The sequence below is a fragment of the Urocitellus parryii genome, chromosome 2 (genome assembly GCF_045843805.1).
Source record: "Urocitellus parryii isolate mUroPar1 chromosome 2, mUroPar1.hap1, whole genome shotgun sequence".
Lineage (NCBI taxonomy): Eukaryota > Metazoa > Chordata > Mammalia > Rodentia > Sciuridae > Urocitellus > Urocitellus parryii.
In genome coordinates, this window is record NC_135532.1 from 30020480 (window position 1) to 30875549 (window position 855070).

An 855070-nucleotide genomic window follows, 5' to 3' on the forward strand; every position below is an offset into this window, starting at 1 on the left:
TACCTTGCTTTCCTGGCCATTTAACTTTGCCTTAATGAACAATGTAATTCCAGGAATCACCATTCTTGTGGTTCCTCTGTGTAACAGTACAGCACGTGACTCCTAACAGTATGTGCTGCTGGCACATACCCGACCGTCTTTCAGCCCTAATGTTTTGAATTGTGTACTCAGGTTAGAGATATTTGACCCTGCAGAAAGACTCTCCTTTGGATTTCCTCCCAAGACCCACTTGAAAGTTACTTCCCACTGCTCTTTCAGTCTCAAGTGGTGCCCAGATTGACAGCACTGTTCACCCCATTGGCTCTCACCTTTGTCCCTAAACCCATGAAAAGCCCTTGTTTCACTTCTGAAAAGTCAGGAACTAAAAAGAGAAAAGTAACTCTAGCGCCCTGGAGTAGAAATGCCTGTGTGATCATTTCTGAACATCAGTTGCAACTGAGGTCAATAAGAGCACATGAAGTCAAGTATTCTAACTCACAGATGAAGGAACACTTAATTTGCCTTCTCCCAGACCCCTCCTGCAAAACAAAACAAAATTCTTTCTTTAAAAAGAAAATCAGTGAGAGGCCAAAGACAAAAAGAAGCTGAGTCAAGAATATGATAATGTTCATAAATAGAGGATCATGATTATAAGAAGGACATCCCTATCTCCAACATAACCAACCTGCAGTCGGAACTCCCAGTTACACCCAACCTAGAATTGCTGTTGTGATATGCATGCAGGCTTTTAGTATTTGGATTGACACAAGTAAGAAGAGTTTGTGCAAGGCCTGGCAGGGGTTGTGGGGGAGGTACTTGGAAAAGACAAGCAAAAGCAAGAAATACAAGAGGACAGGATGGCATCTATTCCCATCCTACCTCTGAGCTAGGTCTAATCTTCCCCAGAAAGAGATGAGATAGGCTGATGAAGAAATGTGTGAGATTGCACATGAGCTTGAGAGTCTAAGGGACAGGATGCAACTTCACAGGGTGCAGAGTATGATCATGTACACAGATATGGAAAAGCAAGCCAGGGGCAGTCTAGTGTGGTGGTGGTGGGAGGCAGGGATCCTTCATCAATGGTAGCTGAAGAAATGAGTGTGTATGTGAAGGACACACCATTTGTTCTACAAAAACTGTGGTCTTGCCTTCATCATCTTCCTTATTGTCCTGCCATCACAGTCAGAATAATCACAATGTCAATGTATTACCTTTTTTAAAAAGCTGGGATAAAAATACTTTTGGAGAATCGCTGTTTGCCACAGCTTCAGGGCAACAGTAGTGTGGAGCTGTGGGATTAAGATGGACACCTCAAGGATGTTCAAGGACCACTGTCCCAGTGCAGCAAAGTTCTCAGTAGGTGTCAGCTGCTGAGTCTGCACCAGGTAACTCCCTCAGGTGGATTAACCACTGGGGTAGCCATATAGGAAATCAGAGGTCTGGATCAAGCACACAAGGGGGACAAAGTGTAGGTGACTTTAAGGAGAAACTTAGTCCAACCAAAGCACTCATAAGACCTCCTTGCTCATACTCAATGTTCCTTAAGATCACAAGCAACTGTTTTACCAGAGCATGAAACCTGAGTCAATGAAGTCTGAGATCAGATTTCCCAATCCCAGGAATGACATTGTTGCTAAATATTCAGAGTAATAAGCATAGAAAATAAAGCCATTTTTATATTTCAATCAGAATTTTTTATTTGAATGGCTATTTCAATATTTGTTTCATTATCATTTACCAGATGTGTTCATGAATATAACAATAAATATTTTTGAAAATTGAATCATATTTGAAATTATTCTGGGGAAGATCTGATTGAAAGGAATCTGTAATAACATTGCTGGTTAAAACATTATTAACTAAGTGCATCTGTTTTATAATATTTGATTTTCTTTAAATGAAACATAATATATATTAAAATCACCTTACTTCTATTAAGCATTTAATAGTGGGATGCTTTGAGCTAGGTCTGAGTACAAGTAAAAGATTTTGTAAAGTGAATTTCCTATAATTGTTTAAGAATATTCAATTCTGCTGTAGAATAACAGGAAAGAAACAGGATGAACTGAACTCCTGAAAACCGCTAGGCATAGATATCAAAAGTTATAAGAAATAAGCCAAATTCGGAAAACATGTTAATATAGATAAAGTAAGAAAGTAAGTTGTAAGACAAAGGTATAATTCGTGTGATATGGAGACAGTAAGCAATCTATAAGGCAAGTTAACATTTGATCAATAGAATAAACTAAAAATATGATGGAGCAAACGTGGGTATTGTCCAAAGATGGAAACAGATGGGAAGATGAATCATGCCACCTCTAGGATGACAGCTATGTCACCCTCATATTCAGTCACCAATTGTTTGGCACCCAGAATAGCCTCATTCCAGTTCATCTGTAGAGCAAGCATGAATCATTGTCCAAGGCTTCTGTCTATGGCCCCATAGCTCAAACATCAGCTGTGGTCCTCATAACCACACCATCAGCAGGGAAAAGAGAAACAGAGACAGATAATACAGATGAACATTATGATCCACAGGATCCAGATATTGTATCTCTTCCATCCACTTGCATCCTGCATTAACAATGTTAACTTCCTCTTGCTTCTCATTGTATGTTTTAAATTGATCCAATAAACTGTGTGATTCAACTATTTTAATTTGATCTATCAGCCTTTCTTTCCGCTCTGTGACCTCTGAGCTAGCATGTCTCATGCTATACTTGGAAGCTCCCATGGCCTCAAGGCAATTCCCTGCATGGCAGATCTAAGGTAGGGGATTATAATCATTTAGGTGATCTAGGGTCAAATAACCCAACTAGACCCCATAAGACAAAATTGAGCCTCTTCCTTTGCAAAAGTAGAAGTGACCTCTTCTGGTAGCTGTTTCTGAAACCTTACTATAAGCCTTTGACAGCAAAATTCATGCACTGTTTATCTTTGCATCTGTGTATCCAGCCTATTACCAGTAATAGTGAAGACACTCATTGTATTTTTGTTGAATAGAACAATAAATTTCTGTGCATTTTCATAATGTAGTTATTTACATACTAATATTTATATGCTGACTCTGAAAAAACTCATCAGCAGATCCAATAAGCAACTTTATTAAAAACTGTAGGGATTAGATCATTCATCCAGGCAGAGAATGTAATGGGAAGATATTGAATTCCTCCTGGACAAGATTGATAGAATGAAAATGACTTCAGGGCCTTGGCAGTTCAAGATCCCAGGACCAGTAAACCTCAACTTGGTTTTCAGCAGATCCTGACAAAGATCCCAAATCCTCTATTCATTGTTAAAGTAAATTGGCAAACAGACCAGATACTGGCGAATGTGGAAAAGCAAACTCACGTCATCAGGTTGTGTTTACTCGGGCATAGTAGAGCAGGGAAATAATGTGTTAGAGTGAGTGAGAGCCCCAAAGCATGAGAAAAACAGAGAGAGAGAGAGAAAGCAAAGTAAAAGTCTTTTTTGTATATTTATCTGGGATGAATGTTAAATAAGAGACATGTTAGGTAAGTTTTAGTTTGTTCATGATGAAAAACAACTTATGAATTGACATGGAACAATCTACCTGAAATATCATCAACCCCTACAAGGTGAGAAGTTTATACAGCATGCTAATATTTTGTGTTTAAAAAATGTGTAGATAATTTGTATGTGCATATTTGGGAAGGATACACAGTGCAACTGGGTATAGTGGGATGTAGTAGAAAGAAAACTTGTAATTTTGCTTTTGTATGTATTTTTATTTTTTATAATGTTTTATGCATTACGGTTCAAAAAGTAAAAATGGAAAATGAATAAAATAACTTTAAAATTTAGAGTTAATTTTTTTCTATGTAGAAAAATATGTAAGCTAAGTGCAGTAAATGATGTATTAACCATATTTATATCTACAGTATACTGTCCAGTGAAAGGTTTTTTATTTAATATCTGTTAAAACTCCCAATATAGGATAAGAAATGAGCTTCTGGTTATATTATTTTAGTAGTGCCCCTTTAACTAAGAGCACTTTTTTTCAAGTTAGTAAATATGTCACAGAGACTATTAACTTGCTAAATCCTATTCAGCTTAGTTCAGTTAATTTCTAATACAGTTTATTTCACAAATTCAAAAATTAAAGAAAACTTTTCTGCCCAGTAAGAAGAATTGCTTCCCAGGTGATCCCATGTAGTCACAAATTTAAATATGACTTTTCAGAAACAAGACAGAGAAGAAAATAAAAAATATGCACCTTCATTTTCTCATCTGTAAAACAGGAATAATAAGAGTAACTAGCCTGGTAATACATGCAAAATCCAAAATAAATTGTAGCTATAACTAATATGGTTTAATGGTCAATTGAATATACACTTGTTCTGTATAAATATTTATGCTCAAAAACCATACGCATATTGTTTTATTAAAATAAAACTACAAATGTCTAATGGTGCTTGGCTATGGCTCTCTGCCTCCTCTCACAGTTTGACAGACATCTCTCTCAAACATCTATGATTACCCCTTTGAATTGGGAATGGCTCATCTCCCAGAGTATTCACAACTGCTTCCAATGGCATTGGCAAACAAAAGAACCAAATTATCGTTCAAATTTCTTATGCAGTTGTAAAATTCATCTAAAATGGCTTCTAGAAATGTAAGGTTTTTAACAGAGAAAAGAGGCATATCATATATTGATCACTGAGTGATGAAGAACTTGAATCAAGATCATACAGAGAGTAAGAATCCCCATTTTGAAAGGCAAGAATTAAATTTATCTTCCTAAGAATTGATATAAAGATGAGTTTAAAAACAATCCATTCTGATTTGGTTAAATTGACCAGGTAATCACCCTGTAGTCTATTTTTTATTGCCTTTGTAAACACAGACAGGGCATCATTTATCTAGAACTTCAATGAAGAATCGTGTTGGTGTCTTAAACCTTGTAAAGAAGCTTATGTTTAAATGATTAGTCCTTGAGAATAAAGATAAACTAGACTAAATCACCTTTGGGTGTACATGCTGTCAACTAGCAATTATCAGATCAATTTTTTGGTTATGCCCACACACAAACTAATTACTTTGAAAATAAACAGACATGGTTGTTTTATGAACATCCTAATCCATTATCCTACCAGAGAGAGAAATCAGACCTAAAAGAGAACTGAAGACGCACATTTACAAGAAGGCAACATGTAGTTCTAATGCTATAGGATCAGTCATTGAAGAGCAGCTCAATAAGCTCAGATCTCTTCACAGACCCAGTGATGTTTATTCTCAACCAGACTCACTGCCAGAGAGAAAGGAACTAGCTGCAGCTTCTAGGGGCAGCTTATTACCCATCAGTGAGTATACACAAGTATACAGTAGTGCCCCCTTAACTAAAGTTTCATTTTCCTGTGGTCAATCGCAATCTAATAATACTAAATGGAAAATTCCAGAAATAAAACAAAATCATGTTTTTGAATAATTTTTATTACAGTACATTGTTTCAGTTGTTCCGTTTGATCATTGATTATTGTTAATCTCTTAACATACATAAATTACATATGTACATATGTGTATAACATATAAATTAAACTTCATCATAGGTATATTTGTGTAGTTTTTAAAAAGCATAGTATATAAAAAGTGTCAGTGATATCTAGGTTTCAGGCATCCACTAGGAGTTACACGTCTTAAAATATATCCTCTTGGATAAGGGGAGACTACTGTAGTGTGTGTGAGAGAGAGACAGAGAAAGACAGAGACAGAAAGAGAGAGAATCCCCATAGATGTCTCTGCGTCTCTATACTCAAAAGCGGAAACTAAAGGAAAAAGAGGGTGAGGATCAGACACTTCAAGGAGTCTAGATGAAGGACCAATTTTGGAGGAGACTCAGGATGCTTTTCAGATGCTATTATCTCTGAGCAGCTTCTTTTCAGTCTATTGAAATGGTATCACAGTGAAATGATAACACAAACACGCACTTAAGAAAAAAATAACGGAACCCCTGGCCATCTTATCTAGTCCTCTGGAGCCTAAAAAGCAAAGAGAAAGCATGTGAGTTTGGACTGAGAGGAATCAGCCACAGGTATCTGGGTCACCTAGGACACACTTCACTGGACACCATGGAGATTCCTGAAGTCCTCTCTATTGAACTGACATACTCTCTTGACCCAAGGAGGAGCAGCCCTGATTCCAAGGGCATGATAGAGGGAGGGCCTACCCTCCTTCAAGGAGAAACTCATGCCTCTAAAAAAGCTATTTTGATTTCTACCTACTGAGAAGTTATCTGGCTACTCACCACTGAAAGCAAAGGGTGCATTTTTAAGCTATTCTTACAGAGGGAAAAAAATTGACTTTTGAGCCTTAGTAAAGTAGTTTTAGGGCAGTAAAGGCCATTCTGCTTTAACAAAACAACCACATCAAACTATAACATTGGTGTTGAAGGGTGAAAAACATGCCAGGAATCACTACCATACATTAGAACTAAGGGAAAAAAAACCTGACAAAATGTTTAATCTCTTTCTTAACTCAGAAATTAATAAAATCCATAGTTTATTAGGAGAAAAGTAACAAAATAAGCAAAGTTTTCTCACAGGCAGAAAGAGTCTGAAATTTACTCTGATTTTAAATATAGCTGCTACACTAAATGAGGCCCTTTTATGCAGCTACTAATCATAAAAAGAGATGTTATTTGAAATTGGAAGGACCATTGTAACGTTTTTACTGATATGTGGAACTACAAGTCCAGGTATAAATCTTTGCAGTGCTGTCGAGTCTGGAAAGGGGAGAATTATGTAATGGAATACACAAGAGGAGGGCTGGAGGTCCTTATGCAGATGCAAGTTGATTAAAATTAGCACTTCATGAAATTGCTTCTTTTTTTTTTTTTAGATGAAAACTGATTGTAAGTGGGACACAGCTATAAAAGTAAAAAGTCCTCATTTTTCAATCTGTGCTAAAGGTTCTTTCCATGTGTGACCTTATTTGGTGCTTTAACATAAGATTATAATATGCAGGAACTTTTAAAATGGTTTTATTTCTTTTTCTCATATTGGTTGATATGAAGACCTATCATGAGTTTCTGGAGATTAAGCAATGAGGGTGGTAGAAAGAGAACTCAAAGCCCAAGTCTAGAACTCAGAAAAACCACATTATCTTTGTACAAACTGCTTAACTTTCCAGCCACAGATTCACCTTTAAGTTTCACTCATAAAGTTGCTGAGAGGAGAAAGTAAGAGAACACCCAACAGAATACCTTTGATAGTGTCTGGCAGTATACAGAGGGCACTCAATAGCATGTCTATCATTATCATTGTCCATAAATGGCTTCAGATTTAGTAGCAGTGCTATTATTGTAGGGAAAGAAGAAAATCTCTTCTTCCTCTACCCTTAGGTTTGTCCTCTGGGACCCTTCAAATTCAATAGACAAAAGACAGACTGAACAGAGAAGAACAAACAGAAGTTTATTAATAGCAACACAATGCATCCTCATGGGAACACTCAGCTACCAGTAGCTCAAGGGATGATCGGAACCTGGGCTTCTATAGCATCCTAACAAAAGAATAATATCTCTTAGGAAGGTAGTGAGACAACAGAAAGAACTTTTGAGTTCTCAGGACAGCAAATTGTGGAAAGATAGATGGATGGAGGAAATTAATGCAAGTTAAGAGCTAGTGAGTAAGGTCTGATATCCAGATCCTCTAGCATTACCTGTGGGCTGATGAATGCATAAAGATGTCTCCGGTGATTAACATCTGTCCTTCTTGGTAGAGGGTAGTGGGGAGGAACACCTATACAAATTTATATTCTTCTCTCTCTCTCTCTCTCTCTCTCTCTCTCTCTCTCTCTCTCTCTCTCTCTCTCTCTCTCTCTCTCTCCTCTCTGCCTTCATAGTCCTTATGCCCAAGAGGCAGATTTGGGGGTGATTCCCCTTCATTACTCAATTCAGCAAACTGGTCACACACCTATGTCGTGCTAGGTGCTGCACAGGTGCCTACAAGGACTTTATAATCTCATAAGCACACAAATAACTTGGATCCATTTGATTTGAAAACAGGGAAAGGGAAAGGAAAAAAGAGGTTAAGGTCAAGCAGGAATTTTTAATTGTGATTGAAATTCCCCTTGGCCTGCTGACTCAGATCCATTACTTCCATGACATTGCAGAGGCTGAGACCTGGTGCTTCAGAAAAATATTATATTTAAAGCTGTAAAGGGTGTGTTTTAAGCCTCCTTTGCTCCATTAATATTTCTGAGATAATAATATATTCTTCTGAGATATCTTCTTCATATTATCAAGCTAACTGGTGAACTGCCCTACCAACTTTGCCAATTATACCCAAGTGTCTTCCGTCATGTACTTGGGCTGTTTCTATTTAAGCCCTCTCCATTCCGCTGACTCACCAATCATCAAAGAAGTACACCCTGCCCATCACTGACATTTCTCAGACACACAAATTGGACGGAAGCACTGGCAATTAATATTTCTGCTCTTCTCTGCATAACATATACACTAAGTGATATTTTACTTGTGCAGAAATGAAATGAAGTTATGGAAAAAGAAGGAGATTTCAAGGCCAAAGTGCAGGTACATATTACTTCTAGACAGGCTTGTAAAGAAGACTAAAGTTTAATGTATTTGAGGTACATATTTTTATCACTTTTTGTTTTCCAAAAGATTTGGGGTAGAGGGTAGGATACCATCATGCCATTACATCACTTTAAAAATCCCTAAAAGAATCTGATGATTATTTTGTCACTAACACATTTGCATCATTTAAAATTAATGTAATAGATGAGTCAAAAATCATGTTCTGATGGGAGCCCCAAATCTCCTACAAGACAATCACATTCAAATCTTATCAGACTTCTTTAGAACCATAAACTCTGATGGTAGGAAAAAAAAAAAGAAAGAAAACCTCTTATTCCTCTACCTTTAGGTTGGTCCTCTGGGACCCAAGTCCCAAGTTCTGTCTCAAGCAGCATCCAACCTCACATTGGCTTTGAGGAGGTTCCATTTTTGATCCTTCCCAGCTGTGTCCAGAAGTTGGGAGTGGTCTGCAGGACAATTCCCGAACCTCCTTCCTGTGCCCATTCTGGTGCCTTTTCTGTCCTTGTGTCCTTTGGATCTCCACTCGAATGTCATTTTTGTGAGTACTTTCTAGGCCACCTTTTCTAATAATGTTAACACTCCAAAGTTCCCTTCCCTGCTAAACTCCCCCTAGGCACGTTCCATCATTTACCATATTATAGCACATCTTCTATAGCCTTTATTTGCATCTGTAAAGAAAGGCACCTTGCTTATCATCCTCCTCCCCTGGCTAGAATGTAAAGCCCACCAGATTCTTAAATGTTTGGTTCATTGCTATACCCTCAGTCCTAGTGCATTGCTTGGTACACAGTGCCAATATTTTTTATTGAATGTGTGAAAGAGACCTTGCGCTCCTCAACTTTTAACTCTAAATGTTCCTGGGGCCAATTACCAGAGTATCTTATATTAATACAATTAACAAAAACTTGGAAATATAAAAGGATGACTGCTTGCTCTATTCGATGTCACATTGAATCCATGTCTTATTCATCCATACAGAGATTGGAATCTCTGAAAATGGAAATGGCACCATTGCCATTTTTTCGGGCAGGAGAATGATTATTAGTTTGCTATGCAATATTATATATAATGTGGTTATATATTCAACTAACATAGTATAGCAAACTAAGATTTTGAACATATATATATTCATATTCATATATATTCATGAACATATATATTCATATATACATATTCATATATATATACATACATATATTCATATATATGAGTATATTTGGGGGATCAGTTAAAATGGTTCTAAGGGACCTATGGGTACCAAAATCCATGGATGCTCAAGTTCCTTATAGTAGCCTAATATTTGCATACAACCCATGTTCATCCTCCTATATACTTTAAATCATCTCTAGATGACCTAAAACAAAGTAAACAGTTGTTCTGCTATATTGTTTAGGGAATAATGACAAGAAAATGTCTGAACAGGTTTAGTACAGGCATATATTTTCTCCAGATATTTTCATTTCATGTTAGTTAAGTCCACAGATGGACTTAACTTGTACTTCAGGTACAGAAGTCTGACTACATACGTAAAACTTTGTTTCTTATAATAGGTTGCCATATGGCTATATTTTGAGGTCATGTTAAGCACACTTTCTCAACAGGGGTACCATTGCCATTTTGGATGAGGCAATCTTTGTTCTGGGGGCAGGGGTCTGTATAGAGCAGGGTGGACTATTAAACAGTATCTGTGCCCTTTACTCACTAGATGCCAATCAGCACTGACCCTCCCCCTGCCAGTGGTGACTATCAAATATTGACACATCGTCTCTGAACACAAATTGACACATGGTATGGGACAAAGGCATTCATCTTTGTCATGTAAGATGAACGCAGTGTAATGAAACGATTCTGTGACTACAGGGACACACCCTGGGTGTTCTCTACTTACTTTCAAGATGCTCAAATTTGGTTACTTGGCTCTCCCCTCTGTTCTCTCTGTTAAATAGAAGTTAGTTATTTGAGTTAAAAGTTAAAATCAATATGAGTGATTAAGACTACTAGAAACAAGAGTGGCATAGAAATATGAACGTGTGTAAAAGGTAATGGAGTGAAAAGAGAGAATTTTATATCAAAATTAAGTACCTTGTTTCAGAATGTGAGTAAAAATAATGAAGGTTAAAACTTAAATGAATATAGTACTACAGAAAGAAGGTGGAAAATGTTTTTTTTTTGCTTTTATTTATAACAGATACAAATAGTAAACCTAAAAACAAGTAATAGCATGGGTTAAAAATTTGTCAAAGTTGGTTCTGTTTTGGTGAGGGAATTTGTACATTAAAAAAAAAGAAGAAGAAGAAGAAGAAAGAATTCAGTGACTCCTTAATGGGCAAGTATGTGTTAGCACAAACTATATCTTCTTTCTATTAAAATTGATCTTAGAGTATCTAATCTGCTCTTGACAAAAGGTAAAAGAGGCTATTTATTTTCTGTATAATCTGACCAGGTCACAGATATTACATAAGCCACTAGAATAATTTTAATGCTCTGGATGCTTTTGTAATACCCTTGATTATTTTTCTTAAAAGCAACCTCACTAAAAAAGCTAAAGTCAGAACTTTTTCTGCATTTACTTTAATAAATTTCATTGTCACTTTGATTAATAAGTAGCCCAGCTAAAAGTACTCATGTACTCCAGCGTCTATAATTCTCTCTCAGTAATCTACCAAATTTCCTTGATGGCTCCTTTGATTTTTATCTTCTCAAGATCAGATTCTAAAATTGAGGGAAAGGGGGATTGTCATTATATCTCTTGTACCTAAACTATCTTTGGGATTTTCCAGAGAGGATCTGGGAAAACACTGAGACTTGTTTGTTAGTTGGTTCATTTAACTCATGTGTTAATTTTGTATTGCTATTATAACAAATCACCATAAATCTGGTAGCTTAAAATATAAATTTTATTCTCTTATAGTTCCAGAGGTCAGAAGTCTGAAATGAGTTTCAGGTTAAAAAATATCAGAAGGGCTTCCTGAGGCTCTAAAGGTAGGATTTATTTCCTTGCATTGATCAATTTCTACTGTCTGAATTCCTTGGCCCCTTCTCCCGTCTCCAAGGCATATTACTCCAGTCTCTGCTTCCATTATCACATCACCTTCTCCTCTCTTATTTCTTATATAATCCCTATGATTATACTGGTCCCATTCCAATAAACCACAGTAATCTCTCATTTCATAATTCTTGACTTAATCACATTTGCAAAATCCCTTTTGCTGTGAAAAGTAACAGTGCAGTGGTTAACCTATGTTGACAACTTGCTTAGATTGAAAGACACCTAGAAAATGGGCACAGTACCCTGCTGGGAGGATGTTTCCACAGACAATTGGCTTGCAGGACAGTGAACTGAGTGGGAAAGACCTGCTCTGAACGTGGGCAGCACCATGCAATAGGTTAGAGGCACCATCCAAAGCAGAAGGGGGAAGCTCCCATGCGCAGTTGTCTCGCCTCTCCTGAGTCAGCATGCTTTTGCTGGGGTCATTACCTGCAGGCATGGGACTCTAGATTCTTCAGCCCTTTGAGCATTATCTTATACCAGTGACTCTCTAGGGGACTTCCAGGCCTTTAGTCTCGGACTGGGGCTGCATTATGGGTCCCACTTCTTCTGAGGCTTCCGGCTTCTTGGACTAAGCAGCTACTGGTTTCCTGCAGATGACCACTGTGGGACTATTCATGTAGGTCAATCTAATAAATCCCCCCTTATATTTACAAGTGCATTCTGTCGGCTCTACGCCTCTGGCGAATCAGTGATTAGAACATCAAGACCTTTAGCGAACCTGTTGTTCAGCCTAGCACACCTTATAAAAAGAAGTATGTCAGAAATAATGAGGTTTTCTTGGTAAACTCCTATTTCCTAAGTAGTTCCACATCATTTTAAAAATCACAAAAAAAAAAGAAAGAAGAAACCCAGGCTTCCTTAGGTTAATTTTGTACAAGTAACACATTATTAATATGAATATATTTTATAGGTGGTATACTTTTGCAAGGAAGATTGAAAGACTTTGAGGATTTGTCGATGTAGTTACTATTCATAATATGTTCTTATGTTCTCATGTTCAAAAGCAGTATTGGTCAAATTCTTAGGAAAGAATTGTGGATTATACATGTCAAAATGTCAAAATTTAGTTACAGATCTCGTGGCTTTTTTCATGATTTATGAATCTGGGAAGCCTCCTTACAATAAAATAGAATGAAAGCTCCCACTGAGTTTTATAAGGTGGGAACAAGGAAACAGAATAGGAAAAAAGCTGCTAGATTAACATCAGTTTATGTCAATGTTACGGTTTAAATATGAGGTGTCCCCAAAAATCTCACGTGAGACAATGCAGGAACATTCTGAGGTGAAACAATTGGCTTATGAGAGGTGTAATCGGTGAATGAATCCTCTGGTGGATTAACAGCAGTAACTGTAGGCAGGTAGGGTGTGTTAGAGGTAGGGAGTCACTGGGAGTATGCTCTTGGAATATATTTTTTGTCCATGGTGAGCAGAGCTCTCTCTGCTTCCTTGTTGCCTGTCCTGGGCTGCTCTCCTCTGCCATGCCCTTACCCCATGACAAGCTGCCTCACCTCGGGCCAAGAGATATGGAGTCCGCCATCTACAGAATGAGACAGCTGAAACCATGAGCCAAGGTAAACTCTTCCTCTTCTGCATTGTTCTCATCAGGTCTTTTGATCACAGTGATGAAAGGCTAACTACAACATCCTTTCGGTAAAGGCTAAAACAGAGAGGACTTCCTTATCTGCCAGCTTAAGTGGCTTTTTTTAGATATTTGGCTAATAACTTTCTCTCCTTTGATTTCTCAGAAGATCAGATAAACAACTTAGTTGCAGCTGGAGCTTCAACATGAGTAACTCCATTTTGGTCTGGTCTATTGGGCCTAATGTAAGAGTTTAATCCAAACCAAGGGTCTCCTACAAATCCGATTTAACATACGCTAACAACGAATTTTGTTCTTCTTTATTCTGTTTATTGGTTACTGAAATAAATTAGTCACAGTTCTTTTATCATATCATCAGCAGGTGGTTTCTGCTTTTCTCTTTTCCTTGCTTTAAGGCTTATGATAAGCCTCAAGATAGAAATTAAAAATAGTCTCAGAGGCTGTGGAAAGAGTGAAAAGCAGGTACCCCTCACTACTGGTATTTCAAGATTCATGGGTACAGGGGCTGGGGATATGGCTCAAGTGGTAGCGTGCTCGCCTGGCATGCGTGCAGCCTGGGTTCGATCCTCAGCACCACAAACAAAAATGTTTTGTCCGCCGAAAACTAAAAAATAAATATTAAAATTCTCTCTCTCTCTCTCTTTCTCTCTCTCTCTCTCTAAAAAAAAAAAAAATTCATGGGTACAGACTTAGGAGTTTAACTCAACATTACTTACACAACCTTGACACTCTACTAGACAACTAAAAGGCACTTCTTAGTGCAGAAGCAACCATCTGCAGGAGAATGGTTCTGCTGACCCACAGGTCAGCAAACAAGACTATAGTGAAAGCCAGATGTTCTGAATTCATGAGGGAAATCTCATGTTGCATTTGGAAATGTATGGAAAAATTCTTGAAATTAATATTAATGCTCTATTGCTGCCTTATGCTTTAATGGTGATGATAAAGCCACAATTAAGATAGGACTGTCCTTTGTATATGGAACCAATGCTAACAGATCTTTCCCAGGAAACAGACTGGCACATGTTCTATGGCCCAACCTAATTTATAGGTTTTGCAGGTGACAGCTACCAAGGTAAATCTCTTAAGTTTGGTTTTCTAGTGTCAGGATACAGGATCAATAATCCTTTTGTTGTTGTTGTTGTTTAATCTTTGGAATAAAAGAAGGTATTAAAATGTCATCTGAAATTCCTTATGAAACTTCCAGACAGAAGTGAATTCTCTGGACTTGAATTGCTCAGCACCATCCAAGTCCAGATTTCCTTACCCACTCAAGCACCTATGTTTAATTAAGATATCTTGCTGAACCTGTGTAAATTAATTAGGCCAAAACACAAAATGCCTAGTTTCTGTTATGAATTGATAATAATCCTTGGGACAATATATGATTACCCTTGAAAATAGCCGCCACCTGTGTAAGGATACAACTAATAGTTGTAAATAACTCAAAGTCAATCAAAGGTAGAGATACCCAGAGGGCGTGTTAAATAGAATACTTGATCATTGTTTACTTGCTCCTTCATTTAGCCCATTTCTAAGTCCTTCACAATTTTTCCTAACACCCAACATCCCCCCTCTCAAATTTCTTTTTGTAGATGCTTCTAAACCCCTTCTGTGAAATTTGCATTTCTTGTCCTGGTTCCCTTAAAAAGAACATTTAAACCACATTAACACTAAGAAATCCCAATAGGAGTTCTTCATTCCCACTAATTTCTTTAAAACTACATACTGTTTCCCCAAGGACTGTTTCTGTAGCCTCATATACCCTTCCTGCAGGGTTCCAGTTTACTGGCTCCTTGAAGACAGAGAACCTCAAAAAGAAAGTATTGACGTGAAGGAACTGGTCCCTTAATCAGGTCTCCCATCGGGGAAACGAACTATCTCAGTGTGACTTTCATAACATGATCCCCTCCAAGGAGCTATGCAATCGACATGCACTCGGAGCTTTGGTGCCTGGTTTGCATGAGCTGTCAATAGATGAAGTTCTACTGCCAGAGACCTCTTCTCCAGGCTCTCCCCCCTAGGAGAAACCTTAACCCTGTGCCATATCACTACCCTAAAGCACTTCTTTTTGTTCTCTGTGATCTATTTTAAAAGCTACCTCCTACTTCAATGATGTTAGGCTCTGAAAGAAAGATTTGCAATAGGCTGAAGTCATCTTACATGCCTTAAACGCTTCACTTAGACATATGTAAATATATGCTAATAAGGCACACCACGGAGTAATTAAAATAAAATCTAGTAGCCTTAAATAGACACCAAATAATAGTCCTAGGAGATGCAATTAATTCTATTGTTTACAACCCCTCCCTTGGTTAGCTAATTTTTTTTTCCAGATGAAGAGGCAAATCATTTTCCTAGTTTCTCTGACAGAAAGACACAAGTAAACCACTGCATTTATTATCTGCCTCATTGTTATCTGCAAAAACATAGCCAAACAATTTTTATTAACAAGAGGAAAAATAATTCAGAAATGAGGCCACGGCTCATGAGGCATTTCAGCGTCTGGCCGCGGCTTACCCCTGCAGCCTGCCTCACTTCCTCGGCTAAGACCTTCCCAATTCTCAGCAGTTTCTATATTGGACTCCAAGAAGTCCCACAATCCTGTCAGCTCTGAGTTCCCTTTCAGGAGTGACAGGTGCTGTTACTTCTGCCAGAGTACAGAGGTACACACCCTAGTAGGGAAAAGCGATGATAAGCAGATAACGCCACAATTCAGGGACTCTGAATGCGATGACAGAATGCAAGTGGGGCATGAAGAGGGGCACCTAGGGCTGCAGGTGGAGTGGTCAGAGAAATCTGAAAGATGACACACTGCCAGCTGAGAATTACAGGAAGAATAGGAAGCCAGCACCCATGGAGAAAGACCTGAACTATGTAACTGTGTGGGTTGTATTTGAGAAATCTACTAGTGTAACAGGGAGTTAGAGAGACTGACTTTGCTAAAAGCAGTGACTCTTCATTTAGGGCTACAGATGCCCAATGGGGAACTAAAAGTAGAATAAAACTTGGCATCTCTGCCTTAGTTTTTGCACTTGTCTTCAGATCCCTGCTCATCTCTGCGCATAAGCATGCTAATCATTTAAGGAGTATTCCTCTAAAAACATAATATAAGGTTTACTTGGCCTAAATTTGCCTGACCCTATCTCATCTCTGTTCAAGACTAAAGGCAAGATTTGGAGCATCCTAATTCAGATCCTTGGAGTCTTCTGTTGTTGTCCTACCCCTTTTAGGAAGAGCTGGAGGCAGACACATCATCACCCCATGATGAGATTTCTGCCCCCTAAGAAGGAGCAAACACCTCATGGGAACTGAATTATCCCCGTCTCCTAGGATCACAGATCTGATGGGTAAACATCCTGAGCAGCAAGTGGAAATTGCCTGCTCACCTGAACAGGGCTTTTCCAAAGGCACCTCACAGAACCAGAATGGAGACCATGATCAACCGGACCATAGTTTGACCTAGTCTGCTTAATTGTGCACACCTCCCCGCTCCCTCAATTTTCCTCTGTTTAAACCCAGAACTCATGACAGTGCCCTGAGGATGGGTTGAGATGTTCAAGCTCACTTCATCTTCCCAATTTGGCCATATTAATTAAAGTATTTTTTTCCAAGGGGGGAGAGAGAGAGAGAGAGAGAGAGAGAGAGAGAGAGAGAGAAAATTTTAATATTTATTTTTTAGTTTTCGGCGGACACAACATCTTTGTTTGTATGTGGTGCTGAGGATCGAACCTGGGCCGCATGCATGCCAGGCGAGCGAGCTACCGCTTGAGCCACATCCCCAGCCCAAAAATTTTGGGGTTTTTTCCTGCTTGTCACCATTACATTTTCTCTTTGGTTTTGGGGGGGTCAAGTGGCGAGGCCTGGTTTCTTGGGACCCCCAGAGTCAGACCTCTAGCTTAGGACTCCAGTAACACTAAAAGTTATGGGTGTGAAACAAAGTGTGAGACCAAGAGGGACCAGGATGAGGCCCAAGATGCAGAGCACAGGAACCCGGAGGACAGGGTCTGCCATGCTAAAGAGCTTGCGTTTCATCCACAGGGGACAGAGCCACAGGTTAGAGATGGGGCACACTTTTCATCTAAGGTCAAATTCTTCCATCCCAGAAGAGGAAGAGAGGACAAAGACTGAAGGGACAGGCTTCTAGATGGGAGGCTACTGCAGTAAGACTTCAGAGGGACCATGGTGGCTTTGATGGAGGTAGTGGTAGTAAACAAAACAGGGGTACACACTTTAAAAATATTAATGATAAAGATAATTGACTGTAACAAATGGTAATTAAAATGGAAAAATTTCTGGAATAAAAATAAAATAGATTCAAAGTCAACTCTCACTACATTGACTGCATTGAGAAGTAATTTAATCTAGAATCTTCTCAAAGTTTATGCAAGAAATGCGTCAAAAGAATATTCCAACCCTCTCATTTTGTGGGAACAATGGAGAGATTTACTGACAAAGATTTTTTGCTTGATCAAACTTGAGCCAAGTTCCTGATCTTTTTTTTTTTTTTTTAGGTCCATCTGTGCACATACTTGTACAATTTTAGCAAAGAACCCTGATGAGTCAGTTTAACAAGAGCCCCCAACCTACACATCTGATCACCTTCAATATCTGATTGGGGTTCTCATCCTCCATCATCTCCATGGTGATATCTGATCACCTGGGCCAGTCTTCAGCCAGAATCCTATTAGATCGATTTCACCTGAGTTCCCTTACTAGATAATTCCTCTTAGTGCATCCGTGTCCACCTCTGACTCCCATCCCGCTCCTTGGCTATCAAGTCCCACTTGCCCAGGCTGTATTCAGAATTTAGCACAGTGCTAGACTGAGGTCTCTTTTCCCTTCTTGCAATAGTCCTAAATAAAATCTCTTCTTACCACTTTACTGTCAAGCCCTGGTTTTTCTTTGGCATTACCCAAGTCCCATCTAATTGATGGCAGAGCTAGAATTAGAATCCTTCTGCTTTTTAATGCTGTCCCCTTTCCACCACACCACACTGCTGCTGATCTCTCAACTTCACATTTACTTGTAAATATTTAAACAGCCCTCTACGGAACTACAAAACATCAGAGAAGCCACACTTTAAACAATCCATCCTTATCCCCAAAGGTACATTAGAGCTAAAAATCATAAAATTAATAGTTACTTACTTACCCAGGATCAATATGCTCCCTGACTGAGATGAGCAATTGCTTTTGGATATTACATAAAAGAGATTTGAAGGAGTAAGCACAACAAGGTGATGCTGACAAATGGAAGAATAAAAGGAGGGAGGGAGGGTGCCTGTCATGAAGCTCAGGGGGCAGATATCAGCTCCAGCCAGGCCAGACCTTGAAACCTGTGTCCAGTGGCCAAATGCCCCAGGGAGGAGTGGAGACACATTTTCTCCTTAGCCCTTGAGATTAAGAATCCTATGTTTGGGAAACTTTTCAGGAAACCTTGTCTCCTAGTCTGAGCCCTTGAATTCCAAGTGTCCTCTGATTTCAGACAAATTTTAATTGATTAGCTTTATGTAAATGTCCCAAGCACAGAATGGGAATCTACCCAAGAAAAATTGACAATCAAATGAAGGGTTGCTCATAGAATGCGGCTCTAGTTTTAGGAATAAAACCATATAATGTATAGAGGTTATAAAATCCCTAAAACATATCAGCTTTATTCAAATTATATTATCACAAAATGAAAAAAGAAATCTGAACAGTCAATAGTAATACAATGAATCTAGACTAAGATGCCATGTTCTTTATGAGCCACTTCCTCTTCTAAACTATGTCAAGAACAAATGTTCACTAAATGTATTCCTCTAGAAGCTTTTTCATTGTGGAAGTTAAATACCATATATGCTCACAATTCCCATGGTAACTCTTTTTTTTACTAAATGAAAATAGCATAATCAACACTTAAGAACTTCTGTTACCTAAAATATTCATCTTGTACGAATTTCAGTTTCATACACAAGTTACAAGTAGTGCCCTCTCCTTTTATTGTAATTATGTGTGCACACTTGTGTGTGTGTGTGTGTGTGTGTGTGTGTGTGTGTGTGTGTGTGTGTTACTGGGAATTAATCACAGGGCCTCATGCATGCTAGAATGCTAGGCAAGCACTCTACCACTGACCTACATCCCCAGCCCTTATTTAGTCTTTTAATTAAAATTAATTTCATTAAACTTGGTGGCTATGTAATGGGAAAATGACATGGTATTTTTGCTTCTCTATTGTTTATAAAATGTATTTCTTGAATTATTTGAATATTTTGATGTAATAACTGAGCATACCATTCTTCCTAACAGTATTGAGGATTCAGAGCTTTCAAAAAGATTGTTAAAGCAATATATGCTCCAGCAATCTAGCTGTGTATGGTAAACTCTAGAAATCTTTTTTTTTTTTTTTTTTTTTTTTTGGTGGTAGTACTAGTGATTTATTTAATCAGGGGTGTTCTTCCACTGAGCTACACCCACAGTCATTTTTTATTTTTGAGACAGGGTCCTGCTAAGTTTCTGAGGCTGGCCTCACACTTGCCATCCTCCTGCCTCAGCCTTCCAAGTTGCTGGAATTATAGGCAAATATTAATATTTTGTCTGTATTAAAAGTTAATTTTCAAAAGAAAAGGTAAAATCATCACTCACACAGATTAAAAAGTAAATGGTTAATTTTTAAAAATTTTTTTCTCATTATGAGGGACCTGGTGACAAAGACTCTCTTTGACCAAATTTTAGTCAGGCTTCTCCAAACCTCTTAACTAGGCCTCAACATGAGCTCCCACCCTTGCCAGGCCTGCATGGTCAATACTACCAAGAATCCTGGTAAGGCAGTGTAGAGGGCATCGGCTTTGATCTCTGATCACCCTGGCCTCCCTTCAGCAAGAATCCTGTTAAGTCCATTTAGCAAGAATCCTCACCCCCCTGCTCTTGATGTCTCCTTTTAGTGATTTTTCCATCCACCAAGCCTCTCACCACTCTTGGCCTTATAAATTCTGAGATGTCTTAGCCGTATTCAAAACTGAGCTTGATCCTTCTCCCCATTACAAAAGACTTGGTACCTATTGCAATGGGTCTGAATAAAATTCCATACCATTTTAAGAAGGGTTGGAATAATATTTTCTTTAACCGCAGGCAGATGTTATAACCAAGTCAAAGGAAAAGTCAAAAAGCACAGACTTTTAGAGAGTATAGGAATCAAATTGTAAATGAGGACCAAGCTGTTTTCTCCGAAGCAGGTAGGGAGAAGTCTTCTGGACAAGATAGAGTTGGCATGTCTATCAGTTACCTACAGTTTACAAACCCACACAAAATATCTCAGAAACAACAAGTCGTTTGTAGTTTGTGGAATTGGCTGTAGAGAGGCTGGAAGAGTGCACTACAGATTTATTGTTTTCCATCAAAGTACAATTTTTATTCTAGATGATAGCATGGTAACCACATACAGCATGAATCACTCTGAAAATTCCTTTACACATCAGCTTTGCAACCATGCTAACACAGAACCCTAAACCTGACTTCTCATCACTTGGGCTCAGAAACAGTTAGTTTTGACAAAGTAGAGAAAACAAAAGTTGACATTTAACTCTTGCAGGTCCTCAACACATGCACCATCTATACAACTTTGGAAACAATGATAATTGTCCATGGATAATTCTTACTTATAAGGCTGATTTTGTAAGATTAGTCAATAACGTTATAAAATAGGTTAGGATTCTCATTAACAAAGAAAACACGTTTTTGTTTTTTGGTTTTTTTTTTTTTGTTTGTTTGTTTGTTTTGTTTTTTAGGAATCTAGCCAAATTTAAAAAAGAAAGAGTTAGGGAGATTATTTTAAGAAGTTTTAAAATATTACTTCCGTGAAATAATTACATACTTTACATACTTATTGGATATACATTTTTGCATGTACTTTTCCCTACTCAATTCAGTAAAGGGAACTTGTTTAATGTCATCATCTCCTACACAGAACCTAGCACCTTTCATGTAATTCATGTAGGCTGAGTGGTTGAGCATCGAATGAAATCCAGTGCAGATTTCTGCCCTTCTTTAAATGCTTGCCCTTCCAAAACTCATGTTAAATGCAATTGTCATTATAACAGAATTAAGAGGTAGGAACTTTAAGAGGTCTTATGAAGGCTCTGCCCTCACAGGGATTAATCCCTGTGTAAACGAGGACGTTCAGCCCTTTTCCATTCTTTCTCTTCCACTGTATTCTGTCTTCTGCCATGTTTTGACACAGGAAGAAGGCCCTGACCAGATGTCAGCACCTCGATGGCCTCAAAAACTGTGATCCAATAAGTTTTTGTTCATTTTAAGTTAACCAGACTTGGGTGTTCTGCGGTAGCAGCCCAGAATGAACTAAGACAGCTTTCCTATGGTATAAGCAAAGTGTCAATTTCCAGATACGTTGCTCTTTGTTGCCCTGATTAGACTTAATAAGTCATTTTTAGGTAACATCACTATCTGTCATTTATTGAGTACTGATTATGTGCCAGACCCTGTGTTAAGTAGAGTTCTACACTCATTAATTCATTTAATTTCTATAACAGTCCTATGAGGTTTTTGTCCTCATTTACCAGAGATGGAATAGAAGTTGGTGTCACTACTCTACAGACCTACCCAGATATATACCTGCATCTTGTTTTCTGAATCATCAGCATCTTTCTGGGATTAAAGACAATCACTTCACCCAACATCTTGAGCCATTAAAAAGGGCTATCCACAGTTTGACTCAGGATGCTCCTTCTGCTGCAGGATCCCAGGAAATTCCACCCAGCTGCAGAAGGAGAGCCTCACCCCCATAAGGAGATAGATCAGCTGATGCCTCAGTACATTGTCGAGAGCCATCCTTGGACTACGTGTGGACCTTTTCAGCACTGAATAGGAAAATCTGGTATCTGGGAACTTCCAGTGGCAATCCCGCTGGTTAAGACCGCCCAGATTCATGTGAATTTCTATTCAGCTCTGCCAAAAAGGTTCCACACAGCACCAGAGATCGGGTGATCTGTGTAGCCACACAGCCTCTCAGAGATGGGTATGGCCTGCCAAGTTGCCAATCAACCTGTTCACTGCAAGACATCATGAAGCAAGACTCCACCCCTGAAACCTTATCACTGCCTTTGATGCACCCCCTTCAATGAACAACCCGAGCCATTTTCTAACTGTTGTTTTCCAGCTCCTTTAGGGACTGGAAGATCCTATCAGGCGCTCTGCTTTTAAAACCTATTCTTTGACTTTGTCTTTTATTTCTTCACTACGATTTCAGATTTTATTTTCTCAGGTGGCTTCTCCCCTCCTACACAGAAGTATTACCCTGGCAAGGCATTGGCTGCCTCATGATAGCTCATTCACTGTGCAGTGGCCATACCAGTCATAGGTGGTCTGCAGGCTCTGGCCAGTCATCACAGGTCTAAGAAGGAATGTGCTTCTTATGGTCACCAATATTCTCCTCTTTTATGTCCGCCATCCTAGTATAGCTTTGGGTCTTCCTTGGGGTAGGGCAAAATGAGTTGCTATCTCTTCCTCTGATAAACTGTTATGGAGTAAATTTCTTCCTTGATTTTTATGAGGCCTTTTCCCCACAAACTAAGGTCTTGCAAATAAAAAAGCCATGATTTTCTAAGCTAGTGTTTTTGATGTGGGCTTCAGGGCATTGTTTAGAATTTAAAAACTGAGCATTCTATCTTGCCAGATGCATTAGCAAAACAATCTTTCAAATTCTCCTGAGACCATTTGAAGGACTCTGAATAGCATGAATAGGCAAAAATTTTTGGTAAAATGTCAAAGAGTAAATATTTTAGGATTTGTAGGTTATAGTCAATATAATATAGTCACCTTTTTTATTTACAGCCTTTTACAAATAAAAAAAATTCTTAGCTCCAGAACTTTCCCAAGTCCACAGGGTTCACTTTGCTGATCTATGTTAGAAGAAGAGACAAGTTCAAGACATTTCCTTGTCTCTTTGTATTGAGCTCAAATCAATTAGGAATTTCATGCCAACTAGGATATAGATACCTAGCCTGGCAGGTTTTGCATTTCTGTATTTAAACTATGATTGAAATTTAAAGTTTAGGATATAAAAGGCTCTTTTTGAAACATATATTTTATATGTCTTTTCTGTATGTTTTTATCTATAATTCAGATAAGACTTTAAATATTATTTGCATAAATGTGTAACGCTTTCCTACCTACCTCAAAATGATAAATGAGATTATAACATCTCTTAAATTAAAGGAGTTCAATTCTGATATTCAGACATAAGTAAGATCTTTAGGTAATTTAAAGTCTTGGACCAATACTAAATTGAGTGAATTAATGGTTACTAATTTTCTACTTAGATCTTCTAAAATGGAAAGCATAATTTTAAGTTTATATATTGTTTTATCTCCTATTTTTATAGATATACAAAATATCTGCTTTTTGGACGTGTTAATGAATGTATTCATTTTGCCATTTTAGAAACTTATAAAATACAAGATATAGAAAATGCTTTCCTACTTACCGAAAGATGATAAGTAGAGTTCAAGATGAGGTCATCTTATTTCTCCTGGTCAGAGCTGGCTGTGGTTTGATGCGTTTATTTATAAGATTTTCAAAAAAGAGCTTTAGTATCAAATGTCATACTGATTTAAAATCCAGAATTTAGTTTTCTCTCTTAAAATTACAATTTTTTCTTGGGTTATTCATCAGGTCTTTGTAAGTATTTATAAAGGTTTATGTTTAACCTCATATGCAATCTTCCTAGAGGACAAATTCTCTGTCATGCATAATAACTTTCATACTTTATATTTTATTTTTTTCCTGATTATTTACGAAAATAAAGATTTTTTACTAGGGAGAAATAAATAAGATTCTTTATAATGGTATTACTTCCTATGTTCTTTGACATTCTCCAGAAAAACTAAACCAATAGAAATATATAGGAAGAGATTTATTGTGAGGAATTCCCACATGATCGTGAAGGCTGAGAAGTCCCACAATCAGCCATCTGTAAGCAGAAGTCCCAGAAAAAACAGAGGTCCAGTCCAAGCCTGAAGCCTGGGAAGCAGGCAAGCCAAGACATATGACCCAATTCCAGCTTAAGTCCAAAGGCCAGAAAACCAGGAGCTCCAATGCCCTAGAGCAGGAGGAGATGGATGTCCCAGCTCAAGCAGAGAACAACATGTTCATCTCCCTCCTTTTTGTTTTATCTAGGTCATCAAAAAATTGGATGGTACCCACCTACATTGGTAAAGGTGATCTTTACTCAATCTACCAATCCAACTACTAATGTCTTCTCACAAGCATGCCCAGAAATAATGTTTACCAGCTACCTGGGTATCCCTTAACCCAATCAAGATGATACATCAAATTCATCATACCTTCTATGTTTATTTTTATAATCCTTGTTGTCACTTGGGCTTAATAGGTACTTAGATCAAATAGATAGATATCCTGGTATCTCATGATCCCAAGTAGCCTGGTGTCCCTTGACCTCATCTTACGCATTCAAATCTCCCCACAACTTTTGATTTTTTTGCCTTTTCAAATCAAAACCTAATCTTATCTCCTATACCTTAAAACTATCTCTGTGAGTTCCCAAAGGCTTTCCCTTAGAAAATCAGAAAGAATTTGTTCTTTTGTTATGTGAAAAAAGAAGTACTACAATAATTGGTCCTATCTGAATATATTGATGAACTTCAAAGGCAGAACTGTCAAATTAGAAGAAATATTCAGCCTTTCCTTGATTAATTTTGTGTTAGTAAAAGTTTACGAATATAAATATTTCAGTAATTATATGTTGTATGGGAAGCTCCTCAGGAGTTGCCATGCCCTTGCTATTGAGGATACTTTTTTATTTATAGCATCTTGGTGCCACTTTACCTATTATTAGACAATAACACTATAATGTAATTAATCATAATTCCAGCCATTTTTTAAAATGTTAAGTGGCTCATGTCTTTATTTCTTTAAAGTGAATCTAACATCTTTGAGCCCAACTAAGATGTGCATCTCTTACATATGGTATTTTATTCACTTTATTTTCATTTTTTATTTTGGGGGGTACTGGAGATTGAACTCAGGGTCATGCGATCACTAAGCCACATCCCCACTCCTATTTTGTATTTTATTTAGAGACAGGGTCTCACTAAGTTGCTTAGTACCTCACTAAGTCCCTAAGGCTGGCTTTGCACTTGCCATCCTCTTGCCTCAGCCTCCCAGGCCACTGGGATTACAGGTGTGAGCCACCATACTCAGCTGGTATTTTGTTAATATACAGATGTTGACTTACTGAATCTCTTTATTTGATATTCTTGATAGATTCTTGGTACATTATCCTGTATTCTTAGTATAGTTATGGTATGTCAGGATTATTATATATCTCATTGTCTCTTCTCTGAAATTATTATGTTCACCAATTTTGTATAAATTAGATGTAGTCAAATTTTTATAAATTAGATGTAGCATTCATGGTTTTTGAAAATAGGACTAATAATTATGTTTATAAATATTTTTACCTGAAGCATTTTTAGATTAAAGAGGCTATCTTGTTCTGCATGCCACAGAAATAACCAAATTTCCTTGTCAGTTGAATTATTCTTGAAATGAACTCTCACTTTTGAAATTTATCAATAAGTTAATAAACAACTATTTTAAGCCTCTTTTCCTATATGGACAGTTTTCTGTGTTACTCTATTGCTTTCCTGAAATCAGAACCAGCTACATGTCAAAGCGCCTCATCTTCAGCAAGAAGGATCATCTGAGAGCCTGTGAAAAGAAATCTACCAGGTGCTTCAGGGAATAGGCTTTGAGGGCATCGTGTACCATTTGATACCATCATTAAGTGATACCATTGTTCCACTGATGCCATACCAGTGGAATAAGTCAGGATTTCCTGAACTGTAGTCCAGAGGCATATGGGTTCATAAGACTGTAAACCCAAGAGCTGGTAGAACAAGAATTAATTACTGAGGACAAGTGACTGATGAAGGATAATTTGGGGTTTTTGTCTGGAATGTGTGTCCTTTCCTAAATTTAAACTTTCCTTTCCCATTGAGTTAATTTTTCTTTATTTCTCTTACTTGGTTTTCTTTAAATCTCTGACTTGATCAAGGCACATTCTTCATCAACTTTGTAAAATGATTGTCTATCTAATTTCCCATTTTGTTATTTTTCTTTGGGACTTCTTCTACCCTAATGATCCCAATCTTCTAGTGTCAGTCTGCACTGGCTGCCATCTTGGTCTGCTGAAAAGCTGTCATTATGGGACTTCCCTCTCTTCCTAATTGGGATCTCATTTCCCTCTTTCTTACTTCCTTCTTATTTGCATGGAGCACATTCCACAGATTCTCCCTTTAAAAAAAGGCATGTGGAAGAACATTTTGTAAGACCCTCTGGTGAGATCTGTATTCTACTCCAACATTTAATTGACAACTTGAAGGGGTATGGGAATCTAGATCGGTGATCATTTTCTTTCATAATTTGGAAGGCAATGCTCTGTTGTTGTCTAATCCAGTTTTGCTGTTGAGAAATATCCTCCTGATTCCTGATCTTTGCCTGTGAACATTATAGGATCATCTCTTTATTCTTATTGTATCCTTAGTTTATGCAGTTGTGCCTTGGTAGTATTCCTTTTACAGGCATTTGAAAATTTTGTTCAATTTTGTTATTCATATCCATCAGTGTGGAAATTTTCTAAAATTATTCTTCTATTTTTTCCAGGCTCCCTATCTAATATCCTTATGATAGAGATACTAGAACATCAGAGTGACCCTCTTGTTTCCTTATATTTTCTTTCCTATTATCTAATCCCTTACCCTTTTTCCCAAATTTCCTCAATTTAAAAAAATTTAATACTTTGTATAAAAGAAAAAAACTCTGGCCTCAACTTCATTCTCCAATCCTTTCATTACATTTATTTTTGCTATATTTTCAGTATCCAAGAGCTCTCTTTTTTCCATAAATGTCCCTCCCTTTCTAGAAAGCTATTCAGTTATTGTTGGATTATCTCCATAATAGCATTAATGATATTTTATTTTAAATTTTTCTATTCTGCACCATCTTTTATGTTGTTTTATGTGTTGGTGGGAGGTTCTTTTCCAATACCATTGCTTCTTGGTCATCTATCCAGATGTCAAATAAGACAGCAACCTGGGACAAAGAAGTCATTGATTATAAGGCCCCACCATCCAGTGACTGAGATGGGTTGGCCATTTTGTAGGCAACCTCAAGATACTAAATCGGGTGTTGCCAGTCTTAGATGGAAGTGAAAAAAAGGAGGTAAAAGAGAGTTTATTGTTCGAATATAGAGTTCCGCTTAATCTCCCTCCTTATCCCATTGCCCATTTCCCACTCCCTCAGCTATGGCCAATATTCCCAAGGCTTTGTCTTCTATCCTTCAATGTCTTTAGAAATTCCTAGTAGAAAGAAGAAGGGAAGTCTCATAATCACACAATATGAGGAATTTATTTGGCCTGAGGATCTCTATTATATATTTTTTTTTAAGTTTAAACCAAACTGGTTTTCAGCTGGATTCATACTTCTGCCCTCTGAGTCATACAGGGATTCCAGTCCCTGTCTTTCTAGTGTTCAGCAGAATCAACTGTTCCTTCTCGTTTTTTCTATTGCAGTCAGGTACCAGCTCTTTCTGCTCCGTGAAGTCAATTCTCACCTGCTCATGTGCATTTTGACTCCCTAAATTTTGACTCCTTAAATGGATATGTCTAGTCATCAATTGTCTGCTTTCCTGTCCTTTTTGTCTCTCTGGGGTCTTTCTCTTTATATTCCTTTATTGTCATGAAGTGAAACTTTAAGAAGAAACAATGATAAACATTTACATTCAAGTCACCATCTTTAAATACTTTCTTATTTTGGGCCAGGACTCTTTATATTTTTAAGCTTTTATCTTTTTCCTGCCTTATGTTTTGCAATTTAGCCCTCAATTTGATACTTTCTAATGCTGAGAATACTATTTTCGGAAGTGTAGAACTTTTTTTAATGTGGGAAGACCTACCAGTCTCCTCATGGTAATACTTCAAAAAATTCCTCCACCTTAAACCCAGATAAACATTTGCCTAAAGAGACTTTTAGTTCACTTGAAGGTTGACTGGTTGGTTTTTTACTTAACTAGTGCAATGAGTCATAAGTACTGTAATTTTAAGTTGTTAGACACTATATTTTATACTTAAAGATCACTTTCAACCCAAATAACACTATCCCCTAAATATGGAAACCATGATGCTCACACCCCTGTTCTATCTCTGCTTTTCATTTTCTAAAGAAAATGCCAGACTATTGCCAGGTATAAAAGATTGCAATGAAGTTCTGTCTTGGGATGAACAGTTAAATTCTTTTTAATATTTATTTTTCAATTGTAGTTGAACACAATACCTTTATTTTATTTATTTATTTTTATGTGTTGCTGAGGATCAAACCCAGGGCACATGCTAGGCGAGCGCTCTACCGCTAAGATACAATTTTTAAAATCCAAAGTTGGCAACTTTAGATGCTTATTGTGAAGTGTACCTTTATGGTCTCAAAGGTCACTCTCATTTCAACAGAGATATCTAAGTTCCCAGGCCCATTACCCTTTGTAAGCCATTACCAGTGGAGTGGGCAATTCACAATTGCCAGACACACAGTTATGTCCCCCCAACTTTTAAAAAGGCAGGCCAAAAGAACATCTGAAGTCCATGATTAAACCTTTATTAGATGATCATATCCTCTCAATAGCTAATAGAATCTGAAACATTTAGTCGAAACAATTTCAAGAGGGACTATGAAAGCATAGGCCAGAGACAGCTTCAGATAAAGACAGTGGAGTTGCTTATTTACTCACAGATGAATGAAACAATCCGTTGAAATCTTTCCAAGAAGAAAAAGGAGTAAAAGTAACTAATAAATAATACTAGGACAGGAACAATCTTCAATTGGTCCTTTATTTTCAAAGATTTGATTAGGGAGTATTCAATCATCAGAGATGTGACAGGAAGCATACTTCACATCTATTTGAAACACCCTAGAGTTGTGCATGCACTCTGAAAATTTGATAGACAGTAAAATAAGTGAAAGACTAGAACAGCTGCCCAAGGGAAGTAAAGGGTTTGGTGTGTCTCTGGAATTATCTACAAGAGAATAAAAACAGAGTAGGGAAAATTACCAAAGATAAGAAAGAGATGTCGATTGATTCTATGACCTTGGTCTTTACAGTCACCAATTTACTCCTTGCACTAAAATCTAGCCATCAAATGATATAACTAGTAGGTCTTCCTAGTAGGAAGACCACAGAGAATTGACATGCAAATAAGCACTCCAGGCAACCTATGCTGCATGAATTCTGGGGATGAATATTTGGGGTGCTCATTTGCATGGCATGTTGGTGACAAAAAGTACATTCAGTTCACAGCCATTTTAAAGCACTCCTTGTCAGATCCTGGGAACAAACCGAAGTGTCTAAACAAAGATGACTAAGGCAATGATTTCTCCTCTGTAAATCCTAGGAAAACAATATGCCTTCTATTGAGAACATAAATATTCTTTTTAGATGTGTATCACGCAAGCAGAGCCGACCATCCAGAGTGAATACCTCTTGTTCAAGAAAAGATCTCTGACCACATTAGCCCCTTTCCTGACTTAATCTCTGGATTCCCATGTCTTGGAGCTTCCAATTGAGCTTCTCTTAGAGTAATATCTCATTCAGATGTTACTGCATTCGCTTCCTATTTATAAAGAGCACACTTTGAGAAAAGAAATGCTTCTTTCTTTAATCCGCAGCATATTTATTGCTGCAGGGGAATTCCAGTTTTGTCCTTTGGCAGGCTCACAGCTTTCAATTTAAACAGGCAGAGCAAATGCATTTTCTCTTCTTCATTGAAGAAGCCGGTGGTTAACAGAACTTTGTCTCTAGAAAGTACAGCCATTTCCATTATGTTAATATCAATAAAGAAATAAAAACAAACAAACAAAAGGTCAGCACATCTATTCCAGAAATTTCTTTCCTGCAGCATCATGCTAAATCAGCACATTTCTTCTTTTGTCATCATTGTCCTTTAAGTGCCTGTGCTGCTTGAGCTAGGCTAACGTTGCTTCAGAGCACCCTCCTCTGCCCTCTAGCCATCAACTCTTTCTGGGAATAAAAAAATAAATAAAATACAAAGAGGACCTTATATAATAATGTACATTAAACACCTCCTAAATTTCATAAATAGATACAATATTCTCCTTAAGGACACAATGCTAGGAAGAAGGTAGGTTATATGATGGTGAACAGAGATGCAATAAAAAAAATAACATGCTTATAAATAGGATGAAACAGGAGCAATGAGGACTTCTCTTTTCTTTGGGCTGAGGATGTTCTTTATTATAATGACCATTTTGCAATGAATACAAATGAACTGAGAGAGCCCCCAACTATTTCTGTCCCTTTGGTAGACACAAATCCAGTTCTTCAGAAATGTGTTCTTTAGAGTGGGATAATTATTTTAGATGTACTGGTGTAATGGACTTCATCAGTCTCATTCACAAAGCTCATTTCAGTGTGGATCTATTACCAACTACACTCTAAGAATCCCCTGGAGTTAAATTCTAGTCATTTTTACTAGTGACACTCAAAAGGCAATAATGATCTGGTTTCTCAATCTCACAATCAAAGACTATGCAGATAAAATATATAAAAGTAGCTCAATAGATCACATAATGGTTGTTTATGCACAATAAACTACAAATAGCCACCTCTTTAAGGAATACCTACTTGTGTTTCTATTGCTTTTAATATTGCCTGACTCCCTTTGTTCCCGCTCCATACAGGTACAATGCAAACATTTTTTAAAACACATAAACAATAGTAAATCACATCTTCCCCCACTTTTACAAGCCAGTGTAAATATTTCACATTTACCTCATGTTTCTTACTTTCAAAACACTTTCATTGAGAGAAAGAGATTTTAGTTTTTCTTAACTGTAACAAGAATCAAAATACAAGAAGAAATATAACTGATTACACAAAAGGTCTATATATGGCTGAAGCCTTAATTCATATTGTCTAAGGTACATTTCTCTCATCAGAGTAGATAGATATAGCACCCACAAGCGTCAACCAATAAAAGACTTAGATTGCATGTTGCCTACTAAGTACAAAGTGCATACTTTGTAATGTCTTATGAATACTTTTTTCCAGGAATCATTTCGGCCCCATCCATACAGGGCCTGGAGCCAGAATAGAATCACTTGTTCCTATATTCACTATCAAATGGACTGAATAAAATAATTAATGGCATAATTACTTAAGATCTTTGAAATCGTTGGAGAGAATCTGATGAATGCATTAAAAATTCTGTCCTTTTTATGAGTATCATTACTGTAATTTGGTTATAGGTAAGGTTTTTATTGAGCACTTGGTCCATTTTGTGCTACTATAATAGAATACTTAAAGGTAGGCAATTTATAATGAACAAACCTTTATTCCTCACAGCTATGAGGCTAGAAAGACCAAGATCAAGTTTCCAGCATCTGGTGAGGGTCTTTTTGCTAAGTCATCCCATGGCAGAATATGGAATGATAAGACAGGACAAGGGAGTCCAAACTCATCCTTTTAAAAGGAGTCCACTCATGAGAACAAAGTTCCCACAAACACAAAGCCACTCCTGGAATAAAGAATGCATTACCACCATAATGTCATTAATCAATTCATGAAGGCAATGTACCCCATGACCCAAACACCTCCCATTATACTCCACCTTCTAATACTTCCACATTGGGGATCAAGTTTTCAACCCATGAACTTGCAGGAACACATTCAAACTACAGCAGCACTATTTTAACATTCTTAAATATGAAGTCAGAAGATTAGACTTTTTTTTAAAGTTATCTCTTAATATTTCTCAGGTCACAGAAACATTTATCCTTTTAATATTGACAGTACTTAGAATAAGTAAATATTTGATCAATAGACCAAAAATTTACATAAAGATAATATTTGTAAAAACATTAATGACTAGCAACATTGATTATTTGAAATTATATTTCTTTGAGACTGTTTATCCAGGAGAGAGTCCTATTCAACTAATTTTGGTATGAAACTAATTCCTTTTTTAAAAGCAAACTCCTATTAAAAATGATAGTGAAGCTGGACATAGTAGTGCACACCTATAATCTCAGCTCCTCAGGAGGCTGAGGCAGGAGGTTCACAAGTTCAAAGCTAGCCTCAGCAACAGCAAGGTGCAAAGCAACCCAGTGAGACCCTGTCTCCAAATAAAATACAAAATAGAGCTGGGGACATGGCTTAGTGACCAAGTGCCCCTGAGTTCAATCCCTGGTACTAAAAAAAAAAAGAAAGAAAAGAAAAATTGATAGGGATTTCAAACTCTAAAGAGAAATCAATTTCAGTTTGAAAGCTGCACTGTTATACACAATCTTACTTTGTAAAAAATGCATCATTAGTTTTATATATTGACTGGAAAAATATGTATACAAAAGTCCTGGAGATAGTTGATGTGAGGAATGATGACTTGGCTCAGGATCTCTGATTGTCCGCAGCAGGAACCTGTACCTACATTGGGAACTTCCTGTGCAAAAGTTCAGGTCAAGATTGCCCAGCTGATATGGTGATGCCCTACTTAAAGAGGTATTATACAAGGCACAGGACTATCAGTCTTGACTCTGGGTTCAGACACCAGTTGCCAGGGGTAGAGAATTATGAGCACAAAAAAAAAAAAAATCATTATAATTGGCTGCCCAGTACTTTATCCTTCAGCCTATCTTCTCTGAAGAAACTATCTCACAGAAAACCCTTTTGATAATAAAACCTATATAATAAACATGCTGAGCTAGCTCTGGGTCATTGGTCTTTTACCAAAGGATGGTGTCCTACCTGGTCCCAGCTTTCTCTGTACAAGCACTCATTTGTCTTTTCTAATCCCCCATCACTCCTCCCCAGTTTCTGAATTAAGGGCCATTCAGGTTGCGGCAAGTTACTACACTCAAAAAGAAATAAAAAGATGAGTTTTTAATATCATTTATTGATAAAAAGAAGACCCTTGCTACCTTTTAGTTTCCCCACTTATAAAAATGTGAACACATTTCAGATCAACTTTGACTAAAATAACATAATCATTTTTCTCTCTTTGTATTTTGGTTTTCTTTCATAGCCAATATTCCCTGATGTTATGGTGTGGATGTTAGGTGTCCCTCAAAAGCTTCTATGTTAATGCAGGAATGTTCAGAGGTGACATGATTGGATTGTGAGAGCTATAAACTAATCAGCCCATTCTACTTTTAATGGATTAGATGGGTGGTAACTGTAGGCAGGTGGGGCATGGATGGACAAGGTGGGTAACTGGGGGCATGCCATTTTTCCTGAAGCCCCTTCCCCTTACTCTTCTTCCATGATGTTCTGCCTCACTTTGGGCCCAGAGCAATGGAGTTGGCTGGCTATGGGCTGAACCTCTGAAACTGTAAGCCAAAATAATGTTTCCTCCTAACTTGTTCTTGTTGGCTATTTTAGTTACAGCAACAAAAAACTAACACACCTGACTTTACAAGAAATAAGATTTTAAGGATAATTATAGAGGGATAAAATACATTAAATGGCTGCAAATCCCAGAGAAATGGACTAAGTTTTAATGGCATAAAGAGATTGGGATGGGAAAGAAAAACAGGAATAAGACAAATGGAAATGTATTAATCAGGCACATTTACAGAATTTATAAAACATAAATCCACTCCAGGTAGTTTAAATAAAGAGGATCTTACAGTCCCCAGGGAATGAAAATGAGGTACAGTGCCATCCACACAGGGCCTGAAGCCAGAACAGAAGGTTGCTCTCTACCTTTCACAGATACATGGCTTTCCTCAATTCTCCTTCTCTGCACTGGCTCTGTATTCCTAAATTTTTCTGCAAAATGTTGTTTCTTCTTCCCTGAATACTTAACAGGTAGATGGCTCTGGTTTGCCATGGTACTGGCTGATTCTCATCCAGATCTATAAAAAGGAGTTATTTCAATGTCAAACATTGGCTCCATTCTGACTGATTCAGCTTGAGTCATGCGACCACCCTGCTATGCTTTGGATAAGTGTCCCACAAAGGCCCATGTATTAACATCTGAATCTCCAAGGTGGCACTATTGAAAGGTAATGGAAACTTTAGGAATCTTATGCTATTAGGGGCTTGACCTCTTCCTCTCTTTTTGTTTCCTGGCCATAAGATAGGTAGTTTTGCTCTACCATGCACTTCCTGCCTTCAGGTGCTACCTGGAAAGGCAAGCCCAAAGCTAATGGGGCCAACTGATCACAGACTGGATTTTCCAAAACAGTAAGCCAAAATAAACCTTCTCTCTTTATAAGTTGATTATTTCAAGAATTTTGTTATAGAGATGAAAAGCTGGCTAATGTATACTTTCCAATCAGTTCTGGGAGGGGAGAATCATACAATAATGAGGTTACCCCTTATGGACTATGTGTGAGGCAAATTTTCTAAAATGGGGTTATGAGAAGACATTAAATGACCAGCATCCAAATACTCTGCAGTAGAATAAGCCCTGGAAATTTATATATAAACTGCCTTGTTTATCAAATTTAATCATTATATTGGAAGGCTAAGTTTGAGTGTGGGAAGTGAAGAATGAAAATGATGAGCCTGATGTTTAAAAATAATGATTTACGTTTTCTATAAGAAATCCAAAGCAAAAGTCTTTAAAGAATGTCCACAGTGACATAAAATGGAAAAAAAAAAACATTTTTGTTTAAAACAAAATATTAACCATAGTTTTGCTTCTTATATAATGGAAACGAATGCCAATAGGTGTGACTTGAAAACCATAATCTCAGTGTGCTTTGTTAAAGAGATTACTATTTATAAAATAGTGTATATAAACTAATAATATTTCTATTTATTAATTACCAAATAAAGGCAGAAATAAAGCTTTAATAAAGAATAGTCATAGGTCATAAAACAATCTGTTGTCAGGTATAAAAACAGAACTCCAAAGTGAAGCTGTAATTTCCTCTGGGTACTATACTTAGTGTACTTACAAAAATGAGTCAATCCTTCTTATATATTTGATGCATAATTCTTTAAATGTAAAACCAGAGAACTCTTTCTAAATAACAAAATTAGTAAAGCATGAGCATTTGGAACCTCTTTATTTAGTATACCAAATATTTATTTCCTAAACCAAGAATAACTTTACTTTCATGTTTTACCCAGCATTCATTCACAACTAAAATGTGTTAAATAATTCTCTTTACAATTTTAATAGTTTACAAAGTGCTTTAAGTAATAATAGAAAATTAATTTGAAATTGGTGTATTAATGAAAGATCTGACTGAAAGAAACTTTTTTTTTTTTGAGAGAGAGAATTTTTTAAATATTTTTTTTTTAAGTTATTGGCGGACACAACATCTTTGTTTGTATGTGGTGCTGAGGATCGAACCCGGGCTGCACGCATGCCAGGCGAGCGCGCTACCGCTTGAGCCACATCCCCAGCCCCAAGAAACTTTTTTTAGAACACTTTTTCCATATTTATGGCTCTGAAACTTCTTTGCCAATTTACATATTGTCCCAATATGTACATAAATAAGTCTATATATAAACATATGTAACATATTATTATATACATATATACAATATTACATTCAAATATATATGCAGATCTATGTGTGTGTGTATATATATATATATATATATATATATATATATATATATATATATACATGAGTACAAAACAATTTTACAAAACATTACTTACTTTTTCTATGATATGTTCACTTCTTTTCCTACCCTATCTATGCTTTTAAAAAATGCTGATCACAGACTGCTAAATTGATTCCACAAGCCACTAATGAGTTGCAATCTGTAGTTTGAAAAACACTGCTCTAGACCAATTAAATATTGTACTTTACTATGGGTTTCTTCAATTAATTGGATACACCTGGAGACACACTGTGTCATTTGGAAATGATAGCCAAGACCAATATATGACCATAAATGTTCTTCCTAGTAACCCATGCAGCCTTTTTCTCTAAATTACTACGGTTGGTGTCACTGTAAATCTTGGAGGCATTTCTTTTATCTGCAGAAAGTATCTACTTTCAAATGGATAAAAGAATCCCCACTGAAAAACAAACTAAACCACATAGTAAATCTAACAGAAAGTGATTAATGGGATTGGTTGTCAACAGAGCCCGGCTTTCCTCCCTTAAGAAGCATGAGTGGGACCTCAAATTCATCTTCCTTAATATGCTACCACTTAGTGAAGTGTTCTAGAGATACATTTGCTAGTTAATAATTAATCAGAAGGATCTCCACTCATAGCCACAGAAGAGAGAATGAATGGGTAGGATTTGCCCTGCATAGAGAAAGATTTCCGAACAATGACACCACAGCACAATGCCTTAAAGATTTAAGAACAATGGATTTTAAGATATCTGGAGAGTGTGTTAGATTTTTTTTTTTTAGATGTAATCCTCTTTACAAACACTTTACTACACTTAGAATGCTCCTGATTCAGAGCAGCACCTTCCTTTCTGGGCTGTACACTCCCTTTCCTATCATACAGTACCCAGGGATTGTCCATCAGAGTGCTCTTCTTGACCATAACTAATTATTCTACTATTAATTATTTTATTTCTGCTATCCCACTGGGACTGAAAGTCTGCTAATTTAATGTGGGATCCACAATGCCCACTAGCCCAGTGCCTGTAACAGCGGTGATACTCAGTAAATACTTGTTGAATGAATGAGTGAATGAATGGATGAAAGTGAATGACTATATGAAAATCAAGAGTACCACATGTTTTCAGCTCCCAATAGAAATACAGACTAAAAGCACTTCTGGCACACTTTATGCAGCCGCTGAGAGCACACTCACTTTCCTCCTATTCACCAAGCCAAGGACACTTTGGTTATGTTCAACTTTCTGCTCCCTATCTTCCCCCTTGTATCCCATTCAACTAATGTTTATTGAGTTCCTGCCACGGGCCAGCAACTACAATATTTCTCTAATCTATCTGTTCCTCTCCATTTCTCCTACCATAGCCTCACCATTTCTTCCTTAGATTACTGCAGTAGTCTCTTAAATCTTCCATACATTCTGCCTTTGATAGTACCCCCATACCAGTCTATTCTATCCTTGGATGCCTGAGTAATCTTTCTAAAATATATTCCATTCCCTATCTCAAAATATTCAGAGCCCAACTCTGAAGTCTGACACACAAGGCTCCTTTTCTCCTAGGTTCATCTCTCTGACATCAACTCCATACCCCGCTAATAAAGCAAAACCTTTCACTTTGCAAATGCACCATGCTACTGAATCACTTCATAACCTGAATGTTTTGCTCGTTCTTGACTATCCCTCCCACTTTTATCACATGAGAGACTCCTATTCATTTGTGAAGATCCAAATCAATTCATACATTTTCTGTGAAACCTTCCCTAGTCCAATTAGTTTCCAAGGTCATTGATCCTCTTCTGGGATCCTATTTCATTACAAGCCTGTAACTGTACCTTTTAAATTGTACTGTCATTGTTAATACATATGCCTGTTGCTGCCACTCTCCACAAGACATCACAGCTCTTTAGGATAAACATTAGCAAGCAAGCAAAAAGAATTAAGCTTAAATCCAATCTTGTATCTGTAGTATGGATGTTGGCCACAATAAATAAATAAATGCATCAAAATTCATAGTTTCTAGACAAATAATCCAATGTAGCAAGTTTATGCAAAAAGATAATTATCACAAGGTTGTAGCAGCTAATAAATTTCTGAAAAAGGTAAGTTGCAGAGTGTGGATGCTCCTCAACTAACTCTCAGCCAGTTGAACACTTAGGCACTATGATGAGCTGTTTTAGCTGAAATCTCATTCCTTCTGCCCCAGACCAATGACATCATGACCAACAATTGTCCCTTTATCAAAGCTTCCCCAGAAAAACCAAACATTATTACTTCTTCTTTGTCTTGCCCACACAGGAGTGCCATTCTGTTCAGCTTCAGAAGGTGCCATTCCAACATGCAGAGCTGAAGATATATGCTGAGGTGCTCTTTATACAGGTATATGTGCTTGAGGAAACATGGCTTACATGTGGCCCCTTAGCTGCAAAGGAGTCTGGGAAATGTAGTTTTAATCTTCCTTCAATAGTTCAGGGAGCTAGGCTAGAAGGGCCTGGGGTGGGTGAGAGAAGCACTTTTCTGTCCTCTAATAGAAAATCTAATATATGATGAGATACAAAGATGAACTGTAAAGGGCATAATTACCATTCAACTCTTCCATATTCTGCTATTTAAAATAAATTTAATAAGTAGTTAATAATTTAGCCTTTTGTTAACAAAATATGCCATACCCTTTTAAATATTATTTATATTCTTCTTTTCAGGTAACTATTTCTTTTGCTTTGGTCTTTAATATAACATCTGCATCTAAATTTTTCTAAGGCTCATTCTATATATTTTTTCTTCCATTATAACATATGATATGAAATATATTGCATTCTTTATTTGTAGAGGGAGGTGAACCCTCTAATTATAACACATTGATTTTAACAAAAGACTATTTAAAATGTGAGGTCATACTTGTAAGTTACTTGTATCTGAACAGAGAAATCAAACACAATTTGTATTTCTCCTGTACTTGGTAACTTTATAATACATTAATGACAACAAGAAAGATATTCTAGATATGTTAAATACAGAATCTTTGATAAAAATTCATAAGCCCAAATAAATTCATTTTTTAACCAATGTTTTAGTTCTTTTCTCCCAAAGGTCAAGCCCAAAATTAGCAATCTTCTAGTACATTTCCAACTCAAGTCATTTTAAATGCCAGGACAGATTTCTAAAGATAAAATTATGCATAGTGATAGGACTTACTCAATCTTAATTCAGCCACTGACTTACTGGGTGATTCAGCAGAGCTTTGTAAGATATAGTACTGTAACTACAGCAAATTCACTATAAGAAGTATTAAAAGTACAGAAAGATAAAACTCTGGTAGAGTCGAGCCAAGTAAAGATTTTGTTATAACAATAACAACATGACTTCATTTTTATATAATGTCTTAAATTTTTTAAAAAATGAGTTTCTCTTATTACCCGATTTCTGGGAAGCAATCAGCATCATCTCCATTTTCAAGATGAAGAAATTAAATTTGAATCAATAAAACAAATATGTTGAGCACCCACAATTTCAGGTCCTATGGTAGGTGCTGTAGTTGCCAGTCTAGTAGTAGAGAGAGTGTAATTAGTGTATAGTATCATGTTGAAGAGGATGAGGTAGAACAGAGTCCCCCACTAGGGTACAAGAGATGCCCAAAAGCAGCTCTTAGCCCAGACTTGTGAAGAATGTGAAAATAACATCTAAACAGGTATTTTTCAATCAGTGGTAATTTTGCCCCCCAGCTCTATCCTCAGGACCTTTCTCAATTTCCCAATGTCTGGGGGCATTTGTGATGTCACTTTTTTTTTTTTTTTTCCTTTTGGTGGCACGGGAAAGGGGATTGAATACAGAGCTTCACATACGTTAGGCCCAGCCATTGATTTTCACCATTCTGAAAGAGATTCTATGGCCTGTGGCTTCTAGTGAGCAGAAGCCAGGGACATACCCAGACTCTTTCTAAGACTCACCCATGGGACAGCCTCCCCCCCCCCCCCCCAAGCCCCACAACAACAACAAAAAATTCAGTCTAAAATGTCAATAGTACTGCCCTAAGCTAAGAACTGAGAAGGGGTTGATTAGGTAGAGGGATGAGAGGATGGCATGGCAGCGGTGGAGGAATAACAGAGAACAGTGTTCCGGGGGTTCTGCTAATATGAAGCAATGCCACACTGATTGATTCATTTACTGGTGTTTTTGCAAAAAAATACATAACATAAAATTTACCGTTTTAACCATCTTTGGGCGCTCAGTTCTGTGATTTTAAGTACATTCATATTGTTGTGCAATGATCACCAACACCCATCTCTAAAACCTCCTGTCTTCCTCCCTGAAATTATGTATCCATTAAACATTAACTTGCTCCCCCTTGATTCTAAAAATTACAACTCTACTTCCTGTCTCTATGAATTTGACTACCCTAGGAGCCTCATATAAATGTGATGATGCTGTCCTTTTATTTCTGGTTCATTTCACTTAGCTTAATATTTCCAAGGTCCACCCATGTTTTATTATATGACAGAGTCTCCCTTTTTAGGACTAAATACTATGTTGTTATAACAATATACTTCATTTTGTTCATCCATTCATCCATCAGTGGACACTTGGGTTGTTGGCACCTTTTGATTACTAAGAATAATGTTTCCAGGAGTATGGGTATACAAGTACCTGGTCAAGTCACTGCTTTAAAATATTTTGGGAATGTGTCAAAAAGTCATTCACCGATTATTTTTATGAACCAATTTAATTCCGTGGCATTGTTCTAGTGCTTGTTATATGGATCTCTTTATCATGGAACCTATATTCTGACAAAAAGAAACAAATTAAATGAATAAATAAAGAAAAATCATTTCAGAGACTGCTATAAAGAAAACAAACAGAGATGATATAGACAGAATAAGAGTAGAATAGGAGAACCAAGAAGAGAGTGGTAAGCAGAAAAGGTAGTCAAAGCCAGGACAAGACTCTATATTTTATTTTATGGGCAATGAAGAGTTTAGGGAAGTTAAATAAATTTTCCAAGGTCACACAGCTCATAAATTCTACAGAACAGGCTAGAACCCTGTATCATGGCCTATTATTATTTTATAGACTTTCAACTGAGCTGAAAGGTTGGATTAGGGTACATGTTTATCAAACACAGCAACCTGTGCCCTACTTCTCAGACATCTGATCTTTTCCATCTGCTTTCATGATGCTTTCCAGAATCAACACTCTGAATGACAAAAGGACATTTTAATGTTCTACTTACCCACACTCATTCCATACGCAGCCCTGCCACTGGTATTCCTGTTTACTTGTTTAAAGAGAATTTTCTACAAGAACAGGATAAAATGGTATTGATTCTAAAAAGAAATGTCATACTTCCTTATAGCCTAGCTTTAAAATAAACAACTTTTTATTCTGCTCAAAACAAAACACACATATGACCCGACTTAGTAATATCTGACAAAAAATAGAAGCATTCTGTCAAACAATAAGAACACTGTTTCTTCTAACCTTTTCTTTCATTCAAGGTCATGCACAGCTTACATAAATATTGCATGAAACCTGTTTTGCAAAGAATCACTGTCTAGGATGATTTATAAAGACAGAGGTCCATTGGCAAAGTCTACCTTTTTCAATACTGCAAGCTTTTGTTTTCTAGCAAGAGGAGGAAAACGGTACTTTCGTACTAGCTAAATGAGTATATCCTTTTATGTAGGATTAAGACCTTAGCACAGCTAATGTGTACAGTCAGATTTATCAAGCCTTCTTTATGTGTCAGGTGACAAGATGTGTTGTAATCCAGCTCAAAATGTAAACCTCATTGGTGAGATAAGCAAGAAATTCTCACTTAATCTTTTGCTTTAATGAGAACTGTTGTAGAATTAAATAGTGAATAGATACTCTTAGCCTCTAAAGTGTTTTATAAAAATTTGCCAATTTGGGCCTGGGGTTGTGGCTCAGTAGTAGACTGCTTGCCTAGCATGTGTGAGGCCCTGGGTTTGATCCTCAGTACCACATAAAAATAAATAAAGGTATTTAAAAAATTGGCCAATTTTGCTTACTATATTTGTTGCATCAACAAATAGTAGCTGAGAATCTAGAATCTAATACATAAAGCACTTTAATAGGTGCTATTAAAATTGTAATGTAACATTGTGAAATGAAACATTTTCCTACATATATTAGCTGATTGGTCTAGTATAATAAAAAATAATGTGAAAATATTTAACATATTTTAGAAAAGTTTTTAACTTATTAATGATCCCATAATTACTTCCAGGAGACCTCTTACGTTTATCATTTAGAATTGACCTTAAATATAGTACTTTATAAATATATTGCTTAATATAAGACTACAGGAAGTAAAAACGGGGGGGGGGCTCTTTTGATTTGCTGTGCATTTCACAGAATCTCTTTCTGCCTCTCTTATAATTCCTTGCCCTTCTTTTTAGTTATCTAATAATTAATGCATTTTTATTAGGTGTCAGGCACCATGCCTGACATTGAAGACACAAAAGTGAAGAATAAAGAAAAGGTTTGTGCTGTTTGAATTTTACAATGCAGTTGGGGAGATGAAGAAAGCAATAACATGAAGTCCACAAGCATCATCATGAGGAAAGTAGAGGTGACCTTGGAGGCACATAGCAGGAGCATCAAAATCTAGTCTCCAACATAGGTGGAGTTTTGGAAGGGAAAACAAGCAAGAGAAAAATCCCAGAGGAAGACTCATTTATCTCATCCCTCCAGGACTTCTCCATAGTCTCATCATTGCCAGGGGAAGACCCCAGATTCTGAACTACGTTTCCAAGATAGTTCTGATTCCTCTATGATATACTGCCGGGCACCCCATTACCTTACCCCAGCTGAGTTACTCTTTTTTTAAATTTGTTCTAATTAATTATATATGACAGTAGAATCCACTATGATACATCATACATGAATGGAGTATAATTTCTCATTCTTCTGGTTGTACATGATGTAGAATCTCACTGGTTATGCAGTCATATATGCACACAGGGCAATAATGTCTGATTCATTCTACTATCCTTCCTACGCACATAACCCTCGCCTCCCTTGTCTGCTCTCTACCTAATCTAAAATAACACTATTTTTCTCTAGCCTTCTACTCCATCTTATTGTGAGTTAGCATCCACATATCACATGTCTTTGGGTTTTGGGGATACTTAGCATGATATTCTCCAGTCCCATATATTTACCAGCAAATGTCATAATTTCATTCTTCTTTAAGGCTGACTAGTATTCCATTGTGTATATATACCACATCTTATTAATCCATTCATCTGTTGATGGACACCTAGGTTGGTTCCATAGTTCAGCTATTGTGAATTGAGCTGCTATAAACATTGATGTGGCTGCATCACTGTAATATGCTAATTTTAATTCCTTCAGGTAGATACTGAGGAATGGGATAGCTGGGTCAAATACTCAAGTTTTCCAAGGAATCTCCATACTGCTTTTCATAGTGGTTGCACCAATTTGCATTCCCACCAGCAATGAATGAATGTACCTTTTCCCCCACATCCTCGCCAACACTTATTGATAATTGCCATTTTTGACTGGAGTGAGATGAAATCTTAAAGTAGCTTTGATTTGCATTTCTTTAATTGCTAGAGATATTGAACATTTTTTCATATATTTTGTCAACCATTTGTATCTCTTCTGTGAAGTGTCTGTTCAATTCTTTAGTCCATTTATTGATTGGCTTATTTGGTTTTTTGGTGTTAAGTTTCTTGCTTCCTTATATCTATTACTTGATGAGTGTGAGGGGGCCCCAGGGACTGTGTCTCCAAGCAGTACTATTATTTTTAACACTCTCAATTTTTTGTTACCTTCAGGAGTAAGTTTCAATTTCTACAGAGATCTGTGCACTTTCCTAACTGTAAGTGTTTATGCAAGACCCAGATCTACTGCCTAATTCTTGCCAAATTCTCTGTTTCCTACCCCCACTACTTTCCCAGAAGTTAAAGAACCTGATTTCTGGTGACTTCTGCTGCAGGTTGGGCCCCTGCTCCAACAAAAGAATCGACTGTAATCTCGCCTTGAAATTGAATCTTCAGAAAATGAATACATTTCATGAGAAGGTAGCCACACTAAGAACACTGTGATATAGCAGGCACTGGGAGTTGACCTTCCTGTAGGGTGGGATGTATGTTAGCAAGGGTTTTCATTTGCAAATCATTTGGGACTTCTTCAGTGGAAGGAACACACACACACACACACACACACAGAGAGAGAGAGAGAGAGAGAAATTGAAAAGGTTCACAGGGCTAACAGAAAATCTAAAGAACTGAAGTTGAGAAGCCCCAAAATAAGAGCTGTCTCTAGGAACTAAAGCAGACAAATGAAGAGTCAGCCTCTCCAGAAGGTCACTATGGAGATGAGTCTACTTTGAACACATTTTCCAAGACACTAGTTCCACAAAGAGGATATCAGATTGGCCAGACTTAGGTCATGTGCCCACTCATTGGCCAGAGGAAGACAAGCACTGCTCTTTCACTCTATCCAGTAGAAGAGGGAGTCTGTCCAAAGGATAGCTGAGCTGCTGCTACCCAAAGAAGGGAGAATAGACCCTGTGCCACAAAAAATTAAAATGGCCATGATAGGATTTAATCTTTCTGCTGGGTAAGTTCTCAGAGTTCCAGTCCCAAAGATTCCTAGCCTTTCTCTACAATTGCCTGGATATAGTTTCAGCATGACATCTAACTGTGTCCCCATGGATTCCAAAGCTACCAACATAGAGCTCCAGAAGTCTTTGACTCTTGACCTTCAAATAAAAATATATAAAAAGTACAAAACATAAAATGAAGACTATATTTTTAAATAAAACTTTTGGGCTAATAATGTAAATAGCCCACTTAAAAAAAACCTCTTGTTATAAACATTTTAAAATCCCATATGTTCTTTTAAAATCCTATTGTTCTTTAGAGCAATCCTTGAAGTCATGTCCTGCGCCCATCTCAGCACTCAACAGTCAATCAAAATAGTAACCAATGATCCCTCTTCCTATTAAGCAGAACTTCTTTTTAGCTATTTTTCTACTTTAATTATTAGGATTTCTCTAAATAAATTGTCACGAAAGCAAAGCAAACTTATGTCTTTTCCATCAAGCTCTTGCCATTCACTACCATACAAGCAAACATGTCTTATGCCTTCAGTTTATTCTCTCTTCCTATTTCCTAAAAGAGTTTTTCATGAAGAAAAAAAAGTTCCTGCTTTTCCATTTTTTCATCCCTGAGTGCCTAAATGTTGGTCCCAGTGACAATATTTGAAGCAAATTTTTCAAGTCTTGACTATGGAAGGTCTGATGCTTATATCTATGACAAAGTTCAGTACGGATGATCTTAAAGAAGAAGAAGATGGGGCTGATATTAATAATAATACTAGTAGCCAAGATACATTACTGTTCACAGGCTTTGACCTGGGCACTATGTGTGCATCATGCTTTCATACTGTGGCGATGGAGTAGGAGAAGGGGTAGACAGAAGCAAGAGAAAGTAGGAATAATTACGGGAGCCAAGTCCCTGAGTAAATGGAAGGGCTGAGAAGGGGGGATCCAGAGCTTAAGTGTAGAAGTTGGATTTAAATAGGAATAAGTGATGCTATGGTTTGGATGTAATTTGTCCCCCAAAAGTTCATGTGTTTGAGGCGTGGCCCCCAGGGTGGCAGTATTAAAAAGCAACTGGAACCTTTAAAAGGTGGGGCCAAGTGGGAGGTGATTAGGTCATTGGGGGCACGCCCTTGGAAGGGATTAAAGTTGGTCTTGAAGAATGAGTTCTCTCAAGACTTGTAGTAACAGAAAAAGTTTGAAGCTCTCAGCTTCCTGTCTGACCATATGATTGTACTTGAAGTTGTTGCTACCATTGTAATGCCATCTGCCACAAGAGGCCAAATGATGAAACCAACTGATCTTGGACTTTCAGCCTCCAAAACTATGGGCTAAATAAGACTTTTTACTTTATAAAGTACTTAACCTCAGATATTTTTGTTATAGCAATAGAAAATGGACTACTACAAGGGCAAGTCCAATGTTATGACATTGCTAAGGGACTGGTACATGTGATTTCAGAAAAATGAGAGTTTTATGATGGCTTCTAGTTTCTCAGATAAATAAGAAGAAAACATGGGAGAGAGGAAGATGGGTATTTGTTGCAGGTAACAGGGCTGCTATTATCAACTTGAGCAAAAATAGAAGATCATATCGCTATAACAGGAGAAGGGAGGAAAACTTTAAATTTCATTTAAAACAGAGGCAATATAATCCCTGAGATTGTGCAGAGCCTTAGGAGATTACTGAGTTCTCAAAGAATAAAAATGGGCAGAAAAAAAGAAATTATTTTTGTGAATATTGTGGCCTACTTCTAAACCTCACCCCAGTCGATGGAACTTCAATCCTTCCTCATTCAATAGCTAAGGAAACAACACTGCATGATTCTTAAGATAAGGTTTACTGAGGTATCTATCTTCAGTGGGAGGCGCAATCCTCAAATGTAGGAGATGTTTGATAAATATTTTATGAGTGAATTGATGAAGAGGTAGATGGATACATAAGTAAGAAATTTGTACAATTTTATATTCTTTCTCATTCCTGGTTTTTCTCATACAACTCTGTATTATATATGTTAAAAGGTAGTGTCACATTTGGGTTTGGATCCAAGCTGCTACTCATTAATTTAAAAGAAATCTCAGAAGGATATTTTTACCAGGGACAAAAAAAATGGCATAAACATTGCATATCTGTAGGTCCTCATAGATACCTAAGGTTCTCCATTGTTCCACGATTAGTGTGCTTCCCTATGACTTGCTGGCTTAGTATGAGGTATATTTTAATAGTAAGTGCTTCCATGAGACATGAATCTGCTGGAGTAGTCACTGCAAGACATAGTCTACTCACTTTCCTCCAAGAAGTTATCTCAATGAAGTGTGAATTCAGAGAACATAACTACTCATGCCATTCTCTGCTTAGCTGGTTCAACACCTTCAACTAAGAGGGTTGGCAAAACAAAAAAAGAAAGAAAGAAAAGAAAAAAGGCCCATATTTCCTTCTCAATTTAACAAAAACCTTATCTGTTCAACCAGAAGCCACTATTGTGGCTACAAGATTTCCAGTTAGTGACATCCTCTTTTAATGGCCTACTGCCTGCCTTTCCAGATAATCATTGCACACAAAGAAACATCCTAAGGAGAAGCATTTGGGTCTCCTTTGATATTCTCAGCACTTAGCATGATGTCTGTTGAAGAAATGAACAAATGATTCCCTAATAAATACATACTGAATTTTCCTAATAAAGTGACAAACCTGGAATTCAATCTCTGCTCCATGCTTCAGGAGGAGCAGTTATGCTTCATGTTCATCTCAATGTCTGTCCTACCTTTCAAATATAGCATTAAGCATTCTTCCCCCTCACACCGCAAGAATTAGCAAGGCAGCACAGTTGTCCTCTTACCCCAATTTACTCCCACTGAGCACAAGAAATCAAATCATTTAGAGTATCTCATTGTTTGGTATTGACAGATTGTTCCCAACTAAGAGAAGGCAAAATACACTCACTGCTTCTCTCCAATTCCACAATCTCTAAAAGGCTGCTTCAATTTCCTTAGAGCTGTTCCTTACTAATAGCTTTATGGCATCTCCTATATATGATTCCTCTTCCCATCATTTTGTTTTTCTGTAGAGCCTACATTAAGTTTGAAATGCTTTTAACTAAGTGCCTAGGGAAAGCAGGTGGGACAAGCCCTGGAAATTGTGTCTAGCAGCTCATCCCAGCCATAGTTAAACAGAATTTTTTTTCTCTTTGTTAACTATCAAAATCAAACTTAGCATTACCTAGCCCTAAATTGTAAAATAATAAAATGATTAGACTTTTTTGTATTAGTCCAAATGAGGAGTAAATTCACTATCTTTCCTACAGAAGCAAAATACTAGAGGACCAGATTATAAATCAGAGAAGACCGATTCTGTTGTAATAGTCAATATACCTGGATCTTTGGCAAAGAAAACGTGTAACTTACCTCAGCTTTCTCTGTATATTAAGTGGAAAAAAAAACAAGCATTTTCTTCCAGAGAAAGAAATATGATGACCAGTAAGATGATAGTCATGAAGCACTTGTAGATCCTAATAATATTCAATATCAGTTTACTTAACTAGTTATCACTATTGAGCATCTCCCACACATGATTCTTCTTTCAAACATTTCATTCTGTAGAGTCTACATTAAGGATGAAAAGCTTTTAACTAAGTGCACAGAGAAGAAAGGCAGCCTTTTAAATCATTCATAGAAAGTAATTAATAACATTTTTAAAACGTCCATAATTAAAACAATTCATGCTCTAGGAAAAAAAAAAAAAAAAAACATTCCATTAGTCTCCCAGAGAGGGAAAGAAGCAGCCCACCAGTACTGAGCCAAGTTCAATGAGCCAGGCCTTCTCCTAGGCTCTATTCACCGCACTTTTTGTTTGAATTCTCACAACAGGCCTCTGACACAGTTTAATTAGCCCCACTTTATATAATGAGGCTAAATCTTGAAGACACCCTGCACAGCATTTTTAATAAAACACAAATAAATATCTTAATACTATCATTTTCCAATATAACATGAGTAAGATTCTGAATTTTCAGTAATCAGTACGGTAGCTTTTATTTCTGAATCGGATCTAATCTATGGTCCAAAGTTAGAGGGCAGGGGAGGTCCACCCAGAAGCAGCAGCTCTGATACAGAAACATCATGGTCAGAAAGGAAGAGGGGAGAAGCTCACCTGGAGTTGAAAAGGGGAAGGAGGAGATGAAAGGCAGGGAACAGTCATCTTCATGTCAGGGTCCCCCCACCCCCAACTTTCTGCTCATTTCTCTTCACTCCCTACCCTGGGAGCCCAGTGAGATCCTGAGGAGACAGACAAAAGCACCAAAATGAAGGGGAATCATGTGTAGGAGATACCAAAAAGCAGTAACTAGCTAGGTTAACTGCTACTTCATGTTATTAAGTGCTTCAAGATCATCATGGCAACAATCACAACTCTTTCTGCTGGGAAGAAAATGCCCAGTTTCCACTAATGTATGGAGAGAGCTGAGAGAAGTTATGTTCCCCCCCACCCAAGCTTCAGGAAAATTGAGCAAGAACAGAATCTGTCTTTGCTGATTTATAGCCAGGCCTGTGCACTTTGCTCATTATCTACCCCCTGTTACATTTGTTCTGTAGAAAGGGGACTACCTTTCCAGGTGCATCTCCCAGCCCATCTTCTGGGGGCATCCCCAGCAGATTTCTCTGATGTGGCTGTGCAGCATAGTTAAGCTGGAAGAATGTCCGAGTCTATGCCCCTGAGCTTTGCCTGCCTTCCCTGTAGTATGGAAAAGGCTCAGAAGTCCCTGCCTACCTCTTGGTTGTGAGCAAAGTGGTTAAGAATTGGACCCAAAATCTACCTAGAGGGAATAGCTACACCAAAGATAAATGATGTCATCAATGGAGAGGCTGATGAGGCCATGAACTCAGGTGGGGTCTACCAACAGGGAAGACCTTCTGATTGCCAAGAAGAGATGGGTCACTCACCAGCAGCAGATGCCCCAGGTTTAAGCAGTGCCCAAGTCAAAGGACTTGGTTTCATAAATGTTGGGGGATGTGAGGGCAGGAGAAGAGAGAGAGAAAAAAAGAGAGAGAGGGAGAAAAGAAAACAAAAATCACGAAAGAAAATTCAAGGATTGTTTCTGTTGGAGGTCAGTATCTTTCCTGCTTCCCTTCTCATCTAATAGGTGGGATGGTGAAGATTAATAGGGTGGGAAGGTTGGTCTTGAGGATGGAGCTCCTGGATGTGGGGTATAGCACTTTTCATGGATTAGGTTACTGAGGACTGCGATGTCTGAATAGTATATTACAGTTATGTTGTACATTATTTTATCTCCTATTTTTACATTTTTTTTAATTTTTATGTTTGTTTTTGTACTCTGTTGTCTTCCCACTTACTTGTCTCCCCAAAATCACTCACTCTCTGTTTTCTCCTGCTACTAGCCAACGACTTTTGATTCCTCTTTCATGCTTCCTAAGATCTTATAACTCTATATCCTCACCTCCTACCTCCTTAACATCTCATCCTATACCCCACCCCTGGTTCTCTCTTTGTCTGCCATCAGAAACTGTAGACCCTTTTGCAAACCTACTGTTTATATTGTAGATAATAACTGAATTCACCATTTCTATAAATTGTGACAAAACTGTAAATGTCTTAATAGGAGCTATTTGGTTTGTATTGGGATCTGTTAATGTTGATCTCCTCCTTTAAGGAGAGGCTTTGGAAATCTGCAGGGACACTATAAGCCTATAGGGTAAAAACTGTAACACCACCAATCCACGTGCTAGAAGGGAAGACACACAAACAAAATGGGAAAAAAAGGGAAGAAAGTGTTCCAAACAAACCAAGATACTACATTATTAGACTCCATGGCCAGCACAACAGAAGAAATTACAGAGAAGGAGTTCAGGGTGTAATGAGTAAAATGTTCTGTGATTAAAGGATGATATAAGACAGCATATACAGGCAACAAAAGATCATTTCAATAAAGAGAAAAAGCAAATACAGGAAGCAAAAGATTACTTCAATAAGGAAATAGAGATTCTTTTAAAAAAATCAAACAGAAATCCTTGAAATGAAGAAAACAATAAACCAAATTAAAAATGCAATAGAAAGTATCACCAACAGACTAGATCACTGAAAGACAGAACCTCAGACAATGAAGAAAGAATACATAATCTGTAAAATAAAGTTGATCACACTGTGAATATGGCAAGAAACTATGAGCAGAACATTCAAGAATTATAGGATAACATGAAAAGAACAAAATTAAAAATTATTGGGATAGAGGAAGGCATAGAGTTACAACCAAAGAAATGAACAATTTGTTAAAAGAAATATATTAGAAAGTTTTACAAACAAAAAGAATGAATTGGAAAATCAAATACAAGAGGCTTACAGGACACCAAACATATAAAATCACAACAGATTTACACCACAGCACATTATAATAAAAATACCTAACATACAGAATAAGGACAGAATTTTAAAAGCCACAAGAGAAAGGAATCAGATCACATATAGGGGGAAACCAATTATGATCTCTGCAGATTTCTCAACCCAGACCCTCAAAGCTAGAAGATCCTGGAACAATATATACCAAGCTCTGAAAGAAAATGGACGCCAACTAAGAATCTTTTGTTCAGCAAAATTAAGCTTTAGATTTGATGATGAAATGAAAACCTTCCATGATTAAAAAAAAAAGTTAAAAGAATTTACCACTAGAAAGCCTGCACTACAGAACATCCTTGGCAAAATATTCCATGAGAAGAAAATGAAAAACAACAATAGAAATCAGCAAAGGGAGATATTAAACTAAAGGAAAAACCAATCAAAGGAGAAACCAAGTCAAGTTTAAAATCAAAAATAAACAAAAATGACTGGGAATACAAATTATGTCTCAATAATAACCCTGAATATTAATGGCCTAAATTCATCAATCAAAAAACATAGACTGGAACATTGGATTTTTTTAAAAAAAAGACCCAACAATATACTGCCTTGCTGCCCTCAAGAAATTCATGTCATAGGAAAAGACATCCACAGATGAAGGTGAAATATTGGGGAAAAAAACATACTACTCACATGGACTGTGTAAGCAAGCAGAGGTTTCCACTCTTTAATCCTTTTGATTAAAAGAAAGAAGGATATTTCATACTGCTTGAGGGAAACATACATCAACAAGATGTAACAATTATAAATATATATGCTCCAAACAATGGAGCATCTATGTTCACCAAACTCTTCTCAATTTCAAGAGTCAAATAGACTACAACACAACAATACTGCATGACTTTAACACATATCTTTCACCACTGGATAGGTCTTCCAAACAAAAGCTAAACAAAGAAACTATAGAACTCAATAATACAATCAAAAACTTATATTTAACAGACATATATAGAATATTTTATCCTTCAAAGAGTTGAATACATGTTCTCAGCAACACATGGATCCTTCTCTAAAATAGACCATATATTATGCCACAAAGCAACTCTTAGCAAATACAACAAAGTAAAGATACTGCCCTGCATTCTATCAGATCCTAATGGAATGAAATTAGAAATCCATGGTAAAATAAAAAATAGAAGCTACTCCAATACCTGGAGACTAAATAATATGCTATTGAATGAACAATGGGTTGCAGAAGATATCAAAGAGGAAATTAAAATGTTCTTAGAGGTAAATGAGAACACTGATACAACATATGAAATTCTTTGGGACACTGTGAAGGCAGTACTAAGAGGAAACTTCATTGCATGGAGTTCACTCCTTAAAAGAAGAAAAAGTCAACCAAATAAATGACTTAACATTACATTTCAAAGCCCTAGAAAAAAAAAAAAAGAACAAATCAACACCAAAAGCAGTAGAAGACAGGAAATCATTAAAATCAGAGCTGAAATCTTTAAAATTGAAACAAAAGAAACAACTGAAAAAATTGACAAAACAAAACATAGGTTCTTTTAAAAAATTAATAAAATTGATAAACCCTTAGCTATGCTAACAAAGAGAAGGAGAGAGAAAACTCAAATTACTAAAATCAGTGATGAAAAACAAAACATTGGGTCTGGAGTTATATGGCTCAGTGGGAGAGCACTTGCCTCATATGGGTGAGGCACTGGGTTCAATTCTCAGCACCACATATAAATAAATAAAATAAAGGTCTAACAACTAAAAAATATTTTTAAAAAAGAAAATGACAGACTCTACGAAATACAGAAGATAATTAGAAATTATTTTGAAAATTTGTACTCCAATAAAATAGAAAATATTGAAGACATCAATAAATTTCTAGAGTCATATGATTTACTCAAACGAAACCACAACGATTTGCAAAAGTTAAACAGATCAATTTCAAACAATGAAATAGAAGACACCATCAAAAGCCTACCAACAAAGAAAAGCCTAAGACAAGATGAATTGACAGCTAAATTCTAAAGACCCTCAAATAATAACTAATACCAATACTCTTTAAATTATTCCATGAAATAGAAAAAGAGGAAACACTTCTAAACTCATTCTATGAAGCCAATATCACCTTGATTCCAAAACCAGACAAAGACACATCAAAAAAAGAAAACTTCAGACCAGTATCTCTAATGAACATAGCTGCAAAAATTCTCAATAAAATTCTATAATACAAAAAGATAATTAGAAGATAGTGTACCATGTTAACTGGGGTTCATCTCAGAGATGCAAGGTTGGTTCAACATATGGAAATCAATAAATGTAATTCATCACATCAATAGACTTAAAGATGATTATCATATGATCATCTCAATAGATAACAGAAAAAACATTCAACAAAATACAGCACCCCTTCATGTTCAAAACACTAGAAAAATTAAGGATAACAGGGACATATCTCAATATTGTAGAAGCTATCTATGCTGAGCCCCAGGCCAACATCATTCTAAATGGAGAAAAATTGAAAGCATTCCCTCTAAAAACTGGAACAAGACAAGAATGTCCTCTTTCACCACTTCTATTTAACGTAGTCCTTGAAACTCTAGCCAGAGCAATTAGATGAAAGAAATTAAAGGGATATGGGTAGGAAAAGAAGACATCAAACTATCACTATTTGATAATGACATGCTTCTATACTTAGAGGATCAAAAAAATTCTCCCAGAAAACTTCTAAAACTAATAAATTAATTCAGCAAAGTAGCAGGATATAAAATTAACAACCAAGGACTTAGGTTGTGGTTCAGCAGTAGAGCATTCTCCTAGCCCATGAGGCACTGGATTTGATCCTCAGCACCATATAAAAATAAATAAATAAAATAAAGGTACTATGTCCAACTACAACTAAAAAAAAGAGAGAGAGAGAGATTTAAAAAAATCAACACCCATAAATCGAATGCATTTCTGTACATCAGTAACAAATCCTCTGAAAGAGAAACTAGGAAAACTACCTCATTTACAATAGCCTCAAAAAAATAAAATAAAATACTTGGGAATCAACTTAACAAAAGAGGTGAAAGACCTCTACAATGAAAACTACAGAACACTAAAGAAAGAAATTAAAGAAGACCTTAAAAATTAAAGAAGATCTTATCCTCGTTCTTGGATAGGCAGAATTAATATTGTCAAAATGACTATACTATCAAAAGCATTATACAGATTTAATGAAATTCCAATCAAAATCCCAATGACATTCTTCAAAGAAATAGAAAAATCAATCATGAAATTGATCTGGAAAAATAAGAGACCCAGAATAGCAAAGTAATCCCTATCAAGAAGAGTAAAGCAGGTAGCATTACTATGCCAGGACTTATATTATATTACAGAGCAATATTAGCAAAAAGAGCATGGTATTGGCACCAAAATAAACTTGTAGACCAGTGGTACAGAATAGAGGACACAGAGACTTAACCCACATAATTACAGTTATCTTATATTAGACAAAGGCGCCAAAAATGTACATTACAGAAAAGCTAGCCTCTTCAACAAATGGTGCTAGGAAAACTGGAAATCCATATGCAATAAAATGAAATTAAACCCCTTTCACCATGCAGAAAATTCAACTCAAAGTGGATCAAGGACCTAGGAATTAAACCAGAAACACTGCACCTATTAGAAGAAAAAGTAGGACCAAATCTCCATCATGTCAGATTAGGCCCCGACTTCCTATGGCACAAGAATTAAAATCAAGAACCAATAAATGGGAAGGATTCAAACTAAAAAGCTTCTTCTTAGCAAAAGAAACAATCAGTGAGGTGACTAGAGAGCCTATATTTTGGGAGCAAATTTTTACCAAATGCACATCAGATAGAGCACTAATTTCTAGGATATATAAAGAACTCAAAAATCTTAAAACCAAAAAAAACCAAATAACCCAATCAATAAATGGGCCAAGTAACTGAACAGACACTTCTTAGAAGATGATATACAATCAGTCAACAAATACATGAAAAAAAATGTTCAACATCTCTCTCACTCCAGTCAGAATGGCAGCTCTCAAGAACAAAAAACAATAAGTGTTGGTGAGGATGTGGGGGAAAAGGCACACCCATACATTGCTGGTGGAATTGGAAATTGGAAAAATGGGAATGGAACCATGATTTGACGCAGCTATCTCACTCCTTGATGTGTACCCAAAGTACTTAAAAACAGCATACTACAGGGACACAGCCATATCAGTATTTACAACATCACAATTCACATTAACTAAACAGTGGAATCAACCTAGATGCCCTTCAGTAGATGAATAGATAAAGAAAATGTGGTATATATACACAATCCAGCATTAAAAGAGAATAAAATCATGGAATTTGCAGGTAAATGGATGGAGTTGGAGAATATAATGCTAAGTGAAGTTAGCCAATCCAAAAAAAATCAAATGCTGAATGTTTTCTCTGATATAAGGATGCTGATTCATAATGGGGTTGGTGGGGAGCATGGGAGGATTAGATGAACTCTAGACAGAGCTTAAGGGAGGGAAAGGAAGAGAGGAGGCATGGGGGTAGGAAAACAGTGGAATGAGATGAACATCATTACCCTAGGCACATGTATGAAGACATGAATGGTGTGATTCTACTTTGTGTATAACCAGAGAAATGAAAAATTGTGCTCCTTGTGTATACTATGAATTGAAATGCATTCTGCTATCATGTATAACAAATTAGAATAAACAAATAAATTTTCAAAAGAAAAAAAGAAGAAGAACTCATACAATGAAGCTTGAATACAGTAGGGGAAGTGTAGTAGAAGCCAAAGTAGAAAGTCATCAAGGATCAGTTCAAGTGACTCTTTGTAGTCCAAAGGAAGACAGTGGGTTATATTCTAAATGTGATGGGGAATCATTGGAAAGTCTGGAGGGAATAAAGGACTACATTGCAAAAGTATCATTCCAACTGCTATGTAGAAAACAGGTTGTAAATTTACAAGGCAGAAACAAGGAAATGTGCATTACTTCAGGAAAAAAAAAATATGATAGTCACTCAGGCCAAGGCAAAGCCAAAGTGGTGATTAAAAGCAGTCAGACATGTGATATATGTTTTAGATTAAGCCAACAGAACTTGCGAGTAAATTAATATTGGATATGGGAGAAAAAGAAATCCAGATTGATTCCCAGGATTTGACCAGAGCAAAAGAAAAATGGTGACTATTCACCAAACTGGAGAGTTCTGAGGAAAGGGCTAGTTGTGGTGATAGAAGAAAACTTTTGGATTTGCATTGTTGGACACATCTATTAGACCTCCTTAACTATTGGATAAGAGTGTGGAGTTCAAGAGGGTCTCTTTCTGAAGACAGAAATGAGTTATCAGTGTATGGGTCTGAATGAAACCACCGGAGAGTGAATGCAAATAGAAAAGAGAGAGGTTGGACTGGGGATATAGCTCAGTGGTAGAGCACTTGTCTAGTACATATGAGGCCCTGGGTTCAATCCCCAGAACTGTGAATAAAAAAGGAGACGAAATTAAAGGACTCAGTCCTGAGCTTTCCAAATTGACACATTAGGAAATGAGGAGGAATTGGTAAAATTATATTGAGACTATGCAACCAAACTATGAGAGGAAGAAGCTAAGTGAAGAAATTCTTTCAAAAAGGAAGGGATAATCATCGCTTCTGAGCATTTAAGTATGCTAAGGGTTGCAATTTAACCACTGAAATTGGCAACATGAAAGCTATTCATGACTGACAAAAAAATAGTTTCAGTGAAGGGAAATTAAGTGTGTCAATTTGAGATCAATACTAGAAATATTAGTTTGTGCATAAAAATTAGAGAGAACTACAACCATCCTTATATGAATAAAATAACTGTCCACATAGAAAATCAAAATAATATACAAAGAATTACAAGCAATAAGATATGCAACACTACCAGATATAAAATCAATAGGGTTACCATACACAAAAACAAAGCAAATTTTTTAAAATGTTTTTTTCAATAGTGATAAATATATAAGGCATTTTAAAATAAACTTGTAAAACACTATAAAAAGCCACTAAAGGCCTGAATAAATCAAGAGAAAAAACCATGTTCATGTATGGAAAATTAGTTTTGTGAGGATGTCCACTTTTCCCATATTAACTGGGTACTTCAATGCAATTGAAATCAAATTCTCATGGAATGTGATAAGCTGATTGTAGATTTATGTGAATATGCAGATGTAGAAGAGCCATAATGGTTTCAAAAAAGGAAAACAGATGGCAAGACTCATAAAACTGCAGTAATTTTTAAAAGGTGTGACAGTGGTGAAGGAATGGACAAATAGATTAATAAAACAAAATAAAGAGCCCATAAACAAACCCAACTATGTACAGAGATTTGACATATGGTGTCGCTGATCAAAAAGGAAAAATAAACGATTTACAATACAATGCTGAGTCAATCAGTTATTCAAATTGGGAGGGAAGTGAACTGGATTGTTATCCAACTACATGCAAAAATCAACTCAGAGCCAATAAAACCCACAAGTGAGGGGAAAATTATAAATCCTTTAGAATAAATAGTAGAGAAGGTACTTAATATATCTATGATTTGAAGATACAATAGGATTTTTAAAACAGAGAAGGGAAGATAGGAAGAGAGGGAGAAAAGAATGAACTATTTAACTATATTAAAAATTTTTAATTCTATGATTCAAATATATCAAAAGACACCTCATGCCCTGAAATAGTGCCTTTGAAATGAATATAACTGACAAAATGATAGCATCCATAATATTTAAAGAATTCCAGTAAGTAAATTAAAAAAAAAACCAACAAAATATAAAAAATAGGTTAAAACGTCAAAGAAGAGGACCTACAAAGTACCAATAAATAAAATGCTTTATCTCACTTATAATCAGGGACATGTACATGTTGAAATACTTCTTACCCATGTTAGCAAATATCAAAGAATCTAACACTACCAAGAAATGCCAAGAATGTAGAGAAACAAGAACATCTCATTCATTGCTGAGAATGAAAATTGGAGCAACCCCTTTGAAAAGCAATTTGCAGTATCTTCTCAAGTCAGAGGTTCACATAAACTATGACCCAGCATTTGCGTCCTGGTTATATATCCTGGAGAAACTCTGACAGGAATGTATACTGGAAAAAGATAAAGCAACATTGCTATAGCAAAAAAGTTCATACAATTATGTGCATGAACAGGAAAATGAGTAAATAAGATATATAGTATGTTTATAAAATGTATTCATTTAACAGTAAAAATGGATCATGAATTATATTTCAACATAGATAAATCTCAAATATCATTATGCAAAAACAGCAAGTTGCAGAAACCTATGTAAAATTTTAATAACATAAAACAATAATGAATACACAAAAAGAGACAGACTGACAGACATGAAAATAATAGACACACAAAATCAGGATGATGCTGGTGTTGATTTGTTTCTTCAAGAAGCAAACATCAAGATGGAATTAGATGTGCAGGAAAATGTCCATGAAAGATAAAGGGAATGAAGCAGAAGGAGGCAGAGAGAACCTTCACACCATAATGTGGGTCTGACATTTGTGAATGGAAAAAAGTGAAGAAAGAAGAATCAAGTAGGAGTCTCAACTGCAACAAGGGTCTTCGAAAGTGTGGCCAGGCTAATGAGAAGTCCTTGGGCCAAGGTCACTTCTATAGTTTGAGCATATTCTCAAAGTTGATGTGTAGGAGCCTTAGTTAGTGTTGGGAGCTGGGCTCTACTGGGAGGTGTTTGGATCATGGGAGTATAGCCTGCATGGAGGGATTAGTGACTTCCTCAGATGGATTGCCTAGCTGTCTCAGGAGTTTGACCCCCTTTTTCTATTTGCATGTTTCCACTTATATTTCTGCATTTTGCCATGAGTTAAAGCAACATGAGGTCCCTCACCAGAAGCCAAGCAATACCACTGTTACACTCTTGGATCTCCCAGTCTGCAGAATCGTGAGCCAAAACAAACCTCTTTTCTTTATCATCACTGTCTCAGATAGTCTGATAAAGCAACCGTTAAAGGACCAAGATAATCACCTATTAGGAAAGTTCTGCCTCTGACAGAAATAGGCTGAACTTGTATTCCTACCCTGCTCAGTCATTGCCTGGGAGAAGCAAACACAGTGGTAAATTCAGAGGGTCAGCTGGAGCCATCATCAACCTTGTTCCCTGTAGCAGGAAATCTAAGTGTCCCAGTTTTCATGGTGTCACATTAGCTCTCTCTGTGGTAGGGTGTCAGGAGGGATGGGGTGTGATCGGGGAGAGAGAGAAAAGAGCTCTAAATGTGTTTGGCAATATTTTACTTCTGAAGCTGAGTAGTGGAGATGTTTTAGTCAGCTTTTTCACTGCTGCAACTGAAAGACCCGACCAGAACAACTGCAGAGGAAGATAGGGTTATTTAGGGGTTTCAGAGCTCTCAGTCTACAAGTGGCTGGCTCCATTCCTCGGGGCTCAAGGTGAGGCAGGACATAATGGTGGAAGAGTGTGGCAGAGGGAAGCAGCTCACGTGATGATAAGGAAGCAGAGAGAGACTCTCCTGCCAAATACAAAATATATACCCCACAGCCATGCCCCCAATGAACCACTCCTGCAGTCACACCCCAGCTGCCTCCAGTTACCACTCAGTCAATCCATTAGGGCTTAATTCACTGATTGGGTTAGGGCTCTCACAACCCAGTCATTTCTTCTCTGAACTTTCTTGCATTATCTCACACCTAAGCTTTTGGGGAACACCTCACATCCAAACCACAACAGGAGACAAAATGTAAACTAAATTATTTTCTTTCTTTCCTTTCTTCCTTCCTTCTTTCTTTATTGAGTTAATAGAAGGTTAAGAAGTTGAAGCAAGGTTTTCATGGAATTTGGTTATAAAATGAAACCCAGCAATAGGATTAAGAAATAAAACCTGCTACAGTCTAGTTGATGCTGACCCAGTTTGTTGGGGAAATTCGACCTATGAGAAAGAATGAAATTTACAAGGCCAAATCCCTTGGGCGCTGGGAGAGGATGAGTCCCAGCACATAAATGCAAGCAACTGAACCTAAATAGGACCAGGTAAAGATTATCCACTCTCCAAAAGAGAAGGCTGAATTTAGGAGTAAAGGCAAAGGTAGAAGACTGGATTTGGCAGTGGGAAGATGAGTAAGTTCTGTAATGACTGTTGTTTTCTCAGTAAAATATGAAGTAAGCCACTCAGCTGAGAGTGAAGAAGAGGACAGTGGTTTTGGAGGTTTGAGAAAAATGGAATTGCCAGGGTCCCCAGGGCTCACTTGTGGTTTGTGGTGAGAGACTTAAAGTGATACCAGTCAGCATGATTATGTGCTTTCTATCAGCCATAAGCAAACGTGTAGTTGGCAGAAACGGAAACGTGGGTTTACCAAGGTGAGGCTTTTCCAAGAAAGTAAATGAAGGAAGATAATGGTGAGGCATTGAGGGTAAAGAAAAGGTAGTGTTATAAGGAAGCACTGTGGAAAGTAAGGATGGAATTGTAACAATGGTTGACAATAAGAAAAACAACTGGGAAGGTAAAGTGAGTGTCCCTAGCATTTGGGTCAAAGAACTATTGGAATGGGAACACTAGAAAGACAAGTGGTGGTCAGAGAATGTGACATTTAAAATTGTGATTCTGGAAGTAGTAAGGATCAAGGTTTAGGATGAGACAATGGGAGTAGGGGTTTGAGGTTGTCTGGAGGAAAGGAAGATCGTAAGTAAATGAAGAAACACAGAAGCCAGAAAAGCATATAGTTGCCTGTGGAATATTAAAGTCATCTTACCTACTAACAAGTGTAGTGGTGGAGAAAAAATTGTGAATTAGGTGCTAAAATATTCAATGAATATGTGGAAGTGATTAAAAGAACTATAGATAACTTCAACAACAAAGGGGAGTGGGTAGAATTCATTGGCAAGTATAAAGTGTTCTTCTGTGAGAACAATACTTTGTAGTAATTTATACTGCCTCTTTTGGAGATGTTTGAGAATAATTTCTTGGTTTGCATTTTATTATGAAAAACTTCGAGCAAAAAAAATCACTAGAGATTATAGTACCATGAACAATCAAGTACCCACTTCTTAGGCTGGCAAATTGCTAAATATTAGCATAGTTTTTTAATTTTTAAATTTTTAAAAATTTATCTCTTAATGGAGATAGTTAAGTAAACGTGATATTAAAATATCAAGCATTTTACCTCTAAATATTTCCATATGCCTTTCTAAAAACAAGAATGTTTTCCTATATAGCTATATATCATTATAATACCTACAGAGTTAACAATGATTTCTTAATGTCATCTAATGCCAATTTCATATTCAAATTTCTCCAGTTGCTCCAAAATATCTTGAACAGCTTGTTTGCTCAAAACAGGTTGCAATCAAGAAACACACATTGCTTTCAACTGCTATGTCTCTTATGTCTCTTTGTAAAGAACCCTCCTCCCAAAATATGCATCATTTTTTTCTTATGACATTGATGTGTTGTTTATAAAAGCCCAGGCCAGATCTCCTATAGAACAGCCCACTTTCTGGATTTATCTCATTGTTTTGTCAGAGTATCATTTAACTCTTGCCTTTCCCCAGTATTTTCTGTAAAGCTAGTCAAATATAAAAGCTTTATTTGTTTCAGCTAAGCATTTTGACCAGAATAGTACATAGGTGATGCTGTCAATTTGATATTGCATCCTATCAGGAGCTACAGAATGTCTGTTTATTCTATTATTTCTGATACTAAGATTTTTCTCCATGAGAACAATAAATGACTATGGCAATACCTCAAAAATATCCTATTTTGAAAATGGAAAGCTATTAATTTTGTCCAAAAACAAAAGTCCAGGGACCAAAAGCAGGAGGCAAACACAGCTTACATGCCAGAAGCAGCTTTCTAGTCAATGTCATTAGAAGTGCAGGACCTCCATGTGACTCAAATTGTGAAGAATAGGAGAACTATGCATTGTTTTATCTCCTTCCATTATTACCGTAAGCCTGCAACTAAAAGACTAGAATATAGAACCTCCTCCTCCCACCCCAAAAATAGAAAGAAAGGAAGGAAGGAAGGAAGGAAATTCCATGGACAAGGCTAAGTATCTTTTAAAATTTTTTTTATTTGTTCTAATAAGTTATACATGACAGCAGAATGCATTTCAATTCATTGTACACAAATGGAGCACAACTTTTCATTTCTCTGGCTGTACACAATGTAGAGTTGTACCACACGTGCAGTTATACATGTACCTAGGGTAATGATATTCTAAGTACCTTTTTGTAATTCTACATATGCTGGGAAAACAGCTAAGTCTTGAGTCACATCTTAAAAGTGACTCAAGTATTTGTTAAAGATTTTTGCTGTTTTTTTTTTTTTTTATAAAGCCTGGGAGGGCAAAGGCCAAAGAAAGAAACATAATTAAAATGCATTTTTATATAGTTAATTACGATTGGGAAATTACTATTGGGAAGTAGTAATGGTTCCTTAAATATGGAAAATTGTTTCAGCATTTACCAGGCTAGCATTCAGCAGAAATAAACTTGTGACATACATTTTCTGTCCTGAGATTTTTGCTATTAGAAAAGCAAATATCTATTTAATCGACATAGTGTAGCAGCTTTCTACTTGTTAGTAGCAATTACCTCCTATATGTTGACCACCTATTTTAGAAAGCACAAAGAAGGTTTTTTAATGCTAAGGAGTACTGATGATACCAGCCAGCAACAGTACCATTATCAACTGCCAGGCCAGAGAAACATTCAGAATCCCTTGCTGGGCCAATGCATGAGAGATGTCCATTGCAGTCCTCAACCAAAGAGCATGTTCAGAGATTGTCAAGAGTCTCCTATGGTTCACACCGGGGCCGGTTCTGTTCTGTACTCACTGTATCACACAATAGAACACAGACTGCATCTGAGCCTAGAGGAATCATTTCTCAACCCAAATCTATGAAGGTAGAAGGTTGGAAAGAATTGTTTGTATTAGTTGAACTCACCGATAAAGCATATCCCCTCAAAATATAGGATATTGGTTAACCCTCCTTTGTTTTCTCAACTGTAGGAACTCTAGCTAATTATATATTCAATTCCTGATCATATTAAATATTTAGAATTCCCAAGGAAGTTTTATACCACAACTTCTTTTCTTTAAATATAGAGCATTACTGATATATCTTAAATGGGAATTCTGTTATGCACAAATGAGCAGTCTGTAATTCACTAAAAGGGCAAGAAATATCACATCCTTTAAAAAATCATATTTTATATTTTACCTTTGCTGATCACTTTGATGATGGCACATCCTTTAAAATGCAACCTGTAGCTGAATTTATTCATTCCATCCCAATTTATTGACCTTCACTTTTAGTAGATAGTTTAGAACTTCAGCCTCAGGATGTCAATTAAATGTTTTCCCTTCCTTTTCCCCATCCTCCTTTCTACCTCTTTATCATCATCCTCCACTCCATGGATCAACCTTCTATTAGACCAAATTATGCTATGTACATATATAAATATATTACATTGAATTTCACCTTTCTATCTATAATGTACCAATTTTAAAAACCATAAATAAATAGACTAAAGACCAGTACAGAAGTGGAAATGGAAAGAGGGAGAGAGGAAGGGAGAAAAAGAAGTATGAGGGACTGAAGTGGAGCAAATCATATTACAGGAATATATGATTATGTCAAAATGAACCCCAATATCATCTATAACTATAATTCACTAATAAAAATATTTAAAGTTTTCCATTATATTTCTCTGTTTTAAGGTTTACTTAGCACTTGCATTATCATTTTTCATTAGTATTACCATTAACCATTAAGAGAGGTGATGTGTGGGTAGGTAGGTAGGTAGACTAGACAGATGACAGACAATTGACCATTTTTTTTCTTGAGAAAATATATATTTACCTTCTTTACCATATCATTAATATTTTCCAGTCAAAGTTTCATTTTTATTTTTGTTAATTTTCTGTCTCAAAATTTTTCTTCAGATAGTGTACACGAATGATATGCCTTCTATTTGTACTAACAGATGAACAGCATCTTAACAAGATACATGAATCTTAGATCACAGTCCATTTCCCTCCAAAGATTTAATTCCAGCTCAGTTGAGCAAATGAAATCTGATGCTCATCTTCTTTTCTTTGTTAGCAGCTTATTCTTTGAATCCAGAAATCCAAAAGATTTTCTGATGTTTTTTTTAATTCAGAAATTTCATCAGGATATATTTGAGTATGTGATTTTTATTATTATAATTATCATAATAATTATTATTAAGCTATACCATTCCGTAGACCCTTTCAACATATAATATAAGTCTCTTGTTCACTTTTTTTTTAAGTCTAGAGAATTTTTTTTCTAGAACATTTTTCTTTTTTCTTCCCAAGCCCCTCTCTGTATCTTCTCTTCCCTTTGGAAATCGTATTATGCAGAAATTAAGGTCCCCAAACAAATTCAAATATTTCTGTCCCAATTCTTTCCTGATTTCTATCTCTGCACTTTTTCTCAACACTATACAGTATTTATTTCATTTGTGTTCCAGAATTCTTGGCAATAGATTACCTCTTCTTCAGTCCATCTATGAATTTTTAATCTTGAAAATTATGGGATTTCTTTTTTTCATATCCAGAAGGGTTCTTCTTTGCATCTACTTGGAGGTTCTCATTATATTTTTGGTTAATTTTTTTCCCAGTCTTCCATTAGCTGCTTGTCACCAGAGCCACCTGCTGTGGTTACTGAGCTTGGATCTTGCCCCTCAGATCACCACAGCCTCTGAAGCAAGGTATGGTCTTTCCTTGCCTTCTCTATCTCCAGAATATACCCTAATTGCAACCACATCTCACAATCCCCATTGCTCACACCCTAGTCCAATGCACCATCATCTCCCCATGGATTTCAGTAGTAGCTTCTGAACTAGTCTCCACCATCAACATCATCCCCTGAGAGCAACAAAATGATCATTTTAGATATGAAATCAGATCATATTTCTCTTCTGCCCATTTTTCCTGCAAGGGCCTCTCATTTCTCTCAGAGTAAAAGTCAAAGCCCTTACAATGGCCTACAAAGTCTTTCATGGCCTAGCCTTGGTTATCTCACAGTTCTCCTGTTACTCTGCCCCAGTCTTCTGCTGCAAGTAGAAATGATACAGGACTATCATTTATCCTAAAGATTCAAGATGAGCTCCAATGTCAGGGTCTTTGACCTGGTTGTTCCACCTTCCTGGGAATCCTTTTCATCTTGACTGACTCCTCCTTATTCATGCCTTGCCATTACTAACTCTATTTGAAACTGTAATTCATTCTGCTTGTCCCCATATTTTTATCCCTTCTTTGTAAAATATAGAAAGCTATATTTTTATTTTTCCTCTTTTAAGTTGCTAAATTATATATTCACTATATTTATTATTTACTTATTGTCTGCCTCTCCTGCTGGAACATAAGTTTTATGAGGTGAAGATTTTTGTTTTCTTCATTGATGTATACCAAGTGTCTAAAACAGTGGTCATGAACACTTTGGATGTTCATCATACATTTGTTGAATGAAGATTAACTAAAAGATTTTTTTAAGAGAGAGAGAATTTTTTTAATATTTATTTTTTATTAGTTTTTGGTGGACAAAACATCTTTATTTTATTTCTTATGTGGTGCTGAGGATCGAACCATTCCAGGCGAGCTCGCTACTGCTTGAGCCACATCCCCAGCCCAAAAGATTTTTTAATTCTTCCTGTGCTGATTATTTTCCCAAATATCTGGCAATATCCATTCATATTTATAAGTGAAAGCAGCTGGGATGGGGTTCTTTGCAAGTACAAAGTTGTGTTTCATTTAATGGGAGGGCTGGATGCAAACAAGCATCACCCAGGTCCTCTGAGATAGAATAGACAATTACACTGGACCACACCTACATAGTCTCACTCACTAGGCCAAAATGATGAAGACAAGGTCATGGTGTGTCTCCATCTACATGATACCTCAATAGAGCAATTCATTTTTTTAAGTACAGTTCTGAATCTGTACTTAAAATTTCATCTGAGGGTGAACACAAAAAAATCAGAAACTCTGTGTTGTTGATGGAAGGATGAAGAAAGGAAAGATGGAAGAGGCTAGGGCATCTCTTTTGAGGATTTTCCTTTAAATGATCATCCAATGGGTGTCTCCTTGCAACTTTTGCTCGGTTTCCAGCTCTCTGAGTGAGAAACTATTCTTTCCCAAAAGGGATAATTCTCCACCTAAGACGTTTTGTGTGTTTGGGACAAAATGGCCTCCATTCTTGTTTCTTCCTCAATACAATTCCATCTGTTTTCAATCTTACAAAAATTCTCTACCAAATTGCCCGGTTACTGATGCTTCATCCTATACCACCTTGTTTTCAGAGTATAATGACTTTATTCCCTTTTATGTGTTTTACCTAGCATCACTATGGATTTAGTGAGAGGAATAAATAAAAGAATGTTTTGTCCTCTCTCTTAGCTAGAAGCCAAAAGAATCTTTGAGAAAACAGTAACACTTATTAAGAAAAAGAGAAAACATTCATCTTGTTTGTTTGTTTGTTCCCCAGAAAAAAAAACAAAGGCCAAATGTTTTCTCTGATAAGTGGATGCTGAAACATTTACCTTAAGTAAAGAAAATTTTAAGTTTCACTCAGTTTCTTTTTTTTTTCAACTGAAGTAAAATTATACTTAATGTACTGCATTTTAGCTCTATTATTTTAAATATTCAAGAAAAAAACTTCTTATGTGCACACTAGATAATGTAGTCATTGTGATTTCTAAGCCATGGTCACCATTCACATCATCTTAAAAACGATGGATGGAAAGGGGTGAGATGTGATTAAGACATTAGGATGATTCCACTCATACACAAAACTCTACCATCACATATTTGACAAATATGTCATACAAAATCACATATCTGGTTTACTATAGAATTCTTTAGATAGATTATATAAATCCTTTAGTTCAATACAATCTTTGTATTTATAATACCCAAAAGGCAATGGGAAAAATTGATTTTTATAACAAATTCCTCCAGTAAAAAATGCAATGTATTTTATCCTGGTGATAACCACAAAAATGATAAACTGACAGCTTTTAAATATATGTCAAATTTATTTTGTGATCAACAAATTGGAAATTATTTTTAGATGCATTCCCAGTGATAACTGACAGTGGCTTTGGTATTCTCAAACCTTTGATTCAAATATGTCAGAAATCTAAAGAAATACACTTCAGAATAAATTTCTTGAAGATGAAAAATTTCTTATAGATTTAATTCATTCTAGTGCTTTAACGATTCCTTGTTTCCCCAAGTTAATTGTAAAATAGAATAAACATGAACAGGATTACGTTTAAACAAAATGACCCGGGAACCCATGACGTTCTACATGAATACTAACTGCAGGAACCACCTCTGTAGGATAAGCACGGTGGTTGCAATGGAGATAGAGACCATTCTGGAAAGAGAAGGCAAAGTTCTCCAAGTGATAACTTACATTGTTTCTTTGATTGATCTAAATTATTACCTGAAAAACAAGAAATAGAAATATTCATTAACAAAGTAGAACTCTGTGGCTTAATTTGAAGGTTGTCGCAAATCCTCCCTTTGAATATAATACTGTAGTGCTTGGAATTCATGAAATGGGACCCATTCTTTCAGGAGGTTCCCAGTAAATACTGAGAAGTTTCTTTAGAGAAAAGATACAGCTTAGAGCTAGAAGAAATCTTAAAAATCACAAATGCCTGATTTGGGACACCAGTTATTAGGCATGGTTTCTCCAGCAAATTACATAACCTCTCTGTTCTATTTAAGTTCTTATATATTTTTTTTTAAAAAAGCCATCAAACTCTCTTAAGAAAAAAAGAGAGAGAATTTATTTTAAATTCAGGAAGACATCATAGGAAACTAAGAAAATACATTTCTGCCAAAGGTTGTACAGAATCCAAAGTAACTGTTAGGAATAGTCACTTTTGAATGCCCATCTCTCTCTGTACTTTTATGCTTTGCAGAACATTTGTCACTCTCCATTCTTGTTCAGCTTCTCTGTTTACATGACCATCATGACTGTCTCTTATTGGGTCTACAGATCTTTAATTTAGTGACTGCCTGCTGGATTTTTTTTCTTTTTTAAAAAATATTTAATTGATGAAGATATATCATGAAATGATTTGATATATCTACATATAATTTACAATTATTACCACAATTAAATGAAGTAATGCATCCATCACCTCTCATGCTTTACCTCAGGTCCCCAGAACTTGTTCATTTTGTAACCAAAAGTTTGGGTTCTTTTGCCAGCATCTCCCCATTTTCTCCTTTCTCCAGTCCCTGGCAACCATCATTTTACTCTACTTCTACAAGTTTGATTTTTTAGATTCCACATAAGTGAGATCCTACAGTATTTATCTTTCTGTCTCTAGCTTAATGTCCCTAATGTAGCCTAATGCCCTCCAGATTTATCTATGTTGTAACAAATGGTAGAATTTTAACCATTTTTATGGCCAAATAGTATTCAATTTACACACACACACACACAATACACATACATGCATACATATAAATACACCAAATTTTCTTTTTCCATTCATCCACTTAAGTAGTTTCCCTATCTTGTCTACCACAAATAATGTTGCAATGAACATGGAGGTGCATATTGACTTGTCTACCACAAATAATGTTGCAATGAACATGGAGGTGCAGATTGATGGATTTCTTGAATGTGTATCTAGAGCAAGAAAAAAATCATATTTTAGTTGCTTATCTTTTCAGGTCAGACCATTTACTTGAGTCCCAGGCCACTAGCAAACAATGAGCAGACCAATCCTGAGTCAGGTGTTCACCTTGGCCCAATACCTGTACCCCTGATTGAGCATGGTTATGAAGGCTAGTGGGTCCATCCTAAGGACTGAAGCAGCAATGAAACAACAGAAAACGTGAGTCTCTCATATACATTTTTAATCTCGTTTTCTCATCTGCCAAATATGGATAAGCAATCTATTTTATAATTTTTCCTTAGGATTGAGGTATTTTATTGACCTTCTATTTAAATAAACTTATAATGGCATATTGCCCTTCAGTGTTTTTTCAGCAAATGCCACTGACAATGCATTTAATGTAATTTATATTCCTAATGTTGTTTGGCTTCACATTTAATCTGCATTTCAATATTAGCATACATAACAGTTGGCTCCAACACATACAGACCTTGCCTAACCTCTCTACAAGGATTGCCTTATAGAGACTAGTTTATTTTAATGGATCTTATTTGTAAAACATTTTAGAGCCTACAAAATGGTCTAACATTGACACCATCATTCCATGTGACAATCAGTGGTGGCTGGGGAGGAGGTTGCATAGACTTCCTTCCAAAGCCCACTGTTCTTATTTCTGCTGAATCTCCATTGCCCTGAGGCCAGAGCTCTGCTCAGCTTGGGCCCCAGGTAAGCCAGAAATGCTTCTTCAAGATAGAAGGCTGCCAGATGCATGATTCATGATTTCATTTTTAAAATGATAAAAATAACTCCACAGACAATCCCTAGTGTTAACTGTTAAAGAAAAAAATACTCAATGATTCTTGCTAAAGCATAGTAAGGCAGACTTCATTCAACCATCACGACAGATGTAAGGATCATGACAATGGAATTTTGCAGTGGGGAAGAGAGACTAGACTCATCTCTGAATACAGTATTTATAGCCAAGGAACAGAATGAGTGGTAGAGGTGGTCAATGAATGGGAAAATATCAAGAGGAAACATCAGGGGAAAGAGGAATTCTGACTAAACCAACATAAAATAATTATTGGTGAAGCCATTCAGGATGACCAGATATCAACTAGGGATGGTGAAGGCTGAAGAACAACAGATGTTAGTGGTGATCAGATATCAAAAAATAGTGGATTGTTTTTAAACTGCCTTAGCAGAATTCCTGATAAAATTGTATTTCACAAGGAAGTGCATAGATGGACTTAGGAGAAGTTTCAGGAACCTTACTAAAGTTTGACCAGGCAAAGAATCTTTGCCATTACTCAAAGAGAATATTCAGGACAGTGATGGTCAGAAAAGTTGGAGGTTGGGGGGCTAAAAAGAAAGAAGCTGTATGCATTAACGTAGTTTAGAAATCATTCTCCTAATTATCCAAAGGAGAGCTCAAAGTAAGCTCTTGCTCTTTCTTATTTCAAGCCTCTTGATATGTTCCACTATTGTAAAAAAATCTTAGATAATTATTACTATATTTACATCACCTCAGAGGTTATATAAAAAACCTGTAGACTTCTGGGGTTGTGGCTCAGCAGTAGAGCACTTTCCTAGCTCATACAAGGCCCTGGGTTTAATCCTTAGCACCACATAAAAATAATTAAATTTAAAAAAAGGTATTGTGTCCAGCTATAACTAAAAAATAAATAAATATTTTTTTAAAAAAAGAACCAGATGCCCTGCAAAAGGTGAGCTCTTTAAAGACCCATCCCCATCTACAAAGTGTGTTATCCCTCTTCTGTGAGTGCCTCCTACTTAGAAAAATAACATCACATGTAATTGGACCCACCAATTCTATTCTGGATTCATTTTCAAATATGAATTTTAGGGAAATAGCACAAAAAAATATAATGGAAACTTGTGTTGGATTGTTTCTTATCAGCTTCTCAGTTTCCAAACTTATGAAATATTAAAGTTCTTAGAGAAAAAAATAAGTCTCCAATACCTGAAACATTTATTTGGAGCTACACTGAGAATATAAAGAAGAACAGGAAAGAAAATTAAGTCAATACAACCACAATGTCCTACTTCTCCCCAAATGTGTATTCTGAAGGATAAATACTGACAGACAATCAAATAGGGTCCTGCCTACTAGTGTCTTTTGTTCTTCAGCCCCTCAGACTACTCCTGCCCTATGCAAATTGAAGTAAGACTAAAATTACTGCCCACTGTTGAAAAAAATCACTATCTGGAAGCCAGAACTAATGAGAATCAAGGCTGGCACTGCCTCCACTCCCAAATCATTGTGACTTGTGTTGGTCATTCAATCTCAGTTTTTTTTTTTTAATGAGTGCATTTTAACTATACAGAAAAATGGGTTTTATTGTGGAATATTCATACACATACATAACATACTTTGATCACATACACACTTCCCTGTTACCCTCCCTTACCCTATGCTTTCTCCTCCCCCAATCTATTTTCTAACAGTCTCCCTTCTGCTTTTAAGTCATCTTTTCTCCCTAGTTTCTACATATGAGAGAAAACATGCAACAGTTGTCTTTCTGCACATGGCTTATTTTAGCATGAAGATCTCTAATTCCATCTATTTTCTTGAAAATGGCCTGATTTTGTTCTCTCATACTATTTTATTTATCCATTCATCCATTAATAGACTGATTCCATAACTTAGCTATTGTGAACTGTGCTTCAATAAACAAGTGTATATAGGTATCTCTGTGGCACACTGTCTTCAATTACTTTGAGTGTATACCAAAGAATGGTACATCTGGATCATATTGTTAGTTTTTTGAGGAACTTACATAGTGATTTCCGTAGTGGATGTACTAACTTTACATTCTCACCAACAGTGGAGTGGATCATATAGTGATGCCTAATCTATCTATATCAATAGGTTACTTAAGATATAAAGTAGGATCATATGTGAAAAATTATTTGGAAGAGTTAACAACTGCTCTGCAAAATCTGAAACTAAGTGAAGGTAGAATTTTTTTTCAGAATGGGAAGGATGCCATTTTTTCTGATCTTAGCCACTGCAGAGAAACTTCTAATCCAAGTAATTTTCTTTTCTTGGGTGTAAGCAGAATAGGAAAAAAATGGCTCTTCCATACCACCAGAGTTCTGCTTACACTTTTCTGGATGTACTAGAGAATTTTACTGGCATTACTCTCAAGGCCCTATTGACTTCTTATTGCTGCATAGTCCCCAAACCAAAATCACAAGTTTTAGGGTTTTATTACTATAGTACCCCACTTTTATTTACCAAAATCTTTTCTGATTATCTATTGCTGCATTAACATATCACTCTAAAATTTACTAGCTTCAAATAACATCAAACATTAATTTTGATCAAAAAGATGTGAAACTAAGGCAGGGATTAGGAGAGATAGTTCATTTTGTTCTACAAACAGCTTGACTAGAATCTGAAAGGTCCACTTCCATGATAGCTCACTCACACACCTGGCAAATTGGTGCTGGCCATTAGCTAGGAGCTCACCTGAGACTATGGAACTGTCCATGTGGACCTCACCACAGCCTATTAAGGCTTCTTCATTGCATAGTGACCAAGGGTGGCTATCCTGAGGCAGAAGGAGAAAGTAGCTTGTTTCCCAAATCTTGGGCCTGGAAACTGCCATATTGTCTTTTCCATCTTATTCTATTTTCTCTTGCCGTATTACATTGGCAGAACCACCAAGAACAATGATGTGTAATAATGATAATTGTAAAGATTCTTATATTTTTCTGACTTTTATGGCAATGCTAATGTTCCCAATGGAGTTGGCATTAGAATATGTTTATTTGGAGATGTCAAAGAAGCATTCATCTATTTCTAGTTCACAAAGAGGTTTTATCAGTAATAAGCGTAGAATTTTTTGCCAAATACTTTTTTAGTATCAGTGAAGATGATCATATATTTTTCTCTTTTAATATATTAAAATGATGAATTATATTAGAATATATTCAAATACTGAATTCTTCTAGTTTTTCTGGAATAACCCAACTTGGTAACAGTGACTTTTTTTAACATATCCTTATATTTATTTATATCAAATTTGAAGTGTCTGTCTTTCTCGTATGAAACTAAAAGGTCCTTGAGTTCAGAAGACACTTAGTATTTACTGTTTCTTGAAAGTTACTGGCACACAAGTAATTAGAAATATTTTCATAATTTATTAAATACATTACATATATTCAATAACTATTTTGAAGCGTTCTCTGCCCCATTTCCTGGAAAAACATTGCATTTGTGATTAACAAAGTCTCAATCTATCATTCACTTTTCTCGGTTGTGTACAATTCTCGATCAAGTTAATGTAGCTACAACCACAATGTCACAAACACAATGAACTAAATTCAAATTTTAAATATATCTGCCAGATTTCCAGTGTTTCCTTGGTTGACATTATGCTGATGAGCTCAAAAGTATCCTTAATCACAAACAATCCCATTAACCATTTCAGAAAGACTTTACCACTGTTATACTTTCAAAATTAATACTTTTAAAAAATATACATAGGCCTAATAAAAGCCAGCTAACCAAATCAAACCCTGAATCCAGACCCCTCATTCACAGACTGACACATTTAACACCATTGCAATTTACATTTCAAACAGACTATTTTTAAATGTCTAAAAAAATTCCAAATGCAGAACCAAAAGCCAGAAATTGAGGAATTAATAATACATGCTTACTAACAAAAAGTTGATCTGTAAATTTTAGTAGGATTCTTCAAAGAGCTCATTTAAATTATTATAAAATTTAAAGTTACTGTGCTAACTTATAAGTAAAAATAGACATTAAAACCTAACTAATCGGGCTGGGGATGTGGCTCAAGCGGTAGCGCGCTCGCCTGGCATGCGTGCGGCCCGGGTTCGATCCTCAGCACCACATACCAACAAAGATGTTGTGTCCGCCGAGAACTAAAAAAAAAAAAAATATTAAAAAAATTCTCTAAAAAAAAAAAAAAACCTAACTAATCATCTGAAAGAGTTAAAGACTCAACAAACAATATAATTTGTACATGGTAGACATATATAATTACATAATTCCAGAATGGAAATGGAAATGGAATGGAGACCCCATAAGAGTACCAAATGAGCCAGGTGCAGTGGCACATGCCTGTATCCAAGCAGCTTGGGAGGCTGAGACAGGAAGATTCCAAGTTCAAAGCCAGCCTCAGCAATGGCAAGGCACTAAGCAACTCAGTCAGATCCTATCTCTAAATAAAATACAAAGTAGTGCTGGGGATGTGGCTCAGTGGCTGAGTGTCCCTGAGTTCAATCCCTGTACCAAAAAAAAAAAAAAAAAAAGAGATAATATGGATGAAATGTATATCCAAGAGTCTAACACAGAAACTGGCATGTTGTAGGCACTGAAAAAAACATTACGATTGAATCTAATTCAGTTGCTTTTGGTTGAAAATAAATATTCAGATGAAATCTCTTCAAGAAAAATCACTTTTTCACCATAATTCAAAAACTACAGAAATACAAGTTATGTATATTGAATAAACAGTAATAGCATTTGATAAGACAGACAACAGCACTGGATTTAGAGTGAAGAAACCTGAATTCAGGTCCCAGTTCTCCCCCTTACCAGCTGTCTGGTGTTGAAAATTTTACTTAACTTGACTGAGCATCCATTTCTTACTTGTAAGAATGGAAATAACATCTTAAAACTTATTTCACAGGGTTATTGTGAACATAAAATCAAGTGATATAATCCGTTTGAAAGAACTATATAAATCAAAGATATCACAATCATTGTTGTTACTGTCCTAGTACAAGTTTACCCTACAAACACTGAAGAATAGCTCTGGAAAGAGACAAATAAATTCATCTGAGGTATTATAGGAATTTCAACAGGCATATGAAAATTAATACATGCTTGTAAAGTAGTTTCCCAAAGGTATTCTATTTTATAGAAATAATAAATCACTGCAAATGAGAAATAACAGATAAATGTTGCACTTAACTGAGTGATTAGGGCCCACGCAGTTTACATCAGAGAAGTTCATTTAACATTTATAAACAAACCGTATCGCAGCAGCAAGAAGAGAGCAATGAAACAGTGACCTTAAAACCATCCAGTGATTCACTAGAGAAGTTCCTCAATTCTGGGACAAATTTACAAACATTTAAAAATTACAGATAAATTGACGGAGATGTAAAATGTAAACTAATTTTGGGGAGGCTGACACAAGTACTTTTTTGAAGAAATTAAACATGTGTCATTACAAAATAACATTTAGAAAAATATGCAGAGGCTTTAAACATAGAAGGTAAATCAACATTGAGACCCCTTTGCAATAATTTAACATTTTATTTTTCATAATAAAATGCTAAACTATGAAGCATGGTTTCCTAGTAACAACAGTAATACTAGGTAAATAAAATAGAATTCAGCTTACAGCAATCTGCCACCATTTAGCATCCATCAAGAAGTTGAAATCACTTGGATGCTTGCTTTTTTCATTTACATTATTATAAAAATGAAAAAAAAAATGAAACTGACTTTCTAAATATAGAATATGTTTTCAAAATTTGGAGAAGACATTGAAGTGGTGCTCTGGAGGATACTGAAGTCGTGCTCCAAATTCTCCTGGAAGACATTGAAGTGGTGCCCCAACATTCCCCTGACAGTTCGGATCCTTCCCAGCAAGCACATGATGATCCTCAATAAGGTTATCCTTACCCAGACCATGAAGGAGGAGGCTTCCCACTGGTATCAATCCAGTGATGTCTGAAATTTCACATTTAGATGGAGTCTTTGCTTTTGTTTGTTTGGGGGCACTTGTTTGGTTTGTTCTTAATTTTAATGAAAACTTTTGTTCCTAGACTTTTAAAATGCAAATATTGTAGTATATCCTAAGAATAAGCCCTTTGACCAAATTAAAAGTTGGACACATATGAGAATTTTACTTAAAAAAAGAATAAGAAACTGTTAGAGATAGCATCTATAAATAATTCAGTAGTTACTACTACTGAAATCGAGTATATCCTGATTAGACTAGGCTCGCCATGATAATTTCTCGCCAGTGAGTAGCTTAGAAATGAGCATGGGGTATAATTTTGATCAATCAGACCCAGGACAGAAGTCTGGTGGAGAGCCTCCTTCACTGATTCAAAAAATGAACAAACACAAATAAAGATACCTTCTCCTAACAGACAGCATTTTCTGACTGTGATGCCTGGAACTACCACAGCTCTTTGTGGCCACAAGTAAAACTATCCTAAAGATGAGCCAGAGGATGGCAGAGGATAAAAAATGAAAAAACTCAGATCCCTGATGACACTGAACTATTAAATGAAGCAATCCTGAAGCTGCCCTACCTCTGGACTTCTTTTTATGTAGGATGATACATAATTTTACTATACAAACCAATTGAGTTGGAAGTTATCTATTATTTGCCATCAAAGGCTAACTACTACAGAGCATATGCTGAAAAAGATATGTGGACTGTAGGATAATTTAATTCCATAGGTTAATAGATGCTTAAATAATGCAAAGAAGTCTTTAGTGGTATATCTCAGAATTCTTTTTGACCTTAGCATCTCCAGCTGAATATTGTTAGACAATCTAAAATATGGATATGACTTTGCAAAAAGGGATAACTAATATGCTAGATAGTAGAACTAAAGGTCAAAATGTTCTTTCCCAAGAAAGATCAAGTGGTCAATGCCTCTACCCACTCCTAGGCACAGTTTAACACTCATAGACAATCTTACTCCAGACCTTAGTATCTGCCACTATCATAGCATTTGCCGCATCTTTACATTGTTGTTTACTTATCTTTATCTGTGAGCTCTGAGAAAACAGATATTATGCCCTGCTAATTTTTGTTCAGTTTGGTACTGTTGATGGAATAAACTCAGAAATAAATAACAGGTGAAGGCACAAATGAATGGATTGACTTAAAGCAATGGATTCATTCATTTGAGGCTAAAAGACAAGAAGAAAATCTGAGTTCAGATTTACCAAAATAAATGATTAAGGATCATTTCAGGAAGCCATGTGATCTACTGATCAAATCTTCCTCTCTTCACTTGCAGCCTATTCACTCATGTGACTGTGTGAATAGTCACCGTTTTTTACACTCTACAAGACCTTCTTTGTGAGTGCACCCAAGAATTTGTACTATGCTTTGAACAACAATCACTGTGTACTTACAGATATTATAGAATCTCTTTAAGCTGGACAGAATAATTTCATACTTCAGTCTCTCTGGAAAGTCCTTTGCTATGATGGTAGTGATGCAGAATACCTGGAATTAAAATCTAACCCCTATGTAATCTCCTCTTCCTTCAAGAAATTGCTAAAAATGTTTGCTTTGCAATGTGTCCCCCAGTGCCATTGCATGCTCTTTCCCTGCTCATGCACAAAAACATTAAAACCAGAAATGTGAGATCAACACTATCTTAACCCTATATAACCAAATGTCTATTATGTGGTTTCTAGAAAACTCAACAATTAAAAAGATAGTATACATGTTGAGAATTAAAGAGATATGGATAATCCAATTAATTTAAGGGCAAAATTGTTTTCAGATAACAGAAAGAATGCCAAAGGAATGCTAAACCAATACTTTGTTTGAACTCAAATTCCCATTAATTGGAAAATAAAAAAACAAAATATTAAGTCTATTGGCTAAGTGATTTAAAAAGCATAATATTAGAGTTTTATGTCATTATTGACACCAGGTTCTGGATTAACTTCTGTACATGGAGTGAGTCCTTGGTACATTCTTGAACCTTCTCATTTTAGATAGTGTTATAAAAGTAAACCAAGGGGCTAAGGATATAGCTCAGTTAGTAGAGTGCTTGCCTCACATGCACAAGGCCCTGGATTCAATCCCCAGCAACACATATATACACACACACAAAAAAAAAAAAAAAAAAAATTAAACTAAGAACTAGTATAAAAACTCATGTAGAAGACCAAGAGAAGACAAATTTAAATTGTTATTTATAATTCAGGAAATGCAGTTATAAAGCACTTGGGTAGTTATTTTCATCTAAACTTCAATGATTCAGTTGTGAAGTCACTAGCCACTAGTCTCTAGCACCATAATAACCACTGGGTGATTAGGCTCTGAGTGAAGTTTATTTATAGAAACACAGTGTTTGGAGGTATCCAGGATAACAGGTTCTCTTGTACTATTAGTACACTCTATGTACTATTATTTATTATATGCTATGTACTGATTTTTTAAAAGTCATATTTGTCAGTCATGCCCTTAAAAAGTTCTGTAATATCTTCTTAAAGGAAGTGGTTTTCAACTTATTTTCTACCACAAAAGTCAACACACACTATTAAATCACATTCCTATGGACCTTGGGTCTGAGCTTGATGCCAAATGCAATGAGACTTTTAGAGAGCTTAGAAATGAAGTCTGCATATGGGAGTTTGGCCAGAAGGCAGATCCAGAGGTTTTAAAATACTGCTCCAAACACTTTGGGGCAGGCTTGTGACTGTTTCAACCAATACATAGAATAACAGTGATGCTGGGTGACTTCTCAGTCTAGGTCAGAAAAGGCCACAAAATTTCCACCTGGTCCTCTTGGAATTCTTGCACTTTGGGTGTCTCCTTTAAGGATACTTCTAGTACACCAGACAATGTTCTGAGAAGCCCAAGACACAGGGAGAAGCCATGCATAGGTGCTCTGGTTGACAGCCTTGACTGAATCCTCCTTTTGAGTCATACCAGCTAAAGGCATATATCTGAAGGAAGAAGTCTCTAAATCAGTGGTTCTCAACTTTTAGCATGCATCAGAGTCAACTGGAGGGACATGGATTATTGAATCCCTCTGCTAGAGTTCCTTATTTAATAGATCTGGGCATGAGACCAGACAGTTAGCATTTGTAAAGTTTCCAGGTGACCATATTTTGAGAACCAGTGTTCTTCAAGAATCAAGCACCAACCTTGAGTGAGTCCCCAGTATCAAGGAGCAGGCCCACAACATCCATAAGCAGAAATATTCCATTTTTCCCATTCAAGAAGGTATATTAGAATGCAAATGATTAAAATGACATTATAGAACATTTTAAATTCTTCCAATTGATTTGGAATCATTTTTTTAAATATCTTTATTTTGTTTATTTAATTTTATGTGGTGCTGAGGATTGAACCAGTGTCTCACACATGCAAGGCAAGCGGTCTACTGCTGAGCCACAACCCCAGCCCCTCCAATTGATCTTTAAAAGTACAGAAGTCACAAACTTTTATGCTTTAATTATCTACTTTTATTATTTCATCTAATGCATCACGCCTCACAAAATATTTCTACTTACTCTCAACATCTTGGAGTCTTCTGCTTAAGAGCATGGGCTTTGGACTTAGATCTGGATTTGAATCCACTACTTAAAGGTTAACACAGCAATTAAAGGAACAGAAAAGGGACCGATGGAGTTCATACGCCTGGGTTAAAATTCCAGTTTCACCAACCTGTATCTGCCTCTGACCTGAAGCAAGATACCTAACCTTTCTAAGTCTTTATTGCTCTCTTCCTAAATTGCATGAGAAGATTCTTGTGGTCATTCAATGAGATAATGCCTTCAAGATAATGCATGGTGGCATTGAGAAGTCACTTCATAAATATTTTACAAAATAGTCTGTGCCCTTGTTTAGGTTTTTCCATTTCTGAGCATTAGAACGCAACTGCAAAACCAGAATAAAAATATTTTCTTCGTGGGTGATTATTAGGATTAAATAATAGCCAAGCAAAAAATGTTCTATTAATGGCTGCTAGCATTAGCTATGAAATAGGCACATTTCCTAATACAGAAAACATGAGTCAGCAAATTTGTTCCAAGAAAATGGAGCTCTCGCGGGTGTGGTAGGATGATATAGTGCAGTGTCTTAGCCTGGCATTGACCATAAGGAAGTAGGTGATATTTAAATTTCCATGACAGAATCAAAAGGGATTCCTGAAATTCTGCCCACATATATGCTGAAGCTGGAGCAAGCAACGCACTCAATCATTATAGATCCTGGCAACAATCCTGATGGTATCAGGTCCAAGCACTTGTGAATCAAAGCAGCACATACCTCTGCTGTTTCCCAGCCCCCAACATCTGTTCCTCTTTCTCCCCTTTGTACTCAAAGTACATGTTCCAAGTACCATTCCTACTAGACACCCCGCACTGATTGATTAGTAGATGTGTAGCGAATCCTTTGGGCTATTAATCAGTAATGAATATGTCAGCTACTAACTCTGAAATGACACTTTTTAGTAATGAAGAAGGACTTCAAAAAACAAAGAACCTCCAGGGTCCCACAGAATAAAATCTATAGTAACATAATGATGGGTGAAAAGATTGCCATTTTGAGGCAGGATTTTTTTTCGATACAGTTAAAGTACAGCACATAGGAAGCTACTTTCTCCCTACTCTGGCCTGTTACAAATTGGTCAAGGCAATTCTTATGCTCCCTTCTTATTATAGCTAGAAGAATGCTGGAAGGATATTTAGATAGTTTTCTTCTCTTTGGGTGAAGAAGAACTTTCTAAATATAAATAAATAAAAGGAATCACAATGTAAAAGATATATATAGTTGACGTCATAAAAATTTAATTCTTCTATATGTTAGAAGGCACTATAATACAAATAATTTGTACGAATCAATGAATAAAATTATAGTATCCCAGCACAAATATGGGCTAAAATGTAAGTAGAAATTTTCCCTTATTAGTTAAAAAAATTGCATATTTAAACTAGATAGCTTTTCCCCTCATAACAAATTAGCAAAAATTTGAAATAGGATAAATATTCATTAAAACTAGTATTATAGGGATGAGGATGTGGCTCAGCGGTACAGCGCTTGCCTAGCACGTGCAAGGCCCTGGGTTCAATCCTCAGCACCACATAAAAACAAATAAAGAAAATAAATGTATTGTGTCCAACTACAACTAAAAAATAAAACAACAACTAGCATTCTTATGTCTTTTCACAAAATTGTTTTCATTTTTTTGTAGGGGACTCAGTTGGTTAAATAAATTAAAAGTTACAAAAATGTTTTCAGTCCTTAATCCAATAAACCTACATCTAAGGAAACTTGGGAAATTTCCCTGGGAAATAATAAGAATTTCAGTTAAAATTTAAGTACAAAGATGTTAGCCACTGCTTTATTTATAACAGCACGATTTGTAGAAAAAAATATATATACTAAACTCTAAAGTTTAGAGTTTTGTATATTTACAGGAAAATTGTGCACTTTTATGATTTCAAAAATAATTTGGGAAAATAAATATTTTTAAAATGTCGGGGGGAAATCAGGATACAAAGCAGAATATACCAAGGATAGTTTTTGAAATATTTTTGCAGTGGCTATCTGGAATGCCACATTGAAGGTTATTCTGAAATACCATCTGGGCTCTGCAGGAAAGAAGTCTGTGATCTCTAAATATCTGCCATAGGCACCAAAGGTGGGGAGTCACAGCACACATGCACTCTCTGTGCCATTCCAAGTAGTGTACACAATATGGTTTCAATCTCTTATCAGCATACATGTGTGTGCAGAGTGGCTATATGTGTGAGTGTGTACAAATCACTACATTGTAATATCAGATAGTAGGCTTAGGGTGATTTGGTCTCCTTCTTCTCCTCCTTCATGTTCTGGTATTTTTCAAGTTTTTCTTTATTGGATTCAGGACATACTACCCCAGAACATGGCAATTTGGCCTACTATTTTGAACTGGGGGAATGTGAGGAAAAGCATGTATAGGAAGGACTCTCTGCCCTCCACGTATATCAGGTCCACAAGAACCTGATGTTGAGAGGAGCTCCTTCTATTCGGGTAAGAAAGGATCTTCTTAATCTTTGAACACAAAGGGATCACACAGTCCTTGTGAAGTTGGCCCCCAGTTTATTACACTTAACACATATTCTCTTTGTCCCTATTATATCTCTCCCTGAGTTTCCACTCTTCACCTAGTGCAAAAATACTCAGGTTTAACCACATCTTTGGGTCTTCCTTTCCTTACGATGATTCCTGTGTCACATAAAACTTATATTAAATAAATCTATATGCTTTTCTCGGTAATTTTTCCTTTCTTATAGGTACTTCAGCCAATGAATCTAAGATAAGTAGAAGGAAAAGATAGTTTCCCTCTGTCACACCTACATTAAACACATGTTGGTTTTATTTTAATTTTTTTAAACCTTCAAATTGTTCAATCATTATTTTTCTTTTTTTCCACATTTTTATTGGTGCATTATTGTTGTACATAATGATGGGATCTGTTGTTACATAGTCATACATACACACAATATAACAATATAATTTGGCCAACATCACTCCCCATCAAATGATGTTTTAACTAGAGTATTCACTCTGGGGAAGGCTACAGGCATGGAGAAATAAAAACACATGCAAATATAAATTTTAGAGAGATTTGGTATGTGCTTTCATTTCTTTTTCCAGAGGGAAATGTATTATTAGAGTTAGGAATATCTTTCCCAGTACAGGTTAGCTCTAAATCTCTTCAAATTTGGTTATGAATAAGAATGTGACCTTTTGTCTCCTATAGAAATCCAAGCACTTGAAAGAAGATTTCTGTGAATGAGCTAAAAAAAGAACCAATTTTTTTGTCAGTATAAATAGCCAAAGGACCTAGAACTAATAAGTTCCACATGTGAAAGTGCCAATCTTATGGTGAGTTTTTAAAATTTTAAAGCAATTAATGATGCTTTTATCTTCTTTTACTAATTTGTATACTGGTGAGTCATCTCTACACTTGAAGTTGATTTTGGTGTTTTCAAAGTTCAGATATTTTTGCAGAGAGTACCTACCAGGTAGAGAAACGAGCAAGCATGTTCTCATGGCAGAATTTCTTCCACCTTGTGAGATGCCTCAGAATTAGAAACCACAGGCTTCTGGGAGTCTGGGACAAAGGACCCAGATGCAGCTTTCCCTTTAATTAGCTCTGTGACATGAGACAAGTCATTTTCTCTGTTCTCTTTCAGATTTTCCACATTTGTAATAAGAAAATATACTGTTACTGCCCTCCAGGGCATAATATATGAGCATAAATTGAGTAAAAGATGTGAGATGCATAAGCCAGTGGGAGGTCATCTTGCCTACTGGGTCTCACCCCCAGATGACTGCATACAAATCCCTCCTAAGGTGTCAACTGATAATTAGGATGTTAATGAGCAGCCACGCAGACAGCAGTATTTGTGCTTCTAAAAGTAAATTAAGTGGGATTGCCATGAATTTCAGAAGTGGCCAGTATCAGCAAGATGCCCCGTGCTGACCCCAGGAAGCTTTGGGGAAGGAAGTCATCTACAGTTTCTCATAGCCTCCCACAGTTACCTTGAAACTAAAACCCATTAGAACAATATTACATTGTTTTCTGATAAGTCACATTCAGCCATGCTTGAGTTAGTTTCTCACCTGGTTCTCAGTTGATACTTGCCTTTCTCTGCTCCTTCAATATGCTCTCCGGGTCCTAGGAACACTTGAAAAAGTGCTAAGATTAACCACCAGTCCCTAGAGTGGGAATGAGTCTTTGAGAACTAGTTCTTGTATAGGGCCTATATAAAACTAATTATTGGCTAGAGTCTCTGTAACTTTAGCGTCTTTTTGAAAAACTTAAATATGCCAACATACCCAATACCCAAAGAGGAAAATATTGACAGATTTGACTAATTAAGTCTAAAGAATTTTTTTTTCCTATGGCAAAAACACTACAAAGATAAAAATACAACCGAAACTGAAAGTAGTTTCAACACATGACAAAGAAGTTACTATCCATAATTTATCAGCATACCCATAAATTAATAATTTAAATATACATTTTCTCAGAAATACCTTGACTTACCACCAGTGTGAACCAAGGCACTCCCATTACATCATCACATAGGCCCCTCTCTTTCTTTTCTCACACATATCTGGATCTCTGGCAGCGCTTAACAAATGCCTGCTCTGTTCAGGCACAATGCTATATATTACCTAGTCATGCACCGACAAAAGAGCCACATAACAATTGTTATCATAGGCTGCTTTACAACACTTTGGAAAGTATTCCTATTTCCTGATTATCCACTTTACTTTTTTAAAATGATCTAAACTCAAGTAACCCAAATCATGAACAGTCTTGCTTTTGACTTACTTAAATTTTTAGTGAAATATAGAAGCTAGGAAACTTTATATATAAAAATACTTTAATTACATTAAAACTATGTTCTATTCATCCTTCTTAGGTAGAAGAGTAGTATGATCTTTGGAGAGATTTTTTTCAATGTAATATAAAAGCCAATTAAAATGTACATATGTAATTAAGTATCTGATAAAAGCATGTAATGCAGCATTTTATGTAAAATTAAAGATATTGTTGAAACCTGAATCTGTTCCAAGGGTCACTGTTTCTGGGTGACTAACATTTAATAATATTACCATGGAGCATTGAAAAGAAAAAAGCTTATCCAAAGTAAAGAATCTTTTAAAATTTTTTAAATGTTGTCTACATAAAAAGAAAATAATTATTTCCACTACAACTGATTAGTGACAATCCATTGATTTGATGTTTTTCTTCATAGAAGTGGTATTTTTCTAGTTGTGTAGCTTCTAACTGTTGGTATCTAACAAATAGTAAAACTTGAATTGTCCCTGTTCTCTTGTTCTTTCCCTTAGCTCCTTAGTATTATTGTACTATGATTTCCTTGGGGAGGGGGGAGGGACAAATCTTGAATGATCTTAAGACCAAGTAATTCAGAAATTGTTTTATTCGCTTTACCCTTTTTTCATTTATACTATAGAATTCTGTCCAGCTTGCAACAAGTTAGGTGACCCTGTCATGAGGCCAACCAAGCAAGGGGTTAAACCCCTACCCCAGGTTGCCTGAAACTGCTGCCAACTAGACACCAATTAGCCTCAATGGAACAGCAGGAGCTCCTTACAGCCATGTGGATGAGCATAATTGGCAGCAGGGAAGGTGCAAGGGTACAAACTAGCAGAAGGGACATAAATGGGATAAACCAGAAGTGGAACAGGAAGGTTCAGGCAAGGGTGAAGCTGAATCTGGGCTTTGGTGTGCGTATTCTTTATGTGAATGGCTTGATCTGATAGGAACTTTCATCTCACCTTGGACTTCTCAGATGAAGTAGGGCAGTGTGCAGCACCCTGGTATACTGCATAAAGCCATCGGGATAGACTTTCTTTTTGTATGTGGTCAAATATTCACTCTTTAAAACAGGCCTCCTTTGTAGTAGACTTGGGACCCCAGAAAGGCAGATTGAAGGAATTATCTGAACAATTCAACCAAAGGCAAAAGCTCTCTCACTTGCTGACAGGTTCCCTCCCCTCTCCATTCTGCTTCTACTCAGATCAGGCCCGACTTTCCTGAATAAATATAAAGGCAGACTTAAGCATTATTAAAAATATCAGGCTGAATTTTAATTTAACAAATATGGAGAATATAGTCAATGATTTAGGAAGTAGGCTTCATGCAATTCTATTAGGACAGTACAAGAACCAGTCACACATTCTTCTTTGATTTATCCCATTTATCTAAAAACAGAATAATGGAACACTGAAAAGTATATCTTGCATATCTATATTCCTTTTAAAACAAGCATTTGTTGAGTATCTACATTATACTAGGTTCCACCCAAGTCCAAGTAGAAAATGTAGACATGTTAGTAGAAAAAAAAAATTATTCCATGGTGTGAGTCCAACCATAGAGATAATAACAAGATACAAGCAAGAACACAAAGAAAATAATGGTCAGATCTAACCCAGAGGTTTGCTGACCCATCTGTAGCTGGAACCATTAGATTTATCAGTCTTCTTTGCAGATGAAAGTGGAAGAGAACTCTGGGCAAAGGAACATCATGTCCAAAGATGCAGACAAATGAAGTAATCATGCTATTTTCAGTGTTAGTGTGCAGTGTGATGGGGAAAGGTAGTGGAAGAATTTGTTAGCCAACCTAAGCCTTTGGACTTCTTCCTGAAAGTGAAGGATAATTGCTGAGTGATTTAATGTGATTATACTAAGTGTGGTGGAGGCAAAGAGGAGGACAGGTTGGAGGGGATGTGGACTAGCTACAGGGAGGCCAGTTAAGAATGTGATTGTTAAAAATTCCTCTAAGAGATGTGGGGGGCCTGAGATGACCTTAGACTACAACAAGGTAATTTCAAAAGGACCTACACAGGATCCTGAAGTCCCAAAATTAGTTGTACTAAAGCTGAGTACGTAGTTGTACACAGTCCAGTGCTATGGCGTTCAGAGAAAGAGCAACAGACTCAAGAGGCTGAGATCCTGCCATCGCAAAGAGATGAGAGCCAAGTGGAGATGGAGGTGGGGGTACATATGCAGAGACATTTGTTGCACTGCATCTAATTGAAAATGATGGCTTTATTTGGAACTACATTAAAACCTGTTACCATGACTGGCATTGAAAATAAATGTAGCAATAAATTCAAATGTTGAAGAAAGAGAGGAAAAATTGAAAAAAAATAAAAAGCTCATTTTATCTAAGTTATCTTCCATCACTGGGGCTCAGGTTCTACTGCTGGGATAACAAGACTAAAAATTCTCTGCTCCCAGATCTCCTTATGCCACTCTTAGAGACAAGAGGGATTCAAACAACCTGTCTAGATTCCCCGTAATGCCACCTGGGAATCAGAATTAGTACAACTCCTTTAGAAATATGTTCACAATCTACCCTCCTTCAGGAACCCATCAACATCCTCCAGCAAAGATCTTTTCTGCTCAGATTTTTCCCACTTGGCTCCAGCCTTACACATCCTGTGTGAATGCTCTCCACCTGGACCTGAAAGAACCACGGGGCCCCAACCTTCTTGCCAGACCTATGTAAGATCTAAAGGTTAGGAAGGTCATTATGGATGCCAAGTGGAAAATGAATTGGAAAGAAACAAGAGTAGTAAGCAGGCAATGTTTGCCTGGTATAGATGGTGGCCAAAGCAATAAGGAGAAATGAATATATTTGAGAGTTATTTATAAGATTTAGAGAACTAACTGAAAATGTGTGCTGAGAGAGAGAAAAGAGTCAAGTAAATCACTTACACTTTTGATCTAAGCAATTGGTTAAGTGGCCGTTCCTTTTGTTCAGCTGGGGGATTTAGGACACAGGAAGTTCAAGTGTAAACCTTGTGAGGTTGAGACACCCATGAGACCTCTACATGGAGATGTTCAATAGGTCAGAATCATGTGTTTGCAAGGCAGGAGAAAAATCTAGACTGAATAAAATGTCCCTATTTAAATATTAGAGAAGAATAGAGTTGGAGAAGAGAAGGAAAAACTATACTGAAGAGGTAAGAAACAAAGCAGGAGAGTGAAATCCATAGAAATGTACAAGACGGAGAGCACCATTAACACTCCAAAATGCTGCTGAGAAATCAAAAAGAGATAATTACTGAAAGTGTTCATTAGTTTTAGGGACATGGAGGTTATGGTGTCCTTGCAGGGAGCAGTTTTAATGAGGTGGTAAGATCAGAAAACAAATTACAGAGTCTTGTGGAGAAAGAATGAAAAGAAGAAGTGGAGACAGCAGGTGTAGAAAATTTATTCACTAAGTTTGCCTATGAAGGAGGGGAGGGAGAAAGGGGAAGTGAAGGAGGACATGTAATGAAGTCAGGATGAGACAGAGAAGATGAGACACAGAGCAATAATAACCAAAGAGTGGTGCTAAGGCAGCCATGCACACAAATGTAGGCTGAACCAATGACTAGAGGGCACAGAGGGTAGCAGAGCAAGGGAGCAACCACTGAGAGCTTGGGTGACTGCAAAACAAATACTAATGCATTGAGGAAGAGAGCAGAGGTGAATTCGAATTTTTGCTCTAGCACTTACTAAATTTCCCCATCTGCAAAATGGGGATAACCCTTACTTTTTCGAGATCATCCTTATAAAAGTGCACTTGCCATCAAGTAAAAATTCACAACACATGAGGTTTTTTTTCCTTCCATAGGCTAAAACAAAGGGCAAGAAGATTATAGTACAAGAACATACATATGTAAAAATATATCTTTTTGTTTGAAGGGTTGTTTGTATTTTCATATTTAAATTTCATTATGTTCTATGATATTATCATGCTGTGCCATATATTTTACACCATTTAAAATTTATTCTGTTGTTTCATTTTTGTCTCACAACAACCCTGGAGCAAGTAGGGCAGGTATTCTTGTCCCTTGTTAAGATAAACTGGGGCATGCTAAAGTTAAGGAATCCATCCTCAGGAGTCCAACCTCTGTTGAGAGCAGTGGAGGCTGTTCTAGATAGACTCCCTGGAGTTCAGTGCTGTCTGTAGGAGCCTGTAATATACAGATAAAAACTTACTGCAGTATCAGTAGCACATCTAGAACAATAAGTGGGAAACTTTTTGCTTCCTGCTCTAAAATTTTCAGAAACAAATATAGGACATCACTTTAAGTATCTTTCAACCAAATTTCATCTCGTTTTCCTCACAATGACTAATTACCTGATTCCTTGTTGCCATGTTTCTGAGCTGCTTTCCTCCCCAATAACCTTCACCATGATGTTCTACCTCACTTAGGCCCACAGCAATGGAGTTGGCCATCTATGGACTAAGACCTCTGAAACTGTGAGCACCAAATAAACTTTTCCTCCTCTAAAATTGCTCTCATCGGGTTAATTGGTCACAGCAGTGAAAAAGATGACTAAGTTGTCATAACAAAATAACAATACACTGAGAAGCTTAAGCAACACACATTTATTTTCTCATAGTTGTGGAGACAGGAAGTCCAAATTGAGCTGTGGGTAAATTGGTTCTTGGTGATGGCCACGTTCTTGCTGTGTCCTCTTATAAGCTCCTCTGTGATGGGAGGAGAGAAGGAGCTCTGTTGTCTCTTCCTCTTCTCATAAGGACTCCAGCCCTAAAGGACCAGGGACCTGCCCTATATTCTCATTCAACCTTAGTTACCTCTACAAATATCATCTGTTGGTTAAGTTTTCAACACCTTAATTTTAGGAGGGTCACAATGCTGTCCATAATAGGAACTGAATTCTATGATTTTCAAAACAAAAACAATAATAATACCCAAATGAGTAATCTGGAAGAGCAAAAGAAAGAAATTTCTAAAAAGAAGAAAAAGGAAAAATTACACTGGGCTAGATATTATGAGAGGAAATATGAGACCAGGCAGACATATCCAGAAGACATAAGAATCACAAAGTTCTAGGGGAAAAAATTACAGATCAAAGAAGGCACCAATTGTGCACATAAATAAAAATAATGTCCCTGAGTTGATGGGGAAAAAATAGATTTAAAATTTTCACTGAGTTCCATTCTGTACGTGTAGGTAGCATATCCAGATAAGATTCCTAAACTAAGAATAAAAGAAAAAAAAAACTCTCACAAGATATTAAAAGGAAGAATATGTTAATATCAAAGTGAGATATCAAAAAGTCCTGGCTTCTCATCTTCATACCCCTAAAATGATGTTAACTGACCTAGGGAGAAAAGGAGAGCCATCCAAGAATCCTAAAAACATCCAAGATACCATATCCAAAAGAAATGAGATACCTGTATGCCCATGTTCACAAAAGGACTATTCACAATAGCTAAGATATGGAATCAAGCTAGCTGCTCATCAACAGATGAATGGATAAAGAAAATATTCTATACATATACAGTGGAATATTATTTGGCCATGTTGAAGAATGAAATTTCATCATTTGCAGGAAACTCAAAGACATTATGTTAAGAGGAATAAGCTACACTCAGAAAGACAAGTACTGCATATTTTCTCTTATATAAGAAATTTTAAAAATAAGTTGAGCTGGGTGTGGTGGCATGTGCCTATAATCCCAGTGACTCAGGAGGCTGATGCAAGAGGATTGCAAATTTGAGGACAGCCTCAGCAACTTAGCAAGGCCCTAAACAACTTAGGGAGACCCTATCTCAAAAAATAAAAAGGGCTATGGATGTGGTTCAGTGGTTAAGTGCCCTTGGTTTAAATTTCTGTTACAAAAATATATAAAATATAAAACTAAGTTGACATGGATGTATAATAGTGATTACTAGAGGGAAGGCTGTGGTTGGGGGATTAAGGGTAAATAAAGGGAAGCTAGATTTGATCAATGCACACTCTATGCATGTACTGAAATATCACACTGAATGCTATTGATATGTACAATTAATATATGTCAATTAAAATACATTTTTTAAAATCCAAGACACCATTTACCAATCAGGTTAAAGGTAAGATATTTGGCAAAAAGCAGAAATTCAGAGAACTCTTTTTATGACAGTACAGGAAGTATAACTACAACCAAATGGTAAATTAATAAGAAAATATAAAATTAAAAGGAAAGGACAGAATATTTAAACTTGCAAGGTGAATATTTAAATTTAAATGGATGATAACTGGAAATGCATAAAATATGTCCTAAACAAGTATTATTTCAATACAACAGCTATATGAGAAAGTTTATAATAGTTTCAAAAGTTAAAATATCATCTCAGTAATAAAAGGTGACATCCTACAGCCACACCAATGTTTATAGCAGCACAATTCACAATAGATAAACTGTGGAACCATCCTAGATGCCCTTCAGTAGAGGAAAGGATAAAGAAAATGTGGTATATATACACAATGGAACACTATTCAGCATTAAAAGAGAAAAAAAATCAAGGCATTTGCAATAAATGGATGGAGTTGGAGAATATAATGCTAAGTGAAGTTAGCCAATCCCAAAAAACCAAATTTCAAATGTTTTCTCTGATTTAAGGCTGCTGATTCATAATGTGGGACATGGGAGGATTAGATGAACTCTAGATAGGGCAAAGGGGAGGGAGGGAATGGGAGGGACACGGGGGTAGGAAAGACAGTGGAATGAGATGGACATCATTGCCCTAAGTACATGTATGAAGACATGAATGGTGTGACTCTACTTTTTATACAACCAGAGATATGAAAAATTGTGCTCTGAAGGTGCAATATGAATTGTAATGCATTCTACTGTCATATATAACAAATTAAATTTAAAAGATAAATAAAGTAATGAAAACTTTTTTTAAAAAAAAAGGTGACATCAAAAAAATAGTGAAAGTACAAATTGCCATAGCATTTTGGGAAAGCGATTGGTATGTGTATTAAAATCTAAAATATACATACCAGGAATAACACTTTTAGGAAACAAAAATTTCCAGTATATTTAGAGATGTGTCATTTATGCAACATTGTCTTAGTACAAATGTGAAAACCAAGGAAGACCCATCTATTCATGAATAGTTCAATAAACTGTGGTGTATCATGGGATAGATTGCAGTCATTAAAAGAATGAATTGATGGGCTAGGGTTGTAGCTCAGTGGTAGAGTACTCGCCTCATATATGGGAGGCACTGGGTTCAATCCTCAGCACCACATAAAAATAAAATAAATGTGGGGCTAGGGTTGTGGTTTAGTGGTAGAGTGCTTGTCTAGCACATGTGAGGCCCTGGGTTCGATCCTCACCACCACATAAAAATAAATAAAATAAAGGTAAATTTAAAAATACTTCAATTAAAAAAATAAAAAATAAAATAAAGGTATTGTGTCGATCTACAACTAAAATAAAATTTTTTTTTTAAAGAACAAATTCAGTTCTAGGAGTGGTGGCATATTCCTGTAGTACCAGGCAGCTCAGGAGGCTGAGGCAGGAGGATCACAAGTTCAAAACCAGCCTCAGCAAGTTAATGAGACCCTAAGACATTCAGTGAGATCCTGTCTCAAAATAAAAAACAAAAAGGGTTGGGGATGTGGCTCAGTGATTAAGAGCCCCTGGCTTCAACTTCCCAGTACAAAATACTACTACTACTACTACTACTAGTACTAGTACTACTACTACTACTACTACTACTAATAATAATAATAAATTGAATCCGTACCAATTGATTTGAAGGGATTTCCATGAAGTACAGATAAATGAGAAAGGCATCTAAGACCTATCTATATATAATAATTTTACATATATATTTTTTCCTAAAATTAAACTGATTAAGTAATACTTCTAAACTCTTACTTTTTACTATTTATATGTGTGTGTGTGTGTGTGTGTGTGTGTTCTTTCAGTTCCGTTAGGCCTTTGCATATGATATTCCCTTTCTTGTAATACTCTTTCCTCCAATTCTCTTCTTACACAGAGAAAAGTCCTTATCTTTCTTTCCAGGCTCAACCTACAGGCCACATTCTCAGGAATGTATTCCCTAGTGCCTTAGATGAAGTTCAGTCCCCTTCTTATTTGCATGCTCATAAGTTTTTCCCTCTATCACAGCTCTTATGTTATAATAACAATTTTAATTATACCTCTTTACAACTAAAGATAGTTTGGTATACTAAAGTATAGTTTGTGTAAACAGGGACTGTCTGTTTTGTTCAACCCCTTCCCCTCCAGCTTCTTGCATAGTTCCTAACATTAACTAGGGATCAGAGCTGTGTTACTGTTGATTGAATGAATGAGTGAGTGATTCCCTTTTAAGGATTTCAACATCAGCAACATACCTTAGTTCCTCTAAGTTATCCTCTCCCACTCCTAGAGAGTGTGCTTTAGACTCTTGCCTCAGCAGGAACTTGCTTACCGAATAAAAATGAGTAGATGATAAGAATTACCATAGTCACATACATGAAAGGTGAAACCATGTCCTATAGTAGATTTAAATAATATTTAGGATGCCAGGCCACTGGGTGGCATTTAAGGGAATGGAAGCAGTTAATTGGACCTATAGGGACTAAGATATACCCTACTGACATAAGTCTGATTTGAGATATATTGATGATATCACTTTTCCTCCATTGATCACTTGAGTGTTGAGGGACAAATACATTTTCATCTGGAGGCCCCACTGAAGATATGGGTTTCTGCAGCTCTGTATCCTTTGTGATTACAGAAGGCTACCCAGAACTTCAGCGGCTCAGATAAGCTATGGACACTTGACCCAAAGTGTGTCTGATTTTATTCTATCAAATTTGAAATTGGGAAACTAAGAGACTTTAGAGTTAAAAGAATATACAAAACCAGGACTTACTCTGTATCACGGCTGGACAAAGCCAAGGACAAGCATCCCTGGAGAGTACAGAGGCGCTTGTGCATAGCAAAAAAGAAGCAGATGATGAATGGAGAAGGCCTGCAGGGATGACAGATCGCCAAGTATCATGAGTGATGAAGACAGCAGTGCCACTTATCCATCCATCCATTCATCCACTCGAACGTTTGCTGAACCTATAGGATCCCTACATTACTACCGGTGCTAGTGATTCAACAGTAAATGGGACAATCAAAGTCCATGCGTTCATAGGACTTGAAGTTCTATAAAAAGGACAGACAGGAACTGGTTATGAGGAAGGGTTACAAATGTTGTGATACAGAACATTCAGAATGCTATGAGAACATCCAACAGGAAAGCCCAACCTGGGTCTAGCCTTCCTGCAGACTTCTCAGTTCCAATGCCTCTGTGGCCCATTGTATCTCATTTCCTGTCCTTCAATACCTATGAGATTCTTCTTCATCCTTTCCAAAATGAGTTATTTTTCACTTGAATCAGCATACTAGATAGCTGATGCAATTTATCTGCCCAGCACATTTTTGGGTTCTATCATGTTAGGAACTATCCTTTCTTTTCCTAGTGGGACTATTGATCACAGGGGCCACCTCTCTGTTGCTTAATTTAGCTCATCAAAACTCTCCAAGATCCAGCTATAGAGAATGGCTCAGATATTTGCTTAGGACCTGCTCTGAGTGACTCAGCATCCTTTGGTGGGGATGAGGGGAAAATTGATAAAAGTGTCTCTGCCAGATCTGAAACACATTTTGGGGTTTTGTTGTTGTTGTTGTTTTTAAGGTTGGAGCCGTTGGGGCATTAATGTCACTACTTGAAGAGAGCCTGAATCTTGAAGCAGGCAGTTCCTCACAACCATTTCCTATGGCTTTCCTGACATTTCTGTGATGTGGATATTATAATTCCCATTTGCAGAGTTGTTCTAAGGCCAATTAGCCACAAAGTGGTCAATTTGGAATGTGTTCTGGCCACATCTTTGGTTCCTGCTCCGCCTGAATCTAGTTGCTCCATGCTAAAGTGACTATATTCAGACCCCAGATCCACCTCTACTCCCTTGGCATGCCAGCTGAAAAAATGTTCACTGGAACATTATGAATCTATTTAATTATTTTTTTGAAGAATAAAAATCAACATAAATTTTATTACCCAACTAGAGTCTAATTTTCATATGCAAATTTTTAATACATTGAGAGTATAATGAGATTTTCAAGAACCTTAAATCATGTCAATTTTCTTTTTAGTGTAGTAGATAAATGCATTCTTTTGAAGCTTGGTAAAAATATCAGGAAATAGTTACAGCAACAATCAGACATAGGAATCCATAAGATGACAGAAAATTTCATCTTTATCCAAATTTCCTCTTCTCTTAAACCAACAACATTCCTGAGCTAAAAATAAAACACAGAAAACAACAAATTTATTTTTCTTGATGAAAAATTCCCTGTACTGCTATGAGATCTGTCCTTAAATCTGTGTTTGGGGGACAGAAATAATTTTTTGCTCCATTACCCTAAAGCATTCCAAAGAAATATTAAGTTTGGATTTCAAACATTTAAAATACTATTTATTTTTAAATCTCACTGATGATTAAATTGATATTAAAATAAATCACTACACTTTATTTTCTTGACAGTCTAATAAAACTAAACTCTCTCTTTCAAACTCCACTTTGTTTTTAGTACCTTAGAATTCCATTTGGATTTTATCTTGTTATTTTCGTGTCAGTCTTTGAAGAATGACGCTCACAGTTATGCAATAGCAACCCTACCATTAAGTCATCTGCTAAAATAAGCCAGAGACCTCACCACTCAGTACACTTTTATTTTGATGAACTACTAACTAGAGTTTTATATTAAAATATAAATATTGTTATTTTACAACAAAAGCTGAGACCATTTGTTAAGTCTTCATATTTGTGTCCATGAATTAATTTCAATAGAATATTACTTTATTTAACATACAAAGCAAGCAAGAAAGAAAAAAATACTTTGTCAAGTTCATTTGAAAATCCTCTCTTATTTAAGAATTTGAATTTATTTCCATCTCGCCTACATAAAGATTAAGCATGAAACAATATACACACACAGTAGACTCAATTCTGTGTAAGTAACTGTCTATGCTCTATGATTCTGGAGATTGTCTCAAAACTGAAATCCCTTCAGATTGAAAGCAAGGACCTTTCACCTCCTTGCACTATTGTGGTGAACTGCTAATGCATGGCCCTAGATTAACAAATCAGACTTCCTATTGGTGTGAACAGAGAAGCCATGAGTTTTGTGGAAAAGTAAAAGGGAAGCAAGAAAGAAAGGTCCAGAAGGAACACATGGAGTGCTAGACAGCCAGGGAGCCTCAGAAAAGCTCCGGACCAATAGACTGTTGGGAGCAGGGAAGGAACTCAATACGAGGTAGGGAATGTTAAAGGACCACAGGATTTCACCGGCTTCAAATTTCAGATAGCACTAATTCTATTTTAAAACATTTTCAAAATATACTATCAGGATCATGACATTGAAAACAGACTTTGAAACTAAGGAAGAAAATTATTCCCTTAATTAAGCTCACAGAAATAGTTGGCCAACTTCGGCAATGAAATTTAATTTATTCTTTTTTTTTTTCATTCTCTCATATGCACACTCTGCTACACCTTACTGAACAAGCTGAAAATTCAATAAATAAATGCATTCATTAATGATTTAGTAGAACCCAAAAGGAAAGGAAAGCTGCCGGAGCTACTCCATGGGTCACCTCCTTTGCCAAAAACGATTACAGTGGCATCAGAACTGATGATGTGAACCCAGCTGTGGGGGGCCAGGAATGCTGGGGAGGCCGCTGCTAATGCAGCTGTTGCTGTTACAGCCAAACTGAAGTCGCTGCCTCCCTGGCCTCAGAACCTGTAGACCCAGTGACAGAGAAATGGAAAATGTGAAGACGTTCATGTTAAGGGTTCTTCCTTCTTCCCCTTCATTATGCACTGAAGGATGTTCTAGTAAAATTGGAGACATCAGCATAGAATATGTTAATACTCATAAATTAAATTGCTCACAGAAGGTGATCAATTTTTAATGTTTACACTCAAGATGTTCTTTTTAATTAACACTTAGCTACATTTGTACTCTCTGTTCATTGCAGAAAATGTTTGAACTTGCAGAGAACTGCAATAAGTTGTAAGACATCAAACTGCAGTAATTTTCAAAGTTGCACCCTTCAAGTGAAAATAAAAAGGACTTTCAGTTTCAGTTTCAGAGGATTGACATCATAAAGAGGACTAGGTTACTCTAAGGTAGTGGAAAGTTACTTATATTCCTGATACAGAAAGTTGAAATCACTCATTTATCCATAATGCCTCTGATGTATTCTAAGACATATGTGAAAATTAAGTGTTTCCCAATTTAGCCAAAGTTTATTGATTTGTAATTAATGTTGCTTGTTAGTTATATAGAATTAGAAAAAAAAAGATTGTTTACTAGCTGTATGACCTTGAAAATTTGACCTAACTCCTCAGAATAAAAATAGGAATAATATGACAGTTTTTATGAGAGTTAAATAGGTATGTGAAGTGCTTCTCAGTGCGTCACATATATTAGATAGTAAATAATAAATATCAGTTTATTTCCCATATATTTTACTTTATTTGCTTTTCTTGTGCTTTTTGATGTTTTCTCACTAAAAATGGAAATGAGATTGTCAGAAAACATGTACACATCTCACTGTGTAGAATGTTGCTTCTGGTATAGTCTAGGGACCTGCTCCAAGATAGGAACAATTCAGGGAAGCAGACCAAAGACTTTGAAATAGTCTACAAAGGAAAATGTGTCATGTGTCAATGTTAGAGAAAAACTAGTCTCTGTAGAAAACAGATGTTCTTGGACCATGACGGGCAAAGTGGCTTTCATGTGGCATTATCAATCCTATAAAAAATGAGATTAGATGATAATAAAACAATAATCTTTAAAAACATAATGGATTATCCTCACCCTTATATTCTCTGAATTATTTGTCTTATGCTTTATTTTTTAATGATCTGTAAGAATATCTCTAGAGATTTCTAAGTTTTCTTAGTTTGATTATGGAGAATATTTGATGCTTAGATAAAGATAGAGACAAAGGAGAATTGGCACTAGTAAGGGGATTGGGGACAAGACAGATTTTGAGGACCAATTCAAGTCTGATTTTAGCAAAATTACTGGAAATCTTCATCCCTGCTAATGCTCAAACTAGCTCTGTGCTGGTAAAATATTAAATTTTAAATGTATAAATTTTATTAGTGATATACTTGCTTCCTAGGAAGATATCAAAAGTATCTTTGGGATTAAGTATCCTAAAATATGAATTTCTAGATCTATAAATAACTTCTACCTACATGAAATTCCAATAAGTCATATCAGGCTTGCCTTCAGATGTCTATGGAATGATGCACTAAACGAGACAATGAGAATATATGTATATCCTTGTAATACTGAAAATCAGAGTTGCAAGCAAGGTTCCTGGTCTATACTTCTGGGATATCCATTAAAATTTGCTACCTATGAAAATAGGAAGAATTATTTTTTTTTTAGCTAAACCAGATTTATTTTTCCTACATTTTACCCTATTTCCCAAATATTTTCCAAGTAATACAATGTGAACAAAGTTTCAAGACCAGATATACCTATATGGAATTTTATTTTCTGAAGTGGAGGATTCAAGAAAAAAAAAAGACTCAAATGACTTTTGTTAGTCTGACAATTAAGTTTGTTTTTAATCCGGATATTTGTGGAGGAAATGTTTATATTTTATAAATACAAAATTTGAACTCTCATCAGCAAGAATTCTTTTGGCCTAGAACTTTGAGAAGGCTAACCTTGTGTGAATTAATAGCCCCCCCCCCCCATTCCTTAAAACTTTTCTGGTTTTATTTTGTTAAGCTATTTCCTATTGACTTTCTATAGAATGGTCGAATCACTATAAGTCAAACTGGGTAGTTACATCATCTAACCTCTAGAATAGCAAATAGCTCAAGTGTAAAATAATATTTCTGATCCAGGGGCTGGGGCTGGGGCTCAGTGGCAGAGCACTTGCCTAGCATGCATGAGGTACTGGGTTCGATCCTCAGCACCACATAAAAACAAATAAATAAAATAAAGTTATTCTATCCATATACAACTACAAAAGTAATCTTAAAAAAATAATAATCCTGATCAATGCTTCTTGATCCTGATGTACATTAGACTTGGCTGAGTAACTTTTAAAAACATATAATGTCTGGGTCCCATGCATGCAGGTTGTATCCCGGTATTTTTAAAATCCTACCCAGTTGATTTTCATGTACAGCTGGGATTTAAAACAACTGTTTAAAATAAAGCCTTTTTTTTTTTTCTTTTAAAACACAGAAAAGAGCCCTGTAGGGCTCTGTCCATCACAACTCCCTGAATATGGAGAATGATCAATAAATGTTAGATCCTTAAGCATACAAATCCATCAGGAGTCAGCAAACTTTTTCTGTAATAGATGGGAAAGTAAATATCTTAGGCACTAAAGGTTATAAGGTCTCTGTTGCAACTACTCTACTCTGCTGGTCTTTGTTACAACTATACAGTTCTATTATTGTGGCACAAAAACAGCTATGGGCAATATGAACCAAATGAGCCTGGCTATCTTCCAAAAAAAAAATTACTTCCAAAAGCAGGTGACAAATTAAATTTGGCCCACTATTGTAGTTTGCCAATCCCTGCACTCTCACTTGAGCCTCCTGGAATCTTTCACCATTTTATTAATCATAACTTTATTTTATCGTTTAAAATACTATTTATTTCAAAAACTAAATAGATATTGTTTGTGATTATTAAAGAAATTGCATAAATAAGAATGACCAAAATAATAACCTCTGCACTTCTGAGGAGATGAACACTTCTAAAAATGTTGGTTATTAGTGAATTTCATTAAATTTTATCTAGCCTAGTTAATATGACTTTACAAATTATACCTATTGAGTATAAAGTAATGAAATAGAAATTCCCCAGTGCTACCACTGCTAGAAAACAGAAACTGTTTGATTGTTTCATAGGAAGTGTCATGGTCAACAGGGGAACATACTGGAGATAGATATCAATAGAGATATAGATATAGATCCACTTTCCTCTCCAGGAAAGAGATTGGCAGTCAATTCTAACTGAGCGTCAATGTGATCTCACAATATTTCTTAATATTGCCCCCAGACCGTCACTACAAATCAAAGTTAGCAGACCATATGAAATCTAGGTGATCTTAGCATCATAAGTGATGTGTTTTCAGCTCAGACAGCTGCAAGAAATTACTCCTCTCTCCAAAGGTACAAATGCCCTCTCCACCACTGCACCAATGAGTGTGCTGATCTTGCAGAGGGAACACAGCCATGTGTTCACTGTAGAGATGCAGAGAACTGCAGCAAGCCACATTTCCAAGGAAGGTAGTCAGCATTTTACACAGCATATTTGGGAGAAAGCAGATTACCAAATCAATTGATAAAAATTCTGTAGCTAGGGACAGTAACTTAAAGCTTATATAAAAGGAAATAGTAAAAACCTTTCTATAATTCATATAAAAATCAGAGATTTCAGGGTAGCTGGTATGAGACTAGAAAGATATGGGGCACACAAAATATTGTTCAAATTGGACCTGAACTTTTTCTTTAGCCAAGCTTTTCATGATTGATAATTGCACTGTTTTTTACCTAGGAAACCTCAGTTCTCCACATGCCTTCTCCTCTTCCAATATACTATACCAGCTTCCTTACATGGGTGGTGGTCTATTGGAACATTTTAAGAGAGTAAAGGCCAAAGGTAGGACTTTGAGGCCCCAGTTCCAGAAGGTATACAATATCACTTCAGCTATATAGGTCAAAGCAAGATGCCAGGGGTTGAAAGAGACTGCACCTCTTTGCAAGAGATGCTACTGAATGTCGGAGCCATATTTTTAAATCTGCCTCTCATGGTAGAGCTATAGTCTTATTTAACATATTCTCTATTTCTGCATAAAATCCTGAGCTAAGCCCTTCTGATTATTATGCGCGGTTAACAGAATCAGATAGGGTCTCTCTGATATCATCTGAAGATTCTGATACTCTGAGTAGCCACAGTGGATAAGCAGTGGACCTAAGTCAATTGTGTTAAAATGAAGCTTACTTCCATCTAAGAATGCTACATCTTGCCCTCCCTTTATATTTGATTTCATAGATTCAAAAGAAAGGACCTGAAATATAATCGATTCCATAGTAAGCAAGATTGACAATTTAGAGAGAAAATATGATTTTTTCTTCTTTAAAATAATAGATGGAGATCAATGGAGGAGATTATTATTATTATTATTATTTTTACAAATAAGTTACCTTCTCTACTGAATTGAACAATAGGGAATTTTTAGTTACTAAAGTCTAATATTCAGCTATGAATTAAGGTTAAAGACAGATAGCCAACATGATGAATTTCCTTTGAAACTTATAGATGAGAAACAAGGACAAGAAAACCAAGGGTCTTCCTTTGCTCAAGGTAAGAGAGCTACCTAATGGCAAAACTGATACTGCAGGACAATCCCTGCTGCCAAAAAAAGTGTTTTTTACCATTGATCTTATTAGAGAAGATTCAAGAAAAGACATATTAGTCCTTATTCTCTAGGCCTTACTCTCCTGGTAAAACCAGGTGTTGCAGACATTTTCCTGCAAAGGGTCAGATAATTATTTTAGACTTTGAAGGCCACAGAGTCTCTTGATATAACTATACAAGATAGTTATATCTGTTTGTCATTGTAGCACAAAAGCAGACATAAATGACACAATAAAAAATGACAATTCTTGTGGTCCAAGGAAACTTTATATATAAAATCAGGCCAGGTTTGGCCCATAGGCCACAGTTTCCCAACTCCTGTGCTTTATGGAAGTTTAAACTGTTAAGACACATAGCTCTTTCTTTACCCTTTTCTTCACCTATACCCTTTACCATGTCTTCATTATGGATACAGTTTATAATCCCCTTATTGGTGGCTTGACCATGTTTTCATGGTTGAATTATATTTTTCTCAAATGCACATATTGAAGTTCTGATCCCCAGTGCCCTAGAATATAAACTTTTTTGGATATAGGGGATTTACAGAATTGATTAAAATGAGGTCATTACAGTGAGCTCTAATCCAGTGTGATGAGTGTCTATATAGAACAGAGAAATTGAGAGACAAACACAGGTGGAAAAACACACATGGGAAAACACCATGAAGACAGCCATCCATGAGCCAAAGAGAGGAAGGTGGAACAGATCCATCCGTAGAGCCTTCAGAAGAAACTAAACCTGTCAACAGAACTGTGATCTTGGACTTTTAATCTCCAGAACTATGAGACAACACACTTCTGTTGCTTGTACCACCCATTCTGTGGAACTTTGTTATGATAGCAGCAGGGCACTAATATACCATGTGACTTGCTTTGTCCAATGACACATAGCTGGAAGTAGCAATCTGCTAGTCTCCAACGTAGGCTTTAAGAAACCTTGAATTTTTCCACCTTCTCTCTAATATGTCTCCTATCACTATGATAAAAATATACCCTAATGCTATCCTGGACTGATAAATATGAGACACACTTGAAGCAGAGCCACTCTATTCCAAGCCCAGATGATATGCAGATATTCAGCAATAATAAATCATTTTTGTGATGCCACTGAATTTTGGAATATATTCCTACAGAGCAATTGATAATTGATTCAAAAGTTAAGTGTAACATTAAACAAATTACCAAAATAGAGTGTTTATATCCATACAGATCTATGACACATTTTTTCCTGCATGAGCTTTGCTTTCTCCACTGCAAATTTAAGTCAATTACCAGAAACATTTTTTGCCCTCCTGCTCCCTGTTCCTTTCTTTCTTCTCCTAATGAAAATCGTAATGACTGATCATATAAATAGATTTAACTCAGGCTGGCAAAAATGCGATGTAATCCCACTCTCTTTGAAGTTGCAAAAATTTGCACAGCTTCCAGTAGCCTAGCTTTGTAAGTGAGGCTATTTCTTAAGAGATGTATCTGTAGAGAGTTATTTTATTGTTGTTGTTAACTAAATAATGCAATCAGTTGCAAACGCACAGAACTGTTAAATATTCTTTATATAGACACACAGTAGAGCCTTAATATCTTTGCTACTCTAAGTCTTCAGAAAGTTATCTAACCTTTTCATCTTAGTTTTCAATTGGCAGAATGAGATCAGAGTAATTGCTGTGACCTACAGTGGGGGCCCTGGGCCATGCTGGACCATTTTGACCTTGGGAAGGGCTGGAGATAGCAACTAAAGTCAATCGCTCATGTACTGCATGCCTACATAACCAATCCTCAATAAAAACCTAGGACATCAAGGATGGGTGAACTTTTCTGGTTGAAAATACTATGTGCATGCTTTCATATATAATTTCTGGAAAAATTAAGTGCTACTGATGTGATTCCAAAGGAAAAAGACAACTGGAAATTTGTACCTGATCTTTCTTGAACCTTCCTTACAATCCCTTTGTTTTTGCTGATCTTTTTTTTTCTGTAATAAGTCATATTGTGAAAACAAGACCTTTTCAGTATTTTGTGAGGTCATCTATCAAATCATTGAAACTGAGGATGGTCTTAGGACATAAAGACATGACTATTTATGCAAACATACATAAATGGAAAATACGAAGTTGTGATTAATGACTGTTCCATTGCTTATATGTGCAATGACTGTTCTCTACTCTGGTGTACATTGGTCTAGAGATAATGTGTGCATGAAAGTCTCCCAAGCACATGTGTAACTGGACAAGTCTTTGAAACTTGTGAGAGCCTGAGGTAGTCCCTCCATGTTGATAGGAGGATGTCAACACAACCTGTGTCTCATCTGATCTTTAGAGGACATGGATTTTTCCCTAACCAGTCACTCAGAAAACCTGTCCTCCAGGCCTTACAAAACCAACATTCACAATTCCAGCAGAACCGATTGCTATCTGTGAGACACTGAACAAATTCCATGAACTCTTCTGAACTTTGGCTTCTTGCTTATGAGCAGGAAAACAACAGCTAGTACACAAAATTATTGTGAAGTTTAACAAAGATGATGTGTGCATGATTGGGTAAATATTAGTAACAGGGTGGCTGTTAGCTGCTAACTTCCTTGCCAAAAAAGGATCTTGCCTTTCTCTCTCATTTTCTTCCACTTCTCCACCTTCCAAGGAGGATTTTCTTGCCACCTGGGTTATTAGGAATGTGATGATGTAGAATCTGAAAACAGGAAAGGACAGAAGGGGAAGAAATATATACCAAGGCTGTAGAGCAAGTTTTTGAGGGAGAATTTGAGTGAGATAAGTCTAGTAGCTCCTATAGTAGGAGAGAAAGTAGATGGACTGTAAAAGGAGGATTTTAAGAAGTGTGTTTCCTCTTCATAATATTTGAGGATCACAAATATAGACTTGAGTAACCTAAAACTAACTTATATAAAAATCCCAGTTGAGAGAAATACCACAGAAGAAGGCCTGAAGTATTGTTTTTCTTTTTCTCTATGGATTATGCCAGATCACAGAAAACTTCATATGCTTCTATTTCTCTTGCTTTCCAGAAATTCTTTCACTGAGTTTTCCTTAAACTCTATGTCTTATACTGAAGAAATAATAAAACTCATTAAAAAATGTATTTTATTTGGGGACTTTTTTTTTCAGTGTGATGCAACTCTCTAGAAATTTTATTCAGAATTTAATGCCAAAAGAAAATTATTTCCCTAAAGATCTAATATTTTTTTCCCTGATGTGTATTGATAAACATGTATTTTTTTTTTTTTTGGCTGCTGTTAAGATCAGACTCACATTTCTAGTCCAACTTTTGAAATGATACAAATTCTGACTTCTCTTTATTTGCATTCGAACTGCCTTCTCTCTTTCATACTGCCATGTCAGAACATTGGGAGTGGAGGAGGATAACACAGAAAGATTATGAACTAGCTGGGAGAGGATATGGATGTAACAGACTTCCTTTGTGTGGAGGTGGAAGAGGGTATCAGTGGAAGTAGATTTTAGACAAGTAAAAATAAATCAACCCAAATGGAGCTACAGTAAGCCAGCTACAATAAAGCAGTTTGATGAAACCTTAAGAGCCAAAACTAAATGAGAGAAGCTCCTTGTGTAACTTGACCCAGCTTAAAAGATCTTATGATGAAAACAAGTATAGTTTGCATTCTTCTATGCAAAGAATTCAGTTGTGATCAGGGAACTAGGAAGAATAGAGTTTCAATTTAAAAATACCAGGAGTTTGAACTTTGGAGCCCCACCAGAAGAGACTAAATATACTTAAGGATTATGTTTAGAAGTTTAGCCAGCGGGAGGTGAAACGGTTTGCAACTGAACAATCTAGATGGTTCTGTGAAGTACTGTGCCATGCAGAGTACCCATAACTTATCTCTGTGATTATGACATCCACTGTAGACCTTAATTTAACAAGAAGAAAACCCTTGAACCATTATTGCCACCAAAACGCAAAATAACAAAGCCTTCAATTTGAGGGACATTTGAGGTTTCATTAGCAAAATCTTACATGTCCATTTCTGTTCCTTAACTAACTAAACTTGAATTAAATCAGACATTTGAAGTTCACATCTGTAAACTAAAGATGAGGCACCTAACAAGAACCTTAGAAATCATCTAGCCCTTGCATTTTACAGGTTTGAAACAAAATTCACAATGTCAGAAACGCATGGCTCAGTGGCAAAGCATTTAGACCCTTGGGATCCCCTGTACAAGATCTCTGTTCTGTCAGAAAACCACAGAGTTACGGTACCCCAAACCACACTCAATGCAAGTTATAGAAATGATTTTGAAACTATTTCTGGTGCAAAGAAAAAAAAAAAAGGAAAAAGAAAAAGACCCACAGCCCTACAATTCCTTTTGCTATCCCGTAGTTCACATTTGCTTTTTATAACTTGAACTTTTTTTAGTTTTCAAATTCCTGTATAATTTGCATATTGCATAAAATTCCCAAGTGACTTTATTGAGCATATGCGTTAACAGTATAGGCAAATTTCATCTTAGGACTTGTTACTACATGTCTTTCTTTATAAATCTCCTCTGTGTTTTTTATGACTCGAGATTTTGGTTGAAAAATCTCCTCGGACCAATATTTCTATATTTCCCACTAAGGTTCAGTAAGTTGGTTTTTTTTTTTTTTAATTCAAAACTGTAATTTGCAGCCATAAATCTGTTCCTCAGCAGGATAAGCATGCTTTGCAGTTCTTTGGCAACCTACTTTTTCCTCCTTAGCTGCTTCTATTCTTGATTATTTACATTGTCTTTTTTTAACTGTTTTTTTTTTGTTTTGGTTTTTATCTTTATGCAGTACAGGGGATGGAACCCTCAAGCACATTAGAAAAGTATTCTGCCACTGAGCTACACCCCCAGTCCTACATTCTTTTCTGTCCTTATTTTCACTCCTGAAGTTACTGTTCTACCTATAAACCCTCTCAATTCAAGTTCAAGGAAAGACATAGAACAAAATCAAAGGTATGTAAAAGTATAACAGATACATTTTTATGTTCTTTATGAATTCTTGTTTTATTTACTTGATAAAGTTTGTGTAGCATTTTATTTTTCAATAACAATGTCTGTCCTCATTTTAAGATTATAGTTTCTACTTTTCTATTATATGATCTATTATTTCATCTTATTTTTTTAAAATGGTACTATTGATGTATATTGTGTAACAGAGAAACAAGTTCACAAGAGATGGTAAGTAGTTTTTGCAATAAGTTAATCAAAACAGTTAATGTTCTCAAACTCTAAAGCTATAGAGACATTTTGCAAGGATTAAATTCTGGAAATCTTAGATGAACTGTAAACTTTCAGCAGGTGCAGACAGAGCAGTAATAATGCAGAAAGACTCTTAGCCCTTCCATTAATTAGCCACTCTCCGTGAGATTTAATATAATATATGAAGCTATTAGACTTCATTTTGTTTTCCAATTCTCCTCTCTTCAAATCTGTCACCATTTAGAAATGACCAAAAGCTATAATTTAGATTATTGCTTTATTCCTTAAAAGTTTTTAAATCTGCTATACCCATAAAATCTCTTTGGAAGTATGTTGTTCCCTGAGAAAAGATCAAATTCATCATGAAGGACAATTTCAAGGGTATGAATTTTCAGCCATACCAAAACTTCTTCCCAGAGCATCTCAGGACATTTGCCTCAAGGAAGCATGATCTGAAGCCCAGCCAGCACAGCCCAGTCCAAACGATCCCAGAGCTATTTTAGTGCTCTGTGATATTTTCATTCCTATTATTTGACCTCTTTTTCTAAAAACATCACTTTTAGAATTCGTATCACTTTCATATATATTCATATACACACGTGAATTAAAAACCAGTGTATAACACTATTTTCATGTTACTCTATCCATCTGATTATTATTGCTCTACATCTATGCTTTTAAATTTTTGAATCTTATTTATTTAGCTAAATTCATACTTCAAAATTTAATTTGCATAATAGCAGTCAATGGATACACACACACGCACACATACATACTTTTGACAATCATTTACTGCTTATTTTTACTTGTGTTGAAACAAAATTTATTTTTTCCTGGTGGCACATCATTCAGAGATACAAGCTAATTCCTTCAAAGCTTCCCATCACCACACACAGTATTTCTCAAACTATGGGGAATCATATTTCATGGATATTTTGGAAGAGTTCTGCCCTAACCCCTTTCCTCTCCTTCCACTTTGGGTCTCTGGTATCTTAACTACACAAAAAGGGAAACTGCTACTACCCTTTAGGAAAATCAAAATTCTAAAATCTCTTTTTCCCCTTGACCATTTCTCACTTGGGCTCTGGATGTGCTTAACATCATATATAAACTTGGCATACATCTATTGTTAATAAGGTTTATCAGCTGTGACAAAATATCTATTATGAACCATATTTTCAGATACTGTTACTCTTAAACCACTCATTGAATTATATGTTTGTAAATATTGCCAAATGCATCTTTGTTGTCTTTGATGTTACTTTTAATAAATTCAGATGTGCTTACAGTTTAAGAAAAAAAAAGTGTTAAATTCTTCCTCAAATGAAATGTCCTACACCATTGAACTTTTAAATTTTTCTTATCATCTCATAATATTTTTTAATACATTTCCTCAACTATTTTCTAAGTCCTTTATTTTTTTTTTCATGTGTTGTAATTAGTTAGTGGTTTCATCCATGATGAGACAGCATGGTCTGGTCAGCTTTTCTTTAATTGCTTAGTTAATGTTCTTTATAGTTTACAGAGTATCTTTAGGGCATCTGTAGTATTAGCAGGTTTTAGGCTTGGTTTCCTCTCCAGGGGACTGTTTTCCCCTTCACTTTGTTCACTGGCTGTGGAGGCTGAGTCAGTGAATTCATTGGTTTTGGAGCTAAATTTATTCGATTCAGTTATTTTCCTTTTTTAGGAGAATATATGTAATTAATAATATAGTAATATATTATATATTACTATATAATATATTGTAATTATATAGTAATATATAGTAGTATATTATAATATAGTATAATAATATACTATATATAGTAATATATAATAATATATATAGTAATAACTTAGGAGAATATATATATATTCTCCTAAAAAAAGGAAAATAACTGAATCAGTCATATATATATATCTTATTAAAGAATCTATTTGAAAATAAGAGATACCTGATGCCATGATGTCACTTCCTCCAGGGTGTCCTCGTTCCTTGTTCCAGAATGTCATAGACTAGTGCCACCCAAAGCAGTCATTTGTCTTCATAGTCATGCTTGATTTTTCCTTGTTAACCTCTCGTGATGATCTCTACACAGTACATTAAAATGGATGAACGTATCATTTTTAAAGAAATTTTCAGCCCTCTAACAGGCTGTGCCTACTGCTTAAGGTTTGGACACTAAATGGTAATGACCTATAGTATAAAATAATTCATGTTCATAGTTCTCTCCAAGTAAAGTTTCCAAGAAAGTTAGAAGCAAACATTTTTCACCTAACAACTTTTCCTACCTATACCATGGGACAGCTTTCATCCTATGTCTTCATACTGGGCCGCAGTTACTGAAGGTACACTCATTCTCATTGCCCAACAAATTAAGAGTTCATCCTTTAACCTGACCGGAGAGGCCACTTCAACCCGCAGCTACCTGGATATGCAAGAAGGAAAGCTAAACATCTGTCACTGGCTCTCTTCTCCATTAAGCTATAGATGATTATAGAGTTGGAGTAATTATAAAATATAGATCCTTTTCCAAGTTTAATATGGTCCAACCCCATAATTTTATTTGTTTTTGTAGTAATATTTCATTTTGTCTTTTACCAAAAAAAAAAAAAAAAATGACTTCCTGCTTCCTTTTCCTCCAAGAAGAGAATATGTCAACTCTGCCTCTGACCACTGAGCCCTTTCACATTGTCTTTTGGTCCACTGCTGTATTTCAAGTGATCTTTTTTTTTTTTTTTTTTAACATTTGCATAGCTAAAAGGTGCCTATCTCCATAATAAAGAAATCATTTGTCTAGAATGTGTACTGGAATTTCTGCCTTTTGCTTGATTAAAAACTTCTTGCAGTTTTCAAACAATGAAAGTTGAGTATTGGAGATAACTCTGTCATCACCTGCCCTTACTTTTCATAAAATTCTTGGGGATCTGTGAAACCTGACAGAACTTATAGCCTCTGAGGCCTAACCATATGCATTGGCTGCATTCAAGCAATTTTCACCCCATTCAATGAATTGTTGAGTGCTTTCTCTGTCTGGGATACATGAATGAACAATGAAAACAAAAACTTCCCTCCTCCAGCTGCTGGAATATTCACCCAATCGGAATCCAATGAGGAAGTTAAACATACATTATATTAGAGAGCTTTAAGTGTTGTGAAGAAAAATAAAGGCAAAAAAGAAGATGGAGAGGAAGGGGATAGGAATAGTTCTGAATCAGTCTTGAAAGCACCTAAGAAGAAAAGGAACTACAGACCAAGGCAGGTACCCTGGAGACTGGAGGTTTAGAAGAACAGAAAGAAGGCCAAAGATAGCAACCCCAAAGCCACAACACTTAGATCTCCCATGATTAATATTTCTCTAAAGTCATGAAAAATATAAGATTAAAGTATAAGATTCTTAACTCAGTACGCCTGAGGTCATCGGCTGTCCAAGAGCTCCTTAGCCCACACAGGTCTGTAGACGTTTTTTCCCATGTTTCCTATAGCATGGGCCAGTTTATTTAAGAGCAACTATTTCATATCTGTTTATTCTAAATGGATAGACCCTAATAAAACACGTGGGGGATCTATTTTTGGTTTTTCTTACCCCAGGCTGTGTTCTTAATTGCTCAGCAAAGGCATCTCATTGACAGATGCAAGGCTGCTGACACCATGCCAGTCTGGCTGAAATGAAATTGTCTGGCACCTGAGGGGAACTTGGCCTTCTGGACTCTTCGATTCTTATTGAGAAATCCATCCGTGCCCTACTTTGATGGCCTGACCCCTGACAGGAAGACAGTAACTCACAGGAATTCCTGTTGCTTTCATTGTTCACCTCTGCTGCTGCCTCAGTACCACAAAGTGGGCCCACTCGTGAGCCCCAAAATTCTGTGAGACCAGACAGAGTGAAGGATCCATGGAGACTTAGCGACCAGGGATGGCTAGTTATTCAAATGTCTACAGAGACCTCACCCATCATGTAAATGACAAAGTTTGATGAAGGAGATCTATAGTAGATGTGTATGTCTTTAGGTCAGATCCAACCAGTCCCTGCAGTTTTAAAATAAAAGCCCAATGTTTCCAAACCTGATTTTCCAAGAAAGATCAATAAGAATGGCTCCTTACAAAAATACAGAAAATAACAAGTGGTAGTAAGGATGCAGAAAAGAGAACCCTTGTGCACTGTTGGTTGAGAATATAAATTAGTACAGCCACTATGGCAAAAAGCATAGAGATTCCTCAAAAAATTAAGAGTAGAACTACTATATGACCCAGCAATCCTACTACTAAATATATATCCAAAAGGAAATGAAATCAATATGTCAAAGAGACTTCTGTATTCCCATGTCCACTATAGCACCTTTCATAATAGGTAAAAGGCTGAAGCAATTGAAGTGTCCATCAACTGATGGATAAATTTCTAAAATGCAGTTCTTATACATTATGGAATACGATTCAATCATAAAAAAATGAAAACCCGTCATTTGTGACATCACAGATAGAAATGAAGATCATTATGTTGATCACAGAAAGACAAGTACCACAGGTTCTTACTCATATGTGGAATAAAGAAAAGTTCATCTCATAGAATCTGAGAGTAGAATGGTAGGCTAGGTAAGTAGTGGGGAGAGAGGGTCAGGGAAATAGTGAACAATGGGTACGGAGCTACAGTTAGGAGTAAGAAGCACTGGTAAGCTATTGCACAGTAAGGGGACCACAGACAGACAAAAATTACATACTATATATTTCAAAAATATAAAAAAAGATTTTTGAATATTTTGAACTTAAATATATGATGTTTGAGGAGATAAACACATTTAACCTGGTTTGCACATTGTACAATGTATATATGTATTGAAATATCCCATTACATGGAACTTGATTAATATGCACAATTTTTATATATCAGTTACAAAATATATTTAGTGAAAAATAAAAAACAAAAATTCTAATATTTGCATGAATTTCCCTGATATTTAAATGCTGGCAACTTGTAATTAAAAAAAAAAAACCAAACAAACAAAACCACTATTGATAAGTAATTAGGCCAATGAAGAGCTTTCTGCTCTTCTAGGTTCTGCCTGAGGGCTCCCATTCTGTGACTTTGATTAGGTCAGCCATCGCTTTTGGTGTTCACAGAAGACTCAATTTTAAAAAACAAGAGATGGATCAAGGAAGGCAAGTAAAATCCTTCCCTTCCTTCCCCTTTCTTTTCTTCCTTCCTCTTAGCAGGGAACAGGGGTAGTACTGGGGATCAAACCCAGGGTTTCTCACATACTAGGCAAACACCCTACCACTGAGCTACACTCCCAGCACCAAATAATTTCTAAATTGCATGTCATTTCTGACTTGCTAGTCACTACCCTCAGACTTGTATTTTGGATTCTCAGGCTATTGCTGAGTCAGCAGAACAGTACCATGTTAAATCATCAATGTTAAATAACAGTATCCAAGGTGTGTATTTGCAATTTCTTAGCCAAACTATCCCCATGATGGTTCCAGTTGGTGGTAAAATAGATGTTTTCAGTTGTTCCTATTTCCTTTGTTTTTCCATTTGAGTATTTCTCTCAAGTTCCCCAGAGCCTGAAAAAAAATGAAGCACTGCTTTTCAATGAATATAGGGGCCTTGACAACCATCAGTTGCCTTTGCTTATAACTCATGATGCACAAATCAAGCTAACAATGACAGCAGTGTGGAGGAGGGTAAGCAATCCAATCTATCACTCAGACACCTAAGATATAATTCACTTGGATTCCTTGTGATGTAAAAATATTTGGACTAAGTTTACTATCCTAAACCAATCAAGCTTCATTACAGAAATCAATTATTATTAAATAATCTCGTTTGATGTTTTAATATGCCAAAATGAATTTCACTTTAGAATAAAAATGCTCTTTAATACAAGACCAGATATTTTATTTTAAAAGGAAACAATAAAAAATAGCACCGGAAAGTAACCTAAAAGCTTCAATTATTTTGAATGTTTTAATTCCTGATAAGGAGATTGAGCCCAAGAAAGTAAATGGAAAATGTTATTCACCGGATATCTTAGAGGTAAGGTTGTCTGAGTGTTTAAATATGTATATGTGTATATATTTTTGTATATGTTGAACTCCAGAAGGAATTTCTTTATGAAAAATAGTAGCAAACAGGCAAGCTCTTTTCTATCAATTCATAGCTTTTCATCTAATACATCTTTTGCCAAAACTGTCTTCAAAATAAGGGAAACTCTACAAGTTCTCAGTTTATGTTAATTACTTACTTAGTAGTAAGATATCTATTTGAGTGAAGAGAATAGGTAGTAGATGGCCTGTATGTAATTTCAGACCTTACATCCTAGATGACTTGATATGAAAAAGGCTCTTCCCACAGTCCCCAAAACTTCTTTCCCATCAACACAATGTTGGGTGCCTGAAATTTACCAAACAGACTTTCTGGTTATTCCAATAGCACTTCATTCATTGGTAGTATTAAAATATCATTGTCTGTGCTTTAACAGAAAACTATGCCTTTGTCGATAGCGTGCTCTTCCATTTATTATACTCTGATTCTAGAGATTTCTTCCAATTCTCTAAGTTGTAGGCAACTTAGAATAATAATTCTTTTTATAGACAAGCAACTGAGCTCTCTCTGTTGGAGGGAGGAACACTTCTTCTTATAGAAAAGGTAATTTTGTCTCTAGTTATACATTTCATTTCATTAGTCCTGATCTAAAATGCATCTTTTTGTTTGTTTGTTTGTTTTTGGATTCTTTTTTGAATTGCCTACAATATCTTCCTGGTTCCATCATTGGTCAATGAGTTAAATAAAGTCTCCAAAACATCTTTTGTTTTATATATGAATGAAAGTCATGATTTTATCTCTTTTTTTGAAAAGTATCTTTCAGTTATTTCCTATTAGGACAATGTAAATTTAATTTTTGATAGGTACTATCAATATCTTACCCTCATTTATAAAAAAAAAAAATGAACCCTTTGAAAAAGTAAGAACCCTGAATAACATTTTTGTGATTTTATTTTATCTTACCAAAACTTAATTATTAATAAATTTGTTTCTAAAACGTTTCCCATCCTGTCTTAGCCTTAAAGTCTTATGTCACTTTATGGTATAGAAAAACGAATAAAGGAATATAAACAATTTATGAAAAAAAGCATTCAACAAATAAGTATTGAGCACTTGCTCTGTTTCAGGGATATTCATTTTTCAGACCAAAGACCCCAGCATGTGTGTGGTCTCACCCATAAAGAAAGTCACCTTGCCAGACTTCACCACCTGTCACAAAGAGCCAGAAAAAGCATATGTTCCAATCCTCAGTTTTTCCAACTGTCAATAAGTGACCAGCCTGTCATGCCTTGGATAAACTCATCTTCCTTTGTCCCTTCAAATTCAGCTGTGCCCCCAGGACAACCTTTCATTTGATTCTGTCCTGTCTTCCAGTGAGAAATGGAAGAGTAACTCCTGCTAACATAGAAGAGCAGGCTGATGACGTGGTGAAGAAAGTGGGAGAAGTGATGTGGGAGTGAAATTGGAGGTAAAGACCTTCCATGGAGGAGTCACAGAGCCACTGAAGTTCTCTGGAGTAAACCAAGAACAAAGGTGCTTAGGAAGACTTGGAGCCAGAGGCCAGAACACTCTCATGAATGTGGGAAAGCAACGGTTGATGCAGGAAATGGAAAAGGTGCTTTCACATGGATGCTGAACAGTCTAGAATCATCCATGGGAGCAAGATCATCAGGGTGATAAGCACTACTCTCCTGTCCTAGAGGAATTATAATCTTGTCAGGGAGGCTGACGAGAAAACAGGCAAATAAAATATTGTCTGATCCATCAACGATCTGGGCGCTCTAAGGAAGCTGTAGAACAGAGACCAGTCTGGGTAAGTAAGTGGATCCTGCCCTGAGATAGTACAGAGTATAAAGAGAAAGATTTCAAAAGTACTACACAGTGTTTATTCAGCATGAATCCAGAGAGAAATACTGAACATGGCAAGATGAACTTTCCAGTTATTGGAAAAGTATTTCCACAAGTAGAAGAGAAATGATTAATCAGGCCTTGCTACAGAGTAATGAAATTTCTCTCCCATGCATAGTAATTGACATTCTGATTATTAGTATATTTTTCTGGCTATCCTAGTCCCAGCAAAGGAATACCCTGCATGGGGGATACTGGCATTCCTGCAGCTAGAATTGAATATCTCACATTGTAAATTACCTTATCCTCTGGTGAGTAGATGGCCATGAGTCATCTTTCCTGAGGCTTTTCAGCTCTGAGATATTGACAGAGCTGAGGGCTAGACTTGGGGCCTTGCTAAATTCACCAAAGGTAATGTCACATATGAAACTTCCTGACAGACAGTTTTCAGCATTCTCCTGGGAACCCCCTAAACTTCTCTATGGACTCTTTGCAATTTTAACCGTGGGCATGGGGAATATGAGTTGAATGTCACCAATCAATTCTATCTATCAAAACATAAGCCTACTTTACTTTTATGATTATGCATATTTTTCTTTAACAAACCTTGTTACTGCACAGTACCAGAAGACCTAACTTTAGCCCAATCAGAAAACAGTCTAAGCCAGTAAATTTTCCAGTTGCTCCTAATTTAAAATCTAGCATCTCTCAGGTAAATATTCAATAAACATAGGTATTATCTGTCATTCTCTAGTCCAGTGCTGTCACTGACTGCAATCCTCCCTACCTGCCCCTCAAACTCTCAGGCCTCTGCTCTATTTATTCTATTCCCAAGTATAACCTGCTCATGGCCCCGCATGGAGTGCCATGTTGTCCTCCACTGGACTATGTGTTTATGTGACTAATAAACTGCTGTCACCTCTTCTGTCCAGTGCTAGATGTCATACATTCAGCTATTCTCATTATCCTAGAGCAGAAATCCTCCCTCAGGGGTGGATGAGCAGCAATTGCTCATCAGAGGTGATTAAAGCACCCAGAAACAGCAGTAGGCTAGAAATGGGTCCATGGGGGGTATAAGGAGGTTTTTTGAGCTCCATATGGCTGCAGAATGGCATCCAGTTTGGTCCTAGTTTGGTGCTGGTGCTCCAGTTCTTCCATTCTGTGGAATGGTTCATTAGATGGTGAATAGCAGCCCAGAAAGGTCTTGGATGGTTTCCTATATTGGGAAATCCTATAGGGTAAACCCTACATGTTGAATCCTATGAGAGCAATGCCCCAGGTTTATGTCGAGGCCTTGTCCCCACTAGGATATCTCTTGTGTTAGGTGGCTGACAAGCCAGTAAGGACATCAGCTACCTGGTTTCCTCAATGACTAAGACTCCAGGAAACCTCAGGGTTTCTCCCAAGCTGTGCTTGGCTCCAGGGGAAGCTGAAGGTGAACTTGGCCTTCTCCTGACCCACATTGCTACCTCATCAGGGTCCTTCATGCTCCATAGACAACAGAGGGCTCTGCAGATTCTGTTGCTCAGCAAACTAGAAATGTTGTGTCAGATTCTTACTGATTTGCTTACAGCTGCAAAACTAAAAAGGATGGTTTAGAATGTTTCCCCTGTGTAAACATGCGATCAGAATAAATCTTCTGCTCACTCAAATGACCTCTTTGCCTCCTTTGTGTGTCCTCTCCTGGCATCATCCCTTCATAGCCAAGCTTCAGGACTGATTCTGTGTTTACTTTCTCTACTTCCTCACATTGCTTTATTCATGATTGTAATCTGATTCCAGTCCCTGAAACTCCTTTCCAGAAGGTCATCGATGATCTTCAAATTGTCAAATGCAATGACAGTGTATGTCCTGGTCTTATTGGACCATAAGGTAGCATTTGACACTGCTGTCCATTGCCTCCTTAGAACTCTCACTTTAGTCAAGTGTAGTGGTGCACACCTGTCATCCCAGTGACTCCTAAGGCTGAGGCAGGAAGATCTCAAGTTCAAGGCTGGCCCCAGAGATTTAGTAAGATCCTACCTCGAAAATTAAAAAATAAATAAATAAATAAGAAAAGACCAAGGATATAGCCCAATTGTAGAGTACCCCTGGGTTAAATCCCCAGGACAAAACAAAACAAAGTAAAACAAAGGCCACATTTGTGTCACTCTTCTTGCCACTGTCATTATGTCCTTCTCTGATCATTTTCCTGTCTGCACATATGTTCTTCCAGTTGCCCTCAATGATGCTGTTGCTTGGGGCCTGATTCTTTCCTGTGTGCTCTTCCCTCCATGTATGTTCTCCTGGAGTGACCTTAGGTAAAGTTTCTGCTTTCCTTCAACTATTACTTATGAATGACCAGTGCCTGCAATTTCTTATATCCAACTAAGGCAGCACTACTGAGCTCTGGTTCTACAGAATATATTTTTATTTTCAGACATTTACACCTGAGACTTGCCTAGACACTTCATATTTAACATGAATTTTAACCTCTTCTTCCCTCTGTGTTCCACTGGTTGAAGGCACAATCTTTCACACAATGGTCTAGTTTTGCAATCCATCTACATTCTACCTCTTCTGATTTTATTGCGTAAAAGTATAATTTTACTTCCTCAATATCTTGGGACCCTTTTTCCCCCCTATTTCCCTGCCATGATCTTGGTCTAGATCATTGTTTTATGCCTGAATTATTGTTCTCTCAGCCTTTAGACTGCCCAAGCCCTTTCTCCTACCAAACCTCTATCAGAGTGATATTTCTAAAATGGTAGGTCTGCAGGCTAGAAATGTGTGGTTCAGTGGTAGAGTGCTTGCCTACGAGGGGTGAAGCCCTGGGTTCAAGCCCTAGTACTGGGGGAGGGGGTAAATCTACTTATGTCAGGTCACCTTGTTACTTAAAACCCTTCATGGTTCTGGGCGCAGTGGCTCACGACTGTAATCTCAGCAGCTCTAGAAGCTGAGGCAGAAGGATTGTGAGTTCAAAGCTAGCCTCAGCAAAAGCGAGGTGCTAAGCAACTCAGTGAGACCCTGTCTCTAAATAATATAAAAAATGAGGCTGGGCATGTGGCTCAGTGACCCAGTGCCCCTGAGTTCAATCCCTGGTACCAAAAAAAAAAAAAAAAAAAAAAAAAAAAAAACCAAGAAACCCTCATGGTTATCCTTTCAGGACAAATATCAAGTTTATCAGCCTAACTCACAAGGCCCATCATTACATTATTATATTCTGGCATCCACTCTACTTTCTATCTTTGGGACTATGGACAAAGTAGTTTTTCCATGACTAGGTTTCCTCCATTTAGAAATCAGACACAAATAACTCATATGTGATGAGATTATTGTAAGCATTGAATGAGACAGAGCATATGAAAAACTTATGCAGGGCCTAGAACACAGGAAGTGATCTGTTTTTGTTTTACACAGTGCCTGGTACCTGGGCAACGCTGTGTTACCATAGTTTTCAAAGTTTTAATCTCACTTCTCCTCTCTTCTTCTGGTCATACTTGTCTATTTGACATTTCTGAATACAGCCTGTGATTTCATTCTTCTGGGCTTCATTGTGGCATTGCTTCTTCTGCTTGTAATTGTTTTCATCTATGTACTTAGTTTTAAAGGCTCTTTTCACATTAGTTCCTCTGGGAAGCCTTCCCTGACCTTTCCTACTTTAGCTGCCCCTGTGCTTTCACAGCTGCTTGTCAATACATGTATCCCGACACCCAACACTCTGCAATAGGCATGGTTATATTACATGTCTGCTTCCCATACATGACTGGGGTTCCCTTAAAAGCAGGATACAGGTTTGTATTCTCAGTTCTAAGTAAATAACCCACTTGAATCAAAGTGTGAAATATGATATATCAAGAACTATGTAATGTTTTGAACAACCAACAATAAAAAAAAAAAAGAACTTGGTGATGTTTTAACTAGATGTTCAATAAATGATTGTGGGATGAATTAAAAACTAAACATTTCCCTTCATCAGGTGCTAGCAACTAACTCTCTGCTACCTTTCCTTTAGAAAAACACCTGACTTCAAAATTATTCATTTCTCATTTCTTCCTCTATTAAAATACCAGCCTCTAAATTGGGAAATTTAGCATTATTAACTGTCATTAGTGAAACTAACTTAGTTAACTGAAAATTAATTACAGATCAATATACTTTTAAGGGGTCCTGGTATTTTCAACCAAAGTACTTGTTAAGACAATGAGATGAATTTTCAATGATGAGATTTAAATAAGTATAGCAGGGAGATGGGGATGTAGTTCAAAAAGATGGGGAAATAAATTTTGTGGGGTACTTTATTAATATTCTTCAAATAACATTAAGTGGCTGTCCAGTCTTCATAGGTGAGCAAAACTATGGGCCTATTGTATGAGGGGATTCAACTGGGAATGCATCCAGAAGCTTTCCATAATCAAGCTAGTTACTGAAACACTGCAATAATGTCAGTAATGAAAAGGCAGCAAGGCCATAAAAAGGAATAAAATACTGATACATGCTACAATATGTTAAGTGAGAGTGAAAGATGCGAGACACAAAGAGCTGTATAGTATGTGACTCCATTTACATGAGCCTAACATAGGCAATTCCATAGCCACAGAAAGTAGATCTGGGTTGGGGCATAGGGAGTGACTTCTAGTGAATATGGGTTTCTTTGGGGGCTGATAAAAATGTTCTGAAAGTTGATAGTGGTAATGGGTTTACAACCTTGTGAATATACTAAAAATCACTGAATTGTATATTTTAGGAGGGTAATGCTCTAGCCTGTTTAATTACACAACAATAAAACTATATAGTAAACAAAGTGGTACAATAAAAAATATTAACAATAGACAAAAACAGGCTGAGTCATTTATCATTGCTGTTAGAGGATCTACAAATAAAATCACATTTTCAGAACATGAAGGATTATATAGCTAGCCATTTTAATAGCTCCTATAAAGCATTTTTACATTTCTTTCCCTCAAGTTTCCCAGCAGTCTTCTGCTATAGGTGCCACTCATTCATATGCTATAAAGACTACAGTTGTCAGTTAGTTGGTGTTTTGTTTCTGTTTTAAACCTTCAATTTTCTTTAAGTAATTTCTTTTAGTTTTATAATATTCTCAATTGAGCTCATTCAATAAAAATAAAAGCCACGCTATTTTCAGTTAAATTCAAATGTTCCTTTTGATGATTAATTCCACTCTTAAGATGGACATTTATAACTGTGCACGCTGATACCACTGATAGGCTGGAATTAATAACATTTTATGATTTTTTTCTTTATCATAGCGATATAACTTCCTATTATTGTTCACTATAAATGTCAAGTTGTACCGAGGCATAAATTGAAACATTCTTTGGATAATAGAAAAATATAGTGACACTATGCTTGTAATCTCTTTCCTAACGATAATACAAGCTGTGAGGTCATTGAATAAATGCTTATTGAAAGGCCACTATATAAACTATGGCTCTCAACCTTTTGGGGGTTTTGGGTGTATTTTGAAAAACAACTATTTTGAGTCCCAAAGTTGAAGAGATTAAATGTGTCACACAAGTCAGCAATAATTATGCTGCGATCCCAGAATCCAGTGTCTCACAGTGTCTATAAAAGTATCCACTATCCAACTGCTTGCACTTCCTCACTGAGGCCTTGATGAGGAGAGATGGTAATTTCCTTCCTGCTCTTTTACAGATTCAAAGGCAAGTGTTATTTTAGGTGAGAGTAAAGACACATAATCCAGATGTCTCCAAAATTGTCTAGAATTTTTATGTTATACTTTGATAATATCTAAATAAAATTGCTCTTCTTTCTTTACACACTTTGGAATGCCAATGCCAACCATCCATCTTTCACTTTGAGGAGGTGCACATTTCTTAGTTATTCTCATTGCAGAAGATTTCCCAAAGTGTTTGACTTTAACTCATTGTATATAACTTCTCTCTTGGTTTTTACCCAGTCAAAACAACAGAAACCAATCTAAGTTTCTGTATGAGTCAGCTTGGGCTACCATAAAATAGACTGGGTGACTTCAGCAACAGAAGAATTTATTTTCTCACAGTTGGGGGACTGGGGTTTTCAAGATCAAAATGCTGGCTAGTTGAGTGTGGCAAGAGCTCTCTTCTTAGCTCTGTCTGTGTCCTCACAAAGTAAAGAGAGAGCTCTGGTATCCCTCTTTCTTCTATAAGGGACTCAGTCCTATCAAATTAAGACCCCATCCTTGTGACCTTTTTGAACCATTATTGCTTCCTCGTGTACTCACATTGTGAGTAGGGCTCCAACAAATGAATTTTAAGAGTTTGATACAATCCAGTCTATAGCATTGCCCTTCTGGTCCTACAAATTTCATAACCTCCTCATATGCAAAATACATTCATCCTATACCAACAGTCCCAAAGATCTTAACTCATTCCACTATCATCTCCAAAGTCCAAAGTTTCATCTAAATATAAACTAAATCAGATATGAGTGAGAGTAGAGGTACAATTCATTCTGAAGCTAAATTCCTCTCCAATTGGGCATCTATAAAACCAGACAAGCTATGTGCTTTCAAAGTATATGTTCCCATTCTAAAGGGAAGAAATTGGAAAAAAAGGATAATAAATCTCAAGCAAGCACAAAACAGAAATTCCATTAGATATTTCTTTTTTGATAGTGCTGGGAATTGAACCCAGGACTTTGAGCATGTAAGCATGCCCCTTCCCAGCCCCTTCCATTAAATCACAAGACACAAAGATCCATATGCTATGTGACTCCATTTAAACTAAATACTTCATCTTCTTTGATGCCATGCTCTACCCTCCGAGCCCATTGGGATGGCAGTATTATCCCTATAGCTCTGTGAACAGCTCTGTTCCCTTGACTCTGGCCCCCAACCCTGAGGAACTGGGTGGAGGCATCCAGGTCTGCTGCAGTAGGAAACAGGGCTGTGGTAGGAGTGGGTGGCCCTAGGGTGGGATGATCTCTGATTGACTTTCTTTTTCTTGAAGGATAAAGAATGTTCACAGCCAAATACTTTCATCATCCTACACCACTAAGTCTAAGAAGACTGACAGTCTTCCTTCATTTTAGCTATAAGGTCTTTGCTTGGCCTATGAATGGCCAACTGTAACAGCGGGCATTTTAAGAAAAAAGTTTCACTTTCCTGCCTAAGGTCATTTCTGAGAAAGGCTCACCACTCCCTCATACCAACCCAACCCACAACATCAGTGTTAGGACCCAACTGGCCCGATTCCTGAGCCTGCTGGGTAAAAGTCCCAGAACCCAAGTGTGAGGACGGCCTTAGGCCTAAGCCTAAGCAACTCAATTTTAAAATTCCAGTTTGATACCTGCAGTCTCACCAGGCATGCCTACAGGAGCCCTCTAGTATGGCCCTCAGGCACAAACAAGTCACTTCTCCCCACCCTGACAAACTCAGAGTGAAGCCTTTGGCACGCTGTCCTCTCCCTGTTTGGGAGGAAAGGTGAAAAAATCAGAGTGAGACCACCAGACCAGATGTTTTAACCCCGGGGTATGACGAAACTGAAAGACCCAGGGGCAGCTGCTAAAGATTAAGGGGGGGGAGAGGTCAAAAGCCCCCAAATTTGGTATAAATAGTGGAGCAAATGATCAGACATTCAGCCAGCCCACATTGATGCACACAAGCTGGAGATCTTTTTTTTTTTTTTTTTTTTTTAAGAGAGAGAGACAGAGAGAGAGAGAGAGAGAGAGAGAGAGAATTTTAATATTTATTTTTTAATTCTCGGCGGACACAACATCTTTGTTTGTATGTGGTGCTGAGGATCGAACCCGGGCAGCACGCATGCCAGGCGAGCGCACTACCGCTTGAGCCACATCCCCAGCCCCAAGCTGGAGATCTTGACGAGGACCTGGGCTGATGTCCCATCACTCGTCACTGTTTTTGCTGATCTTCTGCATTTTTCTCACCACTCTCATCTTGACCCTGGTGGGAGCCATAACTTCTACCTAAGACCCTTTCCTCAACTGGCCACCAGCTCCACCCCAGGAAAAGCCTACCTTGTTTCCTGACCTGATCACCGCAGTCTGAGTGAGCGTGCATCTTCTGGTCTTAAAGCCTAAGGCTTGAGACTTTAGATCTGACTCTTGAACTTAGCATGCAGAGGGAATGTTTGTCATGAGCCGGTCATGATTAAGCATGTTTGCAGTGCTTAGAATTAATCTAGAATTGTTTGCTGTGAATTAATTAATCTAGAATTGTTTGCTGTGAATTGATTATGTCTATTGCAGTGCATTAAGGACTGTCATTTTCTTGATTGAGAACCTATAGAATGAAATTGTATTGAGTGATTTAAGTGAATAAAGTATTGACAAAGGCAAAAACGTGCAGACATTCTTTATTTCTCCTTCTTGACTGCATAAGTCTCACCGTTTGCCATTGCAACACCAAGCTTGTTTTTCCTCTCTCCGCTATAGAGAGATGGCCTTTATTCGTCAGCTCTGACAAATAAACTCTCGTGTGTGTGTGTGTGTGTGTGTGTGTGTGTGTGTGTGTGTGTGTATCTCCACCTGGTCTCCATCTTTCATTTCTGGCTTACCTGTCTCTCGTTTCTCACTTTCCTTTCATTAGCCCATCTTTGTCTCCTTCCTTTGGAATTGGCAGTGCTTCTTCCTGTATTAAGCCGCAAACTTGATAGTTTAGCCACATCCTTTATATTCTCTTTTGAATACACATTCTTATTTTTCTGGACCATGGACAGGCTGAGAATTTCCCAAATCTTCAGGTTCTGGAATCTTTCCCTCTCTCACATTTCACTTTTAAACAGAACCACCCACGTCATACCTTCCACATTTAGGTTAGATGTCTCCTCAGCTAAATATCCCATTCCATTTATTACAACTTCTACCTTCTACAAAATACTAAAACACAATTTAGCCAAGTTCTTTACCACTTCATCGTAAGGATTGCCTTTGCTCCAGTTTCCAATCAAGTGTTTCTCATTTCCATTTGACACCTAATCAGAATGATGCTTAATATCCACATTTCTACCAACATTCTAAAGCCAGAATTAGGCAGATAGGCAATGGTCAATCCAGAGAATGGAGGGATTGAAATGTTAATTCCATTAAAGCCCTTCCTCCACCCTTATCTAGATAGCCTGCCTTTGCTCCAACTGGTTGCTAAGGTAACCTGTCCCAGGGACTGTCCTTCCCTTCAGGGAGTTGTTAATTATACCCTCTTCCTGCCCAGATCTCTCCAGCCCATCTGCTTCTCAACTTTAGGCCATCCCACCAAGCATTTCCTAGGCCTAGTCCTGTAGGAAGGAGAGACACGGGAAAGGGAGCAGGAGAACAAAAGAAGCCTAGAACACATAAAAAGTCTCCTCTCACTTCTTGGAATACAGGATACCAGCCATGGCTTCCTTCTTCCTCCCTGGAGAAGTCTGTTACCCACTTTTTAAAATAAATAAATAAATAAAACCTGCTTTATATGCTTGCCCCGGCATGCTTCTCTAACGTTATACTTCACCAAGTGAGGAAGCAGAACTCGTCACCAGTAATGGGTGGAATCAGTTCTATTCCTGGGAATCTTTCTAACATGCATCTTTACCTTTTACCCATTTCCAAAGCTGCTTCCATATTTTAAGGTATTTGTGACAGCAGCTTCCCACTAATACAAAATATATATTAATCAGGGTTCTCCACATACCAGGGGTCCACTTTATGCTTTGACTGTCACCCTTGCTGCTCTGCCAGAGCAGGCAACTTATTCTTTAAGTGGTCCTGTTTCTTTCTCTTCCTCTGTCCCTGCTCCTCCCTAATCTTCCTCTCCTTCCCTAATCTCCAAGTAAACAGGATTATCTTCCCTCTCCTAGGCAGAGTTATCTGTCCTTGAGCTCACACCCATCACTGGAATGAAGTAATAATGCAGACTTTGTTACAGAAGATATCAGAAATGAGGGTTTCCCAAATGAACTAGTAAATTACAACTCCAGCAGAGAACTGTGGAATGTAGCCTTTGAATCACCTCTTCAAATGTCCCAGGTTCCTGCTGATGGGCAGAATCACAGATTCTGGGACAGAAGTCCTCTGTGTTTCTCCTTTACAAGCAAAGTAATAAAACTTCTTTTTCCTTTTTCTCAAAACTGTGTTCTCAGCCAGGCATGGTGGTGCACACCTGTAATTCCAGCAGCTCGGGAGGCTGAGGCAGGAGGAGTTTAAAGACAGCCTTGGCAAAAGTGAGGTGCTAAGCAACTCTGTGAGATCCTGTTTCTAAATAAAATACAAAATAAGGCTGGGGATGTGGCTCAGCGGTCGAGTGCCCCTGAGTTCAATACTCAGTACAAAAAAACAAAAACTGCCCTCGTTATTGGATTGGCATCAGGGACAAGGACAGAGCTTTCAGTAACATCCATAGAAATAAAATTGTTACAAAAAACATGGTCCTGATGCCCATTCAATAATGAGGACACAGTTTTGAGAAAAGAAAAAATAAAAAGTTGTATTTCTTTGCTAGCAACATAGAAACACAAGGGGCTCCAGTCCCAGAGGCTGTGATTCTGCCCAGCAGGGGGAACAAGGACTTCTAAAAGAGGTGATTCAAAGGCTACATTCTACATATTCTCTGTAGGAGTGGTAATTCACTTGTTAATTTGGGAAATAGTCATTTCTGAGATCTTCTTGTGCCATCCCCAAAGTCTAAATTACTTCATCCCTGTGGTAAGTGTGTGCTCAAAGACAGATAACTCCACCTGGAACGGAAAAGAAAGCAAGCCTGTTCCCCTGAGATTAGGGAGGGGGATACATTAGGGAGGGAAGGAAGCAAGAAAGAGCAAGAAACATGTCCATTTAAAAAATAAGTCACAGTGGCAGATCAGCAAGGACCATATTCAAAGCATAATGTGAACCGCTGTTAGACAACCAACCTGGTTGTTGGTATCTATCTATAATAGATAAATGTGATACGATAAAAAGGTAGATAAAATTATTTATATTAGGGAACTGGTTCATGAATGAAGACTGAGAAATTTCAAGATCGGCATCAAACTGGAGACCCAAGTGAGCTGAAGGTGTAGTCTGACTCTAATGACCTGAGAACAAGAAGAGTTGGTATTGAAAGTTCCTGTCTGGAGGTTCAAGAAGGAGGGGGGACAAAACTGATGTTACTGCTCATTCAGTCAGGCAGGAAGAGTTTCCTCTTTTTTGCAGGAAGGTCAGCCCTTTTGTTCTAATTAGGTCTTCAATGGATTGGACAAGTGCCAGACACACTGGGGAAGGTCATCTGCTTTACTCAATCTACAGATTCCAATGGTAATCCAAACAAACCTTCATGGACTTGCCTATCGAGAATAATGTTTGACTAAATATCTGGACTCCCTGTGATTCAGTCAAGTTGGCACATAAAATTAACCATCATTCTTTTTCAAATAGAGGGAGCATAACATAAGGAAAGTTAAAAAAAAATGTTGGCAGGGCTAAAAGAACAAAAATGGAAAGATGGTCACCCAGGGATAGAAACACGAAAGGGGAAATGACATTACCAAAAGTTCATGATCCTAGATTGCTGGGGTGTGGCTGTGGCTACTTCTGCCATTTAACTGTGCTGCTGCCACTTTGCAGAAAGCCAGGCACCTGCATTCCCACTGACACCACAGGAGCACAGAAAAGAAGATGCGCACCATCATTGCTGCTGCTGAAGCCAGAGCCCATAATTACTTTGCTGCTGATTTTATTGCTAACGCCACTGCCTGAGCAGGATCTCAGAAGCCTCAATTTGTCTGCTTGTTGCTGTTACTGTCCAGAAGTGTTGCCACAAGCAGGAAAAAGAAGGGCTTCTTTCCATTTCCTCTAATCTCCTACCCAGAGCCTCCCCCAGCCACAGGCAAGGCTTACCCATAAACTCTCAGACAAAGGAATCTAGGAAATACTATTTGCAGCCTTTCTACCTCCTGTGGGGAGCACCAGGGGATTGGAATGGGTTGAAATCCAACAGACACATAACCAGAACAGTCACAGTGTTGATCGTCATTCTATTGCCACTATCCTTTTTCCATGTGGTTTGTCCCACATGGAACGTCAGCTCTGCTTTTTTTATTCTTCAAGTCTTACTAAAAGTAAGCTAGCTGTTGTGTGCAGTGAAGTTCTTTTTTGGAAAGTTTTATATAATTTAGAATATAATAACATAGAAAAAATTTTAAAATTGGGTATTAATTATGCTTGTTCCCATAGCCAAAGGAAAACACTAAACACTGTCATCAGAAATCTCTCCTAGACAAACTCTAGGTTCCAGATTTTTCCTTTCTCAAAGTCCTTCTACCTCTCTCAGTCCTCTGTAGCTCCAACAGTTCCTCTTGTTTACCACTTTCCCCACCCCACAACTCACTTACTTTATCTCCTCAAGATTTCCAATCAATCTTTATTTGAAAATCCAATGTATCTCTCCTTGTTTTTTCAGACTTACCCATCAAGGTTCTTTTTAAAAGAAAATATCATCCACCTCAGATATGACTTTTGCCACGACCACAGAAGACAGATGCAGTCGCAGTCCTTTTGTGTCTTAAATGATCATTTTTTTTATCCCATTTTTATTGAGATCTTTCTTTGATGCAACTTTGAGAATGTCAAGCCTCTTGTTTGCATCAAATTATGCCTTGCCCTACACTGCAGTAACATCCACTCAACTTTGTTTCATCTGCAGACATTGCTGTAACAATGTGCATCCTTCATTATACCGTAAAATGAATTTTACACATCACTGGAAAGTTGGTGGCAAACCTGTGAACTGAGAAGCATGCCCACTGAGAAGCTCTGAGTAACAGAAAACTACAAGGATGGATGTAAATATATTGAAAAAGACATCAGTCCTTGTTTCAAGCAGTTTCCAATCCACCCTAGGGAAAATAAGACATATATACAAAAAACTATAAAATAAAGCAAAATGCTTCAAGATTCGTAAAGGGAATTAAAAAAAAAAAAAAAAAAAGCAAAAACCCATGGGGAGTTGCAAAGGGCTTCTGTAGGAAGTGATTGCCAAACTGAACCTTGGAGTATGGGCTGGGGCAGACAATGAGAGGGAGGGAGAGAAAGGTATAGGTGGAAGGATGCCACAGGATGGGCAGAGAAGAGAACAGCATGAAGAAATTGCTAGTAGTTATTATAAGAAATTCTTGAAATTCTAAATGACCTGAATGACCTTTTCTTTCTAGCTTTTGTACAATGTCTAAATAGGGCTCAAAATCACTGCTTAGCAATGAACCATGAACCTAGATGCATTTCTGTATTCTAAACTACCTCCTTCATATTCAAAGGTGGAAGATAAAAACACAAGTTTTCAGAACATAGAAAGCACTTGAAAAATGCCTGCTAAGTCCCCATGGGGGGAAAATAGAGTGGTAAAGCAGACAGGATGAGCCCATAGATCTGGGGCAGGATAAAGAGAAACAGCCTAAGAGTATTTTAGATGTTTCATTTATGTCTTGTTTTAAGTGGTTCATTTTACTCTGTTTGGACCTATAAATCTTCTCTGTCTTCCCCCTTCATTGGCTTTTGGTCTTTCTAAAAACTGGCTAATTTGACCCTGTTTTCCTGACTTTGTTTTTCTATTTGATAATTTGGTTGATGTTTTATATACTGATATACATGTTTCTAAATCTACCTAGAAGATTAAAATAGATTCATGATTGATTCCCTCTTCCAGCAGTTCACAAAGCTGGGATGGTACCACCACCATGGAAGGCATTCGGGAATGGGAATGAAAGTTTGGGCTTTCATGATGATTAAGAGATGCCACCAATGCTCAGGGGAGAGAGCCAAATGCTAATATTCTACAATTCTTAGGATCTTTTTACAAAATAACTTTCTCATCCAAAATACCAATAATTCTCTTCATGGTATAATATGGTTATTTGGATGTCTTTATTTGTAGTATTAATAAATAGACCCAAGAACTTCAACAGAAGGATCCAAAATTATTTCTCTTCACAGTCTAGTGTAGTGCTGTATATGTGTGTGTGTATATCTGTGTATCTACAGATTTTAATTAAGAATCAAGATGAATTTGCTGATATAATAATGGATGTATTTATGTGGCCTAGTGTCTTCCTCTGTTTTCTGCTGATCAACAGAACAGGGAATCTGGGTAATTTATAGAGAACATAGATTTATTTCTTATGGTTCCAGAGTCTAAGAAAAAAAAGAGCACAACAACAGCATCTGGAGAGGGCTTTCTTATAGTGTCATAACATGGTGGGGGGCATCATAGGGCAAGAGAGAACAAGATGATAAATCAGGTCTCTCTTCTCTTTCATACAAACCCACTAATGCCATTATGGGTTCCCTCCCTCCATGACCTTATCTAACCCTAATTATCTTTCAAAAGCCCTACTTCCAAATACCTTCAATGTATGAATTTGAGGAAAAAATTTCCAACACATGAACTTTTGGGTGCCAAATTCAAACCACAGCACCAGAAAAGAGAGAACCAGACAAAGACTCCCAGATTAATTAATGCCTTGTTCTCTTCTGCATACTTCTTCTCTTACAAGGGCTACACAGGCATTTTGAAAATTGTCTTTATCCATCATCAACCTGATTCCTTCCTGCCCTTGTGTTTTTCTTCTCATAAGGTTGCAGAAAGAGTTCTATATAGAAAAAAATATGGCAAAATGAGAAGAGAAATATCACTTTATTAATGATTAAACAAAGGTCTGATACAAGGAGAACCTTTCTAAGAAATTTGGATTGGAGCCTAAGGTTTATATTAGATGGCCTATTTTGAGCTTTCAACTCCTACTCAGCCTACTCCCTCACCACCCCTATATCTCCTCACATCCTCATAAACACAGAAACAACTTTCCAAGTAGCTAGAGTGAGGAAGAAAGTTAAAGAAAGAAGTATGACTAAGTCGCTACAGAGAGCCTCAGTTTAAATTATCAAGTAGATCTCATTTATCAGCCAAGAGACAAGTATAGAAGGAAACAGAAATGGAAAAAGAGTAATCTGACTGTGATCACCCAAAGATGCATGTCCTATCCAGTCTACATCTTAGCGACAGCTTAATCTAACCATAGTGTTTAGAGATTGGATCTTTGGGAAGAAATTAGGATTAGATAAAGTCATTAGGGTGGAGGCCCCATGATTGAATCCTGGTGGTTTTACAAGAAGAGGGAGAAAGACTTATACATACTCTTTGTCTCTTGACATATTATGGCAGGAACCTCCTCAGGACCCTGCCAGCAAGAAGGTCATCCCTAGATATGGCCTCTTGGTCTTGCACCTGAAGAACCACGAGACAAAAATAGACCTCTTTTTAAAGTTAATCTGCCTCAGGTATTTCATTACAATGATGAAAAGCTAATAAAGAAAATTAGTGATGTGGAGGGAATCATTTTTATAACTGTACCTAAAATGTGGAAGCAGCTTTGGAATTGGGTAACTTAGCAGAGGTTGGAAGATTTTAGAGGAGCAGGCTATGAATAGGCTGTGATGTTGTACGCAGAGCATTATGGGCAATTCTGGTGAAGGCTCAGAAGATGAGGACACTAGGAAAGAGCTAGCCATGACCAAAATGCTGAAATCAATGTGAACAGTAAAAGTCTTGCTGAGAATTGTTGAGATACAGAAGAAGGATATTCTATCAGAAATTCAAGTAAAGGCTGCCCTTGTCACACCATTATAAAACTATGTCCATCCCCTAGAGCTTGACAAAAGACTGAATTTTTAAATAATAAAGTTGGATATCTGGTGGAGGAAATATTTAAACAAGCTAGCATTTAAGCTGCTGTTTCGTTACTTTGCATACAGTAGGATTCAGGTGTAATAGTATTACCCAAAGGCAGAATGTATAACTAAAAGGGAAACAGAATGGAATGATTTGGAAAATTCACAGCCTGGCCAGGGAAGAAACAGAAAAAGTGTGTATGGGTATAGCAAAAATCTGCTTGTTACAGAGATTACAGATCAGATATTTTTACTTTGCAGTACAGTAATTGGAAAAGTACCTTAAGGGATCTGAGAAATCTTCAAGGCTGCTCCTTCTTTTCTAAGCCTTCCAGAGAATTTATATATATATATATATATATATATATATATATATATATATATATATATATATATAAATTCCCCCCCTTCCCACAGAACTCCAGGGTTTGCATTCTGGCTTTTTGGAAAACTATTCCAAAGTCCTTTGGTTCAAGCAGGCCCAGATGTGGCTCATGTTGGCAGTAAACCTTGGTAGCATCCACATGAAGCTGGTGTGTAAAATGCAAGTTATGGGGTCATAGTGTATTCCACCAGAATTTCAAAAAAAGGCTTAGGAGGCTAAGTAGAAGTTTGTCACAGGGTTGCAGCCTAGAATTTGATGGGTGATGTTTGGTGGAATTGTGAAGAATGTAGCTAAAGTGAAGACTCCAGAAAATTAGAAGTACCAGCAAATGGAATGCCTTCTCTGGAGAACCACCTATATCAATGTGCAGCCCAGGAGACCAGTCATGTGGTCTGTGACCAGCAAAGCTATGGGGCAAATCTGCCCAAAGCCTTGGGGACCTAGCCTCCATTGCTGCTTGCAAAAGATTCTGGAATGGAGCTTCAGAATTTAATATCCATCCTGCTGGGTTTAGCTTTTACTCTAGGTCAATTATTCCTTTCCATTTGCCTATTTCTCCCTTTTGGAATAAGGATGTTTATACTGTGCTTGTTCAGCCATTGTGTCTTATAAGTATGTAACTTGTTTTTTGATTATATAGGGACTCCCAGCTGAAAGAGTTTGCCTTGAGTCTCAGAGGATACTTTGGTTCTGAAATTATGAGCAATGCTAGTTGGTGCTTTGTGACTATGAGGATGGAATGAAAGTATTTTGTATTGTGAGAAGGATGTGACTGTTGAGGGGCCCTGGGCTTTAGATGTTGTTTGCTCCCCCAATGTTCATGCATTGGGAGCTCAGTAGCCAGGGGGTGGCACTGGGAGGCGATAAAGCTTTAAGAGTTGAAGCCTAGTGGGAGGTCCTAGGCCAATTAGGGTCATGCTCTTGAAAGAAATTAAGGTATTTGGGGGAGGGTCCTAGTTAATTCTCCTGAGAGGATTGTTATAAAAGTTTGAGCCTGGCCCCTCTCAGACTCTCTCTGACTTTCTCTTTGGAGATGTGACCCCTCACTGCCAGAGGTTCCCACCATCAGCCATGATGCCTTCCCATGCTGTTTGGATTTTGAGCCTCCAAAACTGTAAACTAAATAAGCTTTTTTTTTTTTTTTTCTTCATAAAGAGGCTACTTCAGGCAACTTGCTATGATTATGAAAATGTAAAACAGACTAATAGAAGAGGCAAGAGACGGAATGTATAAGAAGACAAAGTTGAGCTTCCCATCTCTAAGTATAGAACTTCCTAAGGTCATAGTGATTCTGCTCATTAGAAAACCTTGTCCTAGGGCTGGGGTTGTGCTCAGTGGTAGAGCACTTGCCTAGCATGTGTGAGGCATTGGGTTCAATTCTCAGTACCACATATAAATAAATAAAAATAAAGATCCATCAACAACTAAAAAAAAAATTTTAAAAGAACGAAAACTGTGTTCTAAACATTGACCTTATTTCCAACTCTCATTTCCTTTTCTCCTTCAGGGAGACGGATAACCAAGAACAAGGTCAACAGAAACAGGCCTTGGAAGATGAATGGAAGAACTCTCATTCGCTTCTTAAATCTTAAGTGCTTTTTGATTGAAAGTGACATTTGGTTTGTAGGTATGAGACAGATTTCAGAAAAAAAAGATGAAAACATATGTCAAAGTATGAGGGACAGGCATAGTGAAGAGGGGAAATTGACTAGCTATCTAAGGGTAGAATTGGCAATATTTGATGATGAAGCAGTTGTAGAAGCTGGGTGAAAGAGAATCAAGTTAATTACAGATATTTAGGCTGGATTTATTCACTAAAATGCAGGATATCTAATTCGGAACTTTCTGTATTCTGAGGGCAAAAAAATGTCTTTTTGACATCATGTTAAATCTTAATAAGGTGGGATATTCAGATGAAGATGCTCAGGAGGGAGCTCTCATATGGGTAAAATGTTTATTAAAGAAGTCTAGATCATTTATTTTTTTTTTGTCTGCCAGTAACTATTATTTATTCTTCATGGTCCAATTCAAAAATTTACTTTTACAGACCCAAACGGGCAGAGTTATACATAATTGTTGTTTCCAACACATTTATACTACAGTTAGTACCACGATCTAAAATGAGAGACAGTGTGCTATTTTATACTGATTCTCATTTTAGATCGTGGTACTAACTGTTCCCTCTGCCTGGATTTTTGTTGCCTCACATCTTTCTTTATTTTTATATGACCTCCTCAGAGAGGCAGTCCAATCTAAATGAATGCCATCCCATCAAGAACACTGTATCTTGAGCACTGTTGTGTGTGTGTGTGTGTGTGTGTGGTGCTGGAGATTGAACCCCGTGCCTTGTGCATGCTAGGCAAGCATCCTACCACTCTACTGAGCTTATCCCCAGTCCCTTAGCACTGTTTTGTTTACTTTGTTGCATCTATCACCCCCTGATTTACTTGATTATCATTCGTCTGCCCCCATACAATGTTAGGTCCATGAGAGCAGACAACTCCCGCCTCACATACTGTTAAATCTCTAGTGCCTAGAACAAGTAGGCCCTCAGTTCATTTATTCAAATGAAATAGGTCCTCTCCAAGAGAAAGAGAAGATGTTACCATGCATGAACAACACTTGCAAAAGAATCTTTGTAATCTTAATATTTAGATTTATATAGTGAGAAATATAATGTGGTGCTTTACCTAATCCTTGTGATTATTTTTTTCAACTGCAGTTTTCTCACTTACTTTAGTGAATCCTGAGGCTCAAGAATCCTGCCGTCCTTTATTTTCACAGCTGGGCTGCTGTGATTACAACTTCAATGACAACAGATTGGATTCTTTCTAAGATCTCTTTATTGGAGATTTTATCTTATACAATACTTCTCGTGAATATGAACAAAAAGTAAGGATGCCTTCATTGTGGGTTCAAGAATTTCCTCTATGACAGCAGGAAAACAAACAGAACATCTGAAGGAACCATGTGCAGTACAATTGCTGCTGCCTCAAGAAAGATGTGACCAAGACTCTGTAACACCCTGACTGCACAGTTTGTAAATTGCCTAGTTAAGTCTGGCCTCAAACTGTGTTACCCACTTTTAAACTGTGCTGAATTTCTTAGTACTTTATAGACTTGATAGGGTGAGCCCATTTACTGTGACAAAAGGATTACCTTTAAGTTGGTCTTTTACTTTAAGTAAGTCATATTTCTCCTTTAATGAGTCTAACAAAAGAGGGCTATAGTTTATTACCTATGGATGAGATTAAAGACAAAAAAGGACTTTGAAGCAAGAGGAATCCTCATGAATACAGCAGTCCTTCAGTATCTGTAGGGCATTAGCTCCAAGTACACTGCAGATATAATGTACAGATGTTCAAATCTCTTCTATAAAATAATCTAGTATTTGAATATAAACTATGAACATCCATCCATATAATTTAAATCATCTCTAGATTACTTATAATACTTAATGTAAGTACAATGAAAATAGCTACTATTCTGTATTGTTCAGAGAATTATGAGAAAAATGTCTTTACATGTCCAGTACGGTTATAATTCTGAAATGTTTTCAATCCACGACTGATCGAATTGGCAGGTACAAAACCTACAGACACAATGGGCCAACTGTACACGTACATCTAGCACATTGTAGGTGTTGGGAAGTTGTTTAGATAGATTAGGATGATAGAGCCTGGAGAACCAATTTTGAGTCACGAATACATATTCAAAAGTAGATTCAAACATTTAACAAACTTAACTTTAAAAATTGAAACATTTTCACATAATCTACATGAGCCTAAATACTTAATTTTAACAATTATAATTTTTAAACTAGTACTCATCAAAAGGGCTGGCAATCATGGAAGTAGCTATTAAAGATCAATGTTTAAAAAATTTAAAGCCTGTTTCTCTTCAAAGGGCAGTCACTTATTCATTTATACATCTGTAGAAGCCCTTCAGTATCTTTTCTTATTCTCTTTTGCAACAGAGTGCTAATATTCTCTTCTGTCATTTTTTTCCTTCACATGGTATTCCACTTCCACCTTCCTAGAAAAGTTAAGATCTATGCCAATAACCATTCTCTAAGTTTGTCTCCATTTTCACATAATTCTGCAAAGATCTCTTGAGATTATGGGCATGTATGTGCCACTTAATTTTACTGTACAATCTTTAATGAGTGGTTCAGTCCCAGTAGGCCCATCAAACCTCACATGTCTTCTTGACAAACAGACATTGGATTTTTCATTGATTTTGCTGTTCTCTTGGGAGGTGTGCTTCCTGAAGGCAGTACTTGATTTTCATTGAAAAAGGCAGTTAAGTGATACAAGAAAGGTGTTTCTGAAACTTAAGACTAACTCAAAATTGACAATGAGTCAGTTCTCTTTGTAGAAGAATCTGTTTTACTAACAAAATGATATTATTGTTCCTTATAATATCAGAGATAGTTTTGCTGTTTACATTGTTTACATTTAGTCCGATGTTCTCAATCAAATAATTAACTCTGGGAGAAGGGTATCTTGGCAATGAATTTATTGTATACCCTATGGACAGACACTGGGATTTCTCGGAGGCCCTCTAGTTTCATATCCCTAAGAACTAGGAGGGAAAAATAATAGGCAACTAACTTCAAAATAATTTTGTTCTTTTGAGTGTGTTTGTGTGTGTGTATGAATTCAAGTCACTTATAGTCTCTACCAACTCATCTCTATATTTTATTTCTAAATCAAACTTCCCCTCTCTAACCTTTCCACTGTGACTTCTAGAAACCATGTCATAAGACATGCACTCTATTTCTTTGTTTTAATAAAAACCCAGCGTTATATATGGGAATATTGCTTCCTTGAAACATACTCAGTAGGGTATCTTCCCAAAGGTGAGGTTATCAAAGGATTTAGAAGTGGGTTGGCAGGGGCTGGGGTTGTTCCTTAGTGGTTGTATACTTGTCTAGCATGCCTGAGGCATTGAGTTCGATCCTCAGCACCGTATATCGTGTCCACTTACAACTGAAAAAAAACATTTAAAAATAGAAGTGGGTTGGCATATTTTAAGCTTCTCATTGCCTATCCCAAACCATTGCTCCATGACTCTAATATAAAAACACCTTCTTGGGCTGGGGTTGTGACTCAGCAGTAGAGTGCTCGCCTAGCACATATGAGGCCCTGGGTTCGATCCTCAGCAACACATAAAAATAAATTAATAAAATAAAGGTATTGTGTACATCTACCACTAAAATATATATATTTTTTAAAAAACACCTTCTTTAAGAATCTATCCATGTAGCTATTACATCTTCTACTCACCACCAACAAACACATTTATCCCAGAAATTCCTCTCCTCCCAACTCCCATTCGTTGTCATTTGTCTTCCCTTCCACACCAAGCAATTGCTTCATGTAACACCTTACCTCATAGGTCCTTCATTCCTCAGTTCTGAGAGCTGTATTTTTTTCTTGAATTCAGCCTCTCACTGCCTGTACCCTACACATTTTTATGGTCTCAATTGTTCCATATAAAAAATCTTAAGTTTCAGTATCTTTAACTCAGATCCTTATGTTGAGCTTTCAAAATTTGTATTCCTTACTTCTACTTTATTTGTTCTCTGATCTCAGAGTGGTCTAGACCTCTTATCCATTTTCCAAAATGGATTAATTGTTCTTGCCTTAAATTTCTGATTTTCAATGAAATCACATGATAAGTGATATAGTATTACACAATATAATGCATCAATACTTTTGTCAACTTTTCCATTGCTCTAACCAAGTCACCAGAGAATAGCCAGCAACCAAGAAGTTGACTTACTACATGGTACACTGTCAGGTCTCAGTGGAATCCTCAGCAATGACAACAATCATGTGACACTACTCCACTTCCTCTCCTAGCTGCTGTTACTGGTTGATACTTTTAACACTGTTTAGAGCCCTATTTTACCACAAGCTCCTTTATTCTGAACAGAACACCTCTTTTACTATAGGGTAAAAAGTAGACCTCAGAAAAAAATGAAGCAAACAGATCACACAAACCTTTTTAGCTTTTTGCTACCAAGGAATGAATTAGGAACAGTGTGTATGAATATGAATGTTGTGTAGAATTCAGTATTATATAAGGAGTTTAGATAGGGCGATAGTAAGAAACTGAAATGCCAGAAATTATTTGAAACATTATAATACCTCTCAATTTTGCCTCAGAGAGGACATTGCACCCCCACCCCCATTTCTATAAACCTTGGGCTGCTTGCAAAAAAAAAAATACAAAAATAGACACAAAAAGGCAATTCTTATATTCCAAGTTCTTTATTTCTTAATTTACATGAGATTTAGACTGTAATATTGTCTCTTTTTTAAAATCAAGTTTGTTAAATGTACCTTTTTATAACCACATTCCTTTGAAAGAAGTCATATTTTATAAATTAGCCTTTATGCTGGGAAACAAATGATTTTCAGTTTTCTCATTTTATCCTAAGTCCAGAATAATATCTCACCCCTCATGGGAAACTTGGTATGCGAATGCTCTGCTTTGCAGAGACTTTCCAATGACTTCTACCACTTTTAATAGAACATTTAATTAAACCAATTGTATTAGTTAAGATATAGTTTGGCTGATGTGTTAAAAGTTTAAATTAAGAGAAAGGTCCCAAATGGAACTTTGTTTCTCTCCTACTTCACAGTCCAAGCTGGGATTGTGGTTCTGTCCCATAAAGTCACCATGTCCAAGCTTATTTCCTCTATGCCTCGGAGGTTGCCCTCAGGCATAGCCACCATCAGTGGGAAGGAGAAAAAGATGCTTTCAAGATATGCCTTGGAAGGTGAAGACTTCACTTCTGCCTTGACTGCTTGTGCTCTGGACACAATAATTGCAAAGAAGCTAAGCAGTGTAGTCTTCACTTTGAATTTCTAGGAGCCCATAAAAATTGCAGATTATATTACATAAAGAGAGAACAGATATTGAAAGACTTTAGCTGTCTTTCACATCACTTCTTTCGCCATCCAAACATCCATACCCAGCCTTCTCTCCACACACGGGTATGTTTATACCTTTTACAGTGCTATGTTGTCTCTCTATGAAGTCTAAAGACTCGGCTCCTTGTAATTCAAAGGACAAATTCCCAAATTTCTATTTCAATACAAATAAGATATCTGTAATAAAAGCTATACTTTGAGAGGAAAGATTAGCAAATATACAGATACCTTCAGGTTTAATTAAATATAAAATCCTGGAAATTATTAAATCCTCAAACTTCCTGTCCTGGAAATGGATTGGAGTTTCTTGTTTAGCTTCTGGATCTATTCTTTGGAGGAATTCACTCATCTATTTTCCTCCATGGTCAACATTTAGAGGTTCTCCCCAGTCCATTATTCATGGTGGCTACCTGGCAATGGGTGTAAGGAATAGTTCCTTCTGGGGTGAAGTTTTTATAGGTGCCTCCTGATAGTGCAACTTTGGAGTTCAGGATTTCCTTAGGAGTATAATTATCAATCTAGTTTTTGAAGGTAAGTTTGTCAATTTTGGGGGCAATATAATTCTTTCACAATTGAAGTAGATTCCCAATATATTTGCTTTTGATCAATTTAATAAGTTGACCCCACCAAAGATATTATTTAGATAAGACTAGGCCTGAGACCTTCCAGACTTTTACTTACTGGCTTTTGGGCTCCATCTCTGTCCCACATCATCGTACAATTTACAGCTTAAGGCCAGGTATCTTGGGTGTGAAGGCAGCACACTCATTCTGATTTTTACCAGTGAGTTGCACCTCACTGTTTGGCTGTCCTGGCTTGGATCCATAACTTTATCTCCTACTAATGCTGCCTCTTAAGATCCACCTCTTAAAGCTGGTTCTGTGTAGGAAAGAAGTTGATGGGGTTAATGTGCAATTGCTAGCAGACTCTTAACCAATTCAGATTTCAAACTATCTGCAGATAGGTTTCTTCATGTAGTTTCCATCCTTTCTTCCTCTGGGTCAACTAGTTCCAGCCTGAATTCCTCCCTCTGTTTGAGGCTTCATTAACAATATCAAGAAATAGGTACTTACACCAAAGATCTGAAATGTTCCTATCTACTTTCTTTGGAATTATAGGCTCAGGTGGTATGTTCTGCCTTCCATGATATCACAGATAATGGTTTTACCAAATATTTTCCCATAGCCTTTAGAAGGACTCAGAAACTGTATTGTTGTTACCTGTTGGAGAACTCTAAGCTAAGGATGTACTTTGTGTTACATACTTTGTGTTTCAGATTTGGTTGTTTGGTCCCTCTTCCAGTTACCAAATTTGTATTATAGTTAAATGTAGGCTTGGTGACTTTCATAGAGATTCAAATAAGAGTCATCTAAATAAGAAAAAAAAAAGAGTATTTTCCTGGCACACACAAAAAATTCTGGTATGGTGGCACATGGTTTTTAATATTCAGTCTCTTTGTTTTCTTTTATCCCATAACTGGGGTATGGCCCTTGGGATCCAAAAGGGATCACCACCACATCTGCATGCTAGCCAGAAAAAAAAGAAAAGAACCCACTTCATTGACATAGATCATTAACCATATTTATGCAGGTGATTACTGAGAAACTCCAGTGGCATCTGGGGAACAAATGCATTCTGGGTTATCGGAATTCAGAAGAGTGCAGTAACTACCAGTCTACCACACTCATCTACTGTGATATTGACAATTACTTGTGATAGTTTTTAATTTTCATTTTGAACTTATAATTATGTGGATTAGAATACTAAAAAAAGAAATACATGAAAACAGAAAGCATTTTTAAAAAACTCCATTCTTGTGATCCCAATCACATCTACCAGAGAGGCAGAAACCAGGAATATTTGGATTTGATATTACTTTCAAAATACTCTCCTAATAGCTGAATCCAAATGTTAGATAAAAAGTTAAATGTTATTTAATTCCTCCTGTATCTCTAGGCAGCCCTACATTTAAGATATTATGGATAATTTCCATTGAAAGACTTCCATGAAAAGATAGTTCACAAATTCTATTCAATTTAATGTCTCTCCATTTTCCAGCCCAAATGAATCCCTAAAGCTGTACATTTCCCTTACATAATCATCCACAATCCTGAAAAACAAATTATATACGGAACTGACATAATACTAGAATATAAACTCTTTGAGAACTGAGAATATGTATCTTTGTGTTAGTAGACAATTGCAATTGTTCTTTCAATTTAATGACTTCTTACATACTTTGAAAATTACTTGAGTGCATATTTTCTCATCTATTTCTGTCAGTGCATGTATCTGAGAAAGGATAATGGGTCTCTACTATCATAGAAGGGAGTGCAGATTATCAAGTTCAACATTTGACAGCCTGTCTTGGCCCAGCCCCAAATGCTAGAGAAGTAAAGATAGTATTTTCTGAATATTTTTAACCCCCTAGAACTGGAAAACAGGGAATACAGAAAAAGAAAACAAGAAGGAACAAAAAGGCTCACTTTTAACTTTGTACCAGGTTTATGATGCAAATGTAGTAGGTAGTTGCAAAAAGAGGAATAGAAAAATCTTATTGAAGAAGTCATGACAGGCAGCTGCATAAACATTTTGTTCCGGAATCCAAGGTCTTACTATCTGCACATAAGGTATTCTGAGGATCTGCTGTTTATTTTTAAAATAATACATATTTTAATGTATTTACATAGCTTATTTACATGAGATTATTTTTGGAAATCATGACCTATTTCAAACTGTCATATGGTTATCTATGGTTTAATTCCTGTGAAATGCAATTAAGTCTGTCTGGGCTCCAGATATGATAATTTTTTACATCTCCCACTTGTTCACACATTTAGAATCTTTATATCTTTCCACCTATGGTATCACCTAACAGTGATGGTTGGGTTCAGAAGTCCACCAATACTCAGTGGACTCTATCGAAATTTCTATTAAACAGGGATGAAGGAGGGATGATATAAATTGAAAGAAGTAGGGATGGAATATTCTCAATTCCACCTAAGTTATCTTCTTCAATTTCTAGTTTCATGTGTCAAAATTCTGGGGGACCTTTCCCTAGAACATTTCTTCTCCTAATCTTAAGTACCTACCACCAATACAACAGGCAATACCAGATCTTGAGAAAAATAAAAGAATGAGATAACATAAGATCCTCAGAAAAACTGCTTACACTTATTAGAAGATTTCAGATAGACAGATATTGCAAGACTATAAGACCATAAACTGATTTTAAAATCACATCATCTTTTTAAGCTATGTTGATCTGCAATCACTTGTTTTATTTACATAAAATTTGAGATATACAAAGAGATAATGTTGTCATTTTTTTTTTAATTAGAAGGAAAAAGTTTGGGATGTTATGGAAGGAAAGGAAAAAGTAGAGCCAGAGTTTCTCTTCTTTGCCACTTGTTATTTCTTAATTATGCTTTCTGGCTATAAAATGAACAAAAAGTATTCATTCAATTGTGTCACTAGGTATTAAAAATTCAGTTGTACATTCACTCATTTTACACATTTCCCTAGTGCCTACCAAGCCCCGAAGAACCAAAGATGAAAGGGGAAGCAATTCACAGGCTGGTGTGGAAAAGAATAATTACCAGTCAGGTACCAAGGGCTGCAACAGACAGAGGGTGGTGAGGGAGCTAAGGATTTACTATGATGCTCTAGTCATCGTGGCAGATGCATCTCATATGATTAACTCATTTCATCGTAGTAACAATTTCCCCCCAAAGGAACTATTAACCTAAAAAAAACCCCTAAAATTTGGAGATATTGACCTTCTACTACTCACAGAACCAATATGCAATAGAGTCATAAAAACAAATCAGGCCTGTCCCACATCACAACTGCTCTCTATCCACTATTCCACACAGCCTCCAGGAGCTTTGTAGGGTGCCATAGGTGTCATAACCATAACCCTACCCAGGACTGCAGCCAATTCCTGTGGGATGACGAAGAGTCCATGGGTTAAGAAATCTTTCTAGATGGTTGAGAGAGCATGTAAAAGATGTAGAGATTTGTGAGAAATGTCAGGTTTAGAGGTTTAGGAAACTGCAAGGACACTAGAATAGGAATGCAATTGTGGACTGTAGAGGCAGGCTGCCTAAATTCACGTCTCAGCTGCTACACTTCTCAACTTTCTAACTTTGACAAAAATTTAACTTCTTTTTTCTTTTCTATGTAATAGTTATATAATTATATAATCCTCAATAAAGGCATTGTGAATTAAATGATGAAATACATATAAAGTGTTTTTTTATTTTTTATTTGTAGATGGACACAATATCTTTATTTATTTTTATGCAGTACTGAGAATCAAACCCAGGGCCTGACACATGATAGGCAAGTGCTTTAGCATTCAGCCACAGCCTGTTGTTTTTTACTGTTGTAGGAACCCAGGAAGAGCTACATGAATATTACATATTATTATTGTGAAGTAGCTGGAATAGAATGATTAAAGGAGATAAGCTGGAGATGAGTTTGTATGGGAAGGTTGAGGCTATATTGTGTAGTACCTCCTATATCCTATTTTATATAATTGGTTTTCATTGAAGGATTTAAAGTGTCATGTATGTATATTTTATATAATCAGTTTTAGTTCATCATTTAAAAATATGTGATGTCAGTGTGAAGAACAGATAAGAAGTGAGACCTGAGTCAAGTGACTGACACTGTGATTATTTCAGTAATCCAGAGAAGTCCCACAAGGATCTGGACAGAGCTGAGTCAATTGTGATGGAGAGGTAGGACAGGGCTAAAAAATACTCCAGAAATTCCATCAATAGGACTTTGTTAACAGAACAGAGGCCGTTGAAGGAGTTGATGGTGCCAAATCCAGAGAAAGCAAATAGAGGGAGAGAAATAGCTTTACAAAATTTGTTTAGATAGTAAAATCACGTCCTATTAAAACAGTAAAAGAAATTAACATATCCAGTCACAAAATATAGGTACAATTATTTTTGAAAGACTTACCTAGAGGGGCTGGGCAGTGGCTCAGTGGTAGAGCACTTGCCTAGCATGTGTGAGGCACAGTGATCGATTCTCAGCGCCACATACCAACAAATAAATCAAATAATAATAAAAAAAGACTTACCTAGAGAATCTTGAAGTTTAAAGTTTAAAACAAATACATTTTCATTACCAGGTGTTTTCATCATAGAAAGAAACATTTAAATTAAAATTTTATCTAATAAAACTACTAAATGGTTCAATATAAATTACAGGAAATTTTTATATAATACACACAAATATATATATATATAACATAACATATAATTTTATATAATACACACAAATATATATATATATATAAAACATAACTTTCAGGTAAGGTATGAATTCATGGGAAGAGAGCACACACACAAAGGTTAGATTATATTAATATAAATGACTTTATTAATCAAGAATACATCAAGCAGGAGCAGGTGTTTCATATCCCAGCATAGGCTTCTCAGCTTTCAAAGTCTCAAAATGGGTATGTAAATTCAGATGACACTGTTAGAACAGGATAGGGTCTCACCAGATCTACAATGCTCTATTCTTACTATGAATATGTACATGGATTGCATCTGTTATATGGTGCCCATGGCTATTATTTACTCTGGACTTGCCTATACAAGGAGAACTTGATACCAACTGTTCATGAACTCCTATTTATGGAAATATTAAAAGTATAGCAAAATCTCCTAGATGTGATCTCAACTCAGGCTCCACAAAGCAATCCTTCTGGGGGAAGTCAATTTCCATATAATTTCTAAGTCATTATAAACACTGAATAAAAACTAACTACTTGTAATCAAGTGTGCTTTAATGCAGTTAGGTAATTAGATTTCAGGTATTTTTTAAAAACAAATCCTTTAATTCTGACACCTACATAAACGCTAGTCAACATGAACAGAGTCAACTATCTGGCTGGTGGTAATATTTTCACGTGTCTGGAACATTTATAAATTTCTTGATTTTTTGAGTAAAGTTTCTTGAACTATTATCTCCTAGAAACAAATTTCCAAGAATAAAATAAAAGCAGAATATTCAATATTGATCTCACATTAAGATATTAACATATAAAATTTAGTACTTTTTCTAAGAGATGTACATTTATTTGGTTCATAATTTCATTGCCAGGTTATATCTTGGAGAAACTTTTATTCTTGAACCACAAGGACTTTGCAGACCAGTTTCAGCACCAGGGATAGTAATTTTCCTAGATAATAGTGAATGCTACAATACAGATGAGACAATCCTGTGGGTCTAACTTCAAGTTAATTGCTAGGTTTATGTGAGTGAGTATAACTTATAGTTAAGAGCACAGGCACAAGGGACACATTCAGTAAACGCTTTTTGTCATAGTTCTTGCTGTAATTCCTGTTATACGTGAAACTGATGTAATAAAAAGATACATAAGATCCTTCTTATTCCCAGACACTCATTATATGTGGAAAACTATGACCCTAATTAAATATTGCTTGTTGTATACCTATTTATTTTAAATTTAGCACCATTGGCCATTATTTATCAATGTTAGAAGAGTACAAAAGAAGAAATATATAAAAATTATAAACTGAAGTTCTTCAATCAAACTTCAGTAATGCTTACTACAAAAATAGAAAAAGGAATAACACATTTTTTTTTATTTACTTATTTATTAGTTATTGGCGGACACAACATCTTTGTTGGTATGTGGTGCTGAGGATCGAACCCGGGCCGCACGCATGCCAGGCGAGCGCGCTACCGCTTGAGCCACATCCCCAGCCCAGGAATAACACATTTTTAAAGAAAAATTATCTTTCTAAAAAGCTAGATATACTTTGTGTGGCCATTTTTTTTTGTAGAAATTTTTACTGTTATACTTTTTTCTACATGTTTTGAAGAATGAAACAATGGTGAACTATTGATAATTGTAATCTATATTCTGCATATTTCTAAATGAGGGTAAAAAAAGATACCAAAACATTCAGGAAGTTAAACTTAAAATGTTATTAACTTACTGGGGCTGGAGCTGTAGCTCAGTGGTAGAGTGCCTGCCTTGCATATGTGAGGCGCTGGGTTTGATCTTCAGCACCACATAAAAAAATAAATAAAGATATTGTGTCCATCTAAAACTTAAAAAAAAAAAATTAATGCCATCAACTTACTGAAGTTACCAAAAAGTGTCAATGTCCATGCCAAGAATGACTGCAAATTTTGCATTAGAGAGTCCTTATATCTCTTTTTTTATAGAATTGTTTTGAAAAAATTGACTAGTTTGAAAAAAAATCCACTAACATTTAACTAAGTATATGTGAATACATATTACTCATTAGAAAGTAAGAAATCTGGGTTCCACACAATTTTGCCACTGGCCATTTATTTGTTTTTATGCAAGTAAAAAATATAAAGCCACTTACATTTTTAGTGGATGGAGCTATCTATACTAACATATCATGCCTGTTATACCAATTTTACATTTAACATATCTATGATGCTGAACCTGGGAAACTGGTACTTATAAACCCAATTACTAGGAATGCATTGCTAGATGGCCCAAATCAGGAAATATGCAGATAAATTTTCCAGTGGTCCATTAACCCAATAGCCTTATAGCAGGTCCTATGTACTGTGGGGAGCAAAGTTGTTTGGAGAAGAGGTGCACAATACTTATAGAAAAACAAAACAACAAACCTGCTGCTGAGATCTGAGGCCTTACTGGCATGCCACTTCTCCATCCTTAAGTGAACCCAGCCTGTGTTTTGCTGGTGATTACTACAAACATGTAGGTAGTAGCATTTAGTGGTCAGTTTTGAATTTGAAGATAAAAAACTATTACCTAGGGTAGTAAATTTGTCCGTATCCACAGGAGGGTTTTTGCCAAGTATTCACATGAACTTTACTCCAGTATAATTTATCTATTATCTAACTTTAACCAATAAATTAGTAACAAGAGTAGATTAAACTTTTTTTTTTTTTTTTTTTTTTTTTTTTTTTTTTGGTACTGGGGATTGAACTGAAGGGCCCTGGACCACTGAGTCACATCCCCAACCCTATTTTGAACTTCATTTAGAGACAGGGTCTCACTGAGTTGCTTAGCACCTCACTTTGAACTACCAGCCTCCTACCTCAGCCTCTGGAGCTGCTGGGTAGATTAAATATTTTTAATCCCAGTTGAAATCATACTTATAAATCACTGATTTCACTTTTTTTACTTTCAAAATATTTTGTAGCATCATGAAAACATACTGTAAATCCCAAGGGAAATTTTTCTTGAGATTCAACAAAAGCTTTACCTTGCAATCCAAATAGAAAATGGAGTTACTGGAAAGAGTCTTCTAAAAACCAGCTAAGTTATTTATTCCCAATATGTTCTTCGGACCGAAGCTGGCCGTTTGTCTCCACCTATAGTTCCCCATCTCAACCACATACACCAGAGCATCTGTCCTTCAGGGATGGATGCTTTTCTCTAAAAGAACCATATAAATATACTTGAACTGAGGCACAAAATTGCCTTGCAGCTTTTTAAGGATCTCAAATTTGGCATCTTGTTTACATTATCTTTCTTTTTGATCATCATGTTCTAGATTCTTGACTGTTTTCCCAATGTTAGATTACATTTCTTCTCTGTTTCTAAGGATTTATGGTTGCACAAATATGGTTTATATCACCAGTCTGGATTCCTGGCCATTTGATTCCTGACCACTAGCTCTGGGTACTAAACTTGCTTATCTCTCTTTTACTATCTCCCAACAACTTGTCATTTTATCAAAACCAGTTTCCTATTCTGAAACTACAGCTGTGACTTATTATTACCTGCGTTTCCAGATCCCTGCAATTACTGCCTCACTCCAGGTCCTGAAATGTCACTGCTTTCAATGTAATATTCAGTACTTTTCAAAGCATGATCACAATTTCTTACTTATGTTTATAATAACTCCATTCTATAACAAGAAATGCACATTCCCATTTTATTGGTGAGAAAAACAAGATTCAGAGAGGTTGAATAAGCTACTTAATACCAATACAATGATGATTCAATACTTCAAATCCTAGTTTTGAGCACTTTAACCCTCCTCAAAATTCTTGCTTAAGGAATTTAATAATCCTTTTCATGAATTATTTTATTTTGACTTAAAAACTCACTGTTTTTTTTTTAATAGTTGAGGTTGCCTTATATTGGAAGTCACTTGTATATAATTATTGAATTTATCAAGTTGTTAAATTTTCTACTTTTTGTCCTTCCCCCCCCCCTTAATTTATATATTTATTGAATTTTACCATGTTTGAGTCAATAAACGCAAGATGTTACTGAAAAGGAAGAAAGACTTGCCTTCAAGTAGCTGCCAATTGAATGAGGAAAAACACATTAAAAAACGACTACAACATAATATTACATTTATACATATATAAAAAGTACAAATAAAGTTATGACCCTTGAAATCATATTATTTACATAAAAATTTCTAGGTTATTATCCCTGTCCTTTATTAGAATGTGAGATCCCTAAGAACAGAGATTTTCTATTATTCACTGCTACATTTCCTTTACTTTGGAACTATCTGCAGTTGATATATTCAATAGATTCATGTGGTTAAGGAATAAAATTTTTATTATCTTTTGGACTTTAAAAAAAGCAATCATATTATGTTTCTAGTAAATAAAGACTACTTATTAGATACACAAATTCAATATCTTTGGTTCTTTTAAACTGAACTTCTTTTAAAGTTTCTCTAGCTTTATCATATAGACCATAAGTGTTATATTATTCAATTAACATATAATCTCTTATGTACAGAATTTCTTTCATTTATGTAACAATAAATATGTACTGTTGGAAATAGACAATGTCTCTTTAAATTCTTATTTCATGTTTCATTGCTTGATACTCCAGTATGCTCTCTGAAGAATCTATAATGGATGCTACAAAGTTGCTACTATGTAAAATATTAATTTGCTAGTCCATTGGTACATTTCATTTTAGGTTAATGCTTATTGAGTGGTAGATGGTCACAAAGCTCCAAGGGTTGATGTTTCAATTATATTGACTGTTTTATGTTATGGTTGCTGCATTCTAAATTCCATTGCATCTCTGCCTTTAATCGTGTTTGTTGTTTTATGCAATTATATTATATTTCTTGTGGCATTTTTCTTACTTAAATATCAGACAGATTAAGTTATACAATTCTAGAGAGCAGAAACCATATCTGTGCAGCTAGCTTTAAAAATAGTTAACCATATTTACATGCATAAAGCTAATACATGTCTTAAAACAATTCAATATAAGATGGTTGGTACTGCGAGTTTGTCTCAGCAGTAGAGCACTTGTCTAAGCATGCACAAGGCCCTAGGTTCTCTCACTAGCATTTGATGGTGGTGGTGGTGGGGTGGATGCTTCAGCATTAGACATGTTGTAACAACAAAAGACATTATGAATTTTATACATATTCCTGGATAGGAAAATTCCAAAGAACTAATGGAAAGAGAAAATAGAGGTATAAAAATATCTACAGTCATCTCATACTTTAAAGATTGGAAGATAGGGCTAGGGATGTAGCTCAAAGATAGAAAAATTGTCTACCATGTAAAAGGCCATGGGTTCAATTCCCAGTAGCAATAAATAATAATAATAACAATAATAATAATTTTAAAAGAAGACTAGAAAAAATCTGGCTAGGAAGCATATGGCCTATGAATGATGCTGTAGTATGTGGGCTCATCACAACAGTCAATGTCCAAATTCAATACACACCACTAAGAAATCATTTGGAAAATTTAATCCCATGAAATTCCACTGTCCCTTCAGAAAAGGAACTCAGAGATAACCTTCTTTCTTGGCATGCACTTAAAATACTGAACTTGTCTACAAAGAGCAACAACAAAAGATATTAATGAAAATGAGATGTAGAGATGCAGATATCGAAGCAAGGGAACAGAAGTCAGGCTTAAATTCTCAGAGACATTTTGGTAAGCTATTTACTTCTGTGGGTTAGTAAATTATAAAAGAGAATATTGTTGCTATTATTATTTGCTTACTCTTTTGTCTTTTTTTATTTTTATAAAGTCTCAGAAAGAAATGCTTAGTTCATAATATATCTTCTGTCCCTATGACCAGAAAAGGCAAAAAAATTGCATTGCTAATTGTTTTATTAGCAGACATAAACCATTTAAGTTCGAGATAGAAAGGGAAACCATTAAGACTATTGTAAAATAAACAAATATTGGATATAGAATGGGCTATGTCAAGAGCTTTGTAATGTTTTAAACAACCAATAATAATAATAATAAAAAACCAACAAGAAAGAAGAAGACAATGATATCTCATTTGCCTTTTAAAGATAGGGAATTCAAATCAACAGACCATCAAGAGAAAATAAGTGGAAATTAGTGTAATTTGAAAATTCCAAAACTCTACTAAGCCCTATTTTTATATCAATTAATGATCATAAATTTTATCATCTCTTGGATACTGATTACAGGCACTGTTCTAAAATCTTTATGTTTTATTTCTTCAAATTCTCCAATCACTACATATGAAATAATAATAAGTGCAGAAATATAGGCTCAAAATGGTTTGGTAGAATTTGAACCCAATTTAATTTCAAACCCATTCTTTCAGCAATTATACTTCAAAGGATTATTTTGGATTAAGATGGGGGTGGCAAAAAAGAGTGAACTATGTGGAACCCATCTTACTTTATCTTTCTATGCTTTGCTAAATGCAAATAACTGGAAACAGGCTATGTTATATATTTTTGCCACTGCAAAAGAAATGTATGTGGTGGAGCTTGTTTCATAGAAATAAAGTCATGATAAAACTGTTGTCAACACATGACATTGCATTTACTTCTCACAAGATTAGATCAGCCAAACAGAAGTGAAGTTTTATATACACATTCATGTATACTTAAGAGGTAACTAAATAACAAATAAGATTAAGTACCTTGAGTCCTTAGGGACACTTTTAGCCTCATGACAGTCTTTGTTATTTTAAAATTCATCTTTACACTAACAGCAAATAAACTCTATATAATGGAGAACTCAAAATGTGCAAGATTATAACTTCAGGAAGAAGAGATAATTCTGTTCTTTCTTTTCATCTCTTTTCTGATCCTTCCCCTTATGCCTGTTAAGTGAAAAGAGAGAAACTATAGCTCTGGGAAATGAAACCATAAGCCTCAGATTGTCTCCATGTAGCACCTGCTAATTGATCAGTGAACTCATGGTTTCATTTTGCCACCAGTTAATCCATGACTGCTGGCACCAGAGAAAGGTTCTAATCCAAAGCTCATGCACCAGTACTAGGCTTCAATTAATGATATGTTTTATTTCTCACATAGGGTGAACATTTCTTTTCATCTGGTAAAATTTTGGTAAAGATGTGGACTCCTTACTTGGAAGAGATTCTAATTATGAGATGATGATTCCAAAGGATCCTTGGATATTTCCTCATGGTAGCTCTCCTTCTGCTACACATGGTATGTGCGTTTTACTATAATTATATAAAAATGCAATGGTGAAACTTTTCAACAGGGACTAGGAGATTAATGATTAGACACACAACAAAATCATTGCCAGAAAGTCATAATAAGGAGTGATGTATTAATATGACTATGAAATTAAATTCTGGTTAATCTTAATGAATATAATTAAAAACAATTTGCTTATTCCATATGATTTTAGTCCAGAATTAAAATGTTTCCAGGAAACAAAAAGCCTAATGAAATTTTCTTTATTTTTATAGGCATAGAGATATATAAGATCAGTTTGATTATTTCTTAGTAGGCAACTTTCATCAAAACATAAAAACATAGATGACATAGTTCTTTTCAAATGAAGTTTTCCTGGTCTCATCAATATCTTTTGTCCGATAAATTTGGTATAAATTTAATTTTTTAAATATTTAATTTTTAGTTATAGCTGGACACAATACTTTTATTTATTTTTATGTGGTGTTGAGGATTGAACCCTGTACCTCGCACATGCTAGGTAAGCACTCTACCGCTAGCCACAACCCCAGCTCCCAAGGTAGGATTTTTGTGAGAGTGAATAGAGTTTAGACTTTGTTTAGACAAACCATAATTTTGTGACTTCAAGTCCAACCTCACACAATTGACAGAGGCCCATTTTATATTAGTTTCTTCATTTGAAAAATCTGGGCAATAATATCTTAATTGAACTTTATAGTGAGGTTAGAAATAACTCATGTAAAAATACATGGCAGGAGATGAATGAATCATGACAATTGTAATTGTTAATAGTCAGCCAGTAAAAAAACTACATAAACTCCTTTCTTTTTTTATTTTTATTTTTTAAAATATTTTTTTAGTTGTAGATGGACACCACATCTTTGTTTTATTTATTTATTTTTTATGTGGTGCTGAGGATTGAACCCAGTGCCTCACATATGCTAGGCAAGCACTCTACCACTGAGCCACAACCCCAGCCCATAAACTCCTTTCTTTAATATACTTTACTTTCTTTAGCACATGTATCCCCAAACCAATGGCAACTACAGTTCAACAGATGTCATTGTATAAAACAAAAAGAAATTTACTACTCAATGTTTGTTAGTGTGAGAACATTACATATTTTACATATATATATATATATATATATATATATATATATATCCTATACATTCTTAAAAAAATTTCAATGAAGGAGTTATGTTGACTACATATACTGGCATGTGATTTTCTTACACTTGGCAAATAAGCTAGATAAGATGGAAACTCTTAATTTATTTAAATGAATTTGCCAGCTTAAGCTAGCAAATTTTAAGAAAAGCCAGAATCATTTTTTTTTTTTGGAAAGGTGCAAATAGGTACAACATTTTGGATCAATTTCATCAGGTACAATCATGAACATGTGGCATTTACTCCAGCAGGAATTTCTGCAGGGGAAACCAGGACAGTGCTGTCAGGAGAAGGAAGAGCAGGAGAAAGGCACCAAGGGAAGAAATCAGAGTGTATTCATTTGGGAAGAGACAGTAGCTCAAGTTGACCACAGCTTTGTTTTCCAACTTGGGAAACCCAGAATTACTGAAAGTAGCTCATGGATACTTGTACATATCAGGTATTATTTCTGGACAGAATGAAATCAAACACATTTATGTTTGTATATAGTGTATTTGTTTCCTAGGGCTGCTGTAACAAAGTATCCACAAACTGGTGTGGGGTGTGGGATGTAGAAATTTGTTTTCTCATGGTTCTGGAAGCCCAAAGTCAAAGGTCAAGGTGTCAACAGGGTCATGCTGCATCTGAAGACCTTAGAAAAGAATATATCTTTGCTTCTGTGGTTGTTAGCAACCTGTTTCCCTTGGTTTGTGGCAGCTTAATTCCAATCTCTGCCTCTGACTTCACATGGCCAAGATATCTTCCCTGTGTCTCTTCTCTTATAAGGACACCAATCATATTCAGTTAAGGCCCACTCCATTCCAGTACCTTATCTGAAGGTGATTACATCTATGAGGAACTTATTTCTAAGTAAGAGCACATTCACAAGTACCAGAGGTAAGGATTTACACATATTTTTTGGAAGACAAAGTAATCTGACCCACAACAGTGTGTGTGTTAGTGTGTGTATGTGTGTATATTTCAAATTTATGTAGGTGTGTGATTTTTAAAAAGTCAAAACTAGTAATTATTAGGAATTATTGACTTGAAAATAGCTGTTTTTCACAGTGTATTTTCTCAATGGAAATTAAAAGATATTACAAAAATTAATCTCTAGGTATGAGAATAGGACTCAGCAAAATATTTCTAAGTGATAAGAAGAGCTGCACACACTCAAAAAGTTTGGGAGCCATGGGTATAGGATTCTTGTCAGGAACAGAAAGAAGTAAAAAAAGAAAGCAAAGTATGGAGGGCCTTTGGTATCAAGATATGGACTCTGGATTTACTTTGTTAGGCAAATAGAGTTACCAGTGACGTTTTAAGCAGATGACACATATGTATGCAGAAACTATAGTGATTAATAAAGTAAAACTTCAGGACCACTAATCTGTCCATCAAGGTAGAGCTTTAGGGAGATTATCCATGTGACATTAGAGAAGAATAATGAGTGTGTAGACAAGGAGATGAGATATGAAGTTTCTAACATCTGAATCAGAATGATGGAAGTGAATATGAAAAGAATGGGATGCATGCCAGACATTTCCAGGAAGAATGGGCAGAAGTACTGCAGATTAAATGGCAGATAGATATGTGCACGTGGTGTCTGAGGGAACATGTGTGCACTAGGGTGCTTAGTCCATCTCTATCTGAAATTTCAGAGTGCTCACTATTTTTATACCATTCATTTGACATTGACTTGCTGATTCTGTGTAAAAACATATTTCTCTAAATAGAAAATTTAAAAATCATCCATTTTAACTGGGCCATTTTTTCCCACATAGTAGGCATTTAAATATTGATTGGTTTGCATAACATTTTAGCCTTTCCAAAAGTGGGACAAAATAGGTAACAGATATTGAAATTCTACTTTGTGTATCTATATTCTCTGTTTAGGAGAAAAATTAGTAGAGCAAAGAGGTAGAGCAATAGTTATTGAAAGGAAAGTTTCAGTTTGATAAAGAAACTGTAAATATCCACCTATTTAGTCTAAATGACTTCATGTTCCCAAACCAGGACAAATTTTATCCATCTATCCTGAAAGAATCTGAAAGCCAGATCAGTGAACAATTCCCAGTGGTCTTGGAGGAATCATAGAGAACTAGAAGTGCCAGAGAACTGAAGTTCTGAAGCCAGAGGGAGGTAAATTCTTGAAAATTCACAGCAAGTTGCTTAATATCACACAATCTGATAATAATTAACTTTATATATTTTAATAAATAAATAGATTTATTTTGCTCCAGTACAGGGACAGTGTGCACCCAGACTCCAGCTAGGTAGTTATCAATGTCTCTTTGGGACAAATTAGAGAAATATGGTCTAGTTGTTGGCACAGAATGGTTGTTAATTAATAGTTGAAAGATTATACAAAACAGGTGCTTGACAACTTAAATCAGTAGTTTCCAAACTTTTGACTATGACTTGCAGTAAGAACTAAATTTTACATCATTATCCAGTAACCATACACACATATACACATATACACTATGTACATGTGTATGTATACACATAATTAAATCAACTCTCATAAAACAGTACCTACCCTTACCAAAGGATGCATCTTGACATTTCCCATTCTGTGTTTCTAGTCTATCTCATTTTTTAAAACCCTGCTGTTTGTAATCTCCTAAAATCAATGCTATGACTGTCTTAAAGTGAGTTGATCTCAACCAGAATATTGCTAGCAGTTACTAAGCTGTTTTTATCCTGTTAAACCAAATATTTGAATAAATATGGAAGGTATGTATGTCCTCAAATTTACAGAAGAATAAGGCAATAAATTATTTGGAAGATGTACTCAGGATTAAGAAACTTCTAGCAGATGAAATTTAAACAGAAAATTAAGTAGAAAATTTGAATAAAATAAAATTCAAATTTAAATAGACATACATGATTTTGTAGTTTGTATCTTAAAATCCACATGTAAGGATACATATTGGAGATAGGCTGACACTGAAAAGCAGCATGACTAGAATCAAAACAAAACCCAACCCAACAAAACAAAAAATCTTGCCTTTTCAACTTGATAATAATTTCAACATATGAGGGGAATGGAACTAAAATTATCTGAGAACCTATTACATGCCAAACATGAATCATTACTACATTACATGAATCATTACTACATTACATGAATCATTAGTGTCATGCTGTTGAAAAAAACCTAAACCAAACCAAACAAATCTAATTTGATTTGGGGTTGCATCAGTGGGAGTTGTATTTCTAAAGGTTAAGGCTGAGGGAAGAGTTTCCCTCTGTTTTACACTAGTCCCAACCTATGAAGAATTTGGAGTTTTCCATTCAGATAAAGTTTAGGGAAAAGTGAAAAACTTGATATTTAAAGAACAGGTAATGGGAATGGGAATAATTACTTTGAACTACTACTTTTACCCATTCATTTTTAGACACATTTATCAAATGCAAATTACGAACTGGGTATGTTAGATTCTGAAAACACAAAAATAATTATTACAGGGTCTGTTCCTACAGTCTGAAGGATGATTGTTTGGCAGTTGTTACATGTTAAGTACTTTTAGTGTATTAGCTGCTTTAAGACTAGTAAATATTATTATTATACCTGGATTGGTGTTTTAGTCAGCTTTTTTGCTGTTGTGACTAAACAACTGTAAAGGAGGAAAAGTTTATTTGAGGGCTCATGGTTTCAGAGGTCTTAGTCCATAGAAGGCCGGCTCCATTCTTCTAGGCTTGAGGTGAGGCCGATCATCTGGGCCAAAGAGTGTGGCAGAGGGAAGTGGCTCAGATGGTGATCACAAAGCAGAGAGACAGCCTCCACTCTCCAGATACAAAATATATATGCCACAGACCACGCCCCAAAAGTACCACTTCCTCTGGCCACATTCTACCTGCTTCCAGTTACCATTCAGTTAATCCCATCAGAAATTAATTCCCTGATTAAATTAAGATTACTTTCTAATCATTTCTCCTCCAAAACTTCTTGCATTGTTTTACATGTGAACTTTTAGGAGACACTTCACATACAAACCATAATAATTGGATAAACAGAGGCTTTGAAGCTCAGTCATTTGTTCAAAGTTGCACATAGATGTGGGTGGTGGAAGTAGAATCCAAACCCAGGTTCTGTTGCATCTGGAGCATGCATTTGTAATCACTGTGAAACAAACACTGCCTCTTAAAACTCACATTCATGGGCTTCTTATCTTTGAAGAGCTGTCCTTTGGAAGTATGTGTGTGAAAAAATGTACACAAAATTTAAAATCACCACATAACATGTTTTTAATCTAGAGATTTAAAAATGAACATTTGAGGTCACTCATTATTATGGAACTATCTTTTATTTTAAAATACTGTGAATGTAAATGCTAAGTTATTTGAACATTTTCAGGGAAATTGGCTTTGTAGGCAAAAAGGAAACAGACCTGCTGTCCTTATTAACAACTTTATGCTTTTGGAGATAGTACTGAAAACATATTAACTGTGAAATCTTAAAGATGTTGTTATTATTGTGTTTATAGGTCACTAAACACACATTGTGTCTGTATACTAAGGATATGAAGACACATTTAACTTCATGCTAACTGCTGAGTTGAAATTCTTTTACTGAATTCTCACTTTCCTATGGGATAGGTATTATCATCTCTGTTTAAGGAAAGAGTATACTGAAGTTCAAATATCTTGAGTAGACTGCACAGGTAGTAAATTATGGGTGTGATTCAAAGCCCCATGCACTTTCCACAGTTCCATTCTGCCTGTGAGGAACTGACAGTGTATGAGAGTACACTTTAATTGGTAAGTTTCTTTAAAAGTCTCTGAAATTGAATTTAATATGCAAAAGCAGTGAGTTTTTCCTACTTTGAAGTAGTGATATCGTCTTTATCCCATTTTTTATCTCCACTAAAGAAAAATGAACAAACAGGATAAACAACCTAAGTGCACATTTTGCCTAAGAAACAAAGCAGGGAAAATAAAACAAAAATGTTAAAATAATGTTGAGCTATTTATTCAGAAAGGAAATAGAAATTTCAAGCTGTCACTGTCAAAGCATTCATACAAGAAGTCTAAAAATAGCAAGAGGTAGAACCTGCTTCTCTATTTATCTATTACCTAGATGCACAGTGGGGCATAAAAACATAGTGTGATAACCTTTCAGTCTGGATATATATATATATATATATATATATATATATATATATACAAAATTTGTAAATGAAATACAGTTTTCATAGAAGTAGATGATACTTACCTGGGACAGATCAAAATGCTGTAGCTAGAATTGTTACAAGATTTTTCAAATCAAACTATCAAGACTAATCTTGTAAATTTCTCATACAGTTTCAACCATGCTAACATTTTAAATTCCATTGTCATTTAATTTAATTAAACAAGCTGATTACCACTTCTTTTAGAAATTTTGCTCAGCAATTTTAATAATTTGATTACTTCAGTGCAAATTTAAACAGTCATATCACCAGTAACTATAATCCTAAGCACTGTTTTTGAGAAACTTTGTATAACCTGTGGCACTTCGGAATTTTTCCATGTGCCCAGATCCAATTAAATATGATTAATAACAACTGGATTATGATGGATTTGTATATTGACTTTTTTTTTCATTTGAGATGACAATTAAAACTGATTTGAATAGACCTCAAGATACCTAATATTTCTTGCGACTTGTAATATGTTTTCATTGAAAAGGACAGTCATGAAATATTAAAGAATATTGCATTCTTCATTTCTGAGAAGAAACTAGCAGTCATGCTTATTTCGTTTTAATTCAATACCAGAAGCAAGATAACTGTGCATGTTAAGTTTTTTTTTTAAATTAAAAGTAATACCCTCCCCCCTTTTTTTGCTTCTGTGACGGTGCAGATACCGAAATCTACTTTTGTTCCGGATCAAGAATGGCAGCAAGAATTACTCATATTTTTAGATAATTTAAAAACTCCTCTGAACCATATACGCCCATGAAAAAGGGAGGCATCATTAATTGGCATCATACCTGAGGATCGTTAGGGAGTTTTAAAGTGTGGGGTGTGTTGCTCCCACCAAAGACCGCACCGTATCACAGAATGCCGCCTTTTTAGGCCCAGATATGAGTTCAAGAGCTGTTTGTTGTTTAGAGCTCTTTCCAGAGAGGATCACTGTTTGACAAGTTCTATTTTAAGTCGCGCCTGTGTGTGCAGGTGTCAGGCTCTTTCATGGCAGTAGAAAAAGACCCAATACACTCCATCTGTATCCTTCCCGCGGCAATGCAGGCTTGTCCCTCCCGGTGTGTTTGCTTCTGCTTTGCCAGCCACTTTTCCTTTAGGAAATTCCAGGGAGGGTAGGCGGACAGGACTGTGAGGAAGGGCAAAGAGGGGCAGAAAGAGGTCGTCTGCCACTCCCCTACCTTATAAGGCACGTGGCACTGGCAGTAGCAGCGGCTGGATGCAACAACGAAGAAGAAGAACCTCCTCCTTGCAAGAAGACAGAGGGAAAGAGGAGGTGGCAGTGAAGGCAAGACACGCACACTTTGTCCTTCCCCACAGGGAGAATCCACCCTCAGGGGAACAAACACAAGGAAGCCACCCGCCCCGCCTCTGCCGGCTGGCCCCAGGGTCTGGCAGCCGTCCCCATGCACCTGCTCACCTGTCTATCGGTTCTGGGAGGTTGGGGGAGGGATGAGGGGTGTCGGGGTGGGTGGGTGGGAAGCGAAGGAGGGCAGGGCAAAAGAGGGGGTGCAGCGAGGGCTCCGCCCCCGGAGGCTCTGCGCAGGCGCAGTGGCCGCTACCGCAGGCAGGGGGCGGCAACATGGCGGAGTGAGCGGCGGCGTCGGGGCTTCACAACAACAGTGGCGCTCGTAGCAGCGGCAGCAGCAGCGTCAATAACATCGGCCACAGCCTGAGCTTCAGCACCGGCCAGCGCCGAGACCAGCTGCTGGCGCCCCAGGGCTGTTTGGAGCGGCGGCAGCATCTCCGCGGGGGGCGGGCCGGGCCGGACTGACCGGGAGGGGGAGAGAGAGCAGGCAGCGGCGGCGGCAGCGGCACAGCTGCTGGGCGGGCACTGCCGCTCACCGGGCAGCGGTTTTAGCGGCGCCGCCACCACCGGGAATCAGGCTGAGAATCCCTCACCGCCTCCGCCGGGGAGGGCGCCGGAGCGGGCCGGGCTGAAGCACGGGCGGGGAGCGGGCCCGGCGCCGCGGCGCTGGTGGATGCTGGGGCTCCGAGGCGACGGCCGGGGGGCGGGGGCCGAGGCAGGTATAACGGTACCGGCGGAGGCAGCGCCGCTTCTCTGCTCTTCTCCCAAGGAGGGGGCCCAATGGCGAGCGAGAAGCCGGGCCCGGGCCCGGGGCTCGAGCCTCAGCCCGTGGGGCTCATCGCCGTCGGGGCCGGAGGCGGAGGCGGCGGGGGCAGCGGCGGTGGCGGCATCGCGGGCAGCGGGATGGGGGAGCTGAGAGGGGCGTCCGGCTCCGGCTCGGTGGTGCTCCCCGCGGGGATGATTAACCCCTCGGTGCCGATCCGCAACATCCGGATGAAATTCGCAGTGTTGATTGGACTCATACAGGTCGGAGAGGTCAGCAACAGGGACATCGTGGAGACGGTGCTCAACCTGGTAAGGGAAAAGGCGTGCTCTCGCTCTGCTCCCCAGCCCCCCATATCCTCGCTCCCCAGCGTCTCTGGCCCCCACCCCCCACCCCAGGTCATACACGCAGCGCGTCCCTGGGAGCAAAGCTCGTTCAGCCGGTATTGCCCAGCGGGTGACCTGCCTGCGTGCTGCCAAAGCCACGCCACCTCCCTTCTCTCTTTTGGTCCTCTCCTGCCACCTGAGCGCAGTGCCCAACTTAACACCGCTTCTTATCACTTCTCGTGACTATGAGTAAAAACCATCTCTTGCTGGGAAGGTTTTGGGTCGACTTCAGAGTTTAGTTAGGGTGTGAGGAGACCTCTGGTTCTCTGGGGTTCTTTCTCCCTCACTCTTTAATTGCCCATGGTGTCGCTCTCTGAGGATGACAGCCTTGCCCCTGGAGCCTAAATTCCCCGGTGCTACTGAAATGTGAGAAGCGCATTATCTCCAACTTGAGCAGCTGGGGTGTGATGTTTTCGAGGGAGGAGAAAAATGATGCAGTTTTGCATCTGTCTTTAAATATATTCCAAGGCAATGATGTAGTGTGTTGTAGCAGCATCTACCCCACCCCCATCTCTTAGGCAGTCTTCCCTTTTTTTGTAACATTGCCCTCAATATGCTGATCTCTTAGTATTTTGTGTGTGTGCACATAAGCTTTAAAATGTGAGGGCACCAAATCATACAGGTTGGTTTCTATGGTTGCCTTTAGGAGCGTGGCATGTGGATAAAGACTAAAGGAAAGATGTTAACGCAGGTTTTGGTTTCTCTCATGATAAGAAAGAGTTACTGCAGAACTGTGTATGACTTAATGTTTTGCGCTATGTACAGAAGAGGCTAAGAAGCCTTCAAGATGACAGAGAAGAAAGAGGAAGATATAAAGAGAGAAGAATCATTAATAGAGCATAATTAAGAGTTCATTTTCAGTGCTTTGTAAATGCAGTTTTTTTGCTGCAGCAAAGCTTTTAAAATAGTTTACCCTGCAATATCTCGTCTTTGACATACTGTAAGGTTGGGTTTTGGCAGGCAAGGTGTAAATCAGAAGCAATCATTTGAATATTGTATTTGGTGTGGAGTCACAGGAACACAAAAATATGCTTGCCAGGGGATTCTATAACAGCTTTGCACTATGATTTTTCCGCCAAGCAGTTATTTTTATTTGATGTACTGGAAAACTGAAAGAAAGATGCAGCTATGGCAGTGGTGCCCTGAGACATGGATTAGATAACGTCTGTGTTTTATGAACCTATTAAATTCACAGAAAAGTTGAAGCTGTTTTTTTTTTCTTTTTGCTAGTGTATGAAGTCAAAGATAGGCAATTATCTGTCTTTGTTATATTTATTGCTGTTTAAATAGAAAACATCTTTCTACTTTTGTATACCCTTCAGATAAATCACCTTAAAAAGTCGGTGTAAGTTTGGGAGAATGTCCTCCCATTGATATAACCAGTTCTTTTCAAAATAACTAATTGGTTTTCTTGGGATTTTCAGTTTAAATAAGTGCAAATAGGGGGTCAGTACTTTTTTTTTCTTTTTAAAAGAGATTAAGTTTCAAAAATATGGTAGTATGTTAGCTGGTTATCTGTTTATTTAAAGAAACATTTTAAGTTTTTTTCCCCCCACAGTTTTTGTCTAACCAATATTTCTACTTTAGATGATGTGATAATAGTATTTGTATTCTTACTTAGTACATTTTAATCTGATAAGAGGCAGTAGAGCTTTCATAAACTGGACACTGATTTGAATGTGTAACCAGTTGGGACTCTGCAGCAGTAGCCACGCATGCTAGATCTGATAGATCAGTATTTAACAGATGGGGTTCTTTAGATACATAGTAGACTATGAAAAGAAGTGAAATATTTCTCTTGAGGTAAAAAGAAATTTAACTCTTCAGTGCAATAACAATCTATGAATTATGTAAACATTATTTTAGAGATTAAGTTATCATTAAACCTAGAGTCCTTAGAAATATGGTAATACTGAAATGATATATTCCCCAATCCACTTAAGACCTGTAACTCATCGATTTTTGGAATAACAAAAGTTAGGTTTAAATTTTCTTTGTTTATATTTAAAGAATGCAATAACTTTTAAATGGAAACTTTTGGGACAAAGATTAAATAACAAAAGGAGTTGCTTATTATTGTTAATTATATTGATTATAGAATATGAATTAGTCATGTGAAGTATAATATTTCTTGAATGGTAGGTTTAGAAATTTATTGTTCCAAAACATTGTTGTAAATGTTATGTGAAAATTTAAGCTGACTAAAAAAAACTTGGAAATAATGGACATTTAAAAAATAATTATCAAAACTTAACTATTTCATAAGTAATACAGTTGATAAAATTTATTTAGGGTACTAAGTGGCTTGTTAATGATTGGAAGTCCCTATTTATGAAGTAAGTTTCAAAAATTTTTATTCTTAATTTAAATGTTAAAGAAAATTACACTGCTCTTTGTGACAGTAAAGAAATAAAGGAAGCTAAACTTCAAAACATTTTTTTTTTTACTTTAAACAATATTCTTGTCATAGTCACCTTTGTCAAAATATGTTTTTTTTTTCCCTATCCATTCTTCTTATATAGTATGAGACGTATGAGAGTACAACTGTTCATTTTTTGGGTAATATTTTACACTTGCCTTGCCCCCAAGGTTAAAAGTTTTGTAGAGTAAAGTTTAACTATGTAGTAAAATATAGGACTTCAACACAGTGGTGGTTGGAATTTTTCTGTTTTTGTTTGCCAAAGGTAGATATCCATTTGTACTACTCAAGTGGATTATGGGAGTTTGGTGACGAATCACAAATGTAATGAGAAATAAAATGAATGATTTCATTGTAGATACATACATTTTGTATAATGGTAGGATAGTGGACTTAAAACATTAATCTAAGTGATGGAGAGTATTAGGAATATGAGCAAATTAGTTTGTAAGTAATGTTACAATAAGAGTACATTGTCAAGGATTTTGTATTGTAGTTTTACCAGTGAAAGAACTAATTATTGACACACTTTGACTTCAGGAGGAATTATTACATGTGGTTTTATAAGAGAGTTAGATTGTATTAAAGAGATTTTTCTTGTTGGTTATTGTAAAGCAGGCACACTACTTAAATCTATTGCTTCCTTTGTAAACATACTTGACATATGTTTATATACAGTTTCTCCTTGAAGTAATGCTATGTAAATAGCATGTGTTATCTTTGTTTATAATGTGGAAGTTTGTTTTTATCACAGATTCTAATATGAATGTGATTTTAAAGAAAAGATTAAATAGAGGACTAATATTTACTTAATGAAAGAATTCACAGTAGGGTATTTTGAATAGTCATCTTATGCAATATAGTTTTATAATTATAGAATTTCATTTAATTCTATAATTATGGAATTTAACCATAGACTTGTAGTTTTTTCATGAATTGCTGAATTATTGAGGTTTTCATGAATTTTTAGATTTTTTCATGAATTACTGTGAGGTATATCATTGTGTATTTATTTGTAGAAAATGGTATTTCCTTTAATATTATTTTTGGCATTTTAAGTGTCATGCTGTTTACTATATTGAAAGCATAACAAGATGTTTTGATTTTGTGGCCTATTAAGTTCATTTACTCTTGGCATCTGGATCATGGTATTTTATCAAAAGGGAAATTTTAAGTTATGTTTTGTACTTGATGTGACAGTAACTCTTCTTCCTTAGAGTGGTTTCATTTGTACCTTGATACTCAGAATCATTTTTATTTTGATGATATTTAGAATTTCACGAAAAGTTATGTTTTGCATTTGAATTTATTTAAAAAATATATAGTTGAATTTTAGGTAAACTCAGGCCATCCTTGATACTTGAAACCACATTTATTTATATTAAAAGAATTTTCTGCATTTTAATTTGCTTTTCATATTAGCTTTTACATTTATTCTTGCTATTGAGTATGGAAAATTAAATACATAAGTATTGGAAGTTTAAATATAAAAAGTTTGGAGATTTTTCACAGAAATATTAACTTAATCATATGATGACACTGAAGCAGAAAATACTCTAAAGCCTGTTTGTGATTAAATTATATTAATGTTAAGTAAATATTGTCAGATTTTGGTATAGACTATGCTAATAATTAAAAGTAGTTCAAGGTTCTCTCTTCTTTTGCTATATTTTCCCAAGTGGTATAAAAAAATTCACAGCGTCTAGCAGACCCAGCCCCGTTTTGTATACTAGTATACATGTATTATATTCAATCATCTGCATTTTTACTGTTAAAATATTTTTATGCATCAGTCCCAAATGTTTTTCATTTTATGCCTGCAATTCTGATACTTCATGCACTATCAGTCTTCTCTTTTGTATTACACATCACTCTCTATTATTACAGTTATTTTTGTTCCTTTCTCATTCTAGCCTGTGAATTCCATGAGGGCAGAAGCTGATCTTTTATATTTTTTTTGTATTTCTGACCCTTGAGTAAGTAAGTTCAATCCATTTTGAGTATGCAGGGCAATAGTAATTAGGACCAATTTTTGAAAATTGTGTTCAAGAGTAGGGTCTGTGTTCTGGATTCTAAAATAAATTAGACTCATGTAAATTTAATGTATTATTTACCCCCAAACTAAGTATGTGTTGAATATGTATGTGTTATCTGATATACATATCTATTTAGGTATTACTTCATATGTAAATGTTATTTTTAATTGACATCTGTGAATAAGTAAAATTTTGATAAAAACTTTTTATTAAACTCATACGTATGATCAAATAGATGCATGTAACAAAGAGAATGTTATTAAAATATTTATAATATATTGACTAGAAATTAAAACAAACAAAAACATCATTGTCAGCTTGTCATATTACCAGAGCATTAACATCTCTTGTTTTTGTCAGTCTAGCCTACATTCTCCTTTTTTGTAATGGTACCTCATCTCCTGTTCTTAATTCAGCTGTGTGAGGTGGGTTGACTCTACTTTCAGTGGTGACCAAAATCAGTGATTGGTTTAGGGATTAACATTTAACCAGAGGTGCCCCAGAGTCAATCCAGGACTTGTGCTGGAACTCCACCTGTTGGGGATACTGAACAACATCCAGACTCAGTCTGTGGTTGTAGTGCCTGCCTTATAATTTGGGCAAGGACTGGGGATATAACTCAGTTGGTAGAGTGCTTACCTTGCATGGACAAGGCCCTGGGTTCCATCCTCTGCACTAAAAATAAATAAATAAATAATTAAATAAATAAATATTGTGCTGGCATGGTGGCACACCCCTGTAATTCCAGTGGCTCCAGAGGCTGAGGCAGGAGGATGGTAAGTTCGAAGCCAGCTTTAGCAAAAACGAGGTAACTCAGTGAGATACTGTCTTTAAATAAAATATGAAATAGGACTGGTGATGTGGATCAGTGGCTGAGTGTCCCCCTGAGTTCAGTTTCAGTACACACACACACACATTTATGTGTGTGTGTGTGTGTGTGTGTGTAATTGTTGTTAGCTAGTTTTAAATCATTTGAAGTTGGGTTGTTGTGACTTGTAAATGGAAAGAATCGCCACTAGCATAGAGTTAGTATCTAGAAATTAGACATTATAAGAAACAGCTTAAATGCTGAAATGGAGTCCAAGGTATTGAGAACTTTGCTATTCCCTCAGAGTTCATTTTCAGAAATATAGAGCAACTTTTTAAAATGTCAGCTATGTTATATTTGCTCATGGAACCACCACTGGGGATGGAATTTTAGTAATGGTGAAATCTTTGATAGTGTCTTATAGAAGAGAACTTTGGTTCAAGCTGGCATGCCTGAAAGCAGAGTAAGGAAAATGTAGTCTTTCAAGTAAGAGAGGCCCTTTCTGCCTATAGCTGCGTATCCAAATAGAAGACAATCAATATATCAAGAGGCTTAAAGGATGGCTAGTGTGGTGGCTTACTTCTCCTGAGGCTGAGGCAGGAGGATAGCAAGTTCAAAGCCACCCTCAGCAGCTTAGCGAGGGCCTAAGTAACTTAGTGAGACCCTGTCTCTAAATAAAAATATAAAAAAGGGCCTGGGGATGTTGCCCAGTGGTCAGGCACCTGGGTTCAATCTCTGGAACACCCCCCCCCCCAAAAAAAAAAAAGAAAGATTTGCAGATTGGAAACCCTAACCCTAACCCCCTGTCAAGGAGGAAATATTTAAATTTGGTAAAGTTCTGTTTTATAAGCTTCTCCCAAGCACCTCTCGGTCCCCAGATCAAAGTAACAATCTAATTGTAAAGAGCTCTAAACTAGGGTCCAAGTGATATGCTAGTTTTGCCTCCTCAACCAGCTTCTTGTTTCACATTGCTTCAAAGAAGATCATCAAGCTGAGATTTAAAAGTACTGGGAGAGGCCCGTTGCTGAGAGACTGAAACTTATAAGTTGAAACCCAAATTAATATACTGTATTTCAACAAGAACTCTTGTTTGCTAATTCAACTCACTGAAGTAGATTCAGCAAAAGCTTACTAAGGTTTTAGGGAAGCTGTACTTCCAGAAGAAACTTCAAACCTGGTAAAGAGAATTCTGACTTCTTGAGGCTTCATTAAGAGAAAGTATGCTGTTAAAACACTGTAGCCTCTGAAAATGAAATTTGTGGCCATGGAGGATAATGCAAAAGTGAGCTCATCTTTAGTAGGATTGAATGCTTCCAGAACTGGCTGACCATATAACTCCATTTACCAGAATTAGTGCTTTGAATTAGTGACCATAGTTTGATATACCTTCTCCACTCTTCTAAGTGGGAGTGATTATTATTGTCATAATTTGTGTTTTTCTCCTATCACTGTATGTTAGTTATAAGAGGGATAGTTAAATTTATTTTCTTGCTATATATTAGTATGAAGTACCACCAAGGAGAATGTACATTTGTATGTGATTAAGAATTATGTTCATAATACAGAAATTTCACACTTGTAGCTGGATACAATAATTTGACATTGTAATTTTTCCCCCCATCCCATGGTGAGTTGGTGAGTACTATTTTCTGTTGTGGCTAAGATGGTAATATTATTAAACATGAGTATTTAAAAATTATATATATGGAACGAAATGGATGTATGAGTTGAATGGCATCCCAGAGTTAGATGTTTCAGATATTAATTGTTAGACTTTCTAGCATTCATTCTTTCTGCTGTTAACAATTCTAGATTTTCTGAGACATGTCTGAGGGGTCTCTCTATTCATTTGTATAGTTCGAGACTTTCCTTGGTCAGACACAGAAATTTACCCTTTGCTCATCAGTAACAGATAATGGTTATAAAATTTAGCTATACTTTTTAGACAGCTTGATAACTTATTTCATTCTTCTGGAGAAGGAAGAAGGTGCTTTCACTGGGGTTGTTACAAAATGTTAGTATGTAAGTCAAGAGTTGACTGGCAGTCTGCCATGATGGAGGCAGCATCTGCTTGAGAGGCACCTAGAACCAAGGGATGGATTGTTGAGGGCATCTTTGGAACCCCTCCAGTCTATCTTCAGACTGAATTCCTATTTTATTTAAGCCAGTTTGAATCCTGTTCCTATTCATTGTACCTTAAAGATTTCTAATATTCTAACTCAAAAATTACAAAAAACCCATAGATATTCAGTATATAGGACACATCATAAAAAATTAACTTGTCAAAGGACTTCTTTCTTTCAAGAAAGAAGAAACATATATGTATGTATGTATATATGTCTCTCTCTCTCTCTGTCTCTCTGTCTCTCTGTCTCTCTCTCTCTCTCTCTCTCTCTCTCTCTCTATATATATATATATATATATATATATATATATATGGTTAATTTCAGATATTTACCTTCACTAAATAAGAACATAAGATAATAGTATGAAAAAGAAGTGATTAAAAGGAAATAATCATTGTTACATTGTTAGGTGGGGAATGCTAAAATAATCATAAATGCTGTTGTCGGGCATGTAAAATGTTAGTTATTCTGTTCAGCAGTTTAGCAGAATGTATCAAGAACTTTGAAGAAGTCCTCTCACTAATCTTTAGTTCTTGAGGCTAAGGAAAAATTACCTGTGGATAGGTATGAGAGTTAAATGTAGTTTTGTGATGAAAATAACTGACAACAACTTATATGTTCAACAAGAGTGAAAAGTTAAATAAATTGTTTTGCATCGTGTTACAGAATAGAATACAGCCATTAAAATTCTGTGCCCCAGTTGTCCTACTTATAAAATGGAGACATCTATCTTGTGAGGTGATGCTACAGATTGAATGAATAGGTGTGAAGTACTTGGTATATAGCTAACTTTATTTAGTACTTACTATTGTTATTTTTATTCTTAGTCCTGAGAATCATCTAATCATCGAAAAATTAATAATCTTACTAAATTATGAGGTGTCCTATGTTAGTTTAGAGTATTTGAGCCTGGTGAACCTGTTAGGGAGTGCATCTCAGATACTCACCTGTCATGATTTTCTGGGAAGCATGGAAGATCTGTTCTGAATCCCTTATAGTTTTTAGCAGTGCCTATGGTAGTTTTCGTTATTTCCTTCTTTGGGTGAGGAGTGTGGAAAACTAGATTCCTTTGCCTGGAATCTGCTGCATCTCCTCCTTCTCTCACGTGGGTGAATCTCACATATAGATGTATTAGGACCTGAATGGTGATTCTAAGCAAATAATTCCTCCCTCTGGGAGTATTTGCTTAAATATTTAGAAGACTACTTGGGTAACAACCCTGAGGGCAAGTTAGAAGATCAAACACTATTTCATAATCAGTTTGTGTTAGAAAATAATATTAGACTATATGTTTTTTTTCAGCAGTTTATTCACATTTTTTCCTTCTGCTTATTTTAATATGTACCACGTGTAAGTTAGAGGAGAGCTACGGTAAAAACTTTTACAATGACTGAAATCTTACTAGAAAATAATGTTAGACTATATTTTAATGGCTGTTAAGTATTTTCCATGCATTTCTGAAATTGAGCTGCATATCTAATCACAGAATAACCCCATTTTATAGATACCATTCCTTCATTACAGCTGGATTCAGAAACTTAAGGCTGGCTGTAGGGAATGTGAGGAAGTAGACAATACTATGCAGGTACTGACTAGCAGAACTGTGACTCATAACTTTCAGTTTTCAAAGCTAGGGTTCTTTCCCATTACTAAATAAAATATAGTTACTTAGATACTATCCTAAATGCAGCGTTGTGTGAAGAGATGACATTGGAAGGGGAGGAACCAGCCAGCCTCAGTGAGTTGATTCTGTAGTTGGGCGTGTTTCCTGTGTAGGACTTAGGACAAGCTGTTCAGATGAAATAAAAATGAATGCATGACAGTTGGATGGATTTGTACAGAAGTGACTGAGAAGGAACTATACTGTGAGCTTTTGAGATTTGGGGAAATAATTGACTATACAATATTATACATGGTAACTGGCTTTGAAATTTATACAATTTAGTGAGGAAAATGTTGAATCAGAATATATATTCTGATTATATTACAATATTACATAAATGATATAGTATTTAGGATATGATAACATTACACAAATTAATATTTTAACTTATGCATTAATGTATTACATAAAATAGATTTGGGTGATTTTCTTGTTCTATGGTAGAGCTAATTTTGTGAAACATCACATATATATGTGCTTGAATAAAATAAACAATAGGAGGTCTGGGTAATATAATTTCCAATAATTGTGATTCCTCTGAGTTTGTTAAATTAGAGCAAATATTAATTAGTATAACATTTTATGGGAGTATAAGTGTTTAGATATATCTCCCTTTAGTAAATACTTACATCTACTGAGAGAAATAACCTGCAGGTGAGATATAAGTAACTCTACTGTTACTTAAGATTTTTTCAAATCTGGAAGAGAATTGGCATTTATAGATTGGGCTTGGATTTATCTTTTATGTTTTGAATACCCTCTGCCAACTCCTTTGAAGTAAATGGGTATTTGCTTTAAAGTATGGTTGAGGTTAAGGGGCTTGTCTAATGTGCAGTGCTGTTTAGTTGTGGAGGAGACAGTCAGATTTTCCATTTCTATGTGTGTTGCTATTTAAAATATACCATTATATTGGGCTGGGGATGTGGCTCAAGCGGTAGCGCGATCGCCTGGCATGTGCGGGGCACTGGGTTCGATCCTCAGCACCATATAAAAATAAAAAAATAAAGATGTTGTGTCTACTGAAACCTTAAAAAATAAATATTAAAAAAATTCCCCCCCCCCCTAAAAAATATACAATTATAGAGGCTGGGGTTATAGCTCAGTGGTAGAGTACTTGACTCAACACCACCTAAAAATAAATAAAAAAATTAAGATATTGTGTCCAATTTAAAAAAAAAATCTTTAAAAAATAAGTAAAACATACCATTACTTTTGATGATGGTGCTGATGTAGTGTAATAGCAACTTTGAGTCATCAAATTCTTATGTTAGGCACTGTGTTAAGCATATGACATACATCATCTCATTCAAGCATCCTCTTTTTTTTTGTAAATATTTTTTTTCTTTGTTATTTTTAGTTATACATGACAATAGAATCTACTTTGATTTATTTATACAAACATGGAATGTCTTATTCTAATTAGGAACCCATTCTTGTGGATGTACATGATGTTGAGATTCACTGTGGTGTATTCATATGTGTATTCATATGTGTACACAGGAAAGTTATGTCAGATTCATTCCACTGTCTTTCCTATTCCTATTATTTAAGCCTATTGACCTGTGATATAAAATCTTCAGTGAACAATAAAATCATTGTCTTTCCAAGGTAACTGAAGTGTGCTATCTTAAAAGAGAAGTGTTTTCATTTCTAAACGTATACATATTTTGTTAAAAAATGTTATAGAAATATTTAACTTTGTTAAAAATGTTATAGAAATATTTAACTTAATTTGTACTAATTCTTTATAACTTGATCACCCTTTTATAATCCTTAAATTTAAGTATTCAACTATTATTTAGGAGTTAATGCAAAACTGTTTATTTTGTTGTAGTGTATTGAGTGTTACCTGCTAAATAATTACTACACTTCTTCAGTTATAATCTTTGATCTTTTGTCTAAAAAGTTCCTGCTCATTTCAAGACCTAGATCTTAACCTCAATTTAAAACAATCTTCCCTAGTATTCCCCTCCAAATTGTTCTTCCTTTCCTTTGCTTTCCCATACATTTTGTACATCTTGTTTATTTTTCACATTACTCTAGAGACACTGAATCTATTGAGGATAAGAATATTATTTTATTCACATTGTTATCATGAGTACTTAATATAGTACCTGGCATCTTGTGGTGCTTAGTGAACTTTTTCCTGTGTATATTTTTCACCTTTGATGGAGTAAGTTTGTTTTGGTCATATCTTGCTTGGGTTCAGATCTTTTTTTCCAGGTTATGTTGAATTTTCTAATTTCTGTTTGCTGCTTACTTTAGCATTTCAGTTTGTTATTTGGGGGTAGAGGAATGATAGAGATATATAGGTGTATGTATGCGTGGTTCATGTTTAGAAGAAAGTTTTCAAAATATTTGAAATGGGTAAGGAGTCATGATGTCCCCAGATCTGGTGAATGGTCCTACTCTTATTATTTGCATGGATGAGGACATTAAAAATGAGGCAGACTAAGATTCTACAGTTTTTCACAGACTAGAAATTAATATATAGATTTCCTGACCCAACTCATTCCAGTATTCTTTTTTTTTTGTGACTATAGTTCTACTTTGCTTCATCTTACTTGGGGTTCTGATTAATTATAATTTTAATATAATTTTTACTTGAGCAATATCAGAATACTAGAGTGATAGATAAATAATTTACCGAATAACCCTGTATTCTTTTGCCATAGACATGACTCTTCCTGGCTATCTAAAAAGAATTTTGTAATCCTTGCCTTCAAATAAAAGTTCAGCATAGGAAATAGAAGAATAAAGTAGTATAAAGTAATATTGCAGAGATATAAACAAAATGCTTTGGGAACATTCATGTTGTAGGGATTAACTTTGGAGGAGTCTGGGAAGGCTTTATTGAGTAGAGACTTGTGAACTAGGTCTTAAAGGACAAGTTCCTATTCTTTAGGATTAAAAAGGACAGGAATAGATCAACTTTTCGTGACTTAGATAGCTTGCATAAGGGCACAGGATAATGAGAAGTTTTCCATAGTTATTTCCTATAATACTAACTATAAATTGTAGTAAATGAGAACTTTATTTTTTCTTGCAGAAACTATATATATATATATATATATATATATATATATATATGTAGTTGTATCCATTGGTTTTAAATAATCACTTTTTAGTTTCTGCTTTAGTCTTCTCAAGCTTGCTCAGGTGATGTGGTAAGATTTATTAGGATCCAATTCACTAAATTATTTCAAAAGCTCTATTTGTGTAAGATATCTCATTTTGCAGTCTCAAGACTTCTGACATATTGGCTCAAACCAACAGATTTTATGTGTATAAATAAGAGGTTTACTATAAGAAATTGACTCACACAATATGGGTATTAGGAATTCCCAAGATTGGTAGTTTGGTGTGCAGGAAACTGGGGTGTACTGATGGTGAAGATTTGCTGCACGTTTAAAAGCCTGAGAACCAAGAGAGCCACTGGTATGAATTCTGACATCAAAGTTGGTAGGCACAAACTCAATAAGTGCTGCAGGAAAAAAAAGACTAATATCCCAACTGAAAATAATTAGGTGACAGAAGTTAGCTCTTAACTTGTGGAAAGATCAGATTTTTTTTTGTTGCATTTAGGTTTCAACTAATTGGATGAGACCTGCCTACATTAGGGAGGGTGGTCTACTTTACTCATTCCACTGATCAATATGTTAATCTCATCTCAAAGCACACTCATCGACATACTCAGAATAATGGTTAGCAAAATATCTGAACACCTGATGACCCAGTAAAGTTGACACATAATATTAAACATCATAAAGGGTACATATTTTCCCATCAACTCTCCTTTCCTTTGGGGGAATGCTGTTGAAAGATATATTTTGTTACACCATTGCAGAAAAATTATATACTTTACACATTTTTAAAATTAAATATTTATTTTTTGTAATTGGACACAACAACTTCATTTTATTTATTTATTTATTTTTGTGAGGTGCTGAAGATCGAACCCAGGGCCTTGCACGTGCAAGGCTAGTGCTCTACTGCTGAGCCAACCCCAGCCCCCATACTTGTACACATTTTAAACATCTAGTAAGTATTAACTGAATGAAGTATAAAAATATAAGAATCACACACTGGCAAAGAATAAGGTGATTATTATTTTGAGAATATCAAAATTCAGAAGAGAAGATTAATATGAGTAGCCTACCCTCTTGTGGTCACCATTCTATTTCCTGTCTCAGTGAATTTGACTACTTTTAAGTATCTCCTGTCAGTGGAATCATAAAATATTTGTTCTTTTGTGTCTGGCTTGTTTCACTTAGTATATAATATCTTCAGTCCAAACCAGCCTCTCCTAGCAATACAGGTGAGCTTTCTGAGCCTGCATTTGTGTAGATTACATTTGTAAATTCATTATCTACTGGGCCAGGCTCAGTGTGTGGGTAGGTCCAAAAAGAAAAAAAAAAACAATATCCAAACCAAAATACCACACAGTTCAATAAGCAAGAGTAATGTCTTTCAGACTCAGGTTCTTTCCTTCTTTTTCTTGTGTTTTTTATTGGTTTATTTTTTAATTGGTGCATAGTTACACATAAAAATAGAATTCATTGTGCTATGTTTGTACATGCACATAACATCTTTTGGTTAATTTTATTCTGCTCTTCCTCCCCTTTCCTATTCCTCCTCATCATGAGGACCTCCCTCCCCATTTTAATACCTTATTTCTCTCTAGCTTCCAGATATAAGAGAAAATATTTGACTCCTGATTTTCTGCATCTGGCCTAGTTCATTCAGCATGATGGTTCCATCCATTTGCCAGCAAATGAACATAATTTCATTCTTCTTGATGGCTGAGTAAAACTCAATTGTTTGTAATACTATATTTTCTTTATCCTGTTATGTACTGAGGGACACCAAAGCTGGTTCCACAACTTGACTGTTGTGAATTATACTCCTGTAAACATTGGTATGCATGTATCACTATAGTGTTCTGATTTTAATTCTTTTGAATAATAAATACCAATGAATGGGATAGCTGGTGATATTGGTTTTATTTTCTAGTCTTTAGAGGACTCTCCATACTGCTTTTCATAGTGGTTGTACTAATGTGCATACCCACCAACAATGTATAAGTGTATCTATTCCCCCAAACCTTCAGCATTTATTATTATTTATATTTTTGATGATTGCTATTTGAAGTGAAGTGATATGAAATCTCAGTGGTTTTTTTTTTTTTTTTTTTGATACTGAGGATGGAACCCTGAGGCACTCAACCATTGAGCCATACCCCCAGCCCTACTTTATATTTTATTTAGAGACAGGGTCTCACTGAGTTGTTTAGTGCTTCGCTTCTGCTGAGGCTGGCTTTGAACTCACCATCCTCCTGCCTCAGCCTCTTGAGCCACTGGGATTATAGGCATGCGCCACTGCGCCTGGCGTAGTTTTGATTTACATTTCCCTCACTGCTAAAGATGTTGAACATTTTTTCATATATTTTTTGGCTATTTGCATTTCTTCTTTGGGGAAATGTCTGTTTAGTTCATGTGTCCATTTATTGAAGGTGTCATTGTGTGTGTGTGTGTGTGTGTGTGTGTGTGTGTGTGTGTATTAATATCCTGTCAGAAAAGTAACATGGCAAAGATTGTCTCCCATTTTTTAGACCTCTCTTTATACTCTTAATTTATTTCTTTTCCTTGGAGAAGTTTAATTTGATACTATTCCACTTACTGAATCTTTGTTTTATTTCTTGAGCTTTAAGGAGTTTAATTAAGGAAGTCAGTGCCTCGGTCAATATGTTGGCGTATTTACCCTATGTTTTCTTCTAGAATATGCAGTGTTCCTGGCCTAATTCCTAGGTCTTTCATCCACTTTAAGTTGATTTTTTTGGAGAATGAGAGATAGGGATCTAAACATGGATATCCAGTTTTCCCAGCATCATTAGTTAAAAATGCTACCTTTTCTCCAGTGTATGTTTTTGGCACTTGTATCCAGGATTAGATGACTGGATCTATGTGGGTTTTTGTTTTTGTTTTTTTTTTTTTTTGGTGTGTGTGTGTGTCTTTATTCCATTGGTCCTGTCTGTTTTTATGCTAATACCATGATGTTTTCATAACTATGGCTTTGTAGAATAATTTGAGATCAGGTTTTGTGATGCTACCAGCATTAAACATTATGTGGAATAAAAAGATATGTGTCTATAGTAATATTTCCTTAAGTCTTTTTTTTTTTTTCCCCTTTCCCATTTGTTTTGTTCCCAGAGTGTAGCTGTTCTTGATTTTCTTGAAACTTTTCTGTAAAACTTCCCATCTAGGGCTGGGATTGTGGCTCAGTGGTAGAGTGCTCGCCTAGCATGGGCGGGACCGGGGTTCCATCCTCGGCACCACATAAAAATAAAGTCATTGTGTTGTTTCCATCTACACTTAAAAAATAAATATTTTTTTTTTTAAAAACAAACTTCCCATCCAGCCTTAACCTTCTATATTCCTTGTACTTCTCTTCCTTTGTACTTCTCTTCTTCTTTCTCTCTATAATACAAAATCTAAAATAATTAGACTGGCAAGACCATTTCAAAAAGTGGGAGGGGTAAAGAGACTCAGGAGGACAAGCTATAATTCTTTTGAGTAGATACAGGGGAAAGAAAGACCAAAAACACTCATACATTAATTATTTTTGTCTTGTCGCTTAAAAAACTATGGATGAAATAGCTAATGTTGAAGATGATTAGACCCAGTGATTCAGTTCCTTATTGAATATTGACACCCCCTTTCATCTACAGTGAAACACCAGTAATTCCTTTTTTAACTAAGGAACTGTTAATATCTTTCATTAAATAAACTGTTTTAAAATAAAAAAAACAAGAAAAAGCAAAAACTTCTATTTAATATTTATCTTCCTTCTTACTTGTCTAGTTGCAAGTTTTTAGGGAGCATGGCCCATATGTACTTGAATGCATTTTATATAACAAAGTGGTCATTTTAGTTCTAGTCCTTTACTTATGTATTTTTAAGAAGTAATAAATACAAAGAGATACAGTTTATCTCTTTTTGTTATACTATTGCAGTGTATCCCTATTTACCAGTGACAGCTATCTGTATGCACCTTTTGAGACTATTTATAGCTTCATTTGTCTCATTATGGGTCCATCTTTTATGTTTGCTTGCTTTTGTGTTTGTCTATAACTGTCCTATCCAGTGTGACTGTCCTATCCAGTCTCTATGTCTTGTGGCTATTGAACACTTGTGATGCAGACATTAAGAGTTGAAATATGCTTTTGGTATAAAATATACACCAAATTTCAGTGGCTTAGTTTACAACACAAAGTGAAATATCTCATCAATGATTTTTATGTTGATTACATGTCAAAATAGTAATTTTTTGGGATATATTGCTTCTAGTTATTTTATTACCAGTAAAATATGTTTATTAAAATTAATTTTACCTGTTTTCTATTTCTTTTAGACTATATTGATTTATAGCTAATTTAGTTATAGGTCTTGTATTTTGGAGGCTTTGGGAAGCAAATACATATTTTGTGTGGTTTTATAAACTTATCATGCAGTTACTTAACCTTTTATCTTTGGAGTAAAAAAGACTTGCTTTGGCTTGAAATGAAATTAGAGGATGTTCATCAGCAAGAAGGGAATGATAGATTGAAATCTTGTGATTGATAAGGGGAAGTGACAATGGGAAGATACTCCTGATGCTTAGTAAAGTGATGGGATTGTTACATGATAAGCATTCCATAAATATTAATTAAAAAAAAAGTACATCAGGATTTGAGGAGATAGTCATGAGAGGGTATGTGGCCCCTTGAGCAGCATTACAGTTGAAATATACAGGTGTTAAGTTTGGACCTTGGGGAGATTGGAGGTAATTTTGGTATTTTTCAGCACCTGTCCTTTAGCTTCATGTGAGTGTAGGATCTCGAACTTTAGGCATTTGTAATAAATGAATAAGAGAAAGGGGGAAAGGATAAAAGTAAGTAAATTGAGGGTGTAGGAAATTATTTTTAATTTGTTTTCATAAAATCAGAATTCTAAAAATTGTTCACATTTTATCAAATTAGAATTAATAGATTGTTAAAACCTAGAAGGAAATTCAAGCTGTTCAGTGGTCTATCAGAATCATTATGAATTAAGAATTTTTCCCTAGCTGGTTTGGTAAGATTATTGTTTTGTCAGCTTCCTCTGTGAAGAAATTCTGTCCCTTTATCACCTCTTAAAGGATGATTTTTCAAATCATAGTTTCAAATCATAGTTTTTCATTTACTTACTTTAAGAAATTGAAAATATATTATATATTAGAAGCCTGGGCAAATAATTTTATATGTAATAATGCAGCAACTAATTATAAAGTAGTGTATTTACTTGTTCTGATTTGTAGGAGTTGAGATTTAACTACTGATTTTTGCTGAAGTAGGTTTTTTCACATTGTAAAATTTTTTGGAGTATCTGTCCCTATGAATTAAACATCCTAAAATGTGGATTTTGTGTATTTTCTAGTTGTCATTTTGTTCCTCTTTGTTTCATTGCTATTATTGCCAAAGTCATCCACTGGGCAGATAGCAGGTCCTAATTGGGTGGGATTGTAGGTGCAGTTTTTAAAACGTCGACTATGCTAACTTTAGATCCAAATGGAAATGTAACCCATTTCCTTGGCCTCATTACTACCACACAGGGACTTGCTAAACTAATTGGTCACAGTTCAAAAAGATTCCAGGATGGACAAGGGATTATTTTGAACTATTATTTTCTCATCCAGGCTTTAGGATCAAAGTAAATTCATTTTTAGGATGATAATTTACTTATTTTGGGAGTTGATTGAGTAGCTGTGCAGATTTTTTTTTCCGTAAAAATAACTCATAAACACATGTATGTGGACTATGTGGAACAAATAGATTTTAGTCAGGTTTGCTGATGTTCTTCATTAAAAAAATGGAAAAAAATATACATACTGTAAATAATGTTTAACTTTATTATTGATGTACAATCTGAAAGTTAAATTAATATATTTTGGATACCACATGACAAACTGTCATTCAGAATGACAACTGAACCCAAATACATTGAAAAATTATACTGTCAAACTCTGAAATAAATTGAGGATGACCTGCTTAGAAAATAAGAATATACACATTTACAACAGAGATTTTAATTCCAGTGAAAAAATCTTGGGGTATTGGACACTATGATAATGCATCCTATATTCTAGAACATTAATTTAAATTATGTTTTATATATAAAAGGACTAAAGGTATATTAATGGGGAGGTAATTTATAGGAATAAAGCACTAATTAGATGTAATGAAGTCTTATAGAAGTTTTGCTTTATATAATTATCAGTACATGGTATTGATAAATAATGTTTAGCATACAATGATAAATTATTGAATTATATATTTTTCAGTTTTGGTTCAGTTATTTGGTATGGATTATTACATTTGATTTATAGATTATCCAGTTCATTTATTTCTGGCTACTTTTTTTGTAAGCCATTGTAAGTATAGAAAAAAACTAATAGATCTTCTAGCATGCTCTTTGTATGTGTGTATATGTGTATACATATGCACATATATAAATGCACACACAATCTTTATATTGTTCAAGCCATTCATACTTTGGGATTTCCTATTTTATGTCAGTAAACCTCATCCATCCTAAGTAATGCCGTTGACTTAATAGCACAATTTAAAAACCACATACCACTGGGGAAAAACCTGATCTCTCTGCTGTGGTAAAAGTTGCCTAAATTATTCATGGAAATCAATATGTCAGCCAATTAAAATGTATTTTATTGCCAACAAATACTTTGGAGGGCAAATTGTAAACATTGTTATAGAGTTGAAGGAACAATTAATAGAAGAAAATATAGGAGTTTGTTTTACAGTTGGATGAAAGTACAGTTATTGCCAACATTTTTGTTTATGTTATTTGTAATGTGTTTTTTAATAAATGAACAATAGTTTTTTTTATAAACCAATATAAAATATAAGTGAAGGCATACTTTTACAGAAGTTAATTTTTTGTTCTGTTTATCAAAACCAGAAATCAAGAAGTAATGGGACCTACCTTTATCCGGAAAGCAGGGTATATATTTTGTGAAGATTTTATTGACTTATTAGTGAATATTTTACCTTGTATTAGATTATCTTGTATTTAGATTGTTACTTTGGGTATTAGTTATTAGGGATGTACTTTAAACAAACTTCTAAACAAAATTTCTTGAAATTTGGAATGGTAGTAGTACTTGTTAAGAATTAAAAGATCAGATATGGAAACCTGGGCATAGAGGAGTTACTAGTTTAATCTGGGCTATGCAGCCTTTTAAGATGCTGTGAACCGTAGGACTGGATTTTAGGTCTCTGAATTTCTAGGGTAGCCAGCTATTCTTTCTTTTATATTAACCATAGTCCCTTGTGTTTGGCTGGAGTATTAGTATATTAGGGCTGCCCTAACAAGTATAACAGGTTGGGTGCCTTAATAATAGAAATTTATTTGAACATTTCTCCTTGGCTTGCAACTAACTCTCTCTGCCTTCTCCTTTTGTCTTCATGAAGTCTTCCTCTGTGTGTCTGTGTCCTAATTTCTTCTTCTAGGGATACCAGTTGTATTGGATTAGGGCCTACTTGTATCACCTCATTATGTTTTCTTAGCTATGTATTTAAAGGTCCTACCTCCAGGTACAATCACAGTCTGAGGTTCTGGGATTTAGGATTTCAGCATCTGAATTTTGGAGTGGGGAGGTGGACACAATTCAGCCCATATTAGCTGGTGTTAACAAAAGTGAAAACTAAGAAGAGTGATGCTGAGAAAAATGTAAGATCTTTTTTTTTTATTGGAGATTGAACTCAAGGGCACTTATCACTATGTCTCCAGTCCTTTTTGTTTGTTTGTTTGTTTTTTTGTGGGGAGGTACTGGGGATTGATTCAGGGGCATTCAACCATTAAGTCATACTAGAATCCTATTTTGTATTTTATTTAGAGACAGGGTCTCACTGAGTTGCTTAGCGCCTCACTGTTGCTGATGCTGACTTTAAACTCAAGATCCTCCTGTCTCAGCCTCGCAAGCTGCTGGGATTATAGATGTGTGCCACTGTGCCCTGCTAAGATCTTTTATTAGCAAGACTTTACTTAAATTTCTTTTAAATTTGACAACATTTTTCATTTTTTAAAGTCTTTACTTTCTTATTTTGAATTATTCCATCCTTTTTATGCTTCAACTTTTTCCTTTTTTTCATGTTTTTTATTCTTGTGTGCTTTCATTTGTGCATTCGTGTTATTCACCGACATCACTTTAAGCCCTATTAAGATTATTTTGTTCTGCTAATTACATGATTTTTAATATCTATTGCACTGGCTATAGAAAATGGAGGTCTTCACTTTTTAATATTAGCTATAATCATAACAATAATAGTGAATCTCTGTTAACCTTGTATTAAGTAATAGGCATGTGCTAAGTGTGTGCATTAAATTTCACTACAGTTCTGTGAGGTTGTTAGCGTTTGATAGGTGAAGAAACTAAGGCTAAAAGACGGTGTACTTTTTCAAAGATTTTATAGCCAATAATTATTATTAGTCTTCAAACAGAGACAGTACTTGCTGTGCTTAAAGCCTCCTTTTTTAGAATTCTTAACAATTTGATTTGCTGGTATGTCAAATCCTAACTCGTCTCATTGAAAGTAAGGTATGGAACTAGTGTGTTGAATAGCAATATGTGTTGATAGCTTTTTTGTAACTATGGTGTTTACTATGGCAGGTATTCACACTTAGCTTTGGATGTCTAAATATATTAAAGTTTTGATTTCTTTAAACCCTTAAGAATCTATTTGTATATCCAAGCACAAAATTATTCAGTGTCTCCTCTTTTCTTAGCATATAAGCACCAGTTCGGTAGCATGATATATTTGGCATGTCATGATTTCCCCCTGGCCTCTCTTCTTGGTGACATTTTTTTTTTATAGGTTCTACACACTTTAATCATAATGAACTACTACTCTTATTTTCTGGAGTTTAACATATTCTCTTATCTCCTTAGGTTGCACATATTTTTTGGTTTCATTCAGGAAAGATTTTATTGATCGCTTGCTCAGACACTGTCCAAGTATGTTTGTTTTCTGTCACTATTGAGGAGGAAGGTGGAGCTGAGAAGATAATTTATTCTTAAGGACCAAAAATGAGTTGTTTGTAGGCAGGTGTGGGCTTCCCTGAAGAGAATTTGCAAATGCCTATTTGTGTTTAGCTGAAGTTAAAAAATGAGAAGAGGCAGGAGGAAGCAGGGTTGTGAAGGAGGAACAGGGGGAAAGTATTATCTAGGTTCCTGAATCCGTTAATAGGTTGGTTCAAGTTAATACTAACTGAAGCTGAATTAGATCTAGGAGGACAGAAACAGTGGGTCAGGGAAAGGACTGTTATGAGTAGTGTCAGAGCTCACAGAGCTCTGACCTATCACAGCAATGTTTTCTGGGAAACTGTCAGTGTCAATTTGGGTAAATATATTTTTTTCTGTGTTGGTGGTTCATGTTGTATTCTCCCATTATTATTATAGAGTATGTTATCAACAACATTCTTAGATAGTCTTAAACCATGAAAGATCTCCAAATATGCGATAGTGAGGAGAAATATTAATTCAAATGTATTGTTCTAGGTGATTGGTGAGAGCATAGGAATAGTATACCCAAATTCCAGGGCAGGGCAGGATTGGAAAGTTTATTCTTGTCTTTAAGGACTTCAAATTCAAATGGAAGACTTGTTTGTAAATTAAAAAATATGAAATAATATGATCAGGTCTTTGTGGTATAATTAGACTTAATCCAGTTCCTGACTCTGCTTTTTTATTGCTTGTGACTTTAAAAGTGAAAGTGTGTATTAGATACCATCATATTGCAGAGGAGAAAGTGATTAGCTATTTGGAGATGTCAGGAAAGATTTTAAAGTTGGAGTATTCACCTACAATTGGCTTGGAAGATTAAATAAAGTTTGCTGATCAGACTAGATGGAGGTAGGGCTTCCAGATGAGGGAATTTGAATCTGTACAGCATATTCACAAAACTTGAAATTTGAAATGTTTCAAAATCTGAGTATTTTGAGCACTAACATGATTTTTTTTTTTTTTTTTTTGGTGGTGCTGGGGATTGAACCCAGAGTCTTATGCATGTTAGGGAAGCACTCTACCAGCTAAGCTATATCCCAACCCCCTAAACATGATTTTTGAATTAGGGATTCTCATATACTTAGAGTCTACCAGTGGTATGTTGTTTTTAAATTGTGCTATTAAGTCAGTGGCATTACTTAGGATGGATGAAGTTTACTGGCATATAATAGGAAATCCCAAAGTATGAGTGGCTTGAACAATATAAAAATTGTGTGTGCATGTATGCTTGTGTGCATATATATATAAACACATATACACACATACAGGAGCATACTAGAAGATCTATTAGTTTTTTTCTATACTTATAATGGCTCACAAAAAAGTAGCCAGGAATAAATTAACTGGATAATCTATAAATCAAATGTAATAATCCATACCAAATAACTGAACCAAAACTGAAAAATATGTAATTCAATAATTTATCATTGTATGCTAAACATTATTTATCATTACCATGTATTGATAATAATATAGAGTAAAACTTTTATAAGACTTCTGGCTGTTCTTCAGATAAGGGATGCTCAACTTTCAGTACCTTCTTTCTAGAAATATTTTCATGCCTAGCAAATTCCTACTTGCACTTTAGAGTTTAAGTTCTCTCTCTACTAGAAATTGTTTTTCTAGAAAATTTGCAGAGTTTTGAGACAGTTAAGCATTCCATTTTTATGTTGTATTAGCACCTTGTACACATATCAATTTTAATTTACTGTCCTAAATGTAACATGGTTGACAAAATTGCAATTGACAAGATTAAGGGGTCCTAGACTATAAGGGGAAGGAGAAGAAAAAATAATATCTTTATAACATATGTGTAATATTTATATTCATACATAAATAAATGTATAATATATAAATTGTATATAATTTAATATACATTTATATATAAATTTACATATAAAATTATATATATAAATTTATAAATTGATATAAAATTTATAAAATTCATAAAATTTATACATGTAATTTATATGTAATTAAATTATATATTATATATAAATACCTTACATATTATAATATACCTTTTATTTATATGTTTATATATTAACACTCAAAATACATACAAAATACTCTTACTTGTTTGTACCAAATACATTAAAATAATCATAATAGATAAAAATTTTTGTGAATATGGTGTTAGGTGAATGTTATGATTTAGTAAGGACTCTTGATAAGGGAGAGAAGAAGCACTGCTACATTAAATGTGTACATCAATTATGAGTTATGTGTTAATTTTAGGAAGGTTTAATGTGACATATATTTCTTAGAAAAAGAAGTATGTTATTCTCTGTATAATAATTTCTTGTCATGGAATTTCTATTTTCATTTTGCAAATAAAAAAGTGAAGTGTGGTGAATTTGAAGTTAAGGACTTTGGGTAATATGGAACAAGAGGATTTTTCAGGAGAATGCAATGAGCAAAGCATATGTTCATTTCATGTAGCTTGATGTGATTGGATAGACTAGTGTCCTCTTATCCTTTTGATATTTTTAATATTTCTTTACTGAATCAGGACTGCTTAGAGAGGACAGACTATTTTTTGGTGAAGTATATATAATTATAAGAGTGTCTTTTGTGGCTCCATTATGTGCTTGCGTCTTTTAGGTGTTTTATAACCAGGAGCTGATGTACCTGATTCTCTATATTTAGATTTGCAAATTAATTTGTAGATACAATATGAATTAAATTAGTTTCTGTATCCTGATTTTCTGTAAATAGATTGGCATTTGTGATGTCAATACTCTGAATTCAAATCCTGGCTCTGCCTTTTCTTTGCCTTGTGACCTTGAGCCAAGTGTTATATTTCTCTGAGTCTTTCTCTTACTTTCTTTATATATTTATATCTGTTTTACCATGAATGAATATAGATGTATGAATATTATTTGTATATTTGAAAGCAATAAAGAAAAGATGTTGCTTTCCCCTTTATTCTTCTCGCAAGTGGGAACTATGTACATGAAAGAATTTTATATATATATATATTTATATTTATATTATTAATTTCTGCTACTGTACAGAATATTCATTTGGCACATTTCTATTCAAAGTGTGACCCACTGATGAGGTTTGCATATTTGTTAAATGTGTGCTGGTCTAAGGGGGGATAAGGAACTATGCCAGAATGCAAATTGGCTTTGTAGCTAAGCACACTCTTATTTATCTATTTTTTAATTATTATTATTATTTTTTAGTTGTAGTTGATACAACATCTTTAATTTATTTTTATTTTTTTTATGTGGTGCTGAGGATCGAACCCAGGGCCTCACATGTGCTAGGCGAGCGCTCAACTGCTGACCCACAATCCCAGCCCCAACCCACTCTTTGTTTTAACTAACCTGTTTTTTCTTTTTTTTGTAACAAAACTTTCTTGATGAAGGAAACAGTGTGTTGATTCCTATTTTACTTTAATATCCTCATTTGATGACACTCTGAAGAGTATGAATATAGAGTACTTTTGGGTGACATTTGAACAAAACTATGTTCTATTTATATTATTTTTCTTTTGATTTTTGGTGTTTGAAAGGTTTGCCATTGTTAGTGAAAAGATTATTGATTATGGATTTGGATTCTAATCTTGTCTTTGTCACTAATTTGTTGAGCAAGTCACTTTATGTGTTCTAGGCCTTATTTTGCCTGACCAAACATGAAAATCGGATTAGATATCTTTGCTCCTACCTTGTAGGTTTTTAACATGCCAATAATCTGTGATTTTTATTTTTTTTTATTTTTTTTTATTTTTTTTAATTTATTTTTTTTAGTTCTCGGCGGACACAACATCTTTGTTGGTATGTGGTGCTGAGGATCGAACCCGGGCCGCACGCATGCCAGGCGAGCGCGCTACCGCTTGAGCCACATCCCCAGCCCATAATCTGTGATTTTTAAATGACATTTTTATTTCTTTTTAAAAAGCTGAACATAGACCTAGTTAAAATAAATAGTAAGAAACACTGGACTAGAAGCATGCTTTAAGAAACTTCTTTTTTGGAATATATGTTTTATTAAGCTCCTGTCAATCATATGTCAAGAAATTGGTGCTAAGTAGGTGATAAATTAATGAGACTGTTTTTGTCTTCAAGTAGTATCTTGCCAAACTCATGGTGAGAAAGGTGTCAATCCATTTATGAGAGAGAGCTCCACCCCCATGACCCAAAACTTTTCCAGTACACCTAATCTCTTAATACTGCTACACTGAGGATTTAAAGTTCCAGCCTATGAATATATGGGGAATACACTTAAACTATAGCAAATAGTGATCTTCTGGAGGAACCAGATAGGTTAATATTAGAATCCAGCATGCGCGCGCACACACACACACACACACACACATGGATATATAAGTAAATATAATAGATGATATATTAGAAATATGGACTAAAAATCTGTGCCACAGGAGGCTGTAAACTCTTTAGAGCAAAGGTAAGCAAATCTTTTTTGTAAAGATCCAGGTGTTTTAGGCTTTGTGAGCCATATATCTATTTTAACTACTCAAATCAATAATTATAATAGAAAATCTGTCATGGAAATGAAAATACATCATTTTCCAGTGCCAATTTTCTGGCAGCAATTAGGTGTCTTAGAATTAAATTCAACTCTGATACTAGTTGGAGTTAGTGTGAACCACAAAAGTTAAGGGCAAATCCTTCAATTCTGATGTTAAGTACCTATAGTGAAGGCAGATTGTACAAGTTTCAAGGAACCCGAGCAAAAGTACTTCCACTTCAGATGCCGGCCTCAAGGGGCTACCTGCATTTCTGCCCCTCTGATTACAAATCATAAGTTCTCTAACCTCCATAAGGCTTGATAATTCTTAGAATGACTCACAGAATTCAGGAAGTACTATACTTAGAATTACAGTTTTATTATAAAGGACACAACTCAGGAACAGCCAAATGGAAGAGATGTATTAGGCAAGGTTTTAGGAGAGGATGGGCCTCAGTTTCCATCTATATTTTCACTCTGGACATATTGTCAACCAGCATATCATGTGTTCCTTGAACATCCTAATCCAAGTTTTTATTGAGACTTCATTTTGTAGGCCTGCCTTACAGGTGCTGGGATTTGAATGCAGGAGTGCTTTACCACTGAGTATCACCAGTCTTTTTTAAGACAGTGTCAGTTTCTAAGTTGCTGAGGGTCTCATTGAATTGCTGAGGCTGGCCTCGAACTTGTGAGCCTTCTATCTCAGGCCTCCTGAGTGTCTTAAGATTATAGGTATAGTCCCTGGGCCTGACTCGTCTACAAAATTGAACGCCAACTTCACCTCTTCCCTCCTTGGTCTTTTTGCTTTGTCCTTTTTGGTGTGGCTGCCCCCTCTCTTGAAATTATCTAAGGACCCATGAGTCCTCATGTTAGCACAAACTCAGGTATGGTCAAAAATACCTTGTTATGTATAACAACAACAACAACAAAAATACTCATCCTGCTGGGGAAAATCTAAGGATTTTTGAAGCTCTGTGCCAGAAACTGGAAGCAAAGGCCAAATAGATATTTTTAATTACTATAGGCAGCCTTTACTGATATGTAAATGAATGAGTGTGGCTATTTTCCAATGTAACCTTATTTACAATGAGACACTAAGCTAGACCTTATCCCCAGGCAGTAGTTTGCAGACCCTTGCTCTAAAGAAATGGAAAATCCTTCAAAAGGAAGGACCCATAGTTGTAGATGGACAGCATACCTTTATTTGTTTAGTTTTTTACACAGTGCTAAGAATCCAACCCAGTTTCTCACACATGCTAGGCACTCTGCCACTCATCTACAGTCCCAGCCCAGGAAGGTAACATTTGAGCTGTATATTTTATTTCTTTTAATTATTTACAATTTAAAAAAATATGTTACAACCTCAGTGACATAATTTTGGAGTTTTTTTTGTTTTGTTTTGTTTTAGTTCAATGGTACAATCTCTAGAGAGATTTTTTTTTTTTAAAGGTGCTTGGTGAATGACTAAAGAAAAATTTCAACATGTATGCCCTTCCCTGATTAGTAATTTTTTGTGATATCAACTGAGAAAGACCCCAGTTCTCTTTTGACATTGATTCCTTTTTGTGCTTCTGATTCAGAAGAATTGAAAATTGCCTACTGGAATACAACTAGTATGTGCTATTCTGCTGAATGACTATGATTTTTATCCTTTTGTTGATCTTTTATCATTAGAATGCTTTTTTACCTTTCATTATTTTTATTTTTTTAGTCTTATTTATTTTCAAAAAAGGAGTTAGAGCCTTGGGTGGGTTCCACATTCTGATCATTGTCCAATGAGGAAATAAAAATCGACACTTAACTGCTGTGTGACATAGGTCAAAGCAGAAATATTTAAAACCTTTTGGTTCTCCTTTCCCTCTCCCTCATCCTCCTCTTTTTTTTGCAGAGTAGAGTGGTTTCTTAATTCTTGTCTGTGGGTTTCACAATGGAGTGAATAATCATGCGGATTTCAATTTACGAATTTCTCTGATAATTTTAGGTCTTAGTATACATAAGTTTGTCACAAAGATGAATATTTAGAAGGCCTCTTACATGGCAGTGAACAGAACTATTTTTAACAGGGATAGGAAGAATTTGGGTTTGCTTTGTCCATGAGCTTCTATGATGTGACTTTAAGCAGAGGATGGAGATCTGGGGTTATACCTCTGTGCTTGCCTAGTATAGTGTGCACAAGGCCCTGGGTTCAATCTCCAGTACTAGAGGTAGGTTGAGGATATGTTGGGGTGTGGGAAAGCAGAAGTTAGGGAGTAAAGAGAATTGCTTTTATGAGTTTGTATAAAAGTGATGATGAAAAATTATCTAATATTTTAGGAATAGAAGAAGAGGAAAATTTAGAAGAACCCAAATGGAACTCACTTCTTTTTATCAGTAACAATAGATGAGTTAGTATTTTCTTTAAATATAAAGGACAAATACTTAAACATAAAGGGCAAGTACTTAAGTATTTTTATATGTATGGGCTGTAGCAGTATTCTGTCAATTGACAACACATTAGTAGCTTTTTCTCGTTTTCAATTAAAGTTTTTTGTTGTTTTGCCTAAAACGGAATGAATACCTATTAAATGTTCTTGGTACTGTGTTAGACCCCTTAGAAGGAAAAAACTAGAACAATGATAACATTTTTTACCCAGGAGTTTATACATAAGGCTAAACATAATCCTCACAATAACCCTGTGAGATAAAGCCCTATTATCCATGATATGAGGAAATAAGATTAAGTAAACTTGCTTAGGTTGAGCAGGTAGTGCCACCTAAAACCCAAGACTTTTAGTGGTTTTTTAGTAGACTCAATTTCACAAGTTTCATAAGAGAAATGCAAAGAACTGTTGGCTTTTTGAGACTGGATAGATAGCATTTTGTTTGAGGAGCTTTTTAGAAGAGTAAAGCTTCAGGGAAAGCTTTTTAGAAGGGAGAAGTGTGAAATAAGAATCTAAGATGAGCCTGTGCATGGAGATCATTAATAGGTCACAACATGAAGAGTTATCTGAGTCGTAAATTTGTTCCACTTCTTCCATTGTGGCCTATTGTAAACCATTCCATGTTACTTTGTTTTCCTATAAGATAAAGGTTCAGCATTTAAATGATATTTTGCTTCTGGAGAACTTCTTTGCTATATACTGCATGCATATGCTTATGTGAAAATATAAATGAATATGGTTTGTACATGATTATCTTTAACAGAAAGGATGCTAATGCTGATCAGATCTAATTCTCTTCACAGAGTCATTTTTTCCCTCTTAATGAAGGTTCATGATGTTCAGGATATCTTTTGGTTTTTCTTATACCTGGTATAACTAGGCAGTCAATCACAGTGAAAGGAAGGAGGGTGGTAGGAAAGAAAACAAGGAAGAAAGGAAGGAAGGAAGAAAAAAATGATACATTTTTCATTTAAAGTTGTTTTTAAATTGATCTTTTAATCCTCATATTTTAAACAGTGCTGATCAAAAATTAAGTAACTAGTTTGGGGAATGCTTTGAAAAACTAAGCCAGCCATTTGCCAACAAGATTTATTGTTGGCATATAGGCCTTTGGTAACATTCACTGATAGAAATAATTGGAAAAGTTTTATAGTGAACACTTATATATACATTGCCTAGGCTTTATGACTTAAAAGTGTTTTTGTCACAGATCTGTGTATTTATGCATCCATTGATTCACTTTTCAAATCATTTCAAATTAGATTGCAATCATGGGTGTCTGTTACTTTAATATTTGGTTATACCCCTTTCCCATTAATCATTTATGTATATAAATATACATATATCATTTATATGTATACATATTTATATATCAGTGCTGGGGATCAAACTCATGTCCTTGTACATGCTAAGTAAGTTCTCTACCACTGAGCTACATCCCCAGCCCTAAAATAATATACAGTGAAAATATTAATCTTGATATAATATCCAACAAGTTTCAACAAGTGCCTACACCTGGATAAATCAAACCTTTGTCAAAATATAATATGTTACAGTCACTCCAGAGAGTTATTCTTTTTCTCTTTTATTTGTTCTAATTAATATACATGACATTAGAATGCATTTTGGCACATTATGCACAAATGGAGCACAGCTTCTCCTTCCTCTTGCTGAAAATGGTACAGAGTCACACTGGTAGTATAATCATACATGTATATAGGGTAATAATGTCCATCTTATTCCACTGTCCTTCCTTTCCCCACACTCCTCCCGTCTCCTCACTCCCCTCTGCACAATCTAAAGTTCCTTAATTCTTTCCCTCCAGAGAGTTCTTTATGCCTCTTCCCAGTTAATTCCTACTCCTATATCCCCAAAGGGAACCACCTCCCATTATTGGTTGATATGAGTTGTAGAATTTTGTGTAGATGGTATTTGACAGTGTGAAGTTTTTTAAGTAAAGTTTCTTTCTTTTAATACTTTTGCAACTTTTTCATGTTATATTTGTCAGCAGTTTGTTAACTTTTGTTGAAGAGTTGCAAATCATAGTATAAATATGCCAGTTAGTTAAACCTGTTTTCCAGTTGATGGAACTCTGGCCTATTTCCAGGTGCTGGGTACGATGAATAGAACTTTCAACCTAGATGCCCATCAACAGATGAATGGATAAAGAAATTGTGGCATATTTACACAGTGGAATATGATTTAGCCATAAATAAGAATGAAATTATGGCATTTGTTGGTAATTGAGTGGATTTGAAGACTATCATGCTGAGTGAAATAAGCCAGTCCCCCAAAACCAAAGGTCAAATGTTCTGATATGTGGATGTTAACCCACACAGGGAGGTGGGGGGAATAGAAGTTCTTTGGATTAGACAAAGGCAAATGAAGGCAAGGGAGGAGGGATAGGAAAAGGAAATTCAGGGAATGAATCTGACATAACTCTCCTATGTACATATATGAAAACACCACAGTGAAGCTCAACATTCACAAGACTGAGATCCTAATTATAATAAGATATATTCCAAGTTTGTATAAATCTGTTCAGATAATCTTTGTCAGTAAGATGATGTCTTGCTTATTGTAGCTCTATATAATTTTTGAGATCAGACAGTATAATTGTTCAATTAGTTATTGTTTTATTCCCAAGATTACCTTTAATATTCAAGCTAGGTTTTTTGTTTATTTATATAAATGCTTTAGAATTGTCAGTTTCTGTAAAGAGGCCTGGTGAGATTATGAATACATTTGGATTGTATATATAATTTGTTGCAGTGTAGATTTACTTTTTAAAAATACTTAGTCTTCTAGTTATGAATTTGATACAGTTCTTATTTACTTAGATCTTCTTACAGTTTCTACCAGCACTGTTTTGTAGTTTGTAGTTTAGAGGAATTCTACTCTTTTGATTACATTTATTTCTGTTCGAGTTTTAAAATTTTATTGATGATACTTGTGTAAAAGTAAAATTGATTTTTATATGCTAATCTCATAGTCTTTGACTTTACTAAAATCAAATGTTGAAATAATTGTTTTGTAGTGTCTCTGTACATACTTATGTCTGCATGTCTCTAAAAATAGAGTTAGTTTTATTTTTGTCCATTTTTAATCATTATTCCTTTTTTTTCCCTCATGCCTTATTTCTGTAGCTAAGACTTTTGCTACAGTGTTGAGTGTAAGTGATGAAACTAAACATCTTTGGCTCATTCAGGATACTTGGAGAAAAGTGTTTACTATTTGACCATTAGGTAGATTCACCAGGAAGATGTTTATTTTTGTAGGTACCATTTATTTGGTTGAGAAAGTTTCTTTGATTCCTAGTTAGTTAAGAGTTTTTTTTTTTTTTTGAATGGGTAAATTTTGTCATATGATTTTTCTGCCAGTTTAGAAGCTCTGTGCTGTATGGTTTTTCTCCTTTGTTGTATCAATGTAGTAATACTTCTGTTAAGTTTTTGAAAAAATAGCTTTACTGAGGCAAATCTACAAGTTGATTTTCAGTAAATTTACATAGTCATTCAGCCATATCATTCATGTACTTTTTAGAATAGTTTCATTGCCTCCTAAAGAAAACTTAGCCCATTTGCAGTCATTACTTATTCCCATCCTCAGCCTTAGGAAACTACCAATTTTCCCTTTCTGTATTTGTTTCTTCCATACATTCTATATAACTTGAGTCATAAAAATGTGGTGTTTTGTGTCACTTAATATTTTTTGAGACTTATCTATGTTCTTTTTTTTTTTTGCCAAATAGTTCTCCATTGTGTAGATACACTTTGATTATCCATATCAGTTTAGAAATTTTTGATTTTTTTTTCCATTTTTTGGTCTCCATAAAATGCCACTGTGATCATTTGCATTCAAGTCTTTGTGTGGATCTGTATTTTCCTAGATACCTATGAGTAGAATAGAATTGCTAGGTCATACAATAAGTCTGTATTTAACTTTTTAAGAAATTATGAAACTCTTTCTGCACTGGTTTGAATCTTAAGTGTCTACTAAAGGCCCAAGTGTTAAAGGCTTGGTTCCCAGCCAGTGGTGCTATCGAGAGGTGGTTAAACCTCTGAGAGGGGGACCTGGTCGGAAAAAGTTAGTCCATCAAGGGCATATCCTGGAAGGGGATACTGGGACCCTAGCCTTATTTCTCTCTCTGCTTCCTGGCCACCATGAGGTGAACAACTTCATCTGCTACCTGCTTCTGCCATTGTGTACTGCCTCACTACAGGCACAAAGACAGTAGAGCCAAATGACCAAGGACTGAAACCTCTGAAACCATTAGTAAAAATAAACCTTTCCTCCTTGTAAGTTGACTATATCAGATATTTTTTTTACATGCAAAGCTAACACAATTTCATTAGTGATAGTACCATTTTTCATTCCCACAGATAATGTTACATTGATTTTTGAGTGTTAAAAACAACCTTGCCTTCTTAGGATAACACTGTGATGTATTTTCCATCTTACATTTATGGAATTTGGTTTGCTAAAAAATTTTAAGGATTTTTCTGTTTATGTTCCTGAGAGATTTTGGTATATATAATTCTGTTGTGATATTCTTGTCAAGTTTTTTAATTATAGTTATTGGGGAAGGGTTGGAAATGTTCTGTCCTATTTTATGAAGAGTTTTGTAGAATTCATCAGTAAAACATCTGGGTTTACCCTTTTCTTTCTGGTAAGGTTTTTTGATAATGGATTTTACTTCTTGATTATATTATTTGGATTATCTTTCTCATCTTGTGTTAGTTTGGTTAAGTTGTATTTCAGATAAATACATAAATACTCTGTTACCCTCCACCGCTACCCAAAGTCTTCATATGTGTCATAAAATAAACAAAGTATAAAGATGTGTGGTAGATTGACTATCAGAAGTATCTCTTTGGAGAGAAGGTAGTAAATAAATTAATTAAGCTAGGAAATATGGGTATGCTTGTGTGTGGGGTGTAAAGAAAGAAAGAATGTAGCCAGAAAGAATATGATACACAATTGGAAGTCTGAATGATTAACAGCTGTTAATCAGGCAAATGAAGAGGGAGGTCAGATGGAGTAAGTTTTAGGTATCAATTTTAATATAAGGACAAAGAGATGGTGTGAAACATAGAATCATGTTTGGTTAGGAAACTTAGACTGTTTTATGTCTTCTAAAAGTTCGTGTGCTGGAAACTGAATTCCCAAATTCATATGTTAACCTATTAAGTCCCAAGTATTCAATTCTGCAGATATTTCAATTAAATTTGCATAGATCCCTCCAACTAAGTTGGTGATCAGAATCTATAATTTTATTATTATCATTGCTACTATTAATTAGTAATATTAATGATATCTTTAATAACAGTAATGAATATTATCACTAGTCATTCACCTATTGCTTTTCTCAAAAGAATAGAATTCTACAAACATAAAATATTTGTTTCAAAGTTACCATAACTGATATATTTGTTATTCAGTTTAATTTTTTTGAGTATCTCTAGAGTCCATTAAAGGACATCCATATGGGACACAATGGAACATAAAAGGTTAATGGTATTTGGAAGTGAGACCTTTGGGAGGTAATTAGGATTAGGTGATATTATGAGGGTGTGGCCCCCATGACAACTTTAGTGGTTTTATTAGAAGAGATACCCAAACTAGCACACTTGCTCTCTCTTTTTCCATGTGATGCCCTCCACCATGCATGATACAGCAAGGCAGGCCTCATAGACGATTGTGCAGTGTCATTGTCTTGGGCTTTCCTGTCTCTAGCCAAATAGTCTTTCATATACTTCATAAATTACCTGTTCTCATGTGTTTTGTTGTAGCTACAGAAAATGAACAAAGACCTCAACTTTAACTTTCCTCGTCCTTCCTTCTTTTATAATGTCCGACTTTATGATTCTCCCACTTAAATTATTGGATGACTGTTCCACTTAAATTATTAAATGGCTGATTACTCCACTGAGTTATGAATTTCAAATGTGAACTTGCTAATTTACTCTGTGTTCTACAAATATTTTACATTGGTACTTTAATGGTCCAGAAACTGGGTGGAGTAAGAGCTAGAATTTTCTCAGCATTTCAAATAGTGGAAGTATCCAATGGAGATTGTGATCCCTTAATCACAATTGAAAGCTCCTGATGAGAATTAATTTTTGTTTCTGAATTAAACCATCAACAATGTCAAGCTCCACTCAGCTCTTCTGTTTTAGTTACTCTGTATCCTGAATCTTTACTTGTGTAAAAGTACCCACAGATGTTCATTAGTTATCTATTATTATATTTTATTTTGCTAACAATTCCAGACTAATCTTCATAGATAGGTTAACAGCCCATATTAGTGGCACTGGACTTCCCAGAAAACTGGCGCTGAGAACCAAGAAAATCCTACCCTTTTCTTTAGGGTATGTGAAAATAAATTCTGAAATCAGGAGTCCTTTAATGGGAAGAAAAGGAACTAGGACAAAACTAATCAACAAGAGTTAAACTTTTGAGTTAGTTATGAAGTGCTCAAGATAGGAATAATATATTTAAAGTACACTTATTCTTAAGGTAAACCTGGGAATTCTTAATGTGGCTTTTAAGCTCCTACATGATCTGAAATGTTCATAGCTTATCAAGGTCATCGCCTGCTACCGTTCCATTTGTTATTACTCTTTCCTCCTCCCTTTTTTTTCTTTACACTGCAGCCATACTGACCATCTTTTATCATATTTTATTGTAATTTATTATTCTTTTGGGACATTGATAAGCACTATTATCTTTGCTCAAAATTATTTTCCTAATTTCCCTTTTATCTTCCGCTACCTACTTTTTCCTCATCTCATTGATCTCAGCTAAAATTTCACTTTAAAATTTATTTCAGATTTATTCCATGGCATCTCCAAATAAAGTTGTATGCACAGGTAGCATTTTTAGCTTTTATTTTGAAGGACTTCTCATAGTTGCAATCCAGTGGTTGTTTGTTTATGAATGTCTGTCTAAACTTGTTAGAATTTAAACTCCATGGCACAGTATTTTTCTTGTTTATTGCTATATTTTGAACATCTAATATAGGCCCTTGTATATAGCACATGCTCAATAAATATTTGAATGAGCAACTGAATGAATATATTCAGAAATGAATTGATTACTTGGAATTCCATTTATCTAATTTTCAGTGAGGAATAAAACTGCTTGGTTATTTTTTGGTGCTATTACTGAATACCACAGACTGAGTAATTTATAAAGAATAGACTTTTATTTAGTTCACAGTTCTGGAGGCTGGAAAGACTCACGGACATGGCAGTGGCTCTATTGAGGGTCTTCATTAGAACATTGTAGAGGCCATCATGTGGTAAGACAAAGCAGGGATCTCTTCCTATTCTTATAAAACTACCAATTATAGTGGTGGGACCTACTTTGATGGCATATCTCATTCTTATAACCTCTCAAAAGGTCTTCTTCCAGATATCATTAACAGGAATTTGGGGATTAAGATTTTCAAACATGAAATTTAGGGAACACATTAAAACCATAGAAGCTGCCAAAGATTAGTAGGGAGGTTTGGATTCTACCAGTCACTATTTCTACTCAGAGTGAGGATGTGAATCTGCAAAACTAAATAATCAAGATAGATGATGACTGCTTTTAGGGATATATTTCTCATTACATGTAAATCACGGTTATAATACATTAAATAGTGCCAGCCAAGCTATAGCGTCCATTTACTGAACTGAACTACAGTGAGTGACATTATGTCTGATCTGCAATCAGTCTATTATAAGAAATATTTTAATATTGTAAGAAATGATACTTTTTCTACAGTTTTCATTATTTAGTTTTTTTAAATGTATTCAACTCAATTTGGTATGGTTCTTTTAAAAGATGTGTATAAATCAGTAAAAGTTCAGATGGTTAAAGCTATGAAAAGTATGTTCTGTAGGCAAAAAGTTAAGAAATGAAAATTGATGATGTATATGAAATAATTCAGAGAGGTTACCTATGCTAAATACCAGTTATGGAAATGTAGTTTATACAATCAATTATTCACTTCAATAAAGGAATGTGAAAGAAGGAACATAGATTTTTTTAATAGAAGAGGAAAACCATTTTCAGCATTGAGAGTGAAATTGACAGAGAAATTCCAGGATGTGAGAATGTTGACCATGTATCCTTAAAGATTTTTAAGAAAATGTAAAAGTATTGATTGTTAAAATACTCAATGAATAAAATTTGTTGGACAAAACCTCTCAGCTATTTTCAATGAGAATTATGGGATTGCCTGATTTTACTTCATGTACTTTTTTGTGTGAACATGAAAGTTCTTTTTATTTTTAATTTGTTTTAATCAGTTATACATGACAATAGAATGCACTTTGACATACCATACATAAATGAAGTATAGTTTCTCATTCTTCTGGTTGTACATGATGTAAAATCACACCAGTTGTGTAGTCAGAGTAATAATGTCTGATTTATTATACTATCCTTTCTATCCCCAAGCCCCCTTCCTTCCTTCACTACCTTCTACCTAATCCAAAGTAACTATTCTTCCCTAGGTGTCCCCCACATTGTGAATTAGCATCCATATATCAGGGAAAATATTTGGCCTTTGTTTTTTGGGGATTAGTTTATTTAATTTAGCATGATATTCTCTGGCTCCATCCATTTACTGGCAAATGCCATAATTTCATTCTTCTTTAAAGAAGAATACTTCATTGTGTATATATACCACATTTTCTTTATTCATTCATCCATTAAAGGACACCTACATTGGTTCCATAGTTTAGCTATTGTGAGTTGAGCTGCTATAAACAGTATATGTCTGTGTCACTGTAGTATGCTGATTTTAAATCCTTTGGGTATAGACTGAGGAGTGACATAGCTGGGTCAGATGGTGGTTTTATGAGTCTACCTTTTTACCCACATCCTCACCAACATTTATTGTTCCTTATAGTCTTGATGATTGCCATTCTGTCTGGAGTGAGATGAAACCTTAAGTTTTTATTTACGTTTCTCTAATTGCTAGAGATGTTGAACATTTTTTTCATATATTTGTTGATAGATTGTATTTCTTCTACTGTGAAGTGTCTGTTCAGTTCTTTAGCCCATTTATTGATTGGGTTATCTGTTTTTTTTTTTTTTGGTGTTAAGTTTTTTAAGTTCTTTATACATCCTAGAGAATAATGTTCTGAGGTGCATGTGTAAAGATTTTTCTCCCATTCTGTAGGCTCTCTGTTCACCTAGTTGATTGTTTCTTTTGCTGAAAAGATTTTTAGTTTGAATCCATCCCATTTGTTGATTTTTTTTTTCCATTTATTGATTCTTGATTTTACTTCTTGTGCTTTGGGAGTCTTGTTAAGGAAGTCAGATCCTAGGCTGACTTGGTGAAGATTTGGGCTGAGTTTTTCTTCTGTTAGGCGCAGGATCTGTGTTCTAGCGCTTAAGTCTTTGATCCACTTTGAGTTGAGTTTTGTGCAGGGTGAGAGATAGGGGCTTAATTTCATTTTGTTATATGTGGATTTCCAATTTTCCCAGCACCACTTTTTGAATAGGCTGTCTCTTCTCCAGTGAATGTTTTTGGCACATTTTTCTAGTATGAGATAACTGTATTTATGTGGTTTTGTCTCTTCTCTTCTATTCTGTACCATTGGTCCAAGTGTCTGTTTTATGCCAATACCATGCCCTTTTGTTACTGTTGTTCTGTAGTGTATTTTAAGGTCTGGTATTGTGATGCCTCTGGCTTTACTCTTCTTGCTAAAGACTGCTTTGGCTATTCTGGGCCTCTTATTTTTTCCAAATGAATTTCATGACTGCTTTTTCTATTTCTATGAAGAATGTCTTTGGGATTTTAATGAGAATTGCATTAAATCTGTATAATGCCTTTAATATTTATTCTGCCTATCCAGAAGCATGGGAGGTCTTTCCATCTTTTAAGGTATTCAATTTCTTTCTTTAGTGTTGTGTAGTTTTCATTGTAGAGGTCTTTCACCTTTTTGTTAGATTAATTCTCAAGTATTTAATTTTTTGAGGCTATTATGAATGGGGTAGTTTTTAAAATTTCTCTTTCAGTAGATTCATCACTCATGTATAGGAACACATTTGATTTATGGTTGTTGATTTTATATCCTGCTACTTTGCTGAATTCATTTATTAGTTCTAGAAGTTTTCTAGTGGAATATTTTGGATCTTCTAAATATAGAATCATATCATTGGCAAATAGTGGTAGTTTTGAGTTCTTCTTTTCCTATCTGTATCCCTTTAATTTCTTTCTCCTAATTGGTCTGGCTAGAGTTTCATATACTTATATGCTTAATTTGCCACTTACAATTATTTATTATTCTTTTGTTTCCTGATTATGTATTTTTGGTTTTAGATTTCGTGTGTGTGTGTGTGTGTGTGTGTGTGTGTGTGTGTGTGGTGTGTTTTGTGCGTGCGTGTGCACTTGCATTTGTGTTTGCCTGTGTATGCATGTGAATATCATGCTTCTTATTTTATAATATCTGTTTCTGAGTCCAGATTTTGATACCAAATCAGACTTTGATATCAAAATGCCATGAAACAGATGGATTATAAACAACAGGAATTTGTAACATATTGTTTGGAGTTTCCTTTTATAAATGAGATTTAATGCTACTTGGAGTTCAAGATAAACTATATCATTTAACCTAATATTTTAAAAACTTTGATGATTTAGTTCTCCTGAGAGTCACAGCAGCAGAGAAGAACTTTATCTTTGAGACTGTAATCTTAAAAGAAGGTACCTAGAACAAAAGATCACATTCATAATTGGAATGGGTTGAAACCAGAGACCAGTGTAGGCCCAATATTTTTAAATAAACTGTTTTTCTAATTAGGCACTGTTTTCTGGAGTGAAAAATTCATAGTGTTAGGAAGTTACAATCCCCATAATGCTTTCCTTTAGAATCAGTATTTAAAAACTTTTTATATTTCCTTTTACTTTCTCCTTGCCCTTCATATCTGGTGGATAGGTATTAGGGAGAACAAAATGAAGCCTTACTCATATTAATAACATATCTGGGATATGTGTATGAATATTTGGAATAGATAGCTGGAATTGTCTTCTAACCCCCACCACTATCACTAATAAAAATGTGGTATGTTGGAGTTTTAACTTCCAGAGCTTCAGAATATGATTTTATTTAGAAATAGTATCTTCACAGAGATAATCAATTGAGTTAATGAGATCATTAGAGTGGACCCTCATCCTATGTGATTAGTATCCTTATAAACGGGAAATTTTGATGTAGAGGCATGAATAGAGGGAAGATGAAGTGAAAACTTATTTTAAGCCAGGGAGAGTGGTCTGGAACAAAATTTTCTCTCATAGCCCTTAGAAGGAACCAACTGTAGATACCTTAAACTCAGACTTTTAGCTTCCAAATATTATGCGACAATAATTTTTTTGTTCTTGTGGTATTTTGTTTTGGCAGCCCTTGCAAACTACTACATATGGAATAAGTTGTTGTATAGTAATTTTATAATTACATATGTCTTGTTTTTTAAAGTTTTCTTGTATTTATTTCATGAATATGCTGTATACTCAACCAGATTTTAACTTTTTTTTCTTGAGATCTGATTTATATTTCACTATATTTTATTTATATTTCACTATCTTATTCTCTCTGATAAATTGCATGAGATTAAAAGATATGTGTTAGGATACAAATAGGAATACTTTTGATGAAAACAATTTATGATGTGGAAGCCACATTACAATATAAAATTAGGCAAAAAAAGTATTCAGTTGTAAGCATTTTGTAGTTAAATAGTCATTTTATATTCTTGTGTTTTAATATTCACATATATAAGTAATATTGTTTTATTTTGGGGGGGGTATGCCATTAGAATTTTTTGTTTTAAAATTAATATAACCACATAATAAAAAATTTAGAACAAGAAGGAAAAAATTCACCATTGTCCTACCACTTTAACACTATTATGAATAATGTCTTTGTGGTTTTTCTTTTAGGCTTTCATTAAAACAGAGAATTTGTCTGTATAATAATAATTGTGTGTGTGTGAGAGTGTGTGTGTGTGTGTGTGTAAAAACAAATATTTTTAAGCCAACACAGTACAGAAAGTTATATGTTTTGATTAACTTTTATCTAATTTAGAATGGATACGTAATATCCTAGTTAGCCATATGTGATTCATTTATCAAAGTTTTCTACTTTTTGATATTCATTTTTTTTCCAGTTGTTGACATACTTGGAGAACATTTTTGTGCATAAGTATGTTTACTTTATTCTGTTAAGTTTTTGAAACTTGATTTAAAAACCTGGGAGTTTTAGTTTAAAGTAATGCAATATTTTTATGTCTTTTGATACATAATAAAATTTGCTTTACAAAGGATAGCAATAATTATATGAATTATTTCTTGTACTTCAACTTGAAACCAAATTTGCAGTATTTATTGATATTTACTTTGAAAAGTGCGATTTTAATGGTTGTTTTTGAATCTCCTGAATTTAAAGAAAAGCCTACCTTTATTATTATATAAGAGAAAATAAGATTCATTCTTACCTACCAGATATCTCCTTGATGAGTTTGCATTGGAAGGGTTCTTATGCAACAGGAAACTTAGTTGAAATATATAAGTTGGGTAATTTTGAATCCTGATAGATGGCTGGAAGTTCAAATCACCATTTCTTTGAGATTCTGGACCATATGAGCTGGTTTTAGGCTGGTTCTGTTATCTGAATTATCTGACATGCTGGAGTATTATGGGCAAATTATAATGTTCATATTTGAGGGGTTGATAGCTTAAAGACAGCTTAAGTTTATAGTTTAATACTTAAAGAAGAATTTTTATACATTGAAACATAAGTTTGATCAGTAGCTAGAGATGAAAAAACCAATCTATAGTTAGAGGGAAGATTGCAGAGAGCTTGTTAGGTGATTGGGACCTCAGCCTTAGGTTCTCAACACCTCTGATCCTAGAATTAACTCAGGAAACCAAGGTAGAGGCCCATTTTTCAGAAGTTGGTAACATAAGTCAGCATTTGGGGTTAAAAATTCAACTCCAGAATTTCTACCTTAGAGCATATAAGTAGGAAGACTAATTCTCAGTCACATATGCTGATGAGATCTGGACCCTAAATGGTTAGGTTTGACTATAGAAAAAGCTTAGAGCCTAAGCTTTTGTTAACTATTAGAGTTGGAGTTAGGAAAAGCAGGGATTCAGCTTTAGAGAATGAAGAGTCTTGCCCAAGATCACGTTACTAATTTGAGATGGTGTCAGGATTGGTATCTAGGTCTGTGTCCATTTCAAGTTTAATAATTTCACCTGTATAATATGATCTTGTATATTGAAATTGAGTACAACATCTCAATTACTTTATGAAGTATAATTATTGCTATGAAGTCTAAAAGTTGCTAGCTACATGGAAAAACATTAACAAAGAACTAAAGAAATCTTGACAACATGTAAATATATCTCTACATATCTATGTATAATTGCATAAAATTTAAAAAAAGTCTTGATATGGTACTTCATTATTTATTTTACATTCATATTCTTTCTGTGGTAGATAGTTAATTTGCCACTTTTTGTTTTTCCAGTACTTGGGTTCCATATATGTTTTTTGATTAATGGCATACATCTCAACTAGTAGTAAGAAGAGTTGGGCATTTCAAAGATACTTCTGTGAGTGTGTGTGCGCACGTGTGTGTGCACGTGTGTGTGTGTGTATGTGTGTGTGTGTACATGTGTGTGTGTTCTTGACCATCATGAGATTTATGCTACACCTGGTTTTATTCATGATTTGTAATAGATTGCCTTTTGTAGTTATTTCTTTTTTTAATATTTATTTTTTAGTTGTAGTTGGGCATAATACCTTTATTTCACTTATTTATTTTTATGTGGTGCTGAGGATTGAACCCAGGATTTTGCGTGTGCGAGGCAAGTGCTCTACCGCTGAGCCACAACCCCAGCCCATTTGTAGTTATTTATTGTCAGCAATAATTAGTAAAACATAAAAACAAGAACTACCCATTGTCCTTGTTTTATAAATTAAGGAAACCTACTCAGGATTATGTGAATGAAATAGTTGGGGAATATGAGAAAATCATTTCTGAATAGTTTTGGTTTTAGGAAGAGTCACTTTTTAAATATTTATTTTTTAGTTGTAGGTGGATGCACAATTTCTTAAATTTCATTTTTACGTGGTACTGAGGATTGAACCCATGCCTCATGCGTGCTGGGCAAGCACTCTACCACTGAGCCACAAACCCAGCCCAGGAAGAGTCTTTTTTTTTTTTTTTTGGTGGTGCTGGGGATTGAACCCAGGGCCTTGTGCATGCGAGGCAGTCACTCTACCAACTGAGCTATATCCCCTGCCCGCAGGGAGAGTCATTCTTAAGTATGTGTGTATACATATGTGCATGTACACTGATCATAATATTAATGTGTACATATATGTCATTGCAAGTCATTTTGAAAATATATATGAAGAAGAAATGAAAAATTATTAGTAATTTCATCACTCCATAGTAATCATTCTAAGCATTTTGGTGTTGGTTAATGCTCTTATTTATGTCCTATATTCAGAGTGGTGGGGAGGCAGGCCACATCAATCAAAAAAGTATGAATCACAAAACTTGGATATTCTACCTGTTCTTTATCAGTTTTTTACCTTAGTGAAGGACTCTCATGATTACCAGCTTATTTTTTTATTGTTGTTATACTGGGGATTTAGACCAGGAACATTGTACCACTGAGTTACATCACTAGCCCCTTTTTATTTTTACTTTTTAAAAATCTTGATGCAGGGCCTTGCTAAGTTGCCCAGGTTGACCTTAAATTTGCAATCCTCCTGCCTCACTCTCCCAAATTACTGGGATTACAGGCTTGCACCACCATGCCCAGTAATGATTATTAACTATTTGTTGTTATTTTAAGTCATGAGGGGTTCCTTTTTTTAAACCTTACCTTCTTTCCCAACTTCTATTAAATTACTTTTTGAATAAGCATTACTTCAATTTCTAGTGAGATAACTAGATTAACAACTTGGCATTTTCTGCATTTAATGAAAATTAAAAGAAGATTATATTTAAGTCATCTCATACAGGTTTAATTTTGGAGATAATGTCATCTCATACTTTTGAAATATTAAAAGTAGGTTAAACAGTAAACATTTGACTCTATAAAGTCTAGAATCTATATGAAAGGAGGGGTGGAGAAGTTGGTTTGTAACATCTGTTGCAGTTTTAAAATGTTGATACTTTTATCCCATTGCACACTGGGATTTCATTCTTATTGTTTTCCAAATGTTAATTATTGCTTCCATACCAACAAGTTAATATATCAAAAATTCTTGCAGGTGAATGTAATTGTTTTAAAATATTTGTGCTATAAAATGTAAATTTATGAGTTAGACTGATATCCCTTAGTTTCACCATATTTTTATTGCCTACCCATTTTTATGTAAAACTAAGAATAAAGTTAGTTATTTTTGTGTTTTTGGTCAACCTTTCCCCACCCAAATGTTTCTGAAGATGACAACCAAAAAAAAAAAGCTTTAAACTTTTAAGGTTCTCACTTTTGAGACTGAGTGCTGAAAAGCCAATAGTTCAAATTTACATTAATTGTAATTTCTAGCAGCATATCCATCTGCTTCTGTCAGGCACATGTGTCTTACACAGTCATGCATTGTGTAACAGTACACTCAACTATGTGCTCACGCATGTGATGATGGTCCCCTAAGATGATGATGGAACTGAAAAATTCCTATTGCCCATTGAAAGCCTTTGGAAATCATAGCACAGTGCATGACTCATGTTGTTTCTGGTGGTAATAATAAACCCATCATGCTGCCAGTCATGTAAAAGCATAGTGCAATTATGTATAGTACATAATACTTGATAATAATAAATGACTATGTTACCAGTATACAAATTTACTGTTCTAAACTTATGTTAAAATATACCACTTCTACTTACAAAAATGTTTTCTATAAAACAGTATGTTGGTGGCAGCAGCATATAGTCATGTTTACTGTGTCTCCTATTTGTAGCCAGCTCATGTGGAATGATTGACTTCTGCAATCTAGGTTTGTGTGAATATGCACTGTGGTGTTTGCACAAGAATGATATTGCCTAATGATACAATTCTCAGAACATGTCTTTATCATTGACATATGGCTGTACTTAACTAGGTACTAACAGAAAGGTTTTCTGGTATTCTACAAGTTTTTATATTTTTTTTTGCTTATTGCCAATTTTTGCAAGTGACCTTAATATTATGAAACCAATGAGATGCAGCATGGTACCTTTTTTCAGCATGCCAGTTGGCACTCACAGCATCATGCTTTTGAGATATTTTGGGGTGTAAACTTGATAAAGTCATGTAATGATCTGAACGCGTGTCTGTTTTACTGGTAAGCATGTCTGTTATCTTACTGTAGAATTAGAAAAATGTTTTAAATGCTTATTCTGACAAAACTTGAGTAAGAATTAATCCTTCATTTTTCTTCAATAAGTGTTTTATAAGGATAGCATTTTATAATGTTTTTTGATGAATGGAATTGATTTAATCCATCTTTTTTCTTTTTTCACTGGCTTGCAGTCATAAGCTTTGTATAAAGTAGGCATAGAAATTGCTTTGTTATTTTAATAATCTTAAATTTAATTAGTATTTTAATAATAAAAATGAGTAATTATTTGAGTGTTAAGCTTAGTATTTTAAAATGCGTATAGTTTTGAAAATTAAAATACATTAAATAATTAACATGAATTTATTAAATGTCACTGAAATGCTGTTTTACTGACACCTTGAGGTTAATTCTTAGCCATGTTCTTACCTCTGTACCAATTTCATATCATTCTTCCATGAATATTCCCCAAGATAAAAATATGTATGACTAATCTGCCTCTCTTGTGAACTTCAGTGATTTAGCGTGAAGTCACCATTTATTGAGGGATTTTTTAAATTAATTTATTGAATGCTTATTTATTGAGTGTTCTGGTAGAATAACAGTTAAAACATAGTTCTTATTTAAGTCATATTAATCAAGGTGGAGATAATGAAACAGTAAGTATCACAAAATGATAACTACTTTCATAAAGATATGCACATGTTTAAGTGCCTAGAGAAATGGCACTAAATTGAGGATGTGGATTAAATAATATTTTCCTGTGAAATAACTCGTGAGCTGAATCCTGAAAGATGAGGAGCTTTCAGCTAAATCAAGGGAATTGAAAGGGACATTTGAAGCATGTGCAGGAATTTAGAGATACTAGAAAACTTGGATTTTTCTTTCTTTGTCCAGTTTCTCCAATATCGGCTGCTTTTCAATAAAAAAAAGTTCCTTTGTGTTCTCATCCTTTCTCTCTAGTGGTGTCTATTAGTGCCTGCAATCTAAGTGGTTTTCATTCTCTGAAGTCCTCTGTAGCTCATGAAGAGCAAAAAGCTTGAAAGCCCCAGGTATTTTGCTTTTAGACTACTTTTATTTTTTAAATCACTTTAAAAAATATATTTTTTAAAAAATATATTTTTAATTTTAAATTAAAAAATATATTTAAAAAATTATTTTTCAACAGTCTTCTCACTTTCAAATTGATTTTTATACCTGCTTTCCCATGCTTATTACCATTGTTCATTAACCTATATGATATCCCTCAAGGAATTTCGATATCTGGCTTGCAATTTTCCTTTGTAGCCTATGTCTCCCTTAAGCATCATGGATAATTTCATCTCAAAGGTAAATAAATGGTCCCTCCATACTAGCCTGTCACTTCTTTCTTGTCCCAAGAACTTGTATTTTCATGCCACTTTGGCATTTAGCATATATAGTCAGACATTAAGTGTTGGAATCACCAGGTTTTTGTCACAGTCTGGAATGCTGTATTTGCCCAAATCCTATTCTGATATAAATATATCTTTCTATGACCAATTCCAGTAACCTGACTTGTGCCCTCATTGAGACATTTGGTTTATTAAATCTTTTCAACTTATTCTTTCTATTGAGTTCAGATCCAATTGAATTTTATTTCAATTATGCACACACATCAGTTTCTTTTAGCTTATTTGACCATGGCACTCATTTTTATATGGTCATACATATGTCTATAAGTCTGTCTGACAGTACTGAGGGGAAAAAGTCACATAATCATCCTGATTGATTTGTTAGAAACTTATGTTCTTCAATGTTATATGGATTCTTAGTGTCTCAATAAATTTTTGATGTTTTTAAAAATTACATAATAGAAAAATGAAAAATACAAAGGAAATAGATTTAAAAATAATGTCAGTTATAATTTTCAGCGTTGCTATTCCTAACATGTTGTAGCATATACTCAGATGTTTACCAGTACACAGAAGATTTGTGATCAGCTGTGCTATGATAAGATAAATTCAGATATTATGCATTTGATAATTACCTTCTGTTCCTCACTCAGCTCCTATTCTCAATAATAAAATGGTCTATATGAACCCATACTCCAACTTGTGATCTAGAACATAACCAATATTGTCTAAGCACCCTGTGTGTTACTTCCCATTTTCATTTGCTTTATCTTTCTATAGCAACTAATTTCAAAAATATTGTTTTCATAATTTTCTTCCTTTTTACATGGTTTTAAAACACATAGCCATTTGTTCAATTATAATTTTTTTAAAAAAATAAGATTTATGAAAATGGAAGAATAGATTTTTCTGTGATATTTTTTCCTGTTTTGATTGAAAGTTAGGTTTGAATTCATTTGTTTCAGTATCAATGCTGTAAGATAAATACTCTCAATATCCACACTTCATGTTTGTGGGAGCTGCATGCAGATATTATGTTGAAATAAGTTGCTCAAGATTATGCATCTAATGTCAGTGTCTGAATTTTAATTTTAGAGACCCTGTAGGTCTCTCTAAAAGCTCAGACTCTTAACCATTATACAGTACTCACTTTTATGATAAAGGCAAACTAAACTGTGCTGCCTGCCTCCTGAGATATGTCTGTATCCATCTTCTGTCTACATATGTTTATATATATTTAAAATACCAGCAGATAATCCACAACAACATTGGATTCTAAAAGAAAATGCAGGTTAAAGGGTTAGGGGAAAATAACTTTGAATGTAGGAATGTTCTATTCAGACAAATAATATTTTGGAATAAGATAATAATAAGGACAATTTCAGGTATATAGGGACTTAGATCATTGTGAACAAATTACTAATGGATGTACTCTAGCAAGACGAACAATGGATTGAGATAAAATAATGGGATACAGGGTGTAATGAAGCACAAAGAAAGCAATAAAACATGCTGTTAAGTCCAAATACCTTTGAAAAGTTTACATAGGTATGGAAGAGGAAGTGTAGAGGAGAATAAAATAGTTGAGGCTGTGGTTCTGGTCCTGTTTGAGAGGAAGGTGGATACAATTGCTAATTTTAAACATGGCTAAGGGAAAAATACCTGCTAAGAATAATAATATACAGTCTGCAGTTTACTAAGCAGTCACTATGTGGCTTATTTGCATATGTCTGTATATAGATGTTTAGTTTATTTCATAAACATTTTACTTGTAACATGCATCATATGTGTATATATACATTTTTTAAACACACACACACGTATACATTTTTTTAAATCTTTTTCTTTCTTATTCTTCTTTCTTTTTATTTTGTGTGGACGCATTGGGGATTGAACTCAAGGATGCTTTATCACTGAGCTATATCCCCAGCTCTTTTTATTTTTTTGTTTTGAGACAGGGTCTCACTAAATTGATGAGGGCCTTGCTAATTTGCTGGGACTGGAACTTGGGATCCTCCTGTTATAGCCTTCTAAGTGGCTAGGATTACAGATGAATGTCACCGCATGGCCTGGCATATTTTACATATTTTAAAAGCATAAAAAATGCAGATATATCTACAAAGTATTTAATAGATGAACCTTTAGGAAATGGAGGGGGGAAAGGATTGAGATGGGGAAGTATGAAAGTCAAAAAGGAAATTTAGCTTTATCTTTATAGATTCTTTAAAAAAAATTGCATATTAAAGCACATGTACCAAAAGTATCAGTAGTGAGTTCAATCTGTTATTTATTATTTCCTTTTTTCCTGATGTAATTTCAAATTAAAAAATTTAAAAGTAAAACTTGGAGAGATGGTTGGATGACAGCAATGGTGGCATAATACTTAAATCTCTAAAGAGCGGTGTCATCTGATTAGGGGCTAAAAGGTCTATCTGAGAACAGCAGTTGCAATTAGAAGGGAGCTTACAGGTGTAGTTTCTGGGTTGAAACAGATTGTTGAAAGTCTGAAAGTACAGGGGTGCCCTGAGCCTTTGGTACTCTATGTCCTACAATTAGGAGAAATTATGGAACTAGAACACAATTTGATCAGGGTAAAACTTTGCAAGTAACAGAGGGAGTTGGTCCAGCTACTACTAAGTGAATGACCAGAGAAGATGCAATTCAGAAAGTACTAGAGAGGAAGCTGCACTTGAAAGACCCTTATTTTTTTTAAAATAGTTCTTGGTAACAATAATAAAATAAACAGCAAAGTTAGGAACTCTGTTCTATTCCCTCATTCCTCTTTTGTAATAGTTAAGAAGAAATCATATTTCTTAAATGTTTGCATTAGAAAATGATTGCAGAAAAAGTCTGTATGAAGGTATTGTAAGATAAAAGAAGATAATGATCTGAATCCAATACCCATAGAAAAATGACATCAGAAATAAATCAGAGGGAAATATCCAAATGAAAAATTATGGTTAAAATAACAGGCATTAAGAAAATGAAAGGAGCTGTGAAGAATGCTCTGAATATGAAGTAGAAAAGCTCATAAGTGAGATGGCTAGGAACAGGAATGTGAAAAGTAGGTAATAGAAATTTGGAAAGAATTAAAAGAAAAAAATAACACTCAACTAGATGCTACAGCAAAGTGAATAGACACCATAGAAAATGCAGTGAGGAAATCATCAGATGAAAAGGAGAATGATGAAAATCAAATTAAAATAGAAAGATAAGGATTCCAGAGAAACTACAGAGAATAAACAAAGAAGAAAATAAGGATAAGAGAGTTCCCAAGGAAGAAAATTTGAAGGACTGAAACAACAACAAAAAAATCATAAGAAAACATTTCTTAACAAATTGGTAGTTTCATTTTACGTACTGAAAAAAACAGAATTGCCAAGAATTGAGAATCATTATAGTTTAACTGCTATGTTTTACAGCAGAACAAATACTTTGGACATCCAGATAAAAAGACAAAGTCTTGTCCAAGGAACAGAAGATTCAGATTGACAACATTTTGTTTTGGACAACCATTTATATTCAAAGACAATGAAAGATACTGTAATAAAGATAAGAGCCAAGAGTTTTATATATTGTTAAACTGACAAACTGACACTCAAGTAAAAAGTCCACAAATAGTTATGAAAATATAAGAAGTCAGAGAACATATTCCACTGGAGTCCTTTGTAAAGAATCTACTAGGAAAAGTCCCAGATTAAAAACAACAACAACATAAAAAACTGGGAAAATTATAGTTTAAAGTGGTAAGCATTGAACATGTTTTACTGAAAACTAAGATTAAATGTTGAGACATAATTTTGTGTGTTCTGATGAGAATATAACTGTAAAAGGTCAGGAAAAAACCTTAAAGAAAGCCGTGTGGTCTTGCTGATTGTGTTAAGGTAATATCTAGGAGTTAATGATATTGCTTTAGGGTGAGTGTTTTGGAGAGGGAGATAAGTGGAAGAGAGAGTATTATTTTAGAATAAAGGAGATTGTTACAACAAAAATATAAACCTTTTCAAATGCAACAAGAATATAATAAAAGAATTAGAGGCAATAAATGGACTATAGTTTGATGTTCTTCAAATATTTATAAAAGGTACTAATTGTGAAACTGTTGGACCTAATTCAGAGCAACAAAAGGAACTTAGTTCATCTGTAACAGTATTTCCAACTTGGTTAATAAGGCACAATTCATATTTGTGTCATGTATTAAAACATATAATAGTAATATACATATGCATATGATTCAGAATGATTAACAATACAAAAATGGTTATGGAAATACCAGACAAATGCAAATAAAAAAGAAAGAGATGTAGATTTGTTAACAAGATAGAAAGTCTATTTTCTGTGGCTTTTATTACCTCCATTTCTTATCATTTAGAATGGTTATTTTGATTGACTCCTCAGTAAAGCATATGAAAAACTATAGCAGTAATCTGAGACTTCAGGTAGAATTATCTTCTAGAGAAGTTTATTTTGGTTCAGGCTGTCCCTCTAGGCCTGGGACCTTAGCAAACTGAGCTTGTCAATAATCCAGTCAAGAATAGAGATGATTTGAAGTCGTGTTTAATCTCTGTAAGGGCTTGGCTATTTTTTAATTTAAATTGATATAAGACTGACCTTACGTATCATTCACCATTACAAATTATTAAAATCATACAATTTGTTGGTCTTATTATAGTTATAGTGTTGTACAACCATCACCTAATTAAATCTAGAACATTTTCATTACCCTAAAAAAACCCTGTATCTCCCAGATCTATTCCTTCATTCCTTAGTTGTCTGTAATCTATATAGATTTACCTATATTCTAAATGGGATTATACAATATGTGGTCTTTTATGACTACCTTCTTTCACTTAGAGCATGTTTGGTTTATTTTGTTTTTTCACCCTTACTCTGGAGTGTAGTTTTTCTTGGTTGCAACCAAAAGCATGGTATGTTTGCAAACATCGTTTACTTGGAGCTCTGTGAATTCTAGTTTTTGTCTCACAATTTTTATACCTATGTTAAAATTTGTATTTAGGTTCTCACCCTTTCGTGTGTTTTACAATGGACATTTTTTGTCAAGGGGAAAAATATTTTCAATTAGGGCTTACTTCTTTGGCCTTCCTTCCTCTCTGAACCTGGTTTTGCAATTCCTTATTGTCTTGATGTAGCTGTGTAATGTTTTCAAATACTGTTTTTACATTTTGTCTGTCTTTTCTGATTACCAGCTGGAACACGTTGGAATTGGATTTTGTAAATATTTTATAAATGACTGAATTTATTTATTCAAGCATAATTTTTTGAATGGCAAATATGTGCCAGGTGCTAAAGTAATCCAGGGGCAATTGATATTTCCTAAGTCTAGGGAATGAGGAGGGTATAGCAGTGTACAAAGTAAAGAAATCTCTGCTCTTATGGAGGTTCCATTTTAGGGAAAGGTAGTATGAAATAAACATGCACCTAGAATACATGTGTGAAAAGTAGAAAAAGGAAAAAAAGGATAGAGGGTATACTGGAGTGTTGAACTGTTTTAAGTAATGTAGTTTGGGGAAATCTTCTTTGGTAAGGTAGCATCTGAAGAGAGCCATAGGGAAACTTGGCAGAGAGAACCTCAGACTTGAAGACCTAGAGGCAGGAAAGAGCTGAGAATGTCTAAACAATAGATATTATGGCACAAATGATGTGTTCAGAGTAGTTCTGAGCTGTGTGGGATGGGCAGATCACATAGAGTACCATGGGAATTTGAATTTTATTAGAACTGAGTTGGAAAGCCACAGTAGTGTTTGGAGCAGAGGGGAAACATGATCTGCTTAGTATCCCAGGCAAGAGATACTCCTTCAGATCAGGTGGTAACTGTATAGGTAGAACAAACTGATTAGATTTTGGATATACTCTGAAGGTACAGATAATCTAATTTGCTAGACATTTGGATGTGGGGGTATGAGGGAGGAGTTAAGGAAGATTCTGATGTTTTTGGCCCGACTGAGTATAAGGATGGAATTGTCATTGATTGAGACTGGAAGGTTTGCTAGAGGATCCAATTTGGGGTGGTACTAGTAAATCAGAAGTTTATTAAGTTTTAGATGCCTGTTACTCATCTAAGAGGAGATGACAAGAATTCATTTTGATATATAAGACTGCAAATGGTCTGAGGTGAAGATGTACATTTTAGAGTCAGTAGTGAATAATTGGTATCAAAGCATTGGGATTGAATTGGATGGTCTAGAAGTGAAAATGGATAGAGAAGAAATCCAAGAATTGAATCCAGGGGCAATTGATATTTCCTAAGTCTAGGGAATGAGGAGGATTCAATGAGGAAGAGTAGAGAAGTGAGTTAGAAGATGAAGAAGGAAGTAGAATAACAAATATTTTGGGGGTGGTAGGTGATTAGATTTTGTGTTTACATGCTGATAAGGAATGATTTAGCTACTGATAATGCAGATTTGCAGAGGTCAGTAATACTTCCTGTAGTCATTTTCTCTAGGAGGAGAAAGGGCATGTGATAGAGAGGGGCATAGGTAGAAGGCTGGGCTCTCCATGGTGGCCTTGATATTTCTTTTTTTTCTTTTTTTTTAAATGTATTTTTTTAGTTGTTGACAGATGTTTATTTTATTTATTTATATGTGGTGCTGAGAATCAAACCCAGTGCTTCACACATGCCAGGCAAGTATGCTACTGCTGAGCCATAGCCCCAGCCCAGCCTGGATATTTCATCAAAAGAAAAGGAGAAGTAGATTATGTGGGTAAGCAAGCCTGAAGGGTTAGTGAGATAAAACATGTCAAAGTTGGCTTTTAACTGCCTTTTGGTTAATGCAAAAGGAAGCTAGTCATCACTAGAGTAAGGATGGGGGAGGAGATCTAGGAAGCTTAAGCAGAAAAGCTGTAAAATAGTCATATGAAAGGTAAATAGACTGAGGAGATATAGTATGGTAGTGAGATAATTTCACCATCTCAATCTATAAATTGAAAACATTTAATTAGATCCATCTCAAAACTTTTTATTTTATATGAATAAGTAACTGGCTACTACACCATGAATGTCATTTAAATTATAGCTGTTATTTGCTGTGGATTTTCAAACAGTAAAAACCAGTGTTATAGATCCTATATTGATATAATATTTAATTATTTATAAATATATTACATTAGTTGACATAAATGACACTAAAATGCAAATTTTGTTAGCATAATTTTTTGGGGGAATTGAGTTCTGTACCTAGTTTACAGTTATAGATCAAGGAAGACAAAAGTAATGTCCATAATTGGGAATTCACATTTGAACTTCTTACTAATCTTAATACTCCCGAAAATTTCTAAAAACATATTATGGAATTTTAGTTTGAGTATGTTTATTAATTTCAGGGATTATTATTTTTAGGCTAGTTGATATTTTATTTAGGCTTAATCCTTGATACTTATGCTATAATGGCTTTAAGATAAAAGAAATTGTTGCTATACCTATGAAATGTTTCATGTGTATATATGTTTTACTAAAATCAAAATCAAAACCATGTTTTTTAGTATCTGAAAAGTTTTCGCAATTTCAGATGATGTTGCTCTGATATTTAATAATATTAATTACATGTCATTTTTTCCATGTGAACCTGTAAAATTTCCTCGTTATTTTATTCTGGCTTCCCATCTCATCCAAGAAAATAAGGGAACATATAGAGATTCAGTAACTATATAGCAATTCAGTCACTTTGGCGTACTTTACATGAAGTTGTTTCTTTTTTTTTTATTTTTTATTTTTTTATTTATTTTTATTTTTTTAATTTTTATTGGTTGTTCACAACATTACAAAGCTCTTGACATATCATATTTCATACATTAGATTGAAGTGGGTTATGAACTCCCAATTTTACCCCAAATGCAGATTGCAGAATCACGTCGGTTACACATCCACAATTTTACATAATGCCCAATTAGTAATTGTTGTATTCTGCTACCTTTCCTATCCCCTAGTATCCCCCCTCCCCTCCCCTCCCATCTTCTCTCTCTATCCCATCTACTGTAATTCATTTCTCTCCTTGTTTATTTTCCCATTCCCCTCACAACCTCTTATATGTAATTTTGTATAGCAATGAGGGTATCCCTTCATTTCCATGCAATTTCCCTTTTCTCTCCCTTTCCCTCCCATCTCATGTCTCTGTTTAATGTTAATCTTTTCTTCCTGCTCTTCTTCCCTCTCTGTTCATAGTTGCTCTCATTATATCAAAGACGACATTTGGTATTTGTTTTTTAGGGATTGACTAGCTTCACTAAGCATAATCTGCTCTAGTGCCATCCATTTCCCTGCAAATTCTATGATTTTGTCATTTTTTACTGCTGCATAGTACTCCATTGTGTATAGATGCCACACTTTTTTTATCCATTCATCTATTGAAGGGCATCTGGGTTGGTTCCACAGTCTAGCTATTGTGAATTGTGCTGCTATGAACATCGATGTGGCAGCATCCCTGTAGCATGCTCTTTTAAGGTCTTCAGGGAATAGTCCGAGAAGGGCAATAGCAGGGTCAAATGGTGGTTCCATTCCCAGCTTTCCCAAGAATCTCCAAACTGCTTTCCAAATTGGCCGCACCAATTTGCAGTCCCACCAGCAATGTACAAGAGTACCCTTTTCTCCACATCCTCGCCAGCACTTGTTGTTGTTTGACTTCATAGTGGCTGCCAATCTTACTGGAGTGAGATGGTATCTTAGGGTGGATTTGATTTGCATTTCTCTGACTGCTAGAGATGGTGAGCATTTTTTCATGTACTTGTTGATTGATTGTATATCCTCCTCTGAGAAGTGTCTGTTCAGGTCCTTGGCCCATTTGTTGATTGGGTTATTTGTTATCTTATTGTCTAATTTTTTGAGTTGTTTGTATACTCTGGATATTAGGGCTCTATCTGAAGTGTGAGGAGTAAAAATTTGTTCCCATGATGTAGGCTCCCTATTTACCTCTCTTATTGTTTGTCTTGCTGAGAAAAAACTTTTTAGTTTAAGTAAGTCCCATTTGTTGATTCTTGTTGTTAACTCTTGTGCTATGGGTGTCCTATTAAGGAATTTGGAGCCTGACCCCACAATATGTAGATCGGAGCCAACTTTTTCTTCTATCAGACGCAGAGTCTCTGATTTGATATCAAGCTCCTTGATCCATTTTGAGTTAACTTTTGTGCATGGCGAGAGAAAGGGATTCAGTTTCATTTTGTTGCATATGGATTTCCAGTTTTCCCAGCACCATTTGTTGAAGATGCTATCCTTCCTCCATTGCATGCTTTTGGCCCCTTTATCAAATATAAGATAGTTGTAACTTTGTGGATTAGTCTCTGTGTCCTCTATTCTATACCATTGGTCCACCCGCCTGTTTTGGTACCAGTACCATGTTTTTGTCACTATTGCTCTGTAATATAGTTTGAAATCTGGTATCGCTATACCGCCTGATTCACACTTCCTGCTTAGAATTGCTTTTGCTATTCTGGGTCTTTTATTTTTCCATATGAATTTCATGATTGCTTTATCTATTTCTACAAGAAATGACATTGGGATTTTGATTGGCATTGCATTAAACCTATAGAGAACTTTTGGTAATATCGCCATTTTGATAATGTTAGTTCTGCCTATCCATGAACAGGGTATATTTTCTCATCTTCTAAGATCTTCTTCTACTTCTCTCTTTAGGGTTCTGTAGTTTTCATTGTATAAATCTTTCACCTCTTTTGTTAGGTTGATTCCCAAGTATTTTATTTTTTTGGAGGATATTGTGAATGGAGTGTTTTTCCTCATTTCCATTTCAGAAGTTTTGTCACTGATATACAGGAATGCCTTTGATTTATGCGTGTTGATTTTATATCCTGCCACTTTGCTGAATTCATTTATTAGTTCTAGTAGTTTCTTTGTAGACCGTTTTGGGTTTTCTAGGTATAGAATCATGTCATCTGCAAATAGTGATAATTTAAGTTCTTCTTTTCCTATTTTTATGCCTTTAATTTCTTTCGTCTGTCTAATTGCTCTGGCCAGTATTTCGAGAACTATATTGAATAGAAGTGGTGATAGAGGGCATCCCTGTCTTGTTCCAGATTTTAGAGGGAATGCCTTTAACTTTTGTCCATTCAGAATGATGCTAGCCTGAGGCTTAGCATAGATAGCTTTTACAATGTTGAGGTAAGTTCCTGTTATCCCTAGTTTTTCTAATGTTTTGAACATAAAGGGATGCTGTACTTTGTCAAATGCTTTCTCTGCATCTATCGAGATGATCATATGGTTCTTATCTTTAAGTCTATTGATGTGGTGAATAACATTTATTGATTTCCGTATATTGAACCATCCTTGCATCCCAGGGATGAATCCTACTTGATCATGGTGCACAATTTTTTTGATGTGTTTTTGTATTCGATTTGCCAGAATTTTATTGAGGATTTTTGCATCTAGGTTCATTAGAGATATTGGTCTGTAGTTTTCTTTCTTTGAGGTGTCTTTGTCTGGTTTCGGAATCAGGGTGATGTTGGCCTCATAGAATGAATTTGGAAGAGCTCCCTCTTTTTCTATTTCCTGAAATAACTTGAAAAGTATTGGTATTAATTCTTCTTTAAAGGTTTTGTAAAATTCCGCTGTATACCCATCCGGTCCTGGGCTTTTCTTGGTTGGTAGTCTTTTGATGGCTTCTTCAATTTCATCCATTGATATTGGTCTGTTCAAATTGTGTGTATCCTCCTGACTCAGTCTGGGCAAATCATAAGACTTAAGAAATTTATCGATGTCTTCACTATCTTCTATTTTATTGGAATATAGGTTTTCAAAATAATTTCTAATTGTCTTCTGTATTTCTGTAGCTTCTGTTGTGATATTGCCTTTTTCATCCCGTATGTTAGTAATTTGAGTTCTCTGTTTTCTTCTCTTCGTTAGCATGGCTAAAGGTCTGTCGATCTTATTTATTTTTTCGAAGAACCAACTTTTAGTTTTGTTAATTTTTTCAATAGTTTCTTTTGTTTCAATTTCATTGATTTCCGCTCTGATTTTAATTATTTCTTGCCTTCTGCTACATTTGCTGTTGTTTAGCTCTTCCTTTTCTAGGGCTTTGAGATGAAGTGTGAGCTCATTTATTTGTTGGTTTTTTCTTTTTTTGAGGAATGACCACCAGGCGATGAATTTTCCTCTTAAAACTGCTTTCATTGTGTCCCATAGATTCCGATATGTTGTGTCTGTAGTTTCATTTATCTCTAAGAATTTTTTGATTTCCTCCTTTATGTCTTCTGTAGCCCATTGATCATTCAGTAACATATTGTTCATTTTCCATGTGACGTAGGATTTTTCCTTCCTTCTTTTATCATTGATTTCCAGTTTCATTCCATTGTGATCAGATAAAATGCATGGTATTATCTCCACCCCTTTATATTTACTGAGGGTTGCCCTATGGCATAATATATGGTCTATTTTTGAGAAGGATCCATGTGCTGCCGAGAAAAAAGTATATCCACTTGATGATGGTTGATATATTCTATATATGTCAGTTAAGTCTAGGTTATTGATTGTGGTATTGAGTTCTATAGTTTCTTTATTCAACTTTTGTTTGGAGGATCTGTCCATTGGTGAGAGAGGTGTGTTGAAGTCACCCATAATTATTGTGTTGTGGTCTATTTGATTCTTGAACTTGAGGAGTATTTGTTTTATGAATGCTGCAGCGCCATTATTTGGTGCATAGATATTGATAATTGTTATGTCTTGTTGGTGAATGGTTCCTTTTAACAGTATATAATGTCCTTCTTTATCCCTTTTGATTAACTTAGTCTTGAAGTCGATTTTATTCGATATGAGGCTGGCCACCCCTGCTTGCTTACGAGGACCGTGTGCGTGGTATATTTTTTCCCATCCTTTCACCTTCAGCCTGTGTATGTCTTTTCCAATCAGATGTGTCTCCTGGAGGCAGCATATTGTTGGATTTGTTTTTTTAATCCATGATACCAGCCTATGTCGCTTTATTGGAGAGTTTAAGCCATTAACATTCAAAGTTACTATTGATATATGGTTTGTACATCCAACCATGTTTGATTATTTATCCTTTTTAAAAAAAATTTAGTTTGTTTCTCCATGATTATCTTTCCCCTCGCCCTCTGTCTTTACCGAGGCTCTTCCCTCTGATGGTTTGGGTTATTGTTTTTCATTTCTTCCTCGTGTAGTGTTTTGCTCAAAATGCTTTGCAATGCTGGTTTTCTGGCTGCAAATTCTTTTAACTTTTGTTTATCATGAAAGATTTTTATTTCGTTGTCATACCTGAAGCTTAATTTTGCTGGATACAGAATTCTTGGTTGGCATCCATTGTCTTTCAGTGTTTGAAAAACATTGTTCCATGACCTTCTTGCTTTCAGCGTCTGTGATGAAAAATCCGTTGTTAACCTAATTGGTTTACCCCTGAAAGTAATCTGCCTGCTTTCTCTTGTAGCTTTTAATATTTTCTCTTTGTTCTGTATATTGAATATCTTCATAACAATGTGTCTTGGCGTTGGTCTACTGTGATTTTGTGTGCTCGGTGTCCTGTATGCATCTTCAATTTGTATATCTGTTTCCTTTTTTATTTCTGGAAAGTTTTCAGTAATTATTTCATTCAGCAGGTTTCTCATTCCCTTGGTTTGAATCTCTGTACCTTCTTCTATCCCAATGACTCGTAAGTTTGGTTTTTTTATGTTATCCCATAACTCTTGGATGTTTTTCTCGTGATTTTTTACCAGCCTTTCTGAGTTGGCTAGACTCTTTTCAAGATGATATATTTTGTCTTCATTATCTGACGTTCTGGCTTCTACTTGATCCACTCTGTTAGTGATACTCTCAATTGAGTTTTTAATTTGGTTTATCGTTTCCTTCATTTCTAGAATTACTGTTTGATTATTTTTTATAATCTCTATCTCCTGATAAAGATGCTTAACTTCTTCTTTTATCTGTTTATGTAACTCATTCTCAATGTGTTGTTTCACTGCTTGAATTTGCTGTCTCGTATCCTCTTTAAGGTTCCATTCCATCTGTCTAAGGTGTTCCATGAGTTCTTTATATGACCATTTTTCTGATGACTCTAGGTCCTCCTGAATATTTAGGCTGTCCTGCATTGTTTGTACTCCTTTTCTTCCTTGCTTTTTGAAGGTGCTCATGTTACTTCTTGTTCTGTTTGACTGCTGAATTACTGTTTACTCCTATAAATTTATTTGATGCTGTAGCCGCAGGATTCAATGAAGTTATCTCCTCAGCCGCAGTCTGATGACGTCAGTTCTCTGCCATGGTGGTATCTCTTGCAAATGGCGACAGTTCGTTTCCCTCCGTAGGATCAGAAGGGCCCACCAGTTGTTTCAGCCGGATGGATCAGTGCTGAGTCGCAGCTGTTTGTCTGCGGGAAGTAGGCGAACGGGAGCTTGAATTCCGAAGTTGTTTCTTTAGTCATCTAGTTACCTTTGATTGATATAGGTGGTGTTTAAAAAGCTATAGTCAAGTTATGAATATTACTAAGTGGCAGAGTTGGGATTTATTTCTAAATTAGCTTTATTCTAAAGATTTGTGCCACTATGGAGATCACTTGTAGTTCAGTAAAATTTTTTACCATTGTATTTGAAAATAAAACAATTGTTATTTAGCCTGTGACAGTGAATTCTTTTTCTTCCTTGCATCAACCTTAATTAGTAACTTTCTGGATTACATCATCTTCTTTTTAATTAGCTTTTAGTTTCTGATTGACACCTTGATAAACTTCCTTGTTTTGAAAGAAGAGATATTATATAAGGAAGGGATTTCTAAAGGAAGGGAAATAGGGGTTGAAAATTGAATGGCATTAAGTTTGCTGCTGATTTTGTACCTTAGGAATAGTTATTTTCATGGAAGAATTTTGCAAGAATTCTCTTGTTGAATAGGTAGCATCTATATAAGAAGTAGAAGATTGAAAAATGAGTATAGAAATTTTATTTTAAACCTGCTTTTAAGTACTATACTGACACCACCCAAACTATATTAAATATTTATTTGTTAGATACAAAATAGTTTAAATTATTTCAGTGCATACTATATAGGTGCTAATAGATTGGTAAATAAGATAATTGTAGCCCTCTCTTCTAGGAGTTTATAGTCTAGTATTTATATATAACCCTAGACACTGAGTTATACCTGCTTCCTTTACCCCTGCCACAGAAATGTATTTTTTTCTCTGGTCATAAAAGTAAAAGATTCTCTCTTTAGAAAGTATATGGAATAGGGAAAAGTGTAAAGATAAAAAGATGTCTAAGTCCACAAGATATCTTTCAGAGATGCACTTTGAAACACATTTTAGTTCCTTTCCCCCCTCTCTATATTAATTTATAGCACAGAGTCAACATGCATATAAGAAAAGACTACTTGTTTGCTAAAGTCTCACTTAATTTTCAAAGTCTTTTTTTGTTGTTGTTTCAGGGTCATATGCCATTCTTTTTGCTTCTGTGAGTTACTTTATGGATTTACTTACCAATTCTCTAATTTTTAAATTTTCTAATCCATTAATTTCTACTTTAATATGTACAGTTTCTTTTCTTATAATTTAATCATTTTCTTCTAAAAATTTTCCCAATTTCCTGAGTTAAATACTTGGACTTATTTTTATTCTTTGTTGTTTTCTAATGAAAGCCTTTTAGAATAAGAATTTTTTTAAGTTCTTTCTCATAAGGATATAAATAATACAGTCTTTTAAGGAAGTTATATTCTTGCCCTAGTTGTTATTTCCAAGACTTTTCTTTTCATGTCAGGTGTTTTCTGTGAATTGTAGTAATCAGAGAGTAATGTTTTATTGTTCCACATATCTTTTTAAATTTCTTTCTGTGAATGAGTAATTTTTTTTTTTTGCCTTTACCTCATCAAGTAATCTTTTCTATTTGTGCTACACTTGCGATCTTATTTTTTTAACCTATTTTGGGTCTTCAAATTCTTAATTTGCTTGCTCTGATAACACAGTTATTGACATACCTTACAGTTGTCTTTTCATTAGACTTTATAGTGCCAGAAAATCTTAGCAATTATATAATTTGGCTTACTCTATTATTATTATTATTATTATTATTATTATTATTATTAGATGTGGAAATAGGCTGAGAGCAGAAGTAAACTATAATACCTAGCACACTGAGGTAATGTATTTTTGCACAAAGATTTTAGAGGACTCTTGATGTAGAAGCAGGATTTTTTTTTCCTCTTTTACCTTTTTGGCCCTGATTTGTACTTCTGTGAGAAGCTAATTGTCAGATTTCAGGTAATAAATTCAAATAATTCAGATAATGGAGATGAGAAAATAAATAATAATCCATTTAATAGTAAGGCTATTGAAGCTGAATATTATGATCTAAAATTTTACTTACGAAGATGAATTTTGCAGTTATGATTTGAAGTAGGAAGATTTTGTTAGGTGCCAAAAAAAGTAGGGATTTTCAAACTGTTTGGTTGGGAAGCCAGGGAAAATGAAGGTTTGAATCTGAGATATCTGAGTAATGTAGAAATATTAGGGCTTGAAAGTTGGAATTGAGAAAAAGACTCCAAAGTATCAGTTTTTTTATGATGGGGTCAAATGGGTAGTGAAGGAAAAGATTTTCTTTTTAGGGAGATACAGTAACTTTTTCTTTTCTTTTTCCCCCCATCCACCCGTTTAAACAGTGCCTTACATAACAGTGCTAGTACTTTTTCAAGAAGTTGAAGTTTGAGGAGTATGGTACATATTATTTTACATATATATATATATATATATATATATGAATTCTTTACTGTTAAAAGACAACTCTTAGATTTAGTTAATCATATTTGGTTTTAAGTTTTTTGTTTTGATTTTTCATCCATAATATAAAATTTTTGTTATTTCCTTGGGAAGGGAAGTTCTAAAGAAAGGTACAGAGAAGTGAGATGTTTTAGGCATTATCTGAGCTACCAATATCTTGGATATTGGATTTGGATTAATAAACTTAAACAACTGTTTATTTTGTTTAATGAATCCAGTTATACATACAAATAGGGATTTTTTTCCCCCCTGAACTCCAGAATTGCAAAATAAAATCCTAGAAGACATAAATAACAAACTTGGCAATGAAACTTAAAGTAAAAATGATTATTTCCTATTCTTTTTAACTTATTTTAATTTCCTTCCACAGATAAGATTTTTATTGTACTTGTCTCATACGTGCAGAAAAATTACTTTAAAAAGGTAGATATTTATTTTTGTTTACTTTTGTAATATGATCCATATGTTCAGGAGATACGTGAGCTTCTGTATTTAAACCCAGGAATCATTGAAAAACCTAAAGCTAACAAACAGTGCCTGTGACTACTTTTAACTCTTCTCAATATTAGTTTTTACTTTTATTTGAAGTAAAGCATTATTTTACTCTATACAACTAAGTGGTCATGTTAAACAATATAATAGTGAAAGTTTATTTAATTCAACTCATGTGACCAGCAAAAACAAAAATCATGAGAAAATAAACCTCAAAATCAACATTAGAAAGTTTACATGTAACTATACAAATATTTTACTAAACATTTAAATTTTACATTTAAACCTTTTCTATACAATTGAGAGTTATATGCATATTACGAAAAATGTTCTGTTGGAGAAATTCTATATAAACTTATTTGACTAACCATATGAATACCACTGATTTATTTGTACAGATTTTATTTATCCTTTCAAAAAGAGCAGGTATAGTTATAACTGAATTTTGACATTCAGATAAAAATAGAATATAGACACTATTAGTTTTTCTTATCTGATCTTTGGTTATCTATTATTTGTACATTTGAAAATATTCATTACACAGTTGGATTTAGTTACAAGAGCACTGAAAAGCCATTGAAAGACTTTAGATTAGAGGAGTGACATTATCCCCTTTTTATTCTGAAAAGATCATCTGTTGCAGTGGAAGAGAGTAGATGCATTGTTGTTATTTTAAGCTTTAGACAGTTATGTTTTAAACATTTAAATATGAGAGAAAAATATTTTGTATTCAATAATCTCCTTACCAATTCTGATGCCCTTTGGTTTTTTCGTGTGGATTGAAATTTCCATCATTTCCCTACTGCCTGAGAAACTTACTTATATGTCTGAAGAACTAACTTATATTTTTTGAAGTAAAAGTCTGTGAACAATGGGTTCTCTTAGTTTTTATTCACTTGTAAAGTTTTTATTTTGCTTTTATTTATTAAGTGGATTTATTATCAGGATTTTCACTGTTAAACTATGAATTAGAATTTAAACAGATATAATTGTTTGGCAGTTAAGACTTTCCATTTTACTTGTTGAATTGGCTACTAGCAGCCAAGTGTACTTATTACATCTGCTTTATAGTCAGTTATATATCTGTGTTATAATCCATTGTTTTATCTGTTGTCATAGTCAGTTTTTGTTAAAACAGTTATAAAATGGGTATAGTGGCTTTGGTATACTGCATATTGCTTTAAATATATTTTAAAGATCTGTTTTGAAGTTGGCACTTATTGTGTTATAGCCACTCCCTTTGTTTTCATCTCTCTTCTCTAGAGGTTTATGGATTGTATTTGTAGCAGCATTTGTTATACTCTTGGGCATAGTTATTTCTTATACCATAGAAAGATTGGCGATAGGAATTACTTGTAGAGAGGACTAGTATAAAATAAATAGGAAACAAACAAGTAATTTCCTGTTCAGCTTGCCTTTCTTAGGGTCTTTAATTTTATTATGACTGTGCCTAAATTATTATTTTTTTGTGCGTTTTATTAAACAATTATCTAAAAATCATTTATTGTGTATGCTAATGGTTAACCACAGAGCTTGGAGGTTATGTGACTAGTAGAAGTATATATATATGTTTTGGGGCTTGGTCTTTCTGGGGTATTTTTTTATATTAGAGCATTATAGTTATACATACTAGTTGGCTTCATCTTGACAAAAAATTGCACATACATAGAGTTTGATTTCAATTCATGTTTCCTTCTGTTTTGGTACCTTCCTTCCTCCCCCCCCATTCTCCTTCCTCTACTGATCTTCCTTTCACTCATATATTATTTATTTTTGATTGATTCTTATACAAAATGGTGAAATTCTCTGTGGTATATTTATATATTTACATAGAATGGTTTTTTAAAGTTAATTCTGCATTTCTTTCCTTTTCTCATCCCTTCTCCGTTCCTCTCCATCTCTTCTTCCTATTCTACTGATCTTTCCTATATCTTTTTGCTGTCTGATCCTTCCCTCTGCCTCTCCTTTATTTTATTTTTTATTTTTGGTACCAGGGATTGAACCTAGGGGAGCTTAACCACTGAGCCACATCCCCAGCTATTTTTTAATAATATTTTATTTAGAGACAGGGTCTTGCTGAGTTGCTGTGGCTAACTTTGAAACTGGGCTTCCTCCTGCCTCAGCCTCCCAAGCTGCTGGGATTACAGGTGTGCACCACCTGCCTGGCTTCCTTTGTTTTTCTATACCTTCCACATGTGAGAGAAAACATTTGACACTTGAGGTTTTGAGACTGGCTTATTTGAATTAGCATGATGTTTTCCATTTTCGTTTACTTACCAGAAAATGCCACAATTTCATTTTTCATGGCTGGGTAAAATTCCTTTGTGTATATATACTACAATTTCTTAATCCATTCATCTGTTGACAGGCATCTGGGTTGATTCCCTAATTCAGCTATTGTGATTACTGATAATATAAACACTGATGTGACTGTGTGGCTATAGTATGCTCATTTTAGTTCTTTTGGATAATTACCAAGGAGTGGAAAGGTGGGTCATATGGTAGTTCCATTCCTAGTTTTTTGAGGAATCTCCATATTGCTTTCCATAGTGGTAGTACTAATGTGAAGTTCACCAACAATATAGGAATAAAACTTTTCCCCCACATCCTCACCAGCATTTATTATTATTTGTGTTTTTGATAATTGCCTTTCTAACTGGAGTGATGAAATAATAGTGTAGATTTTTTTTTTTTTTTGGTATTGGGGATTGAACCCAGGATGCTTTACCACTTTACCACTGAACCACATATCCAGGCCCCCCTGGCCCACTTTTTTTCTTTTTTTTAAAGTTTATTTAGAGACAGGGTCTTATTCAGTTGCTTAGGGCCTCACTAAGTTGCTGATCCTGGCTTTAAATTTGTGATCCTCCTGCCTCAGTCTTGGGATTACTGGCATGTGCCATGATAACTGGCCATAGTGTAGTTTTGATTTGTATTTCCCTGATTACAAGGAATGTTGAATATTTTTTTCATATATTTGTTGGCCATTGTGTTTCTTATTTTAAGAAATGTCTGTTGCCCATTTATTGATTAGGGTATTTGTTGTTTTTGAGTTCTTTATGTATTTTGAATATTAATCCCCTGTTAAGCAGCTAGCAGAGATTTTTTTCCCCCATTTTATAGGCTCTCTTCACATTCTTAATTATATCCTTTGATGTGCAGAAGGTTTTTGACTTACTGGAATCCCACTAACTAATTCTTGGTTTCATTTTTTTGAGTTTTAAGGGGTCTGGTTAAATAAGTCAGTGACAACACCAATATGATTGTAGTGTTGACCCTATATTTTGTTTTAGAAGATGCAAGGTTTCTGGTCTAATTCCTAAGTCTTTAATTCATTTTGATTTATTTGATTTTTGTATAAAAAGGTGAGAAAGAGGGATCTAGTTTCATTCTTCTACATATAACTATTCAGTTTTTTCCAGCACCATTTGTTAAAATGCTACCATTTCTCCAGCAAACATTTTGGCACCTTTGTTAATTGTCATATGGCTGTTAGTATTTGTTTTTTTCCATGTCTCTATTCTGTTCCGTTGGTCTTCATGCCCATTTGATGCCAATACCATGCTGTTTTTGTTACCATAGGTCTGTAGTATTATTTCAGATTAGATATTGTGATCTGAATCAGTCTTCTTGCTCAGTATTGCTTTTGCTGTTCTGTATTTCTTATATGTCCAAATGAATTTAAGGATCGTTTTTTTTCTAATTCTGTGGATAATGTCATTGGTACTTTGATTAAAATTACATTGAATATGTATATTGCTTTTGATAGTTTGGTCATTTTGGTATCTATCCAACATTGTGGGATATCTTTTCATCTTCCAAAGTCTTCTTCAATTTATGTTTTCATTGTTCTATAATTTTCATTGTAGATATTTTTCACCTACTTGGTTAGATTAATTACTGAATATTATTTTTTCTTTTCAGGTTATTGTGCCTGGGATGGTTTTCCTACATTCCTGCTTAGCAGAGTCAGTGTTTGAATATAGAAAAGCTGTTGATTTATAGGTATAGGTCTTATATCCTGCTACTTTGCTAAATTCATTTATCAGTTCTAAATATTTTCTGGTAGAGATTTTTGGGTCTTTTAGGTATAGGACCACATCATCAGCAAACAGAGGTACTTTGACTTTTTATTTTCCTATTTACATCCCTTTAACTTTGTTCTCTTGTTTGATTACCCTGGTTAGTGTTTTGAAAACTTTGTTGAAGAGAAGTGGTGAGAGTGGACATCTTATCTTTTTCCTAATTTCACAGGAAATGTTTTCAGTTTTTCTCCATTTAGTATGGTGTCAGTTTTGGTTTGTCATACATAGTTGAGGTAACTTCCTTCTATCCCTAGCTTCTCCAGTGTTTTTAACATAAATGGATTCTGGATTTTATCAAAGGCCTTTCTGCATCTTTTGATATGATCATGTGATTCTTCTTCTTAATTCTGTTTAAGTGATAAATTACATTTATTGGTTTGTATGTTGAACCAAACTTGTGTCTCTGAGATGAAACCCACTTGATCATGAGGCATTATCTTCTTGATGTGTTTTTTAATGTGGTTTTCTTATATTTTTTAAGGATTTTTGCATCTATGTTCATGTTATAGGTCTATAGTTTTATGTCATTGATGTATCTTTGTCTAGTTTTGTGTCAGGGTTATACTGGCTTCATAGAATGGGTATGTTCCTTACCTTTCAATTTCATGGAATAATTTAAGAAGACTTGTTTGTTTTCTTCAAAGAGCCATTAGAACTCAGCTGGTAATCCATCTGGTCCTTGACTTTTCTTTTTAATTGCTATTTCAATTTCATTAGTATATTTTGGTTTATTTAAGTTTTCTATATATTTCTGGTTCAATTTGCATAGAACATATATGTCTAGAAATTTGTCAGGAACTTCTAGATTTTCTGATATATTAGTGTATAAATTTTGAAAATAATTCATAATTATCCCCTGGGTTTCAGAAGTATTTTTGTTTTTTTTTTTTAATTTTTAATTTTTTTTATCAGAAGTATTTTTGTTTATCTCTTTTCTCATCTCTAATTTTGATGGTTTAGGTCTTTTCTCTTTGTTTTGGTTAGCTTGGCTAACAGTTTATCAACCTTATATATCTTTTCAAAGAACCAACTCTTCTTTGTATTGATCCTGTGTATTTCCCCCCCCCCCCCAGTTTCAATAATTTTGCTCATCTTAATCATTCTGGGTCTTCTACTGATTTTGGAATTAGTTTATTCTTCATTTTCTAAGGCCTTGAGGTGGAGCATAAACTTACTGGTTTGAGATCTATTTTTTTGATGTAGGCACTCAATGCTATACATTTTCCTCTTAGAACATCTTTCCTACTGTCCCAGAGATTTTTTTTCAATTTATTTTTATTTTTTTAATTTTTTTTAGTCATACATGACAGCAGAATGTATTTTGACATATAATACATACATTGAATGTACATACATCAATCATAATGTCTATTCTATTCTGCTGTCCTTCCTATTCCCCCTACTCCTCCCCTCCTCTCCCATCATTTCTCTGTCCCAGAGATTTGGATACATTTTGTCTCTGTTCTCATTTGGTTCTAAGAATTTCTCCTCTCATTCCTTCTTTGATCCATTCCTCATTTAAAAGAATATTATTCAATTTCCGTGTGGTTTCTATTATTGTTATTGCTATTTGCTTATAGTTTCATTGTATTATGATCTGATAGGATATTTGGGGATTATATAATTTTTTTTTTTTGCATTTTCTGAGAATATTGTCTATTTTGGAAAAGGTTCCATGAGCTAGTTGGAAGAAGATAAATTCAGCTGTCTGTGGTAAAACATTCTGTAGATATCTATTCGGTTCATTTGAGTTATTGTATTATTTTGGATGGAAATATTCTTTATTGATTTTATGTTTTAATGACTAGCCTATAGGTGATAAGTATGTGTTGAAATCACCTAGGATTATTGTATTGGTTGTATTTTAGATTTAATGTAAAAGAGTAATTTAAAAAAATTTGTTATATATGACAACAATGCATTACAATTCATATTAGTAATTTTTTAAATGAAATCGGTACACTGATATTTGGAATATATATATATATATATATATATATATATATGTATATATATATATATTTATTGTCATCATTATATCTTCTTGTTGGGTTGTTCCCTTTATCAGGATATAGTTGCCTTCTTTGTCTCTTCTGATTAATTTTTGCTTGAAATTGGCTTTGTCAGAAATAAGAATAGCTACTACTGCTTGTTATGAGGCTGTTTGTGTGGACTATTTTTTTTCTTTTATCTTCAGCTCATGAATATGTTTGCCTATGAAATGAGTTTCTTACATACAGCATATAGTTGGATGTTGTTTTTTTGATCCATTCGGACAATGTATGTCTTGTAATTAGGGAGTTGAGTCCATTACATTCTATTTTGGTATCTCTATGTATTTGTTGTTTCCTGCCATTTTGATTTTTTGGTATACTTAATTCTGCCTTGATTCTCATTTAGAAGATTACTCTTTTCTTTGATATTTATGTATTTGGAAGCTTTGGGATTTGTTTTTGGGGTCCTCTGTGTGCCATAATCTTTTTTTTTTTTTTTGAGTATTCTTTGTAGTGCTGGCTTGGTGATCATGAAGCCTTATACTTGTTATGGTAAGGTTTGATTTCCTCCTTGAATTTGAAAGAGGGCTTTGCTGGATAAAGCAATTTTGGTTGGCAATTATTTTCATTTAGAGCTTGATATATCTTGAAATCTTGATTTTACAGTCTGGATTGAGAAGCCAGAAGGGAGCCTGATTGGTTTGCCTCTAAATGTAACCTGATGTTTCTTTCCTTCATCTGATACTTATTCTTTATGATGTTGAAAACACATGATTTTAAATTGTGATGCTGAGACTAATTTTGCAATATTGAATAGTTTATTCAACTAATATTAACACCGTTTCCTCATGTATTATCCTCATTGCACAGATTTAGATAATTAAAGGGAGCTATATATGTAAATTACTCAATAGATAATATTTATAGCAGAATTCAAGCATTCACAAAATGGTGATTCTCAGTTATCTTGTTTCCACTTATGTATTTCTTTATAAAATTCCATACATATATGGCCCTATTTAAAAAAACACCTATCAGAAATTAATAACTTAGATTGTACCGTTTATAATTTAGATTGTACCCATTTCTAAAAATATTTGCATCAACTCATAGTACAAGATAACCATAGACTAAGGAAGCAAAACACTCGTAGGAAAACATAAAAGAAAAGGAGATAATAAAAATATGTAATTATTAAATTTTGATTATTAAATTAAACTTTAACTTTCTGACAGAAAAGGCAAAAAGGATAATACAGTGGCTTACATTACTGGTTTGTTGGCATGCTTAATATTTCCCCTGAAATTTTGTGATAAGAGAAATGCATTTCTTTAGAAAGGAACATTGTCAATGTAATGCATGATGAAAGTCACTTAATTTAGATGTCCAAGGAGATGAGAAATTGCACTATTTCCTTGTTAAAAAAATATATTTTTTAAACCAGGAATTGAACTACTCAGGGGCACTTAATCACTGAGCCACATCCCCATCCCTTTTCTGTATTTTAGGTAGAGACAGGGTCTTGCTGACTTGCGTAGCACCTCGCTAAATTGCTGTGCCTGACTTTGAACTCGTGATCCTCCTGCGTCATCCTCCTGAGCTGCTGGGATTACAGGCATGCACCACTGTGTCCAGCTGACTATATTCTTAAATGGCTTATAATTTAAAGGGCTTTTGTATCTCTTTTTATTTTATATTTTCCCTGTATGTAAGTTATAGTAAATGTCATATATAGTTAAGCCACCATAGATTATACAAAAGTGCTATGGTATCTGAGGGGAAGGTATTTTTAATTTTGAAACGAAATTTTCAAAAGGCTTTACTGAGGAGGTAAAACTTAAGTTGAACCTCTAATGATTATTATTTTGAGAAAAGTATAAAATATGTGGGTCATTGTTTATGTGTACATATAAATATATTTGTCAATGTGGAGGTAAAAGCATGAAGAAAAGCAAGAAAAAGTGAGGGTTATATGTTGGTCTCTGTTTCAGTAAGCTTTTTTTGCTCAGTGACTAAAACATTTGACAAGCACAATGTTAGAGGACAAAAATGTATTTGGGGCTCATTATTTCATATTTTATAGGTCTCTGTCCATAGATAACTAGCTCCATTCCTTGGGGCTCCGGGTGAGATAGAGCATCATGGTGGGAAAAATGTGATAGAGGAAAATGGCTCACAAGATGACCAGAAAGCAGAGAGAGACTCCACTCACCAGATACAAAATATATAAACAAAGGCATATTCCATGCCCCACTTTCTCCAGCCACACCCTACCTGCTTTCAGTTATCACTCAGTTGCCTAATAGGGATTAATTCACTGATTGGATTAAAACCTCATAGTTCAATCCTTTCACCTATGTATGTTCTCGAATTGCCTCACACGTGAGTTTTTGGGGTACACCTAATATCTAGACTATAACAGTGACATAGATAAAATTGGTGAATTTAGGAAGATGAGTGAGGTTGGAACTTAGAAGACTATGAATGCTATTAAATAATTTAATCTTTTTTAAAATTTTCTTTTTTTTATATTTATTTTTAAAATATTTTTATTAGTTATAGATGGACATAATACCTTTATTTATTTTTTATGTGGTGCTGAGGATCCAACTCGGTGCCTCACATATGCTAGGCAAGCACTCTATTTTTTTTTTTAACCTTTCCTATCCTCTACTATTATCCCCCCTCCCCTCCCCTCCCATCTTCTCTCTCTACCCCATCTACTGTAATTCATTTCCCTCCTTGTTTATTATCCCATTCCCCTTACAACCTCTTATATGTAATTTTGTATAACAATGAGGGTCTCCCTCCATTTCCATGCAATTTCCCTTTTCTCTCCCTTTCCCTCCCATCTCATGTCTCTGTTTAATGTTAATCTTTTTTTCCTGCTCTTTCTCCCTGCTCTGTTCTTAGCTGCTCTCATTATATCAAAGAAGACATTTGGTATTTGTTTTTTAGGGATTGGCTAGCTTCACTAAGCATAATCTGCTCTAGTGCCATCCATTTCCCTGCAAATTCCATAATTTTGTCATTTTTTAGTGCTGCGTAGTACTCCATGGTGTATAAATGCCACATTTTTTTTTATCCATTCATCTATTGAAGGGCATCTGGGTTGGTTCCACAGTCTAGCAATTGTGAATTGTGCTGCTATGAACATCAATGTGGCAGTATCCCTGTAGTACGCTCTTTTCAGGTCTTCAGGGAATAGTCCGAGAAGGGCAATAGCTGGGTCAAATGGTGGTTGCATTCCCAGCTTTCCCAGGAATCTCCATACTGCTTTCCAAATTGACCGCACCAGTTTGCAGTCCCACCAGCAATGTACAAGAGTACCCTTTTCCCCACATCCTTGCCAGCACTTGTTGTTGTTTAACTTCATAATGGCTGCCAATCTTACTGGAGTGAGATGGTATCTTAGGGTGGTTTTGATTTGAATTTCCCTGACTGCTAGATTGGTGAGCATTTTTTCATGTACTTGTTGATTGATTGTATGTCCTCCTCTGAGAAGTGTTTGTTCAGGTCCTTGGCCCATTTGTTGATTGGGTTATTTGTTATCTTATTGTCTAATTTTTTGAGTTGTTTGTATACTCTGGATATTAGGGCTCTATCTGAAGTGTGAGGAGTAAACATTTGTTCCCATGATGTAGGCTCCCTATTTACCTCTCTTATTGTTTCTCTTGCTGAGAAAAAACTTTTTAGTTTGAGTAAGTCCCATTTGTTGATTCTAGTTATTAACTCTTGTGCTATGGGTGTCCTATTAAGGAATTTGGAGCCTGACCCCACAATATGTAGATCGGAGCCAACTTATCAGACGCAGAGTCTCTGACTTGATATCTAGCTCCTTGATCCATTTTGAGTTAACTTTTGTGCATGGCGAGAGGAAGGGATTCAGTTTCATTTTGTTGCATATGGATTTCCAGTTTTCCCAACACCATTTGTTGAAGATGCTATTCTTCCTCCATTGCATGCTTTTAGCTCCTTTATCAAATATAAGATAGTTGTAGCTTTGTGGATTAGTCTCTTTAGTCACTTTGATTATGTCTTTGTTTGAAGCTCTCTCTGTTGCCCCAGGTGGCTGCAGCTAATACTTTTGCCTTCAAATGCTTTCAGCAAGTGGCCCATCCCTGGGAATGCTCCCAGTTGGGTCAAACAAAGGGAATTCTTTGCATCTCTCTTTGAGACAGCTGCCAGACAGGTGAAGACACAGACACAAATCTTTGATAATAAGGTTGCCATTGCCACCTCTGGAACTTAACAATCCTTGTTTGGAGTACAGGATGCCATCCTTATGGCTGTTTCCAATCTGAGATATATGGGATGGGTAGATAGGTAATTTAAAATTTCACACAAAGCGTTAACTCCTATGTTAATCAACTATTTGATTAACATATACATCAAGTATTTCTCTGGTTGTTGTACATTTTTTATTAGATTCCAGAATTTGTTACAGTTGATCCTGACACTTTTGGCCAACTTATTAGTTGCTTTGGGGAATCTATATAGCCCTAGAGTAGCCCACTCTGCCATTCTTTTGGCGATGTCACTCCTAGCTTTCTTTTTCAAAGGAATATGTTATGTTATGAACTGATTTCACATGGAAATAGTAAGAATCTGAAAGTAGAAGTATGCTTAAGCCTGGTTTAACAACTACAAATTATGCTTAGCTTACTTAAATAGAAAAAGTGTGCCCTACGAAGGCAAGAGTATGAATCTCCTGAATTTTTTCCTCATTACCTTACATGAAACCTTAACACATTTTCCAAATAGTAATAGAAGAAATAGTAAGGCAACTGAGTAGTATAACCATGGTTGAGAAAACATTTCTGACTTTTCATTAATCTCTGGAGAATTAGAAAATTTATATGGCAATTGTAGTAATTAACTGTTGATCAAAAACAAACAAACAAACAAACAAGAATACAGTGTAAAGCCTGGCTAATGACTTGGGGACTAGACATGGAAGTGAACCTGATTTCAAGCCTGCATTTCTCCCTCCTGTCTTCCTATCCTCTAATACTGCTATCCTCTCCTTGTAAGTTAAATATTGAATATATAACTTATATATACTTGGCAATGTACTAGTAATATATATATAAATGGATAGTAAGAAAGAAATAATCCTTGTTCTGTAGAAGCTTGTTGTAATGTGGGTGATAGGAAGAAATCTGTGAACAACTGTCGTCTTGTGTTTTTACTTAGTCTGGTAAAACAAGATACCAGAGATTGAGTGGCTTAAATCACAGACATTTATTTCTCATAGCTCTGGAGGCTTAGAAGTCCTGCAGTCTAGGTGCTATAAGATTTGATTCTATGAAATAGCCCCTCATCCTGGCTTATAGATAGCTGCCTTTGCACTGTGTTCTCACACAACACAGAGAGAAAGTTCTGATTTTTGTACCTCCTCTTCTAAGCAAATTAATTCCATCATACCTCCCAAAGACCAAGTCTCCTGATATATCACATTTCTGGTAGAGCTTCAACATATGAATTTTGAGGGGCACAAATATTTAGTCTATAAGATTATGTAGTGATTGCTGTGATGTAGATGGATTATCATGGGAGTTCAGAAAAAGATCCTCTTTCTGGGAAGGTCTTTTGGGTGAAGTGGTTTGTAAACTGATATTTGGAAGTTAAAAAATCCAAGGGTTCAGGGAGAATAATATGCTGTGCACACATTCTCTTCCTAGTAATGCATATAAAGAATTTTACATGAAGTAAAAAATGACATTATAGAAACCTTTTATCAGTAATTAAAAAAGGGGAAGTAGTGGAAGCAGAAACTAGGGAGTTAATTGGAGCGTGATGAGCAATTTATTAAGTTTAAACTTTATTGAAGTAAATAAATTGCTAAGAAATCCAACTGGTTAATGATTGTTCAGTTTCATTTAATTAATGAATGATGAATTATTCTATATTATTCTAACTAAATAACCTTAGATTTCAGTACCTTTGGTTCTACACTTAAGGAAATCAACAAGATACTTTGTTATTAATCAGTGTTTTCTGGCAGTGTATTTCCCAGTCACAGTATATTCCAAAGTTTTAATTCAATAAACTTTATTTCTTTCATGTAAATAAAAGTTAAAGTTAATCTATATTTATTTTGTATAAATTCACTTAAGACTGACTGTTGAGTCATTGTGGACTGCTTCTCTTGCAGTGGTAATGCCTTTTAGAATTTTCAGCACAAGTCTTGGAGGAAAAGGAAACCCTATCTCTGCCAATAGAGTGTCATGATGACACTTAAAATTCATGGAAATCTCAATTGATTTCTGGGTTTTTTTTTATGTTATGGTATAGAGATTTGGCATATCTTTTCTAAGAAGAGTTGTTATTGATATTTAGCTTTTTTGACTTTACTGTCTTACATTCTTTAACTTTCAGGCTGTTTTGCATTTCTTTTTTAGTTTTTGTGTATGTGTTTGAGAGAGAGAATTCTCCTGTAATGCAGTATTCAAAATCTACTTTCTTACTGAAACTACTGTGAACAAATTAGTTTTTCTTCCTACAGATGTTTCATTTCTTATCCACTGAAATCATTCTTTCCTCATTTTGCCCTTCATATTGCTACTATAAGCATGTCATCTCTTTTGCTTCCTTAAGTCTACCCATCTGACTTCATTACAAAGTATCTTTTCTAATCTAAATTGGAATCCTCAATCTGCCATTTACCTCATTCATGTTGTTTAACTTATCTTCACTTTTCTCCTATAAGGACAATTATGCCTTTTCTTAACAGGTCTTTCAGATGGAGAATTGTTTAAATAATAAGTCAACTGTTTCTACTTTTTCTTACATGCTTTAATTGCTAATAAAACTATAAAACTACTCATTAAAATGGAGACTATTTGTCTAATATTTAAAGATAATCATACAACAGTTAGTCTCTAATACTAATGTGTGAAATATTGTAATAAAAGCTAGAAAGACTAACCCTCTTTAGAGAAAACAGGTCTGTTCTACATCTACAATAAATATCTCTGCTATTTTTCACCATGAAATCAGAGAACCATAGCCACACTCTTTTGTAATTAAAAGACGTATAGAAAAGGGGCATTGTTTTTGACTATGAAAGATGGCAATGTAGTCTTCATCAGAACGTGATTGTTAGAATTTCAAAATTAATTATTAAATTCCTTCTAATGCAGATTTTTTTCTTTCTATTGAGACAATCTCTGCTATTATATTTTATAATGACACTTTCTTATACCACATTCTGCTAACAAGGTTAAAACTGGATTAAGAGATCAGTCTAAAAAATACTTAAATGATCTCCTCTTTTAGTGTGTTTACATTTTTACACATTTTTTTTCAGAGGCTCATATATATAACCATCATTATCTATTCACTTTAGTTCTTTAGTTCTACTTAGGTGTACTACATTATTGATTTTCAACCCTTTTTATTACTTCATGTGATTTATTTTTTGAGAACTTCTTTTAGTACCTAATAAGTGGTTTATAAAGATTCATGATAGTGTTAACTCAAGTCATTTTGTTGTATAATAATAAGTAAATAGGAATTCTTTTGTTTTCAGGCATGATGAAAGTGATATTTGAGTTGGTTTAGACCTAAGTAGTATCTGAAAGAGAAACATGATTCACAGTAGATGTGTTTTTGCAGGAAACAAGACTTAAGCTGGCCGAGTTTCCTGGTACTTCAGAGGTATCAGATAAGATGACTATATTTTTTTACCTGGAAGATGGGGCTGTTAAAGACAGTAGCAAATCATAATTGAATGCTAACTATATGTCTGCCATTGTGCTTCAGTACTATAACCCAATTATCACATTTAACCCTCACAACTGTCCTGTTAGAAACATTCATTCCTATTTTGTAGATAGAGTAACAGAGGCTTACAGAAATAGTTCATTCATTAAGGTCTCCTAGCTAGTGACTGTTTTAGTCGGAATCTGAATCCAGTAAGTCTGAGTTCTGAGCCAATCTCTTAATCACTGTGTAGCTATTTTCATCCATAAGCCAAAAATAGTTGTAGTTGAATTTGTTTCAGATATAGAAGTGAAACTAGCTTTTTATTAGAGAAGGTATCTAGGTCAGTTTAAAGTCAATATTTAGCAGATGGAATAGTTGTTTATAAAGATGAATTTGGATTTGTAACAGAAAAATATATATGGAGTATAATATTTCAAAATTTGAGACAAATGTTTAATTTTGAAGATTTTAAATATATTGTTAAATGAAATTTTTATTGTCTGTATGGGCTTATGTGAAGACAAATTTCTTGAATTTAGTTCCTGGGTCCACTACCTGTTTTCTGATCCTTTTCAAGGTATTGTAACTCAGTCTATGATTCCTTATCTGTAAGATGAAGAGAATTTATAGCTTTTTAATAGATGCTTAGCACTTATAATAGTGCTAAATGCCATATTAGGTGAGATAGTGGTATTGTTGTTATTTTTTTCTGTGTATATCTTACTATCTACATATATGTGTATACCTCACTGATAGAAATTAATTTAAATTCTTGATCCTAATTTTAATTCCTGCCTGTTTCTAATCTTGGTTTTTCTTTGCTTCTTCTTTCTCAGTTACTTATATTTTATGTCCTGTTTTATGCTTTTTATAACTTGTATGTCCATTTTTGTGGAATAATTTAGAGTGTACATACATACATATACATCTTTGTGAAATTTAATACTGTTAGTCCTTAGAATTTTTCTTGTTCACTGATATATCATTGCTCTGAAAACAGTAAGTTCTAGATGTTAACAAATAAACCACTTGTTGAATGAAAAAATGAATTATTATATTCAAATATTTTAGGTTTTCATAAAAGGTTACTGTTTTATTACTAATTTTTCATTCTTTAGATTGAAAGGAGGATATCCAGTTTGTCAATGTTCTTTAAGAATGATGCCTATAAATGAATATAATAACCCATGTATAATTTGATCAACATAGTAAAAGAGTATCACTATATTATTTTACTCTGTGTATTTGTCTATCACTACATAAAGTAGCATTTGTTAGGGACAGAAATAGCTCTCAACTCATTTGTCATAATGCTACAAATAAGATATGTTTCTGTTAAATTAACTTTCTTTATCTCATTTCACATTTTGGCTTTTAAAAGACATCTATTATAAGACCTTGCATATTTCTGTGCTCAATTCATTTTTTAATATTTATTTCATCATTTTAATTTATTGTTATTTGTGCTAGTATCAGTTTCATATTTCTTCAGCTATATATGGTGATTAGACCCAGCTTTTTATTTTCCTTTTTGAAGCCTAATCTTTTAAAAAAATAAACTTCGGGCTGGGGATGTGGCTCAAGAGGTAGCGCGCTCGCCTGGAATGCGTGCAGCCCGGGTTCGATCCTCAGCACCACATACAAACACAGATGTTGTATCCGCCGAAAACCTAAAAAATAAATATTAAAAAAATTCTTTAAAAAAAATAAAAAAATAAACTTCATCTTAAAATTTTTCCTTAGTGAATTCTGAGTTTTCTATTGATTATCACTTTTAAAGGCCACACCTTTATTTTAGGAATTTGTCCTGAATCCTACCCAGTCATCACAGGCTGAAGTTTGCTTTATTATTCTGATTTTGAAATCACTGTTTTTTCCATCTTTGTGAAAATCAGATTTCTGTTTGGTAGGTTTAGTTCTCACATCTACAGTTCTTAAACTTTGAATCAAAATTTTACACCAGAAGATTTGAAATTTTTAGAGAAGCTGTTTTTTTGCTAGTTGAATTTTGGATGTTGTTTTACTTCATTGTTATAAATTACCTCCTATGTTAACTCACCAGTTAGTGTTTCTTTCTGTTTACTTTCAGCTTGTTGGTGGTGAATTTGATTTGGAAATGAACTTTATTATCCAGGATGCTGAGAGTATAACTTGCATGACAGAGCTTTTGGAGCACTGTGATGTAACATGTCAAGCAGAAATATGGAGCATGTTTACGGCCATTCTACGCAAAAGTGTTCGAAATTTACAGACTAGCACAGAAGTTGGGCTAATTGAACAAGTATTGCTGAAAATGAGTGCTGTAGATGACATGATAGCAGGTATGGGACTATTCAACAGGAAAGTACAATTAAAATATTTTATAAAGCTCATGTACTTATCATTATATTTTGTAGGTAAAATAGATTGATTTCTTGAAATTATCTTGATTTTAAAAAGATAAACAAAAATGTATGGAAAATTTATATACTTTTATATTAATTGAAAACCTGAAGAGTGAAAAATGACAAACCTAACTAGTAATTTACTTTTCTAAGTTTTAGAAAATCTCTGTACAGTGAAGTAAGTTCTGTGGAATCGATCAGGAAAATAAACAGTATTTTCTATGTAGTATATAATTAAAACTTTACATGATTAAAATATCAAAATGCATATTTCTTTTCTGTATAATGAATGAATGCTTTACCAAATTATCTCAGCTTTCTGCTTTTTTAGTTTGGCATATATGGCAGTATGACAGATGAGAGGAGGTACTAAAAGTTTTAGAAATAACTATGGTGTATCTTTTGGAGGTGTTTATTGTACTTTGATTTTTTTTTTGGGGGGACATCTGTGTTAAACATTACTTAATAGAATATAAAATATGCATAAATTTCATGATAAAACATTATTTTTTATGCTCATTAAGAATTATTTCAATCATAACTTTGAAATCTATGGCTTGTCACCACCAACCCTTCCCTTCCTGCAAGTGAATTACCCTCAGTGGTTAGATACACTTCAGTAGGAATTTTTTGAATGATGGTCCCAGAGCAGCAGTTATTGCCAGAAAATAAGTTTGGAGTTTGAAATGTTGATTATTGTAAACCATGGATTTTCAGCATAATTATCTTCTGACATAAAAGTGTTTTCATAATTTGAAAAGTGACCATCTGACTTTTCACAGTATCATATCTGATTCTTAAAAGTATTTCAGACACAAGAGAATGCAGTTTAATGTTTTGACTTATGCTTTAATTAATTTCAAAATTTGTAGAACAAACCATTAAGAAAGACTGAAATGAACAGTGTTGATTAAAGATTAATGCACTTTAAATGTGAATTTTTTAAAAATTTTGACTTTCCTAGCATATTAAAATAATTTCTAATTTCTTTTGAGGTGGCATATATCTGTTTTACATGATTTAACATTCTCTATTTTTGGTACTGATGGCTAACTTGATGACAAAGGACATTCAGACTTAGATTTCTTAAATATCCTTTTAAAGAAAATATTGTACTTCTGTAAATTCTGGAGTTAACTGGAATTTATTTGTATAAACTTGTATGTATACATGTTTTATAGAATATCATGTGATCTTTTAATCCTTATATCTGAGCTTAAGCTCTTAAGTGTATGTGTATGTGTAAGCAAAGTGGCTTCCACTTTATATAGTTTAGAGAAGAATTCAGCAACATGTGACTCATAGTTCATGGAAGTGTAATTCATGAGAATGGGATGTAAAGTGACAGTGAGGATAGTATCCCAGAATTTTATGTCTTGATATTTTCTATTATATAAAGCTCTTATCCTTTTTTTCCAAATAATAATATTGAGTACACACAAGTTTCACTTTTTATTTTAAGCAATTTCTTACAAAAGAGCCTGTCAATGGAATGATATAAAAAAAAAGAGAATGCGTACCAGAAAATCTTAATTTTTAGTAGAGAAATTAAAATGTAAACATCATATTAAGAAACAGTGAATAGCCATCCAACCAATATTAGGTTTTCATCTCTGAATGTATTATCTAGTATGTCATACGTTAAGTTCAAAGAGTTACTTTTAATTTAGTAATGTGAATGTATCACTAAAATGCAATTAAACATTTAAGTAAATTGATAATAGAATCTCACAATTGGTAGTATCTTTAAAAAATCTTTTTATCCAGAAAAGAATACTTGCTAAAATAGAGTTAAACTAAGCTGCTTAATTGTGTTTCATGTACAGTACATAAGGAATTTAAAATTTTTGTAACTAAATTTAAATTTAATGGATTTCTTTTTGGGTCATGCATCATATGCATTGCAAAGTTTTTTTTTAAGTATTTGTATATAAATCTTTAAGATTTAAGAAATCTTCACTGATGGCTGCCATTATAGGTAATTGCTTAAAACTAAGGCATGTCACCCTAGGGTTTTTAAAGTACTTGATTTTAATCTAGAATTCTTTCTTAGACGCATGAATGATTTATATGAACTAGCACTTCCATACATATTTGTTATTTAAATGATGAAACATTTTGTTTCATTAAAAGATTTTTCTCAAAAATGACATACTCATTATCACAGTTTTTATAGAAATTGCTTCTTGTGGTGTTAAGTAAGAATCAGTTAATTATGGATGAAAATAAACATGAGATTCCTATTTGGAAATATATGGGTATCATAATATTTCAAATTCTAGTTATTAATCTTACATATTTAATTATATACATCTTTGAAATACTAATAATAATGTACAAAACTTTGAAATACTAATAATAATGTACAAAGAAAGTAATCAGAGTCAAGAGACAATTTTTTCTCATTATTTTGTGAGCTGATGTGTCTGTTATATGAACATGAATACTCACATTGGAATATGATTATCACTGTTTAAATCAGAGTTTCATTTATAGATTAGTGGATAAGAGTGAGGGTTCTGCACCCATATTATCTGAGTTTGAATCCTGATCTACAACTTGCTAGCTATCTATTATTGGGCAATATGATTAAGTTGTCTTTTTCATAATTTGCACATTTTTAAGTGGAAATATTTTTTGGTACCTACCTTATAGGCTTGTGATGTTAATGAGAATAAACCACTTGGAGTAATACCTATATAGAGCAAGCACTCAAACTTATTAATAGCCCAAGGAATATTTCAAGAACATATTTTATTAAAAAATAGATAATTCTGAAAGAAAAAATGGTCGGCCTTCAATTTTTCATTTGAACCTTTAATAACCAATTTGCAATGTTAAATATTTGTACCTTTGTATATTTTTAATGCCTCTTCTTGCATATGGCAAATATATATATGCAAATTCTTAATTAGAAGGGCTATTCATGAGGACATTTAGTTATGTTAGATATGTATGTGACAGTTGATGAATTCTGATATTTCAAAAAAGTATATTACTTGACAGATGGCAGCCTACGACTAGAGTTCAGAATAACTTTATTTTCCTTTGAAGATCTTCTAGTTGATATGTTGGGGGTTCTTGCCAGCTACAGCATCACTGTCAAGGAGTTGAAGCTTTTGTTCAGCATGCTTCGAGGAGAAAGTGGAATCTGGGTAAGCTGTGGTCAGAGGGAAAAGTATTTAATAACAGCCCATTAATACTTAATGTTCAACAATTTGTCCCTAGAGAGCTGCATATTTGAATTTATAATGGAACTTATTTTCATTGTAAACAGTTTAGTAAATAAGGCTAATTTTCTCTCCAGTTAGAAAACAGTTTAGTGACTGAAGTGGTATTTTAGGTATTACTACTAAATTTGCACAGTGATATTTTTCTTGTTTTGTTCTTTTCTTAGCCAAGACATGCAGTAAAATTATTGTCAGTTCTTAATCAGATGCCACAAAGACATGGTCCTGATACTTTTTTCAATTTCCCTGGTTGTAGTGCTGCGGTAAGTTTTCATTACATACATGTATTTTTATGTTATTGCAGTCTTCCCATGGGCATATGTTTCCTTATCTCTTGGTTAAATGCCTGAATGAAATTGCTATATTTTATGGTAAATGTACATTTACCTTCATGAGAAACTGTCAAAATAATTTCCCATAGGTGGAAAATTTTGTATTTCCATCAGCAGTATGAGAGTCCCAGTTCATTTTGTATCCTGGACATTTTTAGTCTTTTTAATTTGAGAAATTAAGTAGTTATGTAATGGTAGTTTATTGTAGTGTTTGTATTTCTCTCATATCTTATAATGTTAAGGAGTTTTTAGTGTGTTTATTATTGCTCATTCTTTTGTCTTTTTTTTTTCAAATCTGTTCATTCAAAAAGTTGTTTTTTGTCTTATTTTCTTAAGAGTTCATTATAAATTTGAGGTGTAAGTATCTTTTGGATAACGTATTTGTCAAATATTGTCTTCTAATCTTTGGCTTGTCTTTTTATTAACATTTCTGTTCAGCTACAAAAGATTTAGTTTTGATGATGTCCAGTTAAAATTTTCTTTCTTTTATGGAATGTGGTTTTGTATCCTAAGAAATCAGTCTAAATGAAGTACACAACATTTTTATTATGCTTTCTTTTAGAAGTTTAATAGTTTTAGCTCTTACATTTAGTTCTATGGTCCCTTTTGTATTATATTTATATATTGTAAGACAAGATTAGAGAGTAAATTTTGTTTGCATATCTATTTGTTGCATAACCATTTGGTGAACATATGATCCTTTTCACTTTTAATTACTTGACACCTTTGTTGAAAATTAGTTGACCATATTTAGGTGGATCTATTTCTGAACTCTCTAGTTTGTTCCTTTTGTCCTTTATTTGCATCCTATGCCAATGACACACTATCTTTTATTATTGTAGATGTATAGTTACCGTTCTTAAAATTAGGTAGTATAAATATAACTTTGTTCTTTACTTTAATATAGTTTTATCTATTTCACAATGTTGGCATTTCTACCTATATTATTGAATAAACTTGTTGAATTTTGTTAAAAATCCTGCTGTGATTTTGTTTGTTTAAGTGAACAAGACAATTTGGAGTGAATAGAATGATTATCTTAACATTGTTGAATCAGTTCCCGAGCAGATCCTGAACACAGCATGTTTTCCTTTATTTATTTTGTTTTATAGTATGTTTTAATAGTTTTCATCATATACCTCCAAAGGTAGCCTATGTTCATTTTTTCCTTTTTTATTTTAGTTTTACCTTAAGGCCTGGTAGACCCAAGGTGATTTATTTGGGACAAGGGATTGCATGAGTATGTGGAGTAATGGGGAAAAGGGAAAGCTTTTGGATACCCCGGTGACTGTCCTATAACTAGTCACTTTTGTTGATATAAAAGTACTGTTGTGAAAGTGGTATGTTATGCTTTTCTTGGCAAGGGTTCAAAAACCACAAATCTAAACCTGTGTCAGTGTATTTCTAGGAGTTAAGAAGAAATTAATGTATTCATTAGGTGATTGTACAATTTCATCAATTTATCTTACTATTCAGTGTTCTCAGTATTTTGCCTATTCACCTTGGTATTTTGATGCAACAATATTTTAGAGAAACTGTTTTAGAGAAACTTCTAGAGAATGTTAATCAGTGAAAAACTTGTCAAGAAAATAAAGCATTTTTCTAGTAAACAATAATAAATTTCATTTATTTTATTTTTATTTTTTTATGTGATGCTGGAGATTGAACCCAGTGTCTCACGCATGCTAGTCAAGTGCTCTACCACTGAGCCACAACTCTGGCCCTAATAAGCTTCATTTTATTAGCAAACACAGAAATAAATAAAATAGTTTGTTTTTCAAAAAATAAGAAGGTTATATTTTTGACAATAAACCTATCTGAGCCAATTGCTTAAGAGTTAATACCTGAAAGGACATTTTTTTTTGGAAATTTTATTCATTTGTAGGGCTTGACTTTTATTTGAAATTACTTGTATGTTTTTGTGTGTATGTGTGTACATGTGTGCCATATGTGTACATGTGTTTTTACAAAGCACAATACATACATTGGCTAATTTGAGATTATTTAATAACCAATTATTAAGTATTTTTTCCTATCCATATCTTAAGTCATAACATTGGGAATGTAGACATATTGAATGCTAATGGATAGATTAAAAAAAACTTGCTCTAATAAGGAGTTGTAAGTGATAGAGTATACTCAGAATTATGAGAGCACAATGATAAGAGAATGATGGCTGGGGTTAAGTCCAGGAAAGCTTCACAGAGGAGTTGCATATTAGCATGATATTGAGGGATAGTTGGAATTTTGTAGGGAGAAGAATTTTGGATAGAAGCAACATCATGTCTGAAAAGGCGAGCTGTAAAAGAATTGGTAGAATAGTTATTATATTTAGGTATACTTTGAAATGTGAGGTAAGGTAATAGAAGACAATCAAATTGAAATGGTTTGAAAAGTTAAACAGTTCTTTCTGTTGGAGTTAAAAAGATTCTCAGCTTCTCTTCTCAGCAGTGGGGTTGTCTGAAGCACAATGCTCCACCTTCCAGATTGCTGGAGTGGGAGAGGTAAATCCAGTAGGTGGAATTCCTGCAGGGTAGGTGGAATTCCTGCAGGGTAGGTGGAATTCCTGGAGGTAGCCTTTAGTTTAGGTGGGCTCCAGGCTCTTCACTGAATGCCAACTGGTGTGGAGATTTAAAATCAGTACACCTTCAGGGCCCAGTAATTGCAGGGCCACCCTAGAAGACTGTACTCCAGGCATGTCTCCTGGGTTCCACTTGTGTGGTGGGTGACCCAGTTCTTAGCCTCCTACATCATCTGCGGACCCCACATTTCCTGGTCTTGGGTTCAGTCTCCAAAAAATCTTTCCTGCCCCTACCCTTACAAGTTCCCAGCCAGATATGGTTCTCCCAGCTGGTCCTGCAAGTGGCTGGATTGGGGGGAGTGTAGAGCTGGGTGGGTTTCCATGACTAGTTGTTCCCTGTGTAAACCTCCCTCCATATTTGATTTTCTCCTGGTCACTTAAGCACACTGTATTGTACAGTGTGTGTTTACTGAGCCTGTGTTTTGTGCCAGACTCGAGTTTGCCAGGAAATGGCTCCCTCAGTTGCCTGCCCCAGTGCTGGGCTGCAAAATGGTTCCTTCCTTTGTCCTCCCCTCACCACCTGGAGAGATGGTGGCTTCTTTCCTGCACAAACTTATTGTGCAGTCTACATTTCAATTTAGTTGGGCTATGTCCCTGATATCTAAATATTCCATACCTAGACTCACCTGGGACCTCCAAAAAATGTGGGTTCCATTAATTCCCTTATCCCTCCACTTTGCTTGCAGAAGGACTGAATTGGCTGGTACCTCCGGCCTGTCTGGGTCAGCTGCTGTGCTGCTGGGGATTTCTTCCTTATTTTATTAGATCCAACCTCCTGAATTGCTTTGAATGTTTGGTTTTAAATTCCAGTGAAGTTCCCACCCCAGCCCAGCTGCCCGTTTTTGGTCACCCACCTCTCTGAAAACTGCCTCTCTTCTTTCTTGGTTTCATGCCATGAAGCAGCCAGGAAGTCAACCTCCTCTATTCTGCCATCTTGAAGTCTTCCTTGAAATAGTTTGTTGGAGCCATAGTATATGAAGAGTCTTTTATATAACCTGAAGAAATTTTGAACTATTCTGTATACATAGGATTTTTAATGTGGGAACCACTTTTGTATTTTAGAAAGACCATTATTAGCAATATGAAGAATGTGTTGGGAAGACATTAATTATCAAATTATAATGGGTATCTTTTATGAAGGAATTTGATATCCTCTAGGAAAATAAATAAATCTACCTATAGGTTTCTTGAAAGTTAAGTCAGGTGATTAATTACTTCCTCATTTATTCCTTAGAATGTCTGAATTTTATTTCACTGCTGTTATAAACTGAGACTTCCATTATTCTGTTTTTATTTATGAGTGGATCTGAATTCTTCTATGGTCATAAGTTTCATTGGTTAAGTTTCTGAATAATCTCATGGTTTTCCCTCCTTTGTTTTAGTATTGTGAACATTTTGAGGACTATCACTAATACTTGTGTAACTTTAATACACAGATTATTAGTTTCATTAATAATTTTCAAGCATAGTTGTTTTAGACTACAAAGATTAAATCTCTTTTAGACAAAAGAAATATAACTGAAATGTAGCCTAAACCATAAAAAATTGGAAGTTCTGAGGCATATGTAGAAAGAACTGTATATTATTGAAATTAGAGAATGAGTTTTGAAATATAGCCTGAAACTCCATATGTAATCTGGATCTGAAACTTCAATCACTTATGTATTTGAAAACATAATGCTTTAACATTCAACACAGTACATATAGATTATTTAAGTAAAATGTTTCTATTTTCTATAGTTCATAACTTTTTAATATTTATCCCTTCATCGTTTTTTAAATCTGTAAGGTCAGACTTGACTTTAGTGATCTTACATTTCCTTTAACTGACACTTTTATCTTTTTTTAAAATTGTCTTATAGGCAATTGCATTGCCTCCTATTGCAAAGTGGCCTTATCAGAATGGCTTCACCCTAAACACTTGGTTTCGTATGGATCCATTAAATAACATTAATGTTGATAAGGATAAACCTTATCTTTATTGGTAAGTAATATGTTTAATTTTAGGACTTGTGTCTTTAAGTAAATGTATAATGTGGTAACTGTATAATGTGGTAACTGTATAATATGGCATCAGACTACCTATTAGATAATTATAAAACAGCCAAATAATTTTTTTTCTTCATTTTACTATTGATTCTAGGTTGACCTTTCTTGCTCTTCCCTTCCTCCCCAATTACTGCATAAGACTCAAGGATTGCTGACCTTCCCTGTCTAGTCGTCTTCAATATAGATTACTTTTGGAGTACCTTCCTCTTTGATTTGATCTAGGAGAGAAAAAAAATAACACCCACAGATTTCATTCACTTTGCCTTTTCACTTATTTTTGTTCTGTGAGCATAATTGAAATATGCATTGAAAAATAATGATTAAAATTTTTGACAGTTACATTTTTCTTATTTTGAATAAACATACACTCTTTTGTTTAATCAACCACATTATTTTCAAAGTTGGCTCTGTTTTCATTTGTAAGCTATTTTCACAGATATAGCAGAGTTAGAGAGCAAGTTGTTATTGAAAACATGAACTGTGTATGAATGTTTTGTGTTTGCTAATTGAAGATGGTATTAATAGTAGATGAAGTCTTATTGGTAGATTTGTTCATTATTTTTTTTGTAAGTATCTATGGTATTTTAAATTAGTTTTTTATTTTACAGTTTGAATTCTTTATCTTTTAGTTATAAACCTTTTATGTTTTAGTTTTAGTCTTTTTTTGGGTACATCTTAAACTCTTGCTCTATATTGAATAAGGTTTATTTTTAGTATAAAATAATAATATTTAATAGGCATCACTTATATAGTTACATATGTTTCTTTTAATCAGATGTTATTATATAATTCTCATATTCTTTATAGTTTTCGTACTAGCAAAGGAGTCGGTTATTCTGCTCATTTTGTTGGTAACTGTTTAATAGTCACATCATTGAAGTCCAAAGGAAAAGGTTTTCAGCACTGTGTGAAGTATGATTTTCAACCACGGAAGGTAGGTAAAAGCAAACATTTCTGTTCATAGTCACGTAATTTACCATTCACATTGTCTTAAAACCTGTGATGACTTCTGTAGTCTTCTCCTTCATGAGTTTTTCTGTGATTCTTAATGTTTTTCTCTTATTCTTGTCTGCATTTTCTTTTTACTTTAATGGTTTAGTTCTGTTTTCTACAAGATCAGTCCTTTGACCTGTTAGAGTCTGATCTTTTATGTCATTCTTTCAGTAAGTACTACTATTTACCATATGTCATGTACTTTTATAGGAACTTGGGACATGACACTGAATAAAATAGAAAACATCTCTACTTACATGATGCTTATATTTCATTGGAAATTTTTATTCAATTTCATAATAGTCCTTGCCCTTTCTCTTATCTTCAGAGCTCTATTTTTATATTTTCATCTATTGCCAGATGTTGCCATCTGGGATGTCTTTCTGCATTCTGGACCTTAGAATATATGATACTGAATTTCCCATCTCCAGTCCCATAGCCATTCATGTTTCGAAGTCCTCTAATTAAAACCTCTTCATAATAATGGAATTTGAGTCAATTTCGTTCATTGTACTATGTCAATTTTCAAGTCCTGCTTATGTCTCTGAAATTTATCTCCTTTAAAAATTTCTTTACTTGGCTGCTTAAATCCTTCCTGTGGTGCTCTCTTCATGAAAGATGATTTGTCTCTTCCCCTTCCAAACTCTTTTACATACTAATATATGATTTATCTTCCTGATCATATTTCACTGACCAAACTAACTGTTTATATTTTACTAACTTCCAATAGATTAAAAATTTTACTTAGTGCTTTATAATTTGTATATTTTGTTTGATTTTTTAACCTTTTCAATTCTGTATTTAATATCTGACATGAACTGCATTCATATACAACCTTCCTCATATCTATAGGTTTTCAAATCCAACATCATTGCTATTGCTGTATTCTATTTCATGTAAAAATATTGCCAGAGAAGTCCTCCCTAGGTTATCTTGTTCCCAGATACAATTAATTTCTTTCAGAGTATTTTACTTCAGCATCTCTTATGACAATTATTTTGTTTAAATTTTTATTATTCATAGATATGTACATTATTTAGTGACTGTTGAGACCCAGATCTTTGTTGGATTCATCTTTGTATTCCCTCAAATGCCTGACAGAAAGCATTATACTTCTGTAATCTCAGTGACTCAGGAGGCAGAGGCAGGAGTATTGCAAGTTCAAAGCCAGTTTCAGCAATTTAACAAGGCCCTAAGCAATAGAGCAAGACCTTGTCTCAAAATAAAAAGGAAAAAAGGGCTGGAGATATTGCTCAGTGGTTCAGTGCCCCTGGGTTAAATTCCTGATCTCTCACATGCGCGCGCGCACACACACACACACACACACACACAGAAACACAGACACACAAATACACACACAAAAAGCATTAAAAAAGCATTAAGCTCATTTGCTTTCTAAAGGAGTAAGTTACATTTATGTGGACAGCTAACTTATATTGAATAGTTTATTTAGCAGTATAAGGTTAAAAGAGTGTTACTCCTAATAATAAAGTTAAAGAGAGAGCCTGGGCCTTGTTATAGATAGTGCTTTTTTGTTAGGTATTAAGAAGAAAGGTAGAGCAATAAAGACCAAATAATTTAGATTGTTGCTGTCTGATACCCATTTAAAATGTAAAGTTTACTAGCCTTTTTTGCTTCTGGTACAATAATGTATAATGCAAAAATAAATAAGTTAATTTTCAGTGTTTTATGCAAAGAAAGAAAAGAGTTTTTTTTTTCTTTTTGAGAAAGTGGTTTATACCAGATTAATGAAAATATAATTACTTAATTGCCAAGACTGTTCCTAAAGTTTTGGCATATATTATTACAATTTATTCAAGCTATATTCAATAATTTTATAGTAACCAGTAAGTTTTATATATATGTGTGTGTATATATATATGTATATATAAATTATGCAGTATCATTTATTCCTTTTGCATCTATTAAAGGATAGTAAAGTGTTTTTATAATTATTCAGAGATTTTTGAAAAGCAAATTTTATTTGTGAAATTTGTATTACTTTGATTATTGTTCAGAAGAACTGTGTTTGAAGAATATTTGAAGAAATGTTATTCTGAGTTACAAATCTTTCTTGTTCTCCTTTCCATCTTCCTCCTCTTTTCCATATATGTTTTTTCTTTCCTTTACCTTTCCTTCTCTTTTTCATCTTTCCTTCTTCTCTCCCATTCTAATTCTCCCTTTTCTTATCCTTTCTGATTATTCCTTTAGATTAATTATAGAATCAGATTTTAGACCACAGATTCAGACTTCAGATGTGTGTGTGTGTGTGTGTGTGTGTACATATGTACATGTGCACCTGTGCACACACACTCCTGTTTATGCTGTTGATTCACAAATTATTCTTTTTAAAATAGAAGTTAGGGCTCATTTGATAATGCAGAGAGACCTTTTTCTTAGGAGATATTTATATCTTTTAGTTTTGAATCTTTCCTAAGATTGAAGGTTTTGTTAATTTCTATTTGAATAATCATGGCTTTAAGAAAGTGGAAGGTTGTGCTTCTTTTAATGTTCTGGCCCATGAAATATATCTTTATGTAATGTCCTATAGAATAATGGAGACTAAATCAAAATACATTTTGGAAACTATTGTAAAGCTGAAAGATGAAAAGAGAAAAAAAGAGAAATATGCCACTATAATAATTAGATTTATAAGATATAATTCATTCATTATCAGTTGGATTTTTCTAGAGGTATATTCCTACCTAATTACTAGACTGCATCTTTGTAGTCAGAGTAACCTTCTGAAAATCCAAAGAAGGATAGAAGCATAGAAGTTCCCATTCCTGTACGTTTAAGGACGAGTCCCCCTTGTAAGTTCAGGGTTTCTTCTTGGGTATATGACAGTGAGATTGTCAAACTTTTGCTCACATGAATACTGCCTTATCCTTTGTGTTTAAAGCATAAAACCATAATAGAGCCATACAATGATCCACACATAGTTGGGGGAATTTCTTTCTTTCTTTTTTATTTGGTTTCTGTCATCCCATGAATGCTTTGCTACTCAATAATATTATTTTGGATGATATTTTCAAAAAACTTTATATGATGCTAATAAAAATCTTGGTTTTATATTTACAGGATTATAACAGTTGTTTTTGTTAAAGAATATCAAGTTAGTAATCATTCATTTATATATACTTGTAAAATAATATAAAAAGCAATGAATAAATAGATTTCTTCATTAGAATTATAGGGTTCATTTTGGGAAGAAGGGATTCAAATCTCAATTGTTATCTTATAAATCCCATTGCCTCTCTTCTAGAAATTCTGAATTATTTTAATTGAGCTAAGTCCCAGATAGAGGTTATGAAGGGCACCAAAATTATTTGAATATCATTAGAACTTTTTAGAGATACAAATTCTTGGAATTACAATTTTCATGTTAGTAATGTGTTTTTAATAAAAGTTATGGGTGATTGTTCTCATCAGAAAACTTTAGGAAAAAGTGGTTTAAAGAGTATATATAAGACATTAGTTAAAACATAAATGGTCACTTATCAATGAGAAACAACTTAATCTCTTTACTCTCATTTTTAAAAACTTTCCTTATGAAAACCATGTATCTATTTGTGATAGTTCTCTTTAGATACAATGATTCTAAGGGGCCTGGGTAGGAATGGGGTCAGGGAATGATATGGATTCAAAAAAACCTTAAAATGGTGAAGATTCGACTTCTTCCTTTCCTGTTTGTATTTGTATTATTTTCTTGTCTAGCCTGATTTTTCTGGCTAAAATTTCAAGTACTATATTAACTGGGAGTGGTGAGAGTGGAATATCCTTGTCTAGGTCTTGATTTTAGAGGAAGTACTCTCCATATTTCCTTATTTAGTATGGATGTTAGCTCTGAGTTTGTTGTATATGTTCTTTATAATGTTGAAATAAGTTTCTTTTATCCCCTGTTTCTTCATTGTTTTAATCATGAATAGGTGCTGAATTTTGTGGAAGGAGTTTTTTGTGTCTCTTGGAATTATCATATGATTTTTGTCCTTAATTCTGTTTTTGTGATGCATTACATTTGTTTATGCATATGTTGAGCCATGAATCAACTTGATTTTGGTGTATGGTCATTTTAATGTCTTCTTGAATTTTATTTGTTAACATTTTATTGAGAATTTTTGCATCTATGTTCCTTAAGGATATTGCTTTGTAGTTTTCTTTCCTTGAATTGTCTTATCAGGTTTTGGTATCAAGGTGATACAGGTTTGATAAAATGAGTTTGGAAGTGTTTACTCTCTTGAATTTTATAAAATAATTTGAGGAGTCTGAGCATTATTTTTTGTTTAAAGATCTGAGAAAATTCAGCTACCAGTTCTTTTTGTCCTTGGCTTTTCTTATAGGGAGGCTTTTTATTACTTTTTTAATCTCATTGCTCGTTACTGCTCTGTTTAAGTTTTGTATATCCTCTGGTTTCATTTTAGTAGGTCATATGTGTCTAGAAATGTATCTATTACATCTAGATTTTCCAACTTAGTGGAATATAAATTTTCAAAGCATTTCCTAATGATCATCTGGATTTTAGTTTTATCTGTTACTTTTAAAAATATGTTTATTTTTTAGTTGTAGTTGGACACAATACTTTTATTTTATTTATGTATTTTTATGTGGTGCTGAGGGACCTGCAAGTGCTAGGTGAGCATGTTACCGCTGAGCCAGAATCCCAGCCCTTTTTCTGTTAATTTTCATCGTTAATTTTAGTAATTTGCATCTTCTTTCTCTTTTAGTTAGTTGGACTAAGGATTTGGCAATCTTGTTTATCTTTACAGAGAATCATCTCCTAATTAAATTTACAGAGAATCATCTCCTAATTAAATTTATCCTTTGTAATATTTTTAAAGTTACTTTTTCATTTATTTTTGCTCTGATCTATTTTTTTTTATTATTGGTTGTTCACAACATTGCAAAGCTCATGACATATCATATTTCATACATGAGATTGAAGTGGGTTATGAACTCCCAATTTTACCCCAAATGCAGACTGCAGAATCACGTCGGTTACACATCCACATTTTTACATAATGCCCAATTAGTAATTGTTGTATTCTGCTACTTTTCCTATCCCCTACTATCCCCCCTCCCCTCCCCTCCCATCTTCTCTCTCTACCCCATCTATTGTAATTCATTTCTCTCCTTGTTAATTTTCCCATTCCCCTCACAACCTCTTATATGTAATATTGTATAGCAATGAGGGTCTCCCTTCATTTCCATGCAATTTCCCTTTTCTCTCCCTTTCCCGATCTATTTTCTTTCTTTATTGGTTTTAGAAATTTTTGTTCATGCTTTTCTAGAACCTGAAGATGCATGATTTAATTGTTTGGGATCTTTCTGATTTTTTTTAAAATTTTTTTTATTTGTGAATGCTTTATTTTATGTGGTGCTGAGGATTGAACCCAGTGCCTCACACATGTGAGGCAGGCGCTCTACCACTGAGCTACAGCCCCAGCCCCTTTTCTGATATTTTTTTAAAGGTAGTCATTCACTGCTGAAAACTTTCCTCTTAGACCTGGCCTCATTGTGTCCCAGAGATTCTGAGGTATTGTATCTGTATTCTCCTTTAATTCTAAGAAATTTTAAATTTCGCCTGTGACCCCATTCATCATTCAGAAGTGTGTGGTTCAAACCCCATGTGTTTGTATAGTTTTTCTGGCTATTGATCTTTAATTTTATTCTATTAAGATCTGATAAGATATAGGGAATTATTTTATATTATTATTATTGTTATTATTATACTTGCTAAGACTTGATTTCAGACTTAAATATGATCTATTTTGGACAAAGTTCTCTGTGCAGCTTAGAAGAAAATGAATTTAGCAGTTATTGGGTGAAATATTCTATAGATATTTGTTATATTTGTTTCATTTATAGTATTTTTTAGGTATTAAGTGTCTTACTGATTTTATGTCCAGGTGACCTGTCTACTGGTGAGATAGGTATGTTGAAATCACCCAATATTACTGTTTTGAGTTCTGTCTGAGCCTTTATTTTGAGAACCACCCAACCCAATTCCTCCTCCTTCTCTTCTTCCTCCTCCTTCTTGTTTGTTTCTTTGTATGTAAGTAGGTGCATTCACATTTGGGACATAAATATTACTATGTCTTTTTGTTTGTTTCCTTTACCTATATGATGACCTTTATCTCTTTTGATTAATGTGGCTTGAAGTCTGCTTTGTTACATATAAGAGTAGTTACTCCTACTTATACTTGGGCTCTATTTTCATGGAATATCATTTTTCATCCTTTCACTTTCAGTCCTTGAATGTTTTTGCCTAAGACATGTCTCTTTTAAACAACATATATTTGGATTTTGTTTTCTAATCCAGTCTGCCAGTCTCTTGTCTTTTAGTTGGAGAATTGAGACCATTTACTTTTATTATGATTATAGATATTTAGTATTTACTTATTTTTATTTGTTTCTAATAGTTAACTAGTACTGATTCTCATTTGTGTAAGTACTCTTCTTATGAGATATATCCTTTTCTAAGTTGTGCTGTTTGCTTTTAACTTCTTCTGTACGTAGAATTTTTAAAGTATTTTCTGCAATGCTGCTTAATAATCATTAATTAGTTTAAATTTATTTTAGTAGCTTATTATAATAAATGTTATTATGTTTTTATTTCTGCTGTGATTTTATAAGGATAGCTTTGGTGTATATAGTAATCTTGGTTGACATTTATTTTCTTTGATGTCTCAAAACGCATTGTTCTAAGCTTTCCTGGATTTTTTAGGGTTTCTGTTGAGAAAGCAGATTTTATGTTCATTGGTTTACCTCTAGATGTGACCTGATGGTTTTCTCTTGGGGATATTAGTATTCTATCTTCGTTCTGTATATTTGGCATTTTAATTATAATGTGCCATGGAGAGGTTCTTTTTTGATATTTCCTGTTGGGGGTTCTAAATGCCCTCTGTATTTGGAGGTTCATCTCATTCACAAGGTGTCGAAAAGTTTTTGCTGTCATCTCACTGAAAAGGTTTATTAATGACATTAGCCTGTGTTTCTATTCCTTTAAGGAGTCTAATGATTCCTAAGTTCAGCTTCCAAATATTGTCCTAGATTTCTTTTATATTCTTATCATAGTTTCTTTTTGTTTTTTAAATATATTCCCTGAATTTGAAAGCTGACTCTCTTGTCTTAAAGCTCTGAGTTCCATCTTCTACTTGTTCTAATCTGTTGGTAAGATCTTCCACTGAATTTTAAATTTCATTTATTGAGCTTTTCATTTCCAATATTTCTGTTTTAGTTCTTTTTCAGAATATCTGCCTCTTAACTGAAAGGCTTTCATATCCTATATTTCTCCCTCAGATACTTCCTGAGATCTTCTTTTGATTTATTTATTATTTTTACAATCAACTTTTTGAATTTTTTGTCAAGGAATTCATCTACTTCAGTCACTATCTGTGGGTTTAGCTATTGAGGGATATAAACTTTTTAGAGGCCTTTTGCTGCACTGTTTCCTTGTGTTTTCAGAGGTTCTTTTTTTGCACATCTGTTGACTTGGATTTGTCTTCTTATTTATGTGGGTATCCTTTAGTGAGTAGTTATCTCTTTATAATAAGCTGTGGGCTATGGGTGTTTCTCAGCTTTAGTGTGTCCAGTCAGCATAATCTAAGTCTTTAACCACCAGTAAGAATTTGAGAGGAGATAGTGCCAGTAACAGTAGTAATTTAAGAGGAAACCAACAATGGATTTTTCAGCTAGGTAAGGCTACAGTCAAACCACAGGACAGATACTTACTAATTAGGTAAATATGGGACAAATAGTCAACCTCTATGAATGACAGCTGCTTCATTAGTAATTAACAGGTTATAATAGCAAGGACACTTTTAGAGTCTCTGTAAGACAACTTTAGGAAACAAGTGTTAACTGAATGTGTTATCTGTCCCAGACTAGAACACTCATCAAATCCTTTTATCTTCACTCGTCACTTGTTAATGGACAATTTCTTTTAATCTATAAATTTATACCTTTTTAATGAGTCATCTTTAGAACTTTCTTTTACTATTAAAGAAAACAGTAAAATATATATTTAATCAATAGCAGAAATATAAAATATTAAAAGTTAAAAAAAGAGGAAACCATATATCAACATATGCTATAAAAGTCATTACTAATGGTCTCTACAACCCTGTTAATCAAAGAGAAAACAATAATGCTGAAGAGATTAAAAATTGATGATAGTGGACTAAATTGAATTGGAAAATGGGATAGAAATAAATACAATAGAAATGAAAGAAGAATAAAAGGCCCAGGAGGGAAGGAAGACAGAATCAGGAGAGAAAAAAGGATGAAGGAGAGGGGAAAGAAAGGGAAATGAGAAAGAAGATAGGAGGTATTGAGAGAGGGTTCAGTTAATTGATGAATAATTAAAATTAGATGGAACTCTGAAAAAGAACCAAATGAGTGAAGAGTCTAATAAGAATCAGTTAATACAATAACAGTCATAAAACTATTTTTTTCATTCTTCTTGCTGAGTGTTTTACAGTGGAGACATTTCTTTCCAGTGTTTTGGTAGAATTTTCCTACCGTGAGGAAGTTATATGACACAAACGTTGTACTGTTTATTCTCAGCTCTGACTGGAAATAAACAGACTTGTTAGGGATGTCTGAATGTTGAGTTCTGCCACCTTCTTGCCTGACAGCTTCTCTTTGGGAGTGTTGTCTGTTTCTGAGCAGATCTGCCCCTCAAAATGGCTTTGTTAATGTGACCAGGGGTAGGAGTGTAAGTCTGGCAGGGCTGTTGGCCAGCCCTCCTGCCTGTGCAACCTGTAGATTTATCTGATTGCATCACACCTCTCATTCATAGAACCTTAGTCTGTATTCTGGGGGTAGGTGTGTGACATAGCAGTCTCTTCTCCAGACACTTCTGGGTATGAGGTGGTGGCATAGGTCTTGCAGTAGGTTATCTTGGGGTCATGCTTTCCACCAGACCCTGATCTCAGGTTTCACCCTATCAGCCATGCTCTTTTTCAGACTGATGATTTCAATTGAAAGTGCCCTTTGCTTTTCTCTGCTTTACAGTTTGATAGATTGGGCACTGCAGCATCTGTCACAGCTTAAGTTTTTCTGTGTTACTTGTCTCCTGTTCAGGAAGTCTAAAGTCTTTTAAGGTGTTGCTGCTTCTCCATTTTCACTATCTGCTCTGAAGAGTGCAGGGACTGTCTTGTGCGCTGGCTGTACTTGCTGTATCTGATCTTATTTTCTGTTGATATTGATCATTTATTGGATAGCCATAACTGTTTATCTTAAATTCTGTGGGAGAACTTCTTTTGGCTCCTTAGAGAGGAGCTTCCTTTGCTCAAGTGAGCTATTGTGCACATGGTGCTGTCATAGTCTATTCCTCTTATTCTGTATGTATTCTAGAAACCAATATTTTTGGTTTTGCTCTAATTGGTAGCTCTCTAATTTTCCCACTGGAGTTTTCTCACAGCCTTTGTACCTCAATATGCTGCTGTAGAACTGCTGGTTTAAATCTGTCTAGGTGTATTGCTACAATTCCTCTGATCCACCATTTTCCCTGTCTCCCTCTATGTTAGACTTTTGCTTTCTCAGCTGACTGCGTGCTAGCTGTATGACTTTATAAAACTGATGTAAACCATTAGTTAATATTACCTAATTTGTAGAAAGTTTGTTACTATTGGAATTTGTATAGATAATCATGTTTTATTGTTCTTATCTTAAAGAAAGTTATATACCTTTGAGTTCTCAATATGAATGAATAAACATTTTTGTTCCTGGTTGTGTCCTCCTTAGATACATCTGTTAGATGGTAGTAATTAGTGGGTCTCATACTAAATGTTGACCTCATATAAATACACAATGTCAAAATGCATACATAGTCTTCTAGTTTTTCTGATTTTATTTAATTGAAAAATATAAAGTCAAAAGCTGGGCTCTTATGAAGCATTGGAAACTCAATGTGTGTCCATTTTCTGTAGAGTACATGTTTCAAGGAAAAAAGGCAGAAAAATAGATTTTCAAAAAAAAATAATGTGGACTTAATTGAGATAAATTAATTCATTTATGAATGAGTCTTTTCATTTATTCATTTATTTTATCTTATCATCATTGTTACAACCAAAAGCAAACTATTTTTTTTTAACTCCAAAGCCAACAATCTTTATTAAATATTTCAATAGTGCTACTGCCTTTCTCAGTGAAATATTGGAAACCTTTGTAGACTCCTCTTTTTCATATCAGTGCTTCTGATCAGTCTATTATTTTATCCCCTCTCCTTTGTCTTCATTCAGGCTTTTAATAGTTCTTACCTAAAGCTTTTCAGGTTTATGTTTATCCATACTTTGCCTAACTATTCCACTTCAGCATTGCTGCCACCTAAACTATAGTCATCACCATAGTTATTTTCATTTTTCTGATCAAAATTCTTTAGTGGTATCACATTATGCAAAAACCCAAAAGCCCAGATTTCTAAAGGTATTCTATAAATCTGTTTACTATCTGATCTTTATCTATTTTTAGTGCTATGTCTAAAGTTTCATCAACACCTGAGGGCATACTTATTCAAATATCTAGAAAACATCAGTATCTTTCTGTACTTCAGGGGAAGTATTTCTGTGTTCTCTGCCTTAGGCTATTAAGTATGAAAAATTTAGGAATTGGATCCATAAATGGTTATAAACTTTGACCAGGTCATATCAAAATTGACACTTAAAATGGTTTTTGTTGACATTAGTAATAGAAAATAAGAACTCAAGAGGAACACATTTATTGATCTATAATGACTATTCACACATTATTAAGTTAAAAATATGTAATAATTAGTGGATTTAGTACACATAAGTTACAGAATTTCAATATCTTGAATCTTATTACAGATGCTGAAATAATATTCCTTGGATGTGTCTTTCTGACCATGTAATTCATAGTAGAATCTTAGGTTATTCTTTCTCAGTTTATGCTGTTCTTTCCTTTGTGTACTGCATGTAGTGATTTGTAATTATTTATTTGCCTCTTGCACATCCCTTTGACTAGATCATAAATTATAGGATAACTAGGCTTATGGTCAGAACTGGGCATCTGAAACGCCCGACATAATAAAAATGTAATTAAGTGAAGAAATGAGGAACAAAAATATACTTGTATTTATCATTTTTTAATCATGGTATAGTGAAAGAGGACTGTCAGTATAGGGAGCAAGGTGTTCTAGCTCTTTCTTCATTATAGATTTATTCGTTTTTCCTTAAAGGGTTTTTTTAGTTGTCGATGGGTCTTTGTTGTTATTTATTCATGTGTGGTGCTAAGAATTGAATCTAGTGCTTCACACATGCTCCGCAAACTCTCTGTCAGTGAGCTACAACTCCAGCCCCTATAGATTTAATCTTTATGTGCCACTTCTTTGATTTGTATAGTGAGAAATGAGAAAAAGTAACGAGAAAATGGTAGTGAGTGATGCATCAATAGTCCTTCAAACGTTTTCTTTTTTGTGATAGTGAAGAATGAAGCCAGGACCTTGTCCATTGCTAGTCAAGTACTCTACCACTGAGTTACAACCCTATCCCTTTTTATTTCAAGAAGGGTCTCACTAAGTTGCCCAGGTTAACCTTGAATTTGCTGTCCTCCTGTCTCAGCATACTGAATATCTGGGATTATAGGCATGTGCTACCATGTCTGACTTTCAAACATCTTCTTATAGCTTGTTATTAAAGTTAGGGTTGCATTTTAGACAATGATAACTAAACATTAGTTAGTCTCAGCATACTGAATATCTGGGATTATAGGCATGTGCTACCATGTCTGACTTTCAAACATTTTCTTACAGCTTGTTATTAAAGTTAGGGTTGCATTTTAGACAATGATAACTAAACATTATGTATTGATATTTTAAATTATTTTTAATTTAAGTGGTATATGATCAGCATTGTCCACATTTACAATCGATGGAGGAACAGTGAAATCCGGTGTTATGTTAATGGACAGCTGGTATCTTATGGTGATATGGCTTGGCATGTGAACACAAATGATGTAAGTTTTTTTCTTTTTAATCTGTGTTTTAATATATTTGAGAGTATGGTCTGTTAATATTACAAGTATTAAATAAAATAGTCTTATAGAAGTTTACTTTGAAAGTTTATTATTTTTATTTAGTCAATCTTTTAAGTCTTAAATATAGTATATTTAAATTGCAAAAAGATATGAATTTTTAAAAGAAACATTACTTGGACATGTTTTTCAGTATTTTAGATCAAGAAACATTTAGTATTTTATTCTTTCCAGCACTATAAAAATGTGTCTTACCACTTTAGGATATAGAAGGAAGACTTTAAATAAAATAGATAACTTTTAGTCACTATTATTCTCCCTAAATGTTATGAAGACTAATAAAGTGGGGAATAGCTATGAAAGAGAGTGTAGATAATGGAGAAGCCAGATTGTCCATGATGATTTTATTGAGAAGAGTTGAATAGCCATGTGGATATTTGGGTACTTATAGTGCAGTGGGAAGAATAAGTACAAAGGCTTTAGAGCAGAATTGGAAAGTTCAAAGAACAATAACAATTTGTATACAGCAGAGGGAGAAAGGGACAGAGTGGTGATAAGAAGTTAGGTAGATGCAAGGGGGTCAAACCATGTAGGATCTCATAAGCAAACATAAGGCCTGGGCTTTCCCATCTTACCCATGGTAAAAATATATGGAAGGTTTTCAGCAAAAAAGTAATGACTGCTTATATTTTAAAAACATCAATCTGGCCGCAATATTGAGAACACCTTGAAGGGAAATGACTATAAAAGAAAGAAGATAATTTAGATGACTTATTACAATAATAGCAAAGAGAAGATATTTTCATCAAGCGTGTTAGCCCTGGAAGAGATAACACAGTTGGATTCTAGATAAGAGATGTAGAGTTGAAATCTCAAGTGTGTCTACTCTTTTTCTACTTTGTGCCTCTCCTTGTTTTTCTGGCCTATTACATCCAAAGTAATAATATGATTTAATGCCCCGAGCACCTTCAAGGCCAATAATATGCAATACTTTCAACATCTCTGATTTTATAATGACTTGCCTTTTATTTTTAGCACAGTTCACTTGTCAATTTTATCTGCATCTCTTTTACCTTTAATCTTATGTGGGGCAGGAGTTATATTCTCTTGTAGTCTCTAAAATAGCACTGTATGCATTATCCATAGTTTGTCTGATAGAAGTGTGGGGAGGTAGCCAGATCTGACCTTCAGACTGTTTTTGTATGATTGAAAGCCAAGAATCATGTTTTTCACATTAAAAAAATTTTTTTAGAAGACAGGAAGAAACAAAAAAGAATATGCAACAGAATGTACAAGTGGCTTGCAAAACTTACAACATTCATTGTCCTAACTGTGCCTTTAGAGGAAAACGTTCTTTTTCTTCCCTGTAAACTCATAGTTGAGGTATAGTCAATGAATATTTAAAGAGAATAATTAGGAAACACAGATTAAATTCTCATTCCTATTTATTCTCTGGTGTAGAGGACAGTTTTTTAATTATTGAGTGAAAGAAAACTCCAATGGTATTGTTGAATGACATTAGCTTATAGGATAGTATTAAAAAAAGATTTAGGTTTTTGAATTATTTTTGATAGCGCTTCAGAATATGGAGAAGCCTGAGTAGTAGCACATATTTGCATACTTTAGTCACATCTTTTAATTATAGCTTTCATATTTAATGAGGCATTCTTATCTTTGTACTCAATTCATAATTTCGCATTTTATTGAGGCACCAGAGAGATTCCATGTATGATTGTGTGTGTTTGTGTGTGTGTGTGTGTGTATACACACACGTATATAAAGTGATAGATATCATCGTGTTTATTAAAATTAATGTGTGGAGTATCCAGTGATAGTGAATGAAACTGAGCAGTGACTTCTTTCACTGGGAGTTTTAAAGTATAGGTGGGAAGGGTCTTCTTAAGCATGGCTCCTTAGTTGCTAAAGCCTCTAGATGTAGAGCACTGTACCCTCTGCTTTAGGCAACAGATTTAAAGGATCATTTTTTATTTGATTCTGTGTACTGCCTACTCAGGAGAATGACTGATTCTTTTTGTGCCATTTTCATAGTGTATAAAAATAGAGGAATGTATCCATAATGGAAAAGTGAAGTCAAATTCGAATATAAATCATTTGATAGACTTTTGTTTTCTCTAAAAATCTTTATTGGCTTTTATTATTTAAATGTTCCATAAAATCTTCATTGATGCTTTCTTCTATTATTGTGATATTTTAAGATATTTATGGTGATGAAGACAGGTCTCCTTAAATATTCTGTCCTTACAAAATAATAACTTTTTTTTGTGTGACTTTTAAAAAACAGAGCTATGACAAGTGCTTTCTGGGATCTTCAGAAACTGCTGATGCAAATAGGGTATTCTGTGGTCAACTTGGTGCCGTGTATGTGTTCAGTGAAGCACTCAACCCAGCACAAATATTTGCAATTCATCAATTAGGACCTGGATACAAGGTAGGAATGACTATGTTATTATAAGTTCTGTGTAAAATTTAGTTGTAAAAATGTGGCCTAAGAAAATATAAGATTCAGTGAATATAGGTGAGAGTCATCTTTATTTTTTGAAACTCAAGTTAGCGGTTGCAATATTTCTTTTTATTTAAAGGGCACTTTTTTATTTTCCCTTCATGAATTTTTTTACTTTTCATAATTTTGTAATGTTACAGGCATGCCTTTTGTTATCAGTTCTGAAAAAATAAATTTTATAAAACTATTTTACTTAATAATATTTGAAATATAAATTTTGAAATACTTGTACTGTATAAATGGACATTTGAAATGACTTGTTATATTAGCAGTAACTTGAAAAAGTAGTTATAGATTTAGAAGGAAAATATTATGAAATGTTGTGTATTTAACACTATTCCATTTTAGTGTCTTCTGTTGCTTGTTCTTTGCAATATGTGAGGAAGTTCATAATGTATATGAGTGTCCTAATTTTATAATGTTTATTATTTATGATGATTCATCATGTTCCTATTTTTTAAATTTAGCTTTCAAAATGAAAGGTTTTAGGCAAGATAGAACATTCACATATATGAATTAATTTTTAATGTATAGCACACTTGGCTAGGGAATTATGTGTGGATTTTATTTGAATCACATTGGGAATTATGACATCCCTAACTATTTGGAGCTGAGATAGAATTATACATTATAAGTCATAGTGTTTATAATTTTTAAGGAGTACATGTTCTGTGCTGAAGTACTGTCATATTTTTAAACTTAGGATTTAAATAATTAATGAGAAGATTGTTTTATAGGAGAGGAGTACTAAACAATAAAATATTCCTTATCTTGCCTTTGTATTTCTGACTTGATATTTCTGTTTCATCATTATGCTGTTAGATACGTAAGCAACAATATGAAATTACCCTTATTAAAAATTCTCTGTTTCTAGTGATTTTAGTAATCAAAATAGTCACAGTAGTCCTGTTATTTTTATGTCAAAAGTAATATTACCACACCACCCCTACAAATAAATTTGTCGTAGTCTGACTGTTCTTTCCTACATTGGTCCTTTTGTTTTGTTTGAATCCTTGTCCTGCTATGTGTTGACTATGCATGAGAATCAGTTCATAATTTTGGTTAATATGCAACCAGCCTTCCTTTCCTGTTTCTTTGCCTTGTCCACGAAATATTTAGAGGAGCTTTTTTCAAGCATTAATAGGATTATATTAAATAGAGTGACAAATAATGAGATATAAATAATGATAAAAAGTCAGGACATATAGTTATATAAACTGTAAATCCAATATTATTATTGTGGTGAAATTTCAGAGTTAATTGGATCTTCCTGGCAGAAAGAAAGGAAAAGAATGAAATATAAGCAGTTATATAAATCTTCTGTTCAGAAAGGAGCAAACATTGTCTTGAACAGCTTTGCAAACTAGTGATTTATCATATGGTTCTTTCTTGTCATACTATTTTGTAATGGTGAAAATTTTAAAAGAAAATATGTGTAATTATGGGCATTACCCAGAAAAGTATTTTAAATTTTGAAAGTCTCCAGCCTACTGAGCCCCTTGTTAATGAAGATTGACTGTAGGTACAAATTCATCTTCTCAATTTGAAATCACAGAAGCATACTTGCTACTGTGATATGTTGCATCTAAAACTGTTAATAATAGAAGTTTTCCCTTGAAATCCAAAGAATGAGAAAAAGAGAAAAGGATGCAGATGACAGAAATAAAGCTGAATGGTTCACATATTGTAGTCTCAAGTTTCTTGGTCAAGAAAATTGAAGGGGTGGAGTCACTCCTCTGAGTGAGAGTAGGGGTCTGCAGCTGGAATTCAAAAGTATGTAGGGTATAGTAATCAAATGTCTTTCTGATTTGAAAAATCCTTAAATTATTTAGTGTTATGTAGTAACAATATTCATATTGCCTCAAGCTATATGGAATTTTCTGTAGTTTTGGAGGTCAGATAGAATTCTTTATGATTCTGAGCTTAATGTAGATAGAATGTCAACACGTGGCCCCTGAAGTAAATGAATTAATTCTCCCCCCAAGTAATGTCATCAAGTTAGCACTGTGTAGGCTGTCCTTAGTGACTTTGACCTATTGGTTACTGTACAAATTAGACAGTTTTCCCGCTGTGTAAATACCTGCTTTTAAGTAGTATAGTTAGTGAATTTTCTGTACTTGATTATTTTCTGTAAACAGTTAATAAATGCTAATAAATTCATCACTTTATCAATTAATTAAACATTTAAGTTTGGAATTAATATTTAAAATACAGAGAATCTCACTGTAACTTTGTCTAGTAAATAAAATGTACTTTTTTATTGTAGAGCTTTGCTTGATTGGAGTTATAGAATGTCTACAAGCTCATGAAGACTTATAATATGGTGTCCTTTGATCTCAGGTTTCAAAATATATTCTAACAAAGTTTTTATATTTTGGAACATTTCATAATTGTTATGTGTCCTCCTGTTATAATAATTAGTATCCATTACTAGACATTTCAGTATTTAGATTTGTGTTCTCTTTTGCATTTAATATTTAAATTATGATAATATAATGGTTTTCATCTGTTTATTATGATAAAGTGCTGTTAAGAGAAAAAGTAAAAAGTGACCTGCAAAATAAAAAATCACTTTGAAGGGTGGATAGGTGATCTCCTATCAAATGGGTAGGTCTTCCTATTAATAACTAACTGGAAACTCTGGACACAATACAGAAAACATCCACTTATTTACTCTGAGGACTTTATAAAGTAGGGAGATTTTAGAAAGGAGACAAAACTTGGAATAGGTGGTAAACATGGACTGAGTTTTGCAAGTTTTATTTTAACAAAAAAAGTTCTCTGTGTGGAAACTTAGAGAGTAAGAAGCATTGGGGCAACCCCACACTATATGGAGATTGACTGGTAACCTCAGAAAAGAGGCAGCCAGAAGAGGATCTGAATTATAAACTTAAAAACATTCAGTCCATATCTCTGGTTGAGCCCTGGAACCATTTATAAGCATGACAGACTGGCAAGAGATTGTAAATAGATTTAAAAACTAGAGTTTTGAAACACCACACGTGGTAGGTATGGCATTTTATAATTGTATCTAATTAAATGAGTGATCCCCCTAAAACAAATATATCAATGCTTTTCAGAACAAAATACTTTGTACAAAATGATACTTACAGGATTCAGCATATAATCTAAAAATCTCTGGAATGAGCATTCTAAAAAGAGTCAGAAAAATGTGATTCATTCTCAGGAGTAAAGAAAATCAGCACATACCAACTCTTAGGTATTTATGTGGATATCACATAAAGTCTTTGTCATGACTAGTGAGGTAAAGGTGAATTTACTTGAAATGAATTAAAAGGTAGGAAATTATCAGCTATGAAATAAAATAAAATTGAAATTTTAGAATTCAAAAATATACCTGAGGTTAAACAAAACCTCTGTATAAGCCTTTTAACAGAATTTATATAATAGAGAAATAAATGAACTTGAATATAGACTGATATAGAAACATCAGAACTGATATAGAAACATCAGAAGAGAGAGTTCAAGAAAGAAATGTAGATTAGAGAAAGAAATTTAGCATTGGCAAGATATATAGATGATGTAAAGCAATGAGACTGGAGTTCAGTAATGAAGTGAGTTCAGAGACAGAAGATGACTGGGGAAGTGAGTCCTTGAGAAAGCTGCATTTGGAGGTTGAGTGATGGCATGCTCAGTGAGAAGGGGAGCAAGGGAATAGGAGGAAGAAAAACAGCAACAATGGGAGAATGTCATTTTAACTTGACCTCCTTTAAGGTAAATCTGTCTCCTTTATTCCACATTGAGGATACTGGTTTGTCGAGTATACAGAGAATGGTAACACAGAAAGTATTTGCAAATAATTATACATATAACAGTCTCAGAATAATAATAATATCAACACAGTACTAGCCTATTATTATAATTACTGAAAACAGCTAATTTGTTTTTGCATGTGCTCTCTCCATTCACCCTTTTGCCATTTTTTAATAGTTATGGTATGTTATGGGGTAAATTATGTTCTCCAAAGTTCACATGTTGAAGCCAATCCCCAGTAGCTAAGAATGTGACTGTATTTGGAGGCAGGATCTTTATTTTTATTTTATTTTATTTTATTTTTTTAATTGGTTATTCAAAACATTACAAAGATTGCAGAATCACATCGGTTACACATCCACATTTTTACATAATGCCATAATAGTAACTGTTGTATTCTGCTACCTTTCCTATCCTCTACTATCCCCCTCCCCTCCCCTCCCATCTTCTCTCTCTATCCCATCTACTGTAATTCATTTCTCTCCTCATTTTTTTTCCCATTCCCCTCACAACCTCTTATATGTAATTTTGTATAACAATGAGGGTCTCCTTCCATTTCCATGCAATTTCCCTTTTCTCTCCCTTTCCCTCCCACCTCATGACTCTATTTAATGTTAATCTTTTCCTCCTGCTCTTCCTCTCTGCTCTGTTCTTGGTTGCTCTCATTATATCAAAGAAGACATTTGGCATTTGTTTTTCAGGGATTGGCTAGCTTCACTTAGCATAATCTGCTCTAATGCCATCCATTTCCCTGTAAATTCCATGATTTTGTCATTTTTTAGTGCTGCGTAGTACTCCATGGTGTATAAATGCCACATTTTTTTTATCCATTCATCTATTGATAGGCATCGGGGTTGGTTCCACAGTCTAGCAATTGTGAATTGTGCTGCTATGAACATCGATGTGGCAGTATCCCTGTAGTACGCTCTTTTAAGGTCTTCAGGGAATAGTCCGAGAAGGGCAATAGCTGGGTCAAATGGTGGTTGCATTCCCAGCTTTCCCAGGAATCTCCATACTGCTTTCCATATTGGCCGTACCAATTTGCAGTCCCACCAGCAGTGTATAAGAGTACCCTTTTCCCCACATCCTTGTTGTTGTTTGACTTCATAATGGCTGCCAATCTTACTGGAGTGAGATGGTATCTTAGGGTGGTTTTGATTTGAATTTCCCTGACTGCTAGAGATGGTGAGCATTTTTTCATGTACTTGTTGATTGATTGTATGTCCTCCTCTGAGAAGTGTCTGTTCAGATCTTTGGCCCATTTGTTGATTGGGTTTTTTGTTTTCTTATTGTTTAGTTTTTTGAGTTGTTTGTATACTCTGGATATTAGGGCTCTATCTGAAGTGTGAGGAGTAAACATTTGTTCCCATGATGTAGGCTCCCTGTTTACCTTTCTTATTGTTTCTCTTGCTGAGAAAAAACTTTTTAGTTTGAGTAAGTCCCATTTGTTGATTCTAGTTATTAACTCTTGTGCTATGGGTGTCCTATTAAGGAATTTGGAGCCCGACCCCACAATATGTAGATCAGAGCCAACCTTTTCTTCTCTCAGACGCATAGTCTCTGATTTGATATCAAGGTCCTTGATCCATTTTGAGTTAACTTTTGTGCATGGCGAGAGAAGGGGATTCAGTTTCATTTTGTTGCATATGGATTTCCAGTTTTCCCAGCACCATTTGTTGAAGACGCTATCCTTCCTCCATTGCATGCTTTTAGCCCCTTTATCAAATATAAGATAGTTGTAATTTTGTGGATTGGTCTCTGTGTCCTCTATTCTATACCATTGGTCCACCCGCCTGTTTTGGTACCAGTACCATGCTGTTTTTGTTACTATTGCTCTGTAGTACAGTTTGAAATCTGGTATCGCTACACCTCCTGATTCATACTTCCTGCTTAGAATTGCTTTTGCTATTCTGGGTCTTTTATTTTTCCATATGAATTTCATGATTGCTTTATCTATTTCTACAAGAAATGCCGTTGGGATTTTGATTGGCATTGCCTTGAACCTATAGAGAACTTTTGGTAATATCGCCATTTTGATGATGTTAGTTCTGCCTATCCATGAACAGGGTATATTTTCTCATCTTCTAAGATCTTCTTTTATTTCTCTCTTTAGGGTTCTGTAGTTTTCCTTGTATAAATCTTTCACCTCTTTTGTTAGGTTGATTCCCAAGTATTTTATTTTTTTTGAGGATATTGTGAATGGGGTGGTTTTCCTCATTTCCAGTTCAGAAGATTTGTTGCTGATATACAGGAATGCCTTTGATTTATGTGTGTTGATTTTATATCCTGCCACTTTGCTGAATTCATTTATTAGCTCTAGTAGATTTTTGTAGACCGTTTGGGTCTTCTAGGTATAAAATCATATCATCCCCAAATAGTGATAATTTAAGTTCTTCTTTTCCTATCTTAATGCCTTTAATTTCTTTTGTCTGTCTAATTGCTCTGGCCAGTATTTCGAGAACTATATTGAATAGAAGTGGTGAGAGAGGACATCCCTGTCTTGTTCCAGATTTTAGAGGGAATGCCTTCAGTTTTTTCCATTTAGAATGATACTAGCCTGAGGCTTAGCATATATAGCTTTTACAATGTTGAGGTAAGTTCCTGTTATCCCTAGTTTTTCTAATGTTTTGAACATAAAGGGATGCTGTACTTTGTCGAATGCTTTTTCTGCGTCTATCGAGATGATCATATGGTTCTTATCTTTAAGTCTATTGATGTGGTGAATAACGTTTATTGATTTCCGTATATTGAACCAGCCTTGCATCCCAGGGATGAATCCTACTTGATCATGGTGCACGATCTTTTTGATATGTTTTTGTATACGATTTGCCAGAATTTTATTGAGGATTTTTGCATCTAAATTCATTAGGGATATTGGTCTGTAGTTTTCTTTCTTTGAGGTGTCTTTATCTGGTTTGGGAATCAGGGTGATATTGGCCTCATAGAATGAATTTGGAAGTTCAGCCTCTTTTTCTATCTCCTGAAATAGATTGTAGAGTATTGGTATTAGTTCTTCTTTAAAGTTCCTGTAAAACTCTGGAGACAGGATCTTTAAAGGGGTAAGTAAGGTTAAGTGAGATTATGAAGATGAGTCCTAATCCTCTCTAAGTTGTGTTGAATGAGAAGAGGAAATTGAGTCATAGTCAGGCACAGAAGACACAGGGAGGAGAAGACTGGTAGGCCATCTCCAAGACAAGGAGAGACATTTAGAAGAAACTAGTGCTGCTGACTGTGAGAGAATCTCAGACTTACAGACTCCAGAACTGTGAGGAAATAAATGTGTGTTTTCATGCCATTTAGACCTGGGTACTTTGTGGCATCCCCAGCATGTTATATTTCACCAGGAGTACACATAGCTATTAACCATGCTCTCCTCTCTTAATGTATTCATAGGTTATATAAGTACATATATGTTTAAGATCTATCATATTCCCTTTATTGTTATGAACTTTCTGAAGTTCATTCTGTAATAGATTTCTCAGAAAAGACTCATGGGGATAATATTCTTCAATACTAGTATATAAGGATTCTTTATACTTGCAAGGCATTTACTTGGGTATAAAATCAGCCTTTTTCCCTCTGTGCATTGCTTAAGTATATTACTGATTCTTTTTTCTGCCATGAGGTATTGGTATTGAAAAATGTGATGGCAATCTAATACTCTCTATTATATGGTACTTACTCTTTTTATATGTTTGAAGGATTTATTTTCTTTGTAGTAATTTTGGTAGATAAGTCTTGGTCTTCATTATTCTGAGTTAATTTATCATATGTGATGTGCATTTTTATATGTAATTTTGCATCCATTTATATTTCAAGAATTTTTTTTAACATGGGTTAGTATTTGTTCTATCTCCCTGTTTTAGTTTTTTTTCTTTAGAGACTTGACTGTACATGTTTGATCCACTTTGCTTATTTTAATACTTGTCACTTTTAAAAATGTCTTTGTCTCATTTCTTTCTTTCTTTTCAAAATATAAAACTAGGGCTGGGATTGTGGCTCAGCGGTAGAGTGCTAGCCTAGCATGTGCAAAGCCCAGAGTTTGATCCTCAGCATCACATAAAAATAAAATAAAGATATTGTTTCCAAGGGGCTGGGGATGTGGCTCAAGCAGTAGCGCGCTCGCCTGGCATGCGTGTGGCCCGGGTTCTATCCTCAGCACCACATACCAACAAAGATGTTGTGTCTGCCGAGAACTAAAAAATAAATATTAAAAATTCTCTCTCTCTCTCTCTCTCTCTCTCTCTCTCTCTGTCACTCTCTCTTAAAAAAAAAAGATATTGTGTCCAAGCACAACTAAAAAATATTTAAAAAATACATAACACTGAACATTTACAGATAAGTTATAAGCAGAAGATCAAACATCCACCACCCAACCATTCAAAATTCAGTGTTGAAAGTATGTCCCTATTGTCCCTAAATGCTGTGTTCCTATGGACAAGAATATTCTTTTCAAAAATTATTATCTCACATATAGTCAGGAGGTTAATATAGATACCTTAGTACATATAATGTCCTTTATAGGAAAAAGATCCAATTTATTACATTTATGTTGTAACTTATCTTTAGTTTGCTGTATAGAAGTTTATTTTTCCTTCATTTTCTACATGTGTACACAGCCAAGGCAAGTTGTGGCATACTTTTTTGATTACCCCCCATAGTTCTTCACTCTTCTTCAGCTCTAGCTCTCTGCATTGGGCCAGGCTGTCAGACTGATACTCTCCACATTCATCTGCTGCTCTAGTCTTTTTTATCTTCTGCTGGCCAGTCCTCTTAACCAGATGCTGCCCCCTCTCCAAGACTCTGACACCCCATGCCAGCTAACTCCTCTAGACAGTTGTGGTCTTGAGTCTGCTAGTGGTCTTGCCATTCATTGCTTGGTTCCCTTTCTGCTGGATATAATTCTCACCTTCCACAGGATATAACTACCTATGCCAGCAAGCCCTCCTAGAGCATGCCCTCCCTCCTCAGCCTCCTTAGACTCCAACATAACCAAGTGCACTCCAAATGAACTTTTTCCAAATCCTACTCTAGATCAAGATTTCTCCTCTGAATGCCCTCTTGAGGACATTCCCTTCTCACTTGATCAGGCTTGTACTGTACCCGCATATAAGGAGCATCCTCCATTCCTTTCATATACTTAGAAACTCTATGCCAGATCACAACCTACTTCCCTCATCCTTGTCTTATCAGATGGATGTCTTGTCATTGTTTGGAATTCTGACATCCTAAATTAGGTAAGTTTTCTAGGAATGCTGGATGCCTTTCTATTTGCTTATGCTGTGACATGTGTAGCAAATTGCCCTATCTCTGACCATTTCCTCACACCACTTTGATTTTTCTTAATATCTGACTCATCTTTTGACACCCCAGGCTAAAGAGCTCTTTCTTTGTGGATGCCCTTGGCATAGGCCTTATCTCCCTTTCTTGTTTGATTTAGACTGCTTTCCATGCCTGGCCACCCTTGTGGTGGAACCTTCCCCACATTTCTGAGTTTTTATATCATGTGGCTCTTCTGTGTGGATTCAGTCTTCACTACTGGGCTGGTACAACTTCTTCCCACTAGCCCCATTTTTGGGTTCTTACTTTGTTAGTCCTACCAGGTACCGTTGTAAATGTTTGGAAAGGGAAGAGGAATAGAGAGAGGAAAAGAACTTCATTTATTGTTTAAAAAAATTTTTAACAGCTTTATAGAAATAGTCCACATACATAAAATCGACCCATTTAAAGTGGACAAATTCCCCAAATAGCTGTATTTTAATAGAGACTATGTTGAATTTGTAGATTAATTTGTATTTATTATTATTGTTTTAACTATTACTATCTTAACAATGTGAAGTCTTTCAGTTCATATATGCAGATGTCTTTACTGGGTCTTCATAATTTTTTATAGATGCTTTGTAGTTTTGATTATACAAGTCTTAGGTGGCTTTAGTTAAATTTATTCCTTAGTATCATCATATTTTTGGTGCTGTTATAAATGAATTTTTAAAGAAGTTTTCACGTTCAGAGTTTTCTTTGCTATGATATAGAAATGCAGTTGATTTTTAATTTTTTTTAAAATTTAAATTATTTTTATGGTATTGTGGAATGAATACAGTGGTGTTCTACCACTAAAGCTAAATCCCCAGCCCTTTTTATTTTTTCAGTTTTGAGACAGGATCTCACTAAATTTTTTGCTCAGGCTGATTACAAACCTGCAATCTTCCTGCCTCAGGCTCCCAAGTAGCTGGATTTCAAATTTGTTTCACTGTGACCAGCTATTTTTATTTTTTAACTTTTTATTTTTTTAATCTTTTTATTTTATTTATTTTTATGTGGTACTGAGGATCGAACCCAGTGCCTCACACATGCAAGGCAAGAGCTTTACCACTGAGCCACAAACCCAGCCCTATTTTTTAACCTTTTAAAAACATCCTTTTAAAATTGATACATGAAAATATAAAAAGTACACATTTTAATGGAAATCCCTGTAATTTTGATACATATGTATACATTACAAAATATTTAAATCAGGGTGAACATATTTATCTCTTTGAAAATTTATTATTTCCTTATTCTAAAAACTTTCCAAATCCTTTCTTCTAGTTTTTTGAAATTTACAGTACATTATTGTTATCAATCATTCACCATACTGTGCAATAGCACACCCGAGCTTCTTGGTCATAACTAACAATGTTCATCAATCTTTGATTTATTTTAATTTGTTCCACTCAGTTATATATGATAGCCGAATGCTCTTGTATTCCTTGTACATAAACGGAACATAATTTTTCACTTCTCTGGTTGTACATAACATTTGTGCAATCATACATGTACCTAGGGTAATGATGTCTATCTCATTCTACCATTTTTCCTACCCCATGCCCCTCCTTTCCCTCCCCTTTGCCCAATCCAAAGTTTCTCCACTCATCCCATGCCAACCCCCTATCCCCTATTATGGATTATCATCCACTTAACAGACAAAACATTAGTCCTTTGGTTTTTTAGGAATGGCTTACTTCACTTAGCATAATATTCTCCAACTCCATCTATTCACTGGCAAATGCCATAATTTTATTCTCTATTATTGCTGACTAATATTCCATTGTGTATATACTACCACAATTTCTTTATCCATTCATCTGGGGATAATTCATCTGGGCATCTGGGATGGTTCCACAGTTTGTCTATTGTGAATTGTGTTGCTATAGACATTGATGTGGCCGTGTCACTGTAGCATGCTGTTTTTAAGTCCTTTAGGTGTAGACCAAAGAATGAGATAGCTGGGTCAAATGGTGGTTCCATTTCAAGTTTTAAGTGCAAGAAATAAGATCAAGAATTAATAAATTGGATGGATTCAAACTGAAAAGCTTCTTAGCAAAAGAAACAATCAATGAGATGAAGAGAGAGCCTCTAGAATGGGAGCAAATTTTTGCCACACACACATCAGATAGAGCACTAATCTCCGGGATATATAAAGAACTCAAAAAACTTAACACCAAAAAAAAACAAAGAACCCAATCAATATATAGGCTAAGGAACTGAACAGATACTTCTCAGAAGAAGATATATATTCAATCAATAAATATATGAAAAATATTCAACATCTCTAGTCATTAGAGACATGAAAATCAAAACTTCTCTTAAAGATTTCATCTCACTTCACTAAGAATGGGAGTTATCAAGAATAAAAACAGTAAGTGTTGGTAAGGATATGGGGGGAAAAGCTCACTATTGTATTGCTGGTGGGACTGCAAATTGGTGTAACCAGTCTGGAAAGCAGCCTGGAGAATCCTTAAGAAACTTGGAATGTAATTTTATTTTTAAGGAATATTTTCATTTTACTTATATGATTTTAATTTTTAAAGTTTGTTGAGAATTGTTTTATGCTATTTGTTCCATATGCTCTTGAAAAGAATGTGTATTGTGTGCTTGTTGCATAAAATGTTCTATAGTAAAGTGTTAGGCAGCATTACATACTATTCCTATATGTGTAATTAGTACAAAATATATCTGTACTCTTCTTTTTAAATAATTGGAATTGCTTCACCGAAATTGAATTTCCAAACCATACAATTCACTTATGTAAATGCACAAGCCACTTATTTTTGGTAAAGATATAAGTTGTGCAACCATAGCTGCATTATAATTTTACAACTTTTTAATCACTGCAGAAAGATCCTTCATGTGTATTTGCAATCTCTCCTCATCTTATCCCTCTCCTATTCATGCTATTTTATGTAACAATTATTCTAAATGAGATAGTACAATGAATATTGAGATTTACCTACAAATGTGGTTATCATATCTTTACATATAATTTTAAAACTTAGAAATACCCTAATATACCTTAGTGGATTGTATGGTTTGGAAATATTAAAATGATGGAAAACGTTTTACATTTATTTGATGGATTGTATGTTTATAGTGTTCAAATTTCATTATAAATTTTTTAAACCTAAACATAACAACTCTACAAACCAAGGGAGGGTATTATGGCCATTGTATCATGGACTCAAACAAATTAATATCACTTTGTTTCTGAGTGAGAATAAGTTTTATTAGACATTTGATATTTCCCTTAGGAGATCTGAAAGCTTCAAGAGACTATATTAAAATTTGTCATTCCAGTATAAGCAGACTGAACAAAATGAAAACAAACATATCTTTTGAGATAATGGAAGGTACAAACATTTCAGCTTACATAGAAACAAGTTATATAGAAAGTATCTAATTATAATGTTTTCATTCCATTTTGCAGTTTGTTTGTTTGTTTGTTTGATTGTTTATTTATTGGTATCCGGGATTGAACTCAGGGGCACTCAACCACTGAGCCAAATCCCCAGCCCTATTTGTATTTTATTTAGAAACAGGGTCTTACTGAGTTGCTTTGTGCCTCACCCTTGCTGAAGCTGGCTTTGAACTTGGAATCTTCCTGTCTCAGCCTCCCTAGCCAGTAGGATTTCAGGTGTGTGTTACTGCACCTTGCCCCTTTTGTAGTATTTTATTTAAACAACTATTTTTCGAAAGCAGGTGTGCTGTGTTCTTAAAAACTACTTTCCAAACCAGAAAAAAGAAAAAACAGTGTGTATGTGGGTCAAATACTTAAGACAAATTGTTTTTAAAAGACAGTAACTAGGAGACAACGAACAATCATATCTGTAGCATTTTATAGGAGTAAAATCTGCAGATAGAAAGCAAAATATTTTTCAATTAAATTCATTGAATTTAAAAATATAGACATCAATATTAATAGAGGACATTCAATTATTTGACTCAAAATATTTTATTATTTGGAAGAGTGGGGAAAAGAACATTTTTAATTTTTATTTTCATAATTAATGGTTGCTCTTTTTTTTACATCAACCAATTATTTTTAATTATAGTCAGAAAAGAGAAAGGGCCCAGCCTCTGAACAAATTTAAAAAAAATTATTTCAATAGACAAAGACTAAAAAGCAGGAGATGAAATAGAATAGTATATTTTAATCTTAAGAGTTAGGATTAGGAAATTTTATTCTAAACTTTCAATTTTCCCTCAATAACGAAAAGTAGTTTAAAAATGATTGGAGAAAAAAACAAAATGATTCTATTAGGATGAGTTTTCTCATGCATTTTTATCATTCTGAGGGCATTTATTAGAGCATGCCTATGTATAGAAGACTATCACAGCCATTATAAAAGACTATAAATTATCTTTAAGGAGCTTATACTCATAAAAAGGAGAAAGTCTTAGGAAAAACCTAAGACAAAGTTGATTGTACTTCGAATCCTGATATAATCGTTGAAGATTAAGTCCTATGAGATTGTGGAGAAGGGTTGTCATTGTAGGAACTAGGAAATGTTTCATAGAAAACATAGCTTTTAGCTATTAAGTTTGTTTTGGAAGTCTTCCAGATTAATTGATTTTTTTGATTCCTCCATTACGTAAGATTCTGATTCTCTCAGTTACCTCTAGAATTCATACAGCTGATAATGCTGTTTGTTTTATTATTATTAATTCATTGGTACCCTTTGATTGGTCTCTCTTTTTTCCCCTAAGAAGATGATAACTAGAATTTGCAAAAAAACAAAAGTTCTTAAACTTGGTATCCAATTACACATTTTCTTTTTTAACTTTTCTTTTTCTTTTTTTGTGGTACTAGGCATTGAACCAAGGGATGCTTTACCACCCAATTATGTCCTCAGTCCTCTACATTTATTTATTTTTGGGACAGGGTTTCTCTGAGTTGTTGAGGCTGGTCTCAAACTTGCAATTCTCCCGCCGTAGCCTCCCAAATTGCTGGGATTGCAGGCATATGGGGCTCTTATGTTTATATTTTACAAATACTCAGCTTGACTTCTGATTTTTGCTACAATGGAGTTTGGGGTACTGTCTGTGTCCCACCTCCACCATTACAAATAATTATAAAACTTGGAAAATGCATAAAACAGTCTCTTTTGAGACATTTGTCAAAATACATCTCAGGTCTGAGATCCCTGAGAGCAAGAAAACATTTAAGATGAGCCTCATATACATTTTGGCTCTCTGCCTGGGTCCAGAATTTTTATTGAGGTCCAAAGTGTTGTATATCTAGTACAGCAAGGTGGTTTTTCTCAACAGAGGAAGTTGAGGTGAGAATTCAAGCTACTGAAGCAGCAGGGTATAGTACAGAATTGAACTGTTGGGGTTGGATGTCTTTGTGAGGGTTTTTTGCTAAGGGACTGAATCTCATAGGTGCAGTGTGAAACTTCATAAATCCTAGGAAAATGCTTGTATTACCAGTAGTAGAAGAGAAATTCCAGTAGCTGCACAGTTATTGGAGACCACTGGTAGTAGTAGGTTTGTGTTCACATCCACATTGCTCTATAATTATTGAAAAATAAATGGAGTAACCAGACAGAAGCTGCAGGATTTTCCTTCATTCTATATGTAATTTATTCACAGTTTTCTAATTAAATCATCTTTATAAATTATATCTTTTATCTTAATATAATATTATTTGATTTTGCAATTTAATTTTTATAATTTCCAAATTACTAACATACCTATTCTTGCATGGAACTGCATGCATGTTCAAAAATCTTTGCTTAACTTAAAAAAAATGTGTCCCATGGAATTTCTTTATATTGGCAAGTAATGACCGAATTTGATATGTCTTTGCTTAGTAGTAGTGCCATTATGTTAAATTGTTTTTTTTGGATATGAGTTTGTATTAGTGATGTGTTTCTTTTGTTTAATATTTGCAATATTGCAGTAATTATAGGGTAAGTTCTTGGCACTTTTGCTAATCTGATATATGCCATTATGTTAACTTCTTTAGATTTTTATTAATTTAATCATTTTCCACTGTGTTGAAATAATGATTTTATTTCATGCACCAAAATTTCCTATGCTAATCTTTTGTCATTTATTGTCATGCTTGTGAGTATAATCTTTATTCCTCTGTACAGTCTTGTTTGTTACAGGTAGTAATAATGATTGCAGGGCATGGAATCGAATAAAATTCAACAATGTATTGGATATTTATTATATTCAAGGAAGTGTTCTAAGCTTTAGGGATTAAAAATGATTAAGCTCATACTCTCTTTATGAGAATATAATTACAACCCTAAATATTTATAATTAAAAGTTGATATGTGTAACAGAAAGGAAATATTGCCGCAGTCTGGCTGGGCACAATTCAGGAGCCACTTGTCAAAGGAAACTAACTTTATTTTTAGAACTACAAACGCCAAACAAAACAGCTCCTCAGGAAAAAACCCTCAGAGCCCAACTGCCACCACCGGCTTCCACAAGCCTGTCACCCACACACACCTCACCACCTCCCACAATCCTACTGCTCTTGAGGCCGAATGGCTGGGTCGCGTGGGCGGAGTCAAAGAAGTCCCCCAATGAGCAGCTCCGTGGTCTGAAAGGGCAGGGAAACAGCCCAATGAGCAGCTCCGTGGAGGAGCCAATCAGCTAGATGTTGCTGAGGCCGCTGTGAGCCAATCATCAGCTGGCAGTCTGAAGGGCAGGGAAACAGCCCAATGAACATCACCGCAGAGGAGCCAGTCAGCTAGATGTTGCTGGGGCCACTGTGAGCCAATCATCAGCTGGCAGTCTGAAGGGCGGGGAAACAGCCCAATGAGCAGCTCCGCAGAGGAGCCAATCAGCTAGATGTTGCTGGGGCCACTGTGAGCCAATCATCAGCTGGCAGCTGGAAGTTTGCTGGCAGCTGGAAGTTTGCTGGGGCCCCTTTGGCTGTGGCGCTCAACAAATTTAATTCAAATACTATAAAAATTTTGTGCAAGGATGATTAATTTCAGCCATAGAAGATTTAGGAAATCTTCATAGAGAAGGAGGTTTTTTAGGGTTCTCAGAAAATAGATCTCAAAAGGTGATCAGGAGGTGATGTTAGTATTTGAGACAGGGGACATGATTGAAAGGATAGAAGCAATGGAGTATAAGATATGTGTATGAATTGACCCAGGATAGGCATGGCTTGATGGTAGAACATACAGTATAGTTATTGATGTATAGTGAAATGTAAGGATGATTATAGTTTAAACTTAAATTAGCAAAGGCTTTGAATATCAAAGTAATGAATTTGGATCTTATTTTCTAGTCAAGTGGAATAATCAAACAATTTGTAGCAGGAGAGTGAATTGATCATATTATGTATTTTTGTGGTTGGTTTAGAAATGCAGATCTTAGGATTGGAATTTTTTCTTCTGTAATGACTCAAGATGTATTATTTATTGTTATTTTGAAGGGAAGATTGCTGCACAATCCACAAATAGCTCCAGTCTCTCAATTATATATCAGGAAATTTGATTCATTGAATACTGCAATGACATTACCATGTTATATCAGCAACACTTATTGTGTTATGGGGAGAGTAATAGGTATTGTCATGTATACATAATTTTTATATACGTCCAACAGAAAAATGGCTATGTTGTTGTCATTAGTGAGTTTTCTAGAGATGGGTACTACAAAGTAAAATGCTCCTCCTCTTGTAGCAGTTAAACTTAGTTTTGTTGTGTTAAGCAATATTCTACCATATTTTCTCATATTTATAATAAGTAATTCATTATTATTTAGGTGATTAGGTCCTATTTAATGAGGCTTTATCTCATTATATTTTAAAAGTGGAGCATCAAAATAATCAGAAACTTGGGTACATGCTTCAAAGGTAATTTTGTTTTTTATTTGAACATTTTAATTATACATAGTATTTGTGTTCCTTTTGACAAAATCATGCATAAAAGAATTTGATTTCAATCCCCATTCCCCTCCACTTTGTTCTCTTCTTTACTGATCTCATTTTTACCCATTTACTTATTTATGTATGCATTTATTTTTTTGATGGTGCTGGGAATTGAACCCAGGGCCTTGTGTATGCAAGGCAAGCACTCTACCAACTGAGCTATATCCCCAGCCCTCTATTTATGTATTTTCGATTGGTACTTCATACATACACATAAAGGATATATTCCCTTTAGTACATTCATATGTGTAGGTAACATGATTCATTAGATCCATTTTATAACATCAGATCTATTCCTTATTACTTTCCCTTCTTTCTTTCCTCCCTCTCATCCTCCTACTTATACTCCACATCCTTATGCTATTCAATTCCCTCTTCCACTGCCTTCTTTCCCTTATTTTGCTTGGGCTTCCACATATGAGAGAACACATTTCACTTTTGTTTTCCTGAGTCTGGCTTACTTCACTTATTCTCCATTCCTATCTATTTACTGGCAGATGCCATATTTAGGCTGAGTAAAATTTCATTATATTTATATATCACATTTTCTTGATTGCTTTATCTGTTGATAGGCATCTGGGCAGATTCCATTATTTGGCTATTGTGAATTGTGCCGCTATAAACATTGTAGTGGCTTATAATGTTGTTTTATAATACCAAGGCAGCTAGTAAAGAAGGCAGATCAGACAGGATTTATTGGCAGTATTACTACCTAATACATAATTTCACTCATATTATTTTTTAGAAATTTTATTTTTTCCTCCATTTTCTATTGTAATATACATTAGGGACAAACATTAAATCTTTAATTTGAAGAGATTTTATAGAATGGGAAAAAATCTGTTAACCTGCACCTCAGATAGAACATTAATCTCCAGGATATACAAAGAACTCAAAATCTTAATACCAAAAAAAAAATCCTACAAATATTCCAATCAATAAATGGATACAGTAACTGAACATGTTCTTCACAGAAGAAGAAATACAAATGATCAACAAATATAAGAAAAAATGTTCAACATCTCTGGCTTTTAAAGAAATGCATATTAAAACTACACTGAGTTTCCATCGCACTCCAGTCAGAATGGCCATTATAAAGAATATAATTAACAATAAACGTGGGCAAGGGTGTGGGTGTGTGTGTGTGGGGGGGTTTACTCATACATTTCTGGTGGAACTGCAAATTGGTGTGACCAATCTGGAAAGCAATATGGAGATTTCTCAGAAAACTTGGAACAGAACAACTGTTTGACCCAGTTATCCCATTCCTTGGTATATACCCATGTTAAAATCAGCATACAACAGTGACACAATTTTTATAGCAGCTCCATTCACAATAGCTTAACTATGGAAGCAACTTAGATGCCCATAAACAGGTGACTGGGTTTAAGAAAATGTGGCATATTATAAACAATGAAATATTACTCAGATATTTTGCCATTCACCAGTTAAGTTGATTTATTTAGTGACTATCATGCTAAGTGAATTAAGTCAATCCCTCAAAACCAAAAGCCAAATAAATGTTTTCTCTGATATGTGGATGCTAATACACAATAAGAGAGTTTTGTAGGGAAGAATAGATAAACCCCTATCTCTCACCATGCACAAAACTCAACTCAAAGTGGATCAAGGACCTAGAGACCCTGCCTCTAATAGAAGAAAAAGTTGGCCCCAATCTCTGTCATATCAGATTAGGCCCCTACTTCCTTAAGAAGTCTCCTATAGCACAAGAATTAAACTCAAGAATTAATAAATGGGATGGATTCAAAATAAAAAGCTTCTCAGCAAAAGAAACAATCATTGAGGTGAATAGAGAGCCTACAGCTTGGGAGCAAATTTTTACCAGTTGCACATCAGATAGAGCATTAATCTCTAGGGTAAATGAAGAACTCAAAAAGCTAAACACCAAAATAACAAATAAGCCAATCAATAAATGGGCCAAGGAACTGAACAGGCACTTCTTAGAAGGTGATATACAATCAATCAACAAATATACGAAAAATGTTCAACATCTCCAGCAATTAGAGAAGTGCAAATCAAAACTATTATATAAGATTTCATCTTATTTTAGTCAGAATGGCATCTATCAAGAACACAAAAACAATAAGTGTTGGCGAGGATGTGGGGGAAGGCACACTTATACACTGCTGGTGGGACTGCAAAATAGTGCAGCCAATATGGAAAGCAATATGGAGATTCCTTGGAAAACTTGGAATAGAACTACCATTTGACCCAGTGATTCCACTCCTTGGTGTATACCCAAAGGACTTAAAAACAGTATACTATATGGACATAGCCACATCAATGTTTATTGCAGCACAATTCACAATAGCAGAACCATGAAACCAACATAGATGCCTGTCAGTAGATGAATGGATAAAGAAAATGGGGTATACATACACAATGGAATATCACTCAGCAATAAAAGAGAATAAAACCATGACATTTGCAGGAAAATGAATGGAGTTAGAGAATATAATGCTAAGTGAAGTGAGCTAATCCCCCCAAACCAAATGTCAAATGTTTTCTCTGATATAAGGAGGCTGATTCATAGTGGGGTTTGAGGGGAAGCATGGGAAGATTAGAGGAACTCTAGATAGGGCAAAGGGGATGCAGGGGAATGGAGGGGGAGTGGGGTGTAAAAAAGATGGTGGAATGAGATGGACATCATTACCCCTAAGTACACGTATGAAGACATGAATGGTGTGAATATACTTTGTATGCAACTAGAGATATGAAAAAGTGTGTTCTATATGTGTAATATGAATTGTAGTGCATCCTGCTGTCATATATAACAAATTAGAATAAAAAATAAAATTAAAAAAAATGCCTAATGAAAAAGAAGAAGTTCACTGGATTTAACAGAGGGGAATGAAGGGAAGAAGGAGGGATGAGAATAGGAAAGATAATAGAAAGAATTGGATATAACTTTTTATGTTCATATGTGAATCAGTGTAACTCCATATAATGTACAATCACAAGAATGTGATCCTAATTAGAATAAGTTATACTTCATATATGTATAATATGTCAAAATATACTCTACTGTCAGTATATCTAAAAAGAACAAATGAAAAAACAGAATTTTTATTTTAAATGAGAACATATTTTAAACCTGTTATCTATAGTTAAGGGACTGTGAATTGACGAGTTAAAAAAAAAGGAACTTTACTTTGAAGTGAAAAGTAAATTTTTACATTGCATTTGAGTGAAGAACAAAGGTCTGATTCCAATAGTACAGTTTCATTTATTATAATATTGAAATATGTAAGCATTTTTATGTGGAAAATATAAAAAATAACTTCCATAGCTAAATATATACAAATTTTTTGGCTCATGTCTCATAATTTACAGTTTATATTCAGGTTTAAGTTTGAATGACTCACTAGAGTCATAATAAAACTTGAACTTTCCTTGAAATGAAGTGAGGATAAGAAAATAAGTAGCACCACTATCTAATGCCAGGCACATGGAAAGCCCAAAACAAATTGTTTATTATTTTAGTTTTTTTCTCTGCTCTAAAATTTAAGAATTTTACTATGTTACTTTTAAAGGAGTATTTACTTAAAAAAATTTTTTTTTCAGAGTACTTTATGTAGTAGAAAACTGCCTGAGGTTAGTCTGACATATTTGATCTGCAGTGTTTTAAAGTATTTGAATTAAATTTTAAAATTAGGTGATTTTATGTAAAAATTCTGATTTCATATTTTCTCTTGAAAAATATGGGAGAACTGGCAATCATGTACAATGACTGAGTTGAACAGGGGCCACTTTTACATCCCTTTTCTCTCTGGATTGAGTAGGTCCCCATCTAATCCACTTATGTGCATATCTGGTTACTTTCCACAAGAACGTGAGTTGTGAACATTTGGTTTAACCTCAACATTAATATTAGAGTAAGGTAGTTTGTGTCATGTTAGTTAAATGATTTTCTTAATAACAAAAAGATAATTAGTGTCAGTCAGCATTTTAATTTAATAAATCAATAATTGTTTATTATTATAGATTTTTATCTGCTCTAAAATTTCAGAATTTTACTGTGTTACCTTTAAAGGAGTATTTACTTAAATTTTTTTTTCAGAGTACTTTCAAGTTTAAATCAGAGAGTGATATTCATTTGGCAGAACACCATAAACAGGTTTTATATGATGGAAAACTTGCAAGTAGTATTGCCTTTACATATAATGCTAAGGCTACTGATGCTCAGCTATGCCTGGAATCATCACCAAAGGAAAATGCATCAATTTTTGTGCATTCCCCACATGCTCTAATGCTCCAGGTGGGTAAATGGTAGCTTAGTTTTCATGTTCTTATCACCATTGATGGTATCTTTATACATTAAACATTGCTTATCTATAAACCTACCATTTCTGTTTCTGTTTTCAGATTCTGTACTTTTTTCTTGTTTTTGACAAAATACTTTACCTTGATCTTGTCTCCTTACTTTGAAATCTGTTCTGTTATCTTGAATCTCTGTGTCCTATGAAATAATATCTATTGATTACCTGAACGTATATTTGTTAGATATCAAATTATACTTTAAGAATGTATTACTCTCTAGCATAAAATTTACCTGAATGTCTTTAACTCCATTAGCAATATCTGTTATTCTAAAATAATATTTGATTTTAACTTTATGTTTTCAGTGTAAATATCTCTCAACATAAGATTTCACATTTAAAAATGATTAGCAAAAGTATCTCAAATTTCTTACTTTATTTGAGTATCAAAACTATATAATTGAGGGTTCTTAAAATGTCAAACTTTGTTGTTTAATTCTCTTTTAAAGAATGTTATTTGGAAGAAAGAAACAGTGATGAAAAGTATGCCATAGAAGTTTAATAAACATTTTTGTTTTTGAATGTAGGATGTGAAAGCAATAGTAACACATTCAATTCATAGTGCAATTCATTCAATTGGAGGGATTCAAGTCCTTTTTCCACTTTTTGCCCAACTGGATAATCGGCAGCTCAATGACAGTCAAGTGGAAACAACTGTCTGGTAAGTTTTCTGTGTACAGTTGCCGGTATGTTTTACATACTTAGATTTACATTGTATCCTCATTGCATTGTATACTCAGATTTTGTCTTTGACATAGTAGTAAAAATTTGTTTAGAATTAAGGCAGATATCTATTTACACAATATAAAAATATGTAACAGATTCTGATTACCATAAAGGAATATCTTCTCTGAGGGTAAAAAAAAAATTCTTATTAGGTGTAGCATAATAATTATTAGTTATGATGAGGAAAATTCTCACCTCTAATCTCATGCATTGTACATGCTCAGAGTTTTCCTTCTCAGTTTTTAGAAAATTGCTAAGACCAAGTTTATTCCTCAAAATACTATTTTATACTAATTTATAAGTTATTACATAATTTATATCTTATATTTTATAATGCTGTTATCATTACCTAAAATTAGTACAGTGTTAATTGACATTAGATTTTCTTCAATTATCTTCATTTTTTTCTAGTCATTTTATTCTTTTTAAAAATTTTTTATATATCTTCATTTTTGAGGACTCAGATATAGCTAGTGTCATGTGTTTTTATATAAAAATGAGATATTTTAATGAGGTTGAGAATCTCTTATTTTTATGAAAAGTACCTTTTCCATTAAATTCTAATTTAATGTCATATGTTAGAATTTATGTATATATATGACATTAAATATAAATTATGACAGTGATTTTGACTATTTACAATATGCTTTTGGATTTTAAAGGACAAATTATATAGAAAACATTAAATATTAATCTAAAAGTAATTTAGGAATGCTTACTAGTATGTACACACACGTGCATGTGCATGCACACACACACACACACATCCAATTTTTAATTGATGGAATAAATGAATGAATGAAGCTATAGGAAAAAATTCAAGATCCAAGAAATGAAATACATGAATTTCTTATATTAACTAATTTACCTGTTAATGACATTCTATTTTAGTTTTGCTAATAATATTGTTCCTCTATTGGGACGGTCTTTGTGTAAAGTATAATCTGAAATGTAAATGAATATAAATATGACCAGTGCATTTACGATATTCAGCTCCCATCTGTGGGTTGGTAATGTTTTGTTTTACCTCAAATAGTGTAAAGGCTGGCATTTTGGAATTTAACAGCTTTGAATGAGAATCCTGAGGTTATGTCCTGCTGCAATACTACTTTGCTATGTGATCTTAAATAATTTCATTGGGAGGCAGATCAGTATAATGGAAAAATAAAACTTTAATTTATAGTTCTGGATTTATATTCAAAATATTTTGCTATTTTTAATGTAGGTGAACCAGGATACATTATGATCAATAACTCAAAAAAAGATAGTAAGTGCTATGAAGATAAATTAGAGAAAATTATTTGTAATTTATATATTATTTATGAATTAATATGAAATATATATTAATTTTTTAACCTGAATTAGATTTTGTTGCTTAGGGAAGAGACGGTTTAGAAAGATTATACAGTTTGAAATTTTATAAATAAGTTATCACAGGAATTTATTTTTTCATGAATAACTATTATAAAATCTTAGTTCTGAAATCATATTCAAAAGATAATCTAGTCTGTTCATCAAGGATCCATAGTTTTTTTTTTTTTTTACTACTCATCTTCAAAGCTCACTTTGGTATTTATATTATATTTTGATACTTAAATTGAATTTATTTCATCAAGGAGATAGAAGACAGTGAAAGGAATAAGCATAGTGATTTTGTTAGATTTGTTTGCTTTCAGTTCCTTTTGATCATTTGCCTTATTTCCTTACAATTAATTTTTAATTTCAAAATTTTCAGTAATGTGTATTATGTTCTTAATTTATAGCTAATATGTATAATGGGAATGGTATCACTCTCCTTTTTAGTAATAATCCATATCCAATTCTATGCTGCTTTATAATATAGTTACATGATATTTTGAGTTCTTATCTATTAGTTTTTCATTCTTTTATGACCCTTGATATCTGGGCAAAAGGTTTACTCTGTTGTGGAAAATTGTGTGTATGAGTCATGTACTCTTTTGTTATTTCAAGGCTTGAAAAGGGCCAGTATAGAAAAGTATGTGCATCAGTGATTGAGTCTTTCATTTTTAAAAATGTTAAAAACAAATTGTGAGGGCTGGGGATGTAACTCAGTGGTAGAACACTTGTCTCCTGTGCTTGAGGCCCTAGATTCAATCTCCAGTGCTCCAAAATAATTACATTAATAAATAATATAAAAGAAAGCAAGTTGGTAAGAACCTCAACATTTGGCTGAGGTTGTAGCCCAGTACTAGAGTGCTTGCTTATCATGTGTGAGGCACTGGGTTGGATCCTCAGCACCACACAAAAATAAGTAATTAAATAAAAGAAATAAATATAGTGTGTCCATCTACAACTAACAAGGTTTTTTTTTTTTTTAAAGAATATAGATTCTTAACCATGCAAGGGTTTATAGAATTTTGTGTTTTATGCTTATATCATCAATTTATAAAAATAAAGATAAATGCAACCTTGAAGTAGATGTACCATCTTAGTTTTAGTCAATATTGAATTGTTCTAGATGGATGAGAATCACTTTGAAGTTTTTACATCTTCCAGAGAAAATTCAACAACATACCCTTCTTTGCATAATAAATACATGATAGAACTTTGCAATATTGTCCAATTTTCACTTACTTTTTGGAGAAATTGAGTGAAGCTCTAAAATAAGTTAATTCTGCCTTCTCTGTTTCAAGCTGAAGCATTTTATTTTCCATGCATTTTACTAAGTAGTTTTTTTTTTTTTTTAAGGTACTAGGAATTGAATCCATGGCCTCCTGCATGTGAGGCAAGCACTCTTTCACTGAATTACACCCTCACCCATTAAGAAGTCCTTTTTAATGAAACAGCCTACTGTTTCCATAAACCTTACCTTTCTTGACACAAGTGTACCATATCTATCAACTTTGATGACATTTTAGTAAATATAGGAGATTTATAAGTAAAATAATTTATTGAAAGGTAGTGATCTTGTTTTCTGGATCCTCTGAGGATGGGTATTATATGTGCAGGAGAATTTTTGTGGCTTTGAATTGCTTTGAATCCTACATATTATAGTTGTTACTCTATACATGGACTTAAGTGAGACTATTTGGGTTCAAATCCTGAGATTAATGTTGATTATTAAAGAATTTTTTAATTTTTTTGTACCTTAATTTTGACCATTACATAACTGGAATAGTAGTGAAAGAACTGTTTATACTAAGTGCAATAAAATATATAGATCACATACAGGAAGCACTAAATACATTCTGATTTTAATTATTATGATGACAGTGAGATAAGTGATCCTACAAGGTTCTATCTAAATACTGTAGGTTTAAATTTAAAATATTACTTATGGCCAATCCTTAAGAAATAAGTAGCTGTAATGTTCTTTTTTGTTTGTTTGTTTGTTTAATTTTTTTGGGTGCTGGGGATCAATCCCAGGGCCTTGTGCATGCAAGGCAAGCACTCTACCAACTGAGCTATATACCCAGCAGTGTAGTGCTCATTCTGAGTCTTCTTTCTAATGATGATACTGTTTACATTGAAGAATCACTTATTTTTTATTAAATAGGACTTGTATAACTGGTTTTAAACGATCCACATTTTCTAGATGTAATGGCTTAGAATTGAAGTATGTGTTAACTCAAGTGTGGAAGTCAACATAAAGTCATAGAAGCCTGGAAAGATTTTAGATGATTTCAACTTAATTGGTTATTGAACTTAGCTTCCCTGTAGAATTTAAATCTTCTTAAATAATATTATTTATTGCCTTTAAGTAAAAGTATATAGCCTTTATTATTTTTCAGAAACTAATTAGTAGATGAATGTTATTAAATTGAGTCAAATAACTTGTGGCAAAACAGTATTTTTTATGTGATCTAGTTTCATCAAGTAACTTAGGCCAAAGTATAGTACTGTTGTGACTTCATCCTATTTAGATTTAGTTTCGATCATCTTGATTAAATCTCCAAAATGTCCAAGGCTATTTGGATGTTTTGTCCTTCCTTAGGGACTAGTCTTGTTTTATATTGAAATAGTTAATTCCTCTCAATCCTCTTAGTATGGAGATCAATAAATTAAATGCCTTTTACTAAATATTTGATATTTATTTAATAATGAAAAGTCAAACAGATGATTAATAAATAATTGAAGAAACTTAATTTCAAATCTGAAATGACATTATATCTTTTATATTTTGTCTGGCAATGACTCAAAAAATTAAATAGTAATTTCATTTTCCTTTGAGTTGGGTGATTATATATATTGGTTGCAATAGCATATCCTTACCTAGGATAATTTTTATTTTAATAACATACATATTTACATTCTATAGGCAATATAAAACAAAACAAATTTTCAGCATGGTGTGCCATAGGGGAACTTTGCTTTGAAAAAAATATACACTTTCTGGGACCAAGGAATAAATTGATTTTTGAATAAATTGATTTTGTATACTGACAGAAAGTCTTATTAGAGTGGTACAATGGGTAAGTGTACCGTTGACTCAAATCCTTTTCTGTTATACTCTCTAGTCAAGTTCTAGTAGTATATGACATTTATTGAGTACCTGCTATTATATTTGTTTCATTTCAAAGATAGTTTCATTACCAATTTAGTAAATGTTTAAAAAATGGCAAACAAATATTACTGTGTGATGTCAGCAGTGCATTGTTTCTGAAAATATGTAAATATAACTGAATAAATTATAGGGCAATAAAAATATTTTAAGTATTTTAATTGTGTTATCTAATTATGCTAATGACAAGGAAGAAATAAATTGAATAACTTTCTCAAAATCACAGATACTCAATATTTATAATGTAAAGTTTAATAAAGGATTGGACAGAATTCTCATCCTGAAAGACTGAAAGTATTTATGTCAATGATCCTGTTAAATTAAGGGTCCTCTTGTCATGTGAAAATTTATGACTCATTAATTTATATACAGAATTTAAATCATCATTCTCTTTCTTAAAACTATGTTGCTAACCAAAGTTATTCCAATAACTAACTTGAATTGTGCAGCCCCTTAATTATTAATTAACCCCCTTAATAGTTCAATATTTTGTTATAGTTATGATTAGAACTATTGTCATGTGTAAAGCAACAAAATTACCTGGAAAATATTTATAATTTATTGTCTACCTTAATTTTATTTTTCAGAAGACATAAAAATGACTAACCCTATTATTTTCTGATTTTTAATTCAGGAAAAAGTGCCTATTACACATACACTATTAAAATTCTGTAATGTCATTTAATCCCATTGATTTAAAAATGATACATGACAAATTAAGTCAATACCTGTTTGTAATTATGGTTTTCCTCTTTGGTATATAGAATATAATTAATACTTTTATTTTGAAAATCATTGAAAATATTTTATCAGGCTATAGCTTATTCATTCATGTTTCCTGTACTTTTAAATATTTTTCAGAAATGATGTAACAGTAGAACTGAATAGTCATATTTAAAATTTTTGTTAAAAATTTTACTATCTTGGCAAGGATGAAATCATTTTTGATATGAAACGTGGGACATAAAAAATGCATTTTATGCACATATGCTATAAGAATTAGAGGAGAAAATAATTTGTTCAGTGAGATTTAACTAGAATGAAATAAAATTTATATTGAATTTAGTGTGCAAAATAATTTAAGGAGTGAAAAATAAAATACATTTAATTATTCTGTCTTAAAACTAGGGAAATTATAAAGTTCAAGGAGCCTTTACTTCTTTGTCAGACAACTCCTTTTTACTAAATTGTCTCTTTATGGAAGAAATCTAATAATATGGTTTATGATACATATAGAAATTTAATTAGTTTATCACCTATTAATTTTAAGAAGGAAATTTTGTTTTCTTTGAGATAATTCTGATATCAAATCCGGTATGGGAAAAAAGGAATGCTTTTACAAATCTTTTAGGTAACAGCTAGTAGAATTCACAACAGTGTATGTGCATTCTCTTGAATTTACTAGTGAAAGTAAGAGTAAAGTAATATAATGCATATAGAAAAATATTCAAAACACAAGAATGTGAATAGAACCGTAGAACAATAGTTATTATAAAGTAAGGTGAAAACAAGCCATAAAACCTGGTTTTACACATTAATTACTAAAAGACAAAAATCATATATTCATTCAAACACCAAAATCCAAATATGTGACTTTAAAGAGAAAGCATCTCATATAAAAACAAATAACCAAATATAGGTCTCAATTTTTGGTTTACAAATAGTTTAGCAGTTTTTTTCAAATTTTCAAATTTTTAATTTTAACTTTTAAAATTTTTTAAATTTTCTAATACAAATGTGAATACTCTGTTTGATATAGAATGCATGACTAATTATCTTTTTATCTAAATGAGTACAAATTCTTCATTTGCTGGCTAGAATAATATCATTTATTTTAACCACATGAAATAATATAAAGTAATTCACCGTTGTTACATTTTTTTTATCTACAAAGAAAGTTGATATTATCAACCTGTTCTAAAATGTTTTCCAAAATTTTGACTTCCTTCACAAATTGATGAACTGTATATAACTCTACACAAACAATAATGAATTCATTTTACTTAATTTATTATTGTTTTATACATTCTTCCTACAGGAGAGTCAGTACATGCTGCATGTCTAGAGTTATAAATTTTCTATAGCATCAGTTGTACTGATCCTTTATTAAAAAGTTGAAGTAATCTGTAATGACTACATTGGAGTACACCTTTTTGTATGGGGATAGACTGTTGTTTCTGTCTATACTGTACAGTTTTCAGAACAAGTAAATGGTCCCTTTCACTGGTTTCCTGATGCAGAGGAGGTATCTTTGAATTATTTTCTTAGGGGTCAGGTATCTTATAAATTCTCTTAAAAATTTGGTTAATTTCATATCCAGAACATGCATATAAGTTTTGGCCCTGTAGTCCAACTATCATACTTATTATTTCAGGTGACATTATTAAGGATCTCTCTTGGGTTACCCAACATTTGGAAGGATCGCTTTGATTTTACTTTTTTTACAGTAATAGGTAGCTCGAATGTGGTCTTATTGATGTGATGGAAAATTAAGGTTAATACCTTCCTCTGCACGGGTTATCAGCAAAATCTCTGTCTTTAAATCTGTACTCTGTAGTTATTGTTACAAGATAGCTCAAGCTAAAATTGGAAGGCAGGTCATAAGGCTCAGCTGGAAGAAGTACGGAGGGTAGGTAGATATTATCCTTTTTGAAAGTAAAGTTGACTCAAAGCAGTTTGCATATTCAGTATGTATTTCTTGTAATTTTGAAATCCAGGAACACTAACTAGACATCTTTAGTATAGTTGAAGGCCTGATTGTTAAGCAGATTTAAGAATATAAGAAATTCTAGTAGGCTAGGATGAGTAGTCAGGAAACCATAGGTAATCAATTTAGCACTGACTATTTCTTGTGAGATGAATTTAGAAGATAAATATTATATACGTGTATGCAGTTGGTGACAAATATCTTTTATAGTCGTGCTAGGAGATATGGGACTTGGTGCCTTTAGAATTTTATTCAGTAGTAAAGAGACTAGACTAGAGACATACATAGTCCCTTCCAAGCATGTCTCTGTCTAGCTTTGATGAGGATCCAATATCAGATGGCAGATCCTCACATTGATCATTCAGATTCATAAATAGGGCTCCTTATAAAAGGAATCTTTGAAAAAAACTGCCTTGAAAGTGAACTTAGGATATGAAATGTTGAACAAATAAACACACACACACACCCACATGCACGCGCGCGTGCGCGCGCGCACACACACACACACACACACACACAAACACGTACATAAATGCCTTGCAGATAGATTTCTGCTGGAGACACAGAAGAAAGTCTCATGCACTTAACCCTCAATAATTCATTGGCTAATAGCAGAAGATCTGTTTTTCTGGTGACTTTATATCTCAGGAGAGTATTGACATATGCTTACTAGAGTTTGATTTCTATACAAATAGTAGATTTAGTTATTTTTATTTTAATTCTAGCATTTTCTGTGATATTTTTGATGAAAATATTATTGAATTTGAACTACTTTATTTTTATTTTTTATTGATTAAAAAAATGAGAGCAGAATGCATTACAATTTTTATTACATGTATATAGCATGATGCTAAGTCTGTTCATCCACAATGTCAATAAAAATCTTTAAAAAACAGATTCAGAGTTCTTTAAAACTTTCCCAAAAATAAAGACAAATTACAATGAAGTATATAAAGTATTTCAATTTTGAAAAAAAAAAACCTCTGAATCTGTTTTTTAAAGATTTTTATTGACATTGTGGATGAATAGATTTAGCATCTTCAAATCACATTCATTTTTGAATACTTATTCCTGAAAATTAATCTGAGCATTTATTAATGGTTTTCTAGAAGAAGTGAAAGGTTTTTTTTTTTTTTTGTTATCGTTACACATCTGGCAAATACACAAGAATGACAATATGCTTCAGGCATGCAAGAAAAAATTTGGAGCATACCAGTACTGCGCGTAATATTTTCTTTCCATTGCATCCAGTTCTCTCTTCTTGTGTGTCAACTCTTAAAAAATAGAGAAGATTTTCTTATATCACGTGATAGCAGTTTGAAGATGAACCTTATTTTTAATAGTTTTTTAAAATATTAAGTACATATTTTACAAATTTTCTTCCCCAAGTTGGTGCCTGATTTTTTTATGATGAAACTTTAAAGACTCCTGTTGGAGAAGGCTACTCATCACAAAATTAGTGGGTGTGCCCTAAAGTACAATGAAATAGGAGTAAGACGTTCTGGTGTGGTATTGCATATTAGGGTGACAGTGAATAGTGATACTGTATTGTATGTTTGAAAAAGATAGAAGAAAGGATTTTGAATGTTTTTACCATAAAGAGATGATAAATGTTTGAGGAGACAGAAATGTTTTGCCTGATTTAAACATTATAAAATGTATAGATGTATTGAAAACATTACATGGTTTTCCCAATGATATGTACAAAAGTAGTGTTTTTATATATCAGTTTTAAAGTATTGTATTTGGAAGGGAAATTGACTGCTACTATGGACAAACCATGAGTTACAATTAATATTATTATGGCTTTCTGTCTGCAAATGAATTTTTAAACAACTGTTACAAATTGTTACCAGTAGCAAAAGATAGTTGTAAATGATATTAAGTTATGTAAAATATCATCAAAATAACATGCTGATGAGAAAGCTTCTTTTTTATCATGCTTGCATCCGTTACACATCTGGCAAATACACAGGAATGACAATATGCTTCAGGCATGTAAGAAAAAATTTGGAGCATACCAGTACTACGCATAATATTTTCTTTCCATTGCATCAGGTTTTCTTTTCTTCTTGTGTGTCAACTCTTCAAAAAATAGGGAAGATTTTTTTTATATCACATGATAGCAGTTTGAAGATGAACCTTATTTTTAATAGGAGGCAAGAATTTCTTGTTTTCGTGATTGTGTAAGATCACAAACAACTTCAGAACCTTAAAAGAAGTCATGATGTTCATCAGTATTGCAGTCAGAATATAGACATTTATGAGAAGCAAGGTTATATACTTTAGAGAGGATCAACCCCCAGAAACTTGGACAGAATATACAGAATGAAAATGAAAGCAAAATGAGACTTTCTTTTGCCTCATATAAGAAGAAATAGTATAACCAAGGAAATTTGCCCAAGAAAACTTATAGACTTTAATCCATTTATATAAAGGTGAAATGAAGATTTATGAAACAAGAATATTTATGAGACATTTTTAGTTTTTATCATGTCAATTTTTGTATAACTAGGATAGTGTAGTTGATATGGGGCAGTGAGTAATTGTAATGTAATGCAGAGAAGGAAGAGTAAGTAAGATTTTATATTTAATATGTTAGGCATTAAAGCTTTAGTATTTTGGTGTGGAGGATGGGTACTGAATCTGCACCTCATTGTTGCAGCCATAGCTACTGAAAGTAGTTAGAGGCAAACAAGCTATTAGGAAATTATGAGGGAAAACTATAAGCAATTGAGTCTTGTTTGTTCTCCTGAATCTGCATTAATATGCCCTAAATAATTGCTTCCTTCTCATTGGAAAGGAAGATAACAGCCTTAATATAACCAGGAAAATTCAGTACAGGAACTCTGAATAGGCCTTGTTCAGAAGGGGCTCTTTCAGTTTTCTGGTTCTAGAGGGATAGCCCATCATCATTTATTATGGGTATTGAGCTATTGTAATATAATCCTGTTTGCAGAGTCAGTCATAGTCAACTGTGATTAAGTGTGTGAATTTGTCAAATTATTTGGTCTAGGGGCATTGTGGATAGCTTCTACTTTGGAATAGGCAAGGTGCTGTTCTGTATGAGAACTTAAAAGAATATGGTGTTTCTGTGTATTCTGGATCATATGTACTGGAATATCTTATGTGAAAGATAAATAATAATTAGATATTAGTTAAGTACAGGATAGTGTAACGAAATCTGAAATATGCATTAGTATACATGTTTGCTATGTGAGATCAAATTAATCCTGAAACTTTTGACTTTACACCATAGAGATTTATATATTGCTTATTGACTATATGTAGTTCATTTAGCAGTCTAGGGTTTTGGATCTCACTCTTATTTTTCAAAATAGCATTCCTTGTAATAGGGCAGAGAAGGATGAGAGAATTATGCTTAGGCTTTTCACTTTTGTTGCTCATAAGAGATTTCTGTTCTCATTCTGTTGACTTAGTCACATGAGTAAAGGAGCTAGGAAATGTGGTCTTCTGTGTAGACAAGAAAAAAGGAATAATACTTAGAATTTGATAATAACTAAGATCATCTTTGGTATACTTGGTTTCTTAGCTTGTAAAATTTTTGGTCAGTGTTATAATTCTTCATTGTAAACGATGTGAAGAATATTGGGGATGTTGTTCTATAATAGTGTTAATTTTAATTCTAACTGGTGATATTTCCTTTGTCATCTGCCAATATCAGGTCACATTGAATAAGTCCTATTACCATGTTGAGATAAAGATAGGGACACAGAAAGATTATTTGTGGGAGAGGGTATTGGATCATCTTAGTTTGGAATTTCATTTAAATTAGTGGGAATTAAAAATTTCAGTTGCAATTAAGAGTAAGAGATGGAATAAGCAGTCTATTATATTTTTCCCACTCAATACAAGAATAAAACCTTATATGATCAGAATCTATGGAACAGCTATTTAATTACTTTTGTGCTGTTGATGATTCACTATAGTTTTTGTCCCTCCATATTCCCTGGAGTGCACTGCATGCACTGGAGATCTGGAATTGAGTACCTGGATGCCATGAATTGCAAGCTCCAGGAGACACTCTCTAGCCCTTGTATATGAGTTCCTTGTTAATTTTTCTATTCTTTAACCTGTTCTGTCACATCCAAATCCTCATGTAGTCTAATTATGGTAGAGGCAGTGATACCAGTGGAGCCCAAACTGTGAGGGAAGGATCACCTTTCCTTGGATCTGTGGAATTAGTGTCGTTAGAGGGTGAGATAAACACCTGTAAGTTTTCTTATCTCTCTGTCTTCCCGCTTATGACTCTGGATATGGGAAAAGTTATAGAAGTACACAGCAGAATAAGGAAACTAGCTTTCTGACAGGAGAAAGGAAGAGCTGCAGAACCAGAAATTATCAGGAAAATTGTTGAAAGGGAAGAATGTGAGAAAATAATTCTATAAAATTGTTAATAAACTCTGCCAGGTGCTGTATGTGCATGGTCCTAATCTAGATCAGGGATTCTAGCCAGTGCAATAGGAGTTGTAGAGATTGGGAAGAAAAAAAATCAGTTTTTGCAGATGATATGATTTGCCAAGAATTGATAGGCACACAATATTCTAGTGTTATTAAGAATGATTAACAAGGTTGCATGATGCAAGGTTCTTAGGTAAAAATAAACTATTTCTATTAACAATGTACAGAAGGACACCAAATTTAAAAATACCATAAACATTAGCTTCAAAAATTTATGTGTTCAAATGAAAAATTTTCAAAACAAATACAAGATTTATGCACTGAGAACTACAAATTGCAGATGAAAGAAACAAAGACCTAAATAAATGTTATACTCTATTCCTGGGTAGGGCAATTTAACATGGTAAAAATGACATTAAATTAATATGTAGATTTAACACAAACCATTCTAAATCCCTGAAGATGTATATTGATATGGAAAAAGATGTTTCTAAAAGTTATATGGGAAAACCACCACAGTAACAATTTTGAAAAATAATAAATTTGAAATGATTGTAATTACCCAGCTTTAAGACTCACTGTAAATAATACTGAAGGCAGTATGGTATTAACAAAGTGATAAATGCATTATCACTGGAACAAAATTGAATTCAAAAGTGGTACCACACATTTATGGGTAATCGATTTTTGGTAAAGGTGCAAAAAGCAATTCAATGGAGGAAGAATTGCCATATTCCAAACAAAACAAAACAGAACAAAAACAACTTTGAGAGTTAATTTTTTTAGCATTCTAACATTTTTAGTACATATTGAATATATTTAGTAATATGTGAAAACAACTTATGAAAAGACTGTTGGGTTCTTAAACTGTAAATTCTGTTAAGATACCATATACAAATATATAATAATAAATCACAGGAGGTTTAGGATTAATTCCTTTATATGTGTATACTTTAAAATTTCCTTCATAGCACAGATGGAATCACATTTAAATCACAATTTTTTGAACTTCCAAATTTTTTGCTGTATTGTTGGAAATAGGCTAATGAAACATAAAATCTGTTTTGAAACAAAGGAAGATATAAATGTGTAATTGCCTAACTTTTAATAAATCCTTTGCTATGTGTTTCTAATTACCCATGACAGTGGTAGCAATTCAGTGTATGAATCTGCTTACCTTCATATCAGGCTGAAGGAAAAGGTAGAAGTTACAGAAGAGAGATTTCATGACCCAGGGCAGGTTTAATGATTTCATTTGGCACTTGTGCATTCCATGTGTTCCTACATTTTACTGTGTTGCATTTCAGTGTTTTCCTTATCTGACTTCACAGATAAATGCATTTTATTTTCTTTGACATGAAGCTCCACTTCATGTTTGTAATGACACATGTAACAGTTTGTGTTTCTGGATCTCATTGAATATTTTAGACAGTTGTCGTCTTTGAGATTGATTCTTCAGGAGTTCCTTGTGTTAAATTGACTGCTAAATGTGCTTGCAGTTGGAAACTTTTGGTTTAGATCTCTCTAATTTTGAACTGGGAAGGAATCTAACCCTTCTCATTTATTGAGAGATTATTTTTGTGTCTGTGTCACCAGGAACTAAGGATCTTGGGTGTGAATTTAAGTTGATTTCATTCATAGTTTTGTTCTTATTGTGATCAGTCTCACCATAAAGGAGTTTTACAGTGCAGAAATAGTATAGAGTCTATGGTTTTAGATATTTTTAAGTAATCTAATCTTCTTGTGAAAAATTTCAGTGTTTTTCAGTACTGAAGTAGGCTATGTAAGAAAATGTGAAAAGAATTTTCTCATTTACTGATATTTTAAATCTAACTTGGGACTTAATCTTCTGAATTTATTTTGATGATTAGTTTGCTAGTAAGATTTCTCAAGAGATTAAATGCATGTTTGTCAAAGGGAGAGGGAAGTGGTAATTTTTGTATAAGTTAGTTACATTCTTCTTAACAAAAAGATGTTTCTTTAAAGCCAATCTAGCTGTGATAATTTGCTTGAGTCAGTACAAAGCAAATCAAATAGCTGCTTTCTATCTTCTGAGAACTGCCTTTGAAGTGATCTTAGTTCATATATTCATTCTCCATCATTTTACTTATCAACTTTATGATATATTATGTCTCTAACTAAAATACCTCAACAATAATAATGCTTTTTGGATCACATTACATGAATTGTCTAGTTATTTGAAAAAATTAAGTGAAAAAATGGAATGAAATTACAGTGAAATCAAGTAAAAATCTACATTAGTATACATTTTTAGACTCTAAATATAGTATATGTTTTATTATTTTAAAAATTAGTTATCATTGTACATAGTTACTAAACATTCTCAGGTATTTGTGGGCCAAGACTGTTGTGATATTCCATAAAGCTCTGGAGACATAATAAACATTCTTAGTTATTAACAAGTAGTATTATATGATTTCATTTTTCCCCCTTAGGTCTAGCCCTTATATTTTTATGATACTTGAAATAAATATTATTGCCTCATTTAATTGAAGCATATTAAGATTTGGAAGAGAATAATTATTTTTTAAAAATTGATAGATTATTAGTGTCATTTTCCTTAAAAAGAGACAGAGTTAAAAACCCATAATGATTCCTGAATTAGAATTTCTACTACTAGAACATATTTATAGTTCTTTCTGTTGAAAAGTTTAGCAATTTTTTTATCATGTCATAATAGTTAGTACACTTTTTGTCTATCAAATAAAACACTCCTGACAATCTTTTCCTTGGCGTTGCTATACTTTTCAAGAGAATGTTCTATGTTGTGTATATTAGTTTTGGCTGACAGCTACTTGCTTTTTGGATTATTCTATACATTTAGACCCTCTACAGATGAACTGATGTGTTCTAGACAGGAAGTGGTATGTAGGAGATATAGGAATGGGCTGAAGTATCCTTTATATTTGCCTTTGTATCTAGGGGAGTTGGAAATAGGCAAGAATGGAGAGAAATTTTGTATGGCAGTACAAAGAATTTTGCAAGTTTATTGTGAGCCCTGCAGCAATCCGATGCATTTTAGTTACTGGTAAGTTTGTTAAATTATGTTTGAAAATTGTACCTCTTCAAAGATGGCCATCTATTTACTATTACGTCCACCATGTCAAATATACCTTATTTTTAAGATTTTTTTTTTTTTTGTAAAGATGTGGTATTGCTATTGTATTGAGTTTTAGGTATAAATTAACAATACTTTGGTTGGTGAATGCATGTGACTTTTCAGTTGTTGTCATGGTTAACATTGAAGTGAAATTATTCATGGATAGCATAGTCATGTGTTAAGATTTTGGAATTTTAATAAAATTAATATTTGTTTTTGTAATGGAACTCCATCATATTTAGAGGTCCAAGTTAATTCATTAGATGTTTGAGATTGACTAGTTCTTCTGACATAAATGAAAAATATAATTGTGGCATCCTTGTAATTTTATATGGTTCTAATAGGACGGTGATATATTGTAAGAAATATATATTTTTTTCCTTAGGGACCATTGTGAATTATTTCTAGTCTTTAATTTGGGCAGTGCTGATGTTTAGGAATTCAGTTCCCCCCAATAAAACACAATTATATGTGTAGGTAAGAATTTCATGAGCTGATAGGAAATTGTGTAATATCAATGCAGTTCCTTTATTCTTTGCAAACATTTAAGCAGAAGTATTATATGTAATATAGTGACTTAAGTAGTTATTTGTGAAGTGGCCTTGACTATTGATTTAATTTATTTAAAATGGATTAGATTGCTTACTAGTTGTGCTTCTTTACAGAAACATTTAAAAATCCCAAGGAATTCATTGATAATTGTGTTTTTCTTACAAATGTCTGTCTTTGACTTAAGGAAAAAGTAAAAAAAAATTGATTTGTAATATCAATTTAATTTTTTTTTGTGGTTTAAGGATATAGGGCCAGTTAATATAATTGAATTTTAATTTCCTGTAATGAAATACTTTATTTCTGGATAGTCTGTTTTTCTAGCTAATGTCATGCAGTCTTAAACAATCATTTTTGACAATGATAATGATAATTTTGCTATCATTTCTTCTTATGAGAACATTTGATATGAACAAAAATAGCCACATCATCAGAGAAAGGTGTTATTTGTCAATTCTGTTGAAACCAGATGAGCTAGAATTATTCAGAACTAGAACTTCATATTCCTTTTGGGCTTTAATAGTCTTCAAGTTTTCTCATTACAAAATTTCCCAAGTGCTTAAAATATATTTAGAAATTTGTAACTTTGCCCTTTCTTAAGAACATAAATAGGTGATTTAGGTTATATCATAAAATATTTTAGGTAGACACTATTTTAATTCCCAATAGAGAATGGTTTACAGAAATTTATTATAAATGATATTAAATATATATATTAGAGGAAAATATATATTCATTTTCAGGAATACTACATTCATGTATCAGTGCTGCTTGTTGAAAATTGTCATGTAATTGTGAAGAAAACATGTTATTAAAGCTTAATTCAATGCAATCATTTATTTTTCTTTGGTTTCTTCATTCTTTCATCTAGCAGACATACCAAGTGCTTAATCTTTGTCTGAAACATATCTTTGTGTGCTTTTATGTGTTTGTGTGTACACTGTGTAATTAATTGCAACTTTTCATTTCAATATTACACAAATCATGTCTTTTCTCTGCTGTCATAAATTTTCTGAGGGCATACATGGATATAAGTGACATGTTATATATTTCTTTGGAATTTTTTTAACAAAGTATTTATGAAAAATAGGTCTAAGTAATAAATTTATTAAAAAATAGGTGCATCTTTCCAAAATAATGTTGTGTACATATTTAAAATTCTATCTGATAACCAGATACTCAAAAGACTATTATGATAAACTCTTAATTATGGAAAGATACCTGTGTTTGTTTATGTTGGATTAACTTGAAGTAGGAATATATATACATATATATATACACATATATATATGTATAAATAAACTTGGATGTTTAATGTAACAATATAAAAGTACATAGTTACTTTCCAATTTATTTAATTTGAGAAAAGGATAAAATTAGTTTTCTCATTCTTTTAAGAAATATATTCATATATAAAGCAAAATAGCAGTTGTCAGCAAAATAGAAATTAGTATTGAATATTTGTTATCATATGACACAACAAATTACTGAAATGGAATACTTTAATGTTTATAATAAACATTTAATGATTACAAAATGAAATTATCTGTACTTTACATGCAGTGCTACTCTTTTGGCATTCCTGGTTGAACTCCTTAAAAGTTCAGTAGCCATGCAAGAACAGATGCTGGGTGGAAAAGGCTTTTTAGTCATTGGCTACTTACTTGAAAAGGTAAGTGTTACATGTTGATGGTTTTATTGTGTAGCTTTCATACCTAGACAGCTGACTGTCACTAATTATATTTTCTGTAACTTCCCTTTCCATTGACTGCATAATGGTTATAATGTTGTTAATTCAAGACTTTTTTTATATCATGAGATAGAAGTATAGACATAGAATTAAAATGTGTGTTAGAAGTGTAAATAATTAAGAAATTTTGATTGAAAACAGAAACATTCTTCCATGCACTTTTATTCAAGTTGCAAGTATCCTTTCTTTTAATTTTGTCCCCTATTCCTTTGCTATCTTTACACTCAGATTAAGTTTCTTAGAAATCTTATTATATTTGTTTTACTTAAATGGATTTCCTTTTTATGTTTTGCTTTATTTTTCAATTATAAGATTAAAATTTTTATTTTTGGTGGCAGAAACATTATTTTGTACTGTTATCCTTGCATTTAATATATTTGAATATTCAAAGCAACTTTTGTTTCTATATATAAATAGCACAAATATTTTTTTAATTCATCTCATTTATGTATTTTTATGACATCTGCTTTAGTCACAGTTGTTCTATTGTAGCAATGAATGTTGAATTTTGATGATGTTGTCTTAATAGATTGGATTTCCATTAACAATTAAAGTGAAATTTCATGTGTAAAGGGATTTTTAAATAAAAATATTAATTTTCCTTGTGAGTTCTTTTTTATCATTTAATTTTAATACTTGGCTGCTCTTAAGTATGAAACTATTTGAGAATTAACTAATAAAGGTGATATCTCAACTAAGAGAAATTAACTCATTTTTACCATGGGAAAGAAAATGAAGACTTGCAGATAGTTTTTGTTTCACATTTAATTATGTTACATTTGAAATACCTGCAGCCTATCTTTTCTTTGAAATAAGTGTTGCTCTTTCTTTGAAGATTAATAATTGAAGAGTAGTATATTATTAAATAGATTGATCACTGTTAGCATTTCTTTGTGGAGGCTTTTTTCCCCCCCAGTAACATTATTATAACTCCATTGAGACTTATCATTTATTTTTTTTTCGAATGATGGAATATCATCATCCTATATCTCGAGATTAAGAATTATTTAGAAGATTTATAAGGTACATTTATAAGTTACATTTCATGAATTAAATGGAATGCCTTTTGGCAGGATCACTGTGTAATTATTATTTTTTTTTACTGGGGATTTATCAGCATAATTTTGAAGTGAACCCTTTAACATTCAAAATTAACTTAAAATTAAAAACACTATAAGAGATCTTCAAACCAAAACTATTCTTTTTAAGAATTAATATCTTTATAGTTACATTGTCACTTATTCAAAATATCTCATTGTAATTTTAATTTGTATCCTTTTTTATTATTTTTGACTGGGCATTTTCTTATATATGTTTATGAGACATTTATTTTTTCTGTGAAGTGTTCGTACATATCCCTTACCATTTATTTCTGTATCTAAGACCCCTGCACTGAGGCAATCTATAATCTACTTTGTCTCTATGAATTTGCCTATTCTAGATATTTCATATAAATGGAAAAGTATAATATTTGTTTTGTATCTGGTTTATTTTGTTTAGCGTGATGTTTTCAATGGTCATCAGTTATATATCAAAACTTTATTCCTTTTGTTAGTAAATAATATATGTTCACATTTTGTTTTTCCATTCATCAGTTCATAGACATTTGTTTCCACGTCTTAGTTAAAGTTTGGTTTCTAGAATGACTTAATGATGTTGAACATCTTTACATGTACTTATTGACTGTTTCCATAATGCTCATCTTCTATTTATTGTTATTTTTCTTCATAGAAATATTTTCAGATCTTTTGCCCATTTAAAAAAAACATGGGGTATTTGTCATTTTATTATTGAATTGTTGGAATTCCTTTTTTTCTTTAATTTTTGGTCCTGGGAATTGGTACTGGGAATTGAAATCAGAAACTCTTTACCACTGAACTCTGTCCCTAGACCTTTTTTTATTTTTTTATTTTGAGACAGAGCCTAAGTAGCTTAGGGTCTTGTTAGGTAGCTGAGGCAGGCCTTCAAGTTGTGATGCTCTTGTCTCATCCTCATGATTTGCTGGGATTACAGGATTGTGCCAGTGCACCCAACTGAAGGTGTTTCTGAACTATCCTTGAAGCAGTTCCTTATTAAAAGTGTGATTTGCTAAGATAGTCTTCTACTGATGGATAACATGTTTTAATTTGTGTTTACCTTTTTAATTTGTGTTGTCCTGTTAAGTTGGACATTTTCATATGTTTATTTTGTCCTTTTTGTTGTATTTTTTGAAAATATGTTTAAATTTTTGCACATTTTGTTTTGGATTGTCATTTTCTTTTTAGTATGTTGAAATTCTGTATATATTCTGAGTATGTGTACTTTGTTAGATATTTACTACGAATCTCTCTTCTTTTTTGACTTGTCACTCTCAATGGAGTTTTTTGATGAATAGAAGTTCTTAATTTTAACAAAGCTCAAATTTTCAGTTTCTTCTGTGAGTAGCCCTTATATGATTAGCCCTTATATATCCCAAATCCATGAGTCTATTCTGTTTTCTCTGAATATTTTGCTTTGTCTTTCGTATTTAAATCTGTAGACCCTCTGGAATTGAAACTTATATATGGCATGAAAAATAAAATCAGGGTTTTTCTTTTTTAATTTTCTTCCATATACAAATGATTCCCAGTTCATGTTGGTTTGACTTAAATACTTATTTTTTTTTGACCATTGTGGTGTACCATAGCATTCAGTAGAAACTGAATTCAAGTTTAAAATTAGATCTTTTCCTATGCTAGTGATATGTGATAGGATCATCCCCTGATGCTGAGCAGTGGTAGCGAGCCACAGATTACAGTAAAAACATGATCGTGAGGTTAAACAAATAATACTTGACATTGTACTGTGTTGCTGGGTTATGATGATCAGTAGACTAGGCGTATTGAATGTATTTTCAATTTAAAATACTTTCAGCTTATAATGGCTTTATTGGAATGTAACCCCAATGTAAGTTGATGAGCATCTACATGTATCTACCTGGTTCAACACCATTTATTAAAAAATAATTTTCTACTGCATAGCAATCTAGTCTTTGTCAGGTAACCATATGAGAATGGAATTGATTTATTTTCTATTTGAGGCAACATAATAGTGATATTAATAGTATATTGTTTTCTTTAATAGTGATATTGATAGTATATTGTTGTCTTTTTTAACAGTATATAATTCAACTATAGTTTTGTTCTTCAGGATTACCTTTGCTACCCTTAAGTCTTTAAATTCCCACATATTGTCAATTTTCTGAAGAAAATGTTAGCATTTTAATTGTATTATATTGATATTATTATATTAAATATTTTATTTTATGTATATTTAGGTCCTATTTTGTAATTTTCTACATAGAAAATTTGCTTTCAATTAATGTATTCTCATTAAACTAATATATTTGACATTTTTAAAATTTCAAATTTTTAATTTTTTACTGATCTGTAAAATGTAATTGATGTTTATATTGAGTTGTTATGCTATTATTGATACTCCTGTATTAATTTTAGTAGTTTATAGTTTTTTCAAGAAATTTTCTTTGTAGACAACAATATCATCTGAAGATCACAGTTTTATTTCTTCCTAATATTTATTTATTTTATTTTTTACCCTTGCTTTTTATTATGCTCTACTACACTGTTAAATAGAAGTTGTTATAGTAGGCATCTAAGTCTTATTCCTGATCTTACAGGCAATGCTTTTAATAATTAGCCACTTAGTATGGTGTTACAGATTACTTTGGAGATTTTTAAATCATATTAAAGGTGTACATATAGTTTGCTAAGAGTTTTCTTTTTTAAATGTTTTTTTAAGTTATAATTGGGCACAATACCTTTATTTTATTCGTTTATTTTTATGTGGTGCTGATGATCAAACCCAGCGCCTTGCATGTGCTAGGCGAGCGTTCTACCGCTGAGCTAGCCCCCTAAGAATTTTTTTTATCATAAACATGTTGAATTTTATCAAATTCTTTTTCCTCATTATTTGAGATTTATTATGTTTGTACATTTTTCTTAAGTTAGTTGATTTCTAGATGTGAAGCTCCCAGTTACTTTTAATTCTACAACTATTCCAATCAGGTCTTCATTATTATATTATACTTCCCTTAATATGGCTTATGTCATTGTCACCATAGGATAATGTGGTTATTTCTTAGTTTTCATATTACTTGGCTTGTTAATAACATTTTGATTAAATGCTTTCTCCTTGAAATGTTTCCTTTATTGTGTTTTATGAGATCTAGCTATCTTTCTCTTCTTCTGTTTACTTCCTTTCCCTCCTCTTATTCTCCCTAGTATCTTTTTCTCATGTGTCTAAAGACTGCCTTGTCTTGTTTACTCTGGAAAACTTTCCTCTTTCTGTCTATGTATCTTTCCCTAATTGAGCTTATCCATTTTGTTGTTTCAGAATCCTGTAAAAAGTAATTGCTCTTAAAGTTGCTCCCATTTTCACTTCAACTTGGATGCCTAATAATCTTCAGAAATCTAGATTATGCACATATTTTTTTTCATTTTCCTCTCCAATTCTTTTCTGTCTTGTTTATCTTATTGAGAAGTAGTTCAGACCAAAAACATACTTTTTGACTCTCCTTTTTTTCACACTAGATCCAAACTCTAAGCAAATTATGTTGTCTTACTGTAAAAATATATCTAGAATCAGTGGTTAATTCCTGCTTTTTAATCTATTTCTTAATACATACATCCATTGATATCATCTTAGATCAAACCATCATTCTCTTTTATCATTTGTTATGCCCAGCTCATTTTTTATTTGTACTCAGACTAGTTCTTCTGAAGTGTTTCAAATTTTAATACTTCATTCTTCTCAGAATAAAATTTTAAGTCTCAGACCTCTGATATCAATCATATCTTACCACTCTTCTTTCTTGCTCTATTTCAGCCACATTTGATTTTAGCCATATTTGGCCATAAAAGGCTCTGTTTCCTTAAGCATGTGCCAATTTCGAGACTTTGGTTTTACTTTTCCCATTTCATCCATCACTTTGTGTGTGTTGGAGGGTGGGCAGCGGGGCAGATGTCCAAATACCATGATTGTATTCTGCATTCAGGATTTTTGCTTATGACATTTCATCAGAGAAGTCTTTTCTGACCACTTTACATAAAATGACACCCCTTCCATAATCTTCACTGTCTCCCTACTCTACTGATTTTTACAATATTATTCTGACATGTTTTACATTTTTTCCACTTATTTGATGCTTCCTTCCACTTCCACTTTATGAAAGTGCGGAAAATATTTATCTCACCTTTTTATATTTTATTTTGTATAATCAGCATGTAGAATAGTGACTATCTTCAATAACATTTGTTGAATTAAATAAATATTTTTTTTCTGGTTACCTACAAAGAATAGCTTTTTCATCTATCTCAGATGAACACTTAACACTGTTTTATTTTTAAACAATTAATGGCCAGGAAGGTAGTATACTTTACAGAGTTTCCATTTTTAATTTCTTACTAATAACAAATCACTTAGCTTTTATCTTCTTGTCTTAGAAGGTTCAAATTAGGTATTTAAAGAAGGCAGTTTAATGAGAGGTCTTATTTAACACATTTATATTGTTTCATGAAAAAAATTTAAGGTGGTTTTGTTTAATTTTGCCAAAATTCAGACTTATAGAAATCCTCGAAGATCAACAAGATCCTTTTGGTTGTGGTTTAGAGAAAATGTGATTCAAAGTAACTTAAACATTAGGAAATATACTAACTGATGGTACTGAAAAATGATTTATCAGAATATTGTCAGGAAGCTGATGGCCTGTTCAACATGGTTTTTTGAGAAGAATTTAATGCAAGATTATTATAAAAAGTGTGGGCATTTTAAAGGAATCCTACAAGGTTGAAAAGGAGAGAAGTGAGAGTTTAGCAAATACAAAGAGAAAGGTTTTATAGTTGTTGCACAAGGATGTGTGACTGGTGTGTGGTTTTCAATAAAGAATTGAAGTATATTGAACTGGATTACAGTACCCTAACTCCAGTTTCTTCCAGTTCTTTAGCTTCCTGCTGATGTCTCCAACTGGTCAAACTCAAGGAAACCAATATTCAAGAGAACTTCCCAATCATAGAAAGAGCAGCTGTAATCTTTTGTAGTTACAGCTAAACCCTTATATCCGGGGGAGAAAAAAGAGAACTCTTTATTTCAATTTTAATCTTACTCAGATTCTTCCCTCTAATTTGATTGACAGCTTAATTCTTGCGTACTTTTGAACCAACATTGGTTTTAAGGAAAATGCTAAATTTTGATGCTGGATGTCTGAATTAATTATCCCCTCCAAACAACAACAACTGATTGATATGATTAGATTATTGGAGCTGATCCTTGAAGTCTTTGGGAGGTGCAAAATGGATATTGAGGATCAACTACTTTATGATATACCTCTACCAATTAAACTATTTTCCCACAACATTATTTCATTATTTAATATATAATCACACACAGGACACACACAAACACACACACACACACACACAAACACACACACATACGAAGAGAGAGAGAGAGAGAGAGAGAGAGAGAGAGAGAGAGAGAGAGAGAGAGAGAGAAAATGTTTTTTTGCAACAAAAAGGAACATTTTTGGCAACCCATTACATTGTGGGCTGATGTAAATGTTGGGGAGATCTTTCTTTATTAAATAGAAGTTTCTCCTTGTAACATACATTGTTCCTATTTGGCTTAGTTAATTATGAAGTGGATACAATAATTTTTTAATTTCTCATTTTCCATTTCCAAATATGTTTAGTCATGTCTTATATAGTACTTCTTAAAATTATGTATCCTGTCTCCCTAATGTCATATGGCTGAAGAAGTTGCATTTTCTATGAGGTTCACATTATGCTCTTTTCTAAGATTTACAGATTTATGACTACAGGTTGTTCAAATATAAGTCTCTTTATAAAATAGCTTTACTTGAGGAAATGATGTAAATACAAAAATAGAAAAAAATTTTTAAAGTATGAGCCATGGTAAACATTTTTAAAAAAACAGTTGGATATCTTCTTTCATGCTTTCCTAATTGCTTTTGATTTTTTCTTTTTAATTATTATTTATAATTTATTTAAAAAACTTTATTTATTTATTATTTCTTATATGCATCACAACAGAGGAGTGCATTACATTCATAATTTTTTTGCATTGCAATTCTTAATATGCTTTTATACCATAATTTATCAAATCTCTGTTTGTATATAAGGTATATTGAAACCAAATTCACTTCTTCATACATAAATTTTGTATAATGATAACCATCTCCTTCCACTATCCTTACTATTCCCATTCTCCCTCCCTTTTCCTCCCACCCCTATTCTCTATCTAGAGGTAATCTTTCTCTCTTGCTCTCCCTCTCAACCCTATTTTGAGTCACCCCCCTTAAAACATTTGGCATTTGTTTTTTTTGGAATTGGCTAACTTCACTTAGCATAATCTTCTTTAATGCCATCAATTTCCCTGCAAATGCCATGATCTTATTATTTTTTAGTGCTAATATTCCATTGATTTTTTTATCTATGCTATTTTTGCATTTGATATGAATTCAATTAAACATTCACTGAGAAATTAAGAAAGGTACTGAAAAGGTAAAAGTTGAATAAGATGGTGTCCTTTTTTCTATTAGTAAAGAAAGATCTCTGATTTACTAATAGTAATACATGAAGAAGGAATATGTACTACTTACAGGTAGAGGTGACATACTGTTGAAGAAAATATTTATTTTATACCTAAATAGATAAAATTTTAGAAAAATATTTCTTTAAGGTCAATTTTATAACTGAAAACAATATGATAGCATTAAATGGTATTCAAAAACAGCCAATACTTGGACACAGCCACATCAGTGTTTATAGCAGCACAATTCATAATAGCTAAACTGTGGAACCAACCTAGCCCCTTCAGTAAATGAATGGATAAAGAAAATATGGTATATATACACAATGGAATATTATTCAGCATTAAAAGAGAATAAAATCATGGCATTTTCAGGTAAATGGATGGAGCTGGAGAATATAATGCTAAGTAAAGTTAGCCAATCCCAAAAACCAAATGCTGAATGGTTTCTCTGATTTAAGGATGCTGATTCATGATATGCTGCAGGGAGGGGGAGTGGTAGTGGGAGGATTAAATGAACTCTAGATAGGGAAAAGGGGAAAAGAGGAGGGAGGGGAAAGGAGGGAACATAAGGATAGGAAAGACAGTGGAATGTAATGTTCATCATTACCCTAAGTACATGTATGAAGACATGAAGGATGTGACTCTACTTTGTGTACAACCAGAGATGTGAAAAATTGTGCTCTATATGTGTAATATGAATTGTAATGCATTCTGTTGTCATATATACCAAATTCAAAATAAATAAATAAATAAGCTTTTCACTGATGGACCACCTTAAAAAAATAAAAATAAAAAGAACTGTAGAAGGCCTCATATACCGTTTTTGGCATACCTTTTACAACGTGGAATAAGTTCAAACAATAAATAAAGTAAGCTATTTAAAATTATAAATAGTGAAGGAACTGTCCAAAGTTTTAAATAATCATACATCTCTTAATTTTATTCTTCTTGAATGAAATATTTTAGAGTTTAACATTCTACAGTTTTTCATTGAAGCTTCTTTAATATGAGTGCCTAATCTTTTACTTTTTTTTGAAACTCAAAGGTTTGTTTTCGACCTTGGCTCTCACCTTAATAACTCAGCTACTTAGTAGAATCTTCTCTGTCTCCCCTAAAATTTTTATATAAAGAACAAGCCACTGTAAAATTTCTAAAATCTACATGGATACTTTATCTTTCTGTGTTTTGGTTTTGATTTTCATGCTTTAATTGCGCATATTAATGGTGTTTGTCAGTATGTTTTTCATTGTTAAAATCCAGCCTTCTCTTACTCACTGTCCTCTAAAGTCCCACCCTCTAGTAATCATTACTCTTCTACATTTAGGTCAATTTTCATCTTGTTTTCTCTCATGTGGAAACAATTGATATTTTTGTCAAACACAATTATTGATGTAAAATCACTGTTAGCTTTATCATAATTTGAACCAATTAAGTTCTGTTACCACCTTCTCAATGAAACCACTTATGTTTCAACAGATTTTTATCTGTTCCATGTTTTTTATCATGTACTTATAGCATATAATATTTTATATATTTCCCTGTCAGTTTTATATATTGTGTGTCCCTGCTTTTTCCCCCTAGAATATAAATTTTGTGAAGCCAGGCTTTTTTTTTTTTTCCCCTTTGAGTTTTGTTAATTTCTCTTTCTACAGTGTCAAGGAGAGTAGCTGGCAAATAGTAAGTACTCATGTGTATTTTTGAAATGACTAAATGAAAAGTCTTGAAATCTACCTCTAGGATAAAAGAAATGGATGCAAAGCTGTTTATTATGAATTGAGGATATAGTGAGTGAGTGACTCAAACTGGTGTCTTGGCAGTGAAATTGGCCCAAGAAAATACTATGTTTGGCTTAACAAAAAGTTTTTAAGTTTTAAATTTTATTTCCTTTGGGAAATAAAAGCAGGAGTGGTCCTCATTACTCTTTATTTTCTCTTACCCTGATTTACACATTGTTGTTAACTATTTGCAATCATTTGAGTTCCTGGTCCCCTATATGGTATTTTGAAAATGCATGACATACTTAGGTCAGATTTATGGAGTTTTTTTCTTGATATGAGCTTGAGAAATATAGGTAACTCATGGGTGGTAAAATTGGTAAGACAGTTTTAGTCCTTTGTATACCCTGATAATACTGTACTGATATTTGGATTTCAGTCAGTGGAGAATGGGGAGAAAGGAGCAATGTGATGTGTACCTCAGAGTTTAGTGACGGGTGATTTTTTACTCTATGATGGTGTGGATGGTTATACTACAGAAGAGTAAGAAAAGATTTGCGTACAAAGATATGATTTCAACATCTGAATTTAAATTATTTGCTTTAGGAAGGACATTTTTTTCTACCTTAATATATTTGTCTGAAATTATGTCATGGGATAGTATTGTCCAGTTAAAATATATGCAGCTTAAAATATTTTAGTGAAAAGATCCAGTAAATTAAAAAAAAATTTAACCTAGTATATGCAAAATATTATCATTTTAATGTACATTTAATAAAAATAAATAAGGTTTTCTTATTTTGATACTAAATATCAAAATCTGTATACATCCTTATAGCACATTTCAATTGGAATTAGCTACATTCTATGTGCACAGTTGTCATGTAGAGCTAATGGCTACTGTATTTGACAGTGCAAATTTAAAGTTTGGTTTGACTTTTGGCAATGGGGTCTATCATTTATCTAAATACTCTCCATATTTGTGATGGCAACTGACAATTTCTTAAGGGAACACTCAGCGCAGGAGTAGTGTTATATGAAGCTGTAGAAGCAAAAGTTATCATCCAAGGAGTATATTTCTAGAGAAAAAAAGAGGCAAATAATTAATATTTAGGCATAGGTCATTAAGGAATAAACTGAGTATCCTGAAAGCCGAATGAGAACAGTGTTGGCAGGAAGGACAGATGTTTTAATAAATTGTGAATAGATCAGAAGGGTTTATGTTAAAGCAAGATGTATTGGATTTATCAATGTGGAACTCATTTGTAAGTTTTGAAGGAAGGATTCAGTGGAATGGTGAGGCCAGTGTATTTTCCTTATGGTTTATAGCTAGTTTAAGTGAAAGCACTTCTTATTTCCAATGTCTGTTTCCCCCATTATTATGATAATTATTTCACTCTTAATTTCTGTGTCTAAGATCTCTTGTTTGTAATTTTCTAAATTCAATTTATACCTTAGTTTTAGCTGGAGCGAACAGTGAGTTTATTTAACCTGATTTATTTACTGTAATTATTCTAGAAAAGGCTTCAAATAATGAACCATCACTCAAAAATTCTAAACTACAACATTTTCTAATATAATTGCATTTTTAATAATAAAGAAAATATAACATTTTGTATTTAAACTGTTAGGGGTAGTTTCAAAAATTAATATAAACTTTTGCTTTATCAGCAATTACACAATTTGATATTTACAGATATTTTCAATAGAATTTCTGTTTTCTTCCCTTAGTCATCAAGGGTTCATATAACTAGAGCTGTCTTGGAACAATTTTTATCCTTTGCAAAATACCTTGATGGTTTATCTCATGGAGCACCTTTGCTGAAGCAGCTTTGTGATCACATTTTATTCAACCCAGCCATCTGGATACACACACCTGCAAAGGTATGAATTTTATTCTGATTCAAAAGTAAATTTAGTGTTATAAATTATAGTTACTGGATTTAAAGTATCTAGTTTAAGCCATTTTGAATTTTGGATTTACTTTATAGTCAACCCAAGGCAGTTGTGTTAGTACAAAGATGTAAATTTTAAATATGTAAATACTAAAATAGATGAAAGTATAGTTAAACATTAAGCTTGGTGAAACACTGTTCTGATGTTATTAGATGTGATTCATCCTTTCTAAGGAAGAAGATTTGATACACTGATAATTGTAAGGCTAGGAGAATAAAACAGATATCTAATTGTATCATTAACATTATGATCATTTTGGCTGGGAAATTACTTTCATTTTGAATGTAGAATTTATATCATAGCCATTAAATAACATCTTTAATGAAGAATATACATAAAATAAATATTTTTCTAGAAATTAGCACAATTTTCATTATTTTGAATACCTGAATTTAGTCTTGTTATATCTTAATGGAAATCAATGAGGGATATTTTAACTTTGATTCTTTTACAATTTTAAAATCTCCCATATACCTGGTTACATAATGTTTAAGTTCAGATTTTTATTACAGTTCATCTTATTTATTTGTCTAAACCCAAATCTGAAGTTTCTTCACTCTTTTTTTTTTTGGGGGGGGGAGATTGAACCCAGGGATTAAATTCAGGGGCATTCAACCACTGAGCCACATCTCCAGCCCTATTTTGTATTTTATTAGAGACAGGGTCTCACTGAGTTGCTTAGTGCCTTGCTTTTTACTGAGGCTGGCTTTGAACTCACTATCCTCCTGTCTCAGCCTCCAGAGATGCTGTTCACTCTTTGTAACAAGGTGTTTTACCTGCTGTCTGTATGCTCAGAGGGTCAAATTTCAAAAGCCAGCTATATAGTATGGAAATTGGAACAAAATTTGAACTTCATGAACTTTTAGAATATATGATAACAATATATATTTTTCAGAGTTACTATAGCTGATTGACATTCATTCTATTCCTTTGAAGATTTGTATAAACTAAGAGTTGCTGAATTGTACTTTTTATAAGAGTGTTGGTCTAATTCACTTTTAAAATAATTTTGATTTTCCTGTCACCATTTGTTTTAATTAAATGTTCAAAGCATTTAAAATTAATTTGTCAATACCTAATTACCTTTTTTAGTTAGATTATTAGGTAATGTACATTGCCTTTATATAAACAAGTTTTATTAGAATGTTGGTTTTTATCATTTTCTTCTAAAAATTTAACACTGTTTAAGAAAAAGTTAATTTTATACTCACAATAAGTGATTATTTTTTTTGGCTTTTGCGAGTTTGTATATTAATTGAAACAGAATTTATCTTATAAGCACTTGAGCCATTTTAAACTTAATGGTCTTATTATACTGTATTAGGTTCAACTTTCCCTATATACTTATTTGTCTGCTGAATTTATTGGAACTGCTACCATCTACACCACCATACGCAGAGTAGGAACAGTATTACAGCTAATGCACACATTAAAATATTACTACTGGGTTATTAATCCTGCTGACAGTAGTGGAATTACACCAAAAGGATTGGGTAAGTACACCCCTACGACTGTGTTTGCACTTCCCTGTATTGTTATATATCCTGAGTACTACCATATTGAACATATGTACATGACTATAAAATTATCACTAAACTATTTTCTTTCTAATGAAGTAGACTGGTATATTGAGAATTGTTTATGGTTAAGAAGAATTTTATTGCCTTTTAGTAGTAAACTATTTTGGAATGAAGTTAATTAAAAATAAGCAATAGTCTTCATTGTAACTTACATGTTTTTTTTTTAATTTTTGTTCCAATATTAAAAACCAGTAAACATACATACAGGTTATAATCAGTGTGTTCTAGTATGTTTGCTTTCAGCATTTCAGATTGTTAACCTTTTTTTGTGCTTTTTCAAATTTACACTATGTTCTAAGTGTAATAGAGACTAATTCTTCACAGTGTTTTTTTAATGTTTAAAAATTACAGTCAGCTTTTCTAACTATACAAAAAATATACAACTATAGAAAATAAAATAATATTAGAGGAAAAGATTTATTCATGACCCAAACCACAGGAATGAATATTACAAGGTTGTGAAGTTTTCTTCCTCCGTTTCTCTTTGCATAAATATGTTTTACCTCTTTGACATAATTGAGAGTTTTTTCCTATTTTGTCATTTTTTTTCTCAAGTCCTTATATTTACATTGTTTCTTAAGTCTATTATGTAGAGTAATTCACTCTTTTGTATATACTTGTTTACCTCTATCTTTGATTTGTTTAAAATTACTGATAATAAATATTTTTAGTTATTTTCAGAAATGTCTTAATCGTTTATAATGTAGTAATATGACATAGGGTGGTAGAGGGCTTTCCTTAACATGCTCACAATAACATTGACTATTACAGTTTTATATCAGTCTTTTAGATAAGGGAAATAACATACTATCTTAACATTTAATGTAAGTTTTTTATTTTATGGATTGGGCTTTCAAAATTGCTTTTTACACTTGGACCTACTTTGTCCTTTATAGCTTTCTTTTTTCATTGCTTTTAAGTTGATAATGCTCAAAATTTATTGCTTACCATTTGTTAGATTCTCTGCTTAGATTTCTACATGTTAATTTGTTTTATAATTTGTAATGTAATTATATGTACATATTCAGATATATAAATAAAATTATATCTAACTGTGTTAATGTCATTTCATTTTACAGGTTAGGAAACTGAAAGCATTGAAAGTTTAATCATATATGTTTAACTCAGAGCCATTGTTCCAAAACTTTGTAGTATATTTTTTACTACAAATTACATTCATACATGTTAATTTCTGCTTAAACCATTAATTTCTAATTACAAAAAATTTGCAAGAGTTATACAAAGAGTTCTCAGATCTCTCACCAGATTTTCCAATATTTTAAATTTTACCTCATGGGCTATATTAGTCTCCATTTTCTCTTTTAATGAAACACTCATGTGCATACATACTTTTTTTCTGTTTCACTTAAGATTAAATTGTATACATGATGCCTCCTTATCACTAAAAAATTATCAGTGAATTTCTTAAAAGGTAAAGGTATTCTGTTAAATAATGATGGGGTACCCATTAAAATAGGAAAATAGAATTAGTATGATATACTCCAAAGACCCCATACAGATTTTGTCAATAATCTCAATATTTTTCTCAGGAAAAAAAAATCAGTGTGGAATAGTTCCTTTAGTATTTCCATGACTTTGGCATTTTTGAAGAGTACAGACACGTTATTTAGAATGCTTCTCAGGTTGGATTTGTTTGATATTTGTTTGTGATGATTCAGGTGTTTCATTTTTTTCAAGGAGTAACACAGAACTAATTTCTTTTCTGTCTCATTGTATTATGTCAAAATGGTTGTCTTGGCTACCAGTGATGTTAACTTAGAATATTTGACTAGGATGAGTTTTCAGTGTGAAATTATTGTTTTTGCCTCTGTAACTTATAGATATTTAATGGAGAAATACATTTAGACTAAGACATTTTTTTGGTTTACATATTACTATAGGGAAAAACTTGTTTTTATTATCCTTTTATTTAAATTTTTTTTGTATCAGTCTAATCTCAGGCATTTCCATTTTATTCAATGTGTTATATCAACATTTGGCATGGATTTTGCAAAAAAATAGCAATTAGGTTTATGTTTTCATAAAATGACTCTGTTACAAGTAGTCAGCACTACCATTTCATTGCAGAGATAACCACGTATGTAAACTAATGGGTATGACTTGTTCCAGTGAGACTTACAAAAACATGAGGCATGATAAATTTGGCCCTTAATTTTTAGTTTGTCAGTCCTCTGTTTTATATATAAGCTCAAATTCTCAGATTTGGCCAGGCAGTCCCTTCACATGGAGTTTTGGGTCTTTATGATAAATATCCATAATTGTGTAGTGCTTTTTTTATTTTCTGGCATGAGATGTTCTGGGTTCATATAATACTTTCCTTGTCCCAGTCCTGGAATCATAATTATTTTTCCAAAGAACCCTGGTTTGTGGTATGTATTTTAGAAACCAAGATCTTATGTTAGGTGTATATTTTGCTCCTTGAATGTCATTGATTCTTGATATTCTTAGTGGACAGATCTAGGAATATGTTTATATCTATGTATAGAATATTTAGACACATAGACACACATAGACACACACACACACACACACACACACACACACACATCCCTATTAGAAATGTCAGTCCACACCAATACATTCTAGTCTAAAATCGTGATGACTCAATCTAGCATCAAACTTTATTTTGAACTTTCTTGTTCAATAATGAGAAGTCTAGGTCCCCTTATCTTTAATACAGGTATATATTTTCTTATTCTATTCTGTTAAACCAATGTTTTATCATATATTATCACATTCTTACTTTTAGCATTTTCATAACGGTCCTTATTGCCTCCTCAGTCCCAATTGTTTCTTTGACACTGATAGTCCTACTTTTTCTTCTTGGTCCCACTATCTCTGATGGTATTGCCAGATTTAGTTATCGTTTTGGCTTTGTCGAGTATATTGGGAGTCTCCTTGGCCTTTGCTGCCTCTTCAGGGTCCCAGCCCCTGATGCATCACTGGCTCCAACTGTCTCAAGAAGAGGGAAGGGAGAGAACCAATAAATATATTTTAATGAAGAGTGACAGTTGCCCGGTCCCGTGATGCATTCTGGTTATCCCAGCAGCTCCTGAGGCTGAGGCAGTAGGATTGTTAGTTCAAAGCCAGGTCAGCTATTTAGGGAGGCCCTGTTGCTAAATAAAAAATAAAACGGGGTGGAGATGTAAATCAGTGGTTAAGTGCCCCTGAGTTAAATCCTTGGGGTGGGGGGAGTTAAAAAAAAAAAGAGTTGACAAAAAAGTACAAAAGCATTTCTTTTTCTTTATAATTTGTTCTTAAATAACAGTTGTTCTGCAGTTAATTTTATTATTTGACAGACTGTGAAGTTCTGTTTTGAAATATATAGTTTTCTAAATGATAGCTTTTTTCAGTGGCATGTTGAACTAAAATATTTTCCTTTATGAGCACAGAAGAAAATTTGTATTACATTAAATTTTCATATAAATGTTATTCACGTATAGGCAATTGGCTAGAGAAATAGGATCATTTTGCTTTGATATGACTTAACATTTTTGCCTCAGAATTTATTTTTTATAGCTCACTATAAAAACTTATATATTAAAAATATCATATAGTAGTACGTGTTTGTGGTAGCAAGTGAAATAACAGTTTATCAGTGTGAAAATTTTTTTCCATTTTTTCTGTTCATATACACATGAATGTATACCTAAGTGTTTCAAATTATAGGTGCTTCAGAAATTTACTTTGAAGAGGTCGTAGACATATATTCTTACCTATACATAACATTTATAAATTAGATATTTTAATATGAATATATAAAAATAATATTATTTTTATAAATACATATTTTGTATATATTTATGTAATATATGTGGGTATGTATATATGATCAGGTTTATGATATCTTTAAAAATGTATATTTTATATATATGAATATATGTGTGCACATGTAAATTCATATATGTAAAGCATATGAATATTATTTACACACATGCACATGTATTCATATATATATATATATATATATATATATATATATATATATATATATATGAAATAAACCTGAAGCTTAAGAATTCTATACTAAGAGAATTTATATCTCCATCTATGGTCTCCCTTTTTCATTGCTTGGCATACTAGATATAGCCGCATTCTGTATTTTATGTTTATTACTCCTTTTCTCTACTTGAGCATTTAACTATTTTTTTTAATTGTGCTTCATTTCAGTCTTTTACTAAGTATATATATATTCCTAAACAACTTACTATTCTATATTTCGTATATATGGTATAATTTGTGATTTGTTTTTTAATTTCATATTTGCTAGAGTAACCCATTTGCATGAATTTGATTCATGACAAATGTATAGCAAACACATAAATATATATTTCTCCGCAATTTGCTATTTGCATTCTGAAATAAAAGGCAAGAATAATTTTATCTAACATTTACTGAGTGCTTACCATTAAAACTGTCAACACTCTGTTCTTATTCCTTTACATATATTGACATGTTTACTCCTCACAAAATGTTCTATGATGTAAGCAATATTATTATCATTATTCCAACAGTAAAGAAAAAATACACCTGAGCACAGAAATACTATAAAACTTGTCGAGTTTTACTAAGTGGTAGGAAAAATAAAAGTAAGTTAATTATTGCTAAGAAAATAGCTGTCTCTACAGGGAGAGGAATGAACAATGTAATCAGGAAGATGATGTGACACAGAGCTGAGCCCAGGAGTAGGGTAAGAGACTGGGCAATCTGATATCATATCACAGATAATAATGAAATATTCAGGAATTTTACAAAACTATTGTTAAGCAGTTGGTAGCTTGGACTTAAAATCAGTCATGGTGGGAGTATTTATAAAACAGAAATCACAAATATGAATATGCTTATAAATCAGCATTTCCATCCCTGCAACTCTGTATGCACTTCCCATACCAGTACAACAATGGTTGGTGTGTTTCCCTATCAGGCTACTGTTAGTGTTCAGTTTCCAACCTCAATAGTTGTTATATAGTTGTTTTATAATAATTCATTAAGTTGTGCATTTATACTTTATGTGCACTATATTTTATGAGACTTTTTTGAAAACAGTATACTAATAACTGATAAGAAGGGAAAGGTACTTAGTGTACTCTTGGTAGGAGTAGGGCAAAAAATGTGGAGAGTATTCTGAGAAATGGAGATGTGTCTTAGTAATAGGTGGAATGGATTGTTAGGGTGGTGATTTGCTTGCAGTTTAATAATATGCATGTAAATATTTGTTGGGTAGATAAGAAGATTGTATAAATTATAAATGCAGGGATTATAATTTAAATACTTAAAAAGCAGCTATATAAATCCTGGTTGCTTCAAGAAAGACAATATTTTAAGGGTTTTCATGAGCCTTGCTATTTTTCTTAAAAGTATAATTTAACTATTGTATGTTATGCATGTTATATATATCACTTCATATTCTTAATTTTTTGGAAATAAAATTTATAATTATTTAAAAATTTTGGCTATATGTTGGAACTGATAATGTACGCTTTAACTTTTTACCTTCATTTTCATCTATCGATTCCACATTTATCAGATGCCTACTGTACTTTTTATTGTATATATGTACATGGAGGAAAAAGGCTACAAAAAAATAATCATGATAAAGTAGAATACTATTTCTGTGGGGTGAAAATGGAGAGTCTATAAATGGAAAAAAAAGTTTAATTGAGGATGGAATAAATTTTGGGAAATGTGGTAAACTAATAAAAAGTATAAATGTAAATATTTGGTTATTATGCAGTTATCCATGGATAGTAATATATTGAAAGTTTTTAAAAAAAAAACTTTCTTCCCATTCTGACATTTAGTGAATAATTTGTATTTTTAGACACTCTGATATTATGGAAATTGATTAGGATTAATACTGATATTATAATTTTAATAAGTATAATTATTAATGAATTCCATACTATTCCAACATAATTGCATTAAGCATAGTTAATATTGTGGAATTTTTTTCTTTCTTTTTCTTATTCTAGATGGTCCCCGGCCATCACAAAAAGAAATTATATCACTTCGGGCATTTATGCTGCTTTTTCTGAAACAGCTTATATTAAAGGTAAAATAATTTTACATAATTCAGAATGATAGTATATTTTATGGAAGGGAACTTTTGGCATATTTTAAAATGATTATCGTTAAATTAATAGTGTCTATGAATTGCTTTCAGAGTTTTGAAATTTTGTGTTAACTTTTGTTTAATAACTTGGTTAAATGCTCTGAGAAGCTTCTTATTAAGGAATGTGTCAGAAAGGGGTAAGGGTCAGATGAGTTGTAACTGAGTAAATATATCATTCTGGAAAACTGTCTTTGTTTCAGGTTAAGAAACCTTGCAAAAAAAATTGTGTATTTTATTACAGTATGAGTTTTTAAAGGTTAATTTGAAGAGAAAGGGAAAATAAAAGCAAAATCACAACAGTATACAAAAGTTGATAAAATAAACTGTTGTATTTGTACTTTTTTAAGGAAGTAGTCATCACAGATACTGAATACAGTTGGTGATATCCTAACTGTTGATAGTGTCAAGTAATTTGATAGCTTTTTAAAAATAGATATGATTTTCCAAATATTTACTTATGTAACTTGAAATATGTCTGTGAATTTTGAAGTATTTGGTAATTTTAATTAAAATATCACTGCTTATAAGGTTTTACTTTCTTATAAAATAGTTATTTTTATGCCTTTCTTTAAAGTTATTATTTTATATTTAAATTAAGTAATATAATATTTTTTAAAAATTAGGACCGAGGGGTCAAGGAAGACGAACTTCAGAGTATATTAAATTACCTTCTCACAATGCATGAGGTAGGACATGTTATTGGTCTTTTAATCATTTTATTCAAAGCTTTAGAGAATAATTTTAACTAAATATTTATGATTCTTATTATGCAGGATGAAAATATTCATGATGTGTTACAGTTACTAGTGGCTTTAATGTCAGAACACCCAGCTTCAATGATACCAGCATTTGATCAAAGAAATGGAATAAGGTATGATTATAATAGTATTCTTCTTACAATTTAATGCAGCACTGCTGTGCATCCTAGATGCTATTGTATAAACATTTGAATAAATGCAGCAAAATCTTACACATAAGAAAGGAATAAATGGAAAAAAACAGCTATCCATCCTCGCATACCCAAGTAAAATTATGAAGTTTATAGAAGATGGTCTCAGACATTAAGTAGATTAATTATTATTGCTTTAGAAACAACATTTCAAATAATTGGAAGAGCAGTTTTTTTTTTCCAAGTACAATAAAGAGCATGGTATGTTTCAGCAAAAAGAGATGCAAGAGAATTTTATGGCATTAGGCCCAAGAAAGAGGTAGAGGCCAGATATCAAAGGCTTATATTATGGTAATCACTTTAGGCTTTTTAATTTTTTCCTGTTGATGATGAAAATTGAAAAATTTTGAATGGGGAAATGATGTGCTTTGCCAGTTTTTTTTAGATTTATAATCAGCAGTTATGGAATATGAGTTGAAGGACAAGAGTGATGTAGCAAGATCAGCAGATATTATTTATTCATTAGTATTAGAAATGATGAATTGAGTCAGTAGCAGTGCAGTGAGAATGGACTTGAAAGTTAGATTGGAATGTGAAGCCCAAACCAAAAGATTCTGAAAGTTTAGTTATGGTGACTCTAACATAACTGGGTAGGTAGGGGAAGCATTATCTTGAGTAATAATCTCATGAACTAGAATCTGTAGTTCATTCCTGTAGGGAAATTCTCTTTTTATTTTCTGGAATTTGAGTTAGTGGGAAGAATAGGAAATATGGATTGTACCATATGTATCTCAATAAATTTTTACAAAAGAATTTAGAAATGACATATCAATAACTCCCAAGGCATTTTTTTTGTGTGTATGTTTCTTGTTTTTGGCCAGTTTTATTTGCATATAACAACTTTTTAGACTTGAAGACTTTCTCTTTCTTTTTTTTAAACTTGAAAACTCTTTTTTCCTTTAATATGAGACACCTGTCCTCCCCTTTTTTGACAACAATGTAGTGTTTTATTTTTGTTCTCAATTATAGTACATATTTGTTCTTGTTGTCATACAGAAGTAGTCTCTCTAAAATTCGATTTTATAACATCTAGTTTTTTCTCTGAAGTGTCTTTTAATATCTAATTTCAGCTGGCTATGTGCTGACTACTTCCCTTAGTTTCTGCCACAGGCTTAATGAAAATGTTCACCAATCCATCTCCCAGGATGGATTGCCATTTACCTCTTAGGGCCTTCATAGAATTTAATGAGATTATTATACCAGTGCTCTTTGAAGACTTGGATTTTTAGAAGAGTTCTCCAAAAGTCTCAAAAGATTTGTACTATGATTTGTTCATGAAAAATTAATTTTATAATTTTCAGTAAATGTTGAGGGCATCAGATGTTCAAATGAATGAACCCAAATATTGGAAACACTTACTGATATAACTAAATAGAAAGTATAGGGTCAGATGACTACGAAATCAGAATATATGAAAGATGTAAATATCTGAAAAACAAGTTGCCACCACCACTTACAATGTATTATGAAATCCGAAATGGAAATGAAACATGAATGTTGATAACAAGTCAATACTGATGTATTATTTTTGATAAATATTAACTTTCATTATAATAATACTACCTAATCAATCATATTTTACAAATACATTAATGAGAGAAAATTACCTTTAGTTCACAGTACAGTTTCATCAGCATCTTTTTGTATTTCATTTGATTCTTTTGTATTTTTATTGGCATATTATAATGTATTATTTGGCTATACATATTTTCTGTATTTTTATTGGCATATTACAGTTGTACATAATGTAGTTGTTGCTACATATTTGTACATACACAAAATATAACAACATAATTCAGTCATTCCCCACTATTTTTCCTTTCCTGTCTACCTCCCTCCCTTGCTCCCTTTCCTGTATTCTACTGCTTCCCCTTCAGAATTCATGAGACTCCCTTCCATCACAACCAGATTTCTATTCTTTTTTCCTCTGTAACTTGCACATATGAAATAAAATATACAATCCTTGACTTTATTATTGAATAAAACTCAATTTTCTATATATACCATATTTTCTTTATCTTCATCTATTTATGGACAATGGATGAATCCATTCATCTATTGACTAGGCTACTTTCATGATTTGGCTATTTGTGAATTGTGCTGCGTTAAAAATGGGTATGCATGTATCACTATAGTAGGATGACTTTAATTCTTTAGGATAAATACTGAGGAGTGGTAAGTGAGTTAAATGGTGGTTCCATTTGTAGTTTTTTCAGGAACCTCCATATTGATTTCAATAGTGGTTGTACTAATTTACAGTTCCACCAACAGTGTGAAAGTGTTTCTTTTTCTTCACATCCTCTCCAGCAGTTATTAATGTTTGTATTTTTTCCCCCTTTTTGGTGGTACCAGTAATTGAACTCAGAGGGAGTTAACTACTGAACCACATCCCCAGCCCTTTTTTATATTTAAAGATAGGATCTTGTTAAGTTGTTTAGGGCCTTGCAAAGTTGCTGAGGCTGGCTTTGAACTCGAAATCCTCCTGCATTAGCCTCCTGAGCCACTGGGATTACAGATGTGTGCCACTGCACTAGCTTGTTTATATTCTTAATGGCTCCCATTCTACTGACTTCATAATGTGAATTTGGATGTGTTCTATCCTTTTCTGTTCCATGCAGTGATTTGAGGAACATTGGCATTAGTTCTTCTAGAAAGGTTTGGTATTCAACTGAGAATCCATCTGGTCCTGGGTTTTTCTTTGTTGCAAGGCTTTTTATTAATTCTTCTAGCTCATTGCTAGTTATTGGTACATTTAGGTTTTCTGTGTCCTCTTGATTCCATTTTGGCATGTCACATGTGTCTAGAATAGTATCCGTTTCTTCTAGATTTTCTAATTTATTGAAGTATAATTTTTTAAAATAGTCCCCGATGATTCTCTGTATTTCTGTGATATCTGTGGTGATTTTTCCTTTTTTATATCTAATGTGGTCTTTTGGATTTCCATTTGGTTAATTTGGCTAAGGGCTCATCAATCTTGTTTATCTTTTCACAGAACTGACCTTTTATTCTATTTGTTTTGTTTGTTTGTTCTCAATTTTATTGATTTCATCTTTGATCTTCCTTATTTCCTTCCACTGGTTTTAGAATTGGTTCTTGTTTTTTAAGGGTCTTGAGATAAATCATAATAACTAATGATTTTTTGGATTTTTCTTATGTAGGCAATCATAATGATTTTTTGGATTTTTCTTATGTAGGCAATCATAGCTATAAACTTTCCTTCTCCCTTCATAGTGTGTCTCTGAAGTTTTGGTATGTTTTGCCTGTATTCTCTTTTGATTCTAAGCATTTTAAAATTTCTACCCTAATTTCTTCTATCACTCATTCATCATTCAAAAGTGCAGTGTTCATTCTCTATATGTTTATATGTAGTTCCTATAGTCATTTTTTTGTGTGTTGATTTCTAATTTCATTCCATTATGAGCAGATAAGGTGTAAGGAATTTTATACACACACACACACACACACACACACACACACACACACACACACAATGTCTCTTAAAACATGATCTGTTTGGGAAATGGTTCCATTACCATTAAGAAAAAAGTATTTTTGACTGTTGTTTGATGAAATATTTTGTAGATGCCTGTTAAGGCCATTTGATGTATATTTTTAAGTTCCAAAGTGTCTTCACTGAGTTTATGTCTGTTGACATAACAGTGTGTTCACTGAGTTAAACTGTTGGTTAGAAAGTTGTATTGAAATCACCCAGTATTATTGTACTGGGGTCTAATTGAGTATTTAATTCAAGTAGTATCTGTTTTATATAATTAAGTACACCAATATGTGGGGGATCAATATTTATTATTATCATATCATCTGGTGGGGTTTTACCTTTACCAAGTTGAAGTGACCTTCTTTGTCTCTTATGATTAATTTTGGCTTGAGTTTTCTTTGTTAGATAGGAAATGTGCTACCACTGCATGTTTTGGGGTTGCTTTTGCAAGTTATATCAATTTCCATTCTTTTACTTTCAGCATGTGGCTCCCTTTGCCTGGAAGGTGAGTCTCTTGCAAACGACAGATAGTTAGGTCTTATTTTCTATTCCATTCTTCATGTCTTTCTTTTAATTGGATATTTGAGACCATTTACATTTATTGTTTTTATAGAGAGATGTTTATTAATTTCTGTCATTTTAGATTTACTTATAATGTACATTTTGGCCCTGTTTCACATTTGTTTAACCACTCTTCAAATGATAGTTGTTCATTTGTGAGATCTTAGGTTTGCTTTACATTTCTTCTGGGTGAAATATATCTTTAAATATGTTCTCCTTAGGGCTTGCTTAGTAGACTTTAATTCTTTTAATTTCTGCTTATCTTGGAAGGTTTTTATTTCTTTGATTATCAATAGCTTTTGTTGATATATCAGTCTTGGGTGACAGTTATTTTCTTTCTGGACATGGAAAAAATCAGTCCAAGTCCTCTGGGCTTATAGAGTTTATGCTAAGAAATTGGAAGAAATTTTGATGGTCTTGCCTTTAAGAGTGACCTGATGTTTTTCTCTTCAAACTGTCCTTTTTCTCCATGTTAGCAATTTTAATTTTAAGGTGTTGTAGATTCTTATTTGCTCTTGACTATATGGGATCTGAATAACTCCTGTATCTGGATGTCCATCTTATTCTCAAGGTTTTGGAAATTTTATGTTATTATTTCCTCAAAGAGGTTATCCATTACATTAGCTTGCCTTTTACAACTTTCTTCAATTACAGTGATTTTTAAATTTTCACTCTTTTATGTTGTCCCAGAAGTCTTGTGTGTCCTGATTATGGTTTCTTATTTTCATTAATACTCTCTACATGTTCAGGGTTGGCCACTTAATCTTCCAGCTCTGAGATTCTTTCTTTAGGATGCTTTTTTCTATTCGAGAGATTTTCAGTTGAGTATTTTGATTTATTGTATCTTTAATTTTCACAGTTTTTGTTTGGTTCCTTTTCATTGTATTTATCTCCAGATTGAATTTCTCATTCATATTCTGTGCTGAATTCTGTAATTAATTCAATTGTCTTCTCTAGGAGTTCATTGATCATTTTTATAGTTATTATTTTGAATTCTTTATTTGACATTTCATCTATAATCTATGATGCAAAATATATAGTGCACTTCTGTTACCACTTGTGTTGTTGTTCAACCTGGACTACTCATCTCAGAATATACCATGACACTTTATTTTAAAAAAAGACACTGATGTAAAGCATACCCTAGTTTTATAGTTGCTACTGCTACTCCTCAGAGAAACTTCTTAAATTTTAGAATTAATTGTAAATATAAATGATTTACCATTAGCTTTTCTTCATTATGTAAATATACTTTTTAATAAAAAAGGAGTACAATTTCTAAAGCACAAATATGTTATAATGAATATGACTACATTTTTTTGTATAGTATTAAAGTTTAGATAATGTGTTACTATAGGCTTTTTTCCTCCAAATAACAGGAAAATTGCTCAAATTATTTTCAGTAAAAATTGAATAATGTATAGAAAATATCATTAGAGTTGAAACTAGTAATTACAAAGCTATCAGGAAATAATTTTCTTTTCTCTTTTGCTGTCTATAGGGGTACCTCATTCTTCCTTCTGTATGTTACCTCTCTAAACAAAAACAGAACATTGCTGTCCTAGTTTCTTTTAAATATCAGTTTCTAATTAGGAGCCAAACAAAACCTATATATTGTTTGTTAGTTTACATCTTAATTCTCAAAGTCAAATATTGGGGGAGGAGATAAAGCCCTAACTAAGCATGTCTTAAAATTGAAAAAATTTTTTCAATGTCCTGGGAGGCAATACTTAGCAATAACTAATCACATTGTTTTTTGAGAATATATTTGTAGGCTATTTAAATAAAAATTAATGAAATGTACTTCATTTAAATTTTTCCAAACACTTGTAAAAATCCTGTAATATATTTTATGTGTTTTTAGTATTGGTAAGTGTATAAAATATAACATATATACTTTTTAGGGTGATCTACAAATTATTGGCTTCTAAAAGTGAAAGTATTTGGGTTCAAGCTCTGAAGGTTCTGGGATACTTTCTGAAGCATTTAGGTCACAAGTAAGTTGATTTTTTTTCATAATGAATTACAGAAATATCTATTGAAATTTGTTATGAATTTTGTAACATGAAATTTGGCTAGAAAAATTCTAACATTGAAGAATATTAACAAAATTCATAAAATTATTTTGTAATTTCTTATTAATATTAGATTATGGAACAAGATAATACACTAAATAATATAGTTTATTTCTGTCTTTTTCTGGAATTGAAAATATTGTTCATTTTAAGAATATAATAAAATATAAAATAAAGCACATAGTGTGAATTCATTGAAAACTTTCTTAACACAGGGACTACCATGTATTCACCTTAATCTTTCTCTAAGAGTTGATGTTAGACTTAAATGTTGAGTCAGTGTTTTATTATTATTTGTTTATATTTTTTCTTATTTAACAGTGAGGTCTTTGATTATGTTTGTCACTTAAGAATCATATACTGCCTAATTTCTTCATCCAAATCCAGAATTTACTTTTCATGTATGTAATAACTACTATTTTAATGTTTACAGTTCACAGTATATTGTGCAGTGCATGCTATTTCATGAACCTAGTTTTTGTGCAAGTCCACCTAAGAAAATAGTACTGTAACTTTAATATTGCTAGATGGGATTCTTCCTAGAATCTTACTGTTGCCAATTTTTTCTGTTGCTTATATTTGCAAAGAGTTTTTTCATAACATTGATGAAACTGTAGAAGATTAGGTACTCTAATAACATTTTGGAATATAGTTTTTTGTTTTGGTATCGAATCAGTAGCTAAGGGAGAATAGTGCTTTTAATTATAGAGAATATTTCACACAAAGCCAGAAATGCAAAAAAGTATTACATACAAGTAAGGGTAGTATAAGTTTCCAAATAATAGGGTGCTGGCATATTTGATAGTACGGCATAAGGATTACTCTGGTAGCTTTGATTAAGTAAAAGAAATTGACTTGGATAAAATTAAAGGATTTTAGCCCTAGATCAAACTGAAGAATGCTCATTGAAAAATATAGAAGAAGGGTCGGAAGATGTAGCTCAGTGATAGAGCACTTTCCTAGGCCTTGGGTTCAAACCTTGATGCCATCAAATACATCACTCAATCAGTCAAAAACTAAAAATAAAGAAGATGAAAATCATAGATATTGTAAAATTAAAAACGATAAGCAGGCCATTTTCTGCATAAACATGGATGATTAAGATATCAACTTTCTCTTTTTCCTATAATATTCACAAATAATTCAGAAAGATGTAAATATAAAAGCCCTCACACAATTGTTTGAAAGATTGAAGGTAGATAAACTCCAGTATCTAGGCACTCTAAGCTATTACTGTTGACTGGTGAAAGCCACTAAATTTAGTGCAATTTGTGAAGAATTTAGAGAAAAGAAAATATGAAGAGAATGGTGAGAGGGTTCAGTGATAACAGATCTCACAAAAAGTGTCAGTGAATGTAGTTTCTGAAGTTTAAGGCTCACTTTAAGGTGCAACAGTAGACCCTTTTGAATGTTAGATACATTATGGCTGATAGCACAATCCTTCTTCTATCAAATTTGTTTCAGAAAAGCAGAAAATGCATAGCAAAGAATAATACATGAGCCATATTTGTAGGAAGCAGTCTGTTTCTGTGGCCATCAAGAAAGAAACAATTTTTAAATTGTGAAAGCAGAAACCTTACATACATACTTGGAAATCTTTTGCAAATGTCTTGGTTCAGGAAAATTAGATTATATCAAAAGTACAAAAAAATGGCACACATTCAGTACATATGTATCAAATAGAAAACTTGGGGTAAGGAGCAAAAGTAACTAAAATATGTAAGGAACACTCACCAGAAAGAAATATGTTAATGGACCATAAAATAATGTGATTTAATTTTTTGCTCAAGTTTAAAAAGTAAAAAAGGAAAGAATTGCTTCTGATGAAGAGTGGCTACCAACAAGAATTTTCAGGAAGTTTAAGAAATGTTAACATAACATGGAAGTCTTGAATTATAAGCTAACAAAACTTTGGAAAAATTGTTGGAGGAAATAAAGTATCACACAAATAGAAATAAAATTGGAAGAAGCTCAAAGAAAAATATACTGTTTGACTAGCATAGGAAGATAAAAATGAAAAAAAACAGTAATAATACATATAAAGGAAAAAAAATAATTTAGAAGAATGAAAGAGAAGGAAAATGAGTTCCAACATGGCATAAATGGAGTTTCCAAATTAAAAAAAGCAAAAAAATAAAAAATGAACAAGGCAAATATTTACATGATAATTTAATGCACTCATAAGATTTTACTTTTAGTTCGATTATTTAAAGACACACTGCAGCACTGGGGAAATTGACCTAAAATGATCAGCATGAAGGTGTATTATTGGACTTAAGTATAACAATTCTTTATATAATTCTATGGATATGGGGGGGGGGCGCTGATCCTGGCTGTAGGCTTCTGTAAAACAACCTACAATATAGCAAAATGTAGAGCAACAATTATAATATACTCAGATGAAGAAACTGAGACTGAGCTATCCTTTAAATTAAAAGGTGCTGGAAAATAACTGTTAATCAGACAAGAAATTGTTTCTGTGAATAATTATTAAGAAAATTGCCAGAGACAAAGGTCAGCCAGTTAGCAATGAGTGGAGGATACAGTTAAGGACTGCTGGTAAACACTGAATAAATATAACAAAAAATTGAGATGAAAATAAATGTTCAAATTAGTATGACAGCAGATTTTTCATTTTTGGGGTCCTAATAATGTAGAAATAATACAGCTGTAATGAATTGGGAGAGGATGGAAGAAAGAAGTCAATTTGCATCTAAGGAGTCAATTTGTTCCCATATGAGCTGAGAAATTAAATATTAGAAATAGGGACCTAAAATTTGATAGTGAAGGGAGAGGAAAAAGTAAGAGTGAATATATTAACTTCATCATTGCCCCCAGTGAGGAATTTGACTTTCTAATCAATGGAGGATTACCTCTCATTTTATATTTACAAGAATAAGTATTTCAACAAAATGATAAACTTTCAAAATACTGAAGATCTGTGAATAAATTAAGAACATATAATGGAACTCTAAAAAATATATAATAGAAGATAAAATATGGCATTTTAATATATCTAAAACCAGGCAAATCTATCATAAAAAATAAATATTAAAATTTTAATCACCTGTTGTAAAACATCAATTTGTCATAGCAATAAGACCTTTACTTTTCAGTAAATTATAGTGTACCCATAAAATATTTTGGCATATTATACAATTCTAAAACAAAACCAATGAGATAACTTTCTATTATGTGGTATCACTACATTGCTAAATGATTTTAAAAAGTAAAGATAAATGTTTCAGATGCTATTTTTTGCATAAGAAAGATAATTAAGAACACAGTAACTTAAGAAAATATAGAATACATGAGAAACAAGAAATTGGTTAGATGACTTCTAATTCAACATTGGTGGAAACAAAGGTAGATATGATTTATTTTACTTTTTAGTTAATATGTGTGTTGCCTATTGAGAAATTTCTTCAATGATAATGTTGTTTTTAAAACTATAAACATTAAAAATATCAAGCATCTAATGAAATCTTGGAAGCATTTTCATTATTGGTATTAATGGAGTTGGGTTTAATAAAATTAATGACTAATGAGTTAAAATAGTTCTGTTTTAGCATTCATAGAGCATAGGACTAATGCTAATATTCTGTACTTAAATAAACAAAGAATTAACTACAATTTATTCCTATCAATGTATTTTAAAAAACCTCAATCTGTCAAAAATAACATGTAAAAGAAAGCATATATAGATTGAGATTTAATAAACAGATGTAATTGGTTAATAAAATACAGGTGGGATGTTGACTTAGCCACATATTTGCTCTGTGATCTTAGAAATATTTCTGAACCTTAGATTTTTATCATTTTAAGGGAGTAAAACTCTGTAGTGCTTCCCTCATATAGTGATTAATCAAATAACCTTGTGATAATTTGAACAGTTGACAAAAAGGGTAATGAATACATTTATTTCTTCACTATGATTAGATATTTATCTGAAACAGCTGACATCAAACATAAACATGGAACCCTAGTCGCATTCATATCAACAATGAGATAAAAGTGATTCCACTATAATTTAATCATTAATATTAATTATTTTTTAAGATTTGAAATAAAAATAAAAGACAACTGTTAGATGGGAAGAAATATGTATCATTAACTTTAGATGATTTGGTTCTATATTTATAAACCTAAGAAAACAACTTTAAAACTCTTGAAAAAAGAGATCTTACCAAACTCAGCATCTCATTTGTCTGGCAGTAAATCTACTTGATCTGAATTGGCCCTATCCAACACCTAGTTTATAATTTCTATAAAGTACATGAAATACAAATTGTGAGATCAACCCTACACTTTGTCAGCTGGACTAGCAATAGGTTTGACATTTCATTAAAATGGAGAAGTCTATTACAGGTAATATATGGAGCTACTCCCAACTCTAGAAACTTTAACTTGAAGTTCATCTCCTCTCCTTGAGTGTGGAAGGGACTTACTTGCTGGCTTCCAAAAATAGTGAAGCCTGGCATCTTTTTCACTATTGATCAAGGTCAACATCAGTAGTCATATGTTATGTTGATAATGTCCTTCCCGATATGTTGTGATGAGAAGGACACCTCACCTTTGTAGTATTCTCTTGCCTCCCCACAAAAAACCTTGGGACATTCACAAAGAAGCATCATATATCCCCAAATTGAGGGATGTTCTACAAAATGTCTGATTTGTACTCTTCAAAACTGTCAAGAACATGAAAACAAAGAATGGGAAACTGCCACATACCAGAATAGTTCAAGGAGAAATGATAACTGAATGAAAGGTGGGACCATGGATTAGATTTTTGAACAGAAAAGGGAAATTAGTGGGAAACTGGTAAAATCTAAGTTAAGTTTGTAGATGAGTTAATAATATCATATTAATGTTGATTTTTAAAGTTTTTATAAATGCACCATAGTGAGGGTTAACATTCACGCTGGCTGAATACTATATGAGAATTCACTATACTATCTTTGCAGCTTTTCTATAAATCCTAAAAATTTTCCAAAATCTTACAAAATTAAGAAGCCAAACTTGGAATTATGTTGGAGTGTAAAGCCACATGATTCCTGCATGCAGGTGTTCTGATGATTAATTATCCTCAGAGCCAGATTCTTCTAACAAGTGATTCAAATGGATGAACAAAGTGCGCAAGCGCTATACAATAATACACCTACAAATAAAAATTTTAAAAGAGATTATCAAGTTTCCACTGTAGAAATAAAAATTATAAAAACCTTGTTTATTTGTCTAATGTTTTAACTTTAAATGTTGTTTCTTCTGGGTAAATTGCTAAGATTATCACACTATGACCTGTACTGTTAGTAGTAAAGTGAATGACTTACTATCTCTAATTGTTACTTACAGGTATAGTATATTGACAAAAGCTTATCTTGTTTATTTTTTTAACTAGATAAATTAGTTTTGTATTTTTTATTTTTTTTTCTGGCAGAGCCAGTTGTCTGATTACCAAAATTACGGTATGATGAGAATTCAGGGAGTATGGCAGCTGGAAAGAAGTTTCCTTCCCTTGCACTTTCAAATTTGAGTTATTTGGGTTTCATCAGCCAAATGTTGGTTCTTGTGCATACATGGGTACAAATGAATCTTGATATTCTGATGAAGTTACTAGTAGAGAAAATAGGGATCTTCTGAGGAAATTTCTCTCTCATGGGGTAGTAAAACAGCTAAAGAACTATGTTAGATCCTTAAGGTAAAAATGAAAACTTGATAGGTGTTTTGCTCTCACACATTTCTGCCTACTATCTTCTTTTCTTTTCTCCTGCCCTCACCCTCAGCCTAAGAGGAATGTTTACAACAGCTTCCTGTAAGTGACTACCAGAAGGCTAAGAAGTTCCTAAAATGGAGGGATATATCTTTTTGCCTTAAAATTTATGCGTGTACATGGAGATTGAAGTGCTAGGATGCTAGATTCAGTGGTCCTTTTAGGACTTACAGCTTGCCAAGTTTTGTACTGCAGATCACTGAGTTAAGAGAAAGCCTGGCCTTCTAACACCTGTATGTTTCACATCATTTAAAATTCACAGGCATGAGATTTGAGTTCTACTGTGTGAATCATTAAAAAATAACTCACTTAAAGAGACACTTGTTGTCAGTGTTAGGAGATCATCACACTATGCACCAATAAAATGAAACTATATTGGAATACTTTTTTACAAAGAGAATTTTAATTACAAAGAACATTTGAGATTCACTTAGAGCACCCAAAATGATATCTGTTCTTTTATGTCATCATACTTTCTCCCTCAACTCCCTGCTCCAGTTCACCCAATTTAGTGAACTGGAACATCTCAAAATTAGTGGACTTAAAAGATCTAAAACATAAAGTGAGAAAAGATAAAGCCTTAGGAAATAGGACACATAACTTGTGACTAATAGTAGTTGGAGGAGAAATATTATGGATAAAACTAGGTATGCTGAAAACTTTGTACTACTAAAAAATTAGAAATATTGAGTAGCTGGGTAGTGTAGTGTACAACTGTAATCCCAGCAGCCTGGGAGGCTGAGGCAGGAGGAATGTTAGTTCAAAGGTAGCCTCAGCAACTTAGTGAGTCCCCCCTAAGTAATGAATCCAGACCCTGTCTCTAAATGAAATATATGCAAAAAAGGGCTGGGGATGTGGCTTAGTGGTTAAGTACCCTGGGTTCAATCCCTGGTACCAAAATACAAAACCAAAAAACCACCAAAAAGCAAAAAACAACAAAAGGTATGTGCGTGTGTGTGCGTGTGTGTGTGTGTGTGTGTGTGTGTGTGTAAAATCCATTTAAATGAATAGCTGAGCACAGAAAAATAAGGGAAATTCTCATATGCCAGGAAAACATAAAAAAACAAGACTTAAGGAATAAGGTAATTATATTATTTGTATTCTTGATGATTGCCATTCTAATTGGAATGAGATGAAATCTCAGTGTAATTTTGATTTGCACTTTCCTAATTACTAAGGATGTTAAATATATTTGTTGACCATTTGCATTTCTTTTTTTCCTCCTTTTTTTGAGAAATATCTTTTAGTTTCTTTGCTCTTCTATGGATTGGTTATTTGGATTTTTGGTGTTGAGTTTTTTGAGTTGTATATATTTTGGATATTAATCTTCTTTGGAAAGAGAAGTTGGCTAAGATTTTTTCCCCTCTATGAGCTATTCATGCTCTTAATTGTTCCCTTTGCTGTTCATAATACCCTTTGCTGTTCATAATAATTTAAATTTGAAACCATGCCCTTATTGAGGATGTAAGAAAAAGGTACACTCATAGATTTTTTAAAAATATATTTTTTAGTTGTTGATGGACCTTTATTTTACTTATTTTTATGTGGTGATGATAATCGAACCCAGTGCCTCACACCTACTAGTCAAGCACTCTACCACTAAGCCACAACCCCAGTCCCTACTCATAGATATTTGGTAAGACTACAAATTAGACCAACCACTTTGGAATGCAGTATAGAGATGCCTCAAAAGACTAGGAATGAATTTACCATATGACCCAGGCATTCCACTCCTTAGTATTCATCCAAAAAACTAAAATCACCACACTATAGTGATTATATGTGTACCAATATTTATAGCAGCACAATTCACAATAACTAAGTTATGGAACCAGCCTAGGTGTTTCTCAATAGACTAATAGATAAAGAAAATGTACATATATACACTGGAGTTTTATGGAGTCCTAAAAAGAATGAAATTATGTCATTTGCTGGCATATGGCTGGAACTGGAGAAAATCATGATAAATGAAAAAAGCCAGGCTTAGAGAGTCAAAAGTTGAAGGCTGGGGTTGTGGCTCTGAGGTAGAGTACTTTTCTTGCATGTGCGAGGCCCTGGGTTTGATCCTCAGCATCACATAAAAAAATAGATAAGTAAAAATAAAGATATTTAAAAAAGGAGTCAAGAGTTGAGTGTTTTCTCTCATATGGAGAAAGTAGAGAGAAATAGGAAGTTAACAAAAAGGGTGGAGGCAGAATCTTATGAAAATAGAAAAACAATGGAGTAGATGAAGGGGACCAAGTCGGAAGGAGGAGAGATATGAAATAAGAGGAACTGGATAATGAAATTGACCAAATGATGCTATGTGTATGCATGAATATCTCATAATGAATTCAATTATATATATAATTCACCAATTGGAAAATAAATTAATAGGAAGACCACTCAAGTAGAGGAAAGGGATCAGGGAAACCAGGAGAGGAGTAAAGGGATTGTACTGGGGATTGAAAGGGATTGTTTGCATTCATGGGTATGCCAAAATGAATCCTACACTTATAAAATTACAATGCAGTAATAAAAAATATTGAAATTTTAAAAATAAGGTAATTTTAAATCAAATGATATATTTTTTTAAAAATCCTAATTAATTTGTGGAAATGGAAAAATAATAATTAGAATTAACAACTATATTGACAGGTTAAAATGACAAGGTAAACTTGAGGAGTTGGTGAATTGGAAGATAGAACTGAAAAAATTACCTAAAATGCCTAAAATGCTACATCAAGAGAAAAAGATGACCAACTTGAAAGGAAGAGATGGAGAAAGAATGAGAGTTTTAAATGTGGCTAATAAAAATTGTTATAAAGGGGAAGAAAAATGGGAGAAAGGCAGTATTAAAGAAACTTACTGAAAATTTTTATAGAATTGATGAAAGACCTAGTTTCTTAGATTTTGAGAGTGAAATGAGCTTTGAGCCTAACAAAACAGTCCTCTCATATGGAGGACTAAAAGTAAAACTGCAGAGCACCAAAGAAGATGAGCAACACAAGAAAGCTAGTTCTATATTGTAAAGACCTCTCTCATATTCTTGGATACACAGAATTAATGTTGTTAAAATGGCAGTATTACCAAAAGTGATCTACAGATTCAATGTAATTCCCATTAAAATACTAATGATAATCTTCCCAGAACTAGAAAAATTAATCCTGAAATTCCTGTGGAAAAATAAAAGACCCAGAATAGTTAAAGCAACCCTGAAAAAAAAAAAAAAGGAATACCAGAGGCATCACAATATTTGGTTTCAAATTATACTACAGAGGCACAGTGATATGAGCATCATGATTCCTGGCTTAAAAACATACATGAAGACCAGTGGAACAGAATAGATGACAGAGAAACAAACCCATACACATTTGGTCATGTGATTCTTGACAAAGGTTATAAGCCTTTTAAACAAGTGGTAATGGAAAAACTGGGCATCCATATGTAGAAGATTGAGACTAATTCCTTCTCTCTCACCTAACATGAAAATCATTCAAGATGAATTCAAGACCTAAGAATAAAACCAGAAATTTAGCAACTATTAGAAGAAAAAATAAAGGAAACATTTCACATGTAGATTCAGGCAAAGACTTACTGAATAGGAACATATATCTCAGGGAATAAGAAAATTAATAAATGGGATAAGATCAAATTAAAAAGCTTCTGCACAGAAAGGAAATAATACTGAAGTGACAGCTAATAGATTAAAGTCTTTGCCAGATACTCTTCCAAGTCAGGATTAATGTCCAGAATATATAAAAAACTCAAAATTAGAAAATCTAATGACCTGATCAATAAATGGGCATATGAACTGAATGGGTATATCTCCAAAGAAGAAATAAAAATGTTCAACAGAAAATATGAAAAAATATTCAACAATTTTAGCCATAAGGGAAATGCAAATCAAAACATAGATTTCATCTACTCTAATTAGAATTGCACTCCAAAAGAATACAAATAACATTAAATGCTGGTGAAGATGTGGGGAAAAGGCACTCTTGTACTTTTGATGGCTATGTAAATTAACACAAACATCAGTATTGAGGTTCTTCCAAAAGCTAAAGTTAGAACTACTATATGACCAGTTAAACCACTCCATGGAATTTATTCAAAAAAATTAAAGCCAGCATACTTCAAACTTATGTGTGTTCCCATGCTTATCACAGCACAATGAATAACCAACTTAAGTGATCAGCCTAGATATCTATCAACAAGTGAATGGATGAAGAAAAAGTGGTACATATACACAACTGGGTTTTTCTCAGGTATAAGGAAGAAGAAAATTATATTATTTGCAGGAAAATGGATGGAAACTGGAGAATAATTTTGAGAGAACTGTGACAGGCTCAAGAGAGAAAAGTGCCATATGTTTTCCCTCATAAATGCAAGCTAGAGGGGTAAAAACTGGACACTGTGAAAGTAGAAGGATTACTAGGTTTCTTCCTTAGAATTCCTAAATTAGAGTGATGGGTTTCTTTGATATTCCTATTTCCTCTTTCTTCTTACCCAGAGTGGGAGGAAATGGGTGCCTTGAAAGAAATGAAGAATGAAGAATGGAGTCTGACATTGTGTGATAGAAGTGAAGGCTACAAGTCTTTCCATATCAATTTGGGGGATCAACAGTTTCCCTTTGGAAATTAGATAAATTCATTAAGTAAAATGAATTGAGTGGTAGTGGAAGATTCTTTGAAGGAGGACTTATCCAAATAGAGCAGTGCTCCTATTCCAGCAAGTTTGCCCATAGCCTCAGCCATCCTTTCAGTCTCTTGAAGCCTTTATGCTTCAGAAAAAAAGGAATAGAATAGGAAATGATGCTTAGCCTGGAAATGGATCATAGAGGACAAAACAAGTCTCACTCAGTTTATGTGGGTTTTAAGAGGACAAATAAGTAAATGTGAGCAAAATACACAAACATAAGCAAGATAGGAAAAAAAAAATGCCAAGAAACCACATCAATGTGGTGGTACAGGAGAGAGAGAAGAAATGAGTAAAAGAAGAGATGGAATTTACACCAGAAGGAAACGTATGGAGGAAAAAGAATTTTGTATAATGTTTTGAGATATAGAATAATTAACAAGAACATAAATTCAATAAGTTCTCAAAGACAACATAAAGAACACAGAGATGAAAAAGGAACTTAAAAGACTAAGGATATGATGATCCTAATTATATAATCATTTTAGAAAATGTAATAAATACTAAATGCAATATAGAGACAAAGTAAGTTGAAGGTAGATGGCGTGTCTAGATGAGAGAATCAAATGAAATAGAAAGCAGTTTCACAAAATAAAGAATTAATATTTATGTAGAAAAAGTATACTGTATTTTAGAAAAATTTTGATACAAAAGACGAACACTAAGATATATATTAAATCAATTTGTAGTGATAAAGAAGAATATCTAAAAAGCCAATCTAGGCAAAAAAATAGGAAATCACATTCAAATGGTTAAACATTTAGCTGTCCTCAGATTTGTGCCAGTTGAATTCAGTGCCAAAAGAAATAAAGCAGTATCCTCAAGTTCTGATGTAGGAGTAACAAAGTATTATTCTCTGCCAAGTACAAACATGAGGGCAAATATTCAGAGGACGGGTGTCTTAATCTTCTCTTAAATGACATGTAGCCAACTGAGAAAAAAGTCAATAGAAAGAAACCAGAAATGGTGAAGAGGTCAAGGAATTGAGTTCATTGAAAATATAAATATAAAATATAAATACCTAACAATTCATACATCACAACAGTGCTAAGATCAGCATATGTGCTTCAAACTTTGGTTATAGTCAGATCGAAATATAGGTCAGAAAAAGGTAGTGCCAAGTGTGAGGATGCTAATTGTCCATCTTTAATGTAAAGGGGTTGATATGATCTAAAACTGAAATGTTAATTCTGGGAATCACTATTGTTTTATTTATAATTGATTTTTAAACCTCATAGAGATTAAAAAATATATCTCCTGTGCTAAAGAAAATCACCTGGATTTTTTTTTTAAGTTCCATTTCCATTTATTTCTATTAAATATGAGTGAAATTATATTTGATCCTTTTTTTGTTAAAATAAAATTTAGGGGGCTGAGTTTAGTATATCTTGTATGTGTGAGGCCCTGAGTTTCATCCCCAGCACCCCCGCAAAATAAGAATAAAGTAAAATTTAGTATGAGTTTTTTCTATCCTTAGTCATTCTCTCTCCCATCCCCTTTTCTTTCTCTTATTCTCTTCTCCATGAAGAGATTTCTAGAATTTTATTATTTATTATGTTACTTTTGGGTAGCAAAATTATAAAATTTCGACATTTTATTTCTCTGCACAGCTTGTTTAGCACTTAAACAATTAAAAATTATTGGGTTCAATGAGTTAAAATAAAACCCATTTAAAATGCTACAGGAGAAAGAATAAGGAATATTAATTGTTCACTAGGTGAACATGGTCTTTCCAACATTGACTCGAAATGAAAAAAGAAATGATGAAACTTGATAGATTTTATTGAAGAAAATTAAAGCCATCTCTATGCCACTTTTGAATTCAAAACTGGAAAATATTTATTATTTATTTAATGAAGGGATGATTTTCTTAATGTTATTAGAGTTCTTATAATCAACTGGAAATAGATGACTACATAGAAGAAAAAATGGCCATAGGACAATATCAGGCAGTTCTTAGAAGTGGTATATATGTTTTTAAAAATTATGAAAAGTTTTTAGTGTTTCTTATACTGAAAATAATGTCGACTTTTTACATATCTAACTGACCATTTTATGATTATAATATGTGGTATTTTGAAGCTACTTGTAAAATACATTTATACCTTAATTGTAGAAGTGTGAATGCATGTTTTTGGAGCTGAGTTTAGCCAAGTCTCATTAAAAAATTAAAATATGAAAGCTTTTAAATCAATCATTTAAGTTATAAGAACTTATTCTGAGGAAAAAACCATGGGTATGCCCAAAGATTATCTAAAGGAAAAGTTAGTTTATGGTAGGAAAAAAAGGTCAGAACTGACAAATGTCCGAAGTAGTAAATGGAATAAATTAATCATGCTACATTTTTATTATTCATTTTAATATTGAATGACACGGAATACATAGTGTGTGTTGATTTAAAGGAAAGTCTACAAATTACCTTATATAAAATCATTTCCTTCAGAGTAACATTTTTATTTATGTTTTTCATAATTTATATTCTTAGTAATTAATTCCAAAGAAATAACAAATATTTATAATGACTTTTTCTGGGTTTTAAAATTCAGAGTTTCCTTTGTTTTTTTCCTATTTCTATATTATCTTTCACTTTATTATAAGAAGTATTTCTTGACCATTCAAAAAAGAAAGATACAGGAATAGGTTTTAGCAAAATGTTTAGTATGCTAGTAGTTTGTAATTTACATGAGTAAAATGTTATTCCTTTTTAATAAATATATTATATTCTGATATATGTGGTTAGAAATCTTGCAAAATTCAAAAGCTAAAACAAATACACATTGAAGTCTGTTTAGGTCTTAGAGATAAACAGATTAATGATATTAGTTTCTCCAGTAGATTCCAACTGAAGTCTTTCCCAAACTGAATCAATAAATCTGGGTCTTTCATTAGGGGCCCTGTGGGAAACAAAATCATGTCATGTGTAGGGTCAGCACAGACATTTCCTCCCTGAGATGGTGGATGGCATTTTTTGGCTCTCTTGACTGCTATGCAGCAAAATTTATTTGTAAGTTGTTGTTGTTGTTTTGTTTTGCTTTGCTTTTTAAAACAAATTACAAGAAGAAGCTGGCCCATTTGTTCCCTGGTATTTGCACAGCATTCTTTAAAGTTTTACCCAGATCTAGAATTAAGCATTTACATTGGAGGGGATAGTCAAGAGGGCATAAATTTCTTTTGATAGCTGAAATTGTATTGGCACAATAAAGAGATTACTCTAAATTTCAGATAACCTAATTAGACATAGCTTTTACCAGCTCTGAAGCAGAGAGACATATCAAGGGCAATGCTTAGGCATTTGTTCTTTACTGGTTGGAAGCAGATGAAAGCTTCAGTGTTTCTTTTCTTGGATATGGCTTAAATTGGAAAACTTAAGCTTTCCCCACTATACTCACATAATATCCATAAGTCCTGTTTGTTTAATATTCATTTGACCTTTTCCAATCATATTTTGTGAACACAGCAACATGAGACAAATGTCCTAGCTTCCTCTTGGGTTCTGGTAACTTTGCTGTTTCCCTGGACTAAGGAAGACTGGATGAGGGGACCAGCTCTCCTATGTCTTTGTTGTGGAGGGTGGATCTTGGAGACTGGTGTTAGAGGAGAGGATTTCCAAGTGAATGGTACCCAGATAGATGGTTCATCATTTAATTTCTATATTGATTAAAGTAACAATAGTTGCTGTTACAGACAGTGAAGTTTTATTCTCTTATCAAACTAGTAGTTTTCTTTTCTGTTTGCTTAATATCCAAAGGGATTTCCCCCAAATATGATTATTTTATAAGCAAATTCTTCCATTTGGTGGTGCACTTATCTTCATCATATGGGTCCTGTGTTGCTGGCCTGTGGAAAGAGCATAGAATATGTATATTAGTGTGTTCTGCAGACCATTCTTGAAATGCTCTACGACTTCTGACATTGGCTACAACTTAGTTAAATAATCACATCCACCTGTAAGAGAGACTGAAATTATAGTATAGCTGTTGACTCAGGAAGAAAGGAAAAAGAATTTGATAGTTACATAGTCTGTGTGTGTCATAGTTGTAAATCCAGCAATAGAAAATCAAAGACAGACTGTAAAATACTGAGGTTTGGAAGCCAAGAAGACTCAGATCTTGAATTCTAAGAAAATGAAATGAATAAATATGTAGTAATTCCCTGCGCTGGAGCTGAGTGTTCCAGGAAGCCTTTACTGGATAGATCCTTCTACTGTACTTTTGGGTGAAGAAAGGGAACAGTTAAATCAGCCAATGGAAAATACGAAGGAATTTTTTGGTTTGTTTTTTTGTGGTGCTGGAGATTGAACCCAGGGGCACTCTAGTACTGAGTTACATCCCCAGCCTTTTTATTTTATTATTATTTTGAGACAGGGTCTTGCTAAGTTGTCCAGGCTGGCCTTGAACTTGCAATCCTCCTGCCTCAGCCTCCTGAGTTTCTGTTATTACAGGCATATATTACCATACCAGGCTAGAAAGTTTTTTTTTTAATCTATTGGCAGAGAACAAATATAAGCAATGATGAAATATAGAATTATTTGGCTTTATGACTCCACCATCAAGATAGAGTACTCACTTTTAACCATAATTTTGGATTATTTGATATTAAAGTTTGTTATAGACTGTTTTATTGAATTTGGATTATGTGCCCTGTGTTAGGATTAATAATTTTAAACTAATAGAAATATACTATACTAAAAAAATACTAAAAATACAATACTAAAAAATTATTAGAGGTTTGAATAGAATTACTGTCAACATTTATATAATGTTAAGTAGCTTATACATTTTACATATTTGTGTAATTGAATATTTAATTTTATGCATTTATATAGTAGTCTTGGGACCTTAGAATATTGCTATGTTATAAACTGTTGTTTGTTTTGTAGATGGAAATTCATAAGAATAATTACTTGTATGATTCCGTATTTGCTTATAAATTGTGCTTCTGATCCAAAAGTCATGTGATCAGAGAATCAAATGTGATTCATGGTACTTTTTCCTTCCTTCTTTCCAGGAGAAAAGTTGAAATTATGCACACCCATAGTCTTTTCACTCTTCTTGGAGAAAGACTGATGCTGCATACAAACACTGTGACTGTCACCACATACAACACACTTTATGAGGTAAAATTAAAAAAAAATATGATGAAAAGTGTATACATTGGAAACTTCCTAAACCTATGTGTTTGAGATAAGTACTTGTCAGCTTGTCAAAAAAGACAGACAAAGCACTAATCATTACAAATGAAAATGAACACATACCTTATTTTTTATTGTATTTTAAAAACTAAATATGTGCAGTTACTTGCCAGTGTTCTTGGGTTGGTTAAGGGTGTTTCTATGAATATGGGTTGTCTGACTGCCTTTACAGAGTCTTTCTCACGTAAATTACACTCCTTTTTATTAAATATATTAGAACTACTTTCACATTCTTTCCTTTCTCTACTCCATTTGTCCTTTCTAATATATAGCAATCACCTACTTATGATAGAGGTGATATGAGGTAAAATGAAAGTAAGAACTATTTATAAAAATGATGTACAGATGCATCTTTAGATCTCATCATTTCAGTTTAGAAATTCTTTTCTCATAACTTCTAACAGGTACATATTTGGGTTTGATACTTTCTATGAAATGTGTATATTGCCTCAAAGTAGCTATTTTAATTTTAAATGCCAATAAAGTATTAGAACTCCTCCCTTATGTTAACCTTACTGCTTTCCTGTAGCCATCTTTAGCCATGCCAGTACTCTAAGTATAAGAATTGGCAAACTATCAACACCTGTTTTTGTGTGGCTATGAGATGATGATGGTTTTTAGATTTTTAAGTGGTTGAAAGTAATCAAAAGAAAAAGAATGTGTGGCATGTAAAATTTATGCAAATAAAAATTTCAGTGTTTATAAATAGTTTTATTGGAACACAGCCACAATTATTTGTTCAGGTATAGCCTACAGCTGCTTTTACACTACAACCACAGAGTAGTACTTGGAACAAAGAATGTCACACTGTCATCGCTTTGCATTGCAGCTTGGCATACTGGGAATCAGAGCTGTACAATAACTTAATATTGTTTCATGTACCACATGTATTGCCAAACCTGCCTTCTTTTAAAATATCAGTACATAACTATAAGGTCAAAACAGAAACAGTTGGTTTTGAATCTCACACTTTTAAAATATAGTGGACTGTAGATTATTTTGTGACAGATTTAGAAGGCAAGGCATTGTGTCTGTTATACAAAGGCATTATATCATCCTAAGAAAATACCTTCATTGACATTTCTAGACTAGGTGTGCATAATAATATTCCTAACCTAGAAAAACATCATTTAGAAAATATAAAACTGAATATTTCATTATTGAAGATTTACTAAAAAAATAATATTCACCATACAGGAAGGCAAATGCTAAATGAAATCTCTTTAATTCAGTAGTTCTGAATGGTATTGTCATAAATTTTTAAATTAATATTGGAAAAATTGGGGGCTTGGGCTGGTGCTGTAGCTCAGTGGTAGAGCGCTTGCCTGACACGTATAAGGCCCTGGGTTCAATCCTCAGAACCACATAAAAATAAATAAATAAAACAAAGGTATTGTGTCTATCTACAATTAAAAAATATGGAACAAATTTAAACTTTTCTAGTGCTACATTATTTCATCTAAGCCATGGGCTAGTCCAGCTCAATTCCAGTTTTTTTCACAGCCCTGAAACAGTGTAATTTTCAAATTACACTGTCCATAAATAACTTCGGATTGGGACCTAGCTAGTTCATTTTATATGGTCTGTGGATGACTTTATGTGGATGACTTTATACAGAGGTGAATAGTTGTAACAGAAACCACATTGTTCACACATCATTGAATACTTATTTGACCTTATCTATAAAAATTTTGCTGATTCTTGCAGTACTCCAACCCAGAAAAGTGTAACTCCCCCTGTTGTTTTTATTAAATACTATTTTAATCTGATATGGGAATCGATATGCATTCACTTCTAAAATTTGGGAAGGATAGAAAAGTGTCATGAAAAAATTGACCCATAGTAGCTCCGTTAATACTTAAAAGTATAAAAATTTTTTCTTAACTCTTTCTCCTACACACACACACACACACACACACACACACGGAAACTACTCTTAACAAGGTATCATCTTATACATAGCTTTGTACCCTTTTCTTCTTTAACAATATATTGAAAATCTTTTTGTTACAAAATTTTCATCTATCGTGTGGTAGGGCAAAGTTTCTCCCTTAAAAAAATAATTAAAACATTTAGATTTTGTGGGCTATATGATCTTGGTTTAAGTACTCAGGTCTTCATTTGTAGCTTAGAAGCAATTATAGACAATATGAACCACATGGGCTGTGTTCCAATCAAACTATTATAAAAACAGGAAGTAGATTGACCCAGAGGCATTGGTTTTTTGACCCCATCTGTAGCATTAATTTTCACTATTTCATCTTTTGTCCCTTTTATTCTCTAATCAGTAAGAGTAGAAACAGCCCATTAGATTAAATAGAAACCTTTTAGCTCTTGACTTTTTGTTTCTAAGCTTAATGTGCCTACTTTGGATCAGTCATTCCTTAAATCACATGAGTTTTAGGTTTTACCTTCTAGAGTAATTCCTTTTTTAATTAAATACAGAACCGAGTATGCACTAATAGAATGGCCTATACTTGTAGAGTATGGTGACGTGATCTTCTTTCTTGGCTTTGATATTGTATTTTCCTTATTATAGTAACTATCTTTTTTTTGGCACTTCTTAGGATAGTTATCTTAGTGAGTGCCCTATATTCATTATCTCAGATCTTCTTAACAGTCCTTTTGTACTGGTATTTTTATTGTCTCTTAAAACAGATAAACAGAGTTACAGGTTCAAGAGTTTGCTTTATCGTATTACTAATAAATGTTTTAAATTAGGTAGGTTGTGAAATATATGTGTATAAGGGGGAAATGTCAAAATACCTTCAACTGACAAACCTTGTTATAATAATCAGGGTGGTTTTTTAAAAATAAACATTAAAAAAGGCCTGGGGATGTAGCTCAGTGGCAAAGTACCCTCTGATTCAATCCCCAGTACACACACACAAGCTTAGGTCTTCATGATAATATTCTCAAGGAGAATATTAGCATAGGTGAGGGTAACGGGCCATGCATTTGAATGTGGTGTATATCCCCAACACAACCCTGCAAGAGATAGAGGACACATGTTTAACTTTTTAATCATTGTTTAACTTGTGGGAATTTCTTACCATCTACTTGTTTGAGTTATCATCAATATAGATAGAAAATCAGTCAATGAATCCTTACATTAAAATAAAAGTAATGCATAACATGTCACATGTATGTATATCTATTAGTCTTCCTGAACAGTGTTTCAATAAGCACAGTGGCACTTTACCCACCACTTATACAAATAATTGCTCTTGGTATCCAGATTTTGGTCTTTAATGATAGTCTATGCTAAACAAAGGCAAGTTGTTGCTGATTCTGTGCCTTAGGGTGAGGAGAAGTTAGGATCAGTGTGAATGCTTTAATGTTGGGCATTGAATGTTGGAAGTTTCAGGGATGCTAAAATGATGAGAAATGTACTCATAAGGCTTTTGACCAATTTAATAGTTATATATGTTATTACCAGTTTGGCAATAATATTTAACATTTATTAATAATAATAACAATATAATTTTTGGAAGACTCAGTTCATAATGAACTATTTTTTTAAAAAAAAGTTACTAAGGTGTACAAAAAAATCAAAGAAGAGATAAATGAACTTGGCGTCATATTGCATGTTTGTATTTCCAGTGACTCAGGAGGCTAAGGTAGCAGAATCATGAGTTCAAAGCCAGCCTCAATAATTTAGCCAGGCTGCAAGTAACTTAGTAAGTCCTTGTCTCAAATAAAATATGAAAAGTGCTGGGGATATGACTCAGTGGTTAAGCAACCCTAGGATTGCCCTGGTATAAAAAAAAAAAAAAAGATGATAAATGATTGGTTAGCACTGATCTCATGCGGTAGTAAAAAAGAGTCTTCAACTTAAGCTTCAATGCTCTTAACAAACCAAATTGTATTATGAAAATGATAGGAAAATGGATTACTATTTCTGGATCCAAAAGATTGTATTATTTTTACTAATGGCACTTGTTTACAACAAATTATATTTTTTATAATTATCAAATTTTTCGATTAACATAGCAAGTGTAATTTAACTTCACAAACAGAACAGCCTAGACTTGGAGCTTGAATTTAACTCATCAATCTGTTCTTGCATTCTCAGCAAGAATCAGTTGCTCAATAATTTGGTGGCTAAAATATTTTTTTCCCCTCTTCATTGTCCCCCACTTTTTTTTGGTTTGTTTTTGGGAAATTACCTGAACTCCAGCGATGTTTTAAATTAAATAGCACTACACCTTTATAAAGGTATAAATTTTTGTATAGAAATAATAAAGTACTGTGTCATACCTATACTACTGCTAATGAATAGTAGAAAATATCAGTTATATGTTTAGCAAAATCTTTTGAAGTCCTGTTTCTATGTCTTGGTGATCTTTAAAACTTTTAAGATTGATAAGATGCATAAAATAAATAATAAATATTAAAGCAACAAGCCAGACTTTTTAGCAGAATATGTCAGACAACATTATATCAATTATGAACATGTAAAAATACATCTTAATGATCCTGAAAGCCAGATGTTTCTAAGAAGACACTCTGTTTCCTAGTTTTCTAAGATGTATTATGTCTGATGAGGACTGGAAGTACGGATAGGTCAGAAAGGAAACAGTCCTAACTGCTGCTTAAGCCACAGTCTGTCTGTAACATGTGAATTACAAAGTAATTTCATTTATAAAATAATATTTAAATATGTAATGCTGGGGTCAAGTCTTTGTCTATAAATACCATAATTGGAAATTTACCATGCTTAAATTTCACTTTTGATTTCCCTGTTTTATATGATTGCACTAGTCTAAATGTTCTAAATGCTCAGAATGTGGCTACTGTGAATTAAGAAATGCTGTAAATGTTAAATGCAAATTGGATTTCATGTCCATATCTGGTTCTGAACCCTCCATATCATCTTGTTTTAATTAGGTGCAGAGGTTACTTCCTGTGTATGTATCTCTTAACCTAATCCAGACAAACGTCTTTTGCTTCCATTAAAATGCTTATATCTACATTCATTTTTATTTATTTAATTGTTATTACCCCTCCTCTTTTTAAACTCATATAGGTTCTTACTGATAAGTTTACCATGTCTTATTGTTTAAAAGGGGGCATGTATTTATGCCTGTCTCTAGACCATTAATTAAATAAATTGGTGCTAGAAATATAATTCCACTTAGCATCTATATTTTTCATCTCAAAACATTTAACAGAGTGTGGACATGTACCTGGCTCTAAATAATACATGCTGAATCGAGTTTCTAAATATATTTTTATAATTAAAAAATCATTTTAGATTTGAATATGTTGTAGTTTTCAAAGCATTTTCAAATGGAGAGCCTTATTTAATCTTTGTAGCAGGTTTATTAGATGGACAAAGCAATTATTACCCTCATTGTTAGATGATAAAATAGTGACTTCAAAAGTACAACAGCATAAAAACTGTTGATGGCTTTTAGGTAAATTTTATTTCTTGTTCAATATGATTTAATTGCTTTTGGTGGAGAAAGTTTTGACTATTCTCTTCCATTTAGGAGTCTGACCTGCTTTTCTTCCCTCATGTCTGGAGTTATTGTGAATCTTTAATTTATAAACAGAATTTTCTGGGATATTTTCCATCGGGCTATAGGGTCACACCAGGGCCTTTTGGGAAAATTGATGTGAAAACTCCTTCTAGGTATATACCAACTATTAATTTATTGTTATTTGGCATATGGTTTTTAATGAAATTTTATCCCACACGTAAGCTCCATTTTATTAGTAGTGCATGTTTGGAGTGCTCCAATTAAGAAAAATTGTGACACAATTTAGTTTTAACAATGAAGTGTTTAGTTTTCCACAAAAGTATGGAAGTGAGGGGAATAGAGTTAATTATAAATATTATAATACTATAATAATACTATAATATTATAGTAATATAATAATATTACTATACTATTAAAGTAATAGTAGGCCAGTTTTGTTTTCAAGTCAGTGACTTTTTGGTGTACATTTCTAAAATATATCTATTAAATTTTCTGTTTTAGTCTGAGCAGAAAGACAAGAAAAGTGCCACTTCTGGATGTCGTGGTTCTTTTCTAATCAGAATGATCAAGGGTTCATCCCTGTGTCTTAATTTACTTTTTCTGTTCCCAACTTTTAGAGTACAGCCATATACATTTGTTCTTTAAACTAACATGTATAGTATTTCACCAAGTTTTATTTGTCCTTTGTTGAACTGTTTTAAAAGCATTATTTAGAACTTGTCATGCTAGAACTAAATAGGAAATCAAATCACTGCTGTAAGTTGGTGTCTTCATTAAATACAGTCTCATTGGGCTTATTTATATTTAAGAGTAGAGATAAACATGGGTTAATGCCTATACTTTTATATATTATATATTTATATAACAGATATTTATATGTTATTTCCATATAATAATTATATGTATATTTAATTATTTATATACATATTCATGAAATTCAGTTATCCATTCTTTCATTTAACAAATATATATTGAGTACTGGTATGTGTAAGGCACTGGTGCTAATTCCTGGAATTTAGCAGAGAAGATGTATAAATCCTGCACTTTTTGAGTCTGTGTTTTAGTGAAAAGTTAGTGAATGTTTTAGAATATCTTGTCTTTACTTGGTCATCTCATGCCATTTTTTATTATTTGAAAGATTTTTTTTAATTGCACTAAATGACAATGAGCCACATTTAAAGGAAGAAATTTTCTTTCTCAAATTTCATTTTTAAGTATGGACCCTGCTCAGACATTATTTTCTTTCATATTTTTTAATTTTTAAAATTAATGATGACAAAAGAATCAAATATATACAATTTACAACAGAAGTATATTAAAGATGTATACTGAGAAAGTATTTCAAACAATAATTTGTGGATTTTCTGATTTTTCCTTCTATGTATTTCCTTCTATATATTTTGTCCTCATCTAAAACAAAGTTTGAGAAAAATAGACTTAAAGGATTTAAAAGAATATGGAATTCTTTATAAAGGCAATTAGGAGAGATGTTTCTTCCCATTTGAACCAAAGTGACATTTTTGCACATTCTTTGTATATTTTGTACTTATGATTTCAGTTGTTCTCTCTATGAAGTTTACATTTTTTTAATCTTTCAGATCTTGACAGAGCAAGTGTGTACTCAAGTTGTACACAAACCACATCCAGAACCAGACTCTACAGTGAAAATTCAAAATCCAAGTGAGCAAATGGCAGTTCTTTATTGTGTGGTAATTATATGGCAACACATGAGACTAAATCAGACTTTTCTTTTTTAAATCTGTATGGAGTTTACTTAGTTTATAACATTTACAACTCACCTATCATAATGCTCAGTATTTATTTTGAAATTAATAAATATAATATGTGTCTTGGTTGAAGATAAGATGTGGTTATAAATCACGAGTTCAAGTTTTTTTGTTTACAGTGATTCTTAAGGTGGTGGCAACTTTATTAAAAAACTCTACACCAAGTGCAGAATTGATGGAAGTTCGCCGTTTATTTTTATCTGATATGATAAAACTTTTCAGTAACAGCCGTGAAAATAGAAGGTAAACAATTTGAATGTTACAAAAGAACTTTTATCCTACAGTTAATGTTCTTCTCCTTAATTTTCAATCTCTTTCAAATAAAAAAGTGTAAATCTTTCTTATATTGCTAAATATGCTTAATTATTAGAAAAGGCAGTATATTTGATACAATTTGTATTCAGTATACTTTTAAAAATTTTTATATATTATTTAATCATCCATGTGTATTTTAATTATATTGTGTGTATGTCTGCGTATCTGTCCTTAAAATAAACTATTTCTGGTACCTGCCTATCACCAATAGTACTTTGATTATAAGTATGTAGGATTTGCCCATATATATATATATATATATATATATATATATTTTTTTTTTTTTTTTTTTTTTTCTTGTTTGTCTTATGACTGATTGCTGTCATGCATTTTAAAGATGGTTTGAAAAGACATGAGGTATGGATTGAGGCCATGAACTCTTTTGTCTATGGTTGTTTCCTGAGCCTTTAATTTAACAAATATTGATTGTCCATTGTGTGTGGAGTACCATGCTATGCAGGGTAGTTTTATTGCACACTCTTAGGATGATTCAGTGGTTAAGACAAACATAAACCAGTGATTAATTTATGATGGATTAAGTGCATTGTGAGTGCTAAAGGTGATGAGAAACAATTACTAAACTGAACTGGGAGAGCTAAGAAAGTGATTCTGAATGGTAATTAGGATTTTTCTAGTAGAGAAATGGAGAAAATCTGTAGAATACAGAATGTGCAAAATAATTATTTACCTTGCTTTATTTATTTAGATCATATTTTCACTATTTTATCCCAAGTTATGAGATACTACAGTCTTCTTTAATTTTGGTATTTTTTAATGAGACCTTTTATCTTCCCTAGATGCTTATTGCAGTGTTCGGTATGGCAGGATTGGATGTTTTCTCTTGGCTATATTAATCCTAAAAATTCTGAGGAGCAGAAGATTACGGAGATGGTCTACAATATTTTTCGGATTCTTTTGTATCATGCAATAAAATATGAATGGGGAGGCTGGAGAGTCTGGGTGGATACACTTTCAATAGCCCACTCCAAGGTAACCAGAGATTTAGCATTTTACACCATCTAGGTTTTAGCAGTAAATTAATGTCTATAAACCCTCATCTGGTGCCATCTTGTGGACATCTTAGATTATGACTGATTCCTTTATTCTAGTTTTCTCTTTCCTATTTTTTCCATCTGTATTCATAGATTTTAGAGCTTGAAAGTATCTTGTAGATCATTTAATTCAAAATGCAAGTTTATAAATTAGGAATTTTAGGTGCTATAGCTGTTTATATTAGATTTGAAAACTTGAGTCTGAGCCAGTTGCTTTTTTAAGTAAAACATACCTGCACAATTCTTATATTTTATGAAATAGTCTCTGAAATACAATTTTTAAGACATTTTTAAAGAAGTCAGAATTTTTAAATTTCCAAGTGAATCATAAATGCACTTAGTTTTTAAAGATTTTTTAATTGTATTATCTTTTATTTATAATATTAAGAATCTGTGTTTTTTAAATATTATTATTTTTTAGCTCTAGTTAGACACAACACATTTATTCATTTATTTGCCTGTTTATTTATTTATTTGTTTATATGTGGTGCTAAGGATCGAACCCAGTGCCTCACACGTGCTAGGCGAGCCCTCTACTGCTAAGTCACAATCCCAGCCCCAAGAATCTATGTTTTAAATATATTTGATTTTTCATAAACTGAAGTAGTGAATTAAACTATATAAATATATATGCATTAGCTTTTGGAAATTTGTATTTAGGATTTCTCATTACGTATTGTCATAGAAGAAACCTGGGTGCCAGGAGTTTGTTTTTAATCAAGTTATGTTATAATTGAACTTTTTTTCATTTTTAATAAATTCATTTAGTCTTTTTTAGCAACACTTACAAATACACTTTCAGAGGGTACATAAGTAACACTGCCTCTGATGAAATTACACAATTTTCTGTGTGTTTAAAAGCAGCCTCACAGAATATGTAAATGAAAGAGCCTGGTTGTGTTTTATAAAATGTTACTGATAAAAACAGATGACATGCAGGCACAGTAGCACACCTTGTAATTACAGTGACTTGGGAGGCTGAAGCAGGAGGATAGCAAGTTTAAGGCTAGCTGTCTTCATGATTTAGGGAGACCCTGTCTCAAAATTAAAGAAAAAAAATTAAAAGGCTGGCCATGTAGTTCAGTGGAAAGTGCCCTTGAGTTCAGTTCTTAGTACTGGAAAAATCCAAAACAAAACAAAAAAAGTGACAAATAAATTGGCTAAGGTCATAGATTGTGAACTCCCACATTTGGGACTAAAATAAATGAAGGGATTATTATATCATGATAATCTCCAAAGAAAGGTCTATCTAAAATTCTTTTAACCTGTTATTTAAATATAAATTATTATCTGTGTATAAGAGAGGTTTCTGAACTTAAAAACTTTAAGAAGAATTTTTGTTTTAAAATTACATTTTGCAATATATTGGCACCTTATATTTATCATTGTGTTAATAAATTTGAGAATAGCAAAGAAAGTATTTGTACAAAAAATACATCCTAATTATTCCTAAATAATCCCACATGAAAAAACAAATTCAAAGTAGCTTATATAAGGATAAAATTATAACTTAGCAGTTTATAAATGCATATATCTATAGATATATGTGAATTATTTTTTAACTGTTGTTATAATAGGTACATGTAGGAGCAAGAAATGGTGAAAAAGTCTTGTTTTATGGTAATAGTATTTTGGATATTATATATTATTAGCTGCCAGATCCTCATTTAAGCCTAAGTGAATGTGTAGGTGTTAACTGTCAAATTAGGTTGGTTAACAATAAAGTATCTAACCTGAACAAAGAACTTAATTTTGCTAGTTTACCTATGTAACATTGGGCAAGTCACGTAATAAATCTTAAATTGCTATGTTTGATGATTATTTCCACTTAATAAAACTAAGCACTTGTTTTAGGATTAACATTTGATACTTTAAATATTAAACTTCCTGGTACGATTTTTGCTATTATTATCTTAATTTTATTTGCATTATTTATATTTTTCTTCTTGACCTATATAAAATGCCTCAATGTTTTCTCTACTTATTCCCAAGGTCACTTATGAAGCACATAAGGAATACCTTGCCAAAATGTATGAAGAATATCAAAGACAAGAAGAGGAAAACATTAAAAAGGGAAAGAAAGGGAATGTGAGCACCATCTCTGGTCTTTCATCACAGACAACAGGAGCAAAAGGAGGAATGGAAATCCGAGAGATAGAAGATCTCTCTCAAAGCCAGAGCCCAGAAAGTGAGACAGATTATCCTGTCAGCACAGATACTCGAGACTTACTCATGTCAACCAAAGTATCAGATGACATTCTTGGAAATTCAGATAGACCAGGGAGTGGGGTACATGTGGAAGTACATGATCTTCTAGTTGATATAAAAGCAGAAAAAGTAGAAGCAACAGAAGTAAAACTTGATGATATGGATTTATCTCCAGAGACTTTAGTGGGTGGAGAAAATGGTGCCCTTGTGGAGGTTGAATCTTTGTTGGATAATGTATACAGTGCCGCTGTTGAGAAACTCCAGAGCAATGTACATGGAAGTGTTGGGATCATTAAAAAAAATGAAGAGAAGGATAATGGTCCATTGATAACATTAGCAGATGAGAAAGAGGAACTTCCCAATAGTAGTGCATCATTTCTTTTTGATAAAATACCCAAACAGGAGGAGAAACTCCTTCCTGAACTTTCTAGCAATCACATCATTCCAAATATTCAGGACACACAGGTACATCTTGGTGTGAGTGATGATCTTGGATTGCTTGCCCACATGACTGGGAGTGTAGACTTAACTTGTACATCAAGTATAATAGAAGAAAAAGAGTTCAAAATCCATACAACATCAGATGGAATGACTAGTATTTCTGAAAGAGACTTATCATCATCAGCCAAGGGATTAGAGTATGCTGAAATGACTGCAACAACTCTGGAAACTGAGTCTTCTGGCACCAAAATTGTACCCAATATTGATGCAGGAAGTATTATTTCAGATACTGAGAGATCTGATGATGGCAAAGAATCAGGAAAGGAAATCCGAAAAATTCAGACCACTGCTACAACACAAGTAAGCTATCTTATATGAGTTCTAGAAATAAAATTAGCAGCAAAACAGAGTCATTTCTTACCAATTTCACCGTGTTTATATGCACATATGGTATGACAGTGTCTTATAGAATTTGGTATATATATATATATATATATATATATATATATATATATATATATATGAAATTAAGAGTAATTGAAAGAATCTGATTTATACAATTCTGTTACATTTGTGTGTGTGTGTGTGTGTGTGTGTGTGTGTAGCAGCTTTGCTCAACCACTCTGGGCTTAAGATCCTTATATAGTATGAAACATTGTACTAGATTAACATATGACCTCTAAGGTCTCTACCCTTTCTAAATTTTATGACTCCATGACTATATTTACACATTTTGTACTCACAATCGTCATTCTGAATAATTGATTAATTTTAACCTTTTAAGCTTCAGGCCCAATCCTGTTCTGTGGATTATAGAAAAGAGGACTTGCAGCCCAGATTGAACTGATAAATGAAGGGGAAGGGAAAAGGGAACTGTTATTTATCAAGTGCCTTCTATGTTCCGGGCACTGTGATAGATGTTTTCTGATTTAATCCTCACAACAACTCTGTGAGGTAGGTAATATGGCTGAGAAAATTTGAAATTATTAGTAGTGAGAATTTTCTTTACAACCATGTGGATAAAAATTTGTTATGAAAAAAATTAAAGATTCTTAGGCATAGTAGTTAGGAAATCTTAGTGCCACAATTCTAACTTTACCAGAATAAAGCTAAAAACCACTGATGTTTTCTGATACAGGTTTAATTTTTGAATTTGAGTTGTGACTATTTTCTTATTTTCTGGGCTAAATAATGCTATTGTAGTTAAGACTTTGAGAAATTACAATAATACTTTTACCCTTAAAGAATTGGGTTTTCACGAGACACAGAAATCCCAGTGGTTTGGGAGGCTGAGATAGGAGGATTGAGAATTCAGAGCCAGTCTCAGCAAGGGCTAGGCGCTGAGCAATTCTGTGAGATCTTGTCTCTAAATAAAATAAAATAAATAAAATACAAACTGGGGATATGGCTCAGTGGTCAAGTGTCCTTGAATTAAAACCCTAGTATCAAAAAAATAATAAATAAATAAATAAAAGATTTGAGTTTTTTTTTTTCTGGGTTTCCCACTTTCCTTTTAATGTCATTGAATATAACTTTAGCATGTTTCCATCACAGTTATATTACAGATAGGAAACCATGCTTACCTGATGTCTTTGTATTCCAATAAGAATTCTTCATAATAAATTCTGTGTGTGGGAAAGTTATTTTATTTTTTTGTTTGTTAACTGCCAGTTTTCATTTTTGTGGCAGTTGTACTATAGAGATAATTGGCAGGTAATGGGAATATCAAATTAGGCACAGATTTAAAATAAAGGCAAACATGGTGCATTGTTTATTGAACATAATCATCACTAGGCTTGCCCATTTTTCATTGGGAGTTCACAGTCTTCTTTCTGCTTTGCTTTCTAGCTTATTATGTGCACTTGTTTTTGAATTGAAGCATTGTGAGTGAAATAAACTTTGAAGTTACCTTAAATCTGTTGAAGTAATATTTCTTCCAGTCATGTGTTTGTAGTTAGAACTAGTTGATGACATACAGTATAATTAATTTCATACTTGCTCATTTTCCTAAGAAAGTCATGTGGCCTAATGTAAAGACCCTACAGTAGGGCAAACAGGATCTGGTTTTCAAATGTAAACTTTGGTGTTAACCTTGGGCATTTGATTGCCTTGCCTATTTTCAGAAATAAAAGGATAGAACCTATACTACTGATCTTTTTAACTGAAAAGGTTCCTATTCAGGGAAATACAGGTGAACAATATATTTAAAATATCTTAACCTATCCAAGTCATATGTAAAAGCTTTACCCACTTTATTATATGTACTGTTTTCATTTTTACATCAGGCATTTGTTTTGTGCTTCACAAAAGTTTAACTTTTCTTTTCCAGGCAGTTCAGGGTCGGTCTATCACCCAACAAGATCGAGATCTCCGAGTTGATTTAGGATTTCGTGGGATGCCCATGACTGAGGAGCAGAGGCGCCAGTTCAGCCCAGGACCCCGGACTACGATGTTTCGGATTCCAGAGTTTAAATGGTCTCCAATGCACCAGCGGCTTCTCACAGATTTGCTATTTGCATTAGAAACAGATGTACATGTTTGGAGAAGGTAGAACTATTTCCTTTATATAAATAACACCATTTTCACTTAAGAAACATGAATATTTTTATTGATATCAACTGATTATTGATTTATGTCACTGAATAATACAAATTAAGTTTATTAAAAAATTAAATATTTAAAATTTTGATAGAAACACATTTTCATTGAGTTTATAAAGCTTAGGACTTACTTCAATAGGTATTCAACAATTAGTCTTTTTTTTGTTGTTGTGGTATAATTTTTTTTCTTAAGTTCTTCAGCACAACTGAATGTACATTTTTAAAAAATTTTTTTAGTTAATGAATTTATTTTAACTAGGTACATATTACAGCAGAATGCATTTTGATTCATTGTACACAATCGCAGCACAACTTTCCATTTTTCTGGTTGTACATGATGTAATGTCACACCATATGTGCAGTCATACATATATCTAGAGTAATGATGTCTGTCTCCTTCCACCATCTTTCCTGTCCCCATCCTCCTTCCTCACCCTCCGCTCCTCTTTGCCCCAAAGTTCCTCCAGCCCTATCCCCGCCGCCCTTGTGGATCACTATCTACTTATCAGAACATTCAGCCTTTGGTTTTGGGGGATTGGCTTACTTCGCTCAGCATCATATTTTCCAACACAACCCATTTACCTGCAAATGCCATAATTTTATTCTCTTTTAATGCTGAGTAATATTCCTATGTGTATATACCACAATTTTTTAATCCACTCATCTATTGAAGGGCATCTAGGTTGCTTCCACTGTTTAGCTATTGTGAATTGAGCTGGTATAAACATTGATATGGTCTTAATGAAATTAAAGAACAAAAATTTTAAATCTGGTATAGCTATATATATATATATATATATATATATATATATAAATGGTTTAATTAAAAAATCAACTTCAATTGATATTTTCTTGATTTTATCTTTTTCTGTTAAAGTTGATATCATGTACTATATATATTCTTTTTTTACTTTTTTTAAATTTGGGGGGTACTGGGGATTGAACTCGGGGGCATTCAACCACTGAGCAACATCCCCAGCCTTAGTTTTGTATTTTATTTAGAGACTGGGTCTCATTGAGTTGCTTAGTGCCTTGCCATTGCTGAGCAACTCAATGAGATGGCTTTGAAGTCTCCATCCTCCTATCTTAGCTTCCTGGGGCCGCTGGGATTATAGGAGTGCACCACCATGCCTTGCCTATGTTTATTCTTGATAATATTATAATATATAATGATAAAATAAAACTTAAAATCATCCCCTGCAAATGTATGATTTTAGAGCCTATACTATTTAAGCAGTTAATGGATTTCAGTTCCAATTTAATTAAAGGAAAAAAATCTACATGAATTAATTACTAATTTTCCTCATTTTCAATTTAATTTTCTAATAGCAAGTGTGTAACAAATGAATGAATTATGAGAGTGTATCATTTGCACATACATGTATGTAAATTAGGAAGTTTGGTGGCTATAAGTAACAAAGTACTGTTACTATCAGTGACTTAATTAACTGGATGACATGCTCAGGATCCAAGCTGGCTTCTCTGCTTCTCCCTGTGTTTCTGTTTAGGATTCATTGTGGCTACTTTAGCTCCCAGAATCAGTTGAACATAGGAAACTTGCCCAAATTAAAAGGCAGGGTTTCTTTCTTCTTCCGTTATTCTATTCCCTCTCGCATTTCTTCTTTTCTCTCCTTTACCTCTTTTTTTTTTTTTTATTGCTTCATCTTCTCTTTCTCTCTTTTTTTCCTGGAAAAAGTCCCACAAGAAATTTTCTCCTTATGGTCCAGCAATATCACATGTTTATTTCTAAATAGATAATAGGAAAAGGGAATGGTATTATAATGACTGGTCTATATAGACCAATATTGGATTCATTTGCTAGTAACTGAGGAGACTTGCCAACACAACTCAATAACAGAAGAAAATCTAGACTATTTTAGCAGGGAAGAAGTCATGAATGTTGTGGAAGCAGTAAATAAATTCTGCCGTAGGAAGTTCTGTCTTTTGATTTTATTTGATCAGTTCTTAAGCTACTCATCAATTTTTATTTTTAATGTTATCAGCTAAGTTACTTAGGGATGATAACTGAAGAAAATTAAATACCATGAAGTATATTACTATTAATGTGAGGATTGGTATATGGAGACTAAAAAATGAAATTTACTAGGTATAGTAATAGTACTCCAAAAGTGAGTGATACCTTCCTTTCATCAACATATTGTGTCTTTGTTTTCTTTCATGGACACTTGAGAAATTCACCAAACATAATTTCATGTAATTAATTTTTTTTAGAAGCTAGCACTTAGTTTTTAGGATAGGAATACTTTCTGAAATGCAAAATATAATATATAATTTTTTATAGTCCTGAAAAGATGAGTTATCATTGAGCTTAGTTTGATTGTGGGATAATCTTGTTTTTCCCCCCATTAGACAAAACAGTTCATATTCCTGACTGACATTAACTTAAAGGAGTGTATTTCTTTGGGGATCTACATTGCATGTTTTACATGAGAAAACACGTTGTTGACCAACTTTGATATCTTTTTCTTCTTTTTACTCAATAAGTCCAATTTACTCACACTTCCCTATTATGTCACTTCTGTGACTTGCAGTATACATTTTCAACATGAGTGGTCTCAGTCAGGCAGTGGGACAAACTGAAGCTTCCTAAAAGGTGAAGTTTAACTATGCAATTGTTTTACTTTTCAAAACAAAACACTCAGATTTGGCAGAAATAAATACTTTGAGCTAAATTCATTGACCTATTCATATGTCTTAGAATCTAGTTAATATCGGGCAGAGACAAATGAGGTAATACATTTAGATACAAAAACTCTGTGGTGATATGTAAATTTTGGTATTGTTATCTAAGTTTTAAATTTTTTTACAATAACTCCATTTTAAATTTGTCTAGCTTCTCTATATTATATCTATAATTATATTTAAACATATTATAATGTATTTAAACTTCATATTCTTAAACCAAGGAAATGTTCATTTGTGTTTTGTTTTTCTGATATTCTAGCCATTCAACAAAGTCTGTAATGGATTTTGTCAATAGCAATGAAAATATTATTTTTGTACATAACACAATTCACCTCATTTCTCAAATGGTAGACAACATCATTATTGCTTGTGGAGGAATTTTACCTTTGCTCTCTGCAGCTACATCACCAACTGTAAGTATTTTGCCTCCATCTAGTGGTTGATTTTTATAATTACATGAATTGAGCATTCTGTTGCATCTGGTACAGTTAGCAGGTAAATTTTAACAAAACAAGTTCTCCTGAGGGAACTTCTTAACCATTTAAATATATATTCCAGCCATATATATATATATTTATATGGTTATAAATATATTTATATCATATAGATATATGATTAGTTAGTGTCAGATTTAAGGTATGTGGGTTTTGAGTGATTTGGGGGAAGAGCCATATCTATAGATTTATATTTTCTATATATATTTCTTCGAATCCACTAACATAGCTGATATACTGCTAATATCCCATGTGACATTGTTACCTGATTTTACTTCCTCCTGGGTCAACATATTTTTAATCCCCTTTTTATTTGTTTTTATATAAATTATTAAAATGTATTAATATAATAAACTTGAAAAGCATTTAGTGTTAATTAGATATATTATTTAAAATATGATAGACCAATACTAACTTTAGATTTTAGTTGTCATTTTAAAAATATCTATTCAGGACTAGTTATGTAGTGAGTGGTAGAGTACTTGCATAGTATTTGTGAAGCCCGGGGTTTGATACCAGCACCAATTAAAGAAAAAAAAGGTATATTATTATTAAGGCTGAGGGTGTAGCTCAGCATCGAGTGCCTCAGTAGCATGCACAATAACCTGGGTTCAATCCTCAGTACCACAAAAAATAAAAATGTCTTCAATTCAGACCGAAACAGGAATCCATAGCTACTTGCTTAGGTAGGAAAGAATATAGAACTATGCTTCATTTATAAGCTGTGTTCTTGCTGCCATATTGAAAGTCTACCTTTAATCCCAGAAAGAGTACTTTTGTGAGAGAGAAACTTGCAGTTTTTATTTAGATGTATATTGCTTGGTGAGACAATTTTCCAGTTGATCTCTGATTTCATCATTTACAAAGTTTTTTTACATGAATCTTTTTCTCACTATCTTTTTGTCAATGCCACAACCACCAGAGCATTATTGCAGTTTAATATTACCAGCTACAGATTGTATCTTCATACACTTCCTCGAGGCATAATGAATTTATTCAGTAAGTCTACGGAACTAACTTGGGATGGAATGCCACAGGTCATCATTAAATCCTTAATGGAATTAGCAGCTAAATAAAGAAAATGAAACCATGAAGAACAACAAGATTGGTTGATGATTTGTGTCAAGGGCAGGGATCCTGAGACTCATATGCCATTCCTTCTTCTTAGTATCTATTTTCTACTAGTGATTTATACCAAATTCTGGTAAAATCTTTAAACATGTATTCCAGAATTGAGATAGGAATTTTTTTCTGCTCCTATATACTAAAGAATAAATATATCATTGTTTTCCATGTGGCAGTTTTCTTCAATATAATAATTTTTTTTACATCTTATAAATATAACTTGTTATTAAGAGACTTTAAAAGTTTGCATTAAAATTTACTTCAAAATGAATATTGAATATTTTAAAATTTGTGCAGAACAAAAGAAACGATCTTTATATAAAATAAACAGTGTAACAAAAGATATTAAACTTTGTATAGATTTGAAATATTCACATTACCAATCTTCCAAATTTTAAAGCCAAATGATCTCTAATTATTAACATGGAGAAAATATTAAATTAGTGAATTAAATTTTAAACATGATTTATATACTATTACATCACCCATTCTACCTATTTTATAATAAATGTATGATAAAGGTACTGACACTTTAAAGTCTGACTCTCAAAATTATTACCTTAGCAATTTGGACCACTATTTGGAATTTACAACTACTTATGTCTTGGACAATTCTCAGCAGATTTGGGAATTCATTTAACAGTAGAATATTTTTAAAAAATTGTCTTTGTCCTTATATTTCTGTCCTTTTGGTCTATTAACTGATTATACCTATGCCTTGTAGTCCAACATACATAGTTTTACATTCTTTAAATAAACTACTTCCTTAAAAGAAATAGCCAGAGCCTTTTTCCTACTCAATGTCTGGTAGAACCATGGTGGATACTGACTATTAATTTTTGTTTTTGTGTTACCAGATTGTATTATATTCTTGCTTAAAGTTGAATATACTGGAGAGAAAAAAAGATTGAGAAGGTTGAATAAAGAAGGAAATCATAACTGAAAATACTGGTTTTTGAAACTAGATTTTAAAAGACCAGAAAGAATTTGGGAATGTATAAGAGAAAAAGGAAGCGTTGGCAGCATACAAATAGAAACATTTGATATTAATGTTTGAGTGTTCTAGTATATTGTTTAAGTATATGGAGTTTTTACAATTTTCATATAATATATGACAAATGTGAATTTTATGAATAAATGGAAGTAATGATGGCTATGATAGTAGTTGGCAAACTTTTTCTGTATGGGGCAAGATACTAAATATTTTAGGATTTGTGGATCATATGGTGTCTGTTCAGTTACTCTACTCAGCTGTTGAAGTATAAAAGCAACCGTAGTACATAAACAAATATACATGTGTGCGTTTCATAAAACTTTATGAAATTTTAAAATTTGTGCTGAACAAAAATTATCTTTAAGTAAAATGAACAGTTTACATAACAGGAAGTGGGGCAGATTTATTCTATTGGCCATAGTTTGTTGAACACTTTAGGGCATCAGTTCCATATAAAATAAGAACATTATAGGATGGTGACATCATGTGAAAATTTTATTAGCTGTTACTAATCATTGAAAACTCAGTAGATAGAACTTAAGAAAAATTCATTCTTATTAAATAAGAACTTGAATTTGACTTACCAATTGTTAATTTTTAATTTTTAAAAATAATTTCACTTAATGTTTTGGTCATTATATTCTCTATATGTAACCTTTTACACTCAGCCATACTAATGATTTTTTGTCATTTGACATTTCCAATATTGAATTATATTAACTTTTGAGAAGATAAGTAGAATGCTAAGTATTCTCTATAGTTCCTTATTTAAAAAATAACAACCCAAAACTCAACCCAATAATATGTCTTTCTAATTTCTCAGAAAAATTGTACATCTCAGGTAATTGACTGCTTTTTAAAAAACAAGTCATTTTTCACTGAGACTCAGATATGACCTTTTTAGGAATCATGATTTAGTTGAAGGTGTGTGGGTTTTAGCATAAGATAGACCTGTATTTTTACCAGGGCTCAACCATTTACCAGATTTGAGCTCAACTTCAGTGTTTTCATTTTTTTTAATGATATTAATTATCCCACACAGTGGTTTTTGAGATTAAGTGATACATACAAAAGTGTTTGATGTGGAATGCTCTTAATGAAAGTTTTCTTTCTTGAGTTCTTTTTGGAGGTGTTTAGTATTTTTTGGAACTAAGTTATTATGGGTGATGTACTTTGATAACAAAAGACTAAAATACTATCATCTTTTTGCTTGTTATTTCCATAAGATTGGCCTAGAAGAGGAAACTTAGATGAATATAGCATTGTATACCAGGAGTAACATTTGTATATTACTTTTGCTGTATCATTATCCTGGAAGAAAAATTTAATTGTTTAGGTTAATCTTTCTTGTAATAGAAACTTGAAGTATAAAAGAATACAGTCACACATCCCTATGAACTTAATATTATTGAGTAAGCATCACTCTTTGAGATTTCAGGTTGAATAGATTACTTAAAATCATACCTGGCACAGAAAATAAGTCAGAAAATAGTTTTAATTTCTAAATTAAACAAATAGTGTTAATTTTAATACTTTCAAAATAGATCATTTATATTCAATTTGATCAAACTTTCATTTGAGGAAGGAATTTTTGTGACTGATTTTTTTTTGCATTATTTTGGGATCTAGTCAATTGAATCTTCTCATTTTTTTTCAATCACATTGTTCAAGTTGTTCATGAATGAAAGCAGAGAATCAGAGGGGAAAAAATGAAGAGCAGCAAAAAACATGTATCAACTACAAATTGTACAATCACTTTTGTGATTTTAAAAAGACCATTTTGATCAACCGTCCAGTCCAGAAGACTGACTGTTTAGAATTTAATTTGATGTCATATATGGTTTAATTTGTCTGTCCCCCCCAAAAAAATTAATAGAGAATGGCATTTCTGGTTTTACTATAATATCAGCATCATAAGTTAAATCAATATTTTTCCTTTTTCTAGCCAAAATTGATGACAAACTCTTAATTTTAGTTAGCTTAATCTTTAATTTTAATGATATGTAGTTGATAGATTTGGAAAAGTGACTAATAATACTTTTGTTTTTACTTGTGTTTATCTCATATTAATGATCATACTGTGGTTTTCTCAGAATGCTTTTGTTTTCCAGTGAATCTGCCCTAAAAATAGCACATTTTTAAATGTATACTCACATACATTTGTTATCAAAAATCAATAATAGTAATAGTTAGAGAATATTATTAAATTTAATCCTCTGTAAAGTTTTTTAAAAAATATTTTTAGTTATAGATGGACACAATATCTTCATTTTTATGTGGTATGGAGGATTGAGCCCAGTGCCTCACACGAGCTAGGCAGATGCTCTACCACTAATCTACAACCCCAGCCCCCTCTGTAAAGTTTTTATTATATGAATATGATTCTTATTAAAACTCTGAAACTTAGTATAATACATCATTATCATGCTTGTATGCAGGCCTTGTTTAGTGTATCAGCGAGTTTTTTTTATGGCATGCAAAAGGGATTTTAAGTTTAATCACTTATATATTTCAGTTTTGATTTATAGGTAAAATTCTGAATGTTTGAGGAAATAAATTATAATATGATTTTCTTATAAAATTCTAAAAAGTTAGTATAAATAGTTTATTTTCCAGAGGCATTATTTACTTCATTTGTTAAATTGTTTCATTAATCATCTAGTAGGAAAAGATATTTGTTTTGTAAACTAGAGTATGCATAATTTCTACTACATAAGCTATACATATATATGCATATATTATTTGGGCAGAGTTATTCAAATAAAAAATAAATTTTAGTCTAAATATTTAACTTTTAACCTTATGCAATTTATAAAATGAATATCTCTTCTGAGAATTTTGCTTTTGATAAAATAATCAAATATGATTTTAAAATATATTATTTTGTTTTTCAATTTTCATTATATTTTCATTTAATTTTAATAATTTCCTTTTCTTGTACTTTTTTTGGTCTCTTGTCTGTTTTGTCTAATGCATGTCCAGGGTTCTAAGGTTAGTATTATTTCTGTGGTAATTTTTAGGTTTTTCTGTTTTAAATTTTATTTTTAATTATTTACGAAATTTTTGACTTGGTTATATTTTGAGTTTTCATACCATCTTTAACATTAGGTATATCCTTTGTATTAAGATTCACTAAAAGCTTAATTTTTCAAATTTATTAATTACTTTTTTATAAGTAACTATAATAAACAAACTATTATATAATTGAAAGCAATATTGTTACAGTCATGTATCTGATCAGATTTCCAATTAAAGGAAATAGGATGAGAGATAGTTTGAGATTTATAGTAGCTGTGTATAAGTAATCTTTATTTGTAAGCCCTGTCATAAGATGCTCATGTAACATTTCATCATATTTATAAAATTATTTCTATATAGAATATAAGAATTCTTTTGTAGCTCATTGTTTGTGTTAAAAATGCCTTTTACTTTAACATTTTATTATTTTAGTAAAAAATAAATACTTTGTTAAATTATGTGGAAAATTGAATTATTCTGTTTATAATTTCCTCATTTTGAATGAAAGCACATTTTGAAGATTAGACCTATAGACTCTAAACAACTGGAAAATCAAACCATTAAAAAAAAGATAGACCTCATAATTTCAGTATCTTGAAATGATGATGAATTTTTTGAGGACGCATTTTGAGGACATATACTGAATTCTAATGTTTTAAAAGTTATTTGGAATATTTGTTAGACCTAAGCAATGGCCACATTTTCCATTCCATTAGAGAATACTGAATTTTCAGAAAAGAGATTTAAAAATCTTGTTTTTTCTTATGAACTATTCTGTCATGGTTATAGATTTTAAATTCATGATGCCATATCCATGCTAAATATAAAATGATGCTATATATTCAGAAAGTAAAAAAAATACGGAATTTGCCTGGTAAAATGTGAGTTATGAATTTATTCCCTTTTAGGCCATGGATACTCAATTGGCATACTACTGTGAATCAGTAAGGACAAATAGATTTGTATTTACAAGCTCATTTTAGCCAGAATGGTTTTAACCCTATTTGATGTTAAATGGAAGGAAGAAAGTTTGCTACATTTTGTACTACATTTAGAACTGAGGTTAGTCCATGTAGCACTAAAGTTCTTAAGTTCTTTAGTGCTTACAGTAGTCACCAGTTTGATTACCCATCTTGTATAGAATTGCTTAGAAATTTTTTAGTTTAATCTTCCCATTGGTGTTTTTTTCCTGACATTTTCATATTAATATCCTTGCTTCTTCTGAGCAGAAAGAAGTTTAGGTATAATGATATACAATGTCAAAAGGGAACATTAATTATAATCTGAAATCTATCACATATGCTTGCCTCATAGTGGTATCATTTGTTAAGACATAGCTTAATCAGTATGCTTAGTGTGGATATATGCAGAAAATTTAAATAGCAGAAATTTTATTTTTAAAGCATTCATGACTCTTCTTCACTCCTTTAGGCACTGAGAAAATAAAGCCTAATTATAAAGAACCAAAATCATTAAAATGCTATATTGTATACAATGGTAAATAAATTTAAAAATGTTGCCGTTGCTTACAAAACTACAGTCTCCCATGTTAAGAAAAAGAATACTTTGTAATCTTTTCTTGAAAGAGGAAATTAGATCTTTGTAACTGGCAATATTTTAGTAAAAGTTTAGCTTCCAGTCTAGAGCTACTGATTTTTCTTATTGCTACTATTTTATAGGTCACAAATGTCTAGAGGAATTAATGATCCTCTTGATTATTTTTACCCTAGAATTTTATTGTACATATAAAGTACCTAGTAGTTTTAGTTTATTCTAAAATTCATAGGAAATTATTATACATTCTAATTTGACAGCCATCTCATTTTGAGGCCTAATGAAATCACGGTATATTTTTACCATTATTCATTAGACACATAAAAAAGATAAAATATATTGTTTTATAAATGAGAGTAAGGATTTTAGGAAAGAAATATTAATCTTATCTCTTTGTGAATTAACAAAATAAAACCAAATTAATGTGAGTACATATGTGTGGGCATTTCTAAATAATATCACTGGGAGATGATCTTAAATATATATAGTTTTTTATAACTAATGACATTTAAAATCAGCATTTTTAAAATATTCTTTTCCTTTAGTCAAAGATAACTGTGATAAATAAATTTGACATAATTAAGTTACATATGTATTCATTTTCACTTTTGTTTACTATTTTTACTAAACTTATGTTCACCTGTAGTATATGTTATAAATTGTGTTTTCCATTTTTAAACAAGGCTTAACTCTTCTACTTTTTTAAAGACGGAATTGGAAAATATTGAAGTGACACAAGGCATGTCAGCTGAGACTGCAGTTACTTTCCTCAGTCGATTGATGGCTATGGTTGATGTCCTTGTGTTTGCCAGCTCTCTGAATTTCAGTGAGATTGAAGCTGAAAAGAACATGTCTTCTGGAGGTTTAATGCGACAGTGCCTAAGACTAGGTAAGTCTGTTAAGAAGAGCAGTGCACATTACATAATTACTTACAGGTTATTTTTCTGCAGCACTGTGGTGCATACAGTATTGATGATTATGTAATTTAGTGATTGTCTTGTAATTCTTTAGAATTATCAAATTTCAAAATCTTATCTCTTCACATTGGAATTTTCATGGAATTGGAAATCTCTAATCTTTTATTACTTAAAATATAGTTAAATATATTTGGAATTATTTTAAACTCATTGAGACAATAGCATTTCATTGAAGTGATTTTAATACAAATCCATTTATGAATTCTATTTTGATAAACTAGTACTAAGGTTAGTGACCTAGGCCCACAAACATGTCATCAAACAAACATGAGAAAGACACGTTTTTAAATGCCTCAGTATCTTGAAATCAAAATTAATTTGGTTATTCTGAACTTTTATTTCTAAATAGAAGACTGATTTCATTTTTACACATTATGAGTTTTCTCAGCTATAGGAAATCTTTATAAGTGAGTCAGCAAGCCTTATTTATTACCTCTTAAAGGTATTAATTACTTTTATAAGCACTTTACATGTGTTAATTAATCTTCACAACAGCCCTCTAAATGAGTTACTGTATTTATTCTCATTTTACACGTGAGGAAATTGAGGCACCCAGAGTTTAAACCACTGGTCTACCATCACACATCTAATTAATTGTAGAGCCAGGATTCAAGTTCAGATGGTCTAAGTCCAAAATCTGTACAACTTATTATATTTTATTGCTATCATTACATGAATGTATTGGATGCCTGTTGTCAAAGACCACAGGGTCACCTACCATGAGGAAATGTAAACATTGTGATTGGTAGAACTTAAATATTCCTGAAGTGGGAAGTTATGATTAGTATAATCACCAAGATAGTCAAATTAAGGGCAGATGCCTTATTGTTAAAATTTTAAAATCACATGTGAATTTCGTTAAAAGCTTTATTACTAAATTTCAGAATTGTGAAGAAGGGAGGAAAATAGAATAGGAAGGATATATTGGAGCTTCATAGTAGTATTTATTCTCTGTTCCTTCAGCTGCCTGGTAGTATATTTTGTTTTTATTTTTAGGTATATAATATAACATATATATTATACATACTGTGCTTTCATTATTGTATTTCATGATTGCACAATACATTGATGTAATTGATCTTAAAAGTAATTGTGTATAGGGGAAAGAGAAAAATACAAAAAGAATAAACCAGCATATTTTATTCAGTACATCAAAGTGAACAATTTACAATAATAATGATTTTAACTTTTTAAATAGTTTGTTGTGTAGCTGTGAGAAACTGTTTAGAATGTCGACAAAGACAAAGAGACAGGGGAAACAAATCTTCTCTTGGAAGCAGTAAACCTCAGGAAGTTCCCCAAAGTGTGACTGCCACAACAACATCAAAGGTAATCAGTCATTTTCTATGTGAAATATAATTTACTGGGAAAATTTTTTTTTAGTTTATGAAAACAAAGAAACATGGTATTTGTAATCAGATAGCTTTAGGCTCTGGTGCCTACTTCTCTGCTTCAAACCTATGTTGGCAAGATTAATTAATCTGTCTGAAATTTGCATTTGGGAGGTTATTGAAGAATATACTCATAATTTCTACTTCATAGGAATCTTAGGAGAATCATGTTAGCACATAGCATGAAAATTTTTTAGTTCTTTTCTATTTTTAAGCATTACAGGTATTTTCAGAGGTCAGTGTATGAGAAATGCAATTTTTAAATGGATGTACTTTTTTGGTGACAGACGTGACAGTCAAGAAATATATATTTAATACCACCAAATATATGAACAATATAGAATATTTTGGGGATTGGATTAATAATTCTCATTCTGCATTCACTATTAGAAATTTTCCTGACATTGGTATTACATCCAGTTTTATTAGCATGATTTTCAAGGTCCTCCATGATTGGTCTGCAATTCTGTCCCTAGCTCCTGCTTGTGTATTTACCCTCTCTTTGCTTGTACAATTTTAGTCATACTTTAGACTTTATTTAGTTCACCAAAAGGTTTTTTTTTAACACCTTAGCTTTTTACATAGTTACCTTTACTTGAAATCTTCCTCCTTATTTTTCAGCCAGCTAAAATTAGTTCAGATCTTAGGTTTAGTTTAAATGTTAATTCTCTCAAGCTGCTTATGGTGGAGCATACCTTTTATCCCATCTGCTTTGAAGGCTAAGGAGGAAGGATCACTTGAGACCACAACCTCAATACCAGCTTGAACAACATAGCAATATCCTGTCTCAAAGAAAAGAAAAACCTACAGGGAAATGTTTTCTGACATTTCTGACCACCATCTCAATCTAAAACAAATTTCTCTGATGTTTTCATAAAACCCATATGTCTCTTTATATTCACTGTACTTATAATTAGATGTTTAATATGGCCTAGTAATTTTTTTGCTCAATAAAAGAAAATAGGAAATAAGAGTTGAAATAATTTTACAAAGACTATGGTTTTTAACTTCTGTCATTTTCAAACAGACGAACCACATATTAATCATGTTGGTTGGTTATTTGCAATATTGCAGTCTCTTTTCTTTTTCACTATTGTCAGGGAAATATTCACAAGAGTAATAATTTAACCACAAATTATCACAAGACTCCATAGGGCTCTCCATTGCTTGGGAAATTAAATATTAATGTGTCAATAATCTGAGTCATATTTCTTGTATGACATAATAGACTATTAGTTGTTAGAGGACAGCGTCCACATCTTATACAACTTTGAAATTTAGGACACTGTGCATACATTGTAAAAAGGTACAGTCTTGAGTTAGTATTCTGAGTCTACCACTTATTGGTTTCCTGACTTGAGATTAATTTCTTAAGTCTGTGGATGCAAATCTCAATTTATAGGGTGTTTGTATCAATTATATAAAAAGAAGTAATATATTAAAATTCTGGCAAGATATTATTTATATTTTAATATTAATATTATGTTATTATTTAACATGTTGTTAAAAATGATTTCCTTTCTGTCTCTAGAAGTTAAAGTCAATATATACTTAGGAAATGAATAAAGAAATTAGTATTTTGGAAAACTTAGATCCCAAAGATGTGTATACTTTCTTTAATAGCTATTAGGGACACCTCAGAAGATTTTCAAGGCAAGTATTGCCCTCATTATAGAATATAGACAGAAAAGCCCAATGAAATTTTTAGTGATCTACTTTCATTTGATGGTGAAAATGAATAAGTGATGGAGATAGGAATACTAGGAAGATTTGACTTGTCAACAAAGCACATTTCAGTATAGGGAGTAAAAGGATCTAGGTGGTAAGGTTTTGTGTTTGTTCTTTGTGTTTTTTTGTTGTTGTTGTTATTGTTTTGTTTTGTTTATTTGTTTGTTTTGTTTTCCCTCCCTGTGCTTCTATGTTTTTTTAATGTGGCACTTTAGTCAGTAAACCATGGTTAATATTTTACTATGATATAAAAAATTCCCTGCTACTAATATGTGTGAACTTGGATGAATCACAGACTTTCATGGGGCTTCATTTTTTTACTGTTTTAAAAATGAACCATAATCCAAGCATTTCTTATCATATAGACTCTAAAAAGATCCAATTATATTAGGGTCACATTTGTAAAAATGTAAAATGGTATATCAATTAAAATATTTCTAGTTTTTTCCCACTTAACAGTATAAATTCATCTATGGTAGAAATTATGTGTTACTTTCTTTAATAATATTCTGATAAATATTATTATCTTGTAATTCACAATGATGTGAGATTTTTAGAAGTTAAGATCTCACCTGAAGTCCTAGAAGTGGTAAGTTTGATATTATAACAAACCAAATAATATCAGCCTACACATATTGTACTGTTTTTATTATCCAGTGCTACAAAGGAATCAAACACTTTGATTTGGGAGTTAAATAGGACCATTAATCCCTATAGAGAAGTTAAAGTTGGCCTATGTTATTTTTTATTAGAGCAACAACCTGTTAGGTTCAGAAATTATGTTTGACATTTTACATATATTATCAAATTTAATCCACATAATTTTTAATGTATTGTAAAAATGCAAAAAGTACTAGATTGAGTTTCAGGGAACTTGGCTCACTTTCTAGTTTACTGTGTGCTATATTACCTAAAATCTGTAGATTTTTATTTCTTCAGTTATAAAAAAATTGTTTTAGTTTAGTGCTCATTAATGTCTTTCAGCTTTAGTGGGCTATGACTAAAACTTTTTTTAGTGCTTACCTTGTCTTTTTATAGATCTTGAAATGGTTACATCTATAAAATCTCACAAAGTAATATAATATGATAGTCTCACATTTTATAAATTCCTGATGAATAAATGAGCCTAGAGACTCAAAGACAATTTTTAATTAGAGACAGGGAAAGTGAGACTTAAAAGAAATTTTAACAATAAGCACAAGGTCACACAGCAGAGGCTTGAGCCCAGATGTTATGAAGTTCAAGATCAGTCTTTTCCTACTATTCTGTTACCTACCTTTATAGGTCTATAGTGGTAATGGTGCTGATAAAGAGAAACCATGAGCAGAGAATAAAAAATGTGCCTTATAATTGGGTGTCCTTAATAGATGTTAGCTCTGTGAGGAGGAAGTTAGTTCAGCCTAAGTTAAAGATAGTGGGAAATGATACTTCTGTATGATTTTTTGGAATATGTTACTTCTTTACAATTCTTTTTTGTTTTTAAGACTCCCTTAGAAAATGTTCCAGGTAACCTTTCTCCTATCAAAGATCCTGATAGACTTCTTCAGGATGTTGATATTAATCGCCTGCGTGCCGTTGTCTTTCGGGATGTGGTAAGTTGTATCTGCTTGGTTTTCCTGTAAAAACTTTTTATAGTCATTTGTGTAAAATAGCATTAACTTTATAAAAATATGCATATTAAAACTAAATGCCATAGTACTTGGGTTTATCTCATATTGCTGCTTGTAGAACGTCTGAACAATAGCTCTCTCTGAAAGCTTGATATATCATTTTTTTAAAAACTATGTGAGGGTTGGGGATATAGCTCAGTGATAGAGTGCTTGCCTAGCATGAATAAGGCCCAGGGTTTGATCCGCAGACCACAAAACACACACACACACACACACACACACAACAAAACAAAACAACAATTTTATATAATTTTTCTTTCTATTTTAAGGGTAGGGATAGCCTGAACAGCTATAATTCACTTTATCTTGCATCACTTTCATTTAGCATTTAGTATTCCTTCTCTATTTGCAGATATGGAATATTTTGTGTTTCTTATGTTGGATGAGAAGGATTGATAACTTATTAGGTGTTTGTGGCAATTACTTTATTGAGGAGATTATTTTGTAAAGTAGAATATGCATTTTAAAATTCAGATATCTAAGGGAATTTGAATTAGAACAATAGTTTAATAAAGTTTAAAAGAAAACTTAATTAAGAACGTTCATGGTCAATTACTCAAGGTAATAAAATGATTAGTGGGTGGGGGAGGAAGAAAAGTAAGGGGATGGTACTGGAAAAAGCTATGTTATATGCATTTATGAATATTTCGAAATGAACCGTACTATTATGTATAACTATAATGCACTAAAAATAAAAAATAAAAAGATTGACCTTTTCATAAATTACATAGAAACATATATAGTGTTTCACAGCAGACTCAATATTGATAAAAATTATTAATATGTTTATCAAAAACCACTAACATGGAGCAGATCTTCATCCCCAATAGGCACTGACAGAGTTAACATTGAATATAGAAAGATTTTAAAGGTGAGTTTGTGTTTAAATTGTTTATAAATTTAAATTGATTATTATACTAGATTATCATCATTTCTTTCAGATTCATTAATGTTTTGTAAATAGATTGGAAACCTCAACAGTGGTATTTAGCTTCTTTCCTAAAGAAAATAAATTGTATTAAGTGTTACCAGGGTGTACCTTCCAAACATCATCAAGATAAGACTAATGTTCCTGGAGTTTACATTATTATGTATGAGGCACTGAATTTATATTATCCTAAGCTTTCCAGTTGAGAAATAAGAGAAAGTTAAAATTCAGAAATTTTAAGACAATACAGTTGGTATTATGTAGCATCAGAATCCAAACAGATTGTTTAAAACCATTATTTTTTCATCAATTTTTATCTTATATTTCATAGATTCCAAGATACCTTTTTTGGGTGGGGGAGGAAGTACTGGGGCTTGAACCCATGGCCCTCAACCACTGAGCCACATCCCCAGCCCCATTTTGTGTTTTATTTAGAGACAGGGTCTCACTGAGTGGCTAATGGCTTTGAACTTAAGATCCTCCTGTCTCAGCTTCTTGAACTGCTGAGATCACAGGCAGGAGCCACCACACCTGGCCCAAGAAACCTTTTTTTTTTACATTTAAATAATCCATGATATTTTGGAGTGTTTTATAATTAACAATATTTGAGATCAATTGTAAATATTATGCTAAGAATGCCAATTTATTTTTATTTTTGAAATTTCTATAAACCCATAGTCTTTTTTTTTTTTTTTTTTTTTTGTACCAGGGATTGAACCCCGGGGCACTTAACCACTGGGCCACACCCCAGGCCTTTTTTATATTTTATTTAGGGACAAGGTCTCTCTGAGTTCCTAGGTGCCTGGCTAATTTACTGAGGCTGGCTTGAACTCATGATCCTCCTGCCTCAGCCTCCCCAGTCACTGGGATTATAGGCTATGCCACCATGCCCAGCCCATAGTCATTTTTAAGAGCCTTAATTTCTAAAACAAAGGAGATCCAAAATTATTAGGGTTTTTTTTCAGGAATTATATGTGCACATCTTCATAGATCAAGTAACTAAGTGGTATACTATAATCTTAGGATGGAGAATTTTAGTGTTATTTTTCCCCTTGAGTTTTTTCTCAACTGTTTAAAGTATTTAGTTTTTCTACTAAGATTATACATATGCATATACAAACATTTAAATTTTAGAAATAAAGGATTACCACAGTTTTTTAAGGAATTCTGAGTTTTGTTGGCTCTGAAAGTACACACTAGCTATATGACAGAAGGAAAACTTGAGAAAATGTGTGTATTTTAGTCAGCTTTTTTGCCACTGTGACCAAAACACCTGACAAGAACATTTTTAGAGAAGGAAAAGTTTAGTTGTGGCATACAATTTCATAGGTTTCAGTCTACAGATGGCTGACTGCATTGATCTGGGCCCAAGGTGAGGCAGAACATCAATGGCAGAAGACTGCAAGTGTAGGAAAGCAGCTCCCGAAATGACAGTCAGGAAGCAGAGAGAGAGTTCCTCAACAGGGATAAGATATATATGCCAAAGGCAAGCCCCTGATGACCCACTTCCTGCAGTTACCCCTATTATCCTTATTAATAGATTAGTACACTGATTAAATTAAGGCTCTTATAACTCAGTCATTTCACCTCTGAAGGTTCTAGTGTTGTCTCATATAGGAGCTTTTGGGTTAAGCCTCATCTCTAAGCCATAACAGAGAATAAATCCCTCTTCTGGTTTTTTTGTTTGTTTGTTTTGGTATGGGGATCGAATCCAGGCATGCTCAACTTGTCAGCAACGTCGCCAGCCCTTTTTCTTTTTTTTTAATTTTGAGACAGGTCTTGCTAAATTGCTGAGGCTATCTTTGAACTTGCAATCCTTTTGCCTTAGACTCCTGAACTGCTGGGAAAATAGGCTTTCACCACCACACATGGCCTGCCCTCATGTATTTTCTATGATGAAGATGTTGTGATTTAAACTTACAGGAACTATGTAGATCCAGGTAAAATAGTTATGTGGCAAAATTTTCTATGAGAAACTATGACTAAATTATGCTAGAAAAAACTATGGATTTTTTAAAACAATTGTTTTTAGTGTTCCCCAAAACCTGAATTTGAAAGTAAATTTATTATGCTTTTTCCTTTCACCCCTAGAGCCCAGATTATACTAGGTCTCTTGTATGTATTTAAAATGAGACAAGCTAAAGTAAATTTTATCTTTAAAAGTTGAATTAGAAGGCTTCTTATCACCTTAGTTAACACATTAAGTTTTTGAAAGAATTTCAGAGCTCATTAATGATATTACTTATTGAAGGACCACCCCTGCCTTTCTGTACTGGGGATTGAACACACCCTTAGCAATAGCCTTCCATTTTTTTCAGCCACCATCACGCCCAGCTTTTGCAAACCTAAATATCTTCATTACCATGTATTTGCTTGTATGGATGTTTAATGTACAAAGAATCATAATAATATACATTTAAAAGATATATTTTCACAGAATGCATGATAGAATTCAGCAAGCAGAAATAATGGAATAATACAACATATACTAACTGGGTCAAAGTAAAAAACATATACCAAATGCAAATAAGTAAATGCTGTTATCAATTTTTATGAGGTTCTAGAATATGAGAAATTAAAATAAAGTGACAAATATCAGAATGATAGTGGCAACTCAAGGAATTAACAGAAAAGAGTGATAACAGAATTTTTAGGTAAATGAAAATGCTATAAACTTTGAATTTGTTTGGTTATGTAACAGTGGTCCACCTCATGCTTTGAATATAGCCCTTGCTGCTCTGCCACTGAGGCTTATTTTAAGATAGACATGTTTTTTTATTTCCTCTTCCCCTTTCCCCCTTCCTAACATGATGGTGGAGAACAGGATTACCTGTTTCCCATCATAGACCACATACACTATAGGAACCAAGTAATTCAGACTTCAGGGATGACACAGAAGATCTAAGAAATGGCTGTATGCCAAATTAACAAGTGAATCACAACCTCCCACAGGGAACACCTGGAATAAATCTCTTCTTTAAAAAAAAACCCTTCTGTTCTTTCTGATGGGCATAATCACAGCCTTTATGACTGGAGTCCCCTGTGTTTGTCATTTGCTAACAAAGCAATGAACCAAACCCTTTTTCTCAAAACCCTTTCCTCATTGAATTGGCATGGGTGACAGTTACATGAATATATACAGTTATCAAAACTCATTAAAGTCTATATTTAAAATCTCTGCACTTCATTATAAGTTTGATCTCAGTTAAAAATTCTTTTTTCAAACTTTTTTTTATTCTAAGACTCAAGGAAAAATTGTCAAAACTAGTGGTCATTTTTATTAAAAAAAGTTAGAAAATACTGTCATTGAAAAACTTGATTCACATAAATGTAAGACATAAAAGTATTTTATAAATTACTAGTATATAATAGTGACATTGAATACATTAAACTTCATCAAAATTAAAAGCTTTTTACCTCTGAAAACTGTCATTAACAAAGTGAAAAGGCAACTTACAGAGTAGGAAAAAATACTATCAAATCTGGTGTCTAAAAAGAGATTTGTTTCTAGAATATGTGAAACATACTTAGCACTTAATATGAAGAAGAAAAATAACCCAATTAAAACCATGAAAAAATATACAATTAAATATTTCTATACAAAAACTTTACCAGTGACCAAAAGCACTTAAAAAGATGTTCAACATTATTTAGCTATTAAGAAACGCAAACCTATACACCAATGACACTCAGCTGCAAGGTAAACTAGGAAAACTATGCCATTCACAATAGCCCCCTCCACCAAAAAAAATCAATTTGGGAATCAATCTAACAAAATAGATAGATGAAAAACCTCTACAGTGAAAACTATAGAACACTATTATGGTTTGGATGTGAGCTGTCTCCCAAAAGTTTACAAGTGAAACAGTGCAAGAAGGTTCAGAAAATAAATGATTGGGTTAGGGCACTGTTTGATAACCCAATCAGTGAAATAATCACCTTGATGGGATTAATTGAGTGGTAACTGAAGGCAGTTGGGGTGTGGCTAGAGGAGGTGGGACTTAGGGGTGTGACTTTGGGGTATATATTTTTACTTGGCAAGTGGAGACCTATCTCTCTCTCTCTGCTCTCTGATTATCATGTGAGCCGCTTTTCTCTGCCACACTCTTCTGCTATGATGTTCAGCCTCACCTTGAGCCCCAAGGAATGGAGTCTGTTGTCTATGGATTAAGATCTCTGAAATAAACTTTTCTTCCTGTACTATTGTGCTGATCCAGACTTTTAGTTGCAGTTGCAAAAAGCTGACTAAAACAAACACTAAGGAAAGAAACTGAAGAAGACTTTAGAAGAGGAAAAGATCTTTCATGTTCATAGGTAGGCAGAATTAATATTGTCAAAGTAGCCATACTACCAAAAGTGCTATACAGATTTAATGCAATTTCCATCAAAATTCCAGTGACATTCTTCACAGAAATAGAAATAGAAAAAGCAGTCATGAAATTCATTTGAAAAAATAAGAGGCCCGTAATAGCCAAAACAATCCTTAGTGAGAAAAATGAAACAGTGACAAAAGTAGCATGGTGTTGGCACCAAAACAGGTATGAAGGCCAATGGAATAGAAGACACAGAGACAAACCCACATAAATACAGTTATCTCTTATTAGACAAAGGTGCTAAAAACATATATTGAAAAAAAGTTAGCTTCTTCAAACAAATGGTTCTGGGAAAACTGGAAATCCCAATGTAGTAGAATGAAATCTAACTGTCTCTCACCCTGTACAAAACTCAATTCAAAGTGGATCAAAGACCTAGGTATTAGACCAGAAACCTGTACCTACTAGGAAAAAAATGTAGGCTCAACACTCCAACATGTTGGCTTAGGAACCAACTTCCTTAATAAGACTTCTAAAGTGAAAGAAATGAAATTTAAAATTAAGTAAATGGGATAGTATCAAACTAAAATGCTGTGCTTTACAGCAAAGGAAACAATCAAGAATGTGAAGAGAGAGCCTACAGACTGGGAGAAAATCTTTGCCACCTGTACCCCAGAAAAAGTATTAATTTCTAGAATGTTCAAAAAACTCAAAAAGCTTAATATAAAAAAGACAAATAATCCAATTAATAAACGGGTAATGTAACTAAGCAGACACATCTCTGAAGAAGAAATATGAATGGTCAACAAAAATATGAACAAATGTTAAATTGTGTAGCAATTACAGAAATGCAAATTAAAATATACTGAGATTCCATCTCACTCCAGTCAAAATGGCAGTTATAAAGAATACAAGCAACAATAAATGTTGGTGAGGATGTAGGGGGAAAAGGTACTCTCGTACATTGCTGGTGGGACTGAAAATTGAGGCAAACACTCTGGAAAGCAGTATGGGGATTCCTGAGAAAACCTGGAATGTACCACTTTTGGACTCAGTTATCCCACTCCTCAGTCTATATCCAAAAGACTTAAAAACAGCATTCTACAGTAATGCAGCCACATCTATGTATATAGCAGCTCAAATCACAATAGCCAAGCTATGGAAACAATCTAAGTGTCCTTCAGTGGATGAATGGATAAAGGTATATTACTCAGCCATAAAGAAGAATGACTTTATGACATTTGCTGGTAAATGAATGGATCTGGAGACTATCATGCAAAGTGAAATAAGATAATTTCAAGAAATGAAGGTGGACACTAACCCACAACAAGTCGGGGGAGGCAGAGGTAGAAGCTTATTGGATTAGACAAAGGAGAATGAAAGGAAGTGAGGGAGGATGGGGACAGGAGAGGCAGTAGAATAAATCTGACATAACATTCCTGTGTACATATATGAATATACCACAGCGAATCTCAACATAGTGTACATCTACAAGACTGGGATCCTAATTAGAATATGATACATTCCATGTTTGTAGGAATATATCAAAATGGATTCTGTTATGTAGAACTAAAAAGAAGAAACAAAAAATTTTAAAAAGATAATTTTATGCATCACAGAACAATGTATTTTTTAATAAAAAAAAGGCAAGCCAAAGCCACAGTGAAATACACATTCCAGAATCATAACAGGCAGAAAATAATAAGTGATAGCAATGATATGCAGAAATTGGAACTCTCAAACATTGCCAGCAGGAACATAAATAGGGCTTCCACTTGAGAAAACAGTTTGACAGTTCCTCAACAGGTCATATGTATAGTCATCATATGACCTAACATTTTCATTCTTAGGAAAACATCCAGGAGAAATGAAACATGCCTTTGCACAAAAGTTGCACCTTATGTTCCTGGTAGCCTTATTCAGAATAGCCCACATCTAGAAATAAATCACATGCCCTCCAACTGGTATATGAATAAGTATAAGACACTAAAAGGCCATAAAACTTGAATGCAACAAGAAAGAAAACTGTGAAAGAGATATGTTACAAAATTTTGGGGGGACAGGTTCTCACTAAGTTGTTCAGATGCAAAGTTGCAGAGGAGGCCCGCAAACTTAAAATTCTCCCATCTCAGCTTCCAGAGTCACTGGGATTATAGGCGTGGGCCACCCTGACCCATCTAGAGAGACCTATTTATTCGTAAAATACCTAACCAAGTGAGCTTATTTCTATAAAAATTTGGTCATTTTTCAAATGTTTAGCTTCTGTGTTTATCAGGCTTTATTTTCAACAACAGAAGTGTGAATAAGTAGTACAATTGGCTTAAAGACCTGAATTTAAAAAGATAAAGAAACGTTCTTAATGCTAGGAGGGAGAATTTTAGCTTGACTGTTACCATAGTGCACACTTTCTTTTATTTACAACTCTACAACTTTACTATTGAAAATGCATTCATTCGTTCATTCCACACATACTGTTGAATGCCTTCTACTGCTTAGTGCTGAGTTTTCTGTTATGGAAGTAGAGCTTGTTCAAAATAAGGTCTATCATAGCTTGAGCTATGTGTGAATTCATTCTTGATATCTTTTATTAGTCTGATTTGTATTTCATTTCCTTTTGTCGTAATTACAAAGTGTTTGATTGTGTTTGATTTTGTTCCTTCTGTTTATGCCATCGACATTATAATGCAAGAAATACAGATTTTAAACACTTAAGAAACTTTCTCTAGAAAAGTTATTTATCACCTAGTGAGAAAAATAGTATATAAGTAGTGTATAAAATCCGAAATCATACTATTTCAGAGCACATTTTATCAATTTTAGTCATTTTCTTCATTAGTTGTGTTAATTGTTTCATGACCTCAAACTATTAGTAAATATTTCTTGTTTGCTTTCTTTTCTGATAAGTGCATGCGAATTCTGAATCTTGTTTGCTTGTGCTTAAATAAATACTAAATCTAAAATACTCATTAATGAAGTTATTAGAATTGAATGCATGCTTTTCTTATTTCTGTTTTTTTTAATCCTATTATCTGTGGACCATGGTTTCTACCTAAAAATTTGATTTTAGAAGAATCACTTTTACTTGTCTTATAGAGAAGATTTTATATAAGCATTTGCATTTGATTCTTTAGATACAAGTTTCATTGAAAGTGTTATTACAGGGAGCTGGGGTTGTGGCTCAGTGGTAGAGCGCTTGCCTAGCATGCATGGGGCACTGGGTTTGATTCCCGGCACCACAAAATAAATAAATAAATAAAAATAAAGTTCTAAAAAAGAATGGTTTTGAGGTCATATAAATTACCCTTCTAATCATAATTTCCCAAAAGATGATTATGTAGGCTTTTTAAATAGAGCTCTCAAGGTTACATGCAGTTTCTTATATTTTGAAAAGAAACCCATTATGAAGTTATATTTTCTCCCAGACTGCAGTCTGCTTTTTAAAACTATTATCTCCTTAACTGGCATGGCCCATTTGTATCACACTCTTTGTCACTTTGCTGTTCTCCTCTGGAAAAAGTCCATATTACCATTGAGGTTTTGAAATGAGGAGCCTCAAATATTGGTATTGTTTTAGATGTCATTTTTCCTGTGCAGAAGTATTAGATTATTACTTTTTATCTTTTATTGCAATAAAAGATTGAATTTGAATTTTTTAAAGCTACCATGTCACCCTTCAAATTCATATCAAACTTGTATAAAATTCTTCTTTTAGGCTCTTTTATTGTTTATATTTCCCTCATTTCATAGTCCATATATTTTCTTGCTCAGGTCCTACTGCATTAAAATTTTATATGTATTTCAACTATAATTTTATCTTGTTAATTTAATTCAGTTATAATAGTTAAGCTCTTAAGTGTTTAAAATCTAGAACATTAAATTATTCCCTTCAAATTTGTGCCACCTGCATATTTTATGAACACATATACTATATTCCAAATTGTGTATATTACATAGTATAAATAAAAATGGTAAAGAGATCAAAGGATAAAATTTTGTGTCCTATTTAACAAAATTTCAACATTTTAGTTTTTTAAAATTATTTTTAACCTATAACTCAGATAATACATTTTTGAAGTTTCATGTATATGTTTACTTGATAAAAAATAACAATATATACTTTGCAGATTTTAATATAAGTTAAATATCATTTTGTCTCCATAAAGAAAGCAAAATAGTAGTAGTTGCTTATATTTTAAGAACATAACACTTTAAAAAATTTTGAGTGTCCAACTGCCTTTTCATTCTACACAGGATGACAGCAAGCAGGCACAGTTCTTAGCTCTGGCTGTTGTTTACTTCATTTCGGTTCTGATGGTTTCTAAGTATCGTGACATATTAGAACCCCAGAGAGAGACTGCAAGACCTGGAAGCCAACCAGGTAGAAACATCAGACAAGAAATAAATTCACCAACAAGTACAGGTACTTTATTTTGTTTTTGTTTATTTTTCACCACCATTTATTTCTCTTTTTTTTTCATTTTTACATTCATATTTGAACTGGACTTGCTCATAATTATCTTAAATAATTATTATTTTTAAAATATTTTTGTTTATTAATTTATTTTCATATGGTGCTGAGGATCAAACCCAGTGCCTCACACATGTGAGGTAAATGCTCTACCACTGAGCTATAGCCCCAGTCCCTATCTCAAATAGTTATAAAAAATTGGTATGTGAATGCCAAATCAATATTTTAATTCCATAAAATGTGTGAATGATATTTTTATAGTATTTGATATATATATATATATATATATATATATATGAATGAGTGCAGCTTTGGTTCTACTGTTTCCTATTTATTAATAATAAAAATCAATTAGCCATACCACTATTTAATATGCATGTGACTCATACTTTTTAAAACATTTCTTCTTTTATTTTTAGAACAAGAAAATTAAGAGGTCCTTATAGAGTTGTTCAAGACTAAGAATAAGCCAAAATATAAATTTTTATACCAAGCTGGAAAATTAATTTTCTTCCTTCCCTTCTTTCCTTCTTTGTCTATCTTGCTTTCTTCTGCTGTTTACAGTTATTTTACTATCTAAATAGCCTGTCAGTCATTCATGATATATCAGACATACATTTTAAATTTGTACAAGCTGTACAAAATTTGTACAAAGTGGCCTCACTAAAATCAAAATCTAGTGGAGGGAGAACATCATAGACAGTAAAGACCATTTTGGGTCATGTTGTCTTGCTCATTTGCAAAACACACTCATTTTGCTGAAGTTCTTACATTATCAGCTTTGTCTACTCTGCTTGAAAACAATAACCACATTTTCTGGCAACTTACATTTTAGTACCGTGAGGGGCTTTCAGTGATTTGTATTTCCCACCAGGTGTTTACATCAAGGTTTTTTCTCTCTTTTTTTTTAGTGTAACCTTGATTACTCAGTGGTTATTTCATGTGTCATGGGGTTAATTTTTAGTTGAAATTGCCTTTCCTTAATAATTACAAGTGATCTATAAATTAAAAGGATATTTTTTAAAAAGTGAGTAGAAATTAGTGGTCAAATCTCTGCATCTTGTTTTCCATAAGCATATCAGATCTTATTTATCTTTCATTGCTAATGTATAGATAAGGATTATATTTTAGTTATAATATTTTGCTTTTATATGTCATGTTTACTTTTAACATAGAAATTTGAGGTTATTTCATTATAATATAGTTTCACTTTTAATTTTATTCTACCAATTGAACATCATCCTCCCATTCTAGTTTGTGTCCTTTCACAATTTCAGACACTAAGACTTTATTATATTATTTTTACTTTTTTCTTTATTTTTAATGTGTTCATATCTATCATGTCTGTATAAAATAATTGATAGTATACTGAACCTTCTGGTTATGATTTTCTTGTGTATTTGTATGTCCCTATGTGTGGTACTAAAATTACTCTTAGTGAGTATATTAATTATCTTGACCTCTTACTTCTCTTCAGAGATACATTCTTTGTTGCTAGTACTGTTTGCATGTTGCAGTAATATAGTATTGTCATGGATCTTCAGTGGACCATGTTCCAGGTTGTTACATGCTGCCTCAAATTTGATTCCATGATTTTCTCCACAGTTGTGGTCATACCATCTATCCCTCATCCAAGTTTGAACCATGGATTCCTTGCCAAGTTAATTCCTGAGCAGAGCTTTGCCCACTCATTTTACAAAGGTAATATTGACCTCATCTCCTGACCTGTTTAGTATTCTTATTTCATGAGTGATTATAAAGTTAATGTTTCTGAAGTCATTGTTTATAAATAAGTACACACCTCAGGTTTCACAGATATATGATATTTGTATTTATGCCTGGCAGTTGAGAATAAAGTGATATAGTGTTTGTACTTGTATTCCATTACATTTCTTTAAGTATAATCTGCAAATTGAGGATACCTAATTTTATGTATGTTAATATACACAATGGTGGAATATACTAGAGATTGTGAAAGAGTCACATCATAGTGTGACTTAAATTAGCCCACAATGAAGGCTACTCTGGATCCACTAGAACAGAGCTTAAAAACAAGACTTGAAACATCACACTGATCTATGCTATTTAAATTCCAGTTAGACCAAAATGCCAATACTCTTTAAAGAAATGCAGACAATACTTCACCAGAAAACATAAATTAAATATTAGCATCCAAGAAAATATTACTAGGCAATGTAAAGAGGTGCATAAACAGAAGAAAAAAGGGGTGCATAAACAGAAGAAAAAAGTCAACAAACAGGAGCCGATTCAGAAACAACAGAAATAGTAGAATTATCAGAGAAGGACATTAAAATAGCCCTTATACATATGTTCAGGATGTTTTTTCAATTTAAAAGGAAAAGTGAGCATAATGAAGTGAGGACTAGAAGATAGAAAGTAAAAGAAGCAAATTGAAGTTTTAAAGATGAAAAATATTAATACCTTTCAAATGATAATTTCTGTGAGTACTATTAACAAGATGTTAGTGCTGTGGAACAAAAGATCGTAATCGATAGAATTCTGTGATAGTCCCAAGATTTTCCTTTGTGTACACTCTACAAAATTCTTGGGGTGGTGGATGTGATGGATTTCTCTATTGTGATTAAGCTGTTATTGGCAAAGGTGCTTAAAGGTTTTTTTTTATGTATAAAAACAAGACATCTGTAATAAGAGATCATTTAACTTCTTCCTTTCCAACTTAGATCCAACTTTTGTTTCTTCTTCTTCTTTTTTTTTTTTGACCTAATTGCTCCAGTTGGGACTTCAGTACTATGTTGAATAGAACCTCTCTTTTTTCAACATTGTATCTCTAGTCCTTGCATTGTGCTTAGATGTAATTATAGTAAAATATTTCTCAAGTAAATGATTAAGCTAGTGGGAATACTAAGCAATTTTTATAAAGGTGAGTATTCATGGTAGCCTGAAACCATGTGAAAATGGAAACAAGGAATTTAACTATAACTAATCCTAAAAGCTATAGAAGCTTTTTGTTAGTTTAATAAGAAGGAAGTTAATATTTTACATGGAATTACAAAGAAATAGGTCCTATTATTTTATGATCTGTAGGAAATGAGTAGATGTAATTTATGAAAAGAATTTATAAAGAAATAAGACAAGAAATAAAACAATTAAGATAATGTAGGGGCTGGGGTTGTGGCTCAGTGGGTAGAGCGCTTGCCTAGCACTTGCAAGGCACTGGGTTCAATCCTCATCACCACATAAAGATAAATAAATAAAATAAAAGTATTGTGTTTGACTATAACTACAAAAAAAGCTAAAAAAGAAAAGAAAAGATAGTATAAGAATAGACATGTTATAGGAAGTCAACAAATAGGCTACAGTGTCCCGTATGTTAATATGTAAACATTCCGTATATTATCAATGCAGAGGGAAGCATCATTTGGCAGAGGGTTACCAAGTGGTATAACCATTTGTAAAAATAATTAATATATTGTTATCTCACATATTATGTGACATAAATTCTGTGTGTTAAAATTTAAAGGTAAGAATGAAACTGAACATAATTATAGAAAATTAAAATGAATACTTATGTATTATCGTAACATCATTTTAAATCATTAATACCAAGAGCTGAAACTGTGAAGAAAAAGATATGACTAAATAAAAGCTTTATATATCTATATGGCTATATGTAAGGCACTGTATGGCTAAATTAATAAAATAAAAAGGCAAATACAAATAGGAAAAATATTATATATTTATATGATAAAAGTTAACAGACTTAATGAGTAAAGAGCTCTTACATATCAAAAGAATATACAATAGTGATGGCAAAAAATCAAATGTATAACAAAAGAAAGACAAGATGCAGTAAAAACAAAGGATAAAATTAAAGTACATTAGTATCAAAACAAAAATATGTCATAGTATGCCACACTGGGCAGACTACTGAAGGATGAGAATGTAAATATATATTCTATATGTATATAACATAAAAATGTTCATAAACCTTTTTCTTGTACTTTTTCTTTTAGAATTATTTGTTAAGGAAACAAAGATATATCAATTCTTCAAATACATATTTTTAACTGCCCAATTTTAATTTATTTTATAATTTGAAATACAATTAATATTTATTAAATTGTTTATTTATATGAACAGTTTTTCAGTATTGCAAATTTTTAATATCCTGCTTTTAGATTAATTTTTAAGTTGTAAATAATCATTCTGTGGATATATAACATTTTTAAGTACTTTAGTACATTCTTATCAATAAAATTTTGAAGAACTCTTTTTGAGTACTGATGTTGAATATATTATATATTTTCATTATTTAAAGGTAAAAATCATATTATTTTTCCTAACAATTATTTTGTTTTAATTTTAAATACTTAAAATATTATAAATGTGTAGCTGCACTGGAGCTCAGTGGCAGAGCACTTGCCTAGCATGTGTGAGGCACATGTGGTGCTCAATCCTCAGCACCACATAAAAATAAATAAATAAAATAAAGGTATGCTGTTAATCTACAACTACAAAAAATTTTAAAAACAATTATAAATATTTTTCAGTATTATTAAATTTAAAGGTATCTGTTGACTTTTAATTCAGTTAATAATTCCTTCAGTATATATCTTCTTAATAAATTAATGATTTCCTGCTACATGCTAGGTACTAAGGATATATAATAGTAACCAAAATGTTTTTATTTCCACAAAGTTAACACTGTAGCAAGGGAGATACACTTTTATAAGTAACACACTTAAGTATGTATTTGAAAAGTATGTATATCCTAAGTAATACATTTTAAGTCAGTATAAAATAAGAAATATAATTTAGTTTGGTAGTTGGGAATGCCTCTCATAGAGTTGACATTTATGCTGAGAACCAAAGGATGAATTCAGTTTGGTGAAAAGAATGGGGACAGTGAGTGGAAGCAAATTCCTGAAAACAGCCACAAGTTCAGAAACATCACTTGGTGCATTTCGGGAACATATGTTGGTAAAATGTAATAAGGGAAAGAGATGCATTCCATGAGTTAGATATAGGTAGGCAAGAATCAAATCATGTAGCTAAATCATGAAGGATCTAGTTTTAAAACATGCAGAGTGTTGTATTAGTTTTCTTTTCTTTATCAAAATTATCACAGATTAGGGGCTGGAGATGTGGTTCAAGCGGTAGCGCGCTCACCTGGCATGCATGCGGCCTGGGTTTGATCCTCAGCACCACATACAAACAAAGATGTTGTGTCCGCCGAAAACTAAAAAATAAATACTAAAAAAAATTCTAAAAAAAAAGTTATCACACATTTAATGACAAAATTATTATTTTTCAGTCCTCTAGGTCAGTACAACTTGGGTTTCAGTGGGTTAGCATCCAGGCATTAGTAATGGTAAGGATGTATTTCTTTTTGTAGACTCAGGGAGTATCCATTTTCCGTTCCATGTCCATCTTTTAGAAGCCACCCAGATTCCTTGATTCATTCCTTTCTTCTTCCATGCACATTATTCTGTTGTCACACCTTCCTCTGATCAGGTAGAAAAGGTTTTCTGCTTTTTTTAAAAAAAATATTGTTTTTAATTGTAGATGGACACAATGAATTTACTTTATTAATTTTTCTTTAAATGTTGTGCTGAGGATTGAATCCAATGCCTCACATGTGGGAGGCAAGCACTCTACCACTGAGCTACAACACTAACCCAGGTTTTCTGCTTTTAAGGACCTGGATAACTCAAGATAATATCCTCTTTTCAAGGTCCTTACATGTCCTTCTTGCCATATGAGGCAAAATATTTTCAGGTTATGGAAAATCGGACTTGGACATTTTGTAATGTGAAAAACTTTTTTTAAGTTTTAGAGTCAGAATTGGAACATTGATCAACTTGATTACATTCCCATGATCTTTAAAATTTATAGTGAGATTTACTTTATGCTATGCACTATTCATACTTTATGTTCTTGAATTATCACTATAATTGCCTCTATGATTATATGCCCATTTTATAGATAAAGGAATAAGGATGAGGAAAGTTAAATGACTCATTTTATTTCATAAAGCTAAAAATGATAAATAAGTCTTGAGTGAAACTCAGGTAGCCTGAATTTCAAAACATAATTCTTGACCATTATATTGCCAAATTGTGGCTTATCTAACTGATACCATTAGAGTTATACTGTATTTGGTTTTATTTCTTTGTCTGCAATTCAAGAAAAGTCTGAGACCCATATGTTGGCATTTTATTTTTGGTATTAATGGTTGCCTCCATTATATTACCGAAATGCGTATATATTTCTAAAGGAATTGTGGTTTTTATTCTTTGAAACAACGAGAGCAAAAGCACAAGGTAGGGCAAGAGAAAAATAAAATATTTATGTATGAATATTTTGTAAATACTTATTGATGATTTATTCAAATGTGAAAATTGAAAGTACATTAAAATTTATATAATTTGGAGGTAAGATTTACAGGAATAAATGAAATAGGGATCACCAAAGTACTGCTTCTCCAAAAAAGCTGTAAGAACACTGGAACACTGGAAGAAACACTGTAAGAACACTGGTCAAAATCAGCTTTTTTCGTTCTCTAGAAAGTAATCAAATTCTTACAACAATCCAAACAGTATTGATTTTAGAAAAACTGGACAACCTTCCCAAGATCAGCAACCTTCATAGTGATTTAACTCACCATATTGCTGTTCACTCTACTCAGCTATGTGGTAGCTTGAAAACCAAAGGCAGACAACCATAGTACCTGTGAAAACTAGCAGCTAGCAGACACCATAAAGGAACAGACCTGTTTGGAGTTCTTTGGAATGTCCTGTTCCTACAGCATTGAACTTTTTGAGCTGAGAGAAACTCCCTGAAAAACTTCATTTACTGGGTTTGTTATTATTTGTCCTGATCCAGAGTTTTCTTGGTGGCAAAAACCCTAGCTCCCAGACATTTGCTGAAAAATTATTAGTCATTTTCTTAACATTATAACTACTTCAAGTGATAGTGCCATTTGAGGTAAAGAAGAACCTTGCCTCTCAACTTAAATAACTTTGAGAATGAGATATTCATATTCCTGGTACTGTACACAGCCTAAGAAAGACCTAAGGCCTCTTTCCCTCACCTTTGCTGACCTTGAGGCCCTGAGCAAAGACTACAATCTGAGGGAACTTCTAGCATGGAGTGGAAGAGATTAGTCTAGTACATTTAAGGCAATGTCTGTCAAATCATTAGCTGATTACCAAGGCAACTGAGTAGAGATCTATGTCCACAGGTGATAGAAAAGTATATTACATAATTAGTTCAAGAAAGCCAATAAATAATAACAGGGAAGGGTCTGATTTCTGGGATTGCCACATTATATTACCTAAAATGTCCATAACAACAAAAAAAATTGTGAACCAATCATAGAAATAGGAAAGTATAGTCAATACATGGATGACTGGGGAAGGAAGGTGTAGTTGATGGAAAATACTTCTGAGGTGGCCCAGGTATTGGACAGATACTTTAAACCAACTGTTACAGATATGACCAAATAATTAAAGGGAACCTTTTCTGAAAAATTGAAAGTATGAGGATGGTGTCTCACAAAATAGAAAATATAAAAAATGATATAGAAGTTAAGAAAATTAAGAACCAAGTAGAATTCTGTAGTCAAAAGTTAAAGTGAATGAAATGAAAAATTTGCTGGAGGAATTCAGCAGAATAAAGCATCAGCATACTTGAAGATAGGTTACTTATAATTATCCTTGCCTAAGGAATGAAACAAATAAAAAAAAAAGAGTGTAACAAACTTGTGAGATACCATTAAGTGAACAAACAAACACATACTGGAAGTACTTGAGGAAAGGAAACAGAAGGATAAGGACAGAAAGACTATTTCAAAGATTTGACCTCAAAAATCTCCCAATTTGATGGAAAATTATTTATTTGTATATCCAGAGAATTTAGAGTACTTTAAAAGTGGTAAACTCAAAATAAACTCACACCTACATACAGTATAGTCAAAACATGAATCAGAAGACATTTTTGTTGTTGTTTCTTAGAACAGTAATTGAGAAGATATAATTATCTATTTTAAGTTTATATTTCAGTAATAACATTAAATTCCTAAAGTTGTATTTTTTCATACTTTTAATAAAGGAAGCAAGCAAACCTTTATATAAATATCACAACTAATTACTCAATGCACTGCAGTCTTTTTGTGTGTATAGAAAATGAACTTTAATAATAATTTAAAATCTTTCAATGTACTTATTTCTTATTTTTTTCTTTGGAGTCAAAGTTAAATTTTATATAAATTAATTTTGCATTTAAGGATTAATGTAAATAAAATGTAAATGTAATTATATACATGCACTTTTTATTTTATTTTAAATTCTTGTGATTTAATTTTAATATTACCACTTGAGCAAATACTTAATATAATTTTAATGTTGTGCTAACAAGCAGCTGTATGTTTCTTTTCATGTTATTCCTCATTTAGAGAGTTTAGAAAATAGCAAATTTAATACTTTAATATGGAAAACATATTAAAACACTTTATAAATCACTGTAGAACAGAAAGTTTGGATGAAAGAATGTGATAAATGAGGTCAGCATGTAAACATCATAGCAGTTGCTGAACTTAACCCCATATTTTTTTCCAAAATGTATTAGATGAATTCATTAGAATCAAAGAAATACAATAAGAAAAAGAGGCATCTGGCATCCAACTGCTTGTTTCTGACAAGGTTAAGATCACTCAGGCTGGTAATGTTTCTATTTGTGTACCGATATGGCCTATTGCTATAAAAATCAATGAGAATTATTGAAAACTTACAAGCCCGCTGTCATTAATATGACCTGCACAGGTTTATTTATTCCTTCTCTGTTGCCCATGCCAAATTTTCTATGAAAGTCACTTGTTTAGTGTACTTTAGTGTCACAGGGATTCATTCTGGAAAAGTAAGTTATCTAAGCTGTGCTAAAGTTTATGGGTATCAGGTGAGAGCATGCACTGTAAATGCTGTTAATGCATGATGAGAAATTAAGGTAGGTTTCTTGACTGTTTATCTTTTTGTTTGTAGTTGCTATTATAACAAAACTTTTATTTTTATTTCTATGGAACAAATCACAAGGTGTGCTTTATAAAACATTTATTTGATACAATCATTGAAATATAAAATTACTTCTTACTTTTTTAAATTATTCAGTTTTAGTAAAAATAAAATTAAGGTTTTCATGGTACTGTATGAATATTCAGATGAAGTATTTGAAAATATTCTAATATTAAATATTAACCCATTAAGTTCCAAGTTTTTAATTTTGTGAATATTTCAGCAAAATTAATGTAGGTGTAAAGTTACCATAAATGGTATATTTGTTGTTCAAGGTTAAAGTTTTTATTGGTGTTCTCTATGTAGGATGATGGTAAATTTAACAAACTTTCAATTGTGTTTATAGTTGAGATATCAATGTTTATATTGCAGTTTCAAATATCTCATTAGTACGTTATATATTTTAATGCTTTTTGACAGTCAATTAATTTAGAGATAAGCAAAAATTTGTGTAGTGGGTGACCAAAACTTTGGATATGATAGCTTGTGGACACCAAATCAAGGATTCTATTTACTTAAAGATTTTACTAGTGAAATATTCATATTTCATTCTAATGCAACTTGAAAAGTTTTTGTGTAACTCTTAATATAAAACACAACATAAATAAAAATATTTAGACATCATGTTAATGTAAAGCCAAAACTCTATAAACCAAATCTACAAATCAGCTAAATTCAGACTAAGAGCTAGACAAGACTATATATGCTATACCTTTTAATAATTAAACACTATAAGAAAGGTTAGCCTATGCTAGAACCATGATACTATATTTTTTGTTATTTTTTCTTTTAGAGTTGTTATATCTCTCACTTCCATTCTCTGTCCTTGTGTCATTGAAAAGGTCACCATTGATGTGCAGCTCTTTCTTGACGTTTCTCCACAATTTTTTTTTCAAAACAAGTGCATTATATGTGTGTAAAGGTGTGTCAAAATAAATTCAGGTAATTCTAGTAGTGGAACAGAACACCTCAGACATCTATATTCTCAGGTTATTTCATCAACTTCCAAAGTTTCTATTTTTACCTTAGTTTGATTCTAAAATGTATGGTTATTTTTCTCTTGGCTTACAGATACACACACACACACACACACACACACACACACACATATATATACATATCTCAGTTTCTACAGACTTCACTGATACAAATATAATTAATTTTTTCTCCTGAACATTCCTCCTATTTATCCTCTTTTCTCAGTGGCATATTACCCTTTTCTCTTGAGTTATATTTATTATTTTTACCTCTTACCTGTTTTCTCTAGTACTTTTCCAAGTGTTGTTGAAATTGCCTTTAACACTTTATTGCAGTGATTTTAATTTTTAATCTTGGAAACAATAAAGAGTACATCTACTCTGTTCTTCACATTGATCATTCAGTATTTGAATATTATTACTGTATTTCCCAGATTAATTTTTTTTCTTTCCATTGACCAAATTAACAAGCAAACCAAACTAAAAGCTATTTAATAAATATAAGAAAAGCTGCAACATAGCATTTTATTATGAAAGATGTATTTTTTAATCAATTGAAATGAGTATTGGGCATTTGGTAGATTAAATAAAATGAAGAGTTTGTTTTATCTTATATCAAACAAACTATATCACTCAGATCAATAGAACAGGACAATAGAACAGGAGAATAAAATTCTTCTGGCTTTTGAAACTTGGCAAATTTATTCTGAAATTCATCTGGAAAAAGTAATAAATTTACATATTCAGTAAATTTAAATGTTATGCTATTAATATACATTCAAAAGATTAACAAAATTGTCTAAGTGACAGGGCCAAAGATTTTTGTTACTAGGAAATCCCAGCACATTATTTTCAGTCCCTTAATATGTGGGTACAAAACCTTCAACATGTTTTTATGCCTCCCAACAATGAAGAGATCTTATAAATTAGTCTGCCTTTCTTATTTAACAAAGGATATACTTGAATACTAGGAAATACAAATAGTTAACATATAATGATTATCTACACTATGTAGGAAATGCAAATAATTTATATATTTTCTCTTAACAATATCCTTATTTTGTTTTTCAAAATGACTGCTTTAAAGACTGCTATATTTACATATATTCATATTTTTTATATTGTTGATGTATTAATTAATTTATTTGCATGTGGTGTTGAGAATCCAACCCAAACCCTCACATATGCTAGGCAAGTGCTCTACCGCGAGAGCCCAGATTATATAATTTTTTTAGTGAGAGAGAGAGAGAGAATTTTTAAATATATATATATATTTTTTTTTTTTTTAGTTTTTGGCGGACACAACATCTTTATTTGTATTTGGTGCTGAGGATCGAACCCAGCGCCGCGCGCATGCTAGGCTTGAGCGCATGCCAGGCATACTGCTTGAGCCACATTCCCAGCCCCAGATTATATAATTTTTAAGGTAGATTTTGCTAACATTTTGTTATGTGAAGAACTTCATCATATTAACTTTTATATAATTAGATTTGATAGGAATTTGACCCTTTTTTAACTTTGGTTGTTTGTTCTTGTGTGTGAGGTGCTGAGGATCGAGCCCAGTGCCTCCACTGTGGTAGGCAAGCTCTCTACCACTGAGCTATAGCCCCAGTCCCAGCCCTAGAATTTGACATTTTTGATATATTTTTCATCGATTTTAATTAGGAACATGTGCATTTCATATCTATATAGACATATACATATGTTTCCTATTCATTTTTTGCAAATTGAAGTTTATATTTATTCACAAAGAAGATGATCATAAAGGCACATACAGACTACATTCTTGAACATTTATTCTATAATTAATTTAGTTTTGAACTAATTCACATTTTACACATTTTTAAGAATTTTATGTATTATATGTAATTTTAAAATAATATGTTTAACTAGTTTAAATATTTTAGACATTTTGTTATTGGTTATTGAAGTACCAGAGCAGGTATAAAATTACTTCATATTTTTAAAAGTTATATATAATTGATACCTGACAATGAAAAATTAAAGGGGAAATTCATATAATAATTATTAATGAGATGCTTCTGCAAATTATAAGAACAGTTTCCTGATGCTGTTAAAGGCATTAGTTTTGAAATTGTAGATGATTTTTGAAAGAAACAGGATCGTTTTGATGTTTGCTGAGCAAAAAAAAAAAGTGTATATGAATGATGTAACAGAGTTGTTATTATGCACAATCATGATTGTGCAAATTTTTGTTTCTCACATTTTATTTTTTTTATTCCACTGCAAGAACATTTTATTAATAACACAAAGTTTTTATTAATGAATATTATAAAATTAAATTCTTTCATTACAGAAACACCTGCTGCATTTCCAGACACTATAAAGGAAAAAGAGACACCAACGCCTGGTGAAGATATTCAGCTAGAAAGTTCAATTCCTCATACAGATTCAGGAATTGGAGAGGAGCAAGTGACTAGCATCCTGAATGGGGCGGAATTAGAGACTACTACAGGCCCAGATGCCATGAGTGAACTCTTATCCACTTTGTCATCAGAGGTGAAGAAATCACAAGAGAGCTTAACTGAAAATCCCAATGAAATGTTGAAGCCTGCACCATCCATATCTAGCATTAGTCAGACCAAAGGGATCAATGTCAAGGAAATTTTGAAAAGTCTTGTGGCTGCCCCTGTTGAAATTGCAGAATGTGGCCCTGAACCTATCCCATACCCAGACCCAGCATTAAAGAGAGAAGCGCAAACAATTCTTCCTATGCAGTTTCATTCCTTTGACAGGTAGGTATTGGATTTCTTTTTCACAGTGCTCTATATGTAGAAGGAAAATTAGACTCTATTAATTGAATTTTATGTAGAAGGGCCTCAAAAACTGTATTAATGTAGATTCCCATTAAAAAGAATATCAAAGAGATAGACCAAGCTGATGCATCTCATAGGACATTTTAATGGATTCAGAAAAAGATTTTCAAAATGATGTGGTAAATATTACATTGAATCTGAAATAGAAAACTCCATATTTTGGTTACAATCCATCATCAAGGGACCCTGGCGCAATGGAGAAGTCATTTTTCTCTTTGGACTTGTTTTATGTATAAAGTGGAACAGAGAATAGGCAAAATATCTCTAAGACATAGTATGTAAATCTAAATGACATTAATTTCCATTATAGTATTATAACATTCTATAATAATTCTTGGATATTAATAGCTTGCTCTAAGTATAAAATTCAAATTCAAATTTTAATTGGAATTATGTTAAAAAAGTAAAAATCATTTGAAATAGTCTTCCGTATAGGATTTTTAGTATCAGCAAAAAAGCCATATCTTGTGGCATATATTTGACAAATAATATTCTTGAAAGGCATATGAATAAAAATAACTTTTTTATTTTTAAAAACTTTTCAAATATGAATAAAATAACTTTATTTTCAATGAACTTACAGGAAATAGAATGTTTGCAAATAATTGTCATTGACCAGACAAAATGTGTTCTGTAAAAATTTTTAAAATGTGAAAAATGGTGAGACTATAAAATATCAGCAAATAGTTCCTCTTATTTTTAGTTTTTTTTGTATTAATATTATATTCATATGTTCATTCATATAGTGAATGTTCCTTAGTCCATTTCACATTGATGTCCCCTATTTCACATATGTGGTTTATGTTTCCAGGATCTATTTGTGTGTCTTGTTTCTGAGTTTGTTTAAGTATATGTCTTTAAGTGTATGTACTTGTGAATATCTGTAAGTCTATATCTAGAAATAAAAGTTTCAATAATTTAATATAGGGTTATTAATTTTTGTGTCCCCTCTTAATATACTTAAAATTTTTTTAAAATGCAAACTGATAAATACAAAGAATTATTGTGATTTATATAAGAGAATTCAGTGGAATAAAGGCTAAGTAAAATATTTTTGTTTTACTTTGGATTATTATTAAGAATTTTTTTTATGTAAAACTTAATCACCTGAGTGCTAATGTTCTTAGCTACTCAAAATTTATTATACTTTTGAGAATATTGCTTTAAAAAAATAAACCTCTCCATTTGTTCATGGTAGCATTTGTGCAAAGTGCAATGGGAATGGAATCATTATTCTAAATTGCATAAGTAGAAATGAAATTGAAGAGCACAAAGCATATTTCAATTCTTTTTAGGAAAAGAGTCTCCAGTGTAGTTAATATATGCAGTAGCTCAAGTACTATCAAATGTAAATGATGAGGTGATATTGATGAAAGGAGGGGATTGAGGTCTCAGGGGGCACTGATGACGGATTGAACAGAAGCGGCCTTGCACTGCACGTAACTCAAGTCTGTCGTCTTCACTGCTCAAAGCCATAATGGGAGGTGGCAGTCTGAAATGAGTTGCCACGGCAAAGAGTATTATTTTTGAAATGCTTTCACACAAATCACTAGGCCCTGCATACAACTTAGTTTCATGCTTTAATGTCATCAGGAGGCACAAATTGGTGTGTCTAATTGTTTGCCACCTGCCAGCAAAATGAGCTGCCAGCCAGCCAGACGGGTTTGATTGTCTGTCAGCCATTCAATAGATTGAGAGTGACAACATCAAAAATTTAACTTCAAACTCTGAAGCTTTGAGCAGCTTTTCAGAGACATCATCCCACAAGTGCTTCTGGACCACTGCATTTTTCAATTATATTTCCCATGTATTTCTGCCATTTGCCTTTTCTGTCTTAAGATAGCCATAATTACTTTATGAGGAATATAAACATATTTCTGAAGCACTAAAGTCTGAAATCCAAGTTATGACATGTCTTTTAACATCAGATTGAATTCCTTGAAAAATAGGAACCAATATAACAGGTTTTAGAAAGAAAGTCCAGATTGCTACCTGTTTTAAACACAATTATCATGGGTCTTACCCTACCAGTGACGCATTTTTCATTTTTATCCTTAGCTTAAAAATAGATATACATTCAGTTGGTTGATTTTTTGTGACTAAGTCATGTTTCCTAATAATATGTTATCCCAGTAGGAATCATCTGTGGTTTTACTTTTGTTGACCAATTATTTATTAGTTGTATAGCAGATGATAAAAATGTATGTATTGTACTTATTATGGACTGTAAGTTTGGAAATAAGTTCTTAAACAAACTGATGTAATTTGAATTCTGTTAACTTACATTCTACATGGGTGCTTCTCCTCATTCAGGATGAAACATTAATGAATTTCAGTGTTTTGAATTTTTTTTTTTTTAGTAAGCAAATTGCAACATCAAATTTTGAAACATTTATACTTAATAAACTTTTTTCTTTTAGGATTAGACATTTCATCCAATTACATGTGAAAGATTATGTAAATGTTCTCATTTACATATGTAGGAAGTAATGATTCCTTTTATTTTCTCTAATCATTTGTGTTATATGCCTTTGATGACAGTAAGTGTATATATTTATGAAGTGTAACAAGTATATATGAAATGTAAAATGCTAGAGATCCTCTAGTATTCTTCTGTAGTGAGGAAGAATAATATATATAGAGAAATGCAGTTTTGAACAGTATTTCCAAATTTCTTTTACTGTGTGGCAAAGAAAAAATTCAAAAGTTTTGTTTCTACTAGGAAAGCTTAATAATGTCATTTTATTATTTACATAGCAAATTACAGAGTTCTCCTAAAAATATGAGTAGGGTAGATATTTTCTTTATGGTTGCATTGATTTTTAACATTGATTTTAGGACAACGAATGAAAATTCAGGGAAAATAATAAAGAAATGTGTAGTAGAGTTGAAAAGCTCTTATTACATTGATTTATTTAACCTTCGAATTTTGTAAGTGTAATTCTGAGGACTTTACTTTCTGTTCATATCGTTTTCTATTTTTTGAAAAAAGTATTTGATTATATTACTTAAAAGATGAAGTAGTTAATGTAAGTCAAATTGGTTATAAATCTGTCAAATTTTACAATTCAAATTTTCAATTTCTATTTACTGTAATTAATCTCTGTTTTTATTTTATTGAGTGTCCTGGGTGTGTATTGGAAGGCCGGTTGCCAGGAGATGCAATTTTGTCTGAGCATGGCTGTATCCTGATTTCCCCAATGTTGTCTTTGTCTTTCCTGGCATTAACATAAAACAGTTCAATGAGCTGTATAAAAATCTCTTTTTAAGTAGGTGCTTTAATAAAATACTCAATTATTTCTTAAATATCCTTTTCCTGTTGGTATTCTAAAATATTTTGGAAAGTAGATAAGCATACTAGATGAAAACATCAGAGCAATAAAAGCATCAGACCCCCAAATTACCTACATTATAAAATCCTACAATAAATGAAATAGCCTTATAGTTTTTTTAATAACGATTATTTTTTAGTTTGATTAAAAGACTATAATCTCAGAAAAAGGTATTATATCTCCATTCCAAAAGCTTTCACTTCACCTTAGGTGTTGAGCACCTCTCAGGTGGATTCCTTCTGTCTTGAAACTCTTGTCTATCTCCAGGTGTCCTACATTCATCCCAAATTGATCTTCTTTGTCTATGCTGACATTTTCTTAGATATAATACCAATAAAGATTTTGAAATAATGTTTTATTATTTACATAATAGAGGAAGAACATAGTAGTTTGGAACAGAAAGTCTCCACCTTCCCCTAGTCATAAGGATTTATGTGTAGCTCCTTCAACCTGTTATGTTGTTTTGAATCTCTTTGCCTAAGATTTACCATGAGACTTTTTTACACATTTTTCTTCACTTGGCAATTCCTAGCAATCTTTTTTTTTTGATTCAGGTCATTGTTCCTTGATAATACACATCCTCTGTTCCTGAAAATTATGGGCATAACTTGAATCTGGCAATTTTTAAAATATAGTACACATTTGCTTTGTTCGTATATTCCATTCTGGTATTGCCCAGGTGTGGCCATATCTTATTTTTCTTTGAATTTCCTAAACTTGTTAGTATAATTGTATCACTTAATCTGTTGGTTCTGAATAAGTTTTACAGAAAAGAGGTATAGTACAGAAATAAGACAGGGATTATTATATGAAGTTAATTTTCCTTAATGAGTCCCTAGTTTAGAAGCCCTTTCTTCTGTATTTCGTTTTATACTTACGACAAACTATGAAGACACAGATAAAGTAGTATTCATGCTTTTACAAAATTTACAGAAGTTTTTAATGGACCCCTCCTCATCCAAGACTCTTTAGTCCACTTTTGTATATTTCTTAGGCAATCTTATCTGCTTCCCAGCATTAAATAGTATTCTACATGCTGATTGTTTCCATAATTATATCTCATTCTAAACTTCTAAACTAGAGACTTGTCTATCTCTTATTCATAATCATTATTTGAAGATTAATAACTTAATAAGTATTGTGCTCCAACCATAGTCTTTTCTATCTTAATGGCAATTAACACTTTAACCCTTCTAGGTCCTTAATAAAAAGATTTTTTTTTTGTTTTTTGCATTGTCTTGGACTTATTTCATATGCACATCCTGTCCTGCAAATCCTGTTGTGTTGGCTTAATATAGCCAAAAATTTTTTTTTAAATATTTCTTTATTTTTTAGTTATTGGCGGACACAACATCTTTGTTTGTATGTGGTGCTGAGGATCGAACCCGGGCCGCACGCATGCCAGGCGAGCGCGCTATCGCTTGAGCCACATCCCCAGCCCCAATATAGCCAAAATTTGATGCACTTTTCACCAGTTTCCATTTGTCATTCTGATCCCACAGACTTCTCTTCCTTAAATTATTATTATTTTTTTAAAGCCAAGATGTCTTAATTTTTTTTTTTGTATAATACGTGGTAGTCTTTGCAATGAATTAGGAACAGAGAGAAAAAATGGCAAATTATTATAGTATTCACCTTTCTTATATTATTATAGTATTCTGCTAACAGGCCCCTCAGTTCCACCCTCGTTCCTGCTTAAAGTCTATCCTCATAGAAGCCAGAATGAGACTTTTATAAGCCATGGTCAGATCCCTCTTCATTTGTAAGTACTTAATAGCTTCTGATTCCATGCTGAGTAATACAGTGTACTTCAGTGTCCTGTGATTTGAGCCCTTCTTACTTATCGTTTATACTCTCTGTGTTGCTCAGTTTTCTAGTAACACAAGCCATTTTGCTGTTCCCTCTGTATGGAACATCCTTCTCTAGATATCATCATGGCTTGTTTCTTCACCCCTTTAGTCTTCTCTGATACCACTTTTTTCCTCAGTCTTCTCTGAACTACCCTTTGAATAATATTCCTTATCCCTGTCCATACTTTTCTTTTGTTTGAGCATTTACCAACTGATATATTGTGTTTACTCTTTTATATATTTCTATTTTCTGGCTCTTCCTATTGGAATGTGATTCCGTGAGGGCAGGAATGTTGTTCTATACTTGATTGTGCCTCCAGAACTTAGAACAGGCCCTCATATATCACACTCACACAAAGATTTATTAAATGAGTCAGTGAATTAAAGAAGAAGATCATACCTCAAATACCTAGTTGGAAATGGAATAAATTCAGTGATGGAAGAATGATATGCATGATGTATTATTCAATGTATTAAAAACATTATCATTCTGTGAAAAATTTTATAGAAGTGAATTACATTGATATATTTCCTGACTTGCACTATTTTGATGATAACCTTTACAACCTTATGGTATGTAGAGATTATCTATAGAATCAAATAATTACTTACTGTTTTGTAGTTTGCAGTTTTAAAGGTGTAGAATAGAGGTTTGAAATTATGTGGGAAGGGATAGAAAAAATATTCTTGATATCAAAAAAATTCAGTTGTGGTTGTTTGTAGTATAGAGGATTTATAGATATCCATCAGTATGAAGAGCACATCTATAAGAAAAGCAGAATATTTAAATAGTTTAGTTCAGTGGTTCTTACCTTTTCAGTGGCCGCATTATTTGAAATTCATATTAAAGTTACATGTTCACCATAGAAAAAGTAAGTGCCTTCCAAATTTGTATATGTATGAGTGCATTTATGTGTCCTAAATGAGTACCTGCAATGAGTATTTAGACTCTTCAATAAGACTATCTTTGTGTAGGTGGAATAATTAATCAGGGGGAAATATTGAATAACTGAGATTTTCTGAGTTGAAAATCTTTATTTTTATTATATAAGTAATTGTAAATACTGAATACTAATCTGAAAGATGAATAATTTGTATCAACACATTAATACTGTTAACTTTCAAAGTATAAAATAGATTGCTAAGGACAGAGGATATTTTGAGGTGTTAGGGAATGGTAATGGGTAATGTTGGTAAAAAAATGACACCAAGAACAAGAATGTGTAATCCTCTAATTATAGATAAACATTTGGCCATATCAGTCAAAGGGGAATTTATCCTGACAAATTCATAAAATTATAAATTCAGGAAAAAAATCTGAAAAACCAATCAGATCCACTTTCTCATTTCTCTCAGCCAGACTTTTCTCAGGTGGTCATGCTAGCCATCTGAACAATGAGTTTTTGGAAATTGGAGTCCATAAATGTTATGAGAGACTTTTTCCTCCTGTTCATCCTTATTTGTCATTTTGAGGTATATGGAAGTTTCACCTTGGTTTCTTATCCACATACTTTCAAATTTTTGAAAGTTGCTAAAATTTTTCTCATTTTTACTGTAATTTTCTAGTCTTTTCAGCTTCCCTCACATGACGTATTTTCCTTATATACTGTCATTGTAACTGTTCCCTTATGGTCTCATGGCTGTTTTTCATTATTCTAAAAAACATGACACCTAAAACTTCTCATAGGATTTTGTTTGTAATATGTGATCACAGCCATGTATTCTATGATTATTGTTTCTTTTCCATTTGAGTACTGTGCTTATGTAGACTCAGACTATATCGATACTTTGGGGGCCATAGTAATAATAAGAATAATGACCATGTATAATATTCTGAGTGGTGGGCTAAGTTCTTTATATGCATATCTCCTTTTAGCATTATAAAAGTAGAATTTATACAGTACAAACCATTTGAACAGGGAAGAAAATGGACCTTAGAGAGATTTATGTGCCTAACACAACACAGTGAGGCCTTGTTAGAGGTAGAATTCTAACTCGGGTCTATAGGTCACTAAAGGTTGGGTTTTGAGTTACTATTCATGTGTGTGTGTGTGTGTGTGTGTGTGTGTATACTGCCAAACCCTAATAAGCTTGCTATTAAGAGAAATGTCTAGAGTCTTTGGCTGTATAATTCAGATACTTTTTCTTTAAAAAAAAGAGAATTTTTTTAATAGTTATTTTTTAGTTTTTGGTGGACACAACATCTTTATTTTATTTTTATGTGGTGCTGAGGATCGAACCCAGCGCCCCATGCATGCCAGGCGAGCACGCTACCGCTTGAGCCACATCCCCAGCCCCCAATTCGGATACTTTTTGTTGGAGTCAGGTATTTGGTGTTTTTTCATTTCATTGATAAGCTACCATTACAGAATTTGGAGAGTCACACTTTTCTCTCATTATGTGACTTATTTTTCTTAATGTTACTTCTTTCTCATAACTTGTATACTGAATAAGATACTATTGATTAATAATGATCTGTTATTTAGGAATCTTCAATAATAGTTTTTCTATTATCTACAAATTTATAGCACCATTAATAATGTATATTTCTTTATTCATAAGAAATTTTGAGCAGAGAAATGGTTATTTTACTAATTAATTCTTTTCAAATTAAGAACCAATGATTTTGTTTTTGTTACTAGATGGCCAGTAAGATAGTGCATCTCACATTACTTAGAAGCTTTGAGAGAATTTTGATGATAAACCAAAACTGCTAGCATATGTTTTTCCTTTTCTACTGATCCTTAATATAGATCATTGTAACTAGATACCCTGGATCCTATAGACAGATAATTATTTCGTTTTAGACATTATTAACATTTATTAGGAACTTAATTTACAAAGTACCTTTGGATACAATCTCATTTAATATTCCCATTTATGTATAAAGTAAAATGCCTTGGTTTTGCCAGTTTTACAGTGAGAAACTGAAATTAAACATACACAGCTTGAGAGTCATTCATTTTTCAAACCTTGGCCTTCTAATTTCATATCTTCTATTGGCTTCCACAAGGTCACACTGCCTCTCAGTGAAACAAATGAAGGCATAAGTAATAACTGACCAATGTGGGAATTGAAAACATAATATATGTTTGTGAGGGTTCAGGATTGAGTCTAAATAATTTCATCTCATCATCCATAAGGAGAAAAGAAGAAAGTATTCTGAAGGAGTTGATGGAGAAAAAATTTTGGCATGAGTAAAATTATTTAAGATTATAAGACCATGAGTAAAATTATTTAAGATTATAAGACCATATTTAAAATACTCATAAAATTATGAATAATAATTATGACAAATTTATATTTTTAGTATGAAAATAGTCATTGAAGAAATTTTAACAAAATTGTTTCTTTGAATAATTCCTTTTGTATTAAGGAAGTCTAAGAAATTTAGCCAGGCCTGGTGGCACATGCCTGTAATCCCAGCAGCTTTGCAGGCTAGGCAGGAGGATCACAAGTACAAAACCAGCAGCAGCTTAGTGAGCCCTAAGTAACTTAGCAAGACCCTGTCTCAAAATAAAAAATAAAAAATTGCTAGGAATTTGGCTCAGTATTTAAGCACCCCTGGGTTCAATCCCTGGTACCAAATAAATAATTCTATTATTATTTGAGAGTAGGCCAATGATATAGTTTCCTTTAAATGAAACTTTTTCATAAAAAATAATAAAATATAGATGCAATTAAAAATAATAATTCAGGGCTGAGGTTGTGGCTCAGAGGTTGAGTGCTTGCCTAACATGAGTTAGGCACTGAGTTCGATACTTAGCACCTCATAAAATAAAATAAAGATATTGTATCCACCTATAACTAAAAAATAAATATTTTTTTTTAAAAAATCATACTTCAGGTTGGGTATTTTTGTGTAAGTCATCTGTCTCAAGTATTATATTTGAGCTTAAAATATCTCATCTAATTTCTAGGTAAATTCAATGATTATTTAATAATGCTTGGACAATATTTGTGAAATGAAGTTTATGTGCTGTAGAACTTCAGAATGGTGAAACTTCACTGCAAGGAAATACAGATATTTATATTTGAAAAATTTTGTTGTTCATAGCTTTAAATTTATTTATCCACATTTATCATTTAATCAACATAAAGTTCAGAAATTTTTAAATGAAATTCACTTAAAATGCTAAAAAAAGCAAAATATCAAACTTCAATATTCAAAAAATCAAGGCTCAAAGACTAAATACATCTTTACCCAAATATCTGTTGTATCATTTCAATTCTCTTTCATTATAATATTCTGAATAGGAAAAATAACTCAATTATGTTCAGAAAAATAAAATATAACCTCATTATTGCCTTAGATGTTACGTCTTAATTTTCAAATAATTTTTAGTTTTATTATGAAGAAAATTTTAAAGTTGACTGTCAAATGTTTCCTTGCTCTTGCATTTATGAATATTATTAGAATATGATGTGGATAAAATTAATATTCTATGTATATTTTGTCAAAAATTCTCTATGCATATGTAAAATTTGCCTACTGGAACAAATATTTCCCAATATTCTCTGACTCATGATTACAGACACTTGTCATTTTAAGAAAGGTTCATTAAGTCCAGATTCTACATTAATGTTTGTCAAATGAATTTTACTAGTCAATATATTTTACATTATTTCCTTTATGCCCAAATACTTTTCAATAATGAAGTTGGTTTCACTAGTTTAAAAAATTGTAAATTAGAAGAAGATGGAGAGCCAGACACAGTGGCACATATCAGTTAATCCCAGGGGCTTGGGAGGCTGAGGCAGGGACATCGCAAGTTTAAAACCAGGCTCAGTGAAAGCAAGGCACTAAGCAACTCAGTGAGACCCTGTCTCTAAATAAAATAGTAAATAGGGCTGGGAATGTGGCTCAGTGGTTGAGTGCCCTTGAGTTCAATACCCCATACCAAAAAAAAAAAAAAAAAAAAAGAAAAAAGAGAAAGAAAAAAGAGATGAGAAAAAAGAGAAAGAGACAAAAATGTATGTGGTGGTTGATATACAGAGAAAGGAAGGGAGAAAACTTGGGAAGGAGGCAAAGAGGTGAAACTCAACATTATGTATCTGCCATACATAGCAGGATTTTAATTCATCTTAAGCCTCATATTTGTTATTTCTTATCATTTCTTTCTTTGCAGGAGTGTTGTGGTACCTGTAAAGAAGCCACCTCCAGGTAGTTTAGCTGTAACTACTGTGGGAGCCACCACTGCAGGAAGTGGGCTGCCAACAGGCAGTACCTCTAACATATTTGCCGCTACTGGAGCTACACCAAAAAGTATGATTAATACAACAGGTATTGTCCTTATATATTTTTGTGATACCTCATCATTTTCTTTCTGTTTTCTATATCTTCATTTTTTTCTTATTGGACCTTAAAATGAAAAGATACCCTGAGCATTTAAGATTGCCTTAATCTTAAGAAGGTTATATGTTGTGTTGCAACTTTTCAGAACTTGTCTCTGATTCTGGGATGCAATTTTTAGTGGTCATTTTAGGAGACAGTATTGGGTTTTGTTTTGAGTTTCCTCAAAACATGATGCTCTTTACTTTCAGAGTGAAATCAGATTGCTAAAAAGGTATTTGGGGAGCAAAAGCAAAAGATCATTAAAAACTGAAGTTTAATATGTAAAAATTAATAAATTATATCAAGAATATAAAAGTATGATCAAAATATTAGTATAAAAACATGGATTTGGTGACATTTACTTATTGAATCCTAATACATACTTTGCTAAATCTCCTAAGGAAAGACAGAGCTCTCCTAAGAACCTTGATGATATGCAAGAGCCTCAACATGTGAAAAGTGCATGTGAATAAGAAACCTTGATTGACTCTGAAATAATTTTTATACTTAGATTACAATTGTATCCATTGTCCAATAGTTTCCTAGTGATTGTAGGTACTAAAACTTCCAAATCTTTATAAATTTTAAAAGCCTGCCTAAAAATATCTCTTTTTTTGTAAATTTCCAGAAATGTTCCTGTTTATTATTAGTTAAATAAATCCTTACCCAAATCTTTGTGATTCCATTTTAGGTATTTAAACAACGCAAGATGATCCCTGACTTTTCTTCCCTGACTATAGTAGTCTTCTCTTCTCCAAACTGTATAGCCTTGAACTTTTCCATTTATTATCATTACTTAGATTCTTCCCATTTTTATTAATTTCATAGCTCTTCTTTGTGCTTTCTGTATCTATCTTGTTTATCATATCACCTGAGTCTGACATATCATGAACAACACACTTATGGGGTTGTAGTAAGTAGAACATGTACTATATTAGACATATATCATTTATATATTAGCAACTAAACATAAATGGCATTCTGTTAAAGAATATAATCTCTTTGGCTTATCTATATTATAAATAATTATATCTGGCTTGTCTGAAGACATTAAAGTCTTTTCAGTGTTACAGTCTTATTCTTTATACTTGTTTGGTTTTGTACAAATAGGAATAAAACTTGGTTTTACTAAAATATATGCTATGAAAGTGTTATTTTAAAAATATGCCAATGTAGTAGATAAATAATCTACATGCAGTACTTTCATTGAATAAAGTCCTTACTTAAGACTTTGGTAAATGAAAATTAAATCACCTCTTTCTTATTTTATCTAATCAAAAGTCATGAAATCTTTTCTTTTAGTGTATATTTCAAGAATAATAGATTTAGAAAATAATGATAGCAGAAAGTGATATTATAAAGTATATAAGGTCAAAATGAAGAATAAAATTAAGCAATAAACTTCTTCCTTAGAATTATTATTATATATGAACTGTGAGCTAACATCTAAACTAGGCACATTGACCAATTTACATATCCACATTTAGGAGCTTTATAAATATTATAGTAGAAATCCCAATAAATGACTCAGTTTTGTGGGAATTATTATAAGACATGATAATATTTAGGGACACTAGATGTCCCTAAACTCCACTGCTATTACTCACATGTGGTATTATGGAAAAGTCTCTTCTAAAATGGTATCTTCATATTTGAGAAGAACTCATTGTTCCAAAATCAGGTACAAAATATAGACCTTCTTCTGCAAGCATTTATCAAAGTGAGCATTTGATTCTGCAGAGCCACAAATTTGTAATTTATGTCTTAGATGGTAAAAACTAAAAATATTTTAACATAGCAATAAAAATAGATAGAATTTCACATTTAAATTTGCATTGTTTTATCAGCCTCATTTATCTAGAATCTTTTTCATTTGTTGTTGTCTTTTATTTATACCCCATTTGTAATATGTAGTTTTTTTTAGCTTACCATAAGTGAATCTACTGGATTTTATTTAATGCAATAGCTGTTATTTAAAACCATAATCAATTTATTAGTACACTAATGGTCAAATGGTTTTCATTTGTGAAATTCTGTTTTGAATTTACATGAATAATTATTTGAAAATCAATTGTAATAATATTATCAAATTATTTTATTAAATAAATTTTTATTTAAGACTAAAAATTATTATTTTGGGAACAGGTGCCGTGGATTCAGGGTCCTCCTCCTCTTCCTCCTCTTCTAGTTTTGTGAATGGTGCTACCAGCAAAAACCTCCCAGCTGTGCAAACTGTTGCTCCAATGCCAGAAGATTCAGCTGAAAACATGAGGTGTGTATATTTGGTTTTCACCTATTTCTCTCTCCCTTAAAAAAAAAAAATGTGAATGATAGGGAATAAATACATATATGTGTAAGATTTCTTGGGAGTTAAGGTTAATTATGCATTTTTATATTTCATAATTATATCATTTTGATATTTTTGGTTAGTTTTAAAAAATCTTTTATTTCAGAGTATAAACAGATAACTGATTTTTAAAACATTATTGATTTTATCATTTGATGGATAACACATTATTGTTTACAATAAAGATTAAAAATGTGCAAATTGTAACAGGATAAAACTGAGTATCTTTGTTGATAAGATTTTTAAATAAATATTTTAAAAATAATTCTGTCAAATTGTTCATAATATGTATCATTGTAATCCAAATTTTAAAAAATCTTATTTGTTGTCATTAAATAACATTCTTAGAGTTAAATTGTGCATACATTCATACATGCATGTACACATATGTATGTATTCAAGTTCTCTTTAGAAGTATAACACAGAATATAATAACTCAGTGAGAAGAAGCACACTCATGTCACCATCATCCGAATTGAGAAATAACATATAACAAGAACTCCAGTATCTTCCACCTTTAGTTCCTTTCCTAGTCACTGTTCTGGGTCCTTTTCAAAATTTTAATCCTATGGAATCAGTACACTGTAATTATTCTTTTCTCTTTGTTTTTTTGTTCTTCAGTATTATGTACATGAGGTTCATCCATATTGCATACAGCAATAGTTGGTTCATTCTTATTCCATTTCTGTTCCTGTGTGTACATATATGTACAGCAGTTTCTTAATTCATTTTATTGATAATATATTTATGAGCTTCAAATCTTTAGCTATTACAAACAATCCTGCTCTATAGATAAACAATGCAGCTTGTAATTATTATGGATGCACTATTATGTGGATATACACCATGTTAATATGCATATGGGTTGGGTAAAAAACAACCCATATGCTGATTAATAATGTTTGTATATATTCTGGATAATGCCAAATGATTTTCCAAAGTGATTATACAAATTTGCTAACTCAGCAGCAGAATATGGGAATTTAAATTGCGTTGTATCTTTATTAGGACTTCAAGTTGTCACTTTTTTATTTTAGACATTTGTGTAAACATAGTGACATTTTCTTATATTTTTAATTTTCATTTTCCTCATTAGTAATGCAATTGGTGCATTTTTAAAATGCATTTATTGGCGGTTGGCTTTCTTTTTTCGTAATTGTGTGTTGAAGTGTCTATCACTTTGTAATAATTGGATTGTCTTTTTCTTATTAATTGTGAAAAATTCTTTATACAATTTGGATAGGAGCCCTTTAATGATTATTTGTCATGCATATATTTTCTGTCATTCTGTGGTTTTTATTATTATTTCTTATTGTACTCCACTTTGATCAATAGAAGTTGTTAATTATATTGTATAAGGCATCTTTATATTTTCCCTACTTTATCTCTGACTACTTTATTATAAACCATTTAGAATTGACTTTATGACTATAGTAAGGTAGGGGTAATAGGGATGTTTTATTTGAAAGACTCTTCTTTGCCCTACACTCTGTCACTTCCATCACAAATCATTGTCCATACATTCTTTATTATGGTTTTACAGTCAATTCTGTTCCATCTGTTTATTTGTTCATTCTTCTACCATGCTGCCATAATTAGAACAATATGGGTTAAGTTGTCTTCTACCTTGTTCTTTATCTTCAAGAGAGTCTAAGCTATTCTTGATACTTCACAATTTTTATAATAAAGGAATCTTTAGGTTTTTTTGTAACTAGGATTATATTGTATCTGTAGATTCATTTCACTATTTTGATTTCCAAATTATGAGTACCATATATTCCTTCATATCTTTTATTTATTGATGTTTTTAAAAAAATAAATGACAGCAGAATGCATTACAGTTTTTATTACATGTATACAGCACAATTTTTCATTTTCTGATTGTATATAAAGTACGTTGACACTATTTCGGATAATGAGGTCCATCACACATTCCACCATCCTTGCTAATCCCCTGCCCCGTCTTTTCCCTCCCATCCCTCTGCCCTATCTAGAATTCATCTATTCCTCCCATGATCCCCCTCCTTACCCCACTATGAATCAGCCTCTTTGTATCAGAGAAAACATTCAGCATTTGTTTTGGGGGGATTGGCTAACTTCACTTAACATCATCTTCTCCAACACCCACCCATTTACCTGCAAGTGCCATGATTTTGTTCTCTTTTATTGCTGAGTAAAATTTCGTTGTGTGTATATGCCACATTTTTTTAATCCATTTATCCACTGAAGGGCATCTAGGTTGGCTCCACAGTTTAGTTATTGCGAATTGTGCTGCTATAAACATTGATGTTGCTGTGTCCTGTAGTAGGCTGTTTTTAAGTCTTTTGTGTATAGACCAAGAAGAGGGATGGCTAGGTCAAATGGTGATTCATATCTTTATAGTTTTTTTAAATTTATCCCAATAATGATTTTTGGTTTACTGTATGAATATCTTATGTTTCTCACTTAACACATACTCAGGAATTTAATGTTTTGTATTAGTTTGTTTTTTCTTCAAGTTAGTTTTCAGATCAATTTTATTGAGATCATTTGTTTATGTTGCTTAAACTTAATAAAAAACACACTATACATTTTAATTAGTTATAATCAGTTTATGTACCCATAAAACCCATCACAAGATGTAGAACATATCTATCATACCCCAGAAAGTTCCCTTGTGACTCATTTGCAATTCAGCCTAATCCTTGCCCAGGCAGACACTTAAAAAAAAAAAAAAAAAAAGCTTTGCAACTTAGATTTCATTTTCAAGATTCATGTAAATGAAGTCATATATTAAAATTATTTTGTTTTTGTCTTTTACTTAGTTCATTATTTTTTGTGTTACCCATATCTTTGTGAGGGTTCTCTTTGTTTTCAGTGCTGAGTTCATTATATGTCTGTTCTATTGATAGACACCAAGTGTTTACTAGTTTGAAACAATATTAATTTTATGGTCATTTTAGTACACAAATCTTGTCATGGACATAATATTTTTACTTCTGCTGGGTAAACAACCAAGAATAAAATTGCTACTTGAATAGTAACTACATGCTTAAATTTATGGGAAATTGATGAGCTTTCTTGCAAAACTAGTTTATCATTGTTTCCTATCAGCAATATGTTAAAAGATCTGTTTTCCACATTCTACTTAATACTTGATGTTGTTGGTCCTTTTATTTTAATTTTATAATGGCTGCAGAATCATATTTCTATCATTTGGTTTTATTTTCAATTTCCTAATGATCAGTTAGTGTATTTTTTCCATGTGTTTATGGGTCTGCTATTTTTTAAAAAACAAATAGTTTTTCTTATGTAAGAATTAGTATGTTCTTCATAGATGCCCATCAAGAGGTACCTACATTCCATCAGCCTTTGTTCCATTGTATGGTTTACATTTTCCTTTCCTTAAAATTAGTGTTAGCAGAAAGTTTCTAAAATCCATTATATCAAAAAATTTTTTATGATTTTTGCCTTTTATAAGTCCCTAAAATCTTTACATATCCCAAAGTTTTATCGATACTCTCCTGTTTTCGTCTATAAGTTGTGTTGTTCTTGCTTTTATGATCTACTTTGATTTAGTTTCTTTGTTTATAGTGAGGTAAAATTTGGGATTTGTTTTCATCCATATGTATATCAGTGTTTCAGGACCACTGGATTTCCTTGGCACATTGGTTTAAAATCAATTGACCATCTATGTGTAGGTCTATTTCTTAGACTCCGTTCTGGTTGCATTACGTATATACTGTAGTTATGACAGTACTGCACTGTCTTCATTACTATAACTTTATAGTAAGTCTTTAAATCATATAATTAAATCCTTTCATTCTGTTCTTTTTAAAAATGACTTTGACTTTTCTAGGTTATTGCATTTTCACATAAATTTTACAATTGGTTTATCAGTTTCTAAAAAGAGACTGCCAAAATTTAAATTAGGGGTGTGTGTGTGTGTGTGTGTATACACACACACACACATAAATATTTATATTTTTTTTAGTTGTCGATGGACCTTTATTTTTATTTATCTAAATGTGGTACTGAGAATTAAACCGAGTGTTTCACATATGCTAGGCAAGCATGCCTACCACCGAGCTACAACACCAGCCCCAAATAGGATTATATTGAAACTTTCATTAAATTTGAGGAGAATTGACATTGTATTATTTTTTCCAGTTTATCAATATTTTTATCATTCCTTGAAATATTTAATTTCAGCATTTATTGTAGTTTTGATTGTGATGGTATTGTACTATTTTTTAATGTTTATTTTTTTAGTTGCAGTTGGACACAATACCTTTTATTTTATTTATTTATTTTCATGTGGTGCTGAGGATCAAACCAGGGCCTTGTACATGCTAGGTGAGCGCTCTATCACCCAGGGCCTCACATATGCTAGTCAACTGCTCTACTGCTGAGCCACAACCCCAGCCCCTTGCACTTGTTTTTATGTCTTATATTGCTTTAATTGATTTTTAATGATTTTCTGAATTAAGTGTAATCTGTTATAAACATCTAATATCACACAAAACGGTGTACTGATATTAAAATTTGCCTATGATATCTACAATATTTATATTTATAATCTATAGATAATTCCCTTAAAATATTTGAAGGTAGGTAAACAATAAATTAATATTAATAGAAAATAGAATAATATGCAAGTACTACATTCACTCAACAGAAGAATTAGAATGGAAAAAAAGAAAACATGGAAATAATAGCTTCATTTGAAAAACTGACTACCAAATTGATACATCATATCAGTAATTTCTTTAAATGCAAATGGTCTAATATCACCAATTAAAATATAGACATTTTCAAATTGATTATTTTTAGATAATTTTTTATTTATATATGACAGCAGAATGCATTACAATTTTTATTACATATATAGAGCACAATTTTTCATATCTCTGGTTGTATACATAGTATATTCACACCAATTCGTGTCTTCATACATGTACTTTGGATAGTAATGATCATCACATTCCACCATCATTAATTATCCCATGTTCCCTCTCTTCCCCTCCAACCTGTCTGCCCTATCTAGAGTTCGTCTATTCCTCCCATGCTCCATCTCCCTATCCCACTATGAATCAGCCTCCTTATATCAAAGAAAACATTTGGCATTTGTTTTGGGGGGATTGGGTAACTTCACTTAGCATTATTTTCTCTAACTCCATCCATTTACCTGCAAATGCCATGATTTTATTCTCTTTTTTTGCTGAGTAAAAGTAGGATTCATTAATAGATCTGTGAAAAATCTGCTTTAAACATGAAAATGTGGATAAGTTTAAAGAGGGAAAGTCAGGAATTATCATTAAAATTCTTCATTAATATAAAGCCATATAAAGAGGCAGAAAAGTTTAATTGGGTGAGATATTAGTATTTTTTTCTTGACTAAGTTTTTTTACAACTTGAAAATTGTAAAAGTGTTAAGTTTCTTCACATATAATAAAAGATCAGAATGATATAATTTAATATGATAAATTTAACCTGTGATTTTAAAAAAAACTAAGCCATTTAAGCACTTATACTCCTTCAAATATTAGATGATCAAATAGTCATATAAAATGATTGGGCTTTGCATTCTTAATAATAAGCTGATTGTGTTCCTGAGAACAACTAGGAAACCTGTAGAAAAAGCAAAGCAAAAATGTCGCTCTTTTGTTCTTTGTGCTAGTGTTATCATATATCTTACTTGTATATGTCTTATTAAGAAATAGTATGTTGCAAGTGTTTTTGCTCTAGAAAGTCAATTGTCTTTTAAAACTATTCAAATAAATTTATTTTAGATGGACACAGTGTCACATGCCTATAGTTGCAGCTACTAGGGAGACTGAAGCAGGAAGATCACTTGAGCCCAGAAATTCAGAGCCAGCCTAGGTAACATAGCCAGACCTCATTTCAGGGACCCCCTCCCCCCCAAAAATTGTGTATGTATGTGTGTGTATGTGTGTGTGTGTGTACACACACATAAAATTCATCATTACCAGGACTTGCTTATATGAATTTAAGTTTTTGTCAGGTATGTGATACCTTGTACTTGAAGAACTTTCTTTAAAGTACTTATAGTATAAGTTAGATGCATGGATTCTCTCTGTCCCCCCCCCCCACCCTGAAAAAGTCTTTGTTTTGTCATCATTTTCAAACATTTTTGACCATATATAAAATTGTATGTAGGCTTATATATTTTAGAAATGTGTTAGAAATCAGTTTAATTTCACACCTTCTGACTTGTATAGTTTCTAAAGAAAACATTGTTCTTTGTCCTTCCATATATAATTTGTTTATTCTCTGAGTTTTTCAAATGTTCTCTTTATATTTGGAATTCAGTAGTTTATTATGATATATGAAGGGCATTTATTAACTATATGTGGTGTTTTTGGTGTTCTTACATCTGTACTTTTATAATCTTTATTATATTTGGAAAATTCTTATTCATTATCTCTTCACATATTTCTTCTTCTATATCTTCTATATTTTTGTGTTAATGTTGTATTTCTACCATAAAGAATTGCCAGAAATTCAGCAGCTTGGATTAACACTGATTTATTAGTTATTTCACAGATCTTTAGGCTAAAAGTCCAGCACAGCTCACACTGGGTCACAATCCGCATGTTACCAGGGCTACATCCCTTGTGGGGAAATTTTGAAAGAAAATTTGCTTCCCATTTTATTCAATTTGTTAGCAGAAGTCAGTTCTGTATGCCTCTAGGACCTGTTCCCTCTCTTGCTGTCATTCAGGAGCTGCCCTTTGCATGTGGCTCCTTACATTCAGAAACAGAAAGTATGCATCATTCCTCTCACACTTAGAATTGCTCTTATATCCCATTCTGATTGATTTTTTCTGCTTTTTTAGAGCTCATGTGATTAGATTGAGTCAAGTATTCATAATTCAAGATCATCTCCCTGTATTAATGTCTATATAATCTTAATTTGATTTGCAAAGTCCCTGTTGCTATGTAACGTAACCTATTCACAGATTCCAGGAATTATTCTTTTGGTGTTTTTGTGTAACCATTATTTGGCATACTGTACTTCTCCTTCTGCAATTCCAGTCACACTTATTTAAGATTATTTTTGCTGTTCCATAGCTCTTATATGCTCTTGAATATCTGTGTGCTCTCTTTTTCATTCCCTTTCTTTCTCTCTCTATATATCTATAAAAGAATATATGTATTCTTCTCCTTTCTTAGCTATTTTTATGGTAGCAATACATAACTAACACAAAAATATAGAAGAAATAGCTAAACTATGGTTTTGAATGTTTTGAACTATTCAGTATGGTTCTGAATGTTGTTGGGGGGCAAAATTTTTATTGAGATTTAAAAAAATAAATCACAACAAATTATAAATCTTTAAAAGCTGACCATTACCATAAATATAACAAAATCCAAAAAGAAAACATAAAAAAAAATTGATCAACTTTCTCTTGTACCTATGTAATGCTTATTCTTTTTTTACCATATACTATTTTATCTGCCCTTTCCATAACGGTGATTTTATAATTATTTTTGTTTTTATTTTTCTAAGTTTTATCTTTTACTTGGCAATAATTATGCAAATTGACAAAGTAAAAATTTATGGATATATATGTACATATATGTGTGTATGTATGTGTATGTATATATATATACACACACACATACACACATTGTATAATGGTCAAATAAGAGTAATAGTGTTTCTGTCACCACAAATATTCATTATTTATTTGTGATAAACTATTCAAAATTCTTTGAAACATAGTACATTATTATTGACTAAAAGCATCTTACTATGCAGTAGAACACTGGAACTTATTTTTTCTTTGTATAATTTTTTTACCCATTGGCTAACCTCTTTTATTCCTTCTCCACATATCCTCCCCTCTCTAGTAACCATCATTCTACTTTCCATTAAGATTGGCTTTCTTTAGATTGCACTTGTATGTGAGATCATGCAGTATTTGTACTTCTGGTTCATTTCACTTACTATACCATTGTCTAGGTCAGTACATATTATTGCACATGATAGAATTTTATGTGTTCTTATGGATGAATAATATTCCATTTTACTTATAAAACATGTTTCCTTTTTATAAAAAAATATATTTATTTATTTTTATGTGGTGCTGAGGATCGAACCCAGTGCCTCACATGTGCGAGGCAAGCACTCTACCACTGAGCTATAACCTGGTCCCATAACAAGTATTCTTTATCCCTTTATCCATTGATAGATACTAAAGTTTGATTCCATATCTTGGCTATTATGAAATAGTGTTACAATAAACATGGAAAGTGTAGATATTAGTCTATCTTTAAATTCACTGATTCTTTCCATGGAATTATTGAGATTATCTTTAAGCCAATTGAAGGCCTATTGTCTCATTTACTGTTTTTTATTTCTACCATTGTTTCTTTATATATATATTTTTTACTTTTCCTGGAATTCCACATCTGTTTATGCATGCTGTTTACCTTTTCAAGTACTCATTAGCTCTTAACATGTTAATCATAGTTATTGTAAATTCTTTCTGTAATAATTCCATTATGTGATTTACCAAGGATTCTGTAACTGTATTTGTTTGTCTGTCATTTGTTTTTAGTGATGTTTTGCTTCCTTATGTATTTTAATTTTTGGTTGAAAACTGGACATTGTATACAAGATAGTATTAACTGGCAGTAATATTTATGCTTGAAATGGTCCTGTCTCTGGTTGTGCTAAGTCTTTAGGTTCAGGAATTGAGTCATTCTAACCTGGAGTTGGAATTGAGCTTGGCTTATGTTTTCTTATTATTTTAGTTACTCTCACTGTACCAGGCCTTTAAATATCTTGTCAGAGTTTTATTCAGTGTTCTTCCTCTTTCCTTATCTTATTTTTGCTCTTTCCTAAAAAAACCCTATAGGGTTTTTTTTATTTGTTTTGGGTACTGGCGATTGAACACCGGGGCACTTAACCACAGAGCCAAATCCCTAGTCCTTTTTTAAATTATTATTTTAAATTTTGAGACAAGATCTCTCTTAGTTCTGTAAGGGCCTTGCTAAGTTGCTAAGGCTGGATTTTAATCCTTCTGCCTTAGCCTCCATAGCTGCTGGGATTGCTAGCATAGCATACATAAGGTGTCCAGTTCCCTGGTTTCTGGGTTCTGCCCCAGATGAGCAAGTTCTTGCACCCTAACTCATTGGAGTTTCATTTCTTTCTTAGCAGGTTTCCTGGCAACTTCAATTTTCTGATGAATAGCAGAGTTGTCATTCTTTAGATTATTTGGATTTTTCTTGTAATTATTGTGGAATTAACTCTAGTTTTCTTTATCTTAAGTAGAAATAGAAATCCTCTTTCTTTTTAAAAGTTGAAATTGTTAGTTGATGGTGTTTCAACTTAATTTTTTTCAAAAACATTAGGTAAAAGAAATATTGTATAAAACATGCTTAATAACCACTACCCCAGGAAATAGATTCTGAGATACAACTTTCTATATATTTTTTTATAATACTACCTGTTAAGTAGCAGGAAGAGGAAATTGGTCCAAAGGAAAAGTGATGCAATTTTAAAAGAAGTCCCAGGTCAATCCTTGGGAAAGTTCTGAAATTGTAAATGACCTCCAGAGATGTGATGTCCTCAGTTGAGTCAAAGGAGCTGGGTATTTTTATTTCTTCATTGCCCCGAGTTTGAATGCAGATTGCTCCTAATGAAGAGCCTCACCTTGGGAGAGCAGCTCCCTTCTAGGGAGGGACTCAGCTATAAGCCATCCCTCCATAATCCTCCTCAGAATTTTCCAGGGAATAAAGTACTCTATCCTAAAGGGGAATCTTGGTCAGATATCACAGCTCCTATAACATTAAATTTTCTTTAATAATTTATGTAGTAGGAAATTTTTATTTTATACCTAGCATTTTAATTTCACCGTAGTTAACTTTATTAACTACATTATTTTGCTAGTTGAGTAGAAAGAGAGAATTGTTGCATTACATATTATTTTATTTTCAGTCTACAAAATATGCTATTAACAATTCACAAAAATGCATTTCAAATTGCTTTTGTAATTATATGAACATATTCCTAAAAGGTATCATATTCTTAAAACTTGAAAAGTGTTAGTTTGTAATTTCATTTACCATATAAAGGAGTAAACTTCTTACATATTAATGAATTCTGTTTAGCTTCTTTTTTATGTTTTTATTATTGTCTTACAGTTACATATAATGGTTGGGTTGATTTTGATATACTTGTAAATGCATGTAGTTTGCTCCATTTCTTCAGGTTTTTAATCATCTATATTTTCATTTACTTTCTTAATGTATATATTAGGCACTCAAAAATACAAGATTCTCTTTGGGAGAAATGAAGAGAAACTGTCAGTTTTAAATTTGTAAGATTATGATGGAATAAAATAATGAGTCATTTTATTTCAGCTTTGTGTTTTTCTTAGTAGGTACAATCCTAGAAACTTAGAGTTTAAAAAACTAACAGTGGGCCATTATGTCACAGATTCTAGATTTAGGATGGCATTTACTTATCAGATATCTAGTATGTTAAATTATATTTTATATTATAAATACTTTATATTACAAGTTAAGTGAAACCAGATGTTTAAGGTCAATGCTAGTCAATCACTAGTTATGATATGTAGTTGATTAAGAATTTAATGTTATATTGTTTTTCTGTCAGTAATAGTCTCCTAATTTTGTCTTTCCATTTATGTTTATTTAAGCAAACCATTTAATTTATTTATGCCTGCAGTTTCTCATTTACATAGGAGCATTTGATTAGTAAAACTCTACCATGGAATTCACTCATAAACTCATTTCTTTTATAACTGACCTTTATCTTTAGGTAAAGATATTATTATTATTATTTTAGATTTCCTAATTATACCCATTCTACAGTTAATTATATAACTACCTATTCTTTTATATTATTTAAGAAATTAACAAATTAAGAACTTTACCAAATCAAATTGTTTATTATATTTATGATATTATGCTAAAGATATTGAATACAAAAAATTGAAATAAAAATAATTAAAATTTTTGAAATACCACAATTGTAAAGGAGTTTATTAAAATAGAATTTAAAATGCATACAGTGTTCTAAATACAAGTGTGATTATTAGTTTTGTAGAATTACAATACATATAACATTGGAAAAAAAACTTCTTAGGTAGCAGGAAATTTTTCATCATTTTCTTTCTAATAATTAGCATATACACAATCACCATGACCTTGGATGTATCTTGAGGCCAAATCTTACATTTGGTAAGAGTTGATGATAATAATTTTCAAACATTATTTTCTCCCACAGATAATTATTTTTCTATTCATATAATTTCTTCAAATTAATTGCACAGATAAATGCAATGTGTAATTGTGTTTTTATTAGTTCATTTTAACTATAAATAATAGTGGGTTCATTTGGGCATATTTACATATGCATGCAATATTATTTACTCCATTTCAATCACTAGTTACTTTCCTTCCTCCCATCCCCTCCTCTCTTTATCTACTGGTCTTCCCTCTCCTTATTTATGTTTTTAATTGGTGCTTTATAGATATACATAAATGTGGAATTCACTGTTATATATTCATACATGAGCACAGCATAATTTGGTCAGTTTCATTCCTTCACTTTACTGTCCCTCCTCTCTCCCCCTCAGTTTTCTTCCTCTACTCCCCTGATCTCCCTTCTACTTTCTTGGGATCTATTCTTTAAAATTCTTTATTTCTCTCTTGTTTCTAAATATGAGAGAAAACATCTGACTCGGGATTTTCTGAATTTGGTTCATTTCACTAAGCATTATGTTCTCAGTTCCATTCATTTACCAGCAAATGAGTAATTTCATTCTTTATGGCTGAGTAAAATTCCATTATGTATATATACCCGAATTTCTCTGTTAATTTGTCTGTTGACAGACAGGTACCTGGGCTGGACCCATAAGTTTTCTGTTGTGAATTTTGCTGCTATAAACATAGATATGTGTATATCACTAGAGTATGCTGAGTTTAGTTCTTTTGGCTAAATACTGAAGAGTGGGATAGCTGGGTCATATGATGGTTCAGTTTTTGTTTTTAGGAATCTTTATTTCTTTTCCAAAGCAGTTATACTAATTTGCAATCCCACCAACAATTCTTAGTGTACCTTTTCCCCTACTGCCTTACTGGCATTGGTATTATTTATATTCTTGATAATTGCCATTCTAACTGGAGTGAAATGAAATCTCAGTGCAGTTTTGATTTGCATTTCTCTGATTACCAGGAATGTTGAACATTTTTTTCAAATACTCATTAGCCATTTTTAATTTCTTCTGTGAGAAATATGTTTAATTATTTTGTTCATTTATTAATTGGTGTGTGTGTGTGTGTGTGTATGAAGTGTTTTGAGTTCTTTATATATTCCAGATATTAATCTCCTTTTGGAAAGGTAGGTAGCAAAGATTTTCTCCCATTCTGTAGGCTATTTCTTTATGCTCTTATTTCCTTTTCTCTGCAGAAGATAATTTCATGTCATTCCAGTTATTGATTCTTGGTTTTATTTCTTACTTAAGGGTCTTGTTAGGAAAGTTGATGCCTGCACCATTATTTTAGAGTGTTTACTCTATGTTTTCTTCTAGCAGTTGAAGAGTTTCTGGTCTAATTCCTAGGTCTGAGATCCAATTTGAGTTCACTTTTGTATAGGGGGAGAGATAGGGTCTAGTTTCATTCTTACACACATATATATCTAGTTTTCCCTGAGCCATTTGTATAAGAGGCTATATTTTCTACTGCATGTGTATTTGGGAACTTTGTCAAATATTGGAGGACTGTTATCTATGTGGGTTTTTCTCTGTGACTTCAGTTTCTTTGGTCTTCATGTTTGTTTTGATGTTAATACCATCTTTTTGTTTGTTTGTTTTTTGTTACTATAGCTGTACAGAATAATTTGAGATCAGGTATTATGATGCCTCCATCATTACATTTTTTTTCTAGGCATTACTTTGACTATTCTAGAACTTTTCTTCTTTCATATGAATTTTAGGACTTTTTTGCTAGTTCTATGAAGAATGTCCTTGGTATTTTAATGGGGATTTCATTGAATTTGTGTATCACTTTTGTAATATGGCAATTTTGATAATATTAATTATTCATGTCCAATTACATGGGAGATCTTTTCATTTTCTAAGATAATCATCAGTTTCTTTCTTTAGTGTTTGGTATGGTTTTCATCTTAGTGGTCCTTCACTTTTATCATTAGATTTATTTCCAAGCATTTAGTTTGTTTTAGGCTATTTTGAATGGAGTAGTTTTCTTTTTTTTTTCTTTTTTTTTTTTTTGGAAAGAGAGAGAGAGAGAGAGAGAGAGAGAGAGAGAGAGAGAGAGAGAGAGAAATTTTTAATATTTATTTTTTAGTTCTTGGCAGACACAACATCTTTGTTTGTATGTGGTGCTGAGTATCGAACCCGGGCCACACACATACCAGGTGAGCGCGATACTGCTTGAGCCACATCCGCAGCCCTGGAGTAGTTTTCTTGATTTCTTTTTCAGCAGATTCATTATTGGAGTATAAGAAACTATTGATTTTTGTGTATTGAACATGTATCCTGCTAATTTTGCTGAGTTTATGAGCCCTCTTGATGGTAAACAATATGATGGCAATAGTATGACTTATTATTTTCATTTAATTTTCTTATTTTGCCTGGTTGCTCTGGCTAGAGTTTCAAGGATTATTTTGACTAGGATGGGTGAGAGTGGACATCCTTGCCTTATTCCTAATTATTGTGTTCACCATGATATTGACTTTTGATTTGTCATATGTAGCTTTTATAATGATGAGGTTAGCTTGTTATCTCTTGTATCTTCAGTGTTTTTAATGTGAATTTTGTGAAAAGCATTTTCGGTGTCTATTGAGATGATCATGTGATTCTTTTCCTTAATTTTACTTATGTGGTGAATTATATTTATTGAGTTGGATGTATTGAACCAACCTTGCATACACAGGGTAAAATCCAGTTGGTCATGGTGTAGAATCCTCTTAATGTAATATTGAGTGTGTATTGCTCATATTTCTTAAGAATTTTTATGTCTATGTTCACTGAGGATATTAGTCTGTAGTTTTCTTTCCTTAATGTGTATTTTGTTTGGTTTTGATATCAGTGTGATGCTAGTTTTATAGAATGAATTGGGGACTATGCCCTTCCTTTTTATTTCATGGCAAAATTGCAGTAATATTGGTTTTAATTTTTTTTAATTGTGAAGACAAAATTATTTAATTAATTGTGTAGATAAAACAATACAGATAATAACCATTACATAATTGTGTGTTTCAAACACTGTAATAATAAGCTCTATTCAGTTATATTGTTTTTAATCCATGCATTAAAGCTGTAGAATTTAATCTTAAAACATCATTATTTCCTTTGTTTTTTTTTTTTTTCAAATTGGTAGTTTTCTTAGTGTGATTGATATATTTCTCAAAATTCAAAGAGGAATCTTCTTCTTGGAATCAGTAATGTTCTTTCTTGAAAGAGTACACTTGCTACACAGAAAAGTAGCCCAGGTCAAAACAGTCACCAAGCAAACATCCTAACCTTCAGTAGTGTGACTGAAAGAGATTTTTAAAAAGTAGAGTGAGGATAGTGGAATAAGAGGCTTAAGAAGTAGGCATTTCAGCCTGGACTTATAAGTTCTGTACTTAAGGCCAAGAAATGTCTCAAGTACTGAGGAACACATTCAAATTCACTCAAATACTGTTAGGGCAGATTCCCCCATTTGGGCATCTTGCTATTATTTCTTTGCAAAGAGTGTCTTTGAATAAATGAGAATAAATTTTCAAAGAAAAATGAAAATTTACTATTTGGTATTTTCCCTAAAATGAGTAAAACATATTTATATTTCTTTCAAAAATAACTGGCTAAAGAATACTTTGGTCTTTTTTCTGTTTGTTATATGTTACTTTTTAAAAATTAATTAATTTATTTATTTTGTCAGTGCTGGGGATAGAATGCAGGGCTTTATGTTTGCTAGGCAAGCACTCTACCACAGAATTATTCTAGCCCTGTTCCTTTCTTTTTATTTGTGTTTTGTTTGTTTTTGTTTTAGAGAGATATACATTTATTTTTCTAGGACTTAATGCCATGGAGTTCTCCCATAGAAATATAGTTTTTAATTTGTGTTTTACATGTTAAGAGATAATTTTCTAATATATGTCATGGTCTTCAAAAATGGAGTTTTACATTTTTTCGTCTGAGAAGAGGAATGAAATAACAACAACATGTCTTTTTTTTTAGCATGGTAGATAATCTTTATTTACTAGGAGGAAGTCTTTAAGCTGAAGTTCATGTCTATATTATTTATTTTCATAATTTAAATTGCATAAGGGTAAAGATTATAAACTTTTTATGAAAAGTTTGTTGTAAATCAAACTTTTGAAATCATTAGGTGAAATCTGCAAATATTAACACAAACAACAAACGATCAGTTTCTGATAGTGCAACTTTTTCATTTAAAATATTTTGTTGTTTGATGGAGAAATCTAGCAGTATTATTTGATAATGATTATCTGTACTTAAAATCTTTGTTCTCTTGCTGAGTAAAATATTACATATTTTCTCCTCTATCAGAAAATTAAAATTTTCATTTCATAATTATATGTAAGCCCAACATTTAACATTCTGTTAAACTGTATGAGAAAATATCAACAAAAAATTATCATAGGGTTTTACTCACAGAAAAATGTGTTATCTATTCCCTGAAGTCAAAGCAATTTTATGCTTACATATTCATACACACCAAAATGAACAGTTACTCAGATTAATTCAAGTTTTTATTTTATATTTAATTTAATCACTAAGCATAGTAATTTTGCAGTTCCGAAGCCTCCAAATCACTTAGAACCTTTAAAATAGGAAAAAATGTTTTAAACTAGGAAAAAAAAAATCTGAGCCTTTATTTGATAATAGAATATTGAACCCAGTACTATAGTTTTTGTGAACCACCTTGAATCCAGAATTTTCTAAAGTAATTTTACTCTTACTTACTTATCTTAAAAAAATGCTGGAGTAAGAGTTAAGTTTTAGAAACACATAATAATTATCTAGATTTGTCTGCTTTTCACATACTCTTTTGGTTCTTATTATTGTTTAGTAGATGGAATTAGTTTATCTGTGTAGTGTAGAACATATTCCTGGAGATTAGAAGAAATATATGAAGTAATATATCCAAAACAGAATCTCCATTTTTATTCAACAAAAGTCAGAGGAAATTTACTACAATATGATTATTCTATGCCTTCAAGTTGCCTGTTTTTTTTTTTTTGTAACCTTTACATTAATACTTATTAACAGCAAATACTCTGTTAGAACAGTTATTTTAGGGCTTGCCTAGCATGTGTGACACACTGGGTTCAATACTTAGCACCACATAAAAACAAATGAACATAATAAAGGCCTGATGTTCATCTACAATTACAAAAAGTTAAAAAAATAGAGAGAGAGATTCAGCAGTACCACTACCTGAGAATTTGCTGGAAATGCACTTTCTCATGTTACATCTAGATGTGCTAAATCAGAATCTGGGTGGGCCTGGTGGTCTTTTTCAACGGACCCTCTGGGTGATTCTGATTTATACCAACTCTTAACCCAGATGCTAGCTTTAGTAAGAATAGTAGACAGGGAATATTGAAAACTCATGTCTTCATCAAGTCTGCCAAGTCCCATTCAAGTCACTTTCTTGCCCAAAGTTGTCCTTCCAAAATATTCTTTCCAAGTGTATGTTTTTTTTTTTTCCATCTTTGCTCATTTCTCTAAAGGTGTTGACCAGATAAGAGGCGAAAAGAAATAGAAGTGCTAATGGTGAGACTTTGAGTGTCCAAAGATTCAACACATGCCATTTCCAAGTTAGGAAAGTAGGCATCCTAGATTATCCCTTAGTCCCTATGTAGTCACTTAAAAATAAAAGAAATGCCAGAGTAATAGATTGCAAATTATTCCATGGTTATTTACCTTTTTTTTAATCCATAAGCTTTTCCTCACAGAAATAAAAATGTTATCTAGACAGAAATGTATTATTTTGAAGCATTAATTTTTTACTGTACTTGTCTTTGTAGAAGGTGTGTTTATCTAATATTATTATTACATTGATTTTGTTTATTATATCAGAGTCACATCTTGCTAGAATAAATATGGGTGTGCTTAATTCAAATTATCAGTTATAAAAACCTTAACATATTATATGTCCTCTCACTCTGTGCCAGGTACTTTTGAATGCAGTCTAACACACTTTAGCTTATTTGATCCCTACTGTTTAGGTGCTGTGATCATCTTCATTTTGCAAACATAGGAAGTCTGATATTCCCATGGTCACCTAGCTAACATACAGCAGAGCTAGAATTTCAGTCCATGCAGTTTTACTCTAAAGCACATGCAGAGAGAGAGAGAGAGAGAGAGAGAGAGAGAGAGAGAGAGAGAGAGAGAGAGATCTGTTACCAAGTTATTCACTTGCCAAAGCAGTAATATTTTCTTCATCTATTTTTTTTCTTGTAACATTCAAAATATTTTCAAGAATTCCATATAGTACCTAAATAAGGACATTAACTCAGTAGTCTACAATATAAATATTAATTAAGGGATTGATAAAAATAAGTGGAATTTTGAAGTGGGAATTGCCCACTTTGGGTAAGTAAGTCAACTGAATTCCAGTTACTTCCTTAGCTTTCAAGCTTTTCAGGTAATACCTTCTTGAAAGCAACAGTTAAATTCTTTGTAACTGGCATAATGACCACATAGGACGTGTTCTGAACCATTTTTTTCAATGGATAGACAGGATATATAAGAACTCATTTTCCTGATACTCCTAGTGCTATGAGCAGTCTTTGGCCCTTGCAGGTAGCAGAACTCTGATTCTTTTCTACTTCAGCTGCAATCTATGAGTAGCCTGTGACTGTATGTGAAACTGTAGTGTCCCTTCTACATGAAGCTTGTTATTCCTTGGGCTAGAATTGGATTTTTATGGTTTTTAAAGATTTTAATTTAGAAGTAAAGTTTATTCGACATTTTATATTGAATTATATTTATTAGTTTTTATGTCTTAATTTTAACAGCATCACTGCAAAACTTGAAAGAGCTTTAGAAAAAGTTGCTCCTCTTCTTCGTGAAATTTTTGTAGACTTTGCCCCATTCCTATCTCGTACACTTCTTGGCAGTCATGGACAAGAGCTATTGATAGAAGGTATGATTTCTCTCTCTATTCTCATTATTTTAGTTTCCTGTAATGTATCTATTAATCATGGCATAAATTGTGATTCTACAGGAGTAGATATTGCCAAAGGAATGAAAAGACATTATGTCCACAACTTTTAATAAGATTTTTGATATATGCCTTCTCATTACTCATTTTTTTCAGTGGAATTTTGCACAAAGCCAGTGGTAGATTTTGAAAGTGAAGAACTTTGAAAAGGTGTTTGAATGGGAAACTCTGACTCTTCTAATTTTCCAGTCTTATCAGAACGACTATGTATTTAGTATTATAATATCATGTTTATTAAACAATATTCTCTAAAATTTCTGAGAAATGCTTCTGTAAGTGAAATTTCTTACTCATATAGCATTTGTAATGTAAGAATCCTTAATTAAGAAGGCATTAAAAATGTGGAGAAATAACAAACTGGAATTATGAAGCTATCGTTTTCTTCCCAACAGCAGCGTAAGTAGAATGAGGAGACAAAAAAGATAAATTCACTGTGATGATGATTTAATTTATATAGCGGTACTGAGAGAAAATAACTGAAGTATTATTTCTTTTAGAAAGTCTTTATTTTATGGCTATTTCTAAACTTCAGAAAGGGGTAATCACTATCAGTATGATCCTATGGGTGGTTAGTGGTATTAGCTGCCATTTTAGGTGGTTCATGGATTTACCAGCCCTGTATATTGTTTTTGCTTTTTACTTCCTGTTCACTTTATTTTCCTGTGCCTATTCTGTTATTCTCTCCACTGCTTGGGAAGACCATAATAGTAACTAAGCCTCTGGAATCCCATCAGTTTGAATCCTATTCCAATACTTTGCTCTATGGCCTTTGTGAGTTATGGAGCCACTCTGAATCTTAATTTCCTTTCTATGAAATGGACTTCATGTGAGCATTCCAGTGTTCTTATAAAACCAGAATTATAAAATGCATATGGCATACAGTGGCAGGATTGAAAAATTGGAAAAATGAAAAAATTACAGTTTTGTGTGGCTTGAGCAAAGTGAATCAAAAGGAACATAGCTGGATATTAGGCCAGGAGAGAAAAGGAGTCTTCAGCTTTATCTTGTGTGGTATGAGAAAGCTGTTGAGTTTTGAGAAGAGTGGAAATGTCACTAGATACTGATGCGGTCACCATTATTATTATCACTTCTACCTAGGAAGTATAATAGAAAATGTTCCAAAACAAACTTTAAAGGTTCTTAGAAACTTAAAAACTACTTCTTGGTCACAGATTGTGCCTATAATTCAAATACCTTTGTTCTAGACTTATCTTAATGATTGTACAAAATTATACTTTTGTTTATTCATTCAGAATAGAAGAGGAAATGTTTGCATCCTTGGTGCTAGGATTTAAAAGACATTGATAATTACCTCAAAGGAATTTATCTAGTCTCATGGACAAAAAATCATAAAAACCAAGAATTAGAATTCAAGGTTACTTGTTATAATGAAAAAATATGCAAGTATAGTAGGAATTGAGACTAAATGACTTGCTAATCATAATCACTTTTGAGGGCATATACCCATCTAAAACCTGGATCAGAAATGGTTGTATATACCTACTCTTAATCCTACCTGCTCCTAAATGCCTCTCACTCATATTTACACATTTTGAAAGGTTAATATTTTTCCTATTTCTACTTAATTCCTGTAACAGTTAAACTCTGTGTCTTTTGAATTCTAGACAGATTTTGAGCTGCCTGGCATGGGCATTTTCCATCACATTGAGGCCTCAAACTCACTTTATTTAAAATTTGCTCATTTGTTTCTTTCAAATAGCTTTTTCTCCTAAATTTATTTATTTTATAATTAATAACACAATGTAAATGTTTTAGGTAAAAATCCAATTTTTAAAAATCTTTCTCCTTAACATCGATGTTCATAGCAGCACAATTCACTATAGCTAGACTGTGGAACCAACCCAGATGCCCTTCAATAGATGAATGGATAAAAAAAAATGTAGCATTTATACACCATGGAATATTACGCAGCACTAAAAAATGACAAAATCATGGAATTTGCAGGGAAATGGATGGCACTAGAGCAGATTATGCTTAGTGAAGCTAGCCAATCTCTAAAAAACAAATACCAAATGTCTTCTTTGATATAATGAGAGCAACTATGAACAGAGCAGGGAGGAAGAGCAGGAAGAAAAGATTAACATTAAACAGAGACATGAGATGGGAGGGAAAGGGAGAGAAAAAGGGAAATTGCATGGAAATGAAGGGAGACCCTCATTGCTATACAAAATAACATATAAGAGGTTGTGAGGGGAATGGGAAAATAAACAAGGAGAGAAATGAATTACAGTAGATGGGGTAGAAAGAGAAGATGTGAGGGAAGGGGAGGGGGGATAGTAGGGGATAGGAAAGGTAGCAGAATACAACAATTACTAATAGGGCTTTATGTAAAATTGTGGATGTGTAACCGATGTGATTCTGCAATCTGCATTTTGGCTAAAATTGGGAGTCCATAACCCACTTGAATCTAATGTATGAAATATGATATGTCAAGAGCTTTGTAATGTTGTGAACAACCAATAAAAAAACTTCAGTATTTATAATTACCTGGTGAGAATTAATAATTTATGAAAATAATATTAATTTGGAGGCTGATTATCCAAATACTATTAATATTAAGCTATGTTTTATATCTTCCAAGATAGCATAAATATCAATCTAGTTATAATTGGAGGAATCCTAGTTATGGATTCCAAAGAATACCAAAGTTATCGCTGGTTTTTTTTTTGATGGCCTATTTTTCTTTTTTAAAATTCTTTTGATTTTCTTATGGTTATATGCTATTGAGAAGCAAGAACGCCAGTTATTTATATTTTCATGTTTTTGTGTAATGTGTTACTTTTATAATTAAAAAAATAAATAAGCATTACTTTTAAAAATCTGAAATGTTTCTTCATTCCCTGTACAGGCCTTTTGTGCATTGTATTTTTATGTATATTTTTCCTAAAATTTATAAAAAGTCATAACTGGTCAAAGATAAAATAAATGAAGCAAGGAATAAAGTTAATAATGTAGTAATGTTAGTAATGGGTCCTATACTATTATGAAAACTACACTAGGTTTTCTAGTAACCAAAATAGAGATGAAATTAGGTTAAGATTTAAGGCTAACATTACTGGCTGTTAAGTGACTGTTGTGATAATTTTAGGTTTTAAGGAATTACTCTCATATAACTTTTCAACTATTCTATGTTGGTCAGGCATGATCCCCATGTATTGCCTACTTTCCAGTATTTTCCATGGTTGAACAGTTGAGCTTTTTCTACTTAATTTTTACTCATCAGTACAGAGAGAAGGTAGAAGAAATTTCTGAGTAATTGAGAACCATTTTTCTTGGGCTTCTCAAAGTATACCTCAAATATTCTGAATTAAGTTGAGAGAGAAATAAAAACATGCCCCCACTGATAATCAGTTCAGAAAGATGAATGAATTTTTAGAGGAGTTATTATGCTAGAACTGAAATTTTGGAATTTGATATTTTATGTTCATTTTGAATTAGCCAAATACAGTTTTATAACATTTCAGTACACAAAGAATTTTAGTACATATAGTTTTAAAGCTATGTAGATATAATTTTCAAGTCCTTCCCTGCAATGTTAGAATGACATCTCCTTATGAAAGGATAGCAAATGGAAGATTTTTAGGTTGTTTGTTTTTTAAATATCGTTACTTGGCAAAATAAAATTTTTGCCAGTCAAAATCTAAAAACCTTTGATGTATAATAGAAAAACATTCAGTATCTGTCAGAATTTGGTTATAACTAGCCTTTCTAGACTCAAATAGTCTCTATCTTCTTGCTATCGAAGACCTTCCTTAACCATGTAAACAAAGTTTTGCACTGTCACATTTCCTTGTTTTTGTGCAACTCTTTCATCTACATAGATTCTTTTTCTTTTTTTCTCTCTCCAATGTTATAATTAATCACTGAATGTTCTTTCAGGGTCCATAAGTGAAATTAATGCTTTCTTTTCTAAGCTTCTGTGGCATTTTTTGTGCCATGAATAAAATTATCACTTGAAATAGGAAATATTGTAATGTTTGTATTGTCATTGCTAGCTTAGATTTTGTTAGATAATATCTATTATTTTCCCCTTCTACCTGAATAAGACATTTTAATTTTTGGTAGACATAAAGTTTGAAAATAAGAAGAGATAGGTAAAATTTTATATTCTGTGATGATGATTCCCTGCATTAATTAACCATCTATATCCACGAGTTTGTAGTTATACTCAGCCAAGGTTTATTCTATGTTATTCTCTACCCTAAACTGTAGAAATGCATGTCCTTTCCTGTCTTATCTTTTTATTTGTGTGTGAGGGAGAGGGTGATTGATCAGGACCTTGTGCATCTAGATGTGTATTCTTGACACTGAAGTACATCCCCAGCTCGCAAGTTCTCATTCTTGAACAAGTACTCTTGTTCATTCTTTTTTTCTCTCTCCCTCCATTTCTCTACTTTTTCTAACGTGATACATTACTCTCCTGTCTTCTAAGAAGAAAATCTGTCAGACCCTTGTGAAGAACACAGGATATTTACATGATAAACGTATCTTTTCAAGAAATGGTAGTTATGATGAATAAATCTCATGGCTTTTGACTTCATTTTACTTATGAGTATAGCAGGAATAAAATTGAATTTAGGTAACATTATTTTCACATCTTAAAAGAAAATAAAAACACTTAATTTCAGTTAATCATGAAATATATTTGAGTTGCATCTTTATTTAATGTTTTATATTCAGTTTTCCTTTTATTAATCAACATGTTAAATTTATTAGATTATTCTAGAGCAATGTAGTTTCTCTTCTTTTAAGATACTCATTAGGTGTTTTTGAACAATGATTTCTGCCAACTTTATTTCAGGTGCAGTCTTTGAAATTTTAATCCATGTTACTGATACAATTAATATTCATTAGGTGTTTTTATGTAGTTTTTGCTGTGTATTTTTCTTAGGGATAATTAAGGATTTATTTATTTATTTTTGTAGTTGTAGTTGGACACAATAACTTTATTTTATTTACTTATATGTGGTGCTGAGGATAGAACCCAGGACCTCGCATGTGCGAGGCAAGCACTTTACTACTGAGCCATAACCTCTGATGCAAGGATTTTTAAAGATAGTAGTTATTTGCACTTTACTGAACTTATTAGAAAATTCAAGCTTTTTTTTTTTTTTTTCTTTTTGGTGGTAGTGGTGCTGGGGATTGAACCCAGGGCTCTGTACATGCAAGGCAAGTATTCTACCAACTGAGCTATATCCCCAGCCCAAGTTCTTTAATTTACAAATTAAGTATAAAAATTACTTTAGCCAGCTTATATGCAAGTATCAAAACCTACAGACAAAAGATGACAAAACAGCTGTGGTTCAGAAGTGTTAGATTGATATGAGTTGCTGCAGCAATGGAGAGTGCATTCCAGAGCCAGTGTTGGGCTTTTCTAAAAGAGAGTTCAGAAGAGGTTATGTTGTAATTTGGATTTAAATTAGGTCTAGATGTGTTTTGGGTGCCAATTGTCAATATGGGGTGGGGGGCGGTTTATGTGTTTGTCTTTGTTTGCAGTGTCCCTTTCAACGTTTTTTCTATCATAGCAGAGTAGTTCTGAAAAACCACAGTTTATGCTGTGTGAACATTATTTATGTTTAGATGGGAACTCACAAAAATATTCAAGGTAAAATAATTATGATGAAGATACAACAAAAGTCAACTGAATACAAGGCCAGGAAATGAGCCTATAAATGAGAAAGTAGGGTAAATAACTAAGGCTGCTTCTTTTGACTCTCAACTTCGTAGACCCCAGTTTTTGCTACTTTCTGTGTATCTACTCAGTCTTTTCACTTTTCTCTCAAACTGTTTCCTTTTCTTAGTCATCAGAATGTGGCCCACCTTAGCACCCCAGCCCTAAATCTGAATCGTCTCTTAATGTAAACATCTTGCATCATCTGACTCTAGTCACTATCTATCAGGAGAAAATCTAAGTGGCTCAGCCAGAACAATTATTTTGTTCCTGGGAGATTAAGTATAGAGACTATATTTAAACTCTTAATATGCAAGATATCAGGAACTATTATTTCCCTATCCCCTCCTGAATAATCCACTATAGAATAAATATTAGGCCACCAAATTGATAGGAGAGATCACAGCTAAAGAGACTAAAATACAGATAACCATAAATTATAATGGCTCCATGCTCTGAAAAATTCAAAACCAAAAGGGCAGTAATTATTACTATTTGTCACATTATTGGTATATTTGTGAAACTGTAGCATAATATTAGATAAAACAACAGTAAATTTATTAATATTCTGATAATTTTACCCCATATGTTTAAAGATCCAGACTTGAATTTTATAAAGGAGATTCAGATATAAAATAGAAGAACTTAAGCTAAAGCTTATGTCTATGAATTTGAATTGGACATGATCAGTGTGTACTTAATACACACCTGTGCACATGCACATGCATATTCATGCTCATACCCATATATGAGCGTAGTATATATCCATATATACTATGGTTTATATTCTATACTATATATACCCATATATACTATGGAATATATTCTATTCTACATATAGTATATATTCTATTCTATGGCATATGTTCTATATACTAGTAGCTTTGATGCAGTGATCAAGCCAATAGCACTGAGCACATGTAGAGTCAAGACAGTGGTCTTTAATATTCATTAGCTACAATATGGAAATGTCAATGATTGTACTGTAACATTTTGTGATACCAAAAATAAGGATGATATAAAAAATTGTTAAAAGAATTCAGTAGGTAAATTGAAGAGATTTCTATTGGCCACAGGCAGTTTGAGTATCAGTAAGCATAGTAATTATAGTGCATTAGCACAAATGAATGTATTTTAAGTCCACAAGTCCATGGTTATAATTTACAAATTGATTTGGCAAAATTTAAAGGATGATAGAATATCAGCTTATTGTGAAAACTGATAAATGAAGGGAAAGAGTCCAGTACTTGTTTAGTCCTTTTTTTGTAAACTGATAATTATGTTATTAAACCTTAATGGGAAAAGTTTTTACTTAGTAAAAATAGATCATCTGATAATTGATGGAGGGATATTGGGGTTAGATTACCATTTAGCATCTTCTAAAGAATTAATAAATCAGGCTGGGGATGTGGCTCAAGTGGTAGCGCACTCGCCTGGCATGCGTGCGGCCCGGGTTCGATCCTCAGCACCACATACCAACAAAGATGTTGTGTCTGCCGAGAACTAAAAAATAAATATTAAAAATTCTCTTTCTCTCTCTCTCTCCTCTCTCACTCTCTCTTTAAAAAAAAAAAGAATTAATAAATCTGAACAGGAGTGATTGCCAATATCACACAAAGAAAGGTAACTACCCAGATGATGAAATATCATCATCAGTTAAAACTGAATGAATAAAATGAAGCTGAATTCAGTTAAGCCTCTATACCCAACATGTTGAACTATACCAAAGGAATTCAATAAAAATTTATACTGGTGAAAATTCTACAATACAAATGACTTGGTTTCTTCAAAATAAGTTACATGTGAAAGATAATGAGATAAAGGGGGTACCTGTAGCTTAAAAGTGATTTAAAATATATTACAAAAGTAATCAATGAAACTGATTTGTTCATCAGAACAGCTGTAGCATTTAGGTAATGAAACTTTATTATAAAGGAAAAGAAAATAATTATCATAAAAGTCAGGATAAAAGTTTCTTACAAATGGGGAGAGGATTTTGATTAGGACAAAACACTTGGAGAGCTTTGAGATACTTGGCAAAAAGCCTATTTCCTTAGCTGTACAATGGTTATAATTATTCATTTCATATAAAAAATTATTAACCTATTTTTCATGGAGTTGTATTGTGTTTTATAATAACAAGTGTGTGTGTGTGGTGCTGGGAATTAAATTCAGGCCATAGTGCATCCTAAGAAAACTATACGACTGAGGTATACCCCCAAACTACAATTAAGATATTTTAATGTCATCTATTGCAAAGGATATAAAAGTTTTTCAATGACATTTGTGACATAAATAAAGTGAAATGGTATTGGTTGATGGGCTCTTCATAAAGACTTTATTTCAGTCTCTGTTATTCCATCAATTTCAATAAAATTTAATTCTAATAATCCAAAATTATTTTCATGGAATTAACAAGGTATCTCATAAACATTGTTAAATTAAGAAATAAAATGACCCAAGATAATTTTGAATTGAACAAGCTATTGTAATTAAAATGGTATGGTAGTGACCCAGAGTTATATCCCTGTGTCAAATACATAGCAGAATCACATTGCACACACACATATGGTAACATTATGTAACAGAGTTACCATTGCAGATTGATGAGAAAGACAGGAATAGTGCAATAATTGCATCCGTATCAACATAATACACTTTTGTTAATTAAACATAAAAAAGAAAGTAATTAAACCTTTTTCTCACTAAATATACATATCTCAAATGTTTTAGAAGAAAATGAGGAAAACATCTAAACAAAAGTTTGAAAGATTTCTAGACAAACACACACACACACACACACACATACACACACACAAAATGTAGAATTCAATAAATCTGATAACATAACTATTGTGTTTTGGAAAAGAACACCATTTAAAAATCGACCAAAAATAGTATCAGCAAGATGGTGGTCAGGAATCATCAAGCCTTTGTTCTTCAGAGAAATACTGAATAAATGACAATACATGAAACTCTGCAAAACAGGTAAGCTATAATAAAGAATTAAACACCTAGTGGAAAAAAAATACTCAACAATTGAGTGAGTCCATGGCACTTTGTTTGCTCTTACCCTGCATCCTCCCCAGTTCAGTGCAGTATTCACTGTTAGTAGGAAACTCCAATTTCTAGTTCTTACTTTGGACTTTTTACATTCTCACTTGCCTGGTAGCTGCCACAGTGACTGGTTTCTGTCTTATCTGACTCAGTGTACTGATGGAAGCAAATTTTGATTAACAGATTGTAGACTATAGAAAGTAGTGGCAGGCACTGTATCATAACAGAGATGCAGGGGTTTTGCAGAATCGTGTGATTGGGGCAAGAAATTATGGACAGACAAATATGATAGGAATCCAATGCTTGTGAGAAGATTAATTGTGACTCTTAGGAAAATTTGAATATTTAAAAACAGCTGCATAAACAGAACTGTAATAAAAGCACACAGTCACAGGGAAAATGCTTCTCCAGAAAATGTTTGATAGCTCCCTGAGTCTTTAAGCCATGATGATTAGTGAACATCTTCTCTGTACAAAAAAAAAAAAAAAAAGAGTGTCAGTAAAGGCTGTGAGAGATGGCCACGCTCATATTTCAATAAAAGATTATAAGGCATACAAAGAAAGGGGGAAACATGGTCCATTCACAGAAACAAAATAAGTTCAGAAGCCAATCATAAAGAAATGCAGATTTGGTAATCAACTATTGTAAATATGTTTAATGAGCTGAAGGAATATATGGACTGACAAGTATACAAAATCAGGAAAATATTCTATGAACAAAAGTATACTAACAGAAATTATTAAAAAGAAAAATTTATATGAGGTTGAGAATCTTTTTGAAGTTGAAAAATAAAATAGATGAACTGAAAAAATTTAATTAGGTGAATTCAAGAGCCAAAATAATCTAAGAAGAATTAGCAGAGCTGAGGGTCATGTGAAATTGCTAAATTAAAGGGGAAAAAAAAGGTGGTGAAAAGAGCCTGGGGGAGCCTCTCTTTCTTAGAAGGAGGGGCAGAGAGAAAGGCAGACTACATATTTAAAGAAATTATGATAAAAAAACTTCCCAAATTTTAGGAGATGTATGAATTCAAGCTCAAGCTACTCCAACTGGAATAAGCTACAGACTTGTACGCATTATAATCCAACTGTTGGAAATCAAAGACAAAATTTTGAAAGAAACAAGAGAAAAGGTACTCAAAATAATACAAAGGAGTTTCTATAAGATGATGAACAGATTTCTTAGAAATCTTGCATTCTGGAAGGCAGTGAGATGATATATTCATTCAAAGTTCTGAGAGTAAAAAAGAAAACTCTTAAAAATATTATTTTCAGTGAAAGTTTCAAAAATGGAGAAGTTTCTCAAACAAGATCAAAGTAACCAAATGTACAAGAAATGCTATAAAAAGTCAATCAAGTTGAAAAGAAAGGATATAGATAGTAACACAAATCTTTATGAAAATATAAAGTTTGGTTGTAAACATTTATATAGATATGAAAGCCTGTATGTTATGACTTTATGCCCACAATTATTTCTTGTGTACAATTTAAAAGAAAAAATGTAAAAAATATTTATATAAATATGTTAATGGTTACACACTATATAAAGATAACTCATGATTATATAGAGTGTGGGTGTTATAGAGCTGCAAAGTTGTATAATTTTTGTGTGGAATCAAAGTTGTTTAGTTTAAAATAGATTGTAATAACTTTAAAATGTTACATATAATTCACATGATTACCACATATACACACACAAAAAAAAACTTTAAGAAATAAGTAAAAATGAAGGAGAAAAGGGCTCGAAGACTTACCTAAACATATAGAAATCAGTAAGGGAAGAAATGAGGGTAAAATGTGATAAGGCAAACAGAGAACAGTAATGTAGCAAAAGGAAGTTCTTCCCTGTCAGTAACTACTCAAAATATAGATATACTAAACATCCCAATCAAAAGACAAATGGGCTGAGTGAATTTAAGAAAAAAATATACAACTCTATGCTGTGAATGTCTATTCATAGAGACTCAATTTAAGGACACTCAGGTTTAGTGTGAATGGGTGGAAAAAGCTATTCCATGAAAATGCTAACCAAAACAGAACAGGAATGATTATACTAATATAAAACAAAATAGAGGTTAAATCAAAGGCTGCCTTAGATACCAAGAACAATATATGAAGATAAATGTATCAGATCACCAGAAGATTAAAATTATAAATTTATATACATCAAATATCAGACTTCAAAAATACAAGAAACAAATATTGATGAAATTAGAGAGAGAAGTCAACCTACAATAATAGTAAGAGATAAAAGTAATCACAATTTTCATAATGAATCAACCACACAGAAGTTCAACATGTTAGTAGATGACTTGAACACTACTATGGACCATTTGCACATGACACATATACAGAGAGTACCTCACAATACTTCACAAAGCAAAAACATATATTTTTCTTAAGTGTACATGGCCACAGAATATTTTAATTTACCAAGTTTTCTTTATTCACAATGGAACATAATTAGAAATCAAGAGCAGAATGAAAAATTAAAATTCCAAAAATATCTGGGAAATAAACAGTGTATTCTAAATAATCAATAAGTTCAAGAAGAAATTGCAAGGAAAATTAGAAAACTGAAGACAGCTTACCAAAATGTATAGGATCATGAGAAAACAATCGGAAGAATAAATGCTTATTTTTAAAATAAAAATATATTTAAAATGAAAAAATTTCAAATCAACAACCTAACTTTCTACCTTGAGGAAATTGAAAAAGAAGGACAAAGCAAACACAAAGGTAATAGAAGAAAATTAATACTAAAGATTAGTGCAGGGGCTGGGGTTGTGGCTCAAGTGGTAGCGCGCTCGCCTCGCATGCGTGCGGCCCGGGTTCGATCCTCAGCACCACATACCAACAAAGATGTTGTGTCCGCCGAGAACTAAAAAATAAATATTAAAAATTCTCTCTCTCTCTCCCCTCTCTCCTCTCTCACTCTCTCTTTAAAATAAAAAAAAAAGATTAGTGCAGATATAAACAAAATAGGGAATAAATTATAGAGAAGATTAATGAAATTAAGTTGATTCACTGAAAAGATCAACAAAATTTACAAACCTTCAGTCAGATTTAAAAAAAAAAAAGATTCAGACAACTAAACTAAAAAATGAAAAAGGGACATTATCACCAAGGCTGTGGGGGGAAAAAAAGGATTATAAGAGAATATTATTAGCCTGGTGCAATGGAGCATGCCTATAATTCCAGTGGCTCAGGAGGCTGAGGTAGGAGGAGGGAGACTTCAGTGCCAGCCTCAGCAAAAGTGAAGTGCTAAGCAACTCAGTGAGACCCTGTCTCTAATAAAATACAAAATAGGGCTGGGAATAGGCCTCAATAGTCAAGTTCCCCTGAGTTCAATCCCTGGTACCTCCAACCAAAAAATAAGAGAATACTAATAGCATTTCTATGCCATCATATTGCATAACCTAGAAGTGGGTAAATACCTGGAAACATACAACCTACCCACACAGAATCATGAAGAAAGATAGAATATGAACATAACTTACACAAGTATGGATATTCAATCAGTAAGCAGATATTTCCCAATAAAGAAAAGACTACCAATGACTTCACTGTTGTAGTCTTACAAATATTTAAGAATAATTAGCACTAGTCCTCATCAATCTCATCCAAGAAATTGAAGAGAATACTTACAAAATTATTATATGAGGCCAGCATTATTCTAATACCTGAAACAGACAAGGCCACTAAAAGAGAACTATAAAACTGATAACTCTTTTGAGAGTTTGTGTCAATTTCACTACAAAATACTAATAAACTTAATTCAGCGTATCAAAAAGATTAGACACCACGGCCTAATAAGATTTATTTATAGAATGCAAAGATGTTTCATCAAACAAAAATCGATCAATACAGCATACCATGTTAACAGAAGAAGTGAAAAATCCCACATGATACTGTTATAGAAAAGATTTAACACCTTTTTATGATAAAAAATACTCAGAAAATAAGGAATATAAGGAAACTACCACAATATAGTAAAGGCCATGTATAAAAAGGCAGAGTTAGTTTAATCAACAGTTGTGTGGGGAGATGAGACTGAGCTTTTCCTTAAAATTCTGGTAGAAAGAAAGGGTGCTTACCTTCCTTTGTGATTTCTATTTAAAATGGTACAGGAAGTCTTATAATCAGAGTATTTTGGCAAGATGAAAAGGAATACAAATTGGACAGGAAGAGTAAAATTGTCTCTATTATATGACAATATTTTGTATGCAATATAACCCATATCTAAAAATTCCCTTAAGATAAGGGTTAGAAGTAATAAATTAGTTCAGTAGATTTGCAAAGATACAAAACTAACACCTCCAAATCACTTATATTTTTGTACAATAAAACTGAATAGTCAGAAAAGGAAACTTAAAACAGTTTTATTTAAAGTAGCATTAAAAATAAGCTTAATCAAGGTAGTAAAAGACTTATACACTAAAAGCTATAAAACAACAATTGCTCACAGAAATTAAATTAGACACCAATAATTAGAAACATGTCACATGTTCATAGGTTGGTAGACTTAATATTGCTAGGATGTTAGTACTATTCAAACTGATCTGCATATTCATGGCAGTTCTGTCAAAATTCCAATGTCATTTTGTGCAGAAATAGGAAATTCATATGAAACCTCAGGGAGCCAGAATATTCAGAATAATCTTGTAAAAGAATTAAAAATCCTGGGGGACTCACACTTTGTCAGTTGAAAACTTACTACAAATTTATAGTAATCAAAACAATATGCTTCTCATAAAGACAGATATAGAATAAATGAATAAACCTTCTAATCAAGAAATAAACCTTTGCATGTGGTCAGATAATATCCAGCATGGATGCCAAGATGACTAAATGATCTTGACAATCTTGTAAACAAATAATATTGAAAATTTTATGTCTAAATATGAAAGAATGAAGTTAGACCCTTACCATATACCAGATGCAAAATTCAATACAAAATTCATTAAAATCCTAAATGAGAGACCTGAAAGTATAAGACTCACAGAGGAAAATGTAAGAGGAAAGCTTTGAGACATTAAATTTGGCAATGCTTTCTTATGAATGATACCAAAAGCACAGGCAACTAATAAAAACAGATAAATTGAAATATACTAAAAATGTAAATTTCTGTGTTTCAAAGGAAACCAACAGAGCGAAAGGGAAAACTGTGGGAAAGGAAACATATTTATAAACTTTACACATGTTAAAAAGTTAGTATTCAGCATATATAAATAACTCTTACAGTTTGACAACAAAAATCACAAGTGACCCAATTTTAAAATAGGACAATCAAAAACAATAGGAACCACCCTGCACTAATTATGACTGGATAATTACAATCCTAATTGATAAAAAAAATTAACAAATGTTGGCAAAAATAAGAAATTGGAAACCTTGTGTATTGTTGATGATAATGGAAAATGGTATACAAGGTATTTAAAATGTATGGCAGTTTGTCAAAAAAAGAAGAATTATTAGTTGATCCAACAATTACACTTTTTTTAAAGTTTATTTTATTTATTTATTTTATGTGGTGCCGAGGATCTTACCTAGTTCCTCATGCATACTAGACAAGCGCTCTCCCACTGAGCCATATCTCCAGCCCCTAACAATTACACTTTTTAGTATATATCCAAAACAACGTAAAAGAACGTCTCAAAGATAAGTCATGACTCATATTTATAGCAGCATTATTCAAAATAGCCAAGAAGTGAAAGCATAAATAAATAAAATGTAGGTTTTTACATACAGTAGGGTATTTTTAAGGAAAGAAATTCAGATATGTTATACAACATAAATGTACCCTTGAAGACATTATGCTAAGTGAAGTGAGAAATTCACAAATAGACATTAAATGATTCACCTGAGCTGAAGTATCTAAATAGTCAAATTCTTAGAGACAAAAAGTAGAATGATAGTTGATGGTAACTGGAGGAATTGGAAATAGGCAATTAAGTTTCAGTTTTGCCAGATGAAAAATTTTTGGAGATTGCAGAATAATATAAATATGCTTACAACTATAAACTTAAAATGGTTACAGTTATGATTTTTGGTTATATTTATTTTAGCATAAATTTAATTAAAGTGCAAAACTCACTCATAGACATGGAGGGTATCTTTATAACACTGATAATCAAAAAAATGTTGACATTTAAATCACATAAAAACTCCTACCAATCAATAATAAAACATAATTTCATAGAAAAAAATGGGTAAAAATCAAAACTGCTAACTTGAAGATGAGGAAAATACAGGTGTTCAGTAAAAAAATACAAGTGTTCAGTGAAAAAGAAAGTACATACTCTTACAATCAGATATAAGAAATTAACACTAAAAGAAAATAATTTCACTCCTGTCCATTTAGAACAAAATTTGTGTTTAAAATCTGCCAATTAGTAAGGGTATGAAATCTTCTACTGGGAGTACAAGTTGATACAACCACATTATTGAGTAATTATAGTGTCTTATAAAATTCAATTTGTTAAGGTACTCAGCAATTTCATTCTTAGAAATAATATCATAGAGTAATCTTTGAATGTGTACACAAACAGATATAGACATAAAATGCTTGTAACAATAATGATAGTCCAAGGACAAATTGAAAATAATCTAAATATATATTGAACCTAATACTGGATAACTAATGATACAGTATATACATGATATTTGTAGTTTTAACAGTATTAATATGAAACAGTATTAATATAGACCTTACAATTTTCTTCTATTATTATAATTATTTTTTAAGATAAAAAGTAATAGTTTACCTGTTTTTGTATTGTTGTTCTTGCTCATAATTATTAAATACAACTTTGAGTTCAAATTCTAATACTGAAATTTAAGAAGATTTAAAATTGACATGGCAGATATATCTCATTATTTTTAAAAATTGTGTTATTTCACTATTATATTCAGAATTTCAAATCATTAAGAAAGATCTATGAACTGGATGCCTTGAATATTCTGTTTTTATTTTTATCTATTTTAAAATATTTAAATTTTGGAAATATAAAATTAGGTTAAATTTGTTTTTCTCTATAGGGTTGAGTTTAACATAAGTAACATTTTTTAATAGAAATTACAATATAAGATTATTTCTGGGATGGTTCCACAGTTTGGCTATAGTGAATTATGCTGCTATAAATATTGATGTGACTTGTCACTGTAGTATGCCTTTTTTAAGTACTTTGGGTATAGACCAAGGTGTGAGATAGCTGGGTAAAATGGTGGTTCCATTCCAAGTTTTAAGTACAGTTTTAAGTACAGTTGTTACCTGTTATTCCTGAACATAAAAACAAAAAGAAAGAGCAAATGTGATTTTATTTAAAAGTAATATTATGTTAAATCATCATATAATAAATATTATTCATCTTGTTTTGGTTTTGGTCTAGGTAATAAAAGGTACAGACTACTATTACCAAAATCTAAAACAACATGTATTTTTTCCTCCTAAATACTGTCTTTATTAACATAACTATGGACTGTTATGTAACATCATTTTTATTTTCACCATATTAAATTTCATGTGTTATCACTTAATAAATAGAGTACAAGAGAAAAGAATCAGATACCATATTAAAAAGAACAATGATAGGCTGAAAAAAAACTTTAGAAGGAACATACCAATTTGACAGAATTCTAGTAGCAAAAACTAAGCTATGTTTGAACACTTAGGATTTCTTAGTCTCATTTTCATTAAATACTATTGATGGAAAAACACTGTTTTGTCACACTAACAGTATTTTCAAATGTTTTTAAAATGATTCATACTAACAGTATTTTCAAATGTTTTTAAAATGATTCATACATGTACCGCTTCTGTGAGATGACAAGTTAAAATAGTCAACTTTTATCAAATGTTCTGTTGAAATTTATGTTATTTAAGAGTAATATTGGAAGTGAATGCTATGGTTATGGTTCTTGATTATTTGATAGTTAAAAATAATTGTGTGGTTACTGTGTCAATTTTTACACAAACTTGACTGAGTTTATAATGTATATGATTTTTAAAGTGCCCCTGAATTCAATCCTCAGTATCCCCCCACTCTCCCCAAAATTGAATGAAGTCTATCATGTAAAAGAAAAATCTCAGGTGTTGTTTACATTAATGAATAATTTATTTACATTCTAATATCAGTAAGTTAGACAAACTGTATTCATGAGTTCCATATCTGAAAATATGGAATTATGATCAACTTTTACACAAAAGAATTTTATATTTAGCATTTCATTTATAATGAACTTTGCATGTAATGCATACTTTCATTGTACTGAATTTAGAATTTATCTTTGTTCTTATCTTTCATAAATCCAGAAATAATCTAAATTAAGAGTTGATTAGTTTTTTCTTTAAAGATTGATTGTAGACAACAGTCTTTGCAATATATTCTCTTTTTTTATATTTATTATTTTAGTTGTAGTTGGACATAATACCTTTATTTTATTTATTTATTTTTATGTAGTGCTTAAATTGAATCCAGGGCCTTGAATGTGCTAGGCGAGTCCTCTATTGCTGAGCCACAACACCAGCTCCTCCTTTTTTTTTTTTTTTGATATATGTTGGTTTATATCTTACAATTCTTCCAAAATCTAAAAGCTATTCTTAATTTAGTGGTCATACAAAAACAATCTGCAAGATGGATTTGGCCCGTAGGCCAAAGTTTGCTAATCCCAGGTGAGAGTAAAAGGTAATATCATCGTCACAAAAAAAAAAAAACACAAAAACTTAAATATTGTTGATAGTATTGTTATTTTGTTTTGTTTAATTGCTTATTGGTATTATGCTGTATAATGATGTATCCAGAAAATTTATTATTGTGTTAGTTGTTCCTTTCAAAAGTAAGCACTGAAAATATGTTCCTTACAGCATGGCTATCACTGTTATTCTGCTCTATTTTATTTATTACATGGTATCCTGAATGCTTGTTGTTCTTGAAACTGTTTAGAAACATGAATTTCATTTGATGATCAAACTTAACTGCTATAGTCTCCCAACAATTTAAAATTAAATTCTGTGTTCCTTAAGACAGAGGCATGAACTGCAGAAGCATTCTTGTTTCTACTCTTAACTACCTCTTTTGATAAATTTTGTTAAGCAACAGCAAGGAACCATTTTTCATTCTTTGGATAATTTCGACAAAAGCAGAGTATACATCTATAATTCGTAGAGTTATTTGTTATTTATGAAGATGATCAATACCATTTTAAGAAAATTTTACACTACACATCAATGTTTTGTAAACACACCAAAAATTTCAAATAATAGATGCATTTTCATGTTAGGGAAAAAAAACTCTTTATATATTTAGCCAAGTCTCATGGAAAAAATAGCAATTTAAAATTGACTATTTTTATCCCAACAAATAAAGTGTTTATGTGTAATTTAAAAGTTTTATTTTCTGTTAATGTCTTAACATGTCATAATTTGAAATATTACAAATATGATAATTAAATGACATTTTATCAAAATGTCTCATAATTTTCAAATAGATACTGAATAGGTACCTCATTTGGGTTGTCAAAATATCAAGATTTCATAGGCTAACATAATTATAATGAAAGACATAATGCTTCAGGACTGTCTTAAAGAAGATTAGAAGAATCAACTAGCTGGGAAAGACTCTTAAGTGATTAGCTATACCAGCTAACTTAACATTGATAATCAGTGTTTTAACCACTGAGTGTGGTTAAATACATAAAATATTATAATATAATGTAAATATCAGAATGTGTTTGAATAGTTTTTACATAGTTGTTGTATACTTTAAGAATTTTTCTATAACTATTTAAGATCCTATACTCTTTTCTCAGTGCTTTCAAAGGTGGGTAGACCTTATTGGGGAATAATATTAATTAAATTGTTTCCTTGTATGTATGTAAAGATATATAACAACAAATCCCTCTATTAGGTATAATTATAATTTACCAATAATAATGTGGAAATTAAAAAAAAAAAAAGATGGGGAGATCAAACTAAACTCCATAAAATAAAAGTCAGAGTCTTTAGTCAAGGTCAAGGTTTGTTTAGTAGTATAAGTTGAATATAAGGAAGATCCTGTGTAAGATATTTTCAGGTCAGGAAAAAAGATTCACTGTTATAACATGCTCAAGGAAAATTCTAAAATACTTCATTACTGTGATAACTGTTTTTCCTCATGGTGGGATAACAGGGAATGTATTTATTTTCAGTTGTACCTACTAGAAAACTGGACAATATACATGAATTAACAGTTTTTGTACATTTTACAACTGGTCTGAGATAACTGGGAGTACAGAAGAAATCAAAATAATTGAGTTGGGCCCCATATTTTCTCTGGCATTTTTTTGGAGTCATATTTAGATTGTGTTGTTTTTTTTTAAAAAAAAAAAGAAATCTCAAATCATAGCAATGTTGCTAAGTTGAGGTGACTAATCAGAATACAGAAAACTGTAGAACAAATTTTGTAGAGGAAGCAGCTACACATCAAAATATTTGCTCTAGAAATCTACATATAGCCCTTTGAAACTTGAATCTTTGAAGCAGCACATATAGAGAGACAACCTCCATAAACGTATATAATATCTGATTAGTTGCCTTACATGAACAGTTTCCAGAGCTCACTGAGGCATAAGTGGTGTTCTAGTTCTGCCTAGCCAGTGTGTGCAATTTTTATTGGTTATTTGGGACAATGAATAGGAAACCCAGAAGAATGACCTTAGTAGTAGGGTTAAATTACTTCTAAAAGAAACTCTAGATCCATTTTTGGTCTAGATTCTAAGGAGAGAAAAAAATATTTCAAAATAGGCCTTAAAAGTATCAAATTGTTTGACCTATAACTTAACTGTGACAGCAGAGACTATCACATTTTAAGAAAATAGCAAAATACCCCATTTACCAGCGTATCATTCATAGTGCCTATCATCCAAACAAAACTGTTAGACATGAGATAACATGGCAGTAAAATTTAGCACATAACTCAAAGGAAAATCGGTTGATTCAACTTTTGTAGAAATTACAGGGATGAGGGGTTTAAAAGACAAAGAAGTCAGTTATTATAAAGATGCTTCAGTATTTAAAGAATAAGATTATTTCAGTGCAAAGATGAGTAGACAATAGAAAAAAAAAGAAAAGAAGTGGAACCCTGGAAAGTGATAAATAATGACAAACAGAAATCTGACATGAAAATTCACTTGGTGGGTTTACCAGCATATTTAATGATTAAGAAAATGAAAGTGAACTTGAAGATGCAGAATACATCTTTTTTAGTCATCAATTTTTTGGAAATACATCAATTTTTTGGAAAATTGAAGATGAGTTAAAAATGCTAAATAAATAAAGACAGCAGGACCATAAGAACCTGTAAGGGTACGTCAAGTACTCTAACATAGATGGGTTGTAATCCAAGAAAAAGAGGGTTAGTACTAGATAGATAGAGATGGATTTATAGTTCATGCGCTCTCTCTCTCTCTCTCTCTCTCTCTCTCTCTCTCTCTCTGTGTGTGTGTGTGTGTGTGTGTGTGTGTGTGTGTGTGTGTAGAAGAGAGAACAAATAATAGCCAAATGTTTTGAAAACTGTAAATCCTATGATCTGTGAAATTCAGCCAACCCCAAGTAGGAAGCAAATGAAAATACTATGATACTATGGAACATCATAACTGAACTGTTCAAACTATTAATAAAGAGAAACTCTCAAAAGAGATGAACAATAAGCAAACAGCAAATCATTTAAAAGTGACTTGAACAGAGGCTTAACCAGAAGCCAAAAAAAGCACATTTAAAAGATAGTCAGTCAAAATCATTAGTGATTGGGTAAATGCAACAAAGACATATCACTACAAAAATGAAAATTGTTAAAACAAAAAATACTGGCAATAATTAATGCTGGAGAGAATATGGAGCAATTTGCAATTTCATTCAGACTGCTCATGGTTTAGTGAGTGTAAATGGTGTTCATTGCTAGTGGTTTGGTTTGAGAGTTTCTTAACAAACATTTATTATATAACTTAGTAATCTCATTCCTGGGTATTTTACATAGAGACGTGAGAACTTCTCTTTACACACTAAAAAATCTGTAAATGAGTGTTCCTAACATTTATGTTTATGATAGCTAATAACTGAAAAAATGCAAATGTCCTCTAAACCTGAGTATTTGGATGCTTTTGAAGGATATTTTAAGAAGTCTTACTTCAAAGAGATAACTATTTTTATTTGTTTATATTTCTCAAAAAGGTCAAAGTATAGCAATGGAGATAGCCAAATGGTATCAAGGGATTTGTGTGAGAATAAAGACCTCACTACAAGGGAATAGTACTAAAGATCTCGTGAGTTGATGGAACTATTCTGTGTTCTCATTATGGTGGTGTTAAATAAATCAATGTCTGTTTATTTTCAAAGCTTTACACATTAAGTAAAAAAAATATGACTTGAACAAAATATTTTGACAAATCTTTGCTGACAAATTAAGAAGGTAAATATTTGGAAAGATATCCCATTGTAACAACTTAATGTTGTTACAATGTACTACCCAAAACAATCTACAGATTCATTTCTATCAATATCTCAGTGTATTTTATGCAGCAATAGAAAAAGTAGTTATAAATTTATTTGAAATCTCAAGGGGCTTAGAGTAGCCAAAACATCTTTAAAAAAAATCTGGAGGGCTTACGTTTTCTGATTCCAAAACTTAACTATAAAGTTACAATAGGCATGAGCCCCAGGACCTGGAAATCCTGAACTACATCCATATCCCCTAGCCATTCCTGGTATCCCTGGCTGTGCTCTGCCTTGCCTGACCTAGTGATGCAATCAAATGAGCCCTTCAGGGAACTGTAGAGCATCTCTGGCCTCTTTAAGAAGATACAGCTGATGATCTATGTCTAGCACCACAGAAAGATCCTGGGGATCAAGTGCTATAAGTGTGAGAAGCAGCTGCCCATCCTAAATAAGACCAAGGTCCTTATCCTGGACCATGTCAACATGAGCCATTTTTTCAAGATCATCCGATGGTGCCTGCAGCTGAACCCCACATAGGCCTTTTTCCTGTTGGTGAATCAATACAGTATGGTGAGTGTGTCCACCCCCACCTCATACATCTGTGCATAGGGGGAGGATGAGAACAGAGTCCTCTACTTGGTCTATGATTCCAAGGAAACCTTTGGCTTCTGAGTAAGCAGTGAGGGGCTGTGTCAGGCTTCACCAAGGGAACTCCTGGCTCCTGAATTGAACTGTTTCTGCTCATAGAAGGTTAGGCAGCAACATGTCCCCCTAGCGAGCGCCATCAAGCAACCTACTCTGCCTTTGAGAAGATTCTGGGCTACTTATGTTAGGGTTGTCCTCTTGGGTGCTAGCAAGGTTGAGATGGAATGGGCAGCAGCCCCCAGTACCCCTACTTTGTAGTTTTCCTTTTTCTGTAGCTCGCTGCCTATCTGCCAAGTACTCCTCCCTCACTAGGGGGCTCTACCTGCCCATACCCATAGCTGAAAGACTGCTCTTTGACTCCCCCATCTCCACATGGTTTGTGGATTTGTGATCATGGTCCCTCTGCAAACAAAAATTATGAAAATAATTTCATAAAAGCTACAGTAATCATAGACACTAAAAGAAAAAAGTAGACAAATAGGATTTTATGAAGATTTAAAATTTTTGTAGATCAAAAGAAAATATCAGCAGAATAAAGAAACAATCCATCAAGAGGGGGGGAAATATTTGAATATTAAATGCCTGACAAAGGTAAAACAAAAAACAAATGAAAAATGAGTGAAGAATTTGTCTCCTTTGGTATAGAAATGGCCAAAAAGTACATGAGAAAATACTCAATATCCCTAAATTTTAGCGAAATACAGATCAAAACCACAAAGAGATACCACTTCACACACATTACTATAAAAAATCAGAAAGGAACAAAAGTTGAAAGGATATGGGAAAAGTGAAACCCATGTATACTATTGGTGGTAATATGGAATGTTATAGCTGATACTGACAACAGTATGTGCTTCCTAAAAAATAAAAATAGAATAAATTTGTGATCCAGCAACTCAACTTCTGGATATGTATCCAAGGGCATTGAAAACAGGATCTCAAAGAAATATTTGTATACTATGTTCATAGTTGCACAATTCAGAATAGCTAACATGTGGAAGCAACTCAAGTGTTCATCGGTGGGTGAATGAAGTAGCAAAATGTGGTATATAAAAATACAGTGAAATATGATTCAATCTTAAAAGAGGGAAATACTGATTAATGATAAAACATCAGTGAACCTGAAGGAAGTATGCTAAGTCAAATAAGCCTATCACAAAAGACAAACAGTGCATGATTCTGGTTATATGAGATACTTAAGGTAATAAAAATAGAAGGATAAAAAGTAGTATGGTTATTGCCAGTAGGTAAGAAGCATGGAGTATAGGGAATTTTTATTTAATGAGTATAGAGTTTCAATTTTATAAGATGAAAGAGTTATGAAGATGAATAGTGGTGATGGTTATATAATCCTATAGAGTAGTGACACATATATTTAAAAATGGTTCACATGGTAAATTTTGAGTTATATTAATTGTACCACAATTTAAAAAGTAAAAACAAACTAGGAATGATCTGAGTTCTGTTAAAAAACAACATAGACTTGTACAAAGGCTGGAAAATAGTCAGGTTTTACCTATAACCTTGTCTTATGCATCAATAATTTTGTATATTCATTTTCATCCCTTTTAATAAGCATATTTTAATATAGTAAAAAGTAAATTTTAATGTATGAAAATTAAATTTAAAGAACTTTTTTTTAAAGCAAAGACTACCAGAAGACTGAGTGTGTAGTAGCTCAGGGACAGAGCACTTCCCTAGTGGGTGTGAGGCCCTGGATTTCATCCCCAACATTGCAAAATAATAATAATAAATTTTAAAAGTTAAAAAACAACTTTTCAGAGGAGGACATATTCTTTGTGTTCAGAAATTACACAAGCCAGAAATAAAAACAAGGTAGACAACATGTTGGTCTAATTATGGCATATAAATCAGGTATGCAGGGAAGTATAGGCAGTAGAGCCAGGAGACTTCTTACTGGTTCATGATTATTATTGAAAATTATGGAAAAACAGCATATACAAATGAGGGTAGAAAAGGCAGAGGCAGTGAGTTTATAAATGTATTCCAGAGGAAACAAAAACTAGCTCCTAGTCATTCTTGAAAGAATTTTGAACAGGGAGGAACAAAATCAGTTATGATTAAGAAACAGTCTGTCAGTTTATGCAGCAAGTGTTAAGTAGGGGTATAGTTTGAGGGCAGAAAGAACTAATAAGATTTTATTTTACAAATACACTGATTAAAAGAGCTTAAATGTAAAGAAGGGAAGGAAAAGAAAGGAGAGTTGAAAAACAATTTGTACTTTAGATATCTAAAAATGGAAAAAAAATGGCTTTACTGTAGTTATCAATACGATAAATATCACTGGCCTTTTAGTGCTCAAAACTAAACTCCACTGAAACAATTATTGGCCTTTAATGGCCATGAAAAAGCTGAAAACAGTTTAGTACTATAAGATGACACCCCACAACTTACAGGGACATATTCTACAAATGATTTTCATCTTTATACTTCCACCAAATACTGAGACTGTGCTTAATCAGTTTCTATTCTTGTTTTTAAATCCAGAATGAAATAGAAAGATGATCCTAAGTACATAAGAACTTGTACCTTTTCATATTTTCTTCCCGCCATGGTGTTTCTTCTCTTTGGTACCGGTTTAACTTGGTTAGACTGAAGGACACAGAACTGTGGATTTTCAAGCCAGAAAGAACTATATGTACTTGAGTCATGGGGGTTGGCAAACTTTCTATAATGGGCCAAAACGTAAGTACCTCATACTTTGCAACTGTATGATCTCTATCTTAACTATTCAATTTTGCCATTGTAGTGTGGACACAGCCATAGACAGTAGGTAAAGGAATGAGTGTGGCTAAGTTCCAGTAAAATGTAATGAACACTGAAATTGAATATTCTGTAACATTCAAGTATCATGATTTTTTTTCTTTTTTCCATAACCATTTCAAAATGTAAAAACTTCTTAGCTCATGGGCCAAATGAAAAGAGGACCTGAGCCAGCTTTATTGATTTGGTTTTCAGACCACAGATTATGACCCACTTTTGGTATGGTGAAGCAGGCTTTGACTAGTATTTTTTTAATGGTGTGCTATGCCATAGCATATCATAGAACAGTGTCACAATATAGGAATTAATTACTATTTTGGAAGACATTTCTATGCTAAATCATGATGTAAAATGTATTGCTATGGACTAATTTTTAAAAGTTTTTTAAAAATTTACTGTTTACCTGCAAAGAAGTTTAGTGTCAACAAAGGTAAGAGTCTTGGCCCAGATTTACACAGCTAGTTTGTAGAAGCTACAAAATATCTACTAAATCAGATATTTTAAGGTTCAGTCCAGAATTTCTTGAACTTAATTAAAAATGACATCCAATTATAAAAAAATCTAGAATGCTCATAAAATTACCTGGTTCTAAGTGCTTAGGATAAACCCAAATATTCTGAGGGAATGTAAAAACTAACTGGTTTATCACTAATATTCTGATGATTAGTAACTTCCACCTAAATTGAATTTTAAACAGAATTGCAGCTACATAGAATGAATACAAGCAGATTTTGGGGGAGAGGGGTCCTTGATTTTTGCTGCTCAGATATACAATTTCTTGCTCTCTAGTTTCAAACCATGAGGGCCAGACCTAGGGCATGTCGACTTTGGCCATCAATCTCCCATCTGTCCTTCTCAGGTATCAAAACACAATTTTCCATATTACAGAGGCTCCTTAAGTAGGTGGAATTGCCACAACTTAGGTGGACCCTGGATCACAAGAGAAATAAAATGTCAGGACTAACTTTCTTGCTAAAAAAGCCTGAAAAATATAAGCCAAGAGAACAGACATTTCCAAAAGTTGGCTGCTTCCACTGTCTGGATCCTTGATGCTCATTTGCCCACTATGTGTGGGTTCAGTTGATTTTAAAGGCCAATTTTAGTAAATAAATATTCTCTAATTTTTCAAATACATTGAATATGTTTTCTTAGAGATTTTGTGCTTGCATGTGTGGGGACAAGAGGTGTGTGGGTGTGTGGGTGTATGGATGAGGGTGTAAATTAAATTAAACTCATGTTCATGAAAAATCAATTCCAAAAATAATGACCACTAGTTAGCTATGAAAAGTCTGGTACAATTGAATTCAATATATCCTAGACCACCATGAACTAGTAGTTTTATTTCTGTGTTTTCAAAAATTTTAGGTTATAAAATACATTGAGAAATATGTGTAACTAAATGTGAAGTGCTTCACAAATATAGTATATATACTGATTTTAATCTTTTGAGGTTTTATTACCATTCTTCAAATATTTTGGTGTTTAAATTGTCTCAGCTCTGAGTGCAACAAGTTCTTCGCATATAGTTTACTCAGTGCAGGAATATTTCTCTGGCATTTTTCTATCCGAAATTATTTTGTGATAGAATTTAGTAGTTCATAATTCATTAGACTAACATTTTTAATTTGGAAAAAAATTTTTCCATTGCTGTAGTCTTTGCTCATTTAGCTTAATGTTTCCCCTTTCTGTGGTACCTTTCCCCACAGAAATCTTTGTATTTACAAAGTGAATCTCTTTGGTTTTCTGTAACTGATTACTATACCTCATGGCCCCTGATATTTTTCCTATAGATGAATCCCAGTTCATGCATATGCCTGAGAGTTTTATAAACTAACTTTGCTTCTGGTCCTATTACTGCAAAAAATTAATTGTATCTTTTTAAAATTTTTCATCCTAATAAGATAATATTAGCCAAGAGTGTGGAAATTGTTTCAAACCTGATTAGATATGTAATATGATTTTCTTTTCAACTACTTTTTTAATATTTATTTTTTAGTTTTAGGTGGATACCATATCTTTTATTTTATCTTTATGTGGTGCTGAGAATCAAACCCAGTGCCTCATGCATGCGAGGAGAGCACACTACCACTTGAGCCACATCCCCAGCCCCTCCTTTCAACTATTTTTAAGCCAGTAGGTATATAGGGATGTGAGCTCTTGGAGTTTTCCCAGAGATCTAAGCTTTCCCCGCATATTTCTGCTTTTAGGTCATTGTCAGTTTCATGTGTAGCTTATTTCTACTTTGGTTGTTTATTTGTTTTGTTTTGTTGTATATACATCGTCCCTCCAGGTAGAATTGATCCTTTTAATCTGTCTTGCCCAGTGTCCATCTATCCATCAGAATTCTTTCAATTGATGTGAAGAATACATTCTATGAAATTTTCAGTTTACAACAATTATAACTGTTAGAAGATTGTTTTCATACTCCCTCATATGACTGTGGTAATGAAACACATTTCCATGCCTAAAATATTCTCTGCACTCGATTTGGTTGTTCTAATTACATTAATCCATCCAAAGCAATTCTTCTCATTAAACATGATTATTTAAACTTTAAAATCACTTAAATATGTACAGGTGATTTCAACAACAGGACAATGAAACATTTAACTAGAAAATTATTGAAAATCACATTAAATGTGTTTTCTACTTGTTTTGTCATAGAGAGGTTTTGGGGGCTAAGGATACTCAGGAGAAGTAGGAATATTTCTCTGGCATTTAAAGGAATTTAAAGGGGATTGTATTTTATAAAATAAATCATATAATTTGTAACTGCTGATCTTGAAATGATTCCTAGGTCACTTTTTCCCTAGAAATGAATAATTGTACTTAAATAATTCCTATTGGTACATTTTGATTCTACCATTTTCTTATAATCACAGTAGGAATTACTTTAATGACATTTATCTTGCTTGCCAAGCAGACTTATAAAATGGTTCTGAGATGATTCTTGGTCTCCTCACTTAAAACTGATCAAGTTATCTGTGTGGGTCCTCCATTAGAATTCAGGCTTCTCTAGCATGTGGAACATATCTGTTTCGTATTTGTGCTCTGCCCCATAGGGAGAATATAGTACTGATTTTAAAACTGAATTATTGAATGCTTTTAATTCCTAGAAATGACTAGACCCTCCCTTTTTTTAAAAATAGGCATTTTATAGCAATTTATTTGATGGTATTTTTAGGTTTCTCAGTTCCTATGATAAACAAAAATAATCACTTTATGTTCTTTGAAAGTATAGTATTCTATTTAAATTTTTTCATTAAAAATTCTTCTAGATTCTTTCGTCAGTATATATTTGTATGAAGTATCTCTATAACTGGCTGTTAGCTCTCTCAATTCAACAACTGTGTTGTCTGAATTTTTCATAGTTCCAGGTTTTTTTCAAAGCAAGGTCTATTGCAGATTATTAATTGTATCGTTTAAAATAAATCATAACAGTGAAAATGTTTTGAGAGACATCCAACCCTAAACTTATTAATACCAAATAAGTTAGAAATTGTAATCCATTTTGTATGTGTGAATAAAAAATAGTATTTCAAAGAAATGTCAAGTAAAAAGTACCATTTATTTTTTTGTTCATAAATATATCTAATGTTTTCTACTATAAGTTTTTTTTATTTCAATACGGACCTATTTGTTGTATCATTATTAGACAGTTTTCTGGTGTATAACAGTGTCTCTTTGACCTCTTTCTGAATTGTGGCTAGATGTGAATTGGATATATGATATTCTGGTTAGGCAAAATAATTCTGTTATTTCAGTGATATACATTTTTTGTATGTACAGTTTACAGCATATATGTCTATAAATTATTCCTACATTGAATTCTATGTTCATGATAATTTCTGTGTCTTTTGAGATATTATATATTATAAAATTGAAGAAACTTCCAAGAACCTATTTTATTGTTAAAAATGAATAAAACTGGACTGATTTCTCATCTGTAGTTAATATTTTGCTTTAAATGGAGTGGTTTGTAAAGAATTTTCAACTTGGGTCAAATTTGAGAATTCATTACTTTCAGCACAGATAAAAGCTTTTGAGAAGGTTTAGTTTGTTTTCTTGTGGTATTTCAGCAATATAAGCCTATAATTATGGTATAAAGTGAATATACTCTTGAAAATAAATGAGGCTCACCTGACTGACTGCTACCTAAGCTTACTTTAACCCAAAATCATGTTCTTTTTGGCTGTTTATTCCTTTATCACAGTAATTATCAAATAACTTACTAATTGTTTTAGATTTTTGGTTTTGACTTTATGAATGCATTATTATGAAACGAATACATAGTATTTCCAATTTATTTGGTATATTTATTTAAGTATTTGAAGGAGAAAACATCAATATTTTTTCTGAATACATTAAATAAAGAATTTAAAGGTGTTATTACTAGTAAAACATTTTTAAGTTTATTCAAACTTGAGAACCTTAAATTATTCAATATATTCATTTGAGATTTAAATAAATATTAAAATTTAGGTAGTTTGAAAATATAACTACAAATTATACACTTAAAAAGGTGAATCCATCTTTCATAGAATCTATTTTATTATGAAGACATTATTATGAGCCATGTTTTTTTTAATGTAATGAATCACATAATTGAATTATTTATTAAACTTGGCATATTTTCTCCTCTTTTGATTACCTTTATTTCTTTTAATTACCTGCATGCTTAAGACACATGTTTCAGTCTTGATAATTATTGGGGTCCAGAGTCTTTTGTCCAACATCAGTTTTGAACCAGACACAGGTTAATAGTTTTAGAGTTTAATTGAGGCTTTTGGAATTTAAAGGAGCTCAGGGAGAAGGGTAGAAAGTAGGTACAGAGGAGCGATGTAGGAATAATAGTTGGTTGTATAATTAAATATAACCCAAAGAGAACTGCAAGGTTCAGATGATTTATGATAGTGAAAATGTCTCTTATTTCCCTTATTTCATCCTTTTTACTTGCTGTTTGATTAAATCAGGAAGTCTAGAAAAGGTCAATCACCTTTGTAGTGAAAACTTGAATCTAATGTAGATAAAAGTATGTCATATGCAGACCTCAATAAAACATAAATAATTGCTTTGTGTTCTTGAAAGTATAGTATTCTACTTTAATTCCTTTTTCAGCACAAATTTTTCTAGATTCTTTCATCAAAATGTATTTGTCTGAAGTATCTCAGTAACCAGCTGTTAGCCCTCTCAATTGTGTTGTCTGAATTTCTCATAGTTCCAGGTTTTTTCTCAAAGCAAGGCCTGATGCACAGTATTAATTGTAATGTCTTAAATAAATTTTATCAATGAAAATGTTTTGAGAGACATCTAACCCTAAACTTGTTAATACCAAGTAAATCAGAAATTGTAATTCATTTTTTTGTGTGTGTAAATGAAAAATAGTATTTCAAAGGAACGTGCAAACAGAAGTGAAAGTTACTTGAAGATGAGAAGAGCTAAACCGAATAGCAAGAATTTATGGAAAAAACACTTTTTATGTTTTGTTAGCAATAATGCTAGTAAGCTCATTAGAATATTCTTTTCAGCTCAAGTCATACTACAACTTGCTCACTAATAAAATCTATGTAGGAACCATTACCTTAGAGTCATTCTGTGGAAGAATTATCTGAGTCTTATAAACTTTAAACCTGCATTATTCCAAAAATATCAACGAAATTCCTAGGCTATACTAGCACAATGACAAAAAAAAAATTAGAAACTTTATTTCAATAAATCAGTCAAGATAAATATTTGAGTATTGTGTAACTATAGTGACAAGTAACTTTGTTCCCCAACAATCTAAATATTCTAGACTTAAAATTTAAAAACATTTAGTCAGTGATTCCTTTTTGGAAATGGATTGTGACTTCTGAATATATGGATTTCCATGGGGAAATATGAGATGTCAAATCACTTTGAAATTGCATTCAAATTAATATTAATTCTTTATAAATCTTTGAGACTATCTTATGTAAGACAGTACTATTAATTAATGATTTTTAAAAAGCTAAACCACATTTATGTTATTAAAATAAATGCCTGAAATTCCTTAGTGAGCACCTTAAAGCCAGATGTGTTTTACAGTTGCGTATTTGGCATGTTTTATAGTGTTTCAGGCAGTTGGGTGTAGCTCCATTAAGCACATTTACTAAGCCTTTGGTGACACATATTTACACTAGATAGAATATAGATTGTAAATAGCATCCTATTACTCAAGCGAAATTTTGCTGATGATTAACTTTGTGATATACAAGGAAGCTTTCATTTTTCACTTTTTTCAGTTTGGGAATAATAAAGTCTCTTGGGCAAATATCTAAAGTAATTTCCCCTGAAGTTTAAAAAAAATCTATAAATGTATATATGTATAAGTGTGCATATATTTGATACACATATGCCTTGAGATGAATAAGTAGTTTGATTGCAATCCAGCCCTATTTTTTAATGCATTATCTATGGTTGTTTTTTGCACTACAGTGGCACAAAGGAGAGGTGAGTGGTTATGAGAGAAGCTTATGGCCACAAAGTCTAAAATATTTCATATCTAGGTCTTTGCAGAAAAAGATTGCTGACACTGATATTTATGGCATATCCAGAGATTTCAATTTTGTCCCTATTCTAAAGTCATAAGTTTGTGCTAGCTGAGTTTTTGGTGAACTATAGAAATGAATGAATGTATGAACTCTCACTGTCTCCATAGTTGTTCAAGTGTTTTTTTCCCTTCAGCTAATATTTACAAGTGTAATATGAAAGTAAGCTGTAATCATTTAATTACATATAAAAAGTCTTTTTTATCCATGCACTTAATGTTTTTAGTTTCTTTAAATTACTGATCACAAACTAGTTCATTTGTAATCTTCTAAAATTAATATCTCTGAGAGAACATATGGGCGTTCTTGAGAGGCCAAGTCCAAACAGTGAATAATACTACCCATGCATGCTAATATTGCTTATAGAAACAATAATGAAAATGTAAGACATTATTGTTATTTCAGACATTATTGTAATGCTGATTTCTTTTTTTTTTTCAGTTTTGTTTTGTTTGTTTCTTTAAGTAGAAAGACAACAATTGCTTACTTCGCTGATTTTTGAGGTTTTGACCTTAGCTAGTTCAATGACTCTAAGAGTAACACTGAAATCAATTTTTATAGATGGGAGCCTACCACAGTGATGGGATGAGAAAATAAACTGCATGTTTCTGATTTAAATAAAAACATAAAAGAATAATGAAAAACATAGGACATGGCTATTGTGCTGAGAGATGTGTAAGCATTGCAGGGGTCCTAAAGACACTCTTTCTAGTGTGTGCTGTCTCTTAAAATGCTTCACAACACCATGTGAAGACTACACAGAATAAAGAATTTTAAAAAAATTACCAGGTACATAGCACTTAAACTGAGGCACGTGAAGTGTTGTGGGCCATTTCTTTCATCCTTTCTAGTCCACATCATTACTCTGCATTCTCAGTAAATGTCCTACTTTTCTACATCATAATTACTTGTCATTACTTATTCACATGGTCTCACTTCCCTTTTTTTTAACTCAGTACTAGTGATAATATCTACATTTTCTGTGCTCACTACATGCTTCTTTGCATAATTGGGTTCTTGTTCTTAAAAATGCTTTTACCTGTCCTCAAAATCTCACTTAGTTTTTTCTCTTTCACTAACAGTAGTTAGTAAATGATGGTTTCTAGATTTGATTCAATTAACATTTATAGAGAATATATTCAAAGCACCTATATTCATAGGTATCTGTCATAGTCTCCTCTTTTGGAAGAGGCCCCTTCCTAAAAAAAAAAAAAATTAATGTTACATAAAACTGAGTCCCATCCAGGAGTTTCATTTCTTTCTTATTCCTATAATACTCATCAATTTCACATCCCACCATGAGAAATAGTCTGCCAGAGATGGAAGTTCTTCACATTATTTTGAAGCTTAAGAATTCTTTCACTTGAACTTCAAATTCAACCAGTGCATAAAGTCAGTCCCACAGTTGGACTCACTGACCACACTTTATTACAACTGCATCACTGCACCTTTCCGTAGTCTCTGTATTGATGATTGTCCCGAAGGCCAAACTTAAACTTCATATAGAGATTAGTGATTTTCTAATCTGGTTTATCTTTGTTGTGGGTTTTACTTATTATTTTTTTTTAATGGGGAGAGAGTATAGTTCTGGAACTAGAAACTAACTTCCTGTCCCTAGTAAGAGTGAACCCAAAATAACTACCAATTTTGTATGTTGACTTATCCACATAACCATTTTGTTTGCTATTTGTATCTAGACCACTTCAAATGTGTCTACCTAATTAATCTTCCTGAGTTATTTTTATCTTAGTTACCCAGCTGACTTCATCTTGCAGCAATATAGTTCATAACCTACTAAAAATTCTTACTAGAGAATTTCTTCACCATTAGAATATCCATTATTTGCAAGCCTTCTTCCAGTTAGATCCTCCTGTGTTTATTGTCTCAGTTACTAGTTTTATGCTAATAAGTATGGTTTACAGCAATTGGATATTCTTTCTGACTAGAATACTTATTCTGGTGAATATATATTTTCTGCTGAAAATGTTCTAATTGACCCCTACTACTAACTGGATTTTTGTTGGGGATACACATATCCACATCTCTTTCTTTGGGGGCCACTTCTTAATTGACAGTGAATACATAGTCATCATGGAATAGGATGCCATAACTGGTCCTTAGTATCATTTCTGTTTTTTTATAACTTGCTCCAGATTCTTCCTCTTAACTTCAAATCCACTTGTAACTTTCTTTCAGTTTGTATCTCTTCCAATTTTAACCTAAACATCCAGTTCCACTTTTAACTCCTCCTGTGCTCTAGTTATCCATCCCTCAAGTTTTAAAGGTCTTTTCAGATATTTCTTATTTCCTTCCTCTGTATTTTTTACATAAGGTATTGACTTTTTCCCCTATGTTGGACCAACATATGTTCCCTTCCATGTGAAAACTGTCAGTCATCCAAGTTGCAATTAACCTTCATGACCTTTCTCATGATTGTATGTTGCCATCATTTTAGTGTGGTGTTATTCATGCAGCAATGTAACCAACATAAAAATCCGCTTTCTAATTAGATTCCTTGACTTCCTATACAAATTCTATCACTCACTGAATGAAACATCTTGGGCTTCATTTTTTAAAAAGTATTAAATGAAATAATGATAACTAGTTCAAAGAGAACCAAAGGAGACATTTATAAAAATAGATTATAAAGCATGCAAATTTGAGAAAACCTTATATTTGAATTGTAGTATAGAGTACTTACAAAAGTGTCAATGTCATATATTTCTATTTTTACTTTTAAGTGCTAACACTGTACTTTGCCTACATACAGAGATATCAAATGAGTCCATTTAATTATGAATTTCCTTCCAGATATAAAAATAATAAACTTATAGAGACATTCACTTGTAAATATTTGCCATATGTATATACAGCTTAAGTGTTAATTCTGACATTTATAGTTATTTATAGAAAGAGAAATTTGACTTTCTTGAGCATTTGATTAAAGTTATGCAATACCATGTTTATTACATATGTCTTAAATTTTTAAATATGGGTGCTATTTTATCATAAAGATAAAGTATCATCAGATAATGCTTATATTTTCATTATCTCTAGCAAAACATTGGCTTTTACTTGTTTTAGTTAATACTCATTAACACATTGAAATACTTTTAATGGAACTATGTAATTTTTGAAGGTAGATAGATAAATCTCCCCATGGCCATTGCTTTTGTTCTTATCGTCAAAATTAGTGTCTTTCTTATTTCTTTCTTTGAGGAGAAATCATTAGTTTTCTCTGTCCAAACTAATTGGGCAAAACACATTAGTAAAGGTGAGATTCTATGGAGTTGAAATCACAATGGCCTTTTTCAAAATAGTGAAAGTACTGTTTAGGAAATGCAGTTTTGTTGTCTCATCAATTTCTGTCATCCCTTTGTCAAAGGGCATTTATGAAGTGTTTGTTTATATTTTTCTTACAATGGAATGATAATATTTCTAAGGACTATGAATGTTCCTATTCCATAGGGGCTTTTTAGAAGTTTGTTAAAAATTTATCTAGGAGATATTGAGGGAATTGCACATTTTTCTCCTACTTTCTACTTCAAGATATTTTGTCCTAAAAATTAATATTGAGAATATATGTTGAATAATTCTTCACATCAAACTCACATTAGGTTGATATGCTTACACATATTAATTATAATTCTATTACTTTTAACTGAAGGTTTTCTCAGAATTCAAATAGTTGTACAGCCAACAGGTGATAAATGTTCCATTAATCTTTCTGACTCTCTAGCTTCTGAGCATGAGAATTGCTGATCAATTACACTGATTGTCTCTTAAATGAGCTTTTCACATCTGTCTCTTATTTCATTTGTTAACTGTCTGCCCAAAGATCTGATAAGATGGAATACCAGTGCTTTTTTACAGCTTGTTCTGTCTGTACAATAAGGATAGAGTTGTTAGTAAAATGGGCACAAAAGATTATTTATCCACTACCTACAATAAATATTTGTGCTAGTGTCTACAAAAATTTATATATGTATATATACATATATATAAACAGTTTTTCTTCAACTTTACATTTAATAACTAATATAAGACCAAGACATTTCTTACTTTAGGATGCTTTTATTGATTACGTTTGTCCTCAAAACCAAGAAAAAACCAACTCATTTATTAAGTTCTTTTAGTTTAAAATAAACACTGAAACTCTTAGAAATATATTTTAAACTAGCAAAGATGATTAATTTACTCTTAGCCAGAGATTGGAATTAATTCTTGGTTACATTCTCTTATATGTTGGCATTTGTAAAAACTAGTTATTATGATCTATTTTATTATATACAGTGTTATATGGCCATCACCCCTTTAGTTAGAAAAAGTCTAGGTAATGTGTTTGTAGAAAGAAAGTTTTCTTACCTGTAAAATGGAAAGAATACTATGTTGCAGAGCTTGATGAGAATCAAATGAGAATTGTACATACAATAGTTAACACAATGCCCAGCAGATAGTGAGTAATCCTGGAATACTGCTCATATTACATACACATTACATTTAAGTTTTACTTTTTCCCCTGGTATCTGCTCTGAGAGTTTGGAAGCATTTTATAAGCAAAGAGGAATCACCTCTTTGTAAATTAGTCTTTCAGAAGAAAGTTTAGGCAGATCCTATGCGAGTTTTGTTCTTTGTTCCAGGAGACCATCACATAGCAAATGTATTTGGAGTAAAAGCCTCTATTACCAGCTTATCAGTTTCAATAATCAGCTCTCACCTTGTTTAAATATTTAAAAATATCGCCACCAAATGATAACTGAAACATGAGGCCATTTTTAGTAGTTTTCCCATCATCTTGAATGTCTGGAAGTGTTAAAAATTAATGTTAAAGTGTATGCTAGTGAATGTGTATCCATTTTCTTTATTTAGGAGTTATATTTTAAAGTAAGGTTTTTATTGGTCAAAACTATATAATGCATCCACTTCGAATGACGATTTCTACTGTTGTAATTTTATTTTGTTTTAATCTTTGTTGTAGGCCTTGTTTGCATGAAGTCCAGCACATCCGTGGTTGAGCTTGTTATGCTGCTTTGCTCTCAGGTACAAAATCTCATTCACTTGATTACATTAAACTATATGAGGATTTTTTAATGTGTGTGTGATAAAATGTGTGTGTATGTATACATGTATAATATTTAAAACTGCCATCTCTTAATGCAGAAATGATGAAAATCATTTGTCGGACTATATTAGTATGTAGATGATCTAACCATGTAACTATTGTCTTCTCCATTTCACTCTTATGCTCACTTTAGCTGTTGTAATCTCTCCTGTCCTTCATGTTCTTCCATTGTTCCCTGTTGTTTCATCTGTGTATATGGGGTGTGTGCGTGTGTGTTTATGTGTGTATTTGTTATGGTTTTTTGATATTGTACCTTATTATTTTAAAAATAATACAGTATTATTTATAATGTTTAAACTTAATAATTACATTGGTTCTTCTTATTAGATTAGAGGTAATAAAAACTAAGTCTTTTTTTTCCCAACTCAGGAGCCAAACAGTATATATAATACACTTTTATATGCTACTTTCGGTTTTTTAAAAGGTGTTATTTGTATATGTCAGTAAATTCTAAAAATTTACTTAATGTTATTTATCTTTAATATCAGAATCAAATACAGAATTAAATTGTTGATATTATTTATTCTTAACAATTCTAGGAACCTAAGAGAAAGTATATATTACTGTTTTTTCTGGTAACTATAATAGAAACTTAATGGTCTTTCCTCTCATCAGCTCTGTCAAGTCTCCTGGTATTCCTGATTATAGATATTAAATATTTTGTAATATCAGAACAAAACAGGAGCTTATACATGTTTACAATAGGTAGTTATTACATTTATCCCTGGTTTTCACAATAGAAAGAATAACACATCTAAACTGTTTCTCGAAACTGCCCTGAGGTCTGCCTAAAACCACAGTTTACTCAAATAAACAACAGTATGACTTTAACTGATCCTTTAAAACATCCACAAACAAACAAACAAAATACTTACCTATTGATTTCCAGTACAAATCAGGTTTTCAGGTTTACTTTTGTGAATGATAATCACCAGGTCCAGTTCTGTTTTAGCCATGAAGAATATTGATATGGAAGAAGTTACAGACAGCATCATCCCTGGCAGGAGTTCATCTGCAGGGCATTTGAAAATTTTGTCATGTAATTCTGAAGTCCTGAGTTCGAAAGATATCCCATGAGATCTGTCTGGACCTTTGGGGTTCATGAGAATCGTTTTTTAATGGCTTTTATAGAAAAAAAATTGTTTAGAAGTCCTTCCTTACCACTGAGTTTTGCTGCAGTTCAGAGAAATAAAGAGGAATGTAGCATTAGGGTCTAGTGTCTTTGATGGCCTCATCATCTAATCATAGGTTTAACATTACTCATTTGCTGGCTCCAGGAATTCCTGCCATTAAGGGCCCTAGAGATGAAACTTTGCCTCAGATATTGATTGAAAGGAAGAGTGAGAAATTTAAGCTGTCTTTGCAGTGCACTTTCTTTCAATGTTTCAGCAAGCAAAATTATAAACATGTCTCTCAGTTGGATTTTTAAATTGAATTTTTGAAATAATGCAAGAGTATTTTAAACAGTCTGAAAAACTTTAATGTATTGAGCATTTCATTGATTAAATATACCTTATTTATGTGTCTTTAAAAGGTATGATCATAAAACATAAGTCCAGTTATTTTGTTATTTTCTGTTAGACTAATAATACTGCCTTCCAGAAAAGATTTTTTAAAAAGCATGTGAGAAATCCTCCTTTAGTTCAATTCAGATGAAGGAAGTTTATTAGTCTACTGTGAAATTAAGCTTGTAAAACCATTATTGTAGAGCACTAGTTACAACACATATGTTTAAAACCTTGGTTTTGTGGACATATAGAGAAGAATGGCTATGTCTTCAAAATTTCTTAAAATATTCTGCTCTTTTTATCTATTACTGAAATTCATGATGATTTGTATTCTAATTTCATACTAGCAGGGCTACCATACTGCAGTAGTGGACCTCTGATAAGGAGAAATAAATGCAGTTAATGATACTGTGAAGATTGCTTGGCATAGTTCTCCCTAAGCAGCATTCTATTCTACAGCCCTTAATGCATCTCTTCTACGATGGAGCTGATCCCTGTAGAATTAGCCATTTCGTAGGCTGTCTTGGTGCCAAACAGAAGGCATTTCTGATGAATCTTTAAAGCTGCAGCTCCTTGAGCTATTTTGGCTTTCTTTTATAATCATCCCCTTGAAATTATTGATAGCTCCATATGATGATGAGCAGTACTGGTACTAATAACAATGGTTAAAATATGCATCAGTAAATATCTAGATGTATGTTCTATATATTGATCTATATATTGATGATTTTTCCCCAATGGTTAGAAATACAACAGTATTATCTCCACTGTGATTTAATTACTCATTAAAACAACTTTTCAGTGCATATGGAATTTTCCACTTTATCTGCTTAAAATATGCCCTTATTCTCAAATTTAGATAAGCCATCAAAAAATCAAATTTTGTTGGAGAGAAGTAAGCATCTAAGGATTGAGAAGAAAAAAGGGAATGCAACATTTTTTGCATCATTTTGTTTTTCTTTACTATAGCACATTAGATAGTTTTATTTTTATGCTTTTCATTTTCATTTTGGAAATTTCATGTTAACTACTATGTATTATTAGGTATATTAGATTTTCTTTCCTTCTTATCTGAGCTTTTGAACAAAATTACTTTTGGCCAATAGTTTGTGTCCAAAATATGGTATAAATTTACATAATATTGTATTACAAGTGTCTGAAGGTACTTGTCAAGGATAATTTAATTCATATGGGCAGCCTTTTAAACTGCAACGGACATGGCATCCAGTCTACCTCCCAGTGGAATTTTACATTTCTGTAGAGAACAAATCTTGAGTTAAAAGAACATATTAGCATTATTATGATGCATTTATTATCCCACAGGATACCCCAAACAATTTTGACTAGATTCCAGACAAATTCTTGCCTATAGGTTCTATAACAGAAAAATAAATTTTGAGAATTTTCTTTCTTATTTTTAATTATTATGAAAATTACAATTAGCATCTTTATTAAAAAATCAGTTTTTTGCCATTTTGAAATGAAATGAACTATGGTGAAATAATTGATCTGTATTACATTTGACAAAGGTATTAGTGTTTCCTACAAGTTCCTCTGCAGTCACAGGTATGATACCATTTTTTGTCATATTTTTGTTTCATATTCAACACTGGGCTGTGATTGCAGTGCTTTCTATTACTTGAGATATGTACTTCTTTTCCTATACATTATTCTTAGCATACTGTGTTCTTTGATGAATAGCAGATTTAGTTTTCAAGTAAATTTTTTTAGGTACTGTAATAGTTTCTAATTATTTCCAGATATTTTTAAAGGAAGTTTCCATGAGAAGTACTGCAGGAAAAATTGAGTGATGTTATCCCATAGGATTTCTTCAAGTTTTCATAGTAAAGCTTAGCAGATGTCACTTTCATTTTTCTGTGCATTATCTGTCAATAGAAAAAATGCTTTTATAAATTGAGAAACTTTATGCAAAAAATTATATCTCTCAATATTTAAGTGCTTTCTAACATGAAGCACTGATTAAGTAAATGCATGCCTAATAAATCATTTTTGTTCTGATTAAGACCTAAAAATGTATAAGAAAAATAAAGTCTCTTAGTTTAAGATCTATGTATGAAGTTACTAGCATGAATTATTTTGTGGTTTTGTTTGACTTTATTCTTTCCTAAATATTTCATATACTTAAGTAAAATGGATTTTAGTGACATCACTGATGTGATCAAGACCTTACCCAGGACTTTTAAAGACAGCACTTACAAAAGAACCACAACTGAAGAAAGATCTTTCCTTTTCAAGTGACCTGGCCTTTGAACATTTAATTTTTTCATTTTTTTCTCAAATCTGATACAGTTTAGTCAGATGGTACAAAAGAAAAGAATACACTGTTGTATCTCCTAGATGTAATAAAGCTATGATTTAGTTACTAGGATATAGATAAAATGAATGTAGAGGGCCTATTAAATAATATTCATTTAAAAATATTTAGTGTTAGAAGGAATATTTGGTGTATATAATAACGTTATAAATATAATAAAACATGAGATGGATATGATTTTTTCAGGGTCTTTGTAAATATCATGAAATTCTAATCATCATAATGAAATTATGTCATATTCAGCAATTGTATGACTCCCTTTTTGAGCACTGTGGTAGTTTAAAAAAAACACTTCACATTTTTCTGTATCTCAAGGAGTCTAGCCTTTTGTATAAAACTTGCAAATTGTGCAGCTAAATTTCAAATTAGCAAAGAATAATAAGAAAGCATGGCACAGTTTTTTAATTGCATGTAATCAAGTACTATCCACATATGGTTAAAAAAATCGATCCTATAAACCAAACAATGTCTTTGGGCTAGGGATGTGGTAGTTCAGTTGTAGGATGCTTACCTAGTGTGCATAAAGCTCTGGGTTTGATTCCTGGCGCTGGGGAGGAAATAAAAAAGATTGTCAGGGAAGACTGTATTGGGATAGATGAAAGGTGGACCTTGAAATTGGAGGTCTTTCTAAACAACATAAGCAGGGAAGAGGAGGGAGTTAGGCTGTGGAAGTGATTTGAGCATAGGTCTGGGGAGCAAAGAACCTATTGCATACTCAGGGCTGTGACTGGTCTTATTTGCAGCATATCAGAAGTTAAATAGCCAGGTAATATATTTGTTTGCTTATTCAGGATAGTACAATATGTTTATTTGTTCTAATTAGTTATATATGACAGCAGAATGCATTTTGACTCATTGTATACAAATGGAGCACAACTTTTCATTTCAATATTACACATTTTATAGGCAATACATAATACAATTTCTTTAGAGTATTTTAATATAAAACATTATTTTATTCACATAGAGTGAGGCTGGAAAGAATTTTCTAACTTTTTAACAGAATTGTCTAGTTACTGGTTATTGCCTTTTTAAGTTCCACCTGTTTTAGGAATAAAGCTACTGTCTCATTTATGACTGCCCAAGAAATCCTTACCTTTTTCTTTGGACAGCGACTGACCTCAACTCTTACCTGTGATATGAAATCATTCCCAGTTAAAAGGGCACATTGGGCATTTTTACTTTTTCTATTTGTGTACTATATCATTTCTCTTGCTCTGAAGGTTTGTAATATGTCCTAAGTATATTGAACATTCAATAGAAGATTGAAAATGTGGTGGCCCCCAAAAAATTATAGTCAACTTCAGTCATAATGAAGATTTTAAACTAGTAAAAAATGTGGAGAAAATTATATAGTAAAAATATGTGAATTTGGAAGAACAAATAAAAAGGATATCAATAGGATATGTAGTTAATATATCTTGAGGAGGACACCTACCAAATAATGTCCACTAAAGAAGGGCAAACTCAACTCTTTTATCTTCTCATTTATATCATTCCTGCATAAAATATTTAATGAAATATTTACAGGCCATATAATTAAAATTATTTTTCATTAATTTCCTGAGCCCTTTGTTGTTAATATTATCATTTAATTCAACCTTTAGAGAAGTTCACAGATAACAGTAAATTTTGTAATTTGAATTTATTATTAAACTGGCAATTTATTTTTTATTATTATTTTTTGTGGGGTGGGTACAGGGGATTGAACTCAGGTGAACTTGACCACTGAGCCATATATCCAGCCCTATTTTGTGTTTTATTTAGAGACAGGATTTCATTAAGTTTCTCTAAGCGCCTCCCTTTTTTGATGAGGCTGGCTTTGAACTCTGGATCCTCTTTTCTTAGCCTCCCTAGCCACTGGAATAACAAGAGTGTGCCACAGTGCCCGGAAAAACTGGCAGTTTAATAAAAGAAAAACTTACATATTAATGAAGTATCTTGTGATGTTTCAATACGTGCATACATTACATAATGTTCAAATGAAGTTAACCATATCTATTTCCTCAAATATTAATAATTTTCCTTTGATGGAACCGTTCAAAATTTTTTTTCTATATTTTTTAAAGTGTACAATATGTTATTATTTATAGTCACACTATTTTTTATTGATTTTATTTTTTAAATACACGATGGAGGAATGCATTACAATTCTTATTACATATGTAGAGCACAATTTTTCATATCTTTGTATATACAGTATGTTCATAGCAATTCATGTCTTTATACATGTACTTTATTTTTGTTTTTTATTGTCTTACAATTTTTATTACACATAAATACCACAATTTTTCCTATCTCTGTATATAAAGTAGGTTGACACCCAGTTCGTGTCTTCATACATGTACTTTGGATAATTACCACTTTTATACATTTCCTTACATTTTTTGGTGGGTTTTATTTATTTTATCCTATGTTAATTCCACCATAACTTTTTAAAACTTAGAATCATGTAATAAACATTTTTATTTCTTCTTTTTTCCCAGTGCACATTTCCTTTCAACATTTTTCTGTAGTTCTGTTGTTGCTGCTTTAATAATTATGGGCTCACAGTAAGTTGAAAAATAGTACATAGAATTCCTTGTACCCTTCTTCTAGCTTCCTCATTAGTGTTATCTATAATATAACTCTAGAGCAGTATAAAAACCCAGAAATTAGTATTAATGTAATATTGTTATATAAACTACAGATACTATTCAGCTTTCTCTGTTTATGAGCATTATTTTCTGTGTGTATATATAGTAAGAACAATTTTATTACATGCGTTAGTGCAGCCAGGACAGTTGTTACTGGTTCCTCACATCTACACAATTATTCCAAACACTTTTCTTTCATGAAGCTTTTCTGGTGTGATAGTGTATGGTTTAATCTATCACTCTTTTAGCATTTGAGTGCATAAATTTGGATAGTAAAATGGAAGTATCTACTTACAAGTTTTATGTGATAAAGGCATGAGGTTATCTATTACATTACACTTTCCCTTAGAATAAACCTTATGTCCAGTGTTTCCTCTTTTTGAAGCATTCTATGCAACCAATGGAGAAAAAAAAGTTTTATATAGTTAATTTGACATTTATTGAAAACATTTTAAATTATAGATTATTTATTTAAAACAATCCAAAAGGAATGAATACTTAAGAATAACATGAAGTTCACTGAATGTGTGTTACTTATGTATATTTTGCTACAAAGTTACACCTAACTAAAGTTCATTTTTCTATTGCCACAAATGCCTTCTGTTTTGCTCTATACTATGTCATCTGCAACTAGCACAGTGGCTACTATGTAGTATAGTTACTTTTTGACTTGTTGAGTTAATTCATAAACAAAAGAGCAATATATTATTTTCAAGGTGATTTCTTTATTTAGATTTTATATATATATATATATATATATATATATATATATATATCATGAAAGATGTCATTTCATCACTTTTAAGTATATAATTCAGGATCATTAAGTACATTCAGAATATCATGCAACTGTAAATTTTCAACACCCCAAACCAAATCTCTTTTCTACCCATTAAAGTAACAATTCCTCATTGTGCTTTTCTCCCAACTCCCTGGCATTTGTAATCTCCTTTTTATATGTATGAACTAACCGATTCTATGTATTTTCTATTCTGTGTAAGTGGAATCATGCTTTGTTTTTGGTGTCTAGCTTATTTCTTTTAATATGTTTTAAGTTCATCCACTTGGAATGTTTCATAGTTTTACTCCTTTTTATGATTACATTATGCATAAAGTAATAGATTTATTTGATCCATTCATCTCTTGGGTGGACTATTGGTTGTTTCCATCTTTTAACTGTTGTGAATAATTCTCCTGTGAACATTAATGTGGAAGTATCAGAGTTTCTTTTGGCATATACCTAGGAATAGAATGGCTGGGTAGTGTGTAATTCTGTTTAACTTTTTGAAGAACCACCCAAATGCCTCTCACAATAGTAGTACCATTTTGCATTCCTCTGAGGAATGTATAAAGTTCCACTTTTTCCATATCCTTGCTTAACATTTGTTATTTCTATGGATTTTTTGTTTGATTGATTTTGCTTTAGTTTTAATTGTAATCATCCTAATTGAGTGTAAAATGGTTTCTCATTGTGGTTTTGATTTACATGTCCCCCACAAATAATAATGTTGACCATGTTGTCATGTGCATATTGGCCATTTTGGGGAGAACAGTTTTTATTCAAATCATTTGCCTACTTCTTAATTGTATTGTTGCTGTTGTTGTATTTTATGTGTTCTGTGTCTATTTTGGCAATTAAAATTTTATCAGATATGTGATTCAGAAATATATTCTGCCATTTTCTGAACTGTCATTTGTTTTCTTTTCCAGTATTAGGATTTCAACCCAGGAATGCTTATCCACTAAGCTACACCATCAGCCATTTATTTATTTATTAACTTACTTATTTACTTACTTACTAACTGTTTTAAGACATTATCTCACTAAGTTGCTGAGGCAGGCCTTGAACTGTGGTCTTTCTGCCCCAGCCTCCCCAGTCTCTGGGAATGGAGGTGTGTACTCTCATGCTGGGCTTCATTTTTGTGGTAGTGTCTTGATATGCAATAGTTTTTAATTTCAGTGGTGTCCAATTTATTAATTTTTGTTGTTGCCTTTGTTCTTATAATAAGATTCATACCTATGAATTGATTTCCAAATCCATGCTCATGCAGATTTACCCCAAGGTGTTCTTCTAAGAGTTTTATAGTTGTAGTTCTTATGTTTGAGTCTTTGATTCATTTAGAGTTAATTTTTATATGTGGGTATGAAATAGAAGTCCAGCTTCACTCATTGGTGTGTTGATATTTGGTTTTCTCAGCACTAGTTGTTGCAAAGATTATCTTTTCCTCACTGTATTGAAAAACAGTTGAACATGGATGCCATGAATGATTTTTGATTCAAGAAGTAGATATTGTGTATTTTAAAAATTGAGAATATTATAAATTTATAAGGATTTCACCTTTATCTCTTATTTTTACTGCTCAAGAGTAATGACTATTAGCCATTTAAGGCATAGCCTGTCAAATTATTTCTGTACATCAATTTAAAATTAATTTTTATGATATTAATACAAGCTAAAATTGATATTACAACATGTATACAAATAGCTTTTCTCCTGATTCACACTCTAGAATATTGTTCCATGGAAGTAAAAGTAGGCCACGTACAATTATCAGTTTTCTAATAGTTACACTAAATAAGATTAAAAAGAAACAGGAGACTGACTTCATTAACATTTCAAATCACATAGATTTCAAGTGTGGTAATAATCTTGTGTGGCTAGTAGATGAAATATTTGTCAGCAGAACTCTGCCTCCTATAGATGAAATATCTGTGCTTTTCTTTTAAAAATGTGAATGTAGTCCAAAATTAGAACAAGTTATTCTATAATTCCCAGTATTCAGTAAATCATCAAAGATCAGCCAATTATGTGTCAGAAGTTCTTATACTGGCTTAAAACGTATGATACCTAGACTCTCTACAACTCTTAAGATTTTAAGCAGTTATTCATAAAGAAATATGAATATTAATACATAATTCTGTTTCATGCCAGTGAAGTGTACATTTCAAGTTTATATATTTATCGATTTTATTTTTGTTCTTAAGTACAATATCTAATAGAGCCAGGGAGTAGTGTATTATTTTTCTGAAGCATGAGCTGAGATTCTGTGTCCTCTAAGTCTGAGAATAGGTAAGTCCTACAGACAGCAGAGCATAAGTGGTTCATTCTACCAGGGTTGTTCTCTAGTCATTCTTAAAAACAGGGCAGTTTTTATAGCATTATTTTCTCTGGGATGTGGCCTAACCCCATGTGGTAGACAAGAAATATGTTTATATACAAAAGCCCCAATATACATGTTGAGAAATGTTGTATCTTTTTAATCTTTAGATTTCGAACATTTTTGAAAAGTCAACTATATGGAACATCTTAATAATTCCCAACACTTTTACTACATATTTGCATACTTTATATAATTCTTGATGCTAACGATATGATTTCCTTTATATTTATATTTTACTGTACTTTTTCTTAGGTTGTAATGCTTTGGAGAACATTTTTCTGGCACATGTATTTTTATTTCTAAAATAATATGACAAAGGCCATCATCAAAAATGATACAGGGGCTGGGGCTGGGGATGTGGCTCAAGCGGTAACATGCTTGCCTGGCATGCGTGGGGTGCTGGGTTCGATCCTCAGCACCACATAAAAATAAAGATGTTGTGTACACCGAAAACTGAAAAATAAATATTAAAAACATTCTCTCTCTCTCTCTCTCTCTCTTAAAAAAATGATACAGCACAATACAACTTAAGACAAAATAATACTACATCTGTCAGGATACAAACTTGTGATAGCTTTTTAAATTTACTTTTATTATTTATTTATTTGTTTGTTTATTTACTTATTCTTATGATATTGGGGATTGGATCCAGGAACCCATATATGCTAGACAAGTGCTCTCTGCCTCGAGAGTTACATTCCCTGTTTATGTTTTGATTTTAGATAGGATCTTGCCAAATTGTCCAGGCTGACCTTAAACTTGCTGTCCTCCTGCCTCAGCCTCCAGAGTAACTAGGATTACAGGCATACCTCAGTGCATCTCGCTTGCATAATAGCTTTTATTTTATTTTATTTTATTGTGGTACTGGTGATTGAGCTCAGAGCTTGGTGAATGCTAGACAAATGCTCTGCCACTGACCCACATCCCCAGACCACACATAATAAGTTATAATAAAAGTATTTTTATTTTAACAAGGGTAAAAAAATCTTTGGCCTGCTAAACAACAGATCCTAGAAGAATGATGTCATGATTATTTTATTGACTACAGAGCAGCATAGGATTTATATTTGTTTTTCTTTTAAAGTTCTTGCTCTGTCAAAGTTGAACATCAAAAAGTGAAACACTTCAAAACCACATTATTAAATCTTAACCTGTGTATTCGAGTGTGAGAGATACCAGTATTTTAAAATGATGCATGATTGTTTTTAATTTCTAATTTAAATTATTTTAATTTAAAATGTCAAAAATCTTGAAAGTTTGTAAAAAAAACTTAGAGCTTTAGTGTTCTCTCTGTGCAAATAGATCTTAAAATCTGAAACATTCCACCTATTTTCTTATTTAATAAAATTATCATTTCCAGGCTGGGCATATATCTCAATGATAGAAGTCAAGGTTGTATACTCAAACAATCCCTAGAACTGGAAAAATACAAAACAAAGCTTTCCTTGCTTTAATTTCCAATATCTACTAAATAGCAGGTTTCCTCACCAACAATTCAGATTTAGATTCAGCTTATAAATGTTTTATTTTATTCACAATTGTAGAAGATATTCTGTAGATCAAAAATATTATGAAAAAAATAACACTTCTGGAATTTTATCATTATTTCCTTAGCAATACAGTATGACAGCTATTTATGTATCATTTATATCATATATAGTAATCTAGAAATTATAATGAAAAGGAGGATATACACAATTTATATACAAATGTGATACCATTTTATGTAAGGAACTTGAACATCCACAGATTTTGGTGTTTGTGAGAGATCCTGAAACCACCCTCCCATTGATACTGAGGGGTGCCAGTGTATGTATGCTTTATGTATTAGTAGTTACAGAAGATGCTGTCTTTAAAAACATTATCCTATAAAACAAGCTACATTTTTCTTTATTAAAAGCACAAACACAGCCTGGTGCAGTGGTGCATGCCTGTAATCCCAGCAGCTTGGGTGGGTGAGACAGGGGTATCTCCTGTTTAAAGCCAACCTCAGAAAAAGCAAAATGCTAAACAACTCAATGAGACCTGTTTTCTAAATAAAATACAAAATAGGGCTGGGGATATATGGATCAGTGGTTGAGTGCCCCTTGAGTTCAATCCCTGGTATTCCCCCCATCCCCCCCCAAAAAAAGCACAAACTCTAGTACATACATATATTGATAATTTTATAATAATGTGTGTTGACTTTGTTTAGTAATCTGCTAAAATTCTGAGACGTTCTTATGTTTTTATTTAACATTAAGTTTCCTTTTAGTAATCAATTAAATGTATTTCCATATTGCTTAATAGTATTTCCATGATTAGCCTTCATACCAGTAATCTTGTTTTAACTGTTCATTGATATACTCATTTCCTGTACCTAATTTTTCTTATTTTATTTTCTACGTAGCATTTTTTTGTGACACCTTGTACTTATTAACTTCACTAAAATTGCACAGATTTATGAGCAGGTCAATTATAATGAACATTCACTTTGGAAATTAAAGGACCACTACTTCACTTTATCGTAAAACTAAATAATAAGTAGAAATTGAGGGCATAGGAAATATAAAATAATTTCTGATGTTCCAGATGACTTTTTTTAATTTTTATTATTAGTTGTTCAAAACATTACATAGTTCTTGACATATCATATTTCATCCATTTGATTCAAATGGGTTATGAACTCCCATTTTTACCCCATATACAGATGGCAGAATCACATAAGTTAAAATTTCAATTTATCCTCCCAAATTTTGCCTTGTAATATTTTCCATATTTTCAAAAACCTTAAGATATATTAAATCTCTAAAGACATTCAGTTGGTTTATTTAATTGCATACAAAGAAGAAGAAATGAGAATTGTGTATTGAGCTGACACAGATGAAGAGAACTGATGGGAAAAAAATATATATTCTTGGTCTGAGGTTTCCTCTAGGTAATTTAACTACCATACAGTGATTTTGATGAGAACATAGGGATTTCATTGTCATCCTTCTGGAACTTATTTGTCTTTAAAGTATTTAGTTTCAAAGAGTCCTTAATATCCAATTCAGTTCCCTGAAAAGTCCTTCATTTTAAGGACATTTTATGTATCCATGTAGAAGAGTTTAAAAAAATGTGGTAAAACAGATTTGGAAGTTCTCTGTAGGCATTCAAACCTGAAGTTAAATGTATTTCCATACAAATATAGAAATTTGATGGCTAAGGTTAATCCACATCTTTTCTTAGGTTGTTTGTTTTCTTTAGTAGCTGATTGTTGTGTGTGTGTGTGTATGTGTTTTCTCTAAAGGGGCAAAAGAATGACTTTTTAGGATTAAGACTTCCAACATACACTTTTTTTCATCACTGCCAAGAGCTTTTCCTTGTTTAAATGATGGGAAATTATTATTATCCCTTTATACATATTCTCAGGTATACATTAACCTTGTTTTAAGCAATTCCTCTAAATCCATATGTTAGTGAATCAAGTTTTCTTCCCTGATCACCTGTATCCTGTTTTATAACTCTCCACATAGTTTGTACGTCAGCAACCACAACAAATAGTCAACTCCTCTTCTGTGCTATGTACTTTTTTTGTTTTCCCAAAGTTTTGTGTTTTTCCCATTTTACTATTTTATCTAATAATGATTTTGAAACTTATGGAATTAGTCACATAATAATTTAAATTAAAAGAAATACTTTCTAAAGTGACAAAGCCAATGTCTGTTAGTGATTATAATCATTGCCTTTCCTAGTTTATTATTTTTTTTTACACATTATAAGGTAATTGATACTTTGGATCTTACAAAAAAAAAAGAGCATTCATGAGAGTAAAATTCTCTAAAGGACCTTAGGACTAGCCTTAAGGATGTGGATACATCATTAATCACCATATAGATTATAGTGTAATTATGATGTAATATTGTACTATTTTACAATATAATTCGAAGGAAGTATAAATAGTTGAACAATTTGAAGGAAAAAATATATAATATATATAATTTGTAACAACTGAATTGCTGCATGCTGGAAAACTAGGTATGTTATGTCTTATATATGTAATTTTTTTTTTAAAGACAAAGCTGACCTTTCGATGGTCTTCAGCACTGACTTCACATTGAAGTCATCTGGGAGTTTCAAAACTGTTTTGGTATCTGGGCCCTACCTGAGAGACTATTTTGGTCTTTTTTACAACTTCCCTGTTGATTTTGTTGTTGTTGATGTTGTTCAACCAATATTGAGATCTACAGATTTAAGATCATAGATTTTGGAGGATTAAATTCAGATCAATAACAAAATAACATTGATCACATATGCTATATGCCAGATACATGCTACTTAATAGGTACAAAACATTGAATAAAGATCCTTCTGTTAAGGAGTTTGTGATATAGTGATAAATATATATGTAAATAATTAACTACAAAATATAACTTATTCTATTTCAGAAGCAATATTCTATGGTTAATAGAAGTAATATTGGGCCAAGGATATATAACTCAATGGTAAAGATGTGCTTAGCATGTGTGAGGCCCCTGTGTTCCATCCTCAACACCTTAAAAAAAATAAGTGATATTAAATGATAAGCAAGTAATGGTCAAGGCTTTATCTCAACTCCTATTTTCAAAGTTTTTTGTTTTTATATTTACAAAACAGGTTAATTATGGTGCTCAGGCTGGCCATGAACTTCTTGGCTCAAGTGATCTTCTTGCTTCACTCTGGCTTGTAGCTGGGACTGCACACATACCACCACATTTGGCCCTATTTTCAAAGTTTTAAATTGTAATTTCTGTGACATTCTTTAAGATACTACCATAAATTCTTGTTACAGTATCATGCTTTTTCATAGGAGTATGGTCTAAAAATTCATCTACAGTTTGGGATAACCACAGAATGAGATTTCCATGTTATAGTCATAGGATACTTTTTCCTTCCCATTCCAATTTTTTCCCCTAGACATGCATTTGTGATTACCAGAAATTATTAAACAAACTTAAAATCACATTCAACCCTGACATTCTCTGAGAAGATTGTGTGCTTTATTTTGTGAGAAATATTTTATTGTCTCTTTTCTCTTTCTCATTTAGTATCTTTAAAAAGTAGTTGAAAGAAATTTGTGATCTCATCAATGCCTTAAGAGATCTTTTTGTTTAAAATTCACCAATACAGAAAGAATCAACCAAAAAATGTCTTATTCAGTCTGGGACTGTAGGTCAGTGGTATAGTACCACCCTCACGTGTGAGGCACTGGGTTCAATCCTCAGCCCCACATAAAAATAAATAAATAAAGACATTGTGTCCATCTACAACTATAAAAAAAAATGTTTTTTTAAAAAAAGTCTTATGCTAAATCCAGGAAGATAGCTGGTGAAACTTATGTGTAAAATTTCTGCTTTGGGGGCTACTTGTATAGCTTAAGCCATTAATTCCCCAACTTTTCTACTGAGACAACACCCCAAGCTTTATATTTTTGGTCGTTTTTCAAATTCTCTTTGATTTTTTTTTTTTCTTCAGCCAATATTGAGATCTACAGATTTAAGTGATACCGAAGATTTTGGAGGATTAAATTCAGCTCAACAACAAAAATACATTGATCACATATTGATCAATACTGTTACTTAAAATTTATACATAGATATGTGCTAGTTAATAGGTACAAAGAATTGAAGGAATTATTAGGATAACCCAAACTCTAAGACATGCCAACCTGAATAAACACAAATGTTCTATGTACTTACACTTTAAAATTCACACATTACTATATTATTCTGATATTGCTTACAATTTTGAGGGTTTTTCACTCCCCACTCAGACTTCAAGGAGATGAATATGTACTTGCTGGAACATAGTGTATCACCTACCTGGGAATTAAATATCTTGTACCCAAATTTGAAAAACAAAAATATTAAATTCCCTTTCTTCAGAGGAGACAAGTAGACATTTGTGACATTACAGATTTTTAAAAATAATTAAAAAAAAATTTTTAGTTGTTGATGGACCTTTATTTTATTTGCTTATTTAGATGTGCTTCTAGGAATTGAACTCAGTACCTCACATGTACAAGGCAAGCACTCTACCCCTGAGCTACAACTCCAGCCCCAACCTTACAGATTTTTAATAGTGATTTATATAGTAACAGACATTGACTTGATAAATTAAAATTATGCAAATTGAAAAATATACTTGATGAAAAATTTTGAAACCTTCAATAATTCAGTCTGGGACTGTAGCTGAGTGGTACAGCACCAGCTTCACATGTGTGAGGCACTGAGTTCAATCCTCAGCCCCACATAAAAATAAAGACATTGTGTCCATCTACAACTATAAAAATGTTTTTTAAAAAAGTCTTATGCTAAATCCTTATGCTTATACTCTTAGTATTATGTGAAATTTACTTTGATCATTAATTCAGATCAAGACCTGCAAAACTATCATTATAGTCATAGCCATCTCACATAAATGTATCACCCAATAAATGTCTGGTAGAGAAAAAAATATGTTTGGCAAGCAGTGAACAGAACCTAGGAGAAAAGGGCACAAGGGAATATACTGTTCTTTAAAATTTATACATAGGGATATTTTTATATTTCCCATTAATGTCACTAAAATTCTTCAAAGTAAATTCTTGTGGCCTTAGTGCTGAAATATAGTCACGGTGGCAATTACATCACTGATTTTATTTGAACTTTTATCACTAAAGATAAATAAAGCATGGCTTTTCCTTTAAAGATTCAGTACTTAAATCTAATATATAATGCGCACAAAAAGTATGTAAAGAATAAACGAGCATTATAGAGACATAATACAAATTAACTCTCTTGTCTTAAATTCTCATGTTAGAAATAGTAGTATTTCAACTTATGTTATTTTAAAACCCTGTGTGTAAGAACAGGAGTACAGTAATGACACCTCTGGTATGAACATCTTAAGAGGTCTCCTTACTTACCACCTGGCCCTATATCTCTGCTAATAATGAGAAATGAATTGTATATTGATTTCTGTCTACCAACAGATTACTAATTAATATTTATTGAATATAAACTTAGTTTTCTCATTCTGTAGCAGGTGCAAAAAATTAAAACTATATGAAGATTTAAGATCACATAGCTCTTCAATTCAAAATACCAACACCAAGGAGTTTACAGTCTTCTGGAAAAGAAGTACAGTGAAGTCTGTAACCTTGTCACTTTGGTTTAGATTCCTTCACAAGTACTAACCAAACTTTATATATGAACAAATAAAGGAAAAATTCATCTATACTTATTACTAATTACTTTTCTCTGAAGAAATAACTTCCCTTATAACTTTTCAGGATATCCCATTTCCTTGTGCCTTCTTCAGGATTTCCATATCACTGTTTATCTGTCATAATTGATATCTCTTTATCTCTGTCCTTCCTAGAGTCTACTACATATTTAGTCTCTTCATTTTAGGAAATTTGATCATGTCTTTTTCTAAACCTCCTGTCCCATTTTTTACTTTGCTTTTATCACAAACTTTTGGTACTTGTATACTCTAGTTCCTACATTCTCTTCTTCCATTCTCTTATTTACAAGCCCAGTTCAGTCCACCTTTCCTCTGTTGCATTCCATCCACCAATCCAGAGACTCCTCTGGTGTTGTTGTCATCCGTGACATTGTGACAGGTAGGGAAATTGACAGTGTGACAATATACAAACAAATGGTGTGATGGATTTCTAATGCTTATATTTAAAAACTCTGAAAAACATTGGGAAGAAAATGAGAAAGTAACCCAGTCTAACCATCACAAAAAGGTTAAAGAAGATATTCTTGGGCAAGAAGACTTATTCCAGCCTCTCTGATGTGGACTCCTCTTTGGAAGGAAACTTGGGAGGGAGAGCAGTGCTAGAATTTCAGGCATTTTGGGAAAGCAATTGAACTCAGATATGAAGCCCATTAATAGCTTTAGATTGTCATCAGACAAGTTCAGGAGTTATATTGCCTGCCAATATTATGGCAAAGAAATTATGGAAGAAAAAAAAGAATTGCAATGGTCTTTTCTTTATTATGTTTTTAGTTTTCTTGTTTTCAAATTTACAAATAAAATTCTGTGTATTTACTACATAACACATGATGTTTTGAATTATATATACATCATGGAATGAGTAAATGTAGCTAATAAATTCATCACCTGTTATCATTTTTGTGGTGACCACACTTTATATCCACTCTCTTGGCATTTTTTTCAAGAATAAAATATATTAACAAGGAATACAATATATTATTAACTATAATCATCATGCTGTATAATAGACTGCGTGAACTTTCTCTCTTATCTAACTGGAATTTGTATCTTTTAACCAAAACTCTCCCATTGACCCCACATCCCACACTAGCCACTGGTAACCACCATTCTACTGTCTACTTGTATTTTCACTGTATACATTTTTTAACCATATCATAGCACATAACTCTTAAAGACTAGCCATTAGCATACTAAAAACTAAGGGGCACAACCCCTAATTTTTCAACTATAATATTATCATAATTTTGGAGGGCACGAATGTTTCTTGTGAATATCATTTGTAGCTGCACTATTCATTTTCTTCCTTAAACAACCCTGTTCTCTGGAATTAATTACCTCTTTGCTATTAGTCAGTTCATTGTTTTTCCTGAATCTATCCTTAAAGTTTTACAACCTTTCCAATAGCACCAAAAATATACTATAAATACAGTGCACTTCATGCATTCTCTGAGCCTCTGCTCAACTGTCATCTTGGTACTTATATTCACCCTTATTTGGAGAATTCCCATTGCCTCTCTTCTGTGGTCAGCCCATTGTTTGTTGTTAGAGCTGTGTCTACCCCTTTTTGACATTTTTCCCTGTTAGTAATAGTTAGACTTGGTCACATATGTTTGATTCTTTCCCTTATTTTGAGTTCTGAATAGGTTGGGAGCTTGGGCTTGGTCACATGACTTTGTGGCCACTGAAATGCGGGCCAAGTACTACTTGTGTGCAGAAGCTGCAAGTGCCAGTGCATTGGCATGATTAAAACCATACTTTCTCTTCATCTTGGTTGCCAGCAATGTTCCAGAAAGTGGCCACATTGCCATTCTGGCTCCCAGAATAAGATTAATGATGGTAAAGAACAAAACACAGGTAATGTATATACAAACTGAACATAAAATAAACCTTTGTTTTTTAAGCCCCTGAGATTTGAAGACTGTCACAAATGTAATCTTCTTGTCTGTTCTATTTGATATACTCACTAATTTTGCAGAGCATTTCACAAGTAGGTTCTTGAATAAAAGTGGTGAAGAAAACATTTTTATGTGTCTCTGAAAAAGTGATCATTCTATCCTTATGATTATTTGATAGTTTAGCAGCATACACTTTCTGAGTATTATGCTCTTCATAATTCTGAAGTCATTGCTTTCTTCTGCCTTCCTATTTTGCTGTTGGGAAATCTAGTGTCTGATTTGTGATTCTTTGTATAAACTTTCTTTTTTTTTTTTTCCTGTTAGCCTTTTTCTTCTCCCTGAGAGTCTATAATTTCCTGTGGAAATCTTGTCATACATTTATTTCTGGAAGATAAATGAAATTTCTCTGATAATTTCCTATCTTCCATATTTCTTATTTATTCTTCCCAAAATTCCTACTCAATGGATGCTAGCAGTTCAAAGGAAGAACCTCCAGTTTCTTAATTTCCTTATCTCTTTTGTTTTCTATTGCTGTCTTTTAATTGCATCTGAGTATCCTTTTGTTCTGTTTCCTGGGAGATATTTTCATCTTTTTTTCTAAAGTTGTTTTTTTATCAGCAGTATCTTTATGTATCTGAAATTATGTTAATACAGTGATTTCTGTTTCTTTATTATTTCTCGTTTTCCCCTTCTCCCCACCCCGACCATCACTATCTTTTTACTGCCATTTGGGTCTGTATCTTTCATGTCAGTTTGCCAACAGGACTCCAGGTAATGACTTTGAAAGTAATATTTGTGATTAAAGGGTCCTTTATCATTTTGTTTTCCTGAGCTACTGTATATCTATAGACTGTTTTCTTTTGAATAATGCAATATATCCTGCCTCTGTTTTTAAATTTTGATAGTTATTTTACGCTTTCTTTCAAATGCTGTTTTTTGTCTCATATATTGTGGATGCTGCCAAGACTCAGCCTAGGTCTTTTGATCCTTTTATTGTTTATTCTTAGGAGACTTCCATCTTATGCCATGCATTAATTAATATTTCCATGCAAATAATTCCAGGTCCCACATTTATTTTTGATATATCAGCATCCCTCTATATCCAACAAATGTTAACTAAAGACGACAGTGTTTACGCTTTTCCCTAAAAATGTATCCTTCTCAAGTATTTTCATGATAAAATACCATTCTCCTACTCAAACACACTGAAAACTCTTCTATTCCAGCCCTAAATCTAAATTCTTAACTAGTCCTAGTATCTCTTCTTTGTAATGTCTCTTATTTTCCATTTCCCTATTCAAAGTACTATGTTGCATTCATAGTCTCTTCTTTCTGGAAAGGCTTGTAAAATCAATTGCTATTCTTTCCTCTTGCTCAAAAAAAAAAAAAAACAAACTACTCTTCTAAAACACAAATTTATTTAATAAAGTCTTATGTTCATATCCTTTTATTGACTCTCTTATCCTTTAAAGCCCATATCTTAGCTCATATCAAAAGTTGTAAATCAGCCTCTCATTCTCTAAATGTAGATTGCAGATATATTAGTTTGATCTCAAAAGAATTTTTAAAACATTTTACTCTGTTTTTAGGCAGGTATTATTTGGAGTGCATTGGAACAATGGGATTTGTACTCTGTGAAACATCATTGAAACTTTTATTCCTTTTAGCAGGTTATGCTGATAAAAGATCCTTTGAATACAAACAATGACATATAAAAAGCTAGTAGTTTGTAAGAATCTATTCTTCCTAGTGGCTTAGTTCTTCTTACATAGAATCAGTTTTCTCTGTAACTTAGTAACACAATAAATGTCAAGTTCTCAAGAAATCTGAAAATTTTGTAGGATCTTGGTTTGCACCAAATATAGTATATATTATGGTCTTATCTAAGAAAATGATGATAGTAAGTCATTATGTTATAATTTGAAGAAGGAGCCCTCTTTGGTTGTTATCAATAGGAATGACTTGAAAGTTTAAATAAATTCTGTTAAATGGAGTAGCAGTATTGTTATTTGGGTACATTGTAATTAGATGTTTATGGTACTCAGGACCCAGTGACCTTAGACTCTCTCCAGGTTTTCATATCTCTTTCCAAGTTGTTGATTCTCTCTACTTCAGAAATGTAGATTCATAATTTGTTCCTTCTTTAGTTCTTCGTACATTTCATTAGAGCAGGGAATATTTATGCATTCAAATTTGTACTTTGGAGGACCATGTTTATTAGGCATATGTGCAAAGACTTGAAAAGGAATGTGATCAGGAGTAAAATGAAGGATTGACAAGCAGATTGATTTTTGTAAAACTAAACTCATGGACAAGACAACAGTGGCCAGCAGTTATTAGTAAATAGAGAACTCCAACATATCTTTTGGGGGCAAACAATTGAACCTGCATCAATGGATATATTTGTATGTATTTTGAAAGTCATCAAATTCATAATTAATGACAGTACACTTTACTGTAAAAAAATTCGTACCCAAAGAAATAAAGAAAATAGATAATGGGGAGAGAAGAATCTATAGATGAGAAGTAATAGGAATTTACATATATATGTAATTAATAGTGATATTTTATATGTATGTGTGTGTGTGTTGGGGAACTGGGAGATCAGTTAATTATTCAAAGGGATATAAATTTTAATCAAAAAGTACTTCTTATCGGCTATATTTTATAAAGTTGAAATTATTTGAATAAACAAACAAAAATAGATGTTTAAATCATATTATTTGCCATACAAAGCATAGAAAATTAGCAATATGCTTCCCCAATCTAAAACATTATGTAATAATCATTTGAGTTCCTAATGATGACTTTGACCCTGTGAAATTGCCAGATTCACAAGTATATTCTAAATTAGCAAAGAGAGAATGCAATACGTTTAATTAATTATAATTTAATATGAAGTAGATATTTTGATTTCAAATTTTAAAAGTATTTATCACTTGTGTCTATTTGGATGAATTTCAATCATTTGGTACACACATATAATTAAAATGTTTCAATTCCATGCCAATTTAATATAGTTTATGTTTCTAATTTTTGTTTTATAATTTTAAAGAAAATCTCTATATTAGAGACTGAAGTTTTCTATCCTGAAAATTTCTAGACGGTTATAGTCATATGAGGTCACTTCTGGTCATTGGACTGTTTCGGAAGGAAGCTTTGTGCTGGGAGCCCACTGTACCTGCAGTCCCACTTTCCTTCTCTGTCTGCATCAAGCCTAAAATTTTCTGGGAACTTAAAAATATTATTTAAACTATGTAATATAGAACTACATTTTAGAATTTGATTTCTTATAAAATAACATTTGTTAAAATCTTGTAAATACATTCAGAAACAATATAATGTGGACCTATTAATAGCATCAGTATGTTCCTTAAACCAGGTGATATTTTCATTTACATGGTCATTTTTCTTATATTTGTTCTTTTTAGGAATGGCAGAATTCTATTCAGAAGAATGCAGGACTTGCATTTATTGAACTCATCAATGAAGGAAGGTAATTAATTTTACAATTTTGGGGGGCAACTAGTCAGTTTACATTTTATTACACTGGGCAACTGCTCCTTTCTATCATCTGTTCCAGAAATGTGTAAGAAAATATGCTTTTAGTTAAACAACTTATCACACAGGTGCTTAAACTTTAAGTTAACAAAGTTTAAAATGTTAAACATTTTTTTGATAAAAAGGCGTATAGGAAATAAAAGGTTATAAGGTTTCTGTGAGATCTGAGCCACATCTTACTGAGTAGTAAAGTTGTTTTACACAGATCAAGTGAATCCAATCTGCAGTCCCATCTGCCACCCCATCTGTTTTAAGAGCCATGCTCTGTATTCCTCCCTCAGCCTCTCATTAGTTCATGTAACATAGTTTTATCTGAGCGTCGTGCACTCAAGCATCCAGTTGAAATGTGAAGGATGTTAAAATAAAAATTATAGGTCTTGGTTAGGAATTGATACATACAATTGTAAATGATGTTATAAGCAAAATTATGTTTGAAATCATTGTTGTATTTATTGCTTTGTAATTAGTAGTTGTTCACTATGATTTTTGCCATTATTTTATGGGAGGTGGACATGGTAAGACAGATGTAGCTGTCACCTTGGTCACCATACATAGTTTCTGTCAGCCCAAGACCTATATCCTTTACAACTTGAATATCCTGTATTATATAGTGCACTCTATGCAAAATAATTCCTGAGAATTTGGTATAACCTGTTCATTTCTTAAATGTAACTAGATTTAATGAGACTGATAAAGGAATAAAATTTGTATATGTAAAACATCTTTTTCTTCAAGGAGGGTGTCATGAAAAAATGTTCCTTGAAAAATAGATTTTATATGGCATTCCAAACCCATTTTAAAATGTTTAAGTATTACTCATTTTTCTTCCAGCATCATCCTATATCCTGAGAAATACCTTTTGTTTTTATAACAGCTCAACTTAGTTATATCCTTCACCTTGATACTTAATGAAAAAATTAGTATTTCTCATGAAATCTCATGAGAGGAATTGGTAATAATTATTATCTATTTTTAGGAAATAAGAAGATAGGAAAAATTCCCCGTAGTTCATCATTGTTATGTCAGTTTTAGAAATAACTCTGAATTCACATATATATGGCAATTTGCCATTATTTTATTTTGTGAGTGAAAGAATAAATTATCTTACCCTCATTAACTTGCCTAAGAGTTAAGAAAATCAAACATCCATTACTTAAATTAAAATAAAATATTGACTTGAAAAAGAGGTGGTAGCAAATTTGCTACTATCAGAGGTATTAGGCTTCTGTACAGTTTTATTATACAGTGGTAGAGTTTGGGTTTTATTTTCCATTAGGAAAGGAGTTAGAAGTAGAGAAAGTAGTTATAAAGTTTATTTTAAATTTTTAATTAAAAAAGACTCACCATAATATTTTTATATTATCCTTAATATATGTTTCATGGCAATGGTTTTGTATGTTTTTGTTTTAACTTGTGAACAAAGACTCAGTTGCAAGAAAATAAATCCTCTTTTGCAATCCAGAACTCATGGTTCAGTATGAGTTTTGACACTCATAAGAAGGAATATTATGATATCTAAGACACTTTAAAGTGAGGGTGGTAGTGATAAATACACATGGAGGTTCCAGGTCTGAAGAACTGAAGGAAATTTTAGTTACACTGATGTAGTTTTAGAATTTTCATGTTGATATGGTACTTCAAAATGACTTTTTTTAAGAAAGGCTTTAAATCTTGAGAATAGAATGTTTGAAGTTGAAGGTACAAAAATGTCCTATAAATCTGTACTACACTTGAGTGTGATTACTTAGGAATGAATATGATTTTAATTCATTCATGTTTAAAGATGGTATCAGAGAGTGAGAATGGAGCCTATCCATCTACTCTAAAAATGACTATGAAGTAAATTGCTTAAAGAAATTAGAGCCCAAAGATCCTAAATGAGGAATTTGAAATTGTTATCAGTATATATATACTTCAGGTAGAAATAAAAGAAGCCCAATAAAACTCAGTGGCAGGACTCTCCTGAAGATATATTGTAACTCAAACTTCAGAGGAAATAAGTATGAGGCAGTAGAAGGAATCACAGCATGATATATTCCTTCAATAAAATTGTATTGACTTTAAATAAATAAATACATTTATGTTTCCATTTTTCATAGCAACTGTTCCTTGGGAAGAATAAAATAGGATTTTTGAGAATAAAAATTCAAACACAAATAGCTATAAATTTTTAAGATCAAATCATATATTCATGAGAAAATATCTTCTCAGCACCCACTGTCTATCAAACACTGTCCATAAGAGCCAGAAGTACAAAAGTGAACAAAACATGCATGATTCTGACTTTTGGGGAAAAACAAACATTAGATAAACATATAAAATAACGCAGGCATGCTGTGAGAAAGATGATATTGGTGTTGGTGCAGTCAAAGAGTAGGGCCTCTGACCTAGTCTGGAGGCTGAATGTGGTTTTAAGAGTTTTACAAAACTGTACCATCCAAAATGGAATGTCATCTTAGATAAGCCCTGGAACATGGTTAGGAAATAGCCAATTGTGAAAAAAATGAAATAGAGGAATAAAACTTTGGGCAGAGGGAATGGTGGAGTGCAAAGGCCTGGAGGTGAAAGATAGCAAATTATGTGACTGCAAATGTATTTTATGACAGCCAGTATCTATTTAAGTGCAGGTTTTACACTGGACACATAGAGACAAGAGGAATACCTTCAGGGAAAGGGTCATTGGCAAAGGACATGCCATGAAATCATTTGTAAACTTTGCAAAGAATGCCTGGGAGTAATTGAAAAGGTTAGATATAGCCTTCAGTTTGGTGAATGGATTTTGGGGGCGCATGACTATGTGAGGTTTCAGTAATCCTATTGAATGATAGTATCATGGACCTATAAGAAAAAAATCAAGGATAACAATTTTTGGCTTTAGCAACTAGTTATCTTAGAGTTAGTATAAAAATAGTTCACTTAGCTAGAATAAGAGAGGAGGAGAACCATGAGTTGGTTTGGAGGTGTTCTCACTTTGGTGTACATTGTACTTGTAGCACCTGTGAAATGTCTATTTACAGATGTTATTTAAGTAGATACCAGGGTATTTGAATCTTCAGCTCTCCAAAGAGAGAGCTAGAATGGAGTTTTTGATTTAGGAGACTCCAGCTTGTACTTTGTAAATTATGAAGGAAACAAGATGCTCAGGGAGCATGAGTAGAATGAGTGGAAAACCTAGGGTCAAACATTCATTGCTGTGTCTGTTGGTAATCCTTTCACCCTGCATCTACATGTGTTTGGCTATTCTTATATTGCAGGAATCACATGGAGTAACACCCTCTCACAGAGACTCCCCTGGCAGTCTTCTGGAGTCTTTGTACCATTGTGGCTTGACTTTGTTTTAATGGGTTAATGACATTATCTCAAATTATCTTCTCTGTTTACTTGTTTACATCTGTCTCCCCCACTTAAATGTAATTTTTGTAAGAACTTGCATTTTATTCACTGTTTTATTTGGTAGTATATTTTTGGAGTCTGGAATAGTACTTAGTATCTAGCTAGCAATAACAAATATGTATTGAAGGAATGAGGGGAAAATGTTGATTTTTAACAGAATTAAAAAGACCACTGGCTGCAGTCACAGGAGAGTAATGGTGATTCCATCTATACTTACCTGGTGGGTACCTGTGTATTATAGATGCTGAGTGTGGACCCAAGCTTTACCCTAATAGAGCTTACAGTCTAGAGGGACAGCAGGCTTCTACTGTGTATTTATGGGCATAATTATAATAGAGGATGCTATGGGATCCCATAACTAAGGGAGGCATTTTTAATTGAATTTTTAAGAAATAAATGACAGCAGAATGCATTACAATTCTTATTACACATATACAACACAATTTTTCATATCTCTGGTTGCATATAAAGTATGTTGACACTAATTTGTGTCTTCACACATGTACTTTGGATAATGATGTCTATCACATTCCACCATCCCTCCTAACCCCCTACTCCCTCCCATTCCTTCCACACCTCTGCCCTATCTAGAGTTCGTCTATTCCTCCCATGCTCCCCCTCCCTACTCCAGTATGAATCAGCCTAAGGGAAGAATTTTTTGAGAAAACAGTGGTTTACCTAGAGTTGTTGGGGGAAAAATTGCTAGGTCATTGTGATTCAAAGAATGGGTAGGATATATGATACAGGAGGCAGTGAGAGATAAAATGCAGATGCCAAGTATTTCTTCTATAAAGAAGTTGGCCAAGATGGAGAAAGATACTGTGTTTGCTGGAGGTAAATATAATTTAATTTGGGAGGAATAGTTATTTTTTCAAAGGAAGGATTTGAGTATTTTTAAATGTTGATGGAAAGAAACCAATATGGTAGAAGGGGAAGAATATGGTAGAAGGGGAAGAAGCCAATATTAAAAGAGTATAGTCTTTGATGAACTAAGGTGATAGAACTGGACTTTCATGGAAGAGCACTGAGAAATGATGCAGGCATTTTAATTAGTAGAAGAACTCAGCAGAATTCTCTTGATACCTTGTACTTTCCCTTTGAAGTGCCAAGGACAGTGAAGGAAGTTGGAAGAGGTGTATGTTATTTGAGAAGAGTAGTGAATAAAGTAGAGAATATTTAAAATAGCCAATATAGAAAAACATAGGAGGGGAAAGACTAAGGAAACCATGAAAGATTGCAGGATGATTTGGGTGAGCAAATTGAAGTTGCTATTTTTGATGGTGTTGTTTTCCCCAGAAGTCCACAGTACAAGGAGGATGGGTGTGTGTTTTAACACATTCGTTTATCTCACTTTAGTGAAAACTATCTCTTCAGTGGATCCCTGCCCTCCCCACCCTGATCCAGAGTAGATATCATCCAGCACCTCCATTTCCAAGTGGGTAGTATTTATGATAGCATGGTGTTGGCACTGATTCATTTTTTGGTAGTACTTCTTTACGGAAGTACTTGCAGTGCATCTTTATGACTATTTTCACAGTGCCTAGTATAATATGTAGCATATGTATATTATTTGTACTGAGTTCAAATATCTGCTCTCCCATTGATAAACTCTTAGACTCTAGGCATTTGAGTTGATCTTCCTTTGAAGATCATTATTTCACATATGTAGAATATTGTAGAAGCTTTCTTACCTAGTTTCTTAAAAGGTTCAAAATAATACATATGGCATTTATTATAGTTGCTGTTATGAACAGGCATTTAAAACTGAAAGTATTTATTTTGTTACATATAGAACAAGTTCAGAATTTCTCTCTCAATTTTAGTTTGGGTCATTTATTTTAATTTAGATGTTTTGCTTTCAAAAATTTAGTAAATTCTGGTTGAAAAAGTATCATATACAGATAGTTGGGATCCACTTAAAGAAAATACACATTACTGGTTTTCTGGCTGCTATTTGTTAATGCCTACTATGTGCTACACACAAATTATATACTTTATACATACTTTTATCTTGTTTGCAAGGACAGATAACATATTTCTTAACTTTTTCAATTGGTTTAAAATGAGACATTTTAAAAAATGCTTTCCCTTGGTTGTTAGAATATCAGTCTTTAATTTGTCCTTATGGGAATGAAGATAAAAAATCTTTAAGTGGAAATTGTTATAAATGTTTATCCTACTTAACAGCTACACTTGTGAATACAGTTCATCAATCATAGCTGGAGAAAGCAATTGTGCAGTTGTCTACAATTAACAGGACAAAAACAGTTGATGAATGTGCAGCTGAATTAAAATACTCCCCAGGACAGGCTGAAATTATAAACTGGATCATTTAAAGGAATCTAACAAAGGATCTTTATAATTAAAACAATGCAAGGTTAATGGGATGTAAAATTGCCTATAATATCTTGGCAGTAATAATTGGAATTTAAATTATTAAAATGTGAATTAAATAATAAGGCAAATAAGGAAGAATTTTTAAAGTATGAAATTTGAGCCATCTTTTAAAATAAATTAGTTGTTTGTCTAAAATAAACCTTTGTCATTCTTTTGAAAAGAATAAAGATTATAATTAATGAATATTTAGCATAAAGAACCAAAATGTATTCATGTTTAGCACTGAATTTAACTGAGAATCACAAGATTACAATTTGTAGTTTGCTCTTTAGAATAAAGGAAATTATATGGCATCCATTGCTTAGATTTTTTTTATCTTGTACCAAAGTATAATTCTTTCATAATCATATGGTCCCACATTGAATTTGTTATTTAATTTAACAAATGCTGTTTAATATTTAAACAATTAAGTTTTGGTTGTTTACGATTGTTTCTTGTGTCTTTGATTTGGCAAAAAGTATATTTAAAAACAAAAACAACAAATGAACAAAACCTAGTAACTTTTAAAACTACAATGATTTTTTTTCTTAGAATTGATATTCTGGTGTAATTTTTAACTGAATCTCTGGAAATTCTTGGAAAACAGAAGTTCCATCTCCATATTGTTTTAATATGGAGCCTGATCTATAACTTTTTCTTATTATTCTTTTTATTTATTTTATAGGTATAATAATTTAAAAGCACCGAGTTTTATAAATGTATGAAAAATACCTTGTGGTTTTATAAAATAACATGTATAGACCTTAAGCAGTATTTCTGATTTATAGCTATAACCTTAGACATTGATGACAAATAAAATTTATTTTTACAAACGTAAAATAAATAACTGCCATTTAATAATGAATAAATTTCAAATAATAGGGAAATATATTTCAAATTTGGTTGTCTTAGTTTTTTTATGTTGCTATAACAGAACACCAGATACTGGGTATTTTATAATAAGCAGAAATTATTGGTGTATGGTTCTGGATGCTGGAAAGTTCAAGATCACGGGGCCAGCATCTGGCTTATGTCTCCTTGCTCTGTTTTCCCATGGGGGGTTGGAGGTAAAGGGAGGTCAGGAGAGAACAAGAAGAGACTGAACTTGCTTTTATAACAAACTGACTCCTGCAATAACAGCATTAATCCATTCATGAGGGTGACCTATTCGCCTCTTGAAGTCCCACCTCTCAACACTGTTGCATTGGGATTAACAGTTCAACAATTGAACTTTGGGGGACACATTCAAATCATCGAATTAGTGATCATAACTTTTTTGTAAACTATATTTTATTCATATTTAAAATATTTATGCATTCACATGTGTATTGAGTTTATTTTCTCTTTTGAGAACAAATTTAAATATACTCTCTTCTAAGCACCATTATTTTAACTTTGGTGTGAGTTAAGTAATATTTCATAAAACATTTAAAGTTCCTTATATAAAAAAGACAAGGAAAAAAAATAAGCTGGCCAGTGATAACAGTCCTCTGTTTTGGTACATTCATTTCTGTGCCATATTATTCTGTTTCTTTTTTCTTAGAAATATACTTTTTTTTTATTATTCTTTGCTTCCTTGCCGTAAGCAAAAGTCATGTCTTTATTAGGAAACTTTTATTAAGATTTATGCCTCTTATAACTAAGATTAACTTGTCACCAGAGGAACTTGATGTTAGCCTTTGCATTTGTGGCTGGTATGTTGTTTAAACACAAATTCAGAAGAAAGTGAATTATCAGGTCATGGGAGGGACTACAATAACATGAAAGCATAGGTGTTTTGCATGGTCAGTCCAAGGATTAGCCCAAGATGAGAGGGGAAGTAATAGGATGAGCAGTGAGAAAAGACATGAATATAATTATGGCCTGTATCATAGATTCTTAATCTAGGCCAATGTTAGGAACTTTTCCCATGGTAGCAAGGAAATTTGAATATTGAGTTATAAACTGATTAGTTCATATGTTATTAAAGGGAGAACACATAGATAGTTTTCTTCAATTGCTGTTGTATAGATCAACATTGGAAAACCAGAATACTCTGTTTTTAACATGTTATAGACCCAGCTAGATAACAATTAAGAAAAACTTGTTATTGTATTTTAACTACAAATGTAATATATATATACACAAACACGTATTCCTGAAGCTCTTAGCATCTTCTGACTAAAATACATGTAAAAAAAAAACTGAATAATGTCTTATAGAAGATCAATTATTTGGTTATTTTAAGCAGAGATATTTTTTGCATATGGTTCTTAACCTCAACCAAGAATTGAGAAGTTAGAATTTACATGCAGAAAAAATATTATAGGCAATATATGACTTGTATGCAAAAGAAATGATAAAAATTACAGTGATTTTGCAAAACAGTACTCCTCCAGAGGATAGTGGTGAACACAGAAAGCTACTTTTAGGAGGGGGACCCAAATGACTATAGGCTCACAGTGTGGGATCAAAAGAAAAATAATTCCTGACTTTTGTTGTGAAAATCAAAATTTATTACAACAGAAAATGACATTCTGTTTATTACCTAATACAACAAATGTGGACATATTTTTATCATAATCTTCGAGTTTTATGGTGTCTACATAGTGAATATCTTTTTGATTTTTAAGTATAACTAGTAGTTTACGTAATGCTAGGTAAACTTAGTGTCTTATGACAGTTATCCTTATGTAGAGTATGGAACTTACTCTTATATACTTATTTTATGGAACTCTGTACAAGAACAGGTGTTTTTCATGTTTAAAAATATTACTTACAAACAGGATTTCAAAATAATCTGTTACAACAAACCTCAGATATCTTTATTTATAGCAAAATATAAGAAAAACAATGTACTTATGTGCTGAGTAGATGTTAAAAATATTTAAATATTTCCATAAAATTTAAAGAAAAAATAATACCAATGATATACTCAGTCTTTCAGAAAATGACATGTTACATTCATTTTATGTGATTCACTAATCCTGATACCAGCACCAAAGACATTTCAAACAATGAAATTACAGATAAATACCCATCATAAACATGTATACATAATATTTACAATGGTTTCACAATAAAAATCCAGCAATCTGTGAATTATATCCTGAACAAGAGTTGTTTAGTCCAAAAGTACAAAGTTGGTATATTCAAAACTATTTATCAATGTAATATACCAAATCAAGACTAAAAAGAAAAAAGTATATGTATGTGGTCAGTTTCATAGATGCAGCTGTTCATGTTTAAAAATTTTCATTAAACTAGAAAATTGAGCTCTCTCAATCTGTTAAGTGATATCTACAAAAACATAGCTAACCTAATGTCGTACATAATGGTGAAAGACTAAATGCTTTCCTCATAGTGAAAAATGAAGACAAGGTTTTTTTCACTCACCACTTGTATTCAGCATTTGACTGAAGGCCAGTTCATTTAGATAAACAAATCTTAAGATGCCTGAAGAAAGGCACTAAAACTAATAAATGAATTTAGCAAAATCACAGGATACAAGATCAATACTGTATTAAATTAAAATAAATAATGTTATATTAAAGATATTAAAATAAAAAATATATTAAAATTTTCATAAAACACATTGAAATATAAAATAAAAGCATTATAATAGTGCCCCAAACAAAAGTACTTAGGAAAATTTAGCAAAACCACAGGATACAAAATCAATACTGTCTTAAATTAAATTAAATATATTAACATTATATTAAATATAATTAAAACTATATTAAAATTTTCATAAAAGATATTGAAGTATAATATAAAAAATTATAATAGTGCCAAAACCAAAAATACTTAGGAATTACTTTTAAAATATGTGAAAGACTTATACAATAAAAACTAAAAAATATTCCTCCAAAACCTTTTTAATAAATGCAAACATAACACTGTGTTTATGGGTCCAAAAACCAAACATTGTTAACATGTTAATTCTCTCCAGACATACTTAATCAGAATCCCAGCAAATTTGGGGGGTCTTTTCATTTTGTTTTGTTTTGGATGGAAATTGACAGGCCAATTTTAAAATGTCTGAAAATATAGAGGACCTATGATGTGAAAGAACAAGTGGGGTTATTTATATTACTTGATTTTGAGACTCATTCTAAAGCTACAGTAATCACAACAGTACTGTATTGCTGTAAAGATGGGTCAATGAAAGGAAAGAGAATCTAGATCTTACAAATTAATAATGAAAACAGGCCCTGCTCTAACCTTACCCTATACCACTTTGCTACTCAGGTCATGAATTTCTTTGTCCCATGGATTCCAGTGGGCTGATTTGCAGTCTTGCAACCAGTTCCTTTGGGCTGGGCTTGCTGAACTGCATTTGTAGAATCAAGAGCCCAACCTAGCCCATCCTTGGGCTCTGGGAGTTTGTTTCCAAGACTGTGTTAATAGCCTGAGTTCAAAGTGCTAATTGCACAAATACAACCTGGAACAGCTCAGCTATTCCTTTGACTGGTCCTCCTGGACCCAAGATTACAAATGGGTGGACCAAAATTCCAAATTAACGTGGTCAAGAAGAAAGCTTCAAACCATTTAAATTGGCATGGTCTGTGCTTTCCTGACTTCTGTAGGTGTTTTAATCTACAATCTAATGAGGCATTTGTCTGGTGTGAGTTGTAGCCATGTTATCAATAGGGCAGGAAATGGGAATAGGGACAACATGAAACTGGGCTTTAACATATGAAGCATTTCATTCTGCCTTGTTCCTGTAGTGAGTGCCTTACATGTGTCTTTCTAGTTAATCCTCACACATCAGTTGTCTACATTTTATATATGAATAAATAAAAAGTAGGTAACTTACTATATATTGTAGATAGCATTACTTAAAAAAACAAGATGCAGAACAATTTTCTAAAATGTTACCTTTTATGAAAGAAGGGAAAGGGGGCTGGGATTGTGACTCAGCAGTAAAGTGCTCGCCTAGCACATTCAAGACCCTGGGTTCTATCCTGAGCACCACATTTAAATAAATAAAATAAAGATATTGTGTCCAACTACAACTAAAAAATAAATTTTAAAAAAAGAAGGGGAATAAAGACTATGTATATATGGTGTGCATGTGTGTCCGTGCGCACATTACACACACACACACACACACATATATACGCACATATTTTCAAATAAAGAGGGAGCATAAACTTGGAGTTAATGAAAGTGACTGTGTGAGAGATGAGCAGTGAGAAGCCTACCTCCTTTGCAGAAGTTGAGTATGAATAAACTGATGAATAATTACTGCAAAATGATAATTTATTAACACAGAATAATCATTTCTAGTTACATTAAAAACATTACTCAGGGAACATCCTTAGAAGTGGGTTTGTTGTTCATACTACTATTGATAATGTCAAAAGAAAGTAAGAAACAAAAGTGTTTTAGCAGCACAGAACATAAAGAAGCCCCTGGAGCACAGGGATATAGGACTTCCTATGTATGTTATAAAAGTGCAGTTAGGCTTGTGCATTGAACCTAGAAGAGCCATTAAAAAAGAATGCCATATTTAAAAAAGAAAGAGACAAATTACATTGGACAAAAAAAAATTGAACAGATACTACACCAAAAAAAATTGTATTATACAAATGGCTGCTCACTGCATGTAAAGATGTTCCACATCATTATCAATTTGGGAAATTCAATTTTTAACCACAATTAGAGAGCAGTACATACCTACAGTACTGCATATAATTAAGTAGATTGTCAACACCATGACAGATGAAAATGCGGAGTCTCTAGGACACTTGGGTCTTGGGGGTGGGAATGCAGGATGGTATACCCACTTAGAAAATTCTCATATCTCATGAGGCAAACATTTACCATAAGACCCAGTAATTTCAAGCTTCAGTATTTGCTCAAGAAAAATGGAAACCTCAGTCCACATGAAAACCTGTATGTGAATGTTTATATCAACTTTACTCATAGCAGCCCCAAACTGAAAATAATCCGAATGTTCACCAACTGGTAAGTACATCACTGAAATGTAATACTAATCAGGAATTTAAAAAGATAGGAGCCACTGATATACACAATTACATATATGGAACTTAAAAGCTTTATGGGAATTAAAAGAAGCCAAATAGCAAAAATCTGGTTCCATTTATGTGACATTCTAGAAAAGATAAAATCATAGAAAACAGTTCACTGGTTGCTGCAGATAGCTAGAAAAAAGGCACAAAGGAACATTTTTGGATGATGGAAAGGTTCTTGATTGTGATATATAAAATATGCATTTGTCAAAATGCATTGAACTATGCATTTTTAAAAGGTTAATTTTATTATATGTAAATTATAAGTCAGACTTTAAAATGATAAACAATCCATACTTCATTTTTTATAATGTTCAAGCTGTGTAACATCTTTGCTTATCTGGACTTCACACAGTTGGGCACCTAAAGTACCCCTGTGTCACACATCTATTTTGTTGTCATTTACTAACATCAAGAAATCCCTCAATATATTGATATTGTATGAATGATTGCCTGAATCTGTCTCTTGCCCTCTCTTGCTTTCTGGAAGATCTGGTAGAATCTAAACCAGACTGATGAGTTAGGCATAGTAAACTATTTGACTTTGGGAAAAGTTGCTGAATTTCTCTAAGCTTCAGTTTCTTATCTATAATGGGCATAATTGTGTTCATCTACTAACATAGGAAATGAGGTGTGAATCAAGTGAGATGATAACTGTAATTTAGCCTAGTAAGTAATCAGGTCTTGGTGTTTCTGATATAAAATAAGAACTCAGGAAATATCATTTGCTTTTATTAATAGTATTTACTTAAGTGGTCCTCAGGTGTTGATAACTCCAGAAAAAGTGGAGGAAATTAGAGTACATTCCACATCTCATCCAGGAACAGAGTTGAATCTTCTGTATTTTCAATATGATAGTGTCACTATTTCCTCATCATATGTAGTGCATTTTGCAAAATGCTGACACATACATATACCTATAGTAGGAAAAAAAACTGATCAGAGGATTCCTCCAGTTATTGTACTATTTAGTTAGTTAAAACTGTAATGTTAAAAGCCATGCCATTTATTCTCTCATTTTGTGCTAAAGCAATATATTTTAGATTACATTTTTGTAACATTGTGAGTTTTAGAATTCATACTGGTAAATTTAGCAGTAAATTAAATTTTTAATCAAGGGGAAAGATTTTACTGTACTTATATTCACAGTATTTGCCTCACGTGATGGCAGCCCTCTTCTTTTTGAAGTGAGACACAGAACAGCTCAGAAATTTTACCAAAGGATCTAAAGTAGCATATGCATTCCTTCCTGGCATAATATATCATATTGTATCTCCTTTTACTGTTATGCCTGTTTGCTTTCAAATTTTCTCCCAAATATTTTCATAATTTTAATTCACATTTCTCTATTCTTATTATTAGATGTTAATTAGAATAAAATGTATAAAGAAAACCCTTTCCTCTTCAGTCCTGCCACGTCTTTAATCTTGAGCTTATTGCTGTCAATACAAAAATCCTATTCCATCTCTTCTCAGACTTTATATTTGTTTGCATTGGCTCCCTGCTAAATGTTACCAATCTAACTTTTTTACTTGTAATCACAGAATTTAAGCCAAGAGCTTGATTTGTATGGCCCAGGTTAAACCCTACCTCAAGCAAATCTTCTGACTAGAAATTTTGAAACTGTTATACTGAGCCTTAACTGGACAACCTGTATTGCTCTCACCATTTTGGAAATTTAAAAAAAAGTAAAGATGAAAAAAAGGATTTAATAGTCTCTTGTTAGATGCATGTTTGCTAAAACGTGTTGTATGTATAAAGAGGGTTATGATTTAAAGTTCTTATCTTTTTTCTTTATATAGGGTATAATTTGACATTCACAGTTGTAAATTGATATCCTAGGATTTTACTGAATATGTCTTAAAACAATTTTAAATTGTCCCACTATTCTGAAAACAATGCTTTCTAATCCACATCAAACTACTAGATAAGTAAATTATGTAAGACCTTCATGAAGCCATTAACTCATTGAAAACAGTTTTATACAGAAGAGTAATTAGCTAAGCAACCATGGTCACAAAGAAACTGGCAAGGGGGAAAGTAGGAGATTTGATAAAAATTGACCTTCCTGAACTATGAACTGGTTGGAGTGACTCCTCTTGTTAAATAAGCATAAAACAGAAGATTTTTGTCTTTATAGAACACTCTTCAAATAAAACAATGAACCAGTATTAGAAGACCTAAGAAATGAATCTAACCTAACAATGTTAAGCCAGCATCTTCTTTGTTATCTTGTTATGTTCTAAACTAGAAAGTCTTTGCAAATATCTTCAAGCTTACTAGTCATCCTATGAGATATTTTTTTTTCCTTAGAGAAAATGTTTGGTAGGAACAGAGATACACTTCTCAGAGACTACTAGGCATTGATTTAGCTATTTTCACCAGGTTGGGACTTGTTGGCTGTTAATTGGTTCAAAGACCAGTACAGCCAGAAGCTTGTAAACAATTTCTAACATAAAAGTTATAAATTTTTCCTCATGTGACTTTATTAAAGGACTGAAGCACAAGGACAAATTGAGCTTCTCAGATTCTGCAGCACTGTACCTTTCACTGTCACCAGAAACTATATGCCTCCATTTTGAGATTCTTAAGTAATAACACTGAGGGTTTGTATATACTCCCGTACTGTGTGTTCCCCAGTTCATTTTCTAATCAAAGTCTACCTTCTTGGCTGAATCTAATCTTACATTTTGAATATATACTCTCCTAGTTTGGAAGATATTTAAGAATATACCCCCCATTTTTAAATGGAGGAACTGAAATTCAGACACAAAATTATTTGTCCAAGATTATGATGCTAATGTAAACAGAAAAACTTAGACACAAACTTCTTCTGTCTTTTGCCCCCTCATTTATCCATTGACAGTGAAAAACCAATTTGACCTCTCTTGATACATTCTGTTTCTCTCACCAAATTATAGAAATTATTTATATTTAAAATTCAGGATCTCAGTGTCTCATATCTAAGTCAATCAGTTAAAACAAACTGCATAAAATCAGATAATTCCTAGAACATCGGAACTTGCTTTGCTGATATCACCTTGGCATATCTCCTGACTTCTATTTTTTTTCCAGTATCCAGTGACAACTATACTATTGGAACAGAATTAAATAGGATTAAGCACATTGTTTCCTTTTACTACCTCCTCTGAGAAATAAATTTGTATTAGAAGATTAAGACCATTTCATTCTCTTCCTCTGTTGTATACAGTTGTAATATATGTAACATGTACAATAGATAAGTAGGCGGATGTCCTCTAATAGATATTTCTAAGTTACCTGAGAATTTTATTTATCCCACTTTCTGTACACAAAATATCCCACAGAGTTTATTATAATGAAAAAAAAGACATCATTAAAAGTCTGTTTCTTTTTTGACCCCCCTCCTTCCCACATGACAGAGTCATGCATTGATTCAATATTTACCATTTAGCCATGTACAATGGTAAGTTCATACTTCATGCTAGTTGCCGTGCAAATCATGCTGTATTCAAAGATGAATAGGCATAAGTACCAAGTTTATTGATTTTTACAGTTTAAGAGAAAAGGACTAATTTTAAAAGAAATAAACATCAAAAAAGTGATATGTATGTAAAGTAATACATATATTAGTTACCTCAATTTAACCTTTTCACAGCATGTGCATATTTCAAAACAACATGTTTTACATTGTACATAATATACAATTTTATATGTCAATTAAAAAACTAGAAAGAAAGAAGAAAATCAAAAGTGTCATATACATTATAATGCCCAGAACATTTGAGAGATTAAGGGCATCTCTTAGCTCCATTTGAAGGAGAGACTGTATATGGTGAGAAGGAAAAAAATAGCTCATGTAAAAGTTGTGAAATGTCATCACTCATCAAAGAAACCACAGAGGGTTTTCCAAACACAGAAGGCATATATTACAGCATATATTACAGCAGGTAAGGTTCTAATAGTAGAACAGGTATCTATCTGTATATCATAATGAGTTTGTTAGCTTGTGTGTTATGGGTAGTCACTGAAAAGTTTGAGTTAATGGTGCAGCTAAGGATGTACGTCAGTGGCAGAGAGATTGTCTAGCATGGAAAGGCCTGGGTTTAAACTCCAAAACCACAGAAATAAAGTGAAAAGTGAAGAAATATATTGGAAGCATATAAGATTTGAGGAAGAGAGAAAAATTGCGGGACTGTTTTAATTCAGTTGAGTGAGGATAAAGGCTTAAATAAAGCAATGTCAATGAAAGGAGTTAGCAGACTTAAATGAATTTACCTTTAAAGAGGTAAAATCGGCAAGAGTTGGTGGTTAATTGATATAGGATACTTTGAATCCACCTTATAAAAAGGGATTTCAGAGCAAACAGTGCTCTGAGGTTGCCTCCTGCTTCAGAATATTTATCTTCTACATTGTGTAAACTTTTGTTGAGGCATCCTGGGTCTTATATGCCTTAGGACTTCTCCAGAGTCACCATCCCACACTTTTAAGTTATTGCCTTTAGGAGGAGGTCCTTCAGAGCATATGCCTAAGGTAACAATGCTGTGGAGATTTTAAGCCAGAAATAAAAGATCCTTAAGGGAGTCTGAAATAGTCTAGTTTTATTACCAGAAACAAAAACAAACCATCTGTACAAGATGCACTCAAGGTGAGTCTGTGGAACATCTGACCAGAAATGAAGTCACAACCGAAGATGACAAGTATAGTAAAAGCCAATAGGCACAAGCGTCAGCAAGAGGGAAAAAAATATTTAGATCTCTGAGAACTGCAAAGGTCAGAATGGAAAAAAATAAATGAAGAAAAATATCACAGAATATAATGAATATGAAGAGACAATTAAAAATAAGCAGAAATAGTGCTTCCTATTCTCTGGGTTGTGGCTGCTCCCATTCTTGTGAAGATGCAGCTCAAGTCAAAAGAGATTAAGCCAGGGATGCTAAAGGAAGTGCTGGCCAAGGTCTTTTTGCTCGCCTTTGGCCTTGGAGCTTATGCCTGCTTCTGTGTTGCTGCTACTGTTTCCTCTTATGGCCCAACATGAGACTATCAGGAAAAAGAAATTGAAGAACTGAAGGACAAGAAGGTAGTCCTAAAATATACTTCATGAAACAGATCATCAAGAACTCCTGTGGTAAGAACAGGCTGATACATGCAATGGCAAGTAATCAAAACAGACTTTAGTTTGAGGATGAATCATTCCTGATATAATTTGTTTCTGAAATGAAGATGTCTCATGAAGAGATAGTGAAATGCTTTGAAAACAATTAGGTCATTCCAGCATCCCATCTTGCCATGACACAGGAAGGCTATTGTAATGATAATGATAGTCAATTTTCATTTCATTCTGTTTATCAACATGATTGGCCACCTCTATGAACTTGATGGGTCAGTGCCTTTGAAACATGGCACCAGTTCAGAGAGCTCACTACTTGAGGATGCTTTTGAGGTCTGCAGAGACTTCATTGAGCATGAGCAAGGGTAAGTCAGCTTCTCTGCTGAGGCCTCTGTAAGGTAGCCTAATGGTATAAGCTAGTTTTTCTTGACTCTTGCCTTCAGCGTGAAAATACATAACTGCCCATGTAAGCTGTGGTGCTTCAGTACTTGTAAAACACAGCTGTCTCTTTCAGTTCTGCAGATGCATTCTTCCCTTCATCACACCCAAGTACTAGCAGAGCTTCAGATACAGCTTTGCATCTAAGATAAAACTCTGCAATATTTCCCCACTGTTTCTTGTACTTTAATATTGAAATATTTTGGTGGCTACTTTGGTTTTTCTCTGTAAGTAAATGTCTTAGATGCAGTCTGATTATTTCTCCTTAATAGGAATAAAGCTTTTCTACTGATAAGAGATAAGATGGAAAAAAATAAACAATTTCTGAAATATTGAATTGAATTGGTGTGAACATACTTTATATATAACCAGAGATATGAAAAATTGTGCTGTATATGTGTAATAAGAATTGTAATGCATTTTTGCTCTCATTTACGTTTTAAAAGGCAATTGAAAAAAATTAAAAAAAGAAATATCAAATTGAAAAAAATAAATGTTTAGAAAAATTGCAACTTGCAGAATTAAAACACACATAAGTTGGAAAAAACTGTATTAATGATTCATCAGATTAGATTAATGTGGAGGTAAATAATCCATTGCAACTTTTATTTTTAAAAGTTTTTACCCAAAATCTCACAAGAGAAAGGGGTGAAAAATATTTAAATGATGTTAAGAAATATGGACATGGAATGAGAAAGTTTATTTAACAGGTAGCAAAATTGAAGAAAGAAGGAATAAAGATTAAATGAAATTCTTTTAAAGATAATGATTATTAATTATTCAGAAGTGAATGAAAATGTGAATACAAAGATATAGGAATCACAGTGTATTTCAAATGGGATAAATAAAAAGAAATCCATGCCAAATGCACAGTTCCAAAAGTAGAGGACACAGAAAATGAACAAATAAAACCACCTGGAAAGAAAGAATAGATCATCTACAAAAAGGGAAAAATTGGAATAAAAATAACAATGAAAATTAGAATGAAGTTGTATAAAATTGTTAAGGTATTGTGTACAAAAAGGAATTCTGAATAATTGTACATATAGCAAAAATATAAGAATTAGGAGAAAAGGATGTTGTGATTTAACTTATACCCTAACTCCCCAATTCAATGGGAGCAATTTTTGTTTTAAAAGCCCGCTTTATATTACTAATGCAGAAGGATTAGAATGGACCTTATTAGCAAAGAATTATAATTAGTTACTTTTTCTAGCCTATCTGTTGGATTTTTGGAAGACTGGCTTAACAGCTTCATTTTTATTTCTACTAATTCAGTACTCATACAGTGTGGATTAAGCTGCTTTTCCTGGGGGCACTTTTCAAAAATATTAATGTCTTAAGGTGCTTCTGCCTGATGTGATAGGTAAGAAAGTTGGGTGAACAGTAGACCAACAAACTGGGGAGGAACACAGAGAAAAATATGTTTAGAGAAGGTTTTAAAAGCTCTAACATATTCCTGGAAATCTAAAAGGTTATATACAACCTTGAGACTATGCACACGCTTTGGAAAGACCTAAGAAGTCCTTTTGCTCTCAGCCCCTGCTGACCTTGGATGCAGAAGTGAAAGCTAAAGTAGAGACTTTTTTTTTTTTAATGGGATTGCTTAATATATAATGGCTGCTCCCACTCACACACAGACTTCCTTGGAGAGTTTTTTGAATCAAGACATTAAGGAAACCATTATCCAACTGACCATAAAGCTAATGAAATAGACAATTCAGGTACCACATGTGACAAAGAATACAGACTTTAAAAATTTTAAGTTTTAAAAAGTCCTTCAATGAGCAATGAACAACAACAAGTCTTACAAAGGAGAGGATCATATTTTACTAATATGTCAATTTTTAAGAAAAGAATGCAGAGACAATAAGAAATAATAATTTGACCCATACAAAGCAAAAAGCCATATCAACAGAATCTTCCTGAGAAAGCAGTCACATTGGACTTTCTAAGCAAAGATGTTTATTGCAGATGCCCCTATACATACAATGAGGTTATGTCCCAATAAACCTATTGTAAGTTGAAAATATTATAAATTGAAATGCATTTAATATATGTAACCTACTGAGGTTACTTAGTATTGTACTGAGGGTGAAAAAAAATAATGGGTATGCCTTTCCATTATCAGGTTGAAAAATTATAAACTGAACCATTGTAAGTTGCATTACAAATATGTCTTTATTATATCTGTTTCATGAGTTAAGGCAATATGTCTAAGAAATAAAGGAACATATGAAAATGATATCTGAATGTTCCATAAAGGGTCAGAAATTGTAAAAAGGAAACATTTGGAGTTGAAAAGTACAATAACCAAAATAAAAAATTTGCTAGAGGGAATCAAAACAAATTTAAGCTAAGAGAAGAAATAGTCAGTATACTTGAATATAGGAAGATTGCCTCGTGTAAAGAATGGTGGAAAAAAGAGGGAAGAAAAGTGAACAGAATTTTAGAGACCTGTGGGACACCATCTAGCATATGAAAAAATACATAATTAGGATTTCAGAAGGAAAGGAGAAAGACAATGAGGCAGAAAGTATACTCAAAAAAATAATGGCAAAAACTATCCAAATATTTTGAAAAATATTGGTCTGTATATCCAAGAAGGTCAGTGAACTCAAATTCATATAAGCTAGAAGATATTCATGTCTGCATGTATGATGAAACTATTAAATACTTAATACAAAAGAGAACCTTAAAATCAGCAAGAGAGAAGTGATTCACCCTATACAAGGAATAATAAGATTGAGAACTACTCAGAAACCATTGTGGCCATATGCAATGTGATCATATATTCAAAGTTCAGAAAAAAAAAATTCTTAAATATTGTCTACATCTAGCAAAACTATATAATGGGAAGACAAATTATCACATTCTCAGATGAACAAAAACTGAAGGTGTTCATCACTAATAGACTTTCCTTATAAGAAATACAGAAAAGAATCAGGTTAAAAGAGAAGGATACATAGTGACTTAAAATCATGTGAAGAAATAAAGAATGCCTAGAAAGGTAACTATGTGGATAAACAGTTTCATTTATGATAGCATCAAAAAGTATAATATAGTAATAAAATGAAAGGATGCTCAAAATTACTAATCATTATGAAAATGCAAATCAAAACCACAAAGAGATAACACATGATATCCATTAGGACAGGAAATAACAAAACTAGAAAATAGCAAGTGTTATTAAGAATGTGTAGAAATTAGCACCCTTGAATACTGTTAAGAATTGTGAGCAGATCCTAGTTCCTTCTCTGCTTTTATACCAAAAAAGAATCAAAAGCAGGGACTCAAAAATTATTTGTTTTAATATCCATATTCATAGCTGAATTATTTTTAGTAGTCAAAATGTTGAAGCAACCCAAGAGTCTATTGGCAGATGAATAGATAAATTGTGATGTGTACAGGTAATAGCATATAATTCAGCATTAATAAAAAGGAATGAAATTCTGATACAATACAGGTAAAATGTGAGGATATCATGCTAAGTGAAATAAGCCAGTCATTAAAGGATAAATACTGCATGATTCCAATTACATGAGATACATAGAGTAATCAAACAGAGAGATAGAAAGTAAAATAGTGGTTTCCAGAGGCCAGATGTGAAGGACCAAGTATGAGTAATTTTTTTAATGACTAAGGAATTTTGGCTTTTCAAGGTAAATGAAATTATGTGAATGAATGGTGATAATGTTAGCAAATCAAACTGAATATACTTGATGTTACTGTTCAGAACACTTAGAATAGGTTGAGATGAATTTTATGTGTATTTTATTCCAATTACAATTAAATTTTTAAAATATAATACTTAGGAATAACTTTAGCCAAAAACAGTTAAAGACTTGCACGTTGAATACTTTGAAACATCATTGAAAGAAATTAAAAAGCCATAAATAAATGAAAATACCATCTATAATAATGGTTTGGAAGAATTAATTTTAAGATGTAAAAACCAGATATTTTGACACATGCTTATAATCCCAGCCACTTGAAAGGCTGAGACAGTAGAATCACAAGTTTAAGGCCAGCCTCGGAAATTCAGAAAGACCCTGTGTCAACATAAAGGAGAACTGGGGATGGAGCTCAGTGTTAAAAGCCTTGGTTCATTCCCTAATAACCAGAGGCAGGATTGAGGGGGTGTATGCCATGCCACTTCACATTCCATAAAGTGGCTGCTATTGTTTAAGTAAACAATAAAAAGTATCAGCAGGGATTTGCAGAAATTACAATTGCCAGGCATTGTCTGTAGGAATGTAAATGGTGCAACCACTATGGAAGACATTTAGCTGTTTCCTCAACAAGTTAAACACAATTACCATATGACTTGGCACTTCCACTTTTAGGTATATTCTCAAGAGAACTGAAAATATGTTGACACAAAAGTTGGTAACAGGATTATTCAAAGTATGCAAAAAATGTAAACAACTCAGATGTCCATAAACTGATGAATGGGTAATCAAATGAAGATACATTCAGCAATGTAATACTATTTGACCATTAAAAAGAATGAGGTACTACTGATGATGCATGCCATGACACAGATGAACCTAGAAAATATACTACATGACATAAAAGGCCATATCTTGTATGAATCCTTTTAAATGAAATATATAGAATCGGAAAATCAGAGACAGAATGTAGATTAGTATTTACCAGAAAGAGGAAATTGGTACTCACTGCTAATAGGCGTAAGAATTTTTTGGATATCTCTATTCATTGTAACTTATATGATTTTTCTAAGATGACTGAGATTAGAGTAGGAAAGACATTCATGCCACTTCTCAAAAACTGAGTAAAAAAAATTGTGAAAAAGAAATACAAGTTTTATCATCAATAAAATTGGTGTTGTGTGTTTCTTAGTACACATTTAGGACCGAGGAGGGAGACCAATGTCTTAGTCAACAATAACATATTTTCAGAGCTAATATAGCAGATAGGTCATAAATTGAGTAAAGGTTCTGGCAAGAGTATGGTTAAAGTGTGGAATTGTGGGACACAGGAAAGGGAGTGAATTTGTGCAGGAGATAGACACTAAAAGAAAAATGGAGGAATTGAAGAACAGAATGTTAGAGGAATTCAAAAGCTTGTTTTTGCCTGAGGTAGGGGTTTGGACTAGTGATGGGGAGTGAACAGCAGGGGTAGAAGGTTGTGATCTGAGAGCAGGTTCTAGAAGGTTCAAGATTTAAGCAGCAACCAGAAGCAATGGCACACACCTGTGATCCCAGTGACTCAGGAGGTTGATGCAGGAGGATCTCAAGTTTGAGATCAGCTTCAGCAACCGACCCGTCTCAAAAAAATAAAAAGGATGGGGAATTTAGCTCAGTGGTAACATAACTCTGGGTTTAATCCTGAGTGCCAAAAAAAAAAAAATTAAGAAGTGAAGTCATGTATGGCCAGTAGATTAGAAATGAAGATCATGGTAATACAAAGGTTAGGAAATTTTGAGCTACATTGGATAATGGGGTTTCCCAGAATGATGGGAAGATGTCCGCTTCTCTTTGTAAATAAAAAAATATATAGATTAGTTGACATATAACTCATAAATGCTGTAGATAGGACAGACTTCCAGATAATTGATACATTTTCTCTGGTGTCTCTGCAAGAGTCCTTTGTTATACATCCCCCAAATCCCCTTCTTTGTACCTATTAACCAGCCCAACCATGAAACTTTCCCTTCTTGCTGTCTCCTGCTAATCTATTTAAGTTTTGTAATATGCACTAATTTATACATATTAGATTTCTTCCTGGCTTTTTTAAGCCTTTAGCATGTGTTAGACAAATATGTTGAATAGTGAATGCTCCATTATCTCACATCTAATCTCTAGCCTGTCTACTAACTGTAAGTCAGTAACTTCATCAAAAGCTAATCTATTCATCCATCCTTCCTTCTTTCTCTCACTCCCTTGTTCCCTGAATTCTTCCATCCCTCCCTTTCTCTGTTTCTTCCTTCTGGGAATCAAACCTATATAACTTCTTATTTTTCCATCTTCTTCAGGAACAGATTAATACTATGTGATTTTGCCTTCCAAGATTATTTACAGAGGAGTCTACACCTTTTCCTCCCAAATATTGTTGTTTCTAACAGATTCCTGTCACTTTGTGTTCTCTCAAAAATTTGTGTTGTGGTGAATTTGGGGACTGAAATTAGATGGCTTTTGCATGAAATGTGCCTGTGTCTCTTGGAAATGACTGGAGACATCATTGCCCCCTGCTTTCTGGAAATATCTCCATCTATGTTGCTGCAGTGTAAGATTTCAGTAGTGCCTCTCTCATGCTGCCAGAACTATTCTCACTGCTCCTAGAGCAGCAGGGTAGTTTTTTTTTTTACCCAGATCCGATCATGGAGTAATTATATCTACATTAGAGCAGTCATAGATTTTGGAAAATTCCTACTTAGGGCTATCTTGAATTCAGTGCTGTTCAGAATGTATATGATTACCCTGCAATAAAGGAACCATTTACCTGTTAGTTTTTGTCGAAGATGTTACAAAAATCTTGCAGATAATGTAGTAGAATAATATTACAACAGTGCTAATGTAATTCAACGTTAATACATTAGTTACCTGAAAGACATACGTAGCTTTTAAAAGTGTATAACTAATTAGAAGAAATTTTAAAAATTCTACTTAATCAAAAACTTAGAAATATCAGGACATATACCAATTTTTTCCTTTTGCATAGATGTGTTATTGAAGGAGACAAATGTACCATAGGTACATAGAATGTAGTGAAGATATAGTAGGAAATACTAGATATAGTAGGAAATAAATACAAAAATTAAAATAGCATTAAATGTATTCCATTCTAATTGAAATTCATGACACCTTAAGCAAAAAAAAAAGTGATGATTCATTTCATTAAGGAACGTGAAAATAAGAAATTATGATCGAAAATAATTCTTTAGGTTAAAATCTCAGGAGAAAAAAAAACAACAATGAGTAAATATGAGTGTTAGGATTGGATTTTAAAAGGATATAGATGAAATAGATCAAAGAACTGGAGGTTCTAATACCTTAATTATAGAAAATGCTTTATAAGTTTACCCTTTAAAGAAAATCCAGAAGAAAATGAAGTTAACTTTTCAACTATACCTTGATTTTTCTATAATAAATAATTTCTAGTTGCAAAAGGAGATATTTAATAAGGTAAAAACAAAGGCTTAATCTCTGTTTTTAATTGACAAAATGAAAAAATAATGTTCATTTGTCATATAAAGGAGAATTGCAGAAGTAAATAAAATTTTACTTTGAAAATGTTATTTAATGAAGATGAAATATAAAATTAAAATTATGGAAAGTATTAAAAACTGTGGTTTAGGACAAAGTACTTAATTGTTCTGAGCACTGATTTCTTATATTTAAAAATGAAATGATGATACATCTGAGGATTCTGTAAGAATTAAGAATATACACTCCTAGTTCATTTACATTGCTCTCTATAAATGGTTTGGTAATAATTGTTATAATCAATTTCCTCCTTTTCCTCCTCCTCTTCTTCCTCATCTTCTCTCCCTCTTCCCGGTGGTTCTCATCAACTGAGCACACCTGAGAAGTTGTTTTGCTCTGTCAGTTACCTGGGCCTGCAGTTATGTGGGAGATTGGCTTTGGTCTGATAGCTCATCTTGGCCCAAGGGCTAGAGCACCTCTCTTCTCTTCAAAAGACTTTTACTGTGATGTATGCTTCTTGCAACCTGGTGGCATACTCCAGAGAGAGAGTTCCAAAAGTTAAAAGCTGCAAAGCATCTTATTTCTTAGCTTCAGGAACCACATAGCATCACTTCTCCTGTATTCTGTTGGTACAGTAAGTCAGGGGGCAAGCCCCTATCTAAGGGAAGTAGAAAGACTCCACTTTATGATGGGGCAATGATGAGTTACCACTGCAGAAGAACATGTGTATGAGAAATACTGTGGCAGCATCTTTGGAAATAACCTCTGACACAAGTTACAAAAGAAACTGAAGTTTCTTTCCTGTTTTGGATGTGAAAATATCGCCAAATAGTATTGCTAAGTGAGAAAAATTAGATACAGGACAGACTATATATTAAATAATATTAGTGTTGGAAAATAATATTTTATGTGTATTTTAAAAGTCTGTGAAAATACGTAAGAAATGAACAATGGATACCTTTTGAGGTTGGAAATTAGTTGACTAGGGAATATATAAGAGGTTTTTTACTATCTTACTACACATTTTAAAAACAACTTGAATCTTCAAATATATAATATATAACTTAAATTGCTTTAAAATTTTAATTTACTGTAGTCCCAGTATTTAAAGGAAATTTAGAAGTAAGGCCTTTAACCTATGTTAATTAAAATGAGAATCCATTCTGTTTATTTCCTAATATGTGGTCTTTAAGCTTATGTGTGAAAACTAATTTCCATGATGGTAAAATCAGCTGTTTAACCATTTTAAAACACCCAGCCCAAATCCTTGATTTTTATTCAGTTAACTATCTTTATTGAATTAAAGGAGTCACTGGTTCACATGTAACACTGTTTAAGAGAGGCGTTGCTGAAACAGCTTTATGGCATATTACTATGTTTCATATTTCATGGAATTGTAACTTAAAATATATTAGTTTCCTAATCTTAATATTTATGTATAAATAATATTTGAAATAGTGGAATTTGATAATTGAAAATAGTTGGACTAAACAAAGCTATTAAGAACATTAATTCAAAATGTATTTTTCTTTTTAGATTACTGTGCCATGCTATGAAGGACCATATAGTTCGTGTTGCAAATGAAGCTGAGTTTATTTTGAACAGACAGAGAGCTGAAGATGTACATAAACATGCAGAATTTGAGGTAAAAATTAGGGAGTTAATTAAATTGTGCTTTGCTGTTGTAAGAATCCCATTACTCATTTGTAACTTTACATAAGATTTTTTTTCTTTTTTAAAATTCTGGGACCAGGGATTGAACCCAGGACTGATTAATCACTATAAGTCACATCCCCCATGTTTTATTGTGAGACAGGTTCTCAATAAGTTGGTTAGGGCCTTGTTAAATTACTGAGGCTAGCTTTGAACTTGCAATCCTCCTGCCTCGAACTTCTGAGCCACTTGGGATTATAGGCATGTGCCACTTGGCCATAAGGAATATTTTTAAGAAGGAATTTTTACAGAAAGGATTTTAGGTCTTGTTTTGAGATGCTTTAATGAATGTCCAACAAAACACTAGTTTGTTTCTACCTTATTTACAACCTGAAGAAATCCCTGTTGGTCCAATGAAGGTATTTTAACTTTACTCTAAAGCAGAAGTAAAGAGTAAATAACTAAAGGCAAAATAAATTTTATAATACAGTTACTGTTACTTTTGAGCTAGCAAGATTTATAAACCACAAGATAGACGTGAGGATATCATATGTTTTTATGAATGACCTTATATAGGATTCAACAAATATAATTTCAGTGTTTTAAAGATAGCAGTTATTCAGTATTTCAGTTTATTCAGTATTTCAGTTCATTCAGTTTACAAAACTAAGTGCTTTTCAGACATATTCAGGTGACCTGACATTTGGCTTAGGTTGGACTCTCGGTGACCTTGAAAGTAATAAATAACTTCACCAATTTATTCTCCTGATGCAACATGCCAACAAGTGTGGTATGGCTTGAAATCAGAGCCCACAATTGCAGTTTTGATGAGGTTTTTATCTCAGTAAAGCAGCTCTCCAAGTCATACAAGTTGATGGACTAGGTCTAGTGATCTCTGACCCAGCCAGCTGAAAAGCATGAGACAGAAAATAGCTATTGTCGCTTTCATACACATAACCTCTGCTTCATTTGGTCAGATGAGACAGCAGGCACTTATCTTATGGAATTGTAACAACCTTATTTAGAAAAAGAATACTAGATATTTTAAACTTTTTGATAAAAGTATAGTGACAGGTGTTTGTCAAAGGGAAGTTTTGTATCACTTGAGCAATAAAAATCATTGGATATTTATCAGAGTATCATATTGTAACTTGGATGCCAAGAAAAAATTGAGTTATGTGTTTTTTGAAAGAATATGATTAGGTATAAGACATGTCAGAACTCAATGAAATAAAAATATTCAGTTAACTTTCAACTTCTGTTGTTAAATAAGATAAAGAATATTAACTGAATGTTTGCAGGATCAATTTTGAGGCAATCAAGATACACCAAGAAAATCAGGATATTTTGTGAAGAAATAAGCAGATCAATATTTGTCACTTGAGAACATTTAAAATAGATTTTCAAACAGTATTAGTTATGAGCTTTAATACATGTTTAAGCTAAGGACACTGTTTCTCGACCATTGTTATTGTTATTATTATTACCCTCTGAGGAATCTTTTTAGACTTTTTTTTCCTAACTTCTCCCCAACCCCCAGAGAATTTTTCACACCACTAACATGCTGTATGTCTGTTTGGAATCTTTCTTTGCATCTGTACGTAATATATTAAAAGAAGGTTTTTTTCACACCCCTACAAACACCAATTTATACCCTGCTAAGGGTGAGATCACTCCCATTATGAATTCATGGCCTAGAGTGATAAGAGGTTTTGAAGGAGACATGAAGAATTAATGGTTTTTAGATTAGATATACATAGCATATAATGTTAATGTAAATCTAATTTTGAAAGAATTGAGTGAATATTGTTTTTTAACACAAGTATTTACATTTGCTTTTAGAGCGTATTAATAAATACATTGATTTATGTGTGTGTGCACACGTTCGTGTTCGCTTAGTTTACCAAACACATGACCTTGAAATTGTAAAAAATTTTACAAAAGTCATGACATTATACTAGGACTTTTTGATGGATTTCTCTACCCCTGTACAAGCCTAAAATTAGGAGAAATAGTATATTTAATTTTAAATGGGTACTTCACAGTTACGTTTTTTTTAACTTAATACTGTAATTGTTAAGGAAGAAAAATGAAAATTTAATTTTACTCTCCAATGAACTAATGAAATATTAACCTCATTACCAAGGCAGATCTTTGTACTAATTGGTAATTCCCTGTACAAAAAGATAAATTGGAAAATGAATTAATCCTTCATAGATTACTATAAGATTATTTCTCTAAAAAACGATGACTTGTGGTAGTTTTCTATATGAATAGACAAAAGGAAGTGTTCAGATACCTTCTGTGAAGTAGATTTTTGCATAGTTATGATGAATGGGAATAGTTATATTTTCTCAGATATATGAGACTTTTTTATTCTTAGTTATATGACTTGTATTACACACTTGCTAATGCTGGAATTTTTAGTCAAATTGGTCTGTTCAAAAAAATACTATATAGAAAATAAAAGTTACATTTAAAGAGATTCTCCTTTTCATGTTTATATTGGATCTTTTTGATACACAAAGGGATTCATTTATAAACTGTGTTGCTAATGTGAGCAAGAATACAGACAGCTGACATGACAACTGATTATTATGAAAAAGGAAAGATAAGAATAAGGGACTAATTCTCATGAGACCTTTTGAACACATTAGATTTTAAATTTGGAAATAAACACGGAGAAAAATCTTGTCTTAGCTCCTTATTTTACATAAATGAAACTAAGTACAATGAAAAAAATGAAGTTTGCATAAAGTGTGAATTAAAATTCAGGTCTGCTGAATTCCCAAATCACTTATTTTTTCTTCTATACCATGTGGCCATTCATGAAATAAAAAACTATAAATTATATGACAATTTTTATATTTATATGTGATTATCAGGAGCATACCTTTCAAGTGAGATGTGCTATAATGATTAAAATATCAAGTAGATTTTCCTTTTTAGGAAGCCATTTCTGTTTGTGGAATGATAGTTTCTGGACAAGGAAGTCATATTTCTAGAACTAAACAGAATCATAAAAGTCTCTGATTACTTTATTTAAAGTTAAACAAATTATTTTACACATACTTACAAAAGAACATATTTACCAATTTGAAAGACAACTACATGTGTTCTTTAGAACAAAATGATAGAAAATTACATTATGTGAGTTTTTCAGATTGAGTTGTTATTACCTTTTCACTTACTGTTAGAGATCAAATCTTTTATACACGGTAAAAAATTTTATTATTATACATTGTATTTCTTTTCAGTCCCAGTGTGCCCAATATGCTGCTGATAGAAGAGAGGAAGAAAAGATGTGTGACCATCTTATTAGCGCTGCTAAACATCGTGATCATGTAACAGCAAATCAGCTGAAACAGAAGATTCTCAATATTCTCACAAATAAACATGGTGCTTGGGGAGCAGTTTCTCATAGGTGAGTTAAAATAAATTAAATGTAAATAACTCATGGGTTAATTATCATAGTTGGAAGTAAAGCTGTGACTACAAACTTATTTAGAAAATATCATTATAAAATACAAAAAAGTCCTTAAATTTAATGGTTCTAATCTTCATTTGAATGATTTAGAAGAAAATCTAAACTTTTTAAACTTGTTCTAATGGAAATTGTTTCCAATTTATAATTATATGTAACATAATAGAGAATATGTTTAGGAAAATATTTTAGAATTATTTCATATATAATATGGGTTCAGGGCATAAGATGTGGCTCTTGTTTAGATAGTAGCAAGTTTTTAAAACAGATATGACATTTATATTATTCTTAGTATTTCTTATACACAAGTTATAATTTGCTGTGGAGAAGTACTATATTCTTTTTAATAGTTTTCTTTTATAATTTAACATGAAGACTTACTTGGGAAGGTTTTTCATCCAAATTTAGAATATTATATTGAGGCCTATTTGATTCTTAATATTGAGAAGGATTTGTTTAATGTACATAGATGTTTCATTGTTTGGGATTTAAATATTCACCATCATTGTATCTTGTTGGTGTATGATTCCCTAATGCAGTAAGAAATGACCTTCTTTTTCTCCTCTGATTAATCTTCGCTTGAAATCACTTTATTTCATACTAGAATAGCATCAAATGTTTGTTTACCAGACCCATGTAAATGGTATATGGATGTCTTTGCCTGTGATATAAGTCTCTTGCAGCATAGTGTTAGAGTTCACTTTTTTAATCCAATCTGCCAGTCTATGTATTTTGACTGAATTTTAGATTATATAAATGATTTAGTGTTATTATTGAGACAGTAATTTTTATTTCGTGCCATTTTGTTTTATTTCTAAAGTTTAAATTGAACTTGATTCTCATTTAATTGACTATGGTGCTCGTTTTAGTTGTTATTTTTCATTTCTTCTTCATGAACTGTTTTATATACTGTGTTTAGTGTAGTATAAGCTTTCTAGTTATGAATTCTTTTAGCTTTTGTTTATTGTGGAAGGTTTTTACTTCATCTTCAATTCTGAAGCTTAATTTTGCTAGGTGTAGTATTCTTGATTGGCATCCATTTTCTTTCAAAGCTTGGTATGTTTTATTCCAAGCACCCCTGGATTTTAGGGTCTGGGTTGAAAAATCAGTTGAAATCTAGATTGGCTTACCTCTAAATGTGACCAGACATTTTTCTCTTAAAGCTTTTAAAATTCTTTTCTTATTTTGTATGTTAGGAATTTTTTAAATTATGTGTCATTGTGTAGATCTATTAGGATTTTGTATATTTGGAGCCATATATGCCTCCTGTATTTGAATTTCCATTTCATTCTTGAGATTTGGAAAATTATCTGATATTTTTTTCATTGAAAAGTTTATATATTCCTTTAGTTTGTATTTCAGGGCCTTCACCTATTCCAATGAACCTTAAATTTGGGTTTTTAGTGTTATTCTAGATTTCTTGAATATTCTGTTCAGGGTCTCTTAACATCTTTTCCTTATGGTCAGCTTTATTTTCAGGATTATATACAATCTTTGAGAACTGAAAATCTGTCTTCAAAGTGATGTAATCTATTAGTGATATTTTCCATTGAATTTCTAATTTGGTTTATTGATTCCTTCCTTTCAGGGATTTCCATTTGGTTCTTTTTCAGAATCTCTGTCTCTTTATTGAAGTGATCTTTTACATCCTGAATTTTCTTTCTGATTTCATTTCTTACATCTTTTAGCTCATATGACAGCTTAACTATGATCTTTCTAAATTCCTTCTCTGACATTTCCTCCATTGTGGTGTCAGTGAAGTCTGCTAATGAAGTATTATGGACTGTTTGTGATGGGTTTTTCCTTTGCTTTTTTATATTGTTTGTATGTTACTTCTTCTTTTAAATGAAGGACTACTTTCTTATCTTCTTTTTCATAAGAGCCCTGAGTTGGATGAATATCCAGATACTGATACTTTAAGTGAGTGTATGACCTCTTCTGATCCCAATATCTGTACCACTTTAAGATATGCCACTGAACCCTATTTATTATAATTACTTCAGAACCAAGTCTTCTTCTATTCAACCTTTTAAGAGCCAAAAATGTGTTGCAGTTATTCTCCATGATCCCTCAAATTCAGGCATAAACTTATAATAAAGTTCTGGAATAAATAAAAATAGTGGTTAAATTTAATAAACTTACTGTAAGTGAGGGTTAAAATAGGAAGAAGATTGAGAAAAAAGAAGATGGAAAATAGAGAAATAAAAGAAGGAAGGAAGAAAGGAAGGAGGAGGAAAAGATAAAAAAAGATAATTTATGTCAAGGTAGAAAGGAGAAATAGATGAATGATTGGTATTTCAGGATATAGCAAATAATGCGAGAGGATGAGTATTGTGTAAGAGGAGCAAGTATAAACTAGATCTTGGATAACAAAGATAGGAGGTTTCATTCTATTTAATGCTTTAAATCATTGGATGAAATACATTCAAATGGGTTGAAGGTACGATGTTGGCTATTGTGGGTTGACAATTACTGTTTGAGTTAAAGAGTTCTTTATATGATCAAAGTTACAAGTTGTTTATATAAACCATGTCAATGTGAAGAAAATTTTTGCTGAGTCTTGGTTTGGATTTCATTGAGGTTAAGTCATTTAGCAGATATCCATTTGTCTTTGGCTGTGGATTTCTCCCGAATTGCAAGGGCACAGGAGCCAATTCCCTAGTTGCTTTGAACCTCCTTTCTGCAGATTCTGGTTGTCAGCTAAGGGGCCTGCAGCTGACTACTGGGAGGGTGCAGTGTTGTAGGTTGGCTCTTCCTATTGTGTACAGTAGTTCAGAATGTAGGCTCTGGAGTGTCCCTGTGATTGCTATGGGTCACCATGTACCTGCTCCCCTCTACTGGATCCTTTTTATGATAGTGAAAATTCTGGTGGCTGTCTGTGAGTGCAGGAATTCTGGTTGTGGATTTTCTGTGGGTGTTCTCTAATACAAAAGTATTACTCCAGCCATTGCCACTCCCTGAGGTACTTTATAGTAAAGGGTCTCAGATGGTTCACCTGGACTCTAGTTTCCACTACCCCAGATTGTGAAGGACAGGCATTGATTCCCTGTTATTCAGTCTGATGCAATTTCCCTCAAGTGTCCAAACTATTCCCTGTCACTTGCCCGTTGTGATCATGGGTCAAGGTCTGTACCAGTTAAGGCTGGGATCAGCCCTTCCTCCTGCATAGACTCTAATAATTTACTGCTGGGCCTCTACATCACTGGATATTCAGAGAGCTTCCCTATAGTACAGTTCTGGGATCCCAGGGACTGTCTCCCCCAACCCAGGGTATATTCTCCCTAGTTCCAGTGGTCTGGGGCAGGTGAATCTGCTTTCCTTTGTTCAGGGCCAAACCTGCTTCCTTATTTTCTCTGATTGGAGCAAGTGGATGCTACACAGAGCTTTCCATCCTTGCTTGGGTCACAGAGGCTGAGTGGGGTTAGAACTCCCAGCCCAGGTGCCCTGTTCACAGTAAGGGGGAGACAGAGGGTTTCAGCAATTTTCAATTAGTAGTGGTCCTTCTAAAAGTTCTTTCTGGCTGGATTCTTAAGGGGTTGCACTGCAGAGGAGTTCCTTCTGGTTTAACTTGGGTGTGGGAAGACTCATTGCTATTTTAAGGGGGTGACTGGTAGGTTTAGGGCTCCAGAAGATGGCTTCAGACCCCTGGTCCAGTTTTATTTTCCTGATTTGGTTTTAAGCTGTTTGTACTGTTTTATGGACCCTTCTGTTACTGTTGCACTTTAAATTTTGTCTGTCTTTCCAACAATTTTTAAGTGGGTAAGCTTAAGAAATTTTCTGCTACCCTCTCTCTTTCTCTCTCTGTTGACCCTTCCTCCTTCTCCATCCCCAGGTTCAGGTTAGAAGCTAAGGGACAGAGTTTGTTTTCTACTCTGGTAACCTATCTTCCAGCCTCTCCAAGTCTCAGACTTTGTAACATCATGCTTTAGAGCATTTATTTTGTCACCCACCTCTCAATTCTGCTTTTCCTTCTCTGCCTCATTTCTTATTGTGAAGAGGTTGGACCCACTGTCTCACTTGCTTCTGCCATCTTCCCCTGTCCTTCAACTCAGCCATTAAACTAAATCTTTAGGCATAAGTATTGTTTTTTATAATCTTCATTAGTTTTGATTAACTACTAGGGATCATCATTGGACCTCTTTTTGTTTTTATTTTACTCCCTTTCTAGCTAATTTTATGTAGTCTCATGGTTTAAAAATACTGCCAGTATGTTGATAATGTTCAAATGAATTATAACTAGACTAGATCTCCCTCCAGTCTCCATTCCTGTATATCTATCTGTCTCTTTGGTCGGTTCTCCTTGGATATCTAATAATCATCTCACTGTTGAGTTGTCAAAACGGAGCCCAGATTTTTCTCCCAGACCAGTTTCTCATGTATTCTTCTCCATCCCAGCCAAGAAAAACTCTGTAATTACCCAGGTCATAAGTGTTGCTCTTAGCTTGACTACTCTTCACACATTTCACCTTGATCCCTTCTAAAAATAGTATTGATTTCTCAACACAATATATCCAGGGTGTGACTACTTCTCACATTACCTTCGATCAGCTTGGCCCAGGCTATCATTAGTTCTCATGTGATTTATGCAGCAGCTTTTGAATAGTCTTCCTGTATTTGTCCTTGTGCTTCTAAAGTCGGTTCTCAGCACAGTAGCCTAGTCCTTCTATTTAAAATATAGATCCATTTTCTCCTCTGCTCAGAAACCTACAGAATTGTGCTGTGCAAGACTAGCGACTAGTCACATGTGGCTATTCAAATTTAATTAATGTAAATCAAATTTTAATAAAACTTGGTGCTTCTGTGGTACTAATTGAATTTTAAGTAATCAACAACCACATGTTGCTATTGACCACCATATTAGATAAAATAGAACATTCCCATCATTGCAGAAAGTTCTTATTGGACACTGTTGCCCCAGGGACTTGCCAAGTTACTAGGGGGTGAAAAACACTTTTTTTTCTGTTACATATAAAAGGAACAATGGCTCAAAATATTATAGCTTTACTATCAGAATTCATGGAGACCAGAAAGAAAATCATCAACCCAGAATTCTATATTCAATAAAAGTATCTCTTACAAATTAATGCAGATTATAAACATTCTCAAATAAAGGGAAAGTAAAGAGAATTCCTTCCCAAGAAACATGTTCTTTAGGAAATGCTAGAGCACTTTCTTCAGGCACAAAGAAAACAAAAGCATAAAATTTTGAAAGGAAGGAAGTTGTGTTGTTTTGTTTTGTTTCCCCACACAGTTCAAAGGCAGTAGGATAGAGAAATGATAATGTTTTTCAAATAATGCTAGAACAACTGAACACCAATAGGCAAAAATTAGAACTTGACCTAAACCTCACTCCCTATGTGAAACTTAAAGTATATCACAGACATAAATATAAAATTTAAAACTTAGAAGAAAACATAGGAGAAAATTTTCATGACCTTGCTTGGTATTGGCAGTATTATTAGTAACAGCACATAAGTCTGATCCATAAAAGAAAATCACACAATGGACTTCATTAATATTAAAAACATTTTATTTCTTTGAAACATTTTACTGTTGAGAGAATATTATATTGTCAAAAACTGGGATAGCCCAGACTAGGAAAAAATATGTGCAAATCCCATACTTTACAAAGATTATTATGCAGACTGTATAAGGTACTTTCAAAACCTAATACTAAGAACAAACACTGCAATGAAAAAAGCAAACAAAATATTTGAGCAAACACTTAACCATAGTATGCAGATGGAAAATAAACACATGAAAAGATACCAATATTCTAGCAGTTTTCAACAGTTAACAATTGAGGGAGGATTAGAGTAGAAAAGGCAATAATAAGAAGGAGATTTTTGAGACAATAGGGCTATGGTGTATTTTGAGTGTGGGAGTAGTTTCATAATCCTACACATTTACATTTGTTGAGATTTATACAACTGTTACTAAAAAATGAATTTTACTGTATGTAAATTAACCATTTTAAAAACCTTGAAAATAAAAAGTCTGGAAAAGTATTTAAAGATAATACCTTAGTTGTTAACATTAATAACTACCAATCCAGCCTCAGCAATGGTGAAGTGCTAAGCAACTAGGTGAAGACCCTATCTCTAAATAAAATACAAAATAGGGCTGGGGATATTGTTCAGTGGTGAGTGCCCCTGAATTGAATCCCCATTGCCCAAAAAAAGAAAAGGGAAAAGAATTGCAATCAAATATCTAATTCTTAGTTTAAACTTAAATTACAACTCAGATTATCTGTTATTTCTACACAAACACTGATATATTGAAAATACGTAAATTTTCCTTTCCCTACAATGGAGACCTATAAATTGATTAATTTTCACTGGATATATTTTGTAATATGTATCCTAAATAAATGTATCATTCTCTAATAAAAGTTTATGAATTATTCAGGAAGGGAAAAAACTATCTCCCAGCAATTTTAAAGTAGTTTATGATGTCACAATTTTAATTAGGAGTATTTAATTTTTGAGTTCTACAGTGAAAAAAATACTATTAAACGTTTTGGTGCTATGTATATTGACAGCAACTAGATTAAATTTTTTTTTAAGAGAGAGAGAGAGAGAGAGAGAATTTTTTTAATATTTATTTTTCAGTTTTCGGCGGACACAACATCTTTGTTTGTATGTGGTGCTGAGGATCGAACCCGGGTCACACACATGCCAGGCAAGTGCTCTCTAGGTACTGGGTTCGATCCTCAGCACCACATAAAATAAATAAAGGTATTGCATTTATCTACAACTAAAATATGTATATAAAGAAGTTGTGTTTTATTTATTTATTATTTATTTTGGAGTCAACCTGTTATTCTATACTTCTTAAATAAGAGTTTTCATATTCAAAATCTCAAGATATTAAAGTCTGAATAATAACTTAATATAACTTAAAATAAGCATTATAAGCTTGAAATAATGAAGTAACACAAAGTAAGCACTGAGTCATAAAGAACACTATGAAGAAGTAGAACTGTAAAGTAAAAATTGTATGCTTTTGAAATCAACTGTAGGTTTGAAATACTCTCATACAGTCCATATTCACTTGTACTTCTTGGCTCTACTCCTATTCCCTTTACTTCAAACATTCACCATTGCCTTCTATGATAGGTACAAACTATAGCCACCATTGTTGGGTATGTATTTAAGTTCAATTTAATTTGCACTGGGTCTCTTCCCTGAAACTGGTGGAAAATTTAGTCTCAGTTAAATGAGGCCACTAACCATACACCACACATGCACATACTCCAGGATTAGACAGAAACGCTAGTAATCTTACTAGCATAAGGCCAAGGGATCATTTCCCTCTGGGTTCCAGGAAGGTTTTTGGTTTGTATGTGAAGGTAGGTCTGTTTCTGCCGGAAATGACACATAGTTTCATCAGGGAAAAGAGCTGCGGGGCTGGGGATGTGGCTCAAGCGGTAGCGCGCTCGCCTGGCATGCGTGCGGCCCGGGTTCGATCCTCAGCACCACATACCAACAAAAATGTTGTGTCCGCCGAAAACTAAAATAAATAAATATTTAAAAAATTTTAAAAAAAAGAAAAAAGAAAAGAGCTGCAGCCCCTAGGATGTAGTTAACTTACATTCCTACCCTTTGATTGGGAGTAGATGTACCCCATCACCTTTAGTACCACCTTCTATGTCATCTTCCCAGGCTTGGAATAAGCACCCATGTTACCCTGGCTACTTCAGTCTCCTCGCCACAAAAAAGCCTCTCTTTCCATCCTCTCTTTTTTTTTTAACATTTTATTTGTTTTAATTAGTTATACATGACAGTAGAATACATTTATGCACTTCGATATGTCATACATAGATGGGATATAATTTCTCATTTTCCTGATTGTACACATTGCAGAATCTTATTGGTCATGTAGTCACATATACACATACAGTAATAATGTCCATTTATTCTACTATCATTCCTATCCCCACATCCCCTCCCTTCATCTCCCATCACTTCCCTCTACCTAATCTAAGCTAACACTATTCTTCCCTAGTGCCCCCTGCCCTGTTGTGAATTAGTATCTGTATATTAGAGAAAACATTTGATCTTTGGTTTTGTGGGATTAACTTATTTTGCTTAGCATGATATTCTCCAACTCCAACCATTTACTGGCAAATGCCATAATTTCACTCTTACTTAAAGCTGAGTAATATTTCATTGAGTATATGTACCACATTTTCTTTATCATTATTTATCTACTAAGGGACACCTAGGTTGGTTCCATAGTCTAGCTATTGTGAACTGAGCTGTTATAAACATTGATGTGGCTGCATCACTATAGTATGCTGATTTTAAGTCCTTGGAGTATAAACCAAGGAGTGAATATCTGCGTCAAATTGTGGTTCCAATCCCAGTTTTGTGAGGAATCTCCATACTGCTTTCCATAGTTGTTGTACCAATTTGCAGTCCCACCAGCAATGTATGAGTGTACCTTTTTACCACACCCTCACTAGCATTATTGTTGCCTGTATTCTTGATGATTGTCATTCTGGAGGAGTGAGATGAAATCTTACAGTAGTTTTGATTTGCATTTCTCTAATTTCTAGAGATGTTGAACAGTTTTTCACATATTTGTTGATCAACTGTATTTCTTCTTCTGTGAAGCGTCTGTTCAGTTCCATCCTCTCTTATAGGAAAGTTCAGGTACTGTTTAAAAAGAAGGTTTCTTTAAATAGGAATGCTTCATGTGTCCACCAAAAAGGTAAGAGAAGTCTCATGTCTCTTGGATTCAAGATTCTGCTCATTCTGGAGGGCTTGTCCTAGAGTGCGGTGGAAATATTGCTTATTTTCTGATCTTTCAGATTCCCAGGCCCATTCCTTTCTATAACTATCTTAAGACATACATCTAATTCAGAGGTACTGTAACTAGAATAGAGTATTCCCACATGGGGTATTTGAACCCTTGACATTCATCTCTTTATGCTCTAACTAATTGAGGTTACCAATTCTAACTGCTTTAAAAGACAAAACATTGGGCTGGGGATGTGGCTCAAGCGGTAGCGCGCTCGCCTGGCATGCGTGCGGCCCGGGTTCGATCCTCAGCACCACATACCAACAAAGATGTTGTGTCCGCCGAGAACTAAAAAATAAATATTAAAAATTCTCTCTCTCTCTCTCTCTCACTCTCTCTCCTCTCTCACTCTCTCTTTAAAAAAAAAAAGACAAAACATAAATCTAAGTTAGGTAGAATCTTCATGACTTATTGATTTAATAAAAAGGGAAAAATGGAGGATGTTGTTCAATTTGCTGTCATGGTTCACTAAGTGAATGGTGGTAGTCATTCTTGGACCTGAAAAACACAGAGGGAAGTAGTATATAGCAGAAGATAGTTATATTGAATCTGCATTGCCTGTGGCATGTTCTAGTGGACATGTTTACCAGGAAGTAGAACACAGAACTCCAAATGACATAGGTCACTACTTATGCACACCATAACTTCCTCAGATACATTTGGAACATACTTTACAATAGCCAACATATTCTGTCTCTCGCAGTCTTCCAGTAAAGGGCATCTAGAAAACATCCCTAATTTATTTCTTTTCTCTAGTGTTTCCTCCACTTATATAACCCACATAGAGAAATCTGTTAGCAATTCCTGTCAGCAGTACATCTAGAGTATATACTTTATTCTTTCAAGCTCTGAAAATAGTTAGAAGATGGATTGTTCAGTGGTTGTGTTTTGCTGGGTAGATTCTTCAAGGACAAGGAGCACGGATATTAGAAATTAAGAAAGTAGTCAATCAAGTATTATAGTTAGCCTGAGATAAGAAGAGTATGTGAGGAAAATAAGGCAGAAAATAAAGGGGTTAAGAAAACAAGCATCATTGAACTGAAAGGGTGGGAAATTGTAGATATGAGTTTAAGATATCAGAAATACAGCAATCCAAGATTGACACATCCAGATCATGGTCATGAGAGTGGTAGAAGAAATTGTTTGAAGATCTTGGTAACTAGGAGGTAAAGAAACTGAAAGGATAGAATCTTGCATTTGGCATTTATGTTGAATTGCTCAAGATAATTCCAATATTTGGCTGGCAAGGAAAATCATCAACATCTTCTCAATCTTTAGTAGATAAGAGGACTGACTGGCTTGTTGGGGCTGGGAGAGGACATCAGGTGAGGAGACAGGTAAGATTGTGTTGCCAGATTCTGCAAGAGCTGGGAAGAGTCTCAGTTTATCTTTCTTAAAACAAAATATAATGAAAATGAAGAGAATGTAAAGTATGTGCAGTATGCCAGAACTTAAAAGACTGTCAAAATTCATTTTCTCCAATAGAATTCCAGTACAGATCTCAGAAAAAGTAATGATTTGGAAAAACTGGGAAATCTAGATTCTAGATCAATAGAGATTACATGAATCAGAAGAAAAAAATGTCTTGTCATTTGAATAGGAAGGTGATCAGGCTAAAACTTCTATGATCCAGTTGATTGCCAACCTCATTTCTGTGGCTTTTTTCCTTAAACTATATAGATTGTTTGAAAATTAGGATAATTATTTTAATAAGTCTCTCAGAAGTAAAACACTTTGTAAAATTCTTAGTACATGCTGTTAGAAATACATGAAGTACTCAAATGAGGATAATGGAGAAAATCAATATGCTAATTTTAAAAAACTTACAAATATTAGACTAGATTCTCAACCACAAAAAAAGTCATTAGTTTCAAAAATAAAAATTAGTTGTTATGGATTCCCACATTAATGAAAGTTCCCCTTATTTACAAATGACATTATTAACTTTTCACCATTTGGAGTAAGTACTTAAAGAGAGGTTATCACAGTCCCTTAGACCTTAATTTGACCACTAAGAAAAACATGCTATACCAAACTGTAGGCGAGCGCACTACCACTGAGCCACAACCCCAGCCCTCCAAACTATAGATAATATTTCTCAAGCAATAGCATTTGGTATCTTAGACTCTTAAGGCAATTTTTTAAATCATTGAACATAGTATATTATTAGGCTGATAAGATAAATCTCTAGATTATTTTCTGTTATTTCTATTTTATAATCTTGCTTTTTGATTTAGATATTTTTATTTAAATATCATCTATATTCCCTAAACAATGCTTAAACCCATTACATTATTATCAGAAAATATATATTAATGATTTAAGAATTTTATTTCCTATAGTTTTTTTTCCTCTTCAGATATCTTCTTTTTAGAATAGATGTGTATTTTTATTTTTATAAATGAAAGGAATAGATTGGTTTACAGTGATATTGGTCTGCATTACATACACACTAAAACTGTACACATTAGATAGTGAAGCATGTTTTAATATTGTGCTCACAAGTAGCTTAGTGTCCTTTGTCAATAATAAAGGATGCCTGTTTAGTTGGAGTGCCATTGCCCCAGAGTGCTGTATTTTGAAGTCATCTGTCATGGATACATTGTAGAGAGAGAAGACTATTTATGTTTATGGCATTTTAAGTAACTGAGTTAAGCCCTTTGGAATATAGAGAAAAGGCTTGTTTACTGTCATCACTATTCACTTAATCCTGCGACCTTGACATGATAGCATTCTCATAAATCTCCCTGTGGGTAGTTCAATAAAACAGATGAACATCAAAATGCAATGATTGTTTCAGCTTTAGGAATTAATTGTGGGATGGAATAAATATGACCCAGATAGGTAATATTACAGAGGAACTCTACCAATCCACTTTTCTAACAAATAATACTTATTAGAAAAAAATTATTTGTTGTAATTTGTATAGATGAAAATACATATAAATTATGTGCATATCATGACCGGCTTTTTCAAAAGCAAATCTGAATCTTTATATACTTAACTTTATAAAATTAGTAAAGTTTATATCAAAGATATTGTAATAAAGCTTTAGTTTACATTATTTTATTGTATTATCTCTATTATAATTTTCTTTATATTCACTCTTTTTAAAATATTTGTGATTCTGTAATTACTCAAATGTAAATTTTTAACTTCAGTACCCCCTTCCTGCCAGCTACTATTGTGGATTCAGGGGGAAAAAAATCTAGGAACATTGGAGCGTTTGAGAAAGAGAAACAAAAATTAACAGGCACCATTAGGAAAAAATAATGGAAGAATCTAGAAGGACTCAATATTTAATCCTCACTATACTGTATTCCATAGCTCGTGTTCCAAACTATAAGAAAATGCAAGTTTGGTTCAACATCATCTACAAAAGTAAAGGTTATAAATATTCTCTTTGCTTAAATAATTGATCTGTAAGATAAATGATCTTAGGGGAAGTTACATTTGTCACCCACCAATTTTAATATACAGATAACTTTTTCATAGTTTAGTTTGGTGTAGTAAAACCTCTATTCCTCTTTTGGAATGGGATTTTACACATTGCATCCTAATATTAACTTTCCAACACCAATATCTATTATGAAATTTTGGAAAAAATCATAGAATGTTCTATGTAAAAATTTTGTGGAAATTATATATAACATATCTATAAAAGGCTTAGAGCATTTTTAATAGCTATTCAGCAGGAAACTTAAGAAAATGAAGGCTATGAAACCTTTTGAAAAAGAACTATCATTAACATAAATACTCAGAAAAGTAAGGCAAATCAGATATATTTACTAATTTTATCTTCAGCCACCAAATTCAAGTTAAAAAAATTCTCCACGAAGACACTGTTTATTTATGTGTCAATAAATAAATGATTAGCTATTTTACTTTAAGTTTAGATAATCAAACTCCAAGAAGAATACTTTCTTTTTTAGCAGCCTTTCAAGCTGGTACAAGGCATAAAAATTTAACTTATATTATTTATGTGGAAACTACTCATTGTGACATCCCCTGGGGGACAGTAATAGAAACTGATTCCAAGAGATGATCTTTTCTATTATCATTATTCAGTAAATAGTTACCAAACTATCCTCAAACACCCTGTAGACAAAGATGCTTTTCATAACTAGAGATTGGAGTATTTAATAAATAATATTTTTAAGTCTTTTGAGTCATAATATAAATCCCATACTCCCCTAGCCCATCCGCATTATGAGTCATCATCCTTATATCAGAGAAAACATTAGGCATTTGGTTTGGGGGGATTGGTTTATTCCACTTAGCATTATATTCTCCAATTCCATCCATATACCTGCAAATGCCATTGCACATCAGATAGAGCACTAATCTCTAAGATATATAAAGAACTCAAAAAACTTCACATAAAAAAACCCAATCAATAAATGGGCTAAGGAACTGAACAGACACTTCTCAGAAGATGATATACAATCAATCAACAAATATATGAAAAAATGTTCAACATCTCTAGCAATTAAAGAAATGCAAATTACAGCTACTCTAAGATTTCATCTCACTTCAGTCAGAATTGTAGCTGTTAACAATACAAACAATAAGTGTTGTCGAGGATATGGGGGAAAAGGCACACTCTGACATTGCTGGTGAGGCTAAAAATTGGTGCAGCCAATATGGAATTTTTGATTCCAGTATGGAGATTCCTTGGAAAACTTAGAATGGAACCTCCATTTGACCCAGCTATCCCACTCCTCGGTTTATACCCAAAGGATTTAAAAACAGCATACCATAGGGACACAGCCACATCAAAGTTTATAGCAGCACAATTCACAATAGCTAAATTGTAGAACCAACCTAGATACCCTTCAATAAATGAATGGATAAAGAAAGTGTAGTATAGATACACAATGGAATATTACTCAGCATTAAAATGGAACTAAGAATTTTTATAGTGGCCAGCCAGTTTGGTTAAGTACTAGAATTACTTTGATGATTATCCTAGAAAAAAAAAAAAACTCAACAAAAACAAAACAAAATCTAAAAAAACAAACATTGGCTGAACTTTGTTAAAATCCCATGTGGTAAGATCTAAATTTCCAATTCTCTGATATTTTTAACTAGGTATGTTTTAAGATTTTGAAGTATAAAAAACTAAACTTGTAAGTAATTATTACTGTTTGGGGTTTAGCTTCCTTACTTCTGTCAACATAACCTTCTTATTTAGATCATGCTTGGTCCATATTCTATATGCATTTTTTACCTTATTGCAGGAATTGAAGTTCCTGGTACATATTGGAGTGTCGTGTAAAGAAAAGGGGGTCTGTAAATAAATATTTATTGAGTAAGAATGAAAGGCAAGAATATAAAAAAAGAAAAATACTCAAATACCTATGACTGGTTCCAGAGAATTCTGAAATGTTAGAAAATATTCCCAAATAGTAATTTGAAGGTAAATTCTCACTGTTATAAAAACCTAAAAATATCTAAATTAAATCTAAAGTGTAATATATTAACTCAGCTCAGCATGTTTTCTCATTCAAATGCAAAAATTAGAAAGGACTGTTAAAAAGGATCCTTTATTCTTTTATCTTCATATAAACAAATAAACCCAAACCATCTAAGGCAGGAATTTGTTGTTGTATTAGTGTGGAACTCTGACATCAATTGAAACCAAGCATTTTTAACCAATCATAACAGTTGGGGAACATTTGTTAACATTTCAGAAGATGAATAACCCAGTGACCCACATTTTGCAGCCATACCCTACCTGCCCTCATTCATCACCCAGCTACTCCATTTAAACTAGGGTGGACTGATTTGGATACAGCTCTCGTGATCCACTCATTTAACCTTGGAACATTTCTGCATTAACACAGGAGCTTTAGGGGGCTACCTCATATCCAAACTGTAACAAGTAGTCTATTTGATCATTAAAATATTCACAAGCATATTCCTAACCAGCCAAATTTAAACAAGCTTTAAAGATATCCTTACTCTTCTGATTTCTAATGATTTTCTATTTTCCCAAAATAAAATATTTATTAGTTGGCATTGTAGTTTTACAAATAAATAGAAATACCTGACAAGAATATTTAGTAGAAATAACTGTCCAAAGTAAAACTGGAGCAAAGTATTGTTCATTTGTAGAAATTTCCCAAGAGAAACAATGTCAGCTTCAATGCTATAAAATCAAATTCAGTCTTTGGTTTTAAAATATTTTGTCAGATTTTTTGTCGTGTTTATTATGGAAGTTAAAATGTGTATAAGTTTGTTTTTTCATCTCTCAGTATTTAATTGTTATTAATCACATGGGCATTACTTTCTTATATTTCCAAAAAAGTAGACACACAACTTTTTAACAATTCTACTAGATTGTATGCTTATTGGCTCCATGAAAACTGGATCTAAATTTCATGGTGTACAATCATTTCTTTTCATTTTGAATCAGAGCTTAAAACATCAATTTTGATTCAAGAATCTTTAATTATGCTACTCTCAACTATAGTCCACCATGTTAAGATGCTTCTTTATTTCTTCAGCAGATTTTAGATAAATACATCAACTGAGATTTAAGAAAAATACAATGTTTCCTATGGAATTATTTTTTAAAAGGAAACCCTAAAAAATCTTCTGTTTACTCAAAGAATATGTGTCATCCTCTTGACTTTTTTCTTCCCCTCACTTTAACTGAATCATGGTTAAACATACACATTTACATGTTTTGTTTGTTAATCCTGCTGTGTAAGACATTTGCAGCCATGTTTTATACAATACAAATGAAGGCTATGCATCATGTCACTTGCTTGCAAGTATCTAACAAGTCTTCAAACTAACTTTTGGTCCCAAAACTGTATGTGAAATCATAGCAATCATGAAGATAAAATTTGTAATCAATGGCATAACTTTGGCTTTATAATAACAACTTACCTTGAATATGTTAAGACAAAAATCTAAAGAATCAAATTAGGCATGCTTTCTTCCTCACTTTTTTTAATTCATAGTTACCTGAGTTAATGTCACTGACAGTTTCTTAATAGATGAATTACTGCTACTTGAATGTTTAAAATATAATGCCTCTATGTTAAATATTTTCTCCCTACAAGTTTTTAGAAGAAAACATCTAACTAGGATTCAATTTGTCAGAAATTTATCAAATATAATAAGTCACAAAACTTTATGTTTATTCCCTTTTTATTTTACTTTTTATTACTTTTGCTTTCGGTCAAGAATGCAATAGGAAGCATTGTCATGTGGTAAAGCACTTGGATAGCATGTCTGAGGCCGTGGGTTCAATCCCCAATACCACCAAAAAAGTAAAAATAAAGAATTCAACAGAGAAAGAAAAATGATCCATTATTTCCATGATCTAAAGGTTTTACTGCAGCAGCTGAGCATTAAACTTTTATTCAATGCTACATTAACTTTTCCATTAAGGGTACTGTTATAAAGTATACAGCCTATAAGTATTGTGAAGTTGCTCTTTGATATTTGTTCATTGATATGGCTACTGTATTTGGATGTTTCAATTTTTTAAAGTGAAAGTCTTCATGGCTTTTTTTTTAAAGAATGCTTTGGTTTTACTTTAAATTTAGTTTAATTGCACTGTTGTGATTTGAGGGTCTTTAAACTTTTTATAAACTTGACTTCTCTTCTTTCCATATTTGGAGTTTATCTTCGCCAATTTTAATTATATTAAGATATAACTATTGGGCTAGAGTTGTGACTCGCAGTAGAGTGCTCACCTTGCACATGCAGGGCCCTGGGTTCAGTCCTCAGCACCACATAAAAATAAATAAATAAATAAATAAAGGTGTTGTGTCCAACTACAAATAAAAATTTAAAAAAGATATAACTATCATGTTCTTGTTATCCATAAAATACAGTTTTTCACTGATGTCTTATTTTAGCAAAAATGCTAAACACTTGGGTGTCATGTGTGTGTTTAGTTAATTTCTCCTCTACCCATTTATTCTGTAAGTTATCCCAGTTGTCTAGAATGGCCCAAGAGCTGAAGAATAGTTGCCAGAAGGCTGGAGTCTTAGGGTGAGACTGATGGTGAAAGTAAAAAGATTTTTCTACCTTCTTTATTCTTAGACTATTAATGGAAAGGGAGACTTAACGTTTCAAGAGTAGTAAGAAAAGGGATTGTGAAGTCATGGGCACATGCTTTAATAGTAGGAGTCTGCAGAAAACCTGCTACAAGCCTGCAGAGCAGGCTGAGAAACTCATATATTGGGAGGCCTTGCCCAGCATTCCTAGCTAATTTTTAGGGCTCCTTTCATTCCAGTGAGAGGATAAATTATTTGGTGATGAAAAGGATATGGCAACCAGATAGCTTTGTTTTCATGTTTCCTTAAAAAACTAAGAAATAAAGAGCTACTGAAAGTCAAGTTTATACTTTATTGAAAAGTTGATTATCTGTGCATTTTGACCAAGAATAATGAAAAGTGACATCCTTATCACCTGTGGGAGTGAGCTACAGCGGTGGAAGTATCATTGATGATGATCAACAGGAACATTAAAATAACTCATTTCTCCAGTCATAACAAACAAACTATTGACCTGTATACAGGTACATAATTCACCCTGTATGGAAAAAACAATAGCAACACTACTTTGTAAATATACCTATTGCACAGATTTTAACTACTATGAATAGGGTTGCTATGAACTTGCTTGTATCTGTTTATTTTGGTTTTCATTATTTTTTATTAACAAATAAATATATTTCTGTTTGGAATATACCTAGGGATGGAATTTTTGAGTCATAATATAGACTTATGTGTTAGTGCTTAACATTTGTATAAACATTTGTCCTCGGTCTCCTGTACTTGTCATTTTCTGTCTGTTTTCATTTAACTTTCCAGGTGGTATATATATTGCATTATAGTGTTCATCTTCATTTTTCTGTTCTCAGTTGAGTACTTTTATAATGACAGTAAAGGTCATTTGGCTATCCTCTTCTGTCATATGCTTGTATAAGTAGTTTGCTCATTTTACCACTGAATTGTCTTATTGATTCGTAAAAATTTATTCTATATTCTGGACCTGAACTTGTGTTAAATGTATGTATTACAATATATATTTTCCACTCCACTTTTTATATGTTTTTATGTTTAGTCCTCCTAGACTATATTAGTTTTTTTCTTTTACAGTTAGCAATTTTTGTTTCTTATTTAAAATATTGTTGCCTAATCTAACATCACAAAGATTTGACCTAGGTTTTCTTCTAAAACATTTACTGCTTTCATATGTACATGCAGATCTGAAACCTATATGAAATTTTGTGTGGGATGAGGGGTTTTTGCCTCACTATTCAGTAGACCTAGCCCTGCTTATTGAAAAGACCATACTTTTTTTTTTTTTTTCTGTTACTCAGATGTCTGTTTCTGGATTTGTCTTCAGACTTTCTCTTCAATTTTATTGTTCAATTTGTCTGCTTTTGCAGCACATGATCTTAAATACTATAACTACAAATAAGTATTCTGCCTGGTAGGGTAAGCCTTTCAGCTCTTTGGTTCTACCATATTGACTATGTTATTCTTGACCTTTACATTTCCATGTTCACTTTTGCCAATTTTTGCAAAAAGCAAGTTTTGAAATTTTGATTAAGACTGCATTAAACCTATAGAACAAACCAGATAAAAGTCAGCATCTTTATATTGATACACAAATGATATAATTTACTTGATATAAGCCTCCCCACATAGGTCATCTTTAATTTCTCTTGGTAATAATTTGTAGCTTTCAATGTGGAGGTATGGCATACCTTTAATAATATTTATTCTTACATAATTGATTTTTTTTGAAGCTGTTGTAATTATATTGTTTTTTGGATTTAACAATTATCTTGAGAATGCTAGAATATAGTTGTTTTCCTGAATGGACCTTTATCTAATAACCTCACCAAATTCACTTATTGACATATAGTTTGTATATTTTATTATATTTCTTATGAGCTCATTCATTTCATTTGCAAATGCTGGCAGTTTTACTTTTTCTTTTTTTTTTACAACCTGCACACCTTCTATTTTTCTCCTTTACAGTGATGACTAAGAGCTCTAATATAGCATTCAATAGGAATGTGGCAGTGAACATAGCTGTCTTATTTCTAATAACAGGAACATCTTAAATATTTTGCCATTAGTGTGATATTTGCCATATGGATTTTTTTGTTGTTTTATTTTGTCTTTTTATGGATATTCTTTATCAGACTAAATTTCCTTTCATGTTCTGGTTTGTTAAAAGGATTTGTCCTGAATAGATACAAATTTTAATATAAGCCTTTTTCTAATCAGTCACAATTGTCTTAGAACTTTTCTCCTTTTTCTACTAATATGATGACTGGATTGACAGGTTTTAGAATATTAAGTTCTCAAAGGGTGATTATTAAACTAGAAAATAATTCACCAGACTATAAACTTTTCTTTTTTTTTATTGTTGGTTGTTCAAAACATTACATAGTTCTTGATATATCATATTTCACACTTTGATTCAAGCGGGTTATGAACTCCCATTTTACCCCGAATACAGCTTGCAGAATCCCATCAGTTACACTTCCATTGATTTACATATTGATATACTCATGTCTGTTGTATTCTGCTGCCTTTCCTATCCTCCACTATCCCCCCTCCCCTCCCCTCCCCTCCCCTCTTCTCTCTCTACCCCCACTACTGTAATTCATTCCTCCCCCTTGTATTATTTTTCCCTTTCCCCTCACTTCCTCTTGTATGCAACCTTGTATAACCCTGAGGTTCTCCTTCCATCTCCATGCAATTTCCCTTCTCTCTCCCCTTCCCTCCCACCTCTCATCCTTGTTTAATGTTGGTCTTCTTCTCGTGCTCTTCTTCCCTAGTCTGTTCTTAGTTACTCTCCTTATATCAAAGAAGACATTTGGCATTTGTTTTTTAGGGCTTGGCTAGCTTCGCTTAGCATAATCTGCTCTAATGCCATCCATTTCCCACCAAATTCTATGATTTTGTCATTTTTTAATGCAGAGTAATACTCCATTGTGTATAAATGCCACATTTTTTTTATCCATTCGTCTATTGAAGGGCATCTAGGTTGGTTCCACAGTCTTGCTATTGTGAATTGTGCTGCTATGAACATCGATGTAGCAGTGTCCCTGTAGCATGCTCTTTTCAGGTCTTTAGGGAATAGACCGAGAAGGGGAATAGCTGGGTCAAATGGTGGTTCCATTCCCAGCTTTCCAAGAAATCTCCATACTGCTTTCCAAATTGGCTGCACCAATTTGCAGTCCCACCAACAATGTACAAGTGTACCCTTTTCCCCACATCCTCGCCAGCACTTATTGTTGTTTGACTTCCTAATGGCTGCCAGTCTTACTGGAGTGAGATGGTATCTTAGGGTGGTTTTGATTTGCATTTCTCTGACTGCTAGAGATGGTGAGCATTTTTTCATGTACTTGTTGATTGATTGTATGTCCTCCTCTGAGAAGTGTCTGTTCAAGTCCTTGGCCCATTTATTGATTGGGTTATTTGTTATCTTATTGTCTAATTTTCTGAGTTTTTTATATACTCTGGATATTAGGGCTCTATCTGAAGTGTGAGGAGTAAAGATTTGTTCCCATGATGTAGGCTCCCTATTTACCTCTCTTATTGTTTCTTTTGCTGAGAAAAAACTTTTTAGTTTGAGTAAGTCCCATTTGTTGATTCTAGATGTTAACTCTTGTGCTATGGGTGTCCTATTGAGGAATTTGGAGCCCGACCCCACAGCATGTAGGTCGTAGCCAACTTTCTCTTCTATCAGATGCCGTGTCTCTGATTTGATATCAAGCTCCTTGATCCATTTTGAGTTAACTTTTGTGCATGGCGAGAGAAAGGGATTCAGTTTCATTTTGACCCAGAATAGCAAAAACAATACTAAGCAGGAAGTGTGACTATAAACTTTTCAAGGGTCTTATTGCCTACTTTCTAGTAGTGTCTCCACATAGATGTTTGTTTTTGTCAGAAAACTTGTAGTTCAGTCAATGTCTTTGGGAATAGACCTCTTTCCATCCAAATTACTTCATATTAAACTACTATTCTATAATATGATACAGCAGGCCATTGTGCTGTACACTGTGTAGAAATCAAAGATTCATAAATATCAGTCTAAGCCCCAAGAAGCTATAGTCTGATTTGTGAGAACATGCCAATTCTTAGGTAATGATAATGGTAATATAAAGCAATATTTAATATCTGAGCAAAGCAATAACTAGCCTTTGTCTTTTATGCAGAAATAGGTAAATATTCAGACTCTCAGTTCCAAGGAATAGCATAGGGTTGAAACAGCAGTCTTATTTAAGAAACATTAAATTATCTGGAATAATTAAAGTATAAAAATGGCAGTAATTAAAGATAAGACTGCAAAGTGGAGTTCAAATTCAATCAGGGAGGATCTTGAATGCCAGTGAAAGATTAGACCTGGTTCTGTAGTCAACTCAATTTTACAGATAAGGAAATATATCTTGACAGGTCATGACCTGCCTTTGGTGATACTAAATCAGAAGTAGGCATTCATAATAAAAAAATGTAATCTTGATCCATAATAAAAAATTGCAAGTCCTCCAAACTGGTTTTTACGACTAAATATTATACTGGTACTATTTTATATTCATAAATATAGTTTGTTTCTTGTCTTTTCAAAACTGCATTCTCTTGTATCTAATTATATTTCTTAGTTGTAAAACTAAATTGATAAAATAGTGGAAAAAAACAATCAGTAGTCACGACAGATATAATAGGCATTCATGCCATGTGATACTGAATGTTAAAACGAGGTCACAGGGCACAGGAGAAAGGGAAACAAGCAATATAGTTCCTCTAGGTGATAAATGTGAGGGGAAATATCTTATATAGGGTACTAGCCAGGATATTTATCATTTAGTGATGAAATCCTGATGACATGATAACAAGGTTTTTCTATAGTAGTTATGATACCTGAATCCAACAGAATCACTTCATGATGATTTATTTTTTACTTTTAGCTCTGCATTTCATACACAAGAGGCCAATGGCCCCAAATTTTATTTAGAATGATAAAAATGTCTTTACCACTTCCTTTTTCAGGAGCTATCTTACTATTCAGAACAAAGTTAGTATTATCTTAGTATTCAGAACAAAGTTTTTATTCTGTTTTATCTAATATATATTTAAATACCACAAGGTTAATTAATAGCTTTGGTATTTTTGTATAGCATCATCTTTTGTATAACAAATAATATCTTTCAGAAAACACTTAATTTAACATAAAATTGTCAATAGATAGCTGAAAAATTAATGAAAAAATGAAATGTCATCATCTTGGAAGTAAGGCATTAATCTTTCTCATTTACTCAGTTTTAATAACAGCTTTGTAATATACTTGTGGCTTTCTGATTTATATTTATTTATTGATATTATCCACTTTAAAAATAATAATAATGATTACATTTTGTAACACAAACTAAAAATTCATGAGTTAAGTTGAAATAAACATGAAAATGATTGACATTAATCACAAAGGAAATTTTAGTTCAGGATAGCCCCTAGTTCAGACTTCCTATTTTATATATGAAATTTGAAGTTTTGCTAACAACAAATGAATAATCATTCTGGTTTAACAGTTGCATCTTAGGACATGATTTATCTTTTCATCTGCCTTTTTATAACTCATGGGCTAACAGGTACTGATTCATAATGTAATTGCTTTGCTCTCATTCCTTAGGTATGGTAATATTGGCACAATATAGATCTCACTATACAGTGATCATATAAAACAGTACCTTACAGATTTGGGGAAAACAGAATTGTAGAAAATTCATGGAAGAGAAATTCAGACAAGGGCCTTAAAGGAGATAAGTAAAGCATTCATCAAAATTGCCCATCTAGGGAGACTCCCTGACTCAGTGCATTAAGTAGCCTTAAATAAAAGAAGGTCAGATTGGTACAATGTTTAAGAGTAGTGTTGAGAATGGAAGAAAGCATATTATCTGAAATAAGAAAATAAAATATGTTGAGCCAGGAAGAAGTTTTGCTTAATCAGCATGTAAACTATACATAGCATTACTTAAGAGAAAAATGAGGAGGTGGAATGGGAATCAATTTTTAATGCTCATGTAAAGAAATCAAGTCTATTTGAGAGTTACAGGGCTCTACATGCTCAGAGTATTTATTGTCAAGGTGTGTGGTTGAAAAGAATTCCTTTGAGTAAATATTTACATTAACTAAAAGAAAAGACAAAAAAAAAAAAACAATGAAAGATCATTGTGAATGAGAAAGACAGAGCTTGATCAAGAAATGTGAATGTCCAAGTGCCTATATACTCTTATCCAAGAGATAGCAATCAGTAAATGGGACATATATATTACATAGCTGTATTGCTAAGAAAGGCATGGAAAGGCATTGTAAATATGTAAGAGTTGGTAAAAGTGAAAAATGACTAAAATTATTTATAAAAATTAACCTTGATGACAATAATGCTAATAAAATTTCTCTAAATATTTTAAAAGACAAATAAGTCAAATAATTTCAGTGGAAAAATTACTATTTGTGTGTTTGTGTGTGTTTTAAAACATGTTCTTCTTAGACTTTTTTTTTTTTTTTTTTTTTTTTTTGGTACCAGGGATTGAACCCAGGGGTACTTAATCATTGAGCCAATCTCCAGGCCATTTGCCTTTTTTTTTTTTTTTTTTTTTTTTTTTTGGAGACAGTCTTGCTAAGTTGCTTAGGGCCTCCCTAAGTTGCTGAGGCTTGATTTTTTTAACTCCTACCTCAACCTCCCAAGCTGCTAGAATTACAGGCATTTGCCACCATCCTAGTTTAAACATATTCTTAAATGTTTGAGGTAAATGTATAGTTTCTTCTGTTTGGGGTAGTGATGAAGAAACCAGGCATAAAGGTATTGGCTGTCCATATGAGAGACCTATCTGGAAAGGTAAATCTAGTACAGACACTTAGGTGATTTCTAGAACTAACCAAGATAAGTTGGAAAGAAGAGATTCCAACACCAAGTTCCAATCCCACACAGCCTGCAGAAACCAATGACCAAGGCACCAAAGAAAATGTCAGGCATTAGAAAGAAAAACTGGACATAATATTCATTGTAAAATAATAATGTCATATTAGTACTTTATTACTGACCTATCTGTAAAGTTCTATAGAGTATTTACTTAATCTATACTTTTATACCTAAATGAATTTGCTCTAACTTTAGTAACACATCCTAAACAGTAAATTATATCTGAGACATTAAGTACCCTTGAGATATATAGGAGTAATTTATCTCCCAAAATGTAATAATTTGTTCACTCAGCAGGCTACAGCTTATTTTTATTCAAAACTCTCTGACTTGTGCTTTTTTTTAACAAATTAGAGTATCTAAAATATAAACATCTACTACCTTGAATAATAAAATTTTTTAAATTGCTCATTTTGAATTATGTCCAATTTGCAAATGTACTTCTTATTCTGGAGAGATAAGAATGTAATAATGTAGCTTTCCCATAGTTATTTATGAACTCACTTGAGAATCAACCATGCAGAATTTAGCCCAGGAGATTTTACCCACTTTTTCCTAAAACCTTTATCTTTTAAAAGTATATTCTGTTGCTGGTGGTTCCAATGTCTTGCATTGATTTATTATATTATCTCCTTCCACTAGTGTTATATTTGGTCTTTAAGAAAAACTTTTGAGTCTTCAATATTAAAATTTCATGTAAGTTCCAGCATAGTTCAGATTTATTAATTTGTACTTTGGAAATTAGGGTTGGATTGAGTTTTTAAAAATTAGCTCAACTTCTTGGTTAACTAAATTAAACACTTATTTTGTGGTAGTGATTGGCCATTAAGGTCAATAAAACTGAATTTCATTTGATTATCTTACTTTCTAAACCTGTGTTTAAAAATATACTGAGAGTTTTATGATTGTTGATAAATGTGACTGCTCTAAGCTTTCAGCAGAAGATCAATGTTTTAAAAATTGAAACAGTATAGGTTGGTATTGATTAATGTGGCTAAATCAAAATGAGAGGTTTTGTAACAGCTTTCTTAGACAGGCTGCTCCCCAGTAATGGCAACCTATCAATTTTAGCTTTCCACTGATAAATCAGCTTGAAAATTGGATGTCAAAATTTTTTTTTCTCTCAAGTAGTGATTTTTTCATGCCCTTTAACCTTTTCTGATATATTAGATTGGTTTATAAGACTAAGCTCCATCTCACAGAAAGCAATTGTCAAATTGACATTTGGATAGATTTTCAAATAATTTTAACATCTATTTTCATCCATACACACACACACACACCCACACACACACACACAGATGTGTGTGTATAACCATACATATGTATAACCATATATGTTTAACTCCCTAGCTGGAAGAATTGTTTATCTTGAGAAAAATTTAAATGCACAATACAAAATTATAGATGTTCTATTTATGAAGCTCAGAAGTTCAAAGAAGGTCAGAATCTCAACTGGAAGATTGGAACACATACTTCCAGAAGTATTTTAGTTAGTTTTTTTGTTGAAAGGGGACATTGACCTTTTTTTTTTTTTTTTTTTTTTGTCATGGATGAGTTTTTTTTTTCTTTTCCTTTTTAATTTTTATTTCCTTGAAAAAATACTAACGGGTTAATTAATGGCAATTCTGCTGTGTTAGTATGTAGTCATTGGTACATTGGCATGCTTTATTACCAAAAAAAACAAGAAACCAAATATGACAACACTGTCTTATTTATCAGGAACCAGTATTGAGGATTTGACATAACATTAGAAAATGTTTGATTAATGGCACAGAAAAACAAGCTTAATTTGTATTTAATAGGGAAGACGTTTGTGACAGCTGACCGTTTAATACCTTAATGCCTGTATACCCAACTTTAAGTTAGCCTGAGAAGGTATTGATTGTGAAGTTTCTGTTGTATAATTACTTTTTGCTAGGAAAAAAAAAAAAGGCAGGGTTGTATTGATCTGGATGGGAGGATTTGAGTAGCAGTTTCCCTTGGCTAACAGTGAGTGTCATCTTTCAGCCATGATAAATGGTAACGCTTTGGCTCAGCATAATTACTTTGTGGTGAAATGAACCTCCTATCCCCTTCTTCTTTTCCCAGCAAGGAGATATAGTAATCATCTTTATCTGAAAGCCATGATTTACTGAACTAATCATCCTCTTAATAGAAGAAAATCTTTTTCCCCTTAGAGTATGCCCAGTTTTTGCTAACAGAAACCAAAAGGCTCTATGAAATGCCCTATGAATTTTTAAAATTTTTAGAATCCACAAGCATACGTTTTAATTACCTCTCAATTATTCAGATCTGTGCTTTTCACATCTGTCTACATCCAGTTGACTAAGTAACCTTTGCTCCTACATTGAATGTAAATTAAAAGAGAAAAAAGAGAGCTGGTCTAATCAAATGCTCTTATCCACAGGAAGAATTATTATATAAATAAACCTATTACTTTTATGAAACCTACAACCTTTAGCAAATACAAAAATTTCATTTGTGTAGTTAAGACAGTTCTTGAAAAGCCCTCTCTGATTCTAGCACTTTTAAATACAATTTTAAGTATCAAGCAGCATTTCTGTTTTGTAAATGGCTTTTCTATGATAACCCTCACCATGAAGAGGCAAATAAAATGCCTTGGATGTGAAAAACATAATCTCTACCAATTCTGAAAAATGAAGATAATTTGTATTGTTTGTCAGCTTTATGACAAAGATGTTTAATGTATTATCAATTTTTCATTAAGCCAGTATTTTATTTTGCTGAAAATAGATATGTATTTACTTGCCAGTACTTTAATATTGCCCATGGGTAATGGCTTTTAGTTAAGTAATGTTATTTAAAGAATATCTGGCAGTCATTTTAGATCATTTTAAGACTGCTGTGAAGGGTTTGGATAAAGGTCATTTTCAATGATTGTGCTTAGTTAAATAAATGTGAAAGGTTTCACAAAGGGAATCTTGCTTTTCAGTGTGCTGTCATAAATTTCCTCTTAGCACATCTGGGAATACCAAGTAAAATGTAGTTGTTTCTGCCTTGAAGGCAGTCTCTTTTATATTTTTCTTCTCTTTGTTTATTTTCTCCTCATAATTCTGTGTATTCCCAAAACTGAGCACAAGGTTTCATTTTGTCATAAATTAGATCTACCACTTTTGATAGTTTGTGGAAACCCCTATATAAATTCTGTAAACATTTAGAAGGAGTACATTTTTTGCTAAGACTTATTAAAAAGTTTTTTCCCTAATAATTCCTCCTTGAATGTAAGCCTGATTCACATTTTGCCCCCACTCTGGCCACAGCTGGCCTCTTGCTGTTCACAGTTAAACATTGAAATCAATGCTTGGTCTGCAAAACGTAGATGAAAGTCACTCTGATCATACATGGTCATTTCCTGTAATTTTATCAGCTTCAATTGCTTATACGATGTCTGGAAAGCATTGTTTATTCAAGTAAATACAGACCCAGCTTCTGTGTTGAGATTTGCTGTCTTCTAGGAAAATAATACTTCCTTAAAGCCATAAGCATTGTGCATAGCTCATCATTAGAGAGTATAGTTTTCTAAAATAACAATTGCTTTTGTTCCCCTAAGGAAATATTACTTGTCTAATGGGGTCATTTATCATTTAAATTCTTGAAATTTGTACTCCAAGCAAAGATGTTCCTTTATTTTTATTGTTAACATAATTTTAAATTCTGAAACCAAAAAAATGCTAAAATACCTCAATTCAAGTTATCATTGATCTAGTATTTTTAAAAATATTTATTTGACCAAGATTGGATGGAGATCTGTATTATAGTTGAAAGCATCAAAGGTCGAAGGACTACAATGAGTTTGATAGAAAACAGCTTTTCTCCTTTCTATTTCAAATGGTTCCTACTTTGATTACAAGCATTTATTATAATTATCAAGAGATTAGACTGTTGTTATAGAATCCTGGTAATGGAACCATTTAAAAGGAATATAATGGCAGTTTATTGGATTCTGCAAAAGAAAAGAGCACAGATAAAGTGGTCCCTTTTGTAAATGGTTCCACTGCTGACTGAGTACGCTAATTTTATTATTTTATCTTGGTTTGTTTGCTTCGTAGTTTTTGTAGCTAAGGGTGTAACATTTTCTAATGTATTATCTGCCCTCTATCACATCTTTTGTGGGATGCATATGTATATTTGTTTGTGTATGTGTATACATATGTGTGTATATGTTCAAATAAAAAAACAGTATCCTCCGATAGGTAGTCATTGTTTTAAAATTTATTATTTGTATAGCATTTTTTTCTAAAATGGTTTTTAACACTAAGTTATAGTTTGAGTTTTAAAATTTAGGCATTTAGGATGAGTTTATTCATGTATCACTTCTAATTCATGTGTACTTATTCTTGTAGTTGTAACAAAAACAATCTGAATTAAATAATTATCCAAGATATTGGGAGACTTTAGACCTATTCAATGCTAATATCTATTCTGTAAAAATCAGTGCAGTTGGTACTCATGGTGGATATATTTTGAGTCTTTTCTAATTACTTAAAGGTGAAAATATGGACCTTAACCATATATTCTTTTTTGAGACATTAATCCAGTTGGAGCCCAACACAAGACAATGCAAGATATAAAATTTTGAGCCTGGCATGGTATCACATTCCTGTAATTCCAGTGATTTAGAAGGCTGAGACGGGAGAATCATAAGTTCAAAGCCAGCCTAAGAAACTTATTGAGGCCCTACACAACTTAGGGAGACCCTGTCTCAAAAAATAAAAAGGGCTGGGGATGTGACTCCTTGGCTAAGTAGCCCTGGGTTCAATCTCCGGTATCCAAAAATGTGGGTGCACACACATGCACATATATATTTGAAAGTGCCTAAATATACACATACATATGTAAATATGTATATATTCAGACACAGATATGTAGATATAGTTATATTTTTGAAAGAACCCAAATACAGAAAAGTAGATTTTCCTGTCCTTTTCAGACTTGAAACTAATAGATTTTACAAGTTTGCTAAAATACCAGAGAAAACAATTAAAAGAATTGATGTCAGCAGAGAAAAGGAACTAAATTCTGTTTAACAGAGGTGCCAGTGTTACATAGAAGGCTCAAATTCAGAAAAACAGTGAAGCAAGAGACTGGAGTGGGGCTGGTAGTGCTATCTTTTTAGGGAATATAAACTTCCTGAAAGCAAAGATCACCTGTGTATACCTTGTGCAAATGGGTGGCTTGACCATAATAGGCCTTCAAGAATATTTTTTGAAACTCCCTTTCTTTTGCTTTTATCAAAGCAGCAAAGGAAGCACCACTTTTTTTATTTAATTTTTTACACAGATGGAGCACAACTTTTCATTTCTCTGGTTGTACATGATGTAGAGTCACACCATTCGAGCAATCATACTCATACATAGGGTAATAGTGTCCCTGTCATTCAACCATCTTTCCTCACCCACACCTCCTCCCCTCACCTCGCTCCCCTCTGCCCAATCCAAAGTTCCTCCATTCTTCCCTCCCCCCCCCATTATGGATCAGCATCCACTTTTCAGAGAAAACATTTGGCCTTTTGTATTTTGGGATTGGCTTACTTTACTTAGCATGATATTCTCCAACTCCATCTATTTACCTGTAAATGCCATAATTTCATTCTTAATTAAGACTGAGTAATATTTCATTATATGTGTACATACCACAGTTTCTTTATCCATTCATCTTTTGTTGTTTTATTATTGTTGTTGTTCCTGTACATAAGTCCTAATTTAATAGTAATAGTGGTTTTATTTCTTAAAAATTTACCTGAAAATTTGTTCATCGTTTGGTATATATCATAAGAAGGGTTTACTTGAAGTTTAAAGGTTTCTAGAGAAACTAACTGTGTTGCATGTAGTATACTTTGGAGGAATTTGAAATTGTAATTATAAAGAAAGTATAAAGAAACTGATAGTATAAAGAAACTGATCTAATGGAGGGAGACATAATTCACAAAGACACTGAATATACTGTTTATTTAGTTTCATACTAATTTAACACAGATTCTTTCCTTTAAACTGTTATACATATATAAATGTGTTTTCCTTAATCATTTCCATGGGTGTATATTGATTAATAACAATTGCAGGTGCATAGGATATTTGATCGTCAACTAAGTCATTAAGAAGTTATTTCTCTCTAAATCCTCTTCAGGTGTTATTATGTATGTTAATTTGCTCAATTATTTTTTATATGGCTTACTTTATGTTTTCCTTAGTTCTCCAAAGTAAATAATATCACTTATAATGCTACTTTCATTAATAGGCATCTGGTCAGTAGTTGTGCTAGAATCTGTTTATGTGTGACTGTCCAGTTGATCCATTCAAACTAGGATGGACTGATTGGGGTACAACTCTGCAGTCCCGTCATTTCACCATGAAACAATCCTGCATTACCACAGGAGATTTGGGGGCCCATCTTATATCCAAACCACAATACACAGTAAAGCTGTAATGTTTTAAAATGAGGAGTTTTTTCCCAGTCTTTATTATGAAGATTTTCCAAGTCAAGTGAAAAGTCATTCATTTCCAAATTACCAACAAATTCAAAGAATTAACAAAACGTGTTTTTTTCTGGGCATGTCAGCAAAAGCCCAAATTAATTTTTTAAAATGGGTCATTTCCCACTTGAATCAAACTGTGAAATATGATGTATTAAGAACTATGTAATGTTTTGAATGACCAACAATAAAAAAAAAATCCCTCACAGGAAATGCATTACTTGATGTACTTGTCATGTTTTTCCTTATCATATAAATAAAATATAGTTGTGCACCTCAAAAAAAAAACCATAAAATGGGTCATTTCTTAGTATTAGTCACTCTAGATCTTAGTGTCCCCTCCACCATTGCACGTGTTCACACACAAACACAGAACATAAACTCAGTTCTTGGGAGCTTTCCAAACCTAAGTTAGACTTGGAACTAGCTAGACTAACAAGTCTTCTGCCAAATAATGACCTGCAATTTCTTCCCTCATCTTTATTATTTTATTTTTTTCTACTCAACATCCAGTTTACTTTGCCATTTTTGTTCTAATTTTTTGAAATGCAAACTTAGTTGGTTTTACATTCTTCTCCTTTTCAAAAAATTTTTCTACACATTTCTTTAACTGAGTCTTTCAACATTTAAAAGATCATATATTGAACTTATATCATGAAGTTTGAAATATTTTCTAATTTTAAATTCTTTTGTAACCCATGTTGTTTAGAAATGTGTTTTTTTTTGGGGGGGGGGGCTGGGGATGTGGCTCAAGCGGTAGCACGCTCGCCTGGCATGCGTGCGGCCCGGGTTCGATCCTCAGCACCACATACCAACGAAGATGTTGTGTCCTCCGAGAAATAAAAAATGAATATTAAAAAAAAAAGAAAAGAAATGTGTTTTTTAATTTCCACGTATTTGTTGTGTTCATGGGGATCTTGTTATTGTTCTATGCTTCAGTTTTATTGTAAAAGAGAACATATTCTGTATAACTTGATTCATTTTAAATTTGAAGATGATTTTATGACCTAGAATATATAATATATCTTGGTAAACATACCATGTGCACTTGAAAATAATATGCATTCTTCAATCAAAGCACATAGGATTCTATAAATTTAAATTTGATCAGCTATTATATGATTCAGATGAATTGTGTTGTTTTCTAATTTTTCCTATTCCTTCTATATATTGAAAAAGAAGTGTTGAAATCTTTTTAATATGATTCTGGGATTATTTATTTCATCCTTTAATTCTATTGATTTTGCTTCTTACATTTGAGATTTTGATATTAGCTAAATACATATTTGTAAATATGATGTCTTCTGGAAGAATCATCCCCTTTATCATACATAATTGAACAACCTTTATTTTTTGTTAGTGCTTGTTTTAAAAATATATTTTGTCTGATAATAATTTAGCCACTCTAGCTTCTTATGGTTATTGTTTATATATCTTAGGCTTCCTGTTTGTATATCTTCTTGTTTATATATTTATTTTCAACTCATTTAGGTTTTATATTTTTATTGAGTATACCAGGACTTGAAGTCAGGGTCACTGGTCCACTGAGCCCCAGCCTTATTTTTTTTTTTAATTAGCAACAGGATCTCACTGAGTTGCTTAGGACCTCACTGTTGCTGAGGCTGGCTTTGAACTTGAAATCCTCCTGACTCAGCTTCCAGTGCCACTGGGATTACAGGCATGTGCCATCATGCCTGGCATGAATTTCTTATACATTGTTTCTAGTTGGGTATCCCTTTTTATCCACTTTTGTGTCTGACTTCCTATTGGAAATCTTAGTCAATTAACATTTAATCTAATGGTTGATATGGTTTGGGTTAGCACTGCAATCTTAATTTGTTTTCTATATCTATTTTTTTAATTTTGATGCTTTGTTCCCCATTTCTGTCTTCTTTTTGATCATTTGAATATTTTTTAAAATTTTATTTTTATCTTTTATTTTTATTATACCTCTTCACATTATATTTTAAGTGGTTATCTAGAAGTTATTTTACATATCCTTAATTCTTTACTACAGAGATACTGGTGTGCCATATCATCCAAAAAAAAAAAACTGTACAACCATATAGATCCATTTGTCTATAGTTTCTCCCATATCACTTCCACTATATTGTGACATCCATATGTACTAGGAATCTCACAAGGGCACATCAGTTTTTCCATAAATGTATATAAAATACAGAAATTGAGAGGGAAACTAGTTATTTAAGTTGCCCAGAAATTTCTAGTGCTCTTAGTTCAATTTTGAGAATTCAAGATTCCATCTGATGTTTTCCTTTAGCTTAAAATGTTTCCTTTATCGTTTTTAATAGTTCAGATCTGTTGTCAGTGAATTCTCATACTTTTTCTTTCAATGAAAAATGTGATTATTTTTACTAGATCTGTAATTCTTAGATTGCTATCATATTGTTTTTCACTCAGTTATTTTTAAAATGTTCTATTTTCTGAGTTTTATATTATTTCATTTTATGTACTGTTACCTTTGATCTGGATACTTTGAAGATTAATCTTTGTCTTTGATTTTCAACGATTTGTGATGTGTCTATATGTGTTTTTTAATCATTCTCAGCTTTTTCAATTTGTGAATTTATATTTATATTTATGAATTTATATCATTTAAATGTGGGAAGATTTGGGCCATTATTTTTAAAAAAACATTTTGCTGCATTTTCTTTCCTTCTGGGATTCCAATTGCATGTATGATAGACTTCCTAATATTGTACTATAGATGCTTATTTCCATGCTACTCACTACCCTTTTTTTCCATTTTGAACTTCCCCAACATCCTCCTAACCTACTCTTTAACTTCTGCTTTAACCTTGTTCCATTTTATTCTCAAAGAAAAGCCAGATTGAGATGATGTATGAAGTACCCCTTTCTTTAGACCTTCCAAAGATTCTTTTAAGACCCCCAACTGTTCTTGTCCCAGCATAAATTTCATGTTTCCTCGTATTCCCTAGGCTTAGGTCATACTAACATATTCCATTACTTGAACATACCAAACTGGAATTCAATAAATGCCTTTCCTCCTGGCTTGCTCTCTCTACTCTCAAAGATGCTTTTGCCTCTTATCTTTGGGTGGCTGCACCTTTCTCATCATCTAGATACTAGTGCATATGTCACCTTGCCGTAAGGGCTGTCCCCAGTCATACAGTATGGAATATTCCTAGTCATTCTTTATCCCATGATTAAGCTTTATTGTCTTTTTAATACTTATTATTATTCAAAAACTATTTTACTCACATTCTCCATTTGATTCCATAAGAAGACACCTTTATTTGTCTTAATCAATTCTGTATCCTCAGAAATAGTGCCTATTACAGAATAGTCTTAAGTAAGTATGTGCTTAAGAGATACTGAATATGTTAGCTAAGCTTGGTATATGGTACTCAAACTTCCCTTTACTGTCTATGAAGTTTGACATCAATACATAGATTACAGAACTATTATAAGGATTAAATGATATGTTTAAAGAATATAATATAGTGGCCAGTTCGTATTTGTTTGTCATAAAACATTATTAGCTCACTGATAGTCACATAAAAGAGGAGAGACATCTAGTATGCCCTGTTTTGTAAGAAAAATTATGTGTGTGTGTGTGTGTGTGTGTGTGTGTGTGCACATACTCTTTGACTGGATTACAACACAACCTTGAGAAAGAAAATGAGGAGAAAAAACCTTAGAATTTGGAAACTCTTATGTAGGCTAAGAGGCTCGTGCTCTGTATAGTCTGACTCAACCCTGCCTCCTATTGCCTCAGGCCTCAGTCACCTTCCTTCTCTATTTACACCATAATGTGGAATCTTTCATCTGAATGTTGCGTGAAAATGTTCAGATGGGATTCAGTCTGTCAGATGATTGAGACAACCACAAATCTCAGTTAATTGAACTTCATTTGTGGGACATTTCTATGTTAGGGAAAAGGGAGAAAATGATTAAGAAACCACTGTTAACTAGAATTGGGTGGTGTTTAGGCTTTTATTTTTTCCAGTGTGGCTGTACCACAGGGAACTTACATACTTCTGATTTCTTCATCTACATGGTACTCCTCCTTATTTTTTTTTTTTAAAGAGAGAGTGAGAGAGGAGAGAGAGACAGAGAGAGAGAGAGAGAATTTTTTTTTTTAATATTTATTTTTTAGTTCTCGGCGGACACAACATCTTTGTTGGTATGTGGTGCTGAGGATCGAACCCGGGCCGCACGCATGCCAGGCGAGCGCGCTACCGCTTGAGCCACATCCCCAGCCCCCCCTCCTTATTTTTTAAAGGCTTATTTCTACTTTCATATCATCTCTCCCTGATTGTCTCAGCAGAAATCATGATTTTTTCATGTGTGCCTTCAGAACATTTTTTCAAGCATTAATTACCACATCATGTTACAATTATTGTGTATTTGCCCTCCTTTCCACAATACTGTGGACCTTTTAGATTTACTCATCTTTGTTGCATTGATTCTTAGAGCATGTAGTCAAACAGGCACTATTTTTTTTAAGATTTGTTTTTATTCTGATTAGTTATACATGACACATTTTGACACATCATACATAAATGGAGTATAACTTCTTATTCTTCTGATTTTATTTGATGTAGAATCACACCAGTCATATAGTCATATATGGACATTGTGGTAATAATGTCCAATTCATTCTACTAACCTTCCTACTCCCATATCCACTTCCATCCCTTCATCCCACTCTTCCTACTCCTAAGTACCTCTATTTTTCCTAACCTTTCCCCTGCCTGTTGTGAGTCAGCATTCACATATCAGAGAGAACATTGGACCTTTGTTTTTTTAGGATTGGCTTATTTCACTTAGCATGATAGCCTCCAGATCCATCCATTTACCAGTTAATACCATGACTGCACTCATCTTTATGGCTGAGTAATAGTCCATTGTGTATATACAAAACATTTTCTTTATCCATTCATCTGTTGAAGGACATCTAGGTTGGTTCCATAGTTTGGCTGTTGTGAATTGAGCTGCTAGAACATTGATGTGGCTGTCACTGTTGAATGCTGATTAAGTTCTTTGTGTATAAACCCAGGAATGGGATAGTTGGGTCAAGTGGTGATTCCATTCCAAGTTTTCTAAGGAATGCCCATGCTGCTTTCCATAGTGATTGCACCAATTTGCAGTCCCACCAGCAATGTATGAGCAAACCTTTTTCCACGAATTCTCACCAACATACATTGGTATTCTTGATAATTGCCATTCTGACTGGAATGAGACCAAATCTCAGTGTAATTTTGATTTGAATTTCTCTAATTGCTAGAGATGTTGAACATTTTTCCATATGTTTGTTGATCAATTGTATTTCTTCTGTGAAGAGTCTGTTCAGTTCTTTGCCCATTTATTGATTAGGTTATTTGTTTGTTTGGTTTTTGGTGTTGAATTTTTTTGAGTTTTTTATATATCCTGGAGATTAATGCTCTATCTGAGCTGCATGTGGTCAAGATTTTCTCTTATTCTGTAGACTCTCTCTTCTCATTCCTATACATCATGATGAATCTACTGAAATAAAAATTAGAAAAACTACCCCATTTGCAGTAGTCTAAAATAAATAAATAAATAAATACTTGGGAATCAGTCTAACAAAAGAGGTGAAAGATCTCTACAATGAAAACTACAGAACTCTAAAGAAAGAAATTGAAGAAGACTTTCGAAAATGGAAAGATCTCCCATGTTCTTGGATAGGCAGAATTAATATTGTCAAAATGGAGATACTACCAAAAGTGTTACACAGATTTAATGCAATTCCTATGAAAATCTCAATTACATTTTTCATAGAAATATAAAAAGCAGCCATGAGCTTCATTTGGAAATAAGAGACCCAGAATAACCAAAGCAATCCTTAGCAAGAGAAGAGAAGCAGGAGGCATCACAATACCAGAACTTAAACTATACTACTGAGCCATAGTAACAAAAATGGCATGGTATTGGCACCAAAACTAACATGTATATCCATATAGTATAGAATAGAAGACACAGAGAATAAAACCCACATAAATACAGTTATCTCATGCTAGATAAAGGCGTCAAAAACATTCATTGGAGAAAAGATAGTCTCTTCAAAAATGGTGCTGGGAAAACTGGAAATCCATATGCAGCAAAATGAAATTAAACTCCTGTCTCTAACTCTGCACAAAACAACTCAACATGGATCAAAAACTGAGGCACTGCACCTACTAGAAGGAAAAGTCACAAATCTTCACCATGATGGCTTAAGAATTGACTTTCTTAACAAGACTCCTAAAGTGCAAGAAGTAAAATCAAGAATCAATAAATGGGATGGATTCAAACTAAAATTCTTCTTCTTAGCAAAGGAAACAATCAAACAGGCACAATTAACAAGCATCACTTTTAAGCTTTGGGAATACAGAGTGATCAAGAAAGAAAGGGCTCCTGCCCTGGTGAGCCATTGGAAGGTTTTATGAATGAGCCAACATATTCACCATCCCCTAACTCAAGGCAAGTGATATATATTTTTTTTTCTTTTGGTATCAGGGAATTGAACTCAGGGGTGCTTAATCACTGAGAAACATCCCCAGTCCTTTTTTGTACTTTATTTAGAGACAGGGTCTTATTAAGTTGCTTAGGACCTCACTGAGTTGCTGAGGCTGGCTTGCTGGCTTTGAAGTCATGATCAGCCTCTCAAGCTGTGGTGGATTACAGATATACACCACCTTGCCAGGTGCAGCTGATATTTTTAAGAAGAATTGCAAACTACTTGAAAATAAATTCCAGTGTATGATTCACAGGATGTGAATAATTATTTAGAGATTACTACACAGTCAAACGAGTTTAGGAAATGTTGAGTGCAAAAACATTAAACAATTCAGTTTACTGCACATTTCCATTTATTTAGAGACTTCTTTACTACAGTGTTTAAACATGTTAGTCAGTTGGACCTTCTATATGAGACAGTGCTTATCTTAAGACATATAGGAAAAAAAAGATTCTAGCTAAAACATGCCATCTTTAAATAGCTCATTAATCAATGAGATCTGTCTATGGCTTTAGAAAGAATATGCATTTACGGAAGGCAATGGTCATTAATCATTAGCTAAGTGCACATCGTTTTATGCTCATCATAATTATATAATATGTATGGAAAATCCTGCATTTTTCACATGTAATAATTATTGAATTTACAAGAACTATTTCAATTTTGAATATGGAGTCAAAATAAACAAAAATAAATTTTTGTTTAATGAATATCTGAATAGGGAAAACAGTTTAAAATCGCTTAAAAAATGAACAAAAGTTTCATTTTAAGACAAAATTTAATTTAAATAATATTGCAATGACAGTTTTAACTCTTGAAGTGAATACTTAAATATATTTAAGTTATTTAATCATATGTTATTCTGACCTTCAAAAAAATTTATACCTGAACATTGAATGAACAAAAATGAATTCAAGGGGCTGGGGCTGGGGCTTAGTGGTAGCACACTTGCCTGGCATGTATGAGGCACTGGGTTCGTTTCTCACCACAGCATATAAATAAATAAATAAATAAATAAATATCAACAAGTTAAAATAATTTTTAAGAATGAATTCAAAATTAAGTGCTGAAATTAAAAATCAACCCTCTCTTGTGAATACTGTTTTTAAAATATTTATAAAATTAACACCCATAAATTAATTGTATTTCTATACATCGGTGATGAATCAACTGAAAGAGAAATTAGGAAAACTATCCCATTCACAGTGTCTTCAAAAATAAATAAATAAATTAAATACTTAGAAAAAAAACTAAACAGCAAAAAACACCAAATAACCGAATAAATAAATTGACAAAGGAACTGAACAGACTCTTCACAGAAGAAGAAATATAATTGATCAACAAATATATGGAAAAATGTTCAACATCTCTAGCAATTAGAGAAATGCAAATCAAAATTACACTGAGATTTGGTCTCATTCCAGTCAGAATGGCAATTATCAAGAATACAAATAACAATATATGTTGGCGAGAAAGCATAGAAAAAGGTTTACTCGTACATTGCTGGTGGGACTTCAAATTGGTGCAATCACTATGGAAAGCAGTATGGACATTCCTTAGAAAACTTGGAATGGAACCACCACTTGACCCAGCTATCCCATTCCTGGGTTTATACACAAAGAACTTAATCAGCATATAACAGCAACTCAGCCACATCAGTGTTCTAGCAGCTCATTTCACAACAGCCAAACTATGGAACCAACCTAGATGCCCTTCAACAGATGAATGGATAAAGAAAATGTTTTGTATATACACAATGGACTATTACTCAGCCATAAAGATGAGTGCAGTCATGGTATTAACTGGTAAATGGATGGATCTGGAGGCTATCATGCTAAGTGAAATAAGCCAATCCTAAAAAACCAAAGGTCCAGTGTTCTCTCTGTATGTGGATGCTGACTCACAATGTGTGGGGGTGAGGGGAGTAATGGAAGTTTACCAGATTGGACGGGTAAGTTGGGCAGGAGGGTGGGGATAAGGATGGGAAAGACAGTAGAATGGATTGGATGTAACTTTTCGATGTTCATATATGAATACATGACCAGTGTAGCTCCAAATCATGTACAACCACAAAAATGGGTAGTTGTACTCCATGTATGTATTATATGTCAAAATACATTCTACTATAATTTATAACTACAAAGAACAAATTAAAAAATTTAAAAAAATATATTTATCTATAGTGTAGAGAACTAGGAGGTAAAATATAAGATTGCTTAGGGATTCAGAACTTGCAGGTGCATTTGTTTTTTGTTCCTCTACTGTTAGAATATTATTGGTATGGAAAATATAAATCACAAAGAGAAAATTACTTCTAAGAAAGGTTTTACACTTTTTAGACAATAACCTTTATAGGAAAAGAACCAAAGTAAAGTGTGTATAGAGTTCTGTTGTTTTTTCTGAATGGATACAAAATTGAATGCTTCAACCAAGTTGAGAGCTTTCTATAAATAGATTGTTAATTGTAAAACTAACATGTTAGCTTTTATCAATTACCTTAAAATCAAATATGTTGTATGATTTTGGAGTGGTATGGAAACCACTCCTCTTTAGCCTCATAAATATCAGGAAGAATCAAATACAAATAGGTCAGCTTTCATTTGCTTACCTAGATGATCCCACAGTCTAAGCAATGGTAAGAAAGGCAGGCTAAATGGTCACTATGTTCTTAATTTGTATTTTCCTATTTGGGTTAAATATATTACTCACAAATCCTTTCCTCCTACAAAAGAATTATAAGCTACTAAAAAAGTAGTGTTTTTGTTTCATTGTTTCTTGTTAGATAATACTTCTATCCCACTTTTTGTTTATTAGTAAAGATGCAGAATAGGGCATGTATACTTTTGTTAAAATTTATAAGCATGTTTAATATTAACACTATGAAGCAAAAATCAAATTAACAAATATTCACTGATCTGTTATTCGCATACACTAAATACTGAGTGGTAGCAGTGTTGCTTAAGAAAAACAGATATCTAGATTTTTTGATGTTTGTAATCTAGTAAGATTATCAAGATATAAATGCAAGAGGTTAAATGAAAAGTTGAGATCCAGCAAAGAACAATATAATGATTAAATGCCAAATTGGCAAGGAGGGGTCTTTTAGAGAAAGAATGGCATGTGGTACAAAATAAACATTAGAAACATAGCAACAAAGAATACACAATTAGATGCCAATTGAACACACACAAACATTTTAGTGAGCTGAATAGTACAGAACTAGGAATGAACAATGCAAAATTTGAGAAAATTTGAGAAAATACTCTGAGGAGAGAAGAGTTTCTAAATAATGCAGTAGGGGATATGGTACTGAAAAGAGAGCATTCTGTGGACCCTGTAAAGCAAGTTAAGAAATTTACTTAGGTATCTCCATCACCTCATTATGTGTTGAATTAAAAAGTATTAGGTCTTTAAAAAAACATGTCTGAATTTCTAGAACACTTACTGGTTTTGTTTGTTAGAAATGAATATTTATATATGTATATATATTATATAATTTAGCATATATTGTATATACTTTTGTATTTATTAATTGTAGTTACTGTTTATTGGACCTGTAGAAAGCATGAGGCAAAGAACATTTATAAGAGCTGTTCCACCCACATAGATGGAAAAGCTAATAGAGAAGTGTCATTCACCCTGTAAGTGGCAGAGCAGGGATCTAGACCCAAATGGTTAGACTGTCTCTTGTTGCTGACTTACATGTGCTAGGCACTGGGCTAAACACTTTCCTGTATTTTTTTATTACAATTTAATGAAGTAGGTTCATTTATCTCCATTTTATAAATGAAGGAACTGAGGTTTAAGGAATTTCACTAGTGCAAATCATAAACTTAACAATTTAACTAATACCACTCTTGTAAATATTCCATAACTGGTAAGATATCTTTTAAATAAAATATTTCATGAGATTAACAAAACATTGACTTTGTAGTGGTTGACAAAGTTAATTGAAATTTGGACAATTTATTATGAGGATTTTCCTCAAAATAAGTCCCTTTCTATGGGATTTCTTGAAGTAATCAGTTTCTGAAGTCTTATGGGGAAGAAATTTTAAGTACAACTTCTAAAAATATTTAATCCTATTCACCATGCAGTAATTATTAGGATGAAAGAATGCCTGCTTTCTTCAAGTAGTGTAGTTGCTCTATAGAATTGGATGTTTCACAAATCATTTTATAGCTTGGTTAATTAAGATTAGAGTAATTATTTCAGTGTAAAGATTGCTGTACATTGAGAGTGTAGCTCTAACAGAAGAGTAGGGAAAAGGAATGTGTCTCAACTCTAAAAAGATTTGTGTGCTATTGCCAAAAAAAGAACAATTAAAAATATAAAAGAGCTGAGTCAGAAGAATATCGAATTAAAGGTGCAAAGTGTGAAAACACAATTCAACATTTGCTGATCATGTGGGTAATAAAACTCATTGAATAAAACTTTTTTTAAAAAAGCTATTTATTTCTGTTCTCTACCAGCCCTCCATTCTTGTTTAATGGAATTCTTTTTGCCAGTTTCAAAATAAAATACAAAAGTATACTAAGTATACCAAGTTGTCCCTTAGACTGTTCCACTATTAAAACCCTTCCTTTTACCCCCCCCCCAGATCCCTTGCATAGGTCACACCTGGTGGTGTCCTGAAGAAACAGCCTTCACAGATAAGTTGGAGGTGCTTCTGTGGGAAGGCTCATATTCATCAGGCATAGACTAAGGAAAGTTGAGAACCGCAACTATCACTACTTCCGGAGGCTCAGCTTCTAATTTTGTTCCTCTTCTTTTAAGTGACACTTATGTTTTATAAACATTCAAATAACGTATTTTTCGAGAATTAAGCTTCATTTACTGGATAACACAGTTAAAATAAGTGTCCCTGTGTCTTGCAGAAACAAACAGAATCTGACTAGATGCTTAATGACTTATTTTCCCATCATTTTCATATAGAAAACTATTCCTGAAAGACTATAAAAACACTTTATGCCTTATGGTAGTTAAAAAACAATCAGGCTTATATAAGGGAGTAGTGGTATGCCCAAGAAGCAAAAAGAGGTAAGTATTTTTTGTCCTCAAATATTGCTTTCCCTGAAGAAAAAATAGAAAGCAAATTAAAGAAGCAAATATAACAGCATCCAGATTCTTATCAAAAGATATTTCTTTTTGCACATTTTTTAAAAAGTCTTGTAAGCTTGTGATAGAATTATTTTATGAATGAAGATTTCCTCTCTAATTAGTTGCTGTGTTCTTTATAAAATAGATATGCATCCACCTTCAACTTATGTGTAAATACACCCCTTTTTAAATGTAACTGGATGACAAATGATTTCTCAAAGCCTACTGCTGTGAATATATTAAGAGTTAACTGATATAGTATATTCTGTACTGAAAACTTCATGTTATGCAACTGAGATTATATTATCATATTTTAAACAAATGGTACCATCTTTTCCTCTTTGTGATAAATAGATAAATTAAAGACAAAGTTATATGTGTAAGTAAAATATTGTTGCTGCATTGAGCAATACAGGAGAAAGGGAAGGCAGAAGTTACAAATGGGGGACCAAAGAGAGGGCAGTAACATTAGAAAAGTTAGATAGTAAGAGACACATACTAGAAGCAAAAGTTTATACAAATAGTTTGTTTTCCTACCTACCTTATGTTTCCTACCTTTAGCTATCTGATTTAATTCATAATAAAGTTTTTCTCATTATTTAGTATAGCTTGTGCATTCTAATCTATACTTTAATAATCTCTTGGTTTTTTTTTTACCTAAAGATGCATTATCCTTAATTAGGAATCTTGCACAAGTCACAAATTTGCATTAATCACTATTTCTCTGTAGTGTGAATCCAAAATATTTCAGAGTTTGACAAGAATCTTCATATTTAAGAACCACTTTGCACCAAGATGCATGGCAATAAATGATATGGTCAAAAACTTGAAATAATTCCCAGGAGTGAATTTGGAATCCTGCTTATAGAATTCTGTCTTTACTTCTAGGTTCACTTGGACATAGAACAAATTAGCCTGGCTTCAAAAAGAAATCTTGGGCTAAAGACTAAGATTTGACTTTCTGAAATATGGCTTAGGGTCACAATGTGAGTGTACACTATTAATGTCAAGACGGATGCATTTTTTAGGACTTTCACCTGTCAATTTATACTTTAAAATACAGATATACTACAAAATCCTAGGTTAAGGAGAATGGAAAAGAGTCAAAGAAAAAAAAACCTTGTAAGTGCTTTATAATAGACAGGCAAGAGAGACACAATGGCAATAATGGCTTGAAGATGTATGTCAAGTATGTATGTGTAGGTTTATCTTATGGATAAGAGAATGTGTTTGTCTAGGTGTGTACAGATACTTATAGCATTGAAGGAATATGTATCACTGAGAATTGGCAAAATAGAGTATAAGCCATGTAAAAATCAAAGGATGATAAACTTTTTTATGGAGAAGAACTAAGTCACAATAAATGCAGACTTTGTTTTGCTAACTTATAATCATGTTTTATTAGAATTGTCTCATCTGTATACTTCTACATTCATCTATACAGTAAGTTAATTCCCCAGGTTTCAACTTGACCTCATCTCTTTCCTTTTGGGCACTTATCAAAATTTTCACTATACATTTATTTGTTTATATGATGGAACAAACTGAAAGCTGAATAATTTCAAGAATCATGCTGCTGAATTTACCCATGTATACCTAGTATTCAACTTGTGACATGACTTATAGTAAGTGTCCAATAAATATGTGTAGAATAATGAATGAATCTGCATGGTATACATACAGCACTCTACCTATTTCATAGTTTTAATTGTTCATCCAGTTAATTAGTTCTGGTCATAGAGAGACATGAAGCAGCTGTTCTGGTGCTTTCAATGTACTTTCCTCAAGATATTTTCATTTTTTGGTTGCTTTATTTACAGTTAGAAGCCATGTTGCATAAGCTAGGAAGTCAGACTGCTGGAAGATACGTACTGATTCTGCTGTGAACCAGTTGTTCTATCTTGGTCACATTACTTAAAATCTCCATGACTCCATTTCTTCCTGTATATAATGGGTTAATAATAATAATCTCAAAAAGACTTAATGAAGAATTAATACACATACAATGAAAAGAAAAGTGTCTGGAACACAATAAGCTATTGGTAAATATTGGCCTTTCTACTGGATGTAGTGGTATATAACTATAATCTCAGCTACTTGGGTGACTAAGGCAGGAGAATGGCAAGTTAGAAGCCAGCTTAGGCAATTTGGTAATGCCCTGTCTCAAAATTTAAAAAAAAAAAATTAAAGGGCGGGGAATTTAGTTCAGGGTTAAGAGCACTTGCCTGGTGTGCATGAGCCTCCAGCTGGGTTTAGTCTCCAGCACCTGAAAAAAAATTGGCCCTTTTAAAATTATTATTATTCTAGGAATTTACTCAGTTCTTATACTGGGTAATACTGCATTAACATAAAACTTCAAATCTCGGTGGTTCAAGAAAATTTTATTCTCATTCACACTCATGTTCAGCACGGGTTGACAGAAAGCTCTGGTTATTGAAGGCACTCAAGGATGGATGTAAAATGATGGAAATTTTATATCCACTTACAGAGGGAAGGAACATGGAAAATTGTACAGTGGTTCTAAAAGCTTTTGTCTGGATATATATTGCTTTTGCTTACAAATTATTAGCTGAAGGAAGTCATATCAGCATGCTTAATTTCAAAGTGGATAGAGAAGTCTAGTTCTATAGTTTGTATGGAAGGAGGAGAGTATAACAACTTTTAGCTATCAGTCTGTCAATCAGATATTTGGTTTCGTTAGATCTTGGTAGGAGTAGATTTCATACAAAGAAGTCTCGACCTCAGTGATTACCATCAGTCCTTTAGCTAAGGAGAATTGCAAGTTCTATGTTTATTTAAAATGTTTATTTAGTAAAGTATTTCTTCGTTCTTTTCACTCTTCTCTCTGTTCCATTGGATCGTTTCTGTTATTAAATATTGAAAAACCAATTAATCTTTTTAGCTTCACTTTATCAGATAAATTCAGTTTTCTCACTAATTTATGAAGGCAGTCCATTCTTAGAAAGGGTTAGAGAAAATCTTGAAAGAAAATTGAATATATTTTCCTAAATTGAAATTGTAATTTTCAAAAATTTAATTGAAATGCTTGCCTAGCATGAGTGAGGCCCTGGGTTTGATGCTCAGCACCACATAAAAACAAATAAATATAATAAAGGTTAAATTCTTTAAAAAATTATTTTCATTGAGAAAATTATCTGTACTTGAACTACTTATGCAGTTAACGAACATCATTACATCAATAATAATATTATAATGATAAAAAAAGAGTAATACAAAAATAATGGGTATAAGTACACAAGCACAAAGGAACAACACAAAGCTTTGAGATGGATTCAGAAGTACCAAACCCCAGAAAACGCTGAAGTGTAGTCTATAAAACTATTAGAACTCTCCATCAGGCAGAGAAAAGGAGCCTCCTTCTGTGTTCATCACAGAGTACATAACAGGTGCAATATAATTGCTTTACTTTTCCTACAAACTATGCATTTAGCCCATATGATAAACCTCTTATGAACTTCTACCCTGTACCTTCTGCACCCTCCAGCAGCAGTGCTTCAGGACCACAGAGGTCTTTCTTCCTGCCCTGGTGGAATAGTTCTTTTGGATCATATAGGGAACTTGGATCATATAGGGAACTAGCTAGTCTGCATATAGGGAACACATTTCTCCTCCATCAGAATGGAGCATCTGTGAAACAAACTAATAATCCAATAGTTTTTCTTGCTAATATTGAGCTTCTATTAGTAAGTAATTATACTATTTAAAATCCCCACTTTCTACCATTGTTGGGAAGGTAAGTAAAAAAGGCTAGAGTGGTAAGAAGGCTAGAAAATCACCTACTGCCACATTGTAGGGAATTTGAAAGCAGGAAATTCCAGCTGGCCCACTATTCAATTTCAGAGAGACCATTCCCATCACAGTCTATTTCTGTGTATAGATAAATACATAGTTCCACTATATTGAAACTAGAGAGTAAAACATGCATGATTCAAAAAGAAATAGAAAGTTCTTTAAGAGAGTTTTATGTTTGTTTAAGTAGGGGAAACTCCCAAATATGAGGAGAGATTGATACTCAGTAATCTAAAATAATTTCCATAGAGACAATCAGGAAAACATCAGAAATCAGAGAATAAATATTCCAACTTAAAAAAAAATTCCAACCCAGAAAAAGGGAGGGGAGGTGTATGGGTGTATGACTTCTTTTACTTACATAAGGACCTACTTTTAGTTTAAAAAGGTGAAGGAAAAATAAAGTATAACAGAACACAAAAACACATTTGAAACAAAGAGCATGGTAGATTCTGAAGTGCAAAAAAATAGCAATTTTTTTTTTTTTAAAAAGTAGACATGACCAAATACAACTTTTTTTTTTTCAAATTAGAATTTAAACTGACCTGTGATATTGGGGGGAAGAATAATTTCCCTGATAATGAATCATTTATTCTGTCATAGAACCCTTGGACTACTGGTTAATATCCATAAGGTACCTCTTTCTCTCTAGTATGGGAGGGAATAAGATGGCAGCCAAAACTAAATGACAGCTCTTCTACACATCCTGATTCCCTATAAGAAACAAGAGAGGGTAATGGATCACTTCTCATTTTGCCCTTCTAATACCATCCCTGATCTCAGTTTTCTCATAGGCAGAATACAGTTTAAGAAATAAAACGGAATTTCTATTTGCTCTTTACTCAGTTTCCCCCAATTTTAACATTCTGCAAAGTTACAGTGTAATATCACAAAGAAAGTATTCTAATTAGCTTGCTTTTTGCATTATTCAGCTTTGGGAATTATAGATATATTTCAGCTACTAGTCTCTGGTCGGATAGATGGTTTGCAAACATTTTCTTCCATTCTGGCATCTTTTTATCCTTTTAGCATATTGTTTTATAGAATGAATATTTTTAATTTTTATATTTTTATCTGTATTTCCTTTATAGATGTGCTTAATGTGTAAAGTCTAAAAACTCTGCCTAGCTCTAGATTGCAAAGTTTTTGTCTCTTTATTCTTAAAATGTTCAGTTTTACAGTTATTTATGTTTGTGATACATTTTGAGTTGATTCTTATTTAAGGTGGGAGACTTAGGTTAAGGTTTGGGGATTTTTGGGCCGGGGTATGCGGTGTTGATGATGATATTAATTGCTCTGGTACCATTTAGTGTAAAGGATCTCTTTTCTCCATTGAATTTGTTTTTCACCTTTATCAAATGTCAAGTGAATACATATATATGTATTTTATTATATATATATATATATATATGTATTTTATTATATATATATATTTTTTTTTTTTATTTTATGCATATACACACACACACATACATATATACATACAAAGGATCTCTTTTCTCCATTGAATTTGTTTTTCACCTTTATCAATTGTCAAGTGAATACATATATATGTATTTTATTATATATATATATATTTTTTTTTATTTTATACATATATATACACACACACACACACACATACACACATACATACATACATACATACAATGTTGTTTTGTTGATCTGTATCTATCCCTAGGCTAGTATTACATAGTCAAAATAGCTAAATCATGTAAGTTTTGAAAACAAGTAGACCAATCCCTACTGCTTTAACCTTTTATTTTGTGCACTTTAGAATAATCATTTATATATATGAAATTATTCTAAATATATACATAAACTTGGGAAGATATGATATCTTTACTATGTTGAGTCTTCCAAATCATTAAAATGATAGGCCTTCCCTTTTATTTATGTGGTTTCATATATCACATTATATAGTTTACATCTCACAAGTTCTTTACATATTTTGTTAGATTTATACCTAAATATTTCTCCCTTGAATAGTGATTTAAGTCATATTTTATTTTTATTTTAAAATCTATGTGTTTACTACTAGTATATAAAAATACAATTAATATTTGTATGTTTATCTTGTATCCTATAATTTTGATGATCACAATCATCAGTTATAGGAAATTTGTTTGTTTTGGATTCATTATAATTGTGATATATTCATAATCTATGTAACATAATCTATATAACATAGTTTGGTCAATTCATTGCCTACTAACTCCTCTTTCCCCACCCCCATGATTTCTACTTTCTACTTTTTGTGATTTTCTACATAGGCAGTCATGTAATCTACAAATAGAGCCAATTTCATTTCTCTTTTTTCTATCTGTATTCCTATTATTTCCTTTATTTATTTTTTGCCTATTGCATTAGCTGGAAATTCCAGTGCTTCAATGAATATGAGTGGTAAGAGCACACAGCTTTGACTTATTCCCAGTATCAGTGTTGAGTACTCAATCTCACTCTGAAGTATAAAGTTAGCTATAGTTTCTTTGAAGATTCTTAATATTTAGTAGAATTCCCCAGTGAAATCATCTGGGTCTAGAAATATTTTTTCCGGGGGAGTTTTAAACCATGTTTGAAATATCTTTAGTCATTATAAAATTAATTTGTGTGTTCTGTCTTACATAGGATGAGTTGTGGTAGTTTTATATTTTTTGAGGAGTTGGTCTGTTTTATCTAAGCTGTCAGATTTATGAGCATACTCTTTGATAGTATTACCACTTCTTTTTAGTGTCTTCAGAGTCTGTAGTGATATCCCTTGCTTAATTTCTGATGTTAATAATTTGTGTCTAGTTTTTTTTCTTTGTCAATCTTTCTAGGAATAGATCAGTGTTACTGAATTTTTTCAAAGAAGCAGACCTTTGTTTCATAAATTTTCTCTCTCTCTTTTTTTTGGGGGGTCACTGATTTTTATGGACTTCTGTGTTTTTCTTCATTATCTCCTTCCTTTTGCTTGCTGTCCTCTGTTTTTTTCTGTTATTAAGGTGGGATTTTTAGATTAAGTATATAATATATTTCTTCTTTTCTAATGTATGCACGTAGTACTATAAATTTTCCTCTTAGTACTAATACAGTTTTGTTTGACAAATGTTGATTATTTTGTTGTTGTTATTTTCATGCAGTTCTGGTTTGTTTGTTTTCCCTTGAAATTCTTTTTGATTCATGGATTACTTTTCCTGTTATCCATTCTGTGGGTTATTTGGTCATTTTTTTAAATTCCATTTTGATTCATCTATATTGTTTTGAGTATCTTTCTTTGTACAGCTTTTCAAGTAGTATCTCTAAATCCTACATTATATTTGCAGTTCCTCAGTCCACTGGTTTTGTCATTCTACCAGTCCAGGTGAAGTAGAGGGATTATACCTTCCTTCATATCTTTTTAACTCCCCATTTCCATTTGTCCAAAATAATACCTCTCCATACACTTCAAATCATATCAGACAGTGTTAAAATTTTTGTTTCAATAGTAAAATAAAATTAAGAACACTCAAGAGGAAAAGAGCCGCCTATTATATTTACAATTATTTCGTTTGTCCTCCCTCTCTCTTGATTTTGCAGTGTTTCTTCTTTTATCCATTCCTTCATGTTTATTGAATTGTCTTTAGCTTTCTGTTTACTAGCTCTAATATGGCAATAAATACTTTGTCTAAAAATATCTTCATTTCTCCTTTATTCTGTGGGGTATTTGTACAGGCTGTAAGACTCAAGTGAAACAGTTTTTTTTTCCCCCTTCAACACCTAAAAATATTTTGTCACTTCCTTTGGCCACCATCATTTCTGATGTGAAATCTGTAGTCATTCTGATCATTTTGTCTTTGTAAAAGAGTTGCCATTTATCTATGAGTTCTTTTTTTAATTTTCTTAGTCCTCAATCTTCAGAAGATTGTGATGTGTCTTGGCATTGGTATTTTTGGGCTTATCAGCGTCTTAAATCTGTACATTTATAATATGACACAATGAAAGTCATTGTTACATGTAATTAATATGCACCAATAAAAAATCCCCCCAAAATCTGTACATTTGTTTTTTTTGCCAAAATTGGTAATTATGTAGCCATTATTTAAGTACTATTTATCCCTAACTGCTTTCTCCTCTTCTAGGATTCTCTTGACACAAATGTTAGATATTAGACAACACAACTCCACAGATCCCACTCTTTGCCTATATCCCCAGTATGGTCAGTCTATTTCCTATCTGTTATTCAAAATGAGTAATTTCTTTTGTTCTACATTCCAGCTAAGTGTTTTTTCCTTCTTTTATTGAACCTGCTTTAATTTTGATTGTTGTATTTTCCAGACCTAAAGTTTCATTTGGTTTTTCTTTGCATTTTATGTTTCTTTGTTGAGGTTTTCTTTTTTCCTTTTCCATTTCAACCATACTCGCAGTTGCTTTTTGAAGCTCTATTTTATTCATGGCTTTAAATTCTTGCCAGAAAATTTCACCATCTTGTCAGGTGCAGTGGCACACTCCTGTAATCCCAATGACTCTGGAGGTGAGGCAGGAGATCACAAGTCCAAAGCCAGCCTCAGCAAAAGCGAGGCACTGAGCAACTCAATGAGATCCTGTCTCTAAATAAAATACAAAATAGGGCTAGGGATATGGCTCAATGTTTAAGCGCCCCTGGGTTCAATCCCTGATACCCCCACACACACACATAAAAAAAGAGAAAATTTCACCATCTCATCTCAATGTTAACATCTATTAGTGATCTTTTCACACTCTATTTGAGATCCTACAGGTTCTTGGTATGGTAAGTAATTTTGGAATGAAACCTAGATATTTTGTGATGCTCTGAGACTTTTATCTCATTTAAGCTTTCTCTTTTAGTTGAGTTCCTGTGGCTCTGCTCCTTCAGGGAACAGGGGCACGCCTTGCACTGGCAAGGAAGGCAGAAATGTAGATATCCCACATGGCTTCCAGAAACCCAAGGAGTTGGGGTTCCTCCTTACTGTCTGGTGTGGATGAGAGTTCCAGCCCCCATCTGGTGTCTGAATATCCACTATGTCTCCTGTGACATTATCCTACTGGGGGATGTGAGAGATGACTTGTTACTATCCAGTGAGGGAGGAGGGAAACCCAGACTGCCTCCATGGACTCTGCTGACCCCTGTGGGTAGAGCTCCTTGTTACCAGGAAGCTGAAATGAAAGTCCTAGTTCCTTACTTGGCATTCTCTGAACCCCCTCAGTGAGGGTGTTTGGGTGCCTCATTATACTTCCACAAGTTTCCCACCTCATTCTTTGCTGTGGTGGTGAGGTGGGGCCCTAGTTTTTCTGTGAGATTTGGCTGGACTATAGCAGCTGTTGTATCAAAGATTTCTGTCTTGCTGGGCTAACTGTTTTTCTGTCCTCGGGCTAAAGAGAGCAGACTTTCATTGCAGCTTTTCTCACTACCCATTGGCCTGTCTGGGTTGTTGATCTCTTTGATTCCCATCGAGGATTTATGAGGCAAAGGCACCTCATCCCCCTCACCCCTGTGTCCTAAGGACTTTAGCCAGTCTTCCTTCTCTCCACCTTTCAGAGTCTTCTTGAGTTTGTTTTATTTATAATGTCAAGAACTGTTCAGTTGCTTTTTTGGAAGGAATAGGGGTACATTTGGCTATGGTGAGAAACTGGAGATAACATAAGATCTCTGGTATCTGCTGGTGAATTCAATTACTTAATTTTAACACAATTTTAAGGAAAACCCTTCTAGCAAGATTTTAACAGGCTCTTTTTTCAATAACTGGGATTAGTCTATACTTTTACGGCTAGAAATCAATTCTAGTTAAATTAGTCATAAAGATATACTTTATTATGAGAATTTACCAGGTAAGCATTATTTTAGTAGAAAAATAAAGTTTGAGGTACAGAAAAATAAAGATATATTAAAGTATATTTCAAATGTCTATAATTTGAATGCTTTTTATATTTTTTATATTATTGTATTCTTTTATAATTGAGTCATACATAGCAAAATTATATAAGCATAAAATCTGTTTTTCAAAATTATTTTTCTTTTTTTTCTATAACTTTATTTATTTATTTATTTTTATGTGGTGCTGAGGATCCAACCCTGGGCCTTCCTTGCACATGCGAGGCAAACGCTCTACCCCTGAGCCATAACCCCAGCCCCCCAAATTATTTTTCTCAATAACTATATGTCTATAGATTTTTTTCTGAAAAATATTTAATTAATTCATTGAATAGTTACTAAATATAGCATTATCAGACATGGTGCCAGAATTATAATAATGTGCAAAATGCATACAGATCCTGCCTTATCAAACTTAAAGTGTTTTTCTACAACAAGATATCAAAATATAAAAGTGAAATCAAATCTCTTATGAAAGCTTTTTATATGTTTTTATGAATAGTGCTGTTCAGGAAATTAAGGATATTATCTTTTTGAGTATATTATTCCACATACTAATACAGAAAAAACAACTTTTTAAGCAGTGATATTTATCTTCAGTGTTTATTGAAACTAAATTGAAAGCAAAAATTATATCATGAGATGTTCTATTGCATATACAATGAATGCATTTCAGTAGTTTCTGAAATATTTCACTGTTTTTTAATATAGAGTATAAATGACAGTGTTTTTCAATGATGGGGCTTTGGTTGTTAATGGTTTATATTAGTAAAAAGCTGTAAAATCATCCAAGGACTCTGTTAGCATTAGAATAATAATTTACCAAGACAATTACCACAGACTGAAATCTTTTGCAGCTCTAATTCAGTATTATTAATAATGGATAAAATTGCACTTTTCTCAGGTTGCTGTGGGCAGCAGGGAATTATTTCAATGAATATTTCAGCACATTATTTTAATCATTGCTCCACCAAATCCAAGTGGGCAATATTTTATACTTCTTAATTCAGTCTACTAAGAAAGCATGGTCATTAAATTGCAAACTGTTTGTAGTTGAATTCTATCCTGTGATTTACAAGCCTTGTTAAAAACAGTGTAAAAAAAGGCAAACTGTGTCATTAATACTTGTAATTTGATGTTGCATTTGTTACTAACCTCCCCATGATTTATGTTTTTTAGTAGCAGAAAGAACATGGTAAAAAAAATTAAAAACAGAGCTGAGTGTTATAATGCCTAAAATATGAGAATATTTCTAATTTAAGATTTTTTTTATTTCTAAAGGAAACATGTATAGAAAAGAAGTGTAAAATATAAATATCTCAAAAATCATCTTGGTTTTTGAGACCAAAGAAATAGAGCTTTAATTTTATGGGAAGAATAAATTTCCAGTTATACATTTTTATTCATAGTAATTAATACTGTTTCTTTGTTTTTGCATATTTAGCCAGTTGCATGATTTCTGGCGTTTGGATTACTGGGAAGATGATCTTCGCAGAAGGAGACGATTTGTTCGTAATGCCTTTGGCTCCACTCATGCTGAAGCATTGCTGAAAGCTGCAATAGAATATGGTGAGTATTCATGCCTCTTAAACAAAAAATATTGCTGGATATGAGGTGACCCTTTGTGTTTGAGAATTTATATTTTTCACTGGCATTTAATGTTCTCCATATTTTAAGTCAGAAATGTTTTGTTCTGCTTTATTCTTCAGAATTTTTCTAGTTACGTTTAACCCTATATTCCTTACACTAGGTACACTTAGGACCCTTCAATTTCTTTTTAAGAGATTAAAGATTCTATATAGTTGGTTATTACCCAGCGTCATTTCATAAAGCCTACATAAATAAATGGAATAAAGTCATCAATTTCTTCTTCAGTGTCTTTCAAACTTTGGTGACTAAGACCCATGTTGGAAAAGAAACATTATGTTGTAATTCTATAAGCAGACTTACATGTTTCTATGTATATAAAAGTTTGTACATATGTATACATAGAAATATATACATACATATGTATGTTATGTGTATATACATATATACATATATCTATGTTAACTGAAACAAATATATTATTAATAACCTCTTTACATGAAATTTTCTGTAATATTCCTATGCTATTCTTTTCAGATTAACACAGATAAAAATCCTGTTTCAATCTGTCAATTTAATTCCCCATCCTCCAATAGGTTACAAATGAAGTTTGAAAAAGATGGCCTGCCATTAACAATATAATCAGCTATATCGCTACAATAGAACTTTACCTTAAATTATGCTTTATAAAATGTATGGTAAATAGTAAATATAAAAATATTTTATAGTTTAATAAAAATTCTGTTACTATAGATTGTGCCCATTTACTTAGGAACATTTTGTCTGTTTACCCTTTTTTCCCCCTTGACACAATGTGTTACTAATTTACTGAGGCTGACAGCCTCCAGAGTCACTGGGGTTATAGGCATGTGCTATCATGCTCAGATTATTTACCCATTTTTTAAAATGCTCAACAATTTTAAGTTAGATTAATCATATCAGAATTTTATAAATCATATACATTGAAGAAATACCAGTAATGAACATTGTTCATATATTTTTATTACCCATTTTAATTCTCACAATTACTTTAATGTGTTAATTCTCATTTATTTGGGAGCAATAAGTGAACCATCCAGTTTGAAATTTTCTATGATTGATAAATAGTTATTTGTTTATAATACAGTTTATTTTCTCAATGGATTACACACAAAAAATTTCTAACCCTAATAAATGGAAAATGTGACAAAAAAGGCAGTAAAATATGGAGGATGCAGAGAGGTGAGTGGGGAGTACTCCCTAGAGAAATCTCTCCAGAGAAAGAGAAGGAGAAGTTATAAAATGCCAAGAGAAAACTGCAGTATTGTACCTTCTTCATGACCTCTACCCTACATACAAAGTATTTTTTTCAGTAGAAATAGGAAGTAAATGTCAGCAGTTATTACAAAGCACTTCATCCAGTCAAAATAAATGTTGAAAAACTTAATTGAACACAGATTTTCTATATTTTAAGCAAAGGTTTTATTTTCAGAACATACATATAAAACTAACAGCAATAAAACAATCTCAAAAAACATAAAACTCAGCCTATCATTTGAATATTCTTATGTTAAATATTTAAATATATTTATGTTTGCCAAAGTCTGGCAGTGTGCATACTAACATCCAATGATCGAATGTTTTGATGGTGAGTAGTCATAGATCAAAGGTATATTTATAGCTCAAACTTGCAAATGCTAGTGAGCATCTAGGACAAATTGAAATTCAACTTATTCCTTCCTTTATGTCAAACAATTGCAGTATTTTAACTTCTCTATCGTTACATTCTGACAACAAAAGTTAAGAACTGAATGTATGGGGCTGGGGTTGTGGCTCAGAGGAAGAGTGCTTACCTAGCATGCATGAGGCACTGGGTTCGATCCTCAGCACCACATAAAAATAAAATAAAGGTATTGTGTCCACCTACAACTAAAAAATAAATGTTAAAAAAAGAACTAAATGTATGTAATCTATGCTGTAAAATTTGGTCAAACTTTTTTATTCATTTGTTGCTACCATTTCAATCATGGTAACAACAAAATTTTTTCAGGAACAAAATAATGTTTTATGGACATCACTTTTAGTATGACTAGAAGTATTAGAATCAGCAAAGTATTTACAATTTTAAATAAGTTATATATGTTTGGGGCGCCACTCTAAAATACTTAAATAGGGAATATTTACCTGGCCATCAGAACAATCTCTGGGATTGGAAGCTCAGATTGAGTCTTACCTATTAATGTAGTGTACGTATTTCAAGAATATGGAACTATATTAGTGTAATAGAAGTGAAACAGATTTAGAAAGCTTCATGTGTTAATAAAAAAAATTTTAAGTCACTTGATTTTTTTCTGTTACCCCAAACTCAGCCAAACATTTTAGATTAAATTGTAGTTAGACTTTGATGTGATGGGAGGGAACATTAGCCATAATTTGAATTTCATGGCATTATTTTCAGGCAATTTATTTGAGCCTCAAAAAAAATCTGTTAATGCTTTCTTTTAAATGAGCAAATAATCAGAATTGGATATAATTTTTAAGGAAAAGAACAATAATTTTATTTCATACTTTGAAACGCTTTCCCTTCTATTTCATTATTAAAACTTTTGGTTGACCTTTTCCAGTTGGAAAATATCCTTTATACTGATGGAGTTTTTCATGCTTTTTTAGTAATACTAATGAGTTGAATAATTTATGAGGTTGTCATGTGAAAAAGATTTGGTGTGATTTGATACACTTTCAGCCTCTGCTATGGAATGTGATTAATAAAAACCTAGAGGCATGTAATTTTTTCCTTGATGTTTAATGTTCTAATTTTGCACGTGTTACTTAGGAGTTTTCTAATAATAAAATATCATGCAAGTGCAAATTTAATTGATCGCCAGGAAATTTACAGACCATAGCAATGGAAGAATATAAGGAAAACATTTTAAAACTCATAAAGGCATGTTCTGACCTGCAGTATTTTCTTCTTCAGGGTACTTTAGCTAATAGGGAGATTATTTAAAAGGGAAGGTTTTGTAAATGGTTTATATATTAAAGTAAAATCTACACTGGTCAACTTCTGCTACACTTTTTGGTGCTTGAAGATTATGACTGCCAAAGAAGAGTATGAAATCTTAATAAGTTTGTTTTTCTTTGTTGACTGTCATTTATCATCTAGGCCTCTGTTTCCCTTCCATAAAATTACAGTGGAACAATGTTTCATCAAAGCCAAAGATCGCAAGTGCTTCAATGTTGTGATCAAAGACATCATCTTAAATAGGTCTGATCAGGCATCACTGAAGAGGGCAGGCTGCTGCAGCCTGAGGAGAAAAAACATGGGGCAAAGATGACAAAGTTAATCAGTCATTTCTTTGGTAATAAATAATAAGATATGCTGAGAACTGCAAATGAGAACATTCTTAGGTTCCTCAGAGATGTGTCTGCTTAACACCTGATTTATCTAAGCTTGTGAAGCCATCAAGATATGACCTTGATGAATAAAAAGCAGCTCTGTAATGAATCTGAAATTAAATTAGGTTTGATGGTATATGCATGGCTACTGTAATTTTTTTCAGTTATCAAGAAATAAGAAATGCACTGAGAAAAAAATTCTAGTCCAGCTATACAATTGATGAGAAAAAAGCTATCAAATTATCTGATTTCATTTTTTTAAAGAGTATACAGTTAGTTTAACATTGAGAAAGATAATTTGCTTTTTTCTAAAAAGCTATTGGTTGTGGTATGAAAAGACTTTTTTATATTTTATTTTATATATTTTTTAAAATTTTTTATTAATTAATTAATTTTAATTAGGTATGTATGATAGCAGAATGCATTTTGATTCATTGTATACAATTGCAGCAAAACTTTTCATTTCTCTGGTTGCACATGATATAACATCACACCATATGTGCACTGTCATACGTATACTTAGGGTAATGATGTCTATCTCATTCCACCATCTTTCCTGCCCCCATACCCTCACTCACCCCTACTTCCCCTTTGCTCCACCAAAGCTCTTCCATTTATCCCATGCCTCCCCCCACCATTATGGATGAACTTCCATTTATCAGAGAGAACATTTGGCCTTTGTTTGGGGGGGATTGGCTTACTTTGCACCATTCTCCAACTCCATCCATTTACCTGCAAATGCCATAATTTTATTCTCTTTTAATGCTGAGTAATATTCTGTTGTGTATATATACCACAATTTCTTTGTCCATTCATCTATTGAAGGAAATCTAGGTTTCTTCCACAGTTTAGCTAGTGAATTGAGCTACTATAAATGAACATTGATGTGGCTGCTTTACTATAGTATGCTGATTTTAAGTATTGGATATAGACAAAGGAGTGGGGTAACTGGGTAAAATGGTAGTTCTGTTCCAAGTTCTCAAAGGACTCTCCATACTGCTTTCCAGATTGGTTGTACCAATTTGCAGTCCCACCAGCAAAGTTATGAGTGTGACTTTTTCCCCCACATCCTCACCAACATTTTTTGTTGTCTGTATTCTTGATAACTGCCATTCTTTATGGCATGAGATGAAATCTTTAGAGTAATTTTGATTTGTCTTTCTATAATTACTAGAGATATTGAACATTTTTTCATATATTTATTGATCAAATGTATATCTTCTTCCAAGAAGTGTCTGTTCAGCTCCTTAGCCTATTTGTTGATTGGGTTGTTTGTTTTTTTGGTGTTAAGTTTTTTGAGTTCTTTATATATCCTGGAGATTAGTGCTCTATCTGACATGCATGTAGCAAAAATTTGCTCCCAAAATGTAGGCTCATTACAAGGATTGCCAAACTTGGCAACATCTGTCATCTACCTCTCTGGACATATGATGCAGGTGTTTGTCCTTAGGCCCTTCCTCCCACTCTTCTCTCCTTTCAATCCTTTTTTGTTTTCCTTCCTGAAAACAAGCATATGCTCATAAGAAATCTAAAAAGTGCCAAAACTAGTTAAAGAAAAGGGAAAATTACTAGTTGTCACTCTGTAAAGATATCACTTTTGACTGTTTTGATACATTTATTTCATGCTACTCTTTTTTTCTGTGCATATTTTATCATAGGGACCACAACACACTATAAGATGTATTCAGTCACAAATATGAATCCAAATTGGTCCAAGTTTTCTATATATTATATCATGTTTTACACAAGCAAAATTTCATCTGATATTTTTTGTGTGTGTCTTCATACATGTACTTAGGGTTCATGTGATTTTTAATATAATGAAATCCTGTTTTAAATAATTAAAAATTACCCTAACTTCATGACTAATCAAAAATCCTCTAACAAGTAATATCCAACATAAAATGCAAAGAGATTTTATATTTACCATCATGTATATTCTTAATAAATATTTTGTCAAATTTTCTTTAAAAAGTATGTTTATAATAACAGTTTTCTGCATTGACTCTATTCAGAGGATTATGTTAGCATTTCATACTTAGTGTTTTACTTAAATTCAATAACAATTTCTACACCTTTTTAATTGTATTTTTCTTTGTAGAAGTGCTGTTTGTGAATATCCCCTTTGTTGGTCTGCTCTAAAAAATATTGCTTACATAAGAATATTTTGAATTAGGAATAAATGAAATTCTATTTTGCTGTCAGAACCAAATTGTAAAAATGCATTGCATGTCTTTGAAAATCAGTATACTCTATTAGCAGGGCTGTCAATATAAAAAGTGCATTCCATTTCCACCTCTTGCTCTAATAACCTTTTCTGTGTTACTCTGAGGCAGTTCACATAATCAGAGTATATTGTCAGCTTACTGGAGTTGGGGAAGCATGAAATGAAAATCACGTTAATATTGATCCAATTCTTTTACTTGCAAGTGTCCTTGATATCCTTTTCTACTGAGCAATAACTGTTGGTATTAGGTAGCCACTTTCTTCTCTTCTTTCTTAAATTCTACTAAATTCTTTACAAGCATAACTAACTTGAATAATAATATAATACTTGGAGTAATTTCTGTGAACATTGAATCTTAATTAATATCCAGATTGCTAACACTACAGGTTTATTGTACCTCTGAAATATTTTCCTCCCATTTTTCAGAGGACAGTCTACCTGTGTTTGCCTAATTTTAAACAAATAAGTCTATATAAGATCCTGTTTGGTAAAAACACAAAACATGCTATGCTGTACTATTGTGTTATGTTATGCATAACATGTTGTGTTAAAATGGACCATAAGAGTCATCAATTATTGATTTAGGTAAGGATTATCCTGTCTGAATCAAGTCTATCATAAATTTGAAGCAGGTATCTTGGGGTTTTAATTTTATGGTAGTATAGATATCTATTTTGGATTATTCAATATATTTTCTTGTCAACAAAAATGAACTAAAGTGGAATCTAGGTTAAATCCAATTCTCTTAGTTGTGGGTATTTCAGCTAAAATATGCAGAACTAAGAAAGGTAGAACTTGATATCTGTACTTATAGACTTTATACCTGTATTTATTTAATGCGCTCAATAACTACTCAGATTTTTCCTTAAAGTATGTTTACAATAATAAATACAAGTAGTCTATTGAATAGAAACAGTTTACTTCATCTGTAGAAATACTTGCTTTCATATGATGAATTTATGCAGAGAAAGTGAATCTTCTGACTCATCATCAAGTATAAGAGAAGTGTTTTTTGTGTGTTTTTAAGGTAGGTGTTAGTCAGTATGATTAATAGTTTTTAACATTGGGATTTTTTCCTACTGAAAAGCCTGGTGTTTTGTTTTGTTTTGGGTTTTGTTGTTGTTCTTGTTTTGTTTTTTTGTTTTTGATTTTTGGGTTTTTGGTGGGGTACTGGGGATTGAACTCAGGGACACTGAACCACTGAGCCACATCCCACATCGCCAGCCACCATTTATATTTTATTTAAAAACAGCGTCTCTGAGTTGCTTAGTGTCTTGCTTTCACTGAGGCTGGCTTTGAACTCATGATCCTCCTTCCTCAGCCTCCAGAGCCGTTGGGATTACAGGTGTGAGTCACCGTTCCTGGCCTGTTTTCTTTTCTTTTCTTTTTTTTTTTTTTTAACTATTGTATATAGAATTTTTTTTTTTTTGTAGTTGTTGTCCTCAGCATTCAGTAGAATAGTGGTCATTTATTTTATAATGTCTTCACTTACATTTCTTAAGAAGGTAATAATTTTTCTGTGTTATAAATTAGAACATAAAATTTAATTTAGAATTTAAATACTTTAAAAAGAAAAATGTTTGCTTGATAGTAAATGATTATTATAGTTAAGTATGTTCCATTTATTTATCTAATATTTTTTATCTCACAAATACATGAAAGTCGGCAAGCCAACATAAAACATTTTTGAGCAGTAAGTTTCTAAGTCTAATAAAAAGCATTTTTTCATCTTTTAAAAAATGTTAAAAATTGTAAACTTCTCAGTAATTATAGTGATTCTGACCAAGGAATGTTCAAGGAAGCGTTCCCCTGGTGAACAAACTCCTGGTGGATAACAGGCATTCTGTTTTCCACCCTTAGAATGCCCTGCAATCTCTCTTAGGATCTAGTAATATAGCTAATATATGTGCAACATCTAGCTGGTATGGCAATGTCCTGAGAAGCCTCTGTGTTAGAGCCTCATCAAGGCTTGACCTTGATTTCAGGCACATAGCTCCTGGGAATAAAGGAACTTGCTTGCTTGATAACTACAATGTTTCACCAAGCTCTAGTGCTCCTGAATCTGCCCACCTAACAGTAACTTCAGACAATGAACTTTCTTGAGAATTGCACAAAGCTCCTAACATTGCCTATTGTAACTGTGAAATGTTACTGCAGAATAAGCAACCTTACTGATACTCTAATAATGTAGTTATGGTACTAATGACCTAATGTAACCTATTGGTATAAATAAATGTGGCTGCTTGGACAAAGAGCCACTCTGCCACTTTCCCTGCCTCTGCACCTTGTCTCTGTGTCACCCATTATTATTATTATTATTATTATTATTATTATTATTATTATTATTTCCTTACAAGTAATAGATTGATTCATATATATTTTTACATGAGATCATATCACCATGCCTAATGCAATTAGTTAAAGGTACAATTTCTTAAAAATCTTTTTCTTTTATTGGAAGTTAAATAATATCCTTTAGAATTACTAAAAGCACTTGTCCATAAAGGGACAAAAGAAAGTATTTAGGTTTTAAAATAGTTGCATCATTTTGTATTATTTCCATAAGGAAAAATTTTGTCAAAATTCATTGGATGAGCTAAAAATATTATGAAACTCTATATATTTTTTAATTTTTATTTCGGTTGTAGATGGACACATACCTTTATTTATTTATTTATTTATTTATTTATGGTGCTGAGGATCGAACCCAGTGCCTCACACTTGACAGGCAAGCCCTCTACCACTAAGACACAACCCCAGTCCCAAAACTGTATATATTAAAAGGAATTTCTCCTTTGAAAAAGAATTCCATCTTGTGAAACTGATTTCTAGATGTTTAGAAACATTAGAATTTCTTAATCATACATTTAGGTAAAATTAAAATGAGACTTAAATTTCTAGTCTGCCAATCTCACCTAAAAGATTTCTTCCAAAGAAGAAAAAGAAATCTATACAAAGTGCATTTCTTTTGTTGAAAAAGTAGTCATTTTTCTTCAATATTCAAGATTTTAAGTACTTATATTGTGAATATATCTCTACACAAAATTGAAAAAGCATGTTCAAAGTTTGATACTTATGTAATTTTATCTAATAACTTTAAATCAATAAAAAGTTTTTATGAAGAAAACATTTTTTAAATGTGAGATATTTACACACTATCCATTTGGACTGGTATGCACTTGTGTTACTGGCATCCTTCTGTCTTCAGGAAGCATCCAGTCTAGTGGAGGAGTTAAAGGGTCAAAGTCTTGTAAGGAGTATAAACAGACTGTTAGAACAGCATGGTGGAAGGAAGACCAATTCCAGCTGAAGGAAAAGAAGCCATCATTATTTGAATACCTAGCGTTGTTAGGATTTGGGCTTATGTTTTATCTTGTTTGAGGGTTTCAGTCCTCACATTAACCTCCTTTTCCCCGTGTTTGTGCAACATCATTATAAGCAATAAAGCATTGACTGTGTTTTTCTCAGTTTTATGTACTGAATATAATCTTTTAATTCTCTTATTAATTTATTATCAAATTTTTAACATTTGTAATAGTTTATTATAAGGATAATCTTCACACATTTCAAAATATTTAAACATCCATTGTCTCATTTTAATTTTGTAACAATCCTATGAGAGTTAGGTTGAAAATACTTATTATTCCTGTTTCACAAGTTGACAAAGTTAAGAGATTGGTCCAAATTTAAAATAAATATATATATATATATATATATATATATATATATATATACACACACACACACACACACACACACACACAAATCAAACCCAACATTAAATTTTTTCATGTTACAAATAACAAACATTTGAAAGCATTAAATATACATACATATACATAGATTTGCATATGTATACATAAACACACACACACATATATAAATACACACACACACATATTCCTAATGAATATTGGAGGAAACAATAATAAATGACAAAATGCATAGTCTTGCTTCCTCATTTATGAGAAGACTACAAAGGAAATGAAAAGTAACTTAAGTGCTTAAGTAATGACATATAAAACAACTAACAAGTGAATTATTTTCGTGTGCTTATTCAACAAACAATTGCTGACTCTTTGATACTTGACAGGGTAGAAATTAAGTCACTAAGAGAATCCCTAAATAAAGGATTCCAAAATGAATAATTATAATATGGTATGGCCTATTTCTAAGATACAAAGGTTATACAGAGAAGGACAAGGCAGGTAAGAGAATTCCATGTAGAAGAAATTATATGTCAAATTTAAAGGTGTGGTGACAGAAGCATTCAACTCTTGGGGAAGATGAGGTTCAAAGAGGCCAAATCAGTGAGTTGACAAGGTTAAATGATAAGATCATGAGCTATCATAGATCTTGTACTTAAAATTGTATGGATAAAATAAGGTTGAAAATATATTTTTGTATAATTATACAGATGATAGATGATAGATACATATATTCATACATATGCATATATATATTTTATGTATAACTTGTATAAATGACATTAATTCATAGTATCATACTCACTATGAATAATAATAGCGTAGAAGTATTTGCTACACTAAAACTAGCTTATTACAGGGTGGTACCTTTTCTCTTTGTGTATTAATCACATGTATGATTTATGGCTATTTATTGTTGTGAATTATTTTTTCCTTAGTAGTATTGATGTTTTTGAGTTGACTATATGATAATTCCTTAAACATAAATAAACAATTTGTTAGTATTTTATACATTAATTGTTTATATTTATCAGTGAAAAATAACAATGAGAAAATGAACTAATTTCCCGACCTTGATTTTTGGACATTCCAGGTAGATAGATTCTTTAATATTATTTAGATAAGTTAAAATATCCACTTTGTCATTTCTGTATGTTATTTAAAATCACAACACTTTAAAATGATAATAATATAGTTATAATAGTAATAATAATAATATAAGTATATTAATCATACTAGGAAAATTTTAGTTCGCCTGTTAGTTCACTTTTAAAATGTACTTGGTACATGTAAACATGGATACCTGGTTATTAAGAGAAATTTTATAAAAAAGGAAATTTAGGTTCAGTTGATACAGTATTGTATATTAGATGACATTTTCAAATACAAACCTTTTTCAGGTATTTATCTTTATTAATAAATCTATATATTTAATGTTTTCATGTGTTTGTCATTTTTAACATAATCTGAAAAAAATCTAGAGTTGGATTTGACTTCATTAATCTAGAAGTGGTGGCATTTTTTCTTCTAAAACTTTTAAAATTTTATGGCATTTTAATATTCTCAGAGAAAGTAGGCATATACACATCTCTCCTATCTAGCTTCACACATAGTTCACATTTTCAAAACCAAGGCATACTGATGGTTTGTGGTTCGCTTGTTAATTTCTTGATGAATGGCTAAAGAGGCCAAGAAGTGCACTCCGTTCGACATGTCTTCTGAAGATAGATTATCTCAAATAAATTCTCTTCCCAATCAGATTTTGATTTGTTGGGTGATAAACCAATTCTTTCTAAGGACAGTGTTTACTAGCCTTGTAATGAGACAGCCCTCTGAGACCTTACCACTTTTTGCCTGTAATTTTGATGAATGAAACTTTAATTCATAAAGGATATTGTGATTGAAAAGCACTTTTAGATCTCATGAACTCTAATTTAGATAAATGTTTGTTATAGTACCATAAAATCGGAAAGTTTACTGAGCTGCAAAATGATAGCACTTCAACAGGAATAAGTTCCCTGTGTTGAAACAGATTCTTTTACTATATTTCTTTAAAAGACATATCTTTCTTTTAAAGATTGTTTTACTGCTTTAAAACTAGAGTAGATAAAACAGGAAGTTTGATGTATGTTTCAGAGCTTACTTTTTTTCTACTACATTTTCTCCATGGGCAGATTTTTATTTGGTAACACAGAAATAATAGAAAGCTTTATTTTCAGCGTGGTTGCAGTACAAGTAAACACTTGCTTTTTTAGACTGACTCACACTTAAAAGAACTTTATTGACTTTTATGCAAAGAGTCGAGTTCTCTTTCATGTAAACACATAGGTTTTCTCTATGATTGATTCTAAGATGCCTTGGGAATTTCATATTTAGAAACTTCTGTAAACAGGTAATTGTTGTTTTTTAGTTTATTCATTTATTCAGGATTTATAAGTGCTCACTCTGGGCCAGTCAGTGTGCAAAATACTGAGAACAATAAAAGATGGAACCATTTTTCAGTCATGAAGGTGCTTCAAGGCTGTTATAGAGATAAATATGCAGTTGTAATACCTGTAAGTAGGTTCATAGCAGGATTTATGAGGTATTGTGAAAGCAAAAGGAAAAGAATGAACAAATCTATCTTAAGACATTAGAGAAGGGATGGGGTTAAAAGTTGAGGAAAACTTGAACTTCAGTTCAGCCCCTGTTTGTGGTGTACCTGCTGAGAGCCAGACACTGAGGCCACAGGAGTGAGGCTCCAGTATAGCAGAGAGGGCAGAAACCAGCTTTATAAAATGGTTGAGTTCTATGTAAACTGCAAGCACAGAGGCCTTAGTTAGGAGAAGCTCCTGATGGAAATGAGTTTTGAAGCACAAGGAGAAATAGCCACATAATGAAGGAAAAAAAAATATACAGAGGAAATTAAATTAGCACAGATTGAAGTATGTGAAAGCATGACATATTTTAGAAGCTATAGGTGGTTCAACATTGCAAAGTGGTGAAAGGTAATGCAAAGCTGGTCATGAGAAGACAAAAGGACTTGGTCATCCATGCTAAGTTAGATTTTATTCTAAGTATAAGTCTTGCGTTTAGTGTTGTTGACTAAGAAGAGTTAATAAATAATATTAAACAGGAAAATTTCCTCAACCAGTCTGTGTTTTATAATAATCAGTCTGACAAAAGCATGGAGGGTAGTGTGAATAAAAGAGTTCCCAGAACCCTCTGGACCAAAATGACCTGAACTAGAGCAGTGGCAGTCACCATACAAGATTAATCCTGGGTTTGGGGACTGAAGTGATTTGATCAAAGGAGAAGGAGTAGCAAGAGACAATTAGCTCAGAGAAATGTTCAATTAGTATTATCCAGGTAAAGTTGTCTAAAAATATGAAGGTAAAGACCTTAGGAGATCTAGGTTATTAATCATTGCATCTGTTTCTTTTGTTAAATGATGCAAACTCTATGTTTCCCTAATTAAGTTACCATCCTAGAATCAAATGCTTTATAAAGATAGCTAACCCCAAGAGATTACTGTTGTGCTGGCTTTATTTTACAAAAAAAAATCATATGAAATTAGGATAATGTTTGAAATCAGGGATATATCCTTAATCTTCATTGCAGAAATAAGAATCATCTATAGGCCAGTGAAGGAAAAACACACAAGTAACCCATTTAATTCTCTCACCTCTGATAGGACGCTGATTTGTAATAATATGATTTGTCTCCGAAATATTTGTCAAGGCACATTTAACAATCTGTTGCTTTATACTGCCAAAGTGAATATTAACTATGCTGTCTAAATGAGCAGGGGCTGGGATAAAACATAGTTCCTCTCAGCCACTGGTACTCTACAGTGGTTTTGTGAAGTGACTATGTTCTTTAGCATGTGCTTTTACTCCTCTGTGGCATTCTTTGAGTTCATTTGTTCATGTTTTATCAAACAGAGTTGGCTTTCAGTCACTGACAAAAACAAAAGCTGCAAAAAAGACAAAAAGTAAAGAAAAGGTTAACATTGTTTTATAGTGCATGTTCCATGGCACCTAGATGCCCTTCCAAGAAAGTGATTGCGCAAACATTAACAGACAGTGATGTACTGGTGGAAATCCTATGGTACAAGCCTCGGAGAATTGCCTAAAAGGATTATGAATTATAACTGCAGAGAATTTTGGCCAGAGGCATGATGTGATTTGGAAAGCAACTACCAATATGTGCAACTCCATATCACCACCTGGAACTAACATACAACAACATATAGGACTGATTTTACTAGGCTCCCATTTCTAGGAATATATTCACCAACCAAGTAAGATATGAAAATAATTTCTCCAAATTGAAATTCATTTTCAGGTGATATGTAATAGAAGTATTTCTCCTCTCTCTCTCTCTCTCTCTCTCTCTCTCTCTCTCTCTCTCTCTCTCTCCCCCCCCTTCCCTTTTTCTCCCCCCTCCCTCTTTCTCTCTTCCTCCTCCCCCCCAAAAGGAAGTCTGTATCGTTAGATGTATAAATTTCTTTGCATTTTATACAATTTGAGACTCATTTTCACCTGCTAAATCAGGTGTTGGAATGTCAATGTGCAAATATTTGTTAAGCGATCAAATACATTAGGAATTCAGATGCATTACTTTCTAACCTTTACATTGATTGGCATGTTAATGCCAGGTAAAAATTTGCTATATTTGAATTTTTCTGGGTTTTTTTCTGTTTTGGTTGGTTTTTGTATTATTTGATATACCATTCAAGACTATAATTTCAGATAGTAAACCAACCCAGATGCCCTTCAATAGATGAATGGATAAAAAAAAAATGTGGCATCTATACACAATGGAGTACTATGCAGCAATAAAAAATGACAAAATCATAGAATTTGCAGGGAAATGGATGGCACTAGAGCAGATTATGCTTAGTGAAGCTAGTCAATCCCTAAAAAACAAATACCAAATGTCTTCTTTGATATAATGAGAGCAACTATGAACAGAGCAGGGAGGAAGAGCAGGAAGAAAAGATTAACATTAAACAGAGACATGAGATGGGAGGGAAAGGGAGAGAAAAGAGAAATTGCATGGAAATGAAGGGAGACCCTCATTGCTATACAATATTACATATAAGAGGTTGTGAGGGGAATGGGAAAATTAACAAGGAGAGAAATGAATTACAATAGATGGGGTAGAGAGAGAAGATGGGAGGGGAGGGGAGGGGGGATAGTAGGGGATAGGAAAAGTAGAGAATACAACAATTACTAATTGGGCATTATGTAAAATTGTGGATGTGTAACCAACGTGATTCTGCAATCTGCATTTGGGGTAAAATTGGGAGTTCATAACCCACTTCAATCTAATGTATGAAATATGATATGTCATGAGCTTTGTAATGTTGTGAACAACCAATAAAAAAATAATAATAAAAATAAATAAATAAATAAATAATTTCAGATAGTATTTTTTATTAATTGCTAAAGAAACAACTATGGTGAAGTAGGTTTATGTAAGTATCATTCCTACCTTTGACTTTCTGTAACTCTCCACTGACATTTTTCCTCTCAGATGTGAATACTTTCTTGTTTTCTTCATACCTGTCTCATCTACTTTCAAAAGCCAGCAGGTCAATTTTCTACCTAATTCAAAAAAATATATAATTATTTAAAATTGTGTAATTTTATGCACTAAAAAACTGAGTTTAAGGTGAAGTACAGATTTTGTGTAGAACATGCACTGTGCATGGAGTCATAAGAAATGGATTATAGATACCCTGACTATGCATGTAGCTTTCTCAGCTTATTTCCTCATCTGTAAAATAAGGGTAGATTATTAAATTCCTCTAGTTTTTCTCACAGAAGACCAAACGATGAAGAATTTTAAAATGTTCTATAATTATGCAACATATAACAAAGTAATCAGTTACTTATAATACTCACTGGAAGCAAAAAACAGCATAATAACCTTATTATATTTTGGTTGTGATCAGGCACTGAAGAAGATGTAGTAAAATCAAAGAAAGCATTCAGAAGTCAAGCAATAGTGAACCAGAATGCAGAGACTGAACTTATGTTGGAAGGAGATGATGACGCCGTCAGTCTGCTCCAGGAGAAAGAAATTGACAATCTTGCAGGTAAATTTCAATTTTTCTTCTATTTTGTGTTAACAAATACAGTGAATTTAAGAAAATTTTAATTCTATCTCCTGGTGAATAAATGTGCACTCATAGTTGTCAAAATGTTCAATCATTTGAAAGTAAATTTTCTACTATATTGTTTTCTGCTATTGAAGAGAGAACCATAAGTAAGTGTGTATTTTCCAGACCAAAACAATGAATAGCACTAACTTTCTATATGATAAAGAGCAAATTTTTATATGGGAGAAGTAAAAACATAGTCGAAGTTGTCCACATATCGCTGTGTATATCACTGGGAGGTTGGACAGGGTGATAGATCCCTTGGCTTATATCTAATAGCCCCTTCTGCCAGGTGACCGTGGAATTTGCCATTTTCTCCCTGCTGTCACTCTTTGGAATGCGCTTTCCCCTTCCCATTTTGCTATCAGATCTCATATTGCTAGTCTCCCATCACTAGCAGACATTTTTCCCCACCTACTTTCCATTCTTATCTTCTCTAAGTAATGGTCTGAGGTCAATTGAGGACAGCTTCTATAAGGACCAGTTGGGATATAGTTATCCTAATATATTGGTTAACAACCTTTTTGTGGTTTCAAACCATTTTGAGAGCCTGATGAAAGCAGATCACTTTATGAAGATGCATATAGAATTTTGTGTACAATTTCAGACCATTCACTGAACCCCAGAAACCGGTGTATGAAATTATACCCTGATCTCCAGTTAAATACTCCTACTTTAGAGTTTCAAAAAAAAGTGGCCAAGTGTTATCTCAGTTCTATATTTTCAGCCCACACAACAACAAGGTAGAAGTTAACAATAAGAAGTAGACTATAGTTATCATTCTATTTACAAAATCACATTTCACTTTCTGGGAGCATTCCAAAAATTATCTGGCAAGGCTGTATGAAAGCTTTAGTGATTTATTTCTACCAGTTAGACATTTCCCTTTTTACCAAAGAGAGGACATTAATTGTAAAGTGGACATGGTATCTTATTCTCACTCTTCTAGATTAACAAGGCTATTCCAATGCCAGTTCCTGGATATGCCTTCTTACTAATGTTCCCATATCATAACTATTTCTTCTATTTATTCTTCTATTTAAAACTACTCTGAAATCTATGACTAAATATTTGCCTTGAATTCCTTAAGTAAATGTTCAAGTTTTGGTTTTAGAAGTAGAAGCAAATGAAACTCACTAATTCTGTTTGCCCACAAATATTTATTTTTTTCCTGGTCTTGCGTCCTTGATCTTAAAGATCATAGGAAATTCACAAATGTGGTGCCTAATCTTTTTAGATAATGGCTTGCCCTTTTTCATTCACATATGCTAACATGTAGTTTAAACTCTTTCTGGTCCTTTCTTTTTTTTTTAATATTACTTTTAGTTGTCAATGGACCTTTATTTATTTACATGTGGTGCTAAGAATTGAACCTAGTGCCTCACACATGCTAAGCAAGCGCTCTACCACTGAGCCACAACTCCAACCCCTTCTTTCTGGTCCTTTCTTGCATTAAAGATAATTAGTTGATTCAAATGTGCCTTGTCCCTTGAAGTATATCATTAAAATCTACCCTGTAATATCAGTGAAAAATGCAGAAAATCTAATAACTATATTTCTCTCCTTTAACATTAACTAATCCGATATATTAATTTATATTTATAAACAAAATTTTAAAACACATTAAGTTCCAATATCCAAAGACAATTAAAATATTCCATTTAAATAAATTTATTTCAAAATTTTTAAATCTGGAGTATCATAATAATGACAATAATGTTACATAAAATTTATATGAAAAATCAAATTATGAACCTTCTAATGAATTTGCTCTATCAAGACTCTTCTCACTTCTTTTAACAGATTTTTCTTGAGCAGCTCTGTTCCTATCCATATCCACCTGATCCTACCTAATACTCTTCTTTTAGGATCCTTGTGTCTGAAAAATCTTATTAGCTGTCTTAAAATATTGATCCCCTGCCTAGTCTATCATGTTTATTTTTTAAAGAGCAGTTCAAAATGTTACTTGGAGGAATTTTGAATGCAGTGGAAAAGAAGTGGGAGATGGATGTTTTGTGAAGGGAAAAGTAAGAGCCACAGAAGTTGTCTACATAATGAATAGGGATGTGTAGATTGACTCTGTATAGACTACCATGATAGTGACAATGTTACATAAAATTCACTTTTAGAAGTTAATTACAAACTAGAAGTCCCAGGTTTAAGAAATCAGGTATTTGTGAAGTTTCAGATCACATAAATACATAACATTTTGTTCCAAGAAATTATTGTACCAGATTATGGATATCTATGTCAGAAATTTAAATTTACTAAGTAATATCTATCTTATCCAGAATTTAGCATCCGAAATAGCATAATAATACTATACTGCCTAAAGAAAAGTTCACCATCATAGGAGACCAAAATCCAAGAGATCCTAAAATCTGTGTACAATATTAATATAATCTTTTATTTATTTGGTGTCACAGACATATTCCATAAAAAATGTTTGTTTCCATGTTAAAGATGGAAATTACAGGTTTGCCTTTTCATTATTACCTTAATGATATGGCTTGCCCATTATTCATATATAAATGAACTGTCAAAATGTGCACATAATTGAGTTTTCAGATTTTAGATTGTATATGAAAGAATGCACTATTTTACAATAGTAAAGTTAAGCCTAAACCTTCTAATTAACATAAAGCATTTTCCTCTTGTTACAAAACCCTGTTTTCATAACATAGGCATATAGAAAAAGAAACCATACATATAATTTTTTAGTATGCAATATTAAGTTAAATAGAAAGAGTTTGCTACTTAGTAAAGAAAACTAAGGAACATTACTAATTAAGATTAATTCCTTATTTTGGTTTAAATGAAATGTTTTTAGAAACACTTTTGTTTCTAAAAAGAATAAAAATAGAAAGGAGAAAAATAGTTAGCATGTCTTTTTAGGAACCAGTGTTCAGACAGCTTTATGTGCAATAATCATTTATCTTTCACAACAACCCCATGAGATATAAATTATGATTACTAGTACTTTAAGAAATAAGATATGGGGCTGGAGATGTGGCTCAGCGGTAGCGCGCTCGCCTGGCATGCGTGCGGCCTGGGTTCGATCCTCAGCACCACATACCAACAAAGATGTTGTGTCCGCCGAGAACTAAAAAATAAATATTAAAAAATTCTAAAAAAAAAAAAAAGAAATAAGATATGGAGGTCCAGAAAGATTAACTTGTATAAAGTTAAGAACTGTACATAAAATAGCATTTCTTTAAAAATACATAGTATATGGTTTACACTAAAATTCATCCAATTTTACATTTAAATATGTATATATCCAGGTGTATATTTGATACTTAAAGATTCAAACAGGGAAAAGTGAAACCCTGTCCTTATAACTCCATCTTACATTAGCTCTTTTATATTTACTTAGAAGTCTGTGAATATGCATAATAATTAATTTTAGCTTTAATTATAGTCTAGGTGTTCACCAAAATCATTCTGGTAAGTTAAAAATATTTGATAAGCAATAGAATACTTTTACCACAATTTTACTTAAATATTGACTCACGTGTTTTTTCCATTTTGTTCCGAGCCTTCTAATTTTAATAAAGATAAATTGTTCCACAAAGTTTTTTAGCTTTCTGTTTTACTTTTAGTTCCCTTTCTTGCCAAGCTGTTCATCTCAAGAAGCAAATTAAATATGTGTGATTACTAATTACTCAATTTATTATATATTATAGCAAATGGCTAATATGATTACAGTATAGAAGTATACCAATCAATTAAGTAATTATTACATTAATAACACCTAACTTAATTTATTTCAGTTGCTTTTTTAGTTTGTAGTAATTACTGAAGTGAATGAGCAACTATGATTCCATATGCACTTAAAAATTTCAGTTAACTAATTATAATTTGGGATAAAATATTTAGATTAATCAGTATAACAACCAATTTTAATCTAAAATATCAATTACTTATTTTAATTTAAAATTTAGTAAGTTATTTCTTCAAATAATTATAAAGTAATATTTAAGATTAACTCCAATTTTTGTGAATGATTTAATTCAACTGGTAGAATTATGTCCCAGTAGTGAAATGTATTTTCTTTTAGAATGTCCTATATGCTGGGTGATACTAGAAACATTTTACAATTTCCAAATTTCCAAATAATTAGAATTCATACAAATTTATTTATTATTACTTCCAAAAGTTAGAAATCCTAGTAATTTAGGAAATTCAAAGTTGTTAATAATGCTGACAGTGATGGTCTTTAATGCTTTATTATCAATTCTATAAGCTGTAATAACTTTATTTTCTGCTGTTGTTACATAATAAGCCGTTACCAATAATTTACCCATCCATTTAAGATTCAATAACTTAAAACTTTTCTACACGCCTAAACTAATACCTAAACTTCCTTCTCTCCTGAAATATCCTTCTCAACTCTGTATTTACACCCTCCCTGTCTCCTCTTATCACAAACCCATTTTTTAGGACCCATTTAAAACACAATCAATCCCAGAGCAGAGCCACACTCTGATCCCAGCAGCTTGGGAAGCTTAGGCAGGTGGATCAAGAGTTCAAAGCCAGCCTCAGCAAAGGCTAGGTTTAAATGTCATGATACTTAAAGACTCAAACAGGGGAAAGTGAAACCCTGTCTTTATAACTCCATCTTACATTAGCTCTATTGTATTATACTTAGAAGTCTTTTTAGCTTAAATCCATCCCATATATTGATTCTTGACATTCCATAACATTTTTATTATATCATTCTTAAGACACTTATCACATAAAGCATCATATTGTGAAACAACTCAGTGAGACCCTGTCTCCAAATAAAATACAAAACAATAAGGCTGGAAATGTTGCTCAGTGGTTGAATGCCCCTGAGTTCAGTCCCTGACACCAGAACACACACACACATAAATACACACATACATGAAATATTCACTAGTCAATTGTGTATCCCTACAACATTTTTTGTCAACATTGTTTTGGAAATAGCTTTATTGAGATCTAATTCACATACCATAAAATTCACTCATATACAATATACAAATCAGTTATTTTTAGCATATTCACACAATTATATAACCATCACCACAATCAATTTTAAACATTTCATTGCCCCCAAAAGAAACCTTATCTCTTTGGCTCTTCCCTATCAATTTGCCTGTTTCCTCTCTGTGGTTCTAGATAGCCACTCATCTATTGTCTATCTCTACACCTTTGTCTATTCTGCACTTTTCATATTAGTGGAATCATATGGAGTCATTCAGGTCCAGTTTCTTTCACTTAGCATAATATTTTCAAGGTTCATAAATGTTGTAGCATACATGTCTTTTTTAGGGGAACTATTCCATTGTGTGTGTGTGTGTGTGTATATATATATATATACACACACACACACACACAATGGAATCGTTTTAATATAGTTTAATATATTTTGTTTGTCTGTTCATTGGTTGATGGACATTTGAGTTTTTTTCACCTTTTGGCAATTATGAATAATGCTGCTATAAACACTCGTGAACAAGGTTTTATGTGAACATAGTATCCTGATTTTAAGCCTTTGGGGTATAAACTGAGGAATGGGATAGATGGGTCAAAAGGTGGTTCCATTCCAAGTTTTCTGAGAAATCTCCATATTGCTTTCCATAGTGGTTGCTCCAATTCACACCGGCAATGTATTTATGTACCTTTTTCCACACATCCTTCTCAACATTTATTGTTACTTGTATCTTGATAATTGCCATTCTGACTGGAGTGAGATGAAATCTTAGAGTAGTTTTGATTCACATTTTTCTAATTGCCAGAGATGTTGAACATTTTTTCATATATTTGTTTATCAATTGTATTTCTTCTGTGAAGTGTCTGTTCAATTCCTTTGCCCATTTATTGATTGGGTTATTTGGCGGGGGGGGGTGTTGTTTGTTTGTTTTGTTTTATGTTGGCGTTAAGTTTTTTTGAGTTCTTTATATATCCTGGAGATTAATGCTTTATATGAGGTGCCTGTGGTAAAGATTTTCTCCCATTCTGTAGTTTCTCTCTTAACATTATTGTTTCTTTTGCTGGGAAAAAAAAGCTTTTTAGCTTAAATCCATCCCATTTGATTCTTGACGTCCAATAACATTTTGATTATATCATTCTTAAAACACTTACTATATAAAGTATCATATTGTAGAGGTTTTTCTATGTTTTCACTCTCCTTTTAAACTATAGGTTCATTAAGGACTATATACTAGGTTTCCTTGAACCACAAAGAAATCTAACACAGTGACTTAGAAGTTAGTAAACAGGAGACCTGAAATAATTATCTAATTATATCATAAACAAAAGACAAAACACAACTTAATTTGAGCTACTGAAATAAAGTATTTGGGTTTGAATTATAAGGTTCTCTGCTCATACTAACTGAATCACTCAAATAAATTACTCAATATATCACTTGACTTTTTTCTATGATAGGGACACTTAAAATTCAACTAATCTTTCTTCCATTCTCTTTAACAAATGTATCTTGAAGTTCCCATTTATGAGGCCTAGGTACCACTGCTACTCTTAATTTTTTAAAAAACTTCTTTATTACATTGAAAAATGTTCTATAACCAATGGATAATAACGGTACATTTAATATTTTTAAGGGTAGTTAGAATCAGGAGAGAAGTGTTAGAATGAGTTGGATTTTTTCAATGTGGGTTTTTCAAAGTGGTAGGTTTATAATCCTTCACACACACACACAAACACCCTTACCTAATCAAGAATCTTAAACTGAAAATGAATTTTGTGAATTAAAAGTGAGAAAAATGGAGAAATAAGAAGGACATCTATCTATTAGAACCCTCTCCCAAGTGCCACCATCTCTCTCATGAACACAGTGATGTCCCTGACAGTTCCCAGGTATGATCTTCAAGGGACAGTGTGTTGTAAAGTCATTTTTTCTTATTGTAAATTGATCAATTGTTTCCATTTCTTAAGGTTGTCATTCTAGAAACCCATAGTGAAATACTTATCCAAATGATGATAAAAGGTGTGAAGGGAAATAAATAACTTAAAATAATTTTTATGTATCTCCATTTCTACTTTCTAAATATCTTTTTGCATTCTATTCACTTGTTTCCTTATTAATTGACTCTCATGACTATATCTAGTGAGTACATACAGAATGCTGGTAGTAAGACTATGATATGTAAAAATGTCCTAGTATGGAGACAGGAGTATCCAGGCAAAATTATTCATATGTAGATTGAATGCTACGTACTGGAAAAGAAGATAAATCAAAATATAGAACATGGGAAAAAACCTCAAGAGGTCTCGGAAATACAGTAAAAAATAAAGGAAAAACAAAATACTAGCAACTACAAGTTTTTCAAAGAAGTATGTTATTTAAGAAAAAAGAAAGAATGTGTTCCAAGAATACAGAAAGTTTTATTTTGTTTAGTGAAATAATCATGCACGCTGTAGAAAAGAACATGTTCAATGTTACATGGATGTAGATAAACACTATCTCAGAACAGTTTGCTTAGGCCTGACTGTTACATGCTATACAATTCCAATATGGTGAACCCAATATTCTTTCCCTGACAAAACTAGAATTTTTAAAAAAGATTCTTCAATATTTTTAATGTAATGTTAATAACAGTCTAAATACAATTAATTCAACTTGATATTTATATTTAGGGGAAAAATGTCCTTTAAACATTCTGGATTTTCTAAAATGCATTTTACTCAGGATTTTCCTCTTAATTTTTAAACCCATGTGGATTTCAAGGGAAATTTAATCCATATGTCCCTGACTCACTCACACTTAACTCATCAAAATGTTGTTTAGTAAAAGCTATTTGATGTTGGAAAAGTCTTATGAGTCTTTATAAGTCTTTTTTTCTCTCTCTTTGAATTAGGAAGTTGCTTTGTCAGTCATAAATAGTATACCCAAAGGGTTCACATTCGGCTTCAAACACAGACTTCACAAAGCTCTTAGAACATTAACACAAGCCCATTTCTTGCAAAAGCTGTGAAATATTTAAATTTTGAACCTAATTTTTAAAGTCCATTAAAGACTTGTAAAAATAAAGCTTCACCTTGAATATCTTGCATTCTCTTCCACTTTTCATTATTTTCACAAAGTGTCCAAGGCTATTTTAGACCTGCAGATATTTTACTGTAACTGAATTTCTGTTTAAAAAAATGGATGCCCCCTCCAACCATGGATTCCATAGTCTGTAAACTCTTTTAAGGTACTCTTATTAGCAACATCATCCCAATTGTGTTGAAAACACATTCAACTATATTTATTAATGTCAGCCATGATTCAAATCACATATAACATTCTTCCATCTTTTTTTGAGTGTCTGTTTTAAGAATCAGCCTCTTTGTTATGAACAAGTGTTTCACAAATCACAATGATGAGGTCTTTTCTTTCTAATATGGAGTACTATTTGGAACATATTTTTGTTTTTCTTTCATTTCTGTATACAGAATTTCTATAGAAAGTAATTTCTCTATGAATGTTGAGTCAGCCAACCAATCACTTGAAGTAAACTAACTTATCAGTAGTTATACCTCTCTAAATGTAGGGGTCTAAGCTTTCATGTGCCATGTTTTTTAGAAAGTATATGAATGAGGATATTAATCACATACTGAAGATATGTGGGTCACTTTCATTTGTTACACTTAGAAGAAAAACAATACTACTTTTCTACTGCCAAATTTTGGATATTAGCAACTTGGAGAGGAAAGAGAGGTCATCACTGCCAAGCCCATAAGACCTGGTACTTTTCCATAGACTTAGGCACTGATTCAAAGATTAGGTGAAAAAACAATTTTACCTGAGAAGTGCTATGCAAAAGAACCACTAAGTCTTTCTGCATACTGAATTTTAATTATTAGGTGAAAAAACAATTTTACTTGAGAAGTGCTATGCAAAAGAACCACTAAGTCTTTCTGCATACTGAATTTTAATTATTTTTTTTCGTGGTTTTGTGCTGTAACAAAGGAGGAACCTACAGGAGGTGCTTGAACATAAACAGTTAGCTTCATCAATTCAAATCATCAGTCATGTAAAAATGAATCTACACCTTTTTATTGACAATAGAGAAAATAGAACAAGTTTGCTGTCCAAATATTATTATATATTTTTTCTAGAAAAATATTTAGGTGGTCATATTGATCAGAAAATTGCTTTTTGCTGTGCTTTGTGTTCTTTTTTTCTTCAAAAGTATCATTGATTTTTTTTCTTCCATTTTGTTGCTAATTTATCAAATAGCTAAGTATAGACATGGTATTCATCCATGAAATGGATGAGTATGAAACAGGAATGCTAAGATCTAGGTACTAAGAAAACTTAAAAATAAGCAAACAAATCTTGCATCTAAAATTGGGATATAAGGATGTCTCTGTTTACTAGCTTAAGATTTCTGAGGGGAAAAAAACAAGCTAGATGAGTTTGAAGAGGTAAATATGGATGGGGGAATGATAAAATTGACATTTGTAAACAGAAAACATTACTATAGCCTAATAACTATACAACTGTGTGACTCAGGTGTTATACTTCATTTTAAGATGTTGAGAGTTAGGTTCCAACAGCAGGACACTCATTCATGATTTTATACCAAGCAAAAAGAGGAACCAGAATTGAAATCTACTTTTCTTTCTCTTTCCGAAAGCCTTTTTTCTTTTTTTTTATTCCACTACATCAATGTTCTGTTTTGTTTATTCCAAGTTGCAGCCCTTGGTAGGTAAACAAATCAATTAAGTGAGTTAGTACCAGCATTATTGGTAAATGAAATTAAAAAGAATAGATTAGAAAATATCAAAATTAAACATAGTAAAGACAGACCTGGAAGGACCAGTTGGACACTTTTTCCTCGTATCCCTTATTCTCTTATGCCAGACCTTGATTTCACCCTGCTTGAATGTGGTTATGCAAGCAAAACAAATATAAATATTGAATATCTACCATATGTCAGACACTAAAATGGATATTTTGATACAATGAATATAAATTCCTACTCTCAATAATCAATTTTATATGTCCCTCAATAGATGGGTGGATAAATAATGTGGTATGCATACTCAATGGAATATTACTCAGCTTTAAAGAAGAGTGAAATTATGGCATTTGTCAGTAAATGTTTGGAGTTGGAGAATATCATGCTAAGTGAAATAAGTCAATCCCACAAAACCAAAGGCCAAATGTTTTCTCTAATATGTGGGTACTAATTCACAGTAAGGCAGGGGGCACTAGGGAAGAATAGCATTACCTTAGATTAGGTAGAGGGAAATGATGGGACATTATTACTGTATGTATATATTTTTTTTTTAAAGAGAGAGTGAGAGAGGGGAGAGAGAGAGAGAGAGAGAGAGAGAGAGAGAGAGAGAATTTTTAATATTTATTTTTTAGTTCTCGGCGGACACAACATCTTTGTTGGTATGTGGTGCTGAGGATCGAACCCGGGCCGCACGCATGCCAGGCGAGCGCGCTACCCCTTGAGCCACATCCCCAGCCCCCTGTATGTATATATATGACTCCATGACCAATATAATTCTGCAACATGTACACTCAGAAAAATGAGAAATTATATCCCATCTATGTATATCAAAGTGCATAAATGCATTCTACTGTCATATATAACTAATGAAAACAAATTTAAAATTTTTTTAAAAGAGGGGAAAAAAGAATCCATTCAGCTGAGTCTATTGGATATTCAAAATTCTCAAAAGGATATAAAGGATTGAAATATAAGAACCACACTGCTTTCTGTTAATAAATGTCAGTTATATTTCCCAACCCATTCCCCTATCCATGTTTACATCTTTGTACTTATCTAGCCTGGTTTTCCCCTCAGAAAACTTAACCTAGTAAATGGAAAGACATCTTATATCCCAATTTTAGATGCATAGTTAAAACCACTGATATCACTAGAAGAAAGTGAGCATATCAAGATCAAAAAGCAGTGGGCCAACTTTAGATCCCCTGTGGACCAACAAGGTTGAAAAACCAGCTAGCTAGTTCCCATCAGAGACTCCAAGAAAAAAGTCAAACAGAAAACATAAGAAATGTCTATGCTCTGAAGGCTAAGGAATCTGATTCAGCAATTCTTTAACCTAATGTTTATTGAAAGATGGGTAATTTGAAAGATGGTAATATGAAAAAAATTATGGTTGAATTGAAAATTCTGGCTTTAAAAATAAACTGTTGTTCTTTTTTTTAAGTTAGTGGAATTTAGTTTATTAATCAGTGTGTATTTCCAACACCATGGCCTCAGTAAAGGACAGGAGTGAAGCCAATGAAGTGAACAGGAATTAAGAGATAGAAAGAGATGTCCAGGTGCTTAACAAAGAAAGGAAGAAGAGAGACACTGTAAAGAGAAAAGCAGGAGGTGGCAAGGAAGGGTAGGACCAAAAGCATAGTTAAGAGTTACTAGCTTGCATGGGAGGAAAGATGTATTTCCTGGCACTAAAGAAGGAGAAATACAGAAAAATCTTTAGATAGAGGAAGATGTCAAAAGAAATAGTAAAATTTAATTTTTTCCAAAATAGGAATATGTTGTTAATTATGGAGTCAAGATGGACAAAGTACATGGATGAATTTTTCTAGGAAAGCACCATGTGTTTACTCATCTTCTCAAAAGGACATGTAGCCCCCACAAAAGGATAAACAACTCTGCTCCACACTATAGTTCCTGAGCTCTAATCTTTGATGCCTTAACTTAAAATTCTGACATTCAAGGCTACAAGTGCTTTTTCCATTTAATGTGACACTGCTCCCCTTAACACATACTGATCTCTGGCCACTTATTTGCCACTCATTCGTGCCTGTAACTTCGTTTGTGCAGCACATCCTCCCAGCTGTCCCCACTCACATCCACCTATTGTTACCCACCTGTCACAGTTCATTTCAGATGCCATCACCATCATTCCATCCTAATAACTTCCCACCCCAAAATGCTAGAAATCATCTCTTCTCTGAATATGTCTATAGAATTTTTTTCTATCAATCTCTTAGTAGGAGGGAAGTATACGTAACAGTTAGGTATGGCAGCTTTCGAATGAGGTTTGAATCCAATCTCTACCATTTATTGTATGAACTTCCCTAAATGACTGAGTCTCATTTTCTCACCTGTAAAATGTGAATAATAGCAGCATCTATCATATAGGGTGCTTCGGAGGAACAGTTCAGATTGTTTTACTGTTTTTAAATATTTTTTTTAGTTGTCAATGGACCTTTATTTTTATTTATTTATATGTGATGCTGAGAATTGAACCCAGTGCTTCATACATGGTAGGCAAACACTGTATCACTGAGTTACAACTCCAGCCCAACCAATGAGATTTATTGATGTTATGTGCCTTACACAATGTTTGGTTAAGCCCATTCTCCCTTACCTCATAATTGTTCCTGTATTTTCTTATTTTTACCCTATGGCATTTAAGGGTCAAATTCATGCCTTATACATCACTGTATTCCCTCATAGTGCCCAATGCAACACACTACACACTAAGTAGTTTTTATTGAGTAAATGAATAAGTGGATCCTGAGTGAAATATATGTATATATGTATCTATGCATATAATTTACAGAAAGGGAATACCATATACTAGGAAAAATAGGACAGTCATAAAATTATGCCATTTAAAAATAAGAGACTGTATGTGATAAAGCTGGGATGACCAATTACATCATAACTCTCCTTGTTTTTTAGAACATTTTTTAAATTTATGTTTTCTCTAAAATGAAGTATTGTTTGTATTTTTAAAGAACAAATTGAAATAGGTTGAATTCTGAAAAATATAAAATATATAATCTGTTATTTTCAATGGCTTTTCACTGTGACATACAAATGCAACAGTAGTTTGTAATTTTTTCTGCATTCAGTTCCATAAACAGAATGCACACCATGTGATTGAAACTGTGTTAGGTGAAGAAGATAATACCCCTGCTTTTAGGTAGCCTATACCAAATAAGAGAAATAGATATCTAAATACATATATATTTGTTGCATAAGTGCTGCAATAAAGATGTGCCCAGGAAAATATGGGAATAGAAATTCAAGCACTTCATCCAACCTAGGCATACAAAGACTTAATGCTCCTAGTCCTACAGATTTACATTATATCCTCTGGTTTATTCACTCATCTAGTCTAGGAATTTACTCTTCTCGGTCATTAAATGATATCCTAGTGCCATAAAAGAGTCATACCCCTCCAGAAGGTGAAAAATGCATTCCATATGTTAAACTAAATGTAATATAACCAGAAACACAAATCTCAGCTAGCTCACCTATTAAATCAAAAGGCACAGAATATTATCACACCAAACATTGGCTATCACTGTTTTTTAGTATGTTTGTGCTAGAAAATAACCCAATGTTATTTTACTTAAACTATATAAAATTACTCATTGACTTGGCAGAAATGCACTGTTTTTTTTCCTTCTTTTAACCTAAAGGATTAGCTGTTTTCCAAATAAATTGGGAAACAAAAATGATAAGTTAAAGAGCATATCAGATTCTTGCTCAGTATATGTTAAAATTGTTAATTATGAACACATTAAATAAGATGATGTTTTAGATAATATCAATATAAAAATAGATGTCCTACCATGATGAGTAAATATGCTAACTCACAGTATTCAGTTGCTTGTATAAGAGGTGCATTCTTTTCATGTCTGTTTCAGACTGTGATTAAGTTTTTCCAGAGGTGGGTTTACTCAGATCTCATATTAATATGCCTTCTTAAGCACCTGTCTCATTTTGTGCAATAATCATCTCAGGAAATCAGTGAACTCTGAGAATAACTGGTAATTGTTCATCTCAATCATAAGGATAGATTGTACTCAAAAAGTCACCAAGGAGTATCAAAAGACCACTTCTTGGGTATAGCGAGCATTTGTGTAAGATTTGGGTTTATACAGTGTCTATCATGAGTTGCTGGGGTGTACATTTTGTGTGTTGAGTGTGTTGAAGAGGAAAATTTAAGTTTATAACTGTCCGTCGAGGTATGTGTTCTTTGATTTCTTCAAGTTCCCTTTTTCTAATTCAAGCAAAAATGTTCTATAACTATTTCCATGAAAGCAAACTTTATGAAATTTCGAAGAATTCTTATTCTGCTAATTTGGACAACTATCAATATTCTCTCTTACATAAAGAAAACCATCACTCTCTAGGGACTCTCTTGCTATATTTTTTCCCCCTGAGGTATTTAAAATGCCTGAAACCAGAAAACTGCCATGATGAAATGAAATCTATTTTTTTTTTTTTTTGGTATTGGGTATTGAACCCAGGGGCACTTAACCACTGAGCCACATCCCCAGCCCTTTTTTACTTTTTATTTAGAGGCAGGGTCTCATTGAGTTGCTTAGGGCCTCCCTGAGTTTCTGAGGCTGGCTTTGACCTCAAAACTCTCCTGCCTCAGCCTCCCCAGGCAATGGGATTACAGAAGTGTACCACTGCCTAAGATTCTTCACAGTATTTTTCTGAGAACTTCCCTCTCCCCCAGGCACATATACAAACACCTCTACTATCTTAATGCCTAAAGTTTTCCTAGATTGCAAAGCAAAGTTCCAGCTACCTCATATCCTTCAGTAATTTACGTTAAATTGTCTTAAGACAAAAAAAAATTGTTCTTTTAATTATGTGTGGGAAATATTTTCTTTAAATTAATAGTGCTATACTTAAAATTGTTAATTCAAAGTAGTAATAGATGGTTTAGCTATCTTCAGTCACTCATGCTGTGAGTTATTTACCTAGCAAATGTTATCACAGTATAGAAATAATTGTAAAAATTTACCACTCTGAGTATATTTTTGTCTGAAATGTTTTGGGAACAATGCCCTTTCTCATTGAACATGAAGACTTTCAGATTAGTTTTAATTCTAAATAATGTTAGAATTTTAAATTTAATAATTATACCAAGATTAGTCAGTGTTTATTATCCCCAAAAAGTAGTACATGTTCTAGAAGAAAATTAAACATATGGTTTCAACGTAATCAATGTTGGAGAAAATTCATGCAAGCTAATAAAGTTTTTACTAATGTTAAGCTATGTTTAGGAAATAGTCAAATGATTCTAAAATACATTGTAACTTCATGTACCCTAAATAAAATTTGTACCAATTGAATGTCATCAAATCATTCTAACAAAGCCAATTTTAATTAGACCTGAACTTTTTCCTCATATTTATTCTTTGCTATACTTTATATTAAAACTTGTACAAGTTCAGTACTGTTTGAAAATTTAATTGCCATAATTATCTTTTAATAACTAGAATGCTGTTGACCAGCTCAAAAATGATTAATACCTACATCAGAAAAAAGAAATGCAACCCCAGAATTTTGAGAATTGGCCTGACCTACAAGTCAGCCTTGTTATTTTTGGGAGCTGGCCAGGAGCTTACAGGTAAAGCTATGGTGTTCTCTTGTTGAACATAAGAAACTCACAGAATACCAGCATCAGACAAGGTCATATAATCATCATCATCATGTGAGACCAAAAAAAAAAAAAGTAACTTTATTTTTTTTTCTGTGTGAGAAGCTGTGTTTTTTTTTTTATTGGTTGTTCAAAACATTACAAAGCTCTTTATAATTTTGTCTAAGCACAGACAAAAACAAGGCCACTGTGCCAACCCCAAAATACCAAACATCCCCTGACTAATATGAGTACCAGCTCCTTTTCAATTCCAGCTTTAGCTTACTCTAGTCCTCCCTCCCTCCCTTTAAATAAGATTTGTTAAGATATCCCTGCCTCCTGAAGAGCCCAAACAAGGGCAATCTCTGCCTTCTTGAGCCTTTCTTAGATTTAACAAAAGTCAAGTTCCTACAATGAGTCCTTTAACATCGTGATTCCAAGAGTTGTTGGTCTCTCTCATCACAATGAGCAATAAGCCCACTTGTTCAACTATAGGAATGTTTTAGATGTTCTTTGCAAGACAGCACTGATGCATGTATAGATCAACATTTGTGAATGGTGGACCGTTAAACTGTGAAGTTCTATTACAATGTCAATGTATTAATAAGATTTCTAGACTTGGTTTTGTTTTGTTTTCAGCATCATGATCTGAACCCACAAGTATTTAATATTTTACTTTTAAATGTATATTTAAATAATTGCCTTTTCAAATATAAAAACATGTGTACTTTGTACTCTGAATACACAATGAGATTTGTCATCTCACTGATTAAAGAGCTAGTGGCCCTAAAGAGAAGTTCATTCTTTTCAAAATTTCTTTCATCATTTTTGGGTGATTTTTGGTCTAGTTTATATTTTAAATTAACATTTAAATTAATGCCAAGTAATATCCCCAAACTTATTTTTAAAATAGTAATGGATCAATATTTTTTAATTATTATACTGCCAATCCTAAGAAGTAAATAACATTTAGAGTGTGGAATTTTAAGTCATTGCATGCATCAGTAGAGAGAAGTTTCTCCCATCCATTTAACTACCCTTCAATAGTGTTCCTCCTAAGTGTGTGCTGAAGATGTTAATATAATAGATCCTTTTATTACTAGAGTAGTGATTGGAATTAATATATTTATAATCAATCCCCAATTTCCTACCCTAAGCAAACTTTAGAAGGTTAAATTTGTAGTTATTTAAATTGTAGAGCAGAATCAGCTAAATTGCCATCTTTTCATCCAGAGAAACTGCCCTTTTTGAATTCTATTTGGGAAGAGACCCAAGGCTTTCAAATAACCAGGTACCATATGGAAGATCTGCTGGTTTGTGATTGTGCCTTATGTAAACATTTTAATATTGGATCCCTAAAATCCAGAGGCTTCCCCAAAGGGGATTAGAACATAATCCCCTCTCTCTATTGCTGTAGTGGATTACCTCTGTATTCTCTCTGTGCCTGGTTTGCTCCCTGAAGGCTACAACAAAAAGACTCACTGCTCCTTAAACATGCTATGGAATTGGAAGTTGTAATTGGAGATTTCCAAAGGACGAGAGGAGAGGAAAAATGACACACTATTAAGGCTGAATTTTTCATGATGTGCCTTTCTTAAAGAAAGGCCAGTTTAATGTCCTTTTATAAACTCCCAGAGAAATCGCATCTCAATAGAACGAAATTGAAGTAGAATCCAAAGAAGGCACAGTCAGTCCCCTTTCAGAAACAGAGAAGAAAGTTGAGAAAATATGCTCCCTGTTGAAAGTTCACAGGATGTGTACTTTAAATTCTTACTATATTTCAGTAAATCAGTAAGTCTGGGTTGTGGTCGTTTCGTGATTTTTTTTTTCCAATATTCCCAGTATAACTGTTTGGATATGTTAAATTACTTTTTAAAAGAAAGAAGTAGTTCACCATTTTTAGTGGGTTTTTTTATGATTTTCGTCTCCAAATGTCAGAAGCTTCTATTAAAATGTAAGAGCCCTCTGTATTTATAGTGAAGACTTTTCAGAGGTTTTAACTCTGACCAAAGATGTATAAGAAGACACTATGTTTCAGATGTGAATCATTCCACCTTCTTTCTCCTTTCGCCCCATCAACAGTAAACCTTTAAACCGCTTGGATTTCTCCAAAGGAGAAATATGAACGCATCCCAAGGAGCATCGTGGTTGCTCAAGGGTTAAGGGAGCTGCTGGAACCGGCCAGAGCGTTGGGGGATTCTGAGGAGGGCGCGGGAGGCAGGAGGCGCCGCAGAGCGCGCGCACAGACCCTCCAATAAACACAAAGGAGGGCCTGGGGAATAGAAACCCAAATCCACTTGTAATCGTACAAGAGATTCGGGCATAATTACTTGAGCAACCTAGATTAAGATTGATGAGCCTTTAAAGTGGCGCTTCAGATCGACCGCCTCGCCCTTTGGAAAGAAAAACCTTGTGGAGCGGAGGTGGACCCTGACTCCGCTGGGCTGCGCGGTGGACCCGCCAGCCCAAGACTAGCCTGGGCGTCCCTAGGGCTCACCGCTGGGCAGGAAAAAAAAAGCTTTGCGATAGTCTAATCGAAGCAGTTGAGATCCGGGGGTCAAGCTGACACTGACACAGTTTGCTTCACAGCCACCGCCCCCAACCCCCACTAAAGCTCTGCACAAGTCGGCTGAGTCCTCTCTGTCCCTCCAGCAACAGAAAAGGGCCGGCTTTGTGCAGGACACTCGCAGATTCCGTGTGAGCAGCTCCCAGGGAACGCGAACTTCCCCACCATCACGGTGCCCAGCGCCCTGCAGGGCTGGGTCAGCTCTCTGTGGCGGTGGCGGCATGAGCGGGTCTCCATGCAGAGGGCCAGGGCCTAGCAGCAACACGGGATCTAGCTTTCTATTGCCTTTATCCTGGGGTTATTGACTCATTTGATTGTGTGCATTCGAAGAGGGGAATGACAGGGATTCGGATACTCCCTCCTATTAAAAAAAAGAAGACAACGGAATGCGTTATTTCTGATTGTCACGTCATATGTTCACATCAGGTTCATGAAGAATAACTCCTCTTTGGGGGATTTTAAAGAGTGTAACCCTCCTCCCCTTGAACCAGTGCTCTTATAAGTGGAATTTAAATGGAAGGAATTCTAGTAAACATAGTAGGCACACTTTGTTAAAAATTGCTTTTTTACCCAAGCCTAGTCTCTCTAGTTTTAAAAGTTTGGAAATAGCACTTTATGACGCTTTTTCTGAGAATCATTTTGTTCAAGTGTCTCGCATTTTCATCACTTTGACGGGTTCACTGTTACAAAGTGACGCTAAGATTTTCGTTCATTTCCACGTTAGAACTTGAAAGCCCATTTGTACGCGTAAGTGTATGTGGCCCGCCTTAGAACGCCTATGTTAAAATAACCTTACTGCAAAATGCTAACCCCTTACTTAGTACAGTGGACCTCCTTCATCTCTTCTCACCTCTCCTTGGCGATTGAGGAGCGCCTATGTGGTTTGGAAAGGTTTAATGAGAAGGTTAGTCTTTGGGGGCAGTGCTCACTGCCTAAGGTCTCTTGGAAAGCCAGTGATGTTCAATGGCGAATCCGGCATTATAAGGTTGTGTTCTGCACTTTTAAATTGGTAATAGCAGCGCCTCACCAACCATGTAGTATTTCTATGCAGAGGTTGCAAACACATGTTATGGGTCATCTATTTGGTATCCTGATTTCTTAGGGTTTTATAGAATTATTTATGTCTAGTCTCCTTATAAGATAAAGTATAAGCAGACTTTAACATGGAAAGTCGTTCCCGCATAATATAGGCACCGTTTTTTCCAGTACCTCTTTAAAAATTAAAACCTGTGGTATCTTCTGGGAGGGAGCAGCAGAGGGCCAGAGGGGGCTCAGCCTCACTCCCTGCCCTTGTCTTGCAGGCCCAGTGGTTCTCAGCACCCCTGCCCAGCTCATTGCTCCTGTGGTTGTGGCCAAGGGGACTCTCTCCATCACCACGACAGAAATCTACTTTGAGGTAGATGAGGATGATCCTGCCTTCAAGAAGATCGACACGAAAGTGAGTTAAAGTGATTCCATGTCTATTATTGGTGGCTTTGTGGCAGGAAGTGGTTTTCAATTTTGCTTGGTTTTAAATGACATTGGGGGAGGGGAACACATTCTTTAGTTAGTCTCATCTGAAAAAAAAGGAATGAAATAACACACTCTTATGGAATTGAAGAATATATTAATGAATTTAAATCCTGTATTACCATATCATGCACATTTTAACAATCTTTCTGTGTCTTTGTGTGCACTTGGGCAGATTTCGTAGTTAAGCCAATTGCTCCCAAGTCCCTGGGGTGCAACTTCTCAATCTCTCTGGGAAAACTAGGAAAGGTCTTACGAAATTTCTTATTAAGATCACTTTTAATTTCCAAAAGTATAGATTGCAGTGTGAATTGTTATTTATTGAAAGGTTATAAGGAAACCAGGATGGGAGACATTTAGATATAATTTCATCTCCATTATTACATCCATTTTTCATCTCCTGCATTAAGAATGGATTTTACATATGGATTTAAGAGGAAGAAAAGCTGATTCTCTAAAAGCTTTGATTTTAAATGTATATACATAGCACATGATAGCACTCAGATGTTTAGAGATTGTATTCTTCTTTGGATGTAATGCTAGAAAATACATATTTGGATAACTTGACATGCATAAATATTTATTTACTTCATTTTAGCATGGAAATTTTAAATGAGCACTAGAGCAGCTATACATCTCAGCATTATCCTCTGAGATCCATTTTATTGTTTTAAATTTCATGTTATTGTGTAATTTACAAACTTCTCCCTGCAGTCAAAAATTCAAGAGTAAGTGTCATATTCTAGCATTATTTTTCGAAGATCTTCCTTTAAAATGTTTCACAGGCAGATACTATAAAATAGTCAAATGCTCTCATAGTTTCAGAATTTTATTTACATTTAACTTATATATTGAAATAAAGTATTATAAAACAGTATATGAAAAGCTGCAATTAAAGTTCTAAAGGCTACCACCACCTGAATTAACTAATGTAAGGCCAGTCCTGTTAGCACTTGTTGACTATTAAAACACCTTAAAATACTTCCTTCACTTCTAACTCCAGAAGCATTGAATTTTCAAAAAATGAGTTTGAATGCATTTGATTTTAAATAATCAAAAGCTTGTCTTTGTGTTTTATCATTCGTTTGCCCTGAGAAGTAAAAAACAATTTTGGTTTTCTTATCAATTTATTCTGCAAATAGAACTCTTATTTGCATAAAGCATTTTGATCAGAAATGACCTTTCTTTTATTGACTTGGTTTTCATATACAAATTTCGAAATTTTTATCATGACTTTAAGTTCATTTTCTCTGAATTTGTCTGATTTTTAACTCAGTATTCTCTGTCATCATGATAGATTTTCCGTATGCTACCAAAAAAAAAAAATGCTATGAAAATACTAATTAGAAGACCAAGCTTTCAGATGTAGATTTAAATTGAGTCAGTTACAGAAAGGAATAGTCTTATAAATAAGTAAGAAACTGAGAGGAGATGGTTACTGTCTGTAGCTATACAAAAAGAGCCTTTCTCCAATGTCTTAAGTTTTATTTTTAATTATTTCATTAGCACATTTCTCAAAATATTTAAATGTTCAAGTGCAGTCAGTGTTCAAAATGAAACATCACATCTTTTGATAGAAGAACAACTTAATGTGAGACACAACTGTTTTACTTCATTTATTAGCTTCTAATTAAATAAAAACCAGCAACAGAAATTAAAATCTAAATCACAAAATTATCCAGTGTATTTCAAGTGCATTTTTCAAATATATAATTCAGATATTCAAGCGTTATTATATAAGCTGAATTCAAATTTCTTTGAATATATTTAAATAACATTTCAAGTATACTTATGGAATGTTAGAAATAGAACAAGCAATATATTTGAAACAAAATGTAAACTTTTAAAGTTCAGACACTTTCAAGGACAGATAAAAGTACCAGGAAGAAATCTACCTTTAAATGGTATCTTTGTTAGTGGAAAATGTCTGGAATTATCCAAAATGGCAATTTAAGTTCTGTTCACCAAATCACAAAACACCAACATCCACACTTTCAAAGACAATGTGAGATCACAATATTTGTTACAAATCAAAATATACATTACACTTTCCTTCAGATGGCATATCCAAATCGTGTTTACTCACAGACAGATGCACCTAAATCACCAGGATTGCTATAATCCTTTGATATTTAGGCAGAGTGTTCGCCGTGGTCTTGCATTACAGTCAGGCTGTTTTCCGGGTGGTGTTGTGTACTTTTCAAGGGAGATATGAAATCTTATGTAAATAAGTCTTATAATACTTGGGGTTTGGGTTTTTCTCCACTTCTCATACTTCTTTTTCTCCCCTTGGAGGGGTGGGTGAGATGATGCCTAAGCATTGTATTACTCCTTTTTAAGGAAGAGAGTGTTTGCACTGCCGAATGGAATATTAGATAGGAATTGAACAAGAAGTTTTCATTTAATTAGGACTTAGAGAGAAGAGTAATCACTTAGGCTCTTGATTAGATCATCCTCTAAAGTTTTTCCAAACTTTTCGGGTTGGTCAGGATCTCTCTTGCTAGTCGCCACGTTTGTTTGGCAGCGTTTTCCAGAGCCGAGTGAGGTTTGCCTTGAAACAGATCTAAGTTCGGTAGGAAGTAGTGGGGACACCGCCGGCACTGCAGGCAGGAGATGAGTTGCAGCAAAATCCCGTTTAGCCGATCACCGAGGCAAGACTCGTCCCAGTCTGATTCCCGGGGATGCTTTTCACACTCGTAGGAAACCAAAGTCTTCATGTGGTAATTGTTCAGGGGCTGACCCGGCAGTTCAAGGTGACGATCCCGCAAGGTTTTAAGGATGGAGAGGCATTTCTTTCTGCAGCCCCCCATCTGCAGTCTGTTCTCGGCTTCCGCGAACTGCAGCACCCAGGCGTCACTCTCTGCCGAGCTCTGTTTGCCGGCCAGGGAGTGGCACTCCTTGGACAAGAGATTGAACCCTTCCGCTTTGACCTCTGCCACCCGGTTGGGTCCTGGCCAGGGGATGTGGGGAAGTGGCCAGTGGGCAGCACTCCTTGGCCAGATCCCGGTGCATTTGAAAGCTGGGGTAATCTGCACCACGTACCTATCTCGGATTCTCAGTTTCACTTCGCTGGTGTCAGCCACCATCTTTACCACATCCCTGTAGCTACATTTGTCTACCGCCTGAGCCACCAGCGTCTGAAACCTGGACCGGATTTTGCGCGCCGAGAGGTAGCCGGAGGCGGTAATGAATTCCACCCAGAGGGACATGCTCCTCTTGCGCCCGTCGCTCAACTTCAGCACCGCGCAGCCGGGCAGCGAGCCGTCGTCCACGAAGTTGAACACCCCCATTTGGTTAAGATAAAGCACCACTTCAAATTCGGTAGGGGAGATGACCTCCAGGCCCTCGTAGCGATTGTCCATCTCGTTGAGAGAGCTGATGAACCGGGGCTCCTGCACTTCCACTTCCTTCAATACGTCGGAAACTACTTTACAGACTTCCCGGATAGTTTTGGCAATGGCAGCTTTCCTGGCTTGGCATTTTTCATTGTAGTACTTATTCAGATGGTAGACCAGCTTGGCCTGGGCCGCGATCATGTTGGGGCAGAGATCCGGATTGTATACCGGAGTCTCGCAGTAAGCTGTGGGATCCAATGCGGCTGCTAGAGCTGGAGCCAACTTCGGTGGAGAAATGGGCCGCAGCGCTCAGAAACGTACCAAAAGTGTCTTTCCGACGTGCTGCAGCGGTGACTTCCCCGCTGCTGCCGCTTTCCCCTGGCTTTTATCTTTGAGCCCAGCCGGTCTTAAAGTGAAAGATTGTTCTCCCCCCTTTCTCTGTCTCTCTTCGCCTTTTAAAGAATCCTTGTGTGAGAGAAATGCATGGAGAGATCACCTTCTCAGTAATAAAAACAAAAGTTGCGCTGAGACCCAGCAACGCTCTTCCAGTAGTCAAAATAATCACCCCTTTCCGTATTTATTTACGCTTTCCCGTAATCATTGTGTGTGGAAGACTGTTAATCAGATGGAGGAAAAGTGGGCTGAGTGTGCGTCGGGGTGAGTGTGCGTGTGTATATGTCAGAAGAAGCTGCTGTTGGTTTGTCTAAGAGCCCAGATGCACTCGTGTGGAAATTATAAAGGCAGGGCCAGGCAGGCGGGCGGCCAATCGCCACTGGGCTCGTCACGACAGCCTCCTTCAGCTCCAACCCGGCTAATTAATCCCCCCTCATGGCTATAGGCACACAAACTAAAGGTAGGAGGCTGCTGCCGGCAGAAAACCACCCAGGCCACCTAGACAGTTTGGAAATCAAGAGGAATCTCTCAGCTTTGGTATTACTTGAAGCATATTGATGTTCTGAAAAGACTTGGCAAAGCAGCTTTCTTCTGTGCTGAAAACCCTGCTTGTCTTTTTAGGCTGAAATGCAAATACAGGTGTATTAATGGGCATCCATCAATTAGGGAACTAGATGGGGCTTTCTAAAAAAAGTCACTAACTTGCACTTAGAGTAAGATAATTAGTGTCGTTAATCCGGGGGGGTCTTTTTTAATGCACATTTGCTCTTTCACACACAGGGAAAGTTGACTTTAGAAGGAGTATTACTTGGGTGATTTTCTCTTTGTGTCACATTCCGGATATTCCTATGTTTGTATGATTTTTTTAAGCCTTAGGCAAGTAGTGTGCTCTTCTTTTTACCTGTTTTTTTTTTTTTTTTCTCTCCTCATTTGCACTTGTTGAGAAGAATCTGCAAATTATTGCGGACTGGTAGATGTTATCTACCCCAGTGTGAGTTGGGATGTTTAAAAGATTTTATTTACTACACCTCCTAATCTGCAATCATCCATGCACCTCTGTAGACTTGCCTAGTGCTTCAATCAGGACACTATAGAAATGCTTTTTAAAAGAAATTATCTCTGGGACCAAGTGATTATTTTAGTGTAATTTCATAATAAGTTGTATTTTAATGAAGAAATTCAGGAGAGAGCATAAAAATCAAATCCACTGGCAGATAACTGTACCAAAAATTTGAAGGTTTGAGGGTTTTGACTTATTTACACATGTGCAGTTAAGGATATATTTCCTATCTTAAGGGTCTTTAGTCTACCTGACAGTAAACTTCTAATTTTATGCTATTTCATATTATTTAAGAGAAATGATTCATGATTTCAAAGAAAATTAATTTTCAGTCATCCAGATTTTTTGACTTAAACATCATTTTGGAAAATTGAAAGAAATCAACATTTCTAATTTTTGGAAACTTAAAACTACAAGAGGAAATGAATTTATGTAGATTTTTTTTCTAAATGCTATTATTTGTGTCCTTAATGTACAGGGACTAAGGAAATATTTAGGTATTCCCTAGTGGTTTTAAAACCTAGATGTATATTTAATTGCCTACTTTTAATTTAAATGCCTTCTCTTTCAAAATAAGAATATTTTCAAAGAAATTCTGTAACTACAGATAACAGGTTTGTAGGCATTTTCAGCGCTACTTTTGACAGTTCTTGTTGAGGACTCCCACTTTTTACTCCTTTAGATTTTTCTTTTCTTTTTATTTATTTTTTTTCTTTCGCACAGCTATGCATCACAGAGCCTCCTAGAATTTGCTTTATCGGTATCTAAGAGTGATAAATTCCGATTTAGGTTAAAATACCACATTATATTTGGGGCTCATGGCATGCGTCTTCTCATTTCCCAAGACCCATCCTTTCCCTTAGGGGCAGGGATTGGGAACCCGAAAAGCCGCTCGCCACTTTGCCGGCGTCGCGGGTGAACGCACTGCTACCTTTTGGCAGTTGGAAGAGGAGGAAAACATGGCAAATCGGAGTCAGAGGACCCGAAGCCCGTAAAGGCAAAGGAGATGTGGGTCTCTGGGGAAAGGCCACCTCTGTCCTCACCCAGTGCGGGTCCCCGGATGCTTCCCGCTGGCCACCTCTCTTCCGCTCTCCTGAGCCCTTTTGCTTTCCTCTTTTGCTCACAGTCCCGTGGACTTGATTTTTGCGTTCGAGTTATTAAAAAAGAGAGAGAGAGAGAGAAAGAAAGAACAAAAAGGAACCTTTTTGGTGCCCCGGCTTTCTCCTGGTGTGCTCTGACTGTGCTTTTTGCCCACGCGCCCCTCATCCCTCGCTGCCTTCCCTCCCAGGAGCCGAGCTGGCGCTTCCTCTCAGCCTTGGGCCCTGGAGTCCAGAGCCTCTCCCTTGGGTTCCAGCCAAGGATACTTGGCCCAGAGACCTCATCCTTGCTTTCTAGAGCCACCTACAGATACCCTCCCCCGCTCCCCTGTTGCGGAGGACAGGAGGCAGCCAGGGACTCAGATGCCCCGGGCCGTTCGGGTGGGTCTAGTGAGCAGGACACTGGCCCGCGAGGGGCACCGGCCCGGCCTCTCCTAGCCAAGCGCGCAGGTGGCGCATCTTCGGGGCTCACTGTGCGGATTAATTGGGTTAAAGCGAAGCTAAACACCAAAGCACTTTGTGGAAACTAATTGGTGCAACCGGGGCCTTTTCACTAATGATTTGCACTTTAAGAAAGAAAAATAGGTGGTGCGAAAAAGACTAAGAAACTCGTTAGTCCTAACGTGTTCCAGGGAAGTGAAGTCATTCGGTTTTAAGGACGCTGGGACCACGTTTTAAGAGCTGTTTCCTTAAGCACCCATCACACCCAGCGCTGATAGTGATTTACATAACATAAGCTTCGCCGGTCCGCTGTTATCCTTGTTGGTGAACTGGGCGCCCTAGAATAATACTCTGGTGCAAGTTGTGCTTGTTGCTGCAACACAGTGATTTTCTGTTACACTGAACACGTGAAATGAATTGCCTTCTCTTGCTGAATCCTTTCAGTGATCTTAACACCCCTCATTGTTGAAGGGGAAATTAAACTATCTGGACCACTGTTTTTTTATCCCTTACATTTTTTAAATTAAAATGACCTATAGAGAAGAATTAAAAATAATAGTATCTTTTTGTGTCATTCAGTTGACTTCAATCTAGGTTTTGGAGTCAGATTTGTTTTGTAGGAGTAATGTATTTAACTACTTTATAGTATTTTTTAAAAATATCACTTGACCCATTGAACTAGTTATTTCAAATGATGATGCAATTCATAGATGGCTTAAAATCCGTCTCTTACATATATGAAAAGTTTATAAAAGAACTCTAAAGATACCAGTCATTGGTTTTTTTTGCTATAACTACAATCTTGGTGCTAGAATAAAAGCTTGTGTGTGTCCCTTTCTTTAAGAATAAATGCTTAATTGTTTTCAGTGGTATGCATGCAGGCCATCTTTGACATGGGCTAATAATAGCATGATAATTGAAGAAAACTGACATAATTAAAGGGAAAAGTACCCCAAGAATCTCATGATTTAATGATTGAGATACTTGTATTTGAATGTTATTTGGGATTTTAAGGTTTGACTTTTTCTCATTTTCCTAGTTCACCAGGCAGCCTTGATTTAAAATGTACCAGTAGAAAAAAAAATCCAATAAAGATACAAACACATCTGGGTAAAAAAAATTATTAAACATTGTGATGTTTATTACTTTAAAGCATTCCAAATAACAGTACAAAAAAAAAAAAAAAAGAAAAGACAAGAAAAACTTCTTTTGAGGTACTATCGCCTGAGTAACTAATAACACTTTTGTAGATCTACTTACTATGTGGACTACACAAAGTAATGCATAAACCATCTCCTCACGAGGTTTAAAGAAAAACTCTATTATGTGTGATGTAGGAATGCAAGGTCTCTGTATTTTTAAAATGATCCTCATTTAAATTTGAATTTCATGTGCACAAATTTCAGCAATTGTAAACTTTCCTCTAGAAAACTGTATCTGTTAGATGATACGCACACACATTAACTGCTTATATAGATACTGTTCTGTGATTTTTTTCATTATATGCTGGGTGCTAGTTTATTCACAAGAATTCATGAATTTAAAGTTTTTAAAATATTTTTAATATGTGCTTATTACACTGGGGAGATAAAAAGAATATGAAGTTGAGTTTATTAAATTATTTATCCCTACTGCTGGAGTGGCTTTGAAGGCTCATTGTACATATCTGATGCCACCGCCCCCCTTTTTTAATGTAGCCGGGCTATTTCAACTGTTTCATTCTGCCAGACACAATATATTTCTTTTTTTCCACTAGAGAAATTAAAGACAGATATTTGTGCAGGGTTTTCTTTATGTGTCACATTAAATAAAGTAAAATAGAGGGAGTTTTTCTGGTAATCTAATTTGATGGTGTCTATACCTTTCTTCCTGTTGTGACTCCTGGTATAAGAACACTTGAAACAAAATAGCTTGAAATCTTGGAAAGGACCATTGATTTCTTAAAATTGTTATTTCACGTTTTAATATTAGGGTCATTACAAAGTCAAGCAGAAGATTGAGGTCACTGTTTACAACATTTTAGGCCCTATTTTTTTTCTTCAATATGAGCATCCTGAGAATTGTGGCTAATTTTTAAAAAAATATTATTTTTCACTTGAATGATCAAGGCCATTTCCTCGGTTTTATCACCCAAGTGTGCAATCACTTGTAGTGGCAAATACTTCTTTTTCTACAGTATTGCTTAGTAAACTTGATATTGGTGTTAATAGGTATTGAAAAGGAAAGTAACTTTTGAGATTAAACATGGATGTTGAAAGTATATTGTACAAGAATTAGCCTTTTGCTTGATTTGCAGACTTGAAGAAATTATAGGTAAAGAAGGACCAAATCTTTCCTTTGATAGAAAAAGAAATTTAAAGCCTGGCTTATTTATCTAATTGTCTCAGTTTCCTCACTTCATTTGAATATATACACACAAGTGCAGGGTATTTTAAGTTGCATATGTAGACTGAAAAAAAAAAGAGAAGAGGTTATCAATCAAGATTGTTCATAATATGTTATGATCTCTAACCTCTTCCAAATGTTATGGACAATGGGTTTATTCATTGATCTCTTGAGTATTATGGAAGAAATGTTGATTCCACTATTTTAGCTCCTCATGGACCGTTCATGAAGTCACCACTATGTTTCTAATTGATAAAACTAAAAATTTTTTTGGTTAGATTTCAGCCTGTATTTTTCATTCAAATATTATGAAATAATTAGATGGGATAAATGGACTCAGGTGATTCTTTTCTACATGCATAAATGAAAACTAGGTATTCCTTAACAGATAATTAACATGGATTTACGTGCATTTGCATATATGACTACAACCTTGGTGCTCTTAGTATGTTACATTTTTTTTTGCACTTAGAGAAAACAGTGTAGTCAGATGCGATTAGTCTGTTAATCTGTACATCTGTAGTGGGTCATCCAAGACTGCATTGCTCTCATTACTGTTCCATACTGTATGTGATTAAGCCACTGAAAATATTCAACATGACCTTGAGACTAGAATATGGTACATAAGACAATCAACTTTCAGTGATTGCATGTCTAAAATAACCTTTTCTCTTTCTAATTTATAGTTTTGGAGCTTATTTTTTAATGAACAAAGTCATTTCTCTAAACTAAGGTTTATTTTTTAATGACCAGTAGCTAGAGTAATAATTTAAAATGATAATTGTATCAAGTAAAAATGATTACCTTGTATTATATGTATTAAGTGCAGTAATACAAATAATTCACAGGAAAAAAAGGAACTCAGTTTAGAAGTGTACTGTTCATATAGGTATAGAGATCATAAACATCTATAAGCAGACCACCTACATAATATTTCATTTTAATTTACATATGATTATTTTTATTATTATTTAATAATATACATCTTAGTATAACAATTTATTGTTTCTTAAAAGCTCAGTTGTCTAAACATCAAGTCAGAAGTGGTTTGATTAAAAGCAGTTTTAAATCTATACATCTTTATTTTCTAAATATCTAAATCAGAATACAAACATAATTTGTGAGATATAGTGTTTCTAATAAAAACTAGAGAACCCAATGAAATAAAAAGTGCAGTTGTAGTTTTAATATATTTTTTAACTTACAGGCATTTTTTCATACAGTCCTATTCCATTCTATGATTTTTGTCTATGAATATGCCATTCTGTGTATTCTTCAACTAAGCATCTTTTGAGACACATTTGTAAAACTGTTATTTTTATGACACTAGAGAAAGAAAAAGTATGATCTATTAGTATTTATATTTTACTTTACTTTCAGTAATACAATGAAGCTAATGGGTTAAATAGAACTAATATTAATATATGCACATTCTTAGAACATATGCTTGCATTCTAAATTTTGTATTACATTATACATTGTCATTTAAATTTAGGTGTTTACATATATTCTAAAGAATTATTAAATTGTAGGAGTGTACACATTTTCATTGATAATAATCTTCATTCAAGTATTTGCCATTTTACAACTTGGAATAGTACAACTAGTTTTTTATTTCTTCCCCCAAGATATACAAATTATTTAAATGCTTTCTGTTTTATATTTTTATTTGGCAATTACAATAGAAATTTTAATGTTATGCATGCTTACAAGCCTATTAAGAAAGAATTTATTGCTTTCTTAATAATCTTGAACCATTTTTAGGAAATATACTCATTTTATGGTTTGCAATATAGCTGTGCATGCAAGCTGTGTATGCACGCGCGCGAGCACACACAAACACACACACACACACACAGCCATAGTATTTCAGATAATAGAAGATTGAATTGACTTCTATACAGTTTTACATTACCTGTTAGAAGAAAACAGATACTAAATAGAGAATTCTTGTTGGCACCAGGAAGTAATATCACATTTGTGAAATTGTCCCATAATAACCCTCATCACTTTTTAATAATACCTTAAGAGGTTGCCACTAAAAGAATTTTTAAAATAGTAACAACTAGAAATTCCCACAGTATTTATCCAGTCACATTCTATGACGATTTTGAATGTCATAAGCTTTTAATTCTACAATGGAGAAGTTTAAATATTGCTAACCATTCTGTTCACAGAAACAAAACTATATTGCTTAAATGTTCACCTACATTATTAATATGTGTCAGTATACATAAAAAACACCTTCACTTACTTAAAACCTTTTTTTTTGTTTCTTTTCTTTTCTTTTTTTTTTTTTTTTGCAACAGACCAATGTTGATTGTTTTTGTGACCTTAACCTATATTTGATAAGCAAAATCACGAACTCATCAGGGGAAAAGTGGGGTTTTGGGTTTTGCTTTTTGGTTTTTTGACTAGCAAATTCAGTTCTTCATTTGTTTTGCTCTCCACGCTGCATTAGCACAGTTTTCCCCTGTGTGCATCTGCCAGTGTACAATTTAGCCACGGGCATCTGTAGACCTTGTGGTGATCAGTATTGCAGGCAAAAGCCATATGTGTTTAAATAAAAAAAATCTCTTTATTTCATTTGCTGTTTTAACTGGATGGATAACTTTTGTGCCTCAAGACAGAAGAAGAAAAAATACAGAAATAATTAATTGCCTCTATTCTTGAGGCAGTTTCATTTCCCCTTCCAATATGGAATGCTTGTCAGCTTTCCTGATAAATGACTGCATGTATTTGCATAGATTTTACATTAACACAAAAATTAGTTTTATTTGTGGAAAACTAGTTTACATAATAATATAAAACCTAGTGTTATTGATTATGTTTCTAAGCATTGATGACTTTAGAGGGAGTGTAGCATTCTAAATTTCCAAAGGTCTGATCAACCTATTTCTTAATTCAAACTTTATTCTTTGATTTTTATAGTTTTGTATTAACTAAATATAGCAAGGTATCTATAAAAATTTGAAGTTTAAAAAATGCTTGTCTAGATATATTAATTATGACTATTCTAGACCCATAATTAGCAGCACTTATTTGGACAGAAGAGTCTGATTTTGAACTTTTACCAAAGCATATATTTAAACTTTCATTACCAGTAACATACACTTCAGACAATTGGAGGACTGTATTTGTGTGAAAGATTTTAATTCTCATTTTCAAGTTACCAAAAGATGGGTGCCATATTGGGTATGTGCATTTGAGCTCATTCCAGGGAAGTTATTCATTGTTTACAACTTAATTTAAGATATATCTGAGAACCATTCTCTGGACTTTCAGTCTGTTTCTTGAATATACTTAATTGATCACCCTAACCCACCTTTTTTTTTCTAATAAACATGACTCTGCTGGAGTTTTTTGGATATTGCAGACCGTTCTACCTCTCTAAGTGGCAAGCAGTAGATGTTTATTCATACTGTAATCTGGCATCTTGTTGTCTAGAGGCAACCTGCTAATTATGTGCTATCATTGTATTATCCATGTTACAGAAATTTCAAATATGTTCACTGCTGTTAGTTACACCACAAAGCTTTTCATAAAATATACTTGATCCTCACAAAACCTACTATACTTAATGGCAACCTAAACCAAGAGTGTCTCTGCCACTTCTTGATTCTGGGACACCCTGGGTGCCAGCTGTCACAGCTCAGCTAATGATGACAAATGCCCCTCTCTATGCAGATTGCAGAGCTTGCAGGCTGCTGTGAAAGGCAACCAGATTACCTTTCTTCAGATAGTAACTTAACCTTTTAAACTCATGTCAGAATGAAATGATCAGCTGTGATAGTTTCAATATCTGTATCTTTAAAAACAAAAATCAGAAACATCATAAAATAATGCTTTTTTATTTTCTAATATTTGTATGATTTACAGTGTCTTACCCTTGAATGCTGTAAAATTCTTAAATGATAAACTAGGAAGGACATACTTCACAACCACTCTAGAGTATGTATTTAAACCCTTTTTATAAATCAGGTAGTATAAATAATTGAGAGCATTATCCAGACTGGTTAGGCCAAAAAATATGCCAGTGAAATTTTGAGAGAAAAATGTATTCTGTTCTGTTCTTCTTTACCTGAATGGGATAGAATCCCCTATTCTCCCACTCTGTGTGTAGACCCAGCCTATTCCAAGTAAATGAATATATTATTTTTTTTTAATTCAGTGAATCATTCCAAACTTATTTAGAGAATAATTGTTGCTAATGGTTGTTTCCTCCAAGTATTTTCAAACTTGAGATTTTGTTTTAAGTTGTTAATTTGTTCCTGGGAATTTTTTAAAATATTATGATACATATACCTATAAAGTAATGAACACTATTAAACATAACCTAATACAGAGGAATAAATTACCTATTAAATGAGATAATGCTACACTCTTTTCAGTTTGCAGAAAACTTACATGCATTTGTTCATTTAATACTTAAAATAATTCTAGGAGTTCGGAGAGTTGATTGATAAGATGAAGACTAATAGTGAGTATTTAATCTTATTAATCTTCACAACAAATATTTTAACTCCCATTTACAAATAAAGAGACTGAGATTTAGAAAGGTTAAGTGTCTTACAGAGAATCACTCAAGTAATTGCAGAGCCAGGATTGTGTGACTGGGCTGGTCATGGCACTAGGATATCTAGACTTTACATTGAGAGAGTAAGTATGTGCATAGTATGTGTTGCCTGTCTGTACTGAGATACAATTTGTAGCAACTGCTCCTCTGAAATAAGTTGTATTATTTTAAAATGAAACTTTTAGGCTTACAGAACATGATTGTTTGAACAGCGTTGTAAACATCAAGTTCTCCATAGGAGGCTTTTAATTAACTAATATTGAGACATTTTATGTTATTAATTTTATGAGTATAATGCATTGATCTATCACATAGGGATAAATTTTTTAGGAAAGATACATACTGTTTAATGAATATCAAATTGGAATCATTCACGTAAAGGTCCATGTCATTGTAAATACTAGTCAGATTAGTGGGATATACGTTTGTAAAATATTGAAAAGAAATAATTGCTTTAATAATTATTTCGGAAAAATATCTGTTACCCATATACTTTTCTTTCTTCCTCTCCTCCTCCTCCTCCTCCTTCTTATTCTTTTTATTTATTTATTTATTTGTGTGTGTGTGTGTGTGTGTGTGTGTGTGTGTGTTGGTGATTAAACCCAGAGCCTGGTACATGCTAGGCAAATGCTGTACTCCTGAGCTGTACCCTGAGCTCTGCATACTTTCTTTTTATAAAGGTTTAGCCATATAGTTTTACTTTGTGTTATTAGTGATTTATATAAGTCATTCTCATCAAGACACATTAAAATCTCTCTTTTATCATAAATTGAAATGAATCTTTTCCAAGAAAGTTGTGTGAATGCCAGTTGTTTTTATTTTGTAATAAGTTACAGATACTACAATATAAGGACTTTTTCCAGTGACACATCTGATTATGTTTTAAAGTCTTATCTACACATTTTAATTATGAAATTCTTCTTCTAATTACTAGTAGTACTAATGCTTAACAAGTCCTAACTATTTCACTGTATATGAAATTATGTAAAACTTACAGTGAACATTTGATTAAAATATATAATGCAATTGTATACTATATTCAGAATCAGAAGGAACAAACTCATCCTGAAGTCTGTGATATTTTATGTTAGGACAGAAAGCGCTCTAGAGGAGAACACAGTGTGACCTTCTTCATAACTCTCTGTGTCTTCCCTGCGCCATTATGGATGGTCTTCCTCTAACTCTACTTTTACTACCATGATAAGAAACTTATTACCTACTCAGATAGCTACTTGCACTGACAAACAGTTGTAATTATTAAAAAGCTCTTCCTAATACTGAACCAAAATCTTATTATTTGAAATTTTTACATTTTACTTCCTATTTTTCTTTGTGTATGTTTTTATCCATTTAACAGAAATAAGCATTTAAATTCATTTACAAGCAGTACCCAAATTACAATTTTTCAACTTTACAATGGTGCAAAAGTGATATGCATTCAGTGGAAATCATACTACTAATTTTGAATTGTAATATTTTTCCCTGGGTGATATGCGGTCTCCTCTCTGGAGATGCTGGGCAGCCACAGTGACCACAGCTCTGAAGACGGTGGGAGGAATAACCAGACCTTTACAGTGTGTTGTGCTGCTAAGCTGGGATGTTTGGTAGGTTGAGTGTATTAAATACATTTCAGTTTAACAACCCTTCCAATTTGCAATGGGTTTGTTGGGATATAACCCCATTGTAAATTGAGGATTTTTAGTATTTGAGACATTAAATTGAAAATAAGTCACCCTGCTGTTCAGGGCTGATTTTGGTACATGACTTTTGTAATGTATGGTGCCTGGAATTCATTAATACTCAAGTGGATTTGGGAATGCAGAGTGGCCTCTTTTAAAGGAGACATAGTTATATTAGCTTTTTGTGTGCCAATATAACCCTGATGGCAAATAATGTGTATCAACAAACATCTTATTTGTTTAAACACATTACTGAAGTTCTAAGTATATGACAACTCCTTTTGTCTTGCTATTTGGGGGAATTATTTGCATAATTTGAATTATTTTTTTAATTTGTTTTTTAATTGTAGATGGACTCAATACCTTTATTTATTTATTTATTTATTTATTTATTTATTTATTTATATGTGGTGCTGAGAATCAAACCCAGTACCTCATGTGTACAAGGCAAGTGCTCTGCCACTGAGCCACAATCCCAGTCCACATAATTAGACCTATAATAACAAGTTATCTATTATTATTTTGAATAGGAACAAGCTCCTTTCTTCTAAAACTTTCTTATAGACTGCATATAGAATACCCATAGCCAAATAAATTTAACTTAAAATGTATTCAACATTTTTGCTCATAGAAAGAGGACAATTTGTGGATAAATTTACTAAATATTCCCCACCTTTTGTATAGTTTTTGCCATATCCTTAAAATCTCAGTTCTAGTTGTACATGGCTTTATCAAAGTTAATAAGTCCCTCTTGGAATAAAATTTTGCTAATTTCAACATTTATCAATTTTACTGTCAGTAAATTTTGCATCTTCAAATGGAATCTACATTTCCCCCATGCTTGATTAATGCACAGTAAAGCTAATAAACTTTAAATTCAAATAAAAGTGCTTCTAGGACTCATAGACTATCATAGGACTCATTTAGGCATTTATATATTAGTATTTTAACCTTTTGACAATAACAATAGTTTCTCAATGATTTAGCAGAGCTAAATGCTTTTTAAATGATATTTTTAATAAGTTGAAGTCAATGTGAAAACTTTTTTATTAAGTTAAAGTGATCTCACCAATTAGGATCTACTCTGCTTAATTATTTTCTTCATCTACAACGCCTAGAGCATGCCAGAGTAAGTTAGTGAATATAGAGCAAAAAGGGCTTCGTTAAATAATGGATGCATTGTTCAAAAAATGCATTTGAGGTTTAAGTAGTAAAAGGTAATCAATATTAAGAAAGTAATTAATAAAATACAAAATATACTTTCTTTCCCTATGTTGCTCTATGTGGTTAAAAAAATTAAAAAATAATAAACCAAAAGACAAAATCCACATATCTATTAACTCTTTGGTAAGCATTATTTATTTTAAAACCATAAATTTCTGTAAGTGTGGGCACTTTTGTTTTCCAAAGTTTTTTTTGTGTGTGTCCCTAAGTGAAAATGTTTCATTTATACTTTATTTACTGTTGCTCTGACATGTAGGCAATAAAACACAAAGACAGCCTGCTCAGATTTGGCTCTCTTGCAGTTTGTATCTTGAATAGAGAATAAAGAAGTCCAGTGCTTTTACAAAAGAAACCTTCTCAAGTGAAGAGCTGCCCCATCTGCTTCATCTGGTGGCTTATGCAATAAGAGGTGTTATCACATGAATCTAAATGCACAAGCAGTTGTTTTATGAACTCTTTCTGTGCTTTGAGGAGTTTATAAGTTGCCCACTCTATTGTGCATCAGTCCCAGCTGACCCAAGTGCATTCTGCTGAGCATATTTGGGGGATAATTAGAACTAATGAAGCCTGGAACACAGCTAATTCTCAAAGTGATTTATTCTCATCCTCTTGTTTGATTCCTCCGAATTCTCCAAATCATGATCCATGCCACTTATTTTTTCCAACTTTTGTGTTGATGAAGCTACATTTTTTAATGTTTGTTTGATGAGCATTAAAATAAATGAGGTATTTGAAAAGCTGAGAAATAGATTTCAAAGTAAAAGTTTACATTATTTGTTAGTTGCATGGTTGAGAGAAATGTCAATTCTTTGTGCTTTGTGTGTTTGTTTACCTCTCAAAATATTTATGGCACCTGTGAGTAGATCAGGGGATAGAAAATATCAAGTGATAAGAGCCTTTTAAAAAAGTGCTACTGGAAAATAATAAAAGTAAAATAATTTGAAATCGTCAATGGCAGATTTTTATTTCTAAAATTAATTTCCCAAGGATATTCAAGGATTTTTGAAAATCTTTATAAATGGCCTTCATGTTTCAAAGCTTTGTTTCATTAATATGGCTTCACTGTACAAACAGGGTTGAGAATGACATTTCTCCACATGCCCTCACCAAGAAGTCAGTGATTCAGTGGCCTGTAACACTTTAAATCCCATCAACTAGCTTTCCTTTCCTGTTATAACTGTTTCAATGAGTGGCACTTTTGTTGTTCAGGTTAAGATCTGGTAGCTTACTGAGGGCATACTAGAATGAGGACAGACATAGTTGCCAACAAAGGAAGCCTATAACTTTATTAAAGCCTTACACTCGGTAAATGAGATACTGAAGTCTCTCCAGGTAGGTAGCTTTTGTAGCCTATATCCTACTCAGTTGTCTCTTGTCTAGAAACTATTGTTAAGAATTGTTACTTTTATCTGTTGATTCCAGCAGTTAATATTCACCACACTCTGGAGCTCAGATAATAAATAACCTTAAGGACAAGACCGTTTTATTTGATGTACTGTAATCTCTAAATCAGTGTGGATCACCAACTGGTTGACAAAGGACTGACTGAGGGACCAGTTAGAGATTTCTTATTTTCTCTTTACAAGATGCTTAAGTGCTATCTCAGATATATTCTAGTTTTAATTGTACTCCCTGACATAAGGAATTCCTCTTCTTGTATTTTAATCTCTGCCTGAACATCAGCTAAACACTAAAATAACATGTTGCAGGACCTTGATGAAAAAAGTTATCAAATTAATTTTTTACATCTTTTATAGAAACAAATAATGAACTGGAAAAAATGAGTTAATACTGAGTCCTTACTATATTCTAGGTATTATGGTAGGGGTTTGGTATATATTACTGTACCTTCATCCTCTGAACAAAACTACAAAGTATACACTGCTGTTCTGACTATTGTTAAGAAACAGAGGCACAGGGAAGTCAGGTAACCTCTCAAAGTTTATAAAGCAGGAACTTTGCAGGGTGGAGATTTTCTACTATGCCAGCTGGTCCCAGAGTCCAGAGCCTACCTATTTAATCGTCATGTTTGTCTTCTCATCCTCAAAACAAGAATAATAATATCTACATCACAGGATTTTTACACAGATTAAGTAAATTAATACATATAAAAACTTAGAATAATTTTGTACTTGCTTTGGCCCAACTTCACACAGTAACAGAGCTAGAATTCAGTCTAGCTCTTCCTGACTCTAGACTCCTGAGCTTATCTAGTATAGCTCCTTGGTAAGTTTTTAAAAATTTTTTAATCAATGCATTGTAGTTATACATAATACTGGGGGTCACTTTGATATATTAATATTCATCCATAATATAATTTGCTCCATTTCAATCCCCATTATTTCCACTTTCATTCTCCCTCCCTCCTCCCACTCCCCTTCCTCTATACTACTGGTCTTCTATCCACTTTTTTGTTTTTATAATTTGTGCTTTATAAATATACATAAAGGTGGAATTCACAGTGATATATTCACACACATATATCCCTCCTACCTCCCCCTAAACTGCCTTCCTTTATTCCAGTGTTCTCCCTTCTATTTTCATGGGATTATTCCTCTGTTTTTTTATATTCCTTACTTCTCTCTAGCTTCCACATATGAGAGAAAATGTTCCACGTTTGACTTTGAGTTCAGCTTATTTCACTTAGCATGATGTTCTCCAGTTCCATCCATTTGTTAGCAAATGACATAATTTTATTCTTCTTTATGCTGAATAAAATTCCATTGTGTATATACATAGTATTTTCTTTAAAAATTCCTCTGATGACAGGCACTTGAGCTTATTCCATAACTTTGCTTTTGTGAATTGTGCTGCTGTAAACATTCATGTGCCTGCATCACTGTAGTACGCTGACTTTAGTTCAAGAAGTGGGATAGATGGGTCATATGGCAATACCATTCCTCATCTTTTGAAGAATCTCTATACTGCTTTCCAAAGTGGTTATAGTAATTTGCAGTCCCACCAACAATTTAATGTTATTTGTAGTCTTGATGATTGCCATTTGACTGGAGTGAGATGAAATTTCAGTGTAGTTATGATTTGTATTTCCTTGATTGCTAGTGATGTTGAACATTCTAACCATATATTTGCTAACCATTTATATTTCTTCTTTTGATAAGTGTCTCTTTAGTTGGTTTGCCCATTTTTTGATTGGATTATTTATTTTTTGGTAAAATTTTTAAGTTACTTCTATATTCTGGATATTAAACCAAATCAGAAGAGTTCCTGGCAAAAGTTTTCTCCAATGCTTTAGTCTCTCTCCACTTTCTTAGTTGTTTCCTTTTCTGTCAGAAAGTTTTTAATTTGATGCCCTCACACTTACTGACTCATGACTTCATTTGTGGAGTAGATGAATATTTTTAATGAATTATTAAATGAATATCATAAATCCTGTCCTTTACAGTAGAAGATTTTGTTAATTCTCCTGTTTATTTTGATAGCATACTATAGTGTTTATTGAAGTAGTGAATAATTTTTCATTTTAATCTCCAATAAAATATATTTATGTATTGATCACTCTTAAATTTGTATCTCTAGCCAAGGTTCTTCCCCTCAACTCCAAGCTCAAATATCCAATGATTTCCTCTACATCTTCTGATGTACTTAAGACACAATTCAAACTTACATCCAAACTGAGTCTCTGCTCCTCCTGCAGTCATCTGTACCTCAATAAAAGGCAGCTCCTTTCTTGAGGGACTTAGCTCAAAAACTTGACCATCAATTTTGATTCCCATCTTGCTTTCTTACCTCCTACCCAGAGCACCAACAGATCCTACAGAATCATACCATATCTCAACCCTATAGCTTCTATCTTTTCATATAGAGCCACCATCAGCTCTTATTTTTACATCTGAGAAGTGACACTTGAGAGATGTCCTATCTTATCCTCTTCCTGCCATATGGCATACACTCTTCCAGGCAGTAGTCACAAGGATCTCTTAACAGTAAAAGAAAGATCATGCCATTCTTAAGCTCAGATTTGCTAATGGCTTCCTATCTCAGAGTAAAAGTCTAAATCCTTAAAATGCCCCATTAGCCCTCACAGCACATCTCTACCCTGTTTCTCTCCATTTACCTTGCTGAACCCATTACCTACTACTGCCCCTATTGCTGTCTCTTCACCAAGCGCATTGACACCCACTCAATTGAGAGCCTATGTATTGCTGGTTCCTTTGTGCAGAACTCTGCTCCCAATGTCTGCATAACTTTCCTCCAGCCCCTAAGCTGTTTGTCCTCCCTAAAATTGCAATACATCCCCAGCTGGACTCCCTCTAACCCATTTCTTTGCCTTCTCTTTTCCTTAACAGTTACCACTGTCTAACTTATATTTTTACTTATTTATCATGTTTAATGTGTCTCTCTACTGATTTAAATTTAAGCTCTTATTGAGGTCAAGAACCTTGTCTCCTCATTGCAGTATATTTAGAATCTAAAATATTGCCTGACTTAAAATGGGGTGCTCAATAAATATCTGTTTAAATAAAGGAAGAAAAGAAAGAAGGCAAAAAAGGAGGGGGGAAGAAAGGAAGACAGGAAAGAAGTCTGAAGGAGGTGATTAATCAATTCTGCTGAATACGATGTTTGTAATGATGCTGCTGAAGTGATAGCTAAATGTTATCACAAACTCGTACTTGATAAAGTGTAATGGTCTCTTGACTTTTCTAATCTTTTCTTCTTTTTTGAAATTTTTTTCTCTTGACAAAAGGAGTAGTATTAACTATTGAACACATTCTCTAAAAGACTCTTTGCTGAAAACTATGTATGTATTTATGCAGTAAGTGATTAAAGGGAATTTTTTTTTCCTGTGGCCCCCAAATTGGCATCTAGGACCCAGGGATGAAAGCAAAGAACCATTCACTGTTTCATATCTCATCTTCTTAGAAGCTGTAAACAACCTGGGGTTTAATTAACATTTGTAAGCAAGTGGACAAATATATTACATGTCAGGTGCTCATAAATAGCATGAGGAGTAAGTGTAACTATCTCACTTTTAGAAATAAAATAACTGAAGTTTAGAAAAGCTGTTTAAGGTCCCTTTGCTGATGGTGGGCCTTGAGTCCTTTGTAACCTCAGCATCCATGCACATAATCACTATGCTGTACTTTTTGCCTCTTTTTATCATTCTGTTTTGCCCCAACCACTAATTTGACTTTGACTTTTCATTCTCTAGTCCCCAATGATGTGTATTATCCTCTTCCCATGCTTACACAGCTTTAGTCATCTTCTCCTTATAGATATGTCACAAAACTATACCTCTAATCCTGACCCCTCTATTAATTCTTCATCATGCATTTTTATACTGCCTGGTGGATGCTTCCCTGTCCTTTTTGTTATTATACCTCCTTCATCTCAAGTAGAAACCAAAAGCTTTTCTTGAGGACTGCTGTCTCATTTCCCTCTTTGTTTCTGTCATTGACTTGAGCCATTGTTGTCATTTGGAAATTAAGGTCCTAGCCATTATTGACCCCTCTCTTGGCCTTTGCTCCTTTCTCCCACTCCTGTGCTTTATTAATCACCAAGTGTTGAGCTTCTCCTCCTTACCTAGTGTCTTTTGCATGTGCTTCTTTGATACCCACCATCTCCACCTAGCCCAAATCTTCATCACCTTAACTGTGGCCTCCTGTTTCTGTCTTTCCCTTTTATAGCCCACTTGTTGGACTGACTTCCTCACAGATCACTCTCGTCCTATTTCTCCCTCTTCAAAAACCTTAGCCTAATTCCTAGTTTGACTGTTTCAAACACAATTCTTGATCTTTCTCCCTTTTTCTATCTTACACTACTAGCTTTTCACCAGTGGGTAACATATTCATTCCTGAAGATCAAGTTTATTCTTTCTGTGATCTTCCTAATTTGAATAGTGTTTCCTTCTCAGTAATCTTACATTACGTAACTTCTCCACAGTTGGTATAATGTAGGTGCATGAATTTTTTTAAGTTACCTTAATTTTTAAAATTTTTTATGTCAGTTTACATAAAATCAAAATTATCTCTGTCCTTCAGCCTTCCACATGCGAAAAAGGAAAGAAACTAAATTACTGAATGTATCTAGGAATGGGGATTCTTAGGGAGCTATGGCAGAAGGATATGCTGTTAATTAAATATTTTTAAAAAAACAATTTGCTAAATAGCAAACATGGTTTTTCCCTTTGCAAACTCATGTTGAGGCTTAATTCCTCTATGTGGTAGTATTAGGAGGTAGATTCTATTGAGAAGTATTTAGTTATGCGATAGAGCCCTTGTGAATGAGTAATACCCTCCTCATGGGCCTGGGTTAGCTATTGCAGGAGTTTGCCCCATTTCATTCTTCCACATGCACTTATTTCCTTTCTGCTTCCTGGTATGAGCTGAAGAAACATGAAGCCCTCACAAAAAGCTGAAAAGATGTGCTGCCTAGTCTTTAACTTCCTAGCCTCCAGAATAATGAACTAAAGAAACCTCTTTTCTTTGTAAATTACTCAGTCTCAATTTTTCTGTTATACCAATAGAAAATATACTGATACAGCTTTATATGTTTGTCCTCATATAACTTTTAAAAGGGCATATTGATGATTAAGACAAAAACAAAACCAATAAGTAATAAAATAAGAAAGTAATTAATTACTTTACTTGAATTTACAGCTTTAGAGGACTAAAAGAATTTGTGAGTTTGATTGAAAAACAAAACATTGTTGAGGAATTCAAAGTGAGATATGTTAGAAGACTGGGTAAGGGCAAAATATTAGCAAATTCTGTATTTCACACCTTCTTATTCAACATTGTTAATAAAGATGTGATGAAGATATAAGGGGGAAAATCCAAGTCATTCCCTAATTCTTTGGATAAGCAAATAAGACCTAACTTTTAAAAATAAATCTGTATTCTGATAAATTTAGATGTATATTATAAGTTCTGGAGCAATTTCTAAGAGAAGAGCTAAAACATATGCAGTCATTTCTTAATATCCATGAGGGATTGGTTCCAGGACACTCCTGCAGCTACTAAAATGCACAGATGCTCAAGTCCATTATATAAAATGACAGAGAATTTGCATATAACCTACACATATCCTTCCATATCTTTTAAATCATCTCTAAGTTACTAATAATACCTAATAAAATGTAAGTATTATATAAGGAGTTTTATATTATTTTGGGATAAGGACAAAAAGGTCTATACATGTTCTTATAGGCATGTGAATTTTTTGTGAATATTTTTGATGTGCTGTTGGTTGAATTCACAGATACAGAGGGCTAACTGTACAGTACTAAATAAAACATTAAAGGAATCAAATGTTACACAAGAAAATATTCACTCAATACAAAAGAAGGCAATAAAGAGAAATAGATGAACAAAAGAGACATTAGAGATGTAAAAAACAAAAATAAAATGGCAGGCATAAATTTAACCATATCAATAATAACGTTAAGTAGAAATGGATTAAACAACCCAATCAAAACAAAGACTGTCAGTCTAAATTAAAACAACAAAGTCCAATTATATGCCCTCTACATATAACCATATGCTATCAACTATATGCTTTGACGGAGTTTAGATTCAAAAGATACAGATGGATTGAAAAATAAAAGGATGAAAAAAGATATGTCATACAAATGATAACCATGGAAGATCTAGAATAGCTTTCTTGGGTCCTCTCATCCAAAATGACCAAAAAAAAAAAAAAAAAAAAGGAGTAATGGTTGTGCCAAAAAGGGCCAAGTCATGTGAGGCCCATTTGTTGCACAAACTCTGCCAGGTGCATGCCCAAGGACAAGGCCATTAAGAAGTAGAGGCTGCAGCCATCAGGGTCATTTCCAAAGCAAGTTTCTTTGACACTTGTGTGCTTTCCAAACTGTTTGTGAAGCTGCTACACTATGTGAGTTGTGCCATTCACAGCAATGTGGTCAGCAATCTATCTTGTGAGGCCTGGAAGAACTAAACACCCTCACCTGATTTTAGATCTGCTGGTGCTGCCCCATGACCTCCACCAAAGCCCATGTAAGGAGCTGGGTCCTTAATGAGTGAAGAAAAGCTATCTTCTGGGAAAAAGAAAATGAAATGGGAATTATAATTCACATAGCAAAAAAAAAAGAGCTAGAATACTAGATGAAATAGACTTTTGTACTAAAATCACTAAATATAAAGAGGAACATTTCATAATGATAAAAGGAGTAATCTGTTAGAAAGATATAACCATCATAAGTGATATGCACATAACAACAAAGACCCAATGTATGTACAGCAATAACAGACAGAATTGAAAGGTAAAATAGAGTTCTCCAGTAGTAGTTGGAATATTCAATTCCCTGCTTCCAATGATGGTTAGAATAATTGTATGGAAGATTAACAAGTATGTAGAAGATTCAAACCACAGTCTAAACCAACCAGATCTAATTCATATCTATAGAACTCTCCAACCAACAATAGCAGAATTCTTCTGTAGTACATATGTAACACAGATAATTCAGAATAAACCATATATCAACATAAAACAATCTTCAATAAATGTAAAATGATTGAAACATTATAAATAATTTTATCTGACACCATAGAATTAAATTAATAATTAATCCATGATGACACAGATTGAATTAATAAATTAGTGAACTTTGGATAATAGGCAAGATTCATATGATACAGAAATCATTTGACTTGAAAGAACTGAGGTTAGTTTAGTCTTCTAAAGAGTAATTTGGGTGGCAGAAATGGGAACAAGGTAGGACATAATAGTTTCACCTAAAAAAAAAAAACTGTCATTTATAACAAGGAGCTTATTTATATGTTATCTTCCACAAGACACAGGTCAGACCAATGTATGGAAGTTACAAGAGAAAATAAGGAAATATATTTTACAGTTACTTCCAATACCATCTAGACAACCTTGTGCTTTCATATATTACGTCCCCTAATGTGTATTTTTAAAGTCATCCAGAGGAAAGTCAGGTAATAATTTACAACTTGTTTTAAAGAGTTTCTTCTCAAAAAGCTAAAAATCTATACATAAATTATATAATTACTGTAATAAATGGTTTTTTGTTGTTTTTGTTTTTGTTTTTCCCCCAAAGAGTTAAGGAGAAGCCTTAGTAATAGGAGTAGTTTGATATGCAGGCAACCTCTGGTCCTCCCAGGCTGGAGCAAGAACTTAGATTCTGAGTGAGCCCTTTTATCGAGTCTTTCGCAACAAAATAGTGCTTCCTCAATCCCCCCAACAATTTACCAAACTTGTAAATAAATTATTATGTAACTTCCTTATATTTTGAAAACTTGATATTTTCCTTAATTTTATCAAACCAGTCTTTAATCTGAATTTCTAGATCAAAAAGCAACTCTTTCTCCTAAGCCTAGGTTTAACAGTCACAGAAACTGCCAGTTCTCCCAATACCTCACACAGATGTTTAAGGGTATTAAAATAGAATCTGTGAAAAATGACAACTATACAAAAATTAAGGACATGATCACCAGTCCGGGAGAACCTCCATTCAGTTATCTATTAAGTAGTGAACTTTGCAACTCAAAGTGAATCATTCAGAGCCTGATGTCCTTTGGTGGGGGGAGGGGGTTGAGAAAATGCTTCTATTTGTATAACATTGTGTACACATGCACAGAGCTAGACTGAAAAACATAAATCTATTGTGTCTAATGTTGTTCTATATTTCTCTGCAATAAGACAATATTTTTAGTAGAGACTAGAATTTTCAAAGAGATTTTAATAAGAAAAACTTTCTACCAAATACTTAATGAGAGTTCTATTTAGAATAAAATATACCTGAAATGAGCATTTATATTTATGGCTTACTAAAATTTCTTTGTAAGCTTGTCTATTATTGTTTTTACCTTGAATGTGTCATTTTGGTTTTTTATACTTCCTCAGCAAACAAATCAGTTACTATATAGTACCCAGGCTAGGGGCCAAAGGCAGGAGGAATCTTCTGATATTGATACCTGGTGGAATACACTCCAGCCACTCATCACCATGTGCCACACGAAGACATCACAACTTCTTTGTGTCTTTTTAGAGATGGCTGTAGCAATATCATATGATGAAATGTTTTTCTTAAAGCACTGGAGAGTGAGGATTGAGTTTAATATTTTATAAAAACTTCCAAGGTCCTTTGAAGAAACAATGCTCAAAAACAAAGTTGACTGAATTTTTAAAATAAATTATATATTAACCTTGCCTGGTAAACTTATGCAAATGCATTCTGAAAATATTTTCCTTTAAATCTGAATTTTGACCAAATTTATATTTAAAGAACAGAAGTTACATTTTCAGTTATCTACATTGAATGTTCAGTTCCTCATCTATGGAAATGCTCCATTAATTTTTCCCGATAATAGTTTATGGTTGGCCATGCTTTGTCCTAGCGACATAAACCTTTTTTGATATTATCAATGAGTTGTTCCAGACCTTTTGGTTGAGAATTGTGTGGTATTGTTTAAAGAGTATCCAGTGAAATTTGTATGAGCACAACAGGCATTTTTAAAGTAGGTATTCCTGGCTTTGGATCTATAATGCAATTTAATCATAATCACTTGTAGAAGAAAATAGTCTTGCCACAGCAGTTTCAGGTTTTCTATTTCCAAATGAGAGAAAATTGATGCAATGCTCTTTACATTGCATTTTACAGAAAAGCATAAGATCTGTTTACCTGGTTGAAATTCAAATTGTTTTATTATGGTGTCAATTCTTTGGTTTTGGCAGCACTTCTAAAGTGTCTGTTCACCAAAAGACTCCCATAGTGAATGAATGCTAGTGTTGACACCACCTAACAAGCAGGGATTATGTGTTTACAGAAGAAGTAATATGATAGGTCAAGTATAAGAGGCACTTCTCGAGAGTACTTCAGCACATAATGAGTGACTGACTAGAAAGTGCGAAGCTGCCACTCTGGCTGGAGTCCGTGTTGATGCCTGCCTCTCTTCTCCAAAGCTCTCTTGATCATGTTCAGCTGCTCTGTTCTCATGTGGGGAATAATAGTAGAGTAAAGCTGCTTTTCTGTCTCATTTTTCTTGCTAATTTACACATTCAAGCCATTTTTTGTTTGCTACCCTTATTTGCTATTCCCTTTTGTCAAGGCACTGTTCTCTTTTTTGCCTCAGGCCTAAGAACTAATTTGAGCTTCTATAATTACTTCATGTTTTACACCTGTCTGCATATCATGCTCCCCTTGTCTCTGTACTTAAGCTGTATATTTCCTTGCAGAAAGCTAGTTTTCATATACAAGGACTCCTAAGTTTCTCCCCTCAGACTTCCTTCAGAAAAAGCACAATTAAACTGTTGCGATATCCTCAGCAATGTGGCTGACCTTTGCAGTTCATGAAGGACAAATGAACACTGTCTGCTCAGACAGTTTGTGTTAAGACATTGTGGAGCAGAGAGCCTGAGCTTTGTTCCTCATGAATGAAGCAATGGTTGTAGTAATTTTAAAATCATTAAGACTCTGAATGCACCGTCTCATTCTACAGTGTTTGCTCTACGGCTGCTCTTCTGCTTTAATAGCAGCTTATTAAATTTGGGTCAAGCGTACTCTGAAGAGTATCACAATGAAGAAACTGTTCTAAAAGTTACCTGTTTAAAAAAGGCAATTGATTAGATTTTTAACTTAAGTGACAGCTGCAATTCATTGCCTATTCTTTGTGATGTCCTGCAGCCCAAGCTGCCTTTTGTAATTTGGGCTTCATTTTGTAAGAGCTTTCCTGAATAATCCAGGGTTGCTTTCCACTCAGAGCCTGCTCCAATCCAATTAGGAGTTTAACAAGGGTCAAATTAAGGAGACTTTGCACTTGGTGTTTGCATCATTAGCCATAAGACTGTTATGTGAGTGCATGCCTGTGTGTCAGGGAAGAGGAGGGAAAGGCTGCAAGATGGGACAGACACAAAGCTGTCATCCACCATGTGCTGTGCCCTTGGCTGATGGAGGCTCAGCGGGTTAGCAACAACATTTCCAGTTGTCTTTTGGGGCTGTTGCCTTGTCAACTCACTACTATATTGTTGTTGGGAGGTTACAGGTGCTAGCAGGGGCTGATGAGGAAGAGTGTTTTGTGCCTACTCTTTTTCTCTTCTGGTAGTCTGTTGTGATTGGACAAACCACTGGGAAGACGTGAAGTTGAAACCTCTTGAGCATTCATTATTTTTGATAAGATGACAACTATCTAGGCTCGTGTTCTCACTCCTTGTGCTGTTTCCTGCCTTTAAAAAAATGTAATTGTTCTTTTTGTAAAATATTATCATAGAAAGGAGAAATTAATTTTTTAGGAGAATAGTTTGGTAGAGGCCTTGCAAAGATCAATTACCTGCTATTTAAGAAAAGAAAGTGTTTATGCTATTATTTTCAGAATTGTGTTACTTAGGATAGCATTTTATTTCCTTTTGTCCCTATCATCAATTTATATCCATTAATGTGCTTTAGCCACATTATTACTGCTGTTTAAAGAAAATGACCTATTTCCAAAAAGAAAAGACAACAGAATTCTGCTAACCAGTACTTGTCTGCGTGGGATATTGCTAGAAAACTGTTGGTGTGCCCAGGCAGCAATGCTTTGTGCTGCTACATACAAAGTAAAGATTTATCTAAAAATAACACTTTCATTGTTCCTTTCTTACCTCCTCAACCCATTAATAGGTACTTTAGTATCATGAGAGTTTTCATAGTTTAATCCCCTTTCAAAAGCTTTTCAGAATAAAAGCTCTAAATGGTCCTCAGTATTAATTTGATGTGACTTCTGTACAATATGGTTTAAAAACTCTCAGAAGCACATTTTTACAGCTTTACCCTTTTCACTGGAGCAGTGTGTGGAAAACACCAGCTAAACGTTTAGTGGAGTCTCTGACGTGAGCCATTTTTGTTGCTTTCTTATATACTTTGCCAGTATAAAAAAGCCTGGTCTCTGTGCTATAACTGTGATTTCTCAGGAATATTATTGTGTGTTACACACTACTTTTTAAAAATATAAATGTCTTCCTCATATTGGTATTTTTCAAAGCTGTATTTTTAGGCTTAGATCATCGAAGAATTAAAAGCCAATAATGAAATTGGCCTAGTAAGTAGCAATCAGGCTTGATTATATGCATTGGGTTACATCTTTGTTTATATTTGAACCACAGTGGTTTCAGTTTCCAATGCTACTAACCCACTTCACTTTTTTCATGTTTTGTTGCTTTTGACTACACATCTGTCTTTCTAAAAAAAAAATTAATATATATCAAATATAATTCTTCTAGTCTACAAGTCATTTAATATTGAACCTGTGCATCCCATGACAAATCCCATTTCCTTAACTTCCTATACTTCTACACAGCTTCCAATGTAGTGGGAGGAAAAAAAATTAATTCTTTTAAATTCCATATTCCTTGACTTGAGTTTTAGTGTTCACATTTTCCAGGGGGATATATATGTCTCTGTGTGTGTGTGTGTGTGTGTGTGTGTGTGTTACATGAGTATGGACACAGAAAGATCTTTCCACAGTAAGAAAATAAATTCATGTATTTTTTAAATAATATTTTTGAAGCACCTGCGTAGTACCAGGGACAGTGCCAGTGAAAGAGAGGAAGCCCAACAATTCTGCCTTGCTCTCTGGAATTTTAGTGTAGTGGAGAGACAGGCAGAAATCAAATAAACCCACAAATCAGTGTAAATTCACAACTGCCAAGGTGCTGGTATTGGGAAGGTGATTGGTCAGCAAGTACAAGGAGAGTGAATGTTTCTGAGAAAGTGACTCTAAGCTCACCTGTTGAAGACATTTTGGTATTAAAAAAATTCTTCATTTTCTTTTCAAAGAACTGAAAAACAATTACACATATGTTTTTGACTCCCACATTTACAAACATACTCAACTTTGTACTGATAATATATTAAAATAAGGGAACATGTAGAAAAAGGCATTTGAAAAGAGATATAAATATAATTTCAAAAGCAAATTTCAGGCTATATCACAGACAGGGGATAAACAAGTGATTTCTAAAACTGTTTTTTCCCTTTGCTTACACTTTCTCTGGGTTCCCTACCCACTTCTAAATGTTGGGAAAATGAATGAATGAATGAATGAATGAATGAATGAATAAATAAATAAATAAATAAATGTTGGTTCCATGGTTTATCTGCTTACCATGTGAAAGCAGATTAGAATCTTCTAATGTTGAATCAATAGTGTGCTGGAACCAGTTCCTTTGGGCTTGTGAGAGGCACATATTCAGTGTTATCATCTTGGTAGCCTGAATCTGCCTTTTTGGGGACATTTAAACAATAGAAATTTGTAAACCCTACAAGCAGGCCTCACACTGGCCCCCCACCCTGGGTGGCTTATCAGCATACTCTTGGTTATTTCAGATATAGTGCATGGGATTTGGCCTTACACTTAGATTTGGAAAGAGTCCATAAATTCTCAGCTTCCCTCTATTCCTCTATATGATCTGGGAATGGAAATTAGGAAACATAACATAGAATTTGGAGTTGTTATTCTATTAATTATTTTAAGTTTTATAAACATAAAAACTTAGTTATATTGTGGTTTCTCAGTATATAAAATTTTAGCAAATGAAATTATTTGCCTTTGATATTAAAACTTTCCCCTATGGATTAAATAATGGCTCTCTAAATATTCCAGAGTGGTTGCAGACAATGTAAACTTGAAGGTGTATTTTAGACTACTTACCAATGACCTTAATCAGTTTTTATTTTTTCCCCTACAATGAATTGTTTTTTGGCTCACAAATCAAAACAGCTATTTTTTTTCTGAATATAAATTTAATATGTATTAAATGTTAAAATTTAGCCAATGTATAATAGTATAAAATGAAAATTACCCATAATCCAGAAGCTTAGAGATAAAAGTTATTAGCACCTATATCATACTTCTGCAAGGTATGTGTCCACAGTTAGATATATTTTTACAGATCAGAGAATATAGATTATTTTGGAACCCTTCCTCTCAATTTTCCCACATACTCTGCATACAGATGAACAACTTATTGTATCAGGATACATCTAGGGATACAGTGAAACCTAAAGCTGTATTTTGAATTTGTAATTGCACCTTAAAAGGAGTGGCAAAAATACAGTTTTGAAGAGATAGGTTAAAAATTATAGTTACTGAGGTACTGTTTCAGTAACTATAATTTCCTCATCAAAAAGCTTAATGTAGGCCAGACACAGTGGTACACAGGCCTGTAATCCCAGCAGTTCAAGAGGCTGAGGCAGCCTCAGCAAAAGCAAGGTGCTAAGCAACTCAGTGAGACCCTGTCTCTAAATAAAATACAAAATAGGGCTGGGGATGTGGCTCAGTTGTCACCCTGAGTTCAATCCCCAGTACCAAAGGAAAAAAAAAAAGCTCAATGTAATAAAATACTCTTGGAATTCATGAATTTCAGTATCAGGGACACTTTGTGGGTGGTGAAGACATTAAAATATTTAAAAAGTAAAATCAGTTACCTAATTGATTTGAAATGAATTAGCTACAAATATAGAAAGTTTTCTACTTTAGTTTGTAAGTTCAATTTACATGTCTTACTTATAAATGTTTTAATGTTGTATAAAAATAACATTTACTTTCAGTTGCTCTTTAATTCATATTTAAATAACTAATAAGTCATTCCTGTATTATTTAATGTCAGCTCCATATTAATTCATCAGATGGTCTTAGATATTTCCAATTTCATCTGTTACATTTTTAAGTATGATTTATTATTTGTAGTAGTTGTTTAAATGCTTAGAAAGATTTTTGTTAAATTGGTAAGTCATCTTACTAAATTTTTGAAGTGTTTGAAAGTCAGATATTATTAATTTGGCAATAGTAATTTGACATTCTTATATGGAACTATGATATCAAGATTCAATAGTTAAAACAGCCCAGGCTTCAGAGTTAGCCAATCTTAGATATAAAGAGCCACTTAAATTTTCAGATTTCCAGTTTCCTCATCAAAAAAACTGAGACATTAGGACTTAACTTCATTGGATCTTTGAGAGTTTTAAATTCTAGGTAAGAACAAGGAAATACCTAGGACCCTATAAGCGTTAAGTGTCCTACCACTCCCTTACTCTCTTACTACTTATGAATTCTAGGTAAGTAGTTAAATAAATTTTTAGAGTTAGTATTTGAGATAAATTATTTCTTTCTAATTCTTCAATATAAATAAAGCCCCAGAATAACTTGTTGCAGGTCATATAACTTACCAGAAGACCTGGATTGAAGTACTGGGGATTGAACCTAGGTGTGCTTTACCACTGAGCTAAATCCCTGGTCCTTTCAATTTTTTGAGACAATGTCTTGCTAAATTGCTCAGGCTGGCCTCAAACTTGGGGATCCTCCTATCCCACCCTTCAGAGCAGCTGGGATTACAGGTACATGCCCAGCCTTAGCCTAGCTCTTGTGATTCCCAGCTCAGTATTCTTAACTTTAAACCACTCCTCAAAGTATAAAATTTTTGCCATTGTTAAGAGAGACTTTGAGAGTCATCAGGTCCAATTTCACAGTGCAGGACCCTTTCTTGAGTATTCCTTGAGTATTAAAAATGTACCTCAGACATTTTTAATGATTATGGTCACAAGAATCTCTTGTTAATTTATCCTCTTCTAGCTACTCTCCAGATTTTCCTCCTTAATGCTATTTCCAATGACTTCTTCCTTTCTTTCTTAGATCCACTCAAATTAGGGTCTAGCTTCCACCACTTCTCTGACATGCTTTTATCAAGGTCACCAAGGACCTCCATTTTGACAATGAAGGCCAGTCTGTTGTTCTTACATACTTTAATCATGCCCTCTTTGAATCATTCTCGGAGCTTCGCTTCTCAGACACCATATTTCTGTTCTATCTTATTCACTTCTCCTTTTAGTCTTTATTGTTGAACTTTTCCCCAACCATCTAATACTAGAGTGCCAACAAACAGTTCTTGGACCATATTTAAACTACTCCTTTGATAATCTCATTCAGTCTCATGACTTTAAATATTATTTGTATCCTGAAAGCTCCAAAATTTAAATTTCTAGACTGAATCTCTTTCTTAAGTCCCAATGCCTACTTGACATTTCTGCTTGTATGTGTCTAATAGATAAATCAAACTTACCTTGACCAATTCTGAATTTCTTTTCTCTTACCCTCTCACCCACACTGCCCTCACTTTCCTCTTCTTTATTTTCCCCTACAGTGCCTTGCAACTCAGTCAATCCAGTTGTTCAAGCCAAAACCTAGGAATTATCCTTCATAGCTTACTTTTTCTCATACTTCACATATACAGGCTTTTAACAAACATACTGCTGTACTCCAGAATGTATTTAGATGTTACCATTTCTCACCATCTCCAGAGCTACTGCATGAGCCACCCTCTTCAGGATATTCTGTAATTTAAAGTGCACCTCATTAGGTGTAAAAATATTCAGAAATAACCTGATTAAACATGCTCTAGTAGAATTGTTAAAACTTTTTTCCATCATAATAATATATCCCAGGATTTTAAGGTTCATTTATTATAATATTGACAAGAGTCAACCAAAAGTCTAATATCATTTTTTATGTTAATCATTCCTAGATAGGTATTCTCATTTAAAATAATCAAATGATTATTGAATACCTGCATACACAAATTTGTTTCATTGTCACCACAGCTCTTAATGGTAGATATTGTCATCACAATGAACAGATGAGGAAATAGAGGCTCAGAAAATTTAAGTACAGTTGTGTGTACCACATAACAACATTGGACCTACCCCATATACAGTAGTCTCATAAGATCATGTTGTTGCCTAGTGAAGTCCTAGTCTTCTTACTTTATGTAAGTATACTTCAAAATGTTCACAGAATGACAAAATTGCCTAAAAATAAATTTCTCAGAGTATGTCCCAATTGTTAAGCAACACATGACCTTAATTTTCTTGAGATGACAGAGCTGGGAATTAGTGGAACTGGCAGTCAAATTCAGATCTGTTTAATTTCAAAACCTATTCTTGGACCACTACATATGAAGACTTAGAGATGGGAGGGAACATAATTCATTCAAGAATTCAAAAGATGTTCAGTATATTGGGAAGGGTGTAAGGCATAGGATGCTGGCAAGAATCAAACTGGAGAAGATTGTGCTCTACTTTAAGGATTATAAACCACATTGAGGAGTTTACATTTTACCAGCAGGCATTGGGAAGGGGAGCTGTTATTTTAATCAGATTCACTTTCTGAATAATTATTTCTCTAACATCAGTATGAACAATGAATTGGAAGACTGGAAGACGGAATGCTGAAAGTTTTCAGTGGCCTAAATAGAGTAGTGTTTTGTTTTGTTTTTCTTTTTTTCTTTTCTTTTGGTTTTTCTTTGTTGTTGTTGTTGTTGTTGTTGTTGTTGTTGTTGTTGTTTTAAAGCAGGAATGATAAGATTTGGGAGATTTCAGAAGTGAAATGGATACAACTTGAGAACTGATTAGGTATGTGAGGAAGAGGATGGCTCTCAGATTTCTTTCTGGCTGGGTAGTTGAGGGTATTCAGAGAGTGAACATTGAAGGGGACTAAACTTGGACTAGGCCTAGAAGGTTGCTACAAAATTCTTTTGGAAATAGTGAAAGGTGCACAGGAGACGTCTAAGAGGCAGCACCAAGAGCATATTATGTTCAGGGAGTGGAGGTCTCCTCTGAAGGTGAGTAGGTGGATCTGGGAGACCTCAGGACATGGATAGTAACTGAAATCAAAGCATAGGAAAACTGGGTAGAGGATTGTTTTCAGAGTTCCCCCTCAAGTGGGATTCCCGCACTAGAGCACCTAACAGGAAAGGAATGAAGGGAGCTGGAAGTGGGTTTCACACTGTGCCCTTCCTTGTGAGATACTTCTCTTCCTAGTGGGAAGCCTGAGTGCCTAAATATCTAAGCTGTGGACAGGTATCCTTCACACAGAAAGTTTTCTTATACAGGCTGGCACGTTGTGGCTTTTGTTTGATCTCTCCAGTTTACTCTGGCCTGACCTTCGCTCTGGCACAGCCCAACCCTGTGCTCTCCCTGGTGTCCACGGAAAGAATCTGACCTGGGGCAGTCCCTGTTCTTCAGAGGGTAGGCACTATTCTGTACCACCACCAAAATAGGAAACAAGTTCAAAGATTTTTCAACACACATCCTGGGCAGGGAGGAAATAATGAGTCAGAAAGGCAATCATCTATCCCCAGGTCATTTTAGGCAGGAATGAAGAGTCAAACAGAGAGAGAACTAGCAGTATATGTGAGGGACTAGAGTATGAGTCACTCTAAGTACTTAGCGAATGCCTGAATGGTCCCTTTGAAAGAAGGGAGGGAAAGCAAGGAGCAGTCTACTGGACCAGAGAGATGCCTTTAAATTCCTGTCTCCAGTCACTGGCTTAAGCCATTTATGAATGGTGTTCTGATTCTAATACCTAGACAACAACCTTTGCTGTGTCATTCCTGTTATAAAGATACCAGTCTCTTGAATTAAAACAGGAACGGGAAGAGGTTGTTGCAAATGATGTTTAAGGAATAGAGTTAGTAGGGAAAAAAATCAGGAGAGTGGTATGTAGAAGCTAAGATGAGAACTGAAGACATTAGCTAAATTTATCAAGGAGATCATCAGTCACTATGGAAAGGTTGTTTCAATAATTGTTGAGGGCTTAATTGCACTGAGTATTTTTAATTTTGAGCCATAGAGAGGAATTCATGTAGATTTGTTAATTGCATCTTGAAGATTTCAAACAAACTTCTATCTCATTGTGATTTGGAGTGTCAAAGGATCTGACCTGAATATAGAGTTCTATTAGAGAGTTTTTATTAGAGCCTCTCAAATATTTGCTATTTATTCTCAGAATATTCTTAAAAAAAAATTTGAAGTGGGTTTGTACAGAGGAAATGCCAGAATTTCTATATAAAGGAGAGTAAGATTGGGAGGGCTGAAGGCAATCTACAGGAACAATTCATATAAATTGTCTTAAAGCTGTATGCTCTATGCCCTAGGTTACAGTTCCATAAAAATGGTGATGTGTTCTAGAAATGATTTTATTCACAAATTAAATAAGTCTGAGGAAGTGCACATGTACCCTCACACAACCGCCCTTTCTCCTGTCATGCTTGACATAATTATGAATTTATATTTTGTCCCTCACTTGCAAATAATGTAAATACTTAAGTGTCCATTCATATTTTCACTTATTTTTCCCAATCTGCTCTTGTTCACTAACTGGCTAAAAGTACTCGGCCTTGGGTTGTCAACACAGAGGTCCTGATGCACCCTAGCCAGGATGTTGGGATGTGTAGGGATGATTTTTAGGTATTTCTGGTACTAAATTTTGTACAGTATCACATATTACTTTCTGCTGTTTATGCTGAGAAAAATAAACAACTTGCAAAGGAATAAAAACAAAGAAAGCAAGATGAAAGAGTAAAGAAGAAAGAATTTATTAAGCACCTGTATCAAATACCATGCTAGGAACTTTCATATATAGTTTCTCATTTAGTCCTTACAACTTTACTAGCCACCCAGTTTACACCTGAGAAGACTGGGGCTTGGAAACATCCAGGAAGGTTTAGAAACTTGTCTATCAGCCATTTAGGAAATAAATATAACTGAGATTCTGGTCCTTGACATCTTATTAACATCTGGGGCTTTTGCCACTATCCAGTATGTCACCTCCTCTTCCTCTTTTTGAATCTTATTTCCCTTATGACCTCTTCATCAATTTTTACATACTTTCCAAATAAGTGGATGTGGCTCAAGCGGTAGCGCACTCGCCTGGCGTGCGTGCGGCCCGGGTTCGATCCTCAGCACCACATACAAACAAAGATGTTGTGTCCGCCAAAAAATAAATAAATATTAAAAAATTTTAAAAAATAAGTGGAAATTATATATTTTAAAAAATGGATTATATGTGCACAGTTCAAGTTTGTTATTGAAGGAAATGAATATAACTTTTAAAGTAAGTGTGATCCATTTAAATGCTGGCAATTCCAGGTAAATACTCAAAAGCTTTGCCATTTCTCAAAATAATTTTTTTAATATTGAGGTAATTGTATCCATACATCAACCTGCAGTTGTGAAATGACTACTTCATGGAAGGCACTGTTCAAATGGCTGGTGTTCTTAAGATGACTGGAATTTAAAGTATTTTTACTATATAAAAACCTTCAAAATATTTATTGAGATTATTAAGATAAAGCTATTTTCTTTGTCTCAGAACAGTTAAATACTTTAAATTGACTTAAATCCACAATGAAATACCAAGCCTACTACCAATTTTATAAGCAAGAAAGACATTTGACAGAGAAAGAAAAATTAATCAGTATAATTATTATTGAGCTTGTTATCCGTGCATCCAGTATCTTTAAACCTTTATCGGGAATTGATTGCAATCTACATAATTACTCTATAATATTCTAATGGATGTTGAATATCTATATATGCACTTAATGATAATCAAATATATGGGCAGTATTCTACTATATTATACTGTTTAAGATACTCTTGAATGAATTTATATCATTTTTAACTGCTACAAAGAAATTCTCTTTAGAATTTTAACTATAAGAAAAGTCATACACTATATATTGATAAGTTTAGAAGTCACATCATTTAGTTAGCTTAATTATTAGCTATCTGCAAATAATTACTCTTGAGATGGTGACTAAAAAGTATAGCTTGAAATTGCATCATCAGTAAATACCTTTACTGAAAGTTTGTTGTTGGTTGATTGGTTGTTTGGTTGGGTTGTTGGTTGACTCATATTGAGCATATGCTGTATAATTGAGCTCCCCTCCAACCCTACTTAAGTTTTTTATGCCCAGTACAGACATTTGATATTTGTAATTGCCTGTTTGTTTGTTTGTTTGTTTTACTAATTTTATGACTATTAGCTGTAGAATGAGAATTTCAAGATAGATTTTCTGTCACTCTGTGCATTAGAGAGCATTTTGACCTATTTTCCCAATTGAATCTTAGCCCTCCTTCTTTTACTCGTAGCAGAAATGGAATGGTTGTCTATTCAAGCAGGAATTTTAAAAACACTTCAATTTCCAAAAAAGTCTGTTAAACTCACCCATATCTTGAACTGTCAATGAAAGCATATGGTTTTGCTTTTAATTTCTAACATGCATTAGTTGCACTACAGGTACATGACAGGAAGTAAAATCTTGAACACACACCTGCCCAATATTAATTAAAATTTTGGCTGAGTAAAACCATGTTTATAGAGGTTTGCCTGAAGGTTAAGAAGAACATTCCTTTCTAAACATTCTGTATCCCTGAATTAAACCTCATCAGCTGAACCTGTGAAACTGGGCCATCATGTTGGCCTTTCTTCTGGTTCAATTCTTTGTTTACATTGAAGTTACCTCAAGAAATAGAGGCTTTCTAGTAAGGTTGTTTGTATATATGGTCTGGGGTTTAAAAGACTGAAAAATGAGATTGATTCCATAAGCCACTTGGTCAGCTAGTCTCTGAGCCTTTCCACCTCTCTCTCAACAGATAGTTTTCCTGCATTTATTCATAGTTTTGGTTTCCTTGTATTTTCAGCTTCCCAGTGTACCCTCTTGGCTGTACTGGCTTCTCAAAGCATGGTGACATTTTAGCTTCAGTCCCACTGCCATTTTCACAGTTCTTTCTGTGTTTCCTACTCCTACAGTGAAAATCTGACTCACTGAGTTAATAGTCTTGAGCCAGGCCAAACCACAAACTATTGGCAAATCTGTGGACTAGCTGCCATTGATTCAGTCTAGAGGAGCTGCCTTCTGGTCCTCTTAGGTTGGCCCCTGTCATGGGAATCCTGGAGGAACCCATTTCTCTCAGAAGAAGATGTGGACTGTCTACTAAGAGGGGTATAGGCTGTATTGTACTAACTCTGGATAGGATTGAGTTTTCTAAGTGGTGCTTTGGAAAATATAAATAAGCCCTGAAACTGAGTATAAAGATGTTGTTGAAGATATTAGTCATTAAGCTATACAGTACCCCCCTTTTTTTTTAAAAAAAAAAGTATAAAGTTATTTCTAGCTTTACTATTAGGGTAATTATTCTTGAACTGCTGGTTTTTATCTTACTTTGTAGTAAACTTATTTTTTTTGACATTGCCTATTGGGAGTTTATACATTTGTGGCCCAAATGTATATATTCCCAAATGAATCTTAGCCCTCCTTCTTTTACTCATAGCAGAAATGGAATGATTGTCTATTCAAGCAGGAATTTTTTTAAAACTACAATTTCCAAAAAAGTCTGTCAAACTCACCTATATATTGAATGGAAACTTCCTTAAACAGGAAGTTCAAATGATTTTGTAGTATACTTTTTATTTTTATTATCAACCTTAAACCTTGATTTAGTTCCTGTGTTTGACCTTTTTTTTACATATTTCTAATTAGAATTATATTTTATATATTTCTGTATATCAATTTATATCTTTTTTAAAAGGAAGGAATATATATGTATTTAAATTGTAACACATTTAGGGACATGATAAAGTTACCAGCTAGTTTGTAGTTAAATCTGAACTAATTTTTTTTAAATGAACAAATAATTTGAAAATATTAGAACATTACATTCTTCTGTATTTATGTAATTTAAAAATCATCCAGCTACTTTTTTAGAAATGTGAACTCCCTTTTGGGTTTAGAAATATCTTTCAAATAAAGTTTGAGATTACCTATTAATCATTTTTTGACATAACTTTGTAACATATTCTTGTTTTGAAGAAGGTAAGTGCAATAAAATCAACATGCATTTTTAAATTGTTTTCACATAACCCCGTTTTCTAAAGCAGCAGCTCTACCCCTCCAACAATAACATAGTCCTAAAATTATTTATTTTTTCCCCCTGACTGTACTTCTTGGCAACTGCTTTTTAAAAAAGAAAGAAAGAAACTGACATGAATTTTACATAAAAGAAGCCCTTGAGGTGGAAAGTTAGGGAAGGCTGCATGAGTTTATAGCGGACAAAATGTCGCTTGCATTTTGCTGCTCAGTAGTTTGATATACTCATTTGCTGATGTGAAATGACGAGGGCTTACAAAACAGGGTTTTGTTTTTTAGCTGCCTGTGGACCTAGTGGGGCCTAACAGAACCCAGTCAGCAGGTCATTAACTCTGGAGAAAACAGCTTGCATTAATATGCTCTAATCCGGTATAATTAGTCAAATTACTGCACGCCGACCAGCTTGTCATGTGTTGTCAGACTTGGCATGCATGCTGGATTGCCTGGGTCCCTCTGGAATGCCACCCTCCGACAGGGAAAACTGCTCATTTGTAGTGGTCTTGAACCCTTGATAGAAAAGCCTTCAAAAACAGTGGTCACAGAGGAACTTCTGCTAATTCTTTGGGTTAAAATATTTTTTATCAAAAATAACAGCCTTTTGGCAACTGAAGAGAAATCTTGTCATTTCTGTGGGCACACTTTCTGTGGCAGTCTGTGTTACGGAGGAAGAGAAATTAAGGCTAGTGTGAAAAAAACCTAAAATAAATCATTACCAGTTGATCAGCTATGTTCTAGTATATGGAAGTGTTGGTTTGTCTGTTTGTGTATGTGTGGGTCTTTTTCCAATAGGGTAAGAGGTTATTAAACTCTAAAAGGGCCACATTAGCATAAATTTACAAGAGCTCTTGTTCTGGCGGCATGATAAAAACCTGTGTTACCTTTGCATTAACACTGAATTGCTTGTTGTGCTTTTGGCAATGACAGATAAGTCAGTGTAATTCCCCATTGCAACGGAAATGATGCTCCAGATTCCAAACGCATCCTGAAGATGTCACTGACAATAATCTTCAAAGAACGGCCAGTGAAAGTGGGCTGTATGTTTGTAGGATGATATACTGCAAATGACAGGAAGAATTATGTGAGTGAAGACGAATCTGTAACATATTATTAAGCAATTTCACGAGAATAACAGGGATAAAAGGATAATGGATGAGGGTGTCATTATTACCTTCATGTAGAGGGAAAGCAAAAGCAAAGGTAGAGAGACAAGATTAATTGAGGAAGGGTGAAGCATTCATTGCTCATCAGCTCTTTTGTACTCCTTGCTCCTGAAATTCCAGTCTGGGGGAGAAAAAGGTGCTCAGACCTGCATTTTAATGCAGCTGGCAAGAAAGAGCAGAAAACTGACAAGGCACTTTTTTAGTCACCTCCCTTCTTATTAAAAAAAAATACATAATGACTATTACTATTCGAATGTTCTGAAGTCACCACAAAAATCTAGCAGAATATTTATTCTGTGTGTGTGTGTGTGTGTAAGCTTTTAGAATTAGTTGTTTCTAAACATCAAAATTATAAAATTTCAAAATACATTTTTCAAAGCATTGTAAAAAATTGCTAAATTAAGAAATTCACATTTAGTGATGAAACAGTTCAAAATCCGTTACATGATTATTTTTATTATACTGAGATCATTAAAGAGTATATTTTATAACCAATTTGTTGACTGTTTTCTTTCTTTCTTTTTTTTTTTTTGTGTGTGTGTGTACTGGAGATTGAACCTAAAGTATAGTTCAGTTTTCTTTACAACTGAACTATACCCCCAGCCCTTTTAATTTTTTTTTTTTTTTTTTTATTCTGAGACAGGGTCTCACTAAGATGCCAAAAGCTAGTCTCAAACCTGTCTCAGCCTCCTGGGTAACCGGGGTTAGAGGTGTGTGCCATGTGCTATCATGCCTGGCTAATTTTGACTGTTTTCCTTCTATGTAGTAGTTGGTTTTATTTGTTTGCTTGGTTGGTTGGACTTTTTTGAGATAACAATATATTTTTCCTTTATCAAACAAGGGTGTGAGTAAAAATTTAAAACACTTCATATATATGCTTTATTACCTGTCTCTTAGAACTTCTCATTTGGCCAATTATTCTAAAACACACGTTATACCACACACAGTAAGATGTAATTATAATATAGCAACCACTATCCTTCTGGTTGCAGAATAGTTGCACAGGTGTTTTGCTGGAATCTAAGAAACCTTATGGGACTTGCATTCCCCTCAGATTGAAATTTACACTTGTTATGAAGTCAACCTTAAATTTCTAGAAACCTTAAAAATATATGCTTTTGTGAACGAGATAGTAAGAAAATTAAGTGATTAGATTACAAGATTAAATATACTGAGTGGATACTTAGCCTTGAAGATTAATTTGGGAACAAAAGCCCTCCATTTCATCCTTGTCTACATAGCAGATCCAGATATTCAGGCAAGGAAACAAAAGGTTGGGATTCAGGTATCAGTGAGAGTTAAGAACTACACATAATTAATATACAGATAACAACCAATAATTTAATGTATACATAATGCATATATGTGTGTGTGTGTATCATCTATCAGTACTATCTTTGTGTGTATATGTGTGTGTGTGTGTGTGTGTGTGTGCGCGTATCATCTAGCAGTACTATCTTTGTTTTTGTTTGGTACTAGGGATTGAACCCAGGGAATGCCAAACACACACAGTTGACCACTAAATTATATCCCCTGCTCCTATACTGTTATTTATTGTTTTATAATTTACAAACTGCCTTCTATATGCCTGGCCATATTTAATCCTGAACTGAAATTTTCTAGTGAGCAGAACTGGAATTTCTACTTCAGTTTTATAAGTGAGAAAATTATGGAGCAGAAAATTAAACGAGTTTACCCCAATAATTCCCTACTAATTCATACTTCTAAGACTAAAAGCATCTTCAGATACCTCATCCAATGTACTTTGCATTTGTTATTTTATTTTTTTAATTCATTATTCATGCCATACTATAGCTTTTTAATATTTCACTACTTTTTATGTATGACTCTTTAATTATCTTAAATATTTCTTCACTATAAAAAAATCCTATGCCTTATATTTTATATAGAGCAAGGGGAAAGAAACCAACATTTGCCAATGCTTAAGAAGTACCAGACTCGTGACTAGGCACTTTGTATACAGTATCTAATTTAATATGCACAGCAATTAAGTGAATTAGCATTAGCAGTATATCACAAAAGAGGAGGCTAAAATTCAGAGACAGCTTCTCACCAGGAAGTGTGAGAGATTCAAACCCAAGTTTCCCTGACTCCAAAGCTCATGTTCTTTTGAACACTACTTAGTCCTTTACTCTTGCCTATACTATATTTTATGTAAGCAATCAAAACTATACTTTTTTTTTTACCTCTGTTCTGTATTTTATGTCTCCAAATGTCTAAATTCAGTTTTCTTTTTCCATCCTCATATTGCTTGATTTCTGCATAGCATTTGACACTGACCTTCCAAAACCCTGAACATGCTTCTCTACTGAAATCCTTAGGTCTTGTTCACTACCTTCTCTTGCTTGTGCCACATTCTCAATATAGATTCCCCTACCCCCAAAGGTGTGTCCTTTCATCACCTCAGTTCCCTATCACAGATAGCTAACCCCTCTCTTAAACTTGTCTCCTTCCTGTTCATCGTCTTTCTGCAGTTCTGTTTTTTTCTGAGTGTCCCACTATACAGTCCCTACTATGTCTTGCTGGCCTCAAACCAAACTCTTAATTCTCCTTTCTTCCTAAATTTTCTCCTAACTTCTCAATTTTAAAAGACACCATTATTCTAATCTTCCATGCCTTGTTGCTAGTTTGAATTACTTGAGAATTCTTCAACCTGACATTAAAAGCCTCTCCCAGCATTTTAGGGTGCTGGAGTACATCCTCCATTCTGCCTTCACCCTTTTTAGATCAGCTATTCTTCCAGGCACATATCAGATTCTGTCTTTAATAAATCAATCAAATATACTTATTTCTCTTTCCTTTGAATCTCCAAACACTGAATTCATACATTTTACAATTTTTATATTTGTGTTCTCACTTCCTTAGACAGTAAACAGCTTGGGAGCAGGAACCATTGTATCTCATACATATAGCATCTGGAATGACCTAACCAGGTATTCAATATATATTTGTTGAATTGAGTTGAATAAAATTCTCTAACAGTCTCAAGTATTTTGAGTTATAATCATTTCTTTGTGAAAGAACTTTGACTTTCCCATGATAAAATTTAATAATAATCCAATTCTTTTAATAATAAGACCCATTCTTTTAGTTATTTGACATTTTGGAGTATTTTATTTTCATTTACATTGGTACATCATAATTTATTATTATAACAGTTACCATTTGTTGAGCATGCACTTCCTTGTGCCTTTTGTGGAACAGGTGCTTTGTTAATCCTGGAAAGAGAGAGGTGAGAAAGTCTCTGTTCCATGAAATTTACTGTTTTATTGGGAAGGTATATCTTTTTGTATGCCATTTGACCAAGATTTATTAAGCATACTAACACTCTTTTGATATTTGTGGCATAAGGAAGATAATGAAAAATAGAATATGGAACATTGGAATATGTTTAGATGTATTTAAATATTTTTCATATTTTATCCATTTAACAACCCTAAAATATAGATGTTGTTTATCCCCATTTTACAAACATGGAGACAAGATTCAGAAAGTCTAAAGGACTTGCTTCAAATCACAGAAGCAGTGGAGTGACAGTGGAACTGAAGTTTATTTTAATGCCAAAGTCCATGCATGTCCAGTGTGCCACATGGCTCTAGCTGTCTTTGTTTTAGCAAAAAGGATGCTATGTGACAGGAGTTCTTAACTTTGATGCTACTTATTGAACTTACAGAAAGCATACCCTCACAGTTTGTGAAAGGAATGAAAAACAACTTACTAATTTTGTGCATACATGCCTAGTCAGGGTGAGCACACGTGGCTGCCCTGCTTGCTCACAGTAGTCACTTGATTCCGAATATTGACGTAATTTAGGTGAGAGAGAACTCTGCATCCTGCTGAACATTCAGGTGGGACTGTGTGGGATTCCTCAGAGAGGCTACTTTCTGCTGCATATGCTGCCACTCAGATGCCTGGGAGAGCAGTTTCTAAGTAACCACGTTCAATATCAGGTATAGAGGATGGCAAACAAAGCAGAATTTGCATTTAACTAATTTTGTACTCCATTGCAAAGGGAAGAAGTGAGCCCACAAGAACATATTGACCAGTACATCCTACTTTGCCATTCAAGCAATTTTTCAAACTGCTTGTTGGCTTGTTATGCCTAGATTTGATTTCATTTCCTTCCTTCCTTCCATTTCTCCATCCTTCCTTCCTTCCTTGTTTTCTCCCAAATCCCCGTCAGAGCTTCTTTTTGTCTTCCCTTCTTGTGAACTATTGTTAAAACCAATCTTTGTGTTGGGGGAAAAAAGGAATTTTCTTGTGATCTCACATCACCCAGATTTCAAAATTCGAGTCCCCACAAAATTACACCCCATAGTTACAGTTAATGTTAGCATTTTATTTTTATTCAGCTATTTGCATCGGTTACTTTATTCTAATTTTATATTTCAACTTATAAACTCTTAAAGGTAGGAACATGCAAGTCTCTTTCGTTGTCTTTGTATACCACCATCACCATGACATATACAAATATTAATGTACTAATGCTTTTGATAATAAAAGTTATCTCATTAATTTTCAGACTTTCTAAGCATCCATAAATGAAGCATTATTTCCTTTAGCTTGAAAATAATTTCAGCCTTTTAAATAGCATTTAGTATAATGTAGACATGAGTGTCATAGTCCATTTTGTATCCCTAAAATACACTTACCTGACACTGGATTTAAGAAAAGAGGTTTATTTGGCTCATGATTCTAGTGGCTAGAAAGTCCAAAGAACATGGCACTGGTATCTGGCAAACGTATACCTACGTTGTGCGCTGTCACAACGTAGCAGAGAAGCAGAAAGGGAAATGGCTCCATTCAAAAGGAATATGTATGGGAGCAAGGTACCAAGAGACTGAGGAAGGAACAGGTCTTGCTTTTTTCAAACAACCTGCTCTCCAGGGAGCTAATCAGCTCCTCTGAAATCTAACACTCTAAGGGAAACCAGCTTTCATCTCTTACACAAAGGTGGTCATGACCCAGTCACCTAATCACCATTCACTAGGCATTATCTGTATAGTTCTACCACCTCACTACCATAGCTCTGGGGTATTAAGCCAGTGAGTTTTGGTGGGGACAAATCACATCTAGACCATAGCACAGTAGTGAGTATGCTCTACAGCAAGAACAATGAAGGGAATATCACAGTTTAATCTGGTGACTTGCTTAGGTAGAAGTCAAGCCTCAAGTCCTGCTATCTTAATATATGCTCAGCATATGTAGTAATACTTCAGTGAGGGAAGGCGCAGGCTCTAACTTGGGATAAGGCGACCATGTCTTTCTTAAACCCATGAGGTTGAAACACTTCTTCCCCTTAGCTCCAGTGGCACTGAAGGCAAGCTTTCTTATAGGATGGGGGACAGGAGGGATGGAGGAAGGGAAGATGTGCCATTGGTGGCTGGGTTACATTATGAGAACATAGCCAGAGAAACTCTCAGGGACAACAACAAATACCAATTATTGTTTCTTTGTTCATTTTTCTTTTTCCTTCTATCTACCATCTCCAGGAATTAATAGCTAACCTCCCTTTTCCAGTGATACTATATATCACCACCACCCTGACTTTCTTTCTCGGCAGAGGAAAAGTACATGGCTGCTGGGTTCTCACAACTTAAATCAGCACAAAGTCCATAGGAAGTCCTCAGTGTTTATGTTACTTCAGTTAGAGAGATTTTTCTTGAGACTCATGATTTGTTTCTGACATACCATAAGCCCCACTTTTTTCTTTTCTGTTTTACTGGTGAGGAGACTTCCATTGAGGAAACGTTCCCTTTGTTCATTGCTTTGCATCTCTGTTTTGTCCAAAGAGAAGAAACTTCTACTCAGGCTTTTTGTTGTTCTCCCCATGGGAAAGAAACTGCTGCCCTGATTTTCCAGAGCTCAAAGTATTCATTGTGCCATTAAAGAACTTCACTCATGGTAATGTCAATGTCCTGTTAACTTGTCATTGCTCCCATGAGGTTAGCACACTTGGACAGAACGTGGTTCCTCAAGATGGGCTAGCCAGCCTATTTTCTTCCATTTTGTTCTGTAGAATTAGTAAGCTGGAAAGGTCCCTCTGGAAGTCCAGCCAAATTTTTCCCCACAGAGTTATCCCAGGTACAAATACTGCAGAAATCTCTTTTCATGCAGAGTGGTGGAGGCCTTGCTTTGGCTTCAAATTCACACTGAATACTTTGACCTAACCCTTGTCAGAATAGCTCTACAAGGAGAAAGGATAATGCAAGTTATTAATTTTTTTAAAAAATAAGTTCTTCATTTTGTATCTGATTATTATTCTTTATTGTATATTTCCTTCATTAAAACCCTGCAAGAAAAGATATACTATGATAGCACTTAAACAGCCAAAGGACAAGTTCTAATCCTGACTCCATTACTATCACAAATGTGAATTTTCAGGAATCATTTAGTTAGAAGAAATAGGACTTAAGCTAGCATAATTTAAAAGGTTATTTATTTTAAGCAATTAGGAGTAGCACATAGAATCCAGTGACAGGTACAGTTAGAACCTGAGAAGAGATGAACTGAGAATGGAAAAGCCATTTATCTAGGTTTCTCCCTCTCCAAGCCACATGGTCTGTCATCTCTACTTCAGTTTCACTGTTGTTTCTCTTTACAGATTAGATTTCCCTGAATCTCTCTGCTCAAGCCCCAAGAGAAGCTACTAAGGTTTCCACAATTCATCGCTGCCTCACTGTCAGCTGACACTTTGATTTCAAATTCCCAGGAGGGGGAATGAGCTGGCCTCTACACAGGTTCAATATGAGTCTGTCAGCCATACCAGGAGAAGTAGTGGTACTTTCCTGAGAAGTAGGGGCACATTCCCAGGAGTGTAGGGAAAGTTCCCCAAGCAAAGCAGTATGGTTAGGACATACACTCCCAAAAACCTGGTGTTTTCAACTCTTCTTTCCTTCTCCATTGGGAAGAAAGAAGGAATACCCAACCTAGTCTGGAAGATGATGGAAGTATTTTTCAAATAGGCACCAATTAAAGGCTCATCAGACAGAAGGAGCCAAAGCACAGAGAGACACGATATGTGGGGGGTTTGATAGCAGTAGAGATGACATGGGTGTGGGAAGCATTGTAGGAGATCTTGAAGGCTACAAAGACACCCAACAGCAAGATGCCGCAGGAATCTGGGTGGCAGCCTGAGAATGGAAACAGGCACCTGACCACAGCTAGGTAGACATCAGAAAACCACTCAGACATCCACATAGGGCAAGTAGGGACTTCATCAAGAAAACAGATAAAAGGACAGATTCAAGAACTGTATTAGAGCCAACAGGAATCAATAGGATTTTTCATATTTGAATGTAGAAAATGGAGCAACAAGAATATTAACAGATAAGTTCCAAATTTTAAGCTTTAATTACTTTATGAATAATGTTCCCCTTCACTGAAATACCACTATTATAAAACCTTTTCATTGCACTCTGCTAGACACCTTTTCATGTACTAGTAGATTTAATCACAATAATATCTGTTTGAACTACATATTATTTTCATTAATTTACATAAAAGAAATATAAGCCTTCAAGATTTGGGGAATCTCAAAGTGCAGAATTTCTGTCTGACTTCAGAACCACCCTATACTTAGATTTGCTTTTCTTAAGAAGAGCAAGCAAATTTTAAGGAAAACACAAGTTTCCCTTTTGACTCACTGCATTGAATTACCTATGAGACATTCAACTAAAGAGGTCTAGTGGGCATTGTACTGAGGGTTTGGAATAGAGGAGCAATCTGGGCTGGACCCTCACTTTGACAGGCAGCAAGCAGCTTAGCTTGGGGATGAGGAAGGTAGAAGGATCCCTCTGGGAGAGGAGGCTACCCAGTGAGTTACCATATAAAGCAGGGACTTGGTCCTGCAGGGGGTTGTCTGACATCATAAAGGAAAAATTACTTTCAAATACACTGACATACATTTTTTCAGGGTATTCATTTTTAACTTTAAGAATCCTTTCTATATCATTAATTATAGTACTACTTTTTAGATTTGTACTTCTATTCCTCTCTTTTTAAAGGTATTTACTAGGGATTTATCTTTTTAATTTATCTTTTTTCAAGAACAAGTTTTCAGACTTCTTAATTTTCACTTTTTCATTTTCTAATGATTTTATTTTTACTTTATATTTTTTCTTCTGCTTTTTTCATTTGATGTTTTCCTGTCTTTTAAAGATTTAAATAGAGTCTTAAATTCATGTGTTTTTGTGTCCTTTTTTTGCTAGTTGAGAGCATTTAAAACTAAAAATTTATATTGGCATTCTATTTTCACATTCCTTGGTAATGTTTTAATATCCACCATTTCCTAAAAGCTGTGTTGCTGTACTCATTCCGAAGAGAATGACATGACCCCAAATGAAACTCATTGGTAGGATGTGTCTGGTGATGAGGACTTTCTTTGGGGCCCTGGAAACAGGAAAACAGAGGTTCACACTGCTCCCTTTAGGTTCTGTACTACGTGTCACCTGGCCAACTCAGAACTGTAAGGAAGAGCAGTGCTGTAGATTTTAAAAAGAGAGAAGGAGGCTTTCTCTTGTTTGTATATGTTCCAAAGGAACAAGTCAAATCCTTTGGATAAGTTCCAAAGGGATAAGTCAGCAATGAACAATGTAGTCGCAAGGGGACGGGAATTGAGGGAGAATCCTCCACTGCCTTAATACTATTTTCTATAAACTGCACTTCGTTGGACCATCCTCAGCAGATTAACTCCTTAGATTATATATTCTATTTAGAATAAATTTTGCATCAAGTTCTATGTCATTGAATATTGTTACCATTTAAAATTTCTTCATGTCAGCCTGGTATTTTCAGTTGAATTCATCATGTTTAGGCAGCAAACCCCAAAATGTTCAATATTTTCCAAGGAAAGACAAATGCTATGATACATCACTTGGATTTTATTTTATATTATTAAAAATAACAAATAGTGTGTATATATATATATATATATACATATATATATATATAAACTTAGTGATTTATATGTCATAGTAAGGTTATAAAACAACTGTCCTAAATAAGGATTTATGTAATACTCAACCATCAGAACTATAGGCACTTTCCTAAATGTTCTTAATCAGCATTCAGGGTATTTTGAGAACAGAATACCCATATAATAAATTTAAGAGAACTTTGTTTAGATATCTCCATGAAAAAGATAAGGCACAGTGTCCTCTGATACTCGAATGGGCCCCTCCCTTTATTATTTTTTGATTTAGAGAGCTAAATCAATGTCATTTACCTCGAAGTATACAGAGTAGCAAAATTTATTAATCATTCTTTATTTTTTGAAGTGCCCTACCATGTTTCAGAAGATATGTACAGCAAATCAATGCTAAACAGAAGTGAGTTTAGCCCATGAAGTATAATTACTTAATATATTTACTTATTTGCCTTAGTGCCATGTATATCAAACTAATTCCTATCATTTAGTGTTTACCAAAATAGACGCTGAATGATTTTGTAGAATAATGACAAATATTATTATATTAATTAAATGAGGAAAATTTCTCATATTTATGAAAGTGTATGGGAACTCTGAGCAGGATACTTAGTATCTTAATCCCTTGGGGCTCCTATTGCAAATACTTATACTGGTAATAATAAACAGAAATTTATTGTTCACAGTTCTGGAATCTGAGAAATACAAAAATCAAGACATGAAGCAGAAAAAAATATTTGGTAGGCTATTCTGTACTTCATAGATGGCACCTTATTGCTGTCTTCATATGGTAGAAAGGGAAGAGAACATGTTCAGCCCTCTTTTATAAGGGTACTCATCTCATTCATGAGTTGGGATGACATGATCACTCCCAAAGCCTCCACCTCTTGCTACCATCCTCCTGGGGTTTTTGTTTTAACATATGCATTTGCAGAGAACACAAGCATTTAGACTACTGCACTTATGTTCTAATCTCAGCTCTGTCAACATTCAGGGTTTTTGTGACCTTTTTCTTCATGACTGGTAAAATGGGGATTAAAAATTCCTGCCCTGCCTATCATACAGTGATTTTGCAATGATTAAATGAAATTGAATATTTGCAAACTACTTGGTAAATACACACATACATGTATATATAAAATGTTACTTTTAAATTAAAAATTCTGTAAATATTAAATCTTTCAGTAAATATTTAAGTGGTAAATATTTCCTTAAATATTTCAATATGAAATATTCCTTAAAATATTTAATGTTTTAAATTGTCCTATGAAGTAGTCAAATGTACAGGGAAAAAAATAGAGTGCCATAACCAGTGCCAGTGTACTCAACTAGCCAATTATAACATATCATAAAATTCTGTCTTATTTGCTTTTAATCATTTTTCACAGAATAAAACATTAGAAATAAAAGTTGTTCACTATATGGTTCTGTTTTGTTCCCTCTGTCCCTAGAAACTCCACATTATTTTAGGGATGCATTATTGTAATTTGATTATGTTCAATTTGAGCTCCCTACTCAATTTTCACAACAGTTTTCAAATGATAGGAATTTTCAAAAGTTGCTCCAAGAATGAATGAATACATATTATATGATGACTTTTATCAGAAGGGCAGGCCAATTGCATAGATTTTCAGAAACATTGAATCTCACCATCATCAAGAAAACCTATAATCAAACTATTTGCCTTTTGTGTGTGTGTTCTTTCTAGATGAATGAAACAAATAAAAATGAACTTTTTCACTGCATTTACAATGCAAGAAAGTTCACTCACTGAAAATGTTGGATCATTTCTAGGGGTTAGATAAAATAAGACTAGAAGCAATTTCATAACTTGATTAAAACTGCAATAGTAAGCAAATCTGCATGACAAATATGAATATTTACTGTATTGGGAATAAGGTTAATATTTTAAAACAAGGTTGACAGGAGAAAAATTGTCTTCGTTTGCAAAAAGGAAATTTGTTTCTTTAAGTGAAAATTGGGGTCAGTAGGCCATAGCTCTCTTTGCTCCTCCATGACTGAAATGAATTAAGTCATACAGTACTAAAGCAGTACTGAGCAAACTAATGACAAAATTATACATTAAAGCGTGTATAGAATCATTTCACACATTGGAAGCACATATTTTGTATAAGAAAACATGAAATGTTAAATGCATGTCCACTTCACCTTGATTACCTTAGGATAGCAAAACTGAGTCCTCTCCTCTTATATTCATCGAGGAACTCATGGTCTTTTTTCAGGAAACAAAGACAGTAATTTTCATCTCTTAGACATATTCCTGTCTTAGTTACCACATTCTATCTACTAATGAACTTCAATGTGATGATTAAAGACGTTCTGATAAGGTAGAAGCAATATCCAGCCCCATTTGCTATCTAAAATGTGTTTTACTTTGTAGAGCAAATCTGATTCAACTCATCGACTCATCTCTAGACTCCCTTAAGTGAAATAATGGTAGTAACTATTGAATCATGGCTGTTTTTTCAGCATTGTGCTGGTGACCAATGCCTATTATCTAATTCATAATAACCCTTTGAGGCAGACATCATTTTCACTACTTTATCTATGAGGAAACAGCCTTAGAGAAGTTACCTTTGGCAAAGGGGCTGGGAATGTAGCCTAGCATACCAAAAGTCCTGAGTTCCATCCTCAACTCTAAGGAAAAAAAAAAAAGTAAACAATTGATCAAAGTGGCCAGGATATTTAATGGCAGCTATTATATGGTAAGTCTATATTTGTAGTAGTGACATTTTCAGGAATGTACTACAAATGTGTTAAGGTATAATTCAATAAAAGTGTGAGTGAAAGTCTATTTTTAGTGATCAGATGGATAGCACTTTAGTCCTATTCCATTCCATTCCATTTATGTACACTCAAATACATATGGAGTATTGTATTTGTTCCTTTGGTTTCAGTGCCAGTGTCAGCAGTTACCTTATGGAAAATGTTAGCAGAAATGTATAAGGTATATACATTATTATGTGAACATTTACTTGTAAGTGAACAGAGTGGACATGCATATATTACTAATAACTTTGAATGGTTACATGTAAACTAAATAGATCTGCACCGTGATCTATATGATACTGAAATACCCATCTAAATTACAAAAGTTAGTTAGAAAGTAGTTTTTAATAAAAATTTCTCTCTTTAATCATGTGTGTCAGGTTATTCAAGTACAGTTCAAATTGTCATGTCCCCATTGAATTGTTTTTATGTATAATGGTGCTTCTTTTCCAACATCATAAAAGGCAAAACAAATATGTTACCGCCATGTGAGAATACCCATTTTATCCCATTATTGTCTTCACAATTAGCACTCTTGCTATCTGGTGATCTTTAAAAGAGGACTGTTTTTGAAGATAAGGGATGTGAATATCAATAAACTGAATTGAAAATAAAGTTAAATCTCCAACATGACATGGCTTCTGCATGGAAAGAGAGATGGTCTTATGTTCCTTTTCTCTGTGTCCATATTTTCAAAGTCATCTTTGTATATGATTTTCTCTAATAATGACATATTTTGTTGCATTAATATGAAGTAACATGGATTGCATGTGTTAGTACATTCTTTTTAATTACTGTGCAAAAATGATATGTAATTGAAACAAAAAGCATTGTTTCCAACCCTAATTTTTTTTTCCTCAAGTCCATCCTGTCAAGCTGAAAGCGTGAAAGTTATTTTCTGGTGGTGTGATTAGATTGGGGCTGAACTCTCCAGCTGGCAGGCCTGTCTATGACTGGCGGCGGCCTGTCCCCAGTGCTTGTCATTTCCTGACATGCCTGACAGGATGGGGACAGCCGCCCCAGACAGGTTCATTAGATGGTGTTTTCTACAGCTGGGCTAAAAATAAATAAATAAATAAATAAATAAATAAATAAAAAGGCTGTGCTTTGTCAAGGCCCAAGCTGTAGGGGCCCTTCTTGTTGGTTTAAACCAGGGCCTTGTTTTGACAAATTTTGATCTGTGCCGTTTTTAGATTTTCTGACACATTTTTGTTCCTTCCCCTTTGGCCTGCACCTTGTGCTCTCTGCCTTGTTGCTGCTTCAAAATCCTAACATAGTCATCCCGAGAGAGAAAGAACCACAGTTATGGAGTGCTTAAAAGAAAGAAAATACTGCTGTACTCCACAAAATGGCAATAATTAATCTATTTCCATGACGATCTACACAATGAGAGGAAAACAACCTTGGGACTTGGGATAAGCCAATTACAAGAAAGGTTAAGAGTTTTTATAGTGCCAGAAACATGCCATCTACATGAGAACATAGGATCATTATTAGCAGACTACACTGTCAAATGCACTGCTCTTTAGAACTGCCAGAAATTTAAGCTATCTTCATTCTTGAGCTTTTAGGAAGCTGACAGTGTTCCGCCTGGGTTGATGGGCTTTGATGTCAGGAAGAGAAATTACTGAAGATTATGGAATACCTGCTCATTAAAATCGGAAGTAAATTCCAAAATCAAATTTGAAAATAGGTTTCTTTGTCAATGCCAGGGTCCCGTTAAGGTTAACTAGATTTGCCCCAAACTGGCACATTTTTGAAGCATACATAGATACATTCATGACTTACCAATCTCAACCCCAATTTTAAACTTTTAAAATTTTAGTATTGGAAAGGCAAAATAAATAATTTTAAATAAATAATGTCTTTTATCAAGAAATTATTCTTCCTGGGTTGCACCTATAATTAAAAAGTTGGTATTGACACCTTTACTTTATAGACTTGCTAGCCACAGTCTCTCTATCAGACGTGCTGATAGCAGCTTTCTACTGGGAGAAACATTTGATCTTAATTTTTAGGTAGTAGAACATGCCCAAATAGAAAACATTTGACCTTATATGTTTTATCTTAACACTACTGTCAGCTGTCTTTCCTTTCTCATCATGTAAAGATACAAAATGTAATAATGTTTGTGTCTCATGTGCTTTGTCATCGGCTTAATAAACTGTGTGGCTGGAAACAAATCAAGCTCCTCATTCACAGAAATCCTAGCCCTCACCTTTGCTTTGTATTGTTAGTTTCTCCTCTGCTTTAGTTCCCCGTCTCTATGACAACTGTTTAAATTGGGATGGGCAACTGTCATCTGGAGTATTACTGAGAGAAAAGTGATAGTGAGCCCACAGTTCCCATAGATAGAGCATTTCAATATAATCCAATTTTAATTGAGCTCCAGAGACTTTGATGTGCTGCAGAAGGTTGGGAGAGAGCTATTCCAGGGAGAAATTAAAGCAGCCCAGCAAGGCTTCCCTACTCCAGACTGTCACCATTTTAAGCAAGCATTAGCATCAGACTTAACCTGCCCCTATGGAACATCTCACTTCTTTCTTCAGCTTTTCCCTGATTTATTTTGCCATATGTAAAAGCAAAACACTTTCATCTTTTTATATATGTTTTTACACCCATTTGATTAGATTTGAAAAGCTTGTACTGGACCTGAGATTCATCTTAATGCTGTCTGTCGGACTTTGCTTCAGCAGTTCATAAAAGAAATAGAAAGTAGAGTAGGGATTAGTTTGAAATTGTCAGCTATCATACATTAAACTTTCTTTTTAATATTGCCTTATAAGACCCAATCTCGGAACTAAAAATTTGAAGAGAGTGTAATTTATATTTAGTTTTGATTTACCATTGCACTTCACTTTTAATGCTTAGATGCCTGAGCATTTATCAGAGGCTAGGGTTTTTATTTCAATATGCATTAAGGATCTTTCCCTCATCAGATAAAACATATCTTTCAGGGAAAGCTACCTTGTTGCCTTTGAACCCAGATGTATTAGTCCTTAATGCGGACAAACCAATAATCCTATTTTTTTTTCTTAATGGGGAAAAACTGGGTATTTTTCATGTATATTCAAAAAACTATTTAGATGTTTTGAAATATAATGTTCAGTAATACTAAAAACAGTATAAAATTACACTGTTAATTCAAATAATTATGTAAGCATTAAATATAACATTTGTGCAGTCAGAAAGCTTTGTTACAGTTATGTTAAACTTAAGAAATGATTATTATTTGTTTATGACATCCCTGACTTTTTTGAGTTTCAAATATATTAAGAATACATTTAAAGCATGTTGTTAAATAAGTAAAATCATGACAATATTTAGAAATCAGTTTGCTTATGTGCATCACCATAAATTCTTGGAGTTTAAGAAGTAGGTATACTGTAAGCACAAGAAGCTACAACATCAGGGCCCCTCACTCCTAAAGGCCCTATGGGAAACAGAGTTGCCAAGAATGGTATACTGGTGTCAATTTACTGAAGTACCATCAGATTTCTAGAGAAAAGAATAATCTAAAATGCTATTAATCGATCAGTAATGATTTTTATCTCATTCTGAATATTAGCTTCAATAGATAATTTTTTGCTTGCAATTTTGTATTTTTTTAAGAAAGGCCCCCAACTACTTATTTTCTTTCTTCTTTCCTTCCTTCCTTCCTCCCTCCCTCCCTCCCTTCCTCCTTCCTCCCTCCTTTCCTTCCTTCCTTTCTTCCTTCCTTCCTTCTTTATTTATTGGTACTGAGGATTGAACCCAGGGGCACTTAAACATTGAGCCACCTCCCCAGCCCTTGTTTAGAGATAGGGTCTCACTGAACTGCTTAGGGCCTTGCTAAGATGTTAAGGCTGACTTTGAACTCACAATCCTCCTGCCTCACCTTCCTGAGCCCCTGGGATTACAGGCACGTACCATCATGGCAGACTCCCCTAGCTTTATACAATAAAGTTATTCCATACTTTCTTTAATTCTCCCAGAGGTGGACATTTGCTTCCATTCTTTGTTATGGTAAGTAGTACTTCAAGAAACAATCAGGTACATACTTTATTTTGCTTTTATTGGAGTAAACCCACAGAATAAATTTCTAGAAATTGCTGGGCCAAAGGGCATATGCATAGTAAATTTTGATAGATATTGCCAGAACAGCCTTGATATGTTATGCCATTTTGCATTCCCACCAGCAATGTAGTGAATATTTTTTTCCCTCAGGAATTTCATCATTACCAAGCTTTTGGACTTTTGCCAATATGATAGATTAAAAAGTTGTATCTCCATGTAGTTTTGATTCTCTTGTTATGGATGAGATTAAACATGTTTTCAATCAAGGAAGAGCCATTTGTACTATATATTCATGATATGTTTGAATATTTTTTTAAAAAAATCTGTTTCAATGTCTATAGATTACTGATAAGCAGTATGATTTGTCTAATGCATATATTTTGCATGTAAGATATATAGATGTTTAACATGATAATTTTATACATATATGTATACCTTCCTTTTTCCCTGCTTTCCACTTAGGTCATTTTGTCATTCCTCTATAAATCACCCTCCTAAATTACAGCAGCATCATTTCTAGGATAAGAACCTTTTTAAATTTACCTGCATACCCAGTAGGAATCTATGTACCCTGATATAAAAACATCATTCTCACCAAACTCTTGCACATTAATGAAAACAAAATCACCTAAATATATTAACACTACAAGTATATTTACTATATATGATTGTATACCAGATGGACCCCATTTTTTATAAATTAGTTTGCCATATAATTGTCTCTAGTATGCATTTTTTTCTATTTTTTAAATTTATATATAACAGTGGAATGCATTACAATTCTTATTACATATATAGAGCTCAATTTTTGATATCTCTGGTTGTATACATAGTATACTCACACCAATTTGCGTCCTCATACATGTACTTTGGATAATAATGATCATCACATTCAACCATCATTAATTACCCCATGCCCCCTCCCTTCCCCTCCCACCTCTCTGCCCTATCTAGAGTCATCTATTCCTCCCATCTAGTATGGGAGGAATAGATGCATTTTGGAGAATCATACCCTGGAGCTCCATGGAGCTGCACATGCTGTGCTTGCTCTGTGCACTTTGCTGAGCCATGGAGGACAGTCAACACAAACATGGGGTTTGGACTAAATATTACCTCCATATATGGAGAAAGCAGTATTACATATTAAGTTTATTTATATTACAAATGGAGAGCAAAACATTAATAACAGAAGATATTTTAATTTGTTTATATTTCATTCCCTGCTATCATTTCATTTAAAGTAGAAAAATGTAGATAATTCAATTATTTTTATTGTTAACACACTTTCTTTCCAGAAACTCCTGTTTATATAGGCAATAACAATAGAGTGATGGCCGTATCTAATATCTTCACTGACTGAGCTGCTTATCTTTTTCACAGTATTTATAGTTTCCACTAATCTGAAACTTAGGACAAGGCAGAGAGCTCCATTCACCTACCCTCTGGAGCCAGAAATGCTTATAACACCTTTTCTTCCTTCCATAGCTTTACCTTAGTGTAAAGCAGAACACACAAGTCTTATTAATTTATCTAAAGAACATGCCTACTCCCTTCCTCTCTTCCCACCTACTGCAACTACAGATAAGATTCCCACCACTTTCTACCACTTAACTCAGTTATCCTCCTTTCAAGTTATTCTTCAAATTGTTTCCAGAGTGCTTTCTCTAAGATTAGGCAGATTGAATCCACTCCTTCTACTTCTCTCAAGGGCATCCCAGTCCTCCTCAGAGCTACCACTGACTGGGAGCTAAGTCCAAAATCACTATCTCCATCCTCTATTCAGTGAGTGCTCTGGAAGACCTTTGGCCTATAGAAATGTGACCTCCTCACAGATGGGACACCTGAGATAAGAACATTAAACACAGTAGCCCACTTAATTCTTTTAATAACCCTGTAAAATTGAATTGTTCTATCAGTCTTACAGACAAAATCCCAAATAGGAAGTCTGAAAGAAAGGACCCTCTCTTTTGTTCACTAATGTATCCCCAAAAGCTGGCACGATATTTGGGACCTAGTAGGTGATGACTAAATTTTTGTTTGATGAACAAATGCTTTGTGATGCTAACAGACTTTACCTGGAGACAGAGAACTTACTCAAGATACTCAGTTAAAATATATATGAGAAATCCTCAGTGAAGTAGAATTTTGCTGGTAATACCTTTTTTTTTTAGAGAGAGAGAGAGAATTTTTAAATATTTATTTTTCAGTTTTCAGTGGACACAGCATCTTTATTTTATTTTTATGTGGTGCTGAGGAGCGAACCCAACGCCCCCCCCGCATGCCAAGTGAGCGCGTTACCGCCTGAGCCACATCCCCAGCCCCTGCGGTTAATACCTTTACAAACAAGAAATTAAAAGTAAGCAGAAGAAAAGCAAAAGTCATAGGGCATTTCCATAATGCAGAAGAGACTTGTAGGAGCTACCTGACCCTGGAAATAACTATTTCCATTGCCTATAAGTTGGGAGGCCTCTAAAACTTCCTTTTACTCTTGTTACAGATATTTGTGAAAAATAGTCACATACAAGCAAGGGACATTAACTGGGCTGTGTATGTTTAACTAAGTTATATTTCTTGAAGAGTCAATTGTTCCCTAACATAGAATATTTGGAGCAGAAGGAAAAATATCACAGGAAATTCAATAGCCAAATTAAAGCACAAAGATTGTTTTTTAAAAAGATTAAGATTCAAACACAGCAGACAGAATACCCCAAATCATCCATTAAGTAGTACACAAGAAAAAATTCCAGGAAATAACAAGACCTAGTTGAACCAATATGTAATGCAAAAGCAGATATTAGATCAGTGAATGATGCCCTGGAAATGAATCTGTGTGAGGGCAGGGCAGAGACTGCTCCTCCCTCCTAGCTGAGAGTTTTGCTAAGGTTCTGGTGGAAAGAATGTGAGTTCATTTCTTCAACACATATATGAAGCACTACATTGCCAGCCTGTCTACTGGGCACTCTCTGTGTCATTCCATTGAATACTCACAACAACCCTGTAAAATAGATCATTTCCATCTTACATAAGGGAAACCTGTGTTTCAGTGATGTTAGTTTACAGACTTGAGTCTCTCTGTCATCCTCCATGGTTCAGGTGCCTTCTACTATATTATGGCATATATATAAAAAAGAAATGATCTTGGCAAGGCACCATGGTACACACCTACAATCTAGCAATGCCAGTAGCTGAATCAGGAGGATAGCAAGTTTGAGACCAGCCTCAGCAACTTAGACTCTGTCTCAAAATAGAAAGGGTTGAGGTTGTAACTCAGTGGTAGAGTGTCCTTGGGTTCAGTCCCTCCTACTGAAAAATAGGGAAGGCAAAGGAGAGGAAGGGAAGGAAAGGGAAGGAAGGGGAACTTGGTGCACCAAAACAAGCACTAGTGAAGTGCATACTTACTGATATATTACTGGTGGAATGAAGGACAGCACCAACCAAAGCTAACATTCATGCTGGCTTGGGTAGATGTGAACATCAACTCCCAAAACAACACCCAATCTAAAGAACCTTCACAATGCAAGTTCCCTATTTGTAAGTTGGATTGTACTCTGTAGCATTTCTTGGAGAGCAAGTGATGCTAGAAGAGCTCTAGCTGTAAGAGAAAGAAAAGCAAATTTTCTTGTACCTGAAGGATGCACCTGTAAGTGCTCGGAGGTCCTCAGGTTTTCACATAAAAATATGCTCAGCACACTATGAACTCATATCTTATTAAAGTAGCTTTTAAAATCTAATTAGTATGGGAAAATAAAAGTCTTTCATATTTGAAAAGCAATTCAAATTCATCTTGTCTTTCTGGTAATAACTGGAAGATATTTGGTAAATGGTAAAGATCTTTAGAATAAATGCTGTTTTAAGCAATAGGCTTTTACTGCATGGTAGGAATTTTCCAGGCAGACAAAGAGGGGAAGCCATTCTAGAACATGCACATATGTGGAAATGTTTATCAACTGCATTTTTTAAAATTCTAATAGATTTTATTATTTAGAGTGACTTAAGTTTACAGCAAATTGAGCAGTTAATATAGAAACATGTTGGTGTGCGTGTGCGTGCGTGTGTGTGTGTGTGTGTGTGTATACACATGCACACGCACATATTGGTCAGGCTTTTTCCTTCTGCAAAGAACAGAGACATGAAGGCTACATTGAATAATAAGGTTTTCTATCAAAAAACTTTCAACTGTAATTAGCAGATACCCTAACTCAAATGGCTTCATTAGATAAGAAGGTAGGTAGGTAAGTAGATAGATAGATAGATAGATAGAGAATCTCACATAATAATAAGTCCTAAATTCTGGTCTCCAGGTGGGGGTGGTGGAGGAAAAGTGGATTCTGAATAGGTAGGAGATAGCTTCTACTACACAATTTCTTTTAAAAACACACAATAAAGTACAAATGGGAAATTCTCATTAGGCCTTCTAAAAAAATTTAATTCAAGCTCCAGTAACCCACATTTCTATGTCCCTCCAAACATAGACACCCATTAATATTATACTATTATTTTCTATCTTCATTTATACTTTTGTTACTACAGACTGATTCCATGTATACCTTTAATTCAGTTATCCAACAAACATTTTACCGAGTTTCTACAATGTAACAGGCACTGAGGGAAGTAACAGGGATACAGTAATAAGGAGAAACAAATGGTCAAAGAGCTTACAGTTAAGCAGAGGAGATTCCATTAAAAAAAAAAAACATAATAAATTTGCAGAATTTCATTTGTCATCATTTTGGTGCTATGAAAAGAGAACTTGTCTCATATACAGTGAATGAAAATGTACAGAAGGTGGCACACTAGGGAGCTGAGAACTATTCTAGATTGTTAGAATTCAAGATCTAGATGGAATGCACATCATAGATAAAAATGGAATTTTATACAACTATTAATAAAAATAGTTACCACTCTTTAAATACTTAACTGTATATTATAGTGCATATTTTATACACATAAACTCAACTATGGTTTTTGTGACATATTGCATACATATTTTTTAAATGTTTGCAGCTACATTGGGCAAGAATTGAAAAGTACATCAGTATTATGTGCAGTTTTCTCCAAATTAACATAAAGAAATTCTAACTAGAAAATACTTTAGCACTTAAAAAATATCAACGTTTCTCACCTTGTTACAAACTTGTCACTACTTTTTTGTGTTTAAACTTTCTTGTAGTAGAAAGTTTTAATGTTATAAAATAGTTCTCTTAATATTATATCTCCAGTGAAAAGTGGCTCTCCTCTGTCTACTCGGAAAGCTCAAGGCTGATTTGACAATTACAACTTTACTTTAACTCCCCTTTCTAATCTTGTACCACTTCTATGTCTAAGTTTTTAATGTAAAATATTTTCAAAAAGAAAATTTATGGGGTCTGAATAATGAGACCTCATGAACAAACTAGTTCAAAAATAATCCTCTAATTCAGAACTACAAATAACCTGAAAAAGAAGAAAACAAAAGTCTAAAGACAGAAGACATACAAATAGAATAGTTTAAAAATTGTCACAATGTAGAATAGTACAAAAGAAGTTAACATTCCAGTTTCTAGAAACCAGAAAGTAGTTTCTTTCTTTTTTTTTAAAAAAAATTGTTTTTATTAGTTATACATGAGAGTAAAATATATGTGACATATTTTACATATATGGAGTATAATTTCTCATTCTTCTGGTTGTACATGATAGAGAATTACACTTGTTGCATAATCATATACCCACATAGGAAAGTAATATCTAATTCATTCTACTAACTTTCCCATTCCCATTCTCCCTTCTTTCCCTTTATTCCCCTTTGTCTAATCCAAGGTACTTCTATTCTTCCCTACACACACCTCCGCCCCCACCTTATTGTAAGTTAGCATCCACATATCAGACAGAATATTTGGCTTTTGGGTTTGGGGGATTGGCTTATTTCACTTAGCGTGATAGTCTCCAGTTTCACCGTTTTCAGGCAAATGCCATAATTTCATTCTTCTTTTTTTTTTTTTTGAGAGAGAGAGACTATTTTTTAATATTTATTTTTTAGTTTTTGGCGGACACAACATCTTTATTTATATGTGGTGCTGAGGATCGAACCCAGCGCCGTGTGCATGCCAGGCAAGTGCACTACTGCTTGAGCCACATCCCCAGCCCATTTTCATTCTTCTTTATGGCCAAGTAGTACTCCATTGTGTGTGTGTCTATATATATATATATATATATATATATATATATATATATATATATATTTCACATTTTCTTTACCTATTCATCTGTTGAAGGGCACCTAGTTTGGTTTGACAGCTTAGCTATTGTGAATTGACCTGCTATAAACATGGATGTGTCTGTGTCACTGTGGTATTCTGATTTTAAGTCCTTTGGATATATACTGAGGAGTGGATATAACTGGGTCAAATGGTGGTTCCATTCCAAGTTTTCTCAGGAATCTCCATACTGCTTTACAGAGTGGTTTGCACCAATTTGCAGTTCCACCAGCAACATTTGAGTGTACATTTTTCCTCACATCCTCCTTAACATGTATTGTTACTTGTATTCTTGATAATTGCTGTTCTGACTAGAATGAGAGGAAATTTTAGTGTAGTTTTAATTTGCATTTCTTTAATTGCTAGAGATGTTGAGTGTTTTTTCATATAATGTAGAATTCTGGTCTCTCACCCTCATCCTTTTTAAAAATAGCATCAGAGGGGAAATATAAGATTATTAGCATATGCCAAATTTGAGAAAATGATGAAACACAGCCAAAGATTTAGTATTTACCCACGGGGACATTCATGAATGGGACAAAATGAAGCAACTTTGCCAATACCATTTTTTCATCTCAAGAGTTTTACCATAATTTGGAGAGTACACATTTGAAGATAAAGTAGGCTCTGAAGACTCCAGCTGCAACTCAGTTCATTTGTAAATTAAACTGTTAAATATTCTACTCAACAAAACTTGACTGAGTTGCATCTATGTGCAAGTTTTGTAAGGAAATTTAAATAGAGTACAAATCTAGTCTCCACCCTTTTGAAGTCTAGCATTTCTTAGGGGATATATGTAATCAAATAGATGAATTTAAAAGTACTTACCACAGTGTGAGAGACACTGTTGAAGAAGTATAAATAATACTCTTTTTTTTTTTTTTTTTTGCTAATGAGTCCATGATTTTCTACTTATAATTATAGAATACCATTTACAAAGATTTTTGGAACAGTGTGGCTTTTCTCTAGTCAAAATAATCTCTACATCATAGCCATAATGAAGACTTCTAAAGTATAAATTTAATCATCTTGCCTCTTTACAATCTTACGGTGGCTTTCCATTGTTCTCAGACCAAGTCCAAACTCCAACATGAGTTGCAAGATCTAGCCTTACGCCTTGGCTTCCCACTCATAGTTTATTATTCTAATTTTACTTTTGATACTCTCCTCCTCACAAGCTATATTCAGAAAGCTTGGACCCATTGCCCATGGTGCCTTATTTCCATACATCTTCTTCCTTCTGCTTGGGGTACTGTTATTCCACTTACCTGTTATTTGTGATTCTGTTCCTGATTGCGAACACCTGAAAGTCAGGGACTCAGTCTCTCCTGTTCACAACTGACTCATTTCTGAGACTATAAACTTTAAGTGCTTATTTGGAATAAGTTGTTATTACAATTATTTGAGCTTATAGTTGTTCAACAACATAAATATATTTTGCACTTTTAAAATCAATTATCGATTTTAAAAAGCAAACTGGCATTCAAAATTCATCTTGAGGTGCATAGCTAACAAATTAATATTACTTATTGCCAGAAAAATACAGAAATCAATATTAGAGTTATTCCTTTCTTTTTTATAGATATGTTGAAAATCTTGTTCACATACATAAATAGAAGGATGCTGAAGTTTATTATAGCAATGTTATTTAGTGTTTTGTCCCTTTTCCAAGTTGAATGCTAAAAATCACCTAGAAGTCTATCATCATTATTTTTAATTGTCTTTCAGTAACAGCCCAACTAGATCTAACTCTTCCTCCTTGAAAGTAAAGAATTGGAAAACCATCCAACTTGTAACAGAATTATTCTTAAGCCAGTCATGGGGGCATACACTTCCTAACACCTCCATCAGCATTTTGAATGTGCCATTGCTTGAGGCTCCCATCCCCTCACTAGATCTTTTACCCCAGCCTGTACACCAGGAGAGAGCTACCTGTTCATATTTTTAGTGAGAGAATGGTAATGTGAAAAAAGAGATGAGAAAGAACCCATTCTAATATTTTTTTCATGCCTTTGGTAGTAAAACACTGTCACCGAGACACAAGGAGCGGGGTCAAGGGAGTTCCACAGCTGCTCCCTTGTTCCACCTTGCCCCACGTTCCACACAGTAGCCATCAGCCAGAGATTGTCTCCTGTGGTCGTTGTAGAATCCAGGCTTCTTCCATCTTGTGGTGTGACTTTTCTAAAATCCCCTCCATTCAACTGGAAGTTATGAAAAGAGCATGGTTAATCACATGTGAATATAAACCTGAAATATCTTTTGAACTATTTCATCTTGAGTATATTTGCTCTAATCCTGAGTTATTGGTTTATATGGAGTCATAAGGTAACGGAGACTTATAACTTTTCATTGCATTACAAATCCTGTAATTCAGTGGTTGAAGCTACAAGTGTCGATTAGTGACAATTTCATAAAGCACCAAGAAGAGCATGTCTGACTTTCTGCAGCCATTTCCTCCATTTTTAACAGGAAATAACTTGGCACAAAATTTAGATTTTTCTGTTTAAAAAAAGTATTTCTGTGACTTGTTCTGATATATGTATTGGATGATTTGAGATCAGTGAAGCCATCACTAAACAAGGACTTTTTAGTTTGCACAATATTAGCTGCCTTAGAAGAAAAAAAGATGAACCTGATGTGACAGTCATATACATGTTTCTGACAACATTATACATGTCTGATACACCTGAGTGCACAGCAGCCCTATTTTTCCTCAACATGATCATCAGATAATATGTGTTAAGCCCACATTTGGATAGAAGGTTTACAGCACTTCTATTATATTTGTTTTGTGTTGTTTCCTGTGGGCTTCAGCTCCTAAGTGAGTAGGGCAGACCTCAGGGCATAGGCTCACATGAGCTCTTTCTTCCTTCACTTCTTCTAGATACCAGGTCATCAGCTGAAAATAGCTCAAGTCCATAAGCTTTGGACACAAGACGCTTTAATATTCTTGTTTATAACTTGAATGACATAATAAAAATTATGCTCATTCAACTTTCAGAAGGTAAAACTGAATGGGGTAGTTAATATTTGTTCAATAGATTTCATTGTGTATTCAATGATTTGGAGAAGCAAGCAGGCAAACCAGATGATCTGGGAAGGTTGACTTAACAAAGAAAACAAAACCACAAATCTCAAGTATAGATGAAAGTACTTAAATGACTTAAGAGAATATCTTGGACTGTAATGAAAAACAAACATAAAGAGTTACTATAGAAGGTCCTAAAACTCACAGAACATTATGTAACCAGTAAAGGTATAAATAAAACAGAGACAATTTTATAGTATCAGTTCATATTTCAGACCTGGGCTTGAAGCCCAGACTTTTATAGAAACATGCCATAAACTCAGCATTTAATTGACTATAAATGATATTCCTTTATGTTTCTGAAATGTATACAAATTGATTAAAGTCCTCATCACTTGGCTGAGTAGTATCCCATCTGGTCACTCTGCCTTCAGTCTCACAACCTTTGGCTTTATCCTCCACACACTTCCCAAGTGGTGTGTCTAAGGTCTCACTACATTATCATCCCACTAAGCTTTGAGATCAGTCTGGATCCAGTTAGGGAAGAGAAGCCTCATACCATTGTAGACAGAACAAGTGTGATATAAATAATTATAATATAAATTATGTAAGGAAATTGGTGCTACAAATGGCTGGTAAGAAATCAAGCACTCTGTGTAGGAATACAACCTATAAGGAGTAGCCAGTAGTCTTAGGGCTATCATAGAATCCAAGGATAAGGTCCCTCAGGGTTATTGGGGAAGGGCCTGGCTGTAGCTCATTCTGGGACCCAGCTAGAGCAGCCTGCTGGACCTCTGTCCTCCAGAACTTTCCAAAAATCCACCCTCCAGGGAGCTAGTGAAACTGCTAGCTAAGGAGAATACTTAGAAAACTTCTGGACAATGGGTGCTGTGAGTTATCATGCACCCCAGAAGCTGGGTGCTGGGGCCCAGGAACCTGCTGAGTGAGCCCACGAGAATGGGAAGAAAGGACTCCTCTGCATGGTCTCTTCAGTGCCCTTTCCTGACAGAGTTTAACATCATGTCATCCAGCAGAGGAAAAATCTTTAAAGGGTGCAGATTCATTGTCATAGAGCAAGTACTTAAGGGAGAAGGCAGACCTGAAAGGCCATAAATTCAAAATTGGCAGATTTTTTTTTTACAAGGAGTACTTCAGGAGTCAAACTAACTTAGGTTTTTTGAGTTATATCATTTTTTCCAAAGACAAAAATGGGTACAGATATGATAAGGGGTGCATATGTGAGATGTATCTGTGTGTATGTGTGTGTGTCTGTGTGTGTGTCTGTGTGCATGTGTGTGTGTGTCTGTGTGCATGTGTGCATGTGTGTGTGTGTGTTTTCCTGGCATACCAATAGTGGTATGAGGGTTCCAACATGGGTTTCATAGGAAGATTTGTGTTTTACTCATTTTATTGTTTGAGTTTTCAAATTTAAATTTTTTTAGTGAAATAATGGTCATACTTGAACACATTTTCAACTTTGTCTTATAATGTTTCTTATTTCACCCACACAAAAGAAGTTAGCAACCATGTGTTAGTATTCCTTCCCTTTTCTTAAAACACACACACACACACACACACACACACGCACGCGCGCGCGCGCGCGCGCACACACACTGTTCCATGGAATTCAAATCTGGAAACCATTATAGCTGACTAAGAATTTACAAATATAAATTATGGAAAGCCACTATAACCCTTTTGTGAAATATACAAAAAGAAGTTTTGCATTTAGAAATGGAAAAACACTTGTCATATGCTGTTCAACAAGAAGAACATATTTAACTTATGAACATAATAATGAGGGCCATATACTTTACTTTCATCAGCTTTGCTTAAACTAACCAATAATAGGTATTATTGTCACTGTTTTTCAAAGGACAAAAATCTAATGGAGTTAGGTAATTTTCCCAAGGTCCTATAGTTAACAAATAGCAGAGCTGACATTTAATAGAAGTCTGACTCCAAAATGGCTCAGGATTTAAGTAGTTGTCTGGCTACTTCCAAAAACCTTCCAGTTTCTAGAGAAAGACAAAACTGAATTAAGGGTTAGAAAATGTGATTTTTCAAAACAAAAGGACAAAAATATTATATGCATATGTATTTTATGTTTATTTTCTAAAGAAAGAGTATGCACAAAGGAAATTATAACTTCTTTTCAAAGTTTAAGAAATCTAATGTATATAAAACTCAAAAATCAGTTCCTGTTTCCACCAAAGCAAACATAAGTACACAAAAGCAAGTAGAAAATGAATTTATGTATTGTTAAAATACACTGGTGTATCAGTTTGTTGCAGACATGATAATTATGGCTTAATCTAATATGAATTGATATCGTGTAACAAGAAGTCCTGACATGGATGGTATCTCAGATTGTACCAGTAGTTCATTGTTAGGACCAACCTTGGCTTTCCTCTCTCATGATTACACAATTGCTGCTACAGTTTTAGCCATCACATTTTCATTCAAGCCAGAAGGCAGAAAGGGTGTGCCAGCTACATGTAATTCATTTTCCTTTTCTAAAACATCCTCGGTTGCCTCTAGCCGTGTTCTCTTTAGCCAATGGTGGGTCTGGAAATTTGGGGAAACAGAAAATAACAATATTATGATTGGCTTAGACGATGGGTTAAGCAAAATTCTGGTCCCTGAATATTCCAAATCCAGCTTTATTGGAACTTATTCATACCCATTTATTTATATATTGTCTGTGGCTGCTTTCACACTACAATGGCAGTTTCATAGTTGTAATGGACCACGTGGCCTGCAAAGTGTTAAAATATTTACCATCCAACCTTTTACAGAAAGAGTTTGCTGAGTCCTACCTGAAACTAATCATGATCCATTTCCTGGGGTGATTAAACAAACTCTTTCACAATAACTGGGCTTCCATTAAATAAGGAAGAAAGGGGAGAAGGGACATCGGAAAGAACCAACAGGATATGTTACAGGTGGTCACCAGATCCAGTTAATGATATGCAAAACTCAAAACAATATATTTTGTTTTAAGTCACAAGGTCACCTTGAAAATGTAATTTTTCCACTCCTTCATGTTCTCATAAGCCAACCAAGACAATTTAGAAAGGCAAAAACTTTGCAAAATATACAGTATCAAGTGAATTGACTATCATGAATCCAGAAAGATAATCCCCAATTTACTGACTCTAGTAGAACACCAACTAAGATACTGTCAGTGTCTTAAATAATACTTAACAATTTCCACTTACCTTTAAACTGTTTATTTCAGGTTCTAGCATACACGGAAGGACTTCATGGAAAATGGATGTTCAGTGAGATACGAGCCGTATTTTCTAGACGTTATCTTCTACAAAACACTGCTCTGGAAGTATTTATGGCAAACCGAAGTAAGTGTTCTTAAATACTTTGTAAGAAAAATGTGCTCACATTTGGATGTTATTCATTTATATGGTGTAAGGCTGTCTTGATTTTTGTCACTTTATTTCTCCTTTGGGTAGGTTCTTGCTAAAACAAAAATTCATTTTTAAAAATAAGAGAAAAATAATTTGTTTGAAAATGTTAATCCTTGTTTCACATAGACATAGCTATAGATAAGGCTATTTTGTCATGAAAATTAATTACCTTTGCAAATAAACCATGATAGACACTTGAAAATGATTTCTTAAGTTGATGCTTAGTTCTACTCTGGTTTTCTAAACCATGTTCTTTTCTTCTTACCACAGCCTCTGTAATGTTTAATTTTCCTGATCAAGCAACAGTAAAAAAAGTTGTTTATAGCTTGCCTCGGGTTGGAGTAGGAACCAGCTATGGTCTTCCACAAGCCAGGTAATTATTATATCACACACTATCTTAAATTTCTTCACATATTTCAATCTTGGTATGACAGAAATGTCAGTGTAGTTGCACCATTATAATTATTTCAAGGACCAAGGAATTTTCATTCTCTGTGAGTTATTTGTATGGAAAGAAGTTATGAAAACAGCTATTTTGCAAATAACAATGTAGTTAAAGCAGAGTTTTATTTAACACATATCTAGGTGAATAAGTAAAAAAGTTGATTGTATATCATAGGTAAAATTACATGTGTACAAAGAAGACATGTTTCTTATTTTCTTGTAGGAAACATACCAAAAGCTTCAAGATGTTTATGACTAATTGCTGTACAATAATATATGAATTATGCTTTTTTAAATGCTATGCATATGTGCTTCTTCATTAGTATAATAAAATTCATAGAGTTTACCTTGAGTAATAGTCAGTAATCGTGACAGTTTTAACTATTATGTAAATGTTTCATCTTGATATTTTAGAAGAATCATTTTGAAACCTTATTTTATTAAAAGATACTACTTCGAGCAGAAAACACAATCATTATGCTTATTGCTAATAGCAATTAGTCTGGTTTTGATGCTAAGTAATTGAATACCCAACTAAAAGTAGGGGCGCTTGCTCTCTCTCTCTCTCTCTCTCTCTCTCTCTGTGTTTGTGTGTGTGTGTGTGTGCACATGCACACACTTAATACAAAAGACCTACAGTAAAGCATTATCAGTATTGAGTTAGAGATTCAGTGATGTCAGTCAGGACTCTTAAGTTGGCCTCATGTTCACAAAATTAACACTACTGCTCCATACATCACATCCTCACACAACTACATTAAGTAGGAAAAAAAAGATACAAAGGATTTCTCTTTAAACTTAGCTGTTTTAGGAAGGAATACATTTCTCATGGACCGCCAGTAATGTTTATATCTTAAGTCTGTTTGATCAGAATGTCAAGCCTGTTTGGTCAGAATGGGACAACCTTCCCACTCCTAAAGTGGTAGGGAGAGTTTGATGGCTTAGCTCAACAATCCCCTAGAATTTATGGCAAATATACCTCTGACTCCTTGTTGCCTCCTACCTGAACAAAAGAAGAATTGCATTATTGTAGAAGAAGGGAGAAAGGCTTTGAGTAGATATGCAACAGTTTCTACCACATACTGTTTTGTTCCTGAAGACTCCTGCAGTGTACTAACTGAATAGAAAGAAAACTAATCTTTGTCTATCTTTCCTTAAATAGGTTACAGACATTTTAAAGACAGGGACTGTGTTTTATTTATCTTTTAATCTATAGCACCTAGCACATTGCCTAATTGCAAAAGTGCTTTTTAAGTGCTATTCAGCTGGAGTTCCCTTGTATTACATCTTATCTATTTTCTTTTCACATACTGTACAAGAGCAATTCACTGACATGTATGCACATGCTCAGGATATTTCCTAGTAGAATGACAAGATTCAACTAAGACATTAGTAGATAATGAAGCACTTATATAAAATACAGGTCAAAGAAAAAAATGCATTTAATCTATCAAAGAAAATGAGGTTAGTTTTGCAAGACTTGTTCTTACTGAATCAAAGCTGACTCACAGTAATAGCTACCTCCTTTCCCAAGTGCAATCTATTTGTTTACTCATCAATTCAAGAATTTTTCCAGAAATGAACATTAAGAACTCACAAATACATCTAACTTTTTTCCTACCTCTTGGCAGCTTTCTCAATGACCATGACTGCTGAAAGTTTACTAACGGGTTTCTAGAAGGCATGTGTGATCTCCTTCAGTGCTCTTGGACTAGTCTAAACCTGAATCTCGATTTATTTAAAACTACCAGTAGTGCTCTTACTATTTTCCTTACCTATTATGAGTATCCTTTCTCTTTTAACTACATTTGATCTCACTTTGACTTTTGGAAGATTATTGTTCTGAAAGCAAAGAAAATGATAAGCATTGCTTCTTTCTCTGTTAATTCATGAAGGCATTCACTCCCTTTGTTGTCCATGGCTTGACTTTTCCCTAAAGGTTCAACTAATTCTTAGTTTCCTAATACTATTCTTATAGGCTTAGTTTTTCTTTTTTCTTTCTTTTATTTTCTTTTTTTTTTTTTTTTTTTACTTCCTGAGACATGTAGTTTTAGAAAGAACAGAAGAGGTTAGGAGGATACTGAACTTAGGCTTAGACCTGCCACTTATAAGCTGGGTAGCAATAAGAGCCGAGTATTTAGTAGGAACTCAGTAAATATTGATTGGATAATTCCAGGCAAGAGGAATGACACTCTCACCCACCATAAAATGGGGACAATATCTTTACAGAATCATTCGAGAATTTTTTGAGAGAATAAAAAAGGCACTTTGTAAACCATAAAAAAACCATGTGCATTATACACATATACATACATACACATACATGCACATACATACACAGGTTCAAATAGGTAGATATGCATATCCATGAGTGTGTATATGTGTGTGTGGGGGGATAAGGTCTACTTATATTTAGAGAGTTGTCAAGAGAAGGAATGATACCTGACTTCTACAGGTAGAACCTCTCCATATCTTGGTAGAGTCACAAAAACGTCTAGAGATCTATTCCTTGCTTTGCTTTTTGACATTGGGTTTTATCAGTTAAGCAGAGTTTACCCAACTCTAGGGACCTTTTAAGTTAAAGCCTCAAGATACTAATTTTAAACAAAAATAACAAAACACTCAAATTCAAAGGCCGGTATATTAACAAAACAATTGACTTCAAAATTCTTTAGGCCAATTCTTGGGCACACCCACCACAGAGATCACACTACAAATTAGATGGTTGATTAATGAGCAAAGGTTTAGAACAAAGGTAATATTTCCATTAAGCTAGAATAACCTAATGAATACCCTTTAATTAATGACTGTTCATAGCTTTTGTTTACTGAGTACTTCCCATGTGCCAGGGACTATAGTTTGTGTTTTAGTTTTTAAGTATTATTTTCATTATTCTTAAAACAATCACATTCTTTTTATATTAATTGTTGTAATTATTAATGCACTGTTTTTGGAAACTGAAATTCCAAGAACAGGAGGCCTTGTCTGTTCAGCCTCTGGCTAGGGCCCCTTTGCTATGTCACAACATGATGGAGAAGCAGAAGGGGACATTTACATGCAGAAGGGATCAAAGACCCAGAATGGCTTCACATTATAGCAGCCTGATGTCTTGAGAACTCACTGAGTTCAGGAATCATCATGAATTCCTTCCAAGGACAGTACCCGGTGACTTAATACCTTCCGTAAAATCCTAGTTCTTAAGTTTCATGCAGGCTCAATACCACCACAGGGCACCAACCTTCTAGCACGTGAACATTTGGGAGACAACTTCAAAATCATAACAGACATTCAGTATTTTCTGAGTTGTTTAGATCTAACTATAGACCTAACTATTTAATAAACAGAACTGTTAGGTATTTCTCTTGGCCAAAGGGTACCATGAAAAATCGCTGAGACACCAATGAATTTTAAAAGTTTGGGAAACTTCATTGATCATTTTAAAAACTCAGTAAGTTTTATCATAATTTTTTCTAAATATACCAATTTCTATTATATTTAGATAACCACTTTGAACCTGGAAAGTATTATAATCTATAAAACTTTTTCTGATTTATTTCCTAATTCTGTTCTTATGTCCCTTCTTCTGGAAGTACTCATTTATTCTCAGTTCTCAGTTGTTTGTTTTTGACCTCATTAGAGGGGATATACATTGTGTGTAGAGGCCTTACACACACTGTATGGAAGCAGGCATACACATTAGTGACAGCCACCATTGTTATGTAAGATTTAAGTCAAATGCTTGCAAGCAGACATTTGACTAAATTACCTATCTAGCTTGTTAACATGGGGTAGATTTATTGTATTGTATAAAAACTACCTTGATTTATTTTGAGTATGGTTTTATCTTTTTTCTTCTTATTTACTTGTAAATACCCATTTACTGTTATATTTTCACAAATAGAATTGCTTTCAAATAGGCTTATCCTCAGTATTTTCTCTGTAATAGAATTCTCAAATATTGCTTATTTCCAAAATTAAGATATCTTTTAATATTTGTCTAAGAAAAACAAACTATAAAGTATTTTAAATTGAGTAACTCGAAACCAATATTTTAGTTAATACTGGATTTTTAAAAGCCATGAGCTAAGAGAGACTGTGTTTGTTATGGTGTGCTTAACAGGAGGATATCATTGGCCACTCCTCGACAGCTTTATAAATCTTCCAACATGACTCAGCGCTGGCAAAGAAGGGAAATTTCAAACTTTGAATATTTGATGTTTCTTAATACCATAGCAGGTAAGACATCTCATTTTTTAAACTTGCAATATGTTTATGTTCATCAAAATCATTGTTAATATGACTTGATGTGATATATTTTTCTCTTTGGGCTTCCAGAGCAGCATTAAGATAAATATTGAAGCACTCACATTAAATTTTATCAGAAGCTGTACAAGCTAATACCAAGGTTTTAGATGCATTTGTTGTTGAAGAGGCTTTTCCTTGCTCTCCTTCTGCCATTTCCTTTGCTGACAGCTTTGTCTGAAGGTTTATTAGAGTCAACAAACCATTGCCAGAGAGGGTCTGGAAATAATAATGGGAAAATGTAATTTCACTACTTTGTCATTCTCAGCAATTGCAGCTAGACAGGAGAATAACAACAGGATTCTGCCTAGTACAGATGTCACCTGGATTATGGCATGATTGGGTTACAGCATCTTTTTCCTTAAAAATCTTCAAGTAAAAATAAAAAATCAGATTACATTTTCTAAATGATGAGTAACTGCCAGCCACCTCAACAGTCACTATGCTTGTAAATTAAAAGGAGGTAGTGGCTTTGTTTTCCTGCTAAATCACTAGTTGTCACTGGTTAAATATATGTCTATGAGATTTAAGTACCTCTTTCTTGTTTCTTAAGTTAAGCTCCAAAAGACCTCATTCATGTTAACTACAAAGGGTTTCCTTCTATAAATTAGGCTCTACGGAAACTTTCTGCACTTAAATGAATTTAAGCAACTATTATTATTTTGTTATGAATGAATGCCCACAACCATCAACTTAGGGCAATGTACTGCTCTTAATCATTGATTTAGAATATAATTATGTAATAGTATTTTTTAATAATCTATCATATACAGGTATGACTGTGGATACTATAGGCATACATTAAACATGGATAACATAGATATGTATTAAATAAGCAGGTGAACATGATTTGTTATTGTTAAAGTTATTTGAATGCTGAAATCTCTTCGCATTTTAATTACTTATATATTTATACATTCATATATTCAAATATATAGTATACACATATGTATCTTAAAGAACTATTTACTCCCTCAAAATTAAAAGAAATGTATTATACTATTTAACTGGCATTTTACTTAAATATATAGATAGAATTAACGTATGTACTTGAAATATAAAGAATGTTATGTTTTCTTGCCTTTCATATTGTATTGTTCTTTTTGTCCACATGAATAATTTTTGACCCACTTCTCTAATGATTTAAAATGTAGTCAACTTTTTATTCATTCTCCTAGAGCTATATTTAATTTTTTTAAATAACCTATAATGTGTTTCTCCTGTTTTTGTACTGAAAAGCATATCAACATTTTAAAACGCTCCCATTAAGAGAGAAAATTTAAATCAATTTTTATCTTCATTTATTCCTTTTTAAAAAATATAATTTATCAGCCAAAATTCAGATTGTTATTTGCCGCTTATCTTTTAAAATCCATGTCTTTTCTCATATTAAGGATCTCAAACTATTAAAAGTTTCTTCTTTTTCATTTAGTGTATTATTTTCAGCTATGTGTTTCCTTACTTGATTTTTCAGGCTATTATTTTCTTTACATTTGACTGAGTTGTGTTCTTTTTTTTTTTTCATATTCCCTGTTAAGTCTTTCTATTATCTGTTCTTCAGAGATTTATCTCAGAGCCTATCATTAGATGGTCTTGTGTTTTTTTCCTTGGCTGTGCTAGTTATTTGGAGCTGTTGGGTGTAAAACAAGTGATATACCTCACTTCCGATTCAGTTTCTAGTCTAGCAGACATTCATATTAAACGGTTTTACTGTTCTCAGATGGAACACACTCCACCCTCTGGATGAAACATTGCCTAGATGATCATTCTAAAGGCCTCTCCTACTCTCAATCTTTTCTGCCGAATTTGCTTATGTAGGGTAGATTTCTAACAATATGGTACAGTTCCACCAAAACCACCACCCACTTCGTGACTTTTGCTTTCTGGGAGTCTCTTTCTCTAACTCTGGAAAGACCATTGTGTCTGAATCTGAAGAGAGCTGATAATATTGCCATTTCCTTCCAGAAGTTTCCCCTGAACAATACAGAGATCAATATTTCTTTTTCTTGTTTGAACAACCTTTGGATTTCTAAGCCAGAGCTGGCAGAGTTCCATCAGGGGAGTTTAAAAGTATCTTTCTTTCTTGTTTTGCATTTGGTGACATAAAAAGTGTATAGACATTGACTTTTTAAAAGAATTTATTGTGAGATTTTAAATAATTATTTCAACTATACATTAAAACAATGAGAAAAAATGAAATTAATATAGATACAAGAAATTTGGAGCACCTACAATCTAGATAGATAAATGAAATCTACATAAACAAGAATGTTTAAGGCAGCTGATATTAAGTTTTGAATAATTTTTGTAAATAGTGAATGCTGCAAGAGCTAAGCAGAGGGGAAGATTTTTTAATATATTTAATGTGTTTGGGTACCAGACATGGTGGCACACTGCTCAGGAGGCTGAGGCAAAAGGATTGAAAGTTCCAGGCCAACCTCTGCAACTTAACAAGATTCATGCTAAAAAATAAAAAGGTTGTGAATGTAACTCAGTGCTAGAGCACCCCAAGATCCACCTATGTAATTCTCAGTACCACACAAAAAGAATTAAAGAAAGAAAGAGGAAAAGGTAGGGAAGGAGAAAGAGGGAGGGCAGGAGGGAGAGAAAATTTGTGGAGAAATAAATTTTAAAGTTTCACCAGTTTAGAGTTTCACCAGTTTCTGCCAGTTGGATACATATGGTGTATTCAGGAACATAAGTACTGTATCTAGGCTGGAAGGAAGAACAGCTAGTATTGGAGCTGTAGGTAAGAGCCTGACTATAAATAAGAAATGTTTGATAATTCCAGAGTTAAACTTCCTCTGAACCCAGTGATCAGAACAAACTTTCAGAAGAACAAAATTTCAGAAGAAATATAAGGAATACAGTATGGAGTTCGAGGAAAATCAAAATAATAATCAGGTGTGATGTGAATCAGAATTGAAATAGCATAAACTTAGTGCTATGAGGAGAGTATTACAGAAATATAGATTGATGTCAGTTTTTTTTCATTCTTTTGTGTTGTTCTTTTTAGATGTACAATGACAGTAGAGTATATTTAACATATTTATACAAACATGGAGTACATATTATTCTGATTGGGATCCCAGTCTTTCTTTTGGTAAATAATTACTGCAATTTCACTTTGTCACACACCCTATTTTTCACTGCAATTACAGAAGCAAGTAAAGTATGTTTTCTGTCTTTGAAGAGATCATAGTATAGTCAGGAAAACGGACCTGTATACTAGCAGTTCCATACATCCAGCCATTTGGGGGTCACAGATCTTGAAACCATTAAAACTAAGAGATCAAGAAAAACTTCTCATTGGTGACATTTAAATTGGAAATTGAAACATGAGCGAGACTTCAGTAGAAAGTAAGCAGAGGGGATTCCAAGAAGAAAAATAACATGTGGTAAAGATTTGGGTGAGATTAGTGGCAGCAGGAATGGCCAAAACAGAAGTAGATGACACTATGTATGATGTTGTTATTCAAAAAGTATAAATATCTATAGTTTGTCCTAGTTCAATGCTTCTCAAACCATAGTACCCTGTGTGCAGCATAGGGTACCACCTGGGGACCTGTTAGAGATGCAAATTCTCAGAGTCCTCAAACCTACCTACTCAGAAATTCTGGCTGTGGAGCCCAGCAACCTGCCTTTCAGCAAGCCCCTAGGTGGTTCTGATGCAACAAGTTTGAGCCTCATTGCTCTATCCCTTTAAGATCTAAGATCTACTTATCAGAACAAGATGTGCATATAAAAACATTTAGAACCCAGGAGAAAGTATGCAGTTAAGTGCCATTGAGTGTAATAAAAGTTGAGAGACAGAAGAAATTAGGATGAGAGAGTCTACTCAAGGAAAGCTTCAAAGAAAAGTGAAAAATATCTCTTCCAGGATTTTGTCAGACACTGATGATTATCCAAGTAAAATGAACCTTTATAAGTAGATGGCAATTGGAAGAAGTTATGAATGTAAATATCCTCAGGTGCTCTTCCTGGATATATTTCTATTAATTCTTCCCTTACCCTCCTCCTGAAGTAGGAGTGCCAATTTATTCTGAGCATCAGCATTGAAGATTTGGGTGCTTGTTTCATAGAGAAGCTTCGCTAGTACCAAGATTAAAAACTTCTTAGGACAGCAGTTAGAATTGCCCATGTTCCTGAATTGTGACAAATGGAGTATATCCACTCATATCTTCTTATTAAAACATCTTTCAGAGTTATCTACGGATCCTAGAATATAAGGTAATATAAAGATATTAAACTGTACTCATATCATTCTTGTTAATAGTAGATTCATAATCATATTGTTTCATTGCAGTTTTAGGAACACAGTTATTATTCAGCAATACTTTTATTTGATTTAGTTGATTGAAACTCAGATTTATTATTTCTACACAGAATGTTAGAATCAAAAAATAAGAAGTGATTGGCTTATTATATTTTATTCTAGTCTTTTCAAAGCATATTAAAATTATTATCGATATCAAGATTCAGAAAAATAAAAATAATAGTATTTTTAGTATTTGTTTTGTTTCAATATTCCTTTTAAAAATACTTCTTTAATTATTGATATCAATATTCAAAAATTAGTACATAGTAGTTTAATGTTTATTGAGGGACTCATAATGTGCCAAATATTATCCTTAGGGTTTTATGTGTATTTACTCATTTAATTCTCACAACAGCCCTAAGAGTTAGGTTCTGTTCTTATCCCAATTTCACAGATAAAGAAATATGGTAAAGAAAAGTTAAATAATTTCTCAAGTCACATAGCTAATAAGTGACAAAATTAGATTAAAACTTAGGTAGTTTGATGCCAGAACATGGTGCAGCTTCAGGATATTTGTGGTGCCATTTTATCTTTGGCCATCAGTCCTAATTTGTTAAATGCTTTTAAAATCTAAACAGTGAATGACTTAAAACAATTTTATCATTTTATTTTGCATTTCATCAAAAGAGTCCTTTTAAGTTTATTTACTGTCATGACTTTTGTAGTTAGTGATAGTCTAGTGCAAGCTGGGGCCTGGAATTGTTGGCTTTAATGTAAAACATGGTTGTGTTTTCAGTGAGGACTTAGAATCAGAGAAACAGACTCTGAGCAGAGATTTACAAAAGGAAATTTTTTGAGGAGTACCCTTGGGATCAAGATGAGTGAGGGAGTGGAGAATGCAGAAGTGGGTAGGAAACTTTGAGTTTTAATGGAGTTGCAGCAAAGGCCTCAGTAGATCCCCTGGGAAGCTTGGGGCTGGGATGGTAACCCAGGCCTTGAAGCAAGGGGGCCAGGCCTTCATTACCTCTACTCTGCAGTCACTGGATGCAGATGGGAAGGAGAGATGACCTTGATCTCATGACAGACTCTCAGGGAGGGACTTAGCTGAGTACCACCAAGCATCAGCACCCCCAGCACCCAACCTATTTGTGGTTCTCAAGCTTCAGCACATCAGAATAAGGCCTTAAAATAAATACACATCACTCCACTCTAAAAGTTCTGACTCCATAGATTTGGATAAGATTGAAGAATTTTTGTTTTTAAAACCAACTTGATGCTGATTCCAGTGGTCCAAATTGTCTAGGGGTCATACTTTCGGAATCACTGCATTACACCTATATTTGTTTACCTAAATAAAAGCTTATTAATTTTCCATGGCATACATTATTATACTTGTATTAGTATATCCTTAGCATTTTATGCCTATAGCTCATCTTTTTATTGAGAGTATTAGGTTGTTATGGGGCATGGGGCAGGGGTGATTAGTTATGCCCAGGAAATATTCATAGCATTGAACTGATTTATATTTATGCTTTGTAAGGGAATGCATGATTTTGTGATCTATTGTGTGAATTTACTAGAGTTGCAGGGTGAAGGATTCTTGAAACCTCCTAGGTTAAACAGAAGAGTTACAGAATTGTAATCTGATTGAAAAGATGAAACAATCTTTTCTGGCTTCATGTTTTAAAAATATAGGTCATTGTGACTTAATAAATTTTACATTTTCTACAAATATTTTGGTTACTTTCTTACACACAGATTTATCTTTTTTCCAAAAATAATATTTTAACATGAAATACAAAGTAAATTTTATGACGCATTTCTTATTTCTATTTCTTAATGTCTTTCATACTTGACTGTTTTTGTTTTTATCCTTTTTACATGCTTTAAAAAGTAAGACACTATAAGGCCTACAATACAATATTCTAGTATTAATACATGTTGTAGACTTTAGACCTTTGTATGATGTATGTATATACACAAAAAATCTCTACATATAAAGATATAGTTGAAAATACATAAACACATATTTTTGCTATGACAAAGAAATTCGTCAAATATTCAGAAAACCTCCTGGTTTTTCAAAGATTCTTACCTAAAAGCCTGTAATTGTTCATAACCTTTATTTTATTCCATTCACAAATATTTTCTCTGGATAATTAGAAATATGATAAAGTGTAATTTAACAAATTACAGCACTCATAAGCCTAGACCTAAGTATTCCGTTTGAAATTTTGGTGTTTTTTTTTTTTTTTTTTTTTTTTTTTTTTTTTGCTTTTTGTGTGTGGTGTGTCATTGGGAACCTGCTCCATATCCAGGTTCATATCCTACTTTCGTCATTTCATTAGTTATTATTTGAGAGCTTGTGAAAACTACATGAGAGTTCAAATAAAACTACAGCATAACTTATTTTACTATTTTTGAAACACTTGGGATTTTTTTTCAAAGAATATTAAGTTTGGGAGATTAAGTGAAAGAATTTTAATGATGCTTAGAGTTTGAGTAAAAATGGTGTTTCAGCCTCTAATTCCTAGAGTTGACCTGATTTCTGTTCATTGTGTTCTGAAAGGTACATTCTATGCCTCATTTTACACCATATTAAATAATACTAGGAAAAAGATGTTAGAATCTGGCATTCTTGAATGAAAAAAAAAAAGAATGATTGCTAACATAGCTACATGTAAATGATCCTCTGTTAGACCTGAGAATTTTTTTTAAAGGTTTTTGAGTTGTTTTTCATATGATCAGCTAATGAATTCAGCACAACTTCCCCAACCCCAACCTTTTTCTCCTGTTTAGCATTTTCCACTTTTTTACTCTGTGATGAACAAGCCCTCCCTGGTTAATTATGTATATATTTAGCTACTGCATGTGTTGGGCTTATTATTGTCATCTAATTAGATGTAACTTGAACTGCTTGCTTCTAGAAAAATCATTAAAAATTCTTTCCTAATGACCTGGAGATGACAAAATGTCTGTAAAGTGTGAAGAAGCAGACAAGCACAGGAACATCGCTCTTAAAGCGTGTTAATCCAGATGCCGCAATCATCTAATTAAACAATATTTTGCTGTCATTAACATTTTCACCAAGGAATTGCAGTTATAATTTCTTTGTCAGCTGTCTCTAGATCACTTTACCTTCAAAACTAAAGTGCCATATAAAAACATTAAATTGGATGGTTTAATTAAAAAAAATCTTTTTTTAAATGAAGAAACATATCCAGTGTTTCAGAGATCTCATTTTCTATGCTTCACTTTTATTGTTTGAGTAGATTAGTGTCATAGGCTTGCAAAATTTAATATTCATCTTCTACGATAAATCCTTAAGTATAGTTAGCACAAAATATGTTATATATATTCTGCATTTACCACTACTGAAATGGAAAAAGACCCAACCAATTACAGCACAAATATATTTATTAAATTTCAACTCTCCCCCCCCAAAAAAAAAATTTAAAGTAATTGGTAAATAAATATCTAGGTGTGCCAGAACCTAACAGATGTTACTTGGGAAATATTTCACTTTTTTGGATAATTTGATAAATGGATTGTTTTTCATTTCATAAAGGTGTTCAGTAAATAATTAAAGGAATAAAGCTAATTCATCAAAACTTATGAATGCAGAATCCCAAAATACCACTTAATCATTCCTTTTCTTCTGTGTGACATTAAATACATTATGCATTATTTATTTATTTATTTATTTATTTATTTATTTATTTTAAAGAGAGAGTGAGAGAGGAGAGAGAGAGAGAGAGAGAGAGAGAGAGAGAGAGAGAGAGAGAGAATTTTTTTTTAATATTTATTTTTTAGTTCTCGGCGGACACAACATCTTTGTTGGTATGTGGTGCTGAGGATCGAACCCAGGCCACACGCATGCCAGGAGAGCGCGCTACCGCTTGAGCCACACCCCCAGCCCCATTGTGCATTTTTTAAATTCAAATCAAAAGTTATCTTGACTATCCATATTGCAAGAATTTTTGTGGAAATTTTTATTAAAAACAGGTTTTAATGCCATTCTATTTACTTATAAAGTTTAATGTATTTACTAGAACTTAAATAGTGCTATAAAGCTCTCCTAATTTAAAAATTACTACATTTTCCTAAACATTTTATCAGAGACCCCTCCAAAGATTATTAAAAGTGACTTACAAAAAAAATGTAGGACACATAGACAATCCTAAGCTATGATTATTAGCATCAACCATTTTGGGTATATGTATGTATGTTTTAGAAATGATGTTTTCTTTTCTTCGTGTTTTTTCCAAAATTAGTATCATCATGGTATCTATTTTCCTACTATTGACATTTATATAAACAGTTAAATACTGAATTAATGTAAATTGGTTTTTAGTTATTTTGACAAACATTCCTTAGTAAGTTATAAAATATTCTTAAGAATTTGTAAAAACTAATTTCCATCTATCATTTTCACTTATATAAATAATATATATTTTATGTATGGTATCAACATTATTCTAGAAAATAACACAAACACTAGAAGACCTACTTTTTATTAAATTTATAGATTTTTAAGTGGAACAGTTTCCCCAGAAAATAGCCAAGTACTAAATTTGCCTTGGATCCATTTAGAATCCCCCAAATAGCTCTTCATGGTCAATCTATACTCTTTGGATATATATACATATATAAATAAATGCTGAGAATGATCATGTGTTCTAGATTAGATATAGATATATATTACCTTTCAGTAATGAATATTAAATTTTAGAATTGTATAGCTTCTATTTTATAGTAATAGTATTGCTTCAGCAGAACATTTTTTGTACAAAAGATTTAAATTGAAGACTCCAAATTCTGTTTACTCATTAATATTATTTTTCATGATAAGCTTATAAACTTAGAATAGGTTCATTCATTGGTTGATCCATCCAGCTGCAAACATTTTCTTCTAGTTAAATGTACATATCGACAGTGGTCCTCTCTCACTGTACTTTTGTGCCTTTGCATAATCCTAATTCTCTAAAACGAACGTTCTACAATTCCTTTCTTTACTTAGCTTTTTTGTTCACAAAGGATTTTTATGATTGTTCACCAAAATATTTTGTTCACAAAAAGGATCTTGTCCAGTGAAATTTTGTTGTACCTTATTTCTTTGCTAATGAGTCTTAATTTCCTCTGGTCATATATTACTTCAGTATCAGTTAATTATTGGAACCAGTAATGAGAATTGCTAAACTTTCCACATTCCCACTATACCTCAGTATCCTATCTAAAATATTTAATTTTTTCTACCAAAACAGACAACCCAATAGTCCAGTAGTTCTTCACTGAAGTTAAACAACGTATTATCAAAAGAAAATTAATTAACTTAAAGTAGGGGGTGTTTGATATTTGTCTCTGTACTTTTTCATCCTAGATTCAGGGCACTACTGTTCATTGCTAGATTCTCTCTATGGACTCTTTTTTTTTTTTCTTCATACTTTATTTCATACACTTTTTTCTCTTGAAAAAAACTTAGTACTTGACTCTTGATAAAAACTTAGGACTCTGTGTACTGGGAATATAACTTCAGATACATGTTCATTACAGAAGGTAATGAGCTACCACATAAGCTGCCTGTAGTGTGCAGGTCAGCAGGGTGGCCTCCCTCATGACACCAGCAGGGTGCCTGACTGACAGTGTTTTGCTTCTAAGGCAACATTATCTTTTTAACATGTAGGCAGCAAAGACATGGAGGTGCATGTGGGAAGTTTCAGTGGGCCATTCTTGGAGGTGTCACATATCACCTCTGTGCACAGCCTATAGGTTGAAACAAAGTCCCACAGCCAGAGCTCTTTGTAAGAGAGGCTAGACCAGGAAGAAGAAAATCAATTCTGATAAACAGCCAGCAGTCTCAAATGTAAATCACAATCTTCCATTACAAATAGTAATTCTAGTTACTCTTTTTAAAAGTATCCAGAGAACTCATTTGAAACACATTGAGTGCTTTTGATTAAACACAGAGTTCAATAAACAACTTTAAATTTGAAAATCAGTAGTTGTCTTATTATAAGCACAGAAACTATTTCAAATCAATTAGTGTATACAATTTTTTTTTCTCATTTTCTTCACTAGGACGGACATATAATGATCTGAACCAATATCCTGTGTTTCCATGGGTGTTAACAAACTATGAATCAGAAGAATTGGACCTGACTCTTCCAGGAAATTTCAGGGATCTATCAAAGGTAACTTTAAATATATAGTAGTCAGTTTTCTTCATAAGGCTGTAGTTTAAAGGATTTTGATCAAAGTGTGTATATCCAATTAACATTTCTAAGAAGGTAAACCTGGTTGTTTCCTCCTGTTGTAGTCAATGTCTAAGTCTCATCAATACATAGCATAGGATTTAAACTACAAGGAGATAAATTAGTATTCTAATAGGCAAAATGAAATGGGTGTTTAAAAAGGAGCAAATGTAGCAAGAGATTTCTTAGAAATGACAATGCAAAACATGATGGCAAATTATAGGTGATAAGGCATGCTATCTTAACCATAAAATACATAAACACTATTAAGTATTTTGTATTAAGGGGAGTACTTAAAGAAAGTCAAGTGAGTTTATCAAGGGTCTGTTTAGATGCAGGAGAGAAGAGAAGATATGATCTTAAAAATGGCAAGAAATAATGGGGACAAAAATGAAAAGCAAATTTTGGCTTGATTCAGCTCATCTATCAAAAAGAAACAAGTGGGATGCTAAACTCTTTGAAATGCAGCAAAGAACTGGGAACTAAGCCCAAAATGCTGCTTTGTAGCCTAAGCTGATAGCTAATACAATGAATCATGCTCCGTGAGCATCTAAATTCTACATTTTATACATATCTTATGGTGTCTAGTCTGTAATGGCTTTAGGACATGGACCAAGCCCAGAGGTTTATGTATTTTAAACACAGCCTATTCACTTTGAAATTATTTCTGTTTTCTACCAAACTTGGTTGTCTGGTTAGCAGTCCACAGAAGGTTAAAAGGTTAAAAGAAGGTTTTGAGGGGCAGTTTTAAGGGGCTTATCAACAGGGCCGCATAAACCCTATGAATCAGGGAAATATCAATGTAAAAATAATCCCACAGATGTTTTTTTAACTTAGCATGCCTTCTCCTATGTCTTTTCTAGACCTATCCAAGCTGAAGTTCTGTATCCTACTATGTTAGATGTGTGACCTAAAACCAATTTCTCTTAGCCCATATGTGAAAGGAGAATAATAATAATAATGTAACACTTTTCTACCTCATTTAGTTATTAAGGTCAAATGTCATGTCCATTTAAAGAATGTAACAGTACTTGACAAATAGAAACACTTCATGAATTGTAGTTATGATTATACATGGAATTTTTCTTAGCCTGGTTTTGAAGGTTGTTTAATAATTTTTTCATATTCTCATATGTTATTCACTCTCTAGTTCTTTTTTGTGACTTCCTTATCAAATCTTAGTTACTATCTCACTCCTAATTTTAGTTATGATATTATAGGTTCCTGAGGGACCTAATAGATCAGTTTGCCAACATCTTATTGAATTATATAGCTGGTTAAAAATTGCTAGGAATTGAATCTTAATATGCTGGCACATATAGCAATTTTTCCATTGAGATTCAACAGAACAAAAATACTTAATATTCACCATATGTAAGTAATTATTCAAGTTCATGTAAACAGTAGCACAGTAATTCATAGGGGCTGCCATCTTATTATCTAAATAACACAAAATTGAATAATAAGGTACTATATTTTACAGAGAGACCTACACAAGTATCGGTAAATAGTGGTTAGGAACGAGAACACTGGAGCTAGACTGCCTGCGTTCAGATCCTAATTATGCCACTTGTCAGCTGTGGGGATTAGACAAAGTTATATACTTTATTTCTGCCTCAGTTTCCTCAGCTGTGTAATGGGGAACAATACTAGTAAAGTCAGTGTTAGAAGTTGATGCAGTAATAAGCATGGATAACTTGGAACAGTGCTCAGCACATCATTATTAGCTAGCACTAATAATGGGAATTTAATTGTGAATCACTGACATAGGCCATATACTTGGAAATATCTTTCAAATAATGATGACAAATATTTGCTACTACTATTGTAATTAATATGTTTGAATGATATGCATTTTGGGCATGACTTCCAAGGTTGAAGTGTGATATATGGGCATAAAGCACATCACATCAATATAAGAACTACTGTTAAAGTAGTTCTATTAATTGAACAGTTATTATATGTTAGGCCCTATAAAGTATGTGTGTATGTGTGTGTGCATGTGTGTGTGTGTGTGTGTGTGTGTGTAAGATATATTTAAGATGAAAATTTAGAATGTAGATTCTCAAGGAGCATGATAAATTGAGTTAAAATCTCATAAGCTGACCATTACTATGGCTATTTAAGATTCTTTTAACAGAGAAAGGTTCATTTGTTTTGAAATCAAATGAAATATCAGAGTGAAAAGAAATTTATAGACCAAAATTCTTTCCTTTCCTTTATTTATGTACTCAGTCATTTAGTCAACAAATATTTATCAAACACTATGTTGAGAAGATGTACTTCTGTTCTGGGTAGACAAGAGCATAGGAGTGAATAAAGTAGTCACAGCTTTGTGGGGGGAGTTCAGTCCTGACAAAGGTGAGAACTTGGAGACTTAACAGAAACATGAGGCCAGCACTGGGGACCTGGGTGTGTTGAGGACTGTACCCCACTGGAGAGTGCATGCTCAACTACTTTGAGACATTTAGATTCACATACACTTGAAATACTAACACAGCCAAAGAAAATATGGCACTCATTATGATTAATATGGATTATAAAAGACATTTAATAAAATATTTTCTAGTAGTAACAGAATTTTAGTTTTTTCATAGAAAAGATGAGAAAATTTAATGAGGAAGTCACCATTTCTAAAGCAACTGGAGGATGTAACATTCTTCAAGTTTCTTAGACTGATTTGCTTAATATGTATTTTCATTGGCAGAGCATTTCCTTTTGTGATTCACATTTGCCCTTCCTATTTTACATAGTGTTAAATAAGTGACAAAGTTAAACAGAGCCTACGTAAATTAGGTAAGGTGAATACAAACTATACTTGTGCAATTATGGGGCACTTCATGTTGTGAGCAGTTGAATTAGAAGATAGATAGCTTTTTTTCAATTCCTCAACATTCCATGCTTTAGCAATTTGTTCTTTATTTTCTGTCACACTAACATGATGGGAAAGTGTTAGCAAATTAAAGCCTCTTGATATGTTAATAAATTACTCTTTTATTGTTCCCATGCTTCATTGAATTTCTTAATAGGAACTTCTTACAAATGGTCTAGAAACCCAAGACTATCCTGTATAAAAACCATTAATAAACAAGATTTTAATGTATGAAAATATATCTTATTATAATGCCTAATGGGAAAATGACATTTGAAGCATAATAATATAATTGGAAGGAAAACCTGTTGTGGTGCAGTATTACTGTAGTTAAGAGATGCCTACTAAGAAGACCTATTCTTGTAGATATTCAATACTGCAGATGGAAAATTTATTGGAGAATTCGTCACTTTTTTAAAAGCTCAAAGAAGAACAAGAATAATTGAATATTATTGACCAAGAATATTCTAAAAGATTTTTAACAACAAAAGTAGTTGTTTCTAAAGCTTAAGTTTCATTAGCTTCATGGTAAATTTATTTGATTTCACTTAATATCAATACATTATAACGATATATGTGTAATAAACAATCTGTTGCCTGTTGGTTTTTTCTGCTCCTAAACAATGAACATTTCTTCAGGATTGGTCCTATTAGCACCTACTAGTTCCTTTTATGTAATGTCTATGTATTTACAAATATATACATAATTAATTTGCTATCCCCTTCATCATAAAAGACAATTGGAAATACTAGTCTAAATAATAATTTCTACCATTGAATAATTCTAGAATTTGTTTCAATAAACATTTGGGACTCCAAATAATTTTTAGATTCTTTATCATATGAATAATTTCAAAACTATAAAATGTACAGTCATAAAATGAATATTTTTTAATACTACCCCAGTGTTACACTGGCTTTATGAAATTCTCTGTTGTATCAGTTCAGAAACTTGAATGAAGTTTTAGAAAACTCAGCTCAAATTGGTTTGAACAAGAAATCACTATTACTGGTTTCTATAACTGGAAAATTGAGAAGGTTTGGTTTTCAGCAAGATTCACGGCAGTGATCCAGATAATACCTCCAAGGACCTTGTTCTTTCCATTGTTCTTCTCTGACTTCAGCCATTCTGGACCACATACTCATCTTCCACTGATAGCCCCCAGTAGTTCCAGACACTCCTTTTAGTAGCAAGATGACAGCAGTAGTTTTCTACCTCACATCATATAATCCAAAGGAAAGAGGGAATTATACCACATAGCTAGAAGACAATGAAACTTTTTTTTCTCAGAAATCACAGAAAATCTCTTCTATCCTATTGGTGCTATTTAAGAGGGATGAGGTGTGCTGTGAAGATGGAGTATCATTTCCTGTGATTGGTGCCAGAGATAGAGTCAGGATCTGACTATCTGCCTATCCACAGATGATGGGGCGATAGATAAGCAGAGGAAATTTGGACTCCTATTCCCAAAGGAAAGGGAGCTAATTCATGTTTGACAAATAACTTTCTATTATAAAGTATAATTTAAAACATATCTGAGAGTTTCTTCTTCATGACTTCTATGATAAAGAGGATAGCAAGTTAATTACATATTTGTACATACATAACTATTACATAAAAGGAACTAATAGCTGCTAATAGGATAAGAAATAGTCATTGTTTAGGAGCAGAAAAAAACAATAGGCAACAGATTGCTTATTACACGTATATTGTTATAATGTATTGACATTAAGTGAAGTCAAATAAATTTACAATGAAACTAATGAAACTTAAGCTTTAAAGCCCCTCAATTTTCTGGGACATCTTTCTACTTTGCCCTTAATTTTATGTACATAGTTTTGGGGTTTTATTCTGTTTTGTTTCATCTGTGGTGTCAGAGATCAAACACAGAGCTTTGTGCATGCCAAGTAAGTGTTCTTCCACTGAACTATGTTCCCAGCATGAGGTACATAGTTTTATGTTCATTTTCTCTCTGTTAGTCAGATTTCCATCACTATGAAAATATACCTGAGAAAAATCAATTTAATAAAGGAAAAGGTTATTTTGTCTCACAGTTTTAGTCCATGGTTACTGGGCCTTGTTGCTTTGGGCCTGTAGTGACAGAGTAGTACATCATGGCAGGGCACCAGATTGAGGAAGACTCTTTACCTCACGGGAAATCAGGATACAAGGAGAGGGGGAGCAAGAAATTTGGTCCCAATATCTCCTTCAAGGACACACCCCAATAATCTAATTAAGTTCATTTGAAGGTGTGATCTATCTTCCCATAGCTGACAAAGGTCCATAATTCAACAATTATGTACATTCGTTTCATACTTCTCCAAAACATTTTGACAGTATTGACAAAACCGTCATTTTCTTTTGTGTTTTTATGTAGCATTCTAATATATAACAAAGGCATATAAAAAAAGATTAACAACTATTTTTATAGGATTCTGCAGACATAAACAACAAATTTGAAACACAGTAAATAAAAGTAATGTCTCTACATGAGACATACCTTCCCTGAGGCACTGGTAGCACAGACAGGATAATGATGTGAGCTGGAGCTGACTTTCTTGCTCTTTCCAAATCCACACAACAGCCAGGAACATAGCACTCAGTTCTCATTTCTATAGGATATGGAATCTCTAGAGTGTCTGTTCTCATCACTGGTGCTCAGAAAGTTTAATTCTAGAATTATCAAACCTTTTCCATTTTTCTTTCTTTATATTGGTATTAAAATTGAGAATTAAGAAAAAACCCTGAGAGATTAGAAATTGAACATGGAAAAAATGATCCACATTCATTTGGACTGAAATATTTTATATTTATAATATTATTACTCTTTCCCTGGGTCACTTTTTTATCAATTAAAAAGAACCAAAACAAAAAACATCTTATCAATAAGATTTATTAGACATCTCATTTGATTAGACATCACAGGTTCCAGGTTTACTTATTACAAGTTGAGGTTACAGGTTATATGTATTGTTTGACATGATGGACAGCAAATAGAACAATCTGTTATGAGCTATATTTTCAAAATACCAACATATAGTGGATATAGAGATTTTCCCAAAAAATTATGCAGATATTCCTTATGGAGATATGACCTTGTAGTGAAATCTGTTTTAAAACATGACATGTGCTTGTGCTTCAGTTATTTACATATACTCATATGAACTTGACTCTGAAATTATAGTGGCTACATGACTTTGACATGAAGCACAGTCTCTGCTCATGAAAGTGTAAATGGAATTTCCTATTTCCCAGTCATGCCCTCTGATAAATGAAATAGTTTCATCACAAAACCAAGTCCTGCTAATATTGACATGAGCATAAGACATCATACACCCACACCCATTCTTTGAGTGGAAAAAAATATATTTTGTTAACACAGGAGTTGTTTGACTGACAGATGATGATAAGCATAACCATTTTCCCAAATTATTATGCCACTTAAAAAAGGAAGTGATAATGCCTCGAGGCTTTGAAATGTGATAATGCAAATGGATGCACTGAAGTGTGAATACTATTCAACAGTCTACCCTTTATAGTGCCAAATTTCTACCACATAGAGAAGAGTCTAGGTTGTTAAGGTAGGAAATGCACAACTTGGAAATCTAAGGCAAGTTTCTGTAATTATTTTATCTCTTTTTCCATATAAGTTAACAATGTCTGAAATTAAATCAGGTTTATTTACTTTAGTATATAATCTAGCTACCACTTAATTTTCAATAATAAAGCATGAAATGTGGGAAAAATTACTGTGTTAGTAGCCACTGTTATATCAAACCTATTAAAAAAGTGAATGTGTAAATTTAATTATATACCGTTTGCCAAAAAGTCTCTTGCCAAATTTGAAATGTGTTTTCACACATAAGTTAAATACCTACTTAACATACACCCAACACTATGCTCAAACTTGTGTGTGTTAGGCTTGCTTACATGGCAGTGCTGAATGAGTAGTGCTATTTTAAATACAAGATATTGATTGACAGTGTTTGGATACTTTAAAACTAATGGTGTAATCATTTATTAAAATTAATAATTTGTTTCATTCATTCATTCTTTCACTGATTGCCAACTGACTCTCTGCGGGTCATCAGTAATACAAAGACAGTAAGATTTGGTCGATACTATTAAGAGTGTACAGTTAATTTTAGTTTACCCAGTGGCATATTATGCTGTTTTCCTTCTAAATGAAAGGAAGGAAGAACCAAGAAAAGTGCAGACAAAAAGTATGATTCATATAGACATTGTGATAACCATAAATACTGAGGTGTGTGTTTGTTTATATTTCCACTGTTGCATGTTGGGAACATATATGAATATATATTATACAGAACCTCCAAGCCAATCTCAGGCTTTGTCTGCTTATGCTACGTGTCTTCCTACCCTCTTTTTTTTTTGTTCCTTCCCATTGAACCACTTGCCCTGTCCTTTCAGAAAAAAAGCGGGGGGTCAGGGGAGCAACATTAACTAGGGCTTGTCCTTCTTTAAAATTTTTAAGCAACAGTAAGAGTACGCTCCAGTGCATGAATTTGGGAGATACTTCCTCTGGAAAAGAGAGCCTGCTTCACACATGTTCATTTCACCAACCTCTGTCACATCTATATGTAACATGTACCATAATCATGGCAAAACTGGACCAAATTCAGCCTCATTTAACCTTTCCTTCCAGCTAAAATAGAATATTAAATAGCTGGAAGTGATCTTGAAACTGACTTGTAGCCTCATAATTATCTTACTTACTTAATCATTGGAAGATTAATGGAATGGACACAGATTTAAGATACACTGTTTTATGCAAACACATTGCTCTTTCACTAAGGTATTTATGAATTTTCTTAGAAATTATCATGGGATAATGATAACAATTATGGCCAATATTTGGCATGTACTTATTACATGCCAGGCATTGTCCTAAGCATCTGACATAGATTTTCTTGTTTTACCCTCACAACTCCATGAATTGCACATTTTGTTTTATTTGTCATCTATTATTTCTCTTCATTCAGTAAGTAGAATATACTAAAAATAAAAACTAAACATATAGATTAATTTATCTTATACATGTCCTCCACCCTTCCTAAGTGCTCTGGCAGTTTTATAAAGTACAAAAAAACCCAGAAAAGCTCTTTTTAATATTCTACAGGAGAGACATCTTGTAAAATATTCTTCACAATGCATGTTTGTTTCAGATATGAGCAAAGAACACAGAAGAAATGCAGTAAATGAGGCACTCTACTGCCCCTGAGCTTTCAGTTCTATGTGGGAGTAAGATGCCTGTCAATGTACTAATGGGTTTTGCTAATCAAAAGGCAGCTTTAAACCAAAGATTATTTTGCTTCATAATACAGTCAGTTGGGTAATTCTTCCCTGTTAAAAAGTTTAAGAGGAAATATACCCAGTTATAGCCAGCAAAATATCTATCTTAACACTTCCTTTTATTGATGCTTCATTACTTTAGGTTCTGTTTCTTAATCAACAAATTAATAGTGTATGTAAAATTGCAAAGGGGAGATTTAATCTACTTAAGAGAACACAATTTTCACATGTTTTAGAAACACAAGTTTTCAAATTAATCATTTTAAAGCATTCTTATGTATAAGAACAACCCAGATTTGCAGCGTGGAAAGCACTTAGTTTGATTTACTTTTTTGCGTAATATTGAAGTTTGATTTACTTTTTTGCGTAATATTGACTTGCTGAAAGGAGAGATCATGTAAGGTATCCTGAAGAATTTCTCACCTTCTGGATTTGTCTTTTTCCCCTCATGTTGTCATTTAACTTATTTTAACTGGTAGGGTTTTGATAATATGCTTATTCAAATATTAGTAAAGATTGATAATGAGTTTATTGCTTTCTATTCAAAACATAAAGTTACTATAATTGATTAAATTTATTAAACTTAACATATTCACATTTGAAAGATATTTCTAGGTCATATATTGGAAAGCCATCTAAATTTTTATGCCAGGGAAGAACCAAATGCTTCATCAAATAGTAAAACAGGAGTGGAAAGAGAATATCAAAAGTCAACATCATTTCTGCTCCCTAGAAGCAATTTATGGTTTCATGTACATTCTTCAAAAGCTTTCCTCTAGTATTTTAAGCAAAAATATACTTCGTATACATTATGGAATTTTTAGAGAAACTAGAGTAATGTTTTATGATCCTGTTTCCTGCGACTGGCTTTTTTCATTCCTAGCATGATTGGTAATTTAACATTATCTATAATGCATTCTCCACAAAACCCTGGAGTTAACTTTCTAAAATCTAACATGGATCTTGCTTTTCTCCCACTTTAAACCATTCAGTGACTTTCCACTGTACTTACCTTAAAATGTATTTCATCAACCTGGTCTACAAAGTCCTATGATTTTTTGTCTGTTCCTCAAACTTGTCATTCAGGGCCCCCTTAGAGCCTTGCAATAACTTTTGCTCTCTCTGGAATTATAATCTTACCCCTGAATTTCATACCTGGAATCTTCTTATATTTTACACCTGAGCTCTATCATGCTAATCTGTTTTAATCCTCAGTAGAACACTTATAGCTGATATTTTCTTATTTACCTAATTGTTCACTTAGATTTCATCTGCCTCAGCCTATATACATATACATTTACACACCTAAAAATGCACACATACATATTTAAATGCAAGTTTCATGGACCAGGGACTTTTTTTAACCTTACTCCAGGGTTTATAGTAATTTCTAATTCATAATAGATACGCAATATTTATTGAATGAATTTGTTTTTGAAATCAGCCTTTTAAATTGCTGCAAAATATTCAGCAGTGGGTATATCATCATTCCTTTAACCAGTCCCTTATATTTAGACTACTTCCAGTTTTTTGTCTTGTTTTGCCATTTCAAGCAATGGTATGAGAAATATCCTTGCTCTGATTCTTTCCATATTATAAATCCTCAAAGTTGAATTATTGTATCAAAAGTGCATGTATATAATATTTTTTTGTATAATATAATATTTTTTGTATAATGTTACCAGTTTTCCCCACAAGAAACTTATACTCCTTTATACTTTTTCCACTAATATTGAGATACCATGTTTTCTTACACCTTGGCCAATCCAGAGTATTGTGAAACTTAATAATTTTTGGCAATCTAGTGAATAAAAACAGCTTTTTTAAAATTTTTCACATTTGTGTGTATAGTAATGACTTTGTATGTGTAACAGAAAGTCAACTTAAACTAACTTTAATTAAAAATACAAATTTTTAACTAGTTCATAACTGAGAAATCTGGGGAATGTAGAATCCAGGAAACTGAATCTAAGAGTTCTCCACAGTGTCCTGCCTATGCCCATCTCTGCTACTTTTCTGCATTGGTTTTATTCTCTGGGCTTTCCATGTTGCAGAAGTGATGTCTCTTAACCCAAAAGACAGGGGGCTTCTTCCCCACACAGTTACAGCCAAGGTTCATTGGATCTCCTTGAATTATGTTCCCATTTCTGCACCAATTATAGTGGCCACATGAATAGAATATACTGAATGACAGGTCTGAATCCCATACCCACCCAGAAAGTCAGCCCATGTGTACCAGGCAGACTAGAGGTAAAGAAGAAATGGTTCACATAAGAAGGAGTAATGGATGCTAAGCAGGAAAAAATATATATATTCATTACATTGTAGAGTTGGTACTGACTTTTCCCACTTATATTGGAAATTATTATTTTTCTCTGAACTACCTATTCAAAATTGCTAATTTATTTTGTTGTATTGTTGATCAGTTTCTTAGTGATTTTGTAAAAGCTCATTTTAGAGAAAAATTCCCCTTTATTCTATATGCTAAAAATATTCTTTTGTTATTTGTCTTTTGATTTTTGACGAAAAATTTTGTCTAAATGTCTCACATGGATGTTTTATAAAATATTATATAATCAGTAATCAGTCTTCATTCATTTAGCATTTATTACTCACCTAAAAAAGAGCCAGGTACTGTATTAGGTGATGAGAATTCAGAGATGAATGAGAGAGAAGGCATTCCTTTTAAGTATTAGTCTTCTGGGTTAAAAAGGTTATAAACTTGCCTAACTATTACCAGATGGTGTCATGTAAGGCTTCACAGTTGAAATTTGGACTGCTTCCAGAATGAGTCAAAGTTCCCTAGCCAGATAAGAAGGGAGACAGGGAATTTACTTGAGCACAGAATGATCTGCAGAAATGATTTCTACAATGTCAAAGCTAAGGATTTCCAGAGTGATATCATGTAGTTCACAACTGAAAAAATGAAAAAGGCAAGAATTCTTGAAGCTTTTTTTTGAGGATTTTCAAGCCCTTTATCATGATGGAAGATGATTTAGACATATTAGAAGCTCATATATGTTAAGAATGTTCCGATAACTAGAAGCTCTACCTAGAAGCCAAATAAATCACTCACTGTACCCAGTTTCCAGTTGTATCAAGCCTATATTTCCTGCTGATTCTGTAAAATGTATAGCCACCACTAGCAATGCAATATTGATTTAACTTAAGAAACAGTGTCCTCATCTAGGACATAGAATGTTGAACTAGCAATCCTATAAGATTCTCTTCATTCCTGAGGCTTTTCGCAGATGAGGAGGAAAAAGATAGTTATGGAAGAAAATACAAATTATATTGATATAAATTTTATACTTAGTAATGAAAATGCAATCCAGTGGTATGGAAAGATTAGAGGACCAGGTACCTGGTTTTTTCCTCCTGAAAGTATATTCACAATGAATGCCTTACTGACCTCATTGAAGAAAATCAACCTAGAAAATGGATGTGAAGACAGTATCCTATACAAATATATAGTATCATTAGTAGTTGGAGCATCTATAGAGAGCTCTTCCCATATGATTAAAATTTTATTGCCATCCACATCATGAGCATTTCCAAAAATTATAATCTACTTTGCTACATTGACCATTCCTCAAATCAATCAACATTTATTTATTTAATTAAACTAGCTCTGTGCTCAGATTCTTTTCAAGAAGAGTCCTTCTAGTGTCTCACATAACACAATTTACCCAATATATTTTTTAATTTCTATAATTTTTGTTGGTAAGTTTTGCTTATTAAATTTATATATGCTTGCTCCCCCCAAAAAGGACTTGATATAACTTGGAAGGTTTTATAAGAGTGAAAAAATATTGATAGTTCAAGGCTAAAAAATTACAAAGGGAAAATAGAAAAAAGGAAAACAAAGAAAAGGCTAGACTTAAATCTACCAAAAGAATTCTCACCAGAACTCCTCAAAGTATAATCTAAGGAACTCTTGTTCTATTTCATGTTTAACAGTTGTTATGAAAACAAAAAGAAAGATATGGCATATGTAAAAACAAACAAATATAATAAAAGGAAACACTGGAGTTAACAAACTTCAACAAATCTATTCATGATAATATTTCTCAGAATGTTCACTAATGAAAATCTTCACAACCATCTGTCAGGATTTTTGTTCCATATAATAAAATCACAGTTTTTTTCAGAAAAACAAAGGTTTTTGTCGTTGTTGTTTTTGTTTTATGATGTTAGTCTTAGATTTCTCACTTTAGTCTTAAAGAGGAAATTGGGGGGAAGAGTCGAGAAAATAGCATCTTTTTCTCAATAAAGATAACATGTTTAGCATAGACATAGTAATATTACACTAATAATTTCTCACAAATTTTACCAAAAAATGTGAATTTTGTACATGAGTCATGCTTGATTCTTCCATGTTAAAAACAGTGCTCTTGGTCTGGGGTTGTAGCTCAGTGGTAGAGCACTTGCCTAGTATGTGTGAAGCACTGGGTTCAATTCTCAGCACCACATATAAACAAATAAAATAAAGGTCCATGGACAATTAAAAAAACTTAAAAAAATAGTGCTCTTGCAAATTATCTAGGTTTTATGGCAGTTTTAAAAATGAATTATAAGTTTTATAGACATAGAAATTTTATTTTTCATTTCTGCATGATCATATGCATGATTTTCTGTAATGTGTTATAGTGTTTACTTGTACAAAAAATACACAAGAATGAAACAGCAATAGATCCAGTACCAAGTTTTTAAGTTTTTCTTAAAATTTTTTTTACATGGTGGCACCCGAAAAAACACAGCAGTAGCCGTGTCTAAATTCCCACTGTTGACAGAAAAGGAAATTGGCTCTTGATAAAAATTGAAAAAAGACTACAAACTAAATTTGTAAATTTCATTAAGTATATTCTTACATTTTTATCAAAATTCTTACCTTTTTCACCTGCCAAATTCAAAAGATTGATGTTGCACTCTTGGCTCAAATTTTCAAATAACAGCAAATTTACAGTCTTATCAATAGGTAGGTAGATAGATAATTGATGGATAAATATGATGTAATATATGACATGTTTGGCTTTCATAGGAAAACATACCACAAATGGCAAAATTCTCATTTCCCAAACATTTTGAAGCTTTTTTTTTCCTTTAAATGACTTGTTTCTTGACTACTAGAAGCCAATGATAGAATAGTATGTATAGCACAAATTATTTACATTATGTTTCATAAAATTCATTTGTAATTGCACTAAGCCAAAATTCAAAATTTAAAATACATTTTAAGAAATTTCTAATGGAGACACATACAGACTTTAATACTGTACAGCTGTTTCCTACCAAGCATATTCTCTAAAACACTCTAATAAAATGACTTTGATGAAACTTGAGTAAAATGGAAAATGTAAATATTTAGTTTATCCCTTTTCCAGTAGTTGAGGAGAAGGCTGGAAAAGATTAGAGGAAGGGCCATGTTCCTTTTTCAAGAATGTTTTGTGATGTCTTAGAGAACAAACTGTATCAGATAAGGCGGATCCCTAGGGGTTGGGCAGGCATTTTATGCATGTGAAAGATCTATTAGCATATTCAAGAAAGAAGGAAATACTAAGTGTTTTAAATGGTTGAAAAACATTGAATTAGATAAACATATCTGTGCATATAAAATATTTAGGCAATTTTGAGTGAAAAACTTACTATTTAATTTCAGGAACAAAGCTTTCATTCATTCCATTGTCTAGTAATTATCCTTTTCTCAAAAAATTATAGGCTTATTTTAAATATTGAGATTTTAAGGAATGTTTAACAAAATTTTTGTGCCTTTTATAGATCTGTGTCAAAAGATCTCAGATAACCAATGATATTAAACACAATAAATTCTAAGCCTTCAAATATTTTTTTAAAATATATTTAAGCCAAATTTTTTATTTTTATACTTTGTTTTAGAAAAATGAAAACAAAAAAGCTTCGAACTCTTAAAATAGTAATGATCTTATACACAAGAAATATTTACTCAGATTTCTTAGTCTTTGTTAGGTCTAATTAAAGTTTATGAAAAATGAAAATAATTTACAAATAATTCTAGCATTCAGGATAAGCACCCTTGCAAATAAGAGTTTATATGGAAATTCTACCAGACTTTTAACTGCTGACATCATTGTGTTGTTTGAATTAGTCTCCTGGGAACAAAAGAAAAGGCTCACAGCAATTTATAAATGAATCTTTCTCTCTTGTGTAACATTATATGTCCCATTGAAGCACTAATTTTCTACTACTTCTTTTGTTAAAATTAAGCCTTGGGGGGAACTTCATAGTTAACTAGTAATATTAAATTTTGAAATAAAGGACTAAGATATTACACTTAATACTCATCTTTTGTTTTCCCTATAAAATTCTTTTTTATAATATGCATCCTAAAACAAAATAATTGTGCTATTTGATATCATAAGAGTAGATTCTGTATATACTGTAAAGCCAAAACTGAACAAAAACTTAAGCTAAGGCAGTTGGCTATTTGTAATGATGAGGATGTTGTGCCAGAAATTCTTAATGAAACAGTTTGCCAAGAAGTTCAAGACAGTGATCCAATTAAAAAATGCTTTATTGAAGGAAAAAAAAATTCATATCCTGAGCAGTTACTGTGTATTCCACTGTAGGGATTAGCATCATAATTGGTAAGTAGCATGGTAGTACTATTGGGAGAGTCTTAGTGGCCTTAGTAAACCGCTTTTCTGGAAATCTGAATTGTCTAGACTATTTTCATCACCCTTAGTAAGGTGTGTAGTTTAAATTAATAAAAAAGGATAGATGCTTCATCTGTGTAAACTCACAATGGAAGTAGTGTCCCATCAGTGTTCCCATGCAGAAGATTGTTGTCTTTCACACTTTGGGTGATACTATTATTAAGACAAAGTTTTCTCTGATACAGTGATAACTGTTTCATCCTTCTCCTGGCAGGATCCTTGTACCCCAAGCTAAATTTTCATTATGTGTGTTAAGTGGACAGGAAAATAACATTAAAATATTAATTTGGCCTTGATAGTTAAAACTGAATCACCTCTGGTAACAGTTCACTAAAACTTTTAGCAAAGTCTAGAAACTTTGCACATAGGAATAATCCTTTGGGTGATTTTTAGGAAGTATAATGATATGTAGTTAATATCAGAATCCAATTTGGTAAAAATATAATACAAAATAATTTGTGCTCTGTGCTTGAAATGAATCAGTAGTGAAATACTTTCAGGATAAAGGCTTATCATCTAGATTGTCTAAAATGACTATATTAAATAATATATTTCCTTTTATCTTTTTATAGCCAATTGGTGCTTTGAACCCAAAGAGAGCTGTGTTTTATGCAGAGCGCTATGAGACATGGGAAGATGATCAAAGCCCACCCTACCATTATAATACACATTATTCAACAGCAACATCGACCTTATCCTGGCTTGTTCGAATTGTGAGTATCTTCCTTGAGTTACAGTTTACCTTTAATACCTTAAAGTATTTTAACATTAGTAAATTAAATAAAAACCAAGTATACTTGTTATTCATCTTAAAGATTAGAGAGCAGTGAAGTGGAATTAGAGATCACAAACTCTACCAAAAACTGAATCTCTTCGTTTTTAATGAATTCTCATGTTTGTGGAACTGAGTTAGGAAGATAGATTCTGTGAGCTTCTCGGGCCTAAGTCGGTATTTAATTTAAAAAATAATAATTTATTTATTTGTATATTTATTTACTTATTTGATGCTAGGTATTGAACTCAGGACCTGGCACATGCTAAACACACACTCTACGGTTGAGGTACATACACCTCCAGCCCTCTAAATCAGTGACAAAGAGCCAGCCTTCTGGAGTATATCCTTAATACCTACTATTCCTTTCTCACTAAGGATGTACTCTGGTCCTTAATCTTCTACTGTCTTCTCATTATTGATTCTTAGGTGGCATGTTGTAATATCAGGTTCCAAGTGTTTTCAAGACTTCCTTATTGTCTTTAACACATAAATATACTCAAGTATTTTCAGTCTTTAAAAGGAAAAATAAATAAATAACTGGACATGATGTCACATTCCTGTAATCCCAGTGGCTCAGAATGCTGAGAGAGGAGGATCACAAGTTCAGAGTCAGCCTCAGCAACAGTGAGTCACTAAGCAACTCAGTGAGACCCTGTCTCTAAATAAAATACAAAATAGGGCTGGGGATGTGGCTGAGTGGTTAAGTGCCCCTGAGTTCAGTCCCCAGTTGCTCCCCACAACGGAAAAAAAAAAGAAAAGAAAAAGCCTCTTCTCAGCCCCCACCCATTCTGTAACTCCTGGCCTTGTGGTCACATGTACTGAAAGTTCAGCCTCCACTGACAGCTCAGCCACTTGGCCACCTCACATTTAGTCTTTACCTGATTGATGCAGGTTCCTACCCTCACTTTACTGACTTGTTCTTATGGAGGTCACAGGTCACATGGACAGAATGTCCCATTTCCTACCATCATGTTTCTGAGGCACCTGTTACCATTGCTCACTGCCTTCTCCTAGAAATTCTCCTGGCTCCTGGACAACATCCCCTTCTAGTTTTTTTCCTTCTGTCACAGTAACTTCTTGTCCAGTCTCTTGCTCAAATTTCTTTTCCTCAATATTCTTATTCCCTAGGATTTTTCTAAATAGTTTATCAAAGCTATGTCATTCACTGCAAAATAGTGACTTCCAGCTTCTAACTTTATCATAAATATTTCTCATCAGTTTCTGGCTTATATTTCAACTACCTATAGGGCACTTGTTCCTGAATATCACATAACACCATAAATATCATTTTTAAGATAACTTTTCTCCATCATGAACTTGCTGTGATTCCTCCTGTTTTTCTTAAATAACTAGCATGATCATTCACCCAGTTACCCCATCTAGAGCAATTGGGGGACTTTCCTAAATATTTTTTCCTATTTTTACCTCCTCCCATATCCCAACAGACATCTGTAGGTTCTACCAACTAATTATCTCTAAAATCTCTCTCTTTTTCTCTATAACTGTGGCACTTCCTTTAGTTAAGGTTTCCATTATTTCCATTATTTCTTATCTAGAATATTAGAAAAGCTTTCAAGTCTGCTTTTTCCAGTCTAGTCTAGTTAGAAACAGTTACTAAAGCCAGATGATCTGATTTTTCTTTTTTTTCCTTTTTTACTATAAGGGACTGAAAAGTACTGTAAAATACTAAATTAAATCTCTAATATTTTCTCCTTTTACCAAGATATGGTTCAGACCACTAAGCTATGTGAATCTCATATGTCTCAGAACCACACTAGTAACGCTGCGTACATGAAAATATACCTTCTATTTCAAAAGGGTTTTTTTTTTCCCAAACCTAAAGGATAAACTAGCTTGGAGGTCTTCCTCAGGCATTTTTTCCATTTTAAGTAGAGACTGAACTTACAAAAAATGTACTCTGTGTATACTTTAACTTGCAAACCGCTAGCAGATGACATACTACAAACACTATTGTTGAAAATGTTTGTCAGGATTATGATTCAGTTTAATTGAACACAAATTCTATATCTTTTATAATCATACTATTTATAAGAAGTTGAGGAAGTTTAGATTAACCAGTCTGTTGAAAAAACAAACCCAAATCTTACTTTTAAAAATAAACTATAATAATAAACTAAAGGTAAAGACATAAAACTACTATTTTGTTTTTGACCAAAGTTATTAAATTAGTTTAATTTGTCCAAAGATTCAGTGTAATTATGTGAAGTTGAATTCTTTTACAAGAATGTATTTGAGTTAGAAATTTCTTAAGGAAAAAAATCATTAAACTCTGACACTGTTAACGTAATTAGAAGTTCTTTTTTTTTATTTTCTGATAATTTTGAGAACATTAGATTTTTATTTGTAAACATTTATCACTATAAACCAATCAGAATGGAGGATCTTTAGTTTATGGATAGTAATAAGTAGTGCCCTCCAGAGATAGGAGAATGCTTCACTTTCAGGCAAGAGGCAAAGCCTATTTGGATTATAGATGGACATCAAGAGAGTTTATTAGTACCCGTCCTGCAGTTTCAGCCACAGGTCAAAACAAAACACAGAGACACCAAAATTTACCAGTCAATATTTCAAAGAGTTGATTTCCTTTATACTCAATGTAAAATATGGTCTTATTTGATTTGTGCTCACAAATAGACAAAAAAGAAAAAAGATAAATTAGACTGATCACCAAATGTTCCTATAAAGCTAAATTTTCAGTCATTACCACCATTAGTAGGAAATTATTTATTAGCTGTAAATGAACCAGAAACAAACAAAAAATTGAATAGAGAGAGTAAAATGTTAAAACCTAGAGAAAAGAGTGTCAGTTGAGTTCAAGTTGTCTTTTCTATTTAGGATACACCCTGGAAGCCAAGAAAAGATGTACTTGGGCTTAAGCAGCCCATGAGAAAAAAAAATTTTTTTTTTGGTTATATTGGGGATTGAACCCAGGGCCTTATGCATGTGAGGCAAGCACTCCACCAACTGAGCTATATCCCCAGTCCAAGAAATAATTCTCAAGCCTCACAGTCTATTTGGCTTCACCATGTTAGTCCACATGAAACTTGCAAAGGGACCTCCAAAATCCTTAGAGAAAGATGTTTAGAAAACATGGGAACCTGGGAGGACTTTTCATACCACCTGCCCTGAATGACAGTCACTGTCACAGAAACAGTAAGACACCTCTCTCAGGTACTTTGGAGTTAAAAAAAAAAATCTACTGGATTGTTTTGAGATTAAATGAGAATAATATGTGTTGATAGCATTTTGAAATACATAAAGTAACATCCAAAGGTTCACAAAAACTCTGTTCTCAACCTCCTAATTTCAGTTGACCCCTTTCTATCACAAACAAGCTACACACTTTCTCCAATTATAATTCATTCTTAAGTTGATTTATCAATCTATGCAACAGTATGGCAAAAAATTCCACACATATTTATCCTACATATAGTAGGATATAGATATATAGTAGTTGCATATAGATATGCAATCATAAACCATTTGTGTAATTTAAAGTTTCTAAAAGCCACATTTAAAAGCAAAAAAGAAACAGGTAGAATTAATTTTAATAAATTATTTGTTAATCCAGTATGCCTGAAATATTATCACTTAAACATGTAACCAATATAAAAAATATAAAATATTTTACATTTTATACTCTTAAGTCTTTGAAGTCCAGAGTATATTTATATTTGCCACACATCTCAATATGAACCAGTGACATTTGAATTGCTCAGTATTCACAGGTGGCTATTAGCTACTGTATCAAATATAACAAATCCATAGAGTTGCTTTTATGGGAACTCATTTGGACCAAAGATCTTAGGCTATGCTGTTATTAATAGAAGTATTGTGGTCTAATAGCTTACTTTGTATTTAACCTAATGGCCCAGAGAATTGTGATTTCCTCACTCCCATCCAAAGGAGTTTATGAGGTAGAAAATGCATTAAAGTTTGTGTCACTGAGAATTTGTTCATAAAAATGTGATACAGATTAAAATAATTAACTGTCCTTTACCTTTCAAGACAGCTAAACCTAACGTCATTAAACTCATTATTAGTTTCAGTCAATAGACTTAATATGACAATAATAATTGGATAAAATGCTAATTAACTAAATACTTCATTGATTTAAGTTAAAAATACTATTTTAGACAAACTACTAGTAAAAACACTTGTCTAAATTATGAGGCTCTAAAAAGACTGTTTCCTTGATAGCTATTATTGGGCAAGTGATGAATAAACTATTATATTAAAAGTTTGGAATTTTTCAGATAGTAACTAATACAAAATGTTTTATTTAGAATGATGTTGCTTTAATCCTTACCCTGGACATACATCACTACCCTGAAGCAGTTAAATCTTATACTGGGACCATTTCAGCCTTCAGAAACACATTCACCTTCTGAATTCAGTATATTCAACTCTCTTATTCAAAACTTATCTCTCAGACATTAGTCATAATTCCTTGGAAGTTAAATAGGTTACATTAAAATAAGTTAATTTATAAATATGTTGTTTAGAATTTGAATTTTTTATACATTATGGGTTGTTTTGAAAGCTTGCCCTAGAGTCTCTTTAAACCATGATGTATCTTTAAAAGTATATATTTGTATAGACGTATGAAAAATTGTGGTATATATGTGTAATAAGAATTGTAATGCATTCCGCTGTCACTCATGTTTGTAAAAAAATCAAGTCAGAAAGTTTATATTTGTAATAAATAAAGTCATAGAAGCACTTTGGTAAGTTTTATAATTAAAACCAAAGATAGCGCTACTGAATGAAATATTTTCACTATGTTTATTTTGAATACTGATGTTCAAGAACAATGTTTATTTACTTAGAGGAAGATGAGGAATATTTAACCAAGAGCCTAGTGGATATAAGGCACATAGGTTAATTAATAGAGTCTTTTGAAAGTCTCTTAGAAATACTTCCAGATTCTTTCAAAAGAAATAGAAGAAAATAAATTTCTGGAATTAGACAAAGGCTAGTGGAAAGAATGATTCCTTCATTTCTTAGAATGTGACTTTGATGTCATATCGCAAATGTAAAAGGAATGATTCTACATATTCTGAAAGATGATAGAGGATTCTTAAACTGAGATAACCCAATGCCTAGCAAAGAAAGGTGCTCAGTAACTGTTAGTTCCCTTTCCTTTTGCCTTTAGCATGCTTCAAATCACTTCAAATACATTTTTTCTTTGCTATAGTTACATTGAAAGTTCTACATATTAATTCATGGATGGGGTTTTATTTTGTTTTTTGGTTTTCTTTTTAATGAAATGTTTTTTAAATACCTTAATTTTATTTATTTTTATGTGGTGCTGAGGATCGAACCTAGCACCTCACACATGCTGGGCGAGCGCTCTACCGCTGAGCCACAACCCCATCCCAGTTTTGTTTTTTAAATCAAATGAAGAGAAGGAAAAGAAGAAAATTACAAGGAGAAAAGGACATTTAAAAGATTCTTTTGAGATGATTAAGCAAAAGTCAAATAAAACAGAAGAATAAAGCAGTTAGGTAGGAGTTGGATTATCCAGGATGGAATTAATCGTCTGTAATCATTAAAAGGCTGATAAGGTTCTTAGTGTACTTGGAGGGGGACTGAAGCTTGTGATGGCATGTAGTGGGAAAGATGTTTCCTAGTACAGGCTAACTGAGCTTAGTTTTCCATCACTGAAAAAGAACTGGAAGATATGACATGAGCTTGGGGTGAATGTAATCAGGAGAAGACAATCTGCCACTTGCCATTTATATTGTAGGACCTGACCCAGAGTTTTTAAAGCCTGGTGGATGCCAAATTTTTATTAATTTTCAAAATTGCTGTTTAGATTTATTCACTCATACATGGTATCTCCCAAGCTTTTAAAGTGCACATATCTCACATAATGATGTCCCCATAGAAAATGGTTTGATTAACATGTGATAAGTGAAAAAATATAAAAGATCTTTAAGCTTCCTATTGCACTTGATCCTGCATTGGTGTGGCCTGAATCAAATGAAAAAGAAGGCTTTGCACTGTGCCTTGAAGGTAATAGAGAAAACCATAGAAAAAAAGGCGATCTCCACAGAAATCAGAGCTTGGTAGATCAATACTCACTTATAAACAATTAGGTTATCAATTTCTATTAGTACTCTACCACTGTAGCCGCTGGAGGCTTTCAGGAATAATGAGAATATATGTCAGATTGTAGTGAATGGCCCTAAAGCAGTTGTTAATCAGATCTTTTTTAAAGTTGCTTAAGTCAGTAAAATTTGGAATTCTTCAATATTCTTTGCTTTGGTGTACCATCAGATTAATAAACTTTGTTACCAGAAATAAAAAGTTATTCTTCAATTTAAGATTTTTTTCACTGTGCCCTTCAATGCTACTCTTAACATTCCTTCAAAATAGGGTTGAAAATTATAAAGGATTTTTATGATTTTGATTGGGGTAGAGATCAGTTTTTAGTGGCTGATGATAAAAAGTAAGGCTTTGCAGTATAAATGAGTCTTCACTCACATCTGTTTAATAGTTTAAATGCAGAGAGGCAAGTCTAGTCCATCTAAATTAATCTGTGTTTACTACTACAGAGAAAAAAAGTGAATGTCTCACATCCTAGAATAATGAAGATGTGAGTTTGAAGATACGACCTTTGGGTCAAACTTCTACTAGTGCTGAAGAACTGAAAAGAAAAACTATATCTTACCCATATCCCTGTCTCTCAAGAGTCACTTCATATGTTTAGGTATATTCAACAAACATTTTTTTAAACACTTAACAGTGAGCCATGCTTGGTGCTGGGATACAGATGAATAAGACGTAAGCAATTAAGTAAGAGTTCAGTCAGGGACAGCAGTGAACTGGCATCCTGGTGAGGAGTCCAATAATTAATACTTGGCATGATGCATAAAGCTGGTAGTCATTGTATAATGCTTTGTCAGGTAAGATACATTTATTTTATTTAATCTTATCTGATTCTCATAATCACCCCCAAGGTAAGGTATTGTCAGTCCCAGTTTACATAGATGAAGAAATGGAGACAGTTATTTGATACATTGATGTAAGGTAGAGTATCTTGCCCAAGATGGATAGATAGTTAAACCAAAACTCGAGATCTATTATATTTCATTCAATTTATCACTGCTTTTTTTAGACATTTTATATTTCAATTCTAATTAATTTAATTTAGTGATCCTATATACTAAATTCGCTACCTGACTTGTAGTAGTAAATTAAGTCTACAAAGCAAATTCATTAGTGAAAGACATCTCATAAAAATTTATATTCCTAACCTAATTTTGGTGACAGCTATTTGTTTCCAATATCACTTAAGATCATAAACAACGATATGAACTTCTGATTGTGTATCTGATTTTCAGGTGAATTAATAATGCCTTCTTTACTGGTATATCATCATATCCTTCTTGGTCTTATCACTTTCATCACACTTTTTTGTCATTCAACAATGAACATAAAATATTAGCAGTGTATAACAAGCATGAAATTGATGAGATCCAGCCACATTACATTTCAGGAGGATACTGAAAAGAAGAATATTTGTAGCCGTTGCCCCTGAGCCAGTCTTAAGGATAGTTACAAGCAAGGGAGCTTAAAAAGGCAAAAAAAAAAAATGTTTATTATACTTAAGAATGAACACAGATTATATAATAAGAAAAAAGGCTTAAATGTTTTGGAAAATGTCATATAGATTTCTTAGCATTCATTATTTAACCTGGAGTGACATATCATTTATCCTTGACTTATCAGAGAAAAATTAAGGCATGAAAAAGGAAATACTATTTATCTTTGCTATACTTATTAGTAACTAAGGAATTTTTAGTAAGAATGAATGTTATTTAATCCTTTTAAACTTGGAAGCAAACCAAATGACATCAAAAACAATGTCTCTCTCCCAACATAAAAACTATAGAACCAGCCTTATAAAATTAAATTTGCTAGGACATTGTGATAATGTTATTCCTAAATTTCCTGCTAGGGGAAGATGTCCTGGATGACAGATACTATGTTAACCTAAGGTAATCACCTCAGAATAAAAGAAGGACTAGAGTTCATTCAGTCTTATTTGTACTTCCTTTACTTCACTGCTTTATTCAACAGATTAAGTATTGAGCAACTTCAGTGTACCAGAAGTTGGGCTAAGTGTTAGAGATAAAATGGCAAATAAGATTGATATGGCACCTACCCATAATGGGGAATGTACACAACTTAACAGTCAATTATAATGCAGCATGGTAAATGCTTGGCATTGTTTGAGCTTCTGTAGGCTGCTGTGAGCATGCAGGAGAGCTTTGGTCAATCCAGGAGTCTTTGGGGGGAACATGGCATCTTGGATGAGACTTAAAGGATAAAAGAACTTAGATAAGGATAGTGAGGAAAAGGGATAAGGGATAAATGGTGGATGGAATGTCACACTCAAAGGACATAGTGGCAAAACCTTTGAACATAGGTGGGAATAGTAAGATAAAAGAGTTAAACAGGTTGTAGATCATTTAGGCTTTTGTAAGACAAATGAAGTAGTTTAAACTTTCTCCTCAGACCTCCTAAGAGCTGTGGAAGGATATTAAGCAGGGGTTTGCATTTTTAAAAGGTCACCAGACTATGGAACTAGTGCTTGAGTAGCTTTTCCCAGGCATTCTAAGGTGGACAATTCCCTACCTAATTCCACATTGTAGAGGATGTCAAAGTGACATTTTTTATTGCAATGTTAGTATGCATGGCCCTAATTATTAGAAAGAAAATCTGAGTTATGAATGTCATGCAAAATAATTTACCATAAGACCATACAGCACTAGACTCCCATCCTTTTATAGATAAGAAGATAGAGACCCAAGTAGCCAAAGGACCTGCCAGGGTTGCGGAGCAACAGGTACTGTGGTGACACAGTCAGACCCAGACCCACATCCCCTCCCACCTTGTTGTAGGCCTTGATACAAGCTCTTCACTGCTTCTGCATCAAGAGGGTCTCAGAAATACTCATATGTTATCAACCCATGAGCACATATGTGCTTCGAATGGTTCATTTACTGATTGTGTTTTTTGCCTAGGAACCTTTCACAACCTTCTTCCTCAATGCAAATGACGGGAAATTTGACCATCCAGATCGAACCTTCTCTTCAATTGCTAGGTCTTGGAGAACTAGTCAGAGAGATACTTCTGATGTAAAGGTAGGCTCTTTTATTTGTTGATATTAGTGGAATTTCAAAATTTGTTGAAATTTTGACTTTCTTATTAAATGATGTATAAGATATTTTATATTGCAGCTTTATTCCATCATATTAAAATTACAAGCTACATCTAACCTTAAAAGAAATAATTTTGAGCATCATAAAAATAATTCAGGATTCTTTTATATTAATCAGGTAAGGTGTTTTGTTATTCAAAAAATCCCCATCTAATTTAGATGAAATAATCAGGGGATGGAAAGAAAAGCCCATAAATTGCCTTTCCTGCTGTTCACTCAATATTTGGCCCATTCCATAAAACACAGCGGGAATTGGATTTGACCTTAATGTGTCATATTGGTATAGCTTGCCCAGCTTTGGGTTGGTGTAGCCTGGGGCAATTAATAAAGCATTAATGACAAGCCCCATTTAAAATGTAGGCTTTTCTGTATAGCCTTAGCTTTTACTTGACTGTGCCTAGGGATACTATGCAACAATACACATTAGATTAAACCAACACACAGACAATATCCAGGAACAGCCAGAGAGCAATTTTACAGTTACTCTATGTATTTATTGTTAAATACAAAAATTTATTTTTCATTTATGGGGGCTCTTGCTTTAAGGAAAAGAAAAAGATTGTATTCAAAACAATAAAATGCATTTGTTCTCTTTCTCTCTCTCTCTTTTTTTTCTTTTTTCTTTTTCCCCCTGATAATAAGATTACATGATCAAGTTCTTGCCTGGGTAAATGTGTTTCTTATTTTAAGCCCTTTTTCTTCAAGGCAAGTTTTTTCCCATAACTGTCACTCAGCATAAAAATGTCGTAGTATCATTCCATTTAGGGTTCTGATCCAACAAAAAGCAGTAAGGTCAAGTCAAATTTACATGTGTGTGCTTTTCTATTCTAAAACATTTATAAAGACAATTACTAGAAAGAAAACTGAATGAACACAACTTTTGTTCATTTCTTTTTCCAAAGCAGAAAACAAAGGAGGTGGGAGCCAAGCAGAGTATAGCTCATCCCTGTGTTTTTGTTGTTGTTGTTGTTGTTGCTATCAAACTTCTACCTAAGTGAATATTAATTTATACATACAACATACTCATGCTTAGAGAATTTAACCTGCACCCTTATTAAGTTCTTAAGATTCATAATTTTCTTTTAATAGTCTTATAACTTTTATGAGGACTTAAAACTCTAAAATATTCATAAACCTTCATTTTAGATTGATTTACTACCAATTAAATCAAGGGAGGAATTTGTTTCTTATTTAATAATACTTCACATATGAGAAACAAAATGGGAGACAATAGACCCTCATTGATCCATAGAATCTCAAATTAATATAATGTTTATAAAAAGCACTCAATAGTAATTTGTGAATTAAATATTCCTGTCTATAATTGAAGGCTTATCACATTTGAGATTGTTTATATTTAAGTCAGAACTGTATCCTTATTATATCAAACTATTTCAAGTGAAAGTGCCTCCTCACTATAACTTGACATCATTACAAGAAAGAAAATTGGCTTTTCAACTTAAAGATTCATGCTCACCTGCCCTCACAAATACTGGAGACATCCTAATTTTATATGTAAATCAGTTTTAGCTTTCCTTCCTAATCTGAGGACTTTATTAATTCTTTAGATCACCATATATCTCATAAAGTTACATTTCATTCTCTGGTGACCCATTTTCATACCAGGCTTATCCCTCTAAATTCTCCAGGAAGTTTTCCTGTTTAGAACCATTTCAGAAATGTTCACCTTCCATTACTGATTGTGCTACCTGAGCTCCTAAGGTCACATCATCAAGAACAAAGATCAAGGTGTTTATCACTAACTTGGGAGCTTTTTTTTTTTTTATGCTAACCAGCTGCACTGAACACGCATGTACTGTGTTTCCCCCCGAGACTTAATTGGTTCATAAGGAGCTCATTTCCCCAGCTTGACACTACACAGATTGCTCTCATTTTCAGTTCTCTCATGCCACCACCTTGAACCTTTCATAGTGTATATCTTACTGTGTAGACCTACCCCTGTCCTTTTAAAGGCTGCACACTACATACATATACAATATTTATGCAGTCTTCTGTTGATAGAGCGTTTGTCTTTCTCTGTGATTGTTATTGTTATGCTCAAGACTGCTGTGAACATCCGTGCACACTGACATCTCAGTGAACCTTGTGTGCGTATGCGAAGGTTAATTCCTATTAATACAACCATTGGCTCAAAGGCTATGTACATATACATTTTTAATTTGTTAATATGTTGCCAAACTATCATCCCCAAAGAATTATGTTGTATTATTGCTATAGCAGCATTCCCCCGTCATCACTATTGCAATAAACTGTAACTAATATAGGAAGTGAAAACTGGAGTCATCATTGTATTGGTTTGCATTTCTTTTAGTGATGTTCAGCACTTTTTGCATATTATTGATTTGTAAACTGACATGTATCTTTTGCTCATCTTATTCTTGATTATTTGAAAGGGATCTTTGAAATTGCAGAAAGTTGCACTACAAGTATGGTTTTTCAGTCTTTCAGTTTTATGTTTCAGCTGAGTGAGTTGTTTTTTTTTTTTTTTTTTTTTTTTTTGTGTGTGTGTGTGTCCAGCCACATATATCCATCTTTCCATTTTCCTTTTTAGCATCAGAATCTGGGTCTCTATGACAGCAATATTAGAGACAAATTTTCTTGGAATATCTAGTGATATGTTGAAATTTTCCTAAATTTGTGATTACACATTTTAATTTAAAGTATATAGTATTATTTCATTCTAAGATAACTACTAATTTACTAGAGAATAATGTCTCAAAAACATGAATCATTTTACTGTGTGTTAAAACCTAAGCTTTTTATTTCCTATCCGAAAGCTATACTATAGCATTAAATATATTTTTAAGGAAATATATTTTCATTTCCAGAGAAGAAAAGTAAATATATCTGCAATATCTACTAACTTTAGACAATCCTGTGGGAGAGAACCAGAATGCAGTAGATGGTTTTATTCTGTCTCTCTCTATTAATGTCAGTCTCTTCCTGTGCTAATGAACACAAGCTGGGGAAGAAAGAGTGCTGCCGAAGTGACCCCTCAGGAGAGAGGTCTCCAGAGTTGAGTGAAGCCAGTTAGTTTTTACGTTATTTTTATTTTTTCTATTTCTTTCCTCTAGATGGTAGTTCTGGAATGACATGTACCTTACAAAAGTTCTTATACTAATTTCCCTTAATGCCTTCAAAAGTTGTTATATTACTTTTTGATTAGCTATGTAGATGTCAGAAAAGGTAGCTGTGACAAAACGTCATTAAGGTGACATAGTGTAAATTAATGCAGTTAATGGAGGTGCTCACCACTGACTCAGTGACCCATTATGAGCTCTCATGGAATTAACGAATACCCAGACATCAATCTTTTGAAAAGGGGGGAAGAAAAGAGATGGCAGCTTTAAAACCTTGCAGTGAATTATATTAGAAAAGTGAAAACGTCTGGGTTGGATTTGATTTCACTAGGAAGCCATAAAATGGTATGCTCTCTCAGCGAAATATATTAAGCTGAAATGTCAGATTTGATGCAATAGGTATACAATTATGATAGTGTTAATAGTGGTCTTCTATCATTCTAAGGCATACTTTCAAGTCAATTTCTCAGCAGCTTGAACTTGTCATAAGCTTATAAATTAGAAATTGTGTTTGAGGATATTTTCTTATTTTTTGACAGAACGCATATAATACTATTAACTGTACCGTAGGGTTTTAGTATAGCTGTTAAAATAAACTAGAAATCACATTTGCAGACACAAAATGCCTGTTACAATATTCATTTTGCCATTTCTGTAATAATACTCTGCGTCTTTCTGCAGTTTTTCATTTAGAAAATTTTAAACTACTTGGACCCTTTTCCTTAGGAGAAGCTGATTAACAGCAATGTCTCAATGGGAAGAGAGTAAGCAGAACAGCAGTTGTCTTCAGTAGGCAAGCCAGTATCTAATGTGCCTGTGATAGGAACACACTCACAAGTTATAATGGTGGCCCTCATTCCTTTTGAATAATAATTAACATTTTTCAAACATGCTTTGTTGTTGGTACAACAATTTGATACAGTCCTCAAATGCAGTCCCTGTTCTTTAAAGGAGGTTCCCAGAGCTCAAGTGACTTATCTGAGCCCACAAGTAGGCAGGTGATAAGAAAGCCAGACCAGCATTTTGTCTTCTCAGTTATTTCCAGTGCTTTGTCCACTGGATGGCAAGTTGTTTTCATTCTCAGCATGACAGTATAATCATATCCAGCCATTTTGACTGTTTTTGAGTAATTGACTGGTCAAGTAATAGTCTAGTCATTTATTGTTGAATAACTAACATAGTATCTTAAAAACAGAACATAGTATCTTAAAAATAATAATAATAATAATAATAATAATAATAATAATTTATATCCTCACAGTTCTGCAGTTGGAGCAGGACTCAGCAGATACAGCTTGTCTGGTCTCTGTTGGGTTAGCCAGGCATCCCATCTAGAACTGGAAAATTCAAAATGATTCCATTTACTTGTCTAGCACCTTAGCAAGCTGGCTAGAACAGTGTAGGGCTGACTAGTGCTATTTGTCTTTCCATGGTATTTCTAGCAAGATCTTTTAAAATCACAATAAATGCTATTGTCATGTATAACTAAAACCATACTTTGTCCTGGTAGCTAGCTACCAATATGATAAGAGAGAAAGAGAGCTACAAGACCAATTAATGTCTGCATAGAAGTCACACAGTACTTCCTCCACAGCATTCTTCTGGTCAAAGCAAGTCATAGGACAAGATGGATTGAGGAGGAAGAGAAGGGGATTCTACTTCCTGATGAAACAATCAGCAAAGTCACATTTCAAAAAGACATGGAAGCTAGAGGGATTGTTGTGGCCATCTTTGGAAACAGTCTGTTGTGGTCTTATATCCTGTCACAATTTGCATCCTTCCTCCATGTAAAATATATTCAACTTTTTCTCCACAAGTTTCATTCCAGTGTTGTATAAGAATCTAGTATGTTATGATCTATGCCAGGTCCAGATGTGGATAAGACACAACCATTCCTAATTTGAATACCTGGAAACCAAAAAAGAACAAGTACACTCAGCATACAGCCCTAAGACAGCAACAGGGGAACCTCGGTAGACAAACTGTTCAAAGAGGGGAGATTGTGGAAGGCACCTGCTGATTTGTAGCAATTCTGAAATACAGCTAGGCACATGGGGTCAGCCCAGAGGCAGAGACTGTACTGGATTAGGGCTTGGTACTGCTATCTGGGCATGGTTCCCCAGTCACTGCTCTCCATGACTCTTAGTTACCTCTGGGTCCTTAAGCTTTGCCCTCTATATCATTCCCTCTTTCAAAATGAGTAGTTCTTACTTGCAACTGAGTAGCTTTCTCACTTGCTTCTTGACATAGAAAGGTAGGCCAAGGCCTCTTTTACCTAAGTTGGTCCAGAAATTAGAAAAGTAGGTGCCCTTCTTGCATACTAAATTATAATTCACTACTAGAAAAAAAATCATGCAAATCGTTTTGAGACAGGATACTCTCTGTTTCAGGCTATAAATTTGAATATTATTTATAAGACTCTTATAATTCTTAGAATCTTTTAGTTATGTAAGTCGGTAAAACACTACCCTAAATTTTGCTGAGATTTTATAAGGGGGATTTTCAGCTACACCATGTTCCTTTTTTTATTGTTTTTATTTGTTCTTTTTTTATGACAGTAGAATGTATTTTGGCATATCATATGCATAGAGTGTAACTTCCCATTTTTGCGGTTGTACATGATATGGAATTACATTGGTTGTGCATTCATATATGAACATAGGAAAGTTATGTCTGATTCATTCTATCTTTTCCTCTTCCCCTGTTCTTCATCTTAGCCATAATCTGCTCAAATGTCCTACCTCCAGTGAAGTATTTCCCATTTATTGATTCTTGATTTTACTTCTTGTGTTTAAGGAGTCTTGTTGAGGAATTTGGTTCCTAAGCCGACATGATGGAAAATTGGCTTACTTTTTCTTCTAGTAGGCACAGGGCACACCTGTTCTTAAGCTTCACCCTATGGTTTTATTTTATTTGCAACATCTTCAATTGATTCTTGTCCCCAACCTGTATCTTATTTTGAGCATCTTTAGCCATCTGAAGAGATTGTCCTAAGCCCTTGTATTTCCTAATATTATTGCTTCAAAACTGGACAGTTTCTTTCTTATCACATCCTGTCTTTCAGTACCATATCCATACACCATTAACAGAAACCACTAGTCACTTTTACCATTCTTCCTGGAAATTTCCTTAGCAGAAAGCACAAGTCTCATTCTTCTTTATGGTTGAATAAAATTCCATTGTATCATCACCATTTTGAAAAAGACACTGACAATTTTAAGATTAAGAAACGTGTCCAAGCTAGCAGGAAGTCTGCACTTAAAGTCACATCTCTTTGATTCTGACACACATAAAGTAGCATCAGAAGGTAGAAGAAGGAACCATCCCCAAACTGCTGCATATCCAGCCTCTTCAACTAATTGACAGCCCAAGATTCTCCTCTTTTAATAAATGCAATGTGAAAAACAGGGCCTTCAATATTTTTATCAGTATTTTATGCTTAAAACTCAAGACATAGTAAACATAGCAATACTTGCTTCATTTTTAATTTCACAAATATTTGTGGAGTATGTATCATGAGTCAGGCACCATTTTTTTTTAGCAAATGAGTTGCGACAAGTAACAGGTGAATAAAATAGACAGTTCATCCTGGAATTTTCATTTTGTGGAACATGTAAACATTCCTAAATACTAAAATAATAATAATTGTCATACAGAAAGCTAAACCAAAGTAAAGTCATGTATGATTGGATTGCTACTCTATTTTTTATTAATTCATATTAATTATATAGAATAATGGGTTTCATCTTGCTATATAACATACTTTGATCATATTCATATTCACCACCCCACCATTTCCCTCCCTTTCTTGCCTCTCCCCCACACATTTCCTTCCTGAGTTGCTACTTTTAAAATCACAATAAAACTCTATTGCCATGTATAACTAGAAAGAACAAATACATTTTTTCAAAAAATCACAATAGAAGAGAAGGGAACGTAGGCTTAAGGAGTCTGGTTGTCTGAACCTGAAGCCCCGAGCTTGGTTTCTTAAGGTTTGGGATGTAACTCAGTGGTAGAATGCATGTTCAGCATGTGTGAGGCCCTGGGTTCAATTCCTAGCACCACCTGAACGCCCCCCCCCCAAAGGAAAGAGAAGGAAGGGAGGAAGGGGAAAGGGGAAAAAAGGAAAAAGAAGGAAAGGAAGAGAAGGAAGGAAGAGAGAAAAGGAAAAAGTTGATTTTAAAGTTGCCAGAAAAAAATTGTTCCCAAACTCCTGAAGTGACCAAAGTAAGACCTATTTCATTTTAATCTAAACAGTGAAGAAAGAAGAGCACTAAAAGCTGCCCATTGCCAAGGAGAACAAAGTGAGGCTGAGAAAGATGTGCCTGGTGGAGATTTAGAACTGCAAGGGATGGGTGCTCCAGAGGAACATCCAAGGAGACTCTGACTGGGGCCAGTTCTTATCTGTATTTAAATCGATCTCTTTAACACTTTTGAACCTTTTTAACACAGCTAGAATAAGCAAGGTAACATTTTTCAAACTGCAAAAGTTTGCCCTCCCAAAGTGGAGATTTTGTTTCCAGGTTTGTTCTTCTTGTATTTAATAAAGTTCTTCATTGCCTCTTCTCGTATCTTGAGGCATTCTTCCAGCCATACACACTTTCCCCAGAAGAGTTCTGGTGATATTAAAATAACTTCATCTATTATCTTCAGCAGTTTAATATTTAATGAGCACCTTCTACATGGGAAATAGAGCACCAGGAGCTGGGAGGGATTCAACAAAATACAAACCTCACAAAATAAGGCTTGGAATTTTGCTTTTGCCTGAAATATTATTAAATCCTATGTTTTTGTGCCTTCATGAATTTAACATAATGTCATTCAGTAAAACTATATTATAGTTTTAAGTAGGTTTATAAGGTTTATATTAAGTAGGTTAATAATAAACACCTGATCCTGCAACACAGGAAAGAATGGGAAATACTAAGTGAAAAATATATAGTACCAAGTTGGTAGAAGATAAATTGAGACTCTTTAGGCTGTTTAAATGAACTAAATCCATGCTAGGGATGTATATCCTTCTCTGTCCTCCAGAAAGCCTATTGCCTCTTTTTAACATAGGACATGAGCACAGATAACTGAAGAAAGGCAATAAGGACAATCCCTGACTTATGTGAGTCTATTATGTATAGTTCCCTCCAAGTTAAGCAGCAGCTTGAGTGTACCTGTCTTTCCCGCTTTGGGCCCTTTCGGGATGTTAATGTAATTCAGTGTCATATTAAGAGTAGGTCATGTGCAAAAGTCATTGGTCTTTGCCTTCTCTACACCATTCACTAATATTCTCTGAAGAGTGGGAGTAAGATCAGAAGAAAACTTTATGTTTTATATGAATACTTTGAAATTATAAGATGATAATTATGCATTTCTGATTGGGTACAAATACCTCAGGAAAGAGTGATTTCTTACTTCTACCTTCTAATCAGTGATCGTACACTTTTACCAGATTGCTCCTTCAGTGACTGACTTACACTGCCATGCTTGCCCTGCAGGGAAATCAAGCACATTATAATCGTTGCTGATAGAGTATTGCTGAAGCACACTTTAACCCCTGTCCTATTCTTCAATTAAGCCCTCTCTTATTGGCAATAAGCAGGTTTGTTTACCTTATAGCTTTTCTTTCAGCCCCTTCTCCCTTCCCCTTCCACATTCAGGCCATTGAAAATGTTCTTCACGTACATTAATTTCACTGTACCCCCTTTTCCATACAGTTCATTGTGGTGTGGACATCTCTTACATAGTTGATCGTGAGCATATATTTTCCCCTCAGCATGAGCCATTTAATTCCCTCACTTTCTGGGTATGCTGGGCCCCTGACCTTCTCCATCCCCTCTGGTTGACTGGTAGCTCTGTTGTAGATCCTTGCCCCTTTACAGAGAGCACATATATCCTCTAACTCCACACCTCACAGCAGCCCCTCTCCCTTTCCTCTTCCCCACAAGGACAGTCTCCCTCCTTTCCAGTACACCTTCTACTTTGTCACCCAGTTCCTTTTGTAAAACAATAACTTCTTTAAAATGTTGGTTGTCTGTAAGATGAAATCCATATAGCCTAGCCTTGACAAAACTTCCTCATCATTGTCCCTAAAACTCCTACCATCTCCTCTCCTCGTCCAGATCGACCCACCCATATTTCCTATCCTCCACCCATTCTCACTTTCTTACCACTCCTCGATGGTGCTCCCTGAGAGTCCCCTGTGCCTCTTTCCCTGATCTCATCTTAGCCATGATCTGCTCAAATGTCTCAATTGGTTCCCTGCTCCTCTTTGCCTACTCCTTCCACAGCTGTTATTGCTGTACATTATAACCACCTATTTATACATCACCCCTTTAGGCTTTTAGTTACCTGATATGAAGGCCATCACTTACCCATTTTTGTTTTGAGTACCCTTCACAGTGTCTGGAACTCAAACCTTTTCTTTGTGAATAAGTGAATGAAAGGGAATTTGTGTAAAAGATTTTAGAAAGATTTCTTTTTAAATATTTTATTTAGAAGAAAATTCTGATTCTTAAAATACTAGTCTCCATTTATCCAGAAAACCTATTTATATAAACCTGTTTATGATACCACAATGCTAGAGAAAATAAACACAATTATCCTTTTCTTATGGTTCACAATTATGGTAAGAAGGGATCATGATCAAATTCACACAGAACATTACTGATGTAAGTACCCACTTGTACTATAACATATATGTTGGTTTTAATGGGAGAACCCATGGAGGAAAAACTTTCTTTTGTGCTTTTCTTAGAAAATTGAGGACACAATTTATTTGAAGGTCTCAGTGCTTGGTGTTTTTAATTTTTTTTCTGTGCATCCCTAGAGAAGACCACAATGAGATTCAATTTCAGGTGCTATGCCCATCAGTGTTGATCAGATTATATGAATAAATGCCGTATGCTTTTCACAGTGCAATTGAAAGTTAATTTAACCCTTATCTTGACATTTTTAAAAAGATTATATTGATGGTGTACATAAAAACTACAGTTGTTTTATTTTGTTTTTCATTTTATCCTACTTACATAAAAGTAAAAAATTTTAGGGTCTTAGAATCATGTTTTTTCTATATCAGATTTTGTATAAGGTAACATAAAACCTCATTTAGATATAATGTACCACACATAAGTTATCTTTGTATCCAATTTTTAATAACCTACATTCCAATGGCATACACTAAATCTTTAAAACTGATTACAATATTACATATCATCTCCTCACTACCTTCAGTGATATGTATGAGTAACTACTTTATTTGGGGTTAGGGTATAGCTCAGTGGCAAAGCATTTGCCTAGTATGTGCAAGAACCTTGGGTTTCATCCCCAGCACTGCAGAAAGAAAGAAAAGAAAAGAGAAAAGAAAGAATTTGGTCAAGTCAAAAAATAAAGCTATGAATCTCCTTATAAACATCCTGTCTAGTAATTACCATTGTGGTTTAAAAAAATTAAAAAGTAGAAAATATTGTGTGATTCTTTTAACTTGGGAATAATTCATTAAGACTTAAAAGTTGTTTAAGTACCTACATTGGTCAATGTAGCTTTACATATTTGTTCACTAATGTCTTATGAACCATTATTAATTTATATGCCTGTTTCTCTTAATTAATTTGTGACAAAATAAAATTGAAAATGGGTGATATTATAAAATATTGCACATTATAATCAAAAATTATTCAAGAGAAATGTTTAATATTCTCAGACTCTTAAATAAAATGAAGACTATAAGGACTAAAATCTTGCCATTACGTAAAGAAAGTATTTAATTCCATTTATAGTTAGTAAGTGATAAGGTAATAGATTTCTTAAACTGATTTGTATACAATGGTTTAATATGCTACATTTTTTAATCCTGGCAGGAACTAATTCCAGAGTTCTACTACCTACCAGAAATGTTTGTCAACAGTAATGGATATAATCTTGGTGTCAGAGAAGATGAAGTAGTGGTAAATGATGTTGATCTTCCCCCTTGGGCAAAAAAACCTGAAGACTTTGTACGGATCAACAGGATGGTAAGAGGTTTGGGTTTTGTTTGAGCAATCATCAGGAAGTTAAAATATTCCATAGTTTTGTTTGTAACTATTACAGATTGCCACTTAACATCTAAAATTTAAGATTAGAATTTTAAAAAAAATCAAGCAAGCAAACATATTACTGTGGTCTTCTGACAGTGTTCTTTGTTGTTGAGTGGATTTCCTTTCATGAGAACTAATCAAGGAATGGCAATTCAGTTATATTTACTCCCTTAGGAGAGTACAATCAGATGAACATCTGTTGACTAATATTACATATTACAGAGTCCTTAAAATACATGCCCATTCCTCATTTTCATCTACTGTAGCCAGCATACCCGTACATTTTCTCACATGTAAAAATATTTAAAACAAGAAAAATTACATTTGGAACATATTTATATATAGGAAATTTAAGCTGTGAAACACATACCTTATGATGTAATATGCTTGGCTGTAAGAGAACACCCATCTCATAAACATTCTTTTTACTCTGTATGACAGATGTCTGGGTGTTCAAATAAGAAATGTGTAAATAGAATGTTTGCATGTGGAAATTTTATAGATTTCAATATATTTTTACCCAGTGTGGTTATGGTACATGGAAACGAGCCACTTAAAAAACACCCTCTCTCCTGTACTATTATTCATGGTCATTTGAGGAATTATACCAGTAAAACCAATGACCTAAAATATGTCTTTAATCCTGTTTCACTCCCAAGTTTTTCCAACTATCTCATAAATCCATTTTATTTTGTTTTATAGTTTATTTTGATTCAGAATTGAAATACATTTAACATATTATAATGGGACTCACATATGCCTTAATCCCTTTTTGTAAGTGCTTTATTGAAATAATTCACATGCTATATAATTTACCCACCGAAAAAAATCAATGGATTTTAACCCATTCACAGAGTTGTACAACCCTTACCACAGCAATTTTAGAGCATTTTAATCACTCCATAAAGAAACTTCAGATCTGTTAGCATCTCACCCTGTTCTCTCTAACTTCCTCATCCCCTCAGGCAGCCCTAAGCAACCACTAATCTACTTTCTATCTCTATTTTCTTTCAATCTCTATGCCTTTTCTGGACATTTTACATTAACAGAATTATACATATGTATTCTCCGCCCCCTTCTCCAACATTATATCACATTTTTTGTACTTTATTGTTGGTCATATTTTTCTATTTTGAAGCTCTATTTTCTGTATCTAAGAAATATTCTACTTTTAATATACTTTATTTTACAAAATTGTTGCTGATATAAATAGCCCCGTCTTTAAAAGTACCATATCTACAGTTTGGTCTCCCCATTTTGAGGTAATCTCATGTATTGCATAAATTTTATGTATATTCCCTCTCACTTCTCAATCTGTAAATTGGCACTTTCAGATATTTGGAGTTATTTCACACTGTCTGCTTGAACAATAGATTATTGCTTCAATTTATATGTTTAATATGAAGGATTTATACTTCAGTAACTCATACTTCTAAAAATCTCTATTTTCTATTAGAGTTGGTCATATGCTACCACATTATCCTTTCATACTTAAATATTTGATATAATATCCATGTAAGGGTACCATATCTACCAATTCAACCCTAGATCCCAGAACTCCAGAGCCCAGAATTGTGCTTGTTTTACATAACAGTTGATTAGTAAACATTTGCTGAGTGTGCAAGTCAGCTTTTGTCTCTGTGATCAAATACTTGACAGGAACAACTTAGAGAAGGGAAGATTTAGTTTGGCTCACCATTTCATAGGAGTCAGTCAATGGTGGCCAGTTGCATCCCTCTGGGCTTAAGGTGAGACAGAACACCATGTCAGGATGGCATAGCAGAGGAAAACTGCTCACAGTTTTTGCCAGCTAAGCAACAGAGAGAAGGAAAAAGGGTTAGGAGACATGATAAACCTTTTTAGGACTTACACTAGTATCCCAGAATAGTTTAGCCTTCCTCCAACTGTCTTACTTCCTCCATTCAGCTATTGAATCCTTTTGATCAGTGGTGAAATCAGATGCCTCATGACCCAATTATTGTCTAAAAGCTCCGCCTCCAAATATTTCTGCACTGGGGACCAAGCTTTCAACATGTGAGTTTTTGTTGGATAGTCCAGATCCAAACTGTAACATTGAGTGAATGAATGACTCATGTTGGTAATAATCTCATATGTGTCAGTATATAGAACAGTTTGGTCCAAATCAGTCAAAATGAATGAATCCTCCTCATCATCCTCTATGCCTATAGCTCACTTTCTTCTCCGCTTTTTAATCTATTCATTAATTTACTTGAATAATAAAAATAGCAAATCAAGGCTTTAAGGCAAAATTGACATTCAGCAACCAGTCCTGGAAAAGCTGCATATCTGTATGTAAAAAAGGGATGGATACCTTTGACCTTCCCTCACTACGTATAAAAAAATTAACTCAAAATGGATCATTGGACCTAAATATAAAACCTAAGTCTATAAAACTTCTAGAAGAAAACACAGAGGAGATAGTCTTTGTGACCTTGTACATCCTTAGGCAAAGATGTCTTAGATATGACAAGAAAATATAAGTCATAAATGAAAACATTGATAAATGGACTTTATTAAAATGTTTTTCTTTGTATAATGCTACTTAAAAGCATTGAAAGATATACCAGAGACTAGGAAAATATTTTTAAAAACACATCCAATAAAAGACTAAATCTAACATATATGAAAAGCATTTATTATATATAAAATCAAAAAGAAAATAATCATTAGAAAAAAATAGTTTTTATAAAAGGAGGGCAAAATATCTTTAACAAAAGGATGTACAAAGGACAGATAAGCACATGAAAGGATATGCCATATCAAAAACTAATCCAAAAATAAAATCAGTTAATCAAATTAAAATCACAGTGAGATACCACTACATATTACCATGGCTTAAAAAAAAAAAAGCACTTGACATTGCAAGCACTGGTGAAGATGCACAGCAATAGAGACACACAGACCTTGCTGGCAGAAAACAGTTTGATAGTTTCTTGTAAAAAATACTTACCATATAACCCACAATCCCTCTACTCAGTATTGCCCCAAGAGAAGAGAAAATGAAAATTTACTATTTCTAAAAAGTGGATGAAAGTTTATAGTGGCTTATTCATTTTCATCAGAACCCAAAATCTACTTAGATGTTCCCCACCTGGTAAATGAATAAACAAACTGTGGGACAGCCATGTAATGGAGCATGAGCTAGCAACAAAAAGGAACAAATTGCTGATAAAAGTAACAGTCATTCTCTTGCTGTTGTATTATGATGTCAGGATTTTTTTAGAGATAGAGAGAGAGAATTTTTTAATATTTATTTTTCAGTTTTCGGTGGACACAACATCTTTATTTGTATGTGGTGCTGAGGATCAAACCCAGCGCCGCGCACATGCCAGGCAAGCACGCTACCACTTGAGCCACATCCCCAGCCCATGTCAGGATATTTTTAACAACTGTATAAAGATAGCATTCATATCACAAAATTCACTTGTTTTCAATATACAATTTAATTACTTTCAGTAATTTTGTAGAGATGTAAGACTATCACCACAGCCTACAGTATCCCATCACCCCAAAGCAATCTCACACCCAACTCCAACTGCAAGCAACCAGTAATCTACTGTGGATATTTCATACAAAAAGAACCAGACAATGTCTTCCTTTTGGTTTGGCTTCTTTCACTGAGCATAGTCTTTGAGACCCATCCATCTTATATCATGTATCAGTTCTTTGTTCTACTTTTTGTGGAATAGTATTTCATTGTAGGGAATATCACATATTGTTAATTCATTCATTAGTAGAGGAACATTTGAGTTGTTTCCTCATTGGAGCTATTATGATTAATGCTGCTATGAACATTCACATAAAAGTTTCTGTATGAATACAGGTTTTCATTTATTTGGTGTATATGGAATGGAATGGAATAGCTGACTCATGTAGTACATTTAACTGTTTAGGAAACCACCAAAGTGTTTTCCAAAGTGACTATTACTTTACATGCCCATGTACAGTGTATGACCATTCTAGTTCATCTATATTCTCACCATCACTTGTTATTACCTAAATATTTTTATTACAGCCATTCTGGTGGACATGAAATAATATCTTATTACAATTTTAATTTACATTTCTCTAATGACAATGATGTTGAGCATCTTCATGTTTTAATTAGATGCTAGAACATTTTAGATATATCTTAATAAAGCAATAAGAAGTGATTTATTATAGACACAACCTGTGTTCTTCATTAATCAAAGAAGTTTATGTGCTCACAGAATTAATAATTTTATTACTGATAAACCTAATTGAAATAGAAAAGGCAGTCATGCTTTCTACAAACCAAGCCCCAGGGCAGCAGCATACACAGATTTTTTAATGTAGAAACAGTTATTAATTATTATGGATGATAAACCATTATAAAATTAGTATTGGCATAAATTAAATAAGAAAGACCATACATTCTTGACTATATCTGTAGAAAAAATTACAATGTTTCATTGAACTAGAATGTTGGATGTGAATGCAATCCAACTATATAAAATTGCCAAATAAATGATGTTTCTGGGTTTTCTATAAGTGAGATTTTTTAAATAACTTCTTAAAATTGATTTAATTTTATGTAGTGCTGAGGATTGAAGCCAGTGCCTCACATGTGCTAGGCAAGCACTCTACCACTGAGCTACAACCCTAGCCCCAAGTGAGATATTTTTGAAGCAATATTATGATTATCTTTCTAAAGTTGATCACCTGGTTCCTTACCCTCATAGATAATGGATAAAACTGAATTCTTCTCTTAAATCAACTTTATTATCCTAAATACCTATTATTATTTTATAAAGTGATAGAACTTCAGATCTATTTTTCTTTTTCAGATTGTCAGTATCCCCGTAGCTCCATTTAACAACATACTGGTTATAGTTTGCTGCTTATGAGCTCTTCCAAGCTATAAAACCAAATAACTCTACTTATCAGTTCTTTATGATGAAGAATCAGTCAAGTGCTGAGCAAGGCCCTGGAGGAAATGTAAACTTTTTAACTCTGCTAGAAAGTGACTCTAGCTTCTACCTGGGTTTCATTTGACCGTTGTCTGATGGATTCCAGATTTGGGACTTAAGTACTGAAAGATGAAGTGACAAAACCCTGCCTTTAGTAAATGAAATGTTTCTATAGACAGTATGCAGCTTACACCTCTTCTTACCTACAACCAGCTGGCTGCCTAGGGTACTCTTCTCCTTGGCGCAGCTGCTGACAATTGTTTTTCTATTTCCCTCAATCCAAGACTTGCTGCTGACAACTGCTGCAAATCAGGATGGACACCTTAATCTTAGTCACTTTATGTCATACCACAGTGGTTGTCTCAAGTCATCTCAACATAAAGGTTAACCAAGATAAAATAATGACAATAGTGCTTATTGCTAGGCCATTTTTGATTTTTAATTCTTTGCCAGACACTGTGCCAGAACATTGGTGCATCATTATTATCATCCTCAAAAAAACCTTCTGAGGAAAATATAACCTGAAACCCAGTGAGGTAATTTAACTTACCACATTCCATCTACTTAGCAAAGCAGCAATGTTTTTATATACTATCTCCAGGAGAAATAAGTAGTGGCCAGAGTAGCTGTAGAGATAGAGGGCGAAAGAGAAGGGAAGGAAGCCAGAAGCTAGTTCCATGGGGTGAATGGAAGAAAAGAGAGGTGAGTGGGAAGTGGCCCTAGACCAATAGCATGGTCCAATACCTGGGGCTCTTCTCACCTGAAAGTGGCCCCCATTTTTACCTTTGTCATCTGCTAGCTTCACACTGTTAGATTTCCTTTCACAGCTAGGAAAATCTTGGCTTCTAGTTTAGTGAGTGAAAAGTGTGAGAGGAGGGGTGTTTCCTTGACTTTTACAAATGGAGGAATCATAGGATTTTACAGCTGAAAGGGACCTTTTACTTGAATGAGGAGGCTGAAGCCCAGAAAGCCAAAGTGGCTGGTGGATGGTCTGAACCCAGATGCCTTCTAGCTGGCTGCTCCTGGCATTGCAGATTGCAACTGTGAATGCAGCATTCCCCAGACCCACATGTAGCTTTTAAAACTTCACCTGCATTTTCAATTACTTAACAGCTTTATAGATTGACCTGAAAACCAATCCATTTGAATAATACCATTTCTACTACAATACGTGTTTCAATCACCAAGTTATAAGGGAACTTTGGAATAGAACCTGTTTGGCATTTGCAAACCATCTGTGGGCATGGATGTGTTCCAAACACCTAATTGTGACCCAGACTTACAATTTGGTTTTCATTAATGGCTCTCTGCCTATCTCATTACTCATATGAGCACCACATAGGTTCATCAAAATCCCTTTAAAACACCTGATTCCCACCAAACAGTTTCATATCATTTGGATTTTAATAAGAGAATTAATAGATTATTTGTCAAAAGGAACATCCTAAGAAATGATATAACACCATTAAGACAGTTTAAGCTTTCAATAGTTTTTCCCTCCTACTTTAATAGAGTAAAATCATGTACATAAAATTTGAGTAACAAATTATTTTTATTTATAATTGCTGCAGGTACTTCAATTGTAAGTAAATCAAATAGAACAATTTAGTCCTGATACTAACATTACCAATTCAAGAACTGACTCATGTTATACTTCGTACCTGCGTATCTTATCTTTTTAACAGCTGAAGTACTGCTGAGCAGATTTTAAGCAAAGCAAAATGACATGCTTCTCAAACATAAGCCTTGCTATATAGTTTCCTAAACATGCCTATTTCTCAAGTCAGGCATCCTAAATGTACTAGCAACTGTAAGGACAACATATGACTGGGAGAAGTTACAGTCACTTCAAGGTTTGTTCTCACATATTCAAAAGAATTAAGTTTCACAACTGACTAAATTATTAGAGATGGTGCAGGCACAATGGCACATGCCTGTACTCCCAAAGGTTCCAGAGGCTGAGGCAGAAGGATCACAAGTTCAAAGCCAGCCTCAGCAATTTAGATAGGAGCTTGCTAATATCTGAAAATTATAAAGTATTTTTTAAAATAAATAATGCATTTTTATTATGAGTAATGAGTTCCAACTTTTATTCATGAAGAAATGGAAGAAGCAGAGCATGAGGTTCTTCTCTGTCCTAAACCAAATTCCTGTTATTAGTGAAATCTGGAAAGACTTGTGAAGTAATCTTTACTACATGGAGTGGAAGACTTTATACAAAATAAATATTTGTGTAAGTTGTGTCAATAAATATTTAACTCCCTCAGTATTTGCTCTCTCCATCACCCAGAAGCAGTACCAGGTTAAATGAATCATCTGCAGGAAGTGCCTAGCACTTAATGGGTACTTGAGAAGTGTTTCTTCTTTCTGTGTTCTTCTCTTAGATCTTACTTGAAGGGATCCTACAGAACAGAAAGGGAAACTCCCACATGTACTAGCAGCCAGTAAGGTAGTCATTGTTTGTTTGGAATTACAGCAAAAGAGAAAACCCAAAGTGCTGCCTCTAGGAACAGTTTCAAGCGTAGAGATATGAGAAGATGTCACATCAGACGTGCTGTGTCTCTGCAGCTGCTCCTCAGTGTTACTTTACTGCTTTTTCTCCAACTCCACATTCTCCTTCAGAGTATCTTTTCATTTTCCTCTGCTCTAGCTCGTGATCAGTTTTCTCACCCTATGATGGTATGGTTATACTGATCTCGTGCAGAAACTGTGTCAGACATCTGTGTTAAAACTAGTAAATCTAACCAGTGATCTACATATTTTTAATTTTTGCTGAAGTGATATATATTTTATGTGTATTTCTATAATATACAAAGCCTAGACACTAGTATAAAATATAGAAGCACTTAACACTTCTTAATAGATTTCATGAATACAACCACCATTTTTTAATATTGTTTTATAACATTAAAAGTTTCCAACTTTATACTGACTGGGTAGTTCATATAGGATTTAGTTCTCATGAATAGGTTTAGAGAAAATTTGCTCTAGTATATTTATAATTTGGACTGGGATTATCTTCAGTTATTTGAAGGAGTTCTTTGTAATGAGCCTAAAGTATAAAATGAAAATGTCATATATCCCAAAGAAATGACATTCACAGTAGTAAAAAGCCTTTATCTCTTTGTGTGGATTAGTATTCTGTATCCATGAGCATTTCCTCCTCCTTCTTTTAAGCTGTCATTAAGAAATCCAAGGCAAAGAAGACAAAATAATATTATGAAAGGGATGGTATCATTGATTATTAAATGCTCAGCTTCATTATACTGTGCTGCAAATCAAACAGGTATTTGATACATTGTTAGTAGCAGCCACTGCTTGTCTGTAAACTGATTTTACTTCCTTGTTTTAAGCAATGAAACAGTATTTTGATTTTTTTAATGATGCATTTCTTTTAATCCATTGTCATTGTTAATGTTGTTGTTGAAGTTATAGACAGTAACATATATAGTTGGTTGGAATTATTTATGCTTTATAAATACATAAGAAGAATTTTTGTTTCATTGAGAAGCTATGAAATTGAAAATGTGGTCTCATTAAAAAACCCAGAAAAGTGATATGGTCACTTTTAGTATACTATATTTATTTTAATAACTTCTAAATGCAATGAGTTTATACATCAAGAATTGGTTTAATTTATCCACACAAAGATAGACTGATTACCACTGACTTACTCATGAAACATTAATAAAGCATTGTGTTCAGTTCTAACATGATTATAATCTGACCTCCTGACAAAGGACCGAAATAGAAAATATCTCAGATAACATTATCCTAATGCTGGGTTCATCAATCATAATCTACCCTTTTTAAAATTTGTTTTAGCAAAAGGCCTCTCATGGATGTGCACTGATAATCTTATTCAGCCTTCGGCCCAGCACTTGCCGTTAGGCCAAGTGCAAAGTGTTTACAGACTGCAGCACATGCACAGAGTATTGAGGCAAGAAAACTGATTCTCAGTGTTTTTGCTCTAAGTATTATGTACTTCATGAAATTTTTATATTTCAAAGAAAAAGTTTTTTGCCGTAGATAAAATTTTGAAATTTGGAATATATTCTACTGTTTTAAAAAGCCCACCTTGTTTAAAAAAGAACACTGATATTATTTTTACGATTCAACAGGTAACTATTGAGTGTTCCAGGCACCCTTTTTCATGTTTGCAATACATCAGTGAACAGACCAGGAAACCTGCCCACACTCAGTTTAGTTTCAATCAAGAGATACAATAAACAATAAATAAATAACTAAAATGTCTAGTGCCTTAGAAAGTGATCAATGAGCCTGGCATATGCCTAAATCCAAGCATCTAGGGAGGCTGAGGCAGGAGGATCACAAATCCAAAGCCAGCCTAAGCAACTTAGCAAGGCCCTAATCAACTTAGTGAGACCCTGTTTCAAAATAAAAAGGGCTGGGATGTGGCTCAGTGGTTGAGTGCCTCTGGACTGAATCTCCGGTACCAAAAAGAAAAAGGAAAGAAAGAAAGTGACCAATGCTATGGTTAAAAAGAAGTACTGCACGATAAAGGGATCAGGAATATGGGGACAGAGGCAGCATTGCTTCCTTTGAAGATGAGATTTGAGCAAAGACCTGAAGAAGGTGAGGGAGTGAGCCAACTGACTCTGTTGGGGAGAGAACACTGCAGGCAGAGGGAACAGCTAGAGCCAAGTCCCTGTGGTAGGAATGTGGTTGACAAGGAGGCCAGTGGGTCAGGGTGCAGTGAGCAAATGGGCACATAGCACAATAACAGGGGCTTATCGCATGACTTGAAGGCCATCATGGCCATCATAAGCACTTCACCTTTTTACCCTGAGTAAAGTGAAGAGTCATCACAGTGTTTGAAGAGAAGAGTGACATGATCATACCTTTGTTTTGAAAGGATAGCTTTGGCTGCAGTGTTGGGAATGAATGGTCAAGGCACAGGGGTAGACTCAGAATCTGTGAGAAGGTATTGTTAGGTCTGATGGTAGCAGCAAAGGACATAAGAAAGTCATTCATTGTACAGTCCAAGCTTACAAGTCTTCCTCTGTGACTTCCTACCAGTGACTTCCCCTTCAGATCTCTCTCATTTTACAGAGGCAAGGTAAAGAGTGGGAGATGAGTGTGCATTGGCAAGTTTAGCACAGCAGAGGTAGACACACCACGCTTTGGCAAGTTCTGGTAGAGTGAGGGTGTAGAAGGTCAGTGCCTGTTATCAACTTAGCACTTTGGCAGAAGTTCTAAGCAGAAGGAAGAGAGAATGAAATATGCTTACCCCCAGTAGACTGATCTCTTTGGGAACTTTGGAATGTTTATTTATGTGTACATCCTCTAAGGCAAATGTCTGACACATGGTAGGTGATCAGTAATTTGGCACAGGAGAAATTCACCTAGCTTATTTGAATTATAATGAACTGTGCTCCCAGAGATCAGAGGTTTTGTCCAGCATATCACATTATTCTCAGGATCTACAGCACTGCCTGGCACCGAATGGCACTGCCATTTTCATGTTGGGTGAATGGATGAGTGGATGGAAGGATGGCTGTTTCTTGTATTTGAAATCCTCTTCCCCCAGGTGTCCCTACAGTTTATTTCCTCATAGACACATAGCAGTGGAAACATGATTTCTTGATTTTCACCTTGAATATATGCAACTCTATTTAGAGAATCATTTTTTACCAAGAGCAGAATTTTGAGATTATAAGATAAAAGATTGCCCTAGTGTATAAGAGGTCGGAATTCAACTGTATTAAATAAAAGAATTCAGGAGTAATATTCTGTCCTCACAGTTAATCAGTAGCCTATTTTCCTTTTTATAAGTTTCAGAGAGGCTTTTTCCCAAACCTATTAGAGAAAAAATTCTCTACCAACTAATCCCCAGGGGACAAAATGGAAATTAGAATTAGGTAAGTATTATCCATCTAAGAGATATCCTCCCTGGTTTTAGTATCTCTTTATTTCCTTCCTCCCAGATCCCCAGGGTAGAGTTATGGATTGGGAATTGGTTTATCTGGGCTTAAAGCAATTGCTTTTGCCTTTAGATACGCAAGTAGATGGTAAAGAAAGCTATTAAGACTATTATAACACTAATAGCTTAGTAATCAAGTATTTCTTTATATTTTTTACAGTTGGTATAGTACTAAAATCTCTCATTTCAAAGTCCAGAGTGGGTTCATTCCTGAAAACACAGTACTAAAATGAACAAACAAGCCGATGTCATGTATTTAGTAATAGATTAGTACTATTTATACTGCAGTAAAGAGCCCTAGTGTGCTGCTTTAGCTTTAGGTGGGTGATTGTGCTTCAATTATGTGATAGTTAATATTCAATTTTTAGATATGCATTTAGCTTTGAACTAGATTTAGCTTTTAAATATTCTAAACTGAATTTTCTTTTTTAAAATAGCAAGACATAGAATCTGTAACTTTATCTGTTTAGCCTCCTACCTCCTTGTTTCTTTCTTAATTAATTTTATAACCACAGAGGAAAAAACATGCAAAATTATTTAACTGCAACTATTACCATGCTGTCTCTCTAATGTTTGAAATAGAATAGGGTAAATTACTGCAGATGTAATATTGTTAAGTTTAGTTAAAGATTATTATGAACATATATGAACCAATTAGTTTTAAAACTTGAGTTGAATAACAACTGAGTAAAATATTAAATTGTCAACAATGAGACTTATAAGCCTAAGTAAATTTCATAAAATTTTTCCATACCACCAGAAATTCAATGGTCACATTATTTTTAGGTGAATTGTAACAAATTTTCAAGAGAAAATAAATTCGTTTCTTATGTAAGTTGTTCCACAAAACATAGGAAGCCATCCAACTTATTTCATGAGATTAGTGGGATCTTGATTCCAAAAGTAGTTAAAAGGAGAAAAAAAGAAATGAAATCTACTTCATGTATTGCCATAATGCAAATTCTAAGTAAAATAGCATCAGTATATAAAAAGAGAGAGAGAGAGAGAGAGTGTGTGTGTGTGTGTGTGTGTGTGTGTGTGTTTGCATCAGAACTAAATACGTTTTAACCTTAAGATCAAGAAAAAGACAAGGCTATCCCATATCACCATTGCTATTATAAATAGTTGCTGAGATTTAAAACAATTCTAGAAGAAAAACTAAAGTTATAAACATAAGCAATAACAGTTTCCAGAAATAAATTCAACTTATGGAAATCAGTAGCATTTTTTCTACATTATCAGTAACCAAGTGTAAAATATAATTTTTAAAATAAATCAAAATTTGGGGCTGGAGTTGTAGCTCAGTGGTAGAATACTCGCCTAGCACATGCTAGACCCTGGGTTCAATCCTCAGCACCACATAAAAATAAATAAAGGTATTGTGTCCAACTATACCTTAAAGATAAATATTTAAGAATAAATAAAAATTTATCAACTATCTGAAAATAAACTAAAAAGAACAATAATCAAATTTTCTTGAGAAACTTTCAATTTTTAACTCTACTATAGGGTTTAGGGATTTATATATATAAAAGTAAAGACATATTGGGACCTTGGATGGGGAAACTTAATCTCAGTATTCCCAACTTAATTTATTAATTGGTTGGCACACCAACAAAATTATTTTGATATATCTATACACTTGATTATTAAAGTTATAGGAAAGAATAAGGCCCATGAATAGCCTAGTTAATCCTGGAAAAGGAAGAATAAAATGTCCTAGCTATTATGATATATAAGAAATAAAAATAATTAAGATATGAAATGAATATAGAAAACTGAACATACACACATCTAGATAGAGTAAAAAATACATAGAAGAGGGGCTGGGATTGTGTCTCAGTGGCAGAGCACTCGCCTAGCATGTGCAAGGCCCTGAGTTCAATCCTCGGCACCATATAAAAATAAAATAAAGATTCTGTGTCCAACTATAACTAAAAAATAAATTTAAATACATAGAAGAGTAAAAGAAAAGAAGCAATGAGGGAGGGAGGAAGGGAAGGATGGATGGATAGAACTGAGCTTTTATGAGATAGATTATCATATTATCTGTGAATATTAGTTTGGGATCATCATTTCAAACATATACACTAAAGATGATACCACACATCTCTGAAGAAAGGAATGTGTATTTGATAGATGGTATTAGAAAAAGTGACTCACTGTAACAGAATTATACTGGGTGCTTTTTTAATACCATACATGAATCAAAGTAGAGTTTAGGTGGATCAAAGACTAAAATGTGAATAATAAAACCATAAAAATAAACCTGACTGATGGAAATCTAACCTTGTAACATCAAAACAAACCCTTAGAGTATGACATTTTTTAAATAATGTAATTATTTCAAATTAGGAATTTCTATTCAGCAAAGAATATGGATAGTTAATAAACATTTGACACATAGAAAATGCATTTGAAATGTTTTAAATCAGTAAGGGACTATTACCTAAAATATACAAAAAAAAAAACCAACCTTGCAAATTGACATCATAAAGACAGAAATCTCCACTTTAAAAATGGGCCAAAGGTAATGAACAGAAAATGTGTAGAAGAGAAAACTCAGAAAATCCACAAGCATATTAAAATGATGTCAAATTTGTTAGTAATTAGAGGAACAATGAGATAATATTTTGTATCTATTACATCAGCCAAAATTAGAAACCTGGTTAATACCAAGAGTCATTGTGAATGTGGACATGCAGAAACTTCATAGGCTGCAGAGCAAGTAGGAACAGGGCAGTCATTTTGCAGAGCAGTTGGGGAGATGGAGTAGGGGCACACCCATTGTGGTAATATACCAGTAATAATTCAGTGTATAAGCTCCAAGAAAATACTAACAGAGGTTCTAAAAGCTTCAAATAAGGCATTGATCACAGCCTTGTGTCATCAGGAGTTGGAAGCAGCCTGATGCTCATTGTTGGGGGTGTTTTGTGACTCGCTGCACGCATAATGGTATAGGAATTCATAAAAGCAATGATAAATGAGCAAAGAGAGGGAAAAATGAAATTTGTAATCCTATACCATGTCTATAGATCAAAAACACGTGAGCACAAAGAGTAAGTAATACTTTATATGAGCACATGCAAACAGGAGGAGAAACACTGAACAGGTTAATGGTTGTTATGGTTGTTGCCTGTGCGGAGGATAAAAATGAAAGTAGGGAATTGAGATAAAAGGGAATAAACACATTTTAAAAATCCAAAATTTTTTTAGTGAAAAGTCGTTCCCTCTGCCTTTCATGATTGCATTAGGCATTTTATAATATGTATAATGGTGTTTCTGTAACAAAATGATAAATTTTATCAAACCTTTCTTTGGTGGCCTTTACTTATGAGATTGACTTCAAATGCTTGCTGCTTAGCCACTCATGTTGGTTAAAATCTTCCTTTAAATAATAATTCTACAACTGTTCTCAATCCATGTGAATGTATTTGGGTAATAATGACTCACTAATGAAAAATACATATTTTTTTATCATTCACTTATTGCATTAGGCCCTGAAAATATTACTAATAATCAAGAATTCTTTTCTTAATTGACTCATTTCACTGAATTTTACAAATAATTTATACAAATTGACCAAACTGCTATTATAAACATAACCAATACAGAATTTTAACTAACATCTTCTCTGATGTATTTTTGTCTCATTTCCTAGTTCTAGTCTGAACTGTTAATTAAAGATCCATGAGATATATAGAAAGTCTGTTTAATTTTACTAAGGAAATCCTATCCTTTCATAAAAATCTAATTATTTATATTTTTGAATGAGAAACATCCTCAATAATTGTTATAAATAAAATACTATCCTGAAATTTTTAAAGAAGTGAATCAGGAAAGGGGTTGAAGAGAATAAATTGCCAGTTAATGTGATCACAAGAAAAAAATGAAAAGTACTACTCAGAATATTTAACATATTTTAAAAATCGGATACAATTTTGAAAAGCTTAATTTAAGAAATCATGAATTAAGTGAATTCCAAATTGGTTTCAGGGACATGCTACCAGAGAATAACTTCATTCACATATTTAGTGACAGCTGTAATTCAGAAAATTGTTTTATATGGCCAAACATATCTGAAATTTGGAATCTAGATGTACACTTTTTTGTTGAAATCTGTGTCTTCTTTAAATCAATAAGAAGTTGATGATTGAACTCAGTAAAGTGAGAGACATAGTAAGCTATGCATCTGCTCATGTCACAGGTCTGAAAAAGACACTCTGTCAGGATCCCCAAGGACACCTCCAGAGGTTTTTAATGAAATAAAAGTGTTTTTCTCCCCCTACCAACCCCCTCACCCCTGGCTCTTTCTAGAAGTTCAGCATGGTCATTGACTCTTAGTAGTTTACATTTTTCTCCCTAGCTGGCAAATATCCCAAACTGCCCAGTGATTCCCAGACTCTACAATAACTGAATTAATTCACAGCAGAAGGAAGGTCCTTTCTAGGTATCTTAAAGGTAATTGGGGGACTTCAGACAGGAAAATAAGTGTATATTAAAGTTTCTTATAAAATTGCTTAATTTCAAACTAATGCTTAAAATTAGAAATGCAATTGTAAAATGGCATTAAAAACACTATTTCAAATTATTTTTCTTTTATACATAAGTAGGTTTGTAAGAAATCTATTTAATGTTAAAAATTCATATTGAATACATAATGAAGCCAAGAGAAAGTTACACATTTTAAAAAGAGAAAATTTCCATTTAGGCCTATGTCTTATTAAAGTTGCTATTTTGCCATTTCTGTGAATTGAAGATCAAATGTATATAAATCAATAGAGGAAAATAAAGAGAATATGCTTCTTATTTGTACAGAATATTTCACAGAAAGAAAAATCTAAAATTTTGCTAAATTTGGGCTGTCTGTCATTTCTTTCTTGACTCATTTCAGGCCCTGGAAAGTGAATTTGTTTCTTGCCAACTCCATCAGTGGATCGACCTGATATTTGGCTACAAACAGCGAGGACCAGAAGCAGTCCGTGCTCTCAACGTTTTTCACTACCTGACCTATGAAGGCTCTGTGAACCTGGATAGTATCACTGATCCTGTGCTCAGGGAGGTAGGTGTCAAGTCCCAAAATTTTCTGGAAATTTCTGGCATCTCTCAAGCACAAATTTGATTTTGCATATTTTTCTCTGTTAATTTCTTTTCAACTCTTTACTACACATAGATTTCAGGTTCTTATCAAAAGTAGAAAAATGGATATATGTCAAAAACAAGAAATTCAACTAGCATATTTTCTTTCTTTGATTTGCATACATTTTTACTGCACTCATACCCTTATTTTATTTTACTTCAGAATCTTCATTAAAGTGTCTACTGCAAGCCAGGCAAGGTGGTGCACGCCTGTAATCCCAGCACTGGGGAGGCGAAGGCAGGAGGATTTCAAGTTCAAAGCCAGCCTCAGCAATTTAGCAAGGCACTAAAAAACTTAATGAGACCCTATCTCAAAATAAAATATAAAAAAATGGCTGGGGATGTTGCTCAGTGTTGAGCACCCTGGGTTCAATCCCCAATACCAAAAAACAAACAAACAAGAACAAATGCTTACTGCATCAAGTGTGTTTGTTATTAATGCATGTGATGTGCTTGAATATGTAAATATGGGCAGTTCATAATAAAATAACCTGCTAGTGTGGGTTTTTTTTAAATCAAAGTAAAATTGCAATTTTCTAGACAGAACATTTAAAGAAACATATCAATGAAATAGATGCATTTTTAGATTTTCATTCCTGTATGTTCTCAACCTAAAATGTTTATAGAAAACAGTTGGGAAGTGTATAATATAAGTATACACTTGTAGTGTATAAGTATTTTTAGTGAAAATATTCATGGAAAATATTATTTAAATCACTTCCACTTTGAATGAACTGATTTCAGATAGGTAGAAAGAGTGGAGATAAAACAGCTGCTACATAAGTGTTTCTACAAGGAAGTGATATCCCAATTCTGCATCCTACCAATATCCACCATCTGCTGTATGCAAAACAAGTCATCCTTTCTACATCTCCAACCAGTGGAATGTGTAGGGATTATTTTTTGGTGTTGTTAGAGGTAGAAAACATGTAGACGTGGGAAATGAAGCCCTACTAAAATAATTTGCATCCATATAGTTATTTCCTATATACCTCTATAAAACTAAAATGACTTCATTTGTATGGCTGCAAGCATAGAAGAGGGAAGGGAAAGGAAGAGCCTTATGATCATAGATCATTGGACCCTTAGGGCAGAATATTCTGAGAACACATTGCAAGGATGTTATTAGAGGCACTATTGTACTGTATTTTATGCACAGGAAATGGGATTAGGGCTAGGGGATGATTGAATGAGAGAGAAGCTAGGTATTATGAAACTGGGTGGTGAAATAGGGAATTTTCTCTACACACCGAACTTAGTAACCCCAGTCATGTGTAAACTGCAGATTAGTTAGTGGAAGATAATTTTAGTTTAATTATTATTTTAACTATATATATTTGTTTAATACTTACCTGTGTGTATGTGTATATAGATAAATGTATTTCTTACAAACTGAATTATTCATTTAGAACCAACACCTTTTAGAATCAGAAAATAGTTGAAATAGCTTATTCATATATTCCAAGACCAAGTCCAAATTGGTTTTTGACTTTTAAACATCATAGACATTTTTGGTTCTCTGTATTTTATTACATCATTTTCTCCTATAAGTTCTCTCCTTAATAAGAAAGTTGCAAGTTAATCCTGTTAGGCAAAATACAGATATATTGCACATCTTGAATATGATAAAAATATAAAGCAGCATTAAAACTGACAGAAAAAATAGCAGATTTTTCATATTTAAATGAGGGCAAAAAGGAAATGAAAGAATAGAAAGAAATTGGAATTAGAACTGAGATTTTATATGACTATCGTATATGTTATTTAAGTCTTATAAAAATATCTGCTTCTATAAAGTATCGCCATTGCTTTCCACAGTGGAAAAATCTAACTATTCATAGGCCTTAACCATCAATCTGCAGGACTTCCTAATGAGACATTACATGAAATGTATACTTTTAAGTTTTTCCATTGGGTAGGAATGGTTCAACCACATGTTTATTTATTTCATAGATGTCTGAACAGTTATGTTATGCCTGCTTACTACCTCTTAGTGATACAAATCATCTAGTATCAGCTGTAGTGCCTCAGTCCAAGACACTTTCTCCTTCCAGCATTTTCCTTCTGAGTATATAATTATCAGACACTAAGGTTCCATTAAAGAGATTCTCAGAATTATACTATGGTATGTGTGTTCTTGCCCTATGAGTCCCTCTGTCATATCCCTCACCTAGACAGCTCTTAGAACACTAGATGTGAGGGAGCACACACTTGGGATATTATTACCTTCTTTTCCCAGCCATAACAGGTCCAAGTACCTGCCGAGCTTGTGTCAACTCAAGAATGCTTAAGAAGATACTTCATCTCCTCAAAACCAATAGGGACCATTTAATATGGTGTAGACATAAAAGATTAAATGACTTTAAGGAATATGAGTTAATTTCTTCTCTCCCACTCCCCATCATTACTTCTTCTAATACATTCCCATTGATATTAATATTAGCTAACTAATTAGAACATGGTTACTTGGAAAGCTGTGGAAGAGAGAGAAGTGGTATGAGATGGTTCAATATGATCAGTTTTAAAAGTTCTTTTGGCCTGCTGCGGTGAGGCCAGATTGGAGGGAGCTGGGAACACCTGTGAGAGTGACAGGATACAAGGGAAGCTGTCCTGACAGAAGAAGATCGCAAGTTGGAAGAGGAGGTGGAGATGGATGTAAGGATCCATAATTAAAGTGGACAAGATTTAGTGGCAGGCTGGATATGGAGGGGGACTGAAGAAGAGGGAGTTTCCAGGGTGACTAGTAGGTTCTGAGTTTGCACATCAGGGTGGATGTGGTTGTGTTTTCTGAGACTAGATGCAATGGAAGAGGAACTTGATGTTTGTTCATCTGAAGCAGGAGGCTGGGCCAAGTGACAAAGGGCTTCATTAGCATCCTAATGTCTAAGCATTGTGTGTCCTTAGCTAAGACCTTTGAATATGTTGCTTAGGCTTCATAACCGGGCCCCCTTTATTTTAACTGTCAGCAGCATTTTCTGGGGAGAATTTCCTTTGATATTTTTCACTAAACTCTTAGGGAGGGCCATGACTCAAAGAAAGTTTAAGAATCACTGACAAGGATGTTTCATCATGAAGCCCAAAAACAATAGTGATGAATGGAAATTTCCTATTCAGCCTCATAAGAGGGAGTTTACACCTCTTCCTAAGTGCCATTTTTTCCTGGACATCTTCCCTGATCGTCTGAGACCAAAGTGATTCTCTCCCTCACAATTCCTCTATCTCCCACCATGTGTGCATTATTTCTTACCTTCTTTTTTAAGCTTAGCCTTTCCAATAGAAATAGCTGGCAATATTAGCATATCCCCAAACTTGGATGATTTATATAATTATCCATGTGAAATTAGTATTGGCATTCCCATTTTATGGATGAGGAAACTGAAGTTTAGAAAATGCACCCAAGTGGTCAGTAGTAAGTGGCAAAACTGTGTTTTGTACCCAGTCCATTTGACTCCAGGGTTTGTACTGCTTCCGGCTCTCTTGGTGAATTCTGTTGATTAACAGACTTCACACCTATGCTTTGTAGCTGACCTTATGCTTTGTGCTCAGGCCTTACTGAAAGAATCAGAGCCCTGCATGTGATCAAACCCTTTTATAAAATGACCCTGCTTAAGCCTGGGAATAAAATATAGTAGAGTGAATCAGGACATTATTACTCTATGTACGCATATAATTACACCATCAGTGTAATTATACATCATGAACAACCGGAAGAATGAGAAGTTATACTCCATTTATGTATGATGTATCAAAATGCATTCTACTGTCATATATAACTAATTAGAACAAATTAAAAAATTCTTAATAAAAAAAGTAGTTCAGAATGTTAACCTTTGTGTTAACCCAGCATCACACATGCAAAAAAATAATGATAATAAGTTAATGTTTTTATTGAGCTCATTACAGTCCTTTTATTTATAATGGTTATCTTCATATTTTTAAAATATGAAGAGTACCACAAAAATAAAACCAAAGGAAGGCTAGTTATATTAAACTCTAGCTATCCTAAGGGAGACTTTTTTTCCCCATGCTCAAATTAAAAACTGACTTTAAAATAGAACTAATTAACATAGGAATATCTACATATTTTTAAAAATATTCTATAATTAACTCATAACTTTGAGCTTTGAAGTTAGTGGTAAAACTTGAGAAATGGCTTAAGGTTATTGATTCATTCTTCCTTGACAGGTGAAATCATGAAGCAGCACTAACCACAGCAATTATGGCATTAAAATGTCAAGAAATTAGAGGTCAGAATAACAGATAATTTTCTTCTCTATGTCAGATTAAAAATTGACATTCTTTTGACAGTTTAGGATTTCTGGCTGGGAAAATTATGACAGCTTAACTTATTTTATACTTGTAAAGCAGTAATTGATAATAAACTTTATCATGACAGCCTCTGGGCAGAAACATGACAGTACAGTTCTGGTACAAAGCTTTTCTTAATATGTAAACACTAGATCTAGTGGATAGCAGATATTATTTAAATTGCCTTTAGACTTGGTTTACATCATAATCTTCTAGACATTTTTTTATACATGAGCTCAACTGACTATTTGGCAGTGCTTTTCAATCATGATAATGAATATTCTTTTCTTTTTTAATATATTAATAAAAAGTTGTGAGTTGCTTTATATTTGTATTAACTAAATGATGGCCGAGAAACTCCATGTGTGATCTGTGTTGGGAAAAAAAAAAATGGATCCTGAAATCATCAAGTCACGCGGTTTTCTGACTCCTTGCTACTTGATTGTGGTCCAGAGCCAGCAGTATCAGCATCAGCTGGGAACTTGATAGAACTTCAGATCAAAAGCTCGGGTTTCCCTGACCTTCTAACTCAGAGCATGAATTTGATGTGATCCATAGGTGACTTGTTGGAGATATTCAAGTTTTAGAAACACTGCCCTACCAAAGGTATATTTGACTCAGTTGGAAAGTTTCTTGTTTTCCTTACAAAAGTAGAGAGAATAGTATAATGAACCCACCTAAACTTCTCACCCAATTTCAACTCATCACATCTGCCTCCCCAGTCCTGCCCCCTCTGCCATTTTTGAACACGCATGACATCCCCATCTAGCCCCATCTAACCTGCCATCCACTGTATCCTCCCCATTCCATGGATATGTCATAACATCCAGGGAGAGGCTTCAAGCAAGTTTATTTGGGGGGGAAAAAATCTCTTCAGAAAGTTTACATACTTCCCTAGTTTAAAATGCTAATGTAGCCTGATACTCTTATTAAATATTTTTCCCAAGGACACAGAGCTTCATAGCATCAGAACCAGAACTTAGGTGAGCTCAGCTGATTCTGGAATCAGTTTTTCTTTAGTCTCATTACTTCATAAGAAATTAAAATTAACTACACATACTAAAACTTACTAATTTGAGAGGTAACCATCCTTCGACTTACTTCTGAAACAATTCTTAAATATTAAGGGAAGCCTAATATATTATTTCCTTTTCACTAATGTAAACTCTGTGTTTTTCTTTCTCTTTTTCCTGTGTTTTTGAATGTGTTAAAAATTTCAACACATTAAAATTTTCAGTAATTATAGGAAAAAATTGAGGTGATTTTTAAGGAATTTTATTAACCACTTTGTTAATCATTTGTTCAAATTTCTCTCAGAAAAAAAACATAGTTCTATCAGTCTTTGAGGATTACAAAGGCTCCATAGTATTGTTTCATGCTTAGTAATTAGTTTGCAGCAGAGATTATTAATTATATGAATTCCATGAAATTTTTTAGTATGCTTTTATAATGAGTGAAAAATATTTCATGGGCTGGGGCTATAGCTCAGTGGCAGAGTGCTTGCCTACCATGTGTGAGGCCCTGGGTTCAATCCTTAAGCACCACATAAAAATGAATAAAATAAAACATTCTGTCCATCTACAACTATAAAAATAATTTTTTAAAATATTTCATTCTAAAATTTTTAAAGAAATTATCACATTTACTATCAGACATAATGATACAAGCCTCTCTGCCTCAAACAATGATATGTATGCAGGAGACCAAAAAAAGGGTAGAAAGTGGGAATCCACTTATAACTTGTATTACAGCCCACCATTAGTATTTAATTGGCATTAAGCCAGTCACTTAATTTGTAGGTTCCTTAATTCTCTCACCTAAAAAAATATGGAAGAAACAAAACTTAATTCACAGAAGAAAAAATATGAGAAAATACTTTATAAACTATAAAGCAAAACACAGGCATTGCTTTTTACCTAAGAGCATAATTAAATAAAGTATCTTTTATTTTAATTTGTTTTAATAATTTCTCTCTATATAATTCCAAAACCATCAATTTAATTTAAAGAGATTTATAATAGCAAGAGGTAAAATCAATTAATTTGTGCCTTATCATTTAGTTAAAAGAGAAAATCATACTTTTAAAATTTCTTTTCAGCAGTGTCTCCCAAAATTCTATAAAAGGGCCCCTAATTGCAGACCTCTTGTTGCCAGTAACTCTTTCTTTCTCTTGATCTAAATTTGTATTAGCATTTTTTTCACTTATGATTATTTATATTTTTAAAGTTTTTCTTTCAAGGAGATTAGTCTTCGCATTATCAAGTGAACTAGCATAACTGCTGCACTGATACTACAGTTGTATCAATTTAGGAAGAGAGAAAAATGGAGTTAATATTCCAACAGAAGCTGTAAGCTCACACCAGACAAATTATTCACAAGATACTAACTTCTGAGCTTGTCACAAAACTTGTCATCATACCTGTAGTAGATATCACCAAATTGAAAACGATTCAAATGACTTCTCTTTGACAACAAAAGGTATGAACTTAAGCCTATCTTAAAGTACTGTGTTGCTGACAGCTGTTAGAACATATGAGACATGCAATGTTTATTTATAGACACACACATTTATCTATTTGCATTTAAAAATATTAAATATTACCAACAGTTATAAAACTATGAGGCCTTTTGTCTAATTTCCTGTTACTGGTTCCTTGGTTGTCTTAGATATTTTTTTCCTTTATCTCTCACTTCAATCTGACAGGGATTACAAAGCATCCATTTGGATACACTGTGGTGAAAATATGCCCATAGGAAGTACAGTAGATCACTTCAGTTTTCCTTTGTTTTCTTGCAGAAGAATTTCTTGCTACTACAGAGAACTGACATGATAGGGCTGTCAAGAATCAACCTGACAAATATGTCTTTAGCCAAAAGAGCTGCAAGGCTAGCTTTCCCAAGGAAGATGAACTCATAAAATGTATCAGGAAAAAAATTAACACACTTTTCATCATGATGATATAAATGAAAGTATTCGTAGTGACAACATTGATGGCCTCTGCAGTCATTGCTTATTTTTTTCTGTGAATTCATATTCCCTGTCCTTGCCCCATTTCTGACTTCTTTCTTTGTTATGACAAAGGATATCAACTACCCCCTGGATCTGCCTGAATGAGTCATAACACAATGTTGTTCACTTCCAAGTGCCACAAGGCCTAATTGTCTTCAAATGAGCTGTTCAAGTTTCTTCTCCTGGGCAGCTATTTGAGAAATGATTGCATCAAATGAGCAACAAAATGGCTAAAACCATCTTCATTTTCCTTCTATCATTACCGGAAGGAACTTTTACTGACCTGAATTTTTTAACAAATTCAAAAGCCATATTAAAGTAGAAAGAATGGCCGTACGTTTTAATTATTGGAATATAAATACACATTAGGTGTTTCATAAAGCTAAAAGATCATTTTGGAGGCAAGAAGACTTATCATGAGCCCTAAAACTAATAAGGGTATAGATTTGCAAGCATTTGTAACATGTCTCTCATCCAGAGCAATAAGGTTTGTTGGAAAAAGATTTGACAAAGTTTCAATACAGAAATTAGTATCAAGGAAATTAATGACACACATTTAATTTTGATTACTTAATAAATCTTTAATTTAGGTTTATCTTTTCTCCTCATAATTACTGCAGCCCTTAGCTAGTCTGTGGCCATCAATCGTTCCCTACAAAAGCATAAATAATGCAGCTAATCAAAGTCAAATGTATGTCATTTATGTGAGCAGTGCTTTTTTTCTCCTCTTGGTGTTATTTTTATTGTGTGGTGTTAAATGCTAATTATTGATTTTCAGAAATTAACAGCAAATGCTTTCACAAGCATCCAAAGTCATATTTGGCTCCAGGGAAGAAGGGTGAAAATTGCATCCTGCTGTTTGTTAAAGAAATAGCTGGAAGGGATTTCCTTATCTTCTATGAACATAGATTTTAGTTATATTACACATTTGTTACCTCAGCATAAATTAACAATCATTCAAAACATATTGCATGCTTCAATTTGTAGAAGTAGACATCACTCAATCTAAGTACCTAAGCATTTCAATTAAATGTTTAGGACTCATTTTTAAAGTTCTTAAACATATTGATAATGAGCCTATTTAAAAGCTATTTGAAATCTCAGTGTAGTCTTTCTAAAGTACTGTTTCTATTTATGTCAAAATCAAAGAAGAACCTTTTGTTCTAATGAATACACACAGTAATATTTTAAGCTGAATTTGCTTCAGTAAAAGTATATGTTTTTATTTTGGAATGTTTTTACCCCCTCATGGTGAACTTTTATCTCAATATCACTCCACATGCCAAGCAAATCTATTTTAGTGTTATCATTTTCATTATTATTTTCTTTCCATGATTAGAAATTCTAAGTAAACTTGTGAAGACTGCCCTCTAAACCACTACTTCTCTCTCATTTCTCCTTCTACAGCACTATCTCTCCTCCAGCTTATTCCCTCCTTTTCCTTTTCCTCCTGAATCAGCCAACATAGAATTTATTTTATATAAACTTATTCAACTAGCAAGAGTTGGGCAGGAAGGTTGTCCTGATTCCTCAGACATAGTTGAGCATTTCTGAGTCAAGTCCTCTATTTATGTACTATATAATAATCAACCCCAGAGTAAACAAAGAACCAAAACCTGGGAGAATCCTTAAGAGATCATCTACAAAAAAACCCTTGTTTTTGAGTTGGTCAATCTCTGAATCATCAGGAAAAAAAAGTATTTCTATTCTCTTTGTGAATATTAATAAGCATAGATTGTAAGAAAGTCCATAGCTCCTCCTAAGAAGTTTATACTAGGTGTTTATTTTTTAAATATTCCAAATCCTCAAAAATGTGTCTTGCCTGGATATAATTTTATTTTGGTCTGAACTACCTAGATGTAGAGCACAGGTGACCAGAACTTCTCTCATCTGTTATACCTTAATACATCCTGCTTGTGTCAGTCAGGAGCTCAGCACGTGACCCTGTCAGAGGGATAATGAAAACTTCCTTGAAAAGGAAGGAAATTCAGACACATGCCACAACATACATGAACCTTGAGGACATTTATGCTAAGTGAAATAGAAGGTCACACAAAGACAAAATATTGTATGATCTCACTTATATGAGGTCCTTGAGTCATCACAGTTATAGAGACAGAAAGTAGAATTGTGTTTGCCAGGGTCTAGGAGAGAGTAGAGTGGAGAGATTTTGTTTAAAAAGTATAGAGTCTTATATTGGCAACATAAAAAGAGCTCTGGAGATTGGATGCATAACAATATGAATGTCCTTAACACTATTGCACCATATGATTAAAATCATAAAGTTTTAAGTTATGGGTATTAACATTTTCTTTTTTTATTGTTGGTTGTTCAAAACATTACATAGTTCTTGACATATCATATTTCACACTTTGATTCAAGTGGGTTATGAACTCCCATTTTTACCCCGTATACAGATTGCAGAATCACATTAACATTTTCTTAAAGCGATAAAGAAGAGAGTCTAAAATGATCCTAGTTACAAAGGTATGGGAGAGAGAAAGTGATTGAACAAGGAAAAATGTAGTTCCTGGGAGTTACCACTCCAAGACCATAGGGGAAAAGGAGAGGGAATCATTACCAGAACCTGGCAAGAGAAGTGGTTGCCCAGTAAGAACTGTGATCACAGAGGAATACAGCCTAGGAGTAAGGAGAGCTATACAGTAAATACATTGGCCTCCTGTCTCCTGATCTGAACTATGTCATTGGTGAATCCAGGGGGATGTTTGAGAACAACAGAATGTTCTGAAGCTTTCCACGGAGGCCTCTGGCCCACAGCCACAGAAGGAATCCAGCTCAGCCATCTGTCCCCTTGGGCTGTTCACTTTTCTAGACTAAGCAGTCTTATGACACCGAGGTAGGGTCAGCCACCACCAACTACATTAAAGTGCATGCATTTTTCTGACTTGAGTACACTTACACTTATTTTAAGTCGAAAAATTAAATGAGCTTGCCACCAGAGGCACTGAACTGATACAAAGAGAAAATATTCTGAAAAATAGTTATAATACTGATCTTCAACTTTGCCATTCATGCTTCTATGCACATTCCGCTAGGTATTCCACTTTGAAAGCAAGAGAGTGTTGAGGCTTTTGAATGGCAGGCATATGCCATTTCTGGGAAATATACGTGGAGGCTAAGTATTGCTCTCTACAAGTAACTGCCCCCCTTGTTTTAAAAAGAAGAAATGCAGATTTGAAGTAGTTCACAATTGTTTGGCATTATAGGAAGCAAGCTAGTGTTAAGTATTTTTAAATGGTTAGTAAGCAAAGCTTAACTGTAAATCTTCATTCAGGAATATGTATTAAGATTATGGAATGGGTGTAAGACTTGGTAGGGGGAGAAAGTAGGTTTGGTTAATGGATCTTTTATGGCCCTATGGTCTATCCTTGAAAGTTTTTCAAAAAAGTGGAAAGATCATTTTGTCAAATTTCCCCTATTCTTGTTTTTAAAAGAACAACAAATCCCAAGCCCTACAAATGGCTTGTATTGAACTTTTACATTTGAATTAAAGATTGTTAAACATTAAAAAAAGAGAAAAAATATTCTGATGGAATATTTTCTGTCCAGAGGAAATAGTGTTTATCATTTTTGACATTAATTTGTTAAATCAGTTATATAATGTTATCATAATTCACCATTCCAAGGAGAAAATAGAAATCAATAGGATTGCTATTTTAAGTTTACACTAAACAAATGAAACCAAAAAACTAAGTCAGGAAATAAATCAGAGAACCCTCCCTCAAATATTGTCTAACACAATCTACTAATTAAAGCAAAAGTAGTCCTCTTTTACTGGAGTTTCCAAATATTTTGTTTAAATGTTCAGTAATTTTGCTGGAATAGATTTTCAACCTTAATGTAATTGATTGTTAAAACAAAAGGAAAAATATTTGTTCTTTTATTGTGGTTTCCATAAAAAACTAGACACAGTTGAATATAAAATGCCATTTTAATTTTTTATAGTTTATAAAGCAAGAAATAATAACGTGCATATATTATTTGCTTGATTTACTTTGCTCCTGGTTTTGAACATTAAAAAGCAATACTTTATATGATCTTGTTTTATTACAACAATAAACCAGAAGCAAAAGCTTATTAGTTAAAATACACTCTGCTATTAAGTAACCTTTCCTTTTATCACTTCAGACTTCTCAAAGTCCCATTGGTTTTTGTTGTTGTTCTTTATTCTGTATTGTTTAGAATTCCAAGTAGAAGAGAATGATAACGTAAAACATATACATATTATTTTTGCTCTGTGTGAAAATTGTATTTTCTGATTAATAAAAAAAGACACTTTCTAATGTTAAAAGCATTTTAAGGAAGAATTTTTAGTTTTGAGATATACTCAAAACAAGGAAATTTCTTGAATTTTTTCCTGTGTTCCCAATCATTTGTACCATTTTTTCCTGGAATTTTCTAAAAATTGTCAGTGAATTGACTGATTATTTGGACATAAGAGTCAGCACTTTTTTAAATGCTGATTTTTTTTTCTTCTACAAATCAAGCTTAAGTAGAGCAAGGGGAGTAGTTGGCACGGGACATTTGAAAGCCTGCATTGTTAACTCACTTGTGTTTCTCACAGCGCTGTAGACCTGGTGGCTTTTCATCTAAAGATGCTAAATTACCTTTACAAAAAAAGAAAAGAATAAAATGACTAGGAATTGTAAAGATACTATCAGAAAAATATATCTGGGTTAAATTTACTTGCATTATAGAAAAAAAAAAAAACAAGATTATCCTAAAATTTCACCACCTGCATAGCAAAAAATGTTTGACTCCTAAATTTTTACTTACCTTTAATTTTTCCACTTTTACTTTTTTCCTTGGTTATGAATCTTTCATGTTAACAGGCACATATAAGATAACTAATTATTTATTCATTTCCTCTTACGAGGATTTAAGTCCAGGTAGTTCATAGAGGAGGAAGAAAGCTCTTAGAGCATTTAGCACTTTCTTGGAAGGAAAGGCAAAAAGGAAACAAAGCGATTAAGCAAAGGGTACAGAGTCAAAGGGATACAATATATGTCCCACCACAGCTCACACACACCCCATCTGTGCATATTTATGAAGACATCCTCCTTATACTGATGAATTACCAATGGTGTTCCTTCTGAGAATCCGGGTAGATTCTATCCCTCATTGGCCTCCCAACTGGGCTTCTTTGTATAGGACATAGAAAACCACCTAACTATGAGGAGCATGATCCATTAGAAGGAGTTTTATAAGAATATGTAGGGGAAAAGGAGGGCCTGGAAGAGCATGTTGTTAATTTTGTAACTTGGTAGGTAGGTCCTGAAGTGTTTTTACATATGAGAGCTTAACAAGACTTAGGAGTAGGATAATTAGGATGTAGAGAGGAATCAGAAGATAAAGTATCCCTAGTAGGTACTTTCCCTAATGGGAGCTTTATATTGCAGAAAAATAGTTAAAGTGAGTGATATGTCATATGTGTGTATGAAGTCTGAAAATCACATACATTGTTCAAAAGTACTTATACTTTGTTCATCCATGCATAGCTTAGCTCAGTGCACATTTGTGTTTATTTCTCTGCCTATCCCTATGAAATTCCACACGTTAAAACTTCCTTAAGGAGTTAAACATACCTATTTCTTTATGGATCTTAGCTGGGAGAAAAATAAATGCTGAGAACATGAAGACTGGTCAATAAATATTCAATAAAACAATTTCTATAAGAATAAGGATTCATATAACAATTAAAATTTAAACTTTAAAGAAACTAACTTAAATGTTTATGCCTCTCTAAACAATTCTTTGTGAAGGACTAACATGGTTTTCTTCATACTGTTCATAAGACACAATTGAGTTTGGACATGATCTAAATAATTAGGTTTTATTACAGGTTTGACGATGACATGACAGGTTCATGAACACAGGAAATAAATACACTAAAATCAGTACAACCATTTGGGGTATCAATTGAGCAGTAAAACTAAATACATTCCTACCACATTACTCAGCAAACCTATTTCTAGGTATACACCCCACAGAAAAGTCCAATTACTGCCATCAAGAGACACATGTAAGAATTTTCTAAACAACTTTATTCATAATAACCTGAAATTACTAACAACCCAAATATCCCTCAACAGGAGAATTTATTAATTGTGTTAGACTAAAACAATGGAATGCTGTACAACATTTAAAAACACACCATTGATATACACAAATAAAAAGAATGAATCTCAGAGACATTATACTGATCAAAAAAAGACAAAGAAAATATGTACTGTGTGATTCCATTTATCAGAAATTCAAGAAAAAAAAACATCAATAGTGATAAATATTAAAATAATGATTAGCTTAACAGGGATGTGGAATGGGAATAATTGGCTTGGGAGGGGCACAGTGTTATCTGTACAAATGTATACTCTCCTGCTACCACCACCCAGTCAGGATACGGAGACTTCCAGTTCCATTCCAAAGTGCTCTGTCTCCAAAAGGGAAGACAAAGGTCTGCACATGCACATACACATGCACACACATGCTCATTCAGTACTTAAGATGAGTATATTTTATGTACTTTATCAGTCCTAAACCTTTAATAAGAAACTTGTAACTGATGCACAAAGGAAGCTTAAGTCCAAAATACCAAATTCAGTGATTACAAAGGCCTAAGAAACAATGTTGTTATTTAAGCATAAGCCAATCCATATTTTCATGTTATTCTACAAAAAGGGTTGTTCACCAATGATTACGTGGTATTTCATATTTGTAAAATATGGAAGGTTTGGCAGCCGTTGGTTTTGAAAATTCTAGTTTGTGAGCGTATATACATGGCAGATTTGTATGAGATGTAAGCTTTATCACTATTTATTATATGTGCAAATTTCCTATACTTCCTTGATTCTAAGATGCACATCATTTTCATACCTCAACACTCCCAATGCAATTTGTTTATCAGTCAGTGATGTATCATGGTTTAATTGGAGCATTTCCTACTTCTTAATGGTATGTACAATAATGATGTACATAATAGGGGTAGTATTGGGTAACATCTTGGATTCTGTAAAGTCTGATAGACGGACTTTCAGGTTTTTGCCATATACTTTATGCAGGCTCATGAACACACATAGTTATTAGATTTCAAAAGGATTCACACACTCCATAGTTTGTAAAAACCAGACAGAGAATAAGCAAGTGAAATAGGCCAACCAGCAGTCCGTGCATGGGTCCAGGGAGTGATGGGCCTTACAAAAGGGCAGCTATGCCTTAGCACCAGGTAGTTTTGCTGTGCAGGAACACGGATATGATATTGCCAGATCTTCTAATTTGGGGAGAAAAGTGTAAAAAATCCAATTTATTGTATGAAATCTCTTAAACTGTAAATGTTGACTCAAATAGAAATCCTGTCCGTGATCTCTCTAGCTCATGGATACCAGTGTGTGACTTCATTTGGAAGGTAAACTCTGTGAAGGCAGGATACACTTTTCTGTTTTGTTTGATGAGTATTACAGATATCTACAATGCTACCTGCTGTGTAGCAGATGCTCAATAAATATGTTTTATGAATAAAGGTGACATTGAATCTCTCTGATACATGCAGAACATAGAGGAAGAAATTATAATTTACGTAACTTTTAAAATATCACTTTTGATAATACAGAAAGAATTTCTAATAATTGCTCCAAGTAGCATTTTAATTTGATGTATTGATTTGGAAATTATTAATGGAACAATTCAATATTTCAAATTGATTTTCATGCTGCTGACTAGCTAATTCCTACTTAATCTCCAAATTCATTTCATGTCCTTTTTCTGGAAGTCCCTTTCCTAAGAGCCTACTCAGGGCAGTCTGGGCTTGGCTTCAGCACAGTCCTTGTACCTGCCATGTACACTGATAGGCACATCTTTCCTTCTGGGGTTGCAAACTTCCTGAGGGCAGTCTGGTGTCTGAATGTGTATCTCTTGACACAGGGTAAGCATTCAACAAATGACTGTCAATATTTTTTGTGACATTCATTTGCGTAAGCAAAGGACTTTGAAGCTTGCTCTAATTCTGGCATCTGTACACTTTTTTTTTTCTTGAATGACTTTTAGTTTGGCACAAATGCCCTGCTATTGCCTCACTTCTATATTTAGCAAATAATTTGAGCCTCTTTTAGGACTAAGCCATACTTCTGACCTGCAGAGATTCACAGTCTGAGAGAGGAGACACACGTGCTAATTGTAATGTTAAATGCCATAATAAAGGGTGAGAATGTGCTGTGAGAACATGGAGGGCATTCACTGTGTTGTGCAGAGTCTGGGAAGCAAAGGATTGAGATCTTTACCCAAGGTCAGCATTAGAGGAGGAAGTAGCTCTCAGCAAAAGGACTTAATTGTCCTTAATTATTGAGATTCATGTGCTACAGAATGCCCTGTATCTCAGTGGGCAACTCTCCCCATCACAGAACCTACCTCCCCACAAGGAAGGACTCTCTTAAAAAGGGGGACAGAAACAGGATGCAGAGAGTAGGCGAAAAAAAAAAAAAAGTCCATAGGTACTCATTTCCCATCCAAACGTCAGTAACAAAAAGAGAACACACTTTACTAGCATCAGAAAGATTTGTATATTGTTAAGTCAGAGGGCAAGGAATTACTAAAAGGCAGGATTACAAGATAGCTAAAAGGTAGATATTGGAGTAAGATTCTTTGGGTCATGAAGGTATATGATGTTAGAACACAAGGAAGACGGATTCAAAAGAAATAAATGTTCAATGTAGGAATAAACTGTCATAATAAAAAGATGCAATCAATCCCATCTCCTGATGCCATCTGGGAATCATTTATATATGTGTGCATTTGTGCTGTGCTACAATCCAAGGATCAGAGGTGGAACCTACTAACAAGAGATCTATACAGAAAATTTCTGAAAATTATGTCACTTTCATAATATTTCCAAAATTACAAAAATAAACAAAATTGAAGTCAAGTGAAGCATTTTACTGATTCATTCCTTAAGTGATCTGCCTAAGATCAAGGCATTAATCTAGAGATTAGCTGTGTTTAATTTTACCCCCAGCTTCTTGACCCTATGGGGCTCTTTTTCTTGGAGGAGTAAAAACACTGGCAAAAGTACCTATTGTTAGAGAGATTTCAGCCACATGTGATACATGAAGCTGGATATTGGATATTTGCTAACCAGGGCAGCTTTAACAATAAAATTACTGCTCTTTTTTTTTCCAAAATAATTCTCAAGAGTTTATTGTTAATAATGTGAACCAAACCAGAAATGGCCTTTTCCCTCTTTTATAATCATAAATCTTGCAGTGGGGAGACAAAGTATGATGGTATCTATGCGAATACAATTTAGTTAAATAGCCACACTTTGCATATGAGTGGACACCATGCAAATAAATGTATACATTAAAATTGGACAGCACTTAAAGAGATTTAATAATTCATCCCATAGCCCCTGCAAATAAAAGGACCAAAACCCCATTTATGCAATTATTAAAATATGGTGGATAATGATGCATTCATGTTTAATATTGCTAATAAATTTGAAATTCCACATTTTTATTGATAAACATTTTCTTGAAATGCAGTCTAGGAAGACAGAGTGTTAAATTTAAGTACTTTATAAATGAGAATTGTAGATAGCAATGTGATTAGTGGTGTAGCTGTGTCAAGAGCCATCTACCAACTTACCTGCGCTCCTTCAAGAACTCAGCAATGGTTTCCCTATTTCACTTTTATGTGCAACAAAATTGCACACAATTTTAGGGGGAAAAATTAGCATAGTAACAGAGTAATGATTACAGTAAATTTTGTGCTTCTCCCCTGTTGACTTAAATTACATACTTACAATATTTCAGTAAAAATATTTCATAGTCTGGCTTAGTATGTTGAAATATTTTGCCTATAGAATTCATTTATAGACTACTTAAGTCTCCTGTAAGAGTACCTCTGGCATACACACCAAAAGGTATATTGTATGGCCAGACAATTTTCTGTCTAAATTATTTTTATTTATTGGAAACCATAAAACCTCATTAATATTTCCATTTGCATAGGCCTTAATGAAATATATAGCTCAGGATATCCAAAGAATTCTTTTACTTTTGGGTGAGTTCTAATAAAGTTTCAGAAAAAAAAATGTGAAAGAAATGATTCATACATATGAGTAGTATTTCATAATTCCTCCTAAAATAGCCTAGAAAGCTGAAATGTATTTTAAGGAAAAGTTTGCCATATTAAATTATTATACAAAATTTGTAGTGTTCTTTGTACTGTTTGCCCTCTGAATTGATTAGAATATATGATTTTCTGATTTTTATTTTATATCAGTGGTGGACTTTGTGTCTCATTCTTTTTCCTGTTAAGATTCCAGAAACTTATTTTATTAGAGATCCTCATACATTCCTCCTTACAAAGGACTTTATTAAGGTATATGTGTTGTATTTAATATTTGAAGTATTCTTTGGTCTCTAGCTGCATGCATGAACTCACAGGTTAGCCTTTCCACATTTAACCCCAGCTTCTGGTAATAAGAATAGTGATGTGGTTAACTGAAGCATGTTTGGAAGAAGAAGCAAAGCTTGTCTACAAAATACTAACACTTGGATGATTCTGCACCCTGAGAAAAGAGCACCCGGTGAATTTTCTGGACTTTTTTCATGGCTGACTTGGGATACACTTGCATTGTCAAAGAGTGTGTTGACCTCTCTCTTTGATGCATATTGATTATGACAATCACCCTCCTTGCCCTGCAGGCCATGGAGGCACAGATACAGAACTTTGGACAGACGCCATCTCAGTTGCTTATTGAGCCACATCCGCCTCGGAGTTCTGCCATGCACCTGGTAAGACATATCAGCATGTTGAGGGTTTTTTTTCCTTTCTTTTGTACCTGGGTATAGAGCAAATAAAACATTGATTTTTAAAGGCTTCTCAATTTGCTACTGGTTAACTCTTCAGCATAAGGACATATTGGTACGCCAGGGAGAAAGAGAGATGGGAGTATGATTCTTAGTTTTGAATCCCACTAATTAAGCTAGCCCCATTTTAGAAATAAAATATAAAAATTAGCTATCTTCTCTGTGTATGCCTCTGCATAAACTCATTCATGCACATACAGGCATAAAGACACATGCTGGCACCAAAATTAAATTACATTTGTAAATTACAGTGAAAATATAAACACAATATGATATTGCCAAATTTAATTTTGGATGGCTGGGTGAGGTAAGGAGAATGTTCATTTTACAAAAGGGAAAGAAATACAGGGTTAATTTATGGCTACTGCAGAGAGGCTGTTGAACAGAGGGAGTGAGAATTTAAGGGCCCCGGAACCACACTTGTGCCAGACCCATCACTCACAAGTAGATGACTCAGGCAAAGTATTTAGATTCTTTAGTTCCTAACGCTAGCCAATATCCTTGCCATACACTCATATTAAACCTTTATGCCCACTTCACAATGAAAACTTCCTATCTTTTCATTTTAATCATATTTTAAAAGTCCATTTTCGTAACAGCTGTCCCTTTTCAGTTTATCAGAATTTAGTAAATATTTCCCTCTTTAGCTGATTTGAAGAAGGTAAAAATTTTCTTAGAATGTATTTTAAACTAATTTTTCACCAATTTTTTGGCAAAAAATGCCTGAGGCAAAAAATGTTTTCAAAATGAATTACAGTTCATCGATTTTGCTAGTCCATCATCAAGACATAAGTACCCTCATTTTGGAGTGATGTGTTCTGGATATAGTTTGTGTGTGTGTGTGTGTGTGTGTGTGTGTACATATATTTGTAAATATAAGTTGTTATTTGTGATTAAAGAATCATTCATTCCTTTCATTTGTTCAGCAAATTATCAATTATTTAACAAATTTTTATTGAGCCTTCTGTGTATCAGATATGATGTAAGCATTGGAGGTGCAGTGGCAGATAACTGTCAGCATTAGTTCAGCCAAACAGTTCCAGCTGCCTTGGTTAGTCAGTAATGAACTCTTTTCACTGAAGTTGGCCCTTCTGTTTGCACCAAGCACAGGCTTAACTCTCAGCCCCAGTATAGATGTGGAGATGTGACCTTGGAGCCTGGAGCTTCCAGATGAGGCATTTTTAATAAACTGTCCAGGAGAATATCTGTAACACTTTATTTTATGAAATGGTTTGGCAGAAGAATTTTTATTTCCTCCTTAGTTTTAATAATAATAATAATAATAGTTATCCTGGAGGAATGCCCAGTCAGAATTTATTACTTTCCTTGGGGAAATTGTTAGAGACTAAATTGGCATGGAACTTTTTAAAAAGAAAGATCTAAGCTTTCTAAGTTATTGTCATCAGAGGATTCATATATAGAGGAAACAATTATAAACCATGTATGGAAGCTAAATCATGATTCTTTCCAGCATTCTTATTTTGTGTTTTCTATATAATACTATTTATAGTGTTTTCTGGTACTTGTAGTATCTACTTTCTATCAGGTCATGTACTAGTTGTTTTGAAAAACAAAGGTTAAAAAGAGAAAAAAAGAAGTAAAAGCATAGCCTCTCAGCAAACTCCCAATCTAGAAGGGAGAAAGGAGGCAGGCAATCGGTGCCAGAGCAGAAATGTGTGTGAAAACACTGACAGGGGAGCCCTCTGGCTGCTTTATGGAGACCATTATATATTTTAATTATTTAGACTGTAGCTGGGACCTCAGATCAGCCAGATAGAAATGAAGATATCAATCAATTCACTTTGTATTTCATATAACAATATCAGTCACTGATTGACAAATTTTTCCACCAAACTGATTTTTCAACTGTTCTGAACAATTAGGTTCCATCTTGTGGCTGTGTCTGTGAGCTAACTCTTGACATGGTAGTCTGGCTACATCCAAATTGAGACTAATTGTTAATCTTCCGGCATCCTGTATCAGTGATGTCAGAGTGCCTGCTCTCTTCTCTCTGTGCCATCCTCAAGTGAAAACTGCTCTGTTTGGACAGACTTTGGCCAGTAGCATGGTTCAGATGGCTCGGATCTCCCTGCATGTGCTCATGCTAGCCTTATCTGTTATAACCTCCTCCTCCCCGCACCTTCCACTAACCTTGTTATCCCTTTTGTTTCCTTCTGTTCTCTTCCCTTTCTACTCAACAGTGTTTCCTTCCACAGAGCCCCCTCATGTTTAAAGATCAGATGCAACAGGATGTGATAATGGTGCTGAAGTTTCCATCAAATTCTCCAGTAACTCACGTGGCTGCCAACACCCTACCCCACCTGACCATCCCTGCAGTGGTAACAGTGACCTGCAGCCGTCTATTTGCAGTCAATAGATGGCACAACACAGTAGGTATGTGGTCCTAAGCAAGGCATTCACTGAAGAGTTAAGGTAAGAGAGGTGTTCTCGAGGTAGCTCTCCTTGGCAGATAATCCACAAGAAACAGCCCAGTGTATCATCATCAAGCCCAGCTAAATGACTCTGGTCTGTCATCTTCACTGTATTTTAGTGTTTATATATAGAGGTCTATGGTGTGTGGTTAAATGCTAAATACATCTTTGATAAACTGAAGCAGTTTTACAAATAATTCAGATCCTCCCTCTCCCTATTCTATCACTGACATCCCACACTTCCACTTTATGCCATTTTAAACAAAAGTGAGTTTGGATTTGGATTTTCCAAATAATAGCTTCAAGTCCTCTTTCTTCAGTGTCATAAATTTATTTAGCAAATATTTGAATGGCCATTTTGCATATAGCACTTGGAATATAGCAATGAACAAGACAAACACCATCTCTATCCTTGTGGAACTTAAAATCTTTGAAAAAAGACTTTAAATAATTCAGTCATTTCACATGATTACCCCATATTCCTTCCTAAATGTTCTACCTAGTACATCTTCAAGGATGAAATGCTGTCACAAAAATATAGACATGTTGATATGTATTTAACCTGGGCAGAAGTAGATATGACCAAATGATTTAGTTGGCCCAGTTTACCACTTAAGATCTCCCTGGAAGCCACAGGAATCCCACTGTTTCCAGACCTGAGCAGATGAGCCCTGCTGAGTTAGCCTGACTCTTTCTAGCCTGCTGACTTCTACTTTGCTCTGAAAAATACAGTGATTTACACGGTACCTTTATCTGTGAAGAGTTTGAAAGTATACCTATTTTATGGTTATTGATGACATTAACAACATGGGGTAGCACAACTGCCATTCAGTCAGAAATATGCAGCAAACATCTAAAAGAAAAAAAAGTATGACTTCATTATTCACAGGAGCCTTAGCCTATAGAAGTATTTTGTATAAAGGGAAAAATATAAAGTATGATTTTTAAATTGTTCCTAAGTACTGTCTGTAATCATTTGAAAAAATGTAACTAATAAACTCAATCAAGCCCAAATGTTAATCCTCCAAAAGTAACTTTTAGTGATATTAAGATTTTAGGTTTGGTATTTCATACCTTCAACAATCATATGTTAAAAGAGGGTTCCCTTGGGTGGAAGCCCCGGCTTCCACCCTACCCTATCCCAGGGAACCCATGCTTACATCATCCAGATTGGTAGCATGGTCTTTTCTCTGAGAGCAGACTTTGGTTGCCTGGTAACCCTGGTTTTCTGATAGATTCAAGAAGCATCATGATCCTGTTTCTTGTTTTTTGGTTTTTTTCTGTATTTTTTAATTGTATTTTTTAATTATAATTTTTTAATTTTTATTTGTTATATATGACAATTCATCTTACAATTCATATTACACATATAGAGCACAATTTTTCATATCTTTGGTTGTACACAAAGTAGAGTTACATCCTTCGTGTCTTCTTCATACATGTACTCAGGGTAATGATGACCATCGCATTCCACCATCTTTCCTACCTCTGTGCCCCCTCCCTTCCCCTCTCTCCTCTTTTCCCCTTTGCCCTATCTAGAGTTCATTTAATCCTCCCATCTCCACCCTCTGTAGCATATTATGAATCAGCATCCTTAAATCAGAGAAGTCATTTGGCATTTGGTTTTTTGGGATTGGCTAATTTCACTTAGCATTATATTCTCCAGCTCCATCCATTTATCTGCAAATGCCATGGTTTTATTATGTTTTAATGCTAAATACTATTCCATTGTGTATATATAACAACTTTTCTTTATCCATTCATCTACTGAAGGGCATTTCAGTTGGTTTCTCTGGGTATCCAGCTTTTTCTTATCAGTCTGTACAGCTTTATCCATATTATAAGTGATTTTTTTTAGGACTACCTACAAAGTCACACAATATGTCTGAATCATTATTAAAATAATTTACCACAATTTTTAAACAAATATGTATTTTGTGTAATCATGATATAACACAGCTTGTTAGGAAATTCTTTCTGATAATTTCATGATGGTTTTTTCTTTCTTTTTAAACCGTTAGGCCTCAGAGGAGCTCCGGGATACTCCTTGGATCAAGCCCATCATCTTCCCATTGAAATGGACCCATTAATTGGTAAGCTAACAAACAAAAATAAATTTTCATGGATACTGTCCACGTATTTTTACATTATTATTTTTCCAAAAAAATATGGTTAAAAATATTTTTTCTGCTATAAAATTAATGGTCACATAGCATCCTATTACTGTCAAGGAGATGCATAAATCATAACATACCATTTAAAACCTTAGTACTAAAGCAATTTTTATGACATTTTCTTGTTATTGTAAGAGGTCATTTAAGTTGATTATAAACAAAGCAAATAATTATAGATTGTCCTTTGTTTCAGCCTAAAGTATTCTTAAAAATTATACATTATTTAAAATATAAAGATTTGCAGAGATTGTTAATGGAAACTAATACTGAAGAACACATTTTCTAGAAATCTCTATTGAATAGTGCTAAACATTTTTTAAATATTTCATATGAATTGCAAACTCATGAGCTGTAGTGCTTGTGGCAGATTTTGAAAATATTTTCAAATAATTACATACATATACCAGCCATATAATCCCGAGCATGCCTTTTAATCTTTCTAGGACTCTCAGTTTCATATCTCTGAGATGGTTTATAATAATGTTTATTCTGCCTATCCTGCAAAATTATTTAGAAAATTAAAATAAGAAAAAGACCTAAAAATATTTTGAAAAATTATTGAGCTATATACAATTTATTGTGTTTTATTCTTATAGTAATTCAGTTTTCATCTTTGAACTAAGAGACTATGGCCATTTCTATTCATAACATATAACTCCATATAAAATGGCTTTTATGTGTCTTGGAAAGGACACAAGGTTCAGGACTAGGAGTATTTTTAGAGTCTAGCTATCTATTCCTCTGTCCAACAGAGGAACAGACATTGACAATGAATTATATAGCTAGTGTGTAACCATAGAAAATTTAATAACTCTATTCTAATTTTTCTAGAACCAATTAGATAGTTTTGCAGCAACCCAGGACCTTTGGTTTGCTTTTCCTTTATTGCCTTTTTTATAAATATAGTTCTTCTTTTATTGCTTACCTTCCCTAGTAATTATTTTTATAGCATTAGTAGATATCTACAAATAGTGGCACTTTTAGATTTAATTGGTGTTAGAGAGTGGTGGTGGTGGTGACCTTCTACATCTGCATTTTCTGTTTAAGAATTCAGCTTGGGGATTTCTCCTGAAAGGATGGCCTAGCGTAGGGGACAGGCTGGCATCCAGACAGGCACTGGGGAAATCAGATGTGTCTCTGAGTTCCTGACTTTATTCAGATTCAATCCCAGTGCTGTACACTGAATCTTTGCCTGTCTCTTTCCTCCCCCATCTCTCTCCCATCTTTTTTATTCCTCTCCTCCCTGCCAGCCCATTCTGGAAAGGCCTTCTGTTTGTTGACAATCCAGGTCTTTAAAGCTGCTGACCTAAAGCTCCCTGTGGGGCTTCCCACACAACAAAATCCCTTCCTCAGATCTCTACCTTCTTCTCTCCACATGAATTGTAAATGCCATCAGAAAATGACAGATTGGCAAATGTTAGGATATTTTTTCTTGTATAGCATACTTCATATCATATTTATCCTTCATTTGGTTCTCATTGGACACTAATGAGCTTGTGCACACCAACCATCTAGAGAACTAAATACATTTAAATATTTTTATTATGTCTTAAATTCATTGTATTGATTTCTTCATACTCTTCTTATTTATCAGTGGAGGAAGAACGAACGTTTCTGGGATAGTTTTTAAATATATATATGTGTTTCCTAAATAATCCCTGCTACTAAGGAAATTTATATTCCTCAAGAGAAAATATCAGAATCATAATAATATTGTAGTTTTAAAAATCTATTTCTAGATAAATAAGGATAAAATTATTTTTGTCCCCTTTGAGTGCTTGGTGAAATTCTTTGAAATCCTTCTTTAAATTCTATTTATTTTTAGCCAATAACTCTGGTGTGAACAAACGACAGATCACAGATCTCGTGGACCAGAGTATACAAATCAATGCACATTGTTTCGTGGTCACTGCAGATAATCGCTATATTCTTATCTGTGGATTCTGGGATAAAAGCTTCAGAGTTTATTCTACAGAAACAGGTAATCTTGACTATGAAATAGTTTGTTCTCTTTAAAATAACTATTGCTACAAATCAGAGCTTACATGAAATTATACTAAATATTATAGGCATTTCCATCATTTGCCAGATTTGAGTCAGTGGTCAGGATTCAAATTATCTAATTTGATACAATTTGGCTTATAAGTACCACATGCTAGTGGAGAATGCCACTGGAGCTCCTCTGGTAAATATTGTTAAATGATAGAAGAGCTAGATTACCCAGAAATAATTACTGCTCTTTAATTACCAAGTTTTCAATAGTTCAAATGTATGTGTTTTCTGTAAAATAGTTCACATTAGAAGCTAAATAACTAATTTTAACACCATCCATTTCTGAACTTTAGCATGATCCCTGAATTTGTATGACAAATGTGATTGTTTTCTCCTCCAAGTTCATATCCAGTGAATGATCTTAAAACTCCCTTTAGTCTAGTTCAAATTATGAAGAGAAAAATAATGTGATTGTTATCTTTTAAGATCTTTTATTAAAAATTCCAAGTAACATTCTTGTATTAGTTCTCAGAAATAGGAATTGTAACTAAATTCAAAGGGTCTATAGATTCACTTCACACAGATTTAGTGAAATAAAGCTAAGCTATTACCATCTAAATAAAAAGAGTAATTAAGGAAACCTGTCATTTCTGTACTGCAGGGAAATTGACTCAGATTGTATTTGGCCACTGGGATGTGGTAACATGTCTGGCCCGGTCAGAGTCGTACATTGGAGGGGATTGCTACATCGTGTCTGGATCTCGGGATGCCACCTTGCTTCTCTGGTACTGGAGTGGGCGGCACCATATCATAGGAGACAACCCCAATAGCAGTGAGTATTTATCTAGAATTATTCTGTCAGTTTATAACTTAAATGTATTTTGCATTTTTGATGTTCCTAATAGGTTTTCCTGAGACTGTAAGGATTTTAAAATGTGAAAATTTAAGTGGCAGAAATCTTCATCTCATCAGAATGTAGCTATGTTCAGAGTATAAACAAACACTAATGCTTTGAGCCTGGGATCCCAGATTCCCTCCCTCTGACCTGTTTGTCAGTCATCCACAGTGTCCAGGCATCCACACACTTCAGAAGCTTCATCTGGTTCACCAAGCCTCATAATTTTGCTCAGCTGAATATAATCTATCCGTTCTCTGGATTTTCCTAAGGTTTTATTTGTGCCTCTCTCAGTGAATTTACTACTTTCTACCATGTAGTACAAAAAATTTCTCCTTTTTTTTCATTTACAAATAGTCATTGAATAACCTCTCAGATTAGGTGCTGGGGATGCAAAAACTGAGTAAGACTGCTAACTCCTTGGGATGCTCAAGTAGTTTTTATACATCAGTGCACTCTAAGAAGTCCTGTAGGAAAAGAAGACTCCCTAGTAAAACAATTGGGGAAGCACTGCATGGACTCTAACTCTCTGTGTAAGCTTTGAAAGTCTTACACAAATATCTCTGTTGACTTTTGTTTAACCCACAGTTTCTCAAACTTATTTTCCCACGGAACGTTTTGTTTATGTAAAAGTAGGACTTAGTCCTTGGCACTGTTGTCCTGAGGAAACACTGAAGTAGGTCACAGGTGTTTCAAGGTCCTGGCATAGTAACATACATAAGAGGTTTCCAGTAAGTACTGGCTTATAAGTACCACATGCTAGTGGAAAATGCCACTGGAGCTCCTCCAGTAAATATTGTTAAATGATAGAAGAGCTAGATTACCCAGAAATAATTACTGCTCTTTCATTACCAAGTTTTCAATAGTTCAAATGTATGTGTTTTCTGTAAAATAGTTCAAATGTATGTGGTTTCTGTGAAGTGTCAAGAATAGAAAGTACTTATAGCAAGATTATTCAAATTGTAATTCATACATCAGTCACAACAAACAGCACTCATGAGAATAGGGAATATCTATGACAAAAGACATAAGAGTTTCCTAGGAATCCTGTGTATCTGCAACTGAAACACTCTAAGAGTAGATTAGAAATCTACAAGATGCCATGTTAGAGCTTTATGGCTTGAGCTGCCACCCTTATGAGATAACTGGGGAAGGAAAGGAATGGAACATCTGCCATTCAAGTCTCACTCTTTCCCTTAACTCATACGTAATTTGACAGGAATACTGCAAAAATAGTAGATGATTTTTGATGGACGGGAACAAAGACTCTGTCATAGTACAGGAGAGAATATGCAAATATATGCAATTAAGAAATTACTGGAAGATTATACTAGGTGACCAAATGATATGTGAAGTTTTATTCTTACTGCCCATAGCTAGGGATGAAGAACAGTGGATGAAGAAATTGAAAGCATGTTGTGAAGTAATATATATCTCTTGGCAAAGAGTGTGAGAAAAGGTGTATGTTAAACCTATGTCTCAATTCACATATAAGTAAATTGTGAAGGAATACGCAATATTTATTTGAGGCGGGGGGAGTATTCAGTGCTGCTTGATTTCTAACCAGTTCAAATAATAGTTTGCCAGTGAGAATCTTACTATAAATACTAGTAAGTTAGCATCCTATTTACTCTTTTAAAATCTTGCCCTTAAAACAGATTTTAGTGTGCCTATGTGTGCATGTGTGTGGGTATTGCTAAGTCATCTTTGACCTACTGATGATGACTTTAATTCTCAAACATGGTACATTATCACATGCATTTTATTTAAAAGTAGTTTTATGTGTTTCTAAATTTTATTTATTTCCATAGTAAGGTAGCATTACTTAAAAATATTCAATGAAACATCAGGTCTGTGTAACATCTTATATGTATATTAACAAAAATGATTAGAAAAATTTTCCAAAAAAGCAGACTAGAGCTTTAAGTACAATTAACATCTTTAAAAATGAGTCTCAGAGTGATACAAACGTTATTTCCAAAATGGGAATTCATTTAGTAAAAGCCGCCATCTGGTATCAAACATAGTATATTTTAGATAAAGAACTTTAAAGTGTTAAACTATAGTAATAACAGTACTACTTTATTTCTAATGATCTTTTAATCAAAACACAGTTGACTGTCAACTGGAGCTTAGGATAATGAGTTAGCAAGAAAAGTTAAATACAATAATATTTGAAATGTTTGAAGTTCCATAGGACAAAAGCTATGTGAATACAAAGTGTTTCTATTAACCCTTAAGAAAAAAATTGTGGTTATTATATTTGTTAAAAATAGTGTTTTATTCAAGTGTTGAAAAAGAGTAAGATTATCTTTAAGAAGTTTACAGAGATTATCAATATGTGTTTTTCAGTATTGCCTTTATAAGAATTTATTTTTTGGTCAAAAAGTCTTATCATTATGAAGCTACACCACTTCCATAAAATTTACCCTGTCAAATTTTTATTGAATATTTAACATGGAGATATGTAGTATACCTTCCATTATCCTCAGTATAGGGGAGAAATGCTCTTCTGTAGTAAACAGGATGAACGCCTATAGTATTAGTCAAGCAAAAAGTATGTATTAAACAACTATGTATGCTTAGTACTCTCATAGCAGCTGGAAATACTGGATGGTCAAAGTCTCTAATCTGGAATTTTAAGAATCTATATTATGATGATCACAGAACTTTTTTTCCTCTTTGAATATTTTGAGTACAGTGTGTATTTGTTACATGAATCATTAATTTTAGCAGATAGTATTTTGCACCACAAGTACTTTGACCATCCAAGAGCACTTCATACTACATCTTGGGTATAAATTGATGATTGGGTAAAAAGGCTGATTTCAGCTTTTTGCCATAAGAATAATCATAAGAGTAAAATAAAATAAAATAAATCAGATTTATTATTTGACTGAATTGACTGATTTATGACTTATTTGTTTAAAATGACCAACCACTATAGTAGCATATATGTGTCTGAGTAGAGCAACTATACATATTGGTCAATTCACTTATTTTTTTTTAAAGGCAGTCACAGCACACACTGATTTGACTGTCAAATCTGTATATACATAGTTTTTGCCATTATAAAACTTGCAGTATGAAAGAAAAGGATGTTGTTTTTCCTCCTCCAATTTAATCTACTCTAAATACCAATTCATAGGCCAGATAATCAGTCTATATATATTTTCTGCCTTATAATGTGTTGCTACACAAAAGCAAAAAACTAGTTATGTCTAAATTCATATTAAAGTGTGTGACACAATGCCCTTAGGTTTTGGAGGTTGTATGTATTAACCTAGATTTGAAGGGGAACTCCTAGTAAGAAACATAATATCCTAGAAGCTGTTATAATTCAGGGATTGGTCTTGTAATAGACATTGACTCACTTTGTATGGCTGAGAGGTCAAATCATCCTTGTTAATTATAACACCATGAAATGACAGTATTTATCATCTAACTTTATGTGCACGTCACTGAAATCTCAAGATAAATTCAAGTGGATTTAATGTATTTGTTTCTTTTACATTATCACTATTACATTGTAATGGACAGCTCTATTAATTCCAGAGGAAAAATAAGTAATGTTCATAGATATTTTGGGGTAGATATAGAAAGAATCTGTGGATTCATTGTGCCAAATATATTGTTGTGACTAATTTAGACATCTCAAAAATATTAGCCTTTTGTAATTATTTTTACCATTTGAATGAATTTATCACAAAGCCAGTTAAATTTTTAAGTAAATTATTACATAGTTTCAGACCATAAAATAAGCAAGCAAAGACTTCCTACAATGTGATATAGTTTAATCATAATTGTTTTATTAATGTATTTTATACTACTGATACTAGGTTTTTTTAAATGTGTGCTTTTGAATATAGAAAATTATCTTGAAATTTTAAATAGGTCCCTAACTAGATAGCAGAATTGCAAAGATATAAGGGGCAGATGCTTTCATCTGAAACAGACTTACACAAACTTAAAACTAATTTGGAAGTGATAAAATTAATTTGCGCACTTTAATTGGAAGCAGCCTCCTGCATGAAAGAAAGCAGAGCAAGCAGGCAATTTGTGCTAAAAGCTGATTGAATTTTTTGTCAGGTAGGTAGCTTGGACTTGGCCGCTTATCCTCTGGAGCCCCTCTTTGCAATATATTACAACCCATCTCTGACTGGTGTTCTTTAAAAGGATCAATGCTATTCCTGTTGAATCCCTAGAGTCCAAAACTTCATTGATCTTGGGACTTGACATTTCTCATTACATGCTGTAGCTTCCAACAAGATAGTCACAAGAGGGGCAAGTTAACATTGTTGTCTCTTCAATAGACACTGAAAATACATTGGGACCTCAGCTCAAAACCAATCTGCTTTTAAAATATGTAATTTAAATGTGTATACCAGATATAAAGTGCTTTATAGGAAACTTGATGATATTTACATATGAATTTTTAAAAAATCATAGCAATATGAAACTTTGAAAGGGAATTTACTATTCTTTTCAAATCATAACTACAAAGATTCACCGAGTAATATGTATAAGACACTATTATGTGCTATTCTACTCCATCTTTTAAACACAGATCTTTTAGCTCCTATAAAAGCATTATGCAGACTCTGAAATGAGAAGCCAATTGAAAAGAAGCGTCCAGCTGTGCACACGTACCTTCCCTGGGCTCCCATTGTATAGGACTCAGCTCTGGATGCTGACGCTCCCACCAGCCTCAGCCTGTCATGAAACATCTGCCAAATCACATCCCTCTCTTTGTTTACATCCAGCCTTCTTTTAAAAGACTGTCCTGTGCCTAGTACCACAACTGCCACTAGCCAATGGTATTATAGGAGATGAGAGCTGGACAAAAACTAGCCCAGATATATTTTCAAAGTATATTTATATTTATACATAATAGATGAGTTTGTGTCACTCTTCAGAACAAGGAATGTTATCTAGGGTTTAATAAATTTTAATCCTTTAGTCTTTTTGTTGGATATCACAGGAAACATATTCAGATGTATAATTCTCACCTCATAGGACTTTCTGTGGGTTCCACAGCCATGTATGTAATGGAACATCCTAGCCCAGGCAGGGATGCAGTGGACCATCAGTGTCCCATCCCCTCAGTCTCAGATTGGAGACATTTAAGGTTTGTCATTGGAAAGCAACCTTCTTTCCACTCAGTCTGTGCGTTTTCTTTCTTTTTAGGGGCCTAAGGCTTCCAGAAAGGTCTTTGGTCTAGGTTGGAAGCAATATAAAACACAAGAGTGACTAATTTGTTCTGTGACAGGTAGCTTCAGTGCACAGACCAGTAGGTAGATTATTTAATTTGATTATTTGGGGAAGGTGAGAAAAAGATAAGCAATGGATTGTGACCTAGATCCAGGTTCAGGAGTTCAGGGAATGAGATTTGGGCTGTCCCTATGATGCTCAGAGCAAAATGCAGTCAGTGTCACATGAGAAGAGGAAAAGGAATTTAGTGTGAATTAATAAATAGATTTAGCATATCCATCTTCTGTTCTTCATTGAATACTTTGAGTATGTAATCAAAGGAAACCAGAATGTGGACCAATTGACATTTTCCAACCCAGGTACTATTTTCAATTGTGGCCCCTTTGGCCTTGGGGAATGTGGGCCCAGGTATATTGGGGACTTGCACCAGGCCTCTGTGGTAGCCCAGCCTGTGGCTGAGGACTCAGTATTCTGATATGAAGACTTTGAAACTATTCTCAGTTATCCCAGCAAGTTTATAACATACCATTTTGAAATATGTCTTGAAATCATAATAGCAATGAAACCAACTAAATCTCTTATTCTGGAATTTTAATTAAAAATCTGTCATATTTTATGTAAATATAAAATGAATGAAAACAGCTTCTACCATGATTCTGCAATGAGTTGGAAAGGTCAGAAATAGAATTTGAATGCTATATGTCACTAAGAGGTTTGTCCTCCAATTCCAGCAGAATGGCACAAAGAAGCATAGGTCTAGGAGAATCCACTGTCCCTGCTTAGCTATGTTTCATAAGAATCAAAGCTTTTGCTGAATATTAATAGCCCACAACTGAGGTTTAAAAAAGAACCATGAGTAACTTTTACTTTGATCATCTCTCTAAAGGCCATACACCATCTCACTGAAAAATTTCTCCCTTGTCAGTTCTCTGTGAATAGCTGCATTTAATATCTATTTAATTATTTTCTTATCTGTTTCAAGAATTTGGAAATGACTTGATAAAAATGAGATGAATTCTGTTTCTTTTAAGCCCTTTATACTTGGAATTTCCAAATGCTTGCCTATGAGGAATCTTAAAATCAGATGTGTTTATTCCTTATCATTCATATCCATTCCCTCACAGAGAGCTCTTCTGTTGAGGAAATGAGCCAGGATGAAGGCCGTGGTACTGTCGTCCTGAGAGGGGAGATCTCACCTGCACCTCCCTCTGCGCTCAGCCCTTTAACCCTGAACTACATCCATCAATTGTGATGTGGCAGTGAAAGAATATTCCCAAGATTTTAAGGAATTGTTGGAGTGTGTGACATATAGCCCTGGAACAGAAATATGCTTTCTCCTTGCTACAAATTTCCCAACTCAAAAATCCTAGAGTAACATTTTATTTACTTTTCCCCAGCTGAAGTTGGACATCTTTGAAGGGAATTTAAGTTCCACCATTTATTCAAATGATCTGGGAAAATTTTTTTAGTGTTTACTTTTTAGTTATAGGTGGACACAATATATTTATTTTATGTTTATGTGGTGCTAAGGATGGAACCCAGTGGCTCATGCATGCTAGGGGAGCGCTGTACCTCTGAGCCACAATCCCAGCCCCAATTTGAGAAAATTACAATGAAAAATAAAATATCTTAGCTCTCTAAATCAGACAGAAGCCTTTTAAAATATATTTTCTAATTTAAAAAAGTATATAACAAACATAAGGAATTTTTTATTATAGTAATACATACATCAAAACATCACATTGTACATCTTGAATATATACAATTTTTAGATTTACTTATTTATTTTGGAATTGTACAGAGAATGCAAATTTGAAACTTACATTTTTTCATAGAACTTCTTACCCTCAAGAAAATATCCACTAGATTGAGAAATACAGAGAAACTATAGAGTTGCAGTTACAAGACCAAGTTACAACATTTCTTTTCAGGGAGAATAAAATAATGGTTGATGAAACTGGCAATTTAAAATGAAATACTTTCAAGCTAGGTTTGCACCAGTGAGATACAGAATTAAGATAATTGTCTCTTATTTCTGTCACTACCTTCCTCACCCTCCCTTTCTTCCCTCCTCCACCCCAAAGCAAAGTACCTCTGCTTGTTTTCATGGAGATTTTAGATTTTTCACTGAGTAAGAGCATGGATTTTAGAATTAGAAAGCTCTGGGTCAAATTCAACACTTGCTAGATATATGAACTTGGAAACTTGAATAACCTTCAAAGCTTTGACTCTACAAAGTATAAAATAGGGATAATAATAGTACTCAACCCAATAGGAATGTTACTATAATTAAATGAGATATCACATGTAGATACCTTGCAAGGCACAATGTTTGTTTCACAACAATAATCAGGAGAAAAAGGATAGTTGTACCACTGTATTAGTATCCTAAGCATATCACATATATTAATGTATCCTGTCATTTCAATAGCCTCTATTGGAGGTTGGTGATCAGGTAGGTACAGTATTTTTTGATAAAGAAGTTATCAGAAATGTGAAGTAACTGGCTGTGGTCCTTAATAAAATGGTGATTGTCTTATTAAAGGTTAGGTTTTATGGTGGAACTGTTTATGTTTGCCATTGTCTGTAATGACTCACTGCTGCTGCTTTCTTACAGGTGACTATCCTGCACCAAGAGCTGTTCTCACCGGCCATGACCATGAAGTTGTCTGTGTTTCTGTCTGTGCAGAACTTGGACTTGTTATTAGTGGTGCTAAAGGTCAGAATCATTTCTTTCATTTTAAATCTTTAGAAAATGTACTGTTTTCTCAAGCTAACTGTGACTTATGATTTATTTCTTCCAGGGGACTCTTTATAGACAAATGTAAACCCTAGGTTCTTTGTAGCTGTTTAGTTTTATTATTAACACTTCCTAGTACTAATATGAAATATGTTTAAAAGTTTATGTGGTATTTGTGGTGACCACCATTCTAACCATAACACTGGTAAATTCAATTGCAATATATCCATGTGATGCAATTTAAAAGGACATTTAAAAGACAAAGGGGAACTATTCCTGATGCAGTGGGGGACTTAGGGGGATCAGACTTGGGCTTGGTCCTCTGCAGGACACTTTCTTTATAAGACTGAGGCCTGTGTAGAGGTTGATGGAAAGGAACCAAGATTATATAGTTCTTTTGTCTCTTTATAGAGGAAGTGTCATTTGGGGAAAAAAATCAGGAAACCTGGGCCCTAATTCTGGCTCCCCGATAGCAATTCTCCTTGGAAAGACTCGGGCAAAAAGGAGTCTGATGTTTGGAAGAAACAAAGACCAATATGGCAGGAGTGTAGGAGGACGAGGCAGAGACAAGGAGGGAGAAGCTGAAGGGGTGGGAGTGGCCATAGCACAAAGATTTGCATTTTTTACTTACAATATGGTGGGAAATCATTGAAGGTTTTAGTCAAAGTCATGAGATGATCAGATTTGTCCATAATTCTGGCTGCTTTGTGGAAAATGGATATAGTGGAAAGGCCAGGGACCATGTTTTTGTTTTTACATCTTAGTACAAAAGAATAGATAACAAAGAAAGTGGCATACAAATATAGGAAAACAGTTTTAGTTTTCTATAAGTAGAAAGCATTAGAAGTGATTGATTGCTTTTATTTTTTATTTTCCCAAATTTTTGGTAGTTCTTAACTTTAGTAATCAGGAAAAACTTAAGTATATTTTTATAATGTCACTTACTTTGTAAATATGTATCTGTTTAAATTAATTGATTGAAAATAAAAATGTAATTCGTCCACATATTTTGCCAGTTTCATTTTATTTTGAGTGTACAAAGGGGCAGACAGACAGTACTAAACTAATTAAGCACTTATTTTCATGAATTTGACTAGTGGGTTTTTAACTTAACACAATTTCTACAAGGGCAAAGAGTATTTGGGCCACTTCTTTAACAATCTTGCCTCACTATAAATTTGTTTAAAGACAGAAAGTGGTCCTGTAGTCTCAATTACTTAAATTCTTAATTTTGCTTTTACATTTCATGTATAAACTACGGAAAATGGTAAAACTTACTTGGCTTAATATGATTTATGTAGTTATAGCCTTAAAACTCTGATGCCACTGGAAATGACTAGCAACTGTCGTGATAATTCTCAGACTTTCAAGAACATATTCTGAAAGCACATTAGGAATAATGTTCTGGTACATCTGATCTTTTGTTCTCACATAATTTATGAACTGTGTCCTTTTATTATGAATATTCTCTGACAAAGGAAAAGACCAAGTGTTTACCCCAAAATACACGTTTACCATAAAAAGTGGGAGGGTGTTGTAGGTGCATGTGCATGTGTGATTAAACAGTCACTGTTTCCTCTATTCATAAGTTCAGTACTTGGCTCCAGCCAGCAAACCCCTTTCTTTTTCTGTCTTCTTTGAACAAATCTGAGTACTGCCCAGCTAAGGTTTTCAGGTTGGTGAAAGCCAATGTCTGGTCTGTTATCACTAACTAACCATGGGCGTTGGTATCCCACTCTGCAGAGGGCCCCTGCCTTGTCCACACCATCACTGGAGATTTGCTGAGAGCCCTTGAAGGACCAGAAAACTGCTTGTTCCCACGCTTGATTTCCGTATCCAGTGAAGGCCACTGTATCATATACTACGAACGAGGCCGATTCAGCAATTTCAGCATTAATGGGAAACTTCTGGCTCAAATGGAGATCAATGATTCAACACGGGTAAATCTGCACGTTCAGTGCTAAATAGGATGGAAGCCAAGAGATTAAAAATTAGTTGTTTTACATTAAATGATTCATAATATAACTTCTCTGGTATCCATATTAATGTGTACTTATTTAGAAAGTACATAAATTCAGGTAGGCTAATACATTGAACAAACCCCAAACTCCTTTAGTCCCAGGTAATTAACTCAGTGAATTAGACTTCAGGGATAATAGTTTCTATTTAATTAGAGGTAGGCCCTTAAGGAGATTTTTTTAAAGTTCCTTTTACTACAAGTCATTGTTTCTACACTGTACTCTCACAATAGTGAATATAAATTTATTGTTGAAAAATCCTACCTTTATAATCCTAAACCAAATTGAAAAGTACCCACTTGCCCTCTATTCACAAATGAATTATCAGTTTTAAAAATTGTTTTGAAATATACTTCTGCTGTTTGTTCTTAAAGTCTAGACATTTTTGACATTCAGAATTTAACAAAACATCAAGTTATTAATTCTCAAGTTCTTCCTAAATTAGATGGGTAATAGTGTCTTTGGGACTTTCATAATTTTGTAACTTAATTTGATTTTAATAAGATTCTTTGTCTATGTAAGAACTTGACAAATTCTATATTGAAGCTTTTAGAAAGCTTGAACAATTTTCTAAAAGAAGACTACTGCTATAAGGGGGATGGACCACATGCTTTTCAGTATTGACCACTGATTGTGAAAACATGGAAAGAAATGTTTGGTTTTCTGTCTTTTTCTCAAGGCCATTCTCCTGAGCAGTGATGGCCAGAACCTGGTGACTGGAGGGGACAATGGTGTGGTGGAGGTCTGGCAGGCCTGTGACTTCAAGCAGCTCTACATTTACCCTGGATGTGATGCTGGCATTAGAGCAATGGATTTGTCCCATGACCAGAGGTGAGCCATGTCAGGGATGAGTATAACCACTGGGAACTGCCATGGTAAGCTCTGGGCATTCTACCCAGGGTGGAATGTGCTAGAATAAGATCCCAGTGTCCAAGTGGAAGAAGGACTAGTGAAAGAAAGGGTAAAATGGGGGAAGGAGTACATACTCTGAGAAACAATTATGATAAGCAGGAAATAGAGGAGGAAAATAAGGAGAAACACCAGAAATGGGTCTGTTGAAGAAATGGGCACCTCAGACACATCTTAAGGGCTTATGACATAGAACTTACTCCCACCAGTGTCTCTGTTCTCAGACCCTCACCTCGTCCCAGTTTTCCCTGGTTATGATTGTGTGAAGGAAACATTTTTTTTTTTTTTTTTTTTTTTTTTAGCAGAGATTGATTTCAGGGTGAGGCCTGCCTCTAACTAATCAAAATGCATACTATAGACTCCAGCTGGCCCCCTTTTAAAAAGTTCAAGGGGCTCAGTCATTACCTGAAATAATCCTACACTCCCCCCTTTTACTTACCTATTTCTCACTTATGTTATTTTATTGTATTTTATATATTCCTCTAAAATACTTTAATCCTTTCATGGAAAGAGTTGACAGGAATATGTACTAATTAGCATGATCTTCCTTGGTCTTTACTTCTCTTTCACAGTATTTTTTTTATTTCCTAAAATTCACCTTTGAGCTTATTATAAAGTGAAAAGAATATGAGGAATATAACTAGTTAACATTTCTAAATTTAAAAATAAACTAGAACCCTATGATATTAAATTAGCATGGAATATCTCATTGTTTTCTATATATTTAATGGAAATAAGAAAAGCCTGCTAACCAACTTTTTTTCAACTATAAATAAATATATGAAATGTATTTTATAATAATATGGGTTTCTAAATATTTTAAATATTAAGACAGATAATAAATTTAACAAAACATCTTTACAATACAATAAAATGGTACTGAAGTCATCAGGAAAAACAAAGTAACTTAATTTAGACTCGGGAATGGACATGTGGTCTGCAGCCAGACTGTTTTTAAAGGAAGTTTAAGGTTATCATTAGAGTATTCCAAAGTACTCCAGGGCATAATCAGGAATAAATGAGAATGATTTACTCTGTAATTAGTTATAGGTACATGGGTGTTTGTAAAGTGTTTTAAATGTTCTATGTTCTTAAGTGATTTAAATATTCTCCCCAATATTTATTCACATATTTGTTTTGCAAACATTTGCTGCCACTGTCAAAGGTAGAATATTTTGCAAATAAGAATACATAACAATATTACTAAATACATAACAAATAAGAATACATAACAAGATTACTGACCCCAAAGAGCTCACATAATCATAATTTGAGCAAAGAAAGTAACAGAATTACAGAAAAAGGAAGCAATCAAGTCCTTCTTAGGGCTGGGAAGGGCAGGACAGACTTCAGAATTTACCCATCCATTTACCAGGCTTGGACAGAGAGCGAATGAAAGAGCATATTCAAAGTCACAGTAAAGTGAAGGGTCTCCAAGTGCAGTGAAGAAAAATACAGATTAGGTTTCTATTTCTATTTTAATTCCATTCTTATTTTTGCTGCTTTATAATGTGCCTGATATATTCTGATATATTAGAACAGTAAGCGCATACATAGAAACTATGAATTGATAGACAAACACATATTGGGGATTTATACTCAAGAAAGTATTTATCTGATGAGTGGTCATATTGAAAGTTGCACAATGCTTGGGATAGACAGGTTGTGAGCACTCCATCAGTGGCAATGTGGCTGGTTGGAACTGTCACAGAAAAGAAGCCTTGGTGCTGGATGGCTGGTTGGAAGACATAAGGGAGAGGGAAGGAAGTGATCACAAGATCAGTAGCTGGACAGTGGCTCAGGGTGGGTGCCAACTGTTGAGAGGTTTGTGAAGCATCCTGTTGTCATCCAGTAGGCAAAGGCACTCAATAGGCAAGGAGAATTTGGGATCGGGGGCTTCGGAAAGAGTTGTCATTGCATAAGCCCATGCATAAGGAGGGTGTATGAAGTGACAGTTTAGAGATTAAAGAAGACTAAGAAAGAAGGGTCACAAAAATGGGAAGAGAAGCCAGAAATCCTCAGAGAAGCCAGTGGTTGTCAAAAAAGGGGAAGTGGATAAGCATGAATGTGATTGCTGAGGTGGTAGGTGCCTGGGTGACCCTGGAAACCCTGGTTACCATGGGGTTGTCTAATGTTCTCCAACAAGGCTCTGCCATCAGGGCTGATTAGGCTGCTCTCCAAAGAACCCCCAAGAAATGTTAGTCTAATCTCCACACAAAGCAAAGATTTGGTGAAGTTCAAGATCAGGATACCATCTAACATAAAATAGCAACCACTTGGATGAGTTCATGTCACTCTGAAATAATGTCTGTGCTTTTCCAGGACTCTGATTACTGGCATGGCTTCTGGTAGCATTGTAGCTTTTAATATAGATTTTAATCGGTGGCATTATGAGCATCAGAACAGATACTGAAGAGAAGTGAAGAACCACAAGCCAAGCTAAAGCTGAGAGCACAAGTGCTGCATGGAAAGGCAATATCTCTGGTGGAAGAACCTCGTCCACATCGGCCTCTGTTTGTACATCCCATCACACCCAGCAATAGCTGTACATCGTAGTCAGCGACCATTTTACTTTGTGTGTTTTTTCAGAACTGAACACCAGCTGCTACCAAGCAAGCTTGTATCATGTAAATTATATGACTTAGGAGATGTTTTGGTAATTATTTCATATATTGTTGTTTATTGAGAAAAGGTTGTAGGACGTGTCACAAGAGACTTTTGACAATTCTGAGGAACCTTGTGTTCAGTTGTTACAAAGTTGAAGCTTTGAACCTAACCTGCATCCCATTTCCAGCCTCTTTTCAAGCTGAGAAAAAAAAAAACACATTTGATACTTTGTACATCAGATGCATCTTATTTAAAGGGATACTTTTGTAAAAGTAAAACCTTGTATAAAGAACAAAACGTTTCTTAATTTTATTGTGGAGTTACAACTTGCATGTTCTTTACTCCTGATGTCTCAATGGAACAGGTGCATTCACGTTATGAAATAGAAAGATCTGTCCAAGGACGCAGCTTGTACAAAAGGGTTGAATTTGGGCTCTATCAGTAATATTTGACATTTTCACCAAAATATGGTTTGCACTTTTTAATCTAAATTCATCCCTTCTAAGTGAAATTTGCTCATAAAGCATTTGGATACTAAGCCATTATTTGCCATGTTTGGTACTTTATACAAAGAAAATTCAGCCCTACCCTTTATAATTTGAAGACACAGCAGAAAGGGGGCTTAGGGATGAGGTCCTGGTTTTTATTGTATAAATAGGAGTCATGATCATTAGTTCCATAGTAATGACTTCCCAACACCTGGGCATCTCTTCCAGAGTCATCCCACTGGCTTAGTGTGTATGCATTAGGAGAGGAGAATGATGCTAACTTATTTTTCCCTCTTTGGTTCTTAAATAGCTTAGTTTCTTTAATAACAGGTCAGACTTTATTACAACAATAACTGAAGTTATTCTTTTAGGTTCTTGTGAAATTCTCACCTAAAGCCACATTCTTAGCCTAAGCCACTTCATCTTTTATGACATAAAATGATGGTCGTCAAATGATTTTCCATACCTTGTACTGATCAAGTTACACACCCAGGGGTATATACACTTTATTCATGTTTCTTCTTTGTATATTTGGTGACTGTATTGTCATAGATGTACATATTGTGTCGGTAGGGCTATGAGGCATGTTACAGGAATGTAATTTTCTCAGAATTTACACTCACTTGCAGTCATTTATTTAAAAAGATAAAACAAGATAATGGGTTCTTTGTATTGGCACTTTGCACCAGAAACATATCATTATTTATTGATGTGATTACTTATTTGTTATCCACCTTGTACTAGTAAGTTTTAGCACTGAATTATTCCTTCTTCATTGTTGTTTGTATTTATGAAATTCTGAAATTATGGGGAATCAGTGTAATGATTAAGTTATTCATCACCAGGCTGTAAGCAATATCTTGAGTTTGTAGCTTAGAATTGGGAGGATACTGAACATCTGGAAGACAAGTTCATTTCATCTTAAGATCATGGTGAAATATTTTGGATATATAAATTCCTTAAGCTATTGTAACCATGTTTTATTGCAAAGATGTAAAATATGCCAGATGTGTGTGAGTTGGAAATCAAAAAAACAAAAAAAGAAAATAAAATATGCAAAGAATTCACGGATTGTTTCACATTTCACTGGATCCTTCACTAACATGCATTCATTATATTGTCATACAAGTGTAAAGAATCAGCGTTGCTTGATATAAGGGCCTAGCATCTAAAAACATGAAACAAAGTCCTAATGAGGTCTATAATTTGATGAAACATGAGCTGTTCTGCTTGGCCATCTGGCAGGGATTTGGGGCAACAGTGACCTTAGGGAAACAGCCCTTGTTTATTCTGCACACTTCACTTTTTGGATTATTTTTAAACTGTATTGAAAAGAAGCTAAATGGTGAAGGATATAATAACTTCTGGCATTAATATTATCAAGTGATGCTATGTTCATTTGAAACCATGCTTTGAAAAATTCATCATCAACCAAGCATGGCACAGGCAGGGGCCCAGAGACTTAGAGGAGCTGAGCAGCTGCTGACCACAGCAAGGTGGATAGCAGGAGCACTGCTGAAGAGACATCAGCTATGCAATTTGGTGTGGATGGTGAGGCAGCAGCCCAGGCATGCACAGAACTACAAGCAATGCTATATTTCCACAACCAAAAAGACTGACCACCAGAAGCCCAGAAAGGCTGGCTATTCTCAATGTCCATCCTATGCCCAGAAATCTCAGTCACCTAGCCCTGCTGGCTCCCTTGACCCAGGCCTTTTCATAACTTGTCAATCTCTCCAACAGCAGATTAGTACCTAACATGTCTTGAAATACCTCCCTTCTTTTTAGCACCATCATCTGGACTGTCCCACAATCTGCTGACCAGTGGCTAGATCTCTTAATCTGTCACCTGTCGTTCATGCCCTACCTCCTGCTATTGGCTACACCACCAATCAAATCCCCCTGATGGGCACCTTGCAAAGCTGATAGCAATGGCTTAATGAATGGTATTCTTAATCTCTAGGGGATGAAAAATCATCTGAAGAGCTTATTTTAAAAGCAGAATCTGGGTGCCATCCCCACATATTCTGATGTGGTGATCTTTGGGCACATCTTCAATAGCACTAATTTGGGCAATAAAGTCCAAACTCATGAGGGCACTGAAATCTATCAGCCTCATTGCCCTCTTTCATCCACACAAGTTCTCATTTGTTGCTTCCCCAGGGGACCACATCCTGGGGCCCACCCATCCATTTGCAAGTCCTGAGAACTCACCTGCATACTAGTCCCTGTGTTCTTCCTGTGGGGCCTCTTCTCTGCCCACATCACTCCTGTTCAGCTCCTTGTGGCAAAATGACCTAAACCAACTTGGTCATACACAATCTTGCTTGGCACATAAAGACAGGCCCCAAACTCCACATCCCCACCATATGATGATGATGAAAGCATCTTTTAGGATTTAATTTCAGCCACGTGTAGATACTTTTTAACAGGACACACTTTGACAAGCAGGTATAAAACTGTTCTAATTTTTTTGTGAGTTTGGTAATACCGTTTTGATAATCTGACATCCATTTTACATCACAGGTACACCAAAAGCAGACACATCAGTGTTCTAGAAATGATCCCATGAGCCTTGTAATGTCACCAGCATTCAGAATCATCTAACCTAATCACTCAGACATCAAGTCTTGGGCACCAGCCTAAGAGACCAGGCTGAAAGCCTCAGTCGATTCTTACACCCTGGTTATGGAGAGGTAGGAAAGGGCACTCAAATACTATAGCCAGTGTTTATTCAATTAATATGTATTAAACATCACAAATTTCATCAAAGACCTTTTTATATCATTTATCATGCTAATTTAGAAGCCAACAGTTCACCCATTGAAAAGCCATCCTTAGCATTTCTTTCCTAACTAAAAAGGCTTCTGGTTTCCCTTGGGTTTTGAGGTTTGGGGTTGACTTTGGAATGAGACCTTTCTGATTAAATGACCTGGAGTACAAACTGCAAATGTCCCTACAATAAGCATCAATCTGCACATCATGTCTCCATCTAGTTGCTTCAAAGTAAATGTCAACATCATTACCCTTCTCCTTATCCTTACAGACCTGGCTCAGGTGGTCCTTCCTCTGTGAAGCCTTCCATGGCCACTAGGTTAGGTATCTCCCCACACTTTTCATGTCCCTGGGAAATATACTGTCACAATGTACTACTTGTCTCTCCTCCCCATAGCTGTGAGCTTCTTGGGCATTGGAACTCTTAAATTTGAATCCTTAGGACAAAGATGATTTTCAAATATTCAGCAAATAATGCATAAACCAGATTCCAGGGAAAAATGACAGAGTTGGCAGGAATGGCCAGGGTCCACAGACCTCCTTCCCATTGTGCAGTGCCCATAGCTCACATTGCCCTCATCCACCTGCACTGTGGCACGATCCATGGAGCTCATGCTCCAGTTACCATCCAAATCCTGAATTTTCTTTTGAGGTTCAGAGAAACACTACTAATGACAATTCTCAATAAAGTGCAAAAGATGGGATATTTAATTTTTTTAATTTAAATATATGCTCTTTACCCACATTCATCCAATTAGAAGAAAAGGAAGCTTACAGATGTTTTGGGGTGAGAGTTTCTGGTTATTGTGTAACCTAAGATCAGAATCTAGGGACTGGGTACCTCCTTCTGGAAATAACTTATTACTCCCCATGTAAGTTAAAATGGAGATAATACTATCTGCACTTAGTATTGTTGAGTATTAAAATGTATAGCATATGCCAAGCACCTAGTAGAGCACCAGTTCTTGGTAAAGGTGGTCATTAACTTCCACAGGCTGGTGAACAGGTGTCGTTTTCATCTGCTCAGCACCCCTTCCCCTTATTTATCTGCTATGTATTTTCTTTGGATAAACTTCTCCTCCCCTCCCAACCTGTGATCTGTTGAGACAGCCAATTGTAACACATGATCCCCAGGACCTTCTGGCCAACCATGTCACTTCCACTCAGCTGCAATCTCATTCCTGGAGTTTTTATGTTCTGGGGTGAAGAGCCATCTTCTTCCACCATCACTAACCTATCACTAAGAAATTAGGGATTTTTGTCAGCTCTCTTCTCCACTACACAGAGAAGCCCTATATCAGTGGAAGAAAATGAAACCATGAGAAATACCAGCCTTGAACCTAAATTGCCCTCCTGTGTATGGGTGTCCCAGTTCTAGATATTTGCTTTATGTCAATACCAGTAGGTATTTGTCTCCTCATCCCTTAAGTTGTTCAAAGCTGTGTTTTTTAGTGCTTGAGATCAAATCAAAGAATCATTACATGATACAGCTCCCTGCCATCAACATCCTTGTCCTGCTTAGAAGAATGTGATACAATCCCAATTTGATGGGACCCGAAGCATATTCCCAGTCTACCCATGATTTGGTAACACCATGTTTGGATAGAGAGCCAAAAGAATTCATAGCATACCCAACAGACGTGGAATGAATATTTTGGCAATTTAGATGCTGAGTTGAAAAATCCAGATACAAATAAGTACTTACCATAGAATTCCATTTACATAATGAACAAAAACTGGTGAAATTGACATGTGCTATTAGAACTCAGAACAATGGTTATTAGGTGTGTTACAAGGATGTGAACATTCACTGATGATTTGTGTGATTTTATGTGCACTATATTATACTTCAATAAAAAATGCTAGTGAGAATGCCAGTGGGGAGATTTACACTCATATATTGTTGGTGGGACTGCAAATTAATACAATCACTTTGGAAAGCAGTATGAGGAGTCCTCAAAAGACTGTGAATGAAACCACCATATGACCCAGCTATCTGACTCCTTGGTATTTATCAGTATACTGTAGTAATACATGCATACAATGTTCATAGCAGCACAACTCACCATAGCCAAATTATAGAACCAGACTATGTGATTATCAATAAATGAATAGATAAAGAAAATGTGGTGTATACACACAATGGAGTTTTACTCAGCTATAAGGTAAATGGATAGAACTGGAGATCATCATGTTAAGTGAAATAAGCTAGACTCAGAAAGTCAAGAGTCAAATGTTTTCTCTCATATATTAAAGCTAGAGGGAGGGGAAGAAAAAAGGAATTAAACAACAGCAGGGGATCTCACAAAAATACAAGGGAATTGAATAGAATAGAGAAAGGGGATGAGGAGAAGCAGGGCAAGTACTGGGAACATAATCCACCAAATTATGCTATGTCTGTGTATTAAAGTACCACAATGATTACTGCTTATGTATACAATTATAATGCACCAATAATAATGATGATGATGAAAGGGAGCTCAGTAGAGTAAAGGAAGCAGACTGGGGAAGGAGAAGAAGGGAGGGAAAGGGAAGGTACAGGTACTGGGGAATGAGATTCATCAAACTATATTATGTGCATGTATAACTGTGGCTAATGGACCCCACTATTATATATAATTATAACACACCAATAAAAAGAAGCATACTTTAAAATTTAAAAATGTGTCCTGTCTCTCACACTGGCTCTGTGACCCTCTGAAGTTGTAGGCAGACCCCACCATCTTAAGTTGTCAACACCTGTCCCTTCCTCCAGGGTGATTCAGGTCTGCATCTTGGCTGGCGTGTCTTGATTTGCACTTTCCTTCTGATGGAAACCTGGATCCCACACTTCCTTCTCCAAAAAGCCCCCATCCTGTGTCCCAGGAGTGCCTGACTCACTGTGCACATGGCCCTTGGCATGCCCCTCCTTTTGTCCCTTCGGGCAGTTATAACCCAATGTCTGAGACAGGAAAATTTAAGAACAGCAGAAACTTACTGCTCACAGTTCTTGAGGTTTGGTGAGTTCAAGAATAAAGTGCCAGCGTTTAGGTGTCTAGTGGAGACTCCTCCTTCATAAATGGCACCTTCTGTGTGCTCACATAGTGAAAGGAGCAGACCCCTTTTATAAGGTCACTAATCCTCACAACCTAACTACCTTCCAAAAGGCTTCATCTCTTCATCCTGTCACATGGAGGTTTAGGTTGCAACATACGAATTTGGGAGGATATAAGGATTGTGATCATAGCAACACCCAGACCCCTGAATTCTCCGGGCTTATTGACACACATCTCCCTCCTACTACACGTTAACCCAGATGCATAAATTTTTCTTTTTATGTCCTGGGCGTTTTGCACAAAGTATTTGTCATTGTCATTGTGTATTATATATAGTGTTCCTCTCTAGACTGTGAACCTACAAGCTAAGCATTTCCTTACCCCTCACAAGGGTCACAACCAATATCCCTATAATGAAAGATAAGTTAACAAGAGAAAAGCACAACAAATTCATTTAATTCACTTTTTATGAGACGTGCAAGGCTTCAGAATGAAGACCCAAAGACCTACAGAAAACTGTCCACTTTTATACTTAGTTTGGATGAAGCATCAACAAGCCTGTAGAGATGGGATTGGGGGGGAAAAAATGGGGATGAGCTTATGTGACAGACAGAGCAGAGAAACAGCAGAGTTTGTGTGTTTGATTCTTTTTGTCCTCTCAGTTGTAGCATTTCTTCCTCTCAGGTAAGGGTCAGAATCCTTCTGGAATGATCTTATGATCTACTACCACCAGACCGATGAGAATTTCTTTAGGCCATAGAATTTATTTATAGCCAAGTCTTACACATAAAGGTGGAGGGAGATTAGAGGAATATTTTAAAGCTTTATGGCTTGCTTTGGAGAAAAAGTTCTAGTATCAATGGCCTGCCTCAGGGAACAGAAATTCTGCTTTCTATGACTTGCTTCAGGGGAGAAGGAGGGGTAAGAGTCAGGAGGGCAGGAGAAGGTCAGAGATACTTTGGTTCTGAGGCTGTTTCTGAGAACGTCAGCATCTTTTAGTTTAAGATACTCAATTTGCCAAAGCACCATAATTTAGGGGATTATTTTATGAGCCCCAACAAATAAAGAAATAAATGTTTGGGTCAATTTGGAACTTGGAGACCTGAAGGGAGTCCCAGCTTCCCGCTTACCAGTTCTGTGATCCGGGCTGGCTCTTTAACCTCTCCGAGGCTTTTGTTCAGGTGTGCAATAGTCTAGAGCCCTTGTGAAGGTGGCAAGATTTGCAAATCACACAGGGCTGAGTAACTGTGGGGTGTCACTGCTGAACAAACAAATCCTCTGGCACCAGTTCAAATGCTTTAGGACTGGGCCAAACCTCACAGGAGAGTCTGGGGCTGTGTTTTAAGGGCATCTCTGCTCTCTATAAACTGAGCCAGTGGCTCGCCACCACCACATGTAGACGTAAATTTGGGCTTCAACTCTGTTTAGCACCTAGTAAGAAAGAAAGATATTGTTTGCTTTAGTTCTGTTTTTTTTGTAAAGTCCCTTCCCAGTCAGCACAGAAACAAAAACAGGAAACCACTCCAGGCCATTGGGGAAAGCCAACTTCTTGGCAGGGACTTCTCTGATGGATCATTCTTTTAGAGAAATGAAATGTTTTCCATGTTTGCTTCTAGAGCCAAAATCCTGGTAAGAAAAACTGTGGCCTTAGTCTTAGACACCCCTGCACAGATTTTCTTCCCTTCTCATGTCAAGAGATTCCCACAGGCAGAGGGGGTGTTTGGCACTGCAGGCCAAAATCCCTCACAGGGATGAAGCCATGCCAGTACCACTCAGGTTGGACCACTCAGTGCCACTCAGTTGCTGAGAGGCCACAGAGGCCTAATAATTCACTCATCTCCTCTATCCTCTTAGGAGGGATGCCCAAAGAGGTCACTACCCCAACCCAGACCAGACATAGGAAGGTGGCTGGGTTCCCATCCTGCACCCCTCCACCAGACACCTGTTATGCCAGATTCATGGGAACCCAATAGACCTCCAGGAGCCAAATCCTATGCAATGACACAAGAGTCTTTATTGCAAGCTCGAGCCTGGGGGACTCACAACCGTTCCGACGCAGTGGTCCCAGGGAGTGAGTCCCGGTCCTTTGTCCAGTGAGATTTTATAGGTTTTAGGGGGATACGCTATGCGTCACAACATCACACAGCAAATCATTCCATACCTTGGGAAAATCAAACAACAACTCTTAACATTGATTAGCACATTCAATGGCGGGAACAAGTTGGGTAGGGATGATTGGTTAATACAAGAGAGGGATTCCTTTGAACTGATGGGTTTAGGCCACTAGGGGTGTACGTGCTAAACTACATGGTTTCCCAACATGTTATCAACCACCATAAACTACTTGGGGGTCATCTAGCATCCCAGGTATTTTCCCTGTCTCATGCTGATTGGAGGTTGCTAGGGAGTTGCTACGGGTCCTCACCTAGCCTGAGTCAGGGACACCTGGCGCCTCAGATCTCTCCTAGCTCCACTTGGAGAATCCAACTCTTACTTCCCTCCCAGTGTCCCACAAATGAGAGGCACCACCAGAGTCCTGTCCTAAAGGTTGATTCAGGGCCATTGCTAGGAGCTAGGACTCCATGATGGGTCTGGCGCTTGTAGGATGCAAGGAGGACCTGTAGGATGCGTTGCCTGAGCTGGGGACCCAGGTGCAGAGGCTGCAGCGGAGGGTACTCCAAGGGACACAGTGCTGTCTGCCCGCTCAGAGGACTTTGACCTCAAAGAAGGGGCCTACAGCTCATCAGCTGGGCAGCTTATTTAGAAACAAAGAAAGTCAGCTCCAGTTAAATGAAGCAGATAAATGATTGATCCAAGGGATATTTAGAAAAGTCTCCTCCACTCTAAGCTGTAAGGTGGGCCAGGGACCATGAATATAACCTTCCCAAATGGAGCAGTTTGAATGTTGAATCAAACACAAAAACCAGAGTTTATATACATTGCTGAGCTGGCACAAAAGGGAAGAGTCCCCAGAGGCAAACCACAAAGGAAGAGTAGGAATCCTGCTCCCCTGCAAGGTGCTGTTCTGGAGACCAAGGAAGATGGTGCAGCTGGGCCCACCACCTCGAGGCTTGTGAGATCTCGCCAAAGGTTAGGAGTCACTGTGGACCGTGCAGTTGCAGGAATTTGTTTACGTGTGTTTGTTTTGTGTTTTCCTTTGTTTGTCTATTCATTCTATTTTTATATTTTTTAAACTTCCAGACAGGGTCTTGCTAAGTCACCCAGGTTGGCCTTGAACTAGTGATCCTCCAGCTTCAGCCACCCATCAGTAGCTGAAGTCACAGGGGTGCTCTACCTATGCCTGGCCTGGTTGGTGTCAAGTGAGAAAATAGGAGACCACTGACTCCCTAGTAAAGATGGTTAGTCAAAAATATGAGGCCTGAGAATAAAGATGAAGATATTCACAAGACATGCCCATACAATGGGGATATGCGGAGAGCCATGGAACCAGGAATGGAAGCAGCCAGGCCAACCTAAGGGAGGGTAGCTGCTGCTGTGACTGAATATCAAATTTGTTTTGAGCTTTCTGGGAGGGCCAGCCAAAAACCAAAGCAGAGAAGCATAATCATAGCAACACTGAGTTGTTATTAATAGTCCTGTTGAGCACCTACTGGATGCCTGGCAACTGGTGTGACCTAAATACATTAGCATATCCTCACAACAGCTACATATGGTACACATTATCGTTCTAATTGGCAAAATGAAAAACTAAGACTCAGAGGGGTTAAATATCTTCTCCGAGGACATATACGAAAAAGATTTCCTCACACTCAATTCTGAAATTAATTTATCGTTATATATGGGACATTCAGCAAACACTGTTTTTATGTGGCTTTTTCCATCATAGCATTTTATAAAATCCAAGGACATGCTATGTGAGCAGCTCAGTGAGGTTAACTATTGGAAGTGTTAATTTAGGAAGGACCCAGGTTTGTGGCCTTCTGGAAATCTGATTTATTGTCTCTAGGTTGCACCTTGCTAAGTGTTTGAGAGCAGACAGCCTGTCCCCAAGAAGCACTTGAGCAGCCTGGTTTATATAGGTGGTAGAGGGAAATCTGAATGTTGTGCAAATTGTGAACATGAGAAATGGGGGCCATGCTAGCTCAGGGATGTCAAGGAACTAGGCTGATGTCCTCACTGGAAGGGAAGTGGCTCCATTCTTTAATTCAGCCTTCATCATTTGCCAAGTGCTATGTGAGGCCCTGTGTTCAGAGAAATAAGCAAAACCCTCAGGCAGTGACAATTGGGGAAGGGGGAGACTGAGGAACCCCTCATCTTCTCCATAGTGTGAGGAGTGACGCCCAACAGAGGCAAAGGGACGATACCAGCCTTTGTATCCATGGGACTGTTTTGCTGCACTGATACTGTCTCATTCTTAATTAAGCTATAGCCAAACAGTTCCCCTGATTGCTAGTTAGTAGTATTCCAAACTAGACCCAGTCTCTATTCCTGCAGGGAGGGACCTAAGGCCCAGGCAGGTCCCTTCATCTGTGTTTCTCCAGGTGGAAGGACTGGGGAGAAGGCAGGCTTGCCAGGCACTATGGCATGTATGATTACAGGCAAAAATGAGCCTGCAATCCCAGCAACTCAGAAGACTGAGTATCGGAAGTTTGAGGCCAGCCTCAGCAATCTAGTGAGACCCTAAACAATTTAGTGAGATGCTAAGCTATTTAGTAGACCCTGTGTCAAAATAGTAAATAAAAAGGGGGCTGAGGATGTAGTTCAGTAGTAAAGCATCCCTGGGTTGAATCCCCAGTACAAACAAAATAAAAACAGGCTAAAGTGAATTTTTCAGGCCAGGAGAAACCAGGATCTCAGGGACTGACTTTAATTAAGAAGGAAAATAGGAGGTGGAGTCTGTGTGTATGCATGGGGGTGGGGGAGACCTAAGTGGAGGCAAGAAGCCCACCTCCTAGAGAAAGCAGGCGTCTGACTCCAGGTTTAAGATGGGCTTTGGAAACGCCACCCTTCCCTTCTTCTCTCCCCTCACCACACCCACCTCTGGTTTGCTTTACCACCCTCCTTCTAAATGATTTTCCAGATATGGAAGTTAGTTGGAAACCAAAACTGCTTTGGGGAGACATGAAAAAAGGCAAATAAAAGAGAAGATGGGAATTGATGGGAGATCTTTTGGGAAGTGTTTTAAACTAGGAGGGGATATGATCAAAGCACTTTCTACACATATGCTCCTTTGTTCAACTTTAACAGAAGGATGGTATGGCTTTATGTTAGGTCATTGTGTATCAAGATATAAATGCATACAGCTTCATATTGAAATTTTGAGAAATCAGAATTATAACGACAAAAGGACCAGCAGCATTGTTCTTAAAGACCACATGGTAAACCAGAATCCTGGAAGCTGGCTACTACAGCCCAGTGTGGGAAGAAAATAAAAGAAGCACACAGGAAAATGGGGGAATCCATGACTAGGGCTAGGGCTGGAGCAGGTCATCTGGACAAGGTGATGACTAGAAGGATGGGAAGTTAGCAAAGAGGATGCGAGGGGAGAGGAGGTGACCTCATGCTATTGGGGCACTGCCACTCCTCCCTGTCAGTTGCATTGGTGATGATGCAAGGAAAGCAAGAGAACTTCTCGGGAAGGAGTTCTCAACCCACCTAATTTTTAGTGAATTGCCTCACACAGCATAGAAGAGGCAATTCCAGTCTGGACAATTTCAAAAGCAGATGTTACAAAGTATCCACCTTGGCCCTGAAGAACTTTGGCAGTACTCCACGGCACAGCTGATTCAGGGCAGTAGGGTCTCTGCTGTGTCCCCGAACCTGAATGGTTGGATTTGCTGTAGGGACTTAGAAGTGATTGTTAGAGAATGTGGCTGCCTACGTTCAGGTACAGAGGTGCTTGTTTCCCCCTAAAATTCATGAAGAGGTTGTAATCAAATAGAAATAACATAGGTCTTGCTGGTTTGGAAACTCCATCTTCCTCCTCATCTCTAACGTGCACTTAATCGTCTTCTCAGCAGGAGCCTCTCTCCTGGGACCTTCATAGAGAATACAAAGCTTTCTGAGGGACTAGGCCCCTTTGTTGAACAAATCCAAAATATTTCACTCTTCTTGTATAAACAAAAACTACCCCATCAGAGCTTCCAAACACACCCTGCGGCTGGAAGAAGAACAAACAATTCCTAGGAAAATTAAACAATCCTACGGTACTAGAAGACCCAATTATCCCTGGAAAGCATGTGTTGTTTTGTGGATGAAACTCAACAACAAAATTCTCACAACTTATCTTCCTACCTGATTTGTCAAAGGAACTACAACATTTTCATCTCAAAGTGAGATCATACCACTTAATTATAAATTCAAAATTTGAGAGAAAAAAATCCTTGTGTCACGAAATTTCAAATATCTGTCTACAGAATCAAAAGATCATGAATGTCTACATTAAGTTTTGTAAGTAGAATCTGTATTCTAAGGTTATTGATATTTGGTCCATGGACATCCCAAAGAAAAATATAAACATTAGTTGCATTAGCATTGGCAGATTTCTGCATAGATGAAGAAAAGTATGAAGGTGCCCAGTGTTTGGGAATGAAATCCAGTTGTTCTTTATATAAAAGACTATGATGAGAAATCCAGACCTGAAGTTCTAAGGAGAAAACTGGCACAAGTTTAGAGGCGAAAGCTGTTGAAATAAATGAAAAGGCATGTGGAATGTTGGCATAGGAATAATGGGTTGACCCTTTGAGAAAATTAGGTAGACTACATTTTAGATCTATAAAGTCATATAATCCAAAGAGTAAATGGAAGTAAAAATTTTGGCAAGAATCAGAGCAAACCATTTATATTCTATATTGGTGATCTGGAGGCCAACCTATTTTAAAAACTACCCCACTACAAAATACCTAAAAATACCTGAAATGACAAGAATGTAAGGAAGGTCATCAGAGGCTCCAAACAAAGTTGAGTTATGAATCCAAAGAGCTAAATTCTAAGAAGTGACACTAAAGTTATTTGCCAACCCCCATTTCTAGGGACTGACAAAAGCAAAAGGTAAAGAATGGGTTAAATCTTCAGAACATGCTCTTGAAAGTGAAGATTTGGAACAGAGCTACCGCCTTCCAATAAAGCCACAACTCCTAAAAGGCTATTCCTAAAATGAAAGGGTGACTAGGAAAAATAAAAATTAAAAAAATAAACTTAGAACAAAGGAATTTTTTATCTCTGGTTTTGTGTGGAAAAGGGCAAAAGTTTCCACTGAAAATTTACAATCATAACCCAGACCATGACTTGTGTATGAAAAGCTTCAAGACAAGAATTCAATTTAAAATGGTCCTAGTTTGGTACTTCATTGGGCATTTGGGGAAAAAAATGCAAATTAATACCTGGAGGAATGGACTGTCAGTCTTCAGCAGTTTCCCATGATTATATTTGCATGGAACATGAGCTCTCAAGTGAGCAGTCTCTCTCTCTCTCATACACATACACACACACACACACACACACACACACACACAAACAGGGTGGGGGGGAGAGAAAGAAAGAGGGAGAAGGAAGGAAACATGCCACCAGGAGCAAGTAGCAACAGTCACAAGCTAAATCAGGCTAATAAATACTACAGATGTTGGAACGATCGACATCAAAATGTGTTGAAATGATGTTTAGTATATTTTTGATTTCTAATATATATTTTTATGTTTTGAAATTTTCTTGGTTAGTTTTAAGAAGATAACGGGATAGAAGAAATATGAAAAAGACCGCACCAATTACAAAAATCACCAAATCAAACTTAACCAAATTAAAAAAATGCTTTTAGTAAGACATGAAGCTTAACAGTTACATAAAAGATTAGACTTGGTGAAAGAAAGAATTAGTGAACTTCAATCTGTATCTGAAGAAATTATCTACAGTGTAAGACAGAAAGCAGTGATCTAACAAATACGAAGACATGGAGGCTATAATAAGTTCTACAAATGTCTAGTTGGAGTTTCAAAGAATGGAAGAAAAATAAAATTCAAAGAGATAATGGTTGAGAATATTCCAAAATCAATGAAAGACATGAATCTGCAAATGCAGGAAACACAATGATTCACAAACAGGATAAACCTACGTACACTGGAATGACAACATAGGCAACCAAAACAAAGAAAATCCTAAGACAGGTAATACAGATAACCCTATAAGACCAAAACAATTAGGCACAAAGTTGACTTCTCAATAAGAAAAGCAATGAAATAAAAAAAAAAAAAAAACCACATTTTCGGGGCAGTTGAGAAGAAATAACTATTAATGTGTTATTTTCTATCATATCCACAATAAGACAATTTTTCAAAAAAGAGAATGCAATAAAAATATTTTCAGGTAATTAAAAACTGAGAACATAACAAAAACAGTCCTTTACAAAGGGACTTAACATTGTAATAGAAGGAGAAGGATCACAACAAATGACATAGATGCAAGAAGGAATTCTGTGCAATAACTCTAGAAGTACATGAGTGAACCTAAACAACACTGATTGATCAAAACAACAACAATAATGGTGTTTAATATGAAAAGTGAACAATAAAGTTAAAATCAGGCCTTGGTTAATGGTATCCCATTAGTTGGAGAAAGGTAATTAATGATAAAAGTACTTTAGGGTTCTTGTGTTGCCTTCTGGGAGGCAAAGACGAGTGAGACTGTGTCAGACAGCTTTCTGTTACTGTAACAAAACATCTGAGATAACTTACAAAGAAGACAGCTTACAGTTTGGGATTTTTTTAGTCTATGACCCATTGGTCCTTTGCTTTGGGCCTATGGCTACACAGTACATCATGGCAGGAGTATATAGCAAATGAAGGTGGTTCACCTCATGATCACATGTGACAGAGAGGAAACCTGGATCCTTTTCAAGAGCACGTTCTGAATGACCTAAGACTTCTTACTAGGCCCTATCTCTTGAAGTCTCACCACCTCCCAGTGGCACCATCAGTTGGGGACCAATCCTTTAACAAGTGGGCCTTCTAGGGCATTAAAAATACAAATCACAGCAGAGTCTTAGTGTGGTGATGACCCACAGGTGGTCAGAGCCTTCTCCCTGCCCTATAAGCAAAGCCACTTCTACCTTGGAGGCAGATAAACCCTGATCCCTTGCTCTCCCCTGGGCTATGGAACCTCATTCTCTCCATTGTGCAGAGAGATAACAGGAAGGCATTAAAACTTGTTTTTGTCTTACTCATTCAAAAAATAAAGGAAAAATGGCAACAGTTCAAATGTATGTCTTTTCCCGGGACTTTGTTCAGTGTAAGGTGGTTGATCAGATGAGAAAAAGTGGCCCTGTCCAGGTTCCAGTTATCCTGGAATTAATGAGCCTTTAGGTTTGTCAGTGTGGAATGAACTTCTACAACCTTCATTCTTAATCTATTCTACAAACCCTACAGCCCAAATTCTACTTTGCTTATTAATCAAAGCAAACCTCAAGGTCTAGGCATCCCTTTACAATTTGCCATATTATCAGTTGTGATTAGGAAAAAAAAAATCAAATGTAATATACTCACAAGATGTTTCTCGGGTGTTGAACTTGACATGCTCTCACCTAATGCATTGAGGCTTGGTTTTATTTTTGGTTGTTAAAGAACTAGAGGATCGAGCCCAGGTGTACCCTAGGAAGTCCTGTGGACAAAGAAAGGAAAGTGCTTGAGACCTAAGGGTCAGCAGAGCTGGCTCAGAGCCATTTGGAAGCAGATAGGATTAATAATAAATAGATATCTTTCTGGACTTCATTACGTGGAAGTCCTTATAAGAACAGGCATAAGATGCTTAGAAGAGAAGTTGCATCTCTGGATGGATGGCTATGAAATGATGCCACTCAGGGAGCACTTTGCCTCAAACAGGGGATCCTTTCCTAGTGGACAGCAATAAGCAATCACCAGTCTGCTGATGGGCAGGGAGGAAAAGGAGGATATCAACTAGGAAGACCAAGGACTCATCAGCATGACTGGGAAGGACATAATACATAACCGATTTCAAATGTTTGCAAGAAATTATAGCAAGGAGGAAATCTCTTTAGAAATCATGCTGATAAAATGACATTCTGAAAATTAATCCTAACAATTACATATTTGCAGACCCAATCCTTCTGTAAACAAATCCTGATGTAAAAACCTGCCATCACAATATGAAAAATGGGACCAGAACAGGATCGGGGTGGGGATGGGGGTGGAGGTGGGGAGTCCTTTATGAGAGTGTAAGCATGGGCAGAAAAATTCAGAGCGAAACCCCCAAGACAACCTCAGGAAGGGTTTTCACCAGTTTTTAAATCGAACAAGAAATAGAAGCTAAATTTCATAATTTTGCTGATTCATAGTTTTTACATATGATATGGATTTTCTTTCTAAGTGTGTGTCCAGACATCTACTCGTTCATTTCGCCGATTGGGTCCTAAGTTCAAGAACTCCTTCAAGGGCCAGTGAGTATGGCTCAGTGGTAGAGTGCTCACCTAGCATGCACAAGGCCCTTGGTTTGATTCCCCAGCACTGCCATTTAAAAAAGTAAACAAATAACAACAACAACAAAACCAACTTCTCCCAATTAAGACCTCTGCACAGAATAAAATGTATGAGACTACTGAGGAAAAGAGTCTGGTTCCTTAGATGGGACAAAACTAGAGAAGTATCCCTTGCCATATACTACCATGTGGGTGGCTTGAACAACAGAGATGCATTTTCTATAGCTCTGGAGGCTGCAGATTTTACATCAGGATTTTTTTACAGAAGGATTTGTTCTGCAAATAAGTCATTGTTAGGATTAATTTTCAGAATGTCATTTTATCAGCATGATTTCTAAAGAGATTTCCTCCTTGCTATAGTTTCTTGTAAACATTTGAAATCGGTTAGGTATTACGTCCTTCCCAGTCATGCTGATGAGCCCTTGGTCTTCCCAGTTGATAATCTGTCGGAATGGCTTGCAGAAGGCACCTGATTGTGTCCTCATGCAGCTGCTTCTGTGTGTGAGCACGTGGGCAAAGGCAGCAGATAGAAAGGGAGGGAAGAGGGAAAAAAGAAAGAAATCTCTGGTGTCTTCTTCCTCTACTTATAAGGCAGCAGTCCTCTCGGATTAGGGCCCCACCCTTGTGACCTCATTTATTTTAATTACTTCCCCAAGGCCTCATCTCCAAACAGGGACAAAGTGGAGAGTTAAGTGTTCCACAGGAGTTCTGGAGGTGAGGGAGACAACTGTGCCACTAGCAAGAACATTGCTTAATAGAGGCTCACAGCTGACATGAGAGAGTACGACAGAATCCACACTTATGTGAACCACTTGCCTCATCTGTTGGAGATGTGATTTTGAATCATCCATTACTAACCTGGTAATGTGATTTCGAGCAAGTTCCATATCAGGATCTTAATGAGGGTCATTTAAGATGTGATGAGTAATATGGAGTCCTGAGCCCTGCACATAGTAGGAGACTAACTCCTTATCACATAACAACATTTTTCTTGTTCATTCTGTGTGCTCCAGAAATAAGAAATTAGAATGGCATGATTGGGCAGGGTCAAATAAGAAACTCAAATGACTATAATATTGGTTATTTTAGGATTTAAAAAAAACCTTGAATTTAATTCTAGTTTTTCAGAGTTAGTTAATTTTCTCCTTTTGTTTCTCTTAAACCAAACATGAATAGCTAGCTAGACTTCAAGAAGTGTCCTCTATCCTATTCTCTCAAACTGCCTTCCTTTTTTCTTTCAAAAGAAAAAAAAAGGATTACAATGAACAGAAAAAAATCTTTCTGGAGAGAAAACAGAATTCACTTAGTCATTTTCTAACAATCAAACATTCTGTCCTTAGCTCTTTATGCTGAGATTGTGTTAAACAATGTCACTAATGTTAATTGACAGTTTGTTGGAAACTATCTCTTCAAAACTCTCCATTTAGCATTCAATCCTGTTTATTTTGTCATGAAATTAGAAATCAAGAAATTTCCATAAGAAAATGTGTGCAAGTGTGTGTGTGTGTGCGCGCGTGCATGTATGCACACTCCTGTGTTCTGGTTTTTGTACCAGGAAGATCATTTGCAGGAGAGGAAAGGGAAAAAATGAAACAAGTAGAAATGAAATTAGACCTGTGTTTATACAGTTCTCCTCATTGGCCCAGGACGTATTTTTGAAAGTTTGTAAACTAGCCTTCCAGTTTAAATTGAATAAGTAGGTGCAGCTGAGTAAATGGAGAGACCTGGGTTTGCAGCCATGTGTTTCCACTTTAAAATTACATTGAGGAGGAACAGAGGGGGTTAGAAACAAAAATAAGAGAGATATAAGACAGGCTATGTTTAAAGGGAAAATGTGAGAAAATGAAGAGTCAAAACAGAAGTCCTCTTTGCAGGGCCGTAGGGGCTGACAGTCATTCCACTCTGACAGAGGAGACAGAAGAGCCTCCTCAGAGCTGCATCCGTGATCTGGGGGTGGAGGGGAAAAGCTGAGAGGAAGGGATTCCACACCTCAAAGGCCAGGTGCTGAGACAGGACTTTAGTTAGGGGACTTTCTTGAAAGTTCTGGAATTAAGACAGCTCCATCTGAGAGATTTTTTACAGTTTCCCCTGGGGAAAGCCATGCATCTGCTCATCTTAAAAGACCAAATTAAAACTATTGGCCTGGTCCTTGGTAAGTAAGAACAGTGATTAGTTGATTTGTGTCCTCCAAAAATCCCTATGTTGAAGTCCCAACTCCCAAGACTACAGAGTGCAACGGTATTTGGAGATCAGATCTTTAAAGAAGTGAGTGAGTTAAAATGAGGCCACTAGGTGAGCCCCCAATCCAATACATCTGGTGTCCTTATAAGGAAAAACAGACTCCAGGGGCACCAAAGTACACACACAGAAAATACTACGTGAGGACATAGAAGATGTTGTCTGCAGACCCAGAGGAAAGGCCTCAGGAGAAATCAATCCTCTATACACCCTGAGGCTGGCCTTCCAGCCTCCTCAACTGTGAAAAACAATAAATTTCTATTTTTTAACCTACCCAGTTTGTGGGGTTTTTTGTTATGGCAGCCAGAGCAAACTAATACCCAACTGAAGAAAACCAACATGGAAAGAATAGGGTGGCTTCACTCTCTAACACCAATGGAATGGCTTAGTTTCTAACTCTTTAGCTGCCAGGGCAAGTTACGAAAGTCATCTAGAGACTGTAATTATTTGGGGACTTCTGGATGATTCTAAAAGACTTCTTTCAATCCACCCCCCCCCCGAAATATTCCCTGTTGTAGGTTGAATTGTGTCTTCTAGAAAAAGATACCCTGGAATCCTAACCCCAATTATCTGAGAATGTAACCGTTATCTGTCTTTAGAGTGATAATCAATTTAAGATGAGGTCATTTAGGTGAGCTCTGACATACTAAGAGTGGTGTTCGAGTGACAAGGGGAAACTTGGAGACAGAAGTGAACAAGTCATGTGAGGAGGGAGTAGAACTCAAGGGAGGCCGAGGACTGGAACATCAGCAAACCCCTCTTCTTAGGAGAGAGGCCAGGAACACAGTTCCTCCCACTCAGCCACAGATGGACACCCCAGCCCACGCCTTGATCTTGGACTTTCAGCCTCTGGAACAGTAAGACAATAAAGTTCTGTTATTTAAATCACCAGCCAGTGGCCTTTCATTATGACGGCTCCAGGAAATGAATTCAGTTCATCTCCTGGCCATGTGATGGGAATAGTCCCCTGAGTCATTCTGGTTGGCATCTGTGAGTCCAAGAAGGTGTGGACCTTGAGAATTCAGCTTTCTTGGCCTACAAGGGTATGGCTACCCTGTACTTTCCTATCCCTAACCCTGCCCATACCCCATGCACTGACTTCTCCCCACCGGCCATTCTGGTTCTTCTCCCCACAATGCCCTCCAGGCCCTCCTCCACTCTTCATTTTAGGCTTTATTTCCTCAGAAGTCTTCTCTCTGTTTTGCCCCCCAAGCTGGAACTTGCAGGCTCTCTAAGGATTCTGTCTTCTTTGGATCCCGTAAATCATAGCCTGGCATATACTAAGTACTCAGTAAATATCTGTTGAAAGAACAAGTAAAATAAAAACAATATTTGAATTTGAAGGTGGACTATAAAGACAGATGACTTCGTCTATTACTTTGTAAAAGAATTACCCCAGACTTCACAGTTTGTTCTCAGTTTCTGTGGAATCAGACTCAGGAGCAACTGAGCTGGGTTTCAGGCAAGCGGGTTGACCAGGCCTGACGAAAATACTAAGCTCACTCAAGTGGTTACTGGCAATGGGTAGTTACTCACAAGGGGATCTGTCCACACACTGCCTGAGAGCCGGTTTCCCCAGAGCAAATGACCAAGAGAGACCCCAAGATGAGAGCCACACATGGACTCTTTTAACCTAATCTTGGTCAAGATGTATTATCATTGTCACTTCTGTCATATCTATGCATACCGTTGGTGTGTGCGTGTGTGTATGGAAACAGAGAGAGCAAGAGCGAGAGACAAGAGACACTACACAGGATGTGAATTCCAGGAGGTAAAGATCATTGGGCCCATCTTGAGAACTGCTGGCCAGGACAGACATAAGGTTCAAATCCCAGACCTTCCACCCACTGACTCTGGGCCAGGCTATTGTTTCTACGTATCTCCCCCAGTTGATTTCTATCTGAATAATAGCAGCTAATAATTGCAAGGCAGTTGACTAAATGGTTACATATGTTTATTATTATTTTTTCAATCCTGGCATCAAACCTGCCCCCTCCCCAAGAGGCAGTGATTGTTGTCTCTATCTCCAAAGGGAAAACCATTTCACCTCAACCTGGATAGCAGGGTGACTGAGGCTGCGGACTTGAACTCAGGTCTAACGTATTCTTCAGGAAGCCTTGGGCCTGAGGCAAGCACGTGCACCCCAGTGCGGGGCCCACCCCCGGCTACACTTGCTCCACCAGCCTGCCCTGCTCTGGACAGCTCCACTTCCCCGAGGCCTGAGCTCCCTCAGAGATGCAACTTGTCCTTAGAAGAGATTCTGTGTCCTCTGAAGAGAGCTGGGCAGTTTTTTTTGTTTCTGTGGGACCAACAGCAGGAATCACCCCTGCCCCGTGCACAGTCCCAGGTGCCACATGGGCTAACTGGCCAAGACATGCGCTCGAGCCAGATCCTGGGCTGTCACTCTCATTTTGCCTTGGTTTCCAAACATTTATTTCTGCTACTTGGGCTCTGGAGCAAACAAGCCTGTGCTTTGGGGACCTTCACTGGAGACCAAGGACACCTGATGGCAGTAGGCAGGTGGCAGGCAGGACTGGAAGAGCACGTTTGCTGTGAGAGGCTTAGCTTGGAAAGACCACAGGCCCTGAGCCTCCAAGTGGGGGGCCTAGTTTCCCCCTTCCTCTTGGTGATCACATTTCAGAACTGTCTCTGATTTCTTTACAAAATCCACCCGGCCACTGCTCAAATCATCAGAGCTGGCTTTTGGCAGGGGCAGGAACTGGCCTGGCGGCTGGGGGGGTGGGGGTAGGCATTTACTCCTCATGAGGAGGCTCCCTGGGGCCTGGCCGCTCCCCTCACCCCCAGACAACAGAGAAGCCCATGCTGTGGCGACTGCAGAACTATGTCTGCACCCCTGCATCGGCAGAACCAGGATCATTTTACGTGATGCGACTGTTGCCTGTTCTCCTCCTCTTTCCCCATCTGCCTTCCTCGCTCTTGACCCTGTTTATTATTATCTGGAAAAAGTAACCGGTTCACAATTAAACTTCAAAGAGAAGCAAGGGACTCCTCTTTCAAAACTCTGCAGAGGCCTCAGCTTCGAGATAGCCTGGTCCCTCTTTCAACCCCCCAGCTGTTGGAAGCTGGGGACAGATGGCATCTCTCTCCTAGCCCGTGCTCGGGGTCAAGGTGAGGCCCTTCTGTGTCCCACCTGAGGCTGTCTGGAATATCTTAGGGACCAGCAGGGACTTCCTAAGTGTCCCTGGTTCTGGGGAGGAAGGAGACAAAAACTCATGGGACTGAGTTCCTCCTCTAACGGTGTTGTCCCCATGATAAAGGCGTGGGGTAGAACGGGCCAACTTTAATCCACAAAAGTCACCTCAGAATCGTGAGCCTCAGGGCCCAAGGCTCACAAGCTGGCAGAGCCACTGGCCAGTGTTTCAGTCTGGCCAAGCTGAGCAGAGGGGACCTCACTGGGCAGATCACTGGTGAGGTTTTCCTTCTCATCTGAGGTAGCCTGAATTAAGGAGCTCCTAGAACAGGCCCAGTTCTGCTTTGCTCCATAATAGTTGATAGGCACAGTTCCTCTTTCCCAAAGGAGCTCCAATGTGTTGTTCTACTAATTTCCTTGTTTAATGGAGTTTTAGTTATAGAGGAAGATCCCTGGGGCCTTTATCCTATGATACTAAAAGGACCCTCGGCTTACCCGTCATGGACACCCAGGAGAAAGTACTGTGGAATAACAAAAATGAGCTTGATACTAATGGCAGATGGGCCCCTCTGTCTCAGCCCCATCCTTACCTGTGCCACATCGAACAAGGCCCACAAGAAATTTGAAACGTCTGGCTCATATCTAGAATCTACTTTGTAGACTTATTGTATGTCTACAACAAGGGGCCGGGGTATGCATGTGAGATGCCTAACACAATCAAAAGTCTAATTTAACTTTTTTCTTGTTCCTCTGTCCTGTTGAACAGATTCATGCACGTGGGGCGAGGAAGAATCATCGCCACAGAGGGCCTCCTCGCGAGATGACAACTGTAGACATCCGTGCAACTTCTGTTCTAGTGCCCCTGCTGTTTTCAAATTCCACAGCCACAGTCTGCACCTGGGGAGGCTCAGGACACCCTAGCGTGAGTGTCTCTGAAAAATAAAGTTGCTCCTCCCTGGCTAGCCCGGGCTGCATTGGACCATCACATAATGAAATGATTTTCCTTCCTTCTTTTATTTCCTTTTTTTTTTCTTTCCTCCTGAGACAAATGGAAAAATAATTTGATCTCCTTGAATCTTTTCACCCTTGGTATTTTCCCCCTTCACACCCAAGCACCGCCCCTTGATAAATGAGAACACATGTGCTGGAATCATGGCCTTCACCCGCCTGACTCAGGGTCCTCCTCCTCTAGGGGGGACACGTTTCCTTTCAAACCTCCAGAATAAATTCATCACAGCAGGAAGAACATTGTTTTTCTTCAAAACTCAGGAAAAAAAAAAAAAGAAAGAAAGAAACTCAAATCCCATATCACAATGATACGATTTCAGAGAGAAAGCATCAGCCTTTCATCTGAAAGTTGCTTCTCTCCAACTCTGAAGGCTTTGGCCATGGCCATCCAGCAGACGACACAGCTGCTTTTGCAAAGTCCACACTGACTCATTACTTTGGGAGCCAAAGGCTGACACATGCATATTTGGAATATTACCCCGCATGCAGATTTGCATCATGGCTGACTTAGGAGCTTCCACCTCCCGATGTACTTGCACTCGGACATTTACAATGGAATTTTCATTTTAAAAATAGTCCTCCATCCAGAGATCTCACGGGAGGTTGAGCTTGCTGAAACTAAGTATGCTGTGACCCTTAATGTGTTATTTCACAATTGTTCCTCTACCATCCCGGTCCTTATGCAAATAGACCCCTCTCTCTTTCATAGCAACCCACACAGACAAGGCTGAATGCCACAGAAGTGAGGCTTCTCTGTTTGACCCTCTCCTGCAGCTGACCTCAGAGAGGCAGGATATCTTCCTGAACTGAAAAAACCGCTCAAGAATTCCTATAAACTTCCTTACACTTCATTTCAAGGAAAACTGACTGAGAAGGGGTGGACTTTCCCTGGCTGCCAGGCATCTTTCTGTTTATGTGGCCGTTGTTTACATGTGCCCTCTCTTAATAAAAATCTGCATTTAACAGATGCACTCAAGCACCTTGGAAACTAATTTTCTTTCGAACTCGAGCACTTTCTGGGAAGGAATAAAAGGAGAGTCGGGGTTGGCAATCCTCCATTGCGTGGCCATTTATTGTCATGGAATGTAGCAGAAGACGGCTCCTGCTATTTCCTTTTGATTTTGGTGTGTAAATCTGCTCTCACCTAAAGCTTGACCACATGACGGTGCAGACACACATTAAACTGATTATTTCTGTCTGAGCTGTGTGTAGAATGTGCACTCTAAATTGCACATAAAAATGCTCTCCAAAATAGTACCACCTGCCTGTACAAGTATCATTTTCTTTCATAAAGACAGACTCAAATGTGTTTCTGGGACTCTGCATCCTCTGGGCTGATGCAGTTTGCCGTCCATCTATGTTGGGTGCGAGCTGGGGCTGGGCTGGGGCCGCAGTGCTTCTCAGCCTCCTGCCTTCCCCTCTAAAGGGAGCTCAGGGATGCTGGGGCCTCCCCCATGGTGTCTTGGGCTCAGAAGATTATCTTATCTTATCCCAATTAAAACAAGGATGATGGGAGGGAGTGGGGGATAGGAAAGAGAGTAGAATGAAGCAGACATTATTATTACTGGGTGTAGATATGTGACTGCATGACCAATGTGATTCTGAAAATCTGAAAATCACTCAGAAAAATGAGAAATTATATCCCATCTGATTCAAATGTATGTTATATCAAAGTCATTGTACTTTGTATAACTAATTAAAATAAATTAAAATTTTTTTTAAAAAACACAAGGGTGATATAGGACAGCAGAGCAGGTGGGGGACAGGGCTGGAATGGAAACAATGCAGCCCAAAGAAGCTTAAGAACATGCAAGAACAATAGACCATCCCAACCCAGGAAAGAGCTCTTAAAGAACAGAAGAGATAAACACACCTAAGGAAGAAGGAAGAAGAAGGAATATAAAAGGAATTGCTGAGTGGTTCCATGTTTTGTTTTATTTTTTAAGGCCCAGTGAAAACCGAATCCAGGAAGGCAAAGTCAAATTATTGTGATTTTTGCCTGATTAACAAGCGGCTGCGTTGCCTCCAGACATGAGCTGTGGCCCTGCCAAGTGCTCAGGAGAGAGAAAGGTGTTTGCCCATAGAGGGGCATGCTGTGAGGTTTTAGTCTTAGAATTGCTCTTCCCTGACTTCAAAAGCCTCTTTGTCCCCCGAGTAAAGGGAGTCCTCTGGTCTCATTTTGGGGGCTGGGTCCTGGGGTACTTCTAATTTCCTAATATTGGGGGTTATGTGGAGAAACTATGCAAAGACCTGAAAATCCTCACAATTTTCTTGGTCCTCTGAGGCTCTGGATACATGGTAAGAATCTAAGTATTAAAGATAGTGGCTGCCCTTTAGCAGCTCGGGTCAAGTAACTTAGGAACCTCCACTGTCAGGTCAATGTCTTTATTGGCTCAGAGGGCAGAGGCTGCTGGGTTGCTGACCCACAGGGTTGGGTTCAGTCTCTATCTTTAGCTGGGGCCCTTCGTCCTTATTTCCAGACTGCTCTTGACTCCAGTTTTCATTTTAGCCAAGCCCCTCAAAAATAATCCATATCCCTCTTTCTGTGCCTGCGGCTCATGTTCTGTGCCAGATATCTGTAGGTCAGCGTCCCTCTCCCACAGCCTGCTGTTCCTCCACCCTAGTCAAACTTATCAAGGACCTCTGCTTGCCAACGACAAAGGGGGCTTTTCAGTCCATCTCTTGAATTCTCGCGGTATCTGATGGTATGGACACTGACTGACCTCTCTAGAGATTTCCTCCTCTCTGAGCTTCCTAACCCTTTTTCTGTTAGATTTTTATCTCCCTTGAAGACTCCTGTTCTTTATCCCTGGGATGATTAATTTTATGTGTCAACCTCACTGGGACACAAGGTGCTATTTGGTCAGATATTATTTGGGGAGTGTCTGCGAGATTGTTTCTGGATGAGATGGACGTTTGTATCCACAGACTTTTGAGTCCAGCAGATTGCCCTTCCCAGTGTTTATCACACAAGCTGTTGAAGAGCTGAGTAGAGCTAAGGGTTGAGTGGAGGAGATGCTGCTCTCTCTGCCTGATGTTCTTCCAGCTGGGTCATCAGTCTTCTCATGTCTTTGTACTTGGACTGAAACATCACTGGCCAGGGCAGCTCCTCAGGCCATTGTACTGAAGATCTTGGAATTTCTCAGTCTCCGCCATTACAAATAATTAAAAACATTTTTTTTTCTGTACTGAGAATGAAACCTAGGTCCTCACACACGCTGAGCATTTACTCTATCACTGAGCTATACCCCCAGCCAGAATCAATTCCTTATTGTGAATTTGTCTTTCTGCCTATGTATCTATCATCTATCAATCTACATGTTTCTATTTCCTATTGGTTCTACTTCTCTGGAGAACCCTAATAGAAGATCATCTTTACCCATTGGTGTTCCCTGTCCCTACATCTCCCCCACAGTCTCAAATGAGTCAGCCATCCCAGGCCTCATGTATATCTCAGCCCTTTGACTTTTGTTTCTGTACCCCCAGCTGTTCTCATCAAGGTCTCGGTAGTAGGCCCCTCTAAGGATATCCACAATTGAATTCCTAGAGCTTGTGAATATTACACTAAATAGAAAAAAGGAACTTTGCAGATGTGATTAAATTGGGGATCTGTAGATGTAGCATTTATTCTGGATGGTCTGGATGGATCCTAAATGTTATCATGAGTATCCTTATGAGAGAGAGGTAGAAATTTGTCCCATGTTAGTTTTCTGTTGCTATGACAAAATACCTGACACAAACAACTTAAAAGGAGGAAAGACTTATTTGGGCTCATGATTTCAGAGGTTTTAGTCCACAGTTGGCTAGCTCCACTGCTTTGGGGGCCTATGGTGAGGCAGAACATCACAGCAGGGAGTGCTTGGGCAGCTAAACTCTTCACCACTTCATGGTGAACAGATTCTCCCCTTCAGCTGCCAGAAGAAACAGCCCTCTCCAACACCTTTACTTTACCCCCAAAGGTCCAAAGAGTACTTATTTTGGACCTCTGGCTTCCAGAACTGTAAGAGAAAAAATATATTTGTTTTAACACATCAAGTTTGCTGCGATTTGTTGTAGCAGCCATGGGAGACTCATACAGTCTCTACGAGTTCTCGTTGAGATGTGTTGCACATCCTTCAGTCTCCACATGTCCTTGCAGAAGTGTTTGGCACTGTTGATTGTTCTGTCTGGAAACCTCCTTTTTCTTTGATTCTCAGCTAGCATTCTCTTCTGCTTTTCTCCTACCTCTTTGGCTCCTCTTCCTCATCGCTTGGCAAGCTTCTTTCTTGTGTCACACAGTGAATTTTTGTATGTTAGTATTTCATCCTTGACTATCTTTTTTTTTTCTTTCAAACTACACATTATCTTGGAATAGCATATGGCTCCTGATCTTCATCCTCAGCCTGGGTGAGGTCCTCTCCTGTATATTCAGTTGCCTCATTGGCATGTGCATCTGGAATCCCCAGAGGCCTGTCAAACTCAGCAAGTATCAAACAAGTGCTTCCCTTTCTTTCCCCAATCTAAATCTGCTTCCTTGGTAATAGGTTTACCATCAAATTCATCCAGATCACCACTAGTATGGTTAATTTTATGTGTCAAGATACCTAGATACCTGGCTAACCCCTCTCTGGATATTGTTATGAAGATATGTTTTAGATAAGAGTAACTCTAAGTCAGTAGACTCTGAATAAAGCATATTACATTCCACAATGTGGGTGGGTCTCATCCAATCAATTGACGTACTTAATAGAAAAAAGACTGACCTACCCCAAGCAAGAAGAAGTATAGCCTTAGACTGTTTTCAGATTTATACTACAATATCTACTTTTACCTGGGCCTCCAGCCTTCCAGTGTACCCTGAAGATTTTGAACATGCCCACTTCTATATACACATGAGTCAATTCCTAAAACAACTCTCTCTCAATCTAGTTTTTTTCTCTAACCCCATCCAGAAACCTGGGGATATTCCTTGACTCTGTCATTTACTCAGTTCTCATGTCCCAGGAATCCCACCTACATGGCAGATTCTGCCCCAGGTCAGGCCCTCACCAGCTCTTGCCTGTACTGCTCTGTCTCCTACCTAGATTATTTCTAGTCTGATGTTAATTCTAAATTTACCCTCCCCCCCAGAATTGCTAGTGTCAAAACATTAATCTGACCATGTCATTTCCAGACTTAAAACTTCCTGTGCATCCTTTGCTGTTCCCCCTATTCACAGGAATCCCCCTCCTCATCAACCTTCCTCTTGTGTCCTGGCCAAGTCCACCTCTATATGCACTTAATGGAAGTAGCACAGGGGCATGGGTATAAACCCATTGGTGCTTTATGGTTTTTTTAAGGCTTTATTAATCTGTAATGTATATATTATACTCTTATAGATGCACTATTTTATTCATGAGGGCTCTGCTCTACTATCCTAATCATCTCTCAAAGGCCCCACCTTCAAATACAATCACTTTGGGAATTAGGGTTTCAATTTCTAAATTTGGGGGGGATATAAAACTGAGACCATGACAATTATTTTAACCAATTTCAAATGTATTGTTCAATGGCATTGAGGATATTCACATTTTTGTGCAACCACCATCCATTTCCAAAACTCTTTTTTATTTCATCTAACTGAAACTTTTTACCCATTAAACAGTAGTTCCTCATTCTTCCTTCCCTTAGCTCCTGGAAAATACCATTATACTTTCTGTCTCTACAAATATGTCTACCCTAGGTGAGCAAATCATATTATTGGTCCTTTTCTGGTTAATTCATGTCACTTAACATCTTCAAGTTTCATCCATGTCATGTGCCAGAATTTCCTTCTTCTTTAAGGCTGAATAATATTCTATCAAATGTATATGCTACATTTTGCTTATCAACTCATCTGTAAATAGACACTTGGGTTGGTGATACTTTACTTTTGAAACATGATCAAGGGTAGAGAGGTTAAGACCATTTTCTATGTGGTCAGATTGACTAGATTGAATCTTGACTCTTCCTCTTATAGCTATGTATGCTTGGACTGTGCTCAGTCAGTCATTTATGCAATGGATTTAGTGACAGTGTTGTGAGGACTCATAGACATGGTCCTCTATCATTCTGTCAGTGTGTGGTGGTATCTAGTGAGGAAGAACTGCATCCTGGGATCCACAGTGCTCTGGATTTGCTTGGGATCATGAAGGAATATACAGTAACATTTCGGAGTTAGAAGGCCAAGTTGGTTTTAGTAAGCTTTTTGTCACTGTGACTAAAATACCTGATAGGAGTAGCTTAGAGGAGGGAAAGTTGATTTGGAGCTCAGGGTTTCAGAGGTCTCAGTCCAGGGGTGATCAACTCCATTGCTCTTGGTCCGAAGGGAGGCAGCACATCATGGTGGAAGAGCCCAGTGGAAGACAGCTGCTTGGCTCATAGTGGAACCAGAAAGCAGAGACAGAGAGAGGGAGACAGAGACGGAGAGAGGGAGACAGAGACAGAGACGGAGAGAGAAGAGGCTGCAGGAAGGATCACTCTTCCAGGACACAGCCCCAATGACTTACCTCCTCCAGACACACCCCACCTGCCTACAGCTACCACCTCCTCCATTTGAACTAGGGTGGCCTGATTGTTAAAGGTCATAATCTAATCATTTATCCCAAGTATTTCTGCTTTAGGGGAACACCTCATATCAAAACCACAACACCACCCCAACTCCACCGCTTGCTGCCTGTGTGACCTTGGGGGAGTTAATGAAGGCCTCATGTCTTCGTTTCCCTGACTGTCATAAAGTCTTCCTCAAGAGAAGCCATGATGATTACAGGAGTCCGTGTTTGCATGTTTGTGTGTAGGTGGCACCAGAAGACACTGCCTAGCAGGCCAGGCATGAAGAAGGGTTTATTTACAAAGCACCCCACACTGGGTTCTGTATTCAAATTTCATGTGCTGAGATTGATAATATTACATCTGAATTCTAATTGTAAAAATTGAGGCTTAGAAAAGTTAATTAGTTGAGATGAACTGAACCCCAGGGCTGACTGCTGTGCTCTGTTGCGCCCCCACTGGTGGGAGATGGGATGGACTACACCCTAGAGAGGCTCCTCTGTGTTTCCTGGAGGGCCGGGGCTGGAGGAATTTCCCCCATAGGTGAAGGAGAAATAAAGGGCAAGAAAGTAAAATGGGAACATGAATAAACATACAAGCTATTCGTTTTCTTTTCATACTACAATGGGAAGGAACAAGGCACACGCCACTTGGACCAACATAATAATAGGATGAGCATCAAATTTAGACTTTTGATTGTATTTGCAAAGATGTTTTAGATCAGATCAGAGAATGTGAAATTGTTGGTAGTTTTATATGGTACAAACCAATGTATGTAGTCACAATTTCGCTGGCAAAAATAACTCTTGGCTGACCCGGGTCGGGGAAGGGAGGGACGACCTTCAGCAGTAAGGGAGGAAGTGGAGGGAAGAGGGTAACTAAGATGCTGGTTGTGGTCCAGGGATGGATGCAGGTCAGCAGGCCCATGGGGAGTCAAGGAGAGAGTGAGCTGGAAAACCAGGGCTTGTAGCCAGTGAGTGGGAGGATGGAATCAGGGACTGGGGGATCTGTAGGGAACAGCTCAGTGATCTGTAGGCCTGGGTGTGGCCGTAGGCGTGAGTGACTGATTTGCTAGAGCCAGTAGGGTGTAGGAAGTGAAGCAGGGCATTCCAGGACACCAGAAGGAAAGCCTCACTTGGAGACTTTGGCTAAACTCTGGCCAAAGTAATGTCAAATTATATCCAGTACACCAGGAGACAGAGACTGCCCCAGGGGAAGGAGAGTGATAGGCAGGTGGGGCAGGCCCAGAACAAGGGAGGGGAAAGAGCAGAAGATCCAGCTGGGGACAAAACTGTGGGTGTGACATTTGCTAAGAGAGAGAGTCTGCTATGCAGCCCCCTGTGGGTTAGATCTTGCTTCTCTGAGTGCACCTCTTTTAAAGGCAAAGGATTCTCCTGGTGCCTCAGTGTGTTCAAGTGAGATATTGAACTCAGCTCTTCAGCTCCCATAAGGCCTAAGCCTTGCTCAATTCCCCCCACAACCCACCCCACAGGGATTGGGAAATGGAACCCAGGGCCTCCTACATGCAAAGAAGTCACTATAACGGAGTTCCACTCCCAGTTCTACTTGTTCAAACTTGATAACCATCATGTAACGGATAAGAGTACTTTGTTGAAAGAAAGTAATTGTTTCCATCATTACTCGAGTCCAAACAATTGCAGTTCAGTCTCTTTTTATTTTGCCCTCTTTGTGATGATTCCAATTTTGGACTCCTGGCTTCTCTTCCCTCTACTGTGAAACCTTTTTTTACAGGTTAAACATGGGAGGCACCAGGTTTCCTCTTGAGGGGGGTCTGACTTATCTGTGCTGAGGTGCTGGCATCTGGCAGCTCTTAACTGAGCTTTGGACTTGCCAACTTTCTCTTACTGAAGGGCACTACGCTGCCCACCTTTTTCTAGGGGCAGCCCACCCTCAGTGACTGGAGGATGCTGGGACAATGCTCCAATCACTTCCCCTCAGTGGGATGATTCTGAAGGGTCTTCCCAGCCCCAGGACTCCCTGTCAGGTAAGCTGAGGCCTCTGTTATGACTGTATTACTGGTCACCTTTCTTCTCTAATTCGGATGGCTTTGCTCCCCCGCAGGTGTACATCCTGAGAACATTTCCTAATAAACTTCCTGCATGCAAGTCTCTATCTCAGAGTTGGAGGCTTAGTGCAGTGGCCAGATTTAGCAAATAAAAATGTAGAATGCCTAGCTAAATTTCAATTTCAGATAAATAGAGAATAATATTTTAGGATGAGTATATTCCATGCAATATTTTGGATATACTAAAAAAAAAAAAAAAAAAAAGTATTCCTTGTTTTTCTGAAGTTAAAATGTAACTGGTCATCCAATATCTTACCTCATGACCCTGCTTCTCAGGGAGCCCAACCTGGGGCATGGTTGTGGAAGGATTCACCAGTTTCTGTGATTATGAAGGAGCACAAAGATTAATGAAGAAACAAGAACCAGGGGCATTTCAGGGTCAAGGGGATGTCCCATCTGGAGAAAGGGTTTGGGACAGATTCTGCTGATGAGACTGAGGGATTCTAGGGGTGGAGATGAAACTGATCCGCTCTTTAAGAAAAAAGCATCCACACTACCTATGTGGAGGCAGCCACCTCAGATGAGATCTCCAGTAGAGCCCACAGAACCAGTCTGAGCCACAAAAGGTCAAGGGCAAATCCTTGTCATGGCAGCCATGAGAGGGCCCTGTCTCCTTCCTGCCCTGGCAGTTGGGGGACTGGCTCTTATAGGTGGGCCCCAGAGCCAGAGCACATCCCCTCTGCCACATGCAGCAATGACAGCCCTAGTTCAAAACTGAGGACATTTTCATTGAGATTTCAATACCAAAAGAGACTGTTTTAGTAACCAGGAATCATGCAAAAGGTTTGTGATGAAGAAACCTGGCCCATAGTGAGAAATGAGGATTCAAGAGGGACTCTACCAAGGGGCAGTTATTGGAAGGAATCAAAGCTTTTCATGATTATATTCAATGAGTTATCATCCAATTATTATCATCACATCAAAGGGTTTTAGGCCCCCAAAACTAAACTTTTCACCTCATCTTCTGAGCAACATGGTCTTTATCAGTGATTATGAGAAAAGGGCTATGGGAAGGGGACCCTGGTCCCTACTCCTGACCCAAGCCACCCCACCCTGTTGTGCTCTCAGCCTTTTCCCACTGTGCTTACTCTGGAGAAGCTTTTTGGTCCCTGAAATACACTCAGGTCTTTCTAAAAAGCTGGCTTCAATCCCACGACTTCAAGTTCTTCCCACCTCCCCACCCTGTAAGCCCTGGTCATGAGTTAAGAAGGAGACAGGCATGACCTAGTTGGTTCCTGCCCTTGTTTATGGGTCTGGGTCATTCTCGACCCCTTGGCATCTGAAGCTGCTGCCTGATTCTTTCTCCTGGAAACCCCTCCTCCCCTGCAGGATAGAGGGCCTCCCACTTCTGACCTATCTTCTTATTTTTGAGTTGTAAGGGTTATAAGATAATTGAGGTCCAAGTCCCTTATCAGATCTACGATTGGCAAATACATGGTCTTTTGTAACTAGCTTCTTTTGTTAGAATCGTGCTTTTGAGATTCATCCATGTTGCCTTGTGAATGAATATTTGTTCCTCTTTGGCTGAGTAATCTTCCATTGTGTGGATGTAACTGATAGACAACTGAGTTGTTCCTAGTTCTTAAAGAAAGCGGATACAAATATTCCTACACAATTTTTTTTCTGGAGGTAAATATTGTTATTTCTCAGGAGCTCTGGTATAAGGAGAGAGGAGAACAGACTGTCATGATAACCCATAGGTAAAACCCTGCCTCTTGTGATAACAGTCATAATTCAACCAGGGAAAAAAGCAGTATGATTCACACCTAGGGGGCTGGAGTTGTGGCTCAGTGGTGGAGCACTTGCCCAGCATGTGTGAGGCACTGGGTTCGATTCTCAGCACCACATATAAGTAATTTATTAAATAAATAGAGGTCTGTCAATAACTAATAAAATTTTTTTTTTTTAAAGATTCACATCTACACACACACACACACACACACACACACACACACACTACCTAGGGATTTATCCTGAGTAACTGGCTAGCTGAGCAAATCAGAAATCCTTCTGGTAGGCCTTCCAGTTGAGAGACAAAGGACTGGTAGCTGATTATCAAAAAAAAAAAAAAAAAATGCTGAGTTGTAGCTCTGTGATAGAGCACTTTGCCTAGCATGTGTGAAGCACTGGGTTTGATTCTCAATACCACATGTAAATAAAATAAAGGTACATTGATAACTATAAAAATATTTTTTTTTAAAAAAAGGAAATAAGTAAATAGCACTTCCCTGTCAACCGGTTGGTTGCTAACACCTCCAGGGAGGAGAAGGATTTCCAACACAAGTGATTACCCCCTGGGGCTACTCTTTCCTGCCTTTTGTTCATGTAAACCAAATAGGAAGAAGAGTTAGAGGAAAAGAAACCTGACATCTATAAAATGCAGGACACTCCCACTCCCAAGGGCACCAGCTCTGGGTCCCCAGTTCTCTCTCTCTCTCTCTCTCTCTCTCTCTCTCTCTCTCTCTCTCTCTCTCCCCCTCCCTCCCTCCCTCCCTCTCTCTGTTTTACCTCTTAAGTAAAATTTGCTTTCTAGTCTTGCCTCTGCGTTTCTCTGGTGTTTAATCTTCAACACCAGGGATACAAAGACCCAGTCCTAATTTTCAAGACAGGTATCAAAATAAGGAAGATCAGGACAGGGCCCCCAGGTAAGAGTAGAAACTATTGTCCAAGGGAGACAAAGCACCCTTTTAAGGCCTTTCAAGTGATTAAATCATGCCCACTCAGGATGGTCTCCCTAGCTTACAGTTCACTGGTCAGGGACTTGAATCACATCACAAAATCCCTCCAGAGCAGCGTGTGCATTACTGTTTGATTGAATACTTGGGAGAAGAACCTATGTCCTATGAGTGGCTGCCGTTTCCCTTCTGACCTCCAATCCTCAATTCTTAGGGCCCGCCCTGCCTGAAAACATACTGGAGAATGATTCCTAAGAAATGAAATTCAGCTAAGCCACCACACCTGTGATCCCAAATTGAGAAATGCCAGTAAAAGTCTACAGCTGGCCTAACTCTGATTACAGAACCAACCCAAGCCCATTGCTGTGGCCAGGCAAAGGGGTGGAATGATTAAGCCTGGATCATGATACTGTCTCTTTACTAGGAAAGTAGAAATCATGGTGGATAGAGCCCCATGATATCTCCTGATTGAAGTGGGAGAGGACCAGGTCCCCAAGGGAATGAAGGGCATTGAAAAACCAACCAACAAATATCTTCATTTTGGGTAGCCCACAGGAGCAAGCACTGTGCCCAGCACTCAGAAGATCCGATAAGCGCAGCTGAAAACCTCAGTAAGTAAGAACCAAGACGGGTCCCAGGGATCACATCAGCCCTGCTGGTCCTCCACTTGCTGCTTTGGCTGGACCTGGCTGGGACTCAAGGGAAGGCTCAGCCCATCAGTCCCTGCTTTCCCTACATGGGCCCTGATACCTTCACGTCAGGACTGGCTTCTCAACAGTCAATTCCTTTCCGATTTTCAGAGACAGTTGTTGTTTTCCAAGAGACCTTGCAGCTCTCCATAGCAGCGCTGCTACTTGTCCACATGGTGTGTCGGCTGGAAACTCTGGCAACACCATCTAGCTTTAGGGAGGATCATGGGTCTCTTGCTGCACTGCAGCCTCCTCCTCAGGGGCCTGTAACCCAGCCTTATGGCCCCCCTGTGAGAAGGCCCTGCAGGTCTGTTGGCCCCACTCAGCCACAGCAGCCAGTTGTGCCATGAGTCCTTGTGGCATCATTGTGCTGGTAAATCTAGGCCAGCAGAAATGGTGCTTAACTGTAAAGTCATCAAAGTTTCATGATCCTTCTCATCTGAATGGCTCCGGCAGGAAGAGGAGCTGTCACTGTGTATTTATCCTGGTCTCATCCCCTGTGATGTGGCAGACTCTCTGGCAGGAGAAGAAACGTCTTATTCCTGCTCCCACGTGTCCTCTGTGCCTAGGACAGAAGCGTGCTTTTAAAGGGCATGGGGCAAATGTTTGCAGATGAAAATGATGAAGGAGGAAATGATTTTCTGTCACTGAAGGAAGTCAAGAGCGGCTGGTCTTCACCTCCTTTTAAGCAGAGTCAATATCTGAGCTAAAGTTAGAAACTGGAAAGTGTTGAACTAATAACTCAAGATAGGGCTGGAGAGCTCATCCTGACTCCTCCCTCGGTGGATACTCTTCTCAAGCCCTCTGTCCTTTCCTTCACTGTGGCTATTAGAGTTTGTAATGACCCAAACCTTCCATTCAGCTGCCTCTCCTACTAGACCGGGGGCTGGCAAGACCAGGGACAAGCCTCATCACTCACCTGGCACACAGCAGGCACTCAATAAGCAAATGCTGAATGAAGGAAGGAAGGAATGTGTTCTCCATGTCATCTGGTAAGTGTGTTTAATTCAAAATAGCAGAAACACTCGCTTTCATTTTAATTCCTATTTCTGATTTTGCCCCTACTATAAATATGTGGTGTTTGTTGAGAACTCATTATGTGCCAGTCAGTGTCCTCTACTCTTGGATACTTTTAAAAAACCCTCACAGTATCACTATTACAGTGCTTATTTTACAACACAAAAACTAAAGTGCAGTGAACCTGAATACTCATCCAAGGTCACACTTTTTTTTTTTTTTAAGAGAGAGAGGGAGAGAGAGAGAGAGAGAGAGAGAGAATTTTTTTAATATTTATTTTTTAGTTTTCAGTGGACACAACATCTTTGTATATGGTGCTGAGGATCAAAGGCCAGCTGCACGCATGCCAGGCGAGTGCGCTACCCCTTGAGCCACATCCCCAGCCCAAGGTCACACTTTTAGATGAATGGTAGAATGAGTCTGTATCTGTCCTGAGCAATAAACTGGTGCTTACCTCCTCACTGCAAGACACAGTTAGAGACCCCCTTGTAAAGCCTGAGGGAGCCCAGAGCTGAGCTGACCCTTCTTAAAACACCCTGTTACTTCCTGTTTAAGCTGCCTAGCCACATCCCTAAAAGATTTTTCTTCCTCAAAAACCTTTTCTATGTATACTTGTCAAATGACCCAGCAATCCTACTCTAGGATATTTATCCCAAATAAATGAAAACATACATTGTCAAAGAGAACCTCAAAATATAAATCAATAGCAAATTTATTCTTGGTAGCTAAAAGCGGGAAATAAATATCCACCTCCTGGTGAAAGGACATAGAAATCGCTGCCCATTCACTTAAAGGAATAATACTCAACAGTAAAAAAGAAGGGTCTGTTGATACAGGCAGCAAGTCTCAAGGGCATTACATTCGATGAAATGCATCAAACTCTAAAGTCTACATACAGTATATGATTCCACACACCCCACACTCTAGAGAAGGTAAAACTACAGAATCAGAAAGCAGGTCCATGGTTTCCAGGAGTATAAGTGGAAAGAGGAACTCACCACAAAGGGACACAGGGACCTTTTAGGGAGAGCCAGGTTGGAAACGATTGTGGAGGTTGTGTAACTGTATATGGTTGTTGTCAAATTGTACACTAAAAGGGTGAACTTGATTGTTTGTGAGTTTATAACTCAGCAAAATTGCTTTTTTTAAATGTTTTTTTTTTCTTTTCATGTAATAAAAAGATCGTATTCCCAAATCCCTTTCTTTTAAATTCAAACAATAGCTTCATTTTAAAAAAGTATATGATTTAAAAATGACAACAGGAAAGCCAACTTGAGACTGGGTGCAGACGGCGTCCCTCAGGGCAAACTCCGCAAGCCCCTGGGACTGCACAGTGCGTGGCTGAAAGTGCAGTCCAGGGGGTAGGAGCGGCTGGAGCCTGTGACCCAGGGCTGGGCTCCCTGGGCTTTGTGTTAATCAGATTCCACATGACTGAAGTGACCTCTGCTTTCCTTCTGGTGAGGTTGGGAAAACCTGGTTACTTGCAGTGAGTGTTACATGATACAAACAAAACTGTTTGTACCCCAGGATTCAGATGTGTCTGAGAAACACTGGAAAGGAAAACAGGATTAGCTCAAGGAAGGGCAGGGGATCAGTATCCTGGAAGAGGTGACTGGGAAGAAAGTGTGCCGTCCCCACAGAGTCCCCCTCTCTGGGGCTGGTGCCGTGGGTGGCCCCAGGCAACAGAGGCAGCAACACAAATAAATAGAAGAGCTGTTTCATTAAAATCTCTGTAAGATGTGGTGAGTTCTGCGTGCAGCCTCCTGTGACCCCTGGAAGAGAAGAGGCAGTGAGTTAAAGACAGGATGGCCCCTGAGGCCAGTCTCTGGAATGGGATGGGGACAGGGCAGCTGAGGGTCAGCCAGGGCGGTTTCCAGCTGGAGGGGGATATCAGGCCCCAGCAGCATCAGCAGTTCACAGGAGAGAAGGCTGTAACAGCTAGGCAGGAAGGGACCTGGGGCACAGGGTGACTTGCAAGCTGTCTGGACCTTATATCAGCTGTAGGGAAACTGAGGCTGGTTGAAGTTTTTGTAAAGCAGATAGGTCTAGAGTCAGAGAAAACCTGCTTTGTTACTATTATAATTACTCTACATAGCCCTTCCCAAGCCTCCCAGCTGGTATGTGGCTCAGGATATTACAGGCTACAAATGCTACTTTCAAGTAACTAGATTCTGTGCTCTATAACACAAAATGTGCAAACATATTCCACCTCCCGTCTTCTAAAATGTCCAACTGCATTACATATAAAACTCCTTAAGGATTCCTTTTGTATGTCTCTGAGCCTTGGCATGCATTTCCCAGGAGCTCTGGCGCATAGCAACTGAATTAGCATCCAGGCCTACTTAATTAATAAAATGAGCCCGTGGACATCTGCAATCTTTCCAAGCAGTTACCTCATTTCTCCCATTTCAACATGGAATTCAGCCTGTTGGCTCCAAAAAACGTGGTTCACCAAAAGATGACTTTTAGGCTTTAAAATATGAGTCTTTTTTTTTGACTGAGAACTTTATGAAATTGCTTTTCTTGAATTGTGCTCACCCTGTTTGGTATCTGAGATGCCCAGTGTTTAGCATAAAGTGAGGCGTAATATTTAATGAATGAATTATGGACTCGGGTCTGTTGCTTTATCTCTCCCTGTGACTTAATGTTTCCATCTTTAAATGAAGACAATAAAACCCCTCCTGCAGGATTGATGTGAGGACCAGACATAATGTGTGTTAACTGTGCAATACCTTGTAGCTCTAAGGACAAACAAATACTGGGAATGTAGGTATAGAACCCTGTTTATTAATTCAAAATCTGCTACTAGATTGATTGGATTTCTGAAAAATCTCTTAACCTTTTTTTTTTTTTTTGCAGTTCTAAAAATTGAATCCAAGGCTTCATGCATGCTAGGCAGGTGCTCTATCATTGATTATACCCCCAAACCTAAACTTTCTACCTTTCTTTTTTAAAAATACTGATATTGGTGCCCATAGAATTTTCTTGATCATTAAATGAGATGATATAGGTTAAAACAGATTGAAAGTAGAAATTACTCTTCAATTTCTGGCATTGGCATTCCCTATCATCAAACTTCTTGATCTGGAAAGGGACCCATCTTGGCTGTCACATCTGATACCTGGTACTACAAGAGATCACATTGGTCCATGGAGCCACCTGTCTCCATGAATATTCTCCAGAGTATTCTCAAGCCCTGTAGGGGTCTCACAGCACTCCTGAGAAACATGAACATGCCCATGTCCATAAATAAACATTCTGTCCTTCTTGTTCCCACCCTCCTCAGAATTGTGATGTACAATTTCCCTTTTCTACACCTCATCCTCTTGGGAACATTGCTGTATTTATTGATTGATTGATTTTGATCGTCCATTCCCACTGGAAGTAGGTTTACTTCTTCTCATCTTTTGAGCCGTTATCCTTTGTAGATCATTCTTATTAAGCATTAACTCGGTGAATGGATGAACGTCACTTGGGAACAGCTCTGGGATATTGCAAAACATAAAGCAGTCGGTGCAAACATCTGCAGAACTTGGCAACCTACTGGGGCTTCAGTGAGCTCAGGGCCAAGACCTTGACAGAGGCCTTGTGGTCCTCAGAGAATGCTGTGCAGGGAAGATTTATGTGGGGAAAGGGCAAGAAATGTCTCTTGGCACTTCAGGTACCAGGTGGAGGTGATCAGCATTTGTATGTGTGAATCAGTGTCTAATCTTAGCCTTCACATGGATGATGGAAACGGCCTCACCACCATTCCAACAAGTCCTTGTGGTGGCTTTGAAAGAAGCTGAAATTCTACAACTATTTCTGAGGGTGCAGGTGTCTTCTGGGCCTGGCCCCTGAATCTCTGGGCTCCATGGACTGGCCTGTATCTCTGCACTAATGGGTCCCGTCCCACTCTGCACAGTTGCCTCCCACAGAGGCTACCCAGTGCTTTGCCTTCAAGCTTCTGATGGGAGACCTTGACTCACCTCCACCTGCCCTGGGCTGCTCAAGCTCTTGAACCTGCTAAGTCGGTTTTAATAACTTCAGGGTTTGGGACCCAGAGGGATGCTATTTTTGGTGTCCAGGAAGGGGAGACTAGTATTTGGATCTTTCTTCTTTCCCTGGTTTTTCAAAGGTGCTGTTTCATGGTTCTGAGGTCATGTGTAAAGATTGTACCTGGAGATGTTATATTCCCTTTTGTGATCATGGATAAAACATTTCATTGAGGTTTAGTGTCTTTACTTCAAAGCCCTAAGCATTTTTGCTTTCATGGGCTTCTTCCTCCATTAAAAAATAAATGAACAAATGATTTTTGGACTCTGTTGGCATAAGACAAATATAATCCAGGTTGAGTTCATTATTATTATATTCCTTCTCGGCTTCTGACTTCAGCAGAAAATATAGGAAAAGGAGAGCCCCTTGAAGTCTCGTGGGTCCTGGGTTCTCTTCTTGCTGTGCCTAATGGATAAACCATCCCCGTGTGGAGTCTGCTGGAAGATACCCAGGTCTTGGTCCTTTGCAACCTGACCTGGAGCTGGGAAATTTCTTGACACCTGCCCTGTGGCATGGAACTGTTCTTAGTTCCCTTCCCCACCCCACTAGACATGTCCCAAGGGTAAGAACCATGACATGTTGATCTTTGAATCCTACCTTCATTCTCACTCATTCTTTGGCTATTCTGTGAAAGTTTATGGAATCCAACTGAAACTCTAAAATAAAACTTCATAGCCAAATCATGAAGATGAAGGTTTTGAAATTCAGTAAATAACACATCGTCTTTTCTGCCAAGCCATGTTCTATCTACCTCTTCACAGCCTCAGGACTGGGTGAACAGATCAATCCGGGGAAAAACTTTCTGCATATGGGGGCCACACAGAGCCTGTGTAGGAACCAGTAAATAAAAAAGCTTGTTCTTAAAGTGAACTTGGAAATTCATTTATACATGAATAAAATGAAGAACATCTTGATGTGGGAGAATGACATTTTTGAGGTTTTTAGCTAAGTCAATAAGTGATTTTCAAGATCTCTCTTCTGGTAATCTTCTTTCTTCTTTTTTCTCCCTTCCTCTTTGGCTCTGGGGTGAGATGACCCAGATGGAAAAATGTAGAAGGAGGAAGGGGAGTTCCTTCCTACCTCAGTTTCCTCAAACCTGGACCAATTAAAGGAATTGTTAGTTGCCTCTAAAGCACAGGCTGTTCCTCTCAAGGAAAATGTTGGAGTCAGGTTTTCACAACTGTGACCAAAAGATCTGACAAGAACAACATAGAGGAGGAAAAGTTTATTGATACTCATGGTTTCAGAGGTCTCTGTTCATAGATGGCTGATTCCATAGCTCTGGTCCAAGATGGGGCAGAACATCAGCGTGAAGGGTGTGGCAGAGCAGAACACCTCGGAATATGGCAACCAGGAAAGAGTGCTCCACTCACCAGGGACAAAATTTGTATGTATCCCAAAGGCACACTCCTAGTGACCTATCCCCTCCAGCCACACCCTACCTGCCTAGAGTCACCACCCAGTTCCTCCATATCAATGGAGTAATGCACTGATGGGGTTTAGGCTCTGATAACGCAACCATCTCACCTCTGAACTTCCTTGTATTATCTCAGTCTTGAGTTTTGGGAAGATACCTCATATCTAAACCATAATAGAAAAATTTCAGGGATGGGAAAGGATTTCCTCCTCTGGGACCTAGGGAAAAAACAAACAAACAAACAAATGCTCCTCAGCACTGAGTGGGAGAGATCCCCGGGGGACTACCCAAGAGGAGACCCTGATAGTTTCCTTGGACAGAATCCTAAGTAATTGAGACTCTGCGGAAGTTTGCAGGGGAGTTGAGCCCCATCCCGCCTCCATCATGGAAGCAGCGGAAGAACTCATTAGTGGGTCTCTGTGCAGGACGGATAGTCTCACGTCTGAGGGACTGTGCGATCTTCATGGACAGATTCCTCAAGGATGGCCTTCCCTCCAACTGCCCTGCCTCAGGGTCCATCAAGGTCAAGGCCACTGTGGGAAAAACAGAACGGAAACCTGGAAAAAATGGACAATCTATTTTTGACAATCAGGTGGCATGTGTTTCTGACAGCCAAGTGAGCACTTTAATTTAGAAAGTGAATTACAGAAAAAAATTTAATTTCATTCCTTACACCATTGAGTTTGTAGAAAAGACTTGTTCTAGATGCCATAGAAACAACCCATGTCCAAGATGTCAGCTCCAGATAAGACCACCCCCCAGGATGGACAGCAGTGGCCTGAGACCTAGAGAGGATAGTCGTCTCCATTGATGACAGAAGAGTCGTTGGGATCACATTGGCTGGGGGTCCTTTCTCAGGTGGAATGAGAACTTGAAAAAACTCCTATAGCAAACAATGCACAAATACTTCTCATTCCAAAGTGTGATCAGTTATTTCAAACCAGGCTTCCTGGCATCTCAGTGAAAACTTCAGTTAATTAAGCATTCTGAGGATGCTCAGTTTATAAAGCCAGACTGAGTAGATTCCACCTCACTATTATACTCAAGATTTTGGTGCAAAATATAATAATAATAATAATAATAATAATAATAAAAAATAGGGAGATCAGCAGAGTAGAACAGGTAGATCTGGGGAGCGAGGGGAAGAGGTAAAGGGAAGACACTGGAGAATGAGATTCATCAAATTATGCTATGTGCATACATGAATATGGTATAATAATTCCCACTATTATATACAATTATAATGCACCAATGAAAATTAATTTAAAAGAGACTTGGGTTCACAACTAGGTGAACAGCCTTCCTGTGTGACAAAGAATGTTGCCCCAGCTTGGCTTATTTCTGATTCATTTTGTTGTCTGCCACATAGTAGGTGCCCAATATAATGCTGAATGAATGTATGACACCTGCATGGTTGCCCTGGACCAATGAAGTCTGAGCTCTTTTAGAGTCTAGGTTGTTCTGGGGTAGTAGAATTGTGCCTGGTAGCTAGGATTTCATGCATTTAAGCCGCTATGCAAGGTTTTGGTCCAGATGTACTTAGATGCCATAGAGATCTGGCCAGATGACTTATCCTCCAGGGCTGAGTCAGGTGTTGCCTTATTTTTGAAGCCTTTCTGTCATATCTTCAGGTGTGTGGGGTCCTTCTCTCCCAGTTCTTGCCCATTCTCCCTGCTCTGTAATGACCCATACTTCAATCTTTCTTCATTAGTCTAAATTACTAGGGTGCAACAGTTTAGTCTCTGCACAATGCTTGGCACATGAAAGGTGCTAAACAGATGTTTGATGACTTATATTGTAATGCTCCAAAATCTTACCAGTTGAACCTGGCCAGTCAAGGCTGGGCACAGTCCACATCATTAAGTGGCAGTAGGTTGGCAATCTCTGACCTGGGCTTTTCACAAGATGCTTACATTTTTACAAACCTCTAGTTCTGGAGTTTCCAGTAGGAATCATCTATGTCAGGCAAGCCCAGAGGGATGATAGAGTCCATGATCCTACCATGCACTGAGGTGCAAACTGTGAGAAAAAGAAGAGAGGAGTCTCTGATTATCCTCAAGGAATGTCTGAAGCCAACAGAATCTCTGAACCCAGCAAACAAAATGTGGCCATGCAGGCGGTTAGGTACTTCTTCAAGGTCCTTGGATTGTGGGAGGATCTTGCTGGTGTACACCCATCCATTCCCTGGGGAGTGGAATGATGCGCGGGCGCCCCCTGGTGGTTTTTATACCAAACTACAAGGCTCCGAAAGGGTAGCCTCCAGTGGAGAGTGGCTTGTCCACCCAGAGGAGCAACATCACCCGTTAGGGAAAGAAAAGAATCAATCTGGGGCAGAGGAGCCAGAGTACCTTAATTAAGTGCCTGACACTGTGGGATGTCTTCTTAGTGAGTCTATGCCCAGTTAGTCTATGTGGATTGATTTTGTGATTACATCTTGAAGTCCAGCCGCCAGGAGCCTTGATAAAATCTTTACATCTACATTAATCAGGGAAACCAGGTAAGCACCTCCGAACACTTGCCAGATGTGTCCAGCAGATGAAGGCCTCCATAGAGGAGATGGGTGTTCTCAGGGTTGATGTGAATTGTCAGGCAAAAAAGGACTGAGCAGTGAGCCTGGGGTAGAGATGGCATGAGGCTGGTGTGGACATGCCTGAGAAACCCCAAAGCCAGGAGCTGTGGAAGGGCCACAGGACTCCATCCCTGAGCTGTGGGCAACAGGAAGACCCCTCCTGCTAGAGCAGGGAGCCAGGGACCACACCCAGGTCCCTACCGGCCGGTGCTAACGTGTCCTCTGGATTCACGCTAAGAAGCAGGAATTATTTCACAGATTAGGACTTATCCTAGAGAGAAAAACCAAGATTCTTTTCACTTCTACACACAGATGAATCAACCCATGCAGCAATAGAGCTCTTAAAAATTCATGCACCAGGCAATTATGTGTTAACTTAATGCGATGTATTTAACCAAAGGAATTTTAAAAAGCAAAACATTGCATGTTCCTTGTTTCATAGGTGGACAAGACATGCAGGCAGACAATTTTTCTTACCATAAAACATGGATTAAAAATAACAATGATTCCCCTGGGGGATTCACTGGGGGTGTAGCTCACAGCATATGCTCAGTGGGCTAGAGGCCCAGGAGTTTAATCCCCAGAACCACTAATAATAATGATGATTATGAAGAAGATGGAGAAGATATTGATGATGATAATTTCATACATTGAAACTTCCTCATGAAACTGAAGATCTAAATGCTTCATCCACTGCCTGAATTGCCCAAATTATCATATAAAGTGTTTTAGCACAAATTATTATTATTTAAAGAATAAATTATATAAATAATAAATATGTATATAATTATTATATATAAATTATTATTTATATACCTGTGTTTCTTTCATTTATGTCTCTACAACTTACCAAGCAGTCACTTAAATATTGTGGCTAAAATTCTTTTTTTGGCAAAAGCACACACCAGTTAGTCAAATTGAGGTTTTTAAAAGCCTCACTTATTATGAAAATCATACTCCCATTTAATGGATGACTAAACTGAGGCTTTTGGGATTTTGGATATGTTTCCTCACTGAGATGGGGAAAGAACAAAAGGAAGCTGGCCTCCCTCTGTCCTTTCAAATCTAGGATGTGGGTCTCCCCATGTGTGTGCTTCCCTGGTGCCCCCTGATTCATGGCTGCAGTAACCATACTTTCTCCTGGCTTCTTGGGAAAGACAGGCCCTGAGAAGTGATTCCTGAGAAAAGCAATACCCCTCAATGAAAAACTGGCCATAAAACATAAAAGAGGAACTCCATCCCTCTTGCTAACGCAATGTGTCTTCCACAGGATCCTGCCTTCTAAGGGCTTCAAACAGTGAGAGGGCTGAATTTGAAACATTTGCTGCATTAAGGAAAAACTGAACTTAGCCAGGATCTTTATGGGCCTTATAAATATTTATACTTAATAACATCTGGGCCTGAGCTTTTAGTTTCGAAGCTCTTGTTTGCTGAATGAGTCTAGTTGTGTTTTGCTTTTTTTAAAATGAGAAATGAGGCTGGGGAAGATACCTTCAGTTTGATATTTTAGTTTTCATGTTCATTTCTCTTCGTATATCTCACAAGAACCAGAGTCAGTTTGATTTATTCATTTTATTACTAACCAAGAGGCACAAAATGAAGGAGGATGGGGGGGAAAGAGGCAAATCGAAGGTGGGCGCTCTCTTAGGACCAGCTCACACAGCTGAGGGTTGCACAATTATCTGCAAATGTCAGGTCCCCAAGTCCACTTTTGCCTGCATTATATGATTGACTATCCCAAAGGTCCTGAATTTCCTCTAAATAATTGCATAATGTTCTCACTTTGTTTTAGCTAAGGAGACTTAGTCATGAGAATCAAACAAATGTTGTTGAGCTCTTCAAGTTTTCCAAAAGCTTTTCAAGGACTGATTTATTATTTTTGGATAGGTCAAAATCAGTCCCATTTTCATAGCCAGAGAGCAATTATATCTTTTGAATTCAAAGGATTAAAAATGTGTAAATACAAATGAATTCAACCCTGAATGTTTTGCAGTGGGAGGAGAGAAAGCTATTCAAAAATCACTGGTATTTCATTTGGAAATAGATTTGTGCTTTTAATCAAATTCAATATGTTTAAATTTTGTGGACATTCCCTTTCAGCAAAGCAAGGGAATCTTGCTTTGAACACTGACTTTGAAGGAGCTAGAAAAAGATTGCCTTCCCATGTCTTCTCTTGTTTGGTCCTCAATAAAACTTACGGGGGAAATAAGACCCCCTTCTTCACTTGACTCTCAAAGGTTTTAGGGAAAATCATACTGTCCTTTCAGTGACTCCGGAGCAAAAATAGCAATATAATTTATGTTGCAAGGAGTTTCCTAGCAACAATGAATGTTACAGAAAAAGCAAGTGAAAACTAGAAGAGACCTATATGTCAGTTAAGCCAGGAATTAAAATGTTAGCGTTTCTTGCAGAGAGAGCTGTCAACTTGAAAAATTATTAAATGGTAAGTGCTGTCAATGAACTTGAAAGATTTGCCCCGGGTCAACCAAAATGCAGATAACTGATACATACACTCACATGGCAGATAAACACAGCTAGATCCAAGGGAGGATGTTTTGACATAGAAGAGTGAAATGACTTGCTCAAGTTCACTTAGAAATTAAATTCTCTAGCATGAATCCCTGGGTCTGAAGTTCTTTGGCCACCAGGATTGACAGTTCATTGTCTTCTACAGGTTGCATAAAATTTCTTCTTGTTTGCTGGCCTTCTTTTCTTTCTTGCTTTTTCAAAAATTTTTTATTTTCTTTTTTGGCTGTGCTGGGGACTGAACCCAGGACTTAGCAATGTGAAACAAACTCCACTGTCGAGCTACATTTCTATTTTTTTTTTTTTTTTTGTGCTAGTTTTTCTAGCTGAGTCCCCTCTGAGTGTCAACATGGGATCCTTTGAAAGCAAAGCTAAGCCACTATTATTAGAAGAAAAGAGTTTAAGAAAGTGATTTTTTTCCCCCAACCCTCAGCTCATCATCCAAAACTGTGGTGGAAAATGAGCAAAACAGAAGATAAGTGTCCTACTTCTTGATTTTGACCTTATTTTTGTGCAAAGGTAGAAGAAGCCTTTGGAATGAGATAGAAGGTAGAATTACGCCTCATTTTCCTAACGATACAGGCACTATAATAACTTTGGAAAAGTAATCCTCAACATGATACCCATAGGAATATGTCTAATAAGTAATTTGAAATCATATAACATTCCTGCTGTGGAGCAGCGCAAGGGAACCGTGAGGGGATTAGATTTATTTTCCCGTGTTTTTGTAAATGAGGCTGAGAGGCAGGAAGAGGGGCATCGCCTACTTAATACTAATATTCTGACATTGTGTGACTATGTTCTTAGGCCCAGATCCAAATGGTCCTCAGGCAGAGAGAAACCGAAGCTGAAAGCTGAGAACCATCAATCTCCAAAGCTGAGCTTTTTCAGATGCTTTCTGAAAATTGAGTATGCTCATGATGTCCAGTGCATCCCGTGATTTCTAAAGGCTGGGGACTCAGGGAATGTGCTGATGAAAAGAAATCTCAGGGGGAATCGACAAAACCTAGCCTTTGAAACAGAGACTCAAATTTCAGAATAAAACAAATGATTTTGTTTAGCATAGTCAGAGGAAAGCAAACGCTACTCGAATTTTTGAGTTTTACAAAAACGTCTTCCGCAAGAAAGAGAAAGGGATATCACAGATTTCCAGCCAAGAATTTTAAATAGTAGAGAATTATATTTGTCAAATACTAGTACAAAGGAGCTGGTCCAGGGAAGAGTTCCATGAATATTTTTCATTAAGAGGAATCGAAACCCCGTAAAGCCATGATGGTTCTGTTGGCCACTTCTACAGGGATAGCTACTTTTTAAATTTATTTGGCACTTGCTGGATGTCAGACACTAAATTAAGTACTCCATAAGCACTATCTTGGTTGATCTTTATGGCAGGACGAGGCAGGGGTTATTATTCCCACTTTCTAAATTGGAAAGGTGAGGTTCAAAGAGGTAATTAATTGGCCACAAGTTCATTCAATTGGTAGGTGAGCTAACTAGCCAGGATTCAAATGGAGACCTGGGACCCTATTGTTAAACTGCCCAGCCTCCCAGAAAGCATAATTCTAACAGTTTAAGCCCCACTCCACACACACACACACACACACACACAGCTTAGGGAAACAGATATTTCAAGGGTGTCCTCTAGTTTGATGAGAAGGCATGGAATCATTCTGCATAATGCCTAGGACACAACCAGAAAGGGCGACCGAGAGATGTTCACAGCACACTGAACTCAGGCTGAGAAAGCAGCAGCAGAAGAGAGGTCTGTAATTAGGAGCAGCTCCTTCATTCAGGGAGAGTGAAGGGGAGCGTTTCTGACAAGCCTGGGCGCCAAGATCAATATTATCTTTTATTAAAAAAATAATTGAAGCTGATACAAGGCTTTTGCAGATCCAAATTCACCATGACCGGGGAGAAGAACAGGGGGTGGGGCGAGCAGTTGAAGATAGCAACCGATTTTCAGTAGCCTAGGGAAGGAGAGGAGAAGCAAATGAAATTCAATATTCCAGAAGCTAAAGCCCCGTGCTTGTAGAGAACAAAAGAAAACACACCTAATGGAGTCGGATAATAAAGGGAACGCTCTGCATTCATAAGGTATTGGGTCCTACAAAGACCTTGCAAATAGTCCCTGGGAATCCATTGCTGTACACCTGTGGGGCATTATGGTTTGGGAGCTACTCTGTAGTGAACCCGACCACTGACAATGGGGAGAAAGCACCAATGCTATGATGATTGCATCCTTGGCCTTGAGGGGATTAGGATCCAAAGCCACCTGCGAAGAGAACAACACAGCGCTGGCTCAGGGGCCCACCGCCTGGGTGCTCTTTTTGCCAGTGGGTGGGAAATTTTCTGTGTGGTCTCCTGAAAGATAAGCTACCCCATCCCCTGCTTCATTCTCTGTAGAACAAAGTTTTGCAAGAACTCTGTTCACTAACCCCCATGGTTAAGGTCAGCAGTCAGAGAAAGCTGATGGAGAGTGGGGACATCTTTGTATACATGACCAGTTTTCAGAGAATGAGAAATGTACTGAAGGAAGGATGCATGACCCTTTGGACTACCTATCCTCTGAGATAATTTTGAAAAACTTTGTAACCCCAACCCATATTCCTCAGTTGATCTAAGGTTTTTCATTGTAAGCTAATGCAATTGCAAAAGATGTGACTTCCAGCCTATTGTGAAATCCTACAATTCAAAATATAACTGTCACTAACTCTTTTAAATGAGTCCAATTGAAGGATTTAATACCCACCATCATCCATTTTATTTATTTTTTCATTTATTTATTTATTTATGGCACTGGGGATTGAACCCGTGGTCTCATTCATGCTAGGCAAGTGCTCTACCACTGAGCTACGTGGGTAGCCTTTCATTGTCCATTTTAACAATACAAGTACAAATTTCTTTAATAGAAGGAAATTCTTTTTTCTCTCTCAACATTGAATTTCCATTCTTGTTTGTTTTAATATTTTTAAAAAATATTTCTTTAGTTGTAGATGGAAACAACATCTTTTTTTAATATTTATTTTTTAGTTGTAGTTGGACACAATATCTTTATATATTTATTTTTATGTGGTGTTGGGGATTGAACCCAGGGCCTTGCCCGTGCTAGGCAAACGATCTACCGCTGAGCCACAACCCCAGCCCGACACAACATCTTTATTTATTTATTTATCTTTATGTGGTGCTGAGGAATTGAACCCAGTGCCTCACACATGCAAGGCAGGCGCTTTACCACTGAGCTATATCCCCAACCTGTTTTAATATTTTTAAAATTAATTTTTAATTTATATATGACAGCACAATGCATTATAATTCTTATTACACAGATAAAGCACAATTTTTCATATCTTTCGTTGTATACAAAGTATATTCACATCAATTCGTGTCTTCATACATGTACTTTAGATAATAATGTCCATCTCATTCCATCATCCTTTCTAACCCCATGTTCCCTCTCTTTCTCTCCCACCCCTCTGCCTTATCTAGAGTTTGTCTATTCCTCTCATGCTCCCCTCCCTACTCCACTATGAATCAGCCTCCTTATATCAGAGAAAACATTCGGCATTTAGTTTTGGGGGACTGGCTAACTTCGCTTAGCATTATATTCTCCAACTCTATCCATTTACCTGCAAATGTCATGATTTTATTCTCTTTTATTGCTGAGTAATATTCCATTGTGTATATATGCCACATTTTTAATCCATTCATCTATTGAAGGGCATTTAGGTTGGTTCCACAGTTTAGCTATTATGAATTGTGCTGCTATAAACATTAATGTGGCTGTGTCCCTGTAGCAGGCTGATTTTAAGTCCTTTGGGTATAGACTGAGGAGAGGGATAGCTGGGTCAAATGGTGGTTCCATTCCCAATTTCCCAAGAAATCTCTATACTGCTTTCCATATAAAATATGGGAATATTTCACAAATTTGTGTGTCATCCTTTTGCAGAGGCCATGCTAATCTTCTCTGAATTGTTCCAATTTTAGTATAGGTGCTGCCGAAGCGAACATCACTTTAATATTTTGTGCTTGTCTTTTATGATCACACATATGTTTCCATGATAAGTGTATGTATGTGTATCTGTGTGCTTAGGGAACGGCTGGTATTATAGCTCAGTCCCAGATCATGATAGATTATATTCTTAGCATGTTCAAGGCCCTGAATTCAACCCCCAGCACTAAAAAGAGACAAAAATACATGGGTTTAAAATTTGTACTCGGGATCAGGTATCATAATTGTTAAAGAATAATTGCCATAATAATATAAATAGTTTAAAAGTTTGAGAAATAATTATATTGTTGTTGTTGTTGTTGTTGTTGTTGTTGTTGTTTTTCTGGGGATAAAATTCAGGACTTCACACATGCTGGGAAAGTGCTCTACCTCTGAGCTACATCCCAGCCCATAAAACTAAAACTTTTATAGACATATGTCTTCATGAGCCAGGAGGGAGTTTATGGTGTCTTGAATTTTCCTGTTTGATGCCCTGAAGATATTATGCCTGGGATATTGTTGCAAAGTAAGTTTTTGTTGTTCAATTTTTATAATATAGGAGAAGGAAAAAACTTTTGCCTGAAGGTGCAAGGAAGAAAAACAAAGGGTTGTTTTTAAGTCAATCAATTTTTAGGAGAGGGGATTTATAGATGCCCAAGAATTGAAAATTGATCCTCTTAAAATTATTCACACACAGGTACCAGGTGCAACGATCTGGTATGGGGCTCAGGTAGGGACCTGTACTCTGGTTGATGACCACTGCCTCTAAGGACTCTGGGTGGACTGTCATTTCCTCTTTCTCTGGGGAGACAGAGAAGCCATCCAGAATCTTAGAGGACAGCTGAGGGTAGAGATGTCAGACAAGCCTTTGATATGTGAGCTTTGTCACTTGCTAGCTATGTGACTTTCACAAGTTATAAGCCTTCCTGACACTGAGCTTCCTCTGCTTTCAAATTGGCTCCACCACAGCATCCCTGGAAGGAGTGGTGACTAACAGAAGTCAGGATGGATATGGAAAGTGGACACCTGGGGTTTATTAGCTTCCTTTTCTACTATGGAAAGATTTGATTATTTTGGTTCAGCTACATGGGCATAGGAAAGAGAATAGTCACCTTGGGTATCTCTGTCCCTCTCTCTTCCAGGAGTAGACACCATGGCCAGCCCTGCTCTCATCCCACAAGCAGGAAACAGGAAGGAAGTCTGAATAGGTCATTGACATCTTGCTCGGTTTGGTCCCAAGGTTCTAAGTGGGGAAGGGGCCCTTTAACAAGGAGAGGATCCCTTCTGAGGGCTGTTTCCTGGGGCTTACTGGGGTTGAAGTTTCAGGCAGTAGGTGCTCAGAAAATGGACCACAGTCTAAGCTCTTTCTAAGCACCATGCACCCCAGAGGGAAGTATTACTGACCCTCTCCATTTCTTGTCCCAGGAAATGTGCTGGATCATGATGCCCCAGGGTAGGGGCTTTGTGCTCTTTCTAACCATATTCCTGGTGCCTAGGACAAAACTGTCCAATAGAAATATAATTGTAGTCATGTGTTCAATTTAAATTTTTCTAGTAGCTAAATTAAAACTATGAAAGAAACTGGTGAAATTAATATTGATTTTTATATACAAATATATGCAAACTATTATCATTTAATCCAGTATATCCTAAATATTTTATTATTGCAATATATAATCAATATAGAATTATTAATAAAATTTTTTTTTTGTTTCTTTTTGCACTGTCTTTGAAATCCAGGCTCAGAACATCTCTTTTAGACTAACTATGTTTCAAGTGCTTCATAGCCAGAAGGCTCAAGGGTTCAATGGATGAAGCCACCATAGACCTAGAACAATTGTTAGCACACAGCAAGCACTCTAGATGCATTTACTACTAGACAATTAAATTATAGTCTATAGAATTTTTAGGGCTGCTAGAATAAGGTACCAGAGTGCAATGGTTTAAAACAATAGACTGTTCCCATGCCTTTCTCTCAGCTGGTGGATTCAGGTAATTCTTGTTCCCTGGTGTGTGGCTGCATCATGCCAATTCCTGTTTTTCTTCACATGTTCTTCCTCCCTATATGTCTCCTGGAAGAATACTTCTTTGACTTAGGGTCCACCCTAATCCAATATGATCTTACCTTCATCCTTATTTTAATCATGTCTATGAAGAACTTAATCTCAAGTAAGATCACCTTCTGAGTTTCCAGATGGACATAAATTTGGGGGACATTATTCAATTCACATCAGGAAGCTAAGTGCTTCCATTAAAAAATATTATATATATATATATACATATACATATATATATATATGTATATATATAACCTTCCTGAATTCAGATGGGCAACTGCCTTGCAATGCAGGAAGCTGATAATTGGAGATTTCAAATAATGTGCCCATATTCTGCTAAGTGTTCAGGCTCAGACCAATCCAGTGTGACTCCAAAGTCCATATAACCTGTATTTAACTTCTGACTTCGTGGTCTGTGGATTCTTATTAACTGACCCACATAAAAGCCTTCTGTAGGATTGTTTTCTGTTTGGTATTTCTAATTGTTGAGTCAGTGGCTGGACCTCATAGTGCACTTTCCATTGTGATCATAATGATTACTCTGTATAAGAACCACTTTACCATTGTTATAGAAAGACAAGGAATTTGTTTCTTATCATTTTAAAGACAAGGAAATTATGGGAGAAGGAGAGATCAGACTCTCCTAGACTGGACTAGTGAAGCATTTTGCATCCACTCTTTGGAAACCATCATCAGATTTGGAGCAAAATTTAGAGTATCCAGGGATCAAGATACCTCCAGGGGAGAGTTTTGTGAAGAAATGTTTGTGAAATTGATTCAGTATTCTGGGGAAGGAACCCAGATTGTTCCACTAAAAGGAGCACTTACTGATATCAAAATCAATACGGAAGAGAGTGGGCCTTCCCTTCAAAATGTGTATTTTAAGATTTGATGGACAGAAATTCTAGGATAACTAGGAAAGTGAGTCTGGATAGTTCTACTTGAGGGAGGGCCAACTACCCAAAAGCACTCTTTTTATACATGTATGTGAGAGTGCACATGGCCCTTTACATCTTTTCCTGTTATTTCTTACTATATTTTTATTAAAGTAGTCCAACCACCCAGGCTTCTCATATTGTGCTGGGAGTCCCCACCACACAGTGAGATGAGACAGACGCACATCAGCTCTTTTGGCCAAAGCCTGCCAAATGGTTTTAGTTGAGGGCAGTGGCATTTCCATGTCCATTGCCTCCAGCCCTTCTGGTGCCCAGTAGGGTCCAAGTGTTATTGACTGACCTGGGGGGGGGGCAATTTCCAGCTGTGCAGAAGTCCCCATGCTCAAAGCAGCAGCAACACTTTGAATACCAAGAACATCTGTCCCACTGTGGCATTTCCATCCTGGGACTGGGTGTCGAAAGAATGGGCATTTGGCTTCAAACTTGGAGGGAGGAGTCTCGAGAAGACATTGGTTCTCTCCCTCCACCACATCTGGGCAAAAGGGTCCTGGGACCACATAAAACATGTGCTGACTTGCTACTGTTAAGAAACAAAAGCAAGACCAAAAGCAAAAAAAAAAAAAAAAAAAAAAAAAAAACCAACCCCAAACCCAAAGCTAAACAAAGAGCAGATTATTGTGCTCCTGCCTGAATAAACTGAAACTACAAGACTGTGGCTACACTGAGAAAATATTCCTTCTGTGGAGTAAACTGTGGGTTCCTGTTTGCTTTTTAAAAGAGCCTGTTTTGAGCCCTATGAGCTTGGCGTGCTCCATGGTAGGGACTGCAGGTTTGTGTCCACATGTGTCTGCAAGCTCCTATGTGAAATTATAACTCCTAGTGTGGCTGTATTTGGAGATGAGGCCCTAAGGAAATAATTAAAGTTAAATGAGGGCATGTTAGGGTTTGGATCTAAATGTACTTCCTAAAGCTCGTGTATTAAAGGCTTGGTTTCCAAGGTAGCAGTGTCCAGAGTGGGGCCTTTGGAGGGTGATTGGCTCACGAGAGCTCTACCCTCATCCAAAGATTAACCCATTGATGGATTCATAGTTTAAGAGGAGATTGGGAGGTGGTAGAAACTAAAGAGGTGAGGCCCAGTTGGAGGGAGTGGGTCTTTAGGGAGCTTACACTTTTGTCCTGAGGCACTCTCTCTCTCCTCTCTCTGTGTCCCCTTCCCTGTCTCTCTTTGGCTGCCAACAAGTGAGCAGCTCTGCTCCACCACAGACCCCCGCCATGATGTTCTGCCTCACCACAGACTTGGAAGCAACAAGCCAAGTGATTATGGACGAAAACCTCCAAAACCAAGGGCCAAAATAAATCTTTTCTTCTTTAAGTTGATTTTCTCAAGTATTTTGTCACAACAGAAAGCTGACTAACACAGAGCATGGGGCCAGGGGTTAACATTGCCCCTTTCCCCAGCGGGTAAGCACAGAGGAAAGACCGTGTGAACACATGGCAGGAAGATGGCCATCTACAACCCAAGGGTCAAGCGCTCACCATGCTCCAATTCCACTGGCCCCTTAATCTTGGGCGTTCCCACTCAAGAACAGTGAGAAGAGAAGTGTCTGTTGTTGAAGCCACCAGGTCCGTGGTGTTTCTTTATGGCAGCTGGAGCAGATGGATGCACTCACAAGTTCAGACAGGCACAGGAGCTTAGGCTGTGTCCTCATCCTTTGTCCCTTACCTGTCTGACCTCAGTTTCCTCATTGGTAAAATAACATCTCCGTTACCTTATCCACAGGGATGCTGACTCTAACCCCCGCCCCCCAAACAAGAGAGAGTCTCCCCCAAGTGGGAAACTTCAGAGGGACTTTCTCCCTTGTCCTGCCATTCCATTGGTCTCTCATAACTGGAGACAGGGACAGAGGATTTCCTTTTAGAAGGGAGCTCCACAGACCTGGGCACTCAGCTGCTCTTTTTCAGTAGCATGAGTTTTATTTCTCTGTCAATGGAGGGTGTGTAATGTTCTCTCAGCTCCCTTCCAGGTCTAAAATCATGCTTCCCCAACAGCGTTTCTTCTTTTGGATCATCTTTGCAAGAGACAAAACTTTATAAGGAAGAAACAAACAAACAAATAAAAACACTGCACAACAAAGTATGAGAGTAGAAGTTTCCTGAAATATTAAGGAAATACTGTGCATACAGGTGTAAGGGAGTATACAGGAGAGGGAATCTACTGTGTTGGGTATTGCGTATGTGAAGACCAATAAGAAGATCTCTGTTTTCCTGGGTTTAAAATACACTAAAGAACATCTAAATATCTGGTAATCTTTAAGATTAAAAAAAAAACAATAACAATAGAATACAGTGATGGTTTGTTTTCCATCCTTTCCTACTGTATCCATAGGGTGTGCCTCAAGTTTTTAACCTGAGAAATAATAGCAACAAATGTCAAGCGTGCTTCCACACAGCTTAGCACAGAGCATAGCTACTTTCTGTGTGCAGGTATTATGCACATTTTAAGTTAGTGTACATTGCTGTGTGAACTCACCCATGGTACATGGTGAGCGTTCCACACAGCCAACACCTACTATTGCTACTAAACTTCAGCAAAAGAAAATTGCCCTTTTAGCACTAGATAGGTTTGGAGGCTGTATAATATTTTGAGTGTAATAAATGCAATTGAATTCTACATGTTAAGATGGTGAATTTGGTGTGATATAAATGTCAACTGTATTCAAAAAAGGAAAAGAAAGCTCCTTGCTACTTGAGTCAGGTGATAAGTAAGTATGCACTTAAATACTCAGGATTATAAGTCAAGGTTTAGTATAAAAAAGGAAGAAAGGAATCACAAGGTTTGAACCAAAAATAATTGTATCAGTGCAGGAGAGTCTTGTATCCAGCAAGATGAACATGCATTGAACCAGGCAGCCCACAGACAGTGAGAACACCAAATTTGGGGTATAAACATTTAGGTCTGAGGGTATTGTTAGGCCAAGAGCCCTGTTGTTGTATACTCTGAACCTGAACTTGACCATATGGCTCACCGAAATATCTGAAATGGTGAAGCAGATTCCATAAATTTCTTTACTATTGCTACCTACCTGAGTGTCAGTTTGGATAAATAGTCCCTAAAGGCCTATGTGCTAAAGGCTTGGTCCCCAGTCTGTGGGGTAATGGGGAGATGGTGGAACTTTAAGTCATGGAACCTAGTGGGATGTCTCTGGGTCACTCCAGTCCCTTCCTCTTCCCCTCTTTTTCACTTCCTGGTCATGAGGTGAGCAGCTTTGTTCCACCATGTACTCCCATTACGACGAGCTCCCTTACTACAGGCCCAAAAGAAACAGGGCCAATTGATCATGGACAACCAAAACTGTGAGCCAAGATAAACCTTTCCCCTTCACAAGTTAATTGTCTCAAGTATTTCATTACAATAATGGGAAGACCTACCCTTTAACTTTTATCATAGGCGAGCATGTTTAAATCTGGCCTCGTGACTCCTTTTACCCAAACTACAATGTTTTCTAGGCCTTAAACGCCTGGCAATGTGCAAGGTAATATTGCTTTTATCATTGTTGTTACTACTTGCCCTTTGAGAGCCTTCAGAAAATGCCTTCACATTTAAGTAGAATGCTTTATTTTCACACAGGCAGACACACCTCCTTCTTCCTCTTGGATTCCTCCCAGATGGAGGATTAAGCCCTAGTAATTTAATCACCAGCCTCATTGGCCTAGTTTCTATGGGCCTTGGTTACATCATAATTTCCTTTCACCACATAGTGTGTGTTTTCTGGCCAACGATCTTATTTCTTCCCTTCTGTGCAATTGTGGGAAGAAAATAAAGCTAATGTGCCTTTAAGCTCTTGTGTCTTTTCTTTGGGGCTATGTTCAGGCTTTCGGCTTTCTTCTTCTCTGGCTGAACTGCTAATTGCTTTCTGGTTCAACAAAACTCATCAGGGCTCACAAAATGAGCCTTTCTCCTCTGTCTTCTCTCCCTCATTATCTAACTTCAGATGTTCTGCAGGATTGGTCTCCCACCCCAGCGGGTGTGGGGGGCTAATGGAACTGTTGTTGGATTTTTGTGTGTTTGTTTCTTCAATTTTTGTTCTCGCCAGCTCTTTCTCCCCAAGGGTGTTCTGTGACTTTCAGTAAATTCAAATGTATTTCGGTTTTGTGGCTGCTCCTCAGGACACAAACCACTGGGTCCATGAATGTCACTTACTAGCCTTTTGAGTCTGGGCTCATTTCTTAATACCCATTTGGCATAATTATGAGAATTCAATAAGGTCATCCTTGTGCTGAGACGTGGAGCATAATATCTAGGAGATACATGGTGCTCCACAGATGTTTGTTACGTTGAGAGCAACATTATTTTCATCTCATGAAATATTTTCTCTCATATAATCTCTGACGGAAAATGTCCTTATCTAAGTATGGAAGAAAATAGACTTTCATTGTGGTGGGAACAAAAATTGGCATCAATTTTCTGGGCAGAAATTTTCCCACATGTATCAAACATGTTAAAACTATACAAACCATCCCAGAAATTCTAATCCAGGAATTTATACTAAAAAAAAAAAAAGTTGATCTGCCCAAAGATTTTGCTAGGAGGATTTAAGAGATAGGAAAGACCAAACTGTCTTTGTCACTTTCACACTCACAGGACCATTCTGTGACAAAATATATGGTGGAGGGAAATTCCCCCACACAACTTGTTTTTAGTCAGCCTATTCATATGACCAAAGGACTTGACTAGAACAGCTTAGAGGAGGAAAAGTTTATTTTGGTTCACAGTTTCAGAGGTTCAGTGCATGGCCAGTTGACTCCCTAGCTCTGGATCCAAGAAGGTGGGGCAGAACATCATGGAAGAAGAGAATGGCAGAGGAAATCAGCTCAGGAAGAGAACATGACAGCCAGGAAACAGAAATTTGCTCATCAGAGATATAAATACTAAATGACCTACTTCTTCTAGCCACAACCTACCTGCCTACAGTTACCTTTCAAGTTAATTCATGTCAGTGGATGAATCCACTCATTAGCTTACAGCACTGATTAGCTTACAGCTCTCAGAACCTAATCATTTCACCTCTGAACATTCTTGCCTTGTCTCACACATGAGCTTTAGAGTTTTATCATATCTAAACCATAATACCACCGAAATTCAATTCAATTTAGACCTATATACTCAGAGATAATATCAGACCCCTAGATCCTGCAGCATAAGGGCTCAGTCCTATAAGACTGCCCCCTAAGCAAATGTCAATTCCAAGTTTCAAGTTCCACAGTGTGACCAGGACTTCTGACCAAGTGGCTATAAATTAGGGTTCTCATGACCCTCTTTATATTCTATTATTTGCTAGTATGGCTCACAGAAATCAGGGGACACCCTACTGACCTATTTGTTATAAAAAACATTACAAAGGATATTAATGAACGGGCAGATAAAGAGATACTTAGAGGTTGGTTTTTTTTTTTTTGTAGTTGTAGATGGACAGAATGCCTTCATTTATTTTGTTTTATTTTTATGTGGGGCTAGGGATTGAACCCAGTGCCTCACACATGCTAGGCAAGTGCTCTTCCACTGAACTACAGCCCCAGCCCCTAAAGTGAGGTTTAAAGGGAGCTCTAACCCCATGAGGTGGGGTGTGCCACCTTCCTGGCAGATGGGTGTGTTTGCAAACCTGAAAGCTATCTGCACATAGTAGTTCTCATATTTTTATGGAGACTTCATTGCATAGGAATGATTGATTATTAACTCAATCTCCAGTCCCTCATCTTCCTGGAAGATGGGACATGGGGCTGAAAATCCTAACCTTCTAATCATGGCTTGGTCTTTCTGGTGATCATACTTGATTCAGGAGCCCACCCAAAGTTGCCTTGTTAGAATGAAAGATACTCCTAATGCCCAGGGAATTCCAAGGGAGTAGGAGTTCTGCACCAGGAATGGCAGACAGAAACAAACGTATGTATTTCTTAACCTAACATAGTATCACAGAGGATATTCATTCAATCTTATTTATAATCATAAAGCATGGGAAACATTTTAAATGACATCAGTAGAGGATAATTTCAAAGATCATGGTATATCCATAAAAGGAATAATGTACAGCCATTTAAAAAAGTTATATGAATTAATTCTGAATGTCAAGTACAATATTCTTGGCATTTTCATTTAGAAAAGAGAGTGAAAACATACTTGGTTATTTAATGAACAAAAATTAAATTTATCTATTTAAAATCTTTAAGTCCAGGGGCTGGGGTTGTAGCTCAGTGGTAGATCACTTGCCTAGCAGGTGTTAGGCACTGGGTTTGATCCTCAGCACCACATAAATAAATAAAAGGTATTGTGTCTATCTACGACTAAGAAAAAAAATTCTTTTAAAAAATCTGTAAGTCCTGAGGCTGGGGTTATGGCTCAGTGGTAGAGCACTCGCCTCACATGTGCAGGGCCCTGGGTTCGATCCTCAGCACCACATGAAAATAAATAAATATTTAAAAAATCTGTGAGTCCTGATCTTCATGCATTCATCAAATCTATTCTATCCATAGCCACCACCACCTCTGTGAAAGGCAACTCCATCACTTCAATTGCTAAGTACAAACTCTGGAGGCAATTTGGATTGCCAGCACTCATATCCAATCAATCAAGAAATCCTTTGCCACTTACTTTCAAAGTGTACCAAGAGTCACAGTCTCATCAGATCCATCTCTGTTGCCCCGGGGTAAGCCATGATCATCTCTCGTCTCCCATTGGTCTTCTTGTTATTATACTTATTCTCTCTCTATTAAAAAAAAAATTAAGAGACAGGGTGTCACTATGTTGCCCAACCTGGTGCTGAACTCCTGGGTTCAAGCAATCCTCCTGTATCAGCCTCCTGAATAGCTGGGACTAAAGGTTCCCGACGCCTTACCATATACATAAGTTATTCTCAACACAGCAACAGAGAGACCCTGTGAAGGCCTTCAGTCCCTGGAGGATGGCTTGGAGCTTCCCTGTCAACAGCTTCCTGTCTCACTTAGAGTCAAAATCACATAAATGTCCTACAAAGTCCTCCACAATGCCTCTCTCATTACCACTGTGAGAATAAAAGAAAAATTGCAATGAGATAAACACCTTTCAAAAAGGAGTCAGGAGACCAAGAAGAGAAAAGGACTTCCACACCACTCCAGCTGCTGCCTAAGAACATGAACTTTTGTCACCTTCTCAGTAAGGCAGTTAGAATAGATAATTTTATTGTACCCTGAGACTCAAATGCAAATCAAGAGGTTATTGGACTCTTGTTTAATGGACATTTCTACTAAGCATAGACATTATTCTCTTTATGTTCTGTTAGTTACATAGCCCCTGTCATACAGCACCCATTCTTTCTTGATTTCGATATAAGTTCCCTACAAGGGAATTTTTACTGCTTTGTCCTGCTTGAAGGTCCCATTTCCCCACTTCCTTTGCAACACAGAGCTAACTGTAGCTGTGGTTCCCAAAGTGCAATTTCCAAGACCCCACGTAAAAGTCCTTTTGCTTTCATAGTTTCTGAATTTGATTGATTGGCACGTCTCTGACTGCATCTGTTACTGCTCTCCTCTCTGCTTTTTCTACCCCAACCATACTTCTCATTTTTTGAACACACAGGCAAACTCTTACTTCAGGACTTTTTACTGGCTGTACCTCAATATCCGCAAAACCCCCCTCAGCTGCTCCCAGTCTTTGCTCAGACCTTCTCAGTGAAGCCTACCCTGGCCACTTTATTTACTCATGTCCCTGGCCCCTCTACCACCAGCACTTCTGATCACATTTTCCCATAGCAGTTATGACTTACTAACTAACACATTTCATTGACTTATGATGTATATATATATATATATTTTTACTGTTAAACATCTCTAATATTGAAATATACCTGACAATTGCTGATGTTTTACAATTCATGGGCAGCTTTCCCCCCCTATTTTACTAGTGATCTTAGAATCATACACCATACAATGATGGTGTATCTTGAAATTGATAATGTGGTGGATCTTTTGCAAAAATAATTGCAATTATTCTCCTCATGTATTCACATCTGTTTCCAATGTGATTTTGTAACTGTTCTGTTTCCCTATCCCTTAAATCTTGCCTGGTATTATAGCTTACTTTGATCAATAGATTGTGGAAGAAATGAATGGCAAATTCTAGGCCTGGGCTTCAAGAGACCTCATGCTCTTCCTTTCTCTCCTTTGGAACCCTGTCTCTGTCATATGAACAACTCAACCTAGCCTGCACAGTGGTGATGATGGACATATAGTCCTTTTGCTTCCATTGCCACAGCTGACAGCCAGATAAACCCAAAAAGCAAGCTGCCTAGATGGTAGGCAGCTGACCATAGATACATGAGTATATCCAGAAAAGACAGAAGAACATCGCATTGAATCCTAGAAAAAAATGACTTATGCATGGAATAGTGACCCAAACAGTAGCTGTTATTTTGATTTGGTTTATTATGCAATAATGGATAGCAGATACTAATGACAACTGAAATTCAATGAAATACAATGAATAGTTGTATTTTTGTTTATAGTGTGTCTTCCTCCAAATTGATGCAGGGTAGAAAGTACTTTTTTCCTCACCCATTGAAAGGTTCCTGGCTGACACCTCTATAGAAAAAGATAGATTAACCAGAGAAAAGCATAAAAATATATTTAATAAACTTTCATGTGACATGGGAGCCTTTAAAAATGAAGGCCCAAAGATCCAGGGAAAAATATTTTCATGGGTAGTTGTGCAGAAGTGTGATTGGAACACAAGATGGTAGGATTGAGTAACTAGATCTAAGATCACTAGAATCATAGACCACACATTTAAGATTCAAACCATAACATTATCTGAGCCCCATCATAAAATATCAGCTTCATGTACTAGGAACTAGGAGAAACTTAGTTTGATCAGATTCTTACTGGCCTCCAAATATAGGGCAGGATCCCCCTGGAAAGTAAGCCAGACCTACTTTCAGGTAAGACAGGTCAGAGAATTCTTTATGACCTGCTTCAGGGAAAAAGAGTGGAAGAAGGTCAGAGAGTGACCTTCTTGCTTCTGTGGATCTCCCAATTTCCTTCATCTTAACATGGTATTCCAAGGTGCCGTATTTTGGAGTATCAAATCTGGGTTAGTCAGCTTTCTATCACTGTGACAAAGTATCTGAGATAAACAATTTAAAAGAAGGAAAGATTTATTTTTGCTCATGGCTTCCAAGGTCCATAGTCACTAGGCTGTATTGTTTCTGGGCCTGTGGGGAGTGTAGGGTGGAACAAAACTTCTCACATCATGGCGGCTGGAAGCAAAGAGAGAGAGCTTACTTTTACACAGTCCCTCTCTTCAAACCCATTAAGCTCTGAACCCATAAATGGACCAATACAATGATGCAATGAGATCCCTCATGGTCCAATCACCTCTCAAAGGTCTCATTTCTGATCACTGCTGCCCTGGGGCCCATACCTTCAACACATTTAAGATTCAAACCATAACATTATCCTAGTCCCGTCATAAAATGTCAGCTTCATGAAGGAGGGATTTGGAGCTTCTTTTGTCTTAACAGATATATGCATCTCCTCCATTGAATATTAGTTGAATGTCTTAAATGAGTAAGTATCCTATTTTTGTTCAAGACCGAAAGTCCAGATGATTCTCATTATTCACTGATTCTGTATTTTCTAATTTTTCTGCTTGTTCAGATATGTGCATAATCCCAGAATCAACACAGGGGGCACTTTCACAGTCATTCTCAGACATGGGAGAGCAGGAAAATAAAAAAGTCATTTGATGTATTGAAATCATGCAATCATGAGGTTGTCACTCAACCAACTACTACCATGATGGGAGAAATACCTCTCACCTACGTGATCTGGTTGTAAGTTATTTTTTATGTTTCTGGTGTCTGGGTTTCTGGAGTTAAAGATACAAACATTTTGACGATTTCCTGGTTTAGGGCTCGAGTTATCCTAAAGACTTTCCTGATCTGCTATCTCAGTTCCATATATGCAAAAAAAAAAAAAAATCAGTTCACACCTTTCCTTAGTGTTAACTGATCACCACAGTTCTTATTTGCAGCTATTAACACATCAAAATGGTGTCTGTAGTTGGAGAATCAAGTAATTGCTTGTGTTTGCTTTTTTTTGTACTCAAGACTTAACATTTGTTTGTTGAACATCCTTTCTGTATAAATATCAAAAGCTGAACTAACTAAGTAAACAACATTAGGTTAAAGAGGGTAGTGGGGCCATCCACCATCCCCCATATATATATATATATATACATATATATATATATATATATATATATATATATATATATATATACAATCCATTTGTTTATTGTTGAAATTGCCTTTTGGAAAGGGAAATTCACTTTTACAAAGGAAGTCTCTCTCCATCTACAGGAATGTTTTCCTCTCCATACCAGAAAGAGAGGGAGGACTAAATCATGGAAGACTCTTATCAGTGGAGATATCTGAACAACTAACCTTTACTTGTTTATTATACTTCACCTGGACACCCTCCCATTAAGCTTTAACTCAAAGCCACCTCCTTAAGACCTACTCACTTCCCCTGGGTATCTTCCACCCACACGTGAGTTAGATGTTTTACTAAACTTGTTTGTTTTTCTCTTGTTAATCTGTCTTTTATTACAGCAGCCTGTCCCAGCTCAGAGCTACAAAGAATAGAGAGAAAATGACTTTTCTTCCCCTGCAGTCCTTTATGATATTGAAACCTCTTCTCTTCTTCATTGACACCCCTATTGCTAATTAGGGCATTCTTCCTTCCTCTATCCCTCTGTCCTCTGGCCCCAAACATTGGCCAAGCACCATCTCTCTTTTTTTTTTTTTTTTTTTCAGGTGCGGTACTAATTTACAACAGAGAAAAACATGGGTGGAACTAGTCAGTTTTCTCAAAAAGCTCAAATGGGCGAGACAGGCATGCAAACACAACTGCCTTATATGACTTTTAATGGTAAATTATATTAAATAGCACCATGGTGCACACAGCAGAAATGATTCAATTTACTTGCTGGGAGTGGAGGTGAGAGTGGTAGCAAAGTGTTCCCCATGAAGGCGATGCACTTGTGGGGTTTTACAGGATAATTAGAACTCGACAAGGTAGAGGAGGAACAGTGGGTTTTATTCTGGTCTGAAGACAGAGGATTAATAGAGAAGGATAATTTACACAGAGAGCTGTAAGCCGTTTGATTTGAATATAGAGTGGGTTGAAGAGGAGGAGATGTACAGGTATTAGAAGAAGCAAGAGAAAGGAAAGAAGGACATCCAAAGTCTTCACTATTTAAAATAACACCTTTACTCTGGGCTCTGATTCACATGACATAGGATTCCTCCCTTTAAAGTGCACAGTTTAGCCATTTAGCAGGGCACAGTGGGGCATGCCTATAATCCTAGCTACTCAGGAGACTGAGGCAGGAGGATTGCAAATATGAGGCAACTCTGGGCAACTTAGTGAGATTCTGTCTCAAAATAAAAACTAAAAAGGACTGGGGATGTATGTAGTTCAGTGGTAGAGCACCCTGGGTTCAGTCCCCAGTATTGCCCCCCTCCCCCCCAAAAAAGTATAATGTAAAAAAGCTTTTCATCTATTTACAGTTGTGCAACCATCACCACTATATCATTTTAGAACATATTCAACATTTTGTAGAAGATGCCAGCTCCTCCCAGATGCTGATAATGACTAATCTACTTTCTTTCTGTATGGATTTGTCACTCCTGAATATTTCCTATACATGGACTCATACAGTGCATGACCCTTGTGTCCTCTTGCACTTAGTATAACACTTTCCACCAGGTAGCAGCATGAATCAGGGCTTCATTACTATATCTCTCTCTCTCTCTCTCTCTCTCTCTCTCTCTCTCTCTCTCTCTCTCTCTGGTACTGGGGTTGAACCCAGGGCTTCAAGCTTGTTAGGCAAGCACTCCAGCACTGAGCTATACCCCAAGCTCAAGATTATTTCAAAGTGAAACTATTTGAAATCTTATCTGAATGTCTCTTCTGACTAAGGCAGAGCCTCTTGAAAATAAAGCTGCTTTTAATCCCCTTCCTAGGGAGTTCCCTGCAAATTCCAAGAAAGAGGAGACTGCCCATTTCCATCAGCATTCAAAGAGCCCACTGTGACCTTCCCTACTTTTCCATTGAAGTCCTCAGATATTCAGGGGCTGACTTACCAGAGTGATTTCTGCTTGCTCATGTAAATAACCTTCATCTTTTCTCCTGATGGTCTGTCTATCATCAGTTAATTTGCAGGCCCTGATCACCTGTGAGCATAAGAGAGTAGAAGAAAAATGTTCCTTCCAACAGAATTTTAGTCTATGAATAATGCTGCTAGGAATTTTTTGGATACAGGTTTTTGTGTGAAAATATATTTTAAAGTCTCTTAGGTATGCAACTAAGAGTGAAATTGCTGGATCATACAGTAACTCTCTGTTTAAGAATTTGAGGATCCACCAGACTTTCACAAGTGGTTGCACCATTTCAAAATCCCACAAGGGGCTCTACTTTCTCTATATTCTTGGCAATGGGACAGTGGCCACTCCTTTGTGGTTGTCCTTTCCAAGGTTACTTATCTTTCCCTTGCCTAGCATTCTAAATGCTAAAGAGAAGCTGCACCTAAATAATTAAGTGCTAACTGCTAAATAATCTTTAGACTGGCAGAATCCAGAACATCAGGTGACACTCAGATAATGTCAGAATGTACAATGCCCCACCTTATTCTTTAATTCTGGGTATCAGCTAACACAAAACATGTAAATTGCTGCAGAAAAATAGTATATGTAACCTGCAGAAAAATAGTATGTTTGTAACTAGTCCCAAGAGGTCAAGGTTGATTGTGATATTCTGGCAAGCAGTGGGGGATGGGGTAGAGGACCGAGGAGACACCTGCCTGGATGACAAAGACCCTACTCAGTCTATAGGCTTCCTCCTCATTTCCCCCGCTCCTCCCCCACCACCCATGAAATCCCTTTTCATCTCTGACATACCAAAGATGGATACTTTCAGATGACAATCCCTTTATCTTCCAGGATGCCAGCCCTTGAATAAAACTGATTTTCAACCCTTCAACTATTATTGCCTAAGTATTGGATTTTGAGCAGCGAGCAACCCATCTTGGGTGTGGTAACAGCAACACTTGTTATCATTGGTCTCTGTTTAATTTCAGTCATCCTGATAGGAGACAGACAGATGTAAATGGTGGGAACATGAGGTTAAGGGAATAATTCTATAGAATGGGCCCACTGTGCTGACCCCCACATGCTGTCTTCTCTAAGAAGCAATTTACCTGCACCCCTGCCTGGCTTAAATGGATAGACTATATAACATTCCTCATCAAACTCACTCATTATCTGTAGGAGAAATGCAGGCTGGAAGTAATGTCAATAAGAGGAACCAAGTTACCCTGAATGGGGAGATTTTTTTGTGAGACTTTTCACAGACCAGATCCTGAAATTCAGAGAGATTAGGGTAATTCCTCCTAACACTGAAATCTGGGAGAATTTATGGTCAACATGGGCCAAAGTGACCTAGAATTTTCATGGCAGTGGGACCTTGAACGTCTGATGTCATCCTGCTGTCAGTTGAAAATCAAGAGGTGGATCTGGGTTGGACTCTCTGGAAATTTCTCTGTGTATTAGTCAGGGTTCTTTAGAGGAACAGAATTAACAGGAAGTATGATTATAAAAAAGGGATTTATTAGATTGACTTACACAACCAGAAGCTCCATAGTTCACAATGGCTGGAGAGCTAGAAGAACCAGTACTTGCACAGTCCAAGAGGCTGAAGAGGGATCAACAGTGCTACCCCAGTCCAAGACCAAAGGCTTCTGGAGACTCCCTGTAGAATCACTGGCAGGGTCCACTTTGGAAGAGTGAAGGAGCAAAAGTCTGATATCCTCCAGTGATTGCAGCAGCAATCAATAACCCATTCAAGGAGAATCAAGCTTGCATCTGCTGCTGCTTCCTTGTTCTTCCAACTTTTATTCCATCCAAACCACCATCCTATTGGAATGTGCTACCATGTTTAGGGAGGGTCTCCACTTCAGTTGGCTATCCCACATGCCAATCATTCCTAGACACATCCTCATTGACACACCCAGAAGCTTCTTAATCTTTGGCATCTATTAATCCAATCAAGTTGAAAATTAAAATTAATCATTACACTCTGGTATCCTCAATAAAATTCCATCTCTTCTCTCTGGGAGTACCCACTTGCTCCCTTGAGAGTTTCTTTTTACTTTTCCTATTCCTTCAATAAACTCATGCCTGTTACTCTGAGCAACCTGTCTGAAATCATTCTGACTTGATCACAGAATCAGGGTTTGAATTTGGGGAGGGTCTTCATGCTGCCTCAGTTTTCTGGAAGGCCCCAGCCCTGTAACAATTCTAGGGATATAAAGTGGCATCTCAGTGAAGTTTTGATTTTCTTTTTCCAAATGAGTAATAAAGTTGAGTCTTCATGCATTTTTATATCATGCCTTTCTCAATGTATCTTTATACTTAGCTTTTTAATATATAAATGCTTCTCTGGGTTTTTAAAGTAATAACACAATTACCTCATTCACTGCTATCCCTGGACTTCCATTCTCAGCCAGGTTCTCTAAAACCTGAGCTATATTTGCCTACCTTTATTTCCTTACCCTACACCCATCTCTTCAGAGGCCATGTTGTACAGTTCCAGGTCTCTGTTGCTTGGATGGAATACACTAGGTTTGGTGTTTCCCAGGTTGGTGCAATGATAGCAGCCTTAGTTCTCACTAACTCCCACACCCCTTGCCACCTGACTTCTGGGATCCATTGTCTCTTGTAAACAGTGCTTTCCTTGTGCTGATGAATTCGAATTAAGAAACTTCAAATTAAACAGGCTTTATTTATTTATTTGGCAGAGTTTCGGGGGGAGTCTTAGGAATTACAGTTCAAGAGACACTGGTTCAGATACCTATGAATCAGTGTACTAAAGAAGGAAAGAAAAGTGGGAACTTATTCGGACTTTGAATGTTAAGAAGGAGCACAGTTATGTGACTGGTAATAAATAATAAACAAAAGGAAATGCCATAAAACATGGGTCCATAATCTCTATATTTGGATCTTGACTCTGGGCATGATGTAATTGTTTGGTCTTCTGGTCATTCCAGATGCCTGTGGTTAAGAGTGAAGGTAACCAAAGTTTACATTCCAGGCAGCAGCTGGTGTCATGCATAAGCCCTGTTTCCTAATGGCCTCTCCGCTCCAATTGAAAGGTTCTTTCAATGTTACTTTCATTGCAATTTTCCTGTTATTTTCAACCCGCACAGGCAGAGCTTCCCAACTGTATACTGGAGTGCTGAAAAAGAATGAGATGAGCTCTAAAGTGATAATTCCTTAGCCTAGGGCAGGCAGGTGGGTCTTGGGAGACCAGATCTTTCTGGGATGTTTGCATCCAGCCTTAAGTAACTCTAGGGATACCCCTTCTGTCATGCATACATAATTTTCTATCTATTGTGACCAAGGGTAGAAAAGTTCTGCCGAGGCATTGAATCACCTTCGTATTGCTAAATCCAACAGACTTTGGCTTTTTTCTTCCATTAGTCTCCAATTTGGTCTTCAATCTTGGCTTTCACAGCCAGCCCTTTTCTGAGTCCTTCCTACTTCTTTGCCTCTTTTGTTTCTCTTCCCTTTCTTTGCCCAATCATAGAAGGCTGAAGTCTTCCCAGGCTCAGCCCTAGATCCACTCCTCTTACACTATGCCTCTCTAAGGCATTCCCATCAGCCAGTTAGTTCCTATTTGCAGATGGATTCCATGCTTACATCTCCACTGGGCTCCAGATTAATATATCCTACTGCATACTTGAAATCTCTTCAATATTTCAAAGTCACCTGAAAAAGAAGAGTCTAAAATTAAATTCAGCATCTACCTCCTCTCCTCCAACCTATTCTTTTCTAGACTTCCCTATCTCAGGAACTGGAACTATTATTTGCTTCTGTAGGCAGGAAAGCTAAAATCATCTCTGACCACTCTTGCTCAACCCCCTCAGGTTCAAATCATTTTAAGAATACCTCGTAGTCATCCACTTTCTTCATCTGCACTGCTTCCTACCCATCTTCTTCCCTAACTCTTTAGACTGCAACCAGAGTGTTAAGGCTTGGATGTGAAGAATCCTCCAAAAGCTCATGTGTAAGACAATACAAAGTCTAGAGGAAAAATTATTGGGTTATGACAGCCCCTGATGGGATTCACTGAGTGGTAACTGAAGGTGAGTAAGGTGTGGCTGTTTTTTAAAGGGGTGTTATGGTTTGGATGTGATGTATCCCCCAAAACCTCATGTGTGAGAGGAGAGATGATTAGGTTATAAGACCCTTAACCCAACCAGTGAATTAATCCCCCTGCGATTAACTGAGTGGTCACTGAAGGTAAGTAGGGTCTGGCTGGAGGCGGTGGGCATTGGGGGCATACCTTTGGAGTATTTATTTTGTATATAGCTACTGGAGTCTTTCTTTGCTTTCTGATCATCATGTGAACAGCTTCCTCCATGATGTTCAGCCTCACCTTGAGCCCTGAGGAATGGAGCCAGCCTTCTATGGACTGAGACCTCTGAAACTGTGAGCCTCCAAATAAACTTTTCCTGCTCTACAATTGTTCTTGTTGGGTCTTTTGGTCGCAGCAGTGAAGAAGGCTGACTAAAACAAGGGAGATGCAGACACAGGCTGTCTGCATATGTTGAACACTCACTCCTCCACATCCTGCTTCCTGGGCTTCTGGGGGGCTCAGGAAATGACACCCCAAAGTGAAGGCCCTAGGAGAAGCTTCTCTGTGACCTTCTCTTGCCCTTGCTTCTCATTCTCATTTTCCCATGAAGAAAACCATAGAAGCAAGAGAATTCCTGTGCCCCAAGGCAGGTCATAAAAACAGACTCTAAGTTTTTCCCCGACAGTCAGCCACAAAACCTAAAAATAATACTATATCTGCCCTACTTTTCTATGTAGGAGATGGTCATAAAGAAATTGTTTGACCTATGTGGGTTGATGGTAGGTCACAAGACCGGCATAGTGAAAAGGGTCCTGCCCTTTACCCAGATGGAAGGAATGCTGTACGGAGGGGTCAAGAAGAATCTGAACAGACAGGCCTTGCTGGTTTTCCCCCTCAGTCTATTATTTTCAGGCCAGACCCTTTTTGTCTAATCATATTTCCACATAGCTGTCTATGCTTCATTGAAGCTAAGCATAAAAATGGATAGCTTACTCTGGATGTTTGAATCTTCATTCTGAAGACTCCCATGTCCTGCAAAACTATAGTTAAATAAAATCATTCCGCTTTCCTCTTATTAACCTGTCCTCTGTTAAGGGGTATTGGCCATGATCCTTTCTGATGGGCAGAAAGGGTATGATCCTGTTTGGGGCTCCTACAGAGATACTGAAACCACTTTTAATAAGGCTGAGAGCCCAAATATATAAAACGACAATGGTTAGACCATATACAAAAATGGAACTCTGACCCATGACTGCAGCATCTGGCTGCAGGGAAACTGTCCTCTTACCTAGAACAGCCCAGGATACCAGCCTACTATAAGTCAGGCTTGCAGAAGGTCAGACTGCTGTATCATGACAATCCAGGAAACCCAACAATAACTTCTATTACTTTTATTCTCAAATGCCTAGGAACTAATTAATATCTTGAATAATAATTCAACTTTAACTTCTGTCCCTACTTCCAACTTAGAACCAAGAAGAGAAAGAAAGCTCAATATACCCCCTAACCAATTCGATAGGATGCTTCTCTTCCAGTAAACCTAACTCCAGTTTCCAATCAGGGCACACCTGGACCTTTTCTTTTTTCACTGTTCAGCTTCCCCACTTCTCTCCTACTTTAAGTCTCTGTCAAAACACAAGTCATGGTGGAAGACTCCCTACTATGGAAAAAATGGCTTCCGCGTCTTTCATTTTGTTGTTATTTATTTCTATACTTCACTTTCTTAGGAAATTAACTGCCTTCAACACACTGATCATATCCTCTGAAATTGCCTCCCTAGAATCCCCAAATTCTGATTTTCAGTGCTCATGTGCATGATGTCTTTTCTCCCTCCAGGGTCTTCTTCTCAGCTAGGAACCTCCAGGGTTTCCTGCTTAGACCTCTTTTCTACTTATATTCATGAGTCCCCTCCGAATGGCATCCATCCTTTAAGGTTTCCACAATTGCTTTTGGTTCGCTTCCCAAACTGCTGTGTCCAGCCGCCTTTGCTCTTACTGACTGCCTTCTCCTACATGCTGTGCAGGCATCTAAAGCCAAGGGTCAAAAGCAACTCACAGCCCCGCTCCCTCCATGCTCCTCCTCTCCCTTTACCCCCTCCGTCAGAGCACACTCACCCATCACTGACTGGCTGGCCTCCTACACATTTCCCTAGCACATTTCCTCCTGTCCATCTTTATCACCATTGCTCACTTTAGGACCTCACTTCTCTTTTCCTAAAACATCATGAGTCCCCTAACTGATTTTCTACTGCATGCTTGTTCCTTTTTAAACAACCACTCTATTGACAGAATCATCCTTATGAAACGTAAGTCTGAACATGTTGCACCTGTCTGCAAATCTTTAATGCCTCTTCATTATTTAATATGACAAAGTCACCACCATGTCCTCACTAGCTACATTTCCCACCATGCAAGACCATGAACTCGATGCCCTAGGCAGACACATTACGCCATTTAGACATATCTTGAGACTGTGCAAAGCTGTGAGCCTGTCCCTAGATGGTGTCCAAGCTTCTTTCTCCCTGTGTAACTTATGGCCTTGGCATGGAGCCACCAGAGAATGTTTATGACCAGCTGTTTGATGCCGTCGAAGAGATCTCTGCTGAGAATGGCTAACCAACAGGAGGACCATTTTGGATGGGATCAGCTGCAATTTCTGAACTTTGGAATTCTCTGTGCTGGAAGACTTGGTTTACATTTGGCTTTTAGATGTGGCTGAAACCAAAGGGAAGAAAATGTATGTCTTCCCAGGAGAAGGGGAATTTCAAACTCTTACCCTTAAAAAAGTTTTCATCTGCTGCATGAAATGAGCCCCTGCTTACAGTTACACATGTGGCCTTCGTGGGACCCCGCTGATGCTCTCCATCTCACCGGATCAGGAGCACAGCAGGTTCCCTCTGCTCTCCAGGGACTGGTGAGCCTCCCCAGCAGGCGTACTTCTGTCAGCCAAAGCAACAGGAAGAAAGAAAGTCAATATTGGAGGGCAACTGGCTGATTGCTAAAGCTGGGCCTTGTGTGGAAGAAAGATAATGGTCTGGTGATTTCACACGTAAACATTTTTAAGATGCCAATAGCCAGCAGGCAGCCTTTCACATCAGATATCTGTGAAGAGCATCAGCATTTAGGGAAGGCTGGGAGACAAGAATCCCCCTTCCCCCAGCAGCAAACACCACAGCTTGGACTGAAGGAAGGAGCTCCTTTATTCCCAGCACCGATTGTGCAGTCCTGATTTACTGCTGAGGCTGACTGCTCAAATCTAAAGTTACTACAGCTGCCTCTGTGCTTGTGTGAATGATGAAGTGGGAGACAATGCAGGGGAGTAAATAGAGCTCTGGGAGGCCAGCCCCGGCCAGGAAGTAGGTCCCAAGTTACAGCAGACTATTAAGACTGACATTGTGGGAGAGGAAGATAATCTTTATGGGGCTGAAGAGCCAGCAAACACTTAGAAACGGGGAAGCTGCCGACAGCAGCAGGCTGGTGGCATTGCATGACGCTGGCTCAACAATTTTAATCACCATGGCCCCCAATACACAGTGCACCCACATACCCTGCCCCCCATATACATACATACCTATGCATAAACACCTACCTACCTATACACACATATGCACATCACATCTGCACACACCACACCCACAAACATACACATCTACACACACCGCCATATGTATGCAGCTACCTATGCCACCCATATACACACCTCCAAACTCCATGCATACCTTCACATGTACCCACAAAGACACACCTGTACACCTACACACATATCACATACATACCTACACATATGCACACCTATACAAATGCATACATACATACATACAATACACAAAAATGCACACTTTCAACATAGCCAGGTAGCAATGGATTCCCATGGCCCTGAGGCTGTACAGGGGAGAAATACATAATAGAGGACCAAGAGCAATGCCAGCTATCAATTCCTCAAGCCAAATTTTGATGCTTTGGAGCTCAGAATAGAAAAGCTCCACCTCTCTGTTTGAAGATTCCCTGGGTTTGTGATTGGTCCTGGTTTGGGGATATCTCTCAGGACATATTCATGACCCACAGGATGGTGCAAAGCAAACAGCTTCCCCACGGACCATTTCTTTGAAATGACTTCTGGTGTGCTAATCAGGTGCAGGGCCTCCCTTGTGAAAATTAAACTAACTGGGCTATTCTCATTTCCTCAGACCTTAAGAGGCATGGTCAAGGTCACAGTATGTCCAGAGGCCAGTCTGGATTTAGGGCCACATAGAGAAGTGAAGCCACGAGTGTTTGTGGTGAAGAAGCCCACGTGGTTTTCAAGGAGCGCACGTGCTTCTGGAGGGGAGAGCAACCCTCTCCAGCACCCCAAGCCCCCTCCTTTCCCTTTCCTGCCTCCCTTAGTCACACTAAGGCACACTTACCAGATCATCCATAAAATAATTAAATGCTGCTGATAGGTTTCACCTCTGATAAATTTTTTCTAGTGTGTTTTCTCCTCTCCTCCATCCCTGGCATGGAACTGAATTTGACCAAGCCAGAGGTTTATGCAGTTGCTATTGCACAGATGAGTGCAATTGAGCATATATGCTGATAGGAGGAGGCATGAGTGGGCCCTGTAGGACTCTGGTCTCTCTCCTACCTGGAAATTTCCTATCCCTTAGAGCAAGTCTTGCTGACAGATTGGGGACAGAGCTGGGTTGGATGATCCTTGGAGTGTGATTAATAGGAGTGATCACTTAGGCCCAAAGGGCACCGATGCCTGCTGGTCTCTGGTTTGAGGAAAGGGTCACGGAAACTCTGGGCAGCTGACACTGAAGATACCCAAGGCACATTAGGAATAGACACCATCTCGGAAGCATGATTCCCAAGGTCCATGGGGCTTGGCTCTCCCTGCATTTCTGAATAAGTCTATGGGCATTCTGGACACTTTGGTTAAGAAGATCATCCTTGCTTCCCGGTCCTAGGTAAATTTTCATCAGACTTTTCTAGTGCAAACATATTGAGAGAGGAAGGCTCTGTTGTCAGAAGGCCCAGAGAGGCAGGAGGATGAAGTCACACACCCCCGTCAGCAATATCTTTGCAGAAAAGCATGCTGAGGTGTGGGCAACTTCAGGAGAAGTCACAAAACAACTAGGCAGGATGAATACTTTGGGCAAATCAACAGAAGCCTGAGTTAGAATAAGGCCTCCTTCCTATCCAGGCAGGGATGTTTTCCAATTTAAGAAACCAATGTGATCTGTTATCCTTCTTCTATAGAGTAGGGAGAAACAATAGAAGCTTTTTATGAAACAAAAATGGTTTGCTCAGCAAGATAGCCGTGGACATAGAAATGTTATTTTAAAATGGAACATCACAGCTGTGAGAACAGAAGGGACCATGTCAAGAGAGAAAATTGAAAATGTCTGAGTTGGTTTGGGCCTTGATTTACCTGTTGAAAATGAAAGGATATTTCAGATTCTGAACAATGAGCCAGCGCTGACAAGTTCACTGCTTAATCAGAAGTGTCCAGCAAATTAATAGGTAATTCTGATGGAATAACGAAACCTCTCTGGGGCAGAACATTAATTATCACCCTGCTCTATGGGGAAAGGTAACAATGTGGATTTGTCCAGGAAGAAGGCAGGAGAGAGCTATTTTCAGGGTCAGTGGATTTCTTCTTGTCCCCCCCTCCCCAACCCCAGGACAAAGAGAAACAGCCTAGTAGAGAATACTGTGTTTTTTCCCCCTTGAGCTGATGAGCTCTGTGCACAAGAGATTCCCCTGCTAAGGGAAAGGATTAACATGGGACCAGCTCCTTTGTTTGCCCTCTGCTATAGCTATGCAGGAGCAACTGGGATCCACCTCATTGTAGCAAAAGCCTCTGATGCTCCCTCAGGGGCCATCCACCCTGCTTCACTTCCTCCTTTGCCAGCCTGGGGACCTGATATCTGGGCTGTTTCATTTCCATGGTTACCTAACACATTCTGAGCACATTCATATAACTAGGAGATGAGCCAGTCCCTGCACCCATTTTCCGGCATGAGGGCTGGGATTTGTGAGGGCTAGGCTGTAACCTGCTCTCCTTGGGATTGGCCTTAAACTCCATCTAACTGGGCTCCTCCAGGGTCTCTGAGGATGTGTTTTCACACATCGCCTTCGCCCTCGTAGTCTGGAATGCTTTCCTCCTCTTTTTTTTTTTTTTTTGACTGATCCCTGCTTCTCCTTCAGAACCTCACTCAGGAGCCTTGCTACAGTTTCAGTATGTCCCCAAAACCTCCATGTGTTGAAGGTGAACGCCCATCATAAGGTTTGAGGGGGGCAGATACTTAATCCAACTATGGTGTTTAGAGGCAATTATGGTTTGGTAAAGTCATCAGGGTGGAACTCCCTTGTCCTGTGCCCCCTCGGGACTCTGTTAGCAAGAAGGCCATTACCTGTATTTGTAGCGGGCCACAAATGTATATGCATGTGACTGACGGCTGGCGTGCAGGCAGTCTGCACAATCTATACATGCAGCTTCTTGACCTTGAACCTCCAGAACTGTGAGCCAAAATAAACCTCCTTTCTCTTACCCTGCAATATTGACTGATACAGGCTCCTCCTCCAGGAAGCCTCCTCTGAATGCCCCCCCATGGTTAGGTAAACCAAAGTGGTCCCCAAGTGTCTGACTGATTAGCTAGATGGCTAATCTCTGTATATTTATTTCCCACCCAGGCCTGTGAACATGGGATAGACAGTGGTGAGATGTTTTATTGCGTGGCCCCAGGGGGTCCAGCAGAGGAACTGGCACGGGATAGGAACTTGCTGGAGGTGGGAATAGATGACTTGCTCCAGATGGCAGATAATGGAGAGGGAGAGGGGAGTTCCCAGGCTGAGATTCCCTTCAGTCGCACATGTTCAGGCTATGTGCTTCCCTGCAGGAGCGCACACGTGTGTGTATGTGTGTGTATGTGTGTGTGTGTGTGTGAACTTAAAGGTCCAGGAGGAATAAATAGATAAGGAAGTGTGGGAATTAGAAGTTTCTTAAGACATGTCCCACCCCTGCTTCCAAAAGGGGAGCCATTGATGGCATCTTATTGTCACCGTATCACACGAGGATGTACCCCTGGGTATAGAATGTGGAAGAGCTGAGAGTCATGTAATATCCATATGAGGGTATGCTGTGAGTCCCACAGAGCATCTCCAGGAATGGGTTTTGAGGAACGCACACTGAGAGACTGATATGATATTTCTCTTCTTTTTAAACTCTCCAAATGATACACCAGGTCTTAAGACTATGGCAACTTTGCTCTCATCAGCTTTTATTTCTTTTCTCCTTCGCTCTCTCTCCCTTCCCCTTTTCTAGGATTTTTCTAAGGGTGCCACTGGAATTGTAATAGAGCATACAGTGGGCCACAAATATATTTGCATGTGACTGATGGCTGGCTTGCAGGCAGCCTGCACAGTCTACACATGCTGAGAGCCAGTCTCGGGCTGGTAGGGATGCGGTGCTCCTGACAAACTGGTGTTCGGCCATCTGTGAGTGATAAATCAGTCATCCCACCCCATGGACATCAGGGGTAGAAGATTTCTCACTAGGATAAGAGCCTTAAGAACAGGAGTTGTGTCTTGTTTGTCTTTGCCTGCACTGTGCACCACTTCTAATAGGGCCCTGTGAATGCTTGCTGGATCCATGGACATAGTCCAGTATTACTGAATGATAAGAGGTTAAAATCTCATGCTAATTACAGATGGCAGAGAGGACTCTGGGAGGCCTTCTACTTCAGAACTAGGAGCGAAGCCAAGAGTACCACGGGGTGTGTACCATCGAACAGGCAGATGGTAAACACATCCTCGTGTTAGAGATTCAAAGTTGCCATAAATGCACAGGGTCTTGCTAGGAGTGGGTGTATATGTCATCTGAACCCTGAACTAAGAGTCATGGTAAATGACTCACCTTGCAGTTCAAGATACATTTTCTTATCTTTAAATTCTTCGGATCCATAGTAAAAATAAAAATGGACAACAGAGTTTTCCTTTTCTTTTCTGAGCCCAAATGCAGTGCTTTCCATGGCATTGGCACTCACTCAAGAAACATTTGAATGAATGATTTGGAAGTGCAGGCAAGCTGGCTGGGACATCTGTCACAGTGCTGATGGCCAGCGTGGATTTGGCTGGTCCAACTGGCTGGGTGTGGCTCCTTGTCTTTTTTTAGTACTTCTCTTGGAGCTGGGGAGAAGGTAGTGGGCTACCTTCTGAGATAGAGCAAAATCTTTCTTTCATTTAGGAGATGCTCTAAGAAAGTTTCCAGGGTGCACCTGTACCTGTTTCTTGCAATCCATTTACCTCTATATCCATGACTACTTTTTCTGTACATAGTAAGTGCTGCCTTTCCAACTCCCGGTCCAAATGGCCGGCAATCGTGAAAGACCTTTCCTTCCCAATTCCCATATGTGACAGTTTTATCATCTTCAATCCCAGTGTTGTGTTTGAGGTTTTTCATGTCAAAGTCATTTTTTTTTTTCCCTGATGGCAGATTTTTGGCGAGGCTGCCATCTTTATAAAACAAGGTAACAGTTCTTAGGAAGCAATCACTTTAGCTATTGTTTCACAGCAATTGCCTGAAGAGTCTAGAAAGGGCCTAGTGACTTCACTACAGAAGAGTAACAGGGGAAAGAGCAGCTGCAGCAGCCTGTGGATGGCACGGAAGGTGACTGCTAATTTTACAAGTGCGTGGAGATATTCTGGCACCTTCTAAAAGACACCAGGGGACCCACAGTCACTCTTCCTGGCTGACTTTTCAATCTCCTAGCATTGAGAAACTCAACAGGAAAGAACTTCACTCCACTGTGCAGTTTTGCAATTTTCTCTAAGGTCAATATTACATGTGGAATGCCTAATGGGAAATTGCTATAAAAATGGCAGCTAATTACAGGTTAGTGGCTAAAACAACACTCTTCTCTGGAGAGCTTGTGCATATAGGTTGAAGGATAAAATAGGGCTGAATGGTATTTGATTTCTTTGTGTTTATCCAAGTCACTGGCCCAGGCAGGAAGGTAATATATGAAAAGGGACATTTTTGGAATAGCTGTTTTTGAATTATGCTCATGAAATACACACTGTGCTGAGGAGGACATGTGGGAAAGCTACACTCTGACCGCATGACTAATTTTTAAAGCCTCGCCTAGAGAGAGTTTCCCCCAAGAACACAGCTGGGCTATTCCTTCGTGGACCGAATGTGTCAATTCTGAATTGAACTAAAATGAAATTTCACTCCATGATAGCAACGTGAACTGAGGAGTTAGACCCAGCAGCTAGGGTATTATGTAGTAGTTCATACACCAAGAATTATTATTTTATTAACTTTAAGAACATGTTTTACATAAAAACAGGCAACATCAAAAAAGCTCAGCTAATAAATAAACATATCACAGATGACTTCATTCCACATTAACCTACATTTATTAGCTTAAACTGAAGGATTAGGAAAAAATCGGATCTCATTCCACCTTTAATCATAGACACAAATCATTTGAAAGTTATTTCATTAGGATTCTGAAAATCAAAGATTAACCTATGCCATCTGATCCATGCAGCAAGTGATAAATTCAGTATTTTCAAAGGAAACATTGATTTTTTTTCTTCTTCTTCTATCAAATTGAAACCTTTTGGAAACTTGTTTAAGTGCAAGTTTCCAGTCCATCTTTTTAGTA

General features: G+C 34.3%; 2 protein-coding genes, 2 non-coding genes and 1 pseudogene across 4 annotated transcripts; 3 read left to right on the plus strand and 2 right to left on the minus strand.

Annotated features, from left to right (window-relative positions):
* Nucleotides 1–156945: 156945 nt before the first annotated feature.
* Nbea (neurobeachin) lies at nt 156946–777068 on the plus strand. The gene is made up of 58 exons (XM_077795156.1): nt 156946–157239; nt 235176–235407; nt 238525–238625; nt 238868–238963; nt 243476–243597; nt 244470–244596; nt 256512–256631; nt 258952–259098; nt 280242–280439; nt 281028–281161; nt 298111–298219; nt 309331–309483; nt 310880–311048; nt 317129–317208; nt 317892–317954; nt 318042–318139; nt 324179–324271; nt 339804–339912; nt 347072–347153; nt 347380–347503; nt 348373–348565; nt 350620–351636; nt 353606–353823; nt 356842–356995; nt 364476–364656; nt 365943–366073; nt 369348–369455; nt 379026–379194; nt 380848–380943; nt 391587–392025; nt 402418–402572; nt 404769–404895; nt 423001–423128; nt 459400–459461; nt 481737–481801; nt 507885–507993; nt 511259–511425; nt 564467–564591; nt 579860–580003; nt 599291–599427; nt 668826–668943; nt 669280–669382; nt 673574–673689; nt 684092–684204; nt 699715–699855; nt 708974–709093; nt 720122–720274; nt 736128–736295; nt 754020–754082; nt 754409–754498; nt 756775–756967; nt 759027–759098; nt 761005–761160; nt 761833–762003; nt 769895–769996; nt 771761–771957; nt 772715–772866; nt 775267–777068. The coding sequence occupies exons 1-58, from the start codon at nt 156946–156948 to the stop codon at nt 775355–775357; spliced, it is 8895 nt and encodes a 2964-aa protein (XP_077651282.1). The 3' UTR covers nt 775358–777068.
* On the plus strand, nt 483251–483374 carry LOC113187376 (small nucleolar RNA SNORA40). Its single transcript, XR_003301411.1, has one exon. It is a non-coding gene; the product is annotated as a small nucleolar RNA SNORA40 (small nucleolar RNA).
* LOC113187366 (ubiquitin carboxyl-terminal hydrolase isozyme L1 pseudogene) lies at nt 498532–499143 on the plus strand (annotated as a pseudogene).
* On the minus strand, nt 601010–603515 carry Mab21l1 (mab-21 like 1). Its single transcript, XM_026395113.2, has one exon. The coding sequence runs from the start codon at nt 603032–603034 to the stop codon at nt 601955–601957; it is 1080 nt and encodes a 359-aa protein (XP_026250898.1). The 5' UTR covers nt 603035–603515; the 3' UTR covers nt 601010–601954.
* A 49083-nt stretch (nt 777069–826151) lies between the features above and the next one.
* Nucleotides 826152–826256, minus strand: LOC113187375 (U6 spliceosomal RNA). The gene has a single exon (XR_003301410.2). It is a non-coding gene; the product is annotated as a U6 spliceosomal RNA (small nuclear RNA).
* Nucleotides 826257–855070: the final 28814 nt, after the last annotated feature.

Bases quoted from the DNA above. Each gene is read 5' to 3' on its own strand.
- Mab21l1 (XM_026395113.2), bottom strand. From the start codon at position 603,034: ATGATCGCGGCCCAGGCCAAGCTGGTCTACCATCTGAATAAGTACTAC.
- Nbea (XM_077795156.1), top strand. From the start codon at position 156,946: ATGGCGAGCGAGAAGCCGGGCCCGGGCCCGGGGCTCGAGCCTCAGCCC. The intron at 351,637-353,605 runs GTAAGCTATCTT...TTTCTTTTCCAG, and splicing joins AGACCACTGCTACAACACAA to GCAGTTCAGGGTCGGTCTAT. The intron at 402,573-404,768 runs GTATTGTCCTTA...TTTTGGGAACAG, and splicing joins AAGTATGATTAATACAACAG to GTGCCGTGGATTCAGGGTCC.